General features: G+C 36.0%; 222 protein-coding genes, 16 long non-coding RNA genes, 2 other non-coding genes and 21 pseudogenes across 499 annotated transcripts; 144 read left to right on the forward strand and 117 right to left on the reverse strand.

Annotated features, from left to right (window-relative positions):
- Positions 1–2,471: 2,471 nt before the first annotated feature.
- LOC104792807 (protein HESO1) lies at positions 2,472–5,819 on the forward strand. 3 transcript variants are annotated; one of them, XM_010519033.3, is made up of 9 exons: positions 2,472–2,701; positions 3,316–3,457; positions 3,720–3,884; positions 3,982–4,160; positions 4,261–4,356; positions 4,467–4,536; positions 4,619–4,749; positions 4,853–4,963; positions 5,069–5,819. In XM_010519033.3, the coding sequence occupies exons 2-9, from the start codon at positions 3,319–3,321 to the stop codon at positions 5,660–5,662; spliced, it is 1,485 nt and encodes a 494-aa protein (XP_010517335.1). In that variant the 5' UTR covers positions 2,472–2,701; positions 3,316–3,318; the 3' UTR covers positions 5,663–5,819. The 3 variants fall into 3 exon arrangements, with proteins under 3 accessions (XP_010517335.1, XP_010517334.1, XP_087310727.1); XM_010519032.3 differs by having other exon boundaries at positions 2,474–2,701; positions 3,310–3,457; XM_087454601.1 differs by lacking the exon at positions 2,472–2,701 and having other exon boundaries at positions 3,151–3,457.
- LOC104792806 (putative methyltransferase PMT11) lies at positions 5,758–10,165 on the reverse strand. Of its 2 annotated transcripts, XM_087454600.1 has the most exons (10): positions 9,477–10,165; positions 8,562–9,385; positions 8,315–8,464; positions 7,948–8,218; positions 7,680–7,790; positions 7,276–7,435; positions 6,793–7,050; positions 6,572–6,694; positions 6,266–6,343; positions 5,758–6,146 (listed from the first exon to the last, which is right to left on the reverse strand). In XM_087454600.1, exons 2-10 carry the CDS (start codon positions 9,300–9,302, stop codon positions 5,939–5,941), a joined length of 2,100 nt encoding a protein of 699 aa, XP_087310726.1. In that variant the 5' UTR covers positions 9,303–9,385; positions 9,477–10,165; the 3' UTR covers positions 5,758–5,938. The 2 variants fall into 2 exon arrangements, with proteins under 2 accessions (XP_087310726.1, XP_010517333.2); XM_010519031.3 differs by lacking the exon at positions 9,477–10,165 and having other exon boundaries at positions 8,562–9,440.
- LOC104792808 (BTB/POZ and MATH domain-containing protein 3) lies at positions 10,097–12,909 on the forward strand. Its single transcript, XM_010519035.3, has 4 exons — positions 10,097–10,763; positions 10,863–11,211; positions 11,305–11,581; positions 12,603–12,909. Exons 1-4 carry the CDS (start codon positions 10,360–10,362, stop codon positions 12,788–12,790), a joined length of 1,218 nt encoding a protein of 405 aa, XP_010517337.1. The 5' UTR covers positions 10,097–10,359; the 3' UTR covers positions 12,791–12,909.
- A 2,598-nt stretch (positions 12,910–15,507) lies between these two features.
- Positions 15,508–18,243, forward strand: LOC104792809 (mannose-1-phosphate guanylyltransferase 1). The gene is made up of 5 exons (XM_087454602.1): positions 15,508–16,090; positions 16,639–16,778; positions 16,869–16,931; positions 17,028–17,267; positions 17,354–18,243. Exons 2-5 carry the CDS (start codon positions 16,668–16,670, stop codon positions 18,023–18,025), a joined length of 1,086 nt encoding a protein of 361 aa, XP_087310728.1. The 5' UTR covers positions 15,508–16,090; positions 16,639–16,667; the 3' UTR covers positions 18,026–18,243.
- Positions 18,244–18,341: 98 nt separating this feature from the next.
- On the forward strand, positions 18,342–21,013 carry LOC104792810 (ribonuclease 2). 3 transcript variants are annotated; one of them, XM_010519038.3, is made up of 9 exons: positions 18,520–18,759; positions 18,970–18,998; positions 19,108–19,181; positions 19,271–19,372; positions 19,527–19,530; positions 19,766–19,857; positions 20,133–20,294; positions 20,576–20,660; positions 20,825–21,013. In XM_010519038.3, the coding sequence occupies exons 1-9, from the start codon at positions 18,569–18,571 to the stop codon at positions 20,872–20,874; spliced, it is 789 nt and encodes a 262-aa protein (XP_010517340.1). In that variant the 5' UTR covers positions 18,520–18,568; the 3' UTR covers positions 20,875–21,013. The 3 variants fall into 3 exon arrangements, 1 of the variants encoding a protein (XP_010517340.1); XR_015559847.1 differs by lacking the exon at positions 19,527–19,530 and having other exon boundaries at positions 18,342–18,759; XR_015559848.1 differs by lacking the exon at positions 19,527–19,530 and having other exon boundaries at positions 18,519–18,759; positions 20,749–21,013.
- A 188-nt stretch (positions 21,014–21,201) lies between these two features.
- On the reverse strand, positions 21,202–21,811 carry LOC104699331 (uncharacterized). Its single transcript, XM_087454603.1, has one exon. The coding sequence runs from the start codon at positions 21,805–21,807 to the stop codon at positions 21,325–21,327; it is 483 nt and encodes a 160-aa protein (XP_087310729.1). The 5' UTR covers positions 21,808–21,811; the 3' UTR covers positions 21,202–21,324.
- A 318-nt stretch (positions 21,812–22,129) lies between these two features.
- On the forward strand, positions 22,130–23,085 carry LOC104699332 (uncharacterized protein At2g39790, mitochondrial pseudogene; annotated as a pseudogene).
- Positions 23,086–23,739: 654 nt separating this feature from the next.
- LOC104699333 (uncharacterized protein At2g39790, mitochondrial-like) lies at positions 23,740–25,009 on the forward strand. The gene is made up of 3 exons (XM_010414652.2): positions 23,740–24,078; positions 24,223–24,563; positions 24,691–25,009. Exons 1-3 carry the CDS (start codon positions 23,830–23,832, stop codon positions 24,845–24,847), a joined length of 747 nt encoding a protein of 248 aa, XP_010412954.1. The 5' UTR covers positions 23,740–23,829; the 3' UTR covers positions 24,848–25,009.
- Positions 25,010–26,011: 1,002 nt separating this feature from the next.
- Positions 26,012–27,080, forward strand: LOC104699334 (uncharacterized protein At2g39795, mitochondrial pseudogene; annotated as a pseudogene).
- Positions 27,081–27,737: 657 nt separating this feature from the next.
- LOC147942972 (uncharacterized protein At2g39795, mitochondrial-like) lies at positions 27,738–28,892 on the forward strand. Its single transcript, XM_087456250.1, has 4 exons — positions 27,738–27,999; positions 28,188–28,311; positions 28,399–28,609; positions 28,733–28,892. The coding sequence occupies exons 1-4, from the start codon at positions 27,748–27,750 to the stop codon at positions 28,890–28,892; spliced, it is 747 nt and encodes a 248-aa protein (XP_087312376.1). The 5' UTR covers positions 27,738–27,747.
- A 455-nt stretch (positions 28,893–29,347) lies between these two features.
- Positions 29,348–30,674, forward strand: LOC104792811 (uncharacterized protein At2g39795, mitochondrial). Its single transcript, XM_010519040.3, has 3 exons — positions 29,348–29,649; positions 29,933–30,279; positions 30,403–30,674. Exons 1-3 carry the CDS (start codon positions 29,395–29,397, stop codon positions 30,560–30,562), a joined length of 762 nt encoding a protein of 253 aa, XP_010517342.2. The 5' UTR covers positions 29,348–29,394; the 3' UTR covers positions 30,563–30,674.
- Positions 30,675–30,741: 67 nt separating this feature from the next.
- LOC104792812 (delta-1-pyrroline-5-carboxylate synthase A) lies at positions 30,742–36,131 on the reverse strand. 2 transcript variants are annotated; one of them, XM_010519041.3, is made up of 20 exons: positions 35,571–36,131; positions 35,061–35,132; positions 34,808–34,911; positions 34,483–34,585; positions 34,215–34,376; positions 33,833–34,110; positions 33,575–33,725; positions 33,327–33,491; positions 33,144–33,221; positions 32,904–32,993; positions 32,739–32,825; positions 32,535–32,621; positions 32,351–32,447; positions 32,166–32,269; positions 31,992–32,067; positions 31,723–31,873; positions 31,557–31,625; positions 31,406–31,472; positions 31,243–31,313; positions 30,742–31,140 (listed from the first exon to the last, which is right to left on the reverse strand). In XM_010519041.3, exons 1-20 carry the CDS (start codon positions 35,628–35,630, stop codon positions 31,059–31,061), a joined length of 2,154 nt encoding a protein of 717 aa, XP_010517343.1. In that variant the 5' UTR covers positions 35,631–36,131; the 3' UTR covers positions 30,742–31,058. The 2 variants fall into 2 exon arrangements, with proteins under 2 accessions (XP_010517343.1, XP_087310730.1); XM_087454604.1 differs by lacking the exon at positions 34,808–34,911 and having other exon boundaries at positions 35,571–35,755.
- A 10,241-nt stretch (positions 36,132–46,372) lies between these two features.
- On the reverse strand, positions 46,373–49,707 carry LOC104792813 (uncharacterized). The gene is made up of 6 exons (XM_087454605.1): positions 49,422–49,707; positions 48,897–48,954; positions 48,708–48,788; positions 48,285–48,450; positions 46,930–47,203; positions 46,373–46,748 (listed from the first exon to the last, which is right to left on the reverse strand). Exons 1-6 carry the CDS (start codon positions 49,473–49,475, stop codon positions 46,554–46,556), a joined length of 828 nt encoding a protein of 275 aa, XP_087310731.1. The 5' UTR covers positions 49,476–49,707; the 3' UTR covers positions 46,373–46,553.
- Positions 49,708–49,849: 142 nt separating this feature from the next.
- LOC104792815 (E3 ubiquitin-protein ligase HOS1) lies at positions 49,850–55,483 on the forward strand. The gene is made up of 10 exons (XM_010519043.3): positions 49,850–50,163; positions 50,759–51,149; positions 51,483–51,617; positions 51,708–51,883; positions 52,163–52,564; positions 52,658–52,816; positions 52,971–53,462; positions 53,805–53,942; positions 54,174–54,820; positions 55,039–55,483. Exons 1-10 carry the CDS (start codon positions 50,074–50,076, stop codon positions 55,217–55,219), a joined length of 2,811 nt encoding a protein of 936 aa, XP_010517345.2. The 5' UTR covers positions 49,850–50,073; the 3' UTR covers positions 55,220–55,483.
- A 346-nt stretch (positions 55,484–55,829) lies between these two features.
- On the reverse strand, positions 55,830–60,278 carry LOC104792816 (protein DA1-related 2). Of its 4 annotated transcripts, none has more exons than XM_010519045.2 (12): positions 59,777–60,278; positions 59,523–59,704; positions 58,511–58,598; positions 58,279–58,396; positions 57,837–57,957; positions 57,626–57,709; positions 57,420–57,539; positions 57,104–57,316; positions 56,955–57,017; positions 56,713–56,828; positions 56,578–56,636; positions 55,830–56,386 (listed from the first exon to the last, which is right to left on the reverse strand). In XM_010519045.2, the coding sequence occupies exons 1-12, from the start codon at positions 59,874–59,876 to the stop codon at positions 56,052–56,054; spliced, it is 1,599 nt and encodes a 532-aa protein (XP_010517347.1). In that variant the 5' UTR covers positions 59,877–60,278; the 3' UTR covers positions 55,830–56,051. The 4 variants fall into 4 exon arrangements, with proteins under 4 accessions (XP_010517347.1, XP_010517346.1, XP_019102546.1 ...); XM_010519044.2 differs by having other exon boundaries at positions 57,837–57,960; positions 59,777–60,166; XM_019247001.2 differs by having other exon boundaries at positions 59,550–59,704; positions 59,777–60,048.
- A 1,585-nt stretch (positions 60,279–61,863) lies between these two features.
- Positions 61,864–64,029, forward strand: LOC104792819 (serine/threonine-protein phosphatase PP1 isozyme 4). 2 transcript variants are annotated; one of them, XM_087454606.1, is made up of 4 exons: positions 61,864–62,397; positions 62,784–63,343; positions 63,431–63,632; positions 63,726–64,029. In XM_087454606.1, exons 1-3 carry the CDS (start codon positions 62,184–62,186, stop codon positions 63,617–63,619), a joined length of 963 nt encoding a protein of 320 aa, XP_087310732.1. In that variant the 5' UTR covers positions 61,864–62,183; the 3' UTR covers positions 63,620–63,632; positions 63,726–64,029. The 2 variants fall into 2 exon arrangements, with proteins under 2 accessions (XP_087310732.1, XP_010517350.2); XM_010519048.3 differs by having other exon boundaries at positions 63,744–64,029.
- Positions 64,030–65,202: 1,173 nt separating this feature from the next.
- LOC109133369 (subtilisin-like protease SBT4.1) lies at positions 65,203–74,911 on the forward strand. 4 transcript variants are annotated; one of them, XM_087454608.1, is made up of 11 exons: positions 65,205–65,419; positions 65,721–65,812; positions 65,926–67,896; positions 68,274–68,462; positions 71,656–71,887; positions 72,164–72,704; positions 72,810–72,913; positions 73,200–73,442; positions 73,609–73,732; positions 73,806–74,028; positions 74,142–74,911. In XM_087454608.1, the coding sequence occupies exons 5-11, from the start codon at positions 71,727–71,729 to the stop codon at positions 74,717–74,719; spliced, it is 1,974 nt and encodes a 657-aa protein (XP_087310734.1). In that variant the 5' UTR covers positions 65,205–65,419; positions 65,721–65,812; positions 65,926–67,896; positions 68,274–68,462; positions 71,656–71,726; the 3' UTR covers positions 74,720–74,911. The 4 variants fall into 4 exon arrangements, with proteins under 4 accessions (XP_087310733.1, XP_087310734.1, XP_087310735.1 ...); XM_087454609.1 differs by having other exon boundaries at positions 68,286–68,462; XM_087454610.1 differs by having other exon boundaries at positions 65,926–66,017.
- A 1,413-nt stretch (positions 74,912–76,324) lies between these two features.
- Positions 76,325–77,445, forward strand: LOC104792821 (uncharacterized). The gene is made up of 4 exons (XM_010519050.3): positions 76,325–76,482; positions 76,587–76,672; positions 76,888–76,979; positions 77,235–77,445. Exons 1-4 carry the CDS (start codon positions 76,378–76,380, stop codon positions 77,333–77,335), a joined length of 384 nt encoding a protein of 127 aa, XP_010517352.1. The 5' UTR covers positions 76,325–76,377; the 3' UTR covers positions 77,336–77,445.
- A 2,618-nt stretch (positions 77,446–80,063) lies between these two features.
- On the forward strand, positions 80,064–81,762 carry LOC104792822 (uncharacterized). Of its 2 annotated transcripts, none has more exons than XR_769116.2 (6): positions 80,064–80,374; positions 80,467–80,536; positions 80,712–80,851; positions 81,066–81,126; positions 81,253–81,323; positions 81,429–81,762. XR_769116.2 is itself a non-coding variant. In XM_010519051.2 (6 exons), exons 1-5 carry the CDS (start codon positions 80,234–80,236, stop codon positions 81,267–81,269), a joined length of 429 nt encoding a protein of 142 aa, XP_010517353.2. In that variant the 5' UTR covers positions 80,064–80,233; the 3' UTR covers positions 81,270–81,318; positions 81,429–81,762. The 2 variants fall into 2 exon arrangements, 1 of the variants encoding a protein (XP_010517353.2); XM_010519051.2 differs by having other exon boundaries at positions 81,253–81,318.
- A 184-nt stretch (positions 81,763–81,946) lies between these two features.
- TRNAD-GUC (transfer RNA aspartic acid (anticodon GUC)) lies at positions 81,947–82,018 on the reverse strand. The gene has a single exon. It is a non-coding gene; the product is annotated as a tRNA-Asp (tRNA).
- Positions 82,019–88,106: 6,088 nt separating this feature from the next.
- On the forward strand, positions 88,107–89,966 carry LOC104792823 (uncharacterized). The gene is made up of 4 exons (XM_010519053.3): positions 88,107–88,544; positions 88,631–89,156; positions 89,244–89,345; positions 89,433–89,966. The coding sequence occupies exons 1-4, from the start codon at positions 88,266–88,268 to the stop codon at positions 89,540–89,542; spliced, it is 1,017 nt and encodes a 338-aa protein (XP_010517355.1). The 5' UTR covers positions 88,107–88,265; the 3' UTR covers positions 89,543–89,966.
- Positions 89,967–98,561: 8,595 nt separating this feature from the next.
- LOC104792825 (transcription factor MYB25-like) lies at positions 98,562–100,480 on the reverse strand. Its single transcript, XM_010519060.3, has 2 exons — positions 99,971–100,480; positions 98,562–99,549 (listed from the first exon to the last, which is right to left on the reverse strand). The coding sequence occupies exons 1-2, from the start codon at positions 100,299–100,301 to the stop codon at positions 98,711–98,713; spliced, it is 1,170 nt and encodes a 389-aa protein (XP_010517362.1). The 5' UTR covers positions 100,302–100,480; the 3' UTR covers positions 98,562–98,710.
- Positions 100,481–101,138: 658 nt separating this feature from the next.
- LOC104792824 (glutathione S-transferase T3) lies at positions 101,139–103,770 on the reverse strand. 10 transcript variants are annotated; one of them, XM_087454614.1, is made up of 4 exons: positions 103,517–103,710; positions 103,087–103,342; positions 102,719–102,911; positions 101,139–102,169 (listed from the first exon to the last, which is right to left on the reverse strand). In XM_087454614.1, the coding sequence occupies exons 3-4, from the start codon at positions 102,733–102,735 to the stop codon at positions 101,317–101,319; spliced, it is 870 nt and encodes a 289-aa protein (XP_087310740.1). In that variant the 5' UTR covers positions 102,736–102,911; positions 103,087–103,342; positions 103,517–103,710; the 3' UTR covers positions 101,139–101,316. The 10 variants fall into 10 exon arrangements, with proteins under 10 accessions (XP_087310740.1, XP_010517357.1, XP_087310738.1 ...); XM_010519055.3 differs by having other exon boundaries at positions 101,139–102,226; XM_087454612.1 differs by having other exon boundaries at positions 101,139–102,226; positions 103,087–103,336; positions 103,517–103,639.
- A 6,017-nt stretch (positions 103,771–109,787) lies between these two features.
- Positions 109,788–113,549, forward strand: LOC104792827 (proline transporter 1). 6 transcript variants are annotated; one of them, XM_010519062.2, is made up of 8 exons: positions 109,788–109,966; positions 110,808–111,468; positions 111,714–111,938; positions 112,046–112,140; positions 112,234–112,423; positions 112,518–112,642; positions 112,722–112,937; positions 113,010–113,549. In XM_010519062.2, exons 2-8 carry the CDS (start codon positions 111,438–111,440, stop codon positions 113,385–113,387), a joined length of 1,260 nt encoding a protein of 419 aa, XP_010517364.1. In that variant the 5' UTR covers positions 109,788–109,966; positions 110,808–111,437; the 3' UTR covers positions 113,388–113,549. The 6 variants fall into 6 exon arrangements, with proteins under 6 accessions (XP_010517364.1, XP_087310745.1, XP_010517363.1 ...); XM_087454619.1 differs by having other exon boundaries at positions 112,050–112,140; XM_010519061.3 differs by having other exon boundaries at positions 110,808–111,170.
- Positions 113,550–113,950: 401 nt separating this feature from the next.
- Positions 113,951–116,756, forward strand: LOC104792828 (uncharacterized). The gene is made up of 9 exons (XM_087453906.1): positions 113,951–114,080; positions 114,343–114,606; positions 114,656–114,860; positions 114,959–115,122; positions 115,329–115,424; positions 115,542–115,778; positions 115,872–116,061; positions 116,145–116,296; positions 116,474–116,756. The coding sequence occupies exons 2-9, from the start codon at positions 114,352–114,354 to the stop codon at positions 116,501–116,503; spliced, it is 1,329 nt and encodes a 442-aa protein (XP_087310032.1). The 5' UTR covers positions 113,951–114,080; positions 114,343–114,351; the 3' UTR covers positions 116,504–116,756.
- A 501-nt stretch (positions 116,757–117,257) lies between these two features.
- Positions 117,258–118,629, reverse strand: LOC104792829 (NAD-dependent malic enzyme 2, mitochondrial-like). The gene is made up of 6 exons (XM_010519065.3): positions 118,564–118,629; positions 118,340–118,400; positions 118,209–118,264; positions 118,024–118,127; positions 117,818–117,915; positions 117,258–117,514 (listed from the first exon to the last, which is right to left on the reverse strand). Coding segments are annotated over exons 2-6 (309 nt in total). The 5' UTR covers positions 118,389–118,400; positions 118,564–118,629; the 3' UTR covers positions 117,258–117,512.
- Positions 118,630–118,647: 18 nt separating this feature from the next.
- On the forward strand, positions 118,648–120,773 carry LOC104792830 (LIM domain-containing protein WLIM2a). 2 transcript variants are annotated; one of them, XM_087454623.1, is made up of 6 exons: positions 118,648–118,942; positions 119,221–119,413; positions 119,840–119,939; positions 120,028–120,065; positions 120,155–120,244; positions 120,397–120,773. In XM_087454623.1, exons 2-6 carry the CDS (start codon positions 119,279–119,281, stop codon positions 120,637–120,639), a joined length of 606 nt encoding a protein of 201 aa, XP_087310749.1. In that variant the 5' UTR covers positions 118,648–118,942; positions 119,221–119,278; the 3' UTR covers positions 120,640–120,773. The 2 variants fall into 2 exon arrangements, with proteins under 2 accessions (XP_087310749.1, XP_087310750.1); XM_087454624.1 differs by having other exon boundaries at positions 118,739–118,956.
- A 115-nt stretch (positions 120,774–120,888) lies between these two features.
- On the forward strand, positions 120,889–123,346 carry LOC104792832 (uncharacterized protein At2g39910). 5 transcript variants are annotated; one of them, XM_087454620.1, is made up of 9 exons: positions 120,911–121,027; positions 121,112–121,235; positions 121,333–121,607; positions 121,695–121,781; positions 121,939–122,129; positions 122,363–122,558; positions 122,661–122,725; positions 122,848–122,949; positions 123,042–123,346. In XM_087454620.1, exons 3-9 carry the CDS (start codon positions 121,542–121,544, stop codon positions 123,136–123,138), a joined length of 804 nt encoding a protein of 267 aa, XP_087310746.1. In that variant the 5' UTR covers positions 120,911–121,027; positions 121,112–121,235; positions 121,333–121,541; the 3' UTR covers positions 123,139–123,346. The 5 variants fall into 5 exon arrangements, 4 of the variants coding, with proteins under 4 accessions (XP_010517370.2, XP_087310747.1, XP_087310746.1 ...); XM_087454622.1 differs by having other exon boundaries at positions 120,925–121,027; positions 121,333–121,594; XR_015559850.1 differs by having other exon boundaries at positions 120,889–121,027; positions 121,112–121,607; positions 121,988–122,129.
- Positions 123,306–125,815, reverse strand: LOC104792831 (uncharacterized protein At2g39920-like). 2 transcript variants are annotated; one of them, XR_015559851.1, is made up of 5 exons: positions 124,728–125,245; positions 124,501–124,571; positions 123,984–124,404; positions 123,697–123,895; positions 123,306–123,603 (listed from the first exon to the last, which is right to left on the reverse strand). XR_015559851.1 is itself a non-coding variant. In XM_010519067.3 (5 exons), the coding sequence occupies exons 2-5, from the start codon at positions 124,562–124,564 to the stop codon at positions 123,438–123,440; spliced, it is 855 nt and encodes a 284-aa protein (XP_010517369.1). In that variant the 5' UTR covers positions 124,565–124,571; positions 124,728–125,815; the 3' UTR covers positions 123,306–123,437. The 2 variants fall into 2 exon arrangements, 1 of the variants encoding a protein (XP_010517369.1); XM_010519067.3 differs by having other exon boundaries at positions 123,697–123,900; positions 124,728–125,815.
- An 849-nt stretch (positions 125,816–126,664) lies between these two features.
- LOC104792834 (isoamylase 1, chloroplastic) lies at positions 126,665–132,712 on the forward strand. Of its 4 annotated transcripts, none has more exons than XM_087453907.1 (18): positions 126,665–127,385; positions 127,481–127,663; positions 127,751–127,843; positions 127,942–128,094; positions 128,172–128,263; positions 128,590–128,731; positions 128,807–128,914; positions 129,289–129,374; positions 129,623–129,694; positions 129,777–129,903; positions 130,250–130,336; positions 130,462–130,554; positions 130,690–130,845; positions 131,112–131,195; positions 131,436–131,516; positions 131,609–131,691; positions 131,870–131,987; positions 132,117–132,712. In XM_087453907.1, exons 1-18 carry the CDS (start codon positions 127,047–127,049, stop codon positions 132,378–132,380), a joined length of 2,361 nt encoding a protein of 786 aa, XP_087310033.1. In that variant the 5' UTR covers positions 126,665–127,046; the 3' UTR covers positions 132,381–132,712. The 4 variants fall into 4 exon arrangements, 2 of the variants coding, with proteins under 2 accessions (XP_087310033.1, XP_087310035.1); XR_015559447.1 differs by having other exon boundaries at positions 126,739–127,385; positions 130,250–130,391; XR_015559448.1 differs by having other exon boundaries at positions 126,788–127,385; positions 129,289–129,345; positions 130,250–130,391.
- Positions 132,713–132,815: 103 nt separating this feature from the next.
- On the reverse strand, positions 132,816–136,421 carry LOC104792835 (coronatine-insensitive protein 1). Its single transcript, XM_087453910.1, has 3 exons — positions 135,180–136,421; positions 134,135–134,615; positions 132,816–133,858 (listed from the first exon to the last, which is right to left on the reverse strand). Exons 1-3 carry the CDS (start codon positions 135,671–135,673, stop codon positions 133,046–133,048), a joined length of 1,788 nt encoding a protein of 595 aa, XP_087310036.1. The 5' UTR covers positions 135,674–136,421; the 3' UTR covers positions 132,816–133,045.
- Positions 136,422–136,862: 441 nt separating this feature from the next.
- On the reverse strand, positions 136,863–141,322 carry LOC104792836 (uncharacterized). Of its 6 annotated transcripts, XM_087454628.1 has the most exons (7): positions 140,749–141,002; positions 140,295–140,622; positions 140,074–140,189; positions 139,602–139,627; positions 139,354–139,402; positions 138,403–138,646; positions 136,863–138,311 (listed from the first exon to the last, which is right to left on the reverse strand). In XM_087454628.1, exons 6-7 carry the CDS (start codon positions 138,628–138,630, stop codon positions 137,100–137,102), a joined length of 1,440 nt encoding a protein of 479 aa, XP_087310754.1. In that variant the 5' UTR covers positions 138,631–138,646; positions 139,354–139,402; positions 139,602–139,627; positions 140,074–140,189; positions 140,295–140,622; positions 140,749–141,002; the 3' UTR covers positions 136,863–137,099. The 6 variants fall into 6 exon arrangements, with proteins under 6 accessions (XP_087310754.1, XP_087310752.1, XP_087310753.1 ...); XM_087454626.1 differs by having other exon boundaries at positions 140,295–141,045; XM_087454627.1 differs by lacking the exon at positions 139,602–139,627.
- A 550-nt stretch (positions 141,323–141,872) lies between these two features.
- Positions 141,873–143,927, forward strand: LOC104699335 (signal recognition particle subunit SRP54 3-like; annotated as a pseudogene). The gene is made up of 8 exons (XR_015559852.1): positions 141,873–142,005; positions 142,122–142,272; positions 142,396–142,543; positions 142,626–142,776; positions 142,879–142,979; positions 143,068–143,150; positions 143,253–143,346; positions 143,432–143,927. The product of XR_015559852.1 is annotated as a signal recognition particle subunit SRP54 3-like (transcript).
- A 119-nt stretch (positions 143,928–144,046) lies between these two features.
- LOC104792838 (signal peptidase complex subunit 2) lies at positions 144,047–146,314 on the reverse strand. The gene is made up of 5 exons (XM_010519077.3): positions 145,981–146,314; positions 145,725–145,876; positions 145,375–145,456; positions 144,453–144,595; positions 144,047–144,353 (listed from the first exon to the last, which is right to left on the reverse strand). Exons 1-5 carry the CDS (start codon positions 146,080–146,082, stop codon positions 144,254–144,256), a joined length of 579 nt encoding a protein of 192 aa, XP_010517379.1. The 5' UTR covers positions 146,083–146,314; the 3' UTR covers positions 144,047–144,253.
- A 552-nt stretch (positions 146,315–146,866) lies between these two features.
- LOC104792839 (peroxisomal nicotinamide adenine dinucleotide carrier) lies at positions 146,867–150,108 on the reverse strand. Of its 2 annotated transcripts, XM_010519078.3 has the most exons (12): positions 149,592–150,057; positions 149,401–149,491; positions 149,235–149,312; positions 149,008–149,082; positions 148,735–148,865; positions 148,443–148,496; positions 148,263–148,317; positions 148,027–148,137; positions 147,792–147,860; positions 147,597–147,698; positions 147,380–147,503; positions 146,867–147,290 (listed from the first exon to the last, which is right to left on the reverse strand). In XM_010519078.3, the coding sequence occupies exons 2-12, from the start codon at positions 149,479–149,481 to the stop codon at positions 147,097–147,099; spliced, it is 1,074 nt and encodes a 357-aa protein (XP_010517380.1). In that variant the 5' UTR covers positions 149,482–149,491; positions 149,592–150,057; the 3' UTR covers positions 146,867–147,096. The 2 variants fall into 2 exon arrangements, with proteins under 2 accessions (XP_010517380.1, XP_010517381.1); XM_010519079.3 differs by lacking the exon at positions 148,443–148,496 and having other exon boundaries at positions 149,592–150,108.
- Positions 150,109–151,267: 1,159 nt separating this feature from the next.
- Positions 151,268–153,717, forward strand: LOC104792840 (uncharacterized). The gene has a single exon (XM_087453911.1). The coding sequence runs from the start codon at positions 151,476–151,478 to the stop codon at positions 151,851–151,853; it is 378 nt and encodes a 125-aa protein (XP_087310037.1). The 5' UTR covers positions 151,268–151,475; the 3' UTR covers positions 151,854–153,717.
- Positions 152,042–153,970, reverse strand: LOC104792842 (putative acetyltransferase At3g50280). The gene has a single exon (XM_010519082.3). It carries the CDS (start codon positions 153,804–153,806, stop codon positions 152,175–152,177), a length of 1,632 nt encoding a protein of 543 aa, XP_010517384.2. The 5' UTR covers positions 153,807–153,970; the 3' UTR covers positions 152,042–152,174.
- An 8,119-nt stretch (positions 153,971–162,089) lies between these two features.
- LOC104792843 (eukaryotic translation initiation factor 3 subunit F) lies at positions 162,090–164,302 on the reverse strand. Its single transcript, XM_010519083.2, has 6 exons — positions 163,907–164,302; positions 163,550–163,629; positions 163,165–163,394; positions 162,636–162,757; positions 162,436–162,549; positions 162,090–162,357 (listed from the first exon to the last, which is right to left on the reverse strand). The coding sequence occupies exons 1-6, from the start codon at positions 164,150–164,152 to the stop codon at positions 162,268–162,270; spliced, it is 882 nt and encodes a 293-aa protein (XP_010517385.1). The 5' UTR covers positions 164,153–164,302; the 3' UTR covers positions 162,090–162,267.
- Positions 164,303–165,020: 718 nt separating this feature from the next.
- Positions 165,021–167,259, reverse strand: LOC104792844 (nematode resistance protein-like HSPRO2). The gene has a single exon (XM_010519084.3). It carries the CDS (start codon positions 166,493–166,495, stop codon positions 165,185–165,187), a length of 1,311 nt encoding a protein of 436 aa, XP_010517386.1. The 5' UTR covers positions 166,496–167,259; the 3' UTR covers positions 165,021–165,184.
- Positions 167,260–172,652: 5,393 nt separating this feature from the next.
- Positions 172,653–174,256, reverse strand: LOC104792845 (uncharacterized). The gene is made up of 5 exons (XR_769119.3): positions 174,028–174,256; positions 173,694–173,904; positions 173,266–173,357; positions 173,017–173,166; positions 172,653–172,837 (listed from the first exon to the last, which is right to left on the reverse strand). It is a non-coding gene; the product is annotated as an uncharacterized LOC104792845 (long non-coding RNA).
- A 1,772-nt stretch (positions 174,257–176,028) lies between these two features.
- On the reverse strand, positions 176,029–177,600 carry LOC104792846 (F-box/LRR-repeat protein At2g43260). 2 transcript variants are annotated; one of them, XM_010519086.3, is made up of 2 exons: positions 177,205–177,600; positions 176,029–177,110 (listed from the first exon to the last, which is right to left on the reverse strand). In XM_010519086.3, exons 1-2 carry the CDS (start codon positions 177,548–177,550, stop codon positions 176,263–176,265), a joined length of 1,194 nt encoding a protein of 397 aa, XP_010517388.1. In that variant the 5' UTR covers positions 177,551–177,600; the 3' UTR covers positions 176,029–176,262. The 2 variants fall into 2 exon arrangements, with proteins under 2 accessions (XP_010517388.1, XP_010517389.1); XM_010519087.3 differs by having other exon boundaries at positions 176,029–177,086; positions 177,205–177,589.
- Positions 177,601–177,837: 237 nt separating this feature from the next.
- On the reverse strand, positions 177,838–179,865 carry LOC104792847 (large ribosomal subunit protein uL10z-like). Of its 2 annotated transcripts, none has more exons than XM_010519088.2 (4): positions 179,391–179,865; positions 179,191–179,259; positions 178,267–178,758; positions 177,838–178,167 (listed from the first exon to the last, which is right to left on the reverse strand). In XM_010519088.2, the coding sequence occupies exons 1-4, from the start codon at positions 179,646–179,648 to the stop codon at positions 178,030–178,032; spliced, it is 957 nt and encodes a 318-aa protein (XP_010517390.1). In that variant the 5' UTR covers positions 179,649–179,865; the 3' UTR covers positions 177,838–178,029. The 2 variants fall into 2 exon arrangements, with proteins under 2 accessions (XP_010517390.1, XP_087310042.1); XM_087453916.1 differs by having other exon boundaries at positions 179,420–179,838.
- Positions 179,866–181,455: 1,590 nt separating this feature from the next.
- LOC104792848 (auxin transporter-like protein 1) lies at positions 181,456–184,045 on the forward strand. Of its 3 annotated transcripts, none has more exons than XM_010519089.3 (8): positions 181,456–181,668; positions 181,758–181,799; positions 181,951–182,094; positions 182,188–182,373; positions 182,464–182,576; positions 182,668–182,949; positions 183,028–183,235; positions 183,390–184,045. In XM_010519089.3, the coding sequence occupies exons 3-8, from the start codon at positions 181,960–181,962 to the stop codon at positions 183,846–183,848; spliced, it is 1,383 nt and encodes a 460-aa protein (XP_010517391.1). In that variant the 5' UTR covers positions 181,456–181,668; positions 181,758–181,799; positions 181,951–181,959; the 3' UTR covers positions 183,849–184,045. The 3 variants fall into 3 exon arrangements, with proteins under 3 accessions (XP_010517391.1, XP_010517392.1, XP_087310755.1); XM_010519090.3 differs by having other exon boundaries at positions 181,503–181,668; positions 181,948–182,094; XM_087454629.1 differs by lacking the exons at positions 181,456–181,668; positions 181,758–181,799 and having other exon boundaries at positions 181,942–182,094.
- A 2,224-nt stretch (positions 184,046–186,269) lies between these two features.
- Positions 186,270–188,543, forward strand: LOC104792849 (uncharacterized). Of its 5 annotated transcripts, none has more exons than XM_010519092.3 (7): positions 186,270–186,432; positions 186,746–186,785; positions 187,140–187,238; positions 187,329–187,550; positions 187,675–187,776; positions 187,902–188,052; positions 188,134–188,543. In XM_010519092.3, exons 2-7 carry the CDS (start codon positions 186,762–186,764, stop codon positions 188,343–188,345), a joined length of 810 nt encoding a protein of 269 aa, XP_010517394.2. In that variant the 5' UTR covers positions 186,270–186,432; positions 186,746–186,761; the 3' UTR covers positions 188,346–188,543. The 5 variants fall into 5 exon arrangements, with proteins under 5 accessions (XP_010517394.2, XP_010517393.2, XP_010517395.2 ...); XM_010519091.3 differs by having other exon boundaries at positions 186,289–186,432; positions 186,743–186,785; XM_010519093.3 differs by having other exon boundaries at positions 186,303–186,432; positions 186,743–186,785; positions 187,143–187,238.
- Positions 188,544–189,984: 1,441 nt separating this feature from the next.
- LOC104699339 (DNA-directed RNA polymerase V subunit 1) lies at positions 189,985–199,406 on the forward strand. Its single transcript, XM_087454630.1, has 18 exons — positions 189,985–190,356; positions 190,735–190,829; positions 191,167–191,293; positions 191,385–191,500; positions 191,607–191,654; positions 191,953–192,117; positions 192,273–192,431; positions 192,524–194,404; positions 194,493–194,668; positions 194,774–194,849; positions 194,968–195,098; positions 195,298–195,452; positions 195,751–196,025; positions 196,167–196,340; positions 196,435–196,575; positions 196,675–198,260; positions 198,390–198,504; positions 198,601–199,406. The coding sequence occupies exons 2-18, from the start codon at positions 190,746–190,748 to the stop codon at positions 199,108–199,110; spliced, it is 5,919 nt and encodes a 1,972-aa protein (XP_087310756.1). The 5' UTR covers positions 189,985–190,356; positions 190,735–190,745; the 3' UTR covers positions 199,111–199,406.
- Positions 199,407–200,129: 723 nt separating this feature from the next.
- Positions 200,130–201,485, reverse strand: LOC104699340 (uncharacterized; annotated as a pseudogene).
- A 234-nt stretch (positions 201,486–201,719) lies between these two features.
- LOC104792852 (clathrin light chain 2) lies at positions 201,720–203,657 on the forward strand. The gene is made up of 3 exons (XM_087454631.1): positions 201,720–202,396; positions 202,751–202,904; positions 203,144–203,657. The coding sequence occupies exons 1-3, from the start codon at positions 202,104–202,106 to the stop codon at positions 203,480–203,482; spliced, it is 786 nt and encodes a 261-aa protein (XP_087310757.1). The 5' UTR covers positions 201,720–202,103; the 3' UTR covers positions 203,483–203,657.
- A 298-nt stretch (positions 203,658–203,955) lies between these two features.
- LOC104792853 (uncharacterized) lies at positions 203,956–207,575 on the reverse strand. The gene is made up of 5 exons (XM_087454632.1): positions 206,848–207,575; positions 206,604–206,721; positions 205,996–206,110; positions 204,496–205,620; positions 203,956–204,413 (listed from the first exon to the last, which is right to left on the reverse strand). Exons 1-5 carry the CDS (start codon positions 207,038–207,040, stop codon positions 204,150–204,152), a joined length of 1,815 nt encoding a protein of 604 aa, XP_087310758.1. The 5' UTR covers positions 207,041–207,575; the 3' UTR covers positions 203,956–204,149.
- Positions 207,576–210,383: 2,808 nt separating this feature from the next.
- Positions 210,384–211,270, reverse strand: LOC104792854 (protein EARLY FLOWERING 4). The gene has a single exon (XM_010519098.3). The coding sequence runs from the start codon at positions 210,977–210,979 to the stop codon at positions 210,647–210,649; it is 333 nt and encodes a 110-aa protein (XP_010517400.2). The 5' UTR covers positions 210,980–211,270; the 3' UTR covers positions 210,384–210,646.
- A 1,833-nt stretch (positions 211,271–213,103) lies between these two features.
- LOC104792855 (uncharacterized) lies at positions 213,104–216,159 on the forward strand. Its single transcript, XM_010519099.2, has 2 exons — positions 213,104–215,088; positions 215,706–216,159. Exons 1-2 carry the CDS (start codon positions 213,185–213,187, stop codon positions 215,797–215,799), a joined length of 1,998 nt encoding a protein of 665 aa, XP_010517401.2. The 5' UTR covers positions 213,104–213,184; the 3' UTR covers positions 215,800–216,159.
- Positions 216,160–216,644: 485 nt separating this feature from the next.
- On the forward strand, positions 216,645–218,417 carry LOC109133370 (uncharacterized). Its single transcript, XM_087456251.1, is given in 3 exon segments — positions 216,645–216,992; positions 217,513–218,323; positions 218,325–218,417. Coding segments are annotated over 3 exon segments (1,206 nt in total). The 5' UTR covers positions 216,645–216,690.
- Positions 218,418–219,141: 724 nt separating this feature from the next.
- Positions 219,142–221,559, reverse strand: LOC104792856 (uncharacterized). 2 transcript variants are annotated; one of them, XM_010519100.3, is made up of 4 exons: positions 221,420–221,559; positions 219,798–219,910; positions 219,394–219,613; positions 219,142–219,315 (listed from the first exon to the last, which is right to left on the reverse strand). In XM_010519100.3, exons 1-4 carry the CDS (start codon positions 221,499–221,501, stop codon positions 219,251–219,253), a joined length of 480 nt encoding a protein of 159 aa, XP_010517402.1. In that variant the 5' UTR covers positions 221,502–221,559; the 3' UTR covers positions 219,142–219,250. The 2 variants fall into 2 exon arrangements, with proteins under 2 accessions (XP_010517402.1, XP_010517403.1); XM_010519101.2 differs by having other exon boundaries at positions 219,394–219,626.
- Positions 221,113–224,731, reverse strand: LOC104792857 (putative ABC1 protein At2g40090). Of its 2 annotated transcripts, none has more exons than XR_015559853.1 (8): positions 224,282–224,731; positions 223,866–224,020; positions 223,632–223,757; positions 223,421–223,516; positions 223,187–223,287; positions 223,060–223,096; positions 222,574–222,713; positions 221,113–222,391 (listed from the first exon to the last, which is right to left on the reverse strand). XR_015559853.1 is itself a non-coding variant. In XM_010519102.3 (8 exons), the coding sequence occupies exons 1-8, from the start codon at positions 224,463–224,465 to the stop codon at positions 221,693–221,695; spliced, it is 1,617 nt and encodes a 538-aa protein (XP_010517404.2). In that variant the 5' UTR covers positions 224,466–224,731; the 3' UTR covers positions 221,113–221,692. The 2 variants fall into 2 exon arrangements, 1 of the variants encoding a protein (XP_010517404.2); XM_010519102.3 differs by having other exon boundaries at positions 222,574–222,792.
- Positions 224,732–226,172: 1,441 nt separating this feature from the next.
- On the reverse strand, positions 226,173–226,955 carry LOC147942973 (uncharacterized). Its single transcript, XR_015559854.1, has 2 exons — positions 226,818–226,955; positions 226,173–226,413 (listed from the first exon to the last, which is right to left on the reverse strand). It is a non-coding gene; the product is annotated as an uncharacterized LOC147942973 (long non-coding RNA).
- Positions 226,925–232,012, forward strand: LOC104792858 (uncharacterized). The gene is made up of 3 exons (XM_087454634.1): positions 226,925–227,204; positions 227,312–227,592; positions 231,688–232,012. Exons 1-3 carry the CDS (start codon positions 226,925–226,927, stop codon positions 231,751–231,753), a joined length of 627 nt encoding a protein of 208 aa, XP_087310760.1. The 3' UTR covers positions 231,754–232,012.
- Positions 232,013–233,235: 1,223 nt separating this feature from the next.
- Positions 233,236–234,857, forward strand: LOC104792859 (chlorophyll a-b binding protein CP29.3, chloroplastic-like). Its single transcript, XM_010519106.3, has 2 exons — positions 233,236–234,067; positions 234,354–234,857. The coding sequence occupies exons 1-2, from the start codon at positions 233,480–233,482 to the stop codon at positions 234,669–234,671; spliced, it is 906 nt and encodes a 301-aa protein (XP_010517408.1). The 5' UTR covers positions 233,236–233,479; the 3' UTR covers positions 234,672–234,857.
- Positions 234,858–235,582: 725 nt separating this feature from the next.
- Positions 235,583–237,403, forward strand: LOC104792860 (protein yippee-like). The gene is made up of 5 exons (XM_010519107.2): positions 235,583–236,053; positions 236,632–236,675; positions 236,768–236,876; positions 236,979–237,034; positions 237,111–237,403. Exons 1-5 carry the CDS (start codon positions 235,958–235,960, stop codon positions 237,196–237,198), a joined length of 393 nt encoding a protein of 130 aa, XP_010517409.1. The 5' UTR covers positions 235,583–235,957; the 3' UTR covers positions 237,199–237,403.
- Positions 237,404–237,938: 535 nt separating this feature from the next.
- Positions 237,939–238,889, forward strand: LOC104792861 (uncharacterized). Its single transcript, XM_010519108.2, has 2 exons — positions 237,939–238,221; positions 238,344–238,889. The coding sequence occupies exons 1-2, from the start codon at positions 238,035–238,037 to the stop codon at positions 238,670–238,672; spliced, it is 516 nt and encodes a 171-aa protein (XP_010517410.1). The 5' UTR covers positions 237,939–238,034; the 3' UTR covers positions 238,673–238,889.
- A 529-nt stretch (positions 238,890–239,418) lies between these two features.
- On the forward strand, positions 239,419–242,576 carry LOC104782479 (phosphoinositide phospholipase C 6). The gene is made up of 9 exons (XM_087454635.1): positions 239,419–240,163; positions 240,251–240,447; positions 240,537–240,672; positions 240,761–241,012; positions 241,083–241,282; positions 241,360–241,477; positions 241,622–241,774; positions 241,868–241,954; positions 242,047–242,576. The coding sequence occupies exons 1-9, from the start codon at positions 239,756–239,758 to the stop codon at positions 242,338–242,340; spliced, it is 1,845 nt and encodes a 614-aa protein (XP_087310761.1). The 5' UTR covers positions 239,419–239,755; the 3' UTR covers positions 242,341–242,576.
- On the reverse strand, positions 239,451–248,805 carry LOC104792862 (uncharacterized). Of its 7 annotated transcripts, XR_015559858.1 has the most exons (12): positions 248,265–248,805; positions 247,964–248,092; positions 247,745–247,865; positions 247,573–247,654; positions 247,319–247,472; positions 247,069–247,202; positions 245,587–246,114; positions 244,981–245,246; positions 244,789–244,881; positions 244,588–244,701; positions 244,357–244,505; positions 241,072–242,469 (listed from the first exon to the last, which is right to left on the reverse strand). XR_015559858.1 is itself a non-coding variant. In XM_010519119.3 (6 exons), exons 1-6 carry the CDS (start codon positions 248,550–248,552, stop codon positions 247,155–247,157), a joined length of 822 nt encoding a protein of 273 aa, XP_010517421.1. In that variant the 5' UTR covers positions 248,553–248,805; the 3' UTR covers positions 246,881–247,154. The 7 variants fall into 7 exon arrangements, 2 of the variants coding, with proteins under 2 accessions (XP_010517421.1, XP_010517420.2); XR_015559856.1 differs by lacking the exons at positions 241,072–242,469; positions 245,587–246,114 and adding an exon at positions 239,451–240,950 and having other exon boundaries at positions 247,069–247,209; XR_015559859.1 differs by lacking the exons at positions 241,072–242,469; positions 245,587–246,114 and adding an exon at positions 244,182–244,262.
- LOC104793802 (putative B3 domain-containing protein At4g03160) lies at positions 243,066–243,718 on the forward strand. The gene is given in 2 exon segments (XM_087454636.1): positions 243,066–243,325; positions 243,328–243,718. Coding segments are annotated over 2 exon segments (570 nt in total). The 5' UTR covers positions 243,066–243,069; the 3' UTR covers positions 243,642–243,718.
- Positions 245,597–246,292, forward strand: LOC147942974 (putative B3 domain-containing protein At4g03170 pseudogene; annotated as a pseudogene).
- An 879-nt stretch (positions 248,806–249,684) lies between the features above and the next one.
- LOC104792864 (serine/threonine-protein kinase ppk15) lies at positions 249,685–253,082 on the reverse strand. Its single transcript, XM_010519121.3, has 7 exons — positions 251,918–253,082; positions 251,274–251,787; positions 250,929–251,208; positions 250,741–250,848; positions 250,382–250,660; positions 250,136–250,279; positions 249,685–250,047 (listed from the first exon to the last, which is right to left on the reverse strand). Exons 1-7 carry the CDS (start codon positions 252,213–252,215, stop codon positions 249,865–249,867), a joined length of 1,806 nt encoding a protein of 601 aa, XP_010517423.1. The 5' UTR covers positions 252,216–253,082; the 3' UTR covers positions 249,685–249,864.
- Positions 253,083–261,285: 8,203 nt separating this feature from the next.
- On the forward strand, positions 261,286–265,156 carry LOC104792865 (protein SMAX1-LIKE 8). 2 transcript variants are annotated; one of them, XM_087454637.1, is made up of 3 exons: positions 261,286–262,884; positions 263,326–263,515; positions 263,654–265,156. In XM_087454637.1, the coding sequence occupies exons 1-3, from the start codon at positions 261,695–261,697 to the stop codon at positions 263,750–263,752; spliced, it is 1,479 nt and encodes a 492-aa protein (XP_087310763.1). In that variant the 5' UTR covers positions 261,286–261,694; the 3' UTR covers positions 263,753–265,156. The 2 variants fall into 2 exon arrangements, with proteins under 2 accessions (XP_087310763.1, XP_010517425.2); XM_010519123.3 differs by having other exon boundaries at positions 263,659–265,156.
- An 833-nt stretch (positions 265,157–265,989) lies between these two features.
- Positions 265,990–267,309, reverse strand: LOC147942975 (uncharacterized). Its single transcript, XR_015559860.1, has 3 exons — positions 267,128–267,309; positions 266,600–266,669; positions 265,990–266,260 (listed from the first exon to the last, which is right to left on the reverse strand). It is a non-coding gene; the product is annotated as an uncharacterized LOC147942975 (long non-coding RNA).
- A 280-nt stretch (positions 267,310–267,589) lies between these two features.
- On the forward strand, positions 267,590–270,380 carry LOC104792867 (zinc finger CCCH domain-containing protein 29). Its single transcript, XM_010519125.3, has 2 exons — positions 267,590–268,006; positions 268,284–270,380. The coding sequence occupies exon 2, from the start codon at positions 268,294–268,296 to the stop codon at positions 270,142–270,144; it is 1,851 nt and encodes a 616-aa protein (XP_010517427.1). The 5' UTR covers positions 267,590–268,006; positions 268,284–268,293; the 3' UTR covers positions 270,145–270,380.
- A 5,914-nt stretch (positions 270,381–276,294) lies between these two features.
- LOC104792870 (protein trichome birefringence-like 28) lies at positions 276,295–278,365 on the forward strand. Its single transcript, XM_010519129.3, has 5 exons — positions 276,295–276,936; positions 277,045–277,216; positions 277,330–277,529; positions 277,614–277,772; positions 277,854–278,365. Exons 1-5 carry the CDS (start codon positions 276,539–276,541, stop codon positions 278,224–278,226), a joined length of 1,302 nt encoding a protein of 433 aa, XP_010517431.2. The 5' UTR covers positions 276,295–276,538; the 3' UTR covers positions 278,227–278,365.
- Positions 278,366–278,399: 34 nt separating this feature from the next.
- Positions 278,400–280,227, forward strand: LOC104792869 (protein trichome birefringence-like 30). The gene is made up of 5 exons (XM_010519128.3): positions 278,400–278,931; positions 279,020–279,191; positions 279,273–279,478; positions 279,581–279,748; positions 279,840–280,227. The coding sequence occupies exons 1-5, from the start codon at positions 278,537–278,539 to the stop codon at positions 280,189–280,191; spliced, it is 1,293 nt and encodes a 430-aa protein (XP_010517430.1). The 5' UTR covers positions 278,400–278,536; the 3' UTR covers positions 280,192–280,227.
- A 626-nt stretch (positions 280,228–280,853) lies between these two features.
- Positions 280,854–281,500, reverse strand: LOC104792871 (em-like protein GEA6). The gene is made up of 2 exons (XM_010519130.3): positions 281,293–281,500; positions 280,854–281,197 (listed from the first exon to the last, which is right to left on the reverse strand). The coding sequence occupies exons 1-2, from the start codon at positions 281,405–281,407 to the stop codon at positions 281,034–281,036; spliced, it is 279 nt and encodes a 92-aa protein (XP_010517432.1). The 5' UTR covers positions 281,408–281,500; the 3' UTR covers positions 280,854–281,033.
- A 2,110-nt stretch (positions 281,501–283,610) lies between these two features.
- Positions 283,611–285,453, forward strand: LOC104792872 (putative protein phosphatase 2C 30). Its single transcript, XM_010519131.2, has 3 exons — positions 283,611–284,580; positions 284,865–285,044; positions 285,146–285,453. The coding sequence occupies exons 1-3, from the start codon at positions 283,741–283,743 to the stop codon at positions 285,308–285,310; spliced, it is 1,185 nt and encodes a 394-aa protein (XP_010517433.1). The 5' UTR covers positions 283,611–283,740; the 3' UTR covers positions 285,311–285,453.
- Positions 285,454–287,221: 1,768 nt separating this feature from the next.
- On the forward strand, positions 287,222–289,073 carry LOC104699341 (putative F-box protein At1g49610; annotated as a pseudogene). The gene is made up of 3 exons (XR_015560234.1): positions 287,222–288,158; positions 288,289–288,471; positions 288,605–289,073. The product of XR_015560234.1 is annotated as a putative F-box protein At1g49610 (transcript).
- Positions 289,074–289,333: 260 nt separating this feature from the next.
- LOC104699342 (putative F-box protein At1g49610) lies at positions 289,334–291,424 on the forward strand. The gene is made up of 3 exons (XM_087452878.1): positions 289,334–290,368; positions 290,631–290,807; positions 290,941–291,424. The coding sequence occupies exons 1-3, from the start codon at positions 289,376–289,378 to the stop codon at positions 291,238–291,240; spliced, it is 1,470 nt and encodes a 489-aa protein (XP_087309004.1). The 5' UTR covers positions 289,334–289,375; the 3' UTR covers positions 291,241–291,424.
- Positions 291,425–292,186: 762 nt separating this feature from the next.
- LOC104792873 (UPF0725 protein At3g19520-like) lies at positions 292,187–293,813 on the reverse strand. Its single transcript, XM_010519132.3, has 4 exons — positions 293,687–293,813; positions 293,211–293,535; positions 292,973–293,103; positions 292,187–292,857 (listed from the first exon to the last, which is right to left on the reverse strand). The coding sequence occupies exons 1-4, from the start codon at positions 293,771–293,773 to the stop codon at positions 292,384–292,386; spliced, it is 1,017 nt and encodes a 338-aa protein (XP_010517434.1). The 5' UTR covers positions 293,774–293,813; the 3' UTR covers positions 292,187–292,383.
- A 2,531-nt stretch (positions 293,814–296,344) lies between these two features.
- Positions 296,345–298,130, forward strand: LOC147942976 (putative F-box protein At1g49610; annotated as a pseudogene). The gene is made up of 3 exons (XR_015559452.1): positions 296,345–297,325; positions 297,498–297,674; positions 297,801–298,130. The product of XR_015559452.1 is annotated as a putative F-box protein At1g49610 (transcript).
- A 139-nt stretch (positions 298,131–298,269) lies between these two features.
- On the forward strand, positions 298,270–300,660 carry LOC104792874 (GDP-Man:Man(3)GlcNAc(2)-PP-Dol alpha-1,2-mannosyltransferase). 4 transcript variants are annotated; one of them, XM_010519133.3, is made up of 7 exons: positions 298,270–298,693; positions 298,885–299,171; positions 299,270–299,456; positions 299,547–299,615; positions 299,726–299,919; positions 300,022–300,131; positions 300,234–300,660. In XM_010519133.3, exons 1-7 carry the CDS (start codon positions 298,394–298,396, stop codon positions 300,476–300,478), a joined length of 1,392 nt encoding a protein of 463 aa, XP_010517435.2. In that variant the 5' UTR covers positions 298,270–298,393; the 3' UTR covers positions 300,479–300,660. The 4 variants fall into 4 exon arrangements, 1 of the variants encoding a protein (XP_010517435.2); XR_015559454.1 differs by having other exon boundaries at positions 298,303–298,693; positions 299,715–299,919; XR_015559456.1 differs by having other exon boundaries at positions 298,308–298,693; positions 299,715–299,919; positions 300,002–300,131.
- A 3,062-nt stretch (positions 300,661–303,722) lies between these two features.
- LOC104792877 (transcription factor bHLH51) lies at positions 303,723–304,994 on the forward strand. The gene is made up of 2 exons (XM_010519134.3): positions 303,723–304,198; positions 304,352–304,994. Exons 1-2 carry the CDS (start codon positions 303,920–303,922, stop codon positions 304,832–304,834), a joined length of 762 nt encoding a protein of 253 aa, XP_010517436.1. The 5' UTR covers positions 303,723–303,919; the 3' UTR covers positions 304,835–304,994.
- Positions 304,995–305,142: 148 nt separating this feature from the next.
- On the reverse strand, positions 305,143–305,567 carry LOC104792876 (uncharacterized). The gene is made up of 2 exons (XR_769122.3): positions 305,512–305,567; positions 305,143–305,400 (listed from the first exon to the last, which is right to left on the reverse strand). It is a non-coding gene; the product is annotated as an uncharacterized LOC104792876 (long non-coding RNA).
- A 1,013-nt stretch (positions 305,568–306,580) lies between these two features.
- On the reverse strand, positions 306,581–308,238 carry LOC104792878 (ethylene-responsive transcription factor ABI4-like). Its single transcript, XM_010519135.3, has one exon. The coding sequence runs from the start codon at positions 308,039–308,041 to the stop codon at positions 307,022–307,024; it is 1,020 nt and encodes a 339-aa protein (XP_010517437.2). The 5' UTR covers positions 308,042–308,238; the 3' UTR covers positions 306,581–307,021.
- Positions 308,239–313,397: 5,159 nt separating this feature from the next.
- LOC104792879 (alcohol acyltransferase 9) lies at positions 313,398–315,208 on the reverse strand. The gene has a single exon (XM_010519137.3). It carries the CDS (start codon positions 314,843–314,845, stop codon positions 313,538–313,540), a length of 1,308 nt encoding a protein of 435 aa, XP_010517439.1. The 5' UTR covers positions 314,846–315,208; the 3' UTR covers positions 313,398–313,537.
- An 8,198-nt stretch (positions 315,209–323,406) lies between these two features.
- LOC104792880 (pentatricopeptide repeat-containing protein At2g40240, mitochondrial) lies at positions 323,407–324,970 on the forward strand. The gene has a single exon (XM_010519138.3). The coding sequence runs from the start codon at positions 323,725–323,727 to the stop codon at positions 324,730–324,732; it is 1,008 nt and encodes a 335-aa protein (XP_010517440.2). The 5' UTR covers positions 323,407–323,724; the 3' UTR covers positions 324,733–324,970.
- An 830-nt stretch (positions 324,971–325,800) lies between these two features.
- LOC104792881 (GDSL esterase/lipase At2g40250-like) lies at positions 325,801–327,893 on the forward strand. Its single transcript, XM_010519139.3, has 3 exons — positions 325,801–326,584; positions 327,211–327,481; positions 327,568–327,893. The coding sequence occupies exons 1-3, from the start codon at positions 325,958–325,960 to the stop codon at positions 327,753–327,755; spliced, it is 1,086 nt and encodes a 361-aa protein (XP_010517441.2). The 5' UTR covers positions 325,801–325,957; the 3' UTR covers positions 327,756–327,893.
- Positions 327,894–329,076: 1,183 nt separating this feature from the next.
- On the reverse strand, positions 329,077–331,163 carry LOC104792882 (uncharacterized). The gene is made up of 5 exons (XM_010519140.3): positions 330,534–331,163; positions 330,332–330,408; positions 330,199–330,235; positions 329,991–330,093; positions 329,077–329,911 (listed from the first exon to the last, which is right to left on the reverse strand). Exons 1-5 carry the CDS (start codon positions 330,859–330,861, stop codon positions 329,221–329,223), a joined length of 1,236 nt encoding a protein of 411 aa, XP_010517442.2. The 5' UTR covers positions 330,862–331,163; the 3' UTR covers positions 329,077–329,220.
- A 3,212-nt stretch (positions 331,164–334,375) lies between these two features.
- LOC104792884 (UPF0725 protein At2g20620) lies at positions 334,376–337,774 on the forward strand. Of its 3 annotated transcripts, none has more exons than XM_087454639.1 (12): positions 334,376–334,755; positions 334,881–334,994; positions 335,075–335,250; positions 335,373–335,479; positions 335,571–335,654; positions 335,745–335,966; positions 336,146–336,344; positions 336,449–336,562; positions 336,677–336,881; positions 337,005–337,111; positions 337,195–337,278; positions 337,375–337,774. In XM_087454639.1, exons 6-12 carry the CDS (start codon positions 335,902–335,904, stop codon positions 337,570–337,572), a joined length of 972 nt encoding a protein of 323 aa, XP_087310765.1. In that variant the 5' UTR covers positions 334,376–334,755; positions 334,881–334,994; positions 335,075–335,250; positions 335,373–335,479; positions 335,571–335,654; positions 335,745–335,901; the 3' UTR covers positions 337,573–337,774. The 3 variants fall into 3 exon arrangements, with proteins under 3 accessions (XP_087310765.1, XP_087310767.1, XP_087310766.1); XM_087454641.1 differs by having other exon boundaries at positions 334,424–334,755; positions 336,146–336,332; XM_087454640.1 differs by having other exon boundaries at positions 334,486–334,727.
- Positions 334,570–335,902, forward strand: LOC147942977 (UPF0725 protein At3g44770-like). The gene is made up of 7 exons (XM_087456252.1): positions 334,570–334,755; positions 334,881–334,994; positions 335,075–335,207; positions 335,373–335,479; positions 335,571–335,654; positions 335,745–335,780; positions 335,879–335,902. The coding sequence occupies exons 1-7, from the start codon at positions 334,570–334,572 to the stop codon at positions 335,900–335,902; spliced, it is 684 nt and encodes a 227-aa protein (XP_087312378.1).
- A 140-nt stretch (positions 337,775–337,914) lies between the features above and the next one.
- LOC104792883 (inactive receptor-like serine/threonine-protein kinase At2g40270) lies at positions 337,915–340,393 on the reverse strand. 2 transcript variants are annotated; one of them, XM_010519142.3, is made up of 7 exons: positions 340,250–340,393; positions 340,044–340,154; positions 339,853–339,922; positions 339,228–339,643; positions 338,956–339,146; positions 338,730–338,862; positions 337,915–338,639 (listed from the first exon to the last, which is right to left on the reverse strand). In XM_010519142.3, exons 2-7 carry the CDS (start codon positions 340,120–340,122, stop codon positions 338,047–338,049), a joined length of 1,482 nt encoding a protein of 493 aa, XP_010517444.2. In that variant the 5' UTR covers positions 340,123–340,154; positions 340,250–340,393; the 3' UTR covers positions 337,915–338,046. The 2 variants fall into 2 exon arrangements, with proteins under 2 accessions (XP_010517444.2, XP_087310764.1); XM_087454638.1 differs by having other exon boundaries at positions 340,044–340,275.
- A 1,498-nt stretch (positions 340,394–341,891) lies between these two features.
- Positions 341,892–343,087, reverse strand: LOC147942978 (uncharacterized protein At5g39865-like). Its single transcript, XM_087454643.1, has one exon. The coding sequence runs from the start codon at positions 342,823–342,825 to the stop codon at positions 342,094–342,096; it is 732 nt and encodes a 243-aa protein (XP_087310769.1). The 5' UTR covers positions 342,826–343,087; the 3' UTR covers positions 341,892–342,093.
- A 145-nt stretch (positions 343,088–343,232) lies between these two features.
- Positions 343,233–346,245, reverse strand: LOC104792886 (putative methyltransferase PMT23). Of its 2 annotated transcripts, none has more exons than XM_010519144.3 (8): positions 345,620–346,245; positions 345,236–345,385; positions 344,883–345,153; positions 344,687–344,797; positions 344,431–344,599; positions 344,108–344,341; positions 343,819–344,013; positions 343,233–343,619 (listed from the first exon to the last, which is right to left on the reverse strand). In XM_010519144.3, exons 1-8 carry the CDS (start codon positions 346,067–346,069, stop codon positions 343,421–343,423), a joined length of 1,779 nt encoding a protein of 592 aa, XP_010517446.1. In that variant the 5' UTR covers positions 346,070–346,245; the 3' UTR covers positions 343,233–343,420. The 2 variants fall into 2 exon arrangements, with proteins under 2 accessions (XP_010517446.1, XP_087310768.1); XM_087454642.1 differs by having other exon boundaries at positions 345,591–346,223.
- A 311-nt stretch (positions 346,246–346,556) lies between these two features.
- LOC104792887 (eukaryotic translation initiation factor 2 subunit alpha homolog) lies at positions 346,557–349,012 on the reverse strand. Its single transcript, XM_010519145.2, has 7 exons — positions 348,382–349,012; positions 348,099–348,155; positions 347,932–348,018; positions 347,700–347,846; positions 347,506–347,610; positions 347,079–347,177; positions 346,557–346,930 (listed from the first exon to the last, which is right to left on the reverse strand). Exons 1-7 carry the CDS (start codon positions 348,763–348,765, stop codon positions 346,775–346,777), a joined length of 1,035 nt encoding a protein of 344 aa, XP_010517447.1. The 5' UTR covers positions 348,766–349,012; the 3' UTR covers positions 346,557–346,774.
- A 227-nt stretch (positions 349,013–349,239) lies between these two features.
- Positions 349,240–351,044, reverse strand: LOC104792888 (ferritin-4, chloroplastic). The gene is made up of 8 exons (XM_010519146.3): positions 350,629–351,044; positions 350,412–350,495; positions 350,266–350,326; positions 350,079–350,166; positions 349,899–349,960; positions 349,712–349,777; positions 349,541–349,604; positions 349,240–349,422 (listed from the first exon to the last, which is right to left on the reverse strand). Exons 1-8 carry the CDS (start codon positions 350,928–350,930, stop codon positions 349,385–349,387), a joined length of 765 nt encoding a protein of 254 aa, XP_010517448.1. The 5' UTR covers positions 350,931–351,044; the 3' UTR covers positions 349,240–349,384.
- Positions 351,045–351,588: 544 nt separating this feature from the next.
- On the forward strand, positions 351,589–353,556 carry LOC104699345 (exopolygalacturonase-like). The gene is made up of 4 exons (XM_010414664.2): positions 351,589–351,830; positions 352,007–352,318; positions 352,535–353,059; positions 353,152–353,556. The coding sequence occupies exons 1-4, from the start codon at positions 351,687–351,689 to the stop codon at positions 353,383–353,385; spliced, it is 1,215 nt and encodes a 404-aa protein (XP_010412966.2). The 5' UTR covers positions 351,589–351,686; the 3' UTR covers positions 353,386–353,556.
- A 1,341-nt stretch (positions 353,557–354,897) lies between these two features.
- On the forward strand, positions 354,898–358,136 carry LOC104792889 (uncharacterized). Of its 2 annotated transcripts, none has more exons than XM_010519147.3 (11): positions 354,898–355,317; positions 355,492–355,534; positions 355,822–355,875; positions 355,998–356,061; positions 356,180–356,236; positions 356,426–356,532; positions 356,645–356,683; positions 357,265–357,353; positions 357,421–357,499; positions 357,586–357,633; positions 357,722–358,136. In XM_010519147.3, the coding sequence occupies exons 1-11, from the start codon at positions 355,148–355,150 to the stop codon at positions 357,800–357,802; spliced, it is 831 nt and encodes a 276-aa protein (XP_010517449.2). In that variant the 5' UTR covers positions 354,898–355,147; the 3' UTR covers positions 357,803–358,136. The 2 variants fall into 2 exon arrangements, with proteins under 2 accessions (XP_010517449.2, XP_010517450.1); XM_010519148.2 differs by having other exon boundaries at positions 354,899–355,317; positions 355,492–355,551.
- Positions 358,137–359,009: 873 nt separating this feature from the next.
- LOC104792890 (protein trichome birefringence-like 33) lies at positions 359,010–361,478 on the forward strand. Its single transcript, XM_010519149.3, has 6 exons — positions 359,010–359,550; positions 359,650–359,872; positions 359,973–360,144; positions 360,238–360,437; positions 360,524–360,682; positions 360,909–361,478. The coding sequence occupies exons 1-6, from the start codon at positions 359,367–359,369 to the stop codon at positions 361,246–361,248; spliced, it is 1,278 nt and encodes a 425-aa protein (XP_010517451.1). The 5' UTR covers positions 359,010–359,366; the 3' UTR covers positions 361,249–361,478.
- A 2,131-nt stretch (positions 361,479–363,609) lies between these two features.
- Positions 363,610–364,870, reverse strand: LOC104792891 (abscisic acid receptor PYL6). The gene has a single exon (XM_010519150.3). It carries the CDS (start codon positions 364,583–364,585, stop codon positions 363,941–363,943), a length of 645 nt encoding a protein of 214 aa, XP_010517452.1. The 5' UTR covers positions 364,586–364,870; the 3' UTR covers positions 363,610–363,940.
- Positions 364,871–367,522: 2,652 nt separating this feature from the next.
- On the reverse strand, positions 367,523–370,013 carry LOC104792892 (dehydration-responsive element-binding protein 2C). Its single transcript, XM_010519151.3, has 2 exons — positions 369,408–370,013; positions 367,523–368,748 (listed from the first exon to the last, which is right to left on the reverse strand). Exons 1-2 carry the CDS (start codon positions 369,428–369,430, stop codon positions 367,743–367,745), a joined length of 1,029 nt encoding a protein of 342 aa, XP_010517453.2. The 5' UTR covers positions 369,431–370,013; the 3' UTR covers positions 367,523–367,742.
- A 35-nt stretch (positions 370,014–370,048) lies between these two features.
- Positions 370,049–374,034, reverse strand: LOC104792893 (ribosome biogenesis protein BOP1 homolog). The gene is made up of 14 exons (XM_010519152.3): positions 373,585–374,034; positions 373,360–373,486; positions 373,071–373,213; positions 372,814–372,968; positions 372,604–372,721; positions 372,244–372,511; positions 372,043–372,151; positions 371,855–371,957; positions 371,628–371,778; positions 371,410–371,542; positions 371,224–371,330; positions 371,057–371,121; positions 370,374–370,923; positions 370,049–370,277 (listed from the first exon to the last, which is right to left on the reverse strand). The coding sequence occupies exons 1-14, from the start codon at positions 373,738–373,740 to the stop codon at positions 370,192–370,194; spliced, it is 2,271 nt and encodes a 756-aa protein (XP_010517454.2). The 5' UTR covers positions 373,741–374,034; the 3' UTR covers positions 370,049–370,191.
- A 596-nt stretch (positions 374,035–374,630) lies between these two features.
- LOC104792894 (laccase-5) lies at positions 374,631–377,300 on the reverse strand. Its single transcript, XM_010519154.3, has 6 exons — positions 377,048–377,300; positions 376,809–376,960; positions 376,482–376,726; positions 376,262–376,390; positions 375,081–376,049; positions 374,631–374,962 (listed from the first exon to the last, which is right to left on the reverse strand). The coding sequence occupies exons 1-6, from the start codon at positions 377,264–377,266 to the stop codon at positions 374,832–374,834; spliced, it is 1,845 nt and encodes a 614-aa protein (XP_010517456.2). The 5' UTR covers positions 377,267–377,300; the 3' UTR covers positions 374,631–374,831.
- A 4,742-nt stretch (positions 377,301–382,042) lies between these two features.
- On the forward strand, positions 382,043–384,588 carry LOC104792897 (uncharacterized). Of its 2 annotated transcripts, XM_010519155.3 has the most exons (9): positions 382,043–382,182; positions 382,376–382,475; positions 383,257–383,367; positions 383,460–383,486; positions 383,605–383,723; positions 383,839–383,884; positions 383,971–384,017; positions 384,129–384,243; positions 384,331–384,588. In XM_010519155.3, the coding sequence occupies exons 3-9, from the start codon at positions 383,338–383,340 to the stop codon at positions 384,430–384,432; spliced, it is 486 nt and encodes a 161-aa protein (XP_010517457.1). In that variant the 5' UTR covers positions 382,043–382,182; positions 382,376–382,475; positions 383,257–383,337; the 3' UTR covers positions 384,433–384,588. The 2 variants fall into 2 exon arrangements, with proteins under 2 accessions (XP_010517457.1, XP_019102038.1); XM_019246493.2 differs by lacking the exons at positions 382,043–382,182; positions 382,376–382,475; positions 383,257–383,367 and having other exon boundaries at positions 383,379–383,486.
- Positions 384,589–385,417: 829 nt separating this feature from the next.
- On the reverse strand, positions 385,418–386,611 carry LOC104792898 (PRA1 family protein B2). The gene has a single exon (XM_010519156.3). It carries the CDS (start codon positions 386,254–386,256, stop codon positions 385,627–385,629), a length of 630 nt encoding a protein of 209 aa, XP_010517458.1. The 5' UTR covers positions 386,257–386,611; the 3' UTR covers positions 385,418–385,626.
- A 427-nt stretch (positions 386,612–387,038) lies between these two features.
- Positions 387,039–388,923, forward strand: LOC104792899 (uncharacterized). Its single transcript, XM_010519158.2, has 2 exons — positions 387,039–388,074; positions 388,152–388,923. The coding sequence occupies exons 1-2, from the start codon at positions 387,227–387,229 to the stop codon at positions 388,789–388,791; spliced, it is 1,488 nt and encodes a 495-aa protein (XP_010517460.1). The 5' UTR covers positions 387,039–387,226; the 3' UTR covers positions 388,792–388,923.
- A 277-nt stretch (positions 388,924–389,200) lies between these two features.
- LOC104792902 (protein RETICULATA-RELATED 5, chloroplastic) lies at positions 389,201–395,043 on the forward strand. Of its 17 annotated transcripts, none has more exons than XR_015559864.1 (10): positions 389,261–390,050; positions 390,136–390,265; positions 390,380–390,910; positions 391,078–391,185; positions 391,381–391,929; positions 392,065–392,178; positions 392,318–392,497; positions 393,036–393,080; positions 393,168–393,247; positions 393,774–395,043. XR_015559864.1 is itself a non-coding variant. In XM_010519160.3 (7 exons), exons 1-7 carry the CDS (start codon positions 389,422–389,424, stop codon positions 392,462–392,464), a joined length of 2,208 nt encoding a protein of 735 aa, XP_010517462.1. In that variant the 5' UTR covers positions 389,261–389,421; the 3' UTR covers positions 392,465–392,616. The 17 variants fall into 17 exon arrangements, 1 of the variants encoding a protein (XP_010517462.1); XR_015559872.1 differs by having other exon boundaries at positions 393,779–395,043; XR_015559866.1 differs by having other exon boundaries at positions 392,318–392,487.
- LOC109133371 (cytosolic sulfotransferase 17 pseudogene) lies at positions 393,714–394,331 on the reverse strand (annotated as a pseudogene).
- Positions 395,044–395,092: 49 nt separating the features above from the next.
- On the forward strand, positions 395,093–397,322 carry LOC104792903 (staphylococcal-like nuclease CAN2). Its single transcript, XM_010519162.3, has 8 exons — positions 395,093–395,505; positions 395,733–395,788; positions 395,878–395,992; positions 396,072–396,182; positions 396,280–396,524; positions 396,631–396,790; positions 396,871–396,939; positions 397,053–397,322. Exons 1-8 carry the CDS (start codon positions 395,359–395,361, stop codon positions 397,146–397,148), a joined length of 999 nt encoding a protein of 332 aa, XP_010517464.2. The 5' UTR covers positions 395,093–395,358; the 3' UTR covers positions 397,149–397,322.
- Positions 397,323–397,511: 189 nt separating this feature from the next.
- On the forward strand, positions 397,512–399,721 carry LOC104792904 (amino acid transporter AVT6D). Its single transcript, XM_010519164.3, has 5 exons — positions 397,512–398,180; positions 398,319–398,471; positions 398,562–398,768; positions 398,870–399,335; positions 399,427–399,721. The coding sequence occupies exons 1-5, from the start codon at positions 397,814–397,816 to the stop codon at positions 399,554–399,556; spliced, it is 1,323 nt and encodes a 440-aa protein (XP_010517466.1). The 5' UTR covers positions 397,512–397,813; the 3' UTR covers positions 399,557–399,721.
- Positions 399,722–399,773: 52 nt separating this feature from the next.
- LOC104792906 (amino acid transporter AVT6D-like) lies at positions 399,774–401,807 on the forward strand. 2 transcript variants are annotated; one of them, XM_010519166.2, is made up of 4 exons: positions 399,774–400,115; positions 400,396–400,444; positions 400,973–401,070; positions 401,379–401,807. In XM_010519166.2, exons 1-4 carry the CDS (start codon positions 400,067–400,069, stop codon positions 401,669–401,671), a joined length of 489 nt encoding a protein of 162 aa, XP_010517468.1. In that variant the 5' UTR covers positions 399,774–400,066; the 3' UTR covers positions 401,672–401,807. The 2 variants fall into 2 exon arrangements, with proteins under 2 accessions (XP_010517468.1, XP_010517469.1); XM_010519167.2 differs by having other exon boundaries at positions 399,786–400,115; positions 401,284–401,807.
- On the reverse strand, positions 401,681–404,303 carry LOC104792905 (ribosome biogenesis protein NOP53). The gene is made up of 12 exons (XM_010519165.2): positions 404,030–404,303; positions 403,600–403,772; positions 403,431–403,485; positions 403,314–403,339; positions 403,120–403,203; positions 402,908–403,018; positions 402,714–402,808; positions 402,504–402,626; positions 402,296–402,418; positions 402,099–402,165; positions 401,930–402,009; positions 401,681–401,851 (listed from the first exon to the last, which is right to left on the reverse strand). Exons 1-12 carry the CDS (start codon positions 404,196–404,198, stop codon positions 401,845–401,847), a joined length of 1,113 nt encoding a protein of 370 aa, XP_010517467.2. The 5' UTR covers positions 404,199–404,303; the 3' UTR covers positions 401,681–401,844.
- Positions 404,304–409,522: 5,219 nt separating this feature from the next.
- On the forward strand, positions 409,523–411,421 carry LOC104792907 (transcription factor bHLH93). The gene is given in 5 exon segments (XM_010519168.3): positions 409,523–409,839; positions 410,273–410,404; positions 410,540–410,710; positions 411,153–411,218; positions 411,220–411,421. Coding segments are annotated over 5 exon segments (480 nt in total). The 5' UTR covers positions 409,523–409,761; the 3' UTR covers positions 411,253–411,421.
- Positions 411,422–413,036: 1,615 nt separating this feature from the next.
- On the reverse strand, positions 413,037–413,761 carry LOC104699346 (putative BTB/POZ domain-containing protein At2g40450). Its single transcript, XM_010414665.1, has 2 exons — positions 413,617–413,761; positions 413,037–413,518 (listed from the first exon to the last, which is right to left on the reverse strand). Exons 1-2 carry the CDS (start codon positions 413,759–413,761, stop codon positions 413,037–413,039), a joined length of 627 nt encoding a protein of 208 aa, XP_010412967.1.
- A 1,114-nt stretch (positions 413,762–414,875) lies between these two features.
- LOC104792908 (putative BTB/POZ domain-containing protein At2g40450 pseudogene) lies at positions 414,876–415,428 on the reverse strand (annotated as a pseudogene). Its single transcript, XR_015559875.1, has one exon. The product of XR_015559875.1 is annotated as a putative BTB/POZ domain-containing protein At2g40450 pseudogene (transcript).
- A 4,908-nt stretch (positions 415,429–420,336) lies between these two features.
- On the forward strand, positions 420,337–425,021 carry LOC104792909 (protein NRT1/ PTR FAMILY 5.1). Of its 2 annotated transcripts, none has more exons than XM_010519169.3 (4): positions 420,337–420,888; positions 421,008–421,225; positions 422,740–423,296; positions 424,056–425,021. In XM_010519169.3, exons 1-4 carry the CDS (start codon positions 420,783–420,785, stop codon positions 424,921–424,923), a joined length of 1,749 nt encoding a protein of 582 aa, XP_010517471.2. In that variant the 5' UTR covers positions 420,337–420,782; the 3' UTR covers positions 424,924–425,021. The 2 variants fall into 2 exon arrangements, with proteins under 2 accessions (XP_010517471.2, XP_010517472.2); XM_010519170.2 differs by having other exon boundaries at positions 420,509–420,888; positions 420,990–421,225.
- A 4,093-nt stretch (positions 425,022–429,114) lies between these two features.
- On the reverse strand, positions 429,115–430,419 carry LOC104792911 (LOB domain-containing protein 15-like). Its single transcript, XM_010519173.3, has 3 exons — positions 430,281–430,419; positions 429,859–430,117; positions 429,115–429,644 (listed from the first exon to the last, which is right to left on the reverse strand). Exons 1-3 carry the CDS (start codon positions 430,292–430,294, stop codon positions 429,237–429,239), a joined length of 681 nt encoding a protein of 226 aa, XP_010517475.1. The 5' UTR covers positions 430,295–430,419; the 3' UTR covers positions 429,115–429,236.
- LOC147942979 (uncharacterized) lies at positions 429,507–430,535 on the forward strand. Its single transcript, XR_015559877.1, has 2 exons — positions 429,507–429,647; positions 430,299–430,535. It is a non-coding gene; the product is annotated as an uncharacterized LOC147942979 (long non-coding RNA).
- Positions 430,536–433,493: 2,958 nt separating this feature from the next.
- LOC104792912 (uncharacterized) lies at positions 433,494–434,406 on the reverse strand. The gene has a single exon (XM_010519174.2). It carries the CDS (start codon positions 434,266–434,268, stop codon positions 433,678–433,680), a length of 591 nt encoding a protein of 196 aa, XP_010517476.1. The 5' UTR covers positions 434,269–434,406; the 3' UTR covers positions 433,494–433,677.
- Positions 434,407–436,521: 2,115 nt separating this feature from the next.
- LOC104792913 (WEB family protein At2g40480) lies at positions 436,522–439,241 on the forward strand. 3 transcript variants are annotated; one of them, XM_010519176.3, is made up of 2 exons: positions 436,522–437,489; positions 437,780–439,241. In XM_010519176.3, exons 1-2 carry the CDS (start codon positions 437,220–437,222, stop codon positions 439,064–439,066), a joined length of 1,557 nt encoding a protein of 518 aa, XP_010517478.2. In that variant the 5' UTR covers positions 436,522–437,219; the 3' UTR covers positions 439,067–439,241. The 3 variants fall into 3 exon arrangements, with proteins under 3 accessions (XP_010517478.2, XP_019102563.2, XP_087310773.1); XM_019247018.2 differs by having other exon boundaries at positions 436,981–437,489; positions 437,765–439,241; XM_087454647.1 differs by having other exon boundaries at positions 437,355–437,489; positions 437,726–439,241.
- Positions 439,242–439,425: 184 nt separating this feature from the next.
- LOC104792914 (uroporphyrinogen decarboxylase 2, chloroplastic) lies at positions 439,426–441,707 on the forward strand. The gene is made up of 6 exons (XM_010519177.3): positions 439,426–439,652; positions 440,102–440,226; positions 440,328–440,438; positions 440,547–440,735; positions 440,811–440,936; positions 441,032–441,707. Exons 1-6 carry the CDS (start codon positions 439,544–439,546, stop codon positions 441,557–441,559), a joined length of 1,188 nt encoding a protein of 395 aa, XP_010517479.1. The 5' UTR covers positions 439,426–439,543; the 3' UTR covers positions 441,560–441,707.
- Positions 441,708–442,410: 703 nt separating this feature from the next.
- Positions 442,411–443,541, forward strand: LOC104792915 (mitogen-activated protein kinase kinase kinase 20-like). Its single transcript, XM_010519178.3, has one exon. It carries the CDS (start codon positions 442,501–442,503, stop codon positions 443,386–443,388), a length of 888 nt encoding a protein of 295 aa, XP_010517480.2. The 5' UTR covers positions 442,411–442,500; the 3' UTR covers positions 443,389–443,541.
- A 1,290-nt stretch (positions 443,542–444,831) lies between these two features.
- On the forward strand, positions 444,832–446,280 carry LOC147942980 (small ribosomal subunit protein eS26y-like). Its single transcript, XM_087454648.1, has 5 exons — positions 444,832–444,964; positions 445,071–445,163; positions 445,269–445,353; positions 445,453–445,586; positions 446,045–446,280. Exons 1-5 carry the CDS (start codon positions 444,962–444,964, stop codon positions 446,123–446,125), a joined length of 396 nt encoding a protein of 131 aa, XP_087310774.1. The 5' UTR covers positions 444,832–444,961; the 3' UTR covers positions 446,126–446,280.
- A 1,605-nt stretch (positions 446,281–447,885) lies between these two features.
- LOC104792924 (uncharacterized) lies at positions 447,886–452,850 on the forward strand. Of its 16 annotated transcripts, none has more exons than XM_087454658.1 (12): positions 447,939–448,013; positions 448,614–448,697; positions 448,794–448,926; positions 449,314–449,359; positions 449,484–449,632; positions 449,898–450,077; positions 450,181–450,273; positions 450,356–450,538; positions 450,615–450,717; positions 450,805–450,978; positions 451,081–451,511; positions 451,604–452,850. In XM_087454658.1, exons 5-12 carry the CDS (start codon positions 449,507–449,509, stop codon positions 452,636–452,638), a joined length of 2,325 nt encoding a protein of 774 aa, XP_087310784.1. In that variant the 5' UTR covers positions 447,939–448,013; positions 448,614–448,697; positions 448,794–448,926; positions 449,314–449,359; positions 449,484–449,506; the 3' UTR covers positions 452,639–452,850. The 16 variants fall into 16 exon arrangements, with proteins under 16 accessions (XP_010517493.2, XP_087310776.1, XP_087310784.1 ...); XM_010519193.3 differs by having other exon boundaries at positions 447,954–448,265; XM_087454659.1 differs by having other exon boundaries at positions 447,960–448,265; positions 448,788–448,926.
- Positions 452,851–454,421: 1,571 nt separating this feature from the next.
- On the forward strand, positions 454,422–455,169 carry LOC104792923 (precursor of CEP15-like). Its single transcript, XM_010519190.3, has one exon. The coding sequence runs from the start codon at positions 454,546–454,548 to the stop codon at positions 454,846–454,848; it is 303 nt and encodes a 100-aa protein (XP_010517492.1). The 5' UTR covers positions 454,422–454,545; the 3' UTR covers positions 454,849–455,169.
- Positions 455,170–457,009: 1,840 nt separating this feature from the next.
- Positions 457,010–461,621, forward strand: LOC104792922 (potassium transporter 2). 6 transcript variants are annotated; one of them, XM_087454663.1, is made up of 10 exons: positions 457,010–457,128; positions 458,294–458,391; positions 458,482–458,716; positions 458,820–459,065; positions 459,158–459,211; positions 459,308–459,568; positions 459,647–459,699; positions 459,787–459,904; positions 460,008–460,262; positions 460,350–461,621. In XM_087454663.1, exons 2-10 carry the CDS (start codon positions 458,347–458,349, stop codon positions 461,468–461,470), a joined length of 2,388 nt encoding a protein of 795 aa, XP_087310789.1. In that variant the 5' UTR covers positions 457,010–457,128; positions 458,294–458,346; the 3' UTR covers positions 461,471–461,621. The 6 variants fall into 6 exon arrangements, with proteins under 6 accessions (XP_087310789.1, XP_010517487.2, XP_010517486.2 ...); XM_010519185.3 differs by lacking the exon at positions 457,010–457,128 and adding an exon at positions 457,131–457,576; XM_010519184.2 differs by lacking the exon at positions 457,010–457,128 and adding an exon at positions 457,188–457,867.
- A 131-nt stretch (positions 461,622–461,752) lies between these two features.
- On the forward strand, positions 461,753–465,173 carry LOC104792921 (mini-chromosome maintenance complex-binding protein). The gene is made up of 13 exons (XM_010519183.3): positions 461,753–462,042; positions 462,316–462,429; positions 462,531–462,638; positions 462,742–462,873; positions 462,987–463,028; positions 463,219–463,320; positions 463,422–463,658; positions 463,745–463,861; positions 463,963–464,165; positions 464,252–464,387; positions 464,462–464,689; positions 464,783–464,850; positions 464,931–465,173. The coding sequence occupies exons 1-13, from the start codon at positions 461,875–461,877 to the stop codon at positions 465,043–465,045; spliced, it is 1,770 nt and encodes a 589-aa protein (XP_010517485.2). The 5' UTR covers positions 461,753–461,874; the 3' UTR covers positions 465,046–465,173.
- A 433-nt stretch (positions 465,174–465,606) lies between these two features.
- LOC104792919 (mitogen-activated protein kinase kinase kinase 17-like) lies at positions 465,607–466,511 on the reverse strand. Its single transcript, XM_010519182.3, has one exon. The coding sequence runs from the start codon at positions 466,498–466,500 to the stop codon at positions 465,607–465,609; it is 894 nt and encodes a 297-aa protein (XP_010517484.3). The 5' UTR covers positions 466,501–466,511.
- A 541-nt stretch (positions 466,512–467,052) lies between these two features.
- Positions 467,053–469,576, forward strand: LOC104792918 (tRNA A64-2'-O-ribosylphosphate transferase). 2 transcript variants are annotated; one of them, XM_010519181.3, is made up of 7 exons: positions 467,053–467,611; positions 467,710–467,855; positions 467,942–468,632; positions 468,739–468,839; positions 468,935–469,043; positions 469,131–469,190; positions 469,278–469,576. In XM_010519181.3, exons 1-7 carry the CDS (start codon positions 467,308–467,310, stop codon positions 469,445–469,447), a joined length of 1,581 nt encoding a protein of 526 aa, XP_010517483.2. In that variant the 5' UTR covers positions 467,053–467,307; the 3' UTR covers positions 469,448–469,576. The 2 variants fall into 2 exon arrangements, with proteins under 2 accessions (XP_010517483.2, XP_087310790.1); XM_087454664.1 differs by lacking the exon at positions 467,710–467,855 and having other exon boundaries at positions 467,088–467,611.
- A 528-nt stretch (positions 469,577–470,104) lies between these two features.
- LOC104792917 (mitogen-activated protein kinase kinase kinase 17-like) lies at positions 470,105–471,297 on the forward strand. Its single transcript, XM_010519180.3, has one exon. The coding sequence runs from the start codon at positions 470,206–470,208 to the stop codon at positions 471,145–471,147; it is 942 nt and encodes a 313-aa protein (XP_010517482.1). The 5' UTR covers positions 470,105–470,205; the 3' UTR covers positions 471,148–471,297.
- On the reverse strand, positions 471,272–472,816 carry LOC104792925 (small ribosomal subunit protein eS26y-like). The gene is made up of 5 exons (XM_010519195.3): positions 472,596–472,816; positions 472,397–472,489; positions 472,207–472,291; positions 471,974–472,107; positions 471,272–471,511 (listed from the first exon to the last, which is right to left on the reverse strand). The coding sequence occupies exons 1-5, from the start codon at positions 472,596–472,598 to the stop codon at positions 471,431–471,433; spliced, it is 396 nt and encodes a 131-aa protein (XP_010517497.1). The 5' UTR covers positions 472,599–472,816; the 3' UTR covers positions 471,272–471,430.
- Positions 472,817–474,018: 1,202 nt separating this feature from the next.
- Positions 474,019–475,150, reverse strand: LOC104792926 (mitogen-activated protein kinase kinase kinase 20-like). Its single transcript, XM_010519197.3, has one exon. The coding sequence runs from the start codon at positions 475,048–475,050 to the stop codon at positions 474,172–474,174; it is 879 nt and encodes a 292-aa protein (XP_010517499.3). The 5' UTR covers positions 475,051–475,150; the 3' UTR covers positions 474,019–474,171.
- Positions 475,151–475,652: 502 nt separating this feature from the next.
- On the reverse strand, positions 475,653–477,380 carry LOC104792927 (uncharacterized). Its single transcript, XM_010519198.3, has 7 exons — positions 477,006–477,380; positions 476,771–476,819; positions 476,579–476,681; positions 476,404–476,499; positions 476,227–476,301; positions 476,005–476,074; positions 475,653–475,885 (listed from the first exon to the last, which is right to left on the reverse strand). Exons 1-7 carry the CDS (start codon positions 477,345–477,347, stop codon positions 475,808–475,810), a joined length of 813 nt encoding a protein of 270 aa, XP_010517500.1. The 5' UTR covers positions 477,348–477,380; the 3' UTR covers positions 475,653–475,807.
- A 94-nt stretch (positions 477,381–477,474) lies between these two features.
- On the reverse strand, positions 477,475–479,182 carry LOC147942981 (uncharacterized). The gene is made up of 7 exons (XM_087454667.1): positions 478,941–479,182; positions 478,783–478,831; positions 478,512–478,614; positions 478,296–478,391; positions 478,120–478,190; positions 477,907–477,980; positions 477,475–477,763 (listed from the first exon to the last, which is right to left on the reverse strand). Exons 1-7 carry the CDS (start codon positions 479,049–479,051, stop codon positions 477,605–477,607), a joined length of 663 nt encoding a protein of 220 aa, XP_087310793.1. The 5' UTR covers positions 479,052–479,182; the 3' UTR covers positions 477,475–477,604.
- Positions 479,183–479,240: 58 nt separating this feature from the next.
- LOC104792928 (expansin-A8) lies at positions 479,241–481,253 on the reverse strand. The gene is made up of 3 exons (XM_010519199.3): positions 480,546–481,253; positions 480,133–480,445; positions 479,241–479,790 (listed from the first exon to the last, which is right to left on the reverse strand). The coding sequence occupies exons 1-3, from the start codon at positions 480,697–480,699 to the stop codon at positions 479,484–479,486; spliced, it is 774 nt and encodes a 257-aa protein (XP_010517501.1). The 5' UTR covers positions 480,700–481,253; the 3' UTR covers positions 479,241–479,483.
- A 792-nt stretch (positions 481,254–482,045) lies between these two features.
- On the forward strand, positions 482,046–486,282 carry LOC147942982 (uncharacterized). Of its 2 annotated transcripts, none has more exons than XR_015559884.1 (2): positions 482,046–482,655; positions 482,748–486,282. It is a non-coding gene; the product is annotated as an uncharacterized LOC147942982 (long non-coding RNA). The 2 variants fall into 2 exon arrangements; XR_015559883.1 differs by having other exon boundaries at positions 482,063–482,658.
- Positions 486,283–488,298: 2,016 nt separating this feature from the next.
- Positions 488,299–491,216, reverse strand: LOC104792929 (bZIP transcription factor 18). 2 transcript variants are annotated; one of them, XM_010519200.3, is made up of 4 exons: positions 490,372–491,216; positions 489,384–489,516; positions 489,191–489,275; positions 488,299–489,101 (listed from the first exon to the last, which is right to left on the reverse strand). In XM_010519200.3, exons 1-4 carry the CDS (start codon positions 491,025–491,027, stop codon positions 488,674–488,676), a joined length of 1,302 nt encoding a protein of 433 aa, XP_010517502.2. In that variant the 5' UTR covers positions 491,028–491,216; the 3' UTR covers positions 488,299–488,673. The 2 variants fall into 2 exon arrangements, with proteins under 2 accessions (XP_010517502.2, XP_087310792.1); XM_087454666.1 differs by lacking the exon at positions 490,372–491,216 and adding an exon at positions 489,800–489,834 and having other exon boundaries at positions 489,384–489,560.
- Positions 491,217–492,648: 1,432 nt separating this feature from the next.
- LOC104792930 (uncharacterized) lies at positions 492,649–495,727 on the forward strand. Of its 4 annotated transcripts, none has more exons than XM_010519201.3 (8): positions 492,649–493,080; positions 493,191–493,278; positions 493,388–494,242; positions 494,357–494,467; positions 494,727–494,789; positions 494,886–495,115; positions 495,222–495,325; positions 495,411–495,727. In XM_010519201.3, the coding sequence occupies exons 1-8, from the start codon at positions 493,033–493,035 to the stop codon at positions 495,526–495,528; spliced, it is 1,617 nt and encodes a 538-aa protein (XP_010517503.1). In that variant the 5' UTR covers positions 492,649–493,032; the 3' UTR covers positions 495,529–495,727. The 4 variants fall into 4 exon arrangements, 1 of the variants encoding a protein (XP_010517503.1); XR_002038683.2 differs by having other exon boundaries at positions 492,654–493,080; positions 494,675–494,789; XR_015559886.1 differs by having other exon boundaries at positions 492,654–493,080; positions 493,388–494,235; positions 494,675–494,789.
- Positions 495,728–495,742: 15 nt separating this feature from the next.
- LOC104792931 (U-box domain-containing protein 63) lies at positions 495,743–497,790 on the reverse strand. 2 transcript variants are annotated; one of them, XM_010519202.3, is made up of 8 exons: positions 497,315–497,790; positions 496,968–497,205; positions 496,789–496,870; positions 496,636–496,693; positions 496,451–496,539; positions 496,257–496,355; positions 496,094–496,164; positions 495,743–496,019 (listed from the first exon to the last, which is right to left on the reverse strand). In XM_010519202.3, exons 1-8 carry the CDS (start codon positions 497,619–497,621, stop codon positions 495,896–495,898), a joined length of 1,068 nt encoding a protein of 355 aa, XP_010517504.1. In that variant the 5' UTR covers positions 497,622–497,790; the 3' UTR covers positions 495,743–495,895. The 2 variants fall into 2 exon arrangements, with proteins under 2 accessions (XP_010517504.1, XP_087310798.1); XM_087454672.1 differs by lacking the exon at positions 496,094–496,164 and having other exon boundaries at positions 496,232–496,355; positions 497,315–497,742.
- Positions 497,791–497,830: 40 nt separating this feature from the next.
- Positions 497,831–500,291, reverse strand: LOC104792932 (pre-mRNA-splicing factor 38). Its single transcript, XM_010519204.3, has 6 exons — positions 499,815–500,291; positions 499,518–499,639; positions 499,338–499,428; positions 499,120–499,240; positions 498,945–499,024; positions 497,831–498,463 (listed from the first exon to the last, which is right to left on the reverse strand). The coding sequence occupies exons 1-6, from the start codon at positions 500,102–500,104 to the stop codon at positions 498,091–498,093; spliced, it is 1,077 nt and encodes a 358-aa protein (XP_010517506.1). The 5' UTR covers positions 500,105–500,291; the 3' UTR covers positions 497,831–498,090.
- A 105-nt stretch (positions 500,292–500,396) lies between these two features.
- LOC104699350 (tRNA-aminoacylation cofactor arc1) lies at positions 500,397–503,547 on the forward strand. The gene is made up of 12 exons (XM_087454670.1): positions 500,397–500,580; positions 500,944–501,042; positions 501,228–501,398; positions 501,549–501,614; positions 501,809–501,874; positions 502,016–502,132; positions 502,249–502,409; positions 502,505–502,595; positions 502,720–502,788; positions 502,904–502,995; positions 503,145–503,208; positions 503,324–503,547. The coding sequence occupies exons 1-12, from the start codon at positions 500,518–500,520 to the stop codon at positions 503,426–503,428; spliced, it is 1,164 nt and encodes a 387-aa protein (XP_087310796.1). The 5' UTR covers positions 500,397–500,517; the 3' UTR covers positions 503,429–503,547.
- A 913-nt stretch (positions 503,548–504,460) lies between these two features.
- LOC104782554 (two-component response regulator ARR16-like) lies at positions 504,461–505,798 on the forward strand. Of its 2 annotated transcripts, none has more exons than XM_010507518.3 (5): positions 504,461–505,000; positions 505,105–505,190; positions 505,270–505,347; positions 505,432–505,502; positions 505,599–505,798. In XM_010507518.3, exons 1-5 carry the CDS (start codon positions 504,835–504,837, stop codon positions 505,693–505,695), a joined length of 498 nt encoding a protein of 165 aa, XP_010505820.2. In that variant the 5' UTR covers positions 504,461–504,834; the 3' UTR covers positions 505,696–505,798. The 2 variants fall into 2 exon arrangements, with proteins under 2 accessions (XP_010505820.2, XP_010505819.2); XM_010507517.3 differs by having other exon boundaries at positions 504,469–505,000; positions 505,429–505,502.
- Positions 505,727–506,559, reverse strand: LOC147942983 (uncharacterized). The gene is made up of 3 exons (XR_015559887.1): positions 506,379–506,559; positions 506,199–506,311; positions 505,727–506,107 (listed from the first exon to the last, which is right to left on the reverse strand). It is a non-coding gene; the product is annotated as an uncharacterized LOC147942983 (long non-coding RNA).
- Positions 506,560–506,984: 425 nt separating this feature from the next.
- Positions 506,985–509,588, forward strand: LOC104699352 (glycerol-3-phosphate dehydrogenase [NAD(+)] 2, chloroplastic). Of its 2 annotated transcripts, none has more exons than XM_087454669.1 (9): positions 506,985–507,520; positions 507,611–507,747; positions 507,849–507,954; positions 508,049–508,245; positions 508,353–508,440; positions 508,626–508,773; positions 508,883–509,032; positions 509,113–509,262; positions 509,354–509,588. In XM_087454669.1, exons 3-9 carry the CDS (start codon positions 507,899–507,901, stop codon positions 509,366–509,368), a joined length of 804 nt encoding a protein of 267 aa, XP_087310795.1. In that variant the 5' UTR covers positions 506,985–507,520; positions 507,611–507,747; positions 507,849–507,898; the 3' UTR covers positions 509,369–509,588. The 2 variants fall into 2 exon arrangements, with proteins under 2 accessions (XP_087310795.1, XP_010412971.2); XM_010414669.3 differs by having other exon boundaries at positions 507,147–507,520; positions 508,044–508,245.
- An 84-nt stretch (positions 509,589–509,672) lies between these two features.
- Positions 509,673–512,742, forward strand: LOC104792936 (DEAD-box ATP-dependent RNA helicase 17). The gene is made up of 10 exons (XM_010519207.3): positions 509,673–510,030; positions 510,133–510,205; positions 510,300–510,409; positions 510,508–510,651; positions 510,748–510,856; positions 510,946–511,298; positions 511,374–511,447; positions 511,539–511,846; positions 511,950–512,196; positions 512,295–512,742. Exons 1-10 carry the CDS (start codon positions 509,892–509,894, stop codon positions 512,574–512,576), a joined length of 1,839 nt encoding a protein of 612 aa, XP_010517509.1. The 5' UTR covers positions 509,673–509,891; the 3' UTR covers positions 512,577–512,742.
- A 236-nt stretch (positions 512,743–512,978) lies between these two features.
- LOC104699354 (F-box/LRR-repeat protein At3g03360-like) lies at positions 512,979–517,523 on the forward strand. Its single transcript, XM_010414672.2, has 3 exons — positions 512,979–513,948; positions 514,073–514,252; positions 514,358–517,523. Exons 1-3 carry the CDS (start codon positions 513,007–513,009, stop codon positions 514,622–514,624), a joined length of 1,389 nt encoding a protein of 462 aa, XP_010412974.1. The 5' UTR covers positions 512,979–513,006; the 3' UTR covers positions 514,625–517,523.
- On the forward strand, positions 514,487–517,523 carry LOC104699355 (pentatricopeptide repeat-containing protein At2g40720 pseudogene; annotated as a pseudogene). The gene has a single exon (XR_015559888.1). The product of XR_015559888.1 is annotated as a pentatricopeptide repeat-containing protein At2g40720 pseudogene (transcript).
- Positions 517,368–523,675, reverse strand: LOC104792937 (uncharacterized). The gene is made up of 21 exons (XM_010519208.2): positions 523,236–523,675; positions 522,728–522,826; positions 522,237–522,388; positions 522,035–522,107; positions 521,746–521,868; positions 521,373–521,481; positions 521,167–521,246; positions 520,793–520,874; positions 520,481–520,620; positions 520,271–520,381; positions 520,052–520,168; positions 519,850–519,939; positions 519,636–519,689; positions 519,380–519,454; positions 519,223–519,298; positions 518,970–519,069; positions 518,812–518,881; positions 518,635–518,702; positions 518,440–518,552; positions 518,001–518,252; positions 517,368–517,903 (listed from the first exon to the last, which is right to left on the reverse strand). The coding sequence occupies exons 1-21, from the start codon at positions 523,359–523,361 to the stop codon at positions 517,620–517,622; spliced, it is 2,394 nt and encodes a 797-aa protein (XP_010517510.1). The 5' UTR covers positions 523,362–523,675; the 3' UTR covers positions 517,368–517,619.
- An 866-nt stretch (positions 523,676–524,541) lies between these two features.
- Positions 524,542–526,951, forward strand: LOC104792938 (WRKY transcription factor 55-like). Its single transcript, XM_010519209.3, has 3 exons — positions 524,542–525,060; positions 525,759–525,890; positions 526,392–526,951. Exons 1-3 carry the CDS (start codon positions 524,585–524,587, stop codon positions 526,717–526,719), a joined length of 936 nt encoding a protein of 311 aa, XP_010517511.2. The 5' UTR covers positions 524,542–524,584; the 3' UTR covers positions 526,720–526,951.
- A 1,465-nt stretch (positions 526,952–528,416) lies between these two features.
- LOC104792939 (putative WRKY transcription factor 54) lies at positions 528,417–530,580 on the reverse strand. Its single transcript, XM_010519212.3, has 3 exons — positions 529,783–530,580; positions 529,239–529,340; positions 528,417–529,036 (listed from the first exon to the last, which is right to left on the reverse strand). Exons 1-3 carry the CDS (start codon positions 530,178–530,180, stop codon positions 528,541–528,543), a joined length of 996 nt encoding a protein of 331 aa, XP_010517514.1. The 5' UTR covers positions 530,181–530,580; the 3' UTR covers positions 528,417–528,540.
- A 6,096-nt stretch (positions 530,581–536,676) lies between these two features.
- Positions 536,677–537,582, reverse strand: LOC104699356 (mitogen-activated protein kinase kinase kinase 17-like). Its single transcript, XM_010414674.1, has one exon. The coding sequence runs from the start codon at positions 537,580–537,582 to the stop codon at positions 536,677–536,679; it is 906 nt and encodes a 301-aa protein (XP_010412976.1).
- Positions 537,583–538,934: 1,352 nt separating this feature from the next.
- Positions 538,935–539,384, reverse strand: LOC147942984 (uncharacterized). Its single transcript, XM_087456253.1, has one exon. The coding sequence runs from the start codon at positions 539,382–539,384 to the stop codon at positions 538,935–538,937; it is 450 nt and encodes a 149-aa protein (XP_087312379.1).
- Positions 539,385–544,778: 5,394 nt separating this feature from the next.
- Positions 544,779–546,935, forward strand: LOC104792940 (rhodanese-like domain-containing protein 7). The gene is made up of 5 exons (XM_087454674.1): positions 544,779–545,249; positions 545,405–545,656; positions 545,745–545,843; positions 546,082–546,363; positions 546,445–546,935. Exons 1-5 carry the CDS (start codon positions 544,851–544,853, stop codon positions 546,829–546,831), a joined length of 1,419 nt encoding a protein of 472 aa, XP_087310800.1. The 5' UTR covers positions 544,779–544,850; the 3' UTR covers positions 546,832–546,935.
- A 93-nt stretch (positions 546,936–547,028) lies between these two features.
- On the forward strand, positions 547,029–548,225 carry LOC109133517 (cytochrome b-c1 complex subunit 10, mitochondrial). The gene is made up of 2 exons (XM_019247024.2): positions 547,029–547,278; positions 547,955–548,225. The coding sequence occupies exons 1-2, from the start codon at positions 547,162–547,164 to the stop codon at positions 548,009–548,011; spliced, it is 174 nt and encodes a 57-aa protein (XP_019102569.1). The 5' UTR covers positions 547,029–547,161; the 3' UTR covers positions 548,012–548,225.
- An 83-nt stretch (positions 548,226–548,308) lies between these two features.
- Positions 548,309–556,523, reverse strand: LOC104792941 (uncharacterized). 2 transcript variants are annotated; one of them, XR_015559889.1, is made up of 20 exons: positions 556,395–556,523; positions 555,357–556,158; positions 555,064–555,270; positions 554,843–554,904; positions 554,141–554,615; positions 553,818–554,018; positions 553,307–553,562; positions 552,996–553,227; positions 552,695–552,855; positions 552,095–552,625; positions 551,778–551,944; positions 551,237–551,416; positions 550,957–551,163; positions 550,663–550,779; positions 550,312–550,554; positions 549,875–550,076; positions 549,576–549,769; positions 549,352–549,503; positions 549,003–549,258; positions 548,309–548,898 (listed from the first exon to the last, which is right to left on the reverse strand). XR_015559889.1 is itself a non-coding variant. In XM_010519214.2 (20 exons), the coding sequence occupies exons 2-20, from the start codon at positions 556,154–556,156 to the stop codon at positions 548,608–548,610; spliced, it is 4,971 nt and encodes a 1,656-aa protein (XP_010517516.2). In that variant the 5' UTR covers positions 556,157–556,158; positions 556,395–556,509; the 3' UTR covers positions 548,309–548,607. The 2 variants fall into 2 exon arrangements, 1 of the variants encoding a protein (XP_010517516.2); XM_010519214.2 differs by having other exon boundaries at positions 551,237–551,453; positions 556,395–556,509.
- A 91-nt stretch (positions 556,524–556,614) lies between these two features.
- LOC104792942 (uncharacterized) lies at positions 556,615–557,708 on the forward strand. Its single transcript, XM_010519215.2, has 4 exons — positions 556,615–556,908; positions 557,019–557,094; positions 557,194–557,320; positions 557,413–557,708. Exons 1-4 carry the CDS (start codon positions 556,795–556,797, stop codon positions 557,615–557,617), a joined length of 522 nt encoding a protein of 173 aa, XP_010517517.2. The 5' UTR covers positions 556,615–556,794; the 3' UTR covers positions 557,618–557,708.
- Positions 557,709–557,813: 105 nt separating this feature from the next.
- On the reverse strand, positions 557,814–559,112 carry LOC104699357 (thioredoxin-like protein CXXS2). Its single transcript, XM_087454676.1, has 5 exons — positions 558,929–559,112; positions 558,678–558,788; positions 558,420–558,572; positions 558,226–558,348; positions 557,814–558,128 (listed from the first exon to the last, which is right to left on the reverse strand). The coding sequence occupies exons 2-5, from the start codon at positions 558,714–558,716 to the stop codon at positions 557,979–557,981; spliced, it is 465 nt and encodes a 154-aa protein (XP_087310802.1). The 5' UTR covers positions 558,717–558,788; positions 558,929–559,112; the 3' UTR covers positions 557,814–557,978.
- Positions 559,113–559,286: 174 nt separating this feature from the next.
- On the reverse strand, positions 559,287–562,005 carry LOC147942985 (uncharacterized). The gene is made up of 3 exons (XM_087454675.1): positions 560,838–562,005; positions 560,243–560,515; positions 559,287–559,765 (listed from the first exon to the last, which is right to left on the reverse strand). The coding sequence occupies exons 1-3, from the start codon at positions 561,426–561,428 to the stop codon at positions 559,499–559,501; spliced, it is 1,131 nt and encodes a 376-aa protein (XP_087310801.1). The 5' UTR covers positions 561,429–562,005; the 3' UTR covers positions 559,287–559,498.
- A 771-nt stretch (positions 562,006–562,776) lies between these two features.
- Positions 562,777–564,306, forward strand: LOC147942986 (uncharacterized). Its single transcript, XR_015559893.1, has 2 exons — positions 562,777–563,288; positions 563,967–564,306. It is a non-coding gene; the product is annotated as an uncharacterized LOC147942986 (long non-coding RNA).
- A 2,766-nt stretch (positions 564,307–567,072) lies between these two features.
- LOC104792947 (autophagy-related protein 18c) lies at positions 567,073–570,260 on the forward strand. Of its 4 annotated transcripts, none has more exons than XR_015559890.1 (5): positions 567,073–567,317; positions 567,764–568,683; positions 569,006–569,219; positions 569,308–569,748; positions 569,907–570,260. XR_015559890.1 is itself a non-coding variant. In XM_019247026.2 (5 exons), the coding sequence occupies exons 2-5, from the start codon at positions 567,892–567,894 to the stop codon at positions 569,998–570,000; spliced, it is 1,260 nt and encodes a 419-aa protein (XP_019102571.2). In that variant the 5' UTR covers positions 567,073–567,317; positions 567,764–567,891; the 3' UTR covers positions 570,001–570,260. The 4 variants fall into 4 exon arrangements, 2 of the variants coding, with proteins under 2 accessions (XP_019102571.2, XP_019102573.2); XM_019247026.2 differs by having other exon boundaries at positions 569,006–569,255; positions 569,625–569,748; XM_019247028.2 differs by having other exon boundaries at positions 567,903–568,683; positions 569,006–569,255; positions 569,625–569,748.
- LOC104792946 (uncharacterized) lies at positions 570,194–571,793 on the reverse strand (annotated as a pseudogene). Its single transcript, XR_015559892.1, has 2 exons — positions 571,205–571,793; positions 570,194–570,982 (listed from the first exon to the last, which is right to left on the reverse strand). The product of XR_015559892.1 is annotated as an uncharacterized LOC104792946 (transcript).
- Positions 571,794–572,272: 479 nt separating this feature from the next.
- Positions 572,273–576,324, reverse strand: LOC104792948 (stomatal closure-related actin-binding protein 2). 2 transcript variants are annotated; one of them, XM_010519222.3, is made up of 13 exons: positions 576,027–576,324; positions 575,144–575,457; positions 574,923–575,051; positions 574,703–574,795; positions 574,418–574,564; positions 574,260–574,328; positions 574,025–574,108; positions 573,756–573,936; positions 573,490–573,606; positions 573,333–573,391; positions 573,122–573,253; positions 572,866–573,015; positions 572,273–572,745 (listed from the first exon to the last, which is right to left on the reverse strand). In XM_010519222.3, the coding sequence occupies exons 1-13, from the start codon at positions 576,148–576,150 to the stop codon at positions 572,719–572,721; spliced, it is 1,626 nt and encodes a 541-aa protein (XP_010517524.1). In that variant the 5' UTR covers positions 576,151–576,324; the 3' UTR covers positions 572,273–572,718. The 2 variants fall into 2 exon arrangements, with proteins under 2 accessions (XP_010517524.1, XP_010517525.1); XM_010519223.2 differs by having other exon boundaries at positions 575,864–576,145.
- A 4,115-nt stretch (positions 576,325–580,439) lies between these two features.
- Positions 580,440–582,765, forward strand: LOC104792949 (putative E3 ubiquitin-protein ligase RHC1A). Of its 2 annotated transcripts, none has more exons than XM_010519224.3 (2): positions 580,440–580,649; positions 581,461–582,765. In XM_010519224.3, the coding sequence occupies exon 2, from the start codon at positions 581,587–581,589 to the stop codon at positions 582,571–582,573; it is 987 nt and encodes a 328-aa protein (XP_010517526.2). In that variant the 5' UTR covers positions 580,440–580,649; positions 581,461–581,586; the 3' UTR covers positions 582,574–582,765. The 2 variants fall into 2 exon arrangements, with proteins under 2 accessions (XP_010517526.2, XP_087310816.1); XM_087454690.1 differs by lacking the exon at positions 580,440–580,649 and adding an exon at positions 580,664–581,369.
- Positions 582,641–589,002, forward strand: LOC104792950 (4-alpha-glucanotransferase DPE2). The gene is made up of 23 exons (XM_010519225.3): positions 582,641–583,122; positions 583,337–583,702; positions 583,799–583,916; positions 584,025–584,080; positions 584,174–584,301; positions 584,403–584,529; positions 584,611–584,807; positions 585,143–585,221; positions 585,301–585,339; positions 585,568–585,687; positions 585,809–585,910; positions 586,019–586,102; positions 586,211–586,453; positions 586,528–586,653; positions 586,779–586,853; positions 586,990–587,061; positions 587,232–587,351; positions 587,469–587,566; positions 587,695–587,854; positions 587,950–588,048; positions 588,170–588,367; positions 588,470–588,563; positions 588,649–589,002. The coding sequence occupies exons 2-23, from the start codon at positions 583,340–583,342 to the stop codon at positions 588,816–588,818; spliced, it is 2,868 nt and encodes a 955-aa protein (XP_010517527.2). The 5' UTR covers positions 582,641–583,122; positions 583,337–583,339; the 3' UTR covers positions 588,819–589,002.
- Positions 589,003–589,527: 525 nt separating this feature from the next.
- LOC104792951 (protein kinase and PP2C-like domain-containing protein) lies at positions 589,528–595,452 on the reverse strand. 14 transcript variants are annotated; one of them, XM_087454681.1, is made up of 16 exons: positions 595,010–595,209; positions 594,814–594,931; positions 594,548–594,714; positions 594,397–594,464; positions 594,048–594,271; positions 593,857–593,908; positions 593,041–593,587; positions 592,850–592,916; positions 592,560–592,779; positions 592,353–592,457; positions 592,137–592,232; positions 591,702–592,050; positions 591,495–591,593; positions 591,195–591,336; positions 590,998–591,110; positions 589,528–590,909 (listed from the first exon to the last, which is right to left on the reverse strand). In XM_087454681.1, exons 1-12 carry the CDS (start codon positions 595,122–595,124, stop codon positions 591,856–591,858), a joined length of 1,974 nt encoding a protein of 657 aa, XP_087310807.1. In that variant the 5' UTR covers positions 595,125–595,209; the 3' UTR covers positions 589,528–590,909; positions 590,998–591,110; positions 591,195–591,336; positions 591,495–591,593; positions 591,702–591,855. The 14 variants fall into 14 exon arrangements, with proteins under 14 accessions (XP_087310807.1, XP_087310814.1, XP_087310805.1 ...); XM_087454688.1 differs by having other exon boundaries at positions 594,548–594,706; positions 595,010–595,185; XM_087454679.1 differs by having other exon boundaries at positions 591,495–592,050; positions 595,010–595,452.
- Positions 589,676–591,695, forward strand: LOC104792952 (phosphatidylinositol 4-kinase gamma 1). The gene has a single exon (XM_010519227.2). The coding sequence runs from the start codon at positions 589,676–589,678 to the stop codon at positions 591,326–591,328; it is 1,653 nt and encodes a 550-aa protein (XP_010517529.2). The 3' UTR covers positions 591,329–591,695.
- Positions 595,453–595,534: 82 nt separating the features above from the next.
- On the forward strand, positions 595,535–596,470 carry LOC104792953 (cysteine proteinase inhibitor 3-like; annotated as a pseudogene). The gene is made up of 2 exons (XR_015559897.1): positions 595,535–595,637; positions 595,733–596,470. The product of XR_015559897.1 is annotated as a cysteine proteinase inhibitor 3-like (transcript).
- On the reverse strand, positions 596,028–598,651 carry LOC104792955 (cytochrome P450 98A3). Its single transcript, XM_010519228.3, has 3 exons — positions 597,954–598,651; positions 596,886–597,283; positions 596,028–596,795 (listed from the first exon to the last, which is right to left on the reverse strand). Exons 1-3 carry the CDS (start codon positions 598,435–598,437, stop codon positions 596,148–596,150), a joined length of 1,530 nt encoding a protein of 509 aa, XP_010517530.1. The 5' UTR covers positions 598,438–598,651; the 3' UTR covers positions 596,028–596,147.
- A 2,694-nt stretch (positions 598,652–601,345) lies between these two features.
- On the reverse strand, positions 601,346–604,178 carry LOC104792956 (WAT1-related protein At2g40900). Its single transcript, XM_010519229.2, has 7 exons — positions 603,618–604,178; positions 603,459–603,521; positions 603,243–603,359; positions 602,823–603,048; positions 602,287–602,445; positions 602,037–602,188; positions 601,346–601,941 (listed from the first exon to the last, which is right to left on the reverse strand). The coding sequence occupies exons 1-7, from the start codon at positions 603,803–603,805 to the stop codon at positions 601,659–601,661; spliced, it is 1,188 nt and encodes a 395-aa protein (XP_010517531.1). The 5' UTR covers positions 603,806–604,178; the 3' UTR covers positions 601,346–601,658.
- Positions 604,179–608,964: 4,786 nt separating this feature from the next.
- LOC147942987 (uncharacterized) lies at positions 608,965–609,834 on the forward strand. 2 transcript variants are annotated; one of them, XR_015559570.1, is made up of 2 exons: positions 608,965–609,125; positions 609,349–609,834. It is a non-coding gene; the product is annotated as an uncharacterized LOC147942987 (long non-coding RNA). The 2 variants fall into 2 exon arrangements; XR_015559569.1 differs by having other exon boundaries at positions 608,965–609,116.
- Positions 609,835–609,913: 79 nt separating this feature from the next.
- On the reverse strand, positions 609,914–611,628 carry LOC104699361 (F-box/LRR-repeat protein At2g40920-like). The gene is made up of 2 exons (XM_019246509.2): positions 611,398–611,628; positions 609,914–611,248 (listed from the first exon to the last, which is right to left on the reverse strand). The coding sequence occupies exons 1-2, from the start codon at positions 611,464–611,466 to the stop codon at positions 610,223–610,225; spliced, it is 1,095 nt and encodes a 364-aa protein (XP_019102054.2). The 5' UTR covers positions 611,467–611,628; the 3' UTR covers positions 609,914–610,222.
- Positions 611,629–612,865: 1,237 nt separating this feature from the next.
- On the reverse strand, positions 612,866–614,776 carry LOC109133405 (uncharacterized). The gene is made up of 5 exons (XR_002038511.2): positions 614,551–614,776; positions 614,270–614,425; positions 613,476–614,161; positions 613,233–613,323; positions 612,866–613,102 (listed from the first exon to the last, which is right to left on the reverse strand). It is a non-coding gene; the product is annotated as an uncharacterized LOC109133405 (long non-coding RNA).
- Positions 614,777–621,869: 7,093 nt separating this feature from the next.
- LOC104792958 (ubiquitin carboxyl-terminal hydrolase 5) lies at positions 621,870–628,465 on the reverse strand. Its single transcript, XM_010519232.3, has 14 exons — positions 627,877–628,465; positions 627,263–627,517; positions 626,802–626,946; positions 626,640–626,699; positions 626,438–626,533; positions 625,658–626,047; positions 625,126–625,266; positions 624,877–625,047; positions 624,095–624,352; positions 623,866–624,014; positions 623,044–623,604; positions 622,528–622,801; positions 622,276–622,441; positions 621,870–622,162 (listed from the first exon to the last, which is right to left on the reverse strand). Exons 1-13 carry the CDS (start codon positions 628,014–628,016, stop codon positions 622,307–622,309), a joined length of 2,775 nt encoding a protein of 924 aa, XP_010517534.2. The 5' UTR covers positions 628,017–628,465; the 3' UTR covers positions 621,870–622,162; positions 622,276–622,306.
- A 2,079-nt stretch (positions 628,466–630,544) lies between these two features.
- LOC104793001 (protein PLANT CADMIUM RESISTANCE 10-like) lies at positions 630,545–638,346 on the forward strand. Of its 2 annotated transcripts, none has more exons than XM_087454692.1 (4): positions 630,545–630,695; positions 637,029–637,282; positions 637,660–637,886; positions 637,967–638,346. In XM_087454692.1, the coding sequence occupies exons 2-4, from the start codon at positions 637,102–637,104 to the stop codon at positions 638,129–638,131; spliced, it is 573 nt and encodes a 190-aa protein (XP_087310818.1). In that variant the 5' UTR covers positions 630,545–630,695; positions 637,029–637,101; the 3' UTR covers positions 638,132–638,346. The 2 variants fall into 2 exon arrangements, with proteins under 2 accessions (XP_087310818.1, XP_087310819.1); XM_087454693.1 differs by lacking the exon at positions 630,545–630,695 and adding an exon at positions 631,793–631,819.
- LOC104793000 (ethylene response sensor 1) lies at positions 638,300–641,496 on the reverse strand. Its single transcript, XM_087454691.1, has 6 exons — positions 641,010–641,496; positions 639,838–640,771; positions 639,367–639,735; positions 639,020–639,286; positions 638,818–638,945; positions 638,300–638,727 (listed from the first exon to the last, which is right to left on the reverse strand). Exons 2-6 carry the CDS (start codon positions 640,738–640,740, stop codon positions 638,556–638,558), a joined length of 1,839 nt encoding a protein of 612 aa, XP_087310817.1. The 5' UTR covers positions 640,741–640,771; positions 641,010–641,496; the 3' UTR covers positions 638,300–638,555.
- A 10-nt stretch (positions 641,497–641,506) lies between these two features.
- On the reverse strand, positions 641,507–644,706 carry LOC104793002 (bZIP transcription factor 17). The gene is made up of 2 exons (XM_010519274.3): positions 642,493–644,706; positions 641,507–642,154 (listed from the first exon to the last, which is right to left on the reverse strand). Exons 1-2 carry the CDS (start codon positions 644,240–644,242, stop codon positions 641,730–641,732), a joined length of 2,175 nt encoding a protein of 724 aa, XP_010517576.1. The 5' UTR covers positions 644,243–644,706; the 3' UTR covers positions 641,507–641,729.
- Positions 644,707–648,082: 3,376 nt separating this feature from the next.
- On the forward strand, positions 648,083–651,385 carry LOC104793003 (DNA (cytosine-5)-methyltransferase DRM1-like; annotated as a pseudogene). The gene is made up of 9 exons (XR_015559898.1): positions 648,083–648,302; positions 648,387–648,436; positions 648,537–648,636; positions 648,726–648,772; positions 648,856–648,945; positions 649,094–649,190; positions 649,327–649,412; positions 650,011–650,702; positions 650,801–651,385. The product of XR_015559898.1 is annotated as a DNA (cytosine-5)-methyltransferase DRM1-like (transcript).
- A 408-nt stretch (positions 651,386–651,793) lies between these two features.
- On the forward strand, positions 651,794–654,016 carry LOC104793004 (uncharacterized). Of its 2 annotated transcripts, none has more exons than XM_010519275.3 (4): positions 651,794–652,193; positions 652,634–653,261; positions 653,361–653,640; positions 653,787–654,016. In XM_010519275.3, the coding sequence occupies exons 1-4, from the start codon at positions 652,082–652,084 to the stop codon at positions 653,841–653,843; spliced, it is 1,077 nt and encodes a 358-aa protein (XP_010517577.1). In that variant the 5' UTR covers positions 651,794–652,081; the 3' UTR covers positions 653,844–654,016. The 2 variants fall into 2 exon arrangements, with proteins under 2 accessions (XP_010517577.1, XP_087310820.1); XM_087454694.1 differs by having other exon boundaries at positions 651,856–652,193; positions 652,672–653,261.
- A 60-nt stretch (positions 654,017–654,076) lies between these two features.
- Positions 654,077–655,228, reverse strand: LOC104793005 (transcription factor MYBC1 pseudogene; annotated as a pseudogene). The gene has a single exon (XR_015559899.1). The product of XR_015559899.1 is annotated as a transcription factor MYBC1 pseudogene (transcript).
- A 3,144-nt stretch (positions 655,229–658,372) lies between these two features.
- LOC104699375 (uncharacterized) lies at positions 658,373–661,477 on the forward strand. The gene is made up of 2 exons (XM_010414689.3): positions 658,373–658,656; positions 658,975–661,477. The coding sequence occupies exons 1-2, from the start codon at positions 658,650–658,652 to the stop codon at positions 661,062–661,064; spliced, it is 2,097 nt and encodes a 698-aa protein (XP_010412991.2). The 5' UTR covers positions 658,373–658,649; the 3' UTR covers positions 661,065–661,477.
- A 152-nt stretch (positions 661,478–661,629) lies between these two features.
- Positions 661,630–663,815, reverse strand: LOC104793007 (putative protein S-acyltransferase 2). Its single transcript, XM_087454695.1, has 5 exons — positions 663,375–663,815; positions 662,990–663,169; positions 662,604–662,909; positions 662,300–662,524; positions 661,630–662,195 (listed from the first exon to the last, which is right to left on the reverse strand). Exons 1-5 carry the CDS (start codon positions 663,483–663,485, stop codon positions 661,773–661,775), a joined length of 1,245 nt encoding a protein of 414 aa, XP_087310821.1. The 5' UTR covers positions 663,486–663,815; the 3' UTR covers positions 661,630–661,772.
- A 662-nt stretch (positions 663,816–664,477) lies between these two features.
- On the forward strand, positions 664,478–664,981 carry LOC147942988 (uncharacterized). Its single transcript, XR_015559461.1, has 2 exons — positions 664,478–664,629; positions 664,732–664,981. It is a non-coding gene; the product is annotated as an uncharacterized LOC147942988 (long non-coding RNA).
- Positions 664,982–665,639: 658 nt separating this feature from the next.
- On the forward strand, positions 665,640–666,100 carry LOC109133451 (defensin-like protein 107). Its single transcript, XM_019246566.2, has 2 exons — positions 665,640–665,770; positions 665,887–666,100. Exons 1-2 carry the CDS (start codon positions 665,677–665,679, stop codon positions 666,039–666,041), a joined length of 249 nt encoding a protein of 82 aa, XP_019102111.1. The 5' UTR covers positions 665,640–665,676; the 3' UTR covers positions 666,042–666,100.
- A 2,842-nt stretch (positions 666,101–668,942) lies between these two features.
- On the forward strand, positions 668,943–669,435 carry LOC147942989 (uncharacterized). Its single transcript, XR_015559900.1, has 2 exons — positions 668,943–669,080; positions 669,199–669,435. It is a non-coding gene; the product is annotated as an uncharacterized LOC147942989 (long non-coding RNA).
- Positions 669,436–669,593: 158 nt separating this feature from the next.
- On the forward strand, positions 669,594–671,663 carry LOC104793008 (chaperone protein dnaJ 72). Its single transcript, XM_010519278.2, has 3 exons — positions 669,594–670,287; positions 670,485–670,554; positions 671,260–671,663. The coding sequence occupies exons 1-3, from the start codon at positions 669,872–669,874 to the stop codon at positions 671,320–671,322; spliced, it is 549 nt and encodes a 182-aa protein (XP_010517580.2). The 5' UTR covers positions 669,594–669,871; the 3' UTR covers positions 671,323–671,663.
- Positions 671,664–672,025: 362 nt separating this feature from the next.
- Positions 672,026–673,042, reverse strand: LOC104793009 (calmodulin-binding protein 25). The gene has a single exon (XM_010519279.3). The coding sequence runs from the start codon at positions 672,879–672,881 to the stop codon at positions 672,168–672,170; it is 714 nt and encodes a 237-aa protein (XP_010517581.1). The 5' UTR covers positions 672,882–673,042; the 3' UTR covers positions 672,026–672,167.
- Positions 673,043–676,447: 3,405 nt separating this feature from the next.
- Positions 676,448–680,509, forward strand: LOC104782591 (uncharacterized). Its single transcript, XM_010519281.3, has 12 exons — positions 676,448–677,198; positions 677,304–677,338; positions 677,465–677,546; positions 677,648–677,729; positions 677,810–678,003; positions 678,156–678,230; positions 678,405–678,555; positions 678,879–679,098; positions 679,225–679,317; positions 679,687–679,803; positions 679,963–680,014; positions 680,123–680,509. The coding sequence occupies exons 1-12, from the start codon at positions 677,064–677,066 to the stop codon at positions 680,276–680,278; spliced, it is 1,392 nt and encodes a 463-aa protein (XP_010517583.1). The 5' UTR covers positions 676,448–677,063; the 3' UTR covers positions 680,279–680,509.
- Positions 680,510–680,710: 201 nt separating this feature from the next.
- LOC109124788 (putative methyltransferase At2g41040, chloroplastic) lies at positions 680,711–682,589 on the forward strand. Its single transcript, XM_010519284.3, has 7 exons — positions 680,711–681,084; positions 681,180–681,289; positions 681,390–681,530; positions 681,624–681,705; positions 681,780–682,088; positions 682,175–682,279; positions 682,362–682,589. Exons 1-7 carry the CDS (start codon positions 680,893–680,895, stop codon positions 682,488–682,490), a joined length of 1,068 nt encoding a protein of 355 aa, XP_010517586.1. The 5' UTR covers positions 680,711–680,892; the 3' UTR covers positions 682,491–682,589.
- A 20-nt stretch (positions 682,590–682,609) lies between these two features.
- On the reverse strand, positions 682,610–685,737 carry LOC104793012 (vacuolar lysine transporter YPQ1-like; annotated as a pseudogene). The gene is made up of 13 exons (XR_015559901.1): positions 685,512–685,737; positions 684,859–685,054; positions 684,708–684,750; positions 684,585–684,611; positions 684,413–684,502; positions 684,160–684,320; positions 683,873–684,035; positions 683,660–683,782; positions 683,415–683,534; positions 683,285–683,305; positions 683,144–683,202; positions 682,959–683,049; positions 682,610–682,873 (listed from the first exon to the last, which is right to left on the reverse strand). The product of XR_015559901.1 is annotated as a vacuolar lysine transporter YPQ1-like (transcript).
- A 1,329-nt stretch (positions 685,738–687,066) lies between these two features.
- On the forward strand, positions 687,067–690,552 carry LOC104793014 (UBP1-associated protein 2B). Of its 27 annotated transcripts, none has more exons than XR_015559478.1 (5): positions 687,093–688,279; positions 688,351–688,614; positions 689,410–689,456; positions 689,774–689,838; positions 690,198–690,552. XR_015559478.1 is itself a non-coding variant. In XM_010519288.3 (2 exons), the coding sequence occupies exon 1, from the start codon at positions 687,256–687,258 to the stop codon at positions 688,597–688,599; it is 1,344 nt and encodes a 447-aa protein (XP_010517590.1). In that variant the 5' UTR covers positions 687,091–687,255; the 3' UTR covers positions 688,600–688,614; positions 688,882–690,552. The 27 variants fall into 27 exon arrangements, 1 of the variants encoding a protein (XP_010517590.1); XR_015559476.1 differs by having other exon boundaries at positions 687,111–688,279; positions 690,139–690,552; XR_015559477.1 differs by having other exon boundaries at positions 687,111–688,279; positions 690,193–690,552.
- Positions 690,553–690,680: 128 nt separating this feature from the next.
- LOC104793016 (ABSCISIC ACID-INSENSITIVE 5-like protein 3) lies at positions 690,681–692,353 on the forward strand. Its single transcript, XM_010519289.3, has 3 exons — positions 690,681–691,867; positions 691,952–692,023; positions 692,106–692,353. The coding sequence occupies exons 1-3, from the start codon at positions 691,232–691,234 to the stop codon at positions 692,184–692,186; spliced, it is 789 nt and encodes a 262-aa protein (XP_010517591.1). The 5' UTR covers positions 690,681–691,231; the 3' UTR covers positions 692,187–692,353.
- Positions 692,354–692,694: 341 nt separating this feature from the next.
- LOC104793017 (pentatricopeptide repeat-containing protein At2g41080 pseudogene) lies at positions 692,695–695,483 on the forward strand (annotated as a pseudogene). Of its 3 annotated transcripts, none has more exons than XR_015559902.1 (2): positions 692,695–695,002; positions 695,108–695,483. The product of XR_015559902.1 is annotated as a pentatricopeptide repeat-containing protein At2g41080 pseudogene, transcript variant X1 (transcript). The 3 variants fall into 3 exon arrangements; XR_015559903.1 differs by having other exon boundaries at positions 695,111–695,483; XR_015559904.1 differs by having other exon boundaries at positions 695,118–695,483.
- A 2,484-nt stretch (positions 695,484–697,967) lies between these two features.
- On the forward strand, positions 697,968–699,399 carry LOC104699377 (calmodulin-2). Its single transcript, XM_087454697.1, has 2 exons — positions 697,968–698,442; positions 698,754–699,399. Exons 1-2 carry the CDS (start codon positions 698,367–698,369, stop codon positions 699,125–699,127), a joined length of 450 nt encoding a protein of 149 aa, XP_087310823.1. The 5' UTR covers positions 697,968–698,366; the 3' UTR covers positions 699,128–699,399.
- LOC147942990 (uncharacterized) lies at positions 699,373–700,446 on the reverse strand. The gene is made up of 3 exons (XM_087454696.1): positions 699,999–700,446; positions 699,769–699,916; positions 699,373–699,693 (listed from the first exon to the last, which is right to left on the reverse strand). Exons 1-3 carry the CDS (start codon positions 700,389–700,391, stop codon positions 699,458–699,460), a joined length of 777 nt encoding a protein of 258 aa, XP_087310822.1. The 5' UTR covers positions 700,392–700,446; the 3' UTR covers positions 699,373–699,457.
- A 664-nt stretch (positions 700,447–701,110) lies between these two features.
- Positions 701,111–702,783, forward strand: LOC104793019 (transcription factor bHLH106-like). The gene is made up of 2 exons (XM_087454012.1): positions 701,111–701,428; positions 702,017–702,783. Exons 1-2 carry the CDS (start codon positions 701,225–701,227, stop codon positions 702,485–702,487), a joined length of 675 nt encoding a protein of 224 aa, XP_087310138.1. The 5' UTR covers positions 701,111–701,224; the 3' UTR covers positions 702,488–702,783.
- Positions 702,784–707,408: 4,625 nt separating this feature from the next.
- LOC104793022 (CDPK-related kinase 1) lies at positions 707,409–711,641 on the forward strand. Of its 2 annotated transcripts, XM_087454699.1 has the most exons (11): positions 707,409–708,677; positions 709,153–709,283; positions 709,368–709,409; positions 709,495–709,603; positions 709,804–709,882; positions 709,973–710,269; positions 710,379–710,491; positions 710,597–710,704; positions 710,792–710,854; positions 710,942–711,109; positions 711,229–711,641. In XM_087454699.1, the coding sequence occupies exons 1-11, from the start codon at positions 708,210–708,212 to the stop codon at positions 711,364–711,366; spliced, it is 1,716 nt and encodes a 571-aa protein (XP_087310825.1). In that variant the 5' UTR covers positions 707,409–708,209; the 3' UTR covers positions 711,367–711,641. The 2 variants fall into 2 exon arrangements, with proteins under 2 accessions (XP_087310825.1, XP_087310824.1); XM_087454698.1 differs by having other exon boundaries at positions 707,574–708,677; positions 710,792–711,109.
- An 80-nt stretch (positions 711,642–711,721) lies between these two features.
- On the forward strand, positions 711,722–714,082 carry LOC104793021 (uncharacterized). 4 transcript variants are annotated; one of them, XM_087454700.1, is made up of 7 exons: positions 712,127–712,284; positions 712,370–712,462; positions 712,554–712,646; positions 712,743–712,976; positions 713,078–713,180; positions 713,291–713,520; positions 713,596–714,082. In XM_087454700.1, the coding sequence occupies exons 2-7, from the start codon at positions 712,419–712,421 to the stop codon at positions 713,813–713,815; spliced, it is 924 nt and encodes a 307-aa protein (XP_087310826.1). In that variant the 5' UTR covers positions 712,127–712,284; positions 712,370–712,418; the 3' UTR covers positions 713,816–714,082. The 4 variants fall into 4 exon arrangements, 3 of the variants coding, with proteins under 3 accessions (XP_010517598.2, XP_087310827.1, XP_087310826.1); XM_010519296.2 differs by lacking the exon at positions 712,370–712,462 and having other exon boundaries at positions 711,722–712,369; XR_015559905.1 differs by lacking the exon at positions 712,370–712,462 and having other exon boundaries at positions 711,887–712,369; positions 713,277–713,520.
- Positions 714,083–714,215: 133 nt separating this feature from the next.
- LOC104793023 (rhomboid-like protein 18) lies at positions 714,216–717,173 on the reverse strand. 4 transcript variants are annotated; one of them, XR_769166.3, is made up of 9 exons: positions 716,752–717,010; positions 716,554–716,654; positions 715,902–716,042; positions 715,721–715,787; positions 715,192–715,343; positions 714,996–715,097; positions 714,801–714,908; positions 714,460–714,691; positions 714,216–714,358 (listed from the first exon to the last, which is right to left on the reverse strand). XR_769166.3 is itself a non-coding variant. In XM_010519301.3 (8 exons), exons 1-8 carry the CDS (start codon positions 716,774–716,776, stop codon positions 714,524–714,526), a joined length of 864 nt encoding a protein of 287 aa, XP_010517603.1. In that variant the 5' UTR covers positions 716,777–717,173; the 3' UTR covers positions 714,216–714,523. The 4 variants fall into 4 exon arrangements, 2 of the variants coding, with proteins under 2 accessions (XP_010517603.1, XP_087310828.1); XR_015559906.1 differs by having other exon boundaries at positions 714,801–714,899; positions 716,752–716,993; XM_010519301.3 differs by having other exon boundaries at positions 714,216–714,691; positions 716,752–717,173.
- A 909-nt stretch (positions 717,174–718,082) lies between these two features.
- Positions 718,083–718,298, reverse strand: LOC109133375 (putative F-box protein At1g64540 pseudogene; annotated as a pseudogene).
- A 920-nt stretch (positions 718,299–719,218) lies between these two features.
- On the reverse strand, positions 719,219–721,270 carry LOC104793024 (F-box protein At2g41170-like). The gene is made up of 5 exons (XM_010519302.3): positions 720,336–721,270; positions 720,131–720,210; positions 719,876–720,048; positions 719,694–719,765; positions 719,219–719,605 (listed from the first exon to the last, which is right to left on the reverse strand). Exons 1-5 carry the CDS (start codon positions 720,927–720,929, stop codon positions 719,418–719,420), a joined length of 1,107 nt encoding a protein of 368 aa, XP_010517604.2. The 5' UTR covers positions 720,930–721,270; the 3' UTR covers positions 719,219–719,417.
- LOC104793025 (uncharacterized) lies at positions 721,250–723,528 on the forward strand. Of its 12 annotated transcripts, none has more exons than XM_087454703.1 (5): positions 721,250–721,401; positions 721,660–722,042; positions 722,834–722,890; positions 723,036–723,187; positions 723,283–723,528. In XM_087454703.1, the coding sequence occupies exons 2-5, from the start codon at positions 721,965–721,967 to the stop codon at positions 723,296–723,298; spliced, it is 303 nt and encodes a 100-aa protein (XP_087310829.1). In that variant the 5' UTR covers positions 721,250–721,401; positions 721,660–721,964; the 3' UTR covers positions 723,299–723,528. The 12 variants fall into 12 exon arrangements, 2 of the variants coding, with proteins under 2 accessions (XP_087310829.1, XP_087310830.1); XM_087454704.1 differs by having other exon boundaries at positions 723,036–723,102; XR_769169.3 differs by lacking the exon at positions 721,250–721,401 and adding an exon at positions 722,623–722,728 and having other exon boundaries at positions 721,665–722,042.
- A 4,115-nt stretch (positions 723,529–727,643) lies between these two features.
- LOC104793027 (sigma factor binding protein 2, chloroplastic) lies at positions 727,644–728,777 on the forward strand. The gene has a single exon (XM_010519304.3). The coding sequence runs from the start codon at positions 728,080–728,082 to the stop codon at positions 728,521–728,523; it is 444 nt and encodes a 147-aa protein (XP_010517606.1). The 5' UTR covers positions 727,644–728,079; the 3' UTR covers positions 728,524–728,777.
- Positions 728,778–730,804: 2,027 nt separating this feature from the next.
- LOC104793028 (amino acid transporter AVT1A) lies at positions 730,805–734,055 on the reverse strand. Its single transcript, XM_010519305.3, has 11 exons — positions 733,412–734,055; positions 733,019–733,281; positions 732,729–732,943; positions 732,585–732,608; positions 732,304–732,484; positions 731,986–732,205; positions 731,745–731,880; positions 731,481–731,646; positions 731,322–731,365; positions 731,151–731,213; positions 730,805–731,044 (listed from the first exon to the last, which is right to left on the reverse strand). The coding sequence occupies exons 1-11, from the start codon at positions 733,594–733,596 to the stop codon at positions 730,949–730,951; spliced, it is 1,593 nt and encodes a 530-aa protein (XP_010517607.1). The 5' UTR covers positions 733,597–734,055; the 3' UTR covers positions 730,805–730,948.
- Positions 734,056–734,929: 874 nt separating this feature from the next.
- LOC104793029 (uncharacterized) lies at positions 734,930–736,377 on the forward strand. The gene is made up of 4 exons (XM_010519306.2): positions 734,930–735,050; positions 735,211–735,349; positions 735,674–735,746; positions 735,954–736,377. The coding sequence occupies exons 1-4, from the start codon at positions 735,029–735,031 to the stop codon at positions 736,203–736,205; spliced, it is 486 nt and encodes a 161-aa protein (XP_010517608.1). The 5' UTR covers positions 734,930–735,028; the 3' UTR covers positions 736,206–736,377.
- On the forward strand, positions 735,954–740,243 carry LOC104793030 (phosphatidylinositol 4-phosphate 5-kinase 5). Its single transcript, XM_010519307.3, has 8 exons — positions 735,954–738,137; positions 738,243–738,410; positions 738,500–738,665; positions 738,773–738,889; positions 738,977–739,170; positions 739,252–739,382; positions 739,479–739,551; positions 739,639–740,243. Exons 1-8 carry the CDS (start codon positions 736,957–736,959, stop codon positions 739,925–739,927), a joined length of 2,319 nt encoding a protein of 772 aa, XP_010517609.2. The 5' UTR covers positions 735,954–736,956; the 3' UTR covers positions 739,928–740,243.
- Positions 740,244–740,882: 639 nt separating this feature from the next.
- Positions 740,883–752,357, forward strand: LOC104793031 (ferredoxin-dependent glutamate synthase 2, chloroplastic). 5 transcript variants are annotated; one of them, XM_087454707.1, is made up of 35 exons: positions 741,166–741,762; positions 741,973–742,285; positions 742,428–742,543; positions 742,609–742,870; positions 742,955–743,086; positions 743,411–743,509; positions 743,589–743,659; positions 743,786–743,898; positions 743,986–744,082; positions 744,518–744,610; positions 744,707–744,852; positions 745,114–745,273; positions 745,412–745,522; positions 745,618–745,833; positions 746,318–746,475; positions 746,684–746,813; positions 746,988–747,046; positions 747,124–747,229; positions 747,786–747,882; positions 748,168–748,283; positions 748,367–748,564; positions 748,658–748,768; positions 748,936–749,175; positions 749,248–749,346; positions 749,675–749,770; positions 749,903–750,100; positions 750,189–750,263; positions 750,340–750,465; positions 750,560–750,658; positions 750,916–751,058; positions 751,147–751,240; positions 751,319–751,557; positions 751,661–751,739; positions 751,824–751,907; positions 751,987–752,357. In XM_087454707.1, exons 8-35 carry the CDS (start codon positions 743,867–743,869, stop codon positions 752,164–752,166), a joined length of 3,582 nt encoding a protein of 1,193 aa, XP_087310833.1. In that variant the 5' UTR covers positions 741,166–741,762; positions 741,973–742,285; positions 742,428–742,543; positions 742,609–742,870; positions 742,955–743,086; positions 743,411–743,509; positions 743,589–743,659; positions 743,786–743,866; the 3' UTR covers positions 752,167–752,357. The 5 variants fall into 5 exon arrangements, with proteins under 5 accessions (XP_087310831.1, XP_087310832.1, XP_087310833.1 ...); XM_087454708.1 differs by having other exon boundaries at positions 743,789–743,898; XM_087454706.1 differs by lacking the exon at positions 743,786–743,898 and having other exon boundaries at positions 741,118–741,762.
- Positions 752,358–756,779: 4,422 nt separating this feature from the next.
- LOC104793032 (uncharacterized) lies at positions 756,780–759,423 on the reverse strand. Of its 14 annotated transcripts, none has more exons than XR_015559488.1 (7): positions 759,058–759,423; positions 758,716–758,784; positions 758,356–758,445; positions 757,837–758,228; positions 757,561–757,686; positions 757,270–757,400; positions 756,780–757,106 (listed from the first exon to the last, which is right to left on the reverse strand). It is a non-coding gene; the product is annotated as an uncharacterized LOC104793032 (long non-coding RNA). The 14 variants fall into 14 exon arrangements; XR_015559482.1 differs by having other exon boundaries at positions 758,677–758,784; XR_015559481.1 differs by having other exon boundaries at positions 757,837–758,309; positions 758,403–758,445; positions 758,677–758,784; positions 759,058–759,358.
- A 3,308-nt stretch (positions 759,424–762,731) lies between these two features.
- LOC109133398 (protein ORGAN SIZE RELATED 1) lies at positions 762,732–763,630 on the reverse strand. Its single transcript, XM_019246481.2, has one exon. It carries the CDS (start codon positions 763,281–763,283, stop codon positions 763,017–763,019), a length of 267 nt encoding a protein of 88 aa, XP_019102026.1. The 5' UTR covers positions 763,284–763,630; the 3' UTR covers positions 762,732–763,016.
- A 2,131-nt stretch (positions 763,631–765,761) lies between these two features.
- LOC147942991 (uncharacterized) lies at positions 765,762–766,919 on the reverse strand. The gene has a single exon (XM_087456255.1). The coding sequence runs from the start codon at positions 766,917–766,919 to the stop codon at positions 765,762–765,764; it is 1,158 nt and encodes a 385-aa protein (XP_087312381.1).
- A 540-nt stretch (positions 766,920–767,459) lies between these two features.
- LOC104699378 (transcription factor bHLH100-like) lies at positions 767,460–768,628 on the reverse strand. The gene is made up of 2 exons (XM_010414691.3): positions 768,250–768,628; positions 767,460–767,940 (listed from the first exon to the last, which is right to left on the reverse strand). The coding sequence occupies exons 1-2, from the start codon at positions 768,532–768,534 to the stop codon at positions 767,479–767,481; spliced, it is 747 nt and encodes a 248-aa protein (XP_010412993.1). The 5' UTR covers positions 768,535–768,628; the 3' UTR covers positions 767,460–767,478.
- Positions 768,629–769,902: 1,274 nt separating this feature from the next.
- On the reverse strand, positions 769,903–771,978 carry LOC104793035 (uncharacterized). The gene is made up of 6 exons (XM_010519310.2): positions 771,355–771,978; positions 771,042–771,148; positions 770,747–770,855; positions 770,487–770,648; positions 770,202–770,375; positions 769,903–770,127 (listed from the first exon to the last, which is right to left on the reverse strand). The coding sequence occupies exons 1-6, from the start codon at positions 771,649–771,651 to the stop codon at positions 770,098–770,100; spliced, it is 879 nt and encodes a 292-aa protein (XP_010517612.2). The 5' UTR covers positions 771,652–771,978; the 3' UTR covers positions 769,903–770,097.
- An 8,299-nt stretch (positions 771,979–780,277) lies between these two features.
- On the forward strand, positions 780,278–781,341 carry LOC104793037 (uncharacterized). The gene is made up of 2 exons (XM_010519313.3): positions 780,278–780,441; positions 780,546–781,341. The coding sequence occupies exons 1-2, from the start codon at positions 780,351–780,353 to the stop codon at positions 781,136–781,138; spliced, it is 684 nt and encodes a 227-aa protein (XP_010517615.2). The 5' UTR covers positions 780,278–780,350; the 3' UTR covers positions 781,139–781,341.
- Positions 781,342–782,104: 763 nt separating this feature from the next.
- Positions 782,105–784,421, forward strand: LOC104793038 (uncharacterized). 2 transcript variants are annotated; one of them, XM_010519315.3, is made up of 3 exons: positions 782,105–782,252; positions 783,270–783,390; positions 783,509–784,421. In XM_010519315.3, exons 2-3 carry the CDS (start codon positions 783,300–783,302, stop codon positions 784,192–784,194), a joined length of 777 nt encoding a protein of 258 aa, XP_010517617.1. In that variant the 5' UTR covers positions 782,105–782,252; positions 783,270–783,299; the 3' UTR covers positions 784,195–784,421. The 2 variants fall into 2 exon arrangements, with proteins under 2 accessions (XP_010517617.1, XP_087310048.1); XM_087453922.1 differs by lacking the exon at positions 782,105–782,252 and having other exon boundaries at positions 783,131–783,390.
- A 567-nt stretch (positions 784,422–784,988) lies between these two features.
- Positions 784,989–787,775, reverse strand: LOC104793039 (protein STRICTOSIDINE SYNTHASE-LIKE 2-like). The gene is made up of 3 exons (XM_010519316.3): positions 787,225–787,775; positions 785,769–786,023; positions 784,989–785,674 (listed from the first exon to the last, which is right to left on the reverse strand). The coding sequence occupies exons 1-3, from the start codon at positions 787,497–787,499 to the stop codon at positions 785,071–785,073; spliced, it is 1,134 nt and encodes a 377-aa protein (XP_010517618.2). The 5' UTR covers positions 787,500–787,775; the 3' UTR covers positions 784,989–785,070.
- A 13,995-nt stretch (positions 787,776–801,770) lies between these two features.
- LOC104793040 (two-component response regulator ARR8-like) lies at positions 801,771–803,863 on the forward strand. The gene is made up of 5 exons (XM_010519317.3): positions 801,771–802,434; positions 802,521–802,621; positions 802,729–802,806; positions 803,072–803,142; positions 803,348–803,863. Exons 1-5 carry the CDS (start codon positions 802,332–802,334, stop codon positions 803,664–803,666), a joined length of 672 nt encoding a protein of 223 aa, XP_010517619.1. The 5' UTR covers positions 801,771–802,331; the 3' UTR covers positions 803,667–803,863.
- Positions 803,864–804,802: 939 nt separating this feature from the next.
- Positions 804,803–808,096, forward strand: LOC104699380 (uncharacterized). Its single transcript, XM_010414693.3, has 11 exons — positions 804,803–805,113; positions 805,368–805,457; positions 805,591–805,696; positions 805,782–805,937; positions 806,041–806,097; positions 806,203–806,274; positions 806,484–806,546; positions 806,694–806,756; positions 806,852–806,920; positions 807,032–807,751; positions 807,865–808,096. The coding sequence occupies exons 1-11, from the start codon at positions 805,012–805,014 to the stop codon at positions 807,966–807,968; spliced, it is 1,602 nt and encodes a 533-aa protein (XP_010412995.2). The 5' UTR covers positions 804,803–805,011; the 3' UTR covers positions 807,969–808,096.
- A 511-nt stretch (positions 808,097–808,607) lies between these two features.
- Positions 808,608–808,914, forward strand: LOC147942992 (signal recognition particle RNA). The gene has a single exon (XR_015560531.1).
- A 715-nt stretch (positions 808,915–809,629) lies between these two features.
- On the forward strand, positions 809,630–810,244 carry LOC147942993 (uncharacterized). The gene has a single exon (XM_087453925.1). It carries the CDS (start codon positions 809,763–809,765, stop codon positions 809,910–809,912), a length of 150 nt encoding a protein of 49 aa, XP_087310051.1. The 5' UTR covers positions 809,630–809,762; the 3' UTR covers positions 809,913–810,244.
- A 970-nt stretch (positions 810,245–811,214) lies between these two features.
- Positions 811,215–812,877, forward strand: LOC104782618 (uncharacterized protein At5g39865-like). Its single transcript, XM_019244336.2, has one exon. The coding sequence runs from the start codon at positions 811,486–811,488 to the stop codon at positions 812,716–812,718; it is 1,233 nt and encodes a 410-aa protein (XP_019099881.2). The 5' UTR covers positions 811,215–811,485; the 3' UTR covers positions 812,719–812,877.
- A 267-nt stretch (positions 812,878–813,144) lies between these two features.
- LOC104793042 (DNA-directed RNA polymerases IV and V subunit 5B-like) lies at positions 813,145–814,779 on the forward strand. The gene is made up of 4 exons (XM_010519319.2): positions 813,145–813,433; positions 813,972–814,148; positions 814,261–814,374; positions 814,479–814,779. The coding sequence occupies exons 1-4, from the start codon at positions 813,194–813,196 to the stop codon at positions 814,602–814,604; spliced, it is 657 nt and encodes a 218-aa protein (XP_010517621.2). The 5' UTR covers positions 813,145–813,193; the 3' UTR covers positions 814,605–814,779.
- Positions 814,737–815,272, reverse strand: LOC147942994 (uncharacterized). The gene is made up of 2 exons (XM_087454045.1): positions 815,184–815,272; positions 814,737–815,074 (listed from the first exon to the last, which is right to left on the reverse strand). The coding sequence occupies exon 2, from the start codon at positions 815,053–815,055 to the stop codon at positions 814,858–814,860; it is 198 nt and encodes a 65-aa protein (XP_087310171.1). The 5' UTR covers positions 815,056–815,074; positions 815,184–815,272; the 3' UTR covers positions 814,737–814,857.
- A 6,123-nt stretch (positions 815,273–821,395) lies between these two features.
- Positions 821,396–823,747, forward strand: LOC104793043 (AUGMIN subunit 1). The gene is made up of 6 exons (XM_010519321.3): positions 821,396–821,897; positions 822,100–822,232; positions 822,313–822,447; positions 822,608–822,731; positions 823,139–823,276; positions 823,395–823,747. Exons 1-6 carry the CDS (start codon positions 821,642–821,644, stop codon positions 823,503–823,505), a joined length of 897 nt encoding a protein of 298 aa, XP_010517623.2. The 5' UTR covers positions 821,396–821,641; the 3' UTR covers positions 823,506–823,747.
- Positions 823,748–825,056: 1,309 nt separating this feature from the next.
- On the forward strand, positions 825,057–835,262 carry LOC104793044 (AUGMIN subunit 1). Of its 17 annotated transcripts, none has more exons than XM_087454719.1 (50): positions 825,057–825,354; positions 825,476–825,544; positions 825,638–825,778; positions 825,848–825,914; positions 826,000–826,142; positions 826,219–826,309; positions 826,392–826,544; positions 826,620–826,668; positions 826,753–826,790; positions 826,903–827,069; positions 827,163–827,233; positions 827,309–827,389; positions 827,564–827,582; positions 827,742–827,833; positions 827,926–828,069; positions 828,154–828,220; positions 828,365–828,435; positions 828,511–828,599; positions 828,691–828,833; positions 828,910–828,958; positions 829,036–829,178; positions 829,300–829,367; positions 829,461–829,601; positions 829,678–829,726; positions 829,800–829,917; positions 829,988–830,067; positions 830,169–830,264; positions 830,433–830,669; positions 830,746–830,836; positions 830,929–831,081; positions 831,159–831,207; positions 831,300–831,365; positions 831,517–831,601; positions 831,695–831,827; positions 831,949–832,013; positions 832,110–832,178; positions 832,255–832,314; positions 832,414–832,509; positions 832,697–832,725; positions 832,831–832,883; positions 832,995–833,078; positions 833,155–833,402; positions 833,486–833,560; positions 833,715–833,786; positions 833,866–833,904; positions 833,985–834,095; positions 834,278–834,401; positions 834,693–834,830; positions 834,953–835,055; positions 835,187–835,262. In XM_087454719.1, exons 47-50 carry the CDS (start codon positions 834,324–834,326, stop codon positions 835,198–835,200), a joined length of 333 nt encoding a protein of 110 aa, XP_087310845.1. In that variant the 5' UTR covers positions 825,057–825,354; positions 825,476–825,544; positions 825,638–825,778; positions 825,848–825,914; positions 826,000–826,142; positions 826,219–826,309; positions 826,392–826,544; positions 826,620–826,668; positions 826,753–826,790; positions 826,903–827,069; positions 827,163–827,233; positions 827,309–827,389; positions 827,564–827,582; positions 827,742–827,833; positions 827,926–828,069; positions 828,154–828,220; positions 828,365–828,435; positions 828,511–828,599; positions 828,691–828,833; positions 828,910–828,958; positions 829,036–829,178; positions 829,300–829,367; positions 829,461–829,601; positions 829,678–829,726; positions 829,800–829,917; positions 829,988–830,067; positions 830,169–830,264; positions 830,433–830,669; positions 830,746–830,836; positions 830,929–831,081; positions 831,159–831,207; positions 831,300–831,365; positions 831,517–831,601; positions 831,695–831,827; positions 831,949–832,013; positions 832,110–832,178; positions 832,255–832,314; positions 832,414–832,509; positions 832,697–832,725; positions 832,831–832,883; positions 832,995–833,078; positions 833,155–833,402; positions 833,486–833,560; positions 833,715–833,786; positions 833,866–833,904; positions 833,985–834,095; positions 834,278–834,323; the 3' UTR covers positions 835,201–835,262. The 17 variants fall into 17 exon arrangements, with proteins under 17 accessions (XP_087310845.1, XP_087310847.1, XP_087310839.1 ...); XM_087454721.1 differs by having other exon boundaries at positions 831,745–831,827; XM_087454716.1 differs by lacking the exons at positions 825,057–825,354; positions 825,476–825,544 and having other exon boundaries at positions 826,917–827,069; positions 828,302–828,435; positions 831,300–831,442.
- LOC104699382 (mitochondrial fission 1 protein A) lies at positions 835,201–837,014 on the forward strand. The gene is made up of 5 exons (XM_087454711.1): positions 835,201–835,592; positions 835,999–836,140; positions 836,273–836,394; positions 836,529–836,592; positions 836,683–837,014. Exons 1-5 carry the CDS (start codon positions 835,503–835,505, stop codon positions 836,766–836,768), a joined length of 504 nt encoding a protein of 167 aa, XP_087310837.1. The 5' UTR covers positions 835,201–835,502; the 3' UTR covers positions 836,769–837,014.
- A 1,573-nt stretch (positions 837,015–838,587) lies between these two features.
- LOC104793046 (regulatory protein NPR5-like) lies at positions 838,588–841,320 on the reverse strand. Its single transcript, XM_087454729.1, has 2 exons — positions 840,512–841,320; positions 838,588–839,812 (listed from the first exon to the last, which is right to left on the reverse strand). The coding sequence occupies exons 1-2, from the start codon at positions 840,995–840,997 to the stop codon at positions 838,826–838,828; spliced, it is 1,473 nt and encodes a 490-aa protein (XP_087310855.1). The 5' UTR covers positions 840,998–841,320; the 3' UTR covers positions 838,588–838,825.
- A 14,060-nt stretch (positions 841,321–855,380) lies between these two features.
- On the forward strand, positions 855,381–856,690 carry LOC104793047 (uncharacterized). Of its 3 annotated transcripts, none has more exons than XM_010519323.3 (2): positions 855,381–855,716; positions 855,868–856,690. In XM_010519323.3, the coding sequence occupies exons 1-2, from the start codon at positions 855,567–855,569 to the stop codon at positions 856,546–856,548; spliced, it is 831 nt and encodes a 276-aa protein (XP_010517625.1). In that variant the 5' UTR covers positions 855,381–855,566; the 3' UTR covers positions 856,549–856,690. The 3 variants fall into 3 exon arrangements, with proteins under 3 accessions (XP_010517625.1, XP_010517624.1, XP_087310861.1); XM_010519322.3 differs by having other exon boundaries at positions 855,384–855,740; XM_087454735.1 differs by having other exon boundaries at positions 855,496–855,716; positions 855,889–856,690.
- Positions 856,691–857,784: 1,094 nt separating this feature from the next.
- Positions 857,785–861,337, reverse strand: LOC104793048 (65-kDa microtubule-associated protein 5). Of its 6 annotated transcripts, none has more exons than XM_087454733.1 (7): positions 860,600–861,337; positions 860,039–860,242; positions 859,705–859,929; positions 859,416–859,621; positions 858,764–858,919; positions 858,089–858,667; positions 857,785–857,993 (listed from the first exon to the last, which is right to left on the reverse strand). In XM_087454733.1, exons 4-6 carry the CDS (start codon positions 859,557–859,559, stop codon positions 858,113–858,115), a joined length of 855 nt encoding a protein of 284 aa, XP_087310859.1. In that variant the 5' UTR covers positions 859,560–859,621; positions 859,705–859,929; positions 860,039–860,242; positions 860,600–861,337; the 3' UTR covers positions 857,785–857,993; positions 858,089–858,112. The 6 variants fall into 6 exon arrangements, with proteins under 6 accessions (XP_087310859.1, XP_019082311.2, XP_087310857.1 ...); XM_019226766.2 differs by having other exon boundaries at positions 857,785–858,004; positions 858,117–858,667; positions 859,689–859,929; XM_087454731.1 differs by having other exon boundaries at positions 857,785–858,004; positions 858,117–858,667; positions 859,705–859,922; positions 860,600–861,323.
- Positions 861,338–867,627: 6,290 nt separating this feature from the next.
- LOC104793049 (putative calcium-binding protein CML35) lies at positions 867,628–868,892 on the reverse strand. The gene has a single exon (XM_010519330.3). It carries the CDS (start codon positions 868,420–868,422, stop codon positions 867,748–867,750), a length of 675 nt encoding a protein of 224 aa, XP_010517632.1. The 5' UTR covers positions 868,423–868,892; the 3' UTR covers positions 867,628–867,747.
- A 1,295-nt stretch (positions 868,893–870,187) lies between these two features.
- LOC104793050 (EMBRYO SURROUNDING FACTOR 1-like protein 4) lies at positions 870,188–870,823 on the reverse strand. Its single transcript, XM_010519332.2, has 2 exons — positions 870,689–870,823; positions 870,188–870,581 (listed from the first exon to the last, which is right to left on the reverse strand). Exons 1-2 carry the CDS (start codon positions 870,750–870,752, stop codon positions 870,421–870,423), a joined length of 225 nt encoding a protein of 74 aa, XP_010517634.2. The 5' UTR covers positions 870,753–870,823; the 3' UTR covers positions 870,188–870,420.
- A 1,693-nt stretch (positions 870,824–872,516) lies between these two features.
- Positions 872,517–873,995, reverse strand: LOC104793052 (uncharacterized). Its single transcript, XM_010519334.2, has 3 exons — positions 873,563–873,995; positions 873,190–873,397; positions 872,517–872,811 (listed from the first exon to the last, which is right to left on the reverse strand). Exons 1-3 carry the CDS (start codon positions 873,606–873,608, stop codon positions 872,766–872,768), a joined length of 300 nt encoding a protein of 99 aa, XP_010517636.1. The 5' UTR covers positions 873,609–873,995; the 3' UTR covers positions 872,517–872,765.
- LOC104793051 (uncharacterized) lies at positions 873,929–876,295 on the forward strand. The gene is made up of 4 exons (XR_015559914.1): positions 873,929–874,425; positions 874,622–874,732; positions 875,807–875,938; positions 876,021–876,295. It is a non-coding gene; the product is annotated as an uncharacterized LOC104793051 (long non-coding RNA).
- A 1,896-nt stretch (positions 876,296–878,191) lies between these two features.
- Positions 878,192–879,535, forward strand: LOC104793054 (protein EARLY RESPONSIVE TO DEHYDRATION 15-like). The gene is made up of 3 exons (XM_010519335.2): positions 878,192–878,283; positions 878,579–878,942; positions 879,033–879,535. The coding sequence occupies exons 2-3, from the start codon at positions 878,597–878,599 to the stop codon at positions 879,185–879,187; spliced, it is 501 nt and encodes a 166-aa protein (XP_010517637.1). The 5' UTR covers positions 878,192–878,283; positions 878,579–878,596; the 3' UTR covers positions 879,188–879,535.
- A 1,083-nt stretch (positions 879,536–880,618) lies between these two features.
- LOC104793055 (uncharacterized) lies at positions 880,619–884,293 on the forward strand (annotated as a pseudogene). The gene is made up of 14 exons (XR_015559600.1): positions 880,619–880,688; positions 880,791–880,893; positions 881,037–881,131; positions 881,223–881,320; positions 881,442–881,493; positions 881,722–881,814; positions 882,110–882,220; positions 882,327–882,609; positions 882,767–883,185; positions 883,265–883,374; positions 883,467–883,525; positions 883,614–883,801; positions 883,883–884,001; positions 884,036–884,293. The product of XR_015559600.1 is annotated as an uncharacterized LOC104793055 (transcript).
- A 309-nt stretch (positions 884,294–884,602) lies between these two features.
- LOC104699383 (glycosyltransferase-like protein) lies at positions 884,603–887,288 on the forward strand. Its single transcript, XM_019226772.2, has 10 exons — positions 884,603–884,961; positions 885,089–885,238; positions 885,325–885,377; positions 885,619–885,727; positions 885,831–885,965; positions 886,071–886,115; positions 886,223–886,410; positions 886,496–886,637; positions 886,729–886,863; positions 886,957–887,288. The coding sequence occupies exons 1-10, from the start codon at positions 884,650–884,652 to the stop codon at positions 887,167–887,169; spliced, it is 1,482 nt and encodes a 493-aa protein (XP_019082317.2). The 5' UTR covers positions 884,603–884,649; the 3' UTR covers positions 887,170–887,288.
- A 104-nt stretch (positions 887,289–887,392) lies between these two features.
- On the forward strand, positions 887,393–890,518 carry ARP (apurinic endonuclease-redox protein). Of its 4 annotated transcripts, none has more exons than XR_015559915.1 (12): positions 887,393–887,531; positions 887,668–887,857; positions 887,957–888,051; positions 888,183–888,262; positions 888,470–888,706; positions 888,800–889,122; positions 889,226–889,336; positions 889,435–889,578; positions 889,673–889,712; positions 889,790–889,870; positions 889,962–890,121; positions 890,199–890,518. XR_015559915.1 is itself a non-coding variant. In XM_019226769.2 (12 exons), the coding sequence occupies exons 2-12, from the start codon at positions 887,756–887,758 to the stop codon at positions 890,318–890,320; spliced, it is 1,503 nt and encodes a 500-aa protein (XP_019082314.2). In that variant the 5' UTR covers positions 887,393–887,531; positions 887,668–887,755; the 3' UTR covers positions 890,321–890,518. The 4 variants fall into 4 exon arrangements, 2 of the variants coding, with proteins under 2 accessions (XP_019082314.2, XP_019082315.2); XR_015559916.1 differs by having other exon boundaries at positions 888,488–888,706; XM_019226769.2 differs by having other exon boundaries at positions 889,665–889,712.
- A 100-nt stretch (positions 890,519–890,618) lies between these two features.
- On the reverse strand, positions 890,619–892,057 carry LOC104699384 (F-box/kelch-repeat protein At3g23880). Its single transcript, XM_010414697.3, has one exon. The coding sequence runs from the start codon at positions 891,899–891,901 to the stop codon at positions 890,735–890,737; it is 1,167 nt and encodes a 388-aa protein (XP_010412999.1). The 5' UTR covers positions 891,902–892,057; the 3' UTR covers positions 890,619–890,734.
- Positions 892,058–892,317: 260 nt separating this feature from the next.
- Positions 892,318–893,805, reverse strand: LOC104793057 (embryo-specific protein ATS3A). The gene is made up of 3 exons (XM_010519338.2): positions 893,485–893,805; positions 893,245–893,352; positions 892,318–892,777 (listed from the first exon to the last, which is right to left on the reverse strand). The coding sequence occupies exons 1-3, from the start codon at positions 893,614–893,616 to the stop codon at positions 892,475–892,477; spliced, it is 543 nt and encodes a 180-aa protein (XP_010517640.1). The 5' UTR covers positions 893,617–893,805; the 3' UTR covers positions 892,318–892,474.
- Positions 893,806–894,215: 410 nt separating this feature from the next.
- Positions 894,216–895,987, reverse strand: LOC104793058 (peroxidase superfamily protein). Its single transcript, XM_010519339.2, has 4 exons — positions 895,686–895,987; positions 895,410–895,589; positions 895,148–895,310; positions 894,216–894,832 (listed from the first exon to the last, which is right to left on the reverse strand). The coding sequence occupies exons 1-4, from the start codon at positions 895,905–895,907 to the stop codon at positions 894,411–894,413; spliced, it is 987 nt and encodes a 328-aa protein (XP_010517641.2). The 5' UTR covers positions 895,908–895,987; the 3' UTR covers positions 894,216–894,410.
- A 1,376-nt stretch (positions 895,988–897,363) lies between these two features.
- LOC104793060 (uncharacterized) lies at positions 897,364–900,075 on the forward strand. Its single transcript, XM_010519340.3, has 11 exons — positions 897,364–897,974; positions 898,071–898,158; positions 898,252–898,343; positions 898,443–898,561; positions 898,669–898,784; positions 898,879–899,006; positions 899,095–899,181; positions 899,337–899,397; positions 899,482–899,522; positions 899,605–899,725; positions 899,820–900,075. Exons 1-11 carry the CDS (start codon positions 897,592–897,594, stop codon positions 899,877–899,879), a joined length of 1,296 nt encoding a protein of 431 aa, XP_010517642.2. The 5' UTR covers positions 897,364–897,591; the 3' UTR covers positions 899,880–900,075.
- Positions 900,076–900,103: 28 nt separating this feature from the next.
- Positions 900,104–900,717, reverse strand: LOC104793059 (uncharacterized). The gene is made up of 2 exons (XR_769185.3): positions 900,581–900,717; positions 900,104–900,480 (listed from the first exon to the last, which is right to left on the reverse strand). It is a non-coding gene; the product is annotated as an uncharacterized LOC104793059 (long non-coding RNA).
- Positions 900,718–902,100: 1,383 nt separating this feature from the next.
- Positions 902,101–905,346, reverse strand: LOC104793061 (U4/U6 small nuclear ribonucleoprotein PRP4-like protein). 2 transcript variants are annotated; one of them, XM_087454736.1, is made up of 7 exons: positions 905,234–905,346; positions 905,027–905,138; positions 904,624–904,762; positions 903,690–904,416; positions 902,825–903,281; positions 902,536–902,733; positions 902,101–902,436 (listed from the first exon to the last, which is right to left on the reverse strand). In XM_087454736.1, exons 3-7 carry the CDS (start codon positions 904,718–904,720, stop codon positions 902,242–902,244), a joined length of 1,674 nt encoding a protein of 557 aa, XP_087310862.1. In that variant the 5' UTR covers positions 904,721–904,762; positions 905,027–905,138; positions 905,234–905,346; the 3' UTR covers positions 902,101–902,241. The 2 variants fall into 2 exon arrangements, with proteins under 2 accessions (XP_087310862.1, XP_087310863.1); XM_087454737.1 differs by having other exon boundaries at positions 905,027–905,119; positions 905,234–905,334.
- A 4,929-nt stretch (positions 905,347–910,275) lies between these two features.
- On the reverse strand, positions 910,276–912,110 carry LOC104793064 (uncharacterized). Its single transcript, XM_087454740.1, is given in 6 exon segments — positions 910,276–910,588; positions 911,028–911,087; positions 911,534–911,647; positions 911,933–911,962; positions 911,965–912,081; positions 912,084–912,110. Coding segments are annotated over 4 exon segments (180 nt in total). The 3' UTR covers positions 910,276–910,588; positions 911,028–911,087; positions 911,534–911,641.
- Positions 912,111–912,314: 204 nt separating this feature from the next.
- On the reverse strand, positions 912,315–915,598 carry LOC147942995 (uncharacterized). The gene is made up of 5 exons (XR_015559919.1): positions 915,463–915,598; positions 914,708–914,845; positions 913,803–913,937; positions 912,540–912,603; positions 912,315–912,450 (listed from the first exon to the last, which is right to left on the reverse strand). It is a non-coding gene; the product is annotated as an uncharacterized LOC147942995 (long non-coding RNA).
- Positions 912,602–915,304, forward strand: LOC104793063 (cytokinin dehydrogenase 1). Its single transcript, XM_010519344.2, has 5 exons — positions 912,602–913,575; positions 913,784–913,911; positions 914,019–914,279; positions 914,379–914,641; positions 914,737–915,304. The coding sequence occupies exons 1-5, from the start codon at positions 912,909–912,911 to the stop codon at positions 915,140–915,142; spliced, it is 1,725 nt and encodes a 574-aa protein (XP_010517646.2). The 5' UTR covers positions 912,602–912,908; the 3' UTR covers positions 915,143–915,304.
- Positions 915,599–915,700: 102 nt separating the features above from the next.
- Positions 915,701–921,104, forward strand: TPR15 (Heat shock protein DnaJ with tetratricopeptide repeat-containing protein). The gene is made up of 12 exons (XM_010519342.2): positions 915,701–916,234; positions 916,325–917,582; positions 917,672–917,911; positions 918,126–918,255; positions 918,442–918,594; positions 918,673–918,893; positions 918,994–919,063; positions 919,230–919,436; positions 919,802–920,037; positions 920,181–920,259; positions 920,343–920,477; positions 920,614–921,104. Exons 1-12 carry the CDS (start codon positions 915,946–915,948, stop codon positions 920,782–920,784), a joined length of 3,189 nt encoding a protein of 1,062 aa, XP_010517644.2. The 5' UTR covers positions 915,701–915,945; the 3' UTR covers positions 920,785–921,104.
- A 258-nt stretch (positions 921,105–921,362) lies between these two features.
- Positions 921,363–923,590, reverse strand: SFGH (S-formylglutathione hydrolase). Its single transcript, XM_010519345.3, has 7 exons — positions 923,145–923,590; positions 922,717–922,834; positions 922,570–922,617; positions 922,224–922,420; positions 921,939–922,037; positions 921,779–921,844; positions 921,363–921,694 (listed from the first exon to the last, which is right to left on the reverse strand). The coding sequence occupies exons 1-7, from the start codon at positions 923,277–923,279 to the stop codon at positions 921,515–921,517; spliced, it is 843 nt and encodes a 280-aa protein (XP_010517647.1). The 5' UTR covers positions 923,280–923,590; the 3' UTR covers positions 921,363–921,514.
- Positions 923,591–923,820: 230 nt separating this feature from the next.
- Positions 923,821–926,649, forward strand: LOC104793067 (glycerol-3-phosphate dehydrogenase [NAD(+)] GPDHC1, cytosolic-like). Of its 2 annotated transcripts, XM_087454739.1 has the most exons (7): positions 923,821–924,185; positions 924,440–924,537; positions 924,637–925,382; positions 925,470–925,691; positions 925,773–926,020; positions 926,112–926,251; positions 926,448–926,649. In XM_087454739.1, the coding sequence occupies exons 3-7, from the start codon at positions 924,725–924,727 to the stop codon at positions 926,569–926,571; spliced, it is 1,392 nt and encodes a 463-aa protein (XP_087310865.1). In that variant the 5' UTR covers positions 923,821–924,185; positions 924,440–924,537; positions 924,637–924,724; the 3' UTR covers positions 926,572–926,649. The 2 variants fall into 2 exon arrangements, with proteins under 2 accessions (XP_087310865.1, XP_087310864.1); XM_087454738.1 differs by having other exon boundaries at positions 924,046–924,185; positions 925,470–926,020.
- A 142-nt stretch (positions 926,650–926,791) lies between these two features.
- On the reverse strand, positions 926,792–929,261 carry LOC104793069 (uncharacterized; annotated as a pseudogene). Its single transcript, XR_015559918.1, has 6 exons — positions 928,981–929,261; positions 928,747–928,818; positions 928,582–928,641; positions 928,311–928,492; positions 928,019–928,231; positions 926,792–927,885 (listed from the first exon to the last, which is right to left on the reverse strand). The product of XR_015559918.1 is annotated as an uncharacterized LOC104793069 (transcript).
- Positions 929,262–930,046: 785 nt separating this feature from the next.
- Positions 930,047–935,486, reverse strand: LOC104793070 (calcium-transporting ATPase 4, plasma membrane-type). Its single transcript, XM_010519347.3, has 7 exons — positions 935,020–935,486; positions 933,555–933,609; positions 931,523–933,456; positions 931,282–931,437; positions 931,048–931,219; positions 930,664–930,962; positions 930,047–930,579 (listed from the first exon to the last, which is right to left on the reverse strand). The coding sequence occupies exons 1-7, from the start codon at positions 935,188–935,190 to the stop codon at positions 930,274–930,276; spliced, it is 3,093 nt and encodes a 1,030-aa protein (XP_010517649.2). The 5' UTR covers positions 935,191–935,486; the 3' UTR covers positions 930,047–930,273.
- Positions 935,487–936,156: 670 nt separating this feature from the next.
- On the reverse strand, positions 936,157–937,690 carry LOC104793071 (uncharacterized). Its single transcript, XM_010519349.3, has 3 exons — positions 937,489–937,690; positions 936,906–937,248; positions 936,157–936,592 (listed from the first exon to the last, which is right to left on the reverse strand). The coding sequence occupies exons 1-3, from the start codon at positions 937,579–937,581 to the stop codon at positions 936,573–936,575; spliced, it is 456 nt and encodes a 151-aa protein (XP_010517651.2). The 5' UTR covers positions 937,582–937,690; the 3' UTR covers positions 936,157–936,572.
- A 2,289-nt stretch (positions 937,691–939,979) lies between these two features.
- On the forward strand, positions 939,980–942,984 carry LOC147942996 (calcium-transporting ATPase 4, plasma membrane-type-like). Its single transcript, XM_087454741.1, has 5 exons — positions 939,980–941,508; positions 941,594–941,749; positions 941,812–941,983; positions 942,069–942,367; positions 942,452–942,984. Exons 1-5 carry the CDS (start codon positions 940,003–940,005, stop codon positions 942,755–942,757), a joined length of 2,439 nt encoding a protein of 812 aa, XP_087310867.1. The 5' UTR covers positions 939,980–940,002; the 3' UTR covers positions 942,758–942,984.
- Positions 942,985–943,132: 148 nt separating this feature from the next.
- Positions 943,133–943,817, forward strand: LOC147942997 (calcium-transporting ATPase 4, plasma membrane-type pseudogene; annotated as a pseudogene). Its single transcript, XR_015560455.1, has 3 exons — positions 943,133–943,153; positions 943,234–943,405; positions 943,490–943,817. The product of XR_015560455.1 is annotated as a calcium-transporting ATPase 4, plasma membrane-type pseudogene (transcript).
- A 197-nt stretch (positions 943,818–944,014) lies between these two features.
- Positions 944,015–944,651, reverse strand: LOC147942998 (defensin-like protein 195). Its single transcript, XM_087454742.1, has 2 exons — positions 944,539–944,651; positions 944,015–944,427 (listed from the first exon to the last, which is right to left on the reverse strand). Exons 1-2 carry the CDS (start codon positions 944,603–944,605, stop codon positions 944,219–944,221), a joined length of 276 nt encoding a protein of 91 aa, XP_087310868.1. The 5' UTR covers positions 944,606–944,651; the 3' UTR covers positions 944,015–944,218.
- A 3,044-nt stretch (positions 944,652–947,695) lies between these two features.
- LOC104699385 (transcription initiation factor IIB-1-like) lies at positions 947,696–951,023 on the forward strand. The gene is made up of 9 exons (XM_087454743.1): positions 947,696–948,420; positions 948,504–948,701; positions 948,818–949,185; positions 949,689–949,713; positions 949,807–949,936; positions 950,037–950,167; positions 950,285–950,373; positions 950,458–950,534; positions 950,723–951,023. Exons 1-9 carry the CDS (start codon positions 948,232–948,234, stop codon positions 950,800–950,802), a joined length of 1,287 nt encoding a protein of 428 aa, XP_087310869.1. The 5' UTR covers positions 947,696–948,231; the 3' UTR covers positions 950,803–951,023.
- A 1,131-nt stretch (positions 951,024–952,154) lies between these two features.
- LOC109124707 (nuclear pore complex protein NUP93A) lies at positions 952,155–957,179 on the reverse strand. Of its 2 annotated transcripts, XM_087454744.1 has the most exons (15): positions 956,860–957,179; positions 956,642–956,733; positions 956,427–956,493; positions 956,076–956,135; positions 955,882–955,971; positions 955,335–955,598; positions 954,996–955,091; positions 954,741–954,875; positions 954,489–954,542; positions 954,313–954,396; positions 954,108–954,194; positions 953,127–954,029; positions 952,868–953,049; positions 952,491–952,782; positions 952,155–952,408 (listed from the first exon to the last, which is right to left on the reverse strand). In XM_087454744.1, exons 1-15 carry the CDS (start codon positions 956,959–956,961, stop codon positions 952,331–952,333), a joined length of 2,586 nt encoding a protein of 861 aa, XP_087310870.1. In that variant the 5' UTR covers positions 956,962–957,179; the 3' UTR covers positions 952,155–952,330. The 2 variants fall into 2 exon arrangements, with proteins under 2 accessions (XP_087310870.1, XP_087310871.1); XM_087454745.1 differs by lacking the exons at positions 955,882–955,971; positions 956,076–956,135 and having other exon boundaries at positions 956,860–957,030.
- Positions 957,180–957,495: 316 nt separating this feature from the next.
- Positions 957,496–960,098, reverse strand: LOC104793074 (transcription initiation factor IIB-1). Its single transcript, XM_087454746.1, has 7 exons — positions 959,297–960,098; positions 958,795–958,819; positions 958,572–958,701; positions 958,346–958,476; positions 958,122–958,210; positions 957,961–958,037; positions 957,496–957,860 (listed from the first exon to the last, which is right to left on the reverse strand). Exons 1-7 carry the CDS (start codon positions 959,647–959,649, stop codon positions 957,727–957,729), a joined length of 939 nt encoding a protein of 312 aa, XP_087310872.1. The 5' UTR covers positions 959,650–960,098; the 3' UTR covers positions 957,496–957,726.
- A 2,790-nt stretch (positions 960,099–962,888) lies between these two features.
- Positions 962,889–964,967, forward strand: LOC104793077 (xylan glycosyltransferase MUCI21). Its single transcript, XM_010519354.3, has 3 exons — positions 962,889–963,322; positions 963,428–963,505; positions 963,655–964,967. Exons 1-3 carry the CDS (start codon positions 963,139–963,141, stop codon positions 964,869–964,871), a joined length of 1,479 nt encoding a protein of 492 aa, XP_010517656.1. The 5' UTR covers positions 962,889–963,138; the 3' UTR covers positions 964,872–964,967.
- Positions 964,968–968,160: 3,193 nt separating this feature from the next.
- LOC104793078 (uncharacterized) lies at positions 968,161–970,660 on the forward strand. 3 transcript variants are annotated; one of them, XM_019226774.2, is made up of 10 exons: positions 968,541–968,736; positions 969,039–969,078; positions 969,168–969,208; positions 969,311–969,410; positions 969,513–969,554; positions 969,729–969,787; positions 969,867–969,950; positions 970,058–970,109; positions 970,188–970,267; positions 970,367–970,660. In XM_019226774.2, exons 1-10 carry the CDS (start codon positions 968,615–968,617, stop codon positions 970,467–970,469), a joined length of 723 nt encoding a protein of 240 aa, XP_019082319.2. In that variant the 5' UTR covers positions 968,541–968,614; the 3' UTR covers positions 970,470–970,660. The 3 variants fall into 3 exon arrangements, with proteins under 3 accessions (XP_010517657.2, XP_019082319.2, XP_087310873.1); XM_010519355.3 differs by lacking the exon at positions 969,867–969,950 and having other exon boundaries at positions 968,161–968,736; XM_087454747.1 differs by lacking the exon at positions 970,367–970,660 and having other exon boundaries at positions 970,188–970,271.
- A 3,565-nt stretch (positions 970,661–974,225) lies between these two features.
- Positions 974,226–975,860, forward strand: LOC147942999 (uncharacterized). The gene is made up of 6 exons (XM_087456257.1): positions 974,226–974,311; positions 974,406–974,502; positions 974,767–974,876; positions 975,242–975,313; positions 975,402–975,546; positions 975,657–975,860. The coding sequence occupies exons 1-6, from the start codon at positions 974,226–974,228 to the stop codon at positions 975,858–975,860; spliced, it is 714 nt and encodes a 237-aa protein (XP_087312383.1).
- Positions 975,861–977,616: 1,756 nt separating this feature from the next.
- Positions 977,617–979,091, forward strand: LOC104793080 (protein MIZU-KUSSEI 1 pseudogene; annotated as a pseudogene). The gene has a single exon (XR_015559495.1). The product of XR_015559495.1 is annotated as a protein MIZU-KUSSEI 1 pseudogene (transcript).
- A 4,174-nt stretch (positions 979,092–983,265) lies between these two features.
- On the forward strand, positions 983,266–985,520 carry LOC104793082 (short integuments 2, mitochondrial). Its single transcript, XM_010519359.3, has 8 exons — positions 983,266–983,495; positions 983,590–983,694; positions 983,788–983,865; positions 983,990–984,131; positions 984,318–984,388; positions 984,474–984,570; positions 984,783–985,000; positions 985,082–985,520. Exons 1-8 carry the CDS (start codon positions 983,325–983,327, stop codon positions 985,358–985,360), a joined length of 1,161 nt encoding a protein of 386 aa, XP_010517661.1. The 5' UTR covers positions 983,266–983,324; the 3' UTR covers positions 985,361–985,520.
- On the reverse strand, positions 985,392–988,642 carry LOC104793081 (NADPH-dependent thioredoxin reductase 3). 4 transcript variants are annotated; one of them, XR_015559920.1, is made up of 10 exons: positions 988,130–988,517; positions 987,833–988,040; positions 987,626–987,731; positions 987,110–987,375; positions 986,471–986,773; positions 986,259–986,366; positions 986,093–986,179; positions 985,900–986,004; positions 985,675–985,805; positions 985,392–985,595 (listed from the first exon to the last, which is right to left on the reverse strand). XR_015559920.1 is itself a non-coding variant. In XM_087454748.1 (10 exons), the coding sequence occupies exons 1-10, from the start codon at positions 988,434–988,436 to the stop codon at positions 985,535–985,537; spliced, it is 1,659 nt and encodes a 552-aa protein (XP_087310874.1). In that variant the 5' UTR covers positions 988,437–988,642; the 3' UTR covers positions 985,392–985,534. The 4 variants fall into 4 exon arrangements, 3 of the variants coding, with proteins under 3 accessions (XP_087310874.1, XP_087310875.1, XP_087310876.1); XM_087454748.1 differs by having other exon boundaries at positions 986,471–986,750; positions 988,130–988,642; XM_087454749.1 differs by having other exon boundaries at positions 986,471–986,750; positions 987,631–987,731.
- Positions 988,643–991,160: 2,518 nt separating this feature from the next.
- Positions 991,161–992,601, forward strand: LOC104793083 (heat stress transcription factor B-3-like). Its single transcript, XM_087454751.1, has 2 exons — positions 991,161–991,572; positions 991,938–992,601. Exons 1-2 carry the CDS (start codon positions 991,252–991,254, stop codon positions 992,370–992,372), a joined length of 756 nt encoding a protein of 251 aa, XP_087310877.1. The 5' UTR covers positions 991,161–991,251; the 3' UTR covers positions 992,373–992,601.
- A 524-nt stretch (positions 992,602–993,125) lies between these two features.
- Positions 993,126–1,006,417, reverse strand: LOC104793085 (ABC transporter A family member 1). Of its 3 annotated transcripts, none has more exons than XM_087453928.1 (41): positions 1,006,362–1,006,417; positions 1,006,077–1,006,217; positions 1,005,774–1,005,853; positions 1,005,515–1,005,683; positions 1,005,330–1,005,412; positions 1,004,788–1,005,004; positions 1,004,251–1,004,459; positions 1,004,089–1,004,149; positions 1,003,875–1,003,961; positions 1,003,452–1,003,684; positions 1,003,202–1,003,316; positions 1,003,029–1,003,118; positions 1,002,715–1,002,923; positions 1,002,518–1,002,630; positions 1,001,954–1,002,060; positions 1,001,718–1,001,780; positions 1,001,088–1,001,174; positions 1,000,715–1,000,813; positions 1,000,452–1,000,636; positions 999,946–1,000,000; positions 999,789–999,860; positions 998,784–999,485; positions 998,201–998,379; positions 997,536–997,746; positions 997,160–997,243; positions 997,015–997,056; positions 996,825–996,921; positions 996,608–996,735; positions 996,384–996,488; positions 996,158–996,304; positions 995,728–995,991; positions 995,515–995,650; positions 995,302–995,381; positions 995,107–995,214; positions 994,700–994,850; positions 994,438–994,574; positions 994,273–994,347; positions 993,882–994,185; positions 993,657–993,790; positions 993,515–993,576; positions 993,126–993,419 (listed from the first exon to the last, which is right to left on the reverse strand). In XM_087453928.1, exons 2-41 carry the CDS (start codon positions 1,006,161–1,006,163, stop codon positions 993,338–993,340), a joined length of 5,649 nt encoding a protein of 1,882 aa, XP_087310054.1. In that variant the 5' UTR covers positions 1,006,164–1,006,217; positions 1,006,362–1,006,417; the 3' UTR covers positions 993,126–993,337. The 3 variants fall into 3 exon arrangements, with proteins under 3 accessions (XP_087310054.1, XP_087310053.1, XP_010517664.2); XM_087453927.1 differs by having other exon boundaries at positions 1,006,298–1,006,398; XM_010519362.2 differs by lacking the exon at positions 1,006,362–1,006,417 and having other exon boundaries at positions 1,006,077–1,006,345.
- A 1,748-nt stretch (positions 1,006,418–1,008,165) lies between these two features.
- LOC104793088 (uncharacterized) lies at positions 1,008,166–1,010,992 on the forward strand. Of its 4 annotated transcripts, XR_015559921.1 has the most exons (8): positions 1,008,177–1,008,398; positions 1,008,934–1,009,387; positions 1,009,486–1,009,569; positions 1,009,691–1,009,789; positions 1,009,872–1,010,064; positions 1,010,154–1,010,263; positions 1,010,358–1,010,566; positions 1,010,645–1,010,992. XR_015559921.1 is itself a non-coding variant. In XM_087454752.1 (7 exons), exons 4-7 carry the CDS (start codon positions 1,009,787–1,009,789, stop codon positions 1,010,861–1,010,863), a joined length of 828 nt encoding a protein of 275 aa, XP_087310878.1. In that variant the 5' UTR covers positions 1,008,166–1,008,398; positions 1,008,934–1,009,387; positions 1,009,470–1,009,569; positions 1,009,691–1,009,786; the 3' UTR covers positions 1,010,864–1,010,992. The 4 variants fall into 4 exon arrangements, 3 of the variants coding, with proteins under 3 accessions (XP_087310878.1, XP_010517667.2, XP_087310879.1); XM_087454752.1 differs by having other exon boundaries at positions 1,008,166–1,008,398; positions 1,009,470–1,009,569; positions 1,010,154–1,010,566; XM_010519365.3 differs by having other exon boundaries at positions 1,008,173–1,008,398; positions 1,010,154–1,010,566.
- Positions 1,010,973–1,014,186, reverse strand: LOC147943000 (AP2-like ethylene-responsive transcription factor At2g41710). Its single transcript, XM_087454754.1, has 9 exons — positions 1,013,764–1,014,186; positions 1,013,233–1,013,315; positions 1,013,075–1,013,083; positions 1,012,894–1,012,982; positions 1,012,651–1,012,724; positions 1,012,520–1,012,570; positions 1,012,120–1,012,181; positions 1,011,406–1,012,034; positions 1,010,973–1,011,300 (listed from the first exon to the last, which is right to left on the reverse strand). Exons 1-9 carry the CDS (start codon positions 1,013,997–1,013,999, stop codon positions 1,011,244–1,011,246), a joined length of 1,290 nt encoding a protein of 429 aa, XP_087310880.1. The 5' UTR covers positions 1,014,000–1,014,186; the 3' UTR covers positions 1,010,973–1,011,243.
- A 575-nt stretch (positions 1,014,187–1,014,761) lies between these two features.
- LOC104793089 (pentatricopeptide repeat-containing protein At2g41720) lies at positions 1,014,762–1,018,351 on the reverse strand. Its single transcript, XM_087453930.1, has 10 exons — positions 1,017,902–1,018,351; positions 1,017,645–1,017,817; positions 1,017,437–1,017,542; positions 1,016,232–1,017,341; positions 1,016,026–1,016,131; positions 1,015,730–1,015,934; positions 1,015,502–1,015,634; positions 1,015,285–1,015,389; positions 1,015,048–1,015,168; positions 1,014,762–1,014,935 (listed from the first exon to the last, which is right to left on the reverse strand). The coding sequence occupies exons 1-10, from the start codon at positions 1,018,244–1,018,246 to the stop codon at positions 1,014,868–1,014,870; spliced, it is 2,472 nt and encodes an 823-aa protein (XP_087310056.1). The 5' UTR covers positions 1,018,247–1,018,351; the 3' UTR covers positions 1,014,762–1,014,867.
- Positions 1,018,352–1,020,197: 1,846 nt separating this feature from the next.
- Positions 1,020,198–1,023,109, forward strand: LOC104793090 (calcium-dependent protein kinase 14-like). Of its 2 annotated transcripts, XM_010519367.3 has the most exons (8): positions 1,020,198–1,021,053; positions 1,021,222–1,021,345; positions 1,021,431–1,021,574; positions 1,021,673–1,021,825; positions 1,021,914–1,022,029; positions 1,022,120–1,022,287; positions 1,022,368–1,022,598; positions 1,022,678–1,023,109. In XM_010519367.3, the coding sequence occupies exons 1-8, from the start codon at positions 1,020,550–1,020,552 to the stop codon at positions 1,022,831–1,022,833; spliced, it is 1,596 nt and encodes a 531-aa protein (XP_010517669.1). In that variant the 5' UTR covers positions 1,020,198–1,020,549; the 3' UTR covers positions 1,022,834–1,023,109. The 2 variants fall into 2 exon arrangements, with proteins under 2 accessions (XP_010517669.1, XP_087310885.1); XM_087454759.1 differs by lacking the exon at positions 1,021,222–1,021,345 and having other exon boundaries at positions 1,020,225–1,021,053.
- Positions 1,023,110–1,026,266: the final 3,157 nt, after the last annotated feature.

A 1,026,266-nucleotide genomic window follows, 5' to 3' on the forward strand; every position in this document is an offset into this window, starting at 1 on the left:
GTTCTTACAAACAAATTCATAGTAAAATAATTTCAAAATTGACTTTTATTTTCCAAAGAATGATAACTACGTATATATATTTTCTTTATGGTCATAACTTATTGCCACGTCATAGCTAATTACTAGCTCTAAAAAGTAAAAACATATTATCTACTATTTTTTTTTGTAAAAATGTTTGTTTATGCATAAAACATACAAAACACTAAGCCATAAAATAAAACCCTTTATTTATCCATGCGGAATATTCTTCATCCTCATTCTTTATTTATTTTTAGTTAACTCAACCATTGTCTCCCATGATAACCGATTGTTATTGTATCACAATTCACAGGCTAAGTCAAAATTTCCGATTTTAGGTTTTGTTGTCTATCGACAAATATATATATATATATATATATATATATGATTTCAAAACAAAATAATATATATATATATGTCTTACACGCAAAAAGGGAGCAACGATTAATGATATGATATCAAAATCAAGGAAAAATGGACATTATGTTGAAGAAACTAAACTATTGCTAACAAATGTAGACTTTATTCTCACAATGGTAGTGTTTACAAAAGTTTGAGTGAGATTTTAATTTTTCAGAAAAAAATATTTTAGAAAAATAACTAAGAAAACAAAATATTTTAAGTGTCCAAAAGAACAAGATATAAAAATATGCAAATTTTAAGTATCAACAAGAGTAAGTGATGGTTATAGTATACATGAGTTTTTAAATGTATCAGGCTTAGAAGATAAAAAGATCGATTGAGTTTAAGGCTGTAAAGACTTTAATTATTTTAATTACAATTTTAATACTTAAAACAGTTAAAAAATAAAAAGCATTCCTTAATTTTCTTACTGCCAATTTCAGTTTATTTGGTCTTGTTAGTTGTTATGCTTTTTCTTTATTAAAAAGCCTACAATTTAAGAGTTATTTTTTGTGATCAGCTATTAAAGTATAAAAGAGGTTGCATCAAAATCATAAATAAGTAATGCTAAAAAATGTTTATAATGAAAGTAGATTCGAAGTACTAATCACTCGTTTGATAACTTAAGTTAGAGATATATTTACAAATATTATGACAATAAGTCAATAACATCAGATTTTAGATTACTTTTTTCTTCGACAAATGATCATTTTTTGGATAATAAAGTATTTGATTGAATTATATCTCTTATCAAAAAAATTTCCCTAATTGATAAATCCAACAATGTATTGTAGTAGGGAAAATGGCCACTTCATACATGTACATTTTCAAAAGTGTGAATTCGTACTTATACAAACTACTAGTGCTAATTTAGACATATACTTTAATAAAATTCAAAATTCATACATATACTTTAAAAATTGAGCCAAATTCCAAAGTCCACATTGACTCAGACTCCATGTGTATAATGATGTGGCATCGTCTACTCCAAACGACGTCGTTTTGCTCTTTTTATTGCAAAAAATGTTCAAAATAGCCAAACACTAGGTTCAAACCCTTAACCTCAAGGATGGATTAGGTTTGCTTGTAACCAGTTGATCCAACAACCTCATATGAAACTAACATACACTTTTGTACTTATAAACCTAAATAATACCTAGTTTTAGATAATATAAATCAACATCGTTTGAAATTAGGGGAAAAATAAGAAATCTAGGGTTCATGGTTTGATTTTCTTTTTTGGAATTCATTTGTTTTTCCTCTTCCCTGAAATTAAGAAATCAAGGGTTCTTCTTCTTCTGGACACGGTGTTGCCACAGGAAGAGAAGCTGATGCCTTGCTTGAAGCAGGCAGCTCCTTCGTCGTTATGCGTGAGAGCATCATATTATGCCGTCGATTTTTTCCTCTTCCATAACTTACGGACCTGAGATGCAAAAATCTGTAATCCATTGTTTAATAATTCATCGTCTAACTAAACATTCAGTTGGTAACAAAATTTTAATAATCCATTGTTTTCATTTGAATCTTTAAAAATTAATTAACACAAAATTACTAGAAAAGACGTATAAGTGATAAATTGATTGTGTTTATCGAGGAGCTACAAAGATTCGAGTGAGTCATGGATATGCTTGTCGGATCATGTGTGTGAACGATGGATTAAATAGGTCGATTGTTTAAGTTTATAATTATAAAAGTGTGTGTAACTTTCGTATAGGTTGTCGGATCAACCGGTTTAAAGCAGAGTTAAAACGCCATAGAGGTCGTGGGTTTGAATCAAGGGATTTGCCATTTTGGACATTTTTCGAAAATAAAAGGAGCAAAACGACGTAATTTGAAGAAGACGATATCACATTATTACACACGTGGATTCTGAGTCGGCATGGACTTTGAATTTGGCTTAATTTTAAAAATATAGATATGAATTTTGAATTTTGTTAGAGTATATGTCTAAATTGACACTAGTAAATTGTACATGTAGAAATTTACTCTTTTGAGAATGTACAAGTATGAAATGGGCGTTTTTAGTATAGTATAGTTTGGAATCATTGATTGTATTATTTAGTCCGCTAAAAAAGATGGTCACATCATTCATTTATTGAATAAAAAAAGAAAGACAAGTTTCCTTAGTCGCATTGAATAAAATAAAAGTAAAACCTTCCTCAAGTGAAGAGACTTTTCCATTGTCTTCTTCGCTGCGAGCGCATATAATTTTTTCCGGGGAGCAGTCTCAACTCTGAAGTTGGGTGACTCGGTTCGGATCGCTGATTTGGGAGAGAACGAGGTAAGAAAACCCTAGATCGGAATTAGATTCTGGGTTCTTGGGATTAAAAAGAAAAGGTGTCTGCATCTCCTTCGAAATCATCTTTCTCTAAAAGTCCGAGTGGTCTCGGTACTCAATCATGTTATACTGATTCTTTAAGGTTTTGGGTAGAGTTTTCTTTCACAGTTCTGATGATGAGACGAAATTGTGGGCTTATTGGGGTTTAGAGAATGAAGAATCTTGCTTTTTTTGGTTTTAGTGACATAAAAAGGTTGTTCCTTTGGAGTAGTAAGTGAGCAAGAGATATCAGAAAAATCGAACATTGATGACGTTTTTGTTTTTATACACTTGTTTATGTCAAGAATTTACTTTGATTGGAGATTTTGAAAGTCTTGTATAATCTTTAGTAAATGAGGAATCTTGAGTTTTTGGGTTATATAGTGACAAAGGTTGTTACTTTGGAGTAGTAGGTGAGCCTTGACGTTTGTTTTAGTGAGATTTTGGTTAAAACCAGTGGTTTAATCATAAGAATTTACTGTGACTGAAGCTTGTGAAGTCTTTGTGTGATTGCTTTCTAATGTTTTCTTTGAGATAACTTGGCAATGTGTGTTTGGTTATTGTTATACAAGAGCCAGACGATGAGTAGAAACCCATTCCTTGATCCTACCCTTCAAGAAATTCTTCAAGTGATTAAACCTACACGAGCAGATTGGGATACAAGGATCGGAGTCATTGATCAGTTGCGTAGCGTCGTACAATCTGTGGAATGTTTAAGAGGTGACTACTCTTGATGCACTCTTGTGCTTCTCTCAATATTTTTACTACTGTCTCTCTTAATGCCGTGAACCATACCCACCATGGATGTGATTATGATTTTGAAATAAAAGATAGTCTCTACTGATTTTTTAGTTTCAGAACAGTAAAAGTGGTTCAAATGTTACTCTTTCCCACTATTCTCGTTCTTTAAACCAATGATTTCATCTGATACTTAGAAAAGAAGAGTTGCTTATAGCTTATTATCTGGTTTTGGTATTGTTAGGTGCTACTGTTCAACCATTTGGATCCTTTGTGTCAAATCTCTTCACAAGATGGGGAGATTTGGACATATCTGTTGACTTGTTTAGCGGTTCTTCCATCTTGTTCACTGGAAAGAAGCAGAAACAAACTTTACTTGGACATTTGCTTCGAGCCCTGAGAGCGAATGGTAATTCGTTTATCTTTGTTTCACTGGTTTTTGCCTTAATGTTTAAGTTTTCATGTGGCGATTTGTCTCACCTCCATTATCATTCCAAAAACAACAGGTCTATGGTACAAACTGCAATTTGTTATTCATGCGCGAGTACCCATTCTGAAAATCGTGAGCGGGCACCAGAGAATTTCTTGTGACATTTCTATTGATAATCTGGAAGGGCTTTTGAAGAGCAGGTTCTTGTTCTGGATCAGTGAAATAGATGGGAGATTCCGCGACCTAGTTTTGCTAGTAGGTTAACATACAAATAAAAACAAGATTGGTGTGTATCTCTTAAGGTTTCATTGATTCTTTGACATATACACATCTCGTTTCTTCTACCATTTCATAGGTGAAGGAATGGGCCAAAGCTCATAATATTAACGATTCGAAGAGCGGGACTTTCAACTCTTACTCTCTCAGTTTGTTAGTCATCTTCCATCTTCAGGTAATATAGCTATTCTCTATTCATAGATTCCGCTGCCTTCAGCCTTCTGCAGTTACTGCATCATTAGAAAAACATAGTGTTTTTGAGATGTTTTGTGTTGTTTGGTACAGACTTGTGTGCCTGCAATCTTGCCTCCTCTAAGAGATATATACCCGAAGAGTGCGGTTGATGATCTAAAAGGTACCTTCTATGAAAAGGTTTTCAAGCCAAACCACATAACAGTTATGAGCTTTTGGGATTTTAGCGCCATGGTCTCTTGTAGGTGTACGAAAAACTGCAGAGGAAAGTATAGCGCAAGTTACTGCTGCTAATATAGCGAGATTTAAATCAGGCACAGGAAAGTCAGCCAACCGAAGCTCACTCTCGGAGCTTTTGGTCTCGTTTTTTGCAAAGGTGACTTGATTTCTCATCATTCTAGCTTTAAACTTTTTGTTTCGCTTAATGTGCAACATCTATTAAAGTACTCTTCATTCTGCTGTGCCAATGTGTCTATCAGTTTTCAGACATAAACTTGAAGGCCCAAGAGCTCGGTGTTTGCCCGTTTACTGGAAGATGGGAAAACATAAGCACCAATACTACGTGGCTGCCAAAGACGTACTCACTCTTTGTAAGTCTCCATCTCTGTCTTTCTCTTATCCTCTTGTTGAGTTAATATTCATCGCTATGGCACCATGTGAGTCTCCCGGTTAAAGTGTGAATGTGTGTATTTCAGGTTGAAGATCCTTTTGAGCAGCCGCAGAACGCTGCAAGGAGTGTGAGTCGTAGAAATTTGGACAAAATAGCTCAAGTATTTCAGATCACATCGCGCAGTCTTGCCTCAGATTGCAATAGCAATTCCATCATTGCGGTTCTGACAGGTCAACACATTCAACAGCTTTTGTACAGAACAATAAGCCTCCATAGTCAATATCATGCAAATGGTACGCACAATGTGCGTAATCTGCATGGTCAGACTAGGCCTTGGAACCAGCAAATGCAGCAAAATTGGTCACAGAACTACAATACCCCAAATCCACCATATTGGCCACCACAACAGAGTTGGCCTCAGAACAACCCCAGGAATCTTCAGAGGCAACCATCTCTCCAGGGCCAAGCTTGGCCTGTAATCACACAAACTCAAACACAGCAGAAGAGTCAAAATAAGAATGGGAACCGACCGTTCAAAAACACATCTGCAGGTTCAAGTCAAAATCAAGGCCACATTGGTAAGCCATCAGGTCATATGAGTGGTGTGAACTCTGCAAGACCTGCAACAATAATTCCAAGCCAACGCGGACAGATGTGGAGACCGAGATATGAGCATTAGAATTTGTGCAGACATGGTCCAGAGAGATACTCCTTCACATATTTTTGGATGATTTTGTATTCTGACCTTGGGGCTTTTTTCTATGACTCCTATTGTTACAATCAACGGATTTGCAATTGCAGAATGTTAATACTAAATGTCGAGGACTAGTTAAACCTTTACTCAGTAAAAACACCACAATCAAATTTACATTTACATAATGAGCAAAAAGAAGAAAACAATAAGAGACTACCAAACAATATATTGTGTTGACTAAGTGCAGTAACTTGTCTGGTATCAAGCTCGTAGGAGACGCTTCTCGCATGTTAGAATCCTGTAACTTGCGTGAGGACCCTCAGATGTGTCACGAAGAGAAGTATGCCAACCCATACCCTTTGTGATTTCTTGAATTTCATCCATGACATCAATTGAGTCCCTAATGTATGCTCTTCCACCTGGTCTTAATATCCGGTCCATCTCTAACAATATGGTTGACATATCGCATCTGATGCATTGTTAACCATTATTGAGACAAAGACAAATGGTTAAGCTCGATTATAGGCACCAAGCGACCACATACCCCGTTATGAATCATTTTGAAATTGAGTTACAGATAAGGCCTACCTTTTTCTCTCGATTGAGAAGAGTCCTGAAGCATGTAAGAAGTCATATGTCCTTGGGTATGTATCAAATGGTTCACACCTGTGGTGAATGCAAGACTTATTAGAATATCCAAAGCCAGAAAATGAATCTTAGTTTATCTTAAGACACATTACACAGATGAAAATATTTGCTTAAATCAAACATGAGCAGGAAACGAACACGTATAGTCACAGAACACTGTTAACGAGTCACTAGATTCCAAGTAATCAACAATAGGTTTCACTATTCTATGTTTTATATGATAGATTGTAAGGAGAAAAGTAGTACCAATCGTGCATCACTCCTAATAATCCACGATCATAAATGACAGGCAATGTGTTAGGCCCACTGACAGGAACCACACTTAGAACCCAGCAATCGATTTTATGATCATTTAGTGCAGCTGCAAATCTGTTAAAGCCAGAGAAATTAAGTAACGAGAGTTAAGCTAAGATACTGAGACATTATACCATCAGAGAGAGTAATAACAGAAAATTATTATTTCATACCCGCCAAAGCCTGCTCTCATGTCCAAAACGTTTCTTAGTTTCATCTTTTTCCATTTTAAGGCGCGGACAAATCCCCCAACAATTTCATTCCAGAACTTTGACTCTGCCTTGAATAGTTCTTTCCTAGCAATGTAGGAATCAAATTTTATCGTCTGCAGCCTATCAGGTGGAGTATGTAGACGGGCAGGCCATAAGGGGACATTTCCTCCATATCCATTCTCAGGTATGCGACTGATGCAAGGTTTCAGATTTGTGTACCTAAAACAAGAAGAAAACAACATGAGACATAGAAAGTGTGATTTTTTGCACACATTGTCACAGACCAAATTAATAGACAGACTAAATGCAATCAAACAAATTAACTTGAAAAACATATAGCTTTTATTCCTAAGTTCTAAACTTCTAATGCTTCCATCATATGCAGGTAGCAAGATATGTCCTTGCATCACAAAGAAAGAAAGACAGAAAGTTTAGTAGCTGTACCAAACATCGTCGGGGTCATCAGATTCATCACAAAGAGGAGGTTTGGTTCCAGCCTCACGACTTAAATAACAATTGTTGTTCAAAGGCTTCTGCCAGATTGCAACGTAACCTTCCTTCTTTACCAGTTTCCAGCAAAGGCTAGTAGTAAGATTCAACATCTCTGGAAAATAAAATGTGAGATTAAACGAGTACACATAGTGGCAGAATGCCAGAATCAATGTAGCAAAGAAAAACAAAAAAAATTCCCTATACCCACAGAGACAATATGTCATTCTAACTTCCCATATTCTTCATTTTGCTAATAAAGCTACGTACCATGATCACTAACTCAAAAAAATTATAAAGAACAAATAATCTTGTTCACCCCGAACAGGCCTAGTCAAAGCAGAGTAAAAGGATGTTACCTGTCCATTGTTCTTCCAGAGCGGGTTCATGCTTATAAACAGGTTGTGCAGCCCAAGCATAATATCCTCCAGCACGCAGCATTCTATTGATTTCAAGGAGCAAAATTCCATCTTTATCACAAAAAATAAAACAGCAGAATGAGAATTTTCTCTACATGTAAAAGAAGCTAAGGTGTAGTTCACATAGGGAGTTAAAACTACAATAGGTGCAATTTTTTTTTTTGTCTGATGTATTACATGAAGAATCAAGCACACCAGAGAACCTTACCATCACGAGTCCAGTTTATTCTACATCGTGAACAATGAATAAGATCAAAAGCTTGGCTTGGATATAACAAACGCCTTGTAGCAAATGCTGCCGCCATAGCAGGCACACCACGCTCAAGAGCAAACTGAATTTGGTTCTCGTGGACATCTTTTGGTGCAACAGACATTGTCAAGACATCACGTGTCAATAGATAAGCGCCAAAACTCGCCACACCACAACCAACATCCATAGCAACCCTAATATGGTTGCCAAACGTGATATCAGAAACCATCTGCAAAGACAAAGTCCAGACCTCAACATCAGATGAAAAGATAAATAGATAGGTGACACAAAAAGCAAGAACTACTACTTGGAAAAAGTGAGCAACCTTAGACATCTGGTCCAAGTACTGGTCAGCCCCATGAATAAACTGTGTACCACCTCCAGGAAACTTGAACTTGTTCTTGTCTCGTGAAATCCAGTTCTGACCACCTTTGTCTTCAACAAGCCGAGTATGAGGAACATTGCTAAACCAAACCTATCCATAAGTAAAATTCCAAATACTACTTAAGCTAGTTCCAAGACATGTTATCAGAAAGCTTTGGTAGCCATAGATTGCAAACAAAAGGAGTTACCTCGTCACGGCTCTTAGGCCATGGAACCGGCTGACGGTAACCTTTAGGAGGCGGAACCAAGCAATTCAAGCCTTTACCTTTGGCAGGGCAGTGACGCTCGAATCTCTCACCTCGCTCAGTCGATTTGAGCTTCTTGATCGCATCAGTATTATCCAAACAAGGTATATACTCTCTCATGCTCTCACGACACATCCCAAATTTCTTAACTCTAACTCTATCCTTAGAATCGCCGTCTCTTTTCGTTTCAACGATCTCAGTCTGATTCCCCCAATCTTCCACAGCATCGCTCTCAACCTCTCCCACTTCAAAATCGTCAGACATCACACCGTTCGCATCTACTATCCCAAAGCTCTTAACCGGACCAGGCGGAGGAGGAGGAGAAGGAGAAGGCGGAGGCGGAGATGGAGGAGGAGGATTAGCTTCAACCGTAACCTTCTCCGTCTCAGCCACCACCACCGACGGAGGCGGTTGTGATGTAGCGGGGATTTGATTATCGGTATGGTTAGCAGGAGGAATAATCTCTGATAAATTGAAGACTCTGTTACTGTTCGGCGAAACGGAGACCTCCGGGATCGAGCTGCCGGCGGAGGTGGAAGAGGAGAAGAAGACGAGCTGTTGGTAGCCATCGTCGGACCAGTGCTTGCCTAAGTAGAAGAAAGCGACGGTGACGAGAACTAAGGCGGAGATCTTGACCAGAGTAGGGGATTTGAAGAGATCGCCATTGGTGAGAAGAGGCTTCATTATAGCTTGCGCGTTAAGGATCAGCGATCTCTTCTGGATCTACACACAGTGTTATTATTGTGTGAGTGTTTGAGAGAGAGAGACTAGTTCCTCCTCCAGTAGTAACTTAATAACAAGTTCCTCCTCCAGTAGTAACTTAATAACAAGTTCCTCCTCCAGTAGTAACTTAATAACAAGTTCCTCCTCCAGTAGTAACTTAATAACAAGTTCCTCCTCCAGCTATTAGTAATTTTTACAGTTGTGTTGGTTTTTGGATTTTTCTGGCGTTCGGTAAAGTTTCACATTACAAAAGAATTTGCAGAATTTTCAGATTCAGTTACAAGTTCACAATTTGCAGATCTCTTAATTAATTGGTAGTTTTGTTTCTTTCTTAAAGTTAATTGTTTTTTCTTAAAAGGTTTTTTTTTTCCCTTATATATAGAAAAGAGTCTCTAAAAATAAAGAAAAATCTTTAAAAACATCATTGGTTTTTAAACTTGATTTTTTTTCTTTCAAGAAAATGGCATTAAAACTTTTTTTAACCAATATTCGTAAAAAAATTGGATACATTATTACATTTTATATGAAAATAATGATTAAGATTTTTCTAATTCATTAAATTTTGATTTTTTTGTAACAGAAATTATACATATAGGATGTTTTGTGAGCAAAATGATAAAAAGATACTTCAAAAAAAAAGACAAATTATATTCAGAATAGAGAATATTTATGGCTATTTATATCCACATTAAATGTTTGTCTTAACTCTTAATCACAGTTTTCTTCTAATATTACCAAAAAAGAAAAAAAAAAACAAAGGTGAAAATGAAATTAAAAAAAAAAAACATTAAAGACAGAGGGGCAGGGCACACTCTCTCATCTCCATCTCTACAAAGTGCAACAGTTCTTTTTAAAATTCATTCATTTAGGCGAGAGAGAAGTCCTTATTTTAAATTAAAAAATAAAGACAAAAACAAACAACAATTTCCCCCAAATCCGATTTCGATTTTTTTTTTTATGTTCACAGTTCTCAAATCGGGAAACTCCTCGTTAGACGACGACGACGACGGGGCGAATCATGACCACCGTCGGTGGTGGTAGTGGTGGTGTAGAGCAGCAGATGATACCTGATTCCGTATCCACCTCGTTCATCGAGACGGTGAATGGTTCGCACCAGTTTACGATTAAAGGTTACTCTCTCGCCAAAGGCATGAGCCCCGGTAAATTTATTCAGAGCGATGTCTTCTCCGTCGGTGGTTACGATTGGGCGATTTACTTTTATCCCGACGGCAAGAACCCTGAGGATCAGTCCTTGTACATCTCTTTGTTCATCGCTTTAGCTAGTGATTCTAATGATATTAGGGCTTTGTTTGAGCTCACTCTCATGGATCAGAGTGGTAAAGGAAAACATAAAGTGCATAGTCACTTTGATCGAGCTCTTGAAGGTGGACCTTATACCCTCAAGTATAAAGGAAGCATGTGGTAATAATTAGTTAGATTTGCCTTAGTTAAAATTAGTTAGATTTGGAAAATGCTTAAAGTTTTAAGTTGTGTGCATGCTTGCTTTTTGAAAATTTTCAGGGGTTACAAACGCTTTTTCAGAAGATCAGCTTTAGAAACTTCTGATTACATAAAGGATGATTGTCTTGTCGTTCATTGTACTGTTGGTGTTGTTAGAGCCAGACTCGAAGGTCCAAAACAGTATGGCATTGTGCTACCCTTGTCTAATATGGGACAGGGGTTGAAAGACTTGTTAGATTCTGAAGTTGGTTGTGACATAGCTTTCCAAGTCGGAGATGAAACATACAAAGCTCATAAACTGATTCTCGCTGCACGCTCACCAGTTTTTAGAGCTCAGTTTTTTGGACCAATTGGGAATAACAATGTGGATAGGATAGTGATAGAGGACATCGAGCCTTCTATCTTCAAGGTAATTTTTTTTGTTCAGTATTACATTGTTAGCAGTTGGTTGTTACGTGCAACTTACATATTCTACTGACTCGGGATTTTGAAATTTTCATAGGCTATGCTTAGCTTCATCTACACTGATGTACTTCCTGATGTGCATGAAATTACTGGTTCAACTTCTGCAAGTTCGTTCACAAATATGATACAACATCTCTTGGCAGCTGCTGACCTCTATGACCTTGCAAGGTTAAAGATATTATGTGAAGTTCTGCTATGTGAAAAACTTGATGTTGATAATGTGGCAACAACACTTGCGCTTGCTGAACAGCACCAATTCTTCCAGCTCAAAACGTTCTGCTTAAAATTTGTTGCGTCTCCAGCCAACTTGGGAGGTACGTGTTGCATATGTTTTCAGGTTTTCTCAGTCTCCACTTTCATATGCCTTATATATACTCTCTCTGCGTATTTTGTCATGTATATACATGTTTTCTTGCTTCAATTGCAACAGTATTATTATGTGATAAGATAGTAGAATGTATAAGGTCTTACATTTGAATTGGTTTTACTATTAATGTGGTAAACTTTGTTTAAAGATGATGTGCTGCCATGGAGATTTTTCTCATCAACTTACAACTTTAGCTATACCTTGACATTAGAAAACAATGGCAATAGTAGTTGATAGAACAAATTTACTAAACTATATATATAATCCAATAAATATTTTAAGATTCGAAATCATATCTAAACCTTGTATGCATAATCATCTGCCTTTTTTGTATGATCCGGCTTATATAATGCATTTGGTGCCTGTTGCTTGTCAGCAATAATGATCCATTAAAGATGTTGGGTGTATTATTAATGGAAGTTTTATGAGCTAATCGTCTTTGTGTACTACCTATAGCTTATCTTGCTAGTAAACTTAATTTAACTTTCTTGTTCTTATGTTCGATTTGTATATAGGAGACTCGATGCATGATTAGACGGCTTGAGGTTTATCATCCTCAACTAGGTGCGATAATAGTTACTTTGGTTTTTTTTACTGACAATCTAGTTTAAAGAAAATGCCTAGCCAATGGGTAAAATATATTCTGCATTCTGGAAGATAGAGATTATGTACCACATACATGTCCTGGTGGTCTTAATGTTGAATTTCACGTAAATGCTGGTATTCACATCTTAAGGCAGAGCTTAAAACGAAATGTTTCTTTCTTTCTCTAGAATTGAAACTGGTGAATTTTAGCTCACAAAACTTCCATTAATAATACACCCAGCATCTCTTCATCGATAATATGTTTCTTTTTCAACATGGTGGGCTTTTTTGCTTGTGTGTAACAGAGTGCTATAAGTTGGATGATATTATCGATGAAGAGAATCCAGGAAAACTAAAAAGTAAGTGATGTTGTTTTGTTGCAGCTGTAATGAAGTCTGAAGGGTTCAAGCACTTGAAACAGAGCTGTCCCACATTGTTATCTGAGTTGCTGAACGCTGTTGCAGCAGCAGATAAGAGCTCGACGAGTGGACAATTGAACAAGAAAAGAAGTGCGAGCAGTGTATTAGGGTGTGACACTACAAATATGAGGCAAGTGAGAAGGAGGACATAGGATCAATCCAAATGCTCGTAGTAAGCTTTCCTCGCGCCTTGTTTTGACAGTTTCAAATGAACTCTGGTGCTACTTTACTGATCTGGAAGCAAAGCATAAACTAAGTTTGTTTTGCTAAACCTTTTTATTGTAATGAATAATTGTTCGTAGTAGTATGTCAACAGTAGTGTAAAGCTTTAGGCAATAGACATCTGATTACGTTTCAGTAAGTACCTTGTCTTTGACTCTTTGTCTTTGAATCCTCTTCAGTTTTAGTGCTGTTTGCCTGTTTGTAGAAAAAAAAGCTTATTATATATAATTGAATCGTAAAACCGTTTCCCATAATGAAGTCGTAATTTTGTAGAGACATGAAATATGACTAAACCAAACTGTGTGTCAAACATTTATATCTATGGACAAAAGAAAGTTCAATCTCCCACCAAAGAACTGTAAGAATCGACTTAAATCAAATCCCTGTAGACATTCTAAATTGCTACGATTCTCTTAAGAAAGGAAAACAAAATTTTGTGAAACAATTATAGACCCAAAGATGTGATGTGAAGTTGCGAGGATTTGTTTTCCTTATAAAGGCTCTGAACCTACAACGCTTAAACCAAATTCAATTACAATATTTGATAAACCAAAACCGATACTAATTTTCACGTAACCGAGGAAAACCATATCGCATATTCTGATTTTATGTTTTTAAAGTGGCACACAATAGTCGATAGATATGCATGAATAGAAAATTAAATTCAAGTCGCTATACATATTGAAATCATGTTTGACTATAATGTATGTTACATTAGGAATCATTTAGAAATAATGTGATAATTACGATACAAGGCACGGCTTACAGAAGAAGAAGAAAAAGAATCTATGGGCAAAAACGTCGGTGACGGTGAGTCAAACAAAGCTGAAATCAAGGGGCTGCCTAAATTGCGACTACGACGATGATGTTGCTTCGGTATCTTTCCACAACTTCTCTTTTCGTGACCCTTTTCACTTCTTTACTTCAAATTAACCAAAAAATTTATATTGTATAAACGAAAGTATTGTTACTATGTGTGCAATTGTGCATATGGGGTCACCGAGGGTCTCTGCGTTAGCGGCGCGTTTGATGGTGGCGTGTATATGTCAAAATAGAATATGCTTTCAAACGTTACATCTTCGGTTCTTTATTCCTTTTTTTCTTTTCCCTTCCTAATTTAATACCTTAAATAGCTTTTTATTCAATATTACGTTATGATATACTGTACTGTTGTACCGTATCATGTAGTATATATGTCAACGAGTAAACTAATAAAAATTCTTTAAACTAAAATATAACTGAATTCTAATCTAGTCTTGAATCTTTGATTCACATCAGTTACCAAAAATATGTATAGAAACCGGTCCAATACCAGAACATATTTGATGATCTAAACAAACAGACAAATCAGCTTCTTTACATTAATATATATGCACCACTGTGTCTGTCTTAAGAAAGAAATAAAGGTAATCAGAATAAGAAAAATCGAAGGTAGCTTGTCGGTGTCACGTGGGGGGGGGGGGGGGGGGGGGGGGGGGGAAAGAGCATGTAAAAACAAACCAATCAATAATTGGAAAAAAATAAACTGTGAATCATTTATCATGTGATGGATCTGATTAGGTATATTCTTTCGAGCTCGTTTAGCGTTTACAGCCTCTGGTACGCAGCTTAGCTCTTCTTATCCTGACGATTGGCCCCCATAACAGAGACATTACACAATAGTACAATTCGAATGCGTTTCTAAAACTACTACTCCATACTCAAAATCGAATCTTGGAGATTCTTAAAAAAAAAAAAAAAGAATGTGATTATTCAATTGCTAGATTACTAGCTAGAAGCCAAGTCTCTTAAATTTCTAGATGATTTGACTACTAAATTACCAAACTAATGACATTTTTTTTAATAATATACGAGACAATATATATATCTCGTCTGATGTCGAAATGTTACACCAGACCATACCCACATAGATATATCGAAAAGTTAGTTTGTGGGAAGCAAAACAACTAACAAAACAACATTCTCAATTCGACAAAGAAACGGAAGTTTAATAGAAAAAAAAATATGTACAAATTTTTGTGATGGTGATACAACAATGAACAATCATTCGTTGAAACCACAATAATGCAACGAAATGTAGCTTTTGTGTGGTATGGGGTGATTGTGATCAATATTTAAAATGTATAAATCTTCGTAACACGAAATATATACAAAATATTATGGTGAATTTGGATTCAAACTTCCAAAGAGAATTTTTATATATAGTAACGGCAAATCATATTTAATTTTGTGGTATAAAAAACAATTTTTTCATCTAATATACAACATATAATTCTGAAAATCATTTTTTAACTCTTTCACGGGTCACTAGATGACTAATCATTAAATATTTAAATTTTGAAGTCATACTACTATTATCACAACTTTAGCTTAATTGATATACAGTAAAAAGGTTTATGTAATAGCGTCACTGGACTAATTGGCTTGCAACTTCAGCTTGGGTTCTTGATATAAGGGTTCCAACTTCAACTCCATTTTTTTTTTGTTTCAATAATATGATGAGATTGATGTATCATAAATTGTACTCATCAATGTAATGTCCTATTCGTCTTCTATGTATGTGGGTTCCTATGTCTCTCTTCATCCCACTTCGGCATTTGACTTATATGAATCCTTTATATTTGTATATCGGCTGGTTAACACAACTATATGAATCCTTTCAATGTTGTCGATCAGGAGTGATCAGACTACTGACCTAAGAATGTTCGTTCATAACAATATTTTTATTGGTAAACAAAAAAAATTGTCTAGTAATTTTAATAAGTCCCTTCAAAAACACACACACACACATTCGTTGATAACTTTTCTTGTTAGCATTTACATATCTTTTTATATTGTCAAGAAGAACCTTAATTGGAGTGTAAGCGTCTCCGCGGAACCTTTAATTAAATTTACTTCCTTCACCAAAAACAAAAAGTCAAAACTTCAACACGCAGAAAATAATACAATCAAGATTGGTTTCTATATATTAAAATTTTAATTTTAATTTTGGTAAATAAACACGCATTTTTTTTCTCTTATTAATTAGCAATGGTGTATATAAAACGAAAGGGGTCTCTGCTTTGTAAAAAGAACTTGCCTTTCATTTTTTTTGCCAACGACCGCTCCTTTCTTCCTTCATCACACAGCTCAGCCTGACGCTACGTTCAGGCTGATCTCTTCCATTCCCCCCCCCCCCCCTCCCTCAAATCTCAGATCTCTGATCCGGCTGTGAGATCTCTTCCCTTAAGGTAATGTCCCTTCTTCATTTGAATGTGTGATGCATGTCCCTTCATTTGAATTCTGTCGGTTTATCGTTTCATTTCGATTTCTTTTGGGGGTTCAGATTCTCGAGATTTGTATTCCATTCGTCAATTTTGTATGCTTATGAGTCGTTGTTATAATAATGTTCCAGCGATTCTTTTTTTTTTTTTTGTTTTTGGGTCCGATCTGGGTTTAAGCTGAGATTTTGATTTCAGTTCATTGACTTATTTCGTGATACGACATTTGTAATTGAGCTGTTATTGTCTGATCAGCATCGGAATTTTGGAAAAGAACACATTTTTTTTTTTTTTGGTTATCTGATTTAGTGTTGTTTGTTGTTGTATCCTTTTTGGTTTACTGTTGTGTTGTGGATGGATCTGAATTGAATTGACATTTCTCTCTGAATTGTATCTACTTTGATCAGATCTAAAATGCTGTATAGCTTGTTGTTTCTTGTGGGTGTTCTGTTTCTACCAATGTTTTGTCACCAGTCATAATTTATCTTTGTTAAGATCTGACGTATTGGGATTTGCAGTAAACAAAGAAGTTAAGAAGAGCATCAAGATGAAGGCACTCATTCTTGTTGGAGGTTTCGGCACTCGTTTGAGGCCATTGACTCTCAGTTTCCCAAAACCCCTTGTTGATTTTGCTAATAAACCCATGATCCTTCATCAGGTAACATAGTCAGCTTCTTTGTCCCTTGTTCCAAGTTATATATGATCTCATGACTCTTGTTTTAAACCGAGGCTTGTATTCTTTGTGTAGATAGAGGCTCTTAAGGCAGTTGGGGTTGATGAAGTTGTTTTGGCCATCAATTACCAGCCAGAGGTGAGATAGAGATACTCTTCTATCTCCTAACTCTTCTTTGCAGCTATATTTCTGTTTTACATGTTTGTATTTACCATTTTTGCTCTGTTTCGACAGGTGATGCTGAACTTCTTGAAGGACTTTGAAACGAAGCTAGAAATCAAAATCACTTGCTCACAGGAGACCGAGCCACTAGGTACAGCTGGTCCTCTGGCTCTAGCGAGAGACAAATTGGTTGACGGTTCTGGAGAGCCTTTCTTTGTGCTTAACAGTGATGTGATTAGTGAGTACCCTCTTAAAGAAATGCTTGAGTTTCACAAAACTCACGGTGGGGAAGCCTCCATAATGGTGACAAAGGTGAGACTATCGAACCTAAATACTCTCCAAATATGGTATAGTATGTTATTCATCTAATGTTGGACTTACATGTATATTGGTTGTAGGTGGATGAACCATCGAAATATGGAGTGGTTGTTATGGAAGAAAGTACAGGAAAAGTTGAGAAGTTTGTGGAAAAGCCAAAACTGTATGTAGGTAACAAGATCAACGCTGGGATTTATCTTCTGAACCCATCAGTTCTTGATAAGATTGAGCTAAGACCGACCTCGATCGAAAAAGAGACATTCCCTAAGATTGCAGCAGCTCAAGGGCTCTATGCGATGGTGCTACCAGGGTTTTGGATGGACATTGGGCAACCCCGTGACTACATAACGGGTTTGAGACTCTACTTAGACTCTCTGAGAAAGAAATCCCCAGCCAAATTAACCAGTGGTCCACACATTGTTGGTAACGTTCTTGTTGACGAAACCGCCAAGATTGGGGAAGGATGTTTGATTGGACCAGACGTTGCCATTGGTCCGGGCTGCATTGTTGAGTCAGGAGTTAGACTCTCGCGCTGCACAGTCATGCGTGGGGTGCGCATCAAGAAGCACGCGTGTATCTCAAGCAGTATCATCGGATGGCACTCGACTGTTGGACAATGGGCAAGAATTGAGAACATGACCATCCTCGGGGAAGATGTTCACGTGAGTGACGAGATTTATAGCAACGGTGGAGTTGTGTTGCCACACAAGGAGATCAAGACAAACATCTTGAAGCCAGAGATAGTGATGTGAAAACAAAATGTGTTATTACTATTTATTATTATGTGTCTTTCTCTCTCAGCTTTTGCTATTAATTCTTCTTAATTTGGCTTTTTGAATAAGCATCAAACCAAAACGCTGTATATCTTTGTTAGGGTCATTTGGTGTTTTTGTTTCTATTATTTTTTTTTTGTAACTTATCAAAAAAAAAAACATCGTCTCATTTGATTTGAGATGTACTTTTGATTGAATATTTCATTCATTATGAAGGCTTTCTCTGAACCATTCCAAATTCAATAGCCAATAGGTGACATAATAACATGGGTTTTGTTTCGGGGACCATTCAGATAAGAGAAACAGGACCATTGAGAACCGTAAAACGGTAAAAGACTCGTGTTGGGTTAATTTCTCAAAAGATCCTAATCCAATGGGTTTATCCGAATCTAAGGAGAAGAGGAATATTCGCTGAATATGAAAAGACTACAATACCCTTGAGTTCCCTCCACATAAACAGTAAACCGGAGAGCTAACTAAAATTAAATTACGGTTTCGATTCCAAAATTGAAAAAAGAGTCAATGGCGTCGCGTACATGTCTTCTCTTCCTTCTCGTTGCGTTTCTCGCCGGAGCACTTGCCGGAGACGTCATCGAAGTCAACCGATCTCAGAGTCAGAGAGAGTTCGATTATTTCGCTCTCTCTCTTCAGTGGCCTGGAACATACTGCCGCGCAACTCGTCATTGCTGCTCCAAAAACGCTTGCTGTAGAGGGTAAAGCTTCCTCGATCTTTTCTAATCTCAGATTCAAATTTGTTATTCGATCATCAATGTCTTTGTTTTCGTGTAGCTTAGGATCTGATTGTTATTGAGAGTTTCTTTCTTCTATTAGATTGGATAAATCTGAAATCTCGATTAAGATTTGGGATTTTGAGTTTGCTTCTCTAAACTAACTTATGTGTTTTTTTTTTTTTTTTTTCCCAGCTCTGATTCTCCAACTCAGTTCACCATCCGTAAGTAAAACTCTTTTCAATATTTTGTTTCAGTTTCAGGACTCAAATGTGTATATGTGTGTTTGAGTTTGAAACTAGGCAATCTTTTAATCTGTTTTTTTTTTTGTAGATGGGTTATGGCCTGACTATAACGATGGTTCATGGCCTTCTTGTTGTTATAGATCTGACTTTAATGAGAAGGAGGTACAAACATTGGTTCTTGTTCAATATACAAAGTCATGTCTTTATATATCTTAGGAGAAGTTTCTGAAAAAGGAGATTTTTTTTTGCAGATCTCAACGTTGATGGATGGTCTTGAGAAGTACTGGCCTAGTCTTAGTTGTGGTTCTCCATCAAACTGTCATGGTGGAAAAGGGTCCTTTTGGGGCCATGAGGTGATTGTTTTTCTTTTTACTTCTATTATTATATAACTCTTTACAAATTGGTGTTTTACATCTCTCATAAGTTTGTCTTTCACTCTTCACCAAAACTAACTGAGTTTTCGTTTGTTGGTTTGTTATGTATCTCTTTTGCAATACACGCTGGCAGTGGGGTAATTTATCTTCAATCTTTACTTCCTTAAATTGATTTTTATTTTTATTATTTCCTTCCACATTGTTTTATATAGAGTTAGATTCATTAGTGTTATTAGAGAGTTCCATGCTTAATCTCAGAACCTTTTGCTCAACAGTGTGTATAGTTAGCACAATATGTTCTGGTATGATTTTGCTGATTCGATAATATAGGTTCTTTCTCTAACGGTTGTGCTGATAATTTCTTATTTTCAGAGAAACATGGGACTTGTTCTTCTCCTGTTTTTCATGATGAGTTTAATTACTTCCGTACCACAATTAATCTCTACTTGAAGTATAACCTCACGGTAAGTGTTCACAGAATTAAGTTTATGTTGTGATATGATGCATAGTGGACTTATTAGATAAGAAAGTTGGGTATACACAAGATTTACATGTGTTAACTATTTTGCTTGCATACTTGTGCAATAGAGTTTTTCTTTATGATGTATGATCATGCATCTTACATTTACTCTGTTCTGTCAGTTTATCAGTTTGTGAAGACACTTTTGTACTTTTTTCCTCTATTGGATAAGTTCTTAATGCCAGTTTATAATCTCTGCATCTTGTAAATATGGTATAGGATGTCCTTTATAAAGCTGGCTATGTTGCTTCCAACAGCGAAAAGTATCCTCTAGGAGGTATCGTAACAGCCATTCAGAATGCATTTCATATCAACCCTGAAGTGCAATGCAAAAGAGATGCAATCGATGAAATACGTATATGCTTCTATAAGGATTTTGAGGTCTGTATCTGACATCTCTTTCATCTTAGGTTGTTGATTTCCTTTTGAAAGTCTTAATTACATCTTGTTTTAGTATTATAATTCATGTTTCTTTTAAAACCCCTTATAAGAAAACTTATTAAATATCTTGTGTCCAAGCGTGTAGAAAATGTTTGGTTTGGTAAGATTTGCTGATCATTGACATTATTATTGCTTTTCCTGGTTTAATGTTAAAATAGTTTGCTAGAATCTGAGAATGGCACAAGTTTCTGACAGTGTATTTATTTATTTCATGACTACAGCCCAGGGACTGTGTTGGTTCCAAAGATTTGACATCTAGAAAATCATGTCCCAAGTACGTAAGTTTGCCGGAATACACGCCATTGGGTAAGTATAAATTCAAAGAACGTAAACCATCTTTTCCATATATATCTTGAACGATGCATAATTGCAAGTAGTGTGGATTCCTGATTAGTTGGACAAGAGGCAAGAGCATTAGATAAGTGATGGATATATGATAAAATGATAAGACATATATTTGTGTTATCCAGATGGTGAGGCTATGGTTCTGAAGATGCCAACAGATAGAGAAGCTCTTTGAATGGGAGCCTTGTTATTTACTTAGAGGCAATACATATTACTTGTCTCTGATGTTGTACTTTTACAGCCAAACCTATAAACAATGAATAAAGAAGATTGGCTTATTATCGTCCTATTAAATATGAATCATTACTGATAAATCAAGTTTCTTTCTAACGATGGAAATATCAGACAGGTCCATAAGAAGATTCAAATTTTGCTCTGCTTTATGGAATGAAAACTATAAAATTTGGTTTAGGGAAAATTTTCAAAATAGTTTAAATGTACATCAAAAACAGATCACTGTGGTTTGTTTAGGTTTAGAGGATGTGGAGAACGATGCCGCGATGCCTGAATACGCCACAGCTAAATAGCGGTGTGGTAGGACATGTCTATATAGATATCTACAAGGAATAGATGGGATAGAATACAGAAAATTAAGTAAAATAAAACCCAACTGATTATTTTTGTATTACGTACAACAATCGTAATCCCTTAGTTCCAAAGACAATTCTAGAGTTCCTCTATCGACGACACATCGATCACTGTTGAAACCGACGAGACGTTCTGCACCAGAGAACTTGCCATTCGTTGGCAATCGAACCTTTGCCCGACCTATCACAACAGATCCATTTGATGTTGCAGGATCTATACAAGAATATTTTCTAAGCAATTCTAGGTAAAGATATTTTGCTGGAAAATCTAAAGGAATCACCAACTCTGTATCATACATCCAATAGTTGCCTTTGGAAACCCATACCTGTTTTGTGTATGGATCTTCGGGGTCCGTCCATGCAACAACTTTGTAGTGGTTAGGATGTTGCAAAAGGTTCTTGTCATCGATTGTGCATGCACGAAATATTTTCACGATTAACTTTGTTTCTATGTGATGATCAGTCTTTCTCTTCCCTTGACGAATCAGTCGAAACCTTTTATGTCGCGCTGTGTTTGTCATTGAGAGAAAGAGCTAGTAATATTAAGACTTTGGCTTGTCTCAAGGCTTGGAAATTTTTATATTATATATATAGTTTGCAGCATTATCTCCTTTTTTTTCTTTCTTGCCTTGGCGGAGGTGTTTCCTTTATCCTTTTATTTTCTAAAAAAAATCTTATATAAACAAACGTTCCGAATCCATGCCAAGTTTATCATCTCCTCAAAAAAGTAAATTTTAATGTTTTTAATCATGGTTTGATATCGTTTTAATATTTTCTTAGAAACGGTTTTGAACCCTAATTTTTCTTCAGAGAGGATCAATCATACTTTTGCTTTAGTCCGGCATGGCTTTCGCTGGGTGTGTACGCAGGTCAGCATCTAAGTTGGCTTCCACATGTGGTCGAGCCCGGTCTATCTCCACCGTTGTGAACTGTCGTCCGTCTCTATCTCTCAACCCGTCTCCGCTGCGTGCCTTCATCTCCCGTGGCTTTGGTACCTCGAGGAGTGATAGTATACTTGGCTCGGAGATACGGATTCTCAAAGTGATTGACTCCAAGATCCTTTCTGATTTGCAAATCGATGATCTCGATTATGTAAGTTTTTTTGCATCTTGCTCCTCAAGAAACATATATAAAACTGGTTTGCTTTGTTCTTAATGATTGTAGTTGTAATTAAGCTGCTGTTAAGTGTTAAGACGGAAATTTTCTTTCTTATACTCTAATGGGAGCAGCTTAAAGAGACAACTCCGGAATACTTCAGATTCAGAATTGAAGATGATCCTGCAGATCAGTTTGTGACATTGACTAGTGAGCACGTTGGGGAAAATATTAAAGTTTTAGCATTCATGCCTAGTCTTGTTGCTGATAAACCAAGTATTAAACTGATTCTAACTGTTACCACGAAGAGCGGGCTCAGCCTGGAGTTTAGCTGCACGGATTTTGGTGATCATTTTAACATAGAAAATGTAACAGTGAATCATCCGGGGGAAAAGAATGATTGGCAATTCGAGTAAGCTTTGTGAATCAAAAACTCTATATAATATATATAACTGCATGCGTAACGTTGTATAAATAGGCATGAGTGGAAAGGTTATAATGTTTTTGCCTTTTGCAGAGACTTGGAAGATGATCTCAAGAAGGCCTTCAACAATTATGTGGAGACCCTAGTAGGAGAAAGCACAAGGAAGTTATTGCATAGGTACATGATGAGCAAACAGAAGCGAGAGTACTTGGCCTGGTTGAAGGATGTTAAGAAGTTTATGAACGAATTTCATCTAGATAGGTGTAGAATTAATAGTTAAGTTCGGTACCTAACCATCATTACTCGTGGTTGCTTTTCCCAAAATTTTTTAATAAAAAAATACAAGCAGAAGAGAGAAAAAACGTTGCTGAAGTTATTTTGGGAAAAAACGTTTCTCAGTATTTTTCAACACATGTGATTTTCTTATTAGTCATATATCAAAAGATTGTGAGCAACACATCTCAGGTTCTTTCTGCTGGTGATGCTCTAGGAGAATCAGAAGTATAGGAATGAACTCCCATTTGTTCGTTCTTAGCAGTCATATTTGTTTTCGCATTCCTCACAATCTTTTGAGAATTTAACTATGATAATGACTTCAAGTTTTTAGATATGCGGTATTCACTTCTTCCCAATGCCAATTATCTCAAGTCCTAAATGATAGATTTATAGAAGTACAACGAATAGTAGTAGAATCATGATTAATACCAAAAAGATGTCGGTAGCTTACAACGACAAGAAGAGAAGCTAATAAAATGTTCGTCTTAATTATAAGACCAAGTGCGGGGAAGTGGATCTTATTTTTGGGGCAAAAAAAAAAATTATGAGGGAATGTGTAATGTTAGTTTTGTCAATTCATTAATTTCAATATTTCTTTATTGTCATCTAACTCAATAATATTACTAAATAAATTCTTTAATTACAACGATTTTGTGATACGATTTCGTTAGTTGAAAATGAAAGTTTTGTCAAAACCCTAAAACCCTTGAATCTCAGTTTTCTTCGCTAAACCAGAGAATATCAATCCATGGCTTTTGCTTGGTGGTGCGTACGCAAGTCAGCATCTAAGCTCGCTTCCGTATGTGGTCGAGTCCGGTCTATCTCCGCGGTTGTGAACCGACCGTCTATAGCTCTCAAACCGTCTCCGCTGAGTCCATTCGTCTCTCGTAGATTTTTCTACTCGATGGCTGTTGATCAGCTGAGCTCTGAGCAAACCCTTCTCCTTGCGATTGACTCCGAGCTCAATTCCGCTTTCCAAAACGATGATCCCGACTTAGTAAAAACTCTCTCATATCTTTGCTCATATTCATTTCTGAGAAACCATAATTTGGTCTTATGTTTAGAAGATATTAGTCTATTGGTTGAGATTTTGTTTTTGTTTTTACTGAAATTAATTATATTGGGGGTTGGTTGGGAGCAGGGTGAAGAGATGACACCTGCAGGAAGCTTCTTCCCTTTCGAAATTGAAGACGATCCTGGAGATCAGAATGTTACATTGACCAGAGACTACAATGGGGAACATATTAAACTTTCAGCAGACATGCCTTATCTTGATGATGCTGTCATTGACGCATTTGGTCCTTCATGTCCTCATGCTGAACTATTTTTTCCACTAGAAGTGTCTATCACCAAGAAGAGCGGACTCAGCCTAGAGTTTACCTGCCAGGTGTTTGCTGATTATATGAGAGTAAGAGAGTTAACTGTGAATCATCCTGAGGATTCTTTGGAGTATCTAATGGAAACTGACTGGCCTCCTCTCAAGTAAGCTTTGGGAATCAAAAACTCTATATAATAATAACTGCAAGTGTTGGATTTTTTTTAGAGATGGGCCCGGTAATGAGCAGAGAGATTTTTTTTGTGTGTGTTCTTTTTTCATGGGTTTTTGTAGAAACTTGGACGATAATCTGAAGAAGGCGTTAGAAAGGTATCTGACGACCAGAGTTGAAGCAAGTACAACGAAACTCTTGCATAAGTACATGATGAGCAAAATGAAGCGAGAGTACTTGGTATGGTTGAAGAATGTTAAGAAGTTTGTGGATGAATGAAAAAGGTAAGTTCGATATTGTAAAAATGAAGTGTCTCTTGTTGTTAGAATATTGACATCTCTTCTTTCACATTGAGGTCTCTGTTTTGTAATTTCTCACTCACAAAACGTTTTAGAACACTTGGAGAGATTAACGTAACACATGAGACAAACATCTTTTTGATTCGGATCTCTTGGATACTTTCACAGCATCTCCACTCACACACACATGTAGTGATTTTCTCCACTTGCTACATTATATAAACACTTGTCCTTAGACCTTACTCCTAGGTTCTAAACTCTCTTACACAAGCCACACTACTTACCTTGATTGGGATTTATAACAACTCTACTTACACTTACTCATTTGGGCCCAATTACTTTTATTACAAAACAACAACCCTAACTTCTGCTTCCTTGTTGGCTTGTTCTCTTTGTTGTTGACTCTTGCTCCTTCTCTGTCACAAGTCACAACACTTTACTCTTCACTTTGCTTATTCATCATTTTTATGCGCTAAATATAAAATCCTTGAAGAACATTTTACCTACACCTTTCTGGATTGACATTTAATTAGGAATCATATGAAACTCGAATCACAACTTAAAAGTCATTAGTTACACACATATATATTCTAAGAGATTCTGAAAATGCTAACAATGAACACAAGTGTTTGAATTATGAATCTTTTCTTAAATTCGTGCAACAAAGAATAAGCTTCAAGTGCACATAAAAGAAGAAAAGGGCATTGAAGAAGATAATGCTAGTTTCTTGATTTTTTGCCCACATAAGGATACGGTTAGTACACGAGTTCACCCAAAAAAATGGTTTACTACCCTAACAACAAGTCAACAATTGTATTACCAATTAAACTCAATATTTTTTACTCTCGTCAACCTAAAAGAGCTCAATAATATTACCAATTAAATTTATTTTTAATATGATTTTGTGTATATCACCAATTGTATCACAAAATCATACTAACAATCAACCTAACAAATTGTATCACAAAATCATAATATTGGTTAGGGTTTTTAACGTTTAAATTAACCAACGAACCGAAACAGCTAGACATGACGCTCAAATTCAATCGTTGTAAAACTAAAACCCTATATAAACCCTTAAAACCTAAAGAAACCCTTGAACCTCAAAAGCTGCACAGAACCAAAGAAGAGATAATCAATCACCATGGCTTTGGCTTGGTTCGCTGTACGCAGGTCAGCTTCTAATTTTGCTTCCTTGTGTGGTGGTCGAGTCCGAATGATCTCCACCGTTGTGGACCGTCCGTCTCTAGCTCTCAACCCGTCACCGCCGTGTCCCTTCGTCTCTAGTAGCTTTCACTACCCGACGGTTGTTGATCAGCTGAGCTCCGAGCAAACGCTTATCCGGGAGTTGACTCCGAGATCAATTTTGCTTCGCGAATCAATGATATGTTTAAGGTAAGTTTTTGGGTCGTAGCTTGTTCCTCACGAAACAGAAATTGGTTATGCTTTTGATGACATGTTGGAAGCTGTGCTGATTATAGATTTTTTTTTTTATAATAATAATTCTTAAAGTTAGACAAGAATTTGTCTCTGTTAAGACAGTGTTTCTTTTTGTTTGGCTTACACTCTATTGGGAGCAGCATGAAGAGATGACTCCAGAAAGCTCACCTTTCAGAATTGAAGATGATGGAGGTAAGACTGTGACAGTGAGTATAGACTACAAAGGGGAACATATTAAAGTTGTAGTAGGCCTGCCTATTCATGGAGATAATGATACTAAGTATGAAGATGGAACTCTTGATTATTATCGTGGAAATGGACTAATGATACCACTAACTGTGAATGTTACGAAGAAGATTGGACTCAGCCTAGAGTTTCGCTGCAAGGTTATTAATGAATATGATGGTATCCACATAGATGGTGTATTTGGGGATCATTCGGTTGATTCTTTGAAATATAAACTGACGAATGAAGGGTCTTATTTCAAGTAAGCTTTGTGAATGAATAAACTCTATATATATAAATAAACTCAAGTGTAAGTTTATGTAGAGGCATGGGCAGAATGGGCTTCTGGTTATATAATGTTTTTTTTTTCTTTCATCGCCTTTTGCAGAGACGTAGATCATAAACTGCAGATGGCGTTCTACAAGTATCTGGAGACCAGATTGACAAAAGGCACAATGTATTTTTTGTATCACTACATGATGACGAACGAGCGACGCCACTTCTTATGGTTGAAGGATGTCAAGAAGTTCTTGGATGATGAAAGTTAAAGTTAGGATACTTATGAATCAGAAACTTTCATATTTTTGTTTTAGCCTTTTACATTTGAGAATTAATTTATAATGGTAATGACTTTCAAAGTTTGTTTTTTTCTGTTTTTTTTTTTGTTAGAGCGTTCAGATGAGAGTTTTGTATTCACTTTTAAATGAATTATAAATAAATATTCTAAGAGATTATGGAAAATGCTAACAATATTGAACATAAATGTTGGAATTGTGAATCCTTGATTAAAATCTTGGAACAAAGAATAAGAGGTTCAAGTGCACATGAGAAAAAAAAGAAAAGGGAGTGAATATAATAATGCTAGTTTCGCCCGTTGTTTATCAAACTGCATAAATAATCTAATTAAATAGTGTTAGTTTCTTGAATTTTTGCCCACACAGGATACAGTTAAATTCAATATTTTTTTACTCTCGTCAACCTAAAAAATCTCAATAATATTTAATATGATTTTGTGATACAATTTATTAGATGAGAAATTTGCATATCTTTTGATTTAGGGTTAGGGTTTTAACTTTTAAATTAATCAACGAACCAAACCGGCTTGACATGACTCTCAAATTTAGTCGCTGGAAAACCCTATATAAACCCTTAAACCCTAAAAAAAACCCTAAAAATCTTCACAGAACCAAAGAAAAGATAATCAATCAAATCACCATGGCTTTAGCTTTGTGCGCTGTACGCAGGTCGGCATCTAAGTTTGCTTCCGTGTGTGGTGGTCGAGTCGGAGTTATCTCCACCGTTGTAAACCGTCCGTCTCTAGCTCTCAACCCGTCACAACTGCGTCCCTTCGTCTCTGGTAGCTCACACTACCCGGAGGCTATTGATCATTTTATCACTGAGCAAACGCTTATCGTCGAGATTGACTCCCAAATCAGATTTGCTTCGCAAATCAATGATATGGTTAACGTAAGTTTTTGGGTCGTAGCTTGTTCCTCACGAAACAGAAATTGGTTATGCTTTGTTTTTTTTTTTGTTGACATGTTGCTGATTATATAGTTCTAAGTTTTTGATATGAATTCCTAGATTTAGAGAAGATATGTGTCTTCGTCAACACAGTTTTTTTTTTTTTTTGGCTTATACTCTATTGGGGGCAGGATGAAGAGGCGACTCCAGGAAGTTTACCTTTCAGAATTGAAGATGATGGAGGTAAGACTGTGACATTGACTAGAGACTACAATGGGGAACACATTAAAGTTGTAGTAGGCATGCCTTGTGAATCTCGTGATGTTGGTGTTGTTGATGATGATGATGATGATGATGATGATGATGATGATGATGATGATGATGATGATGACGATGATGATGATGATGCTGATGATGATGATGATGATGTTGACGATGATGAATTAAAAATTCCACTAACTGTGAATGTTACCAAGAAGAGCGGACTCAGCCTCAAGTTTCGCTGCATGGTTATTGATGGTCATATCGACATACATAATGTATTTGTGGATCATTCCGAGGATACTTTGAAAGATCAACTGCCGAATACTGAATGGTCGTCTGATGATTTCAAGTAAGCTTTGTGAATAAATAAACTCAATATAAATAAATGCAAGTGTAAGCTTGTGTATTGGACAAGCATGATCGAGCAGAATGGTTATATAATGGTTTTTCTTTCTTTCATCTCCTTATGCAGAGACGTGAATCATGTTTTGGAGAATGCGTTCTACAAGTATCTGGAGACCAGATTGACAAAAGACACAACGAATTTTTTGTATGAGTACATGACGACGAACAAGCGACGCCAGTTGTTTTGGTTGAAGGATGTCAAGAAGTTTTTGGTTGATGCAAGTTAAAAAGTTAGGATAGAGAATCAGAAACTTTCATATTAGTGTTTTAGCATTTTACTTTTGAGAATTTAATTTATAATGGTAATGACTTTCAAGTTTGTTTTTTTGTTAGAGAGTTCAGAATGCAAGTTTTGTATTCACTTTTAAATGAACCAAAAATTATCATTTTATTATTTTCATATTTTATTTTTCCTGGTATAATCTAACTAATCAAATTAATCAGTTTGAGAAAAAAAAAAAACGAAATAAATCAATAATATTAATAAATATTTTTTAAATTTTACGGATTTTATTTTTTAATACAATTTTTGTTAGATTATGAAATTTCCGTCTAAGCCTTGATTTAAATTGTAATTCACTAATTTGGTTCGTTGTTTGATTTAATTTCCGGACCGAACTGAACCGAACCGAACCGGTCTGATACGGAACCTCAACTTCAATGGCTGCTAAAACCTTAAAACCCTTAAAAACAAAATCCCATTTTCTCTTCAGATCAAATCAAATCATCATGGCTTTAGCTTGGTGCGTTGTACGCAGGTCAGCTTCTAAGCTAGCTTCAGTGTGTGGTGGTCTTCGAGTCCGATCTATCTTCACCGTTGTCAATCGCCCGAATCTAGCTCGCAACCCGTCTACGCTGAGTCCGTTCCTCTCTCGTGGCTTTCTTTACTCGACGGCTATTGATCGGATGAGCTCCGAGCAAACCCTTATCCGAGTGATTGAATCCGAGATCAATTCCGCTTTGCAATCCGGTGATATCAATTTGGTAAAAGTTTTCTCATTTTTTTTTTTTTTTGGCTCTGTATCATTTTACTGAGAAAGCATCTTTAGTTTGGTCTTATGAAGAAGAACTCATTTGTTTGCTTTGTTTTGGTTAGAGGAAAGAGCTTTTCATTTTCATTTCTATTGTTTATAGTTTGTACTTTAGTACTGATTTGTAACTAGACGATGAACACTCAGTTGCATAAGATATGTTTCTCTGTTATCTATCTGTTAAAGACTCTTTTTCTTTTTCTTTTGACATTCTATTGGGGTTTGGTTGGGAGCAGGATGAAGAGATGACTCCAGGAAGCTTCCCTTTCAAAATTGAAGACAATCCTGGACAGCAGAATGTGACATTGACTAGAGACTTCAATGGGGAACATATTAAAGTTGTAGTAAGCATGCCTAGTCTTGTTACTGATGAAAATGATGAGGATGATGATGATGATGATGATGATGGTCCTAGTAATGAATCAAGTATTCCACTAGTTGTGACTATTACCAAGAAGAGCGGACTCAGCTTAGAGTTTAGCTGCATGGCTTTTCCTGATGAGATTGCTATCGATGCTTTATCTGTGAAACAACCGGGGGATTCTTTGGAGGATCAAATGGCGAATGAAGGGCCTGATTTCGAGTAAGCCTTTGTGAATCAAAAAACTCTATATAAGTAATTGCAAGTGTATGTTTGTATAGACTATAGAGATAGACATGAGCATAGAGGTTATAATGTTGTTTTGTGTTGCATTGCGTTTTGCAGAGACTTGGACGATAATCTGAAGAAGACGTTCTACAAGTTTTTGGAGATCAGAGGAGTGAAAGCAAGCACCACGAATTTCTTGCACGAGTACATGATGAGAAAAGTGAACCAAGAGTACTTGTTATGGTTGAAGAATGTTAAGGCCTTTATGGAAGAATGAAATGTAAGGTCGATATACCTAAGACTGAGATTGTGAAGTCTCTTCTTCATTGTGTTAGCATTCAATTGTAGCACGATCTTTTAGAATTTATGGTAAAAGACTTTCCAGTTTAGATTCTACTTGTGATTCACAATGCAATTCGAAACTCAAATCCAAAATATATTCATTCATAGATAAAGGAAACGAAAGTAGTAGAATCTTGATAAATATCAGAAAAGGTGTAGGTAGCTTACAATGACAAGAAGAGAAGCTAATAAAATGTTCTTCATCTTACTTATGAGCAAGACCAAGTGGTAAAATGGATCTTATTTTTGGTGCAATCCTAAACCCTAAATCAAAACCACTACATAAGCGAGGGTTTCAATAATAAGTAGTAGTAATAATAATAGTCATCGGATATGATACTAATCAGAGAGGAAACAAAAAGCCCATCCTCCTCTGTGTCTCTCCTCAAGTCTCAAACCAAACACACACACAAACACTCGAACACTTCTTTTTAGGCTTGGATGGGAATGTCCTGATGGGTGTAAACAATTCCATTGTCTCCGTCCACAACTTGTCCTTTTCCTCTCATTATCCTGCAACCATTTCACCATGATAATTCAAATGAAGCTAAGAAAAGAAGCTCACTGCGGGGGCTAAGATTACATAAAATTTGTGTTTAGTAAGTAAAATTGTACCATCTTGTTGTAAGTAATCCTTCAACCCCAACTGGACCACGAGCATGGATCCTGCCTGTACTTACTCCCACCTGTATATCACAAGAGACGCTCTTCATCGCTCACGCTTCATCTCTTTAATTTGTTTTTGATATGTAGGCTTATGTGTATGTCTCTGACTTACCTCAGCACCAAGTCCAAATCGAAAACCATCTGAGAATCTTGTGCTTGCATTGTGAAAAACAGCAGCACTGTTCAAGGACACACATCTTACCGTCAGTTACCAATTAAAATCAAAGACAGATATGAAGCAAGTTCATGATCCAGTAATTTACCTGTCCACTTGGCGAAGGAATAACTCTGCAACTTCGGGATCCTCGGTCACAATGCAGTCTGTGTGTGCACTGTTCAAAAACATACAAGACAAGATAAAGAGTGAACCTTTCCACTAACAGATGCATAAATTTACAAAAATCAACGTCTGTTATGTCGAGTTTCTACCTCCCATGTCGGTGAATGTGATCTATAGCAGCATAAACGTCTTCTACAACTTCAACAGTGCAAGCCTTGGAACAGTATTCATGGTTGAACGTCCGTGCTTCTGGTATGTTCAGTATTGCACTTGCCCTTGGTCCACCATACAAAGTGACTCCTGCAGTTTAATGCAAGTATTCATGAAATGACCAGTCAACTTTTATTATCTAACAGGTACATATAAAAAGTCACTGAAGGTATTAAAAGGAAGAATAAATGGTCCAACTATGACTTACCATTGCTCTGCAGAGCAAAAATAAGCTCATTGAGCACGGCATTCTGCTCTAGATCCTTATGCACAAGAAGGGTTTCCTGAAAAGACAAGGGAAAGTGAAGATGAAATGAGTCAGATGAACTTAAAAACTCCACTGCATTACTGTAATCTCATGGACGGTAAAAATTTCTCTTACCATCGCATTACAGGCTGCTGGATAGTCTAACTTTGCGTCAGAGACGATTCGCTTTGCCATATCCGTATCACAAGACTTGTCGACATATACATGACAGATTCCATCTGCAAGGGCACAATTAAGCCACCGTTACTCTCTTATATCCAAGTAAATAATTTTATGGAAAATCAAACCTGAAACCGTACCAGCATGACCAAGCACAGGGATTTTTGTAGTGTTTTTAATCTGTGTAACAAGCTTGTTACTACCTCTTGGGATCACAAGATCGATAACATCATCAAGCTGTAGCACAAATTCAAATGGTGAGCTCCATTTTAACAAAAGATATAAAAACTTGTTTTAGCTTTCTGTTTGTGAATCTGTGTTTACCTTGAGCAAATCAGGAATCTCTTCTCTTGAAGTCACAAGTCCAATGAGTTTACCCCCGACAGTCTCTGGAATTGCATCAGTGATCACCTAGACATTTACCATGAAATTAAAAGAGTTAAAATTAGCTGAAGTATATATTTTGAGGAAGCCATATAGAGATAAATCTGGATACTAATCCAAGCTATGAAATCTGAGGCCTTGTACCTTGTGTAAGATAGCATTTGATCGCCGAGCCTCCTTTCCACCCTTCAATAAGAGACCATTTCCACTCCGGATGGCAAGTGAAGCTATCTGTTTGGTTTGTGGATAAAGCACAGCTTTAGCAAATTCACATATTAAGAAAGAAAAGGAATTGGACACTTAACATACCTGTACAAGTGCATCAGGTCGAGATTCAAAAACAATCAGAAGTACGCCTAATGGGGATGAGGTCTTCTCTAAGACCAGACCATCAGCCACCTGTAAAAGGAATTGCCACAAAGAACAAAATGCATAAACAACTATTATATGTCAACGAGAATACAGGTTTTACAGTATAGGAGGATACTCATCCCTTATTTAACACCTAATATGTATATAACTATATGATAAAAAAATTCATTTGAATACCTCTGTTTTCTTCAAAACACGGCCAATTGGATCTTCCATGTCAGCTAGCTTACGAACTGAAGCTGCAAGGCTTGAAATCTATCAAGCACAAGATAAAGAAACGTTAGTAACAAATGGCTCATAATGAGAGGTATTGTATAACAACAATAAGCAAATATCTATCAGCCATGAATACTGTTTTACCTTCCCAGGCGTCATAACTAAGCGAGCCACCAACGATTCTTCCAACCCAGCCTCTTGTGCTGCAGCTACATCTAACTCATTCTCAGCTTTGATTGTTGTTTCATTTGCTTCAAGAGCATCAGCAATATCAAGCAGAATTTTTTTCCTATCTTCTGAAGATAGGGCCTGTAGCATATTGCAAAGAAAATTATGTACCAAGATGAAAGAAAGCCATGAATCGGTCATGAAAATAGAAGCTCTAACATTACCTGAAGCTTTCTGGAACTCTCCCTTGCCGCAACAGCCATGTCACGAGCACTAGAATCTGTGATCGGAGCCCATAAACGAGCATCTTGATGGAATAAGGTTCCAACACGCAGTCCTCTGAGGACTTTGTCTATGTTTTCAGCTGAATAACCACTTCAAAAGCAAGAAAATATATCAGCTACCCATCTAACAAAATATCATTTAGCTTATTGCTTAAAAGAACATATATTGTGGTATTCAGAGGAAATTAGATTCCTCACCTGGTTATGATGACAGGAATCCCAGCATAAGCTGCATTCACTGCGGCTTTGACTTTAGCTGTCATACCACCTCTCCCTAATCTTGATTTGTCGCCGAATGTAATCTCGTCTTGATGTTTTTCTTTAACAAAAGTGTGGATCAACTTTGAGTTAGGATCACTTGGAGGGCCAGTGTAAAGACCTTCAACATCACTCAGGAGAATCAGAAGATCAGCTTTCAGTTCCAGCGCCAGTAGAGCAGCTAAGCTGTCGTTGTCCCAGAAAATACCAGAAGAATCCTGCATATATAAAGCTTAACATTAAACTAGGAGATTCAAAGGAAGATAGCTGATGATTAGAATTTCATATCACAAGGGACAAAGAAGATAGTCAACAAACAAACCTGATATGGGGCTCTTCGGGTGCTAATAGCATCATTCTCATTGAAAATAGGAATAACCCTCAAATCTAGCATAGACTTGACAGTCTCATTAAGTTGCTTCCTGAATTCCTTGTCTCTAAAGCTACTGTCATTCACCAGAAGCTGAGCAGCGGTCACATCCAGCTGGCCAAAGAAAACAAGCAGCATCAATCTCTGGATATTTTACACAAGAATCTACAAGAAGACAATTTATCTAATAACTTATTTCAAGAAAAAAGGGAAAACTCACCTGGTCGAACATAGTCTCATAATAAGACATAAGACTGCTTTGTCCAACACCAGCACAAGCCTTGCCATCAAGTTCAGTCTGAGGCTTCTGAAGATCCGCAAAGCTGAAAAAAAACCCATTCAGAAAACTAAAGTCATCAGCAAACCAAAAAAAAAAAACTTTTTGTTATTAAAACACACACACACAAAAACCCGCCACTGTTACAGCAGAAACATAAGCCAAAATGGTCCATCCACCCTTTTCTTTTTTTTTTGTTTCCAATTTCCAAAGGTGATTAAGGGAAAGGGATTTAATGATAAAGATTAGCCATATTAATGCATAAAACCTGCTATTGACTAATTGTCGATATCGAAGCCTTTGACGGCCAAGGCCAACCGCACCAGATGACACCAATATCACTTCAAATCCGTCCGAGTTTAATTCCGCAAGCTGACCATTATATATATATTTTTAACAAAAATTAAAGGTGCTCACATGAACAATTCACATGTCTTTCGTGAAAAATAAAACTTTTTTTTTTAATAACAATTTTGGTATTATAATCAAAAAAGCAGATTACTAAAAAATTTGGTAATCACCTGTTCACAGAGTGCTCCTAAACGACCAAGAGCCAATCTTCCACCTTTTCCAGTCACAACTGCGGTCCCAACCTTTTTTATTTATACATAACAAAAAAAAAAAAAAAAAAAATCCAAATTTAGTCACCAAAAAAAAAATTCCTACGAATATTCTGATTTAGTCATTCGTCTCTAGTGACAAGACATGCAAATTAAGATTGATATGAGAGATTTAATGATCAGATTCACGAAAGCATTACAATAACCAAGAGTTTAGATGCACTTCAAGTTAATATAGTAATATTTTTTTTCACATTACCACTGATGAAAACACCATAAAAGTGAAATTAAACACACTACACCAATCTAAATCCAACGACGAACACACTAACACAGATCAGAGTAACGCCGAGAAATTAAAAAAAAAAAAACACAGTCAATCAAAAAAACAAAATCTGAGAATGCGAACGTATCGGACATAAAATATATACACACACAGAGAGGGAGAAGGAGAGAGAGAGAGAGGGGTACCTTAACGACGATACGCTTGACGTCTCTGGCAAAAGCACGTGAACGATCTAACTCCTCCATTGCCCCCGTCTCGCCTACCAAAACCACCACAACACACAGAGAAAGAGAGAGAGAAGAACGAACGGGTTAACTGAGTAGTGTGACCACCGCGTTTTCTGATTAAAAATATCTGGTGAGGGAAAGGTGGAGATCACCAAGGAAGAGATGAAGGGGTTTATAAACACCAACAACGCCCAGAGATGAAGGCTCGCCTACAAACCAAGAGCCGCCACGTGTGCGACTAAGGGCAAATCTGGTATTTTATATGCTGACAGATGAAGTGGCGCGTGTTCGTTGGTTCCGCGTATGGTAAGGATATTAGGGTGCGGTGTAGGGGATTGATGCTGAGGGGTGGTGGGGGTATTTTGGGTAATATATAAAAATCGGCGGCTGAGGAAGCGCCGTGGACACAACAAAAAGGCAAAACGGAGATGGGAGAAGAAGAGGACTAGTTAAAATCGGACAGCAATGCAGTTTTTCTAAAGATGACGTGATTAAAAGATTACTACATATCACAAATTCTATGTTTATGCGGCGCCACAACACTCTTTTTTAATCATTATTGGAGTCTAATTTTTTATACAGTATGTAATTGTGTTGTGTTGTGTTGTGTGACATATACATTAGAGTGCAATGATTAACACTAGTATGTATAATGTATCATCATCATCATCATCATTCTGAGATTATAACGTGTATCGTATTAAACGTTTCTTTGATTTCTCTTAATAAACCTAATTTAGAAAACAGAATTCTATAGTCTTGTTAAGAAAAGAAAAAAAAAAAATCTACACTTATTTGCTATCGGATTTCTCAAATTTAGATAGATTGTAAAACTTCCCAATTCACATACGAAATATCTTTAATTCCTATAAACAATCACCAATTTTTAAGATGTTAACATTTTAACATCACATGTTCTGTTTTCTGATTACTATTAAAAACGCTCATAATCATAGTTTATTGTATAATCTTTAAGATGATAAAAACGTTTTTACTTTATATTTGTATTTTAGTTATGACATTGTATCCAACCAGGTGGAGAATATATAAAACAAGTAATTGATACGTTAAAAAAACAAAAAAACAAAAAAAAAATAACATCAAAAACACAGATTTTTTAAAAAATATTATACAAGTCCATAAGTCCAGCTTGCTAAGTAGTCTGAAAACTCATATTGACTATAGACGAACATACAAACATTTTTTCCGTATGGATCGGCGCAAACAAACTACTAATACATATGACATATCTGTATAAGCCTCGATGAAGTCGAAGAGTTCTTATGACTTCAAAGAAAACTACTCATTATATTCTTGAGTCGGTAAGTAGTTAATGAACTTTTGTCAGTTTGTGTATACGTATGTTGTTTGTCTTCCCGAACAAGACCGGTTTAAAGAGTTGTTTTGCTTTTGTTTGCAACACTATAACACTCGATCGTTGTATAGTTGAGTACTTTGAGTGTATAAAAATGATTAACTCCTTTTTGTATTTAACAAAGTTTGATGTTACAATCCATTTGAAATCGACTTATGAACTATAGGGTTGATTAGTTGACATAGAATTCTTTATTATAAATTTATAATCATGCTGAATAAAATATATAGTAATGATTCGAGGATTTCTCATTATTAAATATTAGACAGTTTTATGTAAAAAAAAGTTCGGATTATATAAAACTTAGAGTAGAGATCTAGTTTTTCAACATGACGATGATTTCCCTCATAATTCATACTGATTAATGATTTTTGGGTATATATTTCATCCTTTCTTAGTTTCCCCTCAAGTTTTCATACTTTCAGACTTTCAGTTCTTGGAAAGGGAATGTGATTTACTTTGGTTACGTATAGTTATTATTTTTGAAAAATGATAATTAGTGGCCAATCCAATTTCTATAGACTAAAATATAGTATATGATAATCTCTGTGCCAACCTCGAGATTCTCATAATATAGATTAATAATGGCCAATCCAGTTTCTTTATTCAAACATCTTTCAGTTCATTGGCCCTTTTAAGAAGCCAGATACCATTAATGATAGACTCAGATTTTAAAATAGGAAACGGGTTTTTAAATTTTGTAGTATTAAAAAAATCATAACTGGACAAAAATCAAACATACATAACAGTTGTATACTCACACCTGATGGGCTACAAAAAAAATTCATTGCTTAGTAAAAAACATGCAAATCTGCGATCAAATTTCTGACATTGACATGAGAAAATATATATACATATTCTCTATAGGTATGTAACTTTTGAGTAACACACTAACACTGCTCCGAAGAGTCGTTTAGGTGATTCAGTCACCCTTTTTTTGTTGTTGTTGTGTGCAAACAACATGATACAGTCACTTCAAAAAGTTAGTTTAAGGTTCTTAGTTGCAGTGGCGATATATAGTCTATTTTCTCAGATTTTGTTTTTAGTTAGATTGTTTCGTGTTTCTTTCTCGTCCAAAAACATTAAGAAGTTACCAAACCATATTTTACTTGGAATCATGATCGATGTCGGGTGCCAAACCATATTTTACTTGGAAGCAATAGTGCCTATTGGATCTTGTGACTATTTTTACCGATTCCCTTAGCTTTTATATAAGTCCGCTTGAAGCTCTCAAATATCGTTTGGAAGCTATCAGAGGCTTCCAAAATCATTGGAATTTCCATAAGATAGATGTTGCTTCTCGAAGTTGTACGTCGCTTTTTGATGCTGCATGTCGTGTTTTGAAGTTGTTGATCAGAGCTTTCTTGAAACGATGGACCAAATTATTCCAAATATGTTAGATATATATATATATATATATATAATCAATATTAATCATACATCGACTTTGAACAGTACTGGTGATCTGAGATAGTTCAACAGAAAGAGTATTAATTTTTTATGCACAAGAATCTTCTAACTTAGACACCTTTTTTCATCAAAAAATAATTAGAGATGATTTTCCACCAAAAAAAAAAAAAGAGCAAAGCCAATTGTGATAAACGTAAACGCAATATGAATGATGCATGAGATTTGGTCAAAGCAATTATTCCAAGTTCCAACACCTGTCTTACCGACTTCAGTTTCCGTTTTCATCCATCTCTAATTTTTACACTTTTCCCTCTTTCGTATGTTTCTCCTTAAAGGAGAAATATGAAACAAATAAAATCAGTGAATAACCTAAATGTAATTTTTCAGGTCTACACCAAAATTATACTACTAGTAATTACTAATTAGTAGAAGGAGGGCACGTGGTTTGATGCGATTAGGGTCTTAGATGTCTGATTGTCTCTGTGGGAATCATTGGTCCTCTGTGCATGTGCCCATTTTTTTACTTTTTTTCTTTCTTTTAAGCCTTTTGGCCCACGAATTTCATCTTTAGTCAAATAATAGGCACTTGTTTGTTTTCTTCTGTGATTTTATTCTTGTTATTTAAACTAATTATCACATTCGTAACGAACGACATATCGTAGTCAGGGACTCAGGGATTGTTTAATATAGACATTCAGTTTTAGACTCAAGTATGCATATAGCCACGCAGCAGCAGCACATGCGTGTATTGACATATTATATTTAAAGAAAGATGCGATTTTGATAGGTAGGTATATAAAAACGATAATGGAGTAGCTAGTAAGTGACAAATACATTTTATGTTGGAGGATTGTGATTCGTGAATGCATGCTATTTGTTAGAATTGGTAGGTTATATATATGTGATTCCCAAAAAAAACCCGTTAAGTACTGTGTGAAAAAAGAGAGATAAAAATGTCTTTTGCGTATTTTTTTTGTTTAATTACGTGGACAAATAAGTTTTAAAATGGTCGAAAATGGAACTTCTATTTCGTAGCATTTTAGGTAAATGATAAGAAGCGATGTTTTTTGTTGATTAAACAAAAAAAAAAAGATAAGAAGTGATGTTTATGTCTAAACGACCTTTTCTTGCATGCATGATAGTTATCCACGTGTGTTTTTATATCTATAATAGTATGAATAGATTGAAATGGAGTCCGATGAAACGATGGCGTCGATACGAAAGAAGCTCAAAGTGGACCTTTATTTTTTTTACGACTCATACCAAACATTGATAATATATGTGTTATACATTACATATATTACAATATATATATATAGCGTCATACATGAACATGACGTTTATAGATAGTGAACGCATGACGCCTGAAATACTTTATGGATCATGTTAAAAAATTTATATATAGACCACAAAATGTTTTAAAAACAAAAAAAAAAGTGGAATTTAAATTTAATACTATTTCAATCTTGTTTTGAAGTAGAAAAAAAAAACTATAAAGCGTATGTTTGATGTGTTATTCATGAAAATATTAGATAAATAAAAGTTTCTACTTTAAAATATCCAAAAAAAATTGGATTTGTTTTGAATGCTTCAGCCATACATGGATAACTTTGTTAATTTACATTGATATGCAAGGTTTTAGTAATGGATATTCGCGTAAGTTTAGAAAACCTCTAAAGGGATATTTTTTAGAAAAGGAATTAAAGTTAGGAGATATATATCTATCAATTCTTGACAAGAATAAATGGCTAAAAACTTTTTGTGGGTACAATCCAATATATCAATTTGACCTTTATGGATTTAAGTCACGAGACAAATAAAAAAACTTGCAAAACTAGGACACGTATTTAGTTGGGGCACATGTAAGGAACTAGCTAGGACATGGACCTTTAGATATACAGGTTCCAAAATTCAAGACTCAATGGAGTAAGAGAGTATATATACTACAAGAAAACTTACATTTAGCAAAGCAGAATTTGTGACAGAAATATACGATAAGATACGATTTTGAGAGTTAGTTAAAATGGCACCAATTTTTTTGTTAAAAAAGGGTGTTAGTGTTAGGCTGTTAGCCAGGATTAGTCAAAAGTCAAAACAAAACAACAGTTCGTATGAATAATGATAGTAGTAACTTTTTTAAAAAAGATTATTAAAGTCTACATATAGTAGAAAGATTATGTGTAACGTCTAAATCGTTTCATATAATTATGCTTCAAATGATAACAGGTCAATTTTGTGTTACATAATCTCTTATAAACAAGAGCCAAATAAATTTATTGTTTTTTTTTAAATAATAAATAAATTTATTGTTTATTTATTAAAAAAAAGTCTCAAACAAATAAAAACATTTTTTTTTAAATGGGTCCAAAATAAACACTTGTCAATTATTCATATACTCTTCCAAGTTTCTGTTACATCATTCCCAGATTTTAGCGTATGATCAGATAATGCTTCTAACCAAACGGTTTTCCCGCACAAGTAGTCGCATATATTATACTAATACATATCAATCTACGGATATACCTAAAATTAAAGACATATATTTCAAGAAATTAAAGAGATAATAAAGGAACCGTCGAAACTCACAAGCCACTATTAGCCAATGAAAATAAATTTGTGGACACGAGATTCCCAAACCAAATAAAAAATGTGTACAAGTGAAATACATATCACTACACAAGTAAAACTAATAATACTCCATAAATTAATATTGTACAAAAAAACAGTTGATTTTGAATTATTCAATTTTGAGTTAAATGATTAATCTAAGAATAGATTGCCGAATACATTATACTAGTATATTAGAATCTTAAGCAAACATGGCGCCATGTTACCCGATCGAATAAAGAAATAAATCTTAAATGATGACGTTTTTGTGTTTGTATCTGCCTCATTAGCAAAAAAAAGTTAGACGTTGCGAGCGTACTATTCAATACGTAAACGTTAAAACGTTTTCTTTTACAATTACTAAACCCTGATAATTACAGTTATACATATATAATCGATTCAAACGGTAACTAAACTAAAGAACAGAAGTATGAAATAAATAAGAATAAAAAAGTATGTAAGTGCTGAATGCACTCTGGTTATGTTTTTTTCTTAAAGTTTAAAGAGTTAAACAAAGATATGTGTTATGGGATGGGTATCAGTGGCCAAAAATGAGAACACGTTATACATTTTGCAGCGGTGTTATAGACTTGTAGATAAACAGATAAGATTTTTCACTCGACCAACAAAAATGTAGAAGAACAGAATAGGATAAGGTGGAGTATATTATGTCTTACTATATAAACATGCTACACTTGGAAAGTTGTTATTGGTGCAACTTCATTAATCATTAGATATATTTGTGTCCAATGTAAAGCCGTCACGAGTCACGAGCGTCCAAAAACTTAAGTGCAATCACGTTCAACGAGACTTGTAGTATCTGTTATTTCCCAAAAACAAGTAATTTATCGTTTCAAAATTGGGAAAATGTCATTTATTACATGAACTTTCAAATTTAGGTCAAAAAAAACTATGAACTTTGTAGGAGGTCATTTAATATATCAAGTTTTGTTGACTAGCAAGACCAAAAGACTCTTAATCAAATTATGCGTACATAAAAAAGATAATGCATTTTGATTTTTTTTGTTCACATTACTCGACAGTCTTTTGCTTTATACCTCTAAAACGTAAAATCAAGCTTAATTTGACTATTATACAGTTTATTGTTATTTATACATGTGCAACAAATATCCTTTGCAATATTGTTTTCGGTTATAATTGAAAAAAATATTTTTTATTTACATCAATTGAGTTGAAGATATTTAAAACTTGAGAAATTTTTATGAATATAATTCATGAGGTGATATTATTTAACAGAAAATGTATAATCTACTATTTATGTAATTAAAAATACATTCCTATATCTTCTCTATTATTTGAGAGGTGATTTGTTAATTTTGTTGATGTATTACTCTTTTATGTTTTTCGAAAACATAAATGATTAAAAATAATATTTACTTTTGTAAAATACTATGAGAACCCATGTGCTAAATTTTATTTGTCCATAACAAACAAAAATAATATACATGTGATCAAATTACATAATTACATTTTTATTGACATATTCCCCAATTCAATAATGTGTTTATGTGAATTTATCTTTAAAACATAATATTTGCTATATTTTAAATTTAAAAATTTGAAGAGTATAGGATGACTTTTTATTTTGGATGTTTAAATAACTCATTCAACAATTAATCATTATTAGTTGAATAGTAAAAATTAGACTACACAAGTTAGATAAAATGTAATTAAATACATAAACTTTCAAATTTAGGCAAAAAAAATCATGAACTTTGTGAAAGGCAAAAAAAATCATGAATTTTGTGAGAGGCCATTTAATACATCAAGTTTTGTTGAATAGCCGTTTAAAACATCAAATATCGTTGATGAAGCCAAAAACAACATGGTGTTAAACAGAAAAGTAACGGATGTTAGTTGCTCAGTTATCTCATTTAATGATATGTCTATTTTGTCTTGGTCAACGATATTTGGTGTTTTAAATGGCTAATTAACAGAACTTGATGTATTAAATGATCTCCCACGAAGTTTATCGTTTTTTTTGCCTAAATTTGAAAGTTCATGTATTACATGACATTTTTCCCTTTCAAAATTAACTAAAACTTTTTTTTTGGTAAAAAGTCAAAATAAGATGAATGATTAGTTGAATATTTATTAAAAACTATAAAAATTTGAGGAGTTCTAAGGATTTGCATTAAGTGCTTTTGACGTCGGTATGTTGAGCAATATATAAGCAAACTAAACTTGTGCGAGGACAAAAGTTTGTGGGCAACTTTATTTTACAGTTTTGTTTGATGTGTGTATGAACGATCATGCAGGCAAAACAAAACAAAAAAACAAAAGTTTCTTCACCTTTCTTTTGATTATTAACTTACCTACGGTCACCTTATCTTTGTCGACAAATTTGGATTTTTTATGAACATCTTTACGGATAAAAAAAGAAACAACGTGTGTTACTTAAAACTATTATCTTCCACAAAAAACAAAAATGGAAGAGAACAATTTGACGAAACTACATCGAACACAAAAATAAATATTACAGAATCCAATTTTTTTTAGATGACAATCCCATTTATTTTTCTTACGTTTGTTACATTTTTTTTTTTAAATTTTTCTGTTACATGAATTCATAAGATAAACAATAAAACCAGAGAAATGCTTAGAATTTTGTTATTTCCTGCCTATTTACGAAAGATTAAATATGAGTTTGACCGACATTTATTTCTTTTTGGTTATAACCACACAAATCACGAGTTTCTCTCCATTACTCTCGTATTAAAAGTATATATGTGGTGATTAGTCGCAGATAGAGGAAGAAAAAGTTATACAGGAATCACTATCATATGTAGACTCAGAATATATATAACTAGTAAAACTAAATCATTTGTTTGTAAGACTGAGATAGAGACAGTGATTGCTATTGGGGAGGATCGGGTCGTTCATAGAATTGATACTGTTCTTTTTCTACATATTTTATATATTCCTTTTTTAAGAAAATATCATTTTGGTTCTGGGAGGGGTGAGCTGGATCAGAAACTTAAATGAATTATTGAAGTAATTTTAGTTTGGGATGCCAAAACCAGCAAGTAACTCTCAAGATAAAACAAAACTTGTAAAGTGTATAAAGAGGATTAATAAGTTTTTATTAGTTATTGATTTAATATAATTAAACACGATGGACGGTTGATTAAGACGAAGAAGTAGTCATAATCCAACACTAATACTACTGGTTTTTTTTTTTTTTGTCAACACACTACTGGTTCATTTCTTGAAGAGTCACTGTTGCCTTGCCTTGCTAAAAAAAAAAGTGGATTACAAATCATATAAGTTCGTGTTAGGTACTAATTATGCTAAATTTCTGAATATTCTGAGATATATGATCTATCACATATCTTTACAATTTGTTTTTGTTTTTGGTCAGGATATTTGCAAATTAATTATTAAATTAAAAAATGGATATACGAATATACCATATTTTGCAACTATATACGACATTAAAATCCACTTAGGGTAGAAAGATACACGTTTAGATCTTTCGTTAAAACAAAGGACTTGTAGTAACCAGAGTTTCGAACCTTTTGGGTTACATTAACAATTAAATTTCAATACTACCGGAAAATTCCAACGTCAATATCCCTATATATTAATAGAGAAGCATTTTGTGAAAATGTCGATGTGTCATTGTCAGAGCGATTTGAAGATTTAATTACCATTAAGCATTTCAAGATAAATATATTTACAAAAATAACTCTTTTAATTTATTAAATGTGTTATTAAAATATATAAGAAAATCTTTATTTTATTATTATTTACATAAATGTGTTATTAGAATATATAAGGTAATGTTTATTTCTATTAGTTTTTTAAAATGAAAGACCGTCAACTATTAAAAAGTATATATATAGTTAATAATTTAATTATCATTTTCATAACATATTTAATAATTTAAAATAAATTATATTTTATAAACTATTAAAAAACTTATTCATCTATTTAACTTTTTGAAATACAAAACTTATTCTCTAATTTTTAAAAATTTGATGACTATTCAAGTACTCCCTCTGTTTCACAATAAATGTCATTTTGACACATTTCACACAAATTAGAAAAATATTAAAATATACATATATGCCCTTATTTAATAAATGTTTAATAAGTTAATTTAGTCATAGATTAAGGGTAAAACTAGAAAATTTAATGAAAAAGATGTATTGAAAATATAAAATAGTACATTGGAAATGTAAAATGACACTTTTTGTGAAACAAAAATAAAATTCTAAAATGACACTCTTTATGAAACAAAAGGAGTATATATTAAAAATTAATTATTACAATAATCTTAAAAATAAATAACATTATCACAATTATCACAATAATTAACATTATATTCCACATTTCACGGGTGAAATATATTTTTACACAAAATAATTAAATGTAAATTTGAATAAAAAAGAAAAAAATTATGTGTTAAATTATTATTATGACACCTTATATTTCAAATAATAATTTTACTTGTAATAATTTTATTGAGTCTATTTATCCCGCATGTAGTGTGGGTTATTACCTAGTTGTCTCGTAACATTGAGTGACTATAATATTCGTTGTTACAACTTGCAACACAGTTTTTTTCTTCAAACATTTCGTTAGAGAATATTGTATTTGTGCTTCTTGAATCAAGAATCTGTTTTTTTTTGTTTGGAACATTTAGAAAACTAAACCCTTAACTTGAGTCAATTGCAAGATTAAACCTCTCTTTTCTATTTCTAACCTTTACCATTTTCTCCCAATTAAATCTTGTGTGTTCATTGTATTCATAAAAATGCAATTATTTCTAATTTATTTGAATTTCTTGCAAATCTAAAATGTTTTATTCGGGTAAGATCTTGAATAAAGAATAATTCTACGGCACTAGCTATTTTTGAGTTTGAATATTTTAAAAGGAATACTATGATTTATCTATTCTAATGGGCCCGTAATTTTTATTTGGCCCATGATTCATTAACAACAACTTGAGGTTTTTATAAGAAAAGTAAAAAACATGGAGACATTGGTTTGACTGACTTTTTACTTTTTACCATAAAATCTTGCAGTAATTACGGGGTTGAGTGAAATAAAAACACTTTCACAGGTTTATCTTTTCATTTCAGACACGAATTCACAGGTTATCTAATGTGACCTTTTGGCTTTACTCTTTCATACTTCACATGTTCTCTGTACCTTGATATTAAACAAAACCATAACGACAGATGCATTCGTCTTTCTCTTCAGTCCCTTCATCTTTCAGTGTACAAAAGAGTAAATTGCAATAACTCTTGTGAATATTCTTCCTATTTTTTTTTTTTGATATTTTTTACTACTCCATAAGCAAAGAAGTGATAACAAAACAAACAAGCAAAAACACAAATCATTACAAGCAAAGCAACCATCAAACTAAGCCATTAAAAAACGAATCCATGATTCAGTGTATTTGTTCCTTCTTTTTTACTTTGGGGGTTTCATTATCTGGTGATGACATTCTTTGTTCTACTACAGCACATCAAAATCTTAAGGTTTTTACATATTTGTTTTTTGTTGGGTGTTGTTGGAGATTAAGGAAAGAACCAGACCTTGATGAAGATTGAAAGAACCATTTGCAGACCAAATGCTGCACCCATTACAACCGTGATATCATTGTTCGTCTCAAGGTATGACTGTAGATTCAGGGCAACAAAGGACGATGATGCGCCACCAGCTAAGAGTATAATCACCCATCTCAGAAACTCTACTGGAATAAGCAATGGAAGCTGCACAATAATATCCTGAGTATTAGACTTAAACATCAATCGAGAGCACAAATTATTAAGATAGTAGCGCTGTGATACCATTTGTGTATCAAGTAAGTATATGCATCTACCTTTAATGTTATTGACAATCAATTGATTAATTTTAACAGCAAAAGAGGTGGAAGTTACTGAATATACTTACAGAGATTGGAATGAAAATGAAGAGAGAGTATCCCCAGAGGCACCAGAATCTCAGAAGATCAGCTTTGGACCCCATATACCGAAGTGAGAAATAAAATCCCAGAGGCACAATTATTGCATAGCCATAGATTACAGATGCTGCCAAATTCATATAGTTCACATCAAAGATCCACGGAGCATCACTTTGGGTTCGTTTCTTCACAAGATATGTGGCACAATTTCCGAGCGAAGCAAGCACAAACACAAGCGTAGTGCAGATCCAGACAAGTCCATACCTAACAGAGAGACGAGATGCAAACACGAGTCATTAATCTACAAACATTTGTGAAGCTTTTAGCCAATCTTTAGAGGATAACATTTTTGCTAATTGAATATATGCACGTGTTAATTTGATGCTTGTCCAAGAGGAAATGAGGATTTTTCTAATCTATCGCTTGAAGTAACACGTGAGTAAATGCATCCTATTAATTTACAAAGCAATAATCTACTTAATTTAATGGGGTAACTTGCTATTTTCTGATTCCTGAGAATCAACGATAATGACAACACAAAGGGGGCATAAATTTAGTGTTTGCTCAATCAGGCCTGTCTTCAACTGCCTCGAAGCCTGATCAGACAAATCCTATTTTCAGATCTTAGGTTTCCTAATCAAGACAATGACATTACATCAACCTTACCGCAATCTGATTGAGACTATACTACAGACTATGAAAATAGCTAGAAGTCTAAAATTAACGTGAGGCAATGTTTTAACTAGCTATAGTTACCAGATAGCATATGGAAACTGATCTAGATGCAGGCTAAAGTCTACAATATATCAGCTCCGGAGGAATATTCAAGCAGCAAAACATAGTTAAGAAAAAAGAAAACTAAACAAGCAAAATGAAAAAGAGTGAAGCAGGAAGATCTATCACGCTAAAGATCCAGTTCTTTCCTTCATTACATTCCTGGTTTTAAAATCTGACACTACAGTTTTAATCATCAAATATCAATAGCTTTATTGGCAATCTCTACTCCAGTAAAACTACTTATCTAACACTTGCACCGGAAACAGCAAAGCATTCCCCAAACCTATGAGATATCAAACACCTTCATCTGATTTATCGCAGCTGGAATGTGCTTTCGGAAAGGTGCAGTATATAACACTTAAAATGGTTATGAATTAACAGCCTGAGATCTCAATAGGAGTTTCGAAATACAAACCTAGACACCACTTAAAATGGTAACATGGTAACAAAGGAGCAGAAGATAACACTTAAAATGGTAACAAAGGAGCAGTGGACTGATTAAAGAAATCTCGCAACTCCAGTGCAATCACCAAGAAGTGTCAGAGGAGAAATGCATTAAAAGACTTACAAATCAGGGTTTGCATCAATCTTGTTGAAAAAATCTCCGCTAGTGGGATACAACGAGCTCATCAATCTGTTCAAAACAACGTCTGTGTCTACATCGAAGTACTGAGTATATGAGTAGACGTTAAAAAAGCCCTTCCAGTTGTTTGATGGCTGTTGTTCAGGTCCTTCTACAGGTGCAGATAAAATGAAGTAAATTATCATAGAGGGCAGAAAAGTTTAAAGGATCTTGACATGAATAAGCACTATTTTTAATCATCATACTGTTACGTAACGTATAACCTCAACACAATGAACAGTTCAAAGTTAGAATCAACATATGTTGTCTACATAAAAGTTCTTCTGACTAATCAAATATATGGTGACTACTGAGTACTGACAAATATATGTCTTAAGAAAAATGCCAAAAAGGAGTATTTTTCTTTACCTGTTGGGCTCTCAAGAGTTTGATAACCCTTTGAATTGCTTCCACGATTTGGTGGAAATATCTGCATGTTTGCAGAAGGGCCTACAATATTGCAAACACACAAGCAACACTCAAAAGTCTTTCACTACCGGAAAAAAAATCATTTTGCAAAAGATAGTTCAAGCAGCAAGTGAGCAAAAACAAACATACCTTCATTAACGCTTGCAATAGGTACATTTGTGCTTCTCTTGTCGTCGCCGATCACAGCCTTACCAAATAAAGGAATTAAGTAAGTAACATAGGGAAAGTGAATACATTCAATCGAAACATTAATCAAAGCGAAGTTTAGTCCCAAATGAAGCTATCATGCAAGCATCTAAACTCAGTTTTGGTATCTCATTAAACTTAGAAACTACTCAAGAACCCTTTTACAGATATAGAAAGCCAGTAACGCAACTAAGCAAATCGTGGATTGTTCTATGAGTCTGAGGCATCATAATGGACCGAGGAAACAAAAAAAGAAAGAAAAAAATCTGATTTTTTCTTTTTTCAACAATTCTGCTTCTTAATGACGATTCTAAAAACTGGAATTTTGTAACACTTGAGCCAGAACACAAACACACATGAACAAAAACAAAGAAAAAAAATGGATGAGATGCATCAAAAAGCCAAAAAATGTTAAATTTCACAAAGGATAACTCAATCGAAGCAATGGATATTTTTTACAACACTTACAGGAACTGAACCAAGCAAATGACTCGTCTGTAGATTAGCGAACGACTCATCCATCGAATCCAAACAAAAGAGAAAAGAAAATATCAAAAGCAAAGCTTAGAAGAGCCTCTCTTCTAATCTCTCATTCACGATAAGATCGGAGAAAGAAAAAGGAAAAAAAAAAAGATCGTCCCTTTCTCTTAATTTGTAAGGTTTCTGAGTTTTTTTTCCTTTTCTTGCTTCTTCTCTCCTCCGTCCGTCGTCGTACGTGGAAGCAATTGGGAAAGGAAGAAACACGAGAAAGACTAAGAGAGACCAATCCACGTGCTTTTTTAGAAAGTGGGTACACGCGCCACTCACTTTTTCACACGTGTTTGCCGCCACTGGGCCTATACGATCACAAGATCCACAAGAAAGAAGACTTTCAAAAAGGCCCATATTTAAAACTTGACCCGAATTGAATTATCCGACCCGTCGGAGGAGCGTCGCGAGGATTATTCACTCTTAACAGTTCTTTGTCTTCCTTCCCTCCCGAGAAAAGCTTAATGGAGCCCTAGACTGACTGGTTTTATCACTTCGCCAACATCACTATAGCTCTCTTTTCACCAACCACGCTTTCTTTCTCTTCTAGCTCCGCTTTTTTATTTTGATATCTGTTTCTTCACCGGAGAAGATGGATACGAGACAAATCAATGGTTCTGCCACCGCCGCGAGATCGATATCTCTTCTTAAGCAGCCTGATTACAGTAGCAAGCCTGTTCAGGTTTCTTCCTCTTGATACTTTTTTCTTTCTTTATTCACTGGAATCGTTTAGCTCAGGTGTTGAGATATCTCTAGGTGCTTTGTTTTTTTTAGCCTCTCTTCATCTTCCGGTTAAATGGGGTTTTGGGAGAGCTTGTGTCAAAATTACGGATTTATTAGTGTTTGTTTACGCTGTTCGTGGGTTTTGTGAATCGTTTGTATTCCCTTAGATATATTTTTCTAGAGGCATTGTTGGTTTCTGAATGTAGTATCTAACACTATGGAAGCATTTTGGATGACTTTGGTTTTAGAAATGGTGACTATTTTTTTTTGTGTCAAAATCAACATAGGATTTAAAGCATTGGCAGCAGTTTCATGTTGAATTTTCAGGTGCTTGTTGTGTTTTAGGGTAGTTTTTGGGATCTAATTTCTCTTGCCTTATAGTTAAGGCAGTCATCTTAGTCTTATTTCATTTTGAAAAATTAAGATGATTACTGGGTTGGCCTGGTGAATACGTAGTGCAGTTGGATGTTTTATATATTTAGTCATGAAAGTTGAACTGAAGGTTTTAGAATTGGTGTTTGCTTTAGTATAAGTTAATTTCTTGTTTGTTACAGGAGGCGTTGAAACATTTGGCATATATCAACCTCAGAGAATTGTGTAATGAGGCGAAGATTGAGCGATGTCGTGCAACAAGAGATTTGGCAAGCTGTGGACGGTTTGTGAACTATGTGTTAAACCCTTGTGGGCATGCTTCCTTGTGCACAGAGTGTTGTCAGAGGTGTGATGTTTGTCCAATCTGTAGAAGTCCACTACCAAAACTTGGAGATAAGCTTCGGCTTCGTCTCTATCATGAATGTGTTGAAGCTGGTCTAATTTCCCGAACCAATGAAGAGGCGTCAGAGGATTCGGATGAGGATGGACATCAATTGACAGCTGATGTTCTTCGCCTTTATTCTCTGTTTGATGTTGCCATGAACAACAATCTTATATCGGTGGTGTGCCATTGTATCTATCAGTGTCATTTATGCTCGCTCTCAGATATTTGCATTTAGTCTTTAGTTTCCTGTTTGATATTCCAAGAATCTCGTATAGATTTCTTCTAAGCATGTGTTGTCTCATTTACAGCTGTGACCCCAAATCTCATTATGAAAAGGCATGTTCAATAAGAAACTGTGTTTATATGAGGAATCTTGTACTGATAGGTTCATGTAGTTCTAGGTAGTTCTTGTTTCCTGCCCCTCACTGATGGGCAAAATGTGCATAGTTTTTTTTGTCTTTCTCTAAGAGTTATTTTATGTTCGATATATTATTGACATCTCCTTGACAAAAAATGAATAGATATCACCAATGTCTGTATGGATGAGACAGCTGTATCTAGTGACCCGGTCATTGCTTTCTTGCTGGATGAAGTTGTTGTCAAAGATTGGGTCAAACGTACATTCCGGAGCATCTTAGCTGATCTTCAAGAAATCTGTATCCTTTGAGCTGTTTATATTTCTCTGTTTCTTAAGCCAGTATATGTGTGCCCCTTGGGGTCTGTCTATCTTTAATATTGGTTCTCAGATACTCTTGAAACAAAAGAGATGCAAGCGTGGTTAGATAAACTACTAAAGTGTTCGAAACAGGTGGCTGGCATATGTAGTGTCCTTGAAGTTATGGAATCAGCTTTTAAGAGTTCCGTTTCATCTCAGCTTCAAGATGTGCAGAAGCTTAGGGAGAACATTGGTAAAACAAAGCAGGTCAGCTAAGATATTATTCTTTTGATATCCAAACAACTTTGCAAAAGTATGCTTGAATAACTCTCTTTACTTCCCAAGAACTGTACACTGAAGTGTCCTCTGTGCATTGTGTTTTTGTCATTAGCATATTAGTGAATGGGTATATTTTAACCTTATCTTTATATGACATGCTAAAAGATATCCAGGGATAAACCGTATATCTTCTGATCAGAGAGTGTTTTAACTATATCAGCTCTAGCTTGTGGTGTGCTTACACTATTGTTTTTTATTATATTTCAGCATCTGGACATAATGGTTTGGTGCATAAGACACGGATTTCTGGATGATGTGAGGTCTCGATATTCTAATTTCACGTCGTGGAATGCCCTTGTACTTGAAAGAAAATCAAATGCAATTAAGCGTGCATGGCCTGATGCTGTAGACCAGTCCTCAGATTGCAATGTACAGGGTGCTTCCCTCTTTATTGAGGATGCTTTAGAAAATCTTGAGAGAGAGCCAGAGTACGGTCAGGAAATAGGGGCAGACCTAGAAGTTGGATGTTTACAGAAGGATAAGAGATCATTTCTTAGATCCAAAATAGAGGGAACGTCAGGGTCTTATCCATTTGAGAATCTTAGAACTGCTGCTGACATACTCTTTTTACATGGCGGTTCAGATTTGGTTGTTGCGAAGCAAGCAATTGTATCCTTTTGTCATCGCCTATGTTTCACATTACATTGCACTAACCCTTCCCTTGCTTTTTATTCTTCGCTGGTTTCCTTAACCAGGAGATAGTTTCTTTATTACCTGTTTGATCGGCATTGGACTACCCCTGAAAAATATTGGAAGCACATTATAGATGATTTTGCTGCTACCTTTGGCATAACCAGGCATTCATTGCTGGAGTCTTTTGTATTTTATCTCCTCGATGATCACTCAGAGGAGGCACTCCAGGTACCTTTTGGCATTACCAGGGAAAACATATGTAAATATGTATTCTTGTGCATGTTTGATCGCTGGAATATACGTATGATAAACTATACATTGTGACAAACACCATATATTTAGAAATTGGTGTAGCTTACAAACTTTCCAAATTATATTTCAGGAGGCTTGTAGGATTCTTCCTGAAATATGTGGTCCAGAAACCTACCCCAAGGTTGCGCAAGTCCTGTTGGAGAGGGAAAACCCTGAAACAGCTCTTATGGTCTTGCGTTGGTCTGGTCGTGACGGCGTATCAGAATTGGTTTCAATTGGTGAAGCTGTTACTGCTATTCGTGTGAGAGTGGAATGTGGTCTTCTGAGTGAAGCATTCACATACCAAAGGACACTCTGCTTGAAAGTAAAGGAAAATAAATTGAAAAATGGAGCTGTGATTCATGTGTCCGATGATCCAGACAGCTGGAGTTGGACAGAATGGATGGAGATACTAGTCAACGAATTCTGCTGTCTTTCTATTAGGAGAAACTTGGTTGATCGAATCATTGAGTTACCATGGAACCCAAATGAGGAGAAATATCTGCACAGATGCTTATTGGATTCTGCAACTGATGACCCGTCATCAGCTGTGGGTAGTCTTTTGGTTGTCTTTTATCTTCAGGTTAGTAACTTCACTTGAACAACTTGGGCTGAGAATGGTTTGTCTGCACTAGAGTAGCTTTGAAAATAGTCAAATAAATTTCATTAGGGATCTCAATGGTGACTCTACAATTAGCTCATCCTACTAGATATTGGTATATTTTCATGTATTTGCTGTCTAGACTTTAAAAATCTTTTATAATTTGAGCTTGATGTTGAGAGTAATGAACAAGCATTAAGTTATTTGAACAACCAGGCAATCAGTATCACTATAAGCTCTGCTTATTCTCTGAAGAATTCGTATATTATTGGGTATTTTGGTCTTTCTTTGACTGGACATTACTGGTTGTTCACATTGCTGCAGCGCTACCGCTACATCCAGGCATACAAAGTCGATCTTAAGCTCCAGAAAATTGAGGAGGGTTTTTTATCCGACATTCGAATTGGGGAAGAAGTTATGTTCAGAATGCAATCGCAGAGTCGTTGGAGAAAAGAGTTAGTTGTAAGTATTGCAGCCACCTTTCCATGTACAAGTGGATCCTTCCACTTTTCCTTTTAAAAGCTACATCCTCATATTTCCACCTTCTTGCATAGTGCTTAGTAGCCTCTTGATACTTGCAGGATTGTCAAATATTTCTGAATCTTGAATGTTCTATGTGTGTGCAATATTACTTGATATTGGCTATTCAACTTGACATTTATACCCTCCTGTGTCTCTGTTGCTCTGAAACAGGATAGATCCATAGATATACTTCCAGTAATTCAGCAGCAGCAAGTTAGATCTGGACAATTTTCTGAGATGGAAGATACCTCTGAAAGTGCTTCTGAAGGAGCAAAAAACTCTAATCTTGCTGATGCAACTGAGATGATTACTTCTTCAGTTCCCGTTTCTAATAATTCTGTATTTCTCCAGCGGGCTAACAATGCCGACACTAGAGAGCCAATGGCTAATAATGGTAGTCCATTTCAACCCGGTCATTTGATAGGAAACGCTTCCCTTGATATCTCCCATGGAAGGTTATTTACAAGCGCAAATAGAGGACAAAAGAGTGAAGTTAGAAGCACAACTAAGGCACTGACATTTGGTGAAGTGTCAACTCCGTTCAAAGATCTGAACAGAGCGCGTGGTAACAGCCAGCTTAAAGGAAAAAGGACTGAAGAAACCTCTCCAGAGACAAATGTTGATAGATTCATGGAGAATAATATGAGCTCTCCTTATCTCCGCCGAGTCACAGCTAACAATCCTGTAACAGTGAAACCTAGCAGCAACCATCTCAATGGATCTGTACAGAAACCGGAATCAACCTTTTTTGGCACAAGGATGCAACCGGACAGAGATAACTTTAATGATTTGGATGATCCAATGGACATGTCATCAAGGTACATTTCCTTTCTTCTTTATAGCCTAGCCTTTTTTCTTTATGCTTCAATCATGCCATTAAAGTAGTGGACACTGGTATTGTGTGGTATAAAACACTTGTTGCCGTTTGGTTTAAAAATAAAGTCCTGAGGAATTTCCGGTTTGGTTCTTTCGTCCACAGCTTCTAATCTTTATACTGGATTAGCTACATATCAATTGTGTGTATCATGAATTGCAGCTTCAAAGACAACACAAATGCCGTGGCCACGGAGAGCAGGAATAACAGTGGCGGATTGAGGTGGCGGTCAGATGAAACAAGTGAGGATGAAGATGAACCGAACTTGGGCATGGAAGCGATGACTAATTTTGGTTCCATGCAGGTTAAGGGAAGAAGGAGACGTAGATTCGCTGCAAGATGAAATATAACAAACACTCAAAAAAAGATCATTGTCAATTCTGTTAAGCATCACCGAGAGCAAGTTGTGTAAAGAGGGAGAGATAGGTACAGTGAGCTTCGTTCTCCTGATTATTTTTTTTGTGCCTGGGAAATGATATGATTTTTGAATTTTGTGTTTCACTGTTTTTCTTGTTTAGTTTTCCTTTCTAGACATTTTTTCTCGGATATCATTTTAATGAGGAGAAGAAATTAATGATGAGTATGTTTAAAATTTTACGTTGGTAAAGTTGCATGGTGTATATTTTTTTTTGTCCCTCACGTCTTTATTGTTGACTTTTTAAAAATATTTAGCAAAACGTTTTGTCCAAGTTTCCCGATATAAACAAAAACCTAAACCCCCTGAACTCTCTTTCTCTGTTTCTGCCTTCGATCTGGATTCAAATTCATAATCTCATCTTCGGTTTTTTGGTGTTCCTTAATTTATTCCCCTAGGTCTAAAGTTTGCTTCTTGTTTCTTGAGTTTTACCAAAATTTGCTTCAAGAATTAGCTGCTTTGTAGGACTCGTGTTCTTATTGTTTAAGTTTCATATTTTTGAAATACATCCATTTGTTAGTAATTTCTTGGTGTTAGCTTGGCAATAAAGACTTTTTATAAATATGATTAGTATCCAATCATTGTTCTTATAAAATCTCCAAACAACAAATCTCCCCATTCAAAATCTAAGGGGAGATAAAGTCTATCTTGAGATTCAATTCAAAGTTAAAATAAGCCTTGTGTGATCCATCCAATATCCAAATCAAGATCATATGGCAAGATAACACCAGAACATTAAATTTGAAAGTCACTGATAGGATCACAAAGGAAAAGTTCCAGTGTAGCGGATATGGTCGAGAGTGGGACGCAGACCGTACTTACAAACCGCTGCATTTGCTGCTCTGAAACCTCCTCCATAAGCTGGAGATGCATCATGAGCTATCTGATGCTTAAAGAACTCTCCAAGTTTCTTCTCCACGTTTGATTTCCCTCCTTTCTTGTTAGAAGATGATGATGATGATGATGGCATGGCCGCCGATGCTGTTGAAGGCAAGTTTCTTGATGAAGTATCTGAGAGAACCTCAGATTCAAGCCACATGTAAGAGAGGACTTGGCAGATTCCTTCCTCTACCTCAGGGTTAAGGTTCCTATACCCTAATAGAAACAAGAAATTAAAAGATGTTAAATATTGCTTTTAATTATGGTTATAAGCTTATATATCAACATTGATGGTGCATATAACTACATAATATGATATAATTTAAAATACTTGTATATTTCTAACTTATATTTCAAGTTTTTTTATAACTAAAATACCTAAATCCAAAACAATGTATAGTATGTACCTTTGAGCCTTAGCCATCCGTGCATGAGCTCATGGGCGAGAATTGCTCCGGTTAGTAACCTTCATCCAAAAGCCATTAGGTAAGTAGTCAATTACTGTCAAAAAAACTAATTTGAGAATTGAGTTAGTATAGTACCTTGGGAGGCCATAAAGAACTAAAATCGCAGTGACTTCACATTTGCGTATTAGCTTTTGAGGCTGAGTTCTCATACCAACAAGACGGTGAGCACCAAGTCTCGGTCTTCTAAGAACCTGTAAAGAACCAAAAAAAAATATATATATATATATATATATATATATATATAACAGAGCAAAATAAAATCATTGTTTAGAATCAGAAGGTAATTAAGTTTCCGAGGAGAGTTTGAAAAGACTTACACTTGTAACCGTTTGTTCTTCTGACAAGCATAAACCTCTTGTCTCAGGCATGTGATGGTATCCCTGTGAAACATACAGATAACTTTAACTGTAATTTGATAGAAGCGCTTACAAAAATTATTTGTGTAAGTAAAAATATCGAAACTTACGTTTTTCTCTCCTACGATAGCATCATTGAGAGCTTCTCTTTGAACAAGAAGCATAGGAATCTGTTGATCAAGTTTCATGTACATTCCTTCGTAATAGTCTCTTATCGCGTGGTAAAGCGGTTGACACTCTCCAGTATCGGTTATCGCGGTTTCCATACATTCTAAACACAAACTTCTCCCATCATCTAACGTGTAATATCTCACATCCCATGACTTCATGGATCACAACATACAAGTAAAAAAACATGAAATTGATTTGTAAAAAAAAAGTAAAAATAGATATGGACTTATGAACGATTAATATGTATTTGATTACCTCCAAGCGTTCACAGCTACAACAACGAGCGGTTTTATCGTATTCGTGAGCCGGGCAATACTTTTGGTTCCAAAACGGATGGCATCGATACTCGATCAAACCAGCATCATTAGTTGGAATCTGAGGAGGCGATTATTAAAAAGTGAAAAAATATATAGATGACGTTATATTTAAGAATTTAACAAGGTGATTGTATAGTTGCTTACAAAATGGTGACAAACTTCGCATTTGGGATGAGTAAGCTCTTTGAAACAAAGCTTATGATATGGTTTGGTTCCTGACAGAGAGAACTTGAATCAAGAGAGAAGGCAAACACACAGAACCTTAGTCTGTTAGTCACTTCGAAACGACATTAACACAAATTAAGAGTATTATTATATAAGTACATGTATTTGTGTGTGTGTGTATAATATATACCTCATGCTCAGTGATAGCGTAACCACAAGAGTGGCAACAGAAGCATTCAGGATGAAAGAATGTACCCATGCATCCTAGATAGTTACCCATTCCAATATCACGATTGCAACCACCGCATATTCTACTAAAAATCACGCAAACAACGTTACCGAATGTGCTATTGGAAAATAGCTGCTTAATAATTTATATTCTCTAAGATAGTATTATCATCAAATCAATTTTTAAGAATTTATATAATTTTTTTTAGTTTAATAATTTTTATAATTTCCAGTTCACGATTAAAAGTTAGATTTATTAGGATAATTCGTGATGTGGAGTTTCTATGGTTGAACTAATTATGCTACTATATATAAACAACCCAATTTTTTTTTTTCTATATGAATATTCTTAAGATGAAGAGAATGTATTTTTTTTAATAAAGGGAATATGCATTTTGTTATACCTTTGTCTTCGTCTGCATTGATAGGAAGGATCATAAGGTGGAATGAAGGATGATGGATTCAAGCCACCGTGAAAAGGCCTTGGAAAATCTCGATTGTTATCCGTAGACCAACCGTACCCTGCGCATTTGTTTTCACAATTAAAAAAAAAAAGTCAGTCTATTATCAGTGTAATAGAATAACGTTTTTAATGGACTAGTCTAATTTGAATTCATGAACGTAGATAGAGTTTACCATGTGGGCGCTTCCTGTCGTCGGCTAGAGAAAGTGAAATTGCACGGTCGAGTTCTTCTTTGTCCCGTCCACCTCTCGACCGATCATCCTGTGATTCGTTATTCATTGACATGACCATCCAAAAAATTGTTTATAATGGCATCAAGAAAAAGAAAAAAAGCTGATGAAACGAATTAGCATATTTCAGATTAGAATAATAATTCCACCACCAAATTAAATATAAATTTCACCTTTTAAAAGATTCATATATATGATCACAGCTAAAAATTACTGGTAGTGCTTAAGGGTATCAAATTAGGTTGACAGAAAAAAAAAAGGTATCAAAATAGGCCACCTCAATCCAATCCCAACTCTATCATCAAGTACCAAATTTTTTTTTGTGTTCATGGATTTAATTTATGGATTTAAATTCTATTCCTAACCAATGAGCTAGGTAGTTCAAAAAAAAAATGTTGTTTTTTATATAAGAATTAAAGTACCCTAATAGCTGACTATAAAAAATTAGAAATTAATACTAATTAACAATCATATTAAAGCATAAATAATAAATAAGTATTATTATTAGAAAAGTTTATTCACATAACATTGGAATCTAATCCGTATTATTCATGAAAATGAATCGGAAATATCTCAACTCGGTAATAGAAAACCAATTACCAAAAGAAAATATCTCAACTTGGCCCATTAATTAATACTCCTTATTGAGCCAAACTATAAACCTATCTCAAGGCCACATTGTCACATCATCTTATTTTGAGCATCAAAACCCAACGAGACTTATGACAAGTGAGAAATGGACCAACTCATTCATGGATGTGACAATCTTACAGAATGTACAAGACCCGTGATATTTCAAAGAAAACAAGTTTTAAAAAGAAAACAGTAGTAATATTCACATGTCTTTTGTATAATGCTTTAATATGAATAATCGCACGCCTATAGTATACGTGTAAATTTCTAAAAAAGAAAAAAAAATGATGTTTATAAATTAAATGAGTATACAATAATTTACCAAAGAAGAAGGAGGTAGAGGAAAGACCATATTCTCGTCCTCTTGAAACTGAGGAGGATGGTGATTAGTGCGAGCTGCACCACTACCACCATTTGAGCCACTCTTGAAAAGCTTACTCACCCATTTCATCAACTTCCATTTCTTATCTCTATATGTCGACGAAGATGACGACCCAACTTCCCCTGATATAATCAAAACGTTAGGTTACACTTTGAAAACGTATAGGAAGAAAGAAAGGAGAAGAAAAAACGCACCGAAGATACAAGGATTGGAGATATGGCTGACACGAGCAACACCGTAGGAAGAAGAAGAAGGAGAAGAAGAAGAAGAAGAGGAGGAGGAAGAAGAATCCATGAAGGAGGAAAGAATGGCCCACACGTGCTTTTATATATCCTTGAAAACGTGTGAGTAAAGCGAAAACGACGGCCGGAGAGAGAAGCAAAGAAAAGAAGAGGAAGAGGAGGAAGAAGAAGAAGAGGGAAGAGGGAAGAAGAAGAAGAACAAGAAGAAGAAGTTATAAGTCATTAAAATGTTATTAGAGAATTAAAACATATATGAAAAGAGAAGAAAGAAAGAGAGAATCTTTGCAGAAGAGATCGGGCTAAAAAAAATTTAAAAAGAAAAAAGAAAAGGAAGAGATGCTTAGCTTCTGAAAGGAAAGGAACAGAGAGAAAGAGATGTTTTTTCTAAGAGAATATCTTTTTTTTTTTGTTTAACATGTCTTTTTGGGTTTTGCTGAGGCGGAGAATCCTCAAACAACGGTGTTGCGAGGAGGAGGATAGTTGAAAACTTGTAACCTTTTCTTTTGTATCATTTAAATTATCAAAATACCAAAAAAGTGAGTTTTGTGTTTACGAAAAGTTAAAAAATTCTTCTTTTTGGGTTTTGATGGAGACCGCTTGTCCCGTTGGTTCTAACTTTGGTTTAGTTTGATTTTTTTTTTTTTTTTCATTGTTTTGAAAAAGAGTCAATTGGCACACTAGACCTAAAATGATAGAAAGATTTAGACATCAAACATGTTAAATACGAACTAATTATAAGTTTATAACACAATGTTTACGCTATACCGGCTTATTACGAAAGTCCTAGCTAGTGTAATCTAACGATAAAGATGCGCTTTTGCAACGTTAGCACACAGACAACTTTAATATGGCAATTAAAACTTTTATGACATACAAACGACGGACCAACCCTTTTATCTATATTATTATAATCTGAGGCATCAATCTAATAGGAAGGTCGTGACCGGCGATGACGCAGCAAAGGTGAAAGAGGCTTCAAAGTGGAATCAGACACCCAATTTTTACAGAACAAAAGCCTAACCCTATTGCCATTTTTTAAAGTTATTTTTCTTGAGATTACATTTTTTTTTATGAATCAAAATTAATATAGTGGATTAAAAACAGCAGAGATCAAATCTAGCTTTTTTTTTTTTTTTGTTCAGGGACAGTTTCCACCTTGAGATCTGACCATTTCTTTATCAACTTGCTAAAGTCGATCTCTGTATGGACGATCCATAACTTATTTTTATTAAGGCTGCTTATTTTTGGGAATCCTCACTTAAAGAATACTGATCCTTTTCTTTCTTTCTCTGTTTTTTTTTTCTTTTCTTATCAAGTTATATAGTTTATCTCAAGTATATAATAATATATACCCCATAATAGATTTAAGCTAATTTTCACCAGAAGAAGAAAATGTTAAAATATATTTAAAACGAATGTGTTTAATTAGTTTATACCTCATCACTATATGCGTCAGCTAATTTTACAACTGAAATTGGTTGAACAAATGTGTTTATTCTAGTTCAACACGAATTTATTGAAACCTTGATATCCATAATTTTATCAAGTTGTTTAAAAATGATAAAAAAATTTGTAACAAAATTAATGTGTATATATATACGTCGAAGAAAAACGTGAGGCTATTGGCTGAGATTGAGTAGCCAATGCAAAAAAAAAAAAAAAATCCAAGATACGATGCATTTGTCTTTAATCATGCAACTAAAAATCCAAGAATTTACTTTTCTTTTTATCTCATATGCATGCATATGAGACATCTTATCCAAGTATATTACAAATCGTTAACTTTGTACCTGTAAAGATTTTTGTTAGGTGAAAAAAAAAGGCCTCGAGAGAAGAAGAAACGTGGATTTGAGTTGGAAAGAATAAATCAAAAACCTTTTCAGCTTTTCACGATATACGATCGAAAAGAAAAGAGAGACTTATCGTCATTGGACTATGGGCTCTTTTAACCCTCAATACAAAGTAACCTTGTAGTTGGACTAATACATAGCCCATTAACAATTGAGATATGTAGCCCATTTTGAGGACTTTTAGAAAACGACGCCGTCACTTGTCATTCATCATCACTATTCCTCTGGGTTTTTCTTATTTCAAAGGTTTTTGTTTATTTTTAGTTAATTTTCGTCTCCGTCTCCATCACTTTTTTTTTTTTTTTTTTTTTTTCTTTGACAAAAATGTAAAATTTATCATATCTCTAAATCAATTCGAACTTTGAAAAAAAAAAAAAAAACTCGAAAGTGTTTGCGCGTAATTTCTTCTTTATATTTTTTTTTTCCTTTTTTCACTGATTGTTTTGCATTTGCTTTTTTTTTTTTTTGAGGTCGAAAAAATTAGGGTTTATTTTTTTTGGGTTCTGTTAATGGCGACGACGACGACGCAGGGGCAGCAAACGGCGATTGATACGGCGGTTCTTGATGATATAATCAAACGACTCACGGAGGTTCGGTTAGCTAGACCGGGAAAGCAAGTCCAGCTCTCGGAAGCTGAGATCAAACAGCTCTGTACTACAGCTCGAGATATTTGTCTTCAGCAACCCAATTTGCTTGAGCTTGAAGCACCCATCAAAATTTGTGGTATTGTTTTCTCTTCCTAAAAATTTCATTTTAATTCGTCGAACCGAATTGAATTTTTTAGGGTTCCTATTGTTTGTCTTCGCGAGTGTGTGGGTTTTTGGATAATGTTGTTTGACCACTTTCTTCTGATTGGTGTTCTGAAGAATCTGAATGAGAAATGTTGTTTTGGCTTTTTTTTTTTTTTTTGTGTGGATTGTGATTGAGTGGATAGGCCTCCTAGTTTAGCTTGTTGCTGGTGTTGAGATTTGAATAGATGAGAGAACTGTTGAAATGCTATTTTCGTTGGAACTGTTGAAAACATCCATTTTTGATTATGAGTTTGTAGTTAACTGTTTGATAGGTTCAATATAGTGATTTGTGGTGGTGTGAATGAAATTTTTAACCAGGGGACATACATGGGCAATATAGTGATTTGCTGAGGCTATTTGAGTACGGTGGTTTCCCTCCTAGTGCCAATTATCTGTTTCTGGGGGACTATGTGGACAGAGGCAAACAGAGTCTTGAAACAATATGTCTGTTGCTAGCTTACAAGATCAAATACCCTGGGAACTTTTTTCTACTAAGGGGAAACCACGAATGTGCTTCTATCAATCGGATTTATGGGTTTTATGATGAATGTAAAAGGAGGTTCAATGTGAGGGTATGGAAGGTTTTCTCAGATTGCTTTAATTGTCTTCCTGTTGCGGCGCTTATAGATGACAAAATATTGTGTATGCACGGTGGGCTTTCCCCTGAGCTTAATCATTTGGATGAGATTAGGAACTTGCCTCGTCCAACTATGATTCCGGACAACGGGCTGCTCTGTGATTTGCTTTGGTCTGATCCTGGGAAAGATGTTAAAGGATGGGGATCGAATGATAGAGGGGTTTCGTACACCTTTGGTCCTGATAAAGTCTCTGAGTTTCTTACAAAACATGATCTAGACCTTGTTTGCCGTGCCCATCAGGTATATATTTCGAGTCATGTCACACTTTGATTCTACTGCTGCTTTTGGGGATGTTAACAAGGAAGTTGAAAATTTTGATGATGGCAGGTCGTGGAGGATGGCTATGAGTTCTTTGCTGATAGGCAACTCGTGACGGTGTTTTCAGCTCCTAACTACTGTGGCGAATTTGATAATGCTGGTGCGATGATGAGCGTGGACGAGAACCTTATGTGCTCATTTCAGATTTTGAAGCCCGCTGAGAAGAAGACCAAATTCATGATGTCCACAAAGATTTGATCCTTCCATTGAGGTTAGTCAATAGACTGTCCTTTGCAAAAACCAAAACGTAACAAGTGAATGAAAGGATTCTCTGTCAAACTTTAATTTCCATGGGTCATTTCAGTTTTCCTTCTTTTCACAGATGGATTTGGCTATGCTTGAGAAATCGATATTGAAGATTTGGCGTTAAAGTGTGTACTGATGATGGTAGTGAGAGCTCTTGGAAAGGAGCAAGACCTTGGTCTTCTAATCTTTTTTCCCCAAATTCACTCTCTGCATATTTTTAATTCACTTCTTTTATGGGCTTTTTTAGATGATTTCTATCTGCCTGTTGAAAAGCACATAGTTGGTGTGTACATGCATATGATCGTTTCTTGGATTTAGGACACCAAATGAAATGATTGATTGAAAAATCAAAAGTTAAGTAAGATGAGCTTCGTCTCTTAAGCAGGATGTGAAAGTGAATGTAACGCATATAGACATCTTCAATTAATCATCATAAAAGTCTAATGAGCATCTAAAATCAGACAAGAACAAGTTTCACACATGTTCATGTGAAGTGGCGGCAAAGAATGTGGGCTATTCAAATAAACCAAGAAATGGCCACTCGTTTTGGTATAATCGTATGTGAAGTGTGATATTGATATATTATCCGTTAGGTGGACTCCGGAAATAGAATAGAATATAATAATTAGAGGGCATGAAATTGTATGATGTTAGAAGTAAACACCGAAGCCATAGCTCGTAAAAGTTACTTTTTTTTTTTTTTTTTCCTTTTGCAAACGGGAACCAAAACCACATGTATCCAATTCCGTAGACATATATTATGTCATTATCATATCTTTGAATATGTTCATATTCTGAGTCCATTTCCGGTATCCTTCGATCATAGTATCCTCAAACATTTCCTACATAGTATTGTGACCATGTCATATTAGCCTCAACTTTCCATTGCGCCATTATATACATTATTATTTAGGCCTTCGATTGAAAACAAAATATTTCAAAAAAAAAAAAAAAGAAAACTTACTTTAAATATTTACTTTTTTTATAAACATTTTCGTAAATTGAAAATAAGCGTTAGACGTAAAGTGCAGTTTTCAACCATTGCCTTTGTCATGCAAGTTTACAATTTTTTTTTTTTTTTTTTTTTTTTTTTTTTTGTGTGTGGGTTCATTTGAAGAAGATAATAAAATATAGACTGACGTAAACACAAACAAACAATTGAAAGATGATCGTTACTGTCTGACCAAATTGCGCTCGAGCTGGACCTTACAAGTTTCATTGAACCAAGCATTTATTATACACATGTGCGTGAAACCTCACGTTTTCTTGACTTGTCACTTGAATCAATACCGTATACTCCTGATTTCTAGTAAAAATACATTTTTTTTTCATCATGGAATTTCTCAAGAATCACCAGAAAATGCATGCAACTTCATAATAAGGGAATAAGATTCTCATAAATTGATTGATAAGCTTTTGCACGATGAAATGTTTGGTTTCAATCTTCTCCTCCAATTTTCCTCTTCTTCACTCCTTTTTGGTCCCAATCTCCTTCACGAACTTTCTCTATAAATAGAGGCATCAAGCATTAACATGCACTGAAACATAACTTAAAAACACTAGAGTGATATATATAACCTTAAAGAAAAGAGTTGACGAAAAAAAGCCTTAAAGAAAAAGAATTAAAAAGATTGTTCTAGTGAGTGAGTGAGTGAGTGAGGGATGGCAACATCTTTTCGTACCTTCCTCGTCCTTCTTCAACAGCTACTCTTTTTCGTTGCTTCTTCTGCGGAAGCAAACGACCCGCGAGAGGTGAGAAAAAAATTGGGCCTTTTTCTTTACACATTCCCCACACTAATCCGAAACCCTTTCTCGTGAATATATTTGTTAATTAAATAATTAATAATATTAAGTCTCGTTTAATTGACATGCACTAATCAGAATCACTATTCCGTTTTGCTTTTATTTTCTTTTGTGCATCTTGCTTGACATACATACACATAGTCCACGTAGTTTCCCATATCCAATGTTTCTATTTCTATTTTAGGACAATGATAGCATAAAGAATAATGTTTGGATTTTGACATAAAACTTGTTGCTTTGTATGGCACAGACATACCTTGTGCAGATGAAAGTTGGAGGGCATCGATATGGGTCAAGTTCCGGTCACCAGGAACTACTCTGCGAAGTTCTTGACGACGATAGGTTTTAATTTTTTGCCTTGTATATTCGTTATAAATCATATCGGTTTTGATGACATGTATAGGTCAAAATTCCCGGGAAAGCTAATTAATCGTTTTGTATTTCAACACATGCAGCACTATAGAGGATGCATTTATCTACAGGTATAGTGAGAGTTTCACCGGTTTGCCAGCAAGACTCACACAAAGTGAATGTCAAAAGCTGAGGAGTAAGACCACAATTGCTTCGTTACGTTTGCGTTTCGATTTATTTTATATATACTATTAGAGTATGAACCGATTATTAAACATTGGTTTAACTGGGTTATCTTCGGTTGTCTAGCTGAGCTGATTAGTCTAACTATAAAGTACTAATGAGTCAGTTAATTGGGTTTAAGCTTTCTGTAACAAACTTTATCTTGGATTAATAAGAAAACTAAGTTTCTCTCTTTTCTTCGAGCTTCGTCTCTCCTCCGTCGCATCTCAGCTATCTCCGGTTAATCGGAGTTTATTATGGTACCAGAGCTCTCCAATTGAGTTTCTATTGCTTCAGCATCTAGCGATGGAGATGAGTTTTCCGATTTGCTCTTGTTTTCAATTTGTTCAAGAACTATTCGCCGTTGTATGTGATTTTCTCATTGGAGTCTTTTACACTTTTCTGATTCTCTCAATTCTCTTTTGATTGACCTTTGTGAGTTCGATTCTTGTTTTTGATTTCTCTTTTCGTCTCACTTTCTTTGAAATTTGTGATTCTTGCTTTGAGAATGACTTCTTCTAGTAATACAAATGCTCCGATGAAGCGATCCTCCACTCCGAACCCAGTGAATGTACAACCACAATATCAAACTGATCAATATGAGAATCCGTATCATCTGCATAGTGCTGACCACGCAGGACTTGTTCTCGTCTCTGATCGTCTTGTCACTGTTTCTGATTTTCCTTCCTGGCGTCGATCGGTGTGGATGGCTCTTAATGTCAGAAACAAACTTGGATTTATCAATGGTACGATCTCAAAACCCCAAGAAGATCATAGGGATTTTGGTGTATGGTCTAGATGCAATGATATGGTATCTACTTTATTGATGAATTCGGTTGATAAAAAGATAGGACAGAGTTTACTTTTTATTCCTACTGCTGAAGGAATTTGGAAGAATATATTGTCTCGTTTTAAGCAAGATGATGCTCCTAGGATCTTTTCTATTGAACAGAAGCTTAGTCAGATTGTTCAAGGATCAATGGATGTGTCTACATATTATACGGCTTTGCTTACTTTGTGGGAAGAACATAAGAATTATGTGGAACTTCCAGTATGTACTTGTGGAAGATGTGAATGTGATGCAGCCACTAAATGGGAACGACTGCAACAACGAAGTCGTGTGACTAAATTTTTGATGGGTTGAATGAGGGTTATGATCAGGCTAGATGTTCATATATTAATACTTAAGCTGATCCCTACCATTGAAGAAGCCTTCAACATGGTGACACAAGATGAACGACAAATAGTGGTTAAACCGACTACAGGAATTGACAATGTGGCTTTTCAAAGTGTAGCTCCGATGAATGATGCAGAGAGTGCCTATATAGCCGCTTATAACACTAATAGGACTATTCCAAAGCCTATTTGTTCTCACTATGGCAAAGTTGGTCACACTATTCAGAAGTGTTACAAGTTTCATGGTTTTCCCCCTGGTTACAAGACTAATGCTACGGGATACAATTACAGACCTCCAAATCAGTTCCAGCCTCGGTTGCCTACAATGCAGTCTCAGCCAACGATGTCTCAACAATCTTCTAACCAAATGGTGCCGTATGCAAATTCTATGCAAAAGGCTAATGCAGTTGCTCAAGTTTATTCAGAGATTGGAATGTTTCCGACTGAAGATGTGTCATATGGTCTTGTTTCTACTCAGTATCCACAATACATGGTTCCCAATGGTGTTCCTGTGAGTTTACAAGGATTTACACTACAGCAAATTGATCAGATGGTTACTCAATACAAAAGTCAAGTTCAGGTTCAAGAGCCTATAGCTACATCTTTTGTTTCTAGTATTCCTACTGCTATGGCCACAATCTCTAAACATGGTTTGATGGCCGAGACTTCTACCTCTGGTATCACTATTCCTTTTCCTATGACTTCTCTTAAATATCAAAACCATATTCTAACTTTTCAAAACCATATTCTTTCTTCTTTACAACAACTTTTATCGCATGATGCTTGGATTATAGATAGTGGAGCTTCTAGTCACGTTTGCTCTAATCTAGCTTTGTTTACAGATTTACGACCCGTTACAGATATTACTGTGACATTGCCGAATGGTACCAGGGTTTCCATTACTCATATAGGCACAGTTTACATTTCTCAAAAATTGATTTTATACAATGTTTTGCATGTTCCTGATTTCAAATTTAATTTGATTAGTGTTAGTAGATTGGTTAAGACATTATCTTGTTCTGCACATTTCTTTGACACTTGTTGTTTGATTCAGAAACTTTCTCAGGGCTTGATGATTGGGAGGGGTAGAGTCTTTCAAGACCTTTACATTATGGCAACTGAGAATACTTCCCTCTCTCCATCTCTTCATGCAGTATGTTATTTGTCTGCTTCTATGGTCTCTGATGATTCTCTTTGGCATCAACGTCTTGGACATCCGTCGCATATAGTTCTCCAAAAACTTGTTAGTTTGATTCCTTCTTTAAAAAGTTCTTCTTTAGCTTCGCATTGTAGCATTTGTCCTTGAGCTAAACATAAAAGGTTAGCATATGTCTCTCATGGCCATTTAGCAGATAAGCCTTTTGATTTAGTCCATCTTGATGTATGGGGTCCTTTTAGTGTCGAGTCTGTAGAAGGGTTTCGCTATTTTCTTACTCTGGTTGATGATTGTACTCGTACTACATGGGTTTATCTCTTAAGAAATAAAAAAGAAGTTCATACAGTTTTTCCTATCTTTCTTAAACATGTTAAAACGCAATATAATAGCACTATTAAAGCCATTAGATCTGATAATGCCTCAGAATTAGCATTCACTGATATTATCAAGGAACAAGGAATGATTCATTATTTTTCATGTGCTTATACACCACAACAAAATTCTGTAGTTGAATGCAAGCATCAACATCTTTTGAATGTGGCCAGATCTTTACTTTTTCAATCAAATATACCTCTGCAATATTGGACTGAGTGTGTGTTGACTGCAGTATTTCTAATCAATCGCATGCCTTCTCCTGTTTTAACTAATAAATCACCATATGAACTGTTGCTTGACAAATTACCCGATTATAGTTTACTAAAAAGTTTTGGTTGCTTGTGTTATGTCTATACTATTCCTCATGACCATCATAAGTTCTCTCCTAGAGCTAAATCTTGTGTTTTTCTAGGGTATCCAGTGGGTTATAAGGGATATAAGGTCATGTATTTAGAGTCTAATGTCATTTCCATATCTAGAAATGTTGTGTTTCAAAAGGATGTTTTCCCTTTTAAGACTAGTTCATTACTATCATCTGCTGTTGATATGTTTCCCAATTCCATTTTGCCTCTTCCTATTCCATTGCATTTTGTAGAAAGCATGCCTCTCATTGATGAAGATTCGTTAATTCCTACTGTACCATCTGCACCATCATTAGAGCATGATCATGGTACCATTCCGGCTGGCACTGTATCTACATCTGCTACGGATCATACCTTTGTATCTAACGTTAGACCAAAGCGACAGTCTAAAGCTCCTAGTTATCTGGCTGGGTACCATTGCTCTCTTGTTCCTTCCATTTCCACTTTACCAGCCACAGTGCTAACACCTTCCATACCTACACCACAACCACCACCACCACCTCCTCCTCCTCTTCCTCTTCTTCACTCTCTTCCTCCATCACCTAAAAAGACTACACCATATCCCCTTTCTTCTGTTTGTACTCTTGATCGATATACACCTTTGTTTCAATCCTATATTTTTTCTTATAGTTCTGAAACAGAACCAAAAACATTCCATCAAGCCATGAAATCAGAAAAGTGGACTAAAGCAGCAAATGATGAGCTCTTTGCTCTTGAACTTAACAAGACTTTTGCTGTTGAGTCTCTACCTGCAGGGAAACACGCGATTGGATGCAAATGGGTTTTTACTATCAAGTATAACTCAGACGGTTCTGTTGAACGGTATAAAGCGCGCCTGGTTGCGCAGGGTTTCACACAACAGGAGGGGATTGACTATCTCGAGACTTTTTCACCTGTCGCAAAACTCACCAGTGTTAATCTGCTTCTTGGCCTTGCTTCTGCGAAAGGTTGGAGCTTGACACAAATGGATATCTCTAATGCCTTTCTCCATGGTGACTTGGATGAAGAGATATACATGAATCTTCCTCAAGGTTATACTCCTCCACCGAGTGTAGTTTTACCTCCAAATATGGTATGTCGTTTGCTAAAATCCTTATATGGTTTGAAACAAGCCTCACGACAGTGGTATAAACGTCTGTTAAGTGTTTTCTTGGGAGCTAATTACGTTCAGTCTCCTGCTGACAATACACTTTTCGTTAAAGTCTTTATGCGTCCATCAGGAATTTGTTCCATTGTTGTTGTGCTCGTTTATGTCGATTACATTATGATCGCAAGTAATGATGATGCTGCTATCCACGACTTGAAGACCCTTTTGCGATCAGAATTTAAGATAAAGGATCTTGGACCAGCTCGCTTTTTCCTTGGATTAGAGATTTCACGATCATCGGAGGGCATCTCAGTCTGTCAACGCAAATATGCTCAGAATCTGCTTGAAGATGCAGGTCTCTTAGGCTGTAAACCAAGCTCTATTCCGATGGATCCAAACGTGCGTCTTACCAAAGACTTCTATATCTGACTATCACTAGGCCGGATATTACCTTTGTTGTTCATCAGCTGAGCCAGTTTATATCAGCTCCTACTGATATTCATCTTCAAGCTGCCCACAAGGTTCTCCGTTATCTCAAGATGAATCCAGGACAAGGTTTGATGTATCCTGTCACTTCCGATCTCTGCTTGAATGGATTCTCTGATGCAGATTGGGCTACTTGTAAGGAGACACGGCGTTCAGTCACAGGATATTGTATTTACCTTGGTTCTTCACTCATTTGCTGGAAATCTAAAAAGCAGGCAGTTGCAAGTCGCAGTAGCACTGAGTCAGAGTATAGGAGTATGGCGCAAGCAACCTGTGAGATCATTTGGTTACAACAGCTACTCAAGGACTTACACATTCGAGAAGCTGCACCTGTCTAGCTGTTTTGCGATAATAAATCAGCTTTACACATCGCCATGAATCCAGTCTTCCATGAACGGACTAAACATATCGAGATTGATTGTCACACCGTACGGGATCAACTCAAGAAAGGTACCCTTAAAGCACTCCATGTACCAACTGAAGAACAGCATGCAGATATCCTTACCAAGTCTCTCCACCCAGGACCGTTCCATCATCTGTTGCAGAAAATGTCTTTGTCGAATCTTTATCTCCCAAACCAGACACTTCGGAAATAAAGATTTGAGGGGGACGTATTAGAGTATGAACCGGTTATTAAACATTGGTTTAACTGAGTTATCTTCGGTTATCTAGCTGAGCTGATTAGTCTAACTATAAAGTACTAATGAGTCAGTTAATTGGGTTTAAACTTTCTGTAACGAACTTTATCTTGGATTAATAAGAAAACTAAGTTTCTCTCTTTTCTTCGAGCTTCGTCTCTCCTCCGTCGCATCTCAGTTATCTCCGGTTAATCGGAGTTTATTATATACATATATGATCATTACAATATTATAATAACAAGTGAACGCAAAAAAAAAAAAATTATAGCCTAGTGGTAGAGTTTAATTGATATGTTGTAATAACGGAGGGATGATGTTAATGTTCGATGCAGGGAGGAGAGAAGTATTGGAAGGGTCACGTAGCAGAGACCTAAAGCTTCAAACGACAAGATCATGGGACTTCATGAATCTAACATTAGAAGCTCAGCGAAACCCCGAGAATGAGAGTGATTTGGTGGTGGCTGTCATCGACACGGGCATCTGGCCTTACTCTGAGGTCTTCCTTAGCGACAGCCCTCCTCCTCCGGGTTGGGAGAACAAATGCGAAGATATAACTTGCAACAAGTACTATACATTTATCAACCGTTCTCTTTTTCATTAGACTTTCTTTTAGTATCGATCTTGGTTTAGTATGTACTCATAGATCCGTGTGGGATTAGTTTGGGCTCAAAATTTACGTTATATAAACATTTATGTATGATGAAAATAAAAAGATTTTTTTTTTTTTTTCTCGAGCTGACATGGTTATTATAATCTTGGAAGTGTGAGAATTAATCTTTTTTTTTTTTTTTTGTGTGTGTGTGTGAGAATTAATCTTGCTACTGAAAACTACAATTGCAGCAAGATCGTTGGGGCTCGATCATACTACCCGGGCAAAGAAAAGTACAAGTGGATTGAAGAGAAATCGGTGATTGACGTGACGGGACACGGCACACACGTAGCCTCCATTGTTGCCGGTAGGAAAGTAGAGAAGGCGAGCTACTTTGGGCTAGCGGAAGGCACGATGAGAGGTGGTGTTCCCAACGCAAAGATCGCCGTTTACAAAACATGTTGGAATGTAATAAGATTAGATGGTACAGAGAGTCAAGTTTGTCGAGAACATGATGTCGTGAAGGCAATAGATCAAGCGATCTTGGACAAGGTCGACATCATCTCGTTTTCCCAGGGGATTAAATATACTCAGCTGCAAGAAGATAAAATCTCGTGGGCGTTCCTGAGAGCACTTAATAATGGAATTTTGACTTCAGCCGCCGCCGGGAACACTGGGAAATATCATGAGGTCGTCAATGCCGCACCTTGGGTCATGACGGTTGCAGCGAGCTTGAAAGATAGATTTTTCGAGACTAAGTTGGAGCTGGAAGGAGAAGATAAGCCAATTGTAGTAAGTAGAAACAGATATGTTTCTTGATTCGCAAGTATCTCCCATTAGGCTTATTTATCACTTTCAAAATAGTCTCCCAATGAATTTCTTTTGTTATGCAACCAGGTGTACGACACAATCAACACCTTTGAGACACAAGATTCGTTCTACCCACTTTTGAGAGAAAAAGCGCCCGCTGAATTAATAAGAAAACGTGAACTCATCGCTGAGTAAGTCCTCCTCATAAGGGTTTGTTATATGCAAATTGGTGCATATGCACATGATCCGATTTCACAATTAAATTTTCTCTAACTTATATATATATATATATATATTTAAATCATGAAAACCCTTTGAAATACTTACAGAATGAGATGCTCTAATGGATATGTTTAAAAAAAAATAGAACATCAGTTTATATATGCTTCGAGTAAAATGATATTTGCAAATGACTTCTATATATATATCATTGTACTATATATTTGTTTAATGAAAACGTTTGCTTCTCAATTGTAGAAGCAAAATTCACCCAATCTCGTCTAACGATGAGAACGACGAAGGAAAAGATGTTCTCGTCCCATTCTCAAAAATCAAACTCTTGGACAAAGCGATTAAAGAGAGAGCGAAAGGCGCAATCGTATTGGGAAAGGAACTTCATGACTTCAATGAGACGAAAAAGTTACAGTTTCCTATCGCTTCTATATTTTTGGACAAACTAAAAAAGGCTAAACTAGAGAAGTACTATAGAAAACATCAAGGGTAACGATTGTTTTTTTTTTTTTTTTTTTCATGGTAAAGATATCATTACTAATCGTGATATAACTATCGCTTCTATACAAGTCATGACTAATCGTTTACTCCACAAAGTTAAAAAGAAGAAGAAAAAAAATGAATTATGGTTTTTATTGATTCCTATATATTACAGCAAAGGTTCAGTCAAAATCCACAAGACGGAAGAAATTGCACGAGAAGAGGGATGGGTTCCAACTGTTGCTAAAATCTCGTCAAGGGGTCCTAGTTGTGACAAGTTCCTAGCAAACATTCTAAAGGTAATTTGATCATCACTATAAAAGAAAATGAATATATATGGTTGGAATCTCATATATTGAGTTTTGTTTTCAGCCCGATATAGCTGCTCCAGGGTTAGACATCATAGCAGGATGGCCAGAGAATGTGAATCTTTTGTCAGACGACGTCCCCTCCAACGGCTACCGCCATCTAAGATTCAACATAATGTCAGGAACTTCCATGGCTTGCCCTCACGCCACTGGACTTGCCTTGTACCTCAAGTCATTCAACAACTCGTGGTCTCCATCTGCTGTTAAATCTGCCCTCATGACCACTTGTATGTTCGAACACCAATCATATCTATCTATCTGTGTATGAGTGATGTAATTAATTTGTATTTTGTAGTATATATTCTTTTAATATTGTTTTTTTTTTGTTTTCTCCTTGCAGCCACGGAGATGACAGATGAGGGGAATGAGTTTGCATACGGGTCAGGTCACTTAAACGCTGCAAAAGTCCTAGACCCGGGTTTGGTCTACGAAACACATTACCAAGACTACATAGATTACATGTGCAAACAAGGTTACAACACAGAGAAGCTAAGATCAGACGCTGGAAGCGACAAAATAGATTGCTCCAAGACAGAGATAGACCCCAAAGCCGACCTCAACTATCCAACCATGACGGCTCGAGTCCCCCTCGATGCCCCATTCGAAAAAATCTTCCGTAGAACGGTCACCAACGTTTACGACGGAGAGTCCACTTACCGCGGAGAAATCAACTACCCGCGGGGTGATAAGGCCTTTAACGATATCATTGTGGACCCTCCACAGTTACAGTTTAGTGAGTTGGGACAGAACAAGACTTTCACGGTGACTGTCACCGGAACATCGAAGCCGAATTGGAAGGCGGGGAAGGCGTTTATGACAAGGAACACGTGGCTCACGTGGACGGAAATCGATGGTTCTCGCAAAGTCAGGAGTCCCATTGTCATATACTCTGATGAGGGACCCGAAGCTTGCACTTGAATTCCCCAAGAACTAAAGCTGCCTCTCTGCACTCTTTATTAATAATATACTCTGTTTATTTATCTAGTTAATAAAAGACTATCGAGTCTTAATTAATGATCCCTCCGTTGATAGAGAGTGTGTCCTGTACTAAGTCATGATTTAAAACCTTCTTATATATAAATTAATGAATAATAAGTTGTGAAAAACAAACGCTCAGAAGGGAGTCTAATAAATACAAATGCCGTTATAATGATATAGAACTTATGTAGCTACGCACTTTTGGCCTAACGTTTTCATTGCTTACCATTATTTCAAAATGTTTTTTTTTTTTTTTTTGTAAACATAAATTCAAATAATTTTGCAGCAGAACTCACCCATGAAGAGGTTGAGAAATTACATGGTACGTTTGTTCAACAAAGAAACAAAAGTATACATTTACTTAATGCAAACAAAAAGAAAACACATCAAACCCAAATTTTTGTTGTGAATTGGTTGTGACCATGAATCTCTCTGATTTCAAGATATAAAAATACATTTAGTTTAAAACATTTATCTCCAATGAAAGGGAACATATCTGGTGAAAAATGTTGTTTCAGAATTTGTCACCAAATATTTAATTTATGTCGTACTAACAAATTGTAAAAGTGACAACCAAAATAATATTTGTAAGGCTCTAAATGATTTTTTCTATTTATCCTATATAAATGTGTGCAGGTGAGAAAGGGATTTATGGTGTAGACGAAGAAATTAAATACTTCACGGACGTCGAACCCTTTCGCTCTATTTAATATTGTAAGCTTCACTTGGACAGAACTAAAAAAAAAAAAAAAAAAAAGATGATTAAATATGAAATGCATTAGAAACTAAAACTCAATCGGTCCAGCTTTTGTTTTTCTGTGTATTAATTCATCAATCGATGGTGACGTTGTAGTGTATCTTCTAATACTCTCTCTTTGCACCCACGGAAATGTTAGATGAGGGCAATGAGTTTGCATACTCGAATAGAATAAACCTTAGAACGAAAATTAATTTAAATGGATTGTAACTATAACACATTTTTGTTTTAAAGATAATGTTAATTATCATTTTTCATGCGAGTTGTATATATATAACTAAATACACTATAGTCCTCATATATAAACAAGTGACCCTTAAAATTTTGTTCTGTTTCTTTTATTAGAGTTAAATTTTATAAGTTATATATTTGTGATGCAAGTTTATATTAATTAAAATTCTAAACCAGCATTGTTGAAAGAAACCAAAAAAAATAAAGTAATAATAATTCTAAGCCTAAGGCAACATGTTGTTAATGTAGATTTATATAGAAACAGATCATGAGATATATATTCTTGCATGCATCTGTTTAACTTTTCCAGCCTAATTATGGTGATTTAGGAAGTTATTAGTTTACTACTTTAGTAGTATTTTTTTATAATTCATAATTGAAGATAAAGAAGTTTAAAAGTGATAACAACGCACGCTCAGAAGGGAGTCTAATAAATACAAATGCCGTTATAAACGCTAACCACAATATGTCACAAAACTTATACCTACGCACTTTTGGCCTAACGTTTTTCGTTGCTCACCACTATTTATAATTATAATTACAGTACAGTTTATTCCATTCAAATTTCAAGTCTGTTTATTATATCTCTCAATATATTTCATAGCTATTTATGAAAATGATATCCCAAATATTGTTGATTTTCTTCGCAATTACATTTTCCGTCGTATGTGCGGGTAGAACATTGGGGCCATCTCCCCACAATACGCTAATGAAGGTACTTCTTTTATTTTTAATTATCCATATGATTTTTCCTCTTTAAATATAATCTAATGTTCCTCAAAGGCAAAGCATAAATATTTTACCTAATGTAATACACAGATTTATGTTGTCCATGTTGATTTTGGATCGTATCATGGTGACTGTAAGCAATACCAACAACTTCTCAAGAAGGTGGTTCACGGAAGGTAATTAGAAATTTCTGATGAGTAGATTAATAGAAAACGAAAAAGAAAAATTATTTGAAGATTTATTAGCAAAAACATAATCCAAACAAATAATAAAATGTGATAGGGGAAATAAGGCTGTGATATAAGTATGAAGATGGAGACTGTAGAAAAAATCAAAAATAGTCAAACAACATTCAAAATGTTTGGTTTTGACTTTTTTTTTTGTTCATCAGGTCACCAGAAGATGCTTTTGTATATTGCTACAAGGAAGTCATTAGTGGGTTTGCAGCAGAACTAACCCATGAAGAGGCTGAGAAATTAAACGGTACGTTTGTTCAACAAAGAAACGAAAGATATACATTTACTTAATGCCAAAAAAAAAAAAAAACGCATTAAAACCCAGTTTTGATTATCAATTGGTTGAACACTTGTTCTGCTAGTACTGCTGTTTGTGACCATGAATCTCTGATTACAGAGCCAACCAAAATTATGACGTACTAACAAATTGTAAAAGTGAACAACCAAAATTATAATTGTAAGTTCTAAATGTTTTCTATTTGTCCTATATAAATGTGTGCAGGTGAGAAAGGGATTTATGGTGTAGACGAAGAAATTATATACTCCATAGACGTCGAACCCTCTAGCCGTCATAGGTTGTTGCCGAATGATATTAATAACTAGTTAGTTAAAATTGTAAGCGTTCTTCTTTTGGTTCGGTAAATTACACTTGTAAGGTTCACTTGAAATCTTGGAAAGAACTAAAAACAAAATATGATTTGATATGAAATAAATGTTTGATCCTCAAGCCTAACTCCAAACAGTTCTGAAGCTTATTATATTTAAAACGTTGACATAATTGATAGCCCAGCCCAAAAAAGTTAAGATGATTTCGTTAAAAATATAAAATAAATAAAAATTGGTTAATGAACACATAAACATAGATGTTCTTCAATTTCATTTCCTTTTACCCAAGAAAATGAAGAAAAAATATATGTATATATTTTTACAGAATTTACTTAATTAGAGCTGTGAATTATTTAGGCTCAAAATTTTTTACTCAATTAGAGCTGTGAATTATTTAGGCTCAAACATTTTTACTTAATTAGAGCTGTCCCAAGTCCCAACCCTATTATTCTATCCATATAATCAACTAGAAAATGAACTACATTTTACAAATGCAACGTTGTCAAATGTTTGAATTTCAATACACGTATAGGATTCCTTTTCTGGATAAGAAGAAAGGAGCAAGTGCTTCTTGTTGAGCTTTAGGGAAACACAAGGAACACTAAAGTTTTGTCATCTCTTTTTTGTTTTATACTGTTTAGGTATTGTTATCTCGTAATTTTGTGTTTTTTTAAATTTCTGTATATTTCGATATACACATTTATTCCGCATATTATATTTCTTCTTTATTACATCAATTCGACTAAAATAATTTAACGGATAAAATGGATGAGAAAGCTGTGATTGTAATTTTTTTTACACAGCATGCTATTATGGCATCATGCTTTGAAAGCAAGTAGTAGGCTTGATTTATTAACACATAAAGATCAAGATATATATATATATATATATATGTGTGTGTTTTGAATGTGTTCTTTATTCATGGAGAAATCGGGATCATCTATGAGTTAGCTCGTTCACAAGTTTGTATACCCTTTTTTATCAAAAAAAAAAAAAAAAAAGGTTGTGTACCAACAAAATATGAAAATGCAGATAAACTAGGCAAGACAAATAATTCATGCAACCTAAAAAAACTTCTAAATAGATATCAAATTTATAAACAACGTAACTTACTATACATTCTCTATCAACCAGCCAAAATAATATATGCGCAAAAGATACACATGTCCGAATCCTACTTATTACGGCGATTACTCTGTGCAATGTATCTAAACATCCTAACCCATGTGAAAAAGATAAGCAATGTCAACTAAGCACACAAAGCATAATAAAATATCCAAACGGTATATATATATGATCCAAGGTTGGGGAGCAGAGAGCATTTGTAGCTAAGAGCTTCTTTAACCCTCAAGCTATGGCTCTCATTGACTGATAATGGATCTAATCCTCTTTTCAAAAGGCTGCCGCTCTCTCATCTTTAATCCCTATCTCTATCTCTATGTCTTTTTGACATTCTTGATGTCAATGGTGTCTATTAGTTGAGAAAGTTACAAATGGATGATACGTGATGATGATGGTGAACATGTCATAAGCTCCTCAAGCCCCATGAAGGACACGTATCATCCCATTCAATCTTTCTTTTTTACATTTTTCCTTTTTATTTTTGCAGTCGAATTATTCCTTGCGTAAGAGTAGCGTATACCAATGGTTTATACTTTGATTTAATTTACATTGTACTGATAATTCTAAGTGACTGGTACAACGGACCATACATGCGCTGTATATTTGCAGAGATTGTTTTAAAAGGCTTAGTCAAACAAATAATCGATAAAAAAAAAAAAAAGAATATTAGGACAAATACCCATCACACGTATTGACATTATGTTCTATCGGTTAACTTCCGTTCAATAGATTCACAAAATGTTTATTCTTCGTTTGGCCTAATTATTGGGTTTTTTTCTCGTAGTGTTAAATGCTAGTACGACTTAGGCTTTATGACGAGTATATGTAGAAGAACTCACTTTTCGTTCGCCTTAAGCCAGCTTCTAGTTTGTATTCCTTTTTTCAATTAAACATCATCATCTGAGAACTATATATAACCGGTAGTGCGAAATGCATTTCTAATTTATATATTTTTTAGATTAAAAGTTTACTTTCATAATCCCTTCAATATAAAAACAATTCAATGTGCGTTTGTAAATTCCAAAAGATCTTTGATAAAAACACTTAAAATTGAGTTTTCATAAGTGCAAATGCAAAATGTAAGTACTAAAAAAAACCATAGGAGTTTTCCTAGTCGACCCAAAGCCTCAATTTGATTATCACACCCAATAAATTTGTTGTTGTATATTGCATTTGAGAGTTCAGAATGATTTTGATTAAAGGACACGTTAATTGTGTTTAAGATTACAAAATGAATAAATAAGCCTTAATAATATTCAAATGGCGATTTAAAAGCTATTCGTACACTAAAAATAGATCATTTGTAAAACCATCAATATTGGTGTCTACCCCTTAACATAATTAGCAAGTTTTATTTGCGAATTTTAACTTTATGTGTATACAGCCACTCAGCAAGTGTCTTGATTGGCGATTAATTGGTTGATAATCAACCAATTTTAATGTCAATCATAAAATGCTTCCAGAAATGGAATATCTTTTATAGCACGGAATTACCAAAACGAAATTAGAATAATGGTTTCTTAATATTCCTTAAAATACAGTCAAGGTGTACAAGTGGTTAACAGTGTCTATAAATAAGCTCATAGGAGAGTGAGTAAGTCCCATACCTTCCCAACACAAACAACTTCTCAAGGTAACTTCTCGTTTCTTTCCTTTATCATTTGAACATATCAGTTAGCTACAAAGAACTAATCCTTTAACATATAAACACATTAGTATACTGTATACGCACACACACAAACAAAAACATAAAGTTAAAAAGATCTTGCGGTGATGGACAAGAAAAAGTCAGTATCTGGTTCCTCTTCATCTTCTTCATCTTTGGATCATCTTTTCGGTCCAAGAGTCTCTCCTTTGTCTTCTTCATCATCAACAACAGAATTGTTCAATTCTATTTTCCCACCAACCTCAACGGTATGAATCAGTATCATCATCATCAACGTCATCATCATTCTATAAAATATATACATCGTTCTCACAGAATTTTACTTTGTTCTCAACTCAAGGAGACGCAAGCAAACTTGGCAAGTCGAAATGGAGCTGCCAAATATCAACCTACAAATTTGGGGATTCCAAGTGAGTTTACTCTAGTTAAGAGTTTTGGACGTGTTAGTCCTTTTCAGTAAAATTAATCTTTTATAGCAAAATAAAATAAAATTAATCTACTACACCTAAAACTAAGAATGAAGTACTACGTACTTCACACAACGCTTAGTTATTAAAAGTGAGAAATGTGGATAATGGGGTACAGATGAGAGAGGAGAAAGGAGCAAAAATAAGGAGAGAAAGAGTTACCAAAATGAAGAAACACAACCACCATGCAACTTGAGCTCATCCATATACTATGGAGGCCAAGATAACTATTCCTATTCAACTACCAACCCTGATGCTGTAAGTCCCCCACTTTCATTACCACAATATTTTTGTTGCATATCGACAAAAACACTAGAACTCGGATTAGGTTTCCAAGCAGAGAATTCACATAATACAAGAAAAATGCGTTTTCAAAAACGGGAGTGGATATACTATATCTAACTCTACATCTACTTTTGCAAATGCCCCATTGTATTAACTCTAATAATCTAGCTAATTCTGAATTATACAGTATAAGAAAGATGGAGAGGAAGGCGATTCTGAAAGTGCTCCAAGAGGAAACTGGTGGGATGGTAAAACAACAAACATTTTTTCTATTATATAAATGCAGTCTCTCATTCTTTTTTTTTTTTTTTTGATATACTAATATTACATGATTGATCATTTCTATATACTATATTTTAAATCAAAATATGCAGGATCGCTTTATTACTAATTAGCAAACCCTAGCTGATCATAAAGCACGATCGATAACGGCGTAAGTGGTAAGGTACACATAAGCATATATAAACATGCATCATAGATACATGCGCATGCATGCCTCACAGGTTTTCCAATTAATTACTAATATCTCTTTGATACCGTTCACTCGCAGGGACCTTAATTAAGTGAATATGGAAGTTGACGTATCCAAATCTATTATATCTACAAATGTTAACTAAAAAACTTGTAAAAGTATATATACATGTCTTAAAAAATACATCATAAGAAAGAGAAAGTAACAAAGAAAAAAAAAGAGTGTATATCTTAATGTATAAAAGATTAAGAGGAAATCAATGTCAATATAAAAGGGCTTTGACATGCTGGTTCTTTATGTTTCGACAAAGGCAACAAGTTTAGGCAAGTCTCTTTGTAATGAAGTCGACGTCTGTCTAAAAGTCTTTGTATTAAAAAAATTGAAATGTAATCCAATATCATGCTGTTTCGTATGTAACTATTTTATATCATATTCATATACGTAATCAAAGTCCAATAGTGCGAAATCAAACATTGCTAAGCGAAGCGAAGGACAATGACGACAAAACGTTTACAATGACAGCCTAAGAGACAGCCCAATAGTCCATGTTGGGCCTCAAATTAAAAAGGAAGAAGGAGAAAATTAAAAAAAAAAAACGCCGTTGCCGGGGATCGAACCCGGGTCACCCGCGTGACAGGCGGGAATACTTACCACTATACTACAACGACTTTGTTACCTGGACTCAATAAAATAGTTAATGTCTTAATAGATGATGTAACTTTTTTTTTTCTTGACAAACTGATAATGTAACTAAGAGAACAAAAGGACACATTGATATTGGAAAGTCTTAAGAGTGAAAAATTAGAAAATTAATCAAATCTAAATGTTTGAATCGTTAGCCTAACATTTATTTAGTAAATAAAATAGAGTTCTAAACAATAATATTACAAAGAACTCATTTCCATTGTCTTATAAGTTTTTGTTTGTATACTTTTTAAAAACCGTTGATACGATAAAATATAGACTCATTTAAGATGATGTATGATCTGTAAAGAAACTGGTAGGGCCTAAGACAAACTGTTATGCTACATCTGACGTTATCAACATGTGGAAACAAGGGTGAGGAAGAGAGGGCAAGGGAAACGATGTTCTGATTTTAGTAGTTCAACTTACTGATTTTGGAAAGTTTTTTTAGGCCATATGAGGTAATCAAAAGTTCAAACATAAAAACGTACGTTTATCTCATATATTCGGTACAAATAATCTTATGCTATATTTATCAAAATCATTGACAATGCGACTGAAATAGCATAAGATTATTTGGACAATTGTTATACAAACCAAGTTTTAAAATTGTTGTTTATGTACATGTCACCTTTACTATGTGACTGTCACATCATTGTTATTTAACTACTTTACTTTATTTTATTTTATTACCTTCCTAATTAACTAATGAAAATTTAGTTTTATTTGATAAAAACATTTTACATGTAGTTATGTGGGATCCTGTTCTATCAAGTTGTGCATATGAAAGCTAGAATGTATTACTACAAGAAAATAATTTTATTAAAACGAAATATTTAGTCACAATAAAAAGTATTTAATCACAATATAAACATTGTTACGAATTTGTGATGTTTTTTGAATGGTTGCAATACGATGGTCACAAATTTTTATTTGTAACAAAAACGTCACAAGAGTTGCAACGAATATATTAGTAACCATTTTGTCATCAATAATTACAACACGAGAAGTAACAAAACTGTCTCAATTACAGACTAACAAAACGTCTTTAAATCGTCACAATTTGTGTTTAAAATAACGTTTTAATTATGTATCTTATTATTACGAAACTATAGTCTCAAATGGTCACAAATGATAACTAAATATATGTCGCAAAAATTTAATAAACACTCAAAAATCATGATATTTTGTGACTATCATAATGTCCAATCTTGTCATTAGAAGTTAGTTTCAAATGGTCACAAGTTATTACTAAAAAATTCATTGCATATGATAAAAATTATGACTAAAAAAATAATTTTAAAATTTATAATCATACAATTTTTTTATAATCATAGACATTATATATACATTATAAGCTATCTTTATTCTTACAATGAAAATAAATCACAAATTCGACCAGATGAACATATTCGACCATAACTTTCATATTATAACTCCTATGGAAACGATCTCAGGCTCTCTGGAAAGGTAAGACTCAGATCTTTCCAACGGCGGGTAGATCAGCTTGTGGTTCAATTTGTAGCAGTGGTAAACAATTTCACAAGATGACTGATGTTAATTTGTGGATTTGTGCAGAATAGGTTTGAAAAAACATGTATAACTTTTAATCTACAAAAAGGATTACAAAATCCTTTGGGAAAAACTTACATCTACGGGTTGGAAAATTGCTCACCAAAATTCATCTATAAAAGAGTCCGTTTACCCCTGCTTTTCCACTATCTCCTAGGACATGTAAGATCTGTCCTTAATCTCAATTGTGCCTCATTGTTCTCTTTCTCTCAAATGGTTTACTTTCTCTCTCTAGGTTTAGGAGGCACAAAATTATAAAGAATAAAACCCTAATCATCTCTTAAATAAGTCTTGTTAAATTAGGGTTAGAGACTTGGCTTAATGCGCTTTGTATAAATGACATAACAATTTATACTATTTTATGACTAATGTTTACTGATTTCAATGTCATAATCTGTGACTTGCATATCTGTTAGAAGTTCATAACTATTTTGCAACAACATATTAGTCATAATATAGTCATAAGAGTGACGATTAATATTATCGTAACATATTCGTCACTAATTATGACAAACTTTTGTTACTAAATTTTTTCGTCATATTATAGTGACGAAAATACTATGAATTTGTGACAAATAAATTTAGTCATTATATCGTAATTAAAGTGTCACAAATTTGTGACGAAATTTTTTTGTCTCAAAAATACTCTCAATAACGTTACTTTCTTGTAGTGTATCGAAAATACATGGATTTGCTCCTATTGGATCCCACTATACTAAGTTGTTAAAAAATTATGTTTCTGGAGATTCAAGTGTAGATAAAAAAATTAAATCATTACGAACCATAATGCCAAACATGCAAACACAAGAAAACTAAATGAAAACAAAGAGACTCTTCCGAACAAGATTCATGTTTCCGAGGCTTTGACCATTGACGGTTCACTTATAGTGCTATTGCTATGCTAAGCACAAAAAAATGTCTATGTCTCACGTGCCGCACTCGTGTGTAACGGTGTACAGCCCATACATGCTTTGCGATAAACAGTTGGCGTCGCACGTGCTATAGCATTGCAAAACCGAGTGAACGAGAAAGAATCATTCCTTTTACATGTGGCGGGAGATATTTTTTGGGCCATCCTCTTTGCTTTGAGAGTTTCTAAACTCAAAGAATCCATGCCATGTTTTATCCTTTTGTTATTTTATTTACTTCATTGATTGTTGTATTGTAAATCAAAATGAGGATTGGAGGACATGTTTTGCGGAAATAAATCTAGACCTATAGTTTTGTGATGATATCTCAACTCTACAATATGGTGATCATTTATATTTTTTGTAATTTGTTGTATTATTGGAAAAGATTAAAGTTGCTTTTAGTTCGTTGGTCGTCATTAGATCTAGTGGAAACTGGATCGTAGATTCACTTAATTCTTTTGAGAATTTTAGGATCATGCCAAAGCCGACTGCTGATATCATATTTCATTTAGCTTTTCCTACTTTTTAATAGAAAGCAAGTAGACAGACACAAGTGTGTATATTGATATTATTCATTAGTGATTATTCTTTTCATTTTAAGTAAACAAAAATCTATTGATATCATATTTGCATATATATATAGCCGAATGTCTCATATCGTAGAAAGAAAAAAAAACAATTAAAAACATATTTTTTTAAAAAAAGCAGTGTGGAAAGAAGTTGATAACTTGAGGTTCACGAGATCGATAAGTAGATGAACGTTGGAACAGCTAAAATCCACGTAAAAGAGGACGAAGCATATGATTAAAATTGGCCAGTTAAGATTCTCCATCCTATGCAACTATCCTAATACAATATAATTAATCAGTCTCTCGTTCAAAATATTTCTGCTGACTTGTAATCTAACCATTTGTTTTGAATCTGAGTGTGAGTGGGAGGAAGATGAGTTGGATTGTCTCTAAAGCTCTAGATTACCGGATTAAACCGGTTAAATTTTGATGGTTAGCGAATCAACTAACTTTTAATGAAAATAGTGGATTTAGAATAGAATTACTAAAAATAAAAAGTAAACAAATTAATTCAATATCTACTATGATCATGAGAATTTTGTTTGGTTACAAATAAAATCACTTCATACGAATTAATACTAATCTTATACTACAATTTCTGTAAATAGTAAATACAGTTCAATTGATCATGTGTACTCCTTCATAGAAATACAAAATAAAAATCACTTCATAGTATCAGTAGGCTTATTACATACATTATAATAATATGAGGGAAGACTTCACATTTTGAAATTGAAATAGACGGTTGATATCTTCCTGTCACTATTTATCCAACCCAAAGAGCTTTCGGCGGGAAATTCGAAATGACATTTGCAGATTTTGTTGTTTTTTTTCTTCTCTTGTTAGTAGTCCACTCCACTTATATCTCTTTTATTTTTTTCTTTTCTTTTTGGGTTTATCTCATCCCACTACATATCACTCAATTAAAAAATATTCTGGGATAAGGGTAATTACCCCCCAGCCATTCGTTATTAGTTTTACAAGAGGAAAATAAAATAAAATAAATGTTTGGTTTGTAAAATGTTTTTAGTTTTAGATGGGAATGAAGGCAGAGAGAAAGAGAGGCTTCTTCTGTAAAAGCATTTGCTGGCAGACACACAAACCCCACCCTTCTCTTGCTCTTCCTCTCTCACTCTCTCTTCCTAAGCGCGTGCATATATATATTTTGCCCATTACTTATTATTATTTCGATCCAACTTCTTCTTTAGTAGTTGTATTATAACACTTTTTTTGTTTGTTAAAACTTAAAACTCTCTTATTTAGTCATTACCCATGATTGGTTGTTTATATATATATACCAAGTCTGATAATTCCCATCGTAAATTACGGGAAAAAAACTGGATTCCACCTCACAATCATCTTTTTTTTTTTTTTTCTTGTCGTCGTCGTTGTCATCAGAAAGACCAGCTTATAAAGCATTAAACCAAGTTAAATAATGTTGGGGGGGGGGGGGGGGGGGGGGGGGTTGCTCTTAATATCTGGATAAATATACTAAAGCTTTTAATCGACAATATGAGAGTAGACTCCGGAGACAAGAGAAGCCAACTAGTGTTGGGGCACATTTTTTGGAGTAACTAGAGACATTACACATTATTAAAAGAGTTGATATGTTTTAAAAATATAAAAAGAATAGTAGTAGTGTATTGGTAATGTTTTCTTCTCTGGTTCGATATTCTTTAAAGAGGAGGAAGAGAAGATCTGTTCCCGCTACTTGTCACTTTTGACTTAATGGTGCTGTCCTTTTCAGCAGGTAAGCACATCTGCCCCCACCATCTCTATTTTTTCACTTCCTTTTTTTTTAGCCCTAAAATTATCCCATGGCGGGAAAATTATAATGTATAATATGATATCCAGATGCAATTGAGTTTATAAACCGGTTTAGTATCCGACGTTAACGTCTGTTAGCACGGCTCGTTTATTTTGGACGAATGAACTCTGACGGAAGAGAGACGGACTGTTAAAAATCCGTTACGTCAGAGACGGAGAGAGGGACGGATGATGACATGACTGCAGAATCGTTCTGAATTGCCCACCTCAGTCTTTTTTATTCAATTTTTTTCCCTGAGTAGTCACGAGATCTCTATGAGCCATCATCCTCTTTTTTTTTTTTGTAAATAAAAATAAAATAAAAAACCCTACTAGTAAAGTAACAAAATAGGGGTCTTTCAAATGGTTACCAGAAAAAACCGAACAGTCATGTCCTCTTTTGGGTTTAAACCTTTGAACCTAGTTTGTGACCCTTCTTCATCTTTTTTTAGTTGGTTATAATTAGCTGTGTAAATTCCCGTCTCATAGATTACTACTAGTACTACTAATAAAAAGGAGCGTGATTATAATTAGCAGTATTAATGTGGGAAAGGAGATGATTAGAATGATGAGAAGGATTTGCATGAGAGGCAAAAAGATGAGAGGAAGGCGTGATTATCAAGTGTTCTTTAGTTGCTTTTTTTCATTTTTGCCCACACTAGTAGTAATATTTTTAGTCTAGTCGTCTTAAAGACTGAGATTTTGTTTTAGTGTTTTTATTAATTAATAAACATTACTAGAGGAGGAGACATTGGAGCTGTAAAAATGACAACTTGTTGATTTTGGGATCAAGTGGGTTCCACCTGTATTTTCTCATGCCCTTTCACATTTCCTCATTACTATCTTATATGATTAATAATAAATAATATTATTAGAACCAAAGAGACAACACGATGAGATATTTGCAACAGTCTCAATTTTTTTTTTTTTTTTGCAAATTTAAACTATTTATTAATAACCTCAAATTTTGGAATCCAAATGATAGTACATACATCCAAGTATATTGTTTTTTTTTATAACAAATGTACTACTAATACGGAGTAGTATTTAAAAAAAAAAAAATACAAGTACACACTACACAGTATTGTTTCTTTTGGTTTCCAAGGCAAAATAGTTAAAAAGAAAGACCAAAAGAAAATAGATTTTTGATTTTCGTCCATCACGCATTAATTACGGATAATATTTATATTTAGAAGAAAAAATTAAAAAAAAAAAGGCAGAAGTGAGAAAATTAAAGTGCTTTTGAGCTGTCTCATAGAAACCTTAATAAAAGCAACCATGTCTTCAACATTCTCCATCTTCCTCCTCACTTATATCCATTTACTACTTCACACCTCAACCTACCCTCTCTCTCTTCTGCTTCATCTTCTTCTATGTCTCGTCCTCTCCCTTCTCCGTATCTCTCCGTCAACCTTCCTATCATGGAGAAAGCTCCTGCTCCCGAGTTAACCCCTACTCGACTCGGTTTCCCTAGCGAGTTCCCTTACGAGTTCGACTCTCCTTCCTTCTCCCCTGGTTTCACTTCTCCCGGTGACTCTACTGAGACGGAAGACGAGAGCAGTGACGACGAGGAAGACTTCCTCGCTGGTTTAACTCGCCGACTCGCTCCTTCTACTCACCGTCTTACTCCTCCCCCTCTCTTCAAGACTCAGGTAAGAAACAAAACACAAAGATCTCTCTTCTTTCTCTTCTATAAGTCTACACAACTCATGCTTATTGATTCTGCTATACTCTGCAGGAGAAACGTCAAGCCGCAGCTACTTCGCCTCAGTCAACACTGAGTGGACTCGGAAGCTTTTCAAACTCTGGAAGCAGAAGTCCTATCCTTCCATCCCCTCCGGTTCCTACGTCATCATCACGTAGACACAATGCCTGGGATGTGATCTCTGCAGCTGCTGGAGAAGTTGCTAGACTCAAACTCGGAAGCTATAATAATGAGCCTCATCATCTTCCTCTTCAATCCCCTGAGTCTCTACTCCGCCGTCAAAACGCTGCGATTCTTGCTGAGCTCCAGCACCAGCGCCTCGTTGACCACTTGTGGCTCTGTTCTCAGTCAAGAATCTCGAAGAGAGTAGATCAAGAAGATGTCCTGTTCGAGAACCCGAGATACTCAAGACAGAGCATCATTGCTTTGTCTAACCCTACTTGGTTGCCACCGCAACACGCTGTAGCTCCCCTGAAGCGTCCTTCTGCCGGTGCCGGAGTTTTCCTTCCCCGGCAATACCCAACAACAACCACTCCTTCCAATTCTCAGAAAAAACCAGGTATGTTGTCTTAAAGATTCTCTTTTGTAGTAAGTCTTGATGTGTCAGAGAGAGTTTAATATTTTTGTTTTTTCGTCTCTGTACCAGTGAACTCTCCAGCTGTGTTGCAATCAAAAGTCAATCAGCACATTCTCAACTTTGATGAGTTCAACAATGTTGTTGGGTCAAGACGTAGCCAGATCGATTACGGTAATTATACCCTCAATTAACCTTTTGGATGAAGCAAAGTAAACAGAGCTATTAAACTAACTATGACTGTATTTATGATTTGTACAGAGTGCATGTTGGCGAGAAGTGCACTATTTGCACGTCAGGGAAGTTTCAGAGGAGTTAGTGGTGGTTGTCTGAACCAAGAAATACGTCTTCCACAGGATTGGATGTACTGAATTACTGATGATTGGGTTTAAACTGGGATTGTTTTGGTCTGAAAGGAGTACTTAGTTTAGAAGTGGTTTGGGTGTAGGTTATAATGTTATGATTAGTAGTAATAAGGGATATGATGATGATGAAGAATAAAATTAGGGGGTATTATTACAAGTGTGTTACATTATAATATAATGTATTTTTAGTTACGAAGACAAAGCTCTCTGTAATTTTTTTGTTAACCTTGGGAGGGTTTAAGGGAGTGGAGTGGAGTGGGGTAACTTTTTTTCACTTTTAGTCGACAGTGAAATTCAAAAATGTTGTTGGGTGGGATTTGTTATTTGTGTTACTTAAGTAGTGTGTTCTGCTATTTTTGGAAAAATCTATTGGGGTTGTAATAAAAACATCGGAATTATTTTGTTTGTTGATTAATTATTTTATCTCTCATTTCTTAGTAGTACTAAAGTACTTCCGATTTACTTACGTATTTAGTTGTGATTGAGCAAAGTTAGGCTTCAAACGTGTACCCGTTGAAAATTTGAAAAACAGAACAGTGGTTACATTTTAAATGAACTAACTAGTTTATTGTACTTCGAACTCTGGAAAAAAATCAAATCAAATTGGGTAGATACGTAGATCTTTTGAAAAATGAAAAAAAAAAAAAAAAAAAAAAAAGTGGTATGATGACATGGAAACATGGAAAAAGCAAAAAAGAAAAAAGAAAAGAAGATCTGATAAAAAAAGAGAAGCCAAAGAAGTTGCGTAGGCGTGAAGCAGTGGGCAATGCACAGACTTTGAAATACGGAACACCTTTATTTTTCTTTTGGTTTTTTTTCATCTCTTCTGTAATTCTTCTGATCTATTATTGTCTACTGTACATATCGGTGGGGTGTAGGATTTTCCACAAAATTCTACTTTTTTTTATACTCTTTGATATTATTAGTTTGAACTTTATATACTGTGTCGGTCCTAGCTACAACTATTATAGTACAAGTTTCATTCTTTTTTTTTTTTTTTTTTTTTTGACAAACCAAGTTTCATTCTTTTCTTAACAGTAAAAATGTTATTGTTACATACTACTTTCTTCCAAGAGTTAATATGGATGTGCTGTGTTATAAGTTGCTTCCTATTACTTTAAATCAGAACTTGAATCAAAAAATCGTTGCAGTAGTTGTGTGTGTGTCAACAAAAACAAAGCTTTGGACTAGAGACGTATCCGTAATATATTTGATTTTCAAATTTCGAATTTTTTTCAGTGTTGGTGGTTGAGTAGTGTGAGGTTGTGTAGGGTCCTATTTAGTTTTGCCTTTGACATTCCAAGATATTATGGTTTAAAATTTCAGGATATAAATAGTAGGGTTAGTGATGTTACAATTAAAAGAGAGAAGTATAGTAGGGTTAGTATTGAGTTTCTAAACCCCCCCCCCCCCCCCCCAAAAAAGTAAAGTAGGGTTATAGTATTTACTACTATTTAGTAGAATGTTGAAACTTGAAAGTAATCTAAGGGTTAGTTTTTCTAATAGTATTTTTGCAAAAGTTTATGTTTGTGGGCTATTATTAGCTTGGAGTATTACAATTGCATGAGTTTTGAAAGCAATCAGTAATGCTATTTTTAACGTATTCGTATGCATATTTGCCGTGTTTAAATAAGTTAGTGCTAAATTTTTAGACAGTTTAATTAGAGCATTCAAGAATGACACCGGCCAAACGTTAAAAAAAAAGTGATATATAATGATAGCGTTGATTGTTGCACACAATCCGGATAGAGCCAAACAGGAATCACACTTTTATTCAACCATTGAACCATAATGCGTTGTTATTTGCTAGCTACATCCCATATTTAGGACTTTTAATTTCAAACCTCTTAAAAGATTGATTCGGGAAAGAAAAAGAGTGAGTATAAAACATGTGTTTTGGTTTGGGATATGTGAATCCATGCAGCTTTGTCATTTGACTCAGTCAAATTTCGTATTTAATGTAACGCATACGTATGTTAATATATTGTTAAATACATGAATAGACGATATTGTTACTTTCCAAAAAAATGGATGTTACATACTTTTTGCATCAACCGTAATGTAAATTCGATCGGATACTATTTTGTTAAAAAAAATTAATTTCAACAGTTCAAAGTATATCATATTTAACTTTTCAAGCAAAATCATTCTCAAACCAATCGTAAGCACGCAGGTAATGCATAGATTATTCACCGAAATCGGGGATGCATAATTAGGAGTGCATATTTGACACTAATCAAATTATGTAAATCAAAATCATTGAAAACTACTGTAGAAACTGATGATAGGTTAAAACTAAGCTGCACTAAAAAGTAAAAAAAAAAACTGACCTAAATTGAAATTATTAAAATATATATAATGATGTTGTGTTAGTTACTTAGTTTAGTATTAATATTACTTTGGACGCATATTTGTATATTGAGTTTTTCACAAATTGAAAAATTAAATCGAGGCACACATGTCTAGAATCTGAAACTAAACAAAGCGAAGCAATTTAAAGGTATCGATTCGGATTAGTTTCGTCTATTTTGAGTCAAAATAGTAAGAAGGCAACATACTACCAGGTTACCAACAAGTTACGGTAAATACGCTTAACAATTATGCTAAGACAAAAGATTAGATAAGCTTTTTAATCTCTCTCTGGGACATAGTTTGACTGACCATTGTTAATGTCTTCAATGACAAAACAAATATTTAGTTCCCCATGTTTCTAATTGATTTGTGGTACCAAATTCTTTTATATCTGATTAATTTTGATTACATGATTATATCTGAGTAATTTTGTCTTTATGTAAAATTTTGATATTAGAAAAAGCTTATAGAATTTGGGTTAACATTTTTCTGAGACCAAACAACCTATAAAATAAACACAACCATATTGTAGTATAGTAGGGAAAATAGCCACTCCTATGAGTCTAGTGACGGTGGAAGCTTATTATTATCTTTTGGTAGGTCATCATTGTTGTCTTGTTGATAAGTTTCGAAAAAAATATAATTATAATCTCAAAGATTATGTAATTTCTGTCGATCAGAGGACGACAAAGGCGTCCATAAATATGGTAGCAGTGTGAGTAAAGCAAAAGCCATATAATCAAAAATCTTCGTTATCTGTTTCATCGGGGAATTTGGATTCCTTTCTAAGCAATTGGGATAGATTTGGAGGAAACTTTACAAGTAAAATAGTTTCTCTTATTTTATTTATTAGTCTCTAAGCTTGTAATTATACAAAAGATATAATTTATATATATATTCTATAATAGTAAATCTACTTATTTACCAATAGAAGAATATTACACAAATATTAACTTTCCATTCAACTCGATCTCGTAATCTGCAAGATCTCCTAATACCCTCCCGCAAGCTCATATGTGATAACATATATGAGATTGAACGAGCATCATCACATCATCTTCACGGTCTTCATATTCACTATAGAGTCATCAATGGCGTTATACCTCACCATAAGGTTACGGATTCGGTGGAGAATGTGTATCTCGATTGATTTCAAAATCACAAGTTTAAATCGTTCTTCGAACTTCTTGTTTATGAAAAAACTTGTGTAGTGGTCATGGTCATATTCAGGTTTGTCCTCCTCGGATCAGCATCATATCCGTCAGATTCATCACTTTGAAAGTTATCTTCGTGGCTCCATCTTGTTTGTAGTAAAAGATGAATCCACATAAAGACTCGTTGGACTAGCACAACCACGTGGATTGTGGTTGTGATCATCGTCAAATCAAATCGTTTGTTCATGTCATCTTTTGTAGTAATGACAACATCAACAACGACTTTTTTTTTTCACTCTTTTTTTTTTTTGTTAGATATAGATTAAAAATCCAAACAAAACAAAGCAAACTAATAACTATAGAAAATTAAGAATATTCCAACAAAGATAGATTGAAGGAAACAAAGTCAAAGAAAAGAAGATGAAATCGATAGAAAAATATAGAGTTTTTTTTGTTTTTTTTGTTTTTAGAATGCTAAAATAAGACAATCATAACCCATATGAATTAGGATCAAGACTATGATACCATGATAGATTTGGAGGAAACTTTAGAAGTAAAATAGTTTCTCTCATTTTATTCATTAGCCTCTACGCTTGTATTTATACAAGAGATATAACTTGTATATATTCAATAATAGTAAATCTACTTATTTACCAATAGGAGAATATTACACAAATATTAACTTTCCATTCAACTCGATCTCGTAATCTCCGAGATCTCCTAATAAATTGGATAATGTTTCCTTTTCTTTTGAACGGATAATTTCAACAATACAACGATGATTACAAACAGAGAAATATTCTAAAAGAATCCAAAATTTCTTAATTATAGGAACATATGTATATATTTTTTGGAATCACGTTCTATTTCCCCCTCAAAACTATTGTATCGTACCATATCCATCCAGAACATCCCACAAATTTAATTGATTTACCTATTTCTAACCAAATCTATAGTTCTATCACTATTTCTCCCTCAAAATTATAGTTCTCATCTATTTTCCCGTTATCTGGTATTATATGGTTTACTGTTGGTTAAAGTTTTGCTTAACCAACTAACAATCCTACTAACCGAATTCTAACCTAATTTAAACCAGATCACAAACTAACCGATATCTCTACCCTTAATCTTCTCCTTCATCTGTCGTATCACTATTTCTGGACTCATATCACCACTTTGTTTTGTAATTGAAATGCTAGATAATAATCTCCATAATAATAGTTAAAAGTTAGAGTCCCCATAGCCTCCCTCTCATCCTGATTCTCTTGCCCAACGAAAAGCTATGGATTTAGTTTTTAAAATAAATTTGAAGAATGAGCCAATATTTTAATATGGCATCGAATCAAAATTGACATGGATCGTGCAATCGACAATACAGGAAAATCACAATATCAAATTGAACCGAACTCAAGAGAGTGAGAGGTAGGACATGTGAGGGAAGAGAGCAGCGGCAACACCGTTCTAAAGGCGGACCTCAGCGGTTTCAGTGACGGAGATGGAAGGGAGATAGAGGAGAGTGGTGAGAAGAAGATTCCGGTGAATGAGGAATCCAGTCCGGTCGAGACGCAATGTTCGATTTCGATAAACTCACTGTCACCGGTGACAACAGTTGTTATTAAAAAATATTGAATTTCCAATGAACTTTCTTAATTTTGAAATCAAAATTCACAAAAATAATTTTTTAGCTTGAAGAACCGGGTGAAGAAGAAGATTTTGGATCAGATTGTTTACGGACAAGTCGGGTCGAGTTTTTAATGTTTGTCTGGTTTAAAAAATTTAGTTTCATACCGTTTTTTCATCGGTTTATATTAGGTTTGGTTAGTAAACCGTTTAAACCATAAAAATTGGAGAAATAGTAATAGAACTATGGATTCGGGTAAAAATAGATTGAGCACTTAAGTTTGTGGGATATATAGAACGATATCAAAGTTCTGGGTGGATCTGGTACGATGCGATAGTTCCCAAGGGGAAATAGTGTAGAAGATGTGTCTTATTGACTTGAATAATACCAAAGACATACATACAGATTTATACAAGAAGTAGAGAAGCTTCTAGGTTTAATAATTACAGAAGGTTCCATATACAGAGATACGGTATCAAGGAGTTATTTGGTAAGGAGATACGATGTATCAAGGAGTTATTGGTGTTGCCTTGTCTGATCCTTTACACGCCCCCTCAAGATGGAGGGTGTGGAACCACTCTAATCTTGTTTCGAAGATGAGTGAACTGGTTTCTCGGTAACGGTTTGGTAAGTGCATCAGCTAATTGATCCTTGGTGTGTACATGAACAACACGAAGTAGACCTTGTTGGATGTGACCTCTGATGAAATGATAGTCTATAGCGATGTGTTTCATGCAGGAGTGAAAGACAGGGTTAGCGCAGAGGAACGTTGCTCTGACGTTATCACATTAGACAACCGGCTTCATGGGGAGGTGGATGCCAAGCTCAGTGAGGAGAGTACATATCCACCGTAGTTCCGCAGCGGTGTTTGCGTTCTGAGATGCCGTTGTGTTCAGGAGTGTGAGGTGGAGAGGTGTAGTGAGAGATTCCAGATGATGCGAGGAATGATTTGAGAGCGATGAATTCGCCCCCATTGTCCGAGTAGAGAGTTCCAATTCTGGTTTTGAACTTGTTTTCTACGAGGGTCTTAAAGGTAATGAAGACTTCACGAACCTGGGATTTTGTTTTGAGAGGGTACAACCAGGTGTATCTGGTAAAATGATCAATGAGGACTAGGTAGTATTTGTAGTTTTCGTTGGATAGGATAGGTGATGTCCACACATCAGTAAAGACGTATTCAAGGGGGTGAGTAGAGACAATGGTGGATTGAAGAAATGGGAGTTTATGAGTTTTATTGATCGCACAATCAGTACACAATGTTTGTGAAGTAGTAGATTGTGAGGATGGTAAAGAAAAACGAGAAACAACTTTATTAAGGATGGAGAAAGAGGGGTGACCTAAACGATAGTGCCAGTCGGCTAAGGATGGTTTTGTGGAGGTGGTGGTGAAGAAGGAGGCATATGGTGTGGAAGCGACTGGCCATTCGTAAAGCTCACCGTTAGTCCTGCCTTGGAGTAGCGGGGCCCGCGTTTTCAGATCCTTCACCTGAAAGGAGGTAGGGGAAAATTCAATCGTCACTTTGTTGTTATTACATAGGCGATAAACAGATATTAGGTTCTTATGCAGATGAGGAACACAAAGAACATTATTTAATCGCATTTGACCAGAGGGATAGGGTAAAGGGACTGAACCAATATGAGTGATCTTAAGGGCAGAACCATCACCAATAACAACAGAGTTGTCTCCATTGTATGGTTGGTGAAGAGCTAAGTTCTGGAGATCACTGGTCATATGGTGCGTGGCACCACTGTCAAGGACCCATGGATCAGCAGGGTGTGAGTAGCCAAGCGCAAGGTTGGCTGAAGGTTGCCATGGGCAGTATTGTTGTTGCATCGGGTTGGGAAGCAGTGTTGGCTGAGAAGTAGCGAATTGAGGAAAACGTTTTGCATTGTGACCATGTATCCCGCATATCTGACATCGACCTTTGTAGCCTTTGGGGAAGCGATTGTCGTTGCGGTTTCCACGTTGGTATTGCGTAGTCTGGTTGTTGGACCAGCTCTGACCCGTACGTTGGTTCTGCTTGCCATTGAAGCGTGAGCGATTGGTGGCAAAGTTGGCAGAGGCGGGAAGTTCTGTTGGGGCAGCGGAGATTGCAAGGAGTTTAGCTTCGTTGCTTCGGAGCTTTTCATGAAGCGTCGTTAGAGTAGGGGAGGTGTCACGACCTTTAACTTGATCGACCTTCAGGCAGACCTCCAAGAACATGCTCGATTTGGTCATCATGGTCAAGAGGTTTGCCCAGCAAGGCTAACTGATCAAATCTGGTGGTGAGTCCTCTAACGTACTCATCAATACTCTTCGTACCTTTTTTCCAGTACTTGAGTTGAGTCTTGATCTGTTGGACATGACTGCGGCTGGGTTTAGCGAAGGTGTCTGCGAGGGGACGCTAAATCTCTGCAGAAGTTTGAGCTTTGGAGAGGAGAGGTTGGATAGTGAGAGAGACAGTGCCGAGAAGACTGCTGTATATCAGCCTGTCTTGACGCCTCCATGACGCATGGTCAGGATTTGCCGCTGTGACGCCATTGTTGGTGACCGTCGGATTGGGTGGTGGTCGAGATCCATCGATATGACCAGAAAGGTCATAGCCATCAAGGAGGGCATGAACCTGGATGCTCCACATCAAGTAGTTGTCAGAGGTGAGTTTGGTTACACTTGACATGTTGACATGAAGGATGGTTTGAGTGTTGAGGGGAATAGCTTCAGATTGATCCGCCATTGAAGAGGAAGATGTGAGATAGCAAGGATAGAGAAAGAGAGGAAGAGGAAGAAGAGAGAGGCGGCTGTTTGTAAAAAGAAATTTAGGGTATCGTAGAAGGCTCTGATACCATGTAGAAGATGTGTCTTATTGACTTGAATAATACTAAAGACATACATACAAATTTATACAAGAAGTAGAGAAGCTTCTAGGTTTAGTAATTACAGAAGGTTCCATATATTGAGATACGATATCAAGGAGTTATTTGGTAAGGAGATACGATGTATCAAGGAGTTATTGGTGTTGCCTTGTCAGATCCTTTACAAATAGGACGTTATTCCATACTTTTTTAATGATGCAAACTAAGTTAGACCTTTACTTAGACCTTTTCTTAATCAGAACCGGTAGTTTAGAAGTTTTTTTATGTCGGAAATAACTTCGTACCTAGAACCGATAGCTCCATTAGAAAAATACATAAGCTTTTTAGTTTAGGCATGACTTGAGTTTCAGATTTTGACCATTGGTTATATGGAGAGCTACGCTTAGAAAATATATTATTTATATACTGGTTTAGACGAAGGACAGTATGGATTAGAGATCTTAAACTTTTTTGGTTTTCAAAAGGAATAGATAGACACAAAGAATACTTTATAAGTTAATTTAATTAAACAAACTTGAACTTAGATGGACTCTAAGCAACCATGGGAAGCTTTATGAATGTAGATGCCCTGCGCAAAAAGTAAATGTAGATGCTCCTAGTCAAATTGATTAACTCTCATCTAGATGATGTTTGTTTTGTTAAAATACATAGCCAAAAGTCCAGATTTTTGAGTTCATAGACTAACAAAAACACAAAACAATCAGGAGGGAGGTGATACTTATACTTCCAAGACTTCAACACTAATGGAAGTAAGGCTTGTAGTGATTCCACCTGTGGTCTGCAGGAGAAGAAACATTGAGAGGGGTTGCGTTTTGGAAATGCTTCGAGATGCTCTTGGACCATATGGGACTTTTTGCATTGTGAGGACTATCTAAGGTGATCAATGTGGAACAAACAGCATAAGTGTGGTTCCCAATAGGTGGCAAAACCTTAAATAAATACATTTCTAGGATTTCTCTTCTGTTTTGAACATGTCGTCTCGGTCCATTCAGCAGCTACAAAACAGTTTCATTCTCACCTTCGCACCCGATATGTATATATTTTAATTTCCGGCCCAATATATATATATATTGGTTTTAGAAAAGCCTTCATAACACAGCTTAGCATTTTTAAAGGTTTCAAATCTTACCAGGTAAACATAGCACTAAGTCACTAACAAAAGAGATAATATTGAATGAATGTTTTGCCTCTAAAATTAGCTCAAAGCCCTTACATCTGGTCTCAGCATTTGACTTGATACTGATACACCATTGTTTACCATTCCAGTAAATTTTGCGCGATGAAACTGATCACCAGCCTTCAAACTCTGTTCAGCTTCCTTCAAATAGTTGTTGTTGTTAAGCCCACTTTGAATCCAAGCAATATTGTTCAGGTCCGTTGATATAGAGATCAATTCTTGGTCTAGCTCTGCAGAAGAATGTTCCTCATAATCAACAAACTCTGGTCCCAACACCGATTTAGACGATGATGGCAGCGTTTTGTTGTCAGGATGGTTGCAGCAACCGCGACCACATTTTGAAGGGACGATAGGTTCATAACAAAGAGACTGGAGAAATTTAGCAGCCAATGAGCCAGGTCTTGATGCTTGAACCAAAGGTCCCTCACATGGAGCCATATGGTGATTCATGTATCCTTGTTTACAGATACTGAAAGCACCCATCCGAGCCACAGGGCGATAAACATCAGGTTTACTCTTCACCTTTTCACGAGGAGGCTCGTTTGCTACATCATCCATTTTATCTTCATTTAATAATACCGGAGGCGTAAACGAATTGGTTTCTTCTCGAGGTAAATGCTCTCTAGGGGATGCATTTGATATCTTTCTGACCTTTGATGGTTGCATGTGATATATATCTGTATTAGACATCCCTTGATGATGATGATCCATCCAGAGACCTGCTGGTTTACGTCTAAGAGCTGAGTTCCAGTGATTCTTAATGGCATTATCTGTTCTCCCAGGTAAGAGTTTAGCAATCACAGCCCATTTGTTCCCATGAACCGCGTGTGCAGATATTATCATACGATCCTCCTCATCTGCATCATTTTCATAACACAACATTAGACCAAAATGTGAAACACATAGCTCAGATGCTAAAGCACATTATCATCAAAAGCACCTCTCTAGAGAATGCTAAACCATCTCCATCTACAAAAGACCAATCTGATTCTGATAAAACCAGAACATCAGCAGCTAAGTAACCTCATAAACTACTTCAAAATTACAGCTTTAAAATCTCAGAGTAAGCTAAAACACCATTACTAATCCCAAGTCCACAACAAAGATCCTGAATCAGCAACTTGTGATATCAAAGTATGTGATAATAAAGATGATGATACATCACTCAAAACATAGATACAAAGAAATCTCAAAATCTACTCAGTTACATAAACCACAAAAACATTAAAAAAAAAAACACCAAATCCGGAATTTGGAATCAACGAGGAGTGGTGTTACCAGAGAAAGGTTTTTTTTTAAGACAAGGATCGAGCTGATTACACCAACGAAGCCGGCACGATTTCCCAGACCGACCAGGGATCCCACGGGAGATGAGAGTCCAGTTCCTCGGCCCACACTTGGTAACAAGCCTCGTAAGAGCCTCATCTTGCTCCGGTGACCAAGGTCCTTTCACTTTACTCCTTCCGCCGCCGTTCGAGTCACTTTTCGCTAACTCGGCGAGCTCTTCCTCAACTGCAGCGTTAATCGCATCTTCCGTTCCATCACATCCCGTAGGCAGATTCACCGACGGCATTAGCTCCGGCGTCTTATAATAAGTTGCAGCGTTCATCGGAAGCTAAACTATTTTTTCTTCTTCTTTTTTTAATTTTTAAGTTTGAAATTCAAAAAAAAAAGTGTAACCAACCGGCGGTGGTCTTTGGTCTGGTACCTGCCCAGAGCCTAAGGGCAACTCCATTGGTGGAGTGTTAGCAAAGTTGCTAAGAACAATAATTTTGCATAAAAGTAAATAAAAGTGAAGTTAACAACTTTTTAAGAAACTTTCTATTTTTATGAGTCCATTGGTAGTATCTAAAATTGGGGTTCTTAATTCAAAAATTTTATTTTGGAAATTATTAAAGTTTAATAAATTTTGTTTAATATTATATATTTATAAAAACTTGAAAATGAATATATTTCATAAGATTTTAAACAAACAATACATAAAAAGATATTTAAAACACATTACAAACACAGTTAATTGTAATCTTGATTGGTGCCAAATTTCTGCCATATATTCTCAACCAAATTATCTTTCAATTTTTGATGTATTTTTCGATCATGAACTTCATTTCGTCTGTTCATTATCATTATGTTAGTGAGATTTGAAGATATATCTGTTGAATATGCGAGATCAATTTGTGAAGTTCTGCTTGAATCTGCTTGTGCGAATGTTGCGGCATCAAACTGAGTAGCGTACCCATCTCGTTCGTCTTCATCTTCTCTTCTTCTTTTATGTCCTTGACCATGTGTTGAACTCACAAAACTTGTGGCTGGCTTTTCGTTTCTCTTGTCTTCTTCTTCTTGTTATACGTCCGTGAATCTGTCTTATCAATAATTTCTTACCAGTTGATCTTTTCAAACACCAAACAGTTTTTTTGTACCTGTTACACCCACCAAAACCCAAACATCATCCAAACACCAAGCTCATACAACAACTCCAATTCAAACTGTTAACAATTAAACATAACACTGCTCAAGACCAACAAATTCATAGCAAAAAACAGACATACAACTACTCATAACATAAAACAGAACTGAAACGGCAACATAGAAGCAGAAAACATAAACATAAACTGAAACTCAAACTAACTTGACAACATGTCACTAATTAGCTTATTCTTCAAAGCAATCTCCATTTCTGTAAGCGGCTCTGTTTTAGCAAGGAGTCGGTCAAGCATTTTATGCATTGTTTGCTTCTCTTTGATCTTACTTTGCTTCTCTTTCAAATCAAATTCTTTTTGCCTAATCTCCCACATGCTCTGAAACTCCTCAAGCGAAGCACCTTCTTCTTCCACAGTCTTTGGCCTGCTCACAACCCTTTTACCCTTGGCCTTTGCTTCCTTAGCCTTTGCTGCATTAATACCTAAAGGACGAGCTTCTTCTTCCACATTCGTTGGAACTGAGGTTGATGACTGTGAAGGTTGTTCATTAGCCTTTCTTCTCTTTGAAGCTCCAGTACCTTTCGTACTAGAAGCTCGACACCATTTTTGATCATGGCGAAGCTCCCTCCAAGCATGCTCAATGGTAAAATTCACCTTGTAATCATTGTGGAATATCTCGTAAGCCAATTTAATCACATCATCCTCATTCTGGCCACTAGATTTTGCTTTTGTTGCAGCTTCATAGCTTCCAACAAACTTGCACACCGTCTCGTTGATCCTTTGCCACCTTTGTTTGCAGTGCTTGGGCTCTCTTTTCTCGAGACCAGCAAGCTTAGGACTTGCAGCATAATAAGTTGCAATATGTGACCAAAAAGTATTACGTTTTTGGCCATTTGAAATAACTGCATCCTTACTTGTATTGAGCCAAGCACTAATGAGAGAGACATCTTCAGTGTGAGACCATTTTCTTCTTTGTTGACGCTCCTCAGGTTGGTGTTCACCTTCGCTTGCAACCTCATCAGTTTCATTGGTTTCGACAGTGTTGGTTGTGGTTTGACTAGTTAACAGATCCATAAAACCCAAAGTTTCACTAAATGGATTCATAGCCAAGTTTCTGGTTGGTGTTTAAAAGAAAGAAAGAAGGTTGTAATAATTAGGCGTGATTATGGTTTGTGCTTAAAGGGATGGAAGAGTAAGAAGAATCGTGTATGTTTAAAGGAAGAGATAGAAGACGTGTTTATGGTTTGTGTTTAAAGGAGAAGGAAGAGCAAAACCTAAAGACTAGCAATCAATGGTGCAATTGGAGTTTATGGTTAAAGGTCACATAACTAGCAATCAGTGGGCCTAATAAGTTTTTACCTAATGACACAAAACCAACCATTTATCATAGAGCACAACCATTTATCACATAGCAAAACCATTTAACACAAAGCAGAAGTAATGGTACACTAAATAATGATTTGACTGTTAGCTACATATCAAACAAAATTAAATAAGAAAACCATTCAAAGCTCTCCTTAGGTAAGCATTTAATAAGCTAGTGAGACTATTTCCAATTGGTTTGTTAAATGAGATTAACATTGACAATAGAGAATATAGAGGATACCTTGCTTTTGCTGTCATTGCATTCGGATCAAATTGTCCTCTTCACACCCAATACGTCACCAAGGAGTCAGAGCTGTACTGGGAAAGATAGACAATGATGAAACGACGAAGAACATCACCGGAAGCCATGGAGGTCGTAGGAACTGCAACTAGATCTCGTTGGTGCTTTCTTGACTTCAGAGCTTAGAGGATCACTGCAAAGCAAAAGAAATACTAAGATAACACAAAAGGACCTTAAGAAAAAACGAATCTTAAAAACAAACACCAAACAATTAAATCAAACTACAACAAATATTGGAATTAGCTCAAACCTATTTTCATCCTGATAATTATAAACACAAATAACAAGAACACAAATCTAGAGGATACCTTACACAAGTCAGAACAAGAACAAATTCCTCACAAGCTTCCTTTAACGTTTTATATATTTTTTTTTATGCAGAACTCTACTTCAATTAAACAAATTCGAAGCTAAAAAAATCCAGGAAACAAAATAAAAAAAGAGAGAGGAAAAGCTTGAAAGAGAGAACGTCCTTGAGAAAGGAGACGATTAGCATCGCATAGATCTCTAGCTTTGGTAACATCAATTTCCAATCGTTTTAAAAAGATGATAACCCATCTGAAACTAAAACATTAATACATGAAGTCAAACATTAGCAATTAGCAATTCCCAATCGGCTAAACAACCTAGAACTCTAATTTTGTTAACATCAATTTCCAATTCGTTTAACCCTAATTTATTATCACATCAAAAACCTAATTCATCATGCTCTACAACTGAAATCAGAGAGATTCTTACCAATATAAACAGTTTGAAGCATCATTTAACATCCACAGTCGCCAAATAGAGAGAGACGAAGAGATGAAGTCGGAGAAAAGAGTGAGTAGAAGAAAAAAAAAAATTATTTTTCTTTCATCCAATCAGAAGGCGACACGCATAGGATCCTTAATAGTTCTAAAACTCCTTCTGTAAACATCGATTGTTAACATTTTGCTTCACTTTTACATTTAATTATTTATTTATATTGCTAAGTAACTTTGTCAACACTATCTAAATACCACCAATGGAAATGACCTAACTGCAAAGTTGAGTGGGAGCTGTTTCGCAATTTTTGTAATTACTAAATTACCCATTTTGGTGACTCACCTTCTTTTTCCACAACCGTTTCGGTATGACTCAGAGTTGACCTTTCCAAGACAATTTGACGAAGGATAATAATAATATGGCAGACCAAGCAAACCATAATCTCAATCCTTAAATATGCCATGCTCTAAAAAAAAATTAATCATAGATTCAATTCTTAATCATGATGTTAGTAAGTGTGTGTGTGTAGTGTAGTGTATATATAATATGGGTAGTCAATAATCTAGTCATCATACATAACATATATACGTTGTAATACATAATTTTTTAAAGTAGTCAAAATGGTTCAACAAACTCATTAGGATAATTAAGATTACTAGACTCCATACAATGCGTGAACTATAACGAAAAACATATATATATTTGTTAAGCATATTTTTACTTGAAATCTTACTATATGAGAGAAGAAAATATATACGATATTAACCTCATTTGTTTCTATGAATCGCGTGTGCAGATATTATTTTCATATAAATTTGCCTTAAATCTAGTTATCATACATAACATATCTTTACCTTAAATTTTACTATATGAGAGAAGAAAATTTACTATATAAAACTCGTGGTAATCTATCTACATGCATGTTCAGATGACAGCTTTTTCAAACATTATTTTGGAAGAGGAAACTGATCATAGGAAGAGAGAGTGTGTCAAATATTTTTGGAAGCATAGTTAATAATACTTAATGGCAGGTCCTAGAATATCAAGATTCAAATGCAATCATGTGGTTGGGAAAACAAACGATATAATCTCCACAATAATCTCGTGGATATGTTTTACATATCAAGTCAAAGTAACTTCGTAATCTGTTTGGACCAGGGATCCCTTCACTGTTGTCAATAGAGGACTACGTCATGCGCATGCAGCATCCTCCATCCCCAAGAGCTCTCCTGAATCGACTAGCACAGTACTTACTACCGACATCGGGTTAAATGACCATCTTCACTAACCAGCTAACATATATGCTAAAGTGTATATAGATATGATGTCGCATATATAATGATGTTACCCTTCTATAGCAGGAAAGAGAGGTAGTGAGCGACAAGAACACTACTGTGAAACTGAAGTTGTTGTCCTACGAAGAGCCGACAATTTCATATATGTTCTCTACACTCACTTATTTCCAAATGACTCACTTCTGTTCAAGATTCTAATCAATTTCTATCTCATATATATATATATATATATATATATATATATATCGACAGACCACGCATGCCCATCTTACCCTACCATCTGCATGTAATATGCATGTCTACGTCTACAAGCACCTATTCATCTTCTCAACATATATACATATAAACATGTGTGAACTGTGATGTGAAGATTTGAGCAAGTGAGAGCGCACACATTATTCAGAACGAGCACTTCTGTTTTAATCGTGGAGCTGAAGACATAATCTTCCATAGTCCTATTATTTCATTATGCTGTAAGACTTACAGTGTAAGTGATTGTATTCCTCCACTTTTTTTCTCACACTCACATACATAAACGCAAAAAACGAAGGACGCAAATATTAATTGGCACTATCACCTTATATCCAACTAATTTCTTGACTGAACATCCTTAATTTTGTATAGTATTTATAAATATTCTCTCTTACATCTATTCCTTAATTATTTTGGTGTATGTATTAGAGATGATGCATATATATCTTCACTTTTATGTTACTGTTTTTCAAAGTAGTTTAAGAAAGCGACGATTATATTGGTTTGCATGTGAAAAAAATTGAAGGGAGAAAATGACAATCATGGGATGCCTATATAAGCCAGTTCATTATTGACATATATATACAATGCAAATTTGATCGTATTAGAAGTTTAGAACAACTCCCTATATGTGTGTATATTATATATATGTATATCATGTATAGACGAAAGAGATGCATTGGATCCACGAAAATTTTGGGGTCAATCATATGACCATATATATATATATCTGTCCAGTTTCCCCTGATCTGGTCATACGGTTGCAAGTATATTATAACGCAATAAATATAGTTTAGGTTTCAAGTATCATAAAACAGCTATAGAAAACAAGTTTATCATTTTATCTTTGTGAATCAATGTGGCTTTCACCACTATACGTACGAAGGGTTTAATGCCAAAATAGAAGGGGAACATTGATGGACCGCACTTTTTTTGTATTATTAAAATAAGCCAACAAAATTTAATAGAGCCAAAAATAATTAATAGTGTCACCCAACTTGTGGGGAATATCTAATTTTAGCTATGGAATATATAGTAGTATTAGATTTGGGTAGTTAATTTCTCAAGTAAATCTCTTGCTTTATAACAACAAAAGAGAGAAAACATTAAGTCGTTTTGACCCATTATACCCATCATGAACATCGAGTTGCAATTTAAGAGCATAAAGTTCAAGAGCCCATAAAAATTTGTGCTCCATGTATATGTGTGTCAACCGCAAATCACCATATAATTTGACAGCATGCATCTGCTACACATTCCTTGTAAGAAAACAAAGTCAATTATAACAACTAACTCAACGAAACCAACTAAACCATCTACTTATTTAGAGCCCATGTATTTTTGTATAGACGCCTGCTTTACTCTTTAGGTCAATATAAAAATGGAAACCCAAAAGTGGGAGAATAATATAAATAAATAAAGTTGAAGGATCAGAAGGTGGAAACTTAAAGGATAAATGATCAATTATTATATAAAATCAAGAGGAACATGGTCCATTGACAAAAAACCACATTGCTCTCAACTTTTTGAGAGAGGGAGAGATAGAGTAGAGAGAGAACAAATCCTCCATAGCAACTAGAGGAAGGATCCAAAGGGATCGCATTGATCCTAATTAAGGTGAATTCTCCCCGTTCCAAAGAAATCGCAAAAAATTTGCTTGGTTTTGGATCATGCTATCTCTTTGGATTCATCCTTTGGTAGCTTCCTCTTCGGTCTGATTGTTTCAAATCAACCATCCTGATGCTTCACCGGAAACCTTTCTGACTTGAAGAATCCCCAAGCTTCGATCTCAAGCCAACAACTATATACGAACTCTCTTTCTTACCGTTAAGTTAATTTTTATGAAAAAGGTAAGGTTCAAACAGTTTTGACCTAAGCATGCAAAACCAAAAACAATAACTCACCTACCTGTGTCTTTTTTTGTTCTTTCTCTTTTCTTCATTTCATTTTGGGATCGAATTTCCAATTGATATTAGCGTAGATTTATTTATTAATTATGAAAGATATATATATATATATATATATAAATATTATAATTATGGATTCTATGAAATACGTCATTTTGAATTTAGTTTTAATTGGAGGGATTTTTCCCTGAAAATTCCTCCATATATGGCCATTCCCGAAAACTTTCGTTCTTGCAATAAAGATTGTTGCATATTGGTTGGTGTGTAATACTACATTCATTCGAGACTACTTTGTTACTCATGCTTACTTAGCGGTTTAAAATCCCAAAGTCGTTGGATCTCGTAAAATGACTCACCAGAAGAAACTTTAATTTGATTAGACAAGGACATACAGTACGTATTGGTTAATGTACTACTATATATTATTGTCATTAGATTCACAACTTATAAAATGAATGTTTTGGACTTTCAACAATTATATATATTTGACCCTAATCAAGATTCTCAGTTTGCAATGTACAAAATTATATATACACACACAATATTTAATTATTTTATTGGCTCTAATCTAGCGCCTATATATATATATATATATATATCTCTAAAATTAATAAAAATCAATATTTGGTAATAATATATCTAAAACTCCAAAGTAAAAGTGCGAAGAACTATTTGAAAATAGCAGCTCACGAATTAATTTGAGGACAATATCATTAGTTACATGGTTGACCAAATCTATTTGCAAGGATGGATACGTATTACACAGTATGCATATGCAGCATATTGTTATTATTCGTTCGTACTATTGTACTAATCATCTTTCTCCCCATAACGAAGTAAACGTAATTAAAAAGCTAATCAGTTTTTATTTTATTCTATTTTTTGGAACTACATATAAACTAGAATTGTAGAAAAGGAACATAATTATGGCACTGAATTTGATGTTGTTAAGGTGCAAACAGTAGATTTTGGTGGACCGACAGATATGGAAGAAGGACGATATATCTATTTGTTCATTTGCGACATTTGATATTCTATTGTCTCCTTCTACCCCTACATTTTCCTATTTACGTATGCTCTTGCTTATTTTTACGAGACTCAAATTCTATTAGTTTTTGTTTTCAAATAGTTAACTGTTCCAAGATACATATACTACCAAAATTCCTATGGGTGATTTATGAGCCAAGCAGCATTACAACTTCTGCTCAAATTCAAAATTTTGTGTAAAACCAAAATTTTATCATGGTGATTTTCTCTTGCGGTTTATGCAATTTCATGGACTCAAAACAACTCACTCAGTTATCTGAGAGCCTATGATGTTGGCTGGATTTAAAAGTCTCCTATCTTAAATATGTCTGCAATTACAATTAGGTCCATTTTGAATTGTAAATTTCAGTCTTCATGGGCTTAGTTTAAAAAGCCCAGTAGTGATTAGGTCTTACAAACGGTTCCACACGTGCCACGTTTATGTTCATAGCTCCTGGTTAACTGGTTTTTGATAAACTAACCAGCTTGGACCAATCGATGATTCCTCTGCTCCCGTCTGCGCTGCAGAACATGGTTTGGTGTCTGACAGGCCAGATGGAACCGTTGTAGAGTAGTGGGGCATTATGTCAAACCTATCTCCTTATTTATTTTTTTTCGAACGAAAACGATACTATGGTATAAACTGAGCACACATTACGAATAGCATTCCCAATTCCTTCTTGTTTCAAAACTTTAATTCACTTTATGCAATTTTTAATTACAGTAGTAGTGTTTGAGATGATAAAGATTGGCATCTTTGTATCTTATACATCAATTATTGTACTCATGAACAGTCCTCCTCATGAGACATTTTGTTAGTCAATTTTCTTACCAAATTTATATTCCTACCAAAATAAAGATGGTCTAAAAGATGTTTTCATCTCTTTTCACTTTCTTTTCAGTGTTAAGTCTTAAAAAGTAATTCAAAGTTTTGCTAATAGGAATCAAAAAAATCTAGACTTTGTTTATGAAGTGACCTTGAATTCAATTGCATCCGCAACGCTAAGACTCCTTTATGGTCCATTATTAAGCATCTAGTATAGAAAACGAGATATACTTATTCCTAATTTTTCAACTATCATATAACATTCATACATATGCAGAGAGGAACGTTTGTTTTATATATGCATGTTTACTTTAAAATTAACTAGGATCTAAAACATGTAACTCAACTGCACGGGTGTTTACATAAGATCATACCATGTCAATTACGGGCCGGCTTTCATAACCTTGAGAATTTTTATTTGCTTTTGTACAATAACTTACTTATAAATTGTCATGAATATATCTATATATATACATGTGTTTTCTCCAAAAAAAAACACTATTCACCAAAAACCCCACAAGGAACAAAAACTCCTGTTAGAGAAAAGGAAACTTCACTAAGAAAAAGTTTTTGATATCCTCATATCCACCATCCAAATAATGCTCTCTTATTGGTAATCAAAATGTTTTATTCTCAACGATAGAAAGAAAATGTTTTTTTGTTTTGTATGGTCACTGAGTGGCATATGATTTCAGTAGGCTGAATCGCTAGGATTTAATTGATTACTAGATTGATCTCACGTCAGCCATTCTCCAACAATAGTTATGGAGTCGGTTAATTAATTTGTATAGTTGGAGAATGCAGAAAATCTGAGTTGGTACTTACTTTAAGATTCGTAGGAAGTTGTGCGCCTCTGCCATTAACCTCAGCCAATAGATTGAAACTTGCATGGCCCCGAATCAACTTGCTCTCGAGAATATTATATGGAGTATATATATCTATGAATTCCATGAACACCCAATTGCATATTTTCTTATACTATAAACAAACCAAGGGTTTAAAGTAGGACTTTATAAATATTTGTTGATACAAAATACTATTGTGAAAAAGGAAACATATTGAAGTTCTGAATCTTAATGACCGAGAGTCAAAGAAGAGAGACTATCATTTGACTAGAGAGTAAAAAACAGGCAGATCGGTAAGATGTTAATTTTAAATATACTGTAGAATCTTCTATACTATTTTATATATAACTTGGTATGATAATTTTACCACGCATATCATTATCAGCCTAACTTATTATATTTAAACTATATAAAACCATGAAAATACATTTAACATTTTGATAGTATACTTAACGTGTTTCTTTCCCCATAATCAAACTAATACAAATAATTTAAGAAAACCCATAAAACCCAAAGTACAAATGTTAAAATGTATATAAATAAGAAAGAGAACAAAACTGAAAACTCTTATCTAAATCAATGGGCTTGAAAACTAAATGTAACTACAAAAATAGTAAACATACCGTAGGATCATCGAGAAATCAGAAATCACTTAAAAACTTATATTCCTCAGCAGAAAAGTATTTCTTGAAAGGATATTTTATAAAATAAAAATAAGCAAAAATTGGCAATAAATACAAATAAAATAAGAAAAAATATCAGTTGACAGAAGATGTTTTTAAAAAAAAAATCCTCAAATAAAATGGAAAGACATTAAATAAAGAAGATATATGTTTTTTAATTAATGATATTATTCAATGTCTGAAAGATGATATTTTTTCAATTAAAAAAATATAATTTATCGCCATTCTTATAGGATCCATCTCTCTCTCATGCAAAAGGCAAAACAACAAAAAAAAAAATTCAGACAAGAAACCTCAACGGCTCAGACCCACCAATATCTTTGCTTCTGTCTCAAAGAATCAGCACTAATTATACATACATATATGAAAAAAAGGATCCATCTTTTTCTAAATCTCTTCTCCCTTTCTTTTTTTTTGACTGATTAGGATTTTTCTTCTTCTTTCTGATCAGTTGCGAATCGAGCTGGATTCTCTTGCCTCCTTATTTTTTCTTTTCTTTCTATTCAAATCAAATCAAATCAAATAAGGTCTCTTTATTATATTTTGTTTCTCGTTATTTAGTGAAGGAGATAAATTCGCTAAAAAAAAGGCGAATCTTTATTTTTTATTTTTTGGTTGTAAAAATTATAAAAGCTGGCTTTCTCAAAATTTCTTCATGTCGTCGACCAAGGAGAAGAAGAAGAAGAAGAAAGAGAACGTCTTCTCTTAGCAACCATGACCGCCACCGAAGCTAAGAATCGCAAAACCAATGTCGGAGACGATGATGATCTTGTTGATATCGAAATCCCTGACACTGCTCACCAAATTAGCAGCGGTTTGTTTTCCTTTTTTTTTCCCAATTTTTAATTTTACTTCAGAATCCAATTATTGTTGTTCTTGTGTGGAAAAAAAGTTTTAATCTTTTTTAATGCCCAATTTTTCAATTTGTTTTAATATACTACTTTTTGGGTTGACGAGGAAGAAGAAATAAAATATAAGACTCCTCCCATTTAGCCTTCTTTTGTTGTGGTTTTGAGATAGCTTTGCCAATGATGATGATGATGATGATGATGACTCTGACTACCTCGGATGGTTTTATCTGATGATATGCAGTACACACATTTCTTTATTGGGTTCTCTCTTTATCTCTCTGTTTATGCTTTCTTTGTAAAAATGTTGTCTTTAATGCTCATATAATGTGATAATTGGATAAGCAGTTCATGTTTCTTGATGAGGTTATCCTCCCTCTGACTCTCAACATGTTTTAGAACCATAAGACTCGGAAATTTTGTTGCTTTTGCAGAAACCCTTTTTTTTTCTAGAATCTGAGGTCTCACATTTTTGGGAAGCTTATAGTATGTTTTTGTGGGATGTACAGATTCATGGTTTCAGGTGGCGTTCGTTTTGACTACCGGTATAAACAGTGCGTATGTGTTGGGATATTCAGGAACAATCATGGTTCCTTTAGGTTGGATTGGTGGTGTAGTTGGTCTTCTTATTGCTACTGCTATCTCTCTCTATGCAAATACTCTCATTGCCAAGCTTCATGAGTTTGGTGGCAAAAGACACATTCGCTATAGGGACCTTGCTGGATTCATTTACGGTAATAAAAAACACCAAACCACCTCTCTTAGTTTGCTTTCTGTTTCTCTATCTTGTCTTTTACTTTCATTGATATGAATATAAATATATAATCTCTCTTTTTTTCAGGTAGACAGGCTTATCATCTTACATGGGGATTGCAATATATCAATCTTTTCATGATCAATTGTGGATTCATCATACTAGCTGGTTCTGCCTTGAAGGTAGTAATAGTAAACATTTTTATCTCTCTTGATTCTTGATTTCGTGAGCTGAATTTGTACAATATTGGGATGTGTTCTGTATTTTTTTTGCAGGCTGTTTATGTGCTTTTCAGGGATGATCATACCATGAAACTACCTCATTTTATAGCCATTGCTGGTTTGATTTGTGCTATTTTCGCTATTGGGATTCCTCATCTATCAGCTCTTGGGGTCTGGCTTGCGGTTTCAACCATCCTCAGTCTCATCTACAGCGTTGTGGCAATCGTGCTATCGGTTAGAGACGGTATACCTTAAAGAGATGATCATTCAACATTACTTATAAGTTTAAACTACTGAACAATTCTGATTTTTTTTCGCTCTGTTTTGTGTGTTTGTAGGAGTCAAAACACCATCAAGAGACTACGAGATACAAGGATCATCATTCAGCAAAATATTCACCATCACAGGAGCAGCAGCAAATCTTGTTTTTGCATTCAACACCGGGATGCTTCCAGAGATTCAGGTGATTGTTTTCAAGATTTCAGCTTCATGGTACCTGTTTGTTTGATTAGATTGACATGATGAGTTCCACAATGATATAGGCAACAGTGAGGCAACCAGTTGTAAAGAACATGATGAAGGCTCTATATTTTCAATTCACAGCGGGTGTTTTACCGATGTACGCAGTCACATTCATCGGTTATTGGGCTTACGGATCCTCAACCTCGACCTTTCTACTAAACAGCGTCAATGGTCCTCTCTGGGTCAAAGCCCTTGCTAACATATCAGCTATCCTTCAATCCGTTATCTCTTTGCATGTAAGTGTTTCTCTTCGAATGACCTCAAACTAGGTGCAAGCCAGTCCGTTCTTAACTCAATTCTTGTTGTAGATATTTGCGAGTCCAACATATGAGTACATGGACACAAAGTTTGGAATCAAAGGAAACCCATTGGCGATAAAGAACTTGATGTTTAGGGTCATGGCTAGAGGCGGGTACATAGCAGTTAGCACGCTTCTCTCAGCGCTCTTGCCGTTCTTGGGTGACTTCATGAGCCTCACTGGTGCAGTGAGCACATTCCCGCTCACATTCATTCTAGCCAACCATATGTACTATAAGGCTAAGAACAATAAACTCAATTCAATGCAAAAGCTATGGCATTGGCTGAACGTTGTCTTCTTCAGTTTGATGTCTGTTGCTGCAGCCATTGCAGCTGTCAGGCTCATCGCCGTTGATTCTAAAAATTTCCACGTTTTTGCAGATTTGTAATTCATTATATATATATTTATTATAGTCAACTTGTATGTTGTTTATTCTTAGGCGGGGTTTAATTTCTCCTACCATATATAAGCTTGTTGTATTCTCTCTCTTTTTCTTAACCATTAGAGCCTTAAAAATATGAAAAAAATAAGATTCTCAAATTTTAAAGCATACAAATGACCACTTTCATCATATTTAGTACCATCAAAGAAATATTAGTCAATTGTACCAAATTTTAAAGCATACAAATGTTCCGCTCACTCTGCATCTATCCTGCACTCTATTCACATATGCTTGCTTAGTTATATATATATATAAGTTAGATAGAACACGCACGCACGTAATGCAGTCTCTGTGTTGATGATTAAAACGGCAAGCAGTTTTATGTGCTTGTTAGATAATGGGCCTAAATTAGAGAGGAAAACTGATAGAAATGGGCCGGATATTTTTAAAATAAGTATCAGGAGGAGTCAGGACTCTGAGGATAAAATAAGTTAAAAACGGCCTGACGTGATCAATGTGTCGTTCAAGCTTAATCTAGTCGCACGCTGTGTTGTTTTAAGTGGAGAAAACATGTATTGCAAGCAGTCTCTGTGTTAATGATATAAACGGCACCAAAACTGTCATCTTCTTCGCCTAAGACATTTTGTTTTTACTCTCCTAGGCGATTTCGAGACTCAACCAACTCTACGTATCTCTCAGGTAAATTTCTCGATCCCCTATTGCTTAGAACCCTATGAATTAGAACCATATGAATTATATGTATATTTTTGCTCACCACAAGTATTTGAAGAGTTTGTATTTGCGGTCTACGGCCGTGTTTCGCTTTCTCTCTCTTTCTCGGTCGGTGATTTAACGGTGTCAATCGATCTCTCCGACTAATGCGTATATATCTGTTGTTTTGTTATTCCGTTGTTAGCGATCTGATCTGCTTCCCCAATATTAAAATTTTGATTGTCGTTAGGTTTATTGAATGATGAAGAAGGCTACGGGGAAGGCGGGTAAGGCTGTAACATTGGTCTATTGGGACATCAAGGAGTATCCGGTTCCCCCTGGCTTTGATCCACGTCGGGTCCGTCCGTGCATTAATGGGCTCTTGGAAGCTCATGGCTACTCTGGTCCTCTCACCATCTACGCCGTTGGCATACTAACAGACGTCCATGTTGACATCCTTCGAGCTCTCTCTTCCTCTGGGATCATCCTTGAATATGAGAGTTCCAATTCTTTAGTTTCTTCTGTTTATACTTTATATATAGAGAGTTTCTTCAAGTCTTTAGTTTCTTTCTGAAACAGGTTCCTCAGCCATCATGTCACTTATGGATGAGTGGATGGATGAGAATTCACCTCCAGCTAATATGTTGGGGATATGCTTTCCGAATGCCTTCCCTTCACCACTTGAAAGTGGATACTACCTATTCAGGCCGTTTTCATTTACTTCTCCTGAAGAAGACGCCATCAGCTGGATGAACTTAATTCTGACAGGTCTGTGTATTTGTCCACTCTCACATTGTTGTTGAAATAATTAACCTCAGGCATATCTGTTTCTGTAATAGCTCTCTACTTTTATTATTTCCCCACAGTGTCAGGGACACTTGAGGATGATAAATGCAGTGAAACAACGGATCAATCTGCCATCTGGTTCTGCTCAATATGCCAGGATCTTTTTGGCGATGGCAAAGATCTTCGTGGCCAAGGCTTCGATACTTTCACCAGCCATCTCTCTTCCGAAGGACATGTAGTTACGGTAATTAAGCATCCTGAGTCAATATGTATATATATATATATATATATTTTTTTTTTTCCCTTTGTAACTATTTTTGAGTCACACAACCTCATGCATTGTCTACCTGTTTTCCCTTTTCTCACTTGTAGCTAGTTCTGTTTGCCTAATTCTGACGCCATTTTATCCTTTTCCACACTGGATTTGCATTTGTTTTTGTTTTCAAACAGAGGACGGAGTACCTGCCTTTCGAGGATCATTTACCCTTGCCGAGATTCAGGGACGAGGATGAGAATCCCCCCACCATTGTGAGATGGCAACCAGAGGCAAGTTTTAACTAGTATCAGCTGATAACCCTTGAGATTTCTACATTTTGAACCCGTACGTGTTTGTCTGCTTCAAAACCTCCTTCCAATAGTTTTCCTTTTTTCACTTTTATGTAGAAGGCTACTCCGGAGGAGGCTGAGGCTGTAACATCGGTCTTTTGGGACATCAATTTGTTTCCGCTTCCCCCTGGCTTTGATGCTCGTCTGGTCCGTCCGTCCATCAATCGGTTGTTGGAATCTCATGGCTACTCTGCTCCTCCCATCATCTACGCCGTTGGCTTATTAACAAACGTCCATGATGACATCCTTCAAGCTCTCTCTTCCGCTCGAATCACTCTTTATTATGCCCCACACGATTAATTTCTCACCTTTTATGCCTTGATTCCTACAGTATAATAATGGATGATGAATGCACAGTCTCTCAAGTCTTTAGTTTCTTCTGAAACAGGTTCCACAGACATCAAGTCGCTTATGTCTCGCTGGATTTCTACGAATCCACCCCCGGCTAATATTTTGGGCATATGCGATCCGAGAGGCTTCCCTCTACCTCCGAGTGGATACAACATTTTCCGGCCGTTTTCCTATTCTTCTCCTAAACAAGACTCCGTCCTCTGGGGAAGCTCTCTTCTGGCAGCAGGTGTGTGTTTCTCCTCTCTCACAGTGTTGTTGAAATAACTAGCGAACCTGTTGCTGAACTAGCTACTTCCCCACCTTTCCCAGATTCAGGGGCTCTTGAAGAGGATACGTGCAGTGAAACGGATGACTCTGCTAGCTGGTATTGCTTAATATGCAATCATATTGGTGGCCAAGGCTTCAAAAGTTTCACCAGGCATGTCTCTAGTCGAAGCCATTCAGAAAATCGTTCACATCAGGTAATTATGCATCAAGTAGTTTGCCTGAATGTGACCCATGTTATCTTTTTTCCGCTGGACGTGCATTTGGTTTTCAAGCAAGCAGATGGGCTTTAATTTTTAACATCGGAGAATGTTGAGATTGTTAGTCTTTAGAATGCTGGGCTTTTTACTAATGAAATCTATATATCGTTGTAGGGAAAGTCTTCTAAGAAAAGGAGGACGTGAACAAGAGAAGGAGAAAAAGAGTACTTGGTCCATGGTGTTGTTCTTCTCTTGTTGGTGATTGGTTTGTTCTACTTCTAGCGGCAAATCTTGTGTTGATCTATGCATATTTTCAAGTCGTTTTATTTTACTTTTATGAACTGTACTTTTTAAGTGTGTTTCAAATTGATCAGTAAATGTGGCTGCGATGTTTTTATCGACAGTAAAACATACAGTACGAATGTTTGATAGTAATGCCTACTTATAACTTCTTCTAGAGTGAAGCATTTCTTAAAATTGTTTTCATAGGCAAATAAACTAAGTAACAGAGATACATTCAAGAGCATGTAGTGACAACCGGGTTTGTGGAGAGTTAATGTTTCGTTCATGTCAAAAACTGCATCAAATCCACTTAGTTTTGGCATGTGCTTTGGAACATATTAAAGAATTATACCTTTCTACGGCCGGCGGTTCTTGACAATATCTCCCATAACTTGAACTTCTGAGCTAGATAATGCAACTTCCTCTAGGCAAGAGACATTCGAGCATTGACAATCCAATTTTTACAAGACTTTTAAATGCTCAATCTTATTTACAAAAATAAAAAGAGAGAAGAAGACTAGAAGAGCCGAGATGACCGGAATCAAACCGAATAGATTAAATAAGCTCGAACGTAATGTTAACTTGCTATTTTCTTCACAAATTTTATTTTAATCGAATCATTTAATCCATAATCGGTTCGGTTTTTCATTGGGTTTTGTCAAAAAACGAGATAAACTCATAGAAAGAATCAGAGTGGTGTGGTAAGAACTAAGAAGAGCACATACGGATGTTAAGAACAAAAATATTCAAAATTAAAGCATTGGGGAGGGGAACGATTTCATATTTGCCAAAAGAAGTACACAGCAGTCAAGGTGGTGACCCATGAAAGCTGAGAAGAGTTATATGAGATAGTCTATTCAGTCCTGAGTCTATTTCTCATGAACGTAGATTTGGGAACCACTTGTTGTGCGTCATGTAACTCACTGTGTCCTCCTGTTGCCATTGAAAAAAAAAGATGCAATTAGATTCCATTTTCAAACTACGTTAGCCATGTTTAGTTACTAAATAAATCGCACTAATCCATAATATGTGGCCTAGAACAGTAAGTCAAAGGAGAGCAATCTTATGCTGAAAACAGATAATAAACTAAAACAACATAGAAAAGCAACTTCTAAAAATAACGACAATAATTCAGTTTCAAAATCAACTCCTGTTGAACTACGCTTAATTATACTCTTACCAAGCAAGACGAGCCGATTCACATTAAGTGGAGAAGTGGAAAGCAGAGTGACTTACATATTAGAACAGTTTCGGTTGCATCAATCTCACGGATGCCTGCCAGGGCCATTCTTGCAACTGCATGTAGTGCCATCTTAGAAACACCGAGCCAGACACTGAAAGTTAATAAAAGAAGAATGTACATTGCGAAGATGAGAGGGATCCGAAGTCAATGTAAAATATATATGCATTTGTAAATAAGTTCGAAGTGAATGTCTAATTACCTTCCAGCTCCCACAACAACAATCTTCTGGTTCACAAATTCCGACAAAAGGCGACCTTGAGCTATTACAGTTCCCAGTAATCGACCCGATGCACCAGCATTTCCCTGAGAAATCATACACCATACTACTTTTAATAACAAAAAAACCAGTATCTATAATGTAAAGCATCAACGTTGAGAACATACCTGTACAACGGATTCACCAAATTCATCAAGAATCTCAAGGTGTTCTTCTCCTAAATCTGTAAAATGGGAAGGACACACGAATGAGCTATCAAGAAAAAAGGTCTAAACCACATATTAAGGTCATAGCTTACAGAGATCGTTCTGTAGGAGCGTTTCATAGTATGTGCCCACATCCAACATAAGTGACAAAATCTACAGGAAACCAAATATATAAGATCAGGTCAGAGGAAACGGAATCATATTAGAGAAGAACATATTAAGTGTCTATTAAGTGTCTATTAAGTATACTCAATCATCTAGAAACGGAATCATATTAGAGAAGAACATATGATAAAACAGGTAACTAAAAAAAAACCTTAAATTTAGTAAAGTAGAGAAGATAAGAAAAAACAGAATTTTGTTGGTTTTTAGTTAATGGATCATTTTAGTGATTAAACCTAATCTTTTTCAATGATTTGCTGTTTTATTTCAAATTAAAATAATTTAGACAGGCCAAAGTGGAACCCCACTGTCTCCACCAAAGCTCTAATAACATAATAAAAAGAAGCCAAAGAAAAACACGAAAGCATTTTATTATTTTTTGTTCATCATCGTCGTGCTTACATAATCATTACCTTTCATCTTCTTCTGCTTCGCCTTCACGCAGCTCCAATCTCACACCACCTGCATTTCTCTCTTTCACGATTCTTTTGATTTCGCATTCGTCTTTTGCGTTGGGTCAGATCGACTAAGAGGTAACCATTGTGAGGTTTGTTAGTTCTTTACGATTTTATTCTGTTAAAAATCAGATTTTTTTTTTCTTGTAATTCTTGTAGATTAAAAAATAAAGATGCGATTTTTGTGTTCTGTTTTTTTTTTTTTTTTTTTTTTAAATGTATGAATCCAAGGATCGATTTGTTTGTAAGTCTTGAATTGATGCAAAAATAGCTAATGTGAAAAAGTCAAGAATGTGAATGTGTGTGATGAGATATATTTTCTTAAACCTCTTTTGTGTTGTGGTTTTGCAAAATAGAGGTGTAGGTAGAAGAAGAGAGGTTTTGAGGAGAATCGTGAAGTAGTCAAAAGAAACGATGTCGTTTACGGGAACTCAGCAGAAATGCAGAGCGTGCGAGAAGACAGTTTACCCTGTGGAGCTTCTCTCAGCTGATGGAGTCTCTTATCACAAGTCTTGCTTCAAATGCTCTCACTGCAAAAGTAGACTTCAAGTGAGTCTTTTTTTTTTTTTTTTTTTTTTTTTCTCTTTTGCTTTTCCCTTCATCTCTCCATGAACGAGTGTTTGATCAAGGTTCAAGTGGTTGTCTATATTGATGTTCTCGTTTTTACTGAAATTCATGGTTCAATTTTTACCAATAGAGCTTGAATGGCCTAGTTTCACATTAGCAGATCCTGGATTAGTTACTCTTTGTGTGAAAGTTTAATGGATTCATGAGGATATTCTCTAGAGAGACAGTTATGGGGTTTTCTGAGTATTCACCATCACCAGTGGAGCTTGAATGATCAAGAAGAGTTTTTAGCATTGTGAACGTTTTGAGGGTTTCATGAAAGAGTTTTATCTAGAGAGATACTTTATCTGATTTGGTCTTCTTTTTTAAGTGATCAAAGTTAAAAACGTGTTGATGGTTTTTGAACAGCTGAGCAACTATTCATCAATGGAAGGAGTGGTGTACTGTAGGCCTCATTTTGAGCAGCTCTTCAAGGAGTCTGGTAGTTTCAGCAAGAACTTTCAGTCACGTATGTCACTCTTTTCTTCATTGTTTGATCAATTTTACTTGTGGTGTCTCACTTTACTCTTATCTTCAAACTTTCTTTCCTCTCGCAGCTGCAAAGCCATTGTCTGATAAGCCAACCCCTGAGCTGGTACATGTCTCTTTAGTAACGCGTCCATGTTCTTATTCAGTTATATGGGTTAAGATACTTGACTCTATTCTCTTCTTGGTTGGTCTCAGACAAGAACACCTAGTAGAGTTGCTGGATTGTTCTCTGGAACTCAAGACAAATGCGCTACTTGCAGTAAAACCGTGTATCCTATCGAAAAGGTTAGTTTACATTTTTTAGTCTTGTATATTCCTTTCCCATTGCTTTCAACTCTATACTCTTTCTGTGATCTCAAAACGTGTCGTTGGATCATATGCAATACGAGTATCACCTGGATCATCTTCTTATATTAATTTTGTTATGTTTTCTGTAGGTAACTGTGGAGAGTCAGTGTTACCATAAATCTTGCTTCAAGTGTTCTCATGGAGGCTGTCCGATTTCTCCATCAAACTACGCAGCACTCGAAGGAATTTTGTACTGCAAGCACCATTTCGCTCAGCTTTTCAAGGAGAAAGGAAGTTACAATCACCTTATCAAATCTGCTTCCATCAAACGTGCTACTGCTGCTGCTGCTACCGCAGCTGCTGCAGCTGTAGCAGCCGTTCCCGAATCTTGAAATTCCCAAATTTTATGTTAAACAGATTCAGTTTATTTGTATTTTGTATCTGTAATGTGTTTTCTTATTACCTGTATTCACTTCTTCATGAACCAGGCATAACATTCTCCGAGGTCTCTCTTGAGGTTTTTTTCCTTGTTGTGATTCTTCTATATCTATTTTTTTAATAACCGGTGGAACAAACCGGAATATTAGACCGGACATATCTTTAGTATGTTCGGTTCGGTTCTTCATTAAATTTTTAAAAATTCCAGTAAAACAGAGTAATCTCAGATTTAATTGTGTATGAAACTGAAACCTAAAAAAGCTAAAGATACGAACTTTGCAATTGTGAGCTTTCGAAAAAAATGAACACAACCTCTGACCTCCATGGCCGTCGTCTTCTCCGGTGAGTGACTTAGTTATCTCTCTATTTATCCCTTTACAGCTTTCTTGAAGAACCCTAATTTTGATTTGTTTTTTGAGGATTCAGATTATCTGAACAAATATTAGAGATTCTCAAACGCACACAGTACACACCGCAAGAGAGCAGCAAAGTATCCACCAAAGATATACTCTTTTCCTTGTTGTTACCAAACACTTCGTCTCCTAACCAAGTCAGTGAAGAAGAGTCGATCAAGAATCTCGCGCTTGTTTGTGCACTTCTCTCTTCTTCACGTTCCTCCACTCACGAACTACTCTCATGGATTCCAGATAACCTCTCTGCCATTGGGGAGTCTACATTTCGCGAGATTTCGAGAGATTGTTTAAGTGATTTTCCTAGTAATGCTGAGGAGCTCGAGGAATTGGTAGTTGATTGTGGGGAGATTGAATTGTTGCCGATTGTTTTGCCGGAGCTGAAAGATGGAATCGAAAAGAGTTCACTTGGTAAGAGCAGTGGTGCAGAGGATGTTGTAGCTGCAATGGCGAGAACACCTGTTGGTTATGCGATCATTGCGGCTCACCAGCTCAGGAGGTTTGTGACTCAGGTCTGAATTTATTAAAAATTTATAATTGTTCTGTTCTGTTTTGTTGTGAACAAAACCAACTTTATAATTTTGGAGGTGTTTTGTTAGGTTGAGAAACCAAATCTGGTGAAATTTTGCAACTTGGTGGTTCCTTGTGCTTTGACAGCACTTGATCATTGGTCTCCTGAAGTCAAAGTAAGTATTTTTGAGATGTAGAGATTGATGGGTTTTGTTTGGTTTAGTTGTAAACAGGATGCGAAATCCTTTAAGTTTTGCTGGTTAAGCCTCCTCCATGTTGGGATTAGCTAAAAGCATAGTGAGATTGATGATCTTTCGCATTGGTTAATGACAGGGGCAAGGTATGATATGCTTAGTTCATCTTGCTAAAAATGTGACTTCAGGTGACCTCGGTTTGTATGGAGATGTGGTTCTTGATGCGTGTTGCCAGAATATAGCTTCTGATGATGTGATTTGGATACATGTGGTGGAGTTATCTGTGCTTCTTGTGACTAAAATCCACCCAAATAATCCCCGTAGCCCCTGGTAAAATAAACTTTCTCTATCTTGTTAATAGCTTTTGTTCAGAAGTTGAAGACTTAAGCAGAAAAAAAAGTTGCTTTGAAGATCATTCATCTGATCCTGACTATACCCTCTTCATCCACTTGATGACTTTGTCATTCTCAAAAAATTTGAATTGCACTCAATTTAGATCTTTTAAGAAGATCACGTTTCTTTCTCGATTCTTGTTTTGCTAATGTTGAAATTTTCTTTCTTAGGTACGAGAAGATTATGAATGAGATGCTTGGCCATTTGGAACGCCAACCAAGAAATAAGGAGCGACGTATCGCTTGGCTAAGATTCATTGAGCCACTCTTGAACTCTCTAGGGCTTTTCTTACTTGCTCATTTTCGACGTATCTTCCCTCTTTTCTTTCAGTGGATGCATTCAGACGACGCTGAAACTGTTTTGTTGGTATGGACTTCTTCATCTTGTAGATATGTTAGATTACCCTGCTCGTTCTGACATTCTTTAAGATAAACATGAAAGTTTCATTACCTGCAAAATACTGTATAGGTTCTTGAGAGACTGGAGACGGTTGTGAGGTTGACGTGGATTAGAAACTCACCTTTCATCACAAGGTTTAAGCCTCTAAATCCTAAAGAGCGTATCATCTTACCACGCTGTTATAGTGCTTTTAGATAAAATCTTTCTCTCTTATCCACGCTTTAACATCAATCATCTCATAATTTTGGATCTTCAGATTGGTGGAGGAGCTAGTTTCCTTGTACAAAGAGTCATCAACTCGTAAGGATCGTGATGAGATTAGAACTCTTATCCTCCTTATCTTGATGCTACTCCGCCAGTATGTTTCTATAGCTTATCAAATGCACTACCAAAGATTGTTCACATATATGTTTTCTGTTTTATAGCTCCCTCTCTCTTCCTCTCTCACAGGTGCAAAAGCTTACAATTTGAGTCAGCTTGGAGTCAGTACCAGGAGGATCCAAATCTGAGCACTGTTAGTGAATATATATTGGCTAGTTCTAGTTGATATCAAGAGCCTCTGTTTGACTTATAAGCATACGGTTCATGACAAAATCAGCCATTCTTTTTTCTTCTAATTCTCTGATAATTAGTTGTCTAGGCCGAGTGATGCACTGTAATTACTGGCTAATTTATGTTTGACTTATTGTATGAATTTGGTTCTTTGAAGCGAAATTGTAGAAGAAGCTAGAAGTATACATGAGACAATTGAAAAATTACAATACGTCTCTACGTTATATTTGAAACCGTATAACAAAAAAATTACATAACACTCTTGAAAATTTATACACATCAAACTGCATGATCTCATCTTTCACTGTAAGCTAGAACATCATCATAGGTAAGGCTTGGAAGTTCGAACAGACGCTTGCTTTGCCAATTCCACTGGGCTCTTAGCACATCCATATGATTACCAATTACTCCAATTACACGGTGACCTCTTTCCAACTCTTCCTTTTGTCTTTTATCTTCCCTGCAAAAAGCAAATATAACTTCTTTAACACCCTCTGCTTTTATTTTGCTAGTTTGATATGAATGAAAGTAGTAGTTCAAGTTTATTGCAAACCTCATGATCAAATGTGACCAATTGCTGTATCCTCTAGATTTTAACTGTTCGACTGTGGCGTTCCTCTCTCTTTCAGGTCTTCTTGATAATAGAACCATTGTATAGCCTTGTGATATTAGCTTAGAATATAGTTCCAGTGTCAGTTTGCTTCTCTGATGCTTTGCTTCTTCGATATACTTCATATGATAACCATCTTGTTCTAATCTTCATAGAGAGAAGAAAAACAAAAAGGTTAACAATGTGAAAAAATTGCAGAATAATGCAAACGAAAAACCAAAAACACTTACAGATTGGTATCATCGATATCGAACACAACAACATTGCGGCTATCGTTCATAGGTTTGATGGTTTGGAAATAAGTGAGAGCCATCTGGATAGTGAAGTTCAACTCTCTCAAGTAGATTCCTTGTTTGATTCTGCGTAAAGCAACATCTTTGCATAACAATGGTAATTCAATGTTGTCTTCTTGTTGCAAGCTATTGAGCTGAGAGTGTAAAGACAAGATTTTGCAGTAACTGAAACTTTCTTCAAGTCTTTGAGCCTCGACCATTCTAATATCTCGGTTTCCACAGCTCTGTAACATTGTTGCTAAAGCTATAACAAGTGTTATCATCAAAACTCCGAATGTTACAAGAGAAGCTATGAAGATGGAAGCTGCTAAAGATGTCATGTAACATCCAGATTCTATCGTATATCGACTCCCCAATTCTGAAAAAAAGGTAGACAAGAATCATTGTAATAAGTCAAGAATCAGACCAAACTCAGATGTTAGAACTTAGAAGATTATAAATAAGTATATATTACCGGAACCACCTCGGCTGGATAGACCTGAGAATTCCCTCTCCATCTGATGACCATAAGCCGACATTTTTTACCTATATAATTAACATTATGATGATGATGATGATCATCATAAACCCATCATTGATAGTTTTAGAAGATAAAATGGAAACACGGAAAAAAACTTTGGTTCGTTTGTTTTTTTTTCAAAAATACTGTAGATATTTTTCAAGAGAAAGTTTAGTTTGTACCTTTGTTTGTAGAAGCTTCAAAAGCTTCAAAAGCCAAAACGAATCTTTATGCGATCAAGATCTGGAAGAGAAGAAAGAAAAAAAATCTGTGGCATGGTCACAAGAAAACAGAGAACATACACGTGACTTTGTCATCAGATCCCAACTTGATAATGCTCTGATCAGTTCAGCTTATCTTCTTTTCTCGATCAAATAAACAAAACATTCTTCTCTCGTTTTCTTTTTCCAAATTTGGCGGAGACACCAAAAAAAAAAAAGGAATCAGACCAAACTTATCTTCAAATATTATCGGAAAATGTACCCATCGCGGCTACAACATATTAAATACGATTAGGCTTAATTAGAAATGGAATAACTGAATTAGCTGATGACAGATCATTTCCTTTACTTGATTATACCAAATATTTAATATTACATATGCTTTTAGGTGTATCCAATAAGTGAACAACAGATATACGAACCTTTGATTTAATAATAGAAACTGGTCCAATGATTCCGGATCTACTTCAACTTTTTACGATATATAATGTGACGAATGCTAATGATATATATCATTTTTAACGTTTTCAAAACATGATCCACTATTTTATTAGATTTTACTATTCAGAATATTCATCATAATGAGAAACGGTTCGTTTTTGAAATCAGACTTTTCGTTAGGAAAAAAGGATAAATGAGATGACCCCAGTGTCAAACATTATTGATGCGAATTATTAGATTTTCAGTAACTAGTACGAATATATATTATATCTTTTATGAAAATTATTAGTCTACAGCTTCGACCAATAATTTGATGCGTAAAGAGTAACATGATTTGCTAATACTCGATCATATATGCCTTCACCAATCATTTATAACCCATGCGAACTGATAATCGAAAAATTAAAACCCTAAGGATAAATGATATGCTAACATAGGGTTGGAAATTGTTGTCGTACGTATACTCTAACTAATATATTGAACCATATGTACGTATTTGACTCTTATGCATATACGACAACAATTTTTAACCATATGTGTTAACAAATGAATAATTATCTTTAGTAAAAAAAAAAATGTTTTGAACATGAAGAAACCAAATTAATTGTAAACGGGTCCCCGCGTCGTCGGATGTAATATGGCCACTCCTTAAACCGAAAAGCTCGTCGTCTCTTTTCTTTGTACAGTTTAATTTGACTTCTTTTATATTTTCCCAAAAATTTCGACGAGACATGGAAAAGGAAATGTAATAAATGTTTTATTTCTATGCTTTATGTCCAATCCATATTCCAATTTTCAGAAACCATAGTTGTATATTAACTAAAAAAGATACATCAATATATAGTTTGATGTCAGCTTATCGTAATTAACAACTTAGAAAACAACTTAAAAGAGAATTTTCTTAATAGCCTATAAAGATTTCCAAACGGTAACACAAAACTTTGGTTATAGTTGTGTTGTGTCCTCCGTACAAACCACAAACCAATAGCTTTGGAGTTTTGGTTAATCTTGTAAGTACAAGCAATGGTGGAAGAGCAATTCTGGTCATTTTCTTTAGTTCTGTCTTTTGGAAGATATGTATCTCAAGTATCAATTTGTACGTATTCGGTGACGTATACGACAACAGTTTCAAAATATTACGTTACCAAATTTAATTATCATTCACTTTGATTTTTTGTTTGTAGGTATTGAAGAATCTAAGAAAGGGTCCCGGCATGTATGGGTCACTATTCAAATTCAAGATTCTTAAAAGATTTATATTTGTAATTAATTTTATATATTTCCCCATGTATACTAATAATATAATGGTCCCAATTTTGGATTCAAGGAACTTGGGTATATCGTAGCTTCAAAAATATCTTACCATTAGGAGGAAACGTATGACCATAAAATTTGTTTTGTTAAAATTGCGACTACAATGGGATATGTATAAAGAAGTTTAACACAACATCCTACTTACACCTGTTATTATGTATATGCATGGAGGCCCATCTATAAGCCCATTTCTTAGCCCATTTGTAACAAGTTAGTGTTTTTTTTTTTCAACAGCATAAGATTGGCTTAAAGCCAATCGTTTAGATAAGAAGCGACTTGGAGCTAACTCGTCGTACTAGATTATCTGTTTTAGCATTTTGGGTGCGAGGAATGAAGATGAGCGAGAAAGATGTGAATTCCTCTTCGTCTTTTCCTGAAGTTAGTGTCCTTTTCTTAAAACATAAAATAATAATATAAACGAATTTTGGAAATTTCTTTGTAAAAAAAAAAAAAAAGATCATCACTCTATGAGTGTCAAACACTTCGTCGTCTCTCTTTCATCACCACTCTCCTTTGAGAGCTTCCATGGGTGCGAATGCGATCACATGCAGCTCCAGTTTCCTCCACTGCACAAAGCTCAACACTCTCTTCTCCAACAACGATTTTCCTAAAACTTCCACTCCCAATTTCAAGCGCATCTTCCGGCCAATTTCGATTTCCGCAAAGGACAGAAGAAGCAGCGAAGCAGAAAACGTCGCCGTAGTGGAGAAGCCTCTTAAATCAGAGAGATTCTTAGTTTCCGATGGACTTCCTTCACCATTCGGCGCCACCGTCAGAGCCGACGGCGGCGTTAATTTCTCTGTTTACTCTGCAAACTCCGTTTCCGCCACCGTCTGCTTGATTTCTCTCTCCGATCTCCGTCAGGTTTCTCATTCAAAGCGAGTGTTTTTTTTTGGGTTTAACTGACATTTTTGTGAAAACCCTTTGTTTGAATTTGGGTTTTTGATCTCACGTTGCAGAACAAAGTGACGGAGGAGATACAGCTCGATCCATCAAGAAATAGAACTGGCCATGTATGGCATGTGTTCTTGAAAGGGAGTTTCAAAGATATGTTTTATGGTTACAGATTTGATGGCAAGTTCTCTCCTGAAGATGGTCACTATTATGACTCTTCCAACATTTTATTGGATCCTTACGCTAAGGTAAAATTGAAAAATTGAAGTTTCTAAATCAGACCTTTAGATAATATCCTTGGCTTGGCTAATAACATTTTGCCTTTGGTTTGGTAGGCAATTATAAGCAGAGATGAGTTTGGAGTTTTGGGACCTGATGAAAATTGCTGGCCTCAAATGGCGTGTATGGTGCCAACTCTTGATGAAGAGGTACCATGATTATTTGTTATGCTGTTCTAATAACTACTTTTGGATTATAGAAGATACTCTTTTTGATAAATGATTTTGTTGACTTTGCTGCTCTTCAGTTTGATTGGGAAGGGGATATGCATCTGAAGCTACCACAGAAGGATCTTGTTATATATGAAATGCATGTGCGAGGTTTCACAAGGCATGAATCTAGCAATATTGAATTTCCTGGCACATACCAGGGTGTTGCAGAGAAGCTTGACCATTTGAAGGTACTGACTCTCAAACACATTCTGGAGCTTGGGTTAAATTGCATATTGTCAACTTTTAACTGTTTACATATTGACAGGAGCTTGGAATAAATTGCATAGAATTAATGCCATGTCACGAGTTTAATGAGCTAGAGTATTACAGCTACAATACGATATTGGGAGACCATAGGTATGCTATTTGACCATGCCTTTGTTTAACGACACTACCTCCGCCTGGATTTTGCTCTGTTTAAGATGAGCAAATACTAGAAACACTCAAAGTTAACATATGTGGGTGATAGCATGTATTAAGTAATCTCAATAATTCTTCAACTAGGATTGTTGTTGTCTCAGGAAACTTCCAATTAATAGGGGTGAAATAATTAAAAGATACTATCACATATATGGAATAGATAGATTGAGCAAGCTCTCAACCATACCATCTTTAACTCTGACACAGTAATTCAGTGAAATAATACATATAGCATGTCTAATCAGGTTGACTTGCTTGTTCAGGGTAAATTTTTGGGGTTACTCTACTATTGGATTCTTCTCGCCCATGATTAGATATTCATCGCCAAGCTCGCGCAACTTTGCTGGAAGAGCCATAAATGAGTTCAAAATTCTTGTTAAAGAGGCACATAAACGAGGAATTGAGGTGACAACTAGTTTCCAAGAAGCTAAATATTTGTTGCTAGGTTTATGGATGCAATTCTTGATAGATTTTAAGCAGGTAATTATGGATGTCGTTTTGAACCACACAGCTGAAGGCAATGAGAAAGGACCCATTTTCTCATTTAGAGGAGTTGATAACAGTGTCTATTATATGCTTGCACCGAAGGTAATGCTCATCAAGCAGTCATGCGTTTCTTTTGTTTCACCGCTTAGAGAATAAGAGACAATCAAAAGATCTGTGGGGTAGGAAGCTAAAATCTAGGATTCTTTTTCTTCTGTCAGTTAAAATATAAACTAAGTCACTTAGCTGCATGATCTTTACATATTATGCATCAGAAACATGTGGGAAGTTCCTTTTAGGTTTTCTGCATGATCTTTACATAACTCCGCTAGGACTAGAAAAGTAGTCTATACTCCACCCCGTGATTATATATCTAACTCAACACTCAAAATGATTTTTGTTTCCTAGTTTGTAGTCTCATACTGATATGATTGTTTATTAATGAATCTAAACTTTATGCATATTTTTTGATTTAACAGGGCGAGTTCTATAATTATTCAGGCTGTGGCAATACATTCAACTGCAATCACCCTGTGGTGCGTCAATTCATAGTAGATTGCCTGAGGTAGTTCCCAAAAATATAGAGTACACGTATTGCTTGGCGTTTTGTCAAACTAAGTCTCTTTAGGCAATTAGTTTATGATTACATCTAGGATATAATGTAATCCTCATATATCACCCTGATTACTCTGAATTAACTATTTTGAGTTTACCTGCTTTCTGGTTACTAAAAAATCTTACACTAGGTAGATTAATTTTTATTGATTTCGGTTAACTCCTCCTAAATCGGTGGATATCTCTCCCTTTAAACAGATATTGGGTAACAGAAATGCATGTCGACGGCTTCCGCTTTGATCTTGGTTCAATTATGTCAAGGAGCAGCAGGTGAAAATGTTCTAGAGTACGTGAAATGAGTGCTAGTTTGGTCCATCTGTTTCTGGAATATTTATTGTTCTATTCTTGTTAGTCTTTGGGATGCAGCCAATGTTTATGGGGCTGATGTAGAAGGTGACTTTCTGACAACTGGTACCCCTGTTAGCTGCCCTCCCGTAATTGACATGATAAGTAATGATCCAATACTCCGTGGTGTTAAGGTGATCAACTAGCTCCCTTGATAATTCTCTATAGATAGCATGAGTTTACATTGTAGAGTGGAGAGATGTTGAATTCTTCACTACTTACCAAATATTAAAAATTCCCCATGTAATTAGTGGAATGCACCAGATTATTTAGCATAAAACCTGTTTTGTTTCTTCTTGTTGTACTTCAGTATTGAGCTTCATGTGTGAATTTTCCATGTGATTTTCCAATTTGTGTCATAATAGCCAATTATGTAGATGATTGTTATAAAGTAATCATTTTCTTGATGTAAATAGATTCACCAATGTTAGATAGTTGACGACGGGATATTTATTTATTATGTTGCTTCTTTGCAAACAGCTTATAGCTGAAGCATGGGATGCGGGTGGGCTATACCAAGTTGGCATGTTTCCACACTGGGGTATTTGGTCTGAGTGGAATGGAAAGGTCAGTAAATGAATGTTCAGTTCTCGTGACAGTTTCCATTTCGTGTGTGCAATAGGTTATAATTTGACAATATCAAACATTGTTGTAAATTTAATATGGGACAGTGACATTCTTGTTCGTTTCAGTTCCGGGATGTTGTGAGACAATTCATAAAAGGTACCGATGGATTTTCCGGTGCTTTTGCTGAATGTCTCTGTGGAAGTCCAAATTTGTACCAGGTAAAGTTAACTTCTATCATAATGGGGTGTCTCCATACATATCTAATCTTTATGGTGGTCTTCTTGGTTGTTTTGTCTGTGAAGCTTCATACTTTGTTGTATATCTATTAATATTTGATTGTGTATGTGCATCAGGGAGGTAGGAAACCTTGGAACAGCATCAATTTTGTATGCGCGCATGATGGTTTTACGTTGGGAGATTTAGTAACTTACAACAATAAGGATAACTTGGCAAATGGAGAAGAGAATAATGATGGAGAAAATCACAATTACAGCTGGAACTGTGGAGAGGTAAAGATATTAGCTTTGTGCTATTGTGTGGAATTTATTTTTTGCTCCTTTACGCAAAAGTATTTTAATATGATGGCTAAAATAATCGTTAAAATTATTACTAGAAATAATTCCTACATAAATAGCCTCAGCTTCCTTCAGAAGTATAGAGTAGATCGTAATTATATACTTATATCATATGACCTTTTGTAGAATGTTTAAAAGCTGAAATGAATGGCTTAACATTTTTACTTTCAAATTTTCAATTAATTGGTATTGGGCTGCAGGAGGGAGACTTCGCGAGTATATCGGTGAAGAGATTAAGGAAACGACAGATGCGAAATTTCTTTGTTTCCCTTATGGTTTCCCAAGTAAAGCTAGCCATTTCTCTATCATTTTATTCTAATTCCTGCTTAAAGCTCTTTTTACTAATGTTATGCACATTGAACTATAGTACTGGAGTAGGTCATGAGTTCAAAATAATTAACCACAAGAGATCTAACCCACTAGCAATTACGTACTATGCACTGAATACTGATTAACATTTAAGGATTATGAACGTTAATACACATTCTGAGTATAATCCTATTTCATTGTCTATTTATCATCAGGGTGTCCCGATGATATATATGGGAGATGAATATGGCCATACAAAAGGGGGGAACAACAATACTTATTGCCATGACAACTATGTAAACCACTTATGCTTTGTTTTTAGGATGATTCTAAGTTTCTTTTTTCTCAATCTTAACTTTCCAATAATGTTAATACAATTCTGATGCAGTTGAACTATTTTCGGTGGGATAAAAAAGAAGAAGCCGACTCCGACTTCTTCAGATTCTGCCGTCTTCTTATCAAGTTTCGTGAGTACGTAATCTTCTTTTATGAGTATGTCATTGTTTAGATGATCGCTTTCATGTAATTTCGAATCTTGACATGCTTCTTTCTTTTCACCTTCTCATATATGTTGTCTTGCTTTGGCAATCCTCTGTTTCTCCCAGCTTTTGGATTTCTTTGATTTATGGGAATTATAATTGTCTTGTAGTGAATGTGAATCACTTGGCCTGAATGATTTTCCAACAGCAGAGCGTCTGCAGTGGCATGGTGTTGCTCCTGAGATGCCAGATTGGTCTGAAATAAGTAGATTTGTTGCATTTTCACTGGTACGATTTTCTCATACCCTATCTCGCTTTGTCACTTAGGTAGTAATATAAAGCAAGAGCTCCCATTTGATTGCTCTAGGAACTGAAACCTCTAACAGGGACAGCTTCCATTTGATTGTTTGTGTGCAGGTCGATTCTGTGAAGAGAGAAATCTATGTGGCCTTCAACACGAGTCATTTAGCCACACTTGTTTCTCTGCCTAACCGGCCTGGATACCGATGGGAGCCATTTGTAGACACGAGCAAACCGAGCCCTTACGACTGCATAACACCGGATCTCCCAGAGAGAGAAACGGCCATGAAGCAGTATAGGCACTTCTTGGATGCAAATATGTACCCAATGCTCAGTTACTCTTCCATCATTCTCTTTCTTTCACCAGTTGACGGACAGTAGAGACTGACTTATGCGTGGTTTCTCCAAAAGTTCATGAAAGGAAGGAAACCCACAAAGTAGTATTGGGGAATCTTCTCTAATGTGAATGAGATGCATATACGACAATTATTTCATTACCTATAAAATGTATTATTGTAAAGGTTCTTTTGTGGTAAAGAAGAATCTGAATGGGGTACCTTTGGTCGGCTTGAGATATGCCCACTCATTATCTGTAGATAGATTCTTTTTATAGTTTGTTACATCCGTCGTTCATTGAATTCGTGTAAGAACAAAGAAATCAAAGCTTTCATCTATAAAGCTATTAAAATGATATATATTATTTATTTTTGCTTTTTGACTAAATGTTTTTAAAAAAAAATTGTTTGTCACAACAACAAATAAGAGTTGTTACATGCCAACCAAATCAAATATGTAATCGACGATAAAACAGAAACCTCTCAAAAATCTTCGGGGTTTTATTGAAAAAGGAAAGAGTACACAGACCCCTGTGGAAAAATGAAAATTGTGATGGCCATACAAACAAAGACTACGTAATCTCCCAAAACCATTGACGACGACAACAAGAAAAAATCTCAAGAACCAAAAAGTACACAGTTCGTGGAAAACCAAAAACTCGAGACTAAAAGAGATAACCAAATCTTTATATACAAACCTGTTTTTTTTGGTCATATCATATTTGGGGCTCTCAGGACTCTAACAGTTGTTGGACAATCTGTTCTCTGACCAGCTAGAGAGTAGTAAGCCAATATATGAGCCGGATGCTCCATCTCTCTTATCTCTCCCAGCTGGTTTACTTCTGGGACTCTTCTCGATGGAATTAGCTCGATGTTCCAGTACGGTCTAGCCATCTGCATTAGATCTTGTCCCGTCACCGATGCTCTGTAACCTTGTACCCAAAGGTATCTCAATGATGGTAATTTCTTAACCGCTGCAGCAATTGCTCGCTCGCTGAAGCAACAACCTCTCATCTCTAGCTTCTGTAGATTTGGACAACCTCTTGAGAATTCCATTAGACCCTCATCTGATTCACCTACGTAACCCAGCAGCATCCATCTCACATTTGGACTGTACTGTCCGATATAACTCAATCCCACGTCGGTTAAACCACCTTGTCTCAGATAGAATGCAAACCGTCTGAGTTTCTTGCAACCAATCAAGAGGGATCGGACTCCGTTGTCCAGTGGTAAATCTGTAATCCTTTCTTCCCGGTCGAGTAAGACAAGGCGGAAGTCACAGAGATTTTTCAGATATGTGCCTATGCTTTCAAGAGATTCATTAGTTATATCTGAGACATACACCGCCATGTATTCTAGCTCCTGGCAGCCCTGAGCCAAAGCAATAAGTCCTCTTTGTGAGACTAAGCCTTCTTCATCCTCCATTCCTTGTTCATCTGCCCCCCGTTCAATCCTCAGCCGCTTCAAGTGCTTACAGTGCTGTGCAAGAACCTCTAGACCCCTATCTCCGATTACATTCCTTGTCTGAAATACAACAAGAATTTCAGTTGAATATTTTTATGTAAAGAGAACTGACATTGCATTCACATTATCTCCAATCGACCACATTATACCCTTAATGCTAGATTCATGACAGATGAATAGTGTGGAGTTGATAAGAAAATAGGTGAATTACTAGCTTAGAAATCTATCGGTAACAAATTGGATAATAAGTAAACACTAGGAGGAGCATCATTTACCACTAAAGACCCTGCCCCAAATATTAAGTTAACAAGAAAAGACGGAATATTAAATATTTACCTCGAGAACTTCCAAATTTGGACACTTTTGGATTAGCGTGCAATGATCCTCAGTTTCTAGCAATGCGTAAAGCAAATCCAATTTCCGGATTTGGGCTGCGAATGGAAACAGTATTGGCATTTCATTAGGTCCCATGTAAGAGAGGCCCAGACAACATAGTTTTCGAGGGAAAGTCAGATTCATGTACTTCTCAGGCATTCCAATATCCTCATTCAAAGAGCCACCACAAAATTCTTCAAGATTAGCTGCAGCCTTAAAGAAACCAACTAGCTCCAAAATCTCAAAGTCACCGACCTTCACAGAAACCAGAGAGCGGCAATTTCTAGCTATGGTTTCCAAGTCTTTAGGGCTGATTTTGGCAAACTCCGTCATGTAGAAGTTTAAGACCTCCAGAGAAGTGTTGTTCTGAGCAAGCTCATGAAGCCACTTACCATCCTTTTCAATAAAAGAACTCTCTTCCATTAACAACGTCTTTATTTTCCTGGAGAAAACAGCAGACATTAACACGAGTAAGTAAAAAAAAAACACTCAAGATATTTGGATTTTCAGCTAAAATTGAATACACATAACTTGCAGATAAAACCAGCAACAGGGTTTATTATATTCTTCCCTAATTGAGAAATAACTGAAGAACATTGCAAATTTTCTGCTTTAATAGCAAGCATAACAGAAGCAGAGCAATTAAGGATATAAGAACAACCGGATAAACAAGAACTCTGCTTATGTAACTCTTTTAGTGTAAAGTGTGGTAAGAGATCAAATAAAGTAATGTTCACCAAAGCTTGCCCAATTAAGGTAAAGAAGATCAGATCATCACAAACACAAACTTCAAGATATGGTTCATTATACAACTGACTTTTAAAAAGTTACAAGTAAAAGAGCCAAGTGCAAACTTGTTCTACAGTTGTAGTCACAGAAGGAAACAAACAAGTGTAGTCAAGAAGATAAAAGAGAGTTGCAAAAGGATGTGCTAAACCCAATCAAAAAGCATCGATTCGTCATAGTAGCAAACAAGAAGAAGAAGAAGAAGAAGAAGAAGTGTTACCTGCAGTGAGTAACGATGCTCAAAAGGCCATCAGTAGTGAAACCAGAGCACTTGTCGAGCTTCAAAGCCTCAAGATCATCTGATCTGGCTCTAGCTAAACGATCCAGATCTAAGTCACTAACAATCATCCGACGGAAGTGCACTGACTTGAGCTGCCTAAGCGAGTTGGATATCTCAGTAACCCAAGGAGTAACATACCCTCCCCAGTTCTCCGGGATCAGATTGAACATAGCAGCTCTCGGCTTGCCTTTAAGCTTGAGAGACCTAAGGTTCGGAAACCTACGGCTGAGACGATCGGGAGTCGCGGTGTAGCAGAGCGCCATAGTCACATGCTCCCTAGTCTCGGAATCAATCTTGAACCACCTCCGGCAAACCAGAGACGCCGAATCTTGATCCTTGGGATCGGTTATGTACGTCATCACTTGCTCGATGACGTCATCAACCGTCGCTACTACGCAGTTCAATTTACACTTCTTGATATCAGGATCCTCCATTCTTCGGATCGAAACCGGAAAAGAAAAAAAGAGAAAAACGAATCCTCGAAAAGATTCGATTTATATTATTCGAGGAGAAGAGAGAGATGGTGGTTTCGAATTGAAACCTCAGTGGTGGTAGTAGATCCACGGAAACACATAAAGCATACACACACAAGTTACGAGAAGGAAGGAAGCTAAGAGAGAGATCCGAAGAGTTAGGACGAAGAGAAGCAAAAGAGATAGAGAGTGAGAAGGAGACACGCGTAGGAAGAAGAGGCGGATCGGGAGGAGGAAGGAAGAAGAAGATGAAAGTGGAAAGCGAATCCAAAAAAAAAAAAAAAAATCGATTGGTTAATAATATTAAAAAATATATATATTGAAGTTGGGGGAATCAATTCAATTCAATCAAGTGGGACGATGATGATATGAGAGAGAGAGATGAGACACAGTTGAAGTTGACGGTGGAGATGCGATCTTTTCTTTCTCCCTCTTCTTCCTCTTTACTCTATCTAGTGTATTTTTTTTTTTATTCCTTTGATTTTTTTTTTTGTGCAGGTGGTCAGATCTTTTAGCTACACGACAATATTAACCAATCAGGTTTTTTAATTTTATTTCTTCTGTGGATAAATCATTTGTTTAACTATAATAATAACCTCAATTCTAAGCCAAATTTGTCAACTTATCAAAAAAAAAAAAAAAAAAAAAAATCTCTTTTCTTTTTGTAGGATAATTTTTTCTTCCGCTTTTAATGAGAGAAAAAAAAAGTAGTTGACTACATGAATCACATGGACCATATAAATTAGACAAAATTAAGTGTTGAATTATATATGATTTTTATACGTTTATTTTGGTAGGAGCTCAACATCAAATGTGGAATGAAAGCGTTCAAAAATGGGGGACTTTCGAAACTAGCTAAGACTATTTTACATGACTTTTTTCACTTCGTTGGAATGAATCATCCCAACAACAAAGACCAAATTGTCAACACTTTTAGTTTTAGTGGTTATCGCAGTCGTTATAAATATATATATATATTAAAACTTCAATAATGTAAACAGAATCAACAATAATGAATATTTCATTTATCAATCAAGCTATGATCTCGATTAACAATTCTTAAATAATTATAGTCTACACCTTTCTCCATCAATTTTTTTTCTTGTCAGAATGTACTATTAATTGTTTGGAAAGTCACAGAAAATATAAATTACCCAAATGACTTTTATTATTATCGTATTTCTTAGCTTCCTTTGAAACTCGGAAATAACAAAGGTAATATAAGCAGCAAGCTACAAAAAAAACCCAACTAATTACATCTTCTGAGACAAACGACTTGAGCTGAACAAAAACCAAGAAGGAAGCGAATGATGAGTTTTCACGACCGCCCCACTTTCTATACACTGATCTGGACAGAACCACGCTTACAAAGAACCCAAAATAAAAACTAACCAGAAGAAGTCTCTCTGGGAGGCGCAGGCACTCCTTCGCCTGAGCTCACATTCTCACCACCACCATCTCCTCCGTCACCTGAACTCGGTTGCTGCAGTCCAATTGGTGCAAATAAGCTCACACCACTCACGTCCCGGTTCCCACTGTATAGACCTCTGCTTCCATGGTGGTTCAAAGGCGCAGAGGTTGCTGCATTGGCTCCGTTTATGAGCAATCTTAGTGTTTCTCTTGCGCCTTTCTCTACCAGAGAATCATTCTCCACTGGGAGCGGTGAGATGCCCGTTGGTATCATCCCGGTGGGTCCAGCACTTACCAGATAGCCTTGACCAGAAGAGCAGATATCGATAACCGGAATATGAACGATAGGGTCACACATCATAGGAATCATTATCTGCTGGGACGATGATGATGAGCCTGGAATGGGTATATGGTGGACTAAAGGTAATGGAGGGATGTCCGACAGATCAAGCGGTGATGATGAGATCAAAAACCCATCTGATCCTGATGCTGGTAATAAGGATGATGGTAATAACGAGGAAAGGGGCGGTAGTGAAGGTAGCTCGATGGATAGTGATGGGAACTGATAAGAGGCAGATGGTGCGTGAAGCGATGAGGTGGTTGGAGGGCACCAGCAGTAATACGGTGAAAAGATTGGCGGACCCATCTTCAAAGGATATTGTGGTGGTCCGGTCATTGTACTTGGTGTTAACTCTGCTGCTTCGAAAGCAATAAACTGACTGCTTCCATTACTATCCTCCGCGGCTTCACCTTCTCCTTCTGACTGAATAAAACCCTCTACATTGGTGGGGATGGAAGTAATGGGTAGATTATCCAAGATTGAAAAATGGCCTTCACTGCGTCGTTTTGATTTATCGCTAGAGGAGATTCGTAGAGAAGAATTTCTCAGTGTGTTTTCTTCGAAGGAGCTCGATCTAGGGCTGAGGCTTCCTTGGGCCTTTGTCAGTTGAGTCCCGCTGTGGCGTGCTTTAAGAGATTTTGATGATGCACTTGAGGAGGAAGAATCAGCTGTTTCAGAAAAGCCAGAAGACGATAATGAATCAGGCGTTGGGACTGGACAACCTTTGATGTTGGGCACTACTGAACCCATAAGATACAAACGGAGATGAGAAGCAACAGAGCCAAGACGTGATTCTTCAATTCCAGTTAGTTCCGAGATCGATGGCTTCTTTTTGATCAAGTCCTTCATCTACACAGGTTAAAAAACAAATAACTAATGAGAAAATCTAGATGCAAAGACAAGGATTCATAAACAAAATAATCATCCCTATCTCACCAACCTTCCTACGCAATTCAGTTCCCAGAAGTTTTGACTTCTCTGAACACCAATAGTAGAAAGCATTGCCATCTGCAATCCTTATAACAAAAGATCTACCAGAGCTGTCCGCAGTTATTTCCTCAATTGACACAGCAGAGCACTGAGATTTGCTGGTATATGTAAAGATTTGTTCTGAATGACCATTGTCTCCGATAAATGAAAGTCGCAAGTCGGATGTTGGCAAGACCATGAGGCTCAAGTTACCCCTGAAACAATGAGAGATATAACATCAGCAAATTAAACGAAAAAAACCTCTAATATCACAATAAAACGCACTAACAAATAAAAACTGGATGCTAGAAACCAGACAATGAAGTTGGATCAAGTACAGGAGCTTTTTAATTGCTCTCGCAACATTTGCAAGTTGTCCCTAATTCAAACTACGAGAAAAGAATCTATTAACACACACATGCAATTGCTTACACAACAGCTGAGCTATTATTAGTTATTCACAAAATATAGAGCACAGCAAGAATAAAAATTATTTCCACCACAAGCTTCTCCCGTGAGCAGATATGTACAATCAATTGACACTTTTATGACTGTAACTTAGCCTAACTGAACTACATCAATCATAAGTCAGCATAGGGACCTGAATCACGAAATCAATTGTCTAATAGCTTCTCAAAAAGATCTTCACATTGACCCATTGTTATATTTTTTGAACAGAATAGTACCACTAGTACACATATTTAAACCAGAAAAGTAGTAACAATAAGAAGAAGAAGAAAACAGAGAATCAAATCAAACCAAAAGAAAAGCTTACATTAAAAAAAACTAGCACTACAATGAAAGGCACAGCAAGATAATATGAAGTCGTTAGTCAGTATGTTATGAGAAACACAGGGAATATTAAAGCCCTATATGACTACAATATCAAGAACATACTATACAGTATCGGAGATGAAACTACCTTTACTTCATCATCTACCCGAGATCATAACAGATCACGCCCACATTACCTACAATAAAAGATACATTTTATTTGGAAACATGAACAGTATCACATTACCCATACAACTAACTGAGTTTCCTATGATTTCTAAAGGCCTTAAATTAAACCAAAGCAAGTAATGAATAGATCTAATTACCGAAAGTTAGGTATACATTGATACAAACATAATTAACGAGAGGAACAAAGGCTTATGTATTCACACTAACCTCCCAAGTGTTAGCATATATTACAACTGCAAAAGGTCAGTAAAACAGAGATGCTCAGGCATAGTATTTGACAAATGTACTTGAACCAAGAGAGCAGACATGAATAAACTCTGCGAGAGAGAGTATCAATAACACTAAAGCATGAATTGTATGTGCGGACACAAAAATCAGCATGTTCAACTTACTCTCAGATAATTTCAAAATCACGATTGACTTAGCTAATAAGCCTGAAAGTGAGCATTCTTTTATGGAAAAAAATGGCGTAACCAATGGCAGATTGCACACAAAACCAAATAATCAACATTCTCCGATATGCTATGCAACAACTTTAGCATAAGACCCATCTTCAAAGCCAACAAAACCTAATTTAGAAGACTCTAGACTCTAGAGAGACAGAAATAAACAGACCATCATGTTCACATATCTCTAAATTAACAGGACTCAATGAAAAATCGGTTCTATGGTTGATTACCTGATGGTAGTGGGGCGCATTAGAGTACCTTCCTTCTTAATCTTCCCGACGCGAGCAGAAACGAGAGGTATGCAAAAACATCTAGCCAACATACCAATTTCAGCTGGCTCGAAGTGCTATTCAAATAAAACAAGAAAAAAAAAAAAAAAAAATCAGATCATCTCATCCAAAAAATCATCATATTTCATTCAGAAAACTGAAGACGATGAACAGATACAAACCTGGCTAAGATGAGCAAGCAATCGATCTTCAGCCATCCCATTAGAAACGTTAAGCTTCAACAACGGCTTCAACCTCTCGTCACCTCGACAAGCTCCCATAACTTGCATATCCAAAGCTTGCAGCCACCGTAAAACCCTATCCTCCCCAACCAAAAAGTCTCCTCCTCCGGTTTCTTCAGTCGACGGATCTGAAACTCTGCTGCTCTCGGTCCTCGTCGATTCAACGTCTCCTTCAAATCCATTAGATCGAAAACCAGACGAGAAATCATCATCGCCGTCATTTGGCTGATCATCACGATGACGATGATCGTCTCCGGAATCTCGTTTCCTAGAATCGGCCATATCAAATATCGGATCGGTAAAAAAAAAAAACAGAGACAACCACAGAAAAAAAAAAAGTCTGATCCAGAAATTGCAAACAAAAAATGAAAAATTCGTTCAAGAGAACCCCTACGGAACCGATGAATGCTTTCAGAGAATCAGAAATCCGAATGCAATTGAGAGAGAGAGAGAGAGAGAGAGAGAGAGAGAGATAGGGTTTGTTTTTTGGTTTTTTTGGGGGAGAAACAGAGAGAAAGAGAGAGATAAATTATCTTAATTGTTTTTTAAGGAGGAAAGAATTGAAACAAGTGACTTTTTTATTTTGATTCCCTTTCGCGTCGTAGCGGAAGATGGTTAAAGAAAAGATAAGAAATACCCAAAAACAATAAAAAAAAAACACCACAGCCTCTCTGTGTAATAATATAGTGGCGGATTCGAACCATTTAGTTTAATATAGTTTATTATATGAAGTTTGAGATCCGGGGCTTGTTTGATTGAAGCACGCACAAAAAAACCGACTTCGAACTGGAGCCACGTCAGCTTTAAATGGGCCTATTGAGTGATGGGCCTATGTTTTTTTTTTTTAATTACAGACGACCTATTCTTCTTACAAAACTTTTGTTGAAATTGATTCTCATTCTCGACGATAATAGACAGGTTTGTTGTATTTGTGGGGGTAGTGGTCAATAGAAACGAAAAAGCTGCCTAGACTCATCCGAGAGCCACTCACTCACTCATCTGTTGGTGTTTATTATATCATCAATCATACAAATTTTACATATCAAATCTATCCACAATTCGTGTAGCATTTGACTTGTATTCATTCATGTATGGACAAAAGGTACAAATAACTAAATGACAAAAGCATATACTTGCTGTGTTTGCTTTTACTAACTGAGATAAGCTTTTTATTATTGTCCAAATGATTGTGATCAATTCGAAATTTTGGTTATAAGCAAATCCTGAATACTCTTCTTATGAGGGTAATATTAGTTTCATCTCTAAACAAAAGTCACCATCGATTTAGTATTCTAAAACGCAACACTGGGAGTTTTTTTAACAACATATATATATATATATATATATATATATATTTCTCCAAAGAGATAATCATTTCTTCTTCTTTGGTTCCTCTGCTGCATAGTTCTTGATTAGTGCTTCCACGTCTTGTGGTTACAGGGTAATGGGCCAAGTATATCCACAAGGCCCATAAACTTGGAGAAAAAATCTGTGCTTTGATTTCTTGATTTTAACTAACTCATCATCAATCATAACCACCACCTGCTTCAGATTATCTTAACTGAGCTCGTTAGTAAGCTTGATCCGGGAAAGCCTGCACTCATTTGGGGAAAGCGTGAATCTAGCATAGTCATGTTCATCGGATTACGAGGTTTCTCTGTTTTTTCTTTTTCTTTCTTTTTTTTTTTTTTTTTTTGGGGGGGGGTCTTTTGAGTAAACGTAACGTATTATATAATAATATAGTGTGATTGATTTGGGTGGTGTTAGGTGTTGGAAAGACCAAAACGTGTGCCAAGTATGCTCGTTACCACCGGAAGAAGGGATTCAGGCCAGCTTTAGTCTGTGCTGATACTTTCAGCACCAATGCTTTTCTCCGGCTCAACAAGGCTGCCAAAGATGAGGTTCCAGTTTACGGAAGGTACCTTCACAATATCAAATTCTCTCTCTCTCTCTTTATCTATTATTTAGTATACAGTTTTGTGGTGGTCCTCTATTTATTTATTTAGGCTTGGTTGGTTGGTTGGTTGGTTTATTTTTGTAGTTACACGGCAGATCCTGCAGAACTTGCCGCTGAAGGAATTGCAAAGTTCAAGAACGACAAGCGTGACCTTATAATTGTAGACACCAGTGACCGCCATCAACAATGTTCTACATTGTTTGAAGAAATGCGCCTATTATCCCAATCAATGGTCTGTCTTTTTTTCTTCTTCTAATTTTCCTTGTTGTACTCGATGGTAGCTAATAATAAAGGCTTTTTGGTCTATTATACAGAATCCAGATCTTGTTATATATGTCATGGATAGCAGTATTGGTCAAGCTGCATTTGACCAAGCTCAAGCATTCAAACAAAGTTTCACTCTTGGAGTTATCATTTTGTTACTAATATACACGGCAACTCTCAAGCATGTGGTGCTATCAGCGCGTAAAAATTAATCAGAGCATTTTACAAGAGTTTTCTTCTTTTCATTTTCCTCAAGTGCTCTTCATCTGATATATAGATTTCTCTTATTTTCATGTTTTCAAGTGTTGCAGCAGCAAAGTGTCCCATGATATTAACTGAAACGGGAGACAAGACTGAGGAGTTTGAAGCATTTGAAGCTGAACCTTTTGTCAGGCGTCTCTTGGGTTAGCAAATTCTTTCCTCTCCTCCTTGGTTTATCATTTGATGAGAGTATGTATGGACACTCATGATTGGTCCACTTTTTTTTGGCAGACAGCCCTTGGGATAAACCCCCGGAGTATACTTTGAGAACAATGTATAACCATTATAGGCGAGAATCAGGATTGGATAGACAGGTACTTTCATCTCTCTCAGCCCCAACTCTTGTTTTTTTTTTTTTTTGTTATACCGAAATACAAGACACTGTAACTTGTAAGCTTCTTCCATATTCTCTGTAGTTGTTTTTCCGCCATGTTCCACGTAGCTATTCGAAGCTAGACATCGAGAAGTTTAGGCGGTACACGATAATAATGGATTCCATGACAGATGAAGGTATAATAAGTTATTGTCGATCAACGCTTTGTTTCTTTTTATTTTTTTTTCTTTCTGTTGTAGTAATATTCGTTGTGTTTGGCAGAGCTTGATAAACCAAACAAGGTAAAGCAAATGAGCTTGGAACGGTTGATGGAGATAGCTAAAGCATCAAAAGTAGATGCGAGACAAGTTCTGCAAATGTTAAAAACGTATAACATGAAGGCCAAGAGCTTTATGGACCTTGAGATGAAGATTCGCAATGAATCTGCTAGACCACGGTACGCGGTCCTGACGTCTTAGGTGGCCATGCGACGACAAAGTGAACAAATTATGCATTATGTGCTTTTCGATATTTATGTAAAATAAACAAGTATGTATGGCGGTAATTTGGGTTGTATCGGGTATGATCGGAAGACCGGAAAAGACACTCTACGTCTAGTTTGTTTATTTGCTTTTCGATACTTATGTAGAAGTAAAACAAACAAATATGTATGGCGGTAATTTGGGTTGACTGGAAGTGACACTCTTACGTCTAGTTTGTTTATAGGGTCGAATATTTTCCAATGTCCATGCTAAAAAATCAGTAAATCTATTAAGCATTTGTATCGGAATTCTGAGTTGTTTATGTTATAGCATTTGACTTGTATTCATGTATGGACAAAGGTACAAAATAACTAGATGACAAAAGCATCATATACACTTGCTGTGAGCCATTTGCTTTTTACTAACTAAGATAAGCATTTCATTATTGTCCAATGATGGTGATCATAAAATCTCAGATCAATTCGAAAATTTGGTTATAAAAAAAATCCTGAATACTCTTCTTAAGTTTCACCTCTAAACAAAAGTCACCATCGATTTAGTATTCTAAAACGCAACACTGGGAGTTTTTTAACAACATATATATATTTTCTCCAAGAGATAATCATTTCTTCTTCTTTGGTTCCTCTTTTGCATAGTTCTTGATTAGTGCTTCCACGTCTTTCCAGAATAAACCTTCAACCAGAACTCCTTCTTTTGTGAACCTGAAAACACCACACAAAAATCATGTAATGAGGCTCGAGTTTATGGCGTGAGCAACTGAAACAAAATGCCGAGAGAGAAAGGGAGAGAGAGATGGATACCATTGGGTGACACTTTTGGTGAGATGAACTGACTTCCCAGCTGAGATTGATTTTGGATCAGCACTGTCGATGGTGAGAGTGTACTGATCAGAGAATCTGGGCAACTTTGAAGATACAACCAAGCCAGTGCTTGTGAATGATCCCTGCATATAAACCACCAGATCTTAATGACTTCTAATAAGAGTAGCAGCAGATGTGAGCTAAACAAATCGTGTTTGAACCGTAGCAAAACAAATGGAAATGTGCATATATAAAATTAGGATCGTGGTCAGTTTTAACATAACAAGATGAATCAACCCTACTAACCAAGATACCGTATCAATTCAGTAAGACAAAATGTCGGAGCTCTGATTGTTGCATGTTCTAGATCTAACCAGATGAGTATAAAATGAAAAGTTTGGATATATCGAGAATGAGAAAGAAAACCAACTAATTTACAATCCAGAATCATCAACTTAGTTGAGCAATTAAGTATCAAGAAACACGACAGCACCCATTGCAAACACCAACGATACCAAGAAATACTTTTGTTTAACTGTTTTTTTTCGAATTCAAAGACTTAAGCTAGTTGAACAATATATTGAAAGGGAAATGTAGATCTTCCTAGAGCTCAAATGCAACAACAAAAGAAAAATATAACAATAATAAATAAAAGATGCCTCAGGATAAGCAAACTTTACATAGCAACTCAGCAGAAGCATAATTCTAAGTTCTCACAAAACAGAAGGAATGCAAAAGTTTGACACCAGAATACAGAATAGAGTTCCAGTTAAAAACAAGAGAACAGTGGAGATATGTACATTATGCACCTCTATCTATATCACAGAACTAGAGTTGTTGCATCACAGACAAAACAACAATGTCGCCTAAACTACTAAACTTATAAATGAAATATCAATTCACAACAATCAGAGAAGCAAACCTCAGGAGGATATGTGAACAAAATGGCATTCTTCTCCTTAGTGTACAGAATCAGCTGCAACACCGCATTCAACACCACATACGTGCCATAATAGTCAAGGACCAAACATCTTAATTCAAAATTATCCAAATACAAGACATGTATCGAGTAGCTTCTATGGATATCATTTAGATACCAGTGAGGTTTTTCACAGTCTAAAGCTAAGCACAAAGAGAGGTCAAGCCACATTACAATTATCTAAAATTTAAACTCAGAAATTGCAATTGTCTTAGCCAGTCAAAAACATGGAGAACCAAATCAGAATCAAGCAGAAAGCATCAAAGCGAATTCGAGAAAAAAAAAAAGGATATAATGCGATGCATCCAATCAAAAAGTCCCTGTTCTCAGGGAACTTCTTGTTGTAGAACTGAGCAAAAAGAGCAACAACGATGATAACCGTTCCCAAAATCAGTTTGAGGTTGCTCAACCTCACATCCTCCTTGTAACCACGGCTCGTAACGATCTGCGCAATCAAAAAACAACAAAAGGTCAGATCATAAATTCACACAGATCAGATTAACAGAGAGAGAGAGAGAGAGTAAAAGGAATATCTAAGACAATTCTCACATCGGAGACGGATTCGTCGAGGATGTGCTTGATTGAGTGGTGGTCCAATAGATTGGCCTTCTTCACGTTCTTGTTCGTCGTTTCTGCCTTCTTCTCTTCCATGACGGATAGATCCGATCAAAATAATATCAGATCTCAGGGATTCTGCGAAAATTCGAACGCAGAGTGTGAGATTTTTCACGAGCGAAGGAGACTAGAAGAGACTGATGTTTTTGGTTCGAGGAGGAAGAAGACGATATAATGGATGATTACAACTATGATATAATTGGTTATACCAAATAAAATATTTCAATAATCATAATGTTTTAAAGAAACCTTAAAAAGTAATAAATTCAAAGTGTAACAAACTAACCATTACCAATAAAATATTTTAGTAATGAGTCTCTTCTATTATTACGTACACTAGGGAAAAAAAATGAACACCAAATTGATTACCAAAACTATCTTGATTTTGAAGATTTGTAGTGTGAGTTGCAGCGATTTCAACTAGAAAGAAAAAAACTAGTATGAAAAGTAAAAAGTTCAATTACGGAAATTTTTATTTTAAAAAAACTAACTATTGCTAAGAATAAAGTTAAAAAAAATAATTAATTGCATTCATTTTTACAAAAAAAGTTAGAACCCGATTTTATCCGGTTTAATGGTTCACCGGTTTTTGGGTTTTTGGCGTTGATATGTTTTTTTACCGGTTCAAATTTCTTTGGATTTTGATATTAACCCCAACCTGGATATGTTGCCGGTTCGCGGGTTAACGTGGTTCGATCCGGTCCGGTTTTGAAAACATTGGTTTTAACTTAAATGCTGTAGATTTCTTTAACCCTGGTCATGTGTGGATTACATTTTGATGATTTTGTTGAAAAATCACCAAACAATATAATACAACAAATTTGCCAAATTTTATTGAGAGATTTCATTACTACGAAACGTAAAAGGTATTAAACCGTCCAATCCAGTAATCTTGCAGAAAATACAATAATCAATTGCAATCATTATGGAAATGCACGACAATCCCAATAGTGTTATAATTTAATCAAGAAACTATTGGAGATTTGATCTATTTTTATTTATTTCAATCTTATATCTAAAAATGCTAGTTGGTGATAGCGTTTTTTTAATTCAAGAAGGCTTGGATTTGATTTTGCTAGAGGTTGCGTTTGAGAGCAACAACTTAGCTCCCTTCACAAGCTCTTCCTTGATCATGAACAGAACCGCAGCCGCTAATACGCTTTGCACAATCTTTGTGCTCATCCCTTTGTAAAACCCGTAAAGCCCTTCGTATCGAATCATTTTCAGGATTGCATCCAACGTTCCTGCGATTCAAAACCAACATAACAACTCTTTAGCTTTGATTGAGAGATGAGTTTTAATGATCTTCTATTATTTAAAAGAGGGATATAACCTTTGTATTGGTGTCTTTTGTCCCCTGTTGTGACCTGTTTGGCTTGAAGTCGCGACTTTACAACTAAAAGAGGATAAGTTGTGACTGTAGCTCCGAGTTTAGCCACAGCTCCCAGAAGAAATGTCTATGAAAAACAGAAACAACAGTCATGGGAAGTTGGAGAGCAAGTAAACATTTTATTCAAAAGAAACAAATGCAAAAATGGTAGAGTATGAACCTCCAAAGCGGTAACGTTGTTGCTACCCTTCAATGCACGCTTTTTCTTCAGCTTGGTTAACATTGTCTCGTACAACATAAATTGCATTGATGGATTACTTACCTGTGGGTTAAAAATACAGACACATCTAACTATCAATAAGATGCACCTAGACAAACGATATAAGAGAAGCTTTAAAATCATAAGGTCATGTACCATGATCAATGTTGGAATTACACCTTTCCAGAAGCCAGTCACTCCAGCTTCATCGTAAACCTCTCGAATCTGAGACATTATTCAACATATATCGCAGAAACTATCTTAATTGAGAGGTTTATACAGTTTTAAATAAGTTTCCATCTTATATTGCAATCAGCTGAAGCCTGATTTGACACATAAATAACCAATAGACCCTAGCCATGGATTGTAAATACAGGACGCTGCCTCATACCGTATTAAAGGTTCCATATGGACGCGGCTCAACTGCAACCAGAGCTTGTTCATCAGAAGAAGGTGACGACTCGGAGGCAGCTGTTTGATCTTTTGTCATTTTTCTGTGGGTCTGCATTGTATACAAGTATTCAAGAAGAATCAGGATTATAACTACCACGGACCGAAGAAAAATGGAGTTAAAATACAGAGAAATTGACTGGGCAGCCTAGAGCAGCACTTCATGGTGGTGTATACCTGCATGCGTGTAACAATCACCCAAATTGGATTCGTCATAAGAACATTAACCGATCTGCACAGAGAAAGTGTTAAATTCACATGAGACAACCGAAGTAATAGGATAAAAATTTACATTAATGAACTATACATGCCACGAAAGTTCACAATCAAAATACAAAACAGCTGTGGCTGTAGGACCTGACAGTAAAAATTAAGACCATCCACCTAGAAGGCTCCATTAAACAAGCAACACTATAAGAGCATAAGATGAAAGCATTAGCAATGTGACCATGGCGAGCCTTCACTCATAGCCTACACTTCAGACAGCCAATGTGAAGAGTATGAGAACGAACTGAATCACCTAAGAGCTATTTTGAATCAAAACTAATAAAATCAAAATTATGTATTGCATTGCTAACTAATGAAAATCCGCATTGTAATCAGAATAGTTTATAGAAAAAATTCACATAAAGGATAGTAGCAGTTTTACCCAGCGAAGGCTGCTACTAAAAGTGAAGAGAACATCCCAACTGATCCGTCACCCAACCCTTTCTTACTTCTAGCAAGAGCTGCAGCTTCAGCTTGATTCCGAAACACTTGGTAGAAGTAGTAGTATACACCCTGTCTCATCCAAAAGGAGTGATTAAAGAACTCAAAAGGCTTACAGAAGGATTATAAACATTCCTACATTCTAAACTTGAAACCACAAAATGCTGAGATAAATACAAAAATCTCCTCCACAAGTTGAGAGAAATTATTATACCTGTGACGCAGCCGTTCCAGCGAGAGACGGCGCCAAACCACCGTATAATCGCTCCCATCCCTCTTGTTTGACAACCTTCCATACAATGAAACCAATTCAAGAACATGACATAAGGCATAAACTACGATTCCACTTTACGTTCTACTCTAAAGACTCATAAACAATCGCAAAATACTCATAGTCAATCTCTTATCCTGAAATTGGAGAGTGATAGCAAAAACAAAAACCTGACACATATGTTCGATAGTTCCAAGTTTCCTCTTCTCCCTCTTCAGATCCCGCTCCGTTTGCTGGCGCGTATTTACCTAATTCAACGACAACAACCGTTTCAAACAAAGACGAAATGAAGAAGAATTAGGAAAAGAAGAAACAAAAAAAGCGAAAGAATCGTACAGTTTGAAGAGGATAAGTGAGAAGCTGAGCAATGATCCCACCACCAGCTCCAGCCAATCCATTAATCAAAGCATCCGACATGATGATTCCTCTATTCCACACAACAAATTATAAGCCAAACCAACCCCAAAAAAAAAAAAAAAAAAAAAAAAATCGAAATCGCTAATTCCAATTGCTAAATCTAGAATTACCTTCCTGGTTTCAATTATAGGATAAGGATTGAAATCGTCGCTAGTATTAAGCGACGAAACGGAGAAGAATCACAGATGCTTTAAGATACTGTTGTTGTTAATGGTTTATGTTATGTAGGTGAAGCTTCTTCTCCATATCCTCCCAGATGTGTTCATTCGAAGGAAAAAGAAAACACGCAAGTTGACGTTGAGGAGTGGTCTGATGATTGTAATTGACTGATATACCCCTGTTACTTGAGTGTTATTACGTTGCCGTACCCTCTCAACGTCGTTTGGTTTGGATAAGCTCTTTTCTTGAATTGCGTGTTTGGTCGATTATGATGGTAGGAGAGAAGCGCTTCGCATATGATGATTAATGAAATGATATATTCTTCCGACTAATGTATTTTGTTCCGTGGTCGGTCTAAACTTTCACAAGTTTGGCTGGATATGGTATGATCCGGTTTTGCATAGTATGCTTTTCTGTAGGAAACTAGAAGAAATACAGATGTATGTAGTTTCTACTTAGACAAGAAGCTCCATTCACAGACTCAAAGCCCATCTAAGTGTTGGGCCATGATCCAAAAGTAACATCTCTTGACAGTTTGTTGTAATCACATTTTGTTTTTAATGAGTTTATTGATTAATTAGATTGCCCATAAAGTCTCACATTTAAAATGTGTATATTTATCTTTAGTTTTCAAGAGAGATGTTGAGTTTATTATAGCATTCTATGGTTTATTAATCTAATTAGCATGCTTACACATCAATACATTTAAAAATAAATTTAATTTTAAGTGCACACTTCCACATCATTTATTTTGTAACAGATACGAAAATCAAAAATAATTAATATAATCATTATTTCTAAGATATAACTTTCAAATTCTTAAATATTTTTAATCTTATTATAAAGAGATGTTATGACAACTTTTAGTTAAATATCTTTTATTTATTTTTATTTTTTTGACAACAAAAAAAGATCTGTTCTTGAGAGCCAATATGAGGGATTATTTTTTTAAATATTTTTTAGATGTATTATTTTTTCAAGATTATTTTTCATAGTTTTTTCCAAAAAAAATTGTGACCCTTACAATGTCTTCTTTTTAGATCAAAACTTTTAAATTGAGTTGAGTAATTAATCTTTTATTTTTCTTAAGTATAATTTAATAATAAATCTTTGTAATATATGTTTCTTAGAAACTAATGTTTCACTTCAATTTTCTTTTTATGTTTAAAATTTTATAAATACAAAATCTTACTCCACCATAAGTATAATTTCATAAAAAAAAAATTTACTCCACCATGCATTAATCTTACTTTCATTGTAAAACTCATTACCATTCTAAATTTTGGAATATGATCATTTTTTGGTTAAAATTTGAATAATAACATCATTACTAAAACAAATTCATATTATTATTTTTAATTATTTTGAAATTCTCATTTATGTTACTTAATTCATTTTTATATAGTTATTATATTTCTTATTTACTAAAAAAAATTATATTCTTGTTTTACTATTTTATAATTTAATTAATTTTACTTAATTAATTTTTTATTTATTGATTACCATTATTAATTATAAGTAATAAATATGCAATGAATAAATATTTAATATAATAATTTTTGATGCAAGAAAAATAGATATAACATTGCTTATGTGGATAAAGGAGAAGAAATAATTCTCAAAGTCTTAAATATTTTAATCTTATTATAAAGAGATGTTATGATAACTTTTGGTTAAGTAGTTCTCTAAATAGCAAACTAATCACATAATCAATAATAAGAGGATTCATCTAAGTAGAGCTTTTATAGTCTAAAGAATAATCTGAAAGCAATGTATATTCAAACACATTATATATTTCTTGTGTGTAGAGAAAAATCAAGAAACAAAACAAAAAAATGGACTTATTTGTAATGGTAGTAGGAGCATCAGGGATTGGCGACGGGGGTGAGAAGGAATACAACTACAAGGTGAGAGCTTGGACAAACGAAGAATATTCATGCCAAACAAAGATTGTGACAACTAACGCAGATCCTGAGTTCCGTGAGGTTCTGCATCTTCCTCAACACAGGGCTGCATCGTTTCTCAATTTAGAGCTGTTCAGCGTAAATTCAACTGACACAGACGGGTTTTTCATTGGGAGAGCAAACACAGCCTTGCCCATGAAGACAAATACTAATGTCTATCGTAAGGTCAAACTTGAGAATTTGGATACCAGTGGAAATATCGTTACTGTTGGTTATCTTGAAGTGTATCTTGGCCTCGAGACTGGTTAATAATAATAATGTTTCTAACGTTATGTTTGCATAAAAACAATAAAAAAAGTATACAAATATATGAATTACATTTTAGTAAGTGCTTGTGTGATTCTTTTGGTGTTCATGGTTTATAACTAAGTGTAGCTTCTATTCCATGTTTGATGAATGCAGCAGTTCGTGTGTTTCATGTAATCGCAAGAGTGTAATGTAGCAAACGTAAACATTTTTTTAGGGGTCAACTTACAAAGTTACAATAATATTACAAGCGTTAAGTTTTTTAAGAAGAAGAAAAAAAAAAACAGAGACAAACCCGTTAACGTTATTATTCGATAAACTCCGTTAATAATTTTTAGTCACGTATCGCATAAACTCGCCGTCAGATTCAATCCCAGCCATAGTCTCCGGCGATAAAACAACCTCTAAATCAACAGTCCCGTTTCCTTCCCTCCCCGGAAAAGCCGAAATCTTTCCGTCGAACTTATTCGACCGTCCGCTTCTAACCGCCACGGGTCTTCCCCAACCGAAATCGTTATCGTACATCGGAAACCTCGGCGAGCTCCCCATCGTAACCGAAGCTCCGTCGGCATTCCCAAGAGGAAAACACCTTGGATTCGCTTCCCAATCCGCCACAACGCTTCGAATCCTCCCGTCCTGATGAGCCGCCACGCTCTGCTTAAGCTGATCTGCGCACCATCTAAGATCGCGAGACAAAACCTCTCCCGCCGTCGCGAACGTCGGAACGCTCTGAATCGCGTTTCCGAAATACTCTGGGTTCATCTTAGGATTCAAACGGTGGCGACAGTTCACAGCCATACGAAACGTCGTCGTTTTAGAACTCGGATGCTTCCTCGCGCGGGTGATCGCACGCCACAGCAAAGCGCACAGAGACTGAAACGACGAGATCTCGACGGTTTTAGAAACGGCGTCGTTTCTACCGAACAAACTCTCCAACATTTCCGTTAATTTACCGTTTTCTTTTCCGTTAAGTTTATCGTTGCTTTGCTTCCCTAACAACTCGACGCCGTCTATTTCGCCGTTATCAACCGTCAACCACTTCTTCTTGTTCACCGCAGCTTTAAGCTCCTGAATCGATTCTTTACTAAAACTAAAAATCCGCTCGCGCAACGGTGCGTTCTCGTCGAACGTCACCTTAGGACCACCGTGAGGAACTTTGAGCACAGCCGGTGAGATTAGCACAGACTCCCGCGTAAAATCAGGCTGACGTGTCACATTCTCGACACCTCTAGACATCTCCGCGAAGGTGTTGATGAAGTTCCAGAGCGAGGTTCCGTCGGTGACGGCATGGTTAACGGAGCATCCGATGAAAACGCCGTCGATGAGCTCCGTCACCTGAACGGCGAGGATAGGTCTGTTATGTCCCTCGTAGCTGACGGCTCTGTCGTAGGTGAAAAACTCTTTGACCACGTCGGGAACGTCGATTCCGGCGAGAACGTCGCTGACGTAGACTGATTTAGCTTCGGCGGAGACGAAATCTGCGCCGGCGTCATTGCAGGTGAGGAAAACGTGGCCGGAGGAGGAGGTTGAGAGGCGTCCGGCGAGAGGAGGGAAGTGGGAGAGAGTGAGGGAGAGAGAGTGTTTGAGGTGAGCGAGAAGCGCGTGCGGCGGGACGTGGGGGCGCGTGAAGAGACAGCCTTTTTGGATGTAGTGGCAAGAGAGCATAGGGAGATCGGAGACGGAGAGCTTGAGGTCAACGAGCGTTGACTTTTGATCAGGGAAGACTCTGCTTCTTGAGATTATCGTTACAGAGTTCTCTAAACAAGGCATTTTTTGTTTCTTTTTGGTTTTGATTTGGTTGCTGTTCTGTTTTGGTAAGCTTAGCTTATTAGCTGCTCTCACAGTTTTGTGCGTGTGTGTGATGGATGAGAGTGTGAGATTAAGAGATGAGGTATTTATAGTGTGAGGATGAGAGAAGAGAAGAGGTTCATGAATCAGATGATGATGATGTAGCATTACTTGTCTTTATTTATCTTTTTTTTTTGTTTTGTTATATTGCCTATCTTAAAATAGGGAGACTTTGCTCAACTTGTACTTTGGAAAAGTGTTTCCTTATTTGTGAAATTTTATGTCTAGGTATAATTTGATCTTTTGTTTTTTTGTTTGTTTAGATTGGGTGTTGTGTAACTGTAAACATGAAACAAATACTAGCAGTTTAAAGGGTGGATTAGAGTACACACACTTTGTAAACAATTTCAGAGTAAAAAGGAAAAAAATTTGAATGGTAAAGAGATAAGATGATGGACCATCATTCAATTTTGGTTATATGTACTCTGTATTCTTCAATTTGTAATGATCAATACTAGATTTTAAGCAATAATTTTCAAACAAATTTAATGATAATTTAGTAAATCATATTTATTTATATTATTTCATTCCATAAGAAAATATTGTGTGGACATTTTTCAAGTCTACTAATTAATAATTTCTTAAGATTATATATATAAGAAGGTATATCATTATGTCATAAAATCTACTAAATTTTAATGATAAGATCAATATGAATTTATTCCCTATTTATTCACTGTTAAAAATAAATAAATTAACTCTAAAAGTATTTTTATGAAACAGAAAGAATAATATCTCTATAAACAATATTTCTGACGTGCGTTTCTCTTTTTAAGACTCTCTGATGTGAGTTGAATGTCTCTGCACCAATGAGGCCCAGACCGGAAGCTGGTGAAGCAGATTTTCTTTGTAATTTTAGAGGCATCAATTTTTAGTGTTTATGTCTGAACTGTCTTCTACCTCTCAATCTCAATTGTCCTTTTTTTATTTTTGTCTCGGAGAATCCGCCGAATTCTTTAAAACAATGTGGGTGTATCGGGCTAATAATATTATCTCTTACTTTTATTTGTTTTATATTTAGATTTTAGTTATTAAGTTAAAAATAACACATTACTTATAAACACACTTTGACCAAAAATATATCAAAAACATTACTATGCTGAGGAAAAAAAAAATGAGGAAAAAAAAAACATTACTATGCAATATTGCCATAGAGGTTTTGGATTTTTTTTAGTACTCTTTTTTTTCTCCAAACACTTTAAATTCTTATAATATGTTTAATATATTTCATAATACTTGTATAATCTTATGTCTATAGAAAAAAAATCATTGGGCAACAATTTTTCTATGCTTTAGGCATCATTTACCTACAAATATTTTTATATATCATCTTCAAAATAATCACAAACCAGAAATAAGGTTCTGTTTTTTTTTCGAAAAGGTGAGAAAGAACAAACAAACAACAACAAAAACTCTGAAGTCGAAACATATAATATTGAAAACATAATCAAACAACCAAAATCATAATATTGTTGGAAAATAGGGGAAAAATAAATATTAAGCTAATCTCTGCATTATATTGTCTGCAGAAAGTATATTACATTATTACTCCATTTAACACTGTGTTGTTTTTGTTTCATGAACATGCTTTAAAAAGTTTAAAACACTAGTTTCAAGAGAGATATCCATAAATCTCAATAATCCAATGGACAAAAGGATCTGTATAAGTGACGAGAGACGTATTTTGGAAATTTAATCTATAGACTATATAGTCATAGCGAGTTGTTATTATTGTTCGGTTAATGTATCTCTTCATATCAAAGAGAATATCTGGAGAAAGAAGTTTTCGTTGAAGTTCACAAATATTCATGTGAAATCCCCAAGTTTATTTCAAACCCTCGAGACTAGTGAATCCACGTGGCGTGAACACACACGGTTCCGTTTCTTACATGGCATACATGCACTCATGCACAAGTCAGTATTCATGGTCGGATCAACATGTAGCGGACGAGTCATCTATTTGGACTTAACTGCGTCCCTGACGATTGTTAAAGACAACGATATATATATAACGTGTTCTACATTTATAAAAACGTTACGTTCGTGGCCGGTTACGAAAAATCGGCATGTGGTGAGAATTAAAACCCTTGTACGAAAGGGAAAAAAAAAACAATAAAGCAGCAAATTAATGTATGTTTTGTTTCGATTGATTGTACGTACGTCGTTGTTGCCCTTCAAAGGAAGTTGCGTTTTTAAAAGCTTGGTCTAGAATTTTGTTTGGAAGTGGCTTCAATTACGTTGAAAATATGTGGGTACGGTTTGGTCTATATATGATTCTTCTTTCTTCGGTTAAGCAAAAAGGAAATATTTATTGATGATTAAACAAATTATGATAAGATATATATCCCATATGTATGTGATATATGTAGCGACATTTGATCACTATCTAACAAAATCTGGTTTGGTGTATTTGAGGTAATAGTAAGATAGAAATTGCATGAATCTTGACCGTATGAGAACTAAGATTCTCAAAATCCAAAAGATTTTATCTGTATAAGATTAAACAGACTTCTAAAAACTACGTCCTTCGGATTCCGAGAGATTTGCATGGGGTATGTGAACCAAAGAAGACTTGTAGTGCACTTCTTGTAGCATTTGTCTTATATGATGATTTGATACAAAAATAAATAAATAAATAAAGATTAAACATCATTCAAGTCACTGAACTACATAAAATTTGAGATAATTAGCAAGTGTGTTTAATTTAAAACACTTTAAACCACTCTCTGTTAATGGGTTGTCATTCCTAAAATCCCGATAAAAGTCGGCGTGAGAATCTCATATTCAACTGATACAGTCTAGTACCAACTGCTCTGGCCACTGTCACAACACTTCAAATGTCTTTATTTTATTAACTAAACTAATGTGAAAATTACAAAATCCTAATCATAGCTTATGTTTGAGCTAACTTTGACATAAAGTGTCGGTTTCGGCAATTATCACACGAAGATTCTCGTTAACCGTCATTTTCGGTTTTGTCGGCGTCCTGAGGTTTTTATATTATTAATTTATTATTAACATAAACTGCTACTTGAAGTGAGATCTGGTACGATGCAGAAACAGAAGCTGAAGCATTACGTTTCTCTGTAACCGTTGGATTGGAACTCGGCCGTTTACACATTTTCATCGGACGGATACCTACGCTACTTGAGTTTAGTTGAGTAAAATGGGGCGTCAAATAATCGTCAAGAACGTTCCGAGACAAAACAGTTATGTACTACTCTAGTAATGTTTTGACTCGGAACGTTCTTGAGGATTATTTGACGGCCCATTTTATTTCTTTATTTATGATATTTATTGACACCCCATATTAGATATATCTTTCTTGATATCATTTTGAGATATATATACCTCAAATACTTTTTTCCTCTATCCTGATAAATATCTTTACTTGGATCTTTCGCTATAGTGACAATTTTGGCTAAGACTGTAATAATATACGAATTCAAAACGTGACATAGGCTACATTTACAAAAATTATTAGGTATTATGTTAGTATATATGTGCGTGGCCTTGACAATATGTTTTTGTTATCACAACTCGTCCTTGAAACACTTTTAAAATAATTTCCGGAATTATGAATCTAAATATCATTTAGTTGGTTATCAAAAGTATGATTATAATTAAATACTATACATTTTAGTGTGTTAGATCAATACTTTTATCGCTAGATTATTTCGAAGCTTTGAGATCAACCACGTGTATGACAGGTTGACAACCGAAGCTTGTACGAATGTATTTTTTGTATTGAACATCAATAATCAAAGTAAGATATGCTCTACGAAAACGTGTGGCATCAAGTAAAATAAAATTGTAAATAGATGGGTTTTTTTTTTTTTTTGGCAACCAATTGTAAATAGATGATAAGGATATAAACTGATTGATTAATTATAAATAACAAGTGGATTCACGCGACCCATTTTGACAGTTTAGAACCAGCCAGCATGAGAACCTTCGATCCATAATATTCTGACGGTTTTAATTATTATATAAATGTTTATATTATTTATTATTTGTAGTGAACAAATTAATATTCCGGATCAAATGTCCTTTTTTTTGTATTCCATTATAGTTTCTTGTATGCGATAACATATTATCAATCCATGTATGAAATTACAAATCAGCATTTGCTGCCAGTTTTACTTAATTTAGATATTTATGTCACTTTATACGCTGGTCTATATCAATTATTTTAAGTTTAGGTCTCAAAGTCAAGATAGTAAGCTTGAGGCTTGGTATGATGGATACTTACAATGGCCGATACAAAAGATAAGGTTGCGTTAGGTACTTGATCGAGCTTTAAGGATTTGAAATTCATATGGTTGATCATAATCTAGGAATTTATATAATTAGTGATGAATCGCTAACTATTAACCTATTTTTGGTTCTTTATTGAAAAAGAAAGATAATATGGTTGTGGTGCGTGAGAGTATGAATAATATGGAATAAAAACAAAAAAAAAATAGAAAACGAAACGTAGGAGGATTTTGTTTTGTTTTACTCAACAATTAGTTGTAAAGCAGCTACAAAATTTGAAGATAATTTTGGAAATGATCGAAAGGGATGAAAAAGCTCATCCCAAAACTACGGCTATTGTGTGGTTTGTGCAGTCCATTTTGACAATTTTTGTTTGGTACATAATAATAAAACAGAAAAGGCACACTTGGCTATCTACCTATTTCGAAGGACGCCGCTTTCGAACAACAGTTATATTTTATTCAGCTATTTTAGTTTTATATACTTTTATTTTGAAAAAAAACTTTCGTTATTTTATTATTTAAAAGTCCTTTCTAATTGTTGGCAAAAAATATGTTGTCCTTTCCAACCGGAGAAGTTATTCTTCTTCATCATCTTATTTGTTCTGATCACATCAAAATCCATTGAATGATTCTAGTTTTCATATTTTGTTCACGTCAGTCTTTTAAAAAGTTGTGAACAAATTGTATTCAATTCTCATATCTAAAAAGTATTACATATAAACACGTACGAAAGCAAGAAATGATGTTTTGTTCTAATGCTTTGAACCAATTACTATTCGTCCAACAAAAAAATTCTCTGAAAAAAAAAGAAGAAAATGAAAGATATAAAAGAGACTTTCTCGATATGTCTCGTCGTCCACTACTGTCCGGTGTTGTACTCTTGTCTTGTATTGGACCAGATCGTGTTTTACTTCAGACAGGATGCGATACTCTTTCTTTTTTAAGTTCTAAAATTTTCTTAATATAATAATTTCAGATTCTTATACAAAACAAACACTGTTAGTGCATAATGAATGAAACAAAAGAATCAATGCGTTAATAATAAAATACTTGTTGTCAACAATTAGGAAAAATAATATTAATTAATTATACAATAAAATTTGCATTATATTATTTTGATAGTACATTTTTTTTTTTGCTTGATAATTTCTAAGAGTCAGAAACAATGCAGCATTGTATACATAAATTGTATTTTATGATTGAAAATAAATAAATAATAATCTATACATTTTGATTTGGATTTGTGCTACAAACGTAAAAACACACATATAAGTCTTTACATCAACATTGTTAATTGTAGTTTTTTTAAAGAAGTCTTCAGTGGATAAGATAAGTTTCAATCCACCAAATCAACTGTGGCTTATATATTGACATCTAGCTGTATAATTCGAATTTAACATCAGTAATCAAGGAAATTAGAAAGTCATGATGCTTTATTTGCATAGAGATCATATACAAGATGTAGACAAATTTTAACATGACAGTATTGGCCTATATTTAATTTTAAAACTCGCATTCTATGCGTGCACCCACCCACGCACAATCGGATGTGGGGATGACTCTTTCAAATGGCACAATTTTGTGCGGCCTTGATTTGTCTCACGCATGACTAACATCATATAATTCCCATATTAAAAACAGGAATTTCGTATTCTCGTATAATTTATACATTATCACAAACATAAGTCAAACCTTTGACAAGACGCTCGTTGGTGCATATACTATTTGGTATAATTATTATAAGTAGCATATAAGGTTGGTTCATGTACCGTAAACTAAATGCATGTAACATACTTTGAACCAAGGCAGTGTTCGTCATATTCATTTTATTCTTCCTTGTCCATCAAATTATATCAGCTTAAATAAAAAATATCCCATTCTTTTGATTTCTTTTCCAAATTCCGTTTTTCGAGCTATGTTCATTCATCAGCGTAATTTAAAAGAAATTTCATTAACTCTCTAGCTACAAATCATTTGATATGGGACAATTGATCATTGATATATCCTCATTCGGTCATTCCTCCATGCCATAATGAAGTATATATATTGAAAATCATAATGAAATTTTTTTTTTTGTTAAATGATTAATGGAAGTTATTCTTTTCCGGAATGGATTTAATGTCAATAGTCACACTTAAGTGAATCTTAATTTTCAGCAGGAGTTGCAAAAGCTTTGATTTATTTTTTACGGAAGTAACAAACAATATAGAAACGCAAAAAAAAGAATTACAACAAATTTATGTGGTTCATCAACGGTGTTAATTACGACCACATGCAAAAAGACAATGGTTTATTAATATATATAATTTCAATTGAAAACAACGGTCCATAAAGAATGAACTCAGCGAGACTTCAGTTTCATCGTAAGCAACGGCTGGGTGATCACATTTAAGGTATATTAACATGATTGCATCACTATAAATGATGTAATATAGTGTAGGTGCTTACCTGCCATGAACTCTGCATCTTTTAGGTTCACGGATGATCAGAATCAGTATGCAAATGCATCGAACCCGAAACTAATTTGGTGACAAAAGAAATAATTCAACCCTCTAGGCCCTCTAGTTACAGCTGACATTATTTTTCATATAAAAATATCACATATGTTCATTAACGCGCGCCCATGATTAAAATAAGTATAACCACCACTACTACTACTATACTATTTGAGGGATATATAAATTCAGAAAAATAACTAATGTCAGCTGAGTCAGTCATATACAAACAACTGATCATTTAAATAAATAAAAGTTACACCTAGGATAAAATAATGATATGTTTTAAATAACTTAATTTAATAATTATATTTCTATTGTATTACGTAAAATAATGATATGTTTTAGACTTTTACGTATGTACGTCTCTCCACATACTTGTCGTTTGTTTTGTCTTCTGTACCTGCACGAAACAATATGGAGACATCTGACAATCTAGCTTGTATTTAACTACTTATAAGTTATAACTAATCTTTTGTAGCTTGAAAAATAACTTGTCCTAATCGTTAGGTTTCATAAAACGGGACCATGTCATATATATAGAGAGAACATGTGATAATATATCACGGGACCATGAATGGGTGGTTCTTTTGGTTACACATGTTATCAAATAGCATTTTTAGAATTATTTTGGTCTATAAATATGATGTCGATCGTATTGAAAAGTCGAACCAATCCCTAAGTAATAAATATATAGTTGCAAATTGATAATCATGAGATCATTGCACTTTATCGTAAAATCAGGTTCTAATCAATTTCCATCGGGCATCGATGTGACCTACTACATTAGCAGCTTAGCAGGAAGCTACTACTAGCATGAGAAAGATTCGACTATAATATAATGGTAAATATACATACGTATGATGCTACGTCGGTCAGTGTATATATAAAGAAAAGAAAAGAAAAAGCCAAGGCTATATATATAGAATTAGAAACCAATAACCACATAGAGTGAAGGTGGGTGAAGAGCCAATGGAAAGATAAGTTAGATTACTGTGAACAATGTAGGCAAGTTGCTCACTTACATTACAAGTGCATGCACGTCTTTAATGTTGACCCATCTACATACCGGCCTACACACATATATTCTTCTAAAATTTGATATGTACGGCTGTATGTATGTATATACATTACGCATGTTGAGACTTGAGAGACAGAAACATGCGTATAGTACACTAACATTTGCTATCAAAACTCATTCCAAACAAACTCCTCTCGTCTTTTTTGACTATACAACCTAATGTAATCAATTTTTATACCACAAAAAAAAAACTTCAATTACTCATTCGGTTTCAATGAATCCTTTAAATCTTGGCGTTTCCCGTTTAAATACACATAAACCGTAATTCTAAATTTAGCTTACCAGAAAGACAACTAAACCGGCATAAGAATTGATTGTTCTAGCAGTGTTTGTTTTGTAAAATCCAACATATATTGGCCAATCGAATGGCTAATATACTCTGTGTCTCTATCAATGTAACATACTAAGAGAAACCAAACAGTACCGCAAACGTATGATGCAAAGTCTCAGCATGAATAAATTTCCCCACTGATTAAGGTTTTCACGTACCATATGGAAAAGAAAAGGAGGAACTAAGCTAACTTTTATCTACCTTGTTTAAAATTAGACACCAAACTGATTTCAAAGTTCTTAACTCATAAATCTGAGCATTTTGTCTCTCTTTTAAATTGCAATGTAGGAAAACTACAACAAGAGGCTGATTCTGATTCTTACACAAACTCGTTAAAAGAAACATTGAAACCAAAAAAGCAGCAGTCCACATTTTTTAGCAAAACCTTGTCTTTCAAAGCTTATTACAGCATCTGAGCAGCAGTGTTTAGCTTCTCCGCTAGACTCAACTGTGTCCTTGTTATGCTTGATAGGTACAACAGAAGCAATTGATCCTGCAAACAACAGAATAAACAATCATTAGTTTTTTTTACAAAGTCTAATGCTTTAGCTTGGCTTTTACGATCTTTTACCTGGAGACTATCATTCACGAGGTTATCGAAGACTTGTGGAGGTAACTTCGGGAGGGAGGCTACTGCATCTGCAATGAATCGTCCTATGTTGTTGTCTGGAGCTGTTTGACCCTCCTGTGGAGTTTCATTAAAACTAAAGATCATGCATCTGCAGCAGATAATAGACTGTCTATTTTACCTCAAGGATATCTCAAGCTTACCACAACACCGTCAACATATTTGTATACATCGTTGATTAAAGTCAACAGCCTCTCCATTGTAAGCTCCATTCCTTCCAAGTCATTTGGGAGTTTGTCCACAGCAGTTGCCTTGAGGACATCAACTGCAGATCAAGATGATATATTCTTAAATCAGACACAATGAATACCCAATAGAGCCATAAAATGGTTCACACTACTGTATAAATACAAGCTAAGAACATCTAATTCAGTTCGTTCATTCACAATCATAAGAGAAACAATCTCTCGATACATCAACTGATATTTTCTTAATCAGACACAATCAATAACCAATAGAACCATAAAATGGATAATACTACTGTACAGATACAAGCTAAGAACATCTAATTCAGTTTCGTTCTTTCACAATCATAAGAGAAACAATCTCTAGAGACTGAATTAAGTATGCAAAAACTGAGATACTTAGACAATGAGGCCGTATGTAATATGTATATGGAATCGGGTGCTAATAACTTCTGATATGGAAGATATTCATAGTTAGAATACTCACATCCGACTCTCTCAGCGTCAACCATACGGAGATCAACAGGAATCTCTTGAAATTGTGCAGCGAGCTGTCGATCACCAAGTGAAAGGTTTGAAGAGACAAAAGCTTTTATGGTACCCTCCCCATTTGTAAACCCAGTGTCCACAGTTAGATGAATTGGGTTGGTAACTTCTCTGGCATAGAAGTCATGAATCAGTGCACTACCACCATTAACCCCAGCACCAGTTGAATACCTGCAAAATCAATAGAGTAGTTCCTATCAGCTACATACAAAATGAGAACAAACTAACCACCAATGCAGAAACCCAACGCATCAATGAATCGTTTTGACAAAGATAAAAGAGTAATCACGAGAGTTAAGAGAATGAGAATGGAAAAAGAGAAGTACCAGCCGACAATAATTTCTTTTGGATTCACCTTAAGGTGTGAAGCTAACATATTGTGGTGGTAATCAATATCCACAGCAACCTGCATCCATATGAAAACAATCACTTTCAAAACGTATCACAAGTCACAGCCTTTAGGTGTGAAGCTAAAAGCTTAACATTTGATCTCAAAAACAATTTATTTTTCAACGAAGGTGCCAATATGTTCACTAGCCAAAAGCAATAATGGTACTGTAAGCTATCGTCTACACTTCTTTTATAAACCTCACATTCTCATAAGCAAAAATAATATCTACTCTTCAGCTACAAAGCAGATCTAAGAATCCCTAAGCTAAATCCTAAAAAAAAAAAAAAAAAACCTGATCAGAAGATTCATTGTGAGGGACGGCGTATGAATTGCGGATATCGACGGTTCCATCAGCTAAGATAGATCCAAGGAGAGTGCCGATGACTCGTTCAGCTGAGTCAGGACGTCTCACGAAGCAATCACAGACGTTAAAGATAACGAGTGGGTGGATCCTCGCTGTGAGTACAGAGGTAGTCGCCGACGCCGTCGACGATGGAGACACGAATTGCAAGACGGTGTGATCGCTCGCTGCCGCCATGGTTAAGATTTTCTGAGAACGACAAAAGGCGCGAGAGAGAGACTGGAGATTTAGGGTTTCCGATGTGAGCGTAAGAGGAAGGAGAGAGAGAGAAGGCCGCTGGTGTGTGATAGAGGAAAGATAGGTTTAGGTTCTAATGGGCCAACAGATAGGCCCATTATATGTTTCAGAGAATTATATCGTTCCTGGATGAGAATTTCACGTTGGCTAAAGCCATGGGAAAATTTAGGGCCAGCAAAACATGTTTATCGAATTACCTCTATCGTTACATATTGATGAACACAACCTCTATCGTTACATCTGCTTCACTGTATGATAACATATTTTTGTATCTCGTGGATTTCTAAGATGTACACAATTTGGAGGGTTTGAATGAGAATATTTTGATTGGTAATAATAATTTTAAATGTATATTTTCTTGCAATAAAACATATTTCCTAAAATCAATGTGTTACTGTATATGCATTGGTCAGGTGCTCAATATGCTTAAAACTTATAATGGTAACATAAAGCAGTAGTGTCGTTTGATACATTGCTTTTGACATACTTTAATACGTTGAGTTGAGGATTATGTTTTAGTCATCATCAGTCTGAATTATTTCCGTGTTACATGGCATCCTCAGTTTGAATACTATAGTACCATGATAGTGAAATTGTGTCTTTCTCATACATTATTTACTAAGAGCTATTTTTAAAAGGATAGGTGCTGATTTGTTGACCATCAGTCAGAGCATAGATAAGTCGTTACTCGTTAGTTGACCACCCATATTTGAATTACGACTTGGAGGAGACAAGTCATAAGTATAGATTACGATATTCGCGTAAATGCTATCGTTTGTAAGTTGTAACAAAAAAAAAAAAAAATGGATAATATAAAATAAATTTGTATTCAAATACGTATCGTCGTCAAATGTTCCAAAAATTTTCAGCATCTTACAAACTAAATTTAACCAAACCAAACCAAACCACCAATTTAATTTTTGAGTATTAAATAAAAAAAGACCAGAGGAAATATTTTTAAAAAATTAAAAATCAACCCAAATGACTCCAGAACTCTCCGAGAAACGTCTTTGCCGCGTCAAGACTCGGGTAATACGTCGGCTCCATAAATATCTGACTCAGCGAGTCACACGACTCCTGACTCGCCGTCGCGTTCGTCTCCGCGCTTCCCATCATCGCCGCCACTAGCTGTCTATACGAAAAGAAAAAACTCTTCGCCGCAGATTCCACCGCCTGCATCCCCTGAAGCAGATGAATCTTATCGCACTCACTCTTCCTCGAGTAAAGCTTCATCGCCGCCTCTTGCAATCTCGGTCCTCCCGTCGGATCTACCTCAACCGCCAACACCGCCGGTACCTTCTGTCTCAGATCTTTCGACATCTTCATCACCTCCACTAACCCTCTAGATCTGAAACAAAACGCATCGTTTTTGCCCGTCGATTTGATCTGTAACTGTTTCTTCAATTTCAAAAAATCCTCCGGATCCATCAGCATGTGAAGATCTTCGATCTCAGCTAAAAGCTTCCAGATCTTTTCCAGCAAGTACACGTCGTCGGAAGCTTTTTCGAATCTCTCGTCTTCGATGCTCGAGACGATCCGGTTCAGGAGGTTACGAGATGCGTAGATCCACGATTCGAGGATCTGGTGAATGATGTAGAGCGTTTGATTCTCTTGGTTATCGATGTGATCTGCGTATGGATTGTCTTTGAGGCTATAAAGCTCGTTAGGTCGGCAAATCGAATCGTACCGGATATTAGGTTTCCCGGCGATGTTCTGTTCGCCGAGTCCGAGCGTGTACTTACACCGACGCATCTCGTTGTCGATCGTGGATAAGATCTTTTTCCCTAAAGCTTCCGATCTCCTCCACGTCGCTAGCTGCGGTAATAAACTTAACGAGCTCCGTACATCGCTGACCGGAGCCGCCGACGATTCATCATCCTCTTCGGAGATGGCTGCCAGAATCTGGATCTGATTCGTGACGAGAGAATCTAACCGTCGGTTCCATTCGCGGTGGTTGATGTAAGGTCTGGTATCGGAAGAAACGGCGAAAACTAATCTGAAACTGATCTCCAAAGCTTGAAGAGCCGGTTTGAGGATCGGTTCGGAAGTCCATTGAGGGAAATCACGAGAGGACCAGAGGTTACGTAGGTCGGGGAGACGAAGGTAAAGCTCGTAAGCAGAGCAAAGAGATGGAGCGGAGCAAGAGATGGGAGAAGAGGAAACAGCTGGGAGGACTTTGAAGAAGGGTGAAGGGATAGTGACGTGGAGCTTTGAAGATAGCTTAGGTGAGTTCGGTAATTCTGATGATATTACCATCTTCCTCTTCCAATCCATATCTACCATTTTTTTTTTTTCTTTTCAATCTCTTTCGTGTGCTTTTTTTGTTTTTTGGTTGGTGTTAAAATTTTGAAATTTGGTATTTTGTTTTGGATATGGAATGAGTTAAGGTATACGAGGAGAGTGTATATATATAGAGGAGGAATGTGGATAGAGGAGAAAAGGCGTGTGAGGAATTAGACCGACGTGACTAAATTTGAAAGTCAACGTTAGAGACGCGGTCTTATATATTTTGTTTTAAAGAAGAAAATTTGAGAAACCAAAGCAGTCGTGGGACTGTGGATTAAGTTGAGGATAATCTTTTTCTTTTTTTTGGCTTTATATGCATGCATAAGGATAAGTTTTTAATCTCTAGTATAATTTATTTTTGGGTAATGTTTTCCATTAAAGGTAAATGCCTAATTAGTCGAATGTTTTGGTTGTTCAGTAATCTGATCTTTACAGAACTAGATAATATTTTTTACTCGTTTTAGTAAGAGATTATCTTTACAAGGAAAAAAGAAAAACACACAGCTTATGTTCGTAAAACATATATTGTCATGTAAGTTAAGAATATCAAAAAAAAAAATTGATATTTACGATAATCATTTAGGGATTGATTAATAAAGAATATGAAAGTCAATCATGCATGCGTTATGGGTTGTCTTTTCATTTATGAGTAGATCCCACTATAACTCATACTTCTAGTTTTTTTTTTTGTTTGTTCATAAATTTCCCTAAATTTCATTCTTCGTAAAACAATACTTTGTTGTTCATTATAAAACTTATTAGAAAATATTTTTTGTAGTTATAAATCTACAGCTACAAGTATAACTAAATCATGCACATGGTGTTTTTGATATTATATCAACAATCGTAAACATAAACAGATGTCATGTACATGTACCACGTAAAAGTAAGCAATCTGTTTTCTTCATTGAGTAGAAAGCAAATATGTAAAAGAAAAAACAATACACGTATATTTGTTTTCTAAGCTAAAACAGTATATATTTCTATTTGAAATTCTTCAGTAGCGTAAATGACGGCCAAATTAAGAAACTCAAGAAAGCATAAAGCTGGATGGCACTAGATTCTTCTAATAACATCACAGAAAACGTTGTTTTTTTTTTTTTCATTTTTAAAATTGATTAGCAACTTGAACATCAAAACAAATAAAGGAAAACAAATTCTATTTCCACTTTCTCTAATTATAAATGAATACATGTTTCCCTACAAAAGTTTTTTTTATAACTCCATTTATTAGCTCAAAAGATTAAGATTATACTTGCAAGTAAGATAGTTTCTAAGACAAATATACATTTACCACCAATTGCTCAAAACTAAAGTTACATAGTAGAAAAATGTATGGTCCGCCACTTTTTTTTGTGAGACATACGTATATGCTTATTAAACTAGTATACCTTGTAAATTAGTATATCGTGTTTATATTTAATCTCGTGTTTTTAATATTTCAAACGCGGAGAATTATATAATCACAAGTCTGCAAACCGATATAAAAATAAAAAGCATATAAAAATGAGACTATTTTATTTTATTGTGGATAAGCATTTAGACGGTGCCGAGGTATGAATTGAAAAAAAAAAAAGAAATGGCACATGGGGAGAAGAAGTAGGAGGAATATAGATTATGTCGAAGCTTATCCAAAAATGTGTGAGATGAAGGTTGGAGTTTGGTCTCAGTTTTTTTTTTAAATAGTTAAACTACTTGGAAGCTGTCGTTTCCTTTGACTTTGGTTTTTTTTTTGTTCTCGAGTTCAATATTTTTATTATCTCAGCCATTTACTTGTTATATACATGATAGATAAATTTTTTGATTGAATAAGACTGCCAAATGTATGAGAATTAACCGAATCTGTTTTAAGTGCATGCACTATATTTTTGATATGGATGTTTCTGTTATTTTATCGGTAAACTTAAGGATACAAACGGTTGGAGTGGAGACAGACCATTTCTTCGGTTATAAATTAGACAAGTGGATTATATATAACGATTAAATGAGTATGGTCTGATAACAAATTAGTGGTCCATAACCTTTCCGTTTTTTTTATGTTAAATTTTTTATTTTATTTAAAGCGAAAAAAAAGCTGGAAATATCTTATCTATTTTTTATTTGGACGTTTAATATCTAGTCTTTTTTCGTTGGAAGAAAAATACTTCATGTAATTATTATTGACTTAAAAATATTTAATCTTTATATTGTTGCCGGATTCTAACCCGCGGTTTAACAGTCAGATCATCAAACGGGCGTTAAAATCAAATCACATGTGTGAATATAGATATATACAATACATTTACCATATTTACGTGATATGTTTTCGTAGTGTAGTGGTTAGAAGTGGGTTGGTTTTTTTTTTTTTTATATTAAACTTTTTATTTTATTTAAAACAATTACTTATATTTTAATTGATCTTTTTTTAATCCATTTTACAACCACTAATCAAAGCCATCGTCCAACCGCTTTTAACCAAAAACATTTTTGACAGCTTCCTGAATAATCACCTAAATGTTTAACAATTTAAGTTTATAGACTCGGTTGTTTTCTGAGTATAATAGACTCATATAACAGTCATATCGATGATAAAACATTTGTCATATACTAAATAGTAGTTAGTAAATACTAATACTAATGGCAATATTATTCACTAAATACTAAATACTAATGGTAATAGTGCGTAACTAGTATCATTTTACTATGTTCGAGTTCAACTGTTTTTGTTACTTTTCTTTTTCTATTTCTATTTTCCTTTGAGTTTAGTATTCCATTATACCGATTTACTAATTATATCGGATTGATAAATTTTGAATCTGTCCATCTCACCTGCCCTCATTTACTTACTTTGTTGAACATCTGTGTGTCATCATCTATGGATAAGAGAATGAAATAAGAAGAGATATGCGAAAAGTATTCATAACTTCTTGAAGAATGGATATAGTATAGGATGGGTTTGTATAAATAAGAATCAAAAGGAGATGGTGTTACTTGTAAGAATTCCTTTCATGTTTACGTTTAAAAAGAGAAGTTTATTTCGCCTTTATAACATAATAGTCTTTCTCCTTAATTCTTTCCCAAACGTTATTTGTATAAAAAGAAAAAACAGTGACCTCTTATATTCCGCTAGCAAGAATGAAATGAAAAACTCTTTATGGTTTTTTTAAAATTAATATCATGTGGCAGAGAAAAAAATAGACCAATTTGCATGTTGTTTGATAAAAAAAGCAAACAGTTTTTAGTCTCGTGACGCAGTTGGAAAAAATATCAACGTAACTACTGTGCGTGCACTTGGGATCAATATCAAACTGTGTGTTTCCTTTATTTTTGACGTGGAATAATATGAATATATGATCATCGTCGTCGACACGAAAAAGATAGTATAAAAACACAATCTGATACTAAAATCTATAAATAAATAAAAGGAATGGAGTCCAAATCGGGGCATGGCTTCCATCCATTTGGGCAGCCAGCCAATGAGGTTTGGATTCGTCTTCGTCATGTGCGAATCACACCAACCAACCAAACCAACTTGGTCCAAAACCAAAAAGAAACACTCTTATCTGTTTCCAACATCCACGTGGTCGAAGCAAAGCGAGTTAACGGTTCTGAGAACAAGAACCGACGGAAGCATGACAGCTGGGAACTTTCCACGTTTTATTTAATGGGTCCGCTTCTTTTATTTTTTTCTTCGAACCAACAACCATTTTTTTTTATTCCTTAGTTGTTGCTATAATCGGCATCTATCTTGTTACAATTTAGTTACCTCTCTTCTTCACATGATGATCACATTTTTGTTGTGGTTGTTGTTATTTATTTGTTCTTCTATTTCTAAGCAACCAAATCATCTAAATCAATGGACAAAATACGTTTAGTAATTTTTTAAAAAAAGAGTATATTAGCTAGTGATTCGCGCAAAATGGTATTGTTCTTTCAACAATTATTCTCAAAATACTACGAGTGATCAACTTTATTAAAAAAAAAACAGATTGTATTTATCAAAAATGAAAGAAAAAATGACAACTATATGAAAAAGGAATTTTCCTTGACCAAAATGCTGTTTATCCTCTCTTTTAAAAAGTGGGTTAGTCACACTGTGGTTAGAAGAAATGTGATTGAATTATTGGTGATCAAACGTGTTCGTTTACATTTTTTTTTTTTAAAAAGAGTGCCTTCGATTCAGAAAACGACACAATTCAATGTTTGTTCATCGGATTCGTTTAGATAAATATAAAGTTGTGTTATGTGTGTAATTTTCTTCTTATCTTATTTTATATTGTATCAATGGGAAAACAAACGGGTTTTAGTTATATGCTTGCATGTGGATATAAACTCATGATTATTGTTATGAAAATATAAATTAGTTGTAGAAAATAAAGAAAGAGTTGGAGGAGAGAGTCAACAAAGGTTGAGCTATCAAAAAAAAAAAAACAAGTTTCCTGGTAATGAAGCATGTCTCCGGCCGCATTATCCGACCATTATCAATTCCTCTCTTTCTTTATTTTTATTTTTGTAAAAAATCAAGAAACCAAAATAATAGTATAAATTAAATGATTAGCAAGTAATTAATTTGGGTGTTGTTACGGAACAAGGCTTCTACTCCAATAGGTTAACCGTAAATCTCAGTTTTATTAAATTTATATGGGTTTAATTTAGACTTTTAGTTGAGCCTCATCTAAAGCAGTAGTAGTATTTAATTGTCTATACTCAATCGAAAGTACCAAATACTGTACTAGTAAAAGACGACTCCAACAGACAACGATACCTGAACAATCAATTACAGTATAATTTTGTTTAATTTTCCTTTGTAGTTGTATGAATATTAGTACCTTGTACATGTTTAACTTAATAGAGATGGCATGATTCGGATAAAGTTTGGTATGGAACACATCACACTGCCTAAATTCCTCAATAAATGCCGGAATTGAGAAGATATCAAATTATATTTGCATGTGGATGAGATCAAACTCCAATAACACATATAAAATTCTTTGATGGGACATTCTTTTTTCTATTCCTAGCTATATTTTTATATTCTCTCCTAGTTTTCTTACCAAAAAAAACCCTCTAAATAATGTAAATATTTGATTACATCACCAGTTAACATGTTTACATCAATCCATGTTGATCTCGAAAACACCACCAGTTAACATGTTTACATCAATCCATGTTGATCTCTCCATATCATATACTTAGTTTTAAAACTGTGAAATCTCGTATACTAGAGAATAGAACTATGACGACGTTTGTGGATGCAATAATTATTAGTATTACATTTAAAAAGTCGTAGCAAAATTTGATGTATATCCATTTGGGAACATGGGAGACATCTTCCCGCTTCTTTCTTCTATGTCGGACTCTTTTTTTGACTTTTACGTTCCAAGAAAATGGATACAACTTGGAATAATACTTCTTATGTCATCACAAAAAACGCTATCGTTGAGGGAAGTCCTTATCCACCAAAAGCCTCAAAATTCAATTCTTTAATTGATTTCTTCTAAATTATACATAACGTTAATCAAGCACCACATCCCTATTTGTTTTTTTAAAATATATTCTTCTTCTATATTTTATTCTGATTATTATAAGTGTGACACGACATATTCCAGTATAAATCCGGAAGTCCCACGCTTATGTTTCATGGGAAATGCCTAAAATGAGTCTGGTCCATTTTTTCATAAACTTCCTTTCTTTTTGACAATTATTAACAAAAGCATGCCTTGTATGTTTAACCAGATGGAAAAGCATGCTTACCCCCTTTAATTATTCTTTGAACTGTTTATAATATACAAACGTAAGATTTTGATCAAGTGAGTACGAAATTTATCATGAAGATAGGCTAATGCAATATTCTAAACGTGTTTTTTATATGATAATTTGATGGTATTATGTAGGTATGTATTTGAAGGAAAGCGTGATGTGAATTATTATAATAAACCAGAGATTATATTATAAGTGAGGTTTGGTACTGCAAAACCACCATTTGAAAACCCATATGCAAGACCTAAACACCAACAGCAGTTTTACGAGACAAGTTTCAAATTCTAAATTACTTCGATTTTGAATTTACTAAGAATCATTATCCCATTTAATAATTTAGAATCGAGTAACTTAAAATTTGAAGCTTATCTCTGTTTTAAACCTAAATACAAACTTTCGAGCAACTCCAAGCGACTTAATAGTCTCGACTCTCGAGCAAATAGGATACTTGGATAAAGCAAATTATCAATATTCATACTTGCATTATTATTAATCTGAACAACAATTAGAACATCAATTAATGAAACAAACTTTGTATATGACAACGTCTTCATTGGATTCCTTCAAGTCACCCTTAATGCAGATCAACCCAACATTCCCCTGTTACATGAATTCAACAACAAACCAAATTAAATTCTCCACAGAACACAAACAACCTGTGTGACTTATTATTATCCATTCCTCTCTTTCTTTATCTTTCTTAAATCAATATACTCAATCGATTTAGGTACGTGGTAACCCATAAGATTTAGTAATAGTCTATAGTTTTCATTAGATACCTTCTCTAAAAACCTTAAGAATTGGCAGCCTTTTCCTGGAAAGTTTCCATTTCTCATTGCTCAGCTTTCTTTGTGTCCCCAAGTAGTAACTTCTTCTCTTCTAAATCCCTTTCAACGGATTCATCAAATTCTTCAATCTCTTGCATTCAACTGCATGGATAAGCGTCATTAGAGAAAAAAAGAAAGAAAGAAAGAAAGAAGATAGATGGATATCTCTATGTGATAGATAGATAGCTTATCTCGCATTACCTTGGCAATCTTTGCCTCCCACTGCTTCCGCTGCTCATCAAGGAGAGTCAAATTCCTGAGCCTTTTGGCTTATAAGCTTCATTTTTGAATCTCTGGTACATAAAAGAAGAAGCAAAATAATCATGAGAGCATATCAATTTTGGAAACACTAGTACAGGAAAGAAGATATGAGAAAAAGATGAATGCACTAAGAGAACTTTCAAAAATCTGGCAGGGAAAGAGTAATAATATATGTATTCTCATCTTAAAATGCTAACCACTTTTTCTTCTGTTCTTTAAAATAAACTCTCAATTGTGCATTGCAAAACTCCTAAAAGCCATCAGAGTAATTCAAAAAATATGTACTATTGCTACTACTACTATCTCGCTAAGTCTTGGTACATCCAAAAAGATACTCTATAAGCAAGAACAGGAGGGGCCATATATACCTGTGTAGAGCATAGTTCAAAAGTGAACTGATGATAAACTCGGTTCGGGATGGTAAAAAGATCCTTGTAATTCATTTGTAATGGACAATCCAACAAAACTAGCAACTTTTTCACTTTGCAATATAGATTCGTCTATTTCACTGAGGTGACATGATTATGTGGATTCTCCAATTGCTGCAATGCCTCAGACTCGACTTGCCCTTTCTTTTCTCTACAATGGATATTTGAAAAATTCCCAAATTAAAAAAAAAAAAAAAATTAGGGCTTTCAAAAATTGACCCGAGTGAAAGAGGAACTAAGAGGGTAAGGGAGGGTTTCGAGGGGAGGTGCTTACTCGTCGTCGAGATGGATAAGAAGTTTGGTGTAAATCTCGGAGACGAACTCGAGCGTAGGGTTTTCAAGCTCGCCTTCCGTAATGCTAGCGATTTTAGCTAGCTTGAGGGCACTGATGATTTCTGGACGAGGTAACCTCGGATACTCGTAGGCCGACTGTGACATTGTTAAGTATTATTAGGAAAGAAGATTAGAAGAAGAAGATGATTGAGTAGAAATGTTTATTGTATAATTGATAGTATTGTACAGATCGACGATATTTATACTAGAAGACGAGAAGAGTTCTTCTCTAGGTCAAATGTATTTATTTATAGAATGTTCCTAAAAAAACATAGTAATCAAAATATTAGTATTGAAGAAGAGTGATCTCTTCAACATTGACTGCTATCAACTATCAAGTGGGGCATTTCGCTTATTAAGTTTTCATAAAACTCTAACCAAACTCAACCAAAATTAGTTTAGTTTAGTTTAGTTTGTGTTTGAATCGGTTTGGTTCGGATCGGTTACATCGAAATATTGGGTGCAACTATAATTGGGGATATTCTAAATCCATATATTAATTGGTTACACCTAAATATTGGGTGGTTACACCTAAATATTGGGTACAACTTTAATTGAGGAACTTCGAAATTGATAATTAATATATTAGTGATAACAAATAAAATCATAGATATTTCAAACTGTGTTTCTGTAAGATTTAGTCTTATATCACATTCGTTATTTCCAAAGATCTTTAAACACAATATTACAAATTTATATTTCACAGATTTTATTGATAGACCACATCGTTAACCAAGTTATTAAAGGGATAAAAATATATTGTGAATCATAAAAAACGAATTAAATCTTCCTAATTTAACAAGATTAATCGATATCTCCAAGATCTTATTCTGAAATTAAAAATAAAATCTTAACCAGAATTTTCAAAATTTTGTATAAAATAAATCTATCTTAACATTTTTGAAGTACAAATCTGTGCACAGATCCGGTTTTTTTTGTCAAAAATAATCCATTTGAAGAAATCGGATCTTCCGCTTATTAACACAAAGTTTAAACCGATTAAGTTTAAACCGATTATTACGGATCTTCCCTAAAGTGTAGGACTACAATTAAATGATTCCAAAAATTTATTATTCGAATTACAGATCTCGGATCTTCCCTAAAATATATAACTAATAACTAATTATAGTTGCACCTATTACAGTTTTATGGATGGTAACATTAAATTAATATAATTTTAATCGCAAACACAATTTGGTAATTTTCTTATACATATAGTAATCAGCTTGGATCCGTATATTGCTCATCCAGAAATAACATAAATCAAATCCTAACTATAATCAAAATGAGGATATGCATTAACCTTATTCCCTAAATAAAAACAAACAATATCGCAATAATATACTCTAAACTTGTGATCCAATAGCCAGCAACAGCCAGCAACAGCCAGCAACAGCCAGTTTATTTTTGCGTAGCCAAGAATATGCCAAGACTTGGTAAACCGCTATGCCAAGAATATTTTCTTTTATAACTTTTTGAAATCCAAAAATTATATTAAGCAAATTTACATAAAATAAAATAATATAGTTGGATATCTATAAATGTATTTTACTTGGTTAAATTCAGAAATATATATTGTTAGTTTGATTAAAAATACTAAAAAAAAATAATGTATATATAGCAAATTAACATATGTAATTTGAACAAAACTACAATATAATTTTGCCAAATGTATGAAAACTAAAATTGTTAAAGTATTTTAGAAAAAGGAAAAAAAAAAACAATTGTCCCCGTAGTGTACCATGGGACGGGGTAGATCCTAGTTTAATAAGTATAAAATAAGACTATTAGTGCTAAAAACAGACTATTATGCAACCGAAGATACTGGTATTGCAATAACCTCAATTCGTTTGATAGGATATTTTTTTTTCCTTATATTTTATATTCTCTCCTGATTTTCCTTATATATTTTTTTCTTATATTTTATATTCTCTCCAAGATATGGTATATAGAGCACCAAGATATCATTTCAAGTTGTATCCAGAGTACATGAAACAATAACCAGAATACAGCAATGATCACTTTGTAAGGACATCATCTCAAAAAAGACAAAAACATAACCATAATTGCCTCCTCCGGGTACAAAGCTTTGGACTTCAATTCTAAGGTTCCCATGACTCTGGTTCATACTTTATAAACATCGGTTTTAGCCTAAAATTGACAAAGCTAAACAATATCAAGACCTAGACAGAACAGCAAAATAACGAAAAACTACAAGAGATGCTAGAGCAGTGGTAAGCAAGATACAGGGTGGGATCCGAGATTCGATCTTCCTAAAGATTCTGGAAATCAAGTAGCGTGGTGGCAAGAGTTCTAGATTGTGAAATCCAGATTGGTACCGGAATGTCGTGGGATGAGAAGAAGATGGACGAAGGGAGACCAAGTTCTCGACGGAAGGAGACACAACTTGAATGTCTGGAGAGAGGCAAAGGAGTAAGCTAGTCCGTGGATGATACTTGAACAATCTCTTCTTACTGTCATAGAAGAAAACATTCCCTTGCTTAGAAATCGCCACAGGCCTGAACCACACCCTCGGCGGCCGAGGAGTTGAGATACCCATAAGATCAATAGAATAAACCAAGCTCCATGTTTCTTCCTGTGCATCCAAGCACCTAATCTCCAATGTACAGCCAGACCATGGATTAGCTCTAGCAATAGCCAAACGGTTTTCAAGGTTTACTACTTGGTCAGACTCTGAGCAAAACGGCGGAGGAGGGAATACACGAAACTCTTCAGTGTGAAGATCAAGAGCCAGTACACAAAACTTGTCATGCAGCTCCAACCAGTAAATGGAGCCATTAACACAAGCAGACTTCCTTCTCGCATCAACTTTATAAGGAGGCGGATTCAATAGTCTACGCCATTCTCCAATGCTAACATCAAGAACCTCAGCAAAATGGTTAGGATCGAAGAACATCCTCACTACTTTATAGCTCCTATCAACAATGTCTCTGCCGAAGCCCATCGCCCAAAATGCAGGAAACATATTCCACCAATAACCTAACACATTTGGTTCTTCTAATTCTAAGACTCAAATCACAGAAACAAATCAAATCAAACACTGTAGAGAGCGAGAGAGAGAGAGAGAGAGAGAGAGCAAGAGAGAGAGTTAGTTAACCTGAGGAAAGCTGGTAATCGTAGTAATTGGTGACTGGATCTGGACCGGAAGGGAAACCAACGGATTCTCCGGTTGAGAGGTTCAATACATTGACCCAACCTGGTACGGGGATGCAAACCAAACCGTCACATGTAAGTGAGGGTCGTGTGGCGAGGTCGTCATCGTAATCGCAGTGTGTATAGAACACCTCGATCTCTTCTTCTTCGTCCCCTTCAAATCGCCGCGACTCAGGCCGGTGGTCTACTACTACGGCCGCCAGGATTCTCCGGTTCCTGAGGAGAATTTCTTCAACTAATTCCGGAGGTAAGAAGATCGGCGGCGGCTTACCGGCTTTTTCTTCTCCCATCTCTCTTTTTTTTTCCCTTTCTCCAAGTATCTTTTTGGTAAATATATAATTTATTCGGGGATATTTACGTATTAAATAAACAAAATATATTTTGATTTTATTTAAAAGTATATAAAACTCACTATTAATTAAGTATTTACAACTTAAAATCTTTTCAATATTTTACATAGATTAGAACACTTTTTTTTTTTGGGTTCACACCTTCTTAAAGCTAATCAAAATATAACAATATGTCATATAATATTATATTTAAAAACTAATTAAAATTAAAATTAAAAACAAATAAAGAAACAAAATCGATAAACCTTTTATTAAATAATTTTAAATATTCTAACCCAGAATAGGAATTTTTGATAAAAAAAACAAAATAATCCACAATGAAATTATCTCAAGTCAAATTTAATTTATAAAGGTTCAAACATTAATTTAAATGTCATAACAAAAAAATGGCAAAAGCAAAGAGCGGCGTGTTATTATTATTAGCCGAACAGATCGAATCCCATGTCTCCATCAGACTCATCCGCAGCTTCTTCCTCCACAGCTATCGCATCAGCATGTCCACTTGAATCTCCTCCTGAAACTGGTGCAGCCGTAGCAACCGCAAACTTGCTTGGATCCTGAACCATGCAAAAATTTTACAGTGTAAAATTTACATTTTCATGACTACTCATGACTAATCCCAAAAATCTGAAACGCAAAACGTTAAAGGGACAAACCTTTACGAACTCCTTCACATTCTCTGCCTGAGGGAAAGAATACTCAGTAGCTAAGGCAACAACAAGAGCATTCTTGTAAGCATTGAGGAACATGTGAGGCGCAGCTGCTAAGGTTGGGTAAGAGGCTGCAAGGGAAAGTGCGGTGATCATCGAGACACCAGCTGCAAACTTCTCAACAAGGTCGTCTTCAGTTAGGTTAAGCACTTCAGGGTTAAACACTGAGCCATTATCATAGACTGACTCCACGACAAGGCCATAAGAGAACGGCCTTATTCCGAGCTTGGCTAAAAGCGCAGCCTCGGATGAACCGACTTTGTCACCTTTCTTGATGAGCTCCACGGGGGTTATGATCTCAACCGTACCTTTGTTGATTTTTGTTGGAATGTTAAGCACCTGGAAGAAAGAGGTCTGTGAAGGGTCAAGACCAGTGTTGCCTGGTTGCACAACCACATCAATTGGGGCGACTAAACCTACACGAGCAGGAGCTCCAACCTGTCAAAAACATGACAAGGACTTTCTCATTAAAACATAAATCAATATTCAAACAAAATGAAGGGGAGCTACATAATGTGAGCATAGAGGTTTTGAATGTGTTGCATTTCAAGACAGACCAGAAGGGGTTTTAAATATCAGTTAACAGTACAAGCTGTGGAATAAACCCAATCAATATTCAAATACACAAAAGGGAAACTACAAATTTAGTCTCCTCAAAGCTCAATAAACCAAAATAATATCAATTACCCTATTGAATGTGGCTGCATTAAGCAAGAGAATGCATATGATTCCATTTGATCAAACCCCCAAATGCAAATTTGCACTTTCCAAGCTAATAATCTCGAGCAAGAAAAATCACCAAACTAACCAAATTAGCACTATACTAAAACTTAACAACAACAATAACATTAATGAAGTCAATAAACAAACCTTGTACTTGGCAACCTCTTCACTGACTTCCTTCAAGTCACCTTTGTTGAAGATCAACCCAACATTCCCCTGTTTCATACATTTCAATACCGAACCAAATCAAACTCTCCACTTAACAAAACCATAACTTTCATCAAAGCGAACCAAACACACAAATACCTTATCCAAATGAAAACAACTATCCAAGAGAGAAATGAAACCTGAAGAAGAGGAAGGAGATTGAGAAAACCTTGATTGCCAGTTTTATCAGCATGGATCCTCACAGATCTCTTCATCATTGTGTTCTTCCCCATCAGAACAACCGAATCGCCTCGTAAGCCTTTCCGAATGTTCTGAAGCTGAGTGGATCCAACATTATCAGCCGCAACGACAAGGATCTGAGGGTACTCATTAAGAAGCTGACAAAGCTTCGAATCGTAAACGATCTTTTTCTCCGCCTTTGTTGCTTTCACCGCCATTGCTACTTAAAATGCTAAACTGAATTAGAAAACCTAATTTTGGGGTAATAGCAAAATCGAGGGCCTAGACGAAGCTGGAGCTCGTACAAGGCGGACAGCGAAATGGCGCCGTCTCTTTAACCTCTGTAACTGTTTTTTTTTTTTACGAGTAAGGAGAGAAACAAACAAACAAAACACTGCGCACGATTACGACAGGTTGAAGAGAAGTTTTGGGTTTATATAGTTTCCCGTGTACGGAAGGTTTTAACGATTAGGGTTTAGTTTGTGGGAGGACCTAGATCTAACGGTTTATATTTGTTGGATTTGTGGTAATAAGCGATTATAAGTTGGGCTTGAGATGTGTGTCGAAAGAGCTTTTTAGCCCAATCTTACCATTGGAATAAACGTTGGTGCATAGTGCATACTTTAAATATTCATATTCTTTTTTTTTTTTTTTTTGTTAAAAATAAAAAAAAATATTCATATTCTTCTTACACATGCATGTTTGTAATTGTGGATTATCCTTTTTGGCGCAACGCCTTAGAATTCACGGATATGGTTGGATACAGAGCATCATGAAAGTTCATAAAGGACCTTGAGCGTAGAGAGGGTGTGTTGAAATGCAGAACATAACATGGTTCTGTTAGGAGTTGGAAACACTTCGCATGGCTAAACGAACTTTAATTTGTTTATTTCTTTCTCTCTTTTTTTTTTTATGCTTATTTCCTATATATATATATATATATATATATATATATATATATCTTAATCTCATGCATGTTTGAGACGCTAACTTATTTAGCTCATTCGCAATATGAGAACCAATTATATGAAAAAGAATTGAGTGAAGCTGAAGCCTCTACTTTTTTCTTTATGTATTTTCATTTATTTATTATTATTTTATTTTCTATGAGAAAGTTATAAGCCAGCCCAAATATAAACACTACTGAAGAATTTTTAGAGATCAATCGTTAAAGTGTATAAAACAATGAGAAGGCTCGCTTTTTAAAAAGAAGAGCACGATGATGATGACGCTGATGTGTATATAGGATACTCTTTGAATTTAAGCCATGATTGCAATTTTTGTGGATTCTAATGTATTATGCTTTTCATATATGTTTTGCAGTTTGCTCTTGGGAATGAATTCAAACGAAGAAATTAATCTTTAGTCATATTATAATTGTATCCACCACAACTGGCTGATTGTAAAATGATGACAATCAATCGCACAGTTTTACCAAAATTCTCAATAAAGATTTGATAAAGAACAAATATTTTATCCTAACACTTCTTCTAGAAAAAGAGGAAAAGACAAAGAAATATCAACCATCTTGCGCGAATTGGTTGTAATAATGACAATACAAAAAGTTGTAGAAAAGAGCAAAGAAGATAGGGAGTGCTTATTATTTCTTTTATACCCTGCAAATATGTATTAGAAACTAAAAAGTTAAATTAAAAATTAATATTTTAAACGTTAACACAAAACAGTGTAACTCTAGTTAATTCGGTAACTGAAACGAAAAAATTAAGGTGACCATAATGAACGGCGCATCCTCATTTTTGAAAATTATAAATATGACTACACTTCATTTTCTTAAAAAGTTAAACCTGTATTCAGGGAAGAAAGTTTTTCTTTAGGAAAGAAATATAAAATTTTAAAATCAAGAATCCAAAACTTATGGGAAAATTACACTGCGACCTATGAATTATGTGATGTGATTGTATTTTTACAAGTAAATACGAATATTTCTCGATTTTACAATTGATGATACTAAGGTAACAAATATAACAAGAACGGTATCTTTATATTTTTTTATTCTCTGATTTTGACCAAAAACAATCATAAAAAGTATTTCCAAACTCTTGAAACGACTCAGGGACACATTTGAGAAACTGATAAGCTGATAATCTTTCATTTCCTTTCTTATTAATTTCAATTAAGCAAACAAATAAAAGACAAAGAGGAGAGTCAGAGAGATATAGAAGAAAGAAACACAGAGGAACAGAGAGATAATTCTCCCTTCTTTCTTTGTCCTAAAAGGTTCCAAAAATTGTCTTTCCCTCTACGTTTTTTCAATGTAACTTTTATACAAAGTTTTGCTTATAAATGTAGTTAACTTCTTTGTTTAGGTGGAAGAAGCAGCACCATTGTTAGTAGACAAGAGTAATTAGGTAACTGTTCTTCACTCTCTCTTCTTACCTACAGTCACTCATCTTCATATCAATAAATCAATAACATCATTTGGAATTACTTGCATAGAAGATGCAAACTCAAAAAAAGCAGAGTTTCCAAATCTTGTTTGGTTCTTGATTTATGAAGCAGATTTTGAAGATGTCGATTAAGGGAACAGAAGAGGGAATAATGGAGAATGAGACTGAAGAGAGAGGAGATGAGTCAAGCATGAAGAGCTTTCTATGGCATGGTGGTTCTGTTTATGATGCTTGGTTCAGCTGTGCATCGAACCAGGTTCAAATTTAATCAAATTTCACACACTAAAACCATTATATCTTCGGTTCGGTCATGTTATGTATTAAACATACAATTGTAATTTGTTGGCAGGTTGCTCAAGTTTTATTGACACTACCTTATTCATTTTCACAAATGGGAATGGCATCAGGTGTAGTTCTACAGATCCTCTATGGTTTTATGGGAAGTTGGACAGCTTATCTCATCAGTGTTCTCTACGTTGAGTACAGAAGTCGAAAAGAGAAACAAAATGTTAACTTCAACAACCATGTCATTCAGGTTCACACTCACAAAACTCTTATATTCAATCTCCACCGTTAGATTTCTTTAATCCGCGATTGTTATATCTCGTTAAAGCATTAATCGCAGTGGTTCGAAGTGTTAGATGGTTTGCTTGGTCCATATTGGAAAGCAATTGGATTAACATTCAACTGTACATTTCTTCTCTTTGGTTCTGTTATCCAACTCATCGCTTGTGCAAGGTTGGTTTAAGATCTCAATTTTTATTCGATATTAAGTATAACACCATATTTGATTTTTGATTTTAATCGTATGGGTAACAATAATGGACAGTAACATATATTACATAAACGACAAGCTAGACAAGAGGACATGGACTTACATATTCGGAGCATGTTGTGCAACCACAGTGTTCATACCCTCGTTTCACAACTATAGGATATGGTCCTTTCTTGGTCTTGGAATGACCACTTACACCGCTTGGTACCTCACCATCGCGGCTCTTGTACACGGTCAGGTCGAAGGAGTGACTCATTCCGGTCCAACCAAGTTGGTTCTGTATTTCACTGGAGCCACTAATATATTGTACACTTTTGGTGGCCATGCTGTTACGGTGTGAGTATTTCTATAAACCTTCATTGTGTATGTTCGCATTTGTTTCACGTTTGACGTACAAATCATTCGAATTCACAGAGAGATAATGCATGCAATGTGGAGGCCAAGAAAGTTTGAGTACATATATCTGTTGGCTACACTTTATGTCTTCACCTTAACCATTCCATCGGCTATATCTGTCTACTGGGCCTTTGGAGATCAGCTTCTCACACATGCTAATGCTTTCTCCCTCCTTCCTAACTCACCGTGGCGTGATGCTGCAGTTATACTCATGCTCATTCACCAGGTTAGTTTCAAACATTTGTTTATTTTTTTGGGGTTCAATTCTCTTATTTCGGTTTTCAAAATTAGACGTCTGAACCAGGATCTACCAAAAAACAGGTTTGGTTTGAATTTTTTTTGGTGTTTATGTTGTGTGATAATCTCTCTAATGCATGCAGTTTATAACATTCGGGTTCGCGTGCACGCCGCTATATTTCGTGTGGGAGAAAGTGATCGGAATGCATGAGACAAATAGTATTTTGCTACGAGCGGTCACAAGATTGCCTGTGGTGATACCGATTTGGTTCTTAGCCATAATCTTCCCTTTCTTTGGTCCCATTAACTCAGCCGTTGGTGCACTTCTAGTCACGTTCACCGTCTACATTATCCCATCACTCGCTCACATCCTCACTTACCGCTCTGCTTCTTCCCGACTAAACGCTGCGGAGAAGCCACCGGCAGTGATAGGCGGTTGGAGAGGTGCGTATGTGGTGAACGTGGTGGTGGTCGTTTGGGTGTTGGTGGTTGGTTTTGGATTAGGAGGATGGGCGAGTATGACTAATTTCATTAAACAAGTTGATACTTTTGGCCTCTTTGCTAAATGTTATCAGTGTCCTCCTCCACGGCCGCATCACTGACATTTGCTCCGCCCCATTAGACAAGGGAGTGTTTCTGAGCCAACAACAAATTGCTGGGGAATCCATAATGAACAATGATTTTTTTTTTTAAATGATCTTGAAAAGAAAGATAAATGTACGCTTTCCTTTTTTTAGTGTTTTACGCACAATGAACTTTAAATTGTCAACTTGAGATATATATTTAAAAATTCTCTACACTCCCAGTTGCTATTGCAACGATATATTTGTTTTATAATGTTTTCTAACCATGGATAAACAACCTATAGAATCTTGATACTAGTCACAAATTTACAAAAAAGGTATTTTCTCTCCCAGGCACTAATATCGAAACTCCTTTTTTAGACATGTGTTCCGACGCCGGTGAAGTTTCTGCTCACAGGCGTCGGGAGATTCCCTCTACGTTTGGTCTGGAAAACTTCTTTAACGTCACTCAATCTAATGATAGTGACCATAAACTCGTCCAACGGCCTGTCTGTGGATGACCCGTCGATGAACTGTGTGATCACTTGCACCACTCTGCGTATTAGCTTTGGTACCCAAGCTCCCATCGAATCTTTCTCGACTGGTTTGAGCTACCTTTGTGTAGTGTTTTCCTTTTCCTTTATGTTGCTGTACTCTGTGTTCAGCTTCTCTACCTATGCACCTATGGCTTGTATGAACTTTATTATGTTTGATTGAATGAAAGCAATCTTGTGTGACAAAAAAAAAAATGAGTCACAAATTTCAAATTATATTTAGTTTCTTTTGATCTATACGGATAACGAATTATATATGATCTATATAATCTATTCGAAACTGGAACAAGTAGGAAAAACTATCTATTAAAAATAAAAACACACCCATTCATCTAACCTTTCCACACACACACACACACAAAAAAAAACATAAACGTACTTCTATTTTAATCTCAATTTCTATGTCAAACCTTATAATACAATCATAATTTCTTTTACAGTTGCAAGAAAATTTAGGTGAAATAAAAACCATTAACTAATTATAATTAATAGTGTCATGTTAATTTAAATTCTTGTAACATTATGATTTAATACACTTCAGTCCTATACCCAAAAAAATGAAAATTTTGAGAAATATCGTTTTTACAATACAAATTTTTTCAAAAATGTTCGTTTATTTTCAATTATTCCCTTTTTTTAAATGTTCATTTTTACAAAACCTCTTAGAATATTCTAAGACATTTAGAAAACCTTTAAAATTCTATATCAAACTTTATAAAAGAGATATAATTGGAAATAGGCAACATATGTGGACATTTTTTACAATAGGTATTAAAAAAAGATATTTTTGAAATTCAAAAAAAAATGGAGGTTTGATGTATATCTATAAATACAGTCAGTATAAAGCATAGATGGAAAAAAATATTGTAAAAGAAAACCCTAGAAACACACACTATATTTTAAATGAATCCAGTCTTTTTCACTCACGCCGCTTCGACGATTCGAAAATATCAAATCTTAAAAATATCAGAAGGTCGACAACCGACATCTGAATCATTGAAGATCTTTTCATCGGTAACTCTTACACCTATTCAGTTCATTGTAATTCAAAGTTTTTTTAATAAAATTATCGTCAATTTTGCTTAATAAAAGAACTTTCTCTTTCCGATCCGTAAAACATTTTCTACGTAAAATGATCTGAAAATTTGCCCTATATATATATTTATTTATTTTTTTTAATTTATATTTTCTAATGTATATAGTATTTTATTTGTCTAAATGTCCAAATAAGAAGAATTTGTGGCATGTAAGAGGGTTTATTAAATTTATTCGTAAAACCTGACTGGTAGGTTAGTGGTAGTGTAGTAGTAACTCTTGTTTTAAAAATCTTTGCATAGAATCCATTATGCCACGTAAAATTGTTAGACTCACCCTTTCCGCTTCGATTAATGATTAATCCCATCTAATATTGATTATCCAATTATGTCTGTCTAATTTGATTATAATCTATTTAATCCGATTACTTCTTGCTTAATTTTGTATATATCGATTATTTTTATAGCCAAATATAAATTATATATATATATATTTTGTTATTTAGACATTTAAATTAAAATTTTATGATATTTTATAATAACTAATGTATAAACTTTTAATGAAAATCATAAAATATTCTTAATTTATAAACAATATTATAGTTTTATATTTTATTTGATATTTTTTCTTTTAACATAAGCAGAATTATACATATATTTTAATACTATATATTTTTATTTTATTATTAGTTTAATTAAATAATTCTAAAACTAGTTCTCAATTAGTCACAGTTTAATTTTTGATTTTTTTGATAAACGCTGCTTCCAAATAGCACCTAGCCATTTCTAAAACATCTTAGTAACCGATAAGAAAATGGTTGACTTAAATGAGAAAACAAATATAATAGTTTTATTAAAATTTTCTCGACTATTTTTAATTACTAATTTTGATTATTTTTCGCTTTACAAAGTCGTGAAGAAAAGAAAAAGAAGAAGAAGAAGAAGCATCTTGGGACTTGGGACACGAAGAGGCGATTGGCGGCTTTTTCTTAAGAAACCTACCACCGTCGCACGCCGATTGTATCTTCTCCGCCCGTAAGCTCTCTCTTTCCCTATCAAAATCTGAACGAAACAACTCATCATCACATTGTCATTGTCTGCTGCGTCATGAAGCTGGTGTTTGTGGGTTTTGTTGTGATTCTCTTTAGGTTTAAAATTTTTAGGACATTTTTTATTTATATCTAGTGTTACTGTTTTCGAATTTTGGGGAAAGAGCTGAACTTTTGTTTTGTTTCTTAGTTTGTTCGTCGACAGTTGATTTTGTTGCATAGGTTTGTAATAAACAGACCACTGTTTGGTTGATTTTAACCCAAAGACTAATACTTTTGTCCTCCAATGTCTCAAGAAGCTACAGAGGGATACAAATGGCTCCCAGAGGAAGAAGAAAGGTATAAGCTTTACTGTTTTTTAATTTTTAAAATGCAGGGTAGCTAGTAAAAGGATTATGACCTGTTGGATCATATAGTTTTTAGAGAGTATAGTGAAAAAGTAAGAGAAAAGCATAGGCATAGACATTAGAGTAGAATAACTATGGAGATAAAGGAGAGAATTAGTGATTTGATATCTTAATAGACTTAATGATTTTCAGAAGAGTGAGGTGGTGGTTTGTTTCGTTTGTTCAAATGATTCTCAGGGAGAAATAGAACCATGTCTGATGGGTCTTTCTTCTTGTTTGTTTCCTTCTATGAGTGTCTCTCTTTTCTATGGTTTCAAATTGCTACTTCTCTTTCCCCTTCTTGCAGAAGGCTGGATTGATGCGAGAGGATGCAGCACGAGACCGCATGAGAGATCTTGGGTTTCAGGAGCGTGTCATCACTCAGAGTATTAAGGAATTGCTCGAGGTTTGTTCAGGATCTCCTTTTTTTCCTTCGTTGATAACACATTTACCTTGAAACTTTGAAAATAAGGCTTATACCCAGTTTGGGTTTCAGGTCTATGGTGAAGACCAATGGTTTTTGATTGAAGATGAAAGCTATGCTTCCCTCCTTTCTATTTGTCTTGAAAAGCAAGAGAAAGTAAACCAACAACTGGCTGTGGTACAAGCCAACCAATTGCCTGGGAATCAAAATGAAGTGATGGCTGAGGATCAGAACCAAGAAATAGCTGGGAAAGAACAACCTAACCAACTGGTTCAAGAACAAGAAGAAGAAAATGTGATTTTTTGCTTCATTGTTGTGATTCGTTTTGCTTGCATGATCAGAAACTATTACAGGTTTCTTGAACTTGGTATACCCAGATGCTACTTAACTTGCAGTATGATTTTCTTTTGTAATACAGGAGCAAGAGCAGGTGCAGGACATGGATGTTGAGCATGAAAGAGACCAAGCTCATGAGTTATCAATCACTAGCGAAGCAGTCATGGACCCATCATCTGCAAATGTGATTTGTTGCTTCATTGTTGTGATTCGTGTTGCTTGCATGATCAGAAACTATTACTGGTTTCTTGAACTTGGTATATCCAGATGCTATTTAACTTGCAGTATGATCCATCTTTTGTAATACAGGAGCAGGAGCTGGTGCAGGACATGGATGTTGAGCATGGAAGAGACCAAGCTCATGAGTTATCAATCACTAGCGAAGCAGTCATAGACCCATCATCTGCAACTTTTCATTTGGGAGAAGCATCAGCAGATTTTGCATCATGTCCTGTTGAAGGTAGTAAAAGCTTTTACTCATTGCCATTAACAATCTCAACACATGAAACATTCTTCTACTGAGGTCGAAATAATTTATTAGGTGTCGAGAATCTTCACTGTGGATGGCTAAGTGAGGAGGAGGAAGAGACGGATCCAAAGGAGAAGGAGACGGAACCAAAGGAGGATAGTGATGGTGATGATGATGAGATCATTAGACTAACTCCAGAACCTCTTTGTGAAGAACTAAAAGAGCTTCTCATGGAAGTACGTGGACAGAAGAGGAGGAGGAGAGAAACGAGGTGGGACAAGTAAAGGAATCATGAGCTCCTGTAATTAGAATTGAAATACATATTAGGAAGCTAAGTAGTAACTACTAAACTCTAGCAAGTTAGTATTGGGGGTAAACAGGTGAAAGGACCCATCTTGGCATCTTTGGGTGGGTCTTCTCGAGATATTATTGGTTTTTAATATAAGTAATTGATGAACTTGAAATGCAAATTTTCTTTATCACTTACTTGTATCAGTACCAATATTATACCCTGAAACCCACTTATCCAAAGTAAAAGTAGTAAACCGAATAGCCTTAAAAGTTGGACCAAATCTGAAAGTCGGTTTAATTGCAAATATCCCTTCTAGGTGTATATGCAAAAGAACCAAAATCAATAGGAGCTTGATTAACACATTAGGTGACAAGGTTGGGTCGAGTGAATGAAGCATTTTATTTCGTTCGTAAGCACAAGTGGTCAGCCGTTCAATGTTTTTTTCTTCCTTTTTTTTTTTTTTTTTAAGAATTAAATGAATTTTTCGTTCACTTCCATTTATTGTAAAAGTTGGAAGTAAGTGAACGGTTGAGTGATTATTAACGAAATAAAATGCATCCTTCACTCAACCCAAACTTGTCATCTAATGTGTTAGTCAAACTATATTGCATAAACGTTTATTTGTGAAAAAAAAAATTCAGTTAGTCAAACTATATTGCATTAACGTTTATTTATTCCAAGTTTCACTCTTAACACTAATTTAGAAAAAACATATTTTCAAATAGCACTATTATTTCAACCTAAAATGCAGTGATAAGTATGGACTAATATCAGAGTTTAACATTTTCCTTTTATCTACATAATAAATATTGAAATGTATAATGTATGTTTTTATTCTACAATAGCAAAACTTTATGTTTAATTGCATACTTAAATACAACTAGTTATCTAGTTAATTTTCTACTTAAGGAATTAGTTTATTTAGTTAATTTTAGAAATCTCTCACATTAGATGAACATATAATGACAAAATTGTTATTTTCTCTACAAAATTAATCCACACATTTGTTACCGTTTTTCCGGTAAACAAAAAAATATTTTTTTTTTCTAACACGTTGTTCCCGCCAGATTCTAATCAGATCAAACATAGCCTGTTGTAAACAAAAATGTAATTGTGTTTGTTACCGTTTTTTAAATAGAAAATAATCTTTATCTACTTTAAACATCGTTTCCACTCATTAAATATACGGTGTTGCAAATGGAAACACTTATTTATGACGATCGATTTATTTTCTAACACGTCGTTTCCGCCAGATTCTAATCGAATTAAACATAGCGTGTTGTAAACAAAAAAGTAATTGTTACAGTTTTTTTTCAAATATAAAAATAATATTTATCTACTTCATCGTTTCAGCTCATCAAATATACCGTGTTGTAAATGGAAATGCTTATTTATGGAGATCGATTAAAATAGATAATAGCAAGACTAAATTAAAAAAAAAATAAGAAAGTCAATTATAGAATTTACACTATATCTTTTATTTGACTACAAAATTTGTGGGTTTGCAATCCTTTATTCTTCTAGAACTTTTTTTTTTTTTTTGTCAAAATATGATCTTGTATTTGGAAAGATATTTGTTTAATCATTTATCACCATAATTGCATTTCCCCAAGTGTTATTTATTATTAATCGTGTGACAAAGAAAGAGAAGAGAAAATAAAATTGACATCTTTAGGTAACTGAAAAATTTCCCCCTATGCATGCAAATGCAATTGTGGGTTTATAAAGACGGAAGCTTTGGAGAGACTGAAGAACAAAAAGATTTTGGGAGAGAAGAAAAAAAAGAAGAAGCAAAGCAGTGTCACTCAAAACCTTCTTTCTCTCACAATTTCTACTTTCTGGGTCTCTCTCTCAGTTCCGCCATTTTCACTCTCTCTCTCTCTCTCACTCAGATTCCTCCCTCTTTTAAAAACCCTTGTCTCCCCGACCCGTTGTTTCCGTCTCTTCTCCGGGTTCAGGAACCAAACCGGGTCAAATCCTCTGCTGAAATCGTCGATTCTTAGGTATTTCTTTTTACCCAACTCGTTTCTTTTGATGTTTGCCGGAAAAACAAAGCTCGATCATGACTTCGTTATGTGTGTGTTTTTGGGGTTTTTGTGGGTTTGTTGTGGTTTGAAATGTAGGTTTGAAATTTCGGATTTTTTGGTTTGCTATGTGTTACTACTGCTTGGATTTCGTGGAAACGAGTGGAAAAATTGTTTCTTTTCCAGATTTGAGAAGTTGTTCTTCGATTTTTGTTTTTTTTGGTTCAAAGACTCGATTTTTATTTGGAAATTTATGGGTTTTCTCAAGTTAAATAACTCAAATGTCTTTATTTCTCTGTTGCTTTACATCTGCCAACTTCTAACTCGGTTTTGTTTGTGTTTGGTTTCAATTTTTAGGGTTTTGTGTCATGGAGGAAGAATCTTCTTCATCAGAAATGCTAGAAGGAGAGATTGTTGGAATCACATTTGGTCTTGCAAGTAACCATGAGATTGTAAGTTATAAGAGTTATACTCTCTGGACTTGATCCATTTTGTTTTGCATCTTTCTACCTACCCTCCAAGGATTCGAAGAATTTTGGTTCCAAGAGTGATAAAAAGTTGCATGTACGGCTTTGTTCATCATTAGTTTTTCAGAACTAAGGATTGCGAATAGCCAAAACCCTCTATGTTTTGGTTATGCTTTGCTTGGCACTAAATTCATGAATTTTAGTATAATCCTACTCAGCTCTGTGTAATGCTAAGTGCTACACTTTTGCATATATATGTTGTTCTGCGATATACCCTCTGCCACTCTTCTATTTCTCACTGGACTTTAATTCTTTGTTGCAGTGTGTAGCATCGATTAGTGAATCTTCAATCAATCATGCCAGTCAACTCTCTAACCCCTTCTTGGGGTTGCCTCTGGAGTTTGGCAGGTGTGAATCGTGCGGTGCGACAGAGCCAGATAAATGTGAAGGTAATCCAGTTCTGTATTTCCTATATTTTTCTTCTGCCATTGTTTGTTGGAATACTTCTTCAGGTATCGATCTTTGTTTCTACATGTTCAGGTCATTTTGGTTATATTCAGCTTCCAGTGCCAATATACCATCCTGCTCATGTTAATGAACTGAAACAAATGCTGAGCCTTCTGTGCTTGAAATGTCTGAAGATAAAGAAGGCAAAGGTATTACCTCGTTGAGTTTTCTTAAAGTCCATGTGGTATGATTTTGTAAAATCTTTCATAAACCATATAAAATCTCGACCAATGTTTTTCACCTTTCTGAGTACAGAGCACAAGTGGTGGTCTGGCGGAGCGCTTATTAGGTGTCTGTTGTGAGGTGAGTAATGCCATATACATTCTGATTGTTTCCTTTTACCTGAAAAGGAAGTTGTTAAATGTTTCTTATGGGACCATATACATTCTGATTGTTCAGCATTTAGTTAGTTGTCCAAGTTTTCCGTCAACTAGTTGCATATAGTAATTGTGCTTCTTTTGATCCATTCAATGAAAGTAACAATAATTAATTATTGCGAAGCAGTAGTTATTGGTATTTTTGTGGCACCACGAAACATTAACTGGTTATATGTATTATTGCTGAACGTCTTGGATTTTTAACTACTGAGTTATTGTATTAGGAAGCTTCAAACATATCAATCAGAGATAGATCATCGGATGGGGCCTCATATCTAGAACTGAAGCTCCCATCTAGGTCAAGACTGCAGGCGGGTTGCTGGAATTTCCTGGAAAGATATGGTTACCGCTATGGAAGCAACTATACGCGGCCCCTGCTGGCAAGAGAGGTTTTTTACTTTCTTCTTCGTGCTTATGTTTCTGTTTATGGTTACATTCTTTTTGTTTGTTTAAATTCATTCTCTATTTTAAAGATGTTTTGTCTCTGGAACCTGATGATTATGTTCTTTCCATGTCCTTTTCCATATGCTGGGAAAACAAATAGGTAAAGGAAATTCTAAGACGGATCCCTGAAGAAACAAAAAAGAAACTCACAGCAAAGGGACATATTCCTCAAGAAGGATACATAATAGAATATCTTCCAGTCCCGCCTAACTGTTTGTCAGTGCCAGATGTTTCTGATGGTTTCAGCTCCATGTCAGTGGTAAGCCAGTTGACACTAAAATCCTGTGTTGAGTTTATTGAATGCTTTGGATTATGTTGTAACTCCTGGATTTGTCTCATTCTTTTTTCCAGGATCCTTCCAGAATTGAGCTAAAAGACGTTCTTAAGAAAGTGATAGCCATAACAAGCTCTAGGTCTGGCGAGACAAACTTTGAGTCGCATCAAGCTGAAGCCAATGGAATGTTTAAAGTGGCAGATACTTATCTGCAGGTTAGAGGTACTGCCAAAGCAACAAGAAACATTGACATGAGATACGGGGTGTCTAAGATCTCGGATAGTTCATCTTCAAAAGCTTGGACAGAAAAAATGAGAACACTTTTCATCCGAAAGGGTTCAGGTTTCTCTTCCCGTAGCGTTATCACTGGAGATGCGTACAGAGATGTGAATGAGGTAGGCATCCCAATTGAAATTGCGCGGAGAATCACTTTTGAGGAAAGGGTTAGTGTCCACAACATAAGTTATCTACAAGAGTTAGTAGACAACGAGTTGTGTTTGAGTTATACTCAAGGTTCTACGACCTATTCTTTAAGGGATGGATCCAAGAAGCACACTGTGCTTAAACCTGGGCAGGTTGTTCATCGCAGGGTCATGGATGGGGATGTTGTGTTTATCAACCGACCCCCGACGACACATAAGCATTCTCTTCAAGCGCTTCGGGTGTATGTTCATGAAGATAACACCGTCAAGATTAACCCTCTGATGTGTAGTCCCCTCAGTGCTGATTTTGATGGTGATTGTGTCCATCTGTTCTACCCACAGTCACTTAGTGCTAAGGCAGAGGTTATGGAGCTCTTCTCTGTGGAGAAGCAACTGCTTAGCTCCCATACTGGACAGCTGATTTTGCAGATGGGTTGTGATTCTTTACTGTCTTTGAGGGTTATGCTGGAGCGGGTGTTTCTGGACAAGGCAACTGCTCAACAGTTAGCTATGTATGGCTCTCTGTCTCTGCCACCACCAGCACTAAGGAAGTCCAGTAAATCTGGCCCAGCTTGGACAGTTTTTCAGATTCTACAGCTTGCCTTTCCAGAGCGTCTGACCTGCAAAGGTGACAGATTCATGGTTGATGGAAGTGATTTGCTGAGGTTTGATTTCGGGGTTGATGCGATGGCATCCATCATCAATGGCATTGTAACTTCAATCTTTCTGGAGAAGGGTCCAAAGGAGGCACTTGGATTCTTCGATTCGCTACCTCCTCTTTTGATGGAAAGTCTTTTTGCTGAGGGGTTTAGTGTAAGTTTGGAAGACTTATCCATGTCTAGGGCAGACATGGATGTGATTCACAACCTAATAATCCGGGAGATTTCACCCATGGTGTCTCGCTTGAGATTATCATATGAAGATGAATTGCAACTAGAGAACAGCATCCACAAAGTGAAGGAAGTGGCGGCTAACTTTATGCTGAAGTCATATTCCATGCGGAACTTGATCGACATCAAGAGTAACTCAGCAATCAACAAGCTGGTGCAGCAGACAGGCTTCTTGGGTCTTCAGCTTTCTGACAAGAAGAAATTCTACACGAAGACTCTGGTAGAGGACATGGCTCTCTTTTGTAAGAGACAGTACGGCAGGATTTCTTCATCTGGCGATTTTGGAATAGTGAAGGGCTGCTTCTTTCATGGGCTGGATCCGTATGAAGAGATGGCTCATTCAATTGCAGCAAGGGAGGTTATTGTTCGCTCTTCAAGGGGGTTAGCTGAGCCTGGAACTCTCTTTAAGAATCTGATGGCTGTTCTTCGGGATATCGTAATTACAAACGATGGAACTGTAAGAAACACCTGTAGTAACTCAGTCGTCCAGTTCAAATATGGAGTTGATTCTGAACATGGACATCAAGGTATTTTTGAGGCGGGAGAACCTGTTGGAGTATTGGCAGCTACTGCCATGTCAAATCCTGCGTATAAGGCAGTGCTTGATTCCACTCCAAATAGTAATTCATCATGGGAGCTAATGAAGGTATAGCAATATCAAAGCTGCCTCCTTAATACAGCTTTGATCATCTGTATTGTTGTATAATTGTTTTCTGTATTTGTCCTTTTCCCAGGAAGTTCTGCTCTGCAAAGTCAATTTCCAAAACACTACTAATGATCGGCGCGTAGTCCTATATTTAAATGAATGCCATTGTGGAAAAAGGTTTTGCCAGGAAAATGCTGCTTACACAGTCAGGAACAAGCTGAAGAAAGTTAGTCTTAAAGATACTGCAGTGGAATTCCTCGTCGAGTAAGAATTGGGTTTTACTTTCGTATGTTGCTCTGTTAATTTTTGTTTTTTTTTTCGGTTTTACTAAACCTCTTTGCAATCTGCTTTCTGTTTACTTGCATGCAGATACAGAAAGCAACAAACTATATCAGAAATTTTTGGAATTGATTCATGCCTACATGGCCATATTCATCTTAATAAGGTTTGAATTCTGGTTCTTTTACTGTTGAATCTTTATGAAAGCCTTTACCTGTCATAGAAACACTTTACTATAGTATTATCCTTTTCTTGCTGTGTAATTGGTGTTTTTGGTTTACTAGACATTGTTGCAAGATTGGAACATCAGTATGCAGGATATCCTTCAAAAGTGTGAGGATGTAATTAATTCACTAGGACAAAAGAAAAAGAAGAAAGCTACTGACGACTTCAAGAGAACAAGTTTGTCTGTCAGGTTTGTACAATGATTCGCTTTTCCTCTGAATGTCGTCTTTTGTTGAATGTTATGCATAATTTTTCCAGAAGCAAGTCTGATGTTGATTTCTAGGTTTCCAGTTATTTTCTTTCCATTTTGTTGTTTCATATCATTATGTCTACATGTTTAACTTTATTTTCTGTTAATTAATTGTAATTATCTATTCTTCAATGAACAGTGAGTGCTGCTCTTTCCGAGATCCTTGTGGGAGCAAAGATTCAGATATGCCTTGTTTGATGTTCTCCTACAATGCCACCGATCCTGATCTAGAAAGAATTCTTGATGTTCTTTGCAATACAATTTACCCGGTTCTGCTGGATACAGTGATCAAAGGTACTTGAATAACACTTTCATTTTTGTTTATTTCTCTTGTTTCCGTTCCAGTCGGTTTCTTCTTTGATGGGGGTGCAATGTATATGAAAGAGTCTTCCTTGCAAAATTTTCTAGTTATATGGCTTGCAAAATTTTGTTATTTGCCAGAAGTTTAATGAACCAAAATATTTTCTCAACTAGTCTGATTGATTTGTCCTCCAAGTTGTGATCGAAATTCTGTGCTATTAAGAAAGACTATGTTTTAGTAAGATTTCTAGATAAATGTTTTTGATGATACTCCTGTATCTAAACTGAGCAGGTGATCCACGGATTTGCTCAGCAAATATAATCTGGCATAGTTCAGACATGACAACGTGGATCCGGAATCGTCATGCATCCCGCCGGGGGGAATGGGTTTTGGATGTCACTGTTGAAAAATCTGCTGTCAAGCAAAGTGGTGATGCATGGAGGGTTGTGATAGACTCATGTCTTTCAGTGCTTCATCTGATAGACACAAAACGGTCAATCCCTTATTCTGTAAAGCAAGTGCAAGAATTGCTTGGGTTATCCTGTGCTTTTGAACAAGCAGTACAGGTACTTAATAACTTACGACGTGATCCGTGCACTGGATCTTACACTTAAGTCATGATACTTCTGACATATTACATGTTTGGTATCATGTTTGTTATTGTTTTTGTAACGAAGTTAAATTTAAGATGTTGATTTGATCTGCAGCGTCTATCAGCTTCAGTGAGAATGGTCTCCAGAGGAGTCTTGAAAGAACACATCATTCTCCTAGCAAACAACATGACTTGTTCAGGGAATATGTTGGGTTTCAATTCTGGAGGTTACAAAGCTTTGACCCGATCCTTAAACATTAAGGCTCCATTCACAGAAGCAACTCTGATTGTTAGTAGTTCAATCCTTAATTGTCTAGTACAAATTATTTTGTAAGACTTTATACTGGCTCCATGTTAACAGGAATTACTTTTTGTGCTTTTAGACACCAAGAAGATGTTTTGAGAAAGCGGCTGAGAAATGTCATAAAGATTCTCTATCAACAGTCGTTGGGTCTTGTTCTTGGGGGAAACGCGTGGATGTTGGTACAGGTTCACAGTTTGAACTTCTATGGAACCAAAAAGAGGTATACATTCTCACTGGGAATCATATACCAATTGACTGAGGTTTTCTCATATAAGCTTGTTATGCAATTTAATGTAATTTGTTGTCAATCTATCTCCAGACTGGTCTAGATGATCAAGAAGAAACAGATGTGTACGGCTTCCTCCAAATGGTCAGATCCACGACAAATGTAGATGCATATGTGTCTTCCCCTGGTTTTGATGTTACAGAGGAAGAAATGGCTGAATGGGCTGAATCGCCCGAGCGAGACTCTGCCCTTGGAGAGCCTAAATTTGAGGACAGTGCCGATTTCCAAACTATATATGAAGAAGGCCAGCCATCAGGATCCAATTGGGAGAAAAGTTCTTCGTGGGATAAAGGTTGCAGTGGTGGCTCAGAATGGGGACTCTCAAGAAATACAGGTGGTGAGGCAGACCCGGAGTCTAATTGGGAAAAGACTACAAATGTTGAGAAGGAAGATGCCTTGTCTGGTTGGAACACTAAAAAAGATGCTCAAGAATCTTCCAAGTCAGAATCCAACTGGGAGAAAAGTTCTTCGTGGGATAATGGTTGCAGTGGTGGCCCAGAATGGGGAGTCTCAAAAAACACAGGGGGTGAGGCAGACCCGGAGTCTAATTGGGAAAAGACTACACATGTTGAGAAGGAAGATGCTTGGACTGGTTGGAACACTAAAAAAGATGCTCAAGAATCTTCGAAATCAGATTCAGGTGCTTGGGGCTTAAAGACAAAGGATGATGATGCAAATACAACACCAAACTGGGAAACAAGACCAGCTCATACAGATTCTATTGTCCCAGAAAATAGTGAGCCGTCTTCTGACGTTTGGGGACTCAAATCTGTTTCAGACAAATCTTGGGAGAAAAAGAACTGGGGAACTGAATCAGCTCCTGCTGCATGGGGTTCAACAGATGCTGCTGTTTGGGGTTCTAGTAGCAAAATGAACTCGGAAACTGAATCAGATGCTGCTGCTTGGGGTTCTAAGGACAAAAAGAATTCTCACATTGGGTCAGGTGCTGGTGTTTTGGGTCCCTGGAACAAAAAGAGCTTGGAAACTGAGTCAGATAGTGCTACTTGGGGTTCTAGCGACAAAACTAAATCAGGTGCTGCTGCATGGAGTTCTTGGGACAGAAAAAACATGGAAACTGACTCGGAACCTGATGCTTGGGGTTCCCAGGTCAAAAAGAAATCTGACACTGAGTCAGGTCCTGCTGCTTGGGGTGCTTGGGACACAAAGAAATCGGAAACTGAATCAGGTCTTGCTGGTTGGGGTACCGGGGAAAAAAAGAATTCTGAAACTGAATCAGGTCCTGCTGCTTGGGGTTCTTGGGGACAGCCAAGTCCCACTGCAGCAGACAATGATACCAATGAAGATGATGGAAATCCGTGGGTTTCCTTGAAGGAGACCAAAAGTAGAGAGAATGATGATAAAGAGAGAATCCAGTGGGGAAATCCAGCCAAGAAATTTCCATCTAATGGCTCACATGGTGGCTGGTCCAATGGTGGTGGTGCAGACTGGAAAGGAAAAAGGAACCATACTCCTAGGCCACCTAGATCTGAGGATAATTTGGCTCCCATGTTTACAGCAACGAGACAGCGCTTGGACTCATTCACCTCTGAGGAGCAAGAGCTTCTCTCAGATGTTGAGCCAGTCATGAGGACTCTTAGGAAAATAATGCATCTGTCTGGGTATGCCTTTCTAGTTCTTAAGCTCAGTCTATCCAATATCCAGTTTTATGTACAATTAATTATGCTGTTTCGCATTTCCGTATACTTGTTATGCTTCTATCTTTCTAAAACTGTGTTCTTTCAATGAAGGTACCCTGATGGAGACCCAATTTCTGATGATGACAAGACGTTTGTCCTGGAGAAGATTTTGAACTTCCATCCCGAAAAAGAGAAAAAGCTCGGCTCTGGTGTTGATTTCATCACGGTAACCAGGATGCTCGATTACAAATTTAGCTTCTCTTTTGAATCTTACTTCGCCTTATGTCTCTGATGTGAAATTTTTGGTTAAACAACAATGTAGGTTGATAAGCACACCACATTCTCAGATAGCAGGTGCTTCTTTGTTGTTTCAACTGATGGGACCAAACAGGACTTTTCATACAGAAAATCCCTCAATAACTATTTGATGACGACATACCCCGACCGCGCTGAAGAATTCATTGACAAATACTTTACTAAACCTCGGCCTAGCGGAAATAGAGACAGGAACAACCAAGATGCCACACCACCTGGGGAAGAACAGTCTCAGCCTCTGACTCAGTCTATAGGTAATGGAGGTGAAGACTTTCAGACTCAGTCTCAGTCTCAGTCTTCGTCTCAGAATCAGACTCAGAGTCAGACTCAGACTCAGTCTCCCTCTCAGACTCAGGCTCAGGCTCAGTCTCCATCTCAGACTCAGGCTCAGTCTCAGTCTTTGTCTCAGAATCAGACTCAGACTCAGGCTCAATCTCCATCTCAGACTCAGGCTCAGTCTCCATCTCAGACTCAGGCTCAGGCTCAGGTTCAGTCCCCGTCCCAGACTCAGACATAAACTCTTTCTGATTTGACAACAAAAGAAGGTATGGTTCATTTAGCTAAACCATTCAGTCTCCACTGTTTTGTTTTGAGATGTACATAAAGAGTGGAGCGAATGGCGGTTTCTATTTATCATAAAAAAGAATCTGTTGTGAAGTGCAAAACAATGTGTAAATGCAGTTCTCTAGTTGCAGATCGTTTGTCCTAAAATCAGGTTTAGGTTTCGGTGACTGGTTAAGTTTTAAAGTCTAGCGGCATTGTAATGATGTTTGACATTGACATATTTTATTTATCGAGCAATGCATTTGCAAATCTCATTTGCTTCTTGTTTGAAGTTTAAATCACCAAAGCCATTACCTTAACGGACGATAAATAGTTTAAAGACATCATTTTAGTTAATACCAAACTGGAAGTAAAAGAAAAATTACACTTTATTCAGAGGATTGATAAGTTGTTTAAATACATTCTTCTTTTTTTTTTTTTTTGTTCACCAAATACATTCATATGAACAAGCTTTACGGTGGCCTAAATCATATATTCTCCCTAGACAACGCTTCTTGCAAGAACCACATAATGGTCGAGAAGTATTACATTTGCGAAGAACTTGAGCCCTCGTTATCCATTTATTAAAATATTGACCGGGCATCATATATGGGTCTCTACCAATTAAGCACTCAATATGACAAGTGGTGTAACACTCGTTGCAGCAGTAGAATACTTTTGTGCATGTATCTTTTAAATTACGTTCGCATACTTCACACCATTCTTGCTCACGTACTTCTTCACCACCCGAAATTGTAAGAAAGTGTGTGTCATGCTTATACCTTGCTTTGTATGGTAAGGTTGCACACTTGAAACATAAAATAAAACTACATTTGATGCAATTTAATGGTTTTAGACATTCTGTTTTGCATACGTGACATATGGGTTTTATTTCTGGACCTAAAGATAAGAACAAGGGATGTTCATGACCTTCGTAATAAAACGGCTCAGAAATTGAAGCACACCTTACATCTAGCGTGAAGTCACATATCCCTATCCTACACCCATAGGCAAAGCCAAGAGTACGACGACCACAAGTGTCGCAACAGAGTAAATTGTAAGTATATCTCTCGGCAACATCCAATATAAGTGGATGAGGATGTAAGGCATGTTGGATTCTACGAGGAGCTTTAGCACATGTTTCATGGAGGATGAAGCCACACTCCATACAAACATAGAAGTTACCTTCATATATAGGAAGGACACACGCTTGACAAAGCATGTTTTCGTCATAAAATTTGCTAACCTCGAGTCGGAGATGATGGTCATGAAGAAAATAAAGTATCACTCCTTCAGATATCACCTCGAACGGCCCATCATCTTGTGTTATATCAAATATCTCTGGTACACCTTCGAGTTCTTTTCCATCCCACACATTCTTCCCAACAGCGCATATTGAATGAACAACATAATCGCTACACGTGTCACAAGTATATGCAGCATAATCACCGCTAATACCTACACGACAAACTCCACAAAACCATTCTCTAAATGGAAGAGAAAGAGTGAAGGAGATACGATGGCGATGACGTGATATCTTGATGATGTGTGGGAAATTCATACAATCATTATGAGCAACAAAGTTACATCTGAAACAGACGTAGGTGGGATTAATTTTTCTCAAGATACCACAAAGGTTACAAGTTAAAGAAGTTTGTCTGGGGCAAAAAGTGAGAGGGTGGACATGATTTTTTGGAGGGTCTATAACAAAGGGGATTGGCTTCATCGCACATATTGGATGCATAAAAGCCTGACATATGGTACAATGATAAATCAACCAATGTGCTCTATTTCCGCAACACAAACACTCAATTTTGCGAGACAAATAATCATGAAAGAAAAGTTCGAGAGGATGCTCAGGATGGTAAGGGTGTTTGATTTTAGGTGGAGACTGAACGCATTCTTTGTGTAATTCTATGTCACAATAGTTACAGAAGTAATAGTCTGTGCCGAAATTTGAGCCTTCGCATATGTAGCATCCACCATTGGCATCAAATTCTCTATTGTTGCACCAAACAAAGGCGTTACATAATGATTGTCGGAGTTCGTTTTTATTGTAGGAAAGTCATACTCGGGGGAAGAACTAAGCGGAAAAGTGTTTGAACTTCTAGAAGACATGTCTTTCAACCGTCGTATTCGAGGGCATAAGAAAAGAGGTTGGAGAGGAAGGTCAGTGGAAGAGGTTGGGGACTGTGTTTGTGGTATAGGACAATACTTAGGGTGATGGTACTTCAATAATAGTTTGCCATCCTTTTCTTCCTCATGAAATGCACCGTTAGAATACATGTCGTCACGCTCTCTTTTAGTCTTTCTTTATTGTAAATCTGTTCAGGGCTCTTTTTAAAATTATTTTTATATGAGACAGGATAATATCAAGTTCTTAACAATTTTTCACTATAAATAATTAAAATTTGATTCTAAAAGTTTTCTTCTAGTGGTAATAAATAATGTTCTTCTTTTTCTTTGCATGCAAACAAAGAATAACTTTTCTTTACAGTTAGTTTTTGCCATGATATTCCGATTCTTTGTTGTATTCAACTTGGGGGGGGGGGGGGGGGGGGGGGTGTATTCAATTTAAAAAATAAATTAAAAGTTTAGTTGTAATTAAGACTCTCGATCAATTAGTGCCAAATAGATTAATAAGATTAAGCTATGAAATCGAACATCGTAAATTCTAGGTTTGAAGACAGTGGATCGGTTGAACCTAAACCACATTAACTAAACTGGAAAACTCGTAATGGACTAGAAAGTTTTGGGCTCGAAAAAGTAAGCCCAATATGAAAATACAAGAAACAAAAAAAATACAAATCTCCCGTTATTACCGATTTTGCCATTTTAATTTCCAAGCTTTGAAAAGAGGAACAAACAAGAGAGAGAGAGAGAGAGAGAGAGAGAGAGAGAGAGAGAGTTCTTCGTTCGTTCTGCTTTTTTTTTTTTTTTGTGTGTTGAGAGATAGAGAGATCAGACATGTCTGTCTTTGAAGAAGATTCCTTTGTTATACTCAACGATGATGCGTCTGAGTCCGTTCCAGTCTCAGGCTCTTTTGACGCCACTGACTCTTTCGCAGCCTTCGACGGCTCAGTCCAAGTCGATGACTCCGTCGACGATATTTTTGCAGCGCCGTCTTCTGACTACGGTGCTGCTTACTCGAACGGTAACGACGGCCTCTTCGGATCCAACGGTGAACACGACGGTCCTATCTTGCCACCACCGTCGGAGATGGAATCAGATGAGGGATTTGCTCTTAGAGAATGGCGAAGGTTAGATTAGATCTCCTGCAGAGAAAAGTTTTTGATCTCTCTTCTTCCTGAAGAAAATTGGATTAAAGCAGATAACTTTAGTGTATTCTCTTTGTCAATTTTGTATATTGAAGTTGTCTACTAGTTAGTGTCCATTGTTCTCAGATGTAATCAGTTTCATTAGATCTGATCTGTGGCTTTTACTTAGAGTTTATTGCTTGATTCTTATGTTCTGCAATTACCTCTTGATTCTGATGTGTAGATCTGATCTCATTGTATGAAAAATCTTATGTTATCTGTTGTTAGATGCAACTAGATTGATGTGTTCTTGTGAGTGATGTTTGTGTTGCTACTATGGTTTATGTTTATGTGCAGACAAAATGCAATTCAACTTGAAGAGAAGGAGAAGAGAGAAAAGGAATTGTTGAATCAGATTATTGAGGAAGCTAATCAATACAAAGAAGAGTTCCATAAGAAGATTGAAGTAACTTGTCAAAACAACAAAGCAGCTAACAGGGAGAAGGAAAAGGTGTGTTCTTTTGCTTAAAGACTTCTAGTTTTAACATAATATGTTGTGTTGTTATCATATGGTTTTTGTGGAGAATTGTCAATGGAAGTCTAATAGCTTGTTGAATTTAAGATTTTCAAACTTTGACCATTGTAGTCTTCTTAGTAGACTCTTAGTCAACTGTAATTGATTGTCTTCATGCATTGTCAAGTTGAATGGATTCTAAGTTTTATGTGTTTGTTTGTCTTTGAACACTTAAGCTGTATCTGGAGAACCAAGAGAAGTTCTACGCGGAATCGAGCAAGAATTACTGGAAGGCAATAGCAGAGCTAGTGCCTAAAGAGGTTCCTACAATAGAGAAAAGAAGGGGAAAGAAAGAGCAAGACCCTAAGAAGCCAACGGTCTCTGTCATTCAAGGTCCAAAGCCTGGTAAGCCAACCGATCTAACAAGAATGAGACAAATATTGGTGAAGCTCAAACACAACCCACCTTCTCACCTGAAGCTCACTTCTCAACCTCCATCTGATGCCGTTGCTCCTCCTACTCCTCCAAAGAATGTTCCCGAAACCAAACCCACGGAGGCCGTTGCTGCTGCTTAAAATAACCCTCTTTGGTTTTCTTTTTTTCATTGTTTACATCTGTGTGAATTCGGTCTTTACATTTCGTTATGTGTGTTATAAACAGCTGAGAGATTGTTATGGGTCATGCGTGGAATGTTGTTATGATTAACATAACTGTGTCGTATTGGAATGATATTTTTCATATTTATTTAAATTCAATCAGAAGCCATTGAAAAGTGGTTAATATCTCACAAATGAATCGGTTAAAGGAGGGGTACACGTAAAACGTCAAAACGCTACTTCACATATCAATCTCTAATATACTCCACCTCAAGATTGGGTTTGAAACCCTCTTTGGTTCTGTTTTTCATTACTTACATATGTGTGAATTCAGTCTTTGCATTTCATGATGTGTTATAAACAGCTGAGAGATTGTATGGTTCATGTCATATTTTCATTTTTATTTATATCCAATCTGAAACCATTGAAAAGTGGTTAATATCTCAAATCAATAGGTTAAAGGATCCATCCATTTTAGGGTTAAAACGTAGGGACGAGAGTGGAGAGGTTTACATAAAACGTCAAAACGCTACTTCACATATCATCATCATCAAACTCGTGTGATAATAAAAACTCACAAACAATAAAAGAAAAGAGAATCTCAAAGGTGAACGTTTTACAATAGTCTTTTCTTTTCTTTCTTCCTTCATCTCCCTTGTAAGCTTGCAGGGGACCTGCAACCTCTCTCGCTGCCTGCGTCGTCTTCCTTTTCACTTGCCTCTAAGCAAATGCCATTGTTGTTGCAGACACTTATCTCCGAGCTAGCGTTGCTGCTTGTTGCTAGTGGAGAAGAATCTGAGACATTCATCGGTCTACCACGTGTATGTCCAGACCTCACACTGTACATTGATGATGCTGGAATGTTCGTCATTAGTGGTCTCAGATTCCCTGGAATAGTTCTACGTATGTCCTGTTTTCATCAAAACGTTTGATCATCAGGTAAAAACACAATTCCCACCACTGAGGAAGAGAGAAATGAGAGAAATGCATACCATATGCCTTATTGCCATATCAAGGGACTTCTTGGAGAGCGTTCTTCCAAATCCTGCACTGTCTGGTGATGACGACTTTGCAGACAAGTTACCATGAGGAGAACCCCTGTCATCTGATCTGGGAGGAGCAAGTTTCCGCATGTTTATTACTCTCTCTACCATTTTTGTGCCCATCATCACCGGACTGACATTGTCACTGGCTTTGGAATATCCACGATTAACCGCAGGAACAGAGCTACCACTAGAGTACATTGGTGCTCTTCCTCTTGATGGTGAACATGATTGCCGTCTTGGTCTTCCTCCTGGAGGACCCCCTGGCTCGACAGAACCAGAACGAGGGCTTGGAGCTCCGGGTCTGCCTCTTGTTGCTGAAAGTGGCCTTTCGGGTAATGTTGTCCTTAGATTTGGAGGAGTTTCTAATGAGAAACCAGGCATGTCTGACGGCTTCCATGGTCTTGACCTCACTGTAGGAGATGCTGCACGAGATAAAGCAGGGTTCTTAGATGGTGTTGGCATAGGCTTTGCTGGCGCTGGAGAAGAAGGCTTGATCTGGGATATTGTCGGCTTTGCTGTAGCAGTTGCAGAAGCAATTGGGCGGCGAGTTGGTGTAGATGACCTTGATATGGTTTTAGACGGAGGAAGTGTGGGTCTTGAGGTTGGTGTTGAAGATCTGGCAGTTGATCTTGACAGAGGTGTTGTAGACCTTGAAGGACCTGCAGATTTTGTGGTGGTGCTGGGGGTAGATCTAGTGGCTGAACTAGCAGATCTAGTAGTTGAAGTAGTCGGCTTAGATGTAGTAGGTGTGAGCCTAGATGATAAACTTGTTGACCTACTCATAGGTGTGGGCTTACTCGATGCAGATACTGTGGACCTACAGCTAGTCAAAGAAGGTCGAGTAGATGAGGAGACGGTGGCTCGCGAAGTGGGTGTTGAAGGCCTTGAGGATTTTGAATTTGTCGTCAGTGTTGATGATCTTCCAGTGGGTGTGGCAGGTCTTGATCCAGGTCCTCCAGACGATGAAGGTCTACGACTTGCTCCACTGGAAGAGCTCAATCCAGGAGAAGAAGTTTTTTGCCTAGATGTTATATGGTTCCTTGCAGCAGGCTCCGTAGAGGAATTCGCCAGCTACGACAGATAATTCATAAGGTTACCATAACGAAGTAATGATTCTAAATATAGACAAAATAAAGTTCAGAGATCGAACAACTAAAACATTCAATTAGTGTGTAATATACAAGAATTGATTTAGGATATTAACTGAAAGTGTGATACTCTAAACAAAAAAAATCTAGAGCAATTTACTAGTGAAAATCATGAAACTTGAGATGTAAACGTCACAGACTGATGCGGCAGGTTAAACCAGCAGTGGCGGACCTGGCGGTTCATATAAACAATAACAGCAGAGCTTTATTTTAACACCGGTTGCACTACTTTAGGTTGTTTATCTAGTATCCAGGAGTTGATAAAAGAGGTCAGAACACTAAGCAATAACATTCTTACCCTAGAAGTCAATGTAGCCGGGCGACTCTTTGAATCACCAGTCTGACTCATCATAGTCCTATGTGATTCCATCTCCAGCGATGGAAACAGAGGAGTACCTGGAGGGGTCAGAAGCCTTCAAAAGACACAAGGAGAAGTTAGAGTCGAAATTATAAACAGATAAATGATTTACTGTTCAAGAAAGCATATGAAAGACATAACAGAATATGCTGCATCATTCACAAAGATGATGAACACTTGATGCAGCAAAATTCTAAACTTGATAAGCATCCAGTGCAGGACTGACCCCAAATTCGAGTCTACTAACTTCAACAGATGCCTTATATAGACAACATGATAAAATGTGAAGAAACAACACAATTTCAAGGAAACAAAACTACGAGGCAACATACATCAATTATCAACAATACTACCACATATACATTACTTCAGAAACCTCATGGTTAACATACAGCAAATCACTAACTACACTATCACAAAGAATACTTAAACCGCTTCCACTTAAGGTGGCTAAGAAAATCCAAAAAATCACTGGTGAATATGTTCACATACTGAGAAGTGATGAACCATAGCATCGCAACATGAAAAATTGTGACTAAAAAAGTTACCATTCATAGTCATTTTTATCGCCTTCAGAATTGAGAAAATCATCAGGAGTAGCAGTCTTCCGAGGCGGTGGAGCACCACTTGAGATGTTAAAAACCGGTGAAGTTCCAGGCTTTGAACCTAAACAGATCAAACCCCCCCTATCAATTCCTAATCAACAACCTTCTACACCAAACTCAGAAACAACATGATGCCACAAATTTAGAAAGAAACAAAACAAAAAAACATATTCTATCAGATATATACCTAAAGGAGAATCAAACTCATCAGGGTTGTTGTTAAGAAGAAGATTCTCCTGCTCTTTCTCACGACGTCTCATCTCAAGAAACATAGAAAGCTCTTCATCTTTCTCAGCCATCAAAGAAGCTCTAAGCTGTTGCCTTTGCCTCTCTGCTGAATCCAGCAATAGAGACTCTTTCGCCCTAAAACTTCGATTCATTGCTCACCAAACTTACAGATCAAATAGACAGACTAAAAAAAAAAAAAACCTAACTTAGCTTCCAATTTACTCCCAACGGAAAATAATTATCCTAAAAGTTAAATTATTTTTGTCTACAAATTGAAACGAAAAATCGAAACTTTCACAGGAACCTTAACTTGCAAATACATTTTTCAGCAATTTCCCATTTGAAAGTACTACTAAGTTGAAAGGGAAGAACAAAAAGAGTAAAGTTAACTTTTTTTTTTAATAAAAGGAAGAAGAAGACACGAGCTTTCTCAAAGAAACCGCCATTGTCGAGGAACGGAGCTCAAGACCCTAGCCCAACTACAGTTTACGGAGATAAAAACCCAGAAGCAGAAAGAAAGAAAAAACCTAACAGAGAGAGATTTTGGGAGATCGAGGGGGAGAGAGAGAAAGAGATTGAGGAGAAATTGGGAGAGAGAGAGAGAGAGAGAGAGAGAGAGAAGCGAGAGAAAGTGTGAAGAGGAGTGGCATTGAGTGTAATTACTAAGCTTTGAGATCGGTTAAATTGGAAACTTATTCATAAGTTTTAAAAAGATAAAATAAAATAAAAATAAAAAAGTTTAATTTTGGGGTTTGATGAGAATTTTTTTTTTCAATAGTTTTAATTTTCATATAGTGAGTGAGTGACGGGACATGACATCTGGACTGTGGTGGTACCTAATGTGCTATCAATTGTTTCTATCGCTTGAAGCCTAAGGATTCAGTATTCTCTGCTCTCTGCATCTGCTATCTTATTTTATCTCATTTTTTTAATTGTTTATGTGTTTGTTTTACTCAATGATTATTCCGATGTTTTTTGTTTCTTTTTGTTTTTTAAAGATTATATTGTCAGATATCTTTGAATGGAATTAGTATTTTATTATTCAACCATATGAACAATGATCTTGAGATTGTTGTATTATATATATAATCAGGTTTGTTGAACCATATAAAGAAATAGTTTCAGAGTGGTAAGGACCTTTGTTTGAAATCCTGATTATTAAATTTGAAAATATATAGCTATAGACAAGGCTAACTGATTCAATTGGAAATCAGGTTTTCCACACATTATTTTGTTTTAGTCTGTCATTAATTACCTACTGATTAGGTAACATACATATATACTAAATTTCTTGTTTTAGAAACGATTTTTAAATTTGTTCAAAAAAAAAACGATTTTTAAATATTCAAAATATATTTATTTAGCTAATCATTGGCAGTGGTATTTTGGGAGGGGTTGACATTTTGAAAAGTTGGTGGGTTTGGATAGTTAGTCACCCGATGTATTATTGAGTTGTGGTGTCTAGTCTAATTTATAAGATCTAAGATTCAGTCCAACGTTGATCGATTAGGCCTACAAAGATAGTGTATAGTACATTGTGATAGTTAAAATGTCTTTATTTGACAAAGAACTAGGTTTATCATGCACAAACACACGCAAGTCATTTTGATATCAGTTTTGGAAAATAGAGCGCTCGTGTGGCAGAAGAAGAATGCATAAAAATCAAAATTTCAAGATACATGTTAATAAATGGTGTGGCATATGTGTGGTTGTGTTGCAACATCATTCGGACTGTTTGAGCAAGTGTCGTATTCGTTTGAGTTGTAAAAGACCTATTTTATCGGATATTTAGTTCAAAGTTTTTTTTGTTAGACAATATATGAAAATTTCTACTTTGTTAACGAGAACTTGATTACAATTTGATGACTAAAACAAATGTTCACACAAGTTCGATGACATACACAACTTGCTTAATTAAATTTAAATTGTCCAATAAGATAGACTAGTCATTAGTGAAGCCGGAAGCCCATACGAGTTTGATTAAATAGACTAAAAAAACTCAATACTCCACTAAAATACCATTGGGTTTGGAATTGTAACCCGTTCGGACACATTGGTGAAAACTGTTATGCCACAATCGACAGTCGATGTTGCTAATTTGGAAAATACGACGAAGTCATTTGTTTTCCCTAGAATTCAAACGATTAGCCTCTATATGAACTTCTTGAAAAAAAAAGAAAAAAAAAGAAGCTCATATAAGAAAGGGAATTCTATGAAGAAAAAGGTTTTACATAACTTAGTTTGATGAAAGAAACAAAATCCAATGGTCCAATAAGACAACAAATATAAAGGACAAGATATTGCTCGGACGATTTATATGGTCAAGGGCATGCACTATGTCATAGTCACCACCGTCACATAACCGATGAACACCAACATGTTCCAAAAAAAAAACAAAATATCTGGAGAAGGCATAGCCAGTAGATGTCAAGGTGGTACAGAGTCTGTAATAAATGAAGTATTATGTCAACATCGAAAATCGATAGATTTGATTATCTAGTGTATTTCTTAAAGACTAAAACTAAATAAGTTAGTTCAAAATTCGGATAGTCACATAATCTTTAACTTGTCAATTACATCTAATGAAAAATGGAATACGAAAACTTATTCATCCTCTTCATATTCACCCTAAAATGTATCATCAACAATAATGCAATCAAATCATCAACAATAATGCAATCAATTGATGTTTGATGTTTATGATCAAACACATTTTGTGTCCACCACAACATAACATATGCTTGCTTGTTGTTTTGGTTTTTTCCCACTTTGGGAAATAAAACTGAACATAAAAACCTACACGAAACCGCTTGGTTTTGGCTAGATTTCCACCTATCAAACATAATTATCTATATATACACTCAGAGAGAAAGAGAGGGAGAACTTGATTACTTTATGATGATCTGAGTATTTATTTAATCTTATGGCATAAACTGAGATCCCAAGCCGAAAAAGGTGATGGGGGGAAGAATAGAGGTTACTTATTTGATGCACTAGCTACACTTATCATTCTAATAGAAAGCAACTTAGGTTTGGTCTTCTATGTTTGACATGCTTATGCCCTTTTACCCCTCCTTTACATGATTCCACTTATTGATTAACTTCGAATTCCAATAACAATGGTCTTTAGTCTTCTTAAGATCGTCCCATCCCTAATTGTTAGTGAATCTTGAATAGTTTGCCTAAATTTTGAATAATGATCTCTGCTATAGTTTATTGCAGTTTCTGTTTTCTCTATCAGGGACTAATATATAGAGTATTGTCACAGCGTGTAAACTTTTGATAGTAGAGTTCTCTAAGACACAACCTTGTGAAAAGTCAATAGAAAACAATATTTTTTAAAAATTATTACCAGTATATATGTCATACCAAAATGCATCACTAGGTGACGAAATTACTTACTCCAAGTTGCAACAATCTGACCACAACCACAAGCATTCGTTGCTATCGAGGTCACATGAGAAAAGTCTCAAAATGGAATCAAACCAGAAAAAAGATAAGTAATCTAATTTTTATTATTATCATTAGAGAAATTGCAGTAGAGACACATTGAAAAAGACTCGAAACCATAATTAAAATAACCCAATAGATGGGTTTGCTCCCACACGGATTATTCTAACGACAATCATTGCAATAAAAACTAAGATATATAGTAACTTTTTTTTTTTATAATTTATAATCATAGCTTGAACCGGACCGATTCAGAATTCTCAAACCGGCCGGTCCAACTAAGAAGAAACAATAGGATTCCGGTTTCATCAAGCTCTGGTTCCGGCAGTGCCACCACCGTCGTGGCCGTTCTTTCCAAACCCCGAAGCAAAACTAGTGTTGAGATCAGAATACATGTTGACAACCTTGGAGATGTTTCCGTTGAGTTCTTGAATCAAAGCCACGTTTTTCGACATGTTATCGGCCATCCTGGATTGGTGATTGTCGTTGACTTGTTGGATGAGTGATCTGTTTCTGTCCAAAACTGATTGCACTTGTCTGAAATTCCGGTCAAGATTCTCCCACATCGCCGGATCTTCTCCTCCATGCTCTGCTTCCTCCGCCACGTTCCTTCGCCGTTTCGTATCGCCGTTCCTCTTCATAATAATTTAATTTTGTTTTGTTTTATGTTTTGGATTTTCGCAGTGTGAGAGAAATCAGATATTTATAGTAAATATCTTCTGATAAAATTGGGACACCTAGGCTATATAGGTGAGTAAGGGTTCTGTCTCCACACCACACGAGTAACAAGAGCGTGTGTGTCACCGTAGACGAATCTATCTGATGTCAAAGAACACGCAACGTGAGGGAAGGTTGTACTAATGAAGAAGTTGTGAAGTGATTGGGTGAGAGAGGCATAAAGTACAGAGCTTTTTATGCACTTTTCTTGGATTTTTTTTAGATTAAAAACACAATGGAGAGAGAGAGAGATAAGGATCTTGTGATTCTCTAGTGCAGAAATATCTCGAGATATTTATTTAGTAATAACCTTTATGGATGATTGAATAAAATAGGGAAAAAGGTATATGGTGTACGACTTGCCACCGTGCAGAACCAAATTCCCATACGCATGATCATCTCATGTTTTCATATCTAAATTTGCCTTTTGATTTGGTCAGCGTTATTTTTAAAATCACTTTCTTAGAGTTTTTATTCGTTAGCTGACAAAATATCTAAAATCCCAAATTTAGGATGTTAAACAGTGTATTGTTAACTAGAGTGTTCAATAGAGAGAACACATCAACAAACAACAAGAATTTCTAAGAAACTTTATTTTTTTTAGTTAATTCGATTATTTAGTGGAAGATTATAATAATTCGCAAGATATTTTTTGAACTAAGATAAGAATTTGGTTCCCGGAACCTGGGCACTAAGCCACTAACCCAAAATAAAAATTCAAAAGCACCACAGTGAAATCACACGATTCTCCTCCCTACTTTGTTCTTCCATTACGAAGAACACCACTTTATTGCACTTTTTAGTCCTACTCTTCTCAGTTCTCATAGTTTCTCTCTAATAATTTATTCTCTTATAACAAAACGAACAAATTCCGATAGCCAAATATTGCCAAGAGCTATTCAAGAACACGAATGGCCACATGGTTAGGTTTTAGTTTCAATCCATATCGATAAATATCACAATTTGTTATATGCATCAATCCTGGTTCATGTTGTTACATCATACTGAGAGTTATTAGATAACAATCACCCTTTAATGACACATGTTTAAGATAATGGTTTGTCTAAAAAAATGATTCTAAACATCTGACAATGGCGATGCACAAACAACTCGAATCATCAAAGATGATAATATTAGGGACCTCTATTATTCAATTAGTTTCCTTACTTTTTTTTTTCTTTTTTTTTTTTTTTACATTAGTGATCTGAACTTTAAAATCCCACAGATCCAAATAAACACAAAGAAAGAAAAATCAAATTAACCTTTGGACACAAAAAAAAAAAAAAAAAAAAAAAAAAATCAAATTAACAAAGCTAACTTTTGTTCGAAACAAAACAAGGAGGAAGGCTAATGGATAAAGCTTGTCTCAAATGCAACTCATGAGCATGCCAAAAGGGTAATTCCACTTTAGCGCCTCGTTAACCTGCAGGAAAACATTAAGAAAAATGCAACACAAAAAAAACACTCAAACCACAAGACAAATTTTTTATCCGTTAAAATTAGGTCCAGCGGTGAGAAAGAACAGTGACACAGTTTGTCTCAGCACTTGGATCAGTAGTAACTCCATTTAATGCTTTATGAAACAAAACCGGAACAAACTGGAAAGTAAAGAAATAAAGCTTTGATGTGATCAGAGAAGAGAAGAGGAAGGCTCAAGGAAATTTTAGTTGAGAAGATGTTGCCAACCCCTTCTTCAATAAGTATATATCGCCAGTGTCAAAGTTACAAACTACTTGGCCATACTGTAACAATGTTCTACTTTCCATATCAAACCTTCTTATCTTCCCTAGTGTTTCTTTGATTGAGTTCATCAAGTCTCAATATATTTTCTGTTAGTCAATTGGCTCAATGGTTGATAACGAATATAGAATCTTGAAGTCCTAAAATTTCAGAAATTGTATGCGGAAGTCAAACAATATGACAAACTACAAAAGAAAAGAACAAAAATCCTCCATGTTTTCACGTTAAGGATCTAATAATCAGAACTAGATGAACACTTCTGGAATCAAAATTTCGTATATTTATAGTGGAAAAAATGTTAACAACTTGATATCCTGTATACAATAAAAGTAAACTTTTAAAAGAGTCCTTAACAGAAATACAATAAAGAAAGACTAAAAGAGTGTGACATGGATTCTATCGGTGCATTTCATGAGGTGGAAAAGGATGGTAAACTAGTTTTGGTATACCATCACCCCAAGTATTCTCCTATACCCCAAACACTGACGGTAACCTCCTCCGCTGACCCTTCTTTTCAACCTCTTTTCTTATGTCCTCATAGACGATGGAGTAAAAACGCGCCGTCTATTATCTATTCAACCTTTCATCTGCCCAATGCTTCCCCCGAGTACACAACGGATTCTGGTGATCATCATGTAATGCCTTTGTTTTGGTGCAACAATAAAAAATTTGATAGCAGTGGTGGGTGCTTCGTATGCGGTAATTCAAATTTTGGCACAGACTATTACTTTTGTGAGCACTGTAATCAAAGTTTCCACAAAGAATGCGTTGAGTCTCCACTTCAAATCAAACATCCTTACCATCCTAAGCATTCTCTCCAACTTTCCCATTATAGATCTCAACTTCGTGATAATGAGTGTACCTATTGTAGAAGAAGTGCATACTTTCTCCTTTATCGTTGCACCATATGTCAGGTTTTTATGCATCCAACATGTGCGATGAAACCAATACCCTTTGTTATAGACCCACCTAAAAAACATGCCCACCCTCTCACTTTTTTCCCCAGACAAACTTCCTTAAATTGTGACGTTTGTGGTTTGTTGAGAAAAATTTATCCCACCTACGTTTGTTTCAGATGTAACTTTGTTGCTCATAATGATTGTATGAATTTCCCAAACATCATCAAGATATCGCGTCACCTACATCGTATCTCTTTCACTTTTTCTCTTCCATCCAGAGAAAGGGTTTGTGGCGTTTGTCGTCAAATTGCTAACGGTGATTATGGTGCATATACTTGTGACACATGTAGCGATTATGTTGTTCATCCAATATGTGCTATAGAGAAGGATGTGTGGGATGGAAAAGAACTCGAAGGTGTACCAGAAGAAGACGATATAACACAAGATGATGGGCCGTTCGAGGTGATATCTGAAGGAAAGATACTTCATTTTCTTCATAAGCGTTATCTCCAACTTGAGGTCAGCAAAGTTTATGACGAAAACATGCTTTGTCAAGCGTGTGGCCTTCCTATCTATGAAGGTAACTTCTATGTTAGTCTGGCGCGTGAGTACATCCTCCATGAAACATGTGCTAAGGCTCCCCGTAGAATCCAACATCCGTTACATCCTCATCCACTAAATTTGGAGGTTGATGAGAGAAGCTTAAATGAGAGATATACTTACAGTTGCATCGCTTGTGGTTGTCTTTCTCTTGGATTTGCCTATGTGTGTAAATACGGGCTATGCACGGGGTCGTCGTTAAAGCTAGATGTAAAGTGTGCTCTAATTTCTGAGCCGTTTGAATACGAAGGTCATGAACATCCCTTGTTCCTAGCTTTAGGCCCGGAAATAAAACCCATATGTCACGTATGCAAAACAGAATGTCTAAATCCATTAAATTGCATCAAATGCAATTTTATTTTATGTTTCAAGTGTGCAACCTTACCATACAAAGCAAGGTATAAACATGACCCACACTTTCTCACAATTTCATGTGGTGAAGAAGTACGTGCGAAAGAATGGTGTGAAATATGCGAACTTAATCTAAAAGATACATACACAGAAGTATTCTACCGGTGCAATGAGTGTTTCACAACTTGTCATATCGAATGCTTACTTGGTGGAAACCCAAATATGAAGCCCGGTCAATATTTCTATATGAGGGGATCGTGGATACAAATTCTTCCCAAATGTAATACTTCTCGACCATCATGTCATTCTTGCAAGAAACGTTGTGTAGGGAGAATATATGCTTTACACCGCGATCGTATAGCATGTTCATATTACTGTATGGAAAATTTGTATGAACGTTTGTATGACTTTCGAATGGTGAGACCAAATGTTGACAAAAGAAGGTATAGTTTCTCAAAAAGATAAAATAAATAAAAGTGTAGTTTCTCTTTGACGGTCATGCTTAGTCTCTTTGTATTCTATTCTATAATCTTTTTTTGACTTATATGCTTTAATTATGTACCATTCAATTTATGAATTATGGTCAATATAATTTTAATCAAGTAGTTACTGTATTTTAGTGGGAGAATGAAGTTTTCAGAAGTATTGGATAGGAATTACACACGATTTAATGTGGAGTCATACATGATTTTAATTGAGTTAATTAAAAATAAATTTTATAATTTTGATTTATAAAGAAATGCTAAGTGTTTGTGTGTTTCGGTAAGAAAAGTGAAATCTTACATTTATATATATGATTTAGAGTGGAGAGAAATATTTGAAAAATGAGGAGTACATAACTTTTTAAAAATACTAGCTAGTGTCATATTATTTTATACTCCATCTTGGAATCTCTTGACATAACATAATATCTTAACTCTAATATACATACAATTATTCGGATTTGTAGATATAGGCCTTGTTCTTTTGCACGTCGCTAGCGATCCAATCCAGCGACATAAAAATTAACTTTATTTTAACCTAGATTTGAAACAAATATGAAATTAACGACTGTTTTCAGGTCAGAGAGAAGGAGTTTAGAGTGGCAAGAAAATCCAGCTATGTCAGCGACAAAAAACCTGGGAAAGAAGCTCTATAAAAAAAAAACCCAATGACTTTCAGTTGTTGTTGTGCTCGTCGACGACCTGCAAACGAACAGAGCCATACTTTCATGTTAAGTTTACGGTTTAGTTTTAAAATCATGAGATTTTCATGACACGCAATTTTTAAGTTATTGGATGGACTGTTTTGGTTTATATTTTCTAATATAGCGTTTAATTTTTAAATAACCACTTTATCGTGTACAGTAGTACTATATAGCTTACCAACTTTTCATCATGTTTTTGGATTTTGAAAGGCATGATAATATGGATGGTTTTTAATCATGTTCATGTTGTAAAAATATATACAGGGTTATGACGTGATGAGATAGTAAAAAGAATTTAATTACAATTTCAACAACGTATTAATCGTCATTATTTTGTCATGACTTGCTCTACATTATTTTGTTTATAATTTTTTCAATATTATTTCCTCTTTCATCATGCCATGTAATGTAATTAGTAATTCACGAAGAGAGAATGTTTACACATTCTAAAACCACGACAAGAGACACTTAACTCGATCTTCAAGCACATACTTTCTATGAGATTTGTTAGAGATTGTAATGGAACACACAAAGCAAACTGATCAAGACAAAGACAAAGATTGACCGGAGCCTATAGAATCTTGAAGTCAAGAAATTTCAGAAATGACAAAAACTATATGCAAAGAAAAGTTGATTCTTTATTTGCATGTAAAGAAGAACATTATTGCACTACAAAGATTAGAACAACCATCATATTTTCACGTTAAGGATCTAGTAGTCTAAATAAAGTAGAAGCATATTTTTAACATCAAATTTTCATATATTTATATGGCAAAAATTGTTAACAACTCAGCATCCTGTGTAATATTTTTTTTAAAAGCTTATGGTAAAGTAAAACTAAAGAAAGGCTAGCACAATCATGGATTCTAACGGTGGCTTTCATTAGGTGGAAAAAGATGGTAAACTATTTCTGGTATACCATCACCCAAAATATTGTCCCATACCCCAAACACAGACCCTAACCTCTTCCCATGACCTTCTTCTTCAACCTCTTTTCTTATGCCCCAAGATACAATGTAGAAAAAACGTTGTCCATTTTTCAGCAACTTTCCCGCTAAATTCTTCCCCCGAATACATCTTTCCTACAACAACGAATTCTAATGATCATCATGTAATGCCTTTGTTTTGGTGCAATAATAAAGAATTTGATGTTAGCGGTGGGTAGGGATGTTAATATGGGTCAGCGAACATATTTATTAAATGGGTATATTGAATTAAAATGCATTTATATCTATTTATGAGAAAAACTTAAATGTGGTTAAATGGGTTTCCCCATTTAGTCCTATTAAATATATGAGTTTTATCATAAATAAATGGGTACCCATCTAAACCCATTTGTATTGATATACTTATTAAATATTGATCATGTAAAATTATATTTTTCTGTTAAATTGTAAAATCTCATTTTCCTGCCAATAACATTAAATTATCTTTCATTAAAAACATGTTTTGTTATCAAAATATTTTGTGGCCAAAATTACAAAGCCACAAAATTGCACATTATCACTTAAGTTATACATTTAAATGGTTTAATAGGTTAATTGGGACAATATATCTTTAAATGGGTATGATTTAATGGGTTTCAAATATATATGAGCTGAAATGGATTTATACTTAAATGGGATAGGTTTAAATGGGATGAGTTTAAATGGGGTGGGTTTACCTATTTTAACATCCCTAGCGGTGGGTGTAACAGATGCCATGGTTCAAATTTCGGCACAGACTATTATTTTTGTGAATACTGTGATCAAAATTTCCACAAAGAATGTGTTCAGTCTCCACTTAAAATCAAACATCCTTACCATCTTAAACATTCTCTCCAACTTTCCTTTCACCATCCTCAAGCTCGCACTATTGAGTGTTTCTGTTGCGGAAAAAGAGCAAAATATATGGTTTATCATTGTAACATATGTCAGGCTTTTATGCATCCAACATGTGCGATGAAACCAATACCCTTTGTTATAGACCCACCAAAAAAACATGTCCATCCTCTCACATTTTTCCCCAGACAAACTTCTTTTACTTGTAACGTTTGTGGTTTGTTGAGAAAATTTTATCCCACCTACGTTTGTCTCAGATGCAACTTTGTAGCTCATATTGATTGTATGAGTTTCCCAAACGTCATCAAGATATCACGTCACCAACATCGTATCTCTTTCACTTTTTCTCTTCCATCGAGAGGATGGTTTTGTGGAGTTTGTCGTCAAAGTGTTAACGGTGATTATGGTGCATATACTTGTGACAAGTGTAGTGATTATGTTGCTCATCCAATATGTGCTACTGGGAAGAATGTGTGGGATGGAAAAGAGCTCGAAGGTGTACCAGAAGAAGGTGATATAACACAAGATCTTGAGCCGTTCAATGTGATATCGGAAGGAGTGATACTTTATTTTCTTCATGGCCATCATCTTCGGCTTGAAGTCAGCCTACTTTATGACGGAAATAAGGTCTGTCAAGCATGTGTCCTTCCTATCTATGAAGGTAACTTCTATGTTTGTATGGAGTGTGACTTCATCCTCCATGAAAAATGTGCTAAGGCTCCTCGTAGAATTCAACATGCATTACATCCTCATCCATTTACATTGAAAGAGTCCAGTGAACATAGTATATGTTATTTCACATGCAATGCTTGTGATTGTAAATGTGGTGGCTTTGTCTATGAGTGTCGGACAGAGGGATGCACCTTCAATCTAGATGTAAGATGTGCTTCCATTGTTGAGTGGTTTTATTACAAAGGTCATGAAGATCCCTTGTTCCTAGCTTTAGACCAATAAGTAAAACTCATATGTCACGTATGCAAAAGAACATGTAAAAAAAAACTAAATTGCATCAAATGCAATTTTGTTGTTTGTTTCAAGTGTGCTACTTTACCATACAAAGCAAGGTATAAACATGACACACACTTTCTCACAGTTTCATGTGGTGAAGAAGTAAGTGAGAAAGATTGGTGTGAGGTGTGCGAACGCAATCTAAAAGATACAAGAACAAAAGTGTTCTACTGGTGCAATGAGTGCTTCACCACTTTTCATATTGAATGCTTATTCGGAGAAGACCCATATATGAAGCTCGGTCAATATTTAGACTATTGGGGGAAGATTCAAATTCTTGGCAAATGTAAAATCTCTCGACCATTATGCGATTCTTGCAAGAAACGTTGTCAAGGAAAAATATTTAAGAGAGGCAACAGCATAGCATGTTCTCTGGAATGTATGGTTCCTAACCTTTATTAAATCTAGAGTGTAGATTCTCTTTGTACTTTAAATTTGGTTCATCTGGTACGCTGTTAGCTTTGATGATTTGGAAATTGGAAAGTGACACAAAGCTGATTTCACACAAGGGCAGAGAAGAGACAGAAACATGATGTAGAATAGATTACTAGTGAGAAAGAAACAAAACAAGTCTAATTAATACACACAATACTAAGAATCATCAGAGTCTTCTGGATCCTCCACTGATGACTCCGCTTGATCTTCGTCTTCTCCTACTGCATTACCATCAAAAATTGTTGAAATTGAAATAAAACAAACAAACAAACAGAGAAAATAAGAAGAAAGTCACAAACCTTGGAGTTCTAGTCCCCTAAGAATGGCATTAAACTGATTCCTCAACTCACGCAGTTCCGCAAGAGCTCTCTGAATCCGCTGAATGAGATGGTTCTCTTCACCGGCGGCGTTCACCACCAGCCGGCGCTGAGTAGCCGAAGGAGGAGGAGGAGCCGCTTCTTCTTCGTACAATGGAGGGTCAACAACAACTGGTTTTGGAACGGCATCAATCTCTTCCATCTAAAAAATCAAACTAAAAAAAAATATCAAAAAAAAAAATCACAGCTTTTTCAATTTTAAAGCCCCAATCGATTTTACAATATCGTAAAAAAACCAATCGACCCATCAATCGAAAAAGGCACTCAGTTTCTCTGCTAAGGTTCACAAATCGAACTGATTAGACGAAGAAAGATAGAGACTTTACCGGAGTAAATGTTATTACTGATCGGCGAGGATGCAATAGTGCGGTGGAGACAAAGAGATGAGAGAGAGACACAGACTCGAGAGTGTCCAAAAGACAAAGATGGTAGCTGACCACTGCATATATAATATATATATATATATATATAATTAAGGTTTTCTCGACTTAACCAAATCCCCAACCGAACCAAACCGCACGTAACCAATTCTCGGTTCAATTTGATTTTAAAACGTGCCAACAGAAATTTATAAGAATTATTTTATGAAACACAAAAAAGTGTAATAAGCTTGGGATAAAAATAAGAGTTATTTGGCAAAATACACAGTTTTTAAAACAAAATTGTAAAAGCAGTACAATCAATATTTACAATTAGCAGATTCCACATTTTTTATTATTTTCTACTATTCACAAGACATTTCAACCATCATCAACATTTCATATTTACAACACATGTCATTGAGTAATTTTTTTTTTAAATATACTCCCTACAATCTCAAAAACAAAAATGATGGGTAATTAAAATTGGTTTTCTAAAAAATTTTAAAGATGTAAAAATCTATGGTTTTTTTTTTAAAATTTGATATGCATTTTTGATGATTTTATTTGATAATGTTAAATATTTTTTACAAAATTTGTATCCGTACACATTATTAAGTGTACAAATGTCCGTACACATTATTAAGTGTAATATGTTTGTACCCATTATTAAGTGTACAAATATAATTTGTTTAATTTTTAGAGTTTTAGATATCTGTATCACAATGGTTTTATTCAAATTACATTTGTATACTTAATATTGTGTGTTTGTATACTTTATAAAATATATAGACATCTGTACACTAAATAAGATGTACGGATACAAAAGATGTATATAATATATTTAAAAGTTATTAAATAGAATTCATATCATATTGTAAAGAAAAAAACATATATTTTTTTTGTATCCAAGAAATTTTGTAAAAAAATATTATATTAACAATTATTTAAATAATTATGATTGAAGGAAAAAAAAAAACTTTATTTCTCACCCACACATATACCCTTTTGGTAATCTTCTCATCCAAACTTATGTCCCACAACTCTCTTATCTCACACATTCTCTATTACACAAAATCTATTTTTCCAGTTTTGAATAGTAAATGTATTAGTTTACCAATTAAGTTTCCAAAATGTATTAATATGCAAACAAACCCTAAAAATAATACAAATCCCAATTCTCGGTTCAATTTGATTTACTGTTGGTGTACATAACAACAGCCTGTGTAATGACAATGTATACAAAGAATGATAATCCTGAACCCCACTTGCCAAAGAATAGTGAGAGATGTACATGTGTAAATATGAATTTGGCTGCAGGCAGCGTTTTTAATCAGTTCATCACGACCAGACCCATCATTTTAGTTTTTTTCTACAAGTTTGTGCCTATGGAAATTTTCAAAACAAGCAGCCACGTTTAAAGGCTCAATATTGCAACTTTAACTGCCTCAACAATGGCTATTCTACAATTCAACAAATCGAAAGAGAAGGAAGGAAGGAAGAAACATAAATCTCAAATGGGTTTCTTCTCAAAATCTAAAAAAGAATCAGAGGGGTCTCTCAAAGACTCAAAGTTCTTAGTTTCGTACCTGAATTCGACAGAGATTGAAGGGAAGCAGATGGTATCGCTGGAGATTGAAGGAAATCAGATGGTATCGCTGGAGAAATCATCAAAAGAATATCGCCGAACAAGTTTTAAGAAAATGAGAAATGAGTTTAAAGATTTTCCTGAAATCGATTTTGACCTAGAATGGTCCGATCAATGGGCTGACCAATGTCCAGATTGTCCGACCCGTGTTTTGTCCGTGGGCGTTGTTGGACATAGACCGTTTAAGCCATTTTGACAGCTCTACATTATATTACTATAGGGTTAAGGATTTTCTGACTTGTAAGAGCCAAAGAGCAAATTGCATAACCCAAAGCCTAGCTTCAACTGAGAATCCTTCAAGCCATATCTTAAGCCATTTCATCAACGATTTCTTTTCAGACCTTTTGGCCTCTAAAACAGCTTGGGAAGATACTTTCCCTATGATCAAGAACGACTCCAGCGACGATCCTTGCATTAGTTCATTGTTTACCGACCTGAGACAGTCGTTTGTTTTCAGCATCAGGAGGATCACCCGTGGCAATCTCCTGAGAAGCTCTGAGATTTCGGAGAAGTACTGTGATGCATACATCTGCAGCTCTGATACATCTTCATTGCTGCCTTTGATGACTAAATGATCCACTGATGTGTCGATCACTTGCTTCCATGGTCTCATTGTAAGAATCCCAGCGAATAGAACATAGAGATCATCTCCAGCGCCTAGTTTCGTGCTGTGTTCTTTGATGGCTTTAGCATCCGAAAATACCAATGCTTTCCATAGCGAGGCATAGTTGAATCTTGTGTTGAAGTCAAACTCCTTGTAGAAGCCATGGTCAAGAAGCACTAACTGTGGTTTTCTCTTCCCATAGATGTTCCTTTTACCAGAAGGATCTGGACGAACAATCAAATTGGCAGCGTGTGGGTCACAATGCACAAACCCATGTTTAAACATCATTTCTGCAAAAGCTTGACTCACCTGCAAAAGAAGAGTTTAAGTTTGTTTCTTCATAATAGGTTACAAGGTATTATGAAGATAAGTATTTGAAATTACCAAACTCTTACTTGAACGGCAAGTACTATTTTCTTTTCAACTGGGTGCTATTTAACTGAATTCAAGAAATGCATGATATCTTAAAGATCAAAGATGAAACAGCTTACCAGCTTTGACACTTCATAGGGCTGGATTCCAAGTTTTCTGATCTTAGCCACATCGTTCACTTGAGCACCATCCATGAACTCCATTGTCAACACCTTAGAGGTACTTAAATTCCAATAGATTGTTGGCGCATAAACATACTCTGCAATATGGGGAGACAGCTTCCTAAAATTATCCAGACATTTCTCACTGTTTTTTGCCTCAACCATAAAATCTAGTTCCTGATGAAAATTACATTAATAAAAAAAAAAAAAAAAAAAAAGAGCAATTAAAACATCAAACTAGTGACAGCAAAAACTCAATGTAGACCATACAAAAATGCTTCAGAATAGAAACCATTAAAGTCCCTCAAATATTAATGGAAAAAGATGCAAGCCATTAGCCGACAGATGAATATAATATTCAGAGAAACATATAGAATACTCTACAGACCTATTGAAGAAAACAACATATATGCTATGACTTATGAATCAGCTAAAGACACCAACCTTTGGTAAGCTTTCAGTCATTTCGTCTAACAACCACCTGCATAGTGCATACATGAGCCAGTATAAGCTAATTGCAAGAGGCCCACACTATATGAATTGTATACAGAAAATGAGAAAGTGGCTGCACCTATAGTCAAATGATGGGAATATCCGGTGCAAGGTATTCACTAAAACTCCCACAGCCGCAGTGTCAGCAGCTGCAGTGTCTGTCATGTGCGCATGTTGAACCTACAGAAAAAGATTCAAAAGCATAATAGAATAAACACAAGCGAACTCTCAACAAGTCCACAACTTTGATTATGTATTTGCAAAAAAACTTGTCCTTCCGCATACGTCAAAGACTAAAAGTAAACAGAAGTACCTTGACAGCAACTTTTTTTCCATCATGGGTGCGAGCAACATGAACTTGAGCAAGGGAAGCACTTGCAATTGGAACAGGGTCAAACTCATCAAATACCTGCAGAGCAAATACAAAAGCCAAATTGACAAGCCAAGAGAGATGCAGTCATAGCTAAAGCATTAAAACTCTGGTTCAATACATAAAGAATAGGTAAATAAAAAAAAGCACATACTTTGTCTGGCATCTCTCCAACCTCTTTCTTGAAAACCTCACATACTTGCTCATACGAAGAGACAGGGCATTTGTTCAACATGGACTCCCTCATAGTACGAACATACTCTTCAGGCACAAGATATTCCTTGAAACAAGAAACCGTAACATCCCGTTGGTTTTCTTAACATAACATAATAATTTCTTAACTTCAGACATTTCAATGGCAATAGAAAAGAAGATTAGCTTAACATACTAGTTGTCCTATATGCTGGCCAAGCTTGATATAGATTCCTCCATTTTTAAAGCAAAGCTCTTGAAGCTTTTGAGCTGACCTCAGGTGGACTTCATGTTTGACCTTAGCCCTCTCACTGCTTCCCTCAGCCAAACCCAACAATGAGTATTCATAATCTAACAACACAAACCAAAAAACATTTCAGACATCGACTAAATCAAATGTAAATATCAGCCAAACGTAATTAACGTTTGCTTCTACAAGCCGAAAGCTTTCTAATACGATTAGTGCAAGCCAATCTCAACACCAAACTAATCAAAAATCACAGATCAAAATCAATTGAGAAAACAAAAAATGATATTTTTTAAGGCATTGCAGCGAAACAAATCATGTAAAAGTATTCTCCTTTTATTGCTTTTTTTTGTTTTTGGCCGTACCAAAAGCTATAGAGGCGGCGGTTACGGTATTGCGGTAGAGACGGACGGGGATGGAGGTGCAAAGCTTGAGCGTGGTTGATGGGTCTTCGGAGGAAGCAACGAAGGCTGCGCCGGAACCACCGCATAAAGCGGTACCGACAACGAGAAGCTTCGTACGGGTTCTCCATAAGGATCGTGCCGCCATTGAGGAAGCCACGTACGCCCCAGCGGATCGGAGGAGGGAGATTTAGAGAAGCGAGCGAACGAACAAAAAAAACAAACGATTGTTATTCCGACAAGGCTAAATTTGCGTCAAATTGGTTCGGAGGGAAGAGCGGATTCGGATCTTGTTTGATTTGGGCTTTAACTATTGGGCTTTTAATGGGTCTGTCCTTTAAATCTAATTCAGTTACACTAATAACCAGATAACCGGTTGCCAATCGGTTTTGTTTTTGTAACCGAAATCGAACTGAAATTTCGGCTGCATAGGTTTGGTAATAAATAGAGAAAGTTTTTTGTAAGCTTGAGTGCATGATTTTTGTGAGCTGATAGGTCTTGACTTGACAAATTTAATTTTTGGTCAGTTTCGTAGGCCAAAAATCTATTGACTTCTTTTTGTTTGGTACTCTTTTTACGTGAAAAATCATTATTTTAATGGCCCTACTGTAATTATTGAGATGCAAATCTGACCGTTGCTACACAAATAAATCTATTACTATATCTTTAAACATAGTTGTATGATCAATATTTTGCATCATTTTTCCTTAAACTTGTCTTAGCATTTGCTCAAAATTTACTTAGTAATTGCATAATTTTTAGTTTTTCAATAATATTAACTGTAAAAAACTTAGAATATGTCATATATAATTTAATTAATAAATATTGGACAGTTAATGATATTCATTGTATATTTTGAAGATGTCACAGAACTATCTAAGTGGAGAGATTTTTCAAGAATCAGCCAGCTTTACTAATTTAAGTATTCTGTATATGAATAACAATCTGTTTACAAGAAAGAATGGAGAAGATTTGCTGAACTTGATCAAATTATTTGTGCTTGACATTTCGAAGAACTGTTTATCATGTGCTATTCCGAAGTTGTCACATAATGTTGTTTGCGTTTGATATGAGAAAGTTCTCTGGGAATATTCTGCTATAGAAATAGTAGTTATGTCTGATCATATACGGGATAGTCTAAATGAAATATTCAATTTCTAACAACGCTAAATTTGCGTCTATATCTTATCATCAAATTTGGAAGCATTAAAAGAGAAAACGTTTAAGATCTCAATCACCATAAAATACTTCTTAAAATATCGGATTCATCAATAGTTCACTGTTCGTTTAAAAAAAAAAATCTACAGTGAAACAAAGTATAAAAATAATCGCTTTAGTACACATTAGGTTAATAAAATAAACGGGCATATGCATGTGGTCACATGGCTTAAATCGGTGGGTTCCTTCATTCCCGTATGTGTTTGTGTTTAACGAGTCTCGGTTCATTTTCTTCGGCGGGATAGGGATGGGTCTAAATACAATATTTTACATAGTAACGATTTATATACATTGTGATGACTTTAACGTTAACCATATCTATATACACTGTGATGACTTTCAAAAACTCAACTCTATTTCATTGTATGTAAACGAAAATCAAGAAATTTAAAATAGAATGTTCCAATTATTGAGATTTGTATATATATGCTTCACGCTATTTAGGTTTTACCGTTATCATACGGAAGCTGAAATCTGAAAACTCCGAACACTATTTTGGTTTTAATTTAATTGCAAGTCTTAGTCAGCTCTCTCGATGATACGCCAGTCAAAGGACTCCAAGACCAGGAAGTTTCTCTCTACAATATTTTTTAGATTGTTTCACTTTAGAAAGGGGCGAACAAAAAAAACAAACTAACGGCTACAACTAGGTCTTATTATTATTATTTTTTTGTTTTTTGGGCAAACGGCTACAACTCTTATATTCATCAAAATTTTAACGTTTGAGAAATGTAAATTTCCAATATACAGTACAGTATTTATATGTCAATGTAGATTCATTATAATGGATCAACATCAATCGTCATCATCATCTCATTTTGCCTCATGGACCTTCTAGTAAATTATGCTTTGTATTAGTGACATTAAAAATCAGCATCCTACATTCAAAAAAAAAAAAAAAAATCAGCATCCTAAATCAGTAATCCCATATTCATCCAAATTAACTGTCGTACTAAATATAATTATTATATAAGTTTTAACAAATATGTAAACTAAGTATTAACTATGATGAATCAACATTTTCAATTCATCTCACGATCTTATAAAAATTAATAAAATATACACTACATATAGAAGAAAAAAAATCAACGACAAGAAGTAACATATATAATTATGTTTATATATAGAAATCCAGGGGGGTAAAAAATAAAAATAATATAGAAAGATAATTTACCAAAAGAATCCAATAATTCTATATTTAATAAAATATTCCAAAGTCCAACGAGAAAAATCATTATTATCATTATTATTATTATAAATTAATAATCCCTTTAGTATTTACCGTCGCATCATCATCGTCCTCGTTCTCGTCGTCCACCTTTTAAAAACCCTCTCAAAGGCCTCCCTTCTCTTTTAAAATAAATCATCTCTCTGTGTAAATCTGATTCAATGGGTTTTAGCAAAGAAGAGATTAGTAAAAGCAGAAAGCTTTCGTCATCTCTATGGAGAGGAATCAAAACTGTATTCGTTTTATTCACAATGTTCCTCTCTTTTCTCCTCGTCTCTGCTCCGATCTTTCTCGCCGTCGCCGATGCTCTCCTCCCTTCCGCTCTCCTCCACCGTCTCTCTTCGCCGACTAATCTCTCTTCTCATCTCACCAACTACGATTTCCGTCACTCCGTCATCGATATACCCTTAATCTCAATCATTAGATCCGCCGTTATACTCTGTGAGTACAAAAAAGATTCATACTTTACTAAAACGAAAACAGAGCAAATTACTCTGTTTTAGAAGGAAATCAAAAACTCTAGTCTGATTTTTGTAACGTGTAAACAGGTCTTTATGGACTATGTGACGGACCAAAACTCTCTAGAGGACCGTATCTGACAATAACAATGATATGCTCAGTCTCGTCTCTAATCTACGTTTCGTTAAAAGCGGCGTTTATGTTCGGTGAGCCACAGATCGGAGACGGCGGAGGAAGCTACTTCAGAGCGGCGGAAGTAGCTCTGTTCCTCTGCTCCTCTGTTTTAGCAATAGGTCACATCGTTGTAGCGTATCGAACAAGTTGTAGAGAAAGAAAAAAGCTTCTCGTCTTCAAAATCGACATTGAAGCTGTAAGTTCACTCCTTCTTCTTCTTCCCTTGTTAATTCCGCCGTTACAGAAATTTTATTATTTACTAATTTTAATTCGATTTTGATTGATTCATTACATTAAAAGATAGGGCCAACGACAATAATACCAAGTTGCATTATTATTTTTTTTTTTCAAATCTAGGACGAATATTATTAGATTTTAGATTTTTTTTTTTTTTACCCTGCACACTAAGATATCGTAATCAGACTCGGTCAGAGATGGCATGTGAATGTAATTGTCAATGTTAAATATTTTACATATTGTCATATTTGGTCCTTTGGGATTCTAGAAACTCGATGAGATGTGTCTTTCCAACTTGTTTGGTTAGGAAAAGACTCTATTTTGGGTGAAAGTAGCAACGGAAAACAAATTGAAGTTGAGTTTAAAGACTTTTCTTATATAGTTTTATAGGTTAGAATCTCATGTGGAAACCGTGTGTAACCTAATTTTCTTCGTCTTTTTTTTTTATAATCATATATATAAAAGTAGAGTTTCAGTCTCTCCTTATTGGTCCACTTGGCAATGCAATTTTAACAAAAAAAAAATTATATTAAAACACAAATTTAAAACAATTAATTTTCATATTTAACTCACATAATATAAAACTGAAATCTTTATAGTTTCCCCCTATAAATTATGCATTAACTTTATTTCTCCACTAAGTTGTATTAATCAATTGTATTAAAACAAAACAATAAATTAGAATTGTAACTCTCATTTTTCTAAATGTAATTTTTTATTATTTCTCTTCCTATAAATACTCATGATCTTATTCTCTTAGTCTATCACTCTTTCATTCTCTCATCTTCTTCCACTACTCTCAAATCTCTTTTTTGTTTTGTTTTGTTTTGTATTTTTTTGTTATTATTGTTGTATGGGTTATAAAAATTCAAATCAAATATTATTGTAAAAGCTTAGTTTTAGAGTTTATATGATATGTATATCTTATATATTTATTTTAATCTTTTAAAATGTTTATCTCAATTTTCTATTTTATATTAACATCTTATAAGTCATTCATACTTCCTTACAATATTCACCACACCATAAGATCATAAAGTTGAAATGATCCATATGTAATTATCTATTATGTCTCTGGTTATCTCACATATTCATGTATCATTTTTAATAATTTATAAAGATCAATATAATATTTAAAGATCAATATAATTATCCATTTATCTATTTATAAAGACTATTTTTTTTTGTGATCCAATTGATAAATCTGCAGAGATCAATATTATATATATATATATACATATATATATTTATGATTTGAAGTTTTTGAAAACAAAAAGAACATAATTAAACAATTAGTTTTTTGTGTCTTTAATCAAAATAAAAAATGATCCAAAAAACAAAACATATTCAACTCGAACTTAAATATAAAAATAAAATATAATTTTAAAAATATTATTTCACTAAATTCTCTAAAGATGAAACCATTAGTATGAAATCTAGCACTATAAATTAAATTGATGAGTGATAACCAAAAAAATATAAGTTATCCTTGGGATTTTAAAAATTATTGAGTTTATATCAACAAACAACCAAATCATGTGAATTTTGATTCAGCCACTTGATATTCCTTTTATTTTAGGTTATAAAAAAATAAAATATTTATTTATAATTAAAGACATGTAACTCCATTTAACTCAAATGTAACTCCTATCCAATAATTGTACATTAATTCATTCCTCCTACTAACTTATTTATCTTTCAAGAGAAAATATTTTTGGTTAAATTTTAATATTTTTTATTTATTTTGGTTGGCTAAACTTATAGTCATATTTTGGTTGGCTAAATTAATATATTTCTCATGTAAAATTATTGTTTATAATATATTTCTCATTTCAAAGTTTAAAGCAATATATCATATATATAAAAGTAAGGTTTTGATCTCTCCTTATTGGTTGATTTTCATTTAATGTTTTCTAATTTTTATTTATTTTTATTTGCTTTCTAATTGCTTTAAACAATATTTAAGACCCAATAAACACAATACATTTAACTCACACATTAAAATAAAATTATAACTGAAAATAAAATAAATTATGCATTAATCATATTCTACCACTCAATTTTATTCAAACACAATAAATTACTATTGTAACTCCATAGTTCTAAATGTAACTTCCATCATTTCTTATCATATAAATAAGCATTCTCTCAATCTATCATTCTCTCATATTGACATTCTTTTACTATCTTATTTTCACATTCTCTCATTTTTGATTTCTTATTTTTGTTGTATGGGTTGTAAAAAACAAATGAAATATCATTGTAAATTGTTAATGCTAAATTTTAATTTTAGAGACTACATGATATATATTTTACATTGTTCTTATTTTAAAAGATTTATCTCCTTTATCTAATTTGGATTATTATCTTATAAGTAATCATTCTCTCCTCCTCTCCCAGCAATATCAAATGTTGTTATATTTCATATGTGTTGTAAGAGTTTGATTCTATATTTTAATTTAGAAAGTATTATATATATATATATATATATATTACATTGTTCTATTTTTTAAAGATTCATCTCCATTATCTAATTTGGATTACCATCTTATAGTAAACATTCTCTCCTCATCTCCTACCAATATCAAATGTTGTTATATCTCATATATGTTATAACTTGTAAGAGTTTGATTCTATATTTTAATGTAGAAAGTATTATATATATTTAACATTGTTTTCAATTTTTATTTTATTTTTATAATATTTTTTTATATTTCTTGCCTTTCTAATCTATTCATTTTATTTTTTAAATTTGCATAGTTAAATTTAAATTCACATATGTTAGTTTTTCCAAAACAATCAACTTTATTTGAGAATTAGATGTTCCTATTCATTTTTAAATGATCAATGTGTAACATATAAGCATTTTGTCTTGCAATCACAAGTTCCATTTCCATTGCTTAACTCCATGGTTAAACTATAATATATGTTGTCCTATTTGTAGGAATAACAACATACTTATTTAATTTATTTAAAAGAGCAGATGATTAATCGAAATAAACATTTCTCCAAATTTTATAATTCAATCAATGAGTGTACTTATTACTTTGAAAAACTTTTACATTGAAGTTCATAAAATCATATAAGAAAACTAAGATACTATGTCACTTCAAATTTGGAAAGAAACACTTGGTATTCATTTTTAAAAAAGTCAAGACACATATAAAAATTTATAATATTTAACTCACTTTATTTAAAGACATTAAATGTCATTTAACTCAAAAATAACTTCTATCCAATAATTTCATACATTCCTCCCACAAAAATATATATATATATATATATATATGTTCAAGATTGTATTTAAATATTACATAATTTTTTAGTTAGCTAAATTTATAGTCACATATATACAATATATATACATAAGAATTTATATTACACATAATTCGACCCATTATTTACTTAACTCAAAATTGGTTTCAAAGCCAACTAAAGAAAAACAGAAACGATCTTATTGATATTAGACCAAAACATGGGCATACAAACATAATCACTTACACGGAAGATATTTTTTAAAAATAACTTATTATTGCAACATCAACATATGAAGGGTTTACATAAGCAGTTAATTAGAAAATCTATAATACAATAAATGTATTGGAAACAATACCAGTCAATGATAAGATTGGATCCTCATAAACAAGAAACAACATCTTCATAATTCATAAAAAATAAACGCCACAGTTATACACATCTAAACGAAATGGTATAAACATATAGTGTATAAATAAAAGTGACGGCAAAACCCGTATATGCCTAATTAAAACGAAATAATACAAAAGAGAAAACGAAAAAGACAAAAAAAAAATAAGAAAGTGCCAACTATACCACAACCCACGCGTTGCGTGGGGAAGTACCTAGTAATAACAACATATTTAATTATAAAAATCCGACAGAACACGTCACGCCTCACGCATGCTTCATGATTTTGTTCTCATCGAGACAAATCTATCATCCTCTTTTTTAGTTTATAGTTATTGATAATTTAATATTATCCAATGGGGAAACTAATAGGGTTTATGTGTGTTTTGATTTGATCCATTTTTTTCAGGTTTCGGCTTGTAAAAACGTGTACCCGAGATATCAAAAGATCCTACAACAAGAGAGACTCAAATAGAGACGTATTTTTTTTTTCAGGAGAATCACAATACTTGTAAATATGTATACGCACACCTCAACATGTAAATATTATTAAGAATACGACGTATAAATGTAGCTTCTTCGTTTGCCTTTCGGCGTTGACCCATCAACGATCCTTCGCTTTTAAGTTTCGGGTAACCAAACCTAAATCTTATCCTCTTCTATTTTTCTTGCTTACGTAGTTGTTTGTACATATGTATTCTCTTTCTTTTATTGAATAAAATTGAGTTCTATAAGTGTGTGTTTGTTAGTAGTATTTAATTGGGAAGTGATATAATGGACGAACCAAAGTTGAGTGCCTTTTTGCTGATAATGTTTGTTTATTTGGTTAACAGAAGGATCCAAAGCGGAAAGAACAAATCAGGAATGAAGATTATATATAACCTATGCTTTGTTTTTATATGAGACAACTCATATGAATTGGCAGTTGTTAGCTTTAACATTAGATTAGTTAGGGCGGATTTGTAATTAATCCAAGAGTTCATCAATAACAAAGGAAGCCTAAGGCATCTTTTTTGTTTTTGTCTCTCCGTTTTATATACATGTTTATGTTTGTGCTTTTATTATTGGTTTTGATATATGTTTGTAATTGTAAGCATAATAAAGCACATAGTATGTGATATGTCCGCGTGAATTGCATTTATACGTCACCAAAAAAATTTATATACGAATCGTAAAGCAACCTTTTTACGATCATTATCTTTAACTTACATTCTAAATATTTGGATTATTTTAACAAAAATAGATATTTGGATTAATCAAAGATGTCTCAGTTTTATTTAATAATCAAATTAGAAAGTCTTTGTGAATTCGTATGAAACTTCAAGTCCTCCTCAAGTTCACTGAATTTTTCTTTATTTTATTTGTATTTCTAATTTTTAATTGCAAACTCTAACTTTCTACGTTACCGTGTTTTTAAGTTATAACTTTAGACTGTGGGGATGTCTATAACAAAACCTTACCAAGCATAAGGAGAAATAGGCCTAATTCAGTTTGATTACTAGAACGAAACACCGATTTAAAAGCTGAGCGGCATTTTAGTTTCAGTTAGCCAGTTCTACCTAGTACCTACATAGTTTGATTATAAAAAGCCTTTGGAATTGAAATGTATGAAAATGGAAGAACTCAAACCGAAACCAATCTGTATTTAGAAAATCATTCTCTTCAAATTAAGATATTCTATTCTATATGATAAAACACACCAAAACCAAAGTATTGGCCTAAATATACCAAAGCTAAAGTTATATTACCAAACTAATTGTCTGACTACTAGACAAAAATTGGAAACACACGATTTAAGAGGCATTTTGAAGTTTAGGTTTAATGGGCTTCTATAAACGGGCTTTATGGGGACATAACTTTTAACTGGGACCAAAGTCTTTTCTATATTGTGAAATAGACAAAAGAAATCCTAAAAAACAAAAGAAAACAAAAGAAAGAAAATACCTTAAATACAGACACCTACCATAACGAAAGAGAGAGTGCGACGTCATTAAAAAGTAGCGACACCACAAAAGAAAAAAGGGTAAAGAGAGAGACCAATCACAGAAGATAACGCTGAGATAAGGCTTCTTACATTTACCATCACATATAAACATACACGTCATTATTATTCCAAGAAAAAAAAGAAATAAACTATATGTTATAACATTGGAATCATCAGTGTCTCTACGCAGTAGTATCATATCACACCAAACTCAAATATGGCTACTACCACTGCAGCAGCAGCCTCAGGTATCTTTGGGATCCGGATTCAAGATCCTAGGCGTGGAACCGGTAGGTTCCAAGCCCGGTTTGGGGGGTTTAATTTCGGGAAAAAGGAACCTGCTCCACCTCCAAAGAAGTCAAAGCCGGTCAAAGACGGGTTTGGGGGGTTTAGTTTCGGGAAAAAGAAACCTGTTCCACCGCCAAAGAGGTCAAAGCAGGTCCAAGACGACGGAGACAGACTAGTCTGGTTCCCCGGCGCAAACCCGCCTGAATGGTTGGACGGATCGATGATCGGAGACCGTGGTTTCGACCCTTTCGGTTTAGGTAAACCGGCTGAGTATCTTCAGTTCGATTTCGACGAGCTTGACCAAAACCTTGCCAAGAACGTGGCGGGTGACGTCATCGGGGTCATCCAAGAGTCGTCGGAGATCAAAGCGACGCCGTTTCAACCGTACACTGAAGTCTTTGGGATCCAACGGTTCAGAGAATGTGAGCTGATCCATGGAAGGTGGGCCATGCTTGGTACTCTTGGCGCCCTCGCTGTCGAGGGTCTCACCGGAATCGCATGGCAAGACGCCGGAAAGGTACACTCATATAGCCGTCACTAATATAGCTTCCACGTGGACAATCGTGCGTCATTCGTTGTACTTAAATTAGAATTTGTTAGATAAAATAAAAAGTAAAATATGAGGCATATATAATATAGGTGAAAACATGCATGCAGATTTGTAACCAAAAGCTTAATTTTTTAAGGGGTTTAACTTTAAATTTATTGCGGTTTATCATATAAAAAATTTTGGTATGTTGTTCGTGTTATTATGAATCTCGGTTCGGTATTGGATTGATGCATTCCGGTTTGGTTTGTCTTAGGTTGAATTGGTGGAAGGGTCGTCGTATTTGGGACAGCCATTGCCGTTCTCGTTGACGACGTTGATATGGATAGAGGTGTTAGTGGTCGGGTACATCGAGTTCCAACGTAACGCTGAGCTGGAACCTGAGAAACGGATTTACCCGGGTGGGTATTTTGACCCGCTGGGACTCGCGTCTGATCCAGAGAAGTCGGATGCATTGAAGCTGGCGGAGATAAAGCACTCTCGTCTCGCTATGGTCGCATTTCTCATCTTTGCTCTTCAGGCGGCCTTTACAGGCAAAGGCCCCATCAGCTTCCTTGCCACCTTTAGCAGTTAAGGGATGAGCCTTTCTATCTTTATTTTATCCAAAAAAAAAACAATCTTATACTTTTAAAACTGTATTATGTATCAGAGGTCGTTTATTTGTTTGGTGTTGTTGGAACTGGTTTATATATCGTATGTTGATCTTGTGTGTAAAGCAGGCTTGGTTGAGTTAATTAATACTTCTCTGCCATTACAATCACATATTATCATTCTCTTTAATACTTGTTTGATGTGATGAGACTAATTAATTAGTAATCATTTGATACGTGACAAGTCTCTAAAAAAAAAAAAAGAATTTCGCTAGCTACCTATATGATAAAATTGCCATACTATATAGAAGATAATATTGCAAAGTGGATGGTAAGAACTTTGTCAAAACAAAACTTATGTAATTATATTGGACGATGTTCTTATAACAAAACCAAAATCTAATGAAGTCATCATACATAACATATTGCATATCTATCCATCATTCATTTTGATTGAACCCACAAAATACCCGATGGTGTAACTTGTGAGAGCAACCTTGTTGGGCTAGAGGGTAGCTAGTTGGCCTACACGGAATTAATATCTAGGCACTTTAAAAAGATTATCATACCAAAACTCGATTTACTTGACCATCCAAATAATGGCTTGACTTTGATTTTTTTTCTTTACAATAAACAAACTCCTTGTCGTATTCTTAAAGACAATATGATAGACTGTATAATCTGTGTTGTTGGTAAAGATAAGATATGACATCGGAGCCAAAAAGAAAAGTAAAGATATCATATTTTTCTTGATTATTAAATAATAGAAGGGAGAAAACTATTGTTAAGTAAGGAATCATACGCTTATTATATGACATCCCGTTTAAATTTTGCATGATTACTCATAATATACATGTACATTATATTTGTTACTTTACAACACATGTAGAAAACTACAATTTCAATAAAATCTTGAAATGAATAGACAAAAAAAAAAGGTATAAAGAAAGTGTAAGAAAGCAATAAAATATACATGAATATAGAAAATGCGATTGGTGAAGAGTACACGTTGTCCAACTTTTCTGGGATGAGGAAGAAAAATAAGAGTGAATAATTCAGAAAAGACGTTATACCTTCCCCATCCACATTATTTTTCATTTGCTTAACTGCAGAACAACACCAAATTCAACCCAATCAAGTTTTGATTTGTGTCCATACAGAGAAAGAGTCTGAATTGTTCTGTCCCGAATTTCTATTCTTTTTGTTTTGTTTTTCTTGTTAAGATCGAAAGCTCTGTTTAGCAGATTTTGAGTTCTTGATTTGTATCAAGATGGGGAGGTTGTTTGTTGTGAATCTTGAAGGGAAGATCTATAGCTGTAAACACTGTAAGACCCATCTTGCTACTTATGAAGACATTATCTCCAAGGTTTTTGTCTCTTTTCTTGTCCCTTTTCTCAATTCTTGACTTTTTTTCTTTTTCTGTATATTATTTATTATGTGTTTGTGATGAATCTGTTTTTGCTGTTGTTCTGCATGCTCATCAAATTTGAGTGAATTATATAATGATAGATAGTTCTCTAGAAGAGATGTGGTGGTGTGTTGATTCTTCTTTAATGGGATCATGAGAAATACTTGATTCTTGTTTATTGGGATCATGCTATTTAAGAACAATTGTAATTTTGAAAGCTTAAATTAGTTTCAGAGTTTTGAATTTTGAGTTACTACATTGTTGAAGTTATGGTTCAATTTGCCATTAAGCAGATAATGATTTCATTAGTTTTAAAATTCAAATTATAGTTGTTAACGTTGAGTTCCCCTATGCTGATGATCTATTCATCTGAAAACTGATTTGATCGTTTTTTACTCTCCTTGTGGTCTAAGATAGGTTATCTTTATGCTTCTTGAGAATAAAAGATAGTTAAAGCTACTGAGCTTTCCCTGACTCTGCATTTGTTGTTGCTTGAGCTAATAGTGTTTGTTGTGTGTTTTATGTTTCTTGTTTAGTCTTTTCACTGCAAGAATGGGAAAGCTTATCTCTTCAATAAGGTGTAAGTGTTTCTTATTTCTAAGCAATCTCATGATGATCATCGTCATCCAATACTTGCTAAATTGTGATGGCGTTTCTGATGATCTGGTTTAGTGCCAATGTTTCAATGGGAGAGACTGAAGAAAGACTGATGATGACTGGAAAACATACTGTTGCTGACATTTTCTGTGTATCTTGTGGATCAATCGTTGGCTGGAGATATGTAAGCTAGCCAGACATCAACTGTTCTAATAAGAACCTATCCGTGTTCGAATTCTTCGGGTGGTTTTAACCTTTTTAAGTTGTGTGTTCTGTTGTTTACCAGGAGACTGCTCATGAGAAGAATCAAAAGTACAAAGAAGGAAAATCTGTTCTTGAAAGGTTATATATCCAACATATCAGGACTTGAGTTTCCAAGAACACCGGGTTTTGATTTATGAAATTGTTGTCCTGACAGATTTAAGATATCGGGTCCTGATGGGAGCAACTATTGGGTGAGTAGCCATGGAAGGCATATTGGTGGAAGTGATGCAGATGATGCTTGAAACCATCTCTCTCTGATTTGACATTTGCTGTAAATGTAAATTCTTCAACCTCCAATCCAAATTGTTGTAATAAGACTAACAAAAACCTCCTTCTCTTGCATTATTTACCTCTCAGTAAATAAAATCTGATTCTATGTAATGGATGATTATCTCATGGTTTTCATGTGAAACCATCTTAAACCTAAATACTTCATTTTACAATAAATGTTCCTCTAAATTTTGTATCATGTGTTTTACTAAACAAAAAATGAGGTATTGCCTTTGGAAATAATTAGTATACAGAATTCCATAGCACTTGACATTTTTCTCTTTCACTTTTATCAGTCGACGCAAAGATTTGAAAGCCATCAGTCTTTCTCAATTTGGACCAAACGATGTTTTGGTTGGAACTGTACGGAATCTGGGTCGAGTTACCAATTTAGTACCATTAAAATGCATCGAATAGTCAGACAGAACTCGGAAAGCGAAACGGGTCGCAAAAATATGTCCAATGCTAAAATTTGGAGGCTTATATATAGATTAAAGGTGAAAAAATGTGGTTTTGGTCAACAAATCCTTTAACCAATGGTGGCTTAGTGCTTACTGACCAAACCCACAAATAGTCAATTGATCAGTCTTCTTTGTGATGTTAGGCTTGGCTTATTTCTTCCTTTCCTGCTAACTACTACACTTTTCTCCCCCAAAGTGTAGTTAGCTGAGATAACACATTGAGATTAAAACAAAGAATAGTCGAATGGAGTTGGACCGGTTGACCATTTGCTCTCCTTAAATCCATCATCTACACACACATCAATTCTTAAAGAAAAGTACTTATCATTTTGAGATACTTTTCTAACATGGAGAGCTTCTTCATCCTCCGTTGCTTCTTGTTATTCTTCTTCTTCTTCTTCTTCAATGGATCATTTGCTGCTGGAGGCAAGTTATGGAGTATAAGGGAGATGTCGGAGATGGCTGGTTATGGGGAACACAAACTCTCCTCTGTAGTTATAACCGGTTCTGTTCTTTGCAACACCCCTGTTTCAGGTATTCTCTGTTAGGATTCCACATCAAAAGTTGGATGTCTTTCAGTTGGAAGCTCATGAACCTTAATAGCCTCTACGCTACGTCGTCCAAGTCTAATGCTTTCTGTTTACATGATCTTATAGGTGCAACTGTTGCTATTAAGTGTCACACTGAATTCAAAAAGAGATCAAAATGGGTAAAAGGTGTTACTGATGACTTTGGAGAATTTGTCATCCATCTTCCTTCTCATCTACACGCAATTCCGCAACTCGAAAAGGCTTGTTTCGTCAAACCAATACATGTGCCGAAGCACTATCGCAGATGTTATCACACTTTCTACAAATCCAACACACACAAAGGCATCAAACTCCTTTCCTCAAGAAATGGCTTCCGTGTGTACTCCTCAGGGACGATCAGGCTACATGGACACAGTTCAAGAACATCATCCCAACCTCGTAAAACCTACATGTAAACACAAGTTTTAATAAAAAAAAAACTAAAAAAATCAAACAGATACTTCATCTTGTGTATTTTGTGGTCCTCACTTGTTTAGGTTGGCGCTTCAGTCACAGAACCAAGTTGAGTCTCTTTACATTGTTTATCAGTTTCACACAGTGTAATTGCATCTCATTCTTTTGCATATGGCCAAATGAAAATGTTAGGATTGAACAAAACTAAATTTACCATAACCACATAGCCAAACAGACTACATTAGGCGAGATAACACCCAAAGAATCGTCATTGACTCTCAGTCTAATATGTTGAAAGATTTATCTCCTACATGCATTGCATATTCTGAAACACATTAAAATAATCTAAACAAAATATTACTGCAACGCAACTCGACCAAGTTTTATAAGTCAGAGATCCAAGGTCGACGTGATGTAGACGAAGTATATATGCATGATGATTTCGTTAATTGACGAATTCATAAATAAAAATCAAACAAACATAACTACTAAAAGGCTGATGATTATAATTCATAAAGCATCTGTATTATCAATATCAACTAAGTGAAAAAAAAAAAGACAAAGAAAGACTACAAAATCCAAATGTACTTTGGACATATAACAGATATAAACTTAGTATTTCTTAGACTAATACAAGTTTCACCTAAAAAGTGTAAAAAGAAAGGATCTTTACTAAATTAAAGAACCAAGACTAAAATTAAGAATTTCTCTTTTTAGTTATTTAACATATATCTCTTTTTTCTTCCCTAAGAAAGAAATGAAGAAATGATACGTAATATAAAAAGGAAATTAATTTTTTATTTTGCAAAAAAAAAAAAAAAAAAAAGGAAAAACGAATAGGTAAGAATTAGGAAATTATTCAAAAGAGTCGGGAAAAAAAATCAAAACAGAGGAGACAAACGATCCCGCTTCAAAGCCTCCACTTTTATAGGAAACTCTCTCTTGTCTTCTTTCTCCTCTCAATCTCTTCTCAATCCCCAAATCTCAGTTCTTCGAATCCCACGAACAATCAAAATATTCCTGGATTCGAAGACCCAAACCCTAATTTTTTAAAAATCGAAACTTTCGATTTTTTTTTTCTAACAATGGGGAAGGAGAAGAAAACAGAGTCGTATAACAACGACAGCGGTAGTTACAATTACAAGATGTTCAAATGTTTCAACCGTAAGTTCAAGATCAACGAAGTCACACCCACCGACGACGTCCGCGACGCTTTCTGTCAATTCGCCGTCTCCAATGGCGGAGGAAGCGTCGACGGAGATTCGAGCGACGGAGACGGATCATCCGGCGTAATGGGCGCAGAGCAGCTCTGTTCTTTCCTCGATGACCATCAAGGCGAATCAGGAACAACCGTCGAGGAGGCTCAACGTTTGATCGACGAGGTTATACGACGTAGACACCACGTCACGCGTTTCACACGTCACGGCCTTGATCTCGACGATTTCTTCAATTTCCTCTTCTACGAGGATCTCAACCCTCCCATTACCCCTCACGTAACGATTTAAAAATAAAATCTTTCTCTATGCCCACCAAATAAAAATCGAAACTTTATGTGAATTTGTGTGTTTTGATGGAAACAGGTGCATCAGGACATGACAGCTCCATTGTCACATTACTTTATATACACAGGGCACAATTCGTATCTTACAGGGAATCAACTAAGCAGCGATTGTAGCGAAGTCCCTGTCATCAAAGCCTTGCAAAGAGGTGTTCGAGTCATCGAGCTTGATCTTTGGCCTAACTCTACTGGAACAGATATCAATGTCCTTCACGGAAGGTATATACAGCCTTGTTCTTCTTTGTTCTTGTTCTGTCTCTTTATTCAAAAAAACATTTTCAGAAACGGCGGCTTTCTTGATTCTTTAGGACGCTCACAACGCCTGTACCGCTGATCATATGCTTGAAATCGATAAGAGATCACGCGTTTTTTAGCTCACCTTATCCGGTTATAATCACTTTAGAGGATCATCTTACATCTGATCTTCAAGCCAAAGTTGCTGAGGTAAAATACATATATTCATCTATCTTGTGAATCAATCAGTTTGATCTTGATGTAGTTTGAATCTTTCTTTGTCTTTTTTTTTTTTTAGATGGCTACGCAGATTTTTGGGCAGATGTTGTATTACCCTGAATCAGATAGCTTATCGGAGTTTCCTGCTCCTGCTTCATTGCTTCATCGGATAATCATCTCAACCAAACCGCCTAAAGAGTATCTCGAATCGAGGAACCCGATCGTTAAACAGAAGGATAATGTATCTCCATCGTCCGAGGACGAAACACCTAGAACAGAGGAGGTTCAGACACTAGAGAGTATGTTGTTTGACCAAGATTGTGAAAGCAAGGTAACAAATTCAAATAAAAAGGATCATATTGTTTGTTGTTTTATAATTTACTTTTTGAGTTTTGAATTAGAGTGATAGTGATCAAGAGGATGAAGAAGCTAGTGAAGATCAGAAACCTGCATATAAACGGTTGATCACTATTCACGCCGGGAAACCAAAGGGAGCGGTGAAAGAAGAGATGAAAGCTGTGGTTGATAAAGTGAGACGTTTGAGTTTAAGCGAGCAGGAACTTGACAGGACTTGTTCGTCCAATAGTCAGGATGTTGTAAGGTGATACTAATTTATATACCATCCTAAACCCTTTTTACTATGCTTGGGATGCAACTTGATCTCTTTATGTTTTCTAGGTTTACACAGCGGAATTTGCTTCGGATATACCCAAAAGGGACAAGATTTAACTCCTCCAACTACAAACCGCTTATCGGTTGGACTCATGGAGCGCAAATGATTGCATTCAACATGCAGGTAACAAACTACGCTTTATGATTAAGGTCTACGGATAGATACCTTGACTCATTAAGCCACCTTTGGTGAAGGATAGAGCCTTTATACACAAAAAGAGAATAGAAAGATCTATGAATAACAAATGAAACATTTGGTGATTTATAGGGGTATGGGAAATCTCTGTGGTTGATGCACGGCATGTTTAGAGCCAATGGAGGTTGTGGTTATGTCAAGAAACCTAACTTCTTGATGAAGAAAGGGTTTCACGACGAAGTCTTTGACCCTAGGAAGAAACTCCCTGTGAAAGAAACGTTAAAGGCAAGAAAACAACAACCTCTACGTATACATATAAGATGATGTAACATTTTAAGTGTCATTAGCCTTATCTTTTTGCTGCGGTTCTTACATCAGGTGAAAGTGTATATGGGAGATGGATGGCGTATGGACTTTAGTCACACTCACTTTGACGCATATTCTCCTCCTGATTTCTACACTAAGGTAATATGAATGTCATACATAGGGACTATTTTTGTAACAATCTTTAAATTCATCAGAAAGCTTATTAGATTGCTGACTTATGAGCTTTGTAGATGTTTATAGTGGGTGTACCAGCGGATAACGCGAAAAGGAAGACAAAAATAATCGAAGACAACTGGTACCCAATTTGGGATGAGGAATTCAGTTTCCCATTGACCGTTCCAGAGCTTGCATTGCTTAGGATCGAAGTAAGAGAGTATGATATGTCGGAGAAGGATGATTTTGGGGGACAAACATGCTTGCCTGTTTCAGAATTAAGACCGGGGATTCGATCTGTGCCTTTGTATGATAAGAAGGGTGAGAAAATGAAATCAGTACGGCTTCTTATGCGTTTCATCTTCGAATGATTTGGCTTAATAGAAATGTGTGTCTCCGAGAAAGGATTTGCACCATTTCAAAAAGGATTTGAGATATTGTATAATGTAGCTTGAATGATCGAGTTGATCTTGCTCTGATATCTCCAAAAGTGTATTTACCTACCATATTGAAGAAAATATAATTTATATAGAGGCTATATATTTTTTTCAGTATGTAAAATCTAATGTAAGATGATTATCCATATATACTTGCAATTTTTTCATAATTGAGATATACATAACTTTTACTACAGGGGTGAGGATATATATCTTTGGAAAAATTAAACTCTATATTCAAATTTAACTCCATCTACTTTAAGGAAAAAAAAAATTGATTTTATAATTCCTAGTACTAAACGAAAAAGGAATTGTGCATGTGGAAGTATATATATATGATAAGGTTTTGTAAGAAAAACACCAATTACATCGTCAAATAGAGCTTGAGGATTGATGGCTGAAAGTGTAACGCCAGACGAATATGAGGTTGCGCAAGCATTACTATTACTATATTATCAAGACCCTGTTTTTATTTTTTTAGAAGACGAAGATGAGGAAGAAGAGGACGAAGAGGTAGAAGAGGTAGAAGATGAGGAAGAAGAGGACGAAGAGGTAGAATATGAGGAAGAAGAGGACGAAGAAGACGAAGATGAGGAAGAAGAGGACGAAGAGGACGAAGAAGAGGAAGAAGAATTCGTAAGTGAGGATGAATTGGAAGTGAAAATGTGTAGCCAAACGAATAGAAAAGAGGGTCGTAAGAAGAATAAAACCGTGAAGGAAGACGATTCCGAAGAAACCCTACAGCTCATGCTCCAATGGAAAGCCAATACGCCGGAAAAACCTCCGAGATCGATATTTTTCCCTGATCCAGATGTGGTGGGAGATTGCAGCAAACCGTTTCGGAAGCAGTTGATGGAGAGCGACGTGTTGGCTCATCACTGCAGGCTCCTGTTAGGGAAGAAGCCGGGGAAAACCATGATGTTTTGGGAAAAACAGATAAACTTGGGATTGATGGGCGTGATGTTGTAGTGTATGGACCTGACGTCAAGACTCATGGTACACATGATATGGTGTTCAAGATGTGGGGTAACCGTCAGGACACACCTGTTTTGAAGAGTGCGGGATGGAGGGAGTTCGTGGAGGCATATGATCTCAAGATGCATTGCGATTTTCTCACTATTTGGATGTTTAGACACAAAAAGACTCGTCGGATTTGCTTTGCTATTAATAGGCATAAGTATCCTGTAGATGGTAAGCTGAGTAAAAGAATATCCAAAGCTACCTCGAATTCATAGTATGGTTTTGTGTGCATGTGAGTGTTTTTAGGGTTTTTTTTTTTCTTTTTTTTTGTTTGGTGTTCTTAAAAAGAAAACAAGGTGTTATCATTAATAAAGAGAGTTTTCAGGTTTTATAAACACGAAATTAATCTATCAAGTTTTCTTTTTCCTTAAGGATAGCAAGAAGCCAAGGTGGATATCACTGCTTCATATATCACTTTGTTTAATTTCTTGTGACTTGTGTTCGCTACGAGTATTGTGTAGTTTATCCCTCCCTAAAATGATTTTCGCCAAGGTTAAGTGGAACTAAACCTTAAAGAAACGGATCATGTAAGTCCAGCAATCAAAATTTAGAATATATAATGGTCCGCTTATATATAAATCCATAGCCAAGGTTGAAAAGCTTTGCTGAAAAATAAAATAGAGAGATATTGGAATATTAGATTGTAAAAAGATATTGAGGGTGTAATTAAGTCCAGCAATCAAATTTTAGAATATATCATGATCCATGTATGCGGATTTTAAATTTGAAAAAAAATCAAACTAAAAATCACTGTGTTATTGAATCATTTTATTTTTAACTATTTTTACGAAAATTATGTTTCAATTGTTATTCCACATGTCAGGTTGAAGAGTTCCCTAGAGAATCATCAGATAAAGTCAACCGAACAATGGATATTATGAAGTTTAGTCATAGGCTATTGAAATATTAATTGCCGGAAGAAATGCATACCTTGCTCACAGGACTAGCTTCCTTTCATCCTTTTTATGTCTCATAGGCACCATCACTTGCCGCAAGCTCTGAAGATGCTTTGAGTGCATGGTAGTACAAAGTTATATATAGTTTCAACTTTCAAATATACCCTAATTCAGTTGTTGGCCCTGAGTAACAAAACCAAACTTATTAAAACAGAGGAAACAGAACTACTGATCCTAAGGTTGATTATTACGTAAAGAAGTGTACCTTTGGAGATTCAAATGGAAAAATGTATCTGCAAGACTTTTGTACATCAATATCAGTAGGTCTACCAGACTATCACGCATGTTTGAAGTTCTTGCTTTTGCGGTTACATGAATTCTACAGTAGAGTATCAAAAGCAGCAGTAAGAACCAGTGGGTTATATGTTAGTAACATATAACTGCAGAGTCATGAATATTTTCTTACCTTGAAAAGCATGTATGGCGTTCCTGTTTCAAGCTGGGATGTCAAGATTATACACCAATGTAGCCGCGCCTCAAGAACCTTCTTGGCTTTCCCCTAGAGACAAATAATGAACAAACATAACTTGTATGGAGATAACAAGAACTCAAGTTACATAAGAAACAGAGCATATCAATGGATAAAATAGGGATTCACCTCTCTTTCAACACTTCGTGTACAATCTCTCAAAATCAATCTTGAGTTCTGGCAAAGCTGGGGCTTCATTAGGAAAAAAACAGTGACCAATGCCCTTTACTCCAGACTCACTCCATGAATAGATGTGGAACCTAGTTTAGCATAACTGCATAAGACAAGTCTCTAGCCCTAAGTTCCTCCAGTATTGGAACATATAGTGTTTGGACGTCGTAGCAGGCTCCGTCTATTCTATATTTCTATACATAAATTTCAATGCCTTAGTGTTCCTGCGTTAAAGAGAGTAGGGGATGCATGAGTGATATATATCAATATCATATGATATATATATATATCATATATATATATATATGTGATATATCACTCAATTAAATTGATATATGATATATATCACACCAAGAAACTTCGATTTATATTAACTTCTTAATTAAATTTTAACCAATATCCTGAATAAATGTTTTATTTGCTTTTTAATAAAGGAGAATACAATTTAAAATGGAAAACCTAAGTATATAAGGAAAATAAATTTAGTTAAGCGTTCATACAAGAAAGAAAGAAAATACAAACCCTAAATATATTGACTGTTCCGCAAGGTAAGATAGGGAGAACCTGAGAAATCATGGCTTTCACACAAGAAGAAGATGAAGACCTTCACGTGGCTGCCTGGACATTGATGCACCTACACCAAGCTCAAGCTCAATATCTAAATCAGTCACCAGAAGAAGACGATATAGATGATGAGGTTGAGTCGACTCCATTATCACAAGTAAGCCAAGCTCATCAAAAACCGTCTAGGAAGAGGAAATATGCTGACAACAATCAGAATACGATGAAAATAAATAAGGAGGAGCTCTTTTCAGAAGAAACTCTGAGGCTCATTCAGGCATGGTACAGAGATGACCCTGATCCACTAGAGATATTCCAGGCTGGTGAGGTGACGAGGCGATTCAGCAAACCGCTAAAGAAGCAGTTGATGTTGAGCGACGTGGATAAGGATCAAAGCAGGCTCTTGTTACCGAGGCTGCTAGTGGAGGAGACGATGCTTCCTTTTCTAGAAGAATCAGAGAATCCGAGCTTAGGGCTTGATGTTTCGGTGCACGGACCAGACGGGGAAGTTCAACAGATGAAGTTCAAGATCTGGAATGGGGTTAGAACACCTGTTTTAACTTCGGGATGGAAGGAGTTTGTGGCAAAGCATGGTCTTGTGATGACTTCCGATTTCATCACTGTTTGGATGTTTAGGCATATAAAGACACAAAAGATTTGCTTCGCTATTGACTATGTTAGATTTTCTTTGATAGATCCAGTGGGATGATCTTGAAGACGGCCTTCTTGAATCCAAATTAGGGTTTTGTGTTTTGTGTGTTTGGGGTTTTTGTCTCTCTCTTTTTTTTTTTTGGGGTTATTTTTATTTTTAAAAGGTGTTAACTAGTAAAGGATTTATCAGGGTTATTAACTAGGGTTCTTTAGGGAATTATTTCGCTATTCAATCCACGAGGGTCTTATGATAAGTCATATAAGTAAGAGAATACGTTATCAGGTTAGGTGCTAATACTAAATTACCAATAGGAGTGAAGGTGACTGATGGATTCAGATACGTAATACAAATCCTATAATCATACAAAGCCAAATGCTATGGTAATCTATAAATCAAGTAACAAGAATTTTTTTAGTGCATCACAATAATTTTACATGGCTACACATGCCAAAACGTTCAATGTCAAACCATGATACTTTTGAGGTTAATATTTATAGGTTTTGTATTTTGGTATACGAAAAACATGAGCTGATTTGAAAAAAGATAGATTGTGGATTGTAATTTTTTTTGGATATGGCCATGTTTCATGTCGACCAACATGAAGTTGCCATAAAATAGGAAGCAAAAACAAACATGTTGGACATGTTTAGTAACAGACTCTGATCTTTATTTTTATTTTAATCAAAACATGAATACACAGTCACAATGGTATGTCCAATCTAGACAAACCTAAAATTTAGTTGGTTGGTCCCAACCAAACTTGTCTAACAGTTTCCACTTATATATGTGAGCTATGAGATTGAGAGAGATTCCAACTATCTAGATTCAGGTACCTGTGATGATGATGTCCAGCAAGAGCGTGGTATGCCTTGCTTCTCAAACCATTCAGGCATGTGAAATCTATCGTAAAGCGCTAGTCTTACATCTTCTTCTTCTGAAAGTTGCTTAAGAAGTGGGAGAACAACGTCTAGTAGCTTCAATATGTTTTTTTGGTTGCATAAATGAGATCTCATTAGATTCCAACGGATGAACAAACTTGTTTTCAGTCTTACATGAACAAAAAATGAGTTTGGATTTACATACCTGAGTATCATTTGGCTGTTCTGCGGAAAACGATTCACATGGAATCCCGTTTAAAGGTTGTAATAGAAAGCAGTAAGGATTGTTGTCGACAATAACAGTCCTACACATATTCTTTGAAACGCATAATAGATCCTTCACATGATCTCGATATTGCCTGATATTGGGAACACAGAGAATACACTCACTCACTCACAACCATATCATTAAAAAAGAAAGGTAAATCATATGATCATTTGTTCAAACTAGCAACTTACGTGCTGATCGTAGAAGGACGATAAAGCCGATGGTTTAATACACGTTTTGTATCTATTCTATCCACAATAGGTCTAGCATAATCTGCAGATTTTGAGCAACATGTTTAAAAACGCTTAAAATGAGAACAGAGAGGGTGATAAAACAGAGAAGTAGTGACTCTCAAGGAGGTACCTTCTAGGGCAGCGGTAAAAAGAATAAGATGTGCAAATTGGCTGAGTTGTTCTAAGAATTCGTGCAATCCTGGACGCTCAAACACTGTTACATGGCTGGTTTTAGGCTTCCCATTGCATTCCTTCACGCAGAAAAAAAAAATGAGATTAATTATTTGCATATCAACCAAATTAACCTTGGTTAAGTAACTTGATAGGTAGTACTTAGTAGTAAGATCACCTTGGTTGATGATACACATTCCAGCTCGAACCACTTCAACCCAGCTTCAATAGCTTGTGTACGTAATGCAGTAGGTATACTAGATGTCTCATAGGCACTCACTAGTGTTTCATCCAAGTCAAGAACTACCTACACATCTCAGACTAACTCAAAACACTACATATAGCTACTAGGCAAAACTATAAATTATGCATCAAAATTGACCATGCTAATCCCAAGTCACAACCAAACCAAACAAGCTAAAAGATTCTAGAAATGATCGCAGTTTCTTGAAGCATTTTCTGAAAAGACAAGAGCATACCGTTAGTTTCTGGATGGTACTGACTTGGCCGTCAGTAGAGGTTCTCTCGGAGGCGATTTCAATGGAAACAGGTGATTCCGTCTCACTCTTCGGTAAATCGAGGACCGACAAAGGTTTGAAACCATCCTTTGTCGAAGGAGAGGTAGAGAGAAGTGAATGATGATGAGCATCAACACGAAGGATCTTGAGAAAGAACCGATAGAAAAAATCGAGCCAGTTTACCAAAACATTCCATAGTTGAACCGAACGAGGAGAGTAAACCAAATCGGCTTGACTCAATTCCGCCATGAATCGAACTAATCGAGCTTTCAACAAACAGAGCAAAAGATGGCTCACGCAAGCTTTTTGATGAAAGGAGGCAAAACGCCAATTCTTTTTTTTTTTTTTTTAATTAGATACGATTCACGCGCTTATTTTGGAGAATGAGAAACACGTCGAATGTTTCAGTATATATAAGTGAGGTGGGAAGACACGCGTGGAGAAATGAAGGTTGGGGAAGTTTTTAAGGAAGAGACAGATTTGTAAGAGAAGAAAGTGCTGCGTTCATTCCTTTTTAACATTTTTTTATATATAATGGAAACATTATTGGAAAAAGGAAAGCTTGCAATTATTATTATGAACTAATTTATCTATTATGCGTGTTAATTGAATAAATTCATCAATAAAATTATATTACATATCACATAAATAAAGTAAAACACACTAATTGGCCGTTTTTGCAACATATTTAGACGACATTCAGATCGATAGCGAGAAGTTTTCTTCTTTCTCTTTGATTTATGTTTTTTTGTAATGTTAATGTACGAGCGGATTCTTTAGCGCGTCAAGCGCGTGTGTCTCTGCATCATCATGTTTTGTTTGTAGACAATTTTCTCCCTAATTGGCTCGTCCGAACTGATTTTTTTGTTAAAAAAAAAAAAAAAAAAAAAGTAAAACACACAAATATATAAAGAAATCAAAATTTCACCTAATCATTTTTTTCAGATTTCATATGCTTTTTTTTTTCTATTTAAGATGCACAAAATCTAACATTTAATTTTAAGTATTTTAAAGTAGAATCATAATTAAACATGATATCATATTATATTAAAAACTGGGATTTTATTTATATATAAATATCTATATTGGTCAACCTTTTGTTTTTAAGAAAAGTTTTTAAATGACATCTTCACTTATTTTTTTTCTTTTTTTTTTTTTTCACTTTGTGTATTTTGATTGATATTGTATGGAAAGGGTATCAATTATGTTACATTGGAATTTTGTTCCAACTACTAAAATCCATAATTGGCATTTGGTATTTGGTACAAGGAGTAGGTAACAAAAATAATGTACCATATTTGGTCATCATCAAATGTACATCATCAATATGGTGGTCCAATATTTTAGTTTTAAGTTTTTGATCTATAAACCCAACAACCGGTAACTGAAACTATGTATCAAAATTCTTTAATTGCACAACACAAGCATTTTACTTACAATGTGAAGAAATCAATGTAAAAACAGTTCTATACACATAATCTTATAACCAAGAAGAAAAAAAAAAGAGCAGAGAACCAGACAACACAATAAGAAGCCAAAAGAAAATAAAAAACAAATTCAATCAATCGTAAGAAGAAGAAGAAGAGAGCCAAGGGTGGTTAAGTGCCTCAAGAGCTGTTGGACGTCTCAATGGATTGATCTCAAGTAGAGTCCTTACAAAATCTACGAACAATTCATCACTAACTTGTAATTGTTCTTCCAAACATGATTCTTCTGTGATTATGTATTCAATCTCATTGCTCTCCTATCACACCAAAACAACAACAACAATGCGTCACACTCAAGCAAATAAGTCTCAAGTCTTTTCGGTTATTATATCAAATATAAATTACCTCGTTTAAGTGGTAGATATCATACTCTTTGGTAAAGTATTTATGTGTCTCTTGACCTTTCTCTAGCATCTCTGTTTCTATAGGACCTAATACCGCAACAATCCTAGCCAATATCATCGCTACTGCTTCGTTTGGAAACAGAACCTGATGCACACACACACACATACACACACACATTGTTACATTTTGTGTTACTAGTTTCTTTAGTATGTAGGATAAAACATATAGATGGAAACCAGACAGTACCTCACCAGAGCAGAGCTCTGCTAAAATACACCCAAGTGACCACATATCGATCTTTTCATCATATGGAAGCCCGAGAATCACTTCAGGAGCTCTATAGGAACGTGATTGTACATACAGACACAAGTTGTCAGACCGGAAACAACTGCTTCCAAGATCTATGATTTTCACCGCGCATCTTTTGTAACTCTTTATCAGTATATTCTCAGGTTTGAGATCACAATGTATGATTCCTAATCCGTGGAGGAACACAAGTGCATCTAAACACTGACGAGTTATAACCTGAGGAAACAAAAAAACATCAATAGAAATAAACAAAAACCTATTTTTAGGCATTTTTTCAGGTCTACGAAACAACAAACCTGAAGTCTGTTTAAGTTGAAGTATGGTTCTCCTCCTGACTCTTGGTTAAATTTCTGAAACTCATACAAGTTCGCTCGGAGAAGTTCACAGACGATAAACAGATGTTCCTGTTACATATTATATCTTCAAGAATTAGAAACTTCTTGGTTGAGAGAAACTGATAATTCAGTCTTTCAAGAACTCTTACCTGGTGGTAGAAGTAATCATAGAGGCGCAAGATGTGATGTTCATCAGCAGGATCATGCTTATTGACATGTTTCAATAGCTTGATCTCATCTAAACTCTGATCGAAGAAATCTTTATCATTCTTGATAATCTTGAGGCAAACATCAACCCCGTTATGTAGATCCTGTGCTTGAACTACCTTGCTAAATGCAGCAGAACCAATGTATTCAGTAATGTAGTATCTTCCACCAATCACTGTGTTTATCACAATTGGTAGATCTTTGTTCTCTTCGAATCCAGTCCTGTAAAGAAACGATTACAAATCCATCTTTCTATTTAGGACTTACCAATGCAAATGAACGCATACCTGTTTTTCCAGTGAATGATTCTAAGATCAAATACTTCATATTCATCTTCAAACTCATGATCGACATCAACCTCTTCATCTGTTACATTTCCCTGATCACCACCATTATCTTTTGTATCACTTTCTTCACCGCTAAACTCATCAACAAGCTCATCAGTTTTATCATCTAGACCAATGAAATCTTTTGAGTCCTCGTTATCATCCTCCACATTGCTAAGAAGAAACGGCTTATCTAAGTAATCAAGACTAGCTTCAGTTTGAGACCCTTGAGATGATGACTTATCATAAACACCAACAGTGTTCTCGAATTGGTTATCTGTTATGAACTTATCCTCAGCGGTTACAGGACAGATGAAGAAATCAGATTCTCTAAATGCAGGAGACATGAACTCATCTTCATCTTCAGTCTCATTGTTGTGCAAGTAAAACTCGCTCCACTCCGGATATGTTCTAGCCGTCCCAAATTGAGACTGTCCATCAGATGATGAACCATCTCCATAAGGATTCACAAACCCTGCATTTATACAATCAAAATCTTGAGCTTCGATTTCTTGAAATCAGATCAAGAATCAAACTATCAACATCTAGCAAATACCAAGTCCAGTTCTGTTTCATTAAGATCGGAAAAGTTAGTAAAAGCTCACCGGAAGAAGAACAGAAGCCAGAAGAGGAGGAGTCCAAGCTGACAAACTCGTCGTCGTCGTCAGAAGAAGAAGAAGACTTCAAGCCATCAGCACCACCACCGGAATCTTCGCCGGCGGAATCAGAAGGACGAGAACTCGCCGTGATTCTTATCGGAGGAGGAATAGGAAACAGAAACTTCTCGAAATCGAAGGAAGCGAGTTGGTTCTTCTCGTTGATATCGTCTCTCAAAGCAGATTCCGCCTCCGTTAAACCATTCCTCCGGAGAAACTCAAGCACAGATTTCACATCAACCGCCATTGACCCAATGACCAAAACCCCAACCACACACTCACGAGAGAGTTTCAGAAGCGAGAGACACGGACTGAGAAAGAGAGAGAGAGGTAAGAGAAGAGAAGAGAAGAGAAAGATTGAAACTTGAAATCACGTGATCGTGAATCGAGTAAAAAAACTAAAACCCATTGATGATAAGCTTCTTAAAAGTCTTCGTATGGTTTCTGATAACTTAAATCTAAATCTCTGATCTTTCTTCTTCATCATCTTCGTCTTCTGCTCTGTGTTGGCTCTATAGGACCAAAATTAACAATAACGGACATGGTGCGATGTCTTGTCTTACCGGTTTCTTCAGGTTACGGGATTGATAGGTTTCAACGTTCGTGGTTTCCTTTTTTTTTTTTTCTCTAATTCTTTTTCACCTTAATGACACGTGTACCAATCGTTGATTGACATGTGTAAATGATATCACTGTTTTTTTTTTTTTTTTTGGTGTATTTTGACTTTATTATATTTTTTAATGTTGAACCGACGGAAGTTTTATAAACATTATTTTTTTGGTCTTGAATTGGGACAAAATCGAATTCAAAAGTTTAATAAAATAATCTAAAAAAGGAAGAATCTTTCAGATGATTGTTATTAATTCTACTTAAACAAATCTCTAAATCTTCCACTGTGGTTTTATTTTAATTTAATTTATAACAAAGCGAATCTATCAATTCTTCAACATCATCATCATCAACATTCATCATCACTAACCTAATCTAAATAGACTAATTTTTTCTTAAGACTTTTCAATGTTACAAAAAATTGTTGTAGTTGATTTTAGTTTAGAGAAGTGTTGTCTGGTCCATATAATGCTAGATGAGGCAAGGTAGTTAAGACTTTAAGAGTATATCATGAATTTGGGGGGAGATGATCATACTATATAACTTAATGATAAATCTCTAGCAATTCAATAGGAGATTGTGTCTTTTTTTTTTTTCCTTTACTTTTTTGCTTTTACTCCTGCCTTTTATTTTCTTCTCTCTATTAAAGTGCTTCCCCTCATACCTTTTTAAACCTATTACAACAGGAATTGAACGTTGTAGTTGTAGAGGCGAATTCAAGTAAAGCAGGATAAAGACAAAAATCAAATAAAGTTGACAGCTGAAAGGCAAACTGAAAATCCGTGGAACGTTAGAATAATGTTTTATTACGCCATTATGGACAATTGTGTGTGTGTGTTTTTTGCTTTTTGTTAACATGGAATCGTATAATCGAATTAGGAAGTTGAACAAGTAAGTACCATTTTGATTCGGACTTAGACTACAATAATATACCGTAAATAGTGATAGCCAAATGGTTTGGGGTAGGTAGGGTTGCCGGATTGGAGTACTAGCAAGTTAACAAAAAGCAATTGACCAAACCAAAGGTATTATAGCCTAATGAATTAATATGCTTAAAGAGTATTCAGCCCAAACAAAATCGAATTTAACCTTAAGTTCAATAATTCATCCAAATTTTGAAGCGAAGTTGAAAGTGTTCGTTCTTGAAAAGAAAAAAAAAACAGCTCGTGCAAGTGCAACTCTCTCATATGCTGGCAATTTATTGTATTTGTAAAGATCAATCGTTTTTGGACTAATCTAACTCTTAGCTCTTAAGTTTTATGATTATTTTATAAGTAAGTAACACACTGAACCGAGTAGCCACAATCATTTCATAATTGTTTTGCTTTAAGTCGAAGTTAGTTCACAGTTCTCCTGTCCATAGCAACATAAACATGAAGATACCAATAATAATTTGATTTTAATTTTTGTGAGTCCAAGAGTATTAGTTTCTCTATTTATAAATGCTATTTTGTTTCTCTCTTCTTTTTTCTTTTTTTTTTGGTCAACATTGTTTCTTATTAGAATTTAATTTGATAAAAGCCTTATTAAAGTTAAAATATATTTTTTCTTATTTTAAAAATCTAGAGCCAACCTCTGAAAAATCAAACATTTTTAGAGAGTGGTAATAATATAAAGAAAGCTTTTAGAAACAGAGGATTTGGTACGACGTCCATGTGGTGGGTGACTAATCATGGTTTTACTAGTAGCTCTATAGTAAATAATCATCATTATTATATTTTTTTGCTATAATTGATCTGAACCCCCACCGACTACAATTATATTGTTTTCTCACCAAAGCCATTAGTGTGAGGCTGTGAGCTATATCAGCTTTTCCACGTGACCCCATTTTCAGAACTTTTTTTTTCGCCAAAGAATTTAGGGCTTTGCTAATTGAAAGTTTAATTTATTTCATTACATTCTCTATGTCCGGTGATGAGATTGTTTTTGGTTGGTGGTCTGACGTACACAGCATAAGTTCTAAACTCATTTAGGCTTGGCGAAAAATAGTGAAAAGAATAAATATAAAAGGTATTCAAAATATTGTAAAATGTTACAACATATATGCATACAAAGTAGAAAATCCAAATGTTTTCAACGATCGAACTATATAGTTTGGTGACTAACATGTTCCACTCATGAGACATGTCCATATAACACTAATGGGCTTAATTGTTGATAAAAGGTTTATGGGACAAGCCCATGATATTGCCCTTTATCTCTTTTGTAACGTATTCAATTATAAGATTGATAGAATTGAAGGAGAAGTACTACTGTATATGTAATAAGGTTGGGTAATCATATACTTTCATGTTTCCACAGTAATCATATATTCTACAAGAAAATTTCTACCTCGATTATAACCATAAAACCACTCTATTAACTTATACAACAAAAAATGTATATAGACATGCAAGTCTATCTGACCAAAATGAACTGTTTCGAGAATGAAAAAACGGAAATAAAACCACTAAATAGTCATTTATCTCATTTTTTTGTTTAACCTTATCATTTGTCATCATCATAAGCGAAGTTGTCTTTATCAAGTCACAACGGCCGGGACTCCCACTCATGGAACAAACTATTTTACGTGTCATGCAGAAAATAAACCCATCCACGATATGATATGTTATTTTGTCAAAGGTTTTGCTTTTCTAAAAGTGAAATAAAATCAAGAGATCTCCCAGACTTCTCTCGTAACTGATCCTAGTTTAGCTCTGACTTTCAAAATCAGCGCTGTGATGTTTTGTTTGGTTTACAGAATGCATATCAGCATAATCAACACAAGCCAAGTTGTCCAAAAAGATAAAGAAAAGAGGAGTTCTATAATGATCCCATGTGACAGGATGTATACGTAAGCATATTAGCGTATATATAAACATCCAGTTAATATATGTACGAATAGATATGAAATTATGTAATGATATTTAGCATTCCAACAAAACAAAAAAAGAATTATGACATGATATTGTCTAGCTATTCGTTCACATTTCGTTGTATCATGTCACAATTTCAATATAAAAGGTAAAAAATAGTAACGTACATCTATTAACTACACCTATATTGTACGTTAGTGAAAGTTAATTTCAGTGCACATATTCTTTTTTTGTTTCGTTATCTTTGTTTGATATTATGTCATTCCACTATTATGAATATGATCATGATAGGTTTTAAGATAGTATGGGGAAACCGATGTTGTACAGTACAGTTAAAATGCAAATAATATGGCTAAATATATAAACCGACGTTAAATTTTTTGCAAATGATCCCATTATGTATATAGTGTTACATATCTTAGGGTCACAGTTTACCAAATATGAAAAGGCAAACAAGAAAAAGGCGAGAGAACGAACATAAGTGTACCATATATGGGAAAAGTAAAGATGCTAAGTGGAGCTCGTGATTTGTTCTTTAGGGCTCGTGAGTATAGGGTCCCCGTGATTGTATATTAAACAGTCTTGATTCTTCTGCCCGTAGTGGGTTTGGCCTTTTTTATTGGTGTCTTGTCTCCGTCTCTCTCTCACTTTTCGAACTATAAACCAAATTAATAACAATATGCAATCGAGTAGTATACTCTAGTCTCTGACTCTCTGCTATACCAGTATAACTAGTTATATATGAAATATTAATTTCTATGATTCTTTCAGTAAAGACATCATCGGAGTTCTTGTACTGCGCTCTCAATTTTGTAACACTATTGTGTGGATTTTTTAAATTCTAAGAATATTTGACTACTCTTTCAAAAATGTTTCAAATATCATGAGTTGAGGTTTATGATTGAAGTTCTTCAATACATATATGCTGTATATGGTATATAGAGATGAAATGTTAATATTTATTGCATTATGTATTGCTGCCTTTAAAATGTTGTGATGAAAGCTATATTGGTGCATTAAAAACAAAATTTTCGTGTGTTCTGTGATTATCATGCATAAAGTTTAGTTTATTTAACTTCAGTAATTTTTAATTTTTCTTCAACTTCAGATTCATCGTCTTACCATTCATTTGATATATGAGTAAATAAGCTAGACATATAATTCCATCGATCATGTTTAGAATACTATTACACTTTTTCGAGCCCTATGAAATATTGAAATGTAGAGTACCCTTTTATTTGTTGTCTAGCTAGCTTCAACTTTTTATGTTCTTATTATTACAATAACGTCTAGCCGCCAGAAGAAAAAAAAAGAGTATATCTTATACTTATTTACTATTCCATCCGTTTCATAATATAGAATGTTTTAGAGGTTTTTGCTTGTTTCATAAGATGTTTTCAATTTTTGAGGCAATTTTTAGACTACTTTCAAAAATATTGGAAAGCAAAAAAAAAAAAAAGAGGGGTGAAGTCCCGTCGTTATACTTTAGACAAGAGACAAACATATCTTGCCCTTCGATATTTGATTCATAATGTTCCAAACTTTTTTTGAGTGATTAGTATCGTAAATAGGACATTAAAGACCCACACAAATACTAAAAGTTTCTTCAAATTCCATAATTTCATCAAAAATACAACTTACACATATAATGGCAACTTCATCATTTCTATAATCTAATATTATCTCACATTGCTCCCCACCTCCCCTAATGGATTGACCAACCCTTCAAATCCCAACTTCTCAAAATGTCGTTCTTTCCCCTCTCTATTTTTTTCGTCATGTTTTTCATCTTTTTGTTTCGTCTTTTTATAGGAGTTGCAATTATTTTGTCTATTGATTGTAATAGTAGTATTCTTGGTTCTCAATTGAAAATTTGATTAGCAAACAAATTCTAAACTGACCGTTCGTATGCGGGCTTTAACTCATCTTGGAGTCCCAAGAAAAGAGAGAGATGACACACCGGACAAACTCTTTGAATATCATGCAATATGGATATCGTCAGATGACAATCGACAGATTTGAAGATGGAATACAATAGGAATTGTTGAATCAAAGTCCATTGGCAAGATGGGTCATCCACTTACTCTTTTAGTTATTTTATTTTTGGTTTTCCACTAAATTTTCATATTGATCAAAATTTTCACCATTAATCTTTCTTTATTCGATTAGCCATGCTAGCCTTCCTTTTGTTGCACAGGGATCTCAACAAGATACGTTTGGACTTAAAAATCTGGACCATTCAGATTCCACAACATAAGTTGACTTATAGTCAACTCTAGTTCTTATTGTGTTACACTACTAGGATAGTTATATTTTTCGATATGGGCTCACCGCTCACATGCAACTTATTATTGTTCATGTAAATACATATGTTATATCAATTAACCAATAAGTGCTAATAGAAGAGAAATTTATGTTGCTGGAAAATTTATTTTGTTCTTATTCTCCTGATGTTTGGTGCATCGAATTGAATTCTGGGAAGAATTCATGGAGGCCCGACAACTTATCCACCCATTCATTCAATTAGTGACCATTTTGGTCAAATCCATCAATTTTTCTTTACTGAGTGTGCGAGACATTCGTGCGATTGTCTATGGTGTAACAACAACTAAAGTTTTTTTTTTTTTGAGCCAAATCACACTACAACAAAGTTCAAATTGAGTTTATTTTAGGATTTTTATTATAGGTTTTGAGTAAAGATAAAAAAAAAAAAAAAGAGAGTAGAATTATGAAATTCCTATTTGTACTGTTTTTTTTATAACTTTATTTTATTCGACTTGAGAACAAATCAGCTTTATTCTTCACCAATACTATTTTTATTTAATTTGGTTAAATAAGTTTTTAGTAATCAATGTCATATTCTTCTTGGTCTATGCTCGTAAGACGTCAACGAGGATATTGGTTCCCTAAAGAAGAAACCTCCACTTTTATGAATTTTTTTCCCATGTGACACATTCATTGATATGTAAAAAGCTGTTTGATGTGAATTTACATGATTGTGAAAAAAGAATTATTGTTTTACTTTAGATAACAATGGATACTCTATGGACTATGGTTCATTGCGTCAACTATGAATGGATTGGCCAAGTATAAAACTAATTTATGATTATATTTTAAATTCACACTACTTAAATTTTTCTTTTTACACTTCCATTGTTGAACTTTTTTTCTGTCTGTACTTTTTTTTTTACTTTTCTTAACTTAGTAATTTAGTAGAGATTTGAAAATACTTTGCTAAGAAACTATTTAACCTTAGCAAAAAATGGACAATAATATATAATACTTAACCAAGTGTCTAGTGCTAATTAATGAAAAACATAGACTCTGATTGGTAACGTAGCCAAAGCTGTACAGAAAAGCTGTACTCTGAAGCTATAACTTGAAGCTGTAAACTGTTACGGAATAGTTCAAAGCTGTACATGAAAATTGTACAAAAAAAAACTGAGAGTAAAGCTTTTAATAAAGTTTTTCGTTAAATTTTTGTGATTGGTAAAAATTCAATGTACCACTTGTTGTTTTTGTTTACCAATCACTACCATAATATAGATAAAGTTTCTCAAGTTCAATGATCATCTTCTGAAATGTTGCTATCTACACAATGAGCGTGAAATAGTATGGTCCACACTAGGACATCTTTACACACCAAAAAAATATAATCGCTGCCCTAATTTATTTTAGCATAGTTTCCACTTACAAATGAGTTTTGTCACCTAAAACATATATAAGTTGATATGTCAAGAAACCTCGTCAATAATCCGTCTCTCAATTTATCTTCAACATCATCCGCTAATTTAAAAGTTTATCAACCGAACATAGATATAGTCTTAAGTCCTAATTTTAATCGTTCAGCTTCTATGTTACTATATATATGTTTATTGATTATATCAAGTGAAAGTGGTGTATCCGAAACAATACCTAGATGAATTAAGTTCTATCATTTTTAGTAATTTTAAAAAATATTGTATTCCGATACATAATTTTTCCTGAACTAGAATCGTAAGGATTTATGCTTTTACCTCCAGTAACTATTTTTCCCTAATACCGTAAGAACTTTTATATGAACTTACACCATAATAAATCTTCATACAGAAATTCAACGCCAATCAAACTATCGAGTGACAAAAGTATACTACCAGAGTGAGAAAATAATGCTATTGTTATAAATGAAGTTACTTTATAAATTTGAATTATGTGCATGACTTGACTATTCACAGAAAACAAAAAGGTATCGAAAAAACAGAAGGAAAAAAAAATATTCCAATCAGTGAGGGATCTACAAAGGAAAGATTCTCATTCGCACCAATTGCTGGAGAAGAAAAAAAGTAAAACTTTTTATAATATTCTATGAATTATTTTGGTTGATGTTCCCTTACGAAAAAACCAGTATTCAGTACTAAAATGTCTGGCATATATAATCGTATAGAAGATAAGTAGTTGTCGAAATTTCATAGGGCAATGGCTTAAACAAGTGAGACATTGACACCTAAGCACATCCACATCTATGTGGGTTCACAAATGTGACGTTTGTTTTCTTTCTTATGTGAATCATGTAAATGCTATAAAGTTAATTTTGTTATACATGAGCGATTACATGTTATAACGTACCAAAACTCTTGAAAATTATGATATTCGGATGGGTTCGGTGGTGACAATTGCTTCTAAGTCCACAAATACACGTTTTGAGCTATTTAGTCCGAAGCTTATGTCCACTAAGGCACTAATTTACTCGAAGGTATATATGCTTCACAAAATTTTGCAGAATCATTTTTTTTTTTGAGAAGCATGCTCACGCAAATATCCAATATGATAGCAACAACACAAAATCATGTGGAGAATGGTGATGATGCATATGGATTTGCAAATATTTGGTAATCTCCAAAAATATTGTGGAGAATGGAGGAGGAGTAACATAATATTTTAGAAATTAATAAAGAAAAAGAAAGGGATATAGAGAAAGTGATGAAAGGTCAAGTATGTGGTGAAAAAATAGGGTTCCTTCTTCTCATTTGTCTCTGTCAAACTTTATGATGCAAAGCGACCTTTCTTTTCTTTACATTTTTCTTTAATTGTCATCGTTAGTGTCACTTTCTTTTTATTAATTTCATAAAGTCGTATGATCGTATCCATTGTTTTTTATTTTGCTCCGACAAGACCGACACTGATCTTTCTATACCTTTCGGTAATAAATGTTATAGGATTCCTTTTTCAGATAACATCATTAGTATTTGCTATTTTATTTTTGTTAACATAATACAATGATCAATTGACTTCCTAAAAGATATGGTCGAGGTTGGGGAATAAAAGATATGGTCTAGCTACACCCTCCAATCTATACCGTCGCTAACTACGTACTGATGAAGTCAGGTTTAAACTTGATGATGACATATATATATTAGGTTATATCTGTTACTTATACGGATAGAAATACTTCATTTAATTTCTACAGAACCAGCTAGTATGAAGTCCATGCACTGCGGTGATAGAATAGTGTATTTGATTTTCACCATTTTGGTCGTTGCTTATATATCGAAAACAGATAATAAGTATAGGCAAGACTAAAATCAAACAATTGATGGCTTAAAAGGAGAGTCACGAATACCGCATAGCTAGCGTGGAGATAAATAACACCGAGAGGCATTAAGTCCAAAAGAAATTAAAACTGTTGTAGCACTAGTGTATTATGGTGCTAACTATATTACAAAATAGCCACATGCATCGTAGAGATACGAGTATTTTTGTACATCATCAGTATTCGTATCAACGAGAGATATTTTCTTCAGGAGTATTTTAAAGATATTTAACATGTGGTTGTGGTTTGTAATAATTAAAAAAAAAAAAAATCGAATACTTGAAAATAATTTGACTTATATATACACGGCAGCAAAAGAAAGAATGATCTCTAAAGACAAGCAACAAAAGAATCTGAAGTAGAAGTGATCCACCCACCTGTTTCTGTTCCTATTCTTCTTGTGTTCCTGTTCGATTCCAAACTCTCACTTTCTCTGCCCCCTCGTGTGTGGGTCCCACCATCTTTTTTGTACTTCCTCAATAGGTCCCACATTTGTGTCCACTCAACCAACAACAGTGTGTGTAATCCTCCGTTAAATAAATTTATATTTTTCCCCCGTTACACAATTTTCTTGTTACATACAAATAACAACTGAAAATAGTAAAATAATTTAAGATTTTTGTTTTCTCGTTTAATATTTTCCTTTTTGTGAAAAAAACTTGTGTGAATTTTTTTAATTTATGGTCGCCGGAGATGCCAACAGCCGTGAACGTAGCGAAACAATGCTTAACGGCGGAAGCATCTTACGCGTTAGAAGAAGCTGTCAACGTCGCAAGTCGAAGAGGACACTCGCAGACGACGTCGCTTCACGCTATCTCAGCTTTACTCTCTCTACCAACCTCAGCTTTACGCGACGCATGCGCTCTTGTTCGTAACTCTGCTTACTCACCTCGTCTCCAGTTCAAAGCTCTAGATCTTTGCTTAAGCGTTTCTTTAGACCGGATCCAATCCGGTCAAAAGCTCGGATCCGATGATCCGCCACCTGTTTCTAACTCCCTCATGGCTGCGATCAAACGATCTCAAGCTCACCAGCGTCGTCTTCCTGAGAATTTTAGGATCTATCAAGAAATGTCGCAGAGTGCTCAGAATCAGAACTCGGTTTCTTGTGTTAAAGTGGAGCTTCGTCAGCTGATTCTCTCGATTTTGGATGATCCGGTTGTGAGTCGGGTTTTTGGTGAAGCGGGTTTTAGGAGCTCCGAGTTGAAGCTTTCGATCATTCGACCTGTTCCTCATCTCTTACGCTATTCATCGCAGCAGCCTCTGTTTCTCTGTAACGTAACCGGGAATAATCCTGAACCGAATCCGGTTCGATGGGGTTTTAACGAACCAAACCGAAATTTTAACGGAGATTCTGATTACCGGAGGATAAGCGCGGTTTTCGTGAGGGAAAAAGGGAGGAATCCTCTGCTTGTTGGTGTATCGGCTTACGATGTACTAACCGGTTATTTAAATTCGCTTGAGAAAAACCGAACCGACGGGATGATTCTACCGACGCAGCTTCATGGTTTAGCCACGGTTAACATCGGTTCAGAAATCTCCGATCAAATCGTTTCTAAATTCGATAAAACCTACGTCGATACTAGGTTTCACGATCTGGGGAAGCTTGCGGAGCAAGGTTCAGGGCCAGGGTTAGTCTTGAACTACGGAGATCTTAGGGTTTTCACAGACGGCGAAGAAAACGTACCGGCGGCGAATTACATCGTGAGTTGCGTTTCGGAGCTGTTACGGAGACATGGGAGAAGAGTTTGGTTGATCGGAGCGACGACGAGCGACGAAGTTTACGAGAAGATGGTGAGGAAGTATCCGAACGTGGAGAAAGATTGGGATTTGCAGTTACTCACCATCACTTCTCTAAGACCTTGTTTGCCTCACAACAAGTCCAGGTTCTTATTTTTCTCTCTCTCTCGCTTCGATCAGATTCTAAAACGCTTTGATCGCTTTTTCTATATGCCATTAAAACAAGTCTTTAGAGAAAGTTTTGTATCACCATTTGAAATTTGCGCGTTACGTCTATATAGATGATTGATAAAACCTTATTGTCTTCTACTAAAACAGCATCAATAACATTCGAAAACATGTCTGACCTAATAATAGCTTATTGTTTAAATGACTATTGATAGAAGCTTAAAGCTTAAAGCATTTTGTTTTTTTTATATCACAAAGACACAAGCACAATACTTTAACATGTGAAATATAAATGCAATAGAAAAAATAAATTCAAAGCAATGTCATTAAAATGTAGAAACAGAGAATTGATGTACAATTTGTGACTTTTAGATTCCTGTATGGCACTAACTTTAATGCGTGTTTGTTTGTGTGTGCAGTTTGATGGGATCATTTATTCCATTTGGTGGATTCTTCTCAACTCCTTCTGACATGAAACTGCCCTTCTCCGGTTTCAACAAGGACATAACCGGACCAGTGTCTTCAATATCCGATCAGACTCAATCTACCTTGCCGCCTTGGTTACAAATGACCAAAAGAACTGATTTAAACCAAAAATCTGGTACCAAGGTCGGTTTATTTTATCTTGTCCTAATTTGTTTTTCTCCCATAATCGTTGAAAGTGTTTCTTGGACTACAAGTTCGCTCGGCTGAGTGTATAATTCCATTATGTTATGTTAATTGCAATGTGTCTTTACATCTCCTCAGTGCAGACTAAAGAAGGGTTGGAATCAGTTTGTGAAAATAAGTCCACGAGCAGTGCTTCTGCATCGACCGGTTCAGCTAAATCGGTCACTACTGATCTGAATCTGAGGATATGTTCAGTCACTGCAGGATCTGGCCTCAAGAAGCATTTGGAGAGAGACTTTTCTCAGGCGCCACAATCTGTGTTCTCCTCTTGCTTGGACAATCCAAGGGACCTTACCGTAGAGAGCTTCAAGATTATTTACAGAAGATTAACGGATAGGGTTTCATGGCAAGATGAGGCTGCTAGAGTAATCAGCTGTGCATTGTCACAACCGCCTAGGACTGTCACTCGAAGAGATGTTTGGCTCAATTTGGTCGGGCCTGATACTGTAGGCATGAGAAGAATGTCGCTTGTCCTTGCTGAGATTGTGTATCAAAGCGAACACAGATTTATGGCCGTTGATCTTGGTGCCGCGGAGCATGGAATAAGTGGTTGTGATGATGATGCGATACGTTTGAGAGGAAAGACGATGGTTGATCATATCCTTGAAGTGATGTGTAGGAATCCTTTCTGTGTGGTTTTCCTTGAGAACATTGAGAAAGCGGACGAGAAGCTGCAGATAAGCTTGTCAAAGGCAATCGAAACCGGGAAGTTTATGGATTCACACGGGAGAGAAGTCGGTATTGGAAACACCATGTTTGTTATGACATCAACTTCACAAGGTTCCGTAACAACATCATCTTATTCTGAAGAGAAACTATTGAGAGCCAGAGGAAGGCAAGTGGAGATATGGATTGAAACTGTATCTACCTTACCAATTGTGAGATCGGTTTCAGGCTCAACCTCAGCGAACAAGAGGAAGCTGATGGAGAAGAAAAAAACTACGGAGACAGTAAAACGGTTGAACAGAACATCTAATGGAGTTCTTGATCTGAACCTTCCTGCTCAAGAAACCGAGATCGAGGAAAATTATCATTGTGAAGAGAACTCAAACGTTTGGTTAATGAACTTGAAGAATCACGAACGTCTCATTGAGGTTCCTTTCAAGCCTTTTGATTTTGAAGGACTAGCTGAAAAAATCAAAAAGAGCGTAAAAGAAATTTTCGACAAGTGTGTGAGATCGGATTGCTTGCTGGAGGTTGACCCTAAAATTATAGAACGATTGCTAGCGGCTGTTTATTTCTCAGACAGTAGAAAAGATATCATCAAAGAGTTGATGGAGAAAGTAATGAGTCGAGTGTTCTTGAAGCTTAAAGAAAGGTATGAAATCACTACTAGTTGTGTAGTAAAATTAGTTGGTCGAGATCTTGACATTTTTCGTGAGGATCAAATGGACTTGTTCTTTGTAAAATCTCAGTAGGTTAACAATAGCTTTATATTGAAAGTGTATCATATATAAGGTAGAGTTATTGTTCTTTTGTGTTGCTATACTATTATAATGTGTGTGTTCATGTAGTTGTGAGTGGATCTTTCTCCTTGTTTTATATGTATAAGCTTCTGTAAATGAATTAGTTATTTACATTTTTTTTTTTTTGCAGTTTTCCCTGTTTTTAACAAAATCGACTGCGTCTAGTAAATAACGTCATTATTAATGAAATATGATAACTGTTATAAATTTCTATGATTGGGTTTAATAATACTAAACTCAGGAGCAGTCTTCAAAGTTCCAAATTTTTTATGTCATAGTAAATAGTTGTACACACTCGATGACTCCGTCCACAATCTGATGCAATATGCTGACGAGTTTTGGGAAATATTTTGAGAGGCAAACACACAAAACACTATCTCACTATAAAATTGTTACAGTACTATAATAATAAGTTGACCATAGAAGCAAAGAACCAAAATTGACCAGAAGGAGCGTAGCAGAGTCTTAATTCTTCAGCATATCTATGACATCTCAACTTGCTCAGAAACATGATCATAATTCTTCGTTGAAAGAAAATTATTTACATTATTAGTATATAGAAGCTGTCTAATTGGTGTGATGATGATTTATTTGCTGATTATGATTGAAAACTATCAGCCTGTTTCAAGGTAATTATGAGTTATGATGGGTACTTATGACTTATAGACCATAGACTTAGGTTATTCAAATGCGTAACTATATGTTATTTGTATTTATGTTTATGTTTATATAACTAATGACAAGTGCAATTTCTTATAAGTTAGTGATTTAGATTTCGTAATCCGTTGGTATGTGTGGAGTAGTAGTATAAATGAGTTCACAAAATAGCAAATTTGTGATGTGTGACTGGAGTAGGGAAAATAGCAAATGAATACACTCACGGAAGATAGAAGGACAGAAGAATCAAAAGAAAAGTAAAGAATCGAACGGACTAATCCATTATTAATGTTTTGTGTGACTGAAAATTATATTTTTTAAATAAAAAAGGAGAACTATAAGGGAATATTAATTATAATATTTCTGTAAAAGTTAAAGGTTTAGTTTAAGAGATTAAAAAACAATTAAGGAAAATGGAAAAAAGTGGAAGCGGGCGGCCAAGTGAAGAAGACATTCTCTGTCGCCCACCCAAACACCTTAAGAAGATAGAAGGCGTGTCTCACTTTCTCTCTTTCTTCACGCGCATCCTCTTGTGCGTGCGTGTTTTATCTCTCGCTTTATCCTAATCACTCCATTACAATTACCTTATTAACTCAATCGCAAACCTTTAAGATAAGCTTATCTATATGATCGTTGAGATAAAGTTTGATAGTTTTCTATCTAGGTTTTGATTTCGTATTCAATCAATCATATTAAGTATGGATGCATATATTGTCTCAACACTTATACCAAACAAAGAAAAGGATTGTTTTAATAGATCATGAAATTATGTGTTTAAAAATTAAGATTGTTTGTGTTTTATAGTGATGCTTAAGAAAAAGAGTAGACTTCTAAAGTAGCCAAACGTGCTAATGAAAGCGCGTACTGAAGACACTCACACACACGGTTGTAGAATGGTTACCTGGTAAGTGCTAAGTCGGTCGATTTGATCGATGGTAGGGTCCTTTACACATCCCCAACTCCATTTACCACTATATCAACCACACATATGTATATATATTATGATCTCTCTCTTTTTTTTTTTATAAATCTTTTACAGATACAAATAGTTCATAATATCTTAGGATATGTTGGAATTTGGAAATACAAGTATTTCTTAACATCTCAGAATCTTTGCCCATACTAGTTTTTTTTTTTGGGAACAAATAAGCGTATATATTACCCATGCCTTTATATAAAAACATCATGCGCAGATGAAAAATATAAACTAATGTAGATCTGGTCAGATGTTAATATCTGCTGTCTTATGAAAATTTGAGCTATCTTCTCCAGATATATATAACTATTTGTTATAGAGTAAGTCTTTTATTTCAAATGCATGCAGACAACTTGATACGTCATAAAGAAATACATGGAATGAATAGTAACAACAACTATCTTATATTGTGGGTTTATAAATACCAAAGGATCCCCTCTGAATTGAATTTACCAGATGAGTAAGTTAGTTCCTCTTTTGAGTTTTTTTTTCTTCTTAGTAAAATTTAAAACAAAAGTTCAGTTCTTTTGTTAATAATCAAAACAAAGTAATTGATTAGGAATTTTGAAGTAGGTCCTATAACTCCTAAAAAGAACAAACAATGGTTTCGGTTATAACAAAACCAAATGGATACATTATCCTTTATATCTAGAAACTTTAACCAAAAACAAACTGATATCTAGAAACAATAAATAAATTACATCCCCCGGAATGAGACTTTTTCTTATATAAGTGAAATATACAATGAAATACATTATTGTTTATATTTCCTTCCCTTCAAAGGACGTTGCTTTTTTTATCATTATAAAAAAGACACTTTGAAAAAATCAATGAGATAGGAAGATTGATATTATTATATTACTTTATATTATGAAAAGAAGATATTATAATAATTATTTTATTTTTAAAAAAAAAGACAAAACAAAATACTAAAAGGATTGTTGTAAATAAGAGTCAACAAAACAGCGACGTCCCTTTACCTTTTTAAAAGTTTCCAGTTTTGACTTTTGACCTAAACCATTTTTCCTAAGACGAAGAAAACAAAACAAAACAAAACAAATGCAATTGAAGAAAAAGCAATTAAGAATATTTATAAAAGAGAAGAAGAAGACCAAGAGAAAGGTAGACGAAACAAAGAGCGCACCTTCCTCTCTCCTTCTTCGTAAAAAATCCAAGTTCCCCTTTTAAAAGGGAGCCTCTCATTTCTCATTTCATTCTTCTTCTAAAAAACCCAGCCAACCACTTCTCTCTCTACTTCTCCTTCTCCTCAAAACCTCCAAACTAGTTTCAATCTTTTAAATCTTTCCTCCAAAGCTTTATCTTCTTTTCTAGGTATGTCTTGATTCTTTTCTCTGTTCTGTTTTGCTAATTCAAAAAAAAAAAAAAAAAAAAAATCTTTATGGTTTTAATGGCTTTGATCTTGACCTTTTTATTGTCTTTCCCTCAATTGAATATAGAAACGGTCGTTTAATTTATATTCATTATTACTTTACTTAATTTGGGGAATGATTCTTGTGTATAAACAAGAATCTTGGAATTGAGAAACAAAAAAGAAAAAAAAATTGAAACTTTGAATCAAAAACTCATCTTTTTTCTTCTTCTTAAGCAGGAAGAGATAGATGTGTGGCGCAAAGAGCAACCTTTGCTCTTCTAAAACCCTAACTGAAGTCGAATTCATGAGGCAGAAATCTGAAGAAGCAGCTACCACCGCCGCAACCGCCATGTCTCTCCTCGAATTCGCCGCCTGCGACGATCTTTCATCGTTCAAGAGAGAGATCGAAGAGAAACCATCGATGGAGATCGACGAGGCAGGGTTATGGTACTGTAGACGGGTCGGGTCGAAGAAGATGGGTTTCGAAGAGAGAACACCTCTTATGGTTGCTGCTATGTATGGAAGCATGGAAGTGTTGAGTTACATAATCGCCACGGGAAGATCTGATGTGAACAGAGTTTGCAGTGACGAGAAAGTCACTGCTCTTCACTGTGCAGTTTCTGGCTGTTCTGTCTCTATCGTTGAGATCATCAAGATCTTGCTTGATGCTTCTGCTTCGCCTAATTGCGTTGATGCTAATGGGAATAAACCGGTTGATTTGTTGGTTAAAGCTTCCCGGTTTGTTCCTAACCAGAGTAGAAAGGCGGTTGAGGTTTTGCTTACCGGGAATCATGATGGTTCGGTTGGTTTGATGGGAGATGATGAGGAGGAGGAAGTGAAGAGTGTTGTGACTAAGTATCCAGCTGATGCGTCGCTTCCTGATATTAACGAAGGTGTTTATGGAACTGATGAGTTTAGGATGTTTAGCTTTAAGGTTAAGCCGTGTTCGAGGGCTTATTCTCATGATTGGACTGAGTGTCCTTTTGTTCATCCTGGTGAGAACGCTAGGAGGAGAGATCCGAGGAAGTATCCTTACACTTGTGTGCCCTGTCCTGAGTTTCGTAAAGGGTCTTGTCCCAAAGGAGATTCCTGTGAGTATGCGCACGGTGTTTTCGAGTCTTGGCTTCACCCGGCTCAGTATAGGACTAGGCTTTGTAAAGATGAGACGGGTTGTGCAAGGAGGGTATGTTTCTTTGCTCATAGACGTGATGAGTTGAGACCTGTTAATGCTTCCACTGGCTCTGCGATGGTTTCACCGAGGTCGTCTAACCAGTCTCCTGAGATGCCGGTTATGTCTCCTTTGGCACTTGGATCATCGCCAATGAACTCACCTATGGCTAGTGGTGGTGTTCCTTTGTCTCCAAGAAATGGTGGATTATGGCAGAACAGAGTTAATAGCCTTACACCACCACCTTTGCAGCTTAATGGCAGCAGATTGAAGTCGACTTTGAGTGCTAGAGATATGGATATAGAGATGGAACTTAGGTTTCGCGGTTTGGATAACCGGAGACTTGGTGATCTCAAGCCATCCAACCTCGAAGAGACTTTTGGATCATACGATTCATCTGCTGTGATGCAACTTCAGTCACCAAGCAGACATTCTCAAATGAACCACTATCATCCGTCTTCCCCTGTGAGGCAGCAGCCGCCACCTCACGGATTCGAATCTTCAGCAGCCATGGCAGCTGCAGTGATGAACGCAAGAACCTCAGCGTTTGCAAAACGCAGCTTGAGTTTCAAGCCAGCTCTAGTAGCTGCTTCTAATGTCTCGGATTGGGGATCACCAAAGGGGAAGCTAGAGTGGGGAATGCAAAGAGAAGAGCTGAACAAGCTGAGGAGAAGCGCCTCCTTTGGCATTCACGGGAACAACAACAACAACAACAACTGTGTGTCACGCCCTGCGAGAGACTATAGCGACGAGCCAGATGTGTCGTGGGTGAACTCACTGGTGAAAGAGAATGCACCGGAGAGAACCTTCGGGTTGAATGAGAGGGTTGGGAACACGGTGAACGGTGCAGCAGGTAGAGACACATTTAAGCTGCCGTCGTGGGCAGAGCAAATGTACATAGACCATGAGCAGCAGCAGATTGTGGCATAAGTAAAGAAGCAGGGAAGAAAGATGGGATAAGATAAAAAAAAAAACTGCTTTTGTCTTATGGGCCTCTCTCTACACAGAATCTAACAAATCTCTGGCAATAATTCTTTGATTTGTGTTTGACCCATATAGTTTGGTACTAGTATATGTTATTTTTTTCTTTGTCATTCTCTTGTCCTGTGTGGCACTATGTAATGATTAAAAGCAAAATAATTGATGCATGAGTTCAAACTTCAAAATGTTCTTTGAAGGTTCTTATTAGCTTTGTAACTTTTGTGATATATCATAAACTTAAATGTAATCTTTTGAATGAAATTGAATAGTCCAAGTGCTGCTGAGGCAAATAAGGCGGCGACCTACAGTAAAATTGGGATGCCAAAGCAACCATGTGATAATGTTGCATAAAATCTTCCGTTTCTTGGTGTTATCGATGTGTATTAATGCTAATTCACCTATCATCGCGGTTACACATGAATTTTGAGAAATTACACTGTCACTTCCATTCTATTTGTCGGTTTCCAAAGTTCATATACTCGATTCAGGAGATTTATAAAGATTTTAAAAAAAAATTTAACTCCAAGCATGCAATTCATTAGCTGAATTTTTTAAAAAAAATATTTGAATCATATATTTAAAATTCAAGACTCATTTAGACTATCTTCAATGGTTTTCTCTATTTTACCTCTAAAATACTCTAATGGGTACTTCTATTTTTTCCTCTAAAAAAGAATATTCCGTAGAGATTCTTTTTTTATTTTACTATTAATACATTTTACTTATAAAAGTTGTAAACTAACCCATTTATTTTAATATTTGTGAAACTTTCATAAAATTATGATATTATTTAAATTTTTACCATTCATAAATATTATTTAAATATCACATTTATTAAAAAAAATACATTGCATCATATTACTAAACTATTTAAATATATATTTTATTTATTTTGATCATAAATATAAAAGTGTTAAAAGTTCAATGACCACTCTATAAATAAAAAAGTTCAACTCTATTATAGAGGAAAAAATAGAGTTCTATATATAGATGAAAAAATAGAGATCTCTATTATAGAGATAGAAATAGAGATGAGTTGGTGTAGATTTTACTCTAAAATATAATTAAAAAGCAAATATGGAGGTGGGTTGTAGATGCCCTTAAACTAAATTGATAAGAGACAAGTAACTAATATTAAGCTGCTTCTACATTTATTCTTATACAATTTTTTTTTTTACACAAAAGGATCGTTTTATTAAAAGTCAATAGCAAGGAACCCATTGTGAACCGAACTGATACATCATTTTTCATACACAACCGAAAGTTAAACGAAAAGAACAAAGATTACAAAGCTGAGAAGACGTTTCTGTATAATCAAAAAATGTTGGCGCGAGTCTGTTTGAAGTAGTCTAAGCATCTTTGTGTTTGAATAATTAGACGTGCTCAGTCACAGTCAAAGACCGATTGTTACGGTCAAGTTTGTTGCACTTCTTCCACTTTCCAATGTCCGTAGTTGTAGGAGCAGAGTCTCTACGTTTTTCATCTTTCTGTTATGTATAAGGCTATTTAAAGCCTAGTAGAACTAATGAATAAACACAGTTCTCTCATCCAAGTCTGAAAGAGCATTTGATCATTACAAATTGGTATCAGAGCTCTGTTGGACTTTTGAGAACCTAAAAGAAACCGCAGTTTCTAGAGAGAGAAAACACAGAGAGAAACACAGAGAGATGAGTGATGATAAGATGAAGCTGCCACAGTTCGACGGGCACTGGGACCATTGGAGTGAAGTCATGGAGAATTTCCTCAGAGCGAAAGGATTGTGGAGCTCGATCGAGATCGGGCTCGAGGAACCGGTAAGCACGACTGTGCTAACTCGAGAGCAAAGGGAGCAGCTGGACAATGCTAAAACAAATGATCACAAAGTCAAGCATTACCTTTTTCAAACCATTGATAGGGTAACGATTGAGCAGATACGGGACAGGAGGTCCTCCAAAATCATTTGGGAGTCCATGAAGAAGAAGTTCGGAGGAAACGAACGAGTGAAGAAGTCTCTACTGCAGAAACTGAGAAGAGACTTTGAGATATTGGAGATGATGGAGTCAGAAAAGGTGGAAGAGTACTTCAAGCGTGTTCTTGCAATCACCAACCAGATGAGAAGCAATGGAGAAGACTTACCTGAATCAAAGGTGGTGGAGAAGGTCCTTCGCACTCTCAGTGAAAAGTTCATGTACATGGTCGTATCCATAGAGGAGTCTAAGGACATTGAGACCATCACGTTAGATGAACTACAAAGCTCGTTGGTGGTGCATGAGCAGAAATTCAAAAGATCAGATCAAGATGACACCCAAGCATTGAAGGTGACATATGGAAGAGGAGCGGGGACCAGAGGAAGAGGCAGAGGACGTGGCAGGGGCAGAATGCCTCTAGATAAAAGCATTATCGAATGCTACAAGTGTCACAAGCTCGGACATTTCAAACATGAATGTCCCAGGTGGAATGAAGAAGCCAACTATGCCAACTTTGAGGAGAAAGAGGAGATGTTGCTGATGGCTTACATCGAAGAAGCACCTCAAGTTAAGTTGCAAGATGCAGAAAAGCTTCTCATGACACACACGGAGAAGGAAGGAGACTTGAGAAAGAGAGCATGGTTCCTTGACTCTGGTTGCTCAAATCACATGAGTGGTGATCAAAGTCTGTTTTCATCGATGAATGAAGACTTCAAGCATTCTGTCAAGCTGGGGAATGACAAACGCATGGAGGTAGTTGGGAAGGGAAGCGTCAAGCTGATCCTGAATGATGCTGCATACACTATAAGTGATGTGTACTATGTACCAGAACTTAGAAACAATCTACTAAGCCTCGGTCAACTTCAAGAGAAGGGTCTAACCATCATCATACGGAGGGGAGAATGCAAAATCTATCATGATGAAAGAGGCTTAATAGCAGAAAGCAAGATGAGCAGAAACAGAATGTTCATGATCCTGGATCAAGGCAATGGAGCAAACCAACAACACTGCCTACAAGCCACATCAGAGGAGATGGGGAAGCTGTGGCACGAACGTTATGGACACCTAAGCCATCACGGAATGAAGACACTGCAGAGCAATAACATGGTACGTGGTTTACCAAGTTTTGAAATGCAAACATTCACCTGTTCAGATTGCCTGGTGGGAAAACAGTCAAGAAACCCTATCCCAAAGACAAGCACGTGGAGAGCTAAAGGAGTGTTGGAGTTGATACACTCAGACATATGTGGTCCAATAAGTCCGATGTCATCTAGTGGAAAGAGATATATCTTGTGCTTCATAGATAACTATAGCAGGAAGGCATGGGTGTACTTCTTAAAGGAGAAATCTGAAGCATTCGGTCAGTTCAAAGTGTTTAAACAAAAAGTGGAGACAGAAACCGGTAGGAGCATCAAATGCTTAAGAACTGACCGTGGAGGGGAATACACATCACATGAGTTCACCGATTACTGCAAGAAGGAAGGAATCAAAAGGCAACTCACAACCGCTTATACCCCACAGCAAAACGGCGTTGCAGAGAGGAAGAACCGGACAGTAATGAACATGGTCAGGTCCATGATGACGTCTCGCAAGGTACCAAAAATCCTCTGGGCTGAAGCAGTGAATTGGACTTTCTATGTCCTAAACAGATGTCCCACTCATGCTGTAAAGGCTGTAACACCACAAGAAGCTTGGAGTGGTGTGAAACCGAGTGTAGGACATTTCCGTGTGTGGGGATGTGTATCTCACATGCATGTTTCTGATGAGAAACGAGGCAAACTAGATGATAAGAGCATCGCCTGCATCCTACTTGGTGTCTCAGAGGAATCAAAGGGATACCGACTGTATGTTCCAAACACAAAGAAGGTCGTTGTCAGCAGAGATGTAGTGTTTGAAGAGTCAAAGCACTGGAACTGGGAAGGAGACAACAACCACATCGATGCAGAGCTAATCTGGAATGATGACGACATGATATGGGAAGAAAGTGGTGATGAAAATGACGAAGAGGGGTCAGAGAATGCAACACAAGAGCCTGCTGCAGATCCGGAAGAAGTTCAAAACGATCAACCTGTCCAAGCTAGGGAGGGACGTGTATCCAGACCGCCACGTTATCTCGATGATTATGTTACGGGAGACGAAGTCGAAGATGAAGAGCTGATAAACATGGTTGTGGTGAATTCAACTGATCCGACAACCTTTGAAGAAGCAGAGAAAAGTCAGAAATGGAGAGAAGCTATGAATGCAGAGATAGACTCCATTGAGAAGAACAAGACGTGGGAGCTCTCACAACTACCAAAAGGTGTGAAGAGTATTGGAGTTAAATGGCTTTACAAAACCAAACTAAACGAGCAGGGAGAGGTGAGCAAGTACAAGGCTCGTTTAGTGGCAAAGGGCTATTCTCAGGAACACGGGATTGATTACACAGAGGTGTATGCTCCGGTTGCTAGAATGGACACTATCAGAACCATCATCTCCACAGCTGCTCAAAGAGGTTGGGAAATTTTTCAGTTAGATGTAAAATCAGCCTTCTTACATGGTGTTCTAGAAGAAGAGGTCTATGTGCAGCAGCCAAAAGGATATGAAGTAGAAGGTGAAGAGGACAAGGTTTACAAGCTTCACAAAGCCTTGTATGGGTTAAAACAGGCACCTAGAGCCTGGTTTAGCCGAGTTGAAGAATACTTCTCAAATGAGGGATTCGAGAAGTCTCCAAATGAAGAAACCCTGTTTCGCAAGATCAACAAACACGATAACATTCTGATTGTTAGTGTTTATGTCGATGACTTAATCTATACTGGTGATAATAAAGTCATGATGAAGGAGTTTAAGTTATCTATGGAGGAGGAGTTCGACATGTCTGATCTTGGGAAGATGAGATACTTCTTGGGAATTGAGGTGTTCCAAACTCCACAAGGGATTCACATCTCACAAGCTAAGTATGCTTTGGAAGTCCTAAGACGCTTTGAAATGGAGAATAGCAGAGCTGTACGCAGTCCAATAGTGCCAGGAAGCAAATTCGACATGGATAAAGCTGGTGAACGAGTTGATGAAACTCTCTACAAGCAGATCATCGGAAGTCTGATGTATCTCACCACAACGAGACCAGACCTGCAGTTTGTAGTGAGCTTGCTAAGCCGCTACATGTCTGAACCTACGACTCTGCATTTACAAGGAGCTAAGAGGGTCTTGAGGTACGTAAGAGGAACTGTGAATTTTGGGATTTGGTACAAAGGAGGAGGAGCAGGAGAGTTATCAGTTTACACTGATAGTGACTTTGCGGGAGATATCGACAGTAGAAAGAGCACCTCTGGGTATGCATTTTTGATGGACAACGCAGCAGTGGCATGGTTGTCCAAGAAGTAGCCGATCGTAACTCTCTCTACTACAGAAGCAGAGTATGTTGCAGCATCCGTGTGTGCCAGTCAAGTCATATGGTTCAAGAGAATCTTGGAAGAATTGGGTCATGAAGCTGAGGAGAGCACTGCAATTATGTGCGATAACACATCAACAATCAAGCTCTCGAAAAACCCTGTTTTTCATGGGAGGTGTAAACACATTGGAGTAAGGTTTCACTTCCTACGAGACTTAGTTAAGGATGGTGTGATACATTTGGTGCATTGCGGATCACAGGAGCAGGTTGCAGACATTTTTACCAAGCCGTTGAACCAGGAGACATTTGAAAGGTTGAGGAGCAAGCTTGGAGTCTGTTCAGTCACGGATAAGCTAAGCTAAGTTTCACTGAGCTTAGTTTAGGGAGGGTTTGTTGGCGCGAGTCTGTTTGAAGTAGTCTAAGCATCTTTGTGTTTGAATAATTAGACGTGCTCAGTCACAGTCAAAGACCGATTGTTACGGTCAAGTTTGTTGCACTTCTTCCACTTTCCAATGTCCGTAGTTGTAGGAGCAGAGTCTCCACGTTTTTCATCTTTCTGTTATGTATAAGGCTATTTAAAGCCTAGTAGAACTAATGAATAAACACAGTTCTCGCATCCAAGTCTGAAAGAGCATTTGATCATTACAAAAAAAGGGTTAAGAGAGTCAAGTCTAATAACTGTCTCTCAGCTTGTCAAAACATTCTTTACAATTACTCCACAACTAATTTATTTTTTTCTTTGCAAAACTCCATAAATAGTTTAGTCTATGATTGTGAAGAGAGTTTACATTGTAAAATAAAAAAAGGAAAAGTATAGGAAATTTGGTGTCCACTAACCAATAAAGCTTTTAAGACAAAAATAATTCAATCCACCAATACTGAAGTTGTTTAAATCTTTAACAATCCCAATCTTCTTTTTTTCCCATATGATTACTCTCTCTGTCTCTCTCCTTCGTGTTCTCTCTCCGAGCCACATACCGACACTTAACTGTTGACCCCAAGTCCCTTCTTCTTTCTTCTTTATCATATCATGCAACCTTCAAGAACAGAAGTTCAATTTTTCGAAACAGGGGCGACCATGAAGCAGACGAAGAAGAGTAGTAATCTCTCAATCTTCGTAATCGTCTTCTTCCTTCTCCTCTTCGGGATCTTCATGTACAATGACAACCTCAAATCCTCCTTTGCTGACTTCTCTTTCTCAACAACCTCCACGAGACTAAAGAATGTTCAAGAATCGATCAAGAACGTGCCACTGGAGGAGTGCGATCTCTTCACCGGTGAGTGGGTGTTCGACAACAAGACACATCCACTGTACAAAGAGGAAGAGTGTGAGTTCTTGACGGAACAAGTGACTTGCTTAAGAAACGGAAGAAAAGATTCTTTGTATCAGAACTGGAGATGGCAACCTAGAGACTGTTCTTTACCAAAGTAAAGTTACCTTTGTTTCACGATGCTCTGTTTGATTAAAATTTCTGGTTTGATTGAATAGGTTTTTTCAATAATTGTGTGTGCTTTTATGATTGGTTTGATTGAAAGATTCAAAGCAAAAGTGTTGCTAGAGAAGCTGAGGAACAAGAGATTGATGTTTGTCGGTGACTCGCTTAACCGGAACCAATGGGAATCAATGGTTTGTTTGGTTCAATCTGTGATTCCTCCCGGTAGAAAGAGCTTAAACCAGACCGGTTCTCTCACCGTTTTCCAAATCCAGGTAATCCTAATTAATATACACTTGTGTGACACTGACGCTAATGACATTATTTTACAATTTCTTACTTTTTTTGAGATACGCAAAATTGATTTTTTTTTTAAATATAAAAATAGGACTATAATGCAACGGTGGAGTTCTATTGGGCGCCATTTTTGGTGGAATCGAATTCAGACGATCCGAAGGTGCACAGTGTAATCGACCGTGTAATAATGCCTGAGTCTATCGAGAAGCATGGAGTCAACTGGAAAGGCGTTGACTTTCTTGTCTTCAATAGTTACATTTGGTGGATGAACACTGTCTCCATCAAAGTCCTGTAAGTAGTAGTATACACTAAATAATACACACACACTTGATGTAATGAATGGCTGAGGATTGACGATTGTGGTGATGAAAACAGACGTGGATCGTTCGATGATGGGGACACAGAGTATGATGAGATCAAACGGCCAATAGCGTACAAGAGGATGTTGAGGACATTTGGAGATTGGGTGGACCATAACATTGATCCTTTAAGTACAACTGTTTTCTTCATGAGCATGTCTCCTCTTCACATCAAGTAATCACTTTCTCCCATCCACAAAACTCCTTTTTATCTAATAATGGTTATATTTGATTGTTATTTGTGTTCTGTTTTTAGGAGCTTAGATTGGGATAATCCTGACGGTATAAAGTGTGCTTTAGAGACAACACCGATCTCAAACATGTCTTTCATCGTAAACACGGACCACCTTCAGTATTCTGAAGTGGGGACAGATTACAGACTGTTTTCGGCTGTGGAAAACGTCACACGGTCTCTCAAAGTTCCAATTCATTTCCTCAACATCACGGCATTGTCCGAGTATCGTAAAGATGCACATACTTCGGTTTACACGATCAAGCAAGGTAAATTGCTGACGAGGGAGCAGCAAGCCGATCCAGACAATTTTGCTGATTGCATCCATTGGTGCTTACCGGGCCTCCCTGATACTTGGAATGAGTTTCTCTATACACACATTGTTTTTCAAAGATGAAATTATTTGGATTCTTTGAGCCTCTTTTTTTTTGGTTATTTCGAAATTCTTGTGATGTATATAGTGAGAGCCAAGTGTGCTATAGATTGTTTTGTGAATTAGGCTAATTTTTTTGTTGAATAAAGTGTACATTTACACAGGGAACATGAATATTATAGTTACAATACATGACAAGATTAGTAGGTGTGTTTTATCAGCTCCATGATTGTAAAATATGTTGAATTAGTTGAAGTTAATAAACCAACTACGACCCAACAGTCATAGTTGTCATACAATTATTCTCATATCTCCAGAAACCAAACATAACGATATGAAACAAATCGATGGCAGAGCTAGGAAAAGTTACCTTCCTCTGCTCTACTTTGCAGTCATTCTTCTTCCTGTGTTCCTTCTCGGATGCTATCTGTACAACGAGAAGCAGCTGAGGATTGGCCAGTTTCAGGAATTCAAGACACATAACATGCAAGAACACATCAGTCCACCACAACAAAGCAAAGAAGATAAAGACAAGAAGACTGACCTGGTTCCATTGGAGATCTGTGATGTTTTCACTGGTAAATGGGTTCTTGATAACGTCACGCATCCTTTATACAAAGAAGATGAATGTGAGTTTCTCTCAGAATGGGTGGCATGTACGAGAAACGGGAGGCCAGACTCTAAGTACCAGAAATGGAGATGGCAGCCTCGAGATTGCTCTCTGCCAAGGTCATTTCCACCTTTCTGAGAACAAAGATAAGCAGAATGATTAAACACTCTACTTCTCTCAATAGAATTTCTTTCTTTGGTGTTCTAGGTTTGACGGAAAGGTGCTGCTAGAAAAACTCAGGGGGAAGAAACTGATGTTCGTTGGTGATTCAATACATTACAATCAGTGGCAATCCATGGTTTGTATGGTTCAATCCGTGATTCCCTCAGGAAACAAGACCTTAAAACACACAGCACAAATGTCCATCTTCAACATAAAGGTCTTTAAGACTATATCTTATATGCACAAAAAGATAATAATCCAAGACTTACCTTCACTAGTAATTTGAATGAATTTGTAGGAGGAGTACAATACAACCATAGCATTTTACTGGGCACCTTTCCTAGTCGAATCAAACGCTGATCCTCCAGACAAGCGAGACGGGAAGACAGAACCAGTAATCATGCCGCAATCAATCTCGAAACATGGTGAGAACTGGAAATACGCAGACTACCTTGTATTCAACACATACATATGGTGGACTAGACATTCCAAGATCAAAACTCTGTAAGTGATAGATAGTCTCTAGCTCACTCTCTCTACCATGTTCCAAACTTTCAAATTTGCCAATCTTGATAAAAAGCTTTCTACTTTGATGCTGCTTAAAAGAAAACAAGGATCTTTCCGCAAAAACGACTCAAAAGAAGACTATGAAGAAACCGGAATCTATATTGGATACAAACAAGTGTTATCAACATGGACAAACTGGCTAAAACAAAACATTAACCCAAATCAAACATCTATCTTCTTCAGCAGCATGTCACCAACTCATATCAGGTACTATATAAATCATCAACCCCCACCCTCATAACAAAAAAAAAATCAAAACTTTGCAAAAGACTGATCCTTTTTTTCAATTTGCAAACAGGAGTTCAGATTGGGGATCCAATGAAGGAAGCAAATGTGAAAGAGAGACAGAGCCAATACTAAACATGTCAAGAAGACCAATAGATGTTGGAACAAATCGAAGACTTTACGAAATCGCAGTGAATGCGACTAAATCAACAACAGTGCCGATACGTTTCCTCGACATAACGAAGATGTCAGAGTATAGAAAAGATGGGCATACCTCATTTTATGGTTCTAGAACTGGGAAGCTCATAACAACGGAGCAGAGATTGGATCCGAGAACTTTTGCTGATTGTTATCATTGGTGTCTTCCGGGATTGCCTGATACATGGAATGAGTTGCTCTCTCTGTATATTATCTACAAAAGTTAATATTTTTTTCAATTGAAATGTGAGAATTTGCTAAAACACCAGATCCCGACAAAAGTAACCGGAGAAGATGGGAGAACGACGGCGAAGAGATCAAGAGATAACTCTCCGAACCGGTTAGTTAATAACCAACTAACCGGTTTTAATAAAGGGGAAAATCGGTTTAGTCCTGAGTAAGACTTCTGCTGAACTGGTTGAGTATTTTTTTTTCATACTACTCTGGTCAGCAAACGTTATCGGGGATAGTCAACATTTGCGGTTACGCATTTAAATACCAAACCATAGAAACCGTTTATGTGTGATTTCTACGACGCATTAAACTGTTCAGGAAAACAAAATTGAACGTTTCTTATTTTTTCCTAAAAGAGAAGTTTTCTTATCCAAAAAAGTTTGTGACAATCTTCTTTATCCATTTAATAACATTGAAATATTGACACTTACATTTAAAATTATTTCAATGCATACTGTCACCACAATTTGACAAATTCTAGTCGCAAATAGACCTAAGAATTTGTGTCTTTCTTTTTCTTTCAAATAAAGAAAAAGAGCACAACTTGTAGTTTTCTTTCGAAGTTTCATATTTCTCACTTTCAACTGGCACTAGTACCTATGTTGAGTATCCCACAATCTTTAACTTACTATTAAAGACGAGACAAAACATTGGCTACCGGAAAACAAACGAAACAACTTTTACGTAGACGAAAAAGTACACATGGCCATCATCATCCCGCAAAATAAACAAAGAACTTACGTACGACAGGAAACTAAACATAACGTACGTATAACTAGATGGAAAGTTTATAAACCGGATTATAATATTACAACCGTGGGAAGCTTCGATTTAATTAGGTCTTGGTCCTGAATTTGGATTCGTCTATCTCGACTCCTTCATCCTCAGCGTTTTCCCCACCAGGCTTGTCTCCAGTGCTAAGTCCGCCTTTGCGTCCCATCTCCTGATATCCTTCAGTTCCTAACTGCTCCTTCCGAGTTTTCCCTCCTCGGCTCCTCCCTTCATGAATTAATAGGATTCCACGAACATTATAATATCATGACTATACTTCATATACATACAAAGAAAATATTAAATAGAGGAGATAGAAAGACCTTCAGCGAGATGTTGTTGAGCTTCGAAGCTTTTGCCTCCGGTGCCACCTGGTACAACAGTCTCTCCCTTCTTTGCCCTCTCGTCCAGCTGCTTCTTCTCTTGATGAGACGCCATTGCACTATACTTACTTAAAAACACAAGTTTATTTAAACGCTAGAAAAACCAAACAAACTCGCAAGGACTTTGATGATGATGATAGGAAGAAAGGCTCGAGGAGCTTGATCTATAAATAGGGTTTCGATTTTTTTTTGGAGGTCGTTTTGCTTGTGTTGCAACGTAGATATTCGACGTGGTGAATCAGGGACAATCGGTACGTCATACGTGTGCTCTTCTTTGCTGCTGACATGCCACGAGTCTGTATTTATTAGCTGACGTATACTTTGAACGTGATAGTGCCGTGCTTCTTCGCCGCGTGGCCTATAACTATACCCCCGATGTTATTTTTATTTATTCATATTCATAAATTCTTTCAATCATTTGACTATACTGTATGAAAGTAAATATGAGCACCTGCAGAAGAACTTGATAACCTTGACGTATATGGACAGGACAATGGATGGGTTTCATGATTGGAACGCTAGGAGTCGATCGTTGAATTTGTGCCTTGTGGTTAGGTGTACGTATAAATTGTTGGTCAAAACTCGTTGACGTTAGGTGGTCCATTCATCATGTTCAGTTCCCGATCAAATTGATTAGATACGTTCATAGAGTTCAATCAAATTCATATGCAAATTTTCCCTTTTAAAAATAATATTTAAATTTGAAGGCGCAGTCTTATTTTTGAAAAATGAAAAAATAAATGAAAGAGAGAATATTTTTGTCAACTTCAAAAGGGTTGAATCTTAATTCAAGAATCTAACAACTAAATCTTTTTTTTTCTTAAATCTTTGATTTTGCAACACCTTATTCCTTTCGGTCATTTTTATTCAATAAGATGAACTTGCACGTTAGAAGTTGATCCGAACCATGCAATCAAATTTTCTAAGGAAATTTAAACATTTTGCTTGCAATAGTAGGTAGTCAATAAAGGATTATTAGTGATTTTAAAAACAATCGACCAATACTTTTTTTGTGCTTGTGTGTCTTGTACACATTTAGAAATTAGAATGATAGAGATTCTAATATGACTGCATACATGAAAGAGTAAGGAACAACTTGTATTTAACTGATTTTCTGTGGCATTCCCTATTGCTTGTAGCATATTTTGATGTAAATAAGTAAATTTAGCTTGTCTCAAACGGTTAACAATGTCTATTAGCTAAACGTTTTAGTGTTGTATTGTGAAAAAAAAAACTATAATTTGCCAAGTCAAAAAAGGGAAGTTAATTACTTGTGTTCCTATGACGAGTTAGGGTCAATTGTTCCCCCACACCAAATCCATCTATACATCATTAATACGAGCACACTTGCGTAGCAGCGTCTGATATGATGCCTTAAGTTGATTAAAAGAAAAGAACAATTGTTCCTCTTTCCTTAAAATGAATACAATACATTTTGCCAGGTCTACAGAAAATAATTGACTTTTTCTTATGACGTTTGAAAACTTTTCAGGATGAATTAATATTACAACCTTTATAAATAAATTCACGAAGCAATTTTGCAATAGACTAAAACAAACAAACTATAATATCTATTTAAGTATCATTTATATAAATACCAACACTCCTAAAGTACCATCCTATCAAACGTTTTGGAACCATTAGTTTACTTTTTCATATTTTTAAAAACTGAATTATCATCTATATACAGACTAACATTGACCAGATTATTATAAGTTTTCTACTTTCGAATTAAATTCAGTAATGAATGCAAAAATACTATACTGTATTAAGTTACAAGATTCTAATAAATCTGATACATGCATAATTGATCAGAGGTTTGGTATCAAGACCAGAATTGACTAGTTCCCTCATTCTTAGTACTAGTGGATCCTCGAAATATTTCACTTGACCGTAATAATTTTAAAATCAAGAAATGACACCGACGTCGTATTCAATGGACGGCAGCACAAAATATAGTTCACCACCACCGTTTAAAGTATAAAATATCACGTGATCAATCACCGAGTCCAACCTTCTCCTATTCAAATGTACACAAATCTCGTTAAGGCAATTTAATAAAAGCCAAAGAAAATGATAGAGACGAATGGGTTAATTTGGGCACCGACGTGAATTTGACTAAATTACGAGAGAGAGAGAGAGAGAGAGACTTGGTCGCGAAGGTGTTAATTAGCATGCAAGAGAGAGAAATAATCTTCGTTGACCATTGACCGAAAAACTTAGTCATATATAAAAATCCAAACCAACCGCCCACTATTATTCCCCTATTCACAAGTTCTTTGCTTCCCTCAGACGTAAACAACAAGAAATTATAAAAAAGCAACACACCAAGAACAACATTTATAAGAACAAGAAAAAAAAGAACCCTATTTTATTTTATTTTCGTATATGCAACTCTCTAGGAATCCGATCAAACAAACGAGAAACGGAGAGAAGGAGAAACACACCGACGATTTCAAGATGAAGAGATCTGTAGTCATGGCTCCGGAATCTCCCGTGTTCTTCCCACCTCCGCTTGTTTTCTCTCCTACGTCTGTCAGAACGCCGTCGTCTTCTCCTCGTTCAACACCACCGAAGCTGACGATGGTTGCTTGTCCTCCAAGGAAGCCTAGGGAGACTACGACCAATACTAATTCGGGTTCGGATCTTGAAACAGTGTTGAAAAGGAAACGGCCACCGATGCTTGACTTAACAGCGGCTCCTGCGGTTGTGTCATGGTGCAGTACGACGAGAGAGACGTCGGAGAGAGGCGTGGAGGTTGTTGAAGCAGAGGAAGATGGATACTACTCTGTATATTGTAAGAGAGGAAGACGCGGACCAATGGAAGACCGGTATGTCGCGGAGGTTGATCAAGACGACGACGGAGCTTATAAAAACGCTTTCTTTGGGGTATTTGATGGTCACGGTGGACCCAAGGCGGCGGAGTTCGCGGCGATGAATCTCCGGAACAATATCGAGGCGGCCATGGCAGCAGCGAGATCAGGAGGAGAATTTTGGTCGATGGAAAGAGCAATAAGGGAAGGTTACATTAAAACGGATGAGGATTTCTTGAAAGAAGGTTCGAGAGGAGGGACATGTTGTGTAACTGCTCTGATATCAAAAGGCGAGCTCGCGGTTTCGAATGCAGGAGACTGTCGGGCTGTTATGAGTCGTGGTGGAACCGCTGAAGCTCTCACTTCCGATCACAATCCTTCTCAAGCAAATGAGCTCAAACGGATTGAAGCACTGGTGAGTTTTATCTTTATATATGCATTTGATTTTGGTTAGTAGCATTGCATAATTGTGGAACTACATTAAGAATATTATTTTTTCATTAAATTATTGGAATCACTAAATGTATATATGAATGGAAAACGCAATTCCATAAAAAATTCGGTTGATAAATATTTGCAAATTTGAGAATCATTCTACCATGCATTTTGCGTTCAAATTATGTTTTAGTGCGGTTTGGTTTATTCTGTGTTTGATTGGGTCTGGTTTACTTACTTACTTGTGTGTGTGTGTGTGTGTAGGGTGGTTATGTTGACTGCTGCAATGGCGTTTGGAGAATTCAAGGGACACTAGCAGTCTCACGAGGAATTGGAGACCGGTATCTCAAGGAGTGGGTAATAGCCGAACCGGAAACCAGAACATTACGGATTAAACCGGAGTTTGAGTTCTTGATCTTAGCATCTGACGGCCTGTGGGACAAGGTAAGCATAACAAGAAATGAATGTTTATAAAGTTGACTATCTCTTTTTGGTCTATGAACTGAGTGTCAAAACGTTTTTTTTTTGTTTCTGGAACGTTATAGGTAACGAACCAAGAGGCGGTCGATGTGGTTCGATCATACTTCGTAGGCGTAGAGAATCCAAATACACTTTTGGCGTGCAAGAAACTAGCCGAACTATCATTTAAGAGAGGCTCTTTGGATGATATAAGTGTAATCATAATTCAGCTACAACATTTTCTTCCATAATTCATTAACATATACTAGTAGCATTTAGCTAAACTTAATTAATTTCATAATCATGTTTTAAAATTTTGATAATTTTGTTCAGTATTTTTGTAAATAAAGGTTTCAAACATAATTAATTTAGTATTAATACTCTAGAACTACAACCTGTCATATACAATCAACCATATTTGACAAACAAACATATGCATAACCATTATACACAGCATCTATGTCGTTGCTCATCTTACACACAGCTACCCACCTACCTTCCATAAATCGAACATCAACCATACCTGATTTTTTTATTCGCCTGCATACACATGAAATTTTCACATCTCAGCATCATCAAACAAACCACGATAGCAAATCAGATTACATGCTATCAGGTGATATTTGAGCTCTTGTATTGCTTCTTCAAGCGTCTCAACAGTCCGAACCCCCTTAATCCTTTCGCTGATCTTTGCTGCTTCACCAAATGAAGGTAATGGATATAGTTTAGAGCAATCAAAGTCACTTCTTAGCTGCTCAAACCGTAACAACGTCATTTTCAGCTAAATTTAATTAATTTCATAATTAAGTCTTAAGATTTTGATCATTTTGATAATATTGTTCAATATTTAGCTAAATTTAATTAATTGCATATTTAGGTCTTAAGATTTTGATCTTTTTGATAATTTTGTTCAGTATTTTTGTAAATAAATGTTTCAAACATAATTAATTTAATATTAATGCTTTTAGACGTAATTAATTTAGTATTAATGCTCTTGGAACCTAATCTTTTGTAATGTTTTCAATGTTGTTTGTGTTTAGTGTTAAAAAAAACACAAATAGACAATCAACATAAGTAACAAAATAAATTGTGAATCATGAGTATGATAGATATATTTTCTAATGATCATATAAGATGAAATGCCTTACAACTCATAAAGCTTTTTGTAGAGATTCATTAACACATATTATTAGCTGAATCTGATTAATTTCATTAGGTCTACATTTATTAATAAATTTTGTTCGGTATTTTACATGTAAATAAAGGTTTTGGACATAATTATTGTTATTTAGGATATCAAGCTCCAAAAAATTTGGCATACGATTTGCTTCCGATAATATGAAGTTGGACCATTTAACCATTTTGACAATGTGAGACAAAATTAATATATCCATTCCATGATTATCATCACTTAGTGTACAATTTGTACTAAGTGACACAAATGAGATTTTTTTAATGGTATTTCACAAATGAAAAGATCATATTATAATTGTGGTTGAATTACTTTTCTTTTTTTTTTAATCGATATTCAAACTTAATTGTAATAGCAAATCTAATACTGTTTTACCTAATTGTAATACCATATTAGCAGTATAATGATTTTTTTTTTGTGTGTTTTTTTACATCATATCAGACTACATACAATTCTACAATGAAATCTCCAATAAATAGCATTATCATCAACAAAAATTGCAATGTATGAAAAATACTTTAATTTTAGCATATAGCCATTAAAATTGATCAACCATTTAGACCAAGAAATTTTCACATTTACTATTTATTAAATTATAGTAATAGTCTCTTAGAAATATCGTTTGGATTATTTAAACATATATTTTTCCTAAGATTATTTAAATATATATATATTTTTTTTGTCGGCCAATTTTCCATTAGAATAAAAATATTTTACAATGTTTAGAGTTACATCTATTGAACCCAAGAGATAACATAAGAAAAACTCTTTGTTCTAGCTTCCCTAGCTAAAGTATCAGCTATTACATATATTTTTATTTTTTATTAATCAATTGGAATTTTTGAAAATATATATACACATTATCCTTTTGTTGAATGAAGGTTTTAAAAGCCCATTAATAATTTGGGCCATAAATAAAGGTTTAGTCAGTGAGAAGGCGTTCGTCCGACTCAAACTTCTATTCGTTTAGTCGTCTGTTTCAGACTAAACCCTAAGAAAAAAAATGGCGGACGGTGACGGCGGCGCGACCACCACCGTCGCTCTAAGAATCCCTCCTAGTCACAACCGTTGCGATTTAATCAAAGAGGGTGTATTAGACTCAATCAGCTATCTCCCTGATGAGATCCTCCAACATATCCTCTCTTTTATTCCGACCAGATTCGCCATCAGAACCACAGTCTTGTCCAGACGTTGGAGGCACGTATGGTCCAATACACCTTGTCTCTCCTTCGATATACATAAACTGAACGCTGATTCGATCAACAAAACCCTAGATTGCTACAGGGCTCAAAGGATGATGAGCTTAATGCTCTATACCAGCGTGTTCGACAATCTTGATTGCATTGACAGATGGATAGAGTTTGCCGTGTCCAGGAAGGTACAGGATCTGTCGCTAAAAATCATTCCTCGTATCTCTTACACTTCTTACGTGATTCCTGATTCGTTCTACACCAACTCTTCGCTAAAAGAACTCAGCCTTGAGTTAAGTTTGGATATTTTGATTCCGAGATGCCCCGTTTCTTGGACGTCACTTAAGAGCCTTTCATTGAATTCTCGTAACCTCTCTGATGAATCCGTTGCTAACATTTTATCCGGTTGTCCGGTTCTTGAATCCTTAACGTTTTCTTTCTGCCATGAACTGAGAGTTCTTGGATGTACATCGCAATAGTTCTGGTGCAGGGCCAACTCAGATTGTGGCACCACATATCCATGTTCTCGCTCTCAAGTTGACGAATGCGTTGCCGTGTTTTTTAGTTGATGTCTCGTCTTTAAAAGAAGCTAAGCTAGAGATAAGCTTTTGTAAAGGTGAAAACCTCAATGCTGGGGCTCTTCAATCCATGGCTCTAGAGATGTTAGAGAAGTTGCAGGATGTAGAGAAGCTTATTCTTAGGGAAAACTTTCTTAAGGTTTGTTTCTTAAGTATTAGTTAATACTTTTCATTAGGCTTTAGTTTTTAAATAAGTCTATTGTTGTCTGCACGCTAGATAGATGTGAGCGTTCTTGGTATTCACTATTTTTGTCTTTGCTTTTTGTTAGATTTTATCTCGTGCAGAGCTCCGAGATGTTCCTTTCCCCAAGTTCATGGTCAAAGATTTGATACTTGTGACAAGGATCTCTCACTATGTAATTCCTGGTATAGTGAGGTTGCTACAAAACTCTCCCCACTTAAAGAAGCTAACAGTACACACAATGAATATTCGCAATCGCAGCAGCATACTGGTATGTTCACAATTACCCTCTTTTATTTCCCCTTCACCATTCAAAACTATTGCCTAGTTTTGAATAATCAAATTAAGAACCATATCCTCTCACTTTGTGTTTGTATAATCCGAGATATTGACAATATGTACAGGAGAGCTTCCTTGACACATATTGGGATGGATTGAATGTGGATCAACGTTGGAGCTGGGAAGCAAGGGTCTTTAGAAACATTTTCGATAGGAATGTAGAGTCCAATGACGTGGATAAGTTTATGGAGCTTATGCTTAAAACCACGAAGACAGTAGAGAAGATGGTCGTAACTCGTAAGATTGGAACGTTACCTTGAAGGAAGAGATTTTGAAGAATTGCTTCCGATGGTTCCAATGCTTTTCCACCACAACAATGTCTCCATCGTGCTTAGCTCAACCAAACCGAAACAAAGGGTTGTCTTCAATCTTACTGGACCTTTTACTTCTAGATGAAAACTTTTCTCAAAATAGAGTTTGCAGGTGAACTGGAATTGTCTAAACAGTTGAGCGAGTAATCCAGAATAAGCTCATGGTTTTTTCACTAGAAGACTTTTGTAGTGGATCAAATAATATACACATGTTAAACTTAAAGTCACGCCTCTTTACATTGTCTAATGCATTTGCATATATCTAACCAAAATGGAAATAAAGCGTGGGCAACGAGGCCAAGACCCAAGAGAGAGTACAAGTATTTAGTATCGTAACCAGTTAACCAAAAATTTAGCATTATAGTCGGCGAAATTAAGGAGGAGAAATGTATTGGGTTTGTAATTGTTTAATTTGGGCTTTTAGAACCCAATAATATTTGTAAGGAGGATACTTGTAAGTTACTGTTTAACACCTAGGTTTACGGAATAATATTGAAAATCAAATTTATGAGTTCATAACTTACGATGGCTGACAACGTCGGAAACGGAGACAGCGCCACCACTTCCTCTGTAAGATGCCCTAGAAATTATTTCGCTCACCGCCGCCGCAAAATCAAACGAGGAAGAGTTCCAAGGGATGATATAGACTTAATCAGCTCTTTGCCTGATGAGATCCTCCAAGTGATCATCTCCTTCATCTCGACCAAGTTGGCAATCACAACTTCCGTCTTGTCCAAAAGATGGAGACATGTATGGTGCGACACACCTTCCCTTTCCTTCTCCGATGACTGTAATCTGGACCCTAGTTCCGTAGACAAAATCCTATCTCTTTTTTTTTTTTTTTTTTTTTTTTTTTTTTTTTTTTTTGACAAAATCCTATCTCGCTACACGCCTCGCAAGATGATGAGCTTTCAGCTCTGTGTCCGAAGCTTAAAGTATCATCCTTCTTACATGTACAGTTGGATCAAGTTTGCCATGTACCGAAACGTGGAGAATCTGTGGTTGGAGCACCGTCTTCATAATATTCCTGGTTTCTTTTATAACAATTCCTCTGTCAAGCAACTTTACGTTAAGTCAAAACATGCTTGTATCAATCCCAGATGCTCTGTGTCTTGGACATCTTTGAAGATCCTGACATTGGATGGTTGCAACCTTAAGGATAAATCCTTTGCTAAGATTATCTCTGGTTCTCCCCTTCTCGAAACCTTAAGGTTGTATCACTGCGATGAACTCCAACATCTTGATCTCAGCAAATCACCGCGTCTGAAAACATTAGAAATAGATAGCAAGGTTTGGCTTAAGGGGACAAGGATTGACGCACCACATCTCCATTATCTCAGATTAAGATTGACAGACTCTATGTTTCCATATACATTAGTTGATGTCTCGTCTTTAACCGAAGCTGAAATACATACTGATGCGTCGTCTGACCCAATTAAAATAGTTGATCATTGTCTTCAAACCCTAGAGAAGTTGCAGAATGTGGAGAAGCTTACTTTTGGGGAAAGATTTCTCAAGGTATGTTTTAGTGTTTTCAAGTGTCATATGGATGGATTTAATATTGCCTCCAACTTACGTAACAAGTTGGTTGCAAACTCTCCACTTTTATCATATGGATGACTTTAAGTTATTTAAGTCTATATGTTGTTTGTATTCTCTATAAATGTTGTCTCGGTAAAAAATTAAACTGTTGTCTTGATGTGATGTGCTTTATCCCCATTTTTTTTTTCCTTGAGATGTGCGTTTTGATATTCAATATCTGTCTTTTGCTTTCTGGTAGATTTTATCTCGAGCCGAGCTCCTTGGTTATCCATCCCCGAAGTTCAAGGCTAAAGTTTTGACGCTTAATAAGACAACAATCTCTCAATATGTTATTTCTGGTGTAGTAAGATTGCTACAACACTCACCTGAATTAAAGAAGCTAACCCTACGCACAATGGATTGTGACGCCATACGGGTATTCAATTCTTTTGCCAGAGTTTTAATAATCCAAAAACCATATTAATATATCCATCTCACTTTGAGATTGTAGAATCTGAGAATATGGATAATCTATTTGCATATAATGAAATCTTTTATGTTGTATATAGGGGTATGTTGACAACTACTTAGATTCGTATACTTGGATTCCGTATCAATGCTCGGAATCGTGGGTCTTTGGAGACGTTAAATCTAGAGATGTAGAGACAGAGCATGTGGCTCTGTTCATGGAACTTGTGCTTAAAACCACAAAGACACTAGAGAAGATGGTAATAAGGTTGGGACCTTATCGTAGCGAAAGAGGTGTTGAAGAGTTGCGTCAGATGGTTCCAATGCTTTCCCACGACAACGACGTCTCAATTGTGCTCATCGCAACCAAAAGATGGATTAGAGAGTCGTCTAAGTGGTGATTTTAGTATATATTACGTCCAAAATCCGAATCAGATAGACTAACATTTTACATAAAATTAACATTTTTAATATAACTGTAGATGAAAAAAAAATCCTTTATTTTCTAGGATTATATGTTGGAATTTGGAAATAATCATATGACGCGACATTGTTGAATTTGAACATTGAAGACTGTTTTCGGTAAACCTCAACGTATATAAGCTGAATCATCTCTCGAATGAATTTTAGTATATTTTGTTGTTCTTCTGTGTCGGATCGGATATCCGTAAAATATTACTCGAAACCTCAAGACAAGAGAGAAAGTAACTCCAATTGATCAATTACAAAGTTCTTACTTACATATTTGAAGAAAATATTCAAAGTCAACAATGTATTAAGAAGAAAGTTTTCAACTACTAGTAGTATTAAAAATGAGATTTGATGTAAAATATTTCACTTAGTCACTCTTTTGACTACTTAGACTCTCTAATCCATCTTTTGGTTGCGATGAGCACAATTGAGACGTCGTTTTCGTGGGAAAGCATTGGAACCATCTGACGCAACTCTTCAACACCTCTTGAGTAACGATAAGGTCCCAACCTTACAACCATCTTATCACCAACCTTACAACCATCTTATCAAGTGTCTTTGTGGTTTTAAGCACAAGTTCCATGAACAAAGAGCCACATGCTTTGTCTGTACATCTCTAGTAGCCGAGGCATACAGCTTCTTTTCTCCATTCGAGATCATATATTATCATAAAGGTCTGAGATCCTCCACTATACATACTAACGTTACTTACCACATTCTAGAAAGTGATACTTTCATGCATTTTACAGACATAAAGTTGGTTCCTATCCTATGGCTTAGGGAAACAAAAGGACGCCTCCAGGACCATATATAGTGCTTAAATGGATGCATGGTTAGATCTCACTGCCTCATTTCATCCATTAAATGCTAAAGCTCTTATAACAAAAGTGGTATTTTATTTTCAGCTACTTGTGAAGTCGGTGGACAATGCAGAGTCAGAGTGTATCAAGTTTCAACATAAACAAGGAGAACGAACACGAAAAACAAAATAAATACAAAACCACTTAGCAGTCCAAACGCATAAAACAACACTGAAGTCTGAAGACGATTAAATAGTTTATCATCATCTCATCCTAATTTTCAGATGGATCTTGCCATTCCGAACGCGAACGCTTAAAACGCTCAAAGGGTAATATATCAAACGGGGAAAGGGAACGGGACAAGCGCCCATTGGGACGTGAGTAGCCCAACGAGGGTTGCAATAGCGTTTCATCATGTCTTCTTTCCTTCTTAAAAGGGGCCAGAGCATCAAGGAGGATCAAGTTTCCTGTACGCTCACTGATGAGTCTTCTAACTATAGCTCTTCGTTCAACATGCTCTCTAATCCCCCAAATTGCCAAGCGAAAAGGTATGTAGAAAGTTGCGCTTTTGGCGGCGTTGAGTCTCTCACTCGGCGGCTCCACGTCTTCATTACTAGCTTCTACCGCCACTTTCACAATCTTCAACTTGGACAAGTCGCTGTCTCTGAGCAACCTATCCTTTGAACAAAGTAAAAGTTCCACATATAGGCGAATCCAGTCAGTGTCTAGCAACTCTGATTCCTCCATCTGCAAAAGCAATAGAAACATATCATCAATCACACTACAAAATTATTTGTGCATGCGAAAAAACTAATATAAATTCAAAGGTGATGAGATGTTGCTTTATCGTTAAGGTTCTTACTATGTGAAATCGGTTTGTATCATTGAAAGCATCCTCTGAAGGCCACGCAGACAATCCATCGTCATCGTGTAAATCATGAAGCACTCTGTCGGCTTTCAGGTCATCTTGAAGCGGGAGCGGCTCCATGGTCCCTAAGAAAAAAAAATTATTAAATAGCAAAAGCGAGATTTTATAATCGACAACACAAAAAAAAAAAAAAAAAAAAAAAAAATTGAACAAAAAGCAGAACAAGTCATACCTTTAGGTCTAGCAACAGAGACAATCAAATTTAAACGGTGAAGCCAATTTTGGTCAACTTTAACCTGGAAGGTTAGCACGGAGCCACTAGCTGGATCGGAAGCGACCAAAGTAATGTAGTAAGAGGACAAGGCGTTCATCAACTTGTTGTATTTGATTAGGTGATCGAGATGAAAGTTTGTCCCCTTCAAGATATTATAACGATGAAGCCCCAACTTAGCGTAGAGGTCGACACGATATTCATGCTGAAACATACTTCCTTCACACTTGACGACCTTCAGTACAAGGGTCCCTTGTGGTGCAGAGATACCCTCGACATCGAACCCCTAAATAAGACCCATCAGCGAATAATAAATCAGTTACATAGTAATTATAACAGACCCACCGAAGAGTGTGAGATTAGATCTAGGGTATAGTCATCATGCTCCGACATCAACCTAGCTCTATAAACAATAAGAAGATGAAATCAAAATTTACCTCGGATTCACCCACTTGACGCCAGTACTCCATCCCCCCACGGACAAACGCATCCGCTTCTTCAATCCAAGATGATGAAGACGTCATGTTTTTTTTTCCTCTTTCTTGCCGCGGTTGTTTTGGGGGAATGCTTTTTCCTTTATCGACATATATATATATATATATATCCCACCATCCCAAGGATTCATTTGTGGGCTTCAGTTGGGCCTTCTAAACCCAAAATATATAAATAATATTGTTGCAACTCTTTTTGAATAAATTGTAAAACTACCAAATATTGGATCTTAGCAACAATACTCAAAATTGTACAAAATTATCAAGAAATAGTACAAAATTGTTGAGGTTACTGCTCAAACCGGTCGAGTCTTTTCTACCAATTCCCATTTATTTTCTATGTTCATGCTACTTTGCCACTTTGGTCAGCATTAAACTGTTTAGGAAAAACGAATTTGAACAATTGTGAGAGAAGCTTTCTAGGAAACAATTGTGATAATCTTCTTTATTTTTTAATAACATTGAAATAGGACAGTAATATTTAAAATTATTTCAACGCCTATACACCACAATTTAACATAAAATTTAGTCGCAAATAGAGCTATATATATCGAAGAATTTGTGTCTTCTTCTAAATAAATTAAATTATTAACTCAACATGTTGTTATACTAAATAAAGCTGCTATATCAATTAAGAGACTTTTTTTTTTTTTTTCTATATAATTGAATGGCAATATGTTACTTAAAACATTTTCAACGTTCGTTACACTGAAGATAGCTAATGAAAAGATTAAAATAATATATCTTAAAACATAAAAAAACCAACAATAAAAATAAAATAATTAAATCGACAAATAATATTTATATCATTATCAACTACGCAATATGTCGTCGGGATCCGGAAAAAACTTCACAAGTTCATCTGGAATCTTAATTATTGAGTGTATCAACTCCGAATAGTTCCTTTAATGCATCAACACATACCAACTATTTTGATATTTTAAAAAATATATATTAACTATATATAAAATACACATGCAATTAATAATATATGTTTTGAAAAAATAATCTAAAAATATTTATGAATTGTACAAAACACCCTCGATATTTAAAAATATTCAATGCAAATTAAAAATTGTAGTATATTTGTGAAATAATTAAAATAAAATTTATACTTTGTTCTTGAAAATAATGTTTTGTAATAAAAACTACTTCAATATATACCACTATATATTTTTTCTTAATTAGCATACAACTTTTTTTTGTCTCGAAAACCGTTTGTCTTAAAAAAAATAGTTGAATCTGATATAAGTGTTGTGGATAAATTTCTATAATTCTATAAGTGTTGTGGATAAATTTCTATATTAGAATTATAGAATATTTTATTAATAATAAAAATGCAACTAAATTGATGATATTTTGTATATTAGTTGATGATATATGAATTATATATATATATATATTATGCAATTCATATAAAATTTTAATCACATATAATTTGTATGTAAATTGATGATAAATATATATATATATATATATATATATATATTTAATATGTGAAGGTTTATGATTTCATTTGACATAAAATTTGTTTTTTGTTTTTCCTCAAATAGAACTTATATTAATTCGAGATTGGTCAATACCAAAGCCAAGGTGGCTGAGTTACATAATCAGAATAAAAAATCGTATTAATCACAATCAAATTTTGCTAAACTATGAGCCATACCATTACATTGTCTAATGCATTTACTTATAACAAGTACTGTATTGTATTATCGCGACCAGTTAAATTAACTTAAATTTCAGAAAATAAATCAGCAATTAAAAATGTTTTTAACACTGTAATTAAAAAATAGCCCAAAGTTTAGCAATATGGTCTACGAAGTTACGGAGATGAAGTATTGGTATTTGTAATGTTTAATGTGGGCTTTTGGAACCCGTTAATAATTTGGGATACTTGTAAGTTAAAAAATTGCAAATTATCAGTTGATAACCTACGACAAGCAGTTCATCAACATGTTAAATTTGATTAGATGGTCGAGATGAAAATTTGTCCCCTTTAAGATATGATAACGATGAAGCCCCAATTTAGCGTAGAGGTCGACACGATAATCAAACTTAAACATACTTCCTTCACAGTTGACGACCTTCAGTCCAATGGTCCCTGTGGTGCTAAGATACCCTCGACATCGAACCCATAAATAAGACCCATCAGCAAATAATCAATCAGTTATATATAGTAATTATAACAGACCCTAGAAGCAACGTAAGTGTGAGATTAGATCTAGGGTATAGTCATCAGCTCCGACATCAACCTAGCTCTATTATCAATAAGAAAACGAAATCAAGAATTACCTCGGATTCACTCACTTGACGCCAGTACTCCCTCCCCCCACGGACAAACGCCTCCGCTTCTTCAATCCAAGATGATGAAGACGTACGTCGTATTAGGGGAATGCTTTTTTTTTGTTTCTTTCTTATCCGATTTAGGATATTTATGGAGGCGATGATATATTATAATAATTTTGACTTTTTGAACAAATTGTAAAACTACCAAATATTGGATTTTTGCAACAATACTCAAAGTTGTATAAAAAGACCGTAAAGTTGTATAATAATTTGGGGATACTTTAAAGTTACTCAAACGCCTAGGGTTAGGGGTTAAAAATTGCAAATTATCAGTTGATAACCTACGATGGCTGACAACGTGGGAAACGGAGACAGCGCCACCGCCTACTCTGTAAGAGTACTCCCTAGCTATTACGTCGCTCACCGCCGCCGCGAAATCAAACGAGCAAGAGTTTCAAGTGAAGATATCGACTCAATCAGCTCTTTGCCTGATGAGATCCTCCAAGTTATCCTCTCCTTCATCCCGACCAAATTCGCAATCAGAACTTCAGTCTTGTCCAGAAGATGGAGACATGTATGGTGCGATACACCTTCCCTCTCCTTCCCAGATAGTTGTTGTCCGGATCGTGATTCCATAGGCAAAACCCTAGCTCGCTACACGGCTCGCAAGATGATTAGGTTTCAGCTCTGTGTCATATATTCCGAATATTTTCCTGACGTTTACAGTTGGATCGAGTTTGCCATGTCGCGAAACGTGGAGAATCTGTGGGTGGAACACTATCTTCCTGGTATTCCTGATTTCTTCTACACCAATTCCTCTGTCAAGCAACTTTACCTTAAGTCAAGATATGGTAATTTGGATCCGGAATGCTCCGTGTCTTGGACATCTTTGAAGATCCTGACATTGCATACTTGCAACCTTTTCAATGAATCCTTTGCTAAGATTCTATCTGGTTCTCCAAATCTCGAAACCTTAAGGTTGTATGTCTGCGATGAACTGCATGTTCTTGATCTCAGCAAATCACCGCGTCTCAAAACATTAGAAATAGAAAGCGAGTTCTGGCTTCAGGGGGCAAAGATTGTGGCACCACATATCCATTCCTCAGACTCAGGTTCACAATCTCTAGTTTTGCATATACCCTAGTTGATGTCTCGTCTTTAACCAAAGCTGAACTAGACATCGACTCTGGCTCACTTGAACAAGCAAACGTTGCTTATCTTAAAACCATTGTGCTAAAGATGCTAGAGAAGTTGCAGAATGTGGAGAAGCTTACTTTTTGTGGAAACTTTCTTAAGGTATGTTTTCGTGTGTGTATTCAATTGTGTCATATGGATTATGGATTTTATATTGCCTCCAACTTACTTTACCAATGTAGAATGATTTGGTTGCACTGTCCACTTTCATCTATTGATGTCCTTCATCCCCAATTTTTTTCTTGCGATCTGTTGATATTTTGCTTTTTGTTAGGCTTTATCTCTTGCCGATCGCCATTGTTATTCTTTTCCGAAGTTGAAGGTTAAAGTTTTGACGCTTAAGACAACCATCTCTGACTATGTTACTTCTGGTATAGAAAGAGTGCTACAACACTCACCTGAACTAAAGAAGCTAACCCTACGCACAATGGATTGTGACCCCATCACAGAGGTATTTAATTTTTTGCATAAAATCTATTTAACCATGTCATTCTCACTTTGAGATTATAGAATCTGAGAATATGGATAATCTATTTGCATATAATGAAATCTTTTTTTTTTTTTTGGTTGCATATAGTTGTTTCGCTCGAATCCGGATCAATTAACCCTGGAAGCGAGGGTCCTTGTAGAAGAGATGTACCCTAGAGATGAAGAGACAAAGCATGTGGCTTCGTTCATGGAACTTGTGCTTAAAACCACAAAGACACTTGAGAAGATGGTTGTAAGGTTGGGACCTTATCGTTACACAAGACGTTTTAGAGACTTGCGTCAGATGGTTTCAATGCTTTCCCACGACAACGACGTCTCAATTGTGCTCATGGCAACCAAAAGATGGATTAAAGTGTCTAGGTGGTCAAAAACCAACATTGAATATTGAAAAATTTCTTCTTAATAATACATTGTTGAATTTGAATTTGTAAATAAGAACTTTGTCACAGCGAATACATGTTGCGTTCTATCTGAAAAAAGTGTATTTTGATTTGGATGGAAGGACAGTCGCATCAATTTTGGGAGTTATCCCCATAATGTTTAACTAATCAAAAGATAAAGGGAACAAATATAATTTACTCATAGTTTCGGGTGTTTTCTACAATATTCAGAAACACAATTAAACAAAACTTTTCTGAATTGCGACTTTTTTTTTTTTTTTTTGCTCAGCGATCTGCTTCCATGGCGATCTGCTTCATTCTCTATACACTCCTCACGATCCTCTTCGCCGTATCTCTAAGTTTATCTCTTTACGTCATCAATGCAAGAAAGAGCAGGAAACGTGCGGTGGGATTCTTCCATCCGTACACGAACGACGGCGGCGGCGGCGAGAGAGTGCTCTGGTGTGCAGTCAAAGCCATCCAAGAGGAGACTCCCGATCTTGACTGTGTCATCTTCACCGGAGATCATGACTCTTCTTCTGAGAGCTTAGCTCGCCGCGCCGTTGATCGATTCGGTGTTCACCTTCAAACTCCTCCTAAGGTCCCATCACTCCTAAAGTTTAAACCTTTAATAATTCAACACTCCTAAAGTTTAAATCTTTAATTCAATTTGAATTGGTTCTGATAACACAGAACCTCTTAAGATTTGAGGGCAAGTTTGAATTTTGCATAGGATTAGTTTTGATGCAATTTTTATTTTTGGTTTTGTTGTTTTGATGTTGTTGGGCACAGGTGATTCATCTAAGCAAAAGGAAATGGATTGAAGAGAGGACTTACCCACGTTTCACAATGATAGGTCAGAGTCTTGGTTCGGTTTACTTAGCGTGGGAAGCTTTACGCAAGTTCACTCCTTTGTATTTCCTTGACACTAGTGGATATGCTTTCACATATCCTCTTGCTCGGATCTTTGGTTGCAAAGTTGTTTGCTATACTCATTATCCAACTATTAGTTTGGATATGATTTCACGTGTTCGTCAGAGGAACTCTATGTATAACAATGATGCGTCCATTGCTAAGAGGTGATTTGGTTATCTCCTTTGCTTATTTGGTGTTTTTTCTTTGTTTAGTGTAATTCCTGTCGGCTAATGATATAATGTTGTCTTTTTGTTTTGTGTAGCAATTGGTTATCTACTGGCAAATTAGTTTATTACAAAGCCTTTAGCTGGTTGTATGGGATGGTTGGCTCGTGTACTCATCTAGCTATGGTCAACTCTTCGTGGACAAAGTCCCATATCGAAGTGCTTTGGAGAATCCCAAAACGGATTACACGGGTCTACCCGCCCTGTGATACTTCTGGACTTCAGGTAATATAACCTTTAGACAGCTCGAATCTTATGATTTCTATCTCTCTTCTGGTTATATCTTACTCAGTAGACATCATGGGCTTATTGCAGGTGTTTCCTCTTCAACGATCATCTGATCCTCCTAAAATCATATCCGTTGCTCAATTTCGTCCTGAGAAGGTGAGGGATTCAGTATTTGACTTATAAGAATATTGTACTATTTTATTGATGGTTCACATTCCAAAGCTCGAAAGAGTCGTCCAGCTTACTCAATTATAGTCTTGTACCAGGCTCATATGCTTCAGCTTGAGGCCTTTGCACTAGCCTTGGAGAAATTAGATGGAGACGTCTCTAGACCTAAGCTCCAATTTGTTGGAAGTTGTAGAAACAGTTCAGATGAAGAGCGTCTGCAGAAACTGAAAGACAGAGCAGTTGAACTAAAAGTGGATAAAGACGTGGAATTCTATAAAAATGCCATGTACAGGTATTTTGCTCAAAGCTCTTTACGGCATTCTCTATTTTTAAACTTAGTGTCTTGCAATACTCATAGCTTCCATGATTCTTAGTTGTTGGTTTCTGGTTGCAGTGAACTAGTGGAACTACTAGGAAGTGCAGTTGCAGGAATGCATGGGATGATAGATGAACACTTTGGGATTAGCGTTGTTGAGTACATGGCTGCTGGTGCGATCCCAATAGGTAAGACTTAAAAAGGCTTGTTTATGTGATTTTTATCTCAACAAATTCAGTTACTCTCGCAGTTTCATAGTATGGCTCCTCTGTTTTGTAATATTGGTGTAGCTCACAACTCAGCTGGACCTAAAATGGACATTGTGTTGGAAGAAGACCGACAAAGAACCGGGTTTCTTGCTGAGACCGTGGAGGAATACGCCGAAGCGATCCTTGAGGTTGTGAAGATGAAAGAAACAGAGAGGCTTAAGATGGCTGAATCTGCTAGAAAACGAGCGACAAGATTCTCTGAACAACGGTTTTGTGAGGACTTCAAAACTGCAATTCGACCCATTTTCCACGGTGCTATCAAATGACAATCTTAAAACCTTCAAAATCTGCTTATTGCACTTGCTTTTAAAACGCACAAGACAAGCTAGGTTATACCTTTTGTCCTCTCGTTATAGTTTTTGTTTCTGATTAAAAGTCTGACATAGAAGTTGTGAGTTGTGACATGTAAAAACTTTGCTTTTTCTTTAGTACACACACATTCAGAAAACACCTCTTTCAACTTTTGTCAATAATTAGTACTCCTTCCAAGTTTCAACTAAAATATGTTATATAGTATCAATATGAAAATCTTGCACTACAAAAAGTTCAATAGATTACTTAAATTATTCTCCGGATCTACTATGTGTAATAAACAGTGTCTACGCAAACACTTTCTTTATCATAAAATTTTGACAGAATTGTTCTTTTCTAACTATTTTTTAAAAAACATCCAAATCCCCAATATTTCCCTTTAAATTATCCAAATTATAAATGACGGAAGACAAGTCTTCATTGTCGGTCAAGATTAAAAAGATGTTATATACGACGAAAACGAAAAAGAAACTAAGAAGGTACTACTACTCGATTGCTTGATATGATTACCACTTAGCATTTTACCAAGATGGCACCGAACAGAATCTTATTATGTCCATCGTTGAATAATCTTTACTTAGGATTCTCACCGTACCACTGAATGTTCAACAGTGTTACACTTGTTACTTGAGATGCTTTGGTGAGTAAGAAGATAAATTGCACTTTTTGAGATATCAAACATTATTAATCATGACTAGCCATTATATATGTTTTAAATAGCAACAAGCTTCGACTTGTTTTATTTTGTAGATTAGTAAATAAGATTATAAACATTGTTTTGTTTTGTAAACAACTAGAATTTATTTATTTATTTTACCTTTCAGATTATATACTTTCTTAACGGTTCAAATACTATCAATTTGATTGATAAAATTCAACCCACATTATTACTGGAGTGTTATTAGTGGGCTGATAAGAACTAGAATGTCAATGGTTTGATATACTCGAATCTTTTGAAATCTTGAGAATTATTTTAGTCCAATGTGTGGTATGAAACTTTTGATTTGAAGTGTTACTTTTGGCCCTACATATCTTGATTTACGCAAATTTTATGGATATATTCAATTAAAAACTTGAAAAACAAAAATCATTTTAGTTGCTTTGCCTGTGGCAACCACATATATCTTGATCATTGAATAAAGGCTTCCCTCTTCCGCATGTGAGTATATGTGACAAGAAGCGCCACCAAATCTAAGTTAAAGTTTGTTTTTACATACAAGTTGTTGTGCTTTTCCGTTTTCAAATATAACTTAAAACTCTCCCGTACAATATACACAAACATAGAGAAAAATTACGGTATGTAGGGGTTTCTTTTACCGAATCGTGTGAAAGAATAAATACAACAATAAGGTATTGTATGTTATTTAATTTGCAATAAGACCCCAAAAAACTGATACAAATAGAAAAGATAAATCACTTTTCAAATCTATAATAGTATTTTTCTTTTTTTATTGATAAATTACAAATAGTAGATTCACGTTCTTAAAACGTATAAAATAATGAACAAATGATATCCATCAGAATAACTAGACTAAAATTGTTAACAAAATATCTTTGATTTGGTTTTCTGTCTCTCGTCGACCTCCATGTATTGTAGCCATTCCTCTCCACATATTCCCGTTACCATTTAATCTCATAAAAACACATTCTCCCATAAGGTAATGCTACAACATATATCCACAAATCTAATTTATCAAATTTCATTCATTTAATATATAACGATTGACAACGAACAAGCACAATGAAGTCTGTATATCTAGTAAATTCAAGATATTGACACAAAATATAAACCATATACAGATATACTCATATACCATGTCTCGAGTAGGCAAGTGAAGGCAAAAGTGGATATCGCGAAGGAAGGCATTGAGAACGTGTAGAAAAAAATTGTGGATGTGACGGACAAATTATTATATGCTCCTATCCAAAAAAAACCTGGTGAGAAACTATAATCATGAGGAAAAAACATGTTGAGAAAATGATTGGAACATGAGAGATGTGACTGTGAGTGATGATATCATTACCATCGACCGATCCGGTGAAATCTTTTTTTTTTTACTAATAGGAAAGTTAAAGGTAAAAGCATTTCCCTCCAATGATTGTTATTGACAATAATCGTTGTCAAATCCAAATTTACTACTATTTCATACTATATAGATTCAAATTATTATTTTTTCGACATTATAACCAGTTGGTCTTTTTCCATATGATTAAAGTGGGTTCGATATACCTATTTGATTTGAACGACTTAACTTTCAAACTACAATTCCCTATCTTAAATTCGATCTCGAAAACAACTTGTATGTTCACTTATCCACACACATACACACACACAAACTTGTATATACATTTATATGCAAACAAAATTCTTACATTGTTCGAACTGCTTTCCTCTTATTCCATAATATAGCTTTGTAAAGTTTGTGGACACAATTCAAAGACGATTGTGAGAATCAAATAGGAAATGGTAAACGGATACGGGAAATCAAAGAATGCAAAAATCCAAAAGTTTGAGTGAAGTCGTTGAGTTTTGACTATTGTACCTGCACAAAAATTTACACGTCAGAAACAAAAAAAATGTAAATAGAGATCATATATCATATATTTTTAAAAAAATACTCAAATACAAATGGTAAGTTATTCTATACGACCACACACTTCTAAATTATTTACAGTTTTACTACCTCCTATTTTTTAGAGAAATACCCTAAAATAGCACTAAAATAAGTTTTATGGACAATTATAACACACATCCCATAAATTTCCAAAAATAACACTATTTAATACATTAAAATAATTAAAATTAATTTTTAGAATTTTGTTTTTTAGGTTTAGGTTTTCAATTTCATATTTAGGGTATAGTTTTAAGGGGTAGGGTTTAGTATTTTGAATTTATGATTTAATTTTTAAAAAAATAATTAGTGCTATTTTTGGAATTTTAGAGATGTTGTGTTAAATTTGGGAAAAAACTTATTTTTGTGCTATTTTTGAGAATCTCCGTGTTTTTTACAACTGTTAAAGCTGTGAACGAAAATTCAACACAAAATTTGCGGCTCTGCACGTTTATGCAAACTTTAAAATTTTTATATAGACAAGAAGAAAAAAAGGAAACAAAAAAAGTCTACAAAGAGTATCACACCAATCACCATCAACCTTAAATTTCTCCTTCATTATTTAGATGCAATGCAACACCCAAAACTTGGACCTCTCTCTATCTCACACACTTCCACTTACATAGAAGAAACCTCTTTCAACTCCTTAGTTTCAGATTCTGCAACCAAAAAAGAAAAAAAGAAAAAAAGAAAAAAAAAAAGAGATATATTATTACATTCATTAAAGAAAATAACAAGAAGTAATAAAACAATTCTTTCTTTATTGGTTTTTTCTAGTAAACGATGGAGAATTCATACGACTCAGCCAAGTGGTCTGACTCAACAACTCCGTATATGGTCTCATGGTCATTACAATCTGATTCCTCTGATTCTGATTGGAGCCGCTTTAATCTTGGCTTCTCTTCTTCCTCCTCCGGCAATTTCCCTGCCGATGATTGTGTCGGTGGGATCGATAAAGCTGAGTCACTTTCAAGAAGCCACCGCCTTGCTGAGAAAAGACGCCGTGACCGCATTAATTCTCACCTCACTGCTCTTCGCAAACTTGTCCCCAATTCCGACAAGGTAAATGACTCTAGTTCAGACTACGAAAGTGTTTTCAGTTTAATCTGGTTCGGTTCTGTTACAGTGTAGTAGAAAATTGACCGGTTAATGATCTGGCTGGGTTATGAGTATGAATTTAAGTAAACCGGTTTTTGACGCTTGACTCTACTACAGTTAGACAAAGCGGCGCTATTAGCAACAGTGATAGAACAAGTGAAAGAACTCAAACAACAAGCAGCAGAATCACCAATCTTCCAAGATGTTCCTACAGAAGCGGATGAAGTGACCGTGCAGCCTGAAACTATATCTGACTTCGAATCAAACACCGAAACAATCATCTTCAAAGCTTCCTTTTGCTGCGAAGATCAACCCGAGGCAATCTCAGAGATCATTAGGGTTCTCACAAAGCTTCAACTCGAAACAATCCAAGCTGATATCATCAGTGTTGGAGGAAGAATGAGAATCAATTTCATCCTAAAAGATAAAAACACCAACGAGACTACGAACGTAGCTGCATCAGCTAAAGCTTTGAAGCAATCTCTATGCGGCGCGTTAAACAGAATCACATCTTCTTCTTCTTCATCATCTACTTCTTCAGTTTGCAGAATCAGAAGCAAAAGACAGAGATGGTTTCTCTCTTCTCACTACTCACAATAATGAATACATTTTCACAATACATACACGTAGTACAACCCATTCCTTATTACTAAAGATTTTGTCAGCAATTTGGTTGGATTTATTCCCTACTAAACCAATCACGATTTGTACAACCTTACCCTGAATTGTTCCACAAGTTATATAACCTAAATCTGAATCACTACGAAGCTTAGCATATCACAATAACACTAATATTTGTATATTACCAATCATGATTTGAATAACCTTAATCTGAATTGTTCCACAAGTTATAACCTAAATCTGAATCACTACGAAGCTTAATTAGCATAACATAATAACATCATCGATAAAGAAACTGATTAGATAGATCAAGGTTTAACATTACTTGAGGATCCATACAATCCAACAAAAAACGAAGCCAAGAACAACTTAAAAACTTGAAACGAGTTCAGACAACAGTACTTAAGATATAAGCGAAAAAGACAGGGGATGCAGAAATGGAAAAACCGAAGTCTTCAAGATGAGTCTCCTCTTTATCCCTACTTAGATCGCTGTCTCATCTTTCGTCTCTTCCTCTTAAGCCTCCTCATACGCTTCTTCTTCCACTGCGCAACCACGACAAAACATAATTGTAATCAGCCATAACAATATGAGACGTAACAGAACAACCAGAAAAAATGTATTGGTGAAGAAGAATGGAAAAGATTGATTGATACCTTGGCTCTCATGGCGGAGAAACTCTTTTTCTCAAAACCCTAAATCGGCGATTTCACGGCGACGGTAACAAGAGAAGAGGAAATGGTGCGTAACTGTGAATATATACCCTTGGAAACCCTAATGTAGAGGTGATGGGCCTTTTGCTGAACCCATATTAATTATTTGGGCCTTATATATTCTCTCGGCCTTAAAGATATTGTAAAGTTTAGATATTTGCTTTGTTTTGTAACAGTGATTTAAAAGAAAATGGTAATCAGTTTTGGCCAATCAAAGTTGTTTATTTTTATTTTCCCAAAAAAAAAACGTTTGCAATTTAACATAATCAGGTTACTAACTATATTTTTTTTTTTGACTAAACAGTTTTTTGGGACTTTACTTTGAAAAAGGTTAATAATTAGAACTTCACAAAATTTTGTTTTTTCGTTTTTTTTTTTTTTTGGTTTGAATGCTAAACTTCACAATAAATTTCATTGAAAGAAAGGTCTCCGTTGCAGAATTTTTGGCCATGGTATGGAGAACGCCAGATGAAATTTGTTGACAAATCTTTCTCCACGCAAAGCAAATGAATAATTTAATGACTCATACTCGATCGAGTAAATATATATATGAAAAGATAAGCTTGTAAATATTTTATTTATCCTTGTTTTCATGCATTACTTTGCGTTCAATTTTTTGCATAATTAATTATTAGTCGGAAAAAAACATTTATTTGTTGAATGTAAACAATATGTAAATTGTTGAACAAAAAGAAAAACAATATGAAAATTATTGGAAAACGGAAAACACTTTTACAAAGCAGTTGTTGAAAGTTAAGATTTGGACGAAATCGTGTCCAATACTTTTCAGAATGATCAGCTGATGATAGAGGTTCGTTCAAACCATTGGAATCAAATGACGACCGGTATGCATGTAGTGTCGGTATAAACTTGTTATCGCCAATACGGAGTGTTGGTCTCGTGAAAACTGAAAACATAAATAATCTTATCAACGACGACCGGTATGCATGTAGACATGTAGTGATGAAACACTTTTTGAAAACGTATTAGTTTCCGATTAACTCCTACATAATTTAAACTTGAATATAAGATGAGTATAAATAATCTCAGAGATTAAAAACAAAATTATACATATATAACCTCCGAAACTTAACAACCAAATCGAAATTATCATATCCTAAAATAAGGCACTCTGTGAAGGAAATGTTGAACCAATAAATTCCGCAAACAACTTTTTCCACCGTTCTCCCTCTCTTCCACATATATATACTTTATTGGAACCGTAAATCTCTTTTACGAATTCCCCGAAAATAAAAAATCTTCGAAAAAAGAATTAAAATACCCTCTTATTTATCTCTATAGGTAAAAAAAATCCTCCAAAATCTTGCATGCAAAGCTCCCTCCTCATAAGAGTGTAGTCTCTTTGATTCCTCACAACAATGAATCTCCAAAATTCTTGACCGATCTTTAAGGGGTGCTCATCGTATATAATATGATCTTCCACAAAAACAAATTAATAGAATTCTCCCAAGATAGGATCAATAAAATCCCAAATATTCCCCCAATGACTGTATTCGTCTTCTCCGCCAAAAGGCCAAATCGTTGAAGATCCATCTCCTACCATATAACCCGGATCCATACCCATAGAACACACCGGATCAACCACCGGCGGTGGGTGAGATATTGATAGATTCGAACCCGCGGAACCAGCCAGAGAGTTCAAATCCTCCATTGAATTATTAGTGTTATTATTATTACACCCACTTCCTCCTGGTTGTTGTTCCTGCCCTAGCGCCATCTCATGATGATGGGACGAAGTTGAATTAGCTACCGGAACATCTGTTAGCTCGATGTCATAGATCTTGTTACTACTGTTACCGGACTGAAGATTCTGATACTGTTGGTTTTGGAATTGTCCCACTTGCACCATCTGATTTTGTTGTTGTTGTTGTTGGTGAGGGAGAAGACCATAACTAGGGCATAACATGGAGGTCCCACTATTAAGGAAGATATTGTTGTTAAAAGGGATACCGTACGGACCAAAGGTGGCTGCTCCTCCGACGGTGGCGGGGGTAGGACGAGGGAGGAGAGGTCTTAGGGTTTGAGTAGAGGATGAGGAAGAGGAAGGAGAAGACGAAGCGGCGGAGACGGAGGATGAAGAGGAAGAGACGGAGGATGGTGAAGAAGGGGTTAAGTTGAGCTGAGCACGTGAACCGTAGAGATAAACGGCGGCTCGGTCGTAGGCACGTGCTGCGTCTTCGGCGGTGGCGAAAGTACCAAGCCACTTGCGAGTGCGCTTACGTGGCTCTCGGATCTCGGCGACCCATTTTCCCCAGCTTCTTTGTCGGACGCCACGGTAACGGAACTTGGAATTGTCAGGACCACCTTTGCCTTTGCGTTTGCGTTGAGCGGAGGAGGTTGAGTCGGTGGTGGTGGTAGCTGAATCGGATTGAGGATTATTGTGGGTTAGGGTTTTGTTATTGTCGTCAAGATGGTGGTGGTATTGTTGTTGTTTGGAAGCTAAAGGGTCCATAGATGAGGAAGAAGAAGAAGAAGAAGTAGAGAGAGAAAGAGAGAGATTAAAGAAATTGGAAAAATTTGGAGAGGACGAATCAAGAAGAAAGGGAGACTGAAGAGTGTTTGAATGTCATTGTTGTGAATGGTCGATTAGGGCGGTGCTTCTTTTATATATACTTGCACTCTCTTCACACTCACTTCTTTCTTTTTCTTTTTTTTTTTCACTTGCTCATTTGTTTTTTTACCAAATAGTTTTTTGTTGTTATTATTTATTTTTTTGTTGTTATTATTTATTTTTTTGTTGTTATTATATTATTAAGTCCGATTCGTACATAAGTTGTAACACATCGGAATGAAATCAAGATACTATTAACAATAATATGTTGAAGTTGGTCTTCTTTGATTCTGCTCGAGTTCTGGCTTTTGGTTAACTGTGAGAAATACTCGCATGTTGAAAACACTCCCAAGGATTTAGAGCTAGATAACGAAAAGGAACTGAATGAATACGTGAGAAGTTTATATAGTTCCAATTAATTTGATAGGTTTATGCAGAATCAAAATTCATAAAGGTTAGGAATTGCAACATTAGAAAAATAAGAAACGAATTATATATCTAAGATGAAAAATAGAAATCGTTTTTTCTACGTACTAAAAGCAATTTAAAAGTATAAACGAAAACACGCAAGAGATAGACAATTAAAACGATTAACAAGAACAAGTGAACAAACAGTAGACAAAATAACAAAGAAAATGGTTGAGTTCAAGAACTGAACGCATTTAACAAGGTTTAATTAATGTGGCAAAGAACAAGATCAATTTTTTGCGTAACGGTTACTAATTAGGCATAATTGTAGAGAATGTAACATTAATCATTAACTAATTTCTGTATGTGGCATTAATTACACAATTTTGTTAAACTCTCTTGCAATTTAAGCAATCAACAAACATTAACAAACGATTCTACTAAGCTCATTAATCACCGTCACATCAATTCTTATTGACTAGAGAAATAAATCCATCAGGGTATGTGTTGTTAAATTACAAACGTTTTCTGGACTCGACTTTTTTTTTTTAAGAAACCTTCACATCAGTGTTAACACAGCTACATAAGTGTTTCAGAAAATTATCAAGTCAAAATGCTATAAACTGATCACTTTTTCAAAAAAACAGTTTTCCTTATAGTTAGAGGAGAGGTAATCAAGTAAAGAAGAAATCTGCTACAACAACATTTAAAAAGTACGATATAGTATCATTTTTTTACATTAGTAATATAAATTAAAAAAAAACAATTTGGAGAAGAAAAAAAATTGATTTGCGCACTCGGAGAGTGTTGCAGATCCATGACTGCTGCAGTCACTGGAGGGACAGAAATACAGATACAGAGACAGTAATTATTTTTCTGCTTTCATTTAACACAGACATAGATATATGTGTTCATTTAGTCCACTTAACACCATTCTTGGAAGACGACTTGTCTTCAGTCAAATACTTCGTCCGATAGTTATTCTACATTTTGGACACTACACCTTTGATCTTAACAAGATCTATCTTAGAAATTTAAAATACTCACATGTCAATGGCTAAGTAAATAAAAATATTAAAAATTAAAGAGTAGTTTTTTTATTCAAAAAGAGTATTTAAATTTTAAATTGTAGATTTATGTATGCTTCGACTTTAAGAAATTAGAAAGAAAAAAATGAAACTCATCATCTACCTCAACTTATACACTTAAGAAGAGAAAAAGAAAAACTCAACTTATATACAACATGATCTTTTTAACATTAAGAAGAGGTAAGTCTCTTTAAATTTTTGTTTGAAATAAAATTAATATAATAGTATTTTGTTATCTTTGTTGACGACAGTTTAATTTACAATAAAAGTGTGTCAACGAATGGTAGCATACAATATAAACATAGCTTGTAGACATATCATCATACCAAATTACTTAGAAACCTTGCATTGATACTAATTAAGATTCGTCTTCTTAATATTTACTTTTGTTGTTTGTCATCAACAAAACTACCAATTACTAAAAAATAAAAATTTATAAGAAAAACAAGAATATTGCATGGGAGAGATGAGGTGGCGAAGAAGGAAGCAAAGACAGCAAAAGAACCAAAGCTTTTTGTGTTGTGGTTTCTGAGATCTCAACCCAATTGCCTTGGAACTCTCACCCTTTTATGTCTCAGCAGAACCCAACTAGTTGCGCCATACATTCATTTTCCTTGCATCTATCCACTTTATTATATACCAATCAATATAGCTTGATTATTCCAATCTCATCATTCACGTGAAATTTTGTATAACAATGAGTTGAACATTTGATAACATTAAAGATATATTGTTGAGCTTTTGTATTCCAACAATTTACAGAGATGCTTAATTTAGAATGATGACCATAACAAAGGGGAAATAATTTAAATGCTTTAATTAATACTTCTGTTCTGCAACAAATCAAACATATGATGTACAATACTATAATGTTTCGTATAAGCTACAAAGTGTTAGTAATTTGAATGTTTTCATTAAAAGAAAGCAAAATGGTTGGTGCGAGAGGGGAAAATTGTCGAGGAAGATGATAAAATGCTCACATGCCCACAATTACAAACCGTGGGCTGCGCTTTAAACAACAGCTAAGATTATGTGTGCGTCTATATGTATGTATGCACGTATGTGTTTGGATAAGGGACTTTTATTTTTATTTAGTAGAATTTTTATTCAAGTGTCTCCGAAAGTATAAGATAAGTAGTATAAAATTGGGTGCGACTTAATAAAACATGTATGCATGGAGGCTCTATCATTTGACACACAATATAATTAACAAACAGTACATTATTATTAGTCGTTGGTACAAGATTCTCTATATATGTCTGACAAAAGCACTTTCCTTTTTGGGAATCAATTTTCATGATCGCATCTTCGTATTCGTGTTCTAAACTTCTAAACAGTTTGGATTTTTTTATAAATACGAATTTAAATTATAATAACAAAAACACTATGAAAAGTCACTAGACTATATATGAGCCTAGTCTTAACAGTAAAATCTACCATCTAAGATATCGGTTATAATGGCTACATTCATATAAGAGTAATGTTTTTGTGGGGGTTTATAAATCCCTTACCCGTACAAATAAACTTCACACAATATTCGTTGTTAATAAGATTCGTAATATTCAATTATTCATAGTTTCTAACGAATAGTGAAGTGAATGTTCAGAAGTGATGCCCAAAGAAAAACACGAGTGGGGTCGAAACATATATGGCCGTTAAAGTCATTAAAGAACTTCAACAGGCTTCAACCCACATCACTCATGAAGCCTCTCTACTAGAGATAATGGAGAAGTATTCATTGGGCCTTCTGGGGGTCCATCCCTTTTTATCCATCCATGTTAGGTTTACGGTACTTCAACGGGAACATGGTTTATTCCAGCATGAAATACGTTTTTTTTTTCGGCATGAAATACGTATGTCATGTTATTGTACAAAATTCACAAACCAAATAAAATCTAACCAATACTAGAACAACATAGCTGAATTTTTGGCAATGGACATACCAATCGACTTATAGATGATACAATGGAATCCAATGCTTCTACAATCGACTTATAGATGATACAATCTATTATATTTTGAAAAAGTTTATACAAAACATTGCTACAATACGGTTACAGATTAAAACCGAATAAAAAGCTTAAAAAATACTTTGTCTCTTCGAACTATATATCTTGCCAGTACTTTTTGCGCATTCATAACTTTTTCTAGTATATATTAGTCTTCAAGTTGTGACATATAGATAACCGTCGTAAAAAAATATAAAATTATGGATATGCATGCATTTAGACTAAACGCTATTTAATTATTTTGTATGGTGGAGCATACTATATAAATACAATTTTCACATCTATTGGCAGATATACGTTGGATAGTAGGTAGTTCCATGCTGGCTATAAAACAAAATCGTAACATAAAAAGTCAATTATTAAGATATTTACAAGTTATGCAGAGTTCCATTCCCTTTGGCTGAGCTGACTTTTTTAGGGCCAAATCTCTAATTGAGAGATTCGCTCCAACCATAAACATAAGTGGGTCGATTCATGTCTCTCATATAATGCGTATATAATTATCGTTGACAAAAGAAATGAAAACGATAACGTATTTATTTTGTTTCATCAAATGATTCAATGATAAACGTATTTGTCATCGAATATTATACTACTATCAGATTATCTTATTCAGTGTCAAAATTCCTTTTTTTCTGGTAAAAGTGTCAAAGTTCTCCTTCAAGAAGGCTTATGTAGTTTATTAAATGTATAAATGATTCTGTGATTAGCGTCTCGATCCATTATCCATATATAAGCTGCGACATGTCAGTCTGACTTGTGGTGTCTCTAATTAAATAATTAACGCACGTCTACTTAACCACAATTAAACATCTCCTAACTAACTAATCACAATTTAGTCAAACCATTTTCAAATCTTTTTAATGGGGCGGTTCCAATGGTGGTGATTCTCATGGCCATTACGATTTAATTATTTTAGAGAATCTTGAAATAATGAGAAAATGTCCAAAGTAAACAGAAACTTCTACTAAAAGTATGAATGTAAACGAACGAATTTGGATATGGTTTTTATTTCGGGAAGGGATTCATTTTGTTGAAAATATCTGAGCAAATTTGAAGTATCAAATATGGTTAGTTTAATGAAATTGTCTAATATTAAATAAATATCTTCCTAGATTATACGATTATTCTCTGACAAGACTAATTATTCTCCATAATTTACAGGCAAAATAAAACTTACAAGACCATTAAAAATACAACTACTAGCTAGGTAGAACGAAGAAAAACAACAAATTCAGAATGATTAGTGATCAGTTAAAGAGACAAACTATCTTTTCGTTTGATGATCTAGAAAAATAGATACAAAAACCAACTAAACTATGCAAATTTGATGATACATTCGAAATAGGAGTAAAATTATGAGAACAAAAGGGTTTTAACATAATAATAGCCAATCATGCCTGTTGTTTTGCCGACACATACTATTTGGAACGAATGCAACACCAAATACTATACATATCACGGATCGCCAAAAAGAAAAAAAAAACTTTTTTTTTTATCCTTTTTGATATAAGATTGCAAGAATAATTGGTATGGACAATAAACAGTTGCCAAATTAAAATGTAAGCGGCCGAGTAGATCGAATTTAGAACAGTAGTTTGAGAAAAATATAAATCACATTATATACATATATGCATTTAGAAACAAAAACAATATTATTCTATAAACAGAAATACTCTTTTCTTTTCTTTTTTTTGATCAAGAATTACTCTGTTTGTAACGTGAATTTTTTACCTAGTATTTTTAAAAAAATAGAAAAAAAATAAAAATTGGATTTAAGTAATAAAGTCAAAACTCATATTATACAAGTCAACGGAGGGAGAGTTCATAGTTTATTTTTTGAAAAGTAATAAAGAAGGTAAAAATTAGAATTTATTATCTTTTCACTAATTTTAAGCGTTAGGACTCAACACAAGATTCTCGTAGGTGTCAACAGCACTTGACGGAACGGCGACCATTACTTTAACGGCGTCACTTCGTTCTGGAACCGGAAGCAACAAACAGTAACGGTCACAACAAACCGATCCAATGTGAATCGGTTTACCAAAACCGAAATCGAGCTTCTCTAAACCGAGTCGTGACCACTGCGACAGTATCAAGACTCCAACCGAGTCAGGACACGCTCTCTCCTTGCTCACAGCTTCCACCACCGATCTGACGTAATCGTCTCCGACTCTCTCCTTCGCTTGTTTCACGAGCATCGTCGCGTGGCTTAATCCTTTCTCCGTCAAGTCTTTCACGGTGGTTTGCGCACATCCGACGACGAATGCGTTCCCGTAGTATCCACTCGGTAGACTCGGTTTGACTCGGTCTCTAATGTTGATGCTGAACAAAAGCTTAAGGATCTGGTTCGACGGCAAGTTCAGTGATCTCGCCCAGCTCCGCCATACATGCGCAGAGAGTACCTCGAACGATGTGTGTTTCGAATTGAACTCACCGAGTCGACTCGCGAGTTTCTTTAGCTCGTTAAGCTTCTGTCTCTCGAAAACGACCGATGTAGGAACGAGTCGCTCGGCGTTGAAACGGTTTACGAATCCGCATAGATCGGGAACTCGGTTGAACTCCGGATGGCTCAACGAGCCACTAGCCGGAGACGGCATAAGCAATTGTCGATCCCATAAGTGTTTCCTCCACGACTCGGTTTGACTCAGCGAGTCTTTAGAAAACTCGGCGAACAAGGCGAGAAACTCAGCGCTGCCGATTCCATCGGAGACGCAGTGGTTAACACCGACGGCTAAAGCAGCGCCACCGTCACGGAGCCAAGTGAGCTGAACGACGAGAGGAGGGGCGCCAGCGAGGACATCGATGACGTGAAGAGAAAGAAGCTTTCGCCAGCTATTCACGTGCCGGGGAGGTTTCTGAAAGTCAAGGCACGTGAGGACGTCAGAGACGGCTTCAAGAAACAGAGCACCTTGGCCACGGCAATTCACCTCGAGACCTCCGCCACAACCGTCGGGTCTCTCACGGACGCGGCCGGAGAAAGGGAAGTAAGGAACGAGAGCGCGAGAGAGAGCGGATTTGAGACGAGCGGAGAGAGAGTAATCCGGGTCGGAAACGGGTGGTGGGTAAACGAGGAGGTACTCGATGGTGAAACGGAGAAAAAGCTGAGAATCTAAAGCGGAGAGAGACAGAACAGAAGAAGGTGTTTGGTCGGAAGGAGTAATTACTGTGGCTTCTTTCACATGAACTAAAGATCCCATTGCTGCTTCTTTTTTCTTATGATGCTCTGTTTTGCTTCTTCTTTCCCAAATAAACAAGGTGGGTCTCTTCTATGTGTATTATATACATATATATCTCTCTGCTATGTGTATTATTATTTTTATTATATGCTCTTTTTATTTCTGTTACATACACATATGTATGTGCTTGTAAAGTCACGTAGATAGAGGTATCGAGACAGGTAGGGTAATTTTGTAATATTGGTGTTCATTGTTTTTTTTTTCTTTTTCTTTTTATGTTTTTGACATGGTGTGTCTTGTGTTGTGTGTTGTATCATGCAGATGTACTCTTCACTCTCGTGTGTACGTGTTGCCTTATTCTCATTGATTTCGAATTTTTGAGGTCACTTCTTGATCCGTTGGTCCGAAAGTTTTACAAGTTCTTTATTTTGTAAATTACTCTAGTTTTATAAGTTCTTGGAATGTAGATTTTTTAATTTTTAGCGCATATGTTTCTCCATAAGCACAGTAATTTAATTATTTGTGTTATAATATTGTTTTTGAGAATTTTAGCAACGTAGTCAGACTTTTAAAATGTAATTAGGTGTAGTTTTGGTTGGCTAATATGAGTTAGTATCGAATATGGAGAATGATTAACTAATTTTTGTTGAGATGATCAAATATTTCGAGAATATCTGGTTGATCTGTGGGTATTGAGTGGATTTGGAGATACATAATTTGGTCAGTTAAAAACTGGTGGATGAAGTTTCGTGGACGTTCGCGCATATTTCTACCGTCCGTTCAAATAAGTACATCAACCATCACATATGGTAATACATTGACCATCTGATATATATATACGGACTTTCCTTGACAGCGCTTATTGATTATAAGTGATCCTCAGATCCTCTATGAATTTTCCATGTAAAAAGAACTGAAGGCAAGAAAGAATGTCCAAAACGTAGTAAAAACTAGTGTTTGGCAAAGGTTAAAAAGTACACATATTTCAAAAGTGGTCGTAAAATGTCATGTAGCTGATTTTCTCTATTTACTGAAGTATATATTAAAAACATGCTACTATTTTTAATTCTGAACAGTCGTTGAATTGATGTGTTACGGTGTGAAATGAAAAAGAATGATTGACAACTTAAGTAGGAAAACATTTTTTTTTTTTAATGCATGTTAACAATGTGTGCAAGTAACTCGTCAACTTAATAATGTGTTTTCGTAATTTAAAAGAAAATATCCCTTTTGCACATATGATATTCAATATTTATAATTACCATTACATTGTTAGCATATGCTTTAAGATCTTTTATGAAATATAAAAGTCTCAACTATTACTGACCGCTTCTAGATCAGTATTCTTACCGATATGTCTTGTTACCACAAATATTTATCGTTTTATTACATTAATCAAAGATTATGTCATGTGAGCAAAATACGCTAGCGGAGGAAAAGAAGGGACTCACTCGACAAAATCTAACAAATTTAAAGGTTTAGAGTTGCAGTTACAACCTTTCTTGTGTAAGAGTTATTTGGATGTATATAAAGGGCAATATTAATGAGAATAAAATGGTTGTGGTGGCGGTTTACACAATATGATGTGCCTTGTTGTTTGGGCGTTGGCGCATGTGTCTAAAACAGTGAAAGATTTGGTGCCAAGATTCTCATGGAATAGCTTTATTGCACAAAGACAAAAATATACTCATGGAATATTATATGATATACATACTCTTCCACAATTATGCAAAATTTATCTAGAAGAGAAACATCACAATTTATTTCCTTATTATTCTAATTATAGTCATCTTTTGGGGAGCTTTTTTCCCAAAATTGTGAATTATTTTCCCACATTGCTGCTACGTTACTATGGAAAGAGACACGAACATACCGAAAGATCATCTGAGGAATTTAATTTTCAAATGGTAACCAACGAATTAATATAAATTAACCATTTGTGCACTTTTAAGTGAAATCATATGTATAGATAATTCATAATTCTAAAGCAATGCCACTTTTTTCTTTAAGTTTTACTGTAGTGGTCTAGTCAATTCTAGCATGGACCCATAAATATTTAACGTGGTCACTCGTATAGTGTATATGATCTACTTTTCTTTTAAGTCATATATTTTTTTTCGGTATGATATAAAGCTTCTTTATTCAATGATGATAGAACAGTGTTACTTACTACTTCGGCCCTACAAATATTACCTGTTCTTATAAATCATCCAGAATGTGATAAGTAGAGTCTGAGAGCTTTAAGGATCGATCAAATTTTAATACGATGGAGTTTCTTATAAGAAAGAAGATGCATTGAAAGCATATATCGAATGGGTGTTGTATATGTACTATTAATCACATTACAACGTCTCAATATATATTGTTGCAATAAATGTCCGAGTAATTCCTTATCATTAGAAGAAATTAGATGGCGGGATAACGAAGGTGGTGTGTGGTGGTGTTGTTCAAGTGATAGAGAATTGTCTAGATATCAAGTCTCCCTATCTTCAACTATTATTGCGGTTATCTTCAACTATAATTGTCTACAAATACCAGATAATGAATTGGTTGTCCGGGAGCTTGTGGTCGAGTGGTAGGGAGCGGGACTGGGACGCTACAACGTTTCAGGTTCGATTCCCCTGCTGAGCGAAACTAAATCACATTTTCCTAGACACCTTTACACGGATATGGGCCTATCTAACGGCCCATTTGAATATCCGGAGAGAGGGTCTATCCGTGGGCTGCACCTCCCCCGGAGATTAGTTTCGGGTCCTCCATATGCATGCATGGGGATTTACTCTGAGTTAACAAAAAAAAAATTGGTTAGAGTTTTGGTTTAAAATTTATCTCTATTACAAAGAGAGAAGGGAAAAAAAAAAGATGGTGGAGTACATTTCACATTCCCATTAATGAAAAATTAAAGAAGATGATTCGGTAATCCATAAAATGGGTTTATATTGTTTTGATTCTGTTTATGAAAAGAAATAAGCAAGATTTGGGAAGATTTTGTACCAAGAAAAAAAGGTGAGAAGATTGCTTTATGGGGAACAAACTAAAAGGGTGACTTGATATGGTATGCACATGTTACGGTGGTCATGTTTTTTTTTTTTTTTTTTTTTTTTCCTTTTCTTTCTTTAACACTCAAGGAATCTAAAGTAAGTCATCTACGAACTCTGGTCGTATATATTAATAGAGTAGATGCATGCTGAAAAGTGAGAGGCACTTTCCATACAATATAGACCTTGTATTCATGTTGGTGACGCCAACGACATGTTAATTTGAACAAGGAGAAAAGCTCGCATAACGATGAAATTGAAAGAGAAATAAAGGTAAAAGTGATATTATGACGGTGACGCTGGTGTTGCTCGAATTTTCGAAGTTGTTATTCCTTTCAACCAAGTACCCGTCGTGTATTTTCCGAAGTTAAATATACCGTCGGCTCATTTTGTTGCAGAGACAAAGACACAAACAACATTATACTAGTGTACGTGAAGTTCGGGGAATGGTGGTTGGTGATTTGATAATGACAATAGCAGGATTGGCCAACATATGTTTTTTGGTTATAAATTCCGATTTAAATTCAAATTAGATTTTAAAAGTGGCTACGTGAACTTCAATTGCATATATATTTTTAAAATTTCAAACTAGAGACCATATCGTAATCTAGCATTGCATTTTCCATTGCATATCACTAAGTTTCTTATTTTCATATAGACCATATCGTAATCTAGCATTGCCTTTTCCATATGATTTCGCTTATATATCCCAAAGGACAACCACATTTAGTCTTTAAAATTTGGAAACATCTTTCAATTTGTTCCGTCATAGTATCTTTTGGAATTTATGTTGTTTTAGCTTAACTTTAGACTGACACCACACAACTTTCACCCTCGTTTAAGCTCAACTTATATATTGTACACATGTATAGATCGAGTTCTAATGTTACATACCTAGCTATTTTTTTGTGCTAATAGCACTTATAAATACCATCGCATTTTAACCATACATTTGCTAAATATCAATTTTAAAAAATTAAACATCAGAATATATATTTTCTCATTAAAATGTCAATATACATGCATATTTAGCCAAAAGAATGATCAATTTCACAAAGTTCACATAGGTAGACAAGCACATATATAGTACGTAGACAACAATTTAATGAGAGTAGACGTACGACTTATACTCTGCATTAGGGCGATCAAGGTGACACGCCTAGAGGTATTCTTGCGGATTAATAGTAACTGAAATTAAATTAAATATTTATAGGCTTATAATTACCAATCATGTATAACAAAACATTTAACATAACATAATCATAGCTCTCATAGAGAGTAGTATCGTTTCACTCCGATGAACAGAAGATAATACAAAAACCTTTTTGATCTTACTCGATGAAAGATCCAATAAATATGACGAAAGTCATATGAAAATAAAGACAAAATCCTTGTCATTAAGTTATTCTTTTTCATTTTCAACTGATCAGTACGTGATTTTCAAAAAGGCGTAGGCCAGACTAAGGGTAAACAAATCATCTCTTTTTCAATTTATATTTATATTTTGCTTAACGTTAGTTTCGTTATTCGTAACGCATAATATCTATATATTTGTAGTTTTCTTTTATAAAAATAAATAAAATAATTTGGGTGTACCCAAAGAAACACCACATGCACATATTATCCATCCAACAATAATTTGGTAGGCCAAGCTCTTGAGCACTGGGCAAGTAGCCAGTAGTATAGCCACCATCCCTTCTCAAATAAACAAGAGTACTACTTCCCACATTATATAAGATTGATCGATCATATTTTATATAATAAGTACGAGAAAGTTCAACTATGCATATTTTCTTAGTTAAATCTGAAAATAAATAAATGAAATTAATGTTTTATCTACAGCTTTGTAACTCACATAGATAATAATGTTTGAAAAGGTGTTCAAATTAATCGCCACAAGTTAGTGCTTATCTTTTACGCCACAACTTAGTTCTCATCTCATATTATCACGGCTTGTTTTTTAAATGTTTGGTTGTGGAAACCCGATTGGCGACGAGACGGTGAATATGTAAATGTGTCTAGAATCAAATCAACTAAGTGCAACTTCGAACCTTGTTTTAGCACCTGACTTCATAGACGTTACATATTTAAGCATATATAACCTTTTATAGAAATTTTTTTTGGTTTTAATGATAATTTTTATAAGAGATTTAAATTTGTATATACGTAATATTAATCTGTATCACTGTATTCGATCATTATAGGGAAACGACTAGGTTACAACTATCTGTTTCAAACAAACAATCACTACAAGAAAATAATTTTATTAAGACGGAATATTTAGTCACAATAAAAAGTATTTAGTCACAATATAAATATTGTTACGAATTTGTGACGATTTTTGAATGGTTGCAATACAATGGTCACAAATTTTTATTTGTAACAAAAACGTCACAAGAGTTGCAACGAATATATTAGTAACCATTTTGTCATCAATAATTACGACACAAAAAGTAACAAAACTGTCTCAATTACAACGTCTTTAAATCGTCACAATTCATGTTTAAAATAACGTTTTAATTATGTATCTTATTATTACAAAACTATAGTCTCAAATGGTCACAAATGATAATTAAAAATTTGTCGCAAAATTTTAACAAATACTCAAAAATCATGATATTTTGTGACTATCATAATGTCCAATCTTATCATTAGAAGTTAGTTTTAAATGGTCACAAGTTATTACTAAAAAATTCATTGCATATGATAAAAATTATAACTAATAAATTAATCTGAAAACAATATTATTTTCTTAAATTTATAATCATACAAATTTTTTATAATCATAAACATTAGATATACATTATAAGCTATCTTTATTTTTACAAAGAAAATAAATCACAAATTCGACCAGATGCACATATTCGACCATAACTTTCATATTATAACTCCTATGGAAACAATCTCAAGCTCTCTGGAAAGGTAAGACTCAGATAATTCCAACGGCGGGTAGATCAGCTTCTGGTACAATTTGTAGCAGTAAGAAACGATTTCACAAGATGACTGATGTTATTTCGCGGATCTGCACAAAATAGGTTTGAGAAACCATGTATAACTTTTAATCTACAAAAAAGGTTACAAAATCCTTCGGGGAAAACTTACATCTATGAGTTGGAAGATTGCTCACCAAAATTCGTCCACAAAAGAGTCCGTTTACCCCTTCTTTTCCACCATCTCCTAGGACATGTAAGATTTGTCATTAATCTCAACTGTGGCTCCTTGTTCTCTTTCTCTCAAATGGTTTACTCTTTCTCTCTCGGTTTAGGAGGCACGAAATTATAAAGAAGAAAACCCTAATCATATCTTAAATAAGTCTTGTTAAATTAGGGTTAGAGACTTGGCTTAATGGGCTTTGTATAACTGACATAACAATTTATACTATTTTATGACTAATGTTTATTCATTTTAATGTCACAAACTGTGACTGACATATCTGTTATAAGTTCATAACTAATTGGCAACAACATATTGGTCACAATGTAGTCATAAGAGTGACGATTAATATTATCGTAGCATATTCGTCACTAAGTGTGACAAACTTTTGTTACTGATTTTTTTCGTCATAATATAGTGACAAAAATACTATGAATTTGTGACAAATAAATGTAATCATAATATCATATTTAAAGTGTCACAAATTTGTGATGAAATTTTTTTGTCTCAAAAATACATCTCAATAAAATTATTTTCTTGTAGTGAATATATATTACGAAACATATTTACATAAAAATTTGCGGTATATATAGATGAAAAAATCTTGATGTATTCAACATGAAAATAACAACACTGTGAGTCTGTGACCTTTGTAATATCATCATCAATTCATCATGTGTGAAACCAAACTAATTAAGGCTCCTTTGAAAGTGACACGAAAGGATGATATACAAACATAGAGCCCTCACATATATACACACATATATAAATGTCTTTACATATATATAAATCGACATGCAAATATATATATATACAAATTTGCGTTGAGATACAAACAAGGAAGAAAAGAAGATTCGAGTGTTAAAATGTAAAAGCCGGTCACCGGCCTCTTAATGAGATCGCGATCATAATTAATGCAGAGAGTGGTTGTAAAGTTGAAACTATAAAAGAGAGAATTTGTCTTTTATGTTTGCCAAAGCTTTCAAATGGTCAAACACTGGTCGGCAGAGGCATTTTATCTTGCATGGAGACAAACTTATAATTCATAATTCTATCTCTACATTATTTCTTATATACCAGTTTATCAACTATGTCAAGCCTGTAATATGGATTTGGAATTTTTTGAGACAAACAAAAATCTTGGATACAAACAAGAAGTAGCGACTGTTAATTATTCTTCGACAATAGCTAGCCAACCAAGTGAAATTTGCAATCTAGTGTAAAATCGAAGACAAAAAGTTATCGACAATAATTTTCTAACTAATTTGAACGTGGGAAAAATCCGATATATGTCATATTAATGGGAAATGACTTTTAGGCTGTGTATTAGTGAAACGATACATAGGGAAAAAGATATTGTGATGATCTCCATTTATGGTCAGTTAACAAATATTTTGATGATCATAGATTCATAGATATGAACCTAATCTATCGGTCATGAGTTAACAAATATTTTGGACTTGACGAAAGTGAGACCCACGGATCGATAGCAAAATTGGAGCCTCAAATAGAAATGTCGGAATGTTACAGAATATATTTCTTGGATGGTTGAAACATCAACTAATTTGCAATGCTTAATATAAAAGGTGATCGAATAAACGTAGTACTAGTTAATCTATAGTATTATTAGGATAAACCTAGATTAGATTTGATTTGCATCTTTACCCCAACATTTTAATGTTTGTTTTCCATTTTTTTTCTCTCGATGTGATAAGTATTGTTTTCTTCTTCTTTTTATCACAACCCCTCTTTTTCGTTTATCTCCTTTCTCGACTTCTTTAATAATCTTTTCAACCATACCAAAAGGATTCCTCGCAAGCAATTGAATCCAAGTCTTTTCACAAAAAAACGAAAAAAAGAAAGAAGAAGAAGAGATATTCTTTAAAAGTATCTTATTCCCAAAATCATATCTTTGTTTTTGTTTGTTTGTTAGTGTTAATCAAATATACATATAAGAATAATCTTTAGCATAAAATATATTAGCAGTTGGTTAGTTTTCTTCACCTAGTGATATACTATAATATATTACTCTCGTTTAACTATAAACTAAGATCGAATATGCAAAAAGAGTTTTCGTCGTGAACAAGCGTTCTTCTTTCCTGCGAAATCATCTTTTATTACCTCTAAGCTATGAGCCTAAACGGCCTTCTACATAGAAACTAAAAACGGGTTCCAAATCAAATAAGAATTTAATAACTTGCTTTCTAAAAAACAACACTAAGCTCAAAAATAGTAGCCACGTTGAAGATTACACTTTTGAAACACATCTCAACTAAAGTTTTTATTTTCTTCCTCCCAAGTCCCAATCAACTTATATAGGTCCTTAAAAAGATAGCATCAATTAGATATCTCTTAATCCTATTTACCTAATTTTCCCTAATCATATTTTTAAGCAAACAATATATCATCAATTTAGGTATACCACTTTATAATTATTTTCAGTGCTACACTTACACATGTGCTAATAAACCTAACAAAACAACTTATAAAACAAAATAAATTCTCTTTCACAGACTTGGATCATATATATTCATGACATTGTAGTCTTTAGAAACGTAATGGGTTGCTGAAAAAAAAAGAAGAAACGTAATGGGTTTTTTTATAATGGGCCTCTAGTACCAGAATAAAAGCCCGTTATATCGTAGCCCCAATACTGAACAACCTTCTTCTTTCGGTAACCCTAACGACTGAGAAAACTCAAATACGACGATGTCTCTTCTCCGGCGACGACGACTTGTGAAACAATCAGTTAATTCCAGCTTTCAAATCATCGCCAATCGATCGTTCTCCACCGTGAAGATTCCTCCAAATCCTCGGAGAACCAACGAATTCGACAAACTCATCAACGAAGCTGGTGGCTCCGGCGATTTCGAGACCGTACGCCGTCTCCTAACCAACCGTATAGTGCTTGGCTCTTTCAACACGAGCGACACATTCAAGTTCCTCACCAACACAGCCTCGTACTCCTCCGCTTTAGAAGATCTCCGCCGCGTTTTGCCTCAGATCGACGGCGGTTTCTCTCGGAAAAACGCTTACGACATTCTAATCTCTCGTCTCTGCAAGCTCGGCCGCATCGAAGACGCGTTGATAGTGATCGGAGACATGTCTAACGGGAGATTAGGCCTAACGCCGTCGACGTTTCACCCGATCTTGTGCGCGCTCACTAGGAAGAACAAAATCGAAGAAGCTTGGAGAGTCGTGGAATCGATGAGATCCAGATCTGTTCCGATGGACGTGACGGCGTACAACTACTTCCTCACTTCGCACTGCTACGACGGCGAATTGGAACCGGCGAGCGAGGTGATGCGGAAGATTGAGGAAGACGGGATCTCAACGGATTCGCGTAGCTACGACGCGCTTGTGCTTGGCGCGTGTAGGGCGGGGAAAGTTGAAGCGGCGATGGCGATATTGAGGAGGATGGAGGAGGAAGGCGTTACTGTGTTGTACTCGACGCATGCGCACGTTATATCGGGGTTGGTGGAGGGAGGCTATTATGCGCTCGGTTTGGAGTTTGTGATAGCGCACGCCGGGAAAGACTTGAGGTTGGACACTGAGAGTTTTGGTTGTTTAGCTGGTAAGCTTGTTAAGAGGAAGAGGTTTGAAGAAGCAAAGGTTGTTTTGAGAGAGATGGTTATGAGAGGATTGAGAATGAGTGATGAATTGAGACAGTTCTATGAAAGCCATGTGAGAAACTATGATGATGAAGTTTATGATTGAGTTTGAAAGAAAGATTCTGAGGTGAAGCTTTAGAAACAGAGATGAATGAGAGAGTACAGATTGAAGTATTGGATCCATCAGCTCTAATTTGATAGGGTTATGTCATTGAAACGAAGATGATGTAGAATGTGGTAAGATATAACAAAACCGTATATGCTCTGTTTGTGACATTGATGGCTTCAATTCGAAGCAATTTCACTGCAAATATTGGAATGAACATGAGCTTACAAGATTGTTACTTAAGTTGTTGAATTCAAACCGAGTAAACCAACGGAACTAGGGAAAAAACTATCTAATGCATCGAAAGACTTGTCCAACGATAATGGAATTAAAGAAGACTTAAGTGATGCATTATTAGTATAGCTTTGCTTTGAAGTTACAAAATGGATTATTTTTTGTGATGTGAATTTTTGATTCGATCATATGATGCGTCAAGCGTCAAGTCATAGAAGCGTCAAGGCTACACTTTGCTAATTCAGTTCGTACTTGAAAGTGTTTTGAGTTACAAATTGATATAATTAAACTACATACTCCAAAGTAATTAGGAATCTAGTTTCCCACTGGCCATAGTTTACAATTACATAGTTAATGTGCGCGCATTAAAGGCTTCACCGTGAGCTACTACGTGCCAGCTCTTTGCACGCCTAGTCATTTTCAATAATTTTCTATACTTTATATAGTCTTAATGAGAAAATCACATTCTGATTTTGCTCCATTTATTATAGATTTATAGAAACTTCAAAGTGATGGTCTTATACAGAGACAGAGACGTGTAAACGCATTCAATTGTTTTTCTGCACATGTATTTATGATTTATGTATTTCAGATGCTCTCTCTAACTAACAAAAATGTACGTAGGGCTTAATATTTCCAACTAACATAGAGTTTCTTAATTTAGACAATCATTGCAAATAGAAATTATAAATATCTAATCTAATATATAAAAATTCTCAGATAACCCTAGCAGAAGCTTCTATGTTTTGCAGCCAAATAAGGAAATATAAAAATAATTTATAAATTATTTAACTCCTATTCCTATAATAAAAAATCTGCCACCTCAAGATATATACAAATATTTTTTGTAAATTATTCAACTCCTATTCCTATTGTGAAAAGTTTTTGGACCCCTCTCTCTATATAATACACTTTGGCCATTCCGATCTAACCAAACAAAAAAAAAAAAATCGAAAACTCTCTATTGTCATCATTCCACAAAAAACAAATCATGAACTCTCATCAATACAAACCAATCCTTCTTACATTCTTGATCACTCTTCTTCCCCTCCTCCAACTTCTAAGCCCTACCAATGCGTTACCATCCCCACCAATAACAGCTGTTTACGCCTTCGGCGACTCCACGGTGGATCCCGGCAACAACAATTACATCCCCACTCTTTTCCGGAGCAACCATCTTCCCTACGGCAAATCTTTCCCGGGACAACGCTCCACCGGAAGATTCTCCGACGGAAAACTCGCCACCGACTTCTTAGTCTCCTCCTTCGGGATCAAACCCACTTTACCAGCTTACCTAAACCCTTCGGTCAAACCCTTTGAGCTTTTGACCGGAGTTAGTTTTGCCTCGGCTGGAAGTGGTTTAGATGATCGTACGGCGATGTTATCGTTGACTTTGAACATGGACAGGCAGTGGAGGTACTTCGAAGAGGCCGTGCGGAAGATGAAGAGTTTGGTTGGGGAATTGGAGACTGATCGGGTGATTAGGAATGCTGTCTTCGTGATTAGTGCTGGCACTAATGATATGACTAACAATGTTTACACTCGCGCTCCCGGGAGTTTCATCTCTGTTTCGAATTATCAAGATTTTCTACTTAGCAAAGTCGAAACTTTTGTCCAGGTACTTAGTTACATACTTATCTTTTAAATTTCATATATAGTTTAATAATATTTAACTTATTAGTATATAAATCTTATAAAAATATATAGTTATATCTTTAGAAATATATATATATATATATATATATATATATATATATGATTAAAGTTTTAAAATAGTAACAACTTCTTACGTGTACACGGATCCCACTCATTAAATTTATTCACTAAAGTAAAAAACCTCTCCGCGTTTGCTAATATAATCATTAGATTAGATATAGTTCTTATCACTATTTTAGATAACTATTCTAAAACGTTTTCAATACTTATTGTATTTATTTTGATATAAGTTGTGTCTTTTTTTAATTCTAATATCTATTTACATTGTTGAATATTTTTTCAATTTTCAGTATATTCCTTTCTTCTTTTAAAATTTCTATTTTATAGTATCAATTTTTCTAGAGAACAACCATGATTAAGACGTTTTTATAGGCCCAGTTTTTGTGTCCTTGGGATTGTTCCTCACAGGCCCATATATAATAGTTAGAGTTAGAGACCTCTAATCTAATATGGTCATCTTGTTTTCTCATAGTTACATATATGAGAGAGATCCACTAACATATTTCTAACCTTACAAATGCTTTGCAGAGACTATACAACGCAGGAGCACGAAGGATTACAGTAGCTGGACTACCACCAATCGGATGCCTTCCAGTGCAAGTAACAGTTGCTGGCTTCACTTCTCACAACTTCCATCGTAGGACCTGTACGGAACACCAGAACGCTGATTCTAGGGTTTACAATCAAAAGCTACAGAGTCTAACCTTCCGTCTTAGTCAGAGGCTTAGAGGTTCCAAGGTTCTTTACCTTGATATCTACTCTCCGTTAATAGACATGATCAATTATCCTCGTAAATACGGTAAGTAACTGATTAAGTTTTTTTTTCCTTCACATATTTAGTGAATTTATGATGTAGTTTATAATTTGAGATATTTATATATGCAGGAATAGTGGAAACACTGAGAGGATGCTGCGGGACGGGGTTTCTTGAAGCAGGACCTCTATGCCAGCCAACGTCTCGGACTTGTGACGATGTGTCCAAGTATTTGTTCTTTGATTCTGTGCATCCTTCACAGAAGGCTTACTCTGTCGTTGCTAGTTTCGCCTTACGAAATTTGCTTCCTCGCCTCTAATTCATTAGTATTTTTTATTTCAATTTTTTTCTTAAAACATTATTGGTGTTCTAGCTATTGGTGTTTTGTACGTAACATTACATTTATTTCATCATTTTTGAGGAATACTGAATAGATTAGATTTCTACTTTTTTTTTATAACTGACTCCAAAAAGTTAAATCTATAGAAGCTTTAAATAGAAAATTTTTGCCACTCCAAAATAGTTTTGCAAGAATAATTATACGATGTCAAATATATTAAAAAGAAAAATTGGATCTCTCACGTTACAATATGTTTGACTTAATTAACAATATGGAATATGTATATACTTGTACAAATTATTAAGGACTGAGAAGAGAATGATACAACAAGGACGCATGTTAGTAGTCACAAAACAACAAAATCCTACCATAGTTTTGATTCTCTGGAAATATGTAAATATTCTTAAATATATAAAACGATATATAGCCAAATCTTATTCAAGGCCCGAGATGATAAGAAACGATTATATGCGAATAACAAATAACTTGTTGTCTATCGAGGAGATCAAGACACATCTCTATGTCAAGTACATCTGTCTTCTTGTCTTTCTCTCAATTTTTTCTCTTAACGAAAGTTTTTTTTCCCTTAACCTCACGACTAAAACTAAAATGAACTTTGGTAGGCATCAAAGTTGTGTTTTAATAAAATATAATTTTTTTTTCTATTGTCCTCAGACCCCAAAGCCAAGGTAAGCTCTATATCTTTCTACAAATCGTCAATTTGACTTTTAAAAAAAATAATAATAATAATAATAATAAATAAATAAATTTACCGCTTTGAAGCTAAAGTTTGTTTAGTTTTAATATTTTCCAATCTTTAGTTGTACTTGTATGGAGGTAGGACACGGGAGTCTTTATCACTTTCGCGTACTTCAATTTTATGTTCGAAGCATCAGACTTCTAATTTATCTGAATATCTGATCTGGTTGAAAATAGTATATAGTATTACAGATAAAGCAACTTGGGTTCACTGACTCAACGTTAGTGTATAACTTTTCAGACAAGCTCTCCATGATTGAAAACAAAATATTGGCTTAGGATACTTGTTGTGTGAGGGTGAGTGAAAACGGGAACTACACATACATTTGCAATGTCTCACAAGAAGACACAAGTAAGACAACGTGCAATGTCTTGTAACTCTCAAAATCATATAGACTCACTTATGTATTGCTTGGTTATTATTCAGTAGAAAACAAGTCTCTGCTAGCTCCCAACTCGATCACAATTCACATATATTTAAATATGCATTTAACATCTCGACACAATTATGTGGAAAAATGACAAAAAAAAAAAAAAAAAGTTTTTAAAAAATGTCTATTATTTCCTTAATTATGGGTCTTGTCACAAGTATGCAACGAATGATAAAAGTACAGAACCGTCTTCCATCAACAAGTACCTCAAGATCTCACTTAGAATATACGTATATATATATTGTTATATATATTCACAAAGTGAGATCAAGGGGACTTGCCAAGACCTCAATCTTTCTCTCAGTTTGATCTTCTTTCCTAATGGTTCGACCAAGTTTTGATAAACCTGACGAAGATAATGAAAGAGACAAACCCTGCAGGCTATCGTGATGATTATCATGTTCTTTTTCTTCATTTTCTAACAAGCATTCTCCAAGGTTGTCGTGTGTCCGAGGTACCTTAAGGGACAAGCTTAGATCCAAATCTTGGTTTGACGTGTTGCAGTCATCAGACAATAATACTCTCTTCCTCTTCAGAACGTTCTCAGATCCTTCTGCCACTCGAGCATTCTCCCATTGATAAGAATTTCGTGTTGTAGCACTATGATCTTGTGGTCGTGTTGCGGTGGAGGGATTAGGATTGGATGAAAGGCTCTGTCCCCATGATTTGTTAAACGTTTTCATGCCTTCGAGGAAGCTTCTATGAATTCTTGGAACAACTTCAGCTACTCCATTGTTCTCATTAGCCGCTTCATGAGAATTGATTAGAAACGAAATAGTTTTGTTCTTATCATTAAGAATACTATTGCTAACTCCGTGAACTCTCTCACCAGGTCGTGGGCTAAACAGTGTTTGTCTTGTTCTTGTAGTGTCTCGTGCCGTTAAGCCTCTCCACGGGCTACGGTAGATCTGTCGTCTATGGTCGGTCCAGGAACCGCTACCATATCTGCTGAATACATTTCAAGTTATAAACGAATAATTTTAAGTTTAAAGTCAATAGGCGCCCAATATTTTTTTAAAAATACCCTAAACTAGAAGAAGGCCTTTGATCGAAACTTTGTAGCATTGGAAGTTGGCTAAGGTTGTAAGTGTAACCAGCTCCGTGCTCAAACGAAAATCCTTGATCTCCTAAAGTTATAAGAAAAAGAAGACACAAGAATCAATATCTCGTCGAATTCAGTTATGAAATTTATGATCAGAAACCCTAATTTAACTCAGAAAGAAGTAAATTACCTTGATTCGGGTCATCGGTCTTCTTGCTCCGGTACATCTAGAGAAAAGAAACGTGAAGGTGGAAAATATGAGTCAGATGAAGATAACAATGAAAGATACTATATATGTGCGCATGTGTATATGTTTGCAAAACCTGAAGATGGCTCTTGACATGGGCAATACTTAGCCCCTTAACGTTCATCAGTTGAAGAACAAGCTTAGGTGTTGCTCCTGTTCCAAAAAAACCGTTTAGAGATAATCTAAAGAAATATTAACAAAAAAACCCTAGAAAATTATTGATCTTCATATATGCAATGATCTTGGATATTGATTTATATATGTTACTGAAACTCAACTATCTGGGCCACCCAATCTCTCTACAGCTTGAAGAAAGCAAATATGAAGCTCAGGTGTCCATCTCAGCCTCGGAGTCTTTGAGCGGTTGTACGGCCTCACAGATCCACCATTCTTCTTGATCTGATCATGATGATGATTCTGGTGGCTTCCACTCTCTTCCACATAGCTATTGCTAGATGGACTCTGATCTCCTGATCTCTCTTCTTCATCCTCTTCACCCTCTTCATCCTCCTCTTCATCTTTGTCTTCTTCTATATTGGTGGTGGCTTTGAAGTTGTTAGATAGACAAGTCTTGGAGTTTTCAGAACTTTTGCTGCTTGATCTCATCTTGGTCTCTAGCTATTTGGCTGTTTTTGTGTGTTTTTGTTTTTGTTTTTGGGGTGTAACCTTTTTGGTCTATCTTGGAGTTCTATGGACAAAGTTCAATCAAAGATCACACACTCATACATATGTGTTAGGAATTTAAGGTGAAGACTTTTGAAGGTCTAGGTGTATGACTTTTTGGATGCTTGTATCCATCATTCCTTTTTCTTCCCCTCCCTCTCTCTCCAACTCAACATATATGTTGAAATATATGTATATGATGGCAACGGATATTCTAAATTCTTTTTAATATATAGCTTTTCTTTAAACCAGTGTTTTGTTCTATAGTTATTATATACATCTTAGGGAAAGATAGATCTAGATTTACACCTCATGACAAATATGGTACTTTTACTTTCATTAAACTTTAGTAACTTCAGTCATAACATATATTTAAAAATTAATAATGCCTAATTATTAAGTCAATTCGTTCAGTTTTTGAATATCTTTGTGATAGGGAGTGAAAAGAAACTCTCAAGGATAGAAGAACTTGTCTAAATATTGATCATTTTCTTGGTAATTAAAGATCAAATGTTTTCCTAACAAAGATACATTGGTACATACACCGATTTTATGACATAAATCAAAGGCCAATATAACATGTATATGCTGTGAGAATTCACAATTTTTTTTATTTCTTTCAAAACCAACTGATAATGAATTGAATGATCTATATGTTTTCATTAGATTTTTTCTAACCTGTTTTTTTTGTTTCCATTGGAACTAACTTTTTTTGCAATATAGGAAGAAGGCAAAATTAATGAGGTATACATATTAATTAGATAAATGAAATTTCTTCCATCGTTACAACTCATAAATTAAATTGACTAGAAAAGCAATACATAAAAGGGGATGGTTAGGGGGATGGGCTCGTGACTTCAAAGCCAAAGCTGTGAAACCAGAAAAAAAAAAAAAGAAGAAACCCAAAAGCATAACTAGATACATAGATAGAGAGAGAGAACATAGAGAGAGGAATCAGACAGAAGTTAAAAGGTGCTTGGCTGGGCTGTCTTCACTGAGAGACACGAGAAGAAAATATTGCTACTTGTTTCTGTCACCAACGACAATCACGGGTTTGTCTCCATCTCCACTACTCTTACTATTTCTTATTATCTATAATTTATCTACACATGCGTCTATCTCTATATACATGCAAATAGTACATCTCGCTTTTCGATATATAACTCAAATATAATGTTATTTTTTATATATAATTAGGATAGAGAATATCATAATTTAAGCTAACAAGTCACATGAATTCTCCCGTATCACAGATTCGAACTTGAGATTAAAACGGGTATATTTGTACGCACGTAAACAATAAATATATATAATTAATTAGTACAAACCAAGTAGAGACTTCATATAAACGTTCAGAAAACCAAGTTAAAAAGAAATCGAAATTTCAATTAATTTGAACTTTAAGTTAATTTTACAACTATTTTAAAAGTAATACTATATACGAAACATACTTTTTTCACTTTTGACATACATATTAAATTATGTTTGGTGATTATTTAACATTTTTTATTAATACTAAGATTGGCACTATAAATTTTTTTCATTCGTTTAAATAAATAAATAAACGAGAAATCTGAAACGATGTATTAATATGTTATATACTCAACGTTGTATCTCTACTAATCTCTAACAGCGCAAAACTTTTGACATGCAAGTATACTGTATCAAATTTTTGTGAATGGTGTGACCAAATGTAATGTTGAAGTCATCAGTCAAAAAAATTAGGTATATGACATTTCTTTCTGTTTTTGAAAATCTTTTTGGAAGCCCAATGTCCAGCTAGCCGTAATCGTATCTTTTGTCGTCGTTATGAATTGGTAGGAAGAATTAAAACTGTCGTATATTTTGGTTTTAGTCTTAATAATATTTTACGTTAAGAGTGACGTTCCTCATCTACCCTACTATCCTACTTCCATCCTCAGACAACCCATGAGCAATTATATACGACCCAACAACAAATACCAAATGCTAAGTAATATCAATCACGGTGTTGACCAACAAAAAAAAGTAATATTAATTACGGTATTGCTTTTACTAAGTTAATTAGTTATAATTAATCCGTTGAAATTGACCACGATCGATGCTAATTCATTCAATCATTCTCCTTGACACATATGATGATAATATGAATCAATCAAATTCTAAACGTGGACCAAAGTCTTCGTGCATGTTTTATGTCTCAAAAACTTTTTCAATCTCGGAACCTATAATCTTATGAATAGTATAGGGTGTGTTCTGAAGATCTTAGATTGTAGAAACTATACGGTACTGTACAGTAGAGAGAAATTCAAGCAATATATGTCGTCATGTAATTTTGTTTCAAATTAAATAATGTGTATATATATTTTAAATTAAACGATATATGAAGGAAGCAAAATATTATAATGGGAAAGAATAAGTTAGGAGAGAGCGGAGAGGAATAGAATAATAATGAGATTTGTACGTATTATGCATGGGTTTGCATGCATAGTCACACTACAGCTAAGTAATAAATCAGTATGGCCCAACAGTTTAGGTATTGAAACCACAATTGCGCATATTATATTATTCGTAGTCATATTAATATATCGTTTTTTTGGTATTACATTATTATATAACCATGAGGACAAAAGTCGTGTTCCCAAATTTTTAATAATAGAAACAAATAAAATTTGGACCAGGGCAACTTCGTGGAATGTAGGTTGCTTGTCGAATTAAAAAATTGGGAATTTAAATTTCATATGTGATGCTCTTGAAAATAATTTAATTTTTTATTTTGGGGGAATTCAGTGATGACACATAGGAAAATGGATTCAATCAAACAATGACTGTGGAATATTTTTAGTTTTTTTTTGGTAAGTTTGCAATGATTTTGTGTGAAATTTTAATAAAATAATAATCTCCACAACATCATCTAAAAATCTTTTTTTTTTTTAAATATAGCAAAAGTAAAATGTATTCTTCTAAAATATTCAAAAAATCGTATACTGACCTTAACACGATCTTATATAATAGCGGTTATTAAGGATCTTCTTCTCTACACAACTTGGTCTGCTTATGTAATTTGGCTGCATGTTGAGTTATCTATGAGGTTTAATTGAGGTGTGGAGAGTGAACACCATTACAACACACTTCGTTCCTAAATGGAAATATGACTGTTCTACGTGTATCATTGTGTGTGGGAAGGGAAACTATAGTCAGAACCCGTACGTGTCTTTCCCCTCAAATCACAACATCGAAATATCGACAATAGTTGTATAGAATTTTGGTTTTTCATCGAATAATCACATCCGCGGATGCTAATTAATCCGGCGACGATAAAATCGATAACCCATGTGGGCCAGCCAATTGGGCTCTTCTCTTACCAAATTATGTTTGGTTCAAGTTGAATTCTCTTTTTGTTGTTAGTGGTTGAATCTTTATTGAATTGTATTTTTGGGGGTTAAAGAAGAAATTGGGGTCTATTTACAATAAAACTAAAAGTAAAGGGGTGAAAAGATAAATAAAATTCAATTGGGAATTGAGAGAGAGAAGGACAGACAAACCCTTATAGTCGGGGATTGTCGTGTCCGTTCAACAAAAGTCTCCAGAAACCGGCGAACTGTGAGAACAGCTCCGGTGAAGTCGATTTGGGAGTAGAAGACGAGTGTTCAGTTCAGCGAGATCGGAAAGATGTATGATGTGATGTTGGATGAGGCGAACTTGTGGCATCACGAACACGAACAGGATGAACCTCCTCTCCGTAAGCGGAAGATCGAAGAAGCTCCTCCACCTTCACCTGTCGAAGACGTTTATTTCTCCGACGAAGAAGATCCTGAGGAACAAGAAAAGTATCGTCTTCAAGTTGTTGAGTCTTGTGTAAATTTATCTTTCTCTTTAACTCCCTTTTCCTTTTTGGGTGTGGTTTCTTGAAATTGTGCTTTGCAAGTTTTGTGCTTTACGATTTCCAAATTTTAATATTTTGTTTGAATTTGTAATTTTAGGGATTTGATGTTGATTTCTGCAACCATACGTATAATGGGATAATGCCGGGTGGATGTAGTCCCTATGACAAACTCTTTGCAAAGGCTGGACTCCATTGTTACAATCTTGACAAGGTTACTCTTTTTATGGAGAGGTACTTTTGCTTTACCCTCTCCTTGTGATTGACTTACCTCATTGCTTCTAACCTTTGTAGGGAAAGAAGTTAGAATTCAAGAGTCTAGTCAAAGTTAACTTAGAAATCGGTTCACTTTACAATTCTTACTCAACTTCTGAGGTGATGGATCCTATCAACAACTCAATTCACACTTTCCAAACTTTAGTGCCAGGTACTCGTAACAAAAATATGCAGGATCAAGCCTCAAGTGCCAGGTAAAACTGTGTGTGTGTGTGAAAAAAGAGAGTCCATTTGTCATTGTTTTCATATCGAGATAGTATATAATCATGGCGGCAATACTGTTTCTTTTTAGCTAAATATTTTGAAAATGTTTTAGGCATGGGAGATGCCACTTGCTTTTGGGACTTGGATGCTATAGATGACTTCTATAAAGGTGATATGCCAGATTGGCCACCGAATGATGATAAGTTACAGTTCTATGAGGTGAATTGTTTAGTTTTTGACTCATCTTCTTCACTATATAAATGTGATCTGTTTTCAACTAATAAGTTTTAGATGATTAAAAAAAATGCAGGTGAATGAATTAGAGTTGCGAGACAATGAATGGCTTCATCTATACGCCGAAGTTGCATTGTTCTCCGAGTGGGCCGATGACCTGGTGAGGATATATAAAAAAGCTTAGATATGTGAGTGAGCATATGACACTTTCTTTTCTCAACAATATTTTTGTTTTATTTTTGTTTTGCAGAGTGCTTACATGCCGTTTGAGATGAAGAAAGTAGTGGTACAAACAACAGGAGATGTAGAGTCGAGTATGAAGCTCAAGTCGAGAAATGCAATCTTCTATATGAGTTTCAAGATTCGTGGAGGTCGCGGGTGCAGAGGCATAGTAAGAAGAACAAGTGATGGAAAAACAGGACATATGTGCCTTGAAGCTAGATGCTGGATCGACAAGTAATGACACTAGCTGGTAATCTGATATTCTGTGGTCTTTTTTTTTTTTTTTTTTTTTTTTTATATGTATCGATCTTCTTATGTTTAAATGGTATCTATATATACACACTAGAGAGTCCGTAGAAATTCAAGCTATATATGTCATATAATTTTGTATCAAATTATACCCGAATTTGATACGACTGTTCCGTTCAGTGAGATCGGAAAGATGTATGATGTGATGTTGGATGAGGCGAACTTGTGGTATCACGAACAGGATGAACCTCCTCTCCGTAAGCGGAAGATCGAAGAAGCTCCTCCACCTTCACCTGTCGAAGACATTTATCTCTCCGACGAAGAAGACATGGATCCAGTGGAACGGGAAAAGTATCGTCTTCAAGTTGTTGAGTCTTGTGTAAATTTATCTTTCTCTTTAACTCCCTTTTATTTTTGGGTGTGGTTTCTTGAAATTGTGCTTTTCGTATTCCAAATTTAACATTTTTTGAATTTGTAATTTAGGGGTTCGATGTTGATTTCTTCAATCATACGTTTAATGGGATAATGCCGAGTGGATGTAGTCCCTATGACACACTCTTTGCCAAGGCTGGACTCCATTGTTACAATCTTGAAAAGGTTACTCTTTTTAGATGCTTTACCTCATTGCTTGATAGATGCTTACCTCTCTCCTTGTGATTGATTTGATAGATAGATAGATGCTCACCACCTCATTGCTTCTAACCTTTGTAGGGAAAGAAGTTAGAATTCAATAGGGTAGTCAAAGTTAACGCAGAAATCGGTTCACTTTACAATTCTTATTCAACTTCTGAGGTGATGGATCCCATCAGCCACTCAATTCACACTTTCCAAACTTTAGTCACGGATGCAGGGTATGATAACAAAGCGCACTTGATACTCTTCACAAAAATATGCAGGATTAAGCCTCAAGTGCCAGGTAAAACTGAAACTCCACTTGTCATTGTTTTCATATCATCGATTGCGTATAGATAATCATGGCGACAATACTATTTCTTTTGAGTTATTGGCTACATCTTTTATAAAAAAATGTATGTTTTAGGCATGGGAGATGCCACTGTCTTTTGGGACTTGGATGCTATAGATAACTTCTACAAAGGTGATATGCCAGATTGGTCACCGAATGGTGACAAGTTACAGTTCTATGAGGTGAGTTGTTTAGTTTTTGACTCATCTTCTTCTGTTTCTACTAGTTACAGTTCTATAAGTTTTAGATGATTAAAAAAATGCAGGTGAATGAATTAGAGTTGCGAGACAATGAATGGCTTCATCTATACGCCGAAGTTGCATTGTTCTCCGAGTGGGCCGATGACCTGGTGAGGATATATATAAAAAAAAAAAGCTTAGATATGTGAGTGAGCATATGACACTTTTTTTTCTCAACAATTTTTGTTTTTGTTTTGGTTTTGCAGAGTTCTTACATGCCATTTGAGATGAAGAAAGTAGTGGTACAAACAACAGGAGATGTAGAGTCGAGTATGAAGCTCAAGTCGAGTAATGCGATCTTCAAGATTCGTGGAGGTCGCGAGTGCAGTGGCATAGTAAGAAGAACAAGTGATGGAAAAACAGGACATATGTGCCTTGAAGCTAGATGCTGGATCGACAAGTAATGACACTAGCTAGTAATCTGATATTTTGTGGTCTTTTTTTTTGTTGTTTATGTATTGATCTTATGGTAATAGTAATTGTGCACCCAAATTTTTACCTTACAAATTTTTCAGGTTGTAATTATGGAAAATTGATGTTAGATGCATTTTCTCCCTTGTAACTACTTAAAATTAAATGAGATTATTGGTTGACAAAGAAAAAAAAGATGCATTTATCAAAATTTGTGTGTTTCCCTCCACTCAAATTCAAACACCATATCGTGCACACTTATATTCTTGATGCTGCGGGACAATTCACGTATTCTCTACCATTTTCGTACAAAGACATCTAGAAGACATATATAATTTCTACAAGACTTTTTTTTTTTTTTTTTTTCCGATTTGCACACTAATTCATCATATACATGTCAATAGGTTTACTTTTAAACTCACATCTTCAAAATATTTACGGTTTTATTATTAGTGAAGGGCTCTCTCTTAGGCAGTGGAGGACAAAACCTCCAACTCTGCCCACCAAAGAGGTGACAGTTTCGGCGTAGCATCGTTAGGTGATATTCCCGTGATCTCCCGTAACCATCCTGTGACTTCACCCATTATAGGCCTCTCTTTCGGGTCGGTTCTGAGGCATGATTTGATAACTTCACCTATATTCTCAATCTTGTCATCATAAGATTCCAGTGTTGGATCTACCATCTTGGCTAGTAGAGTCTCTCCTCTCAAGAAATCAACCAGCCCGGTATCTACCGAGTCAAGTTTGTTAACCGATTCCGGGAGTTTCCCGGTTATCATTTCGAATAAAAGTAAACCGAAGCTGTAAACGTTGTCTTGGGGATTCAAGACTGAGATGCCTGTGTTTAGGATTGTGCTGTTGATGCTAGTCTCTGTCTCAGATGTACCGAAACTGAAATCGGATACTTTGACAGCATAATCTTCCGCGAGCTGAAGAGATGATGAGACGAGGTTGGTGTGAGCTATAGGTGGATTGAGTTGGTGCATATGGTCAATGCAATATGCTGTACCCATTACGATTCTTAACCTCATTCCCCAGTCTAAGTGTTCTGATTCTTTACCTGTAACCAAACAAAAAAAAAAGATTTGCTTCTCCATTTAGATAACAAAGCCAACATAAGAAGACATTGTAGTTTTTGACAAGTACTCACAGTGTAAATGCTCAAAGAGTGATCCGTTTGGAGCATATTCAAAGATCAAGATCCTGGTGAAAGGTTCCTTTTCCTCACAGTAACCAAGCAGGTTTACAAAGTTCTTGTGGTTGATCTTCGACAACATTTCAATCTGAAATCACGAAACAGAACACGCTAAGTCCCACTATATATATATTGTTGTCGTAACAAAATCTAACGAACGGGAAGAAACAAAACATAGTACCTTGTTCCTAAAGTGTATTTCTGTATTGTTCTTCCAGTCTTTAGTGGATGTAGTATCAAATGAAGCAACAGCTATCTCTACTCCACTTGATAGTGTTCCTTTGAACAATTTCCCAACTGAGCAAGATCCAATGACATTACTAAAATCTTCACATGCAGCTTCAATCTCAGATCTTTTGAGTACAGGGACACCTAAGGATCAAAAATCCACTGATTACTAAACAAAAAGGATACAAATTTGGCTAATAATCCAAGTAAGTGAAAGAAACTTACCAGTTACAAAAACTCTCTGAAGTTGTCCACTAAGACCTGTACGCCAAGGATTCACAGTTTCTCCAGCCTCACGTCTGTAAAAGTAGACACCAGTAGCCACAAGGAGAAGAAAAACAGCACCGCCTACTACGCAGCCAACCACTAGAGGAACAACCACTGAAGAAGAATCAGAGTTTCTTCTCTTAGAGGGAGCAACTGACACAGATGGAAAAAGTGAAACATCTTGTGTAGATGATGAACTCTTTTGTGGCTCTGGAACTATTGAAGAATGTTTTTGAGAAGGGTTTGGGGATGATGATGGTGTGATAGTTGCAGCTATAGTAGCAGCGCTGTTTTTGGGTTTTTTTCTAGAAGACAAATCGTTGTATGTGAATGGGTTACGGACAAGTGTTTTCCTGTGGAATCCAACAGCTTTCCTAAACAAAAGGTAGAAAAAATAAATTAACCCATTGCAAAGCATAGTAAGCTACATAGACATATAAGCATGAACTAAGAGACATCTTCTTAGTGTAGATCTACCAACCCCCTTGACTTTCAAGTTCCAGATTAAATTAGAGTAGAGAATCAAAATGCAAACCAAAGGAGACACTACAAATCTCAGAAATAAACTGAAGGTGATACTTACAAGTTATTGGAATCTCCATCTGACCATAGATCTTTCTTTAAACTGTCTTCACTTTTCTGAACATCTACACCTGAGAGAACACAAAGCGAAACAGAGGATTTCAGAAAAAAAGGTTCTAGCTTTTGTTCTGTCTGCAGCAAACCAAGCATAAAAAGGAGTAATTCAAACGAAAAATTTTAAAAAGTCAATACCTTGGTCAATGAGAGAACAACAGGAACCGAAGAAGCTGAGAAGGAACACAGAAGACACAAAAGAACGCATTTTGAACATTGATCTCGAATGAATCGAGAAGACAACAGTAGCTGCAAGAGTTGAGAGCAGAGGATGGTATGACGAGTTTGGATCTAATCAGAGAAAACAAAAAGAGAGATAGAGAGAGAGAGAGAGAGAGAGAGACTTGTGACTTGTGAGTTTCCTCCTTTGTCTGAGAGCAGAGACGAGTTTGAGTTTTGATACAAGAAAGCGCGTGCGCCGTGTTTTGCCCGATTAAGGAAAAACTTAAACTAAAGGAATCTAATCGGGCTTATTTTTTCTGGTCAACGAGAATTAAAAAGATGTGCTTATATTTATTTTATAAAAACCAGTCAATTTGTTTCCTTATTGTATTTTCGTGAAAATTAAACTATTCGAGAAATTGTTTTATTTTTCAACGAGTATTATTGTCACATACTGTAACCCAAGTCTACCACGTTCGAACCATGCTTGACTTGGACGTATTCCAAAGTCCTAACCATTGCGAGGAAACTAACATCAGCAGTTTCCTACTTTTTAATCCGTTTAGTAATTAACCTGACTAGGAGACGATTTTTACAAAATCTTCCAATTATTAAAATAATAATTTGGGTATTTAGATATAAAATCTTACTTTTTAAAATTCTGATTTATTTACAATTTTTAAAAAATTAATTAGTAATTTTTGTCCATAATTAATTAGAGAGAAAATATTCTTTTTTAGAAATTAATAATTATTAAAAAAAAATTATTAGTCTAATATTAAAATTATATTTTTATTCTTAATGAAAAATTAAACATTTAACTAAAAACCAATGGCATGACAATATAATTTTTTTACACTTTATAAGATTAGTTTTATAATTGTACTTCTCAATTAATATAGTAGGAATTGTTTTGTCTATTAATATAGTAGGAATTTTTTTGTCTATTGTATATTTAGCCGCCTTGATTAAAAGTTAGGTGAAAAAAAAAATGATGTGTTGTTTGGTTTAATATTAAGCATTGACTAATAACTAAGTATATAGTAAAATTTTAATGGCAGAACTAATAAGGTTCAAAAGAATAGGCTCAATTCTAGCCAGCCACCGTCTAAAAAGACTTGTGGCTTTGCGAATGGTTCCCACCTTCTTGATTTCTCTTTGGTTATTTCTTTCAATTTGTATTGGTTACGATTCAACCAAGGTATTAAAAACAAGAGAAGAAAATCAAGAGAAACAGGTCATGAGCCACGTAGATTTGGTTTGATGATCATATCTGAAACTGAATGATTGAAGTTGAAGGAATGATTGTCATCTCAAATATTTGTGACTATTTCAAATTGGAAGGTTGCTTAGCTGTTGCTTTCTTTCTTCGTCCCCAATTCTCTCTTCCCATGTGGGATCCTCGTGGTCTGCTAACTAGTCAGCGTGCAAAACCCCTATTCTTTATTAGTATAAATGTGCTACATACTTTCGTATCTTAGTGTTTTATATTTCGTAAAAACATTACATATTATATTGTTATAGGAACCAATTATGCGAAAAATAAAATTTCCGGCCGGAGAATCTAAGATAATAAACAAGTTTGCCTACAGCCCTACCTAGCTATGTTGTTGACAAATAAATTATTCTTCAATGGATAAGGATATGGTTTTGTAGATTAGCTTCGACAATGGATATGACCAACATATGTTCTAGCTAAGTAATTCATGGTGAACTAATAATTGTTGTTAATGGTGGGTCTTCCCACAACTATTTTATTCGTGATTTGGTTACTATAAACGTTTTAAATGATTAAAAAAAAAAAGTGTGAAAGAGAATAAGGAAGAAGAAAAGAAACAATTTCATATTCCCTTCATGGGAATTGGGAAGAGAGATGCATCATACATTACATAGAGATTAAATGGGGTGAAACTAGTCAAATATTACTAGTCAAACTTTCCTAAGTTTCACTTTCTATATGATTTATTCTAAAAATATTCTTCCAGGATAACCAAAAAGCCATTTTATCCCTAGTTATAATTCAATTTCATCTACCGGAACTCTTAGAACTCCGTCGCTTGTGCACCGGAAAACACGAAACACACCTAACCAAGCCTTGCACATTGCAAGCCTTACAGCTTGTGAATCCAGATCTCTCCGAGAAGATTTTGTGACTACCATTACACCGATCACACATAACAAATCTCCATCCCCTACACGAATCACATACCTCAGCGAATCTTTCACCTGACGGTGTTAACGCAGCGATCAGTTTCCTCAGCTTGTCGTTCTCATGCAACTGCTTAATCTCTTCCGACCCGCCGATATATCTCCCACCGATAAAAACCTTAGGCAACGTCACTTTCTTTGTTCCGAACATCGTTTGCAACTCATCGTGAAATGTGGAATCCATCAATAAATCTCGCTCGTCGATATTGATTCGGAATGCATGGAGGATGGACCGCACATATCTACACTCCTCGAACGTCTTCCTTATGATTCCAAGGCTAGTGTAGTAGATAACGACGCCTCGGTGGTGATCAGCGTTGGGGATATCTACGACGGAGAAACTTGGATTTGAGATACGTCCGTGAATCCTAGCAGGACTCCGAGGCTGGTGAATGACTTGACGCCGGGGAGGGTAGGATTCTGATGAGGGGTCATCAAGGAGGTTTTGGATGTCTTTGAGTGATGAACATGAGAAACGTCTCGGCCATTTTGGTGAGTCGGGTGAGATTTCGTGACGACGTCTGCGTGGTTGAAACCAATTCGGGAACATTAGAGAAGATCAACAACAAAATCTTGAGGAAAATGAAAATGTTAAACGAGTAAATATTAGTATCAGTGAAAAGAATAGATAAGGACCTAATCACTACAAAATTATTTCTTACCCAAAAAGAACCAAAACATTTAATTTATATTCTTACATTTTCATGGTAGTCAAAATTTATTAATTGTGTTAAAAAGTTCATGACTTTTTTTTTTTTTTTTTTTTTGACAAACAAATGATTCCATTCACTCAGATAGAAACATTACAAAAAGTTCATGACTTCAAAGTGTGTTTACAAATCATAAACTCAACAAAGATTCAAATCGCTTATATATACTTTGAAAAGGCCCCCATGCACATTAGAGCTCTCTCGTTAACTTTGACCTTTACTCTCGTGGTAAAACAACCAAGCTCTGTTTTTAGGGTGCAAACTGTGATATAACTTATAGTTGGTAAACTCAAAACAAAATCCCCTTAACAAAGTTGGTTCTCTCTAATGGAAGGGGTACTGTGATATATATAATCTAGTTGCGTCATTTGATAGTGTACAAATGAAATCACTTTGCTAGTATTGTTTATGCTTCTCTTTTTCTGTCTATCAGTATCAGAGCTCCGGTTTAGCAGGACGCCAAAATCCCTTCCGACCAACCAAAAACCTGTCCTGGTATATTTTGGTTGACCAATGAAGCGAGCCAAATATGGATTCAAGCTTCTTTATTGTTTCCTTGGTGTCTTGTACCACGAGATATCCGCCTGGTCTCACTATCCGATCTATCTCAGCTGCCACTTGTACAATGTCACATCTGAAACAGACCCAAAACACCAAACATCAAACAGAGTTTCTTGGGACAAACCCGTTTCTGAATAAGCCAAATCTAACTGAACGAGACAAACAAAATTAACCCGTTCTAGTTCAGTACACATATCTCAAAAGCGGGAAAACCGAACCAAAACAGTGAATTGAAAACTCAAGAGACTGATAAATTCTGATCAGTTGTTTACCTTTGTGAGACATCTCCCAGGAAGAAACTGGAATGTAGCAGATCATATGTTCTAGGGTAAGTGTTGAGGGACTCACACCAATCATGGTAAACTCCAATCAAGCCTCGATCATAAACAACGGAGAGAGTGTCAGGTTTATCCACAGGCACAACATTCATCACCCATAGAGGTCGGTTTATAAGTGCAGCAGCAAAGCTATCAGCATAACATAGACAATAACAAGCTGTGTCATATCTCAGTTTGGGAACAACCGGATTCTAGTTAAAAAAAAACAGAGAATGAAAATAACCTGCCATAACCAGCATTCATGTCCATCACATTCCGCACACTCGACCAGTTTACAGCTAAACGTTCAAGATAAACATCAGATACAATTGCTGACCATTTCTCTGTATCTTTCTTCAGTTTTCCCGCTTCAACCGAAATGCTTTGAGGTTTAACACTCACAAGCCGTTTAGGCCATATCTCAGGCCAACTCTTTCTGTTCGGTAACTTGGAAATGCATTTGGCTAGTGGAACATACCTAAGAAGAAAAGAAAAAGTTACAAAACAGTGGACATATTATATATACTATGTGAATGTGAAGCATCATTTTGTATAACAGTTTCATACCATGAAGCATTTACTTCCTTTTTATCGCACAGAGGTGGATCTTGTGTGCTGCGTTTATTGTAGCAAGATTCTGAAGTTGGCTTTTGATAGATCACAAGTCCGATTCCAGAGGAATCAACCGTCTTTGTCACAACCTTCCAGCAGATGGACTTAGTCAAAGAGACCATTGCTGCAAAACAGACATTGTAACAATTAAAACCATAAAGATCAAGAGGGGTCTTAAAAGAACCAAATCAAGAAAATGATTGTTGCGAACAATTCCAAATTCTGCTATCTCTGTCATTATCTCGATAGACCGGTGTTGCAGACCATATGAAGAAACCCCCTGGCCTAAGTACCCTATTGAGCTCCAACAACGGTTTCCCACCTAAGAAATTAAACCAAAAAGATCATGAAACCTTTCAACCTTACTTAAGGGCTAAGAGGGAAACAAACAAGGGTCAAAATAATACCATCAGCATCCCAATGGACTCTACACCGTGCACAATGGATAACATCAAACGCATTGCTCGGGAATGTAAGCTGTTGCGTTCCAATAACAGAAAGAGTTGCAGGTATTCCTCGTTCTAACGCAAACTGAATCTGAGCTTCATGTTCATCTTTAGGAGCAAATGACATTGTAATAACATCTTTATCTAACAAAAAACCGCCAAAGCTAGCAACACCACAACCAACATCTAATACAACCCTTATGTTTTTCCCCCATTTGATACTCGGTAAAGCCTGTGAGTTTAACACAAATCAGCCTTTCCACAACAAATAAACAGGGGAAACAGCAATAACCAAAAAAACAAAAATTGCTGACCTGTTCAATGAACTCAACGTAATGAGTAACCCCAAATTTGAATTGAGTACCTCCTCCAGGAAAAACAAGATATTCACCGGTTTTATTAACCCAATTTTGTTCCTTCTTGTATTCTACGAGCTTGGGGTGAGGAACATTGTCATACCAAACCTACACATTATATAGAGTAAACAACTAAAGACATGTTCCAATAGAAACTAACACTCTACAAACATTAACTTTGAATCTATCAGACTCTTTTACAGAAACTTCCAAATACTCAAAATGGGTTACTTAACCAAATCATATAACTTTCAGATCAAGCTCGGATCAAAAGTTAGAATTTTCGAAAAAAACAAGAAAAACCAAAGCTTACCAAAAACAAAAACAGGAACTGTCTCTCACCATATCCCGACTCTTAGGCCACGGAACCGGAGGCTTATAGTTATGCGGCAAGGGAACGAGACATGTAGGGCTTGGTTCAGGGCAATGACGTTCTCGATGCTCCATATGTCTCCTCGATTTGAGCTGCTTAATTGCAGCGTAGTTATCAAGACAAGGTATGTAATCAACAGATCCTGCGCCTTTACATAGATCCCATTTTTTCAGCTCTTCCACCACACCATCGAGTGATGATGAAGCGCTTATTAGCTTCATCTTCTGTGGAGTTTGATCGGAAGAAACGTCGACGTTTTGGTTAGGAACTGAGGATTTGGGGTTTGGTGTGTAGTAATCGGTAGGGGTGAGAGAAGGGAAAGAGAATGTGACGTAATTGGTCGTGGACAGGTAGACTGTGATGGTGATGAGGATAGTGCAGAGGAGTAAAACGACGACGGGTTGTACGGATATCCCCATTGTAGAAAGATCGTTTAGAGATCGATCAGTACGAGACGCGTTTCAGGTAATAATAATAAGAAGAAGAAGGTGTGAGCTCAAGCTCCATAAGTCACAGCTTTCACATTTCGATTTTGCAGAGCTTAAAGTAATATTTTTTAATGCGCCGACAAACAAAAACAAAACAGAAGTGTCACGAATGTAATATTTTGTTGTTTGTAAAAGAAAATGTTTAATTTTGTAATAAATCATTTTAATTATATTATCAGATCGTTTTTTTCTATTAGAATATTGTTTCTGTAAACTGCAAATTTTCTCAATATAATTTGATTAGCAGTAGTGTAACTGATATCTTCGGAGACATCAGATCTAATTGAAAATACACAACGACCATGGCCAAATCCAATCAACCTACCTTTCTAAGATAATAATGAGTCATGTGGTGTGGACTGACTCAACATATTATTGAGCAGTGTGACTGTGTGAGTGACAGAGAGTAAATAATATATGCAAAGAATCAATCTTTTATAAAACCATGAATGTATGATTGATATGTAACCCACAATGGGTAAAATAAACTGCCTCAAGATGTCAAAAAAACACATAATATCCCCACCGAGGTTTTTCTACTTGTCAAAAGCTTTAAAACAAAACACTCAACCGTTGAGATTGAGTAGATTTAAATGAGAAAGAAAATTAGTCGGACAAACAATAGATCCGGCAATCTTACTCAATGATTCCAGCACCACCGTCGAGATCCACTTCGCCCATTCCTGTGTCCTCTTCTTCGTCTCCGCTCTCTTCATCGCCACTAATTTCTTCATTGTCAAGACGTAGCTTAGCCATGTGCTCTGTCAGCATCTTATCATCACGTTCACTCACCTATCAAATACATATATTAACATTAGACTCTTGAATGTGCGTGGTTGAGAACAACAATACTGTAAACAAAACACCAAACAAAAAGCTGGTTCTTGTGACATGCAACTTGAGACGGTTCATCAGTAAAAGAAGGTTGTAAGATACTCACAGCTCGAGCTCCCTCCTTAACGACAAGCTTGCCTTTGTGTGTCTCAATTGTCTCAGTGCAAGCTATAATTGCTTTGTTTAGGATTTCAATCCCTTGGTCCTGTTAGAAAATGATACGATTAGGAACAGAGGGATAAAACAACAGCATTTACACATTTCTGGTTTAAGTGAAGACAAATCCGCACAGCTACATAATTTGGCTACCAAAAATGGAAAGACCAGTTTTTGGACAACAATAGTATCTGTGTGTGTTTTCTTACGCATCTGCTTTACTTGCAACTAAATGATTTCAACTTTTGCAATCTAAAATTGTGGCAGTAGCTTTACTGGATATACAATCCACATAGAGACATAAACCTAGGGGAACGTTACTTTCTGTAATATGCCAAACCAAATGAATCATACTACAAGATAGAAGATTGTCTAACCTTGTCAAGTGTCTGAGTAGTAAGGACATAAAGAGGTGGAGCAACCAATTTAATCTTAACAGGGCAGTCGTCGTTTCCAGCGGCTTCAGCGTTTTTCATGGCCTCCTGAAATTTGCAAGCATGGGTGAGAAAATCAAATTAAATCATAATGTAGTCTTTTCAAAAGTAAAAGATAATCCAATAAGAGATATGACCTTAATGTGAACAACTCCGTCAAACTGAAAACACTTCAATTCGATATCAGCACGGATTTTCATTGGTTGTGGTGTCATTCTCCTCCTAATGTTCTTCACAAGTGCATCTTTCACTTCCTCCGTAACAGCAGGTACAACTTTAGTCACCTACAACAAACAGACAACTTGTAAGATTAGCACTCAAAGGAAAAGTGTACTAAAAGATAAAACAAACCCAGAGAAGAACGTATACCTCTTCACCGTCGGGCCCAACTTCTTTGATCTCACGAGTGAGGCCACCCAACACCGAGTCAGGATCCGTCACTAGGATCTTGAAGGCCTGAACAAAAAAAAAAATATATTTGAGAACTAAATAATCATAGATATACAATATTAAATCTCAAATTCACAGATTCTTACCTCAAAAGCATGACCATGTTTCCGATACAGAGGCCAACCAATGTTCACATACAACTCCTGCAATATGAAATCTCTAATCAATGTATAACCATAGATTACATCAATATATTATGATAGCTACTGAATACAAATATTTGATCACTAAACATATAGGAGAAAACCAATAACCTAATAGATTCAAGTCTACCAGAACAAGAAACATCTCTAATCAGCAAATCCAAATCAAGCAGGTAAATCCCAAAATTCAACTACGGTTATGGCAAATAACATCTAAAGATCATACCTCCAAATCAAGAGATAGAGTCTCAGCAACATGGCGCATGATAGAATGGACAAGCTTGCTCTTGTTGTACCTCTCTTCACAAGTTGAGATATCCTCCTCGCTAACCCTACGTTTGCTCAGATCAATGTAACCTTTCTCTTTGTCCACACGCAGGACCATGACAGGCTCAATTCTCCCGACCTTAATCAAACTGCTCACACTTCGGATCCGACGACGGGAGAGCTCAGAGAAGAGGATCATTCCTTCGATGTTGTTGTACTCCAGCAGAGAAACGTAAGCTCCCATATCGGCGATGTTCTTCACCTGGATCATCACCGCCATATCCACCTCTGGATACTTCGACTCGTACATCCGACACTCCAGATTCGGTGTCTGATTCGCCATGATTGGATGATTTCAATACTCACGTGAATTGACTCTTTGTTGAATCGGAAGTAAGCAACGAGGCGGAGAGCAATTAGGGTTTTAGGCGACGGAGCAATTAGGCTGATTCTTTTGGCTAGGGATAACTGATAAGAGACGAGCGATGAAAGCAAACTGAAATCAGCTGACTTGCGTCAAAAATGCCAACTTAAAACGACGCCGTATCAGATACACAATTAGGTTTTCAATTGGGCCACAACAATATTAGGTTTTGGATGAGGGGGGGGGGGGGGGGGTTAAAAGCCCATTCGGATTTCAAGTCAGATAATGAAATTGTATCTTTTTATTTTGTTAATCGATCTCTATTCATGAATTGCGTTTAAACCAGCACTACACTAATCACAGGCTTGAATCGATCGTGGTATCAGCATGTTTCAGAGTCAGATTGAACCAGACTGTATATATCGGTTACCACTCACCACGAGATGGGTTCGATGAACCTTAAGACCAGAATTTAAACTCATGTTTAAAATCGTACAAGCTGAAGAAACTAAACATAAACTAGTTCCATACATATCACTAAGAGAGCTTCATATAAAAAAAAAAAAAACACCAGAGACAAGAGTCCTTCCAACGCTGCTTACCCTTCCAGAAGCATCTCGTTGAAATGCCATGTTCCTGAAAATCATCCCAAACATTAAAACATATTCAATGGCACGAAGTGAAGGAATAAGTGATTTTGTTGTTCTTTTAACTCTTTGTAGATTAAAACAAAATGTAAGAGATTAGTATATACCGTGTCCTTTGCCAACTCGTCGCAGTTGGGCAACATATTCTGAAATCATCTTAATTGCTTCCACCTAAGAAATGATTCATTTTATCAACAACGCCAATTAGAACTTTCTTTGACAGCTTAGAAACAACAGGAGTGCTTTGCCACTAACATAGAACACCCCAAATGATTTACCTGCTCTGTCAGAAACTCGCTCTCAATAAAATCTGCCAAGTGGACATCATTGTTCTTCGAAGCAACCTGTTGAACAAAGCATTACAAAAATTGAGAACATTTCTTTCAGAGTGAAGATTGTATTTACTTTTCAAATAGGGATTTGAGATTATATTGTATAAACTCAAGAAAGAGATGGTCTTTATACACTGTGGAGGTTTAAGAGCTTCTCATTAACTAGTTTCTCCAGTGACAGAGCCAGCTCCATGCCTGCAAACAACAAATCACAGAATTGTATGTTAAAACTCTTATATCCATTGGGGCTTCAATCTCCATATGAGAGAAACATTTTATCATGATACAAAGTGTTAGAACCTTCTGAGCTTACCATATAGAGCATCTCCTTTATCAACGTGTTCAAACTCTGAGAGAGGCATCACAATGGACTGTAACTTGACCTTCCCACCACGTTTGTTCTGCAACTCATGGAAAACCCAAAACATGTTAACACTTACTAAGCTCAATTATGGCTTATGAACTAGAGAAACAAATAACGAAATAGTTCTCTCTAGAACCTGATACTCCATAAACTTCTCAGCGTGTTCCCTTTCTTCCACACTTGATTCCTTAAAGAACCTGATACCCAAGAAACCAACAATTGACTATGAATAAACAACAACAACAACAACAACAAAAGTTCCAAAAACATCCAAAAACTCACTTAGCAAGACCCTTGAGGGCGACGTTGTCCCGATCGAAGTAGGCATACATAGCGTGATACACATACGAGACATTGTACTCCACACTGCAGTCAAAAATCCAAAATCCATTGAAGAAATTTAGATCTTATAGCTAACACAAACAGATTACAAATACTGAATCGAAGCGAGGGGAAGGAGGTATAAGAAAGAAAGAAAGAAAGAAAGAAAAAAACTTACTTGATCTGATCGTTAATGGCGGCTTCACACTCGTCTGAGTACTTCTGCCGAGCAAGCGAGAGATGAGAGCTTACTGGAACAAGATCGAGCTCCTTTTTAACCTCCTTAAACGGCTCGAAGACAACGCCGCTCAAGGAATCGGTGGTTGAGCTCTTAGATGCGCGAACAGAGAAAGCTACGTTCCCAGATTTTCCAGAAGAAACTCGAAGATTGGAAGATAACAAAGGAGAGATATCTTTCTTCACGCCATGGAAACTCACTAGAGAAAGAGCTGAAGATGAAGTTACAGTCTTAAGAAGCATTTTTTTTTTTTTTTACTTTGATTAGATTTAGAAACAGTTCTTCGCCGAGAAAATTGGAGAAGACGAATGGTTTTTTTCTTTCTTCTTTTGTTAGCTTTGTGGGAAATTGAGATTGTGATGGGTTGATGATGAGGCTGTGGATGAGAGACACGTGTACGAACATGATTGAGGAATGGGTTAACGCGCGTGGCAAGCTTGTGGCAAAGTATCGATCGTTATCCGTGAAATTTTTCTTGGACTTAATTTTATTTTTGTTTTATTTGATGAAAAATCATTAGTTACATAATTCGATTTTATAATAATTTCTTGTAATTTGTGAAAACAAAAACCTCTACAATAGAGAGAATGTGCAACTTTAGTTAATCCTAAAATTCATAATTGTTTTATTTTTTTAGGCAAAATTAGTTTTTTTTATATATATCTGTTAAAACAAGTGTAATTAGAAGCAAAAATATTGTTTACGGAAATGTTATTGGCACATTACCAAATTGAAGATTTTGTTTTAACAGAGGAAACAATAAAACAAATCATAAATAAATTTGAAAAACTTTAACCAATCATAATCATTACACAATAACCTACCTAGTTTTAATCATTAATCAATAACAAAATTCAACTTATTTATAATTGATCATAGAGCAATGCTAACTCTATATAAGCCAGATAAAACAGGCCAACACTTCTCATTGTCTCTTAAAAGGTATTGATAAACAACACATATTTGTAATCTCCATATACCTTAAGCATAAGAATAAAATGGCATGCATTTCTTATACCTTTAAGACTTCGTGTTTGTTCCTCTTGTTCATTGTCGCTGCAAGTCGTCCAGCCAATAAGCCAAAGGTTTTCAACGTCCGACGCTATGGCTCAAAACCAGACGGGAAAACTGATAACGCCAATGTATGTACACAACAATTTTTCTAGTTTAATTTTGATCACTAATTAGTTTTGAGATGAAAATCTATTAATATTAATACAATCATAAACACATATGATCAATATACAAATACAAAAGAGAAATATTTATATTTTATTTGATTATTAACCTATGCTATTTTTAACACTTACAAAACTAGGCATTCACAAGTGTATGGAAAAGTGCATGTGGAAGGAAAAGTGGAAGTAGTAAAATTTACGTACCAAAAGGAACATTCTACTTCGGTGGTATAGAGTTTGTGGGTCCATGCAAAAATCCTATTGAATTCATTATCGATGGAACTTTATTGGCTCCTGCAAACCCTATGGATATTAAGCAAGACACATGGATCAACTTTAGGTATATCAACGATCTCTCTATCTCTGGATCAGGAATACTTGACGGCCAAGGAGAACAGTCTTGGCCACTCAATGACTGCCACAAAAACCCTAATTGTCCTAAACTAGCTATGGTAACATTTCTTAAACTTTTTCACTTATTGCTTCATTTTAACAAATATGATTATTATTTACATTTAAACCATAATACAAAAGTGTGATATGATACTTATACAATGATATAACTCTAATTCAAACATTATTCATTATACACAACTTTATTAAAGTTTATAATTTATAAATTATATGAGAAAGTAACAATTCTTATAATAAACTTGATTTTTTCATAGAATATGGGATTTGCTTTCGTTAACAACTCAAATATCAAGGACATAACATCACTCAACAGCAAAATGGGACACTTGAACTTTTATTCCGTCCATCACTTTAACATTACTGGAGTCACTATAACAGCTCCTGGCGACAGTCCCAACACCGATGGCATCAAGATGGGTTTTTGTAGCAACATTCAAATCTCCAAGACAAACATCGGGACCGGAGACGATTGTATTGCTATTCTTTCTGGAACCACTAACCTCAATATCTCTAACGTCAAGTGTGGTCCCGGACATGGAATTAGTGTCGGAAGCTTAGGGAAAAATAAAGATGAGAAAGACGTAAAGGATTTAACGGTAAGAGATGTCGTTTTCAATGGCACAAGCGATGGTATTAGGATCAAGACCTGGGAATCTTCAGCTTCGAAGATCCTTGTTTCGAACTTCGTGTATGAGAATATTCAGATGATTGACGTTGGAAACCCTATCAACATCGACCAGAAATATTGTCCTTACCCACCTTGTGAACATGAACAAAAGGTTAAATTTCTATGCGAAAACAAGCTTTATATTATTTTCTTCCATCATAAGAAAAAGCAAAAACAAAACATAACTGGTATTTCTCTTTTCAGGGAGAGTCTCATGTTCAAATCCAAGATCTTAAGTTAAAAAACATATATGGAACATCGAAGAACAAAATGGCAGTGAAATTGCAATGTAGCAAGAGTTTCCCATGCAAAAATGTTGAGTTAATTGACGTTAACCTAAAACACAACGGAGTTGAGGGTGGATCTTCCACTGCGGTGTGCGAAAATATTAATGGTTCCGCCAGTGGTAATATGGTTCCTCAGCATTGTCTGAATTGATTCCACGGCCATCTAAACAATAATCATGTGTTGTATTTAATTGGTGTATATGGTTATGTTTTTATCTAATTGGTGTGTGACATGTGCCAAGTATATCGATATATTTTGACATGTATAAAAAAAAATTTATTTAATAATTATAAGAAAATTAAAAAATCTTAAAAATAAAAGGATTATAATTAATATTGTTGAAAGTATATAAAATCAAAAGTAATCTATTATATCACTAATTCTAATCGGAAAGTTATCTATTAAATTACTTATTTCAATAGAAAAATAGATACAATTAATAAGGAAAAAAATTGCAATTTAAATGCAATTATTATTATTATAATCATAGAGTAAAAATAAATTTATACAGAAGAGTGATTAAAGTATAAAAAGGTTTAATGTGTTAAAATTACTGACTAACATAATATAAGAAAAATAATATAATCAAAATAAAAAATTAATGTAATTTTCTTAATTTTTTTCAATCGATGAATAATTTGATAGTGTATTCAATATTATTATGTATTATAAACTTTGGTTTTCAAAGTTAGTAACTCATATGATCGCAACACGTGTCAATTTTAACAATTAAAGTTTTTGTCATGTGTTATACAAAAACTTTGTTTTAACATATTTGTTAATTAGAAGAAATTAAAAATTTAAAAATTTAATAAATATAAAAGATAGTTCATATATGTATACTATAAATAATCTTAATTCTAATTTTAAATTACTAATTTTATAAGAAAAAGAATTAAGAAAATTATATAATTAATTACTATAATATTATAATTTAATAAATTATACTGTCAATTATTAATCATAGAAAAAGGATTGTAAATACTCACCTTTAGAAAAACAAATATTTTTTCTCATAATAATGTCTTTGATTTTTTTGATTAATTTATGATAATGTTAGTGTAGTTTTATTTAAAATTGGTTGGACAAGTAGTAAAACTATTACGTATGAGATTACAAAAGATGAAACAAATATATTTAAGATATTGTTACTTTTTCAAATATAAGATAAAATTAGTTCTCAATAACAAATATATTTAAGATATTGTTACATTTTCAAATATGAAATAAAATTAGTTCTCAGTTTTTTCTTTGTTTTAGTTTTTTTTTAAATTTGATATAGTGCACATTTTTTATATAAAAATTATAAATATCACTTATTGGGATAGAATGTAAAAAATTAAAATCTAATTTTATTATCAAATAATATATAAAGAAATTGTATTGCAAGATAATTGTAAACCCTAAACAGATATTAAACGGAGAAACGGCGTGCAAAATCTCATACGGCAACGGTGTCAATAATTTCCAATCTAACGTTGACGAACTCGATTAAGTTTGGATTTGGGGTTTTTGTTAAAATCACATGAACCAAAGAAATTAACCCTGATTCTGTTTAATTCATTAAACCCGGTTCAGCTGAAGAAACTAGATTGAAGTTGAACCATACCGAGGTTCGGTTTTGACTTTCCCATATAAAATCGAATAGTAGTACAATATACCAAAAGTTAAGTGGCTTATTCGTAAGAATAACAAAGTTTTGGGTATAACTGAAAGATTCGGTCGATTCAACGACGGATGTAAAATACTAAAATTCAAGAACAGCGACGACTGCAGCCGTGCCGAGCACTCATCTCTTCTTCTCCGTTGAGATCCTCGGGGACATGAGTATGAGATCGTAGGAGATAATTTTGAAGTAAAAGAAGACAAATCGAATACAAGAATCGAAAGAGCGAGGAGAAAAAAAGGAGAAATGTCGGGGAGACTATGGATTCCGAGGTTTCTTCTCATCACTCTCGTCCTTATTAGCTTCCGAGTTAACTCTCAATGTGAGTTCAAATTCACTGGACGCAAAAAGGTCTTTAATTTCAATCTAGCTTCTTCGATTCGAAATTTTCCTCACGGTGTCCTCAGCGAAGATGGGTACTTTCTCAGATTCCCCTTTTTTTTTTCTTTTTTTTATGCTTCAATCTCGATGCATTAGGGTGCTGTAGTTTCATATTGGATGGTATCGATTTCGTCGTTTTGCTCAATCTATGTTACTTCATTTGTGTTCTGCTTTTTTACTAAGTTGAAAGTATTTGGATGATGAATCAGGTTTTATAAAGTGGAAGCGAACAGTACTGTGCTATGGTTTCAGGTTGTCTTCTATATCAGGTTACACAGTACTGTAACTTACACTTCGTTTCTGTTTTTTTTTTCTTTGTTACACTGATCATGATCTGTGTAATATCCTTCATCTTGCTGTTAATGGAACTGTAGAAGAAGAATCATTGACAGGTTTGCTTAGGATAAGTCTTTATAGTTTAGGTGGTTCCGATTTGAAGATTACAAATTGCTTGGTAGTAGTTATAATGCCCTTTTATGTTTTTACATATAGAGCAGTGTGATTTATGATTGTTATTTTTAAACTGTCTTGTGGACCAGCTTTGTGACGTGTTGATTTTCAATCACGATCCCCCTCGATGCGTTGGTTGTGAGGTAAGATTTTTGGCCACTTTTGGTGTCTCGATCTATCCTTTAAGAGAAGAAACTGAAAAAGTTTTTATCTTTTAACTTCGAAAATCTCAATCAGTCTCTTTGACTTTCCTTTTCTCACTTAGAATTGCGGAGGTCCAACACACTGTGGAACATCTTGTAGTGCACTTGTGTCAGAAAATCTAAGAGGTACAATAATCTCACTCTGACAGTAATCACAGCATGTAAATTTGTAAGGTGTAGAGATCACACGATGCTTTTGAGCTAATAAGGAGATAAACCATCTTAAAAATATAATCATTTGCAGGGTATGATGTATGCAGTTCTCTAGGGCACGGCTCAAGCACCAAATTTGATATTATTGGTAAGGCTTAAGATACCTTTATGTAAAAATTGTTATTTCTCTCTAGTCGCTTGTAACGATGGACTTGGCACTATGTGAGTTCTAAGTTGAAAAAAAGCTAAATTGTGTATGTTGTTTTCTCCCCCAACTTCTTATGCAATTTATAAAATAGTAATGCTGTCTGAGAGATTTTTGTTTTCAATATGGTAGATAAAGAGGATCCTGGCAAAGGCGTCATTGTTAAGATGTCAAGTGGAAACAGGAACGAAAATTGCTCGCTTTCAGTTTCTGTTATTTGCCAGAAAAATAAAGTTGATGTAAGGAGGATTTGTATATCAGACATGCTACTTATTTTTATTAATTGGAGTTGATTTAGTAGTTTCTAGGACGTAATTCACTCATATCTCATTCATCATTTCCTTTTCTCAGGGACCACTCACTCTGGTGAAATCTGGTACCTGCCACTATGTGAGTGTCCAGCACAACTCATTTTATTTATTCTTTTTCCTAGAGCTTTGAAATTACCATGTCTCATTGTTATAGTATATAAGTTTTAAACTGTATCAAAAGCTTTATCGCTTACGCACTGCATTTAGAGTAGGAAACAAATGGAATTACTTTTGCTCGTAGAACATGTTCTTGAAAAACCCATTACTGCATTCTTCTATGCCCTACAAATCTTGAGTTCTTATTAGCATCTCAATATCTTTATTCTATGAAGTATGGAATCTGGCTAATTATGGATATGCTGATTTCTTCTGTGGTTTCACTTAAGCCCTTGGACGAACATATGTAAGAGAACATTTGAATTTTAGTTTGCATTGTAAGATACAGTGAATTGTCGAGTTTGTATGAGTGTTCTCATGTTTTCTTGGAAGTCAAAACAAAATTGTCGAAGTAAGTATTGGCAGCATAGGTAAACCTTGATCTCTGTTTGGCGAGTGATTGACTTAACTTGGAATACTTTTGTTTGACTATGAAATTGAAGATATTTTTTCCTGTCTTTCTCATTCATTCGACTTGAATTGGAGATCTTGTTTCACTGACAGGCAACTCAGCTGCGACATCCCTCCGGTTGTGCAGCAGCTATATCCGGCCATAGAAGTGGATGGGGCTGGTCTAGTACCTTACTAATCATGTGAGCATCTCATTCTCTTTATGCTAGGCTATTGGAATTTTATTTGAAATGTTTTGATCTATTTCAGTATCTTGTGCCTATTGGGAGCTTATCTGCTGGGTGGTTCAGCGTATCGTTATTTCTCCCTTGGAATTCGTGGCACAGATGTATGTTTCACTAACTTCCTTTATACATGAAAAGATTTCTAATATACTGATTCTATCACAACTGAATATTCACTTCCTGTTTTTAGGTAATCCCGAATGTGGATTTCTGGGCCACTATACCTCACAGAACACAAGTATTGTTCTGTGTTTCCATTTTCTCTTCTGGTGGATTTGTGTCTAAGAATAAATTCATTTGGTTTACGCGTTCACTTCATCTTGCAGGGCTGTTGTGGTTCAATATTTTCGAGATTTGGGGGTTCTAGTCGTGGTCAACGAACCTCATATTCTCAGGTCAACTTCTGAGCCAGTCACAGCATCCTCTCTGATCCATGGTCTGGAGACAATTCACCAACCTTGCCTTGACTCGTTCAACCAATTGCAAACGTCGCTAGAGTTTGATACTCTTCTGGCCATTATATGACTGCAAGTTATAAGGTCCCTCTCCTTTTCATCTTGTTATGTCATATATCCCTTTAGAAACAAAAGAATCTTGTTTATTGGATAGAGAAAACAATGTGACGCCATTGCGATCTAGGGCCTTTCCCATTTCCAGTATTTGCTCTTTAGAAATTATTGTCGTGGTTTCTTGACGCTGATTTTGAAGTAATGTTAACCGCTGTGTTGATGTTTTAGACAATTATTCTTTCGAGAAAATCCTTGCACTATATAGGGTTTCTGATCTCTCTCTTCTTTCTCTCCGACTTATGCTGATAGACGAGTAATCAATGTTGTGTATAGAGATGTTGCAATAGTCCAACACTCCGCGAACCGGATTGAGCCGATTGTGAGTATTGTAGCGTTTAGAATAGTATTGGCTTAGTGTTTTGCTGGATGGAGAAGTGTGTAAGAAGAACAGTGAGAGCCAACTGTACTCGAGGTTGAAAGCCCAACAAATTCTCAACTAATCCCAATCTTCATCTCATATTGAACTCTCTGCTAATAATAATTAGAAGAAGAAAAACAAATCGCTTGAGTATGATTCTGTTTCATCTCACATTTTTCAGTCTCTATAATTAATATTAATAAATGTTAACCGTCGATTTTGCTCTATATTGTTTTCTAAGTAACAACAAAAGTCCACTGGACAAAAGTGAAGACAATGATGTTTCATCTTTACAAGTCGATCAACATGTACGAAAACACCTCAAGGACACTTGGCTTCGAAGCTAAGTGAAGTTATATTACTCAACTCCATCAATCATCATCCTCATCTCAAATTTTCCAATAGCTACAAATTAAAAGCCTAAGAAATTAACATTTTTGTTCTTTTTAACAAAGGAAGCTAGTGATTGAATCATAACCATCTAGGTTGGATTTAGTCAAACACAGAACTAACTAGATATAGTCTAATGGTGAATTCAGCGGTTGTTTTTGTCTTAAAATCAGTGTCAATTACCCGATTACTTGAAAACAAACAGAGATACATATTTGCTGAAAACACGAATGAATAAATTACTACTAATAAATACAAAATAAATGGATTAAATCTTACGAAAAATCATAAGTTAGTATAGACAACCACTCTGTTGCGTCAACAGTTACCTGCTCACCACCCTAAGTAAGGACTAAGGAGTATTTATTTTGCTAATTCACAAAATTTCATCACCTAATATAATCATAACCATATTGTCAATCACCTAATCATTGTACAATACACATCTTTAGTATTTCTTGAAGCAATTCCAAGATAAGTTCTTTTTTTTGGCTTCCTCCTCCCACATCTTATTTGCAGGTTGATGAGAAATGAGATCATCAAGAACCCCAAAGTTTTCATTTCTTAATCTTATCTTCTCTTTTCCAAATACTATTTGAATACTGAAATTAAATCACATTTTGTGACACTCATCATTCTTCTCTTTCTCTAAACATGAAGCCTTCATCACCAATTTCACTCGCTACTTCTTCTCTTGCAAGAAAAACTCGTCTTTCACCTTACCTCTTCACACTCTTAGCCTTCATCCTCTTCGTCTCTGTCCTCTATGGTGAAGATTTCATGTGCATGTTTGGCCAGCTTGAGCCCAACTTCGTCCTCACGCCTTCTCGAACACCCGGTAACGTTTTGTTCATTCACTCTTAACATTTGTTTGAATTCTTTGTTGACAATGAGGAATTGAGATTGTGTTTTATTTGAAATTTCTTGGATTCTTAAGAGAAGAACAAGAAGACGGAGAAGCTTGCGTTTGCTATTGGTAAAACAGAGGAAAGATGTGATGTATTTAGCGGGAAATGGGTGCGAGATGAAATCTCCCGACCACAGTACGAGGAATGGGAGTGTCCGTACATACAACCTCAGCTTACGTGTCAAGAACACGGCCGTCCCGACAAAGATTACCAATTCTGGCGGTGGCAACCCAATCAGTGCGATCTTGCCACGTAAGTGCTTTCTCTATTCACTCTGTTTCCTCTGTTTCATGGGTTGGTTTAACTCTGTTTTCTCCGTTTCATGTGTTACTCTGTTTTCTCTGTTTCGTAGATTCAATGCAACGTTGATGCTGGAGACATTGAGAGGGAAGAGGATGATGTATGTAGGAGACTCGTTAAACCGTGGAATGTTCGTGTCCATGGTCTGTCTTCTTCATCGTCTTATCCCTGAAGATCAGAAATCAATTAAAACCAATGGTTCCCTCACTGTCTTCACTGCCAAGGTAACTCTATCTACTTAAAACTTCAAATCATCACTCTTTTAGGGGTTCCTCTGTATTGCAACATTTCACCTGTTTTATTATCTCTGTGCTCAGGAGTATAACGCGACGATAGAGTTCTATTGGGCACCGTTTCTTCTAGAATCGAATTCAGACGATGCAATCGTGCATCGGATATCGGATAGGGTTGTGAGAAAAGGGTCAATTAACAAACACGGTCGTCACTGGAAAGGTGTCGATATAATCATCTTCAACACTTACTTATGGTGGATGACTGGATTGAAGATGAACATCTTGTAAGTTGTATCCATTTTTGAAAACACTTTACAATTCAAATTAGACTGGTTTCTGATATTGGTTCTTGGGGGTATATAATGTATAGGCAAGGATCGTTTGACGATAAAGAGAAGAATATCGTGGAGGTTTCGACTGAAGATGCGTACCGGTTGGGTATGAAGAGTATGTTGAGATGGGTGAACAACAATATGGATCGTAAGAAAACTAGGGTTTTCTTCACAAGCATGTCTCCAACTCATGCCAAGTTAGTGACTTTTACCGTTTTGATCGAGAAGTTTATCCCATCGATATAGATACATTAGGTTGAAAGTTTCAGTCCTGTTTCAGTCATGAGACATACTGGGCACTTTAAACTGCTCAAGTTTTACTAATCGCATAGACAAATTGATTGTTTCTTTCTTAGCAAGAAACCTTCCTAGTTAGGGCTTTTTGTTTTAACTTGTTTTGATCTGGTTCTGTGACTGTATCAGGGGAATAGATTGGGGTGGTGAACCGGGTGAGAACTGCTATAATCAGACAACACTTATAGAAGATCCGAGCTACTGGGGATCAGATTCTCGTAAAAGCATAATGAAAGTGATTGGAGAAGTGTTTGGGAGATCGAAAACACCGATAACGTTTCTGAACATAACGCAGATGTCGAATTATCGGAAAGATGCGCACACGTCGATATACAAGAAGCAGTGGAGTCCACTAACGGCGGAGCAGCGGGAGAATCCGACGAGCTATGCGGATTGTGTACATTGGTGCTTGCCTGGCCTTCAAGATACTTGGAATGAGCTTCTCTTTGCTAAACTTTTCTACCCTTGACAAAAACAAAAGTAGTTTCTCCGTTAAAATACGACACCGTTTTGGTTTTGAGTTTGGATATTGAGGTATTGTCGATAAATTTTTTTTAAATGTAGTCATGGACTTGATATTGTCTCGTTTTTTTTGTTGTAAGACAAAAGGGTTTTTTCACAAATCAAGATTGATAAATGTAATTTCTAATTAATGTATGTAGCAAAAAAAAAAAAAAAAAGTGTGATCTTTTAGTGTAAGTTTTAGTAATTTATCATTTTTTATTATTACAAGAGAAAATTAAAACTTATTACACTATCTTCTTAACATTTTTTTTACATTATATGGATGCAGATATTCTGTTAATTCTTATTAAAACTTAACGATATTTTATGAAAGAAAATATATTTTTTTATACAAAATAACTTTTTTTTGTTATACAAAATTTGAAAGTTCGGTTAACCCAAGCTTCGATTAAGGGAGGAGTTAGTAGTCAAGTATTTTGAATTTGGTTTGCCTTTTTCAGACACACTCATATGGATATTGGATAAATCAGAAAATGACTAATTGTTTATAAACATTTTATTGCAAAAATTGTTTTCTTTTATTTAGTTAAAGTGGTAGATAGCCCAGCTAAGAATATGAACTATTTGCCTTGCTTTTTAAAAAGTATGTAATATATACATCACAGGCTCACAGCTATGTACGTTATCACAATCTTTTATGCATGTTTATATATGCTATTTGAATTATAAAGAAACTAGTTAAATTAAAATACTAATACTTTATAAGCAACATGCCACATTGGAATATACAAACCCCCAAAAAGCGTATCTCTCTCTCTTTCTCTCTGGTTTGCTCAGAATTTCATATTCACACGGGAAAATACATACTATGTTAATTGCTTATATAAGTAAAAAAATAATAATATGAAAATTCTTATAGGTTTATTATAATAGATGAATAAAGGTAAAATCAAATAGGTGTGTTTGAATGTAAAAAAAAAAAAGGTTAGGTGGGTTTGAATGTCATTTTAGAAAAGACCAAAAGAAGAGAAAACATTAATAAGCCTCCTTGCCAACTTGCATCTCAACTTGCAACTCCCTTCCTTCCTTCCACGACAATGTTTACATATCATAATATTTCGTCGTACTCATTATCATAATAATCATTTATATAAATCAATTTGTTTTTATTTTTAACTTTTAAAATTTATGGAATATATATATATATTTTTTAAAGGTGTTAAAGAATAGCAGCAACTTTTTTTTTAATTTCCTTGCAACTTGCATGTTTTGTTTTCTTTTCGTTTTTTCTATTAACAAGTTGGGTTTTATTACACCACCCAACTTGCATTTTACGTACGATCATACTCATGAATTCTATATATGTATATATGTATTCAATTTTGAATTTGGTTTTCACAAGTCTCGAAATCTCACTAGTTAATTAATTGTAAAGTAACTGCTAACTCGTTTTGCTTTTTGTAAAACTTTGAATGTCTTTTCATCTTGTTCATTGGATTCTTCATATTAAACAAACAAGCTAGATAATCAGATTATAAAGTTAAGTTTTTATTCATGAGATAATAATATAGGGCAAGGAAATGCAAGAAAGTAATATTTTTGACATTTGAATTTCTGTACCACTTCACGCATCCCAAAAAAAAAATTGAGGAATATTATCATTTTTTGGTGAGTGAAAAAAAAAAACGTTGATGGTAAAGTTGGTTGAAGAAATGACAAATTATATTAAAGTTTTCAAGTTTGCGAAATATGAAAATAAATAATGCTGCTCTTCCTGCCAAATTTCAGCAATACCTGTCACCATTCATTTTTGGCCTTGCATTACGTATATTTACTATATATAGAGTTAGAACGTCAAAAATATTACACTATGGATCGAGTTATCGTGAACTGATTTTATTTCATATTGGTCCTTTTTTCAAATGCTTGATAGGTCTGATTATATAAATGATCAGTTAACTGAAGAGAGCAAGTAATTATATATATAGAGCTTGTACATCTTAAGGGAAATAATTATGTATAAGTTATAACTACATAGTTTCCTTAATCATTTTCTTTGGATAAAGAAAAAACGGATCATATGGATCAGCACATGCATGGGTTTTCTGACTGCCCACAATTGTTCAGATCTCTTAATTATTAGTACTTATGCCGATGATTATATTAATCAAATTGTTTGTAAATTTTAGTACATTATCGTGTATGATAAAGACATCAAATTCTAATTAGATATCATAACCTCGGAAGACATAAGGAACGAATACTCATTACCTAAAATCACTATATTATTTCATGGTTAAGCAAAGATAAATATTATTTCATGGTTAAGTAACCCGGGCGAGAAGAATATTATGAGAAAACCTAATTAAACAACCAATGTTTTGTTTATTAAATTTTTAGAGTTACAAGAGACTGTACAAAAGAGTTCAAGAAGTAATGGTGTTCAGGGTAAACTTTAAGTATCGTAACACTTTTAAGAAACCCTAAAACCCTAACTTCGAAAAATCAAAACCATCTTCTTCGTTGTTTTTTGTTCTTTTTTTTTGGTAGTTTCGAAAAATCCCCGATGATAGTTAAATACTTAAATCTCGAACCCAAACCCACCTCGAGAATCCCAAAAAATAGAAAAAGATAAATTTTGAAAGAGGGAATAAAGAAAAAAAAAGTTTTGAATAATGAAAAAAATAAAACAGTGATTACGAGCGTTTAGACGTGTTCTCGGCGAGTTTAGCCAAAGACAGCAAGTTGCACCGTACTATTGTATCTGCAAAGCTACACGTCTCTTCCTTATCGTTACCCGCTGGTACATCAACGACGTATGACTCAATGACACGTGTTCTCTTCTCACCGTCGTCGGAGTCCTCCGACTCGTGCACCGTCGTCACCGACCTGTAGTTCATAAGCCTGTGGTCCCCACCCACAACACTGAAACTGATGACGTGGCGATCATCGTCCATGATCTCAAGCCGCTCTAAGCTAAACGCAGCGGGGAGACCAGAGACGACTCGTACCTCTCTCACCGATCCAACCTCACGACCGTCTCCGAAAGCAACGTGACAGCTCCTCACGAAGTGTTTGTACGCTTGAGGGTGTTCGAAGCGTCTCAAGATCGACCAGACGGCTGAACCAGGAGCCTCGACGTCTTGTACCATGACGGAGAAGCATTGAGAAGGACCAACCACGTGCGTGTGGGAACGCTCCACGTGCTCCGGAACATCAGGCATCCCGCGCGTGAGGCTCACTTTTTGAACGTGTTTGTGGTGGTGGAGATAGTTGTTTACGGTGCCGTTGGCTGCTTCTGCGGTGGTGGAAGATCTCTGAAACTGTATCGACGTTGGCATGTTAAGAGCAAATGATCCTCTTCTCTCTATATTTCTCTTTTAAAAATATTCTCTCTCTCTCTCTCTCTCTCTCTCTATAAGAAAACAAATGGGGGGGGGGTTTCTTCGTGAGGTTGTATTAATGAGATATTTACATAAGTATATAAGGACAGAGTGTTTACATATAAAAATGCAAGTATGTGGATTAGGAAAGAGAGAGAGAGAGAGAGAAGAAGAAGGATGTGTTTTAGTTTGTGTGGGTTCGTCGGTTGTGTCCACTTGGGATTTGTTTGGAGTTTGTAGTTTCACTTAATAAGAAACATCTCTCTCTCTCTTTATATCAAGGACCGGCCCGGTTTCCCACGAAAATCCATCGACTGGTTCTCGATTGTATAACCGGTTATTTAAATTTGAGTTTTTTGTTTGTTTTTACTTGCCTGTTAATGACTTGTCATCACAAGGAATGTGCATGTAGACGTAACCATAATTTCATTAAATACCATTTATTATAACGGTGTTTACCAATAGAGAGTTACATCTAAAATGTTAATAAACATTTTTGAGGATGTCAATTTAAAACTAGAACATGATCACTATGGGTCGAGTTGGTTAAGCTATATTGGTTAATTAGAGCTATACATTATGCATAGTTTTGGCTAAAATTCTTGAAACAAATTATTGAATGGATAGACCTTTGTTTTTGTGATGGCTGAGCAAAAAGATTAGATGTGTTTGTGAATTTCATTGGAAACTTCCGACTGCGGTAAAATTTTCAAAAATAACTAGGATAGAACTTTGAATATTCCAAGTTGGTGAAGATAAATCATGTCGTGGGTCCATCATAATTATCTTTCCTCATTTTGTAATCAACTTGAGCGTTTTGACAGTACTAAAAAGTATTTAATTAAATTCCTTTTTCAAACAAAGAAAAAAAAGAGAATATTATAGACGAATTAGATGAAAATCAACTAAGCAGTTTGCTAAAAAATAACTAACATAATAAAGTCATGAAAATTTTCGAATATTTATTGGGTGTGTTTTGTTTTCTTCCACAAACATATATTCAAATCAAACGAATGAATAGATTGGACTCTTGAATTTGAGTGGTGGGCATAATAACAAAATTAAACACACAATTTGGAAATACAATAAAGGGTGATTTAATGCATTAGATTTCCAACAACTATATACAACTATACATATTCCCAAGTAGTCCTAGTTGTTAAGAATAATACGAATAAGGTCGACCAATTTGCATTGCTAATTATACATTTGTTTATGTAGAATAAGAAGAAAAGAAAATAAAGTTACAATTTGCAATTTTTTGCACAGTCCTCGATGTAAAGATTGCTCATCTTGTAAGCTTTCCGGTTAGGTGACATAATCACTCACCAATTATCTTACACACACATTACTGAATACACCATAGATTACACAAGTTGATGTGGAAAATGTAATCTTTTTTTTTTTCTGAAATATTTTTGTGAATTAACGACTATTGTGAACTAACATATATGAAAATCATTTTTTCACCCTAAGAGTAATAAGAAGAAGAAAAAAAGTTGAAGAAAAAAAGTTAAGTGCAGATTCCGAAAATAAATTCAAGTTTTCCATCTTGCTTGTTTGTTCTGCATCATCTACATAATTATACAAAATCCTTGTTATTCTTCTGTTAATGATGAGTGTTATCTTTGACAGAAAACATAAAATCAGTATGATATTACGATGATAAATTTTGGGTTTTATTATATAATCAAATCTCAAATTAATGCCTTATACGAATTTTGGAAACATCATCAAACGAGAGAGAAACAACAAAGTTTAATTTGTGGTAAACTTTGTTTGCCAGAACATGTAATATCCAAACTTTGAATTCGAAGTGGTGAAATAACATTTATACAAACAACTCGACTACATGTCATTAACTCTTTCTGCCATCAACTTACAGTTCATAATGAGTATGAGAGACAATTGTAGATTTTTTTTTTTAGTAAAGCCGGTTGTTTGTTTGTTTGTGAAAATTTGTTGAGCGAGAGAACAAAAATCTCCAACTGCATTATAAAGAAAATGCACTTAAATATAAAAAATCATAGTTAGTATTGAAATTTTTATTAAAAATAAATAAATAATGTTATATTATCATTAAATTCGGTGAAGACATTTGAGTGAATCAGATTACAACGTGAAATGCAAGATATTCTAGACAAAGATAAAATGTATTAAATGGAGAAATTGTCCAAAAGAGTTGCATCTCATTCTTATGGAAAAGAGTAAGGTGTCTCACATTGTCAAAGGGAAATTGTGGAGGAGCAATGGCCAAATCCACCAAATTGTTTGGATATATTAATTAACAGTTTGGCAACTTGTTTTCTTCATTTTTTTTCTTCTGAAAAGTTCTGAAGATCTTTAAGATTCGAGCAAGAAACACGATTTGGAGACCAAATATGGAATAAATTAAATTAACCCCCCCCCCCCCCCCTCCCCAATTTACTAATATAAAACTATGTCCCATTGGCACTTTCAAATAGAACCCAATTTGCTCTTCGTAGAAGATACAGATAGATAAATTATTCTCTAATACCACATTTGTATTCTATCAATTTGCTCTTTGTATATTATACACTTTTTTTTTCTTACCTCATTGCTTATGTAATCTCATACAACCTGAGGAAAGTCTTGAGACCATAAAGTTCCACTACTAAAGTTTCCAAATTTAATAAGATGACAACTAAACTAAGCCAAGTAATTTGATAGGAGAGAGAGAGAGAGAGAAGATCTACTAGTTTCTTGGATAATAAAAACTTGCAAAGTCAACAAAATCACTAACGCAACCGTCACATTATTATTCCATCTCCACTCCCTAAGATGAAAATTAGATGTGAGATTTTGGGTGCATAAAGGAACCAACCAACAAATTATATCCAAACTTCATAGATCAAAAACTTTATAGGCTTTATATGTACCCCAACTTTTAATTTATTAAAACTTCCTATAAATCCACACTTTGAAAGAAGGAATCATATTGAACTTCTCCTACGTCACCTAACCACATTTACTATGCATCAAAACCATTAACATCAGAAAGTATCATCAGCAGCTTCAAAGAGAGTCAGCAGTAACGGCTAGACAGTCTCGGAGCAGAATCACAATCTTAGGCCAGTCATATGAATTTATGATCTTATGTAGCACCATGAACATCTTTCCCCCCTCCAAAATCCAAGTCCTCCTGTACGTCAAGATCCTGGAACCTGCGATGGTATAAACCAATACCATTGTTCTCCATTTCACTCTGATGCGTGTAATGATATCCATAATCAACTTCAGGATTAGCAATCTCCATGGGGTTGAGGCTCTCGGGCAAGTTAGCATCTTGAAAGTGCATTTGGTCACTGAAGTTTGGCTTTCGATTAACTTGACACTGCATAGTGTCTTGACCAGACGCATTGTTGTCATCTCGTATACCCAACAGCTCACTGATATCAAATGTTTCGTCCACATCAAATCGGAATGGTGCTTGATCATTGCCATTTCCCATGAACCAATCATCTAAGGTCTCTTTTTTCGATTCCTGTCCAGTTCCAAAAGCATCAACCGAGTTAGGTTCCCTCTCTTCCTCTTTTACGTTCAGCTTCTCTTCAATACACTGAGAACTATCAAAGGTAACATATTCATCGCTACTACCCTCTAGTTTCACCTGACCAAAACCAGATATCACATTTGTATCATAGCGTGCACAAACTTCAGATTCATCAGAAAATGCAGTGACCGAGCCAGAGACAGTGGCGGCAGTAGAAGAAGAGCCATTAGTAGTGAAATCAGGAAGATTGAGCCGGGCAGAGTGACCATACATAGCTTTGGCAGCCTCGTCATAAGCCAATGCAGCTTCATGTGAAGTAGAGAAAGTACCGAGCCATAACCTACCACCTTTGCCAGGCTCACGGATCTCAGCAACCCATTTACCCCAAGTCCTCTGTCTAACTCCTCTATAGTCACAATTCCCATTTTCAGGTCCTCCTTTACCTCTCATACAACCCTTTCTGGAACCTTTAACAGGAGCCTTTCGGATTGGTTTAGGAACACCACAATCGATGCAAGAATCTGTCTCGGTCTGCTGGTTGTACTCTCTCCATTTCCTAAGAATCTCAGCTACATCTCGTTCTCGTTCTCCGCGTGACTTCCTTTTCCTGGGAGAATAAAAATGCATAGAAGCAAGATTAGCTACCAGCTCGAGAACTCCCATTACCTCAATACAAAGCACGTTCCAAGAAACAATTTATAAAACCTCCAGAACGTAAATCACACCCCCAAGTAGCTAAAAGGAGAAGTTTTTTTTCTCACAGTCTGCGGCATCATAACGAGCAAAACAAAAAAAGTGCAATCACGAACAAAATAAGAAACAGAGCAAACTCAGAAACAGAGAAACACCCTAAAACTCAGAGAAATGAAGAATCTACCCATGAAAACTAACTAATACTCTGGGTAGAGCCGTAAAGGCACCACATTTAACGATTGTTTTATTAACCAACCACACACGAAGGCACCAAGCGCACAGAACTCTCAATCAATAGAGACAAAGCATGCTCAAAATCAATAAAGTAGAGTAGTTCCATTGTTAACGATGAACCTTAAAATAAACCCTTCAGCTTCCACCATTTTACACACACACACACACACAAAGCGACTTGGGAATACGCACCCAAAAAAAAAAAAAAAAAAACAATCTTGTAGAAACAAAATCTTAAAAACCTAACATACAGAAGAATCAGATATAGATTGAGACGAAAACAAAAACACGAACCGATTGAGAAACCAAAAAAAGGGTAAAATGTTTGATAAAACAAACCTGTCAACAATCATCGACGGCATGTAAGAAAAAGTAGCAGAAGATTCAGATTAAGATTCCTGAAACGCAAGAACGACGAAGAACACAAAGGATTGAATGTAACAGTAAGTAGTAGTAGTAGTAGCAAAGGTGATAGCTTTTTCGTAAGCAGAGAGAGAAGGAAGCAAGGGTCTCTACTTAACCAAACAAAAAAACAAAAAATTTGTGATTGTTAAAGGAGAAGCGTTTATATAAAATTACAAAAAAAAAAAACTCTTTTAGAAGATATTTCAGATATTTTGGTAATGACGTGGCGCTCGAACGTTCCGGATTCCTGATTTTAGTTCGGCTGGATCCATTTTCTTTTGCTTTGGGCCTAAGTTAACCATTTGACGCGTTTTAGACTATTTTATCCTCAGAGCTTCTATATAAACTTCCCTCTTTTGCCCCCCCCCCGTTTTGATAAAAACGCCACATCATTACCGTTTGATTAGTCATAGAGTTCCAAGTCTTGATAATCCAGTTTTTAGCCTTTCAAGTGACAATCCTTTTTTCCTTTCTCTACAACAACTTCGAGGATAACTGTTTGCAACTTCAACAACAACTCCGTATAAACTTTTGGAAACCCTACAAATTAGACATCTTAATAAATAATTCGATCATAACAAAACTTGTACCTTTGTCATTAAAACTACTACATAATCGATTTAAAGTGCAATTTCCAAGCAATGTAAGATAAGTGAATACAACAAGAAAGAAAAAGATATGAAAAATTGTCAAAAATACGTTTGGTTTGAGAACCATTTTAATGGCAATAGAGTTTGATTATTGAGTCAGCGCCTGCGGTGAATAGCCATGGTTGTCTTGGATGGAACTTGCAGTCCAAGACTCCTGTACTCAAAAAAAGAAAAGAAAAAAGAATATATTAACAGTCCAGTAAAACTATAATTACAATGTTGTATGTATTCTTAAGGAGTAAAAACTGACCTCCTTTAATAGAATGACCTCTTAGAATCTCCAACGGCACAATCAGAGGATTCTGGTTCAAATCATTATACACCTTCCCATGGAATACGTAAGCTGTTGAATCCTCTGAGCAAGAAGCAAACAACGGATATGATCTATGAACTGCCACATTCGTTATGTCTTTTGGATGATTCTTTAGCGTCTTGTACGGTTTCGAAGACAGATCCATGTCAAACCAACACATCTTCCCTTCTTTGCTTCCTACTATCAAATTATCACCACCTGGATGAATAGCCATGGATGAGATCTCTCTCATTCCCGTCTCAAGCTTTTTGGTGGCCAAGCCTGTCTTCAAAAGATTGTAAACACGCACGTCCTTTCTTGTCGCGACGAATATGTAAGATAGGCTTGGATGGAATAGTGTACAGACTGGCAGCCCACGGATCTTAAACGGGAGCCTCTGTGTTTTCTTTTTCGAGAGTTGGTGCAGTACCACTCCTCGCGTTTCGCCTGATGCCATCACTGTTGAGAGATAGTCTCCTTTTCGATGCCAGTCTATGGATGATATGTTCTGAAAAAAATATTATAAACCAACATAAAAGTGAACAAACCCGTTAAAATTTCTCCATGTAATATCACTGTTAAAAGAGGATCTTTAGCAATTTGTCCCAAATAAAAAGAGAGGATATTTAGCAGAAATGTACCTTAAAATGTCTGATTTTGATCCCTCCATACAACTCATCTGATAGCCAGGTTACAATTGCAGCAACTATAGATATCGTACAAAATATATCAACCCAAAAAGAATTTATCATTAGGAATTTCATCACAATCATCTGCGAGATGATGATGGTTTTTTTAAGATACTTACCAGACGCTTCTGGTTCTGGAATGTTGCCTGAGTGAAACATCTCTTTAATAACTTCCTGTTCCTCATCATTCCCAAGTTCGGTGTTCAGGAAAAACAAATCTCGTCCCCTAAAAATGTGAGATTAGAAGGTTTCATAATAGACAGTTATAGTAAATTCAAAAGCAGAATCATTAAATCCTAACTCACATGGCAATAGCTAAAACTGGAAGACTGGAAAGAGGATTCCAAGCCACAAACTTAATAGCTTCATCAAACTGCCAGACCTTAAGACATCTACCAGTCTCCACTTCCCAAATACGAACAGATCCATCAGTTGAACCTTCGAAGAAAAAAAGAATACATCATTGGCATCTTGAAAACAAAAAAAGAGATTGTTGAAATTGAAGAAAACACAATTGAAATACCTGAGGCTATCCACTGGCCAGAACTATCAGTGGATATGGAGGTAACAGCCCCTGTATGGCCTTTATATTCAAGATAACATGAGTTAGGATAGGGTCTAAGATCCTTCCTACTAGGTAGTTTCGGCTTCAAAGATTCAGGATCGATGTTTATCTGGAGAAAAGAAACACGTGAGAATCCATACAGGAAAATAAGAAGAAACCAAGAGAATGATCAAATAAGTCCTCACTCTCTTCTTTCGAATTCTCGGACATAGGTATAGATCCAAACAACGTTCAAAAGACTCCTTCAGTGCATTCTCATACGCTGGGATGCTTCTCAGACATGTAAACCTATGCGCAAACATATTTTATCATAAGGATTCAGCTAAAACCAAAGAAAATACAACAGAGTATAATAAGCGAAACTATTACATACCTGGTAGGAATGAGTTTTGGACGATCTTCCTCAAACATCAATTCATACGAGGCTTTCTCCTCCTCTGTTGGAATATATTCCAAAGAAGGATTGTATGACTCCTCGTGTCCTGGAAGGCCAAGTAGTACAAATTAAAACTTGGAAAAGTGGAATTCCTAAGAAAAGCAGAGAAGCAACAGAAAGTCAGCAAACAATGTTCACCTGGCAATTTTAGCTTGGGTGGAGGAATATAAGTTAAATGCTTGTTCTTTTGATCAGAAGTCAAAGCGTCCCATAAAAGATATGGAACGGGCCCTTCTTCAGGCTCTTCTTCAGGCTTTTTAACCTTGATCAACCCCATCCGGATTCTTCTAACAAGCTTAACAACCTTTTTAGCCTCCCATATTGAAGGGATGAACCTTCGCTTGGGCTCTGGTGCACTTGAGAGTGGATGTATTGCATCAGTCCATTTGAACCAGTCAACATAATCCTGGTCCCAAGAGAATCAATCAAAAGGTCACATTTTGAAGTAACTGGTACACCATTAGTATAAAACGGCTACACAAAAAACAACATACATACCGCATATGGATCAAAGTCAGCATGTGGAGCTTGCCCTTTGAGCAATCTACGAACCATCTTGCTCTCCTCTTTAGTCAGCTCCACTTCCTCGTCATTATAGTCATCAATAATTTTGCGCCTAAATCCCAAATATATATATATATATATATAATCAGCATAATGCTGATAACTAACTACATAACAAATAAAGAGACAAGTTTTCCAACTAACCAATTCTTAGAGTCATCCATACTTGCGAGAAAAGAGTCAAGTTTGTCTTGTCTTTCCTTTTTAGTAATCTTCTTCCCAGTGATGTCATAACCAATATGTTTCTCATCTTTATACCAATTCAACGGAACATCCCCAACTGTATTTCTAGGAGCAACCTAGAGATCAAAGACATATAAATAAATACACTTTCGCCTGAAAAATGGAGAAAAGATAGTTCCAAAGCCTAATACGAAACAGAGGAAAAGCATCAATCAAACCTCATCTTCAGAGGAATCGCTCTCTTCAACCGCTTCATCTCGATCAGAAGCTTCATCACTCCCATCTTCTTCCTCAATATTGTCACTATCTATTTGCTCACTTCCATCATCACCATCCTCACTATCAATTGAGCCCTCGTGATCTGCAGTATCACAGCCAGACATAGTTAATCTCTCATACTTGAATTTACATTACCATATATAAAAAGCTCGAGTATTTTCAAACAAAACTATTAATAAATCTAAAGTAATAAGCTTTCAATCCTGAAGAAGAGTCACAAGCAATTACCAAGCAGCTCGTCTTGAGATGATTCACCATCTCCTCCGTCTTCTTCTGTTCCTCCCTGTGTTACATCATCCTCTGATTCGAAGATATCGGAGTCGAAATCATCCGAATTCAAAGATCCGGACAAACTCTAAAAATCACAACAACAACAACAACAACAACAACAAACAGAATAAACACAAATGCAGAAATAAACGCAAAAGGAGTAAGGAAAAGAAGAATACATACATCACCGTCGTAATCAGAATCAGTTCCAGATTCTTGTATCAGTTCTTCCTTCTTTTCAACTGGTTTCTTCTGTTTCTGAGATTTCCCAGAAACGCTTTTGCTTTTGGTTTCTATCGCCGTCTTATCTTCTTTACCTCCTTTGCTCTTCTTCGTCATCGGAGCTTTCCGGAGGCGTGGTTTCGTCTGAGACGAAATTAGTAGATTTAAAGGTGGCAGATGAGGAACAAAGATTTAGGGTTTGTTTGACAAACAAAAAAAGATTTAGGGTTTTAGGTTCCAAGTCGCAATAGTATATGGGCCTATTCAATAATGGGCTTATATATTAATGGGCCTTTCGTGAAGACGATTGACACCTTTGTGTTGTTGTTTCAATGAAATAGTGAAAAGTGATAGAGGTAAAGCCGTAGAAAGTAATAGCAGTCTTTGATTCGGGTTGAATCAAAGAAAAACATGCATGTGTAAGAATGATTATTATTTGTTAGATTGTTAGAATACTCACAAAGTCATGACAACTTTTGTTTCTTCTGTGCTAATGTCGAAGTTATGATTCAATCAATATCACTTTGTCCTCCAACTTTTCTGCTCAACTAATTTTATTCCCAGCCACTTTTTTATTTATGTCATTTCATTACACTGACACATATCTTTTTCAATTCTGAGAAAAAGAAAAAAAAAAAACACTTATCTTTTTCAATTAATTTCGTTATCATCTCAATTCTCAAGTAATACAATGTTACGTAAAAGAATAATATTCATCAATAAAGCAAATCCTCGAATTAGGATAAGTTTCTTCCCTTTACAACTTCAAATATTCTACATGTGGTTGAGCCCTCGATTTTGACTCAGCCAAATATTACGCCAAAAGAATCTGTTGTTTATGGTCGCTTAATTTCCTGGCTGATTATGGAAACAATTAGATTTTTTTCTAGCTCAACAAACATTCTAACACATCTATTTCATTCCCTTAGTCATCAAATACAACATTTCGAAATATCAAAGGAATATGATTCAAATACGCATAAAGAAAAAAAAATGAGAAAATCAAATTTCATGATACTCTTAGCAAGCATTTGATTTGGTACTACTATAATGTCAAAAGAATACAACAGTAATCGAAAAAAAATTGAAATTTAAGGGTGCTGGTCCAACTCGGTTTAATTCTATAACCAACAAAAAACAATTGAATATAAGATAAAAAACTATAATGTGGTTTTATGTTACAGAGATGATCGATCTTGAACAACTCCCTAACAGACGGGCAAATCAGGAGGAGGTTGTTCCATTGTCTGCAAAACTCCCTTCCCGTTCTCAACCAAGAAAGCCATTGCTAGTCCCCAAGAAATGTGTACATCTAGATGACAATGCATTATCCAAACCCCTGTTTTCATTCATTTGTACACAAAATTAAATTTAATTAGTCCCGGTCAACTAGAAAAGTGACACTCTCTAATGTAAGTTTTTGAAGTTTTTTCTTTGTAATATAAATTTAGGCTTACCAGGATTGTCTGCTACGAATCTGATGACAGCCCAACCCTTAACAGGTACGCCGACAGTATTTCTAAGAGGCGGATCTTCGAGATTGAATTTCGCGGTATCTTTCTTGGGGTTGAAGTTACCGAAACCCTCGGCGACAATGTAGAAATCGTAGCCGTGTAGATGAATGGGATGATTTTCAGGAGTTACTATACCGGTGTCTTGAAGAACAATCTGAACTCTTGAACCATACTTGAGCTTGTATAGCTTAGTGCCTCTATCAGGTTGGTAGAGAGACCGGCTTATGTTGTTACCAGTGTAATCAAATTTCACCGGAGGCTTGGCCGGGAAATCAGTTGTGAAGACTCCGGGGATACCATGGTGGTGAGCTTGAAGGAGTGAGTAGTTACTTGGAAGAGTAAACGAAACGTTGTTCATCGATGCAGTGAAACGTGTGCCGTTAGGACCTTGACATCTTCTTGATCTGAAGTTCTTGGGACAGTTGTCGAGACCGAGTCCGATGGTTACGAATAGATTCTCGTCGATTTCTGTCGGAACCTCGGCTCGTCTTAGTGACCGGAAACTTTGGCTGAAACGTGTGACTGTGTTTGTGTCGTTGTAGGCAGGGAGGAGAGGCATGATTGGTTTGATACCGTTCTTGGCGCTTCCACCACCGCAGCAAGGTGCGGTTTTGTATTGTAGGATTGCGGTTGTGGTTGTGTTACCAAACGGTGCGTTTTGGGCGCTTTGGTAAGCTCTTGCAGCCATGTAGTAGCGGTTTGGTGGTTGGTCACCTTTTATGAGGACATCAGTGGTTTGACCCGGGCCGAGGACAATCACGTTGGTGGTGAAAGGTTTCAAGTAAGATGCGTCAGCTCCGACCACCGTGAGCTTGTGGTTAGCCACCGTGAAGAATAACGGCTGGTTCAACGCGGAGTTTATTACCCGTAATAGTATAGTCTCACCAACATTTATTGGTACTATTGTCGTATCTGTCACAAAAAAAAAAAAAATTATAAAAATTCTAATTAATATACTTATTTTTTAGTCTTTTGAGCTAATGTGTGTGTGTGTGTGTTTTCTTTTCTTCAAAAGTATTTATTTGACTAAAATATACCAAATTCAGTTATGACAGTTGGGAAAAACAGGGAAAACAAAAATATGAATATGGGAAAAGCTTATTTGAAGAAAAAGAGAGTAAAACCTCGAGAAGAGCATTTATAGAGATCGCCAGGTTGACCATTGATGGTGTAAGCGTCGGAGTTACTTGGAGCTCCTCCGGTTCGTATAGATTTTCTCAATACATCAACCGGATTTGCGTCCCACCATTCACCTTAAAGAATCATATTTTACCAAAGGTCAAAATCAAATTATATGATTGTTTTTTTTATTAATCATGATTTTGGATTTGATTTAAATTGTACCGAGAAGGAGAGGGACGTTGCGGTGAGGATTTGGGAATGGGTATGAGGAACCAGCCGGAGGAAGGACGAGGAGTGAACCGTAGACAGTTGCCCTAAGCCATGAACTATGAGCATGCCACCAAAGTGTACCTTCTTGTCCTTGAATTGTAAACCGGTACGTGTAGCTTGATCCCGGTCTGATTGGACACTGGGTCACGAATTCCGGTCCATCAGCCCAACCGGTTCTCATTTGCCTTACACCGTGCCTGCAAAGACATCATACCGTTTAATATCGTGGACGACGAATTCATCATATATAACAGCGAGTGTGGTTTGATCGCATCTTACCAGTGGATTGTGACGTTGTACCGGGCCCGGTTAATGACCTTGACGACGAGAGTATCACCGTTGTTGACTACAAGTGTTGGACCGGGAAACATTCCGTTGACCGTTATGCTGTTGTGTGTTTCACATAGTCTCTTCACCTTCGTCGCTTGTATCTGCATGAACAACATATAGACATGTAAGCATACATCTTCATTTACATTTTAATTAACAACTTAAAAATATTTGAAATGAGATCGTACGATGAACTCGTGGTGGTGTGCTTTAACAACATTGGCTTCTGCCATGGAAGTGAAGAGAAGAACAACAGCCAAAGAGATAAAACAGACGAGGCTCTTGGCGATCTCCATCGGTGCGATTTCGATAAACTTCGGTTTTGGATGAAGTGTGGAAGATAAGTGTTGGGTTGGGAATAAGAATGAAATGCTATAGAGTTTATATAGGGAGACAAAAGAATACATTTTCAAAAACTTGGTGAATATATATATTTATCTAGTCAATTTGTATTTTTCTTTGTTATATTTGTATATGATTCTTTTACGAGAAATATGTTGTTTACGGTTGGAGGATTAGGTTTTGATTTAATTGAAGGCCAAAACTTGGTTCAACACTAGAAAGAGTAGTTGCACCCACTGGGTCCTAGACGAAACAAATAATCACCGAGTGAAACAATTTTTTTCTTCCTTTTTTTTGGAATGGTGATTAATTACGTCTCTTCAATTCTTGGTTAACACGCTTTTTCTATTGACTTTGGATGTAATATTCCATAATTGCCATAAACATAGTACAAATAAATTACTCTATTAAAAATATTTTTTGGACCCCATTAAAATGGATCAAAATATTATATTTGAGATGTGTACACTGGTTGCCAACAAAACATAAGTACGCAATGTTGTGTGATTTGTGAACTCTCTATCTATATTAAGATCAAGCTCACCAGGCGCAGCAATTAACCTGCATGCCCCCTACATCATAAAATCCAAGATTGGACAGTTTTAATTGGCATTTTCCTAATACATAGGCTTAGGATAAGATCTTTGCCATTATAGTAATGCTAGTCGTTTTCATTATTAGTTGGATCTTGATCCCGTTAGTTGGGAATGTTCGGTCTTGGAAAATAAGAACTGTGTATGGCTACTTGTTATGGATTTTATCCGTCATAAACTTTACCGAAGAATTTGTAACACTTTAATGCAACCTTTGGCTACTTCGTTGTTAACTTTTTAGTATATGTTTTACAATATTTTATTCATCATTAGTTTATGATGTATTTACCACGCTAATTAACTTGTGGATCGCCGCAAGCCCGTCGTCACTAATACATCGCTATATTTTTTGTGACGGATGTCTCCGTTGCAAAAGTTCGTTGCAAATAGACATGTATTTTTTAGAATTCCAAATTTTGATTTTAGCATTTGTATTCTTGAAAAAGTTTAATGTTTTGATTTTGATCATAGTTTATAAACGTAATTAAGCTTGAAAAATATGTTCCCAAACATTGATATTCAATTATTCATATAAATTAAATCAAAGATGGAAAACGTGTATAAATAGAATTTAGTAGTACGTAGTATTTCTTTAATCTTTTATGTGGCCACCTACATTCAACAGTATTATACCTAATCAAAGACGAATTAAGCGCATGTCTCAGTCATTACTGTATTTTACTCTTTTTTCTCATTTCACGAGTTTTATAAGTTTAGAAACTTTAGTTATATATGTATACATATATAAATAAATAAATAATATATCCGATCTAAATACAGTTACTATAGCGCTGCCAGCTGATTAAATCGATTAAATAGTTTACTAAGATCGAGTTTAAGGTTATGTTTGTTGAGAAATTTATACTTTTGGTTCAAAATTTTAAACAAAATATGAAACTTCAAGGAACTAACGAGATGAAATAATAAAACTGGATGTTTTCTTTTGTCTGGCTGGCCTTTATACATTTGGTTCACATTAATAAAAAACATCCATTTTCCTGTTTTATTAATGTGAACCAATTTTGTTTAAACTTACAAAAAAATCTAAGTGTGGTGGATCTTCCAATAACCATATATATCAACTTATTGTTTAAGGTTGAATATAATTACACAAAAAAGTAAGAAATATTGTCAGAACTTATATCAACACTTGTGCAATATGAGTTTGGCGTACATAATCAAGTGAAGCTATTGAAGTATATAAATTAGATTAAAAACATATATTATTAGCGAAAACTTGTTTTTATGATCTTGTCATAAATGTTAAACGATTATATAATTATGATAGGATCTAGCTAGTTTGTGTTAGTGTCACCGTTGTATCATCACCCAAATACAAGTTCTCATAATATTGTTGAAAAAAGCTTAAACGAACATACTTTTTATGTTTCATTATTACTCTTAGAAAAGAAAACTAATTTATGAGGACGAGTGGTCAATTTTAGGGATTAGGTGGCTTGTCCGTAACAGTTTTAACCCCCACCCAATTTGAATTTGGAAAACCTCAATGTTGTATTCATATTTACACAAACAGAAAATTATACATAACAAAAGGTCAACCTTTCGATACCATGTTTTGCCTCTCTTTTTTTAGGTTTACCTGTTTGTCTGGGGATGAAAAATATATACAATATTGAGTATATGGGGCGGGGTGAAACAAGAAAGAGTAAACCAAGCATGCATTGCAAATTAAATAATACACGGTACATGTAAAAGTTGATAAACATTCACATGTATGATACATTCAATTATGAAGATGAAGAATATAAAGCCTTGTTATGAAAAAGCTTATTAAATATATTATATCAACCGTAGCATCCTCACGTCCAAGATAAATATTATTATTAACGCAAAAAGAAAAAGAAAAAAATATATATTTGGTTCAAAATGGTTCTATAAGATTGGCTTGAAACTTAAGTAAAAATGATTATTGTTTCGTAAATGTTGAAAAAGTAAATATGTTTTGAGTTAAACAAGATGATTCGTCTAACCGCCTAATTCACTTCTTGTTAACCCCTATATTATTGTCTGAACAATAACACGTTTTCTTTCACCGAATTCTAGCTAGCATTACACCAACATGTATACACATATCCGAAGAAACTATAATTTATATGATTAAACAGAATTTATTACCAATAATTTATAAGCTAGAGCATACTCGAAACCATATTAATTTAAAGAATTGATATCATGGTTTTCAAATGCAAATGAAAAAAAAAAAAAAAAAAATTGAAACATAATAGTTCTGTATTAGGAAAACATCACAATTTCAGCGAAATTTATCACAAAGTTTAATTTTATTGTGATAACTGATTATCCTAGAAGAATTAGTTAATACTTTTGAAAAGTCGAGACCCTGTAACCTTATGTAAACTAAATAATCTTTAACAATATCGATCCGAAAGGTAATAAAATTGGAAAAGAGTTAACATCACGCACGTTGTTAAGAAAGGATAATTACATGAGAGGAATATTGGGGACATTGATTGGTGAACAAGAAATTCGTAATTGTGTTTGGTGGAATTAGTTAGTGTCCTCTTCTTTGGTATCTTTAACCTCTCTATGTGCTAAATCTCTGAAAATGACATCACATGTTTTGAAATTAGCCATACCTTTATGCAATTAAGTTCAAAGTCGACATGCATTACTTGTCATAGATATTATTTTTCTCTGATTACACCACTTCTTTTTAAATAACATATACTACGTTTGAACCTGCTGTGTACCGCGGGACGAAGCTTAATTATGTTTTATAAATTAGGCTATAAATTAAATATAACTTATATGTACAAAAACAAATATATATGTATTGTTTGTGCATGTCAGATATAATATATAAGGTTATTAATGTAATATAGATTTTAACCCGTGATGTATCCAAAATGATTTTTAGTTTATATCAAACTAAATGTGTTAATTTATACTAAGATGATTTGTAGGTGTAGTAGTTTACATCACATACTCTTTATTCGTATTTGACCCGTTTTAAAAATAAGGGTAGCAATGACAGTGCGTTGTAGAGAGCTTCTTCGTCTCTCATCCTAGTCGGTATACCACATGAATCCTAGCAAGTAATAGCAAATCCTAGCAAGTAATAGCAAACAAAAAAAAAAAGCAAAAATACAATGTTTTAATTTATTTTTATTGTATAGTATTGTTTCTTCTATGTAGGTCGGTATATTTCGTAGTTCGTATAGTAAATATGGATATAATCTATATATTAATTAATTCCAAACTATTATTAGAAATATACAATATCTAAAATAATTTCATAATTTTAGTGTTGGTTTACTTTTTTTTTATTGTGTTTTAATATATTTTTTTTGAACACCGTATTGTGTTTTAATACATTTTCTTTTTTTTATTGTGTTTCAATTTTTTTTTTTGTGTAGTACTGTTTCTTCTTTGTAGGTCGGTATATTTTGTAATTCGTATAGTAAATATGGATATAATCTATATGTCAATTAATTCCAAATTATTATTAGAAATATATAATATATAAAATAAGTTCATAATTTTAGTATTAGTTTAATAATTTCAACCAGGCATGCTTGATTCGTCCTACAATAAATTAGAAAAAATGTAACCCGCAGAAAACTATCCTATTGTAGTATATACTATATAGTATGTCCGTATCTGCTCTACTTGTGTTTATAGGATTAAAGACATCTTACTAAATCACTATCTCTGGTTTTTTTGAAAGGTATCACCTTTATAATTTATATAATATATATAGTTAAAGCAAAAAACTAATATTAATAAGAAATAATTTTAAACATAAAAATGTTTTCCTTTTTGACTATTATTTCAACACTTATAAATATTTTTAGTCTAAGATTGAATAATATTACGTTTTTTTAACAAACATGAATAATAATAAGTATTATTTAACAATATACTTGTAATCTAATTTGGTGTCATAATACGTATTTTTAACAACAATATTTGTAAATCTAAAAGATAAAACAATTAAATATGATCGAGGTACAGCAGAAAACAATTTTTCTACATGGGTTACATACTATAGTCATATAATATGTATGATTATAATAAGATTTGTTATTATTTTTGAGTTGGGGCAAAACAAAAAATCAGCGGAACAGAGACATAACCTAAAGTCATTGTAAAGTCATTTTCCTCGGTTCCTCCTCCTCCTCCTCTCTTCCTCGGTTCCTCCCCCGTGACCATCAAAATTGGTCCCTTACCAATCTTCTTCGTTTCTACCAACAGGCCGTTTCTAACCACCTTCCTCCACTGGATCAACCAATCATGTTCTCTTCATCCAATCATGTATGTTATACATAATGATTCTATGCCTCCGATTTTGTCTCATCTCATCACGAATGGTTACCAGAATGGAAAGATCTACTCTTTATATCTTCAAGGTTAGTCCTCAGTTTCTAGTTCCGATTGTGTAAGAACTCTTTTTCTCATTGAGTTTGCTACTTCTTAATTTGATTTGATTCTATACATATATTTGTAAGCTTTTTGGATATTATTGATTATGCTATATAATCCATATAACTATGTCAATACATTTTTTTTTTTCACAATTGCATTCATCTCTGTCTCCGTCAGCAACTAAAGAGCAAACGCTGCCATGAGATCTCTCTCCACTTCCGTCCCCAAAGATGCATTTGAGGCATCTTCTTCTCGAGGAGAAGAGCCCTCCAAATTCGTGAGCTCTCTCACTGCTTGATGCTTTAGAATCCCAATTCTTTGATATGTCCTAGTTCTTCATCGAATTGGAATTTTGCATAGATCGATTGCTCATAGTATATTTGTTGGGCAATAACTGGTAGTAGTGACAGAACATCAGTTAGGCTTTAGGTATAAATAAAATAAAAAGCTTACAAATAAATGTCTGATGGTTTCTCTATATTAAAGTTTAGACATTTTTAGATGGCTATATTGTAAGACTTACCGGATTATGAAGTTAAAAGAGATTATGTCATTTGATTGTCAAGTAATACTATTATTTTGGCTGGTTCTCTCAGCCTACATGTCTTTCAAGTTCATGTCGATCTGTCAACTCACACATAGAAGGATAAGGAGGTCAGAGTTGCTTCTAACCTCTAATCTCAACATTTCATGTAAAATCAGATGGTACATTCGAATATTGAATTCAAATTTAAATTGCAAGACTTCTCCTCTTGAATTTGAGGACCCGGTTCATCATATCCTTTTTCACATAAGGGTGAACTTTGTACCCTGCAAATGACATAACCATAGGTTAGATTTATGATCATGAATACTGCTGAATGTGTATGTATACAACAATATAAGATCTTTATACTTACCTTGGCATCATCGAGTATCATGTCAAAGGTTTCACCAAACGTTGTTGTATGAATAGTCCTTATTTGCTACTTGCTAACTTTGTATTTGAGAAATGGTGAATGATTGATGATTGGATTTATGTGTTTCCTGAGGATATTTATAGGTGATTCATATATTAGTGTTTAGGTTAGAACCGATAAATGATAGACGATCTGACTTACCCCGAGCTGTGGTCCCTTGAAAAGCAGTTGGCGTAGGGCATGGTCACCGTGGAACGCCAAGCTGATAAAGTAATTATTTCGTCTTTTTTTTTTTAGAACATTTCCTGTGACACTTGACACCCATGCATTATGGTTGTAATGTTTTTTTTTTGCTATTACAGGCGGAAATGAAGTTGATAGCCAAGGAGGTAAGAGATTTAATTACATCATTAATCCTGAACTCGGTTCTCTTTTTTGCTTTTTTTTTTTGGATTACTTCTACATTATCTTGAGTGTGTTTCATCTCCTCCTTTTCCCTAATTAAAGGAAGCAGATCCAGACTATACGGGGTTAAAATGGGGCGACGAAAACAGAATTGAGAGTGAATTTGTTTTATTGAGAAGAAGAAAAAACTTGAGGAACCAGGCCAGAGAGCTCCGGATCAGGTAAAAACGCTTTTGCATATAGAGAGACTATTTTTGTTGGCTAATTCGTTACCGAAGATGAATCATCCAATTAATGGATCTTAGTTTCTAATTTTTTAAAGTTGTCTTGACACAGCTCTGTCTCTGGAGAAGGACAAGAGGAGCATGATCGTGAAGCACTGGTTAGTGCATGCATGATCTATTTAATTCACTTCCTGTCATTTTCTTTTCTTGTTCTTGTTCTTTTACAGTGCTTTTGTTCTTGCAGCTGCAAAACATGAAGAGCGAAATCGAGAGACTCCGGCTTCTGAACGAGTAAGTAATGCATGTGACACATTAACACTTTCCTTTTTCCATTGCTGCCTTTTCATTAATTTCTTTACTCATCATATATGTAATATAATATGTTTTCTTTCATCCTCCTAGGAGATTGAATGGTAAAGAGCTCGACGGTCTAAATTACTACGAATTGGAGATACTCAGATGTGAGATTTCCATAGGTTGGGGCAATGTGATGAGAGAGAGGCTGAGGCGCAGAGAGGTAAAAGATTCTTCCACGCGTTCCAAATTGTATTAACTGCGTACACATCTTCTTCTATCACATTTTTCATGTTCACCCCACTTCAAGGAATCAATCTCTCGCGGAGAGATGCTGAAGGGAGTCTCGGGACAGACTGAGCACGGGCAATCTTCAATGGACAATGCCACCACACAAGACCATAACGTTTAAAGATGTATTCTATATATAAACGCAAACACAAACATAAGTTTCACAAATGAAAATGCTTTATCCTTAAAGATTTAATTAATACTTTTAAAGAAGAGTAAAAAAACCGTGTATCCTTACGCAAACAAAATTAATATATCTTAAACAAAGTAAAGCTAACATCATCATGTTGTTAAAGAAAAGAGAATTACATGAGACGAAAATTGGGGACATTGATTGGTGAACAAGTAATTCGTAATTGTGTTTGGTGGAATTAGCTAGTGTCCTCTGACATCACATGTTTTGAGCTACGCTGACGATATCTTGAACTGTTATAAAATTTCTTGATTGATTATATTAAATACCATGAGAAGAACATGCGAAATGGTTTCCTCTAAATCTTAATTTCATTAGTCAAAAGTGAGTACGAACCCTAACTAGCTTCACAATTTGTTGTCAATTTGTCAAACCCTCTCTCGTTACAAGTAGGATAATCTTCTTTACATAAGAAGATATCAAAAACTATTATTCTTTCGATTTAATGGTTAGTACCTAAATGTTTTTTTTTTTATCTCTCACCAATAATTAGAACCCCTTGAGAAAATATTTCACAAGACAACTCATTCCAAGAATATATTTCTTATGTAATGAAGATTGGAAACAGGTCACCTATATTATATCTAAAGAAGAAGCAACTCAATGACTTTGACCCCCCCCCCCCCCCCCCCCCCCCAAAAGAAAAACAATTCAGGAGACCGAATCTTCAATTTGTTTTTGGTAACCGAGAATTTTAGACCGAATCCTCGAACAAAACGTGTATGTATATCAGCGATCTTGTACACCAATGTTGCTAACCATGCAGCTAAACATAATTTATCAGTCTAACCATGCAGCTCAACTAATATGTTGGATGTAGTTTTTACACGAATGCTTACCCTTCAGAAACCATCATCATCAGTTAATAGATAATGTGTTATGAGTCACACTATATTCTTCACTAAATTAGCAATAACAGCAACAAAAGAGTACCAAATTGATTTAAAGTAGATGGGATCTTACAGTGTGAGTGAGGCAATAATAATTGAGAAGTATCCATCTCCAAACTTTCCGAATTGTGACGAAACAAAACAAAACAGAACAAATGCATTCTTTAGATCTAACTCTTACACAGATCTTTCATATTGAAACTATACTAAAATTACATAAAACCAAAAACCATCAAACTCGTCCTGCAACAACAGAAGCAGCAGCAGAGTTACCAATGAACGAGAGCAATCCAGCATTAGCAGAACCCTCTTGTTCATCCAAGAACAAATCATCCGGAACCCTAAACGCACCGTGTAAGCAAACAATCGCGACCCCAATCGTTAACGCCGAGGTTAACAAAGATCCAACGCTCGTCATGAACACAACCACGATCGTAGTCAAAACAAGAGCGAGCAAGGTCTCGCGATCTGAGAAAGTACGTCCGAAGAGAACCAAAGGCTGATCGGAAGATCGGAAGAGGTATAGAAATATCCATGAGCCTAAGAGAGAGAGGAGTACGAGGAGCGAGAACGGATGCGAGAGGAGGGAGAAGGCGAGGACTAAGGATACGATTAAGGAGTAATTGACTTTGAAGTAGGCGAGATTCTTACGGATCCGGGTGAATGAATCGGTGAGAGAGTCAGGTCTAGCGAATGAGCTCCGATCTACGAGTTCTAGCCATGGACGGCGCTGCGAGAGGCTTTCGCGGAGAGAGGAGGAGAGACGCGAGAGGAAAGTCCGGAAGGCGTGGGAATTGATCGGTGGTTGAGATTGAGTAGCTTGCTGATTGGTGACGGGGAGAGTCGCCGGAGAAGATGACATTATTGGTGGTGTCGGTGAGTGTGTGTGTGCGGCGGAGTGAGTATAAATTTTTTCTTGTGTGTTTCCGATTTTAGTGGAAAGTGGAAACTGAAGTCTGCGGCAAAACCGCGTTAGATCATTCTAAAAGGCCTAACTTTAATGGGCCTTTAATGTTGGAAGAAGCCCAATCAAATAAAGTTGGGAGTTAATGGCGCAATTGAGTGGTGATATAACACGAAACCCCTAATAAAAACAGTTTATTCTACTTTATTTTATTTGAAATATTTTTAATTTAGTGTAAGTTCAATCTTCTAGATTTTAGGTTGCTACAAGAAAATAATATACAATGTAATTACTGTAAAAGTATATACAAGTTCGTCTTATGTATTAACTTGCATATCGAAACATATATATAAGTAGATAAGGGAAAAGAAAACATTATCGAGTAGCAGGAACATCGAATAATAATATTCTTCGGCCTAATCAAGAATATTTATTGGAAATTCGGGTTGAGATCCACATATAGAAGAATCTTTAATCAGCACGTACTTTATACATTCAACAAATAATTATCTCCCTTTAAACGGGCTAGCTAATCTATAATCATTCTTCCTTGTACGTTATCCAATCATTTCCAGGATTACTTACTTAATCATTGTTATCTTTTCTGTTATACGTAAAACAACTCATGCTTTTGTATTGAACGATTTGTACACTTAAGTTTATATCTTCCAGACGAAGAAAAGCAATCATTCTCGTTGTTTTATATCTTTCTAATCCAATTAGTTTACTTCTTTACATTCAAACAAAAATTAGTTTACTTCTTTAGCTTCACTTTTTGAAAAAACAGAAGAAGCGAATCTTTCTCTTCCTTTTCTTTTCTTCCACTCATCAAAATGTTCTCTCTCTATATATACATTAAATATCTAGTCTGCTAAGTCCATATACCACACATCTAGAACGACAACTAGATACTCAAAATTGCTCTTTAATGGCTTCTTGTGACTCACCTGATGCGTTTGCTTGGCTTCAAAATCTTCCTCCTCTCTCTCAGTGGAAAAGGAATTCAATATCCATGTGTATTTGCACTCCAAATTCATCACACCCATCTTTGAACTTTTCTCTTACTTGTATTCCTAAATCTCCAAACTTTTTCACCTTCTCCATAGTAGCCAACTTCAAGAATCCTATATCTCTCTTTGTTTCAAAACCTTTCAGAACCATTAACACTAATTCAAATACGTTCCTCAATGAAAATATCATCTCTACCCTATTGATGGGTTTTGTCGACGTAGTTCTCAACTACAACGTCAAGAGAACTTGTTCAATCCAAATACAAAACCTAGGCTCCACTTCTAACCTCAAAGACGTGTTCAACCTCGCGTTCTTCACTTTCGTGTTCCTCATCTGCATCTATGAAGCGCCCACGAGCCTTCGAACAACTTGTCTCAAAACGGTGAAAGATCAGCTAGTAACTTGTAGGTCAAGGAAGGGCTCTAAGTTGCTCATGGTGCAACTAGGCTCTAACCTTGAAGAACAATGGATGAGATCGTTAAATCTTGCGATAACCAACTGGATCATCGAGGTCAAAGCGTTTCAGCATCTCAAGTCTCCTTCTCCATTGTTTTCATATGCTTTCTCGACTCAAGGTTTGTGGAAAGTTCATATGTATTGTCCTCTGGTAGCAATGGAAATGGAGAGCGTAAACAGTGCTTTAAACGACGAGAGATTGTTCTTCTCGCTCAACTATCATCAACTCGAAGGTGTGATCCAATTCAACCACAAGATTTACGTTCGTGAAAAGTGGTTTAACATCGCAGTTAATATTGATAACGTCAGGTACGTAAAATTAATTGTGTGTATAGTAATACTAATGATAAGTACACAAAGTTAATTTGTTCATATTTTATAATAAGGTGCGACATAATTAGACTTGTGAACGAGAAGCTTCTATCGGACCGCGGCATGGGAACAGAGGAAAAACATTTTCCGTCACGAATATCATTGCAACTAACGCCAACGATTCAATCCAACATCTTAATGGTCTCAGTACAAAAATCATCAGAAAACCCATTGACAGAATTCGAAGTAGAGAAAGGCATAGAAGCAGCAATAGACCCACCAAACACGTTCTTTGGACTCAAAGTCTCAGCCAACGAGACGACAACAAAAAGCATGAAGCCATGGAAGTTCGAGGAATGGGTGCATGGTTACAGCGCCAATCTCACTTGGTTTCTCCATGACCTAGACGATGGAAGAGAAGTTTCATCTTCTAAACCGTCGAAGGTATCGAGGATGAACCCTCGAGCTTGGTTCAAGAACCGGTACTCGAGCGCGTTTAGACCGTTCACGAAGCAAGGAGGAGTTGTGTTCGCAGGAGATAGCTACGGGCAAAGCGTATTGTGGAAGGTTGATAAAACGGCAATTGGGAAAGTAATGGAGTTTGAGGTTAAAGGTTGCGTTTGGTTGACTTATTGGCCTAACAAGCATCATACGTTTTATAGTGATACTAGAAAGTTGGAATTTAAGGAGATGCTTTACCTCAATCTTCCTTAGATTGTTTCTTTTCTTACTCTATCCCTTTGCACTATATATTCCTCTAGTTTGTTTCTTTTATTTTGTGTGTGTTTAAAAGATGTAAATTTTGTAACATAATAAACGTTAATTGAACTGGTGAAATTAGAAACCGACATTTTTCTTTTTTTTTTGATAGAACAACAGAAAAATATCATTGTGATCTTGAGAAGAAGTTTGTATCATACACATAAGATACGTGGCTATCTTTATCTTCACGTCGTCTCATATGGAAACATGAATCCCATCACTATGATATTTTTTCTTTTCTTGAAAAGCGTATTATTATCTCTAACCAGATAAGAATTACATGTCAAAACGTTTGTAATGACTTAACCGGCATGGAAAAAAACGTTTTGGTAAAAGAATAACAAAGTCGCATATAGTCCATAGTTTTTATTTCGATCATCGTTATCCATATATTTATATTTTAACAATATTCGTATAATTTGGTGGATACAAGCATAAAATAAAATTTGTGTATATTAAAAATAAAAACAGACGAAAAAACAAGAGCCACATGAGAGATGATGACAAATAATAATTTAAAAAAATGTCTCAATTCTCCTCTTCTCATTCTGGTGAGCGATGCAAAAAGCTGACGTGTAACCAATGAAGCCCACTACGATTGGGCTCTTTGCTTCTCAATCTTCTTCTTTCTCCGTCACGTTTCCGAGCTTCCGCGGCCAGCTTCCGATTAGCTACTTCTCAGCTAACAACCAGAAGAAGACGAAAAACGTCGTCACTCTTTGCCTTCATTCTGATTCCGATGTCTCCTCCTCTCAAATTGCCTTCACTCGCCGCGCAATTCTCGTCGCGCCACCGCTCCTCGCCGCAGCTGCTTCGATGTTTTTTTCTGTTTCCTCAGCCGTCGCTGCTGAGACTATTGCGGAATCAGTAGCTCCTCCTCCTGTTGCCGTCTCTGCTGCTCCTCCTCCTCCGCCTGTTTCTGTTGAGAAGGAAGAAGCGATAGTGTCTAGAATCTATGACGCGTCGGTGCTTGGTGAGCCGATGGCTGTTGGGAAAGATAAGAAGAGAGTCTGGGAGAAGCTTTTGAATGCGAGGATTGTGTATCTCGGTGAAGCGGAACAAGTGCCTACAAGAGATGATAAGGTTCTCGAGCTCGAAATCGTTAGGAATTTGAGGAAGCGATGTGTAGAGAGCGATCGTCAGCTATCTCTTGCATTGGAAGCTTTTCCTCTTGATTTGCAGGAACAGTTGAATCAATTCATGGATAAGAGGTTTGCGTCTTAGCTGTGAATGAATTTAATCTTTGCTTCTCTGTATATTTGCAGTGTGTTCCAATTGTTCTTGGATTGGTTGCAGGATGGATGGAGAAGTATTGAAGTCGTATGTCTCACATTGGCCGTCTCAACGTTGGCAAGAGTATGAGCCTCTTTTAAGCTACTGTCGAGATAACGCAGTTAAACTCATTGCTTGTGGCACTCCGCTCAAGGTAGTCTTACTTTACTGTGTATTTTGGGTGTTAAGATGGTAGCCTTACTGAGAATATGCATTCGTTCTTGTCAGCCTGATGAGAATTAGCTGTTTATTGTTTAATTTGATGCAGGTTTTGAGAACTGTCCAAGCTGAGGGAATCCGTGGTCTTTCAGAGTCTGAGCGTAAATTATACACTCCTCCTGCGGGTTCAGGCTTTATCTCAGGGTTTACGTCCTTCTCACGTAGTTCTACGCTCAATATAAATCCCCTCACACAGATTGTTCCGTTTGGACCGAGCTCGTATTTGTCGGCGCAAGCAAGAGTTGTTGAAGATCATACAATGTCGCAAGTTATTTTACAAGCAGTTGCAGATGAAGGTGGGACTGGTTTTCTGTTAGTGGTGACAGGGGCAAACCATGTGGAGTATGGGTCAAGAGGAACAGGTTTGCCGGCAAGGATCTCGAGGAAGATTCCGAAGAAAAGTCAACTTGTTGTATTACTTGATCCTGAAAGACAGTTCTTGCGGAAAGAGGGTGAATCTCCAGTTGCTGATTTCTTGTGGTATTCTGCGGCCAGACCCTGCAGCAGAAACTGCTTTGACCGAGCAGAAATCGCTCGGGTAATGAATGCGGCTGGTAGGAGACGAGATGCCCTTCCTCAGGTTGATTTTCTTTGATTGCTTTGATGAGACTCTTTCTCTGTATGATTATTACTTACTGCATCTGCCGTTCTTCATTAAACACTCAGTTTGTTCTGCCCTATCTCTTTTGCTCACTTTGCTTTTTATGTCATGAGTTTTATGCTGATAGAATTTTTCCATTGTTCCAGGACATTCAAAAAGGATTAGACCTTGGTCTGGTGTCACCTGAGATTCTGCAAAATTTCTTTGATTTGGAGCAGTATCCTCTTATTTCAGAGCTTACACAACGGTTTCAGGTAGTACAGCCTTTCTGAAAGATATTCCTTAAGTGAAATTTTGTCTTCGAAATTCTATGCTTTTCGCTGAATAATGTGTTAGCTTTTGTATCCTTCCATGGTATATTACGTTTTCCTGTATCTTCTCTAGCCAGAGTTAATAATGGCTTCAACTGGTTAGTAAAACCCTAATTATGATGATCCTCTTTGTTACAGGGTTTCCGAGAAAGGTTGTTGGCAGATCCCAAATTCCTGAATAGATTAGCTATTGAAGAAGCGATATCGATAACAACAACACTCGTAGCTCAATATGAGAAGCGGAAAGAAAATTTCTTTGAAGAACTCGACTATGTTATAACTGATAGTGTGAGAGCATCAGTTGTTGATTTCTTCACAGTTTGGCTGCCTGCACCAACCTTGTCGTTTATTTCATATGCTGATGAGACAATTGGGCCAAACAGCATAGATGCCCTAAGAGGCCTCCTAGGATCCATACCTGACAATGCATTTCAAAAAAGTCTTGGTGGACAAGAGTGGACTCTGAATCTTAGGATTGCTTCAGTTATTGTCGGTGGCTTGAAACTTGCTGGTGTTGGAGTTGTTTCCAGTTTTGCAGCTGTGGGATCTTCGAATGCTTTGTATGCAATACGAAAGTTCATTAAACCAGAGTTGGGTGTTGGTGAACAAGCAAAGAGGTCTCCTATGCTGAAGACGGCTCTTGTGTATGGAGGTTATCTGGGAACATCTTCAAATATTCGTTATCAGGTATGATGATGTGCGGTGCTTTACATCCACATCAATAGATATTATGCTTTTGCATATTAGCCAAGGAAGGCCTTTTGATGAAGATTAATATGCTTTGAATTTTTGCCTCTAAAATCATATTACCTTCAATTGCAGATAATTGCTGGTTTAATAGAGCATCGCATTTCGGACGAGCTTTCTTCTCAACCTCTACTTGTAAACATGATATCATTTGTTGTTCGAGTAGCTAACTCGTACTTTGGAACTCAGGTCAGACTTAGGCCTGTACCATGATCTCTTCTTGACTTCTTTGTCTCTTTTTTCCTTCAAGCCAAACATCTCATATTCCTGTTTTGATTAATTTTTGAAATATCCTTTAATTTCATTGCAACTTTTTCATAAAACGCAGCAATGGATTGATCTTGCGCGCTCTACGGGTCTGCAAACTCAGAAAAGTGTCACAACTTCCAATGAACTCCCCGAGGCGTTGAACCAGTCTACAGTCGAATACAGTACTACTGAAGAAGCAAGTATCGATGATCTCAAGAATCAATGATATTTATGCGGCTGTGCGACTAGGTACCAACTGGTAAATGTTTATAATACCTTTTGATCGTTTGGAGGGAAATGTATATTCATTTGAGTTCTATTTTGTATCGTAGCTTATGGGAAAAAATGATTCGTGAATATAATTTCTTCAATTAGTCACGTTGATTTGCCATGATAGTGGATACAAGAGTTTTTTTTCTTTCATTGTTCTTTGCAACTTTGTCATCAATTCACATGTTTAGTCGGGGTGTATCGTTTTGAACTATACAGTGCCATAAGCTGTAAGCTGACGATACCTTTTGAAGTCAGTATGAATAGGATTGACAGATAGTAAGATGAAGAACTTGCCTGTAGTAATTTGCGGTGATGATGACTTTTGAATAAGAATTTCACTAACCTATTTGCAAGGCAATCTGCAATGGTTTTCACTTGTACCAGGGGAGAAAATGTCGTTACTCTTTAGAATTTACTAATATGAAATATAAACCCAATAACACATAGCTGGAGATGGCATACCAGTTACCACTTTCTTGGTTTCGCTCTTGGAGTCTATCTAACTGGTAGATAAAAAATTTCAGGAATCCGTCTACGTAGATATGTTGAGTACATGTATCATGTAAAAGGTGATTCAGGCCTTTTGTGGTAATGCTTGTTAGTTTCTGATAATGTGATACTACTGTGTCATGCTTTTGGTTTGTCATTTCCAGCAGTTTTGAGACCCTGTTTGATGCAGCAGACAAAGGGTAGTCATCAAAGTATGTACACGAACATTCAATACAATTTGAGGCAGGTACGTTTTGCATTTCTCTGTTGGTTAGGAAATGAATAGCCATCGTTATTTTATCCTAGTGGAACATAGATGTGTGTTATATAAAGGGATATATAAATCTCTGTCATATATGCGATTCGTTTAACTGTAGAATCTGTAAGAATGTAACTTCATATATGTGCACAGTGCACACACCTTCACATTTGTTGAGATTGCATGCTCTTGTTCACGCACATACAGTGTTTAACATCTACTTGCATTATATATTTTTAGTTGCACGTATGGTGAGGAAAATAGGTACATAATGATTCGTCTCATGTACGGTGGTAAAATTAGTTTAAGTATCCATTTATTAGGTTCTCGATGGTTCAAGTCTTGATACAATGTTATTTAGTGAATTCATTCTAATAGGAAATTCTAGGGGATACACGTAAAAATAGTTAACTACGAGAGTTATCACCACCCAACAACGACATAAACTGCATGATTATTGTGAAGCACTTCTATAGAAAATGTTGAGATCCAAACCAGACCCTCTCCATTTCAGGTCAGCAATGTCTTCAAGCTCCTTCATCATCTCTTGTGTCAGATGATTCTTCCAATCTCCGACCATACCTTTCCTGAAGAACATGTCATACTTATTTCCGCTCCAGTGAACTCCCTCTCCTCTCTCTTTGCTTGTACTCCTCAGCTTCTCGAAGCTACACTCTTTCACGATCTCCTCCACTATTGTCTTACACCCCAAGAACTCGGCGATCTTCCTCACGGTTTCTTCCGGGTTTGCTTTCAGATCTTCGTAAGTGACAAACATCACATGGTCTCTTGCTTCCCAGAACTCAAGGACGTGTTCAAAGTAGGGACCAGCCGGGACAAGGCCTTTGCAGAACTCCTCGAAGGCTTGTCGGATCGAGATCTCTGTCCCGAACTTGTTGTTGTGGAGGTGCCAGAGAGAGACAAAAGTGTCTGCTGGGTGGCGAGTTATGTAAATGACTCTGCAGCCTGAGGTCTTGACAGTCTCCGGCAAGAAAGAGAGAGGAAGATGAGTGCTGAAAAGCCTAGGAGAAGAGATCTCTGTTATGTCCTTGGACGGGTTTTCGCCAAACATCTCGATCTCCAAGAAAGGCACGACCTCGTGGGGACTGAGATGATCCAGGTCTTGTATAGAAGATGACGATGATGTTGAGCTGTGTCGGAGAATGGAGGAGGTCAGGGCTTCTCAGCCGTCGTCTCACTTGGCTCGGATATTTACATAATCGGGGGAACCGTCGTAAAGGGAAAAAGAAGCCGGAGAGTGTATCTTCTCGGTTGCAACTCTCACCACTGGCGTCGACTCCCCAAAACGCGTGTAGCTCGAAAAGCAGCATACACTGATGTGTTTGACGTTAGGATTTATGTACGCGGAGGCTGCAGCAAGAAGTACGTATCCACCGAGTTATGGACTGAGGTTTACGACCCAATAACTCAAACTTGGAAGCCATGTTCTTCGGGCTCGCTGAAACGAGTAGGTTTCATGTCGTCTCATTCAATATCGGTTCGAACTAGTTTGGATTATGCCAGAATTCAGTATTACAATGGTCTTAAGCATGGCTTGTATCGGCATTTTTGCGTGTTAGCGACAGGGGAGAACGAATGGTTCATAACAAGGGATGTGATTTATTGGAGTTTAACTCAACTAAAAGAATTGTAAATTAAATTTTGCTCAACTTACTGTAAAGCTTCTTCTTTGGAGTTTAGTTTATAAAGGTGTTTTACATGGACCACAAACAATGTGATTTATTCAACATAAAATTATGTAAATAGTTTTTGTTTTTCACCAACTACTTTTCAATGATTAATCAAACTATTTAAGTGGTATCAAATTTCTCTATTGATTTGTCAACTGTTCAAATTTAAATTGGAATTAAAAAGGGAATGTCGTAAATCTGGAATTATTGATTTATTTCTTCTTATTAGTCAAATGACTTAAACTGAGAGTTAAAGTGTTTCTCTTGACTTAATAATTCAGACAGACTTCAGAGACAAGTGCTCCTTTGTCCTTCCTCTGTAGGATTCTCTTCTCTTCTCTTCTGGTATTAGCAAAGATCGAAGAATCTTTTTTTTTTTTTTGGAATTCCTGAAATTGGGTAAAAAAGATGGGTAACGCGCTTACGTTTCTCTACGGAAAATGCTGCAAACCCACAACGACGGACGAGTCTCTCGCTCCTCACAGCGTCTCCGCCTCTACCGTCGGTGTTTCAGCTCTCGCTCACGATCTTTTCAACTTCGAGAACACTTACCAGGTCTTAATATTCTCACTGAAACTTCTAAGTGTCCTTTGATCTACTTCTTCTGCTTTAGCTAATCAAGTGGTTGAAAAGTTCTGATGACCTGATCTTTACCTGAATTTGGTTCAAAAAGATCTTTAGCTTTAGGGTGGTCTTCAGAATATTGTAACAAAATTTATACAACTGGGTTTTGCTTAAACTGATACATCAGAAATTGATTTTGATGATGTCTTTACTTCTAGGTTCCTCAAGGGCTTGGGAGGTATGTTCAATCGTCCAGAAAAGCTCAAGCAAAATGGTAAAACAACACTACATTAGTTTACATGTTTCGTCTAGTATAAACTATGTGATTTTTGATGTGTGACTCTTGTTTTCCATGTCTATAAGGTATAGAAAGATACTTGAGGCATGGAAGCAAGCTAAACCTCCACCACAGACAGCAGAGGAAGCTACTAGGCTTGTTATTGAGACCTTAGAAAAGAATCAGAAAGCTGATGTTGAGGTATGTTTTTTGAAATGAGTAGCAGCAATAACTACAGATGTTTCGATTCTATACATTGATGAGTATTGGGATATGACAGGGACTTTTGTCCTTCTATGGACTCCCTTTGCCTCACACTTTGGTTGAGCACTCTGCTGAAGCTCCTGTGTCTTTGCCTGAAGGGATTCTTTACGAATTTCAAACGCTTCCGGTTAGTATTACTTTAGTACCAATTATAAAAGGAAAAAAAAAACTCAGTTTTGGGATTTGATAATGTTGCTGATCAAGATTGTGTAATGGAAAACAAGGTTGATCCAAAAGCTGTGGCAGATGGAGACACCATCACAGTGTATGTCAGTATTTCAGAGCCGGTCGTGGCATCTTCTGTACCAAAGGAAGTCAATCTTGCTGCGGTTCAAAGAGCTAAAGCACGCGAGCAGAGGAATTACCCAAAAGCAGATGAATTTCACCAAAAGATCATTGATTCTGGTTACAGGGTACTAAATATTCGGAATGAGGAAGTGCTTGCGCGGAAGTTCAGAATTAGACTAAAGTAAAAAAAAAATCACTCTTAAACCTTTAAGAAAAAGCTCAGTTAGATCACATATTCCATGGATTGTTTGTTAAGTGAAGCTGTTTGGTTATGGAAAAATAAATAGGGGAATAGATGCTCCCGAGAGCCAAATGCCGTTTGGGGAAGAGTCACAACAAGGGCTTCTTAAGATTGTTCAATGGAAAAGCTTGAAGGTGTTAGTTTATGGAGAAGATCAATATGGACGATGCTTAGGTGATTTATACTGCAATGGGATTTTTGTACAGGTAGTAAAAGTAATTTCCTATACTTTTCCTTATGTTCTGATAAAAACTTTGTTGAAACCGTTTTTTCGGTTTTTGTGTAGGAGGAAATGCTAAAAAAAGGTCTTGCTTGGCATTACATAGCTTGTGATAAGCGCACCGTTCTCGCAAAGGCAAGATTAGTAGAAAGCTTGTACTACATTTTTGCAAGTCTCTTGAGTTTAAACGCATTGTATTTTCTGAGTATTAACAGTTCATTTTCTTGTTTGTGTGTGAAATCAATCAGTGGGAAAAGGAGGCAAGGCATAAACGCATTGGTTTGTGGGCTTCTTCAAATCCAGAGAAGCCATGGGACTGGAGAAAGAACAATAGGCGTGAGTAGACATAATTGACTTTGCTTGGATATAAACGCAAACTGAAGTAATCAGCGTTTAAAACATTCAGAGATTTATGATTATTGAGGTTTTTTTTTCTAATCCCATTCCATTGTAAGTGACTTGGTGTGTAACATGTATCCCAACGTTTGATAAAAAACATTATTGAACCAAATAGAAAATTATTATAGACTAGTAACTCTATGAATTATCGACTATCCTGTAACAGACGACGACATGTTGACATCTCACCTACTAGTTCGTGATACTGTGTGAATATCACACAAGTATCCAAGTTTAAAACATGTTACTATACTTTTCTTAAAAAACAAAATATTATCACAGAACAAGTTTTAAAATTCCAAAAAATTATACAAAAGATATTTTGAAGCTTAGAGAAGAAATAGTTAAATTAGTAAGTATATTTTCCTATTAAAAAATTCTATAAAATATACTATATATCATGTTATAGTTTGTGTGTAAACTTTTAATTCCATATATGATATTTTATTATATGATAACGATTCCACGTAAGTAAAATATAGAGGACGTTAACCAATCTTCATCTTCTTCCTCTTCTCTCACAAACCAAATCAAACACATTTTTTAAACCATTTCTTCTTCGCCGGAGAAATTTTTCTGTTAAAGTCTCTTTCTCCGGCAAAGAAGAAAAATGTCTCCTACGATTAAAGCACCTCTCTTACCAAACCAAGAGCCTTCTCCATCATCATCGGAGAGCCATGGCTCATTCGCCGGAGCTGTGTTTAACATCTCAACGAGCATCGTCGGAGCTGGGATTATGTCGATCCCGGCTGCGTTTAAAGTTCTGGGTGTAATCCCATCTATCTCGATAATCGTGATCATAGCTTGGCTCTCCAATGTATCAGCTGGGTTTCTGATGAAATCGACCCTCGTCGGAGAGTCAACGACTTACGCCGGCGTAATGAAGGATTCGTTTGGGAAACCTGGCGCCGTCGCTGTTACGATTGTTTCAATGGTTGTCACTTTTGGGTCTATGATTATTTTCTCGATTATCATAGGTAAAAAAAATTCAATTTTGGTCTTGAAAAAAATTTGATTTTGGTATTGAAAAAAAATTGGGACTTTTTCTCAAACCTTAAAACCCTTTGAGAATTGAATTGATCCACAAGCGATATTGTTTTCTCTCTCTCTGTCAGGTGATGTTCTATCGGGTAATGAAAAGGATGGGGTTGTACATTTGGGTCTTCTTCAAGAATGGTTTGGTTCTCATTGGTGGAATACGAGGTTCTTTGGTTTGTTGTTCATCTTTGTCTTCCTCTTCTTTCCTTTAGTCTTATGCAGACGTGTTGGTACGTTTCTTTTTTAACCAATTCAAGTTTTCATGAAACCTCAATGCATATTGGTTGTCTGATGATTTCATCTGTTGATGGTTTCTGTAGAGAGATTAGCATTAAGTTCTGCAATCTCGTTTCTGCTTGCGCTACTCTTTGTTGTCATAAGTTCGGTGTTAGCGATTATAGCAATCGTTCAAGGGAAAACAAAGACTCCTAGACTCTTTCCAGACCTCAACGATGGTGGATTATCGTTTTTTAGTCTCTTTACTGCTTCCCCTGTTATTGTAACAGCTTTCACATTTCATTTCAATGGTGAGTATCAAGAATTAAGAATTAAGAACCAAGAACCTATCTTCTACTACTGTTGAAGTTTCCTGATTCTAAAGTTATGATTTTGACAAACATTATTGTAGTCCATCCAGTCGGATTTGAACTCAAAGATCCATTAGATGTGCTGTCAGCAACAAGGGTCTCTGTGATTCTGTGCGCTACAATCTACTCAGCTACTGGTCTTTTCTGTTACCTTCTGTTTGGGGATTCCACCATGACAGATGTTCTAATAAACTTTGATCAAAGCACCAATTCTTCCATTGGTTCATTACTAAACGACATTGTTAGAGTCAGCTATGCCATTCACCTCATGCTTGTGTTTCCTCTACTCAACTTCTCTTTAAGAGCCAACCTCGACGAACTATTGTTCCCTATGAAGCGTTCTTTGGTGGAAGACAACAAAAGATTCTTCGGACTCACTTTTCCATTACTGATATCTTGTTTCTTGGGTGCCATTGCTATACCAGACATTTGGTACTTCTTTCAGTTCTTAGGATCAACTTCTACAGTCACTATAGCATTCATCTTTCCAGCTGCTGTTGTCCTAAGGTATATGCAACCCTTAATTCCTCTTCTGTGATTCTGAATGAATCAAGTTTAAATCTCATCAGTTGCTTTGGTGTGTTTTGAAAACTGGCAGGAATGTAAATGGTTTCTCGACTTTAAGAGAGAAGATTGTAGCTTCAGTAATGCTTGTTCTTGCTGTTGCCACAAGTATCATCGCCATTTCGACAAATATATACACTTTCACAGCAACAGAAGAGATATGAAAAGCTTTCAGGAGTCTCTTTTCTTCATCAATTTGTTAAATATGGTAGGGCTTGTGTACATTTATCCTACGTTTGTTTGATGAAACAATCATTATTGAACCAAGTAGTGACATCAAATTTGCAAAACTGTAATGTGATATAAATCAAATTTCTTTTTCTTGCAAAGTCATAAGTGAGAAGACAAACAAAGCCATGCTGAGCCTTATTATATTTTTAGTACCTTGTGCAGCCATTTCACAGCCTGCTCTAAACAACAAGATGCAGCCTCTGCGAAAAGGGTCATGCTTATCAAAATCAGGAAAACGAAAGATTTGCTTTTGGCTACAAAAAGAAAAGGACACAAACCGTTTTGTTTTCTTATGGGTTTTTATGAATAGAGTAGAAACATATGGTGTTAATCTACGGAGAACTAGTAGTCTCTATGATTACATGTTTGTATAAAAAAGGATAATTTTACAGACTATCCTATTCTGACGATGACATCCAATTCTCTCGCGTCTCGTCTCTCTGATGGCGAAGCACGAAGGCAGAACTTTTCAGATTGATATCACCATGCCAGGTTCAAACCAAAATTCTTATACTTTAAGGCCTTTGATTATGATATTCCAAGACCTAGAACCTATGTTTTGGGGATTATGGGGTTGGGTTAAGTTAGGGGATTCACTTGATTTCGTGTCAGATTACTTAGGGCTTTGTTGAGATTTCATGTGTGGCTATTGTGTTATCACTTGACTACTTCACTTGACTGATTGTGAATCGGTGTAGGAGTTGAGATTTTAGGGTTTATGGGTGTTAGAGTTCTGTTTTGTTCATAACCGATCTTTTTTTTTGAATTGCAGAAGGGTATCCATTTGAGCCTCCAAAGATGCAATTTTCAACCAAAGTTTGGTAAGAAGATGATGACTCTTGTTTCAATTTTGTTGTAAGGTCTTAGCTTTGAGCTTTGAGTCTGTGAAAGGAAGTCTCTTTTGCATCTTTTAATAGACCTCAAAGCGTTCATGAGCTTGTCGTATGGACCAATTCGAGAATGATGTTTGCTTATCTCTAATCAAAGTAAATAAGCTCTGAGAAGCTTTGTTAGTTATCTGTAATTTTCTTATTGAGATTGACAAATGTGTAAGAAACTTAATTGCGTGGTACTACAGAAGCTTATAGAAATTGAATCGGTTGTTAATGCACAACTATTCATCTCTGTCATGGGGTAAATGTTTTGATAATATCATAGTTATTTTCTTATAATGTCCTATCTGTAGTCAGAAATTCAATCTCTGCTAAAGTTGTTTTAAAGGGTCACTACTAATGTGGTTGTATGTTAGTACGTTCATGCAATGTGTGCTAATTAAAGGTTTATCTTTGTTGATGATTCATGTTAATCAAAGATACAAGCTTTAAACCCTTGGATTTGTTGATTCATAGGTTGAAGAATTTGGAGTTTATGTCAAAACATGGTCCATATGCTTTGGAGACAGAACAACCATCGGTTAGAAGTATTCTTGTCCAGATCAAGCTTACAAGTAAGTACACCTGTGCTTTGTCCATCATGCTGCAAAGTAGTCAGATACATTTTTTTTTTCTTTGTTATATCATTAATAGCTGATTTTTGTTAGATTTAGATGATAGAGCATAAAACTATTATCATCACAAAAGATATCTTTGAAGTGTTCCTTTCAGAAATTTCAATATTCAGTGGTGTAGTTGTTGTGTAAACTTAATTGCAATTATGACAGTGGGCACTGGCCAGTGGGCAATATGTATTTATTACGATGCACGTAACTAATATAGAGGACGTTAACCAAATCTCTTCTTCTTTTACCAAACCAAGAGCCTTCATCATCATCATCATCGGAGAAAGAGAGCCATGGCTCATTCGCTGGAGCTGTGTTTAACATCTCAACGAGCATCGTCGGAGCTGGGATTATATCCATTCCGGCGGCGTTTAAAGTTTTGGGTGTCATCCCATTTATTTCGATAGTCGTGATCATAGCTTGGCTCTCCAATGTATCAGCTGGGTTTCTGATGAAATCGACGCTCGTCGGAGAGTCAACGACTTACGCCGGCGCGATGAAGGATTCGTTTGGGAAACCTGGCGCCGTCGCTGTTACTATTGCTTCATGAGCGATTAAATTTGTCGCAAAATCTATTGTTTTCTTTTTCATAAACTCAAAATTTGACAACATTAAAAACAACTGAATGTTTAAACACAAGATTATGAGTCGATTGAGACAGTATTTGTTCTTGATTTCTACCAAAAGCTTTTCCCAAATAAGCCTCAGATAGTGAGAAGAGTTCTAAGACCTGCACAATTCATGATCATAGTAAGAACTCAGCATAATCTACTTTGTTCACTGTACAGTCATTGCTGTAAGAACTAACCTTCTAATGTTCTTCGAGGGCACAAGTATTCCTCGCTTCTCGAGGCTCTTGAATCGATCTCTTGCAAGAGTGCAACATGCCTATCAAAATTAAGAGAACGACTGTTTCAGTTTTTTGCCACTAAGAAATTTCACAAGGACCAAAAACGTTGGATTCAGGGAACACAGACCTTCAGTTTACGAAGTGACCCAGTCATCTCTTCTGTCAAGAGGACTTGAACTGGAGGAGCCTCAAATCTGAAACAAACAGTCAGTTGACTCAGTATTCCTAAATTCAATTTTCAGAACTGCAAAATTATAATTTGACTAGAATGAGCTTGAAAATGTAAGAAAATGTATAGGTGTAAAGAAGGATTTAGTTTCATACTTGTACTTTCCCAAACGAGGAGGACGTATCTTCAGCACTTCCTGCTTGGCGACGACCCGTCGTAAATGTTTATTCTGTTTATCCTCATCTTCTCGGGCTATTTCTTTTAAGATATTGGGTAAGCTACAAGGTAAAACAAGATTTTGTGTAGGTGTGATTTTACAAGTAATCAGAGACATCATCAAGATATATTAAAATCACAAAATACCTGTCAATTTCCTTTGAGATCTGCTTTTTAGCCTTTTCCTTTGTCTCTTTTTTAAGCAGAGCCTTTTGCCTACATCGCTTATTTAATTCCACGCGGGTAACCCTCTTTGTTTTTCTTGCGAAACTGCAGTACAAGAATTTCAAACACATGAAAATAGTAAGTAAACAAAATATAATAGTACTGTCTTCCAAGAATTAGAGAGCTTCTTACTTGTTCCCAGCCTCTGACACTTCATTCTCAACGTCTTCTTCATCATCTTCATCTTCACCATCACCAAGACTTTTGTCCACTCCAAGAAAGTACCTCTGAGATAGTAAATACAAAAGCCGTATGGATTAAAACTATCAAATACAATGCTCATCTTTCCATTAATATATTGATTACAAAACAAGCAAAAGACTCACCTCATCTTCACTGACTTCATCTCCATCAATAGTCAGAGGAACAGGTGCAGGCCCTAACTCAGTTTTGTAAACTTTCTGCATTTCTTGAGCAACAGCTTCAGCCAACATATCCTGCAAAAAAACGAAATGAATGCAACATTCACACACAAGACTAGGATGATAAAACAAGCTCGCTCAGATCTGTAAAACTTATTTAATAATGAATAAAATACCTGGTGACTTTCAGTTGTAGGGTTGTATGAGCATCCTGGATGTTCAATTTCTACTGCTGGAATAATTGAAGGTTTTTTGAAAATCTGTAAACAAGAAAAGATTCTAGCCAACTGAGTAACTGTCTCGAACAAAACAAATTCTCCATTACAGAAACAACAAAAGCAAACAACTTCAATTACAGGAGACACATTACCTTTCTAGGATTGGTCTCATGTTCTCCTGCAAGTATTTTTTTCGAAACGGAAATGTTAAATCATGACATAGAAAAAGTTATGATTAAGAAGCAACAAGAAAGTAAACATTAACAGACCTTTATTATCATCATCCCACAAGTCTACCATTTCAGAGGAATCGTCACCAACATTCTGAAAAGAAAGACAAAACATCATATGAAATAAGCTCTCCAGAACAATGTAGAGACGACGAACAACAAAAATCTTATAAAGCTAGAAAATCATATCATAAAAAAAAAAACTCACCTTTTGAACTTGTTTAGATGTTTTATCTTCTGTAACGACTGTTGCCTTCTTACTTTTCTTCAACTTTGGCTTTGAAGATGGCACTAACTGGACAAATGGGTTCTTCTGCAAAATACTGTCACAACGGAGCACTCTCTCTCTACGTTTCTCAATCTTTCTCTTAACCGGAAGGTCTGATACGCAAAATATCACATTCAAAATCAAATTCACGAACAAAAAAATAACTCTTTTTTTGCATTCTAAAATATCACTCCCATCCATGAACGTTCTCATAACTCCCATCAAAACTAATGAAGCAGCTAAATAAGTAAGCTTTATCAAACAAACACACTAAAAAGGCATATTTCATTACTATAAAACTCAATTAAACTTCAGCTGAGATATGAGGACTCAAACCAAGCTCTAAATATTAAAGGGCAAAGGAACAAACCATGGGATTTATCGACGTGGAAGAGGTCCTCGCTGGGAGCAGCGGAGAGGTTGCCGCCGGAGAGAGCATCTCTGGTAGACTTCTCAAAGAAATCTTCAATGTCCTCAGTGCTTATGTTAGCCCTCCATGCTTTTTTCCCTTTCCTTGAAGTTTTCGCCTTCTTCCCCATTTTTTTTTTTTCTCTGTCTCTCTCTCTCTACCGGCGGCGCGAAGGGAAAACGAAAGAGAAGGGAAAGGAGATGGTTGAAGAAGAGGACACTAGGGGTAAGTAAGTAGGGCTTACAGATATACTTTATGGGCCTTATGTAGCTCCATTTCCCTCTAATGGGCCCATATCATCAAACAAAACATTATTTCACTATAATTATCGCATGATTTTATTTACTGTAGTGATCGATTAGATATATATAAAAAAAATCTAGCAGGTAATTAAAAAATATGTGAGAGAATTAACGAAACCAAAAATTATAAGTTTCATACTTTCATGGTTATAATTATTCCATTATTTAATACATCAATCATATTTTTTTCTTCATTCGCATAGATAGATATCATGATGATATTACCATCCGAAAAATACATAGTAATTGACTTATTAAGTCCTTGTGCTTTTTTTTATCAAGGAAATTGCTTTTTCAAGTAACATCATGAATATTTTCAATCTGTGCATTCATATGAATATAAGTCTCGGATAATAATACCTTCAAAATTATTCTGCAACTTGATTTGACTTATATTTTAACCTCTTTTTTTTTTTTGTCTTCTATACTAACTTTATTAACATGTACGGTTTTTTTCTGAACATTATACGGTTATCAAATGAGCATAATTAATTAGAAACACATAATCATATATTGTGCTATCCAAAATTTGAAGTCATTAATCTCAAAGAGAGTAATTAATTAGGCAGTCGTACGTTATGTAACCTGTCTTCCAAGAAAACGAAAAAAAAATGCATGTTTTGTGAAAAAGGATGAAATCAGTTCTTAAGAATAGATTAAATTGGCGTCACGGCACATCGGACACCTGATTCCAGTTTAATAAAATAAACTAGAGCAGATGTTTGTTAACGTGTGTTATCACTTCTTCTCTCCCATTTTTGTGGGATTCCAATAAATAAGTTTTGAAAAAAATCTTGGTTACAATTAGTTTATAATTAGGAATGCACACGATCACGCATTATTTACATGTAAAGCATATATGTAGTCAAAAACTTAATGATAAACGCGTTTGTTTTTCGTCTACTGTATTCTGATATATATTTATATGAGGATGTAAATGATTGAGCAATGTCTATTATTTGATCAAAATACTATACCAAATATCGAAAATAAAAGAGTTGTTTTAAAAATCAAAAAAAAATGAGTGATGTTTGATAGCACAAAGCCGCCCCCGTGACCTAATTCTCATTTGATTCTTTTGTCACATTCAAGAGGAGAGTGGGGTAGATCAAATTGCTAAACCCTGACTACAACATATTATTGTAAATTCTTCTTAAGATATGTTCAATTTTATTTTGTCCTTTTGGTCTCATCTGAATCCCACGTATGGTCCATCCAATATGTTATATCTTGGAGTTTAATTAATGAGTCGTCCTTAACATTGATGTGCCAACATAGAGATGATATACAACGAGAGATAATGTCACGATGATCGCTAGACACTTTTTAATCAGACATGAGAAATATAATTTACAACGTAAACTGATTAGCCTATACTCTTTTAACATTATTGACATCAAAAGAAAGACAACTCTTTTATTATAATAGTTTTCTTAGATCACTGCCAGTTGTTCAAAAACCTAAGACTCTATATTTCAAATATATCATTAAATTGGTATGATAACAAAATATATATTTTGTATCGGTATACCAAATCTTTTTTTACAAAAATTTTTTTAAAAAAAAAAAATTCTTATTTTTTGGTAGCTATGTTAAAATTTATTCTTAATCCACAATAACTTTAAAAGTTCTTGTTTTTTTTTGTTTGTCTTCAAATTGATTAAAATTTATAGAATACCTTTAGCTTGAGCTGATAATGACTATAGTGTTTCATAAATAATTTGTATAAGTTGGACGTATAAATTTACAAGTACAATCAGAAGCCTCTTCCTAATACGTAGGAAATAAACCAATGATCGTTTCGCAAGTGGAACTACTGAGTACTGACTATGAATATTGAATTTCATTAATTTCGTTTGTAAGATGATTTTATGTGCGTATTGTAAAACCAAAATGATACTAACATCAATTGTCTCGGGCAAGAAAATATAACTCATATGGAGGAGAAGACAAAAGAGATATAGCTGTCACAAACACGAGACTCTTTTACAAATTTTATTTTAAAATATATATTTACATAATGACATAAAATAAATGGATAATATGATAGGAAAATACTTGTCTTTCTAAAATGATCATATCTAAGCCAAAACTTTTAGAAGCGAAACGATGACAATGCAACTCTCTGTAGCCATTAGAATTCAGATGTAGATAGCGACTCCTTTCTTTTTTTTTTTTTTTTTTTTTGACCTCTGACTCCTTTCTATAAATATACAGATAGTGTACGTTTACTCATATTATTTCACATATATTTTGATTTAATTTCCAGTCAAAAAAATTATATAACATTGAAAACTAATAGTATATATATTACGGTTTGCGAACATGTATAATCCAACTACATTATGTATAGCCGGCGGTGAAGATAAAGTTTATACATAGTGGAGTATAAACCGAGCAACAATATGTATAGACTCCACTTTTCTTTTTTTTGAACAAACAATAGTGTATAGACTCCACTATGCATATATTTATCTAGATACAATATGCATGTATTACCTCTCAACTACGTCATGTGTTAACTAGTTACACTGTGTATAAGAGTTTGAACATGTAAATGTACAGAAACCCATATAACACGAATAAATTGATCTTTCTAACTACACTTGACTTATATGTAGCTTAATTTCGTCGACTTGGTTCATAACGGTAGACTTTTCCGTAGAAATATTATTTTTGAAACAAAAGATTTTGTTTGTAAAAACTGTTTAATAGTTTATCATAGATACTTACTCAGATTATTCTTTATCTTCAACTGCAAGAGATATTAACATTTAAACTTTTGAAATCGAAATATATGTGTGTGTGTGTGGACATTGGATTAGGAATATATGAGTATTGTTGATTGACACTCAACAATGGTTGTAAAATCTGTTTTTTTTTTTTTTGGCAAGTTTACAGTTATAGGTTAAGCTCTTTTGTAAACCTCACATTCCATGTTAATGATATTCACATTCCTATAGAAACAAATTGGATTTGGAACCATGATGATGTGGTGTCGCGATCCGGTCCAAGCCAGTCAACAACAATCATCAATTGTGATTATGACTAATTTATCAAATTTATATTACTGATCAGCTGTGCTTTAGAACGATGAAATCGTTAATTGTGTCTACAGAAATATTTAATATAATGTATATGATTAACGCTAAATGGCTTGTTATCATGACAGCATACATAATTTAATTGTTAATTATGTATATATTGCACCTACCATATGACAAGCGGAGGACTACGAATCAAAACTCTACCATTCGATTTTAATTAATATGTATATAATATATTGCAATATATGGAACCATACACATGGATAATAATAGTGTAGACGAGAGGCGGAGAAAATCAAGGGGTTTGCACCAAACCCTAAAATAAAGAAGAAAAAGAAACAGAGCGTATAGGAGGAAGATGAGGAGAGGAATTAGTAAAATGTCCAAATGAATGAAGCTATAGACGTAAAAGAAAAAGGGTTTGATGAAGCAACGGGACTTGTGTGTAGAGTGTTGTTTTGTTGTGATGATTAATTGGCACACATGTGAATTGGTGGGTACGTTTGTTTGTCCGTCTCCTATATAGACAATGTTCTACATCTTATACCATTGCTAATATATCCAACCTTATATACGTACATGTATCTATACGCAGCTTACATATACGGACAACATCGTATAATTATACATAAGGATGCTGCGCGCGAGTAACTTGATAGATGTGTTTTTTAGATTGATCCATCAAATCATTCTATATGTAATGTGAAGGGAAATTGTTAGGCATCAACCTTTATAAGATATATGTGTTTGAAAGATGTGACTTAACATTGGTGTTTGTTCAAAAATAGGATTTGTATTATTGTTAATGCATACATGCACATGTATACGCGGTGTATACGGCATGCAAATACATTTATCTAATGTATATACATATAGACAGAGAAAGAAAGAGAGCGCGGTAGAGAGGACAAGGAGAGAGATGAGGAATAGGTGAAGAGAGAGGAGGATATATGTGTGGGTATTTGTTCATAAAGATCCCCGTGAGGAGTGTTTGGAGGCATTCCAAAATCACAACTAACATTCTTTTGTTTGCTTTTATCCTCACCTTCACTTCTTTCGATGCTCCCAAAATTTTTATTTTCGATTACTTTTAATATGCATTTCACAAATATTAATTATTCCCCCCATATATCACGAGCTCATCATTCCCTTTCTCGTCCCATTTTATTTTTACTTTCACTATCTATTCAATTATCCTATTATAAGATTATTCAAGTGGCGCATATATATATAACCGCAACCTAGTCCACAAGTTCAAATGATTTGTTCTTGTTGTTGCAATGATAACGAATTGGTAGTAATTTATGGTACTTGCATGTCTTTTATTTCCCCATTGAATATAATTAAATTCCATGAAAATAAGAGATGGTGATGCTAATTTATGCTATTCAGTTTAGATATGTATATATATATATATATATATAGTGAAGAAAATTACTTTGAGTTTAGAATTTATAGTTAAATGACTAGCTTGCTATATGTATTTTTTTTTAAAAAATATTAGTATATATACATACATGATAAAGTCCTTTTTGTGATCAACATAAACTTTTTTACATGATTTTGAAGAGTACATCATATGACCAACATGTTTCTTAAGAAAATATATTAGTATTCCCTATACACATACATAAAAAAGTCCTTTTCATGATCGACATATACTTTTTTACATGACTTTGAAAGTGTACATCATATCAATATAAGCATATAAATGGAGTTTTGTAATCATTTATCTGTTCTATCGGTTTCCAAAATTTAAGGCTGGCGATAGTTGTTATCAATTATCGTGATTTTCCTTGGAGGCGTTAGAATAGTATTTAGACACAGAAGAAACTAAAATCACATCAATAAATACAGAGTAAATCATTTAAAGCGTAGTTCATTACAGTGAGAGTTTACCGTCAATACACATTGACGATAAAAACATTGATTAATTTACAATATTCAAGTTGGTAGGTAAAAGGTAGAGACACGTATACGTATATTTATACGACCATTTATATGATAGAAATATTGTATAAATATAAGATAATATAATCATATAAGAAAACAAAAATAAAAATTGGATCGAATATTAAATAGAATATCGTCTATTGAGACATAGAGGCAAGCAAGTAATTCACGAGATACAAATCGGAGTTGTCCGTATATTATATTTTGTAGCGATCAAGAGAGACTAAGGCAGACATGTGAGAGGGGAGAGTATCCTATAAACAATTTTAATCTAAGATCTCTGCTTCCTCCCTCTCATATATATATTTACACATTGTTCCTCTATATATTTATAAACAAAGTCGAGGAAGCTCAATACGAAAGAAGATGCTAATGAAAGCTTAGAAGAAGAATGGTTTCGAGAGAACAGAAGAGAGGTTCTTTGCAAGAGAAGTTTCAGTTGCTTCGTTCGATCACTAATTCTCATGCTGTAATTATCACATCACCCTCCCTCTCTTTCTTTTTTGATTTTGTCCGACGGAGAATAAACGCAATCATATGTATACGCATATAAATCCTATTTTTAACACACACATGCGCGTGCACACACACAATCTTAATCGATCTATATATAGCTTTGTGTTTTCACTCAATCACAATTTCGTCCCTTTGGATCATTTATATTTGAATCCCTTTTGATATTTATATTCAAGTTTGCTTTTTATTTATTTATTTGGCTAATCACTTGATCCTTTTCTAATCATATATAGAAGATCACGTATGCTATTGCAAACAGGATATACATATTTGGCCAACTTATGAATTGAGATGGATTCTCTCTTTTAATTTATGGTACATCGATAATTCTAGCGATGTTGTATATACTACTAATATGTGTGTGGGCACACGTGTTTTGATGACAGGAAAACGATACATCGATCATAATGGATGCATCAAAATATATCCAAACGCTTAAGCAGAAAGTCGAAAGATTCAACGAAGGCCCTACTGCAGAGCAATCTTCAAGCGAGCCCACGGATCCAACGACACCAATGGTAAACAATCACAAACATACAGATATAATGTTTCCTTTGGATCCGTTATGTACTTAATTAAGTACGTACGTAGGTGATTAATATTGTGTGACAGTGTTGAGAGATTCATTAAGATTGGGCTTTTTTTTTATATAGGTAACAGTGGAAACCCTAGAAAAAGGTTTTATGATAAATATACTCTCAGGGAAGAATCAGCCAGGGATGCTTGTTTCGGTATTAGAAGCCTTTGAGGATATTGGGCTTAACGTTCTTGAAGCTAGGGTTACATGTACCGACTCCTTTAGCTTGCATGCCATGGGAGTCGAGGTAATTAATCTCATCACCACACCTCATATATATATATATATATATATATATATCTGTATACATTTATTCTATATCGTCGTTAATTAAAATGATTTGCGAATATATGATTTGGACAATGTTTGTATGAAGTTCTTGATACAAAAGAGCTAGCTGATTCTGTTTTGTCCAAAAAAAAAAGAGTGCTGATTCTACAATGGTGTCATCATATGAATTTACGAAACTTTATGTGGTTTCACTTACTTTATTACATACATTGAAAATTAATGCCTGTGATTTTGCTGGTGCAAATTTCAGAATATTATAAATTAAAGTGGGCAATCTCAACACACACACGCACACGCATACAAAATATAAAAACATGTGTTGTCTATGTCGATATATGTGTGTGTTGGCATGAATAATATATTTGATGATTACGTCACTGTTAATAATAAAAATGTAGAATGAAGAAGGAGAGAATATGGATGCTGAAGCAGTGAAACAGGCAGTGACAGATGCAATGAGGAGCTGGCTGGGGTGAAAGCAATGATCCACAGATCTAGATTGACCCACTTTTTTTTTTTACCTTTATTTATTTCTTATTATACAAAATATAATAACACAATTTCTATAGTATTTTTGCTCCTTTTTTTTGTTCTGTCCATCTTTGTAGCTCTGAATCTTCCCCTAAAAAGGGATAATGAAGAAAAATCAGTGGTATGTTTCTATATATATTTCACATATGCAAATAGAAAATACGAATTCAATATATAGCCAGTACGTATATATTAGTCACCAAACTGATACATATCAACCGAGTACAGTTAAAATTTTCTTCATATGTTAGATCAGAATATCATTTAGAGAAAACGCTCAGAGCATTGTTTCTGAATTCAGTAGACTAAAACTTTAATTATTTTGGATTTGGTCAGATGATATTAATTAGTGAACTTATTTTCTACTACAGAAGAAGACAAGCATTTCTTTGTTCACGTGACCAAAATAACTCCAGAAAACCTGGAAAGTAAAACGTATCCGTTCTACACATTCCATCCACTATTACTAAATCACGACTAACTATTAAGTGTGATACTTTGGTTTACTTAGCATAAGGCAACTCATGTTTTTTTAAGGGGGTTCCTCAATCCTAGCGAACTAGGTTCTATTCTTACCAAATTAAAAAGTTTCCAATTTTAGACCGAATGAATCTTGAATTTTATAAATACTTTAATTTTTTAATACAATTGAAGAAAACGTTACAATTGAATCCATACCAGATCAAAATGAAAGATAAGTTTAAAAATGAAAATCTATAGCGGGTCCGGATCAAAACTTTCAAAATAATGTTTCGATCAAAAACTTTGATTTCGAACGGAACGGAAACAACCTGAACACGTACGATCCATAGTAAAATTTTATTTTATATTGGTTACTGTGTTGATAAAACATATATATATATATATATTTTTCGAAGTAAAAGAAATATGAATTGAACACTTTTCATCAAGATCACGTGCTGCATGGTATTGCTGATAATTAATTCAGTTGTAATTTGTATCTTATAAAGTATATAGAGTACATTAAAAAAAAAAAAAAAAAAAAAACTAAGTCCATGGAGGCGCGCGATGAGCTGGTTTCTGCAAAGTTCTTGGAGGTATATATGGATTCTTGTATTTCTCTGAAGCTATGTAGAGTACGGGCGTGCTTCAACAGTTTTGTATCGGGAACCTTAATTTGTATACGAACTCAGTAAACGTATATAGCTCGTCGTTTGTCATCTCTGAAAAGTGTTGCTGAAGTTGAATCAATCTTCGATGAATGCAGCTAGCCATTGTAAAACAAAAAAAAATCCTTACACAGTTTAGACGAATTTAGCTAACATCAAAATAAAAGAATAAGAAACAAAAAAAAAATCGCCGTGATCGATGATTGAGTTGACAAAAAAAAAAAAAAAAAGAATAAGAAACAATGACAAACGAGTACTAGATACAAACATCGTTTTGACAATAAAAAAATGTTGAAATTTCCGACGAACAATTATCCCTCAAAAAAAGGTAATATATATCCTCCTCAAGTCACAGAATGGACTATAAAGCTCATCAATCTATTGATCACATATTAAGAATAAGCGTAAAAGTCAGTGTCAGCCGACAAATACATCAAAAAAAATATACTAACACTATATGATAACCATGAAAATTTTGAAGTTAAAAAACTTAATTATACAGAATTAAAAAAAATTGTGGCAGCGAACATAAAAATCTAATTACACTCAATAACAAAAGTAAACCACATAATTTCAATGCCTAAAAGAAGATAATCGTCAGGGTCTATCTATCCTTACGCATTAACCACAATAATAACAGTGGCATCGATTGTTAGTAGTGGCTCGAGTAAGAGAAGCCTTCATAATCTCCACTGTAAGATTTGGATGATTGACGACAAACAACTTGAACTCATCAGAGTTAGCAATCACGTTTAAATGGGTTTGGATACTAGTGAAGGCAGACTTGTGGAGGACTATGTCAAAAGGGATTTGGGCGAGCTCAAGGATGCTAAGAGCGTTTGATGAATTTAAAGTAGATACAAGCTCGGTTCTGCATAGGTCACGTAGATGCGGTATCTCATATTTATCTGCTGCAAGATAGAGTGACCGAGCATGTTTCTTGAGACTGGCAGAAGAAGAGGAAGAACCATCAACGCTGTAGATGAAATCAACAAAAGCCTCTAATTCTTCATGTTTCATCTCAGGGAGAGTGATAGTCTCTAACTTAGCCGAAGCCTTGATCTCGTCTGGTTCCAGCATCTTCTTAAACACTTCAGACCTTGCTGCCTATTTAAGAAAATTTTCCATATTTTGTTCAGCATAAGATTAAAAATTGAAAGGCATTATTAACACTAGCTAAGAGAGAAGAGAAGGGTGTTACTGTTACCAACAAGTTTGTGGGCGAAGATAGTTGTTGAAGCATCATCACTGTCTCCAGCCCTGAGCTGAACATCGGATTGCCATTGTTCTGTCAATAGTTTCCTAAATCCATTCAAGAAACCATCTTCGTTGCTCGCTTTTGCCATTGCAAAACCAAAACCTGACTGTGGAGATAAATCAATTGGAAACGATGTTAAACAATAGCATATACCAAAAAACAAGTTTTTACAAAACGAAGCTCAGATAAAAAATTCCAGGAGCGAGCAAAGAGACATGTATGTTTCAAGAAAAATTGTGTATACTACATTCAATGTAAAGTAACCAACGCAAACTTGTCGACATGCGAAATTTGAATAGAAATCTACCAGAAGAAGAAGAAGACTACTCTTATTTATATTAAGTTAGTAACTGCTACAAGAATTGAGAAACGTTTTCTAGTACCACAGAACAATCGAGGAGAAAGTGTAAGAGCGAGAACTACCAATATTCAAAGCAAAACAATGGTTTCTCTAAACACTTTTTGATTAATAGAAAATATGTTTACAAGTTTGTTCTAAACAATTTTCATACCTATCTTAGAAATTTTTCAAGAAACCTCAAGCTCTCTCTAGGTTCTTAGCTTTTATAAGGTAAAACTTATTGGTTAGGTAATCTTTCTCTTGTTTGACCGTCTTAGCATCCTATTTATAGAACTAGGGTCTAAGCTATACAACAAGCAAACTACCTATTATACTTCTAATAGGAATCAGAAAATTTCCTTTTTCTTTATGGATTAGAACATTGTCCTTGTTCTTCACGTTTACTTTTCTTCTTGAGAAAGTTACGGCAGAAATCGAGAAACTCTCTCGACGCTCGGCAAACTCCTTCTAAATTTGATGTTTTTTGTTTTTTTTTTCTTTTTAAAAACTTTTACCACAAACAGTTTATGTGTTATGGATTTTGATCGTGTGAAATTAGGGAAGACTTGACATGAAACTGATCTTGCTTGACTTAAGATGTACGTAGTCAAAACTGAGGATGGACATCATCAATCACAAAACGAGATGCTTTAGACTCCGATCAATTCTTACGGATGAAGTTGTTGCAGAGATCATGATCATCGAGCCTGTTTGTAAGACATTCGCAGAGCTAAAGAACTGCATTTATATAAGCAACCCTTCACAACATACTAAATAAATCTACCTAGAGGCAGCGCATTGTATTTTAGACACGAATTGGCAAACTTAACTTTGGATACTATGCACGATTATGTCAACTCACTTGCAAAGGATAAATCGGTTTATTAGAAAGAGATGAAACAACAAGAGAATGTTTATTTTTAGACGTACTGACGACAGAAACCACATAATCTTTTGGTATTAATACTAAGCCAAATTAAAGAAGCCTTCATTATCTCCACGGCAAGATTTGGGTGGTTGACCACAAACAGCTTGAACTCCTCACCACTAGCAATGGCACTCATATTGGTTACAACATAAGTGAAGGCGGCATTATTGAGGGTTTTGTCAAAAGGGATTTGGGCGAGCTCAAGGATGCTAAGAGAATTTGATGAACTCAAAGATGATATAAGCTCGGTTCTGCATAGGTCACGTAGATGAGGTATATCATATTTATCTGCTGCAACATAGAGTGACCGAGCGTGTTTCTTGAGACTTTCAGAAGGAATGGACCCATCAACGCTGTAGATGAAATCAACAAAAGCCTCTAATTCTTCATGTTTCATCTCAGGGAGAGTGATAGTCTCTACTACATTAGCCGAAGCCTTGATCCCATCAGGTTCCAGCATCTTCTTAAACACCTCTGACCTTGCTGCCTATTTAAGAAAAAAAAAATCCATCTATTGTTCAGCACAACAAGATTTAAAAATGAAGAGCATTATTAACACTAAGAGAGAAGAGAAGAGAAGAGAAGAGAAGAGAAGGGGTACTGTTACCAGAACAAGTTTGTGGGCAGAGATAGCTAGTTTTTGCAGCCTCATCATCATCATCATCACTGTCTCCAGCCTTGAGCTGAACATCGGATTGCCACTGTTCTGTCAATAGTTTCCTAAATCCACCCAAGAAAACATCTTTGTTGCTTGGCTGTTTTGCCATTGCAAAACCAAAACCTGACTATGGTGGAGATAAAATCAATTGGGTAAACCATGTTAAACAATAGCATACAACAAGACTAAACAAAAAAAAAAAAAAAAAACAAGTTTTTATGAATTACAAGACCTACACAACTAGTAGAGACTAGAGAGAGAGAGAGCAACAAGTCACTTTCTAGAAAAAGATCCAAGTCTTTTTACTTTTTCCCTTCCTGAGACTAAGAAATCCACAAAGACGACAGTTTCAAGGGTGTGAAACAACAACAACAACAACAACAACAACAACCAAAAAAATAAGGAAACAAAAAATCCACAAAACGAAGCAAAGATACATGTTTTAAAGAAAAAATTCAAAGTAAAGTAACCAACGCAAACTTATCGACATTAAGAAAAAGAGCACTTTTTTATACAATTCTATAAGAATTGAGAAACGTTTTCTAAGTACCACAGAACAATCGAGGAGATAGTTACGGCGGAATTCTCGACACCGGTCAAAATAGAGGATTCAACGGACTGATTGATCGATTTCACCGGAGACGAGCTTCTCTGTCACGCGGCAGTGACAAAACCCACTGAAGGGTAGGGAGTGAAAAAGACCTAATTTTTTAATTTTGGGGATATATAAACAAACAGATTCTGTTTGTTCAGATAAAATTAAAATCCAACTTGATTCTCGCTCGGTATAACTAAACCGATGAGTGTTGGTAAAATAGTTTTGACCCATCTTGCTGGTTTTTTTATTAACTTTTACCAAAAACAAATTACTTCCTTATGGATTTGTTGTCATGTTGTATATCAGTAAAGAAAATTTTAGATTTTTTTTAAAAAAGTATGAACATAACTATAAAAAAAAATGAGTTAATTATTTTCTAATTTTTTTAAATATGGTGTTTATTCTTCTATAACTTTTTTTTATTTTGGTTACTAAGCTAATTTACCCATTATTTTTATGAAAGAAAAAAATGTTAACTACAAAACAAAACTATATATCAAAACTTCTACCAAAAAAAACAAAAACTATATAAAACTGTGGAATTTATGGACCAAAATCTCATATCCCCTTTTCATCAAAACAATTTCTCAAAACTCCCCTTAATATTAAAAAGATAATATTACCCTTAATAAAGGTTGTTAAAGGTTAAATATAATTAAACCAGTAAGTGTTCAACGAAAAACACAGTAGCTAGGATACAACTAGTTGTACCCTAGTTGTACTATGCGGGATGCAACTGGTACAACTAGGGTACAACTAGGGGATATCTGGTACAACTAGGATGTTTGGAAGAAAAGGGGATATGAGATTTAAATTCGGAATTTATCTTCTTGTGGCTTAAATTGTTCTGTTTCAGAAAAGGGTCTAACGGTAACATAAACGATATATTAACTCATGAAAGTGTAATCACACCCATTGAATTCGTTTAAAGCAAAGATGTGAGTGGTGATGTTGGTATAATTGAAAATATTTGTGAGTGTTTTAAAGTAAAAAGTATGCGCCTTTCGTAATATTTGTTAATGGTTTCGAAAGTTAAGTGTCACAGGGATGACAGCACAATGAGGAGATGAAAACAGGAAGATGCAAATTGCAGGAAGCTGTAGCTATTTACTCACCATGACATATTCGGTTTGAATTTTTTTTAAAATGGGATGTCAACGTTTCATCATTTCAAACTAAAGTCTTAATGATATGATCATTGCGCATCTTATGTTAAAACCGATATATCTTTGCTGTTTTCGTGTCATTAGCTTTACTGTTTAACAGTTTCCTGCCATTATTTCTGAGAGACTAGAGTACACTACCGAGTTTGAGGAGATCGCCTACCTTGTTTTCCATCTCTGTCGAGTTTTCGCATTGTGAACCACAAAATTATCATGAGAGATCCTAGTAATATAATAGACCCTAAAATGGGTTTAAATTGTTTAACTAGTGTGGTATATGAGTTTTTTTTTTTAATTAGCTAGAGTTTAACTTTTGATATTTCAGTGCATCCATCCATGAGGACTAAAACTATTTCGAACAGCTAAGAGCTTACTTCATAGACGGTGATTGATTTAAGCTGGAAGAAAAAGGAGGTAACATCTAGTGGCGGCCTATACACTATAGTAAGTAGATCTCCCTGTTTCTCACCCTTAAAAAGACAGAGTGGTCCACAAGCAAAGTATCGTGATTGGCTCTGTTTCACTGGCTCTGTATTACACACATACCTACATTCTTTGTGTATACAAAGAACAAATGTTAATGGTTTGTAGATAGACATGAAGTGACACGACAAGTCAGAATAGAAAAGCTTAGGAATCTATGCATGGTGGAACTAGTAAGGTCTTGTCGAGTCGAGGTATCTGTAGGAAACATTATCTTTAACAGTTAACAGTATTAACACTTTGGCACTGGCTGTGTTTGTAGTCAAGAAATATAAAAGCCATCGTGAAATGAGAATAAAGAATCTTTCTGAGAAAGAATCTTTTCCTATTTGTGGTTATACGTTTGACCCTTAATTTCTCTCAATGTCTTTCTCATAGATATCTAGTAGCTAACACCTAAGTTACCTCAATCTCATGTTTCAGCTCACTGCAACTTGCAGTGTGAAGCCAACAAAAATATCCTGTCATATCGTTTTCAGTCGTATCCTAAAACCCTCGAGCAAATCTTTTGATCATTTACTCTTCTGTACTCTTTATTGCTCTATTTTTGATGGCTCTTGATCAAATTCTAATAAACGGTTACGCTTTTTCGGGTGTACCTGGACTTGTTTCTTACGATTGTTCAAATCGCGGTAATAAAAATCTTGAATTTTACGTACAGACTTTTAAATTATGTTAAAATCTCACACTCTTTTTGCTATAATTAGATTTGACAACCTTTGTAACAAAATGATACCAATTGAGGAACCGAAAGAGAAATAAAGTAATTGCATATAAAAAAAAACGTGGTTTGATTATCTGGATTTTGGACCCAAAGTCATTTTATTGGGCAGTCTTTTACGGTAAAAGTCAAATCCCTGAAATGGTTGGAAATATATTTCCCCATTCTTTCTTTGGTAATGTTTGTTACGTGTTGTTCTCAGCATCTCACGCTCCATAATATATATGAGCTCATCAAATAACAAAACCATTTTTGTCATTTTCTAAAACAATTTTGGGATTTTGCAATGGACCCAATAATGTAAATAAAAAAAAATTCCTTGTGTGTCATAGACATATTATTTGTTTTGACATTTTTAACAGATTTTAAGATTATTTGAATATATTGATCTATCCCTTTTTTAAAATACAGTTAACTAGACTAAAACAATTTAAAACTCAAAGTATGCCAAAAGTATAATTTTTTTTTAAAAAAAGTTAAGCTTAATTGTACTAATATTTAGCTAGATTACAAAAGAAGACTTGTTGGTAAATTAACCTAAAAAGTATAAAGTGATATTCTTTTCGAAAAAGGAAATAACAATATACATATAACATAATATTAATATTTTGTGAACTGAAACACGTAAATGTAAACATCGTTTCTAGTTTAGTGAAGTTTTTTACGAAATTACTCAAAGGTTAAATTAGATATAGTTTCGATATGAAGGTGGTAGATGCATTTATATGGAGAATATCTCATCAAGTTCCATGCATGTTTCCCTTTATTCATAATGACAAGGGCCATCAAGGCTTAAATCCTAGAGTGGGGCAAGATATCACAAGCTTTTTGGACCACCAGTTTCTCTTCCTCTCTATCGTTCCAATTTCATTGGATGCATATCAAACGCGTCTCTCTGGACCACAGTCGCTTTTGATTTTCACTGCATGCTTTCATTTGTTTATTATGTTTCAAACATAATATATAGAATGTCTCAGAAATTTTACATTTATCTTGTCATGCATGAATTGAAAGTCGGCAAGTGAAAAGGTCATACTCATACATATACTGTAGTTGTTTTGTTACGAAAACATCGAATTTTTTTTTGTCTAGGTCTTTAGCTAGGAAACAAATTTGAAGATTAGTATCAAAAAGAATTTGGAACCCGAATGAGTTAATAATTAATTAATTATTAAAAAAAACATAGCGAAACTATATCCGCTTTTATTTGTGTTTCGTACAAATCCAATTCAATTGTGTATTTATCCTATCCATGTGCTTCTTGGATAGTGCACGTGCGGTATTAAGATGGTTGGTTGTAAAACTAGTGAGGCTTAATTAAGTAGCTCATAAAATTAGGAACCTTAAGCAACTTGGAACATGTAGACTCTTCTACTACATCGCAGGAATTGAAAAACGTGGAAAAGTAAAATCAATTAAGACCCAATCTGTAAACATTTTTTTGATGGAAATACTTTTGATATTTTCTACCACTTTTATATCCCTCTTCTACTCATGTGTATTTTTAGCACTGTCGGTCATTAACGTATACGGTAAATACATGAAGCATCGAATGAACATACGGCGTAAAGGTGATACAAATAAATGATAAATTCAGACGGTATATTCTGTTGAGTTATCTTGCTGTTGTTATGTGACAGGATGGCATATGTAGGTTTATTGAGGGATTCTTATCATAATTGGAACCAAAAATGTCATCATCGCTACCTGTTTGCTGATGACCAGAATTCTACGGCTCAATATACATTGGACTTTTGTTTTGTATTTCTTCCATATTTAAACTATAATAATAAAAAAATAGACCAATTAAAAAATTGTTTATGCCAAAAGGACTTATAGTGATGATCATGATCATAATGGTGGTGGTTACATGGCCAAGGTGATGATGATGACATTATTGAAAAGGAAACAGAAAATCTAGCGGTGGCTTTATATATATCACATACTTGAGCTTGTGAAGTGTGCAATAGCTGCTAAACTAAGCAAATCTCTAAGACCTTGTTTTTCATTTCGTTTTTTTTTTGCTCAAGATCCAAATAAAGCAAACTTTAGAAGAAAAAAAAACTTTGCATCCTTAAACTATTTCCGTTTAGTCTCTCTCTACACAGCCCTGACCTCTCATAGCTCTCTCAGCTCTCATAACATTACCAAAAACATCCCAAAAAACAAACGTTAAACTTTTATTAATTAAGTTTATATATAAAATTAAATACAATTGATGGAGGCTGCGAAAGTTTACACACAAGATGGCACCGTCGACCTCCAAGGCCGTCCCGTACTCGCCTCTAAGACCGGTCGTTGGAGAGCTTGCTCTTTCCTCCTCGGTATATTTTCACAAATCTCAAATAACTCTTTCCATTTATAGATAACTTGATTAAAAATATAAATTTTCTTGTGCGTTGTTGTACCTTGAATCTTTATATAGTCTTATGTGTGTGAGAAGGGTATGAAGCGTTTGAGAGGATGGCGTTTTATGGAATAGCGTCGAACTTAGTGAATTATTTGACCACAAGACTTCACGAAGACACAATCTCCTCGGTTAGAAATGTAAATAATTGGTCTGGTGCAGTTTGGATCACTCCGATCGCCGGTGCTTACATCGCCGACTCTTACATCGGCCGCTTCTGGACTTTTACTGCCTCCTCTCTCATCTACGTCCTGGTATTCTTCATTCTGTTTTATTTTATTTTATGGTTAAAATGTGAATTAAATTAACCAAACTAGCCAACCGTACCCGATTTAACAACTCTCGAAGAAACCGAACTTAGAGAAAAAAATTACATCGAATAAAGAAAATTTTTGTTATATATATTTTCCTCTTAAAAATTATATTTTTCAGATATTTTCCTACCAATGTTTATTTTTACTTTATTTGCTTTGGGTTAGACCGGTTGGTCATCATAAATTAAAGGAGTAGACATGTGTTTGTTTGTCGGGGTTTTGACGTGCGATCGGATATGGCCCGTGAACGTTTATCCCAAGAAGACACTACCACAAAAAAATATTTGCATTTTTTTCCACTGGTTAATAATATATTTGAGAACAAGTTTGTGGTTTCTGTTAAAATGGACATATTTTATATGAGAATGTTATTAAGAAGGTTCAAGAAAAGAAAATGCATACAAATATATATGGATCATAAAAATTTGAATGTAGCGTGTATGAAATAGATATTAATTAAAGAACAAGTAGTACATTATTGTATAAGGTACTAACTAATTTTAGTCTTCAGATAACCACGCGTTTGTTTACAATTATATCATATATGCAATTTTGGTAAGAAAAGTAAGTTATATTTAGAGTTAATTAACGAAGGCAGAGTTTTTTTTTCTTCTCAAAAATTATATAACAAACGGTTTTTACATCACCTGTTCGACGCAGTGATGTCGACATGTGAGTACTAGGCGTTGTTTAAGACAATATTAGATTGTTAGTTGTTTCTTACAAAACTTGGCTACTTTTCTAATCATTTGGCACTGATGCGTGACATGCGTCTGAGATTATTAGATTATTATTAGGCCTAAAGTCGAACACGTTTGATCTGCGTCCATAATGTTGACGACGTGTCAGAATTGAAGGCACCAGTTAACGAGAGCTAACTTCGATTTATTTTACTTTTTGAGATTTAGTTTATGTAGATAATATCGATAAGACATGGATACGTACGTATCAAACGTTGTTTTCCACACATATTCAAGAGGACCCATGATTATCACTTCACTTCAATTTTATTGGTTTAGCAAACAAAATGCATATCTTATCAGTATCTAGGGGAGAAAAAGAAAAAAAAAAAAAAAAAAAAAAAAAAAAAAAAACTTATGACTTTTGTTAAATCACATCTCAATCATGAAATGACTTTCAACCAGTAGATTTCGAGACATGACTCATGATCAATTCATGAACTGTCTTCTAACTTCAAAATGCACGTACGGACCTTACTTGGAAAAGTGTTGTAAAATATATATTTTTTAAAGATTTTTTTCCTTTCAAATATATTATAAGTTTATAACACAAAACGAATACTTATATTTACTTGGAAATTTGGATTAACATATGGGAGATGACTAGTCAAATAAAAACATGAACACGTATAGCTTTATAACACGTAAATCAAACGTAAATTCAAAACAAAAATAAACAATATCTAGAGATTTCATGATGAGTTCTGTTTGCAGGGGATGATTCTCTTAACCATGGCGGTAACGGTAAAATCCCTCAGACCGACATGCGAAAATGGGGTATGCAACAAGGCGTCCTCCTTACAAATATCGTTTTTCTACATATCTCTCTATACCATAGCGATTGGAGCCGGTGGAACAAAACCTAACATTTCCACATTTGGAGCGGACCAATTCGACAGTTATAGCATTGAAGAGAAAAAACAAAAGGTTTCATTCTTCAACTGGTGGATGTTTAGCTCTTTCTTGGGTGCGTTATTTGCCACATTAGGCCTTGTCTACATCCAAGAGAATCTCGGATGGGGTTTAGGTTATGGCATCCCTACAGTAGGGCTCTTGGTTTCTCTCATTGTGTTCTATGTAGGAACACCATTTTACAGACATAAGGTTGTCAAATCAGACAATTTAGCGAAAGATTTGATTCAAGTTCCGATCACGGCATTCAAAAACCGAAATCTACATTGTCCTGATGACCACTTGGAGCTTTATGAGCTTGACTCCCATCATTACAAAAGCAACGGTAAACATCAAGTTCATCACACTCCCACCTTCAGGTCAGTGTTGCATACCATCTCACTAAATTAATAACTCAAAAAAGTCTGATTTCTGTTTTTTTTTGGACATCCAAAATTTCTGATTTAGATAAACGGGTAATCTTTTTATTGTCCTTGCCATTATTTTATAATGAAAAAAAAAAAAAAAAGAGAGTGTGATTGTAGATTGATAGAGAATATTATAGGCCAATAGAAATATAGAACCATTGAAACCATAATTTTTTTTTTATATCAAATTATGCCTTTATCTCTGGTTAGGTTATGACGTGGAATATATATAATGTTGAGTTTCTTTTACACCTGCTCTGCTTTGTAGAATCTTTTATTTGATGGTCCCCAATTCTCACCTTCTACACGTTAATGTGTTCTCCAATATCTTCCCACTACAGTTTCGTGCCAAAATGATCAATTACATTGCCAAAGCTACTAAAGTTTAGAAAATTGAAGATATCACGAAGATTTTAATACAATTCATGTGCGTAGCTTTACTTGTTGGCATTAGTATATTTATATGAAGTAATCAACCATTTTTTTAGGAACTGATAAGACATTCCTTCGCATAAGTACTTTTTATTATTTTTTGCTATAATAAGTCTATAGCATAACATCTATATTCAGAAAAAATCACCTTTTGGACCGACTATTATTTCTAGACATTTCCTAATTAGAAAATATATCATGGACAAAACAAGACAAGACAAAGTAAATTTAAAATAGCAAATGTATAGATTTCAATAAATTAATAATTTGGATTGACAGGTTCTTGGATAAAGCGGCCATTAAGACACGTTCAAGAGAGTTACCATGTACGGTGACCAAAGTGGAAGTGGCAAAGCGTGTGCTAGGACTTACCTTCATATGGCTCGTCACTTTAATCCCAAGCACCTTGTGGGCACAAGTCAACACTCTCTTCGTCAAACAAGGGACCACTCTGGACCGCAAAATTGGGTCCAACTTCCAAATCCCTGCGGCTTCACTTGGGAGCTTTGTTACGCTCTCGATGCTTCTCTCAGTGCCCATGTACGACCAATACTTTGTTCCCTTCATGCGGAAGAAAACAGGAAACCCTAGAGGGATCACTCTACTCCAAAGGCTAGGGATAGGTTTTGCCATACAAATTGTTGCGATCGCGGTTGCTTCAGCCGTGGAGGTCAAGAGGATGCGTGTAATAAGGGAATTTCACATAACTAGCCCGAAACAAGTTGTGCCTATGAACATTTTCTGGTTGCTCCCTCAGTACTCTCTTCTAGGCATTGGGGATGTGTTCAACGCAATTGGTTTGCTTGAGTTTTTCTATGATCAGTCACCAGAGGAGATGCAGAGCCTTGGAACAACGTTTTTCACGAGTGGCATCGGCCTTGGAAATTTCTTGAACAGTTTCTTGGTGACAATGATTGATAAGATCACGAGTAAAGGCGAAGGGAAAAGTTGGATTGGGGATAATTTGAATGATTCTAGGCTTGATTACTATTATGGGTTTCTAATGGTGATTTCGATAATGAACATGGGATTTTTCTTGTGGGCAGCGAGCAAGTATGTTTACAAGAGTGATGAGACCAAGGAGGTTAGTGGAGGATGTGTTCAGATGGGGGCCAAATCCATAGATACATCTCCTCTTAGTATCTAATTATAACAATGAGAGAAATATGTATATATATGGTTTTCAAAAGTTTAAAGTTGTGGAATTCTAATTAACATGATGAATAAAACTTTAGTTTTTTTTTATTCTAATCAAACAATTAAAATGTGGAAGTAACGAGTTGTTACTCAAGTTCAATGGTTTTGGTCTACTTGTTGAGCCCATAGATCGACCCCCATTGGTATTTGGTCACATCAATACAATAAAACTACAATGTTTCTCACCATAGCATGACACATCAGCTTCAACTTTGAAGCTCCTATTGACACATCAATTAAAATCATTGACCAATTAAATTAAAACAAATAATACAGATCGGCTTACAAATTGCCACAGTGGACACATAATTGTCTTCTCTTCATCAATCGATTTCAGAATTTCAACCTAACAAAATTGTTTATCTTCTGCGCATCTCAACTAAAACTCTTATTCTTGAAAATTCCAACGATCTCATAAGCGTTCAGTGATTGTTTTAGTATGTCTAACTATGATTCATCTACTTTTTTTTGTTTCTTCTACTTTTTGTTTCCAGTTAATTTTTTTATATCTCTTAATTTGAGGGATTGTGGAAGATTTCAAAGCTGTAAATGTGTGAATTTGAGATGAACTTTTTAGATAAGCTATGTGTTTGAAACTTGAAATTACTATGAATGTTGGTGAAGAGAAGAGTCAAGAAGTCTCTTCAAGCTGCTTTGGTGTTTTGTTTGCTCTTCTCCTTCACGCGTCTTTGCTTTGAAGCTTGCTCATGTTTTTTCTCTTTCATGGTGGTTAGTTTCTTCTTTTTAAGTTTGGTGGCTTCTCTTCTATTGTGACTTTACCAATGTGATATATTATTTCTATGTTTACTTATTTCGATTTGAAAGAAGCTAGAACTTTGCTGGAGAAGACTTGTGCGATTTTGAAAGATGGATTGCTAAAGAAGAAGTTAAGCTTTTGTTGATCGATGAGAACAAATGCAAGACTTTTAAAAACTCTAAAGCATTTAGAATGTCTCTACAACTTTAGCTTCAAAAACCCTTTTGAGTTTCAACAATATATATTACAATAACCGTTTGTGATAGATTACAATAACCTACAAATTTTCTTGTGATATACCTTTTTAGTGTTTCTGAATTTGTTGTAACTGTATGTTAATGCAATAATTAAGTCTTTGTTAATGAGAGAGAGGTTTGTTAATGAGAGTTTATAAACCTTGTAGTTGTTGCAAGCTGACTCTGTGGTGGGAAGAGGCAAAGCTGGAGCAAGGATTTGAGAAGAGTGATTAGTACGAGGTTATTCGCCGAATATTCTAGAAACTCTGCAAGATAGAGAGGAGTGATCTCCACAATGATCATAGTTCAGGCCCATAAGACCATGAGTAAAGTACAAGATAAATCTCCACAAGTTAAGTGTAAGAGTAATATAAAGAAATAGGAGTAAGTAGCAGGTTGAAGTATCAGAAGATAAAACTATGTTTGAAAAACTAGCAAAGCTAAGGCTTACAAAGTAAGTTAATTAATGCTTGACTGGACGTGATGATATGAACAAGAGCATGATAGTAGCAAACTGACAAACAAACAGACACCACAAAGACTTGAAATTATATTAATATGAAAGAAGAAGGTTCTTAACACACTATTGTCTTCTTGACTCGTGCAACAATATTTCATCTTATCGAAGATATATCACAAATTCAATATTGGCACTTAGCAAAGAGAAGGAACACCTGAAGTAGTTCTGCGCTCTAAGTGTAAACTCATACTGTTAATAAAAGGAATATGTACTTACTTCTACAGTTCTACTGAATGTTTATCACACTATCAATCAAACACAAAAAGAAAAAAAAAACTATCAAACTTACACATCCTTTATTGGCTATTGGCTATTGGTAATATGATAACTATTTGACTGTAATATGACATAGATTATTAAATTCCATACTACTATAATCGATTGATTGGTATTGTCAAGATTTTTTTATTCATGTTCTCTTTTTTTATATATAATTTGTTCCATCTTTATTTTCTTGACAAAAATTATGAAAAATATTTAAACACACGTACTTTCAGAAGATCATTGATGTTAATTGGAAAAACAAAAGAAAAGAAACAGCGTTTTCTCTCACTCCGAAAGAAAAAGAGAGTTAAGAGAAAGAAGCTTCTCAGTTTAACAAAACAATTCGATTTTATAATAAAGTTATCTACGTGCTCAGTTTGTTATTTTTTCTGGTATTTCCTGATCTTTTTTTTTGTTTGTTCTTTCAATTTTGTAAAAAATAAATTGGGTACTTAAGTCCCAAGTTAGTTAGATGAAAAGAAAAATTGTTTGATTAAAATAACAAAAAAAAAATGATGCAACAAATAATAACTAAAATACAAAAACAAAAAATTACCATTGACCATGATAATTTTTTTTATTAATTATAATAGGGCAATTCTCATAAATACAACTAAAATATGATTTTTCCAAAAATTACCACTTTTAGTTTTATTTTCCAAAAAAACCACTAAAATGAGTTTTTTTTTTCAAAAATACCACAAAATTAAACTAAAGTTTTATATTCAAAACTAAACCCTAAATCTTAAACACTAAATCCTACACTCTAAACGCTATTCATTAAATCTAAATTAGTCAACCAAACCTAGAAAAATAAATTTCACATAATAAAATTTCATTTTTTTGTGTTTGTGACATTTTAGGAAAAAAGATGTTGTGGTATTTTTGAAAGAAAAATTTGCAATTTTGTATTTTTTGGGGAAAAAACTTAAAATGTGGCATTTTGAGAAATTTCTCATTATAATATTTGATTCCAAACAACATAAAACAAATATTATTTTAAAAAAATACAAAAACATATATATGAAAACAACCCGCGGTGTAGCGCGGGTACTAACCTAGTATGCTTAAACATTCGAGAATTCACATGATGTTGATTGGAAGTTGACGGCCTTCTGACCTTAAGATTCAACCAATGATATAAATATCTCGAGCAAGTTAACTTTAATTAAGACTCTTGTGTTTTTCCCCTATCTAAAAAAACAACAAAAAATGCACTAAGGCCAAATGGAAGATATGTAAGTACCAAGTGGAATAGACGAATAGTATATGTTCCCTTCGGAAAAGGGATAAGTTAAGTACCATAGGATGAAGCAACGGTGACATTGGACCAAACCCAAAACATCACATCGTTTATAAGGATTCTATCTTTGACCCTAGATAAAAAGCCTTCCAACCACAAAAGCTATAGTCAATGGTCTTCAAATTACAGTTTAGGTTTATATAGGATTGGTTTTTTTAATATGACTTTTGAGTCCGACCTTTTTTGCCTAGAGTTCTATAAACGAATTCAACCAGTTTGGAAAAAAATTCCTACATCAGGATATTTTACAAACTTACAATTTGTGAGAACGGCCGTAAAAACAAGTGTATTTCACGTTTTCAAAGTAGTAAAGCGGATTGGTTCCTCTATCGAGATTTGAATTTGTAAAATTGAAATTGACAACAACAAAATAAAAATAAAAAATTATAGTAACATACAACGGGCAGAAAAGATGTCAAAAATTATGTCTTTAATTGATTCCATTCTACATATTTACCACCAATTATGAAATATCCTTAATGAAAGAATCTTATTAATGAATTTAATTAAAGACTCCAAAATATGTCGTTGTGTTTATAATAAACTAATTGATGGTAAAAAAAAAATCTAACTGATGTTTCAGTTTGGTTTATGTATTTTTGTCAAACATTTAATTTTCAAATTGATTATTTTCTAAAATTAATTTTATTTTGCCATTTTTAAGCTAAACACATCCCTAGCCAACATTGTTTGCATGAATCTGGTCAGCAGTAAGCTGGATTGATTAATTCGATACGCTAAGGAAACCCCAAAAAAAAAAAAATTAAACTAACTAAATGAAATTAATGGTAATAATACACAGCTGACACTTCAACCAACCAATAAACACTATACACACGTATCTGCAGATCCAAAGCCAGCTATATCACACAAAATTTGGTGCAAGTAGCTCTTTTATAGACTTAAGTAAACATTATGTTGCTTGGGCTCTAGAATAACCCAAAAAAAGAGGAAGAAACTCACTTTAGTAAGCATGACTCAATATTAATTAATTTAATTTAAGCTACTCCAAATATAAATGCATCATAGATTCATTTAATTTAATTTAATCAATGACAGGCTTTTTAAAACCAACCTTCTTCCTTCTCATATATTTATTTAATTTAATTAATCATCGGATCACAAAATTATCGAAATAAATTATATGTATTTGTGTGTGTTTGTAGAATGATACAAATAAATTTTAACCGAAGTAGGAGTTGTTCTCACTTTCAATGTCGCCGTATTCTAAGGCTCTTGTGGTTGGTTGAGAGAAAACACAAGACGAAGGAGGAGGAGGAGGATGAGCCGCGTTAGGTTGCGGTGGAGTTGACGGTCTTTGTGGTGGTGGTGCAATGACGGAGACGCCACCGGAGTTGTGATATCCGGCGACTTGGGAGTTAGAAGGTACGATCAAAGTGGCGACAGCTTCTCGTTGCTTGTACTTGAGAATCTCGGATCGTACGGCTGTGAGCTCGGATTGTAAAGCTTGGACTTGTTGTTGTAGAGCTGAGATTGCTCCCATGCATCCGTACACCGGATCTCTTAGCCTCACGTTTGCTTCATACACAAGGCTATTCGCCGCGTCTGCTCTCTGGCTCTCAGGCACTTCCTGGTTAGTTTGAAATTGTATCACATTATGAGAATTTTACTAAAAAGCATTATTATTTTATCTTAATTAGTTATTTTATAGCAAAATAAGACTAGTAAGAATTAATCAGCTTAAGACCTCTGGATTATTCATACGTACGTGTTCCAAGTTCTTATTATATGCATGTTCAAATTAAGACTATGTATGAGTTTTGAAATGGTTATTAGTTTATTACCATTAGCATCTTGGAGACGTTGCTAGCCCCAAAAACTTTGTGGACGGATGCGAACTTATGAGGCTCGTGTGGGGAAAAATATGGCGAAAAAGGACATTCTTGAGCGCACCTACGGCGCAAAAGCTTGCAGGCAGCACAAGGAGTAATGGTGTTGAGGGTTCCGGGAGGACCCGACATTGGTCTTCTAATTCCTGCCATATGATGTGGCCAAGCATCTGCTTCTCTTTTGATCTTCTTCCCTATCTCTTCAAATCTCTCCCTAATTAACACAACGAATTGAGAAGAGCTTTAGTATTCAATAATAGCATGAAGATCTATAAGATTACAAGGTCGATATCAACCATATCCACCAGTTGAGCGAAAAAAATATAATCATTGTGAAGAGAAAAAAAAGGTTCACTAAGGAGATGTTCACGTTTTACCTTTCTCTTGACATTCAGGCATGCTACCAGCGGATCGAAAAAAGGAGAAAGAAACAAAAAGAGAAATATTAAAGTCAAGTGACTCTTAAAGAGGGTGTGAAGGAAGATAGCCAAGGAAGGCTTTAAAGGCAAGTAAAATACCAAGTGTAAGATTTAGTGATCACGATGTATATACATATATTGTATGTACGAGTGTATGCATGTGTCTATATATATATAGAAAGATGAGCTAGCTTATAATAGAACTTTCTTATATATGGAGATGAAAACAGGATTTGGTAGCTCGAGAAGTAGAACAGTCTCTCTTTTAACATGAAAACAACTGAAGATATCTAGTTAGTAAAGACTGGAAAGCTGTATTCACTGCTTCAGCACGTGAGCTGTGAGAGTTTTTAATCTATATTTTTGACTCTACGAATCTGACCACACATAACTATACTGGTATACATATGTATGTAGTCACTCATATTCATCGGTCAGGCAACAACAGATGGATTTTGGGCTTAATGCCTACTTTTAATGTTTTTATTTTCCCATGACCGCATGTGGACTTTTGCTTCACATTTATAGCACACATTTTTTTTTCTTTTTTTCTTAGCGTGTAAATTAGATAAATTATAAATTCTACAGATCATATTTCTGAAAATCACACGAATGGACCGCTGAGTAGTTTACTATAGGTTATAGCTAAATAGTTTTAACTAAGGTTTATAATAGTAAAAAGTTGGTGAAAGATTCAGAGAAGATATTTTTAGATGTATACTTCTCTAAAAAGAGTGAATGAGAATGATAGTTTGATGATTTTTGACATGTTAGTATTTCTTGTCCAAATCAAGAAACCTCATCATCTTTATATGGGCTATCTTTATGTTTGTTCATTAATTATATATATTTAGATTGTTATTCTGAACTTGAGTAACATATATATATATATATATAATCATATTTAATTAAAATATTTGCATACGAATCGACTATAATTGTACGTACGCATGTATAAATAAGGTATGAATTTTGTACATTTTCTTTGTATTTATAATTCATATATAGGAGAATGAATATGCAAAGAATAAACTTGGTGACTAGTTTCACCATCAATTAACATGTGAATCATAAAATTAATGTTCCTTTAACTGCAATAATCAACAGCTATCAACTTTAGGTCCATATACGGTCTCTAGGGTCACTGTTTGTAGATGGGAACAAAATAGTTCTTTGAAGCGTAAACCATGAACAAAGAACACACGTACTACTATCTCTCCTTTTATTTCGAAAAAAGTTTCTTAGATTTCGGATGTGAGGAAGAAGATACAGAGCGGTGTTCTATCAAAGTGGGTGGTAAAAAGAGGGTAATATTGTTGTAATTATATTATACATTAGAATAATTAGTATTCAACTCCAAACTCAATTCAAAATCGAATAGAAAGAAGAAGATTGCTTATACTCTAAGAAAGCTCTGGAGTTGTATGTATTCTTGTTTGACCCGTATTTGTAGCCTAAATCGTCGCCCCGTTGTTCTCTCTTCGTCTTTGTACTTGATATAAAATTCTAATTAGTTTGAGTTAGCAGATAAAACTATTTAATAATGAAGAAAAATACGAATAAATCTCTAGAATTAATAAAACTGAGTAAAGGTGTCTTTTGAATTCAGGTAAAGAATGTATGATATATATATATATATATATATATATATATATATTCACAATTCATTTTGAAGGTTTAAACCTGAGTTAAATGTGAGAACTGTAATCCGTCTAAGATTTAGGTCATGAATGTTTAGCTAAACCTTAAATAAGGTTAAAGGTATCTCATTTTTTCGTTTCTTGTAGGAAAAAAAAAGAGTTAAAACTTTTTCCCAACTTAGAAGTTGACATGGACGATGACACGATGGACCCAATCTCTTGGGACTTTTATTGGGCTATTATTTCGTAAACCTTTGCTTCCTTCACAAATGTAAGTTTTAGTTACTATATGGTTGGGTTATGTTGAACTAGGGTTTAGGGATCTAAACATCATTTTACGTATATAATTAAATTCTCTTTACGTAAATGAAATTTCTAGGGACGGGGAAAGAAAAATACAATATGATGCTAATAAATAACAAATTCAGTTGGTAATAATTTGATAGTCTCTGTGATTCAAAAGAAAAATTACAGTATATATTTCAAAAATCATTAGTAGTAAGTAGTAACCATAATAGCCAAAGATTTTATTTTCTAAAGAAAACAAAATATGCAAGCCTTAATTACTCCTACCAACTAATTTTCCTTAGTTATTTTCTGCCACCAACTCCTATGCCCCTTCAATGAATGATGACACTTAAAGACTTCACGAATTAGATGATCCATCACAATTTTAACCACGTGCGCACGAGTGGTCATCATGGCTGTCAATAATTGTTCTTCTTGTTAAAAATTTACTTCACTGTTTTCTTACAGCTTACAGTGAATCCGTTATTTCAAAGATCCTTGTCCCAAATAGATTTCGTACATCCGACAATTCTTTCCTTTTATGGTAAAGAGATATACCCATGGTTCGTAAGCTTGGGAACGTCATCTTTTTTTTCTTCCAGTAACCACCTGAAGATTTAGGGCATATTAAAATTTTTGAGTTTTCACACCCAAAAAGTTGCATATTCTAAGGAAAATCTTCTTTTTAGGAAAATCACTTCAAAGTTATTAAATGTCATACCTGCACATCTTCTTGAACATCTATTAACTACTACCCGTCTTTATTTCTCCTCTATATTTATGAAGGATAAATTTTAATTTTAAATTTAACATCTTTAAAAATGGGTCAAAGATAGTGACAACAGATATACGCATTCATTTATCGTGGTAGACTGGTGGTAGTCTTGTTTATCCTTTTGTTTATCATCTGTATTTTTCTGTTTTGATGGTTAAAAATTCTGTTTGTATTTTGGTTTACTAGAACTCTTAGTTCTTATTATTTTCAAATTCAAGTTTAAACTAGAAAGTGGAATAACACGAATAAACGAGACAAAAAAATAATAATACTACAGAATAGAGCCCATAAATGCTGGCACATGGTCAGTTAAATCCCCCACATATCTTCGTGTAGAGTTTAGATAAAGTTTGTCTTTGACTAATCATAATTTAAAGTTAAAATTTTAAATTCAAAACAAAATAATTTCACAATCGATCATTAGAATTTTAAGCGTACTAAAAAGAAGAGAGAGAGCAACCAAAGATAAATCTAAACATGACAAACTTTTTGTTAAGCATTGAACAATGAACACAATCAAACACTAATATATGTGTTCAAAGAGGCGAAAGCCAAAACATACAAAAAAAAAAATGGATCTTAAACCTCAAGATCCTGTTTTTTTTTTTTTTAAATGACAACAATCGAAATAAGAAGAACATGGAATAAACTGTTACATCAATCTAAGATCTTTACGACTAGATCCATGGCTAAGAACAGAACACAAAGCTCTCTTCACACTTCCCATAGATGAACTAAACCCTCTTTTATAAGTACACAATGTTGACGTCGGAGACGACGACCTAATCTCTTCCTCGTCATCCTCCTTAGCATAAGATCTCGAGCAAGAAAGGTAACATTTTTTGGGACGATGCTCTGTTTTAGACGGAGGAGACGAAGAAGAGTACGAAGAGGAAGAAGATGAAGACGTAGACGACCAAGAAAACGAATGACGCGACACGTGACGTGACAACAGAGTCTTCACGAATCGAGTTTGTTTCGTTCTCGATTTACTCTGTTTGTTCCCGGAGGAGGAGGAGGAGTAGTACGAAGGAGGTGGCGTTAACGGTGGAAGACGAAACGATTCCGAGTAAAGAGGGTGTTTTGGTGTCCCTGGCCGTGTCTCCCATAAAAACGGCACGGAGGCTCCGCCGTAGTAATAGATTCTTGACGATGAATTGACCTGAGAGCTCTCCTTTACGATAACCTTTGAAGATTTGACGCCATTTGTGTTGTCTTCTGATCTTTCTGACATTGTCTTCATTTAATGCTCTTCTGCACACAACCAAAAACTTCACTTTCTCTGGATAATGTCTTCGAGTCAGCAGCTTTTTATCAGAATTAAACCTAAAATGAAGAAAAAAAAAGATAATGCTAGATCCGAAGACGGCGAAGCTTCTTCAGATATGAAAAGAAGAGACAAAGGCGCATCTATTTTTGGAAAAGTGATGCTTTGTTACTGTAAGAGAAGTTTGCGGAAGAATTAAAGGATCTCTCTTATTTCTTTTTGCATGGAGTGTGTAAGCACATGTCATGTGCTTATTATTTTAATCTGTTTTCCTCTTTTGTATTTTCTGTATTATTTTTGTATTTTGGTAAAACTTCACATGGATGCATATGGCATATATATAAGATACTCGCAAATAATTGTAGAGGGCCAAGAAAATGGTTAGATAATAAATGAGTGGGGCGATAATATTGTTCAATGTGTACACGACTTAAATGTTATAATACTACACGAATTCTGAATTCAGATAATTTGTTGACAAGAAAAAAAAAACTTACTCGTACATATACTCATAATAACATAGGATTCGATTGAACCTAGAAATCAAGTGAACTCATGTGGTAGCTACGAACTCCTTGCAAGTTAAATCAACTAAATAATCAGATTAATTAAAAACCCTTGTCACTATTAATTTCGTTTGGACAAAAAATATAAAAACGTGTGGTATATACAAAAGAGAGGAGGTTGCGAGGTGGGATAGATGTGGACCGTTGGATGTACAGTTGAGTCGTATTTAATAAAATAGGAGATGCGTTATCGTGGTCCATTGTCTCGTACTGAGATTTTTCTTTAATTCGATAGAGAAAAGAAGACAAAGTTAGTTAGAAAAATATAAGGCTAAGCTCATTCCTATTTAATTCATACATCCACCTATATACATGACGTGTATATATCAAAAATTATTTAAATCAGCGGTCCAGACTTAGGCCGGTTCCAAGAAAAAAAAAAAGACAACTGATTAGGCAGTTCTATGCATTTTTTTACCGGTTTTGGACTAGGTTATGAAGAACAGTCACTTTAGATAGTCTAGGCTATAGCGACGGCTGATTATGCATTCTAGATGGTAAAAACTAGAGAGATTAAACGGTTTAACAACATTTACTATACTTGTAATCAGCTCGTATTAAAAACATTAACTACACATATTACGTATTACTGATGCATTATAGTTAGAAATGGTCTGAAGATATTACGTATTAATTATCTATGCATTTTAGTTTGAAGATAATTTATATGTTTGAAGATAATACATATGTTAGAAAATTTCCGTAGATATATTATTTACTTTACATGCACATGGTTTATGGTTAATATATATAAACCATAGGTTATAGGTAAAAGAGTTATAATAGTTGTGGTTTGTGAATACAATTAAATTTACTAATGCATTACAATTTACAACTAGTCTACTACCATGGACTCGTTGCTCTATGTATCATGGTTGGTAAGTTCTTTCTAAGGTCCGGATTTGGCTTCCACTTGGTTCATAATTGATTCCGGTTTGGTTTTCTAAGTAAACAATTATAAAAGAAGAAAAAAAAAGCATAACAAAATTTAGATCGATAAATTAAGTTTGGAAGTTTGGTTTGCTGCAGTTTCGTGCTAGCTTTCGCTATTCGTCGTCACATCTAGGCTCTAGCTTTTTGATTTTGTTGTTTTTTTAAAGCCAGTGTACTACTACTATATTTGGCACGTACGTGTAGCATCTTCATCCATTAGTTTGTCTAAGATAATTTTATATTCCCAAATAATTAATAACAAATATGTTAAACCAAGATATGGTTTAATCCCCACAAAATCAATTCAATAAAAGTTAAAAACCGAGGTACGTTGTAATGAGTTCGTTCCGGACTTGATTGCTGCCACTAATCATGGTTGATTTTATATATATGGTTTGAGATATAGAATCAGACAAAATAAAATAATGGATGCAATGCAAGGTTCCACTTAATTATATGCGGAAGTGACCACCATAAACAAAAAAAAAACAAAAAAAAGAAAGAGAAATCATAAACATAGAGAAAGATAAGGTGGTTGTGATTATTATTATGCGTACCAAAAATCAATATAACAATTATTCTTCCTCATTTAATTTACCAGATAATGTCAATTTTATTGGTTCTAATATTTATTTTTCACCAATGATAATAACTTCACCAATAATATGGAAAATAGATACTATTTGATGACATTATTTAATATGATTCTATTTATACTTTCATGATAAGAAAAAGGATCACTAAAAATTTTCATTCTTCTTTTTTTTTTTGGTAAACTTTTTAAATGTAGTTGATTACTTGTTTAATTTGTTTTTTTCTAAAATAATTAAAACACAACAAAAAAGTATGGGCTTATGGCCCATTAATTACTTCCTAATCGAAAAAGGAAAATAAAAACATCGTGAGAACAAAAGATCCGTGGGGTGGGATCAAGCGTCGGCAGCATAAACGTCGTCGTTAGATTGGTTTGGTCCCTGCAATAGTGCAAATCTCTTTGCCTTTAGATAAAAGCTAAACAGAGGAAAGAAACTGCAATTCCCAATATCTTTTGACTTTTTTTATCCGCGTTACCTCCGCAATCAACGGCCCAAATTTAAGTGATCAGTCAAGTAGTCAACCATCCCATACAACCGTTCTCACGTGAACCTTGCTTCACAACATAAATAAGAACTCGCCACGTAATCATCTCGTTAAGATCACTCTCTCTTCTTTACACTCTCCGAGTGGTGGGTGGTGTAGTGCAGTGGTGGTGGTGTGACTCTGTAACGAGAAAAGCACAATCATTTCGATACCTTCTTCAAAAAGCTCTTTTGCTTTTCTTTTTTTTTTTTTCTTTCTCTCTTTTGTAATTTCATTAATTATGATTACTGAAAAGGCCTTCTCTTTAAATCCTTTTACCAAAACAATTCATTGTTCTTTGTGTTGGCGATGGCAGAGGAGGAGCAGCAGCATCAACATTATCCTGTGGCCGAGGCGGTTCCGGGTACGCCTGGGATCCATCAGGTGATGATCCAACCCGGGTCTGAGAGTTTCGGGTTCTGTGTTGATCCCGTTGGTGTTTCCAGTGTACCTGGGATTAGGAGAGTGGGGTTGAGAGCTGAAATAGATACGTCTCCTCCGTTCGGGTCAGTTCAGGAGGCTGTAACTCGATTCGGTGGTCGTGGCTCTTGGGTTCCTTTCAAGCTTGAAGACAGTTTCGTAAGTTTTGTTCTTTTCTCAGTTTCTTACATACAAACACAATTTGATCCGTTGATTGTGACCATTGTCCATTGTTCTTTAGTTTTTTTTTTTTTTTTTTTTTAAATCAAAGTTGAGTAAAGTTTCATGATTTCTGTAAAATCATGTCAAATTGAGTAGCATTTCATGACTTCTGTGCTATTGAGTTGCATTTTGTTAATTCAAATTGAGCAAATGTTCTAATATTGTTTGTGCAGTTGGATTAAGAGTTGAGATACGGTTTTCATATTTGTTAGTTTGTCAATGTTCAGAATGGAGAATTTGACATAAAGAGAATGGAAGAGCATGCAGCGGAGCTAGAGAAGGATCTGATAGTCAAAGAGCTGGAGACTCTGGATGTTTTAGAAGCGCTTGGATCGACTAAAAGGATCGTTGAAGATTTAAAGCGGCAGCTTCAGCAAGAAGCCTTGAGATGCACTGAACATCTCAGTTCAGACATCAAAGAGATGAACGATGAGCATTGCCATCACAATCCCATGTCATCTCCTGATCTGATCTTAATGGAACTGAAGCAAGCCAAGATGAATCTTGGTAAAACCATGAATGATCTTGTAGTGATCCAATCATCTGTGGAGTCTCTCAATAAGAAAATGAAAGAAGAGAAACATTTCCTTGAGAAGACACGGGCGAAGCTAACGTATGGGTTTGGAGGACCGTTATCTCTAGCTGAGGAGCTGAGTCGGATCAAGGTAAAACCACAGGTTGTTGTAGATGAGCCACTAAGGGAACGGGTTAAGATGGTTGCTGCTGAAACAGATGAAACGGGTTTAAACCAGCAGAACAAGAACTGTCTGAGAACTGCAGAGATGAGACTAGTTGCTGCTAGAAAAATGGAAGAAGCTGCAAGAGCAGCTGAAGCACTTGCGTTAGCTGAAATAACAATGTTATCATCCAACGGTGAAAGCCAAGACGATGATTCAGATTTTTGCTTTCCAGAGCCTCCAAGATCTCCGGTAACACCTAGAGGACTAAGGTTCGATAATAATGACTTTGATAATAGCACAAGCAGAGGGGTTTTGAAGAAGCTTGAGGAAGCTACTGAAGGGGTTAAACAAAGCAAACAAGCTTTAGAAGCTGCGTTAAACAGAGTAGAGATTGCTAACGTGAAGCAACTTGCAGCTGAAAATGCTTTCCGCGGCTGGACAAAAGGCGATAAGTTTACACCTTTGAATCATCATACACGACGCTCCTTCTTCAGCCATTTGAACAAGCACCATGAGCCGCAGCATGACAATATACCAAAGCCAGTGTTAAAGTCTAATGTCTCAATGCGCGATGTTCTAAGACGTAAGCAAGTTCCAAAGGAAGAAGACGTTGTTGTTCCTGAGAGGCAGAGCCATGAAGGACAAATCCCTAGGCGAAATGCGAATTTGAGCCAAATGTTGAAGGAACTGAAACAAGATGTAAAGTTTTCGGCACGAGCAGAGAAAGAGGAGGTACATGAAGAGAAACAGTATGTCACACAGAGGAGAAAGTTTGGTTTTATACACATAACACTTCCATTGCAGAAGCAGAGCAAGAAAAAATCAAGTCTTTAAAAAACAAAAACACCTTCCACTATTTCTATTTTTTTAGTCCTTAATTATTTGTTTGTAATTGGTTTTTTTTTTTTAATTTTGGTTTGATGTTGTGTGTGATTGCTTTTACATGTCTTTATATTTGTTGTTTTTCAGAAAAATAAACATACAATGAAAGAAAACATTATGGTTTGAACTTTGAATCTAATTAAATCTTCTTTATACGAAATTGTAGATTTGGAGTTGATAAGTGAAACCGAACCAATTTTAACCAAGACGGTAAGAATAAACCAAATAATGACGTGGCATACATGGTTGCTGACTAGACAATATTGAGTCCACGTCAGCAGATCTCTCTTATCATCAAAATTTTTCTATCTTCTTCTTCGTTGAAAGAGAAGATGTTAAGATCTCAAAGCAGAGTATAACAACACCTTGACCTCGCGCTAGAAAGAAGCCTTCTTTGTGCTTTTCTTTATCTCGGAGATCTAAAAAAAAATGTCAATCCTACAAGTCTCTACTTCATCTCTTTCTTCGTCTACTCTTCTCTCCATCTCTCCCAGAAAATCACCCAAGTCTTCTCGGTTAATTCGTTGTTCCGTCGAGGGTACTTATCTCTAATACCCTCAATTTTGATTCATTGTGATGAACTTGATGGTGATTTAATAATATCTGGGTTCTTCTAAAGTTACGAAATTTTCCACAAAAATTTATCTCTTTTCGACTAATTGGGAAGCGAATTGGGTCTTTCTTGTAGTACTTGAATTGATTGTTTTGATTACTCTGTTATGCATTTACAAGACGGTTTCAATGGTAATCTGGTAAAAATTTAGGATTTGCGAGTTTGTTCTGCATAAGCTGATACAGTGGTGCTTCTTTGTTTCAAATATATGATCCTCTCGTGCTTTTTCGAAGTAAAGTACATTGCTTGATACATTGGGTTGTTATTAGTTTATCCTAAATTAAGTCTGATCATGGAATGTGCAGAAGCTTATGGATTGTGTAATATCGTCTTTAATCTTTATTGCTTAATGGGATTTAAATTCCTTTGTGTAGGAACCACTGTAACCGAGCGTAAACTCTCGGCGACCAGTGAGCCTCTTCTTCTGAGAGCTGTTAAAGGTGAAGTTGTTGATAGACCTCCGGTTTGGCTTATGAGGCAAGCTGGGAGGTACATGAAGGCAAGCTTTACAAAACTCATATTGTGATTTTCCTTTTTTTTTGCCTTTCCGAAGTTGTGTATGTCCTGACTCCTGAGTGTTTGATTAATTTGATGAAACAGAGTTATCAAACTCTCTGTGAGAAATATCCTTCTTTCCGAGATAGATCAGAGAATGCGGATCTCGTGGTTGAAATTTCTCTGCAGCCATGGAAGGTGTTTAAGCCAGATGGGGTGAGTTAGTTACTTCTTCCTTTTTTCTCCATTTCATTTGGTGTTTTTACTTTATATGATCTCTCAAGTTGACGACATGTCTGTTTCTTTTCAAAATGTATGGAAAAGGTGATTTTGTTCTCAGACATTCTCACTCCATTGTCTGGAATGAACATACCTTTCGACATTGTTAAAGGAAAAGGTCCTATCATCTTCAACCCGCCGCAGTCAGCTGCTGATGTTGCTCAAGTTAGGGAGTTCATACCAGAGGAATCTGTTCCATATGTTGGAGAAGCACTCAAAAGATTAAGAAATGAGGTACTAATAGTGTGATTATTGAAGGCTGAAGCAACAAAATACTCTCTTAAACTGAAGAATATGATTTTGTTTCAGGTGGGAAATGAGTCCGCGGTTCTTGGTTTTGTTGGAGCTCCATTTACTCTCTCTTCTTATGTAATCGAAGGTGGCTCATCTAAAAACTTCACACAGATAAAAAAATTAGCTTTTTCTCAACCCAAGGTGAGTCTGTAAAAGCTTATAAAGCAATTGTAGAACTGGAAAACTTGGTATATATCTCAGAGATTGAAAGTGTTTTTTTTTTTCTTTCTCCTCAGGTTCTACATGCTTTGCTCCAGAAGTTCACAACCTCGATGATCACTTACATACGTTATCAAGCGGATAGTGGAGCTCAAGCTGTGCAAATATTTGACTCTTGGGCTACCGAGCTTAGCCCGGTGGATTTTGAGCAGTTTAGCTTACCTTATCTTAAACAGATTGTGGAAGCTGTGAAACAAACTCACCCGAACCTACCTCTCATACTGTATGCAAGTGGATCAGGAGGTCTGCTTGAGAGACTGGCTAGGACCGGTGTTGATGTTGTGAGCTTGGACTGGACTGTGGACATGGCTGAAGGAAGAGACAGGCTAGGAAGAGACATAGCGGTTCAAGGAAACGTGGATCCGGGAGTTCTGTTCGGATCGAAAGAATTAATTACAAGCCGGATTCATGATACTGTGAAGAAAGCTGGGAGAGATAAACACATTCTCAACTTGGGACATGGTATCAAAGTTGGAACCCCTGAAGAGAACGTTGCACACTTCTTTGAGGTTGCACAAGGAATTAGATATTACGAGAAAGAGTGAAGACTATGCTTTGTTCTTCACTTCGGCTTTCATCTCTTCTTTTTTTTTCATTTGAGATGTGTATTTTTATATTTTAACTGTAATTTTTTTTTTGTAGACTACATGGAAGAGAATAGTGATTAGCGTGCAATAGATATTGATTCATATATGTAGGCTTTGTGACCTTTGTCTTCCAAAGTTGTTCGAGAATGATCTAATAAGCTTGTGACTAAACAAAGCAAAGGAGGTGTTACAGAAAGCCAAAAATACACCCAAATACATCCCTAAACCCTTAAACAAGCAGTGAAACAGAGCATTTTGCTATTTGGTTATGATATGATCATATGACTAGTGAGCGCCTTGTGATTGTTCGTTTGGTTATGGTTATGAATAAAATTTTGCACTCCTTTATTACACCTAAATAATTAATGCATGATTTTGGTATTAACATGCAACAAATAACAGCTGTCAGATTTTGTAAGGAAAAAGATAAATGAAATTAAAGATAATAGGAAAAAACGAGCAATATGATAGAGAAAAGGAAAAATTTTATTTTTAAAAATGGAAACAGTGACTTTACAAAAAGAGAAATAGGAAAATTGAAGCCATGTAATACAAAAATTGGTGATCAAATTTATATCAAAATGAAAAATCAAAAGAAAAAATATATGTATAGTAAAAACTTATTAAATGTATCTATATTGTATCTAAATATTAACCTTAGTATTTATTTCAATATTAAAGCTAGGATTGGATGATAATTAAACACTAAATACAATTTATTTTAATATGATTTCGCAATTGGAAAAAAGGAAAAGATGGCATAGTTCCAATTGAAAACAAACCCACCACCACGTTTATAAATAGTATGAGTGGTGATCGATCACACATTTGTTACTCAGATCACAAAAAACAGAGAAAACCCTAAAGAGTATCGAATACGTAAGAGCTTTACTTTGACGATGGAGCAAATTTGCAGAGATGATGATTGGACTGTGGACAAGTCTTCGCTGACAACAATCTCTTTTCTTGGCTGCGGAAGCTTCGGTTGCGTCTCTCTTGAGAAGGACTCCAACTCCAGACTTTGGGCGAAGAAGTCATCGCCTATGCATCTCAGAAACATTCTCGACAAGGAGCTCAGGATCATGCATCGTTTCCGCGATCATCCTCGCATCGTCAATGCCTCAAACACTCTTCACTTCCAAACCAAACCCTACGAATGCTACGCGATCTATATGGAGTACGCCTCCCAAGGTAACCTCCATAAGATGATCTACGGTTCCCGCAGGAGATCAGAGCCGATACCTGAGTCTTTGGTCCGACGTGCGGCTCGTATGATCCTAGAAGGGCTCGTGGCTCTTCACTCCCATGGTTACGTTCACTTCGACCTCAAGCCATCCAATATTCTCCTCTTCCCTTCGACAACTCCCGGAGAGCCGTGGGATCTCAAGCTTGCTGATTTCGGTTCATCCAAGGAACCTGATTTCGATTATGATTACATGTCCATTGGTACGGCTCAGTATCTGCCACCAGAGTCTTTTGAGCCAAACGGACTAATCATCCATCCAAACCTTGATGTATATGCTCTAGGGTGTGTGGTTTATGAGATGTTTGGGGCAATAGCTATCCAAGAGATATTTGATGAATTTTACGAGTGGAAGTTGCGTGGTCGAGATATCTCTCCGGAGGCTAGAGATTTCGTGTGGCGGTGCTTTGACATTCATCCACGCAGGTCCACCGCAGCTGAGCTCTTGAACCATCCTTTCATTACAGGAAGATCGATCACTGAAGCGGACAAGGAGATATATAGCTCGTCGATTCCAAGTCTCTCGAAACTTCTCTTGGCATGAGATGATCCTGCATATTTCCATATTGTATCGAATAATATATTCATATTTAGTGTTAACAAAATTCAAGTCTTCTCTAATATTGCTCTCTCGATCCATTAATTCAGATTTGTTTCTGCTAGTGCTAGATTATATCTATCGATATATCTTCTTCTATTTTGTTACGAGTACGTTTTATTTTGTTGGAAAAAAGTAACTGTGATTGTGTTGGAAATTAAAAGCAACAAAAAGAAAAACTACCCATGCTCTTAGTAAACTCCAACACTAACCCATCATCTGGCTCTCCTCATGCTCTTAGTAAACGCCAACACTACTTAGTAAACACCAACGATTTTCATCCTACTACTGCATTAGTAAACGCCAACACTACCCTATCATCTGGCTCTCCTCATGCTCTGCAAATTGTCTCTAAGAATGTAGAAATTAAACTACTCCTATATATAGTCTTCCAAAGTGATGTTACACAAGCTACTACCATCACTTTCTCCAATCGTCATTGAAGCTTTAGTGTCCTCTTCTCCAGCCATGGTAACCGTCCCGACACTCCCCCAAATTCGGTTTCATTGGTAAATGAGACTGTGAGGGATATAGTGTCTTAGTAAGCAATCAATTTGGTGCCTTCGACATGGGAGTATATGGTTACGAGATGGATGATGAATCCTCTCAAAGGACCCGGGGAATAAGGACAATCAAGCCTACTCAAAGAGCCCAAGAAATGCAATGGACTACTATAGGAGAGGGTAGTATGTTGGGAATCTCAAAACAACAAATATTCAATCTCTATTACGATAGATAGGTGAGCTAAAACTGATATAGCTCATGAAGGAGCTTTATTGTGCGAGAAAACTAAGAGAAAGAGACTTGAGGTTGTCACCAAGATCCAAATGATTCTGTGATTGATCTTTTATAAAAGATTAAGAAGAGAGTTACCAGAAGAGGCAACTCTTAAAGATATCTTTCTTTTTAACACTAGATAAGTTAATATATGAAATCTATCTTGATGAAAACCCTAAACACATGGGCTAATGGGCTTTTTTATTGAAACTAATTGGATTTTTAATGTGTGCTCTAATACGGTAAACTTGGTCGTGGTGGCTGAGGTGGTCGTTCCTAAAGTCGCCAGAGGCTTATTTTTCGAGCTTTCAATTTTTTTTTTTTTTTTTCTAGATTCTACTTTATATGATTTACTCTCTCTATTTTCAGAAACTATATGATCATTCATATCATTGTAACTCTTTTTTATGCGTTGAAATATCATAAAAAAACAAGAAAAAGAAAACAAAAGAAAAACAAAGAAGAAGAAGAAGAAGAAGAAGATACATGACAATGAGCTTTGGAGTAGGACCAAAATTAGAGTTACACTCGAGACTCGAGAGTTTTACTTAACTGTAAGTGTGAGTGGTTTACTTTAAAGCAAGAGAAAATAAAGCGTAAGCCCAGTATATGTTCAAAGCCCACTATATTTTGAGGCCCAAAAAGTAACAATAAAGAGATCAAATCTGAAATTAGTCGAGGAGATCGATGAGTAAACCCTAGGAGGCAGACACACACAGGAGAACAGAGGAAACAGCCGAAGATGGTACTACTCATCGTCTTCTTCGATCTCTCTCTTTGTTTTCGCTTTTTAGATTTACAATCAAGACAGATTCAGTATTGATGGTTTTTATTGTTGTGTTGTGTTGCAGACTTTCAAGCGTAGGAACGGTGGAAGGAACAAGCACAACAGAGGTCACGTTAACCCAATCAGATGCTCCAACTGTGGCAAATGTTGCCCCAAGGTACTCTCTTACACTACCTTTGCTTCTCCATCTCCATTAGTAAAAGAAGCATTCCTATGTGGAGATTTTGATTTGATCTTGTTGGTGAATATAACATTGGATTAGGACAAGGCCATTAAGAGGTTCATTGTGAGGAACATTGTGGAGCAGGCTGCTATTAGAGATGTTCAGGAAGCCAGTGTCTACGATGGTATCCTAATCCTTTTCATTACATTTCCCTATAAAGTTTTGATTTTTTTGGACTGCATTTTGCTGAGATTTGTAACTCTTGATTGAATATGTATTGTAGGATACACCTTACCTAAGCTATATGCAAAGACTCAGTACTGTGTCTCTTGTGCTATCCACTCTCATGTCGTTAGAGTTCGTTCCCGCACCAACCGTAGGGTCCGAACTCCTCCACCCCGTTTTGTCAGACGCAAGGTAATCCTCTCTCTCTCTCTCTCTCTCTCTTTCTTCAACTCAATGATCCTTGATAGTTTTAAGCTTCATTTCTCGTTCTTTGGTTAAAAGCTTACTGCATTTGTGTTAGGATCAGAAATGTGCAACTTGTCTCTGAGTACGAAGATTGTTTGAAGTAAATCTGGTTACTAAAGACTTGTATTGTACAACGTGTAGTTTTGAATCTTGCATTACCAAATTTTGTTTATGTGCGTTAAGATTATCTTAAGATTCTTGTCACCATTTGAACTATAATACTGTAGTTGTTTCAAAATTATTTTCTGAAAGTTGTCTTTTGAGGTGGATTAAGCATGCTACTACTACCTTCACTAGTTCTTAACAAATCTGCTTTCAGTGAGACTATTCTGTTCTATCTATTTCTGTTTGAATGACTTGCTCTTATACTGACTGAATGGTTATTTCACATTTATGATCATCAGGATGATGCTCCCAAGCCTGGACAGCCAGGACAGCCCCCTCGTCCTGCTGGTCCTGGAGCTGCAGCTGCACCCCGTGTCTGAAGTCTGCAGGCAGTGCTCTCTCTTGTTTTCTTATATGTTCTAGTTGTTGCGTTTTTGAGGATGTTTCTCTCTGGTTCAAGTTATATCACTATGTCGATCGTGAATCCTGTCAAACTATTTCAGTAGTTGATTCAACTTCGTTTTTGGCACCTCTATATCCCGAGTTTTGCAATCTGCTTTTCTAGTTTAACTTGATGCTCAATGCTTTGTTTGCATTTCATTATCCTAAAAATCTAGTGGATGCCGAATTTGATTATTGAGAATGTGTTTTGATTTATACAGCTAACTAAATCTTCTTGTGACGTTTGTGGAAAGCTTGTTCTTCAGTACAGTACAGATTTGAGATTTCACTAAAAAAAGGTCGGGGTTAAATCAAATACCCTTCGTTTTGAGGCCAAGCCTGCTTGTATCCTTATAGGATAGCTATGGGCCTATGATATCGGATGCGGCCTGGACCTAACCCACTAAATTCTTATATTTACGACTTTTTTGTTGTTGTTGTTGACACCTGACAGCCTTATATTTCCGACTTGAGAAAATCTGAATAAAACTTCACATATTTTTTGGATAAATCACATTGTATAATATATGTTTCTAGGACATTAGCTGCATGTATTCTGGAAATATTAGGTAATCCTAATTCAAAAAGGTAAATTATCGTATCAATATCATTATTTATGGTATTCTATCTAGCCTTTTTTGTTAATAGGAAAAATATATAAACGTTATTTGGAAATCTATATAAAGTTTAAAACATATCTGTAGTAATTTAGTTTTAGTTACCAAAACTTTGAGAGTTACTCACAAGCAACTAACATACTATTAACATTAGAAAATCTGGGCTTACAAAGTTATAACTTTTGCTTTTATCTTTAGCATTGGACATTTTTATTTAAAATTAAAAATTAACTTTGTAATAAGAACATATTTTGTGAATTCAAAGCAAACTTAGAAAACTCGTTAACCAATTTTAAAGTTAGTTAGTTATTTTATGAAAAGGTTGAGAAATTATTCGATAAAATTACTGTGTGTAAACTAAATATAATTTAATCTTTTTCTATAAACGGATCGAATGTACTTATAGGATTGAACTCAAGTTCGAGTAGAAATAATCATATTTGTCACAAAAAAAAAAATTTTAGTTTGGGGATTTTTGGAGAAAATATAAAAATTACAAAAAAAAAAAAATTTTAACTTTAGCTCGACGTTTTTCTTACTTAACGTTACTCTTTGCGAGTGTAGAATCAATGCAATATATAAAATTGAAAGTTCAATGATTATTTTTCTGATAAAGGAAGCGTGTATATAAACTAAATTAACGGTTTTTAACTAACTAAAACATAAGTATCGCAAACTTTCTTTTTCTTTAATTTTAACATTGGACGTTACTCAACGTTGACATTTTTTAGCGTTATTTTATAAATTCTTAACTAACTAGTAGTGATTATCATTCTTTTTTTTTTTTCCGATAAAACTAACGTGTATATAAAGTAAACTAACGGTTTTTTAACGTTTCTTTTCGCTTCTAAATCTACAAATTTGTAAGTTTTAAAATTTCTTAACTTTTAGAAATCAAATACTGATGTCTAAACCAAAAAAATGTTGGATCTCATAGCATTTAAAAACAAAACAAATACATTTGACTTGGAAGAAAAGGAAAAGTAATAATACTATACTTTAGGCTAAGAATACGTATAATCCAAACATAAAATCTCTCAATATACAATACTTTTAAGAGTATCCCTTTACACTCCGTAGATATCGACAATTTTGTCGTTTCCTTTCTATGAGCCTTTTTAGCTCTTTTTGCCTTTGGTTTTTGCTTCTTTCTTTTGTCTTCATTCTTAGAACTTTAGAGGAAGACGACGACGACGGAGAAAAAAACGCAGTTAACTTTTTTTCTTTCCCTGGCTGTAATTTTGTGTAGTCAAGGTTTTACAAATAAAAATTGCAACTTTATTAGTTTTTTTTTTGGGGTCATTATCATTAAATTTTGTATGACTATAAAATGTCTACGAACCTTCCATAAATTTCATTGACTTTTCAATATTTTTCCTGGTGATCGTTTCATTTTCATTCTCCTTCTCTTGTTTATATACGCTGAGCTGTGAGCTCTCTTTTTCTTCGCCGGTCTTTCTCAGTGAGTCTCTTCTTTAGCTCTTTTACTATTGATCTAATTACACTGTTTAGCTAATCACCATTGGTTTCAATTAAGATTTTATTCGCTTCACTGTTTCAATTTGGCTTTAATTCTTTGATTACTTGTGAGTTTTAATGAGTTGCTGCGTTTGGTGAATTAAAAGGCGACACCTTTTTTTTTTTTTTTTTTTTGTTTACGCGTTAAATTTAACTTTTGGGTTTGGAATCGAAATGCTTAGTGCTTTACAATCATATAACCCTAGAATTGACAACAAGTGTTGATCTTTTTTGTTCAGTTTTGGTTTCATCATCTGAGTTTGTGAGATTTTTGGGTTTTTTTATGTTGCAGAGGATGAGTTAAAGCCACTTTGGGTGGGTTTATCACGGATTTGTTCAAAAGGAACCTCCTTTGACAGTTGGACTAAAAGCATAGGTACTTTTCCGATACTTACAACTCTAAATATATATATATATATTTTTACGAGGTTGACAAGGTTGTTTTTTTTTGTTTGTTCTATTTGAGTTTTAGAGAAGAAAAAAGAATGAAGAAGAAGATGAAATTGAGATTTCGAAAGCTTTAGTTTTGGTTTTGGTGCAATCATTGCCGTGGAAGCTGGGTTAAAGCGAGAGGATCAGAATCTTTTATGTCAAATTCTTTTTGGGTATTTTTAAAGTTTCGATTTTTATTCTTTGGTTGGGTGTGTTTGGCTTTCAGGAAGCTAAGACAGTAGGGATTACCTAACATGGCATTTACTATTCCGTTTACCATTGACTTGCTCTGTTTTGATTTTCTTGTCATGCTTTAGCTAGAATGTAATTTACTCTCTAGATTTTTCTTGAAGCATTTATTGGTGGAGTTGAGAAATCCAATCTAAGATTTTGTTCTTCCTCTGATCTCTGGTGATTCAATTTGTGTGTGACCAGTCAACTTCTACTTTGTCTTCATTCCTTTGCTTGGAGTTGTTGTCCTTTGAGGAGTGTTTTCATTTCAATGTTATAATAAAGCCATGATTTTTCTCATTTTTTTCCTATGGTTTGTTCTTTTGTAGATGTTTTGATCTGTCACACTCTCATACAAGTAAGCTCGTTTGGGGGGTAATTATCAATCTGAAGTTTTTTGTTCAAATGGCTGCTATTCAAGAGAGGTTTCCAGTCTCTTCTTCGTCTTCATCTTCGTCATCATCATCCTCACCATCCTCCTCCCTTTCGCTATCAACAGTGCCTATAGATGGAGAATTGTGGATGATTGCTGAGGAAAGGGTTCAGGAGATACTATGTGTCATCCAACCAATCTATCTTTCAGACAGAAGTAGGAATGAAATCATTGTTTATATCCAGAATCTTATCAAGGATCGTCTTGGAATTGAGGTAAGAACTTTGCTGCTCTAGTGGATATTTTGTTTGATGAGGTTTATATCAGTCCCACTTCTTATGAATGTTGTACCAGATGATGTCTAGTTGCGGTGTTGCATAAGAAGATTGACCCGTTTTATTTCGTTAAAGTGCTTAAGTTTTCTTGCTGTATGGTTAGATTCAGAGTCAGGACTATTAGTTTTCTTGCATATGGTTTATCTGTCTGTTCCTCTTTTAACTTAATCAAAATGTAGCTTTGATGCGGAATTGTATTTACCAGGTCTTTTTATTTGGTTCGGTGCCACTAAAAACCTATCTCCCAGATGGAGATATTGATCTGACAGTCCTAACTCCTCAAGATACGGAGGAGGACTTGGCTGAAGCATTGTGTAGTATGCTTAGAGCTGAAGGGGGAGCATCCGATTTCCAAGTAACTGGTGTTCAGTATATCCAAGCACAGGTTTTTGTTTTGTTCCTTCTTTGTTTTGAATTATGTGTTTCAAGAAAAAAACTTATTTTCATGCTAATGCTGTATTCCGCTCAATTGACATTTAAAATGGAAGGTCAAGGTCATCAAATTCAATATCAAGAACATTGCTGTGGATATCTCCTTTAATCAAATGGCGGGACTATGCGCTTTATGTTTTCTGGAGCAGGTAAATAAATACCTAATAGCTTCGGCTTATATTACTTCTTCCATCATCTTATCTTTATCTTTGATTTTTGTTGCTTTGTTAGGTTGACCAAAATTTTGGAAGAGACCATCTGTTCAAACGTAGCATCATTTTGATTAAGGCCTGGTGCTATTATGAAAGCCGTCTTCTTGGTGCCAACACTGGTTTGATCTCAACATATGCATTGGCAGTACTCGTCTTGTACATCATCAACAGTTCTTATTCATCATTGTCTGGCCCTTTAGCAGTAAGCATTTTTAAAAAATCTGAGCTTATTTGAGAAATTGCTTCCAATATTAACAAGCTAAATCTATCATCTACAGGTACTGTTCAAGTTCTTGGATTACTATGCATCATTTGATTGGGAAAATTACTGCATCACGGTCACTGGTCCGGTCCCGATATCATCTCTTCCAGATATTACGGGTAATGACGCTGAGATAATAGACAGATTCTCTTCTCTTTCCCTAAAGATTTGAAAATAAAAATAAAATCATTTGTTGTTTCCTTCAGGAACCGGAGATCATGAAGTAGTCCTAAATGAGAAGTTCTTCAGAGAATGCGTGGAGTCATTTTCGGTTCAACCTAAAGTTGTCGAAGCCAACAGGCAGATATTTCCTGTAAAACATTTCAACATACTGGATCCTCTGAAACACAGTAACAACCTTGGACGTAGTGTGTCACAAGGTACCCCATTGACCAGAGATTTCTAATGTCACAAGACCAAAACGAAGCTCATGATTGGTCTCTCAAGTAATAGTTTTCTATCTTTTGTCCAATCTTGTTTAGGAAATGTCCCACGTCTAAGACATGCTTTTACTCGGGGAGTTCAAAGGCTAAGAGATATACTTTCAGTACCTGGAGAAACCATGGGTTGGAAACTGGAGAAGTTCTTTCGCAATACATTGGATAGGAACGGTAAGGGACAGAGACAAGACGTAGTAGAACCTCTCATCGCTTTTGGCACTGGAAGAACAGAATTATCTGATCTTAGAGGAGATTTTGAAGGATACTTCAGGAGTCTTGTATACGGTAAGTGGTTTCACGGTGAGATTCAGTATAGCTGGATCCCTCAGGGTGAAGAAACGAGTTCTTGGGACGTCGCCAGTTGGTCTGTGAACGATCAAAAGAATATTCTATATTGGACGAATCCGGATGGTTCAACGTCGATGCAGAACATGCAGAAATCAAGAGGAACGGGCACTTACATTCCTGAAATGGTACATTCACCGTTTACTCTTTAACTTGTATTCCTATTTTAGAAAAGAATTTGTTTCTGAATTGAATGGTTGTTTTTTGTTTTGTTTTGCAGAGTCAACAATCTTACACTGATAGGTTCAGTATTACACCAAGCACAGTGAACTCAGCATATCAGACTCAGCAATCTTACACTGATAGTTTCAGTAGCACACCAAGCACAGTGAACTCAGCATCTCAGAGTCAACAATCTTACACTGGTAGGTTCAGTAGCAGACCAAACACAGTGAACTCAGCGTATCAGAGTCAACAGTTTTACACTGATAGGTTCAGTAGCAAACCAAGCACAGTGAACTCAGCATCTCAGACTCTACAATCTTACACTGATAAGTTCAGTAACAAACCAAGCACAGTGAACTCGGCATCTCAGACTCTACAATCTTACACTGAGAAGTTCAGTAACAAACCAAGCACAATGAACTCAGCATCTCAGACTCTACAATCTTACAATGGTAGGTTCAGTATCAAACCGAGCACAGTGAACTCAGCAGCTCAGACTCAACAATCTTACAATGGTAGGTTCAGTATCAAACCGAGCACAGTGAACTCAGCAGTTCAAACTCAACAATCTTACAATGGAAGGTTCAGTATCAAACCGAGCACAGTGAACTCAGCAGCTCAGACTCAACAATCTTACAATGGTGGGCTCAGTATCAAACCGAGCACAGTGAACTCAGCTTCCCAGACTCAACAATCTTACAATGGTAGGTTCAGTATCAAACCGAGCACAGTGAACTCAGCAGCTCAGACTCAACAATCTTACAATGGTGAGCTCAGTATCAAACCGAGCACAGTGAACTCAGCAGCTCAGACTCAACAATCTTACAATGGTGGGCTCAGTATCAAACCGAGCACAGTGAACTCAGCTTCCCAGAATCAACAATATTACAATGGTAGTTTCAGTAGCAAACCGAGCACAGTGAACTCAGCATCCCTGACTCAACAATCTTACAATGGTGGGCTCAGTATCAAACCGAGCACAGTGAACTCAGCTTCCCGGACTCAACAATCTTACAATGGTAGTTTCAGTAGCAAACCGAGCACAGTGAACTCAGCTTCCCGGACTCAACTGTTCAAACAGAATCCTTGATTGGTCTCTTAGGCTAAAACCTTTTTCATCATAACTTCGCATACCTACCAACAGCAACAATGACAAAGAGTTTTTTTTTTTAGTTTTTTTTTTTAATGGTGGTAAATGGAGGTCGAAGCAGATGGATATGTTTCATTTTAGGACTCATTAGGAATGTAATTCTGTTGACCCATAATTCAATGAGAGGTCTCTCTTAATTCGTTGAACAGAAAGACAGTGAATCTGATATTAGCTCTTTGCATATTCTTGATAATCATTATTGTTGTACTTTTGGTCAATTAACGTAAACCGAAAATCCTAAAAAAAAAACATGAGATTTATTACATTGCCATGACGCCGTCTCGCAAGCAACTTTAGTTTGATGACTGATACATACTGATAGAGAAGTCGTTGTTGTTGTTGTTACTTGTTAGTGGAGTTGAGGGCCCAACCTGAGATCTTTTTATGACACTTAAGTCATATCCATATCGAGATATCCTATGTATGAATATGACGATATAGTTCCAAAGCATTACGTCACCTCTATCACATATAGTATATCCTATAATTAATTATTATCATCTTCATAAGATCTCTCCTGTATTATATAGAGCGATTCTCTGGCAAGATCTACCGATAAGTTTTATAGTTATGTTATGTGCAATAATTAGGTTGATTAAAGAGATCTTAGCAAGATCAAATTTAAATTTGTAAAATTATGACGACAATTTGGGTTAGTGGCATATATATACACCAAGTTAGGAAATTATTATAGATAAGTGAGTCGGTGACACATAGATTAATCTTATTTGTTGATACTATTTAAGTTGGTAATGGCTTACACAATTGCTAATGGTTCTTCACTTGCCTTTCTCTAGTTATATTAGGATCGGATCCCAATGATACATACGTGTCTAGTTTCGACAATCAGTAACATGTTTATTAACTTTGTATAATGCATTTCTAAACGAGACATGATCATTACAAGATAAGCAAACGCAATTATTCACTTCTTACGTGCTAGAATGTTGTGTCGTTAATGATTATAAACACTTCTAATTATATACAAAGTATAGTTATTTATAATACACTTACGAGGTTCGAACCTCCATGCTTTTATTTTTTAGAAAGGGGACAATTTTATAAAAGAGTTTTCCGCTGTTCAACCTACCTCTTCAGTTGGCACTGACCAATGATAGCACGTGACTCCGATGTTTGTACGTTACTCTTTGACAACAAACGATAATATAGTTTTAAATCGAACTTATCTCACTACTTGGTTTGGAGTTATAGTATTCCATCTCACTAGGGGTACAAACCCAAAATCAATTGCGTGAACCTCTATTGTAACTTTTTTTTTTTAAGTGTTACAACGTCTGATTGATTGTGTCTTTAGTCCTCCTCTTTTGTCAAAGGAAACAAAGGATGACTTGGGAGATAAATGAGAAAGAATCCAACGTCTCTAATGTTTTCCCCAACAATAAACTTTGTGGTCAATGCATCTTTTGAAAAGTTTATTACTTAGATTTTGATTTTAATCACCACATTTTTAAAATTTAATTGATTTTTTCCTACTATACGACTTGTCACAGAACAAAGCATGCAATGATGGATCATTACGATAAAAAAAAAATGATAACATAAAGAAATCAAAGAAAAGAAAAAAGTAAGAAGTTGCCATGTTATAAAATCCATCATGACCATTGTTTGCCAATTTCAACAAAGTTGGCCCTCCAAATTTAATAATGCAATGCTTCTTTTCTTATATAGTTGTTTATATATATATATATATATATATATATATGTATGATCTCTATTATAAAGAACAACACTACAATTTCTTCTTGAACCTAAAGAGACGAAGAAGGAAAGAAAAAATTCTCTTATTTTCACCTTTTAAATCGATTGTTTTTTTTGAAGATAGTATAATGGAAGCAAGGAAGATTAAGTTTCCATCTTTATTACTCTCGTTCTTACTTATCTACGGAATCCCTTCGATTCTTGGATTGAGTGTGAGTATGAGAGCTACTACTAGATCGGAGCCGGAGGCATTTCACGGTAGAGACTTCTCGGAAGTAAAGATCAGGAAGTTGATGGTTACAAACTTGGAAGTTGATGATTCAAGTGACTACTATGATGAAGGATCATCATCACCATCACCACCAGTGCCTGATTATGATGATATCTATAGAAGGCAAGGTGATGTCCCAAGCCCCGGTATTGGCCACTGATACATGTCATGGGTATATTTTTACACACCCAATAAATACACATTCTGTGTTATATGCATACATCACATGTTGTTTATATACCTTTTTTTCCTAAGAGCGGTGGTCTCTAACTATATATATTATTTTCGTTGCTTTTTCCTCATTTTTAATATTTAGATTTTATTTCATTCTGTCTTTTTTTTTTGTTCTGAAAAATAATCGTTCCCTTTTTTACTATAAAATTGTCTCATTTCCTCGTGTTGATGGGAAAAGATAGCTTCATATGTATGCAGATATATGCATTTGTCCGTTGTAAAATGTTACATGTTATTAAGAACTGAAGAGTAATTTTCTTTTATAAACAAGAAAAAAAAGAAGTAATATATCTAACCACAATAATATAAAAAAAGGTCCATAATCAAAATATAAGATATTTTTTTAGTGGGATATTTAACTAATACCTGAGAATCTTGTATGTTTTGTTTATATAGTTTCATGTTTCCAAAAACATTAAGAAATAAAAATTACATGATAAAGAAAACACAAAAACATTCCGCCAGTTTGGTAACAAAAGGAACATTTTGTCGGTTATACAGTCTTCGACCATTCACCAATGCAAGTTGTAAATTTAAATTATAATAACAACGAAAAACTATACAAAGTTTGCCTTAATGGCCGTTAACAAAGCCTAAAAATATATTATCGTGCACATGGGACATGTTAGTGTGGTATAGATATGAACATAGTACATACCATATACTGTATATGCATTTTTTTATTGGCTAAAACTTCAAGAAAGTTTAGCAAAAAAAAAAACTTCAAGAAAGTTCTAATTTACGCCCTTATTTATCTTTCTAGATTCGGAATTAGCAATTTAGCATACGTAAGTGATTGAGTTAACACACAATCCCATCTTCAACCAAGAAACACAATTATCTTAAAAAAAACTGTACTCACCACCACTAATATATATAACATGCATCAATTGGTTATAGGTTAAGAAGGCCTAATAAGTGGTCCGACGATGGAATTTGTGTAAGCTCAATTTGTTTTGAACTTCTTAATCTTCAAACATTAAAACTTGATCAAAATTTATTTGTCCCCACTATAAATGATAGTTCTATTTTAAGAATCAAGCATATCCTGAAATCAGTTTTCTTTTTTGGCAATCAAAAAAATAACTGGCGTAAAACATGCCGAACTTATTATTCACTGAAATAGACACCTAAAACACTGTTCAAAGCAAAATCTTGTTGACCAAAGAGACTCATATCAAGAGCAGAAAACAAATATATCGTTCACATTTGACTGATACATAAACCAAACTGAAAAAGACACGCATTCCTCAAATCACGTATAGAATCTTAAAATCATATAAAATACATCTTCTGTGTTTACTTTGAAATATCAAATGTAAGTGTGATTTGTCTTTGTCGTCATGTAGCGCATGCATATATATATATATATATATATATAGTATTATTGTATTAAACTATTAATACATTATGTGATTTGATAACATGTCCCTTTTATACATGCATTGAATCCACCGACCAGTCTAATCGATGCTTTGAATTATACTATAATTTATAAAGATTATATTGTGAAGAGCAAGCTGAATCGATTTTTTAGGAATTTGATTCCGGCCTGGTTCTATAATATTGTTCGACGACAATAATGTTAAAGTGGACAAGCAAAATAATACCAATGTATAAAAAGATTGAAAATGAAGTTCCACGACACCTAAAAGAAAGAGTGAAAGATAAAGAAGCATAAAAGAAGGGAATAGAAAAAAGAGCACCAATCAATCACTTCAAATTTTTCTTTTTATATTTGTGTAAGTAATTATGATATAAAATGTATTAAATACAAATCTTTCATTTTCAAACGTAAATATATATATATATATATATTTTTAAAATCCAGATATTTTTTGCATTTATTATATGCCATGTATAGTAGTTTGTCTTTTTTAATTAGGGAGAAAAGAATACATGGGGAATCTATATACCATCACTTAAAGAAATCTAAAGGTAATTAATTATTAAAAAATAGAAAAGGTAATTTAATTATTTTAAATAATTACAGAACAAATATTTATTTTTTGTTTTGTTACCAATTACCACCAATACGCGTTAATTACAACTTTTTTAAAAAGCCGTTTATGTTTCTTGTTGCTGTTATATTAAAACCAAAAACTGAAGAGAATAGAGAACAAAAACAGTTTCGTTAATTTGCTGGTGGCGATGACCAGATTTTGAGGCTGAGGTATTATTATGCTACACAAAGCTCCATCAGTTGGTAAGACTATCCTGATTGGTTTCTTATTAGAAACTTTTACAATAAAAAAATCAAAAAGTAATAAAAAGTGATGAGTGAGGAGAGAAATGTTTTTTCATCAAAAAACATTTGAAACGTTTCTTGCATTATTAGACTATCTTCATTGGTTCAACTTTCTTTAAAAAAATTAAATATAATCAAACAATTAAAATATTAATTTATTTTGTTTTTAAGAAACTCTGTGGATTTTTTTACTGATGAGAATAGTCTAAGTAAAAGAATTAAGAAAAAAGCTTTTTTGTTTTTTTTTTTGTTCTTTTTCTTTTAAAGATGTAAGTATGTAACTGTCGGGTCGGAGCACTCACGTGTTTCTGTCTCTTCACCTGTAAAAAAAATTCTCGCCACGTTTGCTCCCGAGAAAACGCGAAGAAATTGGTAAAGAAGGAAGGAGAAATCAAATAAAATAAAGGTTGTGTTTTTTTTTTTAGTATAGCCAAAGCAGCATGTGTATGTGGAGGCTATGACCCATGGGTTCTTCTTATCTTCTTCTTCGTCTAGCTTTCTTTTGTCTCCAACATCTTTAATTCAATGATAAGCAGATCATCTCTTTCGATTCACGTCACCCCCCACTCTCACCCCCACCCAGAAAGTTTTCGCATTTATTAAATTCTCTTCTAAGTGGGTAAGATAAATAAAACACAGTTGGCTTCCCCTTGTGTGTGTGTGTGTGTGACACAATATGGGCAACAATTAAGAGAAGGTAGAGAAAGCTAATAATTGAGAAATCTCCATTTATGGCTAAAAAAAAAGCTTAACACTTTTGCAAGTCAATTCCTTTTCTTCTCTATTTTGAAAAAATCTTATCCTGGTTGGTGGGTTACTCTCTACTTTCTAGGGTTCTTGAGTTCTTCTCTATTTGATCTGGGTTTTTTTTTTATCTTATATTCTATATAATGGCGTGAATGAATGCCATGTGCGTGAATGTGGCCTACTTTTGTTTTCTTCTTCTCTCTTCTTAATTTGGGAAACAATGTTTTAGTTGTCGTATTTATTGTTCCCTTTTGGAGGTTCCACTGTTTTCGTCATGACTTTTCATTTGCTTCTGCCAAATTTTTACCCAATTTCTCTCTTTTTATTTAGCTTGAGTTAGATTCATAAATCTATCTTCTTTTTTTTCTTTCTCCAGGTTCTTCTTCTTGTAGCTTGTTAGGTGGTTTGTGAAGGTTTAGAGTTAAAACCATGGATCTCAATCTAGGGAAATGTTGTGGTTCTCGTTCTGCTAAGGTTTGTTCCTTTTTTTGTTTTCTTTTGTTTATTAGATTTGTTCAATTTTGGAGCTTTTTTTGAAGATTGGAATTGATGTAATTATTGCAGAAGGAATCATGGAGGTCGGTTTTGCTTCTTGCTTATCAGAGTCTTGGTGTTGTCTATGGTGACTTGAGTATCTCTCCTCTTTATGTCTTTAAGAGCACTTTTGCTGAAGACATTCAACATTCTGAGACCAATGAAGAGATCTACGGTGTTATGTCTTTTGTTTTCTGGACTCTTACTTTGGTTCCTTTGCTGAAGTATGTCTTCATTGTCCTCCGCGCTGATGATAACGGAGAAGGTGATGAAGTGGGAAAGATTATACTCTCTTACTCTGACCAGAATGGGATGAAAAACTGAAATTTTGTTTGCTTATGTAGTTATTATGTTTGCAACTTTCTCAGGTGGAACTTTTGCTTTGTACTCATTGATCTGCCGTCATGTCAAAGTTAGCCTCCTCCCAAACCGACAAGTTTCTGATGAGGCACTGTCCACTTATAAGCTTGAGCATCCACCGGAGAAGAACCATGATTCGTGTGTTAAAAGATATCTGGAGAAGCACAAGTGGTTACACACTGCTTTGCTGCTTCTTGTTCTTCTTGGTACTTGTATGGTTATTGGAGATGGACTTCTCACTCCAGCTATCTCCGGTATGTTTGCTTCTCTGTGTGTAGATAATATCTTAGTCTCTATAAGTGCTGGTTTAAAGAGTTTTCTGATCTTTTCTTTTTGTTGTATGTAGTTTTCTCTGCAGTGTCAGGTCTTGAGCTGAATATGTCTAAAGAACATCACCAGTGTAAGTACACAAAGAAGACTGGTTTGTTTTATGTTAGTTTTCGCTGCTTGAGTTCTGATTAAATGATGGCTTCCTTTTGTTGATCAAAACGTGCAGATGCTGTGATTCCTATAACCTGCTTCATATTAGTCTGTCTTTTCTCGCTACAGCATTTTGGGACACATCGTGTTGGGTTTGTTTTCGCACCTATTGTCCTGACTTGGTTGCTCTGCATAAGCGGTATTGGCTTGTACAATATAATACAGTGGAATCCTCATATATACAAAGCACTTTCTCCTACATACATGTTCATGTTCTTGAGAAAGACGAGAGTAAGTGGATGGATGTCTCTAGGCGGAATCTTGCTGTGCATAACTGGTGAGTTATAAGGAATCTACATTGTTAACGTCGCCATATAGATGTCAGTAATCTAACTCTTTTAAGTATTTGTTTTAGGTGCTGAGGCCATGTTTGCTGATCTTGGTCACTTCAATTACGCAGCAATTCAGGTATGTTTCTTCTAATTGGCTTGGATGCTTTACTTATTGTTTTATTTCCCCACGGATTTCAACAATTCTTTGTTTTACTTGCTGTAGATTGCATTTACCTTCCTCGTTTATCCGGCTCTTATATTAGCATACATGGGGCAAGCTGCTTACTTATCCCGGCATCACCATTCTGCTCATGCAATTGGCTTTTACGTTTCTGTGCCAAGTCAGTAGTTTTCCTTACTTGAAGATCTGAAATTATATTTGGTGTTGACCATTGAAAACATAATCTGAACTTTTTGTTTATTTCAATTCTTGGTTTTGAATAGAATGTTTGCACTGGCCTGTGCTTGCGGTAGCGATTCTTGCTTCTGTTGTGGGAAGCCAAGCGATCATCAGTGGGACTTTCTCAATTATAAACCAAAGCCAGTCTCTTGGATGCTTCCCTCGAGTCAAAGTCATTCACACATCCGATAAGATTCATGGTCAGATTTACATACCGGAGATAAACTGGATGCTCATGATTCTCTGCATTGCTGTTACTATCGGATTTAGAGATGTAAAGCACCTGGGAAATGCATCAGGTATGAGATTCTTTCATCAGCTCAAGAATTTTAGATTCTTTGACTTTGAGATTACATTTTGTGTTCCTTTGTTGTGGTTGGTTGCAGGTTTGGCTGTAATGGCGGTTATGCTAGTGACGACGTGTCTTACCTCATTGGTCATTGTTCTTTGCTGGCATAAGCCTCCGATACTAGCCCTCGCGTTCCTTCTCTTTTTCGGATCAATAGAACTTCTCTACTTCTCAGCCTCACTTACCAAATTCCGCGAAGGCGCTTGGCTTCCAATACTCTTATCCTTATTTTTTATGATCATCATGTTCGTTTGGCATTACACCACCATCAAGAAATACGAGTTTGATCTCCAGAACAAAGTCTCGCTTGACTGGCTTCTTGCATTAGGTCCAAGCCTCGGAATCACCCGAGTTCCAGGTATCGGTTTAGTCTTCACGGATTTAACCTCTGGAATCCCCGCCAATTTCTCCCGGTTTGTTACCAACCTACCTGCTTTCCACCGTGTCCTCGTCTTTGTCTGTGTGAAATCTGTCCCAGTCCCATTCGTTCCACCTGCTGAGAGATACCTCGTGGGCCGAGTAGGTCCAGTTGACCACCGCTCTTACCGCTGCATCGTGCGGTACGGATACCGAGACGTCCATCAAGACGTGGACTCATTCGAAACAGAGCTGGTGAGCAAGCTTGCGGATTTCATCCGTTACGACTGGCACAAAAGAACACAACAACAAGATGACGACACCGCCCGGTCAGTCCAGTCCAACGAATCCTCAAGCGAGTCAAGACTTGCAGTGATCGGAACCGTGGCTTACGAGATAGAAGACAATCTCCAACCAGAGAGCGTCTCGATAGGATTCTCCACAGTGGAAAGCATGGAAGACGTAATAGAAATGGCAGAAGCAGTGCCAACCACCACCATAAGAAGGGTGAGATTTGCTTTACCAGAAGACAGTTACGAGGATGAAGGATCGTCAGCGTCTGCAGAAGCAGATGCGGAGCTGAGAAGCGAGCTGAGGGATCTGTTGGCGGCGCAAGAAGCCGGGACAGCGTTTATATTGGGACACTCACATGTGAAAGCGAAACAAGGATCATCGGTGATGAAGAGACTGGCGGTTAATTTCGGTTATAATTTCTTGAGCAGGAACTGTAGAGGACCTGACGTGGCGCTTAAGGTCCCGCCCGTTTCTCTTTTAGAAGTCGGCATGGTTTATGTTGTCTGAACTACTTAATAAATACATATATTAAAAAAACCTAATCCCTCTGTTGTAAATTCGTCATGTTAGCTTCTTTCTTTTGGATCCATCTTTGTGTTTGTCAAATCTAAAGACCAAGATGGTCAAACTTATCAGTATTAGTATTATACATTATCCATTGTCTCTCTTCTCTTATCTTATCATATCAATAAGCTCCTCACCAACAGCACACAAAACGACGGCGTATAGAGAGGGAGGGGTTACAAAACGGTGCGTTGGGGGTTGGAGAATGGGCATGGATCATGGCGGGAAAAACCTAACAGATATGGCGGGAAAGGCCCAACTAATAATAGACTTCGCATTGCCGCCCCTCTGAGCAAAAAAGAATCGATTTTTCTTCTGTAATCCCTCACTCACCAATTCAGAGAGATATGGGAGGACCAGCGTACGATTGTCTGACGAACCCTCTAGGAGCTGTACGATTCTCCTTCGCAAATGCTCTGTCTTCAGGCTACGATCCGGCTTCGTCTGTCGGAAAAGACTGGGGCGTCGTCGATCTGTTTCTTCCTTACTTCTCCGATGAATCTGCTCTCTCCCAGGTTCCTCTTTTCTCTTAAATCTCACTCTGTTTCAGAATTCGCTTCTTTTATTTGCTTTTTTTGGTTTTAGGGCAAATTGGGTTTTGGTTTTTTTTGATTCATTACTTCCCAATTCGTATTCAGTATAAAAAAGGTTGAATTTTTCATCTAATTTGGTTCTGTTTCTAACTAAATCAGATTCCTTTAGGTTTTATTAATCTATCCACAGATTGAGACTGGTGAATTTGGGGGTTTAAAAGGATCTGTTCTGAGATATTTTTGGGTCTATTGTAGGTTCCAATACTTGATTCATCAAGTATCAAGTGGTTACAGCCCAATACACTTGTTAGGTTTCGTGGAATGATACAAGACATGCTTGGAAATGAATTCTATGCTGGTGCTTGCAAGGTATGCATGAATATTCACTTAGCTTTTGATGGTTTCTACTAAAGAAGCGTTGAATCTTTATTTGTCAATAACTGTTTTTTATTTATAAATATTGTGTCAAGGATGGTGCAACATGGAGAACAAATAAGTTCAGTGATGTCTCACAGTTTCCTGAGGGTTCTCCCACCGATTTGCAAGTTTGGGAGCGTCGCTTACTCTACTGTGTTCCTGTATGTTTTCTCTAATGCTGGATCTTTGTTTTTTGTTGTTGTTGTTGTTGAGCTTTCATAGATATTTAAACATAATAACACTTGATTGATTGCAATGTTTTAGGTCCCAGGACAAAACCAATGGACTGAATGTTCTTCTCAAGAGCTGAGGAACCGGTTTTTGGATCTAACTGGCCAAAACAGGGAAAAGCGTGTGAGGGTGGATGAAGAAATGACTGATTCCATGGAGTCCAATGTAAGTAACTTAGTTTCTCATGCTGGATTTATTCTATGATACTGATTTTGTTGTAGCAATATCTGTTGGAATTTGTGGTCAATAACTAATGGATGCCATCATAAACTATGCAGACTTCAGAAGCTGGTATTAATGGCTCTCCTTTCAAGAAAATGGTAAGGATCTCTAGTCTCTCAAGTCTTTATGCAATGTATCTATGATTATATAATACGCTAAGCGACAATCAAGAAGCGGAAACCCCATAGATTAGAAAATTTTTCCTTACTGTTACTGGCAGGAATCATGAGACATTGAGATTTTGACTGATGAAATATTTCTGGTTATATTGGCTTTTGTGTATATCAGAAAGTGGGGGAAGCTACACCATCAACTTCAGAATCTCAGGTTCCACAAAGTTCTGGTCTTCCGCCAGCTACAAATACAGACTCTCTACCTTGTCTTGTGAAGGTAATTGATTATATGGCTGTTTTCATTATTTTTTCTGTTATCATGTATATACCTTAGCTGCAAAGATTAGTTGTTGACAAAATCCTTATGCTGCCACATAGATGTATGATTCTCCAGAGTCAGAATTGAAGCTAAATGATGTGGTTGAATTTCTTGGAGTGTTGACCTTCGATCCAAATGTAATGATGGATACGGATTCACTTGATGAAATCTCTGATGACCTTTCTGAAGCTGAATCTGTTCAGATGCCCTCTCGAAAGGTTCCACGCCTCCATTGTCTTATCCACAGGAAGCTTGATACACAACATTTCCTGCATGGTTCTTCGTTATTTACAGAGGCAAGTACCCATTGACTCAGCTCTCGTACCTATTCTTGTCCTGGCATTTGTTTTTTGAATCTCTTGTTCCTTATTCTATTTGGCAGACCAAATCTCCCCAAATATTCAAAGAGATAAGAGAGAGTTTGATGAAGTACCTTACCGGTCTACTCGGGAATGATCACATTGCCGCACAGTTCCTATTATTGCATCTCTTGTCGAAGGTAATAATTTAGATTAACATGGATTACTTGTTTTTCCTTCTCACCTTACACTGGCTGATCCCTTTTAGTATTGTACACTCACATGTTTTCCTCCTTTACAGGTGCATGGAAGAGTCGATAACGTTGCTGTTGGGAAGCTTTCACTTAATCTTATACACCTTAATAAAGAGAGCATGCCTATCTTTGGTACCCAGCTGAGTAATGCCCTCAAAAACCTCCTACCATTCACACAATCTGTACCACTTACTATTGAGTATCTGAACACTGCCTCTTTCGGTCCCAAGAAAGACTATGGAATTAACAGGTAAGAATCCATCTCTACGATCTTAATGTGGTTTGAATCATTCTTATCCGAGAAACCTTCAAGTATATTGTTTTTTTATGACTCAGATTGATGCCTGGAGTTCTACAAATTGCTGATGGTACGCACTTGATATTGGACGAAACAGAGTTGCAACCAGGCACCTTGAACTCTGTTGGAGTTGAGAATGCAAATCTGCTCAAAAACCTCTTGGAATGTCAGAAGGTAAAGTAATGATGTTCTTATTCAGTTTATAATCATATTCAAATATGAAACATGGAATCTGCTGCTATTTTCAGGTGGAGTATGATTTCCAATATTATAAAATGGAAATGGCCTCTGATGTTCAAATGCTCATCTTCTCGGAGGGAAAGTCGAACATAATGCCTGCCGATTTGGTTCTACCTTTTCAACCTTCCCAAGTGAACTCATTGGAAGTCATCACACCAGAAACAGCAGAAGCTTGGAGGTGCTACTTAGCTACTTGCAAATCGTTATCTCACTCTATTGGGCAAGAGTTACAACAGGTATGTATATATCAATGGTCTTAATGTTAGAACCCATTGTTTTCAGACTTTTGAGTCTGAAGTTCAATTATCTTCTGCAAAATTTCGTTGCAGGTGGTGGAGAATGATTTGGTTGCAGCAAGACAAACAGATCGTAGTTTAGGCAGCCAAGACTTGAGCAGGTACTAAAGTTTCCTTAAGATTTATTCTCAAACTCATCGATTATATAAACAACTTTTAATTTGTTTATTTGGTTGTGCAGGTTGTTGACAATGGCTCGCATGATGTCTGTAAGTTATGGTGAGACCACGCTCTCACTAGAGCACTGGCAAATGGTGTTGGAGCTAGAAAGACTTAGAAAGGAGAGGCTCAAGTAAAACCGCCGAATCTGAGAATATAGATTATGGTTTCGAGATTGTTTGGATTGTGTAATCTTCACTAAGTTATATGATTAAGAAGAACGATCGTTTCCTATCTATTTATTGAGAGGTTCATGTTTTGAGCTTTTGATTGATTTGGAAAATGTTTAAAATAAAAATATTAATTAGGGTCTAATTTTGAAAGGTAGACGAAGCTCACTCGAACTCAATTTTCTTATTACCATAAAATTATTGGATTTGAACTTTAATATTACCAAAATTGGAACATGAAGTATTGAATCAAGCACATGCACACTATCACACCTCTACTTAATAGTGAATAGTAGGGGGTACCAGAGAGAAAAACTAAGGAACGTTTTCGTGCAAAGCAAGTAAATAAACAAACTTAAGCAATTATCCTAATTGAAGAAGATTCTTTAATGAGATAAGATCCTTTCTTCTCCTACGTATGTAAAACTGAAATTACCAGATGGAACATGGAAGTCTTGGTGTAGAATCGATCTCATAATCTTTATAACAGAAGCAAATCTGGAGTTTACACAAGGAGAAGACCTAAGATCAGGTCAAAAGAAGCTCACTTGGAAGCAACGAGCTAGATATCTCCTTGTCCTCTTCTGTGGGTGGCAATTCAAGTCTTCTTGTAATGAAAGGATGGTTCAAGAGCTCAGCTGCGGCGGGCCTGCGTGGATGAATGTCACGGCACAGCTTCAAGAAATCTCTAGCCTCCGGAGAGATATCTCGACCACGCAACTTCCACTCGTAAAAATCATCGAATGGTTCCGGGATAGGTATAGCTCCAAACATCTCATAAACCACACAACCTAGAGCATATATATCAAGGTATGGATGGATGATCAGTTCGTTTGGCGCAAAAGACTTGGGTGGCAGGTACTTAGCCGTACCAAAGCACACGGAATCATATTCGGAATCAGGCTCCTTGGATGAACTGAAACCAGCAAGCTTGATATCCCACGGCTCTCCAGTAGTAGTGGAAGGGAAGACGAGAATGTTGGATGGCTTGAGGTTGCAGTGAACGTAACCATGGGAGTGAAGAGCCACGAGTCCTTCTAGGATCATATGAGCCGCGCGTTGGACCAAAGACTCAGGTATCGGCTGTGATCTCCTAGGGGAACCGTAGATCATCTCATTGAGATTACCTTGGGAGGCGTACTCCATATAGATCGTGTAGCATTCGTAGGGTTTGGTTTGTAAGTTAAGACTGGTTGAGGCGTTGACGATGCGAGGATGACCACGGAATCGATGCATGATCCTGAGCTCCTTGTCGAGAATGTTTTTGAGATGCATAGGCGATGACTTCTTTGCCCAAAGTCGAGAGTTGGAGTCCTTCTCGAGAGAGACACAACCAAAGCTTCCTCGGCCAAGAAAAGAGACGGTTGTCAAGGAAGACTCGTCCACGATCCAATCATCATCTCTGCAAATTTGCTCCATCATCAAAGTTATAAAGCTTTTACGTATCCTCTTTAATTAGGGTTTAGTCTTGTATGTGTTTCTGATAGATCATCACTGGTTCTCGATATCTATCTATTTATATAAGTTTCAGAAGGTCGTTGTGGTTGGTTCGTTTTTCAATTGGAACTAGGATCATGTTTTCCTTTTCCAGTTACGAAATTATGTTAAACTATATCAAAATTAATGTTAATATTATCCAATGCTCTTAAATATATATATATATGGATATAATTTATTTAGTTAAAGGTCGAGGAACAAAACAACTACTACTTTTATCAAAATATCAATTATGCATATAAAAAAACCAATATTCACCAAACTACTCCGGCTTGAAGATGAGAAAGATATATTTTTGTTCTAATTAAGTTTCCTTTCTTTTATTTTTGTCAACAAATTTCCTTTTTCATACTTCAAGTTTTTCTCTATTGTTTTAATCGATTTCTGGATAATTATATCAATTGTTATTTAGAATTTTAATTTCTTATAATAAAACTGTAGTAAAATATGTTAAACAACCCATGATATGAATGTTGTTAATTTAGTATATTTTCCTTTTTACTCCCTAAATATTTTGTATTTGACAAAATCGTCTCTAAATATACGAAATAATAAATATAAACCCTATCATTGTCTCTCTCGTCTCCCTCTGTTCGTTCCATCTTCTTGCGCCTACCTTCCTCTGTTCTCTCTTCTTCTTCTTCTTCTCCTATTTGTTCTAAAAACTCTTCCTTTTCTCGTAAAACCCAATTCAAAAATCCCAATATTAATTAGTTTCCAAGGTAACAAACAATGGCAGCAAACTCGGAAGAGCAGAGGACGACAACAAGAGATAGTATTTACAAAGCTGCCAGGAGTATAAAGCGACGAGACAACAGTCTCTACAACGCTCTTCGATCTATCTACCAAGACTCCATCTTCGTCCGCGAGATCTCTCAGCTATGGCCTAAGCTCCCTCTTCTTGCTAACCTTCGTTGTGGTCTCTGGTACTCTCCCAAATTCGACGCCACCTGTTACTTCAAATCCACCGATGGTCATACAAACAATCTGTCTTTCAACACCTCTCGCCTCAATCTCCATCTTCCTCTTCTCGCTGGTATCATCACTTTCATCTGAGAACTAGGCTTTGTTTTGTATCAAAAAAGCATGTATCTTTATGCATTGTACTTGTGTTGTGTGATTGCCAATGAATAGGAGAGAAAGGAGGATGTATCATTATTGATTCCACTAGGAAAGGAAAGAGATTTCCGGATAGCATGTCGAAAACGATACCTATTTGGTCATGTGTCTTGAACCGTTCAATTTTTAATCATCTCAAGAGATTATGTAACACTGTTGAAGTGAGTTAAAATGTTCTTTTTGTCTGCATTAGTAGATTATATATAACTCATCTCTTGTTGTATTTACAATCTTGTTTTTGGAATAGGGATTGGATGATGATCATGATGGTGATAAGATAAGGCAGTTGTTAGATAAATGGGATTGTTCGTTACATTTACCACTTTGGGTTTCAAATACTGAGAGGGCTTCTATTGAGGCTCGATTGGATGAGTGGACAAGAGAGTTAGATGAGAGTGGAGCTGATATAGCTTCTTTAGTTTCATGTTTGAGAAAGCCTTTGCGGCCTCTTTGGGTTTCACAGAAAACTGTTGTGTGGTTGAATGAAGTACCTGATCATGAGTCATGGGAATTCACTCCTCTCATCCTTGTCTCAGCTTCTGTTTCTGGTGAACTTCAAAACAGAACCAGTTCAGAGTTTAGTTGGAATTATATTCCAGGAGCTGGTGATGATGAAGAGAGTTGGGCTAGAGGTTTATCTCCAAATGTTTTTTGGACACATGTTGATGATCTGATTCACTGGGGGCCTGATTTGTGTAACCAGAAAGTGGCAAAGATTGTTGAAAACAATAGAGTGTATAGAGCGCAGAGAGGTCAGGAAGCTCCACAGGTTGTTGTTAAGTGCTCAAAATCTAATGGTGGAGTCGATCACGCTAAGAGTGGTGAAATCATGTCTCTTAGTACACCAAAACCTAAAGTTGGGATGAAAAATGTTGATGAAGAAAGCTTAGTATCTTGGTTGGCATCAACGAATCTTGCTGTTGGGGCATCACAAGTAGGTGAGTTTAGTTTCTTACTTCAAATGTCGTCTCTGTGACTCTGTCTTTGCATTATGTTTAATCGCTTCAGCTTCTCATCAATATCTTCTTCTTATCCTTGTTGCAGCTAATAAGGCGACATTTATTGACTGCATATTAAATTGTGATCAAAATCCCATCTCAGTCCCTCTATCACATCTTGAAGAGCATTTGCATCTACCCATGAAGGTATAATAGCTTTAAGACAAACCAAACTCTTGCATGATACACACAGTTGTTTCCTTGAAACATATATTCATTAAAAGCGTCCATCTGTTCTCCAGGGTTCAAAATATGATAGATTTTCCATATCAAGAAATCTCCCTGCCGCGGTTAATTTTGCTAAGCTCAAGATGAGTTCAGGGAAGAAGCTCTTAGTTTGCTGTCAAGATGGTAAGTTTGTATCTGTATTCAAGCATTAATTTGTAGCTTGTAACTTTTATGGTATTCTAATCCATACACTCTAACTATGATTGACAGGGGAAGATATCAGTGTATGCGTTTGTTTGGCCATCTTGATATCACTATTCAATGAAGAAGGTACTGCATTTTGTACCTTTTTCGGGGTTTTGGTTCCGCAATGTATGAAATGTATCATGATGCTGAGATATTTGAATCATTTTGTAGGGGCCTTTGATGGTGGAAAATGTTATGAGGAGAAGAGTATAACAAAAATGGAAATGCGACGGATGCTAATATTTATATGCAAATACGCCGTGAATGCTCGACCATCTAGAGGAAATCTTAAGCAAGTTTTCGGTTTTCTCTCGTCTCAGCTCGAAAGTTCAGACCAGTGAAGACAAAGTATACCTCAAAGTTTTAATTGTTAAACTTGTATTTACGCTAATGCTGTAGTAAAATTTTCACTGATATGCAAAATGCTGCTAAAATATAATCCACATTAAATTCATTACATTTTTCTCTTAGACCATTGTGTATAAATCAATTATAAGCATAATTCATTGAATTTTCTTGAATGGATTTGCTTAGTTTACATTTTTAATAACTAAATATATAGATTGAACAACATTTATCTATCATTAAGCACACAAACTAATTTACCAATATATTAATTTAAATATATACTGATATATAGTCTTGATAAGACATTTGTTTGATTTATATAGCATAAATCAATAAATTTTCTTGATTAGATTTGTTTAGTTTACATTTTACTAATCTACATATATTGATTGGACAACCTTTATCTATCATTTAGTGCAAAAAGTAATTTACTAAAATATTAGTTAAAAATAAACTGATATATATAACACATTTTGTATACTTTATTTAATAAGATAATTCAAAAGTAACCAAAAATCTATAGAAAAAAAAGAGTTCTAAAAATACATCAATTCATCTTGATTAGATTTGCTAGTTTTTCATTTTTTAATAACTAAGTAATTTATATCATTAACCACACAAAGTAGTTTACCAAAATATTATTAGATAAGTACATACTAAGAGGTCTAACCAAAAAATAGTGAATACATTTTGCTAAACAAAAGAAGTCTTCATTGGGAACTGATTGTGTTCTTGGCAACTTGGTGTCGTTATGGAGCAGATTATCGGAGATCTAAACGAGTCTTCATTGGAGACTGTCTGTCTGCTTGGCAAATGTACCTACGGCTTTGTGTCTCTCAAAAAGGATCCGAACTTGGATAAATCATACGTCAAAAAGACAAGTATTCTCAAACAGTCCAAGACTCTCGAGAAGGAACTCAGGATCATGCTTCGTTTCCACAACAATCCCTTCATCGTGCAAGCTTCAAGCGATCACCTTCACTATGTGACCGGCACCAAAGGCATGAGTTTATGTTACATCTACATGGAGTATGCTTCCTTAGGTAATCTCGACAAGATGATCTCTGATGCCGGAGGGAGATTGCCTGAAGATAGTGTCAGACGCGCCACTCGTATGATCCTACATGGACTGAAGGCTCTTCATTCTCAAGGTTACGTCCACTGCGACCTCAATCCGACCAATGTACTCGTCTTCCCTTCCAACACTCTTGGTGAGCCATGGGATGTCAAGCTTGCTGGTTTCCGTTTATCCAAAGAGCCGACTATGGACTCTAGCTTGTTTTTTCCTGGAACCCTGGAGGAGTACATGCCGCCTGAGGCCATTGAGTGGGACACGTTCGTTGGACCGGACAAACTGACCGGACCAGCCCGTGATATATGGTCTCTAGGGCGTTTGGTTCTTAAGATGTTTGGGGGTATTCCAGTGGATGTGAGAGGTTCTTCTAACACATGGAGGCTGTACGAAGATATCTCTCCCGAGGCCACAGACTTTGTGAGGCGGTGCTTGGCGTGGCAGCCTTCCGATAGGGCCACCGTGGATGAGCTCTTAGATTATCCTTTTGCTGCTAAAAAACTTCCATTGTATCTTTCTTTCTTAAGGTTTCCTTCTACCATAAGGAAGATTGCCAGGGAGAAATTGCATGGAGAACGTGAGGAACTTATACCAAAAAAACCTCAAGGTTTAATCTGGTGAGAAGGAAAATGAAACTGATCTCTAATCTCAGTTTCCTCTCCCACCCACCCATAGGCCATAACTCAAAACACTTCCAACAAACTATGGAATCTTTTCCCAAATATTGTAAAATTAACCTCATAACTTAAATCATATTGCAAATCTATATAATTTTTTATATAATAATAACAAAGTCAAGAAAATTACTAAAAAAAAGCACTTGGAGATTCACATGGCAATACAATCTGAAGCCAACATAAAAGATAAACAAACGTTTTTGAAAATTGAAAGCTGATTGCAGACTTCAGACACGGGGTGCAGCTGCAGCTCCAGGACCAGCAGGACGAGGGGGCTGTCCTGGCTGTCCAGGCTTGGGAGCATCATCCTGATGATCATAAATGTGAAATAACCATTCAGTCAGTATAAGAGCAAGTCATTCAAACAGAAATAGATAGAACAGAATAGTCTCACTGAAAGCAGATTTGTTAAGAACTAGTGAAGGTAGTAGTAGCATGCTTAATCCACCTCAAAAGACAACTTTCAGAAAATAATTTTGAAACAACTACAGTATTATAGTTCAAATGGTGACAAGAATCTTAAGATAATCTTAACGCACATAAACAAAATTTGGTAATGCAAGATTCAAAACTACACGTTGTACAATACAAGTCTTTAGTAACCAGATTTACTTCAAACAATCTTCGTACTCAGAGACAAGTTGCACATTTCTGATCCTAACACAAATGCAGTAAGCTTTTAACCAAAGAACGAGAAATGAAGCTTAAAACTATCAAGGATCATTGAGTTGAAGAAAGAGAGAGAGAGAGAGAGAGAGAGAGAGGATTACCTTGCGTCTGACAAAACGGGGTGGAGGAGTTCGGACCCTACGGTTGGTGCGGGAACGAACTCTAACGACATGAGAGTGGATAGCACAAGAGACACAGTACTGAGTCTTTGCATATAGCTTAGGTAAGGTGTATCCTACAATACATATTCAATCAAGAGTTACAAATCTCAGCAAAATGCAGTCCAAAAAAATCAAAACTTTATAGGGAAATGTAATGAAAAGGATTAGGATACCATCGTAGACACTGGCTTCCTGAACATCTCTAATAGCAGCCTGCTCCACAATGTTCCTCACAATGAACCTCTTAATGGCCTTGTCCTAATCCAATGTTATATTCACCAACAAGATCAAATCAAAATCTCCACATAGGAATGCTTCTTTTACTAATGGAGATGGAGAAGCAAAGGTAGTGTAAGAGAGTACCTTGGGGCAACATTTGCCACAGTTGGAGCATCTGATTGGGTTAACGTGACCTCTGTTGTGCTTGTTCCTTCCACCGTTCCTACGCTTGAAAGTCTGCAACACAACACAACAATAAAAACCATCAATACTGAATCTGTCTTGATTGTAAATCTAAAAAGCGAAAACAAAGAGAGAGATCGAAGAAGACGATGAGTAGTACCATCTTCGGCTGTTTCCTCTGTTCTCCTGTGTGTGTCTGCCTCCTAGGGTTTACTCATCGATCTCCTCGACTAATTTCAGATTTGATCTCTTTATTGTTACTTTTTGGGCCTCAAAATATAGTGGGCTTTGAACATATACTGGGCTTACGCTTTATTTTCTCTTGCTTTAAAGTAAACCACTCACACTTACAGTTAAGTAAAACTCTCGAGTCTCGAGTGTAACTCTAATTTTGGTCCTACTCCAAAGCTCATTGTCATGTATCTTCTTCTTCTTCTTCTTCTTCTTTGTTTTTCTTTTGTTTTCTTTTTCTTGTTTTTTTATGATATTTCAACGCATAAAAAAGAGTTACAATGATATGAATGATCATATAGTTTCTGAAAATAGAGAGAGTAAATCATATAAAGTAGAATCTAGAAAAAAAAAAAAAAAAATTGAAAGCTCGAAAAATAAGCCTCTGGCGACTTTAGGAACGACCACCTCAGCCACCACGACCAAGTTTACCGTATTAGAGCACACATTAAAAATCCAATTAGTTTCAATAAAAAAGCCCATTAGCCCATGTGTTTAGGGTTTTCATCAAGATAGATTTCATATATTAACTTATCTAGTGTTAAAAAGAAAGATATCTTTAAGAGTTGCCTCTTCTGGTAACTCTCTTCTTAATCTTTTATAAAAGATCAATCACAGAATCATTTGGATCTTGGTGACAACCTCAAGTCTCTTTCTCTTAGTTTTCTCGCACAATAAAGCTCCTTCATGAGCTATATCAGTTTTAGCTCACCTATCTATCGTAATAGAGATTGAATATTTGTTGTTTTGAGATTCCCAACATACTACCCTCTCCTATAGTAGTCCATTGCATTTCTTGGGCTCTTTGAGTAGGCTTGATTGTCCTTATTCCCCGGGTCCTTTGAGAGGATTCATCATCCATCTCGTAACCATATACTCCCATGTCGAAGGCACCAAATTGATTGCTTACTAAGACACTATATCCCTCACAGTCTCATTTACCAATGAAACCGAATTTGGGGGAGTGTCGGGACGGTTACCATGGCTGGAGAAGAGGACACTAAAGCTTCAATGACGATTGGAGAAAGTGATGGTAGTAGCTTGTGTAACATCACTTTGGAAGACTATATATAGGAGTAGTTTAATTTCTACATTCTTAGAGACAATTTGCAGAGCATGAGGAGAGCCAGATGATAGGGTAGTGTTGGCGTTTACTAATGCAGTAGTAGGATGAAAATCGTTGGTGTTTACTAAGTAGTGTTGGCGTTTACTAAGAGCATGAGGAGAGCCAGATGATGGGTTAGTGTTGGAGTTTACTAAGAGCATGGGTAGTTTTTCTTTTTGTTGCTTTTAATTTCCAACACAATCACAGTTACTTTTTTCCAACAAAATAAAACGTACTCGTAACAAAATAGAAGAAGATATATCGATAGATATAATCTAGCACTAGCAGAAACAAATCTGAATTAATGGATCGAGAGAGCAATATTAGAGAAGACTTGAATTTTGTTAACACTAAATATGAATATATTATTCGATACAATATGGAAATATGCAGGATCATCTCATGCCAAGAGAAGTTTCGAGAGACTTGGAATCGACGAGCTATATATCTCCTTGTCCGCTTCAGTGATCGATCTTCCTGTAATGAAAGGATGGTTCAAGAGCTCAGCTGCGGTGGACCTGCGTGGATGAATGTCAAAGCACCGCCACACGAAATCTCTAGCCTCCGGAGAGATATCTCGACCACGCAACTTCCACTCGTAAAATTCATCAAATATCTCTTGGATAGCTATTGCCCCAAACATCTCATAAACCACACACCCTAGAGCATATACATCAAGGTTTGGATGGATGATTAGTCCGTTTGGCTCAAAAGACTCTGGTGGCAGATACTGAGCCGTACCAATGGACATGTAATCATAATCGAAATCAGGTTCCTTGGATGAACCGAAATCAGCAAGCTTGAGATCCCACGGCTCTCCGGGAGTTGTCGAAGGGAAGAGGAGAATATTGGATGGCTTGAGGTCGAAGTGAACGTAACCATGGGAGTGAAGAGCCACGAGCCCTTCTAGGATCATACGAGCCGCACGTCGGACCAAAGACTCAGGTATCGGCTCTGGTCTCCTGCGGGAACCGTAGATCATCTTATGGAGGTTACCTTGGGAGGCGTACTCCATATAGATCGCGTAGCATTCGGAGGGTTTGGTTTGCAAGTGAAGAGTGTTTGAGGCATAGACGATGCGAGGATGATCGCGGAAACGATGCATGATCTTGAGCTCCTTCTCGAGAATGTTTTTGAGATGAATAGGCGATGACTTCTTTGCACAAAGTTGGGAGTTGGAGACACAACCGAAGCTACCTCGGCCAAGAATAGTGATGGTTGTTGCCAACGAAGACTCGTCCACGATCCAATCATCACCTCTGCAAATTTGCTCCATCATCAAAGTTATAAAGCTTTTACGTATTCTATACTCTTTAATTAGGGTTTAATTTTGTCTCTGTTTCTGATAGTTTGATAGATCATCACTATTTATCAATATCGATCTATTTATACAAGTTTCAGGATGTCGGTGTGGTTGGTTCGTTTTTCAATTGGAACTAGGAAGTTTTCCTTTTTCCAGTTACGAACTTAAGTTAAACTATATTAAAACTAATATTTAATATTATCCCATGCTTAAATAGATATGGAAATAATCAAATAAATAATATCGATAGATGAACATTAGAGAATTAACTTATATATTATCTTTTGGTTTTTCAATTGGATCACCAAATAGACAAATACAGATAAATATTTCCTTTTTTTTTTCTTTCTATATAATCTCTAGTTTTTTTTCTTCCTTATCATATCTAATAGAAAAACATTTAATATATTTGATTTTCCTTTTCCTTCTCAAATTTTGAAATCACTCTTAGAGACTCGCTGCCCTCATCGATTGGTTTGGTCACCAATTATGTATTTTTCTCCTTTGCTGTATTTTCTTTCCTACAAAATCTAGCTATGTTACTACAAAATTCATGCAAAAATCTTAAGGTGTAATACATAAAATTTTTAGGTGTAAACTTCTTATTTATTAAAAAATCTAATCATAATTAACAATCTCTCATAACATTACACAAATAGCAAATGCTTTGTTTGTGTGAAGGTTTAGGGATTAAATTAGATTTATTTTAGGCCGCTGATGGAATCTTACTATCTTAAGCTTTTTGTAGCACCTTCTTTGCTTTGTTTACCCACAAGCTGAATAGATCGTCCGCGAACAAAACAAAATGCACCTTAATAAGCAAAACAAAACGAGATCCAAAAAAAAGTGTCAGTAAAAAAAAAGTGTCAGTCACTTCGCGGATTGAATCCATGGAAGTGTAACAATCTAGACAAGAAAAACTATCTTTACCTCTTTCAAGTCATCAGAGAACTGTTTGATTGTTGATATACCAATCTCAGCAGCTTCATCAAAAGGATATCTAATGAAAAACAAAACATTGAGAGATAAGGTTTCTTTCTTTTCACTTTGCAAAAGCTTTCCAAGATTGTCAATCACTAATGGTACATAATTAGCTGGATCAGTATTGTCGCATATCTAAATTACTTAAGTCTCTGGTTGTGACAACTTTACCCGTAAATCCCACAAGATATGGCAGGAAACGCAATGTATTTGATGTTGTTTTCCTTTGCCACTCTCAGACTATTTCTGTAGCAAACAGAAAGATGAAACTGTTTGTTCAGAGGAAAATATGTCTTATGTATGGTTCAGTAGAGTAAACAAACAAGTGAAAACTATGATTCTCCTTACTTGTAAGCATTTGTGAGGGATTCTTTAGGGTTGACATCTGAGTCATAGATCGGTCCAACGGTGTGAATCACACGAGATGCAGGCAAGTTAAAACCCCTGTTCCAATATCAGTCAGCAATCCTAATTTCAAAAAAAAAAACACAGGTCACATGAGAAGACTAAGAGAGTAACTCACGGAGTAATCCTTGCTTCTCCTGTTGGACAACGGGCTCCAGGAAGAACTTCAGGAACCTCATAGCATGCTGCTCTGAGTTGTGGTCCAGCAGCTCTATGTATTGCTGTCACAAACATAATCAAGATTTTGCATTCAGAATTCAGTTTATACCTAACACAGGTCACCAAAACAGCAATGGATCCTAAAACTTACCTCCATCAGCACCACCACCACCTAACATACGTTGATTTGCTGGATTGACCTGAAGAAACAAACTGCTAAAGTTTAAAAAACGTAATGATGCATCAAATTGGAGAGACCTAATTGTGATCCAAGAACCTATCAACTAGTTTCTCTACCAATTTAATCGAATTCTAGGAATCTATCTATTTGCCTACAAACCAATCCCTAGAAATTTGGAATTTGATAGTGAAAAGAGAGACTTTACAATAGCATCGGAGGAGCCATCGACGGACCACTTGGTGATATCGCCTTTAAGGATCTTGAGAAGGCTAGAATCAGACAAATTGAAAACTGCTCCTTCGTCTCCAGAAGCCATGGATGATGATGATGATGATGATGATGATACAGTTGTCAAGCGAGAAGTCCTCGTGGGAGAAGAGACCGTTAACGAAGAAGCAGCAGTGGGGAACGGATTGACGGCGAAGGAGGTGGTGGTGGAGATCAGAGAAGCTCTTGATGAGGTTAGGATCGAGCTCGTCGAGTGTAGTAGTAGTAATCTAGGGAGACTCAAGCTTCCCACTCCACAGGTCAACCATAGTCGTCTCATTTGAGAGTCCGTCGCCTACTGCTCTCTCGCTCACGGGGTTTTGGCCCATTACTAATAGTGATTCTAATGGGCCTATTCATAGCCCATATAAGATGAGAAAACACTCTAATGAAAAGACTTTATAAATTTCAACACATTTTTTATTTTATCTCTCAAAAGCTTTGTGTTCCCTTGTTGTGCTATGTGACGAATACAAAAGTTTACTACGACATGAGACAATGGACTATTTTTGCTGTGGCCTGTGGGTGCATAAACAGCTAAGCCATTTTGAAACAACAGTTGAGATTACTGAAGAATCGAGTTTTGGTTGTATTCTGCGAAGGGGAGAAGTTGGGGCCTTGTGGTGGAGGTAACAAGTCATTTGCCTTGTTCAGCCACACCGTGTATGTCTCTTCGTTAAACATAACAAAATGTACCTGATAAAATATTTTACATTTGTCAGTAACACGGCGTTAAAACACTTACTAAACTGAGATAGGGACTTTATTAGCATTTTTTTTTTGAAGCATATGATTAGTTGAAGTGATAAATGTCGTAGTGGGAAGGCAAGTAAGTTTACCACTTTAAAATCTTGACCAAATTGCTTAACAGTGGAGATGGCTATAGAAGCAGCTTCATCCAAAGGATACCTAACAATCAGATGAAGACACAAAAACCATTTGAATTTGTTTTATCTCTTTAGATGGTTCACAGACTGGGAGAAATCTTTTGAAAACATATATACCAAGAACGCAAAGATCAAGTATCTGAGTCTTCCTAAAATTTTAACTGAAAATACCACAAGTTATTGCAGTAAATGCAATGTACTGAATGTTATTGTCTTTGGCTACTCTCAGACTGTTCCTGTTACCAAAACAAGTATAGAAATAAATACAAAGTAAGCATAAGTGAAGTAAATGTGTTCAGGATATTTTAAAACTTTACTACTCTACACTTATTCTTGCTTACTTGTAAGCACTTTCTAGGAGTTTCTTAGGATTCTTCTCGGCATTATAAATGGGTCCAACCGTGTGAATCACATGAGATGCTTGCAAGTTGAAACCCCTACTCTCAAATCCAATAAGCAGAAAGCAATCAACAAACTCCAACTTGGGAGAAAGATGTTAGAACATTTTGCACATACTGTGAAGAAGACAAAAAAAAAAAAAAAAAAGTGAAACCCACGGCGTGATTCTTGCTTCTCCGGTGGGACAACGGATCCCGGGGCTAACTTCTGGGATTTCATAACATGCTGCTCTCAACTGTGGCCCAGCAGCGTCATGAATGGCTTTTATTAATGTATATGATAAAAAATGAGTTGTTAATGATCTTTGTTACCTCACTTATTTTCCTAACTCTGTATATAAACAGAGTATGTAACTCCGAATACTTAAGATACCATCCATATAATGAAAATTTTAATGATACTAAGTTATGATTATTTGAAGGGAAGCACCTCCATCTGCACCATTACCACCTAGCATACGCCCATTTGCTGGATTAACCTGAAGCAATCAAAGTATTTTTCATTCTCAAGTTCAAAAGTTAATAACGCCAACATCTTTATACTATCGATCTAAAAGAGTTAAAGAGATAAAAAGAGAGAAGACTGGCAATAGCATCGGATGAGCCATCGACTGACCAATTTGTGATGTCGCCTTGAACAATCTTAAGAACGCAACTTTCAGACAACTTGAAAGCTACTTCTTTGCCATCAGATACCATCACTTAGATTGGCCAAAGCTTTCACCTCTCCGGAGATGCTTTGTGAAAACAGAGAAGAATATACAAATTCTTCTTCCCGCGATTATTGACCGTTGACTTATTAACACTCCTTGTTTGGTTTATATAAATAAAAATCGTATTTATATAATTCATTATTTTGGGCGTAGCGATATTGGATTACAAAGAAGATGAAAAAGGCCAATAAGGCTAAATTCAATTAAGATGTAAATTAAAACAATAAAAACCTTGCTTTTTGCTTTTTGTAGGCACGATGAAAATACAACCATTGAAGCAATAATTAGTAAATATAAGAGAAGTGAAAAAAAGGCTAAGCTAATCTAAGCGGGTGCTTACGAGCCACCTCAGCAATACGTAGCCACGTCAGCACCCAGAACAGAGAGATGTGTGTGTGTGGATGGATAATGAAACTTATCAGAACTGACCGCCTTGGTAGGTTTGTCCGAACTGCCAATTAGAAGGAGCCACGTCATTGCTAATGACGGTACGACCATCGCTGGTGGTGACTTGGAACGAGAGGCTTTGGTCGTTCATGTAAGAATTGCTCTGCCAGTTCTGTCCCCAGTTCCTAGACATCGCTTGCCACGACTGTGTTTTTGAGCCTTTAATCGATACGGCGTGTACGTCTCCTGCTCCTCCTACGTTCGAGATTAGGACTAGGTTGAAGTATGAATGTCCGTTGATCGTGAACCTTATTCCTCCTTTCTTCATACACGGTACTCTGTATAATCCATTAGTTTAAAGTGTAAACGACAACCATATGCTTTAAACAGTACGTAACTTCTTTTTTTTGGAAACAGTACGTAACTACGTATGGTTTAATACTTTAATTAGTGTAATTTTTTTCAGAAAATACGTTAAATACCCCATTTAAGAGCAAATGATAATAATTAAGATAAGCTCATTATATAGTGACATAAATCTCAATTTTCTATGGTACACAATAATTCTAAAATATTTGTTAGGTTTTAAGTTTTAACAATATGGTAGTCGATTAGTTTCGGACTAGTAGATTTATGATTATAACTTTATAAGCTACAAGAAAAAAAGTGAACGGACCGACCTTCGGAAAGAGACAGGAACAATTCCGGCACGATACTGAGCGATCTGGAGAAAAGCTGGCTCGGCGAGGTCGAAATGCTGAAGAGGGGGATTACACCAACCTCCGTTATCGTTGGAGAGGCCAGGGTTAGGTGGGCAAAAGTTAGTGGCTGTGACGGTGATAGTAGACGAGAGACACCACCTCGGGTCATCGTTACACTTCATCTCATAGCACGCGCCGCACGTGAGTCCATTGTTGAATAGAGCAGTGCTTAAAGCCGCCGTGTTTGTCCCGTAACCTTGGCCATACAAATTTCCATAGCCGCAAGCTCCGCCTGATTGTTTGACCATTCCACGTGTTAGCAAGCCATACATTTGAATAAAGAGATATATTTTAGCTAACATACGCATTTATGGTTACTTGTTGGTTCATACCCATGGTGCCGGAAGCATCGCCGCCACCGTAGAACGTGGCGTGGCCACCTTGCCAACCTCCGTCGTCTCCATGAGTTCCTTGGAGTAAGAATGATAAGCTGAGTATGGATATGATTGAGATTATTGAATATTTGGAGTTTGATGTGATAGACATTTTGTCTTTGATTTCTTTTCGAAGGTGGTTGGTTGGTTATTTCGGTTTTGATTTGGTGAGAATCGTGAGACTGATATGGAATCAAATGGAGGGATTGAGTATATATATATAGGGTTTCTCGAGTGTATAATTGTGTCAAGCGATAATACTATTTAAATGTTTACTATATTAAGTACATTGGTGTGACTCTTCTTTCAGCTTTTTGGGTATTCATATATTTTATAATTATAGTGTCTCTGACCAATTTGCGAGAGAATTGTGCCTTTTATTTCTCGTTAAATCCCAATGTAACTCCCATATTCATTCTTTGGGAGTTATTAAGTGATTGATAGTATATATCTAGTTTTCTTTCTCCATCGAAATCGAGCATCAAATACTGAAATGGCCAAATAAAATAGGGGTGACTTGTATTGTATGGATAACTAGAATCAAAGTCAACAATGTGCGCCACCGTTATCTTGAATAGAGTGAGATTTATTTATTTATTTGCTTTTTGTTGCGGCCAGATTTTGTGGACATCAAAATTAAACAGTTAAGGAAATTAAGAGAAAAATAAAAAAAATGAATGGATTGATGATATATAATAAGATCAGTAGGGGACTTTGAAGGTTGTGGCCACATGCAAATGTTGCGGTTAGACCAACTGCGATTCATAATCAAGAGGCCCCTACTTGCACATGCTTCAATGCGCAAAGCATTTATTAATTTGTCTCTTCTTTTATTTGACGTTGGTCATAATTAAGATCATATCTCTTACTGTATTTGTTTGTGTTGAAGGTTATATACAACAAAGGACTTGTAATTAATCAATGACATCAGTGTGTTCAAGGCATACTTAGCTTATACAATTTATTTATAAGTAACAACTTGTCAAGTAGTATCAGTTTAAGAACCTTTTCACGGTTCATATTAGATATAAATATTCACATGTAAAACTTACCAACTTGTAAGTTACATAAATACTTGTAATCGCAATACACTATCCAAAATCGATAGTCGACTTTTGTATTAATAGTCGTGTGTTAATATTGACATTTAAAATTAAGTAATCTTTTGTCACTGTTGCATTTACGTAATGACGGCCTCCATGTTGGGAGCCTGCCTAGTGCGGTAATGCCTATCCAAATATTGCAATTTGGAAAAAACTGTTATCAGCGGAAATCATTGTTCGTATTGATTACGGATTTTACCTTTTAAAATAGTAAGCGAGAACAAGGCACACTCTCGAATTATAACCTCATCATTTATATCACACGACTAAAAACTCGTAGAAATGGATAACCATATCAAAGCTTTAATCTTACGAAAAATCGGGAGCTGCTATATATAAAGATATATATATATATATATATTTTTAAAAACTATACCGTTTTATATTTATAATAACACATATAAGAGAAAACCAGTGTTTTTGGAGCCACAGAGTGGGAATGAAAACAAACATAATCCAAACCTGATCCAAGTATAATCGGCAATTATAAGAGAAGTTATTGCTAAGGAGCTTGAAAGTGTGAGAACCAGTGGTGAAGATACGTTTGCTGAGATGGTTTTGCTAAATTCGTGGCTCTTTCTTCATTGTCCAAATCTATGAGACGTCGCCGTAATAGGAGTTGGACCTCCTTCTTTAACCTGTTTACCGACCAGAAGGATGAAGAGTGCAGTCGTGCGTTGCGCTGTGTCCAGATGTTGTAGAGCAGTGCCTAGAAGAGAATCTTATAGATCATGTTGAGTTTCCTGTCGGTGGTGGGGGATTCTATCTAGTTTAGATATCCTTGAAAGGTGGTAGAGGCTTTCAGATGAAGATGAGCATAGAAATCCAACTATAGGACCTTGAAGTAAGGGCATTGAAAGAAAATATGGTCTTTTGATTCCTCACCTGTATTGCATAGGAGACAGGATGAGGGGACTTGCAGATTCCATCTCCTCAGTCGATCTCTTGTAGTGAGCCTGTCCAAGGTGGTAAGCCAAGCCATGAATGCCATTTTCGGAATGTTCCCTTTAAACCATATCTGAGTATTCCAAGTAACTGAGGGACCAGGTGGATGCAGGTGTCTCCAAGTTCTGCTGGAGGAAAAGGTGTTTTGCGTTTGATCAGGAGTTAACCGCCAAGTGTATGTATCCATACCCTGATCGGCTGAAGGAGGAGTATGTGATTGGAGACAAGTTCGAAGGAGTTGAACTGCAGGGTTCCTACCGCGTGGAATTAGCCATTCCCCATTTGAAACAGACTCTGAAACCTTAGAGTAAAGCCGGATTCCGGTTAGTCGAGGTCCAGAGGCACCAAGTACGTCAATGAGTGGACCAATGCCTGTCCAGTTGTCGTGCCAGAAGAGAGTGTTATTCCCCGAAACGACTTCAGAGAAAAGGAAAGGTCTCGCCAATGGTCTCAGTTTTGCCAATCGCCTCCAAATCCAGCTACCAGTGGAGCTAAAGTCAGCAGACCAAAAGCATCGTCCTCTTATCAAGTGTTTCCTTACCTGAGACCCAAAGTGAACCAGATTGTGCGTACAACAGCCAAATTAATTTCAAACCAAAAATTTGGTTCCAGTCACTCAACCTTTTAAGACCCAGGCCCCCCACAAGATTTCGGTGAGCAGACTGTCTCCCATGAAACCTTAGCACCACGGGCAGTGTCTGCAACACCTTTCCATAAGATTGCACTACAGATTTGTTCAAGTTCTTCAAGACACTTGTTGGGAAGGAGAAAAATTGAGGCCCAGAAATTGATTATGCTGTTGATAATGGATTGAAGGAGCTGTAACCTGCCAGCGAACGAAAGGTGCCTATGAGTCCATCCAGAAATTCTTTCTCTGACTTTGTCGATATGAGGACGGTAGTCCGATGGGGTTAGCTTGTGTGTGATAAGAGGAACTCCAAGATACCTAACCGGTAAGGAACCATGAGTTAAGTGCAGTCGAGATGCTATCAAGGATATGTCATTCCTGCTGTTACCATCGAGGAACAAGCAAGATTTTGCCAAGTTGATCCCCAACCCAGAAACCAGTTTGAATTGTTGAAGGACTTCGAGACTGGCCACGAGTGAGCTTTCAGTACCGTAAAAAAAAACCATTAAGTCCTCTGTAAAACTTAGATGAGTAATTAGCGGGTCAGCACACTTGGGATGATGTTTAATTCTTTGTTGTCTGGCTGCTAAATCCAACTCTTTGGATAGAATGTCCATGACCAATACAAATAGTGGAGAGGAAATGGAGTCTCCCTGTCTTAGTCCCTTCTTCCCTGGGAAGTATCCAACAAGCTCACCATTCAATGCGACTGAGAAGGTTGGGGTAGAAAAACAAGTGACTAGCCAGTTGATGAATTCAGCAGGAAGATCATATGCATGGGGGATGTTGATGAGGAAGGTCCAATCAACGTTATCAAAAGCCTTGGGTCTATCTGAAGACATCCTCTGGTTATTGGGCTGTCCTTGTTGAAGGCAGTCACTAATTCTGCCGCAAGTAGCACATTCTCACACAACAACCTTCCTTTGATGAAAGCAACCTGATTTCTTTGAACCGCCTGATCCATGAAGAGTTTAAGCCGCCTAGCTGGTATTCTGGAGATGATATTGTAGAGAGTGTTCCAGCACGAGACTGGTTTGAAATCTCCTAACCGTTCTGATGTCACCGTTTTGGGAATGAGAGCAATTATTGTGGCATTTACTTGCTTCAAAAGCTTACCGGTTGTGAAGAATTCGATGACTGCTTCAATGACGCTAGGTCCAACCGTGCTCCAAGAGGTAATAAAGAAGTTGGCTGTAAAACCATCAGGCTCTGGTGCTTTATTCTGGGGCAAGGAAAACATGACAGAAGTGACCTCCTCTGATGTGGGAATTGCCTTGAGTTGAGTGGCTAGAGCGTCGATACATTTGAAATCAGTTAGGCCTTGGATTGCATCTACTGATAAAGGCTGAACAACCGAGTTGTTAGTGCCAAGTAGGTGTAGTAGTCCAAAATCATGCCTTTGAGCTGATTATTGTCCGTAACTCTGATTCCTTCATCATTCAATAGAGAGGAAATTTTGTTCCTTGCTTGATGAGCTTTAACTGAATTGTGAAAGAACCTGGTATTGGAGTCTCCCTCTGCATACCACCTGATTCTCGACTTTTGCTTTAGAAAGGACTCCTCCGCATTTTACAGCAGTAGCCATTCTTTCCTCACCTCCTTCTCCTCTTGGAATAAGAGCTGAGAAGGATTCAATAGAAGTTGTTCCTGTATCCTGACGAGAGCATCGTGTGCTTCTGCGGTCCTAGCTTGGATATTGCTGAAGCTCCTTCTATTGAGTGATTTGCATCCCATTTTTACCGCTTTTAGTCTCTGACAAAGATTGAACATGGAGGAGCCCCTGATTACTGGTTGAGTCCAAGCCGTTTGAAGGAGATTAAGATAATCCGGGTGTGTAGTGAGGAATGAGTAGAACTTGAAAGGGATTTTCCTTCTCTTGATATTTGCGGTTATGGTAACTAAAATAGGAGAATGATCGGATCCAACAGGTGCATCAAAGAGAGCATTGGACTGGGGAACACTGTCAACCAAGCTTCATTAACCAGGGAGCAATCCAACTTCCTTGTGATGGGTTTCAACTCCTGTCCGTTGTACCAGGTGTGAGTTGCTCCTCTGGAAGTGAGATCCATTAGTTCACAAGAATCGATGCAATCTTGAAATTCTGCCATGCCTCGAAGGGGTAGCTGATAAGGAAGAAGTGAATAATGGTCTCTTGCATGAAGAATTTGGTTGAAATCGTCAATCAGTGGCCATGGATGATTCTGTTGACTTTTGTAGTTCTGCATCGCTGCCAAGGTTGACCACAATTCTCTTCTAGCTACCATGCAATTACGAGCATATATGAACGAGACAGAGAAAGCATGATTAGAATCAGGAATAAATATTCCACAGGAGATTACCTGATCTGTTTTGTTGTAAAAGAAGACCTTGATCTAAGGATCCCACACCACTATAATTCTCCCATTAGAAGCCTGAACTGAGTGATTAGATTCATATCTCCACCCTGGGAAGGTTGTAGCCAAAATAGATTCCACCTTGTCTTCTTATGTATGCGTTTCCAAAATGCCTCCTATAAGAGGTCTTTAGACAGAGTCCAACTTTTGAGTTCTTGCTGTCTTTGAGTGGTATTTTAATCGTGTATATTCCGACAAAAAATCTTCATCATCATTGATGGACAAAAAGTGTTAAAGCAGAGTTTTCAAACATGATGATGGGAACGATCCTTAGCTAGCGGTCGTCCACTTGTGGAATTCTTCAAAGTCTTCACATTCTTCATTGGAGGCTTCTTATTCTTGTTGCTAGTCGTAGCCAAGGGAGGCTTCGGATCAGCGACATTCCCAGGGAGAGATGCTGACGAAGAGATGAAGGTCCTAAATATAAAGATATTTAGATATAACCAAATCAATAATTGGCGTTTTAATTTATATATGATGCATTAGACTTTATTATAGAGATATTCCATAAACAACTACTACATATTTTTTTTTTCTTTGTTAAAGATTCATTAGAATATTCAGATTGATCTTGTTATTGGCAAACATGCCAATGATGAATAGATGGACAACAACTACTTCTTTTATACATCGTGCCCATTTTTTATTTGTATATTTCGTGTATGCGTATAATACTTTATGTGGAGCTAGTTTTTATTTGTCCAAGTGTCGTCGTCAGTCTGTTTTTGTTTTCATTGAATGATATATTATGACAGTAATTTTCATGGCAACACACCAGTTGATAAGCTCTGGATTTCAAAAGTTTTCACGATCCGACGACTGTGTGTGTAAAATTCATGTAGCCAAATACGTTATATGGAATATGTTTAGTTAGTTTTTGGGTTTGATTAGGAATATTTGTGTGAGTACTGTTATGCTTAGCTCTACTTAAATTACTTGGATTGACTAGACATGCGACTAATACATTTTAAATAGTAAGTGGGTCAGTAGATGGCCCCTACCATGTTACAAGCACATGCAAAGACTTCTAACGTTTTAAGGCTCTCATGCAAATTTCTCATACGTCAATTTCTTGGCCCCTTTATACATCCTATTATTCGTTAACTAGTTATTCTCATGTATCTCTCTCTATTCTTATGCTTATATGCCTATAAGGCTATAACTATAATGCCATCAACTAAAACGCAGCCATATATAGGTTACTCCGTGATTCCCTTGAAATATAGAAATGTATTTTGACTCTCGGCACTCGGCAGAACAAACAAGGGTTTTTGTAAGAAAACTACAGTACCATGTTTGGCAAATTTAGGATTATTTTAATAAAAAAAATTCAAGACACCGTTTTCTTTTTCTTTTCTTTCTACAATATGCGATATGTAAATGTATTCACGAGTGATAATAACACAACAAAATCAATATCACAAATTCAATGTTATTTACAATGGTTTTTGGCAAAAAGTAAATTAAACAGAGCAAAATTAGGTTAACTCAAACCCTTTTAAGAAGCTAAATCTTTAATCTTGAAAAAATCACGTTTAATATTTTACTAACTATATATGAATATTTTTGATTGACCGAAAATCACCATATACTTCACATAAATTTGGTTTTATATGAAATAAAAATTTGCAGGCAGATAGATGTTAACATGATATATTTATAAATACATATATTTATGATACGGATTATATCATCTTACAAATATCACTATGCTTTTAGGGTTAAATATACAGATATTTTTTCATCAGGATTCAAGAAGAAGAAAATTATGATATATGTAATCACTTTAGATCTGCAGTAAGTGGGATTAGCTTTACTTTTGAAAACTACCGTCTTCTTTTGGGTAAGATTTTTCTTGACAAAGAATCTTTAGGTGGTTCATGAGTTCGTCTATTTAATACTAGTTTAAAAGGTTGCTCTAAGTTCTTTGTTACAGTACCAATGCAGACACTCATCTATTCTGAAGCTGGATAAGAGCAAGCATCAATCGAAGGAAAACACTGTTGAATTGTATCCACAAAAAGGTCACGTGAGTCTATCCAAAATGTAGCAAAAGAAAACTAAAGGGACCACGCTTTAAGTAACCATCACAAGGTTTTTGTCTACTTGTTGCCCGAAAACTGTTGGGACTGTCCATAATTACGTGCCTGAAGAATGGTCATTGTCCAAAGAGAACGTCATTCCAATCTAATAGCCGACACAAGATACATAAACTTCATCAAGTGTTCTTAAGTTTTTCTGAAGATAGAGTTGAGAAATTCTCATGTGAGTATTTAATTTTGTTGTTTGGTAGATAGGGTACCTCTTAAGTGGCATCAACATGGCAAGTTCGGTTCATGTAGTTTGTGATTTGACATGGTTTAGTGAGTGGTTTAACACGTAATTCTGATTTAGTACCTAGCTAAGCTTAAGTGGGATTTATTATTATTCAAAATCTACCTGAAAGATACTGGTTCATTATAGCAGTTAAATTCTAGTGCGGTATAAGAAAAGTGAATTCAGACATTAGGGTTCTTATGGGAGTGTTGAGAAACTTACGCTTGAAGGTAAAATAACCTAGACTTGTACGTTTACTAAAAATTAAATTTACAGAAAACGAAAACAACACAAAGTGATGTAGGAGACCTGCAACACAAAAACACTTTCTGATCGGGTTTAACCCAAAGCCAAATTCAAATCCAAATCCAGATTCAACCATCAATTACAGGGATGATTATAGAAGCAACTAGGGAAGTAATACAACATAAAGAAACATAAAAAGGATCTGGTTATACTTGAGTAGCTCCCCCGGAAGAACAAGATGAATCAGGAAACAGAGAAATCAGACAAGTTAAAACACCTGTGGTCTCTAAAGTTGAAACCCAAAAACCCCCCAAAAAGAAACCAGTTTTACAGGATTAAAAAATGAATCAGACGGTCACGGAGATGTTACCTTTTTTAGCTAAAGATTTTCAAGGGAGAGCAAAAGGATAGGTTTATCGACAAAAGGGGAATCTGGAAAATGGAAAAAGGGAGCCTCACATGGTGCTGCTGCTTTCACTGACGGTGTCAGACCTACCAAAGTTTGAGCCTCTGCCACAGCTGCTAATGTCAAGCCCCTGTAACCGGCCAAGAGGGTCTTCATGCATTGTTTCTGAATAGGAATGAGATTGAGCCGGGGCATTAGAAGTAGCGTGATGCATAAGCTGATGATTTGTGGGAGGGTTTTGGCGAGAGGATGTGTTCTGGCTTTGGTTGTTGTTTGGTTGGAAGAGATGAAACTGATGAGTCATCTGTTGCAGGTTTTGAGCATCGGTTTGTTGCTGATGATGTTGATAGTAGGATTGTTGTGGTTGGTGCTGATATTGCATGTGTGCCATTCCGAGGTTATAAGCATCAGCGGGTGACACTTCTCCTGTTGCGAATTTGAGCCTCTCAACTTCCTTCTTCAGTTGCTCGTTCAGTGCTGTGTAAAAAAGAATCATCAATACATGACTTTCAAACCAAAACAATCATATAAAAGAAAAAGAAGGGAAGGAGAGACTAAATACATACCATCTCGCAACTTAGCTTGTTGTTCCATGACCTGTAAACGAAGCTTGAGCTCTGTATTCTCAGACGATAAACCAGTTGTGTCTCTCTGTAAGAAGCAAGTTATTAAGCAGTAGGTGAGAAACTGAGTGCTATTTGGAGTAACTTCAAAACGTTCAAAGAAGAGAATGTTACTGCAGAAGTTTGTAATAAACACCTGGAACAAAGACAATTGTGCTGAAAGGGTAGTAGCTTCAGTTTGCAAGGTCTGAACTTTCCTCTCGAGCTCCAAAATATATCGAGCCTTCCTCTCTTTCGAACGTGCAGCAGACTGTCGATTAGCAATTATCCTGCACATAGTGCACAAGACAGGATTAGACAATGGGAACATCGACTGATAGATGATGCAGAATGTTTCCACTCTATATTGAAAGAGTTTAGAACAACATAAAGAAAGTTTTTCCTCCGCAGACATATTTGTTACAATAAGTCACAAGACCAGTCACGCAATTAATAGTGACCATTACCAAAGGTTCACTACAAGATTACATGGATCATGGCCCTTTTACCCCATTGAGACAGATCAAAATCTAAACAAAGCTAATTCCCAAACTTTTTCCGAACAAAAACCACTAGAAACTATAACTTTCAATTCCAAATAGTTGACTACTAAAAGGAAATGTGAAAAAGGGATCATCACAAAAGTTTGAATGTTAAGACTCAAAAAGTTCATCATTCTCTAACCACACAGGAAGTTGAAAAACAAGGTTGGAACGACCAATCAAACAAAAGCTAGTCCAAAAGAATTTAGTTGAGGGGCCATCAAATCATCATGAAAGAGACCCATTCCCACAAAACTCAAACTTGGGATTGGAACACAAAAAAGAAAGCATACTTATGGGTCCCTCATGGTCTCTCTCTCAACCAGAAAGACCTTAAAACCAAAAAAGTAGCATAGTAGAAGCTATAACTAAATTTCAGTTAATATTCAGTTATCGTTGAGATTCGAGAGATCAGAGTCACACGTAACCAAGCAAAATTAAAAAAGATCTCCTAAAGAACACCTAAATGGGCATCACATCAACATCAAAAGATACATATTCATCAAATTAAAGGTCATAAAGAAACCACCTTTTCCCAGTTGAATTGTAAACAATAATAGCATAAAAAGGAACAAGATTTAATTTTGGGAATAAAGATGAAACCTTTTAGCTCTCTTAGGGTCGACGACCCAAAGCTCGGCGAGTTTATCAGGAGCCATAGCTTTCTTGGCCTCAATAGATTCCAAAGTCGAAGACCCATCAACGGAGAGGCTGTGTCTGTGTCTAGGTCTCGAATTCCCAGCCTCTGCTCCTCCATTTTCAGCTGAAAACGGGTTATCGGACCTACGAGCTGATGGACCAGCCGAATCCGATGCGGATCCGGATCCGGATCCAAGTTTCTCAATGTCCATGTATGAGCAGAAGAGGTCATCTTCGGATCCGAGCTCGTCGAATCCTCCGAATGGTTCAGAGAGATCCAGATCTTCAGGGAGACGGAATTGAACCTCTGAATGTGCTCTCCGGTGGTACGAACCACGAAATGGAGCCGACGTCGGAGCTGAGGCTAGAGGAAGGCATTGTGGGAGATTGCTCTGGTTTGATTTTGGGTTCGAAGGATCCTCCATTCCTGGATCGTCGTCCTTCCTTGTATCTCTCTCTCTCTCTCGCTGTGTTTCGCGCCCTTCTCTTCCTCTGTCTATCTGTCGGAATCGGACAGCGAAAGAGAGAGATTCAGATTTCACGTTTTGTGTCCGAAGGTGATGGCCAGAAGTAAAAAAAAAAAAAAAAACACAAAACACGGAACAGGTTGTAAACGGCATCGTTTACGCACCACTTTTATATATTTTAAACCCTTCCTTATTCATAAGCGTTTTGTTTTATGTAAATTTGAAGCTTTGTTTTGATCACCCAAAGTCATATCTTGTGTACATTACTACATTTTACTTTTTTTGCATTTGATATAATTGAAATTTATATGTTTCTATATGTATGTTAATATCATATGAGATTCTCCATATTCACCAGTATTTATTTTTCATTGAATATTTTTCCTAAAAGTTGTAACCGCACACAATCTCCCACAAAGACTAATTATCATTGATTCATTTCCATATTTAGTTATTTCAAAGTTATCTTCATTTTTTTTGGATCCGATTTCGTATTTGCATTGGAATTAATATTCGTTTTTTTAAAACAACATTGGACAAAAAAGGCAAATAACAACTCATGAGTCAATGGCCATAATAATATTATTATTCTTCTATTTTATGTGCAAAAAAGTGAAAGACGATTTTTTAACCACGAGTTTGCTAATTCTACGTACATATTAGAACATGACGACTGATCAATATAGTGTAAACTTTAGATAATTTTCTTTCAGTTTAGAGTTTAGGTTCTACTATTTGCTTAAGATAATTTGATTCACACTAAAATATTGTGTGTTTTACCCATAGTTCCATAAAATATTACGTGGGTTTCCTTAAACATACTCATTCACAACTATTAAAATATCCTCATGTCTATACATACACATTGCTATAAATGGTAGAACTACAATCTTTTTATTAATACGTTTTCTTGGCTACGGAGGGATTTCAAACCGATTCAATCAATATATATTTATACTAGTAATTAGGAGTGTAACATACAAGTTAGAAAATGTATGGCAGGAGACGGGAGCAAAATCAGACAATACAAGTAAAACATCTATAAATTAATCAATATTATAAATTATTAAACTTTGCTTGTTAGATAGTATAAAAAATAACAAAATTCGATAAGATAATAAAATAATATATTTTTTTAAATTTTCTTGTAAAATATGATCCTAATAATATCGTAAATTAATAATCATTTAAATTTACATATATATATATTATAGATATGTTGATGTAATAATGTATGCTTTAAAAATTTGGATTATCCTAAAACCCATAACTATAAAACAATTGTTATATTGTATTTTTGAACCACAATGATATACATTACTTTATAACATATCATTAAAAAGTAGCTAAATATGCATCATTTCATTTTGATAGTTTTATATGCTATTAAAATACAATGATTTATATTATTTATTCATAAATTTGTTTTTTTATGTATGTCATGTGTATAAGATAATAAATTTATAGTATTTGTAATTCTTTTGTCAATAATGTTTTTTAAATATTACAAATTTAATTTTAAAACAATAATATTTATAATATATGAAGTCTAATTTTATTTAACTAAAATTGTCTCAATTTATATATTTTTAAAAATTCAAACATATATTTATAAAATAATAATTTTTAATTTACATATTACTAAAATGTCGTGGTTCTAACATTATTAATTTAAAGAGGTTTTTGCTTATATAACCAAAAATTGCTAAATATGTAGTAGTAAGTAAATTAATAGTAAGATGTATTTAAAGATAAAAATGAGCCCTACTTGTCTACTTTGGGTGTGGGAATTGGAAAAATATAAAAGGGTGCAAGGTTGAGCGGCCGAAAAAAACGAGAAAGCTCGCTCCTTTATAACAAAAACCCAAACAAACACACACACACTCTCCCCCATTTGAATTCAAAATCCCTTTCGCTTCCTCAAAAGCTTTCTGCAAATCTCTCATCACCCTCACTCTCTCCCCAACCCTAAGAAATCATTTCTTTCTTCAAAATCTTTGCTTTGCTCTCTGGGTTCCTTCTTTCCCTTTTCCCCCAAATCCCCCTATTATTATTATTATTATTATTATTTTATGTGTACCCGTTTCGTCTTCGTTCGTGTGTGGACTCTATCATCTGCGTAATTTAGGGGAAAAAGACAGATCTTTCTGGTGTGGAAATGGAGGAACAGAGAGGGGTTACCTCTGCGGTTGCATCGAATTCTGGGGTTTGTTTCTTCTTCTTCTCTCTCCCCCGATGACTTTTTCTTTTCTTGTTGCGATTTGTTAATTAGTGGGGTTTGTGTTCTTGGTCTCTGGGTTTCTCTCAATTTTTCAGATTTCGGGAGAGAAGCGTAACGGAAATGGATTAGAAGAGAAAGATGAATTAGGTTCTAAACGTGTCAAAGTGCCAGATCTGGATTCTGGTAATTCATGAGTTCGATTTCGATTATTGGATATATGATCTTATCACTTTGGATGGTTTGCTGAAAAAACAGTTCCTTTTCTTTTTGTTTTAATGCTTTATGGCTACAGATGCTAAAAAAATCAGTAATTTGCAGTCTGATGGAAAAATTGGAACTAGTGTTCAGCTACCAAAAAATCTTACTAGTGGAAAGGTTTCAGGAGTATCTGAAATGCATGTGGCTCCTGATGCTGAAGGTTTAGGAAGAGTACTAGTTAGAGAAAAGGATAAAGATGTAAAACCTCCCGCTGTTGTTGAGACGAGAACATGCTTGCTTAAGGCTGCTAACTCAGTTTCTAAAGTTGATGGTAGATGCGTTGCTAGTTCTGGGAAACAAGCTTTGCTAAAGAATAATCATACTGTGAAAGATGAGAGTAAATGTGAGTCAAGAGGAGCTCAAGTTGATGTTTCAAAGAATAGCTCCCTCTTAAAACCTAAGGAGACTTCTGAATCCGTACGAGGAGCAGCAGAGCCGCCGTCGCTTTCAATTCCTGTTGGGGATAAAGCAAGTCCTTTTCAGATGTGTAGTAGTGCAGCGGGTTCATTGGGTGAGTCAGATTCCATGCGGCGATGGATGGAAATGAAGCGGAATGGTTTTCTATCAGGCCCTTTGGGTGGAGTAGCAGCACCAAGTTCTACAGTAGCGAGTGTGCCTGTTGAAGTACCTGCGCAAAAGCAACCAAAGAATAAGAGGAGAGGTGGTGATTCTCTCAAGAAGAGAAACGAGGTTCCTAGGAAAGAACAGCAGCTGGTAGATAGGTTTGCAAATGTTACTGCACCAAGTGGATTGCTGACAGAATTGAACCCGGGAATCATTAACCATGTCAGGACTAAGAAACAGGTCTGCTCAGTTATTGAAGCTTTGATTCGGAGTGCTAATGATAAGGCTACCGTGGGGGAAAGACATGCCAATTTGAATGTAAGAGGTACCTATCGCTCTCATTTACCTCCTTAAAATGGTCATGTTAGCCAATTCAGACCAGATATGAGATCTTTCAGAATCAATTTTTAATCACTCTGTTTTTACCTTGGGATTTCAGAGTCAATCAGAGAAGATAGGGCATTAGCATTAAAGTTACCATCTACCGGGATGTCTGATAGCACCAATTCCATTTCAAACCCACAACAAGCCACATCTCTTGCTATTGAAGGTCAGTACCTTTTATCTTGTTTCAGATCGCCTTGAGTAAAATTTTTTGAGATTCTAAATACGTCTGAAGTAATAAGTGGTTCAAGTCCTATGGAGAAAAATGAAGAGTTTTGTCCATTAGGTTTACTGATTAAAGTAGTGTAGAAGTGGCAGAAGGATAAATGTTAGGTATTTCTTCTTTAGTGCATGATGATCACTTCATATGCAGAAGTGGAAACGGAAAGAAATGCTTAAAAGGAAAATGTTTGTTTGCTTTTTAGCTGCTACCGTGGCTTCTCAATGGTTGGAGTTTCTTCACCAAGACCTCAGTGGACGTCTTTCAGGTGCGCATTTTACTTTCTTGAAGGAATACCGCAGAAGGACTTCTTAGGTTAATTGAGTTTTAGTGATCTGATTGAGATCTTTTTATGTTTTTGCAGCTGTGCAGGATAGTAGGAACAGAGTAAAAAATATTTTGACTACCGAGTTACCGCTTCTCGTTTCATCAAGAGAATCCTCTTCTAACCAAGAAGATACTCGTCAGAGGCCGAATACGAATACCTCTGGTGATGCTTCATCTGATAAAGCGGTAACAGAGACGCATAAGATAAAATGGTCGGCAAAATTTGATCAGATTAACAAAGCTCTTTATGATGAAGAGAGAGATTTGGTGTGTACATATCCACTACCTTCAAGTTTGAATGATTATAGAGACAGAGTTTATTAAGCTCGAGGCAGTGTTTGATGTATTGATACTATGGATTTGAAATTCGCAGGAACGTTCGCTAAACCAAGTGAAGGAAATGCAGTCAAGATGCAACGAGGGTCTACGGCAAATGGACGAGTATTCGCCTTTTAGTTCCCAATCATCAGATTCAAGGTGAGGAAACTACACCAAGCAGTCCATAGAGTCTTAGAAAAAGACTGGTTGAACTGATTTTTCTTGCTATACAATACTTTTGCAGTTTTGGGAAAGACGGGAGTCAGGAGACTAGTATGGCGGTTCAGGCGGCTGCAGCTTCCATTTTTTCAACCTGCAGTTTTCTTCTGTCAATGGTGAAACCGTCGCCTACCAGTTCTTAATTTTTGTTTGTTTTTGGTTTACCGGCTCTTCGACTAGTACCACCGACTATATATTGTCATTTGTGTTAGTACTTTTGATAGGTATTAATTAATATCATCTTTAGTGTAAATAATAGGCGATTGATGGTTTCGTCATTCGTGTATGTAACATTAGTAGCGACCTTTTTTATATCAATCCTACAGTTGGCATTTGCTTCAATACACATTACATATCTGTTGGAAGGCAAAGTTTTCTTGCGTAACTATATGAAACACTGGACTTAATAATATTACAAGGAAATCGTAGTCTTGCTCCTGTACCACAAAATGAAATGTAGTATCTAATTTCTCCTGAACGAAAAGTTACATATATGCTGATCTCTATGAGCTAGAGCCAAGATGGTGCCATTTCTGCTACTGTTACTTTGGTAGGCGAATTGTCCGAAATCTTAGCAAGTGAGCAATGTTGTAACTTAATAGACTCTGCATTGTCCACTGTCTTGACAACGTACCTGAAAAATAGAAATCCAGTTTTGTTATAAGAGTTAAACATCTTATGGATAAAATGAAGCAAACGAGACTTAACCATCCATTTAAGCACTGTGTCATTATAACTGCCCTGCGTCCGACAAACCGTGGAGGTGTCCTTTTGTTTCCCTAAACCATGGTATCCTTTCGTCTGTTAAAACATGGAAGTAGAATTCTCTAGATTGTGATAAATAACCTTGGGATGGTGGAAGATCTCAGACCTCTATGATAATAAGATCTCCAATGGAGAAAGGAAACTGTATGCCTCGGCTACTCTTTGGAGGTTCAGTGATCTTTGGGATACAGAAACTCCTCTTGTGCTGCAGATTCATCATAAGAAAGAAAACGCTGCTTATCTCTGTTTTCTCATTGTAAAGGTAAGCTTACACGAATAAATATTTAACGGAAAACAAACCTGATCCGACTTGTCTCTCCTTCGCTTCAACGAGTGTATATAATCTGATTCTTCTTCTTGGCAGAAAGCATGAACTACAATTCTAAGAGCTGAACAAGCGCATAAAACTGGATCAGGAAAAAGAAGTTACTCTTGAAAAGATTTCGAGTCTTCCACTGAAACCAGCAAATGTCGTAAAAACTCACACAGATTTGGCTTTCCTGATCCTTCCGAAATAGGTTGGGAACATGTGAAACATGCTTTCTGACAACAAAAATAGTCAAAACTCGTTTGTTAAGAGATTCACATGTAACAAAACCAAGAGATCTAAAGCAGATTAGTAAAGAATCACTTTTTACCATTCTTTTAACTTCTTTTAATCCTCCAGCTCCAAAAGAATGTCCACAAGGCAGTATCGTAGCATCATTCATTAATGTTCCGCTATCCAAAGCAAAATAACAAATACAGAATCAGATTCAAAGAGAGATCCTAGTTCTCAACCATAATCAGATCTATTACAACGAGAGCGGATACTTACGTGACAGGATCAGAGAGGATGGCTTTGAGAGACTCCCAAGAGCTGCAGACACTAGTGACTCTCTCCTTCTCCACAGAAGCAAAATCTCGTTTTGTCTGCGTCTGCGTGTTGTGGTGGGAATGAGATACATTGTCATCTGGGTTAGTGATCATCACCTTAAAATCCATTTCATGGCGATCAATCATCGATGATTTCCTTTCCTCATCTTCTCTCACAACCAGTTCCCAACCAACTGAACCTGGAGTAAAACCAGGATTCCAGATTTGAGAGAGCCGCTAACTAAGATTGTGGATTCTTTAATAGTCGTAATAGACAGACCATCTTAAGACAAGAAACTTATTATATACCTGTATTTTTACTTTCCCTGTTGGTTTCTTCGGCAGCTGCAGAATCTGAATCACCATTATTACCAGGTTGAATCAAGGCGCCATGTCTTCGGAAAGGAACGTTTTCCTCGTCTTCATCTCCATCGGAATACCTTGTTTCATTCTTCTCAACTCTGTTTCCGCAGAAACCTTGCCGGATTCTGAAACGGCGATCGCCGACGGTTTCGAGCTCCCGGATTTTGGGAGCGGACTCTCCGACACGGAACCGCAGAGATTCATCTTCCACATGGTATAGGAACCGAGAATCGATACTTTCATTAACGGACATTTGTTTTTACGCCGGAATATTTTCAGAAGACGATCGACTGAGACGGAGGAGGAAGCTGAGATTATTAAAAAAAAAGAAAAAAAAGGTAAAGAACTAAGAAACAACAGAGACCATATAGAAACGACGTCGTGACATATGAAGCACGCGCGTCGTCACGCTTAATGATTATGAAACCGTATCATTATTCATTACTACTACCATAAAGAAACTTTTCTTGGGACTCATAAGTGATATTGCGACGTCGTCATGACTAAACGAATTTTAACCGGTTTACAATCTGAATTTCATGATCCGGTTAAGAACATACAGTTACAATGCCATTTCAAGATTCTTCATTTTGTTCTACAATAAAAGACGGAGGGATTAGATAACTCGCAAACCATAAACAAAAACTAAAGTGACTTGGAGAATCACACTGTAGTAGCTTGACACAATGAACCAAGTTCCGGTTTGATACCATCTTCTCATTTCACATCTTCAAAGGTTTCAATCCCAGTGATGCTCTCAGTCTATTATTTTCTGCAATCTCAGGATCTGGATGATTAGTTCCATCTTCCCTCAACTTCTCCTTCTTCTTCTTTGGTTCATCACGATCCCTGTCATCATCAGTTTCGTGTCTCTTACGATCCCTACTCCTGCTTCTACTCCTACGCCTTGCCCTGTCTCTTCTGTCTCGTTCTCTGTCTCTGCCTCGTTCCCTGTTGTCCCTATCCCTATCCCGCTCTCCATAGTGATCTCTGTCTCTCTCTCTATCCCGGTCCCTCCCACCACGCCCACGTTCTCTTTCATACTCTCTGTCATGATTTCGATCCATATCATAGTCTCTATCATAATCACGATCCCTGCCAATCACAAAATCATGGTCCAATTATAATTCATGAAACAATAACCTAAAGTATGAACATGACAATCTGTGGCAAAAACACATTGTTTGAGCTAAACTAGATGGGAAGAACAGAAAAATGCTTTCGTGATTTACAGATCTTTGTCATATTAATACACTAACCAACTGCCATATAACAGGGTAAGCTATATAGTAAGGATGTCTGATCCATAATACTTCTCTCTGAACACTGTCAGTACAGAGAAACCTGGAAGGATCTCCACAATTTTCAATTTCGGAAGCTGTATGCTACCACTGATGGCTTAAGATGCCATAGAGGAAACAGACATTCAAAAGAGAGAATTACTAGACATGATGCACGAGCATTAGCTAGATCAAACAGCTTCCACAATCATAAGCAAGAGAGAAATTACAAGGAATAATTATTAGAGATGGTAACTAAAGGATTGAGAATCTAGTAAAAGGCACGGATTACATACCTGTGTCTATGACTGTCGCGTCTCCTATCTCTCTCTCTGTCTCTATCTCTTTCTCTTTCAGGACTCTTATGGCGATGATCCTGTCAAAAGAGGAAGAAGATGGTATCAATATAGAGTTAGTAAATAAAAATGGTTAACAGAACAAATACTAATTCTCACAGAATAAAGCAGTGACCTTCTCATCTTCAGATCCATCAGCAATCGCTTCGTTCTCCTCCTTTTCTTCCTCTTCTTCAAAGTCATCTTCCAATACACTTTTCCTCGGCTCTAATAAACCATTCTGTTCAAGCGTCCACCTATCCTCACAATGAGAAATTAACCATCTTAAAAAACTGCAGAAACCAAAAACTAAAACTCAGCTATAGCAAAAAAAAAAAATGCAAAACAACAAACCTTTTCTTCAAACGTGGCATTGCAATATCACAAGAATAATCCTTGGTTAAAAGTTCCTCAATGACTTCGTCCACATGTGTCAATGAAAACCCTATTCCAAACAAAAGAGATCAAATTAGTTATGACACAAATCAATCAAAAAAGTTACAACGCATCCACTTAAACGAAAACGAAACTTACTCCCATCAGGTAGCTTTTGTCTCACTTTTCGGTAGTCATTGTAGAGAGGCTCGAGGTAACGATAGACATCAACATCAGTCCCAGTGAGACGGAGATAGAAAGCCCCAAGAATACGAACATATCTGCACAAACCAAGAGAATTAAATCTTCTCAACAATCACTGAACTATCAAATTGATTACCCTAAATCTAAAGCTAGCTGCAATCTACCCAGATTTGGGATACATTCAATACATATATTGCTTGAGAAACTAACAAAAGACAAGATTCAGCTTTAGGTTAGAATTAGAAATCATACTTGTAATCATCGTTTTTGATGAACTCGACGACAATTTCCTTCTCAGGCTGGATTTGAAGCATCTTCAATATGAGGCAAAGGAACGGAGTAGGTTTGCGGCTACCACCAAAGGTTCCACCAAGATGGTCAAGCTCCATAGCTTTGTCAACCAACGTCTCCGCAGTTAAACCAAAACACTGCTCTTTCCAGAAAGTGTGCTGATATATCTTCGTTCTCACAATCTTCTCTACAAGATTCTGCGGATTCGTCCCCCTTATATTCTTGGCCAACGGATCTGTTCTGTTTGCCATTATTTCGCCGGAAGTTAGTCAGAAACCGCCTCTAAGATCTTAGTCGCCGGTTTAACAAACGTCGAGCGACGCCGGAATCGATTTAATTGCTTCCACGAAATTGCCGTCGTAGAAGACGAAGACGACGCTCTAGGGCTTCGAAGAATCTGAAAAAAAAAAACAATTTTGTTATTTATTTATTTTTCTTAGTATCTCATTCAGTGGTAAAGCCCATAGTGAGAAAAATATTAATGGGCTGATAATATTTTTTTCTGGCCCACTAGAGATGGAGATAACGCCGTTAGTTGACCATTACATCAAGCATAAACCCTATCGAAGAAATTGGAGTGTTGTGTTCATTCTCTTTTCAGCGAAGAGCCCCAAAAGAAGAAGAACAACAAATTTCGAAAATAGAGAAAGAGAAGAAATTTACAATGGATTCAAAGACGAAGCAGATGATTTTATCAGCTCTCTGCAAACATTTCTCCTTGGATCCTGTAAGTATTGAAGAAGATGACATCTCAGAAACTTCACTTTTTTTTCTTTGAGGTCTTGCTTGGTAGCTGAGTATATGTGTATGATCATGCTTTGAATTAGGTAGTCGAGAAAACTCGAACATTTTCTGATTGGGTTTCGATTCAATTGTAGAGATTGTGTTCCATATTAAGTTTATCAGTGTTTTTTACACTTGTGCATCAAGCTGGTTATGTAAAAAAGGTTGAACCTTTAGAAATTGGGCTTTTATGGTTTTCTTGAATTGGGTTTGCATGGCGTTGATGGTAGACTGTGTTGATCATCTTTTTGAATAGACTGGATGATCTATGGGTTTGTTTCTGAAAATAATTTAATTCATTGCTCAGGAGCCTTTTCTTGGGGGAGCTGGTGAGAGTGATGTCAACACGCTTTATTCTAATGTTTTGAAGGCATCTGGAAAGGAAGTGTCTGCACAAAATAACGAGGTAAGGACATAAATGCGGAACTCTAAAATGGAACTTTATTGCGTTTCCTCCTTGTTACTACCACATTTTAAGAAAGCGGGGATTAGTTAGTTTGCGTTGTGATGCAATGCCTTTTGTGTGATGGTAGATGATGAGTTCATTCAGTGGCTCTCTTTTGCATAATGAGTCATCGTTTCACATTTCAGGTTTTGAAGTGGCTGGATTTTGCGGAAGGTTTCCCTGCAATTTCCAAGGATTGCTTTGCAGCTCTTGAAAAGTTGAATGTTGAGTTAGTTACCAAGTCGGTGCTCTTGGGAAATGGATTGACGCCATCAGCGGCTGATGTAGCTGTGTTTTCAGCTGTGCATTCTTCAGTGGTACCACTTCTCTTAATTTCATAGTTTATATAACATTCGTTCCTGAGTTATTTTATGTTTTTTAAAGATGTTAAGATGAAATTTTCATAAAATGTTAACTAGAGGCAGCCTTTAAGACTCACTATTATCTATTTGTCTTACTGTTCCCAGCTTGGCCTCTCAGATTCAGACAAGGAGAAAGTAACACATGTCATAAGATGGATAAATTACATCCAGGTAGGTTCCACATCATAAAATTATCAGTACTTGACTGCGCCAAGGTAGTCTGTAAATCTATGGAGGACTACTTTATGTGTAGGCGTTAGTGACTATGACAATATATGCACTCTCTGAACATCAACCTTTCACTTTATCTGTCCTTGTGATTTTCTGCTTTAATAATAATGCTGCTCATTATCTTATTTTTACAGAACAAAGAAGAATTGTCAACATTATTTGCTCCAATTCCTGTGGAGTTATCAGTGTTTGACTTCGAGGTGAATTATCTTTTCATACCCAGTTCCTTAGTTTTAGAATCTATAATAAAATAATACATCTTTCCATATGTACTACGCGTCTTCCTCTGTCATCACACACGATGAGCAAATGGTTTTCTGATGTCTTTCCTCTAAACGCAGGTATCAAAAAGTGTTCCTAAGGTGGAAGCAAATTCGAATACCAAAAAAGCTACTGAAGGTGTAAAGCCTGTTGACAAGTCAGAAGCGCAGCCGATCACAAAGAAAACTGAGCCTGAGGTACTACTTTTAACTTTTTTTAACTTTTAAGTTGGATTTATTAGACTGTGACTCTATCTAATTATATTGTAGAATCTGATGTTTCCTCTTTTTGTTTTTTTTGTGTGTGTATTTAGGAACCAAAGAAAAAGGCTACAACAGAGAAGGATGCCAAAAAAGAAAAGAAGAAACCCGCTGAAACAGAACCAGCTAAAAAAGACGCAGAGCTTAGTGTCAGTTTGCTTAATATCCAAGTCGGTCTAATTCGCAAAGCATGGAAGCACCCATCAGCAGATAGGTTTGTGGTCAAAACATTTCAATATTATTGCTCTGTTAAAATTTGTATTGATCGTCTTCTAATTTGTTAAGAGACTTGTGTTATGTGTAATGCAGTTTGCTGGTTGAAGAAATAGATGTCGGGGAGGACAAAGTGAGGCAAGTAGTTAGTGGCTTAGCAAAGTTTTGCAATCCCGATGATCTAACGGTATAGTGATGCCTTGATTTACAAAATACTAAAAGAAATTTGGTGTATCATTTAGATTGGTCCGGTTCTTGAATTTAAAGTTACTAATCTATGGTTTTTTGATTGCTGTGTTATGATGATGAAGAATCGCCTTGTTGCGCTCATCACAAATGTCAAACCTGGAAAGCTAAGAGATGTAATGTCACAAGGACTGGTAATAATTTCTAGTATCTTCTTCTATCCGCCTCCAATCCAGTTCATCAACGATCAATATATTGCCACACTCTCACGATTGCTCTTCTTCTATGTTTTTTGTTTCTTTGCCACAGGTTCTTTGTGCTTCAAGTGAAGATCACTCGGTGCTAGAACCGTTGCTGCCACCTGCTGGGGCTAAACCAGGAGAGCGTGTTTCATTTGCAGGGTATATTCATGTTAACGATATAACATTGAACTTCTTTGATTGCTTTCCGTGCATGTTTCCCCTTCAGCCATTAAATTCATATGATCTTTCGTAATTTGTTTTCCTGTTTATCGCTAACTCAAGAAAACTTTTTCGTAATTTGTATCTAGGATTGAAGGAAAGCCAGAAGATGTACTAAACCCGAAAAAGAAGCAACTAGAGAAGATAACACCGGTATGTACTTTTTGCCCTTTGTTAGGTTCCAGACTTTAACAAACCTAACATGCTGAGTACTGTGTTTGCATGATTATACATAACTGGAACTTTGGTTAATCACACGCAATTGCAGGGTCTCTACACTGATGAAAATGGCGTAGCCACATACAAAGGCATACCTTTCATGACCTCAGCTGGACCTTGCACTTCCAGCATCCCCAAAGCAACCATCAAGTAGTGAACTTTATACTCCTTTCTCTTCTCTTGCCTTTTTCTTTGATATCACAAACTCAGTTGGAAAAAAAGAAGATATGTTTTGTCACAATTCGAATTAATCTCTAACTTTGTTCTCATTAACCTGTTTTGACTCTCTTTTTCCTTATGAGCTTTCTGCTACTGGATTTAGATTTTACTTTCTCCTTTCAATCAAGCTGTGTGCAAGTCCACCATTACTCAGTCAGATTAACTTGAATTAAAAACCAAACCAATTGTATTTTGTCTCAACAAATCTTGAAAATAGGTAATTATATCATGTAAACTCAGTATTAAATACTGAAAGTTTAAATTAACTTGCATTACCTCAAATACAGGAAAAGATCTCAATTTATGAGATTATTAGATGATGATCTTTACAGGTTAAGAAGAGGGATAAAAAGAAAAAAAAAAAAAAGAAAAAAAAATCTTTAGACATGGGCCATGAGGAAGAGATTGGTGGTCCTCTTTCGACAAAAATTCATTATTAAAGTTTCCTTTTTCCAATTTATTCCAAAGATTTGAACCCCAAAAAAACTGAGGGAAAATGATAATTAAAAAGTTGTATTAAATCTACAAGATTTATGTATCTTATCAGCTTAGATATAAGAAGATCCTGAGCAGAGATCCGTACGACTGTCACTGGACACATATGTTTCTTTATTCAGTTTCTCAAAGAATCAGTCCTCTCCATAGCAAAATCTTTATACTTTGTCCCCAAACAAAAAGAAGAAAATTATAATCTTTTTGGATTCCAAATCATATCAAATCAGTTTCTTGGTATATATATATCATAGGGGGATTGTTACCGAATACATCATATTTTTTTTCAGTTCTATGCATCTACAATTTTTGTGTATTTAAAAGTGGTCCAAAGAAAAATAAAAATAAAACCCCACACGATATGAAGAACATGTCGTAACAAGTAAACTCAATACAAAAAGACAAGTATACAGAAACTTTCTATCTAAAACGACTGGTACTGAAACTAAAAACCCCTAAAATTAAGATATCACGAAATATCCGTGATACTTATTCTTTGATGCAATCTCTTCCCCATGCTCTCTGTTTTTTTCTTTTTAATAATAATAATTGAAAAAAAATATTCTTCACCCACCAAAAATCATAAATACCATCACCCAGATTCACATGATTCATACATACTCACACTTCTGAGTCTGTCACTTTCTTTCTTCATTGTATGTGTTTTGTCTTTTTGGTTTTTTTTTTTTTTTTGAATTTTTTTTTTTTTATTGAGAGGTGGTGAGGGAATTTAAAGCTATGCCTGCTGCGAGGTTTTTGTATTAATGCTCGATTCATCAGTCTTTGCTTCTTGTCAAGTTGTTTTCTTTATCAGTAGTTACTTGACATCTAAGGAACAAAAGGAGAGATATGAACAGTTCAGGAGATTCTTGTTCGTCGTTATTGGAGGTGGCTTTTGATGATGATCATCATCATCATGGTCATGCTGATAGAGAGCTTCATGTTTTAGCTGTCGATGATAACCTCATCGACCGTAAACTCGTAGAGAGGTTGCTCAAGATCTCTTCTTGCAAAGGTTTCTTCTCTTTTTTTACCTTTTTTGATTTCTCTGATCAAAACCCATTCATTAGTTTTCTATTTGTATTCATTAGTTGTTTATAAAATGGTGGATTTTTGCAGTGACAACAGCAGAGAATGCGCTTAGAGCATTAGAGTATTTAGGTCTGGGAGATCAAAATCAGCATATAGATGCATTGACCAACAACGTAATTAAGATCTATCTCAGGGCATATTTGATATCATGGTCTATACAAAATTAACTCAATATGTGTTCGATTTATCCAGGATTTGAAGGTGAATCTAATCATTACAGATTACTGTATGCCGGGAATGACAGGTTTCGAGCTACTTAAGAAAGTGAAGGTAAACATTTATATCTAACAGCTTCAATTGGAATCAAAATCTATAGAACTTCTCAGTTAAATTCAATCTGTGTCTCTGTAGCAGGAGTCATCAAATCTGAAAGAGGTCCCTGTTGTGATTATGTCTTCGGAGAATATTCCTACTCGCATCAACAAGTAAGAGCAATTCAGATGTGATTAAGACCTTGTTTATGTATGTTTTTACTGTGGAAGTAATAACTTAAGATTAATGTTCAAAAAAAAAAAACGCAGATGTTTAGCGAGTGGAGCTCAAATGTTTATGCAGAAGCCTCTGAAACTGTCTGATGTTGAGAAACTTAAATGTCATCTCATGAACTGCAGAAGCTAATTATGAGAGAGACTAAAATGTAGCACCTAGCTAACCAAACATTTCATTGTCTTGATTCCTTATTTTGAATTATATTACAAGTTTTTGTTTTGTTTTCTAGAAACCAAGAAATGTTTTCATATATATGCTTATAGTAATCTCAAGCTTATATACGAATACACACAAATTTATCATAGGAAATGGTTTTGGTAATGAAGATGATGACGATGTCTTCTCTCTTCCAACCCTAAACAGCGAATAAATGGATAGCATGAGAGAAATAAACATCTCTTTATTCCTCTAACCATTGAAAATTGAGGCCACACGCAACAACAGCAACATTGATGATAATTCTCTTCTATCGTTCTTTCTTTCTCTTTTCTTCTTCCCTTGTCTCTTTTTCTGCCATTGTTGCACAGGAATGACATCGTTCCTGCGTAAAGAGAAGAATCAAAATTTATTGAATCTTGTGCAGCAAGAAAGGTTTAGATCTCAATTAATAACAGGACAAAATTTCGAATTACCGAGACTACTAAAATGCAATGAATCTTTATTGAATCACCGACGAGATTCTTTTGAGAAAAGACTTATGTGTTTCCCTTACATAGGGATTATTCACCGGAATCTTGTGAATGGCCTGTTGTTATTAGAAAGACAAATTAGAAGATTATTAATGGATAAGAGAAGATCAGAAGACGATGAACCTCTTTTCTTCTCGGAGACAAAGAGAAAGAAGTTGAAACTCTAAAGGAGAAATGGTCTCCTCAAGATCAAGAATATCCCTTTAGGAGACTTGTATTGTACGTATCAATTGAAGCTTTCAACATCATTAACACGTGTCGTTTCATTTGTCTCAGTTCTATTCTATCATACCATTACCAAGACTATTTAATTGTTAGTTTTAGTTTTTTTTTTGCTTATGAGCTACGTGCATGATGTTATTTTTTTTTTTCTTTCTCTTTTCGGATTTGTGTATGTACCGCACGATTTCTAGTAGTATAAACAAACCATATATGCTATAAATATTCTCTACGTAGATATGGTACACGTTATCAAATCTCAAATCAAAATTCAATAAATCTCTCCAAGAAAAGTGGGAATTAGCGGAGCCGATTGAGCGTTTGATACGTATAATCAATTTTGGATAATGTATCCCACCAAAATCTTACCTAACTTGTTTTGATATTTTGAAGTGGTAGTGAGGGTGTTTCATTTTAAGTTCTCATTTGAATTACCAAACATTTCTTACCTACAAGCTGACTAACTCCTAATTTGAACTTAAAATTTTCAAGTATCTAAAACACAAAGCTGAATTTGAAAGCAATTCTAAAACATTACAATTTTTTTTCTCTAGTTGTGGATCATTATCAACAGTTAAAACGACTGAGGCCAGAGCGTTTTAATCTACAGGCCAAATGAGAGAAAAGGCCCAACTTAGTATAGATACGGGCCAAGAATAACTGCAAAGGACGAACAAAGAGATTCTTGTTCAGTCTCTCTCTCTCTCTCGGTCGCTCGTTGGCTCTCTCAATCTTTTTCCGATTTGGGTTGGGTCTTCTTTTCCAAGTCTCTTGCGAAAATGGCGGCTTCGGTACAACCTGCATGCTTAGACCTCCACTTCTCCGGCAAGCATTCACCGCTTCTTAAACACAACTCTATCTCCGTCCGCTGCGTTTCTTCTCCAAATGTAATCCCCGAAGCTGACTCCATCACTGGCCCTCCTGATATTATCAATACGAGCCGTGACCAGCGCAAAGTCGTTCGTATCGCGTGGGAGAAGTTGGTTCGATGGTCTCGTTCTTGGCGCGCTAAAGCCAAAACCGATGTTCTTGAGCGCACTCGCAAGGTTTTTTCTTGTTATCTTCTAGTTTCTTTCTTCTTCAATTTCGTTTGTGTTTGAAAGGATTTGAAAAGAATCTGGGGGATTTTTTTTTAGGTTGTTGTTCTTGGTGGAGGTTCGTTTGGTACAGCAATGGCTGCTCATGTAGCTAAAAGGAAAGAGGGATTAGAAGTTAATATGCTTGTGCGCGACTCTTTTGTTTGCCAATCTATCAACGAGAACCACCACAATTGGTACTTTACAGCGTTTGATTTTATCCGAACACGATTCGTAATGCTTTCACAGTGAGATAATGTTGATTTTTGTTCGAATTGTGTTTTGTTACCATTACCAGTAAGTACTTCCCTGAGCACAAGTTACCTGAGAATGTGATTGCCACAACTGATGCCAAAGTTGCATTGCTTGATGCTGATTACTGCCTCCATGCTGTACCTGTGCAGGTTTAAATCCGAATTGAGTTTTTGTACTTTGTAATTTTGGTTGATCTGCTTTGTATGTTCTGCTGATTAATGCGGTTTGTTTGTCGCAGTTCAGCTCCTCGTTTCTTGAGGGAATCTCCGAGTATGTTGATCCAGGATTGCCTATTATATCTCTTAGTAAAGGTCTGGAGCTTAATACTCTTAGGATGATGTCTCAGATCATTCCTACTGCCCTTAAGAATCCACGGCAACCTTTCGTTGCACTTTCTGGCCCTTCATTTGCTCTGGAGCTGATGAACAACTTACCAACGGGTTTGACTCTTGTTCTTCTTTCATTTATATTCAAATAGCGTTAATATAGGTTTCTATTACTGAATGCTGTGAAATTTTTCCTTTTTGGTATATTTTTTTGCTTGCAGCAATGGTGGTTGCCTCGAAAGATAAGAAATTGGCCAATGCTGTTCAGCAGCTTCTGGCTTCGAGTTACTTGAGAATAAATACTTCCAGGTACAAACATTTCAAAACCAGACTCCATTGGTTTAAAGGATTTTTCATGATGTATTTGCCTACCTGCTTGATAGTTTATGCATGTCTTGTGTATGTGTGGTGTTACGTACTGAGCTCTAATGGTTGACTTCTTAATTCTTCGAGGGAGTTTTGTGCACTCAGCTTGTAACCTCTGATCATTTCAGTGATGTTACAGGAGTGGAAATTGCCGGTGCCCTGAAGAATGTTCTAGCAATAGCTGCAGGAATTGTTGATGGAATGAATCTCGGTAACAACTCTATGGCAGCACTTGTATCCCAAGGTTGTTCAGAGATAAGATGGTTAGCCACTAAGGTAGTAAATTTTAAGAGTGTTTATGATAGCTTCATAGATAGTGGTCTATATCCAAGAAACTCACCACGATCCTGAGTTTATTGCATTCCTCTGTCATGTATGTGTGAAGATGGGTGCAAAGCCAACAACCATAACTGGTTTATCAGGAACTGGGGACATAATGCTCACGTGTTTTGTAAATCTTTCAAGAAACCGAACAGTTGGAGTCAGGTTAGGGTCAGGGGAGACACTAGATGACATACTAAGCTCTATGAATCAGGTGTGTTTCTCATTGGTGTTGCTTGTCTTATGGTAAAACCAAAAAGATTGGTTGAATCTCAAATAACAATTGTTGCGCAGGTTGCAGAAGGTGTAGCAACTGCCGGGGCAGTGATAGCATTAGCTCAGAAATACAACGTGAAGCTGCCGGTTTTGACAGCCGTAGCTAAGATAATAGATAATGAACTGACCCCAACTAAGGCTGTTCTTGAGCTCATGAACCTTCCTCAGGTTGATTCTAGGTTCCCTAGATTCCCATTTTGACTCTGTTACTTTTCTTGTTCTAGATTTAACTATGTTTTGTATATTTCTGGATTTGCAGATTGAAGAAGTATGAGATGGAACAATTGTTTTGAGGACCACATATTCGAAGAGATGGCTTTATGGCGGCAAGAGCTTTGCATTCGTTTAGAGATAGCTAATGATAGAGATGACTCGAAGTGAGTTTTGTAATCGATTTTAGGCCTGAAATCTCATAAATGTGAATTGTTCATAAACATTTTCCAAAAACTGTGTAAAGTTCTCACCATACGTCTATAAAAAATGATGTTTCAGTATATTGTTGAGTGTTGGACTCTGGAATCTGGGAGTGGACTCGTCTTTTCGGAGACTTTCGGAGCCATGGTTTTAACTTTTAACTAGGGGTGTTCCAATTCGGGTACCGATTTAGTCCAAATCGAACCGTGAAAAGCCGGTTAAAAAAAATCAAAAGTTGAGAGGCCCATAGTTCTATTTAGGCCCACACAGAAGCGGTGTCGTATAGGAGGCAAAACCCTTGCAATTTGCAGTGTCGTCGTCGTCGAGTTGTCGAAGACGGAGCGAAAGAAACAGAGAACTCGTTTGTTTCGTCGAAGAAGAAGATGATGAAGAGAACTCAGCAACCCGCAAGAGAATCAAAGCAAGAAGCTAAAGATGGAAGCAAAGCAAAGAGCGGTCTGTTCGCTTCGTGTTCGTTCTCTTCCCTTGGATTAGATCCCAAGCTCTCCGACCAGCTCCAAGGTTCTCTCTTTGCCTCTGCCTGTATTTTGCATCCTCTGTTTATTGTAGAGTGAGCTTAATTTCTAAGTTTTAAAGTTGTTTTTTCCGTGTCAATTTATATAGAAAGGATGGGTTTTGAAGCTCCTACGCTTGTACAAGCTCAAGCAATTCCTGTTATTCTCTCTGGTCGAGATGTGTATCCTTTCTTCTACTAACTTCTATTCTCTTTTTGTGTGAATTTGAAAGTTTGGGTTTGTTTCCTTTAACACTTGGGATATATAAATGTATAGACTTGTTAATGCTGCAACCGGTACTGGAAAAACTATAGCGTATTTGGCACCACTCATCCATCACTTGCAGGGTCATTCTCCCAAGGTTGATCGTTCTCATGGAACTTTTGGTATGTCCCTGACCTGACTTGTTGTTCTAGCTATAATTTAGAATTCGTTGGGAGGTGAAGTGATGATTTTTTGATGCTTTGGACTTTGTATGTGGCAGCTTTGGTGATTGTGCCCACACGGGAATTGTGCCTTCAGGTGTATGAAACTTTGGAGAAGCTGCTTCATCGGTTTCATTGGATTGTCCCTGGCTATGTAATGGGAGGAGAGAAAAAGGCTAAAGAAAAGGCTAGGCTAAGGAAAGGTGGTGCTACATTTTCTTCCATTTTGCATATTCAGTTCTTTATGTTAGAAGTGAGATTGATCACTTTGAATCCGGACCAATCGTATTTTATTTCAGGGATTTCCATTCTAATTGCAACTCCTGGACGCCTTCTTGACCATTTGAAGAACACAGCTTCATTTGTGCATAAAAATCTGCGTTGGGTCATCTTTGATGAAGCTGACTGGTATAAATTAAGGCTGTACCCTGAAAGTTATTATCTTCTTTCTTGATTATGTGCTTCCTTTGTTGAATTCTTCCTTTGAATTATGGCAGCATTCTCGAATTAGGTTATGGGAAGGAGATAGAACAGATAATTAAGCTTCTAGGTTCAGGGCAAAACGAGGAAGGGGAAGAGGATGATATCGTTCCTAAAGGAGTTCAGAAGCAGAACTTGTTATTGTCAGCAACATTGAATGAAAAAGTTAACCACCTTGCAAAACTTAGTTTGGATGATCCGGTAATGATTGGTCTTGACAACAGCAAATTGCAACAAAATCTCTCTGTAGAGTCCCCTGCCTCTCCTGACTCTGATGCGGATGATATGGTAATTCATGTAAACAAATCCGTCAACCCTTCATCTGAGGACTATGGAATACCGTCACAGCTAGTGCAGAAATATGTTAGAGGTACAGTTATTTCCACTGGAATCTCTCTATATTGTTCTGTGGTTTTAGTTTGATACAATTATCTATTATATGCAGTACCATGTGGTGCACGGCTTGTGGCACTTCTTTCTGTTCTCAAGAACCTTTTTGAAAGAGAAGCTTCTCAAAAGGTAAATCTCAGGCAAGCCCATATCCGAAGTTTCTGTCATATCTGTTTGTTTTTAAATACCTGGTTGATTGAGGTTTTGTGCGTTCTTCCAGGTAGTCGTATTCTTTTCGACACGTGATGCTGTAGATTTTCATTACTCACTTCTGAGTGAATTCCAATGGCCCCCGGATTCTGAGAAAGAAGAGGAGGGGACTAAACAGTTGTTTCTTAAGTGCAAAACATTTCGGTTACATGGAAGTATGGAGCAGGATGATAGAAGATCTGCGTTTGCGACCTTTAAAACAGAGAAACAGGCTCTTCTCTTGAGTACAGATGTTGCTGCTAGAGGCTTGGATTTCCCAAAAGTAAGATGTATTATACAATATGACTGTCCCGGAGAAGCTACTGAGTATGTGCATAGGTAAATCCTGGAATCCCACAAAGCGTTTGACGTTTCTGCCTTCAATTCAATATAGAGTACCTTGAATTTACTGACCTTGTGTGTTTGGGATTCATGGTTGCAGAGTGGGTAGAACAGCTCGTATTGGTGAAAAAGGAGAAGCGTTGTTATTTCTACAGCCGATTGAAATAGACTATCTTAAGGAGCTTAAGAAACATGGTGCATCACTTACAGAGTACCCTCTTCTAAAAGTACTGGATAAATTTCCCATACCCGGCAATATGCCCCGAATCAAAAAGGTCATATCCCTGGAATCCCATCCGTGGGTTATTTCTCTGCAGAGAGCTCTTGAATCCGTTACTTATGCCGAGGTACGTTTCTCTTGAGTGTGTTCCCTGCTCTCTCGCTGTGATTGATTTATACTATGATAGTAAAAACCTCTCCTTGTTTGTGGCTGTTTTATTCACAGCCAAAGATGAAGAGCATGGCCAAGAATGCATTTGTCTCTTGGGTTAGGGGATATGCAGCTCACAAGGGAGAGCTCAAAAGCATTTTCGTGGTGAAGAAGCTTCACTTGGGTCATGTCGCCAAGAGCTTTGCTCTGAGAGAGCAACCGTCCTTAGTTGGGAAATCACATCACAAGGAATCGATGAAGAGGAAGAGAGATGAACGCCAAAGAGGGCAACAAGGTAAGAAGAGAAAGAAGATGAGTGGCAGTGGCAGTGGCGGTAGAAGTACACAAAAAAACTAGATAAAAATCGGTTTTGCCACCATAACCATTGCATTAGTTTTTGTAATGAATGAGCTGTTTTGTTCATCGAAAATTTTGAGTAAGAAGTTTGGAACTTCAACCATGTTTTGTTCACATTATTTACTACTTAATTGTATTAACCAGAAAGCTAAAGATTCACAACAAATGCTTACCAGCAAGATTTTGTGTAAACTACAAACGTCTAGATTTTACCAACGTTGAAATGGGTAACAAATTTGTTTTTGAGAATTTAAAACCAAAAAAATTATTAGAGAATCTACAAAATAAATAAATAAAGGTATTCTTAATATTTTGGGGCCAACTAAGGATTAATGAGAGAAAGAGTACGTCTCACGTTTTTATTTTTACTACAAAAACCCTAAGAAAATCTATTGCTAATTTGCCATCAGGCATCGTTTTGTAATTTGAGATGGCGGCCGGTGACGACGATGCCACTGCTACCACCGATGAAAGAAGCCTCTGCAAAACCAAAGAGTCAGGAGATTCGAGTGAGGGTGTAAAAGTAGACTCAATCAGCTCTATGCTAGATGAGATCCTCCAACATATCCTCTCCTTAATGCCGACCAGATCTGCCATCAGGACTTCCGTCTTGTCCAAACGATGGAGGCATGTATGGTCCGGTACACCTTCTCTCTACTTCCATAAAGACGACAGACCTGATGCTAATTCGATAAACGAAACCCTAGCTCGCTATAAAGCTCCTAAGATGATGAGTTTCCGTATCTTGTTAAACAAGGTTGATGATCTTGTTCACATGGACGGTTGGATCAAGTTCGCTTTTTCCAGAAACGTTGAGAAACTGCTGCTGTATTTAGAACGGGATGGCTATAAGTATAACATCCCTGAGTTCTTCTACGTCAACTCCTCTGTCAAGCAACTCTCTATTAATTCAGTCTATTCTTTTAAAATGATACCCGAATGCTCTGTGTCGTGGAAATCCCTAAAGAAGCTGTCATTGAATCGTTGCAACCTCTCTGATGAATCCATTGCTAATATCCTATCTGGTTGTCCCATTCTCGGATCTTTAATGTTGGATTTTTGCAAGGAATTGAAGGTTCTTGATCTCAGCCGATCACCGCGTCTGCGAACATTAGCAGTTTATAACGACAGTTCTACTCCGGGGCCAACGAAGATTGTGGCACCACATATCCATTGCCTCAGATTGAGAACCTCTCCGTTACTATGTGATTTAGTTGATGTCTTGTCTTTGACCGAAGCTAAACTAGACATTAGCTATAAATCCCAACTTGATAAACTGAACGCTGATTTGCTTCATACCATGGTGATAGAGATACTAGAGAAGTGCTGTCGGAATGTAGAGAAGTTTACTTTTGGGGAAAGCTATCTTAAGGTATGTTCTCGGGTGTTCAAGTAAAGTCTATGTGCACTCTCTCCAAGACATGGCAGCCCTATTTTTTTGTCTTGAGATACGTACTTTGGTATTAACTATTTGGTTTGTGTTTCTTGCTTGTTAGATGTTATCTCTTGCCGAGCTCCGTGGTGTTCTTTTTCCAAAATTCATTAAGGCTAAAGCTATAACGCTTGAGACACCGATCTCTCACTATGTAATTCCTGGTATAGTAAGGTTGCTACAAAACTCTCCCGAACTAAAGATGCTAACGGTGGCACACACCAGGGATGATGGCTTCATACCGGTATATATTTTCATTCAATATAACTGCTGCCCAACATTGAGTTTGTAGAATTTGAGATTAGTGACACTCTTTGGATAATGGAATTTTTTTCTATTTGATCCACAGGGCATCTATATTGACAAAAACTTGCGTTCTCATGGCTTGAATTCGGATCAATGTTGGATCTCGGAAGCGAGAGACTTCAAACACTTTGACCACTTGAGAGCAAACGCTTCGTTTATAGAACTTGTGCTTAAAACCTCATCAAAGACGTTAAAGAAGATGGCCATATATTTGGAAACTAATTATAAAGCAAATGGCGTTATGAAAGAGTTGCTTGAGATGGTTCCAATACTTACCCTAAACAACAATGTCTCCATCGTGATCGGCTAATTCAAAATTGTAAACTTTTCTTTAATTTTGTAATAAACTTGATCAAATCTGTGTAGTAGCCACCACCATGTTTCATTTGCATAAGTTATCCAAAAAAAGTTGGAAACTTTAGAACATATGTTTTTGTTAAAGAATATAACTTTTATTAACCAGACATAACGACGACGATGCTGATATGCGTTTCAAGCTTCACGACGTTCAAGTTCGTCGGGGACTTTCTTGTTTAGCTGATTCTCATGTTTCTCCGGCTTGGGTTGGTTCTGGAATCAGAGCTCTAACTCAGAAAGGAGAGTATCTACAAGCTCTGCATTTGTATACTAAGCATGATGGCTCTTCTCCCTTGTGGACTTCTGTTTTCACATTCCCTTCTCTTCTCAAAGCTTGCTCTTTTCTTACGAGTCTCAGCTATGGCAAAACAATTCATGCTTCGGTCACTGTGTTGGGTTGGCGTTACAATCCTTTCATTGCAACTTCGCTTGTTAATATGTATGTGAAATGTGGTTTTTTAGATTATGCCGTCCAAGTGTTCGACGGTTGGTCTCAGTGTGGAGTTTCTACTTCGGATGTCACTGTTTGGAACTCTATGATTGATGGGTACCTCAAATTTCGAAAATTTAAGGAAGGGGTTGAGTGTTTTAGTCGAATGCTGGTGTTGGGTGTAAGACCTGATGCTTTCTCTTTGTCCACTGTTGTGAGTGTTTTGTGTAAAGAAGGAAACTTGAGGCGGGAAGAAGGGAAACAGATTCATGGGTATATGTTGAGGAATTCGTTAGATGGTGATTGTTTTTTGAAAACTGCTTTGATTGATATGTATTTCAAGTTGGGTTTACCGACAGATGCGTGGCGTGTTTTTGTGGAGATTGAGGATAAATCGAATGTTGTACTGTGGAATGTGATGATTGCTGGGTTTGGTAGTAGTGGGATCTGTGAGTCTAGCTTGGAGTTGTATATGCTTGCAAAGAGTAACAGTGTCAAGCTTGTTTCCACTTCATTTACTGGGGCTCTTGGTGCGTGTAGTCGAAGTGAGAATTCTGGCTTTGGTAGGCAGATCCATTGCGACGTTGTGAAAATGGGACTTGAAAATGACCCGTATGTTTCTACTTATCTACTGTCAATGTATTCCAAATGTGGTATGGTTGGTGAGGCTGAAACTGTCTTCAGTTGCGTTATAGATAAAAGACTTGAAATATGGAACGTGATGATTGCAGCTTATGTAGAGAATGTGTATGGGTACGCTGCATTGGAGTTGTTCGGTTTCATGAGGCAGAAAAGTGTCTTGCCTGATTCTTTTACCTTGTCGAATGTTATATCATGTTGCAGCATGTTGGGATTGTATGACTATGGCAAATCAGTCCACACAGAGCTGTTTAAGAGACCGATACAAAGTACACCTACAATAGAGAGTGCTCTGCTCACTTTGTATTCCAAATGTGGATGTGATACTGATGCTTATTTAGTCTTCAAATTAATGCAAGGAAAAGATATAGTTGCATGGGGCTCCCTGATCTCAGGACTTTGCAAGAATGGGAAATACAGAGAGGCTCTGAATGTTTTTGGGTCCATGAAAGATGAAGATGATTATTTGAAACCTGATTCTGATATTATGACCAGTGTTATAAACGCGTGCGCCGGATTAGAGGCTCTCAGGTTTGGCCTTCAGTATCATGGTGGCATGATTAAAACTGGTCGAGTGCTGAATGTTTTTGTTGGCAGCTCCCTTATTGATCTGTATTCTAAGTGTGGCTTACCAGAAATGGCTCTCAAAGTTTTTACTAGCATGAGACCGGATAACATTGTAGCCTGGAATTCAATGATATCTTGCTACAGCCGAAACAACTTTCCAGAACTATCGATAGAACTTTTCAGTCTGATGCTCAATCAAGGTGTCTTACCAGATTCCGTATCCGTCACAAGTGTCCTTGTAGCAATCTCATCAACTGCAAGCTTGCTTAGTGGAAAAAGTCTGCATGGTTATACATTACGACGCAACATTCCTTCAGATTCTCACCTGAAAAACGCTTTGATTGATATGTATATCAAGTGCGGGTTTTCGAAGTATGCTGAGTATATCTTCAAGAAGATGATCCATAAGAGTCTGATCACTTGGAACCTAATGATATATGGATATGGATCCCACGGAGATTGTTTTAGAGCATTGAGTCTTTTTGACGAGATGAAGAAGGCAGGAGAATCTCCCAATGATGTAACATTCCTGTCTCTGATTTCAGCCTGCAATCATTCCGGTTTTGTGCAGGAAGGCAAAAATATTTTTGAGATCATGAAACATGACTATGGAATCGAACCAAACATTGAACATTATGCAAATATGGTGGATCTTCTAGGGCGGGCGGGTCGCCTAGAAGAAGCTTACAGTTTCATAAAAGGAATACCTATTGAACCAGACAGTAGCATATGGCAGTGTCTCTTATCTGCCTCAAGAACTCATCACAATGTGGAACTTGGGATATTGTCTGCTGAGAAGTTGTTGAGAATGGAACCGGAAAGAGGCAGTACCTATGTTCAGCTAATCAATCTTTACATGGAAGCAGGATTGAAGGACGAAGCAGCAAAGTTGTTGGGTGAGATGAAGGAGAAAGGCTTGCAGAAAAAACCTGGTTGCAGTTCGATTGAAGTTAGCAATAGTACTTATGTTTTCTTTTCAGGAGGTTCATCTTCTCCAATAAATGCTGAGGTCTTCAACGTGTTGAATTCGTTGAAGAGTAATATGTTAGATGAGGACAAGTTCACTTGAACGAGATAACATTCCGAATTGATGGTGTTTTTACATCACTTCTACTTCTCAGAAACTCATAAGAAACACTCTTTTTGTATGTGTAGAATATAAAATACAGACACTCTTGGGGTTTAAAATGAATGATATTACAAATCAAATAATTCATTGGTTGCTTGGTTTGAACTCTCGAGTCACCCGGAGATGCTTTCAAAAAAATGTACATTGTATGCTGTTTATCTTCCTTCCTTCCACTAGTGTTCATCACATTCCAGATGAGGTTCGGTTAATGCGTTGGGCACCTAGTCTAGGAGCTGCAGGTTTGGCTCCTCGGCCACGACCAGAAGATAACGGTTTCGCTCTGGTGGTTGGTGGTGGAGCAGCAATGGCAGCCCATGGGTCTTCATCATCAGACTGTACTGTCTTTTTCAAGTTCAACGGTCTTGAAGTAGTTGCAGGTGGGGGAGCAGCTATAGATCCCCACAAATCATCGTCTTCTGTTTTCGCTGCTGCTTTCACCGCGCTTATCTTTGGTCTTGAGCTTGTAGCTATTAAGAGCGAGGAATAACACACAACCATATCAATTTTAGAAAGTTTAACAGAATGCGTTGAGGCAAACTGATTCAGCTAAAACTAAGTAAATACCTGTAGGTCTAGAGGACTGAGACACAGGTCGTTTTTGAGCTGCTTGAATGTTTGCGAGTGCTGGAGAAGGCTTTGGTTCATCCAGCGGTTCGAGATCCCAACCGTCTTTGTCACTCTCATGACCTTCACTAATGCCATTCTCGGCATCTCCCCAACCATCTGTTGATGTTGGGGATGGTGGTGCGGGTGGATCTGTGAAGTCCGAGTTGGAACGTGTATGATGACTGGCTTTGACACTTGGCGCCTCCGTTGCTGAGGAAAAAATTCAAGAAATAAACAAAATGGGAAATTATAGGAAAGCACTGGCAACTGCACAGACGCTACAAAGACATAAAAAGCAACATCTTTTTTCTTTTTGTATCATTCAGCAGTTGCACAATTCAACAAATTTTACAATCAGGGTTGAGAGAAAATTAATGGCAAGTGATCTCAAGTGTACCTGTGGTTGCAACATTTGAGGCAGCAGCAGCTAGGGATGGTGCTGAAGAAGAAGAAGCAAGAGGCGCTTGTTCTAGTGGCTTACCCTTGAGAGTCAAAGAACTCATAGCCCATCTATAAAAGTAATTAAATAAGTCTAATTAATATACATAAGTCTTTCACCAATGTTAGTATAATTTGAATTGACTATACTCACCCAATCAGACCAGCAGTTTCAGGTATAGCTGAAGCTCCTCCGCTGGCTCCCGTCTCTCCAGTGTTTGTCTATTAACACCCCAAAAAAATTCAGTTATCTTCCATCCTCTTCTAATACATAAGAATATAAATATAAAAACAGCTTAAGAAAAGAATTAGGTAGACATAATAGTCCTACCTTCTCATAGTTCTGTTTCAGTATCTGAAGAAATTGTTCTACAGCCTGAAATGCCTTTGATCGGACATCACTATTATGAAAACAAGAGAAAATACTTTATATTTTGTCGGAAAAGAAGCTATTAGACAAAACAAGGATTGACATGCATTTAAAGAAACCTGTCTTGATCAATAGTTAGCACAACGATATTCGGAAGAATTCTAGTTGCTATTTCAGTGTCGTCATAAGTAGTACTGGTGGCACATAATGCAACAATCCCTGCGTAAAGTAAAACCCAGTGAGATATAAGATGACACCAGGAAAGAGGATAACAACAGGAATATCCCAGACCCAGTTGATAAAGAAATGATTCATACAACCGAAACATCCCACACACTATGTAAGGTCCTCTTATACCAGGCATTCACATACCTGCACCTCGAGCGGGTGGAAATGTATCACGCAGTGCACGCACTGTAAAAGCATTAATCAAAACTCTTTTCCTTGTCTGCATCATTGTTTCATGATTAGGTAACAAGAAATCCCTTCACTGTAAAAGAAAAATAAAACGAAGCTTCTAGAGACTAACCCCTTCATTTAGGTAGGTGGCAATATTCCCAAGTAATATAGTGGTATTTGTTCTGATTGCAGGCTCTTCATCCACCTGAGAGGATGATATAAAACTTAAAGCATTAATACTGTGAAAGACGTAATTGTCTGCAGCATGCATGACCTCTAGAATCAAAGGATTGCCATGAATAGAGGTACTGAAAGGCGGGAATATTTTACAGGAAAAAAATATATATATATATATGGTCCAGCTAATGTGGTTAATGGATGCAAACCTGCAGTTTGGAAAGGTATTTCAACAGTGATCCTGAAAGTGTACGCTGAGAAAGCTGAAACCACAAACGAAAATCAAGAAATTTATATTAGATGCAAAAACAACTTAATTATGACAAAAGAAAATGTGAATGACAGTAAAATTTTCGTTGAATGAGATGAAACAGTCAGCGACCTTTACTAATAAAGTAGCTTAAATGGGTTAGGAGCAGGTACCTTTGGAGCTAAAACGAGCATCGATTTAAGAGTCAGCTCTCGGAGAAAAGCAGATGTATCCGCAAATCCAGTAGCAACATGAGGGTATACCTAGTAAAAATGCAGCCCATTGTTAATGATAAAAGAATGCAACTAGACGGCAGTATCGCCAGACATCCACAGTTGAACACCTTTCAGGACACAGAAGAGGAACTGATCTTACTTGTTCATCGACTATTTGCGAGGACATTGATTCTCCAAATTGATCAACATGTTGCAAAAGAGAAACTCTAATAGCTCGATCATTGGAAGCAAAAAGCTTGACTATTGTTGGTAGTACCTAAATCATATATGGATTACATTTAGAATATAACTGAAAGCTACAAATACAGCAATGGAGTAATTGGAGCGTTTTAGCATAAATATAGCCTGATTGAACAACCTTCACACTGAAATCTTCAGTTGATAACCATGAACCCATCTTAAGTAAGGCAGTTAATGCGGGAGCAGCAGCTGAACCAAATTCAAGGGAAGAAGCTAATAAAGGAAGAAGCTGCATCAACCAGAAGGTTAAGTCAAACAGCAAAACACAAAACCTTAAACTCAAAAGGAAAATGGTTGTCTTACTACCCAATAAAATTTAGATTCACACCTTCTTAAGCACGATCTCCCGAGGAAGCTGTTCAGCAACATTTGGGAGTTTGCGGAAGAAAGTATCTTTTTCGACGCTGTCTTTCAAGTTAAGAATATCCATAAAATGTATGGTGTCCACCAGCTTATTTTGGAAATACTCTGCCAATTCAAATATGTCAGAAATAAGATTCAAGAGATAAGGGATGGTCAAAAATAACTATGAGAGATAGTACAACATTATATGAAGAAAGCCATACGGAAGGCCAAAAACAAAAATACAGAATAGAAAACAATGAACTACTTAAGGTACAAAAACCAGACAGGAAATTACCGCCATTTTCTAGAAGTTTCGAGGTGTTTAATCTGCGAGAAGGCATGGAACTTAGGAGTCGTTGATAATCTGGAAGCAGAGACTGTGAGAAAAGAAACATTCAACTGAAATGAAAACCAGCTCTCAGAAATCAAAGTCATACAAGATAAAAGCAACACATCAAAACTTTGGGGAAACATACAAAGCCTATTGACTAAAAATCACATCGCCAGTATAAGCTCCAAATACATTGGAGATTAAGTTATAAAAAATACATGGAACTTAATCCTTACATATGAAAAGCAAAGAAGAATCCATATGTATACACAAACCGATATTGAGGAACATAACATATTACTCAAGGAAAAAAAAAAGAAAAGGGATGAAAACAAAACCTTAGGAATGCCGACAGTATTACGCAGCTCCTCTGTTTTCCCCAGCTTGGAGCCCGAGAAGAGTTCGTAAATAAGACAACCTTAAAAAATGAAGTAAAGGGCTTCAATGAAAAAATTGCACTCAAGTGGACAAAGGGTTGAGGGACGTATAATCTCCATTGACAAATTAGCAAGCCAAAAAATTCAAAACTACTGTAGAGGGTTACCTAGTCCCCACGAATCGATGGCCCAAGGTGGAGATTTCCTAATAGCAACCCAATCAGACTTGACCATTTCCATTGGCTTGTACTGTGTTCCCACTAGCCATTCAAATGGCTGAAACAAGACAAATAAGGTAGAAAAGATGGAAATCACTAACACTGACAGAGTATTCTCACCCTGGTCACATGAACAAGGTCTATGATACTATGTACGTTATATCAAGGGTGTAATTAAATAGTGTTAAAGACAGATATGACGGCAGGTTTGGGATCTAAGATATCGAGGGAGGGAAAAGAAAAATGAAAGAAATGGCTTTAAAATTGACAAGATTAACAAAGCATAACACCCAAATGAACTACAATCGTCAATGATGAGTACCAGCATAGGTCCACTTGCAGACTCATTGCTCCCATCAAACTCTGATAGAACATCAAAAGCATGGAGTTTCCAATCCAAAGTAGGTGTAACAACAACACTCGCCAGACAGACATTTCCATGCACCTGTTGAGACAGTAAAACTTAAAAGAGTTTTCACTAAAATATACGATGTGAGGATTCAATGTATTCCATCACAAAGTTAAAACGAAATCTAACTGACAAGAAAATCTAGTAGCCACCGGTTATCTTTTCTTATAGCTGAAATATGGTGTTGTATGCAAATACTTACAAGTTTGCAGTCATTGTTCAGAAAGCTCACAGCTTTACCTATCTGGTGTAGCCCCAGTGCAAAGTACTCATCCCTAAAAGGAAATTTTCATGGTTAAAACAAACGATAGCTGATCAAATTTACCATGTTAAACATGATAATGGCTTTGCCACTGAGCATCTTATGTCTTTTCTGCCTAAATGTTCATACGAAGAGTTCATACCTCTGGGTAGCTTTCAAGCCTAGCTCCTTTATCTTATCTGACAATGGCATAACAGGCTCTGTGACTATATAGATCGTAACCTTGGAAGTAGAACCATCATGAGTTTCGACCTCAGTGCTGTGGAGAAACGAAAGTATATTTGGATGCCTCACCTGCAAAACGAAATGGTAGATGATAAATTGACAGAAAGATGTCAATGACAGCAACAAAAGGTGAAAGAAATCCACCTATGAATCAATTGAGCACATTTATATTTATGTAAAAATTGCTCGTCAAGATGTGACAAAATTAGATTTGTGCAGGTGTCACTTCAACAGGGGAATTCTTAACGAGGTATAAAAAACTGATTATATATATCACTGTGACTTCATACTTCGATTAGAGACAAGTAAAAGGTACCCGTAAATCACTAGTTTGATGAAGTTAAGTTCCTAGTACGTGAGAGTTAGAGTTCTTAGTGCTAAACATGTTCTTAATTTATAAGAACTTACAGTACGAAGGCGCTTGACACCATTTCTTCCAGCAGCCAAATGACCATCTTGAGCATTGTTCCCAGAAAGAGCAAATATTGAAACTGGAGACCCATCATCCTAAAGAAACCAAAAGTACAGAATATGAGATTGTATAGAGAGCCTGAGAGACTTGACCAAACAAAGCCGTAAAAATCATCAAACGAGCCAAATTCACATAAGGTTACTATTATGAATGCAAATCTCAAAACTCAGTGTACTCACAAACAGATAAGAACCAAGAACAATATTGAATGGTACTTCTCAAACTACAGCTACTAAGCATAACGCTACATAGAAAAATCAATCTACTGCAGGGGAGATACAAAAAAAAACTATGCCTCTCGTTTGACATCAGAGCAACACTTGACAGCACCTAAATTCAAATTCATACAACTAATCCGTCGCCTTAGAGGCAGATTCGTAACATGTTATGCAGAATTACAAACATCCGCACGTACACAGAGAGAAGTGAGATTAGAGAAGCAACCTTGGAGGTACCACGAAAGTGACTCCATGAACCCCAAGCAGAAGGATAAGGATCACCGATGTTGTAAGGCAGATCCTTGAGTCCCGTACCAGATCCAGCCACCACTCCCTTTAAGAACTTAAACATGATTCCACTTTCTCAATCCAGCAATTGAACAACGTTTGTCGTTTTCAAACGGATATATGCGTGATCAGAAGAACGAAGGTGGAGCAAAACGGAATAATTGAAAAGCTTTCTGTTCTTATGATTCTTCTTCTTCTTCTTCCTCAATCTGCATCTCCGGGAAGATGAGAATTTCGTAGATTTGTCTTTTTTTTTTTTTTTTTTGGGCTTTTTAATTCGTCGGAATTATTATTATGATCGACCTGAACGTACTAACTCTGTCGCCGTTTTTGTATTTTGCTTTTACAATTCGTGCTGTTATTTGCTTATAAGAAGACGTCGTGAAGTTTGGATCTGTTGACGTTTATATTGTGGGCCGAATTCATAGTTTGTGGGCTTCTATTCTTGCCCAATGGTTTTCTCATGCAAATTATACAACAACGATATGTATGTGTTACGTAGACGTAGTAGTAATAATGTTTAATCACATTTTTACTGTTTGTAAGGGGCTTATCATAGACTAAAAGACATAATTCGGATCCAAAGAAATTTCTATTAAGATTTTGTCAAGAAATTACTTACCAAACTTGCTTCAAAGCATTAGAAATTTCTTAAATTATGTGTCTCCACGACTCAACGTCAAGAAAAAAAGTTCAACAGTTTCAGGCTTTCAGCATTGAAAATCTTAAGTCTTCGTCTAGACTTCTAAGAAAATCTTGTAATGTTGAAATTTGAAAGAAAAGAAATAAACTATTATAAAATTTGTCTTAAATCATTGAAGACCATGACTTAGTCAATGTTATTACCAGTTCCTCTGCCGTGTTAACAAAAAGACGAACCCACCCGACCGGGTCAATATGGGTTAATCACTATAGTTAGAACCTTTGGTTGGTATAATTTTCATTTTGCAAAACAAATATTTGTAGCATTAGTTGAGAAAAATATTTGTTGTTCCCCAATGTGAAATAGCCTAAAAGCTTTATCTTGATTCTTGGACATACTTTACCTCCCGCCGGTTAAGAAAATTCCAAATTTAGCTAATTAACCCCCCCCCCCCCCACAAAAAAAAAAAAAAAAAAGAGTATAGGAAATGGTAATTATGTCGCTTTAAGAAAAAGATTATACAACCTTTGAATAATCCGCGCATATTCAAAATTTATATATAGAGTTGGAACCAACATCGAAGCTAACTGTTGGGAAGCAACATTAACCGTCAAGTACACGTATCTCTTCGTGTCTATAAATGTATGTATGTGTGCATAAATTTAAAAATAAACATATATACTCGTCCAAAGAAAACAATTAAGTTACAAATGGAAGAGGTAATGTCAATGATCTTCCACGGAATGAAATTAGTTAAATTGCTCGAGTCAAGTTTACCGGATAAGCCACCGGAATCTCTATCGACCTCTCTCGACGAGATCGCGAAGACATTCGATGATGCTAACGAGCGGCTGAAGATGTTTCTAGAGATCAGGAACTCCGAAACTGCGTTAAACCAAACCAAACCGGTGGTTGTGTCCGTTTCAAACCAGATGTTAGTGCAGATGGAACCAGGTCTGACGATGCAAGAGTATTGGTTAAGGTGTGGCGGCTCAACGTCATCTCAGGGAGCCGAGGCCATGTTTCAGACGCAGCTCATGGCCGTTGATGGTGGCGGAGGAAGGAATTTTACGGAAGGTTCCGGTGCTAGCGGTTCCTCCACGCCAAGGCAGCGGAGAAGGTAAATATACAATTAAGTATTATTTTATTTGGTAGTAATTAATTAACAAGTATAAATTGTGATATGCATAATGCGCTGAACAAATTGGCAACGTTAACGAAATTATTAATGAATGAACGGGGATAGCTAAATATAAATATTATTTGAGATTTTGAGCTAAACACAAATTCTGCAATTAATTATTACGATATGTTTATAACTATGTCTTACATATTTACTATAATTTTTTTTTTTAGATATATTTTTAACATTACGTGCATCATGTATATCGTAATCATTTACAAAAATATAAGATTTTGAAAGATTTTCTGAAATGATAACATAACCAAATCAGAACATAATTAAATATCTAAATATTTATTTTTAAAAAAGAATTGACTAGGCTAGAGTCTTGATAGATCGATGATATTGATGATTCCACTTTCAATTCAAAGTCTTTTTCCTTTTCGTCTACATTTTAAAATGTTAACTCCATAAAGGGGAGAGGTGGGTTGAACCAGTTACAATGTGACTAAAAGTGGAAAACCATCTCAAGTCCACTTCACGTGTAAACTTTCAAAGTTATTTATATGACTTTTTCTCTTTGCAATTTTTTTTTTTTTTTTGGAACAAATTCTCTTTACAAATTAACTAATGATAATGAAATATGCAGTACGTAAGTATGTACTAACGTAGGTTAAAATGAGTACGTTATTTAGGAAGGACGAAGGAGAAGAACAAACGGTGTTGGTGGCAGCGCTAAGAACAGGGAACACAGATATGCCACCTGACGATAACCATACTTGGCGTAAATATGGCCAAAAGGAAATTCTTGGTTCTAGGTTTCCTAGGTAATTAACTTTACTAATCACTTATATTACTATTTATTGATTTATAATATTATCCACGTTCAATTACTTATCGTCCAATAGTCAAAGATTCTAGATAAATGAATATCTTTTTTCAAAAAAGTGCTTAATGAATGAAAAATAAAGGGTTACTTTAGTTAGTTAACTAACCGAGATATATACACACATTTTACATCACATCAAATGTTGTAATCAGTCTCTTTTGATTCTTAATCACCATGTTTATTACTTATCACAATGACCATACACAGTACTATATATTATTAAAATCCGGCTGAAAGTTGAAACTTCATTGTTATAACTTTATAAGCATATCTAATTTCTCAGATTTCGTTATCAAATAGAATGAATCAATATTATTGCATTTAGTCCTTGTCAATTAATAACTACTTGCTTGCTTATCACATGGATGGTCCATGGAACTATGGACGAGTATTTATGTCCTAACTCTGCTAAAAAATAATTAAGTAATTAATTTTGCAGGGCGTACTATAGGTGCACCCATCAAAAGTTATACAATTGCCCGGCCAAGAAACAAGTCCAACGCCTTAACGACGATCCCTTCACCTTCCGAATCACATACCGTGGCTCGCACACTTGCCATATTTATTCAACCGCTCCTACCTCATCTGCCACCGTCACCGCCACTACCGCCATGGGTCATTACATCGACTATGGTTCCCCTATACGCGACGTGACCGACGCTATGTTTGGTAGCAGCGGGATCGGAGCCAACATGGATTTCATATATCCTTTCAACGATCTACCTCATCGTTTCCGGCGGCTAGACGACGGCGACGGCCACCAATAGGTTTCATCTAAATAGAAAGGGCATGTTTTAGTTAACCAAAAGAAAAAGTCATGGTTTCATTTAATTTATTATTATTTGTATTAAAGTTTTGCACATTACAAGTGATGATCTAATGGGATTCAGTCCTTTTAGGATAGTTTGGTTTTTTTTTTTTTTTTTTTGATAAGGAAATAGTATTTTGTTACTAAATGGGCTGTTTCAAGTTCAACTATGTATTTTAATAATTTTCATCTTCATTTGCTTGTTTACAAATTACAACTAACTTCATGCAGAAAATATATAGACTTAAAAAAATCGAAGAAGAACCTAAATAAACTATAAAATTAGACCAGCCGACAACATATATAAAAGATCTTTAAAAAAAATGGTCACTTCGTAAATATTCCAAAAAAAAACAACAGATTAATTTAATTTCAACTTCTTTTTTTATAAACTTATTTCAAGTTTAGACTTATTTCAAGTTTAGCGTAAAGGTGATTTACTGGATCTCAAATAAAACATATAAGTGGTATAATTGGAACTTCCCATTGTGTTGTGTACACTTTATTTAATATCAAGGTATGTGAATATATAGAAATATATACAAAGAGGAGCACTTCAGCACTTTATTTACGTATTTATAAAGCAATTACGATGGTTGTGTTTAAAAATTAATCATTTTTGGGGGAAATTGTTTTTTTTGTCAGTATCTCACAAATTGTCACGAATTTCTTGGTGTTTCTTTCTTTTTTTGTTATCTTTTTTTTTATATAATAAAAAAAATCTGAAAATCCAAAATAATTGAAAAAGGAGTCTTCAGTGTCTATATCAGCCACTCGAGTGGAAGTGATTGGCCTTTCACCGACAACACTACTACTCTCATGTATGGGCCTTTGTTCATCATGTGTGTTTGTTACGTCGACGGAGACGACACTTATTCTCAATTATTTTTATAACTGTAAATTGTGACATATGTAAAAGATGTACGAGGGGTCGAATAAATTAGTTTAGTATTTAGGTTTTTCAAATAACTAAGAAAAATCATCATATCTTGCAATAAACTTTATAATATTTTGAATTCATAAAAGTGAACGAAGTTTTGTCCTACATATATGAAAATAAAACTTAATATATAGAAATCTATTGTATTGGAGTCTTGGAGATGATTAAAAAGGTTGCATGGAGTTACATATGATTTTGTCAAACTTTTGTAGAGTTTCAGGAAATTCGGACATGGAGGTACATGTACGTACCCAACAGATTATGGCTTTGGTAATGTTGTTTTATTTTGGTAATTAGCATTAATAATTGCCCTAGTGTACACGGCGATCCTTATGTAAAGGCAACAACAAAAAGACAAGCACGCCAGTACCAAGATGCATTTGTCCCAATTACTGCCTTTTTAGAACCAAACATTTCACAGCCGCAATTTGAATGGATAAGTCTCTCTTTACACTCCTTAGGAAATCACATTCATATATCATATTTATGGACTAAAATTATTGAAACCAACATTAAATGCACTTACAATCAAATAGGCTACATTAATTATTTAAATGAATTGTTGTTCTATGGGAGTTTGGCTTGGATATATGATATATTGGTAATCTATTTCATCTTTATTGTCAACCTAATGACTTATCTAAAATGAACTTGTACATGTGAAACAAAAATAATGAAGAACACCACATACAAAATGTATATTGTGTCAGTCCAAAAAATGAATAGAGATGTATATATGGTGTTTTGTCAAACATACCAACAACAATACTAGATTAATTCACTAAACATACTCCAAGAGAAGGAGACAAATATAACAAAGCCTGATGATCTGCTTCATCACTATGCACAATATGAATCGAAAAAGGAGGAAAACTGATCGTTGTCGATGAAACCAAAATGATGAGAAGTAGTAGTACTGATTTCACCACAATAGTATTGGTTTTGATGATCATCAAACATCATCATATCTTGCCAAGCCAATGACAAATTCCCATCCGTAGAAGAACCTTCACAATACTCTTTAGAAAGATCACCATTGTTTTTTTCTTCCTCCTTCACTGTGCTTACCACTGTCACACTACTGATGTTGTTGTCTTGCTCTTGTATCTTAGCATTGACATGGTTCTGAGCTGTAGTTGCAGCCACTGTTTTGTCCGAATCCATCATGATTTCGCTATCAATAGGCTCCACCTTGGCTTGTGTTTGGTCGTTGGCAGTGCACGTATGGTAGCCAATATATGTGATTTGGAACATCTCAGGATCTTGCTCCAGTTTCTGAACAAGCTTTGTTGCTTTACATCCTTGCGTTGGCTTGTGCGTGCATCTAAAATAGCTTCTGCAAAACATTAACAAAAAAAAAAGAATAAACGATTTAGGCCACTACAAAATTCACATAGTGACTTGAAGTCCGAAATTTAAGATATGATTCGACTTGACATCCCTGGTTAAAAAATGATATGACCATTTTATATGTATTATGTATGTATTGTGCGTATATAAAGACACATGTAGTAGCTAGGCATAAATGGAGTAAGGACCTAGGGAATGTGGTATTAAGAATCTCCTTTTGTCCATATTTCCTCCAAGCGTATATGTCTTCAAAACTTCTAGCTTCCACGACCCTTGTATGCGATCTCTTCCTGCAAATCATAAACCATAAAAATTTGTTAATTAATGGCTTAAACCAATTTTGGATCTTGTGTTCATGTAAAAACAAATGCACGGTAAATCGTATGAAACAGCACTTATTGGCCCTATCCAATCAATCAATCATATTCATACGATTCTCTATCACTGCCATTATATGTTTTCAATTTCATATCATATATATATATATATATATATATATTCGGATATTATACATATTCATATATCGTAATTATCATTTAACCTTTACGATAAATCATTTCAATATGGGGCACTACCACAGATTATATATGATGGAATCCGTAGTATAGAATGGCAAATTGAAGTGAAAAAAGTTTTTAAAAACAATTCACATAAAAAGGAGATTAAATCATTAATCACACGAATAAAAATTTTAAAATAATAAATCGATATTTGAATTTGTTTTTCACTTACTTTCTCGTATAGCATCCTCTTTTACCCTTACCAACCCCTAATCTCTTCTTTTTACTATCACCGGAATCTCCGCCGTTGCAACTCGCCGGAGCGGCCGAATCATCGCCGCAAGAAGCATTCCATGAACCCTCGACGGCGATGGGCACAGAGACGGCAACGGGATCGAAAGTATCAAGAACCGATATGGTTTTATGGAAAGAACCCAAGATCTTAGCAAGAAGCTCATCAACGGGATCCAGTGAACCCGAGCCGGAAACGAGACGGGTCTGATCGATGAGGTGGTTAGAGTGTTGATGAGAGAGGAGAAGCTGAAGCTGAGTAGCGAATTCATAGCCTTCGACAAGTTGGTCTACAACTTTTCTCTTTATGGATTTCGTATTGTTACTATTCGAATCCATTTATTTTTGTCTTTTGTTACACAATATATTGTAACTTTTTTTTTTTTTTTTTTGGTTTGATGATTTGAGAATGAAGAAATGTTGTAATATAGTGGAGAGAAGAAATAAGATTTTTTCTGAGTTCAAGAGAGAGAGAGAGAAAAAAATCAAAGGAAGATGCCTAGGAAAGAGAGAGATGAGAAAGAGAGATGGTTACGCATTATAATGAACATGAAGGTTATAATAGGAAAGTAATCAAACTCACTTGTGAACTTTATCATGGTTTTGAGGTTATAATGGGAAAGTGATGAACTTATCTATTCACCCATTGGCTTAGCAAAGCTTTGCGTATGTCACATACATGAGGTGGAATGACGCCACCCACCTCCGTAACCCGTTTGAGGGCTTTTTGGTGGGTATCTTTTTTTTCTCCTTTCTTCGCGGATTTATTTAATTCTCATGAAAACGATCCAACAACTTGGTTAGTATTTAAATGTTTTATTGGGCAAAAAAATGCTTTGTCTTTATCTTGGATAAGAGTTATAAAACTAATATTTTATTTTGTGACGTTTCAAATTATTGTTCCATTGGCATGAGATTCACTTTCAAGAAGAAAAAAGAAAGAAAGGAGAAATGTTGACAAGATACATCGGACCAAACTCTTTTAAGAGTTACTATTAATATTAGGTCGAATAAACTTAAAACAAAATAACATTTACAATATTGTCAATCTCGTAATTTCATTTGGAAGTGGGGTGGTAATTAAAATATGATTGTATATGTCTTTCATATATATATATATATATATATATATATATATATATATATATATTTATTTATTTATGCGTGCGTAGTGTCGTGCATTTACGAAAGTAGAAGGAATCAAATGAATATTCTCATAGGTGATATTTGTAATGGATAGACTAACGTACTACTAAAACCAAATGATATATAAACTAGTACATATATAGATTGTGGTGAGACCGCTTAGTTCGGATCTAAAAGTAGTAATCAAGATTAACCTCATTATACTAAGCAACGTAGCTAGTAATCAAGATTTATCTTTATGTTTTTTCAGAACTACCATTAAAAGTGCCGAAAAAGCACTAAAGTAAATAACTAATGTTAGGGTACGGATCATGAGCTTTAAATTCATTACAATCACAAGTCACACTTAAGCTTGTGTCAGCAGCCAGTTGTTTGCTTGGTCCTGATCATTTTGGCAGTATTTAGGAATTTATTTAATATATATGAATTTTGAACTGAACAAGATATTCACAAAAAATGTTGAAACTGTCACTATTAACAAATTTTATATTTTAGTTAATACTCGTGTAACTATTGAAGTATTCGTTTAAGTCATCTTTTAATACCGGAAAAGTCACATTCTGTTACAGAAAATTAAAACTTATCACATTATCATAAGAAATAACTCATTTTGATCAAAGTAACAATTTTTATTTTGGGTTCGTTAAATTATATTTTCTTGACGCATGAAACAAATGTAAAATACTAAAACAAACATTTGTCTGGAATACTTTTTGGGATTGAGATATTGTGACGGCACTAAGGAGGCAGGTGCCACTGAGTGAGTACTCCTCGGAGTCACAATAAATTCAGTCCACATTGTGCATCCACTAGCAAATCAAAATCCACAAGTCAAATCCATTTGTTTCCTTGCTATTTCTACATAATTATCACATTTATTATACGCTTACTTTTTCAGTTAATCTAATTAATAACAACAAAATGGCTTTTACTAATTATTATAGTACAGCTTAACGAAACAATCAAGAGTTATATAATACGATCGGTGAGTAGTATAACGGTGGAACAATGAAACATGAATGGAATATAACTTCGTACATTTGTTTCGTGATATTTTCGTTGTTGTAGTTGACTTCGATCGTGTGATTCCAAAAAGGTAAGAATGTGTTATTTCTTCGTTTAAACAAATAATATATGTCCAAGCAGGAGCAGCTTTGTTTTACTTACTCGTTTACTCATCCAAACTCGGCATTTATCTATAAATCCCAACTGATTAATCAAATAATGTGGAGATTGTCAAATATGGACACTAGTTATATTCAAATGTTAAATTATTGTTTTCTTTCGGAGATGATGGGAGAAAGGTCAACGGTGAGTGGGGAACTGATATTGACAAATGACAAATGGTTATTAGAATAATAACAATTTGTTACTACTAATACATCATTTTGTGCTTAATCTAGTCTTAAGCTGAGTTGTCTTAGAAATAATTAACTAAGCGGCCTCGATTAACGGATTGCTACTTATCGTTAAGACTACTTTGGATATTACTCTGTCACGAAATTATAAAATTGTTATCGTTTTATTTTATTTGTAAACATATAGTTCTTAAATGTGTAAGTTGAATCTTATTTCGTGCTATACCCAATGGGGGAATTCTTTTTCTCAAGAATAATTAATTAATCAATTCGTAAGAGATAGTCATGGCTTCGTACGAATCTAATTTATAAGATACAGAAAAATTCAGCAGCAATATATAAAAGTTAAAAAGTAGAACATGTCAATAATTCAACTAGATCCAACTCATAGTTATAGTATAAATTATGGTCATTGTTACTTTATTTAATGTCTTGAATTGATTAGTCCCACTAATCTATTACGGCAGCCACTGGTGTTTAAAGTTTTATTGTATTTAGAACTAAATACCATTTAGCGATCACTACTCACATTTAAAACTATATGAACTTTTGCATTAACCAATTTTTTCTTTTGTAACCTAGTGGTTCTGTCTTATTTCTATGGTTCGGCATTTGATTTCAACTAGGTACATTTAAAAAAAAATCTGGTATTTATCTTTTGGCTTTTGATCGGTTCTATTATTGCTTGGCGTTTGTCAGTACCAAATCTGCGGGAACCACTCTTTATATTATAAAAATATGAAATTCATGATTTATATAATTTAGATATATATTGTTTATGATCAACAATTGTGTCTACATATGGAGCCAAAAGGTCTTTCAATGAACGAAGGGACTCTAGAATTATACAAGAATTCCCAAAACATATACAAAAAGCCAGTGCTCTGCTCTCGTTTATGGATATTCTACTCGTGCCGGTTATTAGAAACTTATAATTTGATTTTAGATTTTGATACACTTGCCAAGTGTCAAGTATTATACAACAATAGGGTTTTGATACACTTAGTAATTTTAAAATTTTAATTTTAATATATATGTACAGGTAATACGTTATACGTTGTTAACGGCATGTACCACATATATCACGTTTTCAAAATCTTATTTTTGTCTTTGTTCCAATTGACAATATTACATAACGACGAAACCGTAAAATTGTGAAAGAAAAAATGGATGGAATATCGGAACCATTAAACGTAAAAAATAATTTCGAGCTAAATTTATAACGTAAACTAATCAAAGGTGAATCACGATTGTTTCACAAAATTGCATATTTAGTAAAAAAAATTTTTTTGGCATGAATCATATCCTTCTTTTTCTCCATTCTGCATACTATCATTTAAGTTGTACTATATACAATGGTAGATCTGACAAATCACTCACTAATTTTTGCACCGAAACAATAACAATTTATATCTTATTTTGGTAAGTGTTAAGTACGTGAGTTTTGTTTGGTTTTGGAGTTTTAGGTCTTAATTTTGCTAGAATCTTAAATGTATAGTTTTTTTTTTTTGAACGTAACTTAAAACTAGCTTTTTAAAAGAGTAATAACAATCATTCATTGGAAATTTGGAATATCACTACTTCACTAGTGGAAGCTACGGAAAACAGAGCCATGGAAATAAAAGAGGACTTCCGGCCAAACATATATATCGACAATTTTTCAAAGGTGTCTTCTCTGCTCATCTAACCAAAATTGTTTAGCAAGGTTAGATAAGTGAAAGCATGGAGTTTAAGGTATCTTTGGAGAAATTAATTGAAGATTTTTCTATATATATATATATATATATGTATTCACGTTTGTCTACATGACTCATTTTAGCTTTAGGCGATACATTTAACAAAGATGAATAAATATTAAATACAGTTTTTTTTTTTGCAATGTTAGACTTAGTCGAATATATCAAGAGAAAACCGTTTTGTTTAATTAGCTTTGATTTTTACTCGTTGGAACACATGTATGTGTTAGAACAATATTTGTTTCTGAAATTTGTGTAACTAGAAATATGTTAGCGTGTCCAAACTAAAGAGTTGTCTTCTGATTGAGTGTACTACATTATGTAAATTATCACTTAATATATTTCTAGGAAAAATGGTTCTACGGTTTGGTGTTTTCAACTTTTCTAAAATTATTGTGCCATTGATTCACCGTTGCTTTTTCAAAACTTATTAAAAATTGGTTTTGTTGATTTTTTTCTTGTCAATTGGTTTTGTTGATTATTAAATAAAACAAACGCTAAAAACTCAAGTTTACCAAAAAAAAAAAAAAAACAGAAAAAAATCAATAATCAGATCCAAATTTTATACTACGTAACTACTAATTGGTAAATTTTAAAATATCAATCTAGTAATCGTTGTCTGGAAATAGCATTGTCTATGAAAATTGTATGAGCATGAAATTGCTTTAAAAATATACATATAGATAAATTTTTAGATTTATAGGAACACTAGTTTGAAATCCTGGCTGGATTATACGACGTTCAAGCCATATGGATAATCTAAATAAACTTTTGGAAAATTATTAGTAGCTAAGTTTTGACTTCGACTAAATATGGTTGAAGTATGTAAATATTCCCAACATAATAGTTATATGTTCAAAATAAGTACAACCCTCTAACCTACTAAACAACAACAAATGCAAAACATCATGCTGCATCCCCAATAAGGTTTGATGTCGATGTGCCATCTCATTTGAACATTTTGAGAAATGTCAGATATGTGCATCATACGCTAGTGATTTCAAACCATCAGATATATTCAAGACTATGTAAGCCAAATATTGGTGTGCTGAAATTAGGAATCCTAAGGGCTATATCTTTGATGCCTATGAAAACAAGAGACGGCCAGCAGACTACCACATATGCATATTGTGTAGCCAAGTATGGCGATTAGTGGGTTCGAACCAGGACAATTGAAGACAGCCTTACCCCGGTATGGAATTAGGCATTTAGATGAAATGTTTATGAACCCTACACTGTTGTTACTGTCGGCGTGTTTGATAGCTGTGATGTTGGAGCAAAAGATTCAAGGGTCGGCAGAGTGAGAATATGACTCTCTTCATTCTTACTCACAGCCTTTTCTACCAAGGATGCATTACATACGCCCTTTAAGTCTCTCTGATACCGAATCCTTGCACCGTCACGCAGTAGAAATTGTGACTATGCATTTGGCCCGGGCAAAACCACCATTAAAGAAAGAGGTTGTGGAGTATATACTAAACTTGGAATGAGATTTGGAATTTTGATGAAAAAACTTTTATTGAGATTTAGATTTCACATACTTTCCTAAAACACACATATTTCCTTCTTATAAAACTACTTGGCTTTTGCTTTTAGAATTTTTACTAATATAATTTTTACGGAGAAACACAAAAATTCTAAAGTACTGAGTTGAAAGCATAACAAATCATATCGGTTTTTTTCTCGAAAACCAAATAAACACAAATACTCAATTGAAAACTAGAGGAACCAAACATCACGACATAAACCCCAAGATGTAGCCTAATAATAAAGACTAGATACCGGGCAACAGAAAGTAAGCAACCAATCTTTTGAAAGCCATTGATGTAACCACTTAACATACACAACAAAGGCGCCATCTATTGAACAAAACTCTTGTACGACCAAAAACATCAGAAACTATGACAATAACTGGTAAACGTGGTTGACTGATTGGTGGTATTATCCTAGTTATTGTCATATTTTTTGAGAAACCACCATACACTCCACAAAACAAATGAATCTGATCTCAGATTTTGATATAAAATCAAGAACAGAGGATCGAGAGAAAAAGAGAGGAACGGTTGATTAGTTATCCTTTGTCTAGGCCAGAAATTCAGTTGTAGTTTGGTTATACAACACACGAAGCTCTCACAAAAAAGATTTGTGCTCGTGAAGAATGGTGTAGTGGTATTCAAGAAGACAAGAAGAGAGGAAACGGAGCATTTACGCTAAAAGAAACAGAGCACCTATCCTCCTAGACTCTTTCCCTGTATCTAACCATCTTTTAGAATTGGCTTCTTCTTGTCCACCCTTTACCCCGAGCTTCAACCACACGATACTTCTCGGTTATTTTTGCATCGAATTAACCTGACCAAGTTAGTTTCTACTGAATCAAATTATCCTAGAGCTTAAGTTGGGTTCTTGATACATTAAACTTGAATAATAATCCCGAATTAAAAAAATGAAGACATGACGGGTTCAAAAAGTAGGAAGCAGATACACACTAGCTAGCGACACAAACCCAAAAACTCAAAAAAGTGGAAGTTGGAAAAACACAAAACTCACGGTTGTTTTCTTGCACAACAAGTAAAGACGTCAAAGCAACACACTCTCTCACTCGCAGATGTTTACATTGTAGAGGCCGAAAGGGTCTGGATATTTTGGAATCAATTCATCATGTATTATATACGACTGTTCCTTATTGAAGAAGGAAACCTCAAGAAAGGATGAAGGTTTCTCAGACACAAAAGGATGTTCCAAGAGCTCATCCACAGTTGCCCTATCTGTAGGCTGCCGCTCAGAGCACCGTTGCCAGAAGTACTCTGCCACCGGAGGCAGAGGTATTGCCCCAAACATTTTAAGAACCGTACACCCTAGAGACCATACATCACTGGCGGGTCCGATCAATCTTTCCGGCGCCCCAACAATATAATCGGCCTCAGGCGGCATGCGCTCCTTAGGGTATCCAGGAAACAACAGGCTAGTGTCCATAGTAGGATCTTTGGATAAGCCGAAACCAGTAAGCTTGAGATCCCATGGCTCTCCAGGTCTGCTGGAAGGGAAGACAAAAACATTGGAGGGTTTGAGGTCGCAGTGGAGGTAACCTTCCGCGTGAAGAGCCTTGAGTCCTTGTAGAATCATACGAGTGGCGCGTCTGACACTATCTTCAGGCAATCTCCCTCCAGCATCAGAGATCATCTTGTCGAGATTGCCTAAGGAAGCATACTCCATGTAGATGTAACACAAAGTCGCGCTTTTGGTGTTACACTCGAAGTGAAGATGAGGGCAAGAAGCTTGGACGATGAAAGGATTGGCGCGGAAGTGAAGCATCGTCTTAAGCTCCCTCTCGAGATTCTCGGCATGTTTGAGCGTACATGTCTTCTTCATGTAAGATTTCTCCAAGTTGTAATCATTATTATTGCTGGACACAAAGCCGTAGCCGTAGGTATCTTTGTCAATAACAGAGACTATCTTCAACGAAGACTCCACCGTCAGATCTCCAATAACCTTTTTCTCCATAATATGTAACTAATGATCTCTTTCTTTAGGTTTTAGTTTCTTTCGGTTTGGTAAAAAATTTATATTATAAATACGGAAATTAATTATGCTTTCCGGGAAAATTAACAAATCTAACTATGAATGTTTTGGTTGTTAAGAAAACGTAAAACTAACATTTAGCTACAAATTTTGAGAGATTTAGTTTTCCAGTAACAATTACTAAGACAATTCAAGAAAAGAGAGACCCGCCAAGAAAGCTGAGAAGTGTGATTCCCACTTTTATAAACAAGGTCTTGATAATAAACGGCTAAGATCTAGTATCAATTCGCGTAAGATCAATCTCAGCGTGTCAAGGTTTAGAATCTAAAGTCAGTGATCAAATCAACTTTGACTCGGTTAGATAATCCACTATTAACCCTGTCAAAGAATCTTATACGTGTCATAATTTCAAATCGTTGATTAAACAGAATAAATCTAATCAAAAATCGGATAATCGACGATAAAACTGCCTAATTTGAACCTTGTGTAGTCGTGTTACCCTAATTGATTAATCCGAATATGTGGATATCGTCTTTCACCAAAAACCCTATTTTTCTTGTTAGAACTTAATTTATCTTAATGTATATTTTGACGACGGCGCACAATCTGTTACAAATTTATAATTAGGTTTGTCAAATGGGTTTCAGCTAATATAAACGATATATTTTTCGTCATATGTTGAATAAACGCTATTAAACTGATACATAGATCTCGTGTGTTCAAAATGGGGATTCCCTATTTTCATTTATATATAAAAGTACTTTACTAACACATCGTATCATGTACTTGGTGATAATTTCTTCGAATTTATTGAACAAAGATCACCTTGTGGATTGTGAACTTGGATTTTTAGGATTTTGAATAAACTATCTTACTATTGCACGAATCACCAAACCGCATTATCAAATTGTAAGAAGATACAAGACATTAACACATTGTCTATACATTTATTGTTAATGATGTAGCTTAATGAAGCACATTGCCTGAACTCCATGATTCATATATACACCATCGGCAGTAATAAGAACCATTATTATTTGATTAATATCAAAATTAATTCCAACAGAACCATCGATGATGATAAAGTCATGAAAAAGAAGAGATGTCGTCAATAGACATTCAATCATTAGATCAAGATCCGAAGACAATATAAATCAAACAACTTCATTGAATTCCATTATACATATTATATCTCATTAGTACATATGCAAACATGCACGATATAAGATAAACTATTACAATTGGAAAAAAAAAAAAAAAGATAAACTATTACAATGATTCATTATTCATAATAAGATCGATCAAATTCAGAAACACAACCATAGATGATAAAATCACGGAATATAGATAACATCACGAAGTACCTCGAAAACATTGAGATTCAATGACAATTGAAGAACCCCGGCTTGCGCAAATTTATAGAGCACAGCATCCCTGTGAAAATTTTTATAGAGCACAACATCCCTGTAAAAATCTTTACCTTTAACCGTTGGCAACCATATCTTACCCCTCCCAACGCGATAGGTTTTTTCAGAATTCGTTTTGTAGACATCAACATACAAAAATTCTGCTGGAAAATGCTTATCCTGAGAAATCTGTAGCACTTCATTGAACTCAGGATCTCCTTCGCTCGTTACAACCTTTGTTTCGTATTTGTCCTTTGGATTTGTCCAAGCTCGAACCTTGTATTGGTAGGGACAACCATTGGTGACTCCGATTGTTCCAATGACTTTCACGTTCAACTTTACTTCTTCACTCTTGATTTTTAATATCTCCCAGCTCATTTTTTTTTTCTTTTTTGATAATATATTTGAGTAGAATGGTTCTTTTTTGTGATTGATGATTCTACTTAAATACACCTTAATTTTTTGTTTGTTGCTAACTCACAAAATTTGATATGTTTCCATCTATATTATTTTTAAATGTATGTGTTCCACATCATTATTCTTTGTTCAAAAAACATAAAAATAGACGATAAATAATGAGTATTAAATATTGTTTGAATAAACAAAAATGTTGAATTCTTCTTAATACCATTTGGAAGTAAGAAAACCATAAAAACTAGGAAACCAAATTGATATGAAATTATTTAATATGGAAAAATATTTTAAAAATAATTTATGTCTTTTAAATATTATATTCAAAGTTTTATTTATATATAATATCTATTTTGGTCATAATTCTTAATGATAACGTTTGACTACCATCCATAACATTATACAGTCAAAACTATATAAAAATGCATTAAAACATTAAATGCCGTTGAACAAAATTCAAAATCTTATGTATTGAAACTGGTAATTAAGATAGCTACAAAATGGAAGGAAGTTAGAGAAATGGATGTGGTCACACAAAAAGTTATAAAAATGGCATGTAATTTTGTTATTTAAGAAAATAATATTTTATTAAAAGAAAAAAAGAACAGCCTAGAATTTTGACCCATAGAACACTTTCTTACTGGAGCTTATGCACATTCCGAACGTACATTCTAATGTCTAAGCGAGTGGTGATGGGATTTTGAAGTTACATATCTCATATCTCTAAGCGAGTGGTCACTAACGTAACCATGCAATATATATATCGTAAGCACTTAACTAGAAATATTACAATAGTTAAACACCTATGAGTTAGACTCTATCTTCTTAAAGACAGTTTTATTTTGTAACACTCTTTCAATTTCATGAAGTCATATTGCTTATACAAAATTTGGAAAATGTTTGTCAAGCACTGATAAATTAAAATTACTTGCCTAGCTCATACATTTTGATTAGGGTCAAATCGTGACTTGTGTTTGCATCTCATACTCATATAGTCTTTAATATTTATGAATAATATATACTTAGCCATTTATTTTTAAACTTAATTGTGTAAACCATAGTAGGTTTTGCATGTTTTTTGTTTTTTTTTCTGCAGAGAAGACTCTTTTGAGCCATTGTGTTGGGTTTTCGTGGTAACCTAAATTATTTATCCGAATATGAGGATACGGTTTACACCAAAAAACCCTGTTTTTCTTATTAGGACTTGTTCTCAATTTATATTGTGACGACGGCTCAGGAGTCAGGACATATAACATTTCTTTTGGAACTAGAATAGGTTATAATAATATGTAAGTTTATAGTTAGGTTAGTAAAATAGGTTTCAGCTAATATGTAAATGATATATTTTTCGTCTTATTTGAATAAATAACTCTATAGTTTTAAACTGATACATCTCGTGTGTTTGGAATGGATTAATCCCTATTTTCATTGATAACATTACTTTACTAACACGATTTTGTATCATGTACTTGGTGATGAATGATGATTATTGGATTCGGTTCAACCGAGAAAAAAGTACAGATTTGTTCGAATTTCTTGAATAATACTTGTTGATTGTGAAATTGGATTTTTAGGTTTTTGAGTAAACTATCTCTTATGTCACGAATCACCAAAGCATTAAATCCTCCGTAGATACAAAAGATATTAATTAACACACTGAACGTATAATTATTGTAATGATGTATTTAAGCACATTGTCTGAACTCCATGATTCATACCATCAGTAGTAAAAGAACCATTATTAATTGAAATAAATTCCACCACAACCATCGATCGATGATTTTATTAAGTCATGAAGAAGAGAGGACGTTAATAAAACATTCAATCATTAGAAGATCCAAAGACATTATTAATCAAGCAACTTCATTGAATTCCATTAATCATATCTTATTTCATTAGTACATATGCAGACATGCACGATAAACTATTACAATGATTCATTAATTATTCATAATAAGATTAAATTCAGAACACAACCATAGGTGATAAATCATCATGTAGCATAACCAAGTATCTCAAAAACATTGAGATTTAGTGACAATTGAAGAAACCCGTCTTCCACAAAACCAGAGAGGCTCAACTTCCCTCCAAAAATCATTATCTATAGCCGTTGGCAACAATGTCTTTCCCCTCCCAACGAAGTACTAGAGGCCATCTGAATTCGTTCTGAAGACATCTACAAATAAAGCTTTCGCTGAAAAATCCTTATCCAGAAAAATTTGTAGCACTTCACTGAACTCAGGATCTCCCTTGGTCGGTACAATCTGTGTTAGGTATTTGTCCTTTGCATTTGTCCAAGCTATAACCCCCCCCCCCCTGTATTGATATAGACGACCATTGGTGATTCCGATGACTCAGCAAATTGTCATACTTCTCTACCAGCAAATTCAGCTAATAATAAGCCATTAAGAAATCTTAAGGAACTAATAACAGGAACTAGAGAAGATTCATAAGACTCAGGCAATAAAAAACTGACTACATTGATAAAAAAACGCATAACAGAAACAGTGATCAAACAACACAATATGTACTTTAGAAAATATGTACCTTGCTTCATTTGCTAAAGATTCGCCATTTAACATACACATCCACATCCAATCTGTAGAAACTACAGATAATCTTTTTAAGCAACAGAAAAATAACAAAACTAAGTAATCAATATAAGACTTGAGAACAATAAACATTCAGCCGCAGAACATATTACCTTGCTTCTTTGCTGAAAAGGAATCATCAAATTCATGCGAAGACAATCAAACACTTGATCAACAAACGTTTTATGAAAAAACCTGAATCTTCACAGAGACCAAACCATTATCTTACAAGGCTTCCTAATGGCAAAGAGAGATTAAGAGGAGTTAGGCTTTAACCTTAGAGCTTGAAATAGAATTAGCTTTTACCATCCATTTCCTATTGACAAACCAATTCACTATATCAATAAATCCCTAAAAGGAGAATCACACAAACCTGAATCTTTCACAGCACTAGCTTGAGAGACATGGTCGCGTTGTTCAATTACCAAAGTCATCTACACAAGCAAATGCTCTAAAAGGCCACTAATCAAAACCAATTCTCTCCCCCCCCCCCCCCCCCCAAAAAAAGTAAGAAAAAGAAGCACAATTTCAAAGTTTTGGCAAAAGACCTTTTAGAGCAGAAATGTTACTACACAAATTTCACTTCTCATCAACAATTTCACTTTGTAACCCGTTTTTTTTCTTTTGTTAATTTCTTTTTCCACCAACGAAAATGTGACACGTCGTAGGTTCCAAAGAATTTCAAAAACTCCAAATATGGAACCGATTCTATTGTTTTTCTATACTTTTTTATTTAGTTTTTAAACACTTTATATTTAGATCCAGTAAAAATAGACACTTTATATGTAAGAGAGGGTATTGGTTTGGGATTTAAAGAGAATTTTAATGACTTTAAATAAAGTAAAAAATGAAGGATTCTAAGAGATTGTTAAAAAGTTTTTTAAAATCTTGCTGATTTGTTTTTCCTAATCTTGTAAACTCTTTCATAAAATATTTTACAATCTTTCTATTTGATGAAAGAGTTTTTACTTTTGTTATGAAGGAAATGATATAAAATCCTAAACCAATAACATAATATTTGAATTCATTAACAATCCAAGATTTTTTGTTTTACTTGAATAACATAAAACTTTTAATGATTTTATAAAACTCTTAATCCAATAACACTATATTTATCAAGATTTTAAATAACTTTTTACAAATCCACAACTAATAACACCAAATTTTAAAAGAGTTTTTAAAAATGTTGATTGAATAACAACATATTTTACAAAACTTTTAAAGTCATTAAAATTCTCTTTAAATCTCAAACCAATAAATGTTTGGTTTTTTCCGACTTTTCTTAAATTGTTATTTATGCTAGTGATCCACCACTGTCTTTTCAAAACTTATTGAAATTTTGATTTTGTTGATTATTAAATAGAATAAATGTTAAAAACTCAACATGGTATATTTACCAAAAAGAAGAAAAATCAATAATTAGATCCAAAATTTTATATTGACATAATTACTAACGGATAAATTTGAAAATATCAATCTAGTAACCGTTGTTTAGAAATAGCATTGTTTACGCGAATTCTATGAGTATGAAATTGCTCTGAAATAGACAAATACACATATATATATAATTTTTTAGATTCATAGGACACTAGTTTGAAATCCTGTTAGGATTATATGACGTTCAAGCCATATGGATAATCTAAATAAACTTTTGATAAAATTATTTTAGTTGCTAAGTTTTGACTTCGGCTAAAAATATTGTTGAAGAAATATGTAAATATTGCCAACATAATATAGCTATGTGTACAAATTGAGTACTGTCTCTAAACTACTAGATTATTAATGGAGAAAATTTTATTGGAGATACAAACAAGGTTGATGCTGCGGATGAGAAATTGTTATACGTCCACGTGGTGAAGGCCAAGGGTTTGGGTTTGGGGACAACTCGCGTAACGCTTTTGTCCAGATTAAGATTACAAATGTGAAGAAAGCCACTAATTGTTGAGCAGAAATGTCGGATCCTAAGTGGAACAGAGTTATCGCGTTCACATAGGATGAAATTCATGTTTATTATGTTGCTGAAGTCAAGGTGAAACAAGAAGGTCACTTACATGGTCGTTGCTTCTTTAAGTTTGATGAGATACCTCAGAGCGTTTCTTCCAATTGCTCAGTAGCACCTATATGGTATAAACTGCAAAACAAACATGGTGAATGGGTCGAAAAAGAGCTTATGCTGGCAATATATTGTGGTCATCAAGGTAATGACCATTGGAACTCAGAGGCTGTAAGAGACAAGGGCACATATGCTCTCACAGACATCCCATCTATGCTTTATTTCTCTCCAAAACTTTGGTATCTCTGGGTTAGTGTAATGGGAGCGAGTTTGGGAACACTCTTTCAATTCCATGAAGTCATATTGCTTATACAAAATTTGGAAAAGGTTTGTCAAGCACCGATCAAGCTCAACTTCAACTAAAATATTTGCCTCATCTATTTAGCTTAATTAGGGTCAAATTAATTATGACTTGTTGTTTGCATCTTAATTAATGATCGGTATTTTAAAAAAATCGTACGACTTAACTGCTAAAGAATTACGACATTAAACATGTGCATTTTAAAAAGTATATAAATGGAAACATGTTGAATTTAGTAAATTTGTAAAAAAAAATAAAGTGTATTTAAATTTATATATCAGTCTCCAAAAAATTATTTTATTCAAATTTACTGTCTAAAAAGAAGGAAAAATTTATTAACAAAAACGATATCATATCTTTAAAATTGTAGAACTTCTTAATAATAATTAAAAAATAAAAAGAAGAAATATTAAAAAGGCGTAAAAAGATGAATCGGTCTTACTGAAACACCCACAATTTTGGTTTACTCCGGTTAAGTTCATACCCCAATGCTACGGTATTGCCACTGGAGATTTCCACCGTCCCTCGTCGCCGCTAGAATGCTCTCATCACCACAACCGCCTCACTCACACTCTTCCTTCTCCAGTGCCGGCGTTAATTCGAGCTCAGTCGATAAAAACTCCAAACCGGAGTTACTATTCCCTCAATACCAATCCCAGAATCTCTCTTCCTCTCCTTCTACTTCATCTCTCAAATCCACGGTTGCTTGTTCAAGTGCTGGAGCTATCCGGAGAAGCATGGCCACTAATTCTCAATTCTTTTCGAGCAGAGCAGAATTTAACGAGTCGGATTTAGGCTCGCTCGTTGTGGTTTCGTTCTACAAATTCGCTAATTTGCCTGACCATGCTGATTTCAGGAAGCCTTTGAAGGATCTCTGCGAAGAATTGGTATGTCGTTTCTTCTATCTCAATCCAAATTTTAGATATTTGATATGAAAGATTAAGTCTTTTTCCCAATCTACTCCCTTATTGAGTGACTTAAGAGTAGTGTTGTATTGAGCAAGAAGCAGTAATAGGTAGGGCTGTTGTTGTTGTTTCATCAGCGTGTTTCAGGTGGAATCATTCTTGCACCAGAAGGGATCAATGGAAGTGTCTGTGGGATTCGTGAATCAGTGGAGAGAGTGTTGGCGTTTATACAGAGAGATGTCAGATTGAATGGTTTGAGGCAAATTGAGACACCTGTGAGTCCTGAAGAAGAAGCAATTCACCATGGACATAGCAGTAGCTCTCCTCTTGCAGCTGGTGAAGATGCTCCGTTTAGATGGGATCATGTTAGGGTCAAACTCAAGAATGAGGTACAATTTTTGTCTCCTTGAAGTTGAAAAACTGGAGTTTTGTAGTTTGTCAAGAGTTGTTTTTTTTACTTTTGAAATCTCTGTGCAGATTGTTACGCTTGGAATGCCCAGTGTCTCGCCAATTGAAAAAGTTGGAACATATGTGAGCCCTGAAGAATGGAATGAACTGATCAGTGATCCAGAAACTGTGAGACCTCTTCTTTTTCTATCTGGTAGCAAGTTTAGTCAAGAAAACATTGAATAGTAAATAGAGATTTGCTTCTGTGTTTGTGTATCTTGCTTTCAATTTCTAGTTCACTCTGAATAGAATGTCTATGCATAGAGAAAAAGTTATGATGTTGTCTTTGTTTACTCTTGGTATGTCATAGTCTGTAGATCTATGATAACAGATCTTTGAAATTGTCGAATTACTTTTGTGTTTTCAGGTAGTGATTGATGTGCGCAATACCTATGAGACTAGAATTGGGAAGTTTAAAGGAGCTGTAGATCCATGTACCACAGCTTTCAGAAATTTCCCATCTTGGGTGGAGAATCAATTTGCGTTGAAGCAAGAAGGCAATGAAACGCAAGAAAATGTGGAGAAAAAGGATATTTCTGAAACCAAAGCTGAAAAACCGAAGACGCTGCCACGGATTGCTATGTACTGCACTGGAGGAATCAGATGTGAGAAAGCTTCAAGCCTCCTCCTTAGCCAAGGTTTCGAAGAGGTAACGTAATACAAAATCTGACCATTGAGCTGTTGATTTTCAGAGGTACTTAAAAGATCAAAACCATTTTTTTTCCATCAGGTGTATCATCTGAAAGGTGGGATATTAAAGTACCTTGAAGAAGTCCCTAAAACAGAGAGTTTATGGGAAGGCGAATGCTTTGTGTTCGACAAGCGTGTTTCCGTGGAACATGGTCTAGCTCAAGGAACACATAAACTCTGCTATGGATGCAAGCAGCCTATAAGTGATGAAGACATGGAAGCTCCAGAGTACGAGTATACAGTCTCTTGCCCGTACTGTTACTCCAAGAAATCCGAAGAGGAGAAAGAAAGAGCAAGAGCGAGGCAGACACAGTTTGAGGAATGGGGCGTAATAGGTGGTCCTGACAAGGGTCGTCGACCAGCCACTAAACCAGATAGTCCAATGAAGAAGAGCAATGCAAAGCTTGGTTCTTCAATATTAGAATGACATTCTGATTGTATGATATTTGTTTTGTTGTTCCTTCTTGAAACCAAATTATTGCATTGTTACATTTGATAATTGATATAGTTGTTTTGTTCTTTTGGAGTTGATATAAGCTTTGAGAGCACATCAACAAATTAGAAAAAAGTAAAAAAAAACGGCGTGGTCTTTAAGTTTGCACGTGAGACGGCATGAAGTGTAATAGTGACCTTTGACTAGGTCTTTTTAATGTCGAAACATTCCTCAAATTGATTTATCGTCATTTTCGTTTAAGGAGATCTTTTGAGTGGGGTTTGATCGGAATTTTGAAAGCGAAGGAGAGAGATCGAAGCAGTAATGGCAGGAACAGCTGGTTTGCTCAAGGTCGTGAAGCCGAAGATTCAACCGGTGGATATCCAAGCCGCCGCTGGATGGGGAATCGCCGCCGCAGCCGGTGCCATCTGGGTTGTCCAAGTAAGCCTGTCTCGATCTCTTGTTCCTCCGGCAATAGATCTTTTTAGCTAGCTTTGTCTTCAAATTTGGGTTTCACGAATTCTGTTCTTATTCTGGGATCTCTCCTTAGCCTATTGTTTACGTCTCTGGTAAAATTGATAGCTTGATTTGGACGAAAAATGTGATTTTTCATAATTGATGATTGTTTAACACTTTCAAAGTTTGGTACTTGCCTCGACCTCTCTGTAAAGGCGGTATTTTTATGAGCATCGTTACATATAATTGCTGTTCATGAAAGGATTGATTCGATTTGGTGGTAGTCTGTATCTTTGTAAATGGTTGTATCTGTACTCGGAATTAACTTGTTCAATTTGTTTTCCATGTACAAATTGATGTCGGTTTCATTCAGATTAGTCTCCCACTTCAAAATTCACAAATGCGTTGCTTTTAGTTTTAGGCTCTTTATGTAGTCTTTTTAGCTCCTATTGCTCCTTGCTTTACGCAGCTTCATTGTAATGATAACAGAATTGCACTGGTTGGACGAATTAGATTCTTTGTTAGTCACAATTTGCTCAATCTGTGGTTTGGTGTTACGAAGAGATTAGGCCCTTAAGCTCATGACCCTTTTGTACTAATCTTCTTTCTGAACTCGTTTTGGTTTGTATCTGAGTCTCTGACATATTCTTTATCATTACAGCCATTTGATTGGATAAAGAAGACATTCATTGACCCACCTCCAGTTGAAGAAAAGTGAGAAAATCACCAAGATTTAAGACAAAGTGGAGAATTTTCCTGTTTCTAAGTTTGTTATCGCCTCTTTGGCGTGGAGCTGAATAAATTTTTGGTTCTTTTCTGGAGCTTTGTGGTTTCATTTCTTCAATGTGGTAGACTGACTTGTCTTCTCAAATGTTATAACAAAAGAAAAGCACATTACTCAGGTTATTTGAAAAGAGAACCAGTTTTGCATTTATCTTATGTTCTCGTTTCCATAAAAGTACATAAGATTATGGATAATAAGAGACTTGTGATGATAGAGATTAAGAGCAGATTGTTTGGATATTTAATTGGTTATTTTAGATATAATCCTAACGCAGCAATATGCCAATATCTATTGCAAATTTGCAATACAATGAATTAATGAAGAAAAAAGTCCTATTCTTTGCCCAAGTTTCTAAAAAGCCTGCTATAGTTACATTATGAATGTAGACAACACGAGAGAAAGAGTTTACTTTTGGACTGCTTCTCTCTTCACCATCTTCTTATGTACAGACAGCGAGACGCGTTTGTAGTTGATGATCATGTACAAAATATATTTGGCTGGAACCAATCTTTCTGCAACCTTTTTCATGATCATGATGCGTTTGTAGTTGATGAGGATGCATTACTTTCCTTCATCCTCCTCTCAGCTGCTAATGCTGCAGCAACTGAGGGCGGTAGATCTCTCAGATTCTTCTGTCTTTCTCCCGTGTTTTCTTCCATCTCTGCTGTTTCTGCTGCTGGTGAAGCAAATAGAGATTCGAGATCTCTCAGTGTCAAGAACTGTTGATCTTGATTTTTTGTATTCCTGCTGCTGAATGAATTTAAGTTTGTATTCTTATTTCTGTTCAGTTTGTAGATGCTTTCTTCCACTGTGCCCGTTACCTGGTTCCACAATAAAAAGCGAGGTCAAGATCAAAGTGAATCACATCAGGTAGGATCTTGAAGCTGTACAAGACCAAGGTGGCAAACAAAGCAGATACACTAACCAGGAAACGATGAACTAGAGTAGGTTTCTCTTGCCCAATCCGGTGAACACGACCAACAGCTTGCGCTTCCGCAGCCGGATTTAGAAGCGGTTCCACCAGAATTACATGCTGCGCCTCTAGAAGATTAAGACCGTTGGCACCATGCTGCACCAAAAGCAATAGGACTTGAATTAATTTTGTGTCTTTTGGATGGGAGTTTGTCTTTTGGGTTTCTTTCTCAGATTCCTTGAATTTGCTAATGGCTGTCTGTGATTTCCTGCATTTCCATGGAATCAAAGTTACATACATCCCTTAGGTTACCTATATGCCACTTTCGATGGATTCATCATTAAAGTTCTCACTACATTACCTGCCTCCTTGCATCCGGATAAAGGTGATGCTATTGGCAGCGAAGGCATGTTCTAACACATCAAGAACATCTTTCCAGCTGGAAAAAACTAGAACCTTCGCTTGTGGGTCACTTGACTTGATCCATAAGATTCTTCTAGTAACAGCTTCGATCTACAGCCCCAAAACAACAGATGAGAAAAGAAGTACTTCTTGTGCACTAATCTTACAAGCAAGGATACTAACCTTTGTTCCATATGAACCTTGAACCACCAATGATGCTTCATTGTCTTTGTGATCTTGATCTGACGAAGAACTGTCTCGTCTGTCATCAGCAAATGCAATATTTCTAACATCTGTATGTTGCCTGCATATTGGACACATCACCCACTTTTGCTGCGTTTCTTGTACAGATTTTCGCTCAGTCATAGCAAAAAAGCCTGTGTCAACGAATACAAAGAAGTATATATTGTTAACATTCTGAAGTTTGGTTCAGGAAGATGCATTAGATAGACATCAAATGATCAAAAGGTCAAAGTAATTACAGTTACAGCAAGTGGAATGCCCGCACTGGAAAACCATCTTCTGATTCCGTAGGATTTCTTGACATATCGGGCATGCTTCATCTCTCTTAAGAAGGTTTTCGCCATCCTGTTCAACAGGATCTGAAGCCTTGACTGTTTCCTGTATGGGTGAGGAACGATCTGGATTCTCTAATTCTTGTTTCTGCTTGGATTTCATCAAACCCTGAAACGGCAAAATACTTGTTCAATATTGTATACAAAATCAAAGTAGAGAAGAATCACAAAGACATAAATAAAGCTTCTTGTGAATATATAGATTTGAAATGGGTACAGCTCTGGAGCTAGAGTTGCAAAATAGATGTGGTCAAATGTCCCTCTCCACGTAAACTTCTAGATAGTAACACAGAAATAAATGACTTCTCTGCATGATATAAAAACACTAAAGCTTACAGATTTACCTTCAAATAACGAAGTTTTCCTTTTATACTAAGCAACGAGGATTGAGCCATAAATTTATCATTTGTGTTCAGTACACTAGCAACATCTAACTCATCTTGGCTCAAAGCATAGAGCGATGTGTCATCTTCAGATTCTCTAAGCTGTAGTCTCATTGTTGACATGTTAATCTCATCGTAGGCTCGTAGGAGTTGAGCTTGAGCCCTACCCAAAGCCCTTGCATGTGCATATTCCTTTCGCATCACCTTAATTAAGATAAGCAAAATTGGAAATGTCAGAACTTGTTGTAAAAAATAAAGGTTAGGTTTTCCTTTTGTCCATATAAGCGAAGAAGATATCTCTTGGGCAAATACCTCAAGGGTATGCAAATGTTTTGTGGCTGCCGATTTATTTTCCCCATCTAAATAGCTTTTACACTGGTTTCTTATCACTCCAAGAACTATTTCCGTCTGAGATGGAGATTTTGAAACCTATGAAAAGAACATAAAAGAAATTTGAATCAGACAAGAGACGATTCGATCTTTACAAAACCATATTATCTGACATTTCAAAACGTTTTAAAGAAAAGAGGAGGAAACAGAGAAGGCCAAACATAAATGTGGTTATGCTTTCTTGTCAGTAATGAATTTAAAGATCAAGTAACTTACGAACACAGCGTCACCAGCATTTCTTTTGGTGGGCTCCTCATTGTCACCATGCGGTGCATTTGAATCCTTATTCTTTGATGACAAACCAATAAAGAAAAGATTGAGGGCAGATCTCTTCTTCTGCAAATGTACTGTCTCTTCAGCAGCTGCAAGTTCCATTAATCCCCTACGAGATTTGTTAAAACGAAATAGCCTAGCCTCGTAATCCTGGACATGGTGATGGTGAAGTTAATATTGATTCAACTTCACATAAGAAGTGCAGAAGCAAAAAAGAGCAAACCTGGAATAGTTCATCTAGCTCGCAATGAATACACGTGGGGCCATCATCCTTCTTGTTGCAATACTTGCAGTTGCCAATACGCTCAATATCCTCCATTTTTGGTTTCTCCATAGTCTGGTCAATTTCTAGAATCCTATCTATCGCTTTCTTTCTAGAGCTTTCCAGCATATCCATAGAAGTCTGCAGATGAAGTTTCATGGCATGTATAGTTCTAAAGCTGGAATAAGGAATTAGCAAGTTACTTCTCTGGAATAAGGAATTAGCAAGTTAGTTCTTAATGTACTCAAGCTATCTGCTCCTTAACAAATGTGTTCTTAATGTACTCAAGCTTAGGATAATCAATCAAGTCTTCTAATAAAGCTAATTAGTCCTTCAGGTCGCTATTCTAATAACTTTGCAGACACGTGTGAATTAATTTGTCACATATAGAAAATAATGCCCCATAATAAACACAATCAACAGACAAATTGTGAAACTAAAGGCTGAAAAAGTTCTCGTGCCACAAAAAAAGCTCTGAAACTGCAAATTGTTAAGCACTAACCGAGAATTCGCTCTGGTGGAGCTTGATTTGTTGAAGCCTCCATGGATGGCCTCTTCAATCTTCCTGATCAACTCGCTAGAGAAGTCTTTATTTTGTTCAGCAAGTTGCAGGGCATCCAACCACCAACTCGAACGTTGTGTCTCCATATTGCTCAATGACTCGGAAACCTTACAAAAAAAAATCGATTATTTAGCATTGTGACTGAGAGAGCGAGCTCTAGGAAAAGTGATGGCTCAAAATTTAACATGGTTGATCTTGGAACTTAAATTAAGAGCAATATACTGACACGTTGGCTAAGGGTACAAGTCGCATTATACCTGACTATATGACTTTCTGAATTCCTGCTGAGCGGCAGAAAGTTTTGAGTTGAATGAGGATAAATACTTAACTTTCAATGTGTGACAAACTATATTCAGAGTTTTGCACTCTTCATGACATTCTTTATCCTTCTTTAAACCATTGTCTGGAGAAATGGCTTCCCCCTGTTGTGCAGTTTCTGAAGAATCATGAGTTAAACTATCGAGCTCATTGATCCTTTGCCTTTTCGATGCACGATGGTGACCGTCATCATTTTCATCTATTTTAGTTTTAGGCCTTTCTGACGCAGCACTGTAGCTTTCGGCCAAGGGTAGTATCTCAGCTAAATTGTGAAGAATGTGAATATTTAACAATGGATCAAGACGAAAGTCCTCGGCGTTCTCTTCAGTTATATTCAATGCTTCTTTGTATAACGATACTGCTTCGGAAAATTCTTGCTTAAGCATGGCAATAGCAGCAATCCCATTTAATGCAACGATTAACACTCTAAGAGCTTCTTCTCCCTCGTTCTGAGTCTTTTTCACAAGGACCTAAGAAAAACTTCAATTAGCACACAAATAACGGAATGAAGATCAAAACGCTAAATCTTGCAAACTCACCATTAGAATTTCTTCCATGGTCATTGGAGTTTGTTGCAATGAACGTAAACCTGAACTTCCTACTTGAGGGTGGCAGCAAGCTTGGCGCAATTTCAGGAGCGATTTCAGCAGTTTTGCAGCTTCCGCATGAGTGATTAAAGGATTATCAGAAGAAGTATGACCTGTAGTGTCATCGCAAGCGGGAGAAAAAGTTTAGCAGCCAGCACAGAAGGAGGCTTCAAGTTTCCGAGAGAGAATTTTAAGAGGAAAGTAAGGACAAAGGTGGAAAGTGCAGAAGACACTATTCGCACCCCCATGGTACCTCTTTTAAGAATATCACGTTTCAAAGTTTCTATAACTTCACGGGCATAACTCACACAAGTTTCATGCTGTCTGCTGTAGAAGTGTTCTTCAATTGCAGAAAATTTGAGCCACGAGACGCATTCTTCTTGAGGTGGGAGTTGCAATTCATCAGCCACATGGACTTTTGAAGAACGCCACATAACTTGTCTGAAAAATTTGTGCGTAAATTCCATAGCCTTTGCATCTCGTCTCTGAACAAAGAGAGAGAGGATAGTTAGACAAGAAAACCCAAAAAAAATGTAAGAAAAAGAACTATTTTTTCTGCCTAACCTCGTACGGTTCTCTTATAACTTCTATCCACCATCTTGACACGTCGAACGGATCTGCTTTAAGGAACCTCAACAGTCCAGACAAGTCATCAAGTTTGCGTTGTATAGGAGTTCCAGTGATACACCAACGGTGTTTGGTATATAATCTCAACGCCATCTCTGTTGCAGCAGCTGCATTGCTCTCCACCATTTGGGCCTCATCCAAGCAAATCCTCCACCAGAATATTCTGGTGAGTGGAGTAGGAATAACAGGGTACCTATTACAATACAACATCTTTACTCAATCTTTTCAAATGCATGAAACCAGGAGATAAAACAAAAATCCTATCAGATTAAAGTTGGTGTTTATTCAAAATGGTTCCTCTGAATACATGAGTATGAAACTATTCCATATTGGAAAAATCTAAGAATTGTTTTAATAACACAATTTCATCAATATATCAGGTATGACCAAGTTCATCAGATAATGAAAAATGCGAGGTAATAAGAATCCTAAAAATCACTAATCTCACCTTTTTTGAAATCTAAGACAGTGCCGGTCACCATCATGCCTGTCGAAGTCATGTGTCAAGTCCTCTTTGAGGACATCATATGTAGTTAAAACAATGTCAGCATTGAGGAGCTCAGTGATGTCAATCACAGGTTCTTCAGAGAGTGAGACATTCCTCACACCTTCATAGATACATGTTACGAGTGAACCCAAGCGCGTATGCCTACAACATTAGAGATGAAAGAAGGAATGAAAAATTAAAAAACAGAATTACGTCATCTTTTTAAGTGTTCCTCTTGTCGAAACATAACAGAAGGAAGAAAAAGGAAGAGAAGAATATGATACCGTGTAATCTCGGAATGCCATTGTGATAATATAGGAGCTGGACAGACAATAAGAGTGGCACCCGTAGAGATGGGAGAGGCAGTGACTTGTAGAAGTTCAGCGCACATTTTGCAAATATATTCACCTTGTCTGACAATAATTTCCGTTGCATCCTTTTTGCTTTTCTTTTGAGACACTTTTTCATCAACATGTTGACTAGTCTTCTTACCTTTCCCTTTAGGTGAATAACCTACACAATCAGCATGCTGCCAAGCATCACAAAGGTCACACTGTACCCAGACTCCTTTGTATTTGCGACTTTCACTGACAGCTCCACATATGCACTCAACACGTTCCCTTTTCAATCTTTTAAAACCAGTGTTCCGATCATCGGTAACTGATTGCCCGTTAGACACATATATTTCATCCTCGGCTGGTTTTCGATGAGAAAAGATGCATGCAAGTAGTTCAACCGTTTTTCCCAATCCCATTTCATCTGCAGCATTCATACTTTACCACATTAAGAATGAAATACCACAAACTTAACAAAAGATAAATGCATGCGCAATAAGAGATGTAGACAAAGCCAAGTACAATAGACTTGGAACATATATTTCGGAATACATTCTTCGTCAAGGCAAGTCCAAACAAAATTAACCTCATAAATAATTATCGAATAATATAGTACATGGAGGCAAAATAAAGCTGCAATACTGTTCATACCAGCAAGAATACCGCCTGGAATTCGAGGTGAAAAATACTCTGGAGCCAATGAGATATTCCCACTAGAAACAACCAAACCATGACAAATGAACAAGATCAAATTAAGTTCTTCTGTAAATGGTCGAACTTTATTGAGAAGAACTTACTAATTAATGTACACTGAGAGGAGCTTATAGTTCAAAATGAAATAAAAAGGATTACTTAGATTCTTTTCCACTAACCTAAATGGATTAAAGAACATTTTTGTAGCAGAGTCAAGGAATCCCACGGAGATAGACAAAGGTGAAATGAATTGGTTGTCTTCCTTCTCTCCCAACGTTATTGGATCTCCTCTCTCTCGCTGAATCATCCAATAAGCTGCACGTCGTTGGTACGGCCTAAGTTCTGGGAGCAAATCAGTTATGTCATCTTCAAGCATCGGATCCATCCTGAATCAATAATATGCCAATAAGTTGGAAGGAAACATTCAGACATTAGGGCACAAAAACAAGAATGATAAACATTGCTTACTCACTTTGATGGCTTTATGGCTTCATAAAAAGCAGCAGCATCAAACCTAAACTTCTTACTAGAGTCCAAAGTTTCACCTTCCAACACGACTGATGACTCAGTTTCCTTCACGTTTAGTTGTGTCCCATACCTAGCCTCTGATGTCATTACCTCTGGCCTCAACCAAGACATAACGTGAACCATACTCTTTTTCCATATTTGCCGTGTATTCTCAAGAAGCGAATCACAAGCATCAAAGGCTTGCTGAAGCATCTCAACTCTAACTCTAGGAGACAACAAGCCCTGATTACCCGGCACGAGCCTTAAAGTCAAAAACTTGATACTTGCCAAATGAGCAAGACCCGAAACCCCTTCACCTGGACCGTCAAAACTAGCAGACCAAATCACTGACTCAGCCTCATCATCAGACACCTTCTTATCAACCAATTCCAAAGTTATATCACTCGAAGACAATACCGGCCAATGACCAAGCTTAATCCGATCAACAAAACTAGTCACATTACATAGCCTAACCCGTAATGAGCAATCAAGATCATGATCATTCTTACTACTATTTCCTACACGTTCTCTCAAACTTAAATTCGTTAGAACAACTTCAGCTAAATCAAAGTGCTGCTGCTGCTGCTCTGAAACTGGACTACTTAAACATATGTTCACATAATACGGCTTATCGATATCTTCAACAATCTTTTCTCCAGAACCCTCGGCTTCTTCACCGGGTAATTTCTTTCCATCTGATTCAGAACCGGTTTGAGTGATCAAACCCACTGAACGTTGTGGCTTGGATTGTTTTCTCCTACCCATCACTACCAAAAAAAAAAAAAAAAAAAAAAAAGCTAAATTAGAAACCTCATTACTGACAAGATACAAAACCCGAGTAGGGAAACAAACAACACACAAACAATTTAAGACCTTTACGCAATTTCATAGCTTAAAACCAGAAACTTTATGCAATTTCAATATAGAGTTCTTCAATCAGTTATATGATTCATACGGGAAAAAAACTCAGGTTACGATAATAAAAGCAAACAAAATTACAAACCTGTGAAGCGAAAGAGAATTCGACAAAAATTCAGGAAATACGAATCGACGGAGACGGTGGAGGAGTGGAAACCAAGCGCCGGAGAAGATTTATAGACCGCCGCTTGATTATTATAACGAATTTTTCCGGTTTATCTGCTAATTCGTTTGTACCGACTTAGCTATGGAATGACAATATTACCCTTGGGTTATAAACAAAATAACAAAAAATTACCCTCGTTGAACGAAACAACTCTTCCTCTTCTTTACTGTGCTTCTCTTTAAGGCATTGTGTGCGATTCTCTACTAAAACGGCTCACGACTGCAAGCAAAACCCTAATTTCAATTTCTTTGTTGATTTTGCTCTTCTTGGTTGTAACTTTGTTTTTGGAATTTGAGTTTGAAAAGAGTTAAAAGAAGAGATGAACAGAGGAAGAAGGAATCTGAAACAAGCGGCGTCAGAGCAGGATTTCACGCTTGAGGAATGTCAAAGCATTGCCCAAGTCGTCTCTCTCAGAGGTTCCAATCAAATTGAGGTATAAAAAAAGACCTCCTTTTTTATCAATTGGGTTTCACTCCTTTACTAGCGAGGCTTGTTCTAGAACTGTTTTTTTTTTTTTTTAATTTGTCGTCGTCTCTTTTGAAGATAATGGATGCAAAAGGAGAGAACTCATTAGCATTGTTTCCAGCCAAGTTTCGTGAGAGCATGTGGATCAGACGAGGTAAATAAATTTCGTGTTTTTTTATATATACAATTATGTTACTTGATTCTTCTCTCAGGCTTTGGAGTTTGAGATGGTGTTTGATGTTGTTTGCTACAGGAAGCTTTGTAGTGATTGACCATACAGGCAAGGAAAAGGCGCAAGAGTCTGGTAGCAAAGTTACATCTATTGTGTGTAAAGTTCTCTTCTTTGAGCAAGTCCGTCTCCTTCAAAAGTCCCTGGAATGGTAAAAAAGAAGCTTCTTTCTTTTGTTCTGCATCAATGGCATCTAAATTTTCAGCAGCATAGCTCATGTTAGTTTGGGTATGGTGAATGCAGGCCGGAAGTCTTCAAAGATACTAAACCAATTCCAGCTGATGAAAGCTCTCAGACACCTATTCCAGAGCAAGAAGATGATGGTGAAGATGATTCAAGTGATGATGATGATGGCATGCCCCCATTGGAAGCAAACACAAACAGATTGAGACCGTTTGGAGTGAAATGTGACGCAGAAACAGATTCAGGGTCAGATTCTGATTCATAGTTGCAATTTGTATCTTATTAAACAGTATTGTAACCAACACAGAGCTGCTGACAAGCAGAGTTTTGATTTGCAATAGAATTGATTTTGATTATTGATCTCTATGGCTCACAGAGAATGGCCCTTGCATCCCAATTTCTTTTTGCAATTCTTGTTAAGTCGTCATTGGAGTCTGAAAAGTAGAATATGTAAAAACATGTGAAAAGAAAACTGTAATCTTTGGACCTGCAATAATTGGAGCCATGTCTAAGATTGAGATTAAAACTATAACAACAGAAATCTCAGGTGATACTATCATAATCTGCAATGAAACTACTGGAAACCGTTTCTTTGTATAGATTCCGACATGGAAACTAGATTACAGTTAAGATTGTCTGAGAAGGAGATCTGCAGCTGCTGCAGTTTTCTTCTGAAGCTCTGCAGCATCGCCACCTACAAGTTTATCCATTTGCCTCCCATCCTTGAGGAACACTACTGTTGGAGTTGCTTCCACGTTCCATTCATTACTAAACTCCTGTTTTACACATATGTTAACCCACAAATCCCTCAGTTTCGAGCTCCCATCTTTACACGAAATCATTCGAAGGAACAGAAGTTTTTTGGTTACTTACAGCGAGCTCTTCGACGTCTATAGTGACAAATATCATTGATGTGTATGTGGAAGCAAGCTCATGATATATTGGTGCTAGCTTTTTACAAGGTAAACACCATGAAGCCTTGAAATTCACTACGAGCTGTTTCATGTTACAAAGAATCAGATCATATCAAGCTGTTTGCAGAGGAAGCCTGTAAAAAAAAAGCTTACAATGTTGCCATTCCTTTTAGCTTCTGTCATCTTCTCCTCCCACTTCTCGATTCTACTTACGGGATGGACCTTCCCTTTTACAAATCCGGACCCTTTTTGGCTCCAAGCTTGAGTCTTGTTCTTTCTACTGCAACAGCATATACATGACCACACCTGTTTAAGACATGAGAGTTATGAACATTTTTTCATATAAACTTACTAATTGGTTTTTGACATGATCTCCTTAAAACTTGTCAATTCTGAGGGTAAAGGTCTTACCTTTCTACAACAAGGAGTTCTTGTACAATGATTCCCCATTAACTCTTTACACACGAGCAAAATCTATCACCATTAGTTCTTGTACAATGATTCTGGGGGATCATTAGCTCTCTGAATCAACAGCACAAACAAAAACCCGTTTCCTCAAATATAAACAATGCTAAACAGAAAAGGAGAAAACTACAGATGAAAATGAAGGACCAGCTATTTAGGGTTGATTATTAAAAGGAAGAAAATTGTGAAAGGATTACCTCTAGGTCAAGCCAACTTCAGATTGCTCGTTTGTTCTTGCCTCATAATTAGTTTCAGCCTCAGAGCCAACGGGCAAAAGATAAAGCCGAGATGATCAAGAATTCAAGATCAAAAATTTCTGTGAAAAGATTCAGAAACATCAACAAGAAGGATCAAGAGAAGGTTCAATTTAGCCAACAAAACATCTTTTATTTCTTTGGGTTACATGATACATGCGATGGGAAATTGGTTTAATTAACCATAACTAATGGCTAATTTTGTAGACCAGAACTGGTTAATGACAAATCTCTTTGTGCTGCTGCTGCCTATGTTGTGCATTTATTAAGCTTAAACCGGTAAAAACATGAAAGCCAAAAGTTGTAAACCAAAAGATTTCATAGCACAGGCTGCTCTAACAAAGAGACACATCCTCGCATGAAGAAATCAGTAATCATAATAGCATCCTCTGATAAACATAGCCAGGGAAAATTATTTCTCGAAAGTTAGCAACAACAAAAAAAACGGGTGTTGTTTTTATATCCAGTAAATAAGAAACGTTTTCAAGTTTTCTGGGGAAGAAAAAATATGAATTATGAGCCCTCTTTCTCGAGCTTCTCGATCTCTTCACGGTGCTTTCGTTCGGCTTCTTGAAGTTCTCTTTCAGCGTCTTCTTCCTCCTCAATTCTATCAAGATTATCGAACTCCTTAGTTGCTGCCATGGCTTTCACAACAGGGTCTCTTAACACAGAGATTAAACCACCACCAACTCTGTACTCTTCTTCATCGCCTATAAGAAATAACCGTTGGTCTGGACCAGACGCCATTGGAATATCTACCGCCAAAAGCTTCATGTCATACTGAAGAAACAGACACATGAACATGATAAAGTTACCAAAACTCACAATATATGGGAATAACTGGTAAAATGGGATTATCTGATGATATAACAAATGGAAAGACCTAAGTAACCAGACAGACAAACGCAATGTCAAGTAACCTCAGTATCCGTAACATTATACAAGCCTAAAATTTTACTACCATCACAGTTTCTAAACCACATAGAGAAATTCATTAAAACACTCTCCGCTTGCAACCAAAATGTCCAACCAACCCTACACCCAAAACAATCAGCCAAGAGATCCTCATGAACTGATCCTTCGCTAACTGCTCTCTAGCCAATTCATAACAGCTCTAATCTACTACATTCAGTCCTAAGCTAGATACAGTGGAGCTATAACTTCTTCAAAGGTTATTACAATCCTTAAGATTACAACGCAAACAAACACAGAAGAAGGTTGAGCAAACGAGGAAGTGTGAAGTTGAGAAAGTGAAACCTGGCCTTTCTTCTTCTTAACTTCAACGCTAACAAGACCCTTTCTCTCAGAACCCTGAACGGGGAATAGGAGAAAGCAGCGCTTGCTCCTTATTGTTGGCTTGAATTTCTTAAATGTTAAGCCACCACCTGACATCACATAAGCTCGTAAATCTGATCCTGACAGAGGAGCACCCATAACTTCAAGAATTTCAGCTGCCGTATTGATCTTCCTCATGGTCATTCTATAAACTTTATCGGGGTTAATTGTGAACCTTGCGCGTAGGTATAGTCCCTATTATTAGAAATATGCAGATAGCTGTGAAGGAGTGATTTCTATATGATGAAATAGGAGAAGGTGAATATAACAGCAACAAAACCATATCATATAGCAGTTTTTGCATTCTATAATCCTCTAGTCGTGGTAAAATCAAACCAATATCATTGCAAGCTCCAAATCCACTCACTATCAAGCATCAACCAATAACCCTACAGAGACATTCCTAAATTTCATTCAATTCAGAACAACTTCATGGTACTGACGTGGGAAAACATTGCAAATTCAATCACTGAAACAGCACTAAGACATGGAGCAACCCATCAAGATCGGAACTTACAGAAAATGCTACGATGGCAGAGGAGAGTGCTAGAAACCCATACTTGGCCATGCCCTCTGAGAGGCCAACAAATGTACTAGCAATTCCAAACATAATCCTCCAAAGAAAAATACACACGAAAACCCCTCCAGCTCCAAACACAAAAAGACTATTCTTTTTCCAAAACCCATCAATGTGCAACCCTATAGCCTCACGGTATCTAGCAAAAGTAGAACTAACAGCTTTAACAGGCTTCTCAACAACCTTCCTCGCAAAATTCCCATCAACCTTTCGGAATCCAGTGCTCTTAGTGGATACCAATCTAAACGCCGATGCAAAACTCAAATTCAAACGAGGCAAACCCAAAGCCTGCAGCTTTGGACTGAGCTTAGGAGAGGACAGAATCTGAGATAACCCTACGTTTGTATAAGTGGGTTTCGAGGATAAGCTATGGAAGCTAAACCTAGACTGAAGCTGGGAAACACCATTCGAGGGAATAGCTGGAGAAGACAAAGCCGATGGGTTTGAGCGGGTAATGGTGACAGGGTTGACCCGTGTGTAATGCAATCGAATTAACCCTTGAATTGCTTTAAAGTCCGATGCTTTCACCATCTTATACAGCTTTTTAGATCGATCTCACGAGCACGACACAAAAGATCCTAACTTTGGAGTAATCGCGCCTGATTCAAAGTTACCTCGACTCAAAAAAAACTGATCAAACAAATCAAATCAAATGCAACAAACAACATAAGTCAAAGATCTCAAATTGAGATCGAAGAGATCAATCAATCCATTGAAGAAAGCCAAAGTCTTCCCATTGCCGAAGCTTTTTTTTTCTTTTCTTACTGTTCTTGACGTCAATGACAATGGTGATCGAATTGAAAGAAAGATCGGGTCGACCCGGTCCTAGCCAGGTCAGGTCAGGTCGGGTCGGGTGGGGTTTAATTAGTTATCGGGTCTTTTTTCTTGAACCAAGGAACAAGCACAAGACAATAGGGGCCACAAAGTGTATAAGTTCAAAACTCCATGCCCACTATTCTGGTCGGTTCGCAGATGACAGGTTGGCGGAAAGGGTGAAATTGTCATTTCATAATTTTTTTTTTTTTTTTTTTTTGGTGATTGGTGTTTTTCACTCGACAAGAGTGGGGGTGGCCGAAGGACTATGAAATAATTCTATCTCAATTGGGATAATCTAAAATATGAACAGCACACCCACTTATATCTTTTTGTTGAACAAGATGTGAAATTAACCTTGTATCTTATTTACCAACATAGGCAACATGCATGTGTCTCGTTTATATGTGTGTGTGTGTTGCCTGTATCTTAGTGAATTGATTTAGACATTATAGAAAAGCTAATCTGATGGATATGCCTATGCTTTTTTATCAAAGGTATACCCATACACCAAATTTAACACTATTTTTGTTTGTTATTGCATAATTTGTAACTATGAACAAGATAAACTGATCTTTTTAACTGTAAAAAGAAATAAATACATGTTGCGGTGCAACAACATGTAATAATGATATCCAAAAAGAAAAGAGAAGAGAAAAATGTTTGAATTCTAAGTCAAATATGCAAGAAGTACATATATACATCTAAATGTTCACATCCATACTGAAGATGCAAATCTTATGATACGTTCACGAGATTTTTCAATAATTGAATTTGCGAATTGCGATGTTTATAATTGTTTCACTTGGAGGAATTATTATACACAATAATTGATACTTGTGTTCACGAGTTTGGGAGATTCTTGAATGCATAAAGACAATGATACTACTTATTTTTCGGGACCAATTATATTATACACTAATCATCCTCAGTGTCCAATAATATGATTTCTAGCTACTACTATGTGTCATCTCCCGTCCACTCATAATCTATAAGCTTACAAAAATAAAGATAAAAATATATATAAACAAAAGACTTGATTAGATAAAACATTATCTAAATTCTCAGTTCTTCCACCTCTCATTAAATGTGATCCAAAATAAAACTAAAGAACCTTAAAAAGCTGGCTGGTGAACTTCTTGATAGCTCTCTCCCATCAAAAATTAATTCTAATCATCCAAAAAAAAAAAAAAAAAAAAACCTGAAACACAAACACAAAACTGCACAGGTCACCATCTCTCTCTTTCTCTCTCATGTATGTAAGATATGGTGAGATATGAAGAAACAGTTACCTTTCCCTGACTCCCATGAAGACAATGACTCAACATCACCACCATCATCATCATTCATCATCATAATCTTCATCTCTTTTTGGTTGTCCCTTCTTTGAACCACCACTAGCTAATAGCTAGTTGCTAGTTGCAACAGCCACCTACTTCTCATTTTTCTATAAGTTACCGTCTCCACTTATAGTTTCAGCGCTTTAGGGTTGAGAAGATTGATTCCACCAGAAGAGCTAGCTAGGGCTTTCAGACAGCTGCTCAGAAATCTGAGTGTGAAACATCAATTAAGAACCATGTAAGGGTTTTCTCTTTGTTTATTTATTACATCTACAATGAGTTGTGGCTTGCTTGAGATCTATTATCTCAACCACGATTTCTCGGGTCACTGCTTTTAGGGTTTATTTCTCCTTGTCTTATGATCTCTTATTACCATTTATGGTTTGCTTCATCAATTTTTTTTTTTTGGCCAAATGGCTTGCTTCATTCAGATCTTAATTATCTCTCTTTCCCTGCCCACAATAAGATATCTCTACTTTTAGGGTTTTCCCCTTGTCTAAATCTAAGGCATGTAATATGCAATTTCTCTGATTTTGGGCTTCAATCTCTTGCACAAACATCTCTAGAATCCGAGATCTCATGGAAAAAAAGTGAATATATATCTCTTGCTCCAAATTAAATCTTGTATTGTTTTAAGTGATAAAACCAGATTACGTTTGTTTAGTCTTTCTATATATTTTCTTATTTTATTTTCTCATGATTTGCAATGACTATGGTGGAATCTTTACACACATGATTTGGACCTGTCTGTTTAATTAGGTATATATTTACTCAAGTAGTTATTATTAATGTCGTTATTATTGTGGGGACTGTTCATCTGTGCAGGGCTTACATCACTCACAAACCAATTTCAATTTATTTTTTAAAGAGAAAACCCATTAATAATGTTTTTATGATTTCAATGTTTGATGAACAGTTCATCCTTTGTCTCTCTCTTGGTAGCCTCTTCTTGACAAGACCCATCACTGGTCTTACTTCAACAGTAAAGCTTGCTTCTTTCTGTGAAGTTTCAAAAATACACTCGGCTTCCAAACTTTGTAAGTTAGTTCATATATACAAATATATATATATATACTTGCTAGACATTCTAATTCACTGCTGAGTGCTGATGCATATATAAGTACATGCAATGACATTTCAAAGTAAATGTTCACATAAGTACATAGGAAGTTGTCTTGGTAACATTTGTCTTGTTGTCGATGTCCCATTGTAAGCAATAAGTGCATGTGTTTGAAACGATATCCCATGCCTAACTATCAACTGACCACAACTTACTTTTCATACTGTGGCCCTTCATTGTTTCAAAAGAATACATATGAGTCGAGGTCAGTCAAAATAGTTAGATATAGAAGGAGATTCTTTCAGTCCAGTCATGGATAGAAAAAGAAGAGGGTAGAAATATCTGCCGACTCATCCATCCAAACACTCGTGGTAGAAAAAATATAGATTTTAAACCGCAGTGACTGTGTGAATGATGCGGGAGATATTTTTGATCCTTCTTTATCTGTGTTTGGACTGAAGGGAGCTCCTTCTTTTTTCTACAATTTTTCGTTTTTTATCAAGATCTGGATCATATATAGATTTGCATCTAGACACGATGATTTCAACCGAACTGAACTGATATTTGGATTTGCATTTTCTATACTCGTTGAACCACATCTCAAAATGAATCCAAAGAACATAACCCATATGGTTTAGGATTTGAGTCGTGTCCACGTGCTGGAGAATCTAGCCACTTATCATTAGGGTTGCATTAAAGGTGCTTATAGTCATGTATAAAAGTAAAGTTTTCTTTAAACGATGTATATATATACCATTCTAAACCAAATCTTCGGTTATGACTACGGACGGATATATATATATATATTACGACGGTCCTTGTTAAATACTAATATTAGATGTTGTGTTTGGAGTTTTGGACAGTGAAGAAGTAACATGTTTATAGTATCCATTTTTCCTCCCTCTATTATTAGATGGGTTAAGACTTAAGAGATAGTATTATTTATTTAGTATCTCACTAATCGTAGTAATATTATAATAGACGTAGTGTTCTTGCCTTATTCGTATTCTGCAAATTAAGTAAGACTAATTTTGTACTTGTTATTTGCATATTCCCGATGTTTGGAGATGGAGCCATCAGCCATGCATGATGGTTCACACCACTTTACATCGTCCTTTGAAAGAAAAAAAAATGATATATTTACATCTTGAAATTAATTATTCTTTTTTTTGGCTTATAAGTGTTAGATTTCAACTTTTATAAGTACGTATATACAGTACGTCACTACAGAATTCTTGAATTTTCTAGGTATTTCTCATTTTTTTTATGCCCTACGTCTCCAAATTAAGTTTCATGGAACTGAATCAACTAGTTAATTAATGCCGATTGCCGATATTAGACGAAATAAAAGGAAGTGGATATCGAATCGTTACATCAAATATATATGATCAATATCACTATATATCTATATGAGCCATATGACAATATTAATCCGAAAATAGAGTATAAAATTTGCAACCATTTTAATTTGTATAAAAATTATAGACCCGTGCACGATCTCGAGTCGTTGTTTAATAATTTATCAAAGCCAAAGGTGTATTTGTGTCGTTCATATGTGTATTTATTTGTCTGCAATAATGCAGATATGGAAACATAGCAAGTAGATATATATGGAAAATTTCTCATCATGTGATCATCCAACTCACAATTAGTATATTAAATAGAAAAGGCATACATCATTTGTTCGAAGGAATGAAATAATTAACAATTAGTATCATAATAATGAACTAGGGTTTATTTTAGTTCAGGCCGGTGGTTACCGACAAAATGTTTCATCTTTTTACGTGTCGCGAAACAATGGTTTCAATTTCCCTAGACATTTCCCAAAAACCCATCACGTTTTTATGCTTCATATGTACATGTAATAATATTCTCCAATTCTTGGTGAGTGGTACTCCAAAAAGTACAAATAGTATACTACCTGTATAAAAATGATCTACTAATATGTTTTCAAATTATTTGTGACAATATAATCAAAATCTAAACTTTACAACTCTATTGCAATTTATGACAAAAAGTTATTGTGAGAATTTATGCTCTCTCAAACTCATTATTCAGACTCGGCCACAAAAGAGGTAATGGAACTAATAAAGAACTATAAACCGAATGATACAAAACAACAACCAAAATGTACGAGTTCAATCAATAAAAAAACCCTATGTCTCCCCAGAATCTAATTTCGAATATACTATATATATGTTCATGCTCTTAGTTTGAATAAATCTTGTGCATGAATTTTATCTCTCTAATTCTAGCTAGCAACTTTGAGATTAAATAGAAAGAAAACAAGGTGACTAGAACATGACGACGAGTTGTTGAGTAAAGATGGGGGTCCTAATTAATTATATTAGCTACAATTAATGAAAATGAGATTATAAGACAAATAATTCTAACTGATGAAACTTTTAAAAATGACTAAACAAAAACTATACCATGAAATTAACACACCGAAACAAAAAAGATGGTCGAGGTTTGTCAACAACTTGCTATTTTAGTAATTAGTAAATTTACAATTATGGAGTGGAATATTATTACTATGAGACTTAAACTAAACTTTATTTCAAAACAGAATCAAGTGATAATTGGTCCATGTCTCCTCCCTCTCTCGGAAACTGGGGCTTTTTATGTTTTTTATACTATATGGTGCGCATTGAACAAAGAGAGTAAATAGCGAGTGCTTTTATTGGGGTTCTCACTAAATTACATAGCCAAATCACTTTTTTCCAAATATGGATTGGTTTGTCTCCAAAAGTGAATTTTCCATTTTTGGTAAATTTACCATATTACTATTCCACAAACGGCACGACAGCTTCATCCACCAAATTAAAACGACACGAGTTCTGTTTTCTTAAAAAAAAAACAGTAGACACGTGATTCTTAGAGGATGATGGGTGACTAAAAAAGAGAGCCAATAGCTGGCGGCCCACTTGCACATAAATAGCCCATCAAAGGCTAACCGACTAAACATTTTCGAAAATAAAAACAATCAGAAAAACAAACAAACCGGAGAAATGAACTTTGGACGAACGAAAGATTCTCTTAAATTTACCGGTAGAGAGAGGAGAAGTCATTCAGGGAAAAATCAACATCAGCAGAGCTCTGGAGCGTGTTCCGTGTTCGTTGCAATTGAAATTGAAAATTGAAGCTTCAAGATTCATTGTAGATCTCTCGTTGTTGTTACTCGTCGCTTTGGTCTCCTTCCGATTGGTGAGAGGATTCGTTTATCCCCTTTGCTAATGTTTCAACTTTGAATCAAAAGATCGATTATTATGTTATTTTTTTTTTTAAAATCTGGATGTTAACTAAATTTTGATGTATTGTATATGAAATTTGAATTCTTTTTTTTTTTTTTAGGAGTATGCACTACAGAATTTTACCAGTTAGTTAATGTGGTATCTCTGAAAGAACTTTGTAACTTTTGCCTGTGTGTAGTAGTTTCGATCTGAGTCAAATTTCTGAGGTTGTCCTGCTTTGCATTGTGGCGAGGTTTCATATGATGATTCTGTTAATTATGTTTCTTTTAAGTATCCCTGAGGCATTTGTTTGCTGTATTTTTCTTTGTTCTGATTTGGGTTTTGAGCTATGTATTAGCATAACTGCGATATGATGATGTTTTGGCATGAATTTAACTTTTTAAATTTACTATCTTTCAGGTCCGTTGTTATTTTTTTTTTTTTCGTTCTGGAGTTGAGATCACTCTAAGCTTTTCTGCTGGGTGTATCTTGTTATAGCTGGCACCAGTTTCTGCTTTATCTTTCCGTGGTTATTGATTTTGATATGAATGTGGTGTAGTATTGTAAAGGATCGAATAAGAATGAGTTCAACTGTTTCGAATCCCCAAGGGGTTCTGCAACCGGGTGGTTATGGTGGTCATGACTCCAGAAGTAACAGCACTTCTGGCTCTTTTGTGGGTCCGGATTCAGAATCTAATGAAAACGAAGAAGCGGAGTTGGTTTCTGTCTCTTGGAACCAGGATTCAAGTTGTTTTGCTGCTGGAACAAGTCATGGTTTTCGTATTTATAACTGTGAGCCTTTCAAGGAAACTTTTAGGCGTGAGCTGAAGAATGGCGGGTTTAAAATTGTGGAGATGCTTTTCCGAAGCAATATATTGGCGCTTGTTGGTGGTGGACCTAAGTCTCAGTACCCTTCAAACAAAGTACTGATTTGGGATGATCATCAGAGCCGCTGCATCAGTGAATTTGCATTTCGGTCTGAGATTCGTTCGGTGAAACTAAGAAGGGATCGGATCGTTGTTGTTCTTGAACATAAGATATATGTTTACAATTTTATGGACCTAAGACTTCTTCATCAGATTGAAACTCAAGCAAATCCAAGAGGTTTATGTTGCCTTTCTCATCATTCAAATACATCTGTGCTGGCTTGCCCTGGTCTTCATCGAGGAGAGATTCGAGTTGAACATTTTGGGCTTAACATGGTGCAAATCATAAATGCTCATGATTCCAGTATTGCGTGCATGACCTTGACATTGGATGGTTTGTTGCTCGCTACTGCCAGTACAAAGGGCACGCTGATTAGAATCTTCAATACCATGGACGGAACTCGTTTGCAAGAGGTGAATATGAATTACTCATTTCTCCTTCCTTTCTGAATGCATTGACTTATATGTCATATAGATCACTACATCATTTGTTTTGCCATCACATAGATCAAGAGAACAGTGTCAAATCAGACTTTGAACAAATAGATCTGTTCTGACTTAATGAGTTGTAACTGACAAACCTGTTTTATGTTTTTTTTTTGTTAGTAAAAAGTTCACTCAGGTGAAGTCCCATTCCTCTGTTAATGAAATTGGTTGATAGAATGTTTTACGTAGCAGATGCCACTTTGATGCTCATTACTAATGCATGCTACAATTCAATGCTGCTTCTTCATAGGTACGAAGAGGAGTGGACAGAGCAGATATTTATAGCATTGCACTTTCACCAAACGTGCAGTGGCTGGCAGTATCAAGCGACAAGGGGACTGTTCACATTTTCTCTCTTAGAGTTAGGGTAGTTGGGGAGGATTCTCATTCCACTGAAAATGCTGCTCTCCTGACACAACAAACTTATTCTAATTCTCTGCAAGGCCTTGTTTCTCCAACCACTGGTACCAATCCTGGTTCGTCTTTATCGTTTATGAGAGGTAAGCAAAACTTTAATGTCCGAATTAAATATGATGCCTTGCTTCTTCTTAGAGTTGCTTTTGGAACAAAGGAAGACACCAAATCATTGTTGATTCTTTTCTCATGACACAGCCAAGAAAAGGTTATTTGTATCCTAAAAACTAATGGAGTGGGAACAATGACTATGCAGTAGTTCTAAGTCCATAGATATATTCCCTTCATAGTAGCATATTGCTTAGATTATGAATTACCGTTGACATTATTCTGTCTTCTATTTATGATCTCTCCCATTAATGTAGAGTTGGGAAGACTAGTGTTTGGAGTGCTACTGTGAAACCTTACAATTCATTGCCTCCTCCTTACCTAACATATAGAGACTCTTGTTGCAGGTGTTCTGCCAAAGTATTTCAGCTCGGAATGGTCATATGCACAGTTCCATGTATCAGAAGTCACACAGTTCTTTGCAACTTTTGGCAGTCACAACACGGTTGCTATTATCGGGATGGATGGAAGGTATAATATGCCCATTCTGATGTCTCTTAGATATATCCAAATTGCTGTTCTATCACGACCAAGAATCTTACAACAGAACAATTTATGTAGTTGTACATGTATAAAAATCACCCTCAGATCTCTTCTTAGTGCTCACTCGTGTTTTCTTGGGCTCGCAGTTTCTACAGATGCAGCTTTGATCCGGTGAACGGGGGAGAGATGGGACAGCTAGAGTATTTCCACTTTCTGAAGACGGATAACCGCACAAAATAAGTCAGATTCATGCTCCAATCACTCCTCTAAGCCTCTGTACATATACCATGTCTATGTAAATAGATTTGGTGAGATTGCATAAGATTTGATTCTTGCAAATTGCTATTTCGGGTGAAGGACATGCATATTGATTGGGACTATGTACATATCTACATAGCAAGATTTATCCGCAACAGTTTGATTCTAAACACTCTTTATGTAAACTTTCTGATAACACCATATAAAGAGTAATAACAATTGAAGAAAACACTTTCAACGAATTCCCGGGAAACAAGGTCTCCCATTTTTTTATGTTTCTTGGATCTGGGATCTCATCATAACATATACGAATAATCTACAATGAGTGTTTTAGATAATCTCACAATACAGCCATTTTGAATCGAGCTATTGCTGCATCAGAATGGGGGATCGATGGAAATGGAGACACTTGGGTGAGGTAAGGTTGAAGGTAAGTCGAAACCTGACATAAACTCGCCTCCATATAAACCAGCAGCAGCTCCAACTACTGCACCGGCTCCCAATCCAGCAGCAAACCCTGGTCCAGGCCTTGCATATCCTCTTCCCGCTCCTCCTGGTGCTCCTCCAGATGATGATGATGATGATGATGATGGTATATTTGTAACATTCTCTGATTTCGGGATGTATGCTGGCATGTACCCTGAGTTCATAGGTGGTGGTGGCTGCACTGGTGGAGGATAGTAAGGTTGTTGCATTTGTTGGTTGGTGTGGTTCATAGGAGGGTTAGGCACTGATGAGTGCTGCATTGGTGGAGGATAGTAAGGTTGTTGCATTTGTGGGTTGGTGTGGTTTATAGGAGGGTTAGGCACTGATGAGTTGTGGTTATATGGCGGAACTGAGAATGGGTTCGAATTGTTTGACTGATTCATTGGAGCAAATGGATGCTGCGATGGACCAGCCATGTAATCTTGTCCTGAAGTCTTGTAATCCGAGTTGTTCGAGAGCATGACTCCTCCAAAATCCCCTGCGCAAAAGAACAGAAGAAAAAGCATGACTTCTCTTTCCCAGACAAACCCATCTTGAAACGTTAAGACTCAGGAAACTGGGATCTTCGGAAACCCAAGTGTCAGGTTCTATAAGAATTGAGTTACAGGAAACAAAAGCAGCACCAAAGTTGGTTTTTTTTTCTTTTTTTCTGCAGCTTGATTGATTCCACTAAAAGGTAATATGACAGTATCAACATTACCAGTAAAAACCCCAAAGTCCTCTTGTTCTGCCGAGATACGGATGGAAACATCAACAAAACCTTGAGGCTTGCTCGAGTTCTGCTTCCTAAGCTGATAGCTTCCAGTTTCTTCAACTACAGCTTTCGAAGAAGAACTCGGTTGTTGCTTATACTTGGTCAGAAACTCCTTCAAGGAAACAGTAGCAGAGCCATGAAGCCTCTTCCTCAAGAACAAGGGTTCTCTGCTATAAACCTCGACGCGCAAAACCGATTTCGAATCCTCAACCGCGGAATCATCGAGCAAAGTAGCAAAATTTGTTCTCCAAACAGGATTGTCTGATCTTGAAGCATCGATTGTGGTGCAGTACTTGTCTTCTGGATCAAGCCACCCGACGGCGTACATTGGTGTTTCAGTAGAGAGGATCCGATTCCGATTCCAACACGGAGCCCTCGCGCTGATATCAAACAGATTTCAACCAGCATTTTCCCCATTTGAATTTGGATTCGGACTGGCAAGACAAGAAAAAACTAAAGTTTGGAACTTTGAATCTTGTTTCGACGATGGACTGAATTGTGGAAGAGAGAGATAGAGGAACATAAACCTCGGAGTTCGGACAACTATGAGACAAAAAAGGTCGAAAATGTTCCATTTTTTTTTGGTTTGATCTCATTAATTAATAAAAACAAAACATGGACTAATTTGCATGTAATCTTTAATTTACATTATAAAGAAATAAAGTATTTTTGTTGGTCTTTTGACATTTGGACAATTTTGCATCGTAGTAGATAATGCAAAGTTGAATTATATGAGATAGCCCAAATTTTTTTTAAAGAAAAATTAAGCAATTAACATTAAATAAGAATGACGAGTATAGACGGTGGTGGTTTGCTCAAGGCTGTGAAGTCAAATTAAGATCCAACCGGTGGATATTCTTATGGCCGTCGGTGGATGGAGAACTTTCTTCTTGCTATGCCAATAGTCGGTTTCGGAGCATCTCATTACTAAATTTCTTCCGTTACTTGTCGAAACCCCAATAAATAAATCATCTCATTACGATGATTTTAATGCAGAGTTAAATACATTAGATAAGTTCAATTTTAATTTTTTTTATTAAAAGAATTTTCAAATTTATTACATTAATTAAGAAGACTGAAGAGGAGACTTTGTAATACTGAACAAAACACTGTTCTGTTATTACATACAAACAAATCTTTGATTAACCCAAACAAACAAACAAATCTCACACTAGAAAAAAATACAATCTAATTGGCAATGGTGAGACCAAAAAAAACTAAACCAATCAAACAAACAAACCAATAAAAATCAAATCAGGAAAATGCCATATCACCTTAAACTAGTGATCATGCCGCCAATAACACAAATTTGTGTGTTTTCTGCCTAAAACTATGCAGCAACACTGTGTTTTTTCTTCTTTCTAACCACACAGACACATATAGCAGCTGATGCTTGCCGCGCTTAGGAAGAAACTCAGGAGATTTTAAATGAAGAAAATGTTACTTGTTTCATTTTTACCTCAATCATCTGGTCCAACCAGAGTGACCTGCAGGATGTGAAATTGATTCAAAATGAAAGCCTCGCATCAAGACAGAGTAACTGTATTGTTAAATGGGAAATACAAAACAGGAGAAGACAGAAAGAATCAGTGGTAAGTTGTACTCACATTGCAATCATCTGCGTATTTCCGGGCAAGAACAATGGCTGCATTACGTTCTTGCTCTGACTCGAAAGTTAGTAAGAAAGTTATACCCTTTCTTAGTTGCCAGAACAATGCCTTTGCAGGAAGATTAGCATTGCCTCTCACTCCACAGAGCTGAAATGTTTACCAAACCATTTTTAAACTTGAAAGAAAGAAAGAAACTTCAATAAAGCCAAAGGAAGGGTGATATAAAGCGATGATCACAGGTTCTAGATTATACCTGCATGGATGTTGAATATATTTCTCTGGCCTTTGTGATCCATCCTCGGGACAGCTTTATCCTCGCCTTTCCAACAGTAAACACATGGGATCTTGATGCATGGTCTTGTCCATTCATCTGTGATATAACAACCTGAGAAGAAGTTCAATCTGTTTAGCTATAGCAAGAACTATTTTCTTCAATGAGGAGGAAGGGAAAATTGTAAACATACAGTGAATTCACTGTTAGATTTGCGCAGGAGTGATTCAACGCGTGACTGCAAGCCAGCAGCTGTAAACATTGTGTCATTCAATTAGCCATTCTCAATCATTTCCTCATTATAAAACTTCATTTCTTATTAATAGCAAACTAGTAATTGTAACACCTACCAGTATTAATTGGACCGTCGGTTGTAACTGTGAATTTCTGACCGTTTAAAAGAATATCTGCTTGTATTACTCGCCCTACATCGAATGGTTCTGGAGCATATACTGAGCAGTTGGCACCTGAGATTGGAAAATATTGTCAACAGCTCAAGCTAAAAGTTATAAGTTACTACAATGGACCCATCATAACTACCAAACTTGATAGTACATATGTCAATGAATCTACGATATTTTACTATGTATAAAGCAAAGAGAGAATGGCAAGTAACCAGATATAGCTTCTCTTCGACTAGACTCAGATGCTGCACGGTACCACTGGATTGAACATTTGGAAATATCTACACCACTGTCTGAGGAGGTACGGATTCTTAGGCATGAGCCAAGACTTTGTGCACCATCCAGAACATATGGACAAGACTTGGACCCCTCAGCTCTCTTTATTATTGCTATCTATATGACATTTTTTATTTTTAGAGAAAAAAACGGTTTGTTGATAATAAAGGAATAACAAGAAGTAAGCAAGATACAAAATATATACCTCTCGTTGAAGCTTCACAGAATATGCAGACTTCTCTCGAATTTGACTCTTTAAATCATAAAGTTCGTGTTGCATACCAATCACCTAAATTACACAAGCATTCAGTTTATAACTTAAAATTGTAGCCTATCAAGATTTGAACATTTGGATTCTATAGTCAAAAAGATGACTTATGAAAGAAATAGAAAGTCTTATAATAGACATATTTATTTAGAGCAGAGAAATGGAGTTGTACCTTGGTTGGTTTATGCATCCGTTTGATTCGTCTAGCCTCCTGAACCTCCTCAACTAATTTCTCCACATTCTGTGAGACAGAACATAAATTTGATTCAGAATCCTACTCCTTCTATGTCAGAACAAAACATATAAAAAGGATTTGCTACTGATACATACCGGTCCCTGCTCTCGAGAAGCTTTAGAACAAAGCTCTTGTTCTTCAAATGTACCTCCAAGTCTCATCACAAGAGCCCGTGCACTATCTATTTCAGCACAAGCAAATGACTTTTCTTGGTTTACTAACTTCTTTGCATCCTCTGAAGCCTGGATGAGAACACAATGAAACAGCCTTAGTTTGACTGTTAAAAGAAGTAACCAAGCTAGAAGAGAACTGATTCCACAAATGTCTTGCAAAATTTAGATGTACAGTATGTTAAAAAGGACAACGCAGTGGAAACAGACCTTCTTGAGGAAGCTTGCCAGTTTCTTCACTTCAAACTTATCTTGAATTAGTTCACCTTCATTCTGAGTTAACTTAACGGCTAGAGCCTCAACCTACAAGACACAAAAACTGCAACATTTATTTACACCCTTCACAGTTGATTCAAGTCGCCAAAGAAGTGGATATGGTAGCAAGACAGTGCAAATATACTATAGGTAAAGGAAGTAACAAAAGCCTAACCATGGAGATAGCTTTTTCAACTTCTTCCCTGTTACGCCCATCCATCCGACCTCTCACTGTTTCTAAAGCATCCCTAAGTTTCTTTAGCATAACATGTCCTTCCAAAGAAGTCACCTCATTTAAATTTGCCTAAACATTCCAACAAAGAAGCAGACAATGTTAATTTGGAAATTTGTTTATCTGAGACCATTCATCTAAAACACAGACACACAGAGTGGAACCTCGTCAACTAATTTAGAAGCTGCAGCTAAGTTCTTGTCGAATTTGCAAGCGAGGTCACGAACAGAAAGCTGCTTTTGCTGATCTGACAAATCACCGATCTCCTTATCGACGACATCTTTCACAGACAGACCTTTTGAATCATCCTCGGGTTCATCAACAATCTGATCATCAGGTCCTAACTTGTATGATGGAAAATGATTAAAAGCAAAGCTCACATCTGCTGAAATCGGTTCAACCAATGCTCCTTCACACACCACTCTCTTCTCTTCTGTCTTTTTTGGACATACTGTTTTAGTCATTGTCACGATCTTGTCTGCTTACAAAAAGAACAAAGAACAATTAAACTAACATGTCTTCTTATAATCATCAATTCTTAAAAAACCAAGCATTCTCGTGACTGACTACATCTATTGATTTTTTGTCTTTTTTATCTTTTATCATTTAAATGTTCAAGAAATTACTGTAAAATCCAGCAAATGCTAAATGGAACTTGCACTCATCTAAAACTAAATGATAAGTTAATATCAGATTAATTTTACTACATCGGTAAAAAGGGACCAACGTATTATAAAAGATGCAAGAACCCTGAATGGATGATAGAAAATAGGTGTAAGATTAGATTTACAGATGCAAGAATGATATCTAATTCATGCAAAATGAAATGCAAGGAAAAGAATAGATTGAACAACATTGTTAGAAAAACAAAAACTTCTTCTTACATAATAAGAAAACCCCAGAGACAGAGAGAAAGAGGAAGAAGAAAACAAGAAACAGAGAAGAGTCTTTAAAGTCTTTGTTGCAAAAAAGCGTGTGAAGATAGAGAAGAAACGATCAAAAGATGCAGAGAAGTAAAGAGAGGAGCAGGGAGAGTGGGAGACACACCTTTATTATTATTAGTCTTCTGATTCTTTAGTCTCTCTTCCCAAAGACAGCTCGCTTGACTGATCATCATTTCTCTTCTTCTCTCTTCTCTTTTTTCTCTTTCTTTCTTCCACGCCATCATCATCGTTAAAGAGAGAAGAAAGAAAAATAAAAATAAAAAGAAACGTTTTATATCTCGACACAGTCTGGTCCGCCTCTTCTTGTTCGCTGGAAAGTGAAGACGCGCTCTTAAACCCCACGCGCCGTCGGAGGTCCCTACTCTTTATTAAGTTAATTAGTGTTTGTTGGGATGTAATTATGATTCTTAAACGACTCTTTCGTTTTAGTCCCCACTTTTTTATAAGATTAAGCAAAGAATATTTGTATTTTTCCATGTTTATCTATCTCATTAATCTTACATTACACATCTCTTTCATGTAATATACAAAATAATTATGGGTTTCTCTTTGTGGGGATGATCATCATGATTCATGATGTCCTTTCTCTTGTTTATATGAGAATAAATCTTGTTTAATATTATTTTATAGGTCGACCTAGTTTTAATAGCCACCAATTTTGATAGCCGTTTATAACGATAAGCCTTCCATTTACATTTTCATTTACATATGTAAATCAAAATATACATATAAAAAGCTTTTGCTGATAACAAATTTGAGAATAGTAAAATATTGATAAATGATTTACTACGTTGATTTTTTTTGGACCATGATTTACATATGATGTAGTCGATTATGGTTGGTAAACATAGACAAAATGCTAGATACCAAATATAGTAGAATTATTATATTTTTTTTTGGATTGAAAGTAGTACAATTATTGATAAAAAAAAAAAAGAATTGGATTTATAATAGAACATGCATGTATTGTATTGATTCTATGATTATCATTCTCCTAGATTTCTTATCCATGGGATCTCTAACTTGGTAGGTTCAGAAAAAGAGACTTTAAATAATTGGTTTTTATGATAGGAAAAAAGGAACCTTTATGTTGATTAAATTGATAGTTGCAACGTACCAAACTTTCTTTAAAAATCATTATAATCAACATCAATATATGTATTGTCCAAGTGTGTGCATAAAGAAGATGGGGTCGAAAGTAGTTGACTCGAACGGTTATATTTTCAGCATTCCAAATTTGTTTAGAAAATGAGGTGTGTTTACTTGATTTCCGTTTTGTAGTTCGAATTAGAGATTCGCTAACTTTTATATGTTTTGGTCAATAATTTAGTAGGAATTAGCTGTATGGATGTGAAGTATAAAGTACAAAACATATTAATTCGTGCCAGTACGTTACATAGGCTCCAAATCTTAGTTTAGGTTAGGATGAATACTATATGCATGACATCATCGTATACAAAAATCCACATCATTCATAGTTGATCGATTATCAATAAATTACAGACGTTACAACAACAGAAAAGTCTGTCAAATTAACTATTTTTTGTCACAACTGTCAATGTCAGTTCAAAAGAAAATGAAATCAATTTTGATAAACGACATATCAGACATCTGTAAGATAATATCAAATATACGTATGATAAACGCCTATATACGTACAGAATTAAAAAAAAAAATATATACTCGTTAAAATTTAAATCCACTGAATTTAGACTAACAATAGTACATTATCATGGTCTTGTGTGTGTGGAACAAGAAATATTCAAAAGCCAATCTACACACTTGTTTAGGCGGCTATATATCTATATTTCTTGTTCCACACAAGACCATGATAGTGTACTATTGTTAATCTACACACTTGAGATCAAATTTGATAAAACACAGTTGGTTTGGTGGGAATCTTTGTTTTGAGAAGGCAAGGTTTGAGAGTTGAAAGGTCAAAAACACAACTGTATGATGTTTTCACAAAAAAGAGCAAACTATATGTCAATCAATTTGGTGAACGTGAAGAGGACTTCCTTCTTTCTGTGTACTACTCCATACCTATAGTCGCTGTCCGATACAGTTTTACATTTAACCGTTCTCTCATTACCTCATTTTTGTTTTTATTTTATAGTCTCTGAATGAGTCCAATCCATGAGACAAACAACATGAGCTGTGTTTTTTTTTTTTGTTGTTGTCATTTTCACCATTACCAATTTCTAAAACATGGGCTCTTAACTACTTTCTTAATCCCATGCTTCTACCTCGTAACAGACCACATCTGAAAATGTTTCCTATCTTTTCGTCCGAAAAAGTCATAAAAAGCCCAAGAAGGCCCATAATAATTAGTTAACTGATAAAAAAGTTGAGAAGAATTAGGATTGACTAAAACAAGACTCTTTACATGATGATGAGTCCATATGTTAAAAAAAACACGTGGCATAGTGTGACTTCGCCCAGAGGAGACTGTGTTGTAAGACCATCCACAATGGCGTGGATTTGGCCCGTCCCCAATATTTATTGGATTTAAATTTAAATGAAAAAAGCCCAATATCTGAAAAACGGTTCTTATTTGGGGACGTTTTTTTACCGTCCTCTTCGCCACGTGTAGCCGTGTGATTTGTTCTCGAATAAGCTAGGTCTAAAAAAAATGTATTCGGGAGACAAAATCATCCCGAGTTCTTTCTTCTCCCTCTTGACGGCGACCACGAAGGCGATTCGATCCTCCACGACGTTCTGTTCTTTTCACCGGAAAATCTTGCCAGATTAACGAAGCCGATCTTCTGTCGCATCCGAAGCCGGTCCGATCTTCAATACCTAAGACGTCCAGCGGTTCGATCTTCTCTCCCGAAGCGATCTGTCCCTGTCACCCGAAGCTTGTCCGGCGGTTCGAGCTTCTCTCCCGATGATATCCGTCTAAATAAGGTTAGTCTTCTTCCCACTACATGAGATTTAACCTTGATTGGCGCCGATTATCGAATTAGGGTTAGGGATTTGGGATTATCGAATTAGGGTTAGATAATTAGGGTTTGCGAATTAGGGTAATTGAATTAGGGTTATTCAATTAGGATTAATTAATTGGGGTTATTGAATTAGGGTTATTGATTTAGGGATATTGAATTAGGGTAAATGATTTAGGTTATGTTTCTTTGGTGTTTTTTTTGTTTTTTTCATTTGTTCGATGGATCGTTATGTCTCTGTGTGAAGATCGAGTTGTGTCTGTGTCGTTTGTCCTTTGCTGTAGTTGTTGATCTTATAAACATGTTTGTGTCTTGGTCAAAATTTTTTTAAAACATTGAGTATCGTTAAACTTTGGTTTTTTTTTCTTAAATGTTAAAGGATCATCATCTTTGTGTCTCGGTCTATTTTTTTAACATTGAGATAGGTTAAATTTTTTTTTATCAAGGTTTTCAATTTGGTGATTGTTGTGTCATTGGTATGGTTGGTAAAATGTTTTTGACATTGATTTTGATACAACTTTTGGTTGATTAAGATAGTCATTGTCATTCGTATGATTTTTGGATAAATTTTTTTAACAATGTCATTCGTATGATGTCTCGCATTGATTCGTATGGTTGTGTTTTTTTTTAGGTTTCTCATTTGGTAGTTGTAATGTTTACTTGTAATAAATTGGTAGCATTGTTGTGTAGTTGGTTGTATTTAATTTTAGTGTTGTTTGTTCATAGTTTCTTGTTTAATTTGGTAGTTGTAATGTGTACTTGTCATAAATTGTGATTAGACATTTGTTGTTTGGTCTTTAAGTTTTGATAGTTATTGCAAGTAAGGTTTTAAACCATAAATCTCTTTCATTTATCTTCCCTTTCTCACTTGTAAATGATATTCACTTCTCTTCTATACTCGCATCTCTTATCTTCGCATTCCTTCTCTTCTATACCCGCTTCTAATCTCTGCTTTTCTCTTCTCTTCTCTTCGCATTGATCATCTTCTATACCCGCTTCTCTTCTCTGCTCTTATCTTCTCTTCTCCTCGCATTCCTTCTCTTCCTTATCCGTTTCTTCCTATGGATTCTAATAATCCCTTCTTTCAGTCTTCTTCTTACTTCAACTTGCTTAACAGTCAAGAAGAAGGTGGTTTAAATGATAACTTTCATTGGGAAAGTTATCCACCTTCTGGACAGAGCTCACAACCTTCTCCTCACAGCTCCCAACCTTCTCCTCACAGCTCCCAACCTTCTCCTCACAGCTCGCAAGAAACACCAAAAGAGCGCAAGGAGAGAAAGACATGGACACCTGCTGATGATGAAGTCTTGATCTCCGCATGGCTCAACACTTCAAAAGATCCCATCGTTGCAAATCAACAAAAGGGAGGAAGCTTCTGGAGCAGGATTCAAAAATACTATTGTGACACTCCTCACGCTAGAAACGGTGGACACTATTCTAAATTGTATGTTTTTGTATTTTCTTTCTTTAAATAATTAATCTTTAAACTTTCAAAATAATATTATTTTATTTGGGGGACCAAACCCAAATACACACCAATGCTCCTACTAAAAATAAGAAACCCTCAAAATATTAGTATTAAATGTGGGGGACCAAAAAAAGTCCCACACCATTGTGGATGGTCTAAACACGGAGAGAGAGAGAGAGAGAGAGAGAGAGAGAGAGATGCTTCTAGAGTCGTTTGTGTGTATTGTACTCAGACGTCTTCTTCCCCAAATCGAATCCTCTCGCTAGGGTTTTGTTTTTTTGTTTTCTCCTTTGGATCCATAATTCTTGATGACGAGGTATTCTTCTCATTGAGCTTCAACCAAAGTTATCCATGTCTTTCAGTTGTTTGCATCTTATTAGGTTTTTGTTTTCCCTTCTATTATTAATTTACTCGTTCATGTGTTGGATCACTGGATTGAAAAGCTCTCCTTTTTTTTTTTTTTTTTACTTTCATTCGATTTCGTTTGGGGTAGCTTAGCTCTGTTTTTAATTATGAATCCTTTCTCAGTGATTTGATTTTTTTGCTTTTCGTTTTTAACTTTGATATTTTACTGCAATTCATTTGATTAATCCGTTCCTACTTGTTAGTTGCTTGTCGCATTGACTAGTTTTATTCGCTGTCTCATTCGAGAAAATATAGCTACAAAAGTGATTAGACTCCGAGTTCATATTCGTCGGCTTTGGGTTGTCCAATATAAGCAAATCAAAGCTTTCAAACTTTGTGTGTTAATTAGCTGCTAGTATTTGTTCTACCTGCCCTTCAATGATTCAGGTGTTTGCCTTTTTTTATGTACTAGTATAAGTTTTGAGTTTGTGGGCTAGGAGGTTTTATGGGGGTGTGAAGATTCAACCTTGGGTATATACTGTTAAGACATAAACAAAAACCTTCGGTTTCATGTCTAGATTTTGGTATTCTTGATCAGGTGGAAGTTGGAACCTATGTTAGTAGAATTTTGTACTCTATTTATTGAAGTTTGACCTATAATTAATTCTTGTAATGTGCATTATAATTTGAGGTAAGCGGGAATTTTTTTTTCCTGGAGTCTTTGGCTTGGCTTGCCTACTTGGATAAATTTTAGATAAACCAACTTATGTCCACTTTTGCAGGCTTATAACTGAGACCTGTCAGATAAGCTTAAGCTTCTTCTAAGGGCTTCAAAGGAAAGGATCGCATTGCATTGTTTTGGTATTGTTTGATCCCACTGAAGGAAAGAAGAGTGAGAAGCTAAAGAGATGTCAAGCAGTCGAAATACCCACTGGTGTCACAGATGCCAGCGTGCTGTTCGGCTTCACGGCCAAGAGCCTGTATGTTCTTATTGTGGAGGTGGATTCGTTGAAGAACTTGATATGCCTCAAACCAGCCCATTTGATATGTTTAGAGCTCACAGTAACAGGGATGTTGTCCAACGTGATCCAACTTTTGATCTCATGGATGCCTTCTCTGCCTTTATGAGGAACCGCTTAGCCGAAAGGAACCACGACAGAGAAATCAGAGGAAGAGCCATCAGTTCAGGTCCTGAGAACTTTCCTGGTCTGGCTCCTTTATTGATCTTTGGTGGTCAGGTCCCTTATAGACTATCTGTAGACAATGCAGTCGAAGCCCTCTTCAATGGCGGCTCACCTGGCATTGGCATCACACGTGGTAACACCGGCGACTACTTCTTCGGTCCTGGTCTTGAAGAATTGTTCGAGCAGCTTTCAGCTGGCACTACTCGCCGAGGCCCTCCACCCGCACCTAGATCATCAATAGACGCATTGCCAACCATCAAGATCGCGCAGAGGCATCTGAGGTCATCGGATTCGAACTGTCCTGTTTGCAAAGACGAATTCGAATTAGGATCAGAAGCGAAACAGATGCCGTGTAACCACATCTATCATTCTGACTGCATCGTCCCGTGGCTAGTTCAGCACAACTCATGCCCGGTCTGTCGCCAAGAGCTACCATCAGCTGGAGGACCTTCAAGCAGTCAAAACAGAACCACCACCAGAAACTACAGAAGTAGCAATAGCAGTAGTAACAGTCGTGAGAACGGCAACGAAAGAAGGAATCCGTTCTCATCCTTGTGGCCATTTCGTTCATCGGGTTCAAGCTCAAGCTCCTCCACTCAAAACCGTGGAGGCACAAGAAACTCGGAGACAGCCGATGAGAACCATAACTACCATCAACAGCAACAGCAACAATCATATATGGGTTACAGTGGCTGGCCTTTTGATTACTAAAAGTGAGAGCTAAAAAAAAAGAAGCTTTGGTCTCTCTACGTACTACTATGCTTTGTGTGTCTATCTTGTGCTTCCCACTCTTATCTCTCCCACTCCCTACTCTCTTTTACCAACATAAATAATGGAGAACTGAACTGTAATTGTAAAACAAGTTCATCATCCTTTTCTATATATGCTTTGTCAAATATGTCATTTTAGTTGGGTTTTCAACTTTCAGATTTTTTAGTTGATCGAGAAATAAATAAAGGAAAATGTCTGGACACTCTTGCGCGATCTATCTCGTGATCTTCTCTTCTTCTTCATGCCTCTTCTTAAAATAATAAGAAAAAGAAGAAAAGACTCGTGCTTTATAATACTGACGGTGCAGAGCGATTGAACGAAAACCAAAAATATCTTCCACAAAAAGCTATTTTTGATTGCGTATAATGAATATTACGAAAATTGAAATCAATAGCTGCCACTTATAGTACACTACTACCTTTTTAGCTTCTTCAGTCACTCTCTCGAGACTCGTGTGTTGAGATTTACTTACGGTTTGAGCAAGCAAAGGTGATCATCGGTTTCCCAATTTCTTACTTCACTACTACTCTCTCTCTCTCTCTCTCTCTTCCGTGGTTTTCGATTACTCTAATGGCTTGCGTGTTACTGATTTGTTGATTTTTCACTTTTAATTTGTGGTTCTTGAGTCACTCTCCGTCGGATAAGTAAGTGTGATCTGGGTTTTGCTAAAGTTTCGATTTTTGTTGTTGTTCTTCTTGTTTAGAGAATGATGAAACTAGGATCGCTTTCGTTGAGCACGAGCAAGTCTAGTAAACCTATGGTTAGCCTTAGTTTCTCGATACCGTATTTCACTCACTGGGGAGAGAGCCTGCTGGTCTGTGGCTCGGCTCCTGGACTTGGTTCTGGGAATGTGAAAAAGGGTTTGCTGCTTAAGCCATCCCAGCATGATGATCAGCTCATCTGGAGCGGCTCTGTCTCGGTTCCACCTGGGTTTAGCTGTGACTATTGTTACTACGTGGTGGATGACTCCAAGAATGTGCTAAGGTCGGAGTTTGGGATGAAGAGGAAACTCGTTGTGCCTGAGACATTGACTGGTGGAGAATCTGTTCAGCTTCGTGATCTCTGGCAGGTTTGGGGTTTTTGTTTTATCTCATTTGTTTGCTGTTGTGATTATTTCTTGCTGCTTATAATTTGCCCTTGAGATGTTCTGTTCCTTTGAATTCAGACTGGGGATCAAGCTCTTCCATTTAGAAGCGCATTTAAAGATGTTATATTCGACCACAGTTTCCAAGTGAAAGTAGAAAAACCTCTAGGGGTCTTTGAGAATAAGTCGGATCAAGATGGTACTACTTTTTTATTTGAATCTATCACACCATTGTCTCTGAGATTCCCTATTTGTTATTGATCGATCTCGTGGCTAACTTTTGGGGTCTCTTGAACCATGTGTATAGATTCAGTTGTTGTCCAATTCAAAATCTGTTGTCCAGACATTGGAGAGGGAACATCTGTAAGCCTTTCTCTATGATCTTAGGTTTTCTTTATTATCATGTTTGAGTTTTATGTTGTCTGGTGACCATAATTTTGTGTATGGCATGTGCAGGTATATGTTCTAGGCACCCCAGCAAAGTTGGGGAAATGGAAAGTCGAAAATGGACTTAGACTCAACTATGTCGATGATTCCATATGGGAAGCAGATTGCTTGATCCCTAAAGCAGACTTTCCTATCAAATATCCTTTCTTTATTTTCTTTCAGACTAATTAGTTGAAACTAGTTCACATTTCACTTCTCATATACTTTTTGCGTGATGGGTTCTTAACTGTTATTTCACATATAGATACTGTAAAGTTCAGAAGGAAGGCAACATAGGTTTTGAATCTGGTGGCAATCGGGAGTTGTCTCTTCACTCCATCGGTAGTAAACAGGAATACATTGTCATGTCAGATGGCTTGTTTCGGGTAAATAACAGAGACAAGCTATGAACTAGCTCTTGATGTGACAGGATCAATGTTGTCTAAATTATTTAATTTTACATGTAGGCCATGCCATGGAGGGGTGCTGGTGTTGCAGTTCCCATGTTCTCTGTTAGGTCAGAAGATGATGTTGGTGTGGGGGAGTTTCTCGATCTGAAGTTGCTGGTTGACTGGTCGGTAGATTCCGGATTGCATCTACTACAACTTTTACCAGTAAATGACACATCCGTGCATAAGATGTGGTGGGACTCGTATCCCTACAGGTATGAGTATTGCACGTATATTAGTTTTGCAGAAGTTCAATAAAGGGTTGCTGTCACTCACTTAACAGATGGAAACAAATATTCCAGATGTCCTGTTGTTATTCTCTCTTGACTACCGAATTTATGATCATTCATAGTTTTTCTTAGGTTTAGACTTTTGCTTAACTATTTTTTGGGACCTTGCGTTTCCTATACTTGGTTGATAATTAATGACTAAGCCTGAGGCTCTGGTGAATATCTGTCTCTATTTACTAAAATGTCTATATCAACTCATTAAAACTGTCTGGTTCATTCTTTTTGTTCTTTCATCTTTTGGATTTTTGCTTCTCTTGCAGCTCGTTGTCTGTGTTTGCATTGCATCCATTATATCTAAGAGTACAGGCTCTCTCTGAATGTTTGCCAGACGCTATCAAGGTAAGTTTGTACACTTCTTGTAGTCTGGGAGAACCACTCCCAAGAAATAAATTAGCTGATCTTTCTTTTTCCCTTTCAGGAGGAAATTCAAAAGGCAAAGAAGCAACTGGACAAGAAGGTAATCAGTCCCTTGTCAGACCTTTCATAGTTTGTCATTTTCTCTCACTTTTAGACTCTTGGATAATTGAAAAGAATAGCATCAGAGAAACGAGATATGGTATTTTCAAAGTCTTGTGTCTGTATCAGCATGATGTGTTTGAACTCCTGCTAGTAAATGGTTCATATGTTAGTTTGTTACTGTCAGAGTTGGAGTGTAAATTGATCTTTTAAAGATTATTACTTGTAGGATGTTGATTATGAGGCTACCATGGAATCTAAGCTTTCAATTGCCAAGAAGATCTTTGACCTAGAGAAAGACCAGACGTTGAACTCAAGCTCTTTCCAGAAATTCTTCTCGGAGAACGAGGTATGCTTCAGAATCTGATATTGTTTCCTTCATATCCATAGATATATGCCTGCATACTTATACCTCCGAAGGCTCACTTCAGCTTTTCATTTGACTTACTGAGTTTTGTTTTCTTGGAAAGGGCTGGTTGAAACCATATGCGGCTTTCTGCTTTCTCCGTGATTTTTTTGAGACTTCAGATCATAGTCAATGGGGGACTTTTTCTGACTACACAGAAGACAAGGTATTATCTTATCAAGTTTAGTGATCGCATTAGTTCAAGCTTTCCAGATGTATTTCACCTGGATAGTTTCAGTAATTTCTCACAGCTCCAAATATCATAATGCCACAGCTTGAAAAATTGATATCCAAGGAAAGCTTGCATTATAACACCATATGCTTCCACTACTACATTCAGTACCATTTACATGTACAAGTGAGTATGTTCTGATTCGTATTTTATCAACTTCTATTCCATTCTTGTAAGTGAAGTCGATTACTGGGTGTTTCATCTAAAAGTGTGTGCTGGTTACGTTTTCAAAAGTTGTCAGAAGCAGCAGAATATGCAAGGAAGAGAGGTGTCGTGCTGAAAGGAGACCTACCTATTGGGGTTGACCGAAACAGTGTTGATACGTGGGTTTACAGGAATCTATTTCGCATGAATACGTCAACTGGAGCACCCCCAGACTATTTTGACAAAAATGGTCAGAACTGGGGGTTTCCTACTTATAACTGGGAGGAAATGTCCAAAGACAACTATGCTTGGTGGCGTGCTCGCCTAACACAGGTTGGCAATAGTGTCCTTACCGACCACGGCCCTTTGAAAATCTAAAGGCTGACAAGATCGTACTTGCTTTGCAGATGGGAAAATATTTCACAGCATATAGGATTGATCATATATTAGGTTTCTTCAGAATCTGGGAGCTTCCAGCTCATGCTATGACTGGTTTAGTGGGGAAGTTCCGTCCATCTATTCCGTTAAGTCAGGTACACAAGACATGCTACATGCCTATTCAAAAGAACTTGGCTCTGAGGTTTACTTATTAAAAGCTTATGGCAGCCGATGAGCTACTTTAAAGCTAAGGAGAATGATAAAACTTCTTCTGACGCAGGAAGAGTTGGAAAAGGAGGGCATATGGGATTTTGACCGGTTAAGCAAGCCTTACGTGCAGAAGAAATTTCTTGAGGTTAGTTTTTCCATCACACCTGTTATGATCAGCTTTCAGCGCAGATTTAGTAAATTGTAAGTTTCAAGTTACAGCCATTACCTCATAATATATCCTTACCTTTCTGTTGATTTATGTCATTGGTCTGTCCCTTCAGGAGAAATTTGGAGATTTTTGGCCTTTTATTGCGTCAAACTTTCTAAATGAAACTCAGAAGGACTTGTATGAGGTCAGTGAATTCCTCATCTGGAGATCAATTTCCTTTGGAGAACTACATTATCTATTCCATAACCCTTTGGATAACCAAGTCTTGTCTTCCTTCTGTCATAAACGTTTTGGTATTTTTTCTATCAGTGGATATAGTAACTTTCTTGTTTGTTTCCTTTAATTCTACTCTAGTTCAAGGAAGACTGCAACACAGAGAAGAAGATTGCAGCAAAGCTGAAGTCATTAGCTGAGAAGTCTTTGTTGCTAGAAAATGAGGACAAAGTTCGTCGTGATGTCTTTGACATATTACGGGTAAAGTTTTATGCATCACAAGCGCGTCTAGATTTCTTCTCCTTGTTAACCACTTTATGTCTCTCTCGATTCAACTGTTCGCAAATTTTTTTATTTCTGTTGAATTTGTGTCCCTAGAATGTTGTTCTGATCAAAGATCCAGAAGATGCAAGAAAATTCTATCCTCGCTTTAATCTTGAGGATACTTCAAGCTTCCAGGATTTGGATGATCACAGGTACTTCCAAAACCTTTTCCCCAACCACGCTAGTATCCTTCCTAAATCAAGAAGTCTGATCTTGTTCCTTTGATATTTTTCTATTTTTCATCAATATGGGAAAATCTGATTAAGGTTTTCTGATACAGCAAAAATGTTCTGAAGAGACTATACTATGACTACTATTTCCAACGCCAAGAGGATCTATGGAGGAAAAATGCTTTGAAAACCTTGCCTGCACTGTTAAATTCATCTAACATGCTGGCCTGTGGGGAGGATCTGGGTCTTATTCCATCTTGTGTGCATCCTGTATGTGTCCTCTGTTTTCCTTGCTCTTGGTTCATATCCAACTTCTTGTTTTACAACTTGTGTAGAAGCATGCGCTAAAATTCCTAATTACTCAGGTTATGCAAGAACTGGGGTTGGTTGGCCTTCGGATCCAGCGCATGCCCAGTGAGTCCGACGTGAAGTTTGGGATTCCCTCTAATTATGGCTATATGACGGTTAGATATTTTTTCTCAGAATCCTGTCTTACTCACTTATAGCTTCCTTTCATTTCCTGAGAAATTTTAAATGGATAAGTGATTCACCGCATTATTCAAAGTATCTCTTTATATTTGTCAGGTGTGTGCTCCATCATGCCACGACTGCTCTACACTGCGGGCTTGGTGGGAAGAGGACGAAGAGAGAAGACAACATTACTTCAAGGAAGTGATTGGTGTAGATGAAATCCCTCCAAGTCAGTGTGTTCCAGAGATAACTCATTTCATTCTGAGGCAACATGTTGAAGCTCCATCTATGTGGGCTATTTTCCCTCTTCAGGTAATCATCACCACAGTCAGATTTCTCAGATTTATTAGAACTTTTTATCAGGCTCAACAACGATATGTGGTGTTTGTTCTTCTTTCCCCCTGGAACAATTAGGATATGATGGCTCTAAAAGCAGAATACACTACTCGCCCTGCAACAGAGGAGACGATCAATGACCCAACAAACCCTAAACATTACTGGAGATACCGTAAGTAGTACTAATAACACACAAACTCTCCGCACTATTAGTTTTAACTTCAATTGAGATGCGAACTTTTTTGTGGTGCATATAGGCGTACACGTGACGTTGGACTCCCTTATAAAAGACACAGACCTGAAATCAACCATCAAGAACCTAGTTTTGAGCAGTGGGAGATCAGTTCCTGGTAGTGCTGCTGGTGAAGACAACAACAAGAACCAGGGAGAAGTTATAGCCAATGGTTCAACAAAGCCAAACCCATGAAGCAATAAGTCTTATGAGCTCCTTTCTTGGTTCCACACCACAAATGTTTGCTTATTAGTTATTATCACTTTAAAATAGTACAAGCTCTCTGCTCTCGCTCAACTTTATATTGTCCATAAGGCATCATCAAAACTCTGTATTTGTTGTTCCTGTCCAAAATAAAATCCTTAATTTTCGGTACAAACGCCATAGCTTATAGATAAGAACGTAGCTTTCTTTTAAGCTTTTGTTTGTTTGTTAATTATTATTTTTAGCATTCGCCTCCATCCTAAAAACGCGGGAAAATCAGAAACGTAAACAAAGCAGAGAGACATTTATAGCATAATTACAAATAGGTTTTAGAAGAAAGGGGTTGAAGAAAGAGAAAAAAAGAAAACCAAAAAAAAAAAAGGAAAGGAGAAAGAAGTATCGTTCTGGAAGAGGGGAGTCTCAGGAAAAAAAAAGACAGAATTTTTTTCCGGTGACGGTGTCGGTGTCTCTGACGCTCCTCTCTGTTTTTCAATCTTTCTCCGTCTCTATCCCTGAATGCCTTCATCCGTATTCAGGGTTCGTTCAAATTAATTCTTCTTGTGCAAGCTATCTTCTCTTCTTGATCATTCTTTAAAAAGGCTTCCCATGTGACTTATCTTCTTGTTGTTCTTCTTTTTGTTTTGCAGAAAATTGCGGCGATTCATGGTTGGAGGAGCGAATACTTAAAGGGCACAATGGATTCAACCGAAGCAAAGGACACACCATCTTGTGGCTGTATATAGATCCAAGTTGATTTGTAGGTTTTTGAAAACAAAAAATTACGAAACTTTTTTTTTTAGTTGTGTAAATATATATAAGATAGGAGTGCCAAAAAGTTTTGGTTTGGCATGAATTGTTTGGCTACGACCATAATCATCACCTGCAAGCCCACATTGATCTCGGATATGGCCGTGGCTATTGATCCTTTCAGTGACAAGTTCCCTTACTTCAGCCGATCCTCTCAAAGATGCAGACTTCAATCCCTTACCAACCTTGACTTCAACTTCCTCGCGCAATCCTTTAATCATTCGGTTGAAGATGACAACATCCCTCGAAGCGTTTCCTCTCCTTGCTTCTCTATAGCTGCGTCTGCTAATATGGAGGAAGAACTCAAATCAACCACGGCTCCACGGATTGAGATTCTTGGTGGCCAGAGAGTGCCCACGGTTCGTGCCCTTGTTGCTGAGGTGACTATGGCTATGGTTTCTGGAGCTCAGCCTTTGCTTTTACCAAGTGGCATGGGAGGTGCTTATCTCTTGCAAACAGGAAAAGGACATAACATTGCTGTGGCTAAACCGGTTGATGAAGAGCCTTTGGCCTTTAACAATCCTAAAAAGTCTGGAAACTTGATGCTCGGGCAACCGGGAATGAAACATTCAATTCCTGTTGGTGAGACGGGTATCCGAGAGTTAGCTGCTTACCTTTTGGATTACCAAGGCTTCTCTGGTGTTCCACCAACAGCTTTGGTTAGTATCTCACATGTCCCGTTTCATGTCAGTGACGCCTTCTCGTACTCCTCCATGCCCTATAAGGTTGCTTCCTTGCAGCGATTTGTGGGTCATGATTATGATGCGGGAGAATTGGGTCCAGGAAGCTTCACGGTTACCTCGGTTCATAGGATTGGAATACTTGATGTAAGAGTCCTGAACCTTGACAGACATGCTGGAAATATGCTAGTGAAGAGATGTGACAAAAAAGAGTGTTATAATCGACTTGGGACCGCTGAGCTTGTGCCTATTGACCATGGCCTCTGCCTCCCTGAATTCCTAGATGATCCTTACTTTGAGTGGCTAAACTGGCCTCAAGCTTTTGTTCCATTCACCGACTATGAGCTGCAGTATATATCTAATCTGGACCCTTTCAAAGACGCAGAACTTCTAAGAACTGAACTACACTCTTTGCCAGAATCTGCCATAAGGGTCCTCATCGTCTGCACGGTTTTCTTAAAACACGCTGCGGCTGCTGGGCTCTGTCTCGCGGAGATAGGCGAGAAGATGACTCGGGATTTCTCCAGGGGTGAAGAGAGTTTCAGTCTGTTAGAGACCCTCTGCTCCAAAGCGAAAGCAAGTGTTGTTGGCAAAACTGGCAAAGGCGGTGACTATAGTCAGGAAGGAAATGAAGTGAACACAGAGCTAGAGTGTGGAATGTTTAAGTTTGACGGTGGAGATACCCCATGTGAAGCGGAGATTTCAGAGGTATTTTATGTATCTAAACCACCTTTGGTTCCAAGAGGGCCACGTGCAAACACCATCATCGCTACCAATGTCACTGCTTCGATGTTGTCTTCACAAAACCAGCGGATTACTCATCATGAGAAAAATGCAAAAGAAAAGAGAGAAAAATGCAACGTGAGGAGCAAGAGCTCACCGATTGGTGCGAACCATGATGAATCAAAAGGTGTTTCTTTCGTGGACATGACAACAGTTGAATGGGAAATGTTCCTGCAGAGCTTCAAGACACTTTTGCAAGACGCACTGGGCAAAGGGTCCACGCCAAGATAAGGATGCTCCTGCGAAATTTGAGGCAAACAATAAATAGAAGACAGGCAAATGACAACCAAAGAGATAAAAATCTCATAAGGTTAACTTTCCGGTGTTTATATATAGGTACAAGTGTGCATTACTGCCAAGATGACCATAGTGCAAGCTGTAGGCTAACTATTAATACCTTAGAAAGCATATGGATTATGAGACGAGCAGAGTAAGCCGTCCACTCCAATACTTCTTATTTTTTCTTCTTTCTGATCCCCTACTGTATCATGTTATTCTGAAACATTAAGTACCATGTATTTTTTTTCAAAAAAAAATAAACAATTATAATGTAACTGATGTAATCAGGAGTATATAACTCAAGTTAAGTTTCCTTGCAGTTTACATGTTCTATGTACTCTCTGGTTCAGAGCAAATATAATAATACTCTGGGGCAATTACATAAGCTTCAGTGCCGAATGTGGAACTTTGGAAACGTAGAGGAAGTAATTATATGTAAAGAAATTGCATGTTGAATAATACTATGCAAGAATTGGCTACTAGTAGACCCTTTCAGCTGTAGATACTGGCCGTAGAAAGACCACAATGACTGTGATGTTATCGGCACTACCACGTGCTGCAGCCTCGGTTGCTAGTCTCTTTGAACACATTGAAGGTTCTTTTACAGTATCCCTGATTATACTAATAACTTCCTTATCGTTCAAAACATCCCAGAGCCCGTCGCTCGCCATTACCTACCATATTCAACCTATTATTTTTATAAACCGTCGAATAAACAACCAAAGTTTCATATATGATACGAAAGTAAGATGCAATTTACCAAGAACTCATCATCAGCTGATAGAATTGTCTCACTAATCTCTGGTTCTGCTGTTACAGCTGGCTTCAGGTCATCATCTCCTATCGACCGGGTAACCTAACAAAGCAGAATTAACTGAATTTTCAAAACATGAACCATCATGTTCCTCTAATGTCAGCTATTCTTGTCACTTTCATATCATTTTAAGGTATTCTATCAAGTACATAACGACCAAACCTGAAGGCCAGCAGGAGCAACTCTCCATGTGTCAACCAACCATTCAATACGCCCACCTTCTCCAATCACACGATTTCTTTCATCAATACAGGTTGCAAGGTGTGCCTGAGTACCAAGGCCGACGTTAATTTATGCAGGGAGGTGGAATTGAGGGTACCAATAGAATATAAAACTTAGCACACTTTCAGTATGGTCGTCTCATCTCACCTTACTTAGAGCAAAAGGGTGGCCCGAGCGGCATAAAATTGCCCTGGAGTCGCCAACATTTGCAACGAAAAGCTTATTCTCTACTAGGAGAGAGGCTATCGCAGTACAACCAGGATGCCAGTCTTTCTGGCTCACCCTTTTTGATTGCCGATGGGAATCAAGTTCTTGTCTGAAAGCTAAATCCGTTCTAACAAATGCTTGTGACAATGCCTCGCCAGCGCTGAAAATGAGACATTCCAATGAGTTTTAACCATGCTGATGATTAGGAAAAGCTTGAGCTGAGCATTAACCTTGTGGAACATATGCTTTGAACTAGTCCTGGCAAAAATTGAGCAGAAAATTCAGCAGCTGCAGCACCTGCATGTCATTCAGGAAGGTATTTTATATACTATGTGATGGGTAACTAAAGGATTTGATGTAAAAAGAGAGAGGGCACACGTGGATTTTGATTCTCTCTGGGTTAAAATGGCAGTTGGTATACCTCTATGACCATCGAAGATGGCAAATAAGTGGATGCTTTCCTCACTACACATGTGAGGCATGAGGAAGTGTGTATCTTCCATGGATTCTCTTCTTCCACATGTTGCAAAAGACCCACACGAAATAATAGGGACATATCTTGAAGGGTCATCTGTTGAACTAGACCATAATTTCACATCAAAGACATGGGAAGCAGACGATTTCTTGGATAAACACTCCCCTTGACTAGACCAATTAATGGTGTCCCTGTAATCTTCCGACCTTTTAGTGGCGTCCCCATCCTTATCATTCTGGGAACTAAAAGTTTTCTCATGGAGTTGACCTTGCTGTTTTCCTCTCTCTTGTTCCCAAATTGATTCTAGTTCCAAAACGACATTGTCCAAAGAAGGTCGTTTAGAAGGATCAGCTTCCCAGCAGTTTTGTATCAAAGACAACAAACTCTTTGGAAGGTGCAATCCAATTTCAGCAAGAGCTGGTCGCAGACTAGAAGACACAATGGCAGCTGTAAGTTGCTGTTCTGTATAATTCATCTCCAAAACAGTGTGAGCCTGCCAACCAGATTTGCACAGGGTATATTAGGTGTCACGAATGAAAAGAACAGGAATGCATTTTATATGTACTTAAGTATACATCTACATGTAATTGACTATATGATCGTAAGAACTGCTCTCGCCAAGGTTTAGCAATATAGAAAAGTTAAATGAATGCAACTCAGGAGCCTGATATACAAAAAAAAAAAGAAGACAGTAGATAGTATATAAAGGCTTCTCGCAGAGATGGTCATGTCAGAATGCAAAATGAGGAAAGACATTTGTACCTGAGCTTCTGCACGAAGATCAGTATATGGAACAACTCCAGTTAAAAGCTCACTGCAATGTAAGATGAAACGACAATTCATAACCAAAGGAATCTTTTAGGAAGAAAGCTAAACATACTTTAAACAAATTAAAAAATGTAAGAAAATGCTAGGAAGAAACTTTAGAATTTCTATAGAAATATAATTCTTACTTGATCAAAATCCCAAAGCTATAAATGTCTGATTTCTCAGTATACATCTCTTTCTTTAGTATTTCAGGGGCCATGTAAATAAGTGTTCCGACCATGTTCTTTTTGTGGAATCCACCAGTTGGCTTTCCAGATGATCTCCAGTTCTGCAGATTAACTTCGCACAGATTCTTCTTGTATTCTGCTAAACCAAAGTCGGCCAGATATGGAGAAAACCTCTCGTCAAGCTGCATCAATAAAAGCTCACTTAAGCTTCACACAAAAGCTCAAAGAAGAAGTACCTATTCTATATGAAAAAAAAAAAGCACATAAGAAGATATGTAAATTCTAGATGATAGAAGAAGAGCATTACAAGAACATTTGCTGGTTTCACATCTCTGTGAACAATTCCGTTGTTGTGAAGATATTGCAATGCCTTAGCTGAAAAGACGAAACCTCCAAAATCAGACACGGTTGACACAGAAAAAAAAGAACGTTCCTTTGAGACAAGTAGAGACATATACCCAAGTGAAGAGTGATCATTAACACTTGATCAATACTCGGAGACCACTCCTCAACGTGCAACTTCTCAGCTAAGGTCCCTGACTCGTAGAACTCAAAGAAAAACATGTAATTGGGAGGCTTCGCGTGAGCTGCCACTAGCTTAGCCACACCCGGATGATCTAAATTACTTCACCAAATCCAAACTTAAGTGAGAAAAATCAAAAATTTTGCAAATGTATTCAGTTGAGATGTTCAAAATGTAACAAGTGAAGTGATAGAGTGAGACCATAAGAGCTGCAAATTCCTGTGGAACTTGTCGAGGTCATCGGAAGTAGACAAGATAGGCTTCTTCGCTGCTACTTTGCGTCCATCTAGAATCGCTTCGTAAACCACACTCTCTGATCCTGCAAATTTCTCCAGAGAACTCAAATGAAGAGCACGGGAGAGAGAGTGTGAGATGGGGGAATAGAAGAAACCAGTACCTTTAGCGATTGGGGAGAGTAGAGTGAACGAGGAAGGAGAGAGATGAAGAGGAATCGATTCACTGGTACAACATCCTCTGATGCACGTGTTTGGCTTCACAATTTCCATCACCATTTTTTTTTTCCCACCGGAGGAACAGCGAAGAGCGATCGAGTGACGACGACCGAGTGACGACGACGAAATCTCAATTTCCGCAGTCTCAATAATAACCTTGTAGAATGTATACCGTTTTCATGTGTGTGAAACGCTCTCAACAGTAACACATCCTGCCGTTTTGCTATTTTCTTATCTCTTTGACTTTTTCATTAAAACTGGGAAACACTCAGCCGCTCAGGTGATGACACGTGTAATTGGTTCCTTGACTTGTCAATTGTCACTTTTCATAAATGGTAAGAATCAGGGCATAATAAGTTTCCCTTATTAAAAGCTGGAATCAAAAGCGTTATGTATCGTTACCCTTCTTCTCTTGTGGAACAATTCAATTAGCGATTTGCAGATCAGAAGAGAAAAGCACAGCAAAGACGATGATGATGCGAGGAGGTGTTTATCATCTCCGAGGAAATCACATCAGTGGAGTGATCGATAAGTCTTGCTCGATTTGCCATTCAGGAACATAACAAACAACAGGTTTTTTAAAAAATCCTCTGTTTCCCATCTGGTTATGACCTATGGACCCTTATGATATGCATCTTTGTCTGATTAATTTTCCCGGATGAGTACAGAACATGGTTCTTGAGTTCACGAAGATTGTAAGAGCAAGAGAGCAGTTAGTTGCAGGAACGATGTACCACTTAACCCTAGAAGCAAAAGAAGGTGATCAGACGAAGAATTTGGAAGCCAAAGTGTGGGTGAAGCCATGGATGAACTTCAAACAGTTGCAAGAGTTTAAGGAAACCTCCACTTGAAATTCACTTGTTCAGAGGTAAGTAAAAACAAACAACTTATGCATGACTTGATTACAAATGTTTGTTTTTGATGTATTTTAGTGCTATTAGGCTAATGTAATCAAGAGAGGTGTTTTTATGTCCTGCAAATTTCACCAAACGTTTTCGATGATACACCAGAAAGAAATATATGTCTACAAACAACATCAAGAGCATTAGCGCAGAAGCAACAAAAGGTAGATCAGAGAGACCTTTACATATAGTAAGGCACGCGTTTGTACAGATCTTCTGAAGGCAACCGAGGCGTTGCAACTGCTTGAACAGGGGTACGCATGTACGTGACTAGTCCAGGGTTTTCAGACATGTCAATATCTTCCGGTTTTGTCCCTTGAGGCGGTGTCCAAACAAAATGGTGAAGCAAATGACTCATCATCGAAGTCACCAAGTTGATACCAAGTTGTGCACCGGGACAAACCCGTCTTCCTGCTCCAAACGGAAGCAGCCTATAGTCATGTCCCTTCATGTCAACATCTTCTTCCAAGAATCTCTCTGGTCTGAACTCCATTGGATTTTTCCATACGGCAGGGTCTCTAGCCACCGCCCAAACGTTCACATGGACGTTTGATCCTTTGGGGATGTCGTAGCCTCCGATCTTGACGTCTGCGTTGCTTCGGTGAGGGAGCATTAGAGGCGTCGGAGGGTGCAGCCTGAATGACTCTTTCACCACACATTGCAAGTAAGGTAAGCGGGCGAAATCTTGCTCGGTTAAGATCCGGTCAAGTCCAACCACTCGGTCCATCTCTTCTTGCACTTTTTGTTGCACTTCTGGATTCTTGATCATTTCAGCCATCCCCCATTCAGCTGTTATCGCTGTCGTGTCCATCCCTGCCGTGATCATATCCTGCACAAACACACACACCATTTACAAACGTGAGCCACAAGAAATCTAAGGGTTTAAACGGTTGTTATGAACACTAAAACGTTAACGCACCCATAGAAGACCAATGATAGTATCATCACTAAGATCATACTGATCCTTCAACGTAAGCAACGCATCAACGAAATGCTGTTTCGCTCCGCTAGACTTTTCACGGGCCAAAGTGTGCTCCTCCATGATAGCTCGCGTGAGGCGGTCGCGACGAGCCCCATGCTCAGCAAACGACTTCTCGTCCGCCGGACACATCCACCGGAGCCACTCGATGTGTTCAGCTATCGACAGTGAAGCACCTATCTTCAGACCGTTGGATACTATGGCCTTGAACTCAAGCCCTTGCTCGTCCACCACACCTTGCGCGTCCATAAAACGCTTCCCAAATGCTAGCCGCGTTATGTTGTTGAACGCAACCGCTCCTAAGTACTTCCTCAGTTGTAATCCTTTTGTTCTGTTTTCTGAGAAAATTAAGTAAAACATTAGGGAAGTACACTAATTATGAAAATGGCAACCACACTATTTAAAAAAAAAAAAAAACAACGTGCTCTATTATTAGTATGGTTATTAAAGAACGACTAATTGCTTTATTTTTCTTTGAAGTACCATCGTTAACCATCACAGTATGGGTATGTACCTACTCAACCAAAAATCATTATTGGTGATACTCATTACAACAAAACCTTACTTTATGACTGTCGAACTAAAACTTAGTTTGACGACTTGACGTTGACAAAAACAAAGAAGACATTATAAACATATAGAGTACTGGATTTTATCATTTTCTGACGCTAAAGAGTAAAGGCAACGCGTGGCATGCGTTATTTTGTATAAAACGACAAATATAGCATTAATTTCATTATTTCTTTGTTTTTTTTTACATCAATTCTCGTTCTCTCCAAGAAAAAACAAAACTACGATTTTGAGTATCCTACCGATTTTTGTATAAATCGAATTTTCCTTAACCAGAGCATTTTTGACACAAGTATTCAAAACTCCCTTTTATTTTCTAACCTCTTTTGAGATATACGTATTTGTATGGATAAACTTTTAAAAACTTCTTTAATGGCAGAGTTCTTTTTCTTTATATCGAAAAAATAACAAAAAGACCCTAACGATCAGCGTACGTACCAGGAATGTTACAGTCATTGAAGACGGATTCGACCATGGCGGTGACTTCATCTTCACGGATAGGTCTGAGAGACTCGAGTCGTTTAGGTGTGAAGAGCTCAAGCGTGCAAACTTTTCTCACCTTGACGTAGTGAGGCCCATAATCTGCCCATATAAGATCCTGACCGTGGCGGCTAAATACTTCCGTCGATCTATTCCGGTGCCGGTCGGCGAGTTTCTGGTCGTGCTCTTTCAAGACTTCTTTAGCTAGCTCCGCGGTTGATACGACCACGTTTAGAATTGAACCGATCCAGACCGATATGATTGGTCCATATGACTCAGCCCACTCGTAATAACATCTGAACCGGACCGGTTTTATGTCGTAAAGGTTACCAAAGATCGGCTTGGGGCGTGGACCGGGTGGGAACTTGTATCTCAGCCGTTGGATCAGTTTGTAAGATACGACGGCGACGATTGCCGCTGCCGCTATTAGAAACCACGACATGGACTTTTATATTTGTTTTTCTTATAAAAATGAAATCGACTATTTTAAGACAAAACAAGAAAAAAAAATGTGTAAAAATCGAATTCACTTCTAGAATTCTACATAGAAGTGGTCGAGACTTTGATTTATATTAGGAAGGGGGTTGGTGAACCAACTCTTTTTTCTTTCCTGATTTAATATAATAATTTTCATATATATTATATTGATTATATTTATTATTTTTAGAAAACAATTATTTTGGATTATATTGATGATGAAGTAGGGGAAAGTTGGCAGAGAAAAAAACATCACTTTGGATTTAACTTTTGTTAAAATTGGTAAACTACGTGTATAACAAAATTTAGATTTGAGGTTTTGACTGATAATACACTATTGAAAATTCTAAGAGAAAATTAAAGAAAAATAAAAGTCATTATTTTGGGTTTTACTGGTTATTTACTTAGCAGTTGAGGTAAATTCTCATTTACTTGAGCTGGATTTGTTATCAAAAGCTTTTCCTTTTCGTATAGGTGAAAAGTTATTTTCATTCACTTGTTTGGTAGGCAATATATTTTGCTGTTTTCATTAGAAAATTGATAATAATTGATTATATATTTCAGTATTTTAACCTCTCTGATCTCTTTCTCTTTTTTCATTTTTGTCCTTTTCCTTTGGTAAAATATTAATTTTTCCCCCTTTTTGTTTTTGTTATTCTACTTAATAAACTTTCACAAACTCTTGAATTTTTTTTGTTGTTTGAGATTAACGGTTGAATTAAAATAGTTTTACGAGAAGGTGTTTGTTATTACCAATCTATACAATGTGGAAGGTTATAGAGTTCAACAAATATTTTTGGTATAATGTTAAGCATTTCATGTATTCGTGTTAGCGCTAGGGCCTAAGTGTTAATATAAGAAAATGGACGTGGAGAACAAAAATTAGGGAACGCTGGTTTAAGAAATAAGGCTCCCATTTATTAATAAAATCAACGTAAACTAAATTGCATTTTCATTATTAGAAAGTGAAGACCATTCATGTTCTGTTTGGAATCATCATGTCTTCCTTAAATTATTTCAAAGACTTTTCACATTGTCTTGTCTCCACCACCTACACCACTAATATTTCTTTTTATACCATCTTCATTTCTTCAATCCTCTACTAAAATGCTTATATGATTATTTTAGTGTTCAAACAATGATGTTCGCAAATTCACAAACTTTTGTTCGCAGTGAAACGGATAACGTAAAAAAAGAGATAAATACGCACACACAATTAAAAAGTTAGCTTTACTATGTATTTTTATGGTAATAAAATGTTAGTAATTCTCTTCTCTTCTCATGTCCCCATGGACTTAATTTGGTCCCAAACGTTTATGAGAGGCTGAGAGCGAGTGGGAAAGGTGTGGGAAGGTTTAGTTTTGGGGTTGGTGAGAGAAACACGTCACCTTTATCGGCAACCACATGAACTAGCGAGGGGTTGGTGCGCTTCCGACCAGACAACATAGGTGCTTGCGATATAGTAGTAGATTTTTTTTTTTTTTTTTTTTTTTTTTTTTTTTGATATAGTAGTAGATGATTTACGTTATTACAAACTTTATTTATCTGGCCAATCAATTTCTCAGAAAAGAAGGAAGTGACTAAAATTTTAATTATGAAGAATTTTTTTTACCTAACTAAGAATTTTTTAGTCTTAAAAATCTCATGTCTGTTTGAGATATATAATAGATTATTCAAGAATCATTCAGTTTTTAAGATGAAAAAAAGTTAAATCTTTTGTTTTTTTTTTTCCAAAACCAAAAGAAAAGGTGTGGAGAGAGTCGGCTTAGTGGGACCAGACGGGTAGGTGGGTGTGTTTGGTGAGATGTAATTTTTTTTTTTTCTTTTGTGATTTTTTCTTTTATTTTCTTTGTGAGTCTTGTGAATTTTTGTTATAATATTCGATTATAGGTGAGTTCAATGATTTAATTTCAGTATTTGAATAAGACGTAGGTGTTATTCTAACATAGAGAAATTACATATCGTGTTATGTCCTAATTTTTTGGGTTAACTTTTATACATGTATATGGCCAAACCCAAACTTTTTTTTTTTCTCAACAAACCTAATATGCGTTGTTGGTTAGACAAACATGTTACATACCGTATTGATATAAACACAAATACATGTTCTGTCATATACCTTCTACTAATATACCTACCAGTCTACCACCATCCTTACTACACCTATTTGTAGAATTCCATATAAAGCCCATCACCATCATTTTCTTGCAATAATATCAAAATTTAATACTAATTAACTCCGCGAAAACATAGCCAAATAATGCCATTTGAATTGTCATTGTCATATTGTTGGATGACATAAACTGATGTCTCTGGGAAATATATGCCCGCATGCATGAATCATCTAAGATTGATGGAAGTATTAGTCTGGATATTAGTTTAACTGGAATGTATGTTTTGAGAATGATGATTTTACATATTCGGAATCCCCAAGCTTACTATCAAAGGTTGGTACCAGATGAAAAGAGAAAGTTTGTTAGGACTTCTCTACTTATTAATTCAACGAAGATGAAGAACAAGAGAGTTCTAGTTTCTACTAGATCTTAGTTTAGACCAATACACTAAACCAAGATACTGCTTTGCAAAATTTAACTTCACGAATAGTAAACCGGTAAAACATATGTAATCTAACAATTGAAACTCTTCTTCAATATGGATATAAAGGCTCGAATAATATTGCCATATTGGGCTCTGGGCTAAGAATTATTTTTTTAAGCAGAAGGCCTTGACCTCGTTGTAGAGTCAGCATCGATCGGTAGCAGTGGAACCTGTTTTGTTATGATGTATGGCTAATTTATGCGACCCATAATCGTATAATATAATATTTTAGTATTTTTTCTTATGTAAAAACTTAAGTTGAAAAGGAAACACAATTTGAACCAAAAAAAAACAGAGGATGTACATTCCACATTTTTCTTGGGCATGTAAGAAGAAGATGTGTGGTATCAATACCAAATGTGATGTTGTTACATGGGGTTACATATAGCTTAAGTCAACGATCAAAATCGATGGTACAGTGAATCCTTCGTTAAGTAGTTACAATAAGAAATCAAAACTATAAATAAATAAAAAGTATAGAAAACTTTTGAAGCAGGGGAAAAGGAATTCAAACTTACAAGGTATCAAAAAAAAGAAGTTACTCTTCTCCCCAATTTTGCCTCTACAAAAAAAAAAACACAATCTAATTTAGGTCGCGAAACGTTTATCCACATTTTCACTACAAAAAACCACCACCACAACTTCCGGGACCGGCGACTCCTTCTCTACCGTAACCTTTCCGGTCTCGACATCCTCATCAGCTTCGTCGATCTTTGCCATTATCGTTAGACCATTATTGCCACTACAACACTTAACGGTTTCTAAAACATTATCTTCTTCATGATGGTGTGTTTCTTCTCCGTCATCATCTACATGTTTGCCCCATAACACGGCGTAGACTCCCACCGTCAAAACAACCACACCAATAATCCTAAAAAAAAAACAAATCCGGTTTAATCAGTTAACTAGACATATCCAAAACTAAACCGGTTATGTATCATAATTAACCGGTTGTTGTTAACGTACCCTCCAAGGTAGATTCCTTGGCCAAGAACGAAGAAGCTCATGATGGAAACAATGACGACGACGAGAGGGTTAAAAGCAGTGACAAAAACCGGCCCTTTTCGCTGCATCATAAGTCCTTGAACGTAGTATGCTATGCTCGACGACATTATTCCCTGTAACCGTTACCAATCACAGTATAAGTATCAATATTTTTGTAAACTGAGCTTTGTGTTTTATGTGAAAAAAGTGGGCATGGAATTAAAGGACGAACCGCATAGGCAGAAGCGAGAAGGTTCATGTCAAAACCGATGTTCAAAGCAGAAGGATTATGTTCCATTACGAATGTCAGGGCTAAAGACTGTAACGTTCCCACGAAACACACCATCGTTGATAACGAGAGATGAGCAGAGTATTTCTTCAAAGTGGCAGCCTAACAAAATGTAACAGTCTAATTTGTTAGATCAATACTTTTATATATTCAGAAAAAAGTCAAAAACAAAAGTGAAGTTTTCAAAACATGTTTTACTAGTCATACTTTTTAGTAATTATTTCAGATACAGTTAACCTAATCAATTTGAAAATATATATATATATATATATATAACCTAATCAATTTGAAAAAATATATATATATATATATATATATATATATATATATATATATATATATATATATATAACATGAGACAAGATTGATATTATATGTAAAAAAATTAACTACTGATAACTGATCTTTTTACATAATCTAATTCTTGATGTAAAAATTGAATTATTTAAAAATTGGAAATCAGTAATTGATAAATATACCTGAAGGACGAAGAACGAAGCCCATGAGATGGAAGCGAGTAGTAGGAAGACGGCGGCCTTAAGATAGTCAGTCGTCAGCGGTGAGGAGACGGTGGTGAGGTGAGATCGGAAGATATTGATGAAAGGACCTTTGTAGAATATCATCAATATGGATCCACCCACTGTCACTAAAGTACCCATTACTTTTACTAGGCATCTTACTTTCCTCATCTCTATTTTCTCCATTCTTTAAAAAATAAAATATTTACACATGAAAAACATATATCAATATATTATAATATTTATGACATCGTCATGCACTAGTTGCACTATACATTACTTTTGAATTGGTGCAAATCCACGACGTACCAAAATATAATAAAACATTTCTTTCTTTTTTTGCTTAAATGTAAATAATAAAACCGTTGCTTTTGTATGTACCTGAAGATAGTGGCAAAGATGATGGTAAGTGTAGGCACGATATTGCTAACGGCGGTGGAAAACGTCGGTGACGTGAGTTTCAGACCGATATAATATAAGTTCTGATCAATCACAGGCCTGTTCAAATGAAAACCTTCTATGTTAGCCTTGATTATAATCGTAACAAAAATCTTTTTGATTTCATTAACGGTCCTATACTCCTATTAGAAGACTAACCCGAGAAGAGCAAGAAGAAATATTCTCATGAATATTGGAAACGTCATCTTGGACCTCACTTTCCTACAAAAATCCCCGATTCATATATATGTTAGTAAAACGCAAAAAGAAAAATTTAACGGTTTAGAGAATCGATTTCTCTAGAAAAATGATATGTACCTTTCGGAGAGAAGAGCAAAGGGTGCGATAGCGGCAGTGGCAAAAGCGTTGCGGTATGCAACGAGAACGTAATGGCTCATACCTCGGTCAAGGACTGCTTTAGTTACTAAGTTCATACCTGCGTATCCGAACTGAAGGCAGATCATAGCAAAGTAAGGTTTAGCTGATTCTGACATCCTTAATCCCATCTCAATATTTTGTTTTGTTTTGATTTTGGGACAAGAAACAAAAACCAAAAAATAAAACCAAAGTTTTGGAGTTATTATAGGTTTTGATAGTTATAAAAAATTGTCAAATTAGTGTTTGTATATAAGAGAAATGTGTTAGGAATTGAGAGGAGAGAAACACTTGAGAGAATGTGCTTTTTCCTAAGAACCAAGTGGTGAGAGGTTCTTTGTATTTATAGCATATTACTCGGATTTGTTCAGTGTTCTCTGCTTTCTTCCTTTGTATTTCTTTTGCATATATTTTTTTTTAAAGTGACGTTAGCGTTAATTATTCCGGTTTGATTCGGCATAACAATTGGGTGTCATGAATTCATTATCTCTAAGGTAAGTGGATAGAACATTCTACATATATATATTCGCTTTATATGACTTCGTGAAACCAATCATATTAGGTAATTAAAACTTGTGGCTACTAAAAATCGTGATTAAAAGTGTGCCTAGCTAGTGTGGAACAAGTAGTTAACTAATTTCACCTCATTTCTTAGCAATTAAAATGATCTAAACTTGTTGTTGTTGTGTTTTATTGATCAACTGAATCAAAATGTATTATTTGTTTATAAATATTGTGTGTGTGTGTGTGTGTGTTATGTTTTGGTCGCACAGGCGTGTCCAATATACTCTAGAGATGATCGTAGCACACGTGAATTAATGTGAATAATGGGAACACTGCCGCTGGGATACAAAAGTTCATACTTCATACGTACCAATGGCCAATTTGGGCATTTAAATGTAATTCTACCATGTAAATATTAGTCATGTAATTCAAAAAAAAATTGGCCGAACATTCATGTATGGATGTTAATACATAAAATGGTAATTTGGGGAAAATGTTAAGGTTGTAACATTTATATCCAGTTTCATTAGGTCGGATCTGGAAAAACTAGAGTCATCTCCAGTTTGTTTCTATTATATAATTAATGACCAAACCCATCAAAGTCAGAAAGAAAAAAAATCCATTTGTTTTTTTTTTCTTTTATGTATATTACCCGGACTTGTCGACAATATCACAAAGACCGAACATAAATTAGTGAAACCACAAGTCTAAAAACTTATTAAAAAAAAAAATCAGACTGGATCGAATTAGCCTATTGCAACATGGCCGATCAGCTCGTAATTAATCTCATAACTTCACGAAAGGAGGTAAGAGATTATTTAATTTGGTTATTATTTAAGAGATTAGAAGATTTTTGTTCTGTGTCTACCGCAATTTGCGATTTATGTGGTCTTAGTCTCATGACTCTTTCCTCTTTATCATAGTATAATATATTTTGGTTAATGTATACTAGTAGATATTTGACAAATCGACCGACCAACCACTGCAGAAAGATTAACTCATTGCAATGCGAAAATGGAGTTCTATACGTATGGAATGTGACGTAAGTCCACTTCCTAATCCTAATTCCTACTCAGCTACACTCATGGTCACAAATCATCGAGATCTTAAGAGGGTAAATCAGTGAAGAAACATAAGTGGACAGATTGAGTCCCACGTTGCAGCAACAGATAAATTGGGTTCAATCCTACGTACGTTGGGGCCCCATATCTCAAAGATTAACATTTTATGCTGAAATATTCAATGTGGACAAAAATATGTGTTACATGTCTTGTCTGTCATCGATTTCGATCCAGATATTTTTAGATCTACGTAACAAATAAAAGAATTATATATGGTTAAAGTGAATCAGAACTTTATAGAAACAAACAAATAAATGAATCAGAACATGTATATTATTAGAAGTTTGGAACTCGAAAATCTTGAAATATCTATGTTTTGGACTCTACATATACCTTAGTTTGCTCTATCTAGAAAAATTACTATATGTTTGTTAATACACAAATATGTTACTCTAGAAAATGCACAATATAAAATAAAATGTCATATATATAAAATGTCTTCTATCAGAGTATAAATAAAACACTCTGGTTGCTCAGCTGGGTACTTCACGTGTTTTCTACCTAAAGGTATACCGTATGCGGTTCGAAGTACTAAAGTTTTTTCGTTCAAAAAAAAAAATGATAACATGCAGTAGTTTATATAAATAATAATATTAAATCTATACTGGAAAAAAAATTGAAATGTCTTCATCACTCTTTCTTTCTTATTCACTTATATGTATCTCTCAGATATATCTCTAACCGGAATAATATTGAATATCAAAAGTTACAAATAATATATAATTGATCATGTCTCACGATTACATTTTCTCCGTTTTAAGTCGGCTCTATTTTATAAACAGCTCGTTACAGACTTACAGTCAGAAAGGGACATGCTAAATATAAAGAGTTACGTGTATAGTTTTTTTTTTTTTTTTTTTTTTTTTTTTTTTTTTTTACGTGTATAGTTATTAGTTGTAAATAATCTAGTTTCTAGCAATTGTTTCAAATACAAGTTTACCCAAAAAATAAATAAATTAGTTCAACTTTCACAAAAAAAAAATCAATGACAATGAAAAAAGTAATACGACAAAATCAACTCGTTATACACAACTTAGCTGATAAAATGTTTGGAAATTGGAATAGTTATTGTGTCCCAAGAAAAGGAATCTAGGCTATAATTGCTAAAAAAAAATTTAATTGATTAAATTTACCAACTCTTACAAAAATGTAATCCAAAGTAATGACCAGGTGATGTATCGGAGTATATCGTGAGTGCATGTGTATATTATGTCTGCACATCTAGCTATACATATATATATTTTCGTTGCGTTGATACCAATCTGCGTAGGATTGCTTATCCGAAATGTAAACCACATAATACTAAATAAAAGCGTAAAAGAAAAGCTCACCACATAACTCATAGAATACTTTTGTTTTATTAGAAATCCCTAGATATTGCATCTTTCTATCAGTTTATGTCTCAAACCACATCTTTCTATCAGTTTATGTCCCTTAAACCACATCTTTCTATCAGTTTAAAATCTTCACTTATGTTTTTTTATAATATAGTTGGCCATCCATTATCTTTTATAAAATATGCATTAATGTCACTTTAAGGGACAATAGTGGCTACTTTACTTAGTTGGGGAAGGTTTGTGTGGAATTCGTATCTTAAATTTAATTTGATGAATTAGATAGATTCAATTGTATTATATTAGGTCGCATGACTTTATTTTATATATACGGTGAGAACATAGAGGAATTATTTTGATATGCTATTATTCACTCTAAACTAATCAGAAAAAGTTTAATGATTTGATCGGTTACACATTTCGATATTTATCGGAGCTTCTACTATATATACTATCCATCATGTGTTAATAATTAAGAATTCAATGCACTTATCCAAATACAGACGAGTTGTCTCACGCTCACTCGTCTATATATTATACTTTAGAAGTATAAGGAATTATATATTTTCGATTATTGATAATAACAAAAATGGAATGTCTGTATGACTGCATAGATGACCATTCTACGTTGGATTCAAGCTTTAGATCAAATAAAATTTATAATAAGTGTTCGTAACAAAACTTAACAAACAAATAATAGCCCAATTACTGTATCATTCGTGAACTCATCATAGTGTAGGATCTGTATTCGTGTATCATCCTTACAAAGCAAACTGCCAAGCTCCATATCTTTAGTGTTTGTTTTTTCTAAGGTTAACTTTGTTTATATGAATAATAATATAATGCTGAATTCTAAAGCATGCGTGTTAAGTTGATGAAATAAATAGTTTGAGATGTAAAAAATAGAATTTTAATTTAATATATCTAAATAGGACTAATGGAATGCTTTAAAAGAAATGCTAAAATAATTCTACTTCCATATATATATATATATATATAGATTTCTATTTAACTGTTTATCAACAACTAATTAATATGCAATATGCCTGATTATATAATCTCGACTATGAAAATAATGAGATTAGTGTGTAAACCATGGTTTATGGCCATTATGTTACAAGTTGTGACCAACTTTTTTTACGAGTTAAATAATGATCTCTTATACATACTACTAGTATAATAGTTATATATGTGGCTATAAAATTTAGCATATCCTTTCGTGACTTCGTGTAAAACTTTCAAGTTATATAAAAATATAAAAATGTAAATAGATGAAAAGGTACACTTTGTGTCCTGTGAGTGTGGATGTGTGGATTCCACGTAAAATTATAGGCTGCTGTCAGAGACAAGTGTCGACTTCTTATGATATAGTTACCGAATCGAATATTTTACGTCTCTGCGATTGGGAATTATATGCTTACATAAAATCCTTCTGACAAAATCTGGCATATGTATCTGACTTTTGATTTTGTTACGTAAAAAATCATTTCGTAAGTCTAATTAAAATAACTTTTTGAGTTGTCAATATAATTCACATATTTTTACCAAACTAGAATCGATGTGACGAGCACGAGCTGAACCATGCTCGGTGTCGGACGTCTATCTCCACATAATTTCTATCCAAAATTCTTATATGATTCATTCTTTTGAGACCCGTATAACCAATTTGCTCATAGTGTTTTATTTTGTTCCCATCTATCGGTGGAACCTAAAATTGATCTTGACACAGTACCAATTAAATTGCTACATTAACATACACATACAACTCGTAGATTTGGGGACTTTTTTTTTTTTTTTTACAAAGAAGATTTTGGGACTCTTGATCTGTAATTTAGACTTTTAGTATAGAGATGGTCTACTTAAATTATGCTTTAAATTTCCCCCAAAAAAAATATGTATATATATATGCTTTAAAATGTTTGGACTATAGTCTATAGATATGAATACAAAGTTGTGTGCCTATATATGTATAGACATAGTAATAGCCGACATATAAAAATTGTACTCAAGATTATAAATGTTTTGGGGTTTCAAAAAAAAAAAACAAATGAAAAGAACACATGAGTTTGATAAGAAATTTGAGAAAGAAAAATAAAGAAAGTGGGCGTGGTTCAAAAGTGTGGGTGCGTATTTGGGTAGTAAAGAGAAATGGGAAAAAAAGAGGGCAACAAATCAAAATGGTCATCTAATCACCCTCCAGCAACTTCATTTCCACACACAAACTCTTTGGGCCTACCCAAAGTTCATGTCTTTTTTTTCTTTTTCTTTTTTTTTTGGTTCTCTTTCGATGAAAATGGTATTTAAGCAATTTGGTGTAATCTCATTGGATTCGAGTCTCTTATAACAGTAGTGACGTGTGTATTTATACCATATATCAGAGATATTAGTTAGATTACTAATTAAGTTTTTTTCGTCAAGGAAACTTTGTTTTGTCAAGCAACTGAGCAACTCGAACCATTTTCAGCATGAGTTCACTTTTCGGTGTACGTACAGTTAAGAGATAATATACAAAATCCTAATTCCCTCATTCTCTTTACCTACGCTTATACTTTTTTACATCTTAGTGATATAGAACTCCACAATCGTAGCAAGTTTTAGAAGTGATAGGTTTGTGTTCTGAATATAGCTATTTTGCTTCTTTTTGCTCTCTTTAGTATATATGTTCGTGTAGATATATTACGATTTCAGACTCACTTCTGATTTTGTTGTGACCAGTTGTTTGCGATTATTGGTAGCTGACAAAGGTAAGGGTAAGGCTGTGATTGAAGCTGCATCAAGAGTGCTGTACACTAGAAGTGCATGCAAATAAAAAGGATCCTAAATCTCTCCGTCAGCTCCCCAAGTTTGGACATCCAGTGTAGATGTTCTCGTGGACAGTTGAACAGAACAGTAGCATGAGTATGATGAATACCCTATTGCCAAGTGGGATCACTTTGGTGAGCTTGACCCTAGTGAGCAAACCTATTTGGTAATCGTTAATTAATCCTCCTTTGGCTTCCCTTCGCGTTTATCTTGCCTAATGCTTCAAAGCTTTTGTTGAAACGTTTTTACACTCTATTAGCAGAGCATTGGGGATTGAAGGGAGTATGAAGATAAGTTCAGGGGACTAATCTCTCTTCACATAAATAAACAACAAACTAATGAGCACATTGTACTATTAATGAAAAGAGAATGAATATAAAGCTTAAAATAATTTGCTAATTCCAAACTTCTACAAAAAACTATAGCTTTCCAATATGCGACTTCTTGAAACAAAGCAATTAATAGGAGACCAATAAAATCAAGAGCATGAAAATAATTTATTTTAAAGTAATTAGAAATATCATTTAACACAACTGTTTTCTTAATATCAGTAGGCTAGACCAAAATTAAACAAAAAAAAGAAGCCAAAAAGTGTTGGTCAAGTTTCCAAGTAGATGAAGCTCTCACTATCACCCATATAGTTCAAGTCAAAATAGTATTTTTTATGAAGCCAAGGGAGTGGCACTCCTTTGATTTCAACCTTTGTCAAGTCATTGCTTTCCAAGTCGTAATACAGAATGTAGAATCGGGAATGCATCTCCAGCGGTGCCAAGATAACCTTGCCGTCTTAAGTTGTACCTCTTACGAACAATACAATGTCTTGGACTAAATGCCTTTGACAAGTCTGCAAAAAAAGAGTCTTTTTCGACCATTCATTTTTCTTCTTCCCAACGTCTTCGAAAACCCATACATCTGCCGAACCCTCATCTTTAAGGTAAGTATGATGGAAAATTGCTATCTTCCCACCATACTCTATAAGATCCGCCCTCATCGTAACTGCAGGCACAACCTGACCAGCGAACATCTCCCTAGGTATTGGGATGATCGTAAACTGTTCAGACCTAATGTCAAAACTCACAACCACACAATTATAATTATCAGGCCAAGCTATATAACGTACTACTGATCCACTGGTAGACCGTCCTTGCGGGAAAGGGGCATGATGAAGATAATTTTCCAGTACTGGAACAACCTTTTTCCACGAACCTCCAGCTTCTAGTGCGAAGACCCAGTGCTCTGACTTCAGATCACCCAAACGTGGCAATCGCGAGGATACCCCAACCGTGCAGACTAGTTTGTATTGATCACTAACAGGGTCGTGTCCGATATAATACTGGGTGTGACGCTTCTTTTGACCTGGTTGAGCTGTGATGTCTGATTTTAAGGCAGGTAAGGTCAAGAGTTGGTTGGTGCTAGGGTTATAGATACACGCCTTTTTTCCAAGGGAGAAACACATCAAGCCACGAACAACGTTCAAGAAGTAGCCTCCCATCCCTGGGATGCTCAAATCTTGGTCGACGACCACAAAACTAGTGTTGTGTGGTGATGATATTGATAACAGTACACGGTGCCCGTCTGCTTTATCCACTAAACACATGTACAGGCGTGGTGGTTGTCGTCGTGTGACCGTAGTAAACAAATGGTTGCAAAAATATCGACAAGAAATAAGGGATGACCACTCCTTGGAGACGCACTTGAACCTCATCAGGGACTTTGTTGGCAATCTCATAAGAATCTCGATCACGAGATCCATGTTCTCACGAAATTCGGCTGGAAACAATGCTAACGAGTTCTCTGCTTTTGCATCCATTATCTTCAACAGTGAATTAAAGAAAAACAAAACAAAACTTAAATCAGTACTTACAATACAAACTTACCCGACCCATTGAGACAAAATATCCAAAGCCACGAATTGGCGAGATTGCATAAACGTGCGTATAAAGGAAGCGTATTCATATATACCTGGGGAATGCTCTGAGAGTCCTCCTGCTCTGACCTCGCTTGTTTTAGATCCACCCTTCTTCTCTTCATCTCTTTCGATCACAAATTTCCAAAAAAAAAATTTATCTCCAAAATTACAACCAAACTCCAGAAATCATTAGGGTTTTGAAGAGAAACCTAGTGTTTATAAGATATCTCTCCCGCGACTCTTTACGGCCATGAATGGAAGAAGGTTTTTAAATGGATTTTAGATGGGAGATTAGCTATCATAATTAATCGTATAATTTATTAGAAACAACCATATTAACCCATAAAGATTTAATAAGATTTGTAGAGCATATTTTTACCATATATCCTTCAACATATTATATGGTAAAAATGTGCTCTACAAATCTTATTAAATCTTTATGGGTTAATATGGTTGTTTCTAATAAATTATACGTTAATTATGATAGCTAATCTCCCATCTAAAATCCATTATGATAGCTAATCTCCCATCTAAAATCTATCTAAAATCCTTTTAAAAACCTTTAAAAACCTTCTGACTATATATCCTTCAACATATTATTTCTTTTGTGAATGGTGATGGCGAACCGCTAGTTCCCTGCAGACCAAATTTCCGGCCAAAATTCCACTTCAGCCGCGGCTGAAGGCAGTTCGTTTCGTCCCTCTCCCTTCTCCCCTGACCCTCCTGACCCTCCCGACCATTCCCCTCTCATATCCCTCTCTGAATTCCCCCCTCTTTCCCCTATCTCATCTTTCTCCTTGTCTCCTCAATCTCCTACTGCTCAATTCGAGCTGGAGAATGTCATTCTTGCTCTTCCTGCTCATCATAAGTCTACTCCAGTGGTTGTGTGTGCTCAAGCTCAAGCAATCCTCAACTCTTACAACCAATCACTAAATCTAAACCCTAGATCTGAAACTCGAGCTACAGTAACACCAGCTAAAACTGCGGCTCAGGCACAAACTGACGGTCTCCTGAGCCCTGTCCAACCAAAAGTTACTCGTATGCTCCTTCCCACTCAGACAAGGTTATCCGCTGTCTCTTCCCAAACTGTTCCCCTGGCTCCGTCTACTACTCTTGTTGCTGTTAATACTGTTACCACTCCAATCCAAAGTACTTGCCCAACCATTGTTGTTCCTATCCCTCTTACCCATCCCTCCTCGCAACCTCTTCTCCTCCCTTCCCCCTCAAAGCAACCTCAGACTACCATCCCTCAACAAACAGAAACTCCCCAGCCCCCCATGTACCCAATCCTAAACCTCTTACTAGCACAACTGCTTCCACTCCATCTGTTACACTAGCTCAAAATCTAAGGAAAGACGCGGATAGGAAGCTCACACGTCCTGCTCCTGCTTCTTATTCGGCTGATGGTATTCCTCGTATAGTCATCCCTGACTCGGTATTTCATGAAGGAGCTGCAATTCATAAGGATTTTATAATTGGTCAGTTCAAAGGTCTACTCCCGACTTACAGACACATTCAAAGTGTACTCAGCCACATGTGGGGCAAAGGACAAAAACTGGAAGTACATTTGAACCACGCTAATAACTCAATGTTGGTACGTCTACCTAATGAATACATACGTACCAAAGTTCTGGAGAAAAAGCTGTGGTACATTGGCGAATGTATGTTTTTGGTGGCGCAATGGACGCTTCTGGTGGTGTCAGTACTGATCTAAACGCAGTACCGATTTGGGCTCATCTAAAAGGAATGCCCTTTGACCTAATGCATCATAAGGGAATAAGCTTAGTGGCAGGGTTAGTTGGTGAGCCAAAGGAAATGGATGACTTCACTAAAAACTTGGTAAGTATTTCTGAAGCCCATGTAAAGGTTGAGAGAAACCTAAACTTACCTCTCCCTTCCTCAGTGGAGATAGTCCGTGATAGTGGAGAGGTTATCACAATTTCAGTTGAGTATCCATGGATTCCACCCTCCTGCTCTCACTGCAAGCAAATAGGTCATGTCATCAAATTTTGTCCATCTGCTAAGTCATCATGGTTAGAAAATAAGTCAACTACTTCGAAGGAGAGTAAAGGTAAAGAGCAGACTAAGCAAGCTTATGTCCCGAAGGGCCCCAAAGAAAGTATACAAGTACCTTCCGAAGAGGGTCCTCAAGCTGGGCCTGTTGCTGTCTGTACTGAGGCTCCTATTGGGTCTACTCAACCATCTCATGTAATCGAACCTGCCCCAGAAACCTTACCACCAACTGAAAGTTCGCCTTCCCCCACTCCTATGGACTGCACGTCTCCATCCCGTAGTCCCTCTCAGCTTGTCTTAGCTAACCCTTTCGCTGTACTATCCTCTTCTACTAACCCCCCTGCTGTAACCACTAACCCTCCACTAGTAACCCAACCTGTGTCCCCTCCTTCACATGCCATGACTCAACCATTGGTCATACTTTCATCTCCCGTGCCTAAGCGTTCAACCACTTCTCCTCCACCTTCTTTAAACTCTTCTCTTCCACCTTCTGGGAAGAATCTCCTGTCAAAGGGAGTGACTTCTCACCTAGCCTAACCCTCTAATCCCATCCTGATGTATATAAAACCCTTTTTTTGGAACGTCCGAGGACTTAATGACCCGGATAAGCATCGACTTTTTGCATCCTGGCTTGCTTTTCATAAGCCTTCTTTTGGTGCTATTATAGAAACCCATATAAAGGAACCAAACCTGAACCGTATTCTGAACCTTACCTGCCCCGGCTGGCATTTTACATCCAATCATGCTGAAGAGGAAAGTGGGCGCATAGTGATCATCTGGAAGTCGCCAGTTACTGTCTCAGTCCTGCACCAATCAAGACATATGATAACTAGTGAAATAACAATTCAAGGCGGCCAGAGGTTCTTTTTCACCGCAGTTTACGCTCCTAACGCGAGTGAAGAACGCACTGACCTGTGGTGTGAACTTATTGGACTTCAACAAAGATTTCACTTTGATACTGTTCCTTGGATGGTGTGTGGGGATCTCAACCAAATAACTCAGCCTGGCGAGCACTCTAGTCCTATGGTTAACCACTTGACAACTAGAATGATTGAGCTGCGAGACTGCCTGTTACAGATGGAATTGGTTGATTTGCGTTACCAAGGATCTCTATTTACCTGGTCAAACAAAAGTCCTGCCAACCCTATTTGTAAAAAACTGGATAGAGCCCTTGTTAACAATGTCTGGCTTACCTCGTACCTGAACAGCGTAGCCTCCTTCTTGGCCCCTGAACTTTCTGACCACTCCCCTTGTCTTATAGACCTTGATACAGCGCTTCCGCAAGCTGGCACAAAGCCTTTTAAATTCTTCAATTTCCTCACCTCCCACCCTCGCTTCCTAGAAACGATCGAAACTGCTTGGATTTTGGCTGGAAATTTATGCCCCCTGGAAACATGTTTGTCAACCCTGTGTGCAAAGCAAAAAATGCTGAAAAGAGAGTTAAAAACACTATCAAGAGAGAACTACTCGGATATACAAAACCGAGTAAGAGAGACTAACCGTTTGCTTCAAGTTGTGCAGGTACAAGCCTTGGCGAATCCAACTACAACTCTTTTCCAGCAGGAGCAAGATTTGCACTCCAAATGGGACCTGTTACGGAGAGTGGAGGAAGCTTATTTTAAACAAAGATCCCGAATCAACTGGTTAAAGGAAGGAGACCTAAATACAACTTACTTCCATCGGATGACATGTATTAGGAATGCATTCAATGCAATCAGGTCTTTCTCTACTATAGCAGGCACTGTTGTTGATGATCCGCAGGAAATGGGAATGATGGCTGTTAGTCACTTCCAGCACATTTTGAGTCCAGCAGTCTTACATCCTCTGGTTACCTCGCTTACTTGGCTCCAAGACTTGATCAGTTATAGGTGCTCGCCTGAAACAAAGCAGTCAATGATCAGAATTTCATCTTCAGAGGAAATTACTAAAGTTATGTTTAAACTAAACGCTAATAAAGCTCCTGGACCTGACGTGTTTACTTCTGCTTTCTACAAGTCCGCTTGGGGGATCATTGGCCAAGAAACCATTTCGAGTATTCTTCAATTCTTCCACTCAGCTTTTCTTCCCAAAGCCACTAATGCCACTACTCTTGCGCTCATCCCTAAGCTACCGGGTGCCTCTCTTGTTTCAGATTTCAGGCCCATTTTCTGTCTTAACACGCTGTATAAAGTTATATCCAAGATACTTGTATCCCGTTTGAAGCCTATTCTTCCTGACCTGGTCCAAAAAAATCAAACTGCATTTATCAAAGGACATTTATTGGTTGAGAATACTCTACTGGCTGCAGAATTGGTAAATGGCTATCATAAGCAGGTGGGACCAAAACGCATCACTATCAAAGTTGACATAGCCAAAGCTTTTGACACAATTAGATGAGAGTTCATTTTTAAATGCTTAAGGGGGATTGAGGTGCCAGAGCTTTACCTGAGATGGCTCAAGGCCTGTGTCTGTACTCCTTCCTTCTCTGTGGGATTTAATGGCTTAGTCCATGGATACTTTAAAGGTCGCAGAGGGTTAAGGCAAGGGGATCATTTATCTCCGTACCTCTTTGTACTGGCTATGAACTGTTTATCTGCAATGCTGGACAAGGCGGCTGAGGATGGAAGAATTAAATATCATCACAAATGCGCAGGGTTAAAGCTTACACACCTTTGCTTTGCTGATGACTTGCTGATATTTGTTGAAGGAACGGCGCTCTCAGTTCAGAATGTTCTCCAGATTCTTAAAGAATTTGAAGATGCATCCGGTCTCGCCATTAGCCTCTCCAAAACGAGCTTCTATACTTCAGGTCTCTCTCAACTGGAAATAGATCAAATTAAAGTCAACTCTGGGATTAGTCATGGCCAGCTTCCAATTAGATACTTAGGAGTGCTTTTGTGCACCAAGAAGCTTACTCTGCTAGATTGTGCTCCCCTAATTCAAAAAGTTAAGAATACCTTCAACGGGTGGTCAACAAAAACCCTCTCCTTTGTTGGTCGCCTCCAATTGCTTAACACAGTTCTAGCGGGTATCACAAACTTTTGGTGTTCGGCCCTGATTCTTCCCAAGAGATGCATAGACATATTGAACTCTCTTTCAGGAGCTTTCCTCTGGAAGGGGACAACAGAAGGGCATCACTCTGCTCGTGTGGCATGGGCTGACGTTACAACTGAAAAGAGACATGGAGGATTAGGCATATGGGATTTGAAAGAATGGAATAAAGCGTGCTTACTCAAACTTATCTCGCTTCTCTTTTTTAGGTCAGGTTCGGTATGGGTAGCTTGGTTCAAGATTTCTGTCCTCTCTGGGAGCTTGAGCAACTTCTGGACTCGGAAGCCAAGCACTCGTCTCTCCTGGTTGAGTGCGACTATCGCTACTCTCTGGCGACAAGGAGGTTGAAGGATCCCACCAGCACGATCGGATCGCCAAGTACGCTTCCAGCAAGAGTTAATCTCCATTCAGTTATCTGACTCACCTGAATCTTATGTCTGGTGGATTGATGATCAACTCAGAGATGGTCACTCAACAGGGACAATCTACAAGGCAATCAAGGAGGACAAACCGTTAGTACCATGGCACAAAATTGTGTGGACTCCAGGAGGTATTCCTAAACACAACTTTCTTACCTGGTTGTTTATGTTGAATCGCTGCCCTACTAGGGATAGGTTGACGAACTGGGGACTTCAGGTCGACCCTAAGTGTCTCCTTTGTGGTTTGGCTGATGAGAGTCGGGATCATCTACTCTTTGAATGCCCCTTCAGCTGGTCAGTTTGGGAGATCATATCTCGGAGATGTAATTTCACTCCCAACCGTTCATGGACGCACACGACTCAAAGCTTACAAACCTTCAGAGGTTCAACAACAGCAAAAAATTACTCTTACTAGCTTGGCAGGCCACGATCTACTCTCTCTGGACTGAAAGAAATCATCGGATTCATCGGAATAGCTTCAAACCGGCAAACCTACTTTTAAGCCAGATCGATCGTTTAGTGAGGAACAAGGCACTCAGTTTCCGTGACTCCAACGCAGCTCTCTCGTCTGATTTGCTAGCTCTTTGGTTTCGAGGTGATACATGACCTTACTGGTGGCTAAACCTAATCTCTCTCAACAAAGAAGAAGACAAAGCAGATCGATGAAATCTAAGAAGACTATCGGGTGGGTGAAGAAGGGTTAATGCCAACCGTTTCTTTCCTGGTCCGATTCTAACTGGTTCGGTTCACTACTTGATTCATTTTGGTTCCTTTTAAACTATGGGTCTAACTAGTTTTATTCTATTCGGGCTTTATTCTTGGGCTTGGGCCCGGTAAACATTTTCATTTCCCTTTTCATTTTAATCTGAATATCCTTTAACAAAAAAAACATATTATTTCTTTTTCTTTTTAACAACATAAATATTGTAATATTAGAATGTTATTTTAAACAAAATTGAAAAAGGAAATATTAGTAAAAACGACAAAATTTAAAATTCTTCATTTCTTTAATAAGCAAATCAAATAAAAAAGAAATATCTTTTATTTTAAAGATGAATAGTTTGAAATTAGAAAAGATGCGTTGCAGTTAAGTCATCCTTTTCAACCTTTCACAAATCAATCATGGCTATATCCACTGTTCAACTTCAGCAATGTTAAAGCCTTTGTCTCCTACTCTACAAAAAAAAACATTATATCGATCAAAGGCAATGGCTAATCATTTATTTGTGACTCTCAAAATCTGATAATTTGATTCATTGAAGTGGAAAACTGTAAGTTATCTTTTGTTTGTATTTAAAACATTAGATTGAATATGATACATACAATAATATGTTGCATACTATACAATTTTTTTTTTATTAATAAGCTTTTGGATTATATGATGTTTGCATAAAACCAATGGTGAATTTTTTTGCCAAAATCTCCAGTATCCAACTTTCATAGAGATGCAGGTAGCTCTACTCAAAAGTTTTTGATGTGAAATATGAAAAGTCATGTTTTGGTTGACTTGGATTTCTTACAAATCTATTATACGTCTATAGATAGTCAGCAGATTTACGTAAACGCCTGCAAGTTGTCACATTTATAGATATTCATAGATTATGGTCAAGTTTTCGCATTTGTGGTAAACTTCAAAAATATAGTTATTAAAATTATATTTAGTCTGCAAAAATCTATAAAATTTGCTTAAACTCTATGCATTTTTGATAGACTTCGTAAATATGTTTGTTAGATTTATATTAGTCTTCGGATATCTATAAATTTTGGTTTAAAATCTACAAATTTATGGTAGACTTCAAAATTATATATGTGAGACATAGGATTGTTATTGGAGAAGTGATTTCTAAATACATATGGAATTGTAAATTATAAAAATCAAAACACATGGATTTTGAAATAACATGTTTTATCCTTGGATTTGAATCATTCTATTTTACATTTTCAAATCAATTCAAATTCATTTAAAACATAATGTGAATTTTGAAATCCAAAAACAAATCATTAAATGAATAACATGAGATTTTAACAAGTATTTGTAAATAATATAACCAATAACACATAATTATGATAAGTATTTTAAAATCAATGATTGAATAACGCATGATTTTTGTTTGGATTTCCAAATCCGTTAAAATCATAGAACCAATAACCCCCTCTATTAGCTAGTGAGATCTATAAACTTTACTTAAAATCTACACATTTTTTGTAAATTTCCAAAATATATTTGTTCGACTTATAGTTAGTCTGCGGAGATTCATACACTTCTAAAGTCTTCATATTTTTTGGCAGATTTGGAATTATAGTAATCTTCACATAAAAACTGAGTTACCTAAGGAATAAAAAGTTAAGTGGGTTATTCTAGTTATTTCTTTATAAAAGGAGGTTATCGTGTATTTTCTCATTTTAGATTATTGTTTTTTGTTTTTGGTTTTTGATTTTTGGATTTTTAGTTTTTGTAATAGATTTTAATGTTTGGTTTTTTAAAAAATAATTACATAAGAAAACAGAATAAAAGAGAAGAATTGTAAGTTTTTCTTAAAATCTCTAATTATGTGGATTTCAGTTTTTTTTAATATTTGTAAAGAAAAACAAAAAACTGATTTTCCTAATTTTTAGGAAATCTATTTAGGGTAAAATACTAAAACTATTGTAGAATCTTCTTACCATTCAAGGCGTTCTTAAGACAAAAGATACAAATACATGTAGAAATAATAATACTCCCTATTATACATAATCACAAACTATTCGTTGGTTCTGGTTCATGTGCTAATTGACTATAAAACCATTATCCTTTAGTTGGTTTGGTTCATTCTGTATGGTCCAAAGCCCTCGGATTTGCATGTAGTTGATCCAAGTCACCATGTTGCTTTTGGTAAAGCATATGGTATTAACAAAAGAATCAAGATCAATAGTTTTTGAAGAATCTGTGAACTAGCTATTTGTATGTTAGAGAACTTTGTTGTGTGTACAAAAGATGGTGTATTTATATACTTTGACAAATTTAAAACGCCTACTGCCTACAAAGTCACAACACAAACAAGGACAAATAGAAAAATTTTAAACTGTGGAAATATAAATTAAAGGCATCTAATATGACATCTAATAAAAAAATATTGCTTTCTTTACTAATCAAATCTAACACGAAGGGAAGTAGCTTATATGAGAAACATCTCTTCATTTAATTAGAAGATAAAGTTAACTAAATTGTATTCTAACATGACATGACATATGTGCAATAAATGTGCATGACAAATAAGATAGTCCCACTCCCACCAAAGACAACAAAAACTTGATTTTATGACTTCTTTAGTCTTTGGTTTGACATTGAGGTTATGACACTTATCTTTTTTTTTAAATGGTATTCAGGGGATGGAGGTAATGATGAGAGACCTTGTGTCTATAATGCCTTCAACGACACTTCCCTTCGTGTTAGATTTGATTAGTAAAGAAAGCAATATTTTTTTATTAGATGTCATATTAGAAAATAAAGTTAACTAAATTGTATTCTAACATGACATGACATGTGTGCAATAAATGTGCATGACAAATAAGATAGTCCCACTCCCACCAAAGACAGCAAAAACTTGATTTTATGACTTCTTTAGTCTTTGGTTTGACATTGAGGTTATGACACTTACCTTTTTTTTAAATGGTATTGAGGGGATGGAGGTAATGATGAGAGACCTTGTGTCTATAATGCCTTCAACGACACTGAGGCCGATCGCTTACTTTTACGTGAGTCGCCCAAGTGTCCTAACACCAAGAAGATGGTCGACTGAACAAATGCAGAATATGAACAGTATGACAATTACCTTATTGCCAAATGGAAGCTTTTTGGATTCCCATGATTAGGTGTAGGTGTATGTGGTGAGTTGGCCAATTTTTTATGAACTGATTCTACTTTGATGTCTCTTGAATTTAGGCTTGCTGATTTAAAGTTGGTGGTTGAGAAGTGCAGAAGAACATGGTTGATTCTGCCATGACAAAGTTAAACCCTTATCTGGATCTTACATACTTATAGTTTGGCCAAGTATATCGTTGGTCATATTTTAGAAAACCTACCAAGATGACAAACTTTAAACCTACCCTTGTGCCAAAATATTTCTTTGGTCACTTATATGTTTAGAAAAATAATCGTTTCTTTTTGTTTTGATATTTTACAAATGGTAAGACCACAATTTGATTTGTTCCATATGTCACGCTTTGGTTATCTTTGGTTGGAATGTGCTCGTTTTCCATGCATTCGAGCTTAACTCGTGTTTCTTACTACAACAACATCAAATTTAGTGTCTTATGATAATGGGTCACCGGTCACAATGGATTGGAAATTTGGCTACACAAGACTCGAATATCATAAGTAGTAGCAAGGACGGAACGTGTAGCAAAATATTGTATTGTATTAAAAAGATTTTTGAAACTTGTACACTACACTTTCTAAATGCATTCATCCTTGCTTCAAGTGCAAACAGAAATAATGTCTTCATACACCAATCCCTTCTCTTGAATGAGTGACCCGTTTTGATGCTCTACCATTTATGTCAATTAGCGCATTTGCCACAAAATCTAATTTTAAATGATAGATACAAACCCCATTGGGAAATTAAATAAACTTAGCAAGCTAGGCAACTAAACAGCATAAACATTTTACTTTGAAAAAGGCTAAAAACTGTAAGGGCATATACAAACCTATAAACAGCATAAACGTTTTACTGTTAAACTGTCTCCCTCAAGGTCCAAAAATAAATAGGCATCTTCTCTTTGGTGTTCTTGATTCATAAACCAAATTAATCCTTTTAACTTAGGCCAACAGTCAATGACAAGGTAAGGTGAATATATTTTGCCACAAGAAACATATGTTCCAAAGACTACGATCACATTCTAGTAAAACGTAATTCAGCTCCTTGTTTGTTTTTGTAGTCTTGGATTGCTTCCCCTTTCTTATCTAAACAGCCCTGTTCTTCTCCTCAATCTCTCTGCCTTTTCTCTTCCCGTATCAATACACAATTGCTTAGAAAACATTTACACACATGATCTTAATAAGTAATAAACCAAAACATCTCAACTTTTCAAAACAATTGTATTTTATTTGAATCCATGATCATTCAAGTGTTGTCTGGCAGTCTCATAACAAGTGATCGAAATATCTTTAAAATATCCAAACAGCGACAATACACTGAGTCTGATGATTTTAAGTCAGTGAAAATAACAGTACTGATATTATGCCAAATACATACAGAAACTGAGAGAGAGCGAGAAAGAGAGACAAAATTCATCCATGTTAATTAAACTACCCAACTTCCACTAATTTACAGTAGATCTAAACCTTCGACTGGTGTCTAGTAATTACTACTGAAACCTGCACGATGCAAAAAACAAAAGTCCACACTAAGTTTCAGAGATCTAACTAAGCTTTTTTTTTTCAGAGATCGAAACAAATAAAGGTTTAGAAAAAAAACTTGTATTTGTTACCTGGGAGATTGTTGTTTCCTGTAGACTACTACTATTTCATTTTTCCGCTTGCGTCAGACTTCCTCCTGTAAAAGAGCACATACGCAGCACCTGACTTCACATCATCTTCGTTTATATGTGATATATGGCTGTCATCGAAGTTATACCACCTATTGTCGTCCAAAAGCTGCAGACCATATTCGTTAATTAAACAAGAAGTAAGAAACTCAGAAGTGGAAACAGATTGAAAAGGTTAAAGTTGTTCGAACTGACCTTGATGTGTGCAGTGTAGTGTCCGCTGCCCATACCACCATAATGATTGGTCAAGGCATAGAGCTCATATAGTTGTGGTTGAGATAGGTTTTTGTTGGCTACATACTTTGTTAAATCTAAGTCATGAATAGGAAAGTTAACAAATGTTTCCAACTTATGCTTCATGGATCTGCTGTATGAGAATCTCTTTAGATGTATGACTAAGACCTCAGGAAGCCTCCACAGATCAAGCTTTTTGCTTGCCTGCCTTCTTTCATTGCATTGCGGACAGAACCTACACAGAGAGAAAGAAAAAAATGATACCACTGATTGATTTACCAACTAAGTAGAAGGTAGTGGCTAAAATCTACTGCAAGAATACAGTGTGTTCAACTTCGATCCGTAATAGACACTAGCAATTTCTCAACATCATTCATCATCTTTCAGTAATGTGTACTTCAACTTTTACCACAAACCAGCAAAAACGAATCTACCACAGCCCACAGGAAGGAAGTAAAAGGAGAAAAGACAGCTTACCACATTTCGTCAGGCACCAAAGGCTCTTCGCGTAGAAACGCCTCCAAACATGCATATAAAGAAAGAGGTTCTGAACGAGCCTTCTTCGTAGCAGGTCCGTATTTGAGTACTTCAGGCAAACTCTCCAGGCAAGTGATATCATACATACCTGAGAGTTCTGGTGCCCAATCCAAATATATAGTCACCGTAGCTGATGATGGTAATTTAATAGCTTCTGCTTCATCGTCTGGCAGATTAATTGTTTTATTGTTTTCATCAATGAGTTGCAGGGATAACTTGGAAGCATTCAATTCGGAGGAATTACTTTTCTTGGCCTTTTTCAGTCCACCAACTTTATCTTCTTCCTCCGAGTTATAAAATCGAGCCGACCTTCTCTCAGGAATGCTGGAATCAGAACTTCCTCTTTTGCCCGCAGATTCTTCCCTCCGAAAAGGTGAAAGCATATTCTGGACGATGCAATGGATTTTTCCTTTGGTGAGCGCATCTCCACGTGAAGCTGATGAGAGAAGAGGCGTTCCACAGGGTTTCAACTGTACTGTACTTTCACGTTCCCCAGCTTTCCTGAAACATGGTACAATAAGATGATAAAGAAGAGAACAAAACAGATGATAAAATATAACCTTCCTCAGATCAGCATTCATCAAGCATTCAAAAATTAGTCAGAAATCAAAGGCTGAAGAAGTGGTGAGGCCACAAAGAATATAGATTTTTGAAGTTGTAAGAAAGTAAACCAACAGATATTGATTATAAAAGCGGAACGTTGTTATCCCAAAGTAATCCAAGAATTAGTTCATACAAAATAGATTGAGATATGTAACTTACTGATCTCTACGGCGGAGGACTAGTCTAAGCAAAGTCGTATTCTCTGAAGATTTTGAAAGTTTGTATGCAGCAAGGTGATCATCGTCTTTGATACTGGACAATGGAGTTAGAGGGTCTTCGAATAATCTATGGATAAAATTATTCCGGATCTGCGAAAAACATATTAAACTCAGTTAAGCCAAAGCCAAAAGACCAACATCTTACTAAAAAAAAACTTGAAGCCACAAACCTCTGCAAGCTTCAGCTCTTCAGTTTGTTTCAAGGAACAAGCACTTGTTAATGCCTGTATCAAGTCTCTGCAACGTCCCTGCTTTGAAACATTGACGGTTATTGTGGAAGGTAAGGCAGTTTTATCACAAGAAAAAACTGTGACTGTTATCGCCCGTGTTGTGTTGAATTGAAGCGGCAAAGACAGGTACATGAAAGGATCAAATGTTACGGAAACCTTGTTGCAGATTGGACAAACCAGTGTTGACTTATATTGCCCCTGTGAGGTGAGACACAGTAGGAGAATGAGTTCCCCACATTGCTAAGAAATTGAAACCAAAACAAAACCAACTATGTATCCTGGGTCTGAACACGAGCTGAAAATCAGTAACAAAATAGAGTAAATGCCTAACAGAAAAGCTGATATATGGTGGATGGTATTAGCACTCAGACAACCGAGATTAGCATAAAGTCTCAATACTAAGTTCAATATGCACAGAGAGACAAGTGATGTACCCATTTAGAACACTGCGTCTCTGTAAAAAGTTGCAAAAGTATTTTTACTAGGACAATCTAACTCTTTTGATATAACTTACTTTCTAAGGAGCCACTAAAAATTAGGAGGGACTGGAATTTCAGTAACTCGTGTCTATTATTTGAGTGACCATAAAACAGATTACTAGACGTTATAGAGTCAAACCAAATGCAAGCCTAATCCATAATACTAGTATAAGTTTGAATGCCCAATATCACAGAGATGAGTTGATAAACCGAAAAGGAATTTCTAAAAGATATGCATCTGACCTGACAAACATCAACAATTATTGAGTCATTACGAGCAATATGATTAGCCCAAAACTCATCAGCAACTTCTTCATCAGGGCGCCCATCTGCGTCTCGAGAATTTATATATGGCTTGTGCTTAACACGATTTAGATCCTCGTGAAGACCATCCAGCAGAAACGCTAAAAGCTCCTGCAATACGAGAGCCCGAATTCCTTGAGTTACAATGCAAATACAGCTTAACGGAAATATCTGGTTAGGCTGACAAACCTGTGAATCATGTTGATTGTACCCACTAAATTGAGGAGCAAAGCGAGCAAGTTTTGCTTTGAAAGGACGGGGTGCAATTGGTGTGCGCCCAGGAGCCCATAATTTCCTGAGTAAGTCACCAAATGCAAGAGCTAACTCTCCCTGTGCACAATGATGATTCAAATGCAGTCAAGTACTGATCTGAAATCAACAACTCATATGTTCAGAGAGAAACAATGCTAGTGATCTACGCAAGAAAATGTCACTGATTACCTACCAAGGAATACTACCCTAAGCAACTGATGATGAAATATTGTTTGGAGATATAACCTACAACTTTTAGTGATATATAATATCTTATATATTCCAACATTATTACAGGTGTATGTAAGATTAAGCCTATCAAGAATGTTTGGGACTAAAGCACACCCCCAAGCATGCAGTACTGCAACCGGGAAACACAAATGACGTCTAAGGCTCTAAGCATACCCATGTACTTAAACCTACGCACACTTTTATGTATCCATCAATTTATGAGTAGCAAGGAACTTACAACCATGCCAAGAGGATTTTGCCAATTTATTTCTTGATGATAGTCTTCTTGAAAGTAACTAGCAAACTCAGGTGTATGGACCAGACACTGTATAGCACTATTCATGAAACAAGTATTCCCGAGATTTAGCAGCCCTGTCAAGCCAGCTGTGGATCCCCTTGTGGTGACACCAGTGCTACTGTATGTGCTATCAAAAGATTGTGAAACTTCTAAACTAACACTTCTGAATGCGTTCCTGCTTGAAGAGAACCCTCCTGCAGCTGCCAAGCTTGATTTAGAAGGCTCAATGAGAATAGAAGTAGAGTCTTCATCCACCAATCCATTCTCTTGGGCAGATCGAATGTGAGCACTTGACAATGTACCATTGATGTCAACCACCTCCACCAAAATCTGTTATTAAAAATGACAGATACAAAATGAGTAGGAGACTAAATGAGTCAGTAAGGATACCGAACAAGATAAACATTAGAGAGCATCTAAATCTTAAGCTTAGGCTAACTAAAATACTGGACTGAAGCATAATCATTTCAATTTCAAATGTTGCCCTCGCGGTCAAAATTAGCAAAAGCCAAAACCTAATAGAAATAAGAACTCGAGCTAACTTAATACTGGAGAAATGTAAATGCATTATCCATTCTGTCCTCGCAGCAATTGGCCAAAAAGATATGCAATAAACTTGACATACCCAGAAACAATGTCAGAAAACTATTACAGAAGTTGAAGTAGCATATTACAGATAAAATTTTAAGGGAAACCAAAAAAAAAAAGAACTGAACTCACATCCTGATCCATTTGTAGGTTGGCATCGTCCAGTGTCTTATCTAAGTCATACATCAAAGAATGTTTTTGGTGGCCATAGTAATCCCAAATACGTACCTATACGATGGAAAATGCTCATGTAAGAAAGAGAAAGGGAAAGAAAAGAATATAAAAAGTATCATTCAAACGGATGTTTGATAACATAGGGATATCAGATCTTTACATGCTCTAAGTTGAGGTCAAAAATTTCACAGGCTCTTCGATGGAGCTCTCTGATAGTTTCCTGCACAACAAAGTTTTAACAGTACAACGAGGTAGCTGAGTAAATGAGTTCAGATTTTAAAGTAAAGGACCATGAAGAAAAAGAACTGAAAAGGGGATGTACTTTTTTACTAATTCTTATGGCACTGTGGTCACTTTTGGGCATCAGAAGTAGCTGAAGACGTAAAGGGTAAACCTCCACAGCCAACTCTGTTTGAGAGAGACCTGAGCTAATGACTCTCCGCGCCAAAGTTGGACCACCCCCATACCTTGTAAAACAGAAGCAACAATCCATATGTACTATATCATCACTTATAGTGAAAAAATCCATAATACAGTGATGTAGTAAATAAGAAACCCAAGGAACTTCGTTATAAGTTTCATATTAAGCATAAGCAACTAAAAAACACCAGATGCATACAAAATGAGCTTGGTAGAGGTACATGATCTAAACTTGACCCAACATACCTAAGATAACCAAGAAAGTCGAACGCACTAGAATAGACATAGAAATAATGTAGCCCACACAAGATGAAGAGATGTAAAGTTTCATAAATGTTCCATTCTGCTACCCTTAAAACTCACCATGAACGCAATTGGTTCCACACTTCTTGAGGGAGCAAAACATAGTCGCGGCCCTCCTGGAGTGTTTCAATGATCTCACTGGTATTACTAGTGTCCTCCAGTGAAGAATCATAGATCAAATCAGAGTTATCAATCCTAGAAGGCTTCTTTAGAGTGGTTGAGCCAGCAGAGTCGCAATGCTCTGAGAGTGAAGACCCATCATTTGTGTTGCATGGTTGGTCTTGATTAACATACTCAATCCATTCTTGCCACCATCTGGTACAGAAAAAAAAGTAACAACAGAGAAATTGTTCTCAAAGATGACACTCAGCAGAATTATAAGTACCATAAGAGAAAAATCAAATCCCTGCAATCTCTACAATACCCCATAAACGTGAGTCAACAGCATTGCTTTACGCAACCATAAAAGAGAGTTCTTGGGAAAACGTTCTGAAATGCTGAAAACTACTCTCAGGAACTGATAAAAATGAAACCCTAACTAAGGAAAGCAAAGTCAAAAATGGCGAAGAGATAGATACAACTCTCAGGGAAATTATTTGATAAACACATCATAAACAACAAAGCTAGAAGTGGAAACAATAGGCGAGCGAAATCAATCAAAGACTTTGACATACCTCTGAGTGATGAGATAAAAGGTATCGCCTTCTTTGCTGTTAGCCTCAGCAGCAATAGCAATGTCTCTAATAAAAACTCGCTCTTCCTCGGGAGACAGATCCGTGCTGCTACCGCTGCTTCCCATCGACACCTCCGCCATATCTCTCTCGTAAAAAATTAGGAAACCTAAATTCCTATTCAGCTTAAGTCGGCTTTTTTCGCGAATTCGGGGAACGAAATCTGAGCTGATAAAACGCGGGTGATGATGATGATAGGTCGAACAAACCGTGCTTCGCCGTACGCCTCCGTCGAGAGCAAGGCGGTGGCTAAGATAAACCCTAACGGTTTTTTTAATTTTGGTGGGGGGACGGAGGAGAAAGAATACTAGAGTGAGCCGCTCGCTAACAAAAGTCTCGAAGGAACCTCTCTCTCTCTCTCTCTCTCTCTCTCTCTTTCTGTAACACACAGACACAGATCCTTGCTGGCTTGGCTTGGCTCCTCGAATACTATCTATTTTTTCGAATTATTTTCCACAAAATTCCACAAGTTTTCTAATTGTTGGAATTTGGAAAAGAGTAATTTTTAATTTCAAATAGTGACTGAAAATATAAAATTCACATGACCCAAAAAAAGTTAAAATAAGGATTTAAAATTAATTTTGGATTTAAATTTTTAAAATAAAAAGTTAATTTTTATTTTAAAAAAAAATGTTGGATTTTTTTTTTTTTTACTTTTTACATTTCTATAAACTAAATATCTAGAACATGTGTGGAAAACTTTAAACAATATTAGTTAGGGTATTATTATTATTAAATTTCGTTATTACAGTAGTCTGAATTGATTGGCACAATTGGATCAAGAAACATCAACTAAGAGCATGTGCATCGCACCGTCCTTCGTCTGTCCTACATAATTAAAACGATTAATTTAAATCGAAATCATAGATTATACAAAGAAACGTTCCTAAAAACGGGACAATTTTTATGCGTCCCTCAGGACACGTGTCATCCTGTAATAGGATGTTGTTTTATTTGTAGGGTGAAAGAAAAAAAAAACTCGACGGATCAATTCATTTTATCTTTCGCACTCTCTCTCTTTACTCTCTCTGTATCGCGACGGCGATTAAACAAAAACTTTGGATCGCCTCCATCAAAGTGAAGATTTTGCAACGCGAAGGCCTCACTTAGTGTATCATCTTCCAAAATATCCAATTGTAAGAGGTATGTGTTGTAAATTCAAGAACGATTTTGATGTATTCTCGATTTAGGGTTTTTATGATTTTTTTTTATTTAGGGTAAAGGGAAATTGTTTGGGGGATTCGATAGAATAGGGAAATTGTTTGTGGGATTCGATAGATTAGGGCAATTATTTGTGGGATTCGATAGATTTGAGAAATTTTTTGTGGGATTCGATTTAGGGTTTATGTTCCTTTCGCGATTTAGGGTTTCGGGAATTTGTTTGGATAGTTTACTATGTGTTTTTAGATATATGATCTCTCTGATTTTTGTTTCGATTTAGGGTATTGGATTATTTTTTTGGTATCGATGGTTGAGTGTGTCAATTTTTTTGTTATAATTAGGTTTTTGGTTTATGTTTATGGGTTTACCTAGTTGACTCTCCGAGTTTATGGCTTTGTCTCTTAAGATTGTTGTCAGTTTGTATTGATTATGTGGACAATGTATCATGAACATTAGTATACAACTCATGCTCTTTGCTTATTACAGGATATCAGAAGAGAATTAGGAATATCTCTGTTTGGTGAAAAGACGCAGGAAGAAGCAGAGCTACCAAAGGTTTGTAATAAGATAACATGTGGAATGATTGATGTAGCGAAACGTTTGTTCGATGAAATTGGGAACCAGAGAAATTTGTGCTCCTGGAACTCAATGATTGGTAGTCTAGCTACTCACGGGAAACACAACGAAGCTCTTGAGCTTTATTCACAAATGTTGTTGAGCATTTTTTGTTTTGTTTCTTCTTCAGTTCAAATGCATGTTGATTCCTCTGTTCTTTAGAGTTCTAACACTTATGATTTTTCTATTGGTACTTTAGCGAGAAGGAAAAAACCAGATGCAGTGACATTTGTCGGGTTGCTGCTAGCTTGTGTTCATGGTGGGATGGTAGTGAAGGGACAAGAATTGTTTAAGTCCATGAAGGAAGTTCACAAGGTTTCGCCAAAGCTAGAGCACTACGGATGCATGATCGATCTCTTGGGACGTGTTGGGAAGCTGGAAGAAGCATGTGATCTCATCAAAACAATGCCAATGAAACCAGATGCTGTTGTATGGGGAACTCTTTTAGGTGCTTGTAGTTTCCATGGAAATGTTGAGATTTATCAGTTTCTTGATGAAATTTTCAGATTCACTTTGTCATTTTCTTATGTCTATAATGTTAATGTTATATGTTTTATTTTAATTAAAACTTTAATATCTTTTTACATATTTATTTAAATAATTAATTTTTTTAATTAAAAATACTATTATTTTTTCCAGAGGACCAACTGTAAAGGACACCAATGTTCATACAAAATTTAAAAAATTCTCAAAATAAAAATAAAATATTTGAAGGACCAAATATCAGTCCTAACCGATGCACATGCCCTAATAAATAAATTTCTCTTTGTAATGATGCGTACATTAAATTATTATTAATGCGTAGTACATTAACACTTTGAGATATTTATTTTCAGATTATTAATTAAATTGGTGGCCTCTGGTCAAATCACTCCATCTCTCTCTCTCTCTCTCTCTCTCTACAAATAAAAAAAAGTAAGCTCTTTTTCGCGAATCTGAGTTCTCTTCCTCGTAAGACGAATCCAATCTCTCTTCGTCGAGCTCAGGTAAGACCTATTGAAGAAACAGAGGATCAAAAGTTTTCTGTGTGTCTTATTGATATTCGATCTCCATACATATATATTCACAAAAGCGTATCTGTACCAATCATATCTCTGCATATTAAGGAAACTAATTAACTCAGCTGATCACGAGAGATTCACGAACAACTTGATGACCAAGTCTTCTTAACCATGTGTGAACCGTAAGATAATCGGATCCATCTCCAACACCCCCCCTCAAGTTGGAGCATACAGGTTTTGTATGCCTAACTTGATACGAAACCTCGCAAAAGAATCTCTCCCAAGTGGTTTTGTAAATATATCGGCTAGTTGATAGGCAGTACCCACATGCCGAAAGGTGATATTGCCACGAACAAGCTCGTCACGAACAAAATGACAGTCAATCTCTATGTGTTTGGTCCGTTCATGAAAGACCGGATTGGTAGCAATATGAATAGCCGACTGACTGTCACAACACACAACCATCGGTTGATCATGACGCACCCCAAGTGTAAACAACAACTGTTTCAACCATTTTAATTCAGAAGTAAGAAAAGACATCGCACGATATTCCGCCTCTGCAGAAGACTTGCTCACTGTGTCCTGTTTTCTTGTTTTCCAAGAGATCGGTGAGTCCCCTAGCTGAACAATAAAACCGGTTACGGATCGACGTGTGAATGGACATGTTGCGTAGTCAGAGTCGCACCAACCAGTGATTTGAAAACCTCCATTGCTACGAAGCAATATACCTTGTCCCGGATCAGATTTCAGATATCGAACAATACGAAGCGCCCCATCCCAATGTGCCTCACGAGGTTGCTGCATAAACCTGGCTAACATGTGCACCGAAAAAGCAAGATCAGGTCTTGTCACAGCCAAATAAATCAAACGGCCTATCAGCCGGCGATACCGCTGTGGATCAGGAAGAAGTGGAGAAGTATTCATGAACAAATCATGAGTTTGCTCTAGAGGAAATGCCGCTGGTTTAGCACCCATCAAACCAGTTTCAGATATGATGTCCAATGCATATTTTCGTTGACAGATATAGATGCCGGTGGCGTTTCTAGCAACTTCTATCCCCAAAAAATATTTCAAAGGCCCCAAATCCAATCTCTCTTCGTCGAGCTCAGGTAAGACCTATTGAAGAAACAGAGGATCAAAAGTTTTCTGTGTGTCTTATTGATATTCGATCTCCATACATATATATTCACAAAAGCGTATCTGTACCAATCATATCTCTGCATATTAAGGAAACTAATTAACTCAGCTGATCACGAGAGATTCACGAACAACTTGATGACCAAGTCTTCTTAACCATGTGTGAACCGTAAGATAATCGGATCCATCTCCAACACCCCCCCTCAAGTTGGAGCATACAGGTTTTGTATGCCTAACTTGATACGAAACCTCGCAAAAGAATCTCTCCCAAGTGGTTTTGTAAATATATCGGCTAGTTGATAGGCAGTACCCACATGCCGAAAGGTGATATTGCCACGAACAAGCTCGTCACGAACAAAATGACAGTCAATCTCTATGTGTTTGGTCCGTTCATGAAAGACCGGATTGGTAGCAATATGAATAGCCGACTGACTGTCACAACACACAACCATCGGTTGATCATGACGCACCCCAAGTGTAAACAACAACTGTTTCAACCATTTTAATTCAGAAGTAAGAAAAGACATCGCACGATATTCCGCCTCTGCAGAAGACTTGCTCACTGTGTCCTGTTTTCTTGTTTTCCAAGAGATCGGTGAGTCCCCTAGCTGAACAATAAAACCGGTTACGGATCGACGTGTGAATGGACATGTTGCGTAGTCAGAGTCGCACCAACCAGTGATTTGAAAACCTCCATTGCTACGAAGCAATATACCTTGTCCCGGATCAGATTTCAGATATCGAACAATACGAAGCGCCCCATCCCAATGTGCCTCACGAGGTTGCTGCATAAACCTGGCTAACATGTGCACCGAAAAAGCAAGATCAGGTCTTGTCACAGCCAAATAAATCAAACGGCCTATCAGCCGGCGATACCGCTGTGGATCAGGAAGAAGTGGAGAAGTATTCATGAACAAATCATGAGTTTGCTCTAGAGGAAATGCCGCTGGTTTAGCACCCATCAAACCAGTTTCAGATATGATGTCCAATGCATATTTTCGTTGACAGATATAGATGCCGGTGGCGTTTCTAGCAACTTCTATCCCCAAAAAATATTTCAAAGGCCCCAAATCCTTCATATGAAAACAAGAAGACAAATAATCTTTGAAATCCTGAGTCGCCTTTGGAGAGCTGCCCGCAATGATCAAATCATCAACATAGATCAAGATATTGATGTGAACAAGACCTCTCGTGAGAGTAAACAGAGAGTAATCAGAAAGAGACTGCACAAACCCATAGCTCTTCAAAGCAGTTGTTAACTTCTCAAACCAACATCTGGGAGCCTGTTTTAAACCGTATATAGCTTTGTGAAGTCGACATACCTTGTTAGGATGAGATGCACCAAATCCAGGAGGCAATTTCATATAAACCTCTTCCTGCAGATCACCATGTAAGAACGCATTGTGGACATCCATTTGATGAATTTCCCAGTTACGTTTTGCAGCAACATCAAGAAACAGTCGAACAGTCTCCATCTTTGCAACCGGTGCAAAGGTTTCACCATAGTCTTCACCCTCTTTTTGTTTGTTGCCAAGAGCAACAAGACGAGATTTATAGCGTTCGACCGAGCCATCCGAATTATGTTTAACTTTGTAGACCCACTGACACCCAATAGCTCTTTTTCCAGGAGGTAAATCCACAACTGACCAAGTCTTATTTGCTTCTTGCGCATCAATCTCAGTAGTCATAGATTGATTCCATCGTTTGTCTACCACTGCCTCTTTATACGAACGTGGTTCTCGAGCAGTTGCAATTGCGGCCATATAAGCAACATGAGACCCTGAAAAACGCTTCTTTGTATCTTGATTGGAGATTGGATAGCGTACCTTATCAGAAACTTCACATTCAGCGGAGTTGACAACAAAGTCTTTCAAAGTCACTGGTGGTTCACGTTTCCGTTGACTCTGTCGAGGAGGAGGCAGAGCCGGCGGAGCAACAACAGCGACGGACGGTGGGGGTTGTCGTGAAGGTTGAGGCGGAGGAGCGGGAATCGGCACCGGAGAGGAAGAAGAAGGTGTCGAGGAAGCTGTTGACGAGGAGCCTCGTGGATCATGTGTCGCCGGCAAGGAAGAATCGGGAATCGGCAATGGAGATGAATGAGCATCGTGTGACGTGGGAGCTGGGTTGTCATGTGGGCCAGAGCCTGTTGAAGTTGGGCCTATTAAATTTAATGGACTTACTTGTAAAGGCTGTTCATGGTCTCCAAATGGGCCAGGAGAGTGAGAAGCCCATAACTGTGGATTGTCTTCTTCATTCACGACTGTGACCGACGTAGAAGACCTCGAGGAGAAGGGAAATTCAACCTCCGAGAATACAACATCTCTGGAGACAAAAAATTCTGCTGCTTCTATATCAAATAATCGCCATCCCTTCTGACCGTGTGGATAACCCACAAAAACACACCTCCGACTTCGCGACTCAAATTTGTCACCGTGACGTCGCGGATTATATGCATAACAGAGACTGCCAAAAACCCGTAAATGCTCATAAAGTGGTGGTTTCTTATGAAGACGTTCATACGGAGTCTGATTGTTGAGCACTGGACTCGGCGTCCTGTTGATTAAGTAAGCCGCCGTGAGAACACATTCCCCCCAAAACTCTAATGGAAGATGTGCTTGAAACCGTAATGCTCTCGCGACATTGAGGATATGCCGGTGCTTTCTTTCAACTCTCCCATTCTGTTCCGGTGTATAAACACAGGAACGTTCATGAACTATGCCTTGTTCGTGAAAGAATTTTGTCATAGACAAAAATTCCAAGCCGTTATCACTACGTACGGTTCGAACGTCTTCACCAAATTGACGTTTCGTGAAGGCAAGAAAATTCTTTAAATGCCGAGCAACCTCTGTTTTGTCAACCAACAAATACAGCCATACACCCCTTGAGTAGTCATCGACTATTGTCAAAAAATACTTAGCTCCAGAATGAGATGTTGTCCGGTAAGGTCCCCACAAGTCACAATGTATCAATTCAAAGATGCGCACTGTTTTATTCAAACTTAAGGGAAAAGACTGTCGAGTTTGCTTAGCACGAAGGCATACATCACAAGCTTTATTCAAATGCATAGAAGAAACAGAAATAGCAGGAAGTTGACACACAACTTTCGCCGAAGGATGTCCCATGCGACTATGCCACAGCTCATATTCTTTTTCCTCCTTTGTAGTGACAGATGCCGCAAGCTCCATACTGCGAAAGTGAAATGTCCCACCCGCTCTAGTACCCATCCCAATCACCATCCTCGAAGTGCGGTCCTGGACCACAAGAAAGTGATCAGACATTTGCAAAACACATCGATTCTCATCCATCAATTGACCAATTGAAATCAAATCTGTGTGAAAGCCTTCTACATAAAACACAGACTGCATGACCAGATCAGATCCTAATTTAACGGTTCCTTCCTTGACAGATACTCGTTCTCTACCATCAGCCAAAATAATTAAAACTGGAGCCATATCTCTTATATTTGTCAAAACATCTAAGTTCCCCGTCAAATGATGAGAAGCCCCTGTATCCATAATCCAAGAGGGATAGATAGACTTACCCGTTAACTTCTCTGTAGAGGGACCCTTTCCAGCATTAAGAATCTTCTTAATAGTTTGCCACTGATCATCGGTCAAGCCGCTTACACCATCACGATCCTGATCCGTGATCACATGATTAGCTTGGTGAGTTGTGTCGATGTGCGGAACACTCACACAGTTAGCATAAGCATGAGAACCACGACCTCGACCTCCACTAGAACTTGCTCCTCCGCGACCGCGACTCTGCAAAGACCGGCTACGCGGACGGTCACCCCACCATTCTGGATATCCAATGACAGCATAGCACCTGTCAGAGACATGGCCAGTCCGGTTACAATGTTTGCATACAACACCCTTGTCTTTATCATCATTCCGGGGTTGAGAAAATCCCGTACGAGACCGCAGCTGAACAGCAAAGGCACTGACATCCGGCTGAACCTCCAACGCCTTGGTACCATTCAGAATCAAATCTTCTTCTTGCCTCACCAGATTATACACCTCCTCCAATGATGGGACCGGGTTGCGAGAGACAAGACTCGAACGAACCGTACGGAACAAAGTATCATCAAGACCAAAAAGGAATTGTTGAACCTTGTCTTCTTCACGATCTCTTTCTTGAAGAGTAGCAAGATCACAGTCACATTTGCCGCATTTGCAGACACGCAAAGGACGAGAAATTGCCATGCTATCCCAGATCTTCGTTAGCTTTCCATAGTACGTTTCGATAGACAAACCTCTTTGTTTGCAGCTTGCAAGCTCAACCTTGATCTGCTGTAGTCGTGGTCCATTCATCACTGAGAAGCGTTTCTGCAAGTGATCCCAAAGATCCTTAGCGACATCTCGATGTGAGATGTTGGACTTAAGCGCAGGATCAATTGTCATCTTGATCCAAGACACAAGAAGTGCTTGAATAGTCCACCAGTCTTCATAATCCGAAGATCCTTCGTCAGGCCGAGGAATTGCCCCCGTAAGAAAACCAAATTTTTTGCGAGAACAAAGCGCCGTCTTCATTGCGCAAGCCCACTCGTCGTAGTTATCTCCCTTCAACAATGGATGAGAGATGACAGCCCCTGGATTATCAGCAGAGGTCAGATCATAAGGTGAAATCGTTCGCCTTACTTCAGTCGTGTTCACGGCATGATTGCCGTTCGGATTCGCAGCAAGGTTGCTGTTCGGGTTCGTCGGAAAATTTCCGGTTTGAGGAATACCGTCCACCATCGTCGTTCAAAAGAAAAGAAAAAACGTTTTTGTTTATAGAAATGATTCAGGCTCTGATACCATGAAGAAACAGAGGATCAAAAGTTTTCTGTGTGTCTTATTGATATTCGATCTCCATACATATATATTCACAAAAGCGTATCTGTACCAATCATATCTCTGCATATTAAGGAAACTAATTAACTCAGCTGATCACGAGAGATTCACGAACAACTTGATGACCAAGTCTTCTTAACCATGTGTGAACCGTAAGATAATCGGATCCATCTCCAACACCTATATGGCTTTTCTTGGTTTTTGTTTACTCTCTCTCTTAATCTGCTTTCGCTGATTCGTGTCCGATCATCTTTGTCTCTCTGCTTCTTTGCGCTTATCGTTTCTTTTTTTATGCTCTTCGAAGTATTGATCTGTTACATATATCTTTCTTGGTGTCTAATTTTAGGCTTTAAGGTAGTGTAAAATACGATCGTTCTTGAAATTGGATTCAAGAAAGTGACAAGCTTCAGAGGATTAGGATGAAAGAGACGGGCCATTACGTGCCACCACCTTATGTTCCATTAAGACAGTCAGATTCTGAAGCTGAAGTCAAGACCGCTACTTCAAATCTGGAAATTGCTGTTTCTCAAAGCTCAAAAGATGATGATCCGAGACAATGGTCATCTGGTATATGCGCGTGCTTCGACGATATGCAGAGCTGTATGCTACTTCCAAACCTTCATTTTACTTGAGGAACCAATTTTTTTAAAGGTGCCGCTTTGAATTGACCTGTCAGATATGCCTGCCTATGTGTTTGTGGTTCTAGTTAGTAGTTCTTGCTGAGGTTATTTTTTGGTTAGAAGCATAACCATTTGCATTTCTTGAATAGGTTGGTTGGGAAAGAAACTTAAGTTTAGGTGTTACAAGCTTTGGTGCAGAAATTTTTTTCCACGATTTATTTGCTTGAGCTTTCCTTGTGCTACTTACTTCTCTTGGACATGATTATGTTTCCTTGTTTTTGGTAAAGATCATCATCATCTAGACAACTGTTTTGAGAGCAACTTTAGAACTTACTGCGGTTTGTTTTGGATGAACAGGTTGTATAGGTTTGTTCTGTCCATGTTATATCTTTGGCATAAACGCCGAGTTTTTGGGGTCTGGAACATTTGCAGGACCCTGCTTAACTCATTGCATTTCATGGACTTTGGTCAACACCATTTGCTGCTTTGCAACAAATGGTGTGTTACTCGGTCTGCCAGGATGCTTTGTATCATGTTATGCTTGCGGATACCGCAGGTCATTAAGAACCAAATATAATTTACAGGTACGAATGACTCAATGGACACGTATGCTTCCATTTGGTCTGTGCTGCGTTTCTGACTGATCTAACAATCTTTGATACAGGAGGCTCCATGTGGGGATTTTGTAACACACTTTTTCTGTCACTTGTGTGCCATTTGCCAAGAATACAGAGAGATTCAAGGACGTAGAAGTGGCTCATATCCTCCCAACATGAAGATGGCTATCACTGATGCCCCCTTGGCTCAAACCATGGAATCAGCTAACTGATCACTTTTTTCCCCTTGATTTGTTCAGTTTCTATTGTACAAGACATTTTTCTTGGCATCGACTTTTGCTATGTATTTGAGAAGTTTGATGAGTAAAGTAACTTTGAGTTGTAAGTTTATCATAGATAGAAGGAAAAAAGTTTGATTTAGTAAGGTACATATGTTGCTCTTGTCGTGAAGACTTATATTATATATTTCTTCAATAGTGTTTCGAAACGTATTCTCTAAAATAATGTTCAATAAAATAAGGTACATCCCCGTACGTATATAGTTTTTTTATTTTACATATTCCATTCAACAAAATCCAATAAGTTAGATCAGACCGTGCGGTCGTGTATTTTCTTCTCTCTTGCTCCTGTGTAATTAAAAAGTCTCTAGTCTCTCTCCTCAATACAAGTCACAACATGTCTTTCCAACGTAATGTATCACCAGTTCCACGGTCTGGTTTGTGATTTAGCTGCAAGATGTAGCGCCATTGAACCACTGCTACTGGTTGGACCTTTGCAGATACCGAGTCTGATGATGAAGGAAGCTGTGCAGCCTTTCTCTAGGCCTTCGCTTTCTATCCACATGTATCCTCCCATTAGCCCCACGAACCTAACCAGAGACACCCCACAACAAAAGCTTACCCTTTAGCTATTTGTGATACCATGTGCTTAATAACTTATATGTACTTTGGGTCGTTACCGTTTGCAGAGAGCTAGCCCGAGTCCTCCACCAGAATGGTTCCTCTGAGTTCCAGTCCGAGGCTGTACAAATTTGGTGAAGAGCAAAGGAATGTCTTGCGTGTGAATTCCACACCCTGTGTCCTTCACCTACACCAATATTGTTACATTTAGGACAAGAAGCTTAACTTTCTTGTTTCAATAATATGTAGATTAGGACTAACCTGCACGCATAGGTAGAAGTGACTGTCACTGAGAACTGGAAAGAATTCTGGAGATGGTAATTCTTGTAAGGACTCAGGTTTCATGATAGAGGCAATTATGGAGATGTAGCCTTCCTTGGTGAATTTCACAGCATTGCCCATGATGTTGAGAATAGTCTGCATCAGACGTTTCTCATCACCAATAGCATAAGTTGGTAAGTCTGCAGATAGAATCAGATTCGTTGATAGTTTCTTCACTGATGCGATTGGCTTTATGAGAGAGATGACCTGCAGATTCAAAGCGCCCATGTTATTGTTATGTAAGACATATAATGGACTTCACTGGTCAACCTGCGGTATTTAGTTACCTCTTCAAAGATCGCTTGGAGACTGAATGGTTCATTTTCCAAGAGTAAGCTCCCATCTTCCAATCTCGAAAGATCCAGGACGTCGCTGATGAGCGTAGCCACAAGATTGCTGCTTTTCAGTATCGTCTCAATCATAACTCTCTGCTCTGGAGACAGCTCAGTCTCAAGGAGGAGAGAAGACAGAGAGATGATGGCATGCATTGGTGTCCTCATCTCGTGGTTCATGACAGCGAGGAAATCATTTCGAGCATGTACTGCCATCTCTGCCTCTTGACGAGCCTTGTCTAAAGCAAAATTCTGCTCCATAAGCTGGTCTCGAGCGTGCATGGATTCCTCCAAAATTGCAGCGTGTGAGAGAGCCACAGCCACCTAAATGAAGTGAGAGCCAGGGGACAAAACCAAAAAACAATTAAAAGGCTGGTAACGCAACTTGGTACACAACCAAACATATGTACAAGTGAAGAGATGGACCTGATCCGCCACATTTTCTACGAGTTCTAACTCATGGTCTCTCCATTTCCTTGCACCATCAGTTGGGAGAATCAGGACCATGATAGCATAACCTTTGCCAGAGAGATCCGACCAGTCACCGCCTTGGAAATTTGAGAGATGTAAAAGAGGTACACGGACAGAAACAACCTCGGGAGGTGAATATCTCCCAACAGGAGGCCCAATCTTAGCCAAAGGACAAGTATGAGGAATGTGCATCGCTTGAGCGCTATTGAAGAGTTCATTAATAATGGGCAGATTAATAGGGACACTGCTTCCAACTTGTATTTTGTGGCTCAAAGTATGAGAAAGCTGCAAATAAAGACCACTCTGAGAAGGCATCCACAAGGCACATTCCTCGAGGCAAAGAGTTTTACCAAGCTCAACGAGAGTGGTTCTTAGAATAGTATGTCTATCAAGCGTTCTTCTAATCCCATGAGTAAGCATCCTAACATGCCTACCAGTCTCCTCTTGCGTTAGTATAAGACCCATTTCTCTGTCTAGCTCATCAGCTTTCTTCTTGAGAAACAGTTCCCGGTTCTTGACACTGAGAAGATCAGGAATAATATGAACCAACATCAACGCGGTCGCACACGAGACAACAGCGCAGGAGACTTTGGCAATAGTCATGACGATAGCAACAACTTTGGAGTGCATGAAGAACATCCAAAGGTTGATGAAATGTGTAGCTCCACAGAGAATGATGAATGCTCCAAACTGCATGAGGACCCATTTGTAAGGGAAGAAAGCAGACTTCTGGACGAAGTATATAAGCTCGAGTGGGATAGAGAAGTATGCAAGAGCGATCAACGCATCGGAGATGTATTGGTACTTCACTAACAGATCATCTTGATTCACATGCGTCTCAAAACAATCGCATTCCATTTTCGTTGGAGCTTTGACCTCTGTTGTTGACCTGGTCAACAAAATCACATATTCAAAGAAGAAAAAATTGAAGATATCATCAGCTCAAGTTACGTTTTGAGGAGGACTTGACTAGATTTGGACTAGAGTTACAGGGAATGAAATCGATGCTAAATCGATCTAGAAATTTATAAATCTACAAAAATGAATTTGATTCCGATCAGACGAAAACGTTACTAAAGCCAAGCAGTGAAATCAATCGTTGTAAATAGATAGATCCGATCATGTACCTGGAAGAGAAGGATTCATAGCGGCGGAGCTGTTGGTGGTGGTGTGAGCCTCATAGCTTTGGGGCAAACGAAAGATGAAAAATAATTTATAGTATAAAAAAAAAAACAGAAAGTTCAAGTTCGTCGTCTCCAACGGATCCGAGCTTATGAAGAAAGAACTTGACGAAACGAAGCGTACAGTGATAAAGAAAGAAGAAGGAACCAATGAGCTAAAGCATTTTTTTATGTTTTGCAATGGGGGAAGTTCACGTGTTCATGCCTACTTGTTACATTTAAAAATAAAATGATCACTTTCTTTTTTCTTCTGACAAATAATAAATTAATCGAAAAGTGAGCTCAGGTTCATGAACCTGAGTTAACAAAAAAGCTAATCCAAATCTCTCTCCGTCAAACTCAGGTAAAGAGGCACTTTTGTCTCGGTAAAGTTTTGAGCTAATGGAGTTTGTACACACCAACTTTTGCAATGTAATTGTGAAGTTTGATCCGTAATGCAAAACTTTCTAAGGTTATAAGTTTATAAAAGGTTAAAAAAAAAAAAAGTTACAGCATTCGGATTCTACATCTGGAAACAAACAAAAAAGCCGGACAACGGGTAAATATAGCTCTATTGGATATTACTTTGATGATACCAAAGAGCAGGGTATTTATTCTTTACATACAAAAAGCCTAAGAGGAGAGAAGACCAGCGGAAATATGTTTCAATCCTCTCAAAAAGTCTTTTTAAGTGGTCACAAGATGAGGAGCTCCTGATCGAGGTAGGACACACGAGTATGTTACATACTTTGCACTGTCTAGAAGCACGACGACAAAAACTCGGGACAGTGATTTTGGTCCCCCAATCATCCCTTCTATATCTCCGTCACCACCTTCTCTCGGATCAACAAGCACAGATACAACCACTGACGACGCTGGCTTGATTTCTTTGCTACTGCTGTTTCTTTGGTGTTCTTTGGTGAGGTTAAAATCTGATCCTGGGAGTGGAATGGGAAGACCGCGAAGGATCCTTCTGTTCTTTCTCTTGTGTGTGTCTGTGGTGTTCTTAACGTGTTCAGCAGAGACGTTGGTTGCAGGAATGATGGCTCCAGAGGTTGAGGAGACATCAAACTGAAACACTTCAGTGCACATCCCTGAACTAAACATGGGCCCTACAATAGTCATATAACAAAAAAATAAGATGTTGTTAAATAGTGAACCAAGTGTCAGTAAGACTTCAAGCTACCATTGTGCGTCAAGTTTCTGCAGAAAAGGGCGAAGAGAAATAAACACCAGATCTACTCTTTTCAATCTATATGAGTAACAATGTCACATGTTCCTAGTTAATATCTAATCTAGATTGTTGGATGCATCTACTTATGACCACAGATTTGCTGAAGGTTCAGCATCATTAAAGTGTTCTTGTGTCAAAAAATCAAGATATAGTAAGGACTAGTATACATAATTAAGTCAAGGGAACAGAAAGTAACATGAGAAACCCGTGAATTACCTGCAACACCTTCACGAAACCATTGCTGCATTTCACCGTTGGCTGCTTTTGTTTTGAATTGGTCTTTCAGAGTATCAGCGGAGCCAGAGGATAGAGCTTTCTGTTTTTCAGTCTTAGATCTATAGAGATGCTTAGCCATTTCCTCGGTCCTTCCCACGTCAGGTAAAGGCAGTGCAGGGGAATAATCTTTCGGAATCACCAAATCAGCGTTCCTCTCATTTGATTCAGAAGCCTTTCTCGAAGCCACGGCTTTCTCACTCGCCAATATAGAGTTAATAATCAAATTCCCATCTATCTTCACAAGCTTGTCATTCCTCGGAACAAAGAGTGATGCAACTAGAGGCTCACTACCATTTCCAGGAGGCACAGAGCTCTCTGTTGCGGATATATTTTTCCTTGTTCCTTGATCAGAATCTCTCCCGCAATGTATCCCGTTACTATTAGAAACCCCAGTGCCAGCACCACTACGAGATGCATCCAAAACTCTATCCCTATGCTGACTGTAAATCTGATCAGTAATATAATTAGACCTATAGTTCCCATAAAAAGCACCACTAATTCCTCCATAATTAACGTTCACAATTGGAGCCAATGCACCAAACAAAAATAGACAAAACAGAAGCCCCAGAAAACTAATACTGGCGACCTTCTTGGTCTTAGCTTCACTCTTCTTACTCTCCGACTTCTTTGCCTTGGATGTTCCAAGAGGATTCTGTGGTTTCAACCTAGGAATGGGAATCAAAGGCACTTGAGACCCTTGTTGCTTGACAATGTAAGGCGGACAAGGCATCCATGGATAAGGCATTGGAGCCATAGGTGGATACATTCCCATGGGAGGTGGTGGATGATGCGGTGGACACATTCCATTGGCTCCCAATTGCTGCCTTAGAGTAGCATTCTCAGCCATGACATAAGACATCTTGCCATTCAAATCCGTTATAGTGGAATGCAAATTCCTAACCTTCTCTTCAAGCTCCTCAACGTAATGCTTCTTCCTCTGTCTCGAAAGCTGCGCGCTTTCACGGTTTCTCATGAGTCTAGCTTTCTTTTTCTCATCTTCCTCGCCGGTCACAGCACTTGCGTCTGCATCCTCCCCTGATCTCCTATACTTACTGTTCCTAGACTCGTCACTCAAATCCTCTTCGATCTCTTTCTTCCTCTTGGTAATAATAGACGTCGTAGTAGTAGTAGCCACAGCTTCTTCCACCTTGACCTTCTGGTCGACGACAACGTTACCTGATTTAGGAGACGATTCATTCGTAGCTTCGGAGACATCAGAACCGCAATTACCGGAGCCCTGAGAGGACAACGGAGTCGGTAGATCTAAGCTACGGTCAGCACCGGAGCATCGATCATCAGAGTCATCCCTAGGCGATTCACGGTTACAGCAACCCGAAGTTGTAACGGCATCATCTTTGGTGGGAAGAAGAAGAGAACCACCGGAGATTCCAGAAGCTTCGGAGTCGGGGGTGAAATCACCGAAGTGCTCTTGGGTAGAGGCATTGACAGGGATGAGAAACGACTCGTTCTCAGCGGGGAAGTAGAGATCGTCCATACCGTCGAAAGTGAGCTCGAATTCACCATCGGGGAAACCCAGATCGGACATGAGTTCACCAATCGGAGTCTGATCGGAGCCGAAATGATCATCGAACGGAGGGATCGAGATGGAATCGAAATCGGAAGGAGGAGGGTGGGTGGAATTAGGGTCCGGAGCAGGTGGTGGAGGCTGCTCCGTGATTGGTTCAGCCATTTGTTTAATCTGAGTTTTTAGGGTTACGAATTGGGGAGATGATGATGATGAAGAAGGAAGAGAGAGAGAGAGAGAGAGAGAGAGAGAGAGAGAGAGAGAGAGAGAGAGAGAGAGAGAAGAAAGGGGTTATGGGAGTGATGCGGGAGAAAGACGACGAGGGGTTTAAAGACAAAGAGAGAGAGAGAGAGAGAGAGAGGAAGAAGGAAGAGGAAGGTGTGGTTGCTTCCGTCTTCTTCGTCTACGGCGCGTGGTCGCTAAACATACACACTAGTGATGTGATGATGATGAGGGAACCTATATAATCCAAAATATATCTCTTTCCTTGATTAATTAATAAACAACAAATCTAGAAAATAAATAAATTAGAGAGGTTATTTTGAATAACTTTATTACTAAACTGTACCTAAATTAACTTGTATGACCATCATGATGTGCTTTTGTTATGTATCCTAATTTTTTGCTTCTTCTTTTAAAATTAATTTTTAAAAATATATATAGTAGTAAGTCTCTAATCCATAAATAATATCAATTTCAGATGATTGACTAAAAATAGTTGATTTGATTTGTGAGATTAAAAAAAAAACAGATTTTATTTTATTTATTTATTTTCTATAGTCTATTTATTTTCTTTCTTTTTTAGTTAAAGTTTATTGTATGAAGTCAATCAAATCTATAAAGTTTAGAATTTATTGCGCATACTAATTATCATACTAAGTATGTTCGTGATTCTTAATTTACATATTTTGCTATTTGTTAGTTGTTTTTTTTTTTTTTTTTACTTTTGTAGAATTATTTCATAACTCAACAAGATTAGAGTGTATACAAAAATTCAAAGTATAGGTTGATTAAAAGACGACGACAGAGGAGTTCTGAGTTCCTCCCCACACATGCATATTATGTCGACCATTGTCTTTGTCTTTCATTTGGTTTGGCACTTGAGGTAGGGGCTGGCTAGCAAAGCATGTGCACGACGTTCTAGTTTTATAGTATAACCTTAAATTTGGTAGTGAATACTTGTGGGAGTTGACTTTTAGGAGATCATGACTTTATTATGTGTCCAATCCAATTTTTAGGAGCCTATATTATATATGTAGGTCCTTTGTGCATTATCTATTTTTTTAAGTCTAGAATATTCTTGCCTAATTTATTTCCTTTTAGAATATAAAGGCAGAAAGATAGGTATATGTTTTCTGTTTATAAAATCTCAATAGTACTCTCTTTACCTTCATCGGTTTATAAATTTACTAACAAATTCCTTTTTTGGTCGGCTATTTACTAACAAATTTTTCTGATATAAGTTGTGGATATAATAAATGGCGAGTGTGAAACAAAGCACGAGAGGAAGAGAGTGGGAGGGATTTGGTAATCCACATGTTAAAAAGCACGTTGACTGCATTTGTGTTAGTTTTGGAGTGAAGGAAGGGTTTTCGTTATTTGTCTCTCTCTCCCGAAACTTCTCTCTTCTGATTAAAAAAACCTTAAAAAAATAATAATGCTATCTTATCGCTTCACTTTCCAACTGTGTGTCGTTTTTGAGTCTCTTTCCCGTCACGCATGTCTCCTCTCCCCCCCCCCCTCTGCATCACTCATCATTTTCTTTTCTCTCTCTCACCTCATAGCCTCACACTATTAACTTGATAGTTGATTGACTATTTAGTAACTTTAAAGTATTTATAAACTTTTTTTGTTATAAGCTAAGAAACAATTCATTTGATGCATTGCTTTTTCTTTCTTACTTACTAATCTTATAGTATAGCACCATCATAAATATCATACAATATATAGTAAGGTCATGTTCTGGTCTAGTTTCTTAATTCTCTATGAGCAACCGACTTCTTTGTCTTGAGATTTGCCACTACATATATAACCGGAATTCTTAGTTTAAAACTTAAATTTAACTAATCAGAATTCTAACGTCTTTACTTTTTATGTTAAAGATAATTTATAAACTTGCAGTTTTTTTCACTTCGATTATCTACACGTTAGTTTGATTTTTTGGATTGCAATGCAAATATGCAATCACGGATCGTTAGTTATAAATATAATTAAAAGTATAAATAAACATGGGGATTTGCGTTCAGGTTCAAACAATGAGTTGGATAGCCGCTTGGAAGCTAGCTACAAGGTATTATCAATTCTAGCTAAGTCACATATTTAGACATATACCTCTTTTGGATTCTTTATAAGTCACATTTTTCACAAGGTAGATTCACCAAGATCACGAAAATACTACATTAGGACACCGCCAAAATTAGGAAAGAGACAATCATTTTCACAAGATTTGGAGGACCGCAAGAATCATGTAAGACAACACTTAAAAAAAAAAGAAAAAAAGAAAGAAAAAAAACATATGATATGATCTCACACTTTTCTCTAGAGGTGCTTGCAAAGAGAGAGAGAGAGCTGGTGTGGGTGCACAATGCAATTCTAAAGCCTTCGAGAATACCTATAACAAAGCATCAGAGGAATAGCAATGTTCTATAACATCTTCTACATATTGCCATTAGGCATTAGCCCTGACCAAGTTTCATATGTCTTCGAACCTTCGAAACAACAAGCATCAAATAATTGTATGCGTACATATGTCAAAACTTTTAGAAAAGAAAAAAAAATATGTCACAGTCGCTACTAACACTAATTTCAGCTCTTAGTAGAGTAACCAAGTTGCGTACACTGTTCGGAAGTGACGGTGATGCTCTATCGAGATGTTCATCATAACTTCTCATTCCCTCTATTAGACGAGACATAGGGTAATTAGTCATATCTGACGAGACATATCTGATGATGTACAAGCAGCCTTCTCAGCCAAACATAGGGTAATTAGTCGACCAACCAAGATATTTAGAGCATGAGTAGAGGGGTTCATTTCATACATACAAATACAAACATATCTCCTAATTTGCAAAACCAAGAAGCCACTTTGTGGTTTTTATGGGATTTTTCCCTTTTTGTATATCCTCCCCATTTTTTATTTTATTTTTCTGTACGGCTCTTTAACTTTTTTAATTACAATTTTTCACCCACAAGTTTCTCATAATTCTCTCAAAGAACACTAAGGTATTGAAAATTTCATAGATGTGACCACAAATTTCTATAAAATCCATTTTTGTGATTTTGTTAACAAATTTGAGTATGAAATTAACAATCAACGTAGATGAAAGTAAAATTCTTATTTTTAAAAAACAACGACGAGGTGAATCATCAGATAAATTTTACATAATGTATATGAAATTAGGGTAATTTTGAGTAATAACCAAAATATGAGGTAAAACGGTGAGGAAAGAATGAGAAATTGGTTTTTCTTGTAATTTTCTGTAAAAAAAGCTTTGACTCTCTTCTTCATCTTCTTCAAAAAAGTTTCTATTTTTTGTAGGCTGTGAAATGTTAAAAACACACAATTTCAGAAAACTGTGAACTGTGAATGTGATTCTAGCTACAAATTTCCGGTAAGGTTCGTTCTTCTCTAGAGTAGGCTTTTTATTTACAAGAGATTCATGAACAGAGGCCTCTCTCTAGGCTTTTGCTTTTTAATATACTTAAAGATGTTCTCGCTGCTTAAATTTCTCAGTTTATCGTCTCTCAGATTTTCTGCCTGCTTAAATTTCTCAGTCTTTCTTTTTATCTTGTTTTTAGGGTTTTATTTGACCGGAACTTTGTTCTGTTCAGTCGCATTTGCCTACTCAGCTGTACCAAAACCTAGCTGCCGAACTTTGTTGGAAATCTAGCTGGACCAAAACCTTCAGAAGCAGCCGTAGCTCTCTCTCTCTCTCTCTCTCTCTGTTGTTTTAAACATGGAACTTTCTAGTAGTGATGAAGACAGTGATGAGATCTGGAATTCGGATGATGAATTGAGATTGATAACTATCAATCTTCTCCGATGCATTCTGTGTCTGAGACCTCAGGTGGACCTGCTTGTGTAAGTGCTTACTGAATTCTAAAGAAAAATTGCAATTCTTAACTTGTCTCTTCACAAGGGAATCTCTGATGAGACGTTTGCTAGTTTTATTGAGATGGGATTTTCAAGTGAAAGCATTGTTAGAGCAATTGAAGAAAACTGGTGGTTAGTCTATTTCTGATTTGTGTTTATATCTGAGATATGCATTTCTGAGTTCTGTCGATCGATGAAATGTTAAATCATTTGCAGGACCAAATCCAGAACCTATTCTGATTCTTGAAACGCTCTCCAAGTTTTCTGTGAGTCTCCTATTTGGCTTGAATTTTTCATGTGCATGTTCACAATTTGCTTGTATATAATCTTAACTCCACGTTTTTTTTTTTTTTTAAATTTGTGAAGACAAGCGATGAACCTACTTCTTCAAAATCCAAAGTTATCGATCAGCTTATTGGGATGGGGTTTCCTGAGGAAAATGTGTTAAAAGCTATACAAGAATACGGTAATGACATATCTCTTTGCTCTTTTTTCCTTCTAGGAATTGGGAAATCTTGTAATGAGGTTTATTGAACTTTCCTTGATAATATGCAGGAGACGAAAATGTTGATGAGTTAACAACTGCACTTCTTACTTATGCGGTAAGTAAACATTACAACTAAATAGTATATCGACATGAAAATATAGTATTTCATGTAATAGAAGGTCATTACTGTTTCTTTAGGAGGTAGAGAAAATGAGCGAAACGACAGACGACGAGAACATCAACACTAATGATGATGACAATCTCTATTCATTATCCTCAGATGATGAGGTACAATTGTTCTATCCAAGTTTCAGACCTTTGCTTGGTTATAACATTTTCTGCAGATTTTTTAAACTTTCAATGCAATGCTCATGTCTTACATTTTTAAGAAGTAGATTGTATGTGTTGCCTTCTTATCTGTTTTGGAAAATGACAGGATAAACCAAACTACTCGGATGAAGATAGTATACTCCAATATTTGATCAAGATGGACTTTTCGAGGGAAGAGGCTGCAGAAGCTATAGAGAGATGCGGTACGCTCTCGCTTAATTATTATCATTATACTTTAAAATTTTCTTATCTTTCTGTTCATATCTGTTAGACGTTTACTTGTTCATCAATCCAATTAGCATCCTTGCAAGTATTCACGTTTCTTCTCAAACTTTACAGGAGAGGATGCAAGTGTGGAAGAGGTCGTAAACTTCATTTGTGCTGCTCAGATGGCACGGCAATTCGCAGAACAAGATAAAAAAGAGGTAATAAGTCGAAGTCTCTTGAAGAACCTAATACAGCCATCAAGTTAGTATTGAATTATCCTTCTGCAATTCTGGTCAGTTCGATGAGACAGCTAGAGTTGTCCGCTTTAAAATTGTGTGATTGGTTAACTTCGTCCTATATTTTGTAATCAATGCCTGAGATCATTGTTTGTGTTGCATTCTTGTAGATTATTAACTGTAGTTTTTAAATTAACAAAGCTCTTGGATTGTGATCTTTGCATATTTATACCTCTGATAGTTTGATTAATGATAAGTTGAACTCTGGATTTCCTTGGTCTTAGCTTTTTTTTAATTCGATCAGATGCTTTGGTTTGAAATTACAATTTGATACCTTTTGTAGTTCTACTCAATGTTTCACAGAACTTACATTGCTTCCTCAAGTCTCGTTAATGTTTTTGCCGGTGTTGATTGTAGTTCAGTCTTTCTTCAGAACATGTAATTACTTCACTGTAGGTGGTAGACTTCATTTGTGTTGTTACTGTGTGGCTAAATAGAAGAAATTACCAAAACGGCAGTGAACTTTTCCCTAGATTATGCAGTTTTTCATGCTTGACTCAATGACTCTTTGACTGTGCAGCTTATAACTAACAGCAAAAAGAGGCGAGTATACAATGAGCCACCAAGAAGAGAGAGAAAGCCGAACACTGCCATGGCCAATGACGAGCTCATCCGTCTACCAGATCCGATGACTGGGTTTGGTGTCCCTAATGGACCTGGAATTATGACAAAAAGACCAGTCCCAATTCCAGATGTTGCTCGTGGCCCGCCCTACTTTAACTACGCGAACGTTGCAATGGCAAGTAAAGGTGTTTGGGCCAAGATTTCCAGCCACTTGTATGATATCATGCCTGAATTTGTGGATTCTAAGTATCTCTCTGCCGCTGCAATGAGAAGGGGTTACGTTCATAACCTGCCAATCGATAGAAGATACCAAATCCAGCCTCCACCACACTACACCATCCAAGAAGCCTTTCCATTGACCAAGAGATGGTGGCCCACTTGGGATGTTTGGGCACATTTATTGCCAGTGCTACGCTTACAAACAATCTACGTGAGAAGCTTGAGAGACATGATGGAGAGCCGCCTAAAAGTGTGCAGAAAGAAGTCCTCAAAGATTGCAGAAAATGGAATTTGGTCTGGGTTGGCAAGAACAAACTTGCCCCGCTTGAACCAGATGAGATGGAGATGCTTCTAGGCTTCCCAAAGGATCATACTCGAGGAGGACTCAGTAGAACTGAGCGCTTCAAGTCTTTAGGCAACTCGTTTCAGGTATAATTCGATAACTAACACCTCTCTGTCAGTTCAGTTTTGGTTTGAAAGTCTTTGGTTGGTTCTAAACTTGTGTTTTTGGTTTCATTTTTCTTTAGGTTGATACTGTTGCATATCACTTTTCCGTCCTCAAGCCTTTGTTCCCGAATGGAATCAACGTTCTGTCACTCTTCACGGGAATTGGCGGTGGAGAAGTCGCACTCCATCGTCTCGAGATTCGAATGAATGTAGTTGTGTCTGTGGAGAGTTCAGACGCAAATCGAAACATCTTGAGAAGCTATTGGGCGCAGACGAATCAGAAGGGTACCTTGAGACAGTTTTCAAAACTAGACAATAATACAATTGAGCGACTTATGGACGAGTAGGGAGGGTTTGACTTGGTCATAGGAAGAGGTCCTTGTAAGAATCTTGAAGGAGATCATTCGTCTCTCTTCTTCGAATATTGCAGGATTCTCGAGACGGTTCGCAGCAAATCAGCAGATATGATGAGGAGATGAAGAGTTTGAAGTCTCAAGTTGTTCTGATTTGAAAGAAAAGAAAAAAAAAAAACAGTTCTTACATCAGTACATGAGTAGCAACGTTCTAAGTGATTCAAAGTTGAATTTTGCAGATTCTTTTTGTGCCTTCTCTTTCTCTCCACTGTAAGGTTATACTATTTATTACTGCTAGAAAAATTTTCGATCTAAGTTTCTCTTCACTAAAAAGGTAAACTATACACTACACCAAATCGAACCAAAACTAAACCGAATATATTACACTACACTGTACTACTTTATCTTGGTGGGTTCGAGACCGTGGTCGTGGAATCGGAAGCAGAGCCTTGTACTGTGTTTATCTTCTCCATTTTCGATTGCTTGAAAGCTGAATAGCCTGAATCCAACAAGCCCTTAAACCTCAAGCTTCAACACTGCAAGTAGCACAACAACAGATGAACTCCGAGAAGTTTTGGTGATAATTGCTTTTTTAATAAACATATGAGGACCTTTTGTATAAATTCGGATTAGTTCGGGCCCCGTTTCTCTGTGTATTTTGCAACGCAATCTAAACCCTTCTAGAATATATATAACAATGCTAAGCCCACTAGGCCCACTAAAGATTTTTTTTTGAGTACACAAACAAAATTATATAAAATCTTAAGAATAAAATAAGAGTTATCTTCCCTTCCCTCTCGTTCGATTTGAGGGAGAGAGAGAGATAAGCTTTTTTTTTTTGCATCTTTTGTTCTTCTCTCTCTCGTCGTCGTCCTCCTCAATGCTTCCATTTCAATCATCCTCTTCCTCCTCTTGATTGACTTCTTCTTCTCTTTTGCTTCCGAGAGAGAAAGAATCAACCTTTTAGAGGAAGCAAGGACTTATCATCATCTGTCTAATCCACCTCTCATGGACACAGCCTTGACCTCTGAAACAAGTTGTGCCCTTATGGCCGACAAGGGATTCACGGTGGATCCTTTTTTGGTTGAGGCCCTTCAGAATCCTCGACATCGTCTTACCAGTAAGCTTCCTCTCTTTTTGCCCTGTTTGGTTGTTTCGTCTTCGATTCCTGTTACGATGCCCTAGTTTCTTCAAGTTACAATCTTGTATAGAACTGACCTGTGCTTATATCTTAATTGAGCTTAGAATCTTAGTTAGGGATTTTGGGGAGAACGATTGGTGTTAGGATTGTTTATTGCCTAGGTTGATTTCTAAGAAATTTTTGCGGATTCAGATCTTGGCTAAAGTGTTATCATTGTTAAAAGCTTACTTTGCAGAGGGATACATAACTAGGAAAGTGATTTTGCAATATTAATGTTTCTAATCTGATGTTATGAGTTTAAGATGTGAGATTTGTTTGGAGTTAAAAGTTATTTCTCTTTGATTATGCTTGGGGTCTATCTCATGGACTATTCTTTGCTTGACTGTTTTCTAAGCGATTTATTGTTCTTGTAATGTCAGTTTTGAGGATGGAACTTGATGTTCAGAAGTTCTTGCAGAACCCTGATGAGCAGCAATTCGAGTTCCAGCATTTCCCGATATCATATCTCCGTCTTGCAGCTCATCGTGTTGCTAACCACTATGGACTAGTCACATCAGTTCGAGATGGTGGTGCAGGTGGTAACGTGAGCAGGATTCTCGTGACTAAATCAACTGAGAGTAGGTTTCCTGCTGTTCGGCTATTTGAAATCCCAGCTAAACAATCAGAAACTGGCAAGTTTGAGCACATGAAAGTTGCTATAATAAAGACCCGACCTTCTAAAGGATCTGGAATGGAAGCTGGTGACCTGGGAAAGCAAGGTCCGAGAAGTGTTGAAGAGAGGAAAGAAGACTATGACAGGGCACGAGCACGTATATTTAACGGTCTTGCAAACCTTGCTTGTAACGATTCTCTGTCTGAAACTAATAATCCTTGGAAGGTGAATAGTAGTCCTATCAGAGATGATGAAAGTCAAGTGTTGAAGAGTGGTAGTATCGAGGCTGAGAAAAACCATTTCCCTAAGGAGAGCATTCCTGGATCTCGTATTGCAGTTCTCAGAGACAGAGAGAAAGACCGGTATGACCCTGACTATGACCGCAGCTATCAAAGGTACGTAGTAAAGCATCCATTACCCACGGTGATTGCTTGTGAATAACAAAGAACGTTAAAGCTTTCTTTTGTATACTTAAAAACCTTGTGCGCTTACAGGTACATTAGGAACCTCCCAGTCGACCAAAATTTCTGCTTGCCACACTTCAACATTCAGAAAATAGGGGCGCCGTGCTATGATATGGGATTTAGCGGGTATAGTCAAAACCCAAGTGCTCCTACGTCTCTCAGCTTGGGTCAACACTCTGTCATCAGCCCCTATGTGACCACGGGGTTAAACCAGCCTTCGATGAATGCTGCTATGTACATGCAATGGCCAAATGCAGCTGCGGTGATGTATACTCATTCTTATGAACACTTCAGAAACGCACCTTTTCAGGTAAACAAGTTTTTGCCTCTTTTTGACACTCCTTTATCAAGTTCACAATGAAACACTTGTGAGGAAAAGTAGATTGTATAACACATCTGAGTAGATACTTAAATTAGTCATTGATAAGTGTTTAAAAATGAATGTTGTTTCTGCAGGGGCAGTTCTATCCGCATCCGCAACCCCTTAGCTTCGATTACATGCAGAACCGGTAATTGCTTTTTTCGTTGAGGCTTAACGATTTGTGTAGTCCAAATTTTGAAACAGTTTGTATGTCGAATATAGAACAAACAAAACCTTTTGATTAGTGTCATTGCCTTGTCTTTTTTTTTTCTTCTTACTGTGTTACGCTCCAGCGTTTGGTTTTCAACGTAACTTTATCACGTCATTGCAACAGATGATAATTTAACTCGGCTTGTAGTGAATACAAATGATAACATCATACAAAAGTTAAACCGTTCGTGTAGAATTAAAAAAATATACACTAACAATACATTTATTAAGTTTGACGAAAAATGCAAATTACACAAGATAATCCACATACCTTTTAACATTATTACTTCCATAAAAATGAAGTTAAGAACTCAAATATATTAATTTCCCGCAGGGAAGAGCTTAAGAATCTTCCTACCACCATCTCCATTACCTTGTGCGGAATCTTCATACTTCAGATTACGAACCACTTGGTTTTGCTGAGTGATCACATGCTTCCCCATATACGGATGCTCTAATGGAGGCATCAAGTACTCATGATGGTTCAAGAAATGTGCCGGAACCGGCGAGCTCGCGAATAGACGATCAGTTGCTGAGTCGGAGACGATAACGTGTCCACCGGAGATTCCATTACCGTTCCCGCCTTGCATTCTCCTAAGGTAAAGACGATATTTCTGAAGATGGCTCGCGACGTTCTCTCTAGTCAACCCTTCAACGCTCATTAGCTGCATTATCGTCTTCGGAACTGCGTTCTTGATCCCTAAATGTCCAACAGCGTCGACGAAACGTTTGTGTAGCTGAGGCGTCCACACTAAACGCGGTCGTTTCAACGTTCTTGCTGGCTCTCCTCCGATCGATCCTGAACCAAGATCCGTGGAATCGCCACCGCCGAAATCAGAATTCATCATCATCGGTTGAGGAGTTAGAGTTGGAGTTGTTGGAGTGGTGGATGGTTGAAGGTTCTGGTGGTGGTGATAAGTAGCTGTGGTTCTCTTCGATCCAAGATGATGGTTAGGGCTTCCGATTTGGAACGCGAGAGCTAGATGAGGAGTGATCAAGGTTTGAGAGATAGGGATGAGTTCTTCCGGTGAAGGAAGCTCCTCTTCCCATCTAAGGAACCAGTTTGGATTATCTTCTCTCATTTTAGAGGCGGTGGGTGATGGTGAGACGGCGGCGGAGGAAAGACGGAGGAGAGAGGATCGAGGTGGATCTTTTTGTTTAAGTGAGGAAAAGAACAAAGTAACTATAGTGAATATTTGTAGATAGAATGATATATATGGAGGAAATGAGAGTGATTGGCTGATTCCATTTCTCTCGAATAATGTGTTAATGGGGTTATGGAAACGGAATAAATTGAGGATTCTTTATTATAAAATGATATATAAATAAGAATAAGAAACAGGAAAGTTTGAAAAATGAAAATAAAAATAGTAATACACTTGTGAGAGAGAGAGAGAGAGAGCATATGAACTGTCATTGTCATTACACGGTTCGGTTCATGGCGTCGTCCAAATTTGCCAGTTCTGTGTGTCCATGCGAAATGTTTGCCTTATTTAAGTGACCAATTTGCAATTATTCTTTAGGTAAAAGATAACAATAATGGATCGTGCGTGTGTGTGTGTGTGGATTTCCATTTTATTAAGAAAAAAAATATCAATAAATAAGAATCGATCGCATAAGAATGCGCCAATAGTTGAGCCGACATGATTTGAATAAATTTTTAAAAGTACATATGATCAGATAACCCAAGGCAGAGAGAACCTTATATGTGACAGAAAGAAGAAATCTCAATCTTATACTAGTAGTAGTATTAAAAACAACGATTGTGTTGTGTCCTCGATAAGACGAAAACTATAAATTCCGAATCTTTCTCTAAATTTAAAGAGCGATCTGTGATTGATTATAACTAATAATTAGTACTAAAATATAAGGACACCAAATTACCAACCAAGGAAGAATAACATTTAATTTCCTTAAAAATGTGATGGAAAAATAAAATATATATAAAAAAAACTATATAATGACAGAAACAGTTAAAGTTAATAATTGAAGGGATTGGTTTTAACTTTTTGTTAGTTTGGATCTGTCACTGTCTTATGTGTTTCGAAGTTTATGGTCCAAAAGCCTCAGAAAGATTCTGGGCTCTCCACGTGGCGCGTGTCTTCACTCACGCGTTTATGTTGCGGCTGGGAGTTACAAGAAACAGCACCCTTTCGTACAATTGGTCTCAACTACGCATGAGATTCCACGGATTAGGTTATTAGCCAACTTTTTAGTATTTTTAATTAAACTTCATTTAGTTAGTGGGTTTAGTTGTCTGTAAACCATGCGTGTTTATATTACTTTTTAAATTAACTTTTTTTTGGTTTTTTTCTCTGATTGTGAAGTACAGTATATAACAGTGCATATTTGTATCCAAATCATTATTTAAAATATTTTATTTATCCTTCAAAATAAATCAAACATTTTTAAGATTATTTTGTTTTTCTTTTGTTAAATTACTTTAGGTAATTATGTTGTTTTTTCTTTCTAAATGCATGTGCAAAAACCATTAATTAAAATAAGTTACAGTTACATGGAAATTTTATTGCACTCGTATATATCATCGAGTTATACACAAAAAAAAAAAAAAAAAAAATATACACATATTATAATACAAAGCATGGGTTAAGAGTGGGACTTGTGCTGCATTAACAAATAAATAAGAGATTAAAGTATATGTAGTAGAGTTGTGTGAAAAGATTTATATTCCAATTTTAGGTTCGGCGTGTGATGTGAAATAAGGAAGCTAAATCTGCTAGCTCTAGTTTATATATATGATCTATTCGGAATGAGAAAGTGGAATTGTCTTTATTTTAGTTAAATTGATTCTTGTTAAAGATTTGGTTCCAATTGTACGTATGTAGGTGCGTGCACATAAACCATATCTGATTAGGATTTCTCTCAACTTTTCTCCCAAATGATGAATGAATAGAGCATCATTTATACATTTTTTTCAGTGAAAGTTAAATTAGAACACAGGATCGAGCATGATGATATAATGGTCGCTGATCAGCGGCCAGTCACTATTCAATAAGCCAACTAAACTTGTCGACATATTAACGACCTAATAAGAATATTTAAAAACAACTTGGTTTTCTAACCTAAATATTAAGAAGTGTCTAGTGGCCAACCTCTCAGCACCATCTTTTCTATTATTTTAGACTATTAGACAAAATGAGATAAGGAATCTTCTTCCGAAGTCACCAAGACAAGAAGTGAAACCGGACAAGAATTGTCCCCTTGATTTCTTTTGCACCAAAATATTTTGGACTTTTTTAAAGCGAACCTTACTTAAGGCCAGGAAAGCACAAAAGAGGGGGTTTATGCAATAGATCCTTTTGAAATAATAATGTTAGCTTTACAAAACAATAACTTAAAACCTTTTAATTTTGGAAACTACATTGCGAAAAGCAGAATGATTTAAAGCGGGGAATCTTTTATCTTTTATATTGATGGAAAGAATAAGATAATTCGTGAACCATGTGATGCCCATGTTTTATTATATACTGTACGTACACTATTATTTTGCCATCATCGAGTAGATGTGTAATTTAGATGGATTACTACCTATCATTCAATCACATAGGATAGTAATACGGTAAGGTTGAAAAATCCATATCAGGTTATTGTTTAAGTTGAGAAGAACCTACATATTTGGTTTGAAGTCTAGACTCGACGTCGCCATAGAAATCCAATATACTAATTTCCTTTGGTCACCTTGGATTAGCATTCCACGAAATACATAACGCTAACATTAAAATGTTCCTTTGACCAAAAAAATACTCAAAACAAAATTCCAAGCTCCTAATTTATTTATTTTATTTGTAAAGGGCCCAATTTCGAGAGCAAGACATTTTTCTTCTAGATAAGTTTCTTTTGCAATTTCACTGTTGTGTAGTCTAGTCTGATGAATAATCCATAGTTGTTGATGGTCCATGAAGAAATTGTCATTCATATGTTTCCAAACAAACCTTTAAATGACAAATCTTTTTTTTATCAATCACCTCCGATCCCTCTTGTGGGACAAAGACGAGTAAAAGAGAAGCTGGCACAAAATTTATGATTCAATAAAATTTGGAAAACACTGTGGACATAAGGTGGGCCGTCATTGGGTAAGATCTAGGCCCAGAGTAAACGCAGATTGTCTAAAATCTAACCACTGTATCTCAAATTTTTGATTCTCATTTATTAATTAACATTTATTTCAATTTTTATCATATGAATTCCTTTTCTTATTTTATAAATTATTTTGGTACTAACGTTTTTATTACAAAAGAAAATCTAGCACGAAGTAAATATATTTGATCTGTTGTAATAATGTCACGGTTCCAACTTTCTTCTATAGTTAAAAATCGACGTCGTTCAGATCCTGCTTGTAGTTGAAAGCTCTATTAATGGCTAATTTCATTAGTATACATTGGAGACCAGTAAGAAGACCGCAGTCTTTCTTAGGTCCCCTACTAATAAAATAATTGGTTCATCACAAATTGTTAGTGTTTACTGTTTAGTACTTTTGACCTGTCTTGTAATTAAAAAAAAAAACAAAGAAACACAAACTACCGAAGAATGAATTAATTAAAAAGAAAAAAGAAAAAGAAAAGGAAAAAGGTAAGAACACACAGGTCAGCGAGTTGGACTCATCTGGCTTAGAAGAGAAGAGAAGAGAATCATAGAAAGAACACGCGACGACGAAGCTTACACAGAGACAGAGAGATAGCTGAGACTAAGCTGAAGAAAGAAGCCTTTGAGTATCATAAACCTCTGTAATGGAAGGTTCGTTCGTACCTTTTGTTTAATATCATCCGCTCTTTTTTTTTCAGATTTTTTTTTTCTCCGTCAGTCTGAGAAAAAAACCCTAGATTTTTTGCCGACTTGAATTTGCTTCTTTCGAATTTGATTCTAGCACACTAGTAGTAACAATTCATATTCGGAATCAGCATTATCTCCACGAGAATTTGTCACTTCTGCCCTAAATCTGAATTCGATACCCCGAATTAGGTTTTTTTTTTTTTTTTTTTTTTTTCACTAGAATTAGTAACGTTTTTTTTATGCCAACAGATTGATTTCTAAGTTATCCAAATTGTTATACAGGTAAATCACCAGACCTGGAATCAATCGGGTCTGGTACAACTACAAAGCGTTCAAGTGTTTCAAGCCGATCTCGTACCCGCAGAGATTTCCTTACAAGATTTACAGACAGTGAACATTTCGCTGAAAAGCTTCAAGATTGGTTTGCTTTAACGTTGGACAACAACTCTAAGAGTAGCAATGGACCTGTCTTTGATGTTCCTTTTGAGCTTGTTGAGCTTCAAAAGTTTGATTACGCATTAGAAGGCATTTCTTTTCAGCAGCTTACACGAATGCCTAACGCTGTCTACGCTTCCACATCTACAGCTGTTGAGGCTAAGGCTTATTTAGCTATAGAGGATTTTTTACACGCTACTGTCAAGAGTTTGTGGGAAGCGTTTTGGAGTCAGGACGAGCCTGTTCCTTTCTCTGTTGGTTGTTTGTATAATCAGAATCTTAAGTTTTATCAGGCTGAGAGAGCTTTGGGTATTGGGAAGCTTGATGGTCTTTCTGGGACTGGTGTTTTGCTTAAGAATCCTCGGCATCCACATGGGAAATGGGATCATATTCTTGAGCTTGCTCTTTTAAGGCCTGACATTGGAAGCTTTGCTCAGGACAGTGATCGTCCGCCTTCTTTACCTGTCTTAGGCGAGGCTCTTTTCTATGCTCTCCGTATACTCATCGCAAGGAGTGTGAGCCGTTTGGATTTTTCTCAAAGCTCAAACTGTGTCTTTGTTCTTCTCGTTGATTCGCAGTTTGGAGGTGTTGTTAAAGTTGAAGGGGATGTGAATAAATTGGATTTTGACTTGAACAATGTTTACGAGTGTGCAGCCGACTGGATAATGAAGCATTCCAAGATAGCTGTGTCGCCAGTTGACAGGATTTGGAACAAGCTGGGGAATGCTAACTGGGGTGACATTGGTGCTTTACAAGTAGTCTTTGCTACTTACCACAGTATAATGCAGTACTTTGGTCCACCGAGGCATTCTATTGAAGACTTAGCTGCTGACCATAGTTCTCGCCTTCACTCAAGACGACAGGAGAGACAGTTGGGTGATACTAGTCTCAATGAAAACGGTACGTTTAGGTTCCAGCAAAGTACCATGTCTCCTGAAATTGTTGAAGTCCAAGAAGAATCAACCAAAATTGAGACTGAACCATCAATGAAACTGGAAGTTGGATCGGTTCTGTGGTTGGAGGATTCGAATTTTCAAAAAGGGTATCAGATTGACGAAATATTGACTAATGGTACGCTCCCCTATCATATTGCATCACCAGTGGACGATGCAGGGAAGTCTGTGTTCTTGTATGTTGGTTCTCCTCCTTCACAGCTTGAACCAGCTTGGGAAGACATGAACTTGTGGTATCAGGTCCAAAGACAAACTAAGATATTAAGTATTATGAAACAGAGAGGACTGTCTAGCAAATACCTGCCGCAGCTCCATGGGTCTGGTCGGATACTTCACCCAGGGCAATGTCAAAAACCAAGTTCAGGTGGACGATGTGATCATCCTTGGTGTGGAACTCCAATTCTTGTGACCACTCCGGTTGGTGAGACAGTAGCTGACTTGGTAAATGGGGGCCGGTTTGGTCAAGAAGAAGCTATTCGATGTTGCCATGATTGCTTATCTGCACTTTCTTCCTCCTCTTCAGTTGGGATCCGACACGGTGATATCCGACCAGAAAATGTAGTTTATGTCACTTCGGGTGTAAGACATCCTTACTTTGTACTTATTGGTTGGGGTCACGCTGTGCTTGAGGATAGAGATCGACCAGCGATGAATCTTCATTTCTCCTCGACTTATGCGCTTCAGGAAGGGAAACTATGTGCTGCCTCAGATGCAGAGAGCTTGATTTACATGCTTTATTTCTGTTCTGGAGACTTCCCTGAATTGGATTCAGTTGAAGGAGCTCTTCAATGGAGAGAGACCTCTTGGTCAAAAAGATTGATTCAGCAGAAGCTAGGCGATGTCTCAACCATTTTAAAAGCGTTTTCAGACTACGTTGATAGTTTATGTGGGACACCATATCCATTAGATTACGACATTTGGTTAAGAAGATTAAAGAGGAATCTTTCAGAAGATCATGGGAAAGAAATTGAAACTTCAGGCTAAGCTCTGATCCAAGAAACAAAATGGGGTTTCGCCATACCAGATAATGGAGGTCCTTATATGTAAAGATTCGATTCCTTTTGAACATTCTTTCAGGTGCCCTCTCTCTCTCTCTTTCTCTCTCTGCTTAACCTGTCCGAGACTGGAAGCCTCACGATGAGACGTATCCTTTGGTTTTGCCAAGTCTGAAAAGTTTGGGACCTTTGTTTTCTGTTCTTGTACATGTTCTTTGAAAAGGATTAGATTCTGCGTCTCCCTTGGCTGTTAATGTTCTTCTGTTCCTTTTCTTCATTATTATTATTATTATTATCATCATCTTGAGAGCGATTCTCTATTTATTTATTGTAAAGGTGAGAGCTTTTTTGTTCCCATTTTGACTTGTGTTTAAGTTTACGAGTTCTTTTCTTCTTCCAACATTGATTCTGTCTCGTCGCCATTATATTATTTTCAAGTATTCAAGAAACCAAAATGAGTGAAGGAGAACCAAGGAAGAAACTGTTTTGAATAAACCTGTGTTGCAAGAAACTTGCGCCGCAATGACTACTCCTGTACCCTTTTTATCTCTTAATTTTACTCGAAGACAAAAAGCGTATGGCTTTAGAAATAAAGAGAGTATAGTTTACACAAGTAATCAAGCATTTTTCACAGACGCAAAGATTCTGCAAAAGATCTATGTTCTGTGATCCATGGTTTCTTTTCTTTGTTGTTGTCCTACCTCGATCTCACATCAACACTCGAGTTTCTTGTTATATACGCGGGTTCTTGAATCCCTGGGATGGGAAACACGGTGTTGGTCTCAATGGTTCCTTCACCTAAACCTTTCTTCTTGACAGTTTCTTCGATGTTTCTGTTGTCATACTCCAGTGTCTGGAGGAGCAAACCGCCTTTGCTGTTTTTGCAACCGCCAATTTCCATTTCCATATCATATTTATCTCCTCGAGGTCCAAACGTTCGGTCTAGCTCAGATGCAATGGATCCAACCTCTACGTCAGTTTCCTCTGGAGCCCAGTCTCTGAAGTTGATCATAGGAGGTGGGATTCTGGCAAAGAACAACTCATATAGGTTCTTGAAGAGACCCTTTCCGTAAGGGTTTTCTTTCTTGTCATATCGGTACCGGAAATTCTCATAAGTTGTCTGCAAAATAGTAATAAAAGAGTCAAAATTACAAGCGAACTAAACAAACAAATTTGCAAAAACAGAACACAAAACAGAGCAACAAGAGTAAGGTAGGATCTTGCCTGATTAGTGCAGATGAGGTAGAGGTGGAATACAGTGAGTCCGCCGACAAACCAGACAACGACGAAGCAGTAGAGGATGAGAACAACAAAGACGAAGTCGTTTGCGATGACCACTAACAACATCTTTCCGTGTAACTCAAGCATACTGATCCATGAGAAGACAAAGACGTACAAGCAGAGGAGTGTTGAAGTTGATATGAAACAGATGAAGTACGGATAGTTTCGCTGCAAAAACCACAGATCCTACTTACACTTTTTGTTTCAAGAGATTCAAAAGGAAAGGTTGTTAATTTAGAAGACTTACTAAAGCGATGCATTGGCCAACCCATGGACAATGGTGATCAAATCTTTGGACACAGTTGTTACAGATGGAACAGTGAGAGGCGCGTGGAGGACGGTAAAGAAAACACGTATCACAAAACTTAACTTTGACAGTGTAGCCATTCACCAGTATATCTTTGGTTCGAGGTATCTTTGTATTACCAAGTTTGTTGTTTACCCATTCTGAGGATTGAGTGATCATATCAAACCCTTCTGCTTCAGGTGCTTCTTTGTTTCTAGGAATAATCCCGGGGTCTCTCGAGGATGTTAAGAAGAGAAATGTGAAATCCTGCAAAGAAGATACATGAAATATACAGAAAAGGGCAACATAGCTCACAAAGAAAGAAACATTTTGTAATATGGTTATACCAAGACTGTGAGCAACAGTGCACCCAACAACACAAGAGAGTGGAACAACGGATAGCGTTTCCCAATCATAAAAGCCATTCGGATGCAGAAAGTGAGAGCAGGACCTCCAATCATAACTGTGGTGAGAAGGAGCGAAGATGCATCTGGACCAAAGACTAGTCTCCCTCCGCAATAAAATTTCTAAAACATAAAAACAAGAAACATGGACAAGTCATCAATCAAGCTGGTTCTGACATTAACAAATCAGGGGTTTAGTATCAAATCTCTTTCCGAAACATGATATATCTTGTGTCAGGACATTACAAAAACCCTTTTGTTTGTTTGTCAAATTCAAAAACAACAGAAAAGTTTCATTATAGTGAGAAAGTATTAAAAATGGGCTTACATTGTTACCCGGCCAGAGTTGGTAGATCCTCTTGGGTTTACGATCCTGAGAAAACATGGTTTCATCGTCGGAAGGAGCACTATGAACATGACAACTTTTCTTCCTCCCCATTTCACCAATATCTTCTTACTTCTTCTTCTTCTTAATCCTCAAGCCTCAGAATCAACGACGAAACGACCAAAAAACGTAATCTCCATATTGTCTGCTTAGGGTGTTGTCGTTGTCGCGGCCAGCGAAGGAAACCGGAGATTTCAAATCGCTGCCGCCTGGGCTTTTGGCTTCTTTCTTTCTTCCTCCTCGACGTAAACTCGCTCTCTGGCCTCCTCCGCTCTCTTTCTCTCTCTGTTTTCTTGCTAATTAAGGTTTGTGTCAAAAGAGTTGTTTCTCTCTCTTCCCCTTAAAGCTTTTTTCCTCGGCCATTGGAAGTTCGTCAACACCAACATCCATTCTCTTCTCTGGAACATCCTTAACATAGCAAATCTCTCCATCACAGCAATTTTTCTCCTTACTTCTCGCAACCCTCCAAAACCCTAATTTTCATTACTTCTCCCGCACGCGCCATTTTCTGTTTTAACAATCAAACAACTCTAACTTATAATTCCCTGTGTGCGCGGTGCGTCATGTGTGTTTTATAAGACTTACTTGACACAATTATATCTCGAGAGCCGAGAGTTAAGCGAAAGTAGCAAAACTGACATATATATCTTAAAATTAATTGTTTATTAGCTTTGGATAAAAACTAAAAAAATAAATTAAAATTTTTGATTTGAAAAATCACATTAAAAATAAATAATAGCATTCTTGTTGAAACAATAAATAACTCTTCAACATATTTTATGAAGTGGAGCAAATTCTTATTTCAAAATTTTAACTAATATAGGAAACCTAATTACATATTTGACTGCATAAATACCAGCTTACTAATGTTCAAATGTAATTAGGTAAAAGAATCATTATATTATTAAATCTGTCTTGTCAACAAGTATTTTTCTTTTGACTACAATAAATTTACAAGTAAATCTGTTGTAAGATTATGTTATATTCCCAACTTTGACTAGGATAAGTACCTTTTTTAATGTATGTTTGTTTTAGTATATATAAACAATCAGTCTAAACTAATACAATCATATTAAGAAAAAAAAAATCATAAAAATGGGTATCAGTATCACCATGAAAATTTTAGTCGCATTTGCTTTCAGTGCCTTCTTCATCCTATCTTCTGTTAATTGTCGTACGACAACCGCTAGTACTCCAGGCACTAGTTTATTTTAATACAACATTGTATAATTATGGATATGATTTTCTCCATTTTAATAAATGTACATATTGTTTTTGTTTTTTGTTTTTTTGTTAATAGGTTATGGAATAAACCAGCAGGATATACAATGCTTCTATGGAACATATCAATGTCGTACTGGAGGGAGGCCCAAATGCATTATCTTTTGTCGAGATCATGGTTATTATTATGGCTTGTGTGTTTCTGATGCATGTTGTTGTAGTATTCCATTCCCTCCCAGCAGGGGTCCGAAATGAAAAAAAGAAACTACACATATATAACCAAAATATGTATTCATTTCCTTGAAATATAATATCATTATTTTTATATATTATGATTATATCTATCTATTAAAAAAGATCTATAGCAAAATTCTAAACAAAACTTTATCAAATAGAAGTTACTTTGAAGGACTGAAAACAGAGGCTGAACAGTAAAGATGTTAGGACCATGTTTTCCCAGACTAATTTAACATGTATTGTTTGCTTCTATATATGTTTTCTAGATTCATGTTGCATAAGAAGTTACATAAGGGAAATTGAGCACCTTATTAACAACCTTAAAATGACAATGGGTTACATGTTTGGTCAGTCTTCTCTATATGCAGCCGATATTCCTTGAGCTGAACATTATGGTCAGCATGTCATTGCAAGAGCAACAAGCGTCCACATCTCTCTTTGCCGACCAGATGTGTTGACATTCACACATCTTGCCTCTGTTTTACTCTCAGACCAGGAAACTCTTTGAGTCAAAGAGAACTTGAGTAGAATTTATGTGTCCTTCCATGTTAGAAGATCATATATATATACTTGCCAAAACTAATATGATCCTATACTATCTACAACATAAAGACATTCCTAATCACCCCAACCATAGAGATTTTTTTTCGTGATACACATGGGTCAGTAATAAATGAAATAGATATTTCCTTGATCTTTCTTGGTATATATACTCCAGTAGTGTAGCTAATCAGTCTAACCCAAGAAGAAGGAAAACAAGAAAAAAAGTTAAGAGATTATTGCAAAAATGGCTATCAGCAAGAAAAAATTAATTTCATTTGTTTTCACTGTCCTCTTCATCATATCATCTGTTAATTGTCGTATGAAAACTAGTTATCCAGGTATATTGGTTCATTCTTTATATCATCACTTCATTATTATGAACAAAAATTTGTTTTGTTTTCAATTAATGTATGTACTGGGTCAATGTTTCTTTTATTCAAAACAAAATTAATAGGTTATGGAATAAAGCAGCAAGATAGACAATGCTTCAAGAGTTATGAATACTTATGTCGTGGTGGAGAAGGCGACTGTAAAGATTATTGTAGAGATCATGATTATGCTACTGGCTTATGTGTTAGCCATCCTGATGCATGTTGTTGTACGATTTAATTTACACTCAAAAACAAAAATAAATAAATTTAATAAAATGTCTTGATATTTGCTAGAAATATAACATCAATATTTTGGAAATGTTTTGATTATCTATACATAAAATATAGAATAAAATAAATAACCTTCACTAAATGAAATTTAATTTGATTAGACTTGAGCAATAGCTTCTGCAATTTGAACAAAATGTAAAACAAAGTCGATATACAACTTAATGAATGTAAAATACATAGGAGTTTAGTCCAATACGTTTCATGTGCTATAGCTATACGCGGCCATGTTATATTTTAACAATTTATTGAAGATAATTAATTAAATGGTGAAGATTTACATCAGTTTATTTTTAGTTTTGGGTATAGAATGAACTAATGTTTGATTTTAAAATTACATCAAAAACTATAACCACCTACTTTGTTAAATGGAGAGAAAAGAATGATTGATTAATCTTTTTTAGATGATAACTAATGGTGAAGATTTACATCAGTTTATTTTTAGTTTTGGGTAGAATGAACTAAAGTTTGATTTAAAAATTACATGAAAAACTATAACCACCTTCTTTGTTAAATGGAGAGAAAAGAATCGATTAATCTTTTTTAGATTATAACTAATGGAATTTGCAAATGATATATCAAAATCACATTAATTAAAGTATAACAATATATTTTTGAGAAATTGAGAGAAATGGCTACTATCTCCACCTCACATACAACCAAAATCATTAATTGACACTATCTCATTCATTGTATATCACTTATCTCATTCACTGTATTTCAACTACTGTTTTTTTTTTTCGATTTACAAGTTACAACCATTCAAGTTTGCAAAACTTATTTCAAAAATCACACTAAAAATGTTATAACAGTATATTTTGGGAGGTCGAGGGTATATTACTAATCTATTACGAATTACAACCATTAAAATTTACAATCTTTTGGTCAATATGTGTTTAAATAGAAAGATTATGTTCTTTTTCAAACTTTGACCAAGAAAAATACCTCTTACGATGAAGAACTTACCCCTTTATACATTACAAGACCAAAGCATCCTTCTCCTTGTCGATCGTGGGAGCATGTATTCCTTTATCTCCATCAAAGCATCCTTCTCCTTTTCAAGACAATTGCTGCTTTCGTATCCATGTATTTGCACCAACAATAATATCACCCATATAAAGGAATTTACCCAGCAACACCATGTCTTCCATAACAATTATAATATATTAATTTAATTTGGAAAACAAATAAAAAAGCATGTTCAAAAATTTTTCTCAACCAAAACTATGGAATAACATATTCCCCCCACCCCATAAGTTGGTATTTAATATAAAAAATTAAATAAAAAAAAGCAAAACATTAGCATTTGTAAAGAAAAGCATAAGCAAAACATAAGGAAAATTATTTTTTTATGTATGTATTTGATAACAAATAAAATAGACTTTCAGGAAATGTTATATCATCTCTCTTTTATTGTTACGTTAGCATTTTGTTACTTCATTTAAAAAAATGTTTTTGTATATAAAATTTGAATACAAATTTTCAAGATTCATGGGGTTTTTTATTTTCTTTTCAAACATGTAATATATTATATAATATTCTGTTAATATAAATAAAAGATTTAGACATATGAATGAATACATATTCAATATTATGTAATTGTTTTTATGTCTTTAAAATAGATCATCGATCTGTGAGTTTTAATTAATACTAGAAAATTAATGAATTTTATATATTAAAATTGAATAGAATAATATCAAAAGATTAGAAGACACGTAAAAACTTCTTAGAGTATGGATTTTAACCTTAATCTTTTATTTTTTATGAAGGAACCTATGGGAACTTGAAAACCCCATTATTTGCCTTGTTGGGATGCAAATCTCTTTACTTGGACATAAAGACGCAATATATATGGACTGTAAAGTATATTAGTATATCGAAAGTGTTATGGTCTTTTTAGATTTTTTGCAACAAATATTTATATCTCCAGATATCAATCGTTTTCTAATTAAAAATATTTATTTAATTAATATTTTATTTTAATTAAGTTTTTTTAATAACAATTGAATGTAATTTTTTACACATTTTAAGATTAGTTTTATATTTGTAATTCTCAATTAATATAGTAGGATATAGTCATTTATCACTTTTGATATTTTAATTATTTTTAACCTGTAAACTTTATTCTGTATAAATAAAATAAAATAAATAAATAAAACATACATGGGGACTCGGTAGCGCTTGATGGTGTTCCCTTGATTCTTCCAGCCAAATTTGGAAGAAGAAGAAGATGAGCCGACAATTAAAGAAAGTAAAAAAAATATATATATTTTTTACTAGTTCAACTGGTATTTTTTCAATTATATAATTGTATAGTATTAGTTAATAACTTAATATAATAGTATAAAGAAATTTAGATAAAACAGAATATATTTTAGATGAGATAAAATAGGGAAAAAATCGTTAACTGACACTTATCTCATTCATTGTGTATCACTTAACTTATTTCAACTACAAGTTACAACCATTAAAATTTACAAAACTTATTTCAAAAATCACACAAAAAATGTATAACAATAGTATCTTTTTGTGAGGTCGAGGGTATGTTAACTAATCTTTACGACCATGATAAATTACAATATTTTGGTCAATATGTGTTTAAATAGAAAGATTATGTTCTTTTCCAAATTTTGACCAAGAAAAATACCTCTTACGATGAAGAACTTACCCCTTTATATTACAAGACCATATCTACTCGCCAAATCTAAAATATGATCCTGTAATAAGTTCTTAGTATATATGATACGCATGGACTAATATTTAATTAAATAGATACTTCATCGATCTTCCTTGGTGTATACTCCAATAGGATATCTCACTATATATATATATATGTATAATCAGTCTAAACAAAGAAGAAGAACAACAAAAAAGAGCTAAGAGAATATAGAAATGGATATCACCATGAAACATTTAATTGCATTTGTTTTCACCATCTTCTTCATCATATCTTCTGCCCATTGTCGCATGACAACGGCTAGTGGTCCAGGTATTCGTTTATTCTTATATCCTCATTTTTTTTCAATATATTGTGAACAAAATTTTGTTCTGTTTCAAATGAATGTACATATTGGATTAATGATGTTTTTATTTGATATAATAAATAGGTTATGGAATAAAGAATCGTCAATGCTTTCAAGAACCAACATTATGTCATTCTGGATCAGTACGCGGCTGCACCCTTCATTGTTTCCACAATGGTTATTCTTATGGCACCTGTCCTACTCCTGATCAATGTTGTTGTCATATTCCAGAATAAAATGTTTTTGCTATCTTTGTTTCAAAAATAACATTAATGTATTTTACATCAAATCCAGAACGAAATAAATACAAACTTTACTACATATGTCGATGTTGATTTGATTAAACTTGAGCAATAATAGGTTTTGTAATTTAAACAAAATCTAAAATCATATTGAAAATACAACTAATTATTTGTCCAAAATTTTTTTAAAAATTATTACTAGTACATATTATTGGGTCTCAAGGAAAAACAAAAATTGGGCTTCGGCCCAATAATATTTTTTAATATTAGCAAGTAAACATAATTTAGTTGTGGGTGAGGGAGGAAGCGGCCATTGAAGCGCCACGAAGTCTTCTTCTATCGCTAAAAATTCTTTACGATTCCGATTTGTTTGTTATCTTCAAATGTTACCCAGACGAGCTCAGATTCGCGTTAATCAATCATATTTGTATATGCGTAGCTATAAACACAGGAGAAATCGCGGATCTCAATTTCAGGTGTTTGCGATTCCGATTTAGGTTTGAAAAAATTAGCCGATGGTGGATCATTACCAAGTTCTAGGCGTTACGAGAAACGCGATTAAGAAGGAGGTTAAGGATGCGTTTCGGAGATTGGCGATAAAGTATCATCCGGATAAGCACGCGCAGTCTCCGGATCACGTTCGGAGAAACGCCACCGTGCGGTTTAAGCTTGTCTCGGAGGCGTACGAAGTTTTGAACGACGATCTGAAACGCGCTTCTTATAACGCTGTCAGCGATTCCGATAGCTTTCGCCGTACGAGCAGTGGTTCCTATAGTAGTAATCCGTATGGCAATCGTGGTGGTAGAGCGTATGGCTACGGTTATGGTTACTCCGGGAAGACTCGTCAGTCCTCTAGTTTCAGGAGCGGGTTTGATTCGACGTTTCGGTACTTGAATACTCGCGCGTTTCTACTTAATCTCGCATTAGCTGGGTAATGTGACAACTTCTTTACTTGTGTCTTTTGGTTGATTTGGTATCTGAGTATTTTGCTGTAATTGGCAAATTCCTTGTGAAGAGGATTTGATTATTCTATGGAATTTTCATGGTTATTTGTGTAATCATCATCATCTTACCTGTAGTTTGATTATTCTATGGAATTTTCATGTCTCTTATCTTTTGTTTTTCCAGTGGTTTGTACTTTGCATTTACTGCAATCGATACAAGCGGAGAAACACTATGGAAAATGCGTAACTCTGGGGTAAGCTATTGAATTTGATAATCTTGCATTGGTAATTTATGCAAAATTCAACTGGGTTTATTCCTGCTGTTGGATGCATCTTAGTGCATGAATTCGCATATTTGATTTAGATTGAAGTTCTTGTGAACACAATGTGCTTGGTGATTATTTCTGCACACCTAGAGTATTGTGGCCGTAGCTGTAACGAGTATGAAATCCAAGAATTAATGCTGACCAAAAAACTAGTTTTCCTACTTGTAGCACACTAGATAGGTTTAGAAGCGTAAAAAGGGAGAATTTGTTCAAACCATTGACTACTGTATATATGCTTGGTGTTGCAGGGTCGTGTACTGAGAGTTAGACTGTAACCTATATATGCTATTTGCAACATATTGAACCGTTTATGAGAACATTTTCTGTCTTAGGGTTTTCAAGACATACAATAGTTGCAAAATGTAAATTTACAAGCAATGGTGAAAACATTCTCACGTCAATAGGACTAGAGAAAATGCCATCTTGTCACAGAACTTAGGAAATCCCACATGTGCTGGATTTTAGAATGGGAGAGTAAATTCAGGCATTACTACTGAGGATATTGATGGTTGGTTTCCAATTTTCCATTAGTGAGAAAAACGAGGGCATGTGTTATTTCTTTCTGTTTACATGCTTAATCTGGATTATCACCATTCACCACAGCTAATAAATGGACAATCCACATATTTTCAGAAATCATTTGAAGAGGCAATAGAATCAATCGAGAAATCAAAGACACATAAGGATGAAGGGTGAAAAAGAGGACTCAAAGTTACTACTTTGACTTCGATTTTTAATTCTGTGAGCTTGATGGGTTTGTGTGGCCGGTGTGGGTCATTTGTTAGCCACTTTTCAAGATTTCACTTTCTTAGGATAAGCACTATTTACCTTGTTGGGATGGAAATCTCTTTCCTTGGGCATGAAGACGGAATGCGGCACTGTATTCTTCACTCGGACATATGATATAATTGTGCTAGTCTATGGACTGTGGTATATCGTAAGTGTTATCAATCTTTTTTTTTTTTTTTTTTTTGTAACAAATATTTATATCTCTCCAGATATCAATCGTTTAATATGAGAAGTCCTACTACACGCAATTGTTTTTGAGACATCCCTAATAAAACAAAAATATATTTATTTTAGCTTAATTTGTATAGGCAATGCATGAAGACATTTTTTGGGATTAGTGGTGGTAACGTATTTGATTGTCTTATTTGTTAAGATATTGACCCTGCTTCGTTGAAATATCTTGTGATATAGTTTTTCTCTAATTTCAACGGTGAGAAGACTCTTAATGATTACACTAATGCGCATAAAGAACTTTAGCTTCAGTTTCCTATACCACCAACTAACCCCCACCTCAGAATTTTGTTTTATCTCTCATATTCAAATTTAAGTTAACACACATCATGCTTAGCTTAATATGTTAAACAGATAGTTTTGTTGCGACTTATCCGAGAAAAGAGTTTTAAATTCAATACAGAAACCGATTTGATCCATTACATGGATAAACAAAAACTATGAACAAGATTTGATATTATTCATAAAGGGTGATGCATAGAACAAAATCTATCAAAACAAAAGTTATTACGAGCTAGTCGTCACATAACTTTCCATGATTCAAGCGTCGGAAAAGTTGAGTTAGTACTATCAAAGTCCACGGCGGAGACGTCTACCGCAGCATTAGACTTGGCTGATTGCAACCCTAAGCCGCTGTTACCGGAGAAAGCGTTACCAACTGCTAGATTCTCCTGGTGATGGTTAGATAAAAATGCAGATGTATCTAGCATCGGAACCGCCGTGGATCGATCCGATGTACACTTGGGAAGTTTGTTGACGAGCCTAAGCGGCTCCGGCTTAAGGATCGGAGCGAAGACTCCGAAGGAGTAAGAGTCATCGACGATGTAGTTGGCTCCGGTGACTTGCTGAACCATCTGGCGAAAATTGGTTGGATCCGCGGTTATGAAAGTAGTGTGAGATTTCTTGGAAGGGCGAGACCTGCGCTTGGTGGCTTTACCTTCCGCAAGAAGGCAGTTACGTTTCCGTTTAGCTCCTCCGCCGAAGATTTCTGGATCGGAACCAGCGGAGACGTTGGAGGAGAGAGTAGTGTGAGTTGAAGAAACAGGGTGAGAGACGGAATCGAAGAAAGAAGAGGGAAGTGGTGTGGCTGACGCTGTGACGACGGTGGTGTGAAGAGCTCTTGCGAGCAAATCGTTGTCGTGGGAGAAGGTATCAGTAAGCAACCATGAATCAACGTTGAAACCTTGTCGATACAACCAAGCATCGACGTTTGTTAATCCGTCGGAAGTCACCATATATTATATAGTACCACCGCTGAAGAGGAGTGATGAAGTGGAAGAAGAAGAAGAAGAAGAAGATGAGTCTCAAAAGGTTTCTAGAAAAGAGAAGAAGTTAGAGAGAGAGAGAGAGGTGAGAATGGGGCCGAGGGAGGGTGAAGGGTTTTTATAAGGACGGCGTCGTCGTCAACTGATAGAGAGAGAAGCTATGATGAAACCGCGTTGAGCGGAGATAGATAGAGAGATACGTGTCACACAGTTTTACTCGTACGAAATTCTTTTTTGTTTTTTTTTTGGTTCAACGAGTGAGAGATTGATTTATTTATCAGGTAGAATTAGTAAAATTCTTGAATTATTATGATAGCAAAACTTGCTTATAGTGTTATTATTTTTAGCAACCGAGAAAAGGTTAACCCAAGACCAAAAAGAGCAAAAAAGACCGATCAAGTGACCATTTTTTCTAGTTATTAAATTCTTTCTTTGTTATAAAATCGGTTTTTGGATGGATAGGAGTGTTTTCCCCAGTAGATTCTCAAAAAAAATAATTAATGGGGTTTATCCAAAATTCAGGTATTAAAAATATTCAAACAATAATATAGTTGCAATGATCCATTAAGAATATCTACAAATAGATTCAATCTATGTATATGTTTTCAGTCATCCCAATCAACGCCGTGAAAGACATGCAAATAACAAAATAGAAAAAAAAAAAAAAAAAGGTCAATTTCCAACGACTGATTGATTCTAATGCTTAGATTTAATGCTTTGTTGCTCAATGGGACCAAAGACCATAGCATAATAGAAAGAGAAAAAGATAGAGAATCTCTCGTTTTCAGCTTCGGAGCTTCGGTCTTTCTTTTGGTGCCCTCCCACATATCTTATTTGTGTCTTTAACAAAGCCATTTATAAAAGAAAAAACAAAACAAGTCTTACTTAATCTAATTAGTTCATTTTTTCCCCTCTGATAAAATACTTAATCTAAGTGATACTTGGATGGAGATACAGTTTGTTAACTAAAAAAAAGAAAAACCGTAATTACATACTAATCTACGTAGATATAAATTCAAGCGTCAGGTTGTCGATTACATACTGATGATGCGACTCTGGGTGTTGATGCTATTGGGACAAGTTCTACACGCTGATCATGAGGAGCTCATAGCTTGGTTTTGATTTGCTCTTCAGTATTAGTTTTGGCTTTCTCTGTGTTAGTATTTGTTTTCGTATCACTAGGTCAATTTAGGTGGTTTAAGAGATGATTTCACTCCGAATTGTGGTGTGTTATCTATCTCGTTGTGGTTAAAAAATGCAATAGTTCTCGATTAGATAGTGTTGGATCCGCCTATTGTTCCAGGGTTGTACTTGATCAACCATTGCATTTGTTTTGTGGTCCAAGTCTTTAGAAGTGAATGTAATGTGTCTTTCATTTAGTTGTAATACTTTGGTTAATGGAAAGTTGATGTTGAGCAAAAAAAAAAAAATTCAAACGTCAACAAAATTCTGAGGTTTACCTATAACATTTTTTTCTTTCTTTCTTTTCTCTTCCATGTGATATAACAGTTTATTTCGTTTATAAATGAAAGTACGTACGTATGTCGTACCACTTGTAGATTGTTTGTGACTTTGTGCGATCCGTGATTACCTTCTTTTTCTTTTGGCGTCGCCATCGCGATTATCATACTCACAGCACTATCTTCCTTTATTCAACTGGAAAAAAAAATAAAAAATAAATTCACCATATATAGTAACTTTATACGATAAAGTCTTCTTGATGTAAATAAGTTATAGTATTATAGATTGTTGCTGTTTCTATATAATATTCAAAATTTCAGGTAGTCCCAAATAACTATACTGTGTTAACATGATCGAGTCTTTCAACGCGTTAGAAATGATTATGTGTTTGAGTAGTGAAAGACGAACGCCATTCGAAGTAGGTCATATATACATACTTGTTTTTGAGTGATTTTTATAACTAAAAAATGTTGAAAATAGTTTTTACAGATTGTTTCACCCACTCAGTACTGCATATATATAATAAACTATATCCATTCTAATAAATAGTTCCACTAATTAATACTCCCACTGTCTCATATAGTTAGATGTTTAGGATTTTACACACATACTAACACAGAGGGAATATATGATTAATTGTGTTTTCTGATGATTTTTTTTATTTTATTTATGACCTCTCATGATTTATTTTTCTGATACTTTTTTACTTTCTCACTTTCTCACTCTATACATTCTACAACATCAGTAATTAATAAAACAAAATTTATTAAAAATATTCAAAACATCAATCTTTGAGAGACAAAGATTATTTTCTAAAACATCAAACTATTTGAGACACAGAGTATATCACTTTATTGAAATTGAAATGTGTATCCACAAAAAGTAATATCATCAAATTTGTACATGTCATCGACTTATATCATCTAGTGACTAGTTGAATAATCCACCCCTAGATTCAGTACTGAAAAAAATCTTTGGAGAAGTTCACGTGTCATATAGCATTTGTTTAAAGTTCATAAACATACATATTCTACTCATTACGATTACTAGATTACCACTTGTAGGAGTCATAGCCGTTGTGCGTTGTTTACAAAATGAAATAACAAACAAACACACACACACCAATACTAACGCTATTTCTTTTTTATTTTCTTTCTTAATCAACTTTAGCACATCATTAATTATACATTCACGAGAGGACTCTCCTCAGCTTGACCGGTTCATTGTTTAAGGAATTTATTTGGAAATTTCTACGCATCATAAGCATATGTTAAAATATTTCTGTTGGAAATTTCTACAAAAGACTAGTCCAAAAGAAAAAGAAACAACGTATTCTTCTTATATATAGAAGAAGAATAACAACAACAAAGTCATTAGACGCCAGCAGTGACGTCACATGATCAACTTTATACGATGTAATTATGATGGTACGATGACGAGACCGAAGCATGTGATGAAGCGGCCGTGTGGGTCTTTCTTTCTAACATGAAGAGGGTCATCCATGAGGTTGTCCGTAAGAAACATTAGCATTTGTACAAACAAAAAGCAAAACATTAGCATTTGTTATGCAAAACATAAGTAAATTTTTTTTTTATATGTGTACGTATAACAAATAAAATAAACTTTTGGGAAATGCTATATCATATCTGATATCTCTTTTATAGTTATGTTAACATTTTGTTACTTCATCCAAAATATAGGGTATGATTCGTGAACCTGTTTCGTTAACAATACTTTCTTGTTATCTAATATATGAGTTTTTTTAAATATGGTAAAACGCGGTAAGCAAATGCCTTTTTTTTCAAAACACAGTATCACTTTATTGAAAAGTAAATATCTACAGATATGTGCATGTCGTCGTCGACTTACATCATCTGTACATGATGATGGTATGGTGCAAGAGACCGAAGACTAGTCTAAAAGAAAAAGAATAAAAGAAAAAGAAAAAACGTAATTATATGATGATGGTATGGCGCGAGAGACCGAAGCATGTGAAAAGACCATTTAAGCTTAGACTAAGGCTATGAATGGAAGACGGTTTTTAAATGGTTTTTAGATTATAGTTTTTGGTTTTTGATTTTTGGGATTTTAGTTTTTCTAATAAAGCTATTTTTTGGTTATTTTAAAAATATTTACATAAGGAAACATGATAAAAAAAAAGAATGGTAAGTTTTTTCTAAAATCGCCAATTATGTGGATTCTAGTTTTTGTTAATATTTGTAAAAAAAAGGTAAAAATTAGTTTTTTTTTATCAAAAAAAAGTAAAAACTAGTTTTCCTATTTTTTAGGGAATCTATTTAGTGTAAAATCTTGAATGGAGAAAAAAATGATTTTTGATAACAAAATCCAAAAACTATTTTAGAATCTACTTGCCAATTGGATTTGTGTTAATATGAGTGAGTCAATCAAATATGGAACTCGATTTTTTGAACCTGTTTCGTTGTTTACAATACTCGGATTCTTGTTATCTAATATATGAGCCTTTTTAAGATATGGTCCTTAGTGTATGGGCTTAATTGCTTAAATATGGGCCCAAATAAAAGCTAGGGTTCGCCGGTTCGGATTCTTTTTGCGGACTCTCTCAATCGCTCGTACTGGTGGTTTGTTGAAATTTGATTGGTAATCGGAAACGTTGAATCTCTCAGTGTCTAAAGGGTTTTGGATTGGGAGGTTGAAGGTTGAAACTGAATAATGGGAGAAGAGCTGCAACATCATCAGAATGGTTCTTCTGCTCATAACCAGACAACTAATTATGGTTATGGAAGCTCGCTTGCCTACGATCAAGACATTGAATCTGCCGCAAGCAATGCTCTTCTCCGAGAACAAGTACATATTATATAGTGCTTTCCTCGATTAAAAGTTTCCAAATTTTTCATTCCAGGACGTGTGGGTGAAGGTGGTTAAGTTGATTCATTGTTGTGAATTTTTCAGGAAATTGAAACGCAGAAGATTATACAAGGTCAAAGGTTCTGTCTTTCTGCTGTATAATGAACATATTGCTGTTCTTATCAATGGGAAATTGTAAATTTCGTGTCTTTAGTTGGTTTGTCTAGCAAATTTGTTTAAAAATTGAATCTTTCCCCTAATTTCAGAGAAGCTGGGACTTCAGTAGCTGGTGACTCTCAGCATAATACTGATATTCTTCGAGATCGTACTGACCCCAATGCTCTAAAGGTTTTTTTTTTTTTTTTTTTTTAATCCTCAAGCGGCTAATGGCTTAATAAGTCTTATCAGTCATGACATGAAGTTTTTAATACATAGTCGTTACTATGTAGGAACATTTGCTAAAGCTAACTGCAAATCATAGAGCAGAAACAGCGGCAAAGCGTGGTGGGAGTGTGAGTACATGCGGAGAAGGTTAGTCATAGCTCATGCATTTTTTGAAAAATTCACTAAATCTGTCCAATTAACGACTTTTATCTATCTATATATACTAGGTAATGTGGATGTGGGAAACGGTTATGGTATACCTGGTGGAGCTGCGTACGCGGGTCACTCTGAGCTCAGTGGGAAGCCTGAACCTACTACGGATGTTTCTTCAAACAATTTGCCTGAATATCTCAAACAAAAATTGAAGGCTAGGGGAATTCTCAGAGAAGGAACAGGGGCTGCTTCATCTAACACGCAAGATGTAATTATCCATCTCTCTCACACTTTTATCTTTAGCGGCATATGTTCGCTTATGACTTGACCATGATTCAACCCCTTTTGTTTCAGGTTATGTTATTATTATTGCTGACCTTTTTGACGTATTTGTTTGCTTGTGATTCTTTACTTTTCCAGGCATCAGCGGTTAGTTGGAATAGACAGACAAACTTACCTTTTCCGACAAATGCAAGCACCTTACCATTAGGATGGGTATGAATGATACACAATCAAAATGCTGCATGCTGGGAAACTGTATTGATTGTTTGAAATCCTTCAAATGCGTTTAGTACTGCCTTAATGCTTTAAGATGGCCACTTATGGTTCTTATGATGTGTTTATTCGTGTTAACTGTTAAGCCACTTAAACTTGTTCTGTTTTATTCAGGTAGATGCTAAAGATCCTGCAAGTGGTGCTACATATTACTATAACCAACATACCGGGACATGCCAATGGGAAAGGCCTGTTGAATTATCTTCCACCACGCCATCTTTGCCTCCTAAAGAAGATTGGATTGAAACACTTGATGAAACCTCTGGTATGCTATTTACTCATATAGTCATCATTATGACTATCTCTTTGCTAAATATGCATATGGACGATTATAAAAGGTTAATATGTTTCTCCTTTTAAATGAATTTTATAACGATCTTTATCACCGTGGAAAGAACCTACATCATCACATGTTAGAAAATAGGAATGAGGAAATCCTTGTGTTTTCTGCTGGAAGTTTGTGCACTCTTATGGAAGAGTCTTCTGATTTCTGTTGTACTGCTTACAGTACTCGCAATGCTTGCTTAATCTTTTGATCCGCTTTGGTTGCATCCCTGAGCTTTAAACCTTTTGATTCCTAATGCACAGGACATAAGTATTACTACAATACAAGGACACATGTGTCGCAGTGGGAACCTCCAAGTTCTTTACAGAAGCCTGCTTCCACAAACTCTAACAACGCTGTCACGCAAAGTACTGCTAATGGGAAGGGCGAGCATCATCCAGATCAGCTGCCAAGATGCTATGGATGTGGGGGATGGGAAGTGGGCCTTGTCCAGGGATGGGGTTACTGTATCCACTGTACCAGGTAGGAACCCTTTCATTTTCTTGCTATGCTTTTTGAGTTAGATTGCTCCATAGAGACTGCTCGATTTGAAGCTTATGCCTCTCTCACTGCCTTTGCTTACGGGGACTCATATTATATGGAACGCAGAGTTTTGAATCTCCCAGAACGTCAGTACCTGCCAGCAAGTTTAAACAACTTCACAAATGCAGGAGATTCTGCCCAAAAGCATCCGAATCAGAAGTAAGCTAGCTTTCAGAATCTGAAGTACTAAGATAAAGGTCCTTCTGGTCTATCATATTTCTTAGAAACTGAGTGTCTCATTAGAGAACGAGATTTGACTCTTGTTCATTAGAGAACGAGTGTGTGACTCTTGTCCTCCTCCACATAGCTGTTAGCAAATATCTAGACTACTCACTCGTTTGGATATAAGTCCTCTCATCCCTCTTTTCGGAAGGACAGAATCTCTGTTAGAGAGAGTCTACCAAATTTTCAACATGAAAATAAGGATGGAACACATTACATGTAGTAGTGTACCAAGACGTTTCCATTTGACTTACTCTTGTAATTTACAACTTACAAATGACGCAAAACTGGAAATGATTGAAACAGGTCCAGTTCAAAACCTCCTATGAAAAAGGGATTAGGCAAAAAACGTGCTCATGCCGATGATGATGAGGTGGATCCAATGGACCCAAGCTCTTACTCAGATGCTCCGCGGGGTGGCTGGTAATGTCATTACACCCATTTTAACCACTTTGTATATCATCGTTTATATTTCTATCTCTGCTACATCATCTGATCTGAGGAGAATTATATACCAAATGTCAAACCAAGCGTATTATACTAACATAACATCAGGCTGATCTAATCCTTCGCATCTTGCAGGGTTGTTGGACTGAAAGGAGTACAACCACGAGCTGCTGATACAACTGCCACAGTAAGGCCAATTGAGACTCACAAAAAAGCTTGGGGGTATTCTTACCTCATTAACTACATGGTGACAAAATCCAGTTCCTAACTTAGTGAGATTGGATATGTGTTTCAGGGTCCTCTGTTTCAACAACGACCGTATCCATCACCTGGAGCTGTTCTGAGGAGAAACGCAGAGGTGGCATCATCGCAGAAGAAGAAACCAAACTCTCAGTTCACGGAAATCAGAAAGAGAGGCGATGGAAGTGATGGTCTTGGGGATGCAGATTGAGAGAGCACGACTCATCTTTATATAAGATAGATCCCATGTCTTCTACTGTTTTGTCTGTTGCTTTCTCCATATATGATAGTGAGAGTAGGCTGTTTACTAGTTAATGAACACGATCGAAGTGTAATCAGATGTATTTAAGCACTGGGCTCAGTGGTGTTTTGTATACATATAATCACCATCAGTTACTTCAGTATCTTCCATCTTCAACAATATCCAGAAACATTCTCCTAATTCTCAAAGAGCAACATGTTTTTAGAGTTGATTGACATTTATGTAATGAACAAATTCATTGGTATTCTCGAATAATTAGTTTGACTAAGAAAGAATCAAAAGATACAAATGGTGTGACTTGTCAGTAAAGAGGCCATTCGATCATGTGGACCCAATTCAACCAAGTAATAAGAAAGTGAACGAATGGAATGGTGAAAACGAGAAGTGTGCGTGCGCCTTTTATTTCGGCTTAGCTTAAAATTCGGACAACACATTTAATGCTTCGGCGATTTTGTTGTTACAAGAAACGTAAAATTGTCTGAGCAAAAACAGATTCCGTATATATTGAGAGCCAAAACATATCTCTCTTTCTCTGCTCGTTGACTCTGTAACTCTCTGCTCTAATGGCGATGGCCGCACTAACAGCTTCGTCTTCTTCTTCTGCTATAACTCTCCTCAACAAGCCTTTCTTACCTAACCGATCTTCTTTCTTCTCCTCTCATTCACACTCTCCTCTTCTCCGATTCTCTGCTTCTTCTTCCTCTGTTCGTCCCCGTTTTTCTTCTGCCGCCATAAGCTCTGTTGCTCCCGAATCGGTGCGTTCTGCTTTTTTTTTTTTTCTTGATTTCGTTTACAAGCTTTGTAGATTGATTATATAGAATTCAAACGAGAGTTCAATGGTATTTTGCAGGACTTAAATAAAAATGGAACTCCACAAATTGAAATAGAGGAGACTCAAGTGTTTGCGTGTCCTGTTTGCTATGAACCACTTATGAGGAAAGGACCTTCAGGTATCAACCTGTAAGTTCTTGTTTTACCTCCTCACTTTGTTATTGGTTATATAGTTTTGTTTCTTTCTTTTATTTTTCTCTAAAGCTTTGCTTTTTGTGTGAATCTGCAGACAAGCAATATACAGGTCTGGATTCAAGTGTGGACAGTGTAACAAGACATACTCTAGCAAAGATGAATACTTGGATTTAACTGTCACTGCTGATTTGGATGATTATAATGAAGTCAAACCCATTACTACCGAGCTCTTTCGGTACATTTCTTTTTATCCACCTGTACTAACCATTTTCTGTTCTGTTAGCTAAGTCTTATTTGATCCTTTGTGTGTGTGTGTCTGAATGTGTAGGAGTCCATTAGTATCATTTTTGTATGAAAGAGGTTGGCGGCAAAACTTTAAGCGAAGTGGCTTTCCCGGTCCAGATGAAGAGGTATCTACATCTTTGGTCTTTTTTTTTTGTTGGTCTTGTTCTTTCCTCATGGTCTTAATACTTTGAAAATGCAGTTTAGAATGGCTGAGGAATACTTCAAAGAAGCAGAAGGTGGGGTTCTTGTGGATGTTAGTTGCGGAAGCGGTTTGTTTTCTCGGAAATTTGCAAAGTCCGGGAAATACTCGGGCGTGATTGCTCTCGACTACTCTGAAAACATGCTTCGTCAGTGCAAAGAATTCATCAAGAACGATGATACTTTCGACAACTCAACTAATATAGCGGTCGTGAGGGCAGACGTTTCTCGTCTCCCTTTCCCTTCAGGTTCTGTTGATGCAGTTCATGCTGGTGCTGCCTTGCACTGTTGGCCTTCTCCTACAAATGCTGTAAGTTCTTGAATTTTCTCTATAGCTTCGTAGTTGTTTTGCAAATGACATGACACTTGTTAAATTTTATTCTTGTTGGTTTCAAGATTGCTGAGATCTGTCGTGTTCTAAGAAGCGGAGGTGTCTTTGTTGGGACAACCTTTCTCAGATACAGTCCTTCGACTCCTTGGATTATTCGTCCTTTCCAATCGGTAAGAGAGAATTGTAATGATCAAAAGTGGTTATTCTATGTAAAGATTTTGATATTTAAGAATTTTGGATATATTGTTGCAGAGAATTCTGCAGAGCTACAATTACTTGATGCAGGATGAGATCAAGGATGTGTGCACATCATGTGGTCTCACAGATTATGAAGATTATATTCAGGATTCTTTTATTATGTTTACTGCTCGCAAGCCATAGAGAGACCTCTCTCTTCATGTAACTACATTTATATACACAATATACAAAATAACAGTAATAAACAAGTTGATGGAGAGTGATTTTTGTTTTTGGTGACAATTGCTGAAATCATTCATATATGAGTAGAAACAACTTTCTATTATTAAAACTCACAAATCCAAGAGTAGTTTCATCAGAGCACAAAAAATTTAAAACGCAATCCCGTTAACGAAAGAAGACAAATAAATTGAGATGAATCTTGCTAGTCAGATCAGATCAAAACTGTATCTGTTTGAAGCCTTGTGGGTATAGTCACGCCTTAGACAGCTTCTGTGGTTTCATGCGTCTTCTTTGTCAGTATCTTTGTCTTTGCGACAGCGGAAGTGGAAAAACTGAAGCAGAATCTGAAACAAAGAATAAAGGAAGTTAGAGCTCAGTGAAAAAGAAAGGAATCAAAGATCATGAAGTTGATGAGAGAGATTTGTATACAAGAAAATCAAGCACAACACATCCTCCTGCATCAACAAGCCATGGTAGATTAGGTGCAATTTTTAACCATTCCACACTGTTCACAAGAATGCTGCAACCAAACAGAAAAGGGAGTTAAACAGGTTCTAAGAGTTCAACCAGAGATTCTTTAGAGACTTAGAAGCATAAAGATTGTTGATCTTCACCTTCCAACATAAGTCATATTGCCAATTAATGCAAATAAGAACATCAATGGATTCAACCCCTGCAATTTCAAAGGAAGAGCATCAAATGGATTCTTCAGATACAACACTCTTACTTGCGCCGTATCATTAATACTTGCTTACCTCCACATGTCCTCTCCTCATCTGCCAAAAAGAAGATATCGGAAAGGAACATTTGATTTAGCTAAAACTGTTATAAACAATAGATCAAAAGAATAAATTAGTTATAGAAGATTCAGAAGCCTCCTCTTACATTGAGACATATTTGGGGAAGCCTTCCACCCAAGTAAATGGCTGCCATTGCCCAACCCAAAAACATTCCAGTTCTGCTGCTTTCTCCACCACCATGTTCTACTAAATTGCCGCTACTGACCTGAAATAGAACCAATACTAGTCACAGTTTACATTTACATTAATTTTATAGATTAAGAAAGGCTATCCAACATAAAAGCACGTAGACATGAAATGCATAAATTATAATGTGCCACTTATGAGTACCTGCAAAAGCTTTCTTGCTGCCTGAACTACAAATACTCTATCTCTCTCTCCGAAAGCCACAGTTCTTGATTCACTTAGCAAATTGGGAAGGTTGAATGTTCCAAGAAACATGAACGCTGACACCTATAAGAGAATAATAATGTTATTCTTATTCAATAATAAAACCGCTTGGATTTTGGAAATCAACACCAGGCATTGTGAAACAAGGCTAACCACGCATAGCAGTGATTTGGTGGAAGGAGGCAATGAAGGAGGTGAGGCATCCTCAGGAAGCAATGGCTCTTCAAGAGTTGGTTCACTGTGACCACGAGCCATTCTCTGAGCTAAGACAGATCCAGCTGGTGGTGTATGACTACTCGACAAGGATCTTGCCGACCTGAAAGAATTAAAACGTGAAAAACAAATTCTCAGAACCTTTGAACAAGTCAGTTGCTTAAATATATTTTCTTTCATCATAATGCTACAGTAGCCTAAGTAAAGAATCTAAATGGCATCATTACGTGTAAAATAGTTCTCTTCCGGTAAAACTATTTCTATGACTCCCAGGAATCATAGTGATAGGTGTCGTATGAACGCCACAAGGAGCAGTATCAGAGCTATTTCTCCATCGGCCACGAATTTTCACGTCGCTGCTTATGTTTGCAATACGTTCTGCTTCAACCTACACCAGACATTCATACTCGAGCTGTTTTAGTATCAACGCATAATTAACAGGCTACAAAAAAAGAAAGAACACTGCTAAGATAGGCATACCATCTGATTTCTTCTGTTTCTCAACCGGGGATAGATATGTCCGTAGTATATAGATTGAAGAAAGAGAACTGATGTAGTCACGGTATACAACTGCAAAGAAATCACACATATCAAGCAAAGATACAAACAAACACTGTAAAACATGAAGCTGCTTCTGTTTTTTGTATTATACCAGTGCCATGTAAAACTGTGTTGGAAGCTGCAAAAGAATTTAAAAGTTCAGAATTAGCTTTAAAGCAACTAAAGGTGAGATAAACAAGATTGAGGAAAATTGTGGTTCTGTAGATTCACTCACAGTAGCTGGTTCCATCAAGCAGCCAAGAAGATTGAAGATATCCCTACACCAATTTTAAAAAAAAAATCCCAATTCCTCATTAAACCAAAGGAGGTCGTCAATACACTCAATGAACAAGTAAAAAAGCAAAACTTTATTTAGATCATATTACCCAATAATCCACGTCGTTAAGAAAGCAATAGAGAGACCTTCAGTGGATTTCTCACTGTAATTAGTCATAATCTGAGGTATCTCAGCAACACCCCAACTGATAACACTAATGACACCAAGAGATAGTGACAATCCTTCTCTAAAACTGCTGTGGAGAACCATCTTCACAGCCAAGAAAATATCACAACCAAAAAAACCTGTGTAAACCCAAAAATTAAAAAAATAAAACCAAACAAGTCCCTTGGTGAGCAAAGATAACGTCTTTATAATTGTGTAAAACACTAATAAGAAGAAAAAGAGAGGTTTTTTAAAGAGGTAAGAATAGGAAAGAATATTTCAAACAGTAGAAAACGAATCCTAGAGAAATAAAAACTCCGTTAATAATTCAATGTTTTTGGTTTTATGGTATCTACTAGATTCACAAACAAAAAGACCCCACAAAATCTGAATATTCTCCCCACACACACAAAAACCCAAATCATCCCAGGATTCAGAGTCTTCCATTTAAGGTAACAGAATCGAAAAACGTTACACACAATCTGGTTTCGACATTCACACCATTGTTAACATACCTATTTCAATGAGACATCATCGATTCAATGATACATTACATTAGGAGAAACGAATACACAAGAATGAAACCAAAGTTGCTACCTTTTGCAGAAGAAAACCGTGAAAGGAGTGATTCGACGGGTTTTGGTTCAAAGATTTGGTTAAGCGTTTAAGAGGTGTTAGCTTTGGGTGACGACTGCTTTCGTTTGTCTTTTTTTTTTTTTTTTTTTTTGGTTTCTTTTATGGAGATATCTTCATGTGTTCTTTCTGGAAAACACAAATCACCCTCACAGAGTTTTCTGTAATATCTTCCTTCAATTCCAAATATTGGAAAAAAAATACAAATATTATTTATTTATTTTTTCCCCGTGGTGTTTATTTTAATTTTTTTTTTTTTTTTTTTTTGGCATTATTGTCGTCGATATCTTAGTGGGATTTGGTTTCGATTTTGGTCTTATTCTGTTTTGTTTTGGCAATTTTTATTTATTTATTATTGAATGACAAAATAAAAGATATCCTTTATTAGGAAACAATTTGAAAACTTTAGGCTAAAGTCTTTTTTTTTAATAGGAATTGAAAAATGAAAAAAAAAAAAACTTTTGAATTTCGTCTGCCTAAATTTTTTTAAAAAATCCATGTGCAATTTATAATATTTTGCCCATAAACATAGTTCAAATATGTGTATTAGTTCCAAAATTATGATTGATTGATTACAAATTCTTTATTTTTAGCCTAATCTAGTGATAAAACAGTCACTATTATGAAACAAACGTAAAAATAAAATAAATGTGTTTAAATTTTATAGCGAAATAGAAGGAATAAAAAACAATACAAATGAGCATGACAAGGTTGAATAATGAGTGTTAATGTGTAGAGTGGATGTAATAATGATTTAGCTAAAATTTTCAAAAATTCTTCATACAATCGAAAATAAATTATTAATGTAATAATAATGATCAAACTTCCACTATAAGATTTTTTTTTCATTCTTACTTGCACACTGACTTTTAATCGTTTTTGTTTTCATAATTCATAAAAATGGTAAGTGGTTTGTCTCTTTACGAGCATGTAAACAAAAATAAAGTTCCTTTCATAATGAATAAGCTTTTTAAAAAGAAAGAAATTGCTAAAAAAAGGTATATCCGAGTTCCGTGCACCTTCCCAAAAACATACAGTAAGTATAAAAATTAAGTTTATTTTTATAAATATAAAGATTCAAAGGACATTATAACGTACTTTAGTAAAAAAAAAATGGTTGAATAATAGTGGAGCAAAATTGTTCCCCAAACCATTTAATCTAAAAATTATATTAGTAAGTAAAATATGTAATATCATAACAAAATATAATAAAGTTGATGACAAAATAATAATAATAATAATAAAGTTTGAGTGGAAATGAAAAGTAACTCCAACCAAAGCAATGTGCCTGTCAAGGCGCCACACCACACTCACTACCTAACCAATTTGGGAATTGCCCACTTTCCCACGAATCATTGCCAATATTGCCGGTTAAGTTAATCGGTCCGGTTCATCAGTTCGATTGGACATATTAATTGGATTTCAGATTAACCAAAAAGTCACGGCACATTGTATACGGGCCTCAAAACTTCACAAGTGTGACCTGATGATTAAAGGCCCAATAAACGTCTTATTATTTAATTATAATTTTTTTTTACAGAATAAATCTTTCCTAACTGTCTTGTCTTCTTCACACGGTCGCGAATCGTTAAGCTTCGTCGATTCAAGCAGATTTGTAGAAAGATAGATAGGAGGAAAAGACCCTCCAGGAATTACAAAACCCTAGAGGACTCTCTTCAATTCAACCTTAAAAACCACCAATTGCGCCATGACAAAGAAGAGAAAGCTCGAATCTGAATCCAACGAGACGTCAGAGCCGATGCAGAAGCAGCAGGAATGTGACAAAGAGAATCCAGGAATCAGAAATGATGATCATCAAAGAGACGAAGACCAAGTAGTAAACCACGACGCACTCAAGGAGGGACCTAAAGATGACGATAATATCGAAGCGGGGTCGTTGTCAGGATCTAGGAATTCGAGAAATGAGGATGATGACGAAGAAGAGCCCCTCGATGATCTTTTAGAACCGTTCTCAAAGGATCAGCTTTTGATTCTTCTCAAAGAAGCCGCAGAGAGACATCGTGATGTAGCTGATCGAATCCGGATTGTGGCTGAAGAGGATCCTGTTCATCGTAAGATCTTCGTTCACGGGTTAGGATGGGATACTAAAGCCGACGCACTAATCGAAGCTTTTAAACATTACGGAGAGATCGAAGATTGCAAATGCGTGGTTGATAAGGTATCTGGGCAATCCAAAGGTTATGGCTTTATCCTCTTTAGGTCAAGGTCTGGTGCTCGTAAAGCGCTTAAGCAGCCTCAGAAGAAGATTGGGACCCGTATGACTGCGTGTCAGCTGGCTGCTGTAGGACCTGTTCAGGGAAACCCTGTGGTGGCTGCGCCTGCTCAGCATTTTAGCCCTGAGAATGTTCAGAGGAAGATTTATGTTAGTAATGTTAGCGCTGATCTTGATCCGCGGAAGTTGCTGGAGTTTTTCTCAAGATTTGGGGAGATTGAAGAAGGTCCTTTGGGGCTTGATAAAGCTACTGGGAGACCCAAAGGTTTCACTTTGTTTGTTTATAGATCTGCAGAAGGTGCCAAGAGGGCATTGGAAGAGCCACATAAGACCTTTGAAGGTCATGTCTTGCATTGCCATAAAGCAAACGATGGGCCAAAGCAGGGTAAGCAACATCAACATCAACATCACCATCATTCTCACAAACAAAATACTCGCTACCAAAGGAATGAAAACACTGGTTATGGTGCACCTGGAGGCCATGGACATTTCATAGCTGGTAATAACCAATCTGCGCAGGCCATAAACCCGGCTATTGGCCAGGCCCTTACAGCTTTGTTGGCTTCTCAGGGTGCTGGTTTGGGTTTGAACCAAGCATTTGGGCAGGCTTTGTTGGGGGCATTAGGGACAGCTAGTCCAGTAGCTGCTGCTGGAATGCCAAGCGGATATGGTACTCAAAATATCACACCTAGGGTCTATCCTGCGTATGGTGCCCAAGCCGGCTTTCAGGGTGGTTATCAGACTCAGCAACCTGGTCAGGGCAGTGCTGGAAGAGGGCAGCATGGAGTTCGCTATGGTGGCCCTTACATGGGTCATTAGATGTAGCCCACTCAGGTATGCCATTGCAGCTCCTTTTCATCTGTTTCATTAATGTTCTGTGCCAGACTTTATCTGTGGTTCCGTGATGGTTATGACCCTTGTATATCTTAAAACTTGGACTTGCTGTATTATGACCTTTTCATAGTTAACTCCATTATGTTAAGCATTGCAAGATCATCGTTTTCAAAGAATCAAAGTTAGTGTGACTTTTGTTGTGTTAGGTGTTCGGTTTTGCCCCATTTTATAAAAGTCGTCTTCTTATTTTCTCAATCGATTGTGCAGAATGCAGATATTCCAAAACAGTTCTTTTAATATTGACATGGTGAATCTTCTGAAGTTATTAAGGAGCTGATGCAAATGGAGTTGTTTAGTTTTTGGATGAAATGTTACTCTTTTCGTTTCTTCAAAGGCCATGACTCTTCAAACCTTTCAAGAAGTTTTTAGTTTTCCCCTACTTATTTTCCCAAATCCCAACTCTTTTTATGAATATCCCAATGACATTACTCTGATTTTGCTATCATCGTCTCTTTTAAAACTTTTGTGAACGTTTTCATTTGTAAACTTAAACAGTGTTCCTCATGGACACAAATGCTTTCATTCTCTATTTGAATTCGTGTTTTCCATATTCTTGGTTCCCTCTATATTTTGCCGTTTTGTGAGTTTTTCTACTGCATTCTCTAGATTCATGGTCATGTTTTGTTACTTTGGAACCTTGTGAGATCATGATCACACTTTCAATATAAATTTGCACATGATGTCTTATCTTGATTTCCACATATAATATTTGCTTAATCCTTGTTCCTCTCGCAGGTAATTTTGACTGCAGGCTGAACCTAACACTAACGCTCTACAAAATCGTATGGGTACCTGCTATTTGAATGCTGCTCACCTGCTTTATTTTTACTGACCAGAAATGTTGTGAATATAGAAATGACTGGTTTTTAACTATAGATGTAGGCAATAGTTGTTTTCTTGTTTAGCTTCGGTAGGCATCTGCCTGTACCAAAAAAGTCAACTTGTTTTGGCTCTGTGCTAAAAAGTTTGAACAAGTCTATTTCAAGGTTTTGACTTGTTTTAGAGCAGCATTTTGAATCTATAGCTATGAATGTGCATTTTAAGTTGATATCGCGGAGGTTATACTTAGTTAAATTTCTATCTGAGTTTGGTAACACAGACTAACACAGCTGGAATTGGTGATTTCTCTCGCATCGTGGAGCTCTGAACTGTCTTCCCAAAAAGGTAAGTAAAACCAACGCATTGTGAATATTTGTATTTAATGTAGAAGTAGAACCATTGTTGAGGAATGAATTGATGATGAAAGTCCTTACACAAATGTGCTTCCCCGTTTTTGTATGTTGAGTCAGAGCTTCACGAGTGTATGGTTATGCTAACTGCCGGGGTTCTACCTAGTTACCCTCTAGGCTCTATAGGCCACTAGGTTATGATAAGCATGTGAAGTTTTTTACATTACTTGATTCTTAGGAGACCTATGTTGGTACAGCCAGATAGATTGTGTGTTCTTGTTCTCTCTTTCGGCAGGATCGAGCTGCCACATATGATTCACTGAATCTGTATGTGTTATAATCATTGAAGGACAGGCAAATATACAAAGGAAGAAGAGTCTTATGACATTTGATGTGTTAGATGATAAGAAGAAGAGAGAAGTGTGAGAGACTGAGAGTAATTAAAGAAAGAGAAAAGGGAAACAGAAACACGTGGGAGAACATCCCAAAGAGGAAGCACACGCGGATCTTCATGCAAAGCCGATTCTCCCATGTGGTCCCTTCCTCCCTTTGTCCCCCTCCCCCTTTCTCCTTTTTCACCATACATACAACGAATCTTCTTTTTTTTTTATAATATCAAATTTGGTTTTTATCACAGTTCAACAACACCTTCTTGTTCTCGGTTACTTCCCCACTCTCACTTTTTATATAACAAGCGCATTTTGGGAAACTTATGTTTGTGAAAGACAAGTCTTGTTTAGAGAAAGTGATTTAACAATAGCTAAAGTGAATATATATATGTTAAGATACGAATATTTGGTTTATATTCTTAGGGAATAAACTTCAGTTCTAAAGTGTTCACGAGATTAATACTTTCATATCTGTACAGAGACTTCTGTTTTTTGTTTTTTGTGTTTATTCTACAAGAAAAAGTAGCTTTAATTGAATTAAAAAATCCTCAAAGGTTTAAAGTTCTCGAGTGTAACAGTTTTTAAGGCAAACAAAAGAAAAACTCTTCTCACTCTCTCTTTCTAATATTTCTCTCCTGTGGAGAAACTAAAGAGAGAGAGAGAGAGAAGAGAATGTATGTTTGGTTTTATAATCTCTCAGCTTTTGCTAAAGATTTGTCTCAGAGCCCACCACTTGGACACAGAGAACCCAAGTTCCTTTCTTACTCTTTCTCGATTTACTCCTCCTTAATCTGCTTTTATTTCTTCCTCGAACATCATTCTTAAATTTTTATTCCCTTCTTCAGAGTCTCCAACCTCCTCTCTTTTCTCAAGTTTAGTTATCATCTGCATTTTTGAGCACTCGTGTGCTGCATGCAATTTCCCCTGGTTGTGTTTGTTGGCTGTGATTATTAGAACTTCTCATTTTCTAGGTGGTTAGATCGAACCAGGGTTGTGTAAATGGGTTCTATTAGAGGAAACATTGAAGAGCCAATCTCTCAGTCATTAACTAGGCAGAACTCTCTCTATAGCTTAAAGCTCCATGAGGTTCAAACCCATTTAGGAAGTTCAGGAAAACCACTAGGAAGCATGAACCTTGATGAACTTCTCAAGACTGTCTTGTCACCAGAAGAGGAAGGTCTTGTTCGTCAGGGAAGCTTGACTTTGCCTCGAGATCTCAGTAAAAAGACAGTTGATGAGGTTTGGAGAGATATCCAACTAGACAAGAATGGAAACACTACTACTACTACTACTGCTGCTCATAAGCAGCCTACGCTGGGTGAAATCACACTTGAGGATTTGTTGTTGAAAGCTGGTGTAGTGACTGAGACAATAGCTCCACAAGAAAACGTTGTGAACATAGCTTCACATGGGCAATGGGTTGAGTACCATCAGCCTGGACAACAACAAGGGTTTATGCCATATCCGGTTTGTGAGATGCAAGACATAGTGATGATGGGTGGTTTATCGGATACACCAAAAGCGCATGGGAGGAAAAGAGTGGCTGGAGATATTGTGGAGAAGACTGTTGAGAGGAGACAGAAGAGGATGATCAAGAACAGAGAATCTGCAGCACGTTCACGAGCTAGGAAACAGGTTTGAGAACTTGAGATTGTCTTTTTAGTTTATTAATATTTGTTACTTGTTAGTAAGCTGGTCTAATAAGATTAAAATTTACAGGCTTATACTCATGAGTTAGAGATCAAGGTTGAAAGGTTAGAAGAAGAAAATGAAAAACTTCGGAAGCTAAAGGTAAAAAACAACATCTCTTGTTTCATCATAATTTCGTTTACTGATTTATTGGTTTTCTAAGAAATTTGGATTATAATGGCAGGAGGTGGAGAAGATCCTACCAAGTGAACCACCGCCTGATCCTAAGTGGAAGCTCCGGCGAACAAACTCTGCTTCTCTCTGATCTTAAAAGACTTCTCTTTTTCTTTCTTTCTTTCTCCTTCTTCTTTGTGTTGGTTTATATCAAACAGCTTTTGTTCTTTGTATATTCTGTAGACTTTATTGACTTTTTGAACAGTATGTCTTTAAATACTTTTTTTGAGTGTAATTTCCTTTTGCATCTGGTTCAAACTTTTGAGTTTTCAACACTAGTTCAATGTCGCTTTTTAGTTTAAACTTGAGACACGACTTAGGAAGCAGGCAAGTCCTCAGACAAGAGTCTCTAGGTTCGTAGATAGAGTGACATACAACGGTAAGAATGTTTTTTACCTTTAGAACAGTAGAAGTATGTATACAAAATTGATTGATGGATGGTTCATGTCTTCATCATGGTTCTGCTAAACCGTTTTGATGGTTGGTTAACGGGAAAGGATTACCAATACGTTTTGGGCTTTTCTCCATATAAGTTATTGGGCTTTTTATTACGGCCCAACTAAACCGAGCGTTTAATTTTCCTTTCCTTCTTCTTCTTCTTCTTCGTCTTCGAGCTACAGAGAGAAACCTTCGCTGAGAATCCAATCTGCGACGTTTCAATTGTAAATGCACTGCTCAGTATCCTCTGTTGTTCGTCCACTATCAGCAGATCCTGCAACAGCCATAGCCACTTTGTGCTCAAAAGGAAACCTCCGAGAAGCTTTTCAGAGATTCCGACTCAACATCTTCACGAACACTTCTCTCTTCACCCCTTTTATCCAATCATGCACCACCAGACAATCTCTTCCGTCTGGGAAACAGCTTCATTGCCTCCTCGTCGTCTCCGGATTCTCCTCCGACAAGTTCATATGCAATCACCTCATGAGCATGTACTCAAAGCTTGGAGATTTCCCTTCAGCCGTCGCGTTGTATGGTCGTATGCCTAAGAAGAATTACATGTCATCTAACATACTTATCAATGGGTATGTGCGTGCTGGGGATTTGCTAAGTGCCCGGAACGTGTTCGATGAAATGCCTGATAGAAAGCTCACCACTTGGAATGCCATGATTGCTGGATTGATTCAGTTTGAGTGTAACGAAGAGGGTTTGAGTTTGTTTAGAGATATGCACGGATTAGGGTTTTGGCCCGACGAGTACACTCTTGGTAGTGTGTTTAGCGGATCTGCTGGGTTGCGGTCAGTGTTCATAGGGCAGCAGATTCATGGCTACACGATCAAATATGGGCTTGAGTTGGATTTAGTTGTTAATAGTTCGTTGGCTCATATGTATATGAGAAATGGGAAATTGAGAGATGGTGAAATTGTCATTAGATCAATGCCTGTTCGTAATTTGGTTGCATGGAATACACTCATCATGGGGAATGCTCAAAACGGATGTCCTGAAACCGTGCTTTATCTGTATAAGATGATGAAAATCTCTGGTTGTAGGCCTAACAAGATCACATTTGTAACTGTGCTCAGTTCTTGTTCAGACTTGGCGATTAGAGGTCAAGGTCAGCAGATTCATGCGGAAGCTATTAAGATTGGGGCTAGCTCTGTAGTAGCTGTGGTTAGTTCATTGATCAGTATGTATTCAAAATGTGGGTGTCTTGAAGATGCAGCTAAAGCTTTCTCAGAACGTGAAGATGAAGATGAAGTGATGTGGAGCTCGATGATTTCTGCTTATGGGTTTCATGGACAAGGCGATGTGGCAATCAAATTGTTTAATACAATGGTAGAGAAAACCGAAATGGAGATCAATGAGGTCGCGTTTCTAAACTTGCTTTATGCGTGTAGCCATTCTGGTTTAAAAGACAAAGGGCTTGAGTTGTTTGACATGATGGTGGAAAAATACGGCTTCAAGCCTGGTTTAAAACACTACACTTGTGTGGTGGACTTGCTTGGTCGAGCAGGCAGTTTGGATCAAGCCGAGGCAAAAATTAGGTCTATGCCAATCAAACCAGACACCATTATATGGAAAACACTGTTATCTGCGTGTAACTTACACAAAAACACAGAAATGGCACAGAGAGTCTTTCAAGAAATTCTTCAGATTGACCCTAATGACTCCGCTTGTTACGTCCTGCTTGCAAATGTTCACGCCTCAGCTAAGAGATGGCGTGATGTCTCAGAGGTGAGAAAACTAATGAGAGATAAGAATGTGAAGAAAGAAGCTGGAATCAGCTGGTTTGAACACAAAGGTGAAGTGTATCATTTTAAGATGGGAGATCGTTCTCAATCTACATCAAAAGAGATCTACTCATATCTAAAAGAGCTGACGCAGGAGATGAAGTTGAAGGGATACAAGCCTGATACAGCGTCAGTGTTGCATGATATGGATGAGGAGGAGAAAGAATCAGACTTGGTGCAGCACAGCGAGAAACTAGCGGTTGCATATGCGCTCATGATATTACCTGAAGGTGTACCCATTAGAATAATCAAGAACTTGCGGGTTTGCAGTGATTGCCATGTTGCTTTCAAATATATATCCGTGATCAAGAAGCGAGAGATCACGTTAAGAGATGGTAGCAGATTCCATCATTTCATTAACGGGAAGTGTTCTTGCAGCGATTATTGGTAGCCGGGCAGTTAAAGTATGCTATGACGCCGTGCTTCAGAGTCTTTCTGGAGTGTTAAGCACTCGGATTGGATCAGGAAGCCATTTGGGACGAAAGCATTCAGCAACAAGGGTAAATTTGTAATACATGTTGGGTCATATGGACACTGGTCACAAGACTCAAATTCTTTACATTGCGGGTAGTAGTAGCTTTGCAGTCTACCTTGAGATTGCTCCTGCCTGTGTTATTCTTGAGTCAGGCGCAGAAAGTGGTTTGCTGTCAACTTTACTTGCTCTACCCATCTCCGCAAGGTAGAAACTTATTTGATGCTTCTCGTTATTTCTAATGTACCATGTTTTTGCTCGTTTGTGTAGTTTCTAACCTTCCACACGCTTGGTTTGCGATTCCTTCCACAGTAGTGAATAGAGATGTTAAATAAGGATGGAGTGAGTTCTCTGCTCTTTCTCACCATGCACTGAGCAAGTAGAATGCACTTGCAAATCCCTCCGATCAGATTTCCTACGTAACGTTCGTTAACTTCAACAGCACCAATTTACTAAATATGTGCTAATCAATTGTCATAAGCGTGTAGTTCCTCATTCATTTTTATCTTAATGCAAGTTTTTGCTTTATTATTTGTTAAGTTTCGCATAGATAAGGACATTCGAAACACATGAGTTTTACTCCCTTCGTTTTTTAGTTGATATTTTAGGAGAATTTTTTTGTTTTCATATTATTGATGTATGCAACTTTTCATGCAAAACTAATTAGTTTATTTATTGGTTTTGACTATTTATATTGTACAAATTGTTTTATTACTGGTCGACTCGTGTTTAGATTAATAATAAATTACATATTAGTTTAGAACTAAACAAAAAACAAATAATTCTTTAATTGGTTTGCAAAAACATCAGATGGTAACAGCACCATCGATGTCCTTGAGTTCTGATACGCATTGATCGACACAGACTGTAAGGAAAAACTCAAGAAAGCTCAACTCACTGACAATCAGCTTGTCGAGTGTAAGGAATTCTTCAGCTCAATAGACAAGGATGGTGATGGTATGGTTCATCATCCCTTTCCCTCTTATCGTACAAAAATATTTCTCAACAAAGCAAAACATTAGCATTTGTAAAGAAAAGCATAAGGAATTTTTTTTTTTTTATGTATTTGATAAAAAAATTAAATAGATTCTCAGAAAACGTTATATCAAAATTATATCTTCTCTTTTTATTGTTACGTTGGCATTTTGTTACTTCATTTAAAAAATATATTTCTATATCAAAAATTTTATACAAATTTTCAAGATTCATGCAGTTTTTATTATCTTTTCAAACATGTAATACATTATAAAATATTCTATTAATATAAACAAAAGATTTAGACATATGAATGAATATATATTCAATATTGTTTAATTGTTTTCATGTCTTTAAAATAGATCATCTATGAGAATTCAACCAAAAAAAACTCAAACTTTCCAGAATTTGCCAAAAAGAGCATGGATTTCTGGTATAGCCAAATAATACTCAACTTTTGTTGATTTTCAAATATAATAACAAACTTTCATTGACTTGCCAAATTAGCATGCTGTTTATAAAGTTAATAGAAAAATTAAACGTCATTAACAACACGTTAACAATTGGGGTTAAATAAAAAAAAATGCATCACCAAAGGTCGAACTGTATTCTGAGGATATAAGAGAGGATTATACCACTGTACCAAAGTCAACTTTCAAAGAATGTTGCAACATACTTGTTTTTATTATATGCGTACGGAATTAAAAAAAAAATCAGTTTTTTATTCCGTAATACATTACAAGACCATATCTACTTGCAAACCTAATATATGATCCTGTAATAAGTTCCTAATATATATATGATACGCCTTTATACATTACAAGACCATATCTACTTGCAAACCTAATATATGATCCTGTAATAAGTTCCTAATATATATATGATACGCATGGACTAATATTTAATCAAATATTAAGGACTCGTCTCATGAACAAATGACATGCCTCGCGCCAACCTAGTTACCCTGCAACATTGAAACACACGTCTTCAATATTCGATAACCAAGTGTTTGAGCAAAACAAAGAACGCTCTTTCGCCTAATTGGATTACACAATGTGCGGAGAATAATTGCCTGTTCAAAATCAAAAAATAATTGGATTAGATGTCATTAGGTATGGGACCAGTTGAAAACATCGAAATTCTGTTGGATCCTATCTAATCTTCATGGGGTGCTTTTTGTTTTTGGAAGCGAAGTGCAACTTTTGCACTAGTGTTTGCCGAGCTTCTCTCAGCAACATCGCCAAGAATAGGGTTCTCTTGTTGAATTTCTGACCCCTTCACCATCTGAAGGTCAGTTTGCTCTCACTACTCTCTGAGCTCTGTTTCTGTTCTCTGCTTTTTAACAGAAGCACATCACTCTCTCTTACTCTCTTATGCTCTGTTTTGTTTCTTTAAAAGAGAGAAAGAGATTTACTCAAATGACTACATTGATATTTCGGATCTCAAGGATACTTCTTATAAGACACAACACACACATACTTATACTTACTTGATACCACTCGATTACTTAATTAGACTCTAGACTTAACAACTACTAGTACAAGACATCGCTTAATAAACACCAACAACTTTGCTTAGCTAGACACTAAACAAGACACTCTTTCTTACTATAGCATAGTTAAACTAATTAAAGACTCGTCATTGCTTCTCAACACAATTTCCTTCTAGTCAATTGTCATTGCTCACTTGCTACTTCCTCTTCTTCTTTGTTGACATTGTTTTCTTCTTGTCACAACTTCGTCTTCTCCGAAACTTGTTCTTCTTTTCCCTTTTACGCTCAGCTTCTTCTTACTCTTCTTCTCATTGCAGGTTCAATCAAGGTTCAACTTCAACAGTTTTTTTTCGAAACATCGCTCTTGAGTCTTGAGCCACGTTGTTCCCCGCCGGAGAGTATCCTTCTGACACATGGAGCAAGTACAACGCGCCTGTGAATCCCTCGATTCATTTCTTGGTAAAACCTACCTTCAGCGAGTAAAATGCATCCTTTTCGTTTCATAACAAGTCAACGAACAAAAAAACGCAAGTCAATGAACCAAAACATGCTAATCAAAATTAATGTCATAAAGCATGTACATTTTATCTTATTGCAACTTTTTCCTTTGTGATCTGTTTAAATTATTGCAGAAACAAACAAGGACGTTCCAGGCACTACTTCCCAGAAAGACAGACAGCATTTAATAATAGCGAGGAAAAAGGATTTTTTTTTTTTTTTTTTTTTCGGTCGGAAAAATAAATAAGGAATTGGAACAATACAAAACAAACCAACGAAAACCAAAGGAGGCGACTCACTGGAAAGGGTAAAAAAAAAAAAAACTGACATGGCAAAGTCAACGATCCGCGTAGAAACCGCGTGATCCATCATCTCTCTCCTCTTGTGTGTTGTCAACCTGGCGCTTAAATTTTAAACGCAAATTAATGGCATTCTCGTAGTTAAACCCCCACATCAAGGGTGTAAAAGACATTTCCATACAATTCCGGTAAATAAAACGCCTCAAGTCCGCGTTTGTAGCACTAAAAATTGTCTCTTACAAACTCTTCGTTTTTCCTTTTTTTTTTTTTGTTAATCTTCTCTCATCACAAAAAAAAAAAAAAAACAATGGCGGATCAGCTCACTGACGATCAGATCTCCGAGTTCAAGGAAGCCTTCAGCTTATTCGACAAGGATGGTGATGGTATGTTTCATCCCCCCCCCCCTCTCTCTCTAATCGTACATGTTTGATCTTATTCGAATACATTCGATTTTAGTTTCTGCTCTCTCGATCGTTTATTGTGACCGATCCATGTTTTAGTTTCTTTTTTGTATCATAATTAAATTGAATTCTAGGATTTTACTTTGCGATTCGCAGATGCAAGGATCGATCTGTGTAGTTTCCTTGTTTTTCAAAAGCGATTTGCGATCCTTCATCCTGTGTTTTAGATTGACTTTTGTTAGCTTAGAGAAAATCTAAATTGGATTTGGGCATTTTTGATTGAATTGTTGTAGGTTGCATTACCACAAAGGAGCTAGGTACCGTGATGCGATCCCTCGGTCAAAACCCAACCGAAGCTGAGCTTCAAGACATGATCAACGAAGTCGATGCTGATGGTAACGGCACAATTGATTTCCCTGAGTTCTTGAACCTTATGGCTAGGAAAATGAAGGACACTGACTCTGAGGAAGAACTCAAGGAAGCTTTCAGAGTCTTTGACAAAGACCAGAACGGTTTCATCTCCGCTGCTGAGTTAAGACATGTCATGACTAACCTCGGCGAGAAGCTAACTGATGAAGAGGTTGATGAGATGATTAAGGAAGCTGATGTTGATGGTGATGGTCAGATCAACTACGAGGAGTTCGTCAAGGTTATGATGGCCAAGTGAAGAAGAGGTTGAAACTAAACAACTTCGGCTTCCCCCCCCCCCCCCCCCCCACTCTTTATGTAATTTTATTAAGAATGTTTCTCATCGCTTGTTCTAAAATTTCATTCATGGCTCTGGTTTTTTTTTTTTTTTGGTGGTTCCCCTTATGGTTGGTTGTTTTCGTTTTTGTTGAACGGCTCATTTATTTTTAATTGTTGTTCTATGTTATTGATAGGTTCAGAACCTGATTCTTGAAAAGAAAACAGTAATGAGATCTTCTTCTTCTTCTTCTATTATCTTTTGACTTTTTGAATGCAAATCAGATTTTTTTATATTGATCAGAATCTTTGCTCAATCTGCAAGATCAAGAAGATGTTTATCGGTAGCGGTTAGTGTAGGGAGCTTAACCCGTGTTGGCTCAGATGAGGAACTTGAAGGAGAGAAGAGTATGGAAGTTGTTTCAGACATCCCATTGTTGAAATCAACCAAAGTCTCTAAGCTGTATATACTCTGTCCAGCTGCATAACCACCCAAGAGTTGATAAGACTTGTCTGATTGATCCATCGTCAAACACATATCTTCTGAACCTATTCAAAATTATGATCAAGTCAATTTTGGTTTCTTGAGTATTACAATGCATTGCTAAAAGGACCATAACTTACAGGCAGCGAGCTCGAGTTGAGTTTGATAAACGAATTCAAGAACGGCGGAGACATCTCGCTCGAATTCGTGAAATGGTCCGTCTTCGAAATTCATCTTCCTTAGCTTACAGACTCCTTCTCCTAACTCCATCATCGCTCCTTTATGGTTCTTGAATTCAAGAAAACGCTCCTTTTATAATTAACACAAACAATGAAAACGAACGATAGATTGAGAAAGAGAAGGGACTTACGCTGTTGAAAAGATGGTGAAAGCCAACAGCACATTGAAGAATCCCATGGATTAAGGTACGAGATGGCTCCTCAGCTTGAATCCAAAGAGCCTCGAGGGCGTCGTGACTTTTGTAATAATCTCTCTTGTTGAAGAGCGTTACTGCTTCCTCAAAGCTCCAATCTTCTTCACTCTCCTCATCACTACCTTCTACATCTTCTCCGGCGTAATCGTTGTACCTGACGATTGACCGTCGGCTGAAACGAACGCGTATAGAGCCAAATTTTGTTGTGGAGATTGGACTCGTTGAAGCAGTAACAGAGATTGGAGAAGAAGGAATCGTGGTGATGAAGGAAGAAGATGGAGGAAACGTGAAATCTGAAGGAACCTGGAAATGTTTCGGAGAAACAGCCATTATCAAATTCAAAGGTCGAGGAGGAGCTCTGTTGCATGGTACTCTGCTTGCGCCAGTTTTGTGGTCACCGTTTTACCAATACTTTTAATTTGGGCCACTCTTGGGTCCTTATTTTTTGTTCATTAATTAAGCCCATATATTTTTGATTTGCTTCCTCTTTTTGGTTGGTTATCACATTTGTAAATACTCAAGCTTTTTTCAGATATTAATTTTCAAGTTATTACTAGATAGTAGATAGTCTAGATATTATGTAAGGGCTATATATCTAGTTAAACGTTTGTCACTTTAATACCACTATTACAAATCATTACAATACATGTTTTGAACTTTTGATCTAACTTTAATATCCGAGAAACGAGTAGTGGTAAAAAAAACATCATTATTATTCATAAGTAAAGATACAAAAATGTTCAAATAGTTTCAAGATTTTTCTTTTAAATTTTCGAAATTGAGTCCCAAAATTCCGAATTGTATCTTCAGTTCAGTTGATAGATGATAGAACTATTGAGAATGATGATGGTGCCAAAGACAATGACCTAATTAAGGACCCTTCCCAAAAATTCCGAACTCTATATCAACTTTTTCCCCACCAATACACATGAAAACAAAACAAAGAATTTTAAGCATATATATCTAATAATAATAATAATAAAATATTAATCTACACTAGCTCTACCCTCTCTCATTTCACGTATATATATAATCCATCTTTTAGGACAGAACCCACCGAAAGCTCCACAAACACCCCATTAACTAACAAAAAAAACAAAAGAAGGCGGCGCAACTCATTAGAAAAATGCAACCAGAGAGGTTACTGCGTCTCCGGCGATTACATGACGACTATGCAGAGCTTATGTGGGTCTTCGTCGTCGACGTCATCTTATTACCCACTTGCGATCTCCGGCATCGGAGAAACGATGGCTCAAGACAGAGCTATAGCTGCTTTGAGGAATCACAAAGAAGCTGAGCGAAGAAGAAGAGAGAGGATCAATTCTCATCTCAACAAGCTTCGTAACGTACTCTCTTGTAATTCTAAGGTAATATAAACTTTATTTACATTTTATATATATATATATATATATACTCTTTTCATATGCCGTATGGATGTAATATCCCCATACATATACGTATATCTTATCAATTTTATGAGATGATTTTAACATGAGTATTAGGGTTTTGCATATCTTCTCCAACCTAAAGTTTACATCGATCGTCTTTAGATTTTTTCCTTTGTTCCAATCGAATACTAGACATTTTTCATGTTAGCTTAGTTATAACCGTTTAGTTGACTCTAACATTTCTTACTATAAACACTCATAATTATCAAATATGATCCATAATTTTCTGCATATATAATTCTACAAGGTTTAATGTTTATTTGATTTGAATATTCAAAAATTTGCAAGTATTGAGAACATTTAATAGATGGGGAAAAAGAAAAGCTTCATGGCCTTTTGGTGAAGCTCGTTGGGATAGGAATTACTTTTTGGGAAAGTTTTCAAGCTTTTTCTGTTGATTTGATTTGATATGAACATAAATTTTCAACTTCTTGATCCTAAACTTATAAAAAAAGGCTAGTCTAAAGATCCAAACTTTTCATTGTAATTTCATGTTTCTATTTTCAGACCGATAAAGCCACACTACTTGCCAAAGTGGTTCAACGAGTCAAAGAACTTAAACAGCAAACCCTAGAGATCTCCGACTCCGATCAAACACTATTACCATCAGAGACCGACGAGATTAGCGTTCTACATTTTGGAGACTATTCAAACGACGGTCATATAATCTTCAAAGCCTCTCTATGTTGTGACGATAGGTCAGATCTCTTGCCGGACCTCATGGAGATACTTAAATCACTTAACATGAAGACTCTCCGAGCTGAGATGGTAACTCTTGGTGGTCGGACAAGGAGTGTTCTTGTCGTAGCTGCTGACAAAGAGATGCACGGTGTCGAGTCAGTGCATTTCCTGCAAAACGCTCTTAAGTCGCTGCTTGAGCGGTCAAGCAAGTCGTTGATGGAACGTAGTTCAGGTGGTGGTGGAGGAGGAGAACGGTCAAAACGGCGTCGTGCGCTGGATCACATCATAATGGTGTGAAATGATGAGATTTGAGTACACGAAAAAAGTCTATAATTGATTAATATATATATATATATATAGGGTATGATCATAATTAACTTCGTTATAATTTACCAAAACTTTTTTTATTCCTCTTTTTTATATGTGTTCTAGTATGTTTTTAGTAGTCTCGTGGGAGTGCATGTAAGCAAATGTTGTAAGTAGGTTTGGTGTGTTCTTTTTCTTTTCTTTTTCAAGAAAAAGAAAAAGATATTTTCAAAAAAAAAAAGAAGAAAAAAAAGATAATATATATATAAAGAATGTTTTTCATGTTATATATCTCTTTATTATATTATATATTGGCTGTTGGTGTGAGGACTAGGGTTTTGAGATTGTGGGAATATTTGTCGTCGATGCAGAAGAATATAAGTAACAGATGTGATTGGTGAAGTCCAAAAGAAACTAGACTTCGATATATATATACACTATATATGTGTATATGGTAAAGAGAGGTCTATGTTTGTACGCTGTGAGTTTCAAAGCGACCCTTATGTCACCTTTGTCGCCAAATGAATCCAATCTCTCCCCTCTCTTTCGTTGTTCATGTCTTTCTAAATGTGTACATTTGACCACATTTTTCAGACCAAAGAATATAAGCAGTGCGTGTTTTTTTCTAACTTATTTTGATATATATCTTATTTAAATAAATCCATGTGATTGTGACGAACTGTTTTACTTTTTAGTTGAGATTTGTTAAGTATTTAGCGAAATGTCTAGTGTACGACTTTTTTCGGATCATATGGAAAAAGCGATCATATATGTTTTTAACACACAAAAAAATCCTTAAAGGTATATTCGAATAATAAACTCTCCGAAAATTACATTGTCGTAGTAGCATATACAATTATTTAGAGAAGAATATACGTATGAGAAAAGTGGGACTAAATAGTGTATATATCCGTAAACATGAATTTTTTGTATTGTTTAATAACATAGGCGGAGAAATAGGTGGTGTATCAAAGAAAGTAAAATAACAGCATGATCAAAAAAATTAATACTACTCATTACGTACCAAGGAGTGAAATCACTATGATTAAGTGACATTTTAACCATTATAACGAGAAACATTAGGAAATTGTTAAAATATATGAATGAAAGTTTGTTAAAATTTGATTTGGATGAACAACCTCAATATTGTACACACGTACGCTAGAAATTAAACTATGATAACACAAAAAAATTCGTACGTGAGATTGTAGAAGCTATTGTATAAAAATGAAAGAAAAAACATGTTAGGATATGCGAAATTCATCGATGACGGTGACGTGACACAAAGAGTAAAGTTTAATTTTAGGTCGACACACTTCATATATTCGAAAAAGTGTGGCGATATATATATATATATATATATATATATAAAGAAGATAAGAGTTTGATGATAAGATTAGCCACAAATATTCGAAATTATTTTGTTTACTTGTTTTCGGTTAGCCGAGTTTATTCGTTGGAACGTGTACAAGTTTTATACTCAACTGAATTTTGGTTATAAAGCTTTTTGTCACTAAGAATATGTTAGGGTGACAATAATGGAATTGTGCAAGTCTCGAGTCATTTTGATTGAAAAAAGTTTGTAACCATATCACTTATAATGGAAGTGTTTTGAAATTTAGTGTTATCAAGTATCTCTGCTTTCTTCAATACATATTGCCCTTTTTTTATAGAAAATGGGATATAGGAAAAAAAATAACGCAATAATATAACCAAATAGTGAATTGGAGTACATGAAGAAGAAGGATGAGAATGTGGGATTAAAGGGAAGAGGAAGCGTGAGAAAAGGAGACTGACAAAAGGAAGTAAAATTGATGGGCCATTGGCTCTATGAGACAAAAAGACCGACTCTTCTCATCACTCTCCTTTTACCCTTTCTCTCTTTTTCTAATTATTGTTTCTCTATAAACTTTGGAGAATTCAATAAAAAATACTAAACATTGAAGAAAACTAAGAGAAGGAGAAGAAAGAAAAAAGAAAGGTGGAGAAAGTTTGTCCATGGAGCGTGATGGTTTTGGGGCAGCTGGTGTCCCCTCTATACTCAACCTCTCGACCAAAAAGTATATCTTATAGAAATATGGAAATATTTATAGCTTTTGCACTATTTATTATAATTAAAGTTATATTTGTATTCAACTCAAAATATAGTAGAAAAGCTTCATTGTTTAATTAAAATTCCTTTTGAAGTTTATGGGTAGTGTGGCAAAAGCAATCATTAACATCACACGTTAGTGTCTCATCGTGTGAACATGTGAGTCCCCCTTTATTATCTCACCACACAATTTTGACCATCCTATTTCCTTTTTGAATATCACTACATATTGTATTTTCTTTGTGTTTTACTTGCATTTCACATACAAGCAAATGGAAGTTATCATATTATATGTCAAATATGTCTTTTGTTTTCCAGTGTTCTTATTGTCTCTCTTGGTCAAGTGTTCTTGTTTACCTACACAGACAAATGTAGGAACCTTTTCACTTACTTCGGGGTTTCACCGGAAATTTAGAAAACCTAAAATACCGAGGCAGAAACATCAACATGATAATTGATTAGTGCAGTCCGTTTTACTATATTAACAAGATAATTTACTCAATTTATAAATCAGTGTCTTTTTGTCCATTGTCAGAACTTACATTCATTTTTAACATTGTTTCTATTGATCTAACGTACTAGTTGAACCATCTTTAAATATTATTTTAATTTATTTTAAGTCAAGTCTCTCAACCTATTCAATCTACGAATTTATATAAATTAAGTTTCAATATTAAATATATATATATATATATATACAAAAATCATTGGTGATACTAAGTAACTATAATATCTATACAAAAAGGTCACAATATTTCAAAAGTTTATTTGGTACCCACATATATAATATAAGACTTATTTCTATATGGGACTACTGACTAGTTTATCTTGAATCCACAATTTGTTTTTATGTTCTTCTCCAAAACTTTTCATAACTTAAAATATAGGATACTGTAAGATAGTATTACTCTTGAGACCATCACGAAGAAACACTTTTGTGAAGTTTGGGTCATTTTTAAACCTTTTGGTGCTCTGTGCATATATAAATAAAACGGTTAAACTGTTTTTCTTTCCAATATCAAATTCTTATATGTAGAGAAGAATCGAGGATCCCAAGCCCATCAAATGACAGAGAAGGGGGGGTCCAAATTGAGATTGGTACCAAGTTGGTTTAGGGTTTCAGAGAAAGGCCCAAATTAGATGTGAGTAGAGCAGTCCATAGTGACAGTGACTCCGACATGACAACACTCGAGTTAGAAGACCACCCCCACGTCTCTACTCTACTCTAAGCCTATGCCGTACGTCAAAGGCACCAACTCTTGTATCACATTCACATATATTTAATCATTTCATTCAAACTCCAAATAATTCACTGGAACCTGAGTTTTGAATTGGCCTGGACCAGTACTGAATGGAATCTAAAAGATTTTGTGATAATCTTTGTAGATGCAACCGAAACTGAATAAATACCAGAAAAAACGTACAATTTCATGTAATTATTGTGAAATACTGTGAAAAATAGATAGAATTAATAATAGTATGTGTGTGTACAAAACTACAAGTTGTAACTTTATTTGTTTTTTTACAAGAATTACGATATAGGGAAATTTTTTGCTCTATGTTACGTAATGTTGTACAAGTTGTAACTTTATTTGTTTTTATAAGAAAGAAGATATAAGGAAAAATTAGAAACGAAAAGAGGTGGCAAAAGAAAAAGAAGTGGAACATAAAAGATGTCAAGGAATATTGATATTCTTCTTTTACATATACTTTTGCACATAATTTTGTTATAATTTAGGGTTTTGCTACCAAAATAACACACAACCAAAAAAGCCCACCAAGGGTGATGGTTGTTAGGTTAGGCTTTCTTTGTTTTATACTTTTCTTGGGCTATATATCTCACCTAATATGGAGTTTCCTTTGTAATCCATTTTATTAATGAAAATGCTCTAACGAAAATCGTACCTAATATTTTTCTTGATTATTTGTCTAATGTTGCTGATTCATTATAAAGTATTGCAATCTTCGTATTGGATATGTTCGTCAAAGTATTGAATTGACTCGTATACGTACGTATTTTGAAAAAGAGGAATGAAAACAAGTTACTGGAAGACCTACGCAATTTAATAAGTTAATTTTCAACTCAAAGTTGCCAACAATGAACGCAATTATTAATATTCGTATATAGAATTTGATTTTATACTTTTATAAAAATGCACTCGAGGAACTCATTTCAAAAGAAAGAATCAATCAAATCATTGCCTTGTTCCAACTACGGGGATATTGAGTTCTTGACTCATTATATAACACGTGAGATCGTCACTATCTCACGCATTTTTTTTTTTTTGGGGTGGTAAATTCATCATCTCAAAGGATTTACACAAAAGTATATTTATGAAATACATGGACTCTGAAGATTGACTGCATCGGAAGATATATAGTCTAAGAAATCATTAATAATATCATTTGGTAGCTACATCGTAAAGAAACATGATTAATCAAAATATGATAGCCTTGTCACTTGTGTGATGCTCTGTTAATTTTTTGTGAGACGAAACCATTATATGAAACGCTATTAAGGTAGGGTTGTCCATACGTGATTTGGCAAAACCTTCGTTAAGCAAAACTAGGAACCTTTGGCTAGTAACTAAGGTACGTACCTTTAATCAAGTGCCAAATTCGAGGTTACAAATCTCTCTTTTTTACATTTTGGCATGATTCTAAGTACTCTTTTGGATCCTTCGATTGATATTTATTTCTAGACATAGTAAAAATTTTGGCAGTACAACAAAGATAAGGTTGTTGTGTTGTTAGTCTTTGATAGAATTTGGCAAAATATATATATATATATATATATATATATATATATAGAGAGAGAGAGAGAGAGAGAGAGAGAGAGAGAGAGAGATCGTCGTCTCGTCTTATTCTTTCTCCCGACTTTTTATCTATTATAAGTTAAAAAAAAAAATTGATGGGGTTTGATATCAACAAGACATTACAATACTTCCTAATATTAGCCACGAGTTAGCAAAGATGGTGATTGCTGAAGGAAGAAAGAAGACTCTTTCTTGGCAGCCAAACATCACATAATTCACACTAATCTCATTTAACAAAAAAAAAAAGAGATCAAAACTTTGCTTTTGTTTAACAAATAAAAATAGAAAACAAAAGAAATCAATCAAACTTTGCTTTTTTCTCTTTTTGATTCTTTCTTTTTTTTTTTTTCCACTTTTTATGCTTTCCTCATCTCATCTCTTCTTCCTTTTTTCTTGTTGCTACTGCTAAAAAAGCATCTTCTTCTTCTTCTTCCTTTTTTCTCTTTTCCATTCTTCTTATTAACACTTTGCTTTTTTTTGCTTCTTCCTCTAAGTCTCTCTTTTACTTATTTAGCTTTTGCTTCTGACTGGTACCAAACTCGCTTCTTTCCTTCTTCTTCTTCTTCCTCTTTGCGTGTGGTTGATTTATCTTCCTCTAAATAATCTCAATTCTCAAACTTTTTTGCTATATTCAATCTACTTACCCTTCTCTGTTTCCTGGGTTTTCGAGTCTCTCGATTTCTGTGATTTACTCTGTTCTCTTCCCCGGGAAATATTAATTATACCCACCCACATGAAACTAAACTTGTAATCTTACACAAAGTTTCAAGCTTTTCGTTTTGAGAATTCTCAAATTCAACAATCCATGGGGATCTGTCATGGCAAACCCATCGAGCAACAATCAAAAAGCCTCCCAGTTCCGGGAGAAACCGACAGTGAAGCTCCGACGAAATCCTCTGGCTTTCCGTTTTACAGCCCTAGTCCTGTACCTAGCTTATTCAAATCCTCACCTTCCATATCATCAAGCGTGAGCTCGACGCCTCTTCGTATCTTCAAGAGACCTTTCCCTCCTCCTTCTCCTGCTAAGCATATAAGAGCTTTCCTCGCGCGTCGTTACGGCTCAATCAAGCCTAATGAGGTCTCCATCCCTGAAGGTAAAGAGTGTGAGATCGGTCTCGATAAGAGTTTTGGGTTTTCGAAACAGTTTGCTTCACACTACGAGATCGATGGCGAAGTGGGTCGTGGACATTTTGGTTACACTTGCTCTGCTAAGGGTAAAAAAGGCAGCTTGAAAGGTCAAGAAGTTGCTGTTAAAGTTATTCCTAAATCCAAGGTTCCTTCTTTCAAACACTGTTTTAGTTTCACTTGTTTTGTGATCTGTTATTGTTCTTTGAGTATTATATGACCATGATTTCGAATTCTAGTTTCATTGCCATATGTTTAGAATTATGCACTTTTAAAATTTAATTGGGTCAAAGTATTGTCAGAGACATATGATGAAGGACTCTGTTCTGTTTTTTTTTCTATGTTAAACTGTGTGGAATTGCTTTAGGAGCTTTAGGACTTGTTTGTTGCTTTAAGATTGTGGATGTTGCAAAATAATTTGGAGATCAGATTTGTTGGCATTGAAATCCTGACAAAGCCCATTGTGTTTGATTGCAAAGGAATTGACTCTTGATATTGTTTGTATATCTGGTATGAGCATGAATAAGAGTAGGAGTTTACAAATAATATAAATAAGCCAACTATATCCCTGAGCTTGTTTTACGATCGCTGCATTGCTTAGTGTTGGATGTTCTTGACTGCAGATGACAACTGCAATTGCAATTGAGGATGTTAGTAGAGAAGTGAAGATATTGCGGGCTTTGACTGGTCACAAGAACCTAGTCCAGTTCTATGATGCGTTTGAAGATGATGAAAATGTTTATATTGTAATGGAGTAAGTATAAAATTTCTCAGTGAGATTTTCCTAAGCTCATTTGATCCATCTTCCAATACAAATACTTTAATCTCCTTTGACCAGATTATGCAAAGGTGGTGAACTCTTGGACAAAATCCTTCAAAGGTAATTGCTATACACACATGGTTAGATGATTGTCTTTACTCTCTACTGAATCGTGCTTTGACTGGTTGAGCTTTGATCTAATCAGGGGTGGAAAATACTCAGAAGATGATGCTAAAAAAGTTATGGTTCAGATTCTCAGTGTTGTGGCTTACTGTCATCTGCAAGGTGTGGTTCACCGTGACCTTAAACCCGAGGTACTTTATAATCCATGGTGATGTTTTAATTGTTCCCTCGTTTTTTTGTTGTAAATAATGTTGGCTTTAGGTGACACTTCACTTTCTAGGTCCCATCACATTATCAGCAGTCTTTGTACACATAGAATGAATTCCACTAACTTATGCAGAGTGATAATGACGGTTATGTTTCTTTCTATTTGTATGTTTCCCTTTCACAGAACTTTCTGTTCACTACGAAAGATGAGACTTCTCCTCTGAAAGCAATTGATTTTGGTCTTTCTGATTATGTCAAACCAGGTCAGAGATGTTAATATTGACCCAAGATTACTCCTATCGAACTCTTCTTGATATTAAAATTTCACCTTTTTTTTTGTTGCAATTTTGCAGACGAGAGGTTGAATGATATTGTTGGAAGTGCTTACTACGTGGCCCCGGAAGTTTTACACCGTACATACGGGACAGAAGCTGACATGTGGAGTATTGGAGTCATTGCTTATATTCTTCTCTGTGGCAGTCGACCTTTTTGGGCCCGTACTGAATCCGGAATCTTTCGAGCGGTCCTAAAGGCAGAACCCAATTTTGAAGAAGCTCCGTGGCCATCACTATCACCTGACGCTGTAGATTTTGTGAAAAGATTGCTAAACAAAGATTACCGTAAAAGACTAACTGCGGCCCAGGCTTTGTGTAAGTGTATAATCATCTTGATCTCTATAACGGGTTAACACGCATCATTATCATGTTCTGCACTTCATATGTTATGAACATCTGAATAATCAACTGTCTTTTTCCTCAGGTCATCCCTGGCTGGTTGGCTCGCATGACCTAAATATTCCATCTGATATGATTATATACAAGCTTGCAAAAGTGTACATAATGTCTACTTCCTTGAGAAAGTCAGCTTTAGCGGTGAGTTGGATTCTGCAGAAGCTATGACACACTGACATATACTACTTACTTGGAAAATGTGAGTTTTGAGCATGAAGATTGATGGCGTTTTTTTCATGGTTTCAGGCTCTTGCCAAGACATTAACTGTACCGCAGTTAGCTTATCTGCGGGAGCAATTTACATTATTGGGGCCAAGCAAAAATGGATATATCTCGATGCAGAATTACAAAACAGTGAGTTCTATTTCCATGATTCTATCTACCACTTCCCTTCTCAATTAGGATTATCTATGATTCTTGACTTTTTCATACAAATCTCAGGCAATCCTAAAGAGCTCAACAGATGCTACGAAAGATTCACGAGTCTTAGATTTTGTTCACATGGTAAGAAACGAGAGGCTAATGATATGGAATAAAGCTTTATCAATTGGTTTGTGGTGGTTTAACGTTCTAATCTCTTTTGGAATGCAGATAAGTTGTCTTCAATACAAGAAACTCGACTTTGAAGAATTTTGTGCTTCAGCAATAAGTGTTTATCAGCTCGAAGCAATGGCAACATGGGAGCAACATGCACGGCGTGCTTACGAGTTGTTTGAGAAGGACGGGAATAGACCCATCATGATTGAAGAACTTGCATCGGTATAAACTTTATCCTTTTCATTTCACCTAGAGGCTATAGGATTGTGATTAGAGAAGAAGACTCATGAAGAGGGAAACTTGGTCATGGTTGATCTTGAACAAATGTGTTTTAATTGCAGGAACTCGGACTCGGGCCATCAGTGCCGGTGCACGTTGTACTTCAGGATTGGATAAGACATTCCGATGGCAAGCTTAGTTTCTTGGGCTTTGTCAGATTACTACATGGTGTGTCTTCTCGAGCATTACAAAAAGCTTAGAACAAAAACCACATTGTTAGTTGAGAAAAAATGCAACTAGGTGTAATCTGGCTGTGGCTTCTTCTTTCTTCCATTTCTTGATAGTGTTTTTTTAGTTTATTTTTTCTTCTTCTCTAATCATGGGTGGGTAAGCATTTGAGTCAAAGATTCGATATTTATGTCTGTGGGTGTCTCTTGTGTGTGTGGTGGGAAGAAAAAAAAGTCTATGAAGAAGAGGAATGTACAGAATCAGATATATCCATTATCTCTTTGAAATTGGGTTTCTAATTCAGTGATGTCCTACGTCTCCTTTCTAATAATGTCAAACGGTTTCTTCGGTTATATTTCGATTTGGCTTACAATTAAATTTTCTCAGGTCAACGCAATCGTAGTCTTTCCGATAGTAAGTGTGAGTGTATATATGTCTTGTAATGTGGATTTGTGCCGCTATACTTTACGTGTGGAGCACTCTTTTAATGGCCGCCGGAACAACAATTCGTATTCGTCATCTATATGGATCATCAAACCAATGATACGCCACGTGACTGTGTCTCACAATGGAGGGAGACACCCACGTGACTTTGACCTTCATCATCAGATCTCTGATCTCATCTTAATCTCTACCTAACCGTCACAAAGATTCTTTCTTTCTATCTTCTTCCTCTAATCTCGCTGCAACAGTTTTAACTAGAATGGCAACAATGCGCAAATCCCATAGGTCAAAAGCCACTCTGGGATCAAGAAGACTTGTTCTGCTATGCATTGTCGCCGTCGCATTGCTCCTCTTTTTTTCTTCCGTGCTCTCCACCGGCGGATTGGTTTTACCATATCCGAAGACCCTTATTGGTTATTATTTCTTGAAGTCTTCACGAATTAGCAAGAGACGGCACAGTTTGTCGGATAAATACTTGTACTGGGGAGACAGAATCGATTGTCCTGGTAAGAACTGTGAGACCTGTGCTGGTTTGGGTCACCAAGAATCTAGTCTTAGATGTGCTCTTGAGGAAGCCATGTTTCTTAACAGGTAATATTTTGATTTCCTCCACAAAATTGTCAAACTTCTGAGATTTCTGATGGAGTTCTTGAATTGGCAATTAGTCTTCTCGGTCATAAGATGGTTAGTTGACTAAATTTTTGGGAAATGCTGGTAAGATCAGTGTATATGGTGTTGAGATATGGTCTCTGTAATTGTCACTTTCTTGTTGCAGGACTTTTGTAATGCCATCTCGGATGTGCATAGACCCAATACATAACAAGAAAGGTATACTCAATCGATCAGACAATGAAACTACAGAGGAAAGGTGAAAGACTTTCTTTGAACTAGTTAAGGAAAGTGCTTTTGTTTTGTTTCCCACTTTTAACACAAGAGGAGGTCTATTTGCTTTGTATGGTCTTAGCTGGGAAGGGAGCTCTTGTGGAATGGAATCATTGTATGATATTGACCTCATCTCTGAGAAGATACCTGTGATCTTGGATAACTCAGAAACGTGGCACATTGTGCTATCGACCAGTATGAAATTGGGAGAACGAGGGGTTGCGCATGTGTATGGAGCCAATAGGCATGAGCTAAATGACTCTAGCCGCTTTACAAATCTTTTGCTCATTAACCGAACCGCAAGTCCCTTGGCATGGTAAGCACATTTCTGAGGAAATTGAGTATCTTATATTGTTTGTTTTAGTCATCATCATACTCTTCTAGCTCGATCAGATCGTATATCTATCTTCAATGTAGGTTTGTTGAGTGCAAGGATCGAGGTAACCGTAGCGCCCTTATGCTTCCTTATTCATTTCTCCCGAATATGGCAGCATCAAGATTGAGAGATGCTGCCGAGAAGGTGAATGAGTTTTACATAATCTAGCAATCTAGATTTAAAATGGAAAAGGAGATGGTTATGTTCTGTTGAAGCCTTATAAGCTTATTCATAAACCAGTTTTGGTTGAACAGATAAAAGCACAACTTGGTGATTACGATGCAATCCATGTTCGTCGAGGTGACAAACTGAAAACACGAAAAGACAGGTTTCACGTTGAAAGAACTCAATTTCCACATTTAGACAGAGACACACGCCCAGAGTTCATCCTTGGCAGAATACAGAAGCAGATCCCACCAGGACGGACTCTTTTTATCGGTTCTAATGAGAGAACCCCTGGATTCTTTTCGCCACTCGCAAGCAGGTAATATCTTAAGGTCTACATTCAAGTTTATAGGTTTATAATAGATGTTCGTGTAAGATACTTGTTACACTGCAGGTACAAAGTGGCTTATTCATCGAATTTCAGCAAGATTTTGGATCCGATAGTTGAGAACAACTATCAGTTATTCATGGTGGAGAGGCTGATAATGATGGGTGCAAAGACATTCTTCAAAACATTTAGAGATTACGAAACGGATCTCACTTTAACAGATGATCCGAAAAAGAACAAGAACTGGGAAGTACCAGTTTACACCATGGAAGAAGGCAAAAAGTAGCAAGCTAAACTATCTATGACCTCACTAGCAAAAATCACACAACGATTCAGACAAAAGTCTCATCACTTTCCAATTACTTGGAGTTGAGCCTAATCTTGTCTGAAGAAGATTCTATTGCTCGGGAGAAATCTGTGTATGAGAAATCAGAGACTAACAGTTACTTGAGCATTTTTCTTTACTTAGATTGCTTCAGTTTTGTGTAAATCAAACTGTGTACTATTTACTTTAATATTCATTTGCATCAAAAATAGATTTTTTAAAGTAAAACTTTTGAGTTGCAGTCTTTTAATGAGCATGTCTTCTCTTAAACTATATCATAATCCAGTATAAGTACATTTTCGTATTTTGTTTTCTTTTCCAAGTAAAATAGGTTTTGTGAAGTGTTAAATGGGACTGTAGATTTTAATCTCTGAAGGTTTAGTCAAATAAACCTCAATCTCCATGTTTTTTTCCTTTCTTTCAAATCTGCACTTACATAATAAACATAACCTACGAACTTTGTTCTAAAACTACAACGGTAACTAAACGAGGCAGAAGGAATACCTATAAAAGAAAGAAAAAGAGGATGTAAATCAGATCATCCACTGGACATATTGTCGTTAAGGTAAGGTCATTTCCGTTGTTAGAACGCAGCAGAAGAATACCTCTTGTGTTGTGCAATGTCTCCATCTCAAATCAACAATGTTTCTGAACTTCCTAGTAAAGGGTTTACTGAGAGTGTGCTTCAAGAAGGATGTTGGTGGCAGCGTTGACATCATTTCTGGCATGTACAAGAGCCTGTCTCGCTGCGTTCTGGTCAAATCCCATTGATACCAAAGTAGCTATGGCTTCCTGAGATGGCTCTGTAGTTGATGGCATCGGAGCTCGAAAAGCTCTCTGAAAAACAGAAACATCACATGTTAGCAAACGAAGATTGGATATTTAGATTGTTATAGGAGTTTGGTTAAAGAGGCATGAAAAAGATGCTGCAAAGATAAAGACTTGCCACTGCTTGGCGACCTAAGTTGGGTGATGTCCTTCTTGGTGGTTGAGAATGGCTGCTCAAGGAGGGCAGAGAAAACCGGGAAAAGAACGAAGCCATGAACTGGGGGAACTGACATGTATTTTAGACAAAAAGTGGTGTTACTAAAAGTAGACAAAAAAACCCACATTTGAGCAAACGGTTTGGAAAGGTTATAACCTTTGCCTTGCGAATACCAAGGATGTTCAACCGGTACAAGGAACCAGCAATAATGCCGCAAAATCCAGTGAGGATGGATCTTTTCCAAGATGACAGTAAAAGCTACAAATATTGAAACCAATAAATTTATCAATTAAAGAAAAAGAAATCTACAGCACAACAAAAGTCATATATATAAGCATATGGTATATTTTACCTGGACACCCGCAAGATATATGAATGATTTATCAGAGAAGGAGACGCCAAATACACCAAACCTCTTTGTTACTGGAATGTACAAAAAGAAGGGTACAAAGGAAGCAAATATGACGGCGTATGGTCCAGATGTCAGTAGGTTTGCAGTAGGATCTACAAAAGAAACAACAGTTTGTTATATAGATATACCCACAATCAATAAATGTAAAATGTTTGTGTTTTTAGAATTCATAAAAGGTCATATCACAAACGCTTATTGAGAATACACAAAATCATCTCTTGATAATTTAAATGCTGGACCAAGGGAATTCTCTGTAAGATCTATTCAACATTATGAGTGAAGGAATTTTTTCAGAATATCCTAATACTCTCTGTACAATTTTTCTTAGATGTTTGGTGAGACTAGTAGCAAGTTACAATTCCTTTATAGTTGTCTGCATTAGCGCCAAGATTTCATATTCTAAAGGACGAGTACTGATCAAAACAGTATAGACTTTGATGAGACTATCTGACATTGGGAAGGTGCATACCTTTAAACAGAGATAACAAAATGGTCTCTAGTATCAGTGACACAGCCCCAGAGAACAAGATGAAAACCTGCAGGATGAGCACAAATTTAACTCATTCAATCTCGAAGCACTTATCTTTCTAGTTACCATGGTAATGGACAGGTAAGTCATGAAGAAAAAATAGAGCTAGAGTATCCCTTACCGAATACTTATTAGAACCAATCTGTCTCTCAAAGACTCGGAAGAAGTAGAGCAAATACAAGCCGGAAAACAACTCTGTTGTGGACGAGAACGCAAAACTCGATATGATTAGTTTCCATATCCGAAACTTCTCAAAAATATCCTGCAACAAGATTGGAAGAAGTTAATAAAGATACGGTTGACTGGATTTGAGATAATCTGAACGTTTTACTTACACATAAACAAGATTCTTTAAAACAATCAAACATCTTTCTAAGTGCAAGACTAGATGCATACACAATCAAGTAAATTGAATAGACGCAAGTTACCATACTATTTAACATCTGAAACCTAAAATTTTCTAATGAACTAATTCGCATTACACCAATGGCTGATGACTAATCTAAGTAAAAGCTCTAGTACTATGATGCCGTGTAGCTGCGTCCTCCCAGTAAACTCAAAACCTTGTAAACTACAGTAAGTAAAGAACCAAAGCATAATCCGCAATATCTTCTAGTGCTAATATTAGCAATTAGAGGACAACAAATAAGGCAGCAAAACAATTGGTACCCAAAATCCTAAGAACCTATGGAAATAAGAGCCAGAATCGGATCCTAATTCTTCTGTAAAACCCAGAAAGGCTTCAAATTGAACAGAGATGAAAGAAACAGTACCTGGTAAGACAAGGCGAGGTTGGAAGAACCGCTCCTGCTCCCGAAGAAGACAGTGAAAAGGGCAGTCGCAACAACGAAGGCTTTCGTTACCGGAGCATTATCTGCAAAGTTCCAAAATTTCGAACATTAATCGAAAACCCAGAAACGAGAAAACAAAAACGAAGAAGCGGCGAAAAAGAGAATTGGGGTAAAACGTACTGAAACCGGAGGGACCTCCGCTCATCTCTACTAATCGGGATGAACGAAAAAAAAATCAAAATCGGGGATTGTGAAAGATCGGAGGAGGGGAGCTTTCGTTTCTTCTCCTTAAGTCGTCTCCGATGAATTTTATTTTCTTTCTACGGAGGGATGTATGTTTCCGGGAATTTTCACTACTTTGTCCTCTCCAATTCAAAAAAAAAAACAAAAACACACTCAGCAGAAGAAACAGAACAATCCAGAATCTTTCATTATTAGCATATTTGCTACTATTAAAAAACAAAATTAAATTAAAGAACTTTGCAGCTAAAGCCCCGGATCTTTTCAGTATCTTTATATTTCTAACCCTCTAGTTTTAAGTATTACGTTCTAAACCAATAGTCGCATAAACGCATATTATTTGCATCAAAATTATAGATTCCTTGAGCAATTTGCGTTTGTGTGTATTAAAACAAAGTTGCTATTTACACAAATAAGTCAATCGTATTTTTTTTTTTTTTGTCAACAAAAAGAATCAGCTCAAACGAGCCAATTTGTGGGTAAATTGTTTACAAACATAATATGATGCGGAGAAAGGCGCATGCGGCGGGCCAAAGAATCCGCTCTTACATTTGCATTATGAGGTACTTGAATCAAAGAAAAAGAAGAAAAATCCTCCCTGTCATTCTTTATGTCTTCAAGGTAAGTTGCGAAGGCTGGTCAATCATCTCTTTATGTCTTCAAGGTAAGTTGTGAAGACTGGTCAATCATGAGGCAAAGACACTATCTTCACTAAGTCTGAACAGTCTGTTAGGAAAACTACATCTTGGAAGTCATGTCCAATTATACAATACATCGCCCATATGAAAGCTTCCACTTCTGTATGTAACGGAGACAAACTTTGCCGTTACGACTAGAATTGGTATCTTTTTTTCTTTAATGGATTTCTATATTTGTTTACATATTATATTTTTTTTAACAGATTTTGCAACAATATCCAAATGGTATCATACTATCATCCCCTCACTATATTTGGAACCTTCTGGCCCAAATAGAGACAACGGAGACTAAACCAAACAAACGTAATGATTTAAATTTAATCCTCCTCTTGTTCACACCTTAAGGTCTTAACACATTTTAGCTTAGGGCCATTGTGGTGAAATCAATCATGTTTGGTACCCTAACCCGAGTGTTTGAGAGTAGTCATTTAGATTACCAAAAATATAACCTTACCAAAATAAACAAGTTTAGTGTCATATTTGTGTTACTAACAAAAGTGTTTGTAAATCTCTTTGACATCACCATCAAATCTCAGCCACACAACGACAATGAGAGAGAGATAGAGAGAGACATTAAATGAATTGGATGTTGCACTTTGGTGAAGCTCTAGGAAGAGTCGTTAGATTGGCTCGCAAGTACTTGTTGCTATCCTTTTGTACACCAATTCTCACAGTTTCAAGACATTGTAGTTTTCCCAAGAAATGTCTCATTTGTTTCAGCTCTCTAAAACTTCCTCCGTACCCTGTAATCTCTAGCACCTTGATTCGCCAGGCCGACAAACAACACATTCCCCTCTTCTTCTTGTATGGATTATTTAACTAAACAAAAGCAGTGATGTTGGAGTTTTACCGTCAAAAGAGAAAGTTTGAAAATGACATCAAGGTAAATTTTTATATAAGAAACACTTTCTAAGGGATCACTATCGATGATTCAAACACTTTCAAACACCTTAGACGAGTAGTGTCCATGGGAACTAATAATAGTATTATCTCATTTTAAAAGCATCAATCCAGTTACTATTTCTCTTCAAAAATTGATGTTACACTTGCAAACTAAGATGTCATGTTCAATAACCTCACTAATATACTACATATTAAAAGTTGACTAAACTAGGACAAAATCAAGGCAAAGAAATGAGGCACAAAATTCTCCCAAACGTTATATACAGGTCTCAAAGATTCAGTTTTGCTTAATTACTTTGCCTCTTTGTAGAAATGCACACACAAATCCCAAATTAATTGCAAATAATCACTACAATTGATGTAGCAAACACGAATTCAAATGCTACATAATGTATGTTCATATTATTTTCACTCCTAATAAACACAAACCAATCCCTACACATTTAAATCTTAAAATAGGAAGTCATAAAAATAAATATAAACACAAAATAAAGCAAAGAGCGATAAAAAAAAAATATACAACAAAAAACATGGGAGTTACACACAACAAAAAAAATTATGCTATCATTTAGACAACTATTAGACCATCTCTAATTTACATCTTTATTTTATTTTTTTTAAATAGTGTGATTCTAAAATAAAACATTATATTTTATAATGTATTACTCTATTTTCAACTTTAAAATAAAGTTAGTGTTAAAAAAAATAGAATTAAAAATACAATTACTCTAAATATAGAACAATTCTATCATTTTCTCTATTTTAGAATAAAATATAAAAAAAAGAAATTGGAGCAAATGCTAATCTATAATAAAGTTAAATCTAAAATAAATTAAAGTTATTAAAATTTTAACTATAAAATAGTTGGGGTTGGAGATGTCTTGCAACTTCCAAAACCAAACAACCTTTAATTACAATAATCCAAAAAATATATTGAAAAACTGATATTATTAACAAACTTAAATATATTTAAAAAAATCATAAAAAAAAAAAAAAACACTAGTACTATTCCAAGGATTGTGATGGCCACAATCGCTTCCACGTAGAAACCTCATCCTCCGTACCCAATTTCTTCACTCCGCCGTAGAAACCATCGTCTTCATTTCCCGTCTCACGGTGTTCCTTCCTGTTAATCACCGTCCTGCTCCACGGCGACTCCGGTCTGAATTGTCTGAACTCCATCACCACATTCTCTGCCGAAACAGATATTAGTTTCCTTTGTTTCTTTCTTCCACAGTTAAAACAAATCGAAAAGACATAAAAATTTGTTAAACTTATTACCGTCAGTGTGGCAACGGCAATTCTCTTCTCCGTCGCAGTTTTGCTGATGACCCACGATTCCAAACCACCATCCTACGCCGCAAAATTAAAGAAAAAAACCCACCAAAAAAAACATCAGACGAATTTGATAAAAGAATTAAAGAACAAAAAGTTGTTTTTTTGGGGGAAACAAGAACAGAGACCATAAGGGAACTCTTTGGTTCTTCGCCACTGGATCTCGAAATGGTCTCCGGGTCGAAGTCCGTGCAAACTATCTGACACGTGTAGATCACGTGACTTTGTGTCCACTTGAGACGGTCTCAGCCTCTGCCACGTCACCTTTTCCTCCGCCGCTCGCCGGCCATGCGCCGAGTATCTAATGCAAAAAAGGAGAAAAAAATACTCAAAAATTTAATCAGAAAAATCTAAGATATGTTCTTATATAAAAAGATACTTACTTTGCTTGAAATGTATCAGTCTTGAAATCGTATCTGATCTTAGCATCGTAACAAGACATCATGAATCCAACATGTCCGTTCTGAGACCAAACAAGCAAAAAAATTCGATTTCCAAATTTAGTAATCAGAAGACCGAATCAGTCTAATGGGTAACCCTAAAACCCTATAAAGGTGAAATCTTTCACGTCTTTTGTTTCATAATTACCTCGTGGTTGTAGACTTGAGCAGGGAACCAAAACTTGCCATTTTCAAGATTCGAGTACCAATACATAACAGAGTCGATGGGTGCGAAGTATGATGAGCCTCTCTTGTCACAGCCGTGGTTTGAACTTAACCATGAAAAAGGTTTAAGACTCGCAACAAACCTCGATCTCCAGTTTGGTTTACTACTGCTTTGATTTGAACTTCTGAGACATCTCATTAACGTTGCGACATGAGATTTCCACTCTTGTGTCGCTGCATCACCCATCAGTCTTCCCCATTTTGTCTCCATATGCTTCTGCCATAGATGATCGCTGACACATTTGTCTCTCAGCTCAGAGCATACACAAGCCGTAGCACATAGCTCGGATGGAGAGAGCTTCTCTAAAATGCAGTCTAAAGTTAAGTCTGGCAAATCCAGAAGAGACATTTTGTTTTCATCTTCTTGATTCTTCTTCGCTTCTGTTCTCCGTAGTAGTGTTCTTAACAAATTACGATCGATAATGCTTCTTGCAAGCCAAGAAACTATGAGTAAGAGTAACACACAAATCGTGTTGGGGAAACAAAACGAAAAGAAAGTGAGGTACTTTGTCTCCATTGAGAGCAAGAAACGAGGGAGGAACTCTGAGAGAACAGAGAGAGAGAGAGAACTGAGGGAGATTAACAAAAAAAAAGTTCTTTTGCCTTTTTGGGGTTATTCACACGCGCAATTCAAGAGGAGCTGTCGCATGGAGTCACGCTTTGTGTGTTTGTCTGATTTTTACAAGTAGTAGTAGTACGAAGCAACGAAGCTTGAAGTTGAGGCCACTATATCAGCGGAGAGACAATTAAGAAAGAAAAAAAAAGAACACTAAAGAGACATGGTGTTGTGAACAATAATAATGAGTTTTAAGGGTTTGTAAAAAGATTCTGTTGTGAGGCTATTAAATTTCAAGAAGTGCAACATTAAATTGGGTGAGCACTAAAAATACAGTTAGGGGTAGGTGGAGTAAAGGCAGAACTAATAACGTTTGTTAAGCCAATAATAAGACTTCAGTGACAATACCATGAGAAGATTTTATATAGAGAAAGTGATCTTAGACCATCATTACTGGCAGTTCTTTTATCGATACTCTTATTAAAAAATAATAAAAAGAAGAGAGAGAAGAGGATAAAAGAGAGAAACGTTCCTTGGCAGAGTAATCTGAGAACCGATACTCTCAACAAACAAAACAGGTGTCATCTGTTTAGTGGAGCAGATTTAAAAGATAAATAAATAATAATAATTTGTAAAAAAGTTAATTTATTTTTATTTTTTGAGGAACGATTAGGGGGTTACTCGAGTAAAGATGCTCTTAGGTCATCTCCATCATCTCCATCGAAGATCCTTAAAGATATCTTATGAGTATCTTAGCTCAAAAAAAAAGAAAAAAAAAAATCAAAACTGCCAAATACACTTAGCATCGACGCTTAGATAAGTGACTCTAGCATCCTTTAGAACCAACGACGTGTCAGCATATTGTTGGCTATATTTTTTAACAAAAGAAAAAAATAATTACCCTATCTCATTCTCATCTCTCTCTCGTCTTTTTCTGCAGTGACAAACTTTTTTGAAGCGGAGGAGGAAGTCTGAGAAGGAAACGGCCTGAAGTTTATGCTTGAGAAATCTGTGAACAAGGGTGATGCTTCTACTGTGTTAAGTTACAGAGGGTTATCAAATTCAACGGCGGAGGTGTGTCCGACTTTTTTTTCCTTGTTTCAGTTTTGATGGGTTTGATGGATTTGTTTGTGTTGGATCGTGTTTGGATGGGGTTATTGTTAGATGAAATAGGTTATTTTGCAAGTTACAACCACATGATCCATTGAATTGAGCCTAAGATATTAGGAATTGAAGTAACTGATAAATAGAGTGTGAAATTGGGATGAAGATTTTTTCTGAATGTCAATAAAGTTTAATCGGTTACACTAGCTGGATTAGAGGGTTTGTTGGGTCTCTTAATCGGTTACACTTCTACCCATGATTGTAGAAACTGGATTTCCACAATGAATTTGTTTATGGGGGAAAACAAATTCAGTAAAGTAAACTCTCTAGAAAACCGATCTAAATTTTGATATTAGAGGAAAGGGAATTGATCTTGAAGAATTAGGGTTTCTATTGCTAAGAACAAGAAGAGAACTGAATAATTGTCTTCAATAATCGATGTTTTACAATGGAGAAGTCTCTCCCTCTTTATACATATTCATAGATCGCATAATATATTAACTTTCCTTATCAGACGAACTGAAATAAGGAAGGTTGTTTTATCTCTTAGATCGGCCGTCGGGCGAAGTGGAAGTCGGTTCTTCACCCTCGAGGCTGGGCTTCCTCTATCCGAATTGGACTTAAATGACCTAATTGAGTTCTTAACTGGATTCCCAGTTAAATAACCAAATTGTCTTTCTGGTTTAGTTCGGTATGTTGAGGGTGCTAAATCCCGCACCAACAATGATCATTGATTTTCTTGTATCTGTTGATTGAAACAGTGGCTCGGTCTAGACAAAGAACTGAAGAAGCTTGTGGTTGACACAACTGCCAATCAAGTAAATTATCTATGATCTATAAATGCGATATCTTTACTTTGGTGTTAAGTGATTGGTTTTTGTTAATATAGTCTCTCTGTCGTAAAACATTGTTTTGGTTTAAAATAAGAATCTGGTTTTTTGATAAGTTTGTTATCTTGTTTAGTTTTATATGATTTACACAGAGAGACTATGTGAGGAAGTGTTGATTAATTTAAGGCATATCGGTGGAGGTAACTTTTCTACATCCATACGTCTTTGGACATCGTCAAGACACTGTGATTTATATCTTCCCTTATCTTGTTCCCTTTATGAAATGTAATCATTTTGAACTTTGAAGTTTGTTTAAAATTTAGAAATGGTTTAAGAAATGGTTTTGTTCGTTGTTTAACAAGGGTCGTTTTAAATGGCAGCCGGGGACGCAGTTGAGCATCGACACTCCTACTAAATCTATAGGGAACACAGACAATGGACTGATGAAGAAGCTGAAAAAGTTTGGTGGACTTGCTATGTCTCTAGGAAATGGAAATCCTGAAACTGGTACAGATGAACATAACTTTTCAAAATTAAAATTAATCATTTTGTAATCTATTTTTAATATGTTTTATGTCATGTTTGTTTAAACTTTTATTGAATGCAATATTTTTAAGTTTTTAAAAGTATACAAGTCTTATAAATTTTAACTAAATACCAAATAATTTACAATTACAAAGAAAATTATTTTTAAGAACCTCAAATTTAACAACCTTCAATGGACCTATGAAATGTTAAAGTTTCTTAAGAAGTTCTTAATTTCATTTTTATTCAAAATTAAGAATAAAATCTGTTTTAAGATAATTTCATTACAACCTTTGATGGAGGTACTCTTATAGAGTTTATGTCGTGCGTGACAGCTGGCGATCGATTTTAGATCGATCCAATTCAATCATAAAGCAGCTACTCAGATCAACAAGATCGAACGAGGGAAAAATGTATTGAAACCGTAAAACACCTTCCCAACTACTTTATTTTGTTTTGTTTTGTCCGTAGCCTAATTCAACCAAACTTTCCAACTACTTTGTACAAAAACATTTAAAAGATTATGAAACGATTAGTTGGTTTATCGATCTATCCAAATAATCTTAAAAGGTCTTAAAGCCAAAAATCTCACGAAACCAAATAGTCCAATACCACCGACTTGGTCAACTCCTTTTTGGTAATTCAACTTAAGTGAAGTGGACTATACGACAATTGTAGTTGATAAGGTTTGAAAGATGATAATTGTGTCTCTAAATTTCCAAAACTAAAATTCCTAAGGGTGAATCGCACCAAGTCACACGATCCCAAACCAATTCCCTAAACATTCGATGCCTTGAAAAATTTAGGAACTCTTACCTGCACTCACGATCACCAGTCAGGCCTTACTATCCCAAGTTCCCAACAGTGAGCAAAATGATCAAAGAGAAATGGATAAAACAAGGGGAAAAAAGTACAGTATAAGTTACATGAATGTTTTAAGTTTACATACTTAAGAAGAGCTCACTGTAATATATATTAGTATTATGTAACAAAACTAGTTTTATTAGAAAATATATACATTTATATTTAAATAATATTTTTATTTTGTTATGGTAAATATGTATTTGGGTTACATTATTCATATAAAAGGGGGACAAGCCTCCATTGTAAACTTTCGAGAGACAAAATGATCAAAACATCTCTTCCAGATCTTTTATGGTATCAAGCTAATGTTTTCAGGGTTTGTATAAATTTATTTCAAAATAGTAGAGCATCTCTTCCAAATCTTTTACGTTTTTTCTTTTTGTTTTTTTGCTTTTCCACTCTATTACTGCATCATGGAACGAATAGTTTTAGGTAAAAGCATAGAAGAGCCGACTTCACTTATTTGAATTACCAAAACCGAGGCTGACTCCATATTCATCTACCAAGAGACTCCTCCCCAAAATTCGGAAACTGGGGAGAAAAGGGAACATTTGCTTTGAAATAAGATAATTCAAAACAAAAAATTGGGTACATTCAAGCATTGGACGAGGACTTGCTTTTGGAGTTTGGTCCAGTGGGCTTCTCATATTTGTCTTCTTATAAAACACGGATTTGGAGAATCGTTCATGAAGACGGTTGTGTAAGCGTTGCTTTTAGGATTTGGATTTTGGAATATGGTCCCAATGGACTTATCTTTTTCTGTGAGAATAAAAAGACTTGATTACCAAAACATAAACATACAAACATACAGAATTACAGAGATTTTGTCTATTATTATAAACTTATATATAAAAAAATGTCGGAAATAATTATAATAAGTAGAAAAACGTATAAAATAATTTTCACAATGGCATGTCAACAAAACTCATTATTAGATCTCTATAAAATTAAACTATGTATATTTTTATTTCAAATGTCGGAAAATATATATTTGTATTTCTAATAGCTTACAAAAGATATCTTGAATCTCTTTCTAAACTATTTTTGTTTTGTTTTTAAGTTCACAAATATGTGTAAGAAATTGAGAAATTGTAAAAACACCACACTTTAACAAATAACAAACGTAAAAAATGTATATCTATGTGATGATCAATACAACATCTAGATCAAAGATGAATTCAGTATCGTATGCTCTACTAGAAATAACAGAGAAATTTTAGCCCAAAAAAAAAAAATAACAGAGAAAAAATGAAGTGGTTTGAGGATACGTGTAAATGGATATCTTCGTGGACAATAATAACTCCATAAAATACGTATCTAATCTACTTGATAGATCGTCTCGGAAGAAGTCAGTCGTTTGGATCCGTTTACTTTCAAAGTCAACACACGTACGTGTTTTTAGGATAATGCAACCACGAATACGTTTTTTTAAACTTTTTGGTGTCCAAACATTTTTTTTTTGTTTGGTCGTTACTCGTTATTGTCCAAACCTTTTTAAATCACCAATTTCTTCGGTGGTTATATGGTGTTATTGCAGTTTCTGTAATTGTGCCAAAACTAATTAATTCATGGCCATTAACATAGTCGGTCATTAGTCTCAACTAAGCTACGTACAGAGATTGGTAAAGAAGGTGTCGCCGACAAATTTAAAATTATTTTGGTACAACTTCTATAATGGTTATTGAGAAAGTTAGATTCGTTTATTTTGTAAGATTCATAATTATAAGATGTGATATAGTTTGCTTTTGCGAATATTGTGATATGAATTTCGTTACATTGTTAATGCTTTTTTTTTCCTTAATGAAATGGGACCGAGGCATACTCGTACGTCTCTATTGGAAGGAGGGTATTCCTATTTTGTTCACGGGGAAAAAAATGATAGCCTCTCGTAATATAAGATATTTGTTTCAACTTTTATGAACATCGAGTAAAGTCGTATTTGGAATTATATTATGTGTCACGAAAATATGAAAGACTCTCTATCTACGTACACGTGACTTGACTTATTTGTTGAAGATCAATATGGTCAAGTTCGATGTTTTTTAAAGTACTAAGAATTTGTCGGAGCTTACGATAACGTTCTTCTGATTAGTGAACTAACACCTAAAACAATTATCTTAGAATCTACTGTAATATTATACGATGATTAAACCTGTCAACTTTTTGATCAAAACGAAATAAAAATTAGGAGTTTTGGGAGGGGCAATACGAGGGCCCTCACTAATAATAATACATAGACCGATGTCAAGAGCTAAACCTTTTAATTAGGACAGACCACCGCACATACCGCAGTGCTACCTCTCGTCCCACTTGTCCACATGGACCCCTTTTGCTTTCATTTCTATCAATTATTTTTTCAATTAAAAACTTTTTCGTATTAATTTTTTGAGTTTTCTACTCATACAATACATGAATACATTACTTTCCGATAGCATCATTGACATTATGTTGTTAAATACGTAATAATATATGTATATGCTAATAAATTTCTACCAAATAACACTTTTTGTTGGAGTCGGCAAATGGAAAGTGTCCCCAATAAAGTAATTAAAAATCGAGATTAGGTGCTAAAATAATTAAATATTAACTTCAAATTTTAACATAGAAACCAACAACCTGTTTCTTCTAAAATGGGACTAAAATCGAATAAACTATAAATCACCAGTTAGATCTATATTCCGTGCTCAACAATTGAGTTGACTCTTTAAACCATGAAAAACGATTGGAGTTGACTCTAATAGAATGACTTATCACTTTTCCAGTTTTCGTACGTAAATATAACATATTATTGTTTATCATTATCAAACATATAATAATTTACACAATGGTTAGTTTTCGTTTTTTGGTAGGAAGTTTTTGTTTTTTGTTGTTGACAACTTAAGTAGTTAGAAGTTTTTTTTTTTTTGGGATCATATTTGTGTTAATCACTATGGTTAAGTAGCATCGTCAATAGTTCCCGCGAAGGTTAGTTATTTTTTTTTTCAGTTAGAATTAAGTTGGTGATGAGATCATTATCGTCGGGACAAAAGTGACGTCATGGCGTCTATACGTCTACCTCACCGATCTTGACGTGGCCTTCTCTTAGGTACCCTGATGACTTATTAGCCGACGGCGGCTTTCACTTTAACTTCTTCTCATATATCTTCCATCACCGATTGTTTTGGCGCGTGACAAACACGTCCGGGGAAATCATTCTAATTATTTTAACTCGAGATTTTAGATATTGGTATACAACATTTTTGAGATGTCCAAAATATTGATTGATTGATCTAAACCCATTTGATTAAATCATTATACCACTGAAACGTCCTAATACGATATAGTCCACACTAGTCAGTCTCCCGACAATATATTCTAGGGTTTCTTTGGTTCAAGTCCAACAATTTTCCAATCAGAAAGAGTAATAAATCACACTTGTTTTTGTTTTTTTTTTTGGTTTTTATAAATCACACCAGTTAAGAATTAAGATCATGGAGAAACTTAGGGTGAAGAAACTTAGGAACAAGTCATACATACTTATATGTATTATGAAAATACACACACACGCGCCGTCGGCTATCAGCAGATGAGGAGGATTCAACTCGGACTCAATGCCATTTAATTTCTTTTGTTTGCATCTTCTCTCTTCCCTATCTTCGCTGTAATTTCCACTCTCCTTCCAAAACAGTAAAAAAAAAAAGTTTATTGTATATATATTATAAATTGGGCTACAACAAAGATAAGCTCATCCACATCTAATTTTTTTTTTCCTCTCTTACAAACACAAACAAAAGGAACTAATAAAGAAGATGGATCAGTCATCATCGACGTTGCTCATTAACCGGAGAAAGTCATCATCGTCTCCGACGAGGATACCACCGAAGCAAAAGAGGAAGTCAACGACGACGACGACTACGAACAAACCTATTAAAGTCCGTTACATATCAAATCCTATGAGAGTCGAGACTTGTCCTTCTAAGTTCAGAGAGCTCGTTCAAGAACTCACCGGTCAAGACGCCGCTGATTTACCACAGGAACCCACCACTTTCCCGGTCGAAGAAAATCTCCACCGTCCATGTGAGTCGTCGGAGATGAACTCTGAGCCGTTGGATGGAGGAGGGATCCGTGAGTATTATTCACCGATGGATGATGATGAAGTGTTTAATGCTCCGCAGATGTCGGCAAGTCTTTCTGGGTTTTTCTCCTCTGGTTTTTACAATGTGAATGCTTTAGGAAGCATTGGTTCTCTCTGAATCCAAGAAAAAAAAAAAAAAAAACAATTCTTATTACAAAAATACTATGTAAGTTTCCACACTGAAACACATGAAGAAGCAATCATCTAGTATAGTTTTAGGGTTTTTTCATCGAAACCTATATATAGTTGCTAGCTTGGTGAATTAATTTCGTTTGTGAGTACGTAGAGATACATATAGCAAATTACTGTGGTCATTTCAATCATTTGTTTGTTTTTTTAATATATAATAATCAAAAACCTTATCAGGTGATTTATATTTGTGTAAATATATAAAGTAACATATCAAATTCCCAGTTTGGTGGTAATAATTTTTGTGATCATCAGTTTGATCTCCCATGTAGTAAATTAAATGATCACATATGGAAACAAAAAAATACAACCATATAGAGCTTTTATGTTATCACGGACTTTAGTAGAACATTTGGATAGATGTTTGATGTATCCCTTTTGATTTTTTTAATTTATTTTTTGGATTTTGGAAGATAATTTTGGTTGACCCCATCTCTATATAATAGAGCTACGCAATAATACATTTATTTTCGATTATTTTTTAATGATACAAGAATTTTGTTATATTTTCTTAATATTTAATACTGTATTTTTTAAAAATAAAATTTGATACAGTATTTAGTAGAGGTCACATTAATGTATTTTCTGAATATGTTTTATGTAAAATATATATAAACCAAAGGCAAACGCAGTATACATATTTTGTTCAGTATGTATGTTTTGTGCATGTTTCGCATTTGCCTTAATACAATCTACAAACAATATCTGACGGTAATATTCATCTGATACGAACAACATTATTAAATGGAAACAACAACTTCAGTTTGAACTGTGGATTTTTTTAATGGTAGTTTCACTATTGTGATGTCTTAAATTGCAAAAATATTTAACGTTTCACAGGTTTAAAAAGTTTCTGTACGATTGTGATTTGCGAGGCTATGGTTCGATATAAAGAAAAAAATCCCAGCGATATATGAGACAGCCTCTTTGAATTCAAAATAGTATTTCTAATCAAATGGTTAAACATCAGCTAAGAAAAAGCTTAATTATCTCTTTTGAGTTCTTGACCAAAAAGATGACCAAACATTTTGACGCTTGTTTCGCACGGCCAATATACCGTTTTCAATTGTCAACGAGAAATGACACATTAATATATAATTTATTTTCTGTATGTTTACTTGTCACCATCTATTTTATTACTGGTTAAGAAATCTAGTTTTGTCATCGAATTAATAGTCAATAAAGGTATATGGACCAAAAGGTCCAAAACGTTTTGCCTATTTTTTCATTACAGTATTTTTTTTTTAAGATGAGATCATCTACAGACCTCGATCTATACTAGTTTTCTGTCGAATTATCGTGATTGAATAGTTAGTCCGGAGTGCTACTTGGTGAATGAATATCTATACTTTCATATTTTTCTTGTGATACTGGAAATAATTTGAATCAGCAAATCTCATCCTTCCCTAATTCTTTTCTTTAAGGCTATAAATGAGATGCCTTTTGACACATTTTTATTTTTGTGCAAACACTTATAGGCAAATTATTTTCAAAAGTTTTACCATACCATATTTAATTCTCACTATATTATCCAGTTTTGTTTCTAAATATGTCTCCTTAATAGTATTTGTTTCTTAAGATATGATGTATAACAAATTTAGTGAGTATTGTGAAACACTGAGCAGGACCGACAAACCTCAAGTCTCGTAACTTCCTTCCACTTAGTCATGTCGGTGACGACGAGACGGGAGATATTTGGGGTCTGGCCGTCTAGGATTAAATTACTAAATGGACGATACTATATAATTACTACAATATGCTTTTTTACTACAATATGCTTTTTTTTGTTTTTTTGAACAAACTACTACAGTATGCATGGTTCTATATATATTCATGTGAAATCTTCTAAAAGCTGTTCTTTAACTTCTTTCCGTTGGCTTTGCTTATTATATTTTTCCCGATAGTTCCAATAAATTTTGACCGACTCTTTTTCCATGAAATATTTATTTTTCTTCATGTTTGATAACTAAGAAATCCCGGGATGTCGAAAATATGATTTACCCCAAATTTTCAAAAATGTATTTTGTAAGAAATCTATATTATTTGTTTTTAAGAAATAAAAACATCATTGATTTGTGTTGTTGTGCATGTCTTTGTTAAATAGGCGTGCTCATTATTACCTATATGACTATATCTAAACATGAGAACTGAAGGATGCTCAGAAAAAAAATGAAGAGATACACAAAAATACGAAGCAAACATAAAACTACTATCAGAAAGCAAACCTTTCACTAGTTTTATTGACTTTAAAATCCAAATTAATAATCTTAATCAGGGGACTTATTAGCTTCAACCAAAAAACATTCAACTCAAAGAAAAGGAGAGAAACTATGGGGCTTTGTCTTGGAGTTTCTTCATTGATAGTTCCTAATGATCTTTGCAACCGAAGAGTATGTCCCCAAGGTCCCACTTATCACCCCAATGGCCACAATTATCGAACTCAGAATCATCTGTATCATAAAGAATCAATCCATATACAAAAAAAACTTATCAGTCCCCAAATAACTTCAAGAAGTTGAGAAGAAGATGACACCAAAAATGCTGAAATTACATTACCTGTGTTCTTGTAGCTTTGTTCCCCATTATCTTTATGAAGCATAGAGCTGGCATTACTATTGCCTGAATCATACAGATATTTATGAGAAATAATTAAGAGTTTTGATCCATGAATGTGTTTCTTGATAGATATTAATCAATAGGGAGAGGGGAGTGATGATGAAAACTAACCACGAGTATACTGAGAAGAGATCCAATAAGAGCCATCACAAGACCTATGTGGAAAAATCAACCAATTGCAAAAGAAAACAAAAATGAGTCTTGAGACAATTAAGGAGCATTCCGAGTAAAAAAAACCAAAACCTGTCTAGCTTGGCTTAATGTTCTTACCAAAGAATGGGATAAGGAAAGCAGAACAAACAGAGGAAGCAACGAGTGCTGTTCTTAGAATAAGAAAGCACCATATGTTCTCAGACATTCTTAGGGGTAATAGTTCTTCTATACTCCTAGCAAGTGGATTCATCAGGAGAGCGTACTTAGTAAACGGACTCACAACCTGAGAATAGAATAAAACAGAACGAAGAAGGAGTTTTAGAGTAAAATGAAACCTCCAAAGATTTATGGAAAGAAACAAAACCGGTGTTGGTTTCTAACCGTAGTCCACTGTGCCACTTTTGAGAAAAACTGATCTTGTGGCATGTTTAGTGTAATCTGAGATAAGGTGGCTTCACCAAACATAAGATAACCCATGACTGCAACTCCTCCATATATCAAAACACATAAAATGAAACTGCAACATAGCCATAACAAAAAAGAATCATTAGTAGTTTTAGAATAGGATTGAGAAAAAAACATCAAAAGCTAATATAAGAAGAGTGATGTTTTTGGTATTTACGTTGTGATCACTGCTTTGTTGAATTTGGTTTTATCAGCCATGGATTGGTATATATTTGGGAACACAGAATGGCCTGAATAGCAAAATCCATAGATACCAATAGCAAACGGTATCCCGTTCAGTTTCACAGCTTTCCCGGTGTGATGAAACCCAATTCCCCCCGTTGTACCGAGGAAGAACACGCTTACTGCTATCAAAACGGTTGCAATAACTCCACCAGCTATGTCATCACAAGAAGAAAAAGTGAACTGATTCAAGATTCTTGACTAAAAGGAATCAATTCTATCAAGAAAAGAAAAAGCAGTTGATTGAGTGTACCTGAGAGGTAGGAAATGATGCGGAGGTCCTTCAACCAAACAGTTGGCAGAACAATGAGAGCAGTTAAGATTCCAAATAAATGTTTAGAGTCAATATTGATACCAAGCCAATCCAAGGATGTACCAGGGAATAGCCCGGTAAGGTTATCCCCTTCCAAAATGATGAATTCAACACAATATGACTACAAAAAAGTGGACACAGATTCTAGTAAGTTCAAACAGAAACAAGCTTGCTTTAGATCCATGAGTTTTTAATTTGGTAACAGAAAGATCTTCACTTACATAGAGTTCTGTGTACAATAGCATCTGCACAACAAAACACAAAAACAATCGCAGAGACCATAAGAAACTATGATTCTATAGCTGCAGGAGCAAATGCAAAAAACAGAACAGCTGATCCAAATCTCTAAAACCAAAACAACTTACACAGATAAGAATACGACCATATATCCCAAAAGCTGCTTCTCCAATATCAGGATAAGTGATAATACCAGTTTTGTTCTCGAAACATTCTTTCATCAGAGTAGCAGTGTAACAACAGATAACAGCAAATAAGAGAAGAATCACCATACTAGCCCAACCAGCTTCTTTCACTGTAAAAGGTGTTGAGAGAAGTCCAACTCCAGCCATTACATTAATAGCTGCAACCAACAAATACAGAGTTTACACATATTTTGCTGATAAGCCCAAGAAATCATAATCATTTTGTAATTTACCATTGAAAATGGTTTGAGTGAAGCTGCAACCATAGCCACCAAGGGCTATTTCATCAGCAAAGGAGCCTTTATGAGACCAAACTGATTGTGTAGCTGAGGCTTTGTCAGATTCTTCAGTCCTCTGAGGGAGCAAAGGTGCTTTTGATCCAACATCTAATTGACTTCCTAGATTACTTCTGCTCGCTCTATAGAAACTCGGAGGATTACTCCTCACAGATCCGAAGATCGGTGATGCAGCAATCGTGTATGAATCAGTCGTTTCCCTAAAAAAAAAAAAACAGAACCAATCAAAATTACAGAATCACATAAAAACAAGTTGTGTCATCTGTGTTCATCATTACATGATCTCCCTCAAGATTCGAGCTTTACGAAGAGAATGTAAGAAAGAATTACCGAAAGCTTTGAGGCCATTGAACCTGGGAGATGAAAGGTTCATCGTTGTCGTCGTCACGATCAGCATCACCAGGAAGATCTCCGAGATCGCTTTGATCAGTTTCACTGTCGTTCTCGTACTTGCTGCTCTCTTCTAGATCTTCATCGTCTTCGAACATAAACACGGTCTTTTTCTCCTTATCCATGTTTCTTGAAACAAACCTTCACCTAATAATAATCGATCCTACCGAGAGTAGCATGTATCAAGAAGAACCCAACAAGAGAATAAAAATCTCACAAAAAAGGAAAAATATATATTTTGGATTGATGTTTTTGGTTACAGAGAGTGTGAGCGGGTGGGGGTTCGAGAAGTTTGCAGAGAGAGAGGTGGCTAATAGTGAAGGCTAAGTTTTCGAGAAGCCTGGACACAATTGTCCGTTTTTTTTGTTTTTTTGTTTTTAAGGGATAATATTTCTTTTTTGATTTTTATTTTTTAGAGGGATTTTGTGATTTCATTTGCTCTCTCTCTCTCTGTTCGCGAGTTGATTGCCTTGTTATAAGGCGGGAAGTGCTGACGTGGTGATGATAGAGATTAGAGAAAAGTGATCAGAGTTGAGTTCAACGTTTTGTTTCGTCGATGACAAGTGTTGCGTTTGCGATTGTTCGGTCCTGTCCGTCCGGATGGATGTGTTTGCCGTAGCCGGTTTACAACGTGTTAACCATTTTTTTTTCTTTTTTTTTTTTCATCAACGTGTTTCAAACCTATTGATAAACAAAATATAAATCATTATCCGTTCGTTACCATGGAGTATTTATTTTAACTATCCGTGCAATTACTTTTCTTACTTTCTTTCACGAATAATTACTACCATGAATGATGAATGGTGCTGGATTCTTAGGTTTAATACTTGCTTAGAACTCATTCGTTGTTCTAAATCTAAATGTCCCGCAAGAGTCCAAAGATAAATATGTGAGTGACTCAAAGTCGACGAGGGAATGGGGGTGTAAATGTCTATCGTGTCAGCTAAAACATAGAAATACGTTATCTCTCTGTGCTGTCATGTGTAGTTTCTCCAAGTGTCCTACTTCCATATGCTCATTTCCAAATCTAATCTAATTTTTAGCCTTTTTTAATTTTCTTTAACACAAATGTATTTTTATTTTGGTCAATGATCTATGATGTGTTTTTAATGAAAAGATCTCTCCATGCCTTTTCCACCTTGATATTTTGCTAAACTGGATCATCAACACTTTAATTACTCTACTACATTTTGGCTTTCAGATTCATACTGTGACCATATTTTATGTTTCAGAAGAGAGGATTCCTACGTCTCATAATGCAGTAAACAGTTGATTATGAATTTATGAGATATATAACTAAACAACTAATATTGAACTGTGAACAGAAGAAATTAAAATAAGGATTTTCATATAATATGAAATTAATGGAGACACTTTTTCTACAGATCCTTATGCTAAACCGTCACGCTTCCGGTACGTGCCTTATCGATCAGGAAATGCCAAGATACTGAGCCCACCTCACAAGTCACAAGGTCACATCTCCATCATTTGTTTCTCAATATTATCGTTAACATTTGTTTACGACATGCAAGAAAAAGAAAAGGAAAATATCACAATATGGGTCAAGCTCTCAATACCGGTTCGTCCTTTCTCTTTCTCCCACAAAATCACGTCTTCTATTGAATTCATTTATAAATACATACACATATATCTTTCTTTTCTTTATGATAAAGATTTAATACATTATATATATTTCAACTAAATTTTTTTGTTCGGGGTAACTTAATTATGGAATGAAGCAAAAGGGAAAGGAGAGGTAGACGTAAAAGACTTGGAAGCAATGGCTGAAAATTGCTACCGCAAACGCTTTGAAGAACAAAATGACGATCAAGATTGGTCTTTCGGCGACTTCTACCGCATTGTTGCTGAAGCTGTCGAGTAACTTTTTTTTTTTAATATTCTTCTTATTATCTTTTTTTTTTTCGGGAATTTATTTAAGCACGATAGGAATCATGAACAGTTAGATTCGGGCGGGTATTCAACTATTTTAAAATAACGATTAGCTGGTCTCCCTAAAATTCGAGTTTGGTCACCACAAATTATTATAGTTTTGGTCCGGGCGGTTTGTATGTCAATGCTATAAAAATAAAATAGAAAGAATGATAAAGACTCGAGCCAAATTAGTCGGCATCAAGATAATTTGATTATGGTATATAAATGATATTATACATGTGATGTGATTATATTTATTTGGTGCGACAGAGAGATCAACAGACGACTCGGTGGTACGCAACTTCAGGTGCCAAGTGTTGATAAATTACAGGAAGCTTATGAGGTATAAAGTCGCCTAATCTCGATTTACGTATTTGCTTTTTGTTTGACTTTGAATAACGAAACTCTCTGTTACGTACAGAGTCTTCGACTTGGTTTACTCTAAACCGAAATAAGATTACAATTGAAACTTAATGTATGGTTTTTGTTAACCAATTGGTTTAATTAATTAATGATCTTGGTCGGTCTCGTGTACTTTGAAATTGAGCAGAGACACAACCTCGGGAAGGGGAAGAAGCTATCGAAGGACGAGTTTCAGAAGCTTCTTCAGGAGGTATTGATCGGAGCTGGGTTCACCGGCGTTGGAGGAGTGAAAGAGTTTCTTCTGTTTATCTTTGGAGTTCCTGCGCTCGCCGTCTTCCTCAAGAACCGTTTAGCTCCGACGTCCCTATCCAACGACATTTTCATCCCAGCCGTCACCTCCGCCACCGTCTTCCTCCTCGCCAAGCTCAACAAGATATGACTCTAATCGTTTGATCTTTTCGAGCTTTGCTTTGTTTTTATTTATTCTGAATTTGTATTGGGGATTTGACTGATTAATGTGTGTTTGTGAAATACATGGAAAGTTTCACCTTTTTAGTTGATTGATTTATTAGACTGATGAAAGAGAAAAAAAATGAACTCATGTTGTTCGACAGAATGCCTCAGTGAGTTTAAGTTTAATTTAATTCGTCTCAGGTGGTCCATTTTGAAAATATGTTTCAGTTTATTTTGTAAGAAATAAATGTCATTGTATTAGAGGGAGGCAAGGAGAAGAAGCTAAATATAGAGAATTTGGGGGTCGTGCTTGTTTCTCTAAATTTCAAGGCTTTCATTGGTTTGAGGACATGAACAAGTCTTTTCTTCGAATGTCAAAATTAGTTTTGGAAACTGAAAAGAAAAGATGAAATCTCGGAGACATTTTTTCCCTTTTAACTATTTTTTGGCGATTGGTTTTTTTTCTCTGTTTTTCTTTCTTTGGTTTGAAAACATGGTCTAGACAATCAAATCATTCAATCCAATAATGCTGCAATCTGAATAAGCTCTTTGCCTCCGACTCAGTTACAATTGAGATCACAGAAACTCGCAGAGGCAAAAGAAAATGACCAATGGGACATATGTTGTTGATCTCTTGGGTATTTGTACATCTTTAGGATTGTTCTCTAGACATATCTTATGAGGGGTACTGATAGCTTACAGGTTTATAAGATAGAGGTTTCCTTTAGTTTAACACAATGAGCAAGGACCAGAGCTATGTTCTAAAAGCATGGGAGGTGACCGTGCGAAAGACCCAGCAAGCAAAGAAGCGGGCAAATAGCGTTTTTGGAACAGTATCGGTAGCACCACATGCAGAGAACGATGCTACAACTGATGATATTGACGATGAGACCACCACTAACAGGAGCAGCACTGAGGAGTTCTACCATGCTGAGAGGGTGCTTCCCAATGGGGACTACTACACAGGTCAATGGTATGATAATTTTCCTCATGGCAATGGAAAATACCTCTGGACAGATGGTTGCATGTACATTGGTGAGTGGTACAATGGGAAAACCATGGGGAATGGAAAGTTCGGGTGGCCATCTGGTGCCACATACGAAGGAGAGTTTAAAAGTGGTTACATGGATGGTATTGGCACATACACGGGTCCGAGTGGAGACGCTTATAAAGGTCAGTGGGTGATGAACCTGAAGCATGGACATGGTGTCAAGAGTTTTGCAAATGGAGATGCCTACGATGGTGAATGGAGGAGAGGTTTGCAAGAAGGTCAAGGAAAGTACCAATGGAGCGATGGGTGCTATTACATTGGCGAATGGAAGAATGGTACGATTTGTGGCAAAGGGAGTTTTGTTTGGACAAATGGAAATAGATACGACGGGTTCTGGGATGAAGGGTTCCCCAGAGGGAATGGGACGTATAAATGGGAAGATGGAAGTTTCTATGTTGGCCATTGGTCTAAGGATCCAGAGGAGATGAATGGTACTTATTACCCGTCAGGAAATGAAGGGAATCTTGACTGGGATCCTAAAGATTTGTTTAATAATCTGAGTGAGTACAGTATCTGCAGCGGAGAAAGGGTTCCAACGTTGCCTTCACAGAAGAAACTATCTGTTTGGAATTCTTCCAAGCGTATAGAGAAGCCTAGGAGGATGTCTGTTGATGGGAGGGTAAGTGTTGGCGTAGATAGAGCGTTTGAGAAGATGAATATGTGGGGGAACGAAATCGGTGAAGGAGGTTCCGATATGAGGAAGGAATTGGATGCAGAGCTGATGAGATTGGACGCTGAAGGCCTTCAGAGCCTGAAGTCGAGCCCTGTGCCTATGAAACTTCCAAAAGCAGGAAGGAAGCAAGGGGAGACAATATCCAAAGGGCATCGCAATTACGATCTTATGCTTAATCTGCAATTAGGAATCAGGTAAGAGAGACTGTGTCCTGAGTTTTACAATTTGAAGTTTGTTGGTCTATATATGCACATGCTTGTGTTTTTGTTGTCATTTTTAGTGAGTTTTATTCCCTGCAGGCATTCTGTTGGAAGACAAGCTCCAGCGGCATCTCTTGATCTGAAGCCTTCAGCTTTCGATCCAAAAGATAAGATATGGAGGAGGTTTCCGCGTGAAGGAACCAAGTACACTCCTCCACATCAATCTACTGAATTCAAATGGAAAGATTATTGCCCACTAGTTTTCAGGTTAGACCCAAAAATCCCTTTACCTATTTCACATATATACAAATTCTGTTGTATGCTTTAACATGTTTTGCTTATGATTTAATTCCCAGGAGCTTGAGGAAGCTATTCAAAGTAGACCCAGCTGATTACATGTTATCGATTTGTGGGAATGATGCCCTTCGAGAACTATCATCCCCTGGCAAAAGTGGGAGCTTTTTTTATTTAACAAACGATGATCGCTACATGATAAAAACAATGAAGAAGTCGGAAACAAAAGTGAGTTCTTTTCAAATTACCGGTTTGAAAGTGTTGGCTTGCTATTACCGAGATTTCAGACTGCATTTACTGAAACCATTTTCTTTCTTTTTGTCTTCTTAATGTAGGTGCTTCTGAGGATGCTTGCAGCATATTACAACCATGTTCGAGCATTTGAGAACTCTTTGGTAATCAGATTCTTTGGTCTACACTGTGTGAAATTGAATGGACCAACCCAAAAGAAGGTAGATACAAAAATTCAACACTTGATTTGGCATGGCTTTTGAAACGATTGATTTGGATTTATACCATTTGGTCTACATATAATGCAGGTGCGATTCGTCATTATGGGTAATCTGTTTTGTTCCAAGTACTCTGTTCACAGACGCTTTGATCTGAAAGGATCTTCTCTTGGTCGTACAACTGACAAACCTGAATCAGAAATCGATTCAAACACGATCTTGAAAGACCTCGACTTGAATTTCATCTTCAGATTGCAGAAAGTATGGTACCAAGAATTTATCAGGTCAAAAACCATTACACTCTACTTTTACAAAAGTTTGTGTGCGCTTGCCCCATTTCTCATGGCTCATTTCTCACATTACAGGCAAATCGATAAAGACTGCGAGTTTCTAGAACAGGAGAGAATAATGGATTACAGTCTTCTAGTTGGGATTCACTTCAGAGAAGCTTCTGTCGCTGGAGAGCTTATTCCTAGTGGAGCTCGAACGCCTATTGGTTAGCATTTGGCAAATCAAAAATGTTTTTTCTTCCCATCAGCAAAAAATTGAATAATTTATAGAAGCAAAATGATTGTTTCCTTATCTACTACAGGTGAATCAGAAGAAGAATCAGGCCCTCGTCTTTCTAGAGCAGAGGTTGATCAGCTTCTTTCAGATCCTTCAAGGTAATACAACACGAGATCAATACCAACACTTTTAAACTCAAAACAGAAACACATCAACATTGATGTTGGATATGTTTGTATTTGCAGGTGGGCAAGTATAAGATTGGGGACCAACATGCCAGCGCGTGCAGAGAGAACGATGAGAAAAAACGACTGTGAGCTTCAGCTTGTGGGAGAACCTACAGGGGAGTTCTACGAAGTGGTGATGATATTTGGTATTATTGACATTCTTCAGGATTATGATATCAGCAAGAAGCTTGAACATGCGTACAAGAGCATACAGTATGACCCTTCTTCTATATCTGCGGTTGATCCAAGACAATACTCGAGGCGTTTCCGTGACTTTATCTTCAAAGTCTTCACAGATGACAACTGAGAAGGGGTTATATCGTCTCTGGGATATTTAGCTTTCTTGTGTCCCAAGAAAGAGGGATAGATACTTTGGCAAAAGGGCTCTGCAAACAGACGACCTTGCAAAGTATGAAGTATGAATCCCATATTGTTTGTTTATTTCAAAAATTTAGTAGATCTTTCTGATTTTTGTATTAATCTTTGTAATCAGTTAAAATCCATAGCAATAAATATTCTTGTTCTTATTATTTTCTTTCCATGTATACTGTTATGTAACCTTAAACAAAACAACCACAAACAGTTTCATAATATAAAAAAAAATGATTTTCTTGTAAATAAAATGGTTTGAAAGTTAAATATGGTGGTTGATATTTCTACTAATATGTTGAAAGTTGCATAATTTCCACTAATATGTTGAAAGTTACATAATTTCCACTAATAGGTTTTAAACAGCAAAAAAAATGAATAAAAGTGGGGGTTTAAGATACAATTTGGTTTTAGTTGATAAAATTTTAATTTACAGATACATTTTCACTAAAAGTAATCCGTCAACTACACACAAAAAAAAAAGTTGAAGTGGGTGGTGATATATACAGTTTAGAATTCCAAATGTGATATGATTATTCTAAAAATGGTAATCAAGTATCTTTGATGCACCAACTAAAAGATTCGTTCAAAAACAGAAAAGATTCTGGCAAAAGAAATTATAACTCTTTTCTCCTAAAAATTGAAAGTTTCTTGGTCTAGTAATGGGATGCTGAACAAGACATGAAAGCACAAAAACTTAAAAAAGATAACACAAATATTTGGGTAATGTAAGTTACGTATGTGATGATGATATCTTTTGTCTTCTTCAATAAAGAAATAAGAAGTAAAAAGATTCCAATAATTGTTCCCAAGTTCTAACTATTGCTGCTGTTGTCGTTTTCTGTCAAAGAGAAACTTAAGAGAATCATCTCTTATTTTCTTCTGCCCCATTTGTCCCCATAGCATTAAACTTATATACTATACAATTACATTAACGACTGTTTAAACGCTTAAATAATTTTGGTTTACAAATATGTGATTACGTATTGTTTGAATTAAAACCAAGCACTTGCCAATAATTTTATTTTTTGCCTATTAATTATACATTTTAATCGTTCTGGTATCTGTAAAGGCACACACACATGCGTCAGTCGTCATCAAAACGCACCGCTAAATCTTTAAAGACGCGATCGCGTTTGAAGGCTAATAAAAACAAAAGAGGAGATCAAAAAATCCATCACCTTTCACAATAACAACAACAACCAAAACAGCGACGGCGATTCGAGTCCCCAGCGTAGTCGTCGTGCTCTCTCTCACTGATCACTCTTAGAGCTCTCGTGCCGTGTGATCTGAAACGACAACCACCGTTTTGGATTTTTCTCAGCGATTCCGGTGTACCGTACACTCCACCGCAGGGGATAAATCTTTGCTTCCGTTTTGACTTTTTTTTGAAAAAACAACGGCAACAGTCGCACGGAGAGAGTAAGTAGTGAGTTCGAAATCCGATCGGCTCTCGGCGTTTGTTTTCGTCTTCTTTAGTAGCTTCAATCCATGGCGCTACAGTCTCCCGGCACCGCCGGAGCTTCGTCTTCTCTTTCCCGGCTTCTCTCCTCCGCTAAATTAAGTTCTACTAAGGCTCTCTTCTCTGTTGACTTCGTCGGATCCTACTGTGTTTCTAAAGGGACTAAACGGCGTAACGAACTCTCCGGGTTTCGCGGCTACAGTCCACTGCTGAAGTCCTCCCTCAGGTCTCCGTTGTCGGTTAAAGCGATCCTTAATTCTCACCGGCCATTTGGTGATGCATCGGCTTCGTTTTCTGATCTGAAACCTAAGGTAATCGTGGTTCTTTACGATCCTTGTTAAGCTGGAAGATAGATAAAGCTTGCATATTCATCTGCTGTTGATCTAGGTTTTTGGTTTTGACTTTTTGGGTATACGAAATTTTTGTTCGAGTCTTGAACTTAGACACTTGCAATAGGTTTAGTTACGGAAGTTTGATATGATTTTTTGGGGTTTTAATTTTGTTTAATTGCATCGTCGCAGGTGGCTTACTTGAAAGATATAATTTCAGAAAGGGGAGCATGTGGTGTTGGGTTTATCGCGAATTTGGAGAATAAGGCTACACATAATATTGTAAATGATGCTCTTATAGCACTTGGTTGTATGGAACACAGGGGAGGTTGTGGTTCTGATAATACTTCGGGTGATGGTTCTGGTTTGATGACTTCTATTCCCTGGGATCTGTTTAACGAATGGGCTGTAAAGCAAGGAATGGCTTCTTTCGATAAGATGCATACGGGTGTTGGAATGCTGTTCTTACCGAGAGATGAAAACATTAGGAAAGAAGCTAAGAAAGGTGAACATATTATAGTTGTATTATGCAAATTGATTGTGAAATTGCAGTTCTGGTATCCACTCCAAGCTATGTTTTTATTTATTTCTGTGTTTAACATGTAATATCTTCCTTTGCTAAATCATGTTTTGACATTTCTCTCCAGTGATTACAAGTATTTTTGAGAAAGAGGGCCTGGAAGTGCTTGCATGGAGAGCTGTTCCTGTAGAACCGTCCATTGTGGGTCATAATGCAAAACAGACAATGCCGAACACCGAACAGGTCTTTGTTAGAATTGTCAAAGACGATAAAGTTGACGACGTTGAACGAGAACTTTACCTTTGCAGGAAGCTGATTGAAAGAGCAGTTGCTTCTGAAAGTTGGGCCTCTGAGCTCTACTTTAGCTCCTTGTCCAATCAGACCATTGTTTATAAGGGAATGCTTCGGTCAGAAGTTCTTGGGTTATTTTACCCCGACCTTCAAAATGATCTATATAAATCTGCTTTTGCCATCTATCATAGAAGATTTAGCACAAATACCAGTCCCAGATGGCATCTTGCTCAACCCATGAGGTTTCTTGGACACAATGGGGAGATCAATACTATACAGGTTATGTTTCTCTTCTGGTCAATTGCTTTGTTGGATCTAAGACTAAGCTAGGTCCTCGTCACTGAAACCTAACAAGTTTTGCAGGGGAACCTAAACTGGATGACATCACGAGAAGCATCTCTAAGATCACCTGTTTGGCATGGACGTGAAAATGATATTCGTCCAATTAGCAATCCAAAGGCTTCGGACTCCGCTAACCTTGACAGTGCAGCAGAGGTATGAGTCATCTAACCTCCAAACTTCTGTTTGTCTCTTGTGATTCTCTTTGTAATATCCCCTTCTGGAGGAAAGAAGAAGAGGCGTCGAAAGTGTTGTTTGCGTTTGGGACTAAGCAATATTCTGCATACCTATAACTTGTCTAACTGTTGACCAAAAAATAATGTTCTCTCATATTTGACGAGCATTTCATAAAAATAGGAACTCATCTTGCAAGTACATACATTTATGCACTCTTCAGAATAACCACAAGGCCTAGGTTATAGACCTTTTTTTTTTTATTGCTGCAAGATTCAATGTATTTATGTTATTGAAATTGTGCAGCTATTGATAAGAAGTGGCCGGACTCCAGAGGAATCTCTTATGATTCTTGTCCCGGAGGCGTATAAAAATCACCCGACTTTAATGATTAAATACCCTGAGGTATTGATTTGTGTTTGCTCTTTTGGTCTTTATGGATAGTTGCAACTCCAATTGCTTCTTATCTGATTTTCAACTGCAGGCTGTAGACTTTTATGATTATTATAAGGGCCAGATGGAGCCCTGGGATGGACCTGCTTTGGTATTGTTCAGGTAAGTTGCCTGGAAGTTTCTTGCCCTTGGAAATTTAGTCATGTATGCAAGATTTACGCTCTTTGCTGCCCTTGTTCCTCAACAGTTTTCTTAACTAAGAATAATGTGTACTTACAACTGTTCTAGAAGGCTTGTAAGTGTTGATCACTCAGATCTTTCCTACTCTTTTATTGGTGGTATCCACAATTGTGGACTACTGGAGAGCAAATGACCCTGAAGTTAATTTGTCGCTCAAAGTGGTAGCTAGTCTAGCTAGAAAGTCTGTCGCATTTCTTTCTTCTGCTTTCACATTCCAAAACTTAATCATCTTGACTTGTTTGGTGCAGTGATGGAAAGACTGTTGGAGCTTGCCTTGACCGTAATGGACTTCGACCTGCTAGATATTGGCGCACAAGTGATAATGTTGTTTATGTAGCCTCTGAGGTGCGTTTTGTCTTTTACTCTATGTACGTGCTCTTTATCATCTGAGCATGGTGGTAATGATTGCCAGCAGATCATTTGGCTTATGCTTGAAAGTTGAATCTTAAAGCTTTGGTCCTGACAGGTCAGAAAACCAATTTGTTTAATCACTTTGGAAGTTTTTTCGTTTTTCTTCTTTGGAATAGTTATTTCCAACTGTTTTTTGAGATACGATAACCAGTATAAGATAGTTTCTTAGTGATCATTTAGATTGACATCTAGGAGTGTTTACAATCCCCTCTAGGAAACCAAAATTTTTTCGCTGTCTACAGATTTTTATGTAGCCGAGTTAATACTTTGCAAAGCAAATAGATGATCGGTTTGGATAAACAGGGGCTCTGTTACCAATTTTTTTATATCTCGGCTGCAGAAGAGTTGCTAAGTGATGCCTTTATACAGGTCGGAGTTCTTCCAATGGATGAATCAAAAGTCACCATGAAGGGTCGTCTTGGACCTGGCATGATGATATCTGTTGACTTAGAGAGTGGACAGGTTGGTGCACCAGATCACCGTTTATTGTTCTCATTATTTGTTAACACTCATGCTTTTTTGTTTATTTTGTATCTCATTATTAATATGTGAGTTCAGGTATATGAAAACACAGAAGTAAAGAAGCGGGTTGCATCTTATAACCCATATGGAAAGTGGGTTAGTGAAAACTTGCGAAACCTGAGGCCTTCTAATTTTCTTTCGTCAGCAATCATGGAGACTGACGAGACCTTAAGACACCAACAGTAAGCCTTTCTGTTTTGTCTGTTCTATGCTCCCATCATCTGCTGTGGTTATTTACTTATTTATCTAAAATCAGAGCACAAATCTTTTCTTAGCTCTTATTCTTCTTGTATACTTAACATACATCTGTTGTGAAGTTGATTATTTTTCGAAGTACAATATTCATCAGTGGTTTTCACCAGCATAATTCAATGGTTTTGCATTATGACGAATTAGACACTAATTTTGGCTATTCATGATATATCTTGACTATGAGGAACTAGGGCGTTTGGCTACTCGAGTGAAGATGTTCAAATGGTAATTGAGTCGATGGCTGCACAAGGAAAAGAACCTACGTTTTGCATGGGGGATGATACTCCAGTGGCAGTATTGTCTCAAAAGCCGCATATGCTTTATGATTATTTCAAGCAGCGGTTTGCTCAGGTTTGTACGTTTCATAAGAGGGCATTTGAACTGGTTTATTCGTCTGATCTTGGTGAACTGAATGCATGATTTGTCTTGGTAGATTATTGAACTGTCCTTGAAATGCTCTTTGTGGTTCTTCACATGGTCTACTTGCAGGTTACAAATCCAGCTATTGATCCTCTTCGAGAAGGATTGGTCATGTCACTTGAAGTTAATATTGGAAAGCGTGGTAATATATTGGAGGTTGGGCCTCAGAATGTTTCACAGGTCAGAATGCCTAAATTTTGGATTTTGTACTGGCTTAGAAATATTTGGCTTTTGCAAGATTTCATATTTGTCAAGACTTGTGATTTTATGAGCAGGTCGTTTTGTCTGGTCCTGTACTAAACGAACGGGAGCTTGAGGGTTTGCTCAGCGATCCACAATTAAAATCTCAAGTCTTGCCCACATTTTTTGACATTCATAGAGGCATTGAGGGATCTTTAAAGAAGGGTCTTCTAAAACTCTGTGAAGCTGCAGATGAAGCGGTTCGCAATGGTTCCCAAGTGCTTGTTCTCTCAGACAGATCTGATAATCCGGTACATGAAATTTTCCAAGTGTATGCGTTCAATAGTGATTTTAGATGTATGATATGTAAATTTATGATTATCAGCTCTTACAGTGCCCTCCTTTTACATTTAAGTTTTGGTCTACTAACAGCTATGCTCTAGGCTATGATTCCGAACTAGCAGCATTTTTGTCTTTGTTCATGCCAAAATTGGAACTGTCGAGGGAAAGAAAGCTAGAATGTGAACTTACCATTTCCATATTTCTGGTTGCACTGATGATTTTTTTTAGTGAACTGTTATTGTTGGCATCGTTAAAACGGTGTTCTGGTATGTATTCTCGCTGTTAGTCTTTGTATGCTTCACTGCTATCCAGTTTCCTTCAGTTATTACAATTTTCGTTAAACTGAAGCTCATTATCAGGGTCGTACTTGGGTGCTATTTTCTTTTCTAGCTATCTTTACATATTTGTAACTTCACTGTCCATTCCTAAATCAGCAGCCTATCCCTTTTTCAGGAACCAACTCGACCTGCAATTCCAATGCTGTTGGCTGTGGGTGCTGTTCACCAACATCTGATTCAAAATGGTCTTCGGATGTCAGCTTCGATAATTGCAGATACAGCTCAGTGCTTTAGTACGCATCACTTTGCCTGTTTGATTGGATATGGAGCAAGGTTTCTACTTTCTTTTTCATTGAATCTTTCACCTTATTAGGCTCTTTCACCAACATTGTTTATTCTCTCTTTCAGTCCTTTATGCTTAGTTTATGATACGCTCGTATTCTTGATTTTAAGTTGAATGATGATTTGAGAGTGCTTTCCTCAACTGTTAGATAACACATCTATTAAGATGATACGGAATTATGTCTATAACCATTTTCAGTGCTATATGCCCGTACCTAGCACTGGAGACATGTAGACAGTGGCGTCTGAGCAACAAGACCGTGAACATGATGAGAAACGGAAAAATGCCTACTGTAACTATGGAACAGGCTCAAAAGAATTATCGTAAGGTCAGAAAACTTCTAACCATTGACAGAAAAAGAAATTCGAGTGGTGATAAGCCGTTCTTGCATGCCTATATTGTTTGCAAAATTGATTGTAATCTTCCCCTGTTGTAATATCGCAACCGTCTTTATAAGTATTGGAAGAAAGGTATCCTAAGATTCTTTAAATTGCTATCACAGGCTGTTAACACTGGTCTTCTCAAGGTTCTCTCTAAGATGGGCATCTCGTTATTCTCTAGGTTCAGTTTCTGAACCATCTATTTTGTCTTTGACCTTATCACTGTATTTGTTGAACACATGAGCTCTTTCTTTTCAGTTATTGTGGAGCACAAATATTTGAGATTTATGGATTGGGGAATGAGGTTGTTGAATTCTCGTTCCGTGGTAGTGCATCTCAAATTGGTGGATTAACTTTGGATGAGGTCAGCCTACCCTAAACCTTTTTATACGAAGATATTTGATGAGTTGCCTGGTTTGAGTACATATATGTTACTGGAGTATTATTTTACGATATCAACTTAATACCTCTTAGATGTTAAGGTTCTGGACCTCAGTTTAGATGCTATTTTCATCTATAACACTAAACAGCAATACTAATATATGCACACATTTTTTGGCTTCTGTAATAGGCTTATATGCTAGTATTGTTGTTATTTTCCTCTCTTGATGTTGCTTTAGTTTTAAATAAGCGACTAGTTTTAACAGATGAATAGCTCAACTGTTGCTGAGAAATATAATTATCAGAGCTAGAGTGGAGTTTCATATAGTTCAATGGGAAACTCTGAAGGCAGGAACACTGAATTGTTAGTGAATACTTATGAAGTATTGAGTTTATACATGTTGAAGGTTCTTATAAAGACTGAGATCTCGTCTACTGTTTAATGCTTCTCATATTATATTTTCGCCCAATTTAAATTTGTTTTTATTACAAAGAGATGCCATTGGCATCTAGTTCCTAATTTCTCCTATATTTTGCAGCTGGCTAGGGAGACGTTAACTTTCTGGGTGAGGGCATTTTCTGAGGATACAGCCAAACGGCTAGAGAACTTTGGTTTCATTCAATTTAGGCCTGGAGGTACTTTTTTGGACTGAAAATGTTTTAGTTAGGAGCTTGCATGTCTATGCACAAATGCATACCCTCCTGCCACAAAGACATATCCTGCTGCCTTTGTATATATGTACAACTATGTCAAGTTAGATAGAGCTTTTGAAGTGTATATAAATTACATAATAAGGTTGCATATGCACAGACGCACCTTTCTATTTATCTGTTCCTTAAGTGGATTGTATTGCTACTGTTCGTTAGCCCATGAAGCTTTCTAGTATTATCTTTGATTTGGTATGTTTTGTTATTTGAAAGGCGAATACCACGGAAACAACCCAGAAATGTCTAAATTACTTCATAAAGCTGTCCGCGAAAAGAGTGAGACAGCCTATGCAGTCTATCAGCAACATTTATCCAACCGTCCTATTACGGTGAGTGCAATAATCTCATCTTCATATCTGATCGTCTGTTCTTTGGATCAAGTAAATATTATTTCTGTACATTCTTGCTGTAGGTTTTCCGCGATCTTCTTGAGTTCAAAAGTGACCGTAAGCCTATCCCGGTTGGGAAGGTTGAGCCTGCTTCCTGTATTGTGGAACGGTTTTGTACAGGTGGCATGTCTCTTGGAGCAATCTCAAGAGAAACTCATGAGACAATTGCTATTGCAATGAACAGATTAGGCGGAAAATCCAATTCAGGGGAAGGAGGGGAGGTAATACTCATTGTCTAGTTCAGATTTTTTTCAACTTCAGAAAGCAGAATTTACCTCCATAGTCGCTAAAAAATCGTCGCCTGATCTTTCTAGGATCCGATCCGCTGGAAGCCGCTTACAGATGTTGTTGATGGGTATTCTTCAACACTGCCGCATCTTAAAGGTCTTCGAAATGGGGATACAGCAACAAGTGCTATTAAGCAGGTAGCGGAAGTCAACTAGACTAGTGGACATTTCATATTAACATGTGTACAGTCTGCTCACGCTGAGGAAGTTACTTGGAACATCTTTTGTTTCCTCCATGGACATTCTTAATGTATACTCTGTCTAATGTTTCCCAAACATCAAAATGACCTTTTGTATTCTCATAGGTTGCTTCAGGACGTTTTGGTGTCACCCCGACGTTTTTGGTTAATGCGGACCAGTTGGAAATCAAAGTTGCTCAAGGAGCGAAGCCTGGTGAAGGTGGCCAACTTCCTGGGAAAAAAGTTAGCGCATATATTGCTAGACTCAGAAATTCTAAACCAGGAGTTCCGCTTATTTCCCCACCCCCACATCATGATATTTACTCCATAGAGGATCTGGCGCAGTTGATCTTTGATCTTCATCAGGTATTTTTCTTTGACTACAAGTATCTTACCAACTTTTCGAGTCACTCCCACTGAACAAATTTTAATAATCAGGTCAACCCCAAGGCAAAAGTGTCAGTCAAGCTTGTATCAGAAGCTGGAATAGGAACAGTTGCCTCAGGAGTAGCGAAAGCTAATGCTGATATCATACAGGTATGCACTTCAGAAGTAGCGAAAGCTAATGTCAGAAATCTGATATTAGAGAATTGTATATATTAGTCTTCTGATTATGCAATTCTTTAATCAACATCTTAGCTAATAAGACATGCAATTCTGCCATCAATTTGCTTTTAGTATGCACTCTCTGGGGCAATTCTTTGACAGTATAAACTTGGCTTCAGGGACCACTTCCATGTCTCTTCTAGTTTATCTATTAACGATCCTTATTCCATTTTTCAAAATTTTTGTATATGTTCATTTGTGTGTCTTTGAGTTACAGAAACATAGTTATAGATTTATGGATTTGCTTCTTTGTTTACAGATATCAGGGTATGATGGTGGAACTGGAGCTAGCCCTATAAGTTCCATAAAGCATGCTGGTGGCCCTTGGGAACTTGGACTAGCTGAAACCCAGAAGGTATATATACCTTCATAATGAGAATTTGTTATTTTCATTTTGGTTGACCATGTTTATCAACTTAATTTTTTCTGTGTAGTCTCCTATTAACTCCTTGATGTCTATTAATGGCTAAGATTCAATCTTTTGCAGACTCTTATTGGAAATGGACTTAGGGAAAGAGTCATTATCAGGGTTGATGGTGGGTTCAAGAGTGGTGTTGATGTGTTGATAGCTGCAGCTATGGGCGCTGATGAGTATGGATTTGGTACTCTGGCCATGATTGCCACAGGGTGTATTATGGCTCGTATTTGCCACACTAATAACTGCCCCGTTGGTGTTGCCAGTCAGGTAATGTGGACTCTCTTTTTAGTTGTTAATATATATTTTTCCAATTGATAACCATTTTCTGCTAAGATTTTTCTAAATTCGGTTACAGAGAGAGGAACTGCGTGCACGTTTCCCTGGTCTTCCCGGTGATCTTGTCAATTTCTTCTTGTATATTGCAGAGGAGGTGATCTTCGAGAAATTTTCACTTATATGTAATTTTCATTGGTTTTAGCACTCAATATTTCATCTAAATTTCGTAGGTGAGGGGGATACTAGCTCAGTTGGGGTATGAAAAATTGGATGATATAATTGGGCGGACAGATTTGCTAAAGCATAGGGATATCTCTCTCGTAAAAACTCATCTTGACCTCAGTTATCTCCTATCTGTAAGTCAAGAACTGTACTTATTGTTTTTATTGTGCATACACCTACCTGCAACCTGTATTGGTGTAAATCTTATTTCTTCTTCAAAATTTTCAGTCGGCTGGGCTGCCAAAACGAAGCAGTACTTCCATTAGGAAGCAGGAGGTTCACTCAAATGGTCCTGTTCTTGATGATACTCTACTTCAGGATCCAGAGGTAAGCATAGTTTCTTACTTGTTGACTCTTGAACTAGACTATATATTAGTTTCTTACTTGTTGACTCTTGAACTAAACATATTGATTATGTAGCTTATGCACAAATCTCAAAACAACCTTGTTTAGTTGTTTATGACTGCTTTTACTTTAGAAGAGCCTAGACTTTCAAAGAAAGAGGTTTTACTGTATGTATGGTAGAGTAAACTCTTGTACATATGCAAGAATACTCTAATACTTACTTTTTGGTTGCTTCCCAGATAATGGATGCAATTGAGAATGAAAAAACAGTTGACAAAACCATGAGTATATACAACGTGGACCGTGCTGTTTGCGGTCGGATTGCTGGGGTGATTGCGAAGAAATACGGAGACACAGGTTTTGCTGGACAACTGAACCTAACGTAAGAAAAATACCATCCAAATTTTGAATAGATATTTAATGAGATATGCATGTTTTAAACTTTCACAATCCACTATGTACCCCTATAGGTTCACCGGAAGTGCTGGCCAATCGTTTGCATGTTTCCTAACTCCTGGAATGAATATACGTCTTGTGGGTGAAGCCAACGACTATGTGGGAAAGGTGTGTCTCAAATTCGATATTTTCTTTCGACAATATTTTGTATGAATGGTCTCGTGATGTACACTTTTACCTCACAAGGGAATGGCCGGAGGTGAAGTTGTGATATTACCAGTGGAATCGACTGGTTTTCGCCCTGAAGACGCAACTATTGTAGGAAACACTTGTCTGTATGGTGCAACTGGTGGGTTCTTATTTGTCAGAGGCAAAGCAGGAGAGAGATTTGCGGTTAGAAACTCTCTAGCTCAAGCTGTAGTTGAAGGCACTGGAGATCATTGCTGTGAATATATGACTGGTGGTTGTGTCGTTGTACTTGGGAAGTAAGTAACACCTCATTTTCTCAGCGTTGAGCCCTAAACCAGAACCTAGAACTGAATAGTCTTAAACGCTGAAGGTCATTATCGTTTCTCTCTGAAACTGCAGAGTTGGTAGAAACGTAGCCGCCGGGATGACAGGTGGACTGGCATATATCCTTGACGAGGACAATACACTCCTCCCTAAGGTTTAACATTACAAAGTCTGCTAATAGATGTGGTAACTTTTTTCTCTAAAGTTTGTGAAACATTGAAATAAACGCAATGAACAGGTGAACAAGGAGATAGTGAAGATCCAAAGAGTGACTTCACCAGTGGGACAAACACAACTTAAGAGCCTGATCCAAGCTCATGCGGTAACTAACTAATTCTCTCTTTCTTGTCTCTTCACGGTCACGGATACAATTCATCTCATGAATCGCTCTATTATGATAGGAGAAAACGGGAAGCAGCAAAGGAGCAATGATTGTAGAGGAATGGGACAAGTATCTAGGAATGTTCTGGCAACTTGTACCGCCGAGTGAAGAAGACACACTTGAGGCTAACTCCGACCACATCCTGAAAACAAGCACCGGAGATGAAGAACAGATTTCAAACACATATGCACAGAAGTAAACAGTTTGATCCTTGGTATCTTGTTCATCTTTTGTACAGTCAAGTCCTGGTGGTGAGAAGTTCTCCATTTGATTTTGACATGGATTTGGACTGGATTGTTTTATCTTTCTATTAGTTTGCTCGGACATTAATAATAAAACGAATGTCCAGCTTGTCTTGTATTTGGTTTTTCAAGGTAAGATTTTATCTAAGTATGTGATATAGAAGAAAATTAGTGGTCAAACTAAAAATTAAATCTAATGGTAAATGAATTTAGAATAAAAGTTGGTTCAGCTTAGATTCAAATGTTGGTTTATGTTAGATTTAATATGGATAACTTTAACAGAACTAATCTTTAGGTTTTTTATTTATTTATGGACCACTTATTTTGATTAGTCCGAATCACTTCGATTTTCTCTGGTCAAATTATTGGTAGTCTCTCCACGTCGGTAAATATGAAAAAATAAAACATGTAAGAGACTCTTGAGATATATGCATGAGCTGAAATATTCTGATATGTATTTGTACTAGAAGAAAATATAATTCTTGTGTATACAAAGATATGCATTTTGAAAGTAATTTAATTTCCTAACTTAAAAAAAAAAAATCTGTTGAGATTTTCTAGTAATGCATGTACGTTGAACGTTTTAAAAAGTTTAAAAGACACAGTTTGTTTAAACCGATGTGTGTCCCCAAATGAATGAATGGGTCACGAGAAAGGTACGTGTGTGTTCGTTGACAATAATAAACTCCATTAAGTTTTTTAATGTTTATACTTCCCTCTGTTGTGTCTCAAAACAGAGGTATAGCTGACACGTGTGAACGTCCGTCTCTTAACGTCAGTATTATTTTTCGTGTCCCGTGAAATTTTCCAATCTATTGAATATAGAAAGTTCTTATAAACACCAAAATAAATCGAAAGTTCTTTCTAAGCACCAAAAACCGGAATTGACACGTTCATTGCATACTCACCGAAAGCCAGAGAAGAAGAAGATGTCAGCATTTACTAATTTTACAACAACAAAAAAATGGCAAGAGAGCGTAAGTTCAGTGCATTTGCGAGAGAAATCGTTACGTCTTCTCTTATCTTCCTCTCCTTAACCAACAGTACTATACATTGTATCTTTCTATAAATTCTGTGTTATCTCTGCCGTTTATTTTGACTGTTCGTTTTCGATACGAATGAAACACAATATTTCGAGATAAAAATGTCAAGAAGATAACAAGTATTTAGCTGTTGTTCAGTCGGTAGTCAGCAATTAATGATGCTTACAAAGTTTATTAGTACTAGATTTAAATCAAACTTTTAAAACCATCTTTTCACGAATGAGTATCTATACTAGTATTTTTGCAGCAGTTTTTACTCAAAAATACTTTTTAGGAAAGTTTTTGCATTTATTGTTATTTAATGCTTATGTTCATATTCTAAACAAGTTTAGTTAATCCTCTCTACTATCTTTATAATCAAACATAATTAAAATATTTTAAATATTCATATATAATATTCTATAATTAATATAGATGTTTAGAAGATTTATTCCATATAAAAAAGAATTATTCTCCTATCATCTTTTTTGATTTTAAATTTTAAATTTAGTGAATCATCATATAATACATAAAGTTAATAAAATGTGTATTTTTCTGTATATATTGTGACTTAATTTTTTAAAACAAACATATATTACTCAATTAATATAAAAATTGTGTGTTCAACATACATATATAGTAAATTATAAAATTTTAAGAAGTTTATAATTTGAAACTGATATATCTAAACTTAATAAAATGTTTAAAATTATGAATATTTAAACATATTGAATTTTCAAAATAACACAAACGAGTTATATTACATGACGGGTTATATGACATTACATGATTGAATTGATAATATTAAAAAATAAAATATCATTAATATGATATTTTAATACGGGTTTAATCCTTATTTTACTATTTTAACAATACCAATATAAAATATGTCGAATCAAACTGATTTAATTAAAATTGTATTAAACAACAATTGTTGTACGGTATACCACGAATTATATACTAAATCACTAAAATTAACAAAAGAGAAGTATATTAGCAAAATTAGTATTAAAATAGTATATTAATAAAAAAAATCAGAAAAAAAATTGTCCCGAGATGTACCGCAGAAAAAAATTGTCCCGAGATGTACCGCAGGGTGATAATCTACTTGAATCAATACTATTGACGTTCATTTCGTTGGCCCACCTATAACCATCCCAAATTAAAGCGTCCTTACCTACAAATTATATCTCTAATAAGGATATAAGTCAAATAACTAACGACCGTGGAAAAAGAAAAGAACTAACTAATTGTCAAAAAAAAAAAAACTATATGAGAAAGTGAAAAACCTTTTCAATAGAATAAATCGGAAATAACCATATATAACCTTATTGTATATTACGTTATTATAAGAAATTTTTCGATGGAGTAAAACGAAAACCAACCTATGTAATCAATTACACTATGTGAGAACAAAAAAAATCAGCAAGTGAATCGGGAAGCATATACAGTATTGTCAATTACAATATATACGTACGTAAAAGTATAGCATGTATGTATTTGGCCAAATTTTCTAGTAGTATTTATTTCGTGATGCATTTAATAGCCTTTTCCCTATATGTATTTTTATTTAATTGTAACGCTGAAATAAATATATAAAACGGTTTGAAGTTTCCTAACGAGCGTCCCCTCCGTCAAATCCCAAGCGATTCAAGACCGTGAGTGCTGATTCCTTAACTAATGAGTGGCGTTACATTACTAGTAAATTTTTAAAAATGAAGGAAAAAATAATCGAATATCATTCATATTGCATGTATAATTCTATAACGCAACATTTTTAATTTCAGTGTATAATTCAGAAACTCGAATCTGTGATCATTGAGTGCTAAAAAAATATTATATACGGTCTGATGATATATCTCTCGTTCTTGAATCGATAGAAAATGGTTTGATTAATTAGAAAATTAGAGATTACACTACAAATTTTACAATGACTCTGATCAGAAGATCCCATTTGAATCCCCCAACGAAGAAAATGAAAAAAAAAAAAAAAAAATAAACAAGGAAAAGATCTAATTTTGAATCAAATGGTCCGGATACTGCATGGATTTAACAGTTATCGTCAAATGAAACAAAGAACCCAAAACCCATCAAACGACGACGCATTCACATATGTGCGTTGTGTCATCTGGATCGAATAGCACATTATATTGTCTCGCACTATCATCACATATTCACATTACATGACTATGAGTAATGAGTAGTGTCAAAAGAAGAAGAAGAAGAAGAAGAGAGAAGATGAGATTGATGAGGTGGATAACAAATGGCTAAGTAAATAAGCATTAGCATCAGCACCACCGGAATTCCCATCAAAATCAACGGAGGGGGCGGAAGAGGTGGCAGAACGGCCGGAAGAACCGCTAATAGAACTATCACCACACCGATCATAAACATTACTAGCTATGCTCCTTTTGTATATAAATCTTCTCTTTTCTTTCTATGTTCCTGCACATATATGTTTGTGTGTGTGTATATATATTGTCGTATAGGTTTTCAATAACTCTCTTTATTTTTATTTTTTTTTGTAATTACATTTTTGTTCGTTTTCCTTTTTTATGTGTGTGAGAGAGAAAGACGTTACGGCTTACAAGTGAAGCTCATGCACTGAGCAACACTATTTGCTTATTCGCCCAATGACAAATATCGTTCTTTTTATTTTCATTTAACATATTTATTTGAAATATTATTAATAAATTAATAGTAATACATATTTCATCTCTCTCTACTTTAGTAAAAAATAGTCTCTCCATTTGAAATAAATGTCAAATTATTTTTTCACACATTGTAAAGGAAACAAAAAAATACCCTCAATCAATTTTCTATTGTTAATAAAAAATTATAAAGTGAAAACTGGAATTACGATAAAGTAAACACATTTTAAGAAAATGGAATCTAAAGTTATATTGACAGCGTAAGATAGTAGTACTTGTCATAAATGATTAAAGTAGAGGTTGTTGGAAAAACAAAACCAAGAATCTAAAATATGGAGGGACGTTTGACAAAGGTAGGAGGCTAGCTACGTATTAACGTGGCGGCTTTAATTAGTTTCCATTAATGTGCATTTAGATGACTGAAACCGTAAGGAGGGGTTGGTGAATTTATAGGAGAGAGTGTGTTTGATACTCTGAATCTGAAAATCAAGTCGTTTTAAGTGTATTTAGTTCATCTTATTCCACCATATACATTTAACCCAATTTATTGCGATTGTCCATTTTAGGTCTTTCTCAACGGCTAATCAAAAAATATGTCTTTTTTATTATTTTTTTTTTCCTTTTCCTTCAAATATAAAAGTTTGTTTGTATATAGTGTCAGTGTTGAGGCTTGTTTCTTAGAGCAAGATTATTGGAGGTTCATATATTAGGATACTTAGATACTGTTTGAATTGTTTATGAATTAATTGCATACTGTTTAAATTCTAAGAACTCTTGATCTCTTAATTAAAATTATATCCTCAAATGGTAGTATATAATTATTGGTCTCTTATTTTGAAAATATAGTTTTTTGAAATTTAAAAGTTTTGAGTAACAGCTCCAACAAATTGCACAACATTAGGATAAGTAACATCTCCAATAAAGTAAGTTCGTGTTTGAACGCATTTTTGTGCGTAAACAAAAAAATTCAGATGAATAAATTTGCAGAACAAACGTAATACATGAAAAGCAAACAAGATAAACACAGAGAGAATGAAGCGAATTACAGAAAAACATAAAGAGATACTCATTTGAAGAGAAGAGTAAAACATACATAGTTTCATGATCCTTGTAAAGATCCTTATCAAGTATCTCAGAACTTTGGCTAGAGAAAGATGACCTTTCCAACAATCTCGGTTGCAGATAATACGCCTCCTCTCCACGAACATCAATCGCAACACTCAGCTGCAGATAACAAAACAAATACCAAAAAATTACACAATCACTTATCAAGCTTCATTAAGTTTGGTTCTCAAGAGCAGTATACTCACAATTTGTTCACCAAAGTCGGTGTTAACAACATAGCAAACAATACCCAGAAAACAAGAACAAAGCATTAAGAATATACCTGTGATTTGCAGATCGCATTCATCTATCAACTTCTTAAATTTGGAGTCACTAGGTCCATTTGCAATGGAAACACCCTTTTCAAGAGCTGTTTTCACAGTCAGATAATCTTCAAGCTTCATACAAGCAGTTCTACAAATACAAAAACCAAAACATGAACTATTGAATTAATAACTTGACTGTAAACCACATAAACTGCTAATATGACAAACAAAGGAATCAGATAGATTTTAACTCTCACTAAAACTTAAAAGACATGACTAACACATAGGAGGAAATAGCAATAGCGTACCCTTTCTTAGATAAACTTTGGTCAGTGAAGGATCCAACTCAATTGCTTTGTGTGCATCTGCCACGGCCTCTTCCCATTGAGAAACAGGAGACCGTAAAAGAGAGACATTAGCTGGTTCCTCATGATCTGCAACAAAGAGAGACATTAGCTGATCTAAAAGAAACAATAAAATAAAAGGGAAAGAGAAGACCGTCAATGACTGCATCAAACGGATTTCTGTCTCAACCGGATTGATATCAATACAAACAAGCTTATCTTTGCAGCATTTATACACACCATTCTCATCCATCTCTGTTCATAGGATCTCACAAAAACACTAACAATGCATTTCATTGCATCTCTGTTCATAGGAGCTCAAACGCTAGAAATATGTGCAGCATCCAATGCTAGCGGCTTGGGAAATGCTTATCAGAATCCAATGCTGCTGCTAGCACGAGAGATGGATAAGCCGACTCCACCTTACTCACAACATCAGACTCCCCTACACACTTCCCCCAGGGGTGACAAAAGCTCATTAACTCCTCCACACTTCGCCAAAGTCGCAGCCTGAACAAAAAAAACTACAAACAACAAACAGCTACATACAAGGCAACATAAACTGAGCCACCAACAGAGCCACATCAAAGCCTCAAACGGATCCGCTCTGAAACCTCCACAACACCACCGCTCTGAAACCTCCACAACACCACATCAAACCACAACTTTCTCAACAGCTTCACAGATTTTTTCAATTTGAGGCAGATACCGTTCTGCAAATGGTTTATTGAATTATAATGAATTGAAAGCTAAACTCACCAGCCATGGTAAAGTACAAGAATAGAGGAATAAAGAAGATGTCCCACCGCATTGTTCAACCTCGGATCATTTGAGAAGCTACCATGTTCACTGCAATATGATCAATAACAAAAATTAATAATTTCATTGACAATTCAAAAGGAGATTACACAGAGTTGCAATTACTAGCTGCACGATTACACAAACTTAATAAGTGTGTTCACTGCGATTACTCTCATTAGTAAAAGCAAGCCTGAGAGATAGAATCACATAGAAAAAAACAAAGGGTTTTGTTTCATCAGAGATGTCACTATGAACACACTTATTAAGTTTATGCAATACCATTATTCATGAATCTACAGAGTTGAAGATGTTTGGTACTCAGGTTAAAGATATCGACTTGACCCATCAATTTCCACAAAAGTATTCCACACATAAGGTATTTTACATCTGCAATAACAAGAAACCGATTACAAAAAACACAACTGCAATAATACTGAAACCGATTACAAAAACAAAAGAAAGCATTCATATCATAATTGAAACCGATTACAAAAACACAAGAAAGCATCCATATCATACAATCGAGTTAAACAACAACATCATATCTGAAGACATTGCAATAATCCTAATTTTCTAACATAAATCAAAGAACCCTAATTTTAATTTTTAACATAAATAAAATTCGAGTCTACTATATAAGAGAACCCTTCGAATTCATACCTTTCTTCTGATTCCAGGTCTTTCGATTCAAAACCTTCAAGCTTCTGATTCCAAATTCATCAATCGTTTTGTCGATTCAATCGCAACCGAGAGAGAGAGAGGAAAAAAGAAAAAAATCGAACAGGAAATGTTTTTTTTTTCTCTTTTGTATTATTCTTTCGACCAACAAAATGGCGACACGTATCACCCTTTAAACCAAGTTTCAATCTCTTATATATAAAGAGAGATCTTATAATTTTTCTTCATTTCTGATTAATTTTTTTTTACCAAAAGACTAAGAGCTCTCTTATGAACCCCGGATAAAGAAGGTCTTAGGCAAGTGGGGATATATTAACATAGTTGCTTGTCTATTACATTTTGTTTTCCATAGTTTCTCTCATAGGTTCTTCTTTTATACCAACGTACCCCATAAAAAATGTACTCGAGCTGTTCTCTTTCTTTTGTAGAGATGTGATAATATATTTTCTATGTTCCATAATATAATATAAGATGTTTAAAAAAAAAAATATTTGTTCCATTTTGTAAATATATATATATATATATAATACAGATTTTTAATATTGTTAGGTAAATTAAGACCTTTCCAAGATTTTGAAGTTTTAAAAAATGATTACCGAAAATGATGATACTAAGAATAGAATAGGGTACAATGAAGGTTAGTTTCATTCGGGTATTGATGCATGCATAGAAATATCTCGCTTTCTTTCAATATCCGAATCAAACCAATTAATCTTGATTTAAATTAATCTCAAAGAGAAAACCATCAATAGATAATTTTATATTAGTCATCCATATTTTTTACACTTCATTATTTTGTTAAAAAATATAGTTGTTAGTTTCCATCAGTTTGAACATTTAACTTAATTATATATATAATACAAATTTCTATATACAAATTATAAATGTATTTGATACTTTAAAATCTTTTTAATAACGGAATGAAATTAAATATTATTTTGTAAAAAGAAACTAAACCAAAACATTTGAAAGAGGGAGTAATGTTCAAATTATAATCATATGTAACACTTCTCTACCCATAAGAGTTCCAAACATTTGAATGTGAATTTGTAAAACAAGTACATTCCGTGTGTAGGGATTATATGATGAGTCACGTAATCATCACTTAACGTCGTTATTCACACACAATTTATCCGAACTTTTTGTATTCCTTCCTTTTCTCGGAATTATCCCTAAGGTTACGATTGAGTCACTAAAGCCCATAATCTCGTGACCAAACAAAAAAAAAATTAATAATAATAAAGAGCAGAATTTCAAGACGTATGCTATCAAACTCACCTGTATGTATAGGTGCAGTGGATCTGATTTGTGTGGACAAATTAAATGCCTTCTCGTATGCTTTTTGTTTTGTCGATAGATAGAGACTCTTCTATAAAGCGATGATAAAGATTATTTAATTATTTTTGTTCCTTTTTTTCTTACTTCAATTTGGTCAAATCTCCTTTCTGTTTTGCGTATTGTCTCAAAACTCGCCTACACTATTTCCCCGGATAAATGATCTCATATCATATGGATGATGATTACAAAGTTGAAGAGCTCAATTTTGAGTGATTATAACAACATCAATAAAATGTAGTCACCATTTCGTGATTAAATTTAATTTGAAACTGTTTTCTTTTAAATCCACTTGTTGGAAAATTGGAACGTAGTGTGTGAATAGATGCATGCATGATATTTGTGAAGTCAATTCTTCTTTCTTTTTGAACTTTACATAGTTCTTCTTTGAGTTATATCATTAGACCGACGACAATGCTCATCCCCAAACTATTTTTCATGATATAACATAAGATAATGCTCACATATTGGCTAGTCGTTACACAATCATGAGTTACAAACTCTTTTACCTGCCAGCCGTCGTGCCTACGTACAAGTCAAATTCAAATTTATAACTTCTCTTCATTTGCAAAAAGCAATATTGGCACAGCGATAAGAATGATTCAACACTTGTATATGCTGTGATACAATTCACCCAGTGTTGCTAATTGCTATATAGGTTTAGAGTCTAGACCAAATAGTCGATACTATGCACTGCAGTACATATGTATTATTGGGTGTATAATTCAAAAATGGAATAAATTGATTGATAAGAACATTGATACACGAAGAAGGAGCATGCTTCTTGTTTTTTCTGGTACATCAACTTTAACAGTCGACGTTCACTGTACGCATGACCAAAGTAAGAGTAGCAATCTTACGTTTTGAAGAAATTAGGGGGAAAGGAAACGAAGGGGGAATCAAACTTAAGAAATAAGACAGATCTTAAAAAAAAAAAAAAAAAATCAGAAATCAGAAATCACTTTTGACCATATTAAAAGAATCTAACTGTGTGTCGATGGCTTATGACGACCAGATGGCGCATCCACTTAGTCTGTCTCTCGGACACCAAAGGACGATTCCCTATTTAATAAGTAATAACATAGGTGTGGTCCACACCAGACCCAATGAAAAATCTAGATGTACAAACAAACATACATTCATATTAAATAAACAAGTGATCGATGTAATATGATAAACAGTGTACTTATTACAAATTGTGATGTTACTGACTTGCAGTTATCAAGTAATTTGCGTCACATTATTAAATATTTCACATTTTCCATTTTATAAGATGTTTCAGCTAAAGATACGTATAAAAAAATATTTCACATTTTTATAAAAATATTGATTTTTTAGTATAAAATTAACCAATTATATAAACATATTTATATATATATAGATGATCACAAAATGTTTAGTATATTTAAATTTGTATAGAAAATTATTTTTAAAAAATAAAGAAAAATTCCTAGACATCTTATAAAATAGGAGGTCTATCATTTTCAATATTTTTCTCTGGATTGTTTTATATATATTTTTTATAAGTTTATACATCCTAGCTTGACCATTTTTGGTTTAATTTAGTTTTTTACTTCAAGTAATGCATGTATGATGTTTTGGAAAAACATTTACATAATTTTTGAACAGCAATCAATTTAAATATAAACATAAGTGATAGAGTCTGGAGATCTCCTTTTGTCGAGAAGCCATTTTGACCAAAGAGTCTGCCTCTGCCACTTCATTACATTGGCGGGGAACCGGTTTGAAATCAATAAATGCAAAGCTTTTCGCCCAACGACATATGTCCTCAATCAAATTATTCGTGACGGTGTATTCTTTCTTTGCCTTTGGAATTAAGTCGGTGAGCTCCTAGCGCAGTCTCCTTCCATTATTTTACCAGAATTAGAACTGGCCACGCCAAACCGATTGTATCGCATGATAGGAAGATTTATACCTTCCGCAGAAATCGATGCAACCTTGACAACTTAGTTGTATATAGGTTTAAAAGTATATCGTCATCGTATATAATTTCAAGATTAGATAGAAGATTTTTTTTTTTTTTTTTTGCTTTATTTGCTAAACAGTTTGGATCCGAACTAAAACCAAATTTGGTTCAATTCAGTAACATCGGATTACATACTCTTATTAGTTATTTATTACTTGATAAAATGATGTCAGTATTTAATTTCCCGAAAAAGAGTTCGGATTGCAAGAAATTAGAAATAAAGAGAAAGTGAAAGGAAAAAAAAAAGGAAATAGAGATAAACATATACTACAAGTACTCATACGTACTTTGTCCAAAAAAAAAAACATACAGTATATAACAAGAAAGCTTCGACTTAATTTTTAAAATATTCTTCTTTAATTCATAATGTGACTGATTAAAAAAAGGAAAGAATTCTTCTACAAAATAAGAAAAGAAAGAAACGAATAAAAAAGAAAAAGAAAATTAATTGCTCAAAGAAAGTAATTAAACGCTAAATTTACTCGGAGATCTATCGCATGATCTAACTTGCACGAAACTAAAAGCCATTAATACACATACACATATCAACACACTTGTAGGTATTTGGTGTAATGCATATATATATATGTATGTACATACGGTGCGCAAGTCGCGGACGTCAGGGGTCGAGTGAATCCACGGCAAGGCTAGGCTCATTAGAAGGAGAAAAAGCCAAGAAAACAAGGAGAACCATGAGAAGGAGAGGAAGGAGGAGGAGTGTCGCCGGGGGCGGTGGAAGCGGCGGAAGGAACGGCGGAAGAATCAGAAGAAAGAGAGAGATAAAGAGAAGAACTGCGACGGATCTTGCCGTGATCAAAGAACTTCCGGTCAAACCCATTGGTTTGGGTGTGACATCAAATCTCAGCCGTTGATCATGAACCCTCATTTTCCATTAGTTTACCAACTATTTTTTTTATAGAAATGTCTTATTAGATCCTTCTCTGCTTTTTGTGTCTGATATATAGTGGCAATTGGGAAAGTTGAAATGTCTATGTAGACATGTATTTATATCTTATATATTTTGACACCCCAACAAGATTTCAAAATTTTCATAGCTAAATGATGTAAATACAAAATTTAATAAAAATCCAAAATATGTATATTTTCAACACTTTTCCTGATTGATTTTTTTACTACTAAGTAGTACTCCGTCCGTTTCATAATATAGGAAGTTTAGAGAAGTATTTTTGTTATAATATAGGATGTTTCCAACTTTCTATTCAACTTTTAGATTATATTTATATTTTATATTAAGCAGACTTGTTTATGATTGGATAAACTTTTAAAAAGTAATTTTTTGTAATATGCGTGTTTTTACTAAAACATCTTATATTTTGAAACGGAGGGAGTAATATATTTTTATTTTGTGAAATGTGTATTTATTGGTTTAGGTATTTATGATTATGTTGACAAAAAAATATAATAATTGTTAATGTTTTTGATTAGTGGTAATAGTAGTATTACTTTTTTTACTTTTGTCGATGATTGTATGTACACCCTATTATTGACCCTGTCCAAAGTAAGTAAAAGACCCCAAGTTACAATAAAATAAAGAAATAATAAAACCCACTTGAGAAAAGTTAGACTAATTAATAAAGGTATTGGGAGTTAGGATTTGGATTAGAATTTAGAAGGAAGGATATATAAATGCATGTCAAGAAATGTGCAGAAAAGGGTAATTCCAAAGTGCCGGTTTCAGGCCACAGCTGTGATTTATGTCTATATGTCTTGATTCAAATAATCATCTAATTTCACACTCCTGCCTTGTTTTTACTCTCTTTCGTGTTTGGTTGCTTCAACCATAATTGTTACTCCTTCTGTCTACAATGATTACTGTTTTGGCCTCTCTTTTTTCTTCTTCTATTCATATTTTACCATCCTCATTAGTTTTAATAATTTTACGTTCCAATATTTTAAATATATAAGTAAGTTTTTCCTTTTTAGAATCTACAATGTAATCCATTATGTGAATTTAGAAGCTGATAAAAATCTATTGCTTTCGTTAGACTCCATTGTAACAAGTAAATTGTAAAATGTTCAAGTTTAATCTAGGTACATGATTATCATTAGTTGTACTGAAACTTCTGGAAGAATAAAAGCTTAAGAAATATTTTACTGCAAGCAACGAGGAAAAAAGGTAGATGCATGAACATCCCAAAGCTATTTAGATGTTTATAGGTATGTTGACGGAGACCGGAGGCTGATGTACTTTTCTGTACATTGTCTTTGGAGTTCCCAAGGAAGGAGGTCCTTTTGTCTAAATTCTTCTTCTTGAGAAAATCACAAACTTACAAAAAATAAAACAGTAATATTTAAAATCAAAATAACAACTAAAAATTCATACTATTAACTAAAATAATTGAATTATGTTGGAAAATAGAAGAAATTCTCATTAATTAGGTAGCAGAAACTTTGTTCAAAATAAAAAAAAAGGTAGCAGGAACAATTGATTCGAAAGATAATGAACAGAAAACAAATAAATAAAGGGAATAAAAGCTATAACTCAATTTAATTAACTGATAAATTTTAATATAATTTTACAACTAGCCAGTTTTAGTTCCCTGCAAAAAATTATGTATCGCACTACAAACCACAAATTTGATGGTTTAATGGTTTAAAATATTTGGTGTAACAATATAAAATGATAATATTAATGAAAATAAATAGAGCATTTGCCGAATTTAATGAGATAGTAAAGCAAGTTGGTGGTGCCATCAAAAAAAAAAAAAAAATTCAATTTTCATTCATCATACAATTTTTGAAATTGGGGGATGCATTGCACCTAACAGCACTGGTTGATATGCTTTCCCGTGGATTTGGCATTTCTTTGGTATTATTATTTGACCATTTGGTTGTTTTTCAACATTTTTCTATTTTAAGTAGTTTTTTTTTGTTAAAAGGTTTTCAATTAAAATGCATAAAAAATAATACAGGGATATGATTTGTAGATCATATAGTTTTTGAAAATAAAGCAATGGGAAATTATACAATAAAGCATATTTTAAAAGGAGAAAGATAGAACTAGTGGGAACTCGAAAGTTAATCCTCTAGCTATTTTCTGGATCGATCATCTTCGACTGCCACGACCACCACGACCATGCTTGCCTCGTCCTCTGACCGTAATCTATTGATCTTGGAGTTTCTGGGTAGGTTTGATTGTCCTTCCTCCCCGGGTACGTTAAGAGGATTCATCACCCATCTCATAACCATAATCTCCAACATCGAAGTTAGCAAGTTGATTACTTCCTACGATATTTTCCTGCACAAACTCATTTTGCAAGGAACTTGAACAAGGTTTTGAAAATGGGACAAATACCATTGGAGAAGATGACAATACAACTTCGGTGTTGATGGGAATGGGATTTCATAAGGCAGTGGTGATGGTAGTAGCTTCAACTGTAGTAGTAGTATGCCCAGCGACAAAGGCTGGTGAGGGTGTGCGGACTATAGTCTCACCAAGTGCAGCTTCAACTGAACGAGTAGGGGAGACATAAGTGCAGGCAGAAACAGAACCTGCACCTAGCACTGCAACAGCTGCTTGAGAGAGGAGAAGACATCTAGTTTCTTTGTGGCCTACAAACCCACATTTACTACATTTTGATGGAAGCCAAGAATACTCCACATCCACTATAGAGACATTGCCTCTTTTGTCTTCGACAACAACTCTATCTGGAAATCCTTTTTCTAGCTCAACTTCAACCATGAGCTTAGCCACTCCCATTAGAGACAGATCCAACCTTGGTTTATCGGTAGCCATAGGTTCAACTAAACCTGAAGCTATCCAACTGATTCCCCAGTGCGAGTAAAGACGACTAGGGATTTTTTTTAGCGTAACCCAGACCGGCACAGATGTGATCTCTGGCAGAGCTAATGTATCAGCAGAAGTCCATGGAGCAACGAACATGATGCAATCATCAATGTGCCATACACCACGCTGTAAAACCCAGGCTCTAGTTGGTGCATCCGGAATATGAAACAAATAAGAGGATTCCCCAAGTTTTCGTGAAAAATTTTTACACTTTTTCCCCCAAATTCTATTAGCCACTGCATTGATGAAACTTCCAGATGGTGTAAGACAACGATTAAACTGACCTATCACATATTCTTGTTGATTCTCAAGCCCTCTCAACAAGACATGATTTGGAATGTGTACCTTGGGGGTGCCATCTTCCATGTAAGTTGGTGTTGTTGTTCGATGGAGATTTCGGATGGAAGGGTCCATCTTTGCTGCCCATGGAAATCGTAGTTGTCCATCCTCTTTAATCGCTGGAGGAAGGATGTCTAAAGCCGGATCAGATTTGCCTCTTTCTATTGGAATTAGAGTTTCGTGACGGTAAGACACAGCTTCTGAGATGATCTTAGGTGGTTTTGCCCATGCTCCAATAGTGGGAACAAAAGGAGTAGAGACAGGAGCTGTCAGAGGCGGAGAAGAGTGATGCAAGGTTTGAGTTACATCTTCCGTCGTGAGAGGAGAATTCAAAGCGACGGAGCTCTGACGAGAATCAGTGGCAACATAATCCATCAAGTCAAAGAGGAGAGACTAGATAGTTCACCGGAGAAGAAATTACCGGAATCAGTCAGTGACGACTACACGACAGCGGCATAGTCGTTGAAGTGAATTGAGATTTGCTTTAGATTTTTTGCTTTCGAGAGAGAAATTTGGGACCCACAAGTATCAATCACTATTTTAAGTAGTTTCCTTTTTCATTTGGTCTGCTCGTTCTCAACTTGGTAGGCTTTACAGCTCCGTTGATGCAGTCGACCCAGAAAAGTAGTTATTATATTCCCTTTTTCAATATTAATTAGGTTTACAATTTACAAAAGGAAAAAAAAAAAAAAAGGGTAAAGAATTAAGATACATTAGAAAACAAAAATACGGGATTAATCTAAAGCAAACTGGGCCAAAATTATTTATCCAATTATGGCCCAAAATCGATCATTCACCTAATCTTATCCTTCCCAATCGCACCAAAACTTTCGCCTCTGAGTCTGAATGTGGGTTAGGCAGAAGTTCATATAATATAGTATTTCTAAAGAAGTTAAAGTTTTAAAGGAAGACAAGAAACGAACAAATGACATCATTAATTATTGATCATTGATTTACATGAATTTCCACATTTCTCGTACAAGTACAACAGCCTATCACTTATCTCTTCGGAATTCAGTTTGCAATTATCCATCCAAAGATGCAAAGTATAAAAGAGCCGCTCTCCTTGAGACCTTGAAGAAGAAGCATCCACAAGAACCAACCCATATTCTTCTACACCATTCAGCACATTCACAAACGAACAATTGCAAGTCTGTAACGATGAAATTTGGACCATCACTTCGGTCTCACCGAGCCTAGTCGCAGAAACTGTTGATGCATAACTTGTGACCCCTTTCTCTGGCTTACCGTTTTTCTCGGTGTAAACGAGATCTCTTGGACCCGAGATTTGAAACGACAACTCTTCTTTCTTCTTTATGAGCTTTTTAACTTGCTCTTGCAGCTCTGGTATGTACTTCAATGCCTGCGAAACTGTTGCCGAAACACTTAACTGCTTCTGCAAGAGATGCACACAAAAGTACATGTACATCCTTCAGTTAATTTTCTTGTATTATTATATAGGCCGATTTTATAATATTTTGGTTCGTTTGCTTTGAAGAAACATAACATATTACTAGTCTTATCAAGATCACAATAGCAAAAGAACAAGGATAAGAAGGTTTTAGAATTTGCAATAAAACATTTGATATATATATAATTCTATTGATGGTTTAGTTTTAGTAAATTTGTAGATGAAAATAAACGACTTTTTTTTTTCTTAAGTTTAGAAGTACATAAATAATAGTATGAATTAGTGGTTATATACCGATTGATTGTTGGGCGGAAGACAAGAACGAAGAGATGAGAACATTGTGTTGATCTTCTTGCGACGATCACGCTCGCTCGCGTTGTGATTAAGCTTCCTCATCACCACGGGATTGTCTAGTAATATTCTACTTTTCTCCGACGACACATTCTCATGAGCTACCGTCAAGTCCGGCAATGGAAAATCAAGAAACGTGTTGGTTACGTCGTCGATTTCATAGAAACTATGATCTCCGTAAGGCCAGCCGAAGTAATTGGGATATAATGGAGGGACAAGTGCACACATTTTGAGTTAAAAGACTGTTTTTTTTGTCTCTCTCTCTAGAAGCTGTTTCGGGTGGGATTATGCTGGTGAGTTAGTTGGATTATTTATGTCTCAATTTATATATTATACACACACGGATACAAGAAAAATAGAAATAAAGAAATAACTCTGTGTTGTTTACGTCATTACGTGTGTTACAAATTAAAATACATGGGGGTCTCGAGTGGACGTGCGTTGACACGTGATTGAGCACTTTTTCCTCAAGCAGGAGCATGTTCGAACTTCGAAGAATCACCTGTTGACCTACGGATTCATGCATTTTATACTTTATACATAGAGATAATATTACAATCTTCATTTTTATTTTTATCAGAATCTTAATGTTCTTATTGATAAAAAAAAATATCATAATTATTTATATTAGGGTTGTCATCGTATGATTACGTGAAAATGTGAACTAATATAATGAGTTATAAACCAACAAATCTAAATACCTTTTTTGTGTTATAAATTCGATTTAATAACCAAAATTATTTAGTTAACAACATAACATGTCAATAGGAACGTACATGTGTTTTATAAAGAGATACAGAGTTGTGTATCCTCAATTTTTCCAAACATATGTTAGTAATATAACAACATTTAAACTAAAAACAAAGAAAATTAAGGCATTATATATGATGCAGCTGGAAGAAAAAGATAGAGACGCTGCTGATACACGTGGATTCACGGGTTTGGTGGCCGTCGACTATTGAGAGGCACGTGCAGATCACGTGGAATAGAGTTACTCACAGTAATCATATTTACAATTGCGTTGCGTCTTATCTCTATCTATGATCTATCTATCTATCTCTATCTTTAACAATCATTATTTATCAACTAGATCTTATATGGTATAGTGGCTATTGTTTATTTATATGTATATTATTATTTATTACGAGTGTTTACGATCATACGGCTAAAGCCATTTTCTAGTGTCAGGTCAACTCCGGTCATCTCGGTCAGGTCAAAAGCCTTAGATTCTATTTCGACGAATAAAAGAGAAGATGGCGATACCTGAAAATGTTTCCTCACTTTTCTAGTTAGGCCCATTTAAATCCAAAGATCTAAATGGGCTTCTCTGACGACACCAAAAGTAAACTAATAGGTTACAATTACGTCATACATGTCTTAACTTTCGAATGTAGCACAATACTATATGTATCTCTAGAATGTGAAGGATTTGTCAACAATTCGGAGCATCATGTTAATAATTGGAGTGAGTAGCATTCACTATTTTTTGTCAACTTACAGGTAGCAACTTCTGGTATTTTATTCATACAATACACATTGTCTAGGTTCAAGTTAGTAAAAATCTAAGCAAATGTCAAAAACAGTGTAAGACATCTGTTCAGATCAAGAATGATCATGAAGCTTTATTGATCATAGGGGTACATTATTTTCTGGTTTTTTACATAAACAGAAACATATACACACAAATTATAATACGAAAGAGAAATCAAATGTACAAAACTGCTCAAGAAAAAGCAAAAGCTAAAACTGAAGCCTGAACATGTCTGAACCAATTCTCTTATATGCGTTGCTTCAGACCTTCACTCCTATCCGTTGAGCAACCTGCAGAACCAAAAAGATGCACAATTCATTTTCAGTTCTCAATAATTTATATTAACTCTTGAGAGATTTGTTACCTGTTTAAAGGAAGTAACTTCACTTCCCCATAGCCAAGCATCACAGCCCGCGTCTCTAGCTCCCCATACATCATTCCTACGGTCGTCACCTACATGAACCGCATCCTCAGGTTTCACTCCTAATAACTCACAAGCTTTCAAGAAGATAGTTGGGTTTGGTTTCTCCGCTTCAACCTGACAAAACAATCAAACACAAAAACCTTTAGTACTGTATATATATAAACACTCACTCCGAAAACATTTCAGCTCATCTACGAAAAGATACAAAGAAAGAAGTGCTATTACTTCTGCTGAAACAGCTACAGCATCAAACCAGTCTTCACATCTCAGTGCTCTTAGGAGAGGTCTTAACCGAGTATCGAAGTTGGACACAATGGAAACTTTTACACCCGCTTCTTTAATAGCCTTGAACACTTTCTCTGCATCTGGATCACATAACTTCCACGCCTGTGAAAACCAAATGGAATAAATAATTAATAAGAGAAAGTTACAAACTTTAACGAGTTTCCTCAAGCATATGGAGAAGTCAAAAGCGGAGATCAAACCTGTTCTGTAGTAAAATAGCTGTAAAGCTCTTCAAAGTAGCGAGTATCCGAACAGCCTGTTGATTCAGTCACTATATACTGCCAGAAAGGTCTCGCATCATTTACATATCTGCAAACAACAAAGAATTCATCATAATCAAGAACACCACAACAAATGTATTTTCCCCAAGTGTCAGCTTCAAGCCTGATCTTTTGCACAGACATGCATCACTAGAGTCGTAATCATGATCAACTATGTTAAAAAAAAAGTTCATTCCAAACAAATAAAATGCCTCAGATGAAGAGAATATGATACCTAAGATGAGATCCACCCCATGGCTTCTGATAAGCTCTTCTGTATCTAGTAAGTATCTCAGCCTCCGAGTACTCAACTCCATACCTCTCCCCAATATTCTTGTATATCTACAAAGTCAAAATCACCAACACAGCTCAGAATCCACAAAATTAAAAATTTCAATTATAATCTTCTAGGAACAAGCAGAGATCATAGTAAGCATATCACATTTGATCAAACCGTACTCAGAACCAAAACATCAATTCCAAAAAATAATCCATATTATACTAAAAGCAATTCCCCATTGAATCAGAAAGAACATCTTTAGAGAGACCTGAGCAGTAGGTTGAGCAGGAACAAGGAGAGTACCAACAGCATCAACAAGCAAAGCCTTGTGCGTGATATCACCGTAGAGAGATCTCCTGTAATCTTCATACTCCTTCAAAACACTTCCCAATCCGTAAACCCCACCAGATTCGTCATCCTCTGCCACAACAGCTGAAGATGATGATGATGAAGCAGAGGAGATCCGACGGCTGAGCAATGCTCCCGTTCTCGCGATCCGATCCGTTCCCTGAGTAATCCCACCGGAAAAAAGAAGCGCCGTCGCCTTCCTTATTCGTAACGCCATAGCTCTCTCTCTCTTTCTCCCCGTGTTCTGTTCCGTTGTCGTCTCGAGATTATAAAAGGGAGAAGAAGAAAAAGAAGAAGAAGAAGCGTCAGCGTGTGCTGAGAGAATCTTTTTCACGCACTCGTCATTTTACCCATAAGGAAGCGCGAAATTACAACTATACCCTTCAATATCATTATTATCCGCTTCGAGTCTTTCTACCCTATCCGCTAATCAGAGAGGAACTGGTGATGTGGCAGATTATTAGTGGCTATTAAAATCATGTTTAGTGTCTCTATCTATCCCACATCAAATGAGTAAGATAGATATGTACATGATTATTACTATACGAAAGATGGGATAGGGTTTGAACTTTGGTTATCAAAGTTGAGATCCAGATTAAAGGTTCTCTTGACCAATTTAAGTAATAGTAGCTTTTATCTTTCTTTCAATCCAAATCCTTTTATCTAATTAATTCTATACTATAATGAATCATACATGTGGTAGACTGGTAGGGAACGGTGTTTTTGCATGCATTCATTCTTGATACAAAACTTCTACTTGTCTGATTGATGATATCTGGAGTATTAATCTTTTTTAAACATCAAATTAGCCAATAAAAGGAATGGATTCATACAATGATTTCTCCGTCTTTATTTTGTATATTTCACATCGCGACAGATCTATTGTTATTATTATCAACTTATGTGGGAAAACGGGGTTACGCTTCATTTTGATAAAGTTAATCATTCTCATTTCATAGGAAGAAAAAAAGTAAGACACTGGGGCCGCCTGAACAATTATGTGCCATGCAAAGTAATATAAGGATACGAATGATGAAACGGTCAATTCTAGAGGGAACCTCTTTCGAAATACGTGGCTTAGAAATTAACAAACGGACCTACATGTTTGACAAACATGGGCCACACGATCGATTAAGTGGGTGTAGGGTTTTAGGCGAAGGCGATATTATGGATTATTTGATTGTTAACAAAGAACCGAACAAGGGAAATGCATGTTCAGTTCCACAAAATTTGTAAAATAGTATTTCTGGTTTTGGTTTGTTTCATGGACTTTTTTTTCGGTTACTTTCGTATGGAAGGACGAACAAAATCAGGTTTTGGGATATAGTGTTTCTTTGGATGTTGTCCTTTAATAAGGACCTTAGACGTACTATGTCTTTAGATGTTAATGCATTACGGTTTTCTACTTGTTTTTAGATCGAGTACAGTACACACAAGACAAGAGTTAAAAACAAATTTTGGATATTTTATTAATGTATGAAGCTTCGGCACCAACAAAACTTGTTTGTTGATGATTTTGAAAATTTTAAAAAGATTTAGATTTCAAATTGAGTATTTATTTTTCTTTTAAAATAAAATATAGTACTTTTCATTAGTTTCGAAAATACGAATCTGATAAAGAGAAGATATTCTTTATATGTGATATAAGACATCATGATGATATCAAAGAAGATTAGAAAAGTCTGATGATAAGAGAACATAATTGGACCCATTGTGGAGAATTTTGAGTGTCATTGCACTAATTCTTTAAAACGACCTAACGTCGTTGATAAGTACACATCTAATATTCGATATTTCCGAACTTATGTTAAATGAAACCGGATATATACTTCTGCTGTTACTAGCTGTTTTTTTTTTAATCAACAATTTAAGTTCTACTTTATGTTTTTGAGTCTGGATCAAGTTCGTGAATTATTTTTTACCCCGCTTAAATTTAAGATTTGATCCAACTTTCTCTAAAACATGACATTTGTTATTATTTTTGATATATGAAAAAGGGAACACGTACGTTTTTTTTTTTGGCTAGGCGAATTTATAATATGATTAGTTCCCCTTATAGACTGTATAAACATGGTTTTTGTAATAAGAAAAAACCCCGTATAAACATGATCTGCAGTATACAAAAGTTTTCTATAGGAATATTAAACGCTTAGATATATTCTCGTTACAAGTATATTGGTCTATAATTTTGGTGGTGATGTGATTCGATGAGCATGACATTAATAAATTTAGTTATAACAATATGCCATGAATTAGTAGAATCCATCAGATAATATATTAGATATGAAGATGCAATGGCCCAGTGAGCCTGTCTGATATTCATAATTGTGACGGCTCACTAATTTCTCTTGTTTTTCTTGGTTGAGTAGGACTATCCTCTCTTTTTGTTGTTGAAAAACATAATCGATTACATACAACAAACTTTATCTGCATGACTAAGTGAATTATTGATCGATCGATCAGATACAAATTTAAAATCTCCCAAGTAAGGTCATGTGAATCGTACTTGAGTAAGTCATCAAAGTAAGCAAGTGTGGTATAGTGATCTTGTTATAGTATGATAACTCGATCTAAAACATCGGATTATCCATACGAATATGCATCACAATAGTAATTCAAACGTCATAAATTTAAGTATTTTTCAAGCTTAAACATATATATATATATATATAGAACTGCGCATACACACAAACATATACAAAAGGCCACTTACTTTATTTCCACGTACCATCTAAGATACGTTCATAGTACCATTTTATTGTATTAAAACAAGTGCTTAATGTGGCCATACGTTATACGGTAACATATCCATGGTGTTTAGCTCCCTTTTCATGGAGAAGCTTCCTGCTCGGTAGATTTTTCTGCGACTTGGGTGCGGCTGCAACATGCGCTGCACTGTCCATAAGCATAGCTGCCGCAGCAACCGTATTTGCAGCCGCCACGCCCGCGTTTGGAGGTCTCCACACTGTTAGTTTCCTCATTGGGGTAACCACAGCAGCGGATGCAGCCGTAGCTTCCCCGATAGCAGCAACCGTACCTGCACCTACCTGAGTTGTATCCTCCACCATATTGCTGAGGTTCTTTTGCATCCGTTTCATCATTGAGATTCACTACCGTTTCAGCTGTTAATATATGTAATATATGAGAGAGGGATCATATATGCATGTAATTAAACCATGTTAACGTATATTGCTTACATACAAAAACCACGACGATCCTCGTGATATCTATATAGATATCACGAAAGGGTATAAAGATGAATAAGATATATGCTTACTTTGTTCCGAGGGTGTGGTTCTAAACGGGTCTGAATTAGCAAGAGATAAGCAGGTAGCGAACAAAACCAAGACAACAAGAAACTTGTAGCTTGCCATGTTTTTCTTTTGCTAGATTTGCACTTTTTTGGTTGAAGTAGCTTGTTATGTATATTTTGTTGTGATCTGTGAAAGATGTGTGAGCTTTAAGAGCATGTATTTATTTTATAGTGTGTCCCGGTTGATGAAAGATGACGCGTATCTTTACGCACGCGCACAATTTAATTTTTAAGAAATAATTAAAAGTAATTTTAGATAGTCCATCTTTACTTTAAAACCTGCTATGTGGCTTTTAATTTACTATTCTTTTAAAATACTGAAAATTTTGGACCCTCGATCTGAAGGAAAACTGAAAAATATATTTGTGGACCATATGCTTTAGCTCCTGTGGCACACCCACATAACAATAGTACAATACCCTTTCTCGATGAAATGTATTGAGATGCATCATCATATCAAACCTCTAAGAAGTTTAAATATAATGCAAAATAAATAAAAATCTTGTGATGGATCAAGTGTAGGTAGATCTTTCGGTCGTTGTTGTCCAACTTCTTCTGAAAATGAGTATGCGTTCGAAAATCTGTAGTTCAAATTTCTCAGTTACTAGAAGAAAAAAAAAATGTTACGAAGGACCAACGCGATTGGGCTTCCCTCTGCTCATATTGAATCCTACCCCAATTTGATTATGCCTTTTATTTGTTGTTCCAATCATGATTTAGCAATTATGTCGTCCATGAGTAAATAACTAATTAATACAATACAATTGTATTAGATTTATACGGTAAAAGGTTGATTCAAGAAGTTGATCTGCCGAACCTCCCTTACTTGCAGGCGGTAGTCAAAGAAGGGAAAAGATTGCATCAAAGGTAAGGAAATTCCAAAAAATATACGAGATCAAAGGTTTCTACATAAACTGGAGAAGACAAACACTCGTTATGATGTGATGAGAAATCCTAGTTCTTGGGAAGATGCAGACAAGTTTAAGCCATAGAGGTTTCTAAGGTCCTCAAGTTGGCAAGAAGGTGAGAAAGAGCAAAGTTTTAAGTATCTTCTTTTTGGCGGAATGAGAGGATGTCCTGGAGGTATCTAGCTTCTATATTTGTAGGAATCGCAACTGGAATGATGGTGCAGTGCTTACTAATTACGTAGAAAGCCTTTGACTTCATTGACATTCTTCATCATATGTTGGTTGTGTACTATGATGATCTTCCCTGATACTCGGGCTTATTTTGTTTGAGTAACCATCATCAAATATAGAACTTCCCTAAACCTCGATAGAACAAAAGTCCAAGCAAACCTTCGATTAAATCCAATTGCCGAAAGTGGAACAGCAGCCATAGTTTGTAGAAATAAACATTCAAAAAATTCATATATACTGTTAATATTATAATTTCAACAAAAGTTCCGTTGTAGCACACTGGTTGCATGATTATGACTCAAATTTAACAGTAAATGAATTATTTCCTGATTTCCGGGTTCAAATCCCGGTAGCGGAAATATTTTTTGTGATTAAAATATATAAATTTTTAAACAATATTTTTAAAATATGGTAATTATCACAAAATAAAATATGCCATTTATTAATTTCGTCACTGTAAACCTTTTCAATTATTAATTCTTTTATCACCTTATGGGAGTGGGACATTAATTTGCGAGATTCTACTTTTGTAAGTTTACGATTAAATGATATAAACTATATATAAAGTGGAAATTCAGATTAACGTATGTAATTTATTAACTTTTTTGCGGTGGATATATACTATTCATTGTCAAACATTGGTAGAGATATCACTTAAGTGTTTTGCAGCTATAGTTTGTAGAAATAAACATTCATAAAAATCATATATACTGTTAATATTATAATATCAACAAAAGTTCTGCTGTAGCATATTGGTTGCATGATTATGAGTAAATAAGTTATTTCCTGATTTCCAGGTTCAAATCCTATCAGCGGAACTATTTTTTTGTGATTGTAATATACAAATTTTTATACAATATTTTAAAAATATGATAATTATCACAAAATAAAATATGATATTTAATAATTCCGTCACTATAAACTTTTTCTCGGGTGACAAACAACAATCATATTCTACTTTTCAACTTTTAATTCTTTTATCACCTTATGGGAATGGGACATCAATTTGTCAGATTCTACTTTTGTAAGTTTACAATTGGATGATATAACCTACGTATAAAGCGGTAATTCATATTAAAGTACGTAATTTATGAAATTTCTTGTAGTAGATATATACTATTCATTGTCAAACATTGGTGGAGATATCACTCAAGTGTTTTGCAGCTATAGTTTGTAGAAATAAACATTCATAAAAATTATATATACTGTTAATATTATAATATCAACAAAAGTTGAGTTATTTCCTGATTTCCGATTTCAAATGCCGATAGTAGAAATATCTTTTAGTAATTGTAATATACAAATTTTTACACAATATTTTAAAAATATGATAATTATCACAAAGTTATAAGTGACAATCAAATTCTACTCTTCACCTTTTAATTTTTCTATCACGTTATGAAAATGAGACATATTAATTTGTAAGATTCTTCTTTCATAAGTTTACGATTGGATAATTTAAACTAGATATAAAATGATCGATAATTAGGATTAACGTACGTAACTTATTAAATTTCCTGCGGTGGGTATATACTATGTATTGTCAAACATTGGTGGCGATACCAATCAAGTGTTTTGCGAACCCTAATCTTTATCGGTTTCAAGTTTCTTTATCCTCAGACTTTTCTAAAGCATAAACATTCAATTAAATATAATTCAATCACTATAACAGAAAAGCTATTATTACTCAATCAATCTTCGTCAGGTATGAACTTGCTCAATGAATTTTTGCCACGTGTAAGTTTTGCTATTATTTAAAGTCATAATGTTACGTAAGTGTATTGGATAGATCAACTTGGCTTGGAAAGATTGCGGAAAATCGCGCACCACCGACTGATCAGAGTCAACATACGACATATCATAATGTCGAGTGGAGTGTTACGTTCCCGTTAATTTTGTAATTTTAATCACGCATCTAAATTATGGACCGACTCAAACGTATTGAAATGTTAGGATGATTGTGTTTTCTTTTCCAGTCAAGTTCTTTTTCCAATCGTTTATAGTTAAAGTTAACAACAAAATATTAGTGGATTTTGGTGCATAATTTATTTCAATTGCATCAATCTATGTTTAGAAAAGTTAATTTGGTGAATAACAACACGAGGAAGATCAAGCTTCGTGCTTCGATAATGGTTTTTGGTTCGGTTACGTTATCAGACGAATGTTGAATTTGGTCGACTAAGCAGTAGTAATTCAGTTCCATCGTCTATACGGGTCGGTTTATATGTTTCCTGTTTCTAATTGTTTTTTCCTTCGTTTAGATCAGTTCTAGTGATATTTCCAAAAGAAGGAAGAGTTTGAATTGGGACTGTGCGATTGTTTTTGGAATCTATAGAAAGCTAACATTATCATTTCGAACGGTGAGTTTGAAGACCAAGAGTTGGACTTTGTGACTACTGTTGGACACGTGTAGGCACCGTATGTTATGTAGAGAGCATGGCATTACACATGGAACCACAGATAAGAGTTGAAGCTTTCGATGCTTGAAATGGCTTAATTTCAACGTTCAACTCTTTTTATGGGTTTTGACCAAATTATATATATTATATATACATATCTATTTTTAATAATTCAGCTATTCGATTTCTATTTTTCAAGCCAATGATCAAAAGACTTTCAATAACACACATTTGTTTTCCGATGTCACTCGAACCAACTATCTATAAACGATTAAAAATTACATATATACATAGTGTTAACTTGATATTGGTCCGAGGATATATGCTGATCAAGTCTTATCTCTTTTTTTTCTTTCTTGTAATGAGTATATACTTATCTCTTCTTTTTTTTTTGTCATTTAACATGTGATTAGTTTAATAATGAATACATCAAAACTAAATAGTTATTTGGCAAATAAAGTATTTTACTTCACTAAATATTTTCAGTACACAAACGAATAACAAAATAAAATTAATAGTTCGTTAGAAATTTTTTGGCTTAATAATTCTTAGTACCCTATATACTGGTTTATTATTGATAGTATATACTTTAATTATCTCATTGTATAATGTAGATTTAAGAAGTTAGATAAGATATTGACTTTTAACTGTTTGTAAAGTATTTCTATTTATACCAATACAACGTATCGTTAGCAAAGTTGAATACTGACTATAAATACAGAATATTACTAGTGTAAAACATATATATATATATATATATCCAAGAGAAATGCTAGATGACAAAACAGTATCCGTTGAAATCGTGATTTTTATTTTATTTGTTGACTAATTATAATGTGAGTATTGACCAAGAGATCACTGATATTTATATATGCATATAGTTTTTTTTTTTGGTAAAGTATATATGCATATAGTTTAGTTTATAGTTTTGTTGTATTGTTTACTACATTTGTGAAATCGATTAAAATGTGCGAGTAAAATCCACACATAATTAAATCATAAAAATAAAAGAATTTCAATAAATACAAAAAAAATATTAAGTAAATAGGATTCGATGATTGCATGAAGGTTCTAATAAGTTTGACAGACAAGTTATAATTATCCAACCTAAGCTTTCAACTTTCAAGAATAAAATTATGGATCATTTGCTTCGTTGTTATTGAGCTTTTCTATGTTTATAACGGGATTGTAAATTTTGGAGATAAGTTGTAGTTTTTTCTTTTATTTTGGAGAAAATCTTCTTCTTCACCGATTTTGTTATATATTTATATAGATTTTTTTCTTATTTTTTCTCACTAATACCAAGATTATAAACTTAATTATGTTTGTGGACCGGCTCCATTATGGAACTGATTTCTTGAAATTACAAGTCTATTCTTGATTTGATGCAAATTAACTTGAAGATGCTCTAGTACTCTCTTACAACAACGATATTCTGTTAAAGCTTTAATTAATATCCAAATAAATACTGTGACTACCCTTTTTAAGCAAATTCAAAAGTAACACTACCAAACGTTTTTGTTTTCTGAGCTATATATAATATACGTTGTCCACAAACATACTTAAAGAATCGGAAACGCTTGTAATTTTGTTAAAATACCTGTTTTCCTCTTAATTTCGTTTGACGGCATATTCGATATTGAAATTGACAAAAGAGGTATAGATGTTATCATTGTGAATTTTGAATAGAAACAACATCCACCCTATACTAAAGCTTAACTAGACGCAAAAACTAGAAATTATGAAACATGTCATAGCATCGAAGCTCTAAATAACCTTTATCTATCATATTTTATGAGCCTTCTCGATCATATCATGGTTTCTAGAGATGTTTAATATGATTTACTTTTTACATTATATATAAAGCGTAAAGAAAAAAAAATCCCCATAAATATGTCATTATCTTCCCTCACTCGACATAATTGACTGGTTTCTTGTCGCCAAGTTTTGCTTCCCAACTATAAATAGATGTGCTATGCTCATACACTCTTCAGTCTTCACTAACAAAATCACATTCCCTCACCAAACCAAACAAGCTAAGTGTCTTGTGTGACGAAAACAAAACATGGGAAACCTCAAGTCTCTCGCCCTCTTAGCTTTGCTCTTTTCTCTCTCCCTTGCTGTTTTTGCGGACACATCCACCGATGCCACACATGGTATATATGTAAAACTCTATATATATAATTTTCCTTTACACTTTCGCATAATTATGATCGAATATCTATATTCTTGGTATATAACCTGTATACCACACGTGCAGCTAAGGATGATGTGAAACCAAGTACTGACGCAACCGATGCCGTAGAGCCGCAACAACGTGGTCGAGGCGGTTGTAGGTACGGATGTTGCGGCAGCTTCGCTTATGGGCGGTGCAGCGCTTGTTGCAGCCAACCTCAGACTGCGGAAGTCGAAGCCGAGGCCAATGACGTTGTTGTAGAGCCTCAGCAAGGCTGGGGTGGAGGCGGTTGTAGGTACGGATGTTGCGGTGGTTGGTGGGCTGGACGGTGCAGATACTGTTGCAGCCGACCTCAAGCCGAAGAAGCCGAGAATGTTGAGGCCAACGTTGTTGAGCCTCAGCAGCGTGGCGGCGGTGGTGGTGGTGGGGGTGGTTTTGGCGGCGGTCGTGGTGGCTGTAGGTATGGATGTTGCGGTGGATGGTGGCGTGGACGGTGCAGATACTGTTGCACCAGTCAAGCTGAGGCCAACGAAGTTGTGGAAACTGTTGAGCCCCAGCAACGCCGTGGATGTAGGTACGGCTGCTGTGGAAGCTATGCATATGGACAGTGCAGTGCTTGTTGTTCCAAGAAGATGGGCACGGAGGGAGAGACGAAGAAGGACGAAGCGAAGCCATAATTTAGCGTGTATCACAAACTCTTTATGTTTGTATGCATGGTTAATTACCAGTACGTACGTATGTCAAAATAAAAGAAATATAGTGCCTAATCCTAAGAAGGTACCTAGAGCTCAATAATAAAAATCGTGGGTTCCTATAATAAGTATTTTGCAGTGTCTTTCTCGTGGATGTTATAAATAATAACAACTGTTTTTAATATCAATCATGGATTATAATATTTTCTTTGCAATCTCCTTTTTTAATTTGTTAAAAGTTTCCTTTAGAATTTTATTTATGATAAAACATGTAGCTAGCTGAATAATAAACCATAGATTAATATTAAATGGTACTATGTAGATTTCTAACAATTAATATATCCTAATATCTAAGAATATAACAACTGCTTCGACTGTTTAACCAAAAAAAACAACGACTGCTTTATATATAAATTCATGATTTAAGGGACATATATATATATATATATATATATCTTTTGATTATATATGAATTATAATGGTGGAAACGCATATTTGCAAGAATAAATTTAAGAATTTGTACATGCCAACGAAAGCAGCATTCACCGATCTAATCTAACCCACCGGCACCTCGATCACTTATAGATCTATCCACCCTCGTAAACTTCTGATATTACGTCTCTACTAGGTACATACCCTCGCTCAACCTCACGAGTCATGACCGTGCCGTTTCCATTGTACTTGGCCCAATACGAATGGACCATGATCCAGTCCGCAGCCAGGCCCAAAGCGGCGCCTCCTAGCCACGCGTTCTACATGGCGAACTTTGTCTGCTTTGAGTGTTATATGTGTTCAAGGCTCTCAAGAATCCGCCAACGTGGACTCCTCTTAATGTTATCGCGAGATTCAGACGTCGTCGTCGACGTGTCGTTGAACTAGTAACGTAGGATCCGACGTGTGGCCGTCTCCATGACGATAAGGTGCAAACGCTAGGGGTTGCTTAGAATAGTCAGATATCCGATATTTAAACTGACAAAATAATGTATTGATGTTAACATTTTAAATAGAAACTCTACCTTGCTAAGTGCTAAAGCTTAACCAGACAAGAAAAAAAACTAAAAATTAGAAAACATTTCATAGCATCAAAGCTTCTATGTAGGTAAGCATCTTTCTAAATCGGTTTTTAGACTCTTCTATTTCATAGCATTTAAAGATGTTTAATACTCTTTCTATTTCAAACTCGTTGTTAATTCAAGGTCTTTTCATCGTATATTAAAATATGTATAACTATATTGATTTATTTGATAGTTTTAATAAACTAGAAAAATAAAAATAAAATTAGAAACATTAATTACAGTATTAAAAGATAAGATGAGAGTAGATACAATATAACCTCTACAAATTAATATTCGGTAAATTAATAACCTCTATAAATTAATAAAATTGTAATTTTGGACACTATTCGATGAAATAATAAATTCATAACTTTTTTAAAAATCCCATGTAAAAATATGGTCTCATTAATATCATAAATTAATAATCAAATAAACTAATATATATATATATATCTAAGAATATCTAGTGAAATATGAATCTATTGTTGTTTGTTTGTTCTTGAATTTGCATTCTTGTTGGAGAGCATCTCTAATTTTTTTGATTGCATCAAAAACTTCTGGTATTGTCTTCTCAAATCGCATCCAAAAATTGTAAAGAGTTCTTGACGCGATAATTGCTTTCTTACGTGTAACTGGTTCTAAAAGTATCGTCGTATCTTCTTCAACTTCATCATCACTTTGAAAAATAGTAGCAGCAATTTCTTCTAAACTTTGTATTTCTAATTAAAAGTTCTCTTTATAAATTAATATTTTATTAATTTATCGATAAATTAATAATTATCAATTTATCGATAAATTAAAACTTCTATAAATTAATAAAATTCTCGACCTTATTAATTTATAGAGGTTCTACTGTATAATATATTATTTTTATATTTTTATTAAGCGTATATAGAAGTGATCCCCATAAATCTCTATCGTTATCTTCCCTCACTCGACACAATTGACTGGTTTCTTGTCGTCAAGTTTTGCTGGCCAACTATATATATGGATGTGCTGTGCTCATACATACATTCTTCAGTTCACTAACAAAATCATATTCCCGCAACAAAATCAAACAGGATAACTGTTCTGTGTAACGAAAACAACACATGGGAAACCTCAAGTCTCTCGCTCTCTTGGCTTTGCTTTTCTCTCTCTCCCTCGCTGTTTTTGCGGACACATCCACTGATGCCACACATGGTATATATGTACAAGTCTATATTTATAACTTCTCTCTTTGCACTTTCGATCATATTGATGAAATGATGATCGAATATCTAACTCATGGTGTATATAAACCTGTAAATTACACGTGCAGCTAAGGATGAAGTGAAGCCAAGTACTGAAGCAACCGATGGTGTAGAGCCCCAGCAAGGCTGGGGTGGTGGTGGTTGTAGGTACGGATGTTGCGGTGGCTGGTGGGCTGGACGGTGCAGATACTGTTGCAGCAGTCAAGCTGAGGCCAACGTTAACGAGGTTGTGGAAACTGTTGAACCACAGCAAGGCTGGGGTGGTGGTGGTTGTAGGTACGGATGTTGCGGTGGGTGGTGGCGTGGACGGTGCAGATACTGTTGCAGCAGCCAAGCCGAGGCCAACGTTAACGAGGTTGCGGAAACTGTTGAGCCTCAGCAAGGCTGGGGTGGTGGTGGTTGTAGGTATGGATGTTGCGGTGGGTGGTGGCGTGGACGATGCAGATACTGTTGCAGCAGTCAAGCCGAGGCCAACGTTAACGAGGTTGTGGAAACTGTTGAGCCTCAGCAAGGCTGGGGTGGTGGTGGTTGTAGGTATGGATGTTGCGGTGGGTGGTGGCGTGGACGGTGCAGATACTGTTGCAGCAGTCAAGCCGAGGCCAAGAAGGTTATGGAAACAGTGGAGCCCCAGCAACGCCGTGGATGTAGGTTATACGGTTGCTGTGGAAGCTTTACAACTGGACGGTGCACTGCTTGTTGTTCCAAGCCGATGGCCACGGAGAAAGTGAAGAAGAAAGAAGAAGCTAAGCCATGATTTGGCGTATAACACAAACCCTCTATGTTTGTATGCATGCAATGCATGGTTAATTACCGGTACGTACGTATGTCAAAATAAAAGAAATATAGTGCTTAATCCTAGGAAGGTACCTAGAGCTCGATCAATAAATAAATAAAAACTGTTGGTTCATATAATACGTATTTTGTTATGTACTCGACTTTTCTCGTGGATGTTATAAATAATAACAACCGTTTTAATATCAATCATGCATTATAATACTTTCTTTACAAATTTAATTATGATCAACAAGCTAGCTATCTCAATAAAGAAACCATCGTACATTTAATCACGGCGGTCCAATAATATTGGTGGTCCAAAGCAAGAAAAAATGTAGCTTTTTCTTACATTTAAAAAAAAAGTAAAAACTAAAATCTTTTCACAAAAATAAAGTCAAACATATAATAACTATATATAAATAACAAAAAGATAAAAAAAGTTGATGTGACTCATATTTATAGTATACTTATGATGTGGACTTTAAATATTTTGGTTTAAAGTCCATTAGATAAACAAAAATGTGGCCTTAAAATCACCAAAAAAATGTGGCTCTAACCCTTGGCTTAACCCGCATGTTCTATGGGCCGGGTCTGCATTTAATCATGATCAACAAGCTAGCTATCACAATTTTAATCATGCATTATAATAATTTCTATATAATACAAGCTAGCTATCTCAATAAAGAAACCATAGACTTATACTTGGTACGTAGACTTATATGTAATCCTAAAATTTAAGCACAATAACAACTGCTTCTACAATCAAATCATGAATTAAAGGACATAAATCTTTTGATTATGGATGAATTATAAATTTGTAATTTATAATGATGGAAACGCATAGTATTTGCATTAGTCAAATTTTATACATGCCAGCGAAAGGAGTATTCACCGATCCAACCCAAAGCGTTCCATCTCTTTCCTCCACCTCACTTATAGATATCCACTTATTCCCATTTTTACCCTCGAAAACTTCTGATATTACTACGCCACTACTACCCTCGCTCAACCTCACGGCCATGCCGTTCCCTTTGTACTTGGCCCAATACGAATGGACCTTCATCCAGTCCACAGGTAAGCCCAAAGCGGCGCGTCCTAGCCATGCGTTCGACATTGCGAACTCTGTCAGCTTTGAATGTTTCGTGTTCAAACCTACCCAGAATCCGCCACGTGGACTCCTCTTAATGTTGTCGGGAAACCCAGGGAGCCTCTCCGCGAAAACCTCGTAGCTATCGCGAGATTCAGGCGTCCTCGTCGTCGTCGACGTGTCGTTGAGCCAGTACCGTAGGATCCGACATGTGGCGGTCTCCACGACGAGAAGGTAATCACCGTTTTGGCTTAAAACGACGCCGTTTGCAAACGCTAGGTTGCTTAGAAGAGTGGTCACTTGTTTCGTGTTTGGGTCGTACTTCATTAGTCTACCGGTTCTGTCTCCACTCATCATCACCCCTATATAATTCCTGATTATCAACAATAATTAGCTCTAAATTCTAATACATCATAGTATCATACCAAATGATAATGATTTTAAGATTAAAACTTTACGTTCTTTACCTCCGTTGATAAACCGAACTGCTGTCGGTAAAGTAGACAATTCCGGTACGTGGATCAATATCCAAACCGTTGGTAAACCGAAGGGGCTCATCCAGCTCACGAGTGGCTACACCTCCTTCTGGGCCAACTTTAAGAAGGCCCATATAAGCATCAGCTATATATAGGTCACCAGTGGATTCGTCAAAGGAAAGGCCCAATGGTCGTCCGCACACGTGCTCTGTTCGTTGGTGCTCGTGCGATCCCTCACAACCTTCTCTGCATCGAACAAATCTTAAAACATAAATTGCCAATGAAGTGTAATCCTCTTCCTTCATCACAATTATTTGTTCTTCAGAACTACTAATTATGCTATTAACATACTAAACCCCTGTGGTTAATGACAGCTTTATTCGCCCTCTCTCAGTTCCATTGCTATAGAGTTTTTTTTTTTTTTTTTTTTTTTTTTTTTTTTTTTTTTTTTAAATCTGTTGCTTCTCAGTTTCAATGTAATTTTTCGAACAAAATTTCTGATTTATCTTATACTACGAGTCTAATAATCTTTAAACGTAAGTCACATCACCATATAAATTAGTGGTATGGTACATGTTAATATATTTTACATATTTCAATCTATCTATGTGAAAATGTGTCAGATCATTTGTATCTACTATCTACTAGCAAACTTGGACCACTAGAATTAGTCATTACATAACACATTTCCTAACCAAAGTAAAAAAAGGGTGGTCGTTTACTCATTACTAAAGAGACTCCTAGTAAATAAAGATGATGCATTATATTTTATCACTCATTCTTTAGCTATCAGCATTTAATTTAGATTTCTTGAAAAGAAAAAAGAAAAAAAACTACAACGTTTCACAATACGCGTGTGAGGAACATCATGGAAGATAAGTATATTCATAGAATATAAAACTAAAAAGCAATTAAGTTAGTAAGTTACATATATATATTTACAGTACATGCACATGCAATTGCGTTTTAGAATCCCCAAGAATGGGAACTTCACATGCATGCCCAAATAACAAGATTGTGAGTTAGAAAGTTTATATCTGCAAATTATAATCAACCAAGTTGACCACGTGAAAAAAAGTTGAAGTACATAAGCAGAAACAAAAGAAGTACCATTTATTCATTGGTCGGGAATGATAACTAACTGTAATAAATCAAAAAATTGAATTAAACTACCAAATGTATTCCTTCGTTGTTAAAAATGCAAAGGAGGTACGCAATCTTATCATTATTATTGTTTGATACACAAAGGAAGTAATTTTGTTATTCTGATTTTTTTTTTCTTTTTTGTCACAATGTCATTCTGATAATCAAGTCAATAATTTCGATGGGACATACGAAGTTGGTGGATACAATTGAAGGACTTAAAACCACAAAAAAAAAAAAGACACGAGAAAAACAATTGTCCTCAAAAAATGTAAAGAAAAAAAAAGAAGAAGAGGGTGCGTACCTTGTAGAGGTGGTAACGGCGAAATCAATCCAACGGCTATCATTAGCTAGCCACTTAACAATTCGACCGTCAGACAAACCGGTGTAAGGACCGTCGCCGGAGATATCGAAAACAAAACTCTCCGGTCCCGAAGCTCCGGTGGTCGGAATCAGACGGAAATCAGGTAAATGGACAGACATCATAGATTCTCCATCTTTTGGTCTATCGCCGGAAAAATCGGTGAGGTTAAAGAGAAGGACGACCGATATCGCCACCACCATGAGGAGTTTCATCATCTTTGTCTTTGTTTTGTGTCTTTGTTGTGTGGTAAGAGTTATTATTATGGTTATATATAGAGTGTCAGAAATAATAAATAAATTTCTTATACATGTCGAATTCGTGTAAATGAAAACTCTTTGGTATTTTATTTATTTTTTCTTTTCTTTTGGGATTCTTGGCATTTGTGGATCCGTTATTCTTTTTTTTCTTTCTTATTTTATGTATATCTTTCTATTTTAAAAAATTTCATTCTTAATTAGTTGGCCCAAAAGAATAAAAGAAAAAGATTACCTTCTCAATATGACTCTAATTGGGTGAAATGAATAATTTTATTTGGCCTATTTTACATGTAAATTGTATGATTGCTTGGAAATGCCGAAAATTGAGGGGCCACAAATCCTTCATTGTTTTAGGACCATCTTTTTTCTTCACTCTGTTTTTTCATTCAATTTTATAAGTTTAGGTCAAGTGTAATTGTTATTCAACCAAATAAGTTATGGAAAATAAATTTTCCTTTCCAGAGGAAATTAAATGATGAGGATTGAGAGACGTCACCATTTATAAAATTAAAAACCAAGTAATAAAAATACCTCGAGATAATAAATAAATGATCTTGTTTGACTTGTGATAGTAATGTAATGTATTAATGAAACATACATTTAGCTTGTAGCAAAAAAGAAAATAAAAGTTTTTGTTTGAATATACTATAATGTATATGTATAAATGAAACACAGATTTTAACCATAAAAAAATAAAATAATAACAGACAAAAGAAGTTGGAGGAAGTGAATTGACATGAGAAGGGGCAGTGGGCACAAGAAGCAACGGCATGAGTCCCACTCGGCAACCTATTCGTTGTGTTGCCTTCTGACCATTTTTGTTTTTATTTATATTTTTTTGTTATTTGCTATCCAATTCAAATCCCCTCCAACTCCAAACAAACAACTCCAAAAGTATCAGAACCAATTAAAGGAAGAAATCGAAAAAGTGATGTGACCTCCTTGTTTACAAATATCCCAATCTAATCTTGCCTGTCATGCTTAGTCGACTGCGCAGGCCGGTCCGTAGACTCACCAATTCCGGATTTCTTGTGAAGTTTCTTAAATTCAAATGAGAAAAAAGAAACCTATATCTTGGGGTTTGAAGAAACTTAGACTACTTTTACAAGAAAAAAGAAACCAGTATTTCAGTAAATTATAAGATTTAAAAGTTTAGAGTCATTTAAAAATTAAAATGCATATCTAACTGGATACAACAAATACTTTAAGTTTAAACCTTATTAAATATCATCAATCCACACACACAGAAGAAAGTGTTAATGTAAATGTAACGTAAAGACCCACTAATTAAAGCACAAAATGATAAACTTTAATAATGTCACCGTTTAAATCACTGACGGTCGAGAACCCTAACCAGAGCCTACCATCTCTTTATTGAGCCTCACTTATAAACTTTATATTCTTCCTTTCACTATCCTCAAGAATCTCCATAAACTCTCCGGTATTGCCGAAAAGTTTCACGCGTGAAACAGCCCCATCTTCAACGTCTTAATGAAGAATTTTCCAATCGATGAGGTGGATCATGGATAACCTAGAAAATGGAGTTTTCTTGGCATGCAAGGTAACGGAGAAATCCCCTGTCTCGATCCTTCCAAGTAAAGTTAATAGCGTTGCCAGGGAGCTTCGCGAATATGTCATGGGTCCCGGCTTTTCGTCCCTAGGCTCAATACCGATGCACAACTTGTTGGGACCTCAAATGAAAGCACGAACGAACCATCTTTGCTTAAGGCAGAGACCATTAGGGAAATGAAGACGGTTCAGAATATTCCCACATTATGATTTTTCATTTTACATTAAAAAATTCTGTCTAGTTTAGATGTTAATCTTACGTTACATACAATTGTATATTGAGATACGTACTAAAAATGGATTCTCTTTTAATAAATTGAAATTGTAAACACAATCTTTAGTATAGTTTTTAGCACGTTTTCAAAATTGTAATAACCACACTCATTAGGAGAATTTTGTTTGTGTTTGCGGTTTGCAATATGTAGAAGTATTTTTGGAAAACCAAAGGTGAAGAGACAAAATACCAAAAGTGGTAGGTATATCGCTATTATCATTGAAGTAGATAGCAACCTCTTCTTCGTCTATATCCATTTGGTTGGCAAACATAACTTTCTGACCTTCGACATCGTCGTTCATGTCCTTCTCGGCCAATCCTCCTTTAGGCCCTACCTAACCTTCATTATCCCAAAGTAACTGCCGCGAAATACAAACCTCCTCATTTCTTTTCGAAGCTAAGTCCGAATGGCCTCCCACATGTAGGTTTTACCTTATGGCTCGAACCTCGAACAGTTCTCGCTCTTCATATATTTATAAACAAAATTGAAATATATAGCTAAATAATTGTGTTGCGTATATACATTTACACTCTATAACCAACGTTATTGATCCAAGTGTTTAAATTTTCCTAAAAAATTACTATGTTTGCTGCGATATGAATATATAATATCGGTTACGTAAGCAAATTGATATAATGATATTGGTCTGCTTTCTGTTAATGGTGCATGACTTCATAATGGAAACGCTCAACAAGCATTTAAAAATTGAGAGAATCTCTTTTATTTATTTTTTTAATTTTTTTTTCCTATATTGTGAGAAAATCACTTTGTGAAAAGTAAGAAATTCATCTCACTTTGGAAAATAGAAAGCAGGAGTTCCATTTTATTTTGTGAAACGGTTTTTTCATTTATAAATGCGTATACATTATTTTTACTTTATGACTTGTGTCTCTCTGTCTTATGTTTCTTTGTAGAATTATTCTGTTTTGAGGTGGAAAGAAAAAAGAGCTAGTCTGCTTCACGATTTGTAAGGCACTTTACAATTTGTCGTGGTAAGAATCTGCATTATCACATTTAGGAAGTATTTGTTTTCTTACCGGTTAAAACAACCATTAGAAAGTTGTTTAGTCTTGAAAACCTATTTGATTTGCAACCCACAAGATTGTAATTAAGTTGAGACAAGTATTTAACCGCATCTCATGTTTGACTCACTAATGCATCAAACTCTTCACACATAGCTTGCCTCTAATCCTTCGAATTCGGATTCGCTCGAAAAACTATCATTGGTTCGCTAAAGGAAGATTCGGAGAAGGAGGCAGCAAGTGTGAGCTCCGCTTAAAGATTATATGTTTGACTCTTGTTTGCATTGGTTGGTGTCGGTGGGATTTTGTGGCTCGTGTCGGGTATACTGTAGTTGCAGTTTCAACATACGTATAAAGTTTCTAAGAGTAGAAGTTTCGAAGATTAAAATAGTTTAGAATCCCTTGATTTGCTGTTTAATCAATTAACACAAAAAAAGAAAATAGGAGATGAGGCCAAATCACTTTATATGTGAAGTCCAAATTTAGCCCAATAACATGTCAAGATCGGCCCAATAATCACTCCAAATATCCTCTATTTTGTTAATGCTGTTGTATCGTTGTTTGAGAGTTCCAGACATCAAGGAATTTATTGTTCTAGATTTTTATGGATATTTACACATAATTGCTATTGAATGATAAAGGAATATTCATTTTCAATTAATTAAAAAAATCAAACATATTAATTTTAAAATATATTTAAATAATTTTTATAACATATTTAATTATTACAATATTAATTGATCTAAAACATTTTTAAAACCCGAATTTGTTCACCTATTAAAAAAACTGATTACTATTCACATATTTAAAATTTCCAAAATAAGATTATCACAACAATCATTATTATAGGCAATTGACTAATTTAATATCATTGGTATAATATTTCACGGGTGAAACATATTCTTATACACAAAAAAATTAAACAAAATAAAAAATCTTGCATAGAATGAAGAAAGAGCGGCTTATATATTTAGTTGATACATAATTGTTTAATCTAAATATAATCTCAGGGGTTATATATTTGATATTTACCCAAACAAATTTTAGATCTTCGATAATAACTTTATTCATAACATTAATTTTATCTTCATAGATTTATCCCGCATTATGTGCGGGTTGTTACCAAGTATTTATTACCATATCTTACCCCCTATTTTTCAACGATTATTAGTATTTTATTGACAAAAAATAAATAAAAAAATTTAAGTAATTATTTTGTAAACCGTCGTTAGTCGTTTACTTAGCATTATTTTTAGCAAAGTTAAAACTAACAATCATTCGAAAACCTCGTGAATATTATTTACTTTACAATATATATTTCCTGATATAAAGCTACATAAATTGTCGTCACATATTGTGACAGCGTCGTGGAAATTGGATAGTATTTATATTACAGCTCTGCTCCTTAGTCCTTAAAAGAGATTTGGTACGAGAGAACCTTTTCCGATGACCAAGAAGCGCCGTTCTCCGGCAAAACTTCCTCCCAAACTTCCCCTAAAACCACCGCCCCCCAAATCAACCTCTCTTCCGCCCCCCCTCTTCCCCTCACCCAACTTTGTCGGCTGCTCCAGCAACCCAAGCTCTGAAAGAGACGACCAGCTCCCCTCCTGCTCCGGCTAGCTCAGCCCCTGCTACGGCTGCCTCTACTCTTCGAAAGGCTGTGTCTCAAGCAGGCGAGACCCCTTCCTCGGGAACCACACCAGGGAATCTCAAAGCCACCGCTAAGGATTCATCTGTCTCAGATCTGGGTTCCAAAACCCAAATCTTGGACTCGGTTACATCTTCTTCGAGAGACTCGGCTTAGGCACCTCCTAAACCCTTGTGGGTTGACTTGCTCAAGAGCTCCTCAGGGACAATGACAAGGAAAGGAGAAGTCTTTACTCTTGAAAATGGAGAACTTTGTGTTCAAATCCCTGACGAGGTCATCACTCGTAACAGCAAGCGGTGGGAATCGTTCATCATTGGCCAATTTCACGGCAACCTTCCTTCACCTGGAGCTCTCCACGCTATCTTCAACGGCATCTGGAGCAACAGGCTGAGGGATATCACCATTTCTCGTCTAGGGACAAGAACTGTTCTCATTCGCATTCCAAATTCCAACACCCAGCAGAGGGTTTTGGGTCAGGGAATGTGGCATATCGAAGGCCAAACCATGTTCGTTGCGCCTTGGGAACCCGGTTTGACTCCCTCCATTCCAGAGCTTACTGAAGTCCCTGTGTGGCTTGAATTTAGAGGCGTCCCACCTCATTTCTACTCGGAAGAGGGTTTCGAGCACGTTGCGGGTATATTAGGCCATCCAATCAAGTGTCATCCTTCTATCCTGGATATGTCAAACCTAGAGGTAGGAAAGGTTTTGACCATCATTAACCCTCTAATTTCTCTGCCAGAGGCGGTTAATGTTCAGTTTCGCTCTGGTGAGATTCATCGAGTAACGGTTTCATGCCCATGGCTGCCTCCAATTTGTGGTCATTGCGAAGAGCTTGGTCACAGTATCAAGAGATGCCCCACTGCTCCTATCACTTGTATCCCTTGTAGTTCTACAGCTCATTCTGCTGAATCCTGCCCCAAGGCCAAAAAAGGACCCGCTAAGGACCAGGGAACTCAGAAATCCACTAAGAAGGCTAAGGGAATGAACCACACTGCGGCTGGCAAGTCTGTTTGGATTGAAAAGCGGCCACAATCAGAGACAGGGAACTCAGATGACCAGCATAAGATGAAGAAGAAGAAGAAGAAACACCATAAACACCTTGTCTTGAATCTAGAACACATCTCTCAATCTGAGAAGGGACTTATTAAAGCTTCTACTTCTAAGAGTATTGTTTCTTCGAAAAGGGAGAACAACCAGAACAAACAATACTCTTCCTCATCTGATTCCGATTACTCCTATGAAGCAAGCGCTCAGCCCTCTTCTGACAGTAGCTTAAGTGAAGCAGAACAGAGTGAGGATGATGACATTCAGTTCACTAAGGTCTTATCTAAGAAAGAACGGAGGAACCTCAAGGATTCTACGGGGAAGAATCCAAAGTCTACAAATCATTAATTATGATAGACAGCTTTTGTTGGAACGTTAGAGGATTTAATCACTCATGAAGCGTAGGAGCCTCAAGAAGTGGATAAGGCATAATAGGCCTATTTTTGGTAGTTTTATCGAGACTCGAGTTAAGTTGCGCAAGTCTCAGAAATATATAAAGTCAACCTTTCCAGGATGGAATTTTGAAGGGAACTATGAATTTGCATACCTTGGGAGAATTTGGGTACTATGGGATCTGTCAGTGCTGTTATCTATTCATTCCAAGTCAAGTAAGATGATCACCTGCATTGTAAAGCTGCCTTCTATCCCAAAAGAGGTGGTTTTCTCTTTTATCTATGCTGTGAACTGCAAGTATGGACGACAAGATCTTTGGGCAGAGATTGAGGCTTTAGCGCATGACCCAATTATTAACTCCAAAACCTGGGTTCTGATGGGAGATTTCAACCAAACCCTCCACCCTTCAGAGAGCTCTTCTGGAAGTACAAGGATATCTAAAGGGATGGCTCAGCTCAGGCAGTGCCTTCTCAACGCAAATCTCTCAAACCTTTCCTTTAGAGGTAATGATCTTACATGGTGGAACAAGCGAGAAGTGAACCCCATTGCTAAAAAACTGGATCGCATTCTCGTTAATGATATTTGGAAGCTTCTTTTTCCGCTATCCTATGGTCACTTCGGTGATCCAGATTTCTCAGATCATTGTCCCGGGAGCTTGGCGTTTGGTAATTCTACACCCTCTAAAAAGCCCTTCATGATCTCACACTTTCTGCTGCAACATCCAGATTTTTTGCCTCGGGTCACTGAGTTTTGGCACTCGACCAACATCAGGGGAACAAAAATGTTTTCTTTCTCAAAGAAGCTTAAGCTCCTCAAGAGGGTCATCAAGGATTTAAATAAGGAGCACTTCTCGGATCTGGAAAATAGAGTAAAAGAAGCACATTCGTTCCTTACAGATTGTCAGAACAGACTTCTCGCCAATCCCTCAACTTTGCTTGCATTAGAGGAAAAAACAGCACACAGAAAGTGGCAGATTCTTGCCGAGGCTGAAGAAAAATTCTTGCACCAGAAATCAAGAGTAGAATGGGTAGAGAGTGGCGACTCAAATACAGCTTATTTTCACAGAATGGTGAACACTAGAAGAGGAATCAACCAGATTCACTACCTTCAAGATGACTCAGGGCATAAGATTGAGGAGCCAGCTGATGTTAAAAATCATTGTGTTAACTACTACATGGACCTGTTAGGTGGAGACTCACCAGCACTTCCAGAGGAGGATAAGAACTTAATCTGTTCCCTGTTTCCCTTTAAGTGTGACGCTGCAACCAAATCAGTACTACTAGCAGAGGTCTCAGATGTTGATATCAAAAGAGAAGTTTTCTCTCTCCCTAGAAACAAATCTCCTGGACCAGACGGCTTCACAGGCGAGTTTCTAAAGTGCACTTGGGATATTCTTGGGAATGATCTCATCAGAGCTGTTAAAGAGTTCTTCCTTTCAGGGCAAATTCTGAAGCAATGGAATGCAACTGCCACTACTCTTATACCAAAGAGGGTCAGAGCTGATAGAATTAGAGACTTTCGGCCCATTTCATGTTGCAATGTGATCTACAAAATTGTATCAAAGATTCTGGCCAGAAGACTTCAAGCGCTTTTACCAATGATGATAAGCAATACCCAATCTGCATTTGTTAAAGGAAGGCTTCTGGTGGAAAATGTTCTGTTAGCAACGGAGATAGTTCAGGGGTTTAACAGGGAGTCAGTATCTCTTAGAGGGCTTTTAAAAGTGGATCTTAGGAAAGCTTTCGACTCAATGAACTGGGATTTTGTCCTATTGGTGCTTGAGGCTGCAGATTTCCCTCCGGTTTTCACCAACTGGATTCGGCAATGTCTAACTTCAACTTCCTTCTCCATTAAAGTTAATGGTGAACTTTGTGGTTACTTTAAAGGCAAAAGAGGACTCAGGCAAGGAGACCCTCTATCTCCCCCTCTGTTTGTGATGGCCATGGAAGTATTCTCAAACCTTCTTGCCTCTAAATTTGACCAAGGAAGAATCGGCTTTCACCCTTTGGGAAGACAGCCTCAGGTTTCTCATCTAGCCTTTGCGGATGACATGATGCTTTTCTTTGATGGGTCCTCCTCATCTCTGTAGGAAATTACTGAAACTCTGGACTCTTTCCAGCGCCTTTCAGGTTTGAGAATGAACAAAAATAAAACTGAGTTGTTCCTTGCTGGCTTATCTCCACAGGATTTAGTTTCCATGCATTCCTTTGGCTTCCAATCTGGCTTTCTCCCTATAAGATATTTGGGTCTCCCTCTGCTTCACAGGAAACTTGGTAAGGCTGATTACTCTCCCCTCATAGACAAGGTTGCTGATCGCTTTAATGGCTGGGCAGTAAAGTGTCTCTCCTTCTCAGGCAGACTCCAATTGATCTCCTCTGTTATCTATGGGCTGATAAACTTTTGGATGTCAGCTTTTGCCTTGCCTAAAGGATGCATTAAAGCTTTGGAAAAGCTGTGTAATAGTTTTCTTTGGTCAGGGGATATTACTAAGAGGACCAATGCAAAAGTATCTTGGGCGAAAGTCTGTTTACCAAAATCCGAAGGTGGTCTTGGGCTCAGGAATCTCCTAACTTGGAACAAGGTTCTCAACTTGAGGTTAGTTTGGTTACTCTTCTCAAGCAGTGGCTCTCTTTGGGTTGCATGGATGAAGGAACACCATATTAAAACTGCCACTTTTTGGTCTGCTGAGCTTCACAGCAATTCCAGTTGGATCTGGAGATCCTTATTAAACCTGAGACCCTTGGCTAAAACTCTGATCCGATGTCAAATCGGTGATGGCACTTCTGCAAGTTTCTGGTTTGATCGTTGGTCTCCTCTAGGACCTCTAATCGATCTGCTTGGGGACAATGGTCCAGTCTTATTGGGAATCCCCATCAATGCTCAGGTTGTAGCTGCCACAAACTCTCACGGTTGGAGGCTCCCTTCTAGCAGATCTAGGAATCCGCTAGTTCTCAGCATCCGAGATCATTTGCTCTCAGTCCCAGCCCCTTCTCTCTCTTATGGCCCTGATCAGTTTCTGTGGGAAGTAGATAATCGCTCTTTGAATTCATTTTCTACAAAGAAAACTTGGAATCAGCTAAGACCCTCAAAGGAGCAACAATTTTGGGCAAAAGCTGTCTGGTTCAAACACCATGTGCCTAAACATGCCTTCACTTTTTGGGTTGCAAATCTGGATAAGCTCCCAGTCCGCTCAAGGCTCCTGAGCTGGGGAATGCAAGTATCTCCTGAATGCCCTCTGTGTAACTCTGAAACTGAATGCAGGGATCATCTTATGCTCCATTGTGCCTTCTCAGAGGAAGTCTGGCAGCTTATTTTGAGGAAGCTCGGTCAACCAGTTTGTTGCTTTGTATCTTGGTCAACCTTAATCACTTGGCTTCTGTCCAAAACCCCTGGTCTCTCCACCACTTTAAAAAAGATTGCAGTGCAAGCGACAGTGTTCCACCTATGGAAGGAAAGAAACATCAGAATTCATGATCATATCACGGCCTCCCCTTCTTCGATTTTCTCCCAAGTCGATAGAAGTGACAGGGACATTCTTTTAACGCGACGGTACCGTAAAGGGTGTGGTCGCCTCTTATCCCAATGGTTTGCCCATTCATAGTTCTCTTTTAGAACCCCTAAATCTATTAAATCTTTGTTTCTATGGCTTTTTTTTTTTTTTTGGGCTGTAGCAACTTCTGCAAATAAACTCTTTCCCTGGGGTAATATAATTCACATTTTATAAAAAAAAAAAAAAAAAGATTTGGTACTATACCCTGATATAATAACACTAATTCCAAACCAACAAAAATACAGATATATAATATAATTTGTTGTGGCGTTATAGAAAGGAGTTTATTGCGAACTTTATAATCAAATGGAGATTTTTTTGTTGGTAGAGTTACACGAACCTAATCATATAAAAAAATCTTTATTTATTGTATTATATAAGACGTAACATAAAATATAAAGATTTGGTGTGTAATATTGCCTTTTCATTGGCCTTGTGTTCTATCGGAGGGGCACTGGCCATATACCGTATATTCTGTCCTAACATCGCTTGTAAGGGCATTTTGAAATTCGGTTAAGTATTTTACTGATGAAACCAGAAACCAATCTCGGCCGGGGACAAGCAAAATAATAAGGACCACGCTTAGATTTTCAACTTAATATTACACTTAAAAGAGTTAGTATGTAAACATATATATACATAACCGTTCATCGCTATTGTCAAATGCACAAAACAAAACTGTCATCTGTAAATATTTTTTTTCCTAAAAAATCTCTTGTTTAAAAAATGCTAGGTGTTAGTGGTAATAAGAGCATAGCTATTAAATGGCTATTGAAAAAAAGCAGTAATCGTTAACATAGGAACCTAGCATCTTCGTTTAGGATAAGCTAATGGTTGTAATTAGAGCATAGCTTTTTCCATAAAATGCCACTTCTATAATATTGAAAACCATAAAGAAGGTTAAAATAAACATTGATCCGTAGAATCATTAGAATCTCTTGAAATAGCCACTAACTTTTTCCCCCCTTTTTGATCATCCAAGCAGTACAAATTTGGAATATTTTCCTAGTATTTACTCCAATATCACAAACTAGTGGCATGTCTAGTATACGCCATTACGTTTGTACCGAAAACTTATAAAGAGAGATTTGAGTCAGTCTGTATAGAGGAGGGTTCATGTGTTTTCGAGACATCTACAATGCCGAAACATATTTTTTATATAAAATTATATATTCTTCATGCATTACGAAGATTTTATTGTTGTCTAACGAAAATCACATTGAATAGTATCCAAGAAATGTACTAACTGGATTATGTTAGGACTTAGGATTATAAAAAAAAAAAAAAAAAAAAAAAAGGATTATGAGTTTCATGTTAGCAATTTGGTAGAGATATTAAAAGCAGAAAACGTTTCTACTCTAGTTACTTTACATGTAACTAATTTTTAAAATCCAAAAAAAAATTTCAGAGGGAAAAATGACATCGCACAAACGATCGAAGTTATCGGATGATGCAAAAGTTATATCACTCGAATTGTTTCTTATTATTTTTGTCGACAAGTCGAGCTGTTAATATTCTCAAAATAGATCTCAAGGTACGGTCGTATCTTTTAAAAATAATGGCTGAGGTTTGGTTCAACGTATTAAGACCATAACCTCTCCTTTTTAATATATATAATCTAGTTATTGTTCATGATATCACCGTGACTAACGTGATTCGATACTAATTTATACACACCCAAACAAATAAACACCTATACTAATAATAATGTGAGTTTATCGATACATGACATATTTTGTGAATTATAAGACCAATTGGATACAACCACTCGTAACACGTACCCATACTCATTTTGTTTTATTAATTGAGTGATTTTAAGTAACATATTATTCATATAGCGTTAATATATCACACAGTTAAAGTCTAAAGTACTCGTAACACGCACCCAACCCGACCCCGACTTGCACTCCAATATTTGCGATTACTTCTTAAATCTGTACTTTTTTTTTCTTTGTAAAAATTCGTCACTGCTCGAGAAACTTCTTAATGCTTAACTCCCTCCCTAAAAAGTTTTTGTTTTTGTTTTTTAGTATTAGCCAGAAAATAAAAAGTTATAAAATATATTAACATAAAGCAAAGATGGAGGCCACCAGATACGATCCACCGTATCTTCTCTCATGTCACATGCCAACGTCTCTCTATGCGTTAATAATATTCGTGACATTGACTTTGCATTTATACCAATCTTAAATCTTATAATATTATGCACATGGATATAATTTTGTGCTTAGCCTCAAATAATATCAAAATTACAAGTCAAATACTAAATATTCGCCGAATAAGATTTGATAACTACACCGATAGGTTTCTTTCAACCAGTCAAATCATAGTGTAGGAAAATTTCAAAGTAAAGATCGTGTGTACTTATTATATTATATGTGTAGGACAAGTCAAATATTTACTTTAATTTGTTTGGTTAATTATTAGACGGATTCTAGAAATTGTGATGATAAATTATCGAAAACGTTTTTATCGTCGTTAATCAGTGAGTTCACAATACACATAACACACGACTCATGACAAGATGATAGAGACACAAAGATTCCACCAACTCGTTAATCTCTTTTTTCTTTTTTTAATTATTCTTTTTGATTTTACTGTTGAAGAAGAAGAGAAACAGAAGAAAATGAGCACTACCATGAACGCCAAAAAAGCCCGAAGACATGAAGGTACTGGTCACCGTCACTCCTATTTCCATATATGTATCTGCGTGGTAAAAGTTACAATCATCGTAATTTTTTTTTTGTTTAATGTGAAAGAGATACTGCTAAGTTTGTTTTGTTTTTGTAGAACTTTAAAAACGTAGACACAATTAATTATAGACAAAGCTCAACTGATTACTTGTGTTGACTTACACATTTGTTACAATTTATTTTTTAGTTAATGTATGTGTCTGGTCCGATTTACATCCCCTTAGTGTTCTCATTTTAACCCCCACTAACTAATTTCATAGACGTCGTCTTCTTCAAATTTGTCTGTTTTGTAAAACTGTAGGGTCAAAAGTTGTGATGATGAAGTCATGAATGTGTTGAAGCGGGGGAGGGGTCCTCTATCATCAAAGAGTCATGGACGGTTCTGCTGAAGTTTCAAGAGACAAGATCTCCATTGAAGATCTATTTGACTATTTTTTAGGGTTTTTGAAATTGAAAGTTATGTCTTCCCGACACATCGTGCATTACAATTTCATGATAACTTCATTAATTCATCGAATCGCTTTTTTAGTCAACACCACGATCCTTTGACTCTTGCTTCTTGATCTCTTCGATGGTTGAATTCAATTTTTTGTTTAAAATTCAGTGTGGCGGTAATTAACGACATGTTTGTTAGGCCGAGAGAGACTGTTCTGACCATATGATAAATTCATATTTTAAATATGACACTCTCTATTTGAAAATATACGTTTTGTATGTGGTTATGTTACAAATATTAAAAACTATTCCCATAAAAAAAAGTCTCATTTAATCAATTAATTTTTTTTTTATGTTGACATTTGATTTAGACATCTAATCTATATAATATTAATCGTATAACGATTTTTCTCACATAATTAAATCTTAATTAAGTCAACAATGCTACATATTTTATTACATAGATAAATACTAATATGAGTGAAACGTACATTAATCTTAATCAGGTCAACAATGCAACATGTTAAATTGTTACATAGAATAAATAAATATATGAGTGAAACGAGCAAATATAATTTAACTTTTAAGAAACTGAAATAGCCAATAATTTGTTAACAAATAAGATAATAAAAAAAAGCCATTGTCATTTTTTTGCGGAAAGTGAGATGGACAATATGGAACCCACTAGACCAATAAGAGAGTATGGTAATCGGAGGGGCTTTTCATGTGTCTACCATACTTTGGATACGTGTTGTCCATATGAAGATGATGATTGATGATGGATGGATGGTGATAGTGGCGATGATGGGCATGGCCATGGGAAGCAAATCTTTGGCAGAGAATCAAGTGAACATTGCCATGTCTTTGCCACTACCTAACTGTTGTTAGTAAATTTTCTTAATGCTTTTGTCAACGAATCTTATTGCTAAGTATAATACGATCGCAGGAACGGCGGCACCACTATTTCAACTTTAGGTTAACATTTATTTTCTAATTAATATACAGTTCAGGATTTGTATACATATCAATAATACTTCTAATATCAAGAGTACCATTATAATAGTATACTTTAAACATCTAATATTCATCTCTGTTTTTTTTGTTTTATTAATCTCTAATACTAAATTTTTTTTGACTGACTTTATGTTACCAATTATATGTAACATTGTATCAATATAATTTACTAATATGAATATTATATAATCCTAGACCAGACCACCCACATTTATACTGTGATTAACTGATTATATGATGCGGAACCCATAAAAACAGAGACAAAAACAACATAAAAAAATTACATCCAATAAGTAAATGATACGCAGCATAACACGTCACATCGACTCGCATGAATCCACAAACCCCACAACATAAAATGCAAAAATAGAAAATACCTTTAACGCTAGATCACTCTTTCTAGGGTCGATGATATATTTAAATTTTCGTGGTCCGACGAAAATACCTTTAACGCTAGATCACTCTTTCAATTTAGGACAATTTCAAATTATTTCAAAGTTTTTGTGTTATTATATATATATATATATATATATATATACTAAATGTTGTAAATAAAAACAGTAATAAACCAAACTCAAGGTAAGTTAAAAACATTAAAAAAAAAAAAACCTCAAAAAAACTAATAACCTTCACCAATTGCAATTGCATGTGGTTGTGGTAGTATATACATATTTAAATACATCATCCTCTTATCTTTTAAAAAAATAAATAAAAGTCTATGGTGAAGTAAACAAATCAATTAAAATCTTCGAAGAGATTTCTTTCCATTATTTTAATCCATGACCAAAGTTTCTTTCTCTCCATTGTCTCCTTAACAAATTACTTTGATCCCTTAAAAACTTGCTTACTTCGTATAAACCAAAGCTAGATCCCAAAATTTTAGTTTTATTTTCCTTTTCTTCTCTTCTCGCTCTCTCCGAGATTTGGGGTGAAACATACAAAGACCCCTTTTTTATATTTCTCTACCTATCTTAATAAGCTCCATTCAGAAGAAGAAGAACTCTCAACATTTCCGGGGGAAGAAAAAACGGAAACTTTTCCTTCTTCTTAAAACAAAAATAAGGAAAGTTGAAAAATTTGCATCTGGGTTTTGTAGATTGTATAGATTCCAGATCTTGAAAAAGGTTTTCGATTCAATATATCAGCAATGGGTATGGAAACAGAGTCACAGTTCCATGTTTTAGCTGTTGATGATAGTCTCTTTGATCGGAAAATGATTGAGAGGTTGCTCCAAAAGTCTTCATGTCAAGGTAAAATTTTTAAAGAAAGCTTTATGCTTTTATGTATTGGAGAAAGCTTCATTTTTTTTTATAGTGTTTTGGTTCTTGTTTTGCAGTGACTACAGTTGATTCAGGCTCTAAAGCTCTCGAATTTCTTGGTTTGAGAGTAGATGATGAAGACCCTAATGTGCTCTCTACATCACCCCATATTCATCAGGTTCAGTCTTTTTTTTTTTTATCTTTTTTCCATGATTTCAATTTGGTTACTTTCGAAATTTACAGGTTACTGAAATTTGGTTGTAATTTGTGCTGGCTTTTGGACAGGAAGTTGAAATAAATCTTATAATTACAGATTACTGTATGCCTGGCATGACTGGTTACGATTTGCTCAAGAAAGTTAAGGTATATTTTTCTCAATTTGGGTTACTGTCTTTTCCCATCTCTGGCAAAATTCGTTTTCTAGAAAAAGAAATAAAGTTTTAATCTTTTTGAGTTTTTAAAAAAGTGAGAATGTCAAATGGAGAAAATCTCATTTTAGAATATTGTTCTCTCACCCACTCACACAAAAAAAAATTAAAAAAACTTTCTTTTATGCCATTTGTTTGTATATGATGAAAAACAAATCTAATTTGCTTCTGAGAAAATTTTACATGATTGTTGTGTATAGGAATCAGCGGCATTTAAAAGCATACCTGTAGTCATAATGTCTTCAGAGAACGTTCCTGCAAGAATCTCCAGGTAATGGTTTTCTTTAAGATTAAAAAAACTGAGTCTTGCTGATTTGTGAGTTGGAATTAGTCAAGTGGGGTATTATTTGATTCTTTTGGTATGAAGAACATCAAAGTCTTTTTTAACTTAAAACTGTGTTGAACTTTGTGGTTTTTTTTATGCAATGGATGTGGAGTTAGTTTTGATGTAAGTTGTGGTTGCCTCCTTCCAACAGATGTCTTGAAGAAGGAGCTGAAGAGTTTTTCTTGAAACCAGTAAAGTTGGCTGATCTTACCAAGTTGAAACCACATATGATGAAAACCAAATTGAAGAAAGAAAGTGAGAAATCAGCTAAAGAAGAGGAGAGTGAAGTTTCTAAACCGGAGATAGAAGAAGAAGAAGCAGTAATTGAGATCTTGCCTCTCCATCAAGAACTTGAATCCGAACAACTTGAAACGATTGTGAGTAGTAGTAATAAGAGGAAAGCAATGGAAGAAGTGATATCTACGGATCGGTCACGTCCTAAATACAATGATATCACAACCTCGGTCTGACCCTTTGTGTCTTTCTTTCTCACTTTCCTGCACAACTTCAGTGTTTTTTATAAGGTCTTTGTAGGAATGCTTCTTCTGGTAAATACAGGGTTGCTATAGATAATGAAGAAGGGAGATAATATGTAGATGATGATGATTGGTTGTCACTTGTTATATAGTTCATTATGTGAAAATCAGCAAATTCCCATTTTTGTTTATGATTTCTTCTTCCTTGATATTTTTGTTTTGAGTTCTGGATTTGTATATTGTTGCGGATAATGTGAGGCCCATTTAGTAAAGACAACATCAAAGAGTTTGGTTAACAGATCCATTAGTACATAGCTTACAGGTGGGTTAATATCAAAACTAAAAAAGAAAGACTTTGGTTACTTGGTTCGGATAATTTAGGTTTCGGTTTTGGAAAAATAGATTCTTTCAGATAGAACTTACAGTATTTCGATTCGGATTTGGTTTAGTTTTAGAGAAAAACTTATTTACAGAAATAAACATAAACAGTTAACTTTTAAGGGAATTCTCATAAATACTATTTTTAGTTTTATTTTTAAAAAGTATCATCAAAATATTTTTTTTCCAAGAATACCACAAATTAAAACTAAATTTTTTAACAATCAAATATAAACCCCATAAACAATATATAAACCCTACCTTTAAAAACTATACACTTTTAAAATTATCAACCTAAACCTAAAATAAAATAAAATAACACCCTTAAATTTGTGGTTGTGGTATTTTTGGAAAAATTAAAAAGAATGTGTCATTTTTATAAATAATAATAGTGGTATTTTTAGAAAAAAAAAATTTAAGGGTCGATTTCTAAAGAATTTCTTTAATTTTAGTCAATATTATAAATATAATATTTTTTAGTGAATTTTGGTTAAATAAAGTACCATTCGGTTGTTGTAAAAAAAAAAAAAAGTACCATTCGGTTATTGTCGACACAATAGTAAAAAGATTCGATCTATAATTCTTTTCGTTTCAATTTAAGTAACAGTTAAGTGATAGGAGAGAGATGCGGGAGAAAAATATTCAGGTTATATTTTAACGGAATTAGGGTTATTATTATATTAAAATATTAATTCTTCCGTTAAACCCTTTCAGGTATTAATTAATATTCAGTCTGGTTATTTAACGGAATTAGGGGGCTGGAGGCGAAAAGAAAACCCTTTCAAGTATTTAATTCTTCTTATTCTAGTTTCTCTCAATTTTTTCTTCACAAAAGCTTTATTTGTTTCTATATCTTACAAAAATCTTCTTTGTCATCGGTTTCACCAGCTCGACTCTGCAAGCATCATACGAAACTGTTTTAAGACAGAAGCACCCGAAGATGATGATGAATTGATGATATATGAAGCCAAGTAAGCGTGAAGAATCGAAGACTATGAATATTCTCGAATCCTTTCCAATGAAAAACAAAAGACCAACAACAACAAGAAATACTCAAAACCAGGTTCGTTCGTCGTCTTCTCTTTTTTTTTTTTTGTTCTCCTTCTTTTTCTCTCTTTAACGACGCCGAAGCGGTTCTTTTCTTTGTTTTTTTTTCATATCTTTAAACGACGGCGGTTTCGTTTGTAAAAAACTCTCTAAATCCTAATTCTTGTTCCGATCCGATTTTATCGCTAATATATATTCAACCTAACAAATCTTTCACTTTCTTTTTCATTCCTGAAATAGAGAGACTCCTAATCTTTTTTTCTTCATCAGGTTCCCTCAAAAGAAGTTATGAGCGAACCATCTAGTCACAATCTTCACTCCAGCTCCCTAAGTGATGTTGCAGCTGAGACCGCAGACAATGTATTAAATTTCTTACTTTCTAGCTACACAGACTCTAAAAAACAATTCATGATTCTCTGCAGACTGTAGCTTATTATTACACTTACACACCTACTCTGTTTCATATCGTGCGATTGTTGTTGTTCTGTTTCAGATTAGGAACGAAATCGAAGAATGTATTTCGAAGTACATGAGTTTTGAAGAAACGGTGACATATATCCGTGACAATCACCAGATTCCTCTCTATATCACCACAGCGAGTAATATATCTTATAATTTCTATGCCAGTTTGATTACGTGCTTCTTTATTAAATCTTGAACTCTCTTGTTTTCTCTATATATTAGTTTGGGAGGGGCTTCAGGAACGGAGTCCGGAGTTTTTCAAACGTTACTACTTAAACCTCGAAGTATTGCGTCAGATAAAGATGTGCAACAGTTTCCTTCGAAAGCAAGCAATTTTGATGTTGGGTGATGGTCAGTTTGATATTACTACTGCACCACGTACGTATAAAAAAACAGAGACCATGCACACTCTACTTTAATTTGGATTGTTTTACCACTCGATTTTGTTGAAAGATTCGCTTATTCTTTTGTCTTTGTGCAGCTGCAGTCATGAATTTTCTTGATCAAATTCTCTTGGAGGAACTAGCTAATACACCTTGTAAACCTCTCTTCTAATGATGCATCATATCCAAAGTACATAACTTCTTGAAAATTTGGGTTTGTTTTTTGTTTTGTTTAATGTCTCTTGCATTGTATTGTGCAGCTGATATGTCGTCAGAGGTGAGCCCTTCAAGCTTTGCAATGTTGGCATTGGGTGATACAAATGGTCCAACAGGTAAAGTCACAAGATAAATATTCCTACTCGAAAAACTCTATTTCTTGCACTTTTGACATCTAAGGAAGTGAACCAGTTGCAGAGTCCTAATGATCAGCAACATCAGTTTAATATTTATGCTTGTAAAGAAGAGACTCAATCTTTCTCTCTCTCTCACTTCTTCTACTCATGCATTTTTATGAATGATTATCCTTTTCTTTTCCCAATAGGTAACAATCTTGGAACTCCAACCTTTGCACCACCAACTACTGATCAATGGTTAACATCCAATGGTATTACCTGTAAAGAAAAGACTCAACCTTTCACTCTTTTTTTCAATATTGAGTTTGTTTTGTTTGATATCTATTGCATTGCGTATCTTATACGTCATGACTGCAGCTGCACGAAAACTCGATTACTTATGTTTCTCTGTTTTGTAGTTAACCAGTTGCAGACTCCTAATTGTCAGCAAAATCAATGGTCTACACCTTATGATCTTCCTTGTAAAGACTCAATCTTTCTCTCTTTATCTATCATTTGTTTTAAGACTTCTACTTAAGCAGTTCTATAAATCACTCTCTTTTTCTTTCCCCCATAGGTAATCTTGGAGCTCACCCCATTGTACCAGCAGCTTCAAATCAATGCCCTATATCTAATCATCTTTCCTGTAAAGAAAAGACTCAACCTTTCTCTCTTTATTTTTTATGGTTTAAACTACTCTTTTACATTAAAACATTTCTATGAACCACTCTTCTTTTCTTTTCTTTTTCCTCCATAGATTACTATCCTGCATTTTCAACAGTTGCACCAGAAGCTCCATCCGTTGCACAACCACCTGCTGTCCTATGTGGCATGTCTACGTTTGGTTTTGGGGAAAATATTGAAAATGGCGGCTCATATTTCAAGCTCATTGATCCTTCATTAGCAAAAATGCTAACCCAACCCGAGTACCCGCTACAAGACCCATATGGACAACACCAGCCGCCATATCTGCAGCAGAACTTCTCAGTAGAAGAGTTACTGCCATATGGAGTAACCAACAACGAGCTGCCATATGGAGGAAACAACAACGAGCTGCAATATGGAGTAACCAACAACGAGCTGCCATATGGAAGAAACAACAACGAGCTGCAATATGGAGTAACCAACAACGAGCTGCCATATGGAGGAAACAACAACGAGCTGCAATATGGAGTAACCAACAACGAGCTGCCATATGGAAGAAACAACAACGAGCTGCAATATGGAGTAACCAACAACGAGCTGCAATATGGAGGAAACAACAAGGAGCTGCAATATGGAGTAACCAACAACGAGCTGCAATATGGAGGAAACAACAAGGAGCTGCAATATGGAGGAAACAAGTCAAACAACAACGAGTTGCAAGCAGTAATACCCCAGCAGCAGCAGCAGCATCATCAGGAAAAAAAGACAATGGAAAAAGCAGAGCGACAGAATTTAATACCTGAGTCTAATGATTCAAACAATTCAAATAGTGGTAAGTAGCAAAACCCTTTTTCAACACCACGAGCCACAAAATCTGGTTTGTACTATATCTATATTCTTATGTCATCTCGTATCTTGCTTGTTTGTTTTTCTCTTTTCATTAAGGTGATAGCACAGTAACAAGGACTCAAAACCAGCATGATCCTTCAAAGGCAACAGCAAATACGAGGTATCTGAAAGAGAATAGAAGAGCAACCTCAAAAAAGTGAGATGACGAAAGAAACTTGCAAACAGTAGTGGATTTCTTCTTTGTTTTCTTTTCTTGTTATAAACCCACAAGAATTTTTGGGAAGTTTCTTGCCACATTCATCCACAAAGATTGGAGCATTCGAGAAAATCAGTATAGTCTTGCTACATTACACTAGCTCAAGAACCGTAAAAACAGAAAATTATAAGATCCTCTTTGGTCTCATACTCCCCAAGAATCTGTCTGAAACTTTTAACGAGAAAGTTCATATAGTACATTCATTAGCTGAAGGATCCAAAACTATTGCAAAGAGAATCAGTATTGAATCTTATGATAAGATTCAAAGCTAACAGCTATATATAGTCTTGCCACATTACACTAGCTCAATAAAAACGGAACTTTTTAAGATCCTCTCATCTCATATGCCCAAAGAATCTTGTACAACGAGAATCCAAAACTTGGAAGTGAGTGATCGAAGTTCTGGCCTAGTGGCCTTTGATACGAAAAGATCTCCCGAGAATGAGGATGACAATTTTCTGATTTTCCCCAACATGAAGCGAACTGCATTAAGACGCTTACTAAGTGATAGCTTTTTATCCCACATCGGAGAAACAAAATATTTCGTTGTTGTATATAATAGTGAAGTTATCAAGTGTTGTACGTCGAGTTCAGTAACGTGGGCTTGTGATCCAAGTGGAGACAATAAGGTGATGGAACGTTGGATCGATCTCGTTGGGCCGGGTTCGGAGTGGGCTATATTCTGGCTCGCCCATTCCAAGTTGGGAGTTGAGGCATGGGGTTTGAGCGAAGGCTTGAGTCGCATGTCTTCTAGAGTGGGGGAGACCGCGTGAGGCTGGTTTCACAGAGCAGCGTACACCTTCCGCTCTTGACGGTGGAAGGATTACGAGCCATTGCCTCCCGAGCCTACTATGACCCAATAAGCCGATTCCGATTGGACCATCACTTTTTTACATTTTTTTCCCCCACAAAATCAGACAACTAATGTTATAATGGAAACAGCGATGATCAAAGTTACATCATAAAATTACATCAGGCTTAACCGGAGGTTTGCAGTTGCAGAACAAACAATGGTGGAAGCTATCGTTTGCTTTAGTTTTTTTAAATTGAAATAATGAATTGCAAGGTTTAAATATAAGGGAAACAAAATAAGTAGACCCAATTTGGATAGTTTTGTAGCCATCAAAGCCCTATCTAAAATAAATAAAAATGATTATAGAAATAAATCGATAATGATAAAAAGGAAGCTTCCACTATGATGCCGCTCCATCAAATTATTGTTTCTTGGATTTATTATCTTCAATTATTAATACCATGGGTAACATTCATTGTGTCTCTTCATTTTTCTTATTCTTTTATGCAAAAAATTCTGTTGTTTTGTGAACTATTAACCAAATTATTGGGAAAAATTCCAAAATTTAATTATAATTTTTAGTTAGAAAAGTTTCCAATTATATAAGCTGACATTTATTTTGGTATTTAAGATATATTAATAGACCAACTACTGGGTCGGACCTTCTCTTTTTATTGGTCGAACAGTGACGTGTCTCCTAACTAAATGTCCTAATAAGTAATAACTGGCCAGAAAGCAGAAAGAGACGCGGCTGGTGAACAGAATCAATACGTGGCGACATCTTATTGCTGGAAAGATCCTCGCGTGTCCCCCGTGCAAAGTTTTCTTGCATGATTCATAACTATTATCTTTCTCTCCACCACATGGATCTTGCCAGTAGTTGGTTTCTCTTCTGCCAAGTGAGTTGAGCTCGCAATATTTGCTTTGAGATAGAGAGAGTTAACAATGGCGATGCCTTTAGAAATGGCGATGGTTCTTACCAAAACGGTGTGGTTTGCTTTGAGCGGGTGGATTTTCACATGTTTGTCCATCGCCGACGAGATCGCCGGTTCTCTCAGAGACCGAGAAAGAGTTCATCATTCACATTTTGGATGATCAGTTGTTTATTATATACATTCTTCATCCTTCCGGATTTTCATCTCTTTTTTTTTTACCCCGGTGAGAATCGTCCCAAAATATATATTGAAGAGTAATTTGGGTTTATTGTAGAGGAAGATAAATATAATGTATAGGTCACTTGTTTGCTCCTTGATATTACATAATACACGTCTTAGTTTGGGTGTTTCTGCTGATTTGAGAGAAGGCCTGTGTTATTATTGGTTCTTATTTTCCAACATTGTACTATTTACATCAAAATGTGTTGATGAGTTACATTCCTTGAGAATCCTGCTGGTTCTGGTTGAGAAATGAGAATCATCATTCAAATAGCTCAAAGATTTACAAGATTGATCATCACCATATCTGGTGATGGTATTCATAGTCATAGATAGCTTCAAGTGTAGACAACTGTTCCAAGTTGGCATATGAAGAAACTATAAGCAAATAAGTATAGAATTCACTTTTTTTTTTTTTTTTTGGGTAAAAGCAAGAAAGAAGTTGCATCTTGAAATATTCTAAACTAATTTTAGCGCCTTGGGCGTCTTTCTTTACGGATAAGTTACCAAGATTTTATTCTTTTTATACACAAAAGGAAATTAAAATATCTTCTTTTTGCCCATCTAGCTTTTGTTTATGACAATGATATTTTTCTTTACTTTCAGTTATTTATTTATTTTTTATATACAAAAATAGTTTTGCTTGTCTTTCTAAAAGGCAAAGTACCAAAAGGATTCTTCAATGAGTGTTCCTTGTGCAATTCAGTTTCCTGTTTTATTCTTAATCCCATATAACAGAAAGATATCAGTGCACTGCACACTGCACAGCTCATTTTCACTAGACAATATTTCAACTTTTACTTTGTATGTGTTGGAGCCTGTGGAATCTGAATATTAAACTTTTTGAGTCTACAGACAACAGATGTAATTGATTATTCACGTTGTATGGGATAAACGAAGAGATCTCGTTCTTTATATTGTTAATGTAGATTTCAGCTCAAAGATCAAAATTCAAAACATATCAGTAAATTAGTCCTCTTTCTATAATCAGTTTTTAATGCTGTTTTTACTGTTACGTAATCTAAATAAGCAAGTTAGGAAAGTATCACTGTCTTCTGTCTATAAAGAATAAAGTTTCTAAGTAATTTTGCTCTGTTTTTATTTCCCTATAAAAAAGTATTATTAGCTAGTTCACATTTTGGAAGCTGTTATATTTGCAAATTTTGAGGATCTTGACAGTTTACTTTGTTTTTTGGGGTCAGTTATTATTAATTTACCGAATTTGCGCTCTAAAAACAAGGATCAAATTGGATACTTTCCTTAATTATCAAAACAAATCAAAGTCGATCTCGACGAATCAACATCACCATCGTCTTCTTTAGTGTTTTCACCCTCTTCCACCTCTAACTTACATAGACAGCTCCTTTCCACCTGTTTCTTCTCTCTCTCTCTCTCTCTTTCTCTTTTATATTTATTCTCCGACAAAAGAAAAAGTACAAGAAACCCATCAAAAAAGAGTTTGAGAAACTAACATTTGTTCTGCTTCTCTCTGTTCTACTGCTTCGAAACCATTCATGGGTTCCTCTGCTTCTAAAACAACTTCTTCTTCAACTTCGGCTTTGAATTCATCTCCGGAGACGAAACTCAACTCCGAAGTCTCCTCTTCTTCCGTCGCTAAAGCTTTCACGTTTCCGATGCCGTCGATTCATCATCCACCGGCTAAAAAAGGTGATACGCACCACTTCGTCTCCCTTACGTCCACCACTTACGGTTCTCTTCTCCTCGACCGAGCTTCCGAAAGACAAACATTGCCTCATCTCTCTGTTTCCGGGAAGAGTAGTAACAAGAAGACGCCTGAAACAGAGGAGTCACGCGAATCATTATCTCCTGACTCAGTGATCAACACATGGGAGCTCATGAACGGCCTCGACGATTTGGAGGATTCTGATACAAGAAAGCGTAGTTCCGCCGAAAAGTTTGATTCTTTTTCTAAACCCATCGAGAATCGAGACGTTGGTAGTGATGGTTCTGCTTTGAAATTGGACGAATCTTACGAATTCTTAAGAATCGAAGAGGACGATGAAGATTGGAGATTACTGCCTTTGAAGCCTAAGCAACCTCTGTGGAAACATATGTCTGAAGAATCATTTCTCTCTGACTTAGATCCTAATATCATCTCATCTTACAAGAAAGCATTGTCTTCTAAGCAACTAGGCAAAACCAGTAGCGCGAGATCCTTCTCTTGCTGCCACTCAAATCAGTCGACTCTACCAGAATCTGTATCTTCGAGTCCGCTTAGTTCTCAGACTTTGGAAGACCAAGAGAAACCAAGCTTCCTTGAGACAGAAGACAACAAGAACAAGATAGTATTGTACTTCACTAGCCTCAGAGGAATTCGAAAGACTTATGAGGATTGCTGTTGCGTCAGAACGATACTGAGAGGGTTTCAGGTTGCTGTAGAGGAACGAGACATCTCAATGGACTCCAAATACAGGAAAGAGCTTCAGATCGCACTTGGGGAAGAGAAACCGGTTTGTTTACCTCAGGTGTTCATAAGAGATATCCGCATTGGTGGGATTGAGGAGATCAAGAAACTCAACGATGGAGGCGAATTAGGAGAAATGTTAAAAGGCTTTCCAGCTTGTGAAACCGTGGGAGCTTGTGATTGCTGCGGAGATGCAAGGTTTGTGCCGTGTACTAATTGTGGCGGTAGTACTAAAGTGTTTGAGGAACATGAAGATGGGTTTAAGAGATGCGAGGGATGCAATGAGAATGGATTGATACGTTGTAACAAGTGTTGTCTTTAGTAATTGGATTCGTTTGATTGATGTTTGTTGTGAAATGTGAAAAGATATGACTTATGACTTTAGATATGTTTGTTTGGTTGTGTTCTTTGAATTATATAATGTTTGTTTTCTTGTATATTGAGTTATTGAAATAGAAGTGATGTCTTTTAATTGCCTCAATTGTTTCTTCACGTTGACGTTTGTAATTTACATGTTTTAAAAAAAAAAAAAAAAAAAAAACAGTTACTAAACACTTTTTCATATGGATAAGCAAACTGAAAAGTCAAGTGCGCTAAAGTTACAGCTTAATTACCTTTGACTTTATCACCTGCTTGTTTATTGGCTACTATCCAAGTCTATTGCAAAAAGTCATTCGCTGTCACAGTAACAACGTCACGGGCAAATTAATATTCAAAACGACAACGAGTCTTGTCATCTTTCAATCCACTTCACTCTGCTCAAAGCTTTGCTTCATTCTCCGAAACCGAGAGAGACGATGGAGGGGAAAGGGAAAGAGATAGCTGTTGGACCGTCCATTAATAAATCAAGTGTAGAGTGTCACAAGTATTACTTGGCGCGTCGAACGACCATGGAGATGCTACGAGACAGAGGATACGATGTCTCCGACGAAGACATTAACCTTTCCTTCCAGCAGTTCCGAGCGCTCTACGGCGAACTTCCTGACGTAGATCAACTCCGTATCTCTGCCAAACACCACTTCGATTCTTCCAAGAAGGTAATCTGAAGACTGAATTCGATGCTAAAGTGATATTTCGATATTTGCATGTGACTAGCTTTTAGAAAAATTCGAAGTGCTTTCCATTTATTTGATTCAATAAAATACAGTTTACAGTTGGTCTGACAAACTTTGAGAAATATTGTCTGCTTTTCAGATTGGTTCCTAGTTAGGTTTGATTTCATCTGAATTCCTCTGTTTTTGAAACATAATCGTTGTCTTTTCTGACAAAAAAAAAAACCAAAGATGTTGTTAAAAGGTTATAGATCTCTAACTAGAAAGTTGAAATATGTATATGTTTGGTTTGGTGGTTGAGTTAGTTAGCACTTAGCAGTAATCAGTTCGTTAATTGATGAACACTTACTTGTAAATTGTAGGGTTAAGAGAATAATTAAAAAAAAACATTTCACATTCATCCTACTTTTAAGTTTTAACCTAGCTTCTCTGTTCTTGGCTCCTCTTGAAAAGTCCTATCTTTGTTTGTTGTTGTCACTGAAGTGACAAGCATAGAGCAATTTTTCTCTGATTTAAATTTCAGATAGCGGTTTTGTTTTGTGGAACTGGTACGGTTAAGGTCAATGAAATGCGAGTCATTGCAGCAGATGTACTTAACCGAGAAAGTATAACTGGATTGATACTGGTTCTGCAAGGTCACATAACAATTCAAGCTCTAAAAGCCGTTGAGCTTTTCACGTTTAAGGTCGAGTTATTCGAGGTTTATATCTCTTATATATATATTGAACCGTACGTATTAGGTCATGTGTTGGTTCGACTTGATTATCACAGTTGGTTCATAACATCTTGGTTGCTGCTTGTTGTATTGTTAGATAACCGATTTGCTAGTTAACGTAACAAAACATGTCTTGAGGCCAAGACATCAGGTTTTGAATGATGACGAGAAGGAATCACTTCTCAAGAAGTACAGCCTCGAGGAAAAACAAGTAAGCAAGTGCTTTTGTACATGGGATCATTCATTTTAGGAACTATGAGCCAGTTTTGTTTTTACTTAAAACTTTTTTTTTTTTTTTCTTCTCCATTTTGTTAGCTTCCTCGGTTATCGAGCACAGACCCGAGTGTGCGATACTATGGACTAGAGACAGGGCAAGTCATGAAGATCACATACAAAGACGAGCTCAGTGATTCGCAAGTTACATACCGATGCGTCGGGTAAACTCGTCTTGTTTATATCTTTAGCTCTCTTTGTGTGTAGAAATTAATTTGTATCACGTTTTGATGTCAATATCTGTACCTTTTCTGTTTTTTTTAACTGTAAGCTTTGTGTTTCCTTTTTGATATTAACATAAACCAAACAAGTTTGATAATTAATTAATGTTGTGGTTCATATAGATTAATTTATTCGCAACTCTGCATAAGACTTTTCTTACAATTTATACTTTACAAGAACATATGAAAGCAATGGTCAACTATGGACGTTGGTCGAATTTGGCTGATTCATGTCTGACCAATGTGTTAACTTTCTCGGCTTCACGGCGAAGTCTTCGCTCCTCCAGTCTGGCTGCCTTTAACTGAAGCTCTTGCTCCTCCACGGAGAAGGTGTTAGTGTTGCCCATCGTATTTCTGGTGGTATCTGGATTGCGTAAACAGCAGAAACTTGAGCCCATGTGGATCAAACTAAAATCTCTGATTAAAAAGGTTAATCAAATAGGAAATAAAAAGAAAAGTTATGCCGAAGATACAAAATTCAAGAACAAATGAGAGAGATTAAAGACAGAGGGGTTGGTTTTTAAACCTTGGACCAGAAAATGTGTGTTTGCTGAAAATAATTAGTGGTTTGAAAAATTGTGTCTCACATTATATAGCTCCAACTATTGATGTGATTTTCTTTTGGTATTGTGTTATAAAATATTATAAAATCACCCAAAGTTTAATAGTCAAATCTCATAGAATCACATTTCATTTTATTTTCTTAAAATAGAAAAACTCTAAAACACAATCAAATCTCCTAAAAACTTACTAAATCTTTCAAAATTCTAAAATATTAAAATCCTACCAAATCCTTAAAACATCAAGTTGAATACTCCCCTCTTATTACATTTGTCATTTTCTCTTTAATCTTTTTACTGATTTTTTTCAATTAACTTTATATAACATATATTATATTATTTTATATTTATATGTAAGACAAAATGTAATTTGATATTATACATGTTCCATTTACTCTTTAATTTGTGTAGCATATTATCCAAAATAATGATTTTCTCTTTTATTTATGTATTTTAGTAGAAATAACTAACATGATATGGTTATTACATTATTTTTTAATTTGATTCTAACTAAAACAAACTAAAGTATATTGAAACATATCTATAATTTATTAATATTATTATATATGTATATATATAAATTATAGATATTTAGAGAGCAATAACTAAAGTATATGTCTTTCAAAGAAAGAAATGAATATATATATATATATATAATTATAATTTGTTTTGCTTGAAATTCCTATCATATATTATTAGTCATAGTAACTTTTTATATTTTAAAAAAATAATAAACATATATTTATGAACCTTCTCACATATTTTATTTATCTTCTTCAACGGAGGAAGCTCATCTCTGCATGGCATTTTTGAAACGTTTGATGATTTCGCCTCATGGTCTGGCTTAAGAGTAAACAAGGATAAGAGTCAGCTCTTCCTCGCAGGACTTGATCGGATTAAATTTTTCACTTCTTTGTTTGTAACTCCAAACCTAATCTCTTTTTTGTCATTTCATATAGATTAATTTATTCGCAACTCTGTATAAGACTTTTCTTACAATTTATACTTTACAAGAACATATGTAAGCAATGGTCAACTATGGACTTTCTTCGAGTCTGGTTGATCCTCTCTTGGCTTCACGGCGAAGTCTTCGCTCCTCCAGTTCGGCTGCCTTTAACTGAAGCTCTTGCTCCTCCGCGGAGAAGGTGCTAGTGTTGGCCATCGTACTGCTGGTGGTATCTGGTTCGCGTACACAGCACAAAATTGAGCCCATGTGGATCAAACTAAAATCTTTGATTAAAAAGATTAATCAAATAGGAAATAAAAAGAAAAATTGTGCCGAAGATAGAAAATTCAAGAACAAATGAGAGAGATTAGAGACAGAGGGTTGGTTTGAAAAATTGAGATTCACATTTATATAGTTAAAAAAACTGGAGTGTGACGTCAATAAACAAAACAATTAATTATTATTATTACCTAATATTAAGTAGGGGTTAATGATTTGAGATTTGAATAGAATTATAAAGACTTTATAAATGTTATGTAGAATTTGTTGTTATTACATCAAGATTTTGTTAATCTCTGTTAAATTATAGTGTTATTAGTTTGTAATTTGTAAAAAATTCATTAAAAATTTTAACAAATTTGGGTTATTGGATACATACTTTTAGTAAAGTCAATAAAATTTCAGTGTTATTCAATTAAAATAAAAGAATCTATTGTTAATGAATTCAATTATTATGTTATTGGTTTATGATTTTATACATTTTATTTAGAAAATATAGTCATAAAAAGTATCACAAAACTAATCAACAAAACTATATAATACTTTCTAGCAATCTTTAAAATTCTTTCATTAATTTATTCATTTTTGATGATTTTGTTGAAGTCGTCAACATTCTTTATCAATTAGAATCCAATAACACCCTCTAAGATTCTCTTTTGACAAAAGTTGTCATTTGACATTATCTTCTTGCGGCATGTGTCATTTTTAGTGTATTTTTTCAATTGAATTTATATGACTTATATTATATTATTTATATTTATATTTAAAACAAAATATAATTTGATATTATACATTGATGTTCAATTTATTCTTTAATTTGTGTAGCATATTGTCCAAAATAATGATTTTCTCTTTTATTTATGTACTTTAATAGAAATCATTAACATGATATGATTATTACATTATTTCAATTTTATTCTAACTAAAACAAGCTAAAGTATATTTCAATATATATATATAATTTATAAATATTTAATATATATATAAATTATAAATATTTAACTAAAGTATTTGTCTTTCAAAGAAAGAAATGAATATATATATAAATAATTATAATTTGTTTTGCTTGAAATTCCTATCATATATTATTAGTCATAGTAACTATTTATATTTGAAAATAATAAAGTGTGATTTTTTCTATTGGATTTCTCATGTAAAAATGTATCCAAAGTCTCATAAAATCTGTGCTTTGATTTTCTATTAAAAGAAAGTTATATTTTGAATAACAGCTGATTCTATATGATTTTGACAAATTATTGATTGAATAACAAGATATTGTGAATGATTTTGAATGATTTTATAGATCTCCTCTTGTGAACTGACATGGATCTCCATTGTTCTCTGTGAATTTCCTCCTCTCTCAAAGGCTAGCCGAGAACTCTTAAAGAGGAAGGAGCTAGGTTAGAGATTAGTGACTCAAGCTTGGAGTCGTCGCAAAAAACGAGTCTCATTAGCATCTGATCGAGCATCTTCCAATTCACCGTCCGATTTGGAGAATAACGAAAACGAAGATGAAGAACCTTCCATCGCTCTTCGGGTCGCCCGCAAATCCGCGACGGACATGACCACTAAAACCGCAGACCAAACGGATCGAATCCGCGAGATCCGCTAACTTTTGGACTTCAAATACAAGGCCTGTACCCGCCCCACAATGTTACTTAACGGGCTATGCCCGCGGGCTTAATGCCCAATTGACACCTCTATGCAAGGTCATATAACAAATCAAGCTCTAAAAGCCGTTGAGCGTTTCACGTTTAAGGTCGAGTTATTCGAGGTATATATCTCTTACATATATTGAACCGTACGTATTAGGTCATGTGTTGGTCCGACTTGATTATCACAGTTGGTTCATAACATCTTGGTTGCTGCTTGTCGTGCTGTTAGATAACCGATTTGCTAGTTAACGTAACAAAACATGTCTTGAGGCCAAGACATCAGGTTTTGAATGATGACGAGAAGGAATCACTTCTCAAGCAGTACAGTCTCGAGGAAAAACAAGTTAGCAAGTTTGATAATTAATTAATGTTGTGGTTCATATAGATTAATATATACGCAACTCTGCATAAGACTTTTTCTTACAATTTATACTTACAAGAACATATGTAAGCAATGGTCAACTTATGGACGTTGGTCGAATTTGGCTGATTCTTTCTTGGCTTGACGGCGAAGTCTTTGCTCCTCCAGTCTGTCTGCCTTCAACTGAAGCTCTTGCAACTTCACGGCCTGTAGCTGAAGCTCTTGCAACTTCACGGAGAAGGTGCTAGTGTTGCCCATCGTACTGCTGGTGGTATCTCGATCGCGTAAACAGCACAAAATTGAGCCCATGTGGATCAAACTAAAATCTTTGATTAAAAAGATTAATCAAAGAGGAAATAAATAGAAAAATTGTGCTGAAGATAGAAAATTCAAGAACAAATGAGAGAGATTAGAGACAGAGGGGTTGGTTTTAACCTTGGACCAGAAAATGTGTGTTTGCTGTGAAAATAATTAGTGGTTTGCAAAATGGTACTTCACATTATATATATATATATATATATTTAAAAAAACTGGAGTGTGACATCAATAAACAAAACAATTAATTATTATTAATATTTTATACTAGTATGGTTCTCTTTCAACAAGGTCTAAATTCTGCTATTTTACATTCTTTTCTTACGACATTTGTTATTTTTTAAAAATATTTTTACTGTATTTTTTCAACTGAATTTATATGACATACATTATATTATTTATATTTATATTTTAGACAAAATATTATTTGATATTATATATTATAAGATGTTCAACTTCTTCTTTAATTTGTGTAGCATATTATCCAAATAATGGTTTTCTCTTTTTATTTCTGTATTTCAAAAGAAATATATGATTATTACATTATTTTTCAATTTGATTTTAACTAAAACAAACTAACGTGTATATATATATATAATTTATAAATATTTAATAAATAGAATTATAAATATTTAGAGAAAAAGTAGATGTCTTTTAAAGAAAAAAATGAATACATATATATATATATAATTATAATTTGTTGTGCTTGAAATTCCTATCATTTATATTAGTCATAGTTACTATTTATATTTAAAAATAATAATGTATTTATTTTATTAAATTTTATATTCTATCACATATTTTGTAATTCTCATATTAATTTGATTAGGTTGAAATTCCTATCATATATTTATAGTTATATTAACTTAAAAAATTTAATACTCAAAACAATTAATAGATGTATTTTTGCTGAACTTTCTCACATATTTTAGTAAATTTCATATTCTGTCAGATTTTTTGTAACTCTCATATTAATAATCATATCCATCTTTAAGGTACTAAATTTTATTTTATTGAAATTATTTACTTCTACTATATGTTGACACTTTTGTAACTTCCATAATAGTATTAGTATTGTAATGAATGACTAATAGCAATGAGAAACATAATAAATATTAAAATATATTAATATGTAGTTATTGCCTTTTGTAGCTCTCATTTAGCTTATGTAACTTCTTATAAATATAAATTGATACAAGGATTAGTGCATTAACTACCCAATTAAATAATCAATTTATAATAGACTTCTAACTCAAGTTTTTCCTATAAAAAGTAAGACACACATCTCAAATCTCACATAAGTTTGCAAATTATATAATTTTTTTTGTATTCAACTGACATTATCTTAGTGTATTTATTTATTTTTATATAATAAAGTAATATTCTCTCAAACTCATACTTTATAAAGCTCACAAGTGGCACTCATTCCTCTCAAAATTATATACATAAAAAATATCTTGACATTTTAGCAATGTCTTTTTAGTTATTATATATATTTCATTTATAAATATTTTATGTACTTACCATAACATTATAATTCCTCAAAAATTAAATTGCTGATATTAAAGAATACAATTTTAATATTATAGTTGTTATCATATTTTTATTTAAAATAATGTCAAGATATGAAAAATATGAAAATATGAAAATATTTATTTGTTGAACAAAAAAAGAATATTTGGTATATAATTTTTGCGCAAGAAGATCAAATCATTTTTCCTAAATAATTTCAAGATTTTTTAAAATATGTTATTTTATTTTCCTTTAATTATAATCATAATAAAAATAATTTCAAGATATAAAACAATATGATATATTATTTTTTATTTATTATAATCATAATCACAATTTTATTTATTATTTATTATAATCATAATCACAATTTATTGTATATGTATTAATTCTTTAAATGTAACTTCCATAATTTTTGTGTGACAAATTCTTTTTTTTAGATGAGACACAAGGTATTTCATATCTTGTTTACCTGTCGTTTGTACTTTTTCTTCGTGTTTTGAGATTAGTAAATGTTTTTTGGAATGCTTATTTTGTGTATCAATATTGTACTTTTTTCTTTTAATCTATTTGATAAAAAATTAATTCTAAATAATAATTCATAAAATCTAATAGATTTTTAGTTTTAAAGTTAAGATATCTTAGTCACAATATTAATGTCAATTATTATTGATGTATTTTAAATCAACTAAACATATTTTATTATGTTTATTTTAATCACGCATAGCATAAGACTTTTTCTATAGTATTGTAATTGATAGATGATTAGAAAACAAGACAGACACATACAAGTCAGCTAAGACAAGTATTAAATTCCTCGCATTAAGACATTTTGTTTTTTCATTATATACAAAATCTCAAAATATTTAGATGTTGATGGTGATTCCACATACATGTGAATGATAAATATCACTAAATTAGTTCTACCGAAGATTAATTAAAGTCCAATATTTCAAACCATTACAAAGTGATATGAGAGCACTAAATATTTACTACAGTCCATCTCAGATTCTCAGTTCTAAAAAATTTACTAAAATTTACAACAAGAGACACGACAGCCAAACGTAATTTCTTAGTTAATTTAAATGATTTTTTTTTCCATTTAAAAAAAAAAACTAACCGATAAATTCAAAATCCGCCAATAACACAAAGACTCTCTCTCTCGGGCTTTCCCAAATTTGGAAAAATTAGGGTTTCAACAAACGCGATCGCATCGCCCAAAAATTTCAAATTTGTGACAGGTTTCGTCTTAGTTTGAATTACTCAATTTCAATTGCTTTCTTCTTCGTTTGATCCGAATCAGTGTGAAGCAAGAGCAAGACACCATTTTTTTCCCCTCAAATTGAATTAGAGACGATGAGCGATATCACCGGTGATCTCTCGGCGGTGAGTGAAGCCAAAGGCGGTTCCGACGCCGCCCGGATCTCGGAAGTGAAATCGTGGCTCACTTCTCAGTTCGAAGCCGCCGGTAAAGAAGTCCCCAGTTTCGAGTACACTCATCGGAGCATCACCCATCTGTATAATCTCGCCACCGTGTCTCAAGCTAAATCTCAGGCTGCCACCATTGTCGCCAACGATTTTCGTCTAAAAGCTTCAGAGTACCGTGCTCAAGGTACTTGCTTGTAATCCTTATCTCCTGATTTGCTCGCTTGGCTGCTTCGAATTTTAAAATCTTGTCTTGGGTATTCTCAGTTTCTGATCTGTTATTGTTGTTTTGGATAACGTTATCTCTATAATTTGATATAAAGTTTGGGTTTTTTTTGGGGAAAATTTTCCATTTTCTAACTGTTTTTTGGGTGTGTTTGTTGATGTAGCGGCTAGGATTAGAGAGATATTGGAGAGTGCAGGAATGTCACAAGAGAGTTTGCCGTCAAATGTGGTCTCTTCAGCTCAAGTTCTTGCAAATGTGGCTAATTTGTTGAACATACGGGACACTGAACTGAGCAGGTGACCGAACTGTTATCTCTCTCTCGTTAGATTTGCTGCTATCTCGAATTGTAAACTGATGCAGAAGAAAATGTGTATAGTTTCCTTGTAGCAATGGGAGACATTTCTCTGAGGAAGACTGGAGTGGAGGAGAAGAGGGCTAAAGCACAAAAGGAGTCCAATGCTCTTCTTGACTACACAAGGAAAGCGATACAGAGGCTAACATATTTGAAGAAGTAAGATTCGTAATATAGAAACATATGGATTGAAATTTTAATATAATCTCGCTGCTGCTGTACATGTAAACCTTACCATTTTTTTGAGGGGATGTTAAACAGATAAACTTTTCCTTTGAGAAGAAACTTATGTTACTTTTATCTGTTTGAGATGTTACAGAATCCTTGCGCAGCTAGAAGACGATGTAGTCCCTTGTGAATCACAGATGGAGAATTGGAAAACAAATTTGGAAGTAATGGCAGTGAAGGAGGAACAATACATACAACAGTACAAGAAGTATGAGGTAATAAAAGCCTTCTTCTTTCAGTCTTTACATTCTCATTTGGTAATAGGTGAATATGAGAATCAGATACCTTTCTGCAATTAGATCTGATGGGGCGGGATTTAAGAATCATAGACTTTTTTTTTTTTGTAAAAACTTGAACCAACTCCTAGCAAGCTGAAACAGGATGGATTAGTAAGGTTTGCTAGTAATTCAAAGATATGATTCCAGGGTTAAAGTTATTTTAAGTTTGTAATCAGATATGATAACGATCTAGATCGTTTAAGAACTGCAGTGTTGATGTTCGCTAGCTATGTATCGTTATCATATGGAGGCCAACCTGCTTTGAGTGGTTTGTTATTATTACATGGAGAATTTGGCTCCTTTAAACAATCTGACAAAGTCAAAATGAATGGTTATGATGGCAGATGTTACTCAATCGTGTTGGCTACAGTCCAAAGATCAGCCACAGAGAGCTGGTAGAAATGGCAGAGCACCGGAAGGAATTGGAGAAGATGACGAAACCTGTCCTTGATACTCTAAGAAGCTACCAGGATTTACCTCCGGTAATCTTCATCTTTAGTTCTCAAAGCCTTCATTGATCTGCATTATCAATTTCCTCTTAGTTATTAGTCATTGTTAGTCCCAGTTCAGAGTAGATTGCTTACTCATTTCTTCAAACAGGACAAAGCTCTGGCTGCATTAGCAATCGAAGACAAGAAAAGACAGTTTGCATCCGCGGAAAAGTATCTAGAAGAAGTATTACAATCAGCCCTTGAGACAAGCGATGAGTGATCTTTATTCAAAAAAACCGGAAAATTTTCTGGTTTTTGGGGTATATAAACAAGCGAGTACTTGTGTGTGGTGCTACCAAATAGCCGAGCAGAAGAGAAGAAAGTTTTGAGAGGCTGGCTATGAATTGCTTTGTAACTTTACCCTTTTTTAAAAATCTCATTGAAGTGATATCTCAAGCTGAGAAGAAGAGTAATGTAACAATCTTTTTAAATTTTAATGCTAGGAGGATCTTCTTTTGGAAATCATAACTAAAGCCAACTGCCAACCTATCATCAACGGCAGAGAAAGTCATATCACTTTGGGGTGTTTCTTTGTGTTTATTATTTTCTACATGGGCTTCATTGGACTGTCTTTTGTATTTTTTTTTTTTTTTTTTTGTATTAAGGTTCTATTTGTTGTAGTAATATTTGATCAATAAAAATTATAAAATACAGCGTTATAAAAAAAAGAAAAAGAAAAGGAAACTGCAAAACTGGAGAAAATAATACTACCTGAAACAGAACTAAGATAAGAATTAATTTAAAAGAAAAAGAAAAAAAAGGAAAAAATGCCTTCAACGGTTTAAAATTTGTTGTTTCTTTTAAAATTAAAATAGAAAAGAAAAGAAAGTGTAAAAAAAAAAAATAAAGGAAGAAAAGGAAAGTTGACTTCAAGAAAAGGAAAAAAGGAAAACCCTAAACCAACTTACTTTACTTTTCTAATCAGAGTCCTCTCCTGAGAAGAGCAAAACCCAATCACTATATATACACGAGTAGAGCAATCGTCTTTATCTGTTTTTTTTTCGTCAACAAAAAAACAAAAAGAGCATTCTGAAACCCTAATCACTCCTGACAAACGAATCGAAGAACAGAAGAAGAAGAAGAAAAAAAACGAGAGACGAAAGAAGAGTGATTAGGGTTTCAGAATGCTCTTTTTGTTTTTTCGTTTGTGTGGTGTTGTAGCGTATCACCGACGCACGCTCCTGAGAAGCAAATCCCTATAGAGAGAGCCGTCTTCTTCTATTCTTCCCCTGACGACGTTCGTCTGATTAATCTTAATGTCTCCTTCACCGGTAAACTAATTCCTCTGTTCTTAACCCTAATCTCTCTCGTTTTTTTCCGTTCTTCGTCTGTGGTAAACTAATTCCTCTGTTCTTAACCCTAATCTCTCTCGTTTTTTTCCGTTCTTCGTCTGTGGTAAACTAATTCCTCTGTTCTAAACCCTAATCTCTCTCGTTTTTGTTTTCTTTTTTCCGTCTATGAATACTTGTATTGATTTATCTGTTTCTTTTTTTGTAGACTAACAACAAGGCTTGGCCAATCAAAGACGCTCTCGATCACAAACATATATGGTCGCTTTTAATTGTAAGTCTTGTCCCTCTTTCTTTTGTCTTGATTGATGTATAGATAGAGCCGTCTTCTTCTATATATTCTCCGACGGCGTTGCTTAATCGTAGTGTCTTCTTCGATGGTAAACTAATTCCTCCTCTGTTCTGAACCCTAATCTCTCGTTTTTTTTTTCCGTCTGTGGTGTAGCGAAAACTTGTACTGACTTCTCTGTTTCGTTTTGTAGACTTAAACTGGAGGTTCATCACAAACAAGTCTTGGGAAATCAAAGACGCTCTCGTTCACAAACATTATAGCTTTATTTGCAAGTCTTCTCTCTGTTTTGTCTTGATTTATAGTATTGAATAATATTTTCTTTTGATCTGAGTTATGTGACAACAGGAGGGAGAATTCAGGGGAGATCTAAAAAACGGCAACTCAAGAAGCTCTTTCATGTGTCCAGTTCAATGTACAGGGTGTGTGGATCCACTCTTCATTGCTGCTGCCTCTGGTGCTTAAGGTCAAAGTTTCAGAGATCATCAATGGTAATCCCTTCTACGTTCTTCCATTAAAATTTTCATTCCTTTATATGTTCACTCATATTGTTGTTGTTTATTTGCAGTGACTCTTTATTGCTTTGATTTTATCACTTGTTTTGTAAACTAGGACTCCCCACTCACACGGCTTGGCGGAACCAAAGGCACACTCTCGATGGCAAACATGGTAGCTGTTACTGTAAGTCTTGTCTTTTGTTTTGTCTTGATTTATAATATTTCTTCTTTTTCGAATCATGAATGATGATTTTTTGATTAAGTCATGTGAAAACAGGAGGGACAATTCAGGGGAGATCTTTAAAGGGCAACTCAAGAAGCTCTTTCATGTGTCCAGTAACTGGACTCCAGTTCCATGTACAATTGATGTGAATCCACCCTTGATTGGTGCTTAATATCAAAGTTTCAGAGATCAAAGGTACTCCCATCTCTTTGCTATTTATTTGCAGTGACTCTTATTGCTGTTGACTCTTTATTTACTTTGCAGGACTCCCACTCCCACGGCTTGGGGAACCAGAGGTACACTATCGATGGCAAACATGGTAGCTTGAACTGTAAGTCTTTTCTTTCTTTTGTCTTGTTTGATAGTATTGTCTCCTTTTTCGATGATATTTTTTTGATTGAGTCATGTGACAACAGGATGGAGAATTTAGGGGAAATCTAAAACCGACAACTAAAGAAGCTCTTACATGTGTCCAGTTCCAAGTACAGATGATGTGGATCCACCCTTGATTGATGCTGCCTCTGGTGTTTAATATCAAAATTTCAGAGATCATCAAAACGTACTCCATCTTTTTTATTTTCGATTACATTTTAGTTTTATATATGTTTACTCATACTGTTTTTATTTGTTTGTAGTGACAATGTAATGCGTGTATGGTCAATGTCAAACATGGTTGCATTGAGAACCAAAGGCACACTCTCGATGGCAAACATGGTAGCTGTTACTGTAAGTCTTCTCTTTGTTTTGTCTTGATTTATATTTTTTTCTCCTTTTTCGAATCATGAATGATGATTTTTTAATTCAACAGGATGGAGAATTCAGGGGAGATTTTGAAACGGCAACTCAAGAAGCTCTTTCATGTGTCCAGTTGCAGATACAGTTGATGTGGATCCACCCTTGATTGCTGCTGCCTCTGGTGCTTAATATCAATGTTTGAGAGATCATCAGAGATCATCAAAAGGTACTCCCATCTTTTAGCTTTTTGATTACATTTTAATTTCTATTTTTTACTCATATTGTTGTTATTTGTTTGCAGTGACAGAGTATTGCGTGTATGGTCAATGGCAAACATGGTAGCTTGAACTGTAAGTCCTTTCTTTGTTTTGTCTTGATTGATAGTATTGTCTCCTTTTTCGAATCATGAATTGTAAATTTTTATGTGACAACAGGAGGGAGAATTCGGGGGAGATTTCTTTCATGTGTCCAGGTACAGTTTCAGTTATTTGTTTGCACACTGTCAATGGAAACATGGTAGCTGTTAGTGTAAGTCCTGGGTTTTATCTTGATTTATAGTATTGAATGATAATTTTTATATTAAGTCATGCGACAACAGGAGGGAGAATTCATGGGGGATCTTAAAATGGCAACTCAAGAAGCTACTTCATGTGTCCAGTTCCAGATACAGTTGATGTGGATCCACCCTTGATCGCTCACAGGCCTTGGGGACCAAAAGACACTCTCGATGGCAAACATAATAGCTCTAACTGTAAGTCTTCTCTTTGCTTTGTCTTGATTTATATTATTTTCTCCTTTTTGGAGTCATGAATGATAGTTTTTTTATTGAGTCATGTGACAACAGGAGGGAGAATTCAGGGGAGATCTAAAAAAACTGCAACTCAAGAAGCTCTTTCATTTCAGAGATCATCAAAGGTACTCTCATCTTTTATTTTTTCGATTACATTTTAATTCCTTTATGATACTCATACTGTTGTTGTTTATTTGCAGTGACGGTGTAATGCGTGTATGGTCAATAATGAAACCAAAGGATTCCTCGTTGCAAGCGTAGTATTGCTATTAGACAAGCAGGTTTCTTTCTTTGGTCTTTTGTATGCTCTATGTTCGTTCTGTAGTATGTTCTTCTTAGTTAATTCTTAATTCCTTTGATTCCCCCTTTTTCTGTTTTTTCAAACCATTGGATTAAATCTCCCTGCCTCTGACATGGTGAAATCATGCTCTGTTACTGGATTCTGGATTTATCAGCTGATATACGATGACCAAGGTACTCCTCTTGTTGTGTGGATTTACCCTTTATTGCTGCTGCCTCTTGTGCTTAATATCAAAATTTCAGAGATCATCAAAACGTACTCCCATCTTTTTTATTTTTGATTACATTTTAATTTTATATATGTTTACTCATACTGTTTTTATTTGTTTGTAGTGACAATGTAATGCGTGTATGGTCAATGCAAACATGATATAGCTTGGAGAACCAAAGGCACTCTCTCGATGGCAAACATGGTAGCTGTTACTGTAAGTCTTCTCTTTCTTTATCTTGATTTATAATGTTTTCTCATTTTTTGAATCATGAATGCTAATTTTTTGATCGAGTAATGTGACAACAGGATGGAGAATTCAGGGGAGATCTAAAAAACTGAAACTCAAGAAGTTCTTTCATGTGTCCAGCTCCAGGTGAAAGTGGTGTGGATCCACCTTTGATTGCTGCTGCCTCTGGTGCTTAATATCAATGTTTGAGAGATAATCAAAAGGTACTCCCATCTCTTTGTTTTTCGATTACATTTTAATTTTTTTATGTTAACTCATACTGTTCTTCTCTTATTTTTGTCAACTAGGACTTCCACTCGCACAGCTTGGGGAACCAAAGTCACACTCTCGATGGCAAACATGGTAGCTGTTACTGTAAGTCTTCTCTTTTGTTTTGTCTTGAAATTCTCCTTTTTCGAATCATGAATGATAATTTTTGATAGAGTCATGTGACAGCAGGAGGGACAATTCAGTGGAGATCTTAAAACGGCAACTTAAGAATCTCATTTATATGTCCAGTTCCAGGTACAGTTGATATGGATCCACCCTTGAGTGCTGCTTAATATCAAAGTTTCAGAGATCATCAAAAGGTACTCCCATTTTTTTGTTTTTTGATTACACTTTCATTCATATATGTTTACACATACAGTTGTTATTGATTGCAGGGACAGTGTAATGCGCGTATGGTCAATGGCAAACATGGTAGCTTGGAGAACCAAAGGCACACTCTCTGCAAAATATGCTAGTTGTTACTGTAAGACTTCTCTCTCTTTGTCTTGATTTATAGTATTTTCTCCTATTTTTGAATCATGAATGTTAATTTTGATCGAGTCATGTGACTACAGGATGGAGAATTTAGAGGAAATCTAAAAACAGCAACTCAAAAAGCTCTTTCATGTGTCCATCTCCAGGTGGAATTGGTGTGGATCCATCCTTGATTGCTGCTTCTTCTGGTGCTTAATATCAAAGTTTCAGAGATCATCAAAAGGTAATCCCATCTTTTTGTTTTTCGATTACATTTTAATTCATATATGTTTACTCACTCTGTTGTTATTTGTTTGCAGGGACAGTGTAATGCGTGTATGGTCAATGGCAAGCATGGTAGCTTGTACTGTAAGTCTTTCCTCTATTTTTTTGTCTTGATTTATAGTATTGAATAATAATTTTTGATTTGAGTTATGTGACAACAGGAGGGAGAATTCATGGGAGATCTAAAACCAGCAACTCAAGAAGCTCTTTCATGTGTCCAGTTTCAGGTGTAGTTGATGTGGATCCACTCTTGATTGCTGCTGCCTCTGGTGCTTAATATCAAAGTTTCAGAGATCATCAAAAGGTAGCTCCCATCCTTTGGTTTTTCGATTACATTTTCATTCATATTTGTTCACTCATATTGTTGTTGTTTGTTTGAAGTGACTCTATATTGCTTTGATTTTATCATTTGTTTTGTAAACTAGGACTCCCACTCACACGGCTTGGCGGAAGCAAAGGCACACTCTCGATGGCAAACATGGTAGCTTGAACTGTAAGTCTTTTCTTTCTTTTGTCTTGATTGATAGCATTGTCTCCTTTTTTGAATCATGAATGATACTTTTTTGATTGAGTCATGTGACAACAGAAGGGAGAATTCAGGGGAGATCTAAAACCGGCAGCTCAAGAAGCTCTTCATGTGTCCAGTTCCAGGTCCATTTGATGTGGATCCACCCTTGATTGCTGCTGCCTCTGTGCCTAATATCAAAGTTTCAGAGATCATCAAAAGGTACTCCCATTTTCTTGTTTTTCGATTACATTTTATTTCATATATGTTTACTCACATTGTTGTTATTTGTTTGCAGTGACAGTGTAATGCGTGTATGGTCAATGGCAAACATGGTAGCTTGAACTGTAAGTCTTTTTTTTCTTTGTCTTGATTTATAGTATTGAATAATAATTTTTGATTTGAGTTATGTGACAACAGGAGGGAGATTTCAGGGGAGATCTATTGTAACGGCAACTCAAGAAGCTTTTCATGTGTCTAGTTCCACCCTTGATTGTTGCTGCCTCTGGTGCTTAATATCAGAAGTTCAGAGATCGAGGTACTCCTATCTTTTTAACTTTAGATTACATTCCTTTATGTTTACTCATAGTGTTGTTGTTTGTTTGCAGTGACAGTGTTATGCGTGTATGGTCAATAATGAAACGATGGGTTCCGGGTTGCAAGCGTAGTTTGTCTCTTGGACAATCAGGTTTCTTTTTTGGGTCTATTGTATGCTCTATGTTCGTCATGTAGTATATTCTTCTTAGTTAAGTCTTTTTTTGTTCGATTCCTCTTTTTTTTTTTTCTCAGATAGGCCATTGGATAAAATCTCTCTCCCTGCCTCTGTGATGGTGAAATCATGCTCTGGTACTGGATTCTGGATTATCTGCTGATTATATTGCCAAGGTACTCACTTGTACATACGGTCTTTTACGCCAGATTTTATCTCTTATTTATGAGACGTGGTGGTTTTACATATAGCACAACTGATATGGCTGCTCTATGGTGGGTTAATTTAGTAGGCTATATATATACCTCATATATCTTACTTTGTTTATGTGTTTTTACTTGCAGTTTGAACTTGATTTGAGTTATGTGACAACAGGAGGGAGAATTCAAGGGAGATCTAAAAAAGGCAACACAAGAAGCTATTTCACGAGTCCAGGGAATTCAAGGGAGATCTAAAAAACGGCAACACAAGAAGCTAATTCACGAGTCCAGTTCCAGGTGCAGTTGATGTGGATCCTGGATCCACTCTTGATTGCTGCTGCCTCTGGTGCTTAATATCAAAGATTCAGAGATCATCAAAAGGTACTCCCATCTTTTTTGTTTTCGATTACATTTAAATTCATTTATGTTTACTCATACTGTTGTTGTTTGTTTGCAGGGACAGTGTAATGCGTGTATGGTCAATGTCAAACATGGTAGCTTGGAGAACCAAAGACACACTCTCGATGGTAAACATGGTAGCTGTTACTGTAAGTCTTCTCTTTGTTTTGTCTTGATTTATAATTTTTTCTCCTTTTCGAATCATGAATGGTGATTTTTTAATTAAGTCATGTGAGAACAGGATGGAGAATTCAGGGGAGATCTTGAAACGGCAACTCAAGAAGCTCCTTCATGTGTCCAGTTGCAGATACAGTTGATGTGGATCCACCCTTGATTGCTGCTGCCTTAGGTGCTTAATATCAAAGTTTGAGAGATCATCAGAGATCATCAAAAGGTACCCCCATCTTTTTGTTTTTTGATTACATTTTAATTCATATTTTTTTACTCAGTGTTGTTGTTATTTGTTTGCAGTGACAGTGTAATGCGTGTATGGTCAATGGCAAACATGGTAGCTTGAAGTGTAAGTCATTTCTTTGTTTTGTCTTGATTGATAGTATTGTCTCCTTTTTTGGATCATGAATGATAATTTTTTATTGAGTCATCTGATAACAGGAGGGAGAATTCAGGGGAGATCTAAAACCGGAAACTCAAGAAGCTCATTTATATGTCCAGTTACAGGTACAGTTGATGTGGATCCACCCTTGATTGCTGGAGCTTCTGGGGCTTAATATCAAAGTTTCAGAGATAATCGAAAGGTCCCATCTTTTTGTTTTTCTATTACATTTTAATTCATATATGTTTACTCAATAGTGTTGTTGTTTGTTTGCAGTGACAGTGTAATGCGTGTATACATAATGGCAAACATGGTGGCTTGGAGAACCAAAGGCACACTCTCGATGGCAAACATGGTAGCTGTAAGTGTTCTCTTTGTTTTGTCTTGATTTATAATATTTTCTCCTTTTTCGAATCATGAATGATAATTTGTTGATTGAGTCATGTGACAACAGCAGGGAGAATTCATGGGAGATCTTAAAACGAAGCTCTTTCATTTGTCCAGTTCCAGGTACAGTTAATGTGGATCCATCCTTGATTGCTGCTGCCACTGGTGCTTAATATCAAAGTTCCAGAGATCATCGAAAGGTACTCCCATCTCTTTGTTTTTGGATTACATTTTAATTCATATTTGTTTACTAATACTGTTGTTATTTGTTTGCAGTGACTCTTTATTACTTTGATTTTATAACTTTTTTTTTTAAACTAGGACTCCCACTCACACGGCTTGGGGACCAAAAGACACTCTCGATGGCAAACATGGTAGCTTTAACTGTAAGTCGTCTCTTTGTTTTGTCTTGATTTATATTATTTTCTCCTTTTTGGAGTCATGAATGATAGTTTTTTTATTGACTCATGTGACAACAATAGGAAAAATTCAGGGGAGATCTAAAAAAAACTGCAACTCAAGAAGCTCTTTCATCTCAGAGATCATCAAAGGTACTCTCATCTTTTATTTTTTCGATTACATTTTAATTCCTTTATGTCTACTCATACTGTTGTTGTTTGTTTGCAGTGACGGTGTAATGCGTGTATGGTCAATAATGAAACCGTAGTGTTGCTATTGGACAAGCAGGTTTCTTTCTTTGGTCTTTTGTATGCTCTATGTTCGTCCTGTAGTATATTCTTCTTAGTTAAATCTTTTTTGTGTGTGATTCCTTATTTTTTTTCTCAGATAGGCCATTGGATCAAATCTCTCTCCCTGCCTCTGACATGGTGAAAACATGCTCTGTTACTGGATTCTGGATTTATCAGCTGATATATGGCCAAGGTACTCCTCTTGTTGTGTTTTTGCTCACGTGTACATACGGTCTTTTTACATCAGATATTCTCTTATTTATGCGACGTGGTGGTTTTACCTGTAGCACAACTGATATGGCTGCTCTATGGTGGGTTAATTTAGTAGGCTATATATATACCTCATATATTTTACTTTGTTTTTATGTTTTTACTTGCAGTCTGAACTTGCTGAATCTGCCTGGCTCAGGTATCGACTTAAGCTCTCTTGTTTCTCTCTCGTTTTTCCTTTTATTTTTCCTTCTGTAGTTATCGAATACTTTTACTGATTTATCTGTTTGGTTTTGTAAACTAGGACTTCCATGTACACGGCTTGGTCAACCAAAGACACTCCCTCGATGACAAACTGTAAGTCTTTTTTTGTATTTTTCATAATATATTCCTTCTGTTTCCTCATGTTTCATGAATGATATTTTTTTGATCAGTCATGTGACAACTCAAGCTATTTCATGTATCTAGTTCCAGGTAAAGTTGATGTGGATCCACCCTGCCTTGATTGCTGCCTCTGGTGCCTAATATCAAAGTTTCAGAGATCATCAAAAGGTACTCCCATCTTTTTGTTTTTCGATTACATTTTAACTCCTTTTTGTCTACTCATACTGTCTTTGTTTGTTTGCAGTGATAGTGTAATGCCTGTATGGTCAATAATGAAACCTAAGGGTTTCTTATCAATGGAATTGACACATGGGGGCGCCTACTCTTCCTATTAAGAGAATGTGGTTGATTTTTATTCTCCCAACATTGCATGTTGGTCATCTAAGATCACCTATCATCGGTGACACGATTACTCAATGAAGGTTGAAGTTCTACGCATAGGACATGTTTGTTACTAGGGAACACATGTTAGCTACTTTTCTACTTTTTTAGGTGATTACTTAATTGTCTTATTCCATTATTATTTTTATCAAACGAATTTTAACTGCCAATTTTTCCTTCCCCACCCCCTGCAGGCTGGCATGCTAATGGAGGAATTTCCTTGTTCAGCTAGAGCTAGTGCGGGTGTGACAACAATTGGACATTTTCAGGTCAGCTGCCTTGCATCATATCATAGAATCTCAAGCTTTACAGTTACTTTTATACCAATATTGCTTTATGTGAAAGTCTAAATCAATTCAGTTTTGATGGAGACTGTCAGAGGTGATTTTGGTTTTCCTTTTTTACTCTGAATCATGCTCTCAGAAAACCAGGATGGGTTCCAGCCAATTATTTTTTAGGTGTATTCCTTGGAGGAGATTGGCAAGCGGTTTAGAAGTCTGTATACTGATACAGTCCGCCTAAGTTCTCCTAATGCTGTCATTAATTCTCAAATATTTTGGCTTGACTTTTCCAGATGAAGATAATGCCACCAGACGAAGTTGAAAGCAAACAGGTAAAGGTTTATTTAACTCTTAATAAATTTGCTAGTTCAGTTACATTTTACCCTTTCCAGTCTCTACCATGATTTTGCAGAAGAATAAAGCTGAGGATGATGATGGAACGAGCATTCCGGTTCACTCTGCCTTCACTCTGCCTTGTTCAGCTAGAACTAGTGCGCGTGTGACAACAATTAAACATTTTCAGGTCAGTCTGACGTATTTGAAGAAGTAAGATTTGTAATATTAGAATCATATGGATTGAACTTTTAATATGATCTCACTGGTGCTGTACATGTAAACCTTGCCATGTTTTGAGGGGATGTTAAACAGATAAACTTTTCCTTTGAGAAATGACTTATCTTACTTTATCTGCGTGCGCTGTGACAGAATTATTGCGCAGCTAGAAGACGATGTAGTCCCTTGTGAATCACAGATGGAGAATTGGAAAACAAATTTGGAAGTAATGGCAGTGAAGGAGGAACAATACATACATCAGTACAAGAAGTATGAGGTAAACGCCTTCTTTTTTCAGGTTTTACATTCTCATTTGGTAATAGGTAAACCGAGAATCAGATATATGCAATTAGATGTGGATAAAGTTATTTTAGTAATATCATAAACACACACTCTGATAAAGATCTAGATCGTATAAGAACTGCAGTAGCTACGCATCATTATCATATGCTGTAGAAAAAAATGGTTAAAAAAAACTTCAGCATAATGTGAGGTTGTTATGATTATATGGAGGATTTGGCTCCTTGAAAGAATCTGACAAAGTCAAAATGTATGGTTATGATGGCAGATGTTACTCAATCGTGTTGGCTACAGTCCAAAGATCAGCCACAGAGAGCTGGTAGAAATGGCAGAGCACCTGAAGGAATTGGAGAAGATGACAAAACCTGTCCTTGATACTCTAAGAAGCTACCAGGATTTACCTCCGGTAATCTTCATCTTTAGTTCTCAAAGCCTTCATTGATCTGCATTATCAGTTTCCTATTTGTTATTGGTTCATTTGCTAGTCCCGGTTCACAGTAGATATGCTTACCTCATTTCTTCAAACAGGACAAAGCTCTGGCTGCACTAGCAATCGAAGACAAGAAAAGACAGTTTGCATCTGCGGAAAAGTATCTAGAAGAAGTATTACAATCAGCCCTTGAGACAAGCGGTGAGTGATCTTTTATATAAAACCTGAAAAATATTCTGTTTTTTTTGGGGGGTATATAAACGTGCAACTTGTGTGTTTGAGAGGCTATCCATTGCTTTGTAACTTTACCCTTTTTTACTCTCATTGTTTAGATATCTCGTGCTGAGAAGAAGACTAATGTAACAATCTTCTTAATGCCAAACTAAAGCCAAACCTATCAACAGACAACAGCAGAGAAAAGTCAAATCACTATTGTTCAGGGGCTATTTCCTTGATCAAACATAAGTATAGAGACGACTTTCTAAAAATCCCGAAAACACAGGGGTCGTATGACAATTAAAAAAAAAAAAAGAATATTCTTCTTCATCGAGAGTCAAGTCTTCTCTCCCTCTCTCTGTTGAATGAAGAGAAGATATTTTTAAGAAGTAATCTGTTGGATCGGCTCAATCTCTCAATTCACAATCAAAAATGGGTTCAATGGGAAATTTTTTCGACTCCGTTGGTTCTTTCTTCTCCGGCGGCGACAAAATCCCATGGTGCGAGCGAGATGTCATCGTTGTAAGTTTCTTCTTTCTCTGTGTTTTTTTTGTTTGAAAAGAGAAATCACCAACGAGTTTTACACAGCTGTTTTCTGGGGTTTACGAAATTAGTTTGATTTCTCAATGATTGCTTGTCCTTGATCGTATCTCTTTATTCGAGGAAATAAACGTCTGAACTAAGGCTTGAGTAATTTTTATGAATTGTGTTTGATCGAAACTAGAGAAACAAACCCTAAATGTTCAAAATTCTCGTAATTAATCACAAATGGTATCAAACTTTCCCGTGGAATTCGTTTATTTGCATAAAAATTTTGGTTTTTTTTTTTTGGGTCAAAAGTCATCATCTTTGTGGAACTTTACCAAATGTATGATAGCTTAAACATGTAAGATAGCTTCATGTCTTTTCTAATGCTTTGCATTTTAAGGGGTGTGAGAAAGAGGTGAAGGAGTCCACTACTAATGGTGACTCTGAAGATAAGAAGAAAGAGAGCATTATGCGTTTATCTTGGGCTCTTGTTCATTCTCGCCAAGCTGAAGATATCCAGCGTGGTATTGACATGCTCGAAGGTTTTACTTACTTCTTTTACTTCTATTTCTATTTTACTTTTTATCTTAATCTAATCAAAGCTTTTACCTTTCATGGTGGTGTTAAGTGTAAACTAGTATTTTGACCAACAACCCTTTTGTTTTTGTTGGCAGCTTCTCTAGCAACCAGTAGCCCTCCTTTGGAAGACCGAGAGAAGCTTTATCTTCTTGCTGTTGGATATTACCGGACTGGAGATTACTCTAAGAGCAGGCACCTCGTCCAACGTTGTATTCAGGTTCTTACTTTCCCCCCTCCCCCCCCCCCCCCCCCCCCGCCCACATCCTGATGATATTAGGTGGGATCATTGTGTTGATGTTATCTATCTACTTCTTGATTATTCTTTTAATGGTGTGTTTCTGTCTTCTATAGATTCAACCTGATTGGAGGCAAGCTTTGGTCTTGAAGAAAACCATTGAAGACAAGATCGCCAAGGGTAAATTGAAAAGCGGTTTTTTCAATCCTTTTTTCACCAATCTGAACAAATGATATCTGATGTTAAACTTTATTGGTCTTATTTTTGCAGATGGTGTTATTGGGATAGGCATCACGGCAACAGCCGTTGGCCTCATAGCTGGTGGAATCGCTGCAGCTTTGGCTCGCAAGAAATGACCTAGTTTTTCCTCAGATTCTGTGTGCATACAATGAGAAGATGCTATTAAGCTTTTAAACAAGTTTTGTTTTTCCAGCCTTGGATTGGATTTTTAAGTTGTTTTACATAATCGTTACCTTATCTTATGTGCTCTGCTCATATAATGATTCTCCCACGCATATATCCCAAAGCTGTGATTTGAAACCAATCAACATCTTTATTGTAACTTTGTTAGCGTTGTGTTTTGAAGAAAGATTTGATCTGTATGGATTCTTGTGTCCCACATACCCTTACAATGTTGCACCATAGTCCATAGTCTCTACGTAAGTTGGTTAATTGCGAACCAAGTGTGTAAAAAGCTTACATAGAGTTATGTATATTAGTCTTCAAAAGTGAATATTTTGCTGTTCATATTGATGATATTTAGTGTTTTTTCCACTGATGTTCTATATCTGTATAATAAATTATTTCTACATTTCATGATTGGTTTTATGTTATTACTATATTATTTTTAATTCAGTGGTTATTACATTTTCAAGTGTTATATCTCATGCTAATAATAGACAGGCCAAAAGAAAAAATTTGTGGAAAAAAGATGCGAGGGGAAAAAAATAATACAGCCAAAAAAATGATTTTATATGAGATGAAAGCGAAGTATAAAAAAATAAACACTGACCGAAGACACTACTAGATCGGATTTGATTGGGCTCTACATTGTAGAGGTGACATTGACACTCCCATAAATATTGGCTTTTCTACTTTTTCATTTTTATTTTTATTTATTTGTTTTCCTTTGTTTTATATATGTGTGGGGTGTTTTTATCTGATCACAGGTGTTTCCTTATGTAATGTCCCAATCTCGTTGTGTTAATCTTTACACGACAATAGATTTGATGTTTCAATTTTAAGTTAGAGACGAAAGACTGATTGCTTCCATTCTAAGTTTACCAATCAATTCAAATCCTCATTATTAAAGCTATATTAACTATTGTCTTTATTCCTCATATTTTAGCCTCTTAACTTTATAATTAATTTATTTTTGTCAAAACCCAATGTTTTCTTTTACAGTCAACTGTACATTATTTATAATTTGTAGTTTATTCTCCTTAACAAACAAACAAAATGTTGTAGTTTTTACTCTCTAAATTCTATTAAATAAGTTAAGGAAAATATATTTTCAAATAAATTTGAGAAAAAAAGCAATAAGAAGTTACGATGATATCGTATTATCATCTCATGTTTCAATTTTGGTAAATAATACGATGAAGATTTGAGTTAGGAATAATTCATGAATTTTCTTAATTTCAAGATCAATATGTCAGGCAATAACTTAGAGGTAAAATTTGGTGCACGTGAAATCACTCGTTAATTATATCAGCGATATTCGACGTCAATAACAAATAATTATAATAATTGCATATCGTTTTATACGACGATAGGACAAACACAGCCACACATCAAATATTTAGTAATTACCGAAACTTTTCAAAGGGTAAGAAAAAGAGACAATATATGATTATATATATTTATTTATATACGCGATTAGACATTGCTGATGCAAATACGTACAAAAACTTCAATTAAACGACAGTTCTCGAATCACGAATAAAACAAAATCATGTAGAACTATTATTATTGTGATAGGTTTAACATTTCGAGCAACAGCAATTCTCAACCAGACAGAACATCTCTCTTCTTTCTTTATTTTTCTTAACCGGAAGACCTCCTCGTGCATAACATACATATACTATTGCTGTACCTAGTGAGTTCGGTTGATTCAGCTAAATAAATTCGAAAGTGCCTTAATAGAAGTATGAGAGAATATGAACTAGGAAGAAATTAGGGTAGAAATATAAGGAATTAAATGATGGCAAAATGATTAATTAATTGATACAACCTCCTCTAGAGCAGCTAAAAATTAATAAACCTAAGTCTTTAATCATATAACGCATCTCCTGATATGTCCTCATCATTTTCCATATACAAAAATATATATAGAAGAGATATAAGAACTAAATTTAATAAAATATATTTCCGAGTCTTAATTAATGGTTGAGATATAGAGACCAATAAGGAACTAGAAGTGATGTTGATGATGGTGATGATACATTGTAGACGGGTCATGATGATGATGATGCCGACTCATACCTTCCCTCTGACTGTTATGATCATCCCCTTGATCACGTCCCGGACCCATCTGACCCGTACCTGCTCCTAGATTGAGATAAACCAATCTTGAATCCAAATTGTTATTGCTCCCTCCACTGCTTCCACTATTGTGCTCCTCGTTCATATGAGGGTAAATACCGGCATTGTTATCATTATTGTGATTGTTGCTATTGTTTCCTTCTTCTCGAGATATCACCATTGCAGCGGACTGAACAAGCTCAAGGCAAAGCCTAAGCTTGTTCGGCTCAATGTGAGTCAATCCAGGAACTGCCCCCTTGAACAAGAAATCCGAAGTTAGTGTTCTAAGGATATCAAGAGGAGTGATTCCACCAACTGTCCGAACATTAGGATCGGCGTGGTGGTCTAACAGAACAGCCACCATGTCGGGAGAGACCATTTCAGCAGCAATGTGTAACGGTGTTTTCCCCGCGGGACCTGCCGGATAATTCACATCGGCAGCTCCAAGTTCAAGCAAAGCCTTCACAACTTCTCTACTACAGCTTTCAACAGCGTAATGCAATGCTAGTGACTCATCAAGATTGAGTCCTTCTCCCATAACCATCAGCTTCACTAGCTCCACGTCTGATGAATCCAAAGCTCGTCTCATCCTTCTAATCTTTTGATCTTCAAGGTCTTGAGCTACGCTGAGATCATGGTGGTGGTTGTGAGGCATTAGAGAACGGAGAGCTATGGAAGATTTGAGACGAAGCTCTTCGATTTTGGCTACAACATCAATGGGGATATGTTTGGCTAGAATCTCCGGTGGGAGACCTGATTTAGCAACTAAGTGAGAGCAAGTGGTCCATAATTGATGCATGTCTTGTTTCCTTGATGCTATTAAGACTTTCATCACATCTTCAATAGATGCTTTCTCCACCATGCTTGCCAATTGTTTCTGCCAATCATACAAAACAGCTTATTTGGTTAGTATGATATAATTCCAAAGAACCGACATAGTTTCCACAAGTGGGTTTAATAATTTCCTTTTTTAGGTTATGGTTTTGTTTCTATTAATTAGCTTTCTTGTCATCTCAGATGGATTTTTTGATGGTGGAGTAGGTTTTATTCCTTATCTATATAGATTATCACCGAAATCTCCAAATGAGGAAAATTGAGGGAATAGTGGGATTGGATAAGAAACTAAGACCAAGGAATGAATAGAGATCCAACTACAAAAACATATAGCTCTTCAAAGTTTCTACTTTTAGGAAAATTCTCTTCCGTGCAACAAAACCACCGTCTTCTACTTTCGGAAAATTATCCGACGAAGATGGTTTCAATGCCAAAAAAAAAAAAAAAAAATCAAAGCATACATGAAATTAAGACAAGAACAAAAACAGTTTAACACATATATATACATACACGTTTATATGCAATCAAAGGAGTTTTGAAAGTTAATAAATTGAAGCCAAAACAGTGAAAGAAAACAATCGAAACAAAAGGGATTTGTGATTTAAAAAATTTAAGCCAAACTCATGAAAGAATAAAATCCAAAAGAAGAAGCAGAACCAAAAAAAAGAACTTTTCAATTTTGTTTCCTTTTGATGTGCATGGAAAATAAAAATTAGTGAAGGCAGAGAAAGATAGAGAGAACCTGAGTGAGCAATGCGAGCTGCTCGACGCCGAAGTAACGAGAGGCGGCAAGAGTGTCAAGAGCAAGATCAACGGCAGCTGAGCAATGCGTGTGCCAACATCCTCTCTCGCCACAATTGGGTCTCGGCTCGTGTTTCTGCGGCACGATCGAGACTTGTCCGCTATAAAGAAACTGAAGAAGCAACAGAAACACCTCGTAGCCGACTGAGTTCACTGGTATAACTCCAGCTGGTGTCGTGGAGCCTCTTGTTGGGCTAGCGGGTACGGACCCATGTCGGGTCGGGTCTATGCCTGTCCCCGCTTGCGGTGAGTCGTTCCCACAGAAGAATTTCCTGAAGAAAAGACTCCGAGCGGCGAGGATGCAACGGTGAGCGTGGACTAAACGACCTTCAACACTGAAAGTCACGTCGGAGAAAGCTTGACCGTTGATTAGTAGGTTTAAGAAATCCAACGATAGAGATCTCAAGGATTCTTCAAGGCTGCTCATCCTCTTCGTCAAAAAGTTGTTGCTTCTTGAATTCTCTCTAGAACAAAGCTAGCTAGGGTTTAGCAAGAAGACTTGTAGGGAAAAAAAAAGGTTGCCTCCTTTGATTGAGTTTGTTGGCTAGTAGAAGATGAAGGTTCGAAAAAGAGGAGAATAAATTTCCCGGGGGAGAAAAGATTAAGCTTTGATCTTTTGAAGCTTCTTGCTCCTCTCTCAGAGAAAGAAGAAGAAGAGAGAGAAGGATTCGTTTATTACTTTGTGGTGTTAGATATTTTTTGGACTGATAAGAGAGAGAGAGAGATTTGAATGGATGAACCGGGCGGCTCAGATATTTAAACCATGTAGGTAAAAATTTAGTAACTATTTTGTCTTGATGCCGGTTACCAAAGGGTTAAAGTAGTATTTTAATTAGTGATTTGGTTACTAAAATTGGAAAATATTTATTAAGAAGAAAAAGAATACAAGGTGGGCCAAATCTATTAATGGAATAAATGTATAATTGAATGAGAAAATTTATAATAATGATCAAGTGTTTAAATAAATAATGAGCATCATTAGCACCTGACTAATCAAAATCCTACTTAAATCTCACCGAACATAAGATTTCCAAAACGAGGCGTATGTAATTTGAGTAGGATAATATAATAAATCCAAGATCCTCGGCAATTGTCTTTTTGGCTTGATACACAACATGTGAAAGCCTGAACAAAACACCATGGTTATATATATTACATACACATATGTTATAGAAATATGTATATGTAAAGGATGTGCGTGTGCATGGAGGAGGAGGAGATGGGATAAAATGGTAAAATTGGGAGGGGAAGGTGATGGATAAGAACATAGGCCTAATTTAAGTTAAAAGACAGACAGAAGGAAGGAGTGAAATAAATTTTCATAACTGTTGTGCAATGTGATTTGATGGTTTTCTGTTTGACCGTTGGACCAATCCTCCCCATTCTCCTTTTTCCTACTCCTTTACTTTACTCTTTTCTTTGCTTTACTTTGTGGTTTTTTTTTGGCTAGGTATTAAATATTTCTCTAAACCAGAAGATCCCGCGAACAAAACTAATCCCTCGATTATACGAAAGAGCTGGGATATTCTTACAATCTAAGGCATGCACAGTAACCAAATGTAATTAAAGTATTCCTATTAAGACTAACCTAGCTAGAAAGATCGAACATTTTACTTAACTACAAATACGAGCCCTAAATCTTGTAAGCAACATGGAGCTTTTTAACTGAAAATTTATATTTGCTAGTTTAGTGGTTGCTCAAATTGTAAATAATATTAGATTACTAAATTCATTTTCTTTTTGATTTGCACATGTTGTTAAGTGAGTGATCTGTTGTATTTACATTTCTTGTGGGTTGAATTATTTATTGACAATTAGATATCTTTTAGGATAACTATCATGAATAATATTATTATATGTAAGAAGTTAGCATTTTGTATATTAATGGTGATGAAGATATGTTTCATAAATAAAGATAAATTGCACTAGATGGCAACATAATAGAATAACTAAGAAAATGGGTTAAAACATTTGTTTTTTATGATTTCATCCTTGTGACTAATTTAAACATTACGAAATCCATATTTTTCTTATTTTGTAATATAATATTTTATATAAATACTTAATTTATCAAATATGTTTTTATTTTGTTATTTAAACATGTGATCTACTAATTTTAGGCTTTAATTATTATTTAGCGTGTTAAATATTGATACAAAGAATATCAAAATAATATGTTTTAAATGTAAAATTCATACCGTTTTATCACATATTTTTTGAGCTTTTTTTCTATCGTTTTTTACTCTTGAAACTATTAACACTATAAATTTGTCGACTGTGAATTAAAATGATAAGATGTCGTTTATAAGAAACTTCAACTGAAATGAAGGTACAGTACTTGTTAAAGAAAAAGAAAACTAAATCATATATGCTGGTAATCATCAAACAAAGCTATTATTCGACTAACATGCAAGAATCAAATCAATCAGGTAGAGAATGAAATTAATGTGAAACATCCAACCACAGAAGTCAAGACGTGGCTCTGATAATGGCGCAGTCGTGGTCTCAGTTGAGAAAGCTGTATTTAACTAGTTGGACTGGACTGGACCAATCAAATTAAATTCATTCTTCTTTATAAAAAAACGTATAATAATAACACATGGATGGGAGAGAGTGGGAAGGACATGGAGAAGCGTGTCGGCCGGATCGATAGGGTCCTTCTTGTTTTTTTTTTTTTTTTTTTCTTCTATTATTATTACAAAACGGTAGTATACAAGAATTAGTTTTATTATTTGGTCATTCGTAAATAAAGTTTTCTTATTTCTTCCCAGTGAAAATTTACATTATTTTGCTAAAAATAAGATCTCATATTAACATCTACGCCTTGTCAAAAAGGTCATTTTAGTTATTAGAACTTTTATTTTTAGATGTAATGAAAAAGATGATGGAATGAAATCTTGTACGAACTATATATTTTGTTTTGGTATATCTTTGTTATTTACGTCGTGCGTTTGAGGGGTGCACGTGCGAGATGATATATTTTGAAGGAAAAAAAAAAAAAGCTATTTGTTTGGTAATTTCAGGGTAAAAAGGAAAGTGAGAAAAAATAAGAGAAAAAAGAATGACAACACACAGAAGGGCACTGACAGTCGTATGATAAGGAAGTGGTTCGATTTGACGTTTGACTTGTCTTTTCATTCTCTCTCTCTTCTTTTCAATTTTTTTCCTTTCAACCCATCTTAAATTGTAAATTGTAGAAGCATTTCTTTTGTCAAACACATGAAAATATGGTTTCTTTTCATTATTAACTCAGTGAAATTGATGTTTGTGTATATCGAAATTAATAAATATCCTATTTATCGGGTCTTTTTTCTTCACATCTTACATGTCATATATGTGTGTATGTATATATATAGGTAAAAGTTTGAAACACACACTTGTCGTGATTGGCCTAGATTGCGTAAGTCTTGTGTGTTGAGTTTTCCCATTCTGTCTTAGGTCAATTATGCTATTCATTTAATGGTCTTTTACACTATTACTAGCTAGGATTAGTGTTTTTATAGAAGACGAAACATATATTTGGTGGTTTTCTAGAATTTGGATAAAGTCCTCAATGTTTTCACCTAGTTATTTAACCTGTTGTTTGTTAATAGCTGAGAGCTTATACATTTTGAATAAATACCTTGCTGTTCTATATCTACAAACTGTAATGAAAAATACATGAATATAGTTTGGAAGAAATCACAGGTACGCAATTTTATTTTCTATCTATATTTTTTTTTTTTTAAACAAAGAACAGAAGGTAAAATATTGGGTAGTCATCTCAATTAGTTACCAGAGAGTAAATGGGAAAGCGGGTCCTGGTTTTGACGGGATCCTAAAGTTTTTGCTACCTACTATTTGTATATCTTACCCATCTTTAGTTTCCTTAACACTCATTTTTTCTGTTAAAGATTCCGTCACACTCGGTTTATTTATAGTTTATCATATATCTATAAAATAAAAAATTTTATTCAATAAACTTTTAATTTAGTGTAAAGTAATTAATTGAAATATTTACAAGAAATACAAAATGGTTGGAAATTATGTTTCGCTAATGTGTGTTTTCACTAGGCCTGGGCATTTGGATATCCGATCGGATTTGGGTTCGGATGTTTGGGTTTTCGGATTTTCGGATATAGAGATATAAAATCTGATCGGGTATTTTTTAATATCAGATCGGGTTCGGATCGGATGTCTTCGGGTTCGCGTAATTTTGGGTTACCCGAAGTCATAAAAAAAAAATCTGTCTTAAAAAAAAAAATACTTTCTATCTTCCTCTTCTTGTTTCCTTCTTCTTCATCTCTTTTTTCAACAAAAAAACCCTAGATTTGTTTATCCATGGCCACTACTTCAAAAATTAAATCCTTCAAATTCCCTACCAAATCTAATATTTATAGCAAATTATACGATATGATTCATATTTATTTTCCATCCTCACTCACTCTTCAAACCCCACAAACTATATTTTTTTTTATAGATTTGATTGTCATGTTTCTACTAAAATTAATTTGGGTAATAAAAAAAATAAAACAATTATGGGTTCTGTTGATTGAGAAAGAAAAAAATAAATCAATTTTAGAATACATAATTATATATATATATATATAAATAATTAACGTTTTCATACTATGACATAAAACTAAGGTTGCAAAATGGTTTATGATAAACTTCTAAATGCCTAAGGTACTGGGTTCAAACCCACTTAGATACATTTTTGTATTTATTTCGGATTAGTTCGGATATCCGAATTTCAAAGAAACTAAATCCAATCGGGTATTTAGTACTATCCGAATCCGAACCGAACTGTCTATTTCGGGTCGGGTTCGGGTTCGGATTTCAGATTCGGTTAAAATGTTGAGGCCTAGTTTTCACCCAAACTATATAATCCATGTTATTTAAAAAAATGGGTTAGGTCTATACACTATACTCCATCAATAATAATTTAGTAAAAAGAGACAAAGAAGACTCCAAAAATGTGAGCATAATTAGAATTAGTCTTTACTCTATATTAGAGTCCATTTTAGGCTAAATCCTTTCTAGTGACCCGACAATTCCACCTATCTTTAGTTATTGTATTGAAATTTGATTATCTTTAAATGTACTCACTAATTATATAAATTAAAGTATATACTATATGCTATTGCATATAGATTCTGATGATTACGCAAAATATGTAGCAAAATATTTTTTATGATCAATGATTCTATGTGCATGTTTACGATCAATAATAATCCAAACATAATTTAATTAACAATGAAACCCCACATTGTGTGTTTCATATTCCATATATGCAACTTTCTGAAAACTTTTTTAAAACATATTTAAATTTATTCCCCATTCCTTTTTCTTCCCCTTTCTCTTTTCTTTATCTTAAGAAATTATTTTTCTGTCATTTGCTTACTTTTTGTTTTCCATACCCCGACAGCATTAATTATTTATTATATTACACGATTAAGGGAAAAGTTAAAAGATGCCACCTAAACATTTATATATTAAATAATTAAAATTGATACGTGGAGAAATATTGATCACTCTATTCCTAAACTACTTAATTTTATCCACTCATACAATACTTTTTTTTCTGTCATTTGCTTGCTTTTTTTTCCTTTCCAAAACACTAAAAGCTTACAGTCTTCGTTTTTCTTTACAAACTTAAATGTATAATTAAATAATATTTAAATATATAATCGAGGTATGTGTGGATTACGTGTATGAATAGTTAGAAAAATTGTACTAATGAATTATCTATAATAAGAACTCAAAGAAACAAGTGAAACTATTCACATGGCTAATTAATCCTGTTTAATTTGGCAATCTTCACTGTTACAGAACAGTGAACAACTAACGAAATGCTATATGAACAACATGGTTCCACACTATTTTAATGCATTACCAACTTTGACACACCAAACATAAATATATACATTAATTTATTAATAACTTACAGGAAGCCAATGGCCCAACTATATGCGAAGATTATGTATCAGTGAATCTTAGACTACCTTCGAGAGTTTGCTAAAAGTCCGTAGAAAGTTTCCAATAGTCAAGTTATGGAAAATAAATCGAAGAACTTTAATGACATACTCCAAATACAACCAATGAGAAAGGATACATCAGAGCCCCATCATTTCCCTAGCATGCTGACATACTCTCTAGGTCTAGGAAAGTGAAGAACTCTAATAGTTTGAACAAGATTTGAATTAGCTAAGTATATTAGATTTTGTTGGAAAATACAAGCATATATATATATATATACGTGTGGTTGGGTGTGTATTATTTCTCTATATATATGTATGTTCGTGTTGATACTTTTCCCAAAAAGATGACGACATTTTTGAAAGCAGCCGAAAATAACATGAACCCCAAGAAGTTCCACTCTTCAAAGCCGTCTTCAAGTGAAACTCCTGAAGCTGAAACATCAAATTAACAAATTTATATAGGTACCAAATAATTCATATATAGGTGTCCACCAATAATCCATGTCTATGCTTTGAATGCAAGCCCATTGGCTGAGGTCGCTCTGACTTTACTTGTAGCCTACAAATAAAATTGTAGGGTTCTTGCGTATATGATATAAGTATATTATTATAGGTATGTATGTGTATATGGCCACAATGGATTCATATATATGTACGAATATATACACAATATATACATAATTTAAAGAGAGAGAGAGAGAGAGAGAGAGGAGGAATTTTAAGTGAAACCCAACTGAATGTTATGAGCTGGTGATTCAAATGTTGATGGAAAATCCATAGAGAATGAGAAGTGGATGAGCATATAAAATTAGGTTTTTTTTTGTGGAGGGAGTTGGGTCAAAACACCACCGCTCAAATTCTCTTTTAAGTGGTCGTGGTGGAAAATATATATGATTGTGATGATATTGTCTCTCTTAATGTTTGTGTTGGCGAAAGTCACCAAATATGCTCTCCATTTCTACCATCCATTCGACTACTCCAAAGATCAAAACCTAAAGTTATAGAAAAACACACACAAGAGAATCGAACTATCAGTCTATTAAAAGATAGTCAAATTATCTGATATTTAAATTCTTGAATACCAACAATATGTGGTTTTATACTGCACATTAATCTGTACATATCGCCAGTTCTTGAATAATAGTCTAAAAATAGAACCAAGCTTCAATTCTAGATAATTATATATACACACTAAAGTTTCTCTTTAATTATAGAATCGAGTTATCGCTTGATGTAGACAGAAGAAAATGATCCAATTTTATAGCAATCCAACATTTTTACGAATTCAAACTCCATTAACCTAATATATATATATATATATATATATATATATGCACGCTGTTTTTCTGGTACTCTTTTGGTGATAAGATATTCGATATCTCGAGGAAACTTTTAGAGTTGACAAAAGTCACTTAAAAACATTTGACCAAAATATTTATATATTGGCCACATGATTATTATATTTAATTCTGGTTTTTGTAACTTTTGTAGAAAGTCCAATATGCTTCAGTTGTTGCAATGTACTAACATGGTCGTTGCCCTAAATCATTGGCGTTTGATATATACATCTACTTGACATTCCTCAATTCGTCTTTTGTCTTCACAGCTATCACATCAACCCGTCTATATATCGTGTGCACCCTCCTGGCCACCTCCACATATTAGAATCGGTTCTAGAATTTTTTTTCTTTCTTAATGGGATTTTGGAAGGATTATACGTCTTCATTGGATTAAAACAGTTTACCTAATAATCTCCAAGACACTTCGAATCGAATCCCTTGCAATCAACTTGCCTAGTAGTCACACGAACCGACAAAAGTGTGTATGCGTAGTTGATTCCAGTTAAGAATATTCTTGCAAATTTCTCATAATACTAGCCACTAGAGAAGAAAAGAAAATGCATAGAGATATTCAAAATATTAAAATATTTTTCTCTGCCATATATCATCTTCTGCGTCACTGCGTGTAAAATAATAAAATACAAACTATATCTATAGTTTATTTATAATGATATATGTTTTGCAATTTCTTACCAAAAATAATATGACAATTTCAATTAAACCTTTATAGTCTGTAATTAATAATAACAGAAGAAGAAATATAATTAGAAAAGATCTCTCCAAGGCTTGGTACATACAACAATGAATGAGGAGTTTTCTAATATCAATTGAAAACCAATGAAACCAACATTTATATTTTTCAAAATCATATAAGTATGACCAGTAAATTATAGAAAGTATAAAACCCAAATCAATTTAAATTAATAAAAATTATAGGAATTAACGTATCTTCTGATTTTCATTTTTTTGGAATTTAATGGTCATCTTCAGCACCAAGATATATATTTTGGTGATTTTTGTTAGTGTTTTTGGTTGCTAGTTGCTACTATCCAGATTTAACTCCGCGCGCATGCATCTTAACAAAAATTTATGTTATTTATAATTTTATATTTGTGTTACATATGATGTTGAAAATTTTAAAATAGAAATTTCTCACTAATGATCGTTATAAAAGTCTGTTAACCAATTCTTATAACTTGGTGGGTTTCAATAGTGTATAAGTGTATAACTGATGTCAAATACTAATGTTTTACTGCTATAACAGAGAAAGATAACAGAATACATCATTCTTGAACGATAGGAAACGAACCGTAGTAATAATTATTGATTCCATAAGTAATCTTGACTCTTTTTCAAATCGTTACTTTAACCACTTAAAAAGCAACCAAGTACACATATACATGAGCTATTATAACATTATATATGCACTAACTTCATGATGTGCATACGACAAAGTAGTGACATATTTGTATTATGGGGTACAAGACAAGGCCCTCGCTCTTAATGTCATCCAGATGGAAGATAAGGACAAACTAATCCATCATTTCTAAACCTCTGTAAGATTTTAGTTTTAATTGCAATCTCACACTAGAGTTAAAATTGTATTCCGATATTCTACAGTTATCTTCACGAAAAAAAAAAAAAAAAAGAAGAGGAAAGCCTAAAGATTTATTTTTTTTATAGAAATTTAGTTAGATAGAATCATATAAATGATCAAATGGGAAGAAAATAATCATTTAAGAAAACTAGAAAAATGAGTAGATTAGGCGTATCTTTCTTATAATGGGAAAGGGACTTGACAGGAGAAAGCAGATGAAAATTAAAGAGGAGCACACACTTCACACTTGATGAAAAGAAGAAAGTTTGAGTTTTGGAAAGCATTTAACAATGAATTAAATAAACCATAATAGTATTAAGAGTCAAGTGGAGATTCTTTTGTGTTGTTAATTTGATAATCTTGGTCCCATTGGCCACAAAAAGTTAAATTAGTAAAATAAAAGGAAACGTTTAAAGTTGGCATTGAAAAAATAAAATAAAAAACAAATTAAATATTATATTCATATTTAGTTCACCATCACTAAAATTTTATTTCATGGATCCCACATTATATTTTCCTTCAATCATCCCAAAAAGAAAATCTTTGGCAATTGTGAGAATCAGATGCAAATAACACGACACAAAATATTTGAAACTAAACCATATTTATCATCATACCATAATATATTTGTATAATGTACACATATATATATCCTAATTATATAGAATATTATATATATGTGTATATATTTTGGCCCAGAAAAAAAGGTAGGGGATTCAAAAAAAAAAGGTGCTTGAGTCATATTGCAGGCCTTTAGGAGACCAGTAACCCATCTGTATATAAATTAACACCGAATGCTAAAAGTGCTTATTGTTCAATTAACAATAGAAAGTTACCATATCTATATATTTACATGCAATTTCACAATATGTATAAATGTTGCATGTGAGTGTAAAAGGTAGACAAGGAAAGCTGGAATTTACTAGGTTATAGATTGCTGCAGAAGGAGTGTTTGTTAAGGATTGCAGGTGATTTGAATTATGCAGAAAAAGGGAAATTTTACACAAGTGGTGTAGCAGTAAACTTAAGTTGCTTTTTTCAACAATTAAAACATTTTGTTTAGCGTATATATATGTTCAATCCAAGTAAGCGAATCAATCTGAATCTAAAGGGAGAAATATCGTTTCCAAAGATCTTTTTCTTTTTTCTTTTTCAAAACCCTAATTAAGCTTCTTTTGTTTAATGGTAATATTCTTTCTATATACGAAAAAGTGAAACGAAATATTTTTCTATACATCTTTTAGGTCCAAATTAAAATGAACTTTTAAGAATGATATATGTTTGCGACTGTTAGTGCGGAATTTAGCACCCCCGACATACCGATCTAAACCAGAAAGATAAATTGATTATTCAACTGGGAATCCGGTTAAGGATCTTAACTGATGATCTACATGAAGGCATGTTCGGACAAAGAGGCTAAGCCCATCAATGAGAAGCCAACTTCGGACAAAAATGAAAGTTAATATATTTTGTGATCAATGAGACTGTATAAAAGGGGAGAGACCTCTCCATTGTAAAGCATCCAACAATTAATACAAAAAACCCTAATTTTCTACTTTTACTTGTTCTTAAGCGGAAAATCCTAACTTCTTCCTCAAGAGATCTTTTTCCCCTTTTGCTTACTAGTTTTAATCCGAGTTATTTGAGAGATTATTTTATTGAATTTGTTTCCCCTTTAAACAAATTCATTGTGTGAAACCCAATTTCTACAATTGGCGCCGTCTCTAGGGACCCAAAATCGTCTTTACAAGTAAATTTCTCAAGAACTAGCAACAATGTCTTCGATGACCAACACAGAGGCAAATCGCACTTCCTCAAGTGTATCCGATGTCACGGGCCTCGCGTTGTCTCAGGATAATGCCGCTGCACGGGGTGATGTTCCAACTACGCAGGGCACCGTCGTCTACGTCCGTCGCAACGCTACCAATTCAGTAGATCTGACCGACAGCCACACCGAACCCCCAGCTGAGGACGGTGTCGAAGATGCCCTTGACCAGGGGATGGAGCGTACCCGTGAACGTTCGGACGATCTCGAAGCAGAACGCTCGAACGAACATCCAACGAACCGGAAGACGACGCTCCTTACGGAACAGCAACCTGGTGTCCGAACCGAGGATTCCTCTGATCGTGCGACGATGCCGGTACCAATTCCGCAAGTTGTCTCCATGGAAGATTTCAAAATCTTGTTCGGTACCATGACCAAGGAGATCTACCAGATGATCTCCGACACTAATCGAAGAGTCGACGCTGTCGTGACTCAGACAGCTCTATCACCACTTTCCACGGAGCAATCGCCCGCAACCAGGAGAAGCGATCTCACGCGTCGTCTCGACTTCTCAGACATACCGACAGTCAATCAAGCGGAACGAGGAAATCCTCCTCCCTTGGTGACTTCGGTCATCCCACCGACGGGTCCAAACTCACGGACCCGCGAAACCCCGTTTGTCCAGGCCACCCCTTCGACAAGCATGGGACTCTACCTCGAGATTGAGGAAATCCAGTCGCAAATCCGTGGCATGAAGTCTCTCCCCTGGGCGCTAGAGAAAGGGCCAATATAAGTTAAATGTAGCAAATGTAGCGGAATATCCTGTATAAAATAAGAGGAATATCGTTTTCCAAATGTAGCACAATATATTCCTATATGGGTCTAACAAAACATTAACAGCAACCTAATTAACCGGTTGAGCCAATCAAATTGGCCAAATAAAAATACTCATCATAACATAACATTAAAATGTTTTGAAACATTTACAATAACACAACTCTTAAAATATGTGTAACGAAAATTTTGTTGGGATGCAAAATGATAAATGACAAGACAAGACAATGGTGTGTTTTATTGCATGTGAAGAGATGTGATGTTGACTTTTATGACTTGACCTCTCAATCTGTCTCTCTTCTGCTCCTCTCTTACTTATTTTTTTTTCTTTTTTCATTTTCTATACTTTTTCACTAATCCGAACATTTTAAATAGCTAACAAAAACATCATCCCTCATTCCCTCTTAATTTTTTATAATAGTAACTTTTTATTATCAAAAATGCACCAAAACCAACACGCACATACAGACATGCATGTACATAGAATATAATCAATATAGAGTAAAGTTAAAATCAAATTTATATCGTATTTACTATTTACCTAATTTTATCTTACTTTTGGAACATATTTTCTTACATAGCCGAGAATCTTGAGTACCATTGACTTCAATTTTCTAAATCAAAATTAATAATATTAAAACGCTATTTTATTTAGTAGGCAATAATTACATGAACTTTTTTTATCTATCATCTATCACATGAGAGGTCTCTTCCTACTATACGATTATGCGAAAATAGCGGCTTTCAAAATAACAGTAGTACGGCCGAGGCGTCTTACTTTAAACGGACTCCGTTTACTTCAAGTCCGTCTCAATTTCCGACACGTGTCAAACACACTTCACTATCATCTGACTAGCAGCTGCTTCTGCTACCACTCCCTAACTCAATATTCCAAATTTAATACAATAAACCAATTTTGCTCTGTTTAATGTTATTAAACATCATTAGTCACGTAAACGTCTAAGACCAAACTTTTTTAACTGTGCAATCGAAAAAACCAATTTTGCTCTGTTTAATGTTATTAAACATCATGAGTCACGTAAACGTCTAAGACAAAACTTTTTTAACTGTGCAATCAAAAAAATAAAACTATACTATTATTTCATATTATACACATTATCAAATGGTAGAAAACCTACACCAGATTTGTTTTTTGCAATGACCTAAGTCCAACTTTTAACCATGTGTTGAAAGCGTCCATGTTCACGGGCCAGCTAGCTACTTAAATATGATTAAAATTAGCACTCTTAACTGAATTAAACAGTAGTTATACGTGCATTATACTAAATGATCCCGGTTAGAATGTAAATAATATTTTATTTGTAGAAGCACTGACTTCCACATGACATGATTAGGCCTACAGCTTAAGTCTCAGTCTCCGTTTCATGCGTCTCTCTCACTCTATGTTAATGTGCAGTGGTATTAAATGAATAATGATGTGAGTGAGCCTTTGCATGTATAACCAGAGAGAGTGAGAGACCTTTGTGCTGAACCAAAAGCTCTCACGAAAATTCCTTTTGTTTCAGACGATAGGGAGATAAAGAAAGAGCTAGCTAGAGAGAGAGAAAGTGACAATTGAAACTTGGGAGTTGGAGTTAAGCTAAGAGATGCCTGAAACTTTCTGTTTGCTCTGATGACTGTGACCATTGGGCTTTGCTCTTCCCAGGGTCTTTCTTGTCTTTTCATGCTTTTATATGTCGTATTTTCAGTTAACTCTAGTTTATTTATTCTCTCATCATTTACACTGTATATATATTGCATAAAATATTATTTGGATTCGACTAAAGTTTTGCAGTTTTGCTGTGACGCTCTAATGAAATCATCTCAATATCTTCAAATTATTTGTTTGACAAGACATATACTTGCATGTTTGATGTGAAATCATAACAAGAAAAACGTACTTATGTGTACACTCAGTAACAATTTTGTTTGCTCTTGATATTATCTAATCTACCTAGCTAAAGGAAACACATTCTTATAGATCAATATGCTTTTCAAATGAAACTAAATATAACTAGACACAATGGCCATAAAATGTTCGACGGGGAATTTTCTTTGTTTTTTTTATCAACCTGCTAGGTCATGTAAATAACAAATAGTTAATGGAAATCTATTGATTTATTTGAAATAGGTAATCTACTTTACATTTGAGAGGCGTCAAAGTGCTTTGCAATCATTATATGTCCTAACATTTGGGGTAAAAGAATTATGTTATTCTTAATTAAACCAAAAAAATTTCAATAGTGTTTTTCTTATGTTTGATTTTGTTATTAAGAGAACAGAATGGTTTCTAATTAAATACATGTATAATGTATATAAAGTGTTCTATGCAACTCTCTATTAAAAATTGAAGTGTTATATGCAACTGTATAGTTTTAATTCCAAATCAGTTGTAGAAGATAGATAAAGGTTTATCTGATATTAATACACTTGACCGATAGAAAATAATTATTCCCATATATCAAAACTTAATCCATAACAGCATTCTTATTATTTATTTTGAATTGCAGTACCCCTAATTATATAGCACGTATGTATATAGTAAATGTTTTTATGTTGTACCACAATTATTCAACTTTGATAACTTTGCACCATATGGTTCACGTGTTATAAAGTTGTTCTTGATTCCAGATATGCTATCAAAGTGTCGATCAATTTAGAATCCAAGGAAAACCCAAAAAAAAAAAAAAAACTTCATAAAGTTAATTTATAAATTATTAAAGTTAGCATAAACTATATATAGTAATGTTGCATTTGTGAACTAAATAAATACAAAAAAAATTCGATACGTAAAATCAGATAAAAGAGTCAATGACTCTCAATGGTGAAACAAGTTGGTGATTATATTAACTTTATTTTGTAATCGAGGGGCCAAAGAAAGGTAAAATAATAATGGCCCGACAAATAAAAATTCGACATGATTTAATTAGGATTTACCATTAAATTTGGTTGTCACTTTCATAGACTTTTTTCACTAATTTCCAGATCCCCCACACTTTACCATTCTATTTTTGGGAATTTTTATTATTCTAAATTCAAGTATCAGTTTAATCGTTTATTAATCTCCTTTTTATAAACTATTTGCCACCCACCTAATTTTATTTTATTTTTAATTACAGTTAGAAATTATTTGGCAAGAAATTCCAAATTAAAAAAAAGGTACTTCCAGTGATATGATGATATCCAAATATGCCTTTCATAAACTGATTAAATGGGTCATATGGTTTTTTATATTGGGCTAATAAAAGTCCATAAAAGCCCATCTAAACTAACAAAGCATATACATATATTCTCCTTATTAACAATAACACCTTCCCGGGAAAGTCACTGTTTCTGATCAATTCAAGTTTGACCCTCTTCCTCTCGAATCCTACTTCTAACGTATGATGATAGATACATCGAATCCTTCAACCCCCCCCCCCCCCCCCCCCAAAGTTAAAAGGTTAAAAGCTTTTGCTTGTTTGAAGAAACAAAATTAAACATACGGAAGAAAAAAAAAAATGGCGAAATTATTCATCAAGCAAGCCGAGCAATACGCAGCAGCCCGACCAAATTATCCAATCAAACTCTTCGAATTCATCGCATCTAAAACACCGTGCCACGACCTTGCTTGGGACGTAGGCGCAGGTAGCGGCCAGGCCTCACGATCGGTAAATTCAATTCCCAATTTTCATGTAATTAGTCTTCAATTTTTTTTTTGTATCATTCAACCTTTATCTAACTATATCATGTTATGTGTTTGATACACTTTTGATTCAAATATCAATTTGGACTGTTGTTACTAATTTTAATCTTTCTCAGCTAGCGGGAATATACAAGAAGGTGATTGCTACGGACACGAGTTCAAAGCAACTTGAATTTGCTGCAAAGCTTCCCAACGTCCGTTACGAACTGACTCCGCCGACGATGACTACATCGGAGATCGAGAAGCTAGTGGCAACAGAATCATCAGTCGATTTAGTCACAGTCGCACAAGCACTTCACTGGTTCGACCTCACGACTTTTTACAGCAACGTGAAACACGTGCTCAAGAAACCAAACGGGGTGATCGCCGCCTGGTGCTACACCAATCCGGAGGTCAACGCCGCCGTGGACAAGGTTTTCCAGCGGTTTTACGACGAGAAACTTGGTCCTCATTGGGATAAAGCGAGGCGGCTTGTGGAGGATGGGTACAGAGGAATTGAGTTCCCGTTCGAGAAGGTGGATGACGATGACGATGATGATGATGAGTCAACGGGAAGTCAAAGTCTTCCGGTTAATAAGTTCGTGACGGAGAGAGAAATGGTGTTGGAAGAGTATATGACTTATCTGAGGTCAACGTCGGCGTATCAGACGGCTAAGGAGAAAGGTTTGGAGATTTTGACGGCGGAGATGGAAGGAGAGTTTGCTGATTCTTGGAAAGAAGATGGGATTGAGAAGAAAATTGTTAGGTTTCCGATTCATTTGTTGATCGGAAGAGTTGGAGAAGGCCGTCGTGTCTGAACTCTGAGTTGATGATTTGTCACAAACACTTAGGCATTTCGTCGAACACTTTGTGGGTCTGTTGTCTCACCCAAGAATACATACATTTGCTTAGATATTATATTTGGATTTAATAATAAAACGTGGGCTGTGTTTGTGTTAATAGATGAGAAATGGGACATATACTCTCCATGGTTAAGTTAAATTAGTTATATGAAATTGTTTTATAAATTAACAACAAAGAATTGGCCATATTGACAAGTTCTTGAATAAGTTTACAAGTGTGTAAAAAGAATATGTTGTTGTTATTTTTTTTTTACTTTGATGATATAATGAACAAACACGTCAAGAAGCAAACGCTGCATTATTGATTATAATCAACCCAGTTAAAAAAAAAAAAAAAACAATTAGAGATGGTGGCAGAATTGTAAGTGAGATACAGTAAGGGTAATCAACCTGATGATAGCAACGGGGAGCCCAAGGGTTAAATACTCCCGGCCGAATCCTGCTCGGCCAACATCTTCTCGTAAGAAGCAACAATCGCCAAAATAAGTTCCGTGGCGGCGAGACAGCAATCCTCCTTACTCATCATGGTTACTACTTTGTTGCTCTCTGTCTCGTCAATGGAGAGCCCGAGATCGGAATCGAAGAGAGTCCCTACGGGATTCCTCCTGCCGCTTCTTTTCAACGAACAAAAGCAGTTCCTCCTTATTCATGACTACCTTTCTGCTCCCCGTCTTACCCATGATGGGCGAGCCAGAAATAAAATCCTTAGGGTTGGTTGAGAGTTCCATGGATATTTATTTAGGATTACTGGGCCCAAAATATTATTTTCTTCTGCTTTCTCCATAAATGTTGTTGGTGGGCTCTACGCTGTTCAGTCCAGGAAGAAGCAAACCTGAGTATGTCATTTGATAATTGGGATGATATCTCTCTCTGTATGTTGCAGCAAAGTCAAATACTGTAGTAGTAGTATTGTTATATTTTTGGTGTCTTGTGATGTCTTTATTTTAAGCGGAGAAATTGCAATGCTTCAACAAGCTTGTCTGTTAAAGCTGATCGATATATTAAGCATTGTAAGATACTTATCTAAAAACACTCGGTTTCTAGCAGAGACTTATTAGTACAACAACTCCTGAAATGGCAACGGGTTGGCAAAATCACTCACATTCCATATCTTTATGTGCAGTGGCAAAAGCTATATATAAGTCTCTGAGGGAATGACTGAGGGAGAATTCAACTGAGGCCACAAATTCATTTTAATCTGCAATGTGTCTGCTTTATTACTATAGTAACAAGTTTCTTGAGACAAATGTTATTGTAATATATGGAAACTCTGGGTTGCATTACAATTTTGTGTCAAGATCTTGCAGGAGACAGACTTGAAATTTCTCTTCTTTCTTTTTGTTTTCCATCAAACTCCATCTTGGCTCTTCATATATCTCTCTTCATTGTTATACCTGCATCTGCAAAGCAACTTTTGGAGGGGGAAGGAAGCATAATCCAATGAACCCGAATCAGTTTTAGAGCTTAAAAAAACTTTCAATCCGAGACATCTTACCTCAACTGTTTTCCTCTTGTACATTTACCTGTCGCTATAACCAGTTTCCTCTATCCCAATTTCTTCCTCTTCACTTTTCCTCTGTCCATTTTCTTCCTTGTCTCTTGACTCTCTTCTTTGCCGAGAACGTTCTAGAGAATACCTCTTATACTCATCAGCACCAATATCTAGACCACCGGCAGACTTTACAATGTTCTCAAAGTATGGTATCACCGTAGCTGCAGCTGCTGCACTACCGTAAGTGGCTAACATATGTTCCTCTATTTCTGGGAGAGAGTAAAAGCTTGCAAAGAGCTTCTTGAAGTCTTCAAGAACTTTTAGAGACCTTTCATTACCACTGTTCTGATATGGTTCCTTCCAACTTTCTATCATCCTAACCGCATACCCCACGAACTCACAGGCGTTGGCCTCATCTATCTGTTCGCAGCCTTCTCCCTGCGCATCTGGATTAACTGGTTGTTCTCCTTGCAGGATCACTTGCTTTCCCGGCTGTAGCTGCTCTGCCGGATCAGAGACCCGTGTCCTGTCTATGGCCATGCTTTCCTTCAGGGCATTCAGTCTTTGCACTTCATCTTTAGCCTACGAACAAAATATTAGAGTTGGGAAGAAAGTTACAGGGACATATCAAAATAGATGAATATGATATGTAACTAAGGGGAAAAATGGTCGCATTACCTCCCGAACAATGTCCAGACCGAGGCACCCTTTGTCCAAGGCATCATCAGCTGCATGAGAGAGTAAACTACTCAAACGGTCAAATCTTCTCCTCTCATCCACAGGTGTTTTCATTAGCTCCCACAGCTCATGCATGTTTCTTAACAAACCCCGTAACTGAAAGAAATAAGAAAATTAGATCATCAATCCTAACTAGCCATGGTTTGCTTTTGTGGATTTCCGGAATTTCTTCATTCCAGTGAAAAATGGTACAAGGCTACTGAATAAGAAAGTGATTCTCCTAATCCTGAATGCTATAATGAGAAATCATATATATATACAATAAATCAGCAAAGGTCTTGACTGCTGATCTGACATGCATGTTACTACGTATGCTCATATACTATATTTTTTAAACGAAAACAAAAGACTAAAAGGTCGCAAAGTGATAACAATGTCTAAATTTTGTCAAACATATGCTCGAGTGCTTGATGGGAGAGCTACATAAGCAGCACTCAAAATTGGCTCGTGAAGTAGGTAAGAAAGTGAATATTCTTTCTCAACCCAAAATGTAAATCAGCAAACTAGCTCATATGTGCACTACTCTATCAAGATAACAAATGGATAATGCAAAAATCTATGTCAAAATGGTTCCCAAGTATTTATTGATCACCTGAAGCAGCCTCCGACATTTCTCCTTCTTCTGGGACTCTACAAGTTTTGTCAATCTAGCAAGAGTAGCATCAGAGACGCTCTTTGATACCCCGGTCAAGCTTTTATGGACTTTAATCAAGGCCTCAGGGAAATCAAATGACATTATCTCTGACAACTCATGGATAGCACTGAGATGAGAGTTGACTTTCTGCAGCCGGGCAAAGCCTGAAATTGAAATAAAGGTAAGTACATAACCACAAAATGTTTTGAAACAACAACCAAATGTGTACACATATATATAGGATCACCTTCTCATTGTGAAGATATTGCAGATGTGCTCTAAGTCCATCCAAATTTATTTGGGTCAATTCGCCAGAGTTACCAGGATAATCATTTCCCGCTATGTGAGAAGAGATCTCTGCTATTTGTGTCAGTATCCCAGAGAATTCTTTCCATATTAGATCTTTCTTCATCCGCAGATCTTCCAATACAGGCTTTATAGTAGAGATGCGATGCTTTAGAGAGCCTGCTTTCTTCACAAACAGAGGGGAAAACAAAAAAGGAATAACAATATAAGTAAGAAAAAAACCATGTTTGCTCTTTGTGAAAGAAACATATAGTGATGCTAAGAGAGTACCATACCCATGAAAACGAAACTTGTTCACCAAGTGCAGACGTGAGGCTGGTAACTTCAGCTTCGGCTTCAGCTAATGAACGCTGTAACTCAGCTCTGTAGTTGCGAGTTTCCTCAACCTTCTTAGTGTATATATCCAGACATTCCTGCTCAAGTTCTAGCGCCATCTTAACTCTCTCATTGTAACTTTCACCAATATCGATCCAGAGGTTCTACATCAGCACAAAAACAAATTCCAAACTAATCAAGGAACGAAAGAGACAGTTATCAGAAGAAGGAATCAACAGAAAGCAATCAGATCAGAAGCATGAACCCTAGCAAAACAAATTTGATACTCAATTGTGATTAGTTCTACATCAGCACAAAAACAAATTCCAAACTAATCAAGGAACGAAAGAGATAGTTATCAGAAACATGAACCCTAGCTAAACAAATTTGATACTCAATTGTGTATTAACTCGCCGGAAATCACATTCGCCGGCAATTCAAAAGGCAGATTAACTCGAAACAATTCGGGGAAATTGATAAGCTACGAAAAAAAGCGAGAGATCTGAGAACATTGGAGTTACCTGCAACTCCTTAAGAAGGGAAGAGCGAGCGGTCGCGGTGGTGCCGGGAAGCGAAGCGCGACTGGTGATCGAAGAATTAGGCGGTGGTGCTACTTGTTCCGGCACCGGCAGATCTACTAATGGTTCAAAATCAGGATTCTCCATCCCGGAACAGAAGGAACAAAAGTGCGAATTGAGCAGCTCCTCAAGAAGGGAAGAGCTAGCGGTGGTGGCGCTATTTGTTCCGGCGCCGGCAGACCTAGCGATGGTTCAATTTCACGGTTCTTCATTTCGGAAAAGCAAATCGATCTTGGAGGAGCAGAAGATTCGAAAATGTAACTGCTTCTCTGCGTTTGAGTTTGGCGCGATGATCAGAGAGAGAGTAGTAGTAACACATGTTTTGAATTCTTCCTTTGGATCCTGATGGGCCTTTCATATTTACTGGACTCTGAGCCCCTTGTTTTATTAATCCTCTCGCCATTCGCAATCGCACAAATGGCGGCGCCCTTGAGAACGAGGATCTAGTGACGGGTAGTCTCGGTGGGAAATCAGGGAAAACCGAACCGACTGTTTCGATGTTCGGTCACCGGCAGCTGATTCGAGGAACGCCGCATCGTACTCATAATGGACGACCTCGACGGCGACGATCGTTTCATCGAAGTCTCCGGTGCCGTTGTAACTGAGGAAGAAGAAGAAGAAGAAGAAGAGGAGCATCATGATACAAAAAGGAAAAAAAGAGAAGCATTTTAATCTAGGGTTGAGTGAGAGATTAAAAAGGTGAATTCAATTATAGGCCTGACCGTAGGCCCATTAAGAACTTCTAATGAGCCCTTTTTTCACCGTAGGCCTACAAAACATAAAACATGAACACGGGTTTCTCTTTCGTTTTGTTAGATAAGAAATGGGAGTATGGGACCGTAAGTGATGATGTCGACGTTAAGAGAAACCCGTGTTCATGTTTTATGTTTTGTAGTTCCAGCTTCCCTGGGGATCTAATCTTTCCCTGAGCCACACACACCGCACGCAGCATTTGTCCTATTCTCTCTTTACCGCACGCGTAAACTACACAACAATCAAAATAGTTTCCAAATTCCAACTCTAGTACAAAATTACACTAACTTATGGACTATTACATTACATCTCTGTTTCACAACACAATTATACCTTACTAGGGTTGGTATGATTTGGGAGTTTTAGTGAGGATTTGTAACTACGAATCTAATTTTTTACTGTTCTTATTTGTATCCCAGTTGTTTTGTTTGATACCAACAATTAAACAACATTGAAAGGAACATACATGCCTATCATCCATCAGTCTCGATGATGTTTCGTGGCTATTTCTATCCAACAAAATGCCAAAACACGTTCACACTTCTCAGAACTTGGAAGATATTACAAGCAGCCAAGTATACAATAATACAAATGTGTGTATTTATTTATATATGCGTGAGCAGACGAGGAAGCATCCCAAGAACTTTCAAACTTTGTAGCTATATGAAAAGTCATACATCAATGTCGATAGATCCAAAACACCACTATTATTGAGAAGTGCAAAACCAAAATCTAAAATACCATATCATTCTTGTTTGAAACATATAAAACTCTATGTAAGAATATTCAAAATTTAATCATTTTACCGAGAGTTAATCTCGTTGAGTCATTTCCATGTCATTAAGTATACCATTCGCTGACTAAATAAAGAGAACCATGTGGAGTTGTACCCTATATTCTAATCAACAGAAATCTCATAAACACTTAATAATAGAAATGAAAGTATTATTGAACTATACTTTCATATTATTTCTGTCGTCCTTAACATTAAAGAATTCATAGAAAGCATTTATACCTCCGGCAGGGAGTTTGATTCTTTAAGCTCAATCATGTTTCTACGCGTTGCTTCCTACAAATTTAAATGCATTGATAAAGACCATTTACTAACTAACCAATTAAAAATTCTTGTGGTGGTTCGAACATTCTACACGTATGTGTGTGGTTAGGATTCGAGTCGGCTTTTATTGTTGGACCTTGTGGTGCATGTATCTTTTTTCGTTTACTTCCAATTTAGAATTCGGCGGATTCTATTAGGATTTTGAGTAAATAATTGCTTGTAAAAGTAAAATATATTCGCATATTTACCAAAGAAAAAGAAGAAGAAACATTGAAGATGGGGAGGGTCCATACACTCTAGACCACGAGTCGAGAGTGGAGTACAGTTGGTTGGTGCACTTGCTCTTGACAAATGCTGTGGACATATTCCCTCCAAAATTTAATTACCATTATTCTTTTTCCTTTGTACCTAAAACTATACACCAATCAAACATCGTTAGAAAGTGTGAAACGTTTTCGGTAGTTAATAGTACATGAAAAGAGATTGTTGACCAAAAATATTTCTGTAATTAGAACGTCGACCAAAACATGTATGATGTATAGTCTAAAAGACTTATATGTGGCTAGATCTATATGTTAAAGTATGAGAAGACACAAACTTTGTTAATGGGATTCAGATAACTTACATCCGCGGGACCAAGTCCAGAATTCATTAGCTAGAAAAGTTGCATTATACAATTGTATCTGATGGGGCAACGTCACACACCATGTGTGAACCCTAAGGCGCACACCTCTTTATGAAAAACCCTCTTGATATTTATAAGAATTGCTCAACCCTAGAGTTGACAACTTTCCTATTCTAAACCGGTAAACTAACATATTTAGATAACTCCTAAATAGAACTAATCCTAATTCCATAACTCGGTAGGATAAGTATAGCTTGCACCTGAAGCTATCTTCAAGCTTATGCCAACATTCTCCCTCTTAAGCTTGAACTCTTTTTTTTTTCAAAAACTCTCCTGCCAATGAGATCTCTCATTTCTTTAAACTTGTTTCTTCCAAGTGCTTTAGTCAAAATATCCACATTTTGCTCACTCCTGGGAACATGCTCGACTTCCACTATCTTCATCGCCTTCATTCTTCGATGCTTATCTTAAACAAGATTCAACTTATGAAAAATCTTTTAATACCCACAATCTCAACGGAGACTTAATCGATAGAGACTTCACCTTAGTCTTTTTAGTCTTTGTGAATGTAGCTGACACATCTTAGATTGATCCCAATCAGCTTCTCATAGGATTTTTTTCAAATGAGCTCTATATCTCCTTGCAAATTTTCTTTGAAAACTTATGACTGAACTTATGATAGTAACTGAGAAGAACCTCTTGTCCTTTTTCATCAAAAGAAATCTTCAAATACTTCAACCTTGATGATGCAGATCATATCTCCTTGTCCCTTCCTTTTTTTCCCAAACAACTTAACTTTTCTTTGTGATCTCTTTTAATCTCTTCAACCACACAATCTTCTTTATGAACTTTGTTAATCACACATACATGTTTACAAGCTGACAAGATGATCATCTCTTCTGAAATTATGCTCTCCAATCTAACCTTCAATATATTTTCTTCACAACTTCTTGTTTTGAGACAACTAAAATTCTGCATTTTTCATCAGTTCTGATGCAGAGCATAATGGAGTAGCAAACCAACCCAGGAAATTATGAAATTTTGTGGGAATATCAATAACAGTCATATGAAGACACGGGAAAAAACATATCACGATTTCCATCTACGGTTTGAAAGTTACGGCTATTTTCCCAGAACAGATCCGGAATGATGCAACCTGCAAGCATTCCAACTTTGAAAGCAACTTCCCAATAAACCACAAGGAATCATATGACAATCTTTATAACATTGGAAAGATCTCGCTCTCAAGTTTTCAGAACACCTTTTGTAGCTTCAATAAGAGGTCTGTATCAATAGTAACCGAAGAAGAAAGTACCGACCCTAGAAAGAAAACAGTTCTTGAATCCCGGAAACTTCTTCCTTTCATCATTCTTATGATTCCTCTTCTTCTTCTTGCATCTGTTCACTCTTCTTTTTGTTTCTCTTTTGTAGGATTAAGCAATGAATCAAATTCCAACACTCCCTCTTGATTCATTAGCTGAATTCCCAAAGGTCAAACTAGGAAATTTGATCCCACACGCTCCTTCTTCTCGATCGGTTTGTGAATCTCTTTCACGTCATTGGCAGAAGTCGTTGGTGAGTTCCCTTGCTCTCTCATTGCTTCAATCTTCACAAGCTTTCAGTTTGCTTTGTCATACTCTCTCTATCTCAGATCTCCCTCTTGCTCTCATTCTTCATGAATTTTTATTTCCTTCTTTCTTCTTGTGCAGGTGCTTAGAGTGGAATAACTCTTGTTTCCCTCTTCAATAGAGCTGATGATTCACGTCAGTTTCTTCTGGTTAGTCAAACCCTCACCATCTCGATTGTTCTTCATGGAGACTCTATGCTCTCCACAGTCCACACACAGGTAATTCACTTCTCTCTCTTATTGATTGTGTGTCTCAATAAGGCAAACATCCGAGCCACGACACACATACAACAAATCAAACAATACGTCAGCTGACTTCACCTGAGGAAACGAACAATCAACAACAATCCCAAAAGTCACATACGAAACTTCTAAATCTCCAAATCATACCCCACACAAGCTTGTAACACATTGACTGGCTTCTTCTTTTAGAATTCACAAAAACTGATCAACCACCAATTCACAAAACTGATCAACCACCAATTCACAAAAACACTTCTTTGCTATGCGATTCCAATCAACACCTTGCATTGTCCAGTGACCCTTTCGACACCGTTGAACCATCCACATCGTCTTCTTCTTTGAACTCTCTGATGCCTTTCATCCTTACTACTAAATATCTTACTTCCAAACCTTCTCAACCACAATTGAAAGATTTTCAGCTGAAGATCCAATGAGCACTATCGGTTATGCAACTTAGCTGCTACCGCAAATCTCCGGTCACCTCGTTTCACTCCATAAAAAAGAGCTTCTTTCCTGATTTCAAATTTAATTTACAATTCCAAAAAGTTATTTTGCTAGCAATATCTTAGTCTTCGTCTCTCTCTAATGGTTTCATGAACTTGTGCCAATCTTGTTATAAACCTTAATTCCTCTTTTCTTAGTCAAAGACAACTACATCCTTACCTTTCAACCCTTTAAACCACCGATGTTTTCTCACGTTGCCACAAGACCTTTCGTCGAGCCAATCATGAACTCTAAATCCTGACAAGTTTAAGAAATCCAGGATTTAAAATTGCCTTTATCGGTTGACGAAACGAAGAGAAGAAGACTCTCGACTACTCTCTCTATGTCTCTTAGAAGCTGCAATACACTTTTCAATCACCTTCTCACAATAGACTTTTCGATCGTGGGCTAATTAAATCAAACATTGGCCCAGTAAAAGGTTCTTCTGACCAAACCTAAGTCGGTAATATAACATGATCCTCCTATTTTCGGTAACAAATCTGACGATGACTCTATAAACTCCTGACAAGTTCAACACAATTTCATCTTTCTTCTCCATCTTTTGAAACTTTTATGCCCACCGTTGTGGCATGTATCCATAATTTGAGTGTCTCCACTTGATCTTCACAACCCTTCGAAGTCAAGCCTTCAATTCACATCCTCAATCAGCCACAGTAAACCAAATCTTTCCTCCAAGTCTTCTACTCATAATCCCACATGAAGCCTTTAAACCTTGAAACCAAATATATCTCCAAAAAACAAAAAACATCGGCTTCTTCTTCTATATATATATATATATATATATATATATATATATATTTTACAAACTCTCTTCCATGTTATGTCAATTCACTTCTCCATCATCTTATTCATAATTGATCATCCAAACATGAAATGTCTTTGTTCTTCTCTTCACCCTCAACAAACAGAGGACCGGATGCGATGCAATAGTTTTCTTCATTAATCTGTAACTTCTCTGCACTTTTTTTTTCTGGTAGACATTGAAGCTCTATATGAACCTTGCTTTGTCTTTACTTGGATTCTGAAATTTCACACAAATCAGAATTCTCGATCTCTTCCTTACACCATCATGAACACTTTTCTTCTCTTTCGCTTCGGTTCTCTCCTTCTAGCCACAAATCCAGGACCATACCCGAAACAAGAACATACCTCTATCGAACATAGCTCTGATACCAAATAAAAGACTTATATGTGGCTAGATCTATATGTTAAAGTATGAGAAGACACAAACTTTGTTAACAAGGTTCGGATAACCTATATCCCCGGGATCAAGTCCAGAATTCATTAGCTAGAAAAGTTGCATCATACAATTGTATCTGATGGGCCAACGCCACACACCTTGTGTGAACCCTAAGGCGCGCACCTCTTTATGAAACACCCTCTTGATATTTATAAGAATTGCTCAACCCTAGAGTTGACAACTTTCTTATTCTAAACCGGTAATCTAACATATTTAGATAACTCCTAAATAGAACTAATTCTAATTCCATAACTTCAAGTATAGCTTGCACTTTGAAGCTATCTTCAAGCCAACATAGTCAATAGTCCATAATAATTTACATCAAATGTGTGATAACATTATGAATACAAATTCTTACGAGAATATTATCTTCTATACTTTTTTTTTCCCACGAATATTTTATCTTCTACTGAGAATATTGAAGTTTTCTAAAGTGAGACGATTGATTGGTCCTAGACTCCTAGCTTTCAATTTAAAAGCAATTTGAACTATAAACCCAAGAACCACTCTGAGTCCTTAATCATCTCAATCTCAAGAACAATAGTATTCGATTGAGATGAGTAAAGGATTTAGCCAAAAAAACTAATTAAGAAAGAGATAATGTATGCTTAATAATTGGAGATAGAGAGAGCTGATTGGTAGATTTCGAGTGGTAAGGATTTTAAGCCGTGATCTAGTCTTTCTCCTTCTCATCTACTTATTTTAGCCACCTCAAACGCATCATCAAGTTATTAGTAGATAATTACTAGTCGTTTCACCTAAAGACAAATCTTTCAACAAACGGATGAGTGAAACTAGAAACATTTGTTCACATTAGAGAGACGTCTTGTTTAAATTTTTATAAAAGATTTAAGTGTGCTTAATTGCCGTCACGAAATTAATTAATTAATTAATTAATAATATCCCAACCGCAAAATAGAGATTAGAGTAAAATAAATATATTTGTTTATATGAAAAAAAAGAGAACAAAAATAAAAAGAGCAAATATAGTAATGTCACCATCATCAATCAAACAAAATGATACTAATGATACTAATGATGATCAGATCATTTCATCGCTGGAGGAGGAGCTGCTTTGAAGCTCCATCATGCGGCAAAAGTCTTCGAAGCAAACAAAACCGTCGCCGTTTCTATCAACGGTCGCTATCATACGCACACACTCCTCTAACGTGCACCGTTCGTCTCCGATCACTCCAAAGACTCTGTGCAACTCCTCCGCCGATATTTTCCCGTTACGATCCGCGTCGAAGTACTCGAACACCTCTCTCAGCTCCTCCGTCTCTACAGATCCTTGGCCTGACGTACCAGCTACACGGCTAGCAAGGTCTTCGAGGCTGATACAACCACCATCGTCGTCTCCGTCTCCGTCGACTTCTTTAAGCATCAAGCTAACCTCTTCTTGACTGGGCGGTTCAGGGCTTAACTTGCTAAGAAGCGCAGCGAGATCTCCTCTAGAAACAACGCCGTCATCGTCACGGTCGATGAGTTTAAACGCTTGGACAAGCTCGGTGTAAAAATCTCCGGAGCTTTGAGGGAGAACACTGATGGGAGTAGCGGTTGGACCTGGTTTGATGAGGTTTCCGTAGGATCCATCGGAGGAAGAGGAAGAAGCATTTGAGCTGAAGGAAGAAGGCTCAGATCTGGAGACTGAAGCTTTTGATTTGGAGCGGAAGAGACGTTTTGGGCTGATGCGGCTGAGGCTAGCGGCGAGCTTCATTATCGGAGAAGAATATAAAGAGAGATATAGAGAGAGAGAGATGAGTTTTGATTCTTGTTGGCTTTGATCTCTGGTTTGAGAGGAAAGAACGAGGAAGGAAGGGTATTAAATGGGAAGAGAAAGAGAGTAGCCATGGCAGCTTCCACGAAGCTTCGTAGGAGAGAGTAGTGGTTTCGTGTTTTTTTTTTCCTTTTTTTTTTGATACTTATATATATATATATACTCTCATGAATCATTCTTTATTTATTTTTATTTGATTTTTTCTTTATTAGTTTGATTACATTTATTACTACTATAATGACTCTCCGAGCCGTTTTTAAAATAGTTTCAACGTATCTGTTGGGTAGGAAACAAATATTACCTAATTTAATTATTTAGTGTTTTTTTGTTTAAAGCTGATTTTTCTCCTAAACATAGTTGGAGTAAAAGAAACAAAAAAAAATGTAATTGTCTGATTACTACATGGGATTTTGTTTTGGTGTTTTGTTGGATTCGATTTAAAATTTATGGGTTCTGACATCGTCACAGGTATGCAGGTGCAGTGGTCGTCTAGTCATCCCTCAAGAACCTAATCTTCTTTTTTAATTTTAGATTAATAGGTGCGTAATTACGAGGATGTTTTTGGGGTATTTTATTACTATGGTTTAATTTTGTACTTGGCGTAAAGTTTGGTGGACATGTCTCTTTTTCGTGACACGCGAAAGCATAATCAGTAAGAAAATTGTGGTCTTCTTCTCTTTTTTTTTTTGGTAGTCAATCAATTTTTTTTTTTTTTGTTAAAAGGCTTTCAATTAGTCAATCAATATTTTGTTCCTTCCGAAAAGGCCTATTGTATTGTGTAAATTTCTCAAGATTTGCATGAGTTCCTTTTTTAGTGGTTAACCTCGGCGTGGCCAAACACGTTGTGTGTTCTTTTTTCCGTTAAAGGATTTTTATGAAACTAAAAGTATCGACAGCATTGGCAAAACAATATTAATTCAACTTTTTCGGCTACAAAAAAAGGTGGGAAAAAATATCTACAGAACGTAAGACGCACTACTTGGTTTGGTACGGCCGTGACCGCCTTTCGTCTTAAAAAATAATTTGTGTGTGATAACAAAATTTGATCGAACCGACTAGTTTATAGCTTTATCTCTTGTCATTCGAAGATGTTATATAATTGCAGTAGATTGATACGAGGCAAATTAAGAAAGTCTTTCTATTTTTGTTGCCTTCTCAGTATTTGAAGAAACTTTTATAAGGTTAATATATATATTGGACTTAGAGCTGCTCCCTACTTGGAATCTCTCTAGTGTAACATTTTTGCAAGCTACGTACTCCTTCCTCCAAAGACAAACTCTTACAATCAAAGCTTCTAACTAAATAACAACTCTTGTCTCCTTGGAAAATCAAAGTGATTGCTTAATGCATTTGCAGTTGTGGATTCTGCTTCCATCTCCGAGAGCATGACGCATATTTAAGGATTCGGATTCATCAAGCATTAGAAGAGTTAACAACAACAAAACAGTTTTTGATTTGTGCGTATCTCATTTTTGTGCGGGGAACATGCTAATCTACTCCAAAGAGATGCATATGGTTAAGTGGTTGAAAGAATCATCATGTGATTGACGACTAGAGTTCGAATCTTCATACTAGCTACGATTTTAATCATTGTAGGCCACTAGAAGTCTTAAATGGCAAGAGTGCCCTTCTTGTCGGTTGTCACAAGTCTTAATAATAGAGTCTAAATGCTGAGACTCCCGGCCATATTATGAAAAAAATGAGAAACATCAATACGAATCTTATTGTATATTACTTGTAAACGAAGTATCCGTACATATGGTAACGATTACAAGATCTTTAAACCTCAAGATCGGGTCATGTGACTTGGGTCCAGTAGTATGTGTAATATGGAATACTCTTATTCTTGTACGTCATTAAACAGATGCGAACACAAATGACAATAGGTGTATATCTAAAAATGGAACATGTAGATGTAGATGAGTATATCAAAGGGTTTTAGCTTTGAGATTGACAATAAGTGGTGCAGTAATCTTTTTCAGCCCAACAAAGAGCTGGCGTTTTGGGGCAGCAATAACAGCCGCCTTCGAAAACATTGTTGCAATCGCCAAGGAAGCATGCAGACATATCCACTTTGTTTGATCTTCCTATCCTTGCACCTACATATTTAAGTTGAAACACACATCAACTCAACTTTTTGATGGCTCTAAAGCAAAGAGATATTTAGTAAACAGTATATATGAGCTAGACAACTAATTATACATACATTGATGCAGAGCCAATAGAGAAAGCAATAGTATGCAGACGAGAGATGCATGTGATGATTTCATGGTTTGAATATCATTAAGGGATATGATGATTGTGTTTTTTAGATATCTGACTGAGTTGTTGTAAAATCCAAAGCGTAATCTTCTATGCATATATAGAGGAAATAGAGAGCTTAAATCAGGTAATTTATAATAATATATCTTTTTATGCGGTCATGATCTTTGAGCTTTCCAAATATTTCGGTTTGTTTGTTGTAATAGGACTGATCTTAGAAGCTTTGTCAACAGAGAACCTCTTACTTCAAGCTTTTAACAAAACCTTGTTCCCTGAAAAATCAATAAACGATTGCTTCATGGATATTGCAGTTCAAAATTCAGTTTCATCTGCCAGGATTTTGGAGCTTTCAAAGATCGAAAACATCACGACTTTAGCGATTCGGATTTATTACTCGTGAAAATGTAACCATACATTGCAACAATTCTTAAACCTCAAGAAGGATGCAATGAGACTTTGGACCAAATTTTGTATTTAAGTAAGGGTCGTCTTATCCTCGTTTCCAAACAGATGCAAAAACAAATGACATACACCGAAAGGCCAAAACACTAAAACAGAGCACATTATTAGTGGTCATATATATACAACTTCATTACCACCCTCAGCTTTCGTTCCTAACTCTCAATATCCCAGGGATCATCAACTGTTTTTTCTTGTAAATTGGAGACCAGACGATGACGGTTATATTCTTGATTCATGTGGTTTTCAATTTGTAGATGTCTATGCATAAGCCATAAGATAAGTTAAAAAAATGTTCATATTTAAATATAAGGAATTTATGAAAATTCGAGTGAACTAATATGGAAACAAGAAAAATTAGAAACCATCGTTGCTTTATTCTTCTAGTTGTTTCTAGATGCGTGATTAATGTCAAAGGCGTCAAAAGCAGATCAGATTAAAGACTCTTCAAACCCTAACCAAGCTAGACTTTTTCCTCAAGCAAAACTCGTAAAGCCCAAGAAACTTCAAAGTCCCAAAATCACTCTGAACCCCTTATTCCATATTCTATATATATATATATATATATAACGAAATAAAAGGAATACGAACCACACGAGAAATACTTTTATACACACATTCACAAAGTTGTTGAGTTTCGCTCGATTTGATTTCAATGTCGGGTCTTCTTCAGTTCAATTTTTTCCCAACCGATTTCTATTATCCAAAGCCAAGTCGAGTAGAATGTGTCGACAAAACTAAACCTTGTGTTCAATCAATGTCGACAAACGGATTTAAGAAAGAGAATGCGATTGTTGTCGGGGGAAAGAACCAAAACGGTTTGATTCTTTATGTCAACGGCGAAACAAAACGGTATGGGTCGTCGCCTGATGATGCATTTACGTTTCTTGAGTCTTCCTCTCGTAATTATGACTTCACCAATTAGGCTTCTTATTCATGAGTCATGACTGTTTTGGATTTTTTAAATAGATTTTCGCGATTGTTATGATAATGTTTGTACTAGTTGCAATAACTTATAATTACTAATCTTCATTCCCCTTGATAACAGTTGCTATATCATTTTCATACTAATCTTTTATTCTCCCTGATTAAAACCATCACCTAAGAAACAGCAATAATGGAACCAAACCAACCCATGTGGCCATGTGGATCGAAGACCATACACATTCGGTGAAAGTTCCACGCGAATCGATTCTATTTCTTTCAATGATATATGGACGAACATATAATCATTGAGGTTGAGATATGAATTATGAACAAAAGAGATTACTTTTTTTTTTTTTTTTTTTTTTTTTCTAAAAGCAATTAAACTATGGCATAGAATAGTGTCTCCCCACCAATTTACATTCCCATTGTAAAAAAAAAAACAAACTAAGCGAGAACGTCAAAGAGACGAATAGTTAATGTTATGAACCGAAGAACATAAAACATAAACGAAAGAGAGATCCAAATTTTTTTTAAATGCCCACAAATCAATTAAAAGGTTTTTTTTGTTTAACCAAAAAAACCCTCTAACAATCAAATCCCGAAGAAGCTTTTAATAATGTAGAGAGACTCCACAATCAGAAGCAAACATCCAAGAGACAGCAACAGCACAGTGCAGCCATACTGCAAAACAAAAGTAAACATTCAAGTAAAGATTCAAGTATTCATATAAACAAACATTCACAAAACCAAAACAAGAGGAAGCAAAATCACAAATCTAGTTTGCTTTCAAACACACAATGTAGTAGTAACCAGTACATGCTAGAAGCAAAATTCACTAAAACAACATCAGAATCACACTCTTTTTATGTCAAAAAGCAAGAAGCAAAGACATAATAAGCAGACACACAAACAAAAAAAGTCAAGATATAGAGAGAGGAATATTCTAGCTGTAGCACATGCACATATTTTTGATTCCTAAGAATCTCTAATGAAATATTCAGATAAGGGAATAAAGTCAAATTATACTAATCAAAATTGGAGTGTGAGTGAGTGACTAACCATCCTTCAAGAAAGCTAGGACTGTTGTTCTGTTGTTGGTGATGCTGCGGCGGATGAGGGTACTGTGGAGCGTATGGTGGAGGATAGCCTTGCTGAGGAGGATAGCCTTGTTGAGGAGGATATCCCTGAGGGGGATAACCTTGCTGAGGAGGATATCCTTGTGGCGGATAAGCATCTTTTGGTGCTGGATATCCCTCCGGTGGATAACCTAATTACAATTCAGATCCCAAACACACACACAAAAAAAAAAAACCATTAATTCAGCATAATCAACAAAAACACAAACAGATCTGATGATAAAATTAACAATTCTATCAATTACTGATAAATACGAAACCGGAATTAGAGAAAAATAATTGAGAAAGAGGAGGACCTTGGGGAGGAGGAACACCAACGGGAGGTTGATTGTACTGGCTCATTGTTCTTCTTCTTGATCTCCTCTTTCTTCGAATATGTAAAACAAGTCGTAAGAGGAGGAGGAGGAAGGAGATCACACGATTCACACGAACCCTAGAGAGAGATCCAAAAGTGTGAGTCGGAAGAAAAGTTTATAGAGAGAGCGATAGAGAAGGAAAAGGAAAAGGAGGAGAGAGTGTTTTAAGTAAAACGCGTTTTTCTTTTTTAATTTTTTTATTTTTTTTTATTTTGGCAGTTATTATTTTTTCTTGTTTTTATCCATAACTTTAACGTTCAACACGATGATGATAAAACGAATCAACAAGATCCACGCGGTTTCTCCACTGTTGTTTTTTCATTGGTTGTTTCATGTTCTAACTTCTACTGTGTTGTGTTGTGTCTTAAATAGTAGTAGTAAAGTCATCCCCAACGGAGGTTTTAAGGGGGAGGTTTTAAGAAAAAGTAGGAAAAAAATAAATCAGAAAGGAAAAAAAAAGAAGAAGAGCTCTTCTTATTTAGTATACTCGATTTTAGATTAGAGACTGTGACGTGTTGGCGCATGGTTGGGTAAAATTTTTTATTGAGAGCAATTTTTTTTTTTGGCATTGTGTTCTTTCTCTTCCTCTCTCTTTCGCAAATCTCTTTGGAGGAGATTTAATCGGTTGAAATCGTTGGACCGTGGAGCTGGGATCTATGCTGTTCCCGGATTGAATCCTGGTCAGTATGAGGAACACATGAACCGTGGAGCTGGGATCTATGTTGTTCCTGTGCATCAATTTGGAGGACATCTCGCTGGTCTTCTTCAAATTATCTTATCCCTCTCACTTACAATGTTTCCATGTAAGTAATTCTTTTCAATCTCCCACGGTTTTGATGGAGTAGCCTTCGATACTCGATCATGCCATTGCTTCTTCATATCTAGAAGATTTAAGGAGTTTTGTAAACCATTGTTTAGTTCAAATTACTGATGGTTTCGGCTTCAGATGAGTTAATATGTAGAAAGGTATAGGCTTGATGGTTTGTTTTTCTTGTTTAGCACTAGGCATCGCACCTTGCGATTTTGGAGGATAAAGAAGCAGAGAAAGAGGGTGATGGTTCGAGGAGAGGGCTTCGATTCCCTGCAAATTCTCCATTGGGTTTAACCATGGTATCTCTGACTTTAATTCTCATTGATTGTTATCTTCTTCTGATTATTGCTTTCGATTCTCTGAGTTTTGTTCATCTCTTGTTGATTGTGTCTGCCTGTGTAACCAACCAAGCTCCACCTTCTAATATGCGTTAGTTATGAGATTCCTGTATGACTTGGAGAAACAAAGAGTTTTGGAGTCAGTTTTGATATCTTTAGTTGTGCAATGTAGCAACCATGCGCCTCGTGCTGAGTTTCTTCTCTTTGCATTGCGTACATTGTGTAGGATTAGTTATATCAATTGGGATACTTTTTTACCATCCCTTCTCTCTTCGGTTTCTGCTGCTGGCAGAGAGATCCATCACATTTGCATGCTCAATGTTTCTGAGCTGCTTTGTGGGATGATGGTGAGATATAAGCAGAGAGTGAATACTCTGGATTTCGTTTTTATTTTCCCGATTTGTCCACTTAAACGATTTAAGCAGCCTTGTTTGATTGTTCATTTTCATAATCTGTCCAAAGATATTAACTCACGGTAGCTTGGATCTGAGCTTTTTTTTTTTGTTTGTTTGTTTCCTGCGTCTTTTTGTACAACTTTATTTCAATTTTGAGATTATTACTTATAACAGTTGCTCTGTAGAATGTGCTGCGATAGCTTAACTTATATAGCCTGTGATGTTTTCTTATTCAATCTCTAGGTAAAGTTTTCGATTAGTTTGTGTTGTGACATACCATATATATATATCCAGTATGCTTTTTAGGTTCTGTGACTTATATGTTGAGACTGACTTGAGAGGAATGTGCTTAAACCCTTTGTGAAATATTATGGTCTAAGGGCTTTTCTTTGTGTACTTACCTTCAGATTGTTCAATGCTCTGTTATGCAAATCTGTGTTTTGTTGCTGACTATATCCGCTGGAACAGTCATATTATGATGGATGTGTCCACTAAAGTTGTTTTTGCATTGACCATCTTTAAATCTGAGCTTCTCTTATGCAGAAATCTAGACATGTATTGTTATTCAGGTTTTCATTCCTCTTTCCTTCTTGGATCTTCTGCAATAGACATGTACTAAAGTAGTTAAAGCTGAAAACAGGAAAAGATGATGGTTCAGTGCAGCAAGATTTGAGAGGTCTTGCACTTATCGATTCCGGAAGAGCTGCTTCAGTGAGTTTGTGGCTGCCCTTTAAAAGTGGCAGAGCAGTTCTGAGCAGCACCAAGATTTGTGGTTGTCCTGTCTTTCATGCATGAATTTTTTCTCATTCGTTACTTTTACTTGGTGATGTGTTTGACAGATTTCTGTGTCTCAGCTGCATGCAGTATTATTACATGCTTTTGGGTCTCTCGTTCAGTTGGGTGTAGGGTTTAAAGAGTGAGGGTTGATGGAGAAGTATTCATTGATATTACATCCACTGCTTTTCTTTTCTCTAATTCATTCTTGTTGATCATTTTCACTTTTGGAGGATACAATTTGGAGGATACAGTTAATCATTTTCACTTTTTATGATTTGTACTTCTATTTTATGATGTTTTAATGTTTTCTATGATTAATATTTTATCAAATGCAATAATTTATAAACATCAATCTTAATATGCAATAATTTCATATTGTACTTTAATTTATTTCTTTTCAAAAAAAAAATTCAAATTAAGAGACTCAACATTAGAACCCACCATTGGAGGGGTACATTTTAATTAGAATACCCAAAGTTCTTATTCAACCAAAAATACAAATTATATTAATTAAAAAAATTTAGAACCCCAAAAATATATCCTCCCATTGTGGATGCCCTAAGATTTATTACTGATGCCTGAATTTGTCAGTATCTTTTACTTTTGATTTCTACTGCTTATAAGAAAATCAATATATTGTTGACTCTTTGACTTTTAAACATTACTACTAACTTGTTAAGATATGTTTTTTTTTTTTGTAACATGGTAATAAAATGCATACAAATACCAAAATAATTGAAATTAGTTTTTCTTCTATTGTTGATAAGTGATAACAACCATTCAAGCTCAGAACTCATAACAGAATAGAAGATAAGCCATCTAATTTATTCTTTCACATTTTTATACAAAGGTCCTTATTGTATCCATTGTTACACAATCATATCCCTCAAGTTCTTAATTAGAGTAAAAGTCACTATCAAAGATGGCACCTTATTCATGAAGACATAAACTTCAGATCAAGATCAAAACCAATAATGCACTTTTAATTAGTCTCTTTAACTAGCTTACTCACACTTGATGTCCTACAAATTATGTCATGTTCACACACATTACTTAAGACGAAGGCATATGCTAGAATATACTTTTGGTACGAGTAAGACGATACAATACTAGACACCATTTAATCTCATTTCTCCCAGTGAGATAGTTTAGCAAGAAGATGAGAACATTGATAAAGAAAACAATATGCTAAAAAGCACAAGCTGAGAATACTACTATAATAATACTGCACGAGCGTTAAAAGAGTGGATTATGTGGGATTCTATCTGCAAATTAGCAAATGCTAAAAAGAATTTCAATGTGAGTTAAATTTCGAAAACGATGGAACCATATTGCAATAACTAAAAGAGGGATAACTTCTCTAAATCAGATCACCACACCGATCTAGCATGGAAAAAAAAAAAAAAAAAAAGATAACAGAACCATCAACCATGTAATCTCCTACTCTTGTTATCTTAAAGAAAGTATACAAACTATCATATGGGTCTAATCCAAGGATGTTCTTTAATTAAATCAAACTCCTCATTAAACAAATACAAGTTGAATGATTGATATTGCACGAAACCAGTTACAGTGACTGAGTGACACACACTTGACAAAATATGGCAGACCCCACAATCATCAGATCAAGCCAAAACCCGAAAATAACATCACTATTGAATATTCCTAGTCATCCTTAAAATCAATAATAATCTCCTCTGAGATATTTTCCTCCTCTAAATCGATCACAAGACTAACTTGGAAATTTAATTATCGATCGAGTTAAACAGAGATTACCTCTAGTTAAACAACTACAATATGTAACCAACAATCTCTTAAACAATTCCTACCGTATTTAGTTAAGACTTAAGAGTAGAGCGATGTCTACTCAGTAACTAAAATAAAAATCATGAGTGGGTTAGGCCCATTAGGTAGATAATGGGCTTATGCTGGATTAGGTTCTTCCAAGTCCTACCTTATCCTCTTCCGACCGAATTTAAAGATATTGTTTTAAAAAAGAATAAAAATAATTTTAACTTTTAGTGTGAGTAAGCCAACAGGATTGGAACGCAGAAAAAAAAAAGTCAATAAAAGCCAACAGTAACGCGTCAACACGTGGACGGCAGATTTACTCAAAACCATGTTAGCTATGGGTCCAGACCTACCCACTTGTCTCTCATCTTTTAATCATGCTCACGACTTTACGAACCTTAGCTTCGTCACCGAACCTCACTTTATATATTAACTACTCCTTCCTTCTCATCTTCTCGCAGCGTAGGTTCTGATCCTAATCCGTTTCACTTTCTTCAAAAATACAAAATCAACTTGTGCAAGTAGCAGCAGATATTTTCTCAGCCAAAGGTAAAAAGATCATCTTCTTCTTCTTCTCGATTTTGATGGATGAATCAAGTGATTTGTATCTTCTGGTTTTAGATCTTTGTGATGATCGTGTTGATCTATGAGTTTGACTAGTTTTGAACATATGTGATGATGATCAGTGATTTGATTTATCTTTAGATCTCAAGTGACCTGATCGGAAAAATATACAGATCTATTGAAACTATGTGCAAATGATTAAGCTATGTTGTGATTGATTGAGCAGTTGGATTTGGATTTTGATCTGAACATGTGTTGTTTTCTTCTTCTGTGTGTGTAGATCTAGAGGTTTTTAAGAATGGCGATGGTATCAGGAAGACGATCTACTCTAAACCCCGACGCACCTCTCTTTATTCCAGCAGCTGTACGACAAGTGGAAGATTTCTCACCGGAGTGGTGGCAATTGGTGACGACTTCGACTTGGTACCATGACTACTGGATCAGCCAGCACCAAGGTGCAGATGGTTTCTATGACAACGGAGAGAATGAGAATGGTGGAGGTCATCAGGTCGATGTAGCTGATCTTCTCCCAGAATCATTTGATTTCGATGACATGGAAGATTTCTTTGACAATGATGCTGCTGCTGAGTTTGATCAAGGTTTCGATGGACAAATGTATTACCATGCACAACCTTCTGAATTTGGTAAGTTGGTTTTGATTCTTCCCAATATTCAGGTTTGATTTCTGAATTTGTGTGAGACTAATTGTTTTGTTCTATCTATTGATCATCAAGGCTTAGGAAAGAATGGTGAGATGATTAGGAAATCAACTGGAAACAGGAGTCCTAGGTCGTATGTAGAACCGGCTAAGTATGCGGAGAAGCCAGCCAAATGGGGAAACCAGAGGGTTGCTGCTGCTGCTCCCAGAAACATCCACCAGCCTCGCTGAATAAGAGAGAGGCTTTTGGTTTGTTGTTAAAACTAGTCAGAGCAGTTTGGGTCTGTATCTTATCTTAGCCACCACCAATGTACCTTTGTAATTTTCTGTAACTTTGTACCTTTATGATGTTCATTCTCAGCTTGTTGTTCTCACAAAAATGTAAAAACATAAAAAAAAAAAAAAAAACAAATGTAAACTTTCAAGAGATATGAGAAACTAGCATTGCTTCACCAAAAAAGAGACAAAAGTACATTTCCATAGAAAGCTAATTTAAAAGAAGAGTTCAGAGTTGGTTATACTTAATCCGTGATGGCTACAAAGAGGCAGTTGAATCAATATATGTTGCTTTGGCTTTAAGACTAAGAGAAACCAATCAATACTCTCAGATGTAAGAAGCTTTTCACTTGCCAACTACTGAAATGTTCAGTTCTCTACCAACACTGGTTTATTAATGATTTTACAAGCAAAGACGCATTGATTCTTGGAACATACTTCACCAAGTGGAAGCACTTGTTGTCAACCTCTGTTTCCAAATATAGTAGCTCCTTCGTGATCTTTACCATACGTGTTTGCACTTGCAGACAATGTCATTGTCAACCAACCACACCAACCTGAGACACTTATCAACAGAACTCAGACATAATTTCTGAATTTTTAACCCGAATTAGTAAAATTGCCCCAAAAAGAACGAGACTATGACTTTCCTTCAGATACGAAACTCTCGTCTTTCCTCCACACTCCACAGGTCGTCGTTTTGACATTTATATGAACTCGAAAACGTTCCAAAACGCAGCGCGTTGGGGTAGAACAGAGCCTTTATGTTATTTCCTTATCTGGCAGAACTGATTGGGTGTTCTTAACCTAATTAAAATTGAGAATATAGTAAATATTCACTAAGAACATGTTGTTGGTTTTTGATGTAAAACTGATTTTGGGCCAGTTCTTGGATGACGTGGCAACTCGTGAATAAGTACAATTTTTTGCAAAGGAGAAAACATTTATTTGTTTGGAGGAAGTTTTGTTTGTTTTTTTTATTTATATCTTTAATGTTTTTTTGTTTCATAAAAATTTGGTATTGTATTTTGAATTTTAGTATAAGTTTTTTAAGTTTGTATTTTAATTGTTATTTTTTAAAGTTTTTAAAATTGTAATATGTTTAGATTATTATATTATTAAATCATATGATCTTAAACATATTTTCCCAATAACCAGTTTCTTAAAAAAAGATCTAAACTAATAATCTTACATTATGTTAATAATATTTTTGCTCTAAGAACACCCAAATCAGTTATCCCCTCAAAGTAATTTTTTGGCCATTAAAGTTACACTAACTATTAATTACTGAAATGTCCTTTGTTAAATGTATTTATACATTCGACGTTACGTTTCGTTTTGTTTCAGTATTTTTCATTTTTTCTGCAAAGTAATAAATTTCGAAATCCCGCTCGAAACTTAACTATGGCGCCGAAGAGGAGAGCATCGCCGCTGCACTCTTCTGTCTACCCTATCGGTAAGAACACTCACAAAGCCCTCGATTTAATTATTATTATTTCCCCCGATACTCGTGTCAGTCAAATGAACCGTCGTGTGTTTTTAATTTGATTTCTCAAAGGTGATTACGAGGTCGCAGTGGATGGTAAGAATTTCACCTGTGAATCAGGACTTAAAAGCATTGGAAATCAAATTTCCCAGGAACAACAGAGTGCAAATCTCAGGTTCGTGTCCTGGAATTTGATTATTGAATTCATTTTCATCTGTTAATCTTAGACGGCTTCTATAGCAAAAAAAAATGTGTAGCAAATGCTAAAGTTCTCTCTTTTATCTGCTGCTTAAGTAGTTTATTTTATTTTTTGTGCAGAGAAGGATACAATGGTTTCTGCGTATCCGAAAGAACAGATGTTTCTTCTTCTTAATCCTCGGGATGAAGATGAGTTTACCAATTCTCATCTTCAGGTAAGTTGGTTTCTAACCAAAATCACTTGACAGTTGATTTGATTCTTATGAGAAATAAAGGCATTAACTTTAGTAACTTAAACTCTTTCAGGAAGTGTTGAGGTTATATAGCAAAGAGTTACCTGACATGAGATACGCTTCAAACACTGGGAAACAATCTGCGTTTCTTGAGAGATGTGTCTCTAAAGGGTATAAATCTTCTCTTTATCATAAGTTCATAACCTTTCTTTACTTGTTTCAACTTGGACTCCTGTTGAGACTGGAACCCATTTTCTAATGCTGTACCTGAAAATTGCACTTTATATTGCAGTAAGTATTGTTCATTGGTTTTGAAGTCCACGCTTGGTGGAGTCTCAGATGAGGTAATTAAGAACCTTTGGTTATTTTCTCTCGTTAGTTCTTCATCAGAAGCAGCTTAAAGATATGTATTTTCTATGAACTTTTCACAATTTGAAAATCTTATGCACTTAGGAGTTTGCTGTTTTGTTCCAATAGGCAGAATCTGTTTGATTTAATCTACCAATGCATCCCGTTTTAGATTGTCTGCTTTACTGCATCTCAATTGATTATTTGGCGTGTGCTTTTTCTAGATCTTGGCTGCAATCACCTATCAAATAGTCCCTGCTGATACACAGTATGCTGAGATACCTCTTGCTGCTGTAACATACACACACCAGAAAAAGGTTCGTTTTGCTCTGACTCTTTGACACTTACTGTTGTAACTCACCATATAAACTTCTGCATTTCCTATTGGCAACAGTTTGAGAAATTGTAATATCTCTTATTGAGCAATGCTTTACCTAAGGTCTTATGCTTAATAGTAAAAATGTCTAGATCTTGCATACCTGGATTAAGTGTTTTATAGAATTGTACACTTTTTTCTCTTCTTTCTGCAATTGGTTTTACACTTTTACCAAAGATTGCTAGGAACCTCATCAAAATAAAAATAAAGATGGGTTTTAATTACTGCATTTTCAGGGTTTTGGTAAACTCATCTATGAAGAATTAATGAAGAGACTCCATAGTGTTGGCATCCGAACTATATACTGTTGGGCAGACAACGAATCTGAAGGATTCTGGCTTAAACAGGTGATTACATGTTTATTATTCTTGGAGTTTATCATATAGTTTGTTGGATGCTAACTAAACTATCTTCTCATGTTCGGTTTCTTGTAACTCTTTACAAACTGTGCAGGGATATATAAAATTAGCAGAGGTAGACCACAAAGGAAAAGCAAAGAGGTTGCACATTAAGTCTAATATTCGAAAAGCCTTGTGTTTTCCCGGCGGTTCAACCCTCATGCTTTCTCATTTGAAAAAGGAATCATCTATTGATCCTGCAAACGTTGAGATTCCCTCTTCATGGAAAAATTAGTCTGAGGGATCTCCACAGTCAGCCAGAAATAATGGCAAAGGTCCTGTGGCTGGAGATTCAGTTAAACTTGGAGAGAGCTTTGGTGAAAGCGTTTATCTTGACTGTAAGTATTTTCTATGATTAAGACCCTTATTTTGTTTCAATTGTCTTTTCTATGAATAGATGAAGTAACTCACGCATGCTAATTTGTGTAATACCACATCGTGAAGCATTTGAATTTGTTAAAAATCCTCTAAAGTTTCTGTTATAATGTGCCATAGGTCTCTCTGGTATCAGAAGTCCAATAGACTCGACCACAGGAAAGGAATACAACACCGTGAGTTCTGATCAAGCTACCACAGCTGATAGTGAGACCAAATGTTCCACACCGGGGTTGAAGAGATCTTGGGAAGCTTCACTGTCTTCTCTGCAATCCAAAAGGATTAGGGCAAACCAGAATAATGACTCTGAGATAGCAAAAATAGATTTGACTCTCAGCTCTGCAAAGCAATCAAAAGACGATTTTTCCTACTAAATGGATATAACTAAGGATTCTCTGCCCCCAATTTGCATAAGAAACAATGTTGAACAATGCAGAGCGACGACTGGAATAGACGTGGAAGCTCGTCCAAATGGAGAAGACTATAGAATCTTGTTGATGGACATTTGTGATGAAAATAAGAGAGCTTGGTTGACAGAGGTATATATATACTTCTATGTCATGTGCTTTCTAGATGTGTTTTCTATTCACCTTATGTTGTCTTCTGAATTCTGTGCAGGTAATAAGAAAACTTGGTGGTGTTGTGACCTTGGATGGTACAATGAGCACACATATTGTCACCGGAAAAGTCAGGAAAACTCTAAATTTCTGCACTGCTCTTTGCTCTGGGTTAGTCTCAAATTTACTGACATTCATATTAGTGAAATTATGCGTAAAACATAGGAGTAACGAGGTTTATGGTCCATCATACTTGCTTGCAGGGCTTGGATAGTATCACCAAGTTGGTTGAAAGAAAGTTTCCGAAGAGGAAGATTTGCTAGTAAGATGAGACAAACATCTTATGAATTATCTCTTTGATGGGTACTTACTAATGAATTCTAATGCTGATACTATTTTTTTCTTAATAGATGAAGCTTCACACATACTGCACGACGAAGACTACCAGCTAAAATATGATACTGATCTAAAAAGCACAGTTCTTAGAGCAAAAGCTAGACCAAACTCGTTGCTTAAAGGATATGACATATGCGTTGGACCTAACATTGAGTTAGCTATCAAAACTTCATCTGCTATCATCAAATCCGCTGGTGGAAATGTAAGTATTAGTTTACCACTTCGTTCAAGTTCTCCACATTTGAATCGAAAACACTGTTGAAGTTTTTTGGGAAATCTGCAGGTGATAAGTGGAGTGAAAAAGGTAAAGGAGACATCAAAAACGATATACATAGGGTGCGAAGAAGACACAGTGACGGCATTATTCGCAGCAAAGAAAGGGATTTGGACATTCAGCAGCGAATTTACCTGTAAGAATGGAATTTCTGGAATCTTGATGGTTAATGAACTGTGTCATGAAGCAACAACTTGAGCTTCAAGTTCCTCAGTTTGTTGAGTCCTTATGATGATTCGAACTAGAGACCTCTATGATCTTTTTTAGCTTGGAAAAAATTCCACTTTATCTTTTATTTTTGGGTTTTATTATGGAAATGGTAGAGAGTAGAGACGTTGTAAGAACTTGAATGGGATAGGCTAGAAGCTCAAGTCTCCCATCTATTCATGTATAATTTATAAAAATAAAATTGTGTTACATACTTAAAACGAAGGTTGTTCTAAGTTGTCTGGTCTGGCGTTACCAAGGACTAATTTACTTCTTCAGTTTCTGGACTAAACCTTAAATGCCATTAACACTTACAAGTCAAAAATCCAAAATTAGATTGCCAAATCTCCCCAACTCCCCATTTAAGTACTTGGCAAAAATAAAAGTTTGTTCTTAATCCAAGAAGTGTTTATTTATTTAATAAGGGCGAAGATTGAAGAAATTACAAGAATGGCCCAACTGAGAAGATAAAAACGGCTCCTTTAAATTCAAAACTCCTCCTTTCAGGTTCAGGTTAATATCGTCGTCTCTCTCAAAATCACAACACCTGCTCTAATCCTTCACATCACATGGCGGTTCTTTACTCATCTTCCTCCTCTAAACCACCATCGTCTTCCTCACGGCTTTTCTTACTCATCACCTTTCTACCTCTTTCCTTGGCCTGCTTCGCCTTCCTCCTCCAATGGCGAGGCGGAATCAACGATTCAGTTACGCAGTGGTTTGAAGATCAATACAAATTCCCAGGTATGTCCACCGTCTTCGAGAAACGAGCTCTTCCCTCTGATTCGAGCTGCGTTTCTCTTTTGGGTCAGAGCCGTACACAGTCGTTTCCTTATCTCCGAGATTGGAAGCTTCCTCACAAGCCAGATCTTAAACCTAAGGTTAGACCTCCTTAATCCAAATTTGATGGGTTTTGATAGATGCTTAGACTTGATTTATTTTGAAATGCTAAGACTTTATTCATTTGATGATGAAAAAAATCGGATTTTGATTGGGTGGTTGTGTTAGATATGTATAACGACGAGTACTTCTGCTGGATTAGAGCAGACACTTCCATGGATTTTTTATCACAAGGTCATTGGAGTTTCAAACTTTTATCTATTCGTTGAAGGCACTGCTGCTTCCCCAAATGTGTCTCGAGTTTTGGAGACCATCCCTGTGAGCTTATATCTCTGTTCATGAATCCTGATTTTGTCTTTTATGTTTTCCTTCTAATTCTCAGTGAAATTATTATTTGTTTGCAGGGTGTACATGTTATATACAGGACAAGAGAATTAGAAGAAGAGCAAGCTAAAAGGTATTATTATTCTTGTGTTTTGTTTGTCCTTATGGATGTAGAGCCATCTAGTAGAGAAAATGGAGAATTTAAAGGAACAACCTTTGGTTATATAGACAGAGCCTAGACATATTGGTGATTGATTGGTGTGTTCGTGTTTCGCTTCTTTGCATCTTGATCTATCAAAAGTGAAATGGTTGTTGTTGAGGTGTTATTTTATATCATTCAATTGAAGTTCCATCACATTTTTCTTGGTTTACAGCCGAATTTGGAATGAGACTTGGTTGGCCAAGTTTTTCTACAAACCATGTAATTACGAATTATTCGTGAAACAAAACTTGAATATGGAAATGGGCATCACTATGGCAAGGGTACCTGTTACGTTTGACTTATTCAGTCAGTCAGTCAGTAGAGAAAATGATGATATAGCCAACTTATTTCACATTCTCTCTCCTTTTGCTTGGTATACATTAGGATGCTGGTATGGAGTGGATATTGCATCTTGACACTGATGAGCTTGTACATCCTTCTGGAACCCGTGAATATTCCTTGAGAAATTTGCTCCGAGATGTTCCTGCAGAGGTGGATGAAGTTCTCTTTGCAAATTACGTGAGTTAAAAAAAGTCTTTCAAGACATTGGAATTGTGGTTTTTCTTTTATATTTCTTCGGTTTGATTAATGTGGATAACTCGCAAATTAATGTTCTTGTTTCAGGAGAGCAGCGTTGAGCGAGATGATATCAAGGAACCTTTCACTGAGGTACACAACATTATCATATAGAGGAGCTTCCTATATATCTTGAGATGTATGCTCCTATGAGTATTATCTTTTACACAACCCAAAGTGTTTTTTTTTCTAACTTGTAGGTATCAATGTTCAAGAAGAATTTTAAACATCTTCCTAGAGATGTTTACTATGGAAACTATAAAAAGGCAACTCGTGGCAATCCAAACTATTTTCTAACCTATGCAAATGGGAAATCTGCTGCTCGGATTCAAGATCATCTTCGTCCCAATGGTGCTCATCGATGGAACAACTACATGAAGAACCCGAAGTATGTTCTTGTCCTCTCCTCACTTGGCTTAGACATTCTTTTGCTTTCTTAATCTGACACTGATCCCATCTTTGTTGTGTGACAGCGTCATGGAACTAGAAGAAGCTGCGATTTTGCATTACACTTACTCAAAATTTCCAGATCTTACTTCAAGACGTGATCGATGTGGCTGCAAACCAACAAAAGAAGATGTCAAGAGATGTTTCATGCTAGAGTTTGACAGAGCTGTGAGCTTGGGATTTGATATATTTTTTTAGTTGATATTGTGTAGTCCTTGTTCATCACATATATTTGTATTTCTCCTTTTTCTATCTGCAGGCATTCATCATTGCTTCAACTTCAACTTCAGAGGAAATGCTTCAATGGTACAGAGAAAGAGTTGTATGGACTGACGAGAATATGATCCTAAAACTTCTTAGGAAGGGGGTTCTGACTCGCATATATGCACCAATGGTCAGTTAGTTTTATAATAGACCAAATCCAAAACATTACATGACCCTCTTGAGTTCCTTTGATCCAACAAAAAGCTTTTCCATCTTTTTACAGGTTATAATCCAAGAGCTAAAAGAAGCCGGTGTTTTCAGCTCAGTGGTAACTTCAGCTCACAACTCTTCAACCTCAAGCATTACTAAGAAATCATCTCAAGCAAATACTAGAAGACTGTTGGAGTTTGATCTTGATGGTGACTCTCAAGCAGCCTCAGCCATACCACCGCAATCATCTCCAAGCTTGCAAACCATCCAAAATGTTCAATTTTGACTTTCTTGAAGATGTTTACAAATTTGATTTAGCATTTATACAAAAGATACATTAGAGCAGAATTTGTGGATCACATTGGTCATTTATACATATATAGAATGTATAAAGTTTGGTTTTTTTTTTTTCTCTTCTGTGTCAGAGTCATGATGTTAGTAGTGAACAAAAGAGTTAACAAAGAGAGTGGACGCGTGGATGTACGCACGCGCGAGTGAAATTGGGGAATCGCGTTTGTGAAAAGACGCTATTTTTTTGGCGGTTCTTTTCTCCTCCCTTCTCTCTCGGTTGGGTTGTGTGCCCTTAATTCGATGAACAAGGTTCTTCTTCAGTTAGGTCTCCAGAGCTCCGTCGTCCATTTTGGCTAAGTACGGTTCTGTCTAAATCTGTTAATTAAAGTTTCGACTTGTTGTATGCTGAATTAATTATCACCTCTTATTCAAATTTCGTTTATCTTCTGAATTATTTGCTGTGTGAAAATTTCGTGATTGATGGTGATTCTAGGTTTCTGGTGGTGCCTCTTAGGAGTTTAAGAGTTGGTTCTTCTATCGTTGGTGTTAGAGTAGGAACAGTAAGTTTCAACAAGAGGCTTATGTCAAATGATACTGCGGTTAAATCTATACCTTTCTCTATCAACAACAACAACAGCAACAGAAAGGACCTCAAGATAGTTGCAGCAGTTACTGATCAGATGGTTGGTGCTAAGTTTTGGGGGATTCAGTATTAGAGAATTTGGAATTTTTAATAAGTATTATTTTCTTTTTTGGTTTTCTTGTTGGTTTTTGATGCCTAGGGAAGTGATAGTGATAGAGATGAAATGGGAACTCTTCAAGGTGATAAAAAGGAAATTGAGGCGATGACAGTTCAAGAACTTAGAGCCACATTGAGGCAAGTTTATGCTCTTTTCGTTTTCTCTTCTTGCTGCCTTTTTTTATCGTTGCTGTGAATGGACATGAGTTCTTTGTTTGAGAACATGTGGAACGTTTGTGTGTTTGTGTTACAATGGTTTTCGAATATAGGAAACTTGGCTTACCTGTGAAAGGGCGTAAACAAGAACTTGTCTCAACGTTACGACTTCACATGGACAGCAATTTACCGGGTATGTCACTGCAACATCAAGAACACACACGCTTTTGTTTCACGCGTGGAATAGCAAAAATGAATGGCACATACTTGTTTGCATTCTAGTGGTCGTGTACGTTTTGTTCCATTTGAATTAGAATGATAACTGATTGCTCCTCAAAACTGCTATAGCTTCTGATTATTCTACATTTTCTCTCTTAGTATAAAACCAAGTCCTTGATAGGGGAAATTTCTGGTTCAGAACAAAAGGAAACGACTACTTCCACTCGTTCAGCAAGTGTCACGATCAAAAGAAAGATCAGAAACAGGGAAGAGCCTGCTGAAGATGACTGCATTAACTCTGAAGCTTATGGCATTGAAAACGAGGAGAAGAGAGTAAAACAGTCTACTAAGAAAATTTTGAAAGCTAAAGTTTCTTCGAAAGCCATCTCCAAAGAACGCCAATCATTGACGAAAACAGGTTTGTCGTGTGTTAAACTAAACACATTCTATGTAATAAATACGGGCATCTACGTAGAGTATTATAAAACATTGCGTGTGCTAATCTTCCTAGGTAAGCAGCAATTTCAGTCAAAAAAAGAAGCATCATCAACTATCTCTAGTGAAGTTCTGAAAACCGAAGAAATTATATCACCCCCGAGTCAGAGTGAACCCTGGACTGTACTTGCTCATAAGAAGCCACAGAAGGACTGGAAAGCTTATAACCCAAAGACAATGAGACCTCCCTCTCTACCAGAGGGAACCAAGCATGTGAAGGTTATGACTTGGAATGTTAATGGATTGAGAGCATTGTTGAAATTAAAGAGCTTCTCTGCTCTGCAGCTTGCCCAAAGAGAAAACTTTGATGTCTTGTGCTTGCAGGAGACTAAACTCCAGGTCATAATTTTAGTCCCTTCTTAAGTTGTTTCTGCTCTATATTTTCAAACATAACCAAGTTCGATATATCTTGTACTGAAGATATCGATCAATGTTATGACAGATGAAGGATGTTGAGGATATTAAGAAAACTCTTATTGATGGCTATGATCATAGTTTTTGGTCCTGTAGCGTCTCAAAACTTGGTTACTCTGGAACTGCAATAATCTCACGGGTAACAGAAGAATGTGCTTATTTGTTATTTAATGTCCATTTGATCTGATATGTTAAGTTACATTGTTTGTGTGTGTAATCAGTTTGGTCTTTTGATAGATAAAACCACTCTCAGTTAGATATGGTACCGATCTATCTGGATCAGATCATGACATGGAAGGACGCATTGTGACTGCTGAATTTGACTCCTTCTACTTAATTAATACTTATGTCCCTAATTCCGGAGATGGCTTAAAAAGACTGGTACTCCTCATATTTACTGGTTTCTATGGTTGACAGATTATTCGTTTTCTTTTAATTTTAACGAATGGATCCTGTGGGTTTTCAAGTCATACAGGATCGAAGAATGGGATCGAACCCTCAGCAATTACATCAAAGTATGATACTTTCTAGTGGAATTTCTTTATTTTTTTGTATGTGTTACACAAGCTTAATGAACCTTTTGCATTTACAGGAGCTGGAGAAGTCTAAGCCTGTTATCTTGACGGGTGATCTAAATTGTGCTCATGAGGAAATAGACATCTTCAATCCCGCGGTAACTAACTTGGATTCTTCTTTTCTCTCTTGTTTCGTGGAAGACCAATATATCTCGTTTTTCATGCTTTTCCACCAAATCTTTTATTAAGGGGAACATAAGAAGTGCTGGTTTTACAATAGAAGAAAGGCAATCCTTTGGTGCAAACTTCTTAGACAAGGGCTTGGTAGATACCTTTAGAAAGCAACATCCTGGAGTAGTTGGTTACACCTATTGGGGTTATCGCCATGGTGGCCGTAAAACAAACAAAGGTATTTAAGTTTGTTTGATACACATATTCAGATATAATATTTGTGGTTGTTAAACTGGTGAAATGGTGTGAAATCAGGGTGGAGACTGGACTACTTCTTGGTGTCCGAATCGATCGCAGCAAAGGTCCATGATTCTTACATCCTCCCTGATATTAATGGGAGTGATCATTGCCCCATAGGCCTAACTCTCAAGCTCTGATTTATCTTAGAGCTTCACCACTCCTAGTTTTTTTTTTTGGCTAAAGTTGTAATGGCCTTTAGGGAGAGATTCACATGTTTTGCTTCGACAGAGAACTATGGTTATGTGAATCAAGAATAATTTAAATATCAGTAAACAAACCCCAAACAATCAGAGTTTTGTCGAATTTGTTGGTATGGTTTACTTTCATTGCCCTCACTGCATTTTGTGTTCACTTATGGTTTGCTTATGCATTTTGTGTTGACTGGATCAAGTAAAAAACGATGTTATGTGACACATTTTATAAAAACATAAAAAATAAAAGCTAAAATACTTAGTAGAGGTCAAGAAGAACAAGGGAGTTTGATACAGAGCACTTGCGTACAATGATCGAGAGAAAAGTTTGGTTTTGAGTACAAGTCAGAAACAGAAAAGCTAAATGCTTAGTAGATGTGGTCTAGTAGGAACAAGCGTTGCAACATACTCCTCCATGTTTTCAAGGTAATCTAAACTTGTGCGCAAACTCGTTTCAACCGTTCTCATAGTTTTCTCCTCCAAGTTGTATTCGCATAGTTTGATTTCACTTTTACGTGTCCTCACCTTTACAAGCAACAGTCCCGCCTGGTTTATCACAGCTCCTAGCCAAAACGAACCAACATGCAAACGCGTTGACCTCTCCACATCGGATGCCGTCAGCCTCAAGATCGTGCTCCAAGATTTGATTCGACCATTGTCTTCCTTCTCATGCTCCGCACACCAAACAACCATATCACCACCGTAGCAGTTCTCCACTGCACATAGACTTCCTTTCAACAACTTTAAATGAAAAAAATTTCCACCAGGACCAGAGCAGTAGTTGAATGTCTCTGACACTAGACTAAAGGACAAGATATTTTCGCCGTTTTCAGTGGTAGTAGATTCATGTGTATGGAACGACCCGAAGATATGTTCGCCGTTTTCAATGGTAGCAGATTCACGAGGATGGAACGACCAGAAGATATTTTCACCCACCAGGATTCCCTCAGGGTTCACACGGCTCAAGCCAATAAATGTCCTCCACGGGAAATCAATCATCTTAGACACAGTGGACTCAAGTGTCAACACTTGTGCTTTATAGGAGATAGTGAGCGGTATCAAAACGATTTTGTGATCGTGAGTTGAGTGGTCGTAACCAAAACCAATCATACTCGAAGTATGCTGATGATTGATTCTTCCTACTTTTCTTAATCCTCTCAAAACAGGGTTCCAAACAGCTAAAGACTTGTCTTGAAGCAGCAGGCAAAAGAGTCCATCGCAATGACCGGTGACTCTAGTTATGAAAAGCAAACTTTTCTCTCGATCATTGTACAGTTCAGGCTCTTGTAATACCGTCTTTAGCTTGCGACCTTCATAAGTGCATATGCGCGGTGTATCCCGTGGCCAACAAACCACCAATAGAAATAACGTACTTGGGGCATGAACATGATTTTTGTGCTTTATGATGAACCTCTCATCTCGGAACAACGAACGCCAGCTTTTGCAGACACATCTAAACCGTAGCAAGTCCTTAACCGGAACCCTAGCAAGTATCTCAACGACTATGTCAAAAGCAAGTTCCGCCATCCTCAAGACCTAAACAGTGAAACAAACGATAGAGATATAGAGATAAAACAGATCAGAACATAGAGGCAGTTTCAAAACTAGAGATCCTCCTATAACACGCCTTCTAAAACACCACGGACAGAGCTGATTCTAATCACTGATGATTTCTCTGCTTTGCTGCTTATATGACCAAACCCTGGGTTAAGTCCATCTATGTTATTATTATATAGGGTTTACGTTTATCCCAAATTCCCAATTCTAGATTGATATGGATCCTTTGTATAAAGATATGTTAATATAAGCTGTATAGGGTTTACTTTTTTGTCTTTCTCGATCAATTTATAATAAATTGCAATCTTTTTTTTTTTTTTTTTGCTTGATATTTTTATTTTATACTTGTTTAAAAAAAAAAAACTAGGCTATAGAGATCGAACAAAAGCATCAACATACATGTTTTATAACAAATACACTCAAGATCAACACAATTGTACTTCTCTCCATGTGTGTTCTGCCACAAAACTTGGTATCATATATGTTTGATCATACACAGATACTCACAACTCACAAGTCCTTGCTTAATGTTTTGATCAAATCTTACATAGCTGCGACGGAGGCAGTGATGATGGGCTGAGAAGAAGACTTGGTGTTGCTAATGCCATTGCAGACGTTAAAGCCGTACCAAACAGAGTTAGGCAAGAAAAGGTTGTAGTAAAAAGTGACAGATCTGATGGATGAGCCGTAGATTTTAACGTTCTCTGGTTTCCAGCCGTCGGATCCTTGCCTGAGGAGGTAGATATAACAGACGTCGCGCATACACGGTCCCGATATCTTGTATGTGTCTGACGAACACTTTTCAAAAGTCCTCGAGTGTGGATCGTCTAGTCTCTTCACATACACCTAACCAACAAAGTTAAAAAAAAAAAAAACCAAAATAAACAAGAGAATTCACATTCTGTATGCATCATCGTAACTACAAGTTATTATTACTTATGATTTATATAAATTGATAATGTTAGAAATATTATATTTTATTAATTTTGTCTAACTATTAAATTTATAATTAAATCGAAATATTAATTTATCGAAATTAGGAAGCTGAGATTGGTCAAACCTAAGCCAAGATTCTTGGATCTCAAAATCCAGATGTTACCAGCTTGGCAAAAACCAAAAATACAAAGCTATTCTAAAAACAGGTCGTCGTGTAAAAAACACCAAAAGAAACATTTCAATTTTCAAATATCGAATTGGATTGATTACGGATTAATTTGTTATTAAAGCAATCCAATTAAATGAAAATTATGTAGATGCAAAACAGACTAACGAATATTAGAAGAAAAAAAAAAAAAAACAGAACAAAAACTGACCTCGTTGCGGTAGACATCACCAAAAGCAATACTGATCTTGTCTCTAGTGTAAGACACAGATGAACAGCTTGTTTTAATGATCACCGTGTACGAACACACACCCGCATTCTGAAAATTATTCGATCCCAAAATATTTATTAAAAAGAACAAAAAAAAAATGAATCAAATCAAAGTTGTTTCCGCAGTTCATGGATCACACAAATCTTGCAATGACTAAATATAAAAAAAAATGGTATCTACCTCTAGCTTTGGTTTAGGGAGAAACGAATCAATCGGACGAGGTTTTGTGGTGATGAATGATCTCGCAGAGGAAGGCGATGCAAAAGAGCATAAAACAACAACAAGAAACAAAGAAATCGCTAATCTGACCATTTTTTTTTTTGTATGTGTGTGTGAGTTGAAAAAATCTCGGATGGAACAAAATGGTCAGATCTTTAGTTAGTGGTTTGGAACAAAAACTAGAGTATTGTTATCTAAGACCGACACGAGGATCACGCTCATATTAATAAATGAGAGAACGAAGTTGATATTCTTTGTTTGCTTGTCACAATTTCATTGGTTATCTTCTTTTTTTGCCAACTAGAATTTAACTGTCTTTTCCTCATTCGAATTTACTTGTCTTTTATGCCTACTTTTGCACTTTTTTACTCAAAATCATTATAAAAGGAAAACAGTAGTAATTGATAGAAAGTGAATATAGCAAAACAGGACTATACTGGTAAAAATGGAACATGATCTAGTAAAATTATCTATAACCAATGAACTTTTTTTGACTAGATAATTATTATTAGAAAAAAGGTCAATGTATCTTGGAAAAAAGGGAAAAATTTTGATTGACTTGTTGACCAAAACTAAAGAACATTAACCTTTATTATTATCATTCACTAATTAATTTGAAGGAAAAAGTGTTAAAAAAAAGAGTACAGTATGTAATGTGTAGTCTACACAGTGTAGTACATATCTATATATTCTTTTTGTTTGTCAAATGAAAGTATAGTACATATATAGTTTTACCATTCAAACAAATGCAATATTTTACACTTTTTCAAGACAAACAACACACTAAAAAAAAAAAGATCAAAATACATTACGAAACATTTAATAATTAAAATTCTGAAACATAGAGAATCATTATTTATTAGTATGCTATGTTTTTAATATTCAAACTAGTTCACCTTGGAACAAACTTTCCTGACCTCACCATCCACGTCTGTCTTTACATCAATGGAACTCATCTTAATCATAGCTTTACCAAACTCATAATCAAACCTAAACCCTAACAAGCCTCTAAGACGACTTGCGTACTTCTTCACCACGGCGTTTGTCTCCGCGTCCGACCAAAGCCGTTGGTCTGACTCTAGAATAGCGTTGCCGTCGCGTAAGTTCTTGTAGAAACTTTCATCGAATTTTGAGGGACTGCCGATGTCAAGAGCAACACGTTTCGAACCGTCTCCATTGGGAGGACAAAGAGTCTTGAGCTGTGTAAGAAACGATGGGCTTATGGTTGGGTCGGAGTTTCCGGTCACAGTGAAGTTGTATAGACGGTAACGGAAGAACAGACAGTCGGTTTGTCCTATTGTATGTGCACCTGTCCTCGTATAGGTTAGATATATATTTATTGAGATATGCTAACTACTTGGAAGGGAAAAGGTGAATATAATGGATCAGAGAAGAAACAAATCATGGCATGTTCAATACGCACAACTAAGTGTAATTAATTACTCTTTAAGATGGCCTACTCGCAAGGATGTCTCAAACTCTACTTATATTTCATCTGAACGTATGTATAGAGTTTTAATATAAAAAAAATAAACCAACTTAACAAGAAATTAAAAAATAAGCTTTAAATATCAATAAAGAGAAATGTAGATTGATAGACAGATAGATGAATAGATAGACATACCGAGTAGAGTAACGAGATCATGAGTATCCAATCCTTTATCTAGAAACTTTTGCTTTTGAATAGCAACAGAGTCAAATGGAGAAGGTAGATTCGATGCTTCCGATGCCAACGAGATTCTCCCGTCTTTACGACCCGTTGGTACTCGCCAGCTTGGTCCATCACTCTTGTTTCCCATACATATGTGGAACTCAGGTGATATTAGTAATTGGGAAAATTACCATAGAAAATAAGTGCCCTAACTAAGTTTAGTAAACTTGCATACCAAGTCAACAGAGTCACGAGCTGCAAGTGCAAGTATATCTGCACATGAAACTACTCCTGGACACACAGACTCGAGCTGGGCTTTTGCATCATCGATTACTTCCAGCCCTCTTAGACCGAGATTTGCTAGAGCGGCTTGCTCCGCAGATTTCCCTTTGATTAACACCGAGCCATCACAACCCTAATAATATGTCATGTTTAAAGTTGACAATCAATTAACTTGCATATAATTGATACAAGGAGGTCAAGCTTAAATAAGAAACAAAGGAATTGAAACCTGAACAAAACAGTCATGGAAATGAAGCCTAAGCAAGCCAGGGGAAATTGTGGGATCAGAATCAAAGTGAGATTGAACAGTGGATCTTACTATCGACTCAGCTTTCGGACATGAACTTGAATAATAACCATTTTTTAACGATTGGCTTCTCACTTCGTTTCCCAACACCAACACTAACACAATTATCATTACATAACAATACTTTCCTACGCACACTCCCATTTTTCTAACTCTTTTTTTTCTTTTCTGTGTGAATTAGTTAACATGCAATGCTGTTCAAGACCCAACTTATACTTATATCCACTCTCACACACATACATATGCCTTTTTGTCTCAATGGAACCGTGTGGGGACACATAGTGCCTACTTCACTTTCCTATTATTTACGGGAATTGTTTTTTTTTAATTGATTTATACTGGTATATACACTTGGTTGCCACTATGATGAATTAATGGGTTTGGATTTATAATAGTTTTGATATAATTTTATTCGGAAAAAACACATGCGCAATCTACGAGTTTCGTGCTAACTAACTAGCTATGCTAACGCCCTTTCAAAATCTGTTTAAACCTTAAATTTTTTAATTTTATCAAACCGAAAAAAGAGTTATTTGGCAAAATGATATATTTTTCAAACATAATTAGAAAAAACCAAATTAATCACTGTTGGTCTATTTTCTCAGTTATTTTTGTCATTGAACAATTTTTTTAATTACACTTCATACAATTGTACATTTTATTTTCTTTTTATTTTTTATTTTTAAAATAATTGTTAATATAATTTTCTTTTAGAAAACTTCTTAAATACAAAAATTATATATTTTTTCTTTACAATTTTGATATGAATTATGTTTAATAATTTTTAAATATATTATATACATATTTTGTATCCGTACACTTTTTTAAGTGTACAATATGTCTATACACTTTATTAAGTGTACAATGTCTGTACACATAATTAAGTGTACAAATGTCGGTACACATTATTAAGTGTACAAATATAATTTTTACCAACTATTGCAGTACAGACATCTGAAACCCTAAGTATTAAACAAATTACATTTGTACACTTAATAATGTGTACAAATATCTGTACACTTAATAAGGTCTACGGAAACAAATATTGCTGGATAGCTTGATGTACGAATATAAATATTGTTGGATAGTTTGAATCTATCCAATATGTTGGAAAGTTTAAACCGTATACAAATATTGTTAGACGTTTTAAACCTTAATCAATGGGAAACTTGTGTCGTAATGGAATATCCAAAGATAAGTCTAGCAGCAACTCTTCTGTGAGTGATACATCTTCTTCAAGAATTTCATCTCCGAGTGCCGATGAAGGAAGTCAAGAAAGTAGTAGTCAAGTAGCGTCTCCTAGTCCTACTTCTTCTTCAAGAGTTTCATCTTAAAGTTCCGGTGCTAATAGCCGATCGAACAGATAGATCTTTTCATATTATAATCGGTCAAAACAATTTCAAAATAAATAATTTTTTTTTTCAATTTCATGTATTTATATAAAAGTTTGTTGAATTTTTATGATAATAACTATATTATTTATTAGATAATCTTTTAACTAAATATGAATTCTGAATTTGTCAATAATTATCTTATATTATACATATATCACGCTGATCTGTTTGCTACATAAATAATTCTGAACAAAATTCCCAATGGCATATGTTATGTCACCTAAGTTATTATTATGACACAACACAACATAGGTTTGTTAATGCGCTAGTCCTAATCCTAAAGTTTTTAAGGTTTTATTTAACATGACACGGTGTCGTATTGCACACACGTGGCGAATCATTATTGGTCGTTGTGACGCATAACTGGAATTGCTCTGAAGAATCCTACCTTTCTCAGGCGAACGAGGGAGACGAAACGAGGCAACGAATCCGCCATGGCAGCTCGTAAGAGAGCTTCCACGATGTCAGTATCCAACAAATCGGATCCGGCGGAACCCAAATCAGCGCCACCGGAGCAGAAGATGACCCGAAAGACCGTTGCTGCTTCCGGTGAGGCGTTCCGTCTCGCGCAGCCGAAACTGGGAGTGATCTTTGTGATCTCTACTCTTCTCTGTTCGCTCTATCTCTACCTTCTCTGTTTTCACTACAAGGTTGACAACGAGCTCAAACGCTCGATCCTAATAAACGCGGGGCTTAGCTTGGTTGGGTTCTTAGTCACACTCAAGATGATTCCTGTTGCTGCCAGATACGTTCTTAGGCGTAACATGTTTGGTTTTGATATTAACAAAAGAGGCACTCCTCAAGGAGATATTAAAGTGTGAGTCTTTTGTTTTGTTTTTTAAATCTATCTCTCTGAGTTGAATCCTCTCATTAGTTCTTTTGATCAGCTTTGAAAACTGCAATGTCATCACAGGCCTGAATCATTGGGCATTGTTGTGGGAGTTGTCTTCTTGATCGTGGCGATCATATTTCAGTATTTCAATTTTACTGAAGATTCAAATGTAAGTGTGTGCAAGCTTGATGGGTCTTGTTTTTGTTGACCCTTGTGGTTGTAGTGTGATTCTCATTATAAATGTTTTGATGACTCTGTGTAGTGGCTTGTGGAGTATAATGCAGCACTAGCTTCTATATGCTTCATGATTTTGCTTGGATTTGTAGATGATGTCCTTGATGTGCCTTGGAGAGTGTTAGTTCAAATTCCTCTATCAATTTTCTTTTGATGAAATTCACATGCTTGTCGTTTTTGGTTCACATGGTTCTCTTTCTTGTCAATTACAAACAATAGGAAACTTGTCCTGCCAACTTTTGCTACCCTTCCACTGCTCATGGCTTATGCTGGACATACGACTATTGTTATACCCAAACCTCTAGTTGCTTTTATTGGCTTGGAAGGGCTTGATCTAGGTAGTGATCAAGTTACACTCATTTCATACATGGTTGACTTCTATAGTTATATTTTTGGAGTTGGTAAAATGATTATGATTAGCTCAATAGATGTTTTAATGTGGCAGGACGGATATATAAGTTATACATGGGGTTACTTGCCGTGTTTTGTACAAACTCTATAAACATACACGCTGGTCTGAATGGCCTTGAAATCGGCCAGACTGTTGTTATTGCTGCTGCTGTAAGTCCTGTAGTCAATATATAATGTCTCTGAATTCTTCTCTCCCTGTTCCTTTTTGGGTTAACATATGATACATCCCACTTTTTTTTGGTAGATCCTGATACACAATGTTATGCAAATCGGATCATCTACTGATCCCGAGTATCACCAAGCTCATGCCTTCTCGATATTTCTTACTCAACCGCTGATGGCCACGTCCTTGGCAATGCTTGCTTACAATTGGTAAAATCGCTCACAGCTAAACGTGCTTTTATTTTGGTGGAAGTGATGCTTTTTTTTCTGACCATTCTCTGCAATCTTCTGCTGTTAGGTATCCTTCTTCAGTTTTTGTTGGAGACACATACACAGTATTTGCTGGAATGACTATGGCAGTTGTTGGCATTCTTGGTCACTTCAGGTATACTTCCAACCGACTTCTCTGAGACTCTGAGGCACATGCACTTCACTATTACATGAAAACTACCAAGTCTCAGATCCATCATTTGCATCATATATCCAGCTAGTGCATGACCATGCAACTGATTCCCATGCCATCTTTCTCTTCTGTTGCAGTGAAACCCTCCTCATCTTCTTTCTTCCTCAAGTTCTGAACTTTCTATTATCGCTTCCTCAGGTTTATTATCTACTTTTACTCTTCTGTAGCATACGTAAATCTTGTCAACTCATGTTTCAACCATCTAACATAATAACTCTCCAGCTTGCTGGCATTGTGAAATGTCCGCGCCATCGTCTCCCGAGGTAACCATATTTGTGTTCTTTCTTTTTGTAGACTGATTAAAGAAGAGACACATCACTCATCTCGTCTTTTGAAAATATCTAGGTATGATACTGCGACCGGATTACTGACCAGCACAAAAGATGGGACACTGGTCAATGTTTACTTGAGGTTATTTGGTCCTAAATCAGAAAAGTCACTTTGCATCCATCTTCTCGTCTTCCAGGTAGGTCTCAGTCTCAGTCTCAGTTATATGTATATCACCACTGTTGGTATGTAATGAAATAATAATTGCCATTTGTTGTTTGTTTCTACTGCAGGCTTTAGCGTGTGCCTTATGTTTCATACTTAGACACTTTCTTGCTGGTTGGTACAAGTAAAATCTGCAACCTGAAGAACCTTTAGTTGCTCTGTTCTTCAGAGAAGCCACAAATACAGAAACATTTAGTTTAGTTTCTTGTACAATCTAATATAGAAACGTAATCTTTTTGTTAAGATGGTTTGAACTTTGAAGTAACTCATGTAAACAAAGTTGACTCATTTGCTTTCGTTAAATGAAATGTCAAGATTCTCAAAGACAATGTATCATCATCATCATTCCAAGTTAACTAAAAAACGCAACTTTTTATACTTAAAAGAGAAGAGCAGAAAGAGTTCAAATTGAAACAAGGAACATAACTTTTTAAATCCACGCAACTCTCTCTCTAGGTCAGAATCCACCACAGCATTTACTTTAATTTCTACCCCAATGAACACAACAACAGTAGTTAAAAAAAAAAAAAAGCAGACAACATATTTTAGGGTTGGTCAAATTTCTCCCTCGCTGCCGTCACTTTACTCAGCAAAGTCTCAAACGCGCTCTTCAAGTCCAGCAGTTCTTGATAACTCTTTTGGCCGAGATTTGCAGTCATAGCATCCAAAATCTCATAAATTCTTTCAAACGCTTGGTCGGTCATTGACTCGTTCCCGTATGCATACATACTAGAAAAAAAAATTAAAAAAAGAATTGAAGGTTAAAAACAAATGAAAAAGCTCATATAAGATCAAATTTTTTTAGGGTTTGAGATCGGATTATTGTTACCTCGTTGGCTTGCACATCCTCCCCGCTCTGTAGTTTGTTGGAATTGGAAAATGGAAACAGGGTTCAAAGTGAGAGAGAGACGAAGGCAGCTCTAAAAAGAGTGGAGGAGTTTTGGGGTATTTGTTACTGGGCCGTTCGGTCTCTCTCTATTGGGCCGCAAAAGATTATAAAAAAAAAACTCATAAAAGTCAAAAAACTTGTTTCCAATTTAATATTTTGATTACATAAACAGTATATTAAAATCTAATTAAAGAGACTCGAGTCTAATAAGTTTACAATCCAAGTCGATATTTATTAACCTATTGACTTGGATTGTAAACTTTATTAGTTGTAGCTGTCTTGGTGCAGAATAATAAATAGGTAATAATACTAACTATATCTTATGCCTTCTCCTTCCCTTGGTGCAAATGTATTCTTCTTCTTCATGGAATACTTTACAAATGGTATATATTGGCCATCAGCTTGACCAAATTGTCTTCTTCTTCAAAGCTGCAAGCGCATATATATTGGTCAAGCTGACGGCAAATCCTGCCATCAGGGATGAAGAGAAAACGGCTTTAGCTACGGAAGTTCTTGCATTGTCAAAAGCTGTCCAAGAGAAGGTAGAGGATGGTTTTGTATTTTGTAGGACAAGGATGAACTTCTTTGGAAGAAGGAGCAAAAGAAGAAGAAAGAGGAGAGAAAAGAGAAGCAGAAGAAAGTTGACAAGAAGAGAGAGGAGAAGAATATGAAGAACTGCTGAACTGAAGCAAATTACATTAAGGCTGTCTGAACTGAGCAACAATTACCATCTACCATTAGATTTAATTTTAGTTGCCAGAACATTCCTAGATGCTTGTCCCATTCCTCTACTATCATTGCTCCTTTGCTGCTTCCCGTTTTATCCTATCATAATAGTGCGATTCATGAGATGATTTGTACCCGTGAAGAGACAGGAATGAGAGAGAATTAGTTAGTTACCGCATGAGCTTGGATCATGCCCTTACGCTGTGTTTGTCCCACTGGTGAAGTCACTCTTTGGATCTTCACTATCTCCTTGTTCACCTGTTCATTGCGTTTAATTCAATGTTTCACAAACTTTAGAGAAAACATTTTCCACATCTATTAGCAGAATTTGTAATGTTAAACCTTAGGGAGGAGTTTATTGTCCTCGTCAATGATATATGCCAATCTACCTGTCATCTGGGCGGCTACATTTCTACCAACTCTGCAGTTTCAGAGAGAAACGATTATGACATATGGCGTTTAAGACATTATTAAGTTCTTGGTTCTGGTGGTTTCGGGCTCAAGGCTGAGAAAATGAGGTGTTACTTACTTCCCAAGTACAACGACACAACCACCAGTCATATATTCACAGCAATGATCTCCAGTGCCTTCAACTATAACTTGAGCTAGAGAGTTTCTAACCGCAAATGTCTCTCCTGCTTTGCCTCTGACAAATACTTAACCATTACTTTAGTTTCTTGTACAATCTTAATATAGCAACGTAATTTTTTAAAGATGGTTTGAAGTAACTCATGTAAACAAAGTTGACTCATTTGCTTTTGTTGAACAAAATGGCAGAAATTCTCAAAGACAATGTGCCATCATCATCCTGAATTTGTATAGATCCCCACAAGATATCAATAACGATTTAATGATTCTCTCTAACAAGCTAATCTCTAAATATCTATGTCCATTGTATCTTTCCCTTCATCTTCATCTTCACCATTTTCACTGCTCGTCCAAAGCTTGATGGTGCGGTCATGCGATACAGTGGCGATACACGAGCTATCTGCAGTGATATCGAGCGAGGCAACTTTTGACTCATGCCCTGCTAAGCTTCTAACGAGCGAGAAATCTCTTCCCGACCATATCTGTTACACAAAATGTAAGAAATTAGAATCAAACTATAAGCAGATGAAACACAAGATTAACGAAAAAGTACTTAGGAAAGGGACTACAGAAGTACTTACATTGACTCTTGTGTCGTACGAGGCAGTGGCCAGGAAGTAGCCTTCTTGTGGTTCATACTTCACTTGAGACACAAGGTTAGCATGAGCTGGGATAATGTACAGTGACTTTCTCATTCTCAGATCCCAAATACGGCATTGATTATCCTCACCACCAGATGCCAAGTGATAACCATTAGGAGAGAAATTCACTGAGAGTACCTGGAGAAGCATATAAAGCAGAGGAGATTAGAAATAAGGGTTAGTAAATTAAGAGAAGTAGAGTACCAAAGGAACAAAACTAGAATCTTACAGGCTTGATGTGTCCTTGGAAGACAAGAATACTCCTACCAGTGCGGAGATCCCAAACCCGTGCGAGTGAATCAAGCCCAGAAGAAGCTGCTAATGCTCCATCTTGTTGAAATGCAATTCCATAGACACTGCGACTGTGGCCTTCTTGCAAAAGCAGCTCTGCACCTGTGTTTATATCCCACAATCTCCATGTTTTGTCAAAGCTGGTTGTTCCCAGGTATCTTCCTGATGGGTGGAAGGCAACCCGTGCAAGACGATCCAAATGACCTTCAAAAGTTTGTAGGAGCGTTCCATCAGTTTTCCACAGCTTTGCAGTTCGATCAGCAGAAGCAGTTGCTAGACAATCATCCACAGGGGAGAAAACTACATCAGTTGCACGTTCTTTGTGGTCCTTCAAGACAGCAATCTTTTTTGTAACTTGAGGCATCTCCCACAATTTCGTAACTCCACTTAGAGAACTAGACAAAGAAAAAACAAATTACTAAACAGAGGAGGGATTATGTGTACCACACAAGTCATGAACCTCGAGAATGTGTAATGCAGTTAGAAAGGGCAAATGCACTAGACATGGAGTATGTAATTTATAAGATAAAACTGTACGCCTAACTAACATCATGTTTTTATAAAGATGTAAGGAATTGAAACTGAGGAAAATCAGCAGGTTCAGTATTTAAGAATAGGATTATTAACATACTTCTCAACTGATATATCAATGAAACTAAAATATGCAGGTAGAATGTAGTCTAGTCCAGGTAATTCTAATCAACTAGAGACGAGCAAAAATGTTTCACACCTAAGAAACTATATGTGGAGAATAAGTTAGTTTGTGCTTGAGAGAGTATGAAGGAGATAGAAGAGAGACATACCATGTGGCAAGTATTTTTCCATCACGAGAGAAGGAGCAGCCAGTAAGAGGACGATCGTCTCCAAAATTACTGCAATCAAGGACCATGTTTCTAGCCTGCTTTAAAGCCCACTTAGTCTCTGCATCCATATCTTCATCTGGATCATCCCTCCGCCGCTTTGCACGCTGAATCCTGACAGCAGCTCTCTTGATAGAAAACTTGGCAATTTCTATTCTAGCCTCTCTAAGTTCCTTTGGACCCTCGGTAAAAAAAGGGTATTCTGGTACATCATCATCCACTTCCTCTTTTGGAGCCGCATCTTCGTCGTGAGCTTCAAGCAGTTTATCCAACTGCCCATTCAAATCAAGCCTACCCATAAGCTGAGCCAACCTAGCTCTTCTCTCCATTTCCTGTTCTCCAAATAGAGTAATAGGCTCCCCAAGTCGTCTAAGGCGATCCCTAACAGATTTGTCATTTGTTGGAACTGCGACAGCAGCAGTACGACGCTTTACCAACAGATCTTGCATTGCCTTTTCCTGTCTTTCTCTGACCTGCCTGCTCCCTTCAGAAATCTCAAAATGTTCATCGTCTAAATCCGAATCCGAGTCACTGGTTTTGGCTTCACCATTTTGTGAAACAGGTGGCCTAAAAGTAGGTGGGCGGGCAACTGGAGGATGTGGCATCATTGGTATAGGGGCCATTGGTGGGGGGAAAGAAGGAGGAACCACAGGTGGTAAGGCAGAGAAACCTGAAAGTTGCAGTAAAAGAGAGACGTCAATTAGTAGAGTTAAGGATCACGAAACCAAAGAAAACCCAACAACACACTTTCAATAACAATTGGAAGAACGAAACAGACAAAACAAACTCTCTACCAGGAATAAGTGAAATAGATATAAAGGAATTCAACAGCATGTAACCTTAGATGTAACAACTACTTGGAAAGCTAATGAATTACCTGGCTGAGACGACGAGGCATCTTGTAGAATTGGAGGTGCTGTGATTTGAGCAGTAGGTGTCAATGACAAATTATTATCTTGCTTGTTGGGTTCCATGTTTTCCTTATATCCCCAGAAAACAGCAATCTAGAGAAAACCCTGGAACAAAGAAGAATTCCAAATCAGTTCTATGGGCCTTGTATACACGTACGACGGACGCATTACAAAATAAGAACGAGGGTAGCTTTTAATTCTAAAATCAAAGTATAAGTGCTCTCTTGGGAATTTAAACAAACACCTAACAGACAAAGTATCAAGCTTCAATAAGGGCATATAACTCGTGTAGTTCAAAAGACACAAAGAACCAAATTAAAATCAACAGGTTTCAGATGAAAAAAATCGAAACTGGGATAGTAATTTTACCAGGAATTGACGAAATCCACGAATCTCGTTAGTCTCTTCGAAACCCCTAAACACGAGATAGACTTCTCTGCTGTTGCTCAAGCTCCGTGTATCCTGAGACAAAACCCATAACCTAATCAACAAACCAAATTTGTTAAAAATCCAACTTTACGAGAGAAACAAAAAAGAAGAAGAAGCTGAATCAGAGATACAAAAACTAGTTCATACCTCTTCGGAGACGGTGGTAGCCAAAAACCGGAATAGAAGAGAGAGAAGCTGAGATTTTCCGTTTTAGAGAGGTTTTGAGTAGACTTAAAAACCAACTTTCTGAAACGGGTCGGTTCATATTGGGCCTTTCAATAATGGGCTTTTCCTTTTCTTCTTTTATTTTTGGTACCTTATACTACGACGTTTTCTATTTGTAAACATCTATGAATCAATGAATTGTCTTGCAAACCCAAATCCATGAAGTTCTATATCACAATTTGTCAAATTTGATATACTCATCATCGTACGTGTGCTGTGCACATAAATGTTTATCGTCGTGTTTCTAATTGTCTACTGAATCCTTTTGAGTGTTTTACTACTCATTCTGCTAAAACTTGAAATCACATATTGAGTCATGTACTCATGAAATAAAAAAAAAAAAAAAAAAAAAAAAAAAAAAAAATGTACTCATGTATAGTGTAGCACTGTAGCAAATATCTACTCTTTCTGATTATGGTATCTCGCATGTTGTGGTTCTTGCGATGTTTATATATTTACATGCCAATAAATCGTCGGTGCTGTATCCTATTCGGCTTTCGGAAACCATAATCCATATAACTTTTTTATATATCCCATACTTATCATTTTTTTTTTGCTTGTAAGCTAACCCTGATTCTCTAACTACTCAAGTCAACTACAAGTGACATTTATGCTTATATGTGTGTGTGTTTTTTTTTGTCTTTGATTTAACCTTTCTATTCTATCTTATATATATGTGTGAAGATTAAGGATGGGAATTATCGTCATACACTCATACCATACAAATAAGAGTGAGTTTGGTTCTATACTAAAAGTCTAGAACAGTAGAGAGCAGCATGCATGTTACGATAAAAACGATCTAATATTTTGCATAGATATTTTTTACAGTTTTAGTTTATTATTTTCGAATATTCTCATATGATTCTGTTACAAGCATGATTTGATCAAGAAATTTGGTAGCCTTTTTCTATCATGTTTCAATAGAGTATAGCTAATTCGGGCAATATTCCAATATAAATCTGAAACGTGACATGCAAAATGTTCTACGAATAAAATGGTGACCCTTACTGTTACCGCTCCTGTTTTACTATCAGTCGCATAAATATTTTTTTCCACAGTGTTGGTTTCTTTCTGATTTCTCAAAAGTTGGCCAACCCCACAATCTTTTTCCCACACAGTGTGGTTAGTTTTTTTGGTGAGTGGTATCAATCTATCAGTCAAATGAGTCAGTCTGAGATTCAAGATATTGATCCTACCATATCATATTAGTATCCACGTGGCGCAAGCCAAGACATGGCTTAGAGGAGGGGTCCGTAACTCCATAGGGCTCGTGACATTGTTCTCCAAATAAAGGTGGTTCCACTTTGCTGAGACTTTCAAGCACAACCATTAAGACTTGCACTTCTTCTTCTTCTACTACTTCTGGTTCCTAAATCTTGTCTGCTCAATTTCTAAGTCATTTAAATGTCTTTTCGTGTAATCTCTCAAGTCCTTTTCTTCCCCGTGTTTGTTACTTACTTTCTATCTAGTGCAGTGGGTGAGGAAATGGCTCCACTTACCACGTGAAGATAGCTTGAAGATAAACCCTTTTTCTATGTTTTATAACCCTCAATAGACAATAACTCACTTGTCACTTTCGTCTTGAAATACTTGGGATTTGATGCTTAATCATTCCTTGTTTTGAATGACTTATATTTTAGTTCTAAGATGAGATTTCCAAGATTTACTAGCTAGTTCATTGAACTTAATTACACAAAGGCTCTATGCTTTGAATCTTGTTAATAAATTTTTTCCTTGTTATTTCACTGTTAATTCTTTCAGAAAGCACTCACAACATATCTTCTAATGTGTCCCTACTTCTTGAGAAATTGTTCTACGAGGTACTTATTATTTCATTTTATTCCTTATTTTTACTGTTATCGTTTGTGCCCACTAAGACACAAGCTTAGCTTTAAATTACTCGTTCACATTTGATATGATCATTGTTTTTATTCTATTTTTTTAGTCTAATCTAATAGTTTCACGACCTTAATTATAGACAAAACTTGTCATATGGGGTGTAACATTATGCCTCTGAAATGATTGTGTTACAAACTTTATGCAAAGGCTTATTATCTATTTGGTTATTTCTCCATATAATTCAATAGGGGCCTAGAGACGACTGATTTGTCACAAACTGATTGAGTCTTTATTAAGACATAAATTAAAACAGTTACTGAGTTGTTGCAGAAGACTCTCCAATGGTGTTTCTATGTAGAGATGTAGCTTTCTTATGATGTAAGAGTACTCTCTCAAATCTTGAAGTTGCCCATGCAGAAGATGGTCATTGTCATTAATCTTAAGGGATCACTTGGCCCTGGCCTTCGTTTCCTTTCAAGCCTTTTTGAGTTTTTTCCCCCTTTGCAACCAAAATTCAAACTTGTGAAAGGGATAGTGTCTGCCACATGTTATATATGATATAAAGAAAACTCAATTGTTGTTTTCATATACCCTTTTCATGACTAGTTGCAGCACATAAGTGTCACAGTTTTCTCTTAAGAGGTGACCTAAATACCATTTTACATGCTATTTTCGTCATAGATAACTAATTTATCTGATGCAAGTTTTAAATAGGTTCAAGTTAATTCATATTTTTAGCCTTCCAATTTTTCCATTTAATTGTATATATAAGGTTTTATACTTCTGTTATATACACGTGTGTGACCTTTTATTTTAAATATTGGTATATCATTCTTGTGAATACCAATTATATGCATATTTTAAATTGTACATGTAATAAGGTAGTGTATTAAATTTCATCAGGGGTAAAATATTTGTTGCTTAACTCCCTTGATAGCAATAGGTCACCTAATTTTCATTCACTAAATTTCATTATTCCTAAGTGTTATTCTTATTACTGATAATCGAAGTTTCTAGTAATTTTGTAACTTATTATGTCAATTAGCTGGTAAGAATATGGGTGTATCTGTTGACTTGACTAGTACTAGTACTAGTAAATCAATAGACTACAACCATTTGGCTATGAAATATGAAGTTCTAACTTAAAGATATAGACTTGAATTATAACTTTGCAAGATACTTTATAAAAAATGTTTATATTTTTTTCTCAACAAGTCACACCACTACGAAATTTATGATGGAGCCCATTAGATTTGTAATCCCGACCACATAATATGATTTAGGAAGAGATTATGCCAACATATTGTTGAAATTTAATCTCAATATTGTAAGATGAAGGAGTTTGTCTGTCTCATCATGCTTTATTTATTTATTTATTTATTTTTTAAATTTTTTATCATGCTTTAATTTTGACAACAACAATCTAAGAAAAAGAACAATAAAACATAAGGAACACTAAACTAAGCTACAACCGATCAATCATATTTTGTATTCGCAATCAAATATCTCTTGTATGTAAACGTTAGAGTAGATCGTGGATTAATTACAGTCTATAGATGAACGAGCCCTGAGTAGTCCAAAACCATGTATATATTCATGAGGATCCACGTTAGAAAATTGAATATATATATATATATATATATATATATATATATATATATATGGTTTTGAACTTGTCAGGGTATATATACTTAGGTCTAATTTTCTGATATGATAAAACATTAACAAAGGAGCTATTCCTCCACAAGACAAGAGAAAAAACGGGATTAGATTATATAATATGGTGCGTTGCACTAAAACCACATAATTTATTAATAGAATATAAAAAGCTTTATTTTGTTCACACAATTGGTCTTCTTTTGGTTTCTTGATCCTCCAACAAAACCATCAAATGCTATAGTTTTTTGCCTTGAAAATATTATTAAGAAAAGGACAAGTGCTGTGTTTATATATAAATAATACGATTAGATATTCGAAAATCAAATCTTAATGAATGGCTCTCTTCTCGCGCTTAGAAAAAAGGTTATGTGCAGTATCGTTGTTGTTGATTACTCCTATGGGGCTAAAGGTTCCACAGTGATTATAGCATAAAAAGAAAAGCGAATCATACCTACATATGTTTAAATAAAACCCCTACTCTCTCACAAATTGTGGATTAATAAAGTTGGTTGGCTTGGTTCAAAGAATTTCATGGTAACATACGCACTATCAAACTAGAGGTTCAATTATTTTTAAGTACAAATATATATATTGATTACGTTAGTTAGATAAAATATGGAAACTTAGGCACAAACGTAAATAACAATTCTTTCAATTGCGTCTGAGTTTTCATTTTTCAATCCTTATATTGTTAGTAAAATCATAACTTTGCGTGTAATGTAACATCAAATACAAACAAAATATAAAATAAAAATTGGGGTCTAGATTGTAATTAAATATAACTATTAAGTATATATGTTTTAATTTTTTGTTTAGTCTAATTACTACTAGTGAAACTACCTAGTCATGTTCTAAGGTTAGGCCAATGAGATTCATTAATTCCTAAAGGAAAAATCTTTGATATTTAAATCAGATTATAAGATTGCTTTCTCAATATACAATTCGAGCTATATAGTCTAACATGCTAAAACACATTCATTGTTAGACAAACTAATTTGTTCTCTTCCCCTAAATAGACACGTAATTTGTCTTCTTACCCTAAATAGTAAATAGACAACTTTGTACAAGTAAAAAAGCATATGTTGAAGATTTGCTTGGGGATTTCTTTGCAATAATTAACCAAAAACCAATTGAAATTAGACTAATATTTGTTTGGTGATAATGGGAACTCATAGGGTCTACATCACAAGTTATTTTTTTCCTTGACACGGGTGTACAACAAACACAAGCTATATTAGGCAAATTGGTAAGTAGGCTCAAGACCCAAAAATAAAAATTTTTAAGATGAAAAAATTGCAAGCGGAAAGAAGAAGAAGACATATAGTTTTCTGAAACAAAAGAAAGATAATAACCCATCACTGCAGAAAAAGGTATCCCTCTAATAATTGAAGACAATTGTAACCTAATGTCAACGAACTTAGCCAATGAGCCCAATCGACGTTCTATCTTGGGACCATTTCTCTCTCTCTCTCTTTTCTAAATATAACTTGAAATTGAGATATCACTAATTATTTACAATGGTGTGTATTGGTAATGGATCCTAGGTGCTTATTTAGGCATCTCGACCTCAAATCCGGTTAAAGAAAAAGAATGGAAATTTTAGATACATGTATCATATATAGAGTAATGATTACATTAATACGTTTGTGGATTTGTAACCTTATTTTTGCGGCAATGGTGGTGATTTTATATTATTCATATTTGTGCTCATCATGATGCCACCTAAACAGTCTCAATATGCCCAACTATCTTCTTATTGCAATCTTCACGGCGATTTACCTGTGAAATTAGCAATAAAAAGAGAGAAAAAAAGAAAGAAAGAAACTTTTAAGTGGAAAGTGACAATACAGTGAGACCTGCAAAAAAACTCGACAAGTTTGAAATAAACAACTTAAAAGAATTCACCCACAGAACAATAAACTTTTACAAAGAAGAAACCAACAACTTTGTGTCACTAAATCTATAGAAATGTCAATAATGTTGCTGTACGGAAAGGGATTCACTTGGGGTCTACAGAAATTCATGGTGTTCTTTGATGATGCATTGATATTCTCTATAACAAGAAATAGGAAGAGAGATACATCATTCATCATACTCGATTTTTCATGATATCGATCGGTCTTAAGTATAGCATGAAGAGAAGGGAATTGTTTGTGCCACTACTAGACTAAAATGCTCTGTTAAATAATGTCATAATATAGAAGAAAGTGTGTCTTACCAGGGTTAGAAAAAGTGTCTTGTGTGTATTTGTCCACTACAGCGACCAAGGTAATGTGAGCTACGATTACAATAACAAAGGTGAATTAGCCAATGCCCCCAATAATTGGGACAATGTAATCATGATAATATTAAAAAAAATAATGCAATAAAGCAAACAGAAAATAGAATGCAACAATGAGCAATGAACAATGAAAGGGTGCTTCTTTAGTCATGTAAAAAAGGAGTAATAATGTTGAGACCACTGGTTTTCATTGCACACAAAGTCACATAAGACAGATACACGACGAAGGGTAGTTATTCACTGCAAATTCTGTTGACATAATTGGTTACTGTAAACTTTTTTGCTTCATAGACTCCTGTGAGTCATTATATCCTAAGATCTATATATTTGTTGGATGGCACTTACTATTACTCAAAAAGAAAGTAAAGTAGAAGAAAGAATTGAACATTCACATCAGTCTTAAATTTTCAACACTCGTATTCAAATGAGAAAAGAATCAATACCTTTGATTTTAATTTATTCGCAATGCCTCCTTTGTTCAAACTGTCACTCCTCATTGCCATCTTCTCCAGCCTTTGCTTCCATTTTTCCCGACTATGTAGACAAGGCCCCTACATCTTTCAATCTCAAAACAAAAATAACATGACGCTATTGGAAGACACAGCACATACTCACAAGTTAACACTATACGTAAATCAAATCTTCTATGTTTATTTATTGCAAGTAGCACACAGGGGCATTGATTTTTCTTTTTGAATTTTCCTTTCATTATAATAATTCTGAGCACAAAACACATATCACCTCCAACTAAGATAATTACTCGTGAAAAAAATATCGTGACAAGGCCTTACTTATTTTGTCCAAAAAAAAAAAAAAAAAAAAAAAGACAAGGCCTTACTTACTTGGTCTTTCAGGACCACCAATAAGTATATATAGCATACAATCTTTTCTATTCCCTGTTCAATATGTCATGCTGACAGTTGAGACTTTTGTAATAAAATAACACAAAGCACTTCAAAATGCAGCTGTGGTACTTTTTTCGTTTCTTAAAGCAATTTTACTGCAAGCGAGGATACACATGAACAGCACCAGGGAGTCCTAAAACATGTACACGCAACAAAATTTTTTTTTCTCTAAACAATATGGAAAAAAGAAGCTTGGTTGCAACACGTGTTTAGGACAGTTCTGTATCCATCCTGCAAGGAAGAGTAGCCAGTGTTGATGTTTGGTCCTAATGGGTAACTTACTTCCAAGCTTTATAGTCAAATTTAAATACTGATGAACTGACAAGATCAAATGATGCAAAATGGTCCCAATAAGCATGATCCAATGAGGTTACCAGACTTGGGTGTAGAGGATAGTGGGCAAGATTGTCTTCTCTCAAACTGAGCTCAAGTACAATGAGACCCAAGTAGGGGCCCTAGAGTACATGCTCTGACAGTGAGCGTAGCCAAGAGACAAATTTATAATAAGAAGAAAAAACTATGCAGTAAAACAAGAATTTTTTACCTTTTATGTATGAGATCTTCTTGGCAGGGAGAGAATGTATGTACCCGGGATGTGAATTATTAACCTACCATGAAAAAAGATGAAACTTAGAAGTTAGAAATACTTTTCTAGTAAACTTTCACAATATATATAATATGCAAAAATTGAAATAAAATGCCATAAAGATATCTTCATTTACAGTAAGAGACAAAAAGTAATGGCAATCTAGCTACATAGTGAACCAAGTATATGACTGTACCGCCCAAACCTTTCCTTTAAATTCCTCTTTCTACCTCTTTTTTTTCCTGAGAGTACTCTAAACCTCAAGTTCACTTCTACTTCCCTCATATCATTCCGCCTCTTTTTGCATTTTCTCTCAAGAAAGTAGAAATGGGATTGACCTCATCCTTAAGGTTCCGTAGACGAAACAACAAAACTTTCCTTAGAATCTTCATGATCTTGGTTCTAAGCTGTATACCAGGTAAAACCAATCTTTGTTCCAATCATTCTGTTAGTAACCCAACAGATGTACCTCCTTCAAATCCTTCAGATATTCGTTCCTCACTAGTTTCACTAGATTTGGAGGGTTACATAAGCTTTGATGATGTCCATAATGCTGCCAAGGATTTTGGCAACAGATACCAGTTGCCACCTTTGGCAATCCTACATCCGAGGTCTGTTTCTGATATTTCATCAATGATGAAGCATATAGTACATCTGGGTTCCACCTCAAATCTTACAGTAGCAGCCAGAGGCCATGGTCACTCGCTTCAAGGACAAGCTCTGGCTCATCAAGGTGTTGTCATCAAAATGGAGTCACTTCGAAATCCTGATATCAGGATTCACAAGGGGAAGCAACCGTATGTTGATGTCTCAGGTGGTGAATCGTGGATCAACATTCTACGCGAGACTCTAAAATACGGTCTTTCACCAAAGTCCTGGACCGACTACCTTCATCTGACTGTTGGAGGTACTCTTTCTAACGCTGGAATCAGTGGTCAAGCGTTCAAGTATGGACCCCAAATCAACAACGTGTACCAGCTAGAGATTGTCACAGGTATGTCGTTCATGCTATAGGTCTATATATGGTTGTCTAAAAAAAAAGCATGCTCCTTAAAGAATATACATCTCTTCAGAAGCAAAAACACTGAAGACTTAAATGGTTTTGGACTCTAAATAAGTGTGCAATAGGCGCAAATGTGAAATATGTACGCACGATTGTAATTTGAACCAAGAAAAAGTTTATAAAAACAATCTATTTTCAGGGAAAGGAGAAGTCGTGACCTGTTCTGAGAAGCGGAATTCTGAACTTTTCTACAGTGTTCTTGGCGGGCTTGGACAGTTTGGCATAATCACCCGAGCACGGATATCTCTTGAACCAGCACTGCATATGGTAAAGTTCTATCTTGGGCATGGCTGCTGGAAAATGCAACTAGTCAAAATATATACGCTATGATTCTAAGCACGAGTTTCCTGATACAGTCAAATGAATTTTGGTAGGTTAAATGGATCAGGGTACTCTACTCTGACTTCTCTGTATTTTCAAGGGATCAAGAACATCTGATTTCGAAGGAGAAAACCTTTGATTACGTTGAAGGATTTGTGATAATCAATAGAACAGACCTCCTCAATAATTGGAGATCATCATTCAGTCCTAACGATTCCACAGAGGCTAGCAAATTCAAGTCAGATGGGAAAACTCTTTATTGCCTAGAAGTGGTCAAATATTTCAACACAGAAGAAGCTAACTCAATGCATCAGGTAAGATCAGAGAGCAATATATAATGAAAGTTAGTATCTAAAGAGAGCTCTAGATATCAACCGTTGGTTGCTAACATAACGAATGGTTTTTCCCTGCAGGAAACTGGCAAGTTACTTTCGGAGTTGAATTATATACCATCCACTTTGTTTTCATCTGAAGTGCCATATATTGAGTTTCTAGATCGAGTTCATATTGCGGAGAGAAAACTGAGAGCAAAGGGTTTATGGGAGGTTCCACATCCCTGGCTAAATCTCCTGATTCCTAAGAGCAGTATATCTAAATTTGCTACAGAGGTTTTTAACAACATTCTCACAAGCAACAATAACGGACCTATCCTTATTTATCCAGTCAATCAATCCAAGTAAGTGAGCAAAAAATGCCAAAACCATATGCTTCCAATGATTTCATAAACATAGAATTTACTAACCATATCCAATATCTTTTCTATTGTTGCAGGTGGAACAAACAAACATCTTTGATAACTCCAAATGAAGATATCTTCTACCTCGTGGCCTTTCTCCCCTCTGCAGTGCCAAAATCCTCAGGGAAAAACGATTTAGAGTACCTATTGAAACAAAACCAAAGAGTAATGAACTTCTGCAAAACAGCAAGACTCCATGTGAAGCAGTATTTGCCCCATTATGAAACACAACAAGAGTGGAAATCACACTTTGGCAAAAGATGGGAAACATTTTCACAAAGGAAACATGCCTATGACCCTCTAACGATTCTAGCCCCTGGCCAGAAAATATTCCAAAAGACAACAACAACACAATTCCAACTCTCAAAGTCAAAGTCAAAAGCAGTCCTCAAAGGTACCACAAGAAGAGCATCAGTACTACTAAAACCTAGAACTGTATAAAACACAAACGTATCCTGTGTCCTTGTAACGGCTCAGGCTAGGCAGCAAGAGAGTGAAAAATTCTTTCTTTCTTTTTTTTTTTTTTTTTTTTTTCTGGTGAAGAACAAAATTTTACAGTCTGAAACAGATTGCAATATTTTATATAGGATCCATCATAGCATCCTACGCAGTTTCCTTACACTCAAAACATAAAATCTTTTACAAGAACATCTTCTCTCTAATAAAGACCTCTAAGACCCTTATAATCTATCTAGTCTCAGCAAACAATTTACAAAAGCTATAAAAAAAAAAAAAAAAAAAATCTCCAAATCAGAACTTACCTTGAAGAATCGACCTTAGAATCTCAATTAAGTTCAGTAGCCGCGGGACGGGAGAATCCAAACCTAATTTGGCGCCTTTCCGCCATGAATAGTCCCGAGGAAGCTTTCTTCTTCAAATTGTGAGATTTTTTTCAAATTTCGCTTCGTCTGTCACACGCACGACACGATTACAGTAATAATACATACGTGTGTGTTTTAAGTATATTTTATATTTTAATTAAATTTTAATTTTAATTAGTTGTCTGGGAAAGAAGACGCTCCTGGAATACTTCTTCTCTCGTCTTCTTCAATTGGTAATAATTATTAATAATAAGCAAATCACAAAAACCCTAACGGGTACTAGTGTGTTGAAAGCTAAAATACATTTCACCTACATCTTCACCCCCTGCACGCAAGAGAGCTGATTCGTTTCACCTACAGATTCTTTTTCTAAAGCCCTAAATTTTCGATTTTTGAAAAAGAATCGAATATTTTTTTTTTTGGATGTCTCCTGCGGCGGTGGAGATTGGTTCTCCGGTTGAAAAATTCTCTTCTTTCTTAAACCCTGATCAACATTACTCCGAGATATTCCCGGAGAGTGTTCGCTCTCACGATCAACGAAACATGGACGCTTCCTTCTCCTTCGGGTTTGGAGCTGGTTCAGGACAACACTCGAAGACTCGTCAAAAGCCGAGGCTGGTTAAACTGAGGAAGAACGGTAGAGTGGTTAAAGGACCCTCTTTTTCCGGCGAGGTTTTTTCAGGTTTCAATCCGTTTGCGCCGCCCCGTCAAGGTAAAGAAGAAACTTGAAGTTGATTTCAATGAAGATCCAGCTTTTGATACTTTGTGAGCTGATTGGGTTCTTTTTTTTTTGTTTATGTAGGTAGTCTTCATATGAACAGTGGGAATGATAGAAATGATAGTGAGTCACCTGGGGATAAATGTTTCGTCTTTGGAGCTAATGGGAATAGTTCTGGTGCAAAAGCTAGTCCAGGTAATGCCACAGTATCTTCTTTTTCTGATGAGGAGTTTAGTACACCTATAGGGGAGTCTGAGTTGGGTTCAGAATCCACTGAAAAACATTCAGATAGAGTTGCGGGAAAAGTAGATAATGATAATCGTGAAAACATCAGACCGTGTAGTGAGAGCACTACTTGTGATGCGAAAACTGGACTTGAGTTTGATAGAAAGTCTAACAGTGTACAGTTTGCTCATGGTAAAAGTGTTCCTGGAATGAACCTGGCTGCTGACATGGAGAAACTTAATATCAGTGAGTCCAGAGTTCATGGTGGCAGCGACTATGAGGAAGCAAGGAAATCCAATAACACACCTGTGTTTACTTTTGGTAGCGTTGGAAAGCTTGATCCTAAATGTAAAGAAGGTGCGGCAACATCAGGGTCATGCTCTTTCAGTTCCAATGGTTTTCACGAAAGTAAGAATGCAGAGGATGTAAAATTCCGTTCCAAGACTACCAACATTAACAACTTATCAAACACTAGCTTTGGTACAAGAACATCCTTCGATGATTTGAAGGTACCCGAATGGGATCCTACTTTGCTTAAGAACAGTCTTTTTCCAGAATTGAGTAGAAAGTCAGTACATGCACGAAGAAATCGTTTGTCCAAGGACAGGAAATCGAAGAACGTCAAGGAAAAAATGAAACAGCGTGAGCCAGATCGTTGCAACAATCAGACTTCCGAGGGAATTCAGACTCAAGAAAAACTCAACTCCCCTGGATATTGCTCACCGATGGATTATTCTCCATATCAAGGTGAGAAAGCCAGCAATCAATTTTCAACAGAAACTCCCCTAACATCAATTGATCCCGCACATTCAAGCAAACATGACGATTCCCGTTCTAGCAAACATGATTCATCGCCCTTCACAGCAGAGGATCATGGAAGTAGTTGTATGCCAAAATTTTCTTTCTCAGCATCCACCTCTCAGGGAACTATTCCACATAAAAAGCTTCAAGCTGTAAAGAAATATAGGAGGAAAGTTAATAACAGTTTGTCAAAAAACAATCTTAATGCAACCATGCGAAACAATCAAGAGTATCAACCTGTGAATACAGGTCAAGCCAAAAAAGACTCAGGCTCTACATCGATGATGCCTGATGTCTGTGAGGTTTGGCGACTAAGGTATCATATACTAACTCAAGAGCTTGAACATTGGTGCTTTTTTGTATATTTTCTTTCTGAGAATTGAGAGAAGTAATTTTTTGTATCAGGGGAAATCAAGCCTACAAAAATGGTCATATGTGTAAAGCTGAGGAATGTTACACTCAGGGTATTAATTCCTCCCCGTCAAGTGATAGTTTAGAATACTCTGTCAAGCCTCTTGCACTGTGCTATGGTAACCGTGCAGCAGCAAGGATTTCTCTTGGAAGACTGAGGGAGGCTATTAGCGACTGTGAGATGGCTGCTTCACTTGATCCAAGCTACATTAAAGCGTATATGAGAGCTGCAAAGTAAGTTTAAGGTGTACTTTTGTCTTTTTTTTTTGTTTGCTTAAGCTTTATAGCTTGAATTTAGTAAATCCCGCCAGCTAACGTTTTAGATAGAATTTTCTTGAAGTTAGCAGGAAGTGTATATCTTAAAAATGAAGTTTGTATCTAGTAAATCAATGATTATGTTACTTAATTGAATTTGATTTATTCATATTTTCGTCTGTGCTTGCTTCAGTTGTCATCTTGTGCTGGGGGAACTTGGATCAGCAGTGCAGTATTTTAATAAATGCATGGAATCCACCTCTACTGTCTGCTTGGATCGACGAAGTACTATCGAAGCAGCTGAAGGTTTACAACAGGCTCAAGTATGCATTCTCTCCTAGCTATATCACTTTCTACCATGGTCTAATCAAATTAATTTTATGCTTTATCAGTTAGGATGGAATGTATGGTATGTTGATTCGGATGCTTATTTTGCCAAGAATGTGCTGAATCAGCTCATACTTCTGGTAATGTCTAATTGAACATATCTTTATTTTACTTACCGGCAGAGGGTAGCTGAATTTACCAGCTGTGCATCCACATTATTGGAGAAGAGAACACCTGATGGTGCATCTGACGCATTGGTTCCAATTTCCAATGCCTTATTGATTAGTTCATGCTCAGATAAATTGCTTCAAATGAAGGCGGAGGCGCTGTTTATGGTGAGTAGCATTTCCTTTTCAGCTCTCAAAAATTGAATTTTGCTTTCAGTGGACATGATCTTCCCTGTGAATTTGCAGATCCGACGTTATAAAGATGTGATCGAGCTTTGTGACAATACCATTCAGACGGTTGAGAGGAATTTTGTTTCAGCAGGGATTGGTGGGACGTCAAATGTTGATAGATTGGGGTCTACGTATCACACGCTGATAGTTTGGAGATGGAACATGATTTCCAAGTCGCACTTCTACTTGGGGAACCTTGAGAAGGCCCTTAGTATATTAGAAAAGTTGCAGCAAGTGTGAGTAAACACTTCTTCTGTGTTGTGCTATATAATGAATTTATTGTTATGCATGTATTAAATTTATTTGTTTGCTTAAAGTGTATGTTTTGCTCTCCAGGAATCAGGGAGAGTGTCGTGAGTCACCAGTTTCTTTAGTGGCCACCATTTCTGAACTTTTACGTTACAAGGTATGCTTTATGTTGGAACTTAGGTATTCTTCATATTTATGTGTGGTATAATGTGTTCTTTAACATCAACAGGTCTGGTACATTCTTTCATTATGCTTCTCTGCTGAGTACAAATGCTTTTTCCTGCGTTGGTTACATTTACCAAAGTTTTCTTCTTTGATTGCAGAACGCAGGTAATGAAGCTGTTCGGGACGGAAAGTATATGGAAGCAGTAGAGCAGTATACTGCTGCACTATCAAAAAATGTTGACTCACGCCCTTTTGCAGCAATTTGCTTTTGCAATCGTGCAGCTGCTAATCAGGCCCTAGTCCAAATAGCTGATGCAATTGCCGACTGTAGTCTTGCCATGGCTCTTGATGAAAACTACACGAAGGTATATCATAACATTTTTGTTTTCAACTTGTGAACACGCTCACATGAACCTTCCTCTGAGCTAAAACAGACCGCCTATGAAGTTTTTAATTGGAATTGCTATAGGAAGGTGCAGTAAGATTCGTTTGTGGAATGCCCATTTTCCTAAAACAATATTTGTGTCTACTCACAAACAAACAAATTTTATATATCTTTCAAGTTCTCAAATAAGAACACTCACACTTAGCTGTATTGGATAATTATATTATTTAATCAATGAGCATGTATAACCTAATTTCTTGAAATGTGGCATGGTACTGAAGCGGCATGTAAACACCGTTGATGTTTCATTGAAATATCAACCCTGACTTATCTTTCCATTTTCAGGCAGTCTCCAGGAGAGCCACATTACATGAGATGATCAGAGATTATGATCAAGCAGCTAATGATCTCCAGAGGCTTATCAGCATTCTCGTAAAGCAAAGTGATAAGACAAAAAAAACGCCAGAGGCATCTGCAGAGCGTGCAAGCAGCAGGAAAGAACTAAAGCAGGCCCGTCAACGGTTGTCTGTGATGGAAGAAAAATCTAAAGAGAGCATTCCTCTGGATTTCTTCCTCATCATGTATGCTAACTTTTCGCACAGTCAATTATACCATTCATGATATTGGAGACGAGACTATAATTGAATACTCTATGCACTGAATTCCACTATAATTGTATGCTGATATTCAGACTATCTTCTAATCTCGTTTTGCTAATTTGCAGGGGAGTGAAGACAACTGACACTGCTGCTGATATCAAAAAGTCATACCGTAGAGCAGCTCTTAGACATCACCCAGACAAGGTTACCTAGTGTTTTACTGGCTGACAATGGATCCAAATCATTATTTTACATCTGCTGATATTACCTCTTTGATGTGTATACAGGCTGCACAGATTCTTGTTAGAAGTGAAAGTGAAGGACCGTGGTTGAAGGAGATATTAGAAGAGGTTCACAAGGGTGCAGATAGGCTCTTCAAAATGATTGGAGAGGCATATTCAGTTCTTTCTGACCCAGCTAAGGTTCACTTTCTCGCCTCTTATGCCTACAAACCTTTTAAGCGTGATTCATTTGTCCCCCATGAACACTTACTAGCAATAGAACATCCTAGGACTTGCCACATATGATATGTTACTTATCAGGTTTTTGTTTTAACAGAGGTCAGACTATGAACTTGAGGAAGAAATTAGAAAAGCCAAGGCATCTAGAGAAAGCTACAGAAGAAGAAAGGCTGCGGAAGAAAGTAGCCCGACGTATCAGACAAGTGCAACCAGGCGATACTGGAGGGACAGCGGGAGTACATACCGAAATACGCCTTCTTGGTGGTAGAACCCTAAAATTCTAGGTGGCATTAGGAAAAGGAACCCAGTATTCTTTTTTTTTGGTGGTTTAAGCAAAGAGGGATCCACTGGATTTCTCCCAGGTGAGTCATTCCAGAGCTGGTGAAGTGTAAAGGGTTGCTACGCATCAGTTCAGCAAATGATACCAGCTTGCATACTAAAGAATTGTTTGTTTCAATGGTTAATAGGGCAACTCCTGCGAGGTTGTGACCCAACTACAGGTTGTCTGAAAAATTGCTGATTGTACTGTTTGTACTTTGTAACACATTCAAAAGATAAAGAAATGATAAATCTAATTTGGTCTGAACATATCTTAAAAGTGTCTGAACCTCTCAAAACGCTTTTCTGAAACTTGAGTTGTTTGTTCATAGGTGATTTATATTATAGCTTAAGGAAGCGATAAATCTGTACATTTATCCAAATATTTCTGTAACATTTGAGTCTGCTTGTGGTCCAAAATTGGCCGCTCTTTTCATGCCTAAGCTTGGTAAAGGAAACACTATCTTTGTGTCTAAAAGGCTCTCATCTTGTACATTTATGTGTTCTTATGTCGTGTTGAATGAGGTATAAAGCAAACATGGATTTTTTATTATTAGTATTATTGTAGACAAAAGAGCACATAGAGCAGTTACTGAACACAAAACATTACAAGTCTACTTCCTTTATTGATACTAGTATTTGGACAAAGCCAAAGCTGGTTGCCAAGTAGCTGAAGTGAGCTATAACTTCAGGGCCTGAGCATGGTGACTGATGTGGTCTTCTATGAAGGTGGCGATAAAGTAGAAGGAGTGGTCGTATCCTGGCTGGAAACGCAGTAAGAGCGGCGCTTTCACTTTCTTACATGCCTCCTCAAAATTTCTGGCCAATAACTGATCAGGGTAGAAATTGTCGCTTTCTCCCTGCAATGGTTGAGGCAAAGATGGTTCAAGCTCCACGCAAAGCAAGAAAGATAACCAGCAAAAACATGGAGTTAATGGTTTTACCTGATCAATTAGAATTGTGGCAGAAAGATTGTGGAACTTAGAGATAAGACAAGTGGCGTCGTATTCCTGAAATTTCCAAAAGAAAGTATGCATCAAACTTAGGAAATGGATACTGTGTTGCGGCTGTATGCATAATGAATTCTTTATAAGTTGTTTTTACCTCCCAAGCAGCCTTGTTGTCACCTAGATAATTGGTGAATGCCTTCTGTCCCCATGGACAATTTATGGGGTTGGCAATTGGTGCAAACGCAGACACAGACTGTACATGTCACAGAGCAAGTGATTAGAGTGAAATAATGATATAGGAGAAACAAGAATTTGGTTAAAGCACATTTATCCACCCCCATAAAAGATATCTATCTTTTGATTTAAGATTCCAAGTCTCAAGCATCGTACTCAAATGCAGTGCCACAAGAAAATTCGAAAAATATTTAGAAGTAAATACCTTGTACTTATCGAGGTTCTTGAGGTATATAATAAGAGCACCATGTCCACCCATGGAGTGTCCAAATATAGATGCGTTTGTTGTGTCAAGCTGAGAAAAGTTATCACTGAGGAGTTTTGGCAACTCTTTGACAACATAGTCATACATACGCCAGTTCTTCCACTTTTCCTGAGTAGCATTGAGGTAGAATCCAGCTCCTAAGCAAAAATCAAACAGGAAAGAAAGAAAAGCTTATCACCCTTCATTGTAATAATGACCTGAATACATCAATACTACCAAACCAATAAATCTAAAGCTACAACTGGTTTGGAATGCAAACCAGAAGAAGCATGTAACACTTGCATACCTACACCAAAGTCGTAACTGTCTGCTTCTCCTTCAACATTTAGTCCTCCTACAATATCAAAACCATCACACAGAGTATTAAAAAACCAAGGGAAGATGATAAACCAGAGTAAAAAAACATGGCAAATCAAAAATACTGTTGGCTCACTTGGGGAAGTGTCTGGAGCAACAAGAGCAATGCCATGAGTAGAAGCAGCACGTTGAGCCCCAGATTTAATGATGAAGTTCTCGTCTGTGCAGGTGAGACCAGAAAGCCAGTAAAGCACCTGTCCAATCAACAAAAAAAGGAGAATCATTTCGCTAAAATAAGCCAATCAATGGTTCTGAAGAAGCATAATTTTTGCATCCCAACATAGATCAAGGCAGTAAGGAATACAAAAACAATCATGCAAAACTAAAGTCTTCTTCTTTAGAACAATATGGAAAATAACAACAGTAACTGAGAAGAAAGTCACAAAAGATCCCTTATTTACAGTAGAAACAGATCAAAATCTCTACATAGGAGCGAGAATCGAGAAAACTACAACAAGAAACTGAGATCAGAGTACTGAAAAAGAAGGAAGTTAAATAACATACAGGAGATTTATGGGAAGATGAAGCAGAAGGAGGGAAGTAGATGGTAAAAGTCATAGAACATCCAAGTGTCTCACTGTAGTGTTTGTATCTTTTGTTGTAGCCATCGAACATCTTCGTGCTCCCGATCTCCTCCATTCTCTCTCTCTCTCTCCCTCTCTCTGCGTACAGTTCAGAAGCAGCAACCAAAAGCAGCGAAGAAGACTACGAACAAACGATCGAACAAGAGAGGTCTATCGGTTTCTACAGTAGACTCGAGCCCATACAAATTATTAAAGGCCCAACTAAAGAGTCTTGAAAGGCCCGTTGACAAAAAAAAGAGTCTTGAAAGGCCCATTTGATTTAAACCGTTTTAGTCAAGAGCCGCTTCATCAACGAGAGTGTTTAGTTTCATTAAGCAAAAGAATAGATCAATTTCATTATAAAGTATATGATGTATTTATTAGGGTGATCAAATCATTACTATATAAACACTGACATATCAAGAGATAACGCATGGACTTTTTTTTTTTATTTTTGCGGCCCCATTGATGAATTAATATGCTTTTTTCGGTGTATAATAAATGCCAATATTTAGCTATAAAAAAATTTCCATAAATGTTGTTCAGATTGTACAATCCAAAAAAAATGGAGGGCATAGTAATTAGTATAGATGATAGAGAAAGCGAAGAAGACTGGTACCATAAGAGATGGAGTAATTTATTTTCTTGTGCCATTAAATGACTCTACGGTGTATGCCAAGTTAGGCACCTTCCCTTAGATAACAAGAGCATAAACCACAATAATGTTAAAAAATAAAGTCTCTCCCTTTCCTCAACTGTACCCATCAATGCTTATGTCCATCCCTCTCCCTTTGCACATAAGCTTTTGCTCTGTATTTTAATTTAACTCATCATCTGCACTGCATGCAAGTTTTATGCTTTTCTTGATATCCATCCCCCAAATCTTCTTCTCATGCGTTTATTACTTTCTTGATTTGGTAATTGTCATGAGTTGATGATTTTGTGAGAGATCTTTCTTTTTTTATGGTTGCCGACACGAAAGGTTTGTTCCTTGACTTGTGTTTTTATTTTTATTTTTTAATTGGAGATTCTTGTTTTTGGTAAATGAACAACTCAAAGACGGAGCTAACAAAGTTTTTTTTTTTTTTGGTATTCCATTATTTTATTCCATAATCTTTTCCTCTGCATTGTGTGTCATGTTTGTAGTATCATTACTATTTAAAGGAATTTTGGTTATCTATCTATATGCATAAATGTCTGGTTTTTATGATTTTACCCTCTTTTCTTACATGGCAGCAAGAAGCTACAACTCAACTTTTGTTTGGTGAGAAAAATCTGAGTTAGCGAACCAAGAATATCTTAATTCCTTTTGGAACAAGGAGTTGGTTTGATTGGTAACGCCCAAGTTGGTCTCTCTTTTTTTTTTTCCTTTTTCAAATCCAAATTGATTTCTTTGTTCTCTCTGATCCTATAACCAATATATAAATCTATAGTGGATTGCATAACCACCAGCAAAACACTTCCTAGACATTGTTCCATTGCCTTTGGTTTGTTTGAATTTCTTGGAGTGGACTGAGAAATATGGTGGGAAGCATTGATACCAAGAGCCTGCAATCAAACGGTTCTGTAATTCATCATAATGGTCTTAATCTGGAGGAGAAGCTTGATGAGTTCCGTCGTCTTTTGGGGAAATCAGACAAGGATCCGTTAAGGATTGTAAGTGTTGGTGCTGGTGCTTGGGGAAGTGTTTTTGCAGCACTTCTCCAAGAAAGCTACGGAAGTTTCAGGGATAAGTTCCAGATCAGGATTTGGAGAAGAGCTGGTAGAGCTGTTGATAGAGAAACTGCAGAACATTTGTTTGAAGTGATCAATTCAAGGGAAGATATCTTGAGGAGACTGATAAGACGTTGCGCTTATCTGAAATATGTCGAGGCAAGGCTCGGTGATAGGACACTATATGCGGATGAGATTTTGAAAGACGGGTTCTGTCTTAACATGGTTGACACTCCCCTTTGCCCTCTTAAGGTTGTGACAAATCTGCAAGAAGCTGTTTGGGATGCTGATATTGTTGTTAATGGATTGCCTTCAACCGAGACACGTGAAGTGTTTGAAGAGATTAGTAAGTACTGGAAAGAGAGAATCACGGTTCCAATCATTATCTCTTTGTCAAAGGGTATTGAAACTTCTCTTGAACCAGTTCCACATATCATAACTCCAACAAAGATGATCCATCAAGCAAGTAAGCTTCTTCTTCTTGGATTTGTTCTTTTTGTATTCAGTCTGCTTAGTTTTCTTGAATTGGTTATTAATTTTGGTGTTGTGGTAGCTGGTGTGCCGATTGACAATGTACTGTATCTTGGTGGACCAAACATTGCTGCTGAGATATACAACAAGGAATATGCCAATGCTAGAATATGTGGAGCTGAAAAATGGAGGAAACCACTAGCAAAGTTCTTAAGACAACCTCATTTCATTGTTTGGGACAATAGTGATCTTGTGACACATGAAGTAATGGGAGGCCTCAAGAATGTCTACGCCATTGGAGCTGGTAAGTTTCTGTGTGTATACAAGGACTTCAGTTATTACCTCGGATTTTCACATTTTGATCCTTCGCGTTTCACTTTTTCAGGTATGGTAGCAGCGCTTACTAAAGAGAGTGCTACAAGCAAATCGGTGTATTTTGCTCATTGTACATCTGAGATGATATTTATAACTCATTTACTAGCACAAGAGCCTGAGAAACTTGCAGGGCCTTTGCTAGCTGACACTTATGTGACCTTATTAAAAGGGCGTAATGCGTGGTACGGTCAAATGCTGGCAAAGGGGGAAATAAATAGAGACATGGGTGATAGTATAAGCGGCAAGGGAATGATTCAGGTACCCTATCTGTGAGAACAAGTCTTGCTAGAAGTTTGAAACTTTTTGGAATCTATTTTACTGATGTGAATGTGGGATATTTGTTGAATAGGGTGTTTCTGCAGTGGGAGCCTTTTACCAATTGCTTAGTCAGTCAAGCTTAAGCATATTGACCTCTGAAGAGAAAAAACCTATAGCCCCGGTTGAATCATGTCCTATTTTGAAGACACTCTACAAGATACTCATCACAAGGTAAATATGAAATCTGAAAGTTTCTAATCTTCCAAAAAATGTTCAACTTTGGTCAGTCAGATTTTGGTGTGACATGATGAAAAGTCAAGTTTCTAGCTTTCATAAATGTTTTGGACTTCTTGAGTCTTGAGACATTGAATCATATTAGAACTTGCCTCTTCAATTATTTAATGAGTTATGTTGTTCAATTTTGCAGAGAACAATCAACACAAGCTATTCTGCAAGCCTTAAGGGACGAAACATTGAACGATCCTAGAGACCGTATCGAGATTGCACAGAGCCATGCATTCTACAGGCCTTCCCTTCTTGGTCAACCTTGATTACTCAATCAATGGCTTTATAATCCAAACTTGTTGAATCTGATTACGCAGACATACAACATAAATTACTTGTGCAAACTGCAGATGGTTCATTGAAATATCATAGCTTTAATGAGAGGGGTAGTTCCACATCTGTCATATCTTAAATTTGATTCTTGTTTAGTCTCTTAAGTCGATGCAATTCTTGTACTGAATCATTTTCTTTATGATCCATGAGAGCTTTGTTTGCTCAAAAAAAGTTTACACTAGAAGAAAGAAAACACACATTTTTAGTTACTAAACATTTATCAACTTCATTATCCCAATAAGCATTCTACTTATAGACTATTTTGAAACACTGCACTCTAAAGCCAAGATAGCTCCATAGAGTCGAACAAACAAAGAGAAGGACTGTTCTGTAAGGCCTAAATGTTAACTATACCAGTGAGATCGGTTATGAGTCCATTCTCTGCTTTGTACAATCGGTTAACTGGGGTTTAGACGATTGGTCAACCGCTGAAGCAGATCTTCTTTCTTGAGCTTATAGTAATGTGTTACTTTCAGCTCCTTTGCTATGATTCTTAATTCCTTGCCTGTCTTGTTCTTCAACTCACTTGCTGATAATGATTTCACTGAGTCACTTACAATATGTCCTCCGTCTTTCGAATCCAACAATGAATCTGCATGCTGTGTAGGAACACTTGAACCCCTGATGATCCCAGGTGTCGACTGGGCTGCCTTTTTAACTGGATCACTATTGATCTTTCCAGCTCCACCTTGTACTTTCTTCTTGATGTTTCTCTTATCGCTGCTGTTAGACTGTCTCTGCCTCTTCTTGTTAAGGACTGACCCAGGATTCAACAACGCATTACCCTCTGCGTTTTTCCGTGCCTCAGTAAGCAAGTTGATGATCAACTCGTCTTTAACAACAGTCTTCACGGCTCCAGGGTGTGATTTCTTGCTTCTCGCGTCGCGTGGGATTTCTTTGCCTTTGTCTGGTTCATCACACATTTCTAAGAGAGATTCTGTGGTAAAAGGTTCAGAAACAGTTACGATGTCTTGTACGCTATCGCTTTGCTGATGATCCTTCAAAACTTCTCCATCTTCGTTTGTCTCGTTTGACTTTTCCTTCAGCTTCTCACTGGTCTCTAAGAGCAATGGTTTCAAAGTGGCACCTCCAATACTCTCTCGGCTTATAGCAGATGAAGATTTACTATCGGGAGCTTGTTTTACAGGATCAAACTCAGTAACCAAGGATGAACAAGAATGTTCTTCAGCTTCCTCAATCTTGCTTGCCAACACAGGGCTAGAAGAAGTATCAGCATCTTCCGCAACCTGTCCATCATTAAAAACACACAGCATTTTACTAGAAACATCCGAGCTGCTCATAGAAGGTCTTTATCTTTAAGAACAAGAAGTTGCACGAAAACAAGATTCCCATGACAGAAAAGAAGAAAACTTTACAGACCTCAGCTATTAAAGGATCATTTGCTGCTGTCTCCTGAGGCTTCAATCTTGCCTCTGGCTCTATTTCTTCAGTGTCGTTACTAGAATCTCTGGTCTCAGTAGTTACAACAGTTTGAGCATCGCTGACACTAGATGTGTTTTCATCTTCATCAAGAACCGATTTTGAAGAACTTGTACCAGCAGCATCTGGAAGAACGACACTGAGAGTCTTGTCCTGTAAACACAACACAACAAGTTTAACTCCTACTCAATCTACAAAAAAAAAAAAAAAAATCAAATTAAAAGTCTCTTACAGAATCAGAAGAAGAGCCTATAGGATGCTGCGAGTCACCACTCCCAGAAGAAGCCGTATCATTCTGAAGGGAGAGTGAATCCTTGTCAAGTTCAACGATCACAACATCTTGCTTCTTCTCGTTCAATATCCTCCACACTAGCTCACAGTACCACTCGTTCTGAAAATTCTCTTCGAGCACATCTAAAAAGCAAAAAAGGAAGGATTTTTCTCAAAGAGAATCACAGCGATGATACGAAAACAAAACAAGAAAAGCAAAAATACATGAGTACCTGTTCTGTAATCAAACCAAAATTCACAACCACGCTTACGAAAAGTATCGTCTTTCACAACTACAAGATGTAAATTATAGAAAAAAAAAAAAATCAAAACTTTAGCATCAGTCAGTCAGTCACACAAGGAAACAAACAGTAAACAATTCAAAGAGCGAAATTTACCAAATGGAGGACCCCAGAGATCATCATCATCATCATCCATGGTGGTCACAAGAGTAAACCGCAAAATTCATCCTGTAAAATTAAAATTAAAAGTAAAAAAACAACCTTTTTCACACCCACATTTCCAAAATTCTCACTACCAGTAAGAAACAAAAAAAAAAAACCAGTAAAATCTATCTTCAACCCTCGAAATCAAAATGCAAAGAAAAAAACCACTGGATGAGTAAACCATACCGGGAAAGAAGAGCTTCTTCTTAGTCGATGGATCTTCTTCAAGAATCTCAGAGATAAAAGCGTCTTTTTTTTCTAGGGTTTGGAGAAGAGGTCGGCGAGAGAATTTAGGGGGAGAGAGAAAAATAAAAAAGGCTGGCAGTGAAAGCGACGAACACTCTTCTGCAAAATATAGAGAGAGTAGAGTGTGTTAAAAGAGTAAAGAGAGAGAGAGAGAGAAAGGTCGGTTGAAACGGTGAACGGGGATGCTACAAATGGATAACCCAACGGTGGCGCGTGTACCACTCCAAACAAAATAAAGCCGTTTTATAATGAGTTAAACCGGAAAAAAACTCAGATGACTTTTTCTTTGACCATAGTCTTTGTTGGTAAATTATGTTAGTCTGTGTTTGAGTTTACTGTACGCTTCTCTGATGATGGGTTTTTTTCAATCCGACGGTTAGGAAAAAATGACGAGTCAAAGATGGCCAGAATCGTAATAAAGTGTAAGACCAAGGGTGTCCCCACGAAACTTCGAAGATCGCTTTTTTTATTATTATTTGACATCTGAGAGTGACGTCCGTACATTTTAGTTTTGCTTTTCCAAAGATTTTTTAATACGCGTAACTCAAAGTTCTTAAATTGAATTAACTAAGGGGATTATGAAAGTATTAGCATTATGCTTATGCATAATTTCTTACTTTCCAAAAAGCATTTGAAGCAAAAGTTGGTGTTCTTTCTTTCTTTCTTTCCTTCAACCTTTTTTTGACGTTTTTATCTACGTGCGTATACAGCAAATAAAGCTATTCTGTATACGTTGATGTGAGAGTATTTTATATGCTATGTGATTTGATTTAACATGTCATCTAGAGAATAACATGCCATTCTCTTTTACAATTCAACGAATACGCGTCTTTCTTTTGTTTTTAACTTTACGTGTAGGTGTTCTTCTATTTGTAAGAAAGATAATGATGTATACATATCACATTACCTAAAAAGGCTAAAACCATAGATGTTTATAGGATACGAAAATAGTAGATGTCAATTGTCAATAGACTAATCACATTACGTATTTAGTATTTACTAAACGTTTCTTCTAACAACGTGTTTGTTTAATGGCATTCAACAGCAGCGAGAGTTCACATTCCAACCACAAGTTCGTATAGAGGATTGGAATAAGTGAAAAAACAAAATTTTGATTCGTGGTAAAAGAAATAAGGATGTGCAGTGCCAGTAGTATCCAAATAAGCAGCAAACTTACATATTTGAAAATCACTACCCGGATAACCAAAAAAGGATGAACACATAGAAACGTGATCAGGCAGAGTTGGAAGAAGAAGGACCAGAAGGAAGCAGGTCGTAGCCATCGTGATGGTCACAAGACTCCACTGGTATGCATTTGAGGATAACCGCTACAATCATGCTCAATGATCCTATCAAGATTGATAATAACCAATGTTGCCAGCTCAGCGGAACGGTGCTAGCAAATGCTCCAAGAAACTCTACTATGATCACTTGGAACACAACCGTCACTGTCATTACCCATGTGAAGACCCAGCTACTGAACATTCCTTTGAACACATTTATCTTCTCTATCTCCCGGCTATTGATCTCATTGAATACCTGTTTTTACACACCATTTTGATCTATCACGTTACTTATTCTTTATATAAGAGTTGAGTTAGTGTTTTTGTTTCAGAGCGGTACCTGGCAAAAGACAAAGGAGTTGAAGATGACTGTGTTGAGAATGGCTGTGGAGTCAGGCCCATCAAGTTTGAGAATTGACTTGCCTGCGAAATTGAGAATTCCCAAGACAATCAACTGGTAAACGCTTTGACCGGCTATGTTTCTCCACATGGTTTTGGTGATGAAGCTAGAAGTTCTAGCGATTGGTGCACGTTTCATTAAACCTTCATTGGGAGGTTCTGTTGCTAGAGCCAATGCACCGAGTGTGTCCATGATCATGTTGACCCAAAGCAGTTGCACAGCAGTGAGTGGAGCAGATCCTGGATAAGAAACCAAAAGAAAGTGTTATTTATATATGGCCAAAAAATAGGAGAAAGACCGTGTCTAAATGTTATCTGATAGTACCTGTGATGCAAGCAGAGACGAAGTTGATGATCAGAGCGACAACATTAACCGTTAGCTGGAACTGAACAAACTTTTGAATGTTTATATATACAGCACGTCCCCATCTAGCTACATTTACTATTGTTTTAAAGTTATCGTCCATGATGATCACATCAGCATTCTCTTTTGCAACCTGCATATTGGGAACATTAATCTCAAGTCTTTTTGATTAACCAAACCAGTATTAGGGGTTACCTCTGTTCCAGCTATTCCCATTGCAAGTCCAATGTCTGCTTCATGCAATGCAGGAGCATCGTTTGTCCCATCCCCAGTCACTGCAACTACCTCTCCGATTTTCCTCAAGTTGCTGACTAACGTATGTTTGTCCAGTGGCAGAGACCGAGCCATTACCTGAAGGCAGAAGCTAGGAATTCTTAAGATATTTCAAAATTTTCAATAGACAGGTGAACAATAACAATTCATTCTATCAACGAACCTGAATTTTGGGGATAATGTTCCTCATTTCGTGAGGAGACAAATCCCGGAATTCTGAACCTTCTATAGCTAAACCTCCTTCAGTAAATATGCCACATTCTTTAGCAATTGCTTTGGCTGTGCTTATGTTATCTCCAGTGACCATACGGACAGTGATTCCAGCAGCTTGACAAGTCTGAACGGCTTCCCTAACACCCGGACGTACTGGATCTTTGATACCAACAACTGCTATCATTGTATAGCCTCCATCAGGGAGATCTCCACTAGGAGCTTCATCTAGATCTTTGTAAACCAAGCAGAGAGTCCTCAGAGCCTCTGAAGCAAAACCCTCTATGATATCAGAGATACTCGTAATCCGTTCTTCATTCAGTGGAACAGATTCTCCACTCGAATCCACAACATTCTCGCACATTTTCAACACTATTTCAGATGCGCCTTTGCAGAAAGCTCGTGCACCACCTCTAGGAAGAGCTATAAGAACAGACATTTTCTTCTTGTCTGAATTGAACGGATCAATCTTGAGTATCTTATGCTCTTTGCGTTGTGCGCCAAAATCACCACCTAAAAGCAAACCGAATTCGAGTATTGCTCTTTCCGTCGGGGATCCTAGGATCTGAGTGGTTCCATCTTTATCCTTAACAACTTCAGAACCAGTGTTCTGAAATATGCCCTGCAAAAGAATACTCTGAACTTCTTCTGGTAGTTCTAACTGAAAGCTTTCTCCACTTCCCTCTTGCCTCTCTTGAACCTTATCACAGATCCATACTTTGTTGACCACCATGTGATTAGTAGTCAAGGTCCCTGTCTTGTCAGTGCAGATGCAAGTAGAAGAACCCATGGTCTCGCATGCAGCAAGATGTCTCACAAGTGCCCTGTCACTCATCAGCTTCTTCATAGCAAATGCCAAACTTAAGGTCACTGCCAGTGGCAAACCTTCGGGTACGGCAACGACAATGATAGTTACCGAGATTGCAAAGTAGTCAAGTAGCGTCAGTGCATCTTCAGATGACCAGTTGGTGAAGCTACCAGATGTTGCTTTCTCCAAGACAAACCTTATGCACAATACCAGAAACGTAAGCACAGCAAAGCTTAGACCGATCTTACCAATTATTGTTGCAACCCCATTGAGCTTCACCTGCAGAGGAGTCTCATCTTCTCCACCATCAACCAGCGTTTCCATCAATTTTCCCCACTCAGTCCTCATACCAACTGATGTCACCAGCATTTTTGCAGAACCGTTTTGAACTTTGGTTCCTGAAAGCAGAAAAGGCTTCTCTCTACTCACATGTGACGGTTCACTCTCGCCCGATAAGCTTGACTCGTCTATCTCCAAGTTGTATCCAGATATAAAAATCCCATCAGCTGGAACCTGATTCCCAATAGATAGATGAACTACATCTCCAACGACCAAGTCATGAATGGAGATTTCTTGTCTGTTCCCATCTCTGGTGACCTGGACAATAATCTTCTTCTTCTCTCGATCCAAGTCTCTGAACTGCAAAGATTGCTTGTAATCACTGATTGCAGTAACCATGACAACCAAGAGTATACTTAGCAAAATCCCCGTCCCATCATACATTCCCTGTGGAAATCCTTCTGTGGCAACACCCACGCCTATCGATACCGCAGCGCACACCATAAGGATGATAAGGGTTATGTCATGGAGCGCTTCCCAAACAAACATAAAGAAGGATCTGGCTGGTTTCTCAGTGTAACGATTTTCTCCATATATCTTTTCCCTGGTAGGTACTTCACTCGAACGAATGCCTTCAGAGAGAGATACAGATACTTTCTTAGCAATTTCTTCAACTCCACCTTTGTGTAACAAGCTCTTAGTGTCATTTTTGCGAACCATAGATGAAAGTTCATCTGCTTCAATAGAAAATCCGGCCCCCTTAACCTCATCACTGAGCTTGTATTCCGGCCTAGCAACAGCTACAGAAAAAAACAATGAGGAAAGAAAAGTTAACAACATGACTATATAAACTCAGTCACCGTATAACCATATAAATCCAGCAGCATGCATATCTTACCATCAATGAATTGAAGAGCTGCCTTTTGAACGTAGAAAGCAACTCGGATTTTTTCCTGATAATGAGTAAAGAGAGTGAGCTAACAGATAAATCACCACAACAGGCAAATCTTTGGTCACACTCATACAGAAAACTGAAGAAGAACAAATCCATTGCTTGCTTAATTTTCATTGGAACGTCAATTATATCAGTGATCTCATCTCACAAAACACAACTAACCCTATTGTAGGCAAAATATATAGGGAACCAGAATTAACAATAGCATCTAAAGTGCTAATCAATCCCCTCACTTTTAAGACCTAAGTTTTAAGAATGTAAGTTACAGTGTCTTTTATTCAACAGTTGGGTTACAAAACATTTTGATTTATTTAAAACAGACTGAAACGTGATTCAATTTCAACGCTAGAAAAAAAAGAGACGAAAAGGGAAAAAGATGAAAAGACAATGAGCTCTCATGATATCCAAAAGAATCCCAAAAATGCATCTTTATTAGGTTTGCGCAAGTGGGGGGGGGGGGGGGGGGGAGAGAGAATAATGGTGAAATCTCTGTTTCAGAACTTTATGAATACAGACACTTGGCGAAGTTTCCTTGTAACTTCCTTAAGCAAAGCAATTGCACACAAGAAGTCAAAGAGACTGTCGTCGTACTCGTACCACAAGTCAAAAACTAGATAACAAATAAATATGAAATGAAGAAAAAAACAAAAACTGCTAATTATAGATCAAAAAAGAGGCACAAGTATTGAAAATAGAATTCGTCCTTTGGTGTTTGGATTCAGTCGCAAAAAGAAGAGTTAGAAACTAATAAAAAGGGTCAGACTTTTTTTTGGTGGCCTCTCAAATTGGCTCATCCTTGTTAGTAAGCTAGCGACAAGAAAGCATCCATTTGTTAACACAGTAGTATACTAGAGGACATAAGAGAAACTATGCAACTTGATTAATGACAAACTTGATGTCATCATCATCATATATGTGTGTTGGGTTGGCAATTAAAATATTGGTTTCCCTAAATTGAATATTACACAAAGATAACGCCGAAACAAAAAAAAGTTACATCCCAACTTATATATTACGTTACGATTAATGACCAAGATAACACATTTGTACGTTTATAGATAACGATCAAAATATATATCATTAAGATACAAATTAAACAGTTTTATAACAATGATTTCTATTTGCCCCAGACAAAAAAAGACTTTCAAAGAAAAAGTGTAGAAAAGATGAAAGCAAAAAGATGATGATTAGACATTGAGTTTTTTAATTAAATTATTTCTTCACTCAAAAGTGTTTTTTAAACTTTTCTTCACTATTGAGTTTTGAGTTTTCATGAAAAGAAAAGTCTCCTCATAAACTATACTTACTTTTTATTTATGCTATCTCCGTCGTTGTTTATGAACACGACGACGTCACGAAAAAACAGAACTCTAACAAAAGATAAGAAAAAAAAAAAAAGAATTGGAACCTGGATCTGGTGCCTCTTGTTCTCGTAGTCAGCGAGCTTATCGAGATCCCGGATGTTACGAAAACGACGAGTACGGTTCTTCACGATAGAGACGGACGACCTCCATCGCTGACGAGCTTCCAGCGACGGGTTCTTAGCGTCCACCTCGAAATCCCTTAGCAAATTAGACATTTTCTCAACTCTCTCACTCTCTGTTTGTACAGATTACACTTCGCCGGCGCGAAGGCAGCTGAGAGTCTGAGACTGAGAGAGAGAGAGAGAGAGAGAGAGGATTGAGCTACGGATTGGTTTTGAGAGAGTTGCTTTTATTGGATTACTCAAACCCGACCCGAATTATATGCTCGGATATAGAGCCCATATAATATTCAAATTTCATTTTGTCTCATTCGTGATTTCGGATAATTGATCCGACCCGGTCGAATACTATTTATATTTTACACTTTGGTCCACATAATATGTTTAGTGATATTATTATTTTTTGTGTGTCTCTATCTGATTTATAACCTCGAAGATCTCTATGCTTTTTAGTAATTGTTTATTTTTACTAGTATCTATGTATGATGCTATGTCACGTGAGTAGACTACAGATTCACAATTATACATTTGTGTTTCCGAGAATAATTAAACAAACTACAAGTAGTAGTGTAGTACACACATTATAGTGTATTTCTACTAAGATACGATTTTTTTATGCTTTGGCCGGTTATACAAATTGAAGTACTATATGATGATGTTTGTCAAACATTCGGCAGATTAATAAAACTAATCACATTATTAAAAAACAATTAATTGGTTAGGAAAAAAAAACATGTTGCTTTACTTGTTTTTTTTTTTTGTATTCAAATAATGGATATTGGATTTTAAAAAAAAACCCACTAAAAGGGGGGAGTGAAATGCGCCGCCCCGACTGTGGAGGAACCAGAGCACTCGACGCTGCCGTGCTACGAATTTTTGTTCTCATTTCCCTTTTCAGTTTTTGGTTCGTAAAGACTTTTGTATTCCTTTTCTTATTGACTGTGGAAATGAGAACAAAAATTCGTATTATGATTTAAGTATTGATTTAGAAAAAACAAATACATTAATGAGATGGTCATGTAGAGGTCGATTACTATTATCTCAGGACTAATCTTCTGTAAATGATCAAAGCTCAAACCAAGCTTGCTTGAATATCCAAAAGCATACGGATTTGGGGTCCCATTTGTTGGAAATAGTATACAACAGCTAACATGTATTTTGTCAATAAAAATATTCCCTCCCTCAAAAACATCCAATTGCAAGGACTCTCTTTTAGCTAATAATGCTACTCCTAAGCCATTTTACCATTGCAAGATCGTTCCAAAATTACAACAAAAACAAAAAAAGGTGAAAAGAAATAAGCTTATGGGGCAAACACACTCAAGGCTTTGGGCTTGGAGAATGTGACATTGTTGATTCAAGCTTGCGTAACCAGTTAACATACTGATCCTGCTCCTTCTTGTTCAGGTGACACAAGAGGAAATTGGTTAGGTCTTCACTTATTCCCTTGGATATTAGATATCGCTCTAGTTCATCACTTAGTGTAAAATCCACTGGCCTACAAAAAGAAAACAACATGGGTCATTGATATTAAGCAATAATATATAAGCAGCTATTACATATGGAGATATCAGCTACATATAATCTTTCTTTGTCGATACATAGAAGTGATAGAACAACTACTCCAAGTAGGAAAAGTGTATCAATGCTTTGAGGTTTGGATGAAGTAACTAACTAACAAGTTCAACCTAAGTTGTTAAACCGAGAAAAATGCCACTTTTTAGATGAAATTGTAAGTTTGAAATGCTAATTACAAGTGTTATCATGAGCTCAATCTACCAGTGAGGGGGGAGAAGGATATAATGATTCACCTGAGGAGTTATCCCTATAAGTAGAAGAAGAAGCAGACACTAAAGAGCGAGTAAAGCAGGCTCTCTCGACGGCGAAATCAGAACGTCCAGATCCTGTTTCGAAAACGCGGCAACCAAAGTGCAAGATAGAGCTGAGTCCAGGCTTTTTGATACACACTTTGGCAAGAGCTTCCCTAGGAAACACTAGATCATCATCATCTTCTATTATTATTGGTTCTCGCTTCAGTAAAGCAGAGACCACAACCTCCTCGCCTGAATCAAACTCTCTCCTCAGAACAACATCTTGGCTCTCAGGGGAAACCCAATCCAGCTTGAAATCTCCAAGAGAACCAGTCTCAGCACCCTATATATAATGTATGTACTTAGCTTTAACAATTAAAAATCCTAGGGTTTATGTGATTCAACATCAAAGTACTCTAGTGTTCCTCAATCCAGAAAAGAAAATAAAAATGAAATTGGAACTGAATAGAGTCAGATCAAACTAATGTTGAGCACCATTTGATCGAAAACTCAACCGAGACTATACACTGAGGGTCTGAGACACAAAGGAGAAGCAGAATAGGAAGAGGAGATAACAATAAACCTGGAAACGAGGGTGAGAGATTTCGTGACGAATTTCAAATTGGAGGATCTTCACCAAACCACCATCTTCGACAGCTTTCAATCCTCGTTTCATAATCGGATTCAACTTCCTTCGAGTTATGGATCAAAAATATGCTTTTCCCAAGAATCGAACCTGAATCCCCAACAAACATGAGCGTGTATTGTGGGCACTGCGCCACTTTGAAGATTTAGCATCAATAGCAATATATATATTTATTTAGACCAAAATACCAAAATATTTTAATAAACCAAATATCTGAAAGTGTTATATATATTTGCTAACTTCTTTTCCTTACTAGTCAGTTTTTTAATATTTTTAATATTTCTTCATTAACTGATTTGAATTTAATGATATATTTGCTAAATTTATTATTTTGTACAAAATTATATATCTATATAATATAAATCAATGTTTGATCCATTTTCATAAAGAGAATAAACCAAATATCTCGAAGTTTTAGATATATTTGCTAACTTCTTTCCTTACTAGTCAGTTTTTAATATTTTTAATATTTCTTCATTAAGGGGGTATTCAACTTGACATTTTAAGTGATTTGTGTGAAATTTACAAATTTTATGTTATTCAATCATGGATTTTAAAAAGTCTATTAAAAATCTATTTTAAAATCTATTGTTATTCAAAACAGTTTTGTGAATTAGGATTTTAATAATTTTTAGGATTCTGGAAGATTCTGGAGGATTTGTTTAGTTAAAAATACATAAATCCAAATCTCATGGTTTTAGGTGGGATTTGAAAGAGTTTTACAGAAAATCATGTGAACTTCCCCTAAAATCTATCAAAATTCTAAATTACCTAAATCCCATCAAATTCTCCAAAATCATGGTTTGAATACACCCTCCTAACTGATTTGAATTTAATGATATATTTGCTAAATTGATTATTTTGTATGGACTTCAACTACAAAATTATATATCTACATAATATAAATCAATGTTTGATCCATTTTCATAAAGATAATAAACCAAATATCTGGAAGTTTTAGATATATTTGCTAACTTCTTTCCTTACTAGTCAGTTTTTTATATTTTTGATATTTCTTCATTAACTGATTTGAATTTAATGATATATTTGCTAAAGTGATTATTTTGTATGGACTTCAATTACAAAATTATATATCTATATAATATAAATCAATGTTTGATCCAGTTTCATAAAGAGAATAAACCATCCTCATGATCAATATAAATCTCACTAATTGACCATTGTAATATAAGAACATCTAATTTTATGTAATACTAAAATTTGACATATCACCACCAAAATGAGCAGCAAATTTGTATTAGCCAGTTTAGACTAATCACCAAAAAATATACTCCACTCCCTCCGTTCCTAATTGTACTTGAATTGTTTGGGTGTGCACCAATTGTTCTAGTATACATCTTTTTCTTAGTTCAATTTTTTTGTTATTTTAGTGTTAGAACAAGATTATCTAGAAGTGCGAGAGTTAAATGTTAGATTTAAATTTTGTTACATAGGATTAACTTAAGTAAACTATGTGAAAAACAGTTCCATATTTATACATATTAGACCAACAAATGATACATATTTGAGGAGGTTCTCATCGCTCGGGGTTATGAACCCACACCTACACCGCTGACTCTCATCCAGAGAGCGGCTGCTCAGAGTCTCGAGCAAGTTTATGGGGCTGATCTTGACCAGCTGGAGGCACTACTGACGGAGATCATCGATGCTGCTAGTCAAGAGTTGCATCACCGACTCTGATGCCTCCTACTCTTCTTTCTTTTAGGATAACTCCTCCTGATTTGTTTTTTCTTGGCCGAGGAGGGAGGATAATCTCAGGAGCTTATTATTGTTTCTAGTTTATTATAGACTACTTTTGTGTTTCTTCTAGAATTTTTGTAGAACCAGTTTGATCCATAATTATGACCATATTATATGAACAGCTTTTATCTTGTCTACTCTAAATTAACAAATTGATCATCAAAAGTTTTGAAGTAGATATACTCTAATATGCATCGGTCATGGATCAACTAAATTACAACTATTAGTCGCTCTCAACTATTCTAAGAAGTATATATATATGCATCGGTCATGGATCAACCAGGTGTTGATCCTAGAGGCGCCTCCTTACGGTTGAATTTGAGTGTTCCACTTTGAATCTCTCGCCAGTAAAACCGGGATTCCTCCTTCAAGTTCTTGTGGTTTTTCAAGCTTCATGTCTATTAGAGCTGTTACATTGCTCTAGAGAAAGTGTAACTCACATCAATTAATAGCTCTGGTTTAATTATCATATTGCATATAGATTGACTGAGAAATATCACTAACTAGTTGACCAATCTTACCTTGAAATCCTCATCACTCATCTCGTAAAGTTTACTCTCAAAGTTCTTCAGTAATGACTCCACCCTCGAAGACCGCTTCATGCATTACAAATTTAAAATATATTCTAATTTATGCGGTGAAATTGAACCTTTTCTTTCCCATCCTTTGCTAAGTATACTCTTGGTGGTTATGGTTACTGCGATCAGTGACTACAAGCAATCTTTGCAGTTCATAGACTTGGATCGAGAGAAGAAGAAGATTATTGTCCAGGTCACCAGAGATGGGAACAGACAAGAAATCTCCATTCATCTATCTATTGGGAATCAGGTTCCAGCTGATGGGATTTTTATATCTGGATACAACTTGGAGATAGACGAGTCAAGCTTATCGGGCGAGAGTGAACCGTCACATGTGAGTAGAGAGAAGCCTTTTCTGCTTTCAGGAACCAAAGTTCAAAACGGTTCTGCAAAAATGCTGGTGACATCAGTTGGTATGAGGACTGAGTGGGGAAAATTGATGGAAACGCTGGTTGATGGTGGAGAAGATGAGACTCCTCTGCAGGTGAAGCTCAATGGGGTTGCAACAATAATTGGTAAGATCGGTCTAAGCTTTGCTGTGCTTACGTTTCTGGTATTGTGCATAAGGTTTGTCTTGGAGAAAGCAACATCTGGTAGCTTCACCAACTGGTCATCTGAAGATGCACTGACGCTACTTGACTACTTTGCAATCTCGGTAACTATCATTGTCGTTGCCGTACCCGAAGGTTTGCCACTGGCAGTGACCTTAAGTTTGGCATTTGCTATGAAGAAGCTGATGAGTGACAGGGCACTTGTGAGACATCTTGCTGCATGCGAGACCATGGGTTCTTCTACTTGCATCTGCACTGACAAGACAGGGACCTTGACTACTAATCACATGGTGGTCAACAAAGTATGGATCTGTGATAAGGTTCAAGAGAGGCAAGAGGGAAGTGGAGAAAGCTTTCAGTTAGAACTACCAGAAGAAGTTCAGAGTATTCTTTTGCAGGGCATATTTCAGAACACTGGTTCTGAAGTTGTTAAGGATAAAGATGGAACCACTCAGATCCTAGGATCCCCGACGGAAAGAGCAATACTCGAATTCGGTTTGCTTTTAGGTGGTGATTTTGGCGCACAACGCAAAGAGCATAAGATACTCAAGATTGATCCGTTCAATTCAGACAAGAAGAAAATGTCTGTTCTTATAGCTCTTCCTAGAGGTGGTGCACGAGCTTTCTGCAAAGGCGCATCTGAAATAGTGTTGAAAATGTGCGAGAATGTTGTGGATTCGAGTGGAGAATCTGTTCCACTGAATGAAGAACGGATTACGAGTATCTCTGATATCATAGAGGGTTTTGCTTCAGAGGCTCTGAGGACTCTCTGCTTGGTTTACAAAGATCTAGATGAAGCTCCTAGTGGAGATCTCCCTGATGGAGGCTATACAATGATAGCAGTTGTTGGTATCAAAGATCCAGTACGTCCGGGTGTTAGGGAAGCCGTTCAGACTTGTCAAGCTGCTGGAATCACTGTCCGTATGGTCACTGGAGATAACATAAGCACAGCCAAAGCAATTGCTAAAGAATGTGGCATATTTACTGAAGGAGGTTTAGCTATAGAAGGTTCAGAATTCCGGGATTTGTCTCCTCACGAAATGAGGAACATTATCCCCAAAATTCAGGTTCGTTGATAGAATGAATTGTTATTGTTCACCTGTCTATTGAAAATTTTGAAATATCTTAAGAATTCCTAGCTTCTGCCTTCAGGTAATGGCTCGGTCTCTGCCACTGGACAAACATACGTTAGTCAGCAACTTGAGGAAAATCGGAGAGGTAGTTGCAGTGACTGGGGATGGGACAAACGATGCTCCTGCATTGCATGAAGCAGACATTGGACTTGCAATGGGAATAGCTGGAACAGAGGTAACCCCTAATACTGGTTTGGTTAATCAAAAAGACTTGAGATTAATGTTCCCAATATGCAGGTTGCAAAAGAGAATGCTGATGTGATCATCATGGACGATAACTTTAAAACAATAGTAAATGTAGCTAGATGGGGACGTGCTGTATATATAAACATTCAAAAGTTTGTTCAGTTCCAGCTAACGGTTAATGTTGTCGCTCTGATCATCAACTTCGTCTCTGCTTGCATCACAGGTACTATCAGATAACATTTAGACACGGTCTTTCTCCTATTTTTTGGCCATATATAAATAACACTTTCTTTTGGTTTCTTATCCAGGATCTGCTCCACTCACTGCTGTGCAACTGCTTTGGGTCAACATGATCATGGACACACTCGGTGCATTGGCTCTAGCAACAGAACCTCCCAATGAAGGTTTAATGAAACGTGCACCAATCGCTAGAACTTCTAGCTTCATCACCAAAACCATGTGGAGAAACATAGCCGGTCAAAGCGTTTACCAGTTGATTGTCTTGGGAATTCTCAATTTCGCAGGCAAGTCAATTCTCAAACTTGATGGGCCTGACTCCACAGCCATTCTCAACACAGTCATCTTCAACTCCTTTGTCTTTTGCCAGGTACCGCTCTGAAACAAAAACACTAACTCAACTCTTATATAAAGAATAAGTAACGTGATAGATCAAAATGGTGTGTAAAAACAGGTATTCAATGAGATCAATAGCCGGGAGATAGAGAAGATAAATGTGTTCAAAGGAATGTTCAGTAGCTGGGTCTTCACATGGGTAATGACAGTGACGGTTGTGTTCCAAGTGATCATAGTAGAGTTTCTTGGAGCATTTGCTAGCACCGTTCCGCTGAGCTGGCAACATTGGTTATTATCAATCTTGATAGGATCATTGAGCATGATTGTAGCGGTTATCCTCAAATGCATACCAGTGGAGTCTTGTGACCATCACGATGGCTACGACCTGCTTCCTTCTGGTCCTTCTTCTTCCAACTCTGCCTGATCACGTTTCTATGTGTTCATCCTTTTTTGGTTATCCGGGTAGTGATTTTCAAATATGTAAGTTTGCTGCTTATTTGGATACTACTGGCACTGCACATCCTTATTTCTTTTACCACGAATCAAAATTTTGTTTTTTCACTTATTCCAATCCTCTATACGAACTTGTGGTTGGAATGTGAACTCTCGCTGCTGTTGAATGCCATTAAACAAACACGTTGTTAGAAGAAACGTTTAGTAGATACTAAATACGTAATGTGATTAGTCTATTGACAATTGACATCTACTATTTTCGTGGAAAATTGGAGAGGTAGTTGCAGTGTCTGGGGATGGGACAAACGATGCTCCTGCATTGCATGAAACAGACATTGGACTTGCAATGGGAATCGCTGGAACAGAGGTAACCCCTAATTATTCTCTTAATACTAGTTTGGTTAATCAAAAAGACTTGAGATTAATTAACGTTCCCGAAATATTCAGGTTGCAAAAGAGAATGCTGATGTGATCATCATGGACGATAACTTTAAAACAATAGTAAATGTGGCTAGATGGGGACGTGCTGTATATATAAACATTCAGAAGTTTGTTCAGTTCCAGCTAACTGTTAATGTAGTTGCTCTGATCATCAACTTCGTCTCTTCTTGCATCACAGGTACCATCAGACAACATTCAGACACTGTCTTTCTCCTATTGGTTGGCCATATATAATAACTGTTTCTTTTGGTTTCTTATCCAGGATCTGCTCCACTCACTGCCGTGCAACTGCTTTGGGTCAACATGATCATGGACACACTTGGTGCATTGGCTCTAGCTACAGAACCTCCCAATGAAGGTTTAATGAAACGTGCACCAATCGCTAGAACTGCTAGCTTCATCACCAAAACCATGTGGAGAAACATCGCAGGTCAAAGCGTTTACCAGTTGATTGTCTCGGGAATTCTCAATTTCGCAGGCAAGTCAATTCTCAAACTCGATGGATGGGCCTGACTCCACAGCCGTTCTCAACACAGTCATCTTCAACTCCTTCGTCTTTTGCCAGGTACCTCGCTGAAACAAAAACACAGATCTCTATTACAAATTAAAATCTCTAGTACACATGTTACGTTCGGAATTCGTTTTGACTGTCTAGATTAGCTGCAAAACAATCGGAACGCTGTCCACATAGTAAACAAACATGTGGATGGATACCAAAACACAATTATAAGGCAACTCAAATCGCACGTTTCTTTTCCTCTTAGTCAAAGTATGTATATGAAAAATGTAGTCGCAGAAACAAAAGTCGTACTTTTCATTATTTCTTATTTCAGATGTATTATTGTATTATCACAAGGACCATTCATATCCACTTATTATACAATACATTACTAAAACTTGTGGAAAAACATAACAAAACATTCAAACATACGACGGATGTGTATGTGTTTGTAGTCATTGTGCATCCATTAATTAGGTAAGACTTTAGATCTTATCGGGGAGTATCATCACAATAGTCGCATAAGCATTTAACATTAATGCCTTCTCCCCAACGGCATCTTCCACCTTTAGCTCCTTTGTTCGCACGGCATCTTGTATAACAAATCGTCGGAAATATCCGAGGGGCACAAAATCCAAAACCAACATCACCACCGTATTCTTTCAAGCACTCGCTACCCTGAGCTTCTATCTCTGGCACGTCTGTTATATATACACAAGAACATAAAATCACATATCATGAATTTGCAATGATCGCAGAGAACTTGTAAAAGAAGCAAGTATGTCAAGAAAAGCAGAGTACGGTTTGCTTACCGGAAATTACCAAGAAGAAGATGAAAAAGACAACGAAGATGGAAACAGATTTCATGGCCTTTGCCATTTTCTCTTTCTTTATCTAACTTTGGGTTTGTTGATATCAGATATGTGCTTAATAACACTTGTGTTTGGTGCTATTTATAATTATCTTTAGGACAAAACCGCTTTGTTTCGTGATATAGAACCGGACCATACCAAAACTAAACCAGTCAGATTCTGTGTTAAATTATTGTTTTCTTCAAAGATATAAGTTTGAATATTTGACCTTTTCATTTTTTTGACTTCGAATCGTTCCCACCATCGTTATGAAATTTATGATATATATATTGTTACGGTCTTCGCTGTCGATAAGACGATATCGATCACTTAAATCTTCCCACATTTTCTCCCTCTTTTAGCCGGCCATGTCATAAGAGTTTTTGAACTAATCTTCACGTCATCATAAATCATAATTGTTGTCTATTTCGATTTACGGTTGACTACGCTGAGAAAATGTGTATTCATTTGATTTAATCAAAACATCTTATAAATCGGTTTGGACTAGTCACTGAAGAAGTCATGAGATATTAACTAATATTATATGTGCATTGGAGTATTTTGGTCTCCCCTACGTAGACGCTGGAACCCCATCTTATTATATCTCATTAAGGTTTTTCAGGGAAAACATGTTTTATATAGTCGAAGGGTCAAAACTCGTATTATATACTGTATATTCCCGTTTACAACGTACTTATACAATTAATATAGCTAACTCTTTCCCCAAAATTAGCTTCTCTCAATCTACAGAACACAAGAATATGGACTAAAACATGGTCCGGTTCGGTTTTTTTCAAGAATAGACATTCGATTAACATTATCACCGTAACAATTTCAGTAGACCGGAGTTTAAAAACGAATTCAGTTACTTGCGTAATCAAACCGAACTTATGTTAAAAATATGTTCTTCCGAGAGTCGAATATGAGACCTCTCAAACATGAGCGTGTATTGTGGCCACTACGCCACTTCATAGATCTAACACTTCAATACGTGTTAATTTCCATAACGTAATAACAATTAAACTAAAAAACCAAACCAATAACATATATATTTAGACCAAAATACCAAAATATTTTAAATAAACCAAATATATGGAAGTTTTAGTTTTAGATATATTTGCTAACTTATTTCCTTACTAGTCAGTTTTTATTATTTCTTCATTAACTGATTTAAATTTAATGATATATTTGCTAAAATGATTATTTTGTATGAACTTCAATTACAAAATTATATATCTATATAATATAAATCAATGTTTGATCAATTTTCATAAAGAGAATAAACCATCTTCATGATCAATGTAAATCTCACTAATTGACCATTATAATATAAGAACATCTAAATTTATGTAATACTAAAATTTGACATATCACCACCAAAATGAGCAGCAAATTTGTATTAGCCAGTTTAGACTAATCACTAAGACATATACTCCCTGTGTTCCTAATTGTACTTTAATTCTTTTTGTGTGCACCAATTGTACTAGTATATGTCTTTTTCTTAGTTCAATTTATTTGTTATTTTAGTATTGAACAAGATTATACAGTAAAACCTCTATAAATTAATAATGTTGGGACTAAGACATTTTATTAATTTATAGTGATATTAATTTATCTATAAATTAATAATTATTATTTTATAGTGTAAATTAATAATTATTAATTTATAGATATATTTTTAATTGTTTATTTTTTTAAAAATTATGAATTGGAACAACTATAGCAAAATAAGATTAAACTTTCGGATGTTATAAATTTTATGGTTTAGGAATTGAACTTGTAATATTTAGAAAGCACTATTTACAATAAATTACAAATATTATAGATAAATTGACTTATACACATGAGACACATAAATTCAAATCTATGAATAATAATATCAATTCTCCTATTTTAATAATTTGTCAAATTATCAAATTGTAAATGATGCATATCTAAAAATTAAAACTTTAAATTTTAATTATTTGTATGACATGTTATAAAATATTTTAGAGATATTATTATAGGTTGAAAATACAACATTACAATTGTTCTATAGAATTGAGCTTTAGGAAAAACATACACTATTATATCAGTATATATATATATATATATATAAATTTACATAATTATTAATTTATGATATTATTGGGACCATATTTTATAAGGAGATTTCGAAAAAATTATTATCTTATTATCTTATCGAATATTGTTAATTTTTACACTGGCCCGACTTGGGACCAGCAAAATTTATTAATTTATAGTGTTTATTAATTTATAGAGTATTAATTTATAGAGGTTTTACTGTATATATAAATATATATTATTACATCTAGAACTGTGAGAGTTAAATGTTAGATTGAAATTTTGTTAAATAGGATTCACTTAAGTAAACTATGTGAAAAACAGTCCCATGTTTAGATATATTAGACCAACAAATGATACATATTCGATTTAAATTTTCTGATTTCGCCCCCTTAGGTTGTATCTACTTGATTAGTCTTAGATTAGTTCCACCATGGTAAGCTGATCCTCTTGTCCGTGAGGAGGAGAAGAATCTTAGTTTTCAGCAACTACATTTGGGATTGAGCTTTCATAAATTTGCTGAGCTTAAATACACATCCTCTCAACACTTCCAAACTCTAGCTAAAAAACCAAAGCCAACCAAAATGTTCAACACTCCTGTCATCATGACTTCCATAATTGCAGCCGTTGTTCTTATTTTAGGTCTTGGTTTCCTCAAAAAAACTAAACAAACGATGTGCCTTCTTCTCAACTACAACACAGGAAAAGGAATTGCAAGATTTGTTGGTCCCTGATTGCAATAATCTTGGAGATGATTCCCCTCTTATCCGCTGCTATGTGAAAATGCTTTCCACATGGTATGTCTCTCTTCTATCTCCTTCATACTCTCAAGTCGTTTCTATCTACTTGATACTCTCTTCAATTCCTTACACCTTTATAAAAGAAACAAATTATTATGGCCTATAGTTTTATCTTATAAAATAGCATATTCCATCTCTAGTGCATTTGCCCTTTCTAACTGGCATCACACATTCGCAAGGTTCATGATCTGTGTGATACACGTAAATTTCTCTTCTCATTAGCAATTGCTTTTTCTTTGTCTAGTTCTCTAAGTGGAGTTACTAAAATGTGGGAGATGCCTTAAGTTACATACAAGATTGCTGTCTTGAAGGACCACAAAGAACGTGCAACCAATGTAGTGTTCTCCCCTGTGGATGATTGTCTAGCAACTGCTTCTGCTGATCGATTTGCAAAGCTGTGGAAAACTGCTGGAACGCTCCTACAAGTACAAACTTTTGAAGGCCATTTGAATCGTCTTTCACGTGTTGCCTTTCACCCATCAGGGACATACCTGGGAACCACCACCTTGCACGTGTCTAGTTCTCTAAGTGGAGTTGTTACCAAACTGTGGGAGATGCCTCAAGTTACAAACAAGATTGATGTCCTGAAGGACCCCAAAGGACGTGCAACTGATCTAGTGTTCTCCCTTGTGGATGACTCTCTAGCAACTGCTTCTGCTGATCGAACTACAAAGCTGTGGAAAACAGATGGAACGCTCCTACCATCTTTTGAAGGCCATTTGGATCGTCTTGCACGTGCTGCCTTCCACCCATCAGGGAGATATCTGGGAACCACCGCCTTTGACAAAACATGGAGATTGCGGATATAAACACGGGCGCAGAGCTGCTTATGCAAGAAGGTCACAGTCGCAGTGTCTATGGAATTGCATTTCAACAAGTTGGAACATTAGCAGCTTCTTCTGGGCTTGATTCACTAGCACGGGTTTGGGATCTCCGCACTGGTAGCAGTATTCTTGCCTTCCGAGGACACATCAGACCTGTAAGATTCTAGTTTTGTTCCCTTGGTTCTCTTATTGTACTAACCCTTGTATTAATCCCATCCGCTTTATTATGCTTCTCCAGGTACTCTCAGTGAACTTCTCTCCTAATGGTTATCACTTGGCATCTGGTGGTGAGGATAATCAGTTCCCTACTTGGGATCTAAGAATGGGAAAGTCATTGAACATTATCCCAGCTCATGCTAACCTTGTGTCTCAAGTGAAGTATGAACCACGAGAAGGCTACTTCCTGGCCACTGCCTCATACGACATGAAAGTCAATGTAAATACTTCTCTAGTTCTGCTCTTAACTTTGGTTCTAGCTACTGCTTCTGCTGATCGATTTTTTAGGGTTGTTGATTTTAAATTTATTTTTTCTTGGTTAAAAAAAAAACATAGGGTTCTTGTGTAATCATGTCGGATGCGTATTGTACGGATTGTAAGAAGGAGACGGAGTTGGTGTTCGATCACTCAGCGGGAGACACCCTTTGCTCCGAGTGTGGTTTGGTTTTGGAATCTCACTCAATCGATGAGACCTCTGAGTGGCGTACCTTCGCTAATGAGTCTTCCAACAGCGATCCCAACCGTGTCGGGGGTCCAACCAACCCTCTTCTCGCCGATAGTGCTCTCACCACTGTCATCGCTAAGCCCAATGGTTCCTCCGGTGATTTCTTGTCTTCTTCTCTCGGGAGGTGGCAGAACCGTAACTCCAACTCCGATCGTGGTTTGATTCAAGCCTTTAAAACTATCGCCACCATGTCTGAAAGGTAGTCCCATTTCTGATTTTCGTTTATCACCCCCCTTTTGAGATCCCCTTCTGAGATATTGGATTTGGACTTTACAAAGCATTGAAAACGTTTAGATCACATGGTTTCTTAATGAGAGTACATGGTTTATGCAATGTTGTCTCCGCTTGGTGATTGGTTTTTGTATGTGCTTGCTTTGATTTATATCACGCAGCTTTCGTTATTTGGGGATCTTGTTACCGGATCCACCTCTTGCATTATTGTTACACGTTTGAGAAACCACATTGTCAGTTACAGAACAAAAGGAGGTTCCTTTTTTAATGGTTCATTGAGAGAGTTTTGGCTTCTCTTGCACTTTTATTATGTGTGTTTTAATGTTGTGTTTGTCTGTACTTGAAGAGGTGTTGTTGCTGCTGTTGGTTTGGAGTGTTTGTTTTGTATTGCCCGACTCATGTTTTGCTGTGTATTTACATTATATTGTTCCGTGTGAGAATACTTACTTGTTGATATTTGTTTTTTTCCAGGTTGGGACTTGTTGCGACTATCAAGGTAAGCTTGTTCGTCTGTGTATATGTTAGTGGAACTTATTTGTCAATTTGTGCGTATTCATTTACAGCTTTGTTGACCGTTTGCTATGTGTAGGATCGGGCTAATGAGATATATAAGAGGTTGGAGGATCAAAAGTCAAGCAGGGGAAGAAATCAGGGTGCACTTTATGCAGCCTGCCTGTACATTGCCTGTCGACAGGAGGACAAGCCCCGAACTATTAACGGTACATTTCAAAGATTTCTCATTTGTGAGAGAGTCTTGTTACCTCTTGATATGATATAGCTTTGCCATAAGTCAATCAAACTCCTGTACCTTGTGTATAGAAATATGCGTTATTGCCAATGGGGCAACAAAGAAGGAAATTGGCCGAGCCAAAGACTACATTGTTAAAACATTGGGACTGGAGACTGGCCAGTCTGTGGAACTAGGCACTATTCACGCTGGTGATTTCATGGTGAGTTTGTCTGAAGCTTTATAAATGTTGTTGCTGATTCTAGAATCTACTGTATGCTTTGATTCAAATATGCATTGAATTTGTGGTTTCATAGCTCTCTATTTGCTGATATTGCAGAGAAGGTTCTGCTCTAACCTCGGGATGTCCAACCATGCGGTTAAAGCTGCTCAGGAAGCTGTGCAAAAATCTGAGGAATTTGACATAAGGTACGTTTCAATTATTTCTCCCCAGATACTCGTGACCAAAATGGACATAGCAGAACTGAAAGATCTTTATGTGGAATCTTGCAGGAGGAGCCCTATATCAATAGCGGCAGTGGTCATTTATATCATAACCCAGCTTTCTGATGACAAGAAGACTCTCAAAGGTTTGTTTGTTTTCTTTCTTTTTCCTGGCGCATTTATTCGAGTAAAGAGTTGAAACCATCTATGTAAATACTTCTGTAGTTCCTTTCCTAAGTGTATATTTTTTTTTTTCTTCTTTTTCTAATCTTTTCAATCTTCTGTTTCATCTGCTCTTAACTTTGGTTCTAACTTGTTGCATTCTGTTTACCAGATATGGCCGGATTTAAAAGAAGAACTCAACTTAGTTACCGCGGGATTAAAGATGTCTATTTCCTCATGAGCACAATTTAGATCACCCATCAAGATTACAGGCTTAGACTTCTCTAGCTCCTGTAGATGCAAAAGGTTCCTTGAGCTTGTGTAAAGACACGTACAAAAACATAAAGAAATTCCAATAGAAAGTTCCATACTTTGATGTAATTGCTCCCATTCTTCGATCCTGTATGACTTGAAAACCCATAGGATCCATTCGTTAAAATTAAAAGAAAACGAACATCTGTCAACCATAGAAAGCAGTAAATTTGAGTACCAGTCTTTTTAAGCCATCTCCGGAATTAGGGACATAAGTATTTATTAAGTAGAAGGAGTCAAATTCAGCAGTCACAATGCATCCTTCCATGTCATGATCTGATCCAGATAGATCGGTACCATATCTAACTGAGAGTGGTTTTATCTGTCAAAAGACCAATGTAATAATATAACATGTCAGATCAAGTAGAGATTAACTGACATCAAAGTTTAGTCTCCTGCAAGCACAAGACATCAAAGTTTTCTCTTTGGGCAAGCTGCAGAGCAGAGAAGCTCTTTAATTTCAACAATGCTCTCAATCCATTAACATTCCAAGTCATAAGCTTCACATGCTTGGTTCCCTCTGGTAGAGTGGGAGGTCTTATTGTCTTTGGGTTATAAGCTTTCCAGTCCTTCTGAGGCTTCTTATGAGCAAGTACAGTCCACGGTTCACTCTGACTCGGGGATGATATAATTTCTTCGGTTTTCAGAACTTCACTAGAGATAGTTGATGATGCTTCTTCTTTTGACTGAAATTGCAGCTTACCTAGGAAATTTTAAGCACACAAAATGTTTTTAAATACTATGTTAAAAACATGTCCAGTTTTATAGATATTATTAGACCAACAAATAATACATATTCAAATTCATAAGTCATAGAATTATATCCCATGGATTACAAATAATACATATATTCGAATTCATAAATCATAAAAGTTATTTTTTCCACCTACAAATAATACCTCTTAACTGATTCATCAGCAGCTTTGAAAGAGATGTATCTCAAAGCGATACTACTACATATTAGTGTATTACAGATGTTTGTTGGACATGGCCTCTCCAGCTCAAACGAACGATACTTGTTAAAATATATATATATATATATATATATATATATATATATATATATATATATATATTCCCAAAATCAATTTTTAATATCAAAATTCACTAGATAAATTATATATGCATTATAAATTTTGCAAAACATATGCCATCTAGATTTTGTGTATGGACTAAAACTAAAACTGTGTGTTATCTCTACAGTGTTGGGGTTTCACTTGTTGGAAGCTAGCCCGACTTGTGTGCTGAACTTGTCTCAGAGGATGTTAGTGGAGTTGCAATACCACCACAGATTTGTATTTAAGTTTGTTCGTTTTTATTTATAATGGGAGGTTTTCTCCCTTAGTTCTACCAAAAAAAAAAAAAAAAACTAAAATGCACATTAATAATCTTTATAAGCAAGATTTGAAAGCTACTAAAAAGTCAACAGAATCAGGGTCAAGAATCTGGACGATAAGCCCAAAAATATTCAAAAGCTTCGAGCCACCTTCTCGTACAAGTCACGAGGCCAGTTCCGGTGTGTGTTGCTTGCAAGAAACCCAGCAATCTGCGGATAGCGATCAGAGGATCAAGTATCATGACTTTGTAATAAACCAAAACCAAAATTATGAATTTGTTAATTAATGTACCTTGGATCTCATGGCACGGATCGATCCATCAGTGTCAGGTACATTGGCCAAACACGTTAGTGCAACTTTAAGCAGGTCCGGGACACAAGTCTGGAAGTAAGGTGATGCACTCTGGAACACATCAGCTGTTGCATCGGGCACTCTTGGATCGAGATGAAGGAATGGAAGTCTTGCAATTTCCCTTAAAGCATCCAGATGATTGCCTAATTTACCAAACTTGTGGATTGATAGTATGGCCTCAAGCTCTCTTAGTATGGTTTCTTGTTCCATCACTCGATCTCTTTCCTGGGGACTGTGAGTAGCAGAATAAAAACAAATCCCCTGAGCACATTTTTAACTTGAAGCAAAGTAGTTTTCTAGCCTGAAAAATAATATACCTGACTTCAGGGTAATATTTGTAAGTCTGAAGAATGTCGTTCCCCGCGAGTATGAGCCCTGTTGTTCGGCTTTCACCATCCAACCTTCCACGGGCGAGAGAACAAATGGCTTCAGAAAGACACTTGTTTATAGTCTCCAAGGCAGCCGAAAATGCACCGACTCTCTTCTGTATTTCTATGGACTGGGAAAATGAAAACCATGGTGAAAATTCTATAAAAGACTTAGGCTCCAAACAATGTTAGATGAGAAGTTACTTACTTTGTCATATAATCCAGCTTCCTGACATTGATGCGCAGCTTCAACCAAGAACTGCTGTCGCAATCTAGAATCAGAAAAAAACCTTCCAAGCTGACCTTCTTCACCAGAACCTCTTGCCCCAAGCATAAAGTAAAGGCCACCTTCTCGAAGCAGAATCTCAGTCAGCAGCTGCTTCAGCATTAAGTTTCTCTGCCTCTGTTGATCCGTATTACTTCTTCCAGACCAAGCTAATTGTCCCCCACCTACAGTAGCAGCAGCTTGTGCATAATACTCTACCGTCATTTGGAAATCTCCATGATGCAAAAACATTGACCCATATTGCCTTATCATGCTAGATGCCTCAGCATTAGGATCCATCACACTTAGTTTGTGGCCAGTCCCAGAGCCTTCTGATAAAACGGAATGGTCCACTAGAGAAATAGCTATATGAACAGCATCAATATTATACCCTCCATCTCCTGCTTCTTTGGATAAGTGCATGATAGCTGGTAGCAACTGAATGCTGAGAAGCAAAACATATGGATATACCAAGGGGTCTTTACCATTCTTCGTGTAGTATGAAGGCTCAAATTTATTGAGATAGGCCTGAAGATCATCTAAACTGTAAGGTGCAAGGCCATCATTCAGGACCACAGATGAAGATCCACCAGTGACGTCCCTTATGCATGATAATTTGAACCATAAGAAATCTTCAATTGTGTTGAATAGTGTAGACAGATCCCTCAGTATACGCTCAATTTGCCTACGGGAACCAGAAATGATGGTGTAGAGTAGAAGTTTCTTCTTGTCATACGACGTTCGACCCAACCGGTCACCCATTCTTAGCATTTTCTCACATTCTTCTGAAGCTATAGCTGCAGACTCTGCAGCCACCATACCATCTGTGGTAATCCACTCTGTAAGCTGCGAAAAAAATATATGTAACGAAAGAGCTGATTCCAAAACTTTTGTATAATATACTAAGATCTAAAGTAGACCTACCAGTGGTGCAAATTGCTGAGATGACCGAGTTGAGCGAGCGATTTCTCTAGCCTCCTCATAATACCCAGTTCGCAAGCAAAAATATATCTGTGGTTTGAGAGATAAATATCACTCATTTCACGTCCGCAATGTAAAATATCTATATCTCAATCATATGGTTATGAAAAAGTTAATAATTCAAAGCACGAGGGAAATAATCCAAAACCTGCTGCCAAGTAGTATCAACAGGAGGCTGCCTACGAGCATCAGCTGAATCGAAATCTAAAATACCATAGTCTCTCAAACGAATCTGCACAGTATAATAAACAAAAAAATGAGAAAGCTACACAGCCCTATGAACATTTTCTATGTGTTAAGCACTTTTATGTTTGGGAGACTTACCCGAAGGAATGCACGAATTCTTTGCAAATTTCCAACAGATCCACCAAGAGCAGCCTAGACAGGATTAAAAAAAACAAGAAACATGTTAGAGTGATTACCAAAACTATTGAAATAGGATTGAAAAATCATGGAACTTTTTAGACAGCATCCAACCATTTCAAGAAGATGGTAGTCAAAATATGCATTGACATATTATACGTACACAAACAAACAAAAAACAACTAAAGAAAAAAACGAGAGAGAAATGAATACTTGTGTCGGGTGACTCTGAATTGTGTCCATTATAAATTTCTCATGCCCACGTTGTAAATGATGCCTCGCACCTATCGCGAGAGACATCCTCTTCGAAACACCCTGTCGAGCTGCTGAATCTTCACCTGTTATTGCCTGGAAAAAGTTTGTCAACAATCAGAAATCATGTGTATAAATTTAAGAAAGGCAGAAGACAACGATCAGTCAATCATCCTTTTATTGCAAATTGTTGGCTGAAAGATATAAAAATATTACCTGGACAAGCTGCCAGATTTTCTGCATGTTGACTGATTTTCCGCGTGTTACCTCAGCACCAAGACTATCATAAGCGTCCTTAAAACACATAGCAGGCTGACAAAAAGTAAAAACTAGGATCAGTAGACAGCACACCCAAACAATCAATATGAGGGTAGCCAGTTAAAATGGCTGCTGCATAAGAGGTAGAGTGCATACCGAACAAAAAGTTAGAACAATTCTAGCTTGACTTCTTAAAGTAGTTAGGGGAATTAATAGTTTTCAGCTAGACGTATCGACAGTAATTCAAGGAAAGTGAACTAGTACTAAGTTTTAAGTCAAGGTATAGGAAATCCTTACTCTAAATGGCAAGCCTCGTTCTCTTGAAGTGTTAAGTTTCTTCACAACCTCTCCATAGATGTATGCCTTTTTCTCATGAATGGGTATGTTAGCCAGAGCCACAAGTTCTTTGCCTGGTGTTGAGGACACTCGAGGACTTGAAGCCACCGGCACTAGTTGACCAGCATGAGCCTCTCTGCTTGTATCAGTGAAATTCGTTTTAGGTAGCATTGATATTCTGCTGAGGCTCTGAAGGAAGTCACGTTTTTCTTTTCTCCAATCCTCCTGCCAAGTTAATTCACATGCAATATTTAGCATCCAAACCCTCTAATATATCCTGTCACTAAGCAAATCATCCATATCCATGAAAATTCTCTTTAAAGATTATTGATTGCATAGTACAAATGTACTTTTGACAACTTTTAAGTAGGAATCAACAAAATATGTGCCTCTGTAACGAGTTATCAATCTTTGTATGCAATAGCATAATGGGAAGAACCCAAATGCTAGGAGGAAAAAGAAGTAAGGATAAAGTTAAAGTGGAAATATGGATAGCAAGAATACAAACCTCCAGCACTTTCATCATGTAGTCATTAAAGCTTCGAACATTATCCTTTTGGGCTTCCTGTATAGCTGATACCATAGCCATTTCATGAACCTAAAACAAAACAATAAATAACACATATCATAAAGGCCATGCATCGCCAAGACAACCAATCTATATTATAATATATGTAGTAAACATTCGAGAAACAGAAGTACCTGTTGCAGGTATTCTTCAACGCTCGTCGCCTCAGCAGGAAACACATCCTCAAATGTGGTCTTTGAAGAGTATTTAAAAATGGAAAAAGATTAGAAAAAACATCACATAGTGGCAGAAGAAATTAATCACATTTGAAAAGCAGACGGCAAGCTGAGATATGTGTAAGCAAGAAAGCATACAAAGGTAGGAGTCTATACCAATAAGCAGACAACAGCAAGAGATGATGAATTCGTTTGCAAAAAACAAAACTACTTATTCTTATCTCAAGGCAAAAAAACACAAAGTAATCCTTCAAGCACATGATAAGCAGAATCAGCTAAGATGAAATATAGAATAAGACAAATATTCACCTTGAGCTCAAAAGATTTAAGATCACGAGCTAGTTGCTCTGCATTGATTCCCTCCCGTGCGAGTAGTCTGCAATGTCCAACAACAACAACAACAAAAAAGACAATAGAATCAACACTTGCTTGTGGACAAAAAGCTACTCCCATTTGAAAAGTTGAATGGGAGAATCAAAACAAAACCACAACTGATTGACAATATAAAACTGAAGAGGATTTACCTAGTGGCAGCAATAGACTGAGAAGGAGCTTCGTTCCTTAGGGTTTTAGCCTTGAGCTTCTTCGATAACGCTTCCAACTGATCTAAATTTCTCTGATAGCGACACAGACACATATCAATCTTACTAATCTTAAATGTTGAAACAACTTAATTTCCGGAGAAACCAGTCGGTCGGAGGAGAAAGGGAAAAAAAAAGAAAAAAGCAGCGGAAAGGGGAACCTGAAGAGGAGGAAACTGAGAAGAAGGAGCAGCTTGCTCCAGAAGCTTCGACGAAGAATGGAGAAGATCAGTCCAACCACTCATCTCTTGGTCGTTCGCCATTGATTTTGGATTCGAGGCTTCGAACTAAACTACGCGGTCGGGGAAGAGACAAAGAGAGAGGGTTTTCGAGATTTAAAACCTTTTTTCGTTTTAATTTTCTTTTAATTTGTTTTATGTTTTTTTTTTACTCTTTCATGACGAAATAGATTACCACTAGTGATTTCACTTTTACCCACACCAGTAAATAGGATTTTGAGCCATTGCCTTCAATTTCTGGCTTTTTTTTTTCCATTAAATTTGCTCTTTATACTTCACCGATTACAAAAAATTTTGGGGTTTAACTATTTTAGCTTTTTATTTTCAAGTTAAGCAACCAATGAAATAACACAATTTCTAGTTTAAAAGCGACAAAAGAATAATCTCTGTTTTGTCAAAAGGCTCAACAAGTCAAAAATGTAGCATAGGCGTTAATAGATGCAACCATGAGCAATGTGATACACTCGTATGGCGGCAACTCAACAAGTTTCGTGGCTTTAACAACCCTTTCGGAGCCAAGTTTTTTCTCGCCGTTATACGACGATATGGAACTAAAAGTGAGGACAAAATAGTTCATACTATAGAATAATAATATTCTTTTTTTTTCCATGGTTCTTCAACGCATTACAAGAATCTTATAGCAAAAGGGACTCCAAAAACGATTTGAAAAAGACCAATAGCCTCTCTACTAGAGAGGGACAATTGCTTTTGTATCTTCCTCAATATATGGATTTAATATAAGATAGGTTCTCTATTGCATGCATAATAGAAGAATAAAAAGAAAGATCTTCAAGGACTTGAGAGGTTTTTGAGATCCTCTTCCTTGGCATACCAGCTTGGTGCTATCTTTGACAGATGTGGATACAAGTCTTTGTATGAATTCCTTATTGTCCCTTCTGCTACTCCTGTCGCTGTCGATATGTCTGCATCATCTCATGTATTTAATCAGTCTAAAGGTTTTTGATGATTTCAACTCTTTTACTCGAATAAATGCGCCAGGAAAAAGAAAGAAAACAAACAAACCTTTGAGAGTCTTCTTGTCATCAGAAAGCTGGGTTATGATATAAATGACCACTGCCGCTATTGATATAGGGCTCCTCCTGCAAGATCCCAAATAGAGATCTTTCAGTTCTGCTATGTCCATCTTGGTCACGAGTATCTGGGGAGAAATAACTGAAACGTACCTTATGTCAAATTCCTCAGATTTTTGCACAGCTTCCTGAGCAGCTTTAACCGCATGGTTGGACATCCCGAGGTTAGAGCAGAACCTTCTCTGCAATATCAGCAAGTAGAGAGCTATGAAACCACAAATTCAATGCAGCCAACAAAATCAAGAGAGCCATATTTAAATAAAAGAATACACTAGAATCAGCAACATATTATTCTATGCAGATTCAGACAAACTCACCATGAAATCACCAGCGTGAATAGTGCCTAGTTCCACAGACTGGCCAGTCTCCAGTCCCAATGTTTTAACAATGTAGTCTTTGGCTCGGCCAATTTCCTTCTTTGTTGCCCCATTGGCAATGACGCATATTTCTATACACAAAGTACATAAGTTTGATTGACTTATGGCAAAGCTATATCAAGAGATAACAAGACTCTCTCTCAAATGAGAAATCTTTGAAATGTACCCTTAATAGTACGTGGCTTGTCCTCCTGTCGACAGGCAATGTACAGGCAGGCTGCATAAAGTGCATCCTGATTTCTTCCCCTGCTTGACTTTTGATCCTCCAACCTCTTATATATCTCATTAGCCCGATCCTACACATAGCAAACGGCCAACAAAGCTGTAAATGAATACGCACAAATTGACAAATAAGTTCCACTAACATATACACAGACGAACAAGCTTACCTTGATAGTCGCAACAAGTCCCAACCTGGAAAAAACAAATATCAACCAAGTGAGTATTCTCCCACGGAACAGTATAATGTAAAAATACACAGCAAAACATGAGTCGGGCAATACAAAACAAACACTCTAAACCAACAGCAGCAACAACACCTCTTCAAGTACAGACAAACACAACATTAAAGTGCAAGGGAAGACAAAACTCTCTCAATGAAACATTAAAAAGGAACCTCCTTTTGTTCTGTAACTGACAATGTGGTTTCTCAAACGTGTAACAATAACGCAAGAGGTGGATCCGGTAACAAGATTCCCAAATAACGAAAGGTGTGTGATATAAATCAAAGCAAGCACATACGAAAACCAATCTCCAAGCGGATACAACCTTGTACTCTCATTAGAAACCATGTGATCTAAACGCTTTCAATGCTTAGTAAAGTCCAAATCCAATATCTCAGAAGGGGATCTCAAAAGGGAGATAAACGAAAAAAATCAGAAATGGGACTACCTTTCAGACATGGTGGCGATAGTTTTAAAGGCTTGAATCAAACCGCGATCGGAGTTGGAGTTACGGTTCTGCCACCTCCCGAGAGAAGAAGACAAGAAATCACCGGAGGAACCATTGGGCTTGGCGATGACAGTGGTGAGAGCACTATCGGCGAGAAGAGGGTTGGTTGGACCACCGACACGGTTGGGATCGCTGTTGGAAGACTCATTAGCGAAGGTACGCCACTCAGAGGTCTCGTCGATGGAGTGAGATTCCAAAACCAAACCACACTCGGAGCAAAGGGTGTCTCCCGCTGAGTGATCGAATACCAACTCCGTCTCCTTCTTACAATCCGTACAATACGCATCCGACATGATTACACAAGAACCCTAATTTTTTTTAACCCAGAAAAAAAAATTAAAATCAACAACCCTAAAAAATCGAGATCTTAATCGGTTGGTTTACAAGGGTTCCTTTCGATTTCTTCTTCTCTCGTCTTCTTCTTCTTCGCGAGAGAGAGAGAAAAAAAAAAGGGAGACAAAGAAACTAAAACACGAGATGCAACTTTGTGGAGAGAAGGAGAGAAACCGTAGGTTTGTGTCCTGATTTATAGACAAAGACATAGGGACAAGTTTCCCTGCGGTGAGATGCACCCTGTAGAGATGATCTATATCGTTGGTTTCACTGGGACCTACTAATAATCAATCGGACGGTTTATTAATTTTCTCCAGCGATTGACGTTTGTTTTATTTTATTTGTAATACAGTATAGCTTTGCTTGTCCGTTTTAGGAGGACAGAAGAAAAATAAATAAGTGACTTGTTAGGGAAGTCATACCGGTCGCATGTGTTCGATTTAGTTGGAAGAGTTTTGGAGTGTTTGGATATGTAAATTAAAAAAAAACTTGGTAGTTGTTTGGATATTGGAAGATACAATAAAACTGGCATTGAGCTTATGTACTTTTGTTAATCCATAAATGGGTCACCTAATGGACTCTTTTGAACTTGGTTCAATACATAACCAAAATACATAAACCAAATTTTTGGGTAATTTTATACCTGAAATAGCTAAACATTAGTACGTGAGACAAAAAACTGATAAATTCACTTTTGAAGATGACACGTTATATATCACCCCTTTTTGTTTTGTACGTGTCTCACAAAATTTACAGAAATTAATTGTTTGAAATGAAATATGAATGCTTTGGATTTGACATATAAAGGATTCTGTAACTTCACAATTTTTTTTTTAATCCTATATTTTTACTCAGGATAAGTTTTTACCCTTTATATTATGACTATAATTAATCTTTTATATTTAAGATATTGCTTTGTAAACCAAAGAAAAATGATATATAATCCTATATCTAATGTTATTACTTATTACACCTAGACATTAAATGTCACAGAATTTATTTTTATTAGTTGTACATTTTTACCATGCCATATTATATAGAAGTCTGCAGCAATTTTAATATTCCATCAGTGACCAAAATAAAGAATATTGCATTAACTGTAGTCTTGTAGATTATTAAAATTGTTGGCATCGTATCATTTATCTATCTCCGATGATTTCCATTTACCAAAACATTGAAACATTTGGGCATAAGTGCATAACAACAAGCCAGGTAAACATTCTACGACAAGAAGATGGACTTGTATCCTCCCGGAGTAAAAAGGTAATATGCGCCATCATTCACAAAACTTATAGGGTTTATTTGGTGATTGCGAAAAGGTTAGCTTAAGTAGCGAAGTACGCAGGGAATGTGACTAACACGAGAGAAAAATAAGACAGAAGTAAATCTGAAAAAAATGATATGTATTACATGTGCTTGGATAGTAATTGGCCAAAGATAACTTGGCATTCTATATATTGTAAGATGAAAAAGGCTTTTAACACAAAACAGCCGGAGAGAAACAATTACTACGTTTGCTATATAAGATGATTATAATCACAATTCAGAGCCAAATAAGCGGGATTCAATGTTTAAGTTTTCTAGTATATACTACTTTAGAACAGGTGATGGAACTAAATTGTTTGAACTTTGCATATACCATAATTGATTCTGTCGATAGACATATGATATATGCGATGATACATGGGTATGAATACATAGCAAGAGTTCCAAATCGCAATGTTTTGGTCTTTGGTCTTCACTAAATTCAATTTCTGTAGTGGATCAAAAGCAATTCGTGATGATACATATGTAGAAATATAATAATATATTGTTGAAAAGGTAACATATCGATCGTGTTGTGTGGGTAGCATTGGATATTGTAACAAGTGCTACCGCGATATAACATTACCATTTCCAGAAAACAACATACATGCTAGGAAATGTTCCCATAAGAAACCATAATCAAGAACAAACACATGGGATTAACGAAACAAAACAAAAGGTTGCTTATTCTATCAAATATATAGAAGCCCTGATTTATTAAATAAAGGTTTGTAAATCCTTCGATAAAGGGATCCAGCCTTAGGATTCAATTCACTCAAATCTGGTTTGATTTAATGGAAAATAAAGTGAAACGGTGATATATAACGGTCTTGCTTCCAAAGGCAGATTCGTTTTGTTAGCAAGTTTTTGGCGGAGATTAAACTTTGAACACGTCAAGATTCGATCTCTCCATTTTTTTAAAAAAAACTAAAGATTTATAATTCATTTTAAATCGTCATCATATCTATGCTGCAAAGTCACATTGTGAATCTTTCATTTAAGGATCATCCAACTAGATCATTATTTTGTTTTTTCTTAATTTTCAAAAGAAAATTATGTATCCTTGTTTTTTTTATTAATCTAGACAATTTTACCAAACTAATTATTTGGTCTTCATATAATTGGGGTCGGCTCAATAATGGTGGCGGTCATGTGCCAACGCGGGAAGAATAAAGAAAATGTATCAAATAGTCGTTGTAAAGATGATAAATTGTAGTTCTAAAAGTTATACCATACTTATAAATTTTATTTCACTCGGACCTAATTCAAGATTCCACCATTGACAGAGATTTATCAATCAAAATACAGTAGTATAAGATAATAAAGTCATTAAATTTCCAAACCATTACAAAAATTTATCCGACAGTTTCTGACAATAAAGCTAAAAGCAGAAGAAGAGAAATACAAATCTAACAGTTAATCTATCGTCTGAATTTTGTATAAATCTTTGGAACTTGGAAGGGATGAGATCTCATTGTAGTCTCAAATTATAATACTCATTTTAATATTGCAATTTTTATGGTTAATAATTGACAAAGATACAGTTCGTTCCATTTGGTAAATTGGTATAGAGTAAAGCGAATAGCTAGCTCATAAGTCATAATCATATTATGCGAAATCCGTTGTCAAAGCGGTTGTTCTGCATCATGCACATGCACCACCAAAAAAAAAAAAAGAGAACATATGAACCTTTTTAAAAAACGTCACGCCGTTCTAGGCCCACGAAACCAAATGCTACGCCGTTTTCTAGTTAAACTCTCTTTGACTTTTGACCAAACCATTGAGTTGACAGCCGTCTCCTCTCTGTTGTTTCCGTGTTCTTACCCAAAACGAGAGGAAAGTCCACTAAACCCCAAATACTATTAATTAAAAACTGGTATCTAATTGAGATGCTACCTTTCATCATTGTTTCACTCGGTTCCATATATAGTCTGTATGTATATATGCGTATGTATTAAAAAGTCTCTTTGTATCCTCATAGTCAGAGTCACCCATCTTATCTCTCTTTCTCTCTCTGCTTCGTCCCCAAGAAAAGTGAAAAACTAATCTCTGTTTTTGTGCTTGAAACGTAACCGAAATCACCAAGATCGATCAGACCAGACCCTTCATCAACATCGAAAGCCTGCGTTCTGGGTTTTCAGAAGATGGTGCAGTACCAGAGATTAATCATCCACCATGGAAGAAAAGAGGAAAGTGGTGGAAGCGGTTGCTGCTACTCCAAGAGAGCTAAACGAAACTTTCGTTGTCTTCTCTTTTTTTCTCTCCTCTCTTGCTGTTTCGTCTTGTCTCCTTATTACCTATTCGGCTTCTCAACTCTCTCCCTCCTAGGTACTTAACTACTTACTATATCTCTCTCTCTAACTCTAACACACCCAATCTTATTTTTGTCTATTTGATCTGTCACTTATCTCTCTGTTTTTTACTCTTTTCCAGATTCGTTCCGCAGAGAAATCGAAGGTCTTAGTTCCAACGAGCCATTCACTACCCCTCTGTGCTCAGAAATCTCCAATGGTTAGTCTTTTGTTTTTGTTTCTTTTTCAAAAATCTTATCCCGATTCATTCTTTTACCAAAGCCTGAAAAAAACAGAGTTTTGATCTCTTCATCTTGATATTAGAGACAGAGTTTTTGAAAACTTATTGATTCTTCTTTTTGTACGCAGGAACCATTTGTTGCGACAGAAGCGGTTTGAGATCTGATATATGTGTTATGAAAGGTGATGTCCGATTAAACTCCGCTTCTTCCTCAGTCTTCCTCTTTACCGCCTCCACCAAGGACAACACAAAACCGGAAAAGATCAAACCTTACACGAGAAAATGGGAGACTAGTGTGATGGACACTGTTCAAGAACTCAGCCTCATCACCAAAGATTCGAACAAATCTTCAGATAGTGTATGCGATGTGTTCCACGATGTTCCTGCTGTGTTCTTCTCCACTGGTGGATACACGGGAAACGTATACCACGAATTTAACGACGGGATCATCCCTTTGTTTATAACTTCGCAGCATTACAAGAAAAAAGTTGTGTTTGTCATCGTTGAGTATCATGATTGGTGGGAGATGAAGTATGGAGACATCGTTTCGCAGCTCTCGGATTACCCTCTGGTTGATTTCAATGGAGATGCGAGAACTCATTGTTTCAAAGAAGCTACAGTTGGATTGCGTATTCACGACGAGTTAACTGTGAATTCTTCACTGGTCAATGGGAATCAAACCATTGTTGACTTCCGAAACGTTTTGGATCGTGGTTATACTCATCGTATCCAAAGCTTGGTCCAGGAGGAAACAGAGGCCAACGTGACCGCAGTACCCGATTTCAAGAAGAAGCCAAAACTGGTGATTCTATCAAGAAACGGATCATCGAGGGCGATACTTAACGAGAAACTTCTCGTGGAGCTAGCAGAAGAAATAGGATTTAATGTCGAGGTTCTAAGACCACAAAAGACAACGGAAATGGCTAAGATTTATCGTTCGATGAACACGAGCGATGTAATGATCGGTGTACATGGAGCAGCAATGACTCATTTCCTATTCTTGAAACCGAAAACAGTCTTCATTCAGATCATCCCGTTAGGGACGGATTGGGCGGCAGAGACATACTATGGAGAACCGGCGAAGAAGCTAGGATTGAAGTACATTGGATACAAGATTGCGCCGAGAGAGAGCTCTTTATATGAAGAATATGGTAAAGATGATCCTGTAATCCGAGATCCGGATAGTCTCAACGATAAAGGATGGGAATATACTAAGAAAATATATCTACAAGGACAAAACGTGAAGCTTGACTTGAGAAGATTTAGAGAAACGTTAACTCGTTCCTACGATTTCACAATCAGAAGGAGATTTAGAGATGAAGTTCCTCGTTTACTTGTTACATAGAGAGATATTGTAGAGAAAGGACGTAAAGGAAGTGTTACATTTTGCTCTTTTTTTGTAAAGTTTTTGATGAGAGAATTAAATTCATTTTTTCGTAAAGATAATACAGTAAATCAATACACGCTTCGGGTTGATCCCAATTGTGTGGGAGATGGAGACTCTATCATAGTGTTTGCGAGAATAGATGATCCATCTACTATTCCAGAGGATGTCAATGATTTAGTAAAACAAAGAACAAAAGAACGCAGCCAGAAAAATTACCGAGAAGCAGACGTACTTCGCAACAAGATCAATGACTGAAGGTATTGAAACACTTGTTCGGAGGTACCTAAGGTACTGAAGTAGTTAAAATATTTGTACAAAAGTTGAGCCTAATAGGCTTGCGACTGAATTATTAATTTCTTTCTTTCTTAAAAAAATGAATTATTAAGATTTTCAATCGTGTGACTCATTAGTTGAGCCTAATAGGCTTGCGACTGAATTATTAATTTCTTTCTTTCTTAAAAAAATGAATTATTAAGATTTTCAATCGTGTGACTCATTAGTTGAACCAAAATAAAATAACTCAAATAGATTATGGCCTTGAATGGATGTGGTTTTTCAAATGGTTTTTGGTTTTAGATTTTTCAAAAATTTATTTTTTAACCATTTAAGATTTTATGAAAAATGGTTTCTCTAAAAAAAATAGGAAATCCAGATTCTTGAAGATTTTACTAATTTCTTAACAAAATTCAAAATCCCAATTCAATGAGTTTTTGAGATTTCCTCTAAAAAAACATTTTTTCTAATTTTTTCTTTGTTTTTAAATTTATTTTGCAAAATCTAAAAACCAAAATCAAAAAACAAAAATCTATAATCTAAAAACTACCTAATATCTCTCAAACATTCATGGCCTTAATATTATAGAAATTTTGAAGCTCCCAAATAATAGATTGTACGCTCTACACCAAGGTTTACCACAATATTCCAACCAATAAATAACTCACTGCCATGTCTCAGTTAGTTCCATAAGCCCATATTAAGCCTAATTTATATGGGCTTAGATAAATAAAATAAGCCTTTTCTTACGGGTCGAGAAGATTTTATAGGTTTGGTTACTCTGAGTGAGTGAGTGAGTGAGCGAGTTCGAATTATCTCACGAATCCTAGGGGTGCATTAAACTAAATATTTTATAAGATTTTAGGGTATTCTTAAAATCCCTATTATTTAATTGGTGATTCTTAAAAATCTTTTAAAATCTAGTGTTTTTGAATTTGAAATTTATAGAAATTATTTAAAATAATTCACAATCATCTGTTATTGAATTAATAATTTATAAATTTCACTTAAAATCTATTGTTATTCAAAATATCACAATTTTTTTTAAAAAAAGAATTTTAAGTGATTCTAACAGATTTTTAAAACATTTTTAGTTGAAAAATATGAGCGATAAAATCACACCCTCAAAGGTGCGACTTTAAAGGATTTCAAACAAAAGAATAAAAAAAGGAGTACGAAACCAATTGCATAATTTTTACGTTTTCTCTCTCTCTCTCGTCGTCTCTCACGTCCGGCTGTGGGATATGAAAACGCCGATCGACATCTATGTGGAGATCAAGAGATTGTCCAAGGAAGGGAAAACGATCTCGGCCAAGACAGTGCAAACGCTCGCCGGACAAGAAGGCGCAAACCAGGCAGCGTATCCTACTTACTTCGTTGGTCGTTTGGGTGAGGATGTGTATGGGAAGCTTATTGCTGAGGCGTTGGTGTTCCCGGGTTCATCTGAATTACGTGACATCTGTGAATGATGGGCCAACGGGACACGTCGTGGTCATGTTTCAGTCGGATAGTTAGAATTCGTTAATCATTGTTGGTGGTGCTACCGTGCTAATATGAAAGCTTGGCCTGAGAAGTTGAGTAGTGATGATATTGAGATCGTGAATGCTTGTATTTTCATGCTTCAAAGAGAGATCCCAAATGCTAAGGTCACATTAAAAATTTAATTTTAAATTACTTGTGAGAGTTGTTGTAGTAATATTAGGGAAGCTCTATTGAAATTGAAATGATGCCAGTGGTAACAATGTAGAGGAATGGATCGTCGATCAGATGCATACGTAAATTACTTTCTCCCTTAATCGTAAAGTGTTGTTGGTATCACTTAATTCTTTTCTAGCTCAGTTCAAGAGTTGGTGTTTGTAGGTAAGACCTGTGGTGGAAACTGGCTATGAGAATCTTCTACTTGTGCGGCTGTTATTGGAGACGTAGATACCTTGTATTCGAAAGTCTACAGTGAGTGAATCAGAACATTCTTCATTGAACTTAGTTTGGTTTAAGAGATTATATTTGTATTGTAGATGATGAAGATAAAAATGCTTTGATCGATTTGTTTGGAAAAGTTAGAGACGATTGGATTAACGAGGACTTGACAACTTGGATCGGTGCCAATAGGTATGTCTTCAACATCAAAGACTACTAGGAAAAACAAGTTTGAGACCAATATTGTACAAACAATTAAGTCAAGGTTCCAAATTTTCTTGCACATTTAGCTTTGATATATAGCGTATACTATATATGCAGATTCTATCCAGGAGTTTCAGATGCACTCAAATTTGCCAGCTCAAAGATTTACATTGTTACCACAAAATAGGTGCAGTAGTAATGATTCCATTCCAATTCATAACTGTCTCGTCTGTCGCTATCATAAGTATGCGTCAGTAGACTAGATATATTGGTTGATCATATATATATGTTTAGACTAGAACATTTAGCTTGTTCACTTTTCTCTTTAAGACTTTAAAATCGTTCCCCGTGACGTTGAAACAGAAAAAAAGAACAAGAGAACAAATCACATATAATAACGATGCTCTCCTTATATTTTATTTTAAATATCCTAAAATCATCCAAAATCCAATTATAAAATCTCAGCAAATCACAAATCATTTTTCCTAATCTCTAACAAATAACCACAAATCTCATAAAATACATTCAAATCTCTCAAAATTCTAAAATATTAAAATCCCACCAAATTTTCTAAAATATCAAGTTCAATACACCCTCCCTAGTTTCCGATTCCAATCCAAACAACTGAGAGCATGTGCGTGCCAAGGAGGTAACAAGATAAAAATTTCGATTTCAAACCCTAGAAAATTGATATTTTTTTCGTTTTTCTAACCTTTTTAGGGCTGTGAATTTTTTAATATTTTTTTTTGGTAATATGGTTGCATCTGGGAACGAGGCAACGATAGCTGTGGAAAGGCTTCTTGAGAGTATGGCTGCAGTGAATGCAAATCTGCAAATGAGTGATGAAGAATTTGTGGCCTGGCAGAGCGCGCTTCAGAATCATTTGAATAGAGTGATTGCAGCGCGACAGGAACCTGAGCAGATGTGATCTGTTTTACTGCTTTTTTTAACTAGTCTGTTGTGTTCATTGGTCGAAATTTAAATTTATTATGCCTTTAGTTTAGTTAGTGGATTCTGAGCTCGAGCTCTTGTAATAATATGATTTGAACCTATTTCTTTCTGTAGTATAAAAATATAATCCTGCGTCTAGTTTACATATTTTGTTTTCTCTGAATTTTATTGTTATTCGTTAAGATAATAAAATCAATTTCTTCTAAATTAAATATTAGGAAATTTTTAAGCACAAAAGGATGTAATAATATATTTAATTAATAAACTCAATCGCCGTCTCTATCTCAGCCTTTTTCCTATAAAACACTTTTCTTTTGGGGTTTTTGGGTTTAGTTCGATCCGGATTACACAGAGATATGGGGAGAGAGAGGGTTAAGATGAAGATGAAGCTGAAGCTGAAGCTGAAGAGGAAGCCAAAAGAGTTGCGGAAGAAGGCGAGAGTGCTCTGCGATTTCTGCGGAGTATCCACCACCCGCAGGTATATCTTCTTCACAGTACAATCTTGACGAACAAGTGTTCTGTTTTCTAAGGTTTAGGTAATTTGTTGAACTAGCTCTTAGGTTATTGATATGGAACCCTAGCCATCGCAAAATCTGATCCTGGAGTTTCTTTTGATTGGTTAGCTTTTAGCCTATTACTATAGGGATCCCTATAGCTCTAGGTTCTAAGTTTTGGTCTGTTAAGGTTCATGATTGTACTCTTCAACATAAGTACTACTATGCTTGTAATCATCAAACCAACCGTTTAAAACCTAAACCCTGACTTCTTCTGGGTTTCCAGATACGAACAAAGCCCACACAAACAAGAACTTGAAGCACTGGTATGTTCACAAATATCCGCAACTCTTTTCAAGTCATCAACTTTTTATCTTTCTCTCTGTTTTGATTGGTTCTTACACCACTTGCCTAGTCTATGGAGAGCGAACTCAAGAGATTAAGGCTTTTGACCAGGTATATATAACTCATTTAACATTTTCCCGTTTCTTATTCTTAAGTTTGTCTATTTCTTTCTTTTCCACTGCTGTTCGTATGAGCTGTCATTTATATTCCCAGGAGAATGACTGGTAAGGATCTCGACGGTTCGAGTTTCGAGGAGCTGCTATTACTTAGAAACCATCTAGACCGAGTCATGGACATTGTGACCAACCAAAAGGTTGCTTAATACACAAATTTTATAGGCAGGAAACTGATGAGACGACTTCTTTCTCCTATTAATGAAAATGTAGTTAAAACATCTTGTTTAAATTTATTACAGGACAAAATAAAGCTCGAAAAGGCAGAAAGGCTGCGCCAACAGGTAAAGATTTTAAACAGTACATTACCCAACAAAACAAGATTTGTTTGTGAAGTTTTGAATTGATGTGGAAGAAGGCAATGCTTATATTGCGTCTTCTTTGTTTTCTTATTTTTTCGTTTTTCCTTATAGATCCACCATGTTTGATCTTGCAGTATTCTTCTTTCATTTTTGCAGAAGAAGGAAGCAGGGGATGAGAATGAAGGTTGGAGGAGAAGAGTTTTGGTTCCTTGCAGGTAATCTTGTTGTTGCTAAAAAGGATTTTTTTCTTGGTTGGGTTTGTCCAAAGGGTTTAGGTTTCTTTTGTTGAATCAGTACTTGGGGTAAAAAAGTAGATATGGAATCAGTTGTTTTATTGCTGAATCCGATCCTCCCGTTAGAGATCACTTATGGAATCAGGTTAGGTTCCAAGTTGGTGCAGAAAAACATTGTCTTTCTTTTTTTTTTTTTATTGGACCAATTGTGCAAAAGTAAAGCCTGACTTGTTCTGGGTATATATGTAACAGATCTGGAGAGAGACAAGAGAAACAAGCTGATAAAGCACCACCACCACCACTGGTACCTATTTATATGTATATATTCACTTGCGGTCATGTCTCTTCTTTTTTTTGCCTCTCATTGCTTCTGTTATTGCAGTCTCGAAGTCAGATAGAATACGAGAGACGAAAAGCTGAATCCATGCACAGCAAATTCGAGAGATTATGGCTGTTGAAGGAGTAATGACATTTTACACTCTATTTACTCTGCATAATAATAATGTTTTTTTAACACTTTGGTTCTTATCGGGTTTTTTTTCTTTTGAATCCTCCTCACAGGAGAATGAATGGTAGAGAGCTGACAGGTATGACAATCATTGAGCATTACTTACTTCTAGATCAGCTGTACCAAGGATTTCGAGGTCTGAATGAGCATCTTTGAGCATCAAAGATGATCAAGAATTGAACAATTTGCAATGCTATGCAAGACTCATTTGCAATGATATGAATGACATGTTTGCATTTTGGTTTGCATATAAGAATAATTTAATATTCTGAATCCATAATGTCATTACAGTTTGACCAAAGTAAAACATTTGGTCTAGTCTTGAATCGATGGTTCAACAAAACAAACCCCCAAGAAGAGCAGTTTTGGAAAAATATTCGAAAAATACCAAAATCAATCAATATAGACAAGAGAAAAGAAAAGAAGGGAAAGATAAGTAACGTCAATGTGTCTCATTCGCATTCACATCTCTATAAACTAGTGGATGGGTAAAGAAAAGTGCTTTTGACATTGAAGGTGAATCTCATCTAGTTTGAGGATACTAAAACGCCGCAACGTTGGAGAAGAAAAGACCTCTCTCTCTCATCTTGCTTACAAATTTTCACATAAGCAGATTTTTTCTAGGTTTGAGAATTCACTGATGCTTTTTTTGGTAACATGTATGTATGAGTGAAACTTGGTGTAATGTATGTGTCAAGGTGGAAACCGGGGGTTTAAGAGGGTTCTAATTCTAAATAAGGTAGGCCCTTAAAACGCAGCCCAAAAAATAATAGACGCAGCCCAAATAAAAAACCTAAATTAAAATTATAAACGCTTAATTTGTTTCCTTTTTTTTTCTTTTTCTAGTCGTTCTATATACAGTATATGTTCCCAATTTCCCCATACAAGTATGTATAGTATAACCATCTCGCAGTTTCGTTCGATCCGACGACTATGAAGAAGAAGAAGATGAGAGTGCCCTGCAATTTCTGCGAGTTCTCCAGCAACAGGTTATTAGAATAAGAATCCTTATATGTGTATATTAGGGAGCTTAGTTAATAGCCTCTAACGGCTATCTTGTACAGCTACTCCTCTCATGGTATTCAACCTCGGTTTTCTTGTCCTTATACCTCTCAACAAAACGGTCGTGCTGAACGCACTCTTCGCACAATTAACAACCTTGTTCGTGTTCTTCTCTTTCAAGCTAAGATGCCCAACACCTATTGGGTTGAAGCCTTAAACATGGCTGCTCATCTTTTTAACATTCTTCCTTCGAGTGCTATAAACAATCAAATTCCATTCACTTGCCTTTTTAACATACCTGCTAACTATGATCACCTTCGCGTTTTTGGTTGTTTATGTTACCCCAATCTTCTTCCCACCACCACCAATAAACTCTCACCACGCTCCACTAAAAGTGTTTTTATTGGTTACCCGTCTAACCATCGTGGGTATCGTTGCCTTGAACTTTCTTCTGGCCGCATAATTATTTCATGTGATGTAGTTTTTGATGAATCCACTTTTCCTTTTTCTATTACTTCATCTAGTTCACCTCTTCCTACTCCATCTTCCCACTCCTTAACCCTTTCACCACACTCTCAATTTTCAATTTTTCCATCCTCCACTACATCCTCTACTTCTACTCCTGTTATCACTGTCCCGTCTAATGCTATACCTGGAACAACAAGACCTACTTCTCTCTCTTTACCTATATTAACTCCTCCACCACCTCCTGCAGTTCCACCATCTCCTCCTCTGTCACCTCCGGTGTCTCCGTCATCTCCAGTACCTTCGTCACCTCCGGTACCTCCATCACCCCCGATACCTCCGTCACCACCAACGCCTCCTTCTCCTCCGGTGCCTCCATCACCACCGGGTCCTCCACAACCTGCTCCTCCCCCACCAGCCCCTACTCGTGTCCACACAAGGAGTCAAAGTGGTATTACTAAACCTAAATGAATCCTCTCTCTTCATACAACTCATCTTTCTCCTCTTCCCCGTTCTCATATTCAGGCGGCCCGTGATCCTAACTGGAATGGGGCAATGTCATCCGAATACACGGCTCAAAAATCTGCGGGCACATGGGATCTTGTTCCTCGTCCGATGAATACTAACATTGTGCGCTCTATGTGGTTGTTCAGTCATAAATTTAATGCAGATGGCACCTTATCTCGGTACAAAGCTCGGTTAGTCACAAATGGCAAATCGCAACAGGTGGGTGTTGATTGTGAGGAGACATTCAGCCCCGTCATTAAACCAACGACAATTCGCACTGTCCTTGATCTCGTTGTTGCCCGGGACTGGCCCCTCCACCAATTCGACGTTAAGAACGCGTTCCTCCACGGCGACCTTGAAGAAACTGTCTATATGCACCAACCGCCCGGCTTTGTTGATCCAGAAAAACCGAACCATGTGTGCCTGCTCAAGAAATTGTTATACGGTCTCAAACAATCACCAAGGGCGTGGTTTCACTGATTTGCTCAATATGCTACCAAAATTGGTTTCAAGAACAGCAAAAGTGATGCTTCTCTATTTGTCTATCGTCAAGGCAATGAACTTGCCTACCTTCTCTTATACGTCGATGACATCATCCTCACCGCTTCATCCCCTTCTCTTCTCAGGTCAATTCTCTCCTCTCTCAAATCTGAATTTTTAATGACTGATCTTGGTCTACTTCACTATTTCCTTGGCATGGCGGTTCGCAGGGACACTAATGGACTGTTTCTCAGCCAACACAATTATGTTGTGGATATTCTTCATCGTGCAAATATGTCCAACTGTAAACCAGTCACGACTCCAGTTGACACTTCGGCCAAACTCCACGCTGCTGTCGGCCCTCCTGTCGCTGATCCATCACTATACCGAAGTCTTGCCGGAGCTCTCCAATATCTCACCTTCACGAGGCCGGATATCGCTTATGCTGTCCAACAAATCTGCCTCTATTTGCATGACCCTCGTGAGCCTCACTTCACCACCATGAAACGCATCCTCCGTTATCTCAAAGGAACCATCTCTGAAGGCTTACACATCACCCGCTCAAACACAACAACGCTCACTGCTTACACCGATGCGGACTGGGCTGGCTGCCCCAATACACGTCGGTCCACCTCCGGATTTGCCGTCTTTCTTGGTAACAACCTCATCTCCTGGTCCTCTAAACGCCAACCCACTGTATCCCGCTCTAGTGCTGAGGCCAAGTATCGCAGTGTTGCCAATGTCGTTGCCGAAACAATATGGATACGCAACCTACTCCTTCAACTTCATTGCCCTCTTAATACTGCCACACTTGTGTACTGTGATAATATAAGCGCGGTTTATCTCTCCACCAATCCGGTTCAACACCAACGCACCAAGCATATTGAGTTAGATATCTTGTTTGTCCGTGAACGGGTAGCCATGGGCCAGGTTCGTGTCTTCCATGTTCCATCATCCCATCAATATGCAGACATCTTCACCAAAGGTCTCCCTACATCTCTGTTCCGCGATTTCAAGTCCAGTCTTAACGTTTATCCTCATCACGTTTCTTGGAATAAGAATCCATATATTCTTGTGTGTATATTAGGAAGCTTAGTTAATAGCCCCTAACAGCTACCTTGTACAGCTGCTCCTATACAGGTAAGGTTTTGCTGTTTAATTAATCTGAATATGGAAACCATCGCGAAATCTAGATTTCTCTACATTGTTTGACTAGCTAGTTACTTACGTACTAAGCCTCCTCTGCAACAAGATTATGATTGAAAAGGAGAATGCTGCTTTGATTTGATCAATCATTTAGCCAATAGTATCCCTGTTAACCTTTAAAAAAGATTTGACCTTTTTCCAGCAGATACGGATGTGGCTCTGGCTCTGAACAAAGTCTACAGGAACAAGGCAATGTGGTATATATGCATCTCACTCTGTCTGTCCTCTTGTTGCGAACAATTTATTCGTCAGATGAATTTCTATCTATTTTATTTATTGTCTTATCTTCTTGTTCATCAGCTGCTTAAAGAAGTGGAGAGGTTACGGTTTTTGATCAAGTAATGCCCTCTCGTTCGTTTACTTTTTGCCTACTTTCTTTGTTCTACTACTGATTCGTTTTTATGACTTTGTCTTATCTTCATATACTCTCAGGAGATTGACGGGTAGAGATGACGATGCGAGTTACACCGAGCTGCAAGCACTTCAAAGTCATCTAAAGGATGTCAAGCGCATTGTGTTGGACCAAAAGGTGAGGAGTGGGTGTTATCGACATATTCAATTCCGCTCTAAACTTATTTTTTTTTCTGTGAATCTTTGAGGACCCTCAGTGTTGTTGCCTTTTCCAAAGTCTTATTATTACTTACGAGCAAGAAGTCAATCTTGATTCTTTCTATTTCATTGTTCTTGCAATAAGTTTGTTCTTCTTTTATTACAATTATTCCCAGTGTTTTGTCTTCTTAGTTTTCCCAGCGTTTAGATACTTGACATAAATCGCCACCTTACAATTTTGCAGAAGAGACAAGAGCAGGATGAGGCTGATCTTGATCGTTTAAGGAGAAGATCAAATGGCCTTGATGGTTCAAGGACGTGGGCTTTGGTTCCGTGCAAATTCTCTACGAACAGGTAGTCTCCTTGCTGTATAAAAAAAAATCAAAAAATCAACTTATTTGTTGTTAGGTTTGATTAGAACAATTTGTACCTCCATCAGTAGGACTTGAATCCTTTCTCTCCCAGAATGAGAGATATCACTTGGGTTCTAAGTTGTTTCTCGATCAGTAGGACGTTATGATATTTATTAACCTATTGTGTAAGTCTAAAACTTGACTTGCTCTGCATTTATTGTGAAAACAATTCAGCTCTGAAGAAACACAGGAGAACCCAGATGATGGAGCGCCGCTACTGGTCTGTGTACAATACTCTCTTCTGGTCATGTCTCCTTCAGCTTGTACATTTTAAGTTTCTCTCATGTTCTTCTTACATCTGAAAAGGAAGATGAAATTCGAGAGACGAAACTCTGAATCATTGCAGAGCGAGTACCAGAGATTGTGGCTTTCTCACGAGTAAGAATATTTAACTCTTCAGCAGACTGACTCCCTCTTCTTGCTTTGCAAATCAATTCTCTTTTTTTTTTTTTTTCCATCCTCACAGGAGATTGAACGGTAGAGAGCTCGAGCGTTTGACATCCTCCGACCTGTCCTCACTTTACACTCGGATACTAATTGCTTTGTGGGCTTTGGACGACCAAATGATGAGACCAATAAGGGAGCAAACTGAAAGGCAGCGGCGTGAAAAGGTATACTTTTTTTATATATATAAATGCGCGCGTATATGTTCTAACTAGGAAAATCAAAACGGCTTCTTCTAAATCAAAACCTTTATTACTTTGTTTCCTACAACCACAAGGGATCAATCTCGAGTCTAGCTGCTGCTGCCGAACCCGAGAGATATTCACCGGACAATGAAAAAGATTATGAAACTCCCTTGCAATTTAGACTTCTTCTCGTTTCAAGAAAGTTCAGAAAATTCCACAATCGCTATCAGAAGAGAGGAATTCGTTACTCAAAATATACAATAAGCAATGATAGATACACTTGTATTCGTAGATAGATAAAATTCAGGTTTAAAAAGTCTTTATCATTAGACTTTCTACTTTTCGTTTATTTTCTTCCATCTCAAATGAAATAGGTTCAAAAACTTATCAAAGTAGATGTAAAACGACGTGTCAAACGAGTCGATCAAAGAAACCACATGTGTCATGAGATAGTTTGCGGGTTGTTACGTATATATATAGTTAGGTAAACAACATCTTACATCATGAACCATGAACGAGGAACGATATATTCTCATCTTTGGAACCGCCCAGATATTATCGTAGTTAATCTCTCTTTACAGTTTTGTCTTTTCTAATCTGCCTCAACCATAATACTTGTAGCTTAGGATGGTTATGGTGATACGTGCGTATTTATGGGTACTTTGTGGCCTCGCACTTAATCTTTAAACGTATAAACAAAACAAACATCCTTCTATTAAAAAACCAACAACGAAACATGCGTACATATATTTTTACGAACATATATTATTGTTCTAAGAATTTTGTGGTTGCTTAACAATCGGACACATACACTTTTAATGTATGAGACCGTCTTTCTTTGTCTCGATATTCTTTTATTATTCTTATTGGTAAACATATATTCCATAGTAGTAGGCTAGTAGCACTGTCCAATTTTTTGTAATCATGGATATGTATGTTGTCTGTTTATTTGAAACGTATCCCCATAACACGAATTTATCATGTTCATATTCTTTTACGAGAGTTCAAAATTTCATTAGAGAAATTAAACACAGAAAATTACCTAAAAAACGTTATTAATTTATTCAAGGTACTATAATATATTTGAAATAACTAGCTTGTGATACGAGGGGTAGTTAGATGTCTCTATACGCACATATCTCTAGCCTTGATTTGATTTCCATCCACAAACATATACTATCAAAGTATAATCACGCGCGCACTTAATTAACTAAACTACATCATATTATGTTATATACAGTTTAAATTTAATCTGCAGGAAAACAACTTTAAGCTGCATGGATTATGCATATCCGTAACATTAGACACATGCATGTTGCCTAACATTTGCTAATGTCATTACTTGTCTAAACTTTTGACACATGTTTTTCTTTGTGGTGTTAGTTTACCATTGCCATAAAGAAGTGATATTGCTAAAAAACAATGTTATCCCAATTACTTTAGGCAACAATCGTTTTCTTGCATTTATGAACCACGTCACCTATACGTACAGACGAACCGGGACAATATGGAAATCTCTACGACACACCGTTTAAAGCCAACGAATGTTCAACGACTCCAGTTGCGTTGTCCCTTGCCAAATCCAAATGTCAACATATTAAAATTCCAAAAAAAAAAAAAAAAAAGAGATCGTCAACGTAAAATAAAATTTCAAAAAAAAAAAATCAAAATTTACAATTTGTCGTTAGCCGGGTCCATCGTGGACCTACCCTAATGGACGGTTGATATAAGAGGATGGAGGCGAGAGGTTTTAATGATTATGAAAGTAAACAATTTTTAAGACAAAGAAGACATAGTCGTAGTCGTCGTATCATATTTACTTAAAGAAAAAAAAAACTAAACATTTACATATCGTATATTTGTTATTTGTGTACTTTATAAAACAAGCTATAAGTCTATAACACATTAGAAAAAGAGATAATTTCGATACACATGCCTATCGATGCGTATTGGTAAAAACAAGTAGTAATATACTTTTATTACTAGTACTGATATTGTCAAACTAACTCTATGTTCTCTAGTAATGTACGTTAAACTAACAATACATTTTTAATTTTATTGGGACCTCTCAAATGATAGGCAATAAATAACATAATCGCACATCTATATGCTTTTTTAAAATATTCATGTAAAATGTGTATAAATACACACACAAATCGGCCACACCTCTTTGAACACTCATCATCACTTTGGTCGGCCGCTTCTTTCCTTACTCCTTCCTCATATATCTCAACACAATTACCAAAATATAACAACCCTCTCTACTCCTAAGTGGATCGATTTATCGAGACATAAGAATGGTGCAGTACCAAGAACTCGCTCTTCAGAGAAGCTTCAGCTGCGACACAAGAAAGATCAATCCCGCAACTTCTCCGGCGCGTGGTTTACACGGACGTTCACCGTCCTCTTCCTCTTTGATACCAACCATCCCTGAACACGAACTCTTCCTCGTCCCTTGCAGGAGATGCTCTTCCGTCTCCCTTTCCTCTTCTTCCTCCTCGTCCTCGTCTAGGAGTATCGGGAAACTCCAGTTGAAGCTTTCTTCGTTCTTGCGTTCTCTCATCAACGTCATCAACATCCCTGCTTGCAAATTCCTCTCTCTTCCTTCTCCGCCGTCTTCTTCTTCCGGCGTTTCTAACCAACTCATCTCACTCGTCACCGGTGGATCATCTTCTCTTGGGAGAAGAGTCACTGGGACTCTGTATGGACATAGAAGAGGCCACGTCACGTTTTCCGTCCAGTACGATCCGAGGTCCGACCCGGTCTTGCTTCTTGACCTAGCCATGTCAACGGCAACTCTCGTCAAAGAGATGTCGTCCGGACTCGTCAGGATCGCTCTGGAGTGCGAGAAGCGTCATCGACCGGGGACTAAGCTTTTCCAAGAGCCCAAATGGACGATGTATTGCAACGGGAGGAAGTGTGGATACGCGGTGTCCCGTGGTGGCGCGTGTACTGATTCGGATTGGCGCGTGCTGAACACGGTTTCTAGGGTTACAGTTGGAGCAGGAGTGATTCCCACGGCGAAGAGTATTGGTGACGTGTCCGGTGTTGGAAGTGGAACGGATCTTGGGGAGTTATTGTATATGAGAGGCAGGTTTGAAAGAGTCGTGGGGAGCCGTGACTCGGAGGCGTTCTACATGATGAACCCGGACAAAAACGGAGGTCCAGAACTCAGTATTTTTCTTCTTAGAATATAATAATACAAAAATGTCTTCATAAAAATAATTTATTGACTTTTTAAAAAATTTGAAAATGTCTTAAGTGACGTATTATTATATAGTGAATGAATGCAATGTTGTGTCATGAAATATATGTAATCGTTAGTGATATAAAACTATACAAAAGGAAGAGAGAGGGCCTATAGGAGGGTATCATAGTTTTTTTCTTCTAATTGTTTTATATGATGTGGTACTTTTTTTTTTTGTATTAGAAGGATGTGATTATTAGTTTGTGGTTGCTTATATGCAAGGCATGAAGATCCCCACATGGTCCGTCATGATTAATGCCAATTTAAGATTCCTATTGTCTTTACTATAAACTTTAAGTATTAAATTTGAGCAAGTCGAATTCGCTTTTACGTGTAGTGTAACGCGTGGAGCAATCTTGTTTAACATCTAAACAATAAATTATCTAGAAAGTGGGACTGCTTTTGAGTTGTAACAATCAATTCATAACTAAACACCGTTTATATTTTAGCTTAGAAAGCTTAGCATATGAACATCAAATTAACGAGTTACACTTGTAACATAATAAGTATAGACTATACGTAGTTAAGTATCTTTTAATGAATCGAGTGTATATGAATAATTTTTAAGAGAAATTATCAGATGGAAAAGGAATTTAATGTGTAGAAATATAGGTGAGCCGAAATATATGTTAAATTGATTAATTTACATAAGACGTTATAATTATCAGTTTTTGCCAATACTTTGATCTAAAGTGGAAGTAATAAAAGAAGGAATGAAAACCCCTAACAAATGAAACTCTGATCAAATTTTAATAGGTGAGGAGAAATATAAAGAAATGGAAAATGCAGGGGTGGATGATCGTGATTCGTGAGAAAAAAAAAGTGGGTGGGAAAGAGCGTAAAACCCACAGGCCTTGCCTTTTAGTGGACATAGTCTGAAAAAAACTCATCAAAGCCGCAAAGCCAAAAATTCCCTTTTAGGAACTTTCCCTGCATTTTTGGACCACACCTTTTTTCATGCATCTCAAGGTTAATTTGTGAGTCTATCAGTTTCCTAATTTTGTGTGTGTGTCTTTGTTGCGGTAAAAGTGAATTATTCAAAAGTTAAGACTACACAAGCTAAGTTAGTTTATTGGTGATTAATCTTGGTTTCTTCTGTTAATCATGGATTTCCAAACTTTTGATCTATATATTCTCTTTTAAGTTTGAGATAGTATTAATTTTGGCGCATTCACAAACACAAATACTTTTATCTATCCAAGATTCAAACGTGGATATAATAACAGTGTAACATTGTTCTTTTAACCGGGTTGAACCAACCGCATATATAAGAAAACAGGTTAAATTATTATTACTTTTTTGTTGGTTTACTAAAATGATCAAAATTTTGTGAATGGATCTCTTATTTTTAGTTTGTATATGATGATCTGTTATAAAAAATCAGAATTAAATTCCCTTCTAAAATAGCTAGTAGTTCTAATATATAATTACCTCTAAATCTCAAGAACTTTTTATTATAAAATAGATAATATTAGTGGACAGGGGGCTACGAATACATAAGCATGCATATACTGATATGCATATGAAATATTAAAATACATTGATTATTCAGATGGCGTATGCCAAAAAAAAAAAGATTATTGATTACGAAGACATATAATCTATACCGCTATACGTACATACATGCGTCGTAGCTATATAGAGACAAAATGTATATGATAAAGTAAAGGTTTTCCCATTAGAAAGAGAGAAAAAAATTTCCACAAAAATTGTGAAGGAGATGCATATGTGCTAGCTTTCTGAATTAACAAAAATAATTAAAAATAATCAACATCATTAACTAACTGTTTGACATACTTTAAAAAAACTTATCACTAACTCGTACTTAATAGTTAAATTTAGTAACGGACGGCAAAATTATCGTAAGAGATGTGGCTAGGTATAGATAGTGCTAAACAATATTTTTTTTCGTATTATTGAATAAGCTTTCAGCTTTGCATGCATATACCTGATTAGCATTACAATACAACACATCATGAACACATGCCTTGCCTTAACCATTTTAATATTGACGCTTTTCTCCGGGCAAATCTAATCTGCATTGTGTACACTTTTTCTACCTTCATAAGTTTTCAATGGTCCGATCGATCCTCTCTCCCTATTTTTCTCATGCATAACGGATGTATCTCTTCCTCCACTTTTCTTTGGTTGCAATATAAAATGACTTGCGGAAAAAACTACAGACTAATGTATATTTCTTAAATCTAACATTTTCTTGTCAATTGTTTTTTTAATGATTTTTGGTTCCTTAAATCAAAACCAATAAGCAAAATAATGAATCCAAAATATCGATGGAAGTTTACATGTGACAAGATATACGGGATATACTGATTCTAATATATATTTTTGAATAAAAAATGCCAACTATAATTAATGCATACTCTTCTTCTTCTTTTTCTTTCTACTTTAAAAAAAAATTATTTAACGGTTCTATATTATCGTGTAAATAAAAATATGCGAACTTTCATTTCTGATTAAATATCATATGCTGCAACGGATCGGATTATAATATATGATATGAAAGATATGCTTTATACTATATCATAGAGCAATGCGCTTTTTTGGTTGGCAGATCTGAAATCTCTCGTCAAGGCATATAGTAATATAAGTATACATTGTTTATGAATTATGATTAGTTAGTGTTTATGTAATCTCTAAGTAGATTACTGATAATCGTTATAGTTATAGTGATCGATCAATAATGGAAAGTTTTAGGACGGGCCGGGGTATTGAGTGACTGAGTTGAATATTAAAAATAATAATATCCAGTATTAATTAAATACTTGAAGTCTTATTGTCCTAATTTTTATTTATTTTGGATTTAATGTTATTTACCCCAAAAGTTTCTGTAGCTAGCTTCGATTTAAAAAACGCTAAAATATAATACAAAAAATGTAAGTATATACCGATGGTCTCATATGGTGCCTCAAGAGTCAAGTCCAACCAACCATATATACATATAGCCGGTGATCGTTGAATCTTAGTGGTAACATGCCTTTGGTCACATAGATCAATCATCATATAGATGCCAACGTGCTCAACACCATATTCTAATTCTATATTATCATATATTACACACACACACGCAATATATATATATATATATATATATATATTGCGCTTACTAATTAAATTTTGTAAAAGGTTAAAGATTATTGCGACTGACTTTTATAGCGACTGGCTTTTACTTGATAAGTTGATATCAAATAAAATTTCTTGATAACCCCTTCATTCACTAGTCGTCGTTCTAGGCTAGTCACTTAGTCAGTCATATCGATTTTAGCCATCATTGATTGTTTTTCCATTCACACATTAAACTATTCTAGTAGAAACGATGGTTGAGTTTCTCACGGTTCATATATATATATATATATATATATATATGCATGGAGTGGCACATCCTTCAAGTCAAAATATGTTTCATGCATATGCATTAGTGCAATACTAGCTAGTAAACATTCATGAATGTAAAGATTACGAAATACAAATTAAATGATATAGTTCAAAGAACCGAGCTATAAATTAGCCTTTTCTAAGAACACCTAGTATTAGAAGAGGCTGACGCGGCTATTGAGATGTTCTCTAGATGTCGTCGAGACTAAATAAAGTGCAAATCAAACAATTTATTAATTGTATCATGTTATGTCCAATCCAATCACCCAGTGGTTAATTTATACATCATTACAGGTTAGAGAAAATCAAACACCAGAGATCTGAAATATCCTCTATAACGTTACCGAACAAACTAATACTTTTTCTTGACAAATTGTTCAACTATATATATCTCTATTATTGGTCTTGTGGAACAAATGTATTCGTATAAACACACGTCCACGTATTTGTAACCAGTGATTTTAAAATTTAATAAGAAAAAAAAAACATTATCCTTAATTAGGTTCAGAGTCAACAGTAAAGAAAGGACAACGTAAAAGATATTTTCCATGCATGAGATATTTTCAAGACTCAAGCGAATATATTATACTCCAGCTAGCTTGAGAAACAAATATTTGTGTTGGATCATAAACCGACAAAAACAAGTAGTGATTTTTTCAACCCTAATAATACAAATACTTATTTAACAAATCATAATGCCTGAAACTTATTGATAGAAAGAAAGATACGATCTTTGTATCACTATAAACAATGAGTGTGTTCCTAAAAAGTGCTCATCGAACTAAGATGCGACTTGATGATAATTACGTTAATTAAACACGTGTATTTAACTGTCAACTTAGAAATATCTTCAAGCTGTAAGTACAGATATTTTGATTATTTCTCAATTATCAGCTAATTAAGTATGTATAGGTGTGCTAATTAAAGCTTTTTACATTTTTTTTTATTAAATACTTTTGGTAAGATTTTTTTTAATAAGCCCAAACGTAAATGAAATCAAGCCCATATTGAGCCCAAATCTTAAAATCCTTTCCGTTTTTTTTTTTTTTTTTTTTGTCAAGAGCTGGAAAACCTCAGAAAAACCCCTCTTTCTCCTCTGAAGCCGTTGTTGCCGGAGAAAATGGTGATGATGTTGAAGAAGACGGTGAAGAAAGGTTTAATCGGCGGAATGAGCTTCGCTAAAGACGCCGGAAAAATCAACTGGTTTCCCGGTCATATGGCTGCCGCAACTCGCGCCATCCGCAGCCGCCTTAAGCTCTCCGATCTCGTTATCGAAGTTCGCGATGCTCGTGTCCGTAATCATACCCAAAATATCTACGTTTATTTCGATTCCTTTATCACAAGTGGAAGGATTAATTTGGAATTTGTTTTTGTGTATTTTGCAGATTCCTCTGTCATCAGCGAACGAGGATCTACAATCCCAAATGTCAGCTAAGAGACGTATCATTGCGCTGAATAAGAAAGATTTAGCAAACCCTAATGTTCTCAATGTAATTTTGTGTGTGTGGCCCTTGTGTTTTCTCCTCGTTAGTCACTGTGAGGTCGAGTTACTGAGTTTTTTTTTTCTTTCTGCAATTTTGTAGAAATGGACTCGTCATTTTGAATCCAGTCAGCAAGATTGTATTGCCATTAATGCTCATAGCAGAAGCTCTGTCATGAAGGTTAGATGATTCTCTTCTTTACATCTATTTTGGTGTGTTAAATCAGTAATAGTTTCTGTCACACACATGATTTGATATCCCCACTTTTGCATCGAAAAGTTACCTTCTTTGTATGATTCCGTAGCTGCTTGATCTCGTGGAGTTGAAGCTCAAGGAAGTGATTGCTAGGCAGCCTACTTTACTTGTAATGGTGGTTGGTGTCCCCAATGTTGGAAAATCTGCACTCATTAATTCAGTCCATCAAATCGCTGCATCTCGCTTTCCTGGTAAGATATTAGCGTCTCTGATGATAGGCAGTAGTAGTATTAACTAGACATTTCATTAGATATTTTCTGAAAAATTTGAATCCCATTTCTCCAAGCATATCTCGTTAGAAGTTCATTTTATTGCATGAACAGAATGATGAATGAAATGTAACATGACTGATTTCATTATATGCATCATGTGCATAGTGCAGGAGAGATTAAAGAGAGCTACGGTTGGTCCATTGCCTGGTGTAACACAAGACATTGCTGGTTTCAAGGTAATCTTTTTTTCTTTTTCTTACTTCTCTTTTTACTTGTGTATTTAGTTCTTCTGCTCTATGCTGAGTAAGTCCTGTGGTACAGATTGCTCATCGACCAAGCATATATGTTCTAGACTCCCCTGGTGTGTTGGTCCCAAGTATCCCTGATATCGAAACGGGTTTGAAGCTTGCTCTTTCAGGTTCTTATCTATATCTTTATCTTCCTTCTTCCTGTTGCTAGATGGTGTATACTTGGGTCTTAGTTCATTCAAATATGATACAGTTTAGGTCTTAGAATCTCAGTTCTTAGTAATTAGCTACTCCAGGAGTGTATTCTCTTACTGCATATGATTTCCCCAGCTGAAAGTTATGTTTGCTAAGAACTTTTAAATATAAAATTCCGACATTCAAGGGTCCGTCAAAGATTCAGTAGTGGGAGAAGAGCGGATTGCGCAATTCTTCCTAGCCATTCTAAACATTCGAGGGACTCCTCTTCATTGGAAGTACTTAGTTGAGGGAAGAAACGAAGGGTCTCATGCAGACTGCATCGATAAACCAAGCTATAACTTAAAGGATCTTCGACACCAGAGAGCCAAACAACCAGATTCATCTGCTCTGCACTATGTCGGGGTTAGCATAATAACCTTATATCTCGAGCTAGCTGTCTTCCTGATATTGTCCTAACTAATTGAGGTTTCCTGTCATCTACAGGATATGATCTCAGAAGTGCAACGTTCGCTGTACACAACGCTTTCTGAATTTGATGGGGACATAGAGAATGAGAATGATTTGGAGTGTTTGATAGAGCAACAGTTTGAAGTTCTACAAAAGGCATTGAAGATTTCTAACAAAGCATCCGAAGCAAGGTTAATGGTGTCCAAGAAATTTCTCACTTTGTTTAGGACAGGTAGACTTGGTCCCTTCATCCTTGACGATGTCCCTGAAACTGTAACTGACCCGCCCAAGTCAAGACGGGTAGTAGTTTTGTAAAATCATAAAGCAAATTGTAACACATTATGCGTGCAGCTTAATATGATGATTTTATTTGTTTTCATTTGAGATTCAATGGCGTTGCAGCAGTGACTCCAATGTATTTGAATAAACAAAATTGAATCATGATAAGATTTGGCATCTGCCAGAAACAATCAAATCTATCTGGTGTCCTCATTTATTGGCCTCAATGAATTCTCGGTACTCTTTCTTCATCTTCACACCCGATATTGTCCTGCATAAACTCGGAATCTTTAGCCAACGCTTAACAGAATAATATTTGCAATCCTAATACGGAAAGAACATTTCCCAACCTGAGCATTTCCTTGTTCTTGAAGAATTGCACACATGGAGTTCCCATGATTCCAGCTGCTTCAGCAATTTCTTGATCTTCCTCAATGTCAATCTCAACTAAATGCACCTCACTGTGATACTCATCGACCACCTGAAACAATATGAAGGAGAAGTGAACAAATGATAAGTAAATCAGCCAGCAAGATGTCTTCCGATAAGTTTCATTTCGACTAATGAAGGAATACCTTGTTCAAAATAGGCTTCAGAGTCCTACAGGGGCCACATGTTGGTGAAGTGTATAGTACCAATATAACTCTTGGACTCTCATGGTATAATTTTCTAAGAGCATACTGAACACAGGGCAAAATCACAAGGAAAAAGATGTGAGGCAGAGAAAATGTTTGTGGAAAATGCGTGAAAGTTCGTATCTTAACAAACCTGTCCCTTATGCTTTGTAAGAGTGACGTCAAACTTTTCTTGGACATCGCGTTGTGTAAATTCTTTCTTGGCCTCTTCAGTTTGAGGCTGTCATATGGTAGAACATGAAAGGGAGTAAGCCTTGTGAAGTGTGGATAAGATTTAAGATATTTCTAAAATTTTCTACCTGGTGAAATTCAACAAGAAGATTGTTACTTGTGAGGTATCTCTCGGCTGATAAAGCAGCTATGCATCCTGATCCAGCAGCAGTTACAGCTTGTCTCCATTCATGGTCCTAGAGTGACAAATGTGAGAATAGCTAACATAATTATCGAACCAGTATGACTTCACAGAGTTAATACCTACATTGAAAGATGGGTAAAAGTTTCAAAGCATAACCTGCACATCTCCTGCAGCAAATACACCTTCAACTGATGTATTTGATGTTCCTTCTCGAACTAACACGTACCCCGAGCTATCGAGTTCGACTTGGCCTTCCAATAACTGACTGTTTGGTGAATGTCCTATTCCATAAAACAATCCCTTTGCCTCCAGCTCGGTTTCTTCACCCGTATCAAGTCTTCTGAGTAGAATGCCAGACATCTGTCCCTTGGTGTTGCTCAATACGTCCACGGTTTCCGTGTTGTAATGAACTGTGATGTTTGGATTGTTGATCACTCTGAAACATTCGCCATAACCAACCTGTTAAAAAAACACTCAGGGTGTTGAAAAGACTCAACTTACGTTGTGCTCATTAGTCTATAATTCCAAAAGCCAACAAAGGGGATAAGCACTACACTGGTTGGTCTCATATCCAAGGAAGTCACATACATGCAACAGAGAAGACTCAATATAGAAAAAAAGTTCTGCCGCAGACTATTCTGATTTGATTTCTTAACTCTAAAGCCTGACAATACACATTTCCTTGATTCAGACATAACACTTTTCAATTTTTTTTCATCAGAAGTCAAAGAAGAGGAGTAGAGCATATATATAACCCAGAAGCTATTGACAATATAAGAACCTGTAAAAACTCACCTATCTTGCATAGCCTTGGAGGCTCTCAACTGGTCTCTGCGAACTAGCAAATGAACATGACGAGCATATTTTGTGAGGTACAAAGCTTCCTCTGTGGCCGTATCTCCTCCTCCAACCACGGCAAGTACTTGGCCCTTAAACAAAGGCGAAGCTCCATCACAGATAGCACAAGCACTTATCCCCCTACTCCAGAATTCTTCCTCTCGAGGTAGCCTCAGCCTCTTTGCTGTAGCTCCAGTGGCATAAATAATACTATGGCACTTGACCTATAAAATCAACCCAAATGGGCAACACCGGATGAGAGCTCAAGCCAATAAAAAACTATTCACCACAGTGGCCGCCAGTTCTAAAAGACTATCGATTAGTAAGAGTTTATGTTCATCAAAGCAATAAAAGCATCTGACTAAGAAAAATAATAAACCCTCCAACACTACGTTTAAATGCAACACCAAACCAGCAATCTCCAGCTAATTGGAATAGAAAAAAAAAGAGTGATAAACCAAGAAAGATAATCACCTTACGTTCACTACTTTGGACAGTAAAAGGAGCGGTCTTGACACTAAGAGATTCAACATCTTCGGGATACAACTCTGCTCCCCACCGCTCAGCTTGCTTCCTCATTCTAAACCATTTAAACACACAAACCAACACAAATTACATCAGAAACATGAAACTACTAAAGAATTGAATATATATATTATTGCCTAATATCCAAAACTGCACCTTTCCATTAAATCCGGACCCGTAATACCGTCAGGGAATCCCGGGAAATTCTCAACTTCAGTGGTGGTCATCAACTGTCCACCGGGAACTCCGCCCATCTGATATCCTTCAAAAACCACCGGCTTCAAATTGGCGCGAGCGGCGTATATCGCAGCCGTATAACCGGCAGGGCCGGAGCCTATAATCACTACATTCTCGATAATCTCGCCTGCAATTACCCAGAGCTCGATTAACTCGTATAAGAACACTGCCAAAACCTTAAGAAACAAGCGAAGAGTAAAAAAGTCCATGAAGTACCTGAAGAAGAAGGAGAACTGGTGGCGGAGACTCTGAGACGGAGGGAATCGGAGGAGCGAGTTCGGCTTGGTTGTTGACGGAGGAGGAAGGAGCTGCCGCGACGTGTAGTAGTAGTAGTAGTGAGAAAGAACAGATGAGGTGGTGGAGAAAGAGCGGATGATGCGGCGGAGACACGGTGAGTCGAAGACACGGAGGCAATTCCGATGCCTACCTTGGGAGACGCAGCCATGTTTTTTTTTTTTTTTTTTTTTTTTTTAATTTTTGGTTGTGGCCTCTCACCTCTCAGCCTTACCTTACCAGAGACCATACAATTGTCTTGTGCAGTTCAAAAAAAAAAAAAAAAAAAAAAAAACCAAAATGTCTGTTGGCGATGGTGCCTCACGCGCCCTCAGCATTATCTCTTCGCTCTCTTAGTCCACAGGCTTAGATGAGTATATGCCGTTGGATTGAACTGATGAAACGTATGAACGGTGGAGATGTGTGTTTACTGATTTTAGTCCCGGCTATTCAAGTGAGGGATAAGCCAATCGCAATTTCTTTTGAAGTGTGGGGAAGCTAACACTTTTTGAGCCTTTTTTCTCTATTGGGCCATTAATGGGCTAGATTTGGTCTCAACTCTCAAAATTTGTGTGTGTGTGTGTGTTTTTTATAAACTGTTTAAATCTCTCGAATTTCGAGCGCTTGATCACGACAATACCCCAAAGGCCCAAACGTCCTCACTAAATTTTCCATTCTCTTAGAATCATTATATTTAAAAAAACATAATCCGACAACAACATTTGTTTTTTGTTTTTTTTTTTTTTTTTTTTTTGTCACTCAAACAACAACATTCGTAAGCCGATATTTAGGTTATAAGTTATAACTTAGAAATAAAATAAACTACAGATATAGGAAGACTATATTTTACTTACTTCGATGTGAATAGGGTTGAAGTGAAAATCAAACTAAGAGTTGGTGAGGGAAGTCACAAACTATTTTTTTTATAAGTCAAGAAAGTTAAGCTGACCAAAAAGAGCATATATGAAAGCAAAGCAAAGAGCCTTTATCTTTTTAGTCAGACTAGTGTCTAAATTCCATGCATTTCGTAATGTTTTAGTCAACAATTGTACTTTCATTTGATTTTGTGTTGTATATATTTGTTTTGACGCCACGCCACCACTAAACGCTATTTTCTTAATTTATGGTAAAAAAAAAAAAATAATAATAAATAAGAGAGAAGCATCGTTCCTACTTGTCTTCCAAACCCGATGGTTTTGTTGCCTTTGCCATTTTGAAGTTTGTAGGATTTGTTTTCTAAACTGTTTTTGACTATATAAAAACTGTTGCATTCACCTTTCTCATGTAGCTAAATTACTTACCATCTTTACTAGTAAAATTAGCATTCAACATTTCAACATTCAACATTCAACGAGGCTGCTAGAGTTTTGAATTTAATTTGAGCCCTAAAAGAGCTACATGTCCAAGTAGTATATGGTGGGAGTTTTGTGATCCCTTATGGTTGCCACAAATAATTTCTCCAGGACGTATGAGTCACTTTTGTTTTACTAAATCATAATAATGTTGAAACGAAATCATAGAGCTTGACAATGTGGTGAGGATTTGTAATTTAGTTCTCTTTCTTTTGTTCTTTTCCTAGATATGCGTGGATGGTACGCGCCGTCGAAGGAACATTGTCGGTAATCCCTTCGAAACACCAATAGATGACGACTTGAAATGTGGTATCACTGCTTCTTTGACCAATAGAGAGATCCGAAAAGGTGATGGGATGATTCCTTCATTTTCATGCATTATTTGTTGACTAAAGCCGACATTAACTTAAAATTATTTGATAATGTCATGGAAAGAAATAAAGAAGAGAATTAGCTTTGGAAACTTTTATCGAACTGAAACTTCCAAAAACTATTTAAATTTGGAATTTCTTCTATAATTTTACTTACTTTTACGATACGTTAACTTAATTACATGATCAAAATCGTACGACTCTGATGAATCTTACCTTTCACTCAGACCCGTTGAGCCCCAGCTTACTCTTTTTTTTTTTTTTTTTTTTTTTTTTTTTTTTTTTCTGTTTAAAATATAATAATATATATAAGTTAAGGTGTCGAAAAGTAATGTATAAAGCATGAAAAAGTCAAAAAGATAGTCATCAATTTTGAAAAAATGAACAATTTACATGCTCCTACAAAACAAGAAAGCTAATTATAACGAAGCAAGACCATAATTATTCTTTATATACGAAATACTAAATTTCCTATCACTTTGAAAATACGAGCTATAAAAAAAGATTTGCTTAATTAAAAGAATACAACTTCTTCTAAGTGGTAATTTTTGCCATGTAATGATCTATATTTTAATATTCTAGAAACTTTTTTTTATAACTGGTACTTGATTACTCATGAGCACAAACACAATTTTACGAATATAGGTAAACATGATGAAGAATATGCATGATTTGCGTTCATCGTTTTTGTAAATTGATAGTACCAGCACACCTAAAAGGGGTCCAAACTAGTTGCTTCATATCACAATATCCTATTTTACCAACATACATAAATATATGTGTATATATTCACACCATAACTCGTGATTTTTTTTTTCCCTATATGTCTAATCAAACATACACGTTACTACTAAACATATATTGACAATATTAGAACTCGGTTGGTAAATGCAATGACTAATGCAGTTTCCCTGTAAAAAATTAACAAATCACGTATTAAATATTAACCATACAAAAATCAAATGCAAATATTGTGTTAGCCTAAACCTATTAGAGACAAGCGTTTTGTGTTTAAGAAAACAAACTTCGTGGATCCAACGTAAATATGATCAAATATCAATGGTTGGTTTCAAACCTGAAAAAATTACATCACATCAAACATCGTCTTTCTTATAATTTTAACAAAATATTTACAACACAGTTGTGTGTAAGTATATGCATCATGATTATATGCATGTTAGAACCGTATGTTCCTTGAAAAAGGTTCAAAGTATTTATATTCTTGTCTCAACCACCTTATTAAATAAGTAACGTCTCTATCTCTTTCTGTGGAGTCGTGTTACGTCTTTCTAGTTTGAGATCTTCTACTATTTGTTCTGTTCAAGAATAGCACTTCTCGACTATGGAAGAGGCTGGTTATCATTTACGGTGTAACGATAATATTTATAACGACGACGAGGAGCGTTTGCCATTGGCCATTATGATCGGAAAGCCAACATCCACGGCGGAACCACAGCCGCCGTCTCCGCCACAGCCACCGCCACCGTTCTTGGTAAAGACCTATCAAGTGGTGGAGGATCCGACAACAGACGAGGTTATATCTTGGAACGAAGACGGAACTGGCTTCGTCGTGTGGCAGCCGGCGGAGTTCGCTAGAGATCTTTTACCAACACTTTTCAAGCATTGCAACTTCTCTAGCTTCGTTCGCCAGCTCAATACTTACGTACGTCTATGCTCCACTCTTTCAATTAAGCAGTTATAACAGTATTTGTGTTTGTTTGAGTTTACTAGCCCTAAATTATTTTCTTCGGTAATTGATCCATATATGAACATTTATTAACTTGGGTGAATGATAAAATGACTACACCTTTTTCCTCTGCTATAAAGTAAAAACACATAGCGAGTGTTATTTTTCTAAATAATAACGTTAAAAACAAAAAAAGGCTGAATAGCATAATATTTCTATAATTAACATGCTAGTTAATCTATAAAGTAATATTTTTATAGAGGAATAATAACACTTGTATAGGGGTTTGTACGTGGATTTCCATAATGACATTAATCAGTATGGTTACAAAAATCTTATAGGGGTTCCGAAAAGTAACGACGATAAGATGGGAATTTAGTAATGAGATGTTCCAAAGGGGGCAAAGAGAGCTTATGAGCAATATCCGAAGAAGGAAGAGCCAACATTGGTCACGCAACAAGTCTCATCATCAGGTTGTACCAACAACGACGGTGAATCAAGAAGATCATCAACCGCTTGGGATTGAGCATCACCACGAGGATCAACGGTCTTCCTCCACTTCCTCGTCTTTTGTATACACTGCATTACTCGACGAAAACAAATGCTTGAAGAATGAAAACGAGTTATTAAGCTCCGAACTCGGGAAAACCAAGAAGAAATGCAAGCAGCTTATGGAGTTGGTGGAGAGATATAGAGGAGAAGACGAAGATGAAACCGATGAGGATGCTAATGAAGAAGATGATGGGCTTAAGTTGTTCGGAGTAAAACTTGAATGAAAAAAATCGCTAGATGAAACCAGTTTCTTCAGATTGTTACAAGTTTTGCATCACTATATATAGTACTCTTTTAAGTCGACATGCAAGATCAGACAAGATCAGAATTACATATGTCCGAAAAATCTCGGATTCTGACTGTGTTGTATTGATTAAGCTTCGTGTTCAAAACATGGTATATCGTGTGTATTAGTGTATAGGTAGACATAAATTAAGAGCACAGTTTCTCATATACTTACTAGTTACTGCGAGTTAGGGTATCCCGGAAACCCTAACTTCTTTTACACTGCTTATCTTTCGAGAGGATCCTTATTTAGGTTAATCTATTTGTTGTTTTTGGGTTCACTTGGCAGGTTCTTGGAGATAAATTTGTCATGGGAAGATAATCAATGCATTTGATTATGTTGTCTGGTTACTGATTTCTCCATCTGACTTAAATCATCTAACAATGTGTGTGGCTTACATACGATTCATCATTTGACTATGTTATCTGGTAATTCTAACGATTACTGGAACAATCATTATTACATAATTGAGTTTAAAAGACCATCTAACAATGTGTGGGGTGGTAGTAAGATTCAAATTTCCATATAGAAAACTACCTCAACTGTCTTAATATGTTTGAACAATACGTTTGAGATCTTCCTAGCATTTATTCCTAATGATTATACAGTTTTTCTCAAAGATTCTTACAAGTTTGCATATATATAATCTTTTAAGACATGCAAGATCAAAGCATGTCCGACAAATTTCGGATTTTGTGTTATTGATAAAGTTTCATCATGGTCAAACTATGAAACATCGTGTATATATATAAACATGAAGAGCACAGTTTTCTCATCTATATACCATATTTACAACCATGTTGGGTAAAAATGAGATTATGACTTTGATTAGATATCTCTTCGGGCTGTGGCCACGAAGGGTTTTGATTATACAAGCCGCAATAATGGTATCAGTACCACTGGTTATGAGTTAGCTGCAAAATGATTGAATATGGTCTCAAGTGTGGATTGACTTATGCTGTATTCAGCTATTCCCAACCGATTCCTGCCATAGAAAGAAGCAAATTTCTTTCCTCAGACTTACAAAGACTGATTTGTGTGGATCATGGAGTAGAAACAGTTAAGAGAAGAATGTCTTACCGGTTTCTTTCAAGGTGACCAAATGCATCCGCAAGTGACAATCCCCCTTCTCCAAATGGCAACTGCCACATAACCCATATAGAAACATTGAGCACAAATCCTAGAGCAATCTTAGAGCCAATGAGATTTCGTGTTTAATTACCTGGTACTTAATACTCAGTCCGTTGCAGCTTTTGAATGTTGCACCGCGGAACGAAGATTGTATAAAAGAATCCAAGGCTGAAAACTTTTTCTTGGTTAGCCACCACTCGGCAAATATTGGAAGTGGAATACCACCTGTGCAGTATCAAACGAATAAAACATATTTTATGCACAATTCGTGAAACAAGGCAAAAGCTAAAAATGTATGTAACATTTGTGCTCGTACCATCTCGAAACAGCTGCTCTGAGAACTGGTCATCGAATCGCACATTTTCCTCAGGCATGGTAGGTACTAGAGTACTCACTCTCTGCTCATTGCCAAGAGACTTGGCAATGCTTTGTACCATTTCTGGAGACAAACTGATTTCTGATGCTGAAGCCGTATCAGGAGTAATAGAGTCAGAAACGCCTATACAAACTTCGAGATCACCCAGTAAACTTCTAGGCTGCGTAGGAACGTTAAAAAGCCATTTCTGAATCATTTGGCAAAAGTTCTCCAGTTCCACATTGCTGACTTCGTTGGGTTTGACCTAATTTGTAAGACAGCTAACATTATGCAAAAGCTTTGAAAAATGATCCTTCCCACCATTGAAACAAAACAGCACTGTAAAAAGTACCTCTAACTCAAGGTGGTTTCCGTAGCGTGTCTTTAAGTGTTGTGGACTACCTATGCATCTTAGGCGGCCACCTACCTGTAATTTGAGGAGTATGGTTCTGTGAGGTTGAAATTAAAGATTTAAAATCTAACGCCCTAAAGAGTTCAAAAGGAGTTAAAAAAATACCATGATCCCGATCCTAGTGCAAAGTGCTTGAGCTTCATTCATGCTATGAGTAGTCAGAATGACCGCTGTCTTTCCACTCCTTGTCGACAAGCGGGATATCACATCCCACATGAATCTTTTGGCAACAGGATCCATACCTGAAGCATTTAAAAAAAAACACCAAAAACTTGAATAGAAGAATAGAACAGAAAGGAAGTCCTCGTTAGTGATTCCAAAGTCCAACTGGTCAGGCAAGTCAGCCAAAATTTTGATTTGGTTATACCTGTAGATGGCTCATCGAGGATGACAATAGGAGGATCTCCAATCATTGCAATAGCAACGGATAGTTTGCGCTTGTTTCCGCCGCTAAGCGTGAAGGATGGCTTGTGCGAATGCTTTAACAAGTCAAACTCGACTAACTTTTCCATAACCACCTGTTATTAGATAATACATATCAGAATTATACAATTAGGAACTTCCACTAGTTAGATATATAATATACCTAATCGTATAATTGTGGTTTTGGATACATTTTTGAATCTTATCCTAGACGGCAGAGAAAGATGATTTATTTCAATGTTGTGTTGGTATTTAACTTGGCCAAAACCTACACTACTATTGGGGAATCACAGAACTCATCAAGGCGTGTAAGCAAGCATCAAAAGTCAAATCTGAATATGTACCACTTACATTATCAATTCTATGATCAACTACTCCTTTGATCCTTGCATATAGTTCAAGGTGCTCCTTCACAGTCAAATACTCGAATAACGCATCAAACTGGGGGCAGTAGCCAATCTGAGTAGGAGAGACAAAACAGATTTTAACATTTAATGTTAATTCTACGGACTCAGTGAGATGGTTAAAGTCAATGAATTGACATACATGCTGACGGATAGATTTGGGACTCGCTACTATGTCTTTGCCAAAGACGAAGGCAGTTCCACTAGTTGGGGTTTCTTCTCCTGTTACACCCAAAGAAGTGAAAATAGTCAATGCTATTGCTTCAGAAATTGCAGTTGTTTATTTAGCTGTCATTAAGTATTTAAGATAACAGCTCCACGAATAGTTTCCAAACACCAAGGAATCACAATATACCAGATAACATAGACAAGGTAGTAGTCTTCCCAGCTCCATTCGTCCCTAAAAAGCCAAAACATTCTCCTGCTTGGACCGAGAAAGTCAAAGACTGTACAGCTACTTTTGGGCTCTGATGTTTGCCACCAGGATATACCTGAAACAGTAGTACTTTCAGAAAAAAGAGAGGCGAATATCTGTTAACTCTTGGCTAAAAAGAGTAGGCTTTAATACCTTCCTCAGGTTCTGTAAGTAGAGCATGGTGTTGTCTGTCAACCCCGACATCACCCTGTCTCTTTCCTCTTGCACGTCTATGTCATCCTCCATATCAGCGGAAACGGCTCCAGTCGAATCCTTGAGAAGTGGCTCTGTATAACTAGAACCAGCACCTTGCTTAAAAGCTTTGAACTTCTGCCACCACTCCCCAATTGAGAACGACATCACCTTTTGGACAGGCACGAGCTCAAGCGCAAGCGTCACAAGGAAGTAGAATATACTCTGTCAAATATAATTTCAGTTATACTTCATGTCGCTATAATATAAATCAACTATAGTTTTGTGTTTATCCCATTAAAAAAATAACATCAGTAGCATATGAAGGATCCATTTTCTCAGGCTTTCAAAGAAGTAGACAAAATTGTTGAAGAACATGGAAGACTCGAACCTCCAAACCAAGGTAACAGATGGACGCTCCAGTGACATTCCATTCGAACACCCCATGACTAGATTTGTCTTTCATTCCCTGCCTTAGAAGGGCTAATGAAGCCAATCCATCAGAGAAGCAAAATCCTGGCGATAATCTGAAGAAGTTCTGTAGAAGCATACGAAAAAGAATCAGTTCCTAGTCTTTTCAAGGCTCACCGAGGTCAAGTAATTAGATGATTCCACACCTTCAGATATAAATTTGCACTAGCAGTTGCTGGAATAAGGCCCATAACAAATGAGATAACCATAAGGATAAGACCAGAGAAGAAGTGGACCATAAGAATAACATTCTGCGATTACAGCAAAAACACCTATCCATCAGTAAAAAACATCTAACAGTATGAAGTAACTGAGGAAAAAGAAAAAACAAAAACAATATGGGTAAGAGCATAGGGTAGCTAGAAGTTGCCTGAGCCATGCTATGCTCGGTGAAGAAAAACGTAAGACAGTATGTTGATGATGCAATTGCCAAGCCATACTCCAGAAGCATAATGATAGTCGGAAGAAACCGACCTATTCCAATAAATTGTTCCAGACCTAAGGAAAGAAATCAATAATTTCAGTAAGTTTATAGCAAAGTAGTACAATGAAATAGAAGTTCAAATGAAAATCAAAAACCAACTTACCAAAAGCATAGAAGAGGATCATTGCAAATGTTGACGGAAATAAGAAACTGATGAAATCCCATATGTATGTTGATAACCAGTATGAAAGAACAGAAACCTGCAAGCCATAAATGATCATGAGGCCAATTTTAGGATTAAGAACCTGGGACTGATAACATGCTTATATTTGGTATTCCAGAGAAAATTTTACCCCACTAATAAGCTGTTGATGCTTTGCTTTCACCTCCCGCTCCTGAATAAAATAAAATACTTATAGAGAGATTCAGAACAAAATATTGGTAAAAGTAGCACTAAAGAAAAACCTTATGCCAAAACTTCTTGACGTTTGACCTTACCTTAACAATGGGAACAGCAAAGGAAGCCGGGATAAATGAGAACGCAATGTTAACAATAATTGCAGCGGAAAAGGCATCCAAATCCTGCAATGAACAGAAAATAAGATCAAAACTACTGGTTCGTGACATTTGTTGATACGAAGAAAACAATTTTGAGAGAAGAGATGGACATTAGAATCTGATATTTTGTGTCAGAGGAAAAATAAGGTAGAAGCCTGTCGATTTTTCTACAGACTTTTACATTGGTTCCCTCTTACTGACAATCAGTTTGAGAGATTTAATCAACTCTAACCTATCGCTCAAACTGAACATAATTTCAAAAAAATAATAATATTGATACCACAGAGAGGGAACTACTATAAAAACAAAGACATACATGACGCTGTATGTGCTGAGTTTTTGTTGGGGGCAAAGGATGGTTTCGGGTTTGAATTGTCATATTCTTGTTACCCGTAACAAGTCGGAGAATCGCAGCATGCATAACATTGATGTAGATTGGACCAGCATGCTGACAAGTACCATTGTGTAACACGGTGTATCCTAAACTTCCATCTGGATGCTGGCCATCCATTAAAATTGCCCCATACCTAAAGACACTCACACGTAGCATTTAGCAAAGTCAGTACATAAAACAGTACTCTGTAACATTCCCAAAGAGGTCACCAACGTAGGAAAGTTAAATGTAAAGAAAATAATGCTTTGTCTAAAACAATGTTAACTCTTTGATTGATAACAGTGTAAGGCATGCCTTGCAGAATTACAAAATGTTCATTTAGATATTACGAAACAAGAAAATCATACATAACTTTAAAAGCAGAAATTTATATGACCAATGCATCTTTCAGATTGGCACAAATCGATGAGACAAAGGGCCCTCCCAACTTTAAATGCATAGGTTAAATCATGAGAACCCTCACTTCTAGCAAAAAAGAACAGGGGAACAGAATACTAAAAGGCAGCAATATCTGGAGCACATGGGTTATCTAGCTTAAATTTCACAAAATATAACAAAACACGAATCTGTTAGTGACCTATGCCTACCTTGACTGGTAGGACTGATCAAAACTAGACATCAGATATTCGCTCATTGAAAGCAGAGTGGGCCCCAACGTGGGACCTACTGCATCAATTGCATCAGCCAATGCCTCTTTTGGATTAGGAAATTTATATGAAGTATTCCTCAAGGGCTGAATCCAGCCTCCTTCGATATATTGTGCAATCTGCATGCATCGAAGAAAAAAATTGAACACAAACAATGTTTAGTAATATGGACTCAACCATAGGGCACTGTGATCAAAATCATGTAATAAATTTAACAATTGAATGCGTAACAGAACTAGTGCTTGCTTTACTACTTATAACAAAACCTAAGGTAAATTGTTGACAGCTGCGTAAGAGCAAACCCTCTACACCCAGTAACTCAAATAGTGAAACGAATACGTCAGCAAGCAATTAGTTTTCTTATGCCTGTGTAGAAGTTAAGAGAGTGAAAATGCATTTTGATTTACCAAGATCACGGTGATAGTTACTAGAGCGAGTAGAATAACATGCCACCTAATTTTATTCAAAATGCGAGAACGTACCATTCAGAGATATCACAAAATATAAATGGGACTCAACAGACCTCTTTGGCAATTGGCGCAGACAGATCAAAAGGTATCGGACCACCACCACCGTTGCCGCTCAGGAGAGGATTAAAATATGCAGTTGTCAAAGTTATGGATTTCTGATCAGGATGTGGCTTGAGCTGAAGAAAAAGAAGGCCAAAAAGCAAGAAAACTGCTGGGATGATGAACTGGAATGCCACTGTTTTGCGGTCTCTGTAAGCAGATCTTGCTCTTTTTATAAACAATGCTTTGCAATGCCGCCAAAACATTGACCTAGATATAATGGAACAACCACAACATTGCATGCTGATGAATCCAATGAAAGTCCAAACTGCAGCAACTATTAATCTGCAAGCTTTTGCAACTGAGGTAATTATAACTCCAGCACCCTCATTACAACTTGATAGCAACTTAGGTTGCATAATACTTTTCTGATCAGATCCAATGCATAACAGAGAAGCCTTGGTATCAGGAGATACAAATATCTCCTCCTGCTTCTCCTCGATATCTAAGTTACAACCAGCAACTCTCAGAAACACCTCTTCAAGTGTCGTGACAGATATACCATAACTCTGAATACCAGGATAATCTGAGTCATCAATCTCACTAATCTTAGATCTGTCAACAGAATTCTTCATGCAACTTTCGATTTCTCTGAACATGTTTTCAAAACAAGGCAAGGAAGCCAAAGGAAGCTTGAAAGAAATTTCGTTTCCCACCTGGACAATCATCACTTACAAAGATTACGCAAGAAACGGGCTTTAAACATATATAAAAGTGGTAACAAAGTACTCTAGGGGAAATATCTGCAGCCATTAATATGCTATGATATCCATTTTTTAGGAACTCAGGTCACAATTGGAAGATATTAACTAAAAGATGCTCTATTCTAGAAGTTTTGGACCTTTGCAAAGTATCACAGCATGCAGCATGCAGCATGCAGCAAGGTAGACTCATTCTTTCATGTAATGTATTAGTTGTTCAGATGCTCTCAATCTCCTTAGAGAATGTAAGTAATATACCTCACTCACACAGGTTGCTGATGGGATGTGACGATGAACTATACGTGCGGCAACAGAGACAGCAGGAGAAGTCTAAAACATAGATTACCACCGGTTAAAGATGTCCTAAATATAAATATTAACAACATTGACGAAAATGAACAGAATTCAAACAAACCTTTACAAGCGTAAGAGTGTACCCAACCCCATAGTGATGCTTCAGGAAAATCGAACTGCTTAGCCATAAAAAGCCCCAAAAATAATTGGTTAAGTGCTTAATGGTTAACTAGAAATTCAGAAAACTATACCTGAATAATTCAGTTTATTTTTTGAACAACATGAATAATTCATATGGATCAGAAAAAGAGACAATTTTTCTTTACTTCTGAAGCACTTTATATGTCTAGTTAAATAGCATAAGTTTGGGGAATCTTTTCTTTAAAAAAACAAATGTCGAACCATCAACACCAAATCAAAACACCTTCTACGACTCATGAGCAACCATTTGAAAAAACCAACTCCATCATATCACTTCATAGTAACCAACTCAAATTAAGCAATCCCATGGTGTGAATGCTTGGTATAATTTGTGTTCTTCCTAACTTTATATGAAATAAATTAAATAAAAAACGAAAAGAAGGACAAGCTACAGAAAAAGTCAAGAATAGTTTAGAAACACTTAACCTGCCACAACACTTAAGAGACCCGTTAGCCATGATTCCTATCCGATCTCCAAGTTCTTCAGCTTCATCCATGGAATGTGTTGTCAACAATATTATTCTACCCTTTTTAATTTTCTTAATTAACTGCCATGTAAGACGCATTGAGTACGGATCCATTCCACTGGTTGGTTCATCGAGAATGATCACCTGAAAGATGAAGCATATTCAACGACAACTAACTAGAAGAAACATACGAAATAAGATGTCTTTGTGTTTCCTTCTCACCTTACTGTTACCTATCAATGCGATTCCAAGTGACAATTTCCTCTTCATGCCTCCGGAAAGTGCCCGTACAAGTGTACTAATTTTATCAGACAATCCCACCTGGAAGAAATCAATACCCAAGATCAAACAGCTGTGACTTATACCCAAAATTGGCAGGGAAGAAAACTACAGTTTCCACAAACTGAATTCATCTGTCGTCCTCCACAACTATATTACAGAATCAAACTTAGGCAGTCTGAAATTTTAATGCTTGTAGGCCACACTAGCATTAGCAACTAGATTCTATCAAAACGAAATTCAGAAATCCAAGTTTGTGGATGTGGTTTGTTGGAGAGGGAAAATCCACAAAGCTTGTATTTCATTACATACTTACTTCCTCCGCCATATCAACAACTGTGCTCTTCAAGGAACCTTCTTCAACACCTTTAAGAACCGCAAACATCTCCAAGTGTTCTCTAACCTACAGTAGATATAAACCATTCAGACATCATATTCGGATGGAAAAACATCTAATCTGTCATAAGCCTGAAACTTTTGCATAGAATGAAACGATTCAACAAACAAGAGAGGCAGATAAATGTTTCATCTTACAATACATGTTCCTACGTGATATTTAGCAAGTACTCTCGATTAAAGAAGATACAAAACATGAGAGAAGGATATTAAACGCAACGCACACAACTGGTAGTTGGTTTGTCCCTATGCTAAAAAAAAGTGGCATGATCGAGGAATAGCCACCACAAGCCAGTCACATCACTGAATATACCTGAACATTTTCTCTAACGCTTATGTCTATATTAGATCATCAAGGTTGAATCCACTACAACAAGCTTGAGCCTAGCAGTGGTTTACGTAATTGACAGTTCTGAACAATTTTCTGATCCCTTTCCTTGATCATATTATAAACTTAAAGATAAAATTATCATGTTGATTCGAATTGCAAGCATCACATCCTTCACTTAGAATAAGACCAGAGAAAAAGAAGGGATTTTCTTTCACTTACTGTCAGTTCTGGAAAGAGGATGTCATGCTGAGGGCAAACACCTAGTTCTTTCCGTATCTCATCCTACCGAAAGAGATTCATATAGTCAGAAACAAGAATGCAAGAATTAGCAGGATACAAAAAGTATTAAAGTGATGCTAGAAAAAAGAATGCCTATCTAACTAGCTTATAAGTCAGAAGTTTTTGGTTATGCAAGAAGATTAGAGATTCAAGTAAGAACAGCAGAAAAATATTACCATGTTTGTTATAATACTGTTTCCAAATATCAGGGCATCTCCAGACGTTGGGGGAAGAAGGCCAACAAGCATTGATATTGTTGTGCTTTTACCAGCTCCATTATGCCCTTCAAGCAAATGAAGCAAGCTTTAAAGAGAATATCAAAATTCGCAATAGCTTTTCTTCACGTGATTTTCATGCATGGTGTTCATGAAGGAGACCAATATTCATCAGAGACAACATTGAGACGATAAAGCCCGGGAACAGAAAATATCAAAATTGAAACTTTCTTAATATGTTAAAATTGAATATCCCAACAATGAATACAAATATCAAACTGACCAAATTAGCCTCACTATGCACAAGAGCTCGTGAACAAAATTAGATCTTTTGTTTGCGAAATCATATAATTTATGGAAATTGTAATGTACCAGGTCCAAATTGTAAAGTTTCAGAAAAAAGGCCAAAAGAATAAATTCAAACTACAATTTCTGAAACATTACAATTTGGACCTGGTACTTTAGTAAGCAAATACAAGTGAGGTTAGAGGAGATGAGAATGTCTAATAAACAGGAAAGACATACCCAGAAGTGAAAGTATCTGGTTCTCGTATAATGTAAGTTGCAATGAATTAACTGCACAACAATTTCCCCTTCTTGAGGCATAGACCTTATGCAGATTTCTAACTTGTATGCACCTACAGAGCAAACACTAAAGGTGAATTTGATGTCCAGCTATGTAAAACATTAATTGGAGTTTTCGGGTTGGGATAGGAATGTACCTCCCGTCAAGCTCTTGTTGCCTCATTTCCAGGCTTATTGATTCAATAACAGGATCAAAAGGCTCTCCCTGAGTAACCTCTATATTCTCCGCAAACATATTAGTTTCGGGATCTGGAATGGGATTTTGGAAGTCTTTTTTCTTTCTCCCAAAACACTTGCTGAAGATGAAGTTCCATGGGTACCGCACACCATTTTCCCTGGGGAGGACCTGAGGAAATAAACTCTTGGATTAGGCCCAAAAATAAACCTCCTGATTACAGTTATTTTTTAACAAGAAACAATATCAAGAACAAAAAATCAGCTCACAAAATACCTTGTCCAGATAAAGACCAAGTGCACAGTAAAGAATAGAGTCGACTAACATCATTAAGAGGCAGACAAAAAAACTTACTCCAGACGATGCCTACATGAAGATTGACCAAAACAAAGGTTAAGAATAAAAGCAGAATCAACCTTGGCATGTAGCCACAAACATAACTACCATACCCGCCATATATTGCTCCAACGTAGTCCAACATGCGCACGCTCATAATCAGCAAAGTTGATTGACCCGAGAGCAAATGCAGTAGGCGAAAGCAAAGAAGCAACTACCTTCAATACCCTACAAGACCGACACTTAATTTTACATTAATGTATTCTAGAAAAAATGTTTGTGACGAAGATGAGCATAATTTTTGTCTATCCATAATACAGCTGTCACGGAAAAAAAAAGAAAAGAAAAAAAGCCTAAACTTACATGGAGACAGATTCATCGTTTACAGTGTAGTAAGGAAAGAAGGCTCCGAGAAAGGCTAGGGTCCCAACTGCCACAGCTGTCTTTGCTCGAGTGAAAAATGTTGATATCATAAATGAGAGCATGATTGCGCTGACCCCAAATAAAAAGAAGTATGTGAAGACTAGTGTCGTATCACTATACTTAAAGAGACTTCCCATCGTACAAGCTGTGATAATCCCAGAGCACAATGCGAACTGCAGAAGAAAGTCTAGTTAGAAAAGAAAAAGAATACCTCGAACTAAAAGTTATTACATATATCGAAAGAAGTAAAGCGTCTGCTTTTTCCAGCTGAAGTCAATATTGTTGACAACTTGTGGTTTGATCATAGCCATGGGACGAGGCAAACAAAAGTTCACAAGTCAAATTTCAAGCAAAAAAACTTGCCTGCAATGCATAAGTGATAAACCAAGACAAATGAAATATCTCATCCTTCAAGCCCATCATGTAAAGTCCTTCTCTTATTTTTTGTTCCTGCAAGCTCAGAAAGAAAAAAAGCCTCAGTGAAACAAATATTGGTAGAAAACAAAAACTATTTGTAAACGCATAATATCTATCAGCTGTTTTCCAAAGTAAGCAAAGTACATAAACCCAAACCAACCTTCTCGAAGACAGAGTAGCTGATAAGCCGGGAGATAGGAAACAGAAATCCCAGAAGGTACCTGCTCAACAATTATATAATCATCCAAACCATACAAAGACTCAAATACCATACATATATGTACGGGAAACCGAAAGAAAACATAAAGCAGCTGATACATACAACAATCCCATTACGCTTTTGACAATAGACTGAAACTCATCATCAGTGTATTCGCGGGTTGGAAATGGAACCATTCGTATCACTGAGGGGATAAACAGAGTCCATGGCAGCTCAAAGCGTATAGCTGAACCAAAATTTGAATGTGATAATGGCAAGTCGAGATTTTGCTGAGAAGCAAATATAATGAAAGAGTCTACCACCTGCTGAAGCTGCAAAAGGGTATAAGACCAATCAAAATCGGGGGAAAAGCAAGATAAAACCTCCTATTTCAAGAATTTCAATTCAAATCTGATGAGTTGATCTAGTTTACTAAATTGTAACTACTGGTTTACTGTGTGATAATCTACCACCAGATTTGGAATTTCTTTGAATAACTCTAAATTCCCTATAATAGCATGGTATATATATAGTCTACAGACAAGAATTATTTGACTACTGTACTGCCAAGTAGCTTAATGGGGAGAGCTACGAAGATAATAGAAAAATCATGGGCGCAGATTAAACGAACTTTCAATGAAAATAAGTAAATGACCATACAGTCAAGAATCCGCTGAAGCTGTATTGCATTGTTGGTATGGAATTAATCCCCATTTCCAGATCATTGATATAAGGTCCATTTGTGTCCATGATCGACTTGACATTAGGGAACCCTGCGAATGCCCATGTGTGGTTCAAGCGGATGCTATAATCAAATGAATGAGGTCCTTGTTCATGGAATACCACTGCTCCTTTTATTTTTGGATTCGAACAGTTCCTAAGAAAACATGATGAGGCTTTATTAGTTTAACATTAAAAAACGAAAAAAGCATAGACAGCTAGTTATAAGACTACGTTACTCGTGAAGATAAAATGCAGACACACTGGACATGTGAAGTCAAAATATTTCCCTTATACCAGTTTTGTTCAGGTAGTACTATCATCAAAGTTGTAGCATATTGCAATTAACCCAAGGAGATACTGCCATTATTCAAGAAATGCTAACCAGTTCACAGAATCAACAGAAAGAAAAAAATTGAAGGCGAAGAGAAACCAGAGATGAAATTGCCTTCTTATCAGCTCAAACAAAGAACAAAACATACCTCACTTGGCTGCAGACACCATAATCCACAGAGGTTATATAATTTTCAAGCTCTAAGTCATCTTTAAAAATTTTAGTAACTAGCTGCAAACAGAAAACGCAAGGCTCGGTTAACCGTATGACATATGAAGAGTAAACTGAGCCAAAAGATTTTATACGGAGCATAAAAAGAAGAAGTGATGATACCCGCAGTTCCGGGAACTTAAGAGACAAAATGTCGATCAGGTTCTTCGTTTCATCAGTGTCAGGTGCAAAAGCTAGATATTGCCCCTCAGCAACCAAAAGCTTCAAAATTTCAGGGAAACTAGGAGAGATGCCTTTGCCCACTTGGACGACCGTATCTTTCTCTAAGTTCCTGCAACAATCAACCAGAAGAAACGAAATCAAAATCCAATTTTAGTAACAAAATTTACAAAGAGAGACACAAGTGACAATGTAATCTTACGAGCGAGCAGGGTGAATTCTGGTGTCAACTTGTGTCCTCACGGCTATCAACAACAACATTACAACAGTCGGAAGCAAAATCTGCCCCAAACAAAATTAAAGAAAAGGATCAAAATTTAGGCTGGTTGGTGATCAACATTACCCAATTCGAAGTCTTTTCAAACACAAAATTTTCACAAACAGACACAGCAAATTCAATTCAGCGCCTCCAAAATGAGAAAAAAACAAGACCCAGAAGGAAAGCTCAGACGGACGATCAGACGGAGAGAGAGAGAGAGAAAGAGAGAGAGAGAGAGAGAGAAACCTCAGCTGAAGTAACGAAGGGATGACGAGTTTTGAGGAGCCAATTCTTACGGAGCATGGCCTTCAATTGTCTCCTCCAAGTACCCATTTCGTTCCCAGTTGCCCAAATTCCTTAGTAAGTCAGCGCTGAGAACCCAAAACCCTAGAGCGAGAGAGATTGAGATGGAGAGATTCTAATGTAATCGAAAAACAAAGGGGAAAAGATTGGCTTCAAGAAGAAACCTTTCCAAACTTGGGAAAGCAAACAATGAAAAAGCAGAGAGAGGTGGCGAAGACTTGGGCTCACCTCACTGACATTTGTTTCTGCTTCCTTTTTTTTCTTCTTTTTGCTAATTTTTTTTATCTATGGATTGAAAAATTAATTTATTACTATTTATCTATCTCATTCTACAAAAAAAAAAAAAATCTATTTATCTATCTCAAAAATCCAAATAACACAAATGGTCGACATAAAAAACAGTAAAAAGAGAATTAGGAAACTTGTTTAGCTTAAGAGCGACTGACTAAAACAAACAAAAGAGAATTGATAAATTATACCAACCCAAACAAGGTAAGGAAAGATTAGATTAGATTAATGTCACTTAAGATAATCTTAATAAACAGTCGTTGATGTTGACCCATCCATAACAAGAAATTAATAATCCTTGCGTCAAAGCCAAGTAGGGGACGGTTCTCATGGGCTCTACATTAGAAGTGGAGCATTTTGATTCATTTAATGTTGTTTTGTTTGACTCAGTCACGCCAACGAGGTAATTAAGCACTTGTTCGGATGTACCCAATAAGACTCAGGTAACTCTTTATCCCATTAAAATAAGTTCTCTTCGAGATATATTCTTTAATTTGCTAAATGAAGCTATTTACTGACAAGAGGGATAGTTATTATTTTTATTACAAATCTTCTAAAAGTTAAAAGCTACCTTCACTTCACATGATTGATTGTTGGCATTATAATTGCACATTTGGTTGTTGGTGTTTGGATTAAGTTTGGTGGCTTTTTATTATTTTAATTTTGGCTAACAATAATTTATATTTTTGATTAATATCAAAATGATTCATTGAGATGATATTTGAAAAAGAGATTTTTGATCACATGGTTTTATTTTATGCTTTTTAAAAACATATTCAGTTTTTCAATTTGGGTGTGATTATACTTAGACAAAAGTAAATGTTTTATATCATCAATTGTAATTTAATATTGATTTCTGAATATGTAGTTAATGGTCATAGTGGCAGCAGAGTAAATAATTTGCATAAGCTATTAAATACAAATATAAAACCTAGAAATACAAAATCATAATTTATAATTGCTACATGAGCTATGCATTGTTGAGCAAATTGATTAGTTTGTCTTTGAAGAAAAAAATTGATTCATTTGTCAAATGGATGATCATAGTTGGTATGCTTTTGATTTTAATTAATTCGGCGAAAAAATAGTAAAATAGTGTTTGATTGGTTGAAGATTTTTCGTACAAACGCTTTGTTATTTTATAGTTAATTTATTTAAAAACTAAAAAAATATGATGTTATATTTACAATTTTAACATATTAGAAAGTGCAAATAAACCTTCAAACATTAGCGACGTCACAAAACATATTTGGTTGACAAATCTGTTAAGTACTTTTGAAACAAGTCCTAAAATATTTGTTTATTATTTAAATGTAAACTTATATACTAATATATCTTATCCATAAAAAAAAATTCAGTTAAAATAATTGATTATACCACATTACTAACAATTGACACCGTAGTTATTTTTTTTTCGTTTTCTCAAATCGATAATATCATTGAATACATCAAATTTAACAAAACAACGACATCTCATTTGTAAATGACATAATATTATTTTAACACCATTGCTTTTTTTGTGGTTTTTTTTCATTTTTTTTTGTTTATTAACACTATACACTATTAACAAATAAAGTTTTTTTGTCTCGATAACACCATTAAGTTGTAGTAATTTATTTGAATTTTTTAATATACGCCTATACGGTAGGTTCAATTTTAAATAACATATATTGGATATTGGGCCGGAAGCTCTTTTGTGGCCCAGATTTTATTTATTTTTCTTTTATTTTTCTAAATAGCAATCAACTTCTGTCTGAACGTGTGTTTCATAATAAACCTACTTGTGCTTCGTTGTCTTGTCCGTCCTTCCCTATCTTCCTCAATCGAACATTATAAACTTGCCTTTTTAATTTTCAGAGAATAATCCTTTATGGTTTTCTTTTTCTCCCCAGTAAGGAATCTCTGATTGTTGTTAGCTCGAATTTCTCCGCCGGCGACTTTTCCCGATCAAGTTTGATTCTGAGAATTCGCCAATAGGTAAATAAGCTGCTGAATATGCACTCACACGACTCAATGCACAAAAACCAAACCCCATCTATTTATATCACTCACCCACATAGGTCCCCAAAATCTATCAAATGTATTCGTCTTTCTTTATTGGTTGGTGGTGGGTATACAAGTGATTATTATTTTAGTCTCTCTTCTCTTTACTTTTTCTTCGATTTCCACTTTTCCAATTTGTTTAGTCTGAAAAGCACTTAAATTTTTACTTTTTATCATTTGTTTTTAGGGATAGTGGAGGACAAATCTTGAAGAACCGTTTTTTTTTTTTTTTTTTTTTTGGATCCCTTCTTGTTTAAATTCGCTTTCCTGCTTCTGTAGAGAACCTAATAAACTAAAGTCATCATCTATCATGAATTATGTGAATTCATTTATTATGTGAATTCATTTAATGTGTTTACTTGCTACATTGTTTTATTATTATATCTTGTTGTCTCTCTTTCTTGAACTTTCCTTAATGTCTTTTCTTTTGCGTTTGTCTGGTGTCTGTGGATTTAAAAAATATGTGCAGGTGAAGGGAGCAACATTTTCACCACCAGCAATTGGGCACCTTCTAAACAAGTCATTGTGTTTTGGTTACAAATCCTATGGATACGGGTCAAAGCCGCATAGAACCCTATCGAACTAAGTCTTTTAGTAGGGAGAGCAGTTTGAGCTCTTCTTTAAGCTTATCACGTAGTTTGCCTCACCTGATTGACAATGACGTCGATGGTGAGAGTGTCTCAGAGGCTGGGGATATTGGGGATCGCTCACTTCGTAGAAGGCATAGTGCTGGTAGAAGCAGCCGTTTGTCTGCTGATGATTTGATTGAACAAGGGACCCTTGATACTTCTCCTCAAGATCAAGATGTATTACATGATCTTCGAGCCTTCAACACAGCTTCTGTAGTCAAACCTTTGCCTGAGAACATAACAGCATCTCCTTTACCTACCAAGTCTCTCTTGTCCCCTGAGGAAAACAACCTGGTAGGGACAATCTCTAATTTCGTGTAGTTACATTAAAACTGTTGGTTTTGGTTTCTTAGTTCCATGTTTTGATCTATGATAGTTCGTGGTTTGTACAGGGACAGAAGGAAGAGTACGTGTTACCAAAGTCCTTGGAATACATATCTTGTCTAATTCACTTGGCTGTTTTTGGGATTTTTGGGGTAAATTCCTGTGGCTTTACTCTTGAGATATGCTTATTCTCGGTGTTTGTTTCTGGCTCTCTGTGGTGCTTTGTTTTGGTTTTAACCATTGTGAATCCCCTCGTTGTTTCCAAATAAACAGGCCATTACGAGATATCTGCTGCAGAAATTGTTTGGACCAACTGGTGCTCGAGTAACAAGTGATGGGAGCATCTTGTACCTTGATCTTCCCTCTAACATGGTAAAAGTCGCAATGCACTCATCTCATCTTTAGTTATAAACCTATCTTTCTTAAGATGAATTCTCTAGATGATATCTTTTAGGTAGGTTCATTCTTGATGGGTTGGTTTGGCGTCGTATTCAAAGCAGATATAGCAAGAGTTTCTGAATTTGTGGCGATAGGATTATCGACTGGTTATTTGGGTAGCCTGACAACATTCAGCGGTTGGAACCAGAAAATGCTGGATCTTAGTGCTGATGGTCAATGGGTATTTGCCGTGCTTGGCTTTCTTTTAGGTAAAAACAAAAAATTCCTTTCTCAAAATCTCCAATCACCTCCTAAGTTGGATGTTACATACTTGCTTACAGCATAAACAACTTTACAGGATTGTTTCTCACGTCATACTCTATAGTTCTGGGAGTGGAAACGGCCAAAGGGTTTAAATGGCTTCTTCATAGAAGAGCTTCTTCTGAGGAAAAAAACACTTGCCTTAAGGTTAACACCTTCCAGAGCCATATCGTGTCCATGACCCTTATGCTTGTGTTGCTTGTGGCTTTACTCACAGCGAGTTCCATTCTGCTTGTGAAAGAATTTGACAAAGGAACAAGCGAGGCTCAGCTATGGTTAGGTTGCTTAGTTGCAGCCCCTGGTGTCTGGCTCAGATGGTTCTTAGCCCGGCTCAATGGACGTGGACTGGGAAAAGATGGACAACACTTGAGGTGGGTCCCATTTGGCACCCTCATTGCAAATGTAGCTGCAGCTTGCATTATGGCAGCATTGGCCACTTTAAAGAAATCGGTAATAAACTCTCTCCCTCCCTCTCTATCTCTACCAAACAGATAGCAGAAGATAACATTCTTTGTATTTGGGAAACAGGTGAACACGAGAACATGCAACACAGTTGCTTCGAGCATACAGTTTGGTCTGTTGGGATGTCTGAGCACAGTTTCGACCTTAATGGCTGAGTTCAATGCGATGAGAGAAAGTGATTACCCATGGAGAGCCTATGTATATGCATCTTTTACCATTGCAGTTTCTTTTGCGATTGGAACTGTTATATACTCAGTCCCTGTCTGGACAGTAGGATTCAGTTAGTTGTATCAAAGTGTTTTGCAGATGATGTGTAGATACATATTTGTAACAATTGGTAGAGATGTATGATTAAATCTGTCACAATCAAATTATACCTTGTGCAGAAGTATTAAGAGCAAACTTTTTATACTATAATGGTAACTTTTTACTGTTTTACACAAGATAAGATGATTCTATATTACACACTGAAAAGTAGTACTGCTGAAAAAAAAGAAAAAAAAAAAACACAACCACTAACAAAACCTGTACATTCCAGCTTCAGACCACTGTCGTTACACTTCTCCCAACTTTTTCTCCATAAAAGAGACAAACAGAGATGTCAAGTCGACGAATTCAATCATACAAAAGGAGAACCAGACATACATAAGTCTAAAGGGAACGGCTCATTTCTCTTGTGGGATGTAGCTGTAAGTGGAACAGCTGGTCTCTGTCTTTGTCACCTGCAGAAGAAAGAGAGAAAAAATAAAAATGACGTAAGGAAGAGGTCTTGTAATAAACCTCTGAAGTCTGTGGTTTCCATCACAAATATATCAATAACTACGAACCTCTGAAGTATGAAAGGATCCTGAAGGAAGAAATGGTGTCCAGAGAATAGGGTCCCCAAGAGGATCCAATGTATTGTAGTTGGTGAGCAATGGAGCAGTTAAGAGAGAGGTAAGTGGGTACATGCTTTTCTGCAGAGACAAAGCAGCTGAAGCAGCAGCGCCGCCTAAAGGAACTCCATGACTCACAACTGGTTTTTCTATTGCCTTGCCGTGATTCTTTTCCATATTGATGATGTTACGATTTGCATTCTCATCGTTTTCATTAGTGCTGCTTTCTTGGATCTTCAGTACTTTCTCTTCTAGGCTCTTGTAGGCAGGCGACTGAGACAAGATACTTAAAGCAGAAGAGCTTGATGGTGATGATATTTCTTTTTCTTTTTTCTGACTGCCACGAAGGACGCCAAGGTTTGGCACCTTGTATGGTTCTGTTGCCTGGGATGTGTGTTCCAGTGTTTTAAGCTCAGTACCAGCATCTTCCACTTTTGCATCCTCTGATGCTTTTGATGAAGATTCTGGTTGACGGGTTTTGTTGACTCCCCACCATTTTATGTATCCTGTTAGATCGATCTTTCTTTCCAGACAAAAGCTACCTAGAAAGTCACCTTCTGTTCCTCGATCATCACCTGCCCCTGTTATTATAATGATAATGAGTTTTACATGGTTTAATGCAAGCACACATTTGTTTCAATCACGTCAATGTTGTTAGTAACTCACCGTAATGAATGTTACTGAAGTATTCAGGTCCAGGCATACGACTGGCTGATGCATCCCATCGACTGGTTGGGAATTGGAAAGACAGCAGAAATGTATATCAGGTATGAATGTTAATTTTGACAAAGAAAGGTTAAAAAGACAAAACGAAAGAGTGCTACATCCAAAACAGTGAAGATAGCTTTTCCCTATCCCTATACCTAAGAGTAGCATGTAGACTTTTTATATGAAATCAACTAGTGATAGTCGACCATGTGTGAATTAATCAAACAGTGATGATCCACAATGTTTCACTAAAGAACTTTCCGTATAGGCATTCACACAAACATAATCACTCTTAAAACCAAAGTTATCGGACAAAACAAAGAAATGGGAACTTAAGCCAATTGTTGGTCCAGTTTACCTTTGAAGTCCACGATATTTCGCGATTCCCCTTGAGAAACCGCTGCTTTTTCTGCCAAAGGGATACCTAAAGAGTATTAGCAATAAATGGTTCTTAGAAGAAAAATATATTACTTTTAAGTACATACGCACCTACGTAGAGATGCAAGGTATTCTTCCCTCGAGAGACTTTGCATTTCTTCTAAATCCCTGGTATAATCAGTCACCTACGAGAATGAAATATGTAAATGCATGTAGCTAAAAACTTGAGAAGGGTGACCCAGAAACACCTTCTTCCAATTATCATATATATTCATCATGAAAATGATTAAGAAATCCACAAGGTTGAAGAGTATAAACCGCAACTTATAAAGCATACTAGCGTAGCAATCTCACCGGAAAATTTATAAGTGTCCCAGGGCCCCAGTATTTCAAGGCAGCAAGGTCATAAGCTCTAGCAGCAGCCTCTTCATCATCATACGCTCCTGTCAAGTAAGAGTTGGATTCTTCAGTCAAAGATAATCAAATTTGATATGCAAAAAACATAATCAACACCTATATAAAGCCTTTAGCTTACCTAGATAAACTGGTGTGGCGATGTTTGCGTCAACCATGAAAGAAGATACAAAGGAAACAGAAAAGATCAGCTTTGATGCTCCAAACAAGAGAAAACTCATTGCAAATGACGAAAATAACTTAATTAATCGGATGCGTAGAAAAGAAAGGAAGAGAAACCTTGTTTTCCTTTCTTGTTCTGGTTTTGGTTCCAGGTACTCTTATCCCAAAGGTGAGCTTCATAACGACCTGTCCATCTATGTCTGTACTCAACAAATTAAACAAACAAAACGCATCAACCATCTCCTACTGCTAAGATGATACGACTGGAGGAAGCAATTTGATTGATTTCGGATCTACAAGGATCTATCATAAGAACACCAACACCCAACTCATTTCTTCTGATATATGACTAGTAAATTCAAACTATAAATTTATTACCAAACTTTGAAAACTCTTGCATTGTCTAGGAACAATTCACACCTCCACTACAGAATGATGTCTGGTATTCTTAAAAAAACTGATAATAGGTGAATAAAGTTCAGAACAATTAAACCGATTTCCAGATAACTCATCTCTAACCAAAGGCCATATCCACTTAATCTAATCAAAACACTCGCAATTCAAAATCAAACCTATACTTCAATCTCCTCAGCACCATCCTAAACCGACAATCCCGATTTGAAGGTAAATTAAAAAAAGTCACAGTACCTGGTGACTCCGCGGTATATAGAACTCCTTTTGCCAGCGGTACACGGCGGCATTTTACTAATACGCTCCTTAGCAGTACAACCTCTTTCCTTCTTCGCCTTCTTAAATCCTCTATACAACAACATCTGATCACTCGCCGCCACTGTCTCCGAGCTCTCTCCTCCTCCTCCTCCACCTCCTCCGCTACATCCTGCCTCTGTCTTAGGTCCGTGATCTGACGACGACACCGACGCCATGATCGGAGAACCTTTTTCCCCCAAAACCAAACCCTAGGCGCACTACGGCTAAGCAAAACGGAGCTTGTTACAGTAGAAGCAGAGAGAAAGAGAGAGAGAGAGTGAGAGAGAAATGCGAAAAAATTCAACTTTGACTCTTCCTTTTTCACCGAATACAATGATTTTGATTTTTGTTGAGTCTTTCTTCTTCTTTGGGCAAATCTAAACAACGGCAAAATATAAAATAAAAATTACGGAGGTCAAATTTACCATTACGTCCCGATTTTGTTTACCCCTTTTTTTAACGAAGCGGAAGATAACAAGTGCAACGGCTATGAACGGGGACGAGGGTGTTTAGGTCATTTAGCTGAATAGGTTTTTTTAAGCTGACGTGTAATAATTAGGTCCACGTGTACGTGATCTGTTTTTTGGGTTCCTGACTGACATTTTTAATGTGGAGTGTTTCCCAGCTCTCACCTCGTTCCAAGGAATATTCTTTGTAATGGTACACTCACATTGTTGTTTTTTTTCCTTTGTTTATCAATTCTTAGCTTACAGTGTTTTCTGAATTTTTCCTTTTTCTTATTCGTTTGATTCTTCATATTTGCTACCGTTGTAATGACTTACACATCGAATCATTCCGTTTTTTAAATTCATAATTCAAATTTTTTGAAATGATTGGTTGAATTGAATTTAATGTCTTGTTTCATTGATCCTATTTTCAATTCAATATGTAACTTTAGCCAAACAATTTTCAGTACTCCAAAACCCAAAATTATTTCGTTTTCTGAACCGAATTATCTTATTATTAGTAGCGGAGAGTACAAGTTTACAAACATCATATATATATAGTCAATGGGACTAAATTATATTATACATACATTGGAAACTACAACATTAATGTGCCTTCGTGTCTATGAAGTGGACTCGGATCTTCTCCTTTGTTTCTCACCGATTCTATGTAATAAGAATAACCAACAAAAACATGAAATGTGAGACACCAAATGCTAAATTGAAAAATCATGTGACAGAGTAATTGCTTTCGTATTATATTGCTCTCTCATCTCACCCAATTTTTGGCGTATTAGAGGTTCGAACTCTGTCCCAGCACTTCTTTCACCAAAGGAAATAATGTCACGATACATTTGGTTCGAGGGTTGAATACCAGCATCACTCATCCATTCTAAAACCTGCAAAACATTCAAGCCAGGCCAACCTTTATCTCTGAACCGCAAGAACTCGCTTGGTACTAATCATTGTTATCAATTGAAAACAATTTTGCAGGAGACAGAGAAATCAGTATTACCTCGATGTATTTCCTCCAGTTTCCAACAGCTAAAACTTGTTCCAGTAGTATTGCATAAGTCTTGAGATTGATTTCAACACCAGAGGCTATAATCTTATAGAACAGCTGCGTGTAAAACATTTGGTTTGGTTAAAATTTCTTGTTTCAATTCTATAAACAACAACTTAGGCAGAAAAAAAAAAGTCTAATTAGCAGATAAACTAAAAGTTTGTTGCACCTTCATCATTGCTTCTACTTTACCACTCTTCCCGAGAAGATGCAGCATCTGATTTGTTAACCCGATAGAAAGGGATGGCAGGTACGGATCCATCATTTGGATGAGGTCTATTGCTCTTTTCCATTCCTGCAAGCTGCAATGGTGAAAGAAGAAGGAATGATATATTGCTCTTTCTGTCTTCCGAGAAGGTTACTGTAATCTTTATTTAAACATACAACAACAACTTACGTGTTACAAGCCGAAAAAATCTCAAAGAAAACCGCGCCAGTGAAGGCGACTTCTTTTTCCTGCATCAAATCCATCAGGACAAAGACATTTGACGGTTGATCTCCCTTATTGAAAGCTCTCATCAAAGCTGAACATGCGATAGAATCTGGTTCTATTCCATTTGCTTCCATTTCCAGGAAGAGATCACACGCATTTCCCCACTTTTCTGGCGACACAAAACCATCCAAGAGAATTCAGATCCATGGAACACATTTTGTTACAGTTTTTTTGAACAGTCTTGCACTCATGGTATATACCTGAAGCATTGTAAGCATGGAGCATTGAAGTGTACGCGATCACATCAGGTTCGCACCCAGCCAATTTCATCTCGTTAAATATGGCTTCTGCTTCTGTAACTTGACCCTGGAAATTATCACAAAGAAAGTGACAGTGTCAAACCATACGAAAATCAGAATTCTATCGAATACATGTCTTCTGCTGAACTCAAACTCTAAGCACTTGCCTGTTTGCTGTAAGCACATAGAACAGAAGAGTACACCTCCTTAGTCAATGGAATACTGAGATCTTTCATCTCCTTCAGGTAACTAATTGCTTCAGGGTATTTTGACATCCTACATGAACCACTTATAAGGATAGTGAAAGTAACAGAATCAGCTTTGACTTTCTTCTTTCTCATAGTCTGATACAATGCAATGGCTTTCTCAAGTTCTGCAGCATTTATATAGCTTCCAATGGCTGAGTTATAGGCTGCCGTATTGAGATTGATACCTCTCGACTGTGCTGCGGAAAGTACAGTTTCAACGTTCACTTTTTTCTTAGACCTACTACAAGCAGCCAAAAGAGTGCACACTGAAACAACATTTGGCTTTATGCCGTCTTGTTCCATCTGCCGGAAAATTTCCACAGCTTCAGCTAGAAACCCATTAGACCCATAAGCATCAATCAATGCATTGTAGGTAACAACATTAGGCTTTCTCCTTTCCTTCCTCATCATGAGGAATACCTCCTTTGCCTTTCCAGGTTGACGTGATCTTCCATAAGAATTGAGCAAGCTTGTATAAGAGACCACGTCTGGGATAATACCATTCCGCTTTATTTCTTCAAAAACTGAGAGAGCATTATCACTCATTCCATGAACGGCGTAGGCACCCATTAAGGCATTAAAGGAAACAATATTAGGTTTCAGACCTTCTGCAAGCATTGCTTCGAACACGGCTCTGCAGTTTTCTATCTCTCCCCTGACAGAGTATAAATGCATAATGCTCGTAAATGTCACGACATCAGGTCGGCATTCAGATCTCTTTTCCCTCATGGAATTGAATACATCAAGGGCTTGGCTACTTTGACCAAGCTTTGAGAGGCAATATATAATGATGTTAAACGTGGTGGTATCCGGACGAACTTTAGCTCCCTTCATAAGCTCAAAATAAGATAGCGCCTTTGAATACTGACGACCACTCTTGTATGCTGACAACACAATGTTGTGAGTGACCAAATCCGGTCCAACTCCGTTATCTGTCATTTTCTTGCATACTTCAAGAGCCTCTCTCCAGTTTCCACTAGAACCAGAAGCATTGATCAGATTATTGTAGGTTGAACGACTAGGAGCAATCTGCAAAACCAGAAAAGGATCAAATTCGTATTTAAGCAACAATGACAAGGCAAACTGTGAGGGAAAAAAAAACAAAAAAAAGCAAAGTTACACACAGCTGCTCGTAACATGTCATCCATAAGATTCATAGCCCAGCGCCACTGACCAGCTCGACCATGGGCATTGATAAGAGCATCATACGTCTCAGCATCCGGTTTGCAGCTACACACATAGCATAACATTCCCACTAAATTAATCTCCAAAAAAAAGAAAAAGATATGTTCCAAGAAGAACAATTTCAGATGAAAACTTGAATAAAAAAACCTCCATTTCTGCATTTCAAAGAAGAGACCACGAGCCTGATCAACCCAATTATGTCTAGCATGAAGCCTTATCATCATATTGTATATATCATTCCTTGCAGAGTAGTTCTTCTGAATCTTCATCCACTTGAAGACATTCACACAAAGCTCGATACACCCTCTTCTACTAAGCTCCTGCAAAAGTTACAAAATTCAAACTCCACTAAGTTCAATTTCATAACATCAATCACTGAAAGACCAATCAAAATCGAGACATACCCTGATAAGAACCGGGAAATTCTTCCTAGCAAACCGGCCGACCCAGGAATTGAGAACGCCATCAACTTCTTCCCAACGATTGAGAGCCATAAGCCGGTCCACAACCTCCGATATACTCCAATCTTTCTGAAACCGGTCGTTCTCAACCCGAAGTCGGTAACGTCTCGGAATATTAGCTTTCCTGAACCCGCCGACGCGGACCGAGACCTCATGCTCACCTCGGTCGTAATTCACAGACACAGATTTCTTCTCTTGGAATGCGTCAGATGCCTTTGTAGCTCCCGGCTTATCGGCGCGGGAAGATTCCGGCGAAGTGACGAGCTTGAAACCGGTAACGGTAGCCATTAAAGCAAACGTTGAGGGTAGAGAGAGAGATCTCTTCGGTGGATAAAAGAGATAACATTACACTACGGACCTTAAAAGCCCATCTCCTATGTTTTTCGGCCCGTTACTATTCATTGATTTTAATACTAAGGTCACTTTCTTAATATACTAAGGTCACCAATTTTTTTTCTAATTTAAAACAAATAAAGCAGTTAATATGATAAATTTAAATGTACAATAATGTGAATATTATACATTAAATTAACCTTATATTTAAATATACAAAACCTAACGACAAGAAAAGTTGTGTTTGTGATATAGTTGAATTTAGAGAAGAAGAAAATTAGCGTCAACAAAAACTATTTTAAAAAGAATATAAAAACCTATCTTAATTTAATTGACTATAAAGGTTCTCATCTTCTTCCTTCTTTAAAACTTTCTAGAAAACTAAATCGATTGTAGATCGGAAAGCTTCACCTTTTTCCTTCCTAAATATTAGAAGAAAAACTCATTAAAAAAAACTTGAAGTATTTAGGAAGGAAAAAGGTGGAGCTTTCCGATCTACAATCTACATGGTTTTCTGATATATATGGAAATATGACCAGTTCGCCGAATGTCATTACATCTAGATTTCTTCCATTCATTTTCCTGAGAGGATAGCTAAGAGAAAAATAGTCAGGATCCAAGAATTAACAGTTTCAGTAAATAGAAAGATGTGTAAACTGAATCTTACTCAATCAAAATCTAAAGCCGCTCTAACTTAATCTGTGTGGATTCACTCATTCTTCTCTCAAATACCTTCTGCATTCGCAGCTGCAATAGTAACATAAGCATTAGTGAAGAGCGCAATGTAAGATAAAAAGATAGAGAGAGGACAAAAAGTGTGTATGTACCCATGGTGCTTCATCTTCTGGCTTTTGTGGCCTATCGTCAGAGCTGCACAATACACCCAGAGAAAACAATTGGTTCAAAGGAGGTCAGAAGCAAAAGACTTAGCTGATCTCTCATATTTTGAGTCATAAAGAAATCAATACTAAAGTAAGCCAAAGAAAAATGTAAAAAACTCATTTAGGCAACTAGGCAAGAGCTAATTTAGGTACCAATATGGAATCCTTTCCACACAGATGCAAATCTGTTTTAATACCAAAACTAACAGAGAGAATTAACAATGAACATTTACTTTTGTATTTGACTTTTTTAGCACCCAAACGAGTTCACAACAACATACACATTACAAGTGATTGTTGACTTCTTGGTTAAAACGAACCATTATCCATTTTTGCACAAAAGTTGTTTGATTCTAGTTCTTTAAATAAGCTTTTCTCCTATTAATTAATTGATGTTGTTAGGATCAATGTCAGGAAGTAAGTGAAGTAGAAGAAATCCATAAAAGGGTATTTCTAATATATTTTTTTTCCCTCTTTTTTGTTTTTGTTGGCATTACTTGACGATTGAAAAGTCCGTTCAAACACATTCAAAATCATTGACCTTCTTTTTGTCCATATTTTATTAATGATTTTTGGCTAATTATCCCTCCATATAAACAAACTTAGGTTTAATTCCTAAGAAAATTATCAATATGGAAATATGTATTTTTGCAAATATCCCTTATATATATATATATATATATTTTTTTTTTTTTCTTTTTAGTTGTATGTATTTATTTTATTTTATTAATGTATTGTTAAATCAGTGTTTTTAACCAAAAATATTGGTTAAAAGAGTTTTATTCCGCTGATTTCTTTTCCCTTTACGAAGTTTTACTCTAGCTTGTTATATAGCTTTTTGATAAACAAAATTAAAAAAATCGGAAAACATGTCATATACTAAATCAATTAAAAGCACAATTTTTGTTTTCTCATTGGGTCAATGTTCTCCCCATATCAACTACTAAAGGTTTTTTTTTAATTTAGGGATGTTTCAGATTTGCTTGGACATCACGAGAAAAACGAAACCCTAAAAATAAATTATTAAAGTAAGACATATCTGATTTAAAAAAAAAAACAGAAATCAGGATAACAAGAAAATACAGAGAGATTAGGGAGGGAAGGGATTTGTGCAATTTTTTTTTCCTTCCATATTTCTCTGTAATTTTCACTTTTAAACTTTCTAAAAAAATTAAAACTTCCTTCAAATTTGAATAACAACAATAACCTTTTGATATGATTCGCTTCGTCTTCTCTGATTCCAAGTCAAAGATCCTTTGATTCCATTTCTCCTACTTGTTTTTCCTAGATTTCTTTTCTCGTTCTCCTAGGGTTCTTGTTCCTTCTTTCACAGTAATTTCAAGAAGGTTTTTATCGGTTAGTTAATTGATTGTATTAATGGGGAATTGTTGTGGAACAGCAGGATCGTTGATTCTAAACGATAAACAAAAGAAAGGTTTTAAATTGACAAATCCATTCTCAAACGATTACGGTAACCACCACGATGGCCTTAAGCTTACCGTGTTGAAAGAACCAACGGGTAACGAGATCAAACATAAATACAAATTAGGTCGTGAGCTAGGTCGAGGAGAGTTCGGGGTCACGTATCTATGTACCGAGATCGAGACTGGTGAGGTTTTCGCATGCAAATCGATCTTAAAGAAGAAGCTGAAGACGTCTATTGATATAGAAGACGTCAAGAGAGAAGTTGAGATCATGAGGCATATGCCTGAACATCCTAATATTGTTGCCTTGAAAGAGACTTATGAGGATGATAAAGCTGTTCATTTGGTTATGGAGCTTTGTGAAGGCGGTGAGCTTTTCGATAGGATTGTGGCTAGAGGACATTACACGGAGAGAGCTGCAGCTTCGGTTTTTAAGACAATCATGGAGGTCATTCAGGTTCGTATATGGTTTTGTTTTATGAATCTTGTTTGACATTATTGATCTGTTATTGCTTGAAAGGCACGTTTTGTTGGCCAAGTGACTCAAATTGCATATTTTGGAGTTTTTGGGATTTTTGTGTTTATGTGAGGGGGGTAATGTTGGGTTATTAAATGTGTGTTACAGATGTGTCATAAGCATGGAGTAATGCACAGAGACCTAAAACCTGAGAACTTCTTGTTTGCAAACAAAAAGGAATCCGCATCTTTGAAGACTATTGATTTTGGTCTCTCTGTTTTCTTTAAACCAGGTGATGTATTATTATCATTAGTGGCTTGGGATCAATCTTTGACGGTGTTGGAAGCAATCTTTAACCATTAGTGTTTTGTTTATAGGCGAGAGATTTAATGAAATCGTTGGGAGTCCTTACTACATGGCTCCTGAGGTATTAAGGCGGAGTTATGGACAAGAAATTGACATTTGGAGCGCAGGCGTGATTCTTTATATATTGCTATGTGGTGTTCCACCTTTTTGGGCAGGTTTAGTTTTGTCAAATCACTTTCTATTTTTTTTTTGTTAATTTTTATAGAATCTTACAAAGGGAATGACACATTTTTGCTATCTTGTTTGTTTATAGAAACCGAACATGGTGTCGCAAAAGCTATTCTTAAATCTGTAGTTGATTTCAGAAGAGACCCCTGGCCCAAAGTTTCTGAAAATGCAAAAGATCTGATAAAGAAGATGCTTCATCCTGATCCAAGGCGTCGTCTTACAGCTCAACAAGTTCTTGGTATTATCTCTACTTTCAAATGCAACTAATATTATTTCTTCCTCATTTGTAATCATTGTGAAGATACTCAATCATCTTTTGTTTACAGATCATCCGTGGATACAGAATGGTAAGAATGCTCCTAATGTATCATTGGGCGAAACCGTAAGAGCGAGGCTTCAACAGTTCTCTGTTATGAACAAGCTCAAGAAAAGGGCACTCAGGGTATGTGTACAAATTTCTTATCTTGTAGACATATATATATTTTATCCGGCCGTTGGAAGAAGCTTGAGGTTCATTACTTTCTTTCCATAGGTTATTGCTGAGCATCTATCAGTAGAAGAAACATCTTGCATAAAAGAAAGATTCCAAGTAATGGACACAAGCAATAGAGGAAAAATCACCATCAACGAGCTAGGAATCGGATTGAAGAAACTCGGGATTGTAGTTCCTCAAGATGACATTCAAATTTTGATGGACGCGGTAATCTATTAAGCAATTACTGAATAAAAGTTTCACATGCAAAAAAAAATGCATTAACTCTAGCTGGTTTGTTATAATAGGGAGATGTTGATAAAGATGGTTACTTAGACGTCAATGAATTTGTAGCCATATCGGTACACATCAGGAAGTTAGGCAATGACAAGCACTTAAAGACAGCCTTTACGTTTTTTGATCAAAACAAGAGTGGTTATATCGAAATAGAGGAGTTAAGAGAGGCTTTGGCAGATGATGTTGATACTACTAGTGAAGAAGTTGTTGAAGCCATTATCCTTGATGTTGATACCAATAAGGTAAGTAGACTCTTCTATTAAAAAAAAATGCGTTAGAAGGCTTAGAAATTGAATGTCCTTGAACCGGAAATTTCTGCAGGATGGAAAAATAAGTTATGAAGAGTTTGCAACCATGATGAAAACGGGAACCGATTGGAGAAAAGCTTCAAGGCAGTACTCAAGGGACCAATTTAAGTGTCTTAGTATTAAGTTGATGAAAGATGGTTCCTTGCAGTCTAATGGAGATACAAAGTAGAGCTTGGAATCTGCGACAAAGATACTTATCTATCAGTCGCAGAAGATTGAATTGAAATCTGAATCAAAGGGAAGATATATATCTTTGTTCTTTCTTTTTGGTGTTTTTTCTTCACTTACAAGTTACAACTTGTTGTTAGTTTCAACGGGTACCAACTAAGCTTTAGGCCTTTATACTGTTGAATGATCGATCATGTGATCAGAAGAATCCCGTGTGTGTATATTAATTTAATTGTATGTGAGAAAAATGAAGATCATTAATTATTTTTTTGTTTCATGTGAATTTTGTTATTTTAATTATTTTCTATTACTATTTAGCATATTATATGATTTGCCTTCTGATCGAAACAGAACTAATTGTATGTAGATAACATGAAGATCATCACTTATATATGTTTTGTTTCTAGTGAATTTTCTTCAATTTTTTCTTTTGTTTGCTCTAAATTGACGACAACTACGTCGGTTAATTCCGGTTATTTCCTATACCTTCCATAAAGTCGTATGTACGTAGTAACAGAATAGAAAATTAGAAATAGTAATGGAATAGAACACCTGATGCAATTTAATTAATTTCCAAAAGAATATTATCATAGTCATCTCACCTCAATTTCTTGGCACCATGCACATATCCACAACATGCCGTGTGAATGCGATTTAGGGGATGCAGGATGCGATTGTGATTTTGTGATTTGTGGTCATTCCATAATTTCCGTACCAACTAATTTAACAGACACATCTCTTTAGATATAAAAATATTGAAATAGTTATACACAACACCTCTTCCTCAACTCTTATGGGCATTTATCTGTTTTGAAATATATGTCTGAGAAAAAGTTTTATTTTAATTTTTGCTATTTATTATATAAAACAGTTAGCACAAGAACTATGATATGTAGATCCACTCTTCAAATTATTGATGTCTTCCTAATTTTTGTGTTTAAGCAAAAAAAATTATGAAAATTCGAATTATGCATAGCTAGGCAGCTAAATTTGATGATAATATTTTTTTTGTTCACATAAGCTTTTTCCCTTATCATGTGCACATACGAACAAGGTTTTTCTATTATTATAACAAAACCGATTAAAGAATTCAACTATAAATTTGGACCAGTAAATGATTCTATTTGAAATTCCATATTTAGAATATTCTACGACGATACAGATAAATGCCGTTTTCTGTGCATATCCATATATGCATGGACAGAGTAATTGGATGTATATAGATCCTTATCCAAATGCCAACGCAAGTGTGAAATATTACTTTTGGTGGTTGCATAATTACTTACTTGTGCAACAAAGACTATGACATAACAGATATATAGTGTAATCTGCAATGTATTCTTATGGAGGTATTCTTATGTTATAGATTTTCTATTTCTTTATATTACGTTACGTACGTGCTGGTTATTTTATTTTATAATATGCACAATTATATTCGGTGCCGAAATGGCTTCTCTTCATGGCAAAGGCCTATTTCTAAATCAATATATATGGAGTTTTCACGTCACAATAAAATGCAAAGTTTGATGAATACATGACTAATCAAATTTAAAAGTAAATGTCTTTACTCTTCTTCTTTTTTTCTTTTTTCTTTTGAAGTATCACGGTACTATACAATTTTTTTGTGTCACAGTAGATTTCAAATCCAATTTTTAGAAAATGTAATAAAATTGTGCTAAAGATAGAAATTCATCTCGAAAATATTTCCATAGTAAATAAAATTGAAAGTTGAAAGTATTGTTTTCCTCGATAATTAAACAAAACAAAGACTCTACTACTCAAAAGCTTGAATTATAATTCCTAAAAATAATTTTAAGACGTTTAGGAATATCCATTACCTTAGAGGTATATTAAAAAGAGACAAATACTGCAAAAGAATAATAATGTATATGAAATCCTAACCAACGACAATTTTAGAAATTCTAAGTATGAACAGGAACCTACAATCAAGGAGAGTTTTAAAACAACTAGGAAAATTTCCCAGAAGTCATGCTTTCGTCCATACCACTGTGTCTCTCAAGCAAGCTTCACACATGTGACATGCCTTATGATATATCCGTTTGATGTATTTGTATACATACGTTTAAATTCTATCTATCATATTGAAAGGTCAAATTATATATATTTTTGTGGATAATTTAATTACCTTTCGTACGTTAATCTAGTTTTTACTCAGAACGATATGGATGGGCACTAGTCTTTCCCGTTGATTTAGGGAAGTTCGTATTGTGGTTGTTTAATTAGGACTTTCCTTTTTAAAATAAAATCCGTAAGTCAAACTTTTTTGTTTAAAGGAGTTTCGTTTATGTTATAAAATGAAACTGTTTTGTTGGAATATTAAAGTCCGATTAGAACTTGTTACTAATTTTAAGGGTTCACGTATGATTCTTTCTTGCTTTTCTAGAAGAAACACGAAAAGGGGTTTTTTAACTTTTACTGCTCAATCATGTGTGAAACACACTTTGAAATTTTGACCACGTGTTAATATGAAATATCGACCACGGCACAAATTAAAATTAATGTTCAACGGGAGACACATGTGCTTAACTCTCCCTAATTAAGTCTCACTTGCATAGCCTAACTTTGCTTCCCATACGGCTATGCGTGTGGTTCGCTAGTAGTTTGACGTACGACGTCGTTTTGGGAGCATGAAAGAAAATACATCGGATTCTATCAACATTTTGCAGTTAAACATGCTTAAGCGAAAATAATAATAGGATAAGTATCCTACAAAGTCTTCCTGTGCATTGTTAAAAAAAAAAATTGGGATTGCATGTCTTCGTTTTTAGTGAGACTTCCCCAAATATAATGTAGTTCTGTCTTTTGCTACTTTTTTTATTTGTGTGGTGTGAGATCAGATTCATATCCATGCATTAATAAACCGACTTACGTGGATGATGGGATGAACAAACAAAAATATGCATTTTAGTATTCAATTACGATCCGACTTGACAAGCAAACAAACAAATAAAAAGTCTAATATGACGTGGCTGTTTTGAATATATAGACGCCAAATTTCATATTTTACAATAACGGATAGCCAATGAGACGAAGAAGGAAGAAATTGCGGCGGTCACGTGAAGGGTAGTTACTTATCGCTATTTTCATCTGGACGAACCTTCACGAACATCTAAGTTCGGTTTTTCTTTTACTAAAATTACGCTTATCTTCCTAGTACAAGAAATTACGACTATCCTAACGAAAAAAAAAAGTTTATTTCGTATTATCTTGTTAGCTCATGTATACTTCCTCCGTTTTAAAATATAATATATTTTTAGAGAAATTTTTTGTTTCATAATATAAGATTTTTTTAAGTTTCTATACAATTTTTAAATTAGTTTAGTATTTTATATTATACAGTATTGTTTCTGATTGGTTGAACTTGTTAAAAGTAAAAACTTCTTAATCTATGTATTTTAGCTAAAACATCCTAT

This window comes from Camelina sativa, chromosome 6, assembly GCF_030686135.1.
Source record: "Camelina sativa cultivar CO46 ecotype springtype chromosome 6, ASM3068613v1".
Lineage (NCBI taxonomy): Eukaryota > Viridiplantae > Streptophyta > Magnoliopsida > Brassicales > Brassicaceae > Camelina > Camelina sativa.

Excerpts from the sequence above, each read along its gene's own strand:
- LOC104792807 (XM_087454601.1), top strand. The coding sequence starts at position 3,283 with ATGTGTGTTTGGTTATTGTTATACAAGAGCCAGACGATGAGTAGAAAC. Across the intron at positions 4,161-4,260 it reads TCCGCGACCTAGTTTTGCTA|GTGAAGGAATGGGCCAAAGC; the intron begins GTAGGTTAACAT and ends ACCATTTCATAG. Across the intron at positions 4,750-4,852 it reads TGGTCTCGTTTTTTGCAAAG|TTTTCAGACATAAACTTGAA; the intron begins GTGACTTGATTT and ends TGTGTCTATCAG.
- LOC104792806 (XM_087454600.1), bottom strand. The coding sequence starts at position 9,302 with ATGAAGCCTCTTCTCACCAATGGCGATCTCTTCAAATCCCCTACTCTG. Across the intron at positions 8,465-8,561 it reads GGCCTAAGAGCCGTGACGAG|GTTTGGTTTAGCAATGTTCC; the intron begins GTAACTCCTTTT and ends ACTTATGGATAG. Across the intron at positions 8,219-8,314 it reads ACTTGGACCAGATGTCTAAG|ATGGTTTCTGATATCACGTT; the intron begins GTTGCTCACTTT and ends TTGTCTTTGCAG.
- LOC104792808 (XM_010519035.3), top strand. The coding sequence starts at position 10,360 with ATGACCACCGTCGGTGGTGGTAGTGGTGGTGTAGAGCAGCAGATGATA. Across the intron at positions 10,764-10,862 it reads AAGTATAAAGGAAGCATGTG|GGGTTACAAACGCTTTTTCA; the intron begins GTAATAATTAGT and ends GAAAATTTTCAG. Across the intron at positions 11,212-11,304 it reads TCGAGCCTTCTATCTTCAAG|GCTATGCTTAGCTTCATCTA; the intron begins GTAATTTTTTTT and ends AAATTTTCATAG.
- LOC104792809 (XM_087454602.1), top strand. The coding sequence starts at position 16,668 with ATGAAGGCACTCATTCTTGTTGGAGGTTTCGGCACTCGTTTGAGGCCA. Across the intron at positions 16,779-16,868 it reads AACCCATGATCCTTCATCAG|ATAGAGGCTCTTAAGGCAGT; the intron begins GTAACATAGTCA and ends TTCTTTGTGTAG. Across the intron at positions 17,268-17,353 it reads CCTCCATAATGGTGACAAAG|GTGGATGAACCATCGAAATA; the intron begins GTGAGACTATCG and ends TATTGGTTGTAG.
- LOC104792810 (XM_010519038.3), top strand. The coding sequence starts at position 18,569 with ATGGCGTCGCGTACATGTCTTCTCTTCCTTCTCGTTGCGTTTCTCGCC. Across the intron at positions 18,760-18,969 it reads AAAAACGCTTGCTGTAGAGG|CTCTGATTCTCCAACTCAGT; the intron begins GTAAAGCTTCCT and ends TTTTTTTCCCAG. Across the intron at positions 18,999-19,107 it reads TCCAACTCAGTTCACCATCC|ATGGGTTATGGCCTGACTAT; the intron begins GTAAGTAAAACT and ends TTTTTTTTGTAG.
- LOC104699331 (XM_087454603.1), bottom strand. The coding sequence starts at position 21,807 with ATGACAAACACAGCGCGACATAAAAGGTTTCGACTGATTCGTCAAGGG.
- LOC104699333 (XM_010414652.2), top strand. The coding sequence starts at position 23,830 with ATGGCTTTTGCTTGGTGGTGCGTACGCAAGTCAGCATCTAAGCTCGCT. Across the intron at positions 24,079-24,222 it reads AAAACGATGATCCCGACTTA|GGTGAAGAGATGACACCTGC; the intron begins GTAAAAACTCTC and ends GGTTGGGAGCAG. Across the intron at positions 24,564-24,690 it reads ACTGACTGGCCTCCTCTCAA|AAACTTGGACGATAATCTGA; the intron begins GTAAGCTTTGGG and ends GGGTTTTTGTAG.
- LOC147942972 (XM_087456250.1), top strand. The coding sequence starts at position 27,748 with ATGGCTTTAGCTTTGTGCGCTGTACGCAGGTCGGCATCTAAGTTTGCT. Across the intron at positions 28,000-28,187 it reads AAATCAATGATATGGTTAAC|GATGAAGAGGCGACTCCAGG; the intron begins GTAAGTTTTTGG and ends TATTGGGGGCAG. Across the intron at positions 28,312-28,398 it reads AGTAGGCATGCCTTGTGAAT|ATGATGCTGATGATGATGAT; the intron begins CTCGTGATGTTG and ends ACGATGATGATG.
- LOC104792811 (XM_010519040.3), top strand. The coding sequence starts at position 29,395 with ATGGCTTTAGCTTGGTGCGTTGTACGCAGGTCAGCTTCTAAGCTAGCT. Across the intron at positions 29,650-29,932 it reads AATCCGGTGATATCAATTTG|GATGAAGAGATGACTCCAGG; the intron begins GTAAAAGTTTTC and ends GGTTGGGAGCAG. Across the intron at positions 30,280-30,402 it reads AATGAAGGGCCTGATTTCGA|AGACTTGGACGATAATCTGA; the intron begins GTAAGCCTTTGT and ends TGCGTTTTGCAG.
- LOC104792812 (XM_010519041.3), bottom strand. The coding sequence starts at position 35,630 with ATGGAGGAGTTAGATCGTTCACGTGCTTTTGCCAGAGACGTCAAGCGT. Across the intron at positions 34,912-35,060 it reads TAGGAGCACTCTGTGAACAG|CTTGCGGAATTAAACTCGGA; the intron begins GTGATTACCAAA and ends TATAATGGTCAG. Across the intron at positions 34,111-34,214 it reads CCCGAAGAGCCCCATATCAG|GATTCTTCTGGTATTTTCTG; the intron begins GTTTGTTTGTTG and ends TTATATATGCAG.
- LOC104792813 (XM_087454605.1), bottom strand. The coding sequence starts at position 49,475 with ATGGATGAGTCGTTCGCTAATCTACAGACGAGTCATTTGCTTGGTTCA. Across the intron at positions 48,789-48,896 it reads TATTGCAAGCGTTAATGAAG|GCCCTTCTGCAAACATGCAG; the intron begins GTATGTTTGTTT and ends GCAATATTGTAG. Across the intron at positions 46,749-46,929 it reads TCATTTTCATTCCAATCTCT|CTTCCATTGCTTATTCCAGT; the intron begins GTAAGTATATTC and ends ATTATTGTGCAG.
- LOC104792815 (XM_010519043.3), top strand. The coding sequence starts at position 50,074 with ATGGATACGAGACAAATCAATGGTTCTGCCACCGCCGCGAGATCGATA. Across the intron at positions 53,463-53,804 it reads TGGTTGTCTTTTATCTTCAG|CGCTACCGCTACATCCAGGC; the intron begins GTTAGTAACTTC and ends ACATTGCTGCAG. Across the intron at positions 53,943-54,173 it reads GTTGGAGAAAAGAGTTAGTT|GATAGATCCATAGATATACT; the intron begins GTAAGTATTGCA and ends GCTCTGAAACAG.
- LOC104792816 (XM_010519044.2), bottom strand. The coding sequence starts at position 59,876 with ATGGATTCTTCTTCCTCCTCCTCTTCTTCTTCTTCTTCTCCTTCTTCT. Across the intron at positions 56,637-56,712 it reads GTTCTTTATGGCCTCCCAAG|GTTACTAACCGGAGCAATTC; the intron begins GTACTATACTAA and ends TTTTGGATGAAG. Across the intron at positions 56,387-56,577 it reads CGGATGGCTAAGGCTCAAAG|GGTATAGGAACCTTAACCCT; the intron begins GTACATACTATA and ends TGTTTCTATTAG.
- LOC104792819 (XM_087454606.1), top strand. The coding sequence starts at position 62,184 with ATGGCGACGACGACGACGCAGGGGCAGCAAACGGCGATTGATACGGCG. Across the intron at positions 62,398-62,783 it reads AGCACCCATCAAAATTTGTG|GGGACATACATGGGCAATAT; the intron begins GTATTGTTTTCT and ends ATTTTTAACCAG. Across the intron at positions 63,344-63,430 it reads TTGTTTGCCGTGCCCATCAG|GTCGTGGAGGATGGCTATGA; the intron begins GTATATATTTCG and ends TGATGATGGCAG.
- LOC109133369 (XM_087454607.1), top strand. The coding sequence starts at position 65,330 with ATGGCAACATCTTTTCGTACCTTCCTCGTCCTTCTTCAACAGCTACTC. Across the intron at positions 73,443-73,608 it reads TACTATAGAAAACATCAAGG|CAAAGGTTCAGTCAAAATCC; the intron begins GTAACGATTGTT and ends TATATATTACAG. Across the intron at positions 74,029-74,141 it reads ATCTGCCCTCATGACCACTT|CCACGGAGATGACAGATGAG; the intron begins GTATGTTCGAAC and ends TTCTCCTTGCAG.
- LOC104792821 (XM_010519050.3), top strand. The coding sequence starts at position 76,378 with ATGAAAATGATATCCCAAATATTGTTGATTTTCTTCGCAATTACATTT. Across the intron at positions 76,673-76,887 it reads AAGAAGGTGGTTCACGGAAG|GTCACCAGAAGATGCTTTTG; the intron begins GTAATTAGAAAT and ends TTTGTTCATCAG. Across the intron at positions 76,980-77,234 it reads AGAGGCTGAGAAATTAAACG|GTGAGAAAGGGATTTATGGT; the intron begins GTACGTTTGTTC and ends AAATGTGTGCAG.
- LOC104792822 (XM_010519051.2), top strand. The coding sequence starts at position 80,234 with ATGGACAAGAAAAAGTCAGTATCTGGTTCCTCTTCATCTTCTTCATCT. Across the intron at positions 80,375-80,466 it reads TTTTCCCACCAACCTCAACG|GAGACGCAAGCAAACTTGGC; the intron begins GTATGAATCAGT and ends TCTCAACTCAAG. Across the intron at positions 80,852-81,065 it reads CAACTACCAACCCTGATGCT|TATAAGAAAGATGGAGAGGA; the intron begins GTAAGTCCCCCA and ends TGAATTATACAG.
- LOC104792823 (XM_010519053.3), top strand. The coding sequence starts at position 88,266 with ATGTCTCGTCCTCTCCCTTCTCCGTATCTCTCCGTCAACCTTCCTATC. Across the intron at positions 88,545-88,630 it reads CCCCTCTCTTCAAGACTCAG|GAGAAACGTCAAGCCGCAGC; the intron begins GTAAGAAACAAA and ends TATACTCTGCAG. Across the intron at positions 89,346-89,432 it reads ACGTAGCCAGATCGATTACG|AGTGCATGTTGGCGAGAAGT; the intron begins GTAATTATACCC and ends TGATTTGTACAG.
- LOC104792825 (XM_010519060.3), bottom strand. The coding sequence starts at position 100,301 with ATGAACGCTGCAACTTATTATAAGACGCCGGAGCTAATGCCGTCGGTG. Across the intron at positions 99,550-99,970 it reads TAAAAAAAAACCTTTCTCTG|ATGAGGAGGATCGTATGATA; the intron begins GTAACACCACTC and ends AAAATGATGCAG.
- LOC104792827 (XM_010519061.3), top strand. The coding sequence starts at position 111,071 with ATGACCGCCACCGAAGCTAAGAATCGCAAAACCAATGTCGGAGACGAT. Across the intron at positions 112,141-112,233 it reads TAGCTGGTTCTGCCTTGAAG|GCTGTTTATGTGCTTTTCAG; the intron begins GTAGTAATAGTA and ends TTTTTTTTGCAG. Across the intron at positions 112,643-112,721 it reads GGATGCTTCCAGAGATTCAG|GCAACAGTGAGGCAACCAGT; the intron begins GTGATTGTTTTC and ends ACAATGATATAG.
- LOC104792828 (XM_087453906.1), top strand. The coding sequence starts at position 114,352 with ATGATGAAGAAGGCTACGGGGAAGGCGGGTAAGGCTGTAACATTGGTC. Across the intron at positions 114,861-114,958 it reads GATGAACTTAATTCTGACAG|TGTCAGGGACACTTGAGGAT; the intron begins GTCTGTGTATTT and ends ATTTCCCCACAG. Across the intron at positions 115,425-115,541 it reads TTGTGAGATGGCAACCAGAG|AAGGCTACTCCGGAGGAGGC; the intron begins GCAAGTTTTAAC and ends ACTTTTATGTAG.
- LOC104792829 (XM_010519065.3), bottom strand. The coding sequence starts at position 118,388 with ATGTTGGATGTGGGCACATACTATGAAACGCTCCTACAGAACGATCTC. Across the intron at positions 118,265-118,339 it reads GCTCCTACAGAACGATCTCT|ATTTAGGAGAAGAACACCTT; the intron begins GTAAGCTATGAC and ends CCCATTTTACAG. Across the intron at positions 118,128-118,208 it reads TTGGTGAATCCGTTGTACAG|GGAAATGCTGGTGCATCGGG; the intron begins GTATGTTCTCAA and ends ATGATTTCTCAG.
- LOC104792830 (XM_087454623.1), top strand. The coding sequence starts at position 119,279 with ATGTCGTTTACGGGAACTCAGCAGAAATGCAGAGCGTGCGAGAAGACA. Across the intron at positions 119,414-119,839 it reads ACTGCAAAAGTAGACTTCAA|CTGAGCAACTATTCATCAAT; the intron begins GTGAGTCTTTTT and ends GTTTTTGAACAG. Across the intron at positions 120,066-120,154 it reads ATAAGCCAACCCCTGAGCTG|ACAAGAACACCTAGTAGAGT; the intron begins GTACATGTCTCT and ends GGTTGGTCTCAG.
- LOC104792832 (XM_010519068.3), top strand. The coding sequence starts at position 120,987 with ATGAACACAACCTCTGACCTCCATGGCCGTCGTCTTCTCCG. Across the intron at positions 121,608-121,694 it reads TCAGGAGGTTTGTGACTCAG|GTTGAGAAACCAAATCTGGT; the intron begins GTCTGAATTTAT and ends GTGTTTTGTTAG. Across the intron at positions 122,559-122,660 it reads ACGCTGAAACTGTTTTGTTG|GTTCTTGAGAGACTGGAGAC; the intron begins GTATGGACTTCT and ends AATACTGTATAG.
- LOC104792831 (XM_010519067.3), bottom strand. The coding sequence starts at position 124,564 with ATGTCGGCTTATGGTCATCAGATGGAGAGGGAATTCTCAGGTCTATCC. Across the intron at positions 124,405-124,500 it reads ATCCAGCCGAGGTGGTTCCG|AATTGGGGAGTCGATATACG; the intron begins GTAATATATACT and ends CCTTTTTTTCAG. Across the intron at positions 123,901-123,983 it reads GATATCGATGATACCAATCT|ATTAGAACAAGATGGTTATC; the intron begins GTAAGTGTTTTT and ends CTCTCTATGAAG.
- LOC104792834 (XM_087453907.1), top strand. The coding sequence starts at position 127,047 with ATGGGTGCGAATGCGATCACATGCAGCTCCAGTTTCCTCCACTGCACA. Across the intron at positions 129,375-129,622 it reads TTCATAGTAGATTGCCTGAG|ATATTGGGTAACAGAAATGC; the intron begins GTAGTTCCCAAA and ends CCCTTTAAACAG. Across the intron at positions 130,846-131,111 it reads ACAGCTGGAACTGTGGAGAG|GAGGGAGACTTCGCGAGTAT; the intron begins GTAAAGATATTA and ends ATTGGGCTGCAG.
- LOC104792835 (XM_087453910.1), bottom strand. The coding sequence starts at position 135,673 with ATGGAGGATCCTGATATCAAGAAGTGTAAATTGAACTGCGTAGTAGCG. Across the intron at positions 134,616-135,179 it reads AGCATCGTTACTCACTGCAG|GAAAATAAAGACGTTGTTAA; the intron begins GTAACACTTCTT and ends TGTTTTCTCCAG. Across the intron at positions 133,859-134,134 it reads CAAATTTGGAAGTTCTCGAG|ACAAGGAATGTAATCGGAGA; the intron begins GTAAATATTTAA and ends GTTGTATTTCAG.
- LOC104792836 (XM_010519074.3), bottom strand. The coding sequence starts at position 140,636 with ATGGCCGATTCTAGGAAACGAGATTCCGGAGACGATCATCGTCATCGT. Across the intron at positions 138,647-140,073 it reads ATGCGCCCCACTACCATCAG|GGGTAACTTGAGCCTCATGG; the intron begins GTAATCAACCAT and ends TCATTGTTTCAG. Across the intron at positions 138,312-138,402 it reads GAACTGAATTGCGTAGGAAG|ATGAAGGACTTGATCAAAAA; the intron begins GTTGGTGAGATA and ends TAACCTGTGTAG.
- LOC104792838 (XM_010519077.3), bottom strand. The coding sequence starts at position 146,082 with ATGGAAGAGAAGAAGGCAGAAACGACGAACAAGAACGTGAAGAAGGCC. Across the intron at positions 144,596-145,374 it reads TGTTCACATATCCTCCTGAG|GGATCATTCACAAGCACTGG; the intron begins GTTTGCTTCTCT and ends GTTTATATGCAG. Across the intron at positions 144,354-144,452 it reads ACCAAAAGTGTCACCCAATG|GTTCACAAAAGAAGGAGTTC; the intron begins GTATCCATCTCT and ends TGGTGTTTTCAG.
- LOC104792839 (XM_010519078.3), bottom strand. The coding sequence starts at position 149,481 with ATGTCGGATGCTTTGATTAATGGATTGGCTGGAGCTGGTGGTGGGATC. Across the intron at positions 149,083-149,234 it reads CTATCGAACATATGTGTCAG|GTTGTCAAACAAGAGGGATG; the intron begins GTTTTTGTTTTT and ends ATTGTATGGAAG. Across the intron at positions 148,497-148,734 it reads TTAGTAGCAGCCTTCGCTGG|TGTTGCTTGTTTAATGGAGC; the intron begins GTAAAACTGCTA and ends ATGCTCTTATAG.
- LOC104792840 (XM_087453911.1), top strand. The coding sequence starts at position 151,476 with ATGGACTTATTTGTAATGGTAGTAGGAGCATCAGGGATTGGCGACGGG.
- LOC104792842 (XM_010519082.3), bottom strand. The coding sequence starts at position 153,806 with ATGCTACATCATCATCATCTGATTCATGAACCTCTTCTCTTCTCTCAT.
- LOC104792843 (XM_010519083.2), bottom strand. The coding sequence starts at position 164,152 with ATGGCGGCAGCGAGCGATCACACCGTCTTGCAATTCGTGTCTCCATCG. Across the intron at positions 162,758-163,164 it reads TGACGCTGAGAGAGTCGGAT|TTGATGTCCTCAAGGCAACT; the intron begins GTGAGTATTCTA and ends CTTGATCTGCAG. Across the intron at positions 162,550-162,635 it reads AATATGTTGACGGTGTTGTG|GAGGGTCAAACAGCTCCAGA; the intron begins GTAAGCTTGAGA and ends GAAACTCCACAG.
- LOC104792844 (XM_010519084.3), bottom strand. The coding sequence starts at position 166,495 with ATGGTAGATATGGATTGGAAGAGGAAGATGGTAATATCATCAGAATTA.
- LOC104792846 (XM_010519086.3), bottom strand. The coding sequence starts at position 177,550 with ATGGGAGAAGAAAAAGCCGGTAAGCCGCCGCCGATCTTCTTACCTCCG. Across the intron at positions 177,111-177,204 it reads CGATTACCAGCTTTCCTCAG|AATTAGAAGAACCAAATGTG; the intron begins GTTAACTAACTC and ends TTTGAGTCTTAG.
- LOC104792847 (XM_010519088.2), bottom strand. The coding sequence starts at position 179,648 with ATGGCGGTGAAAGCAACAAAGGCGGAGAAAAAGATCGTTTACGATTCG. Across the intron at positions 179,260-179,390 it reads ATCTCCTTCCTCTTCTTCAG|GGGAATGTTGGGTTGATCTT; the intron begins GTTTCATTTCTC and ends TGTATGAAACAG. Across the intron at positions 178,168-178,266 it reads ATGTGAAGGAGTTCGTAAAG|GATCCAAGCAAGTTTGCGGT; the intron begins GTTTGTCCCTTT and ends TGCATGGTTCAG.
- LOC104792848 (XM_087454629.1), top strand. The coding sequence starts at position 181,942 with ATGAAGCAGATTTTGAAGATGTCGATTAAGGGAACAGAAGAGGGAATA. Across the intron at positions 182,095-182,187 it reads TCAGCTGTGCATCGAACCAG|GTTGCTCAAGTTTTATTGAC; the intron begins GTTCAAATTTAA and ends ATTTGTTGGCAG. Across the intron at positions 182,950-183,027 it reads GGTGGCCATGCTGTTACGGT|AGAGATAATGCATGCAATGT; the intron begins GTGAGTATTTCT and ends TCGAATTCACAG.
- LOC104792849 (XM_019247008.2), top strand. The coding sequence starts at position 187,101 with ATGGTTTCAAATTGCTACTTCTCTTTCCCCTTCTTGCAGAAGGCTGGA. Across the intron at positions 187,777-187,901 it reads TGGACCCATCATCTGCAAAT|GAGCAGGAGCTGGTGCAGGA; the intron begins GTGATTTGTTGC and ends TTTGTAATACAG. Across the intron at positions 188,053-188,133 it reads TGCATCATGTCCTGTTGAAG|GTGTCGAGAATCTTCACTGT; the intron begins GTAGTAAAAGCT and ends ATAATTTATTAG.
- LOC104699339 (XM_087454630.1), top strand. The coding sequence starts at position 190,746 with ATGGAGGAAGAATCTTCTTCATCAGAAATGCTAGAAGGAGAGATTGTT. Across the intron at positions 192,432-192,523 it reads GTTTCAGCTCCATGTCAGTG|GATCCTTCCAGAATTGAGCT; the intron begins GTAAGCCAGTTG and ends TCTTTTTTCCAG. Across the intron at positions 194,405-194,492 it reads CATCATGGGAGCTAATGAAG|GAAGTTCTGCTCTGCAAAGT; the intron begins GTATAGCAATAT and ends TCCTTTTCCCAG.
- LOC104792852 (XM_087454631.1), top strand. The coding sequence starts at position 202,104 with ATGTCTGTCTTTGAAGAAGATTCCTTTGTTATACTCAACGATGATGCG. Across the intron at positions 202,397-202,750 it reads GCTCTTAGAGAATGGCGAAG|ACAAAATGCAATTCAACTTG; the intron begins GTTAGATTAGAT and ends GTTTATGTGCAG. Across the intron at positions 202,905-203,143 it reads CTAACAGGGAGAAGGAAAAG|CTGTATCTGGAGAACCAAGA; the intron begins GTGTGTTCTTTT and ends TGAACACTTAAG.
- LOC104792853 (XM_087454632.1), bottom strand. The coding sequence starts at position 207,040 with ATGAATCGAAGTTTTAGGGCGAAAGAGTCTCTATTGCTGGATTCAGCA. Across the intron at positions 206,722-206,847 it reads TGAGTTTGATTCTCCTTTAG|GTTCAAAGCCTGGAACTTCA; the intron begins GTATATATCTGA and ends TGATCTGTTTAG. Across the intron at positions 205,621-205,995 it reads CGGCTACATTGACTTCTAGG|CTGGCGAATTCCTCTACGGA; the intron begins GTAAGAATGTTA and ends TATCTGTCGTAG.
- LOC104792854 (XM_010519098.3), bottom strand. The coding sequence starts at position 210,979 with ATGAAGAGGAACGGCGATACGAAACGGCGAAGGAACGTGGCGGAGGAA.
- LOC104792855 (XM_010519099.2), top strand. The coding sequence starts at position 213,185 with ATGGATTCTATCGGTGCATTTCATGAGGTGGAAAAGGATGGTAAACTA. Across the intron at positions 215,089-215,705 it reads CCAAATGTTGACAAAAGAAG|GTCAGAGAGAAGGAGTTTAG; the intron begins GTATAGTTTCTC and ends GACTGTTTTCAG.
- LOC104792856 (XM_010519100.3), bottom strand. The coding sequence starts at position 221,501 with ATGATTTCTCCAGCGATACCATCTGATTTCCTTCAATCTCCAGCGATA. Across the intron at positions 219,911-221,419 it reads TCAATCTCTGTCGAATTCAG|TGGTCAGCTACCATCTTTGT; the intron begins GTACGAAACTAA and ends TTATATATGCAG. Across the intron at positions 219,316-219,393 it reads TAGGGGACTAGAACTCCAAG|TAGGAGAAGACGAAGATCAA; the intron begins GTTTGTGACTTT and ends ATGGTAATGCAG.
- LOC104792857 (XM_010519102.3), bottom strand. The coding sequence starts at position 224,465 with ATGGCGGCACGATCCTTATGGAGAACCCGTACGAAGCTTCTCGTTGTC. Across the intron at positions 224,021-224,281 it reads CGCCGCCTCTATAGCTTTTG|ATTATGAATACTCATTGTTG; the intron begins GTACGGCCAAAA and ends TTGTGTTGTTAG. Across the intron at positions 223,758-223,865 it reads GCCAGCATATAGGACAACTA|GAATATCTTGTGCCTGAAGA; the intron begins GTATGTTAAGCT and ends TCTTGTTTCAAG.
- LOC104792858 (XM_087454634.1), top strand. The coding sequence starts at position 226,925 with ATGGGTTTTAGCAAAGAAGAGATTAGTAAAAGCAGAAAGCTTTCGTCA. Across the intron at positions 227,205-227,311 it reads TAGATCCGCCGTTATACTCT|GTCTTTATGGACTATGTGAC; the intron begins GTGAGTACAAAA and ends ACGTGTAAACAG. Across the intron at positions 227,593-231,687 it reads TCAAAATCGACATTGAAGCT|GTTTCGGCTTGTAAAAACGT; the intron begins GTAAGTTCACTC and ends CATTTTTTTCAG.
- LOC104792859 (XM_010519106.3), top strand. The coding sequence starts at position 233,480 with ATGGCTACTACCACTGCAGCAGCAGCCTCAGGTATCTTTGGGATCCGG. Across the intron at positions 234,068-234,353 it reads CATGGCAAGACGCCGGAAAG|GTTGAATTGGTGGAAGGGTC; the intron begins GTACACTCATAT and ends GGTTTGTCTTAG.
- LOC104792860 (XM_010519107.2), top strand. The coding sequence starts at position 235,958 with ATGGGGAGGTTGTTTGTTGTGAATCTTGAAGGGAAGATCTATAGCTGT. Across the intron at positions 236,054-236,631 it reads ATGAAGACATTATCTCCAAG|TCTTTTCACTGCAAGAATGG; the intron begins GTTTTTGTCTCT and ends TTTCTTGTTTAG. Across the intron at positions 237,035-237,110 it reads GGAAAATCTGTTCTTGAAAG|ATTTAAGATATCGGGTCCTG; the intron begins GTTATATATCCA and ends TTGTCCTGACAG.
- LOC104792861 (XM_010519108.2), top strand. The coding sequence starts at position 238,035 with ATGGAGAGCTTCTTCATCCTCCGTTGCTTCTTGTTATTCTTCTTCTTC. Across the intron at positions 238,222-238,343 it reads TTGCAACACCCCTGTTTCAG|GTGCAACTGTTGCTATTAAG; the intron begins GTATTCTCTGTT and ends ATGATCTTATAG.
- LOC104782479 (XM_087454635.1), top strand. The coding sequence starts at position 239,756 with ATGGGGAAGGAGAAGAAAACAGAGTCGTATAACAACGACAGCGGTAGT. Across the intron at positions 240,448-240,536 it reads ATCAATGTCCTTCACGGAAG|GACGCTCACAACGCCTGTAC; the intron begins GTATATACAGCC and ends TTGATTCTTTAG. Across the intron at positions 241,955-242,046 it reads CTCCTGATTTCTACACTAAG|ATGTTTATAGTGGGTGTACC; the intron begins GTAATATGAATG and ends TGAGCTTTGTAG.
- LOC104792862 (XM_010519118.3), bottom strand. The coding sequence starts at position 248,552 with ATGGCGGAATTGAGTCAAGCCGATTTGGTTTACTCTCCTCGTTCGGTT. Across the intron at positions 247,655-247,744 it reads TTTTACCGCTGCCCTAGAAG|ATTATGCTAGACCTATTGTG; the intron begins GTACCTCCTTGA and ends CAAAATCTGCAG. Across the intron at positions 247,473-247,572 it reads CGTCCTTCTACGATCAGCAC|GCAATATCGAGATCATGTGA; the intron begins GTAAGTTGCTAG and ends TCCCAATATCAG.
- LOC104792864 (XM_010519121.3), bottom strand. The coding sequence starts at position 252,215 with ATGGCGGTTGATGTGAAATCTGTGCTTGAGTTTCTCCGGAGGAATGGT. Across the intron at positions 251,209-251,273 it reads ATCATTCACTGGAAAAACAG|GACTGGATTCGAAGAGAACA; the intron begins GTATGCGTTCAT and ends GTTTCTTTACAG. Across the intron at positions 250,280-250,381 it reads CAGAGCTCTGCTCTGGTGAG|GTTCTGTTTCCAAACGAAGC; the intron begins GTACTGTCTGGT and ends TGTGTGCATCAG.
- LOC104792865 (XM_010519123.3), top strand. The coding sequence starts at position 261,695 with ATGCCAACAGCCGTGAACGTAGCGAAACAATGCTTAACGGCGGAAGCA. Across the intron at positions 262,885-263,325 it reads TTGCCTCACAACAAGTCCAG|TTTGATGGGATCATTTATTC; the intron begins GTTCTTATTTTT and ends TTGTGTGTGCAG. Across the intron at positions 263,516-263,658 it reads ACCAAAAATCTGGTACCAAG|ACTAAAGAAGGGTTGGAATC; the intron begins GTCGGTTTATTT and ends TCCTCAGTGCAG.
- LOC104792867 (XM_010519125.3), top strand. The coding sequence starts at position 268,294 with ATGTGTGGCGCAAAGAGCAACCTTTGCTCTTCTAAAACCCTAACTGAA.
- LOC104792870 (XM_010519129.3), top strand. The coding sequence starts at position 276,539 with ATGCAACCTTCAAGAACAGAAGTTCAATTTTTCGAAACAGGGGCGACC. Across the intron at positions 277,530-277,613 it reads ACTGTCTCCATCAAAGTCCT|ACGTGGATCGTTCGATGATG; the intron begins GTAAGTAGTAGT and ends TGATGAAAACAG. Across the intron at positions 277,773-277,853 it reads ATGTCTCCTCTTCACATCAA|GAGCTTAGATTGGGATAATC; the intron begins GTAATCACTTTC and ends TTCTGTTTTTAG.
- LOC104792869 (XM_010519128.3), top strand. The coding sequence starts at position 278,537 with ATGAAACAAATCGATGGCAGAGCTAGGAAAAGTTACCTTCCTCTGCTC. Across the intron at positions 278,932-279,019 it reads CGAGATTGCTCTCTGCCAAG|GTTTGACGGAAAGGTGCTGC; the intron begins GTCATTTCCACC and ends TTGGTGTTCTAG. Across the intron at positions 279,749-279,839 it reads ATGTCACCAACTCATATCAG|GAGTTCAGATTGGGGATCCA; the intron begins GTACTATATAAA and ends ATTTGCAAACAG.
- LOC104792871 (XM_010519130.3), bottom strand. The coding sequence starts at position 281,407 with ATGGCGTCTCATCAAGAGAAGAAGCAGCTGGACGAGAGGGCAAAGAAG. Across the intron at positions 281,198-281,292 it reads TCAACAACATCTCGCTGAAG|GGAGGAGCCGAGGAGGGAAA; the intron begins GTCTTTCTATCT and ends TAATTCATGAAG.
- LOC104792872 (XM_010519131.2), top strand. The coding sequence starts at position 283,741 with ATGCAACTCTCTAGGAATCCGATCAAACAAACGAGAAACGGAGAGAAG. Across the intron at positions 284,581-284,864 it reads TCAAACGGATTGAAGCACTG|GGTGGTTATGTTGACTGCTG; the intron begins GTGAGTTTTATC and ends GTGTGTGTGTAG. Across the intron at positions 285,045-285,145 it reads CTGACGGCCTGTGGGACAAG|GTAACGAACCAAGAGGCGGT; the intron begins GTAAGCATAACA and ends GGAACGTTATAG.
- LOC104699342 (XM_087452878.1), top strand. The coding sequence starts at position 289,376 with ATGGCTGACAACGTCGGAAACGGAGACAGCGCCACCACTTCCTCTGTA. Across the intron at positions 290,369-290,630 it reads TTGGGGAAAGATTTCTCAAG|ATTTTATCTCGAGCCGAGCT; the intron begins GTATGTTTTAGT and ends GCTTTCTGGTAG. Across the intron at positions 290,808-290,940 it reads TGGATTGTGACGCCATACGG|GGGTATGTTGACAACTACTT; the intron begins GTATTCAATTCT and ends TGTTGTATATAG.
- LOC104792873 (XM_010519132.3), bottom strand. The coding sequence starts at position 293,773 with ATGACGTCTTCATCATCTTGGATTGAAGAAGCGGATGCGTTTGTCCGT. Across the intron at positions 293,104-293,210 it reads CTCTGTTGCTAGACCTAAAG|GGACCATGGAGCCGCTCCCG; the intron begins GTATGACTTGTT and ends TTTTTTTCTTAG. Across the intron at positions 292,858-292,972 it reads ATACAAACCGATTTCACATA|ATGGAGGAATCAGAGTTGCT; the intron begins GTAAGAACCTTA and ends TTGCTTTTGCAG.
- LOC104792874 (XM_010519133.3), top strand. The coding sequence starts at position 298,394 with ATGGCGATCTGCTTCATTCTCTATACACTCCTCACGATCCTCTTCGCC. Across the intron at positions 299,616-299,725 it reads CTCAATTTCGTCCTGAGAAG|GCTCATATGCTTCAGCTTGA; the intron begins GTGAGGGATTCA and ends GTCTTGTACCAG. Across the intron at positions 299,920-300,021 it reads TATAAAAATGCCATGTACAG|TGAACTAGTGGAACTACTAG; the intron begins GTATTTTGCTCA and ends TTCTGGTTGCAG.
- LOC104792877 (XM_010519134.3), top strand. The coding sequence starts at position 303,920 with ATGGAGAATTCATACGACTCAGCCAAGTGGTCTGACTCAACAACTCCG. Across the intron at positions 304,199-304,351 it reads TTGTCCCCAATTCCGACAAG|TTAGACAAAGCGGCGCTATT; the intron begins GTAAATGACTCT and ends ACTCTACTACAG.
- LOC104792878 (XM_010519135.3), bottom strand. The coding sequence starts at position 308,041 with ATGGACCCTTTAGCTTCCAAACAACAACAATACCACCACCATCTTGAC.
- LOC104792879 (XM_010519137.3), bottom strand. The coding sequence starts at position 314,845 with ATGGGATCTTTAGTTCATGTGAAAGAAGCCACAGTAATTACTCCTTCC.
- LOC104792880 (XM_010519138.3), top strand. The coding sequence starts at position 323,725 with ATGTCTCTTCTCCGGCGACGACGACTTGTGAAACAATCAGTTAATTCC.
- LOC104792881 (XM_010519139.3), top strand. The coding sequence starts at position 325,958 with ATGAACTCTCATCAATACAAACCAATCCTTCTTACATTCTTGATCACT. Across the intron at positions 326,585-327,210 it reads AAGTCGAAACTTTTGTCCAG|AGACTATACAACGCAGGAGC; the intron begins GTACTTAGTTAC and ends AATGCTTTGCAG. Across the intron at positions 327,482-327,567 it reads CAATTATCCTCGTAAATACG|GAATAGTGGAAACACTGAGA; the intron begins GTAAGTAACTGA and ends TTATATATGCAG.
- LOC104792882 (XM_010519140.3), bottom strand. The coding sequence starts at position 330,861 with ATGAGATCAAGCAGCAAAAGTTCTGAAAACTCCAAGACTTGTCTATCT. Across the intron at positions 330,094-330,198 it reads GACCGATGACCCGAATCAAG|GAGATCAAGGATTTTCGTTT; the intron begins GTAATTTACTTC and ends TTATAACTTTAG. Across the intron at positions 329,912-329,990 it reads AGGCCTTCTTCTAGTTTAGG|ATATGGTAGCGGTTCCTGGA; the intron begins GTATTTTTAAAA and ends TGTATTCAGCAG.
- LOC147942977 (XM_087456252.1), top strand. The coding sequence starts at position 334,570 with ATGTATGATGTGATGTTGGATGAGGCGAACTTGTGGCATCACGAACAC. Across the intron at positions 335,480-335,570 it reads ATAAGTTACAGTTCTATGAG|GTGAATGAATTAGAGTTGCG; the intron begins GTGAATTGTTTA and ends AAAAAAATGCAG. Across the intron at positions 335,781-335,878 it reads TTGAGATGAAGAAAGTAGTG|AGGCATAGTAAGAAGAACAA; the intron begins GTACAAACAACA and ends TCGCGGGTGCAG.
- LOC104792884 (XM_087454639.1), top strand. The coding sequence starts at position 335,902 with ATGGAAAAACAGGACATATGTGCCTTGAAGCTAGATGCTGGATCGACA. Across the intron at positions 336,345-336,448 it reads TTCAAGTTGTTGAGTCTTGT|GGGTTCGATGTTGATTTCTT; the intron begins GTAAATTTATCT and ends TTTGTAATTTAG. Across the intron at positions 336,882-337,004 it reads GATTAAGCCTCAAGTGCCAG|GCATGGGAGATGCCACTGTC; the intron begins GTAAAACTGAAA and ends TGTATGTTTTAG.
- LOC104792883 (XM_010519142.3), bottom strand. The coding sequence starts at position 340,122 with ATGTTCAAAATGCGTTCTTTTGTGTCTTCTGTGTTCCTTCTCAGCTTC. Across the intron at positions 339,644-339,852 it reads GATGGAGATTCCAATAACTT|GAAAGCTGTTGGATTCCACA; the intron begins GTAAGTATCACC and ends CCTTTTGTTTAG. Across the intron at positions 339,147-339,227 it reads TCAGAGAGTTTTTGTAACTG|GTGTCCCTGTACTCAAAAGA; the intron begins GTAAGTTTCTTT and ends TTTGATCCTTAG.
- LOC147942978 (XM_087454643.1), bottom strand. The coding sequence starts at position 342,825 with ATGTTCCCGAATTGGTTTCAACCACGCAGACGTCGTCACGAAATCTCA.
- LOC104792886 (XM_010519144.3), bottom strand. The coding sequence starts at position 346,069 with ATGGGGATATCCGTACAACCCGTCGTCGTTTTACTCCTCTGCACTATC. Across the intron at positions 344,798-344,882 it reads AGTCCATTGGGATGCTGATG|GTGGGAAACCGTTGTTGGAG; the intron begins GTATTATTTTGA and ends TTAATTTCTTAG. Across the intron at positions 343,620-343,818 it reads CTGGGAGATGTCTCACAAAG|ATGTGACATTGTACAAGTGG; the intron begins GTAAACAACTGA and ends GGTCTGTTTCAG.
- LOC104792887 (XM_010519145.2), bottom strand. The coding sequence starts at position 348,765 with ATGGCGAATCAGACACCGAATCTGGAGTGTCGGATGTACGAGTCGAAG. Across the intron at positions 347,611-347,699 it reads ACGGAGTTGTTCACATTAAG|GAGGCCATGAAAAACGCTGA; the intron begins GTCATATCTCTT and ends TGCAAATTTCAG. Across the intron at positions 347,178-347,505 it reads CTACTCAGACACTTGACAAG|GACCAAGGGATTGAAATCCT; the intron begins GTTAGACAATCT and ends ATTTTCTAACAG.
- LOC104792888 (XM_010519146.3), bottom strand. The coding sequence starts at position 350,930 with ATGCTTCTTAAGACTGTAACTTCATCTTCAGCTCTTTCTCTAGTGAGT. Across the intron at positions 350,167-350,265 it reads AGAAGTTTATGGAGTATCAG|AACAAACGTGGTGGGAAGGT; the intron begins GTTCTAGAGAGA and ends CATGAGTTGCAG. Across the intron at positions 349,961-350,078 it reads TAAAGGAGATGCTCTATATG|GCATGGAGCTGGCTCTGTCA; the intron begins GTAAGCTCAGAA and ends TGTTGTTTGCAG.
- LOC104699345 (XM_010414664.2), top strand. The coding sequence starts at position 351,687 with ATGGCATGCATTTCTTATACCTTTAAGACTTCGTGTTTGTTCCTCTTG. Across the intron at positions 351,831-352,006 it reads GGAAAACTGATAACGCCAAT|GCATTCACAAGTGTATGGAA; the intron begins GTATGTACACAA and ends TTACAAAACTAG. Across the intron at positions 352,319-352,534 it reads ATTGTCCTAAACTAGCTATG|AATATGGGATTTGCTTTCGT; the intron begins GTAACATTTCTT and ends ATTTTTTCATAG.
- LOC104792889 (XM_010519147.3), top strand. The coding sequence starts at position 355,148 with ATGTCGGGGAGACTATGGATTCCGAGGTTTCTTCTCATCACTCTCGTC. Across the intron at positions 355,876-355,997 it reads CTCGATGCGTTGGTTGTGAG|AATTGCGGAGGTCCAACACA; the intron begins GTAAGATTTTTG and ends TTTCTCACTTAG. Across the intron at positions 357,354-357,420 it reads TCTAGTACCTTACTAATCAT|TATCTTGTGCCTATTGGGAG; the intron begins GTGAGCATCTCA and ends GATCTATTTCAG.
- LOC104792890 (XM_010519149.3), top strand. The coding sequence starts at position 359,367 with ATGAAGCCTTCATCACCAATTTCACTCGCTACTTCTTCTCTTGCAAGA. Across the intron at positions 359,873-359,972 it reads AATCAGTGCGATCTTGCCAC|ATTCAATGCAACGTTGATGC; the intron begins GTAAGTGCTTTC and ends TCTGTTTCGTAG. Across the intron at positions 360,145-360,237 it reads TCACTGTCTTCACTGCCAAG|GAGTATAACGCGACGATAGA; the intron begins GTAACTCTATCT and ends CTCTGTGCTCAG.
- LOC104792891 (XM_010519150.3), bottom strand. The coding sequence starts at position 364,585 with ATGCCAACGTCGATACAGTTTCAGAGATCTTCCACCACCGCAGAAGCA.
- LOC104792892 (XM_010519151.3), bottom strand. The coding sequence starts at position 369,430 with ATGCCGTCGATGATTGTTGACAG. Across the intron at positions 368,749-369,407 it reads CCGTCGATGATTGTTGACAG|GAAAAGGAAGTCACGCGGAG; the intron begins GTTTGTTTTATC and ends TTATTCTCCCAG.
- LOC104792893 (XM_010519152.3), bottom strand. The coding sequence starts at position 373,740 with ATGACGAAGAAGAGCAAAGGAGGTAAAGAAGATAAGACGGCGATAGAA. Across the intron at positions 371,958-372,042 it reads CCAAAACTCATTCCTACCAG|GTTTACATGTCTGAGAAGCA; the intron begins GTATGTAATAGT and ends GTTTGCGCATAG. Across the intron at positions 371,331-371,409 it reads CCAGTTTTAGCTATTGCCAT|GGGACGAGATTTGTTTTTCC; the intron begins GTGAGTTAGGAT and ends TCACATTTTTAG.
- LOC104792894 (XM_010519154.3), bottom strand. The coding sequence starts at position 377,266 with ATGTATTCTTTTGTCTCCCTATATAAACTCTATAGCATTTCATTCTTA. Across the intron at positions 376,727-376,808 it reads TACAACGTCACAATCCACTG|GCACGGTGTAAGGCAAATGA; the intron begins GTAAGATGCGAT and ends ATGTCTTTGCAG. Across the intron at positions 376,391-376,481 it reads CAACGTCCCTCTCCTTCTCG|GTGAATGGTGGGACGCAAAT; the intron begins GTACAATTTAAA and ends TGATTCTTTAAG.
- LOC104792897 (XM_019246493.2), top strand. The coding sequence starts at position 383,421 with ATGCATTATGGTTGTAATGTTTTTTTTTTGCTATTACAGGCGGAAATG. Across the intron at positions 383,724-383,838 it reads GCCAGAGAGCTCCGGATCAG|CTCTGTCTCTGGAGAAGGAC; the intron begins GTAAAAACGCTT and ends GTCTTGACACAG. Across the intron at positions 384,244-384,330 it reads AGAGGCTGAGGCGCAGAGAG|GAATCAATCTCTCGCGGAGA; the intron begins GTAAAAGATTCT and ends CCCCACTTCAAG.
- LOC104792898 (XM_010519156.3), bottom strand. The coding sequence starts at position 386,256 with ATGTCATCTTCTCCGGCGACTCTCCCCGTCACCAATCAGCAAGCTACT.
- LOC104792899 (XM_010519158.2), top strand. The coding sequence starts at position 387,227 with ATGGCTTCTTGTGACTCACCTGATGCGTTTGCTTGGCTTCAAAATCTT. Across the intron at positions 388,075-388,151 it reads GTTAATATTGATAACGTCAG|GTGCGACATAATTAGACTTG; the intron begins GTACGTAAAATT and ends TTTTATAATAAG.
- LOC104792902 (XM_010519160.3), top strand. The coding sequence starts at position 389,422 with ATGAAGCCCACTACGATTGGGCTCTTTGCTTCTCAATCTTCTTCTTTC. Across the intron at positions 390,911-391,077 it reads GACGAGATGCCCTTCCTCAG|GACATTCAAAAAGGATTAGA; the intron begins GTTGATTTTCTT and ends CCATTGTTCCAG. Across the intron at positions 391,930-392,064 it reads CTTCAAATATTCGTTATCAG|ATAATTGCTGGTTTAATAGA; the intron begins GTATGATGATGT and ends CTTCAATTGCAG.
- LOC104792903 (XM_010519162.3), top strand. The coding sequence starts at position 395,359 with ATGGGTAACGCGCTTACGTTTCTCTACGGAAAATGCTGCAAACCCACA. Across the intron at positions 396,183-396,279 it reads ACGAATTTCAAACGCTTCCG|GTTGATCCAAAAGCTGTGGC; the intron begins GTTAGTATTACT and ends ATGGAAAACAAG. Across the intron at positions 396,525-396,630 it reads AAGTTCAGAATTAGACTAAA|GGGAATAGATGCTCCCGAGA; the intron begins GTAAAAAAAAAA and ends AAAAATAAATAG.
- LOC104792904 (XM_010519164.3), top strand. The coding sequence starts at position 397,814 with ATGTCTCCTACGATTAAAGCACCTCTCTTACCAAACCAAGAGCCTTCT. Across the intron at positions 398,181-398,318 it reads TATTTTCTCGATTATCATAG|GTGATGTTCTATCGGGTAAT; the intron begins GTAAAAAAAATT and ends TCTCTCTGTCAG. Across the intron at positions 398,769-398,869 it reads TTTCACATTTCATTTCAATG|TCCATCCAGTCGGATTTGAA; the intron begins GTGAGTATCAAG and ends ACATTATTGTAG.
- LOC104792906 (XM_010519166.2), top strand. The coding sequence starts at position 400,067 with ATGGCGAAGCACGAAGGCAGAACTTTTCAGATTGATATCACCATGCCA. Across the intron at positions 400,116-400,395 it reads GATTGATATCACCATGCCAG|AAGGGTATCCATTTGAGCCT; the intron begins GTTCAAACCAAA and ends TTTGAATTGCAG. Across the intron at positions 401,071-401,378 it reads TGTCCAGATCAAGCTTACAA|AGCCTTCATCATCATCATCA; the intron begins GTAAGTACACCT and ends TACCAAACCAAG.
- LOC104792905 (XM_010519165.2), bottom strand. The coding sequence starts at position 404,198 with ATGGGGAAGAAGGCGAAAACTTCAAGGAAAGGGAAAAAAGCATGGAGG. Across the intron at positions 403,340-403,430 it reads GTGGGATGATGATAATAAAG|GAGAACATGAGACCAATCCT; the intron begins GTCTGTTAATGT and ends AAATACTTGCAG. Across the intron at positions 403,204-403,313 it reads ATGAGACCAATCCTAGAAAG|ATTTTCAAAAAACCTTCAAT; the intron begins GTAATGTGTCTC and ends TCTTGTTTACAG.
- LOC104699346 (XM_010414665.1), bottom strand. The coding sequence starts at position 413,761 with ATGGCAAAAGCGAGCAACGAAGATGGTTTCTTGAATGGATTTAGGAAA. Across the intron at positions 413,519-413,616 it reads CCACAAACTTGTTGGTAACA|CAAGGTCTGAAGTGTTTAAG; the intron begins GTAACACCCTTC and ends TTAAATAGGCAG.
- LOC104792909 (XM_010519169.3), top strand. The coding sequence starts at position 420,783 with ATGGAGGCTGCGAAAGTTTACACACAAGATGGCACCGTCGACCTCCAA. Across the intron at positions 420,889-421,007 it reads AGCTTGCTCTTTCCTCCTCG|GGTATGAAGCGTTTGAGAGG; the intron begins GTATATTTTCAC and ends GTGTGTGAGAAG. Across the intron at positions 423,297-424,055 it reads CATCACACTCCCACCTTCAG|GTTCTTGGATAAAGCGGCCA; the intron begins GTCAGTGTTGCA and ends TTGGATTGACAG.
- LOC104792911 (XM_010519173.3), bottom strand. Across the intron at positions 429,645-429,858 it reads ACGTCTCCAAGATGCTAATG|GAAGTGCCTGAGAGCCAGAG; the intron begins GTAATAAACTAA and ends CAAACTAACCAG.
- LOC104792912 (XM_010519174.2), bottom strand. The coding sequence starts at position 434,268 with ATGAAGACAATGTCAGAAAGATCAGAAGACAACACAAATGGCGTCAAA.
- LOC104792913 (XM_019247018.2), top strand. The coding sequence starts at position 437,220 with ATGGCAGAGGAGGAGCAGCAGCATCAACATTATCCTGTGGCCGAGGCG. Across the intron at positions 437,490-437,764 it reads TCAAGCTTGAAGACAGTTTC|TTTGTCAATGTTCAGAATGG; the intron begins GTAAGTTTTGTT and ends CATATTTGTTAG.
- LOC104792914 (XM_010519177.3), top strand. The coding sequence starts at position 439,544 with ATGTCAATCCTACAAGTCTCTACTTCATCTCTTTCTTCGTCTACTCTT. Across the intron at positions 440,736-440,810 it reads TCAAAAGATTAAGAAATGAG|GTGGGAAATGAGTCCGCGGT; the intron begins GTACTAATAGTG and ends ATTTTGTTTCAG. Across the intron at positions 440,937-441,031 it reads TAGCTTTTTCTCAACCCAAG|GTTCTACATGCTTTGCTCCA; the intron begins GTGAGTCTGTAA and ends CTTTCTCCTCAG.
- LOC104792915 (XM_010519178.3), top strand. The coding sequence starts at position 442,501 with ATGGAGCAAATTTGCAGAGATGATGATTGGACTGTGGACAAGTCTTCG.
- LOC147942980 (XM_087454648.1), top strand. Across the intron at positions 445,164-445,268 it reads GTGGCAAATGTTGCCCCAAG|GACAAGGCCATTAAGAGGTT; the intron begins GTACTCTCTTAC and ends ACATTGGATTAG. Across the intron at positions 445,354-445,452 it reads GGAAGCCAGTGTCTACGATG|GATACACCTTACCTAAGCTA; the intron begins GTATCCTAATCC and ends TATGTATTGTAG.
- LOC104792924 (XM_010519191.3), top strand. The coding sequence starts at position 449,390 with ATGGCTGCTATTCAAGAGAGGTTTCCAGTCTCTTCTTCGTCTTCATCT. Across the intron at positions 450,078-450,180 it reads TTCAGTATATCCAAGCACAG|GTCAAGGTCATCAAATTCAA; the intron begins GTTTTTGTTTTG and ends TTAAAATGGAAG. Across the intron at positions 450,979-451,080 it reads TGGACGTAGTGTGTCACAAG|GAAATGTCCCACGTCTAAGA; the intron begins GTACCCCATTGA and ends AATCTTGTTTAG.
- LOC104792923 (XM_010519190.3), top strand. The coding sequence starts at position 454,546 with ATGGAAGCAAGGAAGATTAAGTTTCCATCTTTATTACTCTCGTTCTTA.
- LOC104792922 (XM_087454663.1), top strand. The coding sequence starts at position 458,347 with ATGGATCTCAATCTAGGGAAATGTTGTGGTTCTCGTTCTGCTAAG. Across the intron at positions 458,717-458,819 it reads CGCTGATGATAACGGAGAAG|GTGGAACTTTTGCTTTGTAC; the intron begins GTGATGAAGTGG and ends CAACTTTCTCAG. Across the intron at positions 459,569-459,646 it reads AATCTTGCTGTGCATAACTG|GTGCTGAGGCCATGTTTGCT; the intron begins GTGAGTTATAAG and ends TATTTGTTTTAG.
- LOC104792921 (XM_010519183.3), top strand. The coding sequence starts at position 461,875 with ATGGGAGGACCAGCGTACGATTGTCTGACGAACCCTCTAGGAGCTGTA. Across the intron at positions 463,659-463,744 it reads GTTCTTCGTTATTTACAGAG|ACCAAATCTCCCCAAATATT; the intron begins GCAAGTACCCAT and ends TCTATTTGGCAG. Across the intron at positions 463,862-463,962 it reads TATTGCATCTCTTGTCGAAG|GTGCATGGAAGAGTCGATAA; the intron begins GTAATAATTTAG and ends CCTCCTTTACAG.
- LOC104792919 (XM_010519182.3), bottom strand. The coding sequence starts at position 466,500 with ATGATGGAGCAAATTTGCAGAGATGATGATTGGATCGTGGACGAGTCT.
- LOC104792918 (XM_010519181.3), top strand. The coding sequence starts at position 467,308 with ATGGCAGCAAACTCGGAAGAGCAGAGGACGACAACAAGAGATAGTATT. Across the intron at positions 468,840-468,934 it reads ATTTGCATCTACCCATGAAG|GGTTCAAAATATGATAGATT; the intron begins GTATAATAGCTT and ends TCTGTTCTCCAG. Across the intron at positions 469,191-469,277 it reads ATCACTATTCAATGAAGAAG|GGGCCTTTGATGGTGGAAAA; the intron begins GTACTGCATTTT and ends ATCATTTTGTAG.
- LOC104792917 (XM_010519180.3), top strand. The coding sequence starts at position 470,206 with ATGGAGCAGATTATCGGAGATCTAAACGAGTCTTCATTGGAGACTGTC.
- LOC104792925 (XM_010519195.3), bottom strand. Across the intron at positions 472,292-472,396 it reads GTGGCAAATGTTGCCCCAAG|GACAAGGCCATTAAGAGGTT; the intron begins GTACTCTCTTAC and ends ACATTGGATTAG. Across the intron at positions 472,108-472,206 it reads GGAAGCCAGTGTCTACGATG|GATACACCTTACCTAAGCTA; the intron begins GTATCCTAATCC and ends TATGTATTGTAG.
- LOC104792926 (XM_010519197.3), bottom strand. The coding sequence starts at position 475,050 with ATGATGGAGCAAATTTGCAGAGGTGATGATTGGATCGTGGACGAGTCT.
- LOC104792927 (XM_010519198.3), bottom strand. The coding sequence starts at position 477,347 with ATGAGACGACTATGGTTGACCTGTGGAGTGGGAAGCTTGAGTCTCCCT. Across the intron at positions 476,682-476,770 it reads TGGTGGTGGTGCTGATGGAG|CAATACATAGAGCTGCTGGA; the intron begins GTAAGTTTTAGG and ends TGTTTGTGACAG. Across the intron at positions 476,500-476,578 it reads GGAGAAGCAAGGATTACTCC|GGGTTTTAACTTGCCTGCAT; the intron begins GTGAGTTACTCT and ends ATATTGGAACAG.
- LOC147942981 (XM_087454667.1), bottom strand. The coding sequence starts at position 479,051 with ATGGTATCTGATGGCAAAGAAGTAGCTTTCAAGTTGTCTGAAAGTTGC. Across the intron at positions 478,832-478,940 it reads ATGGCTCATCCGATGCTATT|GTTAATCCAGCAAATGGGCG; the intron begins GCCAGTCTTCTC and ends TGATTGCTTCAG. Across the intron at positions 478,615-478,782 it reads TGGTAATGGTGCAGATGGAG|CCATTCATGACGCTGCTGGG; the intron begins GTGCTTCCCTTC and ends CATTAATAAAAG.
- LOC104792928 (XM_010519199.3), bottom strand. The coding sequence starts at position 480,699 with ATGTCTATCACATCAAACTCCAAATATTCAATAATCTCAATCATATCC. Across the intron at positions 480,446-480,545 it reads CGATGCTTCCGGCACCATGG|GCGGAGCTTGCGGCTATGGA; the intron begins GTATGAACCAAC and ends TCAAACAATCAG. Across the intron at positions 479,791-480,132 it reads GTTCCTGTCTCTTTCCGAAG|AGTACCGTGTATGAAGAAAG; the intron begins GTCGGTCCGTTC and ends TGGATTATACAG.
- LOC104792929 (XM_010519200.3), bottom strand. The coding sequence starts at position 491,027 with ATGCCGTTTACAACCTGTTCCGTGTTTTGTGTTTTTTTTTTTTTTTTT. Across the intron at positions 489,276-489,383 it reads CACAATTGTCTTTGTTCCAG|AGAGACACAACTGGTTTATC; the intron begins GTGTTTATTACA and ends TGCTTCTTACAG. Across the intron at positions 489,102-489,190 it reads ACAAGCTAAGTTGCGAGATG|CACTGAACGAGCAACTGAAG; the intron begins GTATGTATTTAG and ends TTTTTTACACAG.
- LOC104792930 (XM_010519201.3), top strand. The coding sequence starts at position 493,033 with ATGGAGGAACAGAGAGGGGTTACCTCTGCGGTTGCATCGAATTCTGGG. Across the intron at positions 494,468-494,726 it reads CACATCTCTTGCTATTGAAG|CTGCTACCGTGGCTTCTCAA; the intron begins GTCAGTACCTTT and ends TTTGCTTTTTAG. Across the intron at positions 495,116-495,221 it reads ATGATGAAGAGAGAGATTTG|GAACGTTCGCTAAACCAAGT; the intron begins GTGTGTACATAT and ends TGAAATTCGCAG.
- LOC104792931 (XM_010519202.3), bottom strand. The coding sequence starts at position 497,621 with ATGTCCGTTAATGAAAGTATCGATTCTCGGTTCCTATACCATGTGGAA. Across the intron at positions 497,206-497,314 it reads CAGGGAAAGTAAAAATACAG|GTTCAGTTGGTTGGGAACTG; the intron begins GTATATAATAAG and ends GTTTTACTCCAG. Across the intron at positions 496,694-496,788 it reads TAAAAGAAGTTAAAAGAATG|AAAGCATGTTTCACATGTTC; the intron begins GTAAAAAGTGAT and ends TTTTGTTGTCAG.
- LOC104792932 (XM_010519204.3), bottom strand. The coding sequence starts at position 500,104 with ATGGCAAACAGAACAGATCCGTTGGCCAAGAATATAAGGGGGACGAAT. Across the intron at positions 499,640-499,814 it reads ATCAAAAACGATGATTACAA|ATATGTTCGTATTCTTGGGG; the intron begins GTATGATTTCTA and ends TGGTTTGTGCAG. Across the intron at positions 498,464-498,944 it reads CGCGACAGTCATAGACACAG|GGATCGTGATTATGATAGAG; the intron begins GTATGTAATCCG and ends TGTGATTGGCAG.
- LOC104699350 (XM_087454670.1), top strand. The coding sequence starts at position 500,518 with ATGGATTCAAAGACGAAGCAGATGATTTTATCAGCTCTCTGCAAACAT. Across the intron at positions 502,596-502,719 it reads GCAATCCCGATGATCTAACG|AATCGCCTTGTTGCGCTCAT; the intron begins GTATAGTGATGC and ends ATGATGATGAAG. Across the intron at positions 502,789-502,903 it reads ATGTAATGTCACAAGGACTG|GTTCTTTGTGCTTCAAGTGA; the intron begins GTAATAATTTCT and ends TCTTTGCCACAG.
- LOC104782554 (XM_010507517.3), top strand. The coding sequence starts at position 504,835 with ATGAACAGTTCAGGAGATTCTTGTTCGTCGTTATTGGAGGTGGCTTTT. Across the intron at positions 505,001-505,104 it reads CAAGATCTCTTCTTGCAAAG|TGACAACAGCAGAGAATGCG; the intron begins GTTTCTTCTCTT and ends GGATTTTTGCAG. Across the intron at positions 505,191-505,269 it reads TAGATGCATTGACCAACAAC|GATTTGAAGGTGAATCTAAT; the intron begins GTAATTAAGATC and ends CGATTTATCCAG.
- LOC104699352 (XM_010414669.3), top strand. The coding sequence starts at position 507,254 with ATGGCGGCTTCGGTACAACCTGCATGCTTAGACCTCCACTTCTCCGGC. Across the intron at positions 508,774-508,882 it reads TAAGATGGTTAGCCACTAAG|ATGGGTGCAAAGCCAACAAC; the intron begins GTAGTAAATTTT and ends GTATGTGTGAAG. Across the intron at positions 509,033-509,112 it reads TACTAAGCTCTATGAATCAG|GTTGCAGAAGGTGTAGCAAC; the intron begins GTGTGTTTCTCA and ends ATTGTTGCGCAG.
- LOC104792936 (XM_010519207.3), top strand. The coding sequence starts at position 509,892 with ATGATGAAGAGAACTCAGCAACCCGCAAGAGAATCAAAGCAAGAAGCT. Across the intron at positions 510,857-510,945 it reads ATCTTTGATGAAGCTGACTG|CATTCTCGAATTAGGTTATG; the intron begins GTATAAATTAAG and ends GAATTATGGCAG. Across the intron at positions 511,299-511,373 it reads AGTGCAGAAATATGTTAGAG|TACCATGTGGTGCACGGCTT; the intron begins GTACAGTTATTT and ends TATTATATGCAG.
- LOC104699354 (XM_010414672.2), top strand. The coding sequence starts at position 513,007 with ATGGCGGCCGGTGACGACGATGCCACTGCTACCACCGATGAAAGAAGC. Across the intron at positions 513,949-514,072 it reads TTGGGGAAAGCTATCTTAAG|ATGTTATCTCTTGCCGAGCT; the intron begins GTATGTTCTCGG and ends CTTGCTTGTTAG. Across the intron at positions 514,253-514,357 it reads GGGATGATGGCTTCATACCG|GGCATCTATATTGACAAAAA; the intron begins GTATATATTTTC and ends TTTGATCCACAG.
- LOC104792937 (XM_010519208.2), bottom strand. The coding sequence starts at position 523,361 with ATGTTTAAGTTCTTAAAGGGAGTGGTGGCTGGATCTGGTACGGGACTC. Across the intron at positions 520,875-521,166 it reads ATACTGTCGGCATTCCTAAG|TCTCTGCTTCCAGATTATCA; the intron begins GTTTTGTTTTCA and ends CTTTTCTCACAG. Across the intron at positions 519,455-519,635 it reads AATACCTTTCCAAACTGCAG|GTGGATGAAGAGCCTGCAAT; the intron begins GTTTGCATCCAT and ends TCATCCTCTCAG.
- LOC104792938 (XM_010519209.3), top strand. The coding sequence starts at position 524,585 with ATGTATGTGTGCATAAATTTAAAAATAAACATATATACTCGTCCAAAG. Across the intron at positions 525,061-525,758 it reads ACGCCAAGGCAGCGGAGAAG|GAAGGACGAAGGAGAAGAAC; the intron begins GTAAATATACAA and ends TACGTTATTTAG. Across the intron at positions 525,891-526,391 it reads CTTGGTTCTAGGTTTCCTAG|GGCGTACTATAGGTGCACCC; the intron begins GTAATTAACTTT and ends TTAATTTTGCAG.
- LOC104792939 (XM_010519212.3), bottom strand. The coding sequence starts at position 530,180 with ATGGATTCGAATAGTAACAATACGAAATCCATAAAGAGAAAAGTTGTA. Across the intron at positions 529,341-529,782 it reads AGAGGATGCTATACGAGAAA|GAAGAGATCGCATACAAGGG; the intron begins GTAAGTGAAAAA and ends TATGATTTGCAG. Across the intron at positions 529,037-529,238 it reads CTTAATACCACATTCCCTAG|AAGCTATTTTAGATGCACGC; the intron begins GTCCTTACTCCA and ends AATGTTTTGCAG.
- LOC104699356 (XM_010414674.1), bottom strand. The coding sequence starts at position 537,582 with ATGGAGAAAAAGGTTATTGGAGATCTGACGGTGGAGTCTTCGTTGAAG.
- LOC147942984 (XM_087456253.1), bottom strand. The coding sequence starts at position 539,384 with ATGAGCTGGGAGATATTAAAAATCAAGAGTGAAGAAGTAAAGTTGAAC.
- LOC104792940 (XM_087454674.1), top strand. The coding sequence starts at position 544,851 with ATGCTACGGTATTGCCACTGGAGATTTCCACCGTCCCTCGTCGCCGCT. Across the intron at positions 545,250-545,404 it reads AGGATCTCTGCGAAGAATTG|CGTGTTTCAGGTGGAATCAT; the intron begins GTATGTCGTTTC and ends TTGTTTCATCAG. Across the intron at positions 546,364-546,444 it reads TTAGCCAAGGTTTCGAAGAG|GTGTATCATCTGAAAGGTGG; the intron begins GTAACGTAATAC and ends TTTTTCCATCAG.
- LOC109133517 (XM_019247024.2), top strand. The coding sequence starts at position 547,162 with ATGGCAGGAACAGCTGGTTTGCTCAAGGTCGTGAAGCCGAAGATTCAA. Across the intron at positions 547,279-547,954 it reads GTGCCATCTGGGTTGTCCAA|CCATTTGATTGGATAAAGAA; the intron begins GTAAGCCTGTCT and ends TTATCATTACAG.
- LOC104792941 (XM_010519214.2), bottom strand. The coding sequence starts at position 556,156 with ATGGGTAGGAGAAAACAATCCAAGCCACAACGTTCAGTGGGTTTGATC. Across the intron at positions 551,454-551,777 it reads TCCACCAGAGCGAATTCTCG|CTTTAGAACTATACATGCCA; the intron begins GTTAGTGCTTAA and ends TCCTTATTCCAG. Across the intron at positions 549,504-549,575 it reads AAGGTTCATATGGAACAAAG|ATCGAAGCTGTTACTAGAAG; the intron begins GTTAGTATCCTT and ends TTGGGGCTGTAG.
- LOC104792942 (XM_010519215.2), top strand. The coding sequence starts at position 556,795 with ATGAACAGAGGAAGAAGGAATCTGAAACAAGCGGCGTCAGAGCAGGAT. Across the intron at positions 557,095-557,193 it reads GAGCATGTGGATCAGACGAG|GAAGCTTTGTAGTGATTGAC; the intron begins GTAAATAAATTT and ends TGTTTGCTACAG. Across the intron at positions 557,321-557,412 it reads CTTCAAAAGTCCCTGGAATG|GCCGGAAGTCTTCAAAGATA; the intron begins GTAAAAAAGAAG and ends TGGTGAATGCAG.
- LOC104699357 (XM_087454676.1), bottom strand. The coding sequence starts at position 558,716 with ATGGGGAATCATTGTACAAGAACTCCTTGTTGTAGAAAG. Across the intron at positions 558,349-558,419 it reads CTAAAAGGAATGGCAACATT|CTCGTAGTGAATTTCAAGGC; the intron begins GTAAGCTTTTTT and ends AACATGAAACAG. Across the intron at positions 558,129-558,225 it reads TAGACGTCGAAGAGCTCGCT|GAGTTTAGTAATGAATGGAA; the intron begins GTAAGTAACCAA and ends TGTGTAAAACAG.
- LOC147942985 (XM_087454675.1), bottom strand. The coding sequence starts at position 561,428 with ATGGTGAAAGCATCGGACTTTAAAGCAATTCAAGGGTTAATTCGATTG. Across the intron at positions 560,516-560,837 it reads CTGCCATCGTAGCATTTTCT|GGACTATACCTACGCGCAAG; the intron begins GTAAGTTCCGAT and ends TTCTAATAATAG. Across the intron at positions 559,766-560,242 it reads TTAAGAAGAAGAAAGGCCAG|TATGACATGAAGCTTTTGGC; the intron begins GTTTCACTTTCT and ends CTGTTTCTTCAG.
- LOC104792947 (XM_019247026.2), top strand. The coding sequence starts at position 567,892 with ATGTGGTGTAGTATTGTAAAGGATCGAATAAGAATGAGTTCAACTGTT. Across the intron at positions 568,684-569,005 it reads ACGGAACTCGTTTGCAAGAG|GTACGAAGAGGAGTGGACAG; the intron begins GTGAATATGAAT and ends GCTTCTTCATAG. Across the intron at positions 569,256-569,624 it reads GTCTTTATCGTTTATGAGAG|GTGTTCTGCCAAAGTATTTC; the intron begins GTAAGCAAAACT and ends CTCTTGTTGCAG.
- LOC104792948 (XM_010519222.3), bottom strand. The coding sequence starts at position 576,150 with ATGATGATGGCGTGGAAGAAAGAAAGAGAAAAAAGAGAAGAGAGAAGA. Across the intron at positions 575,458-576,026 it reads GAAGACTAATAATAATAAAG|ACAAGATCGTGACAATGACT; the intron begins GTGTGTCTCCCA and ends TTTTGTAAGCAG. Across the intron at positions 573,016-573,121 it reads TATATTCAACATCCATGCAG|CTCTGTGGAGTGAGAGGCAA; the intron begins GTATAATCTAGA and ends TAAACATTTCAG.
- LOC104792949 (XM_010519224.3), top strand. The coding sequence starts at position 581,587 with ATGTCAAGCAGTCGAAATACCCACTGGTGTCACAGATGCCAGCGTGCT.
- LOC104792950 (XM_010519225.3), top strand. The coding sequence starts at position 583,340 with ATGATGAAACTAGGATCGCTTTCGTTGAGCACGAGCAAGTCTAGTAAA. Across the intron at positions 584,808-585,142 it reads TGGGACTCGTATCCCTACAG|CTCGTTGTCTGTGTTTGCAT; the intron begins GTATGAGTATTG and ends CTTCTCTTGCAG. Across the intron at positions 585,688-585,808 it reads AATTCTTCTCGGAGAACGAG|GGCTGGTTGAAACCATATGC; the intron begins GTATGCTTCAGA and ends TTTCTTGGAAAG.
- LOC104792952 (XM_010519227.2), top strand. The coding sequence starts at position 589,676 with ATGAATTGTTTGGCTACGACCATAATCATCACCTGCAAGCCCACATTG.
- LOC104792951 (XM_087454679.1), bottom strand. The coding sequence starts at position 595,124 with ATGGTGATGGAAATTGTGAAGCCAAACACGTGCATCAGAGGATGTTGT. Across the intron at positions 592,917-593,040 it reads CATCTTCGATGGTCATAGAG|GTGCTGCAGCTGCTGAATTT; the intron begins GTATACCAACTG and ends AATGACATGCAG. Across the intron at positions 592,780-592,849 it reads CAAAGCATATGTTCCACAAG|CGCTGGCGAGGCATTGTCAC; the intron begins GTTAATGCTCAG and ends TCTCATTTTCAG.
- LOC104792955 (XM_010519228.3), bottom strand. The coding sequence starts at position 598,437 with ATGTCGTGGTTTCTAATAGCGGCAGCGGCAATCGTCGCCGTCGTATCT. Across the intron at positions 597,284-597,953 it reads CAATGACTGTAACATTCCTG|AAAACAGAACAAAAGGATTA; the intron begins GTACGTACGCTG and ends TAATTTTCTCAG. Across the intron at positions 596,796-596,885 it reads CTATCATTGGTCTTCTATGG|GATATGATCACGGCAGGGAT; the intron begins GTGCGTTAACGT and ends GTGTTTGTGCAG.
- LOC104792956 (XM_010519229.2), bottom strand. The coding sequence starts at position 603,805 with ATGGGATTAAGGATGTCAGAATCAGCTAAACCTTACTTTGCTATGATC. Across the intron at positions 602,446-602,822 it reads CTTCGTTCTTCGTCCTTCAG|GCTGCCACTTTGAAGAAATA; the intron begins GTATATTTATCA and ends ACATTTTGTTAG. Across the intron at positions 601,942-602,036 it reads CAAGGAATCTACCTTGGAGG|GATTATTGGTGTGGTTGTTT; the intron begins GTACGTTAACAA and ends TTTTTTTTTTAG.
- LOC104699361 (XM_019246509.2), bottom strand. The coding sequence starts at position 611,466 with ATGAAGAGAAGAAGGGTGGATCTAAAACAAGCGAGGTCAGAGCAGGAG. Across the intron at positions 611,249-611,397 it reads ACTCTCAGAGCATTCCCCAG|ATAATGGATGCAAAAGCAGA; the intron begins GTATATATGAAT and ends TCACTGTTGAAG.
- LOC104792958 (XM_010519232.3), bottom strand. The coding sequence starts at position 628,016 with ATGGCGGAGGTGTCGATGGGAAGCAGCGGTAGCAGCACGGATCTGTCT. Across the intron at positions 625,048-625,125 it reads ACAATCAACATGATTCACAG|GAGCTTTTAGCGTTTCTGCT; the intron begins GTTTGTCAGCCT and ends CTCGTATTGCAG. Across the intron at positions 623,605-623,865 it reads GTCCTCCGCCGTAGAGATCA|GAAAGCTGGGGAACGTGAAA; the intron begins GTAAGTTACATA and ends ACCATGTTTCAG.
- LOC104793001 (XM_087454692.1), top strand. The coding sequence starts at position 637,102 with ATGAAAGAGACGGGCCATTACGTGCCACCACCTTATGTTCCATTAAGA. Across the intron at positions 637,283-637,659 it reads CTTCGACGATATGCAGAGCT|GTTGTATAGGTTTGTTCTGT; the intron begins GTATGCTACTTC and ends TTGGATGAACAG. Across the intron at positions 637,887-637,966 it reads GAACCAAATATAATTTACAG|GAGGCTCCATGTGGGGATTT; the intron begins GTACGAATGACT and ends TCTTTGATACAG.
- LOC104793000 (XM_087454691.1), bottom strand. The coding sequence starts at position 640,740 with ATGGAATGCGATTGTTTTGAGACGCATGTGAATCAAGATGATCTGTTA. Across the intron at positions 639,287-639,366 it reads TCCAAGCGATCTTTGAAGAG|GTCATCTCTCTCATAAAGCC; the intron begins GTAACTAAATAC and ends TTGAATCTGCAG. Across the intron at positions 638,946-639,019 it reads ACTTCTACCTATGCGTGCAG|GTGAAGGACACAGGGTGTGG; the intron begins GTTAGTCCTAAT and ends ATATTGGTGTAG.
- LOC104793002 (XM_010519274.3), bottom strand. The coding sequence starts at position 644,242 with ATGGCTGAACCAATCACGGAGCAGCCTCCACCACCTGCTCCGGACCCT. Across the intron at positions 642,155-642,492 it reads GTTTCGTGAAGGTGTTGCAG|GGCCCATGTTTAGTTCAGGG; the intron begins GTAATTCACGGG and ends TGACTATTGTAG.
- LOC104793004 (XM_010519275.3), top strand. The coding sequence starts at position 652,082 with ATGGACACAGCCTTGACCTCTGAAACAAGTTGTGCCCTTATGGCCGAC. Across the intron at positions 653,262-653,360 it reads TATGACCGCAGCTATCAAAG|GTACATTAGGAACCTCCCAG; the intron begins GTACGTAGTAAA and ends GTGCGCTTACAG. Across the intron at positions 653,641-653,786 it reads TCAGAAACGCACCTTTTCAG|GGGCAGTTCTATCCGCATCC; the intron begins GTAAACAAGTTT and ends TTGTTTCTGCAG.
- LOC104793007 (XM_087454695.1), bottom strand. The coding sequence starts at position 663,485 with ATGGGGAGGAAGAAAAGTTGTCATGTTCATAGTGCTCCTTCCGACGAT. Across the intron at positions 662,525-662,603 it reads TTGGCCAATGCATCGCTTTA|CGAAACTATCCGTACTTCAT; the intron begins GTAAGTCTTCTA and ends TGGTTTTTGCAG. Across the intron at positions 662,196-662,299 it reads ACCTCATCTGCACTAATCAG|ACAACTTATGAGAATTTCCG; the intron begins GCAAGATCCTAC and ends ACTATTTTGCAG.
- LOC109133451 (XM_019246566.2), top strand. The coding sequence starts at position 665,677 with ATGGCTATCAGCAAGAAAAAATTAATTTCATTTGTTTTCACTGTCCTC. Across the intron at positions 665,771-665,886 it reads TATGAAAACTAGTTATCCAG|GTTATGGAATAAAGCAGCAA; the intron begins GTATATTGGTTC and ends CAAAATTAATAG.
- LOC104793008 (XM_010519278.2), top strand. The coding sequence starts at position 669,872 with ATGGTGGATCATTACCAAGTTCTAGGCGTTACGAGAAACGCGATTAAG. Across the intron at positions 670,288-670,484 it reads CTTAATCTCGCATTAGCTGG|TGGTTTGTACTTTGCATTTA; the intron begins GTAATGTGACAA and ends TTGTTTTTCCAG. Across the intron at positions 670,555-671,259 it reads GGAAAATGCGTAACTCTGGG|AAATCATTTGAAGAGGCAAT; the intron begins GTAAGCTATTGA and ends ACATATTTTCAG.
- LOC104793009 (XM_010519279.3), bottom strand. The coding sequence starts at position 672,881 with ATGGTGACTTCCGACGGATTAACAAACGTCGATGCTTGGTTGTATCGA.
- LOC104782591 (XM_010519281.3), top strand. The coding sequence starts at position 677,064 with ATGGGAGAAGAGCTGCAACATCATCAGAATGGTTCTTCTGCTCATAAC. Across the intron at positions 679,318-679,686 it reads CAAAAGCATCCGAATCAGAA|GTCCAGTTCAAAACCTCCTA; the intron begins GTAAGCTAGCTT and ends TGATTGAAACAG. Across the intron at positions 680,015-680,122 it reads CTGCTGATACAACTGCCACA|GGTCCTCTGTTTCAACAACG; the intron begins GTAAGGCCAATT and ends TATGTGTTTCAG.
- LOC109124788 (XM_010519284.3), top strand. The coding sequence starts at position 680,893 with ATGGCGATGGCCGCACTAACAGCTTCGTCTTCTTCTTCTGCTATAACT. Across the intron at positions 681,290-681,389 it reads GGACCTTCAGGTATCAACCT|ACAAGCAATATACAGGTCTG; the intron begins GTAAGTTCTTGT and ends GTGAATCTGCAG. Across the intron at positions 682,280-682,361 it reads TTATTCGTCCTTTCCAATCG|AGAATTCTGCAGAGCTACAA; the intron begins GTAAGAGAGAAT and ends ATATTGTTGCAG.
- LOC104793014 (XM_010519288.3), top strand. The coding sequence starts at position 687,256 with ATGACAAAGAAGAGAAAGCTCGAATCTGAATCCAACGAGACGTCAGAG.
- LOC104793016 (XM_010519289.3), top strand. The coding sequence starts at position 691,232 with ATGGGTTCTATTAGAGGAAACATTGAAGAGCCAATCTCTCAGTCATTA. Across the intron at positions 691,868-691,951 it reads GTTCACGAGCTAGGAAACAG|GCTTATACTCATGAGTTAGA; the intron begins GTTTGAGAACTT and ends TAAAATTTACAG. Across the intron at positions 692,024-692,105 it reads AAAAACTTCGGAAGCTAAAG|GAGGTGGAGAAGATCCTACC; the intron begins GTAAAAAACAAC and ends TTATAATGGCAG.
- LOC104699377 (XM_087454697.1), top strand. The coding sequence starts at position 698,367 with ATGGCGGATCAGCTCACTGACGATCAGATCTCCGAGTTCAAGGAAGCC. Across the intron at positions 698,443-698,753 it reads ATTCGACAAGGATGGTGATG|GTTGCATTACCACAAAGGAG; the intron begins GTATGTTTCATC and ends GAATTGTTGTAG.
- LOC147942990 (XM_087454696.1), bottom strand. The coding sequence starts at position 700,391 with ATGGCTGTTTCTCCGAAACATTTCCAGGTTCCTTCAGATTTCACGTTT. Across the intron at positions 699,917-699,998 it reads TTCACCATCTTTTCAACAGC|AACCATAAAGGAGCGATGAT; the intron begins GTAAGTCCCTTC and ends CTTGAATTCAAG. Across the intron at positions 699,694-699,768 it reads TCAACTCGAGCTCGCTGCCT|GTTCAGAAGATATGTGTTTG; the intron begins GTAAGTTATGGT and ends AATTTTGAATAG.
- LOC104793019 (XM_087454012.1), top strand. The coding sequence starts at position 701,225 with ATGACGACTATGCAGAGCTTATGTGGGTCTTCGTCGTCGACGTCATCT. Across the intron at positions 701,429-702,016 it reads TACTCTCTTGTAATTCTAAG|ACCGATAAAGCCACACTACT; the intron begins GTAATATAAACT and ends TTCTATTTTCAG.
- LOC104793022 (XM_087454698.1), top strand. The coding sequence starts at position 708,210 with ATGGGGATCTGTCATGGCAAACCCATCGAGCAACAATCAAAAAGCCTC. Across the intron at positions 710,492-710,596 it reads TGAGAAAGTCAGCTTTAGCG|GCTCTTGCCAAGACATTAAC; the intron begins GTGAGTTGGATT and ends TCATGGTTTCAG. Across the intron at positions 711,110-711,228 it reads TGATTGAAGAACTTGCATCG|GAACTCGGACTCGGGCCATC; the intron begins GTATAAACTTTA and ends TTTTAATTGCAG.
- LOC104793021 (XM_010519296.2), top strand. The coding sequence starts at position 712,038 with ATGGCAACAATGCGCAAATCCCATAGGTCAAAAGCCACTCTGGGATCA. Across the intron at positions 713,181-713,290 it reads TGAGAGATGCTGCCGAGAAG|ATAAAAGCACAACTTGGTGA; the intron begins GTGAATGAGTTT and ends TTGGTTGAACAG. Across the intron at positions 713,521-713,595 it reads TTTTCGCCACTCGCAAGCAG|GTACAAAGTGGCTTATTCAT; the intron begins GTAATATCTTAA and ends GTTACACTGCAG.
- LOC104793023 (XM_010519301.3), bottom strand. The coding sequence starts at position 716,776 with ATGAGCGGAGGTCCCTCCGGTTTCA. Across the intron at positions 716,655-716,751 it reads CGGAGGTCCCTCCGGTTTCA|ATAATGCTCCGGTAACGAAA; the intron begins GTACGTTTTACC and ends GGAACTTTGCAG. Across the intron at positions 715,788-715,901 it reads TTGGTTCTAATAAGTATTCG|GTTTTCATCTTGTTCTCTGG; the intron begins GTAAGGGATACT and ends CTCATCCTGCAG.
- LOC104793024 (XM_010519302.3), bottom strand. The coding sequence starts at position 720,929 with ATGGAGACAAAGTACCTCACTTTCTTTTCGTTTTGTTTCCCCAACACG. Across the intron at positions 719,766-719,875 it reads AACCAAAGAGTTCCCTTATG|GATGGTGGTTTGGAATCGTG; the intron begins GTCTCTGTTCTT and ends TTTGCGGCGTAG. Across the intron at positions 719,606-719,693 it reads TTGCCGTTGCCACACTGACG|AGAATGTGGTGATGGAGTTC; the intron begins GTAATAAGTTTA and ends CTGTTTCGGCAG.
- LOC104793025 (XM_087454703.1), top strand. The coding sequence starts at position 721,965 with ATGCTTGAGAAATCTGTGAACAAGGGTGATGCTTCTACTGTGTTAAGT. Across the intron at positions 722,043-722,833 it reads TATCAAATTCAACGGCGGAG|TGGCTCGGTCTAGACAAAGA; the intron begins GTGTGTCCGACT and ends TGATTGAAACAG. Across the intron at positions 722,891-723,035 it reads TTGACACAACTGCCAATCAA|TTTTATATGATTTACACAGA; the intron begins GTAAATTATCTA and ends TATCTTGTTTAG.
- LOC104793027 (XM_010519304.3), top strand. The coding sequence starts at position 728,080 with ATGGATCAGTCATCATCGACGTTGCTCATTAACCGGAGAAAGTCATCA.
- LOC104793028 (XM_010519305.3), bottom strand. The coding sequence starts at position 733,596 with ATGGATAAGGAGAAAAAGACCGTGTTTATGTTCGAAGACGATGAAGAT. Across the intron at positions 731,881-731,985 it reads AACAAAGCAGTGATCACAAC|TTTCATTTTATGTGTTTTGA; the intron begins GTAAATACCAAA and ends GCTATGTTGCAG. Across the intron at positions 731,214-731,321 it reads CTCTTCTCAGTATACTCGTG|GCAATAGTAATGCCAGCTCT; the intron begins GTTAGTTTTCAT and ends TGTATGATTCAG.
- LOC104793029 (XM_010519306.2), top strand. The coding sequence starts at position 735,029 with ATGGGTCAAGCTCTCAATACCG. Across the intron at positions 735,051-735,210 it reads GGGTCAAGCTCTCAATACCG|CAAAAGGGAAAGGAGAGGTA; the intron begins GTTCGTCCTTTC and ends TATGGAATGAAG. Across the intron at positions 735,747-735,953 it reads AATTACAGGAAGCTTATGAG|AGACACAACCTCGGGAAGGG; the intron begins GTATAAAGTCGC and ends GAAATTGAGCAG.
- LOC104793030 (XM_010519307.3), top strand. The coding sequence starts at position 736,957 with ATGAGCAAGGACCAGAGCTATGTTCTAAAAGCATGGGAGGTGACCGTG. Across the intron at positions 738,666-738,772 it reads TGAAGAAGTCGGAAACAAAA|GTGCTTCTGAGGATGCTTGC; the intron begins GTGAGTTCTTTT and ends TTCTTAATGTAG. Across the intron at positions 739,171-739,251 it reads TGGTACCAAGAATTTATCAG|GCAAATCGATAAAGACTGCG; the intron begins GTCAAAAACCAT and ends CTCACATTACAG.
- LOC104793031 (XM_087454705.1), top strand. The coding sequence starts at position 741,481 with ATGGCGCTACAGTCTCCCGGCACCGCCGGAGCTTCGTCTTCTCTTTCC. Across the intron at positions 742,871-742,954 it reads GGGAGATCAATACTATACAG|GGGAACCTAAACTGGATGAC; the intron begins GTTATGTTTCTC and ends CAAGTTTTGCAG. Across the intron at positions 751,558-751,660 it reads TGTGTCGTTGTACTTGGGAA|AGTTGGTAGAAACGTAGCCG; the intron begins GTAAGTAACACC and ends CTGAAACTGCAG.
- LOC109133398 (XM_019246481.2), bottom strand. The coding sequence starts at position 763,283 with ATGAGGGTTCATGATCAACGGCTGAGATTTGATGTCACACCCAAACCA.
- LOC147942991 (XM_087456255.1), bottom strand. The coding sequence starts at position 766,919 with ATGGATTATGTTGCCACTGATTCTCGTCAGAGCTCCGTCGCTTTGAAT.
- LOC104699378 (XM_010414691.3), bottom strand. The coding sequence starts at position 768,534 with ATGTGTGCACTTGTCCCTCCATTATATCCCAATTACTTCGGCTGGCCT. Across the intron at positions 767,941-768,249 it reads TTCCGCCCAACAATCAATCG|AAGCAGTTAAGTGTTTCGGC; the intron begins GTATATAACCAC and ends CATCTCTTGCAG.
- LOC104793035 (XM_010519310.2), bottom strand. The coding sequence starts at position 771,651 with ATGGCGTTACGAATAAGGAAGGCGACGGCGCTTCTTTTTTCCGGTGGG. Across the intron at positions 771,149-771,354 it reads CTGCTCAACCTACTGCTCAG|ATATACAAGAATATTGGGGA; the intron begins GTCTCTCTAAAG and ends TTGACTTTGTAG. Across the intron at positions 770,856-771,041 it reads TGGGGTGGATCTCATCTTAG|ATATGTAAATGATGCGAGAC; the intron begins GTATCATATTCT and ends TGTTGTTTGCAG.
- LOC104793037 (XM_010519313.3), top strand. The coding sequence starts at position 780,351 with ATGGGAAACCTCAAGTCTCTCGCCCTCTTAGCTTTGCTCTTTTCTCTC. Across the intron at positions 780,442-780,545 it reads ATCCACCGATGCCACACATG|CTAAGGATGATGTGAAACCA; the intron begins GTATATATGTAA and ends CCACACGTGCAG.
- LOC104793038 (XM_010519315.3), top strand. The coding sequence starts at position 783,300 with ATGGGAAACCTCAAGTCTCTCGCTCTCTTGGCTTTGCTTTTCTCTCTC. Across the intron at positions 783,391-783,508 it reads ATCCACTGATGCCACACATG|CTAAGGATGAAGTGAAGCCA; the intron begins GTATATATGTAC and ends TTACACGTGCAG.
- LOC104793039 (XM_010519316.3), bottom strand. The coding sequence starts at position 787,499 with ATGATGAAACTCCTCATGGTGGTGGCGATATCGGTCGTCCTTCTCTTT. Across the intron at positions 786,024-787,224 it reads GCCGTTACCACCTCTACAAG|AGAAGGTTGTGAGGGATCGC; the intron begins GTACGCACCCTC and ends TGTTCGATGCAG. Across the intron at positions 785,675-785,768 it reads AGTTCGGTTTATCAACGGAG|GAATTATATAGGGGTGATGA; the intron begins GTAAAGAACGTA and ends GTTGATAATCAG.
- LOC104793040 (XM_010519317.3), top strand. The coding sequence starts at position 802,332 with ATGGGTATGGAAACAGAGTCACAGTTCCATGTTTTAGCTGTTGATGAT. Across the intron at positions 802,435-802,520 it reads CCAAAAGTCTTCATGTCAAG|TGACTACAGTTGATTCAGGC; the intron begins GTAAAATTTTTA and ends CTTGTTTTGCAG. Across the intron at positions 803,143-803,347 it reads GTTCCTGCAAGAATCTCCAG|ATGTCTTGAAGAAGGAGCTG; the intron begins GTAATGGTTTTC and ends TCCTTCCAACAG.
- LOC104699380 (XM_010414693.3), top strand. The coding sequence starts at position 805,012 with ATGAAGCCAAGTAAGCGTGAAGAATCGAAGACTATGAATATTCTCGAA. Across the intron at positions 805,938-806,040 it reads TGATATTACTACTGCACCAC|CTGCAGTCATGAATTTTCTT; the intron begins GTACGTATAAAA and ends GTCTTTGTGCAG. Across the intron at positions 806,547-806,693 it reads TCAATGGTTAACATCCAATG|TTAACCAGTTGCAGACTCCT; the intron begins GTATTACCTGTA and ends TCTGTTTTGTAG.
- LOC147942993 (XM_087453925.1), top strand. The coding sequence starts at position 809,763 with ATGGCGATGCCTTTAGAAATGGCGATGGTTCTTACCAAAACGGTGTGG.
- LOC104782618 (XM_019244336.2), top strand. The coding sequence starts at position 811,486 with ATGGGTTCCTCTGCTTCTAAAACAACTTCTTCTTCAACTTCGGCTTTG.
- LOC104793042 (XM_010519319.2), top strand. The coding sequence starts at position 813,194 with ATGGAGGGGAAAGGGAAAGAGATAGCTGTTGGACCGTCCATTAATAAA. Across the intron at positions 813,434-813,971 it reads ACTTCGATTCTTCCAAGAAG|ATAGCGGTTTTGTTTTGTGG; the intron begins GTAATCTGAAGA and ends TTTAAATTTCAG. Across the intron at positions 814,375-814,478 it reads ACAGCCTCGAGGAAAAACAA|CTTCCTCGGTTATCGAGCAC; the intron begins GTAAGCAAGTGC and ends CCATTTTGTTAG.
- LOC147942994 (XM_087454045.1), bottom strand. The coding sequence starts at position 815,055 with ATGGGCTCAAGTTTCTGCTGTTTACGCAATCCAGATACCACCAGAAAT.
- LOC104793043 (XM_010519321.3), top strand. The coding sequence starts at position 821,642 with ATGAGCGATATCACCGGTGATCTCTCGGCGGTGAGTGAAGCCAAAGGC. Across the intron at positions 821,898-822,099 it reads TTCAGAGTACCGTGCTCAAG|CGGCTAGGATTAGAGAGATA; the intron begins GTACTTGCTTGT and ends TTGTTGATGTAG. Across the intron at positions 823,277-823,394 it reads GCTACCAGGATTTACCTCCG|GACAAAGCTCTGGCTGCATT; the intron begins GTAATCTTCATC and ends TTCTTCAAACAG.
- LOC104793044 (XM_087454713.1), top strand. Across the intron at positions 833,787-833,865 it reads GATTGGCAAGCGGTTTAGAA|ATGAAGATAATGCCACCAGA; the intron begins GTCTGTATACTG and ends TGACTTTTCCAG. Across the intron at positions 834,096-834,277 it reads CAACAATTAAACATTTTCAG|AATTATTGCGCAGCTAGAAG; the intron begins GTCAGTCTGACG and ends GCGCTGTGACAG.
- LOC104699382 (XM_087454711.1), top strand. The coding sequence starts at position 835,503 with ATGGGTTCAATGGGAAATTTTTTCGACTCCGTTGGTTCTTTCTTCTCC. Across the intron at positions 835,593-835,998 it reads GCGAGCGAGATGTCATCGTT|GGGTGTGAGAAAGAGGTGAA; the intron begins GTAAGTTTCTTC and ends TTGCATTTTAAG. Across the intron at positions 836,395-836,528 it reads TCGTCCAACGTTGTATTCAG|ATTCAACCTGATTGGAGGCA; the intron begins GTTCTTACTTTC and ends TGTCTTCTATAG.
- LOC104793046 (XM_087454729.1), bottom strand. The coding sequence starts at position 840,997 with ATGAGCAGCCTTGAAGAATCCTTGAGATCTCTATCGTTGGATTTCTTA. Across the intron at positions 839,813-840,511 it reads AGCTCGCATTGCTCACTCAG|AAACAATTGGCAAGCATGGT; the intron begins GTTCTCTCTATC and ends TATGATTGGCAG.
- LOC104793047 (XM_010519322.3), top strand. The coding sequence starts at position 855,567 with ATGGCGAAATTATTCATCAAGCAAGCCGAGCAATACGCAGCAGCCCGA. Across the intron at positions 855,741-855,867 it reads ATTCAATTCCCAATTTTCAT|CTAGCGGGAATATACAAGAA; the intron begins GTAATTAGTCTT and ends AATCTTTCTCAG.
- LOC104793048 (XM_019226766.2), bottom strand. The coding sequence starts at position 860,743 with ATGGAGAATCCTGATTTTGAACCATTAGTAGATCTGCCGGTGCCGGAA. Across the intron at positions 860,243-860,599 it reads CCCTTCTTAAGGAGTTGCAG|AACCTCTGGATCGATATTGG; the intron begins GTAACTCCAATG and ends GTGCTGATGTAG. Across the intron at positions 859,930-860,038 it reads AACAAGTTTCGTTTTCATGG|AAAGCAGGCTCTCTAAAGCA; the intron begins GTATGGTACTCT and ends CTGTTTGTGAAG.
- LOC104793049 (XM_010519330.3), bottom strand. The coding sequence starts at position 868,422 with ATGAAGCTCGCCGCTAGCCTCAGCCGCATCAGCCCAAAACGTCTCTTC.
- LOC104793050 (XM_010519332.2), bottom strand. The coding sequence starts at position 870,752 with ATGAAATCATCACATGCATCTCTCGTCTGCATACTATTGCTTTCTCTA. Across the intron at positions 870,582-870,688 it reads TCTATTGGCTCTGCATCAAT|GTGCAAGGATAGGAAGATCA; the intron begins GTATGTATAATT and ends TTAAATATGTAG.
- LOC104793052 (XM_010519334.2), bottom strand. The coding sequence starts at position 873,608 with ATGAGCCAGTACAATCAACCTCCCGTTGGTGTTCCTCCTCCCCAAG. Across the intron at positions 873,398-873,562 it reads TGGTGTTCCTCCTCCCCAAG|GTTATCCACCGGAGGGATAT; the intron begins GTCCTCCTCTTT and ends AATTGTAATTAG. Across the intron at positions 872,812-873,189 it reads CCTAGCTTTCTTGAAGGATG|TATGGCTGCACTGTGCTGTT; the intron begins GTTAGTCACTCA and ends TTTGTTTTGCAG.
- LOC104793054 (XM_010519335.2), top strand. The coding sequence starts at position 878,597 with ATGGCGATGGTATCAGGAAGACGATCTACTCTAAACCCCGACGCACCT. Across the intron at positions 878,943-879,032 it reads TGCACAACCTTCTGAATTTG|GCTTAGGAAAGAATGGTGAG; the intron begins GTAAGTTGGTTT and ends TTGATCATCAAG.
- LOC104699383 (XM_019226772.2), top strand. The coding sequence starts at position 884,650 with ATGGCGGTTCTTTACTCATCTTCCTCCTCTAAACCACCATCGTCTTCC. Across the intron at positions 885,966-886,070 it reads AAGTTCTCTTTGCAAATTAC|GAGAGCAGCGTTGAGCGAGA; the intron begins GTGAGTTAAAAA and ends TTCTTGTTTCAG. Across the intron at positions 886,116-886,222 it reads TCAAGGAACCTTTCACTGAG|GTATCAATGTTCAAGAAGAA; the intron begins GTACACAACATT and ends TCTAACTTGTAG.
- ARP (XM_019226769.2), top strand. The coding sequence starts at position 887,756 with ATGTCAAATGATACTGCGGTTAAATCTATACCTTTCTCTATCAACAAC. Across the intron at positions 889,579-889,664 it reads GAGATGGCTTAAAAAGACTG|TCATACAGGATCGAAGAATG; the intron begins GTACTCCTCATA and ends TGGGTTTTCAAG. Across the intron at positions 890,122-890,198 it reads TGGCCGTAAAACAAACAAAG|GGTGGAGACTGGACTACTTC; the intron begins GTATTTAAGTTT and ends GTGTGAAATCAG.
- LOC104699384 (XM_010414697.3), bottom strand. The coding sequence starts at position 891,901 with ATGGCGGAACTTGCTTTTGACATAGTCGTTGAGATACTTGCTAGGGTT.
- LOC104793057 (XM_010519338.2), bottom strand. The coding sequence starts at position 893,616 with ATGGTCAGATTAGCGATTTCTTTGTTTCTTGTTGTTGTTTTATGCTCT. Across the intron at positions 893,353-893,484 it reads TCCCTAAACCAAAGCTAGAG|AATGCGGGTGTGTGTTCGTA; the intron begins GTAGATACCATT and ends AATAATTTTCAG. Across the intron at positions 892,778-893,244 it reads GTGATGTCTACCGCAACGAG|GTGTATGTGAAGAGACTAGA; the intron begins GTCAGTTTTTGT and ends TTTGTTGGTTAG.
- LOC104793058 (XM_010519339.2), bottom strand. The coding sequence starts at position 895,907 with ATGGGAGTGTGCGTAGGAAAGTATTGTTATGTAATGATAATTGTGTTA. Across the intron at positions 895,590-895,685 it reads TCCATGACTGTTTTGTTCAG|GGTTGTGATGGCTCGGTGTT; the intron begins GTTTCAATTCCT and ends ACATATTATTAG. Across the intron at positions 895,311-895,409 it reads CTCGTGACTCTGTTGACTTG|AGTGATGGACCAAGCTGGCG; the intron begins GTATGCAAGTTT and ends ATGGGAAACAAG.
- LOC104793060 (XM_010519340.3), top strand. The coding sequence starts at position 897,592 with ATGGCAGCTCGTAAGAGAGCTTCCACGATGTCAGTATCCAACAAATCG. Across the intron at positions 898,344-898,442 it reads CTTGATGTGCCTTGGAGAGT|GAAACTTGTCCTGCCAACTT; the intron begins GTTAGTTCAAAT and ends TACAAACAATAG. Across the intron at positions 899,398-899,481 it reads TTCTATTATCGCTTCCTCAG|CTTGCTGGCATTGTGAAATG; the intron begins GTTTATTATCTA and ends ATAACTCTCCAG.
- LOC104793061 (XM_087454736.1), bottom strand. The coding sequence starts at position 904,720 with ATGGAACCCAACAAGCAAGATAATAATTTGTCATTGACACCTACTGCT. Across the intron at positions 903,282-903,689 it reads GGAAAAATACTTGCCACATG|TTCTCTAAGTGGAGTTACGA; the intron begins GTATGTCTCTCT and ends TTCTTTGTCTAG. Across the intron at positions 902,734-902,824 it reads TCCAAGGACACATCAAGCCT|GTACTCTCAGTGAATTTCTC; the intron begins GTAAGATTCTAG and ends ATGCTTCTCCAG.
- LOC104793063 (XM_010519344.2), top strand. The coding sequence starts at position 912,909 with ATGGGATTGACCTCATCCTTAAGGTTCCGTAGACGAAACAACAAAACT. Across the intron at positions 913,576-913,783 it reads CCAGCTAGAGATTGTCACAG|GGAAAGGAGAAGTCGTGACC; the intron begins GTATGTCGTTCA and ends ATCTATTTTCAG. Across the intron at positions 914,642-914,736 it reads TATCCAGTCAATCAATCCAA|GTGGAACAAACAAACATCTT; the intron begins GTAAGTGAGCAA and ends CTATTGTTGCAG.
- TPR15 (XM_010519342.2), top strand. The coding sequence starts at position 915,946 with ATGTCTCCTGCGGCGGTGGAGATTGGTTCTCCGGTTGAAAAATTCTCT. Across the intron at positions 916,235-916,324 it reads GTTTGCGCCGCCCCGTCAAG|GTAGTCTTCATATGAACAGT; the intron begins GTAAAGAAGAAA and ends TTGTTTATGTAG. Across the intron at positions 918,256-918,441 it reads AAGGTTTACAACAGGCTCAA|AGGGTAGCTGAATTTACCAG; the intron begins GTATGCATTCTC and ends ACTTACCGGCAG.
- SFGH (XM_010519345.3), bottom strand. The coding sequence starts at position 923,279 with ATGGAGGAGATCGGGAGCACGAAGATGTTCGATGGCTACAACAAAAGA. Across the intron at positions 922,835-923,144 it reads CATCTTCCCATAAATCTCCT|GTGCTTTACTGGCTTTCTGG; the intron begins GTATGTTATTTA and ends TTGATTGGACAG. Across the intron at positions 921,845-921,938 it reads ACAACAAGGCTGCTTGGGAG|GAATACGACGCCACTTGTCT; the intron begins GTAAAAACAACT and ends TGGAAATTTCAG.
- LOC104793067 (XM_087454738.1), top strand. The coding sequence starts at position 924,725 with ATGGTGGGAAGCATTGATACCAAGAGCCTGCAATCAAACGGTTCTGTA. Across the intron at positions 926,021-926,111 it reads GCGGCAAGGGAATGATTCAG|GGTGTTTCTGCAGTGGGAGC; the intron begins GTACCCTATCTG and ends TTTGTTGAATAG. Across the intron at positions 926,252-926,447 it reads TACAAGATACTCATCACAAG|AGAACAATCAACACAAGCTA; the intron begins GTAAATATGAAA and ends TCAATTTTGCAG.
- LOC104793070 (XM_010519347.3), bottom strand. The coding sequence starts at position 935,190 with ATGTCTAATTTGCTAAGGGATTTCGAGGTGGACGCTAAGAACCCGTCG. Across the intron at positions 933,610-935,019 it reads ACAAGAGGCACCAGATCCAG|GAAAAAATCCGAGTTGCTTT; the intron begins GTTCCAATTCTT and ends ACTCATTATCAG. Across the intron at positions 933,457-933,554 it reads AGCTCTTCAATTCATTGATG|CTGTTGCTAGGCCGGAATAC; the intron begins GTAAGATATGCA and ends TTTTTTCTGTAG.
- LOC104793071 (XM_010519349.3), bottom strand. The coding sequence starts at position 937,581 with ATGAAACGAGGATTGAAAGCTGTCGAAGATGGTGGTTTGGTGAAGATC. Across the intron at positions 937,249-937,488 it reads TCTCTCACCCTCGTTTCCAG|GGTGCTGAGACTGGTTCTCT; the intron begins GTTTATTGTTAT and ends CATTATATATAG. Across the intron at positions 936,593-936,905 it reads TTATAGGGATAACTCCTCAG|GCCAGTGGATTTTACACTAA; the intron begins GTGAATCATTAT and ends TTCTTTTTGTAG.
- LOC147942996 (XM_087454741.1), top strand. The coding sequence starts at position 940,003 with ATGGTTACTGCGATCAGTGACTACAAGCAATCTTTGCAGTTCATAGAC. Across the intron at positions 941,509-941,593 it reads ACATTATCCCCAAAATTCAG|GTAATGGCTCGGTCTCTGCC; the intron begins GTTCGTTGATAG and ends TTCTGCCTTCAG. Across the intron at positions 941,750-941,811 it reads TGGGAATAGCTGGAACAGAG|GTTGCAAAAGAGAATGCTGA; the intron begins GTAACCCCTAAT and ends CCCAATATGCAG.
- LOC147942998 (XM_087454742.1), bottom strand. The coding sequence starts at position 944,605 with ATGGCAAAGGCCATGAAATCTGTTTCCATCTTCGTTGTCTTTTTCATC. Across the intron at positions 944,428-944,538 it reads CTTCTTCTTGGTAATTTCCG|ACGTGCCAGAGATAGAAGCT; the intron begins GTAAGCAAACCG and ends TATATATAACAG.
- LOC104699385 (XM_087454743.1), top strand. The coding sequence starts at position 948,232 with ATGGAGATTGCGGATATAAACACGGGCGCAGAGCTGCTTATGCAAGAA. Across the intron at positions 948,702-948,817 it reads CATACGACATGAAAGTCAAT|GGTTCTTGTGTAATCATGTC; the intron begins GTAAATACTTCT and ends AAAAAAACATAG. Across the intron at positions 950,535-950,722 it reads TGACAAGAAGACTCTCAAAG|ATATGGCCGGATTTAAAAGA; the intron begins GTTTGTTTGTTT and ends TCTGTTTACCAG.
- LOC109124707 (XM_087454744.1), bottom strand. The coding sequence starts at position 956,961 with ATGGCGAACGACCAAGAGATGAGTGGTTGGACTGATCTTCTCCATTCT. Across the intron at positions 954,397-954,488 it reads GAATTCGTGCATTCCTTCGG|ATTCGTTTGAGAGACTATGG; the intron begins GTAAGTCTCCCA and ends TATACTGTGCAG. Across the intron at positions 954,195-954,312 it reads TTGATACTACTTGGCAGCAG|ATATATTTTTGCTTGCGAAC; the intron begins GTTTTGGATTAT and ends CTCAAACCACAG.
- LOC104793074 (XM_087454746.1), bottom strand. The coding sequence starts at position 959,649 with ATGTCGGATGCGTATTGTACGGATTGTAAGAAGGAGACGGAGTTGGTA. Across the intron at positions 958,477-958,571 it reads CAAGCCACGTACTATTAAGG|AAATATGCGTCATTGCCAAT; the intron begins GTACATTTCAAA and ends CTTTGTGTATAG. Across the intron at positions 957,861-957,960 it reads TGACAAGAAGACTCTCAAAG|ACATATCGACAGCGACAGGA; the intron begins GTTTGTTTGTTT and ends GAGATGATGCAG.
- LOC104793077 (XM_010519354.3), top strand. The coding sequence starts at position 963,139 with ATGGTGCAGTACCAGAGATTAATCATCCACCATGGAAGAAAAGAGGAA. Across the intron at positions 963,323-963,427 it reads CTCAACTCTCTCCCTCCTAG|ATTCGTTCCGCAGAGAAATC; the intron begins GTACTTAACTAC and ends ACTCTTTTCCAG. Across the intron at positions 963,506-963,654 it reads GTGCTCAGAAATCTCCAATG|GAACCATTTGTTGCGACAGA; the intron begins GTTAGTCTTTTG and ends TTTTGTACGCAG.
- LOC104793078 (XM_019226774.2), top strand. The coding sequence starts at position 968,615 with ATGGGGAGAGAGAGGGTTAAGATGAAGATGAAGCTGAAGCTGAAGCTG. Across the intron at positions 969,555-969,728 it reads CAGAAAGGCTGCGCCAACAG|AAGAAGGAAGCAGGGGATGA; the intron begins GTAAAGATTTTA and ends TCATTTTTGCAG. Across the intron at positions 969,788-969,866 it reads AGAGTTTTGGTTCCTTGCAG|TACTTGGGGTAAAAAAGTAG; the intron begins GTAATCTTGTTG and ends TTGTTGAATCAG.
- LOC147942999 (XM_087456257.1), top strand. The coding sequence starts at position 974,226 with ATGAATTTCTATCTATTTTATTTATTGTCTTATCTTCTTGTTCATCAG. Across the intron at positions 974,312-974,405 it reads AGGTTACGGTTTTTGATCAA|GAGATTGACGGGTAGAGATG; the intron begins GTAATGCCCTCT and ends ATATACTCTCAG. Across the intron at positions 974,503-974,766 it reads GCATTGTGTTGGACCAAAAG|AAGAGACAAGAGCAGGATGA; the intron begins GTGAGGAGTGGG and ends ACAATTTTGCAG.
- LOC104793082 (XM_010519359.3), top strand. The coding sequence starts at position 983,325 with ATGGTGATGATGTTGAAGAAGACGGTGAAGAAAGGTTTAATCGGCGGA. Across the intron at positions 983,496-983,589 it reads TCGAAGTTCGCGATGCTCGT|ATTCCTCTGTCATCAGCGAA; the intron begins GTCCGTAATCAT and ends TGTATTTTGCAG. Across the intron at positions 984,389-984,473 it reads AAGACATTGCTGGTTTCAAG|ATTGCTCATCGACCAAGCAT; the intron begins GTAATCTTTTTT and ends CCTGTGGTACAG.
- LOC104793081 (XM_087454748.1), bottom strand. The coding sequence starts at position 988,436 with ATGGTCTCTGGTAAGGTAAGGCTGAGAGGTGAGAGGCCACAACCAAAA. Across the intron at positions 986,367-986,470 it reads TTGCTGCAGGAGATGTGCAG|GACCATGAATGGAGACAAGC; the intron begins GTTATGCTTTGA and ends TTGTCACTCTAG. Across the intron at positions 985,596-985,674 it reads AAGAACAAGGAAATGCTCAG|GACAATATCGGGTGTGAAGA; the intron begins GTTGGGAAATGT and ends GAGTTTATGCAG.
- LOC104793083 (XM_087454751.1), top strand. The coding sequence starts at position 991,252 with ATGGAAGAGGCTGGTTATCATTTACGGTGTAACGATAATATTTATAAC. Across the intron at positions 991,573-991,937 it reads TTCGCCAGCTCAATACTTAC|GGGTTCCGAAAAGTAACGAC; the intron begins GTACGTCTATGC and ends AAAATCTTATAG.
- LOC104793085 (XM_087453928.1), bottom strand. The coding sequence starts at position 1,006,163 with ATGGGTACTTGGAGGAGACAATTGAAGGCCATGCTCCGTAAGAATTGG. Across the intron at positions 1,004,150-1,004,250 it reads AAAAGCGTAATGGGATTGTT|GTACCTTCTGGGATTTCTGT; the intron begins GTATGTATCAGC and ends ATTGTTGAGCAG. Across the intron at positions 1,003,962-1,004,088 it reads GCTACTCTGTCTTCGAGAAG|GAACAAAAAATAAGAGAAGG; the intron begins GTTGGTTTGGGT and ends CTGAGCTTGCAG.
- LOC104793088 (XM_010519365.3), top strand. The coding sequence starts at position 1,009,010 with ATGGATACGGGTCAAAGCCGCATAGAACCCTATCGAACTAAGTCTTTT. Across the intron at positions 1,009,570-1,009,690 it reads CTGTTTTTGGGATTTTTGGG|GCCATTACGAGATATCTGCT; the intron begins GTAAATTCCTGT and ends CCAAATAAACAG. Across the intron at positions 1,010,065-1,010,153 it reads CGTGCTTGGCTTTCTTTTAG|GATTGTTTCTCACGTCATAC; the intron begins GTAAAAACAAAA and ends ACAACTTTACAG.
- LOC147943000 (XM_087454754.1), bottom strand. The coding sequence starts at position 1,013,999 with ATGGCGTCGGTGTCGTCGTCAGATCACGGACCTAAGACAGAGGCAGGA. Across the intron at positions 1,012,725-1,012,893 it reads GGACACTTATAAATTTTCCG|GTGACTGATTATACCAGGGA; the intron begins GTGAGATTGCTA and ends TCATTCTCGTAG. Across the intron at positions 1,012,182-1,012,519 it reads AAATATCGTGGACTTCAAAG|TCGATGGGATGCATCAGCCA; the intron begins GTAAACTGGACC and ends ATTCCCAACCAG.
- LOC104793089 (XM_087453930.1), bottom strand. The coding sequence starts at position 1,018,246 with ATGGCTACCGTTACCGGTTTCAAGCTCGTCACTTCGCCGGAATCTTCC. Across the intron at positions 1,017,342-1,017,436 it reads ATGACATGTTACGAGCAGCT|ATTGCTCCTAGTCGTTCAAC; the intron begins GTGTGTAACTTT and ends CTGGTTTTGCAG. Across the intron at positions 1,015,635-1,015,729 it reads ATTTTTTCGGCTTGTAACAC|CTTGCAGGAATGGAAAAGAG; the intron begins GTAAGTTGTTGT and ends TCACCATTGCAG.
- LOC104793090 (XM_010519367.3), top strand. The coding sequence starts at position 1,020,550 with ATGGGGAATTGTTGTGGAACAGCAGGATCGTTGATTCTAAACGATAAA. Across the intron at positions 1,022,288-1,022,367 it reads TTCAAATTTTGATGGACGCG|GGAGATGTTGATAAAGATGG; the intron begins GTAATCTATTAA and ends TTGTTATAATAG. Across the intron at positions 1,022,599-1,022,677 it reads TTGATGTTGATACCAATAAG|GATGGAAAAATAAGTTATGA; the intron begins GTAAGTAGACTC and ends AAATTTCTGCAG.